Below are 984294 nucleotides of genomic sequence, written 5' to 3' on the forward strand. Positions count from 1 at the left end.
AGAATGCCAGTTCTCCAGTGCTCCTCCTCCTCTAGCCGATTTCTAGGAGCCTTGTGGTCCAGGGGTTCTTTCAGACTACAGAGGAGGGCAGGTGGGGCTGCCGTGGTCTAGGAGGAGGGCAGGGGCATGCCTTGCAGTGGGTGCTGTGTGTCCTGCGGCTTCCATTTCTGCCCGCTTCTTGGCGGGGCCTGCCTGATAAGGGGAAGGTGATAGGAAACTGATACCCGCCTGTGCTGGGCCCCCTTGAACCATGTGGGGCTTACAGAGCCCCCGGGCCATGGAGCGGTTCTGAGGGACACTGGAGGAGGGGTTCTAGCTTCTCCCCTCAGACTCCACAGAATACCCCAGGTAGGGACTAGATTCTGGCTGGAGTCAAGGCACTCAGACCTCTGCTGGGCAATTTGGCCCAAGCCTCTGTTGCACAGATGGGACACTGAAGGCCAGTGAGGCAACGGGCTTGCCAAGATCACACAGCCCATCAGTGTCAGAGCTGGTGCTGGTTCTCTAAACTGGATGCGCTCTGTGGCTTCTTTGACTGAACAGTTCATCTGGCCCACAGGCCATCCGAAGGGCGTTTGGTGGAGGGTCCTAGTTTGACGCCTGGCTTGAAGAGCGGATCCCTGGCTCTGCTGTGGAGGTCCTGCTGGGACCAGCCATTTCTGATCATGGCTGCCAGAAGGTGGCGCTAGGCACCCAGCTGCCACTTAATTTCCAGAAAAAGAGAATGGCAACCCGGGATCTGGGTGTAATTAGGGCAAGAGGCCAGCTTTGGAGCTCAGCTTCCAATCACCCTCCCGCCCGGGCATGCTTGTGCGTGGGCACCCAGGGGCAGGGGAGGGACTGGAGACCGCACATTGGGTTCCTCTGGTCCCAGACCCTTTGGAAGGTTGCAGTGTGGGCAGTGAATGGGCGCCCAGGTGTGCTCCATTTACTCATCTTGACTAGATGATAACCAGAGATGGAATAAAAGCAGCCAGGATGGGTGGGTGCCTCTCTCCAACAGCAAGACTCAGCCTGGGCCTCAGCTCAGGCCTTTTCACCTGGCTCAGCTCCCCGGCACACCCCCTCGCTTGGCACAGGGCACTTCGTCCCCTGCTGGGGAAGGGCCAGAGAGCTCAGGATGCCCCTGAGAGAGGCTGTCTCATTCCTGGGAACTTCCCCTCCTCCCTTCACCTTTCCTGCGCTCTCTCCATCTCTCCTTCCTGTCCTCTCCCCTCGCTCATCTCTCCTGCCCCTTCTTATCTCTTTCCTCACGCTCACCTCGTCCCAGTTCCTCCAGGGACCCTGCAGGTCTAGCCCCCACCCCCAGCACCTCATCTGCAGAGGCAAACAGGGACCAATACCAGTGAGTTTCTAGGATGTGGTTTCCATGGTGACGGTACATCTCCTGCCTCCTTGGTGCTCAGCCCTGGGCGGGTTGCCGTGGATACTCTCACCTCACTGAGGAGTGATTTGTGGGACTGTTTTTCTTCTTTACTTCTTCTTCTTCTCTCCAGAAATTCCGCTAGCCCAGACAGCGTTTTCCCCACTCACGGCGAACCTGAAGCCTTCTCCAAAGGGCTTCACACCCAGGGCCACTGAGGCCTGGAAAGCATTTTATTTATACGAGGTATTCCTGGTAACCTTCTCCGCCTTTCATAGGGTGCGTGAGTGGTCACCACAGAGAAACAGGCCAAAGCTGACCCGGTGCCCACCTTTTCTGCCCACAGTGTCCTTCCAGGCCCCTGACTTGTTCCATGCCGCCAATGCACGCCAACCCTCAGAGCTTCTGCTCGGCGGCCATTTTCCTTAAGGGTCTTTGGAGAAAGAGTGAGAGTGAGAGGGTGAGGTGGGAATAACGAGCAAAGTGAATCCAGGCAAAAGAGGTAGGTTAGAAGAGGGAGAAGTACCGGAAAGGGAGGAATGAGAGGTGGGCAGACTGGGGGAGCTCGAAGGGAGAGGGAGAGGTGGAGGGTGAAAGTTGGTCACCAGAGAAAGCCAACCCATGAGTCCGCAGCAGGAGTCCTCTGGTGTTAATGCCCTTTATAAATCACTCCGCAGCCCCAAACCCAAAACAGGCCTCTTCTTTCTCTGCAAAGTAGAAAATGTGTTCGTCGACATAAAAACATGTTAAGTACATTGTGGCCCTCGTTCCCCCCAAGTTGAAAGCCATTACAATAATTAATTAAGGCAGGAGATTAATTAAAGAGTCGTTTCCCCCCATTCTCCCTGAGTAGATCAATCAGGAGGCGGGAGAACATGTGCTACTCGGCAGACAGAGAAGGGGGGCTGGAGGGGAGGCCGAGGGGCAGCAAGGCAGTTACAGACACAGCTAGAGACAAAGGACTTCCGTGCTGGGGGCTGGGGGCTGGGGGCTGGGGCTGAGAGGAGCTGGCAAGGAGGCCCCCAGGAGGGAGAGCTTGCTCTGCTTCCAAGGACCTGTGATCTGGCTTCCCTTCTTGGTGTTCACAGCGTGAGGGTCGCTGTCACCATGGAAACAGGCCTGGGGACAGGAGGAATATCAGCTCTCTGCTCCTGGACTCCTGGATTCCCCTCTGGGAGTGAGAGTTCCCAGTGAGCAGAGTTGAGGCCCCAGGAGGCCTTTCTGTGGAGTGGCATGAGGGTTGGTGGCCTCCCCACTCCCGTGCCAGGCCCAAAACCAACTCCACACGAGCATTGTCAGGCTGATGACAAGCCTGAAAGTTCTGTTCCTCACATGTGCCACACTGCAGACAGGACAGACTGGTATGAGCTCAGGCTGAGAATCATGAGTCTTTTAGGTAACTTTTCTCATTTTGCTAAATTTTGAGTTCTTAATGATTGCTTTCTCCCTTTCACTCTCCCTCTCTTTCACTCTCTTTCTTCCTCTTTCTTATGCCTTTGGCCAATCTATTTTCCAGCTGAATTTCATATTTCTAAGAAATGTTTATATCATGTAGTGTGTTTCATGTGTGCATAGTGGGTTTAACCCATTCCACCCTGTGTCTCCGTCTTGCTTACTTTTGAGCCTTCCAGAACTTCCCGATTGATTTGTTCAGAAGCACTGCTCTTATGTTTCTCTATTTTGTATGATATTTTTCATATTTCTAATAAACATTATAAAGGGATGGTGTTCCATAGATGATTCCCCATGATATCCCTGGTATCGTTTCCTCCTTTCTGTTGTTTTATTTTAGGTTTTTGTATCTTTGTGCGTGCGTGGACTTAGCAGGCAGTTAGCTTTTCCTGTTGAGAGGAGATGGCTCAGCAGAGGCGGGTGATGAGGGAGCAGCTCATCCAGCACCTACTCTGCCACTTACAAAGTGTAACTCAGAATCATGAAGCGGCGCACCTTTTACTCACCCTGTCATTATGGATGGGGGCTTAATAGGCACTAGGTTTTGGAAACCCATGGTGGACAAGACAGATGTGGTCCCTGCCTTCTGGGGAACAACAGTCTGGTGGGAGAGACAGACATCAAACAATAAATACACAAGGATATAGCTACAAATTGTGAAAAATACCACGCAGGCAAAACCTAGGTTCTTTGATAGAGAACAGCATATGCCTACTTTAGGCTAGGGGTCAGGAGGAGGTGACATTTACACTGCAGCAGAAGCCAGCCAGACAAAGTGTGCAGTGAAGAGTGATGGTCCCCAGCAGGGGTGGAGCCGTCGGAAGCTGATGAAGCTTCAGCCTGGGGGCCCTTCGGTGCACTGGAGCCTCACAAGGCTCTGGGGGTGGCCCTAGCAATAATGGGTCCACATGGTCACATGTTTTTGTAAAAATTGTATAAAGTACTTTAACTGAAATCAGTTAAGAGCACTGACAAGTGGCCAGGTAGGGAACCACTGGGACCTGGCTAAGGGAATGCTGAGTTGGGGAGTCTATTTGGGTTTAGGGAGATGTATTTACATGCTCGTGGCACTGCCATGTATGGTCAAGGTCAAGGTCAAGGCCATCGTGGGGTGGGAATGGCTTCCAGGCACATTCTTCCTGCCTATTGTGCTAGGCAAGAAGGTGCAGTGTTTGGGGTTGACCTGAGCAGGCCCTTTTGCTGGTGGGGAGTGTGGCAGGTGGGGCATGGAGGAGCATGTGGCTGGGAAGGTGCAGAGGCAGATTCAGGGTCTGGAATATTGTTTTGAATTTCGCGAAGTTTGTGGAATTTCTCAGCTCCTTAAATCTTGTTATTTGTTTGGACTTCTCTCATTCTAAACAAGTTTTCACTTTTATGCCTAATTTTGCTTTTGAGTTTCTGAATTTCTTTTTTGTTTTTTTTTTTCTTTTCCAGAGACAGGCCTCTCTCTGTTGCCCAGACTGGAGTGCAGTGGTGTGATCTCAGCTCACTGCAGCCTCGACATCCTGGGCTCAAGTGATCCTCCTACCTCAGCCTCTTGAGTAGCTGGGACCACAGGTATATGCCACCACACCCAGCTAATTTTTGTATTTTTTGTAGGGATGGCATTTTGCCATGTTGCCCAGGCTGGTCTTGAACTCCTGAGCTCAAGTAGCCCACCTGTCTTGGCTTCCCAAAGTGCTGGGATTACAGGTGTGAGCCACCGTGCTGGGCCCTGCATTTCCTTTTTATGGAACCTGGGCCCTCCACCCTTCAGCAGGGATCTGGGCTCTGCCCCTGTCTGCTGAGCCTGTCTTCTCCTCTGTGGCTGAATGGTGCTCAAGGGGACGTCCTCGGGGTGGGATTGGCTGAGGCCCCACCCTGGAGGCTTCTGGGGCTGCTTCCAGGTGTCACCATTTCCCTCACCTAGGAGAGGTGGGGCCAGGAGGCAGACAGAACAGGCCCTAGGCCCAGGACCAGGGCCAGCTGTTTCTCCTTGGACACCCGGCGCACCCTGTGCTTAGAGCTTTTCAGAACTAGCATTTTCAACCCTCTCTTCTCTTCCTCTACCCCCGGCCCTCAGGCTGCAGTGCCTTGAATAATCCCATTTAAGAATCATTTGGGGTTAAGGCATCACCTTCTCCAGTTGTTTTCTTTTTCTTTTTCTGTTTTCTTTTGAGATGGATTCTTGCTCTGTTGCCCAGGCTGGAGAGCAGTGGCACTATCTCAGCTCACTGCAACCTCCACCTCCCAGGTTCAAGCGATTCTCCTGCCTCAGCCTCCCGAGTAGCTGGGACTACAGGTGCGCACCACCATGCTCAGCTAATTTTTGTATTTTTAGTAGAGACGGGGTTTCACCATGTTGGCCAGGATGGTCTCGATCTTTTGACCTCATGATCTGCCCGCCTTGGCCTCCCAAAGTGCTGGGATTACAGGCGTGAGCCACCATGCCCGGCGAGGTTTTCTTTTTTAAAATAGCCAGTGCTATCACTCAGTGTTTACATATTAAAATATGTAGGTGATATATCCAGTGGACAGAGCAAGATAAAAATACACACATAATTTTTATCCACAATACATAAAATTATCCCAAAGGAATGTGCATACACTGAGAAGGATGGGTGGGAATCCACAGTAGCATAGAAAGGCCTTGTGGGTTGCTTGTGTTTTATGAGTATGTGTGTGTTTGTGTGTGTGTTTGTGTGTGTGTTGAGGGGAGCAGTCTATGGGGATAAATGCAAAGTAGCCTAAAGAATTTTCCAAAGAAAAATGAAAGCCCCAACAGGCCTGGCTGTGGTGGCTTCTGAAGGGGGACCCAGGCCTGCTTGGATGAGGGGCTCAGCAGGAAGCCTGACCCCACCAGGTGCCTTCAGCTGGCTCCCCTCGGGCCAAAGCCCCGACACACCACCACCCCACAGGACAAAGCCTGGAACTGAAACTGGTTTTGAAAAGTGGGATTTGTACACAGCCCCAGGGAATGCAGCCCATGCCCTTCACTCTCATTGGCTGTTGCCCAGTGCCGTGCTTTCCTGTGGGCGAGGACAGGGTTGAGGGGGAGATGTCCCTCTGAGGTTCTTGAAGTTCTGCCTGACTGCCCCCACTGCCCTCCAATGACTCCCCTCCAGCCTGAGTTTCCTCCCCAGCCACGGTAGGAGCCCTGGAGCCCCAGAGATGCTCATCAAAAGCGTGTGCAGTGTACCCCTTTGAATCCCCCTCGCCTTCTTGTTCAGAAGCCCCATGAGTAAAGCAGACAGAAGCTGAGCTGCTGCATCTTAGACAAGTCTTTGAGGGGTGAGGGTGGCTCAGTGGCAGTGGGTGTCTGAGTGTCACCCCTCTGCCCCACCCTCCACTCAAAGTCAGGAACATGGACCTTACTCCTGTTCACTTTGCCCTGAACCCTGCCTGGAGTGCAAAATGCTTCCCTCTCCTTCCACATCTCCCTGCGGCTCTTGCCCTTGGCAATGCCTAGAAAGTGCAGAGGAGTGAGGCCACCTGCCGGACATCCTGCAGCTTTCTCCTCAAATTCCAGCTGCCTGGCTCCTAGGATACCAGTGCTAGCTTGCGGCCCCTTCCTTGGGGCTATGACTGCCTTGTCCCTCCTTGTTTACACTTTTCAAGCGGCAAGACAAAGATTGGTTGAAGAGTAAGTGGTGTCTACAGCTGCCTTGAAGAAGAGCAGGAGTGTGTCTTGGGGCTGCATGCTACTCAATTCCTAACAATTTCTTATGTTCTGGCCCTATTTCTACTGGCCAGCCCTGGGGGGTGGGGGTGCAGTGGGGAGGGTAGGTTGAGGAATAGGAGCAAGGGGTTACACAGCTGGTCTGTGCAGGGAGGTCTGGGGGGTAGCCCACTACAGTCTCCAGGTCCCCTTGGGCATGTGACTGAGCACTTCCTTGGTTGATGGACTGGCTGAGGCCTAGGAGCCAGTCTCGGGTCCTTTCTTCCCTCATGGCCCTAGGACAGGCCTGATGAGGCTGGTGGGGTAGGGGCGAAGCTGTGGGTCTTCGGCCACTATTGGAACCCTGTGGACTAGATAAAGAATGTAGCAAAGGAGACAGTGACATTTGGCCAGCCAGCCCGTCCCCCATCTGGAGACCCCCCATCTGGAGAGTATGTGATGAGCTCACGTCCCCTGGGGTTTCTTCCACGGTGGGAAGAACTCTTTGATCCTTGCCTGAGGCTGTTTTTAGTCCCAGAGTCCAAGCTTGTGATGTGCCCAACGCTGGGTTTCCTGGGGCTGCCCCAATGTCTCTGCTGCATGGATGCCGTGATTGGGCTTGGGAGTAACCACATTTATGTCATCCGCCACCCCGGGGGGATGTGGGCATCTGGAGGAAGCTGCAAACCTCCGTCCCACCTCTGCCGGGAGCAGGAAGCACAGGCAGTGAGGCACCTACAAACCCGCTTCCTGGAGTCATACTTCATTTCCCAAATTAAGAAATCACGCAAGGAAAAGAATAAGCATCCATGTTTTAAAACAAACAGGAAGTTGTTATGGCCACTTTGGGCAGAGGGACGTCTATGTCATGGGAGTCCTGCATGGGCAGCTTTGTCTGGGTTTTGCCATTGAACAAGCATTGGCCGAATGCCTGTCAAGTACGAGGCCTGAGAAAAGTCCTGAGACTGGGGCATATAGAGGTCAATAAGTGGTGGTTCTTGCTGTCACCATGTTCATAGTCTAATGTGCGTGTGACAACAGTGCAGGGAAAGCAGGAAACAGGGCTCCTGGGGGCTCAGAGTCAGGGTGAGCAGCCTGCACCCTGGGGACTGGGGAAGGTACACTGGGCTTTTCTGGCTGCCACGACCTGCTCCTCTGCTTTCGTCCCAGGGCCCTGTTATTCCCTGAGGATCCACCTGTCCTGCACAAAGCCCTTATGCTGCGGACGCAGCGAACTCTGCTCCAGCTTCTGGTAGAAATGGATCCCGCTGGGTTCACACCAGCCAGCATATTCCATTCTTGGCCTCGGCCACTGGCTCCTGGGTGGACATGTGGTTCAATCAGAGTGAATCTCGGGACATCTGCTTTGCCTGCTGAGAGGTTCTCTCTCTCTTGTCTCTTGTCTCTGTCTCTGATGTGAGAGATGAGCATGTAGTCAAGGGAGATTCTAAAAGTCACCTTGAGATCACACAGGAAGTCAGCCTTATGATAAAGATAAAGCCATGAGAAGCAGAGGTGAAACAATGAAACTAGGTCCTTGGTGACATTTTTGAGCCCCTGGGTCAAGCTGATTAGCAGCGGCGGGCTGCTCGGAGCGGCTGCTGCCATTGCACTGGCTGCAGCAGTGGGGTGCAGGCGGTGGCCACAAGAGCAGATGTGGGAGTGGCAGTGGTGGCAGTGGGATCCCTGTGCCCTGCATCCCCTGTGCCCCCCATACCCGAGGCAGCTGACTGCACCTTTCTCACAGTTGTGTGGCTGAGTGGGACCCACTGCCAGGCCTGGAGCCTCCGCCGCTCTGGACTCTGCCTCTACATTGCCACTGTCGCCCACTTCTGCTGCAGGGAGGAGGCAGACAGTCCCTGGAGCCTGCCCCTGGGAGCCTCCCAGAGTCCGCTGCCCTGGGGGCCACTGCAATGGGGCCGGGCAGAGTCACCTGATGGTGGGGGAGCAGCACAGTTAGAGGCAGAGGGGCCAGCAGAGAGGGGCCCTGAGGCAGACCTGGGCCCAGGGTAGAGCTGGCAGGAGCCGGGCGTGGCTGCAGCTGCCCAAGTTGTTGCTGTGGACCTGGCCTCCCCATGCTTTTGGGGGCCAGGAGCAGGCAAGAGTCCTGCCCTCCTGGGCACAGCTGCAGTCGCCCAGCTGTGACTGTGGACCCAGGCATCTCTGCAGTCTCTGGTGCCTAGGAAGGCCCCCCCTTATCCCTGCAGGCTTGAAGGTGTCTGCTTCCACTGCCTGGCCTCTCCCCACTACCAGCACCCACTCCGATCTCAGAGTAAGGATGGGACCAAGCCCGGCGCTGTCACAGCCCAGCTGGGTGTGCACACACTCAGGGTAGTGCTGACGTGCCAGCCCCCTGCCTCCTCAGCCCTCTCTGGACTTTGGGCACTGACAAGCACAAGAAAGAGGCTGAGAGGGTGTGAGGACAGCTCAGCACTGGCCTGCAGGCACCCCTTGGTATGAATGGCCTGGGTGCCCTCAGCAGGGGCAGGAGGCAGACAGGCTCCTGGGCAAAAGAGGGTGGGTCCCCGATGAAGACACACCTTCAAGCTGGGGAGGTCCTGAAGCCGGGGGGCTGGGCCACCAGTCCTGTGAACCAGAGGGGCAAACTTGTGGTGCTTTTCCTTGGGCCTGCCCATGGCTGCGCATGGATCTATCAGCACACATTTCCTCCCTTCTCAAGCCCATAAAAACCCCAGACTCAGCGAGACTCAACTAGAAGATGGAGAGAGGATGGGACAATCAGCTGCAGAGAGGAGCTATCCTCTCTGCTGAGAGCTGAAGAGACGTTGGGACAACCAGCATTACAGCTGTAGAGAGAAGCTACCCTCTCTGCTGAGAGCTGAACACTTGTATGGACACCCTGGCTACAGAGGGGAGTTGCTCACTGTGGGTCTCCTCTGAGCTGTTCCATTGCTCAGTAAAGCTCCTCTTCATCTTGCTCACCCTCCACGTGTCTGTGTACCTCATTCTTCCTGGACACAGGGCAAGAACTGAGGACTTCCCAAATGGCAAGGCTAAAAGACCTGTAACACAAACAGGGCTGAAACATGCCCCTTGCTCTCCAAGTTGTGGGTGAAGAGAAGAAGAGAACAGCTGCAGCCCTTTGGGGACCCCAAACCTGGGAGCTCCCTGAGCCAGGGCTGTGACTCCCTCTTTGGGGCCCTGCGGTTCCTGGCATCTCCAAGCTTCTAGGCACCACCACATTCTGCAGTGTCAGCTGGGGAAGCGGCTTGTGGTACACCTGGTCCAGCCACAGCCTCCCAGAGAGCCGGCACCTGTGCCTGCTGGCACCTGGAGCTGCCCACCCCACAGCGGCAGCTCGTGTGTCTGACTGTGCACAGTGGCTGGACCCCACACTTGCTTACATACCCCTCACTACTCCACACCTGACTCGCAGTCTCCCTGGGAGGTGTGGGATCCAGGCTGGTAGTGTAAACTGAGTGCAGACTGCCAGGCTGAGTGGGCAGAACAAGCCCAGTGGGCCTGAGCAAAACTGGGGCAAAGGCACCACCAGCCACAGAAGTTTTCAGCCAGAAAAGCAACACCCCAAGGATCCTGTAACAAAACCAGTCCTGACATTCACTTTACCTCTGAATTTCCCTGCTTATGTGAACAATACATTCCTTTTTTTATTTAAACCACTCTGAGATAGCTTTTGTTGTTGCTGCTGCTGTTGTTTTGAACACAGACACCTAAATGAAGTGGGCTCCTGCTCCATGACCAAGCTGGCACTTGAGATGGATCTTGAAGCATGTGCTCTAGAATGCTCCAAAGCATTCTTTTCTGCAGCCCTCTGATTTAAGCCCTCATCCAATACATCTTCGCTGAGCAGTGACTGTATGCCCTGTTCTCAGCAGAATGCTGGGATACACAGATCAATGAGATGTTGTCCTATGGTCCCTACTGGAGAAGCTCATGCCTTACAGGGGATCCAGATGGGTATGCCTGTCACTGCTACAGGGACGCATGGAAGGCTTGGTGGCCCAGAGAGGAGGGGGTGCCCCCTCTGCGGGGGAGTCAGTGAGGATGGCCTGGGCCATATTGACTCCCCTCCCCAGGCTTTCCTCCAAGAGCTGTCCCTCCCCCACTGCCAGCTCTCACTCAGTGGAACCAGGCCTGGGCAATCAGAGCATTCCTTCTGTCTGGCACAGGGACTGACTCCAGGATTGCCCCGACCCCAAGCCAGACGAATGAAAGTGTCATCTGGGCCTTGGCTGGAGTCTTGGGGTTGGTGGGATGATAGGATGTTCGTAGCTGCTGGGGTCATCTTAGGGCTTCCTCCCAACCAGAGGAACTCAGGTCTTTGTGTGGTGGCTCTGAAAGAAACAAAAAAAATTGCTGCTGGAGGTTGTGATGTGCCCGTCTACATGAGTCCCAGAACTGCTGAATCTGGGAGCAAGAAGGGACCTCCAACTCTTCGGGTCTGGCCCACTCATGTTACTGGCGAGAAAGCAGAGGTCCAGATGGGCTGGGTGGCATGCACAATTCCTCCTGGAAGGAGGGCAGAGCTGGGAAAGAATGCCAGTGCCCGCCTGCCCTGCCCCCCACCCACCATGCCCAGCACCTGTTCTTGTCCCTTCCAGCATCTCGGCATGAAGCTGTCCTCCTCTCTGAGGAGAGGTCGGCCTTTCTGGGCCTGCTGGAACTGTGGTGAAGGCTGCGCAGAGCCCAGTGTGCCAGGCCCTGACCCTGCTGATCACTTTCCACAGATGGCAGGGTGGGGGCGGGGGAACTCCTGAAGGGGGCGAGCTTAGCCCACTGCTTGGCTCTGAGCAGGTGGGGTTCTGCAGCTGAGCTCAAGGTTGCAGCTGTGCAGCCTACTTCAGGTTGGGAGGGTCATGTGTATGCACATCCATCACCAGGAGGTGAGGGAGGAAGGGCTCCAGAAGCTTCACCTCCCTGCCGTGCTGGCCAGGGCCTTGCCGTGCTGGCAGGGGGATGAAGTGTTTCACATTTCTCATGTGGTACTGTTCCGAGAAAGATACAAATTTAGAGCCTGGGTGACCCCCAGTAGATGCCCAGACAGAGCTGGAGAAAGACCAGGCAGAGACTAGTGAATGAAAAGTGGCGGGCAGACGGGTGAGCAGCCGGCTTTCCCTCCTGAGAATGACCTTGTCTGCCACGCCTTTGGCTCCCAGCACTGACTGTGTGATCCGCAGGGCCCGGTGCAAATGCAAGATGCGGCCCCCTTTGTCAAAATGGCCATGGCAAAGCATTAAACCCAGAATGGGGCCGGGTCGACCGCAGTCACACCCATGAAGCCTGCCCTGTTTGTGCAGTGTACGCGTGGGGAAGGGCTCCGGCTGCTTGTTGGACTCTTCAGGAGCTGGCATGGAGAAGTGCTTAGGAGCCCAAGTCTCTGGAGCCAGACTGGGTTTGAATCCCAAGATCTTGGGATTTAACCTCTGGGATTTAACCTCTCAGAGCACGAGTTCCTTTGTAAGATGGGGATAGCAACAGGGCCATTGTGGGTATTTGGTGAGTCAGCATGTAAATCTCTCAGCACAGTGCCTGGCCCATAGTCAGGTTACACGAGGGTTTGTTATTGTTATGAAGGTGAATATTTGTCTCCACCTTCCCAGTTCACATCTGGGCCTCCTCACCTGCCCCCCGCAGGCTCCAGCTGCCTGCTAGGCACAGGAGAGTGGTCATGTTTAGAGGCCAAGCTGGGTCCTGGGACCCAGCCCCACCCAGCGCCCTCTCACCTTCTCTTCCGTCAAGAGCAGGCCAGCGTGAGCCAGGGTTGGTGGAGCAGAATCCACTCCCCTGCTCCGGGAGTGGTTGCCAGGAAGCCTGGCCTCGTGAACCCGATGGTCTGACCCCTCAACAACTCTCCCTGGAGTGTGGAGGTGGGAAGGCCCCCAGGGTCATCTGAGGGCCTGGGTAGGGGAGCGGAGGGGAAGGCTGGGGCTGCCCTCTTCCCTGGGGCAGTGGTGCCGGGAGGGGCAGTGCCAGGGAGAGCTGTGAGAGGGGAGAGGTGGGGAGTGGAGGCCACCAGGTGGACTCCAAACCCTGGACTCCTAGCCCTGCTCTGCCCACTGGCTGATCCCTGGCCAGTCCTCAGCCATCCCTCTGAGGTGCTCTTGCCCCTCTGCCAAATGGGATGAAGACTCCTGAATGCCACAGAGATTCTCTGATGAGCAAAAATATGAGAGAGAGAGAGAGAGAGAAAGTGTCAGGGGGCGGTGGGGAGAGAGAGAGAGAGAAACAAAAACAGAGAGACAGGGAGGGAGGGGCATGAACACAGACAAGCAGGGGCCAACACAGATGTGTGTCTACTCAGGTTATTTATCCCATCCTCACAAGCATGCTGGCTTCAGGAGGGGAAGCTCTGGACCTGGTGCCTAGAAGTGGAGGTACTTCCTCCTCCTATTCCTGGGTGTGGTCCCCCCAGGCCAGCAAGCATTGCTTTTAGGCTGGTTAGCTCACATCGAGATGAGGGAGGGAGTCTGGCACCTGCTGGGGGGCTCCCAGCTGAATACCTCTACTGAGCTTGCTCTCAAAGCCCCACTTGGTGCTGACAAGCCGTCTGGAGCTCAGCTGGCCAGGATGACCTAATGTTCCACTGGGTCTTCTTCTCTGCCATCTTTCCAGGGATGGCCCTCGGCTGACCCTGGCTTCTGGGCCCCCAGACCCAGGCACCTTGAGGAAGAATAGCAAACAAGCCGGATTTCAGGAGGCACAGGGCCAGTGTATGACCTTGGACTGTTTGCTTTTTTAAACTTAAAAATATACAATTTTAATTTTCATCGTGAAGACAATTGTGTTCTTGGAACTTCCAGGCAGCCCCTGTCTTGGCCAGTTCCTCAATTAGGTGCCTCTCAAGAGGGAAAAAGCCGAAATACAATTACTTGAGGAACAATGGGCTGGGGCTATATTTAACACGGGGCCAGCCTGGGGGACCACATGCTCACCCCCCTCCCTGGCTCCTCTCCCTCCCGTCTTAGCCCTCACCTTCCTGTCCCTCTGTCTGGGTTCCCTGGTCTCCCAGCCGCCCCCACCTCACTGTCTCCAGCTGTCTGCACCCTGAAGCTGTTACTGATGGACAATCAGACAAGCCTCTCCCAGGACGGCTGCAAACTCCTTCCTCCCCAGATCCGCTGAGCAGCCTCACGCCTCTGAGGTAGGTCACTTCTGAGTCGGAGATAGAAAAGTCAGTGTCACTGAGCAGAACCAGCATCTCTGGGGGCGGAGTTGTCTGAAAGAAAACCATCCCAGCCTCCATCTGCCACCTTTGGATCTCAGAAACAGTCTATCCCCAATGCCGCCAGCTCCCTAGCTCACAAGGGACACTCCCTGCCTTTGTCTTGGCTGATCCTCCTTGTAATCGTGTGAGGCAGGCCCATTTTACAGTGGAAAGCACTGAGGCTCTGAGAAGTTACATTAGTAACAGAGTTACCACAATGCCAGGAGCTTCTGCCTGGACAAGTCAGCACCTGGGGGTTTTGGTGCCAGGTGTGCATCACACGCAGGTGGCCGCTGAGGTCTCAGTTGTCAGGTCTAATGAGCGTGATGTCCAGATGCTGGGGCTGGGGACAGCTTCTTCATTTGTGGGCGTTTTATTAGCATGTGGTACCCATAGGAGTGACCGCCATGGAGAAGGGATGTGGCGCAGCTCATTCAGACAAGGGTCATGCAAGGAGGATGGGAGAGGAGGCCTGGAGCAGGCAGCTCGGACGCCTCCTCAGAGAAGCCTCCCAGGACCACCCGGTGAGGTCAGAACATGCTCCTCTGGGTCTCCCACAGCACCACGGAAGTTTCCTTCATTGCACTTATCACGGGTCCAAGTTTATCCTTATGCCCATAGGTTTTCATTTTGTTTTGCTTTTTTACTCTGTGTCTTCAAAGATACTGTGAGCCCCTTGAGGACAGGGATATGTCCTTCTGTGCACACCAGGAAAATTTCATAGCTCTTCCTCTTAGATGACAAGGACCACTCTAAATCCAGATACACTTCAAGTGGGTGTTCATTGATCAATCACGCCAGGCTTTGTGGTCCTTTGGGCAGTCAGGGACATGTAGCATGAGGCACAAGGTTCTAGCCACAGGCCAGGCTCGCTACAAGCCTAGTGCCCTTTGCATATCCCACTGGAACTCCTAATTTCTTTGGGATCTTCTGCTCACAGATTGTGATTCTGGTTTGTTTATTTATTATTTTATTTTATTTTTTGAGATGGAGTTTCACTCTTGTCGCTCAGGCTGGAGTGCAATGGTGCGATCTTGGCTCACTGTAACCTCCGCCTTCTGGATTCAAGCAATCCTCCTGACTCAGCCTCCCGAGTAGCTGGGATTACAGGCACCGCCACCATGCCAGGCTATTTTTTTTTTTTTTTTGTATTTTCAATAGAGACGAGGTTTTGCCATGTTGGCCATGCTGGTCTCGAACTCCTGACCTCAGGTGATCTGCCCACCTCAGCCTCTCAAAGTGCTGGAATTACAGGCATAAGCCACTGTGCCCAGCTGTGATCCTGGTTTAAATGGCCCTTCCTTGAAGTGTTCCTGTCAAGGGGTTCCTTTTGACTGCATCAGCATCTTAAGTATTCCTTGAGGGTGGCAGATTAGGGGGAGGGTGTTGAGGTGAGGGTGGATGGCAGACAAAGTGATGGGGAGATTGTGGTGGGGTGGGAGGTTGATGGCAGCGATGGGGTGGACAGAGGTGTGGCTGCATCAGTGATGCTCTGCTAAAGGAGGGATCAATTGGGAGTTCCACCAGGTCAGACTAGGATCTATCGGTGATCAGCTGGTGAGATCTCCTGGCCAACATGTTCATCTAAAGACCAAAGATGGGTTAAACGCCTAGCTTATGTCCTGTTCCCGTGTGCTGTGTGCCCCATAGTGGGTAAACCAGACCAGCAGGAATTAAAACCTGCAGTTAATGTTCAACAGCTGGTAAAGGGAGAGAAGGATGCTGAGGCTTGCAGCTCCCGTTACCTCCCTGGGAGAAGTCATCAAAGGAGGCAACGGGGTGAGAAACGCACTCAAGAGCATCCAGAGACCCCACGCTGCCCGGCTCTGGGGCTCCAATTCCAGCTTGTAGTGCCAACACATCTCAGTTCCTCCTCAGGGACAGCAGGAAGGGGCTCTGAGAACAGGCCACCATTGGTGCAAACAAGTGAGAACCAGGAGAATCCCCCAGCCCTTAAATTCACATGGGCCAAAAGATAAATTTTAAGAGATTCAGCTGAACTTGCCCCAACCACAAACACTAGACAAATAATCTGAAGCACTCAACAAGCATGAAACTCGGCCAGCTCTGCCCTCCCGGGTTCCTTGTAACTCGAGGAGCCAGCAGCAGCCATCCGTTGTGACTTAAAGCATCTGGGTCAGGAGAAACCTTGTTCAGTTCAGCTGGTGCAGATCCCCCAGGGCCCCTCCCCCAGTGCTCAACTCCTTGAAGCTTCCCCGACCTGGATCTAACAGTAATGTCTTGGATTTATAATGCTTCTGGCTCCAGGGGGCTTTATAGACATCATCTAATTGAGAGGAGAGGAGGGGTGGCGTTGTGGGGAGCAAGGATCCTCTTTTTTTTTCTTTTTTTTTTTTGAGACAAAGTCTCACTCTGTTGCCCAAGCTGGAGTGCAGTGACGTGATCTCGACTCACTGCAACCTCCACCTCCTGGGTTCAAGTGATTCTCCTGTCTCAGCCTCCCGAGTAGCTGGGACTACAGGCATGCACCACCATGCCCATGCCTAGCTAATTTTTGTAATTTTAGTAGCCGGGTGTGGTGGCTCACACTTGTAATCCCAATACTTTGGGAGGCTGAGGCGGACGGATCACAAGTTCAGGAATTCAAGACGAGGCTGGCCAACATAGTGAAACCCTGCCTCTTTTTAACTGGGAAGGCTGCTAGGCAGGAGACAGAGATGTCAGAAAGCCTGTGCCAAGTGGCCTCCTGAGAGCCACACAAAAAAGCCTCAGGGTGAAAGATCTATATTGTGGCCTCCTGTGTACCAGCCCTGCGTCGGGAACTCAGAAGCATGAGGAGTTCACAGGCACGGGGCTCAGACTCTGCTCTGCAGGAGCCCTTGACTTGATACAGTTGATCAAGGCCCAGCCACAGGCCCTAGGGTAGACAGGGGGTGGTTAGAGGCCTGGACCTGAGGTCCTGCTGCTCTCTACCGGCGGTCCACCTTGCAGATTCCAGCTAACCCTTCTCTACTCTGCTTTCCTGGCTTGGGCTAAAAGCTGGATCTTTGGCCTGGCGCTGAAGCCATTTGATCCAGCGGCTGCAAAGGGTGTTTCCATCTTTTACTGTCAGCTGTTGCTTCTGAGCCACCAGCATGTGTGGGAGACCCTTACATCTGCAGTCATGGTGCTCCATGGTGCTGGTGAGGGACATGAGGTCCCAGAGGAGCTGTGGTTTGCTGGACGTCAGCTGGAGGGTGGGAGAGTGGGATTCAAACCCAGCCCATGCTCTTTTGATAACATCCTGAAAGAAAGCAGGGCATCTGACAAGGATGGACAGAGACTGGCTCTAAGAGAAGTGTGCACGTCTTTGGAGGTGCGTGGGCTGAAGGAGTGTCTGGGACAGGAAGAGGAGCGTGTTTGGAAACTGAGCAAGGACAGAACTGTCCATGTTGAAAGGACAGAAGGGAGGTCAGATGGCAGGGGCAGAGAGAGTCGGGGGAGGGAGAATGAGCTGGGGCCTGGAGAAGAGACAGGTCCTGGGGGCGGATAGGGTGGGCCCTGTAGATAAAGCTGGGGCCGTGTCCAGTCTGCCAGGGATGTTCCAGTTGGCATGGTGATCCCGTATCCTTATTACCTGCTTCCACTCCTCTTTTTGTGAAGCTGTTCTGGACATGCCAGCCTCATATGCCACCCCCACCTCCATGCCTAGCGTAACTACCTGCACAGGCAAGCTGACTACAAATGAGTGTCAAATGATGGGGTCTCCAAGGATGCTCAGTGGCATGGAGTTTGGAGGCCTGGCTGAGCACTCGAGTGAGAGGATATTTGATTTTAACTACTTGCACAGTGAAAGCCCAACACTCCCAGCTGGTCTGTGTGGCTTCATTTTCTATGTCAAAGAACCAGGATAACAAAAGTAGCTATTATTTATTAACCATTTTCTATGCACTGAGCACTGGACTGGAAACTTTACAAACTACTTAATCCTCACAAGCACTGTACAAGGTAGGCTCAGAGAGGGTAGGTAAGTTTCTTGAGGTCACACAGCTAGAACATTCTGACTATAATTTTAAGGTGATTTCCCCAAAAAAGAGAACCCTTTCAAAAGACCCTGCCCCAGAGTAGCTGCTTGAAACATATTTGTTGACTCCAAAATTGAACTTAATTGAGTCTTCAAGGATGGGTGGGATTGCATTTGTTGAGACAGCAACGAGCAACAATGAGCTCTCCAGGCTGGGGGCCAGCATGAGAGAAGACAGAGGGGAGGCCATGCGTGGGCGTAGGGGAGGCAGGAAGGAGAGCTGCTCACCAGTGGGAAGCCTCTGCTTTGGGGAGGGACAGGAAGGAAAGCTGGTGGCTTGGGGGGTGGGTGGTGCTGCTGCTGCTGAGTTTGGAATGCAGGACAATAGGGAACCATTGTAGGTTCTGGAGTGAGGGCAGATGAAACTGGTGTTGGATGATGGCTCTAAAGGATATGGGAATGGGTAGAGAAAGAAGAGGCTAGAAAAAGAGAAGCCAAAATGAGGCTAAGTCAGAGAAGAAAAGATAAACTAGAGTGAGAAAGAAAGAAGGAGAGAGCCATGAGGCCCCGGGAGAGGGGGACACACCGGTAAGTGGTTAATTGCTACCATTTGTGCACTGTAATTCACCAAGCCCCCGCATATATGTTATCTCATTTGATTTAGTGCTCAAACCCGGCCTATGAAGTCATAGTTCGCTCCCACATACGGAGCCCTGCTGGATGCCAGGTACTTTATGTACATTTCCTGTAGCCCTGTCAACAGCCACAAAGGGTAAACATGACCCTTTTACAGACCATGTACCTGCAGATTGGGCAGATTAAGGAACTCACCCAAGATAAAAGACCAGACCTGTCTGGCTGTGTACCTAGGTCTGATCCACTGTTCCGGACTTGATCCCATTTACAGAGGAGGAAGCTGAGAGAAATCTTGGATGCTGCAGAAGACCCGTTAGCATCTTGGTGGCGTCTGTTCCTTTTGGCTCCATGCCCATGGCTTGTCTTGCTGAAACCCGCTTCCACACTGTAGCCTTGGGGCTTGGATGCCATGTGGCCCTTTCACCCCACCCAAGCCCCTGGGCCATTTCTGCTGGTCCCGTGATTCCTCAAATGAATGCATCCCCTTAAGGCTCTTGGAGGAAGCTTTTCCAGATTCCTCAAGTCAGCTCTTGAGGTCCATAATAGAACCTTGGTGAGTGGAGGCAGGTTCTTGAGAGGAGACAGACTCCAGACCAACTCTTGCCTTGCCAAATGAGGATTAGGGCTTGGCACTGTAAGGGTTGGAGGGCTCTTTATCAGGCTTCGGGCCTGGATGGGAAGCAAACTCCAGGGACATAAAGATATTCGAGGGACCAGGGACCGGGCCCGTGCCAGACCAGCCAAGAGCTGGACCAGGGAGCAGGCACGGGGAGGGCTGTCCACAGACCAGGTGCAGGCAGCAGCCCTAGGGCTTAAGGGGCCATGCCTAGGACCCAGCGGTGGGGGCGCTGCCACCAGGATGGGCACTCCCTCTATCTGGCTCCACACAGCCATAGTTCCAGAACCACTCACTGACCCTCTCAGCTGCCTCTCTTGGCTGGAGGGTGGGGATTCTGAAGCTTTATGGGGCCTGCAGAAGGGGGAGGCCTGCCTGTGGGCTCCTGCTGACACAGGTGTCTTCTCAGTAGGGGAATGGAAAGCTCTGGGGGAAGTGGGTGCTAGGGGTGGCTAGGCCACCACACCACTGCCAAGTAGACTAGCCTGCCCCGCCAGCTGGAGAGGCTTCCTAAATATCTATTGACCGAGTAGCAGAAAGGGAAGCCAGTCTGAATTAGAGTCTACTTTGGAGAGAGAATGCATGAAAAGCATATTCAAACGAGACACTAGAAGTCCCTCCAGGACCTGCCCTAAGGAATAGAGAATGGCTGTCATTAGCATCTTACGAATAAATGTCGTGGGAAGGTAACCTGAGCCTTCCTTAGTGGGTCAGAGTGCTTAAAGTCTGCTCTCCAAAGTGTCTCTGTGTCCTCCTGGAGCCTGCTTGTGAATCTCAGCAGACAGGTTTGGTTGTCAGAGGCTAGCTTCAGCCTGGCTCTGCTGGAAGAGCTCCAGCTGCCCTCCACCCTCTGCCCTCGACCCTGCCCCCTGCAGGATGAAGGTTAATATAAGGAATTGCTGGGTCCTGCTGTGTGTCCACATGTCATCCTGAGCTGCCAGTTTGCCTGAAAATAGACAAATGTCCTATGTGCCAGGACCCTGGTCCTCCGGTCTCGGGCTCTCCTGGGGGTCCAGGTGAGCTGGGACAATGAGGTCGGTCTTGACCCTTCCGACCATTACACCTCTCTGCGCAGGTAGGGTGCAAGCTGGGGGTGAGACAGAGTTAGCTTCAGGCCCCTGGCTATAGGGATGGCGCCCAACCTACGCTGATGGACAGAATTCTATGTGTTGAAGGAAGGCTGGGCTGGAGTCTAACCTCCCACCTCTGCCCCTAGGCTTCTTCTTATCCCACTCTCCAGCGCAGTGACCTGACCTAAGAGAATGCCTCTCAGATATGTGGCCAGCAGGGACTGCATGTCCTGATGGCCCTGTGTTCATAATGGGAAGCCAGGCAGATGCAGAACCCTGGCTATGGGTTCTAATCCAACCCTGGATTCCATGAAGGGACAAGGATGGTGGCAGGATCTGCCAGCATGCTTGGTGGGATCTGCCGTCCCCTGAACCAGTGCCTCAAGCAGGTGGGAAGTAGCTTGCTTTCCTTTTCTGCCAAGGGTAAGCCCTTCCTTGACAAGGGTAACCCACAGGGCCCCATGGGGTACACGGGAGAGGAATGCAGGCAGGCTGGGCTCTGTCTCTCAGATCCCACTGGGCTTTCTAAAGAGAAGTGGCTTAGGCCATTAGGAGGGATACAAGGCTGGTGCTTTGGCCAAGCTGGTGGTTCAGGGGCATCAAGAGTGGGACTTCCAAACCAATAGCCTGTGGGACAAAATGGTTTTTAATAGGCCCATGCAGCGTGGGGCTTTTTGTTTGTTTTGTTTTGTTTTTGCTGTGTGCTTTTGTTTTGAATTTTGAGTTCGCTGTTGGCACTTAAATTTGAGAATCTTTTACATACAAATCTGGATTTCCAGTTTCTCTGGAAAAATCAGGAGACCTAGGCTGGAACTGAGTGGCAGGTGACCCTCTGGAACTCCTCGCCCATCAGCATCCCTTCCTCCAGCTCACTGCCCTCACTTTGGTCACTTGCCTGGCACTGGAGCCAGTGAGGCTGTGACCCTGGAACTGATGCTTTGGGTGGGGACAGTCCTCATGGATGCTCTGTGGGGTCTGTCTTCTGGGGAAGGCTGGCCTGGGTAAGTGATGGTTGGGGGTGGGTGTGTGCCTGATGACTAGGGTGGCAAAGGCAAGTGCCTTCACAGCTAGGCCAGGGGAATTCACCTCTGTAGGGACTTATGAGATCCCTACCCCCACCCACCTCATTCAGGAGGGTAAGGACTGCGGGGGTCAAAGGCTTTTTTTGGGAAGGGGACAGCTTTCCCCAAAGTGCTGAGCTCCTAAACTCCGGCCTGATTAGAGGCTGGAGGAGGAGGAGGGGGAGTCTTCCTCCAGTGTCAGGGCTCAGACCAGGAGCTGTGATCACTAAGGCCCCAGGGTGGCGAGGAAGCCCTGTCAGGAGCACATCCAAGGCCAAGTCAGCTGCTGCCTTCCCCATCTCTCCATCCCGCCGCCAACAACTTCACAGAGTCTCCTTTGGCAGAGCCTGAACCCAGGTTTTCTGTAGCTGCAGGTGGCTGGGCGGGGGTGAGGACTGAGCCTCAGGGCAGTTTGCGGAGTGCCCCAGGATGCTGTAGTTTGATTGGGGAGCGGGAGACGATCCTCTGTTAGGGCTGAAAGGGACTCTCTCTTCTGACCCAGAGGAACCACAGTCCTGTGTCCTAAGCACCTGTTCTTGCTGGAAAGCCTTGGAAAGCAACGCTCTGGAAGAGAGGAAGAGGGCCTCTGCTGCATAGAGTGTGGGTGTGGGTGTGGAATACAGTTACCCACAGCCATCGAGGGAGCAGCTTCGTGGCCTTAATCATTAGGAGGGATGACCCTGAGTGGCTCCAGTTCTGGGCAATGATGGAGTGGAAGACAGGCCACCCTCTGGGGACCTCCCCAGAGGATTTCAGCTGCCCTCCTGCCTGTGACCCCTGGCAAGTAGTTTAACCTTTGTCCAACGAGGAACATCAGAATAGTTTTCTCACTAGGTTGTTGTGAGGCTCAAAGGAGATTATAAATAATGGCAGCCAATATTTGTTTTATTGATTACTGGCCATGAACCAGGCAGGAAGTCCCAGTCATATCAAACATCTGCTCCTTAAGAAAAATGGTGTGTTAGTGCCTGTGTGTTGAACACTGCTGAGCCAGGTGCGACCCTGGGGCCTCCAGAGGACCCGCACCAGGAGTGCAGCTGAGGCTGGGGGATCCAGCGGATGTGGGGACCGGAGACCCTGCAGACCTGCTCCATGCCCACGCACGGCCCACAAACAGCCTGAAGGAGGCAGGAGAGAAGCACAGCACGGGGTTCGGGCACCAGCTGGTAGGAGCACCAGGGTTCGAACACCAGCCACGCCCCACACAGACCTCGGGCATGTTGCTCACTCTTTCCAGGCCTTGGTTTCCTCATCTATAAAATGGGCATGATAGTGGCATTTATGGCACAGCACTGTGGTGCTGCTCAATGAGATGCCATCTGACGTATAACATTTTGAAAGATCAACTGGTATTTTCCCCTCTGGATTTCCTTCCCCACCCTTCTCGGGGTCTGCAGCCAGGCTCCTCAGCGGTGGTGTTCCTCCCTTCTGGGAAAGGACGTGGCAGAAGAGGGCAAAGGCAAATGGAAGGAGCCTCTTCCTGAATTTTGTGTGCAAAAGCCTTGGCTTTAGGGGAAGCTGTAGGGCGGCAAATTGAGAAAAAACATCCTGAATGAGTAAGAGCAGCCCTCCTGCCCAACCAGCTAAAAAAGCGCTCCCCAAGGGGGAGGAGGGTAGCGGGGATATGGGGGAGAACCGGCTCACGGCTGGAGCCTGGGGAAGGGCTGCAGTCCCACCTGAGGGCTACGTGTGGGAGCAGAGGGCACTCATGCCTCCTGTCCTGGTGAGATCCCTGAGGAGGCAGCCAGGCCCAGAGAAGGGAAAGGGCTGGGCAGTGTGATGAGGTCACGGACCTTAGAGAGCCTCATTATGGGCTTTCCTCCCCCACCAGACTGTGAAAGCAGCAGATGGGTCCTGATGCAACCATGGCCCAGAAGAAATGGAAAGAACCCCCCACGCCCCCCAGACTAGAGGGTTCCTGAGACAGGATCACAGGGCAGCTCAATGGCTACCAAGTGGACTCACGACATTGAGGTCTCACTCAATACCTTGTCACTCTGACAACCCCATGACTACCCACAGGAACTCAGACATCCTCCTGGGGAAAATGGCCAGAAGTTGAGTTGTCTGAGATGAAGATTCGCCCACTACTGGCAGGGGATTCAAAATGAAAATAAGGCTGAGTAACAGAAAATGAAGACAGTCCTATGTCTTGCACAGTTGAATTTATGAACTGAGATTTGTGTTGCTTACAAATTCACACAAAGGAGTTAGCACAATGCCGGGCACCACCAGGCTCTGGCTGCTGTGTCCATGTGGTTGGGATGCTGTGGTGGGCCCAGAGCTGGATGAGATGCCGAGCTGGGACTCTATCAGGTGGCTGGTCACCTTCCCTGCTGAGGGCATCAGGTGAGTGGCTGTCCTTCTGAAAGGGTGTCTGAGTGGCCACTCAGCTTCTGGTGCTTCCCAAGCTGCCTGAGATCTGAATGTGACCATCCTCTCCTTCTCCCACCCGCCTTCACAAGCATCTCTCTCCATCTCCCTAGACCCTGAGACCTGGAGCTTTCAGCCTGACATTTGGCACAACCTCAGATGCAGTGATCATGGAGCATTCTCTGGGAAGATGGGCCTCAGTTGTTTCCTGCCCTAGCCTGGAAAACACAGAGATCTCTGAAGACAGCGCAGACTGAGCTCATCAGAGCCATGGGGAGGAGCCAGCCCAGGCGAGTACCATTTCTGCTTCTGGAAGGGGCCTTAGCTCACCCTGCTCTCACTCTGGAGTCCTAGGAGGCAATGGCCACAGCCAGCAGGCATCCATCTTATCTGGGAAGGGGTAGCCCAATCAGGGTCAACAGAGAATCTCCCAGAACAGAACTCTGGCCAAAGCCTCTAAAAAAGCTGCTGGGGATTGAATATGGAGTTTTCTGTACCCACCTGGACCCCACCTGAGGGTCCTCACCTGAGAATCCAGGCTTTATTCTCCTTCATGGAGCTGATCTGCCTGAAATGTCGTCATATTAGTCAGGGCTTTCCAGAGACACAGAGCCAATAGGATGTGTGCGTATATAGAAGGAGGTTTCTTTTAGGGAAGAGGCTCCTGTGACTATGGAGGCTGGCAAGTCCAACATCTATATGGGGAGTGATCAGGAAAGAGTTGCTGCTGCTACTGCTGCAGTTCACGTCCTAAGGCTGCCAGGGTAGAGTCGGCGTTGCAGCTTCAGTTTGAAAGCCGACTGCTACAGAAATCTCTCTTGCTCAGAGAGATCAGTCTTTACCTGATGGAATGAGGCCGACCCCCATTAGGGAGGGCAATTTGCTTTACTCAAAGTCTATCAATTTAAATGTTCAAATACACCCATTCAAATACACCCTCAGAGAAACATCCAGAAGAATGTTTGACCATATATCTGGGCACTGTGGCCCAGCCAAGTTGACACATAAAATCAACCATCACAGTCATTCATTCATTCATCCAGTTTGGTTGGTGGGTATGGAAACCCACCCAAGCCATCTCAAATAAGGGGAATTTATTGTAAAAACATGCAGAGATTTCACGAGAACCCAAAGATGGGCATCAAAGTGTCACCAGACATCATGGAACCATGAAGAGCACAGACCTTTATTTAATGGGTATGGGAAGCAGTGATGGGAGGGAAAAGCATGGGGTGGAATGGGAGATCTTTGATTTTGTCCCACCATCTCACCCAAGTGTGGAGGAGTGAGTCTGCCCTTTGGACATCTCTTCAGCACACTCTGGAGCCTTAGAGCAGCAGCAGTGTGGGGGAAGACCATAAGAGCAGCTGATTTGATACCCATGACTTGTGAGGGGATGGGGAGAGGAGAGGGCCCTTGCTGCGGGGTTGAGCATCAGAGACAGAGCAGAAAGGACCCAGCAGGAACTAGTCTGAGTCATCTCAGAGGAAGGGTGGGGGAAAGGGATGGGAGCGTGAGAAGTGCATACTGTTCCCCACTTCCCCCACCAGGCTGTCTCCAGAGCTTCTAACAGACATTCACGTGTCCTTTCACGTGATCTTGACAACTGCTCTACCATTTTACTAGGGAGGAAACTGAGGCTGGGGATGGGGGTGGGGACAAGAGGAGAACTTGCCCAAAGTCGAACAGAAAGGTCAAAACAGGAATCATTGCCCAAGCGTTTGATTTCCAATTTCAGAGCTTTCCTGAGCCACACTCAGGGCTCTCTCTGCACAGTGGTGACCAGTGGAGAGTCAGGCCAATTTGGTTGGAATTATATACACTGGGGTTCACAACCAGCACTGGAGACACTTGCCAGCTGCATATTCCGAGTCTCCCCCAGCCTGCCTGGTTTGCTCCATCTAGACGCTCTCTCACCAAGACTCATGCCACACTCTCCTAACTGCCTTCCCTGCCTTTACTCCTGGCCTCACAATCCACTGTCGGCAGAGCAGCCAGCGTGGGCTTTCTGCCTTCACTTGATCTTCTTCCACTGGTTTCCAAAGCTTTTTAGCATGGAGTTCACACACATCAGCCTGGCCCAAGTGACCCAGTCCTGGCCTCTGTTCCCATCTCTAACACTCCCCCTCACTCACCATGTCACTCAGCATGTTTGAGACTGCAAGTGACAGAGAGGCGGACTCAACCAGCTTTATCACCAAGGAGACCGTGTGATCTCCTGGAGCAAGACATCTGGAGGCAGGGCAGTGCCAGGGTTGCTTAGCTCAGACTCCACAGCATCAAAGATCCCGGTGTTGCCACTCTTTCCTCTGTCATCCTCAGCCCATAGAGATGGCCTCTTAGGCTGCCACAATCCCAAGGCCACCTGCAGATGACAACATCCAGAGGCAGAAGAAAGCATTTCCTCCATGGTCTCTTTCTATCAGTAATGAAACCTCTTCCAGAAGCCTCCCTCAGAGTACTGCTCTGGCTCATTGGTCTGAATTGCAGCACGTGCCCGAGCCAGGAGGGAAGCTCTGTGATTAGCCTAGACCGCTCAAGTTCATCCATGGGACTGCACAGGGGCTATGTGCCCACCATGGAAGAACATGGCTACCCAATAACTCAATGAAACAGAGGCTGTGCTAGCAAGAAGTGTTTGTGTTGGAGCAAGGAAGGGGACGGGTATTGGATGGGCAAATAATGGCACCTGTCACTCTCACTGTGATCCTGCCTCATCAACCTTCTCCCTCCCGCCTGGAACATTCTTCCCCAGCTTGATCCCTTGCTGGCTCCCTCTCTTTTAGGTATCAAAGAGGCCCTCCAGAATCCTCAATCTGTGATAGTCCCCCACTCAGTTATTCTCTCACAAAGCATCTGGCTCTTCTCCTTCAGAGCACTCATCCCAAGGTAAAGTTACATTTTTATTTGTCCCTTGCACCAGATAGGAGCTCCCTGAGGTGGGATCAGGTCTACTTTTGCTCCTCCAGAATCCCAGGTTCCACGATGGCATATGGTGCAAAGTAGTGCCTACATCTATATTTTGAGTGAATGGTGGCATGAAGGAATGTCAGATGCTATTTAGGCTTTTCAGATAGTTTCTTTTAAAATTTTCTTGATAACTCTTTGACCTAGTTATTTTTATCCTCATTTTACAGATGGGACCACTGAGGCAGAGTGTCTTAGTTCATTTGAGCTGCTATAAGAGAATGCCCTCAGAAATAACGCCACACATCTACAACCATCTGATCGTTGACAAACTTGACAAAAACAAGCAATGGGGAAAGGATTCCCTATTTAATAAATGGTGTTGGGAAAACTGGCTAGCCATATGCAGAAAACTGAAACTGGACCCCTTCCTTACACCTTATACAAAAATTAACTCAAGATGGATTAAAGACTTAAATGTAAGACTTAAAACCATAAAACCCTAAAAGAAAACCTAGGCAATACCATTCAGGACATAGGCATGGGCAAGGACTTCATGACTAAAACACCAAAAGCAATGGCAACAGAAGCCAAAATGGACAAATGGGATCTAATTAAACTAAAGAGCTTCTGCAAAGCAAAAGAAACTATCATCAGAGTGAACAGGCAACCTACAGAATGGGAGAAAATTTTTTCAATCTATCCATCTGACAAAGGGCTAATATCCAGAATCTATAAAGAACTTAAGTGGGCAAAGGCTATGAAGAGACACTTCTCAAAAGAAGACATTTATGTAGCCAACAAACATATGAAAAAAAGCTCATCATCACTAGTCATTAGAGAAATGCAAATCGTTGAGACACCATCTCACGCCAGTCAGAATGGTGATCATTAAAGAGTCAGGAAACAACAGATGCTGGAGAGGATATGGAGAAACATAAATGCTTTTACACTATTGGTGGGAGTGTAAATTAGTTCAACCATTGTAGAATACAGTGTGGCAATTCCTCAAGGATCTAGAACCAGAAATACCATTTGACCCAGCCATTCCATTACTGGGTATATACCCAAATGATTATAAATCATTCTACTATAAAGACACATGCACACATATGTTTATTGCGGCACTGTTCACAATAGCAAAGACTTGGAACCAACCCAAATGCCCATCAATGATTGACTGGATAAAGAAAATGTGGCACATATACACCATGGAATACTATGCAGCCATAAAAAAGGATGAGTTCATGTCCTTTGCAGGGACGTGGATGAAGCTGGAAACCATCATTCTCAGCAAACTAACTCAGGAACAGAAAACCAAACACCACATGCTCTCACTCATAAGAGGGAGTTGAGCAATGAGAACTCATGGACACAGGGAGGGGAACATCACACACTGTGGCCTGTCATGGGGTGAGGGGCTAGGGGAGGGATAGCATTAGGAGAAATACCCAATGTAGATGACAGATTTAAGGGTGCAGCAAGCCACCATGGCATGTGTATACCTATGTAACAAACCTGCACGTTCTGCACACGTATCCCAGAACTTAAAGTATTATAATAATAAAAAAAGAGAATGCCATAGACCAGGTGGATGATACACAACAGAAATTTACTTCTCACAGTGCTGGAGGCTGGGAATTCCAAGATAAGGCACTGGTAGTTTCGGTGTCTGGTGAGGACCTGCTTCCTCACAGATGGCCGTCTTCTCACTGTGCCTTCACAAGGTAGAAGGGGCAGGGCAACTCTCTGGGGTCCCTTTTATGAGGGCACTAATCCATTCTTGAGGGGTCCACCCTCATGACCTAATCACCAAAAGCCCCATCTCCAAATACCATCACATTAGGTGCCAGGATTTCAACATGTGAATTGTCAGGGATACATAGCACTGAGAGACACCAAATGACTTATCTAAGGTGGCCTGGATGGTAAGGAGCAGAACTAAAATTCACATTACTTCTTCTGATTTCAATTTCTATGCCCTTTTTCATATCCACTTAGGTGTTTTTGGTTAAATGACAGACAACTTGACCCAGAGTGTATTAAGCTGATTTACTGCAAACCAACACATTTAAAATTGGTTTCACTCAGCATGATATACAGAGAAATGGATGAAGGATAGATTCTTGAGACTTAGCCCTGCTAGTAGGATGGCCCTCTTGTACTTCCATGTGCTTCAAACCATGATGACGATGACACACCTTGGTATTACACCTGCCCAACCAACATGCCTGCAGATGTTGGTTTAGCATTGTCCGCATTGTTCTAGAGTGAAATGGGTGTAAGGCTGTCACCATTCTCACAAATTGTTAATAAGAAGCCTTTATCAAAGGGATATCTTCGGACTGTCTGTTTCTAACACCTTCTGAACCATGACTTGGAGCCAGCAGAGGAGGCTGTGGCTACAAACTTCAGCACAACCACGAACACTGCTGTTCAAGAAATTACAATTTATGTCCATCCCAAGTTGTAAATGCTAGTCTTTTTTTCCATGGACCTCAGACAATTTTATCCATGAAGCTCCTTCCTCATAAAATCTGTGGAAGCCCAATGTATGCCTGGAGAAAGAGGGTGCCCTGGATCTGGAGGCTGGAGGAGCGGAGGGTAGGTGTGCTGAGCAACTCCCTCTGGCCTCCCCTTTCTCTGACCCCAGGGCTCTTCTAGGGTGATTCTAGGCTTCCTCAGAGCACAGTTGGAAACGCTTGCTCTCCTCCAACCCCTTCGCTATAGGGACTGAAACAGAGCACCAAGAAGGTTAATGCCTTCCTTTGTCACATGGCTAGTATGTGGCAGAGAAGTCTTTGACTCTTGCTCCAGTGCTCCTTTGAGAGGAACCAGCAGACAAGTCTTTAGGCAAAGGGCTGTCAAGACACATTTAAGAAGCAATGTTGGCCCGGCACAATGGCTCACACCTGTAATCCCAGAACTTTGGGAGGCCGAGGCAGGCAGGTCACTTGAGCCCAGGAGTTCAAGACCAGCCTGGGCAACATGGCAAAATCCTGTCCCTACAAAGTATACAAAAATTAGCTGGGCATGGTGGTGCACACCTGTAATACCAGCTACTAGGGAGGCTTACATGGGAGGATTGCTTGAGCCCAGGAGGCAAAATTTGCAGTGAGCTGAGATCGCGCCACTGCACGTTAGCCTGGGTGGCAGAGTGAGACCCTGTCTCAAACAAACAAACAAAACAAAAACAAAGAAGCAGCAATGTTAACCCCTCTTCTATTACTTTCCTGCTTTCCACTCATGAGCTCTTTGTAGCTTATTTTCATAGGACCCAAAGATGTTTGGCTGAGCCTGACATAACAGAATGACTAGCAGATGATCACATTTGTTATATGGGTTCAGGGAAATTGAAAAAGACACCCAGTTCTCATTAAATGTGATCAGGCATATGAAGAGCTTAGCACAGCAGATGAAATCAGCGGACGTCAGCCAGTGTTGTTATTGTCATTGTCCTGCTCTAAGCTTGCTTCTGACATCTGTTCACATTGTGACTCTGAAACATTCTCATCCCAGTTTCCTTGCCTGTAAAAGGATGACAATGACACCATCCTCTTGGGGTTATTTCGAGGACCAAAATAATGGATATACAACCCTTTTGAAAAATACAAGAGTAAGCTAGCATTATTATTACTTGGCAAATAATTGAATTTTCTTCCAATTACACATCAAGTCAAGCACAATTCACCTATCAGGTTTATGACTGTGATCATTTTTGATGGGAACTTGCATGTGAATTTTACAGCTCACACTTCAACCCAAAGGAGAACACTTTATTGACTTGCAAGCTAACACCTGTGATCAAGGCAGAAAACTGAATTTCAAAAAAACCAAAGCTTAAATTTGGAAATTGGGGCATAAATAGGAGAATGTACCAAGCTGTGATTTCTTTAAAAGCTCACCAGACACAAAACTGAAATACAGGATTCTACTTTTGTTTTGTTTTGTCTTGTTTTTGAGACAGAGTCTTACTCTGTCGCCCAGGCTGGAGTGCAGTGGCATGATCTTGGCTCACTGCAACTTCTGCCTACCAGGTTCAAGTGATTCTCGTGCCTCAACCTCCTGAGTAGCTAGGACTACAGGTGCATGTGAGCACACCCAGCTAATTTTTGAATTTTTAGTGGAGATGGGGTTTCACCATGTTGGCTAGGCTGGTCCGGAACTCCTGGCCTCAAGTGATCTGCCTGCCTTGGCCTCCCAAAGGATTCTAGTTTTTAACATCAATTTTGTCTTTGTGTTAAAGATGGGTTGGTGGCAAATCAATGAAAAAATCAATATTGTCTTCTGATACCACACTGTCCTCCTCATACTTTATTTTATTTTCAATTTTAAGTTGCAGTTGAAGTCACTTGTTTACTTGAGAATCAGCCTCTTCGACTAAAAGTTAAAAGGCTTGAGTTCTAGTTTAATTACACCACCAACTAAGTGTCCTACCTTTTGTAAATGACATGTCTCCCTGGGCATCATATACTTCTGTCCTACACAATGGTGGTGTGTGGTGTAGTGGTTGTGGTAGTGGTCATGATGGTGGTTGGTTTGCTGTAGTGATGATGGTGTTGGTGTTGGCTTGTGTTGTGATGGAGGTGTTGTTGCTGGTGGTGTAGGATATAATGGAGGTGGTGGTGGTAAGCATGGTTCTGATGGCTGTGATGGTGGTGGACATGGTGATGATGGTTGTGGAATGAAATGGTTGTGGTGATGGTGGTCGTGATGGTGATGGTAGTGGTGGTAGAGGGGATGGAAATGGACAGAGAGACAGTGGTCAAGGAGGGTTGGCCTAGATGGTCTCTAGGTTCCTCTCAGGTCCACCATTCTACGTTCTTTGATTTCTGCTGCCATTTGTGTGGCCAGTGGTTGTCCACTGGGGCAATCAGTGAAACAGAGGGGAAAGGAAAAGATTCAAAATTGGCATTGTTGAGAGTTTTCACTCACTTGAATTCTCTTTGTAAGGTCTGTGTTTGGGGCACTAGGAGTCCTGTTCTGTAGTATTTGTGGAGTAGGAAAGAAGATTTGATCAGGGAGGTTAGGTTTGGCCAAGAGTCCATTAGACTTTGATGTCTTCTACCAGCTCCCAGAATTGAGATGAAAAGGACAGCACCGTATTAGATTTTTGCTATAAGAACATTTGAAATTGGGGAATATGTAAATCAGAGTCCCAAAAAGAAACAGATGGTGCACTAAATTAGGATAATTCAAGGAGGTTTAATTTACAAAGGAATATTTATAGAATGTGGCCAGGGTAGAGGGGAATCATAATGGCTGGTACAGAAGCCTGGGCTAAAAACAGGGGTTACCATCCTAGGCTTGCTTACAAGAGGGAGAGTGTATTAGGGTTCTCTAGAGAAACAGAGCCAATAGGATGTATATACAGGAAGAGATTTATTATGAGGAATTTACTTACTCAAGGCTGAGAAGTTGGAGCTGCTGTCTGTCAGCTGGAGACCCAGGAAAGCCAGTGGCATAATTCAGTCCTGAGTCCAAAGACCTGAGAACCAGGGATGCTGATGGTACTAATCCCAGTCCAAGGGCAGGAACTGATGTCCCAGCTCCAGCAGGCAAGTAGGAAGAAAAGAAAGGGGGCCAATTAATTCCTCCTTCCTCCACCTTTTGTTCTATTCAAGCTATCTGCAGATTGGACGGTGCCCACCCACACTGGGAAGGACAACCTACTGAGTCCACATATTCAAATGCTAATCTCATCTGGAAACCCTCTCATGGACACATCCAGAAACAATGCTTAGTCTGGGCACTTCCTGGGCTACTCAGGTTGATACATAAAATTGACCATCACAGATCCATTACAAGCACTCAAGAGAGACGATATTTGTGTAGTAGAGGCTGCCTCAGGAGAAGATTTCTGTGGAGGGTCCCGGCCAGCAGAGGCAATGCTGCAGGGAGGGAGCCAACTAGCTGGGTCTCACTCTCTTCCCTTCTTTTGGTCTCCTGCCTGGGCTCACAATTGGCCAAACCCAAGCACAGCCAGGGCAGGGGAGCCTACTGAGGTGGTTCACACCCATTTGTCTCCTGGGCAGAGAGCAAGGTGGAGTGGGAAGGACAGAGGACCTGGAAGGGGAACAGAAGGTGCAGGATCCCATTACCATTAATTCATCCACACAGCACATGGTTCTGAACATCGATGTCCTACTAACTAATGTTCTTGCATCACAGCCCGCATGCAGTGTACGTGTGACACATTTCTGTTGAATGTGTTGGGATGGCCTTTGAGTTTGGAGTAAATACCCAGCCTGGTCTCCCTCTGTCCCCAGTGAACATTCTCACCACCAATGGGGCCAGGACAAAAGGCTGCCCCCGCCCCATGCCCCCTTTTCCTGACCAGCCCATGGTGCATCCCACCCTCTGCATAGCCAAACCTTGCTCAAGGCTGACTTATTGAGGTGACTGTGCTGTAGCTTCCTGTGTGTGGGAGCCAGGACCATTGGAGCTCTGTGTCTCATGCCTTGAAGGCTGCCTGGCACTTAATAAGTGCCAGTAACAGGAGACACTCCGTAGGTATTTGAGGAACGGATAGCAAATGCTTTTATTGTCTCACAAAAACATCATGCTTTCTTGTCTTCCTGCTTTTGGTCATATCCCCCTTTATCCTTCTCCTATCTTCTTGCTGTGTCTTTTGTCCAAGTACCACATTCCCAGGAAGACTTCAGGGACACCAGCCCACAGCAGCCAGCCCTTCCGTCGTGACAACAGCGGGTTCCAGTCCAGTGCCAGATCCTTTCCTAATTGTCCCCCATGTATGCCGCTCACCTCCTCGGCCAGTCATGAGCTGGGCTTGAAATCCAGGGCCATGAATTTAGGGGCCTCATCTTTTATTTCATTTGTTCTCAACACCCTACTGCCTGCCCTCAGGGTACATGATGCGAGAACAATGATAATAATAATAGTGATCATAATAATGAGCCATCTGAGCCCACGCAGAACCCTTTCCATTCCATGACTTATTCCTTTCTTTCTGTTTGTTTGTTTTTGAGATGGAGTCTTGTTCTGTCTCCCAGGCTGGAGTACAGTGGCACCATCTCAGTTCACTGCAACCTCTGCCATCTTCCTGCCTTAGCCTCCTGAGTACCTGGGATTACAGGTATGCCTCATCATGCCGGTCTACGTTTTGTATTTTTTGTAGAGATGGGGTTTCACCATGTTGGTCAGGCTGGTCTCAAACTCCTGGGCTCAAGCGATCCACCCACTTCGACCTCCCAGAGTGCTGGGATGACAGGTGTGAGCCACTGCACCCGGCCTACATGAATTATTTATTTTAATTCTCACAACGACCCCATGAGGAGGGCCATATGTTGGCATCCCCACTTTAGGGATGTGTAAATTGAGGTTCAAAGAGGTTTTCAGTTCCATCTCACAGCTGGTAGGCAGAGAAGCCTGGTTCAATTCCAAAACCCGCTCTTGTTACCATGACATCAACTATTTCCACACCTCTACTCTTTAGTGTTCTCCCACTCTTCATCCCTCCCCTCCCCCACTCAGCATCTAGAACAGGCCTGGGCACATAGTAGGTGCTTAAATAATGCCTGTAGATTCATTGCTAGGTGAGGTATCCCATGATTGATCAATGACCCTGGCCTTTCTATTAACACCGGGAGGTACAGGAAAACTTTTGCAGTCAGGCCTCATCTCCAGAAGTCAAGCAAATTACCCTCCAATAGCCTGACAGCCCCTTTGTCTCCCCAGAGTGGGGCTCGGGCTGCCGTTCTAGCCATCCCAGGACATTGCTCCCGACAATCGCCTTTTGCTTCCAGAGCAGGAACAGCCTGCAGAAAATCCTCCTTTTAGCCCTCCGAATCAGAGCGACAGGGGCCCATAAAGTCCAGGTTATGAAGTGTCACCGTGTCTGAAACAACTGCTTCTTTATTGCGTACGCACACACCAGGAATCCGTTCATTTCTGGGCAGCGGCTGATGGAAAAAGAGAAAGATTTTCCATGTATTTATTATGTGAAACATAACATACGGGGGACATGAATGGTGATATGTAATTAGACATAAAACGAACCAGACTTGAGGAATTGCCAAAAATCTGTGGCAGGATAATGAAAGTGCTTTGGGTGGTATCATTTATTTCACAATCTGTCATTGCAATCGACGGCCTCAGTAACCTGTTGAATGCCGCAGAAACACGGAGCTGGAAGTTCGTTTCGGGGGAGATGCCTCCCAGGCACCATCTTTGATTAGTTCCTGTGTCTTTTCTAAGGCAAAGATATATTCACCTTGGAGCCCTGGTGGCAAAGAAGCTGGATAAAGAGTGGGTGTGGAAGAGACGAAGCCCATCCCAGGCAGAGGGTAGGTGGAAGCCTGTCTGTTGATTCCCCCAGCTGAACTGGGCTGCACTGCTGTCTTTCATATCACACCAGCTAGGAGGGGTGAGAGCAGGGGCACTGTGGCAGCTTCTAGTTCCAGCTCTATGGCAGTCTCCCTTTGCAACCTTCCCAGACCACTGGAATTCCCTGGGCCTCACTTCCCAACTCTGCAGAACAGGAAGATTGACCCAAGAACATCCACATGCAAGGATGCATGCCAGGTGAGTGGGGGCCACAGTGAGAAGACCCTGATGTCTTGGCCCCTTTCATAATAATCCTATCCAGCTTGTCATTCATCTCTGAGGGTGTATGTGAAGCCTTTCAAATTAAAAACATGGGCCAGGCGTGGTGGCTCATGCCTGTAATCCCAGCACTTTGGGAGGCTGAGGCAGGCGGATCACTTGAGGTCAGGAGTTTGAGACCAGCCTGGCCAACATGGCAAAACCCCATCTCTACTAAAAGTACAAAAAAAAAAATAGCCGGGAGTGGTGGTGGGCACCTGTAAATCCCAGCTACTCGGGAGGTTGAGGCTGGAGAATCACTTGAACCCAGGAGGCAGAGGTTGCAGTGAGCCAAGATTGTGCCATTGCACTGCAGCCTGGGTGACAAGAGTGAAAACTCTGTCTCAGCAAAACAAAAACAAAACAAAACAAAACAAACAAACAAACAAAAACATGCCAGAGCTGATCCTTGTGGTAGTTGACTTTTAAATTAACTTTGAAGGTCTACTACACATACACCTGGCACTTAGCAGATACCCAAGTTCTTCCTTCGTGCTCACCAACTCTTGTCCATCTTGCTTCCTTAAGCTCCACATTTGTCTCCAACACCACCTTTGCTTCTGCAACTGCCCTGGCTCAGTCTCTCACTGTCTCTTTCCCAAATACTGTAACCACTTCTAGTGTGGTCTGGGGTGGTGAGTCTTCTCTGTTTGCCTCTCTCCCTCTCATTCTCTCTTCATTCTTCTCTGCCCTGTTCTGTGTCCCCAGACTGAACCCCTGCAGACTCCTTCACAGCCAGCAGCCAGTTCTGGCTATTGCCCATGGAAAGCCCCAAAAGAAGACCTAGGGGCTGTTTTTTGCACCATTCCTGCCCCGGATCATGTTTCCAGTCGTGGCTGCATCCTCAAAGGTCTGCAGCTCCTGCCGATGGTGCCTCCAGCTCTCACCTGGCGCAGTGATGCAATTTCCTGCCTTCACCCACTGCTTTGGGGCTCTGGGGGCCTTTTCATCCCTCACCGGTCCCACCCACCCTCCATGAGCAATAGCTTTATCATCCATGGATTGAGCCCCCTAAGTCAGACTATTTCCTGCCAGAATCCCCAGTGTACATGCTGTCCCCTGCTTCTGCTGACGCCATGCACAATTCTCAAAGCACAGTCCTGACTGCGTCTCTCCCATGCCCAGACACCATTGCCTCTCCATTGCTGCAGTCAGTGTGAAAGGGGCAGCGTGTGCAGAGGGCCGCTCATAACCCTCTGCACTTGGCTCAGATGTCCTCTTCTCTAGTCTCCTTCCTCTGTTGCTTGTCATTTCCCAGCAGAACAAGCTGCTCTCCCTAAATACAATCCCCACTGCTCCCTCTCCCCAAATCTCCATAGCTCCAAATCCCACCTGTCCATTGAGGCTCAGCTAAAATGTCACCTATTCCATAAAACTTCCCATCTTCTTCCAGCTGGAAGCAATTTTCTCCTCATCTATACTCCCAGGGGATATTATCTGTTTCTCTCTTGGTCACTTATCACTTCCCCAACCTGTATTAGGATAATTTATATACAAGCTGTAGCTTCCCTTCTGGGCTGTAAATTCCAGTGGTGCCTCTTTCATCTCGCTGAGGGCCGTGTGGAATGGTCGTTACACAGGTGTGCTCTGGAGACAGCCCTCCCAGCTTCAAAGCCTGGCTCTGCTGCTTTTTAGCCACATTAACTTGGCACATTACGTTATCCTGTGGAGCCTCTTGTTGCTCATCTGCAAAGTGGGGGTGTGCGTTTTGGGGGAAATAATACCACCTGTCCTATAGGATTGTTGGAGGATTACATGAGTTAGTACATAGAAAACAGTCTGAAGGGGGTTGGCACATCATGAGCACCCTCATATCTTCTGTTCCTCTTATTCTCAGTAGCATGTGGCTAATTCATTCCATGTGCTGTCAAGATAACGGGAGAGTAGATCAGATGATAGGGCAATGCCTGGAAAACAAAAACCTCCTCATCACAACGATTTTCCTAGATTGGTCGTGTTAGAGAATGTGACCATTTCCAAAGCTGGAATCCCATTCAGAGACAAAGACCAACTTCTCATTAAAACATCAGACAAACTGATGCCTATAGCTAATGAGTGGCCAGAGCTGGGGCTTGAAGTTCTCTCACAGCAAGTGTTCTTCTTCTATGCTCTGCCAAGCTTTTGAATAATTAGTTTCCAAACTTCTAAGCCTTAAGAGAAGTTGACCTCAAGGAGACCAGCCTGGAAGATGGGACCCCCAGTGGAAAAGGGGCAAGGACCCACGGCCCTGGGGATTCCCCAGGACTTGCCCCACCTCCTCACAACTTGGGAGAGAAATCCAAGGGTCTGCAAACGCTGCCTTGTGTTTGCCTCCTGGAACTTCACATCCTGCTTTGGGAGCAGTTTACCCTCTGAGTAGCTCTCAAAATAATGCAAGATTCCTTCGCTTTGAGTGAGAGGCATGGGCATCTTTGGCGAGGAGGTTGACATAGAGTCACTGGGAAGAGATGGAAGAGAAAGAGCCCCCATTTGTGATAGCCAGTCAGAAAGCAGAAAATAGATTTGGTCTGATGACATTTGGGCAACTATTGACCTTGTCATGGAGCCCAAAGGCACTGGCCAGGTGGGGAGGGGTTAGGTGGCAGAATTTCAGGGAGAATGCTTCCAAACCTCTGCCACCAGGAGTGTATGTCATCCCTACCCTGCAGTTGGCCGGCTCCCTCTGGGGCCCATCTAGCTACCAACGCAGATGCCTCACAAACCAGGGGTGGCGGGAGAGTGTCAGTAGAGGGTGGGGGCGACCCCACAGGTCACCCACTGAGCTGGAGTCGCAAAACCAGGCAGTATGGGTGCGGAACTGGGCTCAGCTAGCTCCATGATGCAGATATGGGACAGGTGTTCTCTTTTGGGCAGCATGGAAGTTGGAGCATGGAAGGCCAGACACCCCTGCCTGGCCTCTGTGAGATCTCTGGAAAGTCTCCTAAAGCCACCAAGTGTCAGTTTTTCTCATCTTTAAGACGGGACATGAAAGTTTCTCAGCTATTGGGAGCAGGTGAAAAGGCCTGGAGATGGGGGAGTGGAGTTGGGGGCGGGGGTTCTGGCTCACCTGAGCACCTGAGTGAGGTGAATTCAGATCCTGGTGCTACCACATAATGCGGTGTGTCCTTGAGAAATGGATAAACTCTGAGTCTCATTGTCTTCACCTTTACAAAGGGGTCATTGTGAGGGTCAAATGGTGATGCATGTGAAGAGCTCAGCACGGAGCCTGTTCATGTGATTATTAGCAAGGCACAAGGCCAGGCACACGAAGGCTCAGTAAACCTTAATAGAATGGACCATATACGGGAGGGACTTCGGCCATTACAAAGGGCCACATAGAAGCAAGGGCTGTTGTTATCATACCCAGGCAATGGGGGCACTTTTGGGTAAGCTGTGGTGGTTTCTGCCCCTGGGAGACCTTCTCCCAGCCTTCTTTGCATCTCATGTTGGTGTCCAGCCTGGACTTGGGAACCCATGCAACTGACCTTTATCCAAGAGTGGGAAGGACCCTGCTGGAAAATGACTTACTAGAGAGGAGTTAAACTGTGATCCAAACTTAGGTCTCCGTTCAGAATATTCAGCGGTCAGGACACCGGGGCCCCTTGGTACCCTTCCAGCCAGCTCTAGCTGCAGGTTGGAACAGTGGACAGGTTTGGCAGGAGTGCAGGTGAAGGGGGCAAGAGGAGGATCATTTTGGCTGTGGTGTGCTGGTTGTCTCTTGGTGTGCTCCCCAAGCCCTGGGGGGCAGGCAGAGCTGGCTGTGGGGGAGGCACTGATAGAGGTTTCTCCCATCCCTGCCCCTGCATCAAACTTTCAACTTTCAAACACCAGGGAGCCACTGTCACTCCTGTCCACATGGAGACAGGAGAGAGTCACGGGGGAGGAGCTAAGAGACTATAACAAGGCAAATATATTAAGGAAGGGGATGTAAGAACTTCCCCCACCAAGACTACCACGCCCTTGGCTCATAGACATAAGCTCATAAACACACATGCATGTATTTGTTGATACAGTACGTGTAACTATACAGACTTTGAATAAACATTTATTATACTCCTATAGGGCCCTGACACTACAAAAATGAGTCCAGTTCTGTCCTCAGGGAGTTTGCAGTTTGGGGTGAGGTGGGGGAAACTGACTCAAACAATGAGGTGTTGGTGCTATCTCTTCTATGTGCAAAGCCCAGGGGGTTTGAGAGAGAGACATTTAATCTGCTTATGAGAATCTGGGAGTGCTTCAAGAAAGAGGTGCTGATAGAACTGGGTGTTGAAGGGTGAGTAAGAGTCCTCCAGGTGGGCTAGACAGAAATCTAGTTAGATGTTGCCTCCAACAGGAAGTCTTTCCTGATCCTTTCCCCTTCCCCACCCACCTGGCCTAGGTGTCCAGGGCTTCTGATTCCTTGACACTTTGCATGTCTCTGCCACTGTGAGCCACTGAGGGCAGAGACTGAGTGTTTGTGCCCCTAGCTTCTGAATCATGTCTAACATATAGAAGACTTTCAATAAATGCTGAATAAGTATGAAAGAGAAAAGGAAGACATGCTGGGCAGAGAGTGGAGTGAGCAAAGGCAAGGAAGAGGGAAGATGAAGGGGAGTGGAGGCATTTGCCGAGGCAGGACACAAATAGAACAATGCAGGGACATAAGTCAGATGCTGCTGAAAATGGCAGCCCACAGCACCGCTTACCAACTCTCCCATGAAAGACCTTACCTTACAGAGAGGAATAAACAGCTATTGCTCTTACCTCAAACATCCTCCCAAATGCCTGCCTTTTCTCCCTCCCTGGGGAAGACAAGCAAGACCAGTGCTGCCACAGGAGTTGCTCAAGGTTGCTCAAAGGAGTTGCTCAAAGAAACCAGGAATAGGACCTGGTTTCTCTGCTGTCATTGTCCTTAGCTTACAGCCTACAGCCTGGCAAATACCAGTGCCATGGACTGATGAATGCTTTGCAAATCTGGTTCCCATTAAGTTGCCAGTAAAAAAACCCAAGAGGTTCATGTGGCAAAGTCAGACTAGATGTGAGCAGATTGACAAAAGTCCCAAAGAACTGAACTAGCCCCATGGCTCTGATACCCCTCGTGGGTTTGAAAATATCCAGCGATGGCCAGGTGCAGTGGCTCACACCTGTAATCCCAGCACTTTGGGAGGCTGAGGCAGGTGGATAACGAAGTCAGGAGTTTGAGACCAGTCTGGCCAAGATGGTGAAACCCCGTCTCTCCTAAACATATACAAATTAGCCAGTTGCAGTGGCGGGTGCCTGTAATCCCAGCTACTCGGGAGGCTGAGGCTGGAGAATCTCTTGAACCTGGGAGGCGGAGCTTGCAGTGAGCTGAGATTGCACCACTGTACTCCAGCCCGGGCGACAGAGCGAAAAAAAAAAAAAAGAAAAGAAAATATCCAGGGCTCCGGGGGATAGCCCTTGCTTTCCAGTGTTCCTAAAAGAAGATAAAGTCACACTATCAAATAACAAATGCCTCATCAAAACACAACCCAGAGATCAGCCCAGTTCTTCCAACAAGAAACAGGCCAGTCATGACAGTATTATAATTATGATGACGAGGAAGGGAATGCTAGCCAACCACTCCCCTCCCCGCCCCGGCCTCTATCAGGGGTAAGCCCAGGAGGCAGGAGTGCAGAGTGGCTGAGGGCAAGGCCTCTGCCCTGTTGGAATAGCCTGGGCCTGCCCCTTCCTAGCCTGTGAGCTGTGACGGGGATTCAGTGAGGGTCTCAGGCTGTGTACAGCCCAGGACAGTGCCTGGCTCAGAGTGAGTGCTCAACAAGCTTTAAGTGTCGTTAGTATTCTTGCTGAAAACATGAAAACTAACCCCAGAGCTAAGCAGTGGAATTCTGCCCGTGTTGGGGGTGAAGAGACCAAAGTTCAGAAAAATTCATTAACATGTCCAGGATCATACAGCTGGAACAGGGGAACAGGCAGGGCTGAGCTCCAAGTCCAGGCAGGCTGAGCCCAGAGCCCTCGCTTTGAAGCTGTTTTATATGACTCCTTAGCAGGAAGCTACTCAGGGCGGACTGACTCAAGAGCATTGTTTCCTGGAACTCCTGAGTCCAAGAGCTGGGGGAATGCTGGAAACAAGGAGAAGGAAGGCAGAGAATGCTTGTGGAGGCAGCAAGGAATAAATAGATGCAAGAATATTGGAAGGTGTCATAAGAGGGATAAGGAACCAATCGCACCTCTGTCTCGCCCCATCCCCTCTCCAGGTGAGAAGTGCTGGCTCTGTGTGAGACTTTATGTCAGACAGGGGCTCAGTGCTGACCGTTCAGCCCTGTGCCTAGGGACAGCCCTTCAGCCTCCTTGACGATTTCCTGATTTAGTCTGGGTCTGAGGGCACCTCCTCATCTGGCCAATTCAGGGTAAAAGAATTTGGAAAGCTCAAACACTCAAGAAATTTAGTTTTTTGTTTTGTTTTGTTTGGTTTTGAGAAAGGGTCTTGCTGTGTCACCCAGGCTGGAGTGCAGTGGCACAATCACCATCACTGCTCATTGTGGCCTCAAACTCCTGAGCCCAAATGATCCTCCCACCTTAGCTTCCTGAGTAGCTGGGACCACAGGCGTGCACCACCACACAAGCTAATTTTTTTTTTTTTGTAGAGACAGGGTCTCACTATGTTGCTCAGGCTGGTCTCAAACTCCTGTGCTCACACAATTTTCCTGTCTCGGCCTCACAAAGTGGTGGGATGACGGGCATGAGTCACTGCGTCTGGCCAAGAAGCTTAGTTTTTAAAATAACAATCAGTAAAATAGGTTACAACTTTTCAGTCAAACCTGTCAGGTGAGATGAAAATTCAGGAAAGCCAGGCCACATTATTTTCAGTTAAGTTCTGTGAAAACTTCTGCAAAATCAATCAGAAACTCCGTCAGTTCATCTCAAAGTCCTGGGAGTCTAGACAGAAGTTCAGGCTTCGCATGTACTGGGGTGGTTGGTCGGAAATTTGGTGAGGTCGGTCCAAAATCCAGCAAGGTCAATCTAAACTCTGGATCAGTCCCAAGTTTAGTGCGGCAAGGTGAAGTCCGAGCGGTGTAGTCAAATATTTAGCCAGATTCATCATGACGTCACCCCGACCATTTGGGGTTGGGTAGGCCATCGGGTGTGGGACTGGGTATGTGATGGGCAGACAGACAGGCAGAGGATTGGCAGTGTGCGCAGGCCTGGGAGCCAAAGTGGAGACTGAATGGTAGTTTCTGGGGGTTTCCAGAACCACCTCCAGCAGGAGCCCAGCTGGGGAAATTGTGAGGCTGACCAAGAGTAGTGCGTGGTGCTCCCAGACATGTCCCTGCCACTTCCTTGAGGAGACCTGAAATGCTACTCTGTTGACCCCTACAACCCCAGCACATTGCTGAGCTGCCAGCCTTCTGACGCCTACCCCCTGTCCAGCCACTGGGCAGCCAGCCAGCATGTTTTGGCCTAAAGGACAGCAGCTCTGTGCACACACGTAGCACACGCTTGTCCCCACACGGCCTGCCTGTCTGTTCTCCCACGCTCCTTTCCCTTTCTGGCCAGAGCTGAGCAGGCAAAGCCAACAGCTGGCCTGGTGCCCTGGTGCGTGGAGGTGTAGCTGGGCTCTGACCCAGCTCCTCAAACAGGTTCCATATGGCCCTCCCGGCTGCCCCCCACTCCCCTTCCCCACCTTGACTGTTTCTGAGATTAAAACCCTTTCCTGGTTTCCCAGCAGTGGCAGGGAGGGGCTGCCACGCTGCTGTTGGGGCTGAGCCGGTGTGGAATACTCATCAAATGTTAGCTGGAGGGGGATGGATTTCTTGGGCAGTTGGGTGAGGGGGCATGGAGGGGAACACATGGCTTGAGCACAGGAGAGACCTGTTGGCCCCTGCAGCCCAGCTGCAGCCTCTGGAGAAGCTCCTGAGTGTCTGACCTTGGCAACAGGACCTCAAGACTTCAGTGGGAACAGACAGCCTTCTGGGCCTCTCTACTTCTCTCCTTGTACCCAGAATTCCTCCTGCAGCTAAGAGGGGTGTGATGAAAGCAAAGAAAGGGACAGCTGGGATGGGAGAAGCCCTGGGGGGAGCAGGGAGGCTCCCACATGTTGTACCCTCCGGTAACACTCAGGCCCTGGACAGTCAGCAGAAATTCAGACATGGCATTGGAATGGGGTCCTGGGGCAGCCATCCCTGCTGAGCCTGGTGCCTGCCCTTTGGTAGCAGGGCTGTGGGAAAGCCTTGGGATGCTGGGAGCAGAGTAATAGGGTGTGGTGAGAGTAGGGGATGCTCCAGGAGCTTGGGACTGCAGCTATCTACCCCTGGTACTGAAGTATTTGAATATTTTAACAGCCAGCTTGGTGGTCCTGGTGGCCCCCGCTGAACCTTAGCCTTAGGTTAGAGCCCATCTCTGCTCTAGCTCTGGCTTCTTCCCTGGAAAGGCTTTTGTTGACCGTGAAACCTGAAGACATGCACACACACAAACATGTGAATGTGTGTGTGTCTGCCTGTCTGCGTGAACTCTCTGGGCTCCCAGACCTTCTAAGTGCCCAGAAAACCCAGAAGCACTTGCCCACTCTTGCACTTTGCCTGCCCTTGTCCTCCTGCCCCAGCCCCACCATGTCCAGCCCAGAGACTAGTCCAGAGGCACAGCTGATCCACTTCTGAGCCCCTGGCTGAACCATGTCCTGGGGCTTCTTAACTCTTATCCCTCCTCCATCCTGTCCCAGACTTGTGCCTGGGAGCTGGCTGGCATGACTGGGGCTCTGAACATTTGGAAGGCTTCCATTTAAACTGTCTCCCTACCAGACTATCCTCCTGCCCAGCCAGCCACACCATTGGCCCAGCTCTGGGAGCCTATCCCACATGCCTTGGAAGATCAAAGCAGGCTCCACGTCCATTTTCAGTGATGACATCCGGCTTCAGCAGGTGGTGATTTAGGATCTCAGCTCTGGAAGGCCCTCAGGGATCTCCATTCTGGCAGTCTCATTTTCTCATGGAGACCCAGAGAGGAGGCTGGCTGGGACTGGAACCCCAGTGTCCACAGCTCCTGGAATTTCACCAGGAGAAAGGGAAAAAGTGGACAAGGAGACTCAGCTAAGACAGACTTTCCCTTCTTCTCCTAGAACAAGCTATGGGTGGAGGAAGGAAAAGACTTTGGAGATTGTTGTCTAATGGCTTAGTAGTCCTGCCCATGCCCATGCCTTGGCCACTTCTCCGCATCTACATGGGGTGCCGGGACATCATGGTGCCTCAGGTGGACCTGCAAGAGGTTGCAGGGCAGTTTCAAGGGCATGAAGGAAGCCTGATCTGTGAAACATTTTGCAACATTGGTGCGGATAAGGGACCCGATAAAGGAGCTCAAAGAGCCTCAGTCCCACCTCCTTGCCCGTCTACTCCTGCTATGGTTTGAATGTTTGTCCCTTCTGAAACTCATGTTGAAACTTGATCCCCAATGTAACAGGATTGAGAGGTGGGGCCTTTAAGAGGTGATTGTGTCATGAAGGCTCTGCCTTCATGAATCCATTCATGGATAAAGGTGTTAATGGATTAATGGGTTATCATGGGGCTGGGTTAGTTATCAGGAGAGTAGGTCCATTATAAAAGCCATTTTGACACACTCTTGCCCTCTCACCACATGATTCCTTCCACCATGTCATGACACAGCAAGAAGGCCCTCACCAGATGCAGCCCCTCAACCTTGGACTTCCCAGCCTTCAGAACTGTAAGAAATAATTTCCTTTTATTTATAAATTACCCAGTCTCAGACATTCAGTCAAGCAACAGAAAATGGACTAAGACAACTTCCTTCCTCTCACTCTCTCTTTAGCTGTTAAAGCTATTGCTATGCACAGGGAGAGAATGGAAGCTGATTTTGTTTCTCCTCTGGGGGTGCTGTTTGGAAGTCTGGGGCTGAGGAAGGAGCAGTCATGGCCCCAGCCAACTCCTTGCATATGTTGGGGGGTGGGGGATGATAAGGGACGCTGTGCACCTAGCCTAGCTTTGCACTGCCTTGTCCATCGAGCCCAACATCCCTTACAGACATCTGGAAGCCCTTTCAACAGTCCATATCCAGATGTTCCAGGTCAGTGGGCAACTCTGAATTCTCCTTCCACCCTCTCATATCTGGGCTCTGATCATTGGTTTCTCCCCCAAGATGTCTTTCCAGGGACATCCCTGTTCTTCCAGCTCTGCTCAAACTCTGCTGAAAGACTTTGGTTCTCTGCCCTTCACATCGTTTTCTTGAGACATTGCATTCCTCTGCTATCACTCTGATCCTAATAGTCACAGTGAACAAGGTGGGATACACTTGATTGAGATGTTAACAGGTATTTTTCTCCTGGGGGTTTGCTCTGCACTCCCCATTCCAGCCACTGAGCCTGGATTAGGAAGAGGGGCAGGACAGATGGTGGGTGGAAACAATGGAGTCTTCCTGGCTTTGTACCCTGCTAACCCCAGACCTTAGCAGACATGAGAGGTTGTAAGGGCTTATTGGAAATGTGGGAGCAAGGTCTGGAATGGCAGCAGGCAGTGAACATTGAAGAGGGGCTTCCCTGGAGAGTTCCAGGAGGCAGCAAGATTGTAAGAGGGAAGGGCTGGGTAGCAAGTTCAGGCAGACAGCCTGCCTGGCTTCCCATACCCAGGTGAGGCCCAGATCTGAGAAATAGCTCCTGGGCCCTGGCACCTTGCGGACAAGAGGCAGGGGAAGGCAGGTATGAGGGTCAGTTTGGTGATGAGTTTCAGGATATGTCCACTGAGGCATGACTTTGTGGGGCGAATGCTTCAGGGAGACGCCAACATCTCTCAGAACCTGGGGTTATACAAAAGCCCCCATAACTCAGACTCCCCTTGGGGAAAACTGGGAGTTTGCCCCAAATTCAATGAGATTGTGTCTACTGCCACAACTGAGTGGGGAGCTCAAGCCAGCCATTAAATTGCTATAGAAAGGTAAATTATTTTGCCTTGCATGGCTGAGTTACAGCTCAAGCATGGAACCCACTGCACTAACACTGACAGGTCCTGGGCAGCGTGTTCTTTGATCCTCATCATTAGCTTCAGGGGGTACATGCTGTGATTCTTCCCATTTTACAGACAAGAAACTGAGCCCGCTGGGCGCGGTGGCTCACGCCTGTAATCCCAGCACTTTGGGAGGCCAAGGCGGGTGGATCACGAGGTCAGGAGATCGAGACCATCCTGGCTAACATGGTGAAACCCCGTCTCTACTAAAAATACAAAAAAATTAGCCGGGCATGGTAGCCGGTGCCTGTAGTCCCAGCTACTCGGGAGGCTGAGGCAGGAGAATGGCGTGAACCCAGGAGGCAGAGCTTGCAGTGAGCCGAGATCGCGCCACTGCACTCCAGCTTCGGCGAGAGCGAGACTCCGTCTCAAAAAAAAAAAAAAAAAAAAAAAAAAAAAAAAAAAAAAAGAAACTGAGCCACAGAGGCACCTAGCAGCTTTCCCAGGGTTGCAGAATTGGTATGAGGAAGTGGTCCAGATGCAAGCCTGTGTCTGTTTGACTCCCAAGTCCATGCTCCTCTCTGTCCCTCCCTGCACCGCTCCACTTAGAAGGATACGAAGTGAATTTAAACATCTTAGCCACAGTGTTGGTGGTTAGCCAGTGGGTCTATGCATGCCTTTGTCAAAAACATGTGCTCCAGCCTGTGTTTTCTCTGTACCGTCAATGTTTGGATTCTCCAAAAGCCCAGCCCCAAGGTATCCCTCCTCATCTGTCTTTTTGCCCTCATCACAGGCTTGGGAGCAGATCCACACCACTACAGCTATGATTTGGAAGGAGCACAGCCATCACTGATGTCACAACAGTCCCCGCAATTCCACAGCACAGTGTTGATTTCATTGCACCACAGTGTAGCTCTAGGAGGTAGGGCAGGATTCGTGCCCATTTTATAGACAAAAATGCTGGGGTTCAGGGCTTGACCTAGGCCCCATCGAGGAAAGTAATATGGTTTGGATGTTTGTCCACTCCAAATCTCATGTTGAAATGTGATTCGCAGTGTTGGAGGTGGGACCTGGTGGGAGGTGATTGGATCTTGGGGATGGATCCTCATGAATGGCTCAGCACCATCCTCTTGGTGATGAGTGAGTTCTCGCTCTGAGTTCACATGAGATCTGGTTGTTTAAAAGTGTGTGGCACCTCCTCTACCCTCTTGCTTCTGCTGGCACCAGGTAAGACATGTCTGCTCCCACTTCACCTTCCACAGTGAGTAAAAGCTCCCTGAGGCCTCCCAGAAGCTGAGAAAATGCTGATACGATACTTCCTGTACAGCCTGCAGAACTGTAAGCCAATTAAACGTCTTTTCTTTATAAATTACCCAGTCTCTGGTAGTTCTTTACAACAATGCAAAAATGGCCTAACACCGACAGAGAGGAGCTGGAACTCAAAACAAGTTATTTTTTTTCCCCTAAACTTGGCCGAAGGTGGGAATCTCCTGGTGTGTTTCCTTGGGTCCCAATTCAGACCTTAAAATCAGAATTTCAGAGAAGAAAGTGCACAGCCCCTGCCCCTTCAGATAAAGCTCTGTTGCCAGAGATTTACAAATTTATTTGAAGCCTTGGAACGTTTTATTCCAAAAATCTTTATGCTGGAGAAAAAACCCAGTGTATCCAAGGGGTAGGTGATGTCCACCCTCCATCCTACTCAGAGCCCCAAGGGTGCCTCTGGGCCTGGGTCAAGCACCATGAACCACACTCTCATTCAGATTCCAAGTCTGCCACTCATCAACAGTGGCCCCAACAATTTTTGCCAACTTCCCTGTGCCTCAATTTCCTCATCTTTACAATGGGAAAATAATGTTATCTGCCTTGCAGAATTGTTGTGAGGATCAAATGGGCAAATGTCTGTTAAGTACTGAGAATAGTGCCTGGCATATAAGAAGTGCTAAATAAATAAATGTCATTCATTGGGCCACTGTGTCTTGGCTGATTTTTTTTTTTTTTTTTTTTTTTTTGAGACTGCATCTCCCTCTGCTGCCCAGGCTGGAGTACACTGGCATGATCTCAGCTCACTTCAGCCTCCACCTCCTGGGTCTGAATGATTCCCGTGCCTCAGCCTCCTGAGTAGCTGGGATTACAGGTGTATACCACCAAGCCTAGCTAATTTTTTTTTATTTTTAGTACAGATAGGATTTCACTATGTTGGCCATGCTGGTCTGGAACTCCTGGCCTCGAGTGATCCACCCACCTCGGCCTCCCAAAGTGCTGGAATTACAGGCATAAGCCACTGTGCCTGGCCTTGGCTGATTATTTTCTGAGGACTGAATCCATGTGTTGGCTGGTTTAAATGGTTGCCTTGGTTAAAGGAATGATTAAATGGCATCATCCTAATGAATCAGAAAGAAAAATAGTCAAAGCAATTGTAAGATTTAATTGGTTTGTTTGGGGTGTTTTAAAATAATAGTGATCAGTTTGCGGTGGGTGTGGTTGCTTTGCACAGGGTGACCAGCCACCTCTGCAGGCATGAGCAGGCTGGGATGTGAGCAGATTTGATTCCAGCCCCCACCAGGCTTCCGGGAGAAGTTCCCATGGAGGCAGACAGACATCAGACGGAGGCCCCGTCGCCGGTGTTTCCTTGGTTGCTCAGGCCCTCTCAGAGCTGCTGTCAGGTCAGATCCTGGAAACCCTGAGTGGTTTCCCAGCTGAGGCCTTTGAGTGCTGCTAGTTTGTTCTGCCCTGTTTCCTCTGGGGGAGCTGAGCAAAGGGATGGATTATTCACTTCCCTCCTCTCTTCCCCTATGGGGTTCTTTTTAGAAGGGGTGGCTTGGTCAGCTCTGGGCAGGAAGGGTGATGAGGGAGGATAAGGCCAATCATTTTCCACCTCCCACTCTCTTTTCTGAGTGCCCTAAGAAGTGGCTGGACAGGGGACATCCAGGACCTGGGGTGGTTCCAGGACGGAGGCTTCCGGCTGCCATGGTTGCCCTGGGGTTGGCTGGAGCCAGGACCTCTCTGGAGAGGCACAGAGGGAACTTCAGGGGAAACCACATTTACATCCAGGTGAAATCAGTTAGGCTGATCATCAAAGGGGTAGGAAGGATCCCAGAGAGGAAATGAGAGATCTGGTCATGTTGCTTAACTCCCTGGTCAGTGGCTTCTATTGCCTTGAGGATAAGGTCTCCAATCCTACAGGCCCACCCCGCCTGACCAGGCAGCATACCTGCCTTGGCATGTGAGGGCCCCTGTGCCGTGAGCTCAGCTCCAGACCCCTCCTTGATGCTCCTTCTGCCTCAGGGCCTTTGCACACTGTTGCTCTCCCCCGACCCTTTACCTTCTGCAACTCCTTCTCAAGCTTCAGGCCTCAGGTGAAAGTCACTCTTTGTGAGACGCCCTCCTTGACATTCCTCCCCCAGCCCCTGTCTAGACCAGATGAGGATATTTGCTCCTCCCCTTATCGTGTATACTCCTTCAATTTCTCCTTCAGGGCCTACGCTCAGTTGTAACTCTTTATTTAGTGTCTATCATTCCTTTTTGAAGAGGACAGTAGCCATGTCTGCCTGATTCGCCATGACATTACCAGCCCAATGACAGGGACACAGTAGGTATTTCTAAGTATGTGGTAAATGATGGATGGGCATTTTGGCCCACCCATTCTAACGGGTGCCTTGAAGATGGCAGAAGTTACAGGGAAACAGCATATGGCTTTGCATTTGGAAGATCTTTCTAGTAGAGTTGGCCAAGAACTAAATGAATATGTTGCTTTAGGGAGTAGTGAGCTCCCTGTCACTGGAGGAGTGCAAGCTGAGGCTGAGTGACTGTATGTGGAAACACTTAAGAAGGAACCTGAGTTTCTGGTGTGGAGTGAGTATAGACCCTGGAACAATCTTTCCAACCTTGTGAAGGTGAGATTCTAAGGTGGCAATGGGGTGATGGGGATGGACTGACATCTTCTGAAGTTCCCTCTGTGCCTCTCCAGAGAGGTCCTGGCTCCAGCCAACCCCAGGGCAACTATAGCAGCCAGAAGCCTCCATCCTGGAACCACCCCAGGTCCCGGATGTCCCCTCTCCAGCCACTTCTTAGGGCCCTCGGAGAAGAGAGTGGGAGGTGGAAAATGATTGGCCTTATCCTCCCTCATCACCCTTCCTGCCCAGAGCTGATCAAACCACCAGACTGGCATGGACTGGTTGCCATAGAAGTCCCTGGTTTTCTTTAGCCCAGAGAGGGACAACTACCTCCTTGTCTCTGGTTTGTTCCTGAGTCACTGCCCAACCAGTAGGTGGGAACTTCTAAAGTCAGAGTGGCCAACCCAGTGCCCATAGGGGCCAGGCTTGGAACATGGGTAAGTGGGAAACCCAGGTGCCTAAAAATGAGGGTAAAGAACTGTGGCAAGGACACATGGTTATCAGAGAGGCTACAGGGACTGGTGGGGACTATGGCAAATTGGAGGGAACAGACCCAATTTAAAGGGGTCACCTCAGGCCCTGGAGAGATGTAAACCTGAGACTGTCTAGATATTTAGCTTTTTAAAGAGAAGCAGGAAATACGAATTTTTATATAAAATCTAATTCATTTTCTTTTTTTCTTTTTTTTTTTGGTTGAGACAGAGTCTCGCTCTGTTGCCCAGGCTGGAGTTCAGTAGCACTATCTTGGCTCACTGCAACCTCTGCCTCCCAGGTTCAAGTGATACTCCTGCCTCAGCCTCCCTTGTAGCTGGGACTACAGGCGTGTGCCACCATGCCTGGCTAATTTTTGTATTTTTAGTAGAGATGGGGTTTCACCATCTTGGCCAGGCTGGTCTTGAACTCCTGACCTCAGGTGATTCGCCTGCCTTGGCCTCCCAAAGTGCTGGGATTATAGGTGTGAGCCTCCGCACCCAGCCAAAATTTCCTAATTTTCAAGTGTTGGCTACTTATGAGCCAGACAAAATCCATCTTGAGGCTATATTTGACCCTCTGTTCTGATTCTAAGATCTGGGGATGACTTCTCCTTGTCCCCAAAACAACTGAACAACTTTTCCTTTCCTACCAGATTCCCCTTGGCCCCTGCAGTCCTGAGTCAGAGGCCCCAGCTCACAGCTCTGTCTTGAGAGCATCTCCTCTCCTTTCTGAAGATGGCCCTGAACTGAATAGTGAGAGACTCTAGCCAGGTCTGCTCTGCAAGGCTGATCATCCATCCTCCAGCTGCTGGGACTCTTAGCTGTGGATGGCTCACAGCTGCATTCTGGAGACTGCCTCCTTCTGGGTCATATCTGCTGCCATGGGAGACTACAACCAATGACAATCTGATATTAGGATATGAAGGCCCACCCCGTGCCTCAATTTGGGACCATGCTGGAGGACCATCTCAGCTGCAGAGCCCCCCCATAGGATGGCTGAGGCCTCAGGTGCAACCTCATCATGATTCACCTCCTTCCTTTCCCAGTCCTGCCTTGCTTGGCTCCTTTTGCAGGGAGCACCTCCAGAAGGCCTAAGGAACCCAAGCGAGGCAGGACTGGTTCTTTCTGCACAAATCTCTGCATCAGTATTTCCAAAGAGTCTCATGTGAAACACGCAGCCTACCCACTTTCTCAGAGACCTAATTTTTTTCTTATCAAAACTTCTCTCAGGAAAGGCTCTGATAAGCTTGTTCACATGGAGGTATCCGTGGTTGATAATAGCTCAATGGATTTATTTTTCCAGAGTCATCTGCTATATATTTATGAGAATCTTATGTCGAAGGGTGGATGAACTTCCAGGGTAATGAGGGAAGATTGGGGCATTTCTGATTTATCAGTGAATCAGGGGCTGCACCATGCCAACAGCCTAAAGTAAGACAGGGTGATTCTAAGCCTCGTAAATGTTGATTGGTGAGGCTGGCTCTTGAGATCTGCCATCTTGGGGCTTTTAAAGAGTGAATCAGCAAGGTGTGACAAACAGGGACCCGGCTAGCTGTGTGACTGCTCCTTTCTGGAGCCCAGTTTCTTCAACTGATTGATGGTAATATTCACTATAAAATTGTATCCACACATGAGCTTAATTAAGATATTAATATAGTCATTTTTGGACACACCGGAAAGTTAGATGTAAATGCCTTGGAATGGAGACTCCCAAACTTCCTCTTTCCATAGCACCCTTAGTGTCACAGTAATTTTTTTATTACTTATGTGCCCCCAAGACCAAAAGAAACACCAAAGAGATCCATTATTAAGTAGTTAGGTCTAAATAAATCAATGTGTATGTCTGTCCTAACAACTTTGTAGCCATCTAAAAATACACATAAAGGAAAAGATATTTTTATTCCATTCTTAACCACAGTTATTTACTAATGGGATGTATAATATGTTGGGTACTGCATGGTTTCTCAAACCTTGGAATCATATCGGATGCCATCACCTCATTTCCTGGTCCACAATGATTTGCACATGGTATTTGCTTTTTATCACAGCAACCACCAAAACACTTCGCAAAGATATGATGTCACTGAAAGGAATGTAGTGGGCCCTAAAGCTGAAACTGGTAGTGTGCGGAGCATCCGGCAGGTGTCACTGTACTTCCCACAAAATTTAAAATATCCCTGCAGCCACTCTGTGAATTGGCGATGGTGCCCCCAGGGGCCTCAGTGCAAGGTTTGGGAGCAGTGGCCTCAGGTATTAACTATGGCTGTATTCAGAGAGTAAACTTTTGGATAATCTTTACTTCTTTCTTTCTACTTTTTCCTCGTCCCTTACATAACAAGCATGTAATAATACTTAAATAAGAGCCAAATCAGAGAGATGGTTGTACAACATTGTGAGTGTATTTTAATGTCGCTAATGATAAATTTTTTGTCATGTGTCTTCTACCACAAAAAAGCTATTTTAAAAAATCAGAGAGGCCAGGTGTGGTGGCTCATGCCTGTAATTCCAGCACTTTGGGAGGCCGAGGTGGGCGGATCACAAGGTCAGGAGATTGAGACCATCCTGGCCAACATGGTGAAACCCCGTGTCTACTAAATATACAAAAATTAGCTGGGTGTGGTGGTGCGTGCCTGTAGTCCCAGCTACTTGGGAGGCTGAGGCAGGAGAATCGCTTGAACCCAGGAGGCGGAGGTTGCAGTGAGCCAAGATTGAGCCACTGCACTCCAGCCTGGGCAACAGAGTGAGACTCCATCTCAAAAAAAAAAAAAATATATCAGAGAAAAATGTAAGATTTGTATATTTTTTAAACCCCAAACCCCTCAGGGAAGTTGGATGGGATAAGGCAAGGACAAGATCTATGAGCTGGGATGCTGTAGGGCGTCCCAGCAGCCAGGCTCTCAGACTTGCATCCACCCAGCCCTGCACCCGCCCACCCAGCTATCCACACCAACTGGCTGCCTGCTTCCCAGGGAAACACACCTGTATCAGAGCATTTAACCCACCACTCTCACATTCCACCTCTCCCTGGAAGAAAAACCTGTTTGCCATTCTGCTGGCTGGCTTCCTTGTTGGTGCAGGTAGAAAGCCAGGCTCTGGGAACCCAGCAGACATGCTGTCAGGAGAACTTCCTTTGCAGTGGGATGTGAGCTGAGGCAGCGGGAGACCACTGGTTTGTGTTATATCCTCTGACTCGACAGTGAGCACAGGGACTCTCAAATGTGACATTTCTCCTATTGGTGCTATCTATGCCTGTCCTTTCAGCCAGGTGGATCAAGTCATTTGCTGCATCGTTTTACATTGTGGAAAACCTCCTTTATGTCTGGCTTAATACGACACGCTGAGGTTCCCGTACCTGTTTCTGCCTTCAAACTGTTCCTGCGGGCTGTTTTTGGAAGAAAATCTGGTCTCATATGGATATGTGGTTGGAAAAGGGAAGACCTTGTGGGACCCCCTGAAATGGCCAGGGGACCTTAGACCATACTTCGAGAATCATCACCTTTCAGCAATGGTTTAAATAAGCCGAGAAAGCTTTCCTCACCTTCATGTAACAGCTGAGGAAACTGAAGGCTCTGAAAATGACATGATGTTGTGAAGATCTTACCCTGCTTTAATGCAGGAGGCAAGGCTAGGAACTGGCTCTTCTGTCTCCTGCTTTGGGGCTATTTCCATTACTAAAGGAAACAAGATTCATGATGCTCCTAAAGTACAGCCTCCTTAAGAGTTCCTTTCATGAAGGTTAGTGGAAAACCCTAAGTTTTTATTTACCTGAAATATATATTTTTTGAAACGATAGTTTTGGAAGATAGTTTTGCTGCATATAAAACTTTGGGCTGATGATTAATTTTTTCCTCAGCATTTGGAAGGTATTTCCCCCTATCTTTTGGCCTCTCCCATGGCTGATAGCTGGCAATCTAATTGTAATTTTTCGGTAGATGAGTGGTCTTTTCTGTCTGGCTGCTTTCAAGATTTTCTCTTTATCTTTGGTGATATAAAATCTCCCTTCAGTAGGACCTGGTGTGGATTTCTTTTTATCCATTCTGTTGGATGTATGATGCATATACATTAGAAATGTGTCTTCCTTTCAGTGTGGTGATTCCTCAAGGATCTAGAACTAGAAATACCATTTGACCCAGCCATCCCATTAGTGGGTATATACCCAAAGGATTACAAATCATGCTACTATAAAGACACATGCACACGTGTGTTTATTGCGGCACTATTCACAATAGCAAAGACTTGGAACCAACCCAAATGTCCATCAATGATAGACTGGATTAAGAAAATGTGGCATGTATACACCATGGAATACTATGCAGCCATAGAAAAGGATGAGTTCATGTCCTTTGCAGTGACATGGATGAAGCTGGAAACCATCATTCTGAGCAAACTATCACAAGGACAGAAAACCAAACACCGAATGTTCTCACTCATAGGTGGGAATTGAACAATGAGAACACTTGGACACAGGGTGGGGAACGTCACACACTGGTGCCTGTCGTGGGGTGGTGGGCTGGGGGACAGATAGCATTAGGAGAAATACCTAATGTAAATGACGAGTTAATGGGTGCAGCAAACCATCATGGCACATGTATACCTATGTACCAAACCTGCACGTTGTGCACATGTACCCTAGAACTTAAAGTATAAAACAAACAAACAAAAATGAAATGTGTCTTCCTTTATCTGTAGATCTGTGTATCTAATTCTCAAGCACTCTTTCAAAATGATCCCTCTCTTCTATTCTTTCTATTGTCTCCTTTCAGGACTCTGATTACATCTGTGTCATATACTTTATTCTATTGTCTACATCTCTGAACCTTTCAAGTATACTGTTTCTCTCTCTCTGTTGTTTTCAGGGTTATTTCTTTCTTTCTTTCCTTTTTTTTTTTTTTTTTTGAGACAGAGTTTTGCTCTGTTGCCCAGGCTGGAGTGCAGTGGCATGATCTCAGCTCACGGCAACCTCCACCTCCAGGGTTCAAGCAATTCTCCTGCCTCAGCCTCCTGAGTAGCTGGGACTACAGGTGGGTGCCACCACACCTGGCCAATTTTTATATTTTTAGTAGAGACAGGGTTTCGCCATGTTGGCCAGGCTGGTCTCAAACTCCTGACCTCAAGTGATCCACCTGCCTCGGCCTCCCAAAATGCTGGCATTACAGGTGTGAGCCACTGTGCCCAGCCAGGGTTATTTCTTTAGCTCTATCTTCTAGTTCATGAATTATCTTTTCAACTTTGTCTAATCTGCTGCTTAGCCATTTACTGTTTTCTCTTGTTTGTTTGCTTCCAATACTGAGGGTGCAATTGTCATTTTGAGTGAGAAATGCTTTGTTTTGAAGGGCTGTCTTATAAATTATGAGACTTTTATCATCCTTTAGTTTCCCCAACTAAAAGTCCAAGTTCAATTAATGCCCCAGACCTTTCCAAATAACATGAGGCAGGGGGAAGGCAAGAAGTACCACCCTTGGCTGAAAACAATTTGAGGGAAAATAAACACTAAGTTCAACCCAAAATGTGTTAGCTCAGACTGCCATAGCGAATACCATGCAGTGAATGGCTTCACAACAGATTTATTTCTTGCAGTTCTGGACACTGGAAAGTCCAAGATCAAGGTGCAGCAATTTAGTTCCCCGTGAGGGCTCTTTCCTGGTGAGAAAATGAGGACCAGCTTCTCACTGTGTCTTCTCATGGCAAAGAGATCTCTCTGTCCTCCTCTTCCTAGAAAGCTGCCGTCCTATTAGATAGTGCCCCACCCACATGACCTCATTTAACCTTAATGAGTTCCTAAAAGCTCATCTCCAAATACAGTCACACTGGAGGTTAGGGCTTCAACATATGAGTTTGTAGGGGGAGACACAATTCAGTTCATGGCATAATGCAAATCAGAAGGCAAATTTTGGTATATGATACATGCAAGATTATAAACCACCTATGAAGGTGTAGACCTAGAGCTCCATTCTTAAATAAATAGATAAGTAAATAGGAGAAGGCACTGAATTTAAAGCATAATCTCCAGGCCTGGCACAGTGGCTCACTCCTGTAATCCCAGCACTTTGGGAGGCGGAGGTGGGTGGATCACAAGGTCAGGAGTTCGAGACCAGCCTGGCCAACATGGTGAAACCCCATCTCTACTAAAAATACAAAAATTAGCAGAGTGTGGTGGTGCGTGCCTGTAATCCGAGCTACTCAGGAGGCTGAGGCAGGAGAATTGCTTGAACTCAGGAGGTGGAGGTTGCAGTGAGCCGAAATCGCACCACTGCAGTCCAGCCTGGGTGACAGAGTGAGACTCTGTCTCATAAATAAATAAATAAAACAAAACACAATCTCCAGTCATCAGGGAGTTTAAAGTCTATTTGGGAAAACAATATAAAAATCTGAAAGTTAAAAAAAACAAAGCATTAAACAAAAGTTTGAGATCCATGTAGAATAAATGCCACAGGGTACTCTAGCTTAGGGTAAAGAAACAGCAGCTTTCTTAATGTAATTAAAATATGAGCTATGGCATTTCTCTCCATCTATTCACTCTCTCCCTGGGAGAGCTGATAGAGAATGCTGGAATATATGTGATAGAGCATCCACATTTACCTGAATATGAGCTACCTGGTACATAATTTCATACTGATGCCTCCTCTATATACGTATTTAAGAGCTATACCTTATGTCTAAAAGCTTTTTATTTTGAAATAATTTCTAGATTTATAGAAGAGTTGAAAAGACAGTATGGAGAATTCTCTGTACCATTCTTCCAGCTTCTGGTAATATTAGTATCTTACATAGCTATATTGTCAAAACTAAGACATTAAGGTTGGTAAAATACCATTAACTAAACTACAGAGTTTATTTGGATTTTCTGTTTTCCACTAATGTCTTTTTGTTTTTCTGTTTCAGGATCCAATCAATGACATTACATTGCATTTAACTGTCATGTCTCCTTAGGTCCCCAGTTTGTGATAGTTTTGCAGCCTTTCTTTGTCTTTCATGGTCTGGATGATTTTGAGGAATGCTGGTCCGATGTTTTGTAAAACAGCCCCCAAGTTGGATTTCTCTGATGTTTTCTTATGGTTTGACTGGAGTTATGGACATCTGGAGGAAGAATACCACAGAGGTAATATGCCCTTCTTATAGCATCCCACTAGAGAGTACATGATATCAATGTCTTATCACTAATGATGTTAACCTTGATCACTTGGTTAAGATGGCATCTGCCAGGTTTCTCCGTGATCAGTGTTACTATTTTTCCCTTTCCCTAGCTATTACTTAGAAGGGAGACATAAATCCAGCCCCCCTCAAGGAGAGGAGAGCTAAGCTAAACTCCCGTACAGAGGTGCATCAAAGAATTTGTGGACATATGTTAAAGCCCCCACAGTAATTAATAAGTGTTTGAAGGGTGATAATTTGAAGCTATGCAAATATCCTCTTTCTGTAGTTTGCCCACTAATTTTAGCATTAGTCAATGTATCTTGACTGCAGACGTCATTACTGTCATCTTCTAATTCTCTATTGTCCTCATTCACTAATCAGAATTCTTCTATTAAAAAAAGGGTTCTCTTGGCCAGGTGCGGTGGCTCATGCCTGTTATCCCAGCACTTTGGGAAGCTGAGGCGTACAGATCATTTGAGACCAGGAGTTCAAGATCAGCCTAGGCAACATGGCAAAACCCCATCTCTACTCAAAATACAAAAATTAGTCAGGCATGGTGGCTCACACGTGTAGTCCTAGCTACTGTGGAGGCTAAGGAACGAGACCCACTTGAACCTGGGAGGGAGAGGTTGCAGTAAGCCAAGATCGCACCACTGCACTCCAGCCTGGACAACAGAGCGAGAACCTGTCTAAAAAAGAAAAAAACCAAAAATCAAAAACAGGGTTCTCTCTTCTCTAGCATTTATTTATTATTAAATCATTTATTTATATCAGATTTTTTTTGTTGCTCAAATTGTTACAGCTTTGGCTATAGGAAGCTCATTCAGTGTGGCTCTTGTGCCTTTTGATTTTTTTTAACATAAAGTACTTCCTTACTTTCTGGCACAAGGTGCTTTAGGTCCATCTCATATTTTTTCTGCCCTTGACATAGCATCACACATTTTATTGAGGTTCCTTTTATTGGACATTGGCAATTAGAAACCAATACCTGGGCATGAAGTGTCCTTATTGCCCCTGGGTGTCATTGCTTCTAGTTCCTCTCAGTGGACAGAGCTAGAAAATTATGCATATATACTAATCCATGTAAACACATACCTCCATCTACCAGGTAGCTTTCTATCTATCTACTAGGATCCGAATGTTTGTCTTCTTCAAAACTCATGTTGAAGCTTAATCCCCAATGTGGCAGTATTGAGAGGTGAACCCTCTCAGAGGAGATTGGCTCATGAGGGCTGCCCTCATGATAGATTAATTCACTCATGGATTACCGGATTAATGGGTTATCATGGGAGCAGGTCTGGTGGTTTTATAAGAATAGGAAGAGAGACCTGAGCTATCATGCTGTGCACAGCCTCAGGACTCTGCAGAGAGCCCACCAGCAAGGAGGCTCTCACCAAATGTGGCCCCTAGACCCTGGACCTCCCAGCCTCCAGAACTGTAAGAAATACATTTCTTTTCTTTATAAATTTTGCAGTCTCAGGTATTCAGAACAGATAGCAACAGAAAACAGACTGAGACACTATTTCTCTCTCTCTCTTTCTCTATCAAAATAAATATAAGTTCATACTGATATCTCAGACTCCAACCCAACATACATTGAGTTCTTAATTTGGACAATCATACATTTTTTCTCCAACAGTTCAATTGGGTTCATTTGTAGTCTGTCACCCATTTTAAGTGTACCATCTGTTGAGTTTTGACAAACGTATATACACCGTGTAACTGTCACCACCACAATCAAGAGAGAGAGCATTTCTATCGCCCTCAAAGGATCCGTTATGCCATTTTCCAATAAATCCTCACCCCAGCCCCAATCATTGTCTTACATCACTATAGATTAGATTTGTCTTTTCTAGAATTTCATTAAAATCAGAATGGTACATATGTATTCTTTTGTGCCTGGCTTCATTTGTTCACTGTATTAATTTCCTAGGCTGCTTTAACAAAGTACTACAGACTGGGTGGCTTAAAACAACAGAAATGTATTCTCTCACAGTTCAGGAGGCCAGAAGTCTGAAATTATGTTGTCAGTAGAGTTGGTTCCTTCTGGGGGCTCTGAGGGAGACTCCATCCCATGCCTGTCTTCCGGTTTCTAGTGGTTGCTGGCAATTCTTGGAACGGTTTGGTCTGTGGCTGTGTAACCCTAATCCCTGTCTCCATTTTCTCATGGTGTTCTTCTCTATTCCCATGTGCCTTTCAGGAATTTAGCATAACTTCATCTTAACCTGATTACATCTGCAAAGACTATTTCCAGATAAGGTCACGTGTACAAGTACCAGGGGTTAGGATTTCAACATATCTTATAGGGGGACACAATTCAAAACACTCAGCATAACATGTGAGATTCATTCACGCCCCTGTGTGTACATGTAGTTTGTTACTTTTTATGGATAAGTAGCGTTGCACAGCATGTATATACCACAATTTGTTTATCCATTCACTCGTTGTGAACACATGAGCAGTTTCCTGTTATGGCCTATTAGGTTTTGGCCTGTTATGAACGAAGCTGTCCTGAACATTGAGGCGCAAGTCTTCATGTGGACACATGTTTACATTTCTCTTGAGTAAATTCCCAGGAATGGAATGACTGGGTTGTGGAGTATGTACATTTAACTCTTTAAGAAATTGTCAAACTTTCCCGCAAAGTGGTTGTAGTACTTTACATTCCTACCAGCAACTTAAGAGAGAGTTCCAGTTGCTTCACATCCTCATCAATGCTTGGTATTGTCAATCTTTCCATTTTAACCATCTGGGTAAGTCTGTGGTGGGAACTTAACTTGTTGTGGTTTTAATTCGTATTTCTCCTACGACTAATCAAGTTGAGCAACTTTTCATGTGTTTGTTGTCCATTTGCCTATTTTCTTCTGTAGGATACAGTAAATTCCTCTTCAAAGTTTAGCCTGTTAACTTCCTTTAAAATTCAAGAGGGAGAAAAACTGTTAAGTACAATGAGTTCTGAGTTCCTCTTCAAAGAACCAATATGTCAGTATGTTCAGCTTCCCTGTTCTTTGTTCTCCATTTTAAAATTTAACTTCCTTGTTCTTTACCCTCCTTGCCCCTAGTTTTAGTAAACAACCCCTTCCTAGCCTCTATCACCTGTTTTGTCCTTAGGCACCCTTAGTCACCTGCTCTGTAACTGTCCTTCCCACCGAAACTACTCACCCTGCCACTCTGGCTCATATCCCTGCTCTCTTTAAAACAGCCAGTCGGAATTAGCTTAGACTGTGTGGTCCAACCCTAACCAATAGGGGAAAGACACAGCAATAGGGACTAGCTGCATTAGGATAAGAACCCCTTTCCCCTCTCTTGTCTGGTGTGCTCTTGCCATTGCTCCAATTTACCCAATAGAAGTAAATTGCCTTGCTGAGAAAACTTTTGCCTGAGTGCTATTTTCACTTTGTGGCACCGAGCATTTACTTCCAACACTTCCATGAAGTGTCTATTCAACATTTTTACCCATGTTTTATTGGGTTGCTTTTCTTATTATGAGTTTTGAGAGTTCTTGATATATTGTGAAGGTAAGCCTTTTGTTGGCTATACATATTGTATTTTTTCCCTGTGGGTGGCTTGCCTTTTCATTTTCTTTCTTTTTTTTTTTTTTTTTTTTTTCACAGGGTCTAGGTCTGTCACCTAGGCTGGAGTGCAGTGGCACAATCATGGCTCATTGAAGCCCAGACCTCCCAGCTTACAGCTCCTGGTAATTGTTCCTTCTCCTGGTGTTCCTTGCTCAGCCTTGGGATGCTGCACAGACTGGAAGGTTGCCCAAGAAACCCTTTCCCCTCAACCTCCTAAGTTGCTGGAACCACAGGCACATGCCACCACACCTGGCTAATTTTTTTAAGTGTTCTGTAGAGATGGGGTCTCCCTATGTTGCCCAGGCTGGATCTTTACATTTTCTTAAGATATCTTTCCAAGAGCAGAAAAAATCCATTTTAATTAAGTCCAACTTATGAATTTTTTTATTTCATGGTTTATGCTCTTTTGTGTCCTACCTTAAGGGCAAAAAAACTGTCTCCTATATATTCTTCTAGAAGTTTTAGTTTTTGTGCTTTGGTCTGTGTCCATTTTGAGTATTTTTATGCGTGGTGTGAAGCAATGAGGCCGAAGTTGGATTTTTTTTTTTCCTCTATGGCTATCCAATTGCTGCAGCACCATTTGTTGAAAAGGAAATTCTTTCCACATTAAAGTGTCTTAGAATCTTTGTCAAATCAATTTATTACCAGATGCATGTGAATTTATATCTGGATTTTCTATTCTGTTCTATTGATCTATAAATATGCCTATTCTTATGCTAAGATTATATGATCATGGTTACCTTAGCTTAAAATAAGACTTGAAATCAGTTTAAATTTCTAACTTTGCTCTTCTTTTCAATACTCTTTTGGCTATTACAGATTCTTTGTATTTCCATATAAATTTTAGAATCAGCTTGTTAATTTCTACCCAAAAAAAGCCTTCTGGGATTTTATTAGGTTTACATTTGTGAAAGGAAAAAATAAATCTTGGGGACCCCAAATCACTAAGCTGAAAGGAAAAGTCAAGCTGGGAACTGCTTAGTGCAAACCTGCCTCCCATTCTATTCGAAGTCATCCCTTTGCTCACTGAGATAAATGCATATCTGATTGCCTCCTTTGGAAAGGCTAATCAGAAACTCAAAAGATGCAACCATCTGTCTCTTATCTACCTGTGACCTGGAAGCTCCCTCCCCACTTCAAGTGTCCTGCCTTTCTGGATGGAACAAATGTACACCTTACATATATTGATTGGTGTCTCATGTCTCCCTAAAATGTATAAAACCAAACTGTTCCCCAACCACCTGGGGCACTTGTCACCAGGACTTCCTGAGGCTGTCTCCTGGGCGCGCATCCTTAACTTTGGCAAAATAAACTTCCTAAATTGACTGAGATCTGTGTCAGATATTTGGGGTTCACACATTAAATCTGTAGAATAGGGAATAATTGACATGTTTACAGTATTGAATCTTCTGATCTATGAGCACAAAATAGTTTCCATTTGTTTGGTAGTTTTCAGTGTGTAGGTCTTACACATATTTCATTCCATTTATTTCTAAGTATGTTTGGATACTATTGTAAGCGGCATTTTTCCACTTCAACTTCCAGTTATTCATTGCTAGTATATAGAAATGTAATTGATTTCTATATAGTAACCTTGTATCCTGCAACCTTGCTCACCTCACCTATCATTTTAGTAACTTCTTTATATGTTTCTTGAGATTTCCAAAGTACGCAATTGCAATGTTTGAAATAAAGACAGTTATACTTCTTCTTTTCTGATCTGGATGCTTTTATTCTTAACTTATTGCAGAGGCTAAGACTTCCTGCAAAATGTTGAACAGAAATAATGATGGGAGACATATTTTTCAGTAAAAGATGCCAAAATAATAGGATAGCTGTATGAAAACAAATAGGTAAAGAAACAAACAAACACAAAAAACCCACAAAAGCCTCAATGATTCCTAGCCCTGTGTGAGCATTGGGATTTTTTCAGCTTACATCTCCTGGTAATTGTTCCTTCTCCTGGTGTTCTTTGCTCAGCCTTGGGATGCTGCACAGACTGGAATTTAGCCAAGGATTTGAGGGGATTCCATGCAGACTCTTGGAGCCCTTTCTCTGCATAACCTCCTTTTCTCTGGTACTCTGCCCTGCAAATTGCAGGCATCTCAGCCTCCCCAGACTTACATTTCAATCTCTTCAGCTCAGTGAGACCACTGAACTCTGAATTCTCCCACCCTGTTTTGCATTCCAGAAATTGCCTCCATGCAGAAAATTGGGGTAAGGTTGATCTGATCTGTTTGTATTCTTTCAAGTGCTGGGTTTTCTATTAACCTACATCTTAAAACAGTTGTTCTATACATTTCCACCCCAGTTTTCTAGTTGTTTACTAAGGGAGAAAAAGTCTAGACCTTGCTACCTTCTCATGGCATGGTCATTTTTGTTAGTCTCCTATTCTTTGCTCATTTTTTTTTTTTTTTTTGGTTCTGCGAACCCAGAAAATCTGAGACAGGCCTCAGGTAATTTAGAAAGTTTATTTTGTCAGAGTTGAGGATGCGCCCATGACACAGCCTCAGGAGGTCCTGACGACATGCGCCCAAGGTGGTCAGGGCACAGCTTGGTTTTATGCATTTTAGGGAGACATGAAACATCAATCAATATATGTAAGAAGTACATTGGTTCCGTCTGGAAAGGTGGGACAACTTGAAGCAAAGGCAGGAAGACTCAATGTGGGGGAAGGAGCTTCCAGGTCACAGATAGGTGATAGACAAACACACTCTTTTGAGTTTCTGATTAGCCATTCCAAAGGAGGCAAATCAGACATGCATCTATCTCCGTGAGCAGAGGAGTGACTTCGAATAGAATGGGAGGCAGATTTGCCCTAAGCAGTTTCCAGCATGAGTTTTCCTTAGTGATTTTGGGGGCCCAAGATGCTTTCCTTTCACAGTTCCATCTTGTATTTCTTTAAATATTTCAAACAGTTATTTAATTGTCTATATCTGAGAATTCCAACATTTGTAGTCTTTAAGGATTTAAATCTGTGGTGACTTGTATCCTTACGTGTTTGCTAATTTGTGATTGTGACTTAGTCTTTGGGCATCACAAGTCTCTCAGGTGGGAATGCCTTCCTCTAGAGGTGATTTTTGCTTGTTTGGCTGAGAGTCAGAGAAGTACTTCTGACCTGGAACCTCTGTCCCAGACTTTATTTAGGAGTATCCATTTCAGCTCCTCCAACTTGCAGGTGGCTCTCTGCTATTGCCAATAAATGTATTTACCCTCAGGTCAATATCACTGATATGGACAGAAGGCAGGGAAATAGTGGGTATAAGAGTGTGGGGTCCCTGGTGAGGGCTCCATCCTCAAGCCTGGACCTGCAGCCCTAAATGAGACGATGCATTCCTGTTTTCCCACCCGAATGTTGCCTTTTCCAAAACCACTCTGGCCTGCCACGCCCCCAACTCCGTACCCATAAAAACACCAAACTCCACTGGAAGAGGAGCAGAGTGGTGTGGCAGAGGACAGAAGAGAAGTGTCTGAATGTTGAGAGAAGAGGCGGCTAGACATTGGAGACTACGGTTGGAGAGGAGTTCAGCTGGGGATGTTCGGAGAAGGAAGATTATCTTCCCATTCCATCCCCTTTCCAGCTCCCCGTCCCATTGAGAGCCACTTCCATCACTCAATAAAATCCTCTGCACACACCACCCTTCAGTCTGTTCCTGTGGCCTGATTCTTCCTGGATGCCAGACAAGAATTTGGGATGCACTGGGTGCGGAACCCAAAAAGGCTGTCACACTGACTCTTCACTGAGCTGTTTAACACTTAAGCAGTCCACGGACGGCAAAGCTAAGAGCATTGTTTGTAACACATACCCTCTGGGACTCCAGAGGTTGAGGGCAACCCCTAGACACTGCCGGGAGCTGGTATGGGGTTTGTTCCTGCCAGTGCCCAAAGGCACTTGCCCTGGCTCCTGCACCCACTCACCTGTGTACTTCCCCAACTGCAAGGCGTTTGAGGGTGGTGTCCAAGTAAATGAGCCACCCCTCTCACAAGTCCCACAAGGGGGTCAAGGGAACTCTCCCATCTCATCACCTTTGGGTTTCAGCTCCTTGTGAGTTCTTTCCTTTTTTGAATATTTCCCTAACATTCTGCAAGCTCAGAAATGTGTTTTAAAATATGTGTTATCACATATCCAGGCTCTAGTTCTTTAGCAAGAGGGCCTTTCTAAATATCTAGTTTGCCATAATGTTGGAGTTAGAAGTCCTAGTCATCCACTCTCTATCCATCCTTTCATCCATCTGTCACTGATTTTTCTCTGTATTCCTTACTCATTCTCCTTTAGTCACCTCTGTTGTCCCCAGTTCTTTAATGTTTCAGAGAAAACAGAAGATCATTCCCTTTCAGGACTGACACAGTTGAGAAAACATCTCTAACACACTGACCCTCCCTAAAAATGTCCTTCCTCACTTGCCAGCCCTCACCTCCTGCATGGCCATGCTTTATCCTGGCATCTCAGGACCAGTGTTGGAGGAGCTTTCAGCAACAAGAAAGTGCCCTGCTGGCTTCACCCTGTGATTGTGACCCTATGACCTGGAGTTCATGGGCCCAGGGTCACTCTAATGGGGTTGTGGGGAAGGGCACAGAGCCAGGGGTGGGTAGCACCAGGGTGGGGACATGCTGGGATGTTTGGGTCTTGAGAACAGAATCAGCAGGTGCAGCCTGGTCCAGAACAGCCCTGACAACATATGGTCCCAGTCTCTGGAACAAGCCTCGCTTGTTAAAAGAGGAAAACAAAACAGCCCATCCTTCTCTGCGTATGGTTAATGCATGTTTGAAGCTGTGTGACTTCTCGAGGGTCCCAGTGGTGGCCTCTGTGTAGTGTTTGGTCAGGCTGGCTGCCAGCCCATGCCCTATCCCTGGCACCCCCACCCCTCCGTCCCAGTTTCTGTGGCAGTAAATCACTCACATGCTCTCTCTGAAGGGAGAGGTCTGGGACCTCCTGGGCTGGGCAGACAGAGGGCTCCCGGTACAAACATGCTCTGCTTCTTCCCACCAGCAGACAAGCGGCCTCTGCAGTTGAAAAGGATTTGCGGGGAGGTGGAACAGTGGGGGAGATTGTTGGGGTGGTAAAGGAAGAGAGATAATATGAAGCTTGCTCTGTCCAGAGGCCTGCGGGATAAGGTGGGAACCAAGGTCAGTATTTCCTTGGAAAGTCAGTACTTTTCAAACTTAAACGTGCATGGGAATCACCTGGAGGTCTTACTCAGGTGCAGATTCTGATTTGGGAGGTCTAGTGTGGGGCCTGAGATTCTGCTTTCCTAAGAGGCTCCCAGGTGTTGCCCATGCTGCGGGGCCAGAGGCTGTAAGCAGCAGGGCTAAAGGGGCACTTGAGAGAGGCTGGGTGGAGCTGCACCACAGAGTCACTTGGAATGCTTTAAGATATTGTCTGGCCCCACCCCAATCAATTGAAGCAGACTCTGTGCTTGCACCGGGACACCTGTGTGTTTTCTTTTTTAATGCCCCACTCCCTATCTACCCCAGGTGGTTTGAATATGCAGCCAGGATTGAGAACCACTAGGCTAGATTATGGGAGATCATTCTCCACTTTAAAATTAGAGATCTGTGACCACCTAATTTGCTGTCACAGTGGGATGGCTGGAAATGACTTAACATTGTGCTCTTCCCAGGAGCAGCTTCATATTCACCAAGGGTTGGGAGGGGAGTTTTGCTTGGAAGGAATGACAATGGCGGAACTCCAGGGGGAGAACAAAGGACTGGCCGCATCTTGCCGAAATGGCCATGCTATGTGATCTTGTCTCAGCAATTTCATGCCTTGGGCCTCCGTGTCTTGGCCCTGACCAGCACAACTCCTGTTTTGTTCTGTCTGTTCAGCCCAGAATTCCCAGAGGGCTTGGAGCTTTCTACTGATCTGGAAGGTTCTCTTCCCCTCTCTTCTCTTCTGAGTGAAAAAGGCAGCTGGGAGGCCCCCTGCCCTTCTCCCCTCCAGTGATCCGAAGCCATGGCTGAGAATAGTGGGAATGAGGTGCTAATGCCCCCGTCTTGAGTAGATTTTCCCCCCACGGCACACACATCTGGTTTCCATTTTCTTCTGCAGCAGGCCCCATTGAGCAGAGCCTTCCTCTTTGAATCTCCTGAAAAATCATGTCCAGAGGCCAGGTTCAGCCCCCACCCTGACCCCAGTCCTCAATGCAGCAAAATTCCTTTCTCAGGGACCCTTGGCCCAGTCTTCCCCATGGTCCTTGGGAGGCAGGTGGGGCCCTCACCAGAGGGGAGAGCAAAAGGCTGGGGTGGTGTGGGGGACATTAGAGGAGTGCTGGCTCCCTGGAGAACTGGGGAAGTAGGAAGGTTTGGGAACACCTAAAAAGAACAGGAGGAGTGCATGAGCCACCAGGAAAAATGAGTGCCTACTGCCTCCAGCTGGGAGGACTGCAAGCTCTTCTTGCTCTCACCCAGACCCCTGGGCACAGAGACAGTAAGGGCCAAGTGGGGATGGGATGGGGAATTTTGGGGTCAGATTCTACCTTAAGAGATGTCAGGGTCATAAAGACAACACACTGGTCATGCTCATTGACTGGAGGATGTCCCGGTGTCCCTTCTGTCTTGCATAGCACACTGTGGTGGTCAGGGGCACTGGCTCTGGATAGCACAGGACTGGGCTGAATTTTGGCGCTGCACTCACCCTAGGTGGGTCATGGAACTTCTGAGTCAGTTTAATCTTCTGCGAATTTGGAGTATTAGAGTAAAAATTGAATTATAGTAGATAAACACAAGCAAAGCATTCAGCCTAACACATAGGAAGCACACATAGGAAGTTAATAAATGGTAGCAAACACATAGGAAGTTAACACATAGGAAGTTAATAAATGGTAGCAAACATCTATTATCCATTCATCTATTCACTTAACCACATATTGACAATTTGCCTATCTGCCCGTCTACCTCTCTGCCTGTCCATCTCTCTGTCCACTCATCTCTTTATCCATCCATCCATCCATCCATCCATCTCTTCAACCAGACATCCATTCATCCATCCATCATCCATCCATCCATCCATCCATCCATCCATCCATCCATCCATCCATCCATCCATCCAACCAACCATCCATCCAATCCATATGATGGCAGGGATATTAGGGTTCATCTGTTCCAGCAGGTTTCCCACCTGGGAAGCTTGTTAGCTGGGCTGGTCCTAGACCCTCCCTCAGAAGTTCTTATTTTATAAATCTGTGAGGGACCCAGGAATTCACATGTTAAACAAGCTTCCCAGGTCATGTTGATGCAGGTGGTCCTTAAGCCCCTCTGAAGAAACACTGACCTAGCACCTCACCTCATTTTACCAAGGAGGAAACTGAGGCAGAGAGGGCGACTTCCTGTCTGGGCTTTATCCCGTCCCCTACTGCCCCCATGAGTGTGGTGTGTGGGGGCAAGTGTGACCAAGAGCCCTGGGAGGGCAGCGGAGGGCGGTTGGCAGCCCATCACGCAGCCCCCCTACCCTCTCACCCACCCCTGCCCAGAGACACTGCCCTGACTCCCACACTGAGCCTGTCAGGGACCAGGGATTTATTCCTGTGGGCCGGCTTTTCGCCCTTTCTTTCCTGGGTTATTTATGTCCCTTGCCTTTTATCTCCCGCCCGGCTGGCCCGCAAGGCCCATTATGTCGCTTTGGCTGTGGCCGCATCAATCTCCAGCCCCGGGAGCCAGGCCCCCAGCCCATCTCATCATTTATTTTCCAGGTCTCCCTGATGCTCAGCCGGCAGCTGTCCTGGTGTGTGGATGGCCCTGGCTGGCGTCCTTCTCAGAGAGGACCATTGTTGGTGGGTCTTGGGACTGTCGGGTCAGATGGGCCACGGGCAGCTTGTCTGGGGCCTAGGAGTGCTGTGACCTTTCAGGAATTAGCATGGCAGTAGGGGCAGTGTTCTGGTTGTCAGGACTTCAGAGTCCCAGCCTGGACCCTGCCAGTGACTCCCTGGGTGATGTTAGACAAGGAGCAGTAACTAGATAGGACGATCCAGGTTGTAGCTTCCAGTGCTCCCAGATGTGTGACAAGTGCTTCCCAAACTATGTCTTATAAATGTGTGCTTTTTTTTTTTTTTTTTTTTTTTGAGACGGAGTCTCACTCTGTCGCCCAGGCTCTGGAGTGCAGTGTGGCTCACTGCAACCTCTGCTGCCTGGGTTCAAGCGATTCTCCTGCCTCAGCCTCCCGAGTAGCTGGGATTACAGGTGCCTGCCATCGTGCCTGGCTAAATTTTTTTTGTATTTTTAGTAGAGACGGAGTTTCACTGTGTTGGCCAGGATAGTCTCAATCTCCTGATCTCGTGATCTGCCCGCCTCAGCCTCCCAAAGTGCTGGCATTACAAGTGTGAGCCACCATGCCTGGCCGTGTCTTATAAATTAATAAACATTTATTAAAAAGTCAGAGACAATTCCATAACCAAAGTTTGGAAAACTCTAGCTTGAACAGAGGTGTCGTGAGTTGAATGGTGCTCCCCAAAAGGTATGTCCATGTCTTAACCCCAGGAACTTGTGAAAGTGACCTTATTTGGAAAGAGTGTACTCGGCAGATGTAATCCAGGGTCTCAAGATGAGATTACCCTGGATTTAGGGCGGGCCCCAATCCAATGATGAGTAAAAGGTGAGGGAGACCTGCAGGGTAGAGGGGCACGTAAGGAGTGAGGCAGAGACTGGAGTCATGCAGCCCCAAACCAAAAGATGCCTGGAGCCATCAGGAGCTGGAAGAGACAAGGGAGGATTCTCCTCTAGGGCCTTTTGAGGAAGGACAGTCCTACCCATTCCTTGATTTCAGATCTGTGGCCTCCAGAATGGTGAGAGATAAATTTCTGTTGTTTTTAGGCCATCACATTTGTGGTAATATGTTATGGCAGCCCTAGGAAGCTGATACAAGAGAGAAACAATGTTGTATGCTGCAGGACTTGTCAGGGCCTTTAGTAACAAATGTGCATTAGGAAGCACTAGGGCTGCAGCATAAAACTGTGACATGGGCCAGTCGCAGTGGCTCACACCTGTAATCCCAGCACTTTGAGAGGCCAAGGCGGGCGGATCACGAGGTCAGGAGATCGAGACCATCCTGGCCAACATGGTGAAACCCTGTCTCTATTAAAAATACAAAAAATTAGCGGGGCGTGGTGGCGGGCGCCTGTAGTCCCAGCTACTCAGAAGGCTGAGGCAGGAGAATGGCATGAACCCGGGAGGCGGAGCTGGCAGTAAGCTGAGATCGCGCCACTGCACTCTAGCCTGGGCGACAGAGCAAGACTCCGTCTCAAAACAAACAAACAAACAAACAAAAAAACAACTGTGACATGAAGCACTTGACTGGGGAGCTCCCCTCAGGACTTGTGTCTTAAAGAGCACATTTTGGGGGATGCTGACCTATGACTTGGTGGGAGAGGTTGGGGAAGAAGGGAAAGTGTGGGGGAACCTGCTTGGTCTAATCTTTTTGGAAATGAGGTGGGGGTCATGGAGTCCGGGGCTCTGTCCCAGATGCAATGAGGTGAGGGACTTAGGATCACAGGCAAAGGAAGTCACCTTGCAGCTCAATCCACTCCCAGAGGAAGTTTGGGTTAGAGGGGTACAGGGAGGAAGCAGCTGGAGGAATCCTCCCAGCACACCTTTCCAGCCTGCAGGCCAGGCCGCTGCCTGTCCTGAAATCCTCTCCCGCCTGCCAAGGACAGGGTGGTGGGGGCTCCTGCACCCTAGATGTCTCTATTCTGAAGAGCCAGGCTTGTTTGCAAGCCCAGGGAGCTAAGAGTTAACGATAATCACCATAATGATAATTCCAGGTATGATTTATTGAGAGATTACCCCTGCCAGAACCTGTGCTGAGTGCTTTATGCATATTAATTAATTAATTCATCACAACTGTATTAGCCCATCTTATAGGCGCAGAGATGGAGGCACAGAGAGGTTAAGTAGCTTGCTCCAAGTCACACAGCTAGTAAATGGGAGATCCAGGATTTAAATCCAGGTTGTCTGACAGCTCTCAACCATGAAGTCACACTACCTTCCCCCAGATGCAGGAACTCTAGGAGAGAATGCTCATTCATTCATTCACTCAATATTATTGCTTGCCTGCGCCCTGCCAATTGCTGGGCCAAGCCTTCAGGCCACAGCGCTGAGCCTGGGAATTCCGGGACCCAAAGAGTCCTTACACAGCATGGTGGGGAGGCAGCCAGGACACCGAAGATGGCAGTGATGGTAGTGCTGGGGACAATGGCCACAGGGTGTTGGTAGGGGCTTCCAATCCAGTCTCAGCGCTCAGGGACTGTGCCCTGGACTCAGTTTCTCTTTTGTTCACTGAACTAGGTATTCACGGGCAAATGGGGGTCAGCCCAAAGGAAGGGGGTTCAAGCTGAAAGACGTGAGAAGGCTTCATCCTGAAGCAGCACGCTGTCTTCCAGGAGCTGGGTCTACTTGGCCATAGCTAAGAGGATGGGATGGGGTTTGGGAATGGAGCCCTTACCCACAGCCTGCAAGGGAAGCAGGTGGTCCAGAAGTCTGAAGTAGGCACAGATGAGACACTCAGCCTCCAGTCTCCAGCATCACTCCCTCACACGAGGCTCTGCCGAATGACAATAGCTCCATTTATCCACACATTTTGCGCCAGACATTTTGCTAAGCGTGTTACATAAATGGCCTTCTTCAATCTTCACTGAAACTCCATGGGGTGCAGTTACTGCTAACTCCATTTAACACAGGAGAAATCAAGGCTCCTTGTGGTTGTGCTACTTGACTGTGCTGGGGGTTGCACGTGGTCTGTTGGACAGAGGCCTAGATTTAACCAGGGATGACATTCAACATGTTTCACAATAGGGGCTTTGGAGACTCTGACCCCTCAGTTAAGATGCCACCCAGAAGCTTGCTGGTGTGCACCGGCTGAACGTCAACTCTACTTGTAACCAAAGCAAGCACTTGGAATCATGCTGGGAATATAGTAAGCACCAGAAAAATGTAGCTATTCCTTTTCTTGTTTTCTTTATTAATCACCCTGTCTGGGACTATGGGGAAAGCGGGCCATTCTGTTCCATCTCTCCTCCCATTTTTTTTCTGGTATATTTTTCAAAGCTCTTATTTACAGGCTATTTTGCTGCTCAAGAATCTTCAATTGCTCCCCTTTGCCTACAGAGAAAACTCTAACTCCTCTGCCCAACAGTCACGGGTCCCCTTGGCTGGCTCCAAACTCCCTGTCCAGGTGGACTTCTGCCTGCTCTCTAAGGAGGTCCTTCTCCCCCAGGCTGCCTCTTCGCTGTGTCCCGATGCGCCATGTGCTTTCCTCCCCGGGGCCCTCACTGAGCCATGACCCCTCCTGAAATATCTCCTCACCCTCTTCACTGACCTGACTTCAAGGCTGCTGAAATTCTGCCTCCACCAAGAAGCCTTCTGAATACTCCGGCACTCAGAGGGCTCCCATTTTTAAATGTCCTGCAGCTCTCTCTGTTCTGCTAACACTTGTTCACGTGCCATGTGGCAACTATTTTTGGTCTGCTTCCCACAGCCCAATCACAAAATCAACCTCTTGGTGTCAGGAGTCAGCACTTCCCAAACTTTTATGTGCCGTGAATCACCTGGAGATCTTGTGAAGCTGCAGCTCCCGGGTGAGGAGGCGTGAGGTGGGGCCCAAGACCCCGCATTTCTAACAAGCTCCCAGGCGATGCTGTGTCCTGGGGCCACACTTGGAGCACAAGGGCTGAGCCATCCGGCAGAGCCTCTGTCCCTTGGTTCTCAGCCCTGGGACCTGAGAAAAATACTTCTCCTGGGCCCTACCTCCAGAATCTCTGCTTATTGGTGGAGAGCGAACCAGGTACTGGTGTGTTTACAGAGCTTTTCAGGTGACTGTGATGGGCAGCTAGGATAGAGCCACTGAGCTGGCACCGTCCCTCACCCCAACAGGTGTGCGTTTTTATGTGGTCCAGGATTCTCAGATTAGACCCTGTTGGAGGGCAGGAAGCTAGTTCCTTAGGCATGGGGCAGGCTGGGGCAGCCAGAGCCCTACAGTGTTTTTGTGGGTGGGTGCCCACTAACCACTAGGGAACTTTGAGGGGATAGAGAGAGAGCATCCTCCCTGCACGGTCCCAGCCAAAGGCATCTCTGAACCCACCGACACCATCCACCACAAGGCACAGACAGTTGACAACTCAGGAGGGACCAGGAGGGGAGTCTCAGGAGCGGTTTGGCCAGAAGCTCCCTCCTCCTGCCATTCGGCCTGGCTGGGCACCTGGGAACCAAGGACTCCCCTCCTGGCACCCAGGAAACCGCCACTGTGCCGAGTTAGAAGGCACAGGGCGCCCTCTGCTGGGAGGTTTGGGTTTGAGCATTTCTCCCCAGGGACTCAGGTAGAATGGGGTAAATCAGGGGAGGGCAGGGAGGGCTGTTCTGTGTCTCTTCTTTGTCTTCCTATTTCAGGGTCTGCAGAGCCAAAATCCAGTTTAGACGAAGGATCGCAGGTTGAGACTCTGAAGGGTGGGACGGATTTGCTCACGCAGCCAAATCACACTGAGGCTCTTTCTGCCCGTTTCACCTTTTCCTTCTCGTTATCATCACCGTCAGCACCGATCCACCTGCACTGGCTCAGGCTTCGAGGCAACAGGATTGAAAACACAGCTTTTGTTCTGTGTCTCCAAGAAGGCTCAGCTGCTCTGAGCACCCACAGTTCCTGATCTGGACTCCCTTGTGGTTTGTAACGCACTTGAGTCAATGTGGGGTCAGTGTTAGGAGCAGTGGTGATGAGAGTTAGAATTCAGTCTGGGGCTAGGACCAACGGGCATTCTTACAAAGTCAGGGATCAGACTGCATCCAGAGTCCAATCACCAGGTAAGCACCAGCAGGTAGGTCCGGCTCACTAAAGGCTATGGCCAAGCCTCTGGCCACAGTGAAGGAGGCCCGTGTCTGGGAGACCAAGGCAGAAGAAGAAGACCGAGAAAGCAGAACATGTCCCTGTTTCCTCCAGCTCCCCCAGGATGGCTGCTCTGAGCTTTCATGATGCTATGGGCCCGTAGTTCAGGGGTCAGCACGCAGTGCACCAATGGCCAGCCCTCTGGGCTTGACTCCATGGTGGGCCCACCCTGTGGCTCTCTCTCAGGGTGCAGTGTCTTACTGTAATATCTATCAACTTTGTCATAAATGCATGTTCTTGGCCCAGGGGAGGGTGAGCTATACCGAGGGGAAGGGGTCCAGCATTATTTTAGGGTGGAGAGTCAGCATGTGAACACGTGTGGTCATTGATGCTACTGTAGACCAGGGGCGTGAAACCTGGGGCCTGAGGGTGGGCGCCGCAGGCCACTGAGGGTCCACAAACCCACCTGGAATTGTGTGGGATTTGTGTGTGTCCAATTTTATGTGGTTTTCCATCAGATTCTCAAAGGACCATAACCAAAAATTAGTTTAGAATCCTTGCCTAGGCCTATTCTTCCCTTTATTTATTTACTTGGAGACAGGGTCTTGTTTGTTGCCCAGGCTAGAGTACAGTGGCACAATCACGGCTCACTGCAGCCTCGACCTTCCAGGCTCAATTGATCCTCCCACCTCAGCCACCTGAGTAGCTGGGACCACAGATACGCACTTCCACACCCGTTAATTTTTGTACTATTTCGTAGAAATGGGGCTTCACCATGTTGCCCAGGCTGGTCTTGAACTCCTGGGCTCAAGCAATCTTCCCACCTGGGTCTCTCAAATTGCTGGGATTACAGGCATGAGCCACTGCACCTCGCCCTTATCTTTTTAAAAAAACACTTTAAAAATAGCTTTATCGAGGTATAACTGATAGAGCATGAATTGCCTATATTTAAAGTGTTCAACTTAATAAAAAATGTTGACATATGTATACATTGTGAAACGATCACCACAATCAAGACAGTGAACATCCTTATCACCCTCAAAAGTTGATCTGCTTTCTGTCACTATAGATGAATTTGAATTTTTCTAGAATGTTCTATTAATGGATGCATACAGTGTATACTTTCTTGGGTCCAATTTCTTTTATTCTGCCTAATTAATTTGGTGGCCATCCACATTACTGTGTGTGTCAGCAGTTCATGGCTCTTTATCACTGAGTGGTGTTCCATTGTGTGGAAGGACCACAATTTGTATTTCCATTCATCTGCTGATGGACGTTTGAGTTGTTCCCAGTTTTTGGCTATTACAAAGAAAGCTGCTATGAGCATTCATGCACACATGGGCAAATGCTTTCATTTTTCTTGGGTGGAAAGAAGTTGTTAAACTGTTTTCTGTAATGGAATGTCATCTTACATTCTCTGCAGCAGCGTGTGTGAGTTCCAGTTGCTCCATGTGCTGGCCAACACTCACTAAAGTTAGTCTTTTTAAGCTATTTTTAGCCACTCTAGTGGGTGTTCAATTTGCATTTTCCTAATGACTAATGGTATTGAGCATCTTTTCACATGCTTATTTGTTATCCACATATCTTCTTTGGTGAAATGTCAGTTCAAATATTTTGCCCACTTAAAAAATTGGGTTCGGCCAGGCGCAGTGGCTCACAACTGTAATCCCAGCACTTTGGAAGGCTGAGGCAGATGGATCACCTGAGGTCAGGAGTTCAAGACCAGCCTGGCCATCATGATGAAACTCTGTCTCTCCAAAAATACAAAAATTAGCTGGGCATGATGGCTGGTGCCTGTAATCCCAGCTACCCGGGAGGCTGAGGCGGGAGAATCACTTGAACCCGGGAGGTGGAGGTTGCAGTGAGCTGAGATCATACCTTTGCACTCCAGTTTGGGCGACAGAGAGAGACTTCATCTCAAAAAAAAAAAAATTAAAATAAATAAATAAATAATTAAAAATGGGGTTGTTTGCTGTTTGATTGAGTTGTAAGAATTCTTTATATATAGTCTAGATATAAGGCCTTTGCTGGATAAATTTGTTGCAAATATTTTTCCCAGTGTGTGGTTTGCCATTTCATTTTCATAAGCATATATTTTTGAAGAGCAAACTTTTAAAATTTTGAAGCCCAATGTATTTATTTTTAATAGTTTGTGCTTTTTGCATTACATTTATAAAACCTTTTCCAAATCCAAGTCACTAGGGTTCCTCCTATGTTTTCTTCTAATTTTGTAAATTTAGCTCTTACATTTAGGTCTATGTTCTTTTGAGCTAACTTTTATATATGGTGCAAGTTATGAATCTAAGTTATTTATGAATTCAAGTTCCTATTTATTTATTTATTTTTGCATGTGGGTATCTAATTGTCTAATTGTTCCAGCACCATTTGTTGAAAAGATTATCTTTTACGCATTACCCGGCACCTCTGTCAAAAATCAGTTGATCACATACAAGTGGGTCTACTTTTAGACTCTATTACTTTCTCCCAGGTACAGATCTCCTTCTCTGTGGGTGGATGTTTGGCCATAGCCTTTACTAAGATGGACCTGTCCGCTGGTGCTTACCTGGTGATTGGACTGTGTACCTGGGCTGCCTTCTGACTCTGTAAGAATGACCCCTATCTCTCGTTCCAGACTAAATGTCCACTATTGATCTATTGTCTATCTTCATACCAATACCCTATTGTCTTGATTACTATAGTTTTTAATAAGTCATACAATCACATAGAGTAAGTCTTTCAATATTGTTCTTTTTCAAAGTTGTTTTGGCTGTTCTACATCCTTTGTATTTCCATATAACTTTAGAATCAGTTTGTCAATGTCTACAAAAACCCTACTGGGATTTTAACGGGGATTTTATTGATTTAATGGGGATTTTATTGATTCTATATATCAATTCGGTGGAAATATTGTCTTATAATATTGTCTTCCAATCCAAGAACACAGTATATCTCTCAATTTATTTAGCTTTATAATTTCACTCAGCAGTGCTTTGTAGTTCTCAGTGTAAGGTCTTACACATCTTTTGCCAGATTTATCCCTAAGTATTTCATATTTTTTCATTCTATTGTAAATGGTAGTATTTTATTTTATTTTATTTTATTTTATTTTATTTTATTTTATTTGAGACAGAGTTTTGCTCTTGTTGCCCAGGCTGGAGCGCAATGGTGCCATCTCGACTCACTAGAACCTCCACCTCCCGGGTTCGAAAGATTCTCCTGCCTCAGCCTCCCAAGTAGCTGGGATTACAGGTGCCCATCATCATGCCTGGCTAATTTTTTGTATTTTTAATAGAGACTTTGTTTCACCATGTTGGCCAGGCTGATCTTGAACTCCTGACCTCAGGTGATCCACCCACCTTGGCCTCCCAAAGTGCTGGGATTACAGGCATGAGCCACCAAGCCCAGCCTATGGTAGTATTTTAAATTTCAATTTCTGATTCTTGGTTGCTAGTATATTCGAAATACAATTGATTTTTGTATAATGATCTTAAATTCTATAATCTTCCTACTCACTTATTAATTCTAGTACCTTTTTTGTAAGTTTTATATGATTTTCTTTTTTTTTTCTTTGAGACAAAGTTTCATTCTTGTTGCCCAGGCTGGTGTGCAGTGGGGCAGTCTCAGCTCACTGCAACCTCTGCCTCCTGCCTCAGCCTCCCAAGTAGCTGGGATTACAGGCACCTATAGGATTTTCTATGTAGACATTTATGTTATCTGCAAATAAAGACAGTTTACTTCTTCCTTTCAAATCTGGATGTTTTAAATTTCTTTTTCTTGCCTTATTACACTGGCTGCAACCCCAGTGCAATGTTAAGTAGGAATGGCAAAAGTGGACATCCTTGCCTTGTTTCCAGTAATGGGTAGCAGGGAAGTTTTCAAGCATTTACTCCTCCTTGGCTTTTATTGGCCCTGGCAGGGGTGACCTTTTATAACTGGTTGGAGGACCCCAATGTTTGCCCCAGGGCATTGCGCTCTTCTTTCCAGTGTTTTGGTGCAAGCCCTGTTGAGCGTGAAAGTGCCTTGGGGACAGGGATGGTATATTTGACTCCAGCTCTCTACACCGTGCCTGGCATGGCACTCAGCATGACAAATTCTCATTGCCAACCAGGTCACTAAATCAGGCCGAAAGGGCCTGTTTGTACTGCTGTCCACCCCATCCCCTTTGCTTTCCTCCTGGACAAAGGCAGCCATGCTTCCCTCCTTTCCTTCTCTTCCCCTCCAGAAACCTGAATGGAAGGAGACATGAAAGGAAAGCACTCAGGTTTCACCAGCATCAAGTTACTTCTATGCGGTGTCCTCATTCGAAAATAAACCTGAGGGGGTAAGGGAAGGGGAGGTGGTGACAGAGACAGGAGAGAGCTGTTATCACAGCTCTGCTTCCAGGCTGTATTTTTAGGCTGGCATTTAGGTTTGGCCTGGGGACAAGGGGCTGGAAAATGCAAGGCATTTCCTCTTCCTGTCAGCTGAGACACGGTGTGTGTGTGAGTGTGTGGACAGGGCCCTGCCACCTTCCCACTTAGCGCCTCCAGAATAGCAAACAAAATACACTTCCTCCGCAGGCCTGCTGCGCTCCTCATCTTGAGACTCTATCAAGGCTCCTCCCCAAACTATGAGCGCTGTTAACAGCGCTAGGCAGCTCCTCAGCCATGGGAGGGACGAGACTCTGAGGTCCTGGGGGGGATATTTTAGAAGGTCTCAATGACAACATAACAGGTTCATTTGTTTACTTGTTTATTCATTACTGCTGTGTATCGTGCATGAGCTACGTAACCACTCTGTGCCTCAGTTTCCCCATGGAGATGTCACTAAAACTTGCTTCATAAGGGCGCTGAGAGGATTCAATGAGTTAATACTGGATATAAAGTGGTAACGTGCTTAAAACAGCACTTGGCAGGTAGGAAGGGCTGAGGAAAGGTTTGCTGTCATTATCTGAGTGCCTACTGCATACCACCCTTGAGCTTGGGTCCCCCGGGGGCAGGGGCTTCGGTGGTGAATGAGACAGGTACTGTCTCTGACCTTTTGTAGTTTACTCAGTTGGAGACCTGGTTGCCGCCTTTGAGCAGTGTAAGTTTTCAACCACAACTTTGGACCAGGGTCCTGGAAACACATGGAGTGAAAGGTCTTCTTTACCACTACAAGGTGACAAACTAATCAGAGACACGAAGGTGTTGATGTTATTAGCACTTTGTGGAGCTCTGGCTGGCTTTGTTTCTTTTTTGCTCTGTGAAGTTGTTTCACATCTCCGGGTCTCATTTTTCTCACTTGTAAAATGAGAGGGAGAATACATACAGTGGGATATTATTCGGCCTTGACAAGGAAGGAAACTCTGGCACATGCTACGACACGGAGGAACCTGGAGGACATGATGCCAAATGAAGTAAACCAGTCCCAGAGAGACAAATACTGTATGATTTCACTTGTGGATGGTAACCAGAATAGTCAAATTCAGAGAGACAGAAGGTAGACTGGTGGTAGCTGGGGCCTGGGGGAAGGAGGAGAGGGGAGTTTTTGTTTAGTGGGGATAGAGTTTCAGTTTTGCAAATGTAAAGAATTGTGGAGATAGTGGTGACGGATGCACATTATGAGTGTGTTCAATACCACTGAACTGTATACCTAAATAGTTAAATTGGTAAATTTTATTATATGCATTTTACTGTTTTTTTTTTTTTTTTTTTTTGAGATGGAGTCTCGATCTGTTGCCCAGGCTGGAGTACAGTGGCATGATCTCAGCTCACTGCAACCTCTGCCTCCCAGGTTCAAGCGATTCTCCTGGCTCAGCTTCCCAAGTAGCTGGAATTACAGGCGCATGCCACCACACCCAGCTAATTTTTGTATTTTTAGTAGAGATGGGGTTTCACCATGTTGGCCAGGCTGGTCTCGATCTCTTGACCTAGTGATCCGCCCACCTTGGCCTCCCAAAGTGCTGGGATTACAGGCGTGAGCCATCATGCCCAGCTTATTGTAATTTTTTAATTTGGAAAAAAATGAGGAGAGCAGTTAAAGTAGATGGTTACCTAGGTCTGTTCCAATCCTTCCTTCTACAAACCAAAATATCTCTTTCTTTCCTTTCCTGTTGTCTTTCTCTTTCACACACAGTTATCAGGGCTGCCTGCTCCAGAGCACAGGTTGTGCACTGCACAACTCCAGGGAGTGCCCTTCTTCAAGACTGCAGCGTGGGTGGCACAACTTGTTCAACTGCATAATCCAGTCTGTTTCTGATCTACCTGATCAGAAGGTAGTCTCTTGTGTCCATCTCCTGAGTTTATGCAAAGTAGAAAAAAAATTCAGCATCAACTAGAAATAGCAAACAGAACACATTTATCTGATCTTCCCCCTTTGTATCATCCATTACATTTAGAAGATTGTTTTATGGTTGGTTTCTTTTGCCTGAGACTTAGCAAGTGCTTGTTGACATTCCCAGTCATTCATTTTGCAAATATTTCCCAAGCACTCACAGTGTGCTGGGCACGGTGGAGGTGCTGGACACAGCTAAGCATGGAGTCCCTCGTCTCATGGCACATGCATTATAGTTCCAGGAGGCAGACCAGAAACACGCAAACAAATAGGAAGCCAACGTACAAGAGTGTTAAGTGCCATGTAGACAATGACTGATGGTCCTGGGCAGGATGGCGTGAGGGGTTGCTTTAGACTGTGATAAAGGAAGGCTTCCTGGGGGAGGTGATATTTGAATTGTCACCTGAATGACAAGAAGGAGCCAGCCAAGTGTATGTGGGGGCAAAGTCCTCTCGGGTCTCCTCACATCGGGCCTGGCAGGGAAGGGGTGAAGCCACCTCGTGCTCTTGGCCTCTCTTCCTCACTCCTTGCCCTGTCTTCTCCACTTTCCTCCACCTGAGGAAAAATCCCCAGAGGCCTTCCATTCAGATAACGGAGAAGCCTTTGCAAGAGGGGGCTCAGAAATCTCCACCCAGACTGGAGCCTCTCCTCCATCCTTCCCCTTCCTACAGATCCCAGCAGAGAGAAAGGAGTCGTTCAGGTCTCTCTCCTGAGTAGATGTTTGGGGTGGATCTCCTCTGTCAAGCCAAATGTTACAGGGATTTGTGAAGGCCACCCAGGAGAGGGGAAGCCCAGCTTACTCAAAGGCTGCCCTGACTGGGATGGTGGGATAACCAGGATCACTAGATCAGGCTGACAAAGAACAAAATTGCCTCCACTGTCCACAAGAATGGTGGTGGGAGCACCCTGTTGGAGCAGGTGGCCATGAGTTCGAACCCTGTCTCAGCTTCTTACTGGCTGGGTGACTTTGAGGAGGCAACTTCACCTCTGTCTCAGTTTCCTCATTTGTAATAGGGGTGCTGTGAGGACTAGGAGAGTTTACCCACACAGTGCTCAGGGCAGCATTTGGTGCACAAAACACGTGTGTTTGCTCCGACGTCATTTTCCAGGAGGGTTTCTGTCCACTGCAGAGTTGTCTTCCATTCGTCAGCAATCTCTTTTCCACCTCTACAAACACAGCCTTGGCTCATTCACAGAAGTCTTGATCTGGAAGAGACAGAGCTATAGACAGGTCAGGGGAGTGCCTGATGGGAGTTTCTGGTATGTGGGAGAATGGGGCAGCCTATGCGGGACAGTGTTTTCCTGACTGTGTGGACCAGTGTTTTGAGCTTGAATATGTAGGTATCTACATTTGCTTCTCTAATCAAGAGAGAGTTCCTTACTGCATTCTACTAGCAAAGCCCATCCATCCATCCATCCATCCATCCATCCATCCATCCATCCATCCATCCCTCCATCCATCCATCCAATCCATCCATCCATCCAATCCATCCATCCAACAAATATTCCCTAGCACTTATTTTTGCTAGGTATTGTGCTGGCTTTGCAAAGGTAAGTACTTTATCCTAGGTTCCCCTGGAAACACAGCCTGTGGTCAAATTTATGTGCTAATGTTTTATTGTGGGGTGCAACCCCCAGCAGCAAGAGTGAGGAGGGAGAAAAATAAGGCAGAGGGGAAGGAAAGCAAAACCCAGCTGTGCCCTTGGCATGATTTGAGGGCTTCGGGGCAGCCATGGCTTCTGAAAGGAAAGTTTTGAGTTCAGCATGTCTTCTGTGGGGCTTTCTTTGCTTCTTTTTAAAAGCTTTATTAAATAATGATAAAATATACATAGACTAAAACTTACCATTTTAATAATTTTTAGGTATACAGTTTAGTGACATTAAACACAATGACATTGTTGTGTAGCCATCGCTACCATCTATCTCCAGAACTTTTCCAACTTGTAAAACCGAAACCCTCTACCCATTAAACATGAACACTCCCATTCCTCCTTCCCCTCCAGCCCCTGGTAACCACCATTCTGCTTTCTATCTCTGTGAATTTGGCTCCTCTAGTTACCTCACGTAAATGGAATCATACAGTATTTTTTCTATTTGTGACTGGCTTATTTCACTTAGCGTAATGTCCTCCAGGTTCATCCGTGTTTTAGCATGTGTCAGAATTTCCTTGCTTTTTAAGGCTGGATAGGATTCCATTGTATGGATAGCCCACATTTTGTTTATCCATTTATGTTTGATGGGTGGTTGGGTTCCTTCCACCTTTTGGCTGCTGTGAGTAATGCTGCTATGAACATGGGTGTACACAGATCTGTTTGAGTCCCTGCTTCCAATTCTTTTACTTCTATAGATCCAGAAGTAGCATGGCTGGACCATATGGTAATTCGACGTTTAATTTTTTTAAGGAACCTCCATCCTGTTTTCCAAAGTGGCTGTGCCATTTTACATTCCATAGGGCTTTCTTTCTTTTTTAGACACAGGGTCTCACTCTGTCACCCAGGCTGAAGTGCAGTGGTGTGATACTACCTCACTGCAGCCTTGAACTCCTGGGCTCAAGCAATCTTCCTGCCTTGGCCTCCTGATACTACAGTTATGTACCATCACCCCCAGCTCTGTGGGGCTTTCTCTTAAGGAGCAGGTGTGTTGTGAATGTCAGATGTCCCCCAAATGAAGCACCAGGTGCCCCTAGTTTCCTTCCTTCATCCTCACAGTAGCTTAGGGTTGTCATAATGCTCTTGCTACCCATTGTCACACTGACTTTGAGGTGGTGTCATTATACCCCCTTTACAGAAAACGACACTGAGCCCCAGAGTCTAAGACGGGCAGCTGCTGGTCTGTCTGTCCAGCCTCCATTCTCCCTCCCCCTGGTTACAGCTTCTCAATTTTCCATTGGGGAGCCACTCCTCTACTCGCAATGTACGCTGAGGCACTGGGGGCTGCCCACACTCCTTGGCTCCAGGGGCAAACCAGATATTTCATTTTCCTTGGACATGGTGCTTGGTTTAGTAGGAGTTTCATGACCCAAACCTGACCAACCAGAGCCTATGAGCACCTTTTGGAAATTTGCCAAGAGTTTGGGGAAGTGGAGTTAGCTTTCAACTGGGATTGCTAAGCAAATAGAATGTGAACCTTCAGCTGCTGGTAGCCACTTCTACCACCCCTTAGGATAACTGAAACTGAGCAAGAAGCCAACCTAGAGACATGAAACCAAGAGGTGAAAAGATAGACTCCAAACAATGTCACCTGAGCACCTGGATTTACCTGTGAAGCTACTAGATATGCTCTTGGACTTTTCAATTACAGAAGCCAGTAGATCTCCTTCTTAGCTTAAGCAACTGAGTTGAAGTTCTCTCTCTTGCAGGATTTTTTTTTTTTTTTTTTGGACAGAGTCTCACTCTATTGCCCAGGCTGGAGTGCCATGGTGCAATCTTGGCTCACTGCAAACTTAGCTCACTGCAACCTCCATCTCCCAGGCTCAAGCGATTTTCCTTCCTCAGCCTCCCAAATAGCTGGGATTACAGGAACCCACCACCACACCTGGCTGATTTTTGTATTTTTAGTAGAGACGGGGTTTCACCATGTTGGCCAGGCTGGTCCTGAACTCCTGACCTCAGGCGATCCACCCACCTCAACCTCCCAAAGTGCTGGGATTACAGGTGTGAGCCACCGCGCCTGGCCTCTTGCAGGATTCTTGAAGGGAATCCTGACTAGTTCGGGGAGTTTAAGAAACTCGCTCAAGATCAGCCAGGAAATGGTGATGCCAAAAACTCAAACCCCTAACGGAGTTCCCAACTTAGATCCGGATCCCGGCTCAGGATCAAGACTAGCCGTTGTTGGACTGTCCTCCAGAACTCTAGGATTAGCATCCCGAGACGGGAGCTAGATCTTGGCTGAAGCACTGTAGGAATCAGCGTAGTCACAAAGCACAGAACTCATGAGCTGAACCTAGGCAGGAATTGGCATGTTACCACCCAAGGGCCAAATCCAGCCCACCTCTTGTTTTCGTACAGTCCACAAGCTAAGAATTCTTTTTACATTTTTAGATGATTGGAAAAAAATCAAAAGAAGAATATTCTGTGGCATATGAAAATTATATGAAATTCAAGTTTCAGTGTCCATAAATACTGTTTCATTGGAATGCATTCATATTCATTCATTTGCATGTTGTCTATTGCTGCTTCGTGCTTCAAGAGAAGAGTTGCGTAGTCATCGAAGAGACCGCCTAACATTTTAGTACCTGGCCTATATAGGAAAAGTTTACCCATTGCTGCCAAGCTCTGAGCTTCCCTCCTTAGCTTTCTTGTGGCTTTTTTCCCAAGCTACTCATCTCGTCCCTTCCTGCTTCCCCTTCCTCCAGTCCTGGTTCTTAAAGAGGCAGGACCTCTGTGAAATCAGTGAATGCTTGGGAAGCTCCCAGCACAGAGCCTGGGGCACTGTTAGTGCTCAGTCACTGAAAGGTGTTGGGAAGGAACCTGAGTCAGCAGTGCAGCATATACGTGCAGCCTCTGCATCCTGTCTCTGCTGCTCACTCCCTGTGTGACCTTGGGCTAGTTGCTTCCTGTGAAATAGGAATAAGAATAGTCCCTACCTCATAGGGCCCTGGTGAAGATCAAATTAGTCATTGCATGTAAAGTGCTTCCAAGAGTGCTGGGCACACAGAAAACGTTTGATAAGATCCTAATTGTCATTGTTTTTCTCATTGGCTTAATCTCCATGGAGGATCTTGGGAGCTGCCTACCATTGAACCTGGCCCATGTTTGGCCCAGGGCCCCCGAGAAAGGTCAAGGCTGTGCAGGGAGCAGAGAGCTGGCCTCCTGACTCAGAGCCTTGGCAGGCTGGGGCTTCATGACACCCCTAGCAGGAGGCAGCCTGGGGCTGAGATGGGGGCTTAAAAGCAGGAGATCCTGGGCTTGGCCCTCCCAGCAAAGGGATGTGTGTGTGTATCTGTAGCTGGATGAGACACTCTTTCTAGGAAAAAAAAGGGCAAACAGGTCCACCCAAAATGGCTAAAGGCAGCCCCATCTGGGGTGGGCAGTTTCCATGGCTGAGAAGACCACAGAGCCACTGGGGCTGCCTTGGCCTCCACCTCGGGCGCAGGAGCCAGCTGAGCCCCCATTACACTTTGCTCTGCCCACCCCTGTCCTGGCAGCTCCTCTTCTGGCGAACCAGGGCCCAGGACAAGCAGCCCAGAGAGGCCGGAGCCCTGAGCCGGTACAGCAGGCTCCGGTGGGGGAAGTGGGCAGAAGAGTGATGGAGCCGGATGATCAGGGAAGAGCTTCCAATTCTCAGCTCCAGGCTGTCCCCTCTTGTCCCAGTTCACCGGGTCTCTTAGGCTCCAAGCCTGGGCTGAGTGGAAATAGGCAGAATTGAAGGGTCCTGGGGCTTCTGCCCAGGCTCAAGGCCACCCAAATGTTCTGGAAGTCCTGTGGGAGGGGCACCTCCGTGGATCTGCTGCCTCCTGTCAGGCCTCAGCTTTGTCAAGACCTCAGTGAGGGGTGAGCTGAGTGGCTGGGCCTGGCTGTCGCCCTGTCCCTCACTTGGCCCAGCCCGGGCCCCCTTCCCAGCCACTCACTGCAGTATGTTCCCAGCCGGAGCCTGGTTCTGCAGCTCCCAGGCAGGTATGAGCATCCACTCCTTCACCAGGAGGGCAGGACAGGCAAGAGGGACTTCCTGGGCCATTTCAGCAACTGTCGCTTTTTAGGAGACACACTCCTAGACAGAGGCACTCATACTCCCCACCCATGCAGAGAAGCACACGCCCCTTAGCTGCCACACACCCAAGGCCACTCGGACACACGTGCCTCCCTTTGCATGCACACGTCCTGCTGATACCACCTAACCTAACTGTGTCTGAAGCTCTCGGCTCACTCCTGGGTTTGTCTGAAGGCCAGAGCAGGCTGACGTTAGCCTTCCGGAGTGACTGTGAGAAGCAGGGCCAGGGGACATCACACAGAGGCCACCAGAAGGTCAGCAGGTTCTTACACATCATCTGGGCCAGTGGCTCCCACACCTTGAGGCATGCCTTAGGGGCCTTTGTGAAAAATTATCATGTCCCACCCCAGACTTGGTAAATCAGAATCTCTGTGATGATGGCAACTGAGGTGGGGGACTGAGATCTAGCAGACTCTCTAGCGGTTCTGACGCTGGATAGACTTTGTAACCTGATCTAGTCCAACCCCCTTACTGTTCCAATTCAGTAACTGAGGCTGAGAGAGGGAGAGTGGCCTGTCCAAGGTCACACAGCAGTTGCCTAGGCCAGCCAGGACTAGGACCCAGGACTCCTCACTGCCCAACCCCAGGCTTCAGGTCTGCAGAGATCCCCATGTCCTTCCCTGTCCCCACCAGCCTTGAGTGTCCCCCTGGCCTGCCTCCCAGTAAGGTCAGCTGGCTTTCATGTTCTGCAGTGCCCAGCAGGACCAGGGCCAGGGCTAGCCTGCAGCCAGCAGTCCTCTGGAACAGAGGCTGGGTGACTGTCTTCAGCTCCCTTCCCACGCAGAGGGCCCCTGCTCGGGAGGCCTGCTTTAGGGAAGGTGAAGGCTGGGCTCCCTGCAGTCACAGATGTTTGCCCCAACATGCTGAGCGCCCCCACCCTACTCCTGGGGGAGGCCGGAAAGGCAAGTCCTCACGCTGCCCAAACATCTGGACTGTGCAGAGAGAGCCAAGATGCGCTATGCAGATGTTTTCAAAGCTGATGCCGGGTGTCAGCAGAGAATAGACATCTGGGTGGATGGCCGGGGCTCATGCTAAAGGGCAGGGTAGATTGCGGCCAGTGATTCAGGGCGGTGTTGGCACAAAGCTGGGGGTGGGAGTGTGGCCTGGGGACTTCACTCCCCCAGCTGGTTGGCCTCCTTAAGTGGGAGTCAGATCCCCAGGGCGGCAGCCAGGTAACGTTCACACGATAGCTACCACTTGTTGAGCACTCACCACATGCCAGGTGCTGTTCTGCATTTTGCATGTATTATCTCATTTAACCCTGACAACAACCCTGTGGGGCAGGTACCATTACCGTCCCCCTTCTCCAGGCCACTGAAGCACAGGGAGGTGATGTCATGGCCCAGTCTCACCCAGCAAGCCGGTGGCAGTGCCAGGCTCACACAGAAGCCCATGCAGGTCACCTCTGAACAGCCCCGCTCCATCCCATGAGTGACCCCCAGTGGTTTTTGGGACCAACCCCACCATGCCCTTCTTTCAAATATTACATTTGCATATGGGGGCATTTTGCATAGAGAAAATGGGTTTCTGGGCAGCGTCCCTTTTCCTGTGTTTGGAACTTGGGGAAAGGATCCACTAGGAAGGCAAGCCAGGCCCTCCTCCCGGGCCGGTGGGCAGCTGCTGCCAAGTCTCCCAGGGCTTCTGAGACCAGAGGCTGCTTCCTGAAGGAAAAGTGAGCTCCCTGTGGCTGAGGCCAGCTGTGGCCAGCAGGGCTATTTATTTTTCTGTTCCTAAGCCTTTAAGTCATCTGTTTACATAGGCAGTAGAAGGAGTTGGGCTTGGTGTCCCTGCCTGGTGCCCTCCCTCCCTCCCTCCATCCTGGGCCTTGCAGGCTGAGCCAGGGACCCCCAGAGCCAGTGGTGGTAGTGATGGTGGAGGGGGTGTGGTGGGGAAGCTCTGGGGCCTGGAACTACAGGGCCACTGGGAGACTCTGCACTCAGGGCTCTGGCTGTGATGATGACCAGGCCTAGCCACTGCCTCCCCTGCTTCCCACCCTTTCTCCCCAGATCCTGTGGAAGTCCTCAGAGCCTGGAGCCTCACTTTCCGTGCCCCCTCACCCATAGCAGGTATCCAGGCTCTGAGCTCTCCCCTTCCTTCAGCCCAGCTGGCTCTCCAGAGCAGCCAGACATCAGCCACCCAGCCCGTGAGAACACTCACCAGCCAGCCCCCACCCTGCCAGGAATGGGAGTGGGGAACCTTCCCCAGCTCTGAGCCCCCAGAGGAGCAGGCCCTGGCCCGCCCCCTCCACAGGCATGTTTTGAGGCCTAGAGCAGCCATGCTCTGGGGCAGGGCCGCAGACACAGGGGAAGAAGACGAGGTTTCCTTCCTGAGAGGAGCAGGGGAGAGGGACGCACACGCGTAACCCCAGGACCCCTCACACAGGTGTCTTGATAGAAATGCCTGGAGGCCCTGAGGGAGGTGGTTTCTCTGAGCGGGTGACATTGAGTGACTCTACAAGGGTGGGTGACTTCTCCGTTGGAGAAAGGGAGCTTCAGTGCATGCAGGAAGAAGGAGGCTCCCAAACCCATGGTGCAGCTGAGGGAGAGACGGCAGAGCACGCAGGAGGCCACCCAGGTGTGTGGCCAGAGAGGTGGGTGGGGCCAGCGCACCTGGGGCCTGAATGTCCCCAGACAGAGGCCATCAGGAACCGCGGAGCGCTTGGGACAAGGGAGTGACAGCATTGCAATGCTAGTTAAGAAGGAAATCCACAGGAGTGAGGGGAGGGGCAGGGAAGTCCCCCAGGAGGACTGAGAGTGAGACAAGGTGAGACAGGCCGGGGCGGACAGGAGAGCAGACTGCAGAGATGTTCTCTCCCTCCAGAGGGGACTTAGGGAAGGGATGTGGATGGAGAGAGAACCAGGGCCCTCCTCTCTCTGGACCCCACCTGTGCCCGTCTGCTCATTCAGGCCATGGGCATGGTTCTGCCACTTGAGGCATCAGAGTCCAAGCCTGGCTCAGCTGCGCGGCGATGACCTTCTCATTCTGGTCAGCAACTATCAACTAAACACCTGCTCTGTGCCAGGCCTGGGGTTGGCAGGGAGAGGGCGGCAGAGGGGAGGGATAGAGGGCCTGTTGGGGCGGGGGGGAATAAGGAGCTGAATGAAATCGTGTCCCCACCCACAGAAAGGCAGGACTAGGGCAGCCAGCCTTGGCCTGAGGCAGCCGTGCCAGGGTGACTGGGGACAGAGGAACTCGGGGTCTGGCCCTGAGCAATGTGCTGGATTTACAAGTAGAGACAAGGTGGTGGCATTCCAGGGAGGAACAGGCTGAACAAAGGCCCAGAGGTAGAGTTCACAGTGTGACAGGCACAGACAGATGCCACAGCCCCGCTCCTTCCCGATGCCGGCCCTGGGCCTCAAGGTCATCTTCTGGCCTGGGGTGGTGGTCATGGAGGATCCAGGATATCTAGATTCAAGTGCTCTCCCTGCCGTCTGGGCTGCCTCCTTCCCATGGACCCAGGACCTGCCCTCCCAGACTGTCTTCCTTCTTGCTCTTGTTTGTCCCATCCTCCTCATCCCTCCCATCTCACGTTGGGGCTGGGAGCTCATTCCAGGCTTTGCCTCTCCACAATACTTTTTCCCTCGGGGACACCTGAGGGATGAGCAGGACTTAGCTAGGAGAAGAAGAACAGAGCATTTTGGCAGGAGGAACAGCATGGTCAAAGCCCCGAGGTGGGCAAGAGCTTGGTGAGTTGGAGGAACTGAAAGGCAGTGTGGCTGGGGTGTAGTTGGAGACAGAGACAGATCTCCAGGCTCTGCCATGATTCATTTCCAGAGCATTCAGCCTCTCCACCAGGAAAATGTCAAGAAAAAGCAGCTCTGTTTCCAGAGAGGGAAACTGAGGCACAGAATGTGGTTGAGGGAAGGTGTCTCCCCTCATGCCTGGGGCTCATCTCTCCTTCTGGGCACTGTGTTTTCTGGAGAAGAGGACTCTCAACTGAGGCCCAGAGAGAATCTAATGCCTGATGATCTGAGGTAGAACAGTTTCATCCGGAAACCATCACCCCCCAACCCCCCACCCCGTCTATGGAAAAATTGTCTTACATGAAACTGATCCCTGGTGCCAAAAGGTTGGGGACCACTGCTCTAGAGCACACTGGGTAGCAGGGGTGTGACCTTTTCTGGAAGGAAAGATCCAGGATCCCCTGGGTGCCCTGCCCTGGGGACTGTGGTCTGGCTTCCAGGGATATCAGCTGTCCTTTTAAGGGACCAGGTCACCAGTCAGGCCTATTGGCCTTCTCAGGAAGGCTGAGGGCTGTGGAACATTCCCGCTCTGTGAGGTCCTGCAGGGCAGCTCATTGCAGAGGACACGGAGCAGCCCCCAGCTTGCTGGCCAATCCCCCTCTTCCTAGAACCCCCTGAGAAGCAGAGAGGGAGGACAGCCCTTGGGACGCCCAGGAGCAGGAGAGAGAGCTACAGGGAGGGGCCAACAGCAAACTTTGAACCCCACCCTCTGTTGGGAACTGCCCAGTAGGGACTCCAGACATTTGGCTTCCAGGGCTAGATTTAGTTCTGACTCACTGGCTGACTTTAGACAGCTCACATAATCTCTCTGTGCCCGGGTTTCTTCTCAGGAAAATTGCAAGAAAAAGTCATGTTTTTCTCTTCCTTCATCTTCCCAGTCAAAGGGAAGGTGAAATAAATGATGGGCGTTCCTGTTGTCTCTTTGTTATTATGCAAACAATTGGGTGCTACAAAGGGTGCAGGACAGACAGATAAATCCAAAGCTCTCGGATCTGCCTTTGAGACCAAATACAAACACGACTGCATGAGTGCATGCAGCATGCACACTCACACACACACACACAGAGGCAGGCACCAACACATGCACACACACTCACACACAGAAGCATGCACCAACATACACACACATATGTACACACAGAGGCGTGTGTGAACATGCACACACACACAGAGGCATGCACCAATACACGCAAGCACACACAGAGGCATACACCAACGCATGCACACACACGCAGGCATGCATGAACATGTACACACACACAGGCATGCACGAACACACGCACACACACAGTCTGCTTTTCCTTCCACTCCAATTTTGCCAATTCAGTTAGACTTTGAAACTGAGACCCAAGAAGAGGCTCCAGGTTAGGAGTTCCTGGTGCTAAGTCACAGAACTGGGTACATCTGTGCAGAGGCAGTGTATGACTGTTGCATCAGCCATGAAGGTGGCTGAGTTTGTGGTTGTAATGGAGATAAAAGTTGTGGCTTTGCGGTTCCGGTAATCATCTCAATTTCACTTTTTTTAGACACTACTAATATCTTCTTCCAACCCACTCCTCCTAACCAGAGAAGCCCATCCATAAGTTTAGAGCCAAGGTCAAGGAGGCCTGGAGAGGTGAATTCACTTGTCCGTGGTTCCACAGTTGGTTTTAGGGAGGGGACAACGCATCGAGGGCCCTTCCCCTACTTGGCTGCCCCGTGACACACACACACCTCTGTTGAGAAGCCCTGGAGGTGGCTCATTATGACCCAGGCTGTGTCTGAGACCAAGCTAGGAACAGAAAAGAGGCCAAGACCAGGAGCAGGAAGTGGCTGGAAGCAGAGTGGGACTTGAGAGTGAGCAACTGGCCCCTAACTGGGTGACTATGAACTTGACAGTTCCTGGTGGGGGTGGGGGGCGAGCCAGCAGAGCAGCTGTGGCCTGAGAGCTGGCCTTAGCCCAGACCTGGCCCTGGGAGGCAGACTGGCATGCCCCGGGCTTCCTCTCCAGCAGCCAGCCCCTTCCACAGAGGGCACTCTTGACCGGACAGCTGATGACCAGGCCTTTGCAGGGAGAGAGAGCCCAGTGATTAGGCCATTCAACTGCCATCTCATCTCCCTCTGCAGACAATCCACAGTGGCCTGTGGTCCCACACCTGTTCCCTGGAATGCCTGCAGGGGCCTGGGCAGGGCCTTCTCCCTTCCTCAGCCTCTCCTAAGGTAGGAAGAGTCCCCTCCACTAAGCACCGTCATTCTCTTCCTGTCTCCCCGCCACATTGCCCCTTGATTTGAAGTAGATATTGGGAATGGAGGCACTGTTCCTGATGCAGACGAGGGCCTGAGGAAATACTTGCTGCCTAAAATACCTAAATTCATTCGTGCACTTCTATTGCTTTCAAGGATCTGCAGTGGCAGGACTTGATAACAGCAAAGCTGCCCATGGCTGTCCCTGGGACTCCCCTTTAAAACAATGATCTGTCACTCTGGAGACAAACACAGGTAAGTGGCTGGGTGATGAGAAGTGGTTGGCCAGTCTGTCTCCATAATATTAACAATGTCATCACAACAATAACTCATTCATACACCACTTACCCTTTGCAAAACACTCTTCTTAGCACCTCTCACATATTAATACATTTAATCCTCGTAACCCTATAAGGTAGGTATTATCATATTAATTCCCATTTGATGGATGAGGAAAACAAGGCACAGAGATGTTACGAGCTTTGCCTGAGGTCACACAGCCAGGGGTTTGGATACCAGGAGGCTGGCTCCATAGCCCTTGCTTTTAAGCACTTATGCAGACCGTCTCTGGACTCAGATGGTTCAACAGCTGCATTGTGATCCTGTTGAATCCTTATTTGGCTTCACATACTCTTCCTGGATGGTACAAAAGCCCATGCCAAGCTGGGCACCGTGGGTCACACCTGTAATCCCAGCACTTTGGGAGGCCAAGGAGGGAGGATCACTTGAGCCCAGTCCAGGAGTTCAAGACCAGCCTAGCTAACATAGCGAGACCCTGTCTTCTACAAAAAAATATAAAAACTTAGTTGGGCATGGTGCTGTGTGCCCATATTCCTAGCTACTAGGGAGGCAGAGGCAGGAAGATTGCTAGAGGCAGGAAGATTGCACCTAGGAGTTCCAGGCTGCAGTCAACTATGATAGTGCCACTGCCCTGCAGCTGGGTGACAGAGCAAGGCCCTGTCTTAAACATAAAAAAAAAAAATTTTTTTTAAAGCCCATGCCAGCATCAATTCACATCAGAGCTCTTTTGTAAAGGATCTACACAGTGGCTCCTTTTAGGCTTTTGCTGTCTTCCCCTGCTGCGCCCCTGCTCCCCAGCCCTCCCTCTCCCAGGCCCCAGCCCTGCATCCCCCACTGGAGCCATGGCACCCACAGCCAGCCTAGCTCTGTGGGGCTCACAATTATGCCCTCCCTGTGGAAAGCCACCCGCTGATTCCTCCCCCTACTCTGAGTCTTCCCCCTGCTCTGCATCCTCCCCAAACAGCTGAGCCTGTGCGATGTGAGAAGGGAAAGGACTTGCCAGAGGTTTCCAGAAAGCCTCCAGAGGTCACTCTGGCCTGGCTCAAGTAGGTTGGGCCCTGACCACCGCTTTGAATAGCTACTGTCCTGCCCTGGGTCCACTCCCTCAGCACAGAGCAGGCTAATTGGTGGGTGGGAAGCAGTGGAGGCCTGGAGGCTGGTCTGTCCCGAAGGAGGCAACGGAGGAGCCAGGCATTTGACACAGCAGCTGCCAGGTATCCAGTGCCAAAGAGAAGATGGAGTGGAGCATGGAGACTCTCTGGCCCGACCCTGCCACTCAACAGCTGGTCACCAGCCACACCCCCAACCTGCCAGCCTCCCATCCCTCCCATCCCACCACCAACTCACCCAGCCAATACCCAGCCTACCCAGCACTCAGCGTGCTCCCCAACCCCCAGCCTGACCCAGTACACTTACCCCACTCCACTACAACCTCCTGGCCTACCCCACATAAACACCCTTCCTGGCGATCTCTAGTCTGCACCCACACCCCAGTCAGCAGGCCTACTCCTATCTAGCCCCCAGCCTACCCACCCACTCGCTGGTGAGCCCACTCGGTACCCAGGGACCTCCCCACCATGAATTCAGCCCCTAACTGCCCCGGGTCCCTGACTACTCACCTGCGACATCAGCCAAGTGCCAGCCCGCCCACCCTGTGCCCAGCCTGCCCACATCCCCACTTCATAAACCAGAGCCGCTTTTTCCAGATCCGACTCCATCCAAGCTCCAAGAAAGGCAGGCTTGCCAGCTCTTCCAGGACTATCCAAGAATTATTTTAGAGGCTTCAGACTTGGATGGAGATATTTTATCCTCGGGTCAGGGGAGAGCAGAGCAGACGGGGTGGGGGCACTTGAGAGAGTGTGCCTCTGTGCCCCTGGTGGCTCCAGACCTGCCCCTCTGGGAGAAGACGAGGTAGCTTCCTGTACCTCCTAACCCCTTCTACCGCAAAACTGTTGGAAAGACAGTAAGTTTCCAAAACTAGGAGCCAGGCTGAAGGGGTCCCCAGCAGATGAAGTTCCAGAGGCCCTAGCGAGATAGGCAGCACTTCCAGCACTGAACATGCCAGAGAAAGGAAGGCAGAAGGGAGCGATAGAAGGGTGCAGGGCAAGATCAGGAGGCCTGGAGGCCTCTCCTGGGCCCCGCTCATGGGTGAGCCTGGGCCCTGGGCTGTGAAAGTCCAGGTTTCTGGGTTTAGACACTCACTGTGTGGTTTTGGGCAAGTCACCAGGCCTCTCTGAGGCTCTTGAATACAAGAGTGTTGACTGAGAGGATCTCTAACCTTCCCAGGCACAACCCTGCTGCTGGCCCTGGACTGGGGAGTCCTTGCCAGGAGCTTGGCCAGGCTTCTGGTCCTCTCTGCCTTGGGCATTCTGGTTACAACCACGGGGTTCCTGCTTCACCCACTGACCAAGCCCTGCCTGTACCTGGTTCCTGCATGATCCTCTGTGGCTGAGCAGGAAGGGAGGCCTCCCCACGAATTTCCAGAGATGAGGACGCAATCAGCAACATCACCACGGCCAGATTCTCTAGCCCAGGGAGGGCAAATAGGCTTTATTTCATGTGTCTGCACCCACTGACTGCCAGTAGCTGCCTGGGGCACAGTTCTGAGAAGAATCCTAGGCTCAGTGAGAAAGTGCCAAGGTCATCTAGTGATGTCTGCATAGGCACCTGAATAGCGAAAGGGGCGTGAATGCCAGGAACTTGGGAGTCCTGAGGAAGGGCCAGGCTAGCCTCTGGGTTTCTTTCCTAGTGTTATCCCCAAGCCTACAGTTCAGTCTTATTTGAACGTGTCTTCTCTCAGTTGTGCTATGGAAATTAAAGGAGAACAGTGAGTGTACTCCTAGATCAGATGCCAGTTAGGAGATAGCGCGATCTTCCCAAAAAGATGCAAAGATACTGTGGAGTGTGGCCCTTTGTGGACCCTTTTTGTGTTTTTACACTTTAAAAAAATTATAGGGTGTTTTTTTTTTGGTGAAAATGAAAGCTCCACGAGGGCAGTCTTGTTGTTTTCAACTGAATGAATTGCTTGCCATGGAGAAGGTTGTGTGTTACTCATCCTTCATTTGCTCCTCCCTTCCTGCCTCATTCACTCACTCCAAAATCATTCACCCATTCATTCATTCATTCACTCATTCGCTCTTTCATGCAGCAAACATTCACAGGGGCCCCATCTCACCCCCACTGCCAGGGGAGTCTCTGTTCACCCTTCTCAACGAGGCCAGGGAGGATCTCATGCTAGGAAAGTCTGGAGACATGATGAAAGGAGCCATCTCTGTAGGGCCAAGGCCCATCAGGGACTCACTGCATGGATGTGGACTTTTCGTTTCCTCACCTGCACGTGGCCAGTGGACAGCATGAGAAGGAAAAGGGAGGCAATGCCAAAGCAAAGGGCAAGCAGGACACTTCCTGGCCTTGATAACATGAGTGCCGCTTCCCACCCAGAACCAAACTGGGGGCAGAGGAATCAGGCTGAGGCTTCAAGGAAACCTGGCCAGCATCCAGGGGCTGCAACTGAGCTGGTCCCAGCTCAAGTCTCCAGATGAAGAATGCATCCTGAGGACTTGGCCTGGCAGGACACCTCTCGCATTGTTACAGTGGGGTCCATTTATGTGTGAGTGAGCACATGCAGGTGCCTATGAGGAATTTGTGTGTTTACATGTGTGTGCATGTGTGCGCTTGTCTGAATGCATATACACACTGCACAGTATTCCCCAGCAGCATGGGCAGGCGGGGTGTGGGGGTTTCCGGCTGGCAGACCCTTCCTTAAAAGGAAGCGTCTGCCCTGCCCTTCCCACTCCTCCCCCACATCACAGTCTCCTCCTACAGCCTGCAGTCCACCTCCATTTTTGGAGGCCCCTTTAGTACAGTAGCAAGGACTGAAACTTCCTGGGTTTGAGTGACTGGCCATGTGGCCTCAAGCAAGTGAGTTTCCTCATAGGCAAAACGGGGGTCTTGGGTTATTCTGGGGACAAGGAAGCACAGTGCATGTAAAGCACACCACTCAGCGCCTGCCCCGTTCTTCCTGCCCTGGCGATATGCTAAACAACAGGGTCTCCACTAGGCCAGATGGGGAGGGGAAGGGGAGGAGAAGAGACCCATTTCCCAAAAATATTGACTTCGACCTTGAACCCAAGCAGCTGGTCAGAGCTGGTGGCCTCTTTCTGGGATTGTTTATGTAGCTTTCCTTGTAAACACAAAGAATGGAAAACAAACCCTAAAATATTTAAAAATAAATAAATGAATAAGGAATCGTTTGTGGGTGGCATAGACAGGACCTAGGGCAGATGGGGGCAGCCATCAATGCATTACCCTGGGATTAAATGCTTGAGTACCCTGGAGCCCCAGCCCAAGACTCTTCCCCCACCTCCTCCCCTTCTGGTTACACATCCCTGTTGTTCCCACCTTCTGGGAGAGGCCTGAATCCTGCAGCACTGTCATCTGGCCACTTCTGTGAAGAGAGCAAAGGGCCTCTGCCGGGAATCAGCCCAGCTCTGTCCACCTCTGTGTGACCTTGGGCGAGTCACTTTCCCTCTGTGGGCCTCAGTTTCCAAGGATCTCTAAGGCCCCTTTAAGCAAGCATTGACATCCTGTGATTCCCTTTGAGCTCAGAGTGTGGTTATGACAGCACTTTGACTAGAGTAAAGAATCCTATCAAGAGATGCTCATTAGCACGATATTGGGGGATGGAAATAGCTCTACCCTTGGCTGCTGGGAAGGATTCTTATTAGAAATCCTTGAACTTTCTGTTTTGGGATTGTTTGGGCCAGATCTGGGCCTGGATGCAACCTGAGATATTTGTTGGTGATTGGTGATCTGTGCAAGGAGAGGATCTGGCTCCTTCCTGCCTAGGGGCCAGTGGTGCCCCCAGAACTGTCTCTCCCCTAGCCATGCACCCACCTCCACCGCCACACGCACACCCAGGAGAATGACATTACCTTCTCTAGTCCTTCTGAATGCTGAGCTCAGGGGCTGGGGAGGCCACTCTGAGGTCTCTTGTCTCACTCTGGCCCAGAGCAGAGCCGACATGGAATCCCAGTACCCACCCCTGAAAGGGGATGGCATCATGACCCTCTCTCCCAGCCAGATTCTTTCATAGCCTGGGCCACCTGCAACTTTGGTTTTCAAAGGCATGTTTCAAATGAATGATGGAGGCTTTGAGTCATTGCTCTGAGATGGAAGTACAGGGGTGGGGAGAGTATGGGCTTTGACAAGACAGCAGAGGGTGGGTAGTTAGGAGACCTGGATTCACCATGTGTCCTTGGATAGGTTGCACTCCTCACTTCTAGGTCTCAGCATTCTCACTGTTCTTTGTTCTTTTATATATAATGCATAGTTACTGAGCAACTACTTTGTACCAGGTGCCATGCCAGGCATCGTGGGTACATTAGTGAACAAGACTCAACCTATGCCTTTGAGGAGGTACAGGGATAAGCACTCCATTGCACCTGTATTATCCCTCCCCACTCCTGCTGCCATTGCAGACATCACTAATCAACCACAGCATGCTTTAACACTGAGCCCAGACATGACCTCAGGATCTCTTTGAACCCAGCACTCCAGTGTTTCCAACAACTACCAAGTGGGGACTAGCCCCCATTATGCCTTCCTCACAGGGTTGCACAGAGAATAAAAACAAGATTGTAATTGGGTGAGGGAAACATGCTCTAAAATCAGGTCCAAGTGCAGAGTTTTTCCCTAAGCCTATAAGCATGGAGAGCAGCTGATAGGGCAGGAGGGTGCTTCCTTCTTCAAATATCCTTGAGAATTAAGCCAAAGGGCCAGGAGCAGTTTATGTGCAAAGACTATGTCTGTCCCCAGTGCCCAACACACAGCCTGGCACCCACTGCCTATTCTTAAATCCTTGTTAGATAAATGAATGCATCTTCATATCCCTGCCCAGCTGGGCAGTCACCTACCAGGGCAGGCGGCCATGTCTGCTTGCTCCTTTCTGGAATAAGTCAGCCCAGCCTACAAACAGACAACTCTTCAGAAGGCAGATCCAAGGCCCCTGGTGCAGATAACTGCAGTCAAATACACCCCACCCGCACCCCAGGCCTCGTTCAAGCATCTTTCCTTCCTTCTTGGCCTTAACAAGGTGGAGCATGTCTGTTTGGCACCTTCTCCCTTCTCACTCACTTGCTAGATAACCAGGGATTCAGGCTGACTGTGGAAACCTCTGGGGTGTCTGGGACCTGAGGCTGCTCCCACAATGTGACAACACCTGTGCATTAATGGAGGGAAAGGAGGCTGGGGAGGGAGGCTGCTCGCCAGCCTCCACTGGCTAGGCTCCACTGGCCTGCTTCTTTCCAAGGCAGACAGATGAGGACAGAGGAGGTGGCTTCCCCCGAGGGGAAATGGAGTATGGGCTTGGTGGGGCCTCTGCTCTATGTGTTTATGAACTAGAATCTCACATAGGAATCTAGCTCTGCAGACTTTAAAGCCCTCTCCCATCCTGTAGCTGATGTGAAGCATATAAGGCCCTATGAGAAAGGCCATGAAAGACTGTTACTGCTGCTCTGCCTATGTGGAAGCTGGCCCAGAGAGGTTAAGTGACTCATCTTGGGTCACACAGCCTTTCAAGACCAGCTGCACATTCATCATGTCTGCCATCTGAATAGAAACCTGGAGATGGCATGGGCCTGAAGTCTACAGAAGGCTGCCCTGTAGGAGTAATAGGGCACTCTGCACAAGTGTCTAGGCTCTGGCGTCAGGGCTGCCCAGACCCAAATCTTGTCCCTACCACCCTCAAGTTGTAGGAGCTTAGACACATGGCTTAATCCACGAGACTCACTCTCCCCCTTCAGAAACTGGGGAAAATATTACCCACTTCACGAAGGTTTTGGAAAATTATGTATTTCTTTCTCTTTCTTTCTATAAACATGTATTGAGATTTATTGTGCCAATGGGGTACAAACATGAGCATGTCACCACCTCTGCCCTTGAGCTTAAAGTCTACATATAGATCAGCAAATAGTAAAATACAATGTGGCTGGGGCTGTGATTCCACACACAGATCTGGAGAACTGAGGAAAGAGAGACTAACTGGGGTTGGGCACGCTTTGGTACAAGGATGACCACTCCATCGTCCTGTATTATCCCTCCCCACTCCTGCCACCATGGCAGACATCACTAATCAGCCACAGTACACTTTAACACTAAGCCCAGCCATAACCTTAGGATCTCAAGGGGACTGAGGTACTGAAGGGTGAGTAGGAGCTTGCCAGGTAGACACAGTAGGTTGGAAGGATATTTGGGGAAGAGGAAACAGCCTTAAAAAGACATGGAGATGTGGAGAAAGATGGCATGTCTTGACAATGGGGGAAGGTTTGGTGTGGCTGGTATATGAGCTTCACCACAGAGATGAGGCTGAAGACGTTGTCAGGCTGCAGCGTGAGGGGATTTGAAGCCAGCCAGGCCCAACAGCAGAGGGCGACAGTGGGAGGATTTCCTGCAGGAGAGGGCTGGGAGGCTTCCAACCTGGCCCTCTTCTGAGGCTGAGAGTCAGGCCAGGAGCTACTGTAGAGACTCCAGCATCCTTGGGACATCAAGAAAGGGAGGGGGTCAGAGGAAGGACTAAGAACTAAGGTCTGATCCAGGAGCAGACACCAGGCCGCTGATGGCCCTAGGTGTCAGGCTAACCTAGAAAACTCCCACTGCACAGAAGCAGCATGGTGGGCTCAGGAGTAGCAGTTCACCCTGCAGGCTCTTGTTCCAAGGCTTCCATTTCCAGATATTTGGCCGCCAAGGGAGGGTGGCCCCTCCTGGGTGGTGAAGACCAGAAACCTCACTTTCCAGAGGGGAAGGCTAGAGATTGAGAAAGGTCAGTGAGCCCACCAAGGGCACATAGCAGAGCTGAGGCCGAGGGCAGATGGCATGGAGGGTTTCCAGAGCTGTGAATGCTGGAGCCTTGGCCCTAATCTTGTCAGAGGGGACTGAGAACAGAGCCAAGGAGGAAAAGCCATTGAGGGGGCCTAATGGGCAGCAACGGGTGGCAGCACCCAAAGCAGAAGGTATTGGCTACCCGCAAGACAAGTTTTGGGGCTTTTATTTGCAAAGCCCAGGCTCTTAATGGGTCATTGTGCTGATTGTCTTGTGGGGTGGGAAGCGTGGTGGGACTCGGGGGAGAACAGAGCAAAAGGTGGGAGCACTTGTTGAGGAACATATTTGGAGAGGCCCCCCTCCTTCATCCCCAGGCTGGGAAGAGAAGGGTGTTTGTGGAACCTGAGACTGTGGAGACCAAAGCCCACTGTCATGCAGGGCCTCTGAGAGACCCCTAAAATCTCTCAGGGGCCCTGCCTGAGATTGGGCTTTCTTCCTCTTCCTGGGGAGGCAGGAAGAGTGCACATTAGGAACCACTGCCCCGAGAGCTGCCACCAGAGACTCCTGGAAACGAATGAAGCAGCCACCTTCAATGGGTCATGGGAGTTGGATAATGAGGACACTTTCCAGATCCTTGTGATCCTAGAGAGACAGGAGCCCCTCAAAACATGAGCTTTGATGCCTTTTCCTCCTTCCCTGGGGAATCCAAGGTCATCTCTGGAAATACTGACTCTTTTAATGCCCGTCTTTGTGCGTTTGAGCTGTTATAACAAAATACCACAGACTGGGTAATTTATAAATGACAGAAATGTATGGCTTACAGTTGTGGAGGCTGGAAGTCTGAGATCAAGCTACGAGTAGATTCAGTGTCTGGTGAGGGGTGTGCTCTCTGCTTCCAAGATGGGGCGGGGGTGCGACGCAGGGGCAGAAGTGAGCAGGCATGGGGTCTGCATGCCCACATCAGTGCCTTATCTACCAGGCAGTCAAGCTGGTGTCTTCATGGGTGCAAGTAAGTTGTAAAAGTGGCTCAAAACTTCAGCGGGCATACTTTGGGTTGTAACTCAACTGTTATCTCTTGAGGCAACCTCCTGGTGGGTGAGAGTTGGGCTCTGGAGCTTCTAAGCACATAGTTAGATGAACTTGCCCTGTAAGGAATGTCTGGTGAAGAGGAGGTAAAAGGCTGTCATTGCATTTCTAAAGGACAGAGTAAGAAGTGGGAGAAAGGAGGAAAGAAAAAAGAAGAGAGAGGAAAAAATAATTAAACTATCTCTTAGAAAAATGGGGGTACTTGATTACGTTATAACTGAACACCGGGGAGGCAGCAGAACATCAAAGAAAGAGAATGAAACTTGATGTTTGATGACCTGGCTGTGAGTCTTTGCTCTGCTATTTATGTGCTCCATGTCCTGGGACACACCTAGAGTAAGCAGGGATCACTGCTGCAGGGCTAGGATTGGAAGCCAAGTAACATGCTGAGAAAAGAGCCTCGAAACTCATACAGAAAAAGGACCAGATCCACAATCGATATGGAATCATAAGTCAATAAAGGACAAATGACACAATAAAAAAGCAGGCAAATGCTCTGAGCAGATAACATGAAGAAACACAAATGATCAACACATACACAGAAGCAAGCTCTCCCTCATTAGTAACCAGGGAAATTTAAATGCAATAGTAATTTTCATCAGATCGGCAAAAGAGCAAACTTAATTGTGGTCAAAGAAAAGTAGACAAGGGTGTGGGGTAGGGACCCACACACCTGTGAGCGGAAGTATAAATTGGTACAGTCACTTCCTATGGCAACTTTGCTGTAATCTATTAAACCTGAAAATGGGCATAGCCCATGACCCAGCAATCACACTTCTCGGAACCTATTCTAGGTACCTACCCTGAAGAAACACTAGCACGTGTATGGGGTTTTCATTACAATATTGATGGTAAAATAAAAATGGAAAGCGAAATATTCCCAGGAGGAAATAGCTAGCTGAAATGTGACCTATTCCACAATGGAACACGATTCACTAGTTAAAAGATGATCCTTTTGTACCTACATAGATAGATCTCAAAATCACTGTTGAGTGGGAAAAAAATACAGTCATTCCCCTCTTCTCTGTGGTTTCACTTTCTGCAGTTTCAACTACTCATGGTCAATTACAGTGTGAAAATAGGTGAGTACAGTACCATAAGATATTTTGAGGAAGAGAGAGAGAATACATTCACATAACTTTTACTGTAGTATGCTGTCATAATTGTTCTATTTTATTACTAATTTTGTTGTTAGCAATCTCTCACTGTATCTAATTTATACATTAAGCTTTATCATAGGTATGTGTTATAGGAAAAAAACATAGTATATCTAGGATTTGACATGGTTTCAGGCATCCACTGGGGGTCTTGGAGAGGATCCCCCTGGCTAAGGGGTGACTACTGTATAAGTAGATGTAATATAATCCCAAGTCAGGATTCCTTTGTACTTTAAGTAACTAAACAGCCAACCTACTATAGCATAAACGAAGAGGCATTTATTTTTCTCAAATAACATGGAGTCCAGAAGTAGCAATGGCTAAATTTGGGTCAGCGGCTCTCTCATATATCTGTGATTCTCTGGCTTTTCTCTTGTGCTCATTGCTACATAGTCGTGAAATGGCTACTGCAACTTCAGACATCACATTTGTATCCAATGCGGAAGAAGGGTAAAGTGAAAGGGTTTTCTCTCTTTTTTTTTTTTTTGAGGTGGAGTCTCGCTCTGTTGCCCAGGCTGGAGTGCAGTGGCATGATCTCAGCTCACTGCAACCTCCGCCTCCCAGGTTCAAGTGATTCTCCTGCCTCAGCCTCCCAAGTAGCTGGGACTACAGGCGCCCGCCACCACACCCAGCTAATTTTTTGTATTTTTAGTAGAGACGGAGTTTCACCATGTTAGCCAAGATGGTCTCCATCTCCTGACCTCGTGATCCAGCTGCCTTGGCCTCCCAAAGTGTTGGGATTACAGGCGTGAGCCACCACGCCCGGCCCAGGGTTTTCTCTTTACAAAGCTTTAGGTCTTGGGTGAGGGAAGCCCTTCCCAGAGAATTCTCCTTACATCTCATTAGCAAGAACTGGGTCATCAGCCAACCTTTGGACCATTCTGTTAAAGGGGGGAGATTATCAAAATTCATTTACATCAGTCGTGATTCATTCTCTAGAAATTAGAAGAGGGACCTACCCTTCCCTATAGCAAGAGAGTTCTGCCCACTACTTGAATATCAGTTTCTGTTAGCATGGAAGAAAAGGGTGCCCTGGCTGTTGGGTGGGTAAGGGATAGTGTCTGCCACAGATACAATTTATGTGGAAAAGAAAACACACCCATGTGTACAACATTACCTATTTTTTTTATCAAGTACATACAAAGGTTATCACAGAAGGAGGCGGTGGCAGTGAAGAGGTGGGAGTGGGGAAAGGGCTTGCGTGTGGTGCTCAAAGGGCCTTTGGTTTTATCAGCGATTCTTTCATTTTTAAAAGGGAGGCTGTATTCATGTATCACTTGGGTAACTAAAAGTCAGTTTCTAAAAGTTCTGTCAGTGACTGGCTTTGGCATCCCCAGATTTGGCCCAATCCCAACAGAGCCCAACACTGCAGAAGCAAAGACTTGGTACTCCAAAAAGTTCAACTGGGTAGGGGAGCCTGGAGAGGAAGGAGGAAATTGCCTGAATGACTCTTGGCTCTACGAAAAAAGTTGGGAGCCAATCATGCAAGGCTGAGCAGTCCTTTCGGGACTGTCTTTGACAGACAGAAAGTCAGCCCGCCAGTATTTCCTTGCAAATTCTCAGGCCTCCTTCTGGGATTTTCCCTTGTTCTTCAAACAGAAACTGCAGTCTCTGATTAAACCACCTGTCAACTACCCACAAATGCAGCTGGTGTCCTTAAAACTGCTTACAAGGCACTCAGGGGTGCAAGGGGTGGCCAGGGGTGCAAGGGGTGGCCGGGATTGATGGGGCACTGGCTGCACAGGCTCAGCAGAGCCATGAAAGAGCTCCCTGGGGCACTTGGAGTCACTGGGGCCACCTGGATGTGGGGAGATCCATGCCAGACAAAGCACAGTGCAGTCCGCTCATTGCCACAATCCAGCCTTGTGCTTCCTATTACCCCATCTTACAGGTCAGGAAACAGAGGTTCAGGGAAGGGGATTGCCCAAGTGCACACAGCATGGAGGCTCTCAGAGTAGCTGCCAGCCCATAGGGCAGCGCTTCCTGGGAAAGCTGGAAAGGGAAATGAGAGAACCAGAGGGTAGTGGAGTTCTTGGGGATCAGCCCCTCCAAAGCCCACTTCTGTCGCTTCCTCCTTATGACCACAGCACCTAACTGCTATCCCAAGCCCAAGGTCCTGCCGGAAAGATTTAACATCTAAGAAGGTCCTTGGAAATCAATGAATCTGGTGTGGATTTCCAGGAATGGATGGATAGAAACCAGCTTTAAAAAATGAAATTAATAAACTAGAAAATATCAGAATGTACTGCATATAGTCAAGGTCCATATCATTTTGTGAAATTTGTGTATCTATGTTTGTACCCAGTCAGTGGCGAAGGTGTTTCTCACTGTGAATTGCAGCACGCCCCATCCCACCAAAAAAAGGAAAGACACTGATTTGGTCTGTGTGCTTCATTTCACAGATGGGAAGACTGAGGCCTAGGCATGCGTATGGCTTGCACAGGGCCATGCAATCCTCTGGGGACAGAGCCCCAGGCACCTGAGGCCCGAAGTGGCTTCAAGCTGCTTCCCTGGTTATTGGGCTCCAGGCCTCACACATGCCCTGAAGGGTGCAGGGGTTACAGAAGCTCTTCCTGCCCCGTTTCCACGTGGGAGCTGCTTATTTACCCAGCCCTGCTCCTGGGTCCCCAGTTAGGTGAGTCCTGTTCATTTGCAGCTCCTGCTAAACACTCTTGCTATGGTGAACACTTGGCTGAAGTTCCTCACTGTTCTGTGAGGCCTGCAGCTCCCTCTCCTTACCCCATTCCACATACTTGGCTCACCCTGAAGCAACTCTCTTTCTTTCTTGGTCTTCTCAGAGTGGCTGGGTGTGGCCTGGCGCTGGCTGGTAAAGCCCTTGGCTAACAGGAACCAGGCCCTGTGTTTCCAGTAGGAGGGCATCTGCTGAGGCTGGCTCAGGACCCAGTAACCTGAGTTCTATGCCTACTGTGCCTCCACCACACTCTGTGACATTAGACAAGTCACAACATCTCTAAGCCTCTGTTTACCTTTCTGTAAAATAACTTAATATTCTCCACCCAACACCCCTCACTGCAAGGATCAGATGAAATCAGCTGTGATGTAAAAGTCTACTGTCTTGGACATCAGCGTTTTCACCTGACCAGCATCCGTTCTTTCCCGTTCTCCTTTTCTGCTCATGGTCCCCAGTTTTCCTTTGGGGAACCACTTCTCTCAAAGTCAGTCCCTGAAGTGGCTGTGGCTGGCCCCCCACCCCTCCATTCCCCAGAGTCACATACTCGGCCCATGCTTGGCAAATCAGCATTCTCTACCCTTCCGACCTGAGGAGCACACTAAACAAATCAGACAGACAAGACTGAGTCATGGGACTGCTGCCGGCACTGCTACTGGGGCTGCTGAGTTGACGGATGAGCTTGGAGCCTCGGAAGCTATCATTTGGAGAGCAGGCTTGCTACAAACGGGGTGCAGGAGACGAGGGAGTGGGAGGCTCGGACCTTGCCTGGGCCTCTCCATCTAGATGGACCTAAAGCAACCTCTACTCCCAGACTTTTCAGCCTCTCAAAGCCAGTGAATTCTCCTCATGGTGTCAGCCAGTTGGGAATGAGTTTCTTTCATTGGCAGTTGGGAATCCTGACTCATTCAGTGGCCAAAACATAAAAAGTGCTAAAGAAAAAAAAAAGGAGAACTTCTCCCTTTTGGGCCTCTTTGGCCCCCCCTGGTCTGCAGACAGCCTCCCTGCCTTTCTGGTCGGGGGTCGGGGGGTCGGGGGGCACCCTCCATGCTGTGCACCTCGTTAGACCCTCTGCATTCACTGGCTGGGGAAGGGCCAGCGCACCTCTCCCATGAACCTGTTCCAGACAGACTGGAAGGGAAGAGGGCCGTCAGCCGGCCATCATTGGTTTGGACACTGATTTCCTAAGTGTAGGACTCCAACCTACCCAGTTCTGCCTCATCCTGCCGTAGGTGATCCATTCTTTCTGTGGGAAGCCCACCAGTTCTGCAGTCCACTTTGACCATCTCACATGCAGCGTCCACACACTGCCTCAGAAATTCCTCACACTCACCAAGCTCCCCAAGTCTGTGTCTGCTCTGGTCCTGCCCCCTCCTCTCTGCTTCTTTCCCCGCCTCCTTGACCTCCTCTCGTCTCCCTCTGTGGGGTCTGTCCCTCCCTGCTTCCTGCCTGGCCCCATCTTGGCAGCCTCTGCTCTGGCTTTCGAAGGCCTGTCAGCGCATTCTGCGTGGCATCCTCGCCAGTGCAGGCAAGGAGAGCCTCATGTTCCATTCCGGCTGCTGGGACCGCCTGTTTGTGGAGACACCCTCTCCCGTCCCCTCCTGACAGGTGATGGCAATTAGTCATCCTGATCTTTCACACTGGATTCAACTACTGATCCCAGTGTGGACTGTGCTCCAGGCTGGGAGGTGATATCCTAAACACCTCCTCTCCTGTGGGACAGGGGGACATCTTCAAGGCTCGTCCTGAGATGGGCACAGGTTATGATCTCACAATCTGTGGCCAGCCAGCATCAGCTTGAGACACAGTCATGTGTAGGATTGCCAAACTGTTGTCCATCTGAAATTAAAATTGAACTGGCATCAAGTTATTTTTTGTTTTGACTAAGTCTGGCAACCCTGGTCAGGAGGCTAAAGCTGGTGAGGTTGCAGTAAGTTGTAGAGGAGGACTCCTCACCCACAAACTCTAGAACAGGTACCCATGGAGTTTTTACACCTGCAACACTTTTAAAAAGAGGATAGAAAGATGGATGTTCTGGAAGACAAATTATTGTCTATTTAGAGGTGGATGAGCTTCTAGGACTCTTCCAGCCCTGAGCCCGATAATTCCAGGCTCTCACATCTGTGTTTTGGGAATATGGCTGTATTTAAAGTACTGTGAACTCTGAGGTCTGCCCCAGGCCTTTTTTCTCTCAGGAGTCAAGCTCGGGATTTCACGGCTGTCTGTGAGAGCTACAGAAAGCAACTGGCAGTGACCCTAAATGCCAAAGGGCCTGGAGATTGATGAGGTGGAGGGAAGATCGCAACAGACTTTAGCAGGAAGGGAAATGAACTTTAAGATAAGTTTCTGCATATTGAATCCTAATTTTTCATTCACTTTCATTCATTCATTCATCTGGATGCCACTCCAGATTCCTCTGGAGGGGAAATTTTGACCTCCAAAATGTAAGATGTAATGAAATGACTTTAAAAAAAAATAGCTAAATTGCATATTTTAAGAGAAAATATTTTCCAAGGTGATAATGGTAATATTCAAAATAGATTTCCAAGCATAAACACAAAGCGATTACAAGTGTGTTTGGCCCAGAGTTTCAAAACATCCAGTGACAGCTTAATTGAGCAGAACACTAGGCTCATAAACCTCTTTTTCTCAGTTTCCTACAGCAGCAGACATCGCTGCGTTTCTTGGCTGTGTGGGTTGCATTTCAGGGCACGCTGAGAGCTGCTGCCTCCATAGATGTCATCCAAGTTTCTCTAAGCAAAGTCAGGTGGAGGTGTCAAATTAGCAGTCAGGCAGTGGGTCCACAGGCAGCACAGGTGATGGGGCAGGGGAGCAGCTCTGCAGACAGAGCTCATAAAGGGATGTGTGGCTGCAGGCAGGAAGGGAGAGGGGGGCTCAAGGAATATCCTATAGAAGGCAGATCTCTAGGTTTTGTATTTAGAACCAGCCTCTAGATGAACAATAACACAAAAGCACATTTCTGTTCATTGTGTTTCTACATTTGGGGTACATCTATAAACACGAAGACCAGAGCAGGAAGTTGTGGACATGGAAAAGAACTTTGCAGCACCTAGCAGTCCAGGCTCCATGAGGAAAAGAGAACTCCTTCAGGACTTACTATCGTGTGAGGAAAATCTGTGCATAGAGCCAACCTAGCCCGGGAGCCAAAGGAAGGCAGACAGAGTGAAGACAGGCAGCTTTGGCCATGGTTTTGCTATTTGCAAGTTTGGACCACAATGTGTTTCTGTTTCTCTTTCCCGCCCTCCCTGATTCCATCACCTCCAGTCTCCCCCATCTTTTCCACTTCACCCTTCTCAGTTTCCAGCAGTCAGAGGACGGGGTGTATCCTGGGCCGCACCATCCCTTGGCTCTGTCTGTGTGGCGTGTGTGGTGGGTGCAATGGGGGTGGGTTTGTGGCTCATGAGGATGAAAATTGTTCTTCACAGTTTGGAATGCTGGCCTCATGTGGGGGCTGCTAAGATTTATCTGGAAACAGTATACTGTGAAGATTTCTGGGGTTTTGACTTAGTGCGAGAGAAGGGTTCAGGTGGGGAATTGGAGGAGGTTTTTAGGCCTTTCTTCTCCCTGTGAAGAAAAGATCAATGAGCAAATGACACCCCCACCCCAGCAGAAAGAGGGAAATAGAAGGATCTGGTTCATGGCCAAACTCACAACTGAGTATATAGATGACGAGTGAAGGGTCAATTCGGAAGAATTCTGGGAGGGAGGAGGAGGGAGATAATGGGAGAGCTGGATGCTTCTGGAGAAAGGAGGGAGTCTGAGATTCTGGATGAGAAGCATGAAGGAGAGAAGACTGTTTCAGAGAGCAGGCGAGAGAAAGAGTGATTCCAGGAGAGAGTCAGGGAGGATGGACACAGGCTTTGGGAGAAAGGCAGTGCCATTGGAATGGCGGGGGAGAAGTGCTGCAGAAGGCTCGTGTTACCGGAAGAAGCAAAGCCTCCCTCTGACCCAGGACGCAATTGTGCTGCAGCCACGTGAGGCGGAGTCAGCCTGGTCCCCATGCCATGTGGCTCAGACCAGCTCTTCATTCATTCATTCATTCTTTCCTTTACTCATCAGAGTTCTCACTGTGTGCTGAGCCTTATGCTTCCTGCCCTCAGGAAGCTCCCTGGCTGGTGGGAGAGCCCAGCTTCAGTAAAAACTTCCCACAGTACAGAGTGGGGCAGTCTGGATGAACCAATCATCGTTCAAGAGCTGGCAAGAGAACCCAGGGTAGGCTCGGCCCTTGGAAAGTGGAGGACTGCCCAGCTAGTCTGTGGACTCCTTCCAGGTTTGGGTGAGCTGGCCTGGACTCTTACCCCCTGTATGGCCCACCTAAAGATTCAAGGTGGGTATTCTTGCCCACTTCAGGGGTCCCATCCTAGACACCAGGGCCCCTTTGTCCCTAGTTACCCAGGACTCCCCACCCCAGCCTCCTTTGTTCACAGTAGCATGTGCGCTCTGGGACTTCCCCTCTGTAGATCTTCCTTCCCTCAGTCTGCACAATCCTTCAGGTTTTTTTCTGATTCACTAGAAACTCACCTGAAACAGTCACTCCTCCTGAAGGCCGACAATGGATGAAACCTTCACGCCTGACCACTCTCAATCATCTTTGTTGTCATTGTCATCGTCATCATGATGTTTTGCTTTATAAGACTTCTTGGCCAGGTGCAATGGCTCACGCCTGTAATCCCAGCACTTTGGGAGGCCGAGGAGGGTGAATCACTTGAGGCCAGGAGTTCAAGACCAGCCTGGCCAACATGGTGAAATCCCATCTCTACTAAAAATACAAAAATTAGCTGGGCATGGTGGTGTGCACCTGTAATCTTGGTTACTCAGGAGGCTGAGGCAGGAGAAACCAGGAGGCAGAGGTTGAAGTGAGCCGAGATCATGCCACTGCATTCCAGCTTGGGTGACAGAGCAAGACTCTGTCTCAAAAAACAAAAACAAAAACAAAAAAACTTAATAACTTTAGTTTCAAACAACCCAATGAAGCAGATAAGCAGAGAATATTACTTCTATCTACAGGAGGGAAAAGCTGAGGCTCAGAGAGGTTAAAAGACTTGCCAACAGTCACACACTGGAGTGGAAAAGGCAGAGTTTGAACCTGCATCCAAAGCCCTTTCTGATCCATGATACAGGTGGTATGGCAGAACAGTGGGGAAAGTATAGCATTTTCTCTAAATGATGCAGGAATAACTAAGATTCATGAGTAGGGAAGGGGAATAAAATGTAATTTCTACCTTACACAGTAAACAAAACTACTCCAAGTGGCTTAAAAAGTTAAATGTCAAAAATAAAAATTTGCATTTTTAAATAAAAATATAAGTGAATATCTTTCTGATCTTGAAGAGTATGGAATGAATTTTAAAATAAGGCCTTAAAAGTACTAATGTTAAGATAAAAGACAGATTAAGTCAAGCACATTAAAACTAAGAATGTTCATCAAAAGACAGGCAACTGGTTATCTACATGCAAATAAATAATGTTGAACCCCGAACCCACACCAGATGCAGAAATTGACTCAATGAATCAAAGACCTAAAGAACTAAAACTATAAATTCCTAGAGGAAAACATAGGTGTAAATCTTTGCAACCTTGGATTAGACAATGGTTTCTTAGATGTGACTCCAAAAGCATAAGCAATAAAAGAAAAAAAAACCAGATAAATTGGACTTTATCAAAGTTAAAAAATTTGCGCTTCAAAGAACATCATCAAGAAAATAAAAAGACAACCCACAGTATGGGAGAAATTGTTTGTAAATCATACATCTGATAAAGATATATGATTATATTGTATAATATAATATATATTACATAGTCTAGATTGTATCTAGACTATAAAATAACCATTACAACTCAAAAATTAAAAAAGCCCTAAAAGATCTGAACACTTCTCAGGAAAAAAAAAACTACACAAACAGCCAACAAGTACATAAAAAGGTGCTCAATATCGTTGGCCTTCGAGAAAATGCAAATCAAAATCACAATATGTTACCACTTCACACCCACCAGGATGGCTATCATCAAAAAGACAGATAATAACGAGTATTAGCCAGGATGTGGAGAAATTGGAACCCTCCCATACACTTCTGGTGGGTATGTGAAATGATGAGGCCATTTTTGAAAACAGTCTGGAAAACACTCAAAGGGTTAAACACAGAGTTAATACATGATCCAGCAATTCCACTCCTGGGGATATACCAAAGAGAAATGAAAACATAGGTCCACACAAAACTTGTACAAAAATATATAAAGCAGCATTATTTGTCACAGCCCCAAAGTGGAAACAACCCAAATGCCCATCAATTGATGAATGGATAAACAAAATGTGGCTTATTATACAATATATTATTTGGCAATGGAGAAGAATGAAGAGTTAATATCTGCTACAACATGGATGAACTTTGAAGACATTATGCTGTGTGAAAGAAGCCAGTCATGAAAGACCACATATTGTATAATGTGATTTATATAAAAGGTCCAGAATTGGCAAATATATAGAAACACAAAGTAGGTTAGGGACTGCCAAGACCGGGGGGCGAGGACAGGTGGGTAGTGGGCTGGGGGCAATAGGGTATAGGGTTTCTTTCTGGGGTGATGAAAGTATTTTAAAGCTAATCACGGTGATGATTTCATAACTCTGTGAATACAGTAAATACCATTGAATTATACACTTTAAATGAGTGAATGGTGTGATATGTAAATTATAGCTCAATTTTAACTTTTTAGTTTCAGAAGACAGCTAAATAAAATAAAAACACAGATCACAAACCAGAGGGGACCCTTTCCAGTGGGGGGAAACATCAGATCCCATGACATTGAGTAGGGACGTGCCTTTGAGCAGATGACTTTAGAGGACTTCTAAACCACACCATTGGGTGGTACCTAGACCTGGCCTTTTCCTCTCAGGCCATTGGCAAGCTGCACCATGTTGAAAAAGTCTGGGGTTCATGGTATGCCCAATACCTTGGACTCACTTGTCCTTTCCTAGCAAAGGAGAGTCATTTCTAGGAAAGTGGAAGACCTTGATCAAATCAGCACAGAACAGGCCACTTCAGGTAGAGGTGAGAATCCAGCCAAAGGAGGCATTCAACTATGGGCAGAGTAACACCAATGGCTTGTTGGGTTGGCTTAGCTGATGCTTCAGAATCCTTCTCCTAAGCTTGGATCCTAGGAATACAATTACATTTTGCTCTGAGGCATGTCTTGCTGACACTGGAATGATTCCATTCTCAGCACCCAATAACTTGCCCACATACACATACTCCATCCTACCCCAAGAGAGAAGAGCCGAGTCATATGATGGGGCTTGGAAGTCAAAAGCAGGATGACAAGGGAGAGTAAACCCCTCACCAGGCTCCTCAGGGTCTAGCTGTGCCTTCCAAAACCTGTTATGGGAACGTGTGACCCCTGAATCCATCAGTGGACAGGTTAAGTCAGCCCTGCAAATACATCCAACAGGCTCGAAGCCAGAGACCAGGGCACCAGATCACATTGTCCTAAAGGCCCTGGAGAGTAAAGATGGGCATTCTTCCCCCAGAGGGGAAAGGCTGAGCAAAGGGCATTGCTGTCCCTCTCCCAGACTCATGCCTATTGTGTCCCTCTTCTCTGCCTCTCTCATCCTAGTTACCCTGACATAGGCCCGTCTGGAGCAAAAGCCCACACCCTAGCTTGCAGCTGCTGGGCCAAGCTGGCAACTTGGGCATTCTGTGACCAACTCCCTGGATGCTTTCTCAAAGTATGCCCCCTATCTATCTATCTATCTATCTATCTATCTATCTATCTATCTATCTATCTATCTTCATCTATCTATTATGTATCTATCATCTGCCTTTCTATTACCTATCATTTATCTATCAACAATCTATCTATTACCTATCATCTATCTTTCTGTTATTTGTCTACTAGTATCCTCTAATATCTACCTATCTATCTTATAAAGCTGGCCCAAGCAGGGGGAAAGATTCACCATGACAAAACAACATAGAGTAAAACCTGAGTATTCCTTCTCTGTTGAATTGGGCTTATTTCCTTCTAGGCTTTTCACTTAGCATATGCAGACACATCTAATATCCATCTATACATCTACTTTCTTTTAAAGATGGTGTCACTTTTTCAGAGAGGGTCGTTTGTTTCTTTGCTTGCATTCACTGAATGGTCAGTAGACACTGCTCTGTGGGATGGTGAAACCCGGGCCTGCAGACTTAACCTAGGGAGTAAGGGAGAAGAGGCAGGCCTGGGGAGCAGGCCCAGACCTTACACATTCTGTTGCTAACAAGGTTTGCTTTGCTTCCCCTGTCTGGTCTCAAGGAGACTCACCTCAGGGTGAGGGGAATGCCCAGTTCATTTCCAGAAGCTCTTCCAGCTTTGGCTCCTCTGAAGTAGCTACTATTATATAATCTATACATTAGAGTAAACTTACTGTAAATTAGCCATTTAACTCCCACATGCTTATGAGTGTGTGCTGGTCCACTCCCATTTTGAAGATAGGAAACTCAGGCACAGTGAATTGGATGACTTCAAAGTCATACAGGAGTGCAAGACACCATCAGGGCCGGAACTTGGGTCAGAGTAGCCCATGCATTTAGCCACCATGCCGCCATCAGCTCCTGATCACCAGAGCACAAGTCAGTGGCCCTGAGTAGGCACAGGCCAGAATGCAGAAGACAGGCTGTGCTTGGGCCGGTAAGAACCTCAGCCAGGGTCACCAGCTCCTATTCTACACAGTAAAGCAAGCCAGATATGTCCTCCCAGAGAGAGCCTGGCCTGACCCCGAGTGTCTGTGTAGCTAGTGGGCAGCCCAACAGCTACGCTCCCTGTGCTGGGGAGAGGGCAGGCACAGGGCCCAGGCTCAGCTGCCCTCTGGGGCAGCATAGGTGCTTTCAATTCATTCAACACAGCGTCTGAGCCTCCTGGAGTTTCCCACAGGGAGTGAAGGTCTGGCTGAGCCAGGCTGCCCAGCCTCTAGAAAGAGACTCAAAGACAACCCTCCTGTGGCTCAGAGGCTCAGAGGAGGGTTCATTCCAGGAAGGAGTCCGTCTACCCAGGAGACTCCAGGTCAGGATCCAGCTGCCTCTGCTGAAAAAGCACCCCTCCCCTGAGACAGCCATCCCACACAGACCAGCGTGGCCTAGTGAACTCACCCTGGATCCATGTCCTGAATTATTTATTTACACCCCCGCCACCCCAGTTATCCATATCATCTGGCTGGCCTCAGGCCAAGTCGCTTTCCTCCTGGTCTTGTCTGCGGTGACAGGACAGGGAGAGGACACATCCACAGCGGGACTGGGGAGCCTCAGCCTAGGCTTTCAGTCTTCTTCCTCTTCCTCCACCGCCACCAGCACCCCTGTCTGCCTGCAATTGAACCCAGATGCCAGGAAATATCTTGGTTGTATGGCTGAAGTGAAAACACATGGGTAGGATGAAAATCCTTCTCTGTTACAGCTTCATTACTGCCATCCCCGGAAACTTGCAGATGCAGAGGGAGACTTCTGAGCCCAGTGTCTGGCACTGTGTGTGCAGGAAGTGCAGCCTGGACCAGCCATGGGCAGTATGCACACGGCCTGCTGGCTGCTGGCACACAGCCAAGTTCAACTAGCTTGTGGGAGAGCAGGGGGAGGGACAGAAGCTCCTCCAGCCTCAGATCCCTATTTTTCATGGCCATTCAAAAAAACTTAGGATCCCAGATACCAGTACTGGCCCTGACACTCACTGGCTGTGTGACTTCAGGTAAGTCACATCACTTCTCTGAGCCTCATCTGTAAAGTGGCGATAAAATGCCTTCTTCTTGGAGTTGCTGCAGTGTAGCAAAGGTACTTTTGGGAGGGGAAAACCAGTCTGAGGGTATAAGGGAGTTACAAAGCAAAGCCACAGTCCCTAGCCCACAATACCAAAGCCCTCAAAGCTCTGAGAACCAAAGCTTTTTGTAACTCAGTTGGCAGCAAAACCTGAGCTAAACTGACATGAAGCTATTTATTGCATGTAATTATCCCCCTTGGTGTAAATATTCATGTTTTGCTGCAAAAATATTACAATGTTTGATGAGACCTTGGTAGGGGAGGGATGTGTTTCTCTACAGCACATCTCGATTTCTAAAGTTCTGAAAGCTAAAACACATCCAGCCACGAGGGTTTAAATAGGGAGCTGATAACCTGTTCTTGGAAATGAAGGGAAATCTATTTGTTGTTTTAGGAGGTTAAGAAAAGTAGAATGTCTAGAGTTGGGCCAGATTTGAAGCCTTTCTTAAAAGCCACCACCCTGTCCTGCTCACATGTCAGCTGGGATCAACTCAGGAATAATTAATAGCACCATTTATCAAGCACTGACTGTGCATCAGATGTTGTGATGATGCTTCATAATTATTGTTTGTTGTGATCTCACAACAGCCCTGGGAGGTGTTTCTATGATTTTTCTTTTGAGACAGAGTCTTACTCTGTCATTCAAGCTGGAGTGCAGTGGCACGATCTCGGCCCATTGCAACATTCACCTCCCAGGTTCAAGGGATTCTCGTGCCTCAGCCTCCTGAGTAGCTGGGATTACAGGCATGCCCCATTTTGTACATTTTTTGTAGAGACGGGGTTTCACCATGTTGCCCAGGCTGGTCTTGAACTCCTGAGCTCAAGTGATCCACCCACCTCAGCCTCCCAAAGTGCTGGGATTACGGGCATGAGCCACTGTTTCCGGCCTCTGTGATCTTGTTCTACAGATGGGGAAATGGAGGCTCAGGAAGGAAAGTGACTTGCTTATGCCTGCGAAGCTGGTAAGAGGCAGATTCAAACCTTGTCTGACTGACTCTGGGGGACTTCAAGCTGGTAAAACAGTGGAGCAAGGAAGGCGGTCTCTTTGGGACAGGGGAGGACACCCCATCCAGATCACAGTGGAGGGTTCCTCTGTTAAGCCCGAACCTCCGCCACCTTCCATCACATGTCTGCCCCTTTCTCTCCTCCTACAGGGACCACCACCCCTAATTATGCCTGAGACTTACCTCCTTTTCCCCTCTGTGGGATTATGTGCTCCCAGACTCCCCCTGCTCCCACCCTGTTGGCTACAATTTTGAATGAGCTCATCCACAAAACAGGCCTCTTAACTTCGCAAGACTCTTGCACAGACCACACAAGGTCATGGATGTCAGTGGGCCCGTTAAGCACGGGGTGCCACGGACCACTGCAGGGGGATTAGGCAACTGCCCTGGGGAAGCAACAGGAGACGCACCAGAGGGGTCTCCCAAGGGCTCAGGCTGACCCCTGGACCATCTCCTCAGCAAAATCCATCTTTGTGACCTCCTGCCTCCTCTCCACTGACAGCCACCTGAGCCCGGGTTGGATTTGTTTTTTAACTACACAAGTGAATCATGAACACATTCTCATTAGAAAAAAAATACACAAGTACACAGAGTGAACAGTGAAAATTCGACTTTACCTCTGCCCTTTCAAGCCTATTCCCTCCCTGGGGTAACTACTGTTTACAACTGAGTATGTATCATTGCAGTCCATTTTCTTGGCGTTTATTTACGCACATATATCATTTGGATTTGTTTTGGGCGTTTTATATACACACCTCACATAGTGTTCTGCAGCTTGCTGTTTTCTGCTTACCATATGTCTTGGAAGTCTTCCCTCTTCAGTTCATATAAGTCTGCCTCATTCATTTTAATGGCTGCCTCCTAGCCGCCTGTGGATGCATGTGGGCTTATATCACCATTCCCCCACTGGTGAACACACAGCTCATCCATAAGTGAACATCTGGGTGTCTCTGTCATCATGGCCATAGGTCGTCTGCAAAGAACATCTCTTATGTGGACTGAGTGCCTGCTGGTGATTACTTTCTGGAAGAGGAGCGGCTGCATCAAAGAGGGTGACATTTTTCAATTGTGGCTAGCTTTGCCAAATTGCTCTCTAAAAGGCTGAATTAACTTAGGTCTCACTAATTGCACATCAGAGTTTGGGGCAGCAGTTCTGCCAGTTGACTGGGTCCAGAGCTTCCTGGTAGGTTGCTGTGAGATGGCTGGGACCCACTTCCCTGCGGAGAAGTCAGCTGGGGCTGTGGAATGAGCAGGCCCCTCTGCAGCAGTGTGTTGGGTGGGGATGACTGTTGCTTGTACATGGATCATAGAAGTGGCAATCAATACAGTGATTAGACAGAGTGGGTAAAAGCAGAGGATTTGGAGCCAAACAGATTTGTGTTTGCATCCTGGCTGCATCACCCATGAACCATCTCCAACAAATGTGACTTCTGTGAATCATTTTATCTGAAAAAGCAGAGCAGCAATGACCACATCAGAGCTATTGTAAGGCACAGAGCTATTGTAAGGTTTAACCATGATGATATACGAAAAGCACTTAGTATAGTCCCTGCATATAGTAAATGGGAGTACATGGAAATTGACATTTTTATTATGATTATCATTATAATTATTGTGAATATAATGGTGATGATTGTTAATATCCTGATGATTGTTAATTCCAGAAATACAGGTCCCTTTCCTCTTGGTGGGGGGATCCTCTCATCCCCCACCCATGTGAGCCCCTGAGCCCTGTGCAAGCCTGGGCGCCCTGTCAGTTGGTTGGTGGCTGTCTCAGTGCCTGCTGTGTGCAGAGGTCTGAGCCCACAGGGGATGGGTGATGGTACCCAGGAGGCAGGATGAGCTGTTCTGCCTTCCAGGCTAGAAGGGTAGACAGGACCCAACCGGATAAACACCAGTAAACAGAGGTGGGGTGTCTTACAAACAGAGGCTCATGCCAACGCAGCTTCTCCGAGATAAATACATCAGAGTCAACTCACTAGGTGGGAATGGAGGGAGTGGGTGGGTGCAGAGTGTAAGTGGGTTGAAGGTGGAGGCAGGAGAGAGTGAAGCCAGACAGAAAGGCAAAGTGAAGGGCAAAAGTGAGGTGGGGGGTCGGGGAGCAGCATAGAAGGTGGCCTGTGCTCCTGGCAGCAACTATGGAGGAGAGGAGGGTGCCCTGGACCAGCTGGCCACCAGAGTCCTCCATTCAATTCCCTGCTCTGCATCTTGCCAGCTGTTGGCCTTGGGGAAATCCTGCTTCTTTTCTGGGTCTTGGTTTGAGCATCTGTAAAACGGGCCGTGCAGGGGCTGGTTCAACTTGAGTGCTCTATTCAGAGTCCTTTTCAGCCTGACGCATCTAGGAATTCCTGCCTCATAATAATATCTCTGCTCTGAGCACTCTCATCTTGAATTTGAGTCACTGTGGCCATCACCGTCACCCCTGCAAAGCGCCAGCATGCAACAGTCTACACACTATATTTCCATCTGTTTTCTCATCTGGTCTGCCCGACAGCCTTGGGTGCAGGTGGAGTTGAGATTCGAGTCTCATCTTACAGATGAGAGACCTGGAGCTCACAGAGGTGAGATGACTTCCTGGAGACTGGAACTGAGTAGAGGGGTAGCATCTTGCCCTGCCAGGTGCCATCCCAGCAACTACCAAGCTGAGGACCAAGTTGCAGATGGTAAGTCAGACTGAACCACTCAGTGTACCCACATATACCACCCATGGTTGCTGCTGAGCCTTGGTCACACGCTCCATGCCAGGCTCTTTGCCCATGTGGTCTTGTCTAATCCTCACAGCAACTCTGAGGCAGGTATGGTTGTAAAGTTACAGATGAGGCGGTAAGGCTCAGAGAGGCTGAGTAATTGCCCCAAATCACCCAGCCAGTGAGCAGCACAGCTGCCTTCCTAAGAGTCCCAAAGATTTACCCTTCCTTTGCTCCCACCTGGAGGGGGAGCTCATGCCCTCACTAACCCCTGAGAGACCCACTCATCATCTATTTCATTCCAACTCATCTTCAAGGCCCAGCTCCCTTGCCACCTCCAAGAAGCCCTCCCTGACCACTCTGGTGACTCCCAGGCATTCACCCTTCTCTTTCCCCTGCACTCACTTATGGGACCTTCCTGTCTGGATCTCCCTGGTGATCTTAATCACAAGGCGCTCGGGAGAAAGGGAATTCTCCTTTGTGGCCAGGGCTTGTCTTTCCAATGTGGGTTTACCTCTTTCTAAATAAATATTTTTCAATGCAATGGCAAAAGAAAAGTGTGTTTATTATAAAAATAAAAAGTGGGCCAGCCGCGGTGGCTCCATACCTGTAATCCCAACACTTTGGGAGGCCAAGGTGGGCAGATCACCTGAGATCAGGAGTTCAAGACCAGCCTGGCCAACATAGTGAAACCCCATCTCTACGAAAAATACAAAAATTAGCTGGGTGTGGTGGTGCATGCCTGTAATCTCAGCTACTCGGGAGGCTGAGGCAGAAGAATCGTTTGAACCTGGCAGGCGGAAGTTGTAGTGAGCCGAGATCAAGTCTGGCTGCACTCCAGTCTGGGCCACAGAGCAAGACTCCATCTCAAAAAAATAAATAAATAAATAAATAAATAAAAAATAAAAAGTGTACAGAACCACTAGGCTAGTGGTTTTCCTTTCTTTAACTCCACCATATAAGGTAGGACAATCATTCCACAAACCTGAAGTTCTGTCTTAGAGTGGGCTCCCCAAGAAGCCGCCTCTGAGATGAGAATTTGAGTGCAAGTCATGTATTCGTGAGGTTTATTTGAAATCATTGACTGGTAGTTGAGTGGGGAAGTGGGACGGGGAATGGAAGTTGCCCAACAAAGAGTGTGTTTCCAACAGGTGACCACTGCAGGCAACCGGGGCTCAATCTAACTGGGAGCTCTGGGAGGCAGCACAGAACACACACGTATGAGGAAAACAGTTTTTCCTTCTATATTCTCAGCACCTGTGATGCCAGATATCTGGGGTTTTTTTCCCCATACCAACCAGTTCTCCAACTTTCAGTACACCAGCTGAGTCTCGCAATTCAATTATGGCACTAGCTACCCAGAGTTAGTGCAGAGCCCATGGTTTAAGGGTTCAGTCCTACAAGATTTCCCCCCACTTCAGACGCCAATCGCAAGGTGGTCCTCAGGTAACCCGTACTTCTGTCCCACTTGGCTCCAAATCAGGGGTTCCTGTGACCCACTCCTTGGATTCCGTAATTTGCTATTGTGGCTCCCAGAGCCACTGTGACTCACAGAAAGTGTTCAGGGAAATGCATTTACACTTTATTATAAAGGATATAATAACAGTTACAGATGAATAGCCAAATGAAGGGATCCGTAGGGTGAGTTCCAGAAGAGTCCTGAGCACAGGAGCTTCTGTCCCCATGGATTTGGGGAGCACCACTCCCCTGGCACATGGATGTGTTCAGTATCTTGGAAGCTCTCCAAACCCCATACTTTAGGGATTTTTACAGAGACCTTATCACGTAGGCATGATATATGAACTCAACCTCCAGCCTCTCTCCCCTCCCAGGAGGAGGGAAGGTGGGCATGAAAGTTCCAAGATTCTGCTGGGCGCGGTGGCTCACGCCTGTAATCCCAGCACTTGGGGAGGCTGCAGCAGGCAGATCACGAGGTCAGGAGATCGAGACCATCCTGGCTAACATGGTGAAACCCCATCTCTACTAAAAATACAAAAATCAGCTGCACGTGGTGGCGGGTGCCTGTAGTCCCAGCTACTAGGGAGGCTGAGGCAGGAGAACGGCGTGAACCCAGGAGGCAGAGCTTGCGGTGAGCTGAGATCATGCCACTGCACTCCAGCCCGGGAGACAGAGTGAGACTCTGCCTCAAAAAAAAAAAAAAAAAAAAAAGAAAGTTCCAAGATCTAATCACAGCTGTGCCTTTCTGGTGACCACCCCCCATCCTGAAGTTATCCAGGAGCCCATCAAGAATGGCCTCATTGGAACAAAAATGCTTCTAGCCCCAGGAAATTCTGAAGGATTTAGGAGCTCTGTGTCAGGAACTGACACAGATTAGAATATTAGAATAAAATATTTTATTAGTATATTCTAATAAATATTAGAATAAAAGATGCTTCTAGATTATTAGAATAAAAAATGTTCCTAGCACCCCTATCACTTAAGAAATTACAAAGGTTTTAGGAGCTCTGTCCAGAAGCCCAAAATATATATTTCTTATTATTTCACAATTTCATAGCACGCCTCATAGTTATCTTTCCCAAGGGACAAGGGACCTGGGGTGTTTATCTGCCAATTCCCAACAGTCATGGTTTGAGGGTTACTTCTGTGGGGGAATTGATTCCCTGGCACTTCTGGGCTGCCACATGGGCAGGGCAGGCTCCAGCAGTCACAGAGAACCCTCAGGCAAAGAGACAAGTTGCTGGAAGCTCTGGGGAGCCGGACACCAGCAGCATCTGCCACAGGTACCTGTGTGTACCAGGCTCATGGAGACACAGCAGTGAGAAAAGTCGACCAGGTGTCCACACACAGGGAACTTGTAACCTAATGGGGTAAACAGATATTTATGAAACATGATGCAAGCCTATAATAACAGATATCATTATAAATGAGCCTAAGGAAATGTTTGTGGTTCTGGCGACAGATGGCCAGGATTGGACTCCCAAGTCTGCCTCTAGTTTAGAACAAGTTACTTAGCCTCTCTAGGGCTCAGTTTCCTCAACTGTAAAGTGGGAATTATAAATGTAGCAACATCTTAGGGTTGTTTTGAATTCATTTAAATTAATGCACATAAAACTTTCAGCACAAGGGGGTCACAGAGGACACCTGATGATTGCTAACTGGTGTTATGATCATCATGTTTCATGTAATTAGACTTCAAAGAGCAGTTTGGCCAAGTCTGGGCTGCAGGGGCTTCTATTGGCTTTTCATGGGGCCCCAATGCCACACAGCATAAGGAGACTGCTGGCCGGGCACGGTGGCTCACACCTGTAATCCAAGCACGTGGGGGGCCGAGGCGGGTGGATCAGCTGAGTCAGCAGTTTGAGACCAGCCTGACCAACATGGTGAAACCCAATCTCTACTAAAAATACAAAATATAGCCAGACGTGGTGGCGCACGCCTGTAATCCCAGCTACTTGGGAGGCTGAGGCAGGAGAATCACTTGAACTCGGAAGGTGGAGATTGCAGTGAGCTGAGATCACACCATTGCACTCCAGCCTGGGCAACAAGAGCGAAACTCCATCTCAAAAAAAAAAGAAACTGCTGAGGCCAGTAGGAGAATGGCTCTGTCATGGCACCCTGGTGGCCCTCCACACATCCACACAGGCAAAGGCTTCGATTTCAATTAACCTAAGATCAACAACAGCCATCATTTTTCTGGTACCTTATGCTGGGTTTGGTTGAGGCTTTACTCATTTAATCCTCACAATAACCCTATGAGGTAGGTATTTGCTTCAGAGGTTAAGTAACATGCACAGAAAGGTTAAATAAGTTGCTTAAGATCTCACAGTTCATAAAGGCAGAGCTTGGATTGAGCACCTAGGCCTAAGTGCTCAGCTGCTGATGGGAGGTAGGGGTGGGGAGAGGCATTCACAGACAGAAGTCTGGCTCATTGTGGCCTGGGCTGGTCCTGCATGGGTCCCGAGCTCTGCCCGGTGGTGGTGGGGAGAAGTATGCTCAGTGTCCTGGCCCTAACCTGGGCCCTTTCTATCAGCTCACAGGAAGGGAGGAAGAGCCAGGGCCTGAGCCCGCTTGGCCACACAGCCCTGCTCCTTGCTAACCCGGCTGACCCTAGATCCCAAGCCGAGAAAAGAAGGAGCTGCCCTCTCCTGGCCCCATCTGCCGGCGGCCCCTGGTTGTGGCCACTGGTGGTCTCTGGTGGCTGGGCTTGCTGCCGGCAGGCAGCTCACACAGCTGCTGTGCACAGCAGCCAGACTCCCCCAGCAGCTCCCCAGGGCCAAGAGAACGTTCCAGGACAGCTTGGAGTCATTAGGCACTCTCTGCTTACTGCTCGTGGTGAAAGGCCGGCTTCAGATCCAGGGCCTCTTCTGCTGCCCGCCTTTCTCTCAATCACTGGAATAGCTGGCAAACCCCCACAGCCCTGTGGGGAAGGGGGCAGGGATGATGTTCAGCTGTCCAACATTGCTCCCATCCCTAGCTTTGTTCCACTCTGCTCCCCCATGGCTTCTGCTCCCACTGTCCAGCTTGAGCCACTGTGGCCTTTGGAAGACAATGAAAGGAAGGCTGGGCTCCAGTGTTGAGTCTGCTGTGTGGCTTTGGGCAGGTCACATAACCTCTCTGGGTGTTTGTCATTGCTTGTCAGTGGGAACTTCTGGTCCCTGCTTTCCCTCCTCCTTTGTGGAGATGAGGAAAGCATGTGTGAAAAACATTGACATGGGAAAGCAGATGCTCACAGAGGCTGGAACACATGTTATCTGAGGGTTCAGGCCTTGGTCACCTCAGAGGACACTGAAGCACACGGCTGAACGGGTGTTCAGGAGCATCCACCTTATTTTAAAAGGAGGAACCTGAGGCCCAGCCACTAACTGAGAAATCTGGGGTTGGAAGCTGGCCTTCTTTCCACTGCCCCACCTTGTCATTTGATGAAAGTGATGAGGAGCATTTGCTTAGAGGGCATTGTGTGCTGGACAGTGTCTGCGAGCTTGCCATGGACTATGTCCACTAATTTTTATAATACGAGGAGGGGATTAGTGGCGTCCAGGCAGGAGGCCCTTTGGCAATGGTGGGCTGTGTTTACTTAAGTAGCAGTGTTTCCTAGGCCCAGGAAACCTAAGAGAAATCTGAAAAGATGATCTTTCAGGACTTGCTGTCCAGTTGGATAAGAGACAATATAGGGATGCTTTCTGGGACCCCAGGAGCACGCCTGCCTTCTGGGCCCAGTGTGGCTGTGATGGGGCATGAAGTGGGTGCTTCTCCCACACTCTCTTCTCAGCTTGTGCTGGGAGAGGGGGTAGCACAGGGCAAGGTGGCAAAGTCTCCAGTTAGTGCCAGGCACAAAGTTTCCCAGGGGAGGAGGCATTGATACAAAGCAGGGAGAATAAACCCAGGGGCATCACCAACTCCATTTTGAATCCCAGATCCACCATTCACTAGCTGTGCAACTCTGGACACATGACATAACATCTCTAAGCCTCAGTTTCCCTACCTGTAAAACAACCCCTTGCAAGGATTTGCAATAACTCATGGGAAGCGTTGGACACTCAGCGAGTTGGGAGCTACAATGGAGCCATTGAAGCAAGGACATTGAAGCGGGTGTGGTCAGCTCAGTCTGGAAAGGAAACGTGAGCTATGCAGAGGATGGCTGGGAAGGAGCAGGTAGCAGGTATCAGGGCTCTTTCAGTCTCTCTCACACCCTTGTTGAGGGAGCTGGCCACTGCTCAGACTCCTCTTGGCCAGGGGCTCCTGAGGACCCAGGCCGAGCCCAGCTCAGCCAGACAAGCTCTGGCAGAGGCCCCACTTTCTCCTCCAAACAATGTTGTTCTCCCAGCCAAGGGCAGCAAGAGGTGGGCCAGGAAGCTGACAGCACCAGGGAGGCTTCCTGGCTCCCCTGCCCTGCCCAGCCCAGCCCTCCATGTTGGGGTACATCCCCCAGTCTGGTCTGGCTGCCAAAGGTCTGTAAGGCAGAAACAGAGTTACACCACCACCGCCTCTCACGTCCTCAGCCTCCAGCTGGTCAGACTCTCGGGAGGGGCCTGGCAGCTCAGGTGGCTCTGCACCTTCTGTCCTTGAGCTAAGGGACCCCAACGAAGGCAGAACTGAGTCACTCTCCTCTTCTTCAGGCAAAGGCTGGGGGCTGAGGGCTCTGGCCTCGGGTTCCCTCGCTCATCTCAGAGGCTCTGAGACATAGAGCCCCTCTCAACATGGTCCTGTGAGCGTGTGCATGGAGTGTACACGTGGACATGTGTGTATGTGTGTGCATGTGAATGTATGTGTGAGGGCACACATGCATGTGTGTGAATGCGCATGTGTGTGTGTGAATGTGCACACAAGGATGTGGATGTATGCACATGAGTGCATATGGTGCATGTGTGGGCAGGGAATCTGGAGACTGGAGCTTCCAGGGCTGCTGGTGGCTGCAGCAGGCTGAGGGTGATGAGTAAGCTCACCTCCTCTTGCTCTCCTGGCATCCACTGAGTCCCAGAGTTGGGCCATGGGTGCCGTGGCGACCCAATGCATGAGAAAGACCCCATCTCTCCCTCTTGGGGTCACGTTCTGGTGAGGGGAGACAGGAATACACAAATAAACCAACAACACGATGTCAGAGAATAATGCAGGGTGAGAAGAAAATGGAATGGGGGCTGTGGTGGGCATCCTGTCCTTTTCTTCTTCCTCCTCTTCTCTGATTTTGGGAGTGCAGCATGGAATGAAAAGTGAGGTATGAGAGCAAGGGGGTGATGAAACACTTCGGCGTGGTGGGTGAGGGGTCCGGGAAGACCCACATGCTGACGCTTCCTGGCCTTGTCAGCTTGTCCCCCAAGACACTCCCCTGGGATGAAGGACAGGAAGCCCAGGTCTTGCCCCTGAGGTCTGGTGGCCCTCGCTCCTACCAGGCAGAGCTGCCATCCTTGGCTCGTCCGGAAGCCAAAGGCATCCCCACTCTTCCATTTCTGAGTCTGGTAGTTTGCTGCTGGGGAGAAAAATGAAGAAGAAGGAAAAAGGGGAAAATCCCATTTCAATTCTTTGGTCAAAGCACAAGTTTCTCTCCTCCCTTTCTTCCCTTCCTCCCTCCCTCCCTTTTTTTTCTTTTATTTTCTTCCTTTCCCCCAAGAGTAGAAAGAACCAGGGAATATAAACAAAAACGCTCTTAGAACAAATCAGGCCATCTTGTTCCCAAATCCCAGGAAACTCCTAGAAGCTGGGATCTGAGCAAAGGGACAAACGGAGCTGCAAGGCCAGTGGGGGTGGGAACTGGGCTGAGTCAGGGAAGGTCTGTGGGTTCCGCGGAGCCCCCAAAACAGCTGCCTTTTGGGGTCCAGATGTACTACCAGAAGGAAGGTCCAAGAGAGGCCAGAGGGGAGGGCTGAGGCTGCCTGGAGCTCACTGCATTCCTGCCAGGGTGAGTCACTGCCAGGACGCCCTGCTGTGCCGATTTGCAGCAACAGCCTTGGTGTCCCAGGACTCTTGGGCCCCCTCCAGATAGGTTCCTCCAACCCACAAAGAGCTCTCCTTTGCACATCGATGCCCAAAGGACTGTCATAATCACTCAGCCCATTTATGGCTTTGTTTTCTTCCAAAACGTAGCCCCCTGCAAGGAAAAAGCCCCAGCCATATCAATCATTTACTCTTTGATATAAATGAGTCATCCAGCCCTTTTCCAATGGCAGGTTTGAATGAGAAGAAGAAACAGAGCATGAGGACGCTGCATTTCACAGAGCAAGGGACCCCAAGGAAGGCATGGACCTTTCGTGGAGGTTGGGGGTTGCATGAGGGGGAAGATCCAGAAAAGGCAGAGGAGGAGCTGGACACGGCATCCTCAGACTCAGGGTGGGCCAACACCGCCCTGAATGAAACCAAGGCTTTGCAAGACCAACATAAACCAGAGCTCAGCAAGTTTATTTTCTCATGAAGAGCGAATTCTGTGAAAGACAGAGCTAAGTCTTATCAAGCACTGACTAGGTACCAGGTACCTCCCAAGTGCTGTTCCTGCAGTAAAGGAATTCTCACAACCCCCAGAGAGAGAATGGACACTCAGAACCGGTTGGAGCAAGAGGCAGCGCTGGGAGAGGGATCCGCACCTGCCGCTTCTGGAGAGCTTGCTTTCCCACCACACTACGCAGCCTCTGGAACCAGGTTGTTTGCAGCACAGGTGGGCTGATTCCAGGGTCTTATGACCCTGCAAGGCTGGAGGTTGTAAGGCTTAGAGATGGGAAATGACCTGACCAAGATCACACAGCAAAATACCACATGGGCACCCCACAGCCTCACTGCTGCCCAGATTGGTATAGCAAGCATGCCCTTGTCTGAGTCACTAGTGACTTGCTATTGAATGAATGAATGAACCAACAAATGAAGAAATGGGAACAGAGGCTCAGGGAGGTTCCATGTCTGACCCGAGGGCATATGTTTGGGATTCTCAGGGCAAGCCTCCTCAGAACCAGCTGTCCCAGTCCTGCCCAGCCTCTATACAGCACTTGGCTTCTTCTCCTAGCAATTCTCCTATTTTGTCACATTTGAGTTCACAGCCTCCAGAGCGACGTAGGGCCTTGACTTCCTGTTCCTGATGGGCAGGAAAGGTCATGCAGCTCATTAGTGGTGGTGAGGTTGGTGCTGTGTCCCCATCTCTAGCCAATCATACCAAACAGTGGTTGGTCTCTGTGACCCTGTCCCCACCATGCCTGGACTATGAAATCAAAGGGGTTTTCTTGACCCTAAAGGACAGTCAAGCCTGATTCAGGAAGAAGGGCTTGGACATCCACCCGTTTCTCCACGGCGTGCCTCCCCTTTCCAAGCAGCATTTTAGCGTTGTTCACCCAGACCTTCAGACTTCATGGCCAGCTCATTAAGGGATCATGGGTGCAAACAGCCTGTTGACCTCAAGGGAGAAAGTAGAGGGTTTTCCAGGAAAGGGGTGCTGGTGAGAAGATCTCCTCTCGCACTTGTGGCTCAACTTCAGTGAGTTGGATGCCCAGAGGCACTTCCTCTTCAGGGTGTTGGTGCCTCCCTGTTTCCTGAGCTATGGCAGCTCAGAGGGGCAAAGCAAAGGTTTCCAGCCTAGAGAGAGCAATGCTGCACCTTTGCCAGCCGTAGCCCATAGCTGCTTATTCCATCTCACCAAAGTGCAATCAACAAGCACTCACTGGGCACCTACTGCATGTCAGGCACTGTAGTGGGCCCCCCAGGTCCAAAGCTGGGTGAGGAACCAGACTGCCCAGGGTCAGTCTTAGGTTCCCAGCCAGGCTATCAGCATATCATCCTGATGGCAGGGACCACCTTCCATCTCTCCTAGCATCATGCACTGGGGCGGGACTGGCCTCATGGGGGAGGCCAGTATAGAAAGGATGATGGGTTAGATTGCATTTATCTCCATTGTTGAAGGGATTTCTTTCAGACATCTTGAGTTCTTCCAGCCTAAAGCCTGGAGGTTTTTTTGACTGTGGAAGTGCACAGGGAGGGGGGGGGTCTTGGAAGGAGCATGGGATCTTGGAAGGAAGAGACCAGAGAAAGAGCTTTCTCACTAGAGCACAACAGAGAGGTTAGGAGGGCAGGCTGTGGAGTCAGACAGCCTTGTCTGAAACCATGGCTTCTCATCAGGCTGTGTGGCCATAAGTGAGTTACTGAGCCTTGCTGAGTCTTAGTCTCCTCATCTGTAAAATGAGGACAATAAGAATACTTCCCTCATAGAATTGCTGTGAGCCTGAACAGAGCTAATATGTGCAAGGGCTTAGTTCAGTACCTGGCACATATTGAGGGCTGGATAAATAGGAGCTATTATTTTCCCATCGGAATAGAGGAAATATTCCGGCCCCAATGCCATCACTGGATATCAGGCCTGAAGGCACCCTCCAGAGCAGTTATTCCATTATGGCCATTCTACAAAATGGAAGACTGACGCCCAGATATGGGAAGCTGCCTGCCAAAGGTCACATGAGTTGCTAATAAAATGCAACATTAGGGTCAAAATCCCAGTCTGCTGACTCCCCAGTTGGTGCCTTTTTCACTCTCTTTTGCCCAGAGTTGGTAGAGTGGACTCAAAGAACCCCTTAAATCCATATCCCAGGCCCCCCTTCTTCTCCAGCTCCCAGCACAGTGGGGAGATTGGTGGGCTGTGCCCCCTCTTCCCCTGGTAAGAGCCTCAGAAGCTGATTCCACTCTGAGCCAAGGAAGTCTGGAGTGTGCAAAGGTGTCTCTCCAGGCCCTGAAGCCAGGAGTGACATCAGCAAGGCACAAACATCAAGGAGCAGCAGCTCCCTTCCTGGAGCTCTAGTCCCCACCTCTCCCAGCCTACCTCTGGTCCATCCCCATGGCTGTCTGTGCTAGGCTTCTGGGAGATGAAAGGAAGCCAGACATTAATGGTGACAGGTGAGGCAGTCATTGTGCCTCTGGCACCTGAGCACAAGCTTCCCTCCCAAGATGAGACTGCGGAAGCTGGCCTGAAGCCTGGGCTCTGGGCTGGGGGTCCCATCACGGGGCATTTGGCACCCAAGGGAAATGTGGGTACAGACAAAACATCCCTTCTTGCACCTGGAGTCTTGTCTCTGGCCAAACCTTTTTCCTGCTCCTTCTCCCTTGCCACCACCTCATATTTGTCAAAATTCCAGCTTGATGACATGAAACTCACACATATGGCCAAGGAGGAAGCAGAGGGAGACATGGTTATCATCAGCCTGGTCCATAGGAAGTGGAGAGTCAGCTTACTGTCTTGAGGAGCCACTAGCCCTGAGTGCTAGTGTAGGCTCTGCACAAATCCCCCATGTGGCCTAGGACAAGTCAAAGCTCAACTCTGGGATTGTCTCTGCAGCCAAAATTCATTTAGAGGCTCCTCCAGGGCCAATACTCTAGTATTCTTTAATGACGCCTGCCAGGAAGCCTCAACTGATAACCAAATACTAAGCCCTCAACCCACGCTGTGTACCTACTAACTGCTTTACCCTGGTCTTCTGGCAGGATAGGTATATCAGCTAGCTAGTGCCTCAATAATGCTGCATAACAAATGATCCCAAACTCAGTGGCTTAACACAAAAATCAGTTATTCTCAAGGAGGCTGGCTGTGGCTCAACTAATCCAGGCTGGGCTTGGCCAAGGGGCTAGGCCCTAGGCTGCTTCTTGTTGCAGGTCTCTGGGTCAGCTGGGGACGTTCTGCTCCCAGAGACACTGTGTCTCTCATCCTCCCAGGACAAGGAAGTAGCTAGGACATGCTCCTCTCATGGCAGCTATAAAAGCAGAAGAGGAAAGCAGGCACACAGGAAGCTTCCCAAGGAGCCAGTAAATTTTCACTTCTGCCCAGAGTCAAGAAGCAGAGACACAGGCTCCACCATGACGATGCCGTGGCAAGGCCTGGCTGGCGGGGCCAGTGAAGATCGGTGCCGGTCATCCAATCTACTGCATGAAAATGATTCAGCCTCTTTGATATGGAAGTCAGATTTTCCTTTCCTTTTTTATTTCTTTGTTACACTGGAAGAGATGTAATACAAATATGTCCCCTCACTTCCTCATTTGAGTCTTCCAGAGTTGAGTATTAGGCCCTCCTTATCATCAAGCAAAAGAAATGAGTTTTTCAATGTCTGGGAAGGTTGTCAGGTGATAGAAGTGAAGAGAGGGTTTAAAATAGGGAGGGATTTCCCCAGAGTCTAAGATCAGAGGTTGGGGAAAGTTTGGAACCCAATTTTGGGAAGGTTGCCCAAGAAGAGTCAAGTGAGCTGACTTGGCAGGAGGCTTCACTGAGAAATAATGTTTGGGGGTCCAGGAGCCACATGGGCCCTGAGACACACCTGACAACCTAAAAACAGGGAATTCCCATCACTCTGGTGCAGGCCAACAATGATTGACCCATGACTTTGCTTGAGTCCCTTATGAACTGATCATCAGTCCAGAGAGAAACAACCCCCCAGGCCACTGGGCTTTGCTGAGCTGATGGCTGATGAAAATCCCATCACCTACCCCCAAGGTACATAGGAGGACGTCTGCCCCATCACCGGTGGGGTCTAGGATAAGCATACAAATGGGGTCCCACATGCCATATGCTAGAAGTTTTCTCCTCACCATCTGATTCAAGCTGGGAAACATCTGTCTCCAAGGGGCCTCCCAGTCCCCCACCTACAGGGGCAGTCCAAGAAGGCTAAGGCATGGCCCTTGCCTGCTCAGAGTCCTCTACCCAGATGGGAAACCTAGCCTATGTTCAGGAAGCATCAAAAAGCCACATCAGAGGAAATGTCTCCTTAGAGCAACCAAAGACCTTCACAAGGCATAAGTGATCACCAGCATTAATGGAAGCATCGGAATGTGAGGACAGAGAATCGGCGGCGCATGGAGCTCCTTCGGGTTATTTGTTCAACACCTACCTCAGGCCAGGCTCTGTGAGAGCACCCGGAGCCAGTGTTGAATGAGATGTGGTTTCTGCTTCCGAGATACCCACCATCTTAAAAGAGAGCTCCAGGGAGGCTTCATGGGCGGGAAGGGATTTCACCTACATTTGAAAGAACAGGAAAAACTGGGGTAGACAGAGGGGGAGGTGGATGCTTTCCAGGCAGTAGAACGCAATCCCTGGAAGGAGAGAGGGACTTCCTTCCACAGGAAATTTGGCTTGCAAGAGTTCCACAGGAAAGGGTGATGGGTGGTTAAAAGGAGTGCCCTCTAATGGTGACATTTTGATAAGTATGGCAACTAGAGGAGAAGGGCCTATCAGATACCAACCATGCCACCCACATCCACAGTCACCCCCCTGTGTGGTTCTGGTCCCTGCTGATGGTCATGGCCTGGACACATGTTTCAGCAAATTCTCAGGTCCATGTCATGCTCTTTCCACATTTTTTCCTCCTAAAGCCATGGTTTCTGCTTCTGGAAATATAATCCCCCTTCTGAGAGAAGTGCTATGGAAACCTCACCACAAATACACTCCCTTCCCTGATGGTACTAATTGAAGGAAAGGGCTGGTGGAAAAATGATTTTACCGAAACACAGTTTTTATTATTTTTAAGTTAATCCACTTACTCGAGTGAACTAACCACGAGGCACTCCACAGCAATGGTTTGTAGGGGACCTGCTGGAAGAGATTGATTGCGGATTCATTCAGTCATTCAACATTTTACTGGGCAGCCACCAATGGCCAGAGGCTGGGGTACAAGGTTAAGTCAGTCTCAGTGTCTGCCCTTAAGGAGCTCAGTCTGAGAGGGAGATAGACACATTCCCATGAGTATCAAGCAGAGTGGTCACTACAGCAAGAGCCCTGTGCATGGAGTATTACCAGAACACAGAAGAGGAGAACTGAACAAGGTTGGAGGGTGGGGTCACCAGGGAAGGCTTCTAGGAGGAGGAAAATGGGAGCTCATGCTTTTGGAGGAATAATAGATACTTACAGGAGAAAAGCGGGGCCGGTAGGATGGAGCCGGCTGAGAGATAACCTGTGCAAGAGTCATAACATGCAGAAAGGCCCAAAGGGGAGGAAAAGTGGGATTAACCAAGAAAACACTCCCAAATTGGAGTTGATGGGATGTAACGTGAAGACGGGTAGTGGCAAATGTTGGGTCTGGAGCGGTCAGCAGAAGCCAGACCCTGGAGGCCTGTAAGCCTTGGTAAGAGTTTGGACTTCATCATGTAAACGTGAAAGGTTCCAAGCAGGGGAGAGATATAGATAATTTTGTGTTTTAGAAAAGGTGCTGGTGCAGAAGTGGTATGAAGGATGCATGGAAGCTGGGGGATCAGCTGGGAGTAGGAGAGAAATGTCAGGAGACTGTCCTAGAGAAGTGGTTGGGGGAATGGAGAGAAGGGGATGTATTTGAGAAACACTTAGGGAGCTAAAATAGTAGGTCTTGGTGGTTTTCAGATACAAGGACAGAAGAAAGAGGGAGAATCTTAGGATGAAAGCCAGACTTACAGCATGAGTGGAAGGTGCTACCCTTGACTGAGATGAAGTATTCTGGGTGAAGGAAGTTTAGGAGGGGAAAACTAGGATCCATTTTGGATGTGGGGTTGGAGGAAGCTGCGGGTGGGACTTCCAGTGGCAATGACCAGCCAGCAGGTGAATATCTGGACTCACCCCTATGGAGGAAGATGCAGGCTGGAGTTAAGACCTGAGGGGCATGAGCTTTAGGAAGCACAGAAGGGGAGGGGCCCACCTATGCGTTCATCAAGGTGATGTAGGTTGTGAGGAACAGAACACACTCAAAAGTTGCTCAAACAATAAGATCATTTATTTATTTATTTCATTTGAATACATTTGGAAGTAGGTGCTTAATCCATTTGGAAGTAGCTTCTTCGTCATCTCAATATGATATTGGGGACCCAAATCTTTACCTATTTCAGCTCTGCCACCTCAGTTCATCCGTAAGCATATGCCTTGTGATAACATAGAAGGCAGATGACATACCCAAAGGATGGGTAGCCCCAGGGGAAGAGATTAGGAAACAATTTGTTCACAGATGAAATGCCTGTCTTTGGCTGTGTTTAGTAGGATACAAGAAAGGAATAGGCTCAGAAAATAATTGGCCTGTTAAGAAGCAGAATTGAAAAGGGAATTAAATGTCCACTAGTTAGTGCTTGTGGGGTTGGAAGAGGCAACTGCTTCCTAACCCTAAGGCTGATTTAAACTTATCCTGTGTGGACTTCTGCTGTGGACAATGATGGAATAACAGATACTGGGCCTAGCCGTCACCCACCATAAACAAGTAGAACACTGGATAAAATATATGAAACAGCTGTTTTCAGACACTGACTAACCCTCAGAATGGGACTGTGTTCCCTGAGAGAAAGTGAACAAATAAGATGAACTCCGTGATCAACCTGACTTTTTGGCCAGAGGCATTTAGCAGACCATGGGTCTAGGACGAGGAAGGAGAGCAGAGCACAGAAGCCTCACTGTTTTGAGGGGTCAGAGATCACAATTCCAAGAGCTGTGCAGCTGGAATTTGTGGAGCAGAATACTGAAGAGACATATGCAGAGAAAGAGCTTCAGAAACTGCATAGGAGGCACTTTGAGTCTTTGGCTAAAAATTAGGTGTGCATGAGTAGGATGAGATTCCATGAGGTTGGACAAAGAACAAATATTGGAGAAAGAGTACTTATTTGGGAGTTGTAAGCTGAACAATATTCTGTGCTCAGAGTTGGGAGATGTTCAAGTTCGGGCCAACCAGAGTGGAGAGACCTCATTGAGCCCTCAGAATATTTAGTGGAAAACTCAGAAAGGCTGCACCGTAGGAGTAGAGCTAAACTAACAAGCCTCCATCCTAGAGTGAAGGCTATCCTAGACCCATCTTAAGTTTAAAGACAAGTCTTGAAAGGACCAAGCCAATCTTCAAATAAGTTGCTGGAATAAAACTCAACACTCTTTAAAGAAAGATAACAGGCTGGGTGTGGTGGCTTACACCTGTAATCCCAGCACTTTGGGAGGCCGAGGTGGGCCGAGGCAGGCCTGAAGTCAGGAGTTCGAGACCAGCCTGGCCAACATGGCAAAACCCCGTCTCTACTAAAAATACAAAACTTATCCAGGCGTTGTGGTGGGCGCCTGTAATCCCAGCTACTCAGGAGGCTGAGGCAGGAGAATTGCTTGAACCTAGGAGGCGGAGGTGGCAGTGAGCCAATATCGTGCCACTGCACTCCAGCTTGGGCAACAGAGGAAGACCCTCTCTCAAAAAACTATATCTTTGAAAAAATAATGGCCAAACATTTTCCAAATTTGATGAAAACTATAAACCCATAGATCCAAGACACTCAATGAATTTCAGTCAGGATAAACACAAAGAAAACTACACCAAGGCACATCAAGTAAAAATGCTAAAAACAAATGATGAAGCAAAAAACTTGAAATGCAGCCAGAGAAAAATCTTAGCCTGGTGGCAAGGATCAAATTGATGATATCATTGTCATATCCATTATTGAAAATTGCGAATGGACTAAGAGATGAATCTTTTTTATTAGACATGCTGACTCAGGCAAAGAGACTGGAGGAAATGTGCTCACACCTAAGTCTGATAGGTTTAAGTTACTTACAATAAAGTATGCCAAAACTTACTGGCTTAAAGAAAGTAGAGTTCCCAGCACTTTGGGAGGCCGAGGCGGGTGGATCACGAGGTCAGGAGATCGAGACCATCCTGGCTAACACAGTGAAACCCCATCTCTACTAAAAAATACAAAAATTAGCCGGGCGTGGTGGCAGGCACCTGTAGTCCCAGCTACTTGGGAGGCTGAGGCAGGAGAATGGCGTGAACCCGGGAGGCGGAGCTTGCAGTGTGCCAAGATTGCACCACTGCTCTCTAGCCTGGGCAACAGAGCGAGACTGTCTCAAAAAAAAAAAAAAAAAAGAAAGAAAGAAAGAAACTGGAGGTCAATGTGGACAAGAGAGAGGTTCAGAAAATTTTAAATGTATGTTTAAAATTAAAACTATGGATGAGGCTACTGGTATATGGAATTTTCCAGAATCAAATAGATAAGAAGACTGTTACATTTTAAAGTTAGTTATATTGCACCTTTCCCCTCCCCGCAAAAATCAGGCGCTTAGACTTAAACCGTTGTTCAAGGTTTAACTCTTGGGCTTGCAAAATTCTACAGTTTGAGAAAACTACTCAGCCCCCAAGAAGGGCATATTTTCCATGCTTACCTTATCCCAGGAGGATAATGGGGGGAAAATGTACTTTCCAGAATGGCAAATTGTGTAGCTCCAAAAATCACGCCTGCATGATGACACTTAAAAGCTGGAAGGCAGAAGGAGAGTCTTTCACTCATCTCCCTCTTTTTATCAGAGAGAAACCTTTCTCAAAACACCCAGGAGTGCTGCTGGGCCTGCAGGTCTCTGTCGAGCCTCTGTCCCACAGGATAGAGTTTGTTAAAGTTGTTAAGAATAAGTCCTACTTTAAGAGGTACCAAGTGAAATTTAGAAGAAGATGATAGGGTAAAACTGATTATTATGCTCAGAAACACTGGTGATACAGGATAAAAATAAACATGACACAGCCAAATACAGGATGATAGTTTGTGTAACAAATAGAGATATCATTTGTCAGATTGCTTACTCCCATCTAGAAGGGGATATGATAGTCTGCACAGCATATGCACATGAACTGCCAAAATATGGCATGAAGTTTGGCCTGACAAATGATGCTGCAATGTATTGTACTGTCCTGCTGCTGGCCCACAGGCTTCTCAATAAGTTTGGCATGGAAAAGATCTGTGAACACCAAGTGGCGGTGACTGGAGATGAATACAATGTGGAAGGCATTGATGGTCAGCCAGGTGCCTTTACCTGCTATTTGGATGCAGGCCTTGCTAGAACCGCAATAAAGTTTTGGGGGCACTGAAGGGAGGTGTGGATGGAGGCTTGTCTATCCCTCACAGTACCAAATGCCTCCCTAGTTATGATTCTGAAAGCAAGGAATTTAATGCAGAAGTACACCAGAAGCATATCATGGGCCAGAATGTTGCAGATTACTCTTGCTACTTAATGGAGGAAGATGAAGATGCTCAAAAGGAATAGTTCTGTCAATACATAAAGAACGGCGTAACCCCAGACATGATGGAAGAGATGTATAAGAAAGCTCATGCTGCTATATAAGAGAATCCAGCCTGGGAGAAGAAGCCCAAGAAAGAAGTTAAAAAGAAGAGGTGGTACTGCCCCAAAATGTCCCTTGTTCAGAATAAAGATCAGGTAGCTCAAAAGAAGGCAAGCTTTTTCAGAGCTCAAGAGCGGGCTGCTGAGAGCTAACCCAATTTTGTATGAGAAATTTTCAGATAAAGACTGTAAACTTATTGACAGCAACAACAACAACAACAAAAACACAAAAATCAATAACACCTGGCAGGCTACTCCTCAGGTCCCATTGGCGGAAATTAGATCGTATGACAGTATTTCACCAACATTCATGGAACTTCACGTATAGAAAAGGCAGTCTTACTAGTTCCTAGTAACAAGTTGCCCCAAAACGTTAGTAGTTTAAAGCAATAAGCATTTATTTTGTCACCATTTCTGAGGTTTAGGAATCTGGGCACAGCTTAGCTGGATGGTTCTGACTCAAGCTCTCTTGTGAGGCTGCAGTCAAGCTGATGGGCAGCGCTGCAGTCATCTCAACTGGGGGAGGCTCCACTTCCAAGAGGGCTCACTCATATGGCTGCTAGTTGGAGTCCTTCATTCGTCACTGGCTATTGGCTGGAAGACTCAGTTCCGTGCCAAGTGGGCCTCTCGAGACACTTGAAAGCCTGAGTGTCCTCAATGTACGGCAGCTGGCTTCTCCCAGAGTAAGTGATCCATGAGACAGAATGAGAGAAAGACCAAATGGAAACCACACTGTCTTTTATAAGCTAATCTTGGACATGACATACCATTACTTCAGTCAGATTCTATTGGTCACATTGTCCAACTGGTACAATGGGGGAGGTGGCTATGCAAGGTGAACTCCAGAAGGTGGGCGTCTTTGGTGACCATCTTGGAAACTGGCTACCACAGAGCCCTTGAAGGAGACAGGGAAGACAGCAAGAGACCTCAGGTGAGCCTAAAGAGCCTGTTATCAAAGACCACAGAGAGGAGAGTTCCAGAAGAGAAGCATTCAATACTTTTTAAAATTAAAAGTGAGAACCAGAAGCTAAGCATTGAGAAATACTCATTGGATTTGTCAATCAGGGTCATTACATTCAGAGCAGTTATGAGCAACTCCAGTTGACCAGTTTGCTGTGGACTGAGGTTTGAGTAAATGCTGGGCAAGTGGAGAACTGCAGGTGTAGACTACAGGCAACCCTTGAAGAACATGGGTTTGAACTGCGTGGGTCCACTTATAAGCAGATTTTCTTCCACCTCTGCCACCCCTCAGACAGCAAGACCCATGCTTTTCCTTCCTCCTCCTCCTCCTCTTCCTCCTCCTCAGCCTACTCAAAGTGAAGACAATGAGGATGAAGACCTTTATGATGATCCTCTTCCACTTAATGAATAATAAATATGTTTTCTCATCTTTATGATTTTCTTAACATTTTCTTCTCTCTAGCTTACTTTATTATAAAGATACAGTATATAATAAATATAACATACAAAAATATGTGTTCATCAACCATTTATGTTTTAGATGGAGCTTCTAGGCAACAGTAACCTATTAGTAGTTAAATTTAGGGGGAGTCAAACTTATATGCATATTTTTTACTGCACAGTAGGTAAGCACTCCTAAGCACCACATAGTTCAAGGGTCAACCATACTTTTTTAAGAGGGCTGGATGAGACGGGGAGAAGGGATATTTGGATAAAAGCTAGAGGAAGACAGGGGAAGATTTCATTTTTTGGATGTGAGAGCTCGAGTATATTTTTAGGCAGAGGGGAAGCAGCCAGTGGACTGGGAGAGTCCAGTCCTGGAAGATCCAGGAGAGGGAAGGATGACTGATGAGGTAGCCTGTTGGAGGAGGCAGGAGAATTGGAGGTCAAAGACACAGGTGGGCTGGTTGGCTTTGAACAGAGAGACACCTCATCCTCTGAGGCTGCAGGGAGGGAGGCAGGGTGAGTCTGGCTAGGGCAAGACTTGATGGTGAGGATGCCTGGGAATTGAGAATTCATATCTGATGACCTCAACTTTCTTGGAAAGAGGAGGAGGCAAGGTTGTAGTGAGTTGAGAGTGAACAATGATGTCAATTACCGTGGTGATTGCTTACACATGAAGGAAGGTTCAGAAACAGTCTGTTCTCATCAGCAGGGCGAGCCCTTCCCTTGTGATCTCATATATACTTTCTATCTCTCAGCAAACTCATTTTTCACCATCAGTGATGTCTTCAGACAGCACGTGAGTTACCACAAGATATGGGTTAGTGGAATGGAAATGAATGAGGTGGGAGGTATCAGAACTCAGTGGATGTGAAGAATCATGACATCTTAGCAAGGCAGAGACCTCTGAGTTCTCATGCGATATTCCATCCAAGGGTCTGTCTCACCATCAATAGTTCATCCATCCTCTGCGTCATCATCCCACTGACAGTGAACTCGCTACCTTTAAGGAAGTCTTTCCATTTCCAAACATTTTCAAATCCTTAAGCTTTTCCTTCAATAGTGAAGTCTCACTCTCTGATTCCCTAAGGTCCTACAGGGAATCCTAGAGCAAGTACTACCTGGAAGCCCTTCAGAGATCTTAGTCTCTCCCCTAGAATAAATGTTCCGTTGTTCCCACCCTCCCTTATCTCATAAGATTTCCTGACCCCTCACCAGATCTGCCTTCTCCCCAAGATTTCCTCCAGGCCAATATTGGTCCTCAAGATTCAGCCATGACCTGGCTCACCTGCCTTCCTCCGAGCTCCCCAAAGTGCTTGCCTGGCAATTCGCAGCCACCCAATGTTCATGTGTAATTGATGGAAACTTATTTGAAATTCTTCCTCTCCCAGGATGGTTTGATCAGACTGGTGGTCTTGCAGGTCTTCTCATCATTCTCTGTCCAGATGTCAGGTTCCCTTGGCATCTTTGCTGTCGACAGCCTACCCAAATGAGGGGTTCATCCCAGACCATGTGCTCAAATACATTTCTGTGCCCAGACCCATTCCTAAGCATAAGTCAAATAGGTGATCAAAGACTGTATTTGAGCGTGCAGAAAGAGGCTCCAGATTCTCATTTTGGATCTGTCTGTGACTAGCAGCATTACTTTCACAGGTCTTGTCTGAGTTTCAGGGGAAACCTTGACAGAGGTTAGTGTTTGGAAATATTAACCAATGTTTTATCCCTCTGGCATTTCTCCTTTTCACACTTTGCCCCTTTCCTTCTCACCATCACCCAAATTCTGTCCTGTGCTCATTGTCTCAGAGAAGAGGTGTGACCCCAGAAAGCAGAGCAAGGAGTCTCTTGACTTTGAGTTGAAAAGTCTTGGGCCAGTGAGGCAGAAGAAAATCCCCATACCAGCAAAATTTGGAAGAAAACATGAGCAAGGCAATGCTTCCATCTCTCAGATTTGTAAAGGGGCTCCCATCTTGGGGGTGGAGTGGAAAGTTGAGAGAGGTCAGGAGTCACAAGAGTATAGATAATGGTGGTTTCCAGAAGAGGGTACCAGAGAGAACTGGAGGACCTGAGAGGAGACGAGACCTGGGTCCCATTATCCAGAGAGCACTGGGAGGTGGCAAGACCCCAGGCAAGAGAAATAGCTTCATGGACTGTTCCAGCAGCAAAGTCCTAGTCAGCCTGGCAGAGCTTTCCCAAACACTAGCATGGACCTGGAAAACAGAATGACCTCATTGCTCGTAAGAGCAGCATGGGACTGGACAAGAAGAGCAGATCAGCAAGGGCCCTGCAAACGGACAACCTGCAGGGACCAATGAACAAGGACAGGCACAGTGATGGGCATCACAAATGACATTGAAGACTAGGTGCCTGGACGCCCCTTGAGCCTCCAGGAAGTTAGATGCCACTACGGAAAAGAAGAGAGACTCCATATTGACAGTGATTATGTTTTTACCATGGTGGCAGCCTGCCACCTGCCCCTGAGCAGCTTTATCCACACCTGGACTTGCTGTAGAAGATGAGATTGTGGACTTTGAGTTGATGCCATAATGGGATGAGACTTTTGAGGAGCTTAGGAAGGGGTGAGTATATTTTGCACGTGGGAGGGTCTTGCATCATTGCAGCTAGAGGGAGCACTACAGTAGTTAGCCTCCAGTGATCTTCATATTCTGATATTCATGCCTTTGGTAGTCCCCTCCCACATTAAATCAGGACTGACTTGTGTGACCAATGGAACGCAGCAGAAATGAGATTGTGTGGCATCCAAGGGCAGACCATAAAAGACATTGCAGCCTCCACCTTGGTCTCTTGGATACCTAGCATTGGGGATAGACAGCAGCCATGTGTTGGGGATACTCAAGAAGCCTTGGAGTCCACATGGAGAGGAACTGAGTCCTGCCACGAAACACCATTGAGCCACCTTAGAAGTGGATCCTCAAGCCCCAGTCAAGCCTTTAGATAAGTATAGCCTGGACTGACCTCTGACTGCAGCCTCACATGAGACCCAAGCTAGAACTTCAGCCAAGTCACAAATAATTTCTGATGCATAGAAATTGTGAAAGATCATGAATGATTATTTTTGTTTTAAATCACAAAGTTTTGGGGGATTTCTTATGCAGTATTTGATCACTAATTCATCATCACCCACTATCAGAGCTTCCAATGTTTTTATCCCTCCTAAATAAAGAACAGAGAAGTTGGGTGGTGGTCCCAGGTCACACAGCAGAGCTTCAATACAATATTCAGCTTCTATGTTCTTATATAGAGTTCCTATATCTGCTTCATCTCTTCACCGACCTCTCTCCTTTTTAGACCATACCTTCACTTAGCCCATGCTCCTATGTCCCCACCATCATCACCTCTTTTGGAAACAGGTTTATTTCTCCCCTCTTCTCAAATCCTTTGTGCTCAAAACCTAACCACATACAATGTGGAGATGGTAATGATCACAACTTGTGCCTAATGTCATCCAACGTGGCCAATTTGTGACAGGTAGACTTGGTAGCTGTAATATTTGCTAGCAGGTTTGCTAGCATTGCCATAATCCTAAGCCAAAAGAGCAAAGCTGGAGGCATCACGCTACTTGACTTCAAACTATACTACAAGGCTACAGTAACCAAAACAGCATGGTACTGGTATCAAAACAGAGATATAGACCAACGGAACAGAACAGAGCCCTCAGAAATAATACCACACATCTACAACAATGCAATCTACCCCACAAAAGCAAGCAATGGGGAAAGGATTCCCTATTTAATAAATGGTGTTGGGAAAACTGGCTAGCCATATGTAGAAAGCTGAAACTGATCCCTTCCTTATACCCTATACAAAAATTAATTCAAGATGGATTAAAGACTTAAATGTTAGACCTAAAACCATAAAAACCCCAGAAGAAAACCTAGGCAATACCATTCAGGACATAGGCATGGGCAAGGACTTCATGACTAAAACACCAAAAGCAATGGCAACAAAAGCCAAAATAGACTAATTGGGTCTACTTAAACCAAAGAGCTTCTGCGCAGCAAAAGAAACTACCATCAGAGGGAACAGGCAACCTACAGAATGGGAGAAAATTTTTGCAGTCTACCCATCTGACAAATGGCTAATATCCAGAATCTACAAAGAACTTAAACAAATTTACAAGAAAAAATCAAACAATCCCATCAAAAAGTGGGCAAAGGATATGAAGAGACACTTCTCAAAAGAAGACATTTATGCAGCCAAGAGACACATGAAAAAATGCTCATCATCACTGGCAATCAGAGAAATGCAAATCAAAACCACAATGAGATACCATCTCACCCCAGTTAGAATGGCGATCATTAAAAAGTCAGGAAACAACAGATGCTGGAGAGGATGTGGAGAAATAGGAACACTTTTACACTGTCATTGGAAATGTAAACTAGTTCAACCACTGTGGAAGACAGTGTGGCGATTCCTCAAGGATCTAGAACTAGAAATACCATTTTACCCAGCGATCCCATTACTGGGTATATACCCAAAGGATTATAAATCATGCTACTATAAAGGTATGTAATTCTTGGCTTCGCTTTGAGCTTGTCAGATTGGCTCAAAGAAAGAAGAACCCTAACCAAAAACACAAGAACTTAATTAGGGAGAAGGGCCATAATGTGACCCATGAAGGCTCAGTTTCAACCCTTCGCCCCTTGAGTATGATGTTTTCACAATCCCCTTTGAGTTTGAGAGGCAGAAACCCAGTGGTGGAAACATGGCCAGAGGAAGATGGAAGAAGGGATGAACATGTGGCTTTGGATCATTCTGCGTCTCAGCTCCCACTGCCTCTCAGCCCAGAAGTCTTCCACCCTCTCCCCAGAGTGAAACTCTCACCCTCGAAGGGTAAGCCCCAAGCCACCCCTCACCGTGAATCCTGTCAGCCCTACCTCCCCACACACCCCTTTCCCCGAGATTCTGAAAACACAGGGCTCCCACCCCAATTCTCACTTGCCCTTACTTCTCTCCACCTTGTGTAACAGTTCGTTTCTTTCACATCCTACTTCCCCCAACTCTGAGCTCCTTGAGAAACAGGAGCTGCATCTAACTCACATCATTGCTCACAGAGGGCCTGACCAAACCTGGGCCTGGCTGAAGATGTTCAGAAATATCTGCTGAATTGGGCACAAAGCTACACAGTGTGACAGTTGACATGTGGTGCCTCGAGTTACGGGATACATTTGAATTCTGTAAGAAGAACGTCTCTGTTGGGTTAAACTTGGCTGTCTGGGGCAGGCAGGCAGAGCAAATAGTATGTGGAATGAAAAATACGTAGCAAAGCCCTTCGGTTTATTTAGCCATTTGAGGAAGGGCCTGAGTGGGAATGTGCAGCAGAGCTGTGCATTCTCCTGGGAAACATTCCCAACAGCCAGGCCAGTTTCCCCAGGGAATGACCCATACATAGCTCCCCGCTGATGCCTTCATAAGGGGGGACCTTGCCTGCCGTTCTCTTCTGCCTCCCTTTGGAGCACCTCCTTCTCCAGCATTTCATGGTAATGACCATGTTCCTACCTAGGAGGAAGAGATTGCCTGACAGTATGACTTTGACCCATTATGGACAACTGGTTTTTCCTTCTTAACAGGCCCCATGTTTCAGCACCCCCAAGCAGAAGCATTTGGCAGGGAAACAGCTTTCTCGTTGAAAGTCCGAGCCTCACACAAAACACATCAGGAGTTTTTAGGTCAGGCAAGGTGGGGGTGGAGGTAAGTCGACTGCCCACCCTATTGTTAGGACTCTTGGGGTTGCCAGTGACTGAAAACCCAACTCATCAGGCTTGAGCCAAAAGAGAATTCATTAGACCATACTCCTAAAAAGCCCAACATAGCTCTAGCTTCAGGTGCAGCTTGTTCCAGGATTTCAAATTGTCACTAGGGAGCAGTCTTGGTCCATTTCTCAGCCCTACTCTCTTCCTGTTGTCTTCATTTTCAAGTTGGGGTAAGATGGCTGTCAGCAGCTCCAGGCTATACCTCCCAGGGTCAAATTCAGCAAGCCAGGCTGAAGTCCTAGGAGGTACAGGCATATAGTTCCAGATACTTGAGAGAGTGATGTGGGAGAATCACTTGAACCTAGGAGTTTGTCAAGCCTGGGCAACACAGTGAGACCCCATTGCTAAAAACAAAATAAAACAAAAAATCCAATTCAGCAACTAGTTTGGGTCAGGCTTTCTATTACTTGTAATCCAAAACATTCTAACTGATTCACTCAAAATACTTGTGAGCTACTTCCAAGTCTAGGCAGCCCATGAAAATGGCTGTATAGAGAGATGCCTGCCCCAGGTGTGACAGATAGAAGGTGGAGGGCTACTCCCCACAGAGTTCCTGGAAGGAGCCAGAGGTGTGGAGAGGCAGACTTTCCTGTAGAGATGCAGTGCTCCTGAGCATTTGAGAAGATGCTCAACATACATCTCTTTTAAGGTCCTGTGGCAAGAGGGTTAGATTTCCTCAGGTGGGTAGCTGTGTGCCTGCCTCCCCAGGTGCCCTGTGGATGAAGTGTCTGGGCTCTGATGGGGAAAGTGGGGAAGGGAAGAGCTTAGATGCAGCTGGTGAAATGCCTCGTTTCTAAGTTTCCTGGTTTCTGTGGCCACCTATGTGACAGCAAGAAGTCAGGTGTGTGCACATGGGTCAGAGCTCGGGCAGGGACTGGGGCCTTTTCGTCAAGAGTCAGCTTCTGCTCCTGCTGCCTCCTGCAGGGCCAGCTTGAATCTCGGTATAGTGGGTGCTGGAATGTACCACCCAGAGTCCCTCTGCGGTAGGGTGACAGCTGCTGATGGCTCACACATAGCTAAAGGGATCAGCTGCACACAAGACCACGCTCCCCCCTGGGGTAGCCTGCACCTTAGGACTCATGCTGGGGTATAGACACAGACAGCCAGTGTTTACACAGAGAGCCAGAGTTGAGCTCAATCCAGGCCAACTCTGAAGGGCATCCCAGCTACAAGCTCCCCTCAGGGTTGGCTGAGACCTCTCTTGCTACCGCACTACAATTAAACTTCATCCTCTGCCCAGGCCTTCCCATGTTCCCCAGTATATCCCCTGCATGCAAATCTCTGTCCCAGAGTCCGCCTCCTCAAGAGTCCAAGCCATGGCACCAGGTGAGGCAGGTGGTGTCTGTGCGGCCCGATATGAGAGACTGGATCCCAATCACTTCTTTTCCTGCACTGACGGGAATAGTGCTAAAGAAGGAGTTGAGAAGCACAGACCCTCTTGTTTATGTTTTTTGGGGTTTTTTTGTTTTGTTTTTTGTTTTTGAGACGGAGTCTCGCTCTGTTGCCCAGGCTGAAGTGCAGTGGTGTGACCTCGGCTCACTGCAACCTCCGCCTCCCTGGTTCAAGCGATTCTCCTGCCTCAGTTTCCCAAGTAGCTGAGATAACAGGCATCTGCCACCACACCCAGCTAACTTTTGTATTTTTAATAGAGATGGGGTTTCACCATTCTGGCCAGGCTGGTCTCAAACTCCCAACCTCAGGCGATCCACCTGCCTTGGCCTCCCAAAGTGCTGGGATTACCGGTGCAAACCACCGCGCCGGGCTTGTTTATACTTTATTTAAAATTAAAAGAACTTTCTATTATTAAAGAAACAATGTATGCTCATTGAGAAAAAAAAACTGGAAAATTCCAAAAAGCCAAGTAAATTAATCATGTAATTAAAAGACACCAAAACACATCCTTCCATGAAACACAATGATGACTTTGTGCATTTGAATTTGAAACTATGTATGGAGTCCTTCCTACTTCCTAGGCCATTCAGGCTCCCAACAACCCCATGAGGTAGACCTCATTATTCCCATTTTGCCAATGAGACTTGAGACACTCAGAACCGTGGAGTTAACACAGAGGGCAAACAGCAAGCAGACAGAGCTTCTGACTGCAAGTTCAGAGCTTTCCTCATCACACCCCAGACCACCAAGTTGATGTCAGCTTTTCTGAGCGTGTTCTTCAATGGGGAAGAGGGTGGCAGATATGGAAGAAAGTTCCTAGGCCAGAAAATGGGACCCTCCCTCTCGTCCTGGTTCTGCCATTTACTTACTGGTTGATCTTAGACAAGTATTTTCTCCTGACTGGGGCCTCTGTGTGGGGAAGGCTGTGGGGTCTATGCGCAATCTGTTGGGCGCTATGAAAATGGACAGGGTTAGCAAGTGCAGTTGCTCTGGTTGCCTGAAGGGGGCACCACTGAGAAGAAAAGCCCTAAAATTGGGGAGTTAGGACACCCCTCCTCTAACAGAAGACAATATTCCCACAGTGGATCCCCCATGGGTCTCCCACGGGCAGTGGAGAAGGGGGCTCCAGGGGCTGCAGGAGCCTCCAACAAAGCCAGAACTGTGACAGGGTGGAACCCCAGAGCTGGAACTTGGTGCGTCTGTGTAAAAGGCTTAATTTATCTTTTGTAATTCTCTTTGGCCAAGGGAGACAACAGGGGAATGTTTTACTTTCTTTCTTTTTTTTTTTTTTAAAGAAAACTTTCCATTGTGGAAATGGCATGTGTTTATTTTTAAAAATCCAGCCACAGGGATATATAACTTCTGGGGGAGGGAGAAAGCTCAAGGGCCAATACTGACCCTCCTACTGTGAAAGCTGGGTCTGGGTTTCTTTTGCCATTTGATTCTTCCCTCCTAGGCCTCTTTCCTTTAAGCAGAACAGAAATCTTGCTCGTGGATGTGAAGGAGAATGACGAAGAGGAGAGCTGAATTCCAGATAATTAAAATATTACTACAATAAGAGTGACTGACATTTATCAGGCACTTACCCTGCACCAGGCACTGGGCTAGGAGCTTTGCAAATTGAATACTGTGCAAAGTATTCTATGATAGCCCAAGGAAATAGCTTTCATTGTCTCTATTTTACAGGTGAGAAAATCCAGTCTCAGAGAAGTAGTTACCAGTCCAGGCTGGTAAAGCAAGAATTACGCACAGGCTTGACTGACTGCAAAGTCATAACTATAGTCTTCTATTGTGGCAGAATCTTGGACCTCTGTGGTCACTACTGTCAGCAGGAGCCCACTGTGTGGGAGGACAGACTGTACCCCAAGGAAGAGGCAGGGGGCCTTTCTTCTCTCCACATGAGGGATGCTAGGACCAGTCCACCCCCTAGCTTCTTTGGTGGGATGCACAGAAGTTTTCTTCCTCCCTCTTGGCCGCAAGCTTTCCTATGGAAAATGCTCTTTTGGGTAGCAGGGTATAAAAGAGGAGGCCCCTGAGCAAGGGGTTGGATCAAAAGCCTTGCTGTGGGGGTGGCGGAGGCAGTTTCCCATAACTGTGGTGACTTGGAGGTGGGATCCAGGGCCCAGGCCACTTCGCTTCCCACCCTCCCTTCCTAACAGTGTAACCTTAGGTGAGTTACCTAACCTCTCTGTACCTGGTTTTTCTCATCTGTTAAATGGGGAAATAGAAATACCTACTCTCGTGCAGATTTCATCTTGCGAGATGATGTGTATAGTAAAGCACTTAGAACAGTCCATAGTAACGCTTAACAAAAATTAGTTATTATTATTCTCCAGAAGTGACTCATTTTCACCAAGTAGACCACGGTGAACAAATATTCACAGATATACACAGCTGAAGTGTAAATGGTCAGACATAAGACACAGTGCTTTTTTATGATTGTTCTCCCACTGACCAAAAATGCAACCCCTACACCCAAGTTCATCTTGCCTGTTGTTTGAACCTGGCTACTCCTCTTGACTAGAGGCACTTGGAATTCTCAAAAGGACCTGATGGGGTTAGGGACCCCAGGTCTCTCTGTTCCGGAAGGTTTCAATATAATTCTGAAGCTCTATGGGATACCACCTGTGGTCCTTCTACCCCTCCAGGTCCAGGTTTAGCTAGGAGTTACCCAGCTTAAAAAAGAACCAGCACCTGCCATCTTGGAAGAATTTGTTCTCTCTTTCTAGGTGGTCCTTTCTTGGGTCGTTTGGGCCTGTGTTTCTAGGCTGGCAAAGCCTTGGCATCTTCATGATCCTCACTACCAATCACACCACCAATGTGACATCATCACCAATGTCATCCATCAATGCCACCATTTAATCTAAACCATGATTACCATCACTTCTGTTAGCAGCAACACCATCCCATCCCACAACCACCTCCATCACTGATGTTGCCTTCACCTTTTTCATCTTCCTCTCAGCCATTGTCACTGTTAGGATCTCTCTTACATGATCATCTTTGCACTTTCAAGATCACCTATGCTCAGGGCCAGACAGAACCCTTTGGTAGTAAGTAACGGAAATCCAAGTCCACTGACTTAAGAAAAGAGATGGAAAGGATTGTAGTTCACAGATCTAAACTAGAAAGGGTGAGACTGTCCGAGGGATGACTGTGCCCAAGGGACTCAAACACCAACAGAAAGCTTTCATTTTCTCCATCTCTCATCTCCACTTCTCTCCAGAGTCAATTTTATTCTCTTCTGCAGACAAACTCTTGTCTATGTGAGCTTCATGGATTTATACACAGCTGCATAGTGACTCAAAAGCAAAAGAATTTCTATCTCCCAAGCTCTGATTGAAAAATTCTAATGGAAGTCCCTGGTTGGTTTCACTTGGCCATCCTTTGGGCCAATCATAGTGGCTAGAAATGTGTGGTTCTGTGATTGACCCTGCTTGGTCGTGTGCCTAGTAAAAACATGGCAACTGGGGGAAACTTGGTGAACAGGTGAGTACTCTACTTTACGTTGACATACATCCCATTCACCACCATCACCAGCACCACCACCAGCACCGCTGCCATCACCACCACCGCCCTCACTGCCACTGCCATCACCACCTCACCATTATCACCACTACCACCATCACCACCACCACCATTATCTCCACTGTTGCCATCACTGCTACCACCACCATCATCACTACCACCATTACCATCATCATCACTATCATCACCACCACCACCACCGTCACCACCATCTCCACCACCATCACCACCACTACCACCATCACCACCACCATTATCTCCACTACTGCCATCACCGCCTCCACCACCATTACCACTACTATCATTACTATCATCATCACTATCACCACCACCACCACCACCCACCATCACTGCCACTGCCGTCACCATCACCACCACCCACCGTCACCACCACCACTGCATCACCACCACTACCACCACCACCAGCATCATTATCACCACTACTGCCATCACCACCACCATCACCACCACTATAACCACCACCACCACCACCGCCACCATCATCACTCTTTTTCTGAGAACTATAATGTGCCCAGCCTTGAACTTCACATTTGAACTACACAAATATGAGTTTGAAGAAATCTCCAGCCCTGCAGGAATTTACTGTCTCTGGAAACAAGAAAGTTGACTTGTTCAAGGAGCTAGACTTCTAGTCCTTGGCCACAGGATGGGAGCAAAGAGGGAAGCTGTAGGGGCAGCATCTGGCACCTCTTCAGCACTGGCCCTAAGCCCTGAACAGACCCAGAGTCCTTGGAAGCTAACAAGCCTGTGCTGTGATGGCCAGGCCACTTGGCAAATAGCTGCCTGTGCCCAGCCAGGAACTGGAGCCATTCCTTCATACTCACAAAGTTCCCACCCCAGCCCACTGCCCTGTGCTCTACCAGAGCCCTCAGCACATCTGCCCTGTTCCCTCGGGGGCTGGGACTTGCTTTTGGCTCTATTCCCCCTACTCCTGCTCCACCTCTGAGCAAACATCTGTTTCTAGACGTTGTCCTAGAGCCTAATAAAGTCTCGGAAAGGCCCAAGTTAATATATCCATAGACCTGCCTGTCAGCAGCTAGCTAATGTCAGGAACAGAGCACTCAAGGAAAGCAAGACCCCTCGTTTCCTGATGGGGGTGGAGTGTACGGGAAAGATAAACAGGGCATCCCTCCCCATTTCAGAAATGACCTTAACAAAGCAACAGCTTTTAGGAAAAAGAGAAAAGAAAAAAATGGCCTTTGTAATGAGGTTTATGGGAACAAATGTTTCAGGTGGTTCTGCCTTCACAGCTACTGCTGGGGAAAGAGCTGGAGGGAGAAGAGCTCAGTCATGAGTGCAAAACCTCCTGTGGATTAACTGGCCCTTGGCCACAGTCCAGACAATGGGCTGAGCCTGAACCTGGGGGCTGTGAGTTGCCTGGCAGGGAAAAGACCTGCCCTGAGTGGCAGGTCTGGTTCTGCCACTAGTATGCTGGGTAACCTTGGACCACATTCTGACCTCTCTGTATTCAGTTTCTGCAGATGCCACATACTAGTGGAGCCTTGGAGGATTGACAAAGGTCCTTCTGGGCAAGGGGTGGGGGTGCCCCACACTTCAAACCAGGAGAGTAGCCCCTAAGATAAGATCTGACTACTGAGTTCTGTGGTCAAGACCAAGAGTTCCACAGTGGTGGGGGCGGGCAGAGGGTTGGGGGACAGGAAAGAGAGCAGAGACACAATGCTATAACTTGCATACCTCAAATTCTGGTAAGCGGGGATCTGGATCAGTAAACTAATTGGGCTCTTCATTATCCATCGGTCATCAACCAGAAACATCTGTCTCTTAAACTGCAGTTGCCCACCTTTCCGACAGCTCTTCCTGCCTGTCAGGGAGAGCTCAAGTCCTGCGTCCTTCTCCGAGCACATAATTGGGGCGCCCTTCCACTAACTCTGAGGCCTAGATTCTGAGCCCTTGTTTCCATGGACTGACAGCTCTGAGGGTCTGTGTTTCACTCTCACTCCTTAACCGATTGTTCTTTCTCCAGCAAGCTGCAAATCAGGCCCTAATGGCTGCATTTGCTTGTGGTTTCTGATGCCTGGTTGCAGCACGACCATCACCAACATCTCTTCTGTATTTTGCACTTGATTAGGGCTTTGCACACATGATCTCATTTGAGTCTTCCAGCATTCCCCTAAGTAAGAATTCATCTTCCCCTGCCTGGGCAGGAGAAGGTTCCAGAGAGGTTAAGGCATTTACCAAAAGGCACACAATTTGTAGATAAAGAAGCAAAGCTTCTGGTGCTTTGTTTCAACTCAAACTGAATCAGCAAAATGGTTTCATCTCAAGTACTAATCTCACTAGATTGATAATAGCTTTCTGCTTTGAGGGGCATAAGGGATTGTGTGTGTGTGTGCGTGTGTGTGTGTGTGTGTGTGTGTGTGTGTGTGTATGGTGGGAGTGGTGTTCTGTAGTTGATTAGTGATGTCTGCCAGTGGCATGGGAAGTATTGGCATGTGTGTGAAACACGACCAGACCATACCACTTAAGAAGAATGGAAGGTCAGGTGTTTGGGGTTATTGGGGTTCAGGAGGTCACATGATGCACCCAGGCAAGGATGGACCACATAACCTTGGAACTTCTGCTCTATTCTCCCAGTCCCTTTCTTTGTCTGGATCCTGCCATGCTCCAAGGACCAGCTTAGAATTCACCTCTTCCAGGAAGCCTTCCTGAACCTTCACTTCAACTCTAAGTCTCCACCCACTTCCCTTCTCTGAGTCCCAAGGCACTAATCATCTGCCTACTTGTTTGGCCTTCAGCTTATGCTGCCTGGCACTGCTGTTCTTTCTTCTGCACACATAAGTCCCCACAGATGCCCCTCAGGACTGTGAGTTCTGTGAGTACCTAACTCTGGGTTTTGCTCCCACTAGGAGGCTCAATAATAAATGCAGACTAATTTATATCAATGACCTAGACCGTGCAAATGGGCAAGCAGTAGCCCTCCTCTCCACTGCCAGAACACAGGGCTTGAGAGGAGGCAAGAACCCCTGTTTGGTTTTTATTGTACATGCCCAGTCTCTACAGTTATTACAATGTCAAGGTTGGCTTCCATGAACCTAGTCCTGACTCAGCACTTTGCATCCACTATTGCATCCAATCCTCACAATAACTCTAGGAGATAGGAATTCTTCTCCTTATAGTTCATGCTTTAAAAAACAGATGCAGAGAGGCCACATAATTTGCAAAGTCACATAGGGAGCACACAATGGAGCCAGAACCTGAAACTACCTGAAATAGCCTCCAAGTGAATAGAAAATTAGTTTCAGAGCCATCTACACCTGGCCTTGGAATAAGGCAAGGTAGGTGCCAGGTAGGAGATTTCTGCTGAATTACTCTCAAACCATCCAGGTCCAGAGGGATATGGGCTGCTTAGTACCTCCAGCTGCTCCTGGAAGAAGTCAACAAAAGACAGTGGGTCTGGGCAGCATCTGGGCACTGGGGTTGACAGCTGGGCATGGGCTTTGCTAACCACAACATTCCCCAAATCCTACTTTTCAGGGTCAAATAATCCTCTAGACAGATCCAGTAGCCCACCCTACCAGGCATTCATTCTTGCTCAGGTAAACACTTACATTTGTGGACCTTACATCCTGGTATTCATGACATTGATTAGTTTCTTCCCACATGACTCTGGGCTTGGCCATGTGACTTGTTTTGGCCAATGAGACATTAGCAATTGTCGCACAAGCAGAGGCATGATAAGCAGTCTTGGAACACTCCTCATGAAAGCCAGCCCCCATGCTGGCTCAGGATAAACTATAGCCATATTGCCTAGAGCAGAAGAACCTTTTGGCTGAGCCCTGTCAATACACATAATCATAAAAAATAATAAATCACTGTTTAAACCACTAAGTTTTGGAGCAGTTTGTTATGCAGCTAGAGATGACTGACATACTGTCCCTAGTTATGGCTACCATCATTCTTAGACATGGTTGGGGTCCTGACCATGCTGGCTCAGGATAGACTATAGCCATACTACCTGAAGCAGAAGAACCTTTTAGCTGAGCCCTGTCAATACACAGAATCATAAGAAATAATAAATCATTGTTTAAATCACTAAGTTTTGGAGCAGTTTGTTATGCAGCTATAGATGACTGATATATTGTCCCTAGTTATGGCTACCATCATTCCTAGACATGGTTGGAGTCCTGACCATTCAGAAGCACCTACATGCTCTTGTATATGCATCTCAACCAAAGTAGATTACATACATAGAGCTTAGCACACTTCCCTTTCTGCCAACGCACACAAACACTCATACACACACACAGGGAATGGCTTGGAGCCAACTCATGTGTACCTTGAGGCAGCCCTGGTAACCCACAGCATTTGCACTCCCCTACATATGCCTGCTTGACTGTGTGTGCAGAAATGTGCACGATCTTCTGTGTCGCAAAACACAAGAGCAGAAAAGGCATGTACACACCCCAAAATCTTACATTGATGGCAGATGGGAGTCACACACACACGCGTGAACATGGTCACTCACGGCCTGAAACCATAAGCACCCAAAGGTGCAGAAAACAGGAGAGTGAAGAAGCCCTCAGTCCTTTTCCTCTGCACTCCACATTTCAGCCTTGGTGAACCACTTGGCTTCCCCAAAGCACTATGCACTTTCTCACCTACAGGCCTTTGCACAGGTAGGTTCCCCTGTTTGGCATGCCTTCCCTATACCCCATTCACCTGGCCACTCTACTCACCCTTCAGGTCTTATGTCCCAAGCCTAGTAGGGGCTACTCTTCTACGCTCCCACTATTTCCTGCATGGTAGTGCTTCTCAGGGTTGGCCCTCACCACCAGCCTTGTCTCATTTACGATTGTGTCTCCAACACCAGCACAGAGCCTGGCACTAGACAGCACTCCGTAAATACTTGTTGAATGAATGGATTTTTGAGCTGGGAAGGCCCTTAGCCATTCCACTTCTCCTTTCCTCCCTTGCCCATCAATCTCTACATGTTATATAAGAAGAAGTAGATGAGTAGATGCACACCTTAGGTAACAGAGCTAGGAGAGAGCCAGAGCTAGAATCCATCCATTCATTCCATCATTCGCTCACTCATTCCTTCACTCCACCATTCCTTGGGCATCTATGCTGTGCTGAATGCTGAGGATATGGGGATGAGTACAGTCATCCCTGCCCCCTGGGAACTCACAGCTCAGGAGGGGACAGATGCAAGTCACAGTCACATGTGGCTTATGCTACAGAAGACAGACCCAGAATAACAGCGGCTCAAATGAACTCAATTATTTCTCATTTATGTGAAAGTCTAGGCTTGTTTGGCAACTTGACTCCACGAAGCCGTCAGGGGCCCAGGTACCCTTCTGTCTTGTTGCTTGATGCAGGAGTCAGAAGCAGAGCTAGAAAACTGAGTGTCATGCCAGGGATCATAAAGCCTGGGACAGAAGTAAGAAACAGAAAGTCTGGAGCTCCTTGGGGAGGCTCTGGCAGGTCCCCGTCCACACCTCCGTGGTTTTGCCTGTTCTAGCTACGATATGGGAAAGTTGGGTTTGTTTAAAGACCTAGGCTTGGACTGGGCACAGTGGCTTAAGCCTGTAATCCCAACACTTTGGGAGGCCGAGGTAGGTGGATCAAAACTCAAGACCAGCCTGACCAACATGGTGAAACCCCATCTCTACTAAAAATACAAAAATTAGCCGGGCATGGTCGCACATGCCTGTAATCCCAGCTACTCGAGAGGCTGAGGAAGGAGAATCGCTTGAACCCAGGAGGTGGAGGCCTCAGTGAGCCGAGATTGCACCACTGCACTCCAGCCTGGATGACAGAGCAAGACTCCATCTCAAAACAAACAAGCAAACAAAAAACAAGAAAAACCTTAGGCTTGGGGCAGACAACAGAAGCAGAGAGGTCAGAGAGGAGGAACAGATCCAAAAAAAAGGGAAGGAGGTGGAATCTCCAGGACTAGTCCCTACTCAAGTGAGTGAGGGAAGGGAGGGCAGGGGAGAAAGCAAACATCCCGGCTGAGCACAGGGTGATGCCATACCTGGCACCGAGGGAACAAAGGGCAGGGAGGGTGTGAGGAAGCTGAGTGTGAGGTGGAGGGGAGGGGTGTTCCAAGAGCTACCACGAGCAAGCTGTGCGTGGGACATGAACTGTGTGTTTGAGTGGGAGAGTTGTCCACAGAGAGATAGAAACTGGAGCCTACGATGGACAAGTTCTCCCAAGGCGAGCGCTCAGTCCAGTCTCTTCCCTGGATGGACCTCCCAATCCCTTGGGAAGTTTTTAGAAGCAGACAGGAACCTGGACTTCCCTGCCATCTCTTCCTACCAACCACAAAGAGATTCTGACTCAGAAAGGTAGCCTGAGGCCCTATATGTGACTGGGCTCTTACACTTACAAGAAAGGAAACCCAACTCAAACTGGCTGGAGCTGAAAGGACTCCTGTCACCGGGCTTCTGGCACAATTTGATTGAAGGGTTTCGGTGATGTCTTCAGGACTCAGTCACTCTCCACCTCTGTTTGCCTCCGTGTTGGCTTCATCCTCATTTATCAACAGTGGCAAGACACCTGCGGCAGCTCCAGCTCATCCCTTTAGAAAGCCCTTCCAAGGAAATAGCTGTAGCTCCCAGTCACTCCAGCCCAACTCTCACTGGCCTGAACTGGGCCACATGTCCTCTCTGACCTAGTCACAGTAGCCAGGGGAGATGAGAGAGGACAACTGGTGAGGTTACTTCCTATTCATATGCCAGGTATGGAGTTAACTCCACCAGAGCCATATGTCCTGGGGAGAAGAAAGTTCCCCAAAGGAAATTGAGTCACAGTTACTAGGAATAGGGGGACTAGGCTCAGGGCAAATAAAATGACAGGTGTTGGCTCCCCTGTGGCCTCTACAGGGGACCTGGAGCAGGTCCTGGCCATGGAAGCTTTCCATGGGGAAGAAATGGGAGAGGCAGGTCAAGAGCCATGGGCAGAAGAGCCAAGTAGAGGACAGAGGACCTGCGGCCTTCTGGAGGAGGGCTGACCTTCGCTTTTGTCATGGGGAGCAGAAGCTGAGTCTTTGGGGAAGCCTGAAAAGCTGGTGGGAGAGGCAGTGGAAGAGGCAGTGGGAGACAGCACAGTGGGGCCTCAGAGATGCCACGCTGGTAGTTTTGGTTTCAGGAAGGATTTTGATGCTGTCAAAGCCACAGTGGAGGAAGAGAAGTGGGGTTTGCTCAATAAAAACGGGCTGGGAGCAAATGACAGGATTTTAAGGTGTAGAAAACAGGAGAGAGAAGGGTGGCCTTCCTGGCAGAGGGTCTAGCAGGAGCAAAAAAGTGGAAAAACACAGAAAAGACTTGAAGAACAGTAGAGGCTGTATGCCTGGGGCATTTTTTCTTCATTTTTGTCTAGGTGTGTAACCAAGACCACAGTTTAAAATCAAAGTCTTTGGGTTAGCATTGGAGGCCCTCTTTCTTCTTACTGCAAACAAGAAAATCTATTTCCTGGTGTTTTTCTTGAGGCATCTGAATCCCCCCCCTTTCTTCTGGGAGCCCTGAAGCACCTTTTGTGGTCTTTACATGTTTTGTGGATTTTCGCTATTCTGCCTTTTGTGGCGGTTTTATGTGAACATGACTTGTCTTCCTTAATCAACTGTTTTTAAAGCTCCTGGAAGGCACTCTTTTCACCTCAGTGTCCCCAGGTCCTGGCCCCCACCTATGAAGAAAGAAGGGTTCAAGATAAGCCACATGAGGCTGTAACTTGTGCCTGGGGTAGACAATGCTCTACCTGAAAGAAAAATCTCCCAGGGCAAGAATTCTAAGCAGTGTGGGAAGAAGAAGAGGGATACCTGGGGATCAGGCCCCTCAACACAAGCTAACTCCTGCTGCTCACAAGCTGCTACTCTCAGCTGTCAGGTAGGGAAAAAATGGAGGTTAACTGTGATCCATTTGCTTTCTCTGGGATGGAAACTTCTTCCTGTTTCACAACTGGGAGCCCAGAGCTAGCTGTGTCTGAGATGGCCCTAGCAGCCATGAATTCCAAAGAAGGAGCCGATGCCCTTTATTGAGTGCCTGCCCTGTGCCAGCACTGTGTTCACTGCTTTACATACATTACCTCATTCAGTCCTTCCAGACGGGTAGATACTTTTATTATCAGCCCATCTTACAAATGAGAAAACTGAGCCTCCGAGATGTTCAGCAGCTTCCACATTGACAAAAGGGAGATTTACACCCAGGTTTCTCTGACTCCAGAGTCCCCCTGGAAGCTCCAGGGTTTGCAATGCTGGGGCCAGGTCAGGCTAGCGCAACACCCTCCTCTTTCAGTTCCCAATCACAAGGATGCTCCAGCTCCAAACTGTTTAGATTTCACTGCCTGAGCATTCCTGAGGGCCTCCAAAGTCCTGAAAGGGAAAAGATCAGTTTGCAGAATAAGGAGGGAATGAAACTAACTCCCCACCTCAGTTCCTCCATTCAGACTAGCCTGGGAGGGGAGTGGGGGAAGTCCAAAGTCCCTGAATTTCCTGGCCTGTACCTCCCAGTGCAGAAACTCTCCAACGCCCCCTGGTGTTCTTCAATACCATCCAAGTCTCCCAAGGATTCATTCCTCTGTAGAGTGGACTGGGACATCCCATCACAGGGATGGAGAAAACAGAGTGCCCTTGCCACTGAAGCCATCAGGAGAATCCTAGAACTGGAACTGGAACCCAGAGCTCCTGGCCACGGGCTCTTTCAGCAGCATCGCCTTCTATTCCTGTTGTCCTCCATAGTGGCTGACTGGCCCAGCAGTCAATGTTACCTTTATTACATATGATCTCAGTACTTACTATGTTACAAGTCCAATATGCACTATTAAGTGTGCCACACTTTATTAGAAGTGCAGTGACACTGTATTATATATCAAGTTCCATCAGGTCAATATAGAAAATGGGAAGTTTGTACTGGCATGCCTTGTTATTTTGAAATGGAATCCCAGCACCACTGCTGCCCCCACCTCCACTGCATATTTGAAAACCCAGTCTACTCTCCTCTGCCCGCTGTTCCAGGAAGACAGGCTTTCTCCCAAAAACTCAGTCCCACCACCTCATTCACAGGAATGTCAACAGGCACAAGGAGATAAAGTCTCTTGGGATACAAATGCTACTTAATGTGGGGGGTGGAGGAGGTGACAAGAGAAGAGAGAAAACTACCAAATGCCCTTCAGGCCACCAGTTTTTCTCTAGTGGAATATAGGAAATGACAACAGGAGAGAGCCTGGTTAGCCCTAAGCCTCCCGCAGGGATGGAACCTGAGTTTGTGTAGGAATTGCTCACCTTTGATGACTGGGATGATTGAGGCAGGCTGGTCTCACCACACAGGGATAGATGGCATGGGTCTCAGATTAATGGCAGGCAAGAAGGGGAGATGTCAGGACTGGCAGGCGGCCCCAATGAGCCACCTCTCAGATACCTGGAATAAGATCTCCTCCGTTTTCAGTGTCTCATACTACCTCAGGTCTTGGTCCTGAGAGGAAGGGCTGCCAGCTCTGCTGCCCCCTGGAGGGCTGACTTTTCACCCCAGAGTAAAGATGTGGTTGGCCGCCCGGCACTGGAGGAGCTGCAGATCTCAGGAGGTACAGAGCCCCCGGGGAGTCGGTTGTCGGGGGAGAAGGAAGGGGAAAGAGGTTGGGGGCTTGGGAGTAGAGGAGCGGTGGCTGAAGGGATCAGGTAGTCCTGATCAGGACGTGGAGATCCACCCACAAGCCCTGACAATAACTCAGTCGAGTTCCTGGAGGGTCTCAAGGGCTGGGAAAGGTGGAGTGGTGCCTGCCCCAACGCGTCCATGGAAGGTGGTGCCCGCCTCACCGCCTCCGTGGAAGGCCAAACGAGCCCTCGGTGTGAATCCGGAGAAAGAGAGGGAAGTGCAGCGCCAGCTCCACTCCACACCCCCTTCCTGCCTATAAATAACCCCAAGTGTCACTTCAAAGAGGACGGGGAGCGCGGCAGAGGGGCTCCCGGGCCGGCGGGCTGGGGCCGCCGGACCTGCTCACCACGCCCCCCACCCTGGGCGAGTTTGCATAAATAAACAAATCCAAGCCGTCGGCCCCGCGGGAGGTGGAGGAGGAGTGACGAGGAGGAGGAGGAGGAGGGAGGGGGGAGGGAGAGATTAGTTTGGGAAGTAGCACGGATTGCTCATCCGATCCGTGCCGCCGCAGGGAGTGTGTCAAGTTACAGAGGCGCCGGAATCGGCCCCTGCGCTCCTCGCCAGCCGCCACGACCCACCTCTGCCCATGGGGCCCTCCGTGTGCGCCCCTTCGCCCGGGGACTGAAACTGACTGGCCCGGGAGACACGAGGCGCCCAGAAGGACTGACAGCGCGGCACCAACTGCTCTGCAGACACTTGAAGGGAAAGACTGGGCGGAGAGAAGGAGAGCCGGTCAGATTCCCCTAACTTTCCTGGACTTGGAACGTTCTTCGAAATAACTTTTTTCTCACCTAGGTGTACCCCAATTACCGCTGGTTGTGCTTTTTCGGCACTTCCTCTCCTACTGCTAATTTTTCCGTCCTCTTTGCCGGGAGCAGCGGAAAGGGACGTTTTCCAGCGATACAAGCCCTTTCCCCCTGCCCCGCAGTTTGGATAGAGCCTTTTGGCAGCGGCTGTCGCCTTTATTTATTCTATTTATTTATTTATTGGTTCTCAAGACGCGAGAGGATGGTAGCGGAGCGCACCCACAAAGCGGCAGCCACCGGTGCCCGCGGCCCTGGGGAGTTGGGCGCGCCCGGGACGGTGGCTCTGGTGGCGGCGCGGGCGGAGCGCGGCGCACGGCTGCCGAGTCCAGGGTCGTGCGGGCTGCTGACGCTGGCCCTCTGCTCGCTGGCACTCAGCCTGCTCGCCCACTTTCGGACGGCCGAGCTGCAGGCCCGGGTGCTGCGCCTGGAAGCGGAGCGCGGGGAGCAGCAAATGGAGACGGCTATTTTGGGACGAGTCAATCAACTGCTGGACGAGGTCTGTGCTCTTTGTTGCTGGCTTTTATCCCTCCCCGCGGCGCCCCCTCGCGCAGCCTCCAGACTGTTCAGCCGGTGTCCGCGGGCGCTCGCTCTCTGCGAGCCCCAGGTTCGCGCGAGTTGCCTGCGGGAGGGGTCGGGGACACGGACAGACGCTGCCCTACCAGGGATTCGGAGGACCTGGTGGGCAAGAGCATGACCCAGCGACTCCCGCCTCGGGCAAGCGCCCCCGGCTTCCAGCGCTGGGAGCGCCCTGGGCACGCCGGGCAGGTGGAGGAAGGCTGGGCGCGCGGAGGCTCGCGGAGGCGGGCAAGCTCCACTCCTCCCTTTCGGGACCCGGCCAGGGTGGTGTGACAGCCGCCCCGCGCCCGCGCAGCGGCAAGCGCGCCCAGAGGCCCAGGCCGAGGCTTACTGAGCCCCCATGGCCCTCCCCCTCCACCCCTTAAGGACCCGGGGGGTGCGGGGAGAGGGGACAGTTCTTGCAGGGGGTGGTGCCCTGGTCTCTGCTCACTGGCCCAGGCCGCTAGGGTCCAAGTGTGGGTCGCCTGGCTCTGCTGTCCTTGGCCACAAATTAGTCCACACCTTCTTTTTCCTAAACCAGGTTTCTTATTTTTCTGGAGAAAGGATGCTTTCTTCCATTCTCCAAATTTTTTTGATCCAAGTAGATTAAACACTACTAGCGTGTCAGGTAGCTATGGCAATCTTCGGAATACAGGAAAAGGCTGTCCCCTCCCCAGGAAGGAGGGACATGCAGCCTCTTTGTGCCACCAGAGGAAAGGCTGGGCCTTGACAGGGTGAGGCTTGATGATCTGTGGGAATCTGGACAGCACAGGGGATTCAGGGCCCAGATAGAGAGGAGGACAGGCAGGTGGGGGCCGCAGCAGTCTGGGAAGAGGTCCTGGAGCAGGTCCTGGCCATGGAAGGTCCTGGCCATGGAAGGTTTCCATGGGGAAGAAATGGGAGAGGATATCTTACTTAGCTGGAGGGAGTGTGCAGCAGTAAAGATCACGGTGGTAGAGGCCAGCAACCCTGGGTTTTTATCCCCACTCTGCTACTTGGAAGCTTGGGACAAACGCTCCAACCCCTCTGAACATGCGAAACAGTGCTGATGTAGCAAACACTGGAGCACAGCTCTAACTGTGGTGGGTGGGGTGCTGTGAGCATTTTGGCAAGATGTACCTATTCCCTATAGCCAGGCTCTTCTCAGCTGCCCCTGCCAGGCTGGCACCTGCTGGAGCAGTTCTCCAGGGTGGCCAAGGAGGAGATTGCAGGGCCAGAGCAGAGAGAGCGGTCACAGGGCAAGCGTACTGGTGCTAGTGGTGCACCCATGACTGCTGCTGTCAGCTCATTCCCACGCCCTGCCAGGCTCCAGGGAATCCGGAGAACTCCATCGGGCCGTCCATGGTTCCCTGGGCCTGGGGTGGAGGTGCAGCATCTCTGGGCTCAGGCAGAATGAGCCCAGACTGGCTGGGTGGTGAAGAAGGTGTCAGGGCAGTGAGAGCTCCTCCAGGTATCTCGGGGGTCCTGGCTGCTGAGGGATAAGCATCTGATTTTCAGGGTTTAGCACAGCCCCTCTCTCCATGCTTTCCCCTTCCCAGACCTTCCTGCTGGCCTGACCATGCCCTGGCCTTTTCTAGCTTCTTGCTTCCACTGCTTCAGACTTAGACATGCCAAGTCGCATACTCTAGGGGCCTTGGGGCTAACTATTGTATCCGACATGCTCACTCCTTCCCTCCAAGCTGCAGCTCCATATTTACCCTACTGAATACAATCTTTTCAACTGCTAGATATGAAAGTTATCCCAGAGAGCATCTGAACTGAACCCCATTTTTCAGATGGGGAAGTTGAGCCCAGAGTCACATGGCGAGGCCCAGGACTAGAACCTCAGCCTCCTGGCCCTGTATACAATGTTCTTTGCGCTGTATCCTGCCACCTTTTTTTTTTTTTGGCCTATTCTCATTCATTCATTCAGAAAATGTTTACTGAGAGCCTGCTGCGGGTCAGGCATTGTGGGAGACACTTTTGCCCTCCTAAACTTACATACAGGGAAGTAGTGCACAAAGAAGAAAATGGGCAGTGACCATGTCGTGTGCAAAAAAAAAAAAAAAAAAAAAAAAAAAAAAAAAGCTACAATAGTGAAAAAAGAGAGGGGCCTGGGGAATGCATTACATGCAACATTGTCTGATGGTGGTGGCAGTCATGGCAGGCTTCCTTAGGGAAATGATTTTCAAATGAAGAGCTGAAGGATGAATAGGAGTTTGCCAGGCAAAAGCGGGCGAGTGTGAAGCCTTGTTCTAAGGGGACAAACGGAACAGCCTTTGAGGCTGGGGGCCAGAGGGAATTGGGAGAACTGGGGGAAGTCCAGGACCCCGGAGGACTGGGAGTGTGAGGAAGTAGGAGATGTGGCTGGAGAGAGACGGGCAGCCCAGGTCAAGAGGGGCCTTAGAGAAAGTTAGATCTAAATAAGAGTAATGGGGAGCCATTGAAGGGTTTTCAGGAAGGCAGTTATGCCCCTAGAGTGAGTGCTTACGGCTGGCAAAGCAGTAAGGCCAAAAACAGAAGGCTGCTGCAGGCCAGAGGGGACAATGAATGGGGGTAAAAGTAGGGTCAGAGAGGGGTGACTGGAAATGGTGGCTGAGGTCAATAGGGGAAGATGCTGGAGCCAGAGGAAGGGAGCTGTCCCACAGGTGGATGGCGTGAGTGGCCTTATCTGTGGGGGCCTTGTCTGTGCTCCTGGAGGGACACCCTAGGGTTGGGCTGTCCAATACAGTAACTGCTAGTCATATGCAACTCATTATATTTAAACTAACTAAAATTAAATAAAATTTAAATTTTAGCTTGTCTGTTGCAACAGCCTGGTTTCAAGTGCTCAGTGGACACTGCAGCTAGGGACTATGGAGCTGGACAGTAGAGAGAAAGAACTTGTACATCCTCGCAGAAAGTTCTATTGGCCAGCGCTGTGCTACGAGCAGCTTCTGGGCCTGCAAAGCAACTTGAGGGGACCATCCTGGGCCTTTCCCTGTGTAGGTGTGTTCTCCCAGGTCTGAGCAAAGGTCTGAGCAAAGGGCAGAGGAGAGCAATGGGTAAGGCAGAAAATTGGGACAGGCAAAAACCTGCCACAGGACAGGAGAATTCAGAGACAAGAGAGGGGAAATGGTTTTGTTACAAAACAATTCTCCAAAATGGAGGTGCAGAAGGTCCCTGTCCTCATGGGGCACACACAGGCATCTGGTGAGTTTGGAGGCCAAGACCAGGATTCTAGCTGGGCTTTGCCAGTCTTGTGGCCTTAGGCAAGCCATGCTACACCCCTGCACTTCAGGTTCATCTTCCATTAAATCTAGGCCCTGCCTCCCTCCTGGGATTGGAGGCAGATCGGAGACTTCACTAAAAGGTGCCATCACCAAAGGCCATGCACAAGACCAGATGAGTGCTCAGGGAGGGCCCTTAGGGATCTGGGGCAGGCAATCTTTGCAGCAGGCAGGACTGGGCCACTTCCTGAAGAATGGGAGAAGGACACTGGGGAGGGCAAGCCTGGTGAGGCACACGGCCTGTGCAATGGCCTGGGGGTGGGACTCCCATGCCAATGGGGAAAGCAGGTGAGGGGGCAGAGACTGCGTGTATGAGGCAGAAGGGAGAGGGAGCTGCAGGGAGGGCCGGCCAAGGGGACCCAGGAGGACAGGAGGCCTGAGAGGGGAGCCAGAGGCAGATCTGAGGGGACCAGCCCATGACGGGGGTTGTGCAGAGCCGGGATTGGAGGATGGCGGGAGCCAGCTCTGTGGGGAACCAGGAGTGTGCTTTCCAGACCTCAGGCCCCAGCTCTTCCCCCATCAGCGCCTCTCTCCTGGTCTGGGACCCTTAACGAGCACTCCAGCTGCCTGTTATTTGATTTGCTTGCTGTGAAGAAAGAAGCTGGAATGTCCCAAATGGAGAAAATCAGATGACACCTAGGACTGGGCAGCCGTGTGCAGTGAATGAGAAGGGAGTGGAATTTAAAAGAGCCAAATGCTGGGCCGGGTGCAGTGGCTCATGCCTGTAATCCCAGCACTTTGGGAGGCCAAGGTTGGTGGATCACCTGAGGTCAGGAATTCAAGACCAGCCTGACCAACATGGTGAAAACCCATCTCTACTAAAAAATACAAAAATTAGCCGGGCATGGTGGTGGGTGCCTATAATCCCAGCTACTCGGGAGGCTAAGGCAGGAGAATTGCTTGAACTGGGAGGCGAAGTTTGCAGTGAGCTGAGATCGAGCCATTGCACTCCAGCCTGGGCGACAGAGCAAGACTCCGTCTCAAAAAATAAAAATTAAAATAAAGAGCCAAGTCCATCTTCTAGGCCCAAGGGGAAGCAGAGGAGGGTCTCAGCAGCCACCTTTAAGGTGAGTTTTGAGAGATGCCAGGTAGACTCCCTAACCCCAGTAATAACATCAGAAACTGTAATAGAAATGTCCTGTAGTTATAGGGTGCATACAGGGGCCAATGCTATGCGTGTCACCACTATATCTCTTTCAATCCTCACAACTTCCCTAAGGGACTGACATTCACACCACCCCCTTTTACAGATGAGAAGACTGATGTCACTGTACCTCCCTCCCACTATCTGTGATTCATTCCTTTGGATGTTAAGGAATCTCCTGGGAGAGGAAGTGGTTGAAACTTCCAAGCTAAAATGTTAAGGAACCCCAGGCAGACTCCTTCATCCCTAAAAATAACAACAATTATAATAACATGTCTCATGTTTATACGGTGTGTGATTTTGGTGCAAAAGTAATTTCAGTTTTTGCCATTGAAAGTAATGGCAAAGAGATGTAGGGGACAGATATAGGGGAGGGATCAAAGCAGCAGCTGAAAGATTGGGGCTGTGGATGGGGTCCTTTAGGACTGAAATGCTGGGATGAGGATGGGAAGAGACTCTTAAAGGGGATGTACATGTGTGCTAGGGTGGGTAACCTGTGCACAGTGTCCTGTGCTGACCACAGCTGACTGGACCTCAGTATATGGACAGACTCTGGATCCAGGTTTCCTCAAATGCAGCCAGCACAAGGTGGTACCAGAGGAGTCAGGGGTGGGATCCAGACCCCAGCAGGCATCTCTCCTTCACCACACCTTCCCCTTTCCAGACAATTAACTAGGTCAGCAGTGGCCCATACATGGCTTGGGTGTGCCCTGCTCTCCATTCCAGGGCCCTCAGCAGACATTATTAATCAATTGCTGCACACTTTCCCATGGAGCTTACATGCAGCCTCAGAATCCTTTTCAACAGTGTTCAGGAAGCTGCTACTTACTAGTGACGGTTGGTGTTCAAGACGAAAAGCTATTTCATAACTCTAGATTTTGTTTTTTTAATAACAGGTGCTTACTATAAAGGCAGGGAGAATTACTAGAGCTCTGCCGCTTCTCCAAAGGTCTTCGAACTAGCAGATAGCTCTGAACAGACTGAGGACCTCAGGAGGCAGCCAACCCTCATAGGAAGGTGGTGGGGAAAACCAAAAGCATCTCAAACACCATTCCATCTGCCCTAAGCACAGCTTTACGGTTTGATAACTCCCAGAAAGATGTCTTTTCCCCTTCTTCTTAATCACTCTAGACTTGCCCCACTGCTCTCTGGAAAGCCTCCTCGAACCACTCCAACCCAATGTGGGCTCTCTCCCTGCTCCAACTTCCTGTTGCTCTTCCTAGGTTGTGCCAGACATTTAGCTCAGAGAAGGAAAATAGACATAGCATGTGTTGTTGGCTTTCCTTATCCCAAACGGTAGCAGATACTACTCATCGCTCAATACACTCTTTCCCATTCAGCCTAGGTAGGCCTCGGAATCCTTCTCGACACAGTCCTCCAGTGGCACGGAGAACAGCAACCCAGGCTGCCGCTCCCGTCCATTAGAGTCAGTGCACAAGAGGAAATCCATTTGCCATTCATGGTTCAACCCAACCACATTGTACAACGGTCTCTCCATGTGACCACACATGACCCGATGACAGCGATAGAGGCATGCTGTCTTGGGTCCCTTATTAATTCTAGCCCAGGACTTTGCACATAATACGCAGCTCTCACAAATTAGCTGTTGATGTAAGGTCCCCCTGTTAGAGGCTGGGGAAGGTTTATTAGTCAGCTCTCCTCGCAGCGTCCCCGGCCCTGGACCCAGCAATAGGCTCAGCATTTGCTCAGGGGGTGTTTCTCAGCAACCAGCAGAGGATGAGATGATTGACTTCTGTGTGTCCAGGCTGCATGCCTTGTCCTGGCTGGGAGAGCAGGAAAGGCTCAGTGATGTGTTCCCCACTGGGCAGAGAAGCTGGGGGCACCCACCCCCTCCCATCCTCTACTCCCAAGGTCAGGAGCTTCATTTTTACCTGCCCCAGCTGGCTGCCAAGGTTTTTCTTTACAGAGTCGGGGGGTGGCAAAATGGTGAAGCAGGCAACACCATAGCATTTGAACCCCTGCCACTAACTGTGTGACCTGAGCCTCAGTACCCTAATCTGAAAAATGGAGATGATGACATCCTCCTTACAGGGTTGTTGTAGGATTAAATGAAATCATTTGGCTAATGGCAACTGTAACCATTGCCACCTCGCTCATCATTGGAGGAGGTAATATGGGGCTTCATGCACCTTGTCTACAACTTTTATTAGTAGCTGATATTTATTGAGTTTACGCTGTGTATTGAGCTTACACTTACACTGTGTACCAGGGACTATTCAAAGACCTTTACATCTATTGATTCACTAAATCCTCACAATAATCCTATGAAGTGGTTACTATTGTTACTATTCCCTTCTTACAGAAGAGAGAATAGAGGCACAGAGAAGTTAAGCAAATTTCCCATGGTCACACAGTAAGTGAGTAGCATAGCTAGGCCTTGAAATCAGGCAGTGTGGCCCAGAGCTGGCATCCTCAGCCACTAGGATGTACTTGTCTGTATGAAGTACCATACCTCTCTAACTCTGCTGAGGCCAGTCAAACCAGCCAGGGGCTGGGGATCTGTTCAGTTTGGTTTGGCTCCCAGAGGCAGTGTTTACTGAACTGCCTTGGCGTCAGGGCCGTGCCACCATCTTTGTTGTAAGAAAGACATTATGAGAGTTGCTAATTACATCAGGCCTTGGTGATGAGTACTCTGAGGGAAGCCCTTGTCCAGTCTTGGCCTCTGGAATGCTTGGGCTTCCCAGGGTGGATGGGTTTGTTCTTGTCTCTCGGACTCTGAACTGGCCACTAGGAAGCATAGCAGCAAATCTAGGGTTCAGCCAGTGGCAAAGGCTTTTGTATGAGCCTTGATCCCAGATCCTATTTGATCACTCTGCCTTTGCTGTTCTTCTACCTTACTGTATACTGTCTGTCTGTCTGTTTGTATCAGCTGCCTGAATGCTCCCTTTTAGAGCCAGAGAGGGGTAAAAGATCTGAAGTAACTAAACATTTTAAAGTTACTCTCCCCTCCTTCTCACTGATCCAGATGTCCTCAAAGGCTTGCCCTTGTACGGGTGATGCTGGTTGCATTAGAATCGCCTGGGGAGCTTTCAAAACACGCCAGGCCAATTGTTCCCAATACCTGCTGCAGATGTCTGTGGGTAGGGCCTGGCTGTAAGTGTCTAACGAGCTCCTCGGGTGATCGTGTTCTGCGGCTGGACCTGGCAGGCCCTGAGAATGAGAGAGAGAGAGAGAGAGAGAGAGAGAGAGAGACAGAGAGTCTGTGTGGCCCAGTGCCTGGAGCTCCCTGTACAGTGAAACCCAGACCCCCTTACCCGGGTCCCAAGCAGTGCTCAAGGGGCTGAGGGGCAGTGATGAAGCTCACGGTGAGATGTCAACAAAAGTCTCCGTGTGCACTGGGAGGTTTGAAGAAGGGCAAGCAGCAGGCTTTTTGCTGTTGTTTTCCAAAAACAAAATCAACTGAGGTTTGCCCTCCAGGAAGCCTCAGAAGTCCTTCTCCCACCTCTTTGGGTTGGGTTCTGCCCCTCCCAGAAACAGTCTATTGAGCCCTCAGTCAGAGGGAAATCAGCAGGCTTCTCCAAGGGAAACTGAGGCCTGGGTCTGGGGAGACTAGGGTGGATGGGGTCACCAGCTGCGCTGGGTGTTGTCTGGGCCACTGGCAGGCCCCAGCAGCAGCCCCTGCTGACACTCCCGCTCTCCCAGCCACAGCCCTGGGTGTGGGGCCTCCTTGCAGAGATGCTGTCTGTGGCGGAAGGGGTGGGCCTGCTGGCAGGGGGTGCTCTCCTGGTCCTTCAAAGAGCAAGGGCCAGCCAAGCACAAAGGGGCAGAACTGCCTGCCAGAGAGGCTGGGCATGGCCTTTGAGGGGACACTGGGCCCCTGTCTCCCTGCCTGGCGGCTATTGTAGGTTTTCCTGAAACCCCACATGGCTGGGGCCCACGTAGGCTGGGCCTCTGCCTCCTTGGCCCTTTCCCATCCTCACTCCCACCCCAGCCTTGCCTGCCTCCTCAAGTCTGGGTCATTCTCCTTTGAGCATTCGTCCAGGCATTTCCCTCTGCCCACACGCTCCTTCCTCCTGCCCACCACCCCCTCCCTTCAGGCGCTTCGGTTTTTTATCCGCTCTTTGGGTTGCAGCAGGAGAACCTTGCTGCCCCTAAAGGCTGTTGTGGGTCCTGAGCTTCTGCCATAGAGGGACTTTGCACCCGCTGCCCTCTGTCAGGCTGCAGATGCTCTGCGAAGGCACCTCTTTAGCACCAGGTCATGCTCTGATAAGGTGGCCTGTAGGGCAGGTCAGAAAGGGTGACCTCTCGGGACAGGGATGAAGAAAGGGGGCTGGGTTAAAGGGGCATTTGCCAGGGCTCTTCCAGGAATAGCTTCATCCACCTCCCCCTGAACTGGCACTTGAGGTTTCCTGGAGTTGGGGGAAGCTCTGTGACATGGGAGGTCAGAGGGTGCTCCGGACACCTCCAGCCTCACCCGACTCCATAGAATCAGGAAGGGCCTTCATAAGTCAGGTGCTGCTCTAGGAATTTCCTACAGCAGCCTTGGTCCTCAAGCTTACACACCTCAGTGACGGGGAGCTCACTACCTTATATTGCTGACTGTTCCCTGGTAGGACATCTCTGGCTCTTAATGTCGTCAGAGGCCCAGCCAATCTCTACACCCACCAACCCACAACTCCAGCATGTCTTGAAAGCACCTCAAACTCTACGTGTCTAAACTGAGCAGGAAATCCACCCCTCACCAGCATCCCTTCATATGTGAGCACAATGACCTCCAGCCACACCCACCCCAGCTCTCCTGCCCACACCTTCTCAGCCTCTGCAGACCTGTCCTCTCCTCTCCATCCCTGCCTGCCCTCCCCAGCCCGAGCTGCCCCCCTAACTCTTCTGCTCTCACCCATGCTGTCCTGACTCTCTTATCCACACAGTAGCCAGAGGGGACCTTTTAAAAAACTAAGTGTAATCACGCCGTCTCCTGATTAAACTCTTCAGTAACTCCCTATTGCTCTCAGGCTAGAGACCGCATTGCTAAATGTGACCCATATGGCCTTCAGGTGCAGCCCTTGTCACTCTCTCCAGCCTCATGGCTCACCTGCCCTTGCTTCTGGAGTCCAGCTACATGGTGGCACGCTGTCAAGGCTAGGAGCACAGACTCTGGAACCCGATTGCTGGGTTCAAGACCAGCTCTGCCAGTTACTGCCTATGTGACCTTGGGCAAGTTATTCAAGCTCTCTGTGCCTTAGGTTATACCTCTGTAAAATAAGGGTAATGATAATAAGAGTACTTTTATGAGGGTTGTTTTTAGGATTAAAAAAAAGTTAAGATATAAAGTGCTTTGAGTAGTGACTGGTACTCCAGTAATAGATCATCCAATCTCCTTGAAAGAGCCAAGTTTCACCTCTCACAGGCATAGAGTCAAGGTGTGGGCTCTGAGCCAGGCTTCCCGGGTTCAAATTCTGCCTCTGTCTTTCCAGGCTGTGTGCTGTCTTGCAGGTTACTTGGCCCCTCTCTGTCTTAGTTTCCTCGCTCATGTAATGGGTTGCAGTGAGTGCTGGAGGAATTAACATTAAGCTGGTGCAAAAGTAATTACTTTTAATTGCCATTGAAAGTAATGGCAAAAACTGCAATTACTTTTGCACCAACCTACTCCATGCAAGATCCTTGCCTGGCTCCTAAGAAGTGCATTATTGGGTTAGCTTTCAGCCTCTCCCCTGTGCCTGGGCCCCTCACCTGGTGAGTTACTGCTCAGCTTCAGATCTTGGCTCATGTCTCACTTTTCTGCCATGAGCCAGACTAGTCCATGCCCCGGCTGGCTCTCAGCTCCTTGCCCCTTTTGGCCACAGCTCTGATGACAATGGCTGCCCCACATTGATGTGTGGTTTGTAGGCTCTTCTGTTTCCCTCCCTAGAGTATCAACTTCATGGGAGCAGCCTCAGTCTGCTTTGCATAACAAGGTTCCCAACATTAACCCCTAGAACATTGTAGATAGTCAATACCCATTTGTGAAAGGCAGGAAAGGAGGAAAGAGGTCCCCAACATTCACCCCAGGACTTCTTTGTGGTGGGGGGCCCCTGCCTTATCCTGCACCAGGCCTAGAGATGACCCCTGGACCCCTGAGATCCTTGAGGTCCTGGGCCCCTTGCCAATCTGCCTCCCATGCACACCATCAGTTCTGGGGCCCGGTTCCTTGACTCCTTGCGGCAGTAGCAGGGCCTTGGGTTAGCTAGAAGGAAGGACTTCGTCATACGAATGCTGCAAAGCTCACATAGGGGTATGTGCCTCCTGTCCCTGACTTTTTTCCTGAACCATAGAGCCTGGGGCCACATCTGTGTGTGGTTCTGGTGAGACAGGGAGGCAGAGGGAGACAGAGGCAGTATGTGGTATCTGGAGGACCCGCAGGCCCCTGTTTCATGGCCCTGGGAGTCTGTGATCAGGTGCCAAGTCCACTGCACGAAGAGAACTGTTGAGGTAGGGAGAAGACAGCTCCTAAGGCACCCCCGTGGCACCCCCTCCCTGTCCCCAGCACACAGGCCCCTGCAGCAGCCCATGCAAGTCCAGTTCTGGTGGGTGTGGGTTGGATGTCTTGATTTCCTCCACTTTGATTTCACCCTGCCAAGCTGCCTGTGCCCTGGGGCATGTGGCTACGAGTGGGCCTGTCCCTTTAACCCCTTTGGTGGAGCCAGCCCTCTCCTGCAGTCCCTGGGATGTAGCCCATGGGGCCAGCACTGAGCAGCCAGGTCCTGCCTCTGTACCTCCTCACGGAAATGCCCTCCCTCCCCCATGCCCATTTATCCCAATTCTGCCAAAGCCCACCTCCTCCTGGGACCACAAGGATGAGTCCTAGAGGGCTGACCTAAAAGTAAGTAATTCGGTTGGAGTGTGGATTGAGACATCTGACCCGGGACCCTGACATCTGAGGGCCAGCTCAGTCTGCAACGGGGCAGCCAGCCCAGCAGCAGTTATGCTGCAGGATGATCAAAAGGCCTCTAGCAGATGGGATCAAGTCCCTGCCCTGTGCCAGGCATTGTGATCAGAGTGCTGGCACAGGGGCCGGAGCTTCGTCTGCTGTGGTCATTCCAGTGGGCACCTCCTCTTCCTTCAACTCCTAGTTCTCAGGGTCAAAAGGCAGGGCTGCAGGTCAGACCCTCCTCACTCACCCTCCCTTTCCAGAAGAGGGGCTCTGAGTTTCCCAGGAGGAGGAGGAGGGACATGGCAAGTGCAGGAAACTTGACCACTTGTCGCAGAGGTGTATGCCATGGAGCCAGGGCAGCAGGGGTCAGGCCAGCCTTATTACAGCAGGTGGGAGGAGGCAGGCCTGGCACTGGCTCAAGAGAGAAGTGGCCTTCACCTGGCCACCAAACAAAACAAGCTGGCAAAACAGGTGCTCACCCTCCTCACATCTGGATACCTCTGTTTATTTTTTTGCCTCATCTCATTTTATCCTGCCAGCTGTCTTGCGTAGTCTAGCAGATCACTTAGATTATCTCCATTTTATGGATGAGAATATCAAGGTCCAGAGGGGTTATAGATTTTGCTTAATACACAGTTAGTAGGAGAGTTGGGACTAGACCCCAAGGCTCTGGCACTCCCAAGTGTAGTCAAGCTGATATGATATGATTTCAACACTGCCAAGCTCTGCCTACAATAGATTCTTCACTGGAGTTTGGGGGCCATCTGTGCCAACCCAAAAGAAAGTCCCACTCCAGCCTCCAAGGGAATAGGAGGCATGCACTAATAATGTCAAAAATCAATTATTAAATGATATTTTCCACCTAAAGTGCTTAGCACAGTGGCTGATATATGGTGTTCAATGTGCATAGCTGTTATAATTAATATTAACTCTTGTTTAATAATTCAACCCAAAATTGATAGATGCTCCGTGGTTTCCCAGGCACTTGCCTCTGCGTTATCTCATTCGGTCTCCACATTGGCACTCAGGAAGCTGGCAGGGGGTGGTGGGTCATATCCCTATTTTGTAGATTCCCCCTGAAGGGACGTGCCAGGCTCAAGGTCACAGCTGCAGGTCTCACCTGGCTTCTCCCTCTGGGCTGTGTCTATGCCACAGCTTGGACCCACCCCATGTATTGCAGAGGCCCAGGTTGAGCTAGGACGTTTTAAGAGCCCTGAGGCTGAGACACAGGGAGGGAGTGTTCCCTAAACCCAAGACCAGGCTGGAGCCACATTCTCTGGGGGGAGTGAGTAGCTGCCTGGCATTTTCCCTTTGATACTGATACAGGCATTTTAATAGCTGCAACCGATCAGGCGGGTGATGTTTCAGCTCTGGCCACATAGGGCATTCCAGGAGGCCCCGGCTGCCAGCAGGGGCAAAACAGGAAGGCTTCTCTGCCGAGGGTAGCTGAGGGTCCACCCTAGGGCCTCATCTTGGGGGTGTCTCACCATGGGTCTCAAAGTCAGATGTCAAGGGGGCCAGGCTGGTGGCCTAAGTAGGTGAAGCTGGCTTTGGAGAGAGAGTACTTTGGTAGCCTAGATGGCACACATCCATCTGAAAGGGGCAACCACCACACAGCACCACCTGATTGTACATGCTCAGTGTTGACAGGTCTCCCATTGTGCAAGAGAGACCAGAACTGGATGTGAAATCTCCTGATGTGTGAACAACCAATATTTATTGAGCACCTACTATGTGCCAAGCCCTGTTTTAGGCGCAGTGAATAGAACAGAACAGAAAAAAGTATCCAGGTCCTTGTCGAACTTACATTCCAGTGCTACAAAGAGACAATAAGTAAGAAAAATAAGCAAAAAAAAAATCCTAAGGAGGAAATAAAACAAAGTGGTGTGCTGGGGGAGGAAGAATTTTGGAGGAAGGGGTGCAGGAGGTGAGGAAGGCCTAACAGCAAGCCAGGTAGGTAGCTGGGAAGAGAACACCCAGGCAGAGAGCCCAGTAAGTGTGAAGGCCCTGAGGTAGAGAAAGCCCAGCATGTATGAGAGCTTCAGAGGCCTGTGTGATTACCCTGGCTGCCGTGTTGAGAAAGGTCTGCAGGGGCACGGGCAGAAGTCGGGCATTCGTTAGAAGGTTATCACAGTAATTAGGCCAGGTGGTAGTCATGGAGGTGGTGAGAAGGGGTCAGATCTCGGATGCGTCTGGCAGGTAAAGAACAGGAATTGCTAATGGAATGGGTGTAGGGTGAGAGAAATAGACATCAATGATAATTGTGAGGTTTTGAGCAACTGGTGGGATGGGGAAGCTGATGGTAGGGGCAGGTCCAAGGAGGAGTTGGGAGAGTCTATCAGAAGCTCAGTTTTGCCAGGCTAATTCTGAGATGCCTATGAAGGGCCATATCAAGCCAGCAGCCAGATAGATGCATCTGAAGTTTTGAAGAAAGGTATAGGTTGGAGGGCGTCATTCTGCATAGATGGCTTTGAAGCCATCAGACTGGATGAGGTACCCTAGGGAGCCAGTGTCTAGAGAAAGAAGTGAGACCCTGGATGTGGACCCTGTGACTTCCAACATTTAGACATCAAGTAGATAAGAAGGAATCAGCACAAGACTGAGAGGGCACAGCCAGGGTGGTGGAAGGGAAATGGGGAGAGTGCGTGTCCTGGGAGCCAAGGGCAGGAAGTGCCCCGAGGAAGAAGGGGGGTGAGCAAAGGCTGCAGCCTGGCTAAGAGGAAGCATGAGGACTGCCCACCAGATTTGGCAACCCGGAGGTCACTGGCAACCTGCAGGACAGTTCTTAGGGGACAGTAGGGGAAGAGCCAGGTAGGAGTGGTCCAGGAGAGACGTAGGAGGCAGCGAAGATTGTCATCCAGGAGTTTTTCTAGGGAAAGAGCTAACCAGAGTCAAAAGAGGATTATTCTCTTTTCCGTTTTTATGCTGGGAATAACAACAGCATATTTGCATAATGATTCCGTGAGGGTGGGCTAACTACAGCTAAATCCAGCTTGCAGCCCATTTTTGTAAATATATATTTTTTATGGGAGCACAGCCACACTGATTTGTTTCCAAACTATGGCTGCTTTGGCCTGCGATGGAAGAGTGGAGTAGGTGTGGCAGAGATCATGTGTCTCACACAGCCTCAAATATTTATGTTTGCCGGCCCCTGATGTAAATGATCCAATCTAGAGGAGGGGATTGATGAGGCAGGAAGGCAGGGGACTTGCTGGCGACAGGAGGGGTTGGCCCTCGTGGAAGCACAGATGGGGAGCTTAGGAGGAGAGAAGGGTGCTGGCAGGCGCAGATGCAGATGGACGGCACGTGTAGTGGTGGCTGCCTCTGGAAGCCCTCTTCTGCTTGCTTTTCTTCTCAAGGTCATCAGTTGACAATGAAGTTGGGGGAGGGGACGTTGGTGGTTTGGGGAGAGGAAGTGTGAAAACTCCCAGGACAGTGCAATGGTGAAGGGTTGAGGGAACCACAGAATGATTGCTGGGCTTCCGTTTGAGATCTGGATCATGAATTTAAAGTAAGATCAGTCGGCGAGGTTGTGTGTTTCTCCCGCTTTACCCTGCTGCCTGTGTGCAGGGGTGGGGTAGGAGGAGACGTTGGATCTAGCCAGGCTCGTGGCTTAGTGAACAGGGCGGGTGTCAAGGCAGTGGAGGGTGCAGACAGGGGGTGGTGATAATCACTGGCCACAGAATTTGAGCCGGGCACGGAGGGAAGTGACACATGGTAGTGATGGACAGTAAAAAGTTGGTAGGACCCGCAGGTTGAAGGCCCTGTGGGATTCGAGGGTCCCTGGGGCCGGGGTGTTAGGTCCTTGGGAAATGGAGATCTGTGGGCAGAGTGTTGAAGCCTAGGCTGTGGATGGGTCATGGTGCTGTTGAGATTTAATACTCTTTCAAAATAAACTCTGGGCAGGCCAAGAAAACACTTACACCCTGAACTGACCTGGTTTTCTAGCTGTGCCTGTGGTAGCTTTGCCTGCTCAGATGCCTCCATCCCCTCCAATCAAGGCTCCCGATTTCCGGGTCCACCTTTCCCACCTGCCTTCTCTCCCAAACTCCAGAGCTGCCCATGCCTACCCTGCTGGGTTCCACAAACTCGCCATCTTCCCACAACGTGCTCTTGCCGCTGTTATGTCCTAGGGGTGGCATCTTGGCTGCCCAAGGCAGGGCCTGGCTCCCACAACCACCCCAAATCCATCCAGTGCCCAGTTCCTTCTTCCTCCCACATCTCTCCACTGGGTGATGACCATGACATCCTCCAGAGAGGACCTCAGCCCAAGCGGTCTCACTGGTCTATACTCAACGGGCTGCTGGAGTGCCCTTTATACCACCCAAATTTGACCACATGACCTCCTTGCTTAAAACCTTTGAATGGTTCCTCCATGCTAGAATCCTTACCTGGGCACACAAGGCCTGGTTATTAGTCATGGTTCTCCAGAGAAACAGAAGCAATAGGCTGTATATAGATGCACAGAAAGCGAGTTATCAAAAGAGATTGGCTCATGTGATTATGGAGATGAGAAGTCCCTTAATCTGCCATCTGCAAGAAAGAGGCCCAGGAAAGCCAGTGGTGTAGCTCCACTTAAACCTGAAGGCCTGAGAGCCAGGAGAGCCAATGGTGTAAATTCCAGTCCAAGCCTGAAGGGCCAAGAACCAGTTGTGGTGCAGGGGGAGTCAATGTTCAAGGGCAGGAGAAGATGGATGGTCCAGCTCAAGCAGAGAGAGCAGAGTCTCCCTTCCTCTACCTTGTTCTACTCAGGCCCTCAACAGATCAGATAATGCCCACCCCCTATGGTGAGGACACTGTTCTTTCCTGAGTCTACTAATTCCAGTGCTAATCGACATACCTAGAAAGAATGTTTTCCCAGCTATCTGGGCATCCTTAGCCCAGGCAAGTTAACAGATAAAATTAACCCTCACAGCTCCCACTCCCGACTCAACACCCAGGCCCTCTGAAGTCTACAGTCACCTGCACACATCTGAGTATGCTTCTCCCACACCAAGCTCAGCTGTTTGCTGATGGACTGTGACTCATTCTCTATTTTGCAGTCTCACAATTAGTAGAAAATAAACATAGGATCTATTGAATAAAAGCATTGAACTTGAAGTTAGAGGACCCAGAATTTAAGCCCTCTGGGGTTTACTTGTTCAAGGCAATTCCCTTTCCCTTTCTGGGACTTAGTTTCCTGGATTATACAATGGGGCTGATTTCTAGCCTGCCTGTTGCACGGGTCAGTGATGAGGGTCAGGTGAAGTCTCAGGAAATGTGAAAGTCACATGGAGGTCTACCTTAGGTTGGGTTCCCAAGGGAACAGTCTCCAAAGTGGAGGTCTATGAGTAGATGACTTACTTATTTGACTTATTGGCATCAACATAGGAGGGGGAGTGAGGGAAGCAGTTGGGCAGAGGAGGGGCTGAGCTGTGATACAGTCATGACAGAGGCCCCAGCTGGTCCTGTGGGAGCTCCGTAGCTGGGGTGGCCCTAGAGTCAGTCCAATTTGAGGCAGAGGGGCCAGGTCTGCATTCCTCCTGTCTATCAGTAATTGAATATGGGTTGCCTTTGGGGGAGAGTGTGACCCTGATCAAGGCTGCTTCCTTGAGCTGAGAGCAGCTCCCAGAAAGAGGCTCAGCCATCAGCAGCCAACACTCCCAACAGCTAAACCACTGGTCTAATCCTGGGAGCCTGGATGGCCCACCACAGCACCCATGAGCTGTGGTGCTTTATGGCTGTCAACAAGCCCCAGAACCAGTGGCAGGGATCCATGTTACACATTCAAAGTCTCTGCCCCTGCCTTAATGACCTGCCTTCCTGCCCCCCACATTCCTATCCCATGTCCTCACTCAGATCACTCCAGCCACACTTCACCCCTTCCTGTTCCTCAGATGCTCCATGAACAATCCTGTCTCTGAGCCTTCGCCTCTGCTGTTCCCTCTGACTGGAACACACTTCCTCCAGACATCAAAGGATTCATTTTCTTACTTCCTCCAAATACCGCATGACTCATTTTCTTACCTTCCTCTGGGTTTTTGCTCAAAGTCCCCTCAAAAAGAGGACCTTCCCTGACCTCCTGGTATAAAAAAACCACCTTCCATCATTCTCTGTCCCCTTGCTTTACTTTATTTTTCTCCCAGCATTTATCACTGCCTGTTACACATTTTTTGTTTTTCTATTGATTTTTTTCTTCCACAAGAAGTTATGCCCCTCTAGGGGTGTGCCCCATGAGGATGGAGCAGGGGCACCACCCACTCATGCCACAAATTCTGTCTCCAGCCCAACCCTGTGATGGCAGCTTGCTCAGTGCTGCTGCTGAGTGGGTGACAACTCCGATGGTTACAACCTTTAGCCAAAATGCTGCCAACTCCTCTGGTCTTGGCTTGTCAGTCATTTAGCCGACCTGTGTCATGTGCCTTCTGGGTGCCAGGCCCCCAGGTGATTGGTGGGGAGGGATGTGGAGGCAGGTTCGTACAGTCCCTTACAGGAAAGCAGCATTCATGAGCCAGGCTCAGAGCTGGCTATCACCAGAGGGGCTATCACCAGACTTTGGCCTGGGGGCTCATTTGTTTGCCCAGCGGCCGCTCTGTGCCCACCTGTACCTTGGCCTCAACATTCATCCTCCTAATTGTTACTCAGCCTCCCCTTTCTAAGTGAGGGTCCCCACTTTGGGGTGTTTCCCCTCTTCTGGTCTACCTTGATCTCGGCCCCCTTCTGCCCTCAGAGCCCCCCATCCCATCTGTCACTGTGTTCCCTCCCCAGGCATTTGCACTCACCTTCCTCCAGCAGGTGGAGCGGGCTTTGTGCCAGGAGGCGTGAGTTCACACCTCAGATCCACTACATCCTGGCTGTGTGACCCTCAGCAAATCACTCTACTTGCTCTGAATCCTTGTGAAGCTTTCTGACCTTCCCTCCCCACCCCCAAACCAGAGGCGATACCACCCTTATGACACCTCCCATATTACTTTCTTCACCTCTCTTGTGGCCCACACTGAGTGGCAAAATTTCACAGTAGTGAGGAAGCAAATAGCTCTGGCTGTCATCCTAACTCGTCAACCTTGTCAGGGTAGGGACTACAGTACATCAGGTGCAGTCAGTCCTGGCCAGCCAGAGCACAGGCTTCATGTGGCCAGGTCTTTCAGTTAGTTTTTCAAGAGAAATTACAAATGCAGATTTGCACATGAAACCACCCACTTCAAAATATTGGCAACAAATTCAATAATAATAATGATTTAAAGCTCACTGTGGGAACCAAATAAAATACACTGAAAGGCCTATTTGGCCCTGGGGCTACCAGCTTCCTATGGCTGCATGAGCATCACAGTGTGGGTTTGAATCCCAGCTCTGTACCTTACTTCAGCCTTGACCTTGGCCAGGTGCAGTCTCCTCTCTGTGCTTCAAGTCCCTTACCTGTGACATGAACATGGTAATAGCTAACATTCATTGAGAACTTCCTGGGTATCAGGTGCCATTCTTTCTATGCATTAATCTTTCTAACTTCGCAGTAATCCAATGAAGTGAGGACTCTTATTAGCCCAGAGTCTGAGAACTGTGTGTTAGTCCAGTCAGCCTGGCTCTAGAAATATCCCTGTTAATGGCTAGTCTGGCCAACTTTGTTGCAAGAATCAAGTAAGAGTCCTTATGAGACCCTTGTCACATTGCCCTGTGCAGTGTAAGCCTGCAGAGTTGACACACAGGGGAATCCTGCATGCATGGTCATTACGCTTGCTCTTCTCCACTTGCCACCATGAACATGACAACTCCTCGAGGGTCGGGGTGTTCTACCTCTCTGATGCTCCCACCTCTTTGGGACCTTCCAGGTAGGCTCAGTGATTTGAAGGGAAGTGAGGAAGATATTTGGTGGAGGGGTGCAGAGAGCCTTGCCATCCCCCTACTGCTGCACCCCTGCCCAGCTTGCAAATGCTAGCTTTGTAAGGGACACCAGAAGAACAGAAGGCACTGTCCCTGCCCAGGGGTCCATCAGGAGCCCAGTCCAAGGCAGAAAACAATTAGCAGAGAGCTGAGAAAAGCATGTCATTGTGCACATGAGCATGAGGTGCAGGAAGATGCAACTGGTTTATAGGATCCTGTGTTTGGGGTTAATTTCTTTAAGAGTGCTCCAAAGACATCAGACGCTGTGATTACCGGGATGGGCTTTCTTGTCTGCTTGTTATTACCCAGATGCCCGGTGGCCAGTGGAAGGCCATTAACTGCCTGTCTTTGATCCAGGAAGAGTTCTGCCGGTTTCCCCCTCTTCCTGCCCTCCTCGTCAGCCCACAGCTGCTTTCCAGGGCTTGGTGTCTACGAGCTCCTGGTGACTCCTCTTGTCTGTCTCCTTGTACAGAAATGGAAGCTCCACTCAAGGAGGCGCCGGGAGGCCCCAAAGACATCTCCAGGATGTAACTGCCCACCAGGTAAGCAGCCCTGCAAATAGGTGACCGCGGATGTTCCTAAGACTGAGACCAGAGGCTCTTCCTGGTGGCCATGCTCTAGCCACACCTCACTCAGGCCGTCACTTTTCATTTGAAAGACAGGAGTGACAATATCTGTGGTTGCCTTCCATCTGCTCACAGATTGGCCTGCCTGCCCCGCATCCATCAGTCCACCCACCATTCATTTGTTCATAGAGTATTTTATGGGCCTGATACTCTTTGAACCAGGTTGTGGTGAAGTCGGATAAGATGATGGGCATGACTGTTTTGAAAGTTATGAAGTGCTATGCAGCGTCAAAGGGACCATCAGCCCCCCAAGGGGAGGCACCTTGCTTGCTGTGTTCATCATTGTGTCCCCAGCTTCCCAGGTATACAAAAATGTTTGTTACCTGAATGAATGACCCTATAATTGTAAGACCTTATTTTCTATAGCTAGCTGGATTAGGGCAATGTGTGTTCACTATATGGCCTCTAGGCTACATGCAACACACACATGCTTACATGCAAGGAATGAAGGCACAAGCCAAAGGTCGCAAGGTGATACTGTGTAATACAGTGAACTGGTCTAATCTAGAACAAAAATCTGCTTTCGCCACTTACTAGCTCTGTATGGGTGGAGCCCTGACCTGTCTATTCTAGTGCTTTCCTCTGTATCCTTGGGCCTGTTCCTCAACTGTGTCTATTCACCTGTGTAACAGCTGCGTACTAAGGACCTGCTGGGCACCATGCAGTGTGTCGGGTTCAAGTGCATTGTCCACCATGAATGCAAGTGATAAGTTACAGCTTATGAGAAATTTTCTAGGTGCCTGTTACTTTTCTAGGTGCCTGTTATTGTTAAGCCATGAGAGTGACAGATGAGGAAGTTTCACTGTTTCCCTGAGGAACTAGAATGCACTGTACCTCTTTAGAGGTGGGGAAGGAAGGCCTAAAGAAGAGTTGCAGGAGACAAGGTATCACATTTAAGTAATGGCAGAGAGTTTTGGTCCGCTACTGGCCTCTGCCAGCTCAGCGTGTGGCCTCCTCGATACCCACGGTGGCAGGTGGCACTAGCAGGGTGCTCACTGGGCTCTCTGGCTGGCCCTCCTCTGGCCTCAGAAGCCGAGGGACCCAAGTAACACTCACCCAGGTCCCCAAGCCAGGGAAGAGAGGCTGACAGATGTTAAGCATATGGGAAACGAAGGACCGCATTTGCTGGAGAGTGAATGGGCTGGGGTGGGAGTCACAGTTCCAGGATGCTGCCCTGGGAGACAAGGAGACCGTGAAAAGATTCAGCTGGACCCGGTGAGAAGAGGGTCGTCCGGGTTAATTAAAAGGGTGTCCAGAAGCCCTGGGAAGCTCCCTCCCTCCCTCTGGGCCCAGAAGATAGGGCCCGGGGGTCTGGGAAAGCTTTCAGGAGAGGAGTGCCAAGATTAATGAGATGGGGTGGAGGCAAGGGTTGGGTGATGGGGCCTGGGCAGAGAGACCGTTCGCATCAGGGCTCATGGGACAGCCCATGTTTCCAAGGATCATGTCTGTTGCCCTTATAACTCTTGGGCAATGACAACCGATTTTTGCTCAGCGTATAGAATGCTGGTCAAGGGCAGGATATTTGAAGCCACAGAGGATGTAGGTTTGAATTCCATCTCCAACATGGACCAGTCTTATGACCTTCAGAGAGTTATTTAACCTCCTTGTGCCTCAGTTGCCTTGTCTGAAAAACAGGGACAATAGACACCAGCAAGGTAGAGATTCCTCGAGATAATCCTGGGAACTGCTTAGCATCTTCTCTGATTCCTAGTAAGCATGATTATGATTATTTTCTCAACTGCCTCTCGCACTTCAAAGATGCAGAGAAATCCTTATCAAATGCCATGTCCTAGTGTTGGGGGCACATTTGTGGCCAGGCAGAGACTTGCCTTTCTCCCTTCCCTGCCTTATTGGGGAAAGCACATCAGTTGTCTGATGGCCTTCAAGTCCATCATCAGAGTGGGTGGTTCTCAAGAGGTTTCAATATTGTGCCTCAGAAAGTCAGGCTCAGGTAGTCCTGGGAGGCTGGGAGCTGGGGAGGAATGTGGCAGGAGGGGGAAGGACTTGGAAGAGTGCTTCTCTTCTCCCTGCCTGCTGGGAGTCTGTGTGGAACCCACTGGTCCTGGGCAGTGAGGAGAAGACCATGAAGCAGCTCAGAGGGTCAGGGGAGGAGGAAACACCATGGGGAGAAGAAAGGGCTTGACCTTGGTCCTCTGCGGGGAAGGGACAGCAGCAAGGGCTGAGTTGGCCAGGCATAGAGGAAGAGTGGGCAGGGGCTCCTGGAAGGGATACCCCTGCATGTTGAGAATTTCTAAAAAGGCAGTTTGGCCCAAAGCATACATCAGAGCCAGTGGGCAATGCCTGAAGAATTTAAAGAGAAGGCCCCAAACTCAGGCAAAATCAGAGGGAACTAAGATGCTGTTCCGGCCTTTCGTAACTGAGTCAGGGAAGGACTGGAATGGCCACACGGAAGCATTTCACATCATGGAATCACAGCAAAATCTCCTAGGATGGGCTGGGTCCTGCTGGGTCCCCTGCCCTGCCTCTCTCTGACTGACCTGAGGCTTCTCATGCCTTGGTACAGTAACCTCCTCAACAGCAAACCCAACCTATTATAAATAATAGCAGTTACTGCCACTGTGTCCCACTTGAGCACCTACTATGTGCCAGGCACAGGACTGAGCACTTTATGTGCATTGGTAACCTTCCTCAAAATACTAAAAGTAGGTAGAAGGGAATTCAGTTCTAACACTCTGGAATGTCTGAACATCCTCAAATTCGCAAAGAGAACATCACTGTCATTCTTGCCCTTACATCATGCATTTCCGATTATCTCCTGAGGGTCGGAGTTTATAAACAACTTTAAGGCTCCTGATCCTTGCAGAAGGACTCATACAATTGTCAAGTGCCACATACAAATTCAAAGCTTGATTTACTTTTGTCTTGCAGCACCTAATACTGTACCCCATACATAGTAGATGCTCTGTGAATGTTCAATAAATGAGTATCAGTAGTCATTGCTGATGACTGGCTGCTTCCTCGTGTTCTCCCTCTGCCATCTGATTGGTTTCAGACACCTTATCCCTCACCCCACCCCAAATCTTGCCTGATGCTGAATTTACTGCTATTGGGACAAAACAAACACACTCTTCCTGCCCACTGCGGTTGCTGAGATGGAAGCCTCGATCCTCAAAGTGGTGCCTGCCCTCTGTGGCCAGCTAGGCCAAGCCGGAGTCCTGCGGTGGGTGTGTTCTTCCTTGTGGCAGCCTTGGGGCCCTGGGCGGCACCCAGAAGGCCTGGGACACATAATCATGGGCAGAAAACCTGCCTCTTTCCCTTTCTATCTGACCTTCCCAGCATCCTCCTGGGATCCTCCCTGTCCCAAAATAGCCATCTACTGGCTGAGATCTGGCTGCATCCTGCTTCTGGGCTGCATGCGCTGTTTGCCAAGGGAGTGATGGGCTTGCAGGCCTGAGAAGGATGCCAAAGGTCAACCCTCAGTTAGGAGGGTCATGGCTGCCAGAAGTTCAGAGGAATAGGTGTGGGCCATTTGCACAGCATATGGCCTGGTGGGATAGGAGAATGGTCTTGGGAACAGATATACATACCATGAGACTTCCTAGGCCACTTGAGAAAAATACAAAGACCAAGGAAACTTTCCCATTATCTGTCCCTTTTCTTATTAACAAATGAGGAGCAGGACATTATAGTCTAGCCAGCGAGGAAACAGCTACTTCAGGCCCGCCACGCTGGGGCTGGGTGGGGCTGGCCTGTGTCAAGTCCAGGGTGGGGCAGGCAGTGTGAAGGATGACACGTTTTTCACCCAGAGGGAAGAATGGCTAGCTCAGCTGCTGAAGGAAATCACTTCGCTGTCGGAGCCTCATCTCCAAGGGAAAGGGTAGGCCAGAGTCATGCCCTGACTGCCAGGCCAAAGGGCTTTGGACTGCAGCAGTGGTGGCATGGGGGTGATGTGGTCAGGCTTGTGCACTAGCGCCATGACCAGCACTGCAAAGAGGACGGATGAAAGCGGAGAAGTCGCCTTCAGCCAGCCTAATGGGAGAAGCCACAGCTGCCTTCCGGGTCAGTGTGCTGGTGAGGGGTGCATGAAGTGCCCAGGAGCCAAAGGAGCTGGGGCTCTGGGAAAACTTCACCAAGGAGAGGCCTTGGAGGTTGTTCAAAAGGAACAAATAAGCAAGTAGGAAGGCATATTGTTAGGGCATCATAGACTCCATATGGTGTCCACATAGACACCATAACAGGAGACCCCCCAAATACAAGGACTTAGACAAGGTGGAGGTGGAGGTCTCCCTTCCCTAGCAGGCCAGGGCTGGGAGCTGGCTCTGCCATCTTCATCTTGTGGCATCCTTCTCTGGCAGATGCTTCGGTTCTTGCCACCCCATGACCAACACAAAAGGGGAATGGGACAAGTGGAGTATGTGCTCAAACCCTCAAGAGCAAAACTTGAAAAAAGAGACACAGATCACTTCTGCTCACAACCCATTGGCCAGAACTTAGTCACGTGGTTACCCCCAGATTCAAGGGAGGCCAGGCAGTATTTTTCATGGGTGGCGATATGCCCAGATAGAACTTTATTACGATGGTAGGTGGGAAAACAGATATCAAAGAACAACTAGCATACTGCACAGAGGACATTCCAGGCTGGCTGAGGGACTGTCATGGACAAAAACTCGGAGGAGCAAGAAAAAGGCAGTAAGTTTCGGGATGACATGCAGTTGAAGAAATCTGGAGCTCAGAGCAGTAATGAGAAATGAGGGTGGGAGGAGATGTCAAGACTACAAAGAGTCAGGCTGAGGCTGCCCGGCTCCCTCTGTCCAGTAGGAGGCAAATGATTTCATCCAGAGGGTGATTGATTGGTAATGGCTGCCTGATTGATTGGGGGGCTGTGCTGAGTCAGCTTCTGAGGCTGTATCCAGGTTCAGCAGAAAATGTGGTAATTGCTTATTGATGTCTGCTCTGGATACAGGAGTGGTGGGGGAGCAGTGCCTCTGCCCTGGCTGTGCTGTCCTCACAGGAGATGATGTGGCATCAGAGAAGGTTTGGGGAGCAGGGATGTCACCTGATACAATTTGTATTCTAGAACAATAACTAGCAGTGATGTGGAGGCTGGCCTGGAGGGGAGAGCAGCCCCTTCCAGCAACAAGAGTCTGCGATCCTACGAATAGGGCTTTATTTTCTTATGAGCTGCTATTTACCTTTGGGTTGTAATGGCCTCTCCAGCCTTGGTTGTTTTTCCACAGCTGATGAGAGCTGATGCCCACACATCCTAAACCCTACTCTCTAGCTAGCCTTGCCTTATTTTCCCTGGCACCAGACTTTGCCCCCAACAGCCTCATGACATTTACATGGGCAGGACCTGTAGCCAGAGCTTTGGTCACAAACCAGGCTCCTCTTACCTCCCCTGTGCTGCAGCAGCGCAGACCCCGAGCCCCGCTTCTTTGTGGTCCTTCTTATTTCAGACTTGATTTATTTCAGATCTTAGGAATCTGCAGACCAAAGCGTCCTTTGTTTCTATCAATGAAGAAAAGATTCAAGAGTTGATGGTTATTTTAGGGAGAATATTTAAACTAAAGGTATACTGTTTCAGGTAGCTCCAAAACCCTGCTTTACATGCAAATAATTGATGGGCTACTTCGGGGTCATTCTTGCTATTTCTTAAAGCAGATCCCCTGGGGCCAGCCTACTAAGAGATCCTCCTGTTCGATTGCTGTTCTCGTCAATATTCAGACTCCCCCTTGTTCTGCTGCAGCCAGAGTGGTGTGCTTTCCCCTGCGATGTTAGCCTCAGTCCTCCCCACCCCCATCTCTTCCTCCTGACTTTGCAGCCCCACCGCATGTCCCATCTGGCCTCCCAGACACCCAGGTGCAAACCCACAATAGCAACATCAGTGCCCCCTTCGCCTTCACCCACTGCACTCCATCAGCCAGGTTCTGTCAACTCCACTCCTCTGCTCAAAAACCATCCATGGCTCCTCAGTGCTCATACCCCCCATCCCAAAGATAAGCCCACTTTGTCTCTCTAGCCTGATCTCTGACCAGTCTTCCGCTGTCCTGCTTTTCTTTCAGTAAAACTGGGCTGCTCCCCTGCCAGAACTTACAGTGTCCCACTTGCACACAACTCATGCTATTCTGGTATCTTTGTTCTCAGTTTCTACCTAGTGAACTCTTCACCCCTCCATGTCAGCTACATCATCCCTGCAGCTCCTTCCATCCTCTCCTCCCCACTTGGCCTCGGCCATGAGTTCTGCTGTTTGATGAGTATGTTAACGTAATGCCTGGTGTATGCTCGATGTACAATCCAGGCAAAACCACCCACTGGGACAAGTAATTTGTCCTAAAATGAGAAGTGCAAACAGACCAAGATGTATACACCTGCAGAGGTTTCTCCCTGACTGCTAGCATTAACCATTTGCTTTAGATGGTGTAGGTGCTTGAGAGCAGCATGTAGTATGAGTCTCTTACACAGCAAGAGTAGCTTTTGTGGGTTTCCAGCCAGGGAGAGCCTTCCCACCTACAAACCACACTGGGCAGCTTCCTTGCCATCTCCGCCTGGATCCTCAAACGGCACACAATGAAAGCCAGCACCTTCCCCCCACCTGGCCCTTTCCAACATTCTCGACCTCTCCCAGCATCTAAGCCATGACCTGGGCTTCAGGCTGAACACCACCATTTCCCTCACACCCCGTCAATCACCAAGTCTCATTCATCCCACTCTGTCAATTTCCTCCACCTCCACCGTCATCACCCTTGTTCAGGGTGCTGCCACCTGACCTCCTCCAAACCCTTCTTTACACAGAAGCCAGAATGGTATTTTTAACATTGATGTATAACTCCAGATAACCAAAGCACTTCAGTACTTTCCATCACCCTTAGGATAAAGCCCTAAATCCCTAACACAGCTTGTTACCTGCTCTGACCCCCCTCGCCATGATCCCTTCTGCATTCCCAGCAGGCCCCCTGGCAGCACTGGTGCTGCTGGTTGTCTGACCACATTTGGAGTAACAGACTATGGCTGACGGGAGCCCTGGCCAAGCCAGACAGAACGTTATGCTTTAGAAATCAGCCAGTCCATAAAGCTTGGACTCTTGGCTCCAAACGAAGGCCCTTCCTTGGCTGTTGCAGCCCCATTTCAGGCAACTGGCCTGCTCCACAAGGAAGGTTGACCATCACCTTGGAGAGGGCCCTGGGTTTAAGGAGCACCCCCACCCCCCACAGCCATAGCTCTCTATGCCCCTCATGGGGTGGAGGGTCAGGTAACTGGCGTGGGTGAGGCCAAAATGACCACAGCTGCTGGGAGACCAGGTGCTGCGCGGCTGCTAAAATGCTCCACCATCTGCCCCTGGAAGAGCCTTTTCTCTCAAGGCCCTCTGGCTCTGCGTTTCAGAAATTCCTGGGGAATTCTCCAAAGTTCATTTCTTCCCCATTTCCTCCCAAAAGCACTTCCAGATCCCCAGCCCTCCTGGACGCTGCTGATAATGTGTTTCTCCTAGATCCGCTCTGATAACACTGGGGTGGTCGGCTGAGATTTGTAGGGAAATAAAAATAAGGAAATGGAGGGTTCCGGAAAGGCCAGAAGAGCCCTGGACTGGGAATCAGTCCCAGACCTTGAAGGACTCTGAGCAGATTACTCTCCTCTCTCTGGGCTTTGGTTTCCTCGCTGATATAAAAAGGTGAATGACTGAAAAATCATTTGGCAGTATCTGGTAAAGTAAAGAATCGTGTCCAATAAAGCAGCTCCCTTCCTAGGCACTTCTGAGAGAAATGCTCGTCTGTGCGTAAAAGAAGAAGAGATGCTCACTGCAACACTACTGTAGTAAGAAAAAAGGAAAAGAAAAGAAAAGCCTAAATATTTGTCAGCAGGAGTGTGCAGAGATATGTTGTGCAGTATTAAATTGCAGTACTTTCATCAATGAAAATGCACACACAGTAAACAGGATAAACGAGACCTTCAGACTCAGCAATTCCAGGGCTGGATCTCCTCCTCTGGAGGGAAAAAAGCAAACGACAAGAGAATATTTACAATATAAGTCATTTATCTAAAGTTAAAAACATAAAGACAACACAATACAATCTTCAACAACTATATGCATAGATAGTAAACACGTAAAGAAATGATGGAAATGGTAAACATCAAATTCAGCAGGGAGGAGGGACTGGGTAGAGACTGGGGTGCTTAGGGAGGTTCAGCTACATGGGTAGCTATTAGGCTGGGTGGTGGGTACGCCAGGTTCAGTACATATTTTTTGTAATAACTTTATTGCGATGTAATTCCCATATACAATTGGTCGATTTAAAGTGTACAATTTGATGGGCTTTCTTACATTCACAGAGTTGTGAAACCATCACCACAATCAGTTCTAGGACATTTTATCGTCCCAAAAAAGAAACCCCATTCCTTTTGGCAGCCATCCTCCATTTTCGCCCGCCCTCCGACCCCCAGCCCCAGGCAAGCGTTAATCTACTCTCCATCTTTATGGATTTAGCATAATGTTTTCAAGGTTTATCCATGTTGTAGCATGTATCAGTACTTCATTCCTTTTTATTGCCAAATAATACATTATATTGCTTTTAAGCCTCTCTGAATGTCTGAAATATTTCAAGATAAAACATATTTAAATCATAAAGTTAATGAACGGATGTTGTTGAATTAGAGGATGTTGAAGGAATCCTTCATGTCTGCCTCTAAACCTAATTGGCGGTCTTTACCAGCAAGGATGTATCATTGCTTGCTGCCTAAATCCCGTGTGTGTGCACCCTCAGCCACCTGTGGGCTGGCAGCAATGGTTCTAACCCTGCCAGGACCCAGACCCAGGGGGTCAAGCCCTGCTCAGCTGGACTCTGACACCTGACCCCCTCTGTGGTGCTCTGAAGCGCCCTTGCTCTTCCTCTGCCTGTGCTCAGTGTCACTTCCTCTGAGATGTCTCCGTTGAATCTCCCAGACACAGCTGGGGGCCCTTTTTCTCAGTTCCTAGAGCTAGAAAACTAACTCACCATGGGGTGGCTATTTGGTCCCCTGGTGAGAGAGCAGCAGCCACGCTTACAGCCCTGCAAGCTTCTCAAGCTTCTGAGCATCAGTCCTCACCCTAGGAAAATGAAGATGTTGGTGCTTGCCTGATAGACTCGAGGTGATAGGGAGATAAGTTATGTATGAAATTTTTCAGGGGTGGTGAAGGATTTGCTTTTATGCCTCTGACTCACTCACTGGACATGAAGATTGTCCTGGGCACGAGCTGTGCTGTCTGCAGGAAGGAGCAATGGACTGGCTTCAGGACTTGCAATACCCACTGCCCTGGGAGAGGCAGGCTAACCCAGCAGTTACAGGTGTGGGCTCTGACTTCCCAGTAAATCCCAGTAGTCCCAGTTCTACTCCTTGTTAGTCATGGTACTGTGGATGGGTTACTCTCTTGACCTCACATAAAATGGGAATGACAGCACCTACCTTGTTGGACTGATGGGCTCAATGTGGGGCCCGACACACACTTGGCGGGAAATGATTGTTAGTTGCCACGATGATGGTGATGACGACATGAGTGGAAAAGGGCTTCAGGTGACATGGGGCTGTGAGGAGAGGTCATAGTCTTTGCCCAGTTGCATTCAGCCATGTGAGGTCCCGAAGGCAATGGCACGCTTGCCACTGAATGCAAGGAGGTAATGTGGTATGGCTGCTCAAAGCGTTGGCCTACTCCTACTTCCCTGATCTGCCCTGTGGAAGGCTAGGCCCTTCCAATGCTATGAAAAATGCTGGATGTTCTATTTATGAGACACTGTGCTAAGGCACTGCAAGAGATGGGTGAAAGGTATACCCACCCTTAAAGATGTGATGTGGGATTTGTCACAGGTTTAGGGGCCTTAGTTGGAATCCCAGCTCTCTGTCTAGCTCTCCAGCACAGCAAAAGCCACCTACCCTCTCTGAATTTTCACTTGCTCATCTCTTACATGTAAATAAGGATCTTACAGGGTTATTATGAAAGTTCTTGGTCAACCATGGAGATACAAATGGAGAATATTTGGCGGACCTCGTGGCACAATGGTAGTGCGTCTGACTCCAGATGGAGGATATTATGGGAGGGGAGTTGGACTGGTGCACAATCCAGTTATTTTGTAGAAGGTAGACCTTGTTGAGTGCTGTGGGATATAAATAAAGGGCTGTGGACAGGGCAGGGGAAGGGTGAATTACAAGTGCAGGTGACCATTGATTCCTTGGAGGAGACACTGGAACTTGCTGGTGATACTTAGTGTTGGAGGGCCTTGGAACCCCCGGTTTATGAAGAAAGACTCGCCCTCCTTCGCCCCACTCCATCCAGCCACCATGCGGAGCAGGAGCTTCTGGAGAGCAGGACTTGCCTTAAAGGCTGTGTTTGTGCCCCTTCTCCAGACAGAGTCGGGCATCCTCTCTCCACATCCTGAGAGGGAATGGGCTACATTTGTAGCAGCTGTAGTTGGGTTGGAAGTGATTCTGGATTTTGCAGGAAATCCATTGTCCAAGGAACTCTCCAGGGACAGTCAGTAGGAGAACGAGGGGCAACTGCAAGTGCCTCGAAGGTAGACCGCAGCACGCACTGCCTGGTCACCTCTCCCTGTCTGCCAGGCTGCCTGTCTCAGAGAGACCAGTGGAAGAGTCCTGAGGAAGAAAGACACCATCCTGTTCCAGCTCCCAGGGGCGTCATTCACTCCCACAATGATTCCATGTGTTTGTATCACACCCTCACCCATCAGAAGCCTTTCCCTTAGCACCTGCCCTGTGAGGGTGGAAACTGCAGCCAGAGGAGTTAAGTGAAGAAGGACTGCCCTTCTGGGCAGTTACAATAACTGGAAGTTACAGTAACTAGATTGAGCACCCCCACCTCTCCACTCCTCACCTCAGCCCAGGCCAGGAATCAGCAGCCAGACTTCTGGACTGCCTACGTGCTCTTTAGGGCTCCAGGATGAACATGAACTACATCAACAAGCAGCCTGGGTCCACCTGCGGGTAGAGGGCTGCTCCAGGCCCTGTGTTCAGTGCCGTGGGATGCAAGGTGATCAGGCAAAGTTCCTTGGTTCAGGGCTGGGCAAGTGCTAAACAGAAGCATAGGCATCTAGTTTGGGAAATGCAAGAAAAGGAGTGACTACTCCTGAAGGGAGGAATCAGAAATGGCTGCATGGAAGAAGTGGCATTTGAAGGAATCCCTGAATGGCAAGTAAGATTTCAGTAAATGAGAATGTGCATGAGGACATTTTAAAACAATGAAACAACATAATAAAGAATAGAGACCTGAACAACTGTGTTTTTTCCACACACACCCCCACACCCCACACCCCACTCTGGGAAATGAGGAATGATCTGGAGCGGTTGTAGTAAGCTCCTGCGGAGGGATGGAGTAGGAGGTACGGCTGGAAAGAAAAGTTGGGGGTTGGGGAGGCAGACCGTGGAGGGAGTTGGACACCACCCTGAAAGCCAGCTTCTATTTGGTGGGTAGCAGGAAACCACGGAAGGTTTCTCAGAGGGATGTGATGTATCCAGCTGTGTATAGCTCAGTGTAGAGGGTGAATTAGGGGCAGGAGAGAAGCTGGGAATGGGCAGCAATGATCTCTCTAAGGCAGCAGTCCCCAGTCTTTTTGGGACCAGTGGCCAGTTTTTCCATGTATGGGGATGGGGGGATGACTTCAGGATGAAATTGTTCCACCTCAGATCAGCAGACATTAGTTCAATTCTCACAAGGAACCTGCAACCTAGATCCCTCGCATGCGCAGTCTGCAATAGGGTTTGGGGTCCTGTGAGAATCTATTGCCACCGCTGACCTCCTGCTGTGAGGCCTGGTTCTTAACAGGTCACAGTCCAGTCCAGATCTATGGCCCAGTGCTTGGGGACCCCCGCTCTAAGAGAAGACACAGAGAAGCAGAGGAAGCAGGTGAGGGGAGTAACGAGAGGGAGGTTGCAGAGGTAACATTAGCAAGTTCTAGCTACCTACTAGGTGTGGGCCAAGGAGGGGTTGAGGCAATTATGAGCCTCTGAGCCCAGGTAACTAATAATAACCATGGCATATATTCAACAGATGACCTTGGGCCTTGTGCTTTAAATACAATATCACTTACATTCTGATCAAGCACCCTATGATGTAAGGCTATGGCTATCCACATTTCAAAAATGAAGAAACTGAGGCTCAGAGATGTTCAGGGTTTGCCTGAGGTCCACGGATAAGGGACAGAGGCAGGACTTGAACCCAGGACTTTCAATGCCAGCGCCTTTGCCCTCCGGACAAGGCAGAGCAGAAGGGGGGTAGGTTGGAGAGGAAGGGTCAAAGTTCTGTTTGGGACAAGCTGGAGGTTGGGAGGTGGGGGATGCAGGATGCCTCATGGAAATGCTGAGGGCCCTGGAACAGTTCGTCCAGAGGGAGAGGGGCTAGAAGCCCATTCTGAGCTTGTGGACTTAGAGAAGAAAGACCTTACCTGTAGCCATCGTCTGGGGACAATGCTCAGGGAAGTGGCCTTACCTGTAGCCACCTGCCAGCAACACTACTCACAGAAGAGAGAGAACAGGAGTGCATCTTGCTGGAGAGCTGGCTAGAAGCACTGAGGTGGGAGACTTTCTGCCCCAGGACATGCCCAGAGCCCAGGGCCCTGTGCCCCTTCACCCAGGACTCACAATCCTGCCCGCAGCACACATGGGTGCTGTGCAGCTTGTCCCAGGCTGCTGGGGGCAGATGAGCTCCCTGCCCTAGACCCAGTGGAGGGTCCCTTGATCTTGCCACCACCTGCTCTGCCCTGAAGGAGAAGGTTCTGCCACAGTGACGCTAAAGGAATGCCAGATGCTCCTTTGGAGGAAAGGAGCAGCAAGTGGGAAGAGCCCGCGACCTCTGCTTGGGCAGTTATAAGAGACTAGAAGGTGGGACATGCCAGACCCATGGATGCAGTCCCTGGCTCTTCCTCCTGGACCCACCCAGGCTGCCCACTCCCTCGATGACTACCCCCACTCTTGTCATAACCCAGCCAGCCTCTCCCCTGTTACTCCCTGGCAAGTTCCTGTTCAGCCACTAAGGCGACTTGGGTGGCCTCTGCTGGCAGTGGCACTCTTGTCCCCACACACCTGGCCCTCTTCACTGCACCCTCCCACCAGCTCTCCAGGTTACGACTCACACTGCCCTATTCTCCTGATGAGGACCCTGAAGCTCAGAATTCTTTGCTCGAGGATACAGGGTTAGGCAGTGGCAGGGTTGGGACTGGAAATAAGCTCTGAAACATCAGAAGGCAAATGCCCCCCAGGGACCCAAGTGCTACCCTGGAGCACAGTGGGAAACCGAGGACTCGGCAGTGGCCGTGATGCTTGTCCAGGGAGCATGGAGTCAGATAAGGCTGGAGGACATTAATTAGTAATGATAACAACAACATCTATTAAGGGCTTACTCTGCGCCTGGCACTGTGATAAGCACTTTATTGCATTGTCTCATTTGATCCTCATAATTACTTTATGTGGCAGGTACTATTATTATCTCCATTTCCATAGAAGACTGGGGCCCAAAGAAGTTCTGTAACGGGGCCAAGGCCACAGAGCTAGTGTGTGTTGAAGCCAGAATTTAAGTAGTCTGAGTCTGGGCAAACCAGAGCAGCATCAGAAGCTCCCCCTGCCAACCTCTAGCTATCTCTCTCTCTCACTCCCTCACTCCCCACCAAACAGTTTTTGAGCACTGGTTCTGTGCCATGCCCCATCCTCAGGAGACAGAGAAGAGCCCACAGTCCAGGAAGGGGAAACACACGGGTAACTCAGTGGCTGCTGCAGAGACCCAGGGCTCCGGTGGGGCTAGGCGGTGCCCAGTGTGGGCTACAGTCCCAGGGCCGCATCCTCCAGGATTCCAGCCCTGGGAGGCCGGCCCCAATCAAGGCGGGGCCAAGGCAGGGACACAGGTCTAGAACCACACTGTTGGTGGCTTGTGCAGCTGGCATTTGGCCCTGAGACATCAGATCTGGGACTCAGAAGGGACCCCAGAGCTCAGCTGACTCGGCTTCCTGGTGAGAGGCCCTCCTACCATGCAAAGGGGAGCTGGCTATGCACATATAAGCAGGGGAGGGAGGGGAGGGTCAGAGCTCCAGCTGCTCATTCTCTTTCCAGCTCACTTCACAAACTCACTTCCTCCCACCCCTCCAGCCTTTGCCATCTGTCTGTGTGGCAGGTACACCAGGCAGGGCACTGTTGGAATGTCTCCAGTAGGCAAGGTGTGTGGCTGACAAGAGCTGGAGATGGGCAAACCTGGGGCACACAGAGCTACATCCTTGGCAGGCTGGCTCCTCAGCCTCATGGAGACCCTGGGGAGCCTCCTGGAGCTAGAATGAGGACCAAGTATGGGCAGAGGCTCCCTCAGTGCCTGCCTTCCTCTTTAAACCCCAACTGGGGAGGAAATGCCTGCCACAGAAAGATGCCCAGCAGGCGGTGGGGGTATAAGTGGATGCCAGCTTCCCATGTAGTTATGTGAGCTGTCACGGGGTGACCTGGCATACCATGACAGGCCGGAGGGAGGGTGGGGCGGGTCCCAACCTCCCAGGGGCAGCAGGTACTGGGCAGCTGTGCCGTGTGTTCCCGAGACCTGCCTGTTTGTGGTCATGGAGGGGTCTCCATGCCAGGGCTCCGGCTCCAGGGTGCCCAGGGCCCAAGAGCTTTGACAGCCTGAATGTCCTCTTCATTTTCCTATAGGCTTAGAACCTGGATGTGAGTCCTTCTCAACAAAGAACTTACTTTCCCTCGGGGTGTTCGGGAATCTGGACAATGAGGCCCCATCAGCATCCCATGGGGGACCTTACCAATGATCCTGGCTGGTGTCGGTTCTGATTGGTGGGTCTCTGTACGGTTCTAGTTCCAAATGCTTGACCACATCAGCTCCAGCTGTATCATTCTTTGCTCATTGGCACTCAGAGGCACTGGTGTGTCAGCCAATGCCACAGACTCCTGACGCCTTCTGAGGCCAAGAGCTACAGCCAAGCTGGGCACCTGGTTCCGGATTCATCTGTCCATTAGACAGCCTGTCCTTCCTGACAGGTGACACCCCTGCTGTTCATTAAAAGACAGCAAAAGATGCTGCCACAGAAACTGATTGGACCCTGAAGCCACCACCCACCACACAACTATTTCTAGGGATGAAGTCAGATCCAGCCTCTTCTGCGCTTACCCTGGTACATTTTCCCACTGCCTCTTCTCCTCACTTCTGTGGAGGGTGGCAGAATCCCTGGGGAGCTGGAAGTGGGCCTTGACCCTCCTGCTTCATCATCCTCCATGTTGTCCCCCTTGTGGAGTGGCCCCTTAAGGCAGTGGGATCATGTTCCCGTGGAACGGCGATCCTGCCAAATAAATAAATAAACGCAGAGAAGAAGACAGATTTCATTATCCAAAGGAAGCTGAAGCTGGGGCCAATTTCTGATGTTCATTTTAGTGGCACTGTAGTGGGGCTGGATGTTCCTCAGAGCATTTGCCCACCTTAAAAGCCCCCTGTGATGTGACGAGCCACTTTCTCAATCTTGGGAAGCTCCAAGATCTCCCAGCCCTTCTCCAGTGCTGTGGCCATCCTGGTCTTGTCACCCAGTGAACACAGGAGGCCAGGGCCCTGTGGGTTGGTCACCCCTGGACATTCCACCCACAGTGCCTTGGGCAGGGCAAGGTCTGCGCCTGCTCCAAGGCATCCAGGCAGCCCCCTCCTCAAGGGGCCACAGGAGACAGCAGCAGCCACAGCCTTGTGCCTTCCCGGTCCCACTTGTGTCAAAGCTATACAGGCCTAGACAGGATCTGGTAGGAGCCTGGGCTTTAGAGACAGAGCCTAAGGCCGAGAGAAGGCAAGGGGTTCTTCTAGGGTCACCCAGCCAATGCTGGAAACACCTAGACTAACAAAGTGGCAGGATTATCTGCTGGCTGAGTTCTGGGATCCAACTGTGTTACAATGGGCAAGTGACTTGACATCTCTGAGCTGCAGCTTTCTTACCTCTAAGATAGGGATCATGACAACCTCTACCTCCATGCTGTCCTGAGATGAAGGAGATGTATGTAAAGCACGTGGTACAGTACCTGGCATGGGGAGGAGTTTAATCAGTGGTATTGAGCTGCTGGTACTCAGCTCTCCTGAACCGCAGGCCAGGACTCTCTTGACCACCCACATTGCCCTTCCTCCTGAGCCTCTGAAACACCACTACCTTGGGGACCGGCCCTTGCCAGAGGAATTTATTCAGACAGGGGCTCCTCTAAGCTGCTTTTTGACTGCAGCAAATGCTGCTACCTCCACTAAGCCCCTGCTGTATACAGAGCGCCAGGCATGCAGGTATATACAGGCCTTTGTACAAAGGGTTCAGATCCACCTTGGGAAATGGGGTGAGGCGTGGCTTCTGTGCACACTGTGTGGCCCTGAGTCTCTGGGCCTCAGCTCCCATTTTGTAAAATGAGCCTGAGACAGCCTCACTGAGTAGCTTGGCGAAGCCAGTGAGTTCCTGCGTGTGAAGCCCCATTGAAAGTGCGAAGTGGATTGCTATTTGCTACACACGTGCCAGTTGTTATTTTTGCATTTACACAATAATGGACAAGACCTGACCCTGTCTCTAGAAACCCATCCCCTGATTGGGCCTCTGAACAGTGTCCACAGGAAATATTTCACCAGTTATATCCTGCAATCTGGATGTGTCAGCTATGGTATTTGGAGAATGCGATGGTCTTGGAAGCCTCCAGGGGAGAGGTGACCCATTCATTCATTCATTCGTTCGTTCGTTCGTTCAACAAATACTTGTGAAGCGCTTGCCATGTGCAGTGGCACCGAGCTCTAGTGATATGAGGACCAACCTGACAGAGGTCTTGACCTCTTCCTGCTTCCAGTGTAATGAGAGAAATCAACAAAATAAGCACATAAGGAAATTAACAAGAAAATATCCACTGATTGTTATGAAGAAAATAAATTAAGACAATTTTAAAGGATTCCCCCCACGGCCCACTTTACTGAGGTATAATTGACAATTAAAAACTGTATATATTTAAGGCTGACCATGTGATCCAGGGGATATTTTCGATAGGGCATTGTGGGGGGCAGTGTTATCTGTGAGAAGGTGACATCTGAATGACAAGGGGAGCCCACCACGCAGAGCTAACAGATGATCCTGAGCATGAGAAGTGCTGTGCCTGAACTTGTCACAGCATAAAGCACTAGAAGAGTGTCCATGAGATAAATTGATTAAAGAATTAAATCAGAGGTTGGGGAATGAGCATGCTGGTTAGCAGCAAAAGCCGGTGCAAAATCCCTGAGGTCGGAATGAGCTTGGTGTGTCTGAAGAAGAGAAAGGTCAGAGTGTGGCCAGGTGAAATGAGTGACAGGGAGAGAGCAGAGAGAGAGCTCAGGGAGGGCGCGGGCCAGTCCTGTGGCGCCTCGTGTGACTCTGGCCTGTGGTATTTGTACATTTCACCCTCAATGAGCCAGGAAGCCACAGGAAGGTTTTAGGAGGGGGAGCCACCGGCTCTGGGCTACATTTTCCAGTCCTCTTGGCACCGGCAGAGAATGGATTACAAAGGCAGAGTGGAGAGGAGCCAATAGGTGTCCTGGACAATTGCGGTGTCCAGGTGAGAGGCAGTGGTGACAGAGGAAATGGGGAGAGTGTGCAGATTTTGGGTATGTGCTAGAGGTGACGCTAGCAGGCCTTGCTGATGGGCTGGCTGTCGGGTGAGAGATGGAGAGAAACCAGGCAGAGCTGAAGGCTTCTTGACTTGAGCTGTTGACTGGGCTGGGCTGTGAAGCTGCTGGAGCTGCAGAATGCTTAGCCCAGGTGCTGGGGGTCAGGGGCAGGTTTCCTGGAGAGATGGGGACAGGGCTGGAGGGACAGACAGCGGCATCGAAGGAGCCCGGTGACTCGGTGACTCGGGGTCCTTTAAGTTGCGTGTCCCCCAGCGTGGAGTCCACTTGCTAGAGTGAGCAGTTTGTTGAATTGCTGGTTCCCCTTCCACTTCACCAGCTTAGGAGCAAGAGGGGCTGGATGGAGGAGGCAGAGCCTGTGGCCTGTCTGCCTGGCTGAGGGGGGCCCTCTGGAGTCAGATGTCCTGAGTTCCCCTCCCCACCTCAGCAGCTTCACAGTGCATTTCCTTGCTCACTAAATCCTGAAATACTGGGATGATGGGGCCCCCTTTGAAACTTGAGTGAGGTAAGTTTAGGACAAATTAAAGGAAGTCCTGCTTCTCACAGCAACTTAGGACCTCAGGGGACTCATTACCCTGAGAGGTGGTCCAGGCTGGGAATGTCATGGGATTCCTGAGGGATCTGGGTAAAAGAACAAAATGAGGGGCCCTCAAAGGCCCCTGAGAGGAAACCTGGGATCTGTGTGACCTTTAAGTTGACGTCAGGGAGGAAAACTGGTCTCTTGAGGCTTCTGCTGGCAACAGAGTCGGGAACCATCCTAATCCAACCCAGCGTTCCCCTGCCCCCTGGCTCTCAGAACCCCGGGCGCCAGAGCTGGAAGGGGCCCCAGGCTCTGCCCCATCTAGTCCTTTTCTGTCACTCAGGAGGACACTCCTCTGTCACCCCTCCGCCTGAAACCCTGCAGTGGCGCCAGTGCCTTCACGACCATGTCCAGCACACCCCATCGGGCCCCATCCCTCCCCACTGCCCCCCTGCCCCACTTCCCTGGACTCCCTGCAGCACAGCCAGCCTGGGGCTTAGGAGCAGGGCTCTCATCACCAGGCCTCTGCCCCTGCTCTTCCCTCTGCCAGGAACCCCCTCATCTCCACCTTTGCCTGTTAACTCTCCCTTACCCTTCCGATTTGGCCTTAGTTGTAAACTCCTAGATAGCCATCCCTGATTCCCACCCCTGCCCCCACCTCCCCAATTTCAGGTCACCTGCCACTGCCGAAAGCTTCCTTAGAGCCAGCCCAGCCTCCAAGCATAAACCTATCCCACTGCATCATCAGGGACTAGTTTCACATCTGTCTCCCCTCTGGACAGTTAGCTCTGTGTCTTCCCAGCACCTGGCACGGAATAAATGCTCTTCAATAATCATTTAAGGTGTCAGGCTCAGAGAATGGAATTGCCATGCACAAAATCACAGCATCATTCATGTATCATTCAACACATATTACTGAGCACTCACTCCATGCCATGCCTTTGCTAGGTGCTGGTAACCCGAGGGTGAGCAAGACATGACTTACGGTTCAGTCAGGGAGGCAGCCTCCACCAATTGCCCCAGCAAATATAAAATTGCAATAGCGATCAGCTCCACCAAAAGGCAATGCAAGGTTTCATGAGAAACTAGAAAAAAAATCCTCAAGCGTCCTTGAGCAGAGAGATCTGGCAAGGGAGTAGGAATTGACCAGGTAAAGGGCAGGGAAAGTGTTCCAGGCAAGGGAACAGCAAGGGCAGAGACCCTGCAGTGGGAAGGGAGGATGAGGAACTGAGGCAGGAGCAGTGTGGCCTGGGCAGGGAGCTTCGGGACAGAGACTGGTATGAGATGAGATTCAGCTGGAATATGCAGGGCTTTATGGACCACGTTAAGGCTTTCATCTTTATCCTAAGAGCAGTGGGGAGCCACCAAAAAGTATTGAGCAGGACCATGACCTAACCAGACTGGTATTATGAAAGCTCAGACTAGCTGATATGGTTTCACTGTGTCCCCACTCAAATCTCATCTTGAATTGTAGCTCCCATAATTCCCACGTGTTGTGAGAGGGACCTGGTGGGAGATGATTGACTCATGGGGGTGGTTTCCCCCATACTGCTCTCGTGGTAATGAATAAGTCTCGTGAGATCTGAAGCTTTCATAAGGGGAAACCCCTTTCACTTGATTCTCATTTCTCTCTCGCCTGCCGCCACATTAAGACGTGCCTTTCACCTTCTGCCAGGGTTGTGGGGCCTCCCCAACCATTTAGAACCTTGTTAAACCTCTTTTTCTTTATAAATTATTCAGTCTCAGGTATGCCTTTATCAGAAGCGGTAAAAACGGACTATTACACTGGCTTCTGTACAGAGCAGGAAAAATAACCAAGTGCCCTGACACTAAGCCCTTATAGGATGTCCATGCTCTGTAGCCTCTGTAGCCCTGCTCCCTACCCCAGGTCACTACATGTCCAAGGACCTCCCCTACTCCAAAGCATTGGTCTGTCCATGCTCATTCCGGCACTAACATCATCCCCACCCAAACGCAGGGGCTGGGCTTCAGTGCTAGCTTTCCTGGGCATTTGGTACAACTGTGCTCCATGAGGCTGTAGTGTACACTACACTCTTGTCTCCAGTAGCCAGGACAGGCTGTGCATGCCCAGATGCTGGCCTCAGTGTGCTGTCAGGGGCCAGAGTCAGCACCAGCACCCAACAGATGAGGACTGTTTCACCCAGAGTTTGCTCCTTTGAGGAGCAGAGAGCCCAGCTCCCTGCCAGGCCTGCTGGGTTCCGCTGTGTGAGGGTTTCAGACGGGGTCCCGGCAGTGACCCAGCAGCAGCATTTATGCCAGAGCAGCAGCCTTTACATGCCTCCGGTCTACACTCGTGGAAGTTGGTGTCAGGACGCAGTAAGGTTAATCCTCCAGGTTGCCTGGGCTGCAGAAACACTGAGAGTAAACTGTTTATGTTCTCCGGCTGCTGAGCCTAAAGGCCTTCTGCAAAGAAATCATGGCTCCTAGGCTGTCAGTGCTGGAGGGTGGGGGTTATCTCTTCCAGCACCCACGTCACAGCAGGAGAGGGGGCCCAGAGAGGTGAGATTCTCACCATGTCGTGTTGCTCAAGTGGTCAGAAGATTCAGCCTCCACGTGGAGGCCATCGGCCCACATGATAGCTGGTGTGATGATGTTAAACTCTTCCCCCTCAACCCACGGCCTAGGAGCGAGAAGAGGAGGAGGAGTTAAAGGGTGAGAGTGCAGAATCTGGGTTTCAGATCCTGGCAACCATGGGTTCAAATCCTGCCTTTGTCACTTGTCAGCTGTGGCCTCTTGGGCAAATTTTTCAACCTCTAGGGTCTTTTTTCATCTACACTGCGGTGTCCATTATGACTGCCACTAACCACACATGACTGTATATTTAAATTAATTCGAATTAAATAAAATTTAAAATGCAATTCATCAGTTTCCCCAGCCATATTTCAAGTGTTCCTGTGGCTAGTGGCTACTGTATTGGACAGCACACGCACAGAACATTTCCATTATTGCAAAATGTTTTCTATCCAACAGCTTTGATCTATAAAATGAGGATAATGAGAAGGCTTGTTCTATGGATCGTGGTGAGGATTAAATGAGATAATGTATATAAAGCAAGCTGGTATAGCACCCAACATATATTAGGTGCTCAGCTAATGTTTGCCATGACGGTGATGGTGGTCATGGGGTTGGTGAAGTCCATTTGCTTCTGTGTACATTTTCAGTGTCCTGCTGTGTCCACGACCAGAGGTGCTACAGCCCAATAAAAAGGTGCTAGAGTTAGGCAGTTGTGCACCTGGATTTATTTATCAATACGAAGGTGTTGAACATCTGCTGTGGGCCAGGCGCTGTTATCATATGCTGTGGGCAGGTGCCGTGGTAGGTTTGTGATATGTCACAAAGTCAAACAAGACATAGTCTTTATCGTCCAGGAGAGATGCCCACCAGTAAAGCATAGAAAATACCCAAGAGAGTCAGAAGAAAAAGAAAAGGAATAGCAAGCCCTGAGGGCTTCCCGGAAGAGGCGGCATTTGCTCTAGGTCTTGAAGGAGGTGTAGGATTTGAGTCGGAGAGGGCAGGAGGACATTCCAAACAAAGGGAACAGCATGGGCTGTCAGGAGGGGCCTGAAAAGTTATCTGTGCTTGAATGATGGCCAGCTCAGTGTGGCTGTCCAGGGAGGATGGGCCATAGGCACAGTGCTCAGCAAATGCCAGACACTCCCTAAGTATTTGTGGGATCAGCAAGTGGAATGAAGCTCATAACTGTGATTCTGGGCAAGTTATCTGACCTGCCTATGCCTCCTGCCTGCTCACACTTCACCAGCTTCTCACCCCAGCCCCCAGTAAGCCTGTGGAGATACAGAGAGATGAGACGAGAACATGCTTCCATCGCAAACATAAGGTGGTCTAACTTTGTGCCTCAGTTTCCCACCTGTAAAATAGGGTAATAATATTAGCCACTTCCTTGGGCCATTGTAAGGATTAAAAGAGTTAATACAGTGGCATGTTTAGAACAGTAGCAAGCACAAAGTGACCCTAGAGAAGGGTTAACTAGCAATGTTGGCATAGCGACAAGAGATATCCTTGCTTTTGTCATGGAGAAGGGAAGTGTTGGCTGAAGTGTTTGAGTAGGACTTAAAAGTTCCTAAAATCATGTTGGCCCGTCATACCTCACCTGCCTTAAAGGATTTTTGAGACCGTAAAGTACATATGCCAGGTGAATGCAAACTGGAGAGGGTGGTGCCCCAGACTGTCAATTATAGCAGCAATGGGGAAGCAGATGGGATTGAGCTTTGCTCCTGAGCTGATTTACTGTCTGCAGTGGTTTTGCTCTGGAGAGCCTGGGCTCTGTTTTGGGAAATCCAGGAGGTGACTTTTCCTAAGGATCTTGAGAGATGAGTAGGAGCTTGCTGGAAAGGCCAGCAAGAGAACCATACTATGTTAAGGTCCTGTACTTAACTAGTTATAGGATTCTCTATCCTATAGAGACAAACAAAACCCATCCAGACCTGCCTTGCTTGACATCTGACACCCTCAAGATGCCTCCAAGACTTCACTGTGCTTTCTTGCTGAGCCTCATCCTCTTTTCTTTTCTCTTTTTCTTTTCTTTTCTTTTTCTTTTTTTTTTTTTCTGAGACAGAGTCTTACTCTGTCACCCAGGCTGGAGTGCAGTGGCGTGATCTCCACTCACTGCAACCTCCGCCTCCCAGGTTCAAGTGATTCTCCTGCCTCAGCCTCCCAAGTAACTGGGATTACAGGCACCCACCACCACGCCTGGCTAATTTTTGTATTTTTAGTAGAGACAGGGATTCACCATGTTGGCCAGGCTGGTCTTGAACTCTTGACCTCAGGTGATCCACCCACCTCAGCCTGCCAAAGTGCTGGGATTACAGGTGTGAGCCACCGCACCAGCCCTCTTCCTCTTTTCTTACACCCTCTAAATACCCCCACCCCTGCAGCTACACCAAAGTAGGCATCCCCAACCCACTAGCCTGTGTCACTCCTTCCCCTCCCTCAGCCTGCAGCCCCTCCCCAATGGGAACCAGCTTCAGGTGCCTCCCTGGGAAACATTTCTTGCCTCCCACAAGGTCCCTGCATCCCTCTTAGCAGTAACCCTGCTCCCTGATTTGGAAAAAGACATTTCACCCTTTTTCCAAATCAATTCTGACCTCACCTGCAGCAGAATCACCTAGTCAGCTAAAAATGCAGATGCCCAGGTCAGACCTACAACATCAGAATCTCCAATCCTGTGGTCTGGAAATCTGCATTTAGCAATCCAGGTAATCCTTTTGCTCAATGAGTTCAGAAAGTCACTGAACTGCTAAATTTCACTGTAGCGTATCTTTTTGTTTGCATCTTTTTCCCTCCACTGGACAAGGGTTTCCTGGAGGCAGGGACAGGGATAGTGCCTTGCTGTCTGTTTCCCCAAGGCCTGGCGCAAGGCCAGTGCCCAGGCAGTCCTGAATGAACCATTCCTGGACATGACACGGTTCCCGTGCCCTCCCTCCTTCCAGCCCATGCCGGAAATAAACTTTTATGAAGGCTTTTGTGAGTAGTCTGTGATCTCTCTGGGAGGCCATGCATGTCTCTCTTAACCAAGAGAGGAACCTAGAAGAAGAGCAGCCCAGCCCTCGGTAACAAGGGGCTGGGGGTGGTCCCAAGACAGGGTCCTGGATGAAGAAGGGTCTGGTGGCACTGGAGGGGCTGGGGGAGAGTGTCCTGGTTCCTAATCAACAGGAAGGGCCTCTGCCTCCAGGATCACTTTTCAGCCCAGCTGCTTGGACATAACCCGAGCTGGGGTTGGGGTTGGGGGGAGGGGCGGTGACAGACAGGCTGACGGGGAGGCCAGCACTGCGACAGACGGCCAGCCCAGCACACCTGCCCGCCCAACTCTTGTACACCCCCACTGCCCCGGGAAGGTGCATCCAGGGAGAAGGCTCAGCTGGTGAGCTCAGAACACCCTTCTGCTTTCTTCCCCCACCCTGCCCTCCCCTTCTTCTGCTCTTTCCAAGCTTAGGGACATTCAATCCTTCCTTTGATGGACAGCCAAGAAAAGACTTCTTCCACATCCTAAATTTGTTAGCACCAGCTAATCGTCTTAACCTTCCTCCCTCCAGTGCTCCCAATAGGCGCCTCCTTAAACACACAGGGTGCTTTTTTGATCCTCAGAGGGGAGCACCGGGAGGGACCAAATCCCCACAGGGGCAGAGGAAGTTTCCCTGGAGGTCCCTCCTCTGCCGTGGCTGCTGGTGAGCCGGGGTGTGCAGACACGTGGGGCAGGAGCAGTGACTGCAGCTGCAGCCAAGCCTGAGGCTTGGCAGCTTAGAACCCGCTGATTCAAGTGGGGGTGCTTCCCAGCGGGAGCCACGGCCCTCATTAGGGGCTCACCCCAGGGTGCTGCTAGAAAACTGAAGTTAGCCAAATCCCAGGTCGTGCCCAGCAGAGGGACACTCTTTCTTGACCCTCGCCTGCTTCTTCATCTTCTCTATTGTGTCTCTCTTTAGCCTCTTCCTTCTCTTCCTCCTCATCATAGCTTCCATCTACTTTACAGGGTGCCGGACCGCATGCTTAGGGCCTGACCCCAGCTCCTTCAGAACCCTAACAGCTAGAAATTCTTATGCTCATTTTACTGATGAGAAAATTGAGGCTCAGAGAAGTGAAATGATGTGTCTGTGTATATAAGGTAATCCCATATGAGTCAGGGCTGGGGTGTGGACCACTGTCCAAACTGTTGCTGTTGACCGCCATACCATTCTGTCTCCAAAACACACATTTCTGAACTGCTCACACAGGTACACAAATTAGATAAAAGTGACCTACTGCAATCTATTAAATGAGGTCACCCTGTAAACATCTCTTGCAGGACCAGGCACATAGTAGGCCCTCAGCACGAGTACCCCTTCCTTCCTCCCATCCCCTCATCTCTCTCCCTACTCTGTCTCTCTCCTCCTGCTCTTTCTCCTTGCCTCCAGGCTTATGACACAGGTGAGAAGAGCCAGGACAGAAGAGAATGTGGCTATGGCCTACAGACCTTGTCCTGGCCCTAAGCCTCCCAATAAATAACAGGGTCTGTATATAAGCCTCCGGCTCTGCAGCATCTCAGCTTGGGAGGAATGGCGTTTGCTGGCGGAGGGATTAGGAGCCCTGGGAGGAAGGGACAAGGGCCTCCCTCCAAAGCAGCAGGGGAAGGCTCTGATTCACTCTCTTTCTCCTTTCCATCTGTGGCCCCACAGAAACAGCAAAGAAACCTAAAGAAAACCTAACAACTTTGCCGTCAAGGTCCTCAGTGGATGTGGGGCTGGTCTGGGAGGGAGGAGTTCCCCTTCCTGCAAAGGGCTGGACCCTGACCCGAAGGCATAAGAGACCCTTCTGAGACCTAGCATGCTTGGAACACAGGCAGGAAACTGCCCTTCTTGCCCCCTGGCCCACCTCCTTCCTCTTCCCAGCTTGTCTAGGTCCCTAGAATGGGGGTTGTCTGGCCAGATGGAGTCTCCAGTCATTTGCTCAAGACCTCTGAGTCACGGAGGTGAAGAAGCCACTGGGACCAGCTGAGACTGAGGGGCTCTGGGGGAGGGGTCAGGACAATTGCAGAGGCTGCCAGGAAGATGGATCAGATGGCCGCATCTGATCCAAGTGTCACAAAGCAGTCCAACTGAGGTTGCTGGCGAAGTGTGAGCAAGCTACCGGCCTGAGCTGAATTAAAATCATCCTATACCTCCTGGATGGCTTAGTAATAAGAAGCAAAGCTGCCACTTCCCAAGGACTTATTAAGTGCAAGACCCTTACATATGTGTATATGTCTCCAACAACCTTGCAAACTGGTACTATTAGTTCCACTTTATAAAGAGACTGAGGCTCAGAGAAATTAAAAGAAACTTGCCTGGGGCTCTGGAGCTATTAAGAGTTGCTGGGATCTGAACCTAGGTCTGTTTGGCTCCAAAGCTCATCCCCGAGGATACCCCTGAGAAAACCTTCGATACAGAAGATCACTCACCGTGTAAGAAAAACACTACTGAGTGAGAGCAAGAACAGCCAACAGGTGTGGACCCACGCACCGTCCTCTCACCTGTCGCCTGACTCACCTGCCTTCCCCACGCCACACTTCTGCTGTGTCTTTCTGGAGGCAAAGGGACAAGGATGCTTCTTGGATCAGAAAGAGATGCCCTCCCCTTATGAAAACAATGGAAGCATTCCCCACAGAAGAGCCAGCTGGTGCCAAGGGGGTCACTTAAGGACAAGTGAGGGCCTAAGAGTCCCCTCCACAACTCACCTTCTCTTTGTGGCTCAGGTGCTACCTAGCATGGACATTTGCATAGCCAACGGCTGCAGCCTACAGCCTGCCTTTGCTTCTGTGGTGCTGTCCCCATGGGATTTCCTGCCGCTGCCTCTGTACTCAGACACCCAGGGTGCCTTGACACCCCCCTGCACCACCTGACCCATGTGGGCAATTCATCTCCACCTCCCCTCTGGCTCAGACAGGCTGGAATTCTCTTAACGATTTTACCAAACCCAAAGAGAAGTGTTTAAACCATTTTTTTAAATGTCTTAGAATTTTCAAAGGTTCTGATATCACAGTGCTTACAGAGAACGGGTTTCTGACCCTAAACTGGTAGAAGGTCACTTCCAGATCTCAAATCCATTATTCTGTCCCATCAGAGACAGAAGTGGCTGCCCTCCCCTTCAATCCCTTTCCTGCTTCCTCCAGGAGGGGCCTGGGGGCTGTCATAGAGGCCCAGCTGCCTAGCCTGGTGCAGGGGATGGGGAGCGGGGGTGGGGGGCGCTTCCGCAGCAGTGCCCCCTGATCACTTCCCACTGCCCTATCATGGAGGCCCATGGTCCGCAGTCACCAACCGGCTCAGCAGCCCCTCTGCTCTGTCTCTGGGGAGAGTGGTGGTATGATGCCCACACAATGGCACGTTTTTATTTTTATTTATTTTTAAGAACAAGAGAGGATATTGTTTCCTTCTTTTTCACATCTCCTTTTTATCTTAGCCCTGGCCTCAATTCTGTGGGACTCCCTGACCCTCCTAGCATGTGGGAACAACTGTGTGTAGCCTTCTGTTGTGTTTGGGGGCTGAAGACAAGGATGGCGGCTCCCACTGTCTTCCCAGCCTGCCTCGACCTGTGCCCAGCGCAGACCTCTGCTGTGATTCCCTTAGTGACTCCTTTACAGGTGTTTTTTCTCATCTGCAGAAGTCAAAATGTCCCCAGCCACTTTCCAGGCCTCCCCACCCGGTGTGGCCTGCCCAGGTGATTCCAGCTTCCTTGAACCAAGCACCTTATGGGATGGGGCTGAAACTGGGCCCCACGGCCAGCTCCCGAGTAAGGTCAGAGGTCAGGAGAGTAGGACGAGTTGGTCATCCTGGGCTCCTCTTAATGATTTATTAGCCACTGTTCCCATTAGGAGCTGTTAGCACATCAAAGCGGGATTTGCAGAGCCTGAACACATAGTGACGGTGACAGACATTAGCTGGTGGCTGCCCTGGAGCCATAAAACTCCCACTGGGTGAGCTGGAGGTGGAGGGAGGCGCTGATCACTTTGGTTCTCAACTACAGCAAAGGCAGACGAGATCCAAATGTCCATGGATGAGATCTAAATGTCCACATTTGTAAAATGAATTTGTGCATTAACTCATTAAATCACTGAGTTTGGAACTCTAGGTAAGTTTAGACTGTGCGACACAGTACGATACAGGGCAAAAGGCAGATTCTGGACTCCACAAGATCTGGGTTCAAATCCCAGCTCTGGCATCAAGAAGCTTCAGGAAGTTGGGTTCTTTCAAAGCCTCGGCCCTGTCTCTAGTGGGATGAGGATAACAATCCTCTTAAGAGACATCAGGAGAGGACCTGGAGCCACACGTTAAACTGCCTGGCATGGGGTGACACTCGAGAAAGAGGGTTTCTTACCCCATGGCACATGTCTAATGCAGGGGCCTTCCAGCGGCCTCCTGCGTCTGGAGGAAGCCACCTACTGAGAGGTCTCTGCCAGCCTGCTCAGGGTACTGCTTTTCTTAGTGCTGTCTTTTACCAATGGGCAAAGGGCGGGCTGTTGTCCTTGTGATGCTGAGGGGGGCTGAGGCAGATCAGGTTCCCTGGGAAGCTGACTGTCAGCCAGCAGACTCTACATACACACCATTGAAAGGGGAGGGGAAGAGAGAGAAGGGAAAGGCAACAGACCGGGCAAAGGAAGATGATGAGCTGTGCCAACTCTCAGTGATGGCCTCAGCCCACCCAGGTAGTTCTGGAACGGGGATGGCCCCTCAGAGTTGCCCCAAGGGGGCCAGGCCATGAAGGGGGTTCTTGGACAAGGTGGCTCTCTTTAGCCAAGGCACTCCTGCAGAGGACTGACATCTGAGAGCTATCTGCAGGCAGCACCCTAGCATCTGAAGGGACAAGTCCTTCATTCCCTAAAGGGGAATCTGGATGGCACAGCACAGCAGGCACTACAGGGGCCTTTCTACAGGGGCCAGCACATGGGCCAGGGGTCCTGAGAGCAGGGCTCCATCTCCGCCTTCACTAAGGGGAACCATGCACCCCTCAGGAGAATCGAGGTCCTGGGAGATTCTGTGGCATTCCTGCGTATGCTTCACAACTGTAGATTCGAGAAAACAGGGTGTTGGGCTCAATGAATACATCTGTTCAGCTTTGGCTCTGATTTCTGAAGATTTCTCAGGTTCAGAGAAGTGAGAGAATCAGGGAAATCAGGAAGGGAGCTCCCCTTCCACCCTGAGCCAAAACAATTTTGCCAAAGTCTGGACACCCCAAAGGTTTCCCAGTGCCCTGGGGGAAAATGCCAAACTCCTCCCTGCCCTGGCCTTCAAGATCCCTTGAGTTCTGGCCCCTGCCTTCCTTTCCTGCTTCATTTCATGTCCATTTATTTTCTTCTCCTGAAACTCCAGGGCAGAGCTGCTTAATAGAACTTCCTGCCAGGATGAAATATTTTCTCCCTGCGCTGTCTAATACAGTAGCCACAGCTACATGTGGCTATTCAACACTTAAAATGTGGCTAGTGAGGCTGAGGAACTGAACTGAATTTTTTATTTTATTTCCATTTTATTGTGGTTTTTTGTTTTGTTTGTTTTGTTTTGTTTTTTTGAGATGGAGTCTCACTCTGTTGTCCAGGCTGGAGTGCAGCAGTGCGATCTCAGCTCACGGCAACCTCCACCTCCCTGATTCAAGTGATTCTCCTGTCTCAGCCTCCCAAGTAGGTGAGATTGCAGGCTTGCACCACCATCCCCAGCTAGTTTTTGTATTTTTAGTAGAGGTGGGGTTTTGCCACGTTGGCCAGGCTGGTCTAGAACTTCTGACCTCAGGTGATCCACCCGCCTCAGCCTCCCAAAGTGCTGGGATTACAGGTGTGAGCCACCGCTCCTGGCCTATTTCAATTTTAGTTTAATGGCCACAGGTGGCTGACAGCTGCTGTAATAGACATCACAGCTCCAACCACAGAGGATTTTTTTCTGTTTCCCACCCCAGGGCCTTTGCACTTGCTGTGCTGGTGTGCAGTGACCATCCCTTGGACTCTCTCGTGCCGCCTCTTCATTATCTAGGTTTCGACTCCAACACCACCTCCTCAGAAAGGCCTTCCTCAGTCATCCAAGCTAAAGCATTTTCCCAAATTCCAGCCCCGTCTACTATATTTGCATATTGTAACTTCTCATAGCAGTCATCAGTGTGTAAATTTTTCCCATTTATTTATTTCTGTTTGTTGTCTATCACCTGCGGCTAGAGATAATAATAATAATAAGCCAATACTTGTATGGTGCTTATTATGTGTCAGGTACTGATTTATCATTTCACATATGTTATCTCATCTAATTCCTTCAACTCTCCTGTGAGAAAAGTGCTGCTTTGTCCCCATTTTGCAGAGAAGGACACTAAAGCTCAGAGGTGGACTTGCCCAAGCTCGACTGCTAGAAGATGTCTTTTCTACCTCTATAGTGCCAGCACCAACATAGAGCAGTGCCAGATATATCGAGCAATGGCTCAGTACGTGGCCCTTGACTGCCTGTCTGGCTGAGACTCAGCAGGGTGGGGTGACTGGGCTGGTGTGGACCCAGGAAGTCCTCTGACGAGCCTTGCAGCCCCACGGAACCCCTGGTTGGGATGGTGGGCTGGGGGCAAGTACAAGGGTGGCGCCAAGAGTGGCCTGCAGGTCACTTGTCCCATTTTGGGAGACCCCAGTGGGCTGGGAGGGGAGAGGAATGGACCTCGCTGGGCAAAACTGGCAAACCCTTCTCCTGGGCAGTGAATGATGCTAGTGGCCAAGGTGGACTCGGCCCATTGCTGGGCCTGGGGCTGCGGCTTTCCCAGTGCCTTGACAGAAAGGGACCAGAGCTATGGAGACCACCCAGACTTTTTGTCTGCAGAGAGCTCTGACATCCGCCTGGCCTCCCCAGCAAAGCCCTTGCCTGGGGCTGTCCAGCTGGGGCGGGGGAGCGGGGGGAGGTATGGGGAGGGGGCTCTGTGCAGCCCAGCAGTGGGGAGATATCTTCCTAGCGATCAGCATCTGATAACACAGCCTGGTCTCCCCAGGGTGCCCCTGCCCCCTCTAAAAAGCATCTTCTCTTAATTAAAAAGTCAGAGCCTTCTGTCTGGAAGGGACATTCCATGAGGAGGGGAAGCCACCAGAGACGCCTCACCCTCTTCTTGGTCCTGCTGTTTCCATTTCCTATGGATACTGCACCCACCCCCCGTCCCATCCCCCACCTGGCACCCCAGGCTTCTAGGTGTGAGAGAGCTTCGCACAAGGAGCCTGAAACACAACTGCCATTTCCAATGAGGCCTCTTATCTGCTGAGTGACCTCGACTCAGCTTCTTAACCTTCCAGCCTCCGATTCCTCATTCCTGTGAGGGAACACATGTGCCCCTCTACGATTGCCATAGGATCTAGGGAAGCACGATGCTCTCAAAACTTTCAAGACTTTATACATATGAGGTCAACGCAAGTATAAAGAACCATAACGATGTTCACACAAAGGTTTCACACAGGCTCCCTCCCTTAGGCTCAGAAAACAATGTATAAAAGGAAAACTGCTAGATGTACAAAGATATTCACTGCAGCATAGAATATAAAAAACACAGAAACTTCGTGATCTAGTAACCAACTCAAAGATAAATCACGTTATATGATCTTTAAACGCAGCCATGTTAAAGATGTCGTTTCCAAGGCTGCCCTGATGCAGGAATGTGTCTGCCTTGTCATGGTAAGTGAAGGAAGCAGTGGACCATATTCCGTGCACACCGATTTCTGCTCTGTGAACGTAGGTATGCGTGTGGACGAGGATCAGAGAGGGGAAGAGAAAATGGAAACAGTTGAGAGTGGGCATGGGGGATTATGGATGATGGCTTTTCTTTCACAAAATGTCCTTTAATGTTCTTACAGAGCTGTTTGAACAATAAATATATGTCAGAAAAACAAACTAAAAAAAATTTTAAAGCAAAGCCAAATGTAAAATCCAAAGTGTTGCCACTCTTCTCAGTTCAGATGCATCCAGTTCCTGGACTCCTCGGCCTCCCGAGAACCCCACATCCCTGGCACGTACACTGGAGGCCATACAGCTCACTGTGCAGCCCGGGCCTCAATCTTCAGCCTACATGGTATGGTGTGTGAGATGTCAGAACTTGGCTTCATCCTTTCCTTTTCCCTTTGCCCCTTCTCGTGCCACATGCTTAAGGCCCTTTCTATTCAAAAGACAGTGGTTTCAGCCGGGTGCTGTGGCTCACACTTGTAATCCCAGCACTCTGGGAGATCAAGGCTGGTAGATCGCTGGAGTTCAGGAGTTCAAGACCAGCCTAGGCAACACGGCGAAACCCCATCTCTACAAAAAATTTTAAAACAATAAATTAGCCAGGCATGGTGGTGTGCGCCAGCAGTCCCAGCTACTCGGGAGGCTGAGGTGGTAGGGTCGCTTGAGCCTGGGAGGTTGTGGCTGCAGGGAACCAAGATCACACGACTGCCCTCCAGTCTTTTGAGACCCTGTCTCAAAAAAAAAAAGTGGTTCCTGTCATTTCTGCTTGTCACCAGACTCTGGTTAGAGGTTCTACATCCTCAGTTATGAAAATTCTTTCACTTGCAGTTGTACTGAGACCTGCCAAGGATGCCAAGTACGTTTCCTCACAGGGACGAGCTGTGATTGATTGGTTGTGGTTGCCAAGAAGTACAAGAAACAGTGCTGAAATAGATCAGTTATGTCTGCCATGGGTCCTAGATAGAGGAATGGTATATGTCCTGTGGTATTTGCAATTCCAGAATAGACAGGTACTCAGCGCAGGGCTTGGACATCTGGGCTTTCATCTCAACCCTGCCAGTGCTTCCCTGGAGAACCTTGGGTACTGTACAGCTTTGTCATGTGTGTAAGGAAATCGGAGGCTCCCCGTTCTCCAGGCTGTGTGCTGGTGTGGAAAGAGGATGGACTTTGCAGTCTCATAGACCCAGGCAAGAATCCTAGCTCCACCGTTTACTTGTGATTTGACCTTGGGCAATCCGTGTAACCTATGGAGCCTGGGTGTTTACACCTGTAAGTTAGAACTCAGATAGGCTGAGTTATAAAGATTAGAAATAGTAAATAGACACAGTGCCCAGTCTACTGCTGGCACACAGTAAGTGTTAGGGTAGCTGTTTTCCTGGCCACCTGTGACATTCAGAGGGGTTGGTGGTGCCGTTCAGCCAGATGGCATGGAAGCAGGCCATGGGGCTGCCAGGCTGCCACCCATGAGACTGTGTGTTTCTTTATTTCTTCCTGGCCCACAGTTACACATGCACGCCTTCACCATGCCCTCCTGGACTAATGACAGAGCTGCTTGAGACAGGATTCATTGAGAGACAGGGACAAAAATGATGTTTCACTTGATTGTGCTATTGTAAGTTAAAACACTCCATATTATAACGAACTAATAACATATTATAATAACACTCCATATTATAATGAACTAATAACTAATAATTAGTAATTAGCTAATTACTAATTGCTGTATATGTTGTTAATTGTGTGCAATTTAAAGTAAGATTTAAGAAAAATAGATATCCAGGGGTGATTAAGTACCTTACTAATTGTTAATTATTCCCTGTCCCTGCTTCACGGAGTCCTGCTTTACTTCCGGGCCTGAGGAAAGCAGCCTCCTAACTCACCTGGCATCCTGGGGCCGGGGACTTATGTGGGGCTTGTCTTCAGCTCTGGGCTCCATGCCCAGTAGAAGGGGGGAGGGATGCAAGAGGGAGGGATGCAAGCACACTTGTCATTGTTTAGTGTACCCAAACAGTTCCACTCTTGGTCAAACTAACTCTCACGTACAAGTTCAATGTCCAAACACTGTTATGACATTGCTCCTTCACAGATCTGTAGTCAGATGATAGCCAGTGGGCCCACCCATCCATTCATTTAATTACTCATTCATGCATATTCAGCAAGGATTGACTGAGCCCACACTCTGGGCCAGAAGTTCTGGGCTGTGGAATTGGAGCAGTTCAGGCCTGGAAGGTGCCCAGAGACTGTGTATTGCGAATTAGCAGCTTGAGGACCAAATGTAGCTCTTTCACAGGTTTTGTTTGGCCTGCAGAGTGGTTTTTAAGTGTTCTTAAATTAGTAGCAGCATTTAGAAATGAGAAGATTTTGCAGAAAATATCTGATTCTCAGCTTTTCTTGAATAGTTTCAAGATCTGCCAATAGTAGGTCTGCAACCTCAACTGGCAATACTTGGTTGCAGCTGAGGGGTATCCAGTCCATTTTAGGCACACAGGCAAGCCCTTAGCACTTTGCCACAGTCTCCACCATGCCCTATCACATGACACCTGGCCTACTTCATTTATTTATGTGACCTGCCTGGCTCCTTGTAGGCATTGGAGTTTGTGACACCTAATCTCCCTCAACTCTTCTTAGAGTAGTGATTAAAGAATTAAGGACTGTGCCCATCATAAATCTTACAACCTAACAAAAGACAAGGTAGAAAAACATGGACATGGAACATGGAACTGAGATCCACACATAGAAATGAGAATAATTCACTGAATATTTTGATGTCGTGGGGTTGTGGTAAATCAAAGCCAGCTGCGTGAAGGAGAGGATGTGAAGCCGTGATGTGCGTACTGCAACCTCTGCTGGAGAACTGTCGATGCCTTTTGGATGTGGAGAAGGGAGCAAGGCTTGCACAACAGATGATTTCCTGGGAAGGGCCCAAGGTGAGGGGCTGGGGGTGGAGCAGGAAGTCCCTCCCCTTGAGAAGATATCTCTAGGTCCTGTGGGAGGATCTCACTGTTTCTGGGAGACTCAGTCAAGGGTGACAAGTTCAAGTGTGGAGACTCCAGATTGTTATCAAAATAGAGCTGAGGGGTCAGAGCCAGCAAAGTGCAACGGGCAAGGCTCATCCCTGATTGATTTCCACCTCGCCCACACAAGGGCTGACTTGATAGAGAACTTTTCCACCTTCCCTGGGCCCACTGTCCCTATCTGTGTGTGGCAGCCCAGCCCCTCTGACCCGTGCTGGAGGCCTGGCCAGGAAACTGTTCAGCCTGAGAACAGTGCCTGCCCTTGGCCTGAATCTGTAAAATTGGGACTCCAGTCTCTACCAGCAAGACCTACCCCCAAGGTTTCCTCACTCAGGACTTACGATTCTGACCCCAACCTGGAAGCGACAGGGGCCCACGGAAGTAAGAAAATGTGCAATTTGTCCCAACAGTTCAAAGCTGATGGCTTAAATCTGTACTATTTCACTCAAAAGGTCACCCAGCCCTGTCCAGCCTGCTCTGCTTAGCTCAGCTCACCCTGAGCCCTGCGTGGGTTCCAGGATTTTAAGGGCTCATCTGAGAGGCAGGGCAACAGCGTGATTAAGGGCCTGGTACTGGTTCAGAGCAAGCGAAGTGTCCTCTGAATTGACAGCTGCTCCCCCACTGCTCACATTATGACCTGAGCTCTGCTCCCCATCAGATCAGTGGTGGCATTAGATCTTCACAGGAGTGAGAACACTATTGTGAACTGTGCATGTGAGGGATCTACGTTGCACACTCCTTATGGGCCAAGGCGGAACAGTTTTATCCTGAACCCATCCCTCCCACCCCGAAAAATTGTCTTCTAGGAAACCAGTCCCTGGTGCCAAAAAGGTTAGGGACTGCTGCCCTAGAATCAGCCTGCCCCTCACCAGCTTGGGATGCAAGGCAGGAGGTGCTGCCTCTCTCTGTCTCAGCCTCCTGAAGTCCACCTTAAAAGGCTTATAAGGGTTAAACATGGTAATACCTGTGAAGCATTAAGACTGGCGCCTGGTTGGCTGGGCGCGGTGGCTCGTGCCTGTAATCCCAGCACTTTGGGAAGCCAAGGCAGGCAGATCACGAGGTCAGGAGTTCGAGACCAGCCTGGCCAATATGGTGAAACCCTGTCTCTACTAAAAATACAAAAAATAGCCAGGCATGGTGGCGCATGCCTGTAGTCCCAGCTACTCAAGAGGCTGAGGTAGAAGAATTGCTTGAACCCGGGAGGCAGAGGTTGCAGTGAGCCGAGATCGTGCCACTGCACTCCAGCCTGGGTGACAGAGCGAGACTCCGTCTCAAAAAAAAAAAAAAAAAAAAGATTGGTGCCTGGCACATGAGAAGAGCTCTTATTAGCCATTCTTCTGGTTAGAACACAGTGGGCAGTATCATATGCTTCTGGGATTGGATGCCATTATTTCTGACTTCATAACCATAACAATTGTCATAGCTATATTTATTGAGTGCTTACTCTAAGCCAGGGACAGTGCTAAATATCTTACTTGTATTCTCTCATTTACCACCCAAATCCAGTGAGGTAGATACTCTTATTACCCCCATTTTATAGAGGATACTGGGCTCAGAGAGGTTAAGCAGCTTGCCCAAGGTCACACAGCTAGTAAGTAGTAAAGTAGAAATTTGAACCTGTGGCTGTTTGGCTCCAAAGCCTATGCTCTTGTCCAGGATTCTGGGCAGTTCCCCATTCCTTCTAAGTAAAAGGAAGAACAGTGAAACTACGACACTGTGTGCATGTGTCTAGTTGAAGTTCCTCCTAAGATGGGCAGTGTCTGGATGGAGTTCGTGATCAGTCCTCACTGGGGGACTCTGGGAGCCAACTTCAGGCAAGAGACGAGCATGGTCTGAACTTAGCCCAGGAATGAGGCCACATGGTCCTCAAAGGAACTTGGAAGGGCTCATTGAAGGTTTTCATTCTCAGCAGTCTAACCATCTCCCCCCACCACTAAGTCTTGTTGACTCTTAATTTGCTTTTGCAGCTGAAGCAATAAATGTAAAGGTTAAGAAAGAAAGCTTTAGGGTGTAGCTGATTCCAAAGGCTCTGCCAATTTACCAGCTGTGTGACATTGGACAAATTACTTAACTTCTCTGCACAGCCACAAGAGCCCCACCTGCAAAACGGCGCATAATAGTACCGAGACTGCCTGTCAGGGCAGTTAGATGATGCATGTCTTTGGGGCTAAGGGCATGCCTGGATTTCAGTTGTACGACTATGGGCCAGAACTTTGACCTCTCTGTGGCTCAGTTTCCTCCACTGTTAGGTGTGGACAATAGCACACCTTGTATAGTTACCTTATGGGGCTACTGTGAAGAGGAAATGATATGTGTAAGGTGCTTGGCGCTGGTAAGAGGTTAGCATGATGCCAGACCAAAATGGGTTATTAATATTAGGTTGATGCAAAAGTAATTGCGGGTTTTGCCATTCCTTTTAATGGCAAAAACCACAATTACTTTTGTACCAACATAATAAATGTGACTTTAAAATCAAAAAGCTCATCATTCAGAGATACAGGCCTGGTTGTCAAAGCAAGACCTATGAAGCCTGCAGCCCCTCCCAGGCCTCTGAGGGGTGGCATTCGACATGAGTCTGACCTGAGCTGTGACCCTTCCCCAGCCCCTCTTCTCTGCTCCTCCGGCAGTCGCCGGGCAGGGCACTGGCCAGCAGAGCCATGATGTGACGTTTGAGCTTCCCCAGGCAGGGCCTTGCACAGGAACACTGGCGAGATCCGGTGTCAGGAAGAAGTCCCAGGTCATAGGTGTGATGCCCAGAGACTTGTCTTCCTTCAGGGACCTGAGTGACCCCTCAATGGAAGAAAGCAGCCCTGGCTTGGGACTCAAGGGCTGGGGCTGGAGGTCAAGGGTCTCGTCAGGACCACTTGCCCCTCCCAGTCCAGTCGCAGGTCACAAGGCCCAGAGCCACAGGCAGGGGAGCTGCCCAGAGGGCTGCAGCCGGAGGAGACTGGAGTTTGGGAATTCTGTGCGAGCTTCCAGACAGCACATTTCCTTTCTGCATCTCAGTCCCTCACTCAGAAAATGGGGCTGCTGACTCCTACTCCAGCCTTTCAGGGCTGTTTTGTGGCTCAAATGGGAAAAGGTAAAACAAAGCCCTGAGAAGGAAGAAGGACTGAATGTCAGCCACAGAGTGCCCCCAGACAGGAGCTTGCTTCTGAGTAGAGACCAACGTGGGGCCAGCCTCACCCCAGGACCAGCGGGACACCCACCTCTAAGCTGGACGGAAGGCAGAGTCAGGGGGTCTGTACCTGGTGGGCAGCGTGGGGGCTGCAGTCTCACTCTGGGGTTCCCGGCCTCAGTCTGCAGGAAGCAGTAGACGCAGTGACCAGCAGATGAGCCCTGCTCCAGGGAAAAGCTGCCACAGCCCCCAGCCTCAGGACGAAGTGTCAGGGTACTTGGATGGGGCGGTCTCCTGAGCTAGAAAAGAAGCCCTCAAGGTCAGGGACAGCGGGTGACCTTTACAGCCTTCTGCACAGCAGCCATGCATAGCTGGTGTTGAGCAGGTGTTGAAAGCGGGCATGAGGGAGACACAGCTCCAGTGTGCCAAGATACAATCTTCTTTACCCCCTCATACCGCACTGAGCCGTGCTTCCAAGCACCTGCCTTCTGCTGAAGAATGAGAAAAATAATTCTGAGGAACTCAGCCACTTCCTGCTCAACCCTTAGCCTTTCAGGTTCTCATCAGCTGTCGAGACACCATTTCCCTCTCTCCCTTTCATTCACCCAGAATTACAGCTGGGTGGGGGAGGGGCACGGGGGTGGCCTGGCGCCATCTTCTGTCGGGTTGTCGTTCCTCTTGCCAGGGGCTGGGCATCACCCTCCATCCCCCTGGGCAGAACCTGCAGCCAGGTCCCCCATGCCCTCCTTGCCTGTGGCCTTCTGCGGCCATTTTCCTGAGCCCCAGGCTGCTATCCCCCATTCCAAGGGATGTGGGACTCTGGCATCAAGGGAGCTGCAGGGATGGTAAGGGGATCTCCTGTCCCTCTGCCTGCTCAAACTGTCTCACCAGAGCCATCTCCACGAGGGCTCCAGGCCCCAGGCATATACCCTTACCCATTGCTAGCTAGGCTGGCGAACGGCTTCCCTGGAAACACAGGACTGCATCGGGAAGGAGAGGAGGCTGGAGGAACTTTAAGGTTTTGTTGGGAGGAGAAAGGGAGAATGGACGCAGAGGAGGTAACCAAGAAAGTCTGCTACTTAGGCACACCCTCCTGCGTCCACAGAGAGGAGTAACCCCGGCTGCTGGGCATCTGAGCCTCCCCCGTCCCACCAGCCCTCAGGCACTTGCCAAACAATGCAAGGAGCAAGGAAGTGAAGGGGGCACCTCCAGATTGAAAGCAGGGGTTAGCCAAGGGCAGAGTGTCAAGAAGCCCCTGGAGCCAGACCAAGTGCCCCGCCAGGCTGCCAGGTGTGAAGTCCACTTCCATGGAGTTTACAGGAAGGTGGCCACTCAGGTTGCTGTCAGGTGGCTCCAGGGGTGGCAGTGGCATAGCTAGTAGTATGGAGTCCTCTGGGGACCTCCTGGGGCCAGGGCATGAACTAAGCTGGAGGGGATCTTACTGGCTCCTGTCCCTTCCTTGCTCGTACATTCCAGTCTCTCTGCCAACCTTAACAGCTGAATGGGGATGGGATAGAGAGCTGCAATCAATGCTAGTCCCCATGCCTGGTATGAGATGTGTCTGGGGAGTCCAGGACACCCAGCCTCTCCACCTCCGTCTCTGCCACTCCCCAAGGCTAGACTCAGTCCTGCCTGATTAGTTAGAAAAGGGTCCTCCTGCTTCGTCTACTTGCTTCCCCTGAGTCTCACCTCCAGGTGGCTCTAGTTTCCAGGATGACTAATAGGTTCCATATCATGTGCCAATTTCTGCTGATTGATAGTGGCTGTGTTGCAAAGAATTGTGAAACCTTGTCTAGGCTCATTAAGGAGCTGTGATTGATTATCAGTGTCAGCCATGAGTGCAGGCACAGAGACTGTAGGTGTGTGTGATTTAAACTGCTGCCCACTTCTCCCAGGACCTGTTATACCCCATCAACCTGGGCTGGAAAGGTCTGGGGGTGTCTTGTGGCCGAGAGATGTCATCATAGGACAGATGTGAGCTGTGGCGTGCTGGCAAACGCTTAAGAAGTGGCTCTTGGGGTAAGGTGGGGCTGCTTTGTAGCTTTTGCCAATTTCTGTGGTGTGAATACTCCCACCATGGCCAATTTCCAGCTGCCAGTGTGAAGTCACTGGGCGCCAAGTTAGGAAGAGATGCCCACAGTTGGCTCTTGCAAGACTGCACAAGTTGGCTCTGAGTAGTCAGACATTTTTCCTAAGAAATGTAAAGCTTCTCAAAGCTTTGCTAATGGTGGGCTGTTCTGTGAATAGCACTAGACCAGGATTCAGGATCATTTACCAGCCATGAATAATAGGCAAGTTGCACCCTTCTCAGAGCCTCAGTTTTCTCATCTATAAAATGGGAGTTGGGTTGTGGTGAACTGTGATATAAGGAAGTGCTTTATCAGTCACAAAGCATGATTTGTCAACCATGCTCCCGGGACATCAAATAAATTCAGTTGGTCTACCCAGAAATCTGCCTCAGGCTTCCCTAGAAACTCAGGGTTTGGGCCATAGGGCTGTACGTGACAGGGCTTGAGTGTTCTCTTTGAAGTTAACCCCAGAAGACACAGGCTGCCTTAAAGCTCACCGGTGTCCCTTCACAGGCCAGTGAAGGGACTGCCTTAAAGCTCACCAGTGTCCCTTCACAAATTGCTTTTCATGGTTTTTAAAGTTACTCATGTTTCCCTTCTTCACTGCTCTTTGAGGCAGAGGCTGTTCCTTTTATTTCTCCATGTGCCTCCTTCAAGCTTCGGGGGCCCATGGTCCCGGGAGGCAGGCAGACCTGGGGCCAAGTACCAGCCCAGTGATGCATGTGTTCTGCAGCCTTGAACGCACCATAAACTCTCTGGGCCTCAGGTTTTTCATCTGTAGAGTGGGAACAATAACCAACAATACTTCACTGGGTCATTGGGCAGACCGAGTGAAATAAGGGTCTTAGCATAGCGTCAGGCACAGAGTACATACTCTGTAGATGAATAACAGACAAATTACTATTTGTCCGAATGAGGTCTTGGGTGGAGGTGGAACAGGCCAAACTGTAGAAGAATGGGATCCCAAGAGTTGGCAAACCACAGGTCGGTGAGGCCTGGGCCACGGGTAAGGGCGTGCGTCCTAGGGACTGAGGCACGGGAGGAGCCCCGAGGCAGGTCTGGTGCCATTAGTCCAGCATGGGGTTTCTCATCCTTAGCACGATTCACACGTGGACTAGATGAGTCTCTGTGGCAGGAGGCTCTGTGCATTGTCTTTTCAGCAGCATCCCTGGCCCGTACCCACTACAGACCAGTAGAAACTTCCCAGTCGTGAAATCAAAATGTCTCCAGACATTGTCAACTATCCTCTGGGGAGCCAAATTCCCCCGAGCTGAGAACCCCTGCTCCAGCAGGCAGAGTGTAACCAATATCATTAGTCACCCAAGGTCTGAGGGGAGCCCGTGATGCACAGCACCTGTCCTGGCAGAGATGGGTGGGTCGGGCATGTGGCAGAGCTGGTGGCAGGTGGTCAGCTGCAGGCACCAGGAGGCATGGGTGGGGGCTAGGACCCCAGCTTCTAGGAGCCCAGCGGTCAAGCAGGGTCAGAAGATGGTTCAGATGACACTGAACTTGGGAGCACCCTGCCACTCTTGATGCCCCCTGTCCAGGACCAGGACTGGATCCAGCGACTGGGTGGCACCAAGTCCAGGGTCGAGGGGGAGGGGACTTACCTGACCACTTTAGAAGGGGCTGAGGGCCCAGCCGCCCCTTCCACCCCTGAGAACTTCATGACCTCCAGCCAGGAGAACACAGGCTTTGCAGCAAGAGAGACCAAATTCAAATCCAGGCCCTACCATATGGAAATAAAAGTTAAACAATCAACTTAAGCCAGGCATGGTGACTCATGTGTATAATCCCAGCACTTTGGGAGCCCGAGGCAGGCAGATAGCTTGAGCTCAGGAGTTTGAGACCAGCCTGGGCAACATAGTGAAACTCCATCCTTACAAAAAATACAGAAATTAGCCAGGTGTGGTGTGTGGTCTCAGCTACTCGGGAGGCTGAGGTGGGAAGATTGCCTGAGCCCAGGGAGGCTGAGGCTGTAGTGAGCCGTGATTGCACCACTGTACTCCAGCCTGGGCAACGGAGTGAGATACTATCTCAAAAAATAATAATAAATTAAATTAAATTAAATTAAAATTTTTTAACCTTAAGAATCAGATGCCATCATCTAAGAGCAAGGTGACCACCTTAGGCAGGTTGCTTAACCTCTAAGCCTCAGGTTCCAAGTCTATGGAAGGGGTGATAATGCCAACTTCACAAGGTTGTTATAAAGACAAAGTGCGGTGTTATAGTTACCATGCTTAGCACTGTGTCTATGTCTGCCGCATAATGAGCACTCAGTAAATGTCGATTGAATGAATGAAGGAATGAAAAAATGAATCCTCCTACAGCAAACCTTTCTCCCTTAAACCCTCATGTTTGTTTTAGTTCTCATCACTGGAATTTCTCCAGCTTTCTAACATAGGAAACTGTTGGCTTCTCAGCGGGAGGAAATGAGTTATTCATCTCTGTATCATCAGAGCTTTGCATCAGGCCTGGTAGATAATAAATGCTTAAAAAAATGAAGTTTTCCTTCCTCAGAGGACAATGAGTATACTTTATTCATCTTTAGAGAGCCACAGCCCAGCACAGTGACTCACACAGTAGGCATTGTTAAGTGTTTGTTGAATGAACGAACATACAAAAAGTGGTTGAAAAAGGGCACGACCCAGAATGCTACCCCAGAATTCTTCATGGGGGTCCATCCCTATGTGTCCATTTTGGGGAAGCATGGCCGCCTTGCTCGGAAGAGGTGGGTCAAACCCCGGCGGAGAACGGTAGTGGCCTCAGCAGGAAGCTGAGGCAGTGCGTGACAGACATCAGCAGGGAGGTCTCAGGCAGAATGTCCCCACCCTGGATGGCTGTTGTGACCCTCTCCTGACAGCCCTGCTTGCGGGCTGCTTAGCCCACCTGAGGGGGCTGGGACAATCTTCATAGTTCTCCCTGCTGCAAGAAACAGGTTCCTCCTGAGGAAGCAGCAGGTGCATGGGCGGAGTCCAGGTGTCTTCCTCCTCTCTCAAAATGTGGTAGTACGGGCAGTACCTCAGCAGGATCAGCATGAGATATGGTGTGCTCTGTTAGGAAGACCCCAGGATGGGGAGTCAGGAGACTGAATGCCGGTCTCACCGCCATCACCTGCCCACAACATGGCCCTGGATGGTCATGAATCTCCCTGGGCCTCTCTCTCTCCATCTGTACTGTGGGGACTTGGTAATGCCTTGGAGTGACTCCATCCTTTGGTGCCTGGCCAGGGTAATGGGCACAGCCAAGTGGCCCACATGGGAGAGCAACTAGTGACATCAAGGCACTGCTAGATTTTGCAAAGCCATCAGCTCCCCAGCATCTTAGAGCTGCCAGGCATTGAACACAGCATCAGGGGAAGCATCTGCTTGGAAACCCAGGGCTGTCCCAATGCAGGCCTGTTTGATGAAAATTGGCAGGGGCAGGACGGGAGTTGGGTTTTCCAAGGCACCTGAAGATTTTCCAGTGGGTCTCATGAAGACCATCCCTAACAGGGGAAAAAAGGTGTGTGAGAGAGAAAGTCTTCTTTTATAGCACCTGTATAGCTCTTCCCCTTCTATGGCACAGCATTAGCTCACAAAGAGGATTTTCCTGTTTCTGAAATCCCTGTAGGGGACAGGTATGGGTAGTGGCAGCCTGGCTGAGCTTGGAAGAGCCAAATTCCCTTGCATAAGACAAAGGTGCCTGTAAAAGACAGATGAGAGGGTTGAGTCTAGAGAAGGGGGCTGGAGGCTGACCATAACAGGCATCCCAGGGGCAGGTCTGGAGAGGACTTGGTCTGCAGGCAATTGCAGGGTGGGGGGTAGGTTGCTTTCTGAATGAGAGACAGAGAGAGAGGCACTGTAGAGAAGGGTCCAGAGCTCTACCATTTACTAGCTGCATGGCCCTGGGGAGTCGCTCAACCTTCCCATGCCTCAGTTTCTTCATCCGCAAGGCGGGAATGATAGAACCTATTGCATAATGGAAAACCCCTCGAATTGTGCCTGGCACCTAATAAGGACCATAGAGGTGTATGCAGTGACAATGGTGGTGGCAGTGGTGGTGATGTAAAAACCCTCAAAATCTTCAGTAGAATTTATATCCTCCAGGGGTGCACCCAGCAAACTGCTCCTCCTGCTACCCAGCTGAGCCTTGAGTCTTGTGCCAGCTACCTGGCTGCATCTGGTGACACCTATGCAGCCGAGAGTGCTAACAACAGGCCGGGCTGCCCTCAGAGCTCCAGTCTGTGTCACTGGGGACATCTCAGAGCTCTAGCCTGTGTCACTGGGGGCATCACCAGAGCCTGCCACAGTGGGAGCCAGGGCCCCGTCAGGCCTGGCAGGCGCAAGGCATCTGCCCTCCATGTGGCTGAAGCATCCCAAAATTGCCACAGGCTGAATTTTGTCACCAGCCTGCTTCTCATGCAGAGGACATCTCCCCCAGCCAGGAGGCACAGATTTCCCAGCTAAGCTGGCCCCTCTGGCAGGCTGCGCTCAGGGGATATTTTCAGATTCTGGGTGACATTCCTCTGCCACTCAGCCTAATGGCTCCCAGATGCTCCCCCTGCTCTGTGCTCCCTCCCGCTTGTTCTGGGCCCTGCATGCAAGGCCCGGGCCTGGGGCTTGCTCACCCAGGCTCTACACCTCTTGACTTTTTCTGTTGCTTTTAATCTAAAACACTGTGTTCCTCCTTAACGTGATGGCTTGACAGAGGCCAGCATGAAAGAGGCTGTTTCCTCCTGGATGGTGACCAGGGCAGAGAAGCCGACAGATAAAGGAGGAGAGAAGGAAGCCGGCTCTGGGAATGGGAGGAGCACGGGGAAACATAGGAGCCTTTATTGGCCGAGCATAAAAGAAGCAACAGGAGTCGCAGCTGAGTTAACGTGGCCAGGGCACTAGGGGCCGGGCAGACACACCAGGCCCAGCTGGGAATCACCGGGAGGGTGGGGTTTCGTGGCTCATGTTCCGCAGAAGCGCCTTTCCTTCCCTATCTTTCTGGGACTGCTTTTCTAAACCTTCCCTCCCGCTCCCCACCCCTATTCCTTTTTTCTCCCTCTCGGAACACTTGAATTTGTCATTCTTGGCTGTTGCCAGTAATGAGATAGGGCTGCTGCTGCGGCCGTGGGAGGGAGGTGGGGAGTGGACACCAGAAAGAGAAAGGAACAGAGAGAGGCATGGAGGAGGGTGGGGCCGGAGCCCGAGAGGGGGCTTTGAGAAAGAGGCTGTGGGTGGCAGACCCTGGAGGGGTGAAGTGCCTAACTCACTGCTAAACAGAAACCAGGACGGGCCAATGGGCCTCAGGCAGGGTGCACAGTGGCCATCCACGCCCGCCCCTGCCTGCCTGCTGGCCCTCCCTGACGTGCACAGTGAGGACACGGGCATGCTAACGGTCCTCATCTCTACGGGATCTGTTATTTCCGCCTTTCTCAGTGTGCCTCGCTGCCCACTGTCCCGTGTTCTGCAAAGCAGCCTTGTACACAAGTTCAGGCAGGTCCCGTAGAGCCCGTTTTGTGGGGTGGGAAACTGAGGCAGAAGGGCCACCGGCAGGTCCCCAGCAGGGCTGAGCCTGGGGCCTAGACCTCTGGATTTCTCATCCAATTATGAAAATATGGAGATGAAATAAAGGGGGAAGAGATTATATTGGTGAAAGTAGGCCAGGAAAAGACAAACTTCGAAGACCAGATGGAAACCCCTCCGCTGATGAATCCTTGGACACTGCTTCCAAGGCGGCCTCCCCACCGCCCCCTACAGCAATGACACTGACCCAGGCATTTTCTCTCTCTCTTTCAGGACCTCCTGTAAGTACTCAAGCCGAGGGTCTCGTGCATCTGAAAGGCCTGTGTCACCTGCTGGTAACGGGGTTCTGGGTGGGGGCACTGAAAGCTGGGCCCCTGCTGTCTTGTTGGGGGCCTATGCAGGCTCCTGAGGGGTCCCTCCAGAATGCCTCTTGTGGGGAGGAGGCTACCATTTTGCTTTTCACCCACTTCTGCACCCCTCCAGGGCAAGACAATGGCTGCCCCCAGGGCAAAGCAGGCCCCAAATTTCAATATGAAAGAGTGGCTTTCCCTCTAATTAGCTCAGTTCCTTTGTCCCCAAAGAAGCTATTGGAGTCAAAAAAAAAAAAAAAAAAAAGCACCAGGTATTAGAAGAAAAGAAATCATCTCTCCTCAGTTCTGCCCCTTGAAAGGTCCCAGAAAACAGGTCATCGAGCTGGCTGCAAGCATGGTCTGCTCCAGGGGACTCACATCCACACCCCTGAGTGGGGCAGCTCCATTCTGGCCACTTTGGGCAGGTGGTGGTGGTGGCGGCGGCAATGGTTATGTAAGAGAGAGCGGTGTCAGCCGGTTAGACTGGGAGACAGCACATAAATTATAGGCATCATGCCGCACTCCTTCCTGGCCTTGCTAGGAAGCCCAGGGTGGGGCAGGGAGTGGAGCCACTTCCAGAGAACCTGAGAAGAGCCCAAGGAGACTGCCTCCCTCAAGTAATGGATCCAGAGAACAGGAGCACCTGCCTTTGATATCCCAACAAAAGACCAGAGGGCGCTGGGGGAGCTGGAGATAGGAATTGAAAGGGCCCAGCCCTCGCATCAGATCTTTCTCAAGGTTGCTGAAATCAACCCTATCATCATCCCTTCCTTGGAGAAGTCATTTCCATAGTTGTTTTCCTCTTGATGTGTACCTGTGGGAGCCGCCTGCTTCATTTTTAGTAAAGGCCATTATCGAAGACTCCATTTGTGCCCTGAAAGGCCCTTGCACCCACACTGAGGATCCCATGGCCCCTGACACATCACAGTGAGGCAGGACCTGTCATGTCATTACTTGAAAGGAAGGATAATGTATTATGGCACGTTTGGTGTGTCAGATCTTAATTCCTATCATCCATCTTCCAAAATAAACTCTGCCATATAGAGCTTTCACCTGTGGGAAATGTGCTGCTTTTCCCTGTCTCATTCTGAGGAAGCCACAAGAGCCCTCAACTGCCCCCACCCTGCCTTGGGGCCTCCTGCACACACCTCACCCCCAGGGGCAGGATGCTGCAGCCTCCTGCACACACCTCACCCCCAGGGCCAGGATGCCAGGACAGCTCTGAGTCCCTGCCTGACTTGAGGGTCCTTTCCTCAGTAGGAATTTTGCATTCTGAGAGCTTGTGCTGGCCCGACCCAGGGACTGTTCCCAGACCCCTTTGGGTCTGTGCTGAAGGAGCCCATGAGGTGGAGGGGATGAGTCTTCACTCAGTCTCTGCCCACAGAGTGAAGAAGAAAGGCCCAGGTAGCTTTCCCCACATTCTGAGCCCAGCTCAGAAGAGGAGCCCTGAACCTTTGCCCAGTGCTGGCTGAAACCACAAGGCAGGAGGAGGAGGAAATGGGAAGCTGGCCAGGGCAGGAATCACCTCCTCAGCCCTGTTATCTCTGCTTCCTGCAAAAGAAGAATGCTGGTGGCCAGAGAGAGGGGCTCTGAGATGCCTGTCTGATGCCGTCTGGGTGTATCCTGGGGGCTGGCTCTGTCCTCCAACAGGAAGACCCAGATTTCTGCGGGCACAAGGTCGGCCAGTGCCTGAAGAACATAACTGTGCAGGATGGATTAAAGCTGCAGCAGGAACCATTTAGGTGGAAGTAAATTTTCAGCTACCACTGCCCCACCCATCATGCCCCTGGCAGACATTGCTAATCAATTAGGAGGCTTTTTAACATAATGCATTAGTCAGTTACTCCCAATCCATTGGCATCAGTGCTCAAGCTGACATCTATTGGCCATCCCTGGATTCAATTTAAGGGAGAATTTCCTAATACTGGGAACTATGAGACTGAAAACAGATGACCAAGGGAAGTAGGGATGTATCTTTCTCTGAAGGAATATAGGGAAATATTTGCCAGCAGCTGCCAGGCCTTGCTGAATATGATCCTTGCTGAAATAGTAGCTAACACTTACTGTGTGTTAGACACTGTTATGTTTTTATGGAGGCAGTGTAACATAGTGATTATGAGCATGGGCTCTGGGGCCAGACCAACTGCAATCAAATCCTGGCACTGCCACTTTTTGCTGTGTAACCTTAGCAAGTCACTTAACCTCTCTCTGCCTCAGTCCCCTCATCTGTAAAATTAGAACAGTAATGGTGTCTGCTTCATATGGATGTTGTAAGGTATATGTGTGTATGTGTGTGTACTGTATATATATATTTTTTTTACTTAGGATATATTAATTCATTTAATCCTAAAAGCATAAGGCTTCCCTAGATGATGCCCAAAGGTGTTTTGCAAACCTTTAATTTTTTTTTCTTTTTTAGAAAAGAAAAGAAAAAACTTTTTTGGGTGAGAGAGTGAGAGGCAGGGTCTCACTCTCTCACCCAGGCTGGGGAGCAGTGGTGCGATCAAAGCTCACTGAAGCCTCAATCTCATGGGCTCAAGTGGCCCTCCTGCCTCAGCCTCCCAAGTAGCTAGGACTACAGGCGTATGCCCCCACACCTGGCTAATTTTTTTAATTTTTTTTTTTTTTTAGAGACGGGGTTTTGCTATATTGCCCAGGCTGGTCATGAACTCCTGACCTCAAGCCATCCTCCTGCCTCAGTCTCCCAAGTGGCTGGGTAAACCTTACATTTTAAGGAAGAAATTATGATTTTGTGCATTTTTATTAATGAATTTTATTGTTTTATTTATTTCTACCCCATCTCATTCCAAGAAACATTTTAGGGGGATTGACAAGCTACATAAGGAAACAGAAGGTGAGGGGTGGAGAACAGAGGCAGGAAAGCAAAGGGAATCCGGAGCCATGGCACTGCAACATCCTGTGCACATGAGCCACACACTTGGCTCTGAGCTTCTCGGTGGTCAGAGCAAAGAGGAAAACAGAGCTTTGGCAAGGGTCGGGCTGCAGTGAGGTAGGAGCACGCCTGATGCTTGGGCGAAGCACAGTTTTTCCTGAGAATGGGGCCTGAAATAAGTTTCCCTCATGTGTCCTCGTAAGGGTGGCACGATGTGGATGATGTCGGTTGTAAGGACACAGTAAGCAAATTGCCCCTTCTGTTCCTATTCAGAGTAGACCCACTGCATGAGGTTGGACCCTCCTCACCCTGGCGCGTTCCCTTCCCTGGGATGGGAGGTCACTACCCCACTTCTCAGCCCACTCTGTGACATTAGGGGACAGGAAGTTTAGAAGCAAGAGGAAGAGGGCATTGGTTGAGCACTAAAGCTCTGGTTTAAGGGACGCAGTGCCTGGGCTGTCCTTGTGGGGGCCTGGGAAAGCAGGAGTGTTGCCAGGTTCCTGGTATCCGCAGGCAGATTCATTCATTCGTAAATGTGTCTTGAGGATTACTGAGAGGTCCACATTGCTGAGGCACTGGGGACACATTCGTGAATGAAACAGGAAAGTCCCTACCTCAGGAGCTCACATTTTAGTGCTATGGGGCAAAACCAACAACACGGCGGGATGGCAACTAGTCCTGTCCCCATGAACGCTGTAGCCCCACATTCCCCAAGGACTCCCCACCGACTGGTGGGTGTCACTGCACCACCATTGACGGGATGTCCTCAGGAACAAACGTTAGAAGGGTTGACTTACTCCTGGTGCTGCCTGAACTTTTCTCAGCAGCCCTGCAGGGATGGACTTGTCTCCCAGGGAACACCCCAAGACCTACTCCTGGTTCTGCCTTTGGTTTATGGGAACAGTGGGATGTCTGGAAGGAGAGAAACTGTATGTGACAGCAGGGTCTCTGGAGGGAGAAACCAAGGCCAGCCCCATGCCCGTCTCTGGCCAGTCCTCCTCTCTTCTAATAATCATAGTAATAGCTGCATTTATTTAGGATTTGCTATATGCCAGCCGCTGTGCTCAGTGCTTTACATACATTCTCTCATTTGATCCTAACAGATAGGTAATGATTATTCTTCCATTTTCAAGATGAAAACACTGAGGCACAGAGAGACCAAGATACTTGCTAAAGGTTACCCAAGTAGTAAGTGGCAGAGCCAAGAGGTGAACACAGGTGGGCTTTCTTCAGAGCCAGAACTGGAAGGAAGCTTTATAAGCCTTAGCGATCAAGGCTCCCCCTTCGTTTTGTTCATAAAATAACAAAGGCTTACCCAAGTGGCATGCCAAGGTCACACAGCTGGTTGAGACAGTGTTCAACAGTTAGGTGTTACGATACCTGCCTGACCTACGTAAACGTCACTCTTCATTTCAGGGTCCCACTGGAAGACCCGGACTCCCAGTAAGTCACTTTTGTTTCTTCTTTCCTTTGCATCTCTTTTACGTGCTTTTCTCAGTCTGAGGACTGGCTAGGTTGGGTGGCTGGTTTTTCTCCAGGTGTATCTGGGTGACAGGCCACTCTCCAGAGTCCCTGATCTATAGCTTAGGGTGAAGTCACCTCAGCTCCTTCCTCCTTTGAGATCTAGAGAGGACCCTGCTGGGGCATCTTTAGCTACAGCCCTTGGTGTGCCTTTGCCCCAGGCAGACAAATTACAGCATGCAGATCCTTCCAAAGCTGCAGCTGACTTCCAGACTGATGACCCTACCATGAGCAGCTGCAGGGATGGGCAGCCCACTGGCACACTGACTATCCCCCTGCATACCAGCTGACATTCAAACCACTGTTCCTCCTATGCCTGCTGATAAGAGAGCGGACTCAAAAACTTTGTTTTCTCTCAATTACCACGTCCCAATTCTAGAGAGGCTGTGCCAAGTAACCATGGGGACTCTGGGACAAAAAATATAGCCATCTCTTATTGAAACCGTAAGAAGAGCCAGGTACTGCATTTATCATGTTTCACACATTCAGCTTGTTCAATACCTCAGTGAAATGGGTATGATTATAAACCTGTTTTATACATGAGAGTCAGGAAGGTAAAATAGTTTGTCCATCTGTCCAAGCTTCAGGTGGGGACCTGTTAGAGGCCCGTATCATCACACACCATTCCATACTGCTGTTGCTTGTGGTCTGTGCTCCACCTTCAAAACCCACCTTTAAAGTCTTTTAAGACTTTGCTCTGTGGAGTCTAGCCTGGGGCATGGATGAGTTGAGTAGTGGGTATGTGTACCGGGTATGTGTACCATGGGCCCTCAGATGTGGAGTGACCCAGGTAAGATGCTGCAGCCGGTCAGGGGGCCGGAATCGGGTATGGAGAGCACCCTGGCCTGAGGCTGGCACCAGTCTGCCCTGTCTCCCTGTACCAAAGGCCACATCCATGAGATTCCAGACCCTTACGTTCCTCCCTCTTACCTAATGACTCCCCTTTTAGACATGGATTATACTGTAACCTTTGGACTAATCCAACAGCTTCTAAAATTCATGCCTAGCAGTGGCTTTCTTAATGAAATGCATGTGGGGGAATGTTCAGACTTGCAAATGGAAACTCTCCCAGTAAGAGCCCCAGCACAAAGGAGGACGGGTGAATCGGTCCCATGAAATCCAAGGAGGGGAAACATCAGATGACCGAGGGGAATGTGGGCAGACTTTGTTTCTTTCTTACAACATCCACCTTTAAAAAGCATTTAGGGGGCAATTGACAGAGCAAGGGCTGCTGCACATAGTTTCCAGTCCCTGGCCATTCCACACCCATCCCTAACCCAAGCATTTTATGGCCAGGACTGCAAAGAGCATTAGTTTTAAAAAAGAAATGAAAAAGAAACCAAAACACACATCCTGAAATATCATTCAAAAGCCCAAGAGTGAGTGGACCGTGGGGCTGCCACAGCCGACCACCCGCCCTGGCCTGGGGTCCTTCGCAGGCAGAGCCAATTTCGGATCCACGGGTCATGGTCTTGTTGATGCTTCCGTGTGAAGGGTCCTAGGAGTAACACTCAAAAAGACTGTGGATGTGAGCCCCTGGTGTACAAAGCAAAAGGTGTGGAGTACAAACATGCTGATGAAATTCACCTGCCCACAGCTGTGCTAGGCTTTACACAAGCAGATGCCATTTATTCAACATCAAAGGCCAGGCACTGGCCACATGCTTCTCAGAGACAGCATCATGTGGCATCCTCCCAGCAACTCCATGAGAAAGAAGCTCTTATCACCCCCACTCCACAGAACTGATGCTCAGAAAGGTTAAGGGAAGAGTCAGTGCTTCTAATCTGCACAGCTACCCTGCCATTCTTTAGCAAAAGTGAAACATTTTACTCAAAGCCACCGTTGGTCTTGACCTTATGTGTTAATTTTAAGAGCCTAATTTCAGAAATAATTGCTTCTCTCTGGTGTGCCCCACATACATGGTGGATGCTCATTGTTCCTCAAGGCATTGTGCCTCAGTGGGGTTAGCAGACGCAGAGTCACCCGAGAAATGCCCATGCAGTCCCCTCCTGTCCAGCAGGCTGGACAAACCACCTGATTCTCCGCACCCTATTGCTTTCCATCCTTCCAGGCTCCCAGCAAACTCTAGGCCCCACCCCAGGTTTTATGATGTCTGCATGCATATGATGGCAAAAAAATATTTTCTACCAAAAGGGGGAGGAACAAAACTTAATAAGCAGATTTCCAGAGTGAGATGTAACCCCTGGCTACAAAACAAAGCATTTCCCTTGGAGCATCTGCAACTCGTGATTCGGCTGAATCCACATGGCTCGTGGTCCTTCCTGTCAGTACTGGAGGTGGCCGAGAGGAGGGAGGAGTGGAGAAAGACTCCAGAGGTTGCTTTCTCAAACCAGGGGCTGGGGAGGAGCACTGCTCTCCAGCTCTGGCAGAGACAGACCGAGGAAAGTGATTCACCCATCTGTCACATGGGAGCTGCCAGTCACCCTGCTCTGTGCCTTGAAGTTGCGTTTGATAAAGATGAGGCACATCCTGGCCATGGCTGGAATTGATGCAACAGTGAAGTCTAAGGGAGCAAGGGCCTTGGAAAGGCATAGGGAAACTGAGGCCCAGGCTGGGACCAGACTCCTCCTTCCATGCTCTTTCCACAACACTCATGCCTAAGTACACATAGCCATAGCAGTGGCTGCTTGCTGAATAGTCCTTGGGAGCTGCATAGGGAGTGTACCTACATGATGCTTGGGCATCATACGGGATGTCGTCCCCGCTGCAAACTGGGTTAGCTGTGCCCTAAATCAGGTGCACAGTTTGCCTATAGGGTCCTTCACATGCTAGCCTGGTTCCAACCACATCTGACTGTTTCTGCCTCCTTCATCATCAGGGGGACAAAGGTGCCATTGGGATGCCTGGACGTGTGGTGAGTTGGCCCGTTTGTACCTGCTCAGGTGGCCATTGCTTGCTTCTCCGTGCTGGCCTGTCCTCTAAACCATGGCAATGTGCTGTCTATCCCAGGCCCAAGGAGGGGGTCAGCACTTTCCCTTCCCCAAGCCCCAGTGTGCTTTAGGGAGGGAGAAGAAAGGAGAAGGGAAGTTGTATTCCAGTCCTTCAGACCTCACAGTATGGCACTACTCTCCAGAGAGCTGCCACAGCAAAGGAAAAACCTAATAAAGTTGCATGAACAAAGCCCTTTGCCAGTCACCTGCTGGGAACGGCAGGAACAAACTGAGCCTCGACATTGGGAGGACTGCCACTCCGCCCCCCAAAGCTGGCAGCTCACCCTTAGATTCACAGCTGCTCCTGCAACCACCCCTCGGTGGAGCCAGGGTTCCCAGGGGCCTTCTCTGTAGACAGAGATGCACTAAGAGATGGTGAAGACAGGGCTTGGTCCCAGGTGGCACCTCCAAGTCCTCACGAGGAGGCTGAGAGTTAAAACATTCCTGTTTCTTGCAGGAAAGTGAAGATAGAGAAGGGGAGATGAGAACGTTTGATGGAGAGGGTGTTTCCCAGAAATGGGAAGGCCAGCCTCAGCCCCTGAGTGTCTACAAAGGGCTATAAAGGCAGTAGTCTAAGGCAGTGATGGCCATGCCCCACCCTCACCACTCCCCAGCCTGGGCTAGGACAGTGGCCTCAGCCACTCTCCCCATGTGACTCCTAACTTCCCATCAACCTCTGCCTCACCTGGCTCCCCAGGACCCCTGACCACCCCCATGTCATTCTCAGCTTTGCCTCAGAATCTCATGGGATTGGCTGTAGGAGTGGGTGTAGCATCCTTGTGTGAATTTGCTTGCCTGGTGTGAGTCTGCCGGTGCTCAGAGGTTGAGAAAAGGCATCCAAATGATAGCTGACCCTTGCTAGTGCTAACTGCTTGCTGGCGTTGTGCTAAGAGCCTTATGTTAGCTTACTCAGACTTCACAAGAACTGCATGAGGTAGACATGGTTTCCACCCCTACTCTTCCGATGAGAAAACCAAGGCTCAGAAGCTAACTGTCCTTCCCAAGGTCGCACAGTCAGGAAGTGGCTGAGCAGAAATCTGAACTCAGACAGCCCAACTCCAAACCTGCGCTCTTGATCCTGACAATATTACTACTCCCCACTAACCACCCACCCCCACTGGCCTTGCAGCTCTGAGGAGGGTCTGATCCTTAGAATGAAGCCCCAGAGGCCTGGGATATTTCAGAGTTCAGGACAAGTGTTCCATGTCACAGAGCTTTGCTCTCCCCAGCGCCCACCTAAGGCCTGTCTATGGAGGCATGCAGGCTGGGAGCCCTGGGCCGCCCCACGAGAAGCTCTCCCACCACTTCCCAGAGCAGAGCACAGTGGAATTGCTGCCCGGCCCTGTCTGTTTTCTTCCGTTCTCTAACTCCAGATCCTGAGTCCTCCCAAGCCGTCACAGGCTCTGTACAGAGCAGGGAAACGTGATTCAACCATCCTTTCCCAAGGGCCTGCGCATGTGGACCTGAGCCAGTCACCTGCGTCACCATAGCCCTCTGAGCCCCTGTCTTCCAAATGAAGATGTTGAGACTCACTGCACCCAAAATAGGGTGGAGTTGGGTTTTGTGCCCAAGCCAACTGTGGGACCCCAAAGTCCCTGCTCCCAGGGAAGCTTCAGGAGCCTCTCCCCTGAGTGCAGAGACAGGCCCACAGGGAAGGCTGCAAAATGCAAAGTGGCAGCTCTGGGCCTTCCCGTCCTGTCCGTCCTGTCCTCCTTCTTGGGCCCTGTGGACACCTCCTCCCAGGAAGTGTCCACACTTCCCTCCCATAGCAGTGGGGGTAGAAGGAGGGGAGCTGCAGGAGGTCTCCCTACTTCCTTCTTAGCAGGTCTATTTTCAAGCTACTCTGGCTGCTGGTGCTATTTTAAATGAGACAATGGGCCCATTTGGCTGCCCATTAGGGGTCCTGGCATGAGCCACCTGATAAGCAGTGAGGTGGCCAGTAGGTGTGACATGCCTGGGTCATCCCTGGGGTTGACCAGAAGTGGCCCCACTGGCCTGTCCAGAGCAGGGTGGATTGGGACTGTCCATCTACTGGTCACTGTTGTTACAAGGGACCCTTGGCCGCCTAACCAGCCTCCTCTGCATCACTGACCTGTGCTCCGTTCTTCCAGAGGTGTGTGTCCTGCCTTCTGGCCTCCTGTGATTCTCCACGCCCCCTCCCTCCACCTTGCCCGGCCAGGTCCAAGGACTCCAGGCTTGTCTAGCTTGGCAAAGCTTTGTTCTTGGTGTTCAGCTGGACCTGCAAACCTCCTAGACACCAGCATCACAACACAGTCCTGGGGCAATTCCCCCGATCCCCACCCCAACCTCAGAGTGTCCTGGCCAGCTGGGGCCATGGCTTCTGGGGAGGATTTCCTGACTTAGGTGGGATCTTGTTCTCTTTTCTCTATCTCTGTCTCTCTCCCATTGTCTGGCTTTCTCTCTCTCTCTCTCTGTCTCTCTCTCTCTCTCTCTCTCTCTCACACACACACACACACACACACACACACACACACACACACACACACGTACGTGCCTCAAGAGGGCCTCTTACGGCCCCAGCCACTGTTTCTCAGTTATCTGGAGCAGCTGCACATTGCAGCAGCGCCTTCCACATGCCACATGCTGTGCTTGTTGGACGTGGACCTGCCATGTGTCGACATCTGTGTTTTGCTTTGTTTCTTATTTCACAGTGATTTCTTCTGTTTGGTTGTTGTGCTATGAACATGGATTCTCGTGTGGGTGCCTCTTTCTCATCCCCTCTTTTTTCTCTCCCCTCCTTTCCCTTCCTGCACCCTGTGTTGCATGTGGCTGCCCCAGGGAGTAAAGGGCCAACCAGGCGAGAAGGTGAGTCCACACTTTCCCCTTCTGCCCTGCACCCAGCCTCCTCCTCCAGGTGGACTCTTGATGGGAGGCTCTCAGCCCTCCCCCCCATGAAAGCCGCAGCAGAGGGTGCTGGCTGGGCCTGCTGCCCTCACTGCCTCTCACGGCCCCGTTTCCTAACAGCTTCCATAACATCGGGCAGCAGTCTTGGGATTCCTGGGCGGCGGTCCCAGCTTTCCCAGCTGAGGAGGTCTTCCCTGCCTTGCCCTGCCCTGACAGCATGAGGCCTCATCGCTCTGGCCAATCGCTATTTTGTGTAGCTGGAACTGCCCAGGGGGACCCCCGAGGCTATGGAATAGAGCCCCCCTGGGAAGTCAGAAATCCAGAAGCCATCCTGGAACATCAGCCCTGGGGGGTTCTTGAGAGATTTCTGAGAGCAACACTTCTTTTTTTTTTTTGAGATTGAGTCTCGCTCTGTCACCCAGGCTGGAGCGCAGTGGCGAGATCTCGGCTCACTGCAACCTCCGTCTCCTGGGTTCAAGCAATTCTCCTACCTCAGCCTCCCAAGTAGCTGGGATTATAGGCCTGTGCCACCACACCCAGCTAATTTTTGCAGTTTTAGTAGAGACAGGGTTTTACCATGTTGGCCAGGCTGGTCTCGAATTCCTGACCTCAGGTGATCCGCCCACTTGTCCTCCCAAAGTGCTGGGATTACAGGTGTGAGCCACCATGCCTGGCCAAGCACAACACTTCTAAAGAGTTCACTCTGCAGGTGAGGAAACTCATCTGATGCCCAAGGAAGGAGCAGGGCTGGCCCAAGATGGCACAGCAATAGTGATGAGCAGGGGCTCCAAGCCAGACCTCCCGGTGCCCGGCTCTGTACTTCCCTGTCTGTAATGCAGTATTTCTGCAATAGTTTCCCATCTCCAAAATAACAATCTCAACAATTATAATACAGTTGCCATGTATTAAACACAAATTGTGTCAGGTGCGGGTTTAAGTATTTTGTCTGTTTTCCCAACTAGCACTGACATAACCTTTTCAGGGAAGCTTTAATATTCTCATTTACACGAGGCACAGAGAGGCCAAGTCACATGCCCCGGGTCACACAGCTAGAATGTGACAGAGATGGAGAGGTGCCCCAGTGTGTCTGACTCCAAGGCTGGGGCTCCTAGCTACCATGCTATTCTGTCCTCATATTGGAACTAGACTGTCAGCTCCACATTGGCATGAGGCTAAACTGCCTAGGAGAAAGACACATGACCCCTTCCATGGACCAGGCATTGTTTTAAGTACTTTACATTATCACATGACATCTTCACATCCACCCTATGAGACAGGCGCTATCTGTATCCTTACAGATGAGAAGACAGGCACGGGGACATTAAGTCGCTTGCCCAAGGTCACACAGCTGGTGGGTAGCAGAGCTGATCTTCAGACCCAAGCATTCTGGCTCTTAACCATGACACTACACCGCCTTGTATAAAAATTATTGTATCATTGCCATGACATAAACAGTTACTAACTTGAAATCATCCCTCGCCTGCCTGTAAGGTATGACATTTTCCAAAATGCGTTTCCCGTAAGGGCAACAGAGCCGCTCTCAGCATTCCTGTTCCCAGAGGAGGTATGTGGGCTCAGAGAGGTTTTGTGACTTTTCCTGGCAGAGTAGGACCTTGAACTTAGGGACACACACACGCACACATGGCACTTGTCTAGCTAGCTCAGCCACCCTTGACAGCACTTTGAGCTCATCATTCAGCAGCATCTGCCTTCCTCTCAGAGCTGACATTCTGCCCTGGCCTTCACCCCTCCATGTCATTCTGAAACCGGGACTAGGGAATTTGAGGCAGCTCAACCTTTCAGGGTCAGGGATGCTGAGTTCACACAGCACGCATGTTGCTCGTGTCCCCCTCCTCTGTTTTCACAGTCCCATTCTCGGGCAGGTCACTGTTCAGCAGTTGCAGGGTGTGCGGCCAGATGGGTATTTGCGGAGGGGGAGCTGGAAAGCATCCTGGGCTGGGCCGGGGAGAGACTCAGGCCTGGGCAGCCTTGCTAAGTCTCCCCTCTCTCCCTGTGTCTCCCTGTTTCCCGCCACTCCAATGGATCCTGTTCTTCTCGCTTCCCCGGCCTGGGGTCCCACCACCCTGTCTCCCCGGAACCCCATGTCCTGTGTTCTCACTGACACCTCTTCTCCTTTCCCTCCTGCTGCTTCCCCCTACTACCTGCCCTTCCCAACCCATTCTGAATGCTCCCTCCTTGCCCCTGTGCCCTCTGTGTTGACTCTGCTGATCCCCTCGTGGCCCTCCACGTCCCCTGGCATCCCTCTCCTGTCCCATGGGGCCGGCCTCCTGCTCCTGGCCCCCTGCCAGCTCCTTCCCTTTGGTTCCTCTCTTTCCCGCTCCTCTTCTCCATACCTCCCTGCCCCTCGCTCCCTCTCCCCCTTCCTCTCTCCCCGCAGGGGTCCCCCGGAGACGCTGGGCTGTCCATCATTGGTCCCCGCGGCCCCCCTGTAAGTTGTTTTTGCTCTTCCTCGGGGTGTTGGGGGGATGGGTGAGTTGATGAAAAGGGCTTTTAGGCTGGGGATGAGGGGACAGCGAGGGCGGCTGTGCCCCTGGGTGGGGAGGCCACCGCATGTGATGTGGTCAGCCCAGCCAGGCCTCGGGTGCCGATGTTGATGTTAAGGAAAGTGGCCTGGCTAAATATACCTAAATTACAGTCCCTTGGGAGGGTTCTGAGGGACCTGCCCTCTAGCCACGAAACTACAGCAGCTGCAAGGCGGCCCTGCTGTTTACAGACAGAAGGGAGAAAGGGCTCGCTCTCCTCCGGATGGGGTGATCCGGCTTTCCCGGGAACCAGCCTTTGTTTCTGGAAGCCCATGGAGCAGATACGAGTCCGGGTTCACTGACCCAGGCACGCACTACTGGTCTTGCCGGAGGGCCAGCCCACACTCACCCTCACAGATGCCTCTGTGTGCAGTGCTGGGTCCTGTGTGTTCACTAGCACCCTCCACCCCGTGGCTGGGAGCTTGAGAAAACCAGCGAGGCTCCCCTCACATGTGCTTCCTTAAGGACCAAAACAGGGGTGTGGGTGATGAAGCCAGCAAGATATCGAGGCTGTGGGAGGAAGGGCTTGTTATTTTCCCAGAGCCCTGAACCACGGGGCTTTAATAAAATCACCACACGTCAGGGTGGAAAGGATCCCAGGGATGGTCTAACACAGCCCTCTCAGAAGGGGAAACTGAGGCTCAGAGAGGGGGAGCGCCCTCCCGTGTAGAGGCTGGGCAGGATTAGAACCGAGGAGCCCCGGCCTCACCACAGCAGCAGGCCGCCGGCTCCACCTTCTGCACTTTTCCTGACCCGCCGTGCTCAGTGAGGGGTGGGAGCAGAGGGCTAGCCTCTGGGAGACTGAGACCCACAGCAGAGGGAGAGGGGCCAGAGAACGAATGGCTAACTTACATCCAAGGGAGGGGGCCTGCAGTGAGATGAACAGCCAAGCGAGGGGTTGTGGCGAGTGCAGGGAGCTGAAAGGTAGAGCCAGTTTGAGAAGGAGAGCAGGGGCAGGAGAGCCAGGCTGGCAGACATGTCAGGGGCTGGGTCGGAGGCAGAACTTGAGTGGCCCTGGGCTGAGTAGCATGGCCTTTACAGCAAGGTTTTCTTCTGGGTTCAGACCATAATGACCACGCTTAACACTTCCTCTGTGGTGGTCTTATCTTAAGACTTTTACACGTATTCACTCACTTAATCCTCACAAGGACTCCATGACATAGGGACTGTGATCACCTCCATTTTACAGATGAGGAAACTGAGGCACAGAGAGGCTGAGTGACTTGCCCAGAGCCATAGGGCTGGCACGTGGCTACACTGGTAGCTGATCATTCAGCCAGACCATCTGGCTCCAGTCTGCTTCTGGTTCCTGCTGCAGTCATAGACGGGCCAGGCCTGATGTCACTGTCGCATGTGCTCCTGGGCTCACACGGTGGCTGCCCCGATGGGCTTCAAGCCTCCTGTGTCCTGGAGGAGGTGCAGCACCAATGCCCTGGCCAAATTGGTCCTGATGAAGGTGGTGATGGGAAGGTCATAGAAACAGAAGACAGGCTCCCAGGTTCTAACATCGAGGACTGAGCCCGGTGTGTTAGGAGGACAGGGGAGTAACACAGCATACAGGCCCTACCCTATGCTGCCATCTCCGTCTGCCTTCTGGTCTGGCTACTGATGTTCTATTGTGTGGATCCTGCTGGTCCTCTCACACCCTTTCAGCAAATTATGTCAACAGGCTACCAAAAAGTTATTGAAAACCTCCACTGCTGTAGGTGTGTTCAGGGCAGTAGAGCCTCTGCTCCTCCCGGCCTCTGCCCAGCATGGATAACCTAATCAGAAACATATCTACTGCACTGGATTTGACTCCAGTAGTGAAAAGCACCTTCTGCTCAGGTAGCAATGACAGCTTCTGTTTCCCAGGCACCTGTCACATAATAGGTCTCCTTCACAGCTGTGAGGCAGGCCCCACCAGCCCATTTTACAGAGGAGAGAACAGTTTCCTAACTCGCCTGTGGTCACCCAGCTAGTAAGTTCTGGAGCTTGGGTTTGGCCAGGTTATCCTCATCCCAAAGCCTGCATTCTTGCCTCAATACCCTGTTCCATGTTTGAAACGCTACGTTTAAAATGATATTTACTTCAGGAGAAAAAAGTCCTCCAGGTGGGTGCCTACATTGGCACCAGGAAAGGTTTTATCATACCAGGAGTCTTAACGAAGCCCAGCATCCTCTGACTTTGGCCCCCATCACCCAGTGGCTCGAGCTATCCCTGCTGAGTCCCCACTACAGCACGGGCAGCCCCCTCAGCTCCTTCCAGGAAGCTGCCCTGAGCTAATGGGAGCAGGGACGGGGGAAGACAAAGGGTCCATTTGTCATTAAGGGGTAGAAGTCAAGTGGGCACCCTTGGTGGCAGCCAGGGATGATGGAGAACATGAAACTTTCCACTCAGCCAGGAAGGGTCCAGCATAGATGCTGCTAATAAGAACCAGCCTTGCCACTCTTAGGGGCCACCTGCCTCCCCTCTTGGAGTTTGATAAATGGTCCAAGCAAAGGGAGAACCCTCCAAGCACTTTGGAGGAGGGTTCACTTTCTAATGAAGTGAGCTGGAATACAGTGTTGGGGCACGTTGACTTTAAGGGAGGCTCAGTAAATCGAGGGGGAGCCTGGACCTCCAAGATGCTGGCTGGCCCAGCAGGCCCTGGGCAGAGGATCTGCCAGTCCTAGGAAATGCCCTACCTCAAAGTGTGCCCATTCCCTCTCTGAGCTCTCCAGCTTCTCTTCTGGGGCGAGGAGATATCTGAACTTCCAGTCCTCATCCACTAGGAGCCACCCCACACCAGGTAGACACACCTACTGAGTGTGTCTCAATTCACTCCATTCATATTTGTTAAGAGCCCAGTGCCTGCTAGGTGCTGCGTAGAAACCTGACCTCTGTCAGCTTGCCCTCTGGGCACATGATCTAGTGGGTGACACCAGTGATCACATAATCCATGACAATGCAGACAGCAAGTGCTAAGCCAGGGGATGGTTAGAGAGCTGTGGGACAAGGAGGAGGAACCAGCCTTGTGGAAGGAGGGCAGGCAGGGAAGGTTTCCTGGAGGAGGGGATAATAACTGCAGTCAAGGACCCATGAGAAGCCCTTACATTATGGTCAGGGGTTGGGCTTTGTCCTGAGGGTGTGAAGAGCCTGTAGGTTGTGTTAGGCTGACGTGGGACATGACCAGATTTGCAGTTTACAAGGTTGTAGAAGGTCCAGCATGCAGCATGTTTAGAAGAGACTGCAGTGGGAGGCTGGCTGGAAGGCACTTGCAACAACCAAGGCCTGGACTGGAGCAGAATCGGTGGGGCTGGCCAGGAGGGCTAGACTTGCAAGCTATTTTAGAGGTGGAATTGAAGGATTTCGTGATGATAAAAAATAAGGATTGAGGGAGAAGCAAGAACTCAAGATGACACCACATTTCTGACTTGAGTAACACAGTACTCTTTCCCAGAAGGAAGAGCAGATTTTGCCAGGGGAGATGAGTTGAATTTGAGTGTGATGAGTTAGAGATGCCGTAAAGTCCAATGGGAACTGTCATCTGCTGCTGGAAGTCAGAGCATGTGGTCTGCTGGAGCTGTCTTGGACGGCTGGCAAGAGTGGACCATGCACACCTCACCTCCTCCCAGCTGCTTTCAGTGACCTCATGTTGGTAGCTTGAAATCGGCTATGGTGGGTGTATTTATACCACAGACATTGGCAGGTGCTCTATGAGGCAGGGCTCTCCTCTCCACCCTCCCCCACTCAGCTAATGGTTAAACATTTGCCGGCAAGGAGTCTTGTTGGTGAGGGAGGCAGAATGAGGCTGCCCCTGGGCAGAGACACAACTGACCATCTCTCAAGGGTCAAATAAGAGAAGGGAGACTTCTTGGTAGGCTTTTTCCAACAAGAATCTTCTGTCTGTGTATTTGCAAGTAGGAGAAAGACAGGGAGGAGTAGACATAGGGGTCTGCTTTCAGAAGTGGGGACCTCCTTCGGCTCCCTTTTCACTCTGACCTTGAATTAAGGGAGAAGATTTCAGAGATCAATGTAAAGCTTATTTCCCTTGTTCTTGTTCAGAAGGATGTAATATTAATCCATGAATTAATGTACAAATACATCTATTTTGTATACATTTAATGTGATCCTAATCCCTGTGCGTGTCTTATGAGGTTGGAAATCCAACGAAATTCTACTAGATATCAAAATGTATTACAAAAACAGGACAATCTAAGTAAACACATGAACAGAACAGAATGGGGAGGCCAGGAATAAAGCCAAATGCATGTGTCAATCTGGTACATGATCAAGGCTTCATTTCACAATAGGAAGAGAAAGCTCAATTGTTCAAGAAATGACGCTGGGACAACCAATAAGCCAGTTAGTAAAAGGTAAAATGAAAGACAGTTGTTTGGTTTTTTTATTATTAAAGCCAATTTATTCATTATATTGGAATAAATTCCAACGAGCGAAATACTTAGATATAAAACCTGAAACTGTAAAATACAAGGACAAAGCATGAGTGAACATTTTATAATTCTGAAACTGGGGAAGGCCCTTTTAAACATGACACAAAACCCAAAAGCCATAGGAGAAGATTAAGTTTGTCTGTAGAAATATAAAACACACCAGAAACAAAATAAATGCCAAATGCCAAATTAGAAAGAATAATCATGACAAATATGACTATCAAAGAGTTATTTTTCTTGACAAAGTGCTTCACTCAAATCAGCAGGAAAAAAACAACCTACTAGAAAACATTGGTAAAGAAACAGGCAGAGAAATATTGGAAGAGATGTCTAACCTCAGGATATAATTGAAGAGACATAAATTAAAGTGCAGTTCCAAGTCTCACCACATGCCTTTCCCAGGCCCAGCCCCTCCAGAAAGTGGTGTCCCAGTTTCCACTTGGTCCGTGACAACATTCTTCCCCAGATCTCTGAAAAAGCCTTGGTTAGCCCTGGATTTGATCCTGGTTGGAGACATTCATCCTGCTACCAGGGCAGGCTCTGTAATTAACAAACTGTGTGATTATCCCTACCACGTAAACATTGTCCCTAGCGGGATGGAAGATGTTTCTTGGAATCCTCTCCTCCTGACCTTTTCTTCAGGCCTCTTGGTGTGCAGAGTAGTTTACAGAAAGTTTACACTGGGAGGCTTCAGAGATGACATTGTGTGGTTTCCGGGTTTTCTCCTTGTTTTATTCTTAGCATCACTTATCCTTGAGAGGAGAAAAGCCAGGGGCCCTTCCGATAGATGAGTGGGATCTCCTCCCTCGTGCCCTTTTGGTTGGCTGCCACAAGCCCATCCTAAGCCTGTGGCAGACTTCAACTCACTCCCTGTTGAACCAGCGCACCCACCCTGATGGCAGGGTGCCCATCCTACCCAGCTGACGTGTTCCCTGAGCACAGGCCACTGGACACTTATATTCGTGGCTTCAGGGAGGACCCTAGCAGCCTGGAGATGTTTTAGGGTCATAGCATGTGAATCCAGAGAAATCTTCTGGAGAGGATCTGATTCTAAAACTGCTGCTTGACAAGGACAAACTTTCATTGATCACAAGACATATTGGGCTCAAAAGCAACCTTGCTCTATTCTGGAGCTTCCCTGTTCAGTTCAGTTCAACAAGTGTCTGATGATGGCAGCTACCATTTCAATAGGCTTTACAAACATAATTAAATGTAATTTGATGATCCTATGAGGTTATACTGTTACCTCTATTCTATAGATGAGGAAACTGAGGCTCTGGGAGGTTAGACAACTTGCTGAGGGTCACACAGTCATAGTCGGAGGCAGGATTAGAATTTAGTCTGCCAGTCTAGAAAGCCCATGCCTGGGAAGAGATTCTGGCTGTGTCAGCCAAAGGAGACCCCAGGCTGAGAACTGGGCATGTTTGTTTGGTGGTGAACGGCGGGTGAGCCAGTGTGTCTGAGCATGGAATAGATGGAAAGATGTGGCAGGAAAGGAAACTAATATGGTTGATGGGGATGGGATTGAGGGATGGCCTTGAACATGGTAGAAAGGAGCCTTTGCTGGTTCTTGAGAGGGAGAGTGACAAGACTCACGTTTCTTAGCTCTCCATCACCCCTGACCACCTGGCCATCCCTCCTCAGCCCTGCATCATCACAGCCTTGTGCTTCTTCTAATCTCATCACATCCCCTTTGTCCTGAATCTTGATCATAAACCACTGGATCATAAATCACTGTGGTCAGTGAACCTGCTTCTAGTCTCCGTCCTAAATATTTATTTATGTTGCACTCTGCACCTCCAGGAAAATAGGCATAGATTGCTCTGCATCCCACAAAGATTAGGGGATGCTCAGAGATTGCCCAACTGCTAGGAGAAGCCTGCTGGCTAGAGTGAGAGGAACAGGAGCAATCTGACTAGTCTAGCCTGAAAACACACATTTTGAAGGTCAGGTTCTGATATCCAAGCCATCCTTAGATAAGTGGCCATGAGCAATGACTGTGTAAATAAAAAAGGGCTTAGAGGATCGCCGTCCAGGAGTTCCATGTGCTGCGGGCTGAGTCTCCGCTGGCCCCACTGTCCCATGCGTTTGTTTACAAGCCATGCATCCACAGCGGTGAGGAGCTCTCCAGGAGCCACTTCCCAGAAGTAGACCCAGAGGATGCTGGCCCCTTCCTGTTCCTTTCCCACCCCCAGCCCCTGCAGGAGATTTCCTATGATGTTCCATTTCATCTTTCTCCATCTTCCCTCCCAACCCACTAACCACAGTGAGTGTCCCCCAAGGACGATCACACAAAGTGAGAGGGATGGGAGCAAAGATGAACTGGAGGCCTAGGGATTGGCTCTGTCTCCTCCTTGCTCAATCTCATGTGTCTCTTGTTTTTTTTTTTTCAGGGTCAACCAGGAACTAGAGGTTTCCCTGGATTTCCGGTAAGTGGAGAAGGCTGAAGTTAGCTGTGTCCCAGGTGGTCTGTAGGCCTGATTGGGTTAAACTTCATCTGAGGTCAGCCCCGGTTCCACTCTTTCTCTCCCAAACCCTGGTCATTAAGGACTTGCTTCTACAGCCATTCATGGACACCAACTCAGGACAGTAGCTCAGCAGTCAGGTCATGATGCAAGGAATAAATACAGGGGAGCAAATACACAAATTAAGGGGCAGCAGGACAGGCCCCAGGTGAGTGAAGTCACAGGCTGATAAACCCCAGCATTGACCTGGGAATATAGAATGGACGATGCCCTGTGGGAGAACACCCTGCAGCTCAGCCTGTGCCTGAGCTTTGAGAGGAGATCCAGCGAGGGGGAGGCAGAGGGGTGGCCATCTGGGTGTCCTTGACCTCTGCTTATGGGGCCTAAGGCAGGTTCTGACAGGCAGAGCAGAGGGAGCAGTTCCCCCTTTCTCCCAACCTCAATGCAGGCCAGCCCCTGATTTCTAGGAACACACCACCTACTCTGCACTCAGGACAAGGGTGAGGTCCTTGACATTAATGGGGAGGCCACCCATTGGGTTCTCTCTTGCGCTGTGCACCTGGCATCCAACATTCTATTATTCTCAACCCCATTTCAGGATGGGAAGTTGAGGCCTAGGCTTACCCATAGTCACATTAACAAGTACGTGGTCAAGCAGGGCCTTGAGCTCCAACTTATCAGAATCCAGAATCTGTGCTTTTCCCCACTGCCCAGGCAGCCTCTTTGGCAGGAGTCCTGTGATGCTCAGTCTTTACATCTGGCCTTTCTGGTTTCAGGGTCCCATTGGGCTGGACGGCAAACCGGTAAGTGGACCCGCTCTCTCCCCTCACTGCAGGTCAGTGATCCTGGATCTCTTGGTCATTCTGCAAGATATTGAATCCTTGGAAAATGCTTTACTTAGAAAGAAAAGTCCTGGGGCTGAAGGTTGTCACTAGTGGGAAGTGGAGGGGGCCATTTGAGTCACCCCTGACCCCAGTGGCCTTCCCCAGGGCACAGGTCCCCAGCTGCTGAGCTTGGCTTTCGAAGTCCAGGCGAGAGCCATCCCTAGAATGGGTGATTCTGGGTGGGGTGGGGGTGAGATCAGGAGGCAGTGAGGAGAGTGGAGGGTACGGAGGTCAAATAGCTGGTCTGAAGAGCCTGGCCACTCATGCACACGCTTGCCCCTGCTCCCCAGCACCTGTGTCTCCCATGGCCCTGTCCTCGAGGTCAGGGTCTCCCTCCCCGATTGAGACCCCACACGTGTGCTCAAGTCCACGTGGAGACTGCTTCCCACCATAGCTCCTCTCTTCGTTCATTTCAATCCTTTGGACTTGGTTCCCTGACACAAATGTTCATGGGAGAAAGGAGTCCCCTCCCCAGTCCTAGGAGCAAGTCAGCTGGAAGGGAGCATGACCCATCCAAAGCCCTCAGGGTGGACGGAATGCAGCCCCACTCACAGCCATGCCTGGCCCCGCCACTCGCCTCTCTCAGTTGAGGGACCCTAGCACCACCCAGTTACTCCCCAACTGCAGGCCAGCGAGCTAAGTGCAGCCCAGGGGTGCCAGCAATCATTTCCACTCATGTCACGGGACCAGGCATCCCCCGAAGCTACCCTGGACATGTGAATGGCATGAGCGTTGGGGTCTAGGGAGACTACCCCCACCCCTGCTCTCTGAAGGGCAGGCAGCTGCTAGTGAGGCCCAGCGAGGGGCAGTGAGCAAATGACCTTGCCTTAGGGACTGGGTGAAGGAGTGCACAAGCCAGAAGGTGCAGATGGAGCACAGGGGACAGGGAGGAGCACGGGGGGCAGGGAGGAGCACAGGGGGCAGGGAGGAGCATGAAGGACAGAGGGTGGAACTTCTGGGCTGCGAACAGTGCACCTGGTACTCACCCTCTTCTCCTTCCAGGGCCACCCAGGACCAAAGGGCGACATGGTAAGAGCCCAGCTTTCCTGCCTTCCCGAGATGGGTGGGGGTTGGCCCAGCCTCACAGGCACAGCCAAGCACTGCAAAGTGGGTCCCACAGGGACAACAGGAATGGCTGTCCATGCTGGTCACTCCCCAGCTGTGTAAACCACATGCCCTGGATCCTCACATCAATATGCAGGGAGGAGAAATGGGCAGGGGCTTCTCCATCTGAAGCATGAGGATGGGAGATCCAGAGAGAGTGCACACCTGGCTGGTAGCACACAGAGGTCGGTGTCCAGCTTACTGCTCTCAAACCACACTCGCATGGGCCTTGGGAGACAAGGTTTCATCTGCACTCACAGGGGACACTTTCTCTAGGAGACACCATTTCTACTGAGCCTGAGGTCCCTCAAGGCCTCATAACCCCTTCCGGGTGCTGGCTGTGCCCTGAGCCACCCCAGGACTCCAGGGGTTCCTGCCCCACTGGGGCTGGTGGTGCCCAGTGGATCATCTCAGCTGGGGGTGCCACATGCATCATCCCAAAGGCCCCTTCCCCTCTCCCTTCCTGGGAGTTTCTGTTTGGAGGTTGGGCCACTTGGCAAGTCAGGAGCAGGAGCAAGGTCTTCTCTTCCATGTCACAGCATCCCGCGGCCACCACCCAGATGGATCTGCCCAGGGTACCTGGAGTGCCTCAGGCCCCAAAAAGGTGGAGAGACAACATTTGGCCCAGCTTTCTCCTGGCCCCTACCTTCTGCAGAGCTTTGGAAATAAATTTTCTGTCTCCACAGACCATCCCTTCCAGAAGGGAATGAGGGGCTGCGCACTCTCACGGTGGGCCAGATCTCAGCAGGGACTGATGGGCCATTAAGAGCTAATGGGCCCCTGCTCCCACACTGTGGAGTGTATTTTGGTTTTCAATAAATCCCTGCTTTAAAAAAACAAACAAACAGACAGACAAACAAAACAGCCCTGGGCTGGGGTGCATTTCTGCCTCCTAAGATCCAGGTCGCACCTACTGTGAGGGACCACCTCCTGCTCCACAGGTTGGTGGGCCAGGAATTTGTGCAGGGTGGTGAAAGCAACGCAGCAGGCTCCCCCTGTCCCTGTTCAGTGGGGGCCTGGCTCATGCCTTGCTCCAAGCGCTGGTGTGAAGACAACCCTTGACCCATGACTGGGGCACTGCCAGGGCATGGAGGGAGGCAGGTAATCATGTGGGTGGAAAGGGGGATGGTGGAGTGTTGGCTGCAAGGCCTGGGCTCCAGCCTAGCTCTTCCTAACTTGCCAGCTCCCTCTGGGCCCCAACCTGTCCTCTTGACTCAGATCCAACTAATATTTATTGAGGGTTTGCCACGTGGTTGGCACTGGGCTAAGCACTTTGCATGACTGTCTCAATCCTCAGCGTAACTCTGTGCTCCAGGTCTTGCTAGAATCCCCTTTGACAGGTGTGGAAACCAAGGCTCAGAGAGTCTAACTAACTTGCCTGAAGTCACACAGCTGAATGTCCAAAACAAGATCGAAACACAGTTCTCAAATTCCTTCCCTCCCTTTTTTTATTAAGGTTTTATTACCTTCCTCCCTTTCTGTTTCCCTCACTCTTTGTCAGCCTTCCTGCCACCTTCCTTCTTTTAATGCATTTTTTATGGAGTATCTAAAATGTGCTGGGCACTGCTTCAGGTGCTAGGGATACAGACGGGAGCAAGAGAGAGACTGTTCTTGCCATCTGTAGCTCACAGTCTAGTAGGGAGACATCCTTTTAAATGATCACTCACATAACTAACAAGTTGCTTTGCAATGAGTGCTATAAAAAGATAATCCTTAGTGCCCTGGAAATCTTGGTATAACAAAAACCTCACCCAGGCCAAAGGTCGGAGACGGCTTTTCTGAGAAAGAGACTTTTGAACTAGTGCCTGAAGAATGAGCATTCAACCGAGAGAAAATAGAAAGGGGGATGGGAATGTGCTTTCTGGACATGGGAGAATAGCACGTGCAAAGGTCCTGAGGTAGGAAAATCCTTGACATGTCTGCAGAACCGGAGGAAGGGCACTGGAGGCAGAAGGCCCTGGAGGCAGTGGCAGAAGAGCTGGCGCTGGAATCCAGGTTCCCCAGCAAGGTTTCCTCTCCATCACAGCTGCCTCCGCTGCAAATGCATTTCCCCCCGCCCCTACCCCATTCCCAGGCATGCTGTGCACATGCATGGAGTAGTGGAGACCGAGGCAGGAAGAAACTGCCATGCCACATTGTTATAGAGGCATAAAGGGCTTGGGGTGCTCATCCCTTCAGCCTGAGCTTCTTTCCCTCTCTGGCAGCCTTATGCTACCGTAAGGCAGCCCATGGCCCCCCAGAAGTAATAATAATGGTCATCCTCTAGGCAGCACTCTGTCATCCTCATAACAGCTTATCATCCCCACTTCATGAGAGGGGAAATTGAGGCACAGAGTGGCTAAGTACATTGCCTGAGGCCACAAAGCTCCTAAATACAACAGCTGAGATTCAGACCCATGCAGTGGAGTCTTACCCCTCGATCACACCTCCTCTCAGCAGCCAGCACTTTGTCCTGGAGGAAAGGGACCCTTCCATGGGGCCGCTTTTCCTGCCCTCATTCTGCCACACCGTCCCTCTGCCCCACACACTTGACCGCCTGTCCAGGGATCAGAGCTAACTCAACAGAAAAGGCAGGCCCACCCCCTCTCTCGTGAGCCCACATCAGTGGGATAGATCCCCTGTCTGCCTCATCAAATCCAGCAGGCCACAGAGCATCTGATTCCTGTTTGGCTTGGCATGGGTACCCGAGCTGTTAGTTGCCCACCGCTGTCCAGCATCATTACCTTGCCCTGCTCTTCATCTGTCTGTCTCCTGCCCCAGATGCTGTCCCCTCCACTGGCGTCCCACTGGGGCACTGGCACTCACCCTCATTGTTTAACCTGTGTCCTCACCTCTCAAAAGGGAGTCACCTCTGCCCCACCCCCCCACTTCACATTATTCCCAAGAACCTGAAATAAGGTGTTGAAGTGTTGGGAGGACACAGTTGTATAATAGTGTAGTTGGGGGGTGGACAAGATTGGGGGTCTGAGACTCAGGAATGACATAAGGGCTGTAAAGCAAGGCCTGGACTGAGTCCAAATCTCACCCACCACCCACAGGGCTGTCGAGTGAGGAGCGCCAGGCACTCAGAACATGCTTGGCACCCGAGAAGCAGACAGGCGCCTTAGCTATGCCTCAGTGGCGGTTAGCACAGGCCTGCTGGCAAGTGCTAAGCACATCACCGGTGGCCATGGCCCTTAAAGGGGCAGGTGCTGCCTGGCTGAAGATAACTGGTACCATGTGTTGTTGGACCTCGACATAATTAAGAGAAACTTGAAATCCAAATTTTTATTTGCACTCTGCTTGCTCTCTTAAGTATTGGCAACTAGTTGAAATAAAACCATGTGGGACAAACAAAATCCCTATGAAGACCACGATTGTCCCCTGGGCCACCGTTTGGGATGTCTGGTTTCAATTGTCCAAGTCTCTGCAGTCCTGAAACTCCGCCTGCCCCTCCCCCATCACACTTATATCTCTGTCCTGACAGAGGATGACCTGGTCACCTGTGGTCTGGGCCCGGGTTCCCTGCCGGATGAATCATGTGCTGCAGAACTTCATTCTAAGCACTCTGCCAGGCCGAGCGCGGTGGCTCACACCTGTAATCCCAGAACTCTGGGAGGCCAGCACGGGCAGATTGCTTGAGTCTGGGAGTTTGAGAGCAGCCTGGGCAACATGGCAAAACCCTGTCTCTACAAAAAAATGCAAGAGTTAGCCAAGCACGGTAGTGTGTGCCTGTAGACCTAGCTATTTGTGAGGCAGAGGTGGGAGGACTGCCTGAACCCAGGAGGCAGAGGCTGCAGTGAGCGGAGATCACACCACTGTACTCCATTCTGGACAACAGAGCGAGACCCTGTCTCAATAAAACAATAAAAGACCAATAAACACTTGGCCAGCCACATGGGCTGGGAGTGCCACATGGATGGTCCCAAAGGCCACTTCTCCCTTCCAGTGATGCTCTTGGGAGTTTCCCAGTTTGGAGGTGGCCCTGTTGGCAAGCGGGGAGCAGGAACAAGGCTCTGGCACATCACAGCATGCTGCGGCCACCTCCCAGATGGACCCACCCTTGGGGATCTGCAGTGCTTCAGGCCCCAAAGAGACTGGTGGCTCAAAGGGACCTGCTTATGGCTCTAGCCAAGTCTAGAAGCCCTGACTCCCAAGGTCTGGCCCAGTTCTGAGCATTTGGCAGTGGAAACAGCTGGACCTTGGCCGTCAGACAAACCTGGGCTCCTGTCCCAGTGCCACCTTTCACTGAGCCATGGGGCCTTGTCTCTGTCACCTCACTCGGGAGCTGGAGTGGACACAAGCATCTCCCTCACAGACACATACCTGAAGAGCCAGCCTCAGGGTGGATCCTCAGCCCATAAGGCATTTGTTTTCTCCTCTTCCCTCCACCAGCCTTGGTGCAGCCTCCTAAGAGAGCCAGAGCATGCGGGGCCCTCCCCAGACAGCAAGGGTCCCTCCCAACCCCAGCTCCTTTCCTAGCCCTGCATGGACAAGACAACCTTGAAGGAAACTTCAAGACCCCTCATATTCCTTGGAGAAGTCCAGAACATGGCTTCAGTTGCCAACTTCCTGCTTTCTCTCTTTTGCTGAAGGTTTCTCTAAGGCCCCCATTGTCTGAGGCACCGGCCCAGCACCCCCAGGCCAGAAGTTCTTCTGGTTCAGTGGGCTTCACTGCAGCCTGGGAGGCAGGAGGTGGAATGTGCTAGTGTCTCCCAGAGGCTTGATGCATGTGAGGTAGGGGGTCCCATGGAGCAGAAAACTCCCTGACCTCTAGGTAGAGCCCCTCCATAGCTGGCCCATGAGATGCTGGTGGTTGGAGGAATGGATGAAAGATGCCATCTGTTCTTCATCACAGCCCTAGTCCTGCCCACTGGGGGGTGAAGCAGCTGAGACTCTGTGAATAAGACATCTTGAATGTGGTGGGCATGGGAAGACCTGGCCATGGCTGGTAGAGCCCAGCCTTCGGGATTCAGCCCCAATCCCCACCCAGGCAGGTGTCCCTGATTGCCTGTCTTCTGTCTGCCCACTGACCTGTGTGTGTTTGCTTCCCACAGGGTCTGACGGGTCCCCCAGGACAGCCGGTTGGTACCTCATCCATCTATTTCCCAGCAGAGAAGCTTCCGGTGGCTGTGACCTTAGCTTTGGTTTCTAACTCTCTCATCTCCGTCTCTTTGTAGGGACCCCAGGGACAAAAAGGAGAAAAGGTAAGAGCAGTGGAGGTTTCCTAGAGTCTCCATCTCAGGAAATGGCCTCCCAGTTGGTAGAAAGGGGTCAATTATGGTTATTTTCAAACTTCAGTTTTAATTGACAGAACCAGGAAAGCCCCCGAGGTGCCGCATAATAGATTCGGTTGACACCGCTCCAGGGGACATCCTTTTCTTGGAGTGAGGGGTCCTCCTGGAGGCTGGTCCGGGTGACATCCTTTCCAGGGGTCCTCCTGGAGCCTGGCCCTCTTCAGCCTCTTTCTGGGCCCCTCCCAGCTGTCACTCCATGGTGTTCCCTGACACCTCCATGAGCCTCTGGGATTCTGAGAGGCATCAACCTGTAAACCACTGGCCTGGCCTCCTGCCCTCTCTGTCTTGTTGAATTTCTGATAGAGACACTGCTGTGCTTGCCCTTGGGCCGCTGGTACAGGGGCCTGGCGCTCCCAGCTCAGAGAAGGTGGCTTGGGACCCCCATGGTGCCGGCTGCTCCCATCCGGTGGCTCCTGTTCAGGGCTGTCTGGTGGGCCTGCCTAGAGGGTCAACCTTTCGCCAGGCATGGGGCATAACTCCCGACTCTGCCATTATGGCAAGTGGTATAAGGCGAAGCCCCACCCCTAGGCTCCCTGGGGCCACTTCCAGGCAGGCCATGGAAGTTTCTTCCCTGCTGCTAGCCAGGGGCAAGGGAGGGACTTAGTTCTTCTGCCTCAGAGGGCTCAGACCAAAACTAGAGCAGGAGGGCTGGTGAGCGGTGACATGTGTGGCATGTCCTGAAGTGCTGGGGGTGCCCTGAGAAACAGGTACCCCCAACAAGTGCCTAACACCACCTTTCCCTTCCCTCTCCTTCCCAGGGTCAGTGTGGAGAGTACCCACACCGGGTAAGTGAACCCCTAAAATTTAGCAGGGCACTTTGATCCATCCCTGGGGCACAGCGCCCAGCTCAGCCTCATCTCCCTGGGGTCTCCAGTTACTAACAGATCATGGGGGAGCAGGAGCACCCACTGCCCTCTGCACTCAGCAGTCAGAGAGGGGAGCTTGGGATGGTGGTGCGTCTGGTGGGAACAGCTGATGTGTCTCTCCAGCCATGTGCTATATGGAGCCGCTCATCACCCGTGCGTGTCTGTACATCCGCCCCTTTGTACGTACGTCTGACTCGGTATGTTGGAGTCTCCTGCTGTGTGTCTGGAGCTCTGTGGCTGCTCTGCACATGGCCCCCTGTGGCAGCGTGACTTGTGTGAGTCTGTTTGACTCCCCACCCAACAAGCATGTGTGTGCGTGTGTGTGGCGGTAGGGGGGTGGTGTCTGGCAGCCTAGCCGTGGCCAAAACAGTGGGACTTTTCTATTAGTCACTGTATCAGATGATGGTGTTTCACATCCAAACCTCGATGATGGGAGATAATCGGGGACTGACTGCAGCAATTCAAGGATAAAATCTCTCCTTGGCCTCTTTAAAAGCAGAGGAAACCCTTCTCCAAGCAGGGTGGGGATTTCAGGCTGAGATGGTTCCTCTGCCCACCCCCGCCTGCTCCTTCCTTTTCCTTGCTCCACCCCAAGACACAGAACCCAAAAGACTGCTGTTGTCCTGTTAGGAATCTTCAAACTTGTGTCCCAGCAGCAGGGTCGATCTTGGGACAGGGGAGAGCAAGATACGCACAGCTTCCTCCAGTAGGAGCCCCAGTGAGCTGGACCCAGAAAAAAATGCCCCTCATTTTGTGGATTGGCCTCGTTGCTCCCAGACCTGGACAGCAGGGATGGAAGATGAGCATCTTTAGGCATCTCTCCCCGCTGTCATGTGCCCCATGGTGCTCAGCTTCCCTGGCTGCCCACCCCTGCCAGGCAGGTCCGGGTGGTGCGATTTTGGGAGTGGAGACAGACATAAGCCAGGCTCAGTGCCAGCTTGACTCTAGAAGGCTGTCAGGAGGGCAATGCTAGCAGGGCCTAGCCTCTGCCCAGACCCTCAGGAAGCTGGAAGGCAGGCCTGAGGTCTGGGTTCCTGGGCCAGGGAACCACTGTGAGCCTGGTACGTGAGAGGCTGGGATGGGTTTAAGGCTACGGCGGTGCTGGGCCCGGGCTGAGGAAGGCAGGCCAGCAGCAGCACAGTCAGAGCCACAGCCTGTCAGCGGCATGTGCTCCAGGGATGCAGGGGCCCTGCTGTTCCGGCCAGCCTGATCCTGATACAATAATAGAAGGTCAGCTGTGTTTATTTGAAACGATGGGCTCACGGGGTTATTATGTTACCCGAAAGAAAGACAACATCCCCCAGCACAAAAGACAACACAACTGCAGACGCTTTGGTAGTGTGTCTCCCGTTCTTAGTAAGTGCTTGGGGTGGGGTGGGGGCAGGGCTCTCTGCCCCTCAGCCCAACATAAGGAAAGGGAAGAGCACAGTGACAGAAGGCTGCAGAATACCCCTGGCCACAGGGTGCAGTGAAGCCTGACCTCATGACAGTGGCACTCTGGGGAACATGTCAAGCGTGGGGTGGGGGCATAGATTTGGGATTCCAGCTGAGGGGCAGACCAAGTTTATTTAGAAGAGGGTAGAAAATCAGGGGCCTTCTAGAGATCTGTTGGCTTTCCAAGGGGTTGGGTTGGGGTGGCAGGTCTCGGGGCCTGGAAGACACCAAGAAATCCAGGTGGCCCCTCCTCCATTCCAGCCTGTGGCTTCCCCAGGGAGGGAGAGGAGAGGGGTGGGGAGCAGGGGAGCTGGTGTCTGTGGGCTCTCCCCTCACGGTCCCTGTCGCCCTGTCTCTGCCACCTCCATCCCCTCCCAAACTAGGAGTGCCTAAGCAGCATGCCAGCAGCTCTGCGCTCCAGCCAAATAATTGCCCTGAAGGTTTGTAGGTTCTGGAAGGTCTCCGGGCCCCTCTCCACTGAGAGGCTTCCTGAACATACAGCCCAACATTGCACATCCCCAGGCCCCGGCAGTGGGAGCGGGTGGAGCTCTGTGTGCCACTGCTGTCCAAGAAGGCAGCAGCTGTGACCTGGAAAGGCCACACTTGGGCTCCCCATCCCCAGCTGGGCGCATTCGCAGCCCAAGCAGCTCCTGGTTCTTAACACTCATCCCAGGAGTCTCGTGTGATTTAAGCGCTTTCAAAAACAAGCAGCTGATGACAGTATATGCCATCTTTGTTTTCACATGGGCTCTGATGGCCTCCTAAAGCCACGGGTTGCTCAGCTTCAATGGGTAGAGGGACTGGAAGCTGCAACAATTTCCAGAAATGAAAATCACATTAGATAATATGACTGCAAGTTGCCTCCCGCAAAAACGTGGTTGAGCTTTCTGGAGATATCTTTGCCCAGCCTCTATCTTCCAGGCCCCGCAGCCCCAGGGTGAGCCCTCAGCAGCACTTAACATGTGCCCACGCTGGCCTCACCCTCAGCCAGCTCAAACCCCGGGGAACTGGGCTTGGCACTGCCCTTGACCACCCTCCCCAGATGCGCTGACACCAGCCTTTCTTGCTCAACCAAAAAAAGAACCCACCAGCCGCACACCAGCCCAACTTCAAGTACCAATTTCACGGGCCCGGTGGTTCCCTGGCCAGAGCCTCTGAGTTGGCTCCCTTCTGTCCCCCAAGCAGGGATGGGTGGGGCTGGCAGTGCAACGTTGGGCTGTGTGTCCAGCAGCCTCTGCAGCCCAGCATGGCCACGGAGGGCAAGCCTGGCCATGTGGGAGCCACTGTCCCATTCCGGGGGCTGCTGGTCAACATCCCAAACTCTGACCTGGAGGCCGAGGCCGGGTGTGGACTGAGGGCCACAACTCCTCCTAAGGGACGGCTGTGCCATCCAAGGGCAAGCTCCGCTCTGCATCCTCAAGCCGTGAGAGTGCCCTGTCCACTCCTTCCCTCCCACTCCTCATGTGCACGCTAATCTCTCTTCTCTCTTCCTCTGCTCCGGTCCCTCTTGGTTGCCCTGCCCTCCTGGTGACTTTTGGCATCGATCTGAATACCTGTGATCTTTGGCCTTTGCCCTCTGGCCCTCCAACTCATCTTTCTCCTCAGCTGCTGCCTCTCCTCAATTCAGTGCGACTGGCTCCACCCCCGGTCATAAAAAGGCGGACGTTCCAGGTAGACACCTCCCGTTTGTCCAGACCATGTGTGGTTTCCCAAGGGGCCCGGCAAGCCTGCTGGGGCTGCAGACAAAGCCAGAACCTCTCTCTAATTCAGTGAAATTAAATCAGACAAAAATAGGCCCACGTATACCATAGACATGGAAATACACAACACACAGGCCCCAGAAGACCCACAACTACCACCACACAATGATTACTCAAAACAGCCATCAACAAGAGCTGTCAGTGTGTGCCAGGCACCCTGTTACCCATTTCACAGGCCTGGTTATATTTCATTCACCAACAGTTTTATGAATTAGGCATGATCATCCTTATTTCACGATGAGGAAATCGAGGCTCAGAGAGGTTAACCAAGTTGCCAAGGTCACACAGCCAGTACATTGCAGAGTGGGGATTTGTACCCAGTCTCTCTGCCTGTTACTAGCTGTGTCATTTGGGGCAAGTTACTTGACCTGTGTCCCAGCCTTCTCATCTATAAAATAAGGATAATAACAGTGTCTATTTCACAGGGTTGTTGTTGATATGTAAAGCATTTGGAATAGTTCCTGGCACAGTTTAAGAGACATAATTGTTAGCTGTTTTTATTACTATTATCCATATTTTGGAGATAAGGTAACTGAGGCTCAGAGAAGTGAATTGATTTGCCCAAGGTTATACTAACAGTAAGAGGCAGAATTGAAACTGGCCTTGAAGCAGAATTGAAATTGAAGTCAGGTCTTCAGACCTCACATCCAGGGCTCTCTCAGCTGGACCTACCTCCTCTCTACTTAGAAATGCAGACTGCTTAGCATCTGATCCCTCGTAACCTGAGTTTGGGGAGCAAGGGAATTTGTGGAGGGAATGTAGTCCACAACCCACATTGTGAGCAAGTGCTTCCTTCTTCTTCCTGCCTTCCTAACCCAAGGAGGCTTGGATAGGAGCAGATCACAAAGAACAAAGCCATCTGGCCTCTGCTCTTCAGAGATCACAGCTTGATTCCAGGCTGGCTGGCCCATGGCTGCCCCTGTGCTCCTCACCTTTCTCATGCTGCACCAGGTACCCCGCCCAGCACAGGGACGCTAGCAGTGGCAGGGCTCTGAGCTGCTTTCTACAAGCCTGACCGCAGAGCCTCAAGCAACAATCTGGCCTGACTCAGGAGTCAGGAGCCCAAGGGCCTAGATGTTCAGGCACCTGATTGAACAAGGCTGAAAAATCCCTCCAATTAACAGCTAAAAATACAGAGGGACACGTGACTCCAGTGCCACCCAAGCCTGCAGGCCACATATCTCATTACGCCTGGCCAAATCCTCGAGAGCCTCCGTGTGCCCGAGCACTCACCAGAGCATGGCTACTCAGGAGGCCCACTGGCAGCTTAGAGAAGTACCAGGCCCACCCCTGTCACCCACCCCAGGCTGTGCCGGACCCCATTCCAGGAGAGCTGAGTCCACACTCTCAGAATAGCCATTCTCCTGGGCCCCAACAGCGACCTCCCAGCCTTAGGTGTATCAGCTGTTCTTTTTTGAGCCCTCACTGGGTTCCAGACATTGTTGTGAGAATTCTATGCAAATTATCTCATGCATTCCCCACACCAGCCATCTCACTATCCCCCGCTTTACAAAGGAAGAACTCAAGAGGGGTGCAGGATTCCATCCAGGCCACTGCATGTTACTGCCTCCCTTTTCAAGAGCAAGAGGTGGTGAAGCCAGAACTTTCTGTGCTACCCTGACCTGGTTTCCAAAGTAGAGAAAGAAGACGAGGCACCTCTGAGCTACCTGCTGCAGATTCTGCCTCCAGAATCAGGTTTTTTATGCTGTCAGCCACTATGGGACATAAAAATGCTTGTCCATTTCTTATCAATAAACCAATATTGATTTTACAGGCTCTACAAGCCGCTTAAACATTGGGTCTAAGATTCACTGAAAAAGGAAGCTTTATATGAAATATGATGTGCTTAGCAGATGGTGTTGGACGTCATTTCCAAAGAGCAGAAAGTGTAGATGGTGAGCCCTTTTTGCTGGGGGCTTACTTGGAAAGAATAGGGAGAGTCTGCAGTTCCAACTTTGGGTCCTGGCGCCACCCTGAATTCCCATGTGACTTTGATCAGAGAATTCAACTTCTTGGAGCCTCAGTTTTCTCTTCTGTAACATAGGACTTGTGACGTTATGAAGATTCTAGAATTTCACAGCCAGAAAGGAGCTCGGGAGTTTACTTCAGACTAAGCCTCCCCCATCTTGTGAATGTAGAAACCCACAAAAAATATAAACACACAAAGTACAGGATTCTGAGGAGGTTCCGGGACCCAAGCAGCTGAATCAGATTTGATGTGGTTGAAAAGGAGGCTGCACTGGTCCCTTTTTAAGGCCTGAGGCTTAGTGAAGCCTTTCTTGGTTCAGAAGAAACACTGACACCTGAGACTTATCAACAACCAACATGCAGCCGGGTGGGGGACCTGCAGTCAGGGCAGCTGCCACAGTGATTTCAACACCTGCTCCTCTGCCATGGACACCCTGAGCCCTAAAGTGGCTTCTCAGAGGGTGTGGCAGGATAGGACCCAGGCTCCAGAGTGACACTGCTAGATGCCATCTGCCTACAGGTTTTCCAGCCAAAAGATGGTGCAAGCAGGTCTTGCTGAAAGCTTACATTTCTCATTCCCAGGTTGTGCACTCCTATTTATCACCACCACTTCCCTCTAGAGTTTGCAGCAAGCATCATCAGCTGCCTTCCTCGCATGGGGAAGCAGGAGACCCCTCAGGTGTGTCATAGGGGCTTGCTGAGATCCTCTGAGAAAGGTGGGCCGGCCTGGAACTCCAGCCGCCTGCATCCCCCAGCCTCCACCCTAGAGCTCCCACACCTGCCAGGAGGTTCTGCTTCAGCCCATCTGCAGGGATGGGCCCCTCCTCACAAGAGCTAAGCCCAGATTGATCCCAGAGAGGTCATTTAGAAAATAACAAACCAAGGAGCCAGACTTGGTTTAGATCTAAGATGACTTTGTGTTGCCCCAGCCCTGAAATCTGGGTCACGTGCACCAGGCCATCTCCTCCTCCAGGGGGAGCATGATGCCATCGCTACCTCCCTGGGCTCACAGTCCATCCCGTGGACAGGCATGGTGGGAAGGCGGGCTCAGAGCAGCTGGCTGAGGAGACAAGGGAATAATAACAGCCTCCCCACGCAGCATAAAGCACTTCCACACAGCTTCCAAACTCTTTCAATGAAACCAAAGATTGCAGGCTCAATTGCCCTCCCAGGCCAGGCAGATCACCTTAAGTAACAGAAGCAGGCTGTGTGTGAGAAGGGCTAGGAGGGAGAGGACAAAAGCAGCCAGAGAACTCAGGCCCCACTTAACAGGCAGCCACTCCTTGGACGTAGGAATGTGGGCCCAGCTCAGCCAGGGTTCCCAGTGTTTCATCAGAAGCCACCAATTCAAATTTTATATGTAAAGTCTCTTGCTCAGTTGTTTAGTGAGCCAAATAAAATTCCATGGGCTTTGACCTAAGGATCCCATTTGATCCTCTGGGTCAGATAAAGACAGCAAAAAGCTGAGACAGGAAACGAGGGCTATTGTTCCCATTCTATGGCTGAGAGACTGGGGCTTAGGGAGAACTGTGCCTCGCCACACAGGGAGGGTGACAGAGGCAGGCCCAGGCTGAAGATTCAGGCCATCTGGCCAGGCTGGGAGCAGGCCTTTGGTTGGGCCAGGGGCTGTCTCCCACCCACTCCTCTGCCTCTGCCCCCCCGCAGAATGTCTCTCCGCAGCAACTCCTCTTTGGAAGCCCCACCTTCAGGGACCTAACATCTTGGCGTTCTTCTCACTGCCACCAGCCCCTGCATGTCATCACCACTACCACAGCATCATCACCATCATGCCACCGCTTCCTCCCCCCATCACCACTCCTTCCCGGCAGAAATCACAGCAGGCCTTCACTGGGTGCATGGCCTGAGGGTGGGGGACGGTCTGCAGCTCTGGGGGCCTTCCCTCTAACATTCGTTTCCATGAACCTCAGGGCGAACAGAGCCAGGCCAGCATCCAAGGTCCACCAGGGCCCCCAGGCCCCCCTGGACCAAGTGGACCTCTGGGGCACCCAGGACTGCCAGGGCCTATGGGGCCACCTGTAAGTATTCCCTTCCTCTCTCCTTCAAGACTTATCCCAAGAACTCTCTGGAAACCTCCAAACCTTGAATAGGCAGTGGGTCCCCTACAAAAAGCAGAAATGCCTTGGCAGGGCCATTGGATGTGGGTGAACCATGCAAGGGGCTATTCATCCCCATCACACTCACCACCTGTTGCACTCTGGCTCTGAAACACAACCTGGGCCATGTTCCCTGCCTTCCAGGGAGGAGACCGCCAATGGCCTGCCTGCCCCGTTCCCAGCCCCAGCAGAGAGGAATTTGGAAAGAGAATTCCCAAGGGCACCTCTGATGGCTATCCCTGAGCCCCTTAGCAAAACCTGAGTCAGGCAGTGGGTTCTGAAGGAGGTAGTGAGGGGTCATCCAACTACCTGGCACCCCAGTGAACATGCCTTCCAGGGGCGTGTGCAGGTTTCACACTGCTGGGCCACCTGCCAGCTGAGCTGAAGGTCCAGTCAGCCAAGAGCCCTGCGCCAAGCCTGAGGATGCATCAAGCCTGCGGGGCCTGCAGGGTCACTGCCTGGAGGACTCCAGAGAGGCCAACTGGCACCTCTCCAGGCTGGACCACATTCAAGTGACAGGTCAAGCCCAGCGGCCGCCAAGTCACCCATGTTCAAGCCCTGGCTAAGACTCCACTCTTTCCCAGCCCAATTTATACAACAAAGCCCCAGGACAGAATAACTCAGTGGGTACCTGGACTTCAGAGAAAACGGGTCTTCCACCCACCCGTAAGACTAATGTTATTGGAGAGGCAGGTAAAGGGCAAAATGCTTTTTAAATAATGTTTTTCCCATGTGGTAGAAAAACCAAAACAAAACCTGTTTTTCCTTCTTATGACAAAAGCACCATAAATTAATTGTGAAAAGAATGGAACATAGACAAAGAAACATAATGTTTGTGCGCATCTCTGATAGTTTTGCTGGAATAGAGTCCCAGAGGTGGAATCACTGGGCAAGGATGTCCCCAACAATTAGCACCCTGTGTGTACGGCCACATTCTAGATGGCCTGTTTGCATGTCTGGGCCCCTTGGCTGCCCAGCTTTCAATCTCAAAGCTTGTTATAGGGTCTTCCTGGGCCGGGCCACAGCTATGGCCGAACACAGCATCCACCTTGGCTGGGAAGGCCAGCACAATGACCCCTGCAATGCTTGACCCCTGAAATGAATTTTAAATTTTTCCACAATTTCGCCCCAGCACCCCAGAGAGGGGGGTTAGTCTTATTTCCACCAGTTTTTAGATGGGAAAACCTGAAAGGAAGGGAAACTCAGGAAACGGAACCAAACTAAGGCAAGAAAACCAAAAAGTGCTCCAAATTCACTTTTTGCTGACCGCTGCCCTTTCTACCCCACCCCCCTCCTAACACTTGGGGCTCTCATCCACTGAACCCAAGCCAGGTGGTTTTCTTTGTTAGGTTGTTTATAACAACAACGACAACCAAAAAAAGAAAACCAGAGAGCATGTTTCTTAACCCAATTGCAATAGACCAGACTCAGGCATCACGGCTTTCTCCAGCCCACGTTTGCTGTCCACACCTACACCCAAGGCTGCGGTGGAGCCAGCAGCCTTCCCTGGCCTCTCCCTCGGCTCACACCACCTCACTGTGGCCAGCTGCCATGCCCACAGCACCATGGGCAGAAGGAGACAGAGGGCTCCTCCACTGGCAGGCAGGACCAAGGGCAAAACCGAGGCTTTGCTGGGCAAGGCCGGCTTTCTAGGGAGGGGTTCCAATTAGGAGGTGGGTGAATGAGGATCTGGACCAAACCACACTGTCAATTTAGCATGATGCTGCTGACCTACTTTCCATGGGTGAGCACAGCAGAATTGCCCGCGGCCCCCACATGGCTGCAAAGAGGGACATAAGCCTGTTATCCCCACGTGCCCTCAGCAGGTTTCAGATCCCCTTCTAGGATCCACTAGAGCTGTTGGCTATAGCATGCCTATTCTCTTGCCATAGCTATTGGGAGCTGCTCTGCCCCTAGGGTCTACTGTAAGTATGGCTAGCCCCAACCAGCTCTACTCACCTTTTCTTTTTTCTTTTTTTTTTTTTTTTTGCTTCCACAGGGCTTACCTGGGCCTCCTGGACCAAAGGTGAGTGTCCTTCTGGGTGATGTGTTGAACAGGTGGGAGAATTCCCTGCAGGAGGGAGGGGGAGGCAGCACAGAAGGTGACTGAGGCAGGAGCAGAGAGGGATCTCAGCTGAGAGACAGATCAAGCTTGACCCACTTACAAAACACCACCCTTCTCAGGAACTAACTTGATTCCAACAAGAATTGCACTTCTTGGGTGCTCACGCCAATGAAGCTAGTGCTACGGGCTGGCATTGAAGGCACAGTCCACCCTCTAAGGAGTATAGCGTCTAGCTGGAAACTCTAAGCTCATGCCCAGAACACCGTCACAATATCCCAATAAAATAGTGTTTTATAAGGTGTCAGAATGGGAAGAGACCTCTAGGGTAATCCAGTCTCCTGTGAACCCTCACCCAGAAGCCCACAATGTCAAACAGGCTCTCCCTTTGAAGCTGGGGACCCTGGGGCTCTGGGGACAAGAAGATGCCCAGTGCTGATTGTGCCTAACTATCTTATAAATGCAGAAGCTAAGAGCCCTGTGGGAAAGTGACTTGTCCATGTTCAATAGAATCAGGTCTCCTGGGTCTCCTGGGTCTCTACCCAAGTGACTCTTCCCACCATTCCTCAGCCTCTGCAAAGTGGAGCCTGTTCTCAAGAGTAGAACAATCTGTGTTGTCCTCAGAGGAAGCTAAGAGCTATTGCTCCTGGGAAGGCTGGAGATGGGTGTTGAAGGGGCAGTGGAACTTGGAGTCATCGAGAGGAAGAGGGATGGTATTGTGTGGGGAACAGCACAAGTCAAAGTTTGGCAGTGGGAAAACCTCTTTAATGGCCTTCTCTTTGTTTTCCCAGGGAGACCCAGGGATCCAGGGCTACCACGGCCGGAAGGTAAGATGGAGGGGGAGGACCCAAGTGGGGCAGGACTTTGGACAAATCAGTGGCCTACTGGACCTCAGACCCAAGAGGGTCTCTCCCTTCCAACCTAGGTGGCTGTGCCTGTAGTGAGGCAGGCCAGGTTCTCACTGGCCCCCCGAGGGCCTGATAAGTGGGAGCCAAATTACTGGGATCCACCTAGGCAGAGTTCTTTCTGTGCTGAGCCAGGATGTAGGACATGGAGGGGTCCAGCTCTTACAGGCCAGAGAGTCAGAAGCACTCCTGCACAAATAACCCCAGTGAAGGCAGACTTTATTAAGTGCTACTGTCACAAGGCACTGCACGATTACAGGAGGTGGAGAGACAAATTTCAGGTTGAGAGAAGTTTGGGAAATATTCTGGGAGAAGACAGCCTGAGAACTCAACCTTGATGAATGGGCAGATGTATCAGTTATCTATTGCGGTGTAACAAACCATTCCAAGTTTACTGACTCTCTGTCACAATTCTGTGGATTGACAGTCTGGGAATTCTGCTAATCTCACCTGGGCTCACTCATGCAGTCACACCACATGACAGATAGAAGGGTGGGAGGGGACAAGATGGCCCCATTCACATGTCTGGTGGTCAATGCTGGCTGTGGGCTGGGGGGCCCTGTTCTCCACATGGCCTCTTATCCTCCAGGAAGCTAGACAGACTTCCTTACAGCACAGCAGGTCCAGGGCAGCATTCAAAATGGGCAGGTCCCAGTGCATAAAGACTTGTCACGTATCTGCTTGTATCACATTTTCTAATGTCTTATTGGTTGAAGCAAGTCACATGACCAAGTCATGTGAGTCAGTGTGGGAAGAGTCTTAGGCTCTACTTCTTCACTGGAGGAGTAGAAAGCATTTGTGGCCTTTTTGTTTGTTTGTTTGTTTTTTGTTTTTGTTTTTGTTTTTTTTGAGACAGAGTCTAACTCTGTCACCAGGCTGGAGTGCAATGGCGTGATCTCGGCTCACTGCAACCCCCGCCTCCCAGGTTCAAGTGATTCTCCTGCCTCAGCCTCCTGAGTAGCTGGGACTACAGGTGCACACCACCATGCCCAGCCAGTTTTTGTGTTTTTAGTAGAGATGGGGTTTCACCATGTTGGCCAGGATGGTCTCGGTCTCTTGACCTCATGATCTGCCCACCTCAGCCTCCCAAAGTGCTGGGATTACAGGCGTGAGCCACCGCGCCCAGTTATGGCCATTTTTAATCTACCACTGTGGGCCTTCCACTAGAAAATCTGAATGGAAACAATATTTTAGATAGGTAAACAATTTGAGCAAAGACCCAGAAGCAGTCATTATAATAACTGTAATAGCAATAATAATTTTATGGTAGTCACTACTTACTGAACACATACTATGGTCTAGGCACTATCTTTCAACAGAAACTGCATTATTTTTAGCCCTAAAACCACTCTGTGAGGCTGGTATGACTATTCTCCTATTTAAAAAATGAGAAAACTGTGTGTCTTAGTCCATTTCATGTTGCTATAACAGAATACCACAGACTGGGTCATTTATAAAGACAAGAAATTTATTTCTTACCATTTTGAAGGCTGGGAAGCCGACAGTCAAGGGGCCCATATCTGGTGAGGACCTTCTTGTGTCATCCCATGGTGGACAGTGGAAGGGCAGGAGAGGGCGAGAGAACACGAGCAAGAGAAGGCTGGGCTTGCTGTTATAACAAACCCACTGTCGCAATCACACACCCACTCCCACAATAACTAACCCACTTCCATGATAACTAACCCACTCCCACAATAACTAACCCACTTCCATGATAACTAACCCACTCCCACAATAACTAACCCACTCTCATGATGACTAACCCACCCCCACAATAACTAACCCACTCTCACAATAACTAAACCACTCCCATGATAACTAACCCACTCCTGCAATCACAAACCCACACCCATGATAACTAACCCACTCCCACAATAACTAACCCACTCTTACAATAACTAATTCACTCCCACAATAACTAACCCGTGATAACTATCCCACTCCCGCGACAGCAACATTAATTTATTCATGAGGGCAGAGCTATCATAATCTAATCACCTCTTAAAGGTCCCACCTCTCAACACTGTTGCATTGGGGATTAAGTTTCCAACACAAGAGCTATGGGGGACACATTCAAACCATAGCACTGGAGCTCTCCAAAGTCTCCTGGCTCATAAGTGGCAGAGCAGGAGTTCAGTTCCAGGTCTGGGTCCTTCCCATGGTACCACCTGCTGTAAGGAGTGCAACCCTGCCCTCCAGACCCTGGCTGGGAAGCTGCTAGAGCCTTCCAGGAGGAGAAAAGAGGCAGGAAGGAAAGGCAGCAGCAGGAGAGGGGCAGAAATGTTGGGAAGGGAAGAAGCACTCCCTCCAAAGCACATTCCTCGCACACTGCAGTCATGAGGTTGCCATAACCACATGGCTTTATGGGTGCCTGGTGAATGAAATGGCAAGACCTGAGAGATCTTTAATTAGTTCTACATAAACTAAGACATTTGTATTGTATCAGGAAGTGGAAATCAGCCCCCGCAGTTGCCTCTATCCACTCACACAGACTCATAAAATTTACTGCCTCCTGGTGCAACGCGGGATCAGTTTTTCATTAGCAGCAGGGCCAGCTCTTTCAAGCTGTGAAGGAGTTGCAGGGCAGCAGAGGGTCTCCAGGCATCACGGCGATGCCCTTGGCTGGCATCATACCATGACAGGTGTCTGCATTCTGCTGCAAACTGGAAGAGTGATTCATCCAGAAGGGGCATGGGGTCTGCTGTCCTGAGTACGGAGAATCCTCTGCTTGGGGTTAGGGTGTCCTGACGCTAGAGGGCCTGGTCCCAGGACAGTGGCAATCCTAGACTCAGATTGTAGGAAGAAACATGTAACCCAGGCTACATTGAATTTGCAGAGAAGACCAGTGTAGCCCTCCTGATGGGGGAGCACTTCCGGTCCCCAGGAAGCGGGAGATTTGCTCAGAGCCTCCCTGCTCTAGTGTGGAAGAAGGATCATACTTTCTTTTGCATGACTAGAAGTAGAGCAAGTGCCAATGAATAAACTCTACAAGAAGAGTAATTCCAGCTCCAGAAGAGGGAGCTTCCTAATCGCCAGATGCCTTGGGAGGGAGGGAGGGAGTTCTGGTCACCAGAGGTGTTCAATTAGAGGCTGGATAATGACTGGTCTGGGATGTGTTTAGAGAAGTCTCTGTATCAGCTGGGACACTGAAAATCCCTTCCAGCTCAGGGAAGTCATAGCTTCATGGGGACAGAGTTGGCTCCATAGCCTTAAGAGAGGAGCAGCTCTGAGCCTTGATCCCTGGCCTTGAGAGGAGGCTCTGTCTCTTTGAACCTTCGTCCATGTCTTTTCTCCATCCACATCCAGGGCTTGTCAGAAGCATCCCCACTCCTAGGTCTCATGAGGCACTGAGGAGAAGACCCTTCCCCTTCATGCTGGACTCTTGCCTCCCAACCCTTCTGTCTCTGCCAGACCACCCTCTCTGCTCTTCTCCGGTAGCCTCTTCTCATGGAATCTGGAGGGGCTGTGAGGCCATCATGCCCCATCACCGCCTCTCTGGGTCACTGGAAGGTTCCCATTGCTTCCACTGCTCCCAACCTGTCACTGAGTCTTTTCAGTAGGTGCCACTGGAGCCACTAGCCTTGCAAAGCCAACAGCCCATGGCTGGTCTGGGCACCCTTTCCTCTGTTCTGGCCTTTACTCTGCTGGGACCCTTATCTTGCCACTAACTCTCCACTGCCTCCAAGTCCACCAAAGGTCAGAGGGCTGGCACTGGGAACTATGACCAGCAGCAGGCAGCCTGCCACGAAGGACTTGAGGTCATTCCTTGGGAGGCTATAAATGCCTATCCCACTGCCCCAGCCTCACTGGGACAGCAGATATCTTGACCCCCAGTGATCACCATGATCAGGCAGAAGTTTATTTCCCCTCTGAATCTTGAGATGAAGTGATTTTTCATCTTTGGGCAGTGCAGCAATATTTCACATCTCTAGTTTAGAAAGTTCATTTATTCCACCTTATTCAGTTCTTACCATGGCTCAGTGGTTAGAACTCATCCTGATTGTCTAAATGAGAGAGACTTTGCCCAAGGTTGCACAGCTAGTAAACAGCCATGCTGGAATTTGAAACCAGGCCTCATCAAGCCCTGTGGCCAGTCTGTCTTTGCACCCTGGTGCAGAAGTTGAATATCTGCTCAGGGGACTCACCCCAGGCTAAGCTAACTGCACAGACCAACCCTCCCAACCTCCACCTACTAATGGTTTCTTTGGGATGTGGAGGGCTGTCCCCCTACCTCCCTTCTATTGCCCATCAGTCCTCTCTTTTATTCTCTCCTCCATGCTCTGCTCTCTGCTTGGAGTAAGGCCTACGGAGGAGGCACTAACACGAAGGGTGGCTTGGTCTCAGGGGCTGGGAAGATGAGTTTGGCCTCCCCTACCACCCTGGGGAGGAGCAGTGCCAGCAGCTGGGGATGCCAAGCTGAGACAGGGGCCATGTGACTGCCTCTTGAGGTCAGGATGTGAGCGGGACCTGTGGGGTAACTGATGGGCCCCCCACATGAGCTTCCTTGCTTCACCCCAGAGATCTGACCCACTTGGAGGGACACCTTTCTGACACCACAGGCTCTCAGTCTATGAAGTTTGCTAATGTCCACCACCACCCCCAGCAGCTGGACTGGGCCTGGTATCCTCTTAAAAGCCAGCCAGACCCGCAAGGCAGGCTTCTCCATCAGTTCCTTGAGATCAAAGCCCAGTGTGGCCAGCAGCCCCTGTGCTGCCCCCATGCCCCAGTCAGGGCCAGCCCTCCTGCCTAGACACTGCGAGTATTGTTGTGCACCCATGTGGTATCTATTTGATCCAAATTTATGACACTGATCTACTTTAAATATGTTGCAAGATGCAAAGCGTGTTTAAAACATTACAACCTTGGCTCTCTTTCAAGGGGGTTGACGAGTATTGTCAGATTGTGTGTGGATCACAAAACCTGGTGAGAGCTTATCTTTTAAGTACGCAGAACTGGTCTGTCTGTCTCACTTTGGGGGCGCATTTGATGCCTGTGGTGGCCTGGATGTTAAGCCTCATGGTTTGCATGAAGGACCATGGCTGAAACACACATTCCCCTCTTTCAGGCTGTGGGTTTCAGACCAGAGGAGGAAATGAGAGCTTCAGGCTAGAGCTGTTTGCAACTGCAGCTACCCCTCCTGGAGGCCAGTGGGGCTCCCCAGAAACAGGAATGCCCTGGGGAGGAGAGTGGATGGGCCCTATGATGAGATGGCTAGAGGGCTGGGGAAGGGCACAGGGACAGAAGCCCACCCACCCAGCCATCTCAGCCTTCATTCTGTGGCTGTGCTGGCCCTTCCCCTTGCCCCTTCTCAATGCTTCAGCCAAAGGGCATGAGGATTCTGATCTGCCAGCCAGAGCAAGGGCCCGTGTGGTGGACACACTTCTGTAGAATGATAACTCGTGCAATTGTAACTACCTTACTGGCTTCTTCAACAAGCCAGGCTGTGTACTAGGCACTTTGCATGCATCAACTTATTGAATCCTTGTAACAACCCTGTGAGGTAGGTTTTACTCAATTCCCAACTTATGGATGAGCATACTGAGGTTCACAGAGGCCATTTTCCCCGAGGTCCACAGCTAGGAAATAGAGAAGCCAGGTCTGTGTGATCCCAAAGCCTTGCTCTGAATGGCTTTACTATCTGCCTCTTAGCAGCCCTGGGGGACCCCATGATGATTTCCAGTAGACCTTCCCCCATACCCCTCCATGAATGGAAGGAAAGGAGGTGGCAGCTGAGCTGTTTTCGTTCTTGTAAGAGAAGGCTGGATTCAGGCCTTTCTCTGAGTCTCCAGGCTCCCTGGGAGCATGTCTGCAGAGTCTGCAGCAGAGAACAGGGAGTACTTGGTGTGTTGCTCTTGCCAAAGAATTAAGGAAGTGGAGTGCTTTGCCCATTGGCACTGACTCCATCCAAATAAGTCCCTCAGGGAGTTGGGATGGTTTCAGGACTCCCAATAAAGCCTGGAGGAGGCAGCTTGCCCCAACCTTCCACGACAGCTATTCCTGAAACCTTCCTGCACCCCTCCGGCTCCTGTAGGACCTGAGTAGCCCATGCGGTTCCCACTCCCACTGAGTGCTCCGTGCAGATGGAAGCCCTAGATGCAGGAGCCTGCTAGTGCGGGGACAGCATTTTCTTTGAAAGCTGTGAAATCCTAGTGGGGACCATTCGCATTAAAGATAAGAAAACTAAGATCTGGGCCTCTGATCTGAGACCTTGTGGAGACTAAAGCGACCCCAGCCCCCACCCTGAGCACTCTGGGCTTTGTTTTTCATGCACTCCAAAGTCCAAGATTAATTAGAGCTGACTTTTCTTTTTGGAACTAACTACAAAATCAACCGATCTCAAATTGAGATTATAAGCCAGCTGCCCTTCCAAAGCCCTGGCCTTCAATGGGGCACCCGACCCCGGTAATTCCCCGGATCACTTCCTGCCGGCCCTAATTACAGGAGGAACTAGGATTTCCGCGGTTCCGGTCCTCTCTGGTGTGGAAGATGGCTGTAGCAGGGAAGCAGGAACTGAGCTGCCTTTTTCCCGGAAGGAAGACCTGGGAACTCTTTATAGGGAGAAAACCGTTAGCCCTCCACACCTGGCTTTTCTGGCCTAGGGAAAAGACCCTGGTCCAGGCTTGAGGCTTGAGCTGTCCACCGACCGCCCCCCACCCCCACCCCTCCCCGCAAACTCCCCACACTCTCAGGCGGGCCTTCCTCCTCCCTTACAGAGAACAAAGAGCCTGTGCCACCAGATGCATTTGCTCAGGGCCTTCCAACCCAGACCTGGCTGCAGCAGAAACCAGGCCTAATCTTAGAGAACTTCATTTACTTCCCCGTGCTTCCCTGGCCTGACCTTGGCTGGGAGCTGACCGTAAAGCCCCCTTCCTTCCTCTAGACTGTGCTTTCTTGCCAAGTCCCTGCCCAGCTTGTTCAACAAACAGTAAATCGCCAATTAAGAGGCCACTCCCACAGGAGCAGAGCTTGGCTGGTTTATGCTCCAAGGAGCTCACTTCCATTCTATCATCTCTGTAAAGGATGCATCCTCCCACCTGGAATCTTGGACCAGAACAGAGGACCTATCAATGCTGTGTGGTGCTCAGGTGCAGTGCCCAGCTGGGGAGTCTGAGTGGCAGCCTCAAAATCAGGGATGGGACAGGCCTTCAAGGTCATTCAAAGCAAACGCCTCTCTACCCACTTGTGCTCCCCTAGAGCCTTCTCAGCCACAATGACTACAATCCATCCCTTCCTGCATTGGTTCTTGGCACTGAGGTTAAAAAGCCAGCCTTGCAGAGGGGTGGCTGGATGTTGGCCCAGGAGTCACAGCTTCTGCCATCACACCATGCACGTGGCCAAGACCTTTTGTAAGGCTCAGAGCACCCACTTCCCCAGCCCAAGTAAGGCGGCTGAGAGCCCCCAGGGGAACTTCTGAGTCCCTTCTGGGGAGACAAGAGGGGGCAGAGATAGAGGAGGTGAATTGAGGCCTGTGGGCTTTGCTGGACTGAGTGAGCCAGGCCCTCCAAAAACCAAGACAGTGATGAGTGAGTGGATGGAAACTGAGCACAATTACTAATACACTTTTTAAATAGGAAAACCTAGGAGGGGAATTAGAAAAGAAGGAGCCCTTAGACAGGCTCACACAAAGACATGCCCCAAGGAACAGTCCTCTGAACAGAGGTGGGCCACTGTCCTCCTCGGGCAATAACCACGCCCTCCCCCTCCCCCGCCTCCTGCCTCCTGCACATGGGCCCCAGCCACAGCGACGACGCTGGAGTCCTTGATAATGACTCTCACCTCCCCATCATCCAGGAACCAATGTTTTTGGCTTTAGGAGAAGCCATTCCCCAGTTCAGAGGTCAGGCAGGGGCAGGTCCCTGGAGACAAGCCCCAGGGAGTGAGCCTAATGAGAGTGGAGTGAGCGGCAGAGCGAGGTCAGCTGGGGGAGGCCAGTGGGGGCGCCCCTGCTTCCTGCCAAGCAAGGGGGTGGGAGGGAGGGAGGCCCTGCCATGGGGATCAAGGAAGCCCGGGTCACTTGCGAAATTAAGAGAATTGACCCAGAGAGGAGGGAAGGGGCGAAGGTCAGCCACCCTAACAAGGAGGGCTGCCTCCCGAGGAGGCTCCTGGGGCTCTGATTTCCCCTGAGTACCTGATTGTGTCTTTACACACTCACATCAACAGGGGCTGAGGACAACCCCAATTAGCCTGGAGACTCTCACGCTCCGGGGTTTTGCTCTGCACAGTTTCTTCCAGGATTGGAGACAGAAGCCCAGAGACAAGCTTGAAGCAGACACCACCTCCTCCCTGCAGGAGCACCCCTCTGGGCAGGAGGAAGGGAGAGCAGGGACCCACTGAGACCCCTCCTAGAGCTGCATTTTTAACCAAAGCTAAGAGTCCCTCCCCACCCCACAGAGCCTTTTTCTGGAGCTGCCAACCAAGCCAAATGGCACCTCCCCAGCTTTGGCCTCTCTCCTTCCAAAGGGCTGTGCAGGGGAGCAGAGAAAGGGCTGGGGTGGGTGGGAAGAGACAGGAGCACCAGTGGATGGGAGGTATCTGATCTAACCGCACTTTGCAACCAAGAACCCTGGACCAGTGGGAGAAAGTGGCTTATCTGTGGTCACCTGCACTGCCAGCCCAGCTCCTCGAAATGGAGGTGGGAAGAAGAGGGCAGAGGCATTGAGGGAAAGCAAGAGAAAAGACAGAGAAAGTAGAAGAGAGGGATGACGGGGGCCTCTGAATAGTCAAGGACTCCCAAGCTGACCTCCCACCTGCACCCACACCAGAGGACTGTGGGGGCCTCTGTACTGAGTCAAACTGGTCTGGTCATTCAGAATGCTAGCAGGGGACCCTCCAAAGGAAAGAATGACAGGAGCCCTCAGCTGGTACTACTGAGAGGGCTTGGAGACCGCTGTGGCGGGAGTAGCCAGACTTCAGATGAGGTACTGTCACGCCCTCTGCTGGCCACAGAGCGGCTGTGCACACAGGCAGTGAGCTTTTCTGGGCATCCTGCGCTGAGCGGCCCCCACACTCTGACCCCTGCACCCCTATGATGGGCCACAGACCTAAGGACCCCCACCAAGCAAAGAGGGGCTCTGCTCCGCTTTCAGCCTGCAAAGGCTGTTTGGTGGAAGCAGACGGAACATCAGTCCATCTGATACTTGGGTTGGCCAAGAGAAATAAGTACCTTGGCATAACAGACAACAGACTATCCAAAGCCCTAGGCTGCATGACCTTGGCAATCATACCTGTCCTCTGTGAGCCGCAGTTAGCTTACTTGTGAAGCAAGAATAACGTCCACTCCCACATTGGAAGGGATTGTTGGAGATGGAAGAGAGGAAGGTTGTAAAGCTTTTCAGTCCAGTGCAGACACATGGCAGCTGCAGTAAGTGGCTGTGCCCTTCTCTCTCAGTCCCACAAGAAGGAAGTTAGTGTCTAGAGCAAGCCTTGGGCTCTAGATTTTCAGCCATGGTAACTTCCTGAATTTAGCTCTGCCATCCCACCTATGGTTCAGGGGTCACTGGTGGGGTCATGCTGAGAGAGGGCTCTGGCATTGGGAACTAAAGATTCTAGGCCTTCTGTAGAATTTAGAGACTTGGCCCAAAGAGGATAAAAGTGAAGCCATCTCAGGCAGACATAAATTTGTGTGTGCCGATTACAAACGCTAAGTGGTCCCTGTCGCATTGAGGATGCAGCGCTGAGTTATAGGGGATAGCAAAAAGCTTCATAGAAGAGATAAAAGGGCCCCACTCCCATCAAACAGCCTCTGCAGGCTGAAAACAGGGCAGAGCCCCTCTCTACTCAGAGGCCCTCAGGTCTGTGGTCCATAGGGGTGCAGGAGTCAGTGTGCGAGGGCAGCTCAGCCCAGGGCACCAGACAAGAACTGGGTGCTCTATCAACCAAGACTCCAAATGATGAATAGGGTTTTAAGTTGAAATGGAAGAAAGACAGACCGTGGAAATGGGTAGTGTTTTCAGGGACACAGAAACTAGCAGGACACAGAAACTAGTGATATCATGACATGATATCAGGTGATGAGGCTAGGAAGGAAGCAGGGGTCAGAACGTCATGCTCAGGAACCTGGTCCTTTTCCTACTGTCAACAGCAGGCCAAGGATGTTTTAAGGCAGGGGTCTCGCTATCCAGCCTGTGTGTTAAGAAGCTTAACTGGACACTTGCATGGAAGACCCATCACGGAGGAAGAGGGTGGAAGTCCTCTAGCCTTGGTAAGGAGAAGGATGGACGAGGACCTCCTGTAAGATGGCAGGAAAGGGAGAGTGTGGACAGCTGAGAAGGAAGCCAGAGAACACCAGATCCCCTCTGCCTTTAAGCCTATGGGAACTGCAGCCTGGCCTGGCAGCCACAGCAGTCACACCCAATGGGGCAGCTGGGCCGGGAGCAGGATTGTCACACTCTGTGTTGCCCATCCACAGCGCTGGCCTTCAGATGGAGGAAGTGGCAGCAGGCTGGCTGCAGTCACCTGTTGCTGGACACCATCCCGGGCCCCAGCTGGGGCTTCGTGCTCAGGCACTGCATAGGATTCAACTCCCAGAGCCAGGAGCTGCCCTCCCCACTCCCCTGATGTAGCCGATGATAGTCCTGACTCACCTGCTCTTGGCCTCCCACTTGTCCCTGGCTGTCATCTCCAACTCCACCTCCTTGTGGTGTGTCCTTCTTCCTGATCTCACCTTACTGTCATAGACTTGGCATTTTTCTGGAGAAGTAAAGATGTTGAACATAAAGATAGGGCAGTGCCACGATGGTAGAGCGACCCCATGCTGTCCCAGAGGAGCAACAATGGACAGGTGACCCTACCTGTGCCTCTGGACAAGTAGGGTCAGAAATGGGGTGCAGATAAATGGGCAGGGACACATGCCCTTGGGGAGAGTTAGACCCAGAGGACTTGGAAGGGAAAGGAACCCCAGATGAAAAGAGAAGAGAGCTCCTGTCTGGCTCAGCCAGAAGGTATCATCCTAGCAAAGCTGCTGGAGTGAAAATGAGGCAAGAAGTCCCAGGCAGGGACCAGAGGGAAGGTGTGCAGTAGGTAAGCAGCCAATGGGTGGCTCCTGCCCCTGGTCCCGTCCCACAGCCCAAGTTCCAGGTACAGCTCAACCACAGGGTGGTAGGTAGATCTTGGGCCAGTCACTTCTCTTGCTGAACTTGCATTCCACTAGGTAAGCCTCTCTGTCTGGGGGCCTTTCCTGCTCTGTGACCTGTAATTGGGGCCCTCCTGCAAGTTCACATAGCTGAGGACAGGGGCCCACACAGCTGCCACCAGGGCAGGGTCCTCAGAGCTCAACATGAACCGGACAGCCATCCCAGCCTCCAGACAAGACATTCTCACCGACATCCTTGCAGGCTGACAGGCCCCGAGTCTGGTCCTCTCCTCATGCTTTCTCATTTCTTCCTCCAGGGAGAACGGGGCATGCCAGGGATGCCAGGCAAGCATGGAGCCAAGGTACCTCCCCCTTCCCCACATCCCAGGCAGCCCCAAGGCCCCTCCCCCAGTGCCCATCCCTCTCTCCTCAGCTCTGGGGACACTCTGGAGTCCCAGCTCTTTGGGCCTCCTTCTGCCTGCCCTGGTTCTCCCAGCTGCAGCATTGTGGTCTCTCATCAGTGCCCCCTGATGCGGGCGGCCTCCTCCTGGGCATCCCTGGGTCATAAAAAGCCATCTCAGGTACCACTAGCTCCACTGCAGTCCTAAGACCCAAGTGGAGAGTAGGGGCCCCCAAAAATCACCTCCACTTGAGATTTGCTAAGGGGCACTTTGGGCATCATCTATCTCTCAAAGTGAAATGATATCAGGTGATGTGAAAACAGGGTTTTCATATCAGCTTTCACAAAGCTGATATGAAAACAGGGTTCACTCCAGCCACTCCCCAGTCCATGAGGGCAGAGGTGCACAGAGCTGACTGTGAGGGTAATGCCAACCAAACACTGGGGGCGACTGTCCCTGGTGAAATCAGCCCCTTTACTTTGTCATCTATTCTGCACCCCTCTCCCGTGGCTTTCCATTCTCCTGCCGTCTCCCTTCCCATCTCCTCCTCCTCCTCCTCCTTTCATATTCCAACGAAGCTCCCCCTTCCACCCCAGGGACCCCCTCCCAGCCCCATCTAGTGCCCCACAGTCCCCACTGTGCCTCCCAGGAGAGGCCAGGAGCCATGCAGGTGGTTGGGAAGCCCAGGGAGCCCCGCAGACTGAGCTACACAAAGCCCCTTCCTCAGGGTCCATTCTCGTGGCGTCAGCTCAGCGCCCCCACCTCCCAGGTGGGGTTGGTGGTTGCGGGGTTGGGAGGAGTGAGCGGTCCTCCTTCTCATCACACCATGGGGAGGCTGTCCACTGCCCCCCGCCCCCTGCTGCCCCCTCGCTGCAGAATGTCTTCAGACCTTTTTTTTTCTCTCTCTGCCAGGGGGCGCCCGGAATTGCCGTGGCTGGGATGAAGGTCAGTGGACTGTTGTAACCAACACATCAGGGACAGGGTGGGAGAGAAGAGAGCGGGCAGAGCTGGAAATCTTAGACTCAGTGGGGTGGCTGCCAGACCAATGAGGGGGCATACAGGATTTGGAAACATTTTTCTCAAAGTAACATTTGTGCCAGGTGCATAACCTTGAGCCACAGATGTGTAACTAAGCCTTGCAAGTAAGTAGCAATGGTTTCCTGCCTCAACTCACTAGCCTGCCAATGCACCAAGGCAGCAGGAAGGCAGCCCAGATCTTTCCTTTATGCTCTGTAATTGGGCAGCTATATGCTTCCAAAGCTTCAGAGAGAGCAGGAGTTCATCTCCAGAACCCCCACCCTAACTGCCCATTTGGTTGGCAGGCAGATGTGAGGACAGCCTGGAAAAACAAGTGCTCAAATTCTATCTTCACAGCAGGTGCACTTACAGGGGGCACCATGTCCAAACCAAATGTCCATTCCTTCCTCTCTTTCCTCCTGGGCTGCCTCACTTATGCTCCCACCTGCCACACCCCTCACCTGGGGAAGAATAGGACCCTCTAAGGGTCAGTAGCCTGATAGGCCTCCTTTGGCCTGGGACCTGATGCCTGAACAGAGAAGAGCCGGGGCTGGCCAGATGTTTCACTAACCCCACCCTGACTGCCCCCAACCCCACCTCCACCAACAGGTGCCTTGCTCATTTGTTTCTGCTTTTTCTGTCTCTCACATTTGTTTCTCTTTTTCCACACAGGGTGAGCCAGGGATCCCAGGAACCAAGGTACTGATGCAGAGAGAATGTTCCGGGCTGCACAGAGCATCGGTCATGGGCAGAGGTGGGAGGGGCTGCTGCTGTTTTGCTCTTGGTCCCCCTGAGGCTGGCCTGGGACTGGGGACCTGGCTAAGCAGAGAAGGGCCCACTGGTCAGGAGCACACTGCAAATGCCTCCCCCTCCCTGGGTCCTGGCCTGCAGGCATGCCAGCTGCAGCAGGCAGTGACTATTGTCCCCTGCACCCACAGGGTTCTCTTTCCCTCTTGTGTGACAATAAGAGGTGTGACAATAAGATATGTGACAAGAAAAAAAGTTTGAGAAATGCTAGGTTAGAAATATTACACAGGTTTCTTTGCTGCAGACCTTCTCAGAACCTTTAATTTGCTAAATGTGCATTGAGGAGCTCTCAAAAGGAAATATCTTATGTGGCATTTTCAAAACGTTTTTGACCAGAACACCCTTTTTTAAAGAGGAAAAGCTTAAGGGACAAGTATTCTGGAAATGCTGGTCAATGATCACTGCCCATCCTACCCCTCACTGCCTGCCCCATCTTCTTATCAGTGACTTTCTCTTCTTACCCCAAAGGGAGACCCAGGAGCAGAAGGGAAGCCGGGGCCCCCAGGTTTGCTGGGAAAGAGGGGGCAGAGGGTAGGATATCGTGTATTTGAGTGTGTGCCCCTTCATCCTAGCCTCACCATTCCCCTACTCTCTGGCCTTCCTCCATGGCTGGTGTGTCGCCTGCAGCGTGCTGTTGGTGCATGTGTTCCGAGATGAGGGGAGTGGCAGGACGGCCTGGCCAAGCTTCAGAAACCCACACTCAAGAGCACACCCACTCTCCTGGGCAGCCTTGATTACCCAGCAGAAAGCCTAGCAGAAGGAGGAACTTGCCTCCTTCCACCTCTGCTCCCCAAGGATCCACATCCTTTCCTTCTCCACATGGCCTGCTTCCGAAGGATACCCAAACTAAGCACATCTGCAGGAGCAGCCCAGGCAGGACAGGGCAGCAGGGGCTCCCTCCCACTGCCAGGGCCTCTGCCTGGCCCTCCACAACCCCTCTTGGCCAGCCTCAGGCTACTTTACCGTTCAGCTGCTACCCTGGGGCAGGTGCCAAGGAGACGACACCAAAAGACTTGGTGTGGCACCTTCTGTGGCTCCCACTGGAATGAATGTTCATTGAGACATCTGACCAAATTATAAGCCCAGAGCCCTCAGCTCACATTATTACACATGAGAACTGCCTCTCCCCAGGGCCATGGGTAGCAAAGCTTCTTGTGCTGACCTGATACCCCAGCCCTGCTGGTGGGGTGCTCTTGGACACTCACCTGATATTGGACACTGCTGTGCACTGAATATGTCCATCCCAGACCCATATGTTGAAGCCCTCACCTCCAGTGTGGCTGTATTTAGATAGGGCCTTGGGGAGGTCATTAAGGTTAAATGAGACCATAAGGTCGAGGCCCTAATCCAATAGGATTGGTGGCCCTAGAAGAAGGGGAAGAAAGAGAGAGACCTTTGAGAGACCGTTCTCCCTCTCTGCCTTGTGAGAACACGGCAAGAAAGCTGTCATATTCAAGGCAGGAAGAGGGCTCTCACCAGAACCTGGCCATACTGGCACCCTGATCTCAGACTTCCAGCATCCAGAACTGTAAGAAAATACATTTCTGCTGTCAAAGCCACCCAGACTTTGTTATGGCCGCCTGAGCTGACCAATACAGCTGCTCTGTGAAAAGAAGGCAGAGCATCAGGGAGACGGGCTCGACCTGCCTCTGCCACTGACTCAGTAAGGGGTTGGCCACCAGTCACGTAACCTCTTGGGGCTTCCCTCACCAAATCTGTGAAATGAGAATGGGGTTCAGCATCTCTAAGGGGCTCTTTGATTCATGTCATGGGGGAAAAAGAGTTCTTCCGTAGTGGAAGAAGCTGGGTAGGGAAGTGTATTATTTTGCTAGGGCTGTGGTAACAAAGTACTACAGGCTGGGTGGCTTGAGCAGAAGAAATTCATTGTCCCACAGTTCTGGAAGCTGGAAGTCCAAAAGCAAGGTGTTAGCAGGGCGGGCTCCATCTGAGGGCCAAGGGGGAGAATCTGCTCCAAGCCTCTCTCCCGGCTTCTGGTGCTTGCTGGCAATCTTTGGCATTCCTTGGCTTATAGACGTATCACCCCAATCTCTGCCTCCATCTCCATATGGCATTTCCCTGTGTGCATGTCTGTGCCCAAATTTCTCCCTTTTATAAAAAGGACATCAGCACATTGGATAGGGGCTCACCCTACTCCCATGGGACTTCATCCTAACTCATTACATTTGCAATGACCCTATGTCCAAATAAGGTGAGCTGGTTATAGCTAGAGGCGGAGAAGGGGGTGCCAGAAAAGACTGGGAGCCCTTAGTTGCTAAGCATTAAGAATCTGAAGAACAGAGTGGTCAAAAGGAATTGCTTGCCCAACCACTGGCGTTCTGAACTGCTCACCTCTCCCAGGAGACCGCCAGGATGGACTAGATGCTTCTGGCCTTTGTTATGATCTGTGGCCAGTGTGACTTCTCCCCAGCATGAATGACAAGGGCCCGGGCCACATGGGAATAAGGAAAGCAGTCATGCAGGTGTCACCAACGCGAAGTGACCCATGGAAGTAGCCAGTCAGGATGGGGGCCGGGAGGAAGTGGAGCCCTTCAGAAAGCCAGCTGGGGGCAGGGGCACCGAGGCAGGAGCAAGGGAAGGCAAGGCCCTAAGCTGTGGAGCTGGTGGCTTCCCAAACCTGCTGCAGAAACAGTTCCTAACCCCCACACTGTCTGCATCTCCCTGCAGGGTGAGAAGGGGGCTGAAGGCTCCCCTGGGCTTCCTGGCCTCCTGGGGCAGAAGGTAGGTGTTGCTCTGAATGGAGGGTTCAAGTCCTTCGTCACCCACATCCCATACCTGGCCCTGCACATCCACACAGGCCCCAGCATTGGACGTGTCTGTCTCCCAGACTGCAGGAAAGGCAGCTGGAACACAGCCAGATTCTGTTTGTCGAGGGAGAGGTGCCATAGGCAGGCCCTGATTGGCAAAAATAAAATGCCGAAATGTAAAGAATTCGGTAGTGATGACCTGGTCAGATTTCTTGGTACCAGCTCTGCAAATGCATCCCACAGTTCATGAACTCTGTAAGATATTTAATTTAAAAATTAAAAAAAAAAAGATGAGGCCAAAATAAGGGGAGACATGCATAATAAGATGGGACCCTTGGAAAGTCACAGTGCTCCTCAGCCTGTTAGAGGCCTGAGCACCCTGCAGTGATGGGGTCTGCAAAGCTTATTTAATGTTTCATTTCTTACATAGTTTGGCCACCAATAATAATGTTATTCCACATTTTGAATATTCTCAACCCACTGAACAGTGTTCCGTGGAATACACTTTGAGAAACACGGCTCCAGACCCAGTTTTGAAGGATCCCTTGTGTCAGCTCTAAACCTGCTGCCCTTCAGTAAACACTTCCAATCTCTCTTCAAATCCCACAGCTGGATCAGATAAATCTGGGATTCTGAAGGCCCCTGGTCCCCAGACATCCTGGGGCCCACACCCCATAGTGTCCCTCCAGTGCTCAGCCTAGACCTTCCTCCACACCAGGGATGCTAACTCCACCTTCCACCCCCAGGGAGAGAAAGGCGATGCTGGCAACTCCATTGGAGGAGGCAGAGGGGAACCTGGCCCTCCAGGGCTCCCTGGGCCCCCAGGGCCAAAGGTGAGTGTTCCCTGGAATTGGTGTTGGGGAGGTGCTTACCTGGGGACTTTGTCTTCAGCCTGTTCTCGGGGACTCTACGTCCCGGACATCCCGCCTTCTCTAGCCTTCCCCTGCTCCAGATGTGTGGTTTTCCCCATGGATTCCAAAAAGGCCATTTGGACCCAGCTCCTGCTTGCAAGCAGATAACAGTTTGACCTTTCAGAGGAGATGTCTTCCCTGGGGCAGATGGATGGTCCCAGTGATTCAGATGACTCTGATGTAACTGAGTCAGGGCGCAATGGCTGCAGGACCTTCATGGCTATGCTGTAACTGAGTCAAGGATTGATGGCTGCAGGACCTTGATGGCCATGCTGTAACTGAGCAAGGGACCAATGGCTTCAGGGCCTTAGGACAGGCAAGAGGCCCCCCACCTTGGCTCTGAGTAGGTTGCAGGTCAACTATCAGCTGGCCCCACCTGGTACCAGCACATCTGGTAGGTGGCAGCAGTGGAGGCAGCTGCAAATGGAAACTGCCCTCACTTTCCTTTTGCTGCTTGAAAAGTGCAATGGTAAGATTTGGGTTCCCCAAAGCAGATGGCTCCTATGTTGCTTGGTTTACTTTAGCAGCACTGAGAAATGAAGGGGGTCTGTTTCTTAGCTCAGAAGGAAAGCATGAATTACTCTACATCATCTGGGGCAATACACTCATTCATTCCGCCCATATCCACCTGCCATGGGCTGGGCTCTGTGTGGGCCTAGGAGGGCCTGGCAGGGCAGAGTGGACACCAGTAAAGGGTACAGAATGCAGGGAAGGAAAGCAGGAGTGGGCTTCCAGAGGAAGCAAGACCCAGGCTGGGCCCAAGCATGGGTAGGAGTCAGGGAGGTGGAAGAGTGGGAGGTGCAGAAGCCATCAGGGAAAGAGAAGTCCAAGGCAACATCTAGGCATGAGCGGCAAGACCATCTTTTCCCTCATAAGCAGCTGTCCAGGTGCCCAGCATGCCCTCATCCCAACTCTCTCCTCTTCCCCAGGGAGAAGCAGGTGTCGATGGCCAGGTTGGCCCCCCAGGGCAGCCAGGAGACAAGGTACAGAGACCCCCACATCCCAGAGCTGCAAGATGAGGGTCAGCTTGGGAGGTCAAGAATCATCCCGGCCGACCCTAGGGGTATCCCTCAGGGCACAAGGCTGACCGGCCATGACCACTGGCTTCCCTAATTCCTGGTTGGCTTGGGCTTTAGAGAGCCATGCACTGAGACAGCAGTCATGCAAAAGCCAGTCTAGGGATGGGACATTTGACCAGGGAGTGACACAGAGCTTCCCGAGCCATTGGTAAACGAGGGGCTCTTGCTTCTCTCCAGCTACTCCCTGTGAAAGGCTGCTGTGTCCCTCATGAGTTCACAGTGGCTAAAGTGTTGTGGCAGTGGAGGAGAAAGAGAGTGGGTTACCTGGAGGCAGCAGTGGCTCCACGTCCCGTGAGCAGGTTCATCAGGAGTCACACCAAAGTGTTCCTGTTTCCTTTATTTTTACTTTCTATCTTGATTTTTTTCAATTGTCTTTATCCCAGAAAAATTGAAACTGCGCTTGGTTTTTCACAAGTTACACTGCTTTTTCATTTATTCTCCATGGCTCTGTCCTGTTTGCAACAGGAACAAATCCTTCCACCCGCCCACTCTGGGAGGTGGGTGCTCATACACCCATGTCCTCCTGAGACCCTCCTGGCCCTCCACATTTCACTCGGCATTCTGGGTCTTTCACAAGTAGAGTAGGCAGCAAAAGAACTGTGTGGGCTCTCGATGGCAACTGACACCCAGACAATTGGCAAAAAGCTGCTGAGTCCTGGATACCTGAGCAGGATGGAATTAAAGAGAAGCAAACGTCCCTGCTCCAATGGAGGCAACTGACTTAGGGGACTGGGGAAAAGGTGTGAGAGAGACAAAGGGGAGTCCCTAACAATGAACACAGAACAGAAAGAACGCCACCGAGTCTGAAGTGGGAGGCAGCCCAGAGGGACTCAGAGGGACAGGAGTGTGGGTGGGTGTTCCCTGGATGTTTCCTGAAGGGGTGGAACCTGCACTTCTATGGACTAAGAGCTAAGATGAGCCTCCTGGCCCTTATCACATGGCCCATCTAGGGACATCAGGCTCTCTGTACCAACTTTATCCCCACTTTGCTCCAATTTTGTCATGCAACAGGGGGAGCGTGGAGCAGCTGGAGAACAGGGACCAGATGGCCCCAAGGTATGTGCCTCTCCCTCCTGGAGTCACAGCGTGAAGCGGCTGGTAAATCAAAAAAGCATCTGAGACAGGTCTCAATTAATATTTAGAAGTTTATTTTGCCAAGGTTAAGGGCACGTGCCCAAGAGACAGGTCTGTGCCTTTTGCCAAAGATGATTTTGAGGGCTTCAATATTTAAAGGGGAAAAGCAGGCTGGAGGGGAAAGAGGAAGGGTATGGTAATCCACACACTGCAAGGGAAAAGGAGCAAGTAGCGGAATAGTTGATTATGTATTAGTCTCACGCTCAGTAAATCGGCACTTTATGTAAGCTGTGGTGAACATGGAGCAGCTACCTGTGGGGATATTTAACCTTTTATCTGTAGCTGTCTGATTAGGAACAAAAGGAAAGGCAGCTTCTTGCATGACTCAGCTTTCAGCTGAACTTTTTTTCTTTTGGCAGAGTGAACTGGGGTCCCAAGTTTTTATGTCCCTTTCACAGGCTTGACCTTGGGGTCTTGACGAGGCAGGAGGGGAAGAGCATTCTGGCCCTCAGGTGGGAGGTCTGACTGGCAGCACAGGTGGACCCAATCTTCCCAGGTCGGCCTAGCCCAGACTTCTCACATGGAGTCTTCTCGATTTGTTCTGCAATCCCCGAGCATCCTCTGAGAGTGTTCAGAATCCCCAGGGCCCCGCTGGCTGTTCTGGGTCCACCCATGTGCAGCTAGGTGCAGCCAGTGTGGGCTGATAGAGAGCAGGCCACAGTTGCCCTCCCGGCCCTCCCGGTCCAGGCCGTGGGTTGAGATCTCATTTGCCTTCCAGGGCTCCAAGGGAGAACCAGGGAAAGGAGAGATGGTGGATTACAATGGAAACATCAATGAGGCTCTCCAGGTGAGCAGGGTCCAGCCCAGAGGCCAAGATCCTCATGGATCTCAGGCTCTGCACCATGCCCTGATCAGGGGGCCCTTCCACACAGCCGAGTAGGGGCCCTGCCCTCAGGCCCTCAGGCAGCGCTTCCAGGAGAGCTGCTTCCTCGCTTTCTCTCCTTTGACCTCCCGCTGTGTAGCCTCCTGGGAAATGGCCCCATTACTGGCATCCAGGTGGCCGGGGCTCTCTGTCTGGGCCCAGCTGGCCAGTTATCCTGCCTCAGGGCCCCTGAGTGCCATAGTGGAATTATCCTGGCACCCCACAAGTTACGGCCCATGCAGGGTGCTGGGGCCCCATTTCTTTAATGCATGTATAACCCCCTTTCATGCAGCAGCAAATCTTCCTGGAACGCATCTCCTTTCGTGTCAGTTTAACCCTGTTTCAAGTTCATGAGCTCCCGCTCCCCACCCTTTAAAGCAGGGTTTCCCAGCCTTGGCACTGACTTTTGGGGCTAGAGAATCTTTGTGGTGGGGGGAGAGTCGGTCCTGTGTGTTGTAGGATGTGCAGCAGCGTCCCCAGTCTCTACCTGCTAGATGCCAGTAGCACCCGAGCCTCAGCTGTGACAACCAAACTATGTCTCCAGACATGACCAGTTATCCCTTGGGGGAAGAAATTGCCCCTGCTCAAGAACCACTTCTTCAAAGGAGTCTGTGTCCGTATGTGACTCCATTTACAAGGTGTAAAATCCTCTTTTAAAGCCAACAATCATCTCCCTGATCTATTTTTTGAGTGGTTCCATATTTTGCTATATTGTGTCTGTTTAAAGGGAGGTGCGTGGCAACTTTGAAATCTGGGTTCTGGGAGAAGAGGAAAGAACAAGGGAGGGTCCTCAGAAGGTGACTAGAAAGAATAAGAGGTGGTGCTTCCTTCCCTTCAGTAAAGTGAAGTAAAGGTTGCAGTCCATTTAGGGTGTGCCTGAGTCCATTGTAGGACGGCCTCAGAGTATAATCATGCTTAGGAGATGCTACGTATTCTCTCTCCAGTGATTACAAACCTCAGCGAGAGGTGGGGTGGGGGTGGTGTGAGTCTGGGGGCCATGGAGCCCACCTGCAAGCGTCTCCCTCCACCCACGCTCCTTTGAGGGGCCTAGCTCCCATGTTTCCATGACTGTGCAGTGAGAACCTTCCACTTGGCTCTTGGTTTGCTCTTCAACTGATTGCCTGGTGTTGGTTTTTTAGGAGATCCGGACGCTGGCCTTGATGGTAAGTTTTGCTCCTCCTGGCTTTCCTTGGGCACTGGACGGGGGGGCTGGGGATGGCAGCCTGGAAGCAAGGATTTGATTTCTCCCCTCCAGAAAGCAGGTACTGGGCTGCAGATTAGGGTTGACCCAACAGGGCTGGGGCAGATGATGATCTGAGCTGGAGGTGATGAGTCAGGACTGGTAGGTGGGCCTCGAGAGCTGCCCGTGCCCTGGGTCATGGGTGTCCTCTGTGTAAAGGCTCTTCACCAATACAGCTGTGCTCTCTGGTGACAATACAAATGCTGGATTCTATTTACAGCTGCGTGAAGGAAATAGCAGTACTGAGGAGGATGTTTTTAATGTTTCTCTTTTTTCCCAACTTTTAGCTAATTAAATCCTGAAAAACTAGTAGCAACCTACCACGTATCCCCCTTTCCTGGAAATCAGTTTCATTATCTGCACTTGGAAAACCAGGGAATTTCAAGTCTGGGTTTTGTACAGGTGCCTACCGGTGACAGGCTCTTGGTAAATATTTGTAGTTAAAATGACTACCACCAAGTTTAACTTCTAAGGTAGAGGATGGGAGGAGAGATCATGAAGTTCTCTGACTACTGAAATTTCAATTCACCTAATATTTTTTCATGGCTGTGAGCCACAGAACACACTTAGGGATGGCACAAACTCACAATCAAACACCACTTCTGTGACGTCCCAATCCCAGAAATTGCTATCAACGACATGGTTCTGGAATCAATGAGCTTCATTTGGAGACATTAAAATATATTATTTGGCAGGGCACAGTGGCTTATGCCTGTAATCCCAGCACTTTGAGACACTGAGGTGGGCAGATCGCTTGAGGTCAGGAGTTCAAGACCAGCTTGGCCAACATGGTGTCTCTACTAAAAATACAAAAGTTAGCCAGGCATGGTGGCGGGTGCCTATAATCCCAGCTACTCAGTAGGCTGAGGAACGAGAATCACTTGAACCCGGGAGGCGGAGGTTGCAGTGAGTCGAGACTGCACCACTGCACTCCAGCCTGGGTGACAGAGTGAGACTCTGTCTTAATAATAATAATGTGAAATAGCTATTGGAAATAAAACCTTCCCAGAAACATTTTTTTTCCTTTAAAATCAACCTTGAGGTGTAACTTACACATAAGAAAAGGTACTCATTTTAGGTGTAGAGTTTGATGAGTTTTGATAAGTGTATATACCCAAGTATCAACCACCCAATCACTCTAGAAAGTTTCTTCATGCACCTTGGGAGACACTCCCAGCCCCAGGCCACCACTGCTCTGCGTCACTTCTGTCACTGTAGATTAGGTGTGTCTTTTGTCTCTTCTAGAGCTTCATGTAAATGGAATTAAACAGTATCTGTGCCTGGATGCTTCTGCTCAGCAGAATGTGTTTGAGATGCACCCTTGTCATCAGCACTTGGTTCTTTTTCCCTGCTGAGTAGTATTTCATTGTATGGATGTACCATGCATTCCCCTGTTGATGGGCATTTGGGTTGTTTTCTGGAGATATTTTTAAGTCATTATTGGGGAAGGTCAGACTTAGCTTCTTGGAGCCCAAAGGGCGACCAGAGATGCCCTAGAGAGAAGGAGAGGGTATTGGACATGGCTCTCCGAACCCCACCTCCACTTCAACCCAGTCACACTTGGTGCTTATATGTTTTGCATTTTGGGTTCCCCATGTTATTTTCTTTGCAAAAAATGCATCTCTATCACTGGAGAAAGGTCTGTAAACAACTTATCTGTACAAGCCAGCCTCCACATATAGCCCTCAGGGCACAGGCTACCCTCCTCCATGGGACAGTTCTTCCATGTGTCTTTCCTTTCTCTCCTAGGGGCCTCCTGGTCTTCCTGGGCAAATTGGCCCACCTGGAGCTCCAGGGATTCCAGGCCAGAAGGTAAATCTTATCTTGACAAAGGGGGTGAAGACTTTGCAAGGGCATCGACCCCAGGGCTTCCCCTCCCCCTGTGACCCTCTCATCTTCCCAGCACTACCACCATACCCTCCTGCTGCTCCAAGGCACCAGGGGACCCGCCCACCCACCTCCCAGCTGCTGTGGCTCTTCTAGCCAACCCTTGCCATCTGCTTGGGCTCCTGTAATTCACAGAGCCTTCTGATGCTGTGGGGCCTGGGTCTAGACACACCCCTGCCCTTGCCCCAACCAGACCCACAGCGGGAGTGAGGACCCCATCAGGGACCTCGGCATCTGAGCCCCTCCCCAATCCTCCCACCTCACTCCCTGCCCTTGCTTTCCTTTTACACTCCACACACCTGTGTTTTTCTCAGAAGGTCTGCCCCTCTGTCTCCCACTCATGAGGTCCTCTCCCCTGCAAGTCTTTTTCCATCTTACCTTTCTTTCAAAGCCCTTCTCATCTTTCAAGCCCAATTCAATAGACCACCTCCTCCTTGAAGCCTCCCTGATCTATCAGGCAGAATTCCCTGCCCTTTCCTCTGCTTCTCTGGGTAGGACCTACATCATTTTGCCACCTCCCTTAACTCCCCACCTGACCCAAAGAAGGGGCTTGGTTTGTGTGAAGATGAAAGGAGCACCCTGTGGAGAGCCAGGGCAGGGGTTCTGCATTCAGGGGAGACAGGAAGGCAAGAACCCTTCTGCAAGGGAGCCAAGGGCGCCTAGGGCTCCCAGAGGCAGCAGTGGGAGGTTGTGGCTAAAACATGGACATGGAGCCAGAGCGCCCAGACTGGGATCCTGGCTCCTCAGTTCACTAACTGTGGGCCTCAGGCACACAACTCTGTGCTTTGGAGTCCTGTCTGTAGAAGAGAGGCAATGCAAATTCATACCTCCCAGCAACACAGTTAGAATTAAATGAGCAAACTCTATGGGAAAGTGTGGAGTGGGATGCCGGGTGCACTAAGCAATGCGTAACTGATGGCTGCTATGTTCTCTGCCCTGAGAGTCACCTTTAGTTGTTCCGGTTACAGGGGGAGATTGGACTGCCAGGCCCTCCAGGACACGATGGGGAAAAGGTATGAACAGACGTCCTCTGGTCAAACCTCTGAAGACAGTCTTGGCCCTGGGGGCAGGAGGTCGGGCAGGAAGGCTCTAGAATTGGCCCTGGTGTGAGCCCAGTGGGCAAGGGAAGGGGAGATGGGGGGGGGCAGGGAGAGGGGCCCACCCTGCAAGCCCCAGGAGGAGCCAGGCAGACCCAGGCTGGGCTGTCTCTGCCTGCCCCAGACAAGCACCAAAGAGCCAAGGCCTTTGGACTTTTCTACTCTCTCTCCCTCTCTCCTCTTTTCTCCATTAATGTGTCTAAGAAGCGTTTTTGGTATTTTCTAAAGGGACCTCGCGGTAAACCAGGAGACATGGGCCCTCCTGGTCCCCAAGGCCCCCCAGGAAAGGATGGACCTCCAGGAGTGAAGGGAGAAAACGGGCACCCAGGGAGCCCAGGAGAGAAGGGGGAAAAAGGGGAGACAGGACAAGCAGGCTCACCGGTGAGTGGCAGGGCTGGCTGCCCTTCCGTGCATACACCACTCCCAAGCATGACGCCAGCTTTGCAGGGCTTTGCACTTTGCATGATGTGAGCTGCTGCCTGGGCTAGAAACCTGGGGCCAGGGCTTAGGGGTGGAGGATTCACTCAGCTTCCCCTCAAGTCACTCACTTTATGAAGGCCAGTTTCCCGACTCAGGAGACCTGAGTTGTGCTCTGTCATCTGTATCCTTGGGAAAGCCACTCACTGTTGCAGAGTCTCCGTCTCCTCATCTCTAAACTGGCGATAATAATGTTTTCCCTGGATACCTCACTGGATTGTTGGGAAAGAGATGAAGACATGGTTTAGAGCTGCCTCTTTGGAAAGTGTACAGAAGCCCTATACCCGGGAGAGGCTGCATGTACAGAAACGGGGCCTTCGCCCAGTCCACTAGGCTGCTAACTTGACTTAGGGGCCTTCTCTGGGTCTCAGGGGTTTCCATCTGTGAAATGGGTGCCATCCTAGACACCTACCCTTGGAGCAAGGGAGCCACATCCTGTGCAGGCCACAGTTGGTCACACTCAGCAAGACCACCTTGAGCTCCACTAACAGAAATCATTGTCAGTCTGTAGGGTCTAGATGGCCCAACTGGGGAGAGGAGAACATGGTGGCCAGAGCAGACCCAGAGTGGCAGGATTGCCTAATCCAGCTGGGCTCCTGAGGTTTACAGTGAAGCCAGAGGGCTGGGTGTCAAGGTTGCCTGCAGGCAGCCACAGATGAGGGTCCTCCTGGGGGCCACCAGCCTAGTGGGTGCCTGACACTGTGACGAGGCTGCCCTAATCCCAAGCCTGCCGACCCAGCCTGGGAGCAGGCAGGGAGGGTCCTCTTAACAAGCAGCTACTTCATTTGAGTGTAAACAGGAGTTGCATCTTCCTTGGCTCACGGTATGATGGCCTCTAGGAGCACCAACCTAGTTCGACGGTGCTAGAATCTTGGTCTCAGAATTCTCCTCTAGGAAGTGGAAAGAGCCTCAGAGGTCAACCAGTCCCAAGTCTGACCCAGTGCAGGACTCCTCACTCAACCGGCACAGGCAGGCAGCTCACTGCCTCCAGACCTGTCCACTGCACCATGGGGCAGCCCCAGGATGGAGGGAGCATTCCTGGATATGGTGTGGAAGCTCCCTTGTCAGCCTCCCCGAGTTGACCCCTCAGAGCCTCTGGCCTCTGGAGCCATATTTATTATCTATTGCTGCATAACTAATCACTGCAAACGTAGCGGCCTAAGAAAATACACACTTATTGGCACATAGTTTCTGTGGGTCAGGAATTCAGGCACATCCTAGTTGGGTCCTCTGCCCATGGTCTCATGAGGCTGCAATTAATGTCTCAGCCAACTGTATTCTCATCTGGAGCTAGGGATCCCCTTCCAAGCTACTGGTATTGGCAGAATCCAGTTCCTTGCTGGAACAGAACTCAGCTCCTAGAGGCCACCTACAGTTCCTGCCACCTGCGCCCCTGCCCTCCCCACCTCCCGCAGAGTAGACAGTTCACATTATAGCAACTGGCATCTTCAAGGACAAGGCCAGCAGTAGGGTCTCTCTAGTGTCTAGTGCTAGCAAGACAGAGCTGTGTGCACGTGTGTTTGTGTGTTCATGTAACATATTTGTAACATAATCTTAATATATGTTATATGTCACCATCTGTATGACATGTATGTTATAATCTGCAACATAATCATAGAAGTGAGGTCCCACCACCTTTGCCATGTGCCTTACTCCACGGCTAAGAAACAAGTCACAGGTCACCCTAAGGCCTGTACGCTGCAGAGTCCACAGAGAGTATCAGCCTCTCCTCCCCTGTACTAGAGCCTCAGATTCTGTCCTGCAGGCTGACACCTCCACATCCTCCATGGTGTTCCTTGTTGACCCCTAGACCAGTCACGTCCCAGTCTAGTTTGTCACAGATGTGAGGGTGCGTCTGTCCCAGGCTTTCACAAGGGCTGGCATTCATGCAGTGGTGTTTTGTGCCCACAGGGAGAGAAAGGAGAAGCCGGGGAGAAGGGCAATCCAGGAGCAGAGGTACATGAGAGATAATTTGACAGAGACTCATCAAGCGACAGTCTCTGCAGCATGCACAGTATTTCTGTGCTTTAGAATGAAGCTTGCAACTGCCTGATGTTTACGTTTACTGAGCACCACCATAGGTCAGGCACTGATCCTCTGGACTGCTCCAGTCTTCCCAAACCACATCTCTCAGCAACCTTCACAGAGCACCTCCCATGCTTCCATCCTGGTGCTAGAGTCTGGAGATACGAAAATAAACAGAACTTGCCGGGCACGGTGGCTCACGCCTGTAATCCTAGCAATTTGGGAGGCTGAGGCAGGCGGATCACCTGAGGTCGGGAGTTTGAGACCAGCCTGGCCAATATGGTGAAACCCCATCTCTACTAAAAATACAAAATTAGCCAGGAGTGGTGGCAGGTGCCTATAATCCCAGCTATTCGGGAGGCTGAGGCAGGAGAATCACGTGAACCCAGGAGGCAGAGGTTACAGTGAGCCAGGATTGTGCCACTGCACTCCAGCCTGGGCAACAGAGTGAGACTCTGCCTCAAAAAAAAAAAAAAAAAAAAAAAAAAAAAAAACAGAACCATCCCTCCACAGCTCACAATACCCCATAATGGGCACTAGCATGGGAGCAACTCAGGGAATCGGGCAAGCATCCCAAAAGACTTTCTATTTGGGCAGAGTCTTGACGGCTTTGTAGGAGTTTGCCACAAAGTTTCAGAGGTAGGCTTTCCAGATAGAGGCATTATTCTTTTGAGAAGTGTGGTGAAAGGAAGAGAAAACAGAATGGCTGAGTGAGAATAGTCAGGATGGAGGCAAGGTTTTCAAAAGACAGCAGAGAATCAGGCATATTTGCGGGCTCAGGGGCAAGAACCCGGAAAGCAACGGAGATCAAGGATGCGTGAGAGACAGGATGTTTGGTGGCGGGGTCTGGGCAACCCAAATAGCACCTCAGACCCATGGGAGAGACCACCAAGCCTTCTCAGTCCCCATCAGGGTGGGTTCACCTTGCCAAGCCCCGTCTGAATGTAGTGAAACAGGCCTGATTGTACAATGTGTATGGTACTTGTTTCGAAATGGATAGCCTCCTAAAGAAATGATCCTAATTCAGGAAAAGCATTATACGCACATTGTCCCTCCAAGAAGTATTTAAAATAAACATTAGAAACACTCTAAATTTTATCAAGAAGGAAAGGATTAAATAACTTATAGTAATAATACTAATAGTAATAATAGTCACCACGTCTGAGCACTTCCCTCGTGCCAAGCACCGCACTAAGCCCTGGGTATGTAACAACTCATTTTCACTCCACCCAGTGAATAGCACAGCACCGTTACCAGGAAGCTGGTGGCGAACATATAAAAAATGGAAACATCAGTTTCACAGTAAGTGAAAAAGAGTTGAAAACGAAATTTTATACATATATGAAATCATAAGCATATACATATATGTATATACAATTCTACACATATTATATGTAAATATCAAAAGTATATACATATATTCAAGCACATCTGATACATCAAGAAAATGTTTAAATTTTCTCTTTAAAGAAAATTTTAAAAATTCTTTTTATTCTTTTTATTATTTTTAAAATTACCACCCAGGTAAAATTGACTTCTTCTGGAATGTGTCCAGTTCTGTGAATGTTAATGCATGTAGAGATTTGTATAACCAATACCATGATTAGGATACATAAACCACTTACTTATAATAAGAATTAAAATGGTAAACTTTTGTTAAAAATGGGAAGCTTTTTTTAAGAAGGCAGAGTTTCCAAAGACTGTGTTCCCTCCAAGGAGACTGTGATGGAGCGACAAAGTCCACAGGTCCAGGAAACAATAGGGACCTCCTGTCTGCCCAGTGTAGGGGTGCCCTCTGTCGTGGCCTGGCACAGGAGTCACTCCCCTGGCCATGCTCCAGGGAATTCTACCCCTGGGAAGACGAGGCACCTGAGGAGAGCCCTGAAGCCGAGGCGGGGTGAGCAGCTCAGAAGGACCCAGCAGTGGCTGCCTGTGGATGAAAGGATGTGTGTGTTCATCAGAGACAGAAGCTGCAATGGGCACCACCCTCTGTAGAGGAGGCAGCCCTGAGCTCCTCCATCTTCACTGTCCAGTCAGAATCTCCTCTAGCACAATCTGCATCTGCTCTCAAGGGAAACAGAGACCAGCAGTCCCCATCCTGTCTGTAACAAACCTTGGGGACTTGAGGAGCAATCTCCAGGAACAGCTCAGTCTCCCCACATTCCAGATAACCAATCTCTGCTTCTCTAAGCCAAGGGTCTCAAACTCAAATGTCTACAAGGGTCAGGCCTGCAAAAAGTGACTGCAAGAGCGCTGGATCAAAGACAATAAGGAGTGGTGAGGACTGGGGTAAACTGAAGGTGTCATGCCCCACCTAGAGGGGAAAGCTCTAATTCCACTCCAGGCTGTTGTTGCCATGCATGAACAAGAACCTAGTGCTGCTAGATCTTCTGGTGTTTTTTTTGTTTTTTTTTTTCCAAGAAAAATCTGGAAGAATAGATCTTTAGGGACAGTTCCTGGAAATTTGCTTTTTCAACATTGAGCAGTCCACCGGGTTGCTATGAGTTTTTGACCTGTTCTGAGCCTTTTTTGGGGGATACTGTGCTGGGCAGTCACTGGCTGACCTCCAGTGGGCAGCCATGTCCTCCTCTGGCCTTGCAGTCTCCAGCTGGGCTCTAGGCCCTATCAGGAGGGAGGGCCACTTCAAATGTAACAGGGCTCCCCTTTGGCTTTTAGGTTCCTGGGCTGCCAGGGCCAGAGGGGCCTCCCGGACCTCCGGTAAGTTTGGAGGGCTTGTCAGTGGCCAGTCCACTAATGTCCCCTCTCCACAGCAGTCACTGGGCTCAACCTCAGCCTTAGTCACTATCACCTCTTCCTCCCAGGGAGGGATTTTCTGGTCTACAAACCCCTCCCCGCTCCTTTTCCCTCCCATGTTAAACAGCACCATACTGGGGACACCAAGGAGCCCAGGCATTGCCTGGTTTCCTGGAAATAGCTGACTGGTAGGGCAGCCCCAGGGTCCCTTGTCTCTAAGCTCTGCCCAACATTTACCTCACCCTTTGCCATCAAACATCTGCTTCTCCCATTCCTCATTTGAAAGTGACTCACCGGTCTGGCACAGTGGCTCACGCCCGTGATACCAATCTGGCACTCTGGGAGGCTGAGGCAGGTGGATCGCTTGAGTCCGGAAGTTTGAGACCAGCCTGGGCAACATAATGAAACCCTGTCTCTTCTAAAAATACAAAAAATTAGCTGGGCGTGGTGGCACACATCTGTAATCCCAGCTACTCAAGAGGCTAAGGTGGGAGAATCACCTGGGCCCCAGAGATCGAGGCTGCAGTGAGCCAAGATGGCACCACTGCACTCCAACCTGGGCAACCAGAGTGAGACCCTGTCTCAAAAAAAAAGAAAAAGAGAGAAAGAGAGGGAGGAGGGAGGGAGGGAGGGAGTGAGGGAAGGGAGGGAGGGAGGGAGGGAAGGAGGGAAGGGAGGAAGGAAGGAAGGAAGGAAGGAAAGAAGGAAGGAAGGAAGGAAGGAAGGAAGGAAGGAAGGAAGGAAGGAAGGAAAGGAAAGGAAGGAAGGAAGGGCGAGCCCCAGCCCCACTGGATTGGCTTTCCTTGGCTACAGAAATGTAACCATGGGGCCCCTGTGCATCACCCCTAGAGGGCCCCCAAGCACCCTGAAGCAACAGATGCTGGCCCATGCCTCTGTGTGGTTCATGGTCCCCAAGGCACTGTGTGTCCTCTGTTGTGGATGGTAGAAGTAGCAGTAGGAATAATGATAGGAGCCAGCGTTTATTGAAACTTATTGGATGCTAGACACTGTTCCAAGCACTTTGCCTGTATTAATTTAATGTTTGCTGTGTTACCTCCGTGTCTTTCTTTCATGAGACTCTGGGTCAACCATGAGGACCACAGAGAGATTTTCTGTGAGCCCTGGCTGGAAAAGACTGGCTCAGACTATTCCCTAGGAAGCCCCAAGCATGACCCCCACTTAGCATTTCTTTCTACCTCTCATGGGCAGGGACCCCAAACCATACTCTGCACCCAAAACCCTTGTTCTTCTGTGATCCATTTGTGGACTAGGCAGTTGTGTTAACTAGAGATGCAGTTCTAATGCACCTTGCTTTATTCCAAATGCAGGGGCTCCAAGGTGTTCCTGGACCAAAGGTAAGGAGAAGTCACATGACAGGCGCTGTGTCAGTGCTAGTAGAAAAGAGGGAAAGTGCACCTGAGACCAGCTGACCCTTTTTCCTAGAAGGCATTAGGTGACACTCCAGCCAAGGGGGTCCAGTCAGGGCAGGAGGAAGTCCTAGATTCCCTTTAGCATCCATCATTGACACCTGGTGTGCTTTGGCTTCAGAAGCTTCCCATCTGTCACCCCACAAAGGGACAGGTTAGATTCTTAGCCAATGGTTAAAATCCTTTTCCCATCAAACCTGCCCTGGCCCCTTCACTCATGCCGAGTAGAGGTGGGAGAGAGACAGCAACATAGGGTGGGACCCCTCCCTGGGTCAAGCTTGGGGGGACTCTGCACTGGGCTCTCCCGGCCTCCCCTGAACCATTTCAAATGGATGAGGGGGCTGGGGGCTGTTGATGTGACAATGGCCCTTTCCTCATGCCCTGGTATTCAAGAGACTTCGGGGCAGTTTGTTCTCCCGACTAGGCTGTGAGCCTCAGGGCTCTGGAGGTAGCATCTCAGGCATCTGAGCAAATCTCTGTAAGGTTCCCATTCTCCTGCCATGCAGTTGGGCACCTGTGCCAAGGCCTGACCTGTGGGTTTGTCCCCAGGCCACCTAGTCCTTTTCTCTGTGGGGCTCTCAAAGCTCCCACAGGATACAGGGGCTACTAACTGAGGCGAGAGTAGGCTAAGAATTCAGGGATTCTTGGTATCCTCAGCCTGCCACCCTGACCCCTCCTTCCTCTACAAATGCCACCCCAGCCTCCAGGACCCCAGAATGCAAGAATGAATTGTCTGGGACATGTCCTTGTGTGATCTCGTCCCCTCTCCCTTTCCTCCAGGGGGAAGCAGGACTAGATGGAGCAAAAGGAGAGAAAGGCTTCCAGGGAGAAAAAGGAGACCGTGGTCCCCTGGGACTACCCGTAAGTACCTTGGACCCAGCAAGACTGGTGGGTTTGATGGGCCAGGGGTGTGGGCTGGGACTGGGGGACAGCCAGCGGAAAGCTAAGGTTCTAGAGTCTGAGCATCCAGAGTTCCATGTGGTTTGTCTTTCCCACCTGGGCAAGACCACAGGCTCTGATTCTCTTCCTCCTCTGGGCCCAGGCCCCACCTTGGTGCTGGGGAAAGGCAATGCTGAAGAAGACAGGCTCCCCCACCCCAAGGGGCACTGAGCTGGGAGGGCAGCTTCAGGCCCTGCTTGAGCCTGGTTCAGAAGCAATCAAAGCCTGCTGCCTTTACGGGGCCAAGCTTGGAGGGTTTGGAAGTAGTGGGACAAGAAGATAGTCTCCATTACAGTCCATTTTCCCAGAGGGACCCCAAGAGAACTCTTGCTCCCCCCTCTTAAGCACTGGTCATTGCAGAAAGGCACAGACAAAGTCAGACTTTGTGGTCCCAGCAGGCCAAGGCCGTTCATCTCCTGGGTTCGTGGAGATCTCTGATCTCAGCCTGCCCAGAGCCAGAAGCCCCAGGTCAGAGGTGGGGAGCTGCTCAGAAGGTGTTCACATGTCATGATATGGGGCTGGGCTGGATAGGGCTGATGGCCTCTTCACTGCCTCACCTGTGTACAGGTGAGCGCATCCCACCACCCTCCCTGGAGCCCGGGCTCCATGCCCCCTAACCCTCCACTGAGGTTGGCATTCTTCCAAGAGCTGGAAGGGATGTTAGCGATCCATCCCATCATTTCACTGATGGTCCCAGAGAAGAAAGTGGGTCACTGGAGGTCACATACAAAGTTGGTGGCCAAGCCAGAGGCTGATCTGAGGCCATGGCCTTGCAAAGCGACTCCTTCCAGCCACTCAGGCTTCCTCTGTCCTGGGCTCAAGGCCAGTTCCCACCCCAGGTAGCCATAAAGAGCAGAGAAACAATGGAAAGCCCAGTTACCCCCGCTTGGCAGAGCTTGAAGGCCTGGTTAATACAATCACAGCAACCAAACAGCAAATGCAGGAGGTATAATTATACCCTCATGAATGCATTCGAGGTAGGAATATTTAAGAAGCCAATCTGCTTGACAGACTACAGAAAACTGATGACTTTAGCAGGCATTTTCCCATGTCTTAAGCTGTGTCTGGAATGATTAAGTGCTCCTTACTATTAAAGAGCCTTCCTGCCCCACTCAACCACAAACCTCTTCTTATCCACATTCATGGCCCCAACGACCTTGATGAACACTCGAGAATTCAGTCAGGGGTTGAAATGCAAAAGGCACAGCGACCAAACAGGTAATATTAATATAAACAAGGAAAGTGCCAGATGAAAGACAAAGTACCTACTCTATCATTAATTTTCTCACTTTTGATAGAGGCATGGGTACAGAGAAGTATTTTTTTTTAGTTTAAGTAAACAACAGAACAAGCATTCATATGAGACAACTGACACAAACCTGAGGGAGACACTAGGGAGTGGAGGGGACTGTGGTGCACTAGAGACCGTGTATCCCTTCTTAAGGGGAACCGTCCCTTCTCAGCTCAGCTGACTGTTGCCTTGGAGGAAGGCGGAGCTGGTATTTCTGGATCTTCCTATTTTTCAAAGGAAGTTAAACATCTGGTGTTTTATGTGAAATCTTTCCATTTTCTAATATTAGATCAAAATTATTTGCAACACTGCAGACCATAAAAAATATGTCAGTGGCCCACATATGGCCTGAAAGCCTCTAATTTGTGCTTTCTGCTCCAGACCTCTCAAGACAACTGAGTTTTAATGCTGCATTTTTTTAAAGTACATGGATATTTAGCTACCATTCTGTTTCCAGGTTTCACCTGGATGTTTTATTCTATGTAGTAGCAGCCTGCTTCTCCAGGCATATCCTGGAGTGTTCCCCCATTTGCCCTGCAGAAGCAATTCTCAATGCTGGCTGCACACTGGAATCCCCTGAGAGCTTTTCAAACTCACCATCACCCCGGGCTTCACTCTTGGAGATTTTGAATTGCATCGGGCTGGGATGGGGTGGGACCCAGGCATCTGTTTTATTTAACATTGCCCCCAAGAGATTCTAATGTGCTGCCAGGGCTGAGAACCACAGCTCTCTAGCCCAGTGAGTCAAGGTCGGTCCCAGAATCGTGTGGTCCTAAATCTGAGAAGAGTCCCTGCAGAGTCCTTCTACCCAACACCTTTTCCATGAAGCAGCAGCTCGTTGCCTCCTTCTTGGGACTTCCTTTTCATTTGAAATTCTGAGGCTGAGGCTCAGTTGGAAGCAGTTTTCAAGCACTCAGTCCTTACCAGGCCAGAGTATTGCCGCTGCCTTCTCCCTGACTTGTCACATTGGAATCATTAGAAAAGGGTCCCTGGGTTTTCCTGGGTGGGTTTCAGAGGCAGCTTCATAACCCAGGGTTGGAACAGGAGTGCCACCCCACCCCCGACCCACCAACCTTGTATTTCACTGGACAAGAGCAAGTAAGGGTGCTGATAGCAGGTTGGTCTCAGTAGCTTCCCACCTGCTGCCCATTTGCTCTGGGAAATACATGGCCTTAGACCTCTGTCCCAGGCCGCTGCCTCCAAAGCCTTTGCCTACACAAGAGCCCTTGTCTGGGAGCATATGAATGGATCGAGTTTAGGTTGAGCATCTCAGACTGTAAAGTGCCAGCGAAATGTCAGGCATCATTTGTAATATCATCTAAGAGCCAACTCATTCCCCCAGGGTGAAGGATAAGCAGAACAACTCCTACCCAGATTTCACAACTGGGTGCTGTCACCCAGGGCTGAGACCCTCAGGGGCACCCCAGCATGGCCTGATCCAAACAGGAATGCAAAGAGGCTGGGAGAGCCGTCCTCACCTGGGGCCCCTCCCCAGTGAAACCTGTCCTGGGAAGGGTGCACAGCTCTGATTCCAAGACATCTCTCTAAGCATTCCTTTCTGTATCCCTTTCCCCATAACACTGAAGGGAGAGGGGTTTCTGAGAGGGAATAAAGGGAGAGAGGAGAAGGGGGGCGGGAGGAGCAGGTGGCCATCTGCGCCGACCTCCACCCAGCCTGCTCAGCAGCCAGCCACTGCATTCAGTGTCTCCATGTTTTCGTTGGTTTCCATGTAAATACCATTCCGTGTCCTCCCAAGCTTATTTCTCCAGTTGTGTTTGATTACCAGCATTTATGTCTGTCCAGAGTCACTGCTTTACTCACCTCTTCCCTCCCCATTGTTCCCTTTTTCTCCCTCCCAATCCTCTCTTCCCCTTCTTTTGGTCAAACTGTGCCCTTCGTCCAGGGAGCTTCAGGTTTGGACGGCAGGCCTGGGCCACCGGTGAGTGTCACTTCTCCATCACCCCTCACCCCACTCCACTCCACACCTGGCCTGTGATCCCTTTTGTCTGTCCCACTGTGGCCTCATTTTCCCAGTGAATCATGCCTGGTCCCACCTCCGACACCAGAAAGGTGCCACTGATGCTCTGAAGTGCCTTTTCTGGCCTCTTGACCAAATATGGCTGGCCTTCATCTGAATGCCCCTGTCCACAGAATACACCCAGGGACCTCAAACCTGCCAGGTGTGGGGTGGGAGGCCACTCCAGCAGCACCGCTCCTGATTCCACAGGAATGCTGAGTCCAGCCTGGGTGCCCAGCCCTGGAGGTTTGAGCCATGGCCTCTCCCCACCAAACACACCAGTGTCTGTGTGTGCCCGTCATGCTGTGTTGTCTTCATGCTGTGAGCTCTGTCCATCTCCTGTCTTCCCACGAGGGCCTCCTAGTCTTGTGCAGCCACCAGTCTGGTATATGTGGGGTAGGACAGCTTTGAAGGCTGAGGACAGGAGTAGCCTGCAGAAGCATAGAAGCCAGTCCCAGCTCTGTGTCTTATGCACGTTCTAACCACCCTTGCACTGCCTATGACAGCACAGTCGCCCTGCAACCCAACATGGCAGTTCACTACAGAGCAAGTGAGGCACACTTGGGTCCTCTCTTCCTCCATTCTTTCTGATTCCAGAAAACAGGCATCATTTACTATTGACTAGAAAGCACCTGGCCCTTCTGCTTATGACTAACAACTGAAGGATCAGAGGAAAATTCCCTCCTGTCCACCTCCGGTCCCTCCCGTGAGCGCCCTCTGAGGTCAACCTTCCCAGGGTATTGAGCTCACTCGCCCTCAAGTCTCGAGTCCCTGCTCGGACACCATCACGAGAGCTCTGTGCACCCAGCCCCTTCCAGCCAGGGAGGCCCTGCTCTGTCCTGCAGAGGGCTTTCAAGGCCACATCTGCCCATGGCCTGCATGGAGTTCTAGTTAGCTGGCTGGAGCCACCCTCAGGGGAGGCGAGACCTTGCCAGGGTTCATGTGTGCAGCGTAGGGGACACACTGAAGCACAGGCTCACAGGTCTTCCCAGGTGGCCGGGGGCACTTGCAACCGGCACCAAGAGAAGCCCAGAGCTTTTAGAGGTAGGAGGGTCAAGATAGACCTCTGTGAGAGCCCCATCCTACTGAATGCCTATTCTGTGCCCTCATAAATAGGAGATGACATGGCTTGCCCAAGATGACAGACTTCTTCAGAGCCCCCCACCTCCCTGCACTGATGGAGTTCACACTGTAAACCCTTACATGCAGAGAGCATGCCCTGGCTTCCAGGAGTTATTATGGCTTTGCTCCTTCGCCACAGTCCCTCCCTCTCCATCCTTCCCCACCTAGCAAACCTGTCTCAGGTGCGGGCAGGGCTCGGGGATGATCTGTGGTTGCAATCAGAGAAACCAAGACTTTCCTCTCAATGGCTTCTCCCTTTTATGTTAGACCGAGGGAAGCAGTACAAATTCATACACTCTGTCCCTTAGGAACTGAGTCTTTATTTTCCTCATAAAATCAGTATCCTAACTTTAAGGGAAAATGTGGGGAAAAAAAATAAGCCTTCCCTGCCAATATTAACATTTATTGAGCACTTCCTACGCGTCAGGCTCAGCACCAAATGCTTGCTACGCATTCATGCATGGAAACCTGGCACGGTCAAGGAGGCAGACACACGTGGTACAGACGGGGAAACCGACACTCGGCAAGGCTAAGGAGCTTCTCCAATACCCAGGAGTTTGTAGGCCTCCGAGGCAAGGCCAGCCACATGACTCCGTGGCGCTGTGCCCAACCACTGGCCCGAGCTGACTCCTTATTGTTTTTGAGACAGAGTCTCGCTCTGTCACCCAGGCTGGAGTGCAGTGGCGCAATCTTGGCTCACTGCAACCTCCACCTCCGGGTTTCAAGCGATTCTCCTGCCTCAGCCTCCCGAGTAGCTGGGATTACAGGCACCCACCACCATGCCGGACTAAATGTTGTATTTTTAGTAGAGTTGGGGTTTCGCCATGTTGGCCAGACCGGTCTTGAACTCCTGACCTCAGGTGATCCACCCGCCTCGGCCTCCCAAAGTGCTGGGATTACAGCCGTGAGCCACTGCGCCCAGCCTCCTTTTTCTTTCTGCTGTGCTATTATGGATGCCTGCAGCCTTCCTTCCCTCCTTGTGGTTGCAAAGGGGGGCCCTGAGGACATCTTACTCCCCTCTTTGTCTCACGTGAAGTAAGTCATGCCCCGCCATTCACAGATACATTCAGAGCACAGGAAACTGTCCACAGCCCAAGTCAACTCCTCCTGTCCTCATCTGAGGCCAACAACAGGAGACGCTGAACTAGAGACTTGGTCTGGCCAGGCTGTGAACTGGGAACGTGGGAAGATGTTGGAGGAGGCCAGAGCAAGCCCTGATGCTCCATGTCTAAGCCGTGAGCTCCAATGGCTCCAGCGCCCCCAGCCCCGGGCTAGCAGAGCTCATGACACGCCTCCCTGCCAGGCCGGTGTCGGTGCAGACATTGAGGCACCCTAATTCACCCCCCGATCCAGCCAGTTCCGCAGGCCTGTGAGTGGGGCGAGAAGGCCCCGGCCAGAGACTGAGGCCAGGGCTGTGGGTCTGCGGTGGGCCGGTGGGGTGGGTGTTGGCTGAACAACCCTCTCTCGTCTGCCCCTGTGTGTGCATCCGCATCCATCTCTGTGGCATGAAGACCCTCCCGCTGCATGTGGAGCTGCAAAGCAAAGAGGGTGCCAGCCCCCGGCCCCTGCCCCGGGATGGGTCCACTCCCTCCCAAGTGCTTCTGGGAGCAAAACTAAGCAACCATTCTCCCATTGTTTTCAGCCTTGGCAAGCTTGGTTGTGAAGCAAAAGGGTTTCAGTCCACAAATCTGGCTCTGAGGCATGGGGAGGTGCTCTCTCCCCAACAGCCCCTGAACCCAAAGAGGATCACGGCCCAGTCGAATGACTGCCCTGAACGAGCCTGGCCTCGCCAACTCTGAAAACTGGGCCTTGGACCTTGCTCATCTCTAGGCATCAGGTGGGGCACCCAGGGCTCCCCAGAGTGTGGGGACCCTCACCTCTGCTTTCTTTCCCCTTCCCAGGGTACTCCAGGACCAATTGGAGTTCCAGGCCCAGCGGGACCAAAGGGCGAGAGGGTGAGTGTCACTGAGCCAGGGGCCTGGGCGGCCAGGAGGGAGAGGCATGCCTGGGACCCAACACCAGGGGTCTCAGCCCTCATGCCTTCCTTCTTCCATCTCTTCTCCTGGTCATCCTCACAGCAGCCTGGGACAGGGGGTGCTGGTTGTGTAGCTATGAGTTGACAAGACTTGGAGGGATCAAGGAGATGGAGAGGCCGGGCACGTTGGCTCATACCTGTAATCCCAACACTCTGGGAGGCCAGGTTGGGAGGATCACTTGAGCTCAGGAGTCTGAGACCAGCCTGGACAACATAGCGCAACCCAGACTCTACAAAAAATTTTTTTAAAATTAGCCAGGCATGATGGTGCACACCTCTAGTCCTAGCTACTTGGGAGGCTGAGGCAGGAGGATCAGTTGAGCCCAGGAAGTGGAGGCTGCAGTGAACCATTATTATATTACTGCACTCCAGCCTAGGAGACAGAGCAAGACCTTATCTCTATAAAAAAAAAAATGAAAAAGAAAAAGAAAGAAAGAAAGAAAAAGAAAAAGAAAAAAGAGGAAAAGAAAAAAAAAGGAATTGGAGAACTTCCTCCACTTTGGCTTCTGGCCACCTTGTGTCCATCTCAGGTTCAGTTTGGCAAGGCCCTGGGCGCCATTGTCACTGGACATGCCTAAACTTTGTAATGATTTAGGGAAACTGCATGGAACAGAGGGCCAGGTGGTGTTTAGATAATTCCTCGAGGACAGCAGGAAGTCAGGAGGCCAGAGCCATAGGCCAGGCTCCCACGGTCGCTGTCGATGGACGTTGGCCATGTCACAGGACTTGCAGTTCCTGGCCTGTCCTGCTGGAATGGGCATGTCCGAGGGTGAGGGTGGAGGGTGTCAGCTGAGTGGAGGCAGGGGAGCTGTGTCTTTCTATATCAGCTCTTCCCAGCCAGCCCCTGGGTTCTACACACTCAGGGCTCGGAGGTCCCTGTGTGGGCATCCGTCGAGTTCTCTGCCTGTGTGGGCAGCTCCCTGCACTCCCCATCCGCCCACCTTGCTGGCTCTGTCTCAGGTGGGGAGGGCAGGAGCTTCTGCAGAGGGCACAAGCTTCTCCGTGACCACCAGCTTGGGGAAACCAGGAGGCTGCTCTGAGAGGTGACCCTTGAGGCTCTGGAGAAGAAAGCAAAGCTCTCTTTCTCTTCCCTTTCTCTTTCCCTGCCTTCCTGCCCTGCTTTCTTCGCCCCTGTTTCAGCCTCAGGCCAGCCAGGCCCAGGACACCACGGGTCATTCTGGGAGGCCTTGGGGGATAGGCTCTGCTGGAGGGAGAGTGAGGGGGGCTTCTGAGCCCCCTCCCCAAGGCAGTGTTCGCATCAGCAGCACCCCACCTTTCCCATAGCCCTTGCTTCCCGGAGGGCTCTTGAGGGGACTGGAGAGGTTTCCTGTATTTCATACCAAAGTAGAAAATGGCAAGGAAGATTGTTACCGTGTCTGGCAGGATTCATGCATTTCTTTCTCCCATTTCAGGGCAGCAAAGGAGACCCTGGGATGACAGGACCAACGGGAGCAGCTGGGCTTCCTGTGAGTCTCTTGGGATCAGAGGTTCCTCTCCTCCCACCCCTGCCCCCATTAGAAATACCCACGGCCGGCCGGGCATGGTGGCTCACACCTGTAATCCCAGCACTTTGGGAGGCCGAGGCGGGCGCATCACGAGGTCAGGAGATCAAGACTATCCTGGCCAACACGGTGAAACCCCGTCTTTACTAAAAATACAAAACTTAGCCACGTGTGGTGGTGCGCACCTGTATCCCAGCTACTCGGGAGGCTGAGGCAGGAGAATCTCTTGAACCCAGGAGGTGGAGGTTGCAGTGAGCCGAGATCGCACCACTGCACTCCAGCCTGGGTGACAGAGCGAGACTCCATCTCAAAAAAACGAACACACAAACCAAAAAAAAAAAAAAAAATCACCTAGGGCCTGGAGCACAAATCCAGGGCCAAGGGAGAACTCTCATTTCCATGACAGACAAAGCTGCCAAGAGGCAACTGGTGATAGGCTAGCATGCCCTGCTGGGCATTGCGCTGTGAGAGGACCAGGGCCTCTGCCATGGGGACCCTGTAATGGGATGTAGCCCCTCCCACTGTGTTAAGTGCAGCCTGCCCTCAGCAATGTGTGCGCCATGGCCCCTGCCCTCAGAAGGGGCAGAATCAAATCCAGACCCCTGTGATAGGAGAGGCTTCATGAGCGGAGCAGCTGGGCCTTGCAGGGGACACCTGGCTTTCCATCACGGCATGCTTTCCCACCACTGTGTTACAGAAGTTGAGTGTCTGCCTGAGAGAGCCCGCACTTTAGTTTCCCATCCACTGGAGGCTGTGTGTGTTGGCCAGGTACGCACATCTGGGCCAGGCTTGTCTCATGCTAAATTCCCCTAGCTGTAGAATGAAGAGCATTTTGCACCTTGAAAAGAGGGTCTAGCAAGAGCCTGGCAGGAGAGCCTTGGGAACTCCCCTCTGCCTAGAGCATTCCTGGCCCCCACAAGCGCATCCTCAGAACTGACCCCTCACCTGCGGTAGTGACCTCGGGAAAACCCAGCCACAGGCCAGGACCTGGGCTGGAGAGGTGAGAAAACCAGAACTGTGTTTTTTTGTTTTTTGTTTTTTGTTTTGAGACGGAGTCTCACTCTGTCGCCAGGCTGGAGTGCAGTGGCATGATCTCGGCTCACTGCAACCTCAGCCTCCCAGGTTCAAGCGATTCTCCTGCCTCAGCCTCCAGCGTAGCTCAGACTACAGGTGCCCACCACCACGGCCAGCTGATATTTTTGTATTTTTCATAGAGACGGGCTTTCACCTCGTTGGCCAGGATGGTTTCGATCTCTGGACCTCGTGATCCGCCCACCTCGGCCTCCCAAAGTGCTGGGATTACAGGCGTGAGCCACCGTGCCCAGCCTGAAGTGTGTTCTTGGCTTTGCCCAGAACTCATCATTTGCCTCTAGGTCAGGTTTTCTTAGCGATTTGCTTCTCTGTCCCCTTTCCGTGTAGTGGGAATAACTAAACCTGTCTCCAGTGAGTGAGGCATTGGGAGAGTTTGATGAGCCTGGAAGAAAGCACTGTACAGCTGGCCTGTGTGTCCTCATTAACATGCCTTTCTTCCTCTGATCTCTTGCAGGGTTTACATGGACCACCCGGGGACAAGGGAAACCGGGTGAGTCTGAGCCCCTGCACTCGTGCTCTAGTTACTAATGTCTTCATGATGGGGTGGAATGATCGATCGGTGATTCCTGACCAACATGGCGAACAGTTTTTCCTGATAAGTCATCCTAAATTGAAAGGCTTTACAAGGAGGGCCTTAACCTGTGGCATGTAGGGAGCCTGGGGCCTGATCCTCACATGGAAGCCTGTATTTTTCCACACAGCAAGGAGAGACTGAATCCCATGGCAGCCACCAGCTTAGCATTGCTATCCAGCAACAAGATCCATGTGTCCAGCTCTTTCTAGGTTGCCCTGATTGTGGGCCCCTACGTGATCATTTTAGATCCATTGCTACCTTGTCCTTGCCCTCTGAAACTTGGTTTTGCCAGGCATTCCAGGCCACTGGTGAGAGAGAAAATAAATTCCAGCTCCAAGAACAAGCAGACAGTTGTTGGAAGCAGCCAACCCTTTTAAAAAATATTACAGCCACTATTTCTCTTGGAAAGAGTCGGCAGGGCTCTGAAAGGACTGCGCCTTCTCAGACCCTTGCTGTCCCTTTGGTTTCTGCCATCTTCACCAGGACACACTTACCAAATGCCCATGGCACCCACAGCCACATAACAGGGGGTGGCACCGACCACAGCCTTCAGCATTTGGGCCCAGCAGGGAGAATTTAACTACATCTGACCAAGAGATGGCCTTTGGGTTCCCCTCTGGAGGGTCTCATCTGCTGCTGCATCATGGGGCTTCCTGGAGTGGGGGGCACACCCCCTAGAAACCAAGTGTGTCTCCTAGCGGGTCCTAAAATCCAAGGCGCTTAGAGGAGAAGGAACAGATGGAGAAACAAGGCCCAGACAATGATTATGTGTTCTGGGATCCCATGGAGAGTTAGAGGAAGAGCACACGGTCTCCAGAACCCAGGTCTTGTGGCTGATCTTTGCACACTGATACCATGTTCATGCACAGAAAGTGCCAGAATGCCTATGCTCCTATCTGGCAACAGTGAATTCCATCTCTTCAACTCAAGATCTATTTACTGAGCACTCCCATTTTCCTAAGTGCTCTTCACTGGCAGCTGGTCAAAAGCAACTCAGTTTGTCCCGCATCTTCTATAAACAAGAGGGAGCAGCAGCGCCACCCCTGCCCATGGCAAGACCAGGTCTGGAAACTGCCGGAATAAACAGACCTGCTTCCAGATGCTCTAAGCACGCTGGGAAGGACTTTCCTCAGTGTGGCATCAAAGGATTTAGGCCTCTAAAATCTTTGATCATTCCACCTCTTCATTGGCATACTAACTTCCTTTCAAATGTCTTTCTGACATGTTCTAGTTTTCTTTATTATATTCAATTAGTATTTTCTAAACCTCCTTCTTCAGACTTTTTCAGTTGGCTGGAGACACTGAGCCGTTTGAAGGCTGCAAAATCGGTCCTTCAAGGGACGGTGACCATGTTGCTCTAGAGGTGGAGGCAGGACAAGTACCCTTGTCACAGACAGAGGGAGGGTGGGGGCTGGCGGCTCTGATGCTGCAGCAACTGAGGTTATTGAGTCATCCACGGAGGCCCCAGGAATCAGTGGGAAAGTATTTCTATTCCCCTTCCCCTTCCCGATGTTTGACACACTTTCCTCCATCCCCTTTACAAATTAGGAATGTGTCACTTAGTAAAAGTCAAGTTCAGAAAACAATGAGGTGGCACGCACCTTTCTTTTGAGCACACCATAAAGAGCCAATTGACTTATTCCCAAAGAGCAGGTTTCCAACTCAAGGGCAGCTTGTCCTCTTCATGCCGGGGATTTGACTCTCAGGATGCCCAAATGTCCTGGAAGAGTCTCCCCTCAATCTTGCCTCCCATTCTGACCTTTCTTTGTTTCTTCGAGACAGAGTCTTGCTCTGTCGCCAGGCTGGAGTGCAATGGCGCGATCTCAGCTCATTGCAAACTCCGCCTCCCGGGTTCAAGTGATTTCCCTGCCTCAGCCTCCTGAGTAGTTGGAACTACAGGCATGCGCCACCACGCCCGGCTAATTTTTTGTATTTTAGTAGAGACAGGGTTTCACCATATTGGCCAGGCTGGTTTCAAACTCCTGACCTCAAGTGATCCTCCTGCCTCGGCTCCCAAAGTGCTGGAATTACAGACATGAGCCACCGCACCTGGCCCAGAGATTTGTTTTATCTTACAGTGAACCAAGATACAACCTTACAGGTATGCTTCTCCATGTCCCATCAAAGGATGGTCTCAGAGCCTCTTTCCTGTTCATGGAAGGAAAGTCCTTGTCATGGTGGGCAAAGGCCCGGAGCCCCAGACCAGGAGCTTTCTAAGGGACACACACGCCAGTGGAAAGAATATCCTGACCTTGTCACTAAGGGTGCTTCCCTTTCCCCTAAGTAGCTCTGTGAATTTGGCCCGGGAGCCACCTTTAGGGTAAGAAATCAGTCAAAAGATAAAGGGTGGCATGAATCTGGCAATATAATCATTCAGGAAAATTGGATGTTACTGTGGAGCTGCCTGCAAACCAGCCAGCTGAAAAGGTCTGTGTGCATGCAGTGAGGCTGCTTCTGCTCTCTGAGATGCCCAACTTTGGGGGGGTGGGGGGTGCACGCATGTTTGTGTGTGTGTGTGTGTGCGTGTGTTTGTGTGTGCGTGTGTGTGTGTGTGTGCATGTGTTTGTGTGTGCGTGTGTGTGTACGTCTCACTTCCTAAGTCCGTCTTGTCTCCTCACTTCTTCCTCCTCCACTATCTCTTTTGGCCTCTTCCTTTACTGCTTCTCCCCCCAGATATGTTCATTCCGTTATAATAGTCCCACGTCCTTCATCCTTTCCCCTCCCCCTCACCAGCTGTCAGTTTATCTCCTCCAAAGTCCACTGTTAGACATTTACTTATGTTTTTAAGAAGCCTTTGCCCCTTGACTTTATTTGCCCCTTTCTCCCTTACCAGCTAGGGTTCCCTCTGTGCAATGGATCTCTTTTGTGTCACTGTCTGGGGGTGGGAGGCAGGGAGAACGCAGGCAACGTTACTACTCTAATAGCCTCAAAGGACACCGGATTTGGGGCAATTGCACAGGTTCTTAGAACACAACTCCCCATAGTGTCCGTTACCTGTTGTGAAAGTCTGGAACACGCCAACCCTCTGTTACCCCCGGGGTATCCTGGACTGGGATCCCCCACTCTGGCAGATTTGCCCGGCTTCTTCATTAGGAAACTGCTCATGACCCAGAGAATGAGGGGCCACACTCCTGAGAGAGTTTACCAGGGGGCTTCCCCACCCAAATAGCTAGTGGTTTTGCTGGTCTACCATTTGGGGATGATTTGTGCCATGATGTTCTTGTTGGCAGACAAAACTTCAGGCCGATGGGAATATACCTAATATGTGCATACATATTTAAACGCATGTCGTTTTCTAAGTAAGGATTTGCATTTTTAGAAAATTCATTTAGAATAATGCACTGGCAGTTGCAGACCACCTCTGAAATAGAGAAATTTGAGTAATTTCCGAAGATCTGGAAGAACATCAAAAATATTATTTTGTTTGTTTGTTTGTTTGTTTGTGAGAGTCTCACTCTGTCACCCAGGCTGGAGTGCAGTGGCACAATCTCAGCTCACTGCAACCTCTGCCTCCTGGGTTCAAGCGATTCTCCTGCCTCAGCCTCCCGAGTAGCTAGGATTACAGGCTAGTGCCACCACACCAGGCTAATTTTTGTATTTTTAGTAGAGATGGGGTTTTGCCATGTTGGCCAGGCTGGTCTCGAACTCCTGACCTCCAGTGATCCGCCCGCCTCCGCCTCCCAAAGTGCTGGGATTACAGACATGAGCCACTGTGCCCAGCCAAAAATATTCTTATCCTCTGCCTTCCTCTAATGAACATCTACCCTGCAGCCTTCCACTGCAGGAACAGTGCACATGACAACCTCTGACCCCAACCTTTGGCTCCTATACTGGCTAAAAAGAAATAATGACCATTATTATCATTATGAAGCAGCTATCGTTTACTGTGCACATACTATATTCCATTATTAAGCATTTAATGTGCACAAAGAACTCACAACATTTTTTTTTCAGACAGGGTCTTGCTTTGTTGCCCAGGCTGAAGTGTAGTGGTGCAATCATGGTTGACTGCTGCCTCAAACTCTTGTCCTTGGCTCAAGTGATCTTTCTGCCTCAAACTCCTGAGTAGCTAGGACTACAGGGACATGCCACCACACCCGACTAATTTTTTTATTCTTTGCAAAAATGAGGTCTTGCTTTATTGTCCAGGCTGGCCTCGAACTCCTGGCCTCAAGTGACCCTCCTGCCTTGGCCTCCCAAAATGCTGGGATTACAGACATGAGCCACCATGCCCAGCCTCACAACAAATTTTTGAGGCAGGTATTATTGTACTCATTTTACAGGTAAAGAAACTAAGGCTCAAAGAAGTAACTTCACAAAGTCACGCAGCTAACTGTCAGAACCAACTCTGACTGCAAGCCTTTGTTCTAATACGCTGCCCAGCATTCAGTGTCACCCTGGAGTGACACAGTTGAAGTCCCCAAGCGTTAGATAATCCCCCTTCCATAGAGGAGGGGAGCTCCCAGGAAGACTCCCTAGGGGCATACTGAGCCCCCTTTTTAGGAAACACATATAAAAATGCAAATGCAAATTCATTACAGAAGTGATGCTTCACTTTTAAAAAGAATTCCCCACAGCCCTTCTTTAAATAGACTCTGACACATACAATATAGGATTCAATTTAGAAAAATGATGTTTACTGTAGCTTTTCAGAAACAAATGAATTCCTTAAACCAACATATTCATATACAAATAACGGTCTGACTTCAGACCAGGATGAACCAGAGACACAGATAGAACAGGAGAAGCCAGCTGAGCACAAGGGGCCATCCGTGAGCTCTGGACACACACATACATATGTGCACATGGACACACATGCATAATAAAGGCACACACATGTGTTCACGTGCCCAAGCACATACCCACACACACTCAAACGTGGGCACACACACACATATACACAAGCACATACCTGTATACTCATACATACATATACACACATGTGCACAAGCACATATATGCATACACTCATACATGCTATGTTCACACACATCCCAGGGCTCCAAGCAAAATCACCTTGCCTCCTAATAGAATGTCAAAAGGATAAACATTAATTGGGGAAAAAAAAAGTTTTCACCCCAAAGCCTTTCAAAAACAGACTCAAAGAGAAGGAAGTTGGTCCCTAGCCACTGTGTTCAGCACAGACCCACGCTGGGCTTAGTATTAGCAAAACCGGCCACCAAAATCTTCAGTCTGTGGTTCCCTGCACCTGCAGCTCTGAGCCCTCTGCCTGTCCTCCCCTCCCCCTCCCACCCACCTTAGCCAAATTCTCAGGTTCCTGGGGGGTGGGGAGGAGGTGGGTATTGACTCCAAATCCTACTGGGGAGAATATCCTAATTTAAAGCATCTCTTTTTCCCTTTTTAATTTTATTTTTCTTTTTCTGTCTTCAACCTTAACACATGAATGATCTTAAAGTTTTGATGTTTTTTTCTCGGACTAAACCATTATTTACAGGGGGAGAGGGGGAAGAAAGGCTCTAGAGGGCCTAAAGGGGATAAGGGAGACCAAGGAGCGCCTGGATTAGATGCCCCCTGCCCATTGGTATGTTTTTGTTTATCACTTGCATTGTTCTGGTTTTTGTTCTTGAGGTTTGTAAGTTGGAAACAAAGAAGGCAAATAAACTAAGATGAGAACCAAATGTCTACACGGATGCTACCAAAATCTCTCTGTTCATTTGACTGGTGAAATTCTGCCCGCTGTTGGATTTGCTTTGTAACCACAGCTGCAAGTAATTCTGGCTAAATCCCTTGCCTTTGAATCCTTTTCCTTTGAAGATACAGAGCAATCGATGTGTGGAAGTGAGGAAACCACTAGGAAAGGGATTTTCAGGGAAGGCCTCAGCTCTTAGCTCCAGGATGGCTTTGGAAGCCAGTGTAGCATTTGTGAGCCACGGATTTGCCTTCTTCGTTTCATGGCCACCTCTGTGGGCCAGTAGTTCAAGCTGTCTGAATCCTCACTTGATCAGGATGCAGGACACCAGAGTTAGCGTCTCCTCAGGGCCACTGATGCTCAAAACTGGGCAGAACAAGGCCAGATGAGGGGCTTCTAATGCACAGCCTCCCAACACTCACCAGCCATCCAGCTGAAACCTTTAAAGCTGCAGACCAGAACTGGTAGTCAGACAGACACCCCATGGGAAGCCTTCTCAAAAGAGCCAGCAATTAATGATGAGGCACTTCTGCTGGGTTTCTCAAGTGCCTTTGAATCCATTTGAAGGTTCTAAAAATTATGATGCACTAAAGTTGAAGTTTGTCTGTGTTTACACTAAGTGAGTCTGTAGAGAGAGGAGGATCAACGGAGAGGGGGCAGGTTGTATGTGTGCAAAGCTGAACTCTCCAGAGCACAAAGAGAGCACAAAAGCTGGATTTGGGAGATGGGGGATCACCTGGGATTTAGCCCCTGTTTGTAGATGCCTCAAGGGTCCTGCATCCTGGCCAGGGTAGGACTGGGCCTCTCTATTCCATGGTTGGAGCTGGCCAGCCTTGACCTGAATAATCATCGTGGTTGGTTTTGTGAACAGGGACACCGAGGTTTTAAAGGAGAGAAAGGGGAGCCGGGGTTACCAGGGCTGGACGGACTGGATGCCCCATGCCCATTGGTATGGCATTGCCCTTGCTTGCCTGCATGGCCGATTTGGGCTTCCCCATGTGTGTGATTCATACTGGGTTTCTCCCCAGCCACCCTCCACACTCCTCCTCCATCCCCCCCAGGCTCCACTTCCCACTTCTTCATTCTGTAAATGCCAAGGGTCACCCCGCCTAGGCTAGTACTCTGGGGGCTCCCAGTCATGCCACCCTCTTGCATGCAAAGTTTACTGGGATGTTTCCTGGCTTCCTGCTGCAGCTACCTCTAAAGCACAGCCACTTGATGCCAGCCAGCTCTCCCACCCTGAAGTTGGTTTTGGCTGCCTCTGATACTCATCTCCAAGCTGATTCTAGACAAAGCTGCCACCAGATACCAGCTAGGAAAGTGGATTCTCTGGACTGGTTTTCAGAACCATGACTCACTTCTTTTCCTTCAGGCAGTGAAGTTAGTTCAGAATCACTGGCTGAGCACCTAGCGAAACATGTGAATGAGATGCCTGATCAGCCCTGTATCCCCTGCTCCTCCATCACATGATTTGGGGGACAGAAGGGCATGATTACAGAGTAGACTGAGAAGCTCTAGAAGTGAGCTGGAGGAGGGGCCACCTGCCTATTCTTCCAGGTTGGATCGTGGGTCGCTGCCCAGGTGACACCATCAGAACTAGGGGATGGTCCAGGATTAGGTTTTCGGATCCTAAAGGGTTTGTCCTTCTTGCTTAAATCTCCAAAGACATTACCAGACCCTTCCTCGTCCCTTTCTTTCATGATCAGATGGCTTCTTACTGAAGAGTCTGGGAGAGACGGAAAGGTCAAGAATGTAGTTAAGGAGGAGGCAGGGAGACAGCTAAGGACCTCTCTTCCAAGCACGTCCCAGGCGAAGTGGTAGCAGTTTATTCCCGCCTGCCCAGTCCCTCTCTAGGCATGGACAGTCTAGGCCTCCACGCTGATCCTCTTACTGCAAAAGAAGCTGAAGGGAACACTTCACTCCAAGGCTCAAGGGGTTACAGCTCTCCCCAAATTTCCCCAATAGGTTTGGAGTTCAAGAGCTATTTTATCATACCAGTAATAAGAGAATTTGGGGTCTCACATCCCCGCCCTGGGGTCACACAGGAATTCTCTTTGAACAAAAGAGAAAAAGATACAAGAAATTATGCTGTGTGACCCTGAAAGGTGGTCGTAGAGCCCCTTGAAGGGCAGTAGGGACTTTTTAGGAGGAGCATAGGCAACAAAAGGAGAGTGCAGAGCAAGCAGGCGGGTAGCATGCTTCCTGTCCCTGCTGGTCCTGCCAAACCCTGCGCTTGCAGACTGCACAGCCACCTTTCTCAACCAGGACTTCCACCATCCACGCACCAATGGGAATGCCGCTCTGGCCCGCAGGGGCTCCCTTGAGCACTGGCCAGGTCTTCCCTCAGCCACAATCCCCTCCCACAATCTGGGCACCTTTAGTTCTGCCAGCAGCTGCCTTGGCCTCTCTGTTCCTCACCATACATTACTTTTCATTCTCTGCCTGCCCTGCCCTCCATATCCCCCTGCCACCATCCACACACCAATGGGAATGCCGCTCTGGCCCACAGAGGCTCCTCTCCCTCCCGGCATCCATGTGACGTGTGTCATACCGCACCGTGGCAGGCTGGGGAAGGGGCACAGGGTCACCCTGAAACTGTGGAATGCACCTCCTCCCCCTGCAATCCCCTCCCCAACCCAGAGGGGAAAATGAAGGTCACCCTGATTTGACTCTCCATGTAAAATGGCATTTTCTTCCATAACATCCCATATCAATGTGTCAATTTTCTATTAATTTTACTGGGGAAGTGTCTTCCCCTTGTTTCTCACTCTGCCTCCTCCTCTGTGTTATTATGGGCTTGAGGGGCAGGGGTAGCTATTGCTCATGACTTTTACTACAAGATAACCAGACTTCCTAAGCCCTCCATATTGGGACCAATTTCTGCTGAATGCCAGGTGATGAGAGGTTTCAGCCCCTGGCGTGGGTGGATGACGTCAGACCAGGGCAGCAGAGGACTCTCATTCCACAAGCTCCCTCAGGACTGAGCACTTGCTCCGGGTCTCCTGAAGCCCCATGTCCATCTCCTTGTCTGCCCTGCCAGTCTAGCAGACTTGGGCTGAGAACCAGACCTTTGCCCTTGGCCCAGCCTCGCCTTCCCCACTGGGTCTCTAGATTTCTAGATTCCCCATAGGGTATGCCAGCAAGGAGAGGATATGAGGGCCCAAGAAAACTCAGGAAAGTTTCTATCACCAAGGGCAGAACACGAACATCTTGAGGCTAAAGGAGCTGCATGGTTGCTACCAACAAAGGAGACCGACGGTGTGCAGTTGATTCCCATGTTTTTACTGCACTTCACCCCCAAATTCCCAGCAAGGTCTAAGGCTTCGCCAGGAACCCTTGTCTTCTTGCCAAAGGCATGTCAGGGCCATCCTGCAATACTCATGAGGTTGCCTGTCCCTTCATGCCCCTCACCCCACCCCAGGATTAATCATCAAAGAAGGACTGTCTACATGTCCTCCTCCCTGTGCTTAGGAAGAGAGACAAATAAGAGAATGAGAAGGCTGGGAAGGCCCTTAGCGGTCACATCAAGCAACTGTCCTTGCCAAGGTTTTATGGAGGAGGAAACTGAGGCCGCCTTGTGCTGAGTGGCTTACCCGTGAGCAGCCGGCACTCCATAGGGCCACAGCAGAGACTGTTTCTTCGTGGCACGGAAGGACATCTCTGCTTGCTGGTCCCACGGGCTAGGACAGCCCCTATTGACGTTGCACTATAGCTGCATGTGACCTTTAACCAATGGTAAAATAGCCGGATTTGTTTCCACCTCCTTCTGAGGTTCTGACCTGTAGTAGAGAAAAGAAATAGACAAGCGTGGGTGGGCCACATCCTGATCAGCTGCCAAAATGCGTGTGGCCCTTGTTACCCCTGTCCTGCCCACTTGGTGGACCATTGCAGGAAGTCTGAGCCCTCTGCCTTCCTTTCTCCTTGCAGGGCGAAGATGGCTTACCAGTCCAAGGCTGCTGGAACAAGGTAAGGCTTCCCATTGGTGTGCACTGGGGCTCCGTTCTCAGCAGTGCCATAAAGCTTCCACAATTTCCATTCTGCCTTGCTACAGATGAGGCAGCAAGACATAGGTCAAATAGTCACTGTCTCAAAGGCAGGGTGCCCATTAAACATCCCATACACTGCATGCTGTTAACAAACATTTTAAAATGCTTCTTAGAACATCAGTAAACCCTAGGCGGAATGTCCATGCAGCCACACAGGTGACATCTTTATGCTTTGTGTGTTCAATGTACATAGTGTCTTTCCCCCAAGGAACTTCCCCAAGGAGTTCCAGATCACACTCATAGAGTTCCTCTAAGGTCGTTTATGCCACGTGATGACATGTCTTAGACGTAGGACATCTCAGTTGCTTTCACTCTGAACTCACATGCTACTGTGCCTCCCCTAGGGGCTGTGCTCCTCACCACTCTACCACTCCCCTTGCATTTAAGCTGGCAGAGCTTCATGCCACCACACATGTGACCTGCAGCCAAATCTCTCCTGGGCTCCCAGAGTTCCTACCAACAATGAGTTTTCATTGATTCACACTGGCCTTGGCATTTGCCATTGTTAGAGCAGTCTGACATCATAGGACTGTGCCCTTGCATGTGATCGCCCCATTCAACCATGGCTCCCCAGAGCACAGGGCTGCCCAGGCAGACAGAGGCCATCTGCTTGCTAACTAATCCAGAAGACCCGCCTTGGTCCCCAGCAATGGTGGCAGCCACTATGCTGCCCCATACCGTCTCCCTCCACCTTGCCTGTCACTCCAAGTCTTCTCACCAACCCCCCACCACCATTGTCTCAAGGTTCATCCTCATAAAGGGACCGGAGACTCCAACATGTTCAAGAATCTGTGCTCAACGAATCCAGTCCTGTTCCAGTGGCAGCAGAGTCACACTTACAATGAGATGAACAAGCTCCCCTGTACTAAGATGCCAGAATCTCACTAGTGCACTGGGTTGGGTAAAAGTGGTGAAACCACCAAGACCCCAGGCCAACGCTGACCACCTACCTGCCTGGATACCTAAAGCACCCCCTAACCCAAGAAGGAAAAGCTCAACACTCAAGAGAGATGCCTCCCCAGAATCCATCCCTGGAGGCTGGCCTCGTCCTCCTGCCAAGCTCCACTTAGACCTAGTTAAAGCGCCACAAAAGCAGGTCAGAGGTGTCATAAGACCTCTGAACCCTTGACCCCTAAAAAAATTTCCTCTTTAAAGTTGCTGCCAATGGTTAGGAGACAGAAATGGTTGTGCTTAGCAGGGGAAGAACAGCCACTACCAAGAGCTGCAATGTCTTGGAGAAGCAACCAGAGAGCTTCAAGACTACTCATTCACACCTTAAGTCCAATCTGGGACAATGCAGTGGTTACAACAATCAGGCCTCCAAAGGCAGCAGAGAAAGAGAGTGCCCTCTAGTGACCACAAAGGGGATTCACAGAGAGGTGAACTTGGTTTCCTCCCTTCAGGGAGCTAAGGTCGCCACCAGTTTCTTTCACCTAGGGGCTCAGGGTTCCCACAGTTCTCCTGTCCAGAACTCCCATCCAACCCAGGACAAGATTTACCTCCCTTCCTACAAAGGAAATAAACCTCTGCAGACCCACTGAAACTAACAGAACATTGTTTTGTTTTTGTTTTGCAGTGATGCCTCTAACCTTGGATTGGCCTGTGTGTGTGTTTGTACATAGAATATTTATTTTTATACAGTTTTCACTTTTTGAAAATGCCAGAAGTATGATGCATCTTACAGATTATTAAAAAAGAAAGAAAAACCTGCATATTTTGTACAGAAAATATCAACCTCTTCCCTTTTGTTTACAAGATGTTTTGTATAAGCCTATGTCTCTAATACATTTTTTGTTTGGTCGTAATGTCTGCATGATATTTGTGCACATTTATTAAGTATCGAAGCTTAATAAATTATTGTGTCCTGGTGCCAAAGGGGGCCAGCCAGAACTGAGGTGCTGGCTAGCTCATGTGTGAATTCACATAAATGTAGAGGTCCATGATATTTGCTAAGCTAGGTGTGTCTAAGAGTATTTTAAACCCTTATGGATTTTCATTATTAAAGGAAATGAAACATGGCAATTCATGATCCTGATTAATCATTATATTAAATACATTCTCTCCTGTGAAAGCAGGAATTCCCAGAAGTAGGGGTCCTCAGAAGTGTGGAGTAAGGTTTTGAAATGTGAGGTTCAACAAAGGGAGGGAAGGGAACTTTATCGAGCAATGTATGTTGTTACAGATCCCAAGTTTATCACAGTGCTTGCTGTGTGAGCATTTAGGTTCAGTTGTGCTAAGGGCACCCAGGGTTTCAAAGGAGCCATTTGCTCTTGCTGTTGGGTTATGGTAGGTTTTTGCTTGTTTGTTTTGCTTTGTTTTGTTTTGAGCTACAGTCCCTAGTACCAGCTATTGCTAATCACAGCTGTTGACTTGATATGAGTTTGTGGGTTCACTCACAACTAGCAGTTGAAGGAGCTTTGCCTCATCTGCTGTTCCACTCCAGCAAAGAGCATTCAGAAACATGCCTAGATCTGGGCTTGGGCTGGGCCAATCTGAAGTTGTTTTTATTTTTTTAAGAAATAATGTTGTATTGCTTTCCATATTTAGTGCATTGCTTAGAAAAGGTCTCAGGAAACCGGTTTTAATGACCAGTTAAGTCTTACCTGTGGTGTAGCATACAGGTTTATCGTTAGCTGTTTGACAACATAAATTCATGCTTCTAAAAGCTTGAAAACAACAAATTACTCCAGTACTTTACATACATCCCCATCTGGTTTACATTTTGCATTTTCTTTACACATCCTTTCTTCCTAGACAACGCAAAGGGAAATTTAACTTCAGACTCTGTCCACATGCTGTCACACAAAACTCTAAATTAGTGGGCTTCACAGTCATTAGACCCCTGCCATGTGTGGGGATGAGGTCACACTCACAAGCGCTCATGGTAATGAAATCACACGCAGCTCAGACCCAAAACGTCTATACCAACATTCTTACTCTAAATGTCACTAGCTTAGCTTAGAACTTGGACAACTTCCTCTTCTAAGTCTTGGGTTCCTCATTTGAAAAGTGAAGCAAGTCTGGGCAACATAATGAGACGCTCATCTCTACAAAAACATTTTTCAAAATTTAGCTGAGTGTGGTGACACTCGCCTGTAGTCCCAGCTACTCCGGAGGCTGAGGTGGGAAGATTGCTTGAGCCCAGGAGTTTCAGGCTGCAGTGAGCTATGATCGCACCGCTGCACTCCAGCCTGGGCAACAGAGTGAGACCCTGCCTTAAAAGAAAAAAAAGGAAAAAAAAAAAAAAAAGGAAGGAAAGAAAAAAGAAAAGTGAAGCCATGCAGTAGTGAACAAGAGTTGATCTCTGTGGACACAAAGAGGGTTCATCTGAACCCAGGGATGTTTCTTGCCCTGGGCCGGATTCTCATGGCCCTGTAGCCCAGGGACAACTTCTCCAGCAGCCACGGAGTACTTTTAGAGGCCACAAAAATATCTTAATTTTTCACCTTTTTAAATTTAGAAAAAAAAAATGAATATATAACAATGAATCCAGCCAGGATTGTTTTTGTCTTTCTACCAGCACAATTGTAAAATATAATTTTTTGTATTTTTTTAATGGAGGAAGGCAAAACTGCCCAGGGCCCCCAAAAGTCATAACGCAGCCCAGCCCACATCCTCTGCCCCTTAGAATTCACAGTCACCCTAGCTGCGGGTGTCCCCACCTCCAGGCCACACTCCTCCCCTCCCAGGCGAGGGCCCAGGCAATCAGGGTGTGACCCCGTTCTGACCCCCTCCCCTTCAGGCTCTGGCCAGGGCAATCACAGCTCACTGATGATCTCAGGATAGAGTAGAACATTCACTGGAACCCAGAAAGGGGAGAGTCAGTGTTAGCTGAATATCCTGGGTAAATGGGCAAAGAAACCTCTTTTGTTCCAGTCCTGGGGTTATTCATTTACTTATGACACTTTACCTACTGCCACAAAGGATTCAAAGTCACAAGAATCTATGTAATAAAATAGAAATGTGTGTAAAGAGAAGTTTAAAAGTCAGAGTCAAGGAAAACAAGTAGAGAGGAGACAGCTGTGGCTGGGAAGCCCAGGGGATGGGGAAGGTCCTTGCCGTAACTGAGGCAGGGTCACACACATCACTTCAGGCCACCTAGTGGTCACAGAAAAAAAAAAGGCTGGGCCTGGTTTCGGAGCCCACACTGCCCTGCCCAGTGGGTTGCAGCCCCCCGAGGTTTAGCCCCGTGTGTGTAAACACATTGTCTCCCCACACGGTTGTTGCTGCCATAGTACTCAGCCAGGACCCCACCCTATCACTGGACTGCACCCCGGGCTCCTGACTTCAGGCCCCTGCCCCCAAGCCTCTCCACTTGAATCTTGGCTGTGTGTCAAATGCAGTACAGGGAGATGAGAAGTAAAAAGACACGTGGTCAAAGAGTTTGCACAGTAGCTGTGAGTCCATACTAACGCCCAGCAGACCAGGACAACCAGGCGAGAAGAAACAATCCAGTGATGGAACAGGAGAAGCAGGCACATTGCAGGAGGGACCAGGGAAAGGCCAGCCCTATGGACAGGGGCCACAGAGGGCTTGCAGAGGAGAAAGACATGCTGTCTGTTTTGGGGGACTTGCGGCACCTCCTGGTGAGAACTGCCTGCCCAGGGAGCCAGAGGTGCACCCAGCCCTGCCCACTGAGCATGTTGGTGAAAGTTCTTTGTAAATTGTAAGGCACTGGGTCTTAAGGCCGTTTGTCTCCTGCAGTTCCTCTCTCATTCCAGTGCCTGTGGCTGCGTGCTCTGGCACAGCAGGACACATGCCTAGCGTTGTCCACCTGGATACCTGCAAAGAATGAGCCAGTACCCCATGGGTGACAGTGTGACCGGGTCATCTGGGCCCGAATGGTGCCTCTCCCCAAGGCTGGGGAGTTGTGGTTGTGGTCATGTGAGCCAAGGGAAGCCACATTGCTTCCCTTGCTGAGGGAAGAGGAGGCTCCTTCCACACATGCCCACCCCGCCCCATCTCCGCCCCACCCAGTGCTGGCCTCCCTTCCCCGGCCCTGCCTTCGCCTGGCAGAATGGCATAGGATGGAGCTGGGGAGGGTTGTCGTTAACCCATAAGTGGAGGAGGGCACTGGCCAGCAAGTCGAGAGACTCAGCTTCTAGTTCTTTCTCTACCATTACCTCACTGTGTGGCTTGGGCACCTTACTCCAGGTCTTAGTTTCCCCAAGCGTCAAGTGAAGAAGCTGGACATGGGTGACCTCCATAAAACTTTCCAGCTCCGACACCCTGAGGCCCTCTGGCCCCACAGGCAGGTCACCTCCTGGGAGGATTGTGGAGGCGGGAGTACTCCATGTCCCCCCCTCCACCTAGAGTTATTTGGCTGTGACAGTATTATGCATGGCATTGGTTTTGCAAAACTGTGTGTGGCATGTGTGTGCTTTGTAACCCCAAATAACAAAACTTGGAGTAGGCCTGTGCCACCCAGGAGTAGGGTGAGCGGGGTCAGCTTGCCTTAGGGCAAGAACAGCTGTAGGGGTTGTTTCTCACATTGGTGTCGACACAGAGGATGTATCAGAGAGAAAGCAATAAAGCACTGGCCACCTGACACACGCGGGAATCCCCAAGCCCCAACACACATTCAGGGACACCGCACTGGCATGGGGAGGCCCACCTCCCTCCCTCCTCTCAGGCCCACTGTGTCTCTCCCATTCACCACCCCACACACTCCCCCAGCGTGTCTCTCCCCTTGCCCTGGACTTGGACACATTTTCAGCCAGCATGAGACATCAAGCACCCAAGACTCCACATCATTGCAAAAGAAAAGAGTAGGCTCCCTGTGAGTGTTCAGAAAAAAGGACACCACATCAAGATGTGGAGCAGAGAAGGAAAGCAAGGGCAGGAGCAGCCGTTCACCTCTCAAAGGAGCAGAACTCCCAAGGGGTCGCTGAAGCAGGATGCCCCTCACTGTGGTGAAGGAAACAGGAGGATGGTGCAGGGAAGGGAGCCATGTCTTAGCCACTCAGGCAGAACTGGGTGCAATCCACATGCAAAGTGACCTCTGGCTGCTAGAAAAGTTCATCTCTGAGAAACAGCCAAGCACCTGTGGAAGGCGACTCAGAGGGAGGTAGAGGGCCACGGCCCCTGTACCCCCAGGGCCCTCCCCAGCAGGCCCACCTCCTTTCCAGGCCTGCCACTCACCCTGCGCACACACTTTGCTGCCCCTCCACACGCTTGCCCTAGCCGGGCCCTTACCTGGAGATGCCATTGCTTCTTATCTGCCTCCTTTCAAGGCCCAGCTCAGATCCCATGGCCCTGGAGAGACGGTTCTGGGCTCCTCAGTTGGTGGAGTCTCTCCTCCCTGCAACTGCCTGGAACTCAGTGTTCTTTTCTTCCTCCACTTTATGTGAGAGTGTGCAAAGGGGCTCTTCCATTTTTGATAGTGAACTCTTAAAGGGCAGGGACTTTCTTACTCCCAGGCTCAGGAGGGACCTAGCTCAGTGTCTCCCCTACAATCCAGCCATCGACGGGGGATCATACATATCTACCACCTGCTGAGTTATCAGCCAGCTTTGTTAAGCACCTGCTGTGTGCAGACACTGTGCTTCCTGCCAGGCTGGGAAGGAAAGGGAAGAGGCCCCTAGGACTGTAAGACCCAGCTCCTCCAGGAGCTTCACCAGAGCACACCCAAGAGCACACCCATCCACCCTCCAGGAGCTTCACCAGAACCACCAGGAGCACACCCATCAGGGACAAGTGTGCTAAGTGCTAAGTGAGAGGTACAGCCAGCCAGGGCAGGGGTGCTGAGGACAGAAGCTCCTGCGGTGGCCAGTGTGGACAGAATGAGCAGATGACTGAGTCAGCTGAGAGGGGTGTTACAAAGCAGAGATGGAGGAGCTGGCCCTGCATGTAGGCAGTCCCCACCCTGGGCTCAAGCTCCTTTCCTCGGTAGAATCTTCCAGTGAGCTCAAGCCTGGGCCATGCTCGCTTCTCAGGTAGGGGAGGACAAGTGGGATGGCGATGGAAGGAAGAGGGTAGAGAGGGCACCTCCCAACTCGGAGGGGCTGGGAGTCTGGCAGCCAGTGGCTGGGGGTGGGGGATGTCCTGGCCAGGGAGGCACCCCTGGATGTGCCTATCACCAGAGAGGTTCCTTCTCAAATGCCCCTTCTCTATACCTCCTCAAGGGCCAGAGTCCTTGGTTAGTCGCCAAGAAGTGAAGCCAGCAAGCCCAGAGCCCTGGGGAAAGCGCCTTGCCTTGGAGGAGGAAAGAGGTGGAGAAGCTGCCCCTGGACAGAGGGTCGCCAGCCGAATCCTTCCAGGGGGTACCTGGTTTGAGGGGATGATCAAAGTGTATTGTGACCTCAGGAGTGCAAGGATGGGCCTCTGTCCTCTCCAAGGGCTAGAGCTCAGCCAGGAAAGCCAAGGCCCCCACATCCGCACACCTCCAGCTCTCGTGGCCTGCTGAGGTGTCTGCTGCAGCCCCAGCCAGGACCCTCTGCTGTTGCTGCAATTTTGAGGGCTCTCGGACTCCTCTTGCTCATGAAGAATTGTGGTTCTGTGAGCAACCTCTCTGCAGAAGGGGCTGTCAGTACCATCCTGATCTGACTGGGAAAGCCTCCTCCCGAGGCAGGCCAGGCAGCTGTCACCTCTCCCACCTCTTCTCAACAGAGTTCCTTCAATTTCCTTTGGTGCTGCCACCATCAACCCTGTTACTTCCTGGGCTCTTTCCAGTGTCATAAGCAGACGAATGTACCAAGCTGGAAAAGCAAGGAGCGTTTGTCTTAGAAAGGACGGAACCGCAACATAATGGAGGAGAGAAGCCCAGGAGTAATACTGGGTGGCCATGCCGGGTGCCTGGGCTGGTCCTCAGAACCAGGAGCCTCACACATCTAGTCCGGTGCCCAGAGGTGCCCCAGCCAGTACTAAACTGACACAGACGGAGGCAGCAGTCTATGTAGTTTCAGGAGGGTCTGAAGTAAGCCCTCTTAGCAAAATTGTTGAAGGGACAGTGGCTGGAAATTAACCACCTTACATCTCCCTTTGTCATGACACTCAAACCACCTTGCTGCTTGCTTCTTCAGTGAATAGAATGACCATATTTTCTTGTTCTATCCAGGACACTTTGCAATTAAGAAGGGCCCTGGTAGTCAGTAGGCTGTGACAGCAGATGTCAACCTGGCAAACCAGCAGGTGGTCACAGTGACAATGACCCAATACCCACGTCATCCTCCAGCCCTTCCAAGCCAAGCTCTGGCAACAGCTCAACCCCTCCTGGTGCCTTGTAGCTGCAGCCATTCACCAATGGCCTCAGGTGTCCACAGGGCCAGGTGGACATTGTGTGGAGAACAAAGTGAACACGCCCCTGTTCTCACCTCCATGCACCTGGGCGAGTGGGATATGATCAGAACACAAATGACAACTCTCACCGAAGGCAGGACAGACAGGCCAGCGGAAGGCAGAAATGAAGGGCAGGGGACATTCAAAGGATAGAAAGATCTTGAATAAACAAACATTTGGAGGGAATTTTTCCCCGACACTATTTTAAGATGGAGAGGCTGGGTCGCCAGGGTTACCAGGCCATTCTGGTGATTTGACTTTAAATGCTGGGATTCTGACTTTAAATTCATAACAACATCTTTCCTCGGCCCTGGTGGGTTAAAGAAAATGCTTTAGAGCAAATTTAGTGTTTTCTCCCATTCACAGTATCTGGCCCACAAGGCTTGTGGGTTAAAGCACACTCCTGATCTTCATTTGATAACCTCATCTCTCTCCTCTCTTTTGGTGCTTATTGTAAAGTAGGAACAGCAGCCTCATTACATGGGGAGGAGCAGTATGTCCAGGGCTGCAAACAAATTGCGCAGGTCCATTGCGGCCCCGTTGGGGTCAAGGGCACATGTGCATGACTGGATGCAGCAAAAGTCACAGCTAATGCACCCCGATGGTGATCCAGATGTGATGTGAGGCTCAGTGGGTACTTAGAGATTTTTCACAGCCAAGTTAACCAGTCACCCAACCCTCCTGCCCTTCCCAGGGCATGGCAGAAATAAAAGGCATCCCTATTTAAAATGACACACGTGTGAGTGGGTTTGAGGATTCCAGATGACTCACAGGATCCTGTACATTTGTATATAGTCAAATGGTCTTCATCTCCTGCCAGCAAACCACCCCGCTCTAAACCTACAACAGTCGAGGAAGACAAACCCATCACGACCACCTTCTAAGAAGACACAGCCAAGTCCCAGGGCTCACTGTAAGATCACAAATGCAGTGAAACTGCTTGCTAAGAGACATTTTTCTTGCACTCCACTCATTCCAAAGACAAAGCAATTTATTGCAAAGTCTGCCAAAATAAACGTGCCTGCAGCTCCCCCAGCCAGTGGGAAAGCACTTGGGCTGGGATGGGAGTAAGGAGATCGGGTGCTTGCTCCGGCCACAGCGTGCTAGCAGAGTGACCGTAGGCAAGTGCCGCCCATGCTCTGAGCCTCCAGTCCCTCATGTGTGACCTGGGGCAGGCACTGCCTACCTCCCAGGTGATATGAGGGCTATCTCTGTGGAAGCACTTGGAACACAGTAAAGAGCCATGCAAAGGCTAGACAATGCGATTGCTAGTGTTTGCTGTTCAGAAAAACAAAAAACAAAAAATAACCTTGCTTTTCATAGACAAACCTCAATTACATGGAATCACTTAAGAATGGTTCGTTAAAATTTCTGGTGAAATTAGGTTCAAAGAGGACCTCCTTGGAGGCATGAAGAAGGCCTGACTGATAAACACTGTGGACACTGAGTAATGAAGATGTGGAAATGGTGGCCAGCTTGGGGAAAGACATGAGGATAGATCTAGGAAGTTGCTTTTTCAAACTAAAGTCCATAAATGTTCATAAGAGATTTTTTTCCCTTTCTCCTAGAAAAGTCAGCAACTTAAATTATTTTTGCTTTAAAATTCCAGTTCCCCATATTGCTCGTTAAATGAGGTTTTTCTCTTCAGAGGGCTCCAGCCTGCAATGTTTCCTCCATCCTGGTCCTGCCCCCACCTCCCTCCTTCTATCTCCTGCCCCCCTGTGCCCTTGGAGACACGCTGGGCAGACTCCCCATGTGATCAATCTGACGTCTTAAGTTTAAACGTCATTACCTCAGTATATCAGCAGAAAAAGTTCTATTTCATTGTGTCTTGTGGCAAACTTCAGTTCGGTTAATGGAGGGTTTCGTATACTTTTAAAAGTAAGTCAGGCTGGGTGCAGTGGCTCACCCCTGTAATCCCCAGCACTTTGGGAGGCCAAGATGGGAGGATCACTTCAGGTCAGGAGTTCGAAACCAGCCTGGCCAACATGGTGAAACCCCGTCTCTACTAAAAGTACAAAAAATTAGCCAAGTGTGGTGGCGGGCGCCTGGAGTCCCAGCTACTCAGGAGGCTGAGGCAGAAGAATTGCTTGAACACAGGAGGCGGAGGTTGCAGTGAGCCAAGATTGCACCACTGCACTGTAGTCTGGGCAACAGAGCGAGACTCTGTCTTAAAAAAAAAAAAAAAAAAAAAAAATATATATATATATATATATATATATATATATATATATATATATATGAAAGTAAGGCAGAACCTAATTTTCAGAATTGCATAACGACGGTCACAGCTGACCGACTGGTTCCACATATTAGGCACTAGGAAAAAAAGATTTTCCAGAGTAATCCCTAGATGATGAAAGCACGAACTCATTACTTTTTTTCTTGCAGTAGTTATTTTTGTTAAGGACCTGTCCATACTGCAGGCAGTGGGTATTTTGTATGGAAGAAGAAAACATTTATCTGCATACAGTATGCTGGTTTTTTTAATCATTTCTGTTTCAATGTAAAGGCAAGGTGCCTTCATTTTGCTAACTGTTGTACATTTCCTATGACTTTTAAAATGTTGTTTCCCCTGAACTCTCCTTCAGGACAGAAGCGCCCCCAGTGAGGCCATCTGGTGCTAAGCCCCCAACGTGAGGCCTTCCCGGCTCCTCACCTAAGGTTTCCCAACCACACACATGCCCAACATGACCCCTGCCAGAGCCCCCTGTCCACCCTCGTGCCTCTTACCAAAAAGAAGTCATTTCCCAAAACCCAGGGCCTTTCCCGGGCTGACAGGTCAGTCACCGTCTCTGTGTGTGCCATGTTCACATCCTTAGGGAGCCCCTGGCTCACATCTCCTCGTGGTACCAAGCAGATGGTAGGAGAGCTTCAGAGTCTTCTACCTTCTTGCTGCTCTTTGGCACGTTACCATATGGCCTCCAAAGCTCCAGAGCAAACTCTGACCCTTCACAGAATCTGACCCCAGCCCTTCAGCTCTGATGGTTCCTTTGGCCATAGCTCTCCCTAACACAGTCCCATTTCCTTTTGGTGTCCTCTGACGATTCCTCACCCCTTTCTCTTGCATCGCCCCCTTGTTAACTGTTTTCTTTATTTTTCAATACTCTCTTATCGGCTCCTCACCCCCAGACCCCTTGGCTCCCTCCCCTGTTCCTGTCTCCATCTCTTTTCGTCTCCATTCCGATGCCCCTGACCATTCCCTCTGCCCCCAAGGCCTCCAGACACTTCTTTCAGCACAGCCCACTGATCACTACCACAGCTCACCTCTGCAAAACGACACCCAGGGAGAAAACATCAACAATATTGTCAACCTTGTGACAGTTTTGTTTTCCTGTCAAACACTCCTGGTGCCTTTCATTTAAATAGATTCTTTGACAGATATATCTTAGTAGGTTCCCTTTCAGGGGAAAAAAAATGTACATTTTTAAAATTTTTAGTTTTAGTTTATGTTCTAAGTCTCATAAAACACTGCTATTAGGTCCTACGGGTAAAGAAATGTTTTGGGTTTTTTTGTTTTTTGGCTTCATGGTCATAAGCAAAGTGTCTAGGGTTTCCTGTTGGTGTCAGGTCCGACATGTCACAGCAAACTCCTCAGCACAGGCCTGTGACACACTCAGCTCAGGAGAGGGCAGCAGCCAACTACAATGCAAAGGGATGGATTCCGCTTCCTGGTCTTTAAAACCAAAAGGGAAGACCAGGTGTCCTACTTTGTGCTTCTATAATTCAGTAACTTTTCTGTTGATTTCAGTAAGTCAAACACACTTTTCTTTAGGCCTACTGGATTTTGTTGATTTAAAGAGATGTTCTGGCTCAGGCTTGAGTTGATACCCACCCTTTCCCCACCAAACCCGGGCGGAAAGTTACAGTGAACAAAGAAGGGCTACAGTTCCCCATGCTGAGAAGACGAGCAAGTGCTTCCAGAAATGCTCTTTCCTTTCAGAGAGGGAATCCATTTGGCTTCCCTTCAGTGCATGGCTTGGTGGAATCTGGGATTAGATCCCCAACAAGCGATGAGACATCCAGAGAAACGGAGTGCCTGGTATTTATGGCAGAATATAGAATAACTCGTCTTTTTCTTAACCAATTCTTTAGTTTATGGTTTAGCCAAAAGTAAGCAAGCCAGTTCCATGGCCATCCAAGACCCTGAGAGAAGATCCCCCACCAATATTTCCCATGAATGATCAGGGGTCTACAGAGTTTCCATCACCGAAGCCATTTGAGTTCAGTGTACACGCTCTGGAATGATCAATGTAAAAATGTCAATCTCTAAGTGGTTCTGTTGCCAAAAGAGTTTATAGATTGTGTTGAAGAGAAAATCAGCACCTGTGTTTTCTGTGGTGTTACTGCAGGGTTCATATAGAATGGAGTGATGTCTCTGGGAATATGGTTGTGCAGGGACCATGTTAAAACAGGTGTCACATGAGCTGTCACCCAGCAGGGGTAGAGACAGAACAGAGCAATGTCCTACTATATTAATTGGCAAGAAAATACGCTGTTAACTGGCACACAAACTCACAGGAACTGGCCGCTCCTATATCGAGACACAGCCTCCAGTCTTCCTATCAAAATATTAACTTAATATCAACCAAAGATGTCCCTCCCCACTTTGAGAGGAGCCCTCAAGGAAGTCTGATTTCTCCAGCTGTTTTCTGAAATAGCCACTTGTGTGGGTGTCCTTCTGGGTCCTGAGGCACTCACATAGGGTTCTTCAAATATGCGTGGTGTTGATTGTCAGTGCCCATAGCCCCCAGCCTGTCCACACCAGGCTGCTGACCATAGTATGAGGGAGAAGTCTTCTGCAGAACCTGGCGACCCCAGAGCGGCATTCCACTGGGTGGTAGTAATCCCAGAGCATAGTGGTCTCTGTGGGCCTCCCATGGCCCTGGCCACACATGCAGCCTCTTGGTGCTGACCAAAGGGACCCCTCCTGTGCAGAATACCTGTGCCTTCAACCACAGTTTTTCTCCAATAATCCATAACTACTTTAGTCTGTTACACCAGACTCCACCAAGCACAAAATCATCCCGTGGCCTCTTTGGTTGATAATCTAAAAAGGGGGCTCCACGGAATTTTAATTAGTCTATAATTTTGAGAGCTTTCTTTATAAGAAAGAGTATAGAATCTCATATCATATTTCAGCAATTTAGTAAAAATAGCATTTTGCTGGGAAAAGAATACTAAGGGGAGGTGCCTGGTTCCCTTGTTCTTAATACTTCCTTTCTGCCCAACTGAACACTGCAAACTTCCACGGCAGCCCAGGATGATCTTGCCTGTTTATTAAAGCAATTGGATTTTATACATTTGATACTTTAGCTCTTTTGTTTAAACTTTTTTTCTTGTTATTTGGTGTACAATATTTAAATGTACAGTATTTTATCTCCATAATTAGCTTAATTATAGAACAGAGTTTCTCTTCCTTCTCATAGTCTTCAGATAATTCAGAAATGTTTAAATCTTCGCACCCACTTTATATATGTTGTGCTGTTTCTAACTTCATATATGTAAATACTTTTTGACATACTTTGGTGTTTCAAGTTCTGTCTCTACTTTTATTGTGATCATTATCACCATGATTCTGTTATCATTCTTAATGTTGGATTTTTTTTCTGGTGCACTCTATTTTTTTAATCACCTTGGATATTTTGAAAGTATGTTAGCTATTTGTGTACGTAGACATAGGAAAGTGCTGTGCTTAAATTAAGCTGTAAGCTCTCTGATAGACAGATATTGACCTTAAAATTTGGTCCTCTTAAATGCTATCTATATGGTTTTCTTCCAATTAACAGGTGCTATTTCAACAAAACTTGTTTCTCTGCTGAACTACTCTGTCCTTTCCGCTTCTGACTTTAATTTTTAATTGCCTGTGATTCGGTTTGCCAATGCCTGAATATACCACATCAAAGATAGATATTTCCCTTGACAGTGGCATCTTCTCTCCATTTTGCTAACTTCCAGGCTGAGAGTGAATAGCAAGAAAAACAGCCCAAGTGGCCAGGGTTTGCTCAGAACCTACTGAGCAGACAGCTTCACAAACGGCTCCTCAAGTGTTTTGGCAGTGGGGGACAGACTATCCAGCTAGCCCATAGCCATATCTGTTTAAAACTTCTTGCTTCCTACTTCTCCACCTCCAGGTAGACTTCAACCTGGAATTCTAGAAATATGTGTTGACCCAGGCCCTGCTCACCAGTGAGGCAGCACACACAGAGACAGGCAGTGTGGTCTCAGTTCAGAAGAGACCTTTCTCCCTAACCTGAACACATCCATCCTGGGCAGTGTGACACCAGGGTGAGGTCCCTGCATGGGGAGACAGAAGACCTAGGTTCTGGTTCCAGTTCTGTCACTGGTGCAATGACAGGCTTTCTGGGCCTTGGTCCTATAAAATACAGGGCTAGACTTTGAATGCAACACAAGTATTCTGTATGGAAAGACTTAGCTGAACAAAACAGCCTATTCTTTGAAATGTAGCTTTGCTACTGTCCAGATGTGGAGGATTTTAGCAAATGAACACAACTGTTCTTTTAAGTAAGAGGTCCTACCCGCTGGGAACCACAGGGGCCAATGACTTGAACCACAGTAATGTAATAGGTATCCTAAAGATCAAAGGTGAACCCAAAAGAGTGATGTGGGAAGACCAATTACTAATTGCACTAAATAAAGGCTCTTTCGAAAAAGCCATCAAATGAAAAAAATGAAGCAGGAACTGGCTAAATTAGCAAAACGGTTAGACAACAGTTAGCCTGACACACTTCAACTTATAAGGAAAAAAAATGGACAGATAATTTTTTGCTGAAATTGTAGTCCTTGCTATTTGTGTTGTTCTAGAGTTTTATATGCCATTTCATACTTCTTCTCTATGATGTAAATACTTTTCATTGTAAAAAATGTAAATATTAACTATATTTTTTGTTTCTGTCTTTTCTAAAATGGAAGTTGATCCAAGTAATAAATTACAAATCATCTATATCTTGTTCTTTTTTTTTCTTTTTTTAGAAATTATATACCTTTACTGTCCTTCAGAAGGGAAAGAGTTTCATGATTAAAGAGAAACTTCATTCCTAACTAATGGAAGTAAGATGGTGCCATATAAGAGGAAAAGATGAAGGGTCAGGAGAGTGGGTTTTGCTCTGACTTTTTCATTAACAGATGTGGGGCCCTGACTAAGTCAGTTAACCTCTTGGAGCTTCATCTAAAACTGAAAACAGCTGCCAACATTGTTTTAAAACTCAATAAGGTAATAGATGCAACATGCTTTGAAAGTAAAAAGGTGTACTCAAAGGCATGGAATTACTAAGCCTTAATTGTCATTGTGTTCATTGGTTGAGGGATGAAAATTTTATATATAGGAAATTTGTTTAATTATTGTATTTTGCTTGAATTCTATTTTGGGACAAAACCAAATGGAAATTGAATGTCAAGTTAACTTCTACTGGTACTTCTAAAGGCCCATAATTAATAATCATAATGATCTTATGACCTTTAAGAGCACTGGGGAAGAAATAAGTTTCAATAATTTTTAACAAAATTCTTAAGTCTGAATGTTCTTGGTTTGACCAAAATTTCTTCATCAGTGCCTAACAAACATTCCATGATGAAGCCTTTTCCGGAGGCAGAAATGTAATCAAATGATGTGGAATTGGCAATCCATCCAAAGGGGGAAGGAATCCCAAGGAATGTCCCAGGCAAACTCTACTTTGGATCCAAGGAACTCACATATACAAATACATCAAACTGAGGAGTGCCTTCTTTTCCTTTGTAAATGACCAAACTGAACCAATTCAACTCAAAGGAAAGCCACAATGACTAGCAGCTTACTTCACACTTCAACAGACCAAAAGGCTTGACCGTGGATTCTTGCCATGTCAGAGTAGAAAGAAGCCTTAAAGATCATCTGCACCCCTCGCATCTTACAGATGAAAGACTGGGAATTTATGTGACTCATCCAGGGTCATTCAAAATCATGGGCCCTCCAGCTCATGAGAAAAACAGCTAGGGATAAAGAGACAATATAGTCCTTCTCAGCAGATGTGGTTCCACCTGCTCCACCTGCAGCTCAGGATGAGGGACATGGAAGGCAGGTGGAGGGGAACTTGTGCTTTCATCTCTCAGCCACTTACAGGCCCTCCATCTTCCCCTGAGACCATCAGAAATACAGGCATTGCACTGTACAGTTTGGGGATCTTGGCTGTGGATGAGGACAATTGTGTCATAAAAGTAAAAGCTTCCATCTCTCCTCCTTTTCTGAGAAGCAGGATGGGACTGAGAAGTCCCTGAAGAAGTGGGTTCCAGGTCTGAGTCTTCCATTAAGCATGATCATGAGCCCTTCCTTCTGTGAAATGCTAGCACTGAGCATTTAAAAGCACCTTCTCCACTTTCTCTTTCCTGGCTTTTCCTGTCTCACTGCCAGCCCTGAACTTCTATCAGATCCTTGATGCAGGACTGGTAAAACAGGAAGTTATCTTAGATACACAGTCCTGTGATTTCCAATTAATTAACCTGACAATTCAGAAAATGGCATTAGAAAGAACTTCAGCTGTGTTTTGTTTTAAATGACTGATGTTTAAAAGCTCTAGTTTAAAAGTCTCCAGAAAATTGATCTGGGTAACCAAATCTTGGAAAGACAGGAAAAACAAGTGGCTGAATCTTTCCACAAACAATCAGGATTTGGAAGGATTTTTGCTAAAAGATAATGTTCAGGAAAAGGTAAAATCATACTCTTAAACTGATATAAAAATGAACACATGTTAAAGATTTCATTTGACTCATATGATGAGGGAACCAGACAGATGTTTTCACCGGTCCAAAGGAAAAATCAAACAAGCACAAATTATATGCAGTAAAGGAAGGTTGAGATGAACTGCAAATGGAAACAAAGTCAATTATCACTATTGGACAGTATATAATTTATATAACTATCGGTTACCTACAAGTTAGAAAGGGCTGCAAAATAGCTCAAAGACAATGAATAGTATAGAACCTGATACCCCAGAAGGATATGCTACAGATGTGGCATCATTTTCCATTAAAGCATAGAATTTTTTTCCTACAATTGTAAAGCAATGCTCTGCCTTATTTAATACCTAGACTTATTTCACAGACATTAAAACACATCATCCTTTTCAACTCATATATTAGGCTGGTAAATGTGTAATCAGAAAAACCCCTGGGCAGATATTGATGGAGCCCTGTATTTGAGTGTTAAGCTTCTGACCTCTGAATTCTCTGAGCCGTTTTCCTCTGTCTATTCACTGTCTCCACCTCATACCCCACCCCCACTTAGCTTGGGGCTAAGAACTCTTGACATAAATACTAACTCTGCAGAGCTGATCAAAAGCAGATGTAGTGAAGGATGTTGACCCTGGATTTCATAGCAGTCATCACTGGGTGAGTAATAAATCTCTATGTTTATATGGCTAGAGTCTTTCCTCTGAATTAAAGACCACTAAACCTTCACATTTGTGGCCGCTGACTGGGAAGAACATCTTTGTCACTGGCTTCTTAATTCAATGTGCCAACAGCTAAGATGCTCTTAGAATAATAAATTGCAGTCTCCCTCCTGACCTCATACACCCCCATGCAGTCTCCCTCCTGACCTCACAGAGGCCCATCCAATGATACTTCATGCTTATCATCCACCCACTCTTTTTAATTGGGCTGGCAGAATCATAGTATCTTAGTCCTGGAGACTTGAACTATGTCTCCCTCCCCACTTTTTCAGTATTAATTAATGTGGTCATTATACTCTTGCCATTGCTAAGGATACAGTGATTTCCTTAGCATTGCTGGATCTTTTCAAGTTAAAATAATAAATCAGAATATTAATTCAAGATGTGGCTGTGACCCGAAGAAGTCATGTGGCTGTGGCACTAACAAGTTATGTGCCTTCACCAGCCCTTCATCTCCCACGGCCTCTTCTTCATAAAAGTGAAGACATTGAATTCTAAATCTTTTTTGATTCTATCACGGTTTACAGTGATAGCTGGTGACATATTGTGGCCATTGGTGTCTTTAATATATTGTGACTATAGTAGCTGTTAACAGCCTGTATGTGTGATTGGAAAACGGCAGTGTACCCTCTCGGAAGTAAGATTTTAATGTGGGAATTGGAAAGAGATTGGTTTGGATAACTCCAATCACATAGAGATCTCTTTCCTAACTCACGCCTCATTTGAGAAAGTAGTAAATTCCCAAAAACAAGCTATTAAATGGCATCTCCAAGGATTCTGAGCTTGAACAGGTCTTCAGGAGTTTAGGTACTGGATATTCCCCAAATAGATTGTTTATCTCCCTGGCTTTTGAAGAGTGAGGATGGGTTATGCCGACTTAAATACATTCTTGTTCAGCCCCTCTACCTCCACATTCTCACTGGCAACAATGGATATAAAAATACAATGTAATGGAGAGAGATTCAGCAAAAACATTGGCCTGTACTTTTCAAAAATATCAGTGTCATGAAAGACAAAGAACAATGAGGAACTGATCCAGAATAACAAAGAGTAAAGATTAAAGAGACATGGAAAATACATTCAGGGCCAGAAAAAAAATGGACAAAAAGTTCATTATAGAGCAATTGGCAACGTTTGAATATGGTGTGACATTATATAAGTGAATATTCTTGTGCTTAGAAAATGCACACTGAAATATATAAGTGAATATTCTTGTCCTTAGAAAATACATACTGAAATATATAAGTGAATATTCTTGTCCTTAGAAAATACACACCAAAGTATCTAGCTGTAAAGGAGAAAGATGTCTACAACTTGCTCTCAAATCATTCAGGAAAAAAAAAATTTAATTGAAAAAAGATAAAAAGATAAGTTGAAAAAACTGAAAAAGAAAATAAGAAAACAAATGTGGGAAATAAGACAAAGAGGGACAAATCTGGATGAAGGATATACAGGAGTTCTTTACACTGCTATAGCTATTTCTTGTGTTTGAAATTATTTACAAAAATATATTAAAAAGAAGACACTGTAGAAATAATTTCAATATTCTAAGACAAAATAATTTTGAACCTAAATTCTATATGCAATCAACTATTTAAGTATTATGACAAAATAAAAACATGTTCAGACTGCAGGACTTAGAATATTTCTTTGGCCATAAACTCTCACTGAAATTAATGCTAGAAAATGTACTTGAGCAAATAAAAAGACATGGGATACAAGAAACTATTATATCCATAGAAATTGGTAAAACGTGCAGCTAAGCCTAAATAATTGTTGTTTTATTGATAGAATCTAGAAGAAACAAAAATCCCAAATAGTTTCAGCAAGGAAAGTAGCAGAGACCTGGGGAAGGAGAAAGTAAATCATATCTAGTTTATCCATTATTCTGAATAAGAGGAAGAGAGAAATACTGATTAATTGTGGTCATACAGAGGAGATACCATGTGCTAAATTTTAAAGGTATTCAGGGTGACATCAGTACAAATGGAGGAGTAAGGAGTTCTGAACATTCTCTCCTCCATAAAATCAACTAAAACAATGGCAAAAATTGTCAGAATCGACTTTTTCAGAACTCTAAAATTAATGAAAGGCTTACAGCAATCCAGGAGCATTTATTCAAGAAAACTGGCTGAAACTTGGTAAGAACAGGGAGTTTTGTGGAGTTTTAACTTGCCTTTTCCATGACCCTCCTCAGCTCAGCAGTAGCCTTGAAAATATGAAACCAGCAGCCTGGCAGCCAGACGCCCTGGGGTTAGGCAGGAAGTGGGGTGCAGGAAGGAAGGTGGTTATGTGGGAGGCAGAACCAGCTTGGAGCTCATTCAAGGCCATGCTTCCAGAGAATTATCATTACTTAACCTGTCTGGTCATTCCCTGGAAGACCGTATTCACAAGACTTATCTTATTTGACCCAGATCAGGGTTAGCCCAGTGTAAACAGCCTCTTCTCCAGGAGAATTTGTCAGAAACAAACAGCAGTGACTATTTAACATTGTGGCTGCCTGTGTGGTGGCTAACAGCTGGGACAAACAATATTCCAACCAAAATGTTTAAAGGGTAAATCTGAGAAATGAGATATCCATGGGGATTTTTTTAAAACTCCAACTTACAGTAGTCTAGAAAAACATGTGCATGTAGAGGGCTGTGGATATGCTCAGGAAAGATCTGAGAAAGCCCTAGGCTATCACCTCTGGCTGACCTTGAGGCCCTACACAAACAGTAAGTGAACACTAAGCAAGAGTTGTCATCCCTGGCTGAGTGTTAAAGGTATGCCTCAATATGCATACAGAGCCACTTAGCACAGATTGGGAGACTTATTTGTTCTAGTCATTTGAGGAAATCTCTGTGTAATCATTAGCTGATGTCTAAGTTAACTGAGCAGAGACATCAGTGAGCACACATGATGAATAAAGACATTATAGAATTACCTCAAAAAAGTTGCTATCAAAAGAAAACAATAATAACAACAAACAGCAAGGACAGCAAATCATGGAGTGGGGAGGGGGAAGAAAGAATCTGATTCCCAGAGATGACACCTAATATTATATGGTGTTCTGTTTCAATTAAAATTTTAAAATATGCAAAAAGAAAGAAAGCCTACATACAAGAAAAAAGCAGGTAACAGAAACTACCTTTGTGGAAGCCAGATGTTGGACTTACTAGACAAAGACATTAAAATCACTATTTTAGATATGTTCAAAAAAAAAGTAATCCATGGGTAAAGAACTAAAGGAAAATATGAGAATAATATCTCACTGTATAGACAATATGAATAAATTGATACAAATTATAAAATGGAACAACCAGAAATTCTAAGGTTAAGAAAATACAACTGGACCAGGTGCGGTGGCTCACACCTGTAATACCAGCACTTTGGGAGGCCAAGGCGGGCAGATCACTTGAGGCTAGTTCAAGACCAGCCTGGCCAACATGGTGAAACCCCATCTCTACTAAAAATACAAAAATTAGCTGACAGTGGTGGCAGGTGCCTGTAGTTCCAGCTACTTGGATGACTGAGGCAGGAGAATAACTTGAGCCTGGGAGGCAGAGGTTGCAGTGAGCCAAGATCACACCACTGCACTCCAACCTGGATGACAGAGCAAGACTCCGTCTCAAAAAACAAAGAAAGAAAATACAACTGAATTGAAAATGTCACTAAAGAGGTTAAACAGCACATATGAGCATACAGAAGACGGAATCAGCAAACTTGAAGACAGTTCAACTGAGGTTATTCAGTCTGAGGAACAGAAAGAAAAGGCAATAAATAAAACTAAACAAGCCTCAGGGACATAAGGGAAATCATCAAGCATATCAACACACGCATACTGGGAATCTGAGAAGAAGGAAGAGAAACAGACAGAAAGAATATACAAAGAAATAATGGCCAAGACCAGCCTGGCCAACAGGGTGAAACCCTGTTGAAAAATATAAAAATTAGCCAGGCATGATGGCAAGTGCCTGTAATCCCAGGTACTTGGGAGGCTGACACAGGAGAATTACTTGAACCTGGGAGGCGGAGGTCACAGTGAGCCGAGATTTTGCCATTGCACTCCAGCCTGGGTGACAGAGTGAGACTCCATCTCAAAAAAAAAAAAAAGAAAGAAAGAAAGAAAGAAGTAATGGCAAAGAGGCAGATGTAAATAGTGTTTTATCAATTATATTATATGCAAATGGATTAAACATGCCAATCAAAACACAGAGATCATCAGAATGGATGAAAATATGATCTATCTATATGTAACTTACGAGAGACATATTTTGAATTCAGAGACACGAATAGAACAAATGATAATCGAAAGAAAACTGGAGTGGCTATACTCATATTACACAAAACAAACTTTAAGACAAAAATTGTTACTAGGGGCAAAGAAGGACATTTTAAAATAATAAAAGAGTCAATCCATCAAGAAGATATGGTCATTATACCACTGATGTCAGCAAGAGGGTTGGCTAGAGTTGCCTGGGACTTTTTCTCCCTGACAAAAAGGGACCAAAACAATGAATAAACAACTGGAGTGACTAAGGAAGTATGCTGGACAGCACCTAAGGATAGGAAAACCCCATGGAGCATGGAAGTCCAGGATAGCATCATAGAGAGAGGAGTGGCACACCCTGCATCTGTAGCACTGTCTTCCCCACCAGGATTGGCTAGGAGTCAGGGGGTACTTTTTCTTACAGGGAGAAGGTAAGTTGGAGATCCCTAGTGGTCCTCATAGCCACTACAGACACCAGCAGTTCTTGCTAGAAAAGAGTCTCTCAGTCCTCACAGGCCCTGAATCCAGTTTGGGGAGTTCTGGAAGTTTCTGTGCTGCACTGCCCTGGAGGAAGAGCCCAAGTTGGGCACTACCTATCCCCACAGCCTGAGCTGCTATGACATGGTGCCATCTTCAAGCTGGACACACTGCTAGAGTGCATCCTGCCCTAGGGGCTGGTGGCCACTGCCTTTCTCCATCCATAAGACCCTGTTATCATTCCAACATGTTCACATAGGTGACTGTGACACCATAACCACAGCTTCATGGAGCCTAGAACCAATGGAATAATGGAGACTCTGGTGGTCAAACCCACAGAGCACTCCTTGCCACCCCAATTCCCAGGAACAGGTGAACCTGTATAGTAGGAATGCCACTGATCAGGCAGCCAGCCTGTCACACCTACACAGAGTCGTGCTGCACAGCTGGCAAACCTGCTGTGCCTGCACACACCCATGCGAAGCCTGACAGCTAGCAAAGCAGCAGCCCAACCTCACAGAGAGACCAACCAGCCTGCCACACTAGCATGCACTCATGCCCAGCTGTACAGCCAGTATAGCAGTGGTCCTACCTTCCCAGAGAGCCCACTGCATAGCTGGTTAGACTGCTATACCTGTAAGTGCCCAGCTTGACAGCAAGGCTGGCAGCATGAAAAGCCCCCACTAGAAAGCCCACCACATAGTCTGCTGGCCCACCATGCCCAAACATGCCTGACCTAAAACCTGCCCAGACTCCCCACCCTCCAGCAAAACCATGCCACTGCCATCACAAACTTCTGCAGTTTAGGCCACTGAGGCAATCAGAGACATTACTGGTGAGATTACAGCTGAAAAAAAAAACACACAGAGACCACAGTACTGAGTCCACCCAGAGCCAAAGCTAACACAATGCCCAATCAACACCCTAGAACCCATCTACAGGAAAGCCTCTCCCTGTAAAAGTAAGTCTAGAGAATTGGAAAAAGCAACTGTTCCACTAGATGCACAGATATCAACATAGGAACACAAGAAACATAAAAAACCCAAAAGAACAATATAAGTTTCCAGTAATAGATCTTGAAGAAATGGATATTTACAAAATACCTAAAAAGGGATTCAAAATAATGATCTTAAGGAATATCAGTGAGATACAATAGTATACAGACAACTCAATAAAATCAGGAAAGCAATTCATGATCTGAATAAGAAATTCAACAAAGGGAGAGTTATCGTTAAAAAAAAAAAAAAAAGAAAGAAATCTTGGACCTGAAGAACTCAATGAATGAAATAAAAATACAATTGAGAGCTTCAACAACAGACTAGATCAGGCAGAAAATAAGAATTTCTGAACTTGAAAACAGGTCTCTTAAAACAACCCAGTGAGAGAGAGGGGAAAAAAAGAACAATAAAGAGAATAAGAAACGCTATGGGAGTTATAGGACACCATTAAGCATATAAATATTCACATTATAGAGGTGTCAGAAGGAGAAAAGATTAAGGCACAGAAAACCTATTTAACAAAATAATAGCTAAAAACTTCCCAAGTCTTGGAAGAGATATGGATATCCACAGACAGGAAACTCAAAGACACCAGTTAGATTCAGCCCAAAAAGATCTTCTCCAAGGCACATTATAATCAAACTGTCAAAAGTCACAAAGTGGGACCTTTTCCTCTCAGAAGTCCCTCTCTCTCACTAGAGAGAGAGTTGTTCTCCTTTCTCTTTCTTCTTTCTATTAAACCTCCGCTCCTAAACTCCTCGTGTATGTCTGTGTCCCAAATTTTCTTGGCATGAGAAGATGAACCCTGGGTATTTACCCCAGATGACAAAGCTGCTTCATAATGGGGGAATTATCCAGGATCCTAAGGTGCAACATTCATGAAAACGGTAAGAAGAGGACAGAACTCCAACTCTGTCCTTTCATTTTAGGGCTCTCGGCCTCCATTTTAAACCAAATCAAATCAACAACGGGCATCCTTCAGCCATTTAAGAATACAATTAGCATGGCTGCCATTCTTAAAGACTTGGATGTGAGGCTTGCTGGGGAGAACATGGAGAATCCCCCAGTACCCACAAGGGGCATATTGCTGGGCATATTGGCCATGTTTGAACCAGCTTCATTTCATGGAGGACATAGCCATCACATGGGGCTGGAAGAGGTCCTGGAGCAACTGAGGATTTCTGGCTGGGGCTACCCGCTGGTGTTATCCAAAGACTTCTGGACTGACCCCAGCCTCTGACCAACCAATGCTGTGTCAGCCACAGGATCTCCAACTTTCCTATCATAATTTCCTCCTTTCCTGTAAGCAACCACCATGTCTCCTATCCTCCTTGTGTATGCAATGTGCAGGAAGTTTTACAGTTCAGGGAAATAATCTATGGGCCCTACATAAATCAGACACTGCCCCTTCAAGCCTGCCTACAAAATCCAGTGAATTCTGCCACTGGCTGGCCTTTTCTTCTTGGAAGCCCCTCTGTTTCAGTAGAGAGAAAGCTGTTCTCCTTTCTCTTTCTTCTGCCTATTAAACCTCTGCTTCTAAACTCAAAAAAAAAAAAGTCACAAAGAGGAAATTCTAAAAGCTATGAGAGAAAAGCATCTCATTAGACTATCAGCAGACTTCTCAGCAGAAACATTGCAGGCCAGGAGAGAATGTTTCAAAGTGCTCAAAGAAAAAAAAAAACTGTCAGCCAGGCGCAGTGGCTCACACCTATAATCCCAGCACTTTGGAAGGCCGAGGCAGGCTGAGGCCAGGAATTTGAGACTAGCTTGGGCAACATGATAAAACCACCATCTCTACAAAAAATACAAAAATTAGCCAAGTGTGGTGGTGCACACCTGTAGTCCCAGCTACTAGGGCTGAGGTGGGAGAACCACTTGAACCCAGGAGGCAGAGGTTGCAGTGAGCCAAGATTGCACCACTGCACTCCAGCCTGGTGACAGAGTGAGACCCTAAGAAAAAAAAGAAAAGAAAAATAAAAAGAAGCCCACCAACCAAGATTACTGTATACAGCAAAACTATCCTTCTGAAATGAAGGAAAAATTAAGTATTTCCCAGACAAGCAAAAGCAGAGGGAATTCATAACAAGTAGACTGAACTTAAAAGAAATGCTTAAGAAAGTGCTACAACTGGAAACGAAGGATGATAATTACAATTATGAAAACACATGAAAATATAAAATTCACCAGTAGAGGTAAATTCATAATCAAACTCAGAATGCCCTAATGCTATAATGGTGCTATGTAAATCTTTCAATTCTCTGGTATGAAAGTTTGAATCCAAAATGGTCAAAAAGAACAACAACTACAATTAGTGACTAAAGAACACACAATAGATAAAGATATAAATTAAGGCAACAAAAGTAAGGGTAAGGAGGGATGTCTAGAGTATTTGTAAGCAACCAAAGTTAGGTCGTTATCAGCTTAAAATAGCCTATTATAAGACTCTTTATGCTACCCCATGGTAACCACAAAGAAAGAAATACAAAAGTGAGAAAGAAAGAGGAAACAAAGCTCAACACCACAGAAAAAAAACACCAAAGCACAGAGGTAAACAACAAGAAAGGAAGAAAAATGAAGGATCTACAAAACAACTGGAAAACAATTAACAAAATGGCAGGAATAAGTCCTTACCAATCAATAATAACCTTGAATTTAGTCAATAGCTCACACCTGTGATCCTAATGCTTTAGAAGGCTGAAGCAGGAGGATTGCTTGAGGTCAGGAGCTCAAGAGCAGCCTATGCAACATGGCAAGACATCATCTCAAAAAAAAAAAAAAAATGGAGGGGGAGGAGGAGGAGAGAAGGAGAGCAGGAAAGAAGGAAGGAAGGAGAAAGAAAGAAGAAAGAAAGAAAAAAGAAGAAAGAATAAAAGAAGAAAAGAAAAGAGAGAGAGAGGGTGGGAAGGAAAAGAAGAAAGAAGAAACCCTTCTTAGCTTATTCTATGAGGTTAGTATTATCCTAGTATCAAAACCAAAGATATTACTGAAAAATAAAACTGTAGATCAAAATTCCTTATGAATATAGACGCAAAACTCCTCAATATGATTCTAGCAAAGTGAATCCAGCAACATATAAAAAGAATTATACAATATGACCAAATGAGATTTATCATAGAAACGTAAGATTGGCTTAACATATGAAAATCAATTACATTTACAATAGCTTTAAAAATAATACAATCGGCCAGGTGCGGTGGCTCATGCCTGTAATCCCAGCACTTTGGGAGGCTGAGGTGGGCGGATTTCCTGAGGTCGGGAGTTCAAGACCAGCCTGACCAACATGGTGAAACCCCGTCTCTACTAAAAATACAAAATTAGCTGGGTGTGGTGGCACAGGTCTGTAATCCCAGCTACTCGGGAGGCTGAGGCAGGAGAATCACTTGAACCCAGGAGGCGGAGGTTGCAGTGAGCCGAGGTCACGCCATTGTACTCCAGCCTGGCAACAGAGCAAGACTACGTCTCAAAAAAAAAAAAAAAAAAGAATACAATCTTAGAAATAAATTAAACAAAAAGAGCAAGACTCATACACTGAAAACAGCAAAACATTACTGAAAAAAATTAAAGAAGACCTAAATAAATGGAAAGACAGTTTGTGTTCACAGAAGACTAATCTGGTTATGATGGCAATATTCCCTAACTTGATTTGTATATTCAGTGCAATTCTTGTCAAAATCCTAGCTATAGAAATTGTAGAAATTGACAGGCTGACACTAAAATGCATATGGAAATGCAAGGGACACAGAATAGCTAAAACAATATTTGAAAAAAAGAACTAAAGAACTCTTCTAAAAAACAAATAACTGAATTGAAAAATTGGTAAAGAATTTTAATAGAATTTCTCCAATGATGATATACAAATGGTCAATAAGCACATTAAAAGATGTTCAACATCATTAATCATTATGAAAATGCAAATCAAAACCACAGTGAGACACCACTCCACACCCACTAGGATGGCTATAATAAAAAACCTGGAAAAACAAGACAGAACAAAAAAATGAAAATCAAGGATATGAAAACATCTGGAACCCTAATAAACTGCTAATGAGAATGTGAATTGGTGCAGCCACTTTAAAAAACAGTTTAGCAGTTCCTCAAAGTTAAGCATACACTTTGGGAGGCCAAGGCAGGAGGATCATTTGAGCCCAGGAGTCCAAGACCAGCCTGGGCAGCATGGTGAGACTACATCTCTACAGAAAAGTTTTTAAAAATTAGCTGAGCATGGTTGTGCATGCCTGTAGTCCCAGCTACTCAGGAGGCTGAGGTGGGAGAAGCACTTGAGCACAGGAGGCTGAGGCTACAATGAGTCATGTTTATGCCACTGCACTCCAGCCTAGGTGACAAAGTGAGACCTTATCTCAAAAAAAAAAAAAAAAAAAAGTTACGCATAGAGTTATCAGATGGCCCAGAAATTCCACCCCTGGGTATATGTGAAATGGAAATGAAAACATGTTCACACAAAAACTTGTACACTAATGTTCACAGCAGCATTACTTAGTAGTTAAAAATTATAAACAGGCCATGCACCATGGCTCACATCTGTAATCCCAGCACTTTGGGGGGCCGAGGTAGGCGGATCACCTGGGGTCAGGAGTTTGAGACCAGCCTGGCCAACATGGTGAAACCCCGTCTCCACTAAAAAATACAAAAAAAATTAGCCAGGTGTGGTGGTGGGTGTCTGTAGTCCCAGGTACTCTGGAGGCTGAGGCGGAGTATCGCTTGAACCCAGGAGGTGGAGGTTGCAGCAAGCCGAGATTGTGCCAGTACATGCCAGCCTGGGCAACAGAGCAAGTCTCTGTCTCTAAAAAAAAAAAAGTATAAACAACCCAGATGCCTATCAACTAATGAATGGATAAACAAAATACAGTATACCCACACAGTAGAATATTATTCACCCAAAAAAAAGGAATGAAGTCCTGATCCATGCTACAACATCGATTTTTTTTTTTTTTGAGACAGGATCTTGCTAAATCACCCAGGCTGTAACTGCAGCCTCAACCTCCCTAGCTCAGGTAATTCTCCCACCTCAGCCTCCAGAGCAGCTAGGACCACAGGTGTGAGCCAACCACGCCTGGCTAATTTTGTTTAAATTTTTGCAGAGACAGATCTCACTATGTTGCCCGGGCTGGTCTTGAACCCCTAAGCTCAAGCAATTCTCCTGCCTTAGCCTCCCAAAGTGCTGAGATTACAGGTGTGAGTTACCACACTGTGCCATAATAGGATAGTTTTCATCTACTTCTCTCAGACTAAGTAAACAAAAAGAGATAACAATATAGATTATAATTAGTAAATAAGTTTTATTGATTAGTTATAGGCATCACACTGCCAAAACAGAAGATTACTTTCTTTTAAAACCTTATTCAATCTATTATAAAAAGCAGAAATCATGAAGGTTTCATTCCTGTGTCCAAAATGCAATCGATTTAGAAATGAATAACAAGGATATTTAAAGAATACATGTATTTTTATTCATGTGTACATTTTTAAGCAGTATTTTTAGTAACTAGATAAAGAAGCAATCAAAACAAATTATAAATTACTTTAAAATATGTGACACTAAGAACACACAAAATTTATACATGAAAACAAAATAGTGCAGGAAAATTTAAAACATTAATTTATTAATAAAAAAAGGATAAAAATAACCCAAAAGCTATAAAAAAGAATAACCAAAATATTCAATGAAAATAGAAGAAAAGAATTATTAAAGATAAAAACAGAAATTAATTTAATAATAAACAAATGAAAGAAAAAGAGTAGTTATTTAGTAATATCCAAATCTGGTTCTTTGTAATGACTAATAAAATAGACAAAATTCTGATAAGTTTATATAATTAGAAAAAAAGGAAAACAAAACAAAAATAAAGAATATTAGAAATGAGAAAGTATATTACAAATTTGGGGGAGAATTTTTAATTTATGAGATATTATTATATATAATTTTTTTTTAGATGGAGTCTCACTCTTTTGCCCAGGCTAGAGTGAAGTAGCACAATCTCGGCTCACTGCAACCTCCACCCCGCCGGGTTCAAGCAATTCTCTTGCCTCAGCCTTCCAAGTAGCTGGGATTACAGGCACCCACCACTACGCCCGGCTAATTTTTGTATAGTAGAGACGGGGTTTTGCCATGTTGGCCAGGCTGGTCTGGAACTCCTGACCCTCAGGTGATCCACCCGCCTCAGCCTCCCAAAGTGCTAGGATTACAGGCATGAGCCATTGCACCTGGCCGAGATATTATTATATATAATTTTATACCAATAAATTTGATGATGGTGAAATTGACGATTTTCAAGGAAAATAAAGTATACTAGAATTAGCACAATTAAGGGGTAGATAACCTGAATAAACAACTGTAAGAAGCATCAGAGATTTATTAATAGAAATAACTCCAGGCTCAAATGGTTTTACAGGCAAGTTCTACCAAATTTTTAAGAAACAGATAATTGCCATGGTACATCAACTATAAAAGTATATAAAAATAGATGAAAATTTTTTGAACTTAAACTATGAAGTTAACATAACCCTGTACTTGACTAGACAAGAACAGCCCCCAAATTAGGCTGTAGGTCCACTCTGTTCAGGAATATAGAAACAAAAATCCCTAATAATATGTTGTGAAATGAAATTCAACAATGCATTTCATGATTAATCCATGAGAATCAAGTGAGGTTTATGCCAGGAATGCAAGGACTATATTAATAGATTAATGAGGAAAAAATGAAAATTGTAATAGATGAAGGAAAAGTATTTGATACTTTTCAATACCCATAAATCAAAACTAATATAATCTTAACTAATTATGAATTTAAAAATGAAAGCTTCATTCAAGAATGAATATCTACAAGAATTTTACACAAACATCCTTCTTAATGGTGAAGTATTAGAGGTAACATTGTATTAGAAGTCCTAGTCAATGGAATAACAAATTAAAAAATTAAAAGTATAAATAGTGGAAAGAACAAGACAAACATCTTCAGTTGTAAATATTATGACACTTTTCTAGAAAAATCCCAAGAGCACAGATTAATGAATCATTAAAATTAATAAAAGGGTTTAGCACAGTAGCCAGATACAATATTATGAACAAAATTTAATATTTTTTCTATATCAGTAAAAACCAGTGGGAAAATATTGTATGGGGGGAAATTCCCTTCAGAAGGTTATCAAACCTAAAAGAAAGGAAGGAAGGGAAGGAAGGAAATGGAAGGAAGGGAAGGAAGTGAAGGAAGGGAAGGAAGGGAAGGAAAGGAAGGGAAGGAAGGGAAGGAAGGGAAGGAAGGGCAGCCTAGCAATTAACCAAACAAGAAATATGGAATTCCAGCTTCTGATAATGACCAAGGAAGCTCTAAATGAACCAACCCTTCCACAGGTAAAACAATAACCTTTGGAAAAAATATGAAAAAAAAACAAATACTTGAGGGCACTGGGAAAAGACCAAAAGCAGGTAGATTTTGGAGCGGAGTTGACAGTTAAAATATAGGAATGACACTGGGTGAGTTTCACATTTTCATGGCTTCAAGCCTGACAGCAGGCTTCAGTCTATGCCATATAGGGTGACTAAAACATCAAAATTGCAGTCTTTCTGACTTGAAAACCTAGAAGACAGAGTTCAGGACAAATATAGCCACTATACAATGAGGCAGTAATACCAGAAAAGAGAGAGTCACAGAGGTAGTGACTAACTTTCGTATATAAACTCTACTTAAATCCCTGCCTGACCCCTGGACCACACATATGTGGACAGACTTCAGCAGCCAGCTAAGGCTAAAAGAACTAAACTGAAATTTAATCTGTCACCAAAGACACAAGGACACGATGTTTATAATTTGAGTCAAACCAAATACATTGCATGCTAAAACAACAACATCAAGGTTCTTCATAGGACTGTAACAAAATCTAGATCTCCATAGCATAGCATTTATAATGCCCAATAGACAATAAAAAATTACTTGATACCCAAATAAACAGAAAATGTGGCTCACTCTCATGAAAAATGTTGATAAATACAAAACAACCCCAAGATGACCCAGATGTTTAAATTAGCAAGAAGGATTTTAAAACAGCTAGTATAACTATGCTTAAGGGTATAAAGGAAAATGTGCTCACAATAAATGATAAATAGAAAATCTCAGCAGATAAATAAAAACTACAGAAAAAAAAACCCAAATGGAAATACTAAAACTGAACAATACAATATCTGGAAAACAATTACAGCAAATTGAGGAAGATGGACAAAAGCAGCAATGAGCGTAAAAATAGATCAATAGAATTATACAATCTGAAGAGCACAGAGAAAAACATTTTTTAATGAACAGAGACTTAGTGATATGTGGGACTATATCAAAAGGTTTAACATCCATGTAATTGGAGTTGCACAAAAGAAGGAGAGAGAATGGAGCAGAAAAAATATTTTAAGAAATTATGACCAAAATTTTCTTAATATGATAAAAGAAGTAAATTTATATATTCGAGAAGCTCAATGCATCCCCAAAAGAATAAAAAATCCACACCTAGGAAGATCATAATCAACCTTCTGCAAACAAAAAAAAGATAAAATTTTTAAAGTGACCAGATACAAGTGACACATATAAACATTGAACAATTATTTGAATGACTGCTGACATCATAAATCATGAAGGCCAAAAGACAATGCAACAATATCTTTAAAATGTTTCAGAAAAACCTATCAACAAAGAATTCTATAATATTCATCATGTCAAGAATGAAAGCGAAAAACAGATATTTTCAGATAAGAGTCGGACACGGTAGCTCACACCTGTAATCCCAGCACTTTGGGATGCCCAGGCAAAAGGGTGGCTTGAGCCCAGAAGTTCAAGACCAACCTAGGCAACACAGGGAGACCCTGTCTCTGCAAAAAAATTTTTAAAAAAAAGGTGGGCATGGTGGCACACACCTGTGGCCCCAGCTACTCAGCAGGCTGAGGTGGGAGGATTGCCTGAGCCCAGAAGTTCAAGCCTCCAGTGAGCCATGATTGCATCACTGCACTCCAGCCTGGCCAACAGAGCAAAACCCTTTCTCAAAAAAAAAAGAAAATAAAAGAAAAAGAACAAAAGAAAGAAAGAAACTAAGAACCAACAGAATCACATTATAAGAAATGCTAAAGGAAAAAAATGATTCCAGATGAAATGGAAATTTAGATTTTCAGGAATTGTGACAAGCATTGGAAATGGCAAATATCTAGGTAAATATAACATAATATTTTTCTCTTTTTTTTCAACTACAAAAAATGGTTTTAAAAATCATGACATGTGATCCATAACATATGTAAAGGCAACACATATGACAACTACATAGCATAATGGATGAGAAGGCATGATTGGATCTATACAGTTGCAAGATTTTAGGGTTCACATAAAGTAGTACAATACTAACTTCCATTAGTTGTAGTAGAACAATACTCCAACTGTGAAGATTTGAAGAAATATGTTGTAAGCCCTAGAGGAACTATTTAAAAAGTAACACAAAGAGTAATATAAAAAGTAATATAAAGAGGAATAGCTAGAAAGTTAATAGATAAATTAAAATAGAAGTCCAAACAGTTTTAATACAATCCAAAAGAAAGCAAGAGAAATGGAAGAACACAGAGGAGGCAAACAGAAGTAAATGTAACCTGCCTATGAAAAAGAACTCTAACTCCTTACTGAAGCCATGAAAGAAGACTTAAATAAATAGAGAGACATTACATTTCTGAATGAATTGAATCAATACTGTAAAGCTGTCAATACTGTAAAGCTCCCACAAATTAAGTTATAAATTAAATGTAATTCAAAGCAAAATTTCTACAGAACTTGTTATGAAATTTGACAGAGTGATTGGAAATAATTTTCTGGCACAGAAAATAATATGTGAGAAGAGCAATGAAATGTTTTTAAAAGAATAATGCAAGGGAGACTTGCCCTGCAAGGTATAAAAGCATCATATGTTGATACAGAGATATTTAAAATAGTGTGTTATACCAGAGAAAACTGAACGTAGGTAGGAACTTCAATAACATTAAGGAGTTGCTCTTAATTTTTCAGAGGTGATAATGGTATTACAGTTATATAGGAAAATGCCGTAATTTTTTATTTCAGAGCTGTATATGGAAGTATTCAGGGGTCAAATGGTATGATGTCTGAGATGTGCTTTAAAACAGTGCAGCAACTAGAGAGAGAGAAAAGGGATAGAGTAAGCATTTGTAAGGAAATATTGATAATTGCTGAAACTGCGATAGTGATATGTTGTATTTATGATACTATTTTCTCTATTTTATGTATGCTTGAAATTTTTCATAAGTAACAATATCTAAGTAACAGACTATTGATGGCTCAACCTAAGATAAATAAGTAATGGACTAGAAGAGATATCCAGAAACAGATCCATGTGTAAATGTGAGTGCTTACTATACAAAATGTTGGCATTTCGAATCAGTGAAGGATGAACTATTCAGTATCTAGTGCTACACTAAATATCCATTTGTAAAAGTAAAATAAAATTAGCCCTTATTTCATCTTTTCCAAAATGAACTCCAAAGGGATTAAGACAATTTTTTGAAAAAAAAATCTACTAGGGGAAAGAAAAAGATTATAATTCTAGAGTAGAATAGTTTTTTCTAAGAACATATAAAATGTAGATGTCATAAGATTTAGAGAGTTGGCTTCATTAAAATTTAAAATTTCACTTTCCACAGACCTCCAAGGGCATTTTTAAACTATGAATGCATAGTAAAAAATGCATAGTAAAACATACATTCATGTTGTTGGAACATGTCATGAAAATCAAACAGTCATTGTGGTTGACCAATAACTTGCAGGTTCGGTAAGTTAATTACACTAAGTATTATAGTTAAGAAGCACCAGTTTTTCTTCTAATACTATATTTGGAAAAATGGGGAGGCAAAAATAGTACAAGATAGAGATGCTCAATCTGTAGCTCATGAGGAAAAGATTCACGAATATACAGTAACTAATCAGAGATGGAGGTAACCTATCAACCAGAATGTGACAATGTAAGGAACTTTGGAATAGGCAGAAAAGAGGACTTGTTGTCTCTAATAAAAAGCTATGCATTTTTAGTGCACACTCTTACAGGTAATCTAAATCTAACTCTATCATTGCCTTTGAGCTACTTTACAACTCTGTAAGTTGTAGATAACTGATATTAATGCAAAATAATTCTTGTATAAACATGAAAATTAATTATATTCAGTGAAAGTTCCATTGATTTTCCTCTTCCATTGTGCAGGAAGCCAGTTATTTTTCCATTTGCACTTTCATTTCAATATTTCTGATATATAAATATGTCTGTTGGATTATCCTTTCAACTGCTTATAATATCTTACCATTTCCTTCATTTAAAAAATTAATCAACTATAAGATTTAACACATGCTTATTTTTAAAAAAAAATTTTAACTGTTCTCTCTGGAAAGACACCATAAAGTTGAAGACAAACAGAAAAAAAAAAGTATAACTTTTTTTGTTTGTTTGTTTGTTTTTTTTAATTTATTTATTTTTTTTTATTGATCATTCTTGGGTGTTTCTCGCAGAGGGGGATTTGGCAGGGTCATAGGACAATAGTGGAGGGAAGGTCAGCAGATAAACAAGTGAACAAAGGTCTCTGGTTTTCCTAGGCAGAGGACCCTGCGGCCTTGGCCTTCCGCAGTGTTTGTGTCCCTGGGTACTTAAGATTAGGGAGTGGTGATGACTCTTAACGAGCATGCTGCCTTCAAGCATCTGTTTAACAAAGCACATCTTGCACCGCCCTTAATCCATTTAAACCTGAGTGGACACAGCACATGTTTCAGAGAGCACAGGGTTGGGGATAAGGTCACAGATCAACAGGATCCCAAGGCAGAAGAATTTTTCTTAGTACAGAACAAAATGAAAAGTCTCCCATGTCTACTTCTATCCACACAGACCCGGCAACCATCCGATTTCTCAATTTTTTCCCCACCCTTCCCGCCTTTCTATTCCACAAAACCGCCATTGTCATCATGGCCCATCCCCAATGAGCCGCTGGGCACACCTCCCAGACGGGGTCGTGGCCGGGCAGAGGGGCTCCTCACTTCCCAGTAGGGGCGGCCGGGCAGAAGCGCCCCTCACCTCCCGGATGGGGCGGCTGGCCGGGCGGGGGGCTGACCCCCCCACCACCCTCCCGGACGGGGCGGCTGGCCAGGCAGAGGGGCTCCTCACTTCCCAGTAGGGACGGCCGGGCAGAGCGCCCCTCACCTCCTGGATAGGGCGGCTGGCTGGGCGGGGGGCTGTCCCCCCCACCTCCCTCCCGGGCGGGGCGGCTGGCCGGGCAGAGGGGCTCCTCACTTCCCAGTAGGGGCAGCCAGGCAGAGGCGCCCCTCACCTCCCGGATGGGGCGGCTGGCCAGGCGGGGGGCTGATCCCCCCACCTCCCTCCCAGACGGGGCGGCTGGCCGGGCGGGGGGCTGACCCCCCCCACCTCCCTCCCGGACGGGGTGGCTGCTGGGCGGAGACGCTCCTCACTTCCCAGACGGGGTGGTTGCCGGACGGAGGGGCTCCTCACTTCTCAGACGGGGCGGTTGCCAGGCAGAGGGTTTCCTCACTTCTCAGACGGAGCGGCCGGGCAGAGACGCTCCCCACCTCCCAGACAGGGCTGCGGCCCAGCAGAGGCGCTCCTCACATCCCAGACAGGGCGGCGGGGCAGAGGTGCTCCCCACATCTCAGACGATGGGCGGCCGGGCAGAGACGCTCCTCACTTCCTAGATGGGATGGCGGCGGGGAAGAGGCGCTCCTCGCTTCCCAGATGGGATGGCGGCCGGGCAGAGACGCTCCTCACTTTCCAGACTGGGCAGCCAGGCAGAGGGGCTCCTCACATCCCAGACGATGGGTGGCCAAGCAGAGACGCTCCTCACTTCCCAGACGGGGTGGCGGCCGGGCAGAGGCTGCAATCTCGGCTCTCCGGGAGGCCAAGGCAGGCGGCTGGGAGGTGGTTGCAGCGAGCCGAGATCACGCCACTGCACTCCAGCCTGGGCACCATTGAGCACTGAGTGAACGAGACTCCATCTGCAATCCCGGCACCTCGGGAGGCCGAGGCTGGCGGATCACTCGCGGCTAGGAGCTGGAGACCAGCCCGGCCAACACAGCGAAACCCCGTCTCCACCAAAAAAAAACGAAAACCAGTCAGGCGTGGCGGTGCGCGCCTGCAATCGCAGGCACTCGGCAGGCTGAGGCAGGAGAATCAGGCAGGGAGGTTGCAGTGAGCCGAGATGGCAGCAGTACCGTCCAGCCTTGGCTCGGCATCAGAGGAGACCGTGGAGGGAGACGGAGAGGGAGAGGGAGAGGGAGAGGGAGAGGGAGAGGGAGAGGGAGGTATAACATTTTAACAAAGGAGAAATTTCCAAAATATTCGAAGAATACCCATTAAAATATGTAAAAAGCAAAACCTAACTGGAAAACAAGCAAATGGTTTGAACAAGCAAATCATGGAAGAAAAAGTGTAAATGTCCAATACATTTGAAAAATTGCATGTATAATTTAGTACAGAATGTAAGCTGCTACAAGAAAATGATCTCACATAGGGACTCAATAAAAATAGACGTTTATAGAGCTGGGCATGGTGGCACACACTTGTAGTCCCAGCTACTTGGAAGACTGAGGTGGGAGGATTGCTTTAGGCCAGGAGTTCAAGGCCAGCCTGGGCAACATAGTGAGACTCCAGTCTCTTAGAAAAATATATATATATATATTTATTGCTCTCTCTCACATAATAGATGGCCTCTGCACCACAAAACAGTCAGTTGGGCTGGTAGGGAAGCTTTGCCATTCTTACTATACGGCCTTCAACAATGCTCTGGTCAGCACTTTTCCAGCTGCTGGAAAGAGGAAAAGGGGAAGACCAAGGCAAGCTTTCATCCCATTGGCCTGAACTAAGTCACATGACCACAGCCAGCTGCAAAGGCAGCTGGGAAATGTAGTCTTTAACCACTAAAAGGAAGAAGGTCGATACTAGAGGACAGTTAGAGATATCTACCATAATGCAAAGAAAAGTAAATTAAAACAGTACAAAGCCATTTCCAGTCAGATTGTCAAACATGTTTAAGTTTTATAGTATGAAAACTGACAAGAACAAAAGGAAACAAATATCCCAATATATTATTACAGAGGGTATAAGTTCAAGAGAGTTTGGCAACATCGCTCAAACTTAACACATCTACACGTGAATCTGAAATTCTCTTTAAACAGACTTACCACATAGGAATTCTTACACTTGTTCTAAAAAAGAATGCACAGGTGTATTCATCGCAGCATTGTCTGTTACAGGAAAAAAAAAGAAAGAAACTTAAATGTCCATCAATAGAGGAAATAATCTTAAATTCTGACATAATTCCTTCTATAGAAAGGAAACTAGCTCTAGGATATACAGCAAACTGGAAGAGCAAGATACACAATAATATACAAATGATACTATTCATAGGACAATATATAATTGTCCTACGAATATACTAGTACATATGAAACCACATGGAAATAAAATAGGAATTATGCTCACCAAACAGCAGTAACTTATCCCTAGAGCAGGGAGATGAGTGTGCTAGAAAGAAGGCAAACTTTATTGTTTTCTATCCACTTAATAATTATTTTAATATTTTACAGTAAGAATGTTTTCATGTATTCCACTTTTTTAAAAAACAAAAGACAGGGAATGAAAAGAAACCAAATTGGGGAAGGAGAGTGTACTAATAAAACAAAAAAGTGAAGAGATATAATACAATGGTAGTATCAATGGTGAAATTAAAACTGATTTTTCTCTCCAATTTTTCTGCAATAGTTTATTTGTTTTTGGAATAAAAATTTTTTTTAACTTGTCTCTGAGCTGGACAGTAAACTGACTGAGTGCCTGGTATTTCTCCAACTCACTTCCTGAAAGTAGCCTCGCTCTTCTGAATAGAAACCAACAGACCTATGTACCTTTGGGAAAAAGGATGAGGACTTTTCTACTGCATTTTAGGATGGTTTCCACAAAGTAGTTAAGTAAATTTGCTCTTTCATCTTTTCAGATTATCATTTAATCTTAAAACCATGTGGTGATGATAAAGATGACGATGACAGACTTTGTAGCTACAGGAGGAAATGTTCTTGACGATTTTAAGTAGAATAAAAAAAGGAAGAAACAAAACTGTAGACTCTAATTACACACGAACAAAGTTAACAAATATAACTCAAAGAAAAAGTAGCTCCCTGAATGTTTCTGAGGTAGAGTGATGGGATTATGAATTTTTTTTGGTCAATATATCCTTTAAGATTGCTCTAAGAATAGATAAAAATCAATGATGGAGCAGGGGAAACAGGCAGAAAATAAGTGGGAAACAATTTCCCTGGAATACAATAAAACAGACAAATTCTGATCAATGGTTCAGAATTTTTTTGTTTGTTTTTGGTTTGAGACAGAGTCTGTCACCCAGGCTGGAGTTAGGTGGCATGATCATGGCTCACTGCAGCCTCAAATTCCTGGGCTCAAGCAATTCTCCTGTCTTAGCCCTGCAAATAGCTGGTACTTCAGGTGCGTAGTCACTACTCGCAGCTGTTTGTATTTTTTGCAGAAACAGGGTTTCACCATGTTGCTCAGGCTGGTCTCAAACTCCTGGCCTCAAGTGATCCACCCACTTCAGCTTCCCAAAGTGCTGGGATTACAGGTGTGAGCCATTGCACCTGGCCTGAAATTGAGTTGTTTTTAATCATGGAAAATAACATCAATACAACATGCAAACAATACCAAAAGTTATTCAAGAAAATAAATGGAATAATTTACATAAAGTAACCCACAATGATTTGGAATACAGACAACTCTATTTTATAGGAAAACCTTTCTAAATCCCTACAACACACAGAGTATGAAGCCATCAGCCACCACAAAGAGAATTAATTGCTACAGAGCATCTCTTAGGGCCAGGCTGGTTGCCACAGCTGAACATAAAATGTCCGTCTTCATAAAGCACTGTCCACTCCTACCACTTTGTTAACAGGTCAGCTCTCAGCACTTTGAGATTCCCCAGAGGACAGAAATTATTTTGTTTTCTTACAAATATACTGCTTAGAAACTCCTGAAATTCCAAGACATTTTTCTTAAGAATTAGAGATGCCAGCGATAATTTTCAGACTCTACAACCTCTGTTAAGGTTCTCAGCCAACTACTAAACAATACCATTTGCAATTTGCAGTCTTTTAAGCAGATTGCAAACCATGTGACTGTTTCTAATTCCAAGCCATCTTAAATTTCACTAGTAAAATTTCCAAACACTGTTTGAAATGTGTTGCTAACATTTACGCATATAACATCTACTGCATTTCCTCTAATTTAAAAACTATCAAAATAAGCTGCAAAATGTTGCCCAATATAACTTTTTTTTCTGCTAAACACTCTCTGCTTGAAACTCACAGCTTCATTATGTTACTGGTCATCAGCCAGTTCTCTCCATTCCCTTACCATTCATTCAAAAACATCAATGTTAATTTCACATATGAATATTCTCAAGATAACACTCATCTTTATAATGTATCTTCTCCTTAACTTCCTGTGCTATCTTCCATGATAGCACATGAAACACAGGTTTCAACAGGTAAGGGGTAGGCTAAGCCCCAATTTTAGAGCTCACCTGCCCTGCATCATCTAGATGGCTATTCTCCACCAACCCCAGCTCATCACAAGTGGGCCAGGAATAGAAGTTATTGCAAGTGGGCCAGGAATAGAACTTAGGGGTGGCCAACATAGTGTAATCAAGGGTCACAGCCCAATAGAGTAAAAAACTGGGAGAGAAGGACAAGATCAACTTTCTGAAAGGGGAAAGTCTTGAGCCTAAGCCAGCAAGAATAGTTACCAAAGTCAATCCCTTTGAGAATAAGAATTGAGAGGTGGATTCAAAGAGTAAGGCCAAAACTGAATTAACTGAATTAAAGCTCCAACAATGCCAGAACAATTGAACAGTTACTAGAATCACCTTAATGGGGGCCTTGGAATTATCTTTATGAACCAATTGACACCTGGTGCATGACTTAAAAGCATACGCTTTAAAAGATGAATAGATCCAAACTTTAGTATGAAGTAGATCTTCCACAACTGATGACACCTGCTTCACAAACTATAAATTTTCTCTTTCCCTTTTCAAAAATTAATTATACAGAGAACCACTTGCCCAATTAGAAGCAGTCCAACATATCCCTCTTGAGGTATCCTCTCTCTACCTCCTCCACCTCCACTACCTACGGACCACTTGGAAGCTTACCCAGGTTAAAGTGCTGCAGGCTCTTTCTCATGCCAAGCTGAGAGAAGGCTACAACAGCTCCCATGGCACTGGCAAGGACTCAGGAAAACGGGCATTCTCATACATGGCTAAGAAAAGTTTCACATTCTACAGCATTTTAAAAAAGTTATCTGGCAATAGCTCTTGACTTACAAAATGCACGTACATTTCACACAACAGTCCAACTTATAGGACTCCACCTTATAAGAACTAAAAGAATTAGCCCACAAGAACATATGTACAAGAATGTGACCGGGCACAGTGGCTCACACCTGAATCCCAGCATTTCAGGAGGCCAAGGCGGGTGGATCACTTGAGGTCAGGAGTTCGAGACTGGCCTGACCAACATGGTGACACCCATATCTACTAAAAATACAAAAATTAGCTGGGCATGGTGGCGGGCACCTGTAATCCCAGCTACTTGGGAGGTTGAGGCACAAGAATTGCTTGAACCCAGGAGGCAGAAGTTGCAGTGAGCCAAGATTGCACCACTGCACTCCAGCCTGGGGAACAGAGCAAAACTCTGTCTCAAAAAAATAAAAAAAAAAAATGTTTAAGGAGATTTTTTCTTGCCGGGCACAGTGGCTCATGCCTGAATCCCAGCACTTTGGGAGACTGAGGCGGGTGGATCACTTGAGGTCAGGAGTTCAAGACTGGCCTGACCAACATGGTGAAACCCATCTTTACTAAAAATACAAAAATTAGGCCAGGAGCGGTGGCTCACATCTGTAATCCCAGCACTCTGGGAGGTCGAGGTGGGCGGATAACGAGGTCAGGAGATCGAGACCACCCTGGCTAACACGGTGAAACTCCGTCTCTACTAAAAATACAAAAAATTAGCCGGGCGTGATGGCGGGCGCCTGTAGTCCCAGCTACTCGGGAGGCTGAGGCAGGAGAATGGCATGAACCCAGGAGGCGGAGGTTGCAGTGAGCCGAGATTGCCCCACTGCACTCCAGCCTAGGTGACAGAGCGAGACTCCGTCTCAAAAAAAAAAAAAAAAAAAAAAAAAAAACATACAAAAATTAGCCGGGCATGGGGGCGGGCACCTGTAGTCCCAGCTACTTGGGAGGTTGAGGCAGGAGAATCACTTGAACCCAGGAGGCAGAGGTTGCAGTGAGCCGAGATCAAGCCCCTGCACTCCAACCTGGGTGACAGAGTGAGACGGTGTCTCAAAAAATAAAAAAATTAAAAAAACAGAGAGGTTTTTTTTTTTTTTACTGTAGAAACTATACAAAGTGGACAAGACACTATGAAAAAGATTGGGCAATTTTTTTTTAAGGAAACAATTTTAAACCTGGCAAAAGAAAAAGCTAGGTGTAGTGGTGTGCCTATAGTTCTGGCTACTCAGGACGCTGAGATGGGAGGATTGCTTGAGCTCAGGAGGTCAGGGGTGCAGTAAACTGTGATTGCACCAGTGCATTCCAGCCTGGGGAACAGAGCAAAATTCTGTCTAAAAAAGAAAGAAAAAAGAAAAACTTCTGGAAAATATTTAAATATTCATTAAAATTAAAACTCAGTGATGAAATAAGTGGGTTGGCTGGTTTTGTTCTACTGAGAACAGCTATAAAAGCTAGACTAAATATTTTTAACCTGTTTGAAGGCATTGGAGAACTATCAAAATAGTTAGGATTTATAGAACAAAAGACCCAAAATAAAGGAAATCCCAGAAAGGGGACTATAACATAACTTCCTCCCTTAAAGTATTTGCCAATTTGAAAACAATAGCTGAGGAGCTGAACAATCTTTCAGTTGACTTACTGACTTCAAGTTGACTGGGAGCCTAAAAATCGGAGTTAGGCCCACCAAGGAGGTAAGACATTTCAAATGAAACCCTGAAGGGTTATACCCTAAAAGAAAGAGTGAGCCAAAATAGACCAGCCCTTCTAAGGATTAAAGCCTACTGTATTAGTGTTCTCCAGAGAAGCATAACTAAGGCTGGGCATGGTGGCTTACAGCTATAATCTTAGCACTTTGCGAGGCCAAGGTGGGAGGGTTACTTGAGGCCAGGAGTTTAAGACGAGCCTGGGCAACATGATGAGACCCTGTCTCTACAAAAAAAAACTTTTTAAATTAGCGAGGCTTGAGGATGTGTATCTGTGGTCCCAGCTACTAGGGAGGCTGAGGCAGGCAGATCACTTGAGCCCAAGAAGTCAAGGCTGCAGTGAGCTGTGTTTACACCACTATACTCCAGCCTGAGTATAAGATCAAGACCCTGTCTCAAAAAAACAAAATAAAATAAAATAACCACAGAACTAATAGGAGATAGATAGACAGACAGACAGATAGATGGAGATTTATTATAGGAATTGACTCACACAATTATAGAGGCTGAAAATTCCCATAATCTGTCATCCGCAAGACAAAGAACTAGGAGATCTAATGGTGTAATTCAGGACAAGTCCAAAGGCCTGAGAAACGGGCAGGTCAATGGTGCAAGTTGCAATTTGAGTCTGGAAACACCCTCACAAACATACCTAGAAATAATGTTTTGCCAGCTACGTGGTCATCACGTAGCCCAGTCAAGTTAACACATGCCATTAATCATCACAACTACCTTTATATCATATCAATCTCTAATTTTTTTTAATTTTTTAAAAATTTATTTATTTATTTATTTATTTATTTATTTATTTATTTATTTTGAGGCAGAGTCTTACTCTGTTGCCCAGGCTGGAGTGCTGTGGTACGATCTCCACTCACTACAACTTCTGTCTCCCAGGTTCAAGTGATTCTCCTGCCTCAGCCTCCCCAGTAGGTGGGATTACAGGTACCTACCACCACACCTGGCTAGTTTTCGTATTTTAAGTAGAGACAGAGTTTCACCATGTTGGCCAAGATGGTCTTGAACACCTGACCTCAAATGATCCGCCCACCTCAGCCTCCCAAAATGCTAGGATTACAGGTGTGAGCCACCATGCCTGGCCTTCAATTTCTAATTGAACTAAGGTTATCTGCCACTGATCTGCTTGCCAGAAGCAAAAGTAAATTCTCTTTGGAAGGAAATTTAATCATCTAGAGACACAATTTATCTCTAAAATTTTTGTGTGTGATCTTTGGCATTTCACCAAAGATAACCAAGCAGATAAAAGTATAAATACTGACTAAAAATCAAGACAAAAGCAAAAACAACAGAAACAAACAGGAAATTCAAATATTTTAGTTATTAGACACAAACTTTAACTCAAACTAGTGATTCCACTTCTAAATGAAAATGGTATTGTGAGGAGCTTCACAGACCTGCCCCACAGTGAAACCACCACAGAATTTTTTATAAAATGGTGAAAATTATAAGAAAAAAACCAATCATTTAAATTATCTGGAAATGTTCTTAATGGAAATATATCAAGTAGAGATCTTTATTCAAGAAATTCTACTAAATCATAGCAGAAATAGCAAGTCTGTGGCACTTCAGCCATGACCCACCCTCTATCCACCCTTCCCCCACAGGTCAGGGTAATGGAAGCTCCACTATGAGTGGGTGTGGCCTAGAAGACAGGCTCCCCCTTCCCTCAGCTCCCACTCAAGGGCCACAGTATATACCTACGGAAGGCTAGTGGACAACATTTCCCATCCCCGCAGCTCCATGTTGCAAAGGCTAAATTCTGGGCAAGTACAGCCGACAAGCTGGAGGCTCCCTTCCTTCATCCAGACCCTAAATGTAAAGCAGAGGTTCGACATCAGAAACAGCAGGCTGAGAACACCAGGCTCCAGATCATTCAAAGGGTCCATGCCAGGAAAGGCATCATTCAGAGGGTCCATGCCAGGAAAGGGAAGCCAAGAAGACCAGAGGCTACCACTGCCCGGTTCAGTGCCCTACTCTTCAACCAAACTGTCACTGCAAGAGAATTGGGCTACTATCACTGCTTCCAGCTCCAGAATAGTGGCTCAGAGATTCTGCCCAGCAGACAAGGCAGATTACAAGAATAGAGAGCTCCAAAGCACCTTCCAAAGGTACTGACTTTTTGGAAAAGAATATAGGGAAGTTCAACCTAAGGGCTCTCTCAAAAACAGTGGAAGTTTTGGTGGCAAGCAATTAAGGAAAGGTTGGCAGCTCCATGAGAGCAGCAAACTAAACTACAGTCCAGCTAATTTACCAGAAAGTGTCATGAATGGAGACCGCTAAGAGTCCTCCTGAGATCAAAGCAAACCTCAGAGATTGGCCTCAAAAACTACTCCTGCAAAGAAGTTTAATTTTTTTTTTTTTTTTTGGAGGCCGAGTCTTGCTCTGTCACCCAGGCTGGAGTCCAGTGGCACCAAGTTGGCTCACTGCAACCTCTACCTCATAGGTTCAACCAATTCTCCTGTCTCAACTTCCAAGCAGCTGGGATTACAGGCCCATGCCACCATGCCCAGCTAATTTTTGTATTTTCAGTAGAGACAGGGTTTCACCATGTTGGTCGGGCTGGTCTGAAACTATTGACCTAAAGTGATCCACCTGCCTTGGCCTCCCAAAGTGTTGGGATTACAGGCATGAGCTACCACGCCTGGCCAAGGAGTTTAAATTTAATTGAATAAAACTGTGGAGCAATTTATGCCCTAGGACATTGTCAAAAACTAAATAGAGGAATTAGCTAACAGTGGAGCCCAACATCTGGGTGTGATACCAACAGAGGCAAACAGCATAACAAAGAAATGAGGAAAAGAGACAGAGATAGCCCTGCTAAAACTACTTATTCCAGGGCCGGGTGCAGTGGCTCACCCCTGTAATCCCAGCACTTTGGGAGGCTGAGGTGGGTGGATCACGAGGTCAGGAGATCGAGACCATCCTGGCTAACATGGTGAAACCCCATCTCTACTAAAAATACAAAAAAAATTAGCTGGGCGTGGTGGTGGGCACCTGTAGTCCCAGCTACTCGGGAGGCTGAGGCAGGAGAATGGTGTGAACCCGGGAGGCAGAGCTTGCAGTGAGCGAGATCGTGCAACTGCACTCCAGCCTGGGCAACTGAGCAAGACTCTGTCTCAAAAAAAAAAAAAAAAAAAACTACTTATTCCAAGGTGACCATGAGCATGGCTAAGCCTGCACCCTCTGAGGAGAGACACCAAAGGCTTCAGCTGTGGGAAAACAGACTTTACTAAAATAGTCCAGCTAAATGAGTAACAAATAATAAGAAAAATACAACAACAAACTCAAGAAGAAGGATCTGTATGCAGAATTACTGCAAAATAAAATATAAAATGCCCAGCTTTTAACAAGAAATTATGAGACAGGCAAAGAAACTGGAAGTTGTGACCCATACCTGAGGGGAAAAATCAAGCAACAGAAACTGCCTGTGGGAGGGCCCCGAGGCTACACTTAACACACAAAGACTGAAATGCAGCCATTATAAATATGTTTAGAGAACTAAAGAAAGCACGCTAAAGAAGTAAAGTATGATGACAATGTCTCATCAAAAGAGAATACCAATGAAGAGATACAAAGTACAAAAAAGAACGAAAGGGAAATTTTTGAGTTGAAAAGTACAATCACTGAAATTTAAAATTCACAGAAAAGGCATAACAGTAGATTTAACCTAGCAGAATAAAGAATCAGAGAACATTAAGTAGATGAATAGAGCTTGTGCAATCTCAAGAACAGAGAAAACTTATGAAGAAAAATGAACAAAGCCTCAAAGAATTTGGGACTCCTTTAATTGCATCAACATATGATAAATAAGAGTACCAAGAGAAGAGAGAGAAAATGGTATAAAAAAATTCTTTAAAAAATGGCAAAAACTTCCCAAATTTGATGAAAGCCAGTATTACTCTATATTTCCAAGAAGTTCAAAGAACTCCAAATAGAATAAATGCAGAGATCCACACCCAGACATCTCATAGCACAATTGGCTACCATAAAATAAACTGCTATGGAAACTTGTATACAAATTTTTATGTGGATTCTATTTCATTTCTCTTAGGTATACCTAGTAGTGGAGTTACTAGGTATATGGTAACTTTATGTTTATCCTCTTGAGAAATTATCAGATTGTTTTCTAAAGTGGTTGTACCACTTTACATTCCAATCAGCAGTGTGTGAAAGTTCCAATTTTTCCTTATCTCATGAGCTCTTGTATTAATAATTGTCCATCTTTTAAATTACAGCCATTCTAGTGGTATGAAACAGAGTTTCATTGTGGTTTTCATTTGCATTTCCCTGATGGCTAATGATGTTGAGCATCTTGTCATGCACTTACTGGCATTTGTATGTGTTTTTTGAAAAAATGTGTATTGAGATCCTTTGACCTCCTTTTAATTGTTTACGTGTCTTTTTTTAAATCATTGAGTTGTAAGAGTTCTTCATATATTCTAGATAAAAGTCTCTGATTAGACATACAATTTTCAAATATTTTCTTTCACTCGCTGGTTTGTCTTTTTCACTTTCTTGATGGTATCCTTTGAAGCATAAAAGTATTTAAATTTACAAAAAAGACAGCAAATTCAAATTCATATGCAAATTCAAAGAATCTAGAATAGCCAAAATTATCTTTAAAAAGAAAAACAAAGTTGGAAGACTCACACTTCCCAATTTCAAAACTTGCTACAGTAATTAAGATACTTTGGTACTAGCACAAGGATATGCCTATAGATCAGTGGAATAGAATTGAGAGTCCAAAAATAAAACCTCATGCCAATTGATTTTAGACAAGGGTGCAAAGATAGTTCAAGGGGGAAAGAATGGTCTTCAAAAACAGGTGCTCCAACAACTGCATATCCACATGCAAAAGAATAAATGTGGACTCCTCTCACATAAAACATACATACAAAAAACATGCAAAATGGACCATAAAACAAAATGTGAGAACTAAAGCTATAAAATCTTATTAGAAAATATAGGGAAAAGTATTCATGACCTTCATTTAGGCAAAGCCTTCTTAGGTATAACATTAAAAGCACAAGCAACAAAAGAAGAATGAATTGAATTTTATCACAATCTAAAACTTTCATCCTTCAAAGGATACCAAACTTCGTGCTTCAAAAGATACCATCAAGAAAGTGAAAAAGACAGCTGGGCATGGTGGCTAACACCTGTAATCTCAGCACTTGGGAAGCCGAGGCAGGCAGATCACTTGAGGTCAGGAGTTCGAGACCAGCCTGGCCAACATGGTGAAACCCTGTCTCTACTAAAAATAAAAATTAGCTGGGTGTGGTCTAGGATTACATGTCTGTAATCCCAGCTACTTGGGAGGCTGAGGCAGGAGAATTCCTTGAACCCAGGAGGTGGAGGTTGCAGTGAGCCAAGATGGTACCACTGTACTTCAGCCTGGGCAACAGAGTGAGACAAGAAAGGAAAGGGAAGGGGAGGGGAGGGGAGGAAGGGAAAAGGGAAAAGGGAAAAGGAAAAAGGAAAAGGAAATGGAAATGGAAAAGGAAAAGAGAAAGACAGAAAGAGAGAGAAAGAAAAGAGAGAGAGAGAGCCAGAGAGAGGAAGGAAAGGAAGAAAGGAAGGAAGGGGAAGGAAAAAAGGAAAGTTGGAAGGAAGGGAGAAAGAAAGAAGGAAAGAAGGAACGAAGGAAGGGAGGGAGAGGAAGACAGAAAGGAAGGGAGGGAGGGAGGGAGGAAGGAAGGAAGGAAGGAAGGAAGGAAAAAAGACAAACCAGAGAATGAAAGAAAATATTTGCAAATTGTATGTCTAATCAGAGACTTTTATCTAGTATATATGAAGAACTCTTACAACTCAATGATTAAAAAAAGACATATAAACCAAATAGAAGGTAGTGAAAGGATCTCAAAACACATTTTTCCAAAAAAGGCATACAAATGCCAGTAAGCGCATGACAAGATGCCCAACATCATTAGCCATCAGGGAAATGCAAATCAAAGCCACAATGATACTCTGTTTCATACCACTAGAATGGCTCTAATTTAAAAGATCGATAATTACAAGGGTTGGCATGATGAGGAGAAACTGGAACCTTCATAGCCTGCTGATTGGAATGTAAAGTAGTGCCACCAGTTTAGCAAAACAGTCTGATAGTTTCTCAAGAGGATATAGTTACCATATACCTAGTAATTCCACTCCCAGGTATATACCCAAGAGAGATGAAATATACATTCCCACAAAAATGTGTACACAAATGTTCATAGCAGCATTATTTATAAGAGCCCAAAAGTGAGGGGGCAGGGGGACAAATGCCCATCAACTGATGAATGGATAAATAAAATGTGGTATATGTTTACAATGGAATATTATTCAGCCAAGTAAAGGAATGTAGTGCTGATACATGCCACAACATGGATGAGTTTTTAAAACATTATGCTAAGTGAAAGAAGCCAGACACAGAAGGCCACATATTGTGTGATTCCATTTACATGAAATGTCCTCATTAGGCAAATCCATAGAGACAGAAGCAGATTAGTGGTGGCCAGGGGCTGGGGGGGCAATAGGGAGTATGGGTTTTCTCTTTGGGATGATAGAAATGCTCTGGATTTAAATAGTTGTAATGATTGCACAAATTTGTGAATATACTAATAACCACAGAATTATACACTTTTAAATGGTTAACATGGTGAATTTTGCTATGTGAATTTTATCTCTATTTAAAAAAAAACTGTGGACAATATTTATCTCAAAATCAGGTGACAAGGTGAGTGCACACATTGCCAAAACTCACTCAACATAACACTTAAGATTTGTACATTTTGTTGTTTGTAGATTATACCTCAATTGGAAAAAAATGTTGGGTGTTAAGCTAGCCCCACAACATCAACATACACTTGGGGACAAAACCTTAGTAGCCACAAGACCTGCACTAGCATTGGTGCAGAGGAGAGCAGAGAAAAACAATGGGACACATAATAAACCTGAAAACAGGAGACCCCCAAAATATCCAGTAGGCATTGGTTGGAAAGTATATGGGTCAGTTTTAATTTAGCACCTGAAAGAGAGTGCTTTACACAATCCAATGGCTAGTGAGTGCAAGGGGTCCCCAGTAAGATATGAAGGACCAGAGGCAGTCAACTCTCCGTGAATTCTCAAAATTGACCTGCCTCCCTCTAAGGACAGGGCCCCACCTTGCAGGACAATGGAGGTGAAGAAAAGAGAAGATCCACATGAAAATAGAGGAGATGAACAGAGCCACAAAATCTCAGCAAGGACATCACTATATTTTTTAACACTTCACAAAACACTCCTTGAAGAGGGAGCTCTAGCAAGTTAGCAAAGCCACTCTGCATCATAGCTTCTTCCAAAAGTTTAGGAAATTAATTTTGCATGAAATCGAATAACAGAAAAGCATGCACATCAAAGTCCATATAAAGTTATTATAAGAAAAAAGATCACGAACAAAATAACATTCCTACAGATCATGAAAATATGCCACTAAAATAGGTCCCAGAACTGATCAAAATGTAATCTTCCATTTCAAAATGAGCTAAGTGGCATTTTTAAATGATATAACACATGCAATAACATAAGTAAGAACTAGAGCAACTCAGAAATGCAGCGACAGCTCATCATTAAAAACCACATACTGGTGACAGGTGTTTCGACAACTGTTCGGCTGAGTCTGCTGCAAAGCCGTGTGGTCCGTAAGGCCGCTGGGAGTTTTTCTTTGTTCTCCTGTTCTTTGTTCCCAACAGCAGACCCAGGTTGTTGGACAGAGGGACCTGAGCTGAGCAGCAGGTATTATCTCACTCACCTTTACAGACAGCAGCAGCAGGGTCCAAGGTGAGGGTGGGTTGCAGGGCTGACTGTAGTTCCAAAGCAAGCTGGGTTCTTCTGAAAAATGACAGCGTCTTAAGTCTACAGAGCTGCCTCTAGCAAAAGGTTTGTGTGAGTCCGTGTATGCTGAGCTTTTTGTTGTTTTTTTAGATAAGAAACAGAAGAAAATCATCCCAGATTCTGTCATTCCCTGGAAAGAGAAGGGGAATTCCAAGTTTCTCAGAGGCTCTTTGGGGTCACTAGCCAACCACCCACATGTAGGAGTTAACACCTACCATCACTGGAGGTTTCAAAGACCTGGCTTGGAGAACATGCAGGGAGGAGGGCCGGGATGTGCCCATGCAGAGTCCCCTTGGTGTCACCATGGGCGCGTCACAGCCAGTCAGGCTCTGGATTCTACACCGTGTGTAGCATAGAGAAGTAACTTCTTGTTGTCATTCATTACTACCTTAAAGAACTGGAGGAATCATCTCCTAGGAAACAGTGCCATGTTTGTGCCCAGCAAACAGTGCCCAGGTGCCATCTGGGAAGGGGCAGTTTTATTGAAAGATGTCTTACTGCTTATTCTAGAGTTTTTAGCAACTCCCCTTCTTGCCTCCACCCCCCAGACCTTACTTTTTACCAGCTTGTCTTTTTTTCTTCTTCTTTATCCCAAAGGTTTTAACCTCCAGTCCCTTCTTGATGCCCACTTGATGGAATTCTCCAGCACCATCTGCCCTTGTTCACTCATCTGCTTTTCCTTCTCTTCTCCCTGCAAGCACCTGATTACCATCCTATGATGACTTCTCTCCACTCCCACCCTGCCCCCATGGTCCAGTTATCCCTGGATGAGTGTGGATCTGCTAAAGCCACACACATTCATCTCTGCCTGTACACTTTAGACATACAGTCAGACCCCCACTCACACTTAATTTGGGTGCACATTATCTGTCAATAGACGAAAAAGAGTTTTCTCATTTTGAAATTTAACAGAACAGTCAGGGATACTATTACAAAGTCAAGGTGTACCCTTTGGGTGAACCTGCTGTCAGAATGACAGTACTTCCTATTTGAGAAAAGAGAAAAACAAAAAGATAAAAAAAATTGAAGTGACGCAATTCAGCAAAGAATTCAAATTTTAAAATACATTATTCAAGAATAAATATTATACTATAAGGAACACAAGAGCAAGTAATCACAATGTATAATGCCTTAAGAGAAAATTAGAAAAGCCTTTGAAATAAAAAGAAGCTTGCCCCATCTAGCACATAAGGACCTTAGGAGTCATCACTCTGTCCTAACAAGTTAAAACTTGACAAAACAAAAATCAGTACCTCTTCTTAGATTTGTTAGAAAATTAAATTTGCAGAGCAAACCAGTAGTCCTAGACAGGAGGATACAGAGAATCAACTTACAGGAGCAGAAACTCATAAAAAGAAATCTGTGCAGGAACAAATACCAGGCTAGAAAAACCTGAACTGTAGTTGATGAATTGCTGGAGGCTCCGTGTGGACAAGTCTGGGAGTTAAAGCTCCAGGAGGGCCCACTTGCAAGGGGGATGCCTACACTTTACCTCCAGGAGTTCCTCCGAGTTCTCACAGTGAACATCAGAGAAAAATCTCCTTGGGCTTCCAGCAGGAAGAGGGAAAAGTAATGGTAAGAGGGAGAGGAATAGTAAAGTAAAGGTGTAATTTTGAAATACTCCAGAACATTCTGTTCTTCTTAACAAGGCCTGTCCTCAAGAGAAACTATTTTACCAAAGCCTAACCCTACTAGGATTTTATCAGATCCTAACAAACCTGAGGGAAGGCAAATACCCAAATCCAGGCCCCTGTAGCCATCCTGTCCCACCTAAAGGGGTTAAAAAAAAAAAAAAAAAAACCTGAGACTTGGCTGGGCACGGTGGCTCACGCCTATAATCCCAGCACTTTGGGAGGCCGAGGTGGGTGGGTCACAAGGTCAGGAGATCGAGACCATCCTGGCTAACACGGTGAAACCCCATCTCTACTAAAACTACAAAAATAAAATTAGCCGGGCGTAGTGGCGGGCGCCTGTAGTCCCAGCTACTCGGGAGGCTAAGGTGGGAGAATGGTGTGAACTCAGGAGGCGGAGCTTGCAGTGAGCCAAGATCATGCCACTGCACTCCATCCTGGGCAACAGAGCAAGAATCCATCTCAAAAAAAAAAAAAAACTGAGACTTATCACAGGACTATACAACACTGCCCCTCCCCAACACCTTACCACCACATCACTGAAGGCCTATTTACCTCAGTTCCTTTTACCCAACACATTACGTCTGACTTTCAACAAAAAATTACAAGGCATACTAAAAGAATACGTACACAGTTTGAAGAAACAAAATAAACACCAGAATCAAACCCCCCAGGAGTGTCAAGAATGTTGGAATTATCGGACCATTAATTAAAATAGCTATGATTAATATGTTAAAGGAACTAATGGCAAAAGTAGACAACATGCAAGAACAGATGCGTAATGTAAGCAGAGATATAGAACTTCTGAGAAACAGCAAAAAAGAAATGCTAGCAATCAAAAACAGAAATAAAGAGTGCCTTTGATGGGTTCATTAGTAGACTGGAAAAGAAATTCTCTGCACCTGAGAATATATCAATAGAAACTTTCGAAACTGAAAAGCAAAGAGATAAAAGACTGGGAGAAAAATGGAACAGAGTTTACAAGAACTGTGGGACAACTACAAAAGGTATAACATGCAGAATAGGGATTCCAGAAGGAGAAGAAAATGAGAAAGGAACAGAAAAAATATTTAAACAATAATTATTGAGGATTTCCCTCAAATTAATTTCAGACACCAAACCACAAATCCAGGAAGTTCAGAAAACACCAAGCAGAATAAAAGCCTCCAAAAATGACATGTAGGTATATTATATTCAAACTACAGGAAGAAGTTGGGAGGGTTGCAGGGAGAACACTTTATCTATAAAGAAGCAAAGATAAGAATTGTATTCAACTTTGCAAAACAATGCAGCCAAAAAGAGAGTAGAGTAGTAGAGTGAAATATTTAAAGAGTTGAGGAAATGAAAGCCAACAGCCTAGAATTCTGTATTCTACAAAATTATCTTTAAAAAGTGAAGGAGAAATACTTTCTCAGACAAATAAAATTGAAGGAATTTGTTAGCAGTAGAGCCGCCTTGTGAGAAATGTTAAAAGAAGTTCTTCAAAGAAAAGAAAAATGATGTAGGTGAGAAACTCAGATGTTTCTCACAGAAAGGAAGAGCATTAGAGAATAGATAAATGTGAAGATAAAATTAAAAACTTTTTTATTAATTTATTTAATATGTAACAGTTTGTTCAATATAGTAATAGTAACAATGCATTTGATGATTATAGCTTATGTATAAGTGAAATGAATGACAGCAATAATACAGGAGGAGAAAATAAGAATACTCAGTTATTATAAAATACTTGCAGTATCCATGAAATGGTATAGAGTTATTTAAAAGTGAACTTGGCTTGGTTGTAAATGTATATGACAAAGTCTAGGGCAACCACTGAAAAAGTTTTAAAAAAAGTATAATTGATATGCTGAGAAAGAAAAATATGGAATCATATAAAATGCTCTCTTAAAACCACAAAAGGCAGGAACAGTGTGGAAAACAAAAATAAGGACAAAGAACAAAGGCAACAAATAGCACACAGTAACAAATATGGTAGATATGAGCCCAACTATATCAATAATCACATTAAATTTTAATGGTCTAAATACAGCAATTAAAAGACAAAGATTGTCAGAGTGGATCAAAAAACAAGACACTAATATATGTTGTCTAGAAGAAACCTGCTTTAAATGTAAAGATACATATCAATTAAAAGTAAAGGCATATAAGGGTTTGGCGATGATTTCTTCGATATGACACCCACAGCACATTCAACAAAGGCAAAAATAGATAAATGGTGCTACATCCAGCTTGAAAACATCATATTTCAAAGGACACAATCTAGAGAATGGGAGAAAATATCTGCAAATTATATATGGATAAGAGGTTGATACCTGCAATGTATAAAGAGCTACTACTCAACAACAACAACAAAAAGAACTGATCTTAAAACAGTCAAATGATGTGAATAGACATTGCTCCAAAAATGATATTCAAATGTCCAAGAAGCATATAAAAAAGATCATATTTTTATATGATATTCAAATGTTCATCTTTTTATATGCTTCTTGGACATTTGAATATCATCTTTGTAAATTATTACAGTAATGAAAATCACAGCCACAATGAGATACCACCTCATATTCATTAGGATGCCTACTTTTAAAAAAGAAACAGAAAATAATCCATGTTCATGAGGATGTGGAAAAACAAGAACCCTGTGCACTGTTGGTGGGAATGTAAATGGTACAGCCACTATTGAAAACAGTGTGATGGGTCCTCAAAAAATTAGAAATAGAATTACCATATGATCCACTTCTGGGATTGCCCAAATCCAAAAGAATTAAAAGCAAGATTCTGAAGAGATATTTATGCATCCATGTTCATAGCAGCATTATTTATAGCAGCCAAGAGGTGGAAGCAATTAAAATGTCCATCAATGGGTGAATGGATAAATAAATAAACTGTAAACTTAAAAGTGGTTAAGGTGGTAAATTTTATGTTGTGTGGATAATTTAATACATTTATTTATTTATTTACTTATTTATTTAAAGACAGGGTCTCACTATGTTGCCCAGGCTGGTCTCAAACTCCCGAGCTCAAGCTTCCAAGTAGCTGAGATTATAGGTACACACCACCATGCTGGGCAGTGTGTATTCTTTATCAAAGTTAAAAACATTTTTTAAAGTAAAGGAATGGAGAGAGATATACAATGCTAACATTAAAAAAGAAAGCTGAAGTAGTTATATTTTCAGACAGAGGAGACTTCAGAGCAAGAAAAATGGTCAGGGATAAAGAGGGGCATTACATAATGATAAAGGGGTCAATTCTCCAAGAATACATAACAATTCTTAATGCATGAGAGCCTAACTACACCATATCAAAGTACATAAAACAAAAACTGATAGAACTGCAAGAAGAAATAGATGGATCCACTATTACAGTTAGAGAATTTAACACTCCTCTACCAGTAATGAACAGATCCAGCAGGCAGAAAATCATAAGGACATAGTTGAACTCAACAACACCATTGATAAACTGGATATAATTGACATCTATAGAATACTTTATCCAACAATACCAGAATATGCACTATTCTCAAGCTTACATGGAACATTCCCTTAGACCCACATTCTGAACCATAAAATATACCTTAACAAATTTAAAGGAATAAAAATCATACAGTGTATACTCCCAATTAAATTGAACTAGAAATCAGTAACAGAAATATTTGTACATTAAACAACATTTTTTTTTTTTTTTTTTTTTTTTTTTGGCCAGGGTCTCATTCTGTTAGCCAGGGTGGAGTGTGGTGGTGCAATCATGACTCACTGCAACCTCAACCTCCTGGGCTCAAGCAATCCTCCCACCTCACCCTCTTAAGTAGCTGGGACCACAGGTGTGTGCCACCACATGCAGCTAATTTTTTTTTTTTTTTTTTAGAAATGTAGTCTCCATATGTTGCCCAAGCTGGTCTTGAACTTCTGGGCTCAAGTGGTCCTTCCCCCTTGGCCTTCCAAAGTGCTGGGATTACAGGTGTGAGCCACTGTGCCCAGCAAACAACACATTTCTAAATAATACATGGGTCAAAAAAGAAATGTCAAGAGAAATTTAAAAATATTTTGAACTAAATGAAAATACAAACTTATCAAAATTTGTGTGATGCAGCAAAAGTAGTGTATAAACAGAAATGTATAGCATTTGATGCATATATTAGAAAAAAGAGATATCTAAAATCAATAATCTGAGCTTACATCTTAGGAAACTAGAAAAAGAAGAGCAAATTAAATCCATTATAGGCAGAAGAAAAGAAATAATAAAAATTACAGTAAAAATAAATGAAATTGAAAATAAGAAATCAATAGAGAAAAATCAATAAAACCTGGTTCTCTGAAATGGCCTATAAAATTGATAAACCTCTAACTAAGAAAAATAGAGATAAGACATAAATTACTAATAAAAGCTAGTTCTCTGAAATGGTCAATAAAATTAATAAACCTCTAAGAAAAATAGAGATAAGACATAAATTACTAATATCAGAAATGAAGGATGGGACATCACTACAGAGCCCATGGACATTAAAAGATAATAAAGGAATACTATGAAAAAAAATCTGTGCCTACAAATGCTAACCTAGATGAAATAGACCAATAATTCCCTGAAAGACATAATCTGCCAAAACTCACACGAAAAGAAATAGACAATTTGAATAGGGCTGTATCTATTAAAGAAATTGAAAGCTAAGCAGGGTGGCTCATGCCTGTAATCCCAGCACACTGGGAGGCTTAGATGGGAGGATTGTTTGAGCCCATGAGTTTGAGACCAGCTTGGGCAACATGGCAAAATCTTATCTTTACAAAAAAAAAATTTATTTTAATTAGCTGGGTATGTTGGTATGCATCTGTGGTCCCAGCTACTCAGGAGGCTGAGGCAAGAGGGTCAGTTGAGCCTGAGTGGTGATGCTGCAGGCAGCCATGCTCATGCCACTGCACTCCAGGCAATAAGACAAGAAAAGGAAATAAAAGATATAAAGATTGGGAAGGAATAAATAAAAGCTTCTTTGTTAACAAATGGCATGGTTGTCTATGTAGAAAATCCAAAAGAATTGACCCAAAAGAACTCTTGGAACTAATAAGTGGTTAGAGAGAGAATGCAGGAAATTTTAAAAGTCAATTGTTTTCTTACATATCATCAATGCATAAGTAGAATTTGAAATTAAAAACACAATACCATTTACATTAGGAACACCCCGAAAGAAATACTTAGGTATAACTCTCATAAAGTAAGTATAAGATCTATATGAGAAAAACTACAAAACTGTGATGAGAGAAATCAAAGAAGAACTAAATAAATTAAGATACATTCCATGTTCATGGTTAGAAAGACTCAATATTGTCAAGATGTCAGTTCTTCCAAATTTGATCTTTAGGTTCAACGAATCCTAATCAAAATCCCAGCAAGTTATTTTGTGGATTTTGACAAACTGATTCTAAAGTTTACACGGAGAAGCAAAAGAACCAGAATAGCCAACACGACGTTGAAAGCAAAGAATAGAGTTGAACAACTGACACTACCAAAGTTCAAGACTTATTATAAATCCACAGTAATCAGGACAGTGTGATATTGGCAAAAGAACAGAGACATAGATCAATGGAATGGAATGGAATATAGAGCCCAGAAATTGACCCACACAAGTATAGTCAACTGATCCTTGACAAAGAAACAAAGGCAACACAATGGAGAAAAGATTGTCTTCTTAACAAACGGTGCTGGAACAACTGGGCATCCAAGTGCAAAAAAAAAAAGGAATCTAGACACAGACTTTACATTCTTCAAAAAAGTTAACTCAAAATGGATCATAGAACTAAACGTAAAATGCAAAACAATAAAATGCTTACAAGATAAACTGGAAAAATCTAGATGACCTTGAGTTTCATAATTTTTAGATACAATACCAAAGCCTCAATCTGTGAAAGAAATAACTGATAATCTGTACTTTATTAAAATTAAAATCTTCTGCTTTGAAAGACACTGTTGAGAGAATGAGAAGACAAGCCACAGACTGGGGAGAAAACATTTGCAAAAGACATGTCTGATAAAGAACTGTTATCCAAAATTTACAAAAACCTTTTAAAACACAACAATAATTTATAATAGCATCAAAAAGAATAAAATACTTAGGCATTAACTTATCCAAAGAGGTGAAAGACTTGTACAATAAAAACTATAAAACATTGCTGAAAAAAAATTTTTTTTTTTTTGAGACGGAGTCTCGTTCTTTTGCCCAGGCTGGAGTGCCTCCCAGGCTCATGCCATTCTCCTGCCTCAGCCTCCCGAGTAGCTGGGACTACAGGTGCCTGCGACCACGCCCGGCTAATTTTTTGTATTTTTAGTAGAGATGGGGTTTCACTGTGTTAGCCAGGATGGTCTCAATCTCCTGACCTTGTGATCCACCCGCCTCAGCCTCCAAAAGTGCTGGGATTACAGGCGTGAGCCACCGCGCCCGGCCTGAAAAATATTTTTAAAACATAAATAAGTGGAAATGCCTTCTATATTCTTGGGTTGGAGGACTCAATATTGTTAAGATGTCAATGCTGCCCAAAGTGATCTATAGATTCAATGTAATCAAAATTCCAGGCCGGATGTGGTGGCTCATGCCTGTAATCCCAGCACTTTGGGAGGCCAAGATGGGTGGATGACTTGAAGTCTGGAATTCAAGACCAGCCTGGCCAACATGGCAAAACCCTGCCTGTACTAAAAATACAAAAATTAGCCAGGCATGGTGGCACAAGCCTGTAATCCCAGCTACTCAGAAGACTGAGGCAGAAAAATCGCTTGAACCCAGGAGGCAGAGGTTGCAGTGAGCTGAGATTGTGCCACTGCACTCCAGCCTGGGTGACAGAGCAAGAGTCCATCTCAAAAAAAAAAAAAAAAAAAAAATTTAGTGATTTGATTTTTGTGGAAATAGAAAAACTCACCCTAAAATGTGTATGGAATATTAAGGGCCCCCAAATAGCCAAAACAATCTTGAAAAAGAAGAACAAAGTTAGAAAACTCACACTTTCTGATTTCACAACTTACTACCAAGCTACAATAATCAAAATCATGTGGTATTAACATAAAAACAGATATATATATATATAAAATAGAATAGAGAACCCAGAAATAAACCCTCACATATATGGTCAAATGATTTTTGACAAGGATGTCAAGATCTTTCAATTGGGAAGGCAACAATCTTTTCAACAAATAGTTCTGGGAAAACTGGCTATCCACTTGCAAAAGAATGAAGTTTAACATTTACTTAACACCATTTAAAAAATTAACTCAAGATGAATCTAAGATCTAAACATAACATATGAAACTATACAACTCTTAGAAAAAAACAGGGCAAAACCTTCCTGACATCAGATTTGGCAGTGATTTCTTGGATATGACACCAAAGGCATAGGCAACAAAAGAAAAAAATAGACAAATTAGACTTTATCAAAATGTTTTAATGTTATGCATCCAAACACGTTATCAGAAAAGTAAGAAGGCAACCCACAAAGTGGGAGACAACATTTGCAAACCATATATCTGATAAAGGATTAATATCCAGAATATCTAGAGAACTCCTAAAACTTAACAACAAAAAACAAACATCCCAATTCACAAATGGACAAAGGAGTTGAATAGACATTTCTCCAAAGAAAGTACAGAATGGCTAATAACCACATGGAAAGATGTTCAACATCATGAATCATTAAGGAAAGGCAAATCAAAACTACAATGAGATACCACCTCATACCCATTAGGATGGCTACTATTTAGAAAACCTGAAAATAATAAGTGTTAGTGAAATTGGAACCCTTGTGGACTATTGGTGGAAATGTAAATGTAAATGTATATGGTACAGCCACCATAGAAAATGGTATGGCAGTTCCTCAAAAAATTAAAAATAGAATTACCATATGATCCAGCAATTCCACTCCTGGGTATATACCTAAAAGAACTAATGTCACAAAAAGACTAATATTCTATGATGCCACTTATATGAGATATCTAGAGTAGCCAAATTCATAGAGACAGAAAGTAGAACAGTGGTTGCCAGAAACTGAGGAGTGGGGGGAATAGGGAGTTATTGTTTAATGGATATAGAGTTTTCATTTTGCAAGATGGAAAAGCTCTAGAATGGATGGTGCTGGTGGTTGCATGACAATATGAATATATTTAATACCACTGAACTATGCACTTAAAATGGATCAGATGGCAAATTTTATCTTCTGTGTATTTTAACACAATTTTAAAATTGAGAAAAACTCAACAATAAGAAAATGAACAACTGGACAAGACATGGTGGTTCATGCCTGTAATTCCAGCTCTTTGGGAAGCTGAGGTGAAAGGATTGCTTGAGCCCAGGAGTTCAAAACCAGCCTGGGCAACATAGCAAGACCTCATCTCAGAAAGGAAAGGAAAGGAAAGAAGAGGAAAGGAAAGGAAAGGAAAGGAAAGGAAAGGAAAGGAAAGGAGAGGAGAGGAGAGGAGAGGAGAGGAGAGGAGAGGGGAGGGGAGGGGAGGAGAGGGGAGGGGAGGGGAGGGGAGGGGAGGGGAGAGGAGGGCGAGGGGGAGGAAGAAAGGAAAGAGAGAGAGAAAGGAAGGAAAGAAGGAAGGAAGGGAGGAAGGAAGGAACTCATTTTAAAAATTGGCAAAAGACCTGAAGATGCCTCACCAAAGAAGATATACAGATGGCAAATAAGCATATGAAAAGATACTCCATATCATATGTCACTAGAGAATTGCAAATTAAAACAACAAAGAGATACCACTACATATCTATTGGAATGGCAAAAAAACAAGACACAACACCAAATGCTGGTGAGGATATGGAGCAACAGGAACATTCATTGCTGTTTGGAACACAAAATGGTACAGCTATTTTGGAAGACAGTGTGGCAGTTTTTTACAAAACTAAACGTACTCTTACCATACAATCCAGCAATCACACTCCTTGGTTACTTACTCAAATGAGTTTAAAACATATGTCTACACAAAAACCTACACACCAATGTTTAGAGCAGCTTTGTGCATAATTGTCAAAACTGGGAAGCAACCAAGAAGTCTTTCAGTAGACGAATGGATAAATAAACTGTGGCACATCCTTACAAGGGAATATTATTCAGCAATAAAAATAAATGAACTATCAAGCCATGGAAAGACATGAAAGAATCTTAAATGTATCTTATTAACTGAAGGAAGCCAATCTGAAATGGCTATATAGTGTATGATTCCAACTATAGGATACCCTGGAAAAGACAGCACTATGAATACAGTAAAATGATCAGTGGTCACCAGGAGTTAGAGGGAGGGAGGAAGGGAAGGATGAATAGGCATGGTACAGATTTTGGGGACAGTGAAATGTTCTGCATGATGCTATAATAGTGGATATATGTAATTATACATTTGTTAGGACCCATAAATGGACAACATCAAGAGTGAACCCTACTATGGACTACAGGTGATGACAAAGTGTCAGTGTAGCTTCATCAAGTCTAACAAATGTACCACTCTGGTGCTGATGTTCCTAGTGAGGGAGGATACCTGGAGTAAGAAGGGGCATACATGGGAACTCTCTATTTTCCTCTCCATTTTTCTGTGACCCTAAAACTGCTCTAAAAAAAAAATAAAGTTTGAAAATGGCAGATAAGAGGAAGGACTGACTTGCCGCTCCCACTCGGACAGACAAAGCAGCATATGGAGACTAACATCATGAACTTTTGCTCCAAGAACTACTGCAGGAATGTACCAGGAAAGCTGAGAGAATCCACAGACCCTTTGAAGGAAGCAGCTTGCCACTTTAGGCTCCATGAGACAGCCAATAAACTGTGAGTGCCAAAGTGTGAGAGGGTGAATGTCTGCCCCCAAACACATACTTTCACTGGGAAACCTGAAGGTCCAGATCATAAGAGAAGGATTTGACCTTACCTGGAGCTGAGACAAATGCTGAGAGCCGCACAAAATATAGGGGTAGAGAAAGCAGCAGCAAGAGCCCTGTGGGCACTCTCAGTCCTCAGGGAAGCCTTTTCTGTCTTTATCTTGCAACTTGGGGAGGGCTGCCAGTGGAATTGAGGAAAAACCAGAGGGAGAGGAAAACTTCCAGTTGAATTTTATAACAATTTCTACCGAACATGAAGTTTCCTGGACAGAATCTGGGGAGGGGGTCAAACAGGGAGTGCAGATACAAGCACAGAAGCTGTGGCAGGCAGAGAGGCATAAAACCTGAAAGCCCTGCTTCTGTTGTCAGCAGGGAGGCTTGTAGCCTGGGACAAGTTCTCAGCCCTGCTCGCCTGCTGCCTGGAAATAAACTTGATGCTGTTGGGGGAGCATGCTGACAGTGAGACCAGCCTTTCCAGCTGCGTGGGAGCTGGGTAACACCTGTCACTGTCGGCTTTCCCCCACTTCCCTGGCGACCTGTATGACACGGCAGAGGCAGCCATAATCCCCCTGGGAACATAACTCCATTGGCCTGAGAACCACACCCTTATCCCCCACAGCAGTCACAGCAAGCCCCACCCAACAAGAGTCTGAACTCAGATACAACTAACCCTGCCCCCACCTGATGGTCTTTCTCTACCTGCCCTGGTAGCAGAAGACAAAGGACATAATCTCTTGGGAGCTCTATGGCCCTGCCCATCACCTGAGAAACCCGAATACTTATCCAGGCAACCCTAGGGCAAACTTGTATCCTCTCTATAGTACCACAGCTGATGCTCTCTTGAAAGCACCACCTCCTGGCTAGAGGTCAACCAACACAAAACCAGCACACCAAACAAAAACACAACCAAGGACCCTCACACAGTCCACTTCACTCCCCTGCTACCTCCACCAGAGCAGGTGCCAGCATCCACAGCTGAGAGACCTGAAGACACATCACAGGACTCTTTGCAGACAATCCCCAGTACCAGCTTGGAGCCCAGCAGCTCCGCTGGGTGGCTAGACCCAGAAGAGAAATAACAATCACTGCAGTTCAGCTCTCAGAAAGCCCCACCCCTTCCCTAGGGGAAGGGGGAGAGTACCACATCAAGGGAGCACCCTGTGGGACAAAAGAACCTGAACAGCAGCCCCTGAGCCCCAGGTCTTCCCTATGACATAGTCTCCCCAAATGAGAATAAACCATAAAACAATTCTGGTAGTATGACAAAATAAGGTTCCTTAACACCCCCAAAAGATCACACTAAGCTCACCAACAATGGATCACACTAAGCTCACCAACAATGGATCTAAAAGAAAAAGAAATATTTAAATTGCCAGAAAAAGAATTCAGAAGGTCAATTATTAAGCTACTCAAGGAGGCACCAGAGAAAGGTGAATACCAACTTAAAGAAATTTTTAAAATGTTAAATCATATGGACAGAAAAATCTCCAGGGAAATAGATGGCATAAATAAAAAACAATCACAGCTTCTGGAAATGAAGGACATACTTAGAGAAATGCAAAATACACTGGAAAGTCTCAAACAATAGATTCAAACAGATAGCAGAAAGAATTTCAGCGCTCAAAGATAAGGCTTTCAAATTAACCCAATCTGACAAACACAAAGAAAAAAGAATTTTAACAATGAACAAAGCCTCGAAGAAGTTTGGGATTATATTAAATGACCAAATCTAAGAACAAGTGGTGTTCCCAAGGAAGAAGAGAAATCTAAAAGTTTGGAAGACATAGTTCAGGGAATAATCAAGGAAAACTTCCCTGGCCTTGCTAGAGATCTAGACATCCAAATACAAGAAGCTCAAAGAACACCAGGGAAATTCATTGCAAAAAGATCATCATCTAGGCACATAGTCATCAGATTATCTAAAGTCAAGACAAACAAAAGAATCTTAAGAGCTGTGAGGCAAAAGCATCAGGTAACCTATAAAGGAAAACCTATCAGATTAACAGCAGATTTCTCAGCAGAAATGCTACAAGCAAGAAGGGATTGGGGTCCTATCTTTAGCCTTCTTAAACAAAATAATTTTCAGCCAAGAATTTTGTATTCTGCGAAACTAAGCTTCATAAATGAAGGAAAGATACAGTCTTTTTCAGACAAACAAATGCTGAGAGAATTCGTCATTACCAAGCCAGCACTACAAGAACTGCTAAAAGGAACTCTAAATCTTGAAACAAATCCTTGAAATACACCAAAATAGAAACTCTTTAAAGCATGAATTTCACAGAACCTATAAGAAAATAACACAATGAAAAAAAAACACCCAAGGTATTCAGGTAACAAACAGTACAATGAATAGACTAGAATAGTACCTCATATCTCAATACTACTTTTGAATATAAATGGCCTAAATGGTCCACTTAAAAGACACAGAATGGCAGAATGGATAAGAATTCACCACCCAAGTATCTACTGTCTTCAAGAGACTCACCCAACACATAAGGCCTCACATAAACTTAAGCTGAAGGAGTGGAAAGAGATATTCCATGCAAATGGACACCAAAAGCAAGCAAGAGTAGCTATTTTTATATTAGACAAAACAGACTTTAAAACAACAATGGTTAAAAAAGATAAAGAGTGACATTATATAATGATAAAAGGACTAGTCCAAAAGGAAAATTCCACTATCCTAAATATATATGCACCTAACACTGGAGCTCCCAAATTTATAAAACAATTACTACTAGACCTAAGAAATGAGAGAGACAGCAACATAATAATAGGGGGGGACTTCAACACTCCACTGACAGCACTAGACAGGTCATTAAGACAAAAAGTCAACAAAGAGGCCAGGCTCAGTGGCTCACACCTGTAATCCCAGCACTATGGGAGGCAGAGGTGGGTGGATCACCTGAGGTCAGGAGTTCAAGACCAGCCTGACCAAACCCTGTCTCTACTAAAAAAAAACTACAAAATTAGCTGGGTGTTGTGGCACATGCCTGTAATCCCAGCTACTCAGGAGGCTGAGGCAGGAGAATCACTTGAACCCAGGAGGCAGAGGTTGCAGTGAGCCAAGATTACGCCATTGCACTCCAGCCTGGGCAACAAGAGTGAAACTCTGTCTCAAAAAAAAAAAAAAGTCAACAAAGAAAAAATGGACTTAAATTATACCCTAAAACAAATGTACTTAACAGTTATTTTACAGATCATTCTACCCAACAACTGCAGAATATACATAGTATTCACCACCACAAGAAACATTCTCCAAGATAGACCATATGATGGGCCACAAAACAAGTCTCAATAAATTTAGGAAAACCCAAATTATATCAAGTATTCTCTTAAACCACAGTGGAATAAAATTGGAAATCAACTCCAAAAGGAACCCTCAAAATCATGCAAATACATGAAAATTAAATAACCTGCTCCTGAATGATCATTGGGTCAACAATGAAATCAGGATGGAAATTTAAAAATTCTTTGGACTGAACAATAATAGTGACACAACCTATCAAAACCTCTGAAATACAGCAAAAGCAGTGCTAAAAGGAAAGTTCATAGCATTGCATGCCTACATCAAAAAGTCTGAAAAAGCGCAAATAGACAATCTAAGGTCACACCTCAAGGAGCTAGAGAAACAAGAACAAACCAAACCCAAACCCAGCAGAAGAAAAGAAATAGCAAAGATCAGAGCAGAACCAAATGAAATTGAAACAAAATAAACAATACAAAAGATAAGTAAAACAAAAAGTTGGTTATTTGAAAAGATAAATAAAATTGATAGACCATTAGCGAGATTAGCCAAGAAAAGAAGAAAGAAGAATCAAATAAACTCAACTAGAAATTAAACAGGAGGCCGGACGCGGGGGCTCATGCGTGTAATCCCAGCACTTTGGGAGGCCGAGGCAGGCGGATCATGAGGTCAGGAGATCGAGACCATCCTGGCTAACACAGTGAAACCCCGTCTCTCTAAAAATACAAAACATTAGCCAGGTATGGTGGCAGGCACCTGTAGTCCCAGCTACTTGGGAGGCTGAGGCAGGAGAATGAGGTGAACCCAGGAGGCGGAACTTGCAGTGAGCCGAGATTGTGCCACTGCACTCCAGCCTGGGTGACAGAGCAGACTCTGTCTCAAAAAAAAAAAAAAAAAGAAATGAAACAGGAAATATTACAACCCATACCACAGAAATACAAAAGATCATTCAAGGCTACTGTGAAAACCTTTACACACACAAACTAGAAAATCTAGACGAGACTGATAAATTCCTGGAGATATACAATCATCCTAGATTAAACCAGGAAAGAATAGAAATTGAACAGACCAATAATAAGCAGCAAGATTGAAGTGGTAATTTCAAAAATTGCCAACAAAAAAGTCCAGGATCAGATAGATTCACAGATGAATTCTATCAGATATTCAAAGAAGAATTGGTACCAATCTTATTGACACTATTCCAAAAGACAGAGAAAGAGGGAATCCTCCCTAAATCATTCTATGAAGCCAGTATCACCCTAATATGAAAACCAGGAAAGGACATAACAACAACAAGAAAAAAAACTAGAGACCAATATCCCTGATGAACACAGATGCAAAAATCCTCAACAAAATACTAGCTAACCAACATATCATATCAAACATATCAACAGCATATCAAAAAGGTTATCCACCATGATCAAGCGGGTTTAATACCAGGGATGCAGGGATGGTTTAACATATGCAAGTCAATAGATGTAATACACCATATAAACAGAATTAAAAACAAAAATCACATGATCATCTCCATAGACACAGGAAAAGCTTTTGACAAAATCTAGCATATCCTTTGTGACTAAAATCCTCAGCAAAATGGACACAGAAGAGATGTACTTTAAGGTAATAAAAGCCATCTATGACAAACCCACAGCCAACATTATACTTAATGGGGAAAAGTTAAAAGCATTCCCCCTGAGAACTGGAACAAGACAAGGATGCCAACTTTCACCACTTCTGTTCAACATAGTACTGGAAGTCCCAGCCAGAGCAATCAGAAAGAGAAAGAAATAAAGGGCAACCAAATCAGTAAAGAGGAAGTCAAACTGTTGCTGTTCATTGATGATATGATTACATATCTAGAAAACCCTAAAGACTCATTCAAAAAGCTCCTGGAACGGATAAATGAATTTAGTAAAGTGTCAGGATACAAAATTAATGTACGCAAATCAATAGCACTGTTATACACCAACAGCAATCAAGGTGAGAATCAAATCAAGGACTCAAAAAGATAAAATACTTAGGAATATACCTAATCAAGGAGGTGAAAGACATCTACAAAGGAAACTACAAAACACTACTGAAAGAAATTGTAGATGACACAAATGGAAACACATCCCATGCTCATGCATGGGTAGAATCAATATTGTGAAAATGACCATACTGCCTACTGAATCTACAAATTCAATGCAATTGTTATCGAAATACCACCATCATTCTTCACAGAACCAGAAAAAATGATCCTAAAATTCATATGGAACCAAAAAAGAGCCCCCATAGTCAAAGCAAGACTTGGCAAAAAGAACAAATCAGGAGGCATCACAATACCCAACTTCAAACTATATTATGAGGCCATAGTCACCAAAACAGCATGGTACTGGTATAAAAATAGGCACATAGACCAGCGGAACATCATAGAGAACCCAGGAATAAAGCCAAATACTTACAACCAACTGATCTTTGACAAAGCAAACAAAAACATAAAGTGGGTGAAGGACACCGTATTCAACAAACGGTGCTGGGATAATTGGCAAGACACATTTAGAAGAATAAAATTGGATCTCATCTCTCACCTTTACATAAAATCATCAAGATGGAGCAAAGACTTAAATCTAAGACATGAAACCATAAAAATACTAGACGATGACATTGAAAAAACCCTTCTAGACGTTGGCTTAGGCAACGATTTCATGACCAAGAATCGAAAAGCAAACACAAGAAAAAGAAAGGTAAATAGATGGAACTCAATTAAACAAAAACCTTCACACAGCAAAAGAAATAATCAGCAGGGTAAACAGACAACCCACAGAGCGGGAGAAAAATCTTCACAATCTGTACATCTGACAAAGTGCTAAATTTTTACATCTGACAAAGGACAGATGTAGATTCAGAATCTACAAGGAACTCAAACAAATCAGCAAGAAAAAAAAGAACCTCATCAAAAAGTGGGCTAAGGATGTGAATAGATAATCCTCAAAAGAAGATATACAAATGGCCAACAAACATATGGAAAAAAATGTTCAATACCACTCATGATCAGGGAAATGCAAATCAAAACCACAATGAAATACTACTTTACTCCTGCAATAATGGCCATAATCAAAAAATCAAAAAATAATAGATGTTGGCATGGATGTGGTAAAAAGGGAACACAAGGGTGGGAATGTAAACTAGTATAACCACTGTGGAAAACAATGTGGAGATTTCTTAAAGAACTAAAAGTAGATCTACCATTTGATCCAGCAATCCCACCCAAAGGAAAAGAAGTCATTATACGAAAAAGATACCTGCACACACATGTTTGTAGCAGCACAATTTGCAATTGCAAAAATATGGAACCAGCCCAAATGTCCATCAATCAATGAGTGGATAAAGAAAATGTTGTGTGTGTGTGTGTGTGTGTGTGTGTGTGTGTGTGTGTACACACAACATGGACTACTCAGCCATGAGAAGGAATGAAATAATGGCATTTGCAGCAACCTGGATGGAATTGGAGACCATTATTCTAAGTGAAGTAACTCAGGAATGGAAAACCAAGCATTGTATGTTCTCACTCATAAGTGGGAGCTAAGCTATGAAGACTCAAAGGCATAAGAATGATACAATGGACTTTGGCTTCTTGTGGGGATGGGTGGGAGGAGGGTGAGGGATAAACACAAATGACTACACACTGGGTACAGTGTACACTGCTCGGGTGATGAGTGCACCAAAATCTCAGATCAAAATCTCAGAAATCACCACTAAAGAACTTATTCATGTAACCAAATACCACTTGTCCCCAAAAAACCTATTGAAATTTAAAAATAATAGTAAAATTTTTAAATAAAGTCTATTTTAAAAAGAAATTTTCGAATTATTTAAATAATGAGAGAGAAAATAACAAATACTGAAGACAGTCAAAGAAGATTCAAAATATGGGTAATAGGAGTCTCCAAAGAAGAAAACTAAAACAAAAGAACAAAACAAATGCCAAAATACTGTAATTTAAGAAAACTTTCTTCAAATTAAAAATAAAAGCTCTGAAACTATATTTTAAAAGAACACACCATGTTGGATTGCAAAAATATAGTTAGATAAAATGAACAAGATCTAGCTGTTGATAGTACAACAGGGTGACTATAGTCAATAATAATTTATTGTGTATTTAAAAATAACTAAAAGAGTGGAATTGAAATGTTTGTAACACAAAGAAACAATAAATGCTAAGGTAATGGATACCCCAACTACTCTGATGTGATTACTACACAATGTATGCCTGTATCAGAACATCATGTGTGCCCCAGGACATATACAGCTATTATGCACCATGATATTAAAAAAAATTTTTTTTGAGATGGAGTTTCACTCTTGTTGCCCAGGCTGGAGTACAATTGCACAATCTCGGCTCACCGCAATCTCCACCTCCCAGGTTCAAGCAATTCTCCTGCCTCAGCCTCCCGAATAGCTAGGATTACAGGCATGCCCCACCACGCCTGGCTAATTTTGTATTTTTAGTAGAGATAGGGTTTCTCCATGTTGGTCAGGCTGGTCTCGAACTCCCAACCTCAAGTGATCTGCCCGCCTCGGCCTCCCAAAGTGCTGGGATTACAGGCATGAGCCACTGCCCCTGGCCTTAAAAATAAAAAAAATAAAATAAATTAACACGCCATGTAGGCCAGGCATGGTGGCTGACACCTGCAATCCCAGCACTTTGGGAGGCTGAGATGGGAGGATCACTTGAGTCCAGGAGTTGAAGACCAGCCTGGGCAACATGGTGAAACCCTGTCTCTACAAAACATACAAAAATTAGCCACACGTAGTGGTGCATGTCTGTGGTCCCAGCTACTCAGGAGGCTGAGGCAGAAGGATTGCTTGAGCCTGGATGCAGAGGTTGCAGAGAGCCAAGACCGTGCCACCATACTTCAGCCTGGGTGACAGAGCAAGACCCAGTCTCAAAAACAACAACAAATATACCCAAAAAACAAAACAAAACAAAACACCATGTACCTGAGAATATTGACCCAGAATGACCAATATCACAAAATATTCAAATAAAATTACTATAAAGAAAAAAAGAAAAATCCTTTGACATCTAATCAAACAGTGAATAAGTTATAAGAGAAAGAAAATTAGATTATCCTGAAGCATTTCTATACCAGTGTTTCTCCAGAAGCAAATGGAGCACATATTTAAGATACTCAAAGAAAGAAAATGCAAGCCAAGGATTGTATATGCAGCAAAACTGACATTCAAGTGCAAAGGGCATAAACTGTTATCAACATATGCAAAAAAAAAGTTGGGAATATTGGTCCCATGAACCCTTTTTGAGAAATATACTACAGAATGAGCTTCAGCCATGCAAAATGACTAAAGAAAACATTTAACATAATGACTGGTGATGAGTAATAAACATGCAGTTACAGTATTAGTTATATAACAAATACTAAATGAGAGCTAAAAGGGGAAGATTATAGTATACAATGGCTGATGTTCAAACAGTGTAGATAATTATTCTTAAACAGGGGTAGAATGAGGATACAATATGCAGCAATGTTTTGTTTATTTGTTTGCTTTTTTTTTGAGGTTTTTTATTGTTTTGTTTTGTTTTGTTTTTTGAGACAGAGTCTCACTCTGTCACCCAGGCTGGAGTGCAATGGAGCGGTCTCAGCTCACTGCAACCTCCGCCTCCTGGGTTCAAATGATTATCCTGCCTCAGCCTCCCGAGTAGCTGGGACTACAGGCGTGCACCACCATGCCCAGCTAATTTTTTTGTATTTTTAGTAGAGACAGGGTTTTACTATGTTGGACAGGCTGGTCACTCCTGACCTCATGATCTGCCCACCTTGGCCTCCCAAAGTGCTGGGATTACAGGCGTGAGCCACCGTGCCCGACTGCAAAAATGTATTTTAACTGCTCTCAGTAATAACATTGGTGGCAGTGGTATTACTATTATTCTGAGGGTATTTCGTGTAAACATGGGATGAAGTAAATGATTATGGCACATTCTATCATGTCTTATGTCCCTGAGAAACAAGATTCTTGGTGAAAAAGAAAGGAGGTACAAATGTGATATAGAAGAGGTTGAATTTTATAACTCTGTGGTTATGAATTAGACGTGTCAATCTGAACTCAGAAGATACAGTCATGCACTACATAACAATGTTTTGGTCAACAAGAGACCATATGTATAATGAATGTCCCAGGAGACTATAATGGAGCTTTCATATCATATTTCTACTGTACTTTTTCTATGTTTGGATACACAGAAACTTACCACTCTGGTACAACTGCCTACAGTACTGAGTATAGTATCATGTTGTATAGGTTTATAGCTCAGGAGTATTATCACATATCACACAACCTAGACATGTGTCCATTTCACATAGCCTAGGTATGTGATATGTCCAAACCTAGACTATACCATTTAGGTTTGTGTAAGTACACTCTGTGATGTTCACACAGTGATGAAATAGCCTAAAAACTTTTTCTCAGAATGTATCCCCATTGTTTAAGAGATGAGTAATTGTATTTTATCTCTTTTTTGGTTTGGATTTTGTTTGTTTGTTTGTTTGTTTGTTTTTTGAGAGGGAGTCTCACTCTGTCACCCAGGCTGGAATACAGTGGCGCGATCTTGGCTCACTGACACCTCCACCTCCCAGGTCCCAGGGATTCTTCCACCTCAGCCTCCTGAGTAGCTGGGATTACAAGTGTGCACTACCATGCCCAGCTAAGTTTTTGTATTTTTAGAAGAGACAGGGTTTCACCACGTTGCCCAGGCTGGTCTGGAACTCCTGAGCTCAGGCAATCCACCCACCTTGGCCTCCCAAATGTATTTTATCTTTTAAAAGGAAAAAAAATGTACACATACATATAATATCTTAGCTCTGTTCACTAAAGGAGCCTGAAGATGATGACCAACCTAATAGCATTGATTATCCCTAGCACCCAGATTGGTTGAAATACTATTTTCCACTAAATAAAACTAAGACTTCTTGGGGAAATTGTTGATTCCTGATTTGGGGCAGAAAATGTGGAAGATGGGCCTGGAGCATTTTCTTACACTGGAAAAGAAGGAGTTACCAAGCTACTAAGGTGTAAAAAGGACTCAGTGCCAACTTGAAGGGGCTCCCATCAGCCAGAGATAGGAAAATTTGAGCTTCTAAAGGATAATAATTGCAATTGATTAAAACCCATCAATCAGTGAGTTAATAATGATATTTAAAATGATTTTTTAAAAACTAATGGGTAACCTTGAGAGAATGATATGAAACCAATTCATTATCTTAAATGAAGCATTTACTCTGCCTTCTTGTATAAACCATACCATGGGTAATCAAATACTAATGACAATATGTGTCTCTTTATAAAGGTACTCTATCTAATAAATGAAAAAATTAAAGAATTCAAATACCACCATTTTTCCATCCCCGATGAATTAATAAATGTAGGCATGTAGAATTAATGGCTGCTAGTATTACAAAAGGAAAGATAAGCAGAAATTATGTGCCTCCTGATGAAAGAGCACAGCAGCCCTGTAGTCCTGTCAAAGGTATTGAACCCCAGTCTAACCGAACCTCTGTATTCAGCTGCTCATTTGCAAGAAATACAAAAGACTACAACAATGTGTTGAACTGCACTGCAAATGTGCATCAGCAAATTCCAGACAGTGGGAAACTATAGGTCAAATGCTACAGGTCTTCAATAGATAAAATGAAAGAAAAAGAAAGGGATGGAGAAGGATTCTGTATATTAAGAGATTTAAAAGATAAATAATTTTTAGTAGGCGAAACTAAACTACAGTGCCTAGAAATGTACACTGATGTGATAAAACTACAAAGTAACATAAGGAAGTGATCACTGTAAAAAGTCAGGATAAGGACTTCTGCTTCTGATTAGGATGCAATACAGGGACCAGATTACCTTCCTGCTCAAAAGAACTAAAATACTAGACCAAATACATGGAAAGAAACAAATCTCTGTTTTCACACATTGGATATCTGGCTTCAAATAATAGTGATCCCTGAGAGAGGGGTAAAATTGCCCCAGCTTACTCCCTGGAGAGAATATTCAGGCCAGAACACAGAGAAGGGGGACCCAACAGTCTCCTTGAGTTGAGAAGGCAAAGCTGGGAGTTCATGGAAGTCATGTGGCTAGGGTCCACCAAGCAAAGTACTGGTGAGGAGAGAGGTGCCCAGAGAGAGCTCCAGAGATGTGCATGCGACACCCCTTGTGTATTCATCAGCACATGTGTGTGAGGCAACTACCCAAAGCTTGGAAAAGAACCACTCAAAACAAATAAGATAAACATTTCTGGAGGTTGCATAGAACCAGAAAAAGTCCATAGTCTCATCTATCAGAGTGGACAACCTCAAAATTCATGAGGCATTGAGTAGTGAGGCAAAATCAGCCCTAGAAGAAAAGCTGCTCTGATCCCACCTAACAAAACTTAAAAACAAGCATCAAAATAATTAAACTGTTTCCATAATGAGTAGACAGAGAAATGACACAAAAAATGATAGAATTAGTAGATAAGGACATAAAACAGTTATAATTATAGTCCATATATTCAATGATGCAGAAGGAAGATTGAGCATATAGAAATATGGAAGATAGATTTTTTTATAAAGATCCAAATGAATTTCTAGAGATGAAAACTACAACAGAAGAGATTTTTAAAACACATTGGACCAAATGAACAGCATACTAGACACTGTAAAAGAGTAATGAACTTGAGGATATAGCAATTGAAATTATGCAAAATGAAACACACAGGAAAAAAAGACCGAAACAAATAAATGAAGCATCACTGAGCAGTGGGATAACTTCCAGCAGCCTAAAAATGGAGTCCCTGAAGGACAGAAAACAGGAGGAAGTAGGGCCAAAAAAAATTTTTTTTAAGAAATAATGGCTGAAAATTTTTCAAGTTTGGTTAAAATTACTGAACCCACAGAGCCAAGAAGCTCAATGAACCCAAAGCATAAGAACCTCTACCAAGGCATATCATAGTCACATTGCTTAACACTGGTGAAAAAGATAAAGTCTTATAAACAGAAGAGGAACAAAGGTAAGAATATAGCTGACTTCTTGATAATAAATATATCTTGAAAATAATACATTCCAGAATACAATGAAACAACAATTTTTAAGTACTAGAGGAGGGAAAATAAGCTGTCATCCTATAGTTTTATACCCAGCAAAAATATCTTAAAAAACAAAAGTGAAATAAAGACTTTTTCAGGCATAGAAAACTGAAAGAATTTACTAGCTGTAGACCTGCACTTCAGGAAATGTTAAAGTCCTTCTGGAACAAAGACAATTATAACAGACAGAAATCTGGTCAATACAAAGAAATGCAGAGCACCAGAAACAGTTAATATGTGGGTAAATATAAAAGTGGTTTTTAAAAAATCTCTTTAAGAGATCATTGACAGTTTAAAGAAAAAATAATAACAATGTATGATGGGGCCTATAACATATATGTAGAAGTTATAAATGATAAAACATGAACCTATGATAAAAGCCAAGGCAGTGACTACTCATGTGGGAAGCCAGGTGGTTTGAGCTGGTGATAGGGCAGATTCAGGAATTCCTGGAATGGCTGACAAGGTTCTATTTCATGTGGGTATTGGTTACAAATGTGTTCACCTTGTGATAACTCATGTTAAGCCATACATTTGTGTTGTTTTATAACACAAAATCTTTAAGAGCAATTGAAAGTGAATCATTTCATTTTTGTGAACTATATAGATGTGTAGAAGAAAATACAGAAAGGATATGAAATAATAGTAGTTATTACATGGGTATTGAGATTAAGGATGAGGACTGCTTTTCTATTTTTTCCAAAATGCCTATATAAATATTATTTACTTCTCTAATGAGGAAAAATAAGTAAAAACAAATATTCTCAATGGAAATACTTTCATTGTATATGTTTCCTTGGAAACAAAATTTATACCTTTGCACTTACTTCACTACCTTGGCTTCTTTGCTTCCATTTTTACATCAGTCCTGTCCATCCCTATCTGCATTGCTCTGTGGTATGTACTAGCAACCAGAATTAAGGAACTGGCAGGCATTTTTAAAATTTCATATACAGTCTAGGCACAGTACCTCATGCCTCTAATTCCAGCACTTTAGGGAGCCAAGGTGGGAGGATCACTTGAAGCCAGAATTTTGAGACCAGCCTGGACAACAAAGTGAGACCCTACCTCTACAAAAAATAAAATTATTGGCTGGGCGCAGTGGCTCACGTCTGTAATCCTAGCACTCTGGGAGGTGTATCACTTGAAGTCAGGAGTTCGACACCAGCCTGGCCAACATGGTAAAACCCTGTCTCCACTATAAAATAACAACAACAACAAATTAGCTGGGCGTGGTGGTGTGCGTCTGTAATCCCAGCTACTCGGGAGGCTGAGGCAGGAGAATTGCTTGAACCCAGGGGATAGAGATTGCAGTGAGCTGAGATTGCGCCACTGCACCCCAACCTGGGTGACAGAGCGAGACTCCATCTCAAAAACTAAAAATAAAAATATAAAAATATTAGCCAGATGCAGTAATGCATGCCTGTAATCTCAGCTACTCAGGAGGCTGAGGCAGGAACATCGCTTGATCCCAGGAGCTCAAGGTTGCAGTGAGCTATGATTGCACCACTGCACTCCAGCCTGGGAAACAGAGCAAGACCTTATCTCTAAAAAAAAATAAAAAAATTAAATAATTAAACTTTTATGCACAGAATCAAAATAAAAACAGCTACAATCACACTTTTAAAGAACTTCTTGTTCTAGCTGATAATAATGTTTGGCTGAGAGACGGGAGGTGAAGAACAGTTATCTCGAAGCCAGTTTGCAATCTGCTACCCTGGAGATTTCTTTGGGAGACTTTGCATGGTTCAGAGGATCTTGTGATTGTTTTGTAAGCAAGGAGGTGCTGCATTTACAAATGCTGTAGAAACAGCTCTGTGTTTTTAATATTCTAAACAGAAATATAGAGTGCCTCTAAATTTCATCTGACAGAAACCTTATGCCTATATTAGCTGTATCCAAAAATAAGAACAAGCCTAAATGAAGACTGCTACAAACCTTTAGCATCAGCAAAAGGCTGTATCTCAAGGGAGAGAATATCAGCACAAGGAAAATACCAGGTTTAACTAGAAATCAGAGGACCTGATAAAGACATATCCTACTGCACAGTTAATTGCTCAGAGAGCAAGCAGGAAAGTGAAAAATATACCACTAATGTCCATTGTTTGTGAATGGCTAGGGTTGGGTCAAGTAAGGCTAGCCATGTAGAATATCAGCCCTACTATTGTTCCCAAGAAAACACCGCACACATTCTAAAGATTAGCAAAGGGACTACAGCACAGTAAAAAGGGAGGGGTGCTGAGAATGCCTCGTTTGATCGTTGATTTTCTTTTAATTTACAAATGTGAAAAGGAGTATAGTATGGTACATGGGATGTCATGTATTGTAAGTATATATATTGCAGGGTCTGTTTCATGGTAACAGAATTCAAAAATTAGGATTTTATCTAACCTTTGAGCAATATAAGAAAATTTTAGGCCTGGTGCAGTGGCTCACACCTGTAATCCCAGCACTTTGGGAGGCTGAGGCAGGAGGATCTCTTGAAGCCAGGAGTTTGAGACTAGCCTGGGCAACAAAGCAAGACCCCATCTCTACAAATAAAGAAAGAAATGATAAATTAAAAAAATAAAATTGAAACTAGTTCCACAAGAGGCATTGGGGGCTATTAATTTAATTGAATCATTCACAGATATAACCATTTTAAGGGTATATCGGTGTGAGCTAAAGGTTATCTGGACACTCATTCTGTTTGGAAAATAGAAACATGTACACGTGAGAGTTACTCTAAGGGTTTATTCTAAAAAGAAAAAATCTGATGGGTGAACATTTGCTTCCTTGGGTTATGTGCCATAATGTCCCCAACATAATTTTCCTGAAAAATGACTATATGGGTTACCAAAACAAACATATACATCACTGCAACACTTTGTAGTAACATATGCAGTGCTTTAAGCCAACTCAAAGATGTATAACGTAGAACTGGAATCATTTCCTAGACAGAGGACCAATAGCAATAACCCTTAATAGCCCAGGGTCTCCAGGGGCACATTTAAAGCAGGATTCCTAGAGGCTGCATTTCGGCAGCCACTGTGGAATGAAATAAACACTTTGGAGCAGAGCAGGAAGTCCCGCTGTTCAGCACTAGCTGGTTTCAAGCCAACGGTTCCTAATCTCAATGAGCAGCAGCTGTCATAGCCATTCTGCAGGGATGTCTTTTTGAAAGTTCTTAAAGATCTTAATTGTGACCTTCCCCTCTGGCTCTAAGTAAGGTTCTTCTTGCTCACCTGTCATATAATTGGGAGCACTCAATTTCATGATCAGCAACACAAAATGAAGTGGAGAATACTCTTATCAAATAAGCTGGAAGCAAGGGACAATCAGAGAGACAGGCAGCATGATGTACTAGAAAGAGAAGTGGGCCTCCTGACAAAACCTGACACAAGGGACAGGCTGCTGCGACCTTGTACAGATAACTCATCGGTAAATCTACTTAACATGCCTGTTTGAAGAATATTGTCTTAGTCCTTTTGAGCGGCTATAACAAAATGCACTCGTCCCTTGATATCCGTGGGGGACTGGTTCCAGAACCTCCTGTGGATACCAAAACTCGATGATGCTCAAGTCCCTGTTAAAAAATGGTGTAGTATTTGCATATAACCTAGGTACATCCTTCCATATAATTAAAATCACCTGTAGATTACCTATAAAACTTAATACAATTTAAATGCTAGGTAAATGATCATCATACTGTGTTGTTTAATGAATAATGACAAGAAAAATTCTGTACATTTTTAGTACAGATGCAATAATTTTTCCAAATATTTTTGATCCCTGGTTACTTGAATCCACAGATGCAGAATCCACAGATATGAGGGGATGACTGTACCTTAGACTAGGTAATTTATAAACAATAGAAATTTATTGTTCACAGTTCTGGAGGCTGGGACGCCTAAGATCAAGGTGCCAGCAACTTCAGCATCTGGTGAGGGCTTGCTCATCAGAGATGGCACCTTCTTGCTGCATTCTCACATGGCAGAAGAGAAGACAAGCTTCCTCCAGCCTCTCAAAAGGACACTAATCCCATTCATGAGGTCTCCGTCCTCATGATCTAATCACCTCCTAAAGACCCCACCTCTTTTAGTACTATTGCATTGGAGGTGAGGTTTCAACATATGAATTCTGGGGGATACAAACATTCAGACCACAGCAAGTGTCTTTTTATGAAAATAAGCATGTGTAAATAAGGCAATCGGGCTGTGTTAACTTCTCAACATAAAGCACACTTGCAAAAATTCTTAGTTGAATCACTTTGGAGTCTATTCAAGATAATTTCTCATATTAAGGCCTCAGCCTGCCATTCCAAAGATACCTTCCTGTGAACCTGCTCTCAGGCACTGAATGAACAGCTAGGCTGGCACACCAGCCACACCCCCACCTGGCCAACTTCCAGTCTCTGCCTCTAATCCTGCCTTCTCCCATCTCCACCTACTGAAATCCCATGCAGCCTTTCCATATTCAGCTCTAATGCCATCTTCTTTATGAAATTTTCTATCAAAGGGTGGGAGACAGAAAAGGGAGAGGGATGAGAGCCAGGGAGAGATTTGCTGCCACTTGATGGCTTTAGCTTTGCAAAGGCAGCAAGAAACACAGGGGCTTGAGTCTGAAAACCAACATTGTTGAGATTTCCCAACAGTGGCACAGGCACTAGAAAAGCAGTGGAAGCTCAGCCAGTGAGGTGTTAAAACACAGGCGGGGTGACCATCTGTCCAGGCTATCACAGACAGAATTTTCACCCTGGGTGGGGGTTACAAGGGATGACCCTACATCCCTTCCATGGTTCTAAGCTGTGTCATGGCCATGGGTTCCAAACAGTAAGTTTCAAGTTAGAGGCAAATCTTGTTGAAGGTTCAGTTTATGATTCTCTAATCTTACCTGCCCATTTTCTTGATACATTTTTTATTTAGAAAGAAATACAGGCTGCAGACTAGCTACTTGGGAGGCTGAGGTGGGAGGATCGCTTGAGCCCAGGAGTTCAAGGCTGCAGTGAGCCATGATTGCACCACTATACTCCATCATGGGGCAACATAACAAGACTCTGTCTCTTAAAAAAAAAAGAGAAAGCAACATAGCAGCATAAGAGCAAAGGCTTTAAAGTCAGCCTGCACATGGATATGAATCCTTGTCTTAGACAAGTTACATAACCACTGCTGGTCTCACTTTCCTCACCTATAAAGTGGGCTTAATAACAGAACATCATAAGGGGTTGATGTAAGCAGTATATGAGCTAATACACATAAAGCAGTTAGTGTAGTATACAGCATATAGCATATAGCAAGCATGCAATAACAGTTCATTACTGTCAACATCACTACCATTATTAAAGTGCTTTGCAGGTCCTGACATATGGAAAATGTATAATAAATAACAGCTATCAAGATTTTTAAGTTTTTATTATTATTATTATTATACTTTAAGTTTTAGGGTACATGTGCACAATGTGCAGGTTAGTTATGTATGTATACATGTGCCGTGCTGGTGTGCTGCACCCATTGACTCGTCATTTAGCATTAGGTATATCTCCTAATGCTATCCCTCCCCGATCCCCCCACCCCACAACAGTCCCCAGAGTGTGATGTTCCCCTTCCTGTGTCCATGTGTTCTCATTGTTCAATTCCCGTCTATGACTGAGAACATGCGGTGTTTGGTTTTTTGTCCTTGCGATAGTTTACTGAGAATGATGATTTCCAATTTCATCCATGTCCCTACAAAGGACATGAACTCATCATTTTTTATGGCTGCATAGTATTCCGTGGTGTATATGTGCCACATTTTCTTAATCCAATCTATCATTGTTGGACATTTGGGTTAGTTCCAAGTCTTTGCTATTGTGAATAGTGCCACAATAAACATACGTGTGCATGTGTCTTTATAGCAGCATGATTTATAGTCCTTTGGGTATATACCCAGTAATGGGATGGCTGGGTAAAATGGTATTTCTAGTTCTAGATCCCTGAGGAATCACCACACTGACTACCACAATGGTTGAACTAGTTTACAGTCCCACCAACAGTGCAAAAATGTTCCTATTTTTCCACATCCTCTCCAGCACCTGTTGTTTCCTGACTTTTTAATGATTGCCATTCTAACTGGTGTGAGATGGTATCTCATTGTGGTTTTGATTTGCATTTCTCTGATGGCCAGTGATGAGCATTTTTTCGTGTGTCTTTTGGCTGCATAAATGTCTTCTTTTGAGAAGTGTCTGTTCATATCCTTTGCCCATATTTTTCTTTTTTTATAGAGATGGGGTTTCCCTATGTTGCCCAGGCTTATCTCGAGCTCCTGAGCTCAAGTGATCTGTTCACCTCAGCTTCCCAAAGTCCTGGGATTACAGGCATGAGCCACTGCCCCTAGCCCATCAATAATATTATAATACATATAAGTTTATATATTAAATGCCATTCATTTTAAGTAAAATAAATAATCATTCATTTTAAAGATTAATTTTAGACTCATTGTAAATAAATGAATTTGTAAAGCAAATATTTAAAGACATCATTACAAAAGTAGAATTTGGTATACAGCCCCCCTCTGGTTAAGGGATAATAGCGGTTAGCTATTATCATTTTGTAGATGATAAAACTCAGAGATTCTATTAATTGCCCAAGGTCACACAGTGGAGAAACTAAAACTAGAACTGAGTCTTTAGTTTCTAAGCTCCTTCTTCCTTCCATGAACCATGCAAATAAAAATAAAATAAATTGGAAGTATGGTAGCACGCCAAGAGTTCATCTATTCATCCAGCTGAGAGATATGTTTCTTCCTCCACTGTTTAACATTTTTGAGGCTTTTATTTCCTTTATGTGAAAAAGACAAGAAATCTTTATTCTACATGTAATGAAGGATCTCCTCCAGTACAACTTGGCAGATTAAACACATGTAATGGATTAGTCAGGATGCAGATTCTACTGATAATGAATGAAATAAAATGGAGTTGTACTTCTCTTCCATATTACAAGAAGCATTAGAAGGCCTAGATGGCCAGGCATGGTGGTCCACGCTTGTAATCCCAGCACTTTGGGAGGCCAAGGTGGGAGAACTGCTTGAGGCCAGGAGGTCTAGGCCAGCCTGAACAACATAGCAATAACCTATCTCTTGAAAAAAAAGGCCAAGGCTAATAGGGTACCCTACAATGTTGGAAACTCATATCCTTCCCTTTTGGTGCTCAGCCTTTCCAGGATGCCACTCTCTTCTGCATGGTTGAGGCTAGCTCACCACTATAGCCATGTTCCTTCCAGGCAACAAGACATGCCTCTTGCCTTTAAGAGCATGATTTAGGGCCAGGCGCAGTGGCTCATGCCTGTAATCACATCACTTTGGAAGGCCAAGGCAGGCAGATTGATTGAACCCAGGAGACCAAGGTTGCAGTGAGCTGAGATCTCACCACTGCACTCCAGCCTTGGTGACAGAGTGAGACTCTGTCACAAAAAAAAAAAACACCTAATACAAACAGTATTTCACTGTAGCAAGCTGAAAGGATATGCTGCCAGGAATGAAGGAAAGAAAGATGTCAGCTGTTTGGGGTAGGGGTTGAGGGTGGCTCCTCAAATTTCCAGGTCCTCACAGGAGGCATGCTCAAGGTGGTGAAGACCTTCTACTTGCCTACAGTAACATCCTGCAGGAAGCCTAAAGGGGCATTTGCAAAGTCTCTGCTGCTTCCAGTCTGGTCATCCTGAAACTTCAACATCATTAGTATACATGATTGCAAAACCACCTTGCATAAGTTGCAGAATCTAACATCTAGGTCAAGGGTACAACTTCATACCATACCACAGCTCCATCTTGCTACACTGTTACCAGTTATACTGAAAATGACAGGCATCACCCATGCATAGTTGTATGGCAGCATTGTAGCAATATTACTAGGCACAGTTACCTCCAGCATTACATGGCCTGGGAGGTTGTGAACAGGATCTGCCAAAAAGCACAAAGATAGTTAAGCCAAAGTGGGTAAAAGGCAATTATTGTTTTCAGGAAAAACAAATATTGGACAAGATAGGAAGTATAGTATACTATATGGCTCTGCTGCAATAACTATATGATCACAATCATATTAATTTAACCAAAAACTATGATATAACTATATCAAGGGGATAGGAAAAAAGGAAGTGGGAAGAAAAGAAAGAGTGTAAGAGAATTAATCCTCATTTCACAGTAATAAATCACTAGGAATAGTGTCTCAAACTGATAAGTCAAGAAACAGTGTTACATTACTTTTTCTTTTCTCTTCTTTGTTTCTTCCCTTCCTTCCTTCCTTTATTTATTTCTAGATGTATGTAGATAAATATCAGAAGAAACAGCTAAGAATTTACAGTGCTTACCTTTGGAGATGAGCAGTGGAACAAGAAAAAAGTGGAGCAGGAAAATGCTGTTTTTTGCTAAAAGCCATTTAGGATTATTTGATATTTAAAGCAAGAGGAAGAGGAGAAAACAAATGAGTATAGCATAAGTTGTGGTGAGTACTACAAAGCAAAGTTTGGCAAATGATGGCCCTAAGAACAAATTTAGCCCACAGACTATTTTTGTGCAGTACATAAGCTAAGAATGATTTTTACATTTTTAAATGTTTCAATAAAAATAAAACAAAAAGGCCAGGTGTGGTGGCTCCCACCTATAATCTGGGCACTTTGGGAGCAGAGGCAGGCAGATTTTTTGAGCTCAGGAGTTCAAGATCAGCCTGGGCAACATGGCAAAACTCTGTCTCTACAAACAATGCTAAAAAATTCGCCAGGCATGGTGGTGCAAGCCTGTGGTCCCAGCTACTCGGGAGGCAGAGATGGGAGGATCACTTGAGCCCAGGAGGTTAAATCTGCAGTGAGCCATGATCATGCCACTGAACTCCAGTCTGGGTGACAAAGCAAGACCCTGTCTCCAAAAACACTTAAAAATAAATAAAAAATAGAAAAATAAACAAAGAATATTTGATGACACATAAAAATTAGGTAATATTCACATTTTATTTTTAAAAATTTAATATAAAAAATTCATTACTGCCCAACATTAATAGATGAACATTTATGATCAGTTTTGATTACAGCAAACACTAAATTTGACTTCCAACTAAGAGAAATGTTATAACCTCTAAAACAGAACTCCATTATTCTCATTGGTAGGCCTGTACTACAAAAAAAAATTGTACTCCATTATTATTATTATTATTATTATTATATTTAGAATTTTATTAATAAAAATGGTGGAAATTTGTTTTCTCTTGTAATGTAAGTACTTACATTATTTTGCCTCTTGGCTCACAGATCTAAAATATTCACAATCTGGCCCTTTATGTAAAAAGTTCGTCCATCTCTGTTGTAAAGGGAGGAATGAAGTTTCTCAGAGCACATAACAAAGGAACTAGGGCTCGGCTGGTAAGAATGGGAGCCTGGGAAGGTCAGGCATGATGGCTCACGCCTGTAATCATAGCACTTTGGGAGGCCGAGGCGAGCAGATCACCTGATGTCAGGAGTTCGAGACCAGCCTGGCCAATATGGCAAAACCCCATCTCTACTAAAAATACAAAAATTAGCCAGGCATGGTGGTATGCACCTGTGATCCCAGCTACTTGGGAGGCTGAGGTAAGAGAATCACTTGAACCCAGGAGGAGGTTGCAGTGAGCGACACTGCACTCTAGCCTGGGCGACAGAGTGACACTCTGTCTCAAAGAAAAAAAAAAAAAAACACAGAATGGGAGCCTAGGGAAAGGCAAGAAGATGAAATGATTAGCTACCTTAAGTAGTGGAAATCCCTTTGAGAACCTGCCAAAACAAAGCATAAGATGGATCTTTTCAACAGAAATGCACATACATTCAACATTTAAGACCCTTAGTATCTTCCAAGAGCCCTAACAGATCTCAGTGGACCTTAAAGTGTCCAAGAGCCCTAGTAAGGGGAAGGAAGGAAGGAAGGAAGGAAGGAAGGAAGGAAGGAAGGAAGGAAGGAAGGAAGGAAAGAAGGAAGGAAGGAAGGAAAAAGATGGAGGCATAAACCTATGTGACAGCAAAGAATAACTGAGCTTCCTTTGTTGCGGGAAGTCAGGGACCCCAAACAGACGGACCGGCTGAAGCCATGGCAGAAGAACGTGGATTGTGAAGATTTTATGGACATTTATTAGTTCCCCAAATTAATACTTTTGTAGTTTCTTATGCCTGTCTTTACTGCAATCGCTAAACATAAATTGTAAAGATTTCATGGACACTTATCACTTCCCCAATCAATACCCTTGTGATTTCCTATGCCTGTCTTTACTTTAATCTCTTAATCCTGTCAGCTGAGGAGGATGTATATCGCCTCAGGACCCTGTAATAATTGCATTAACTGCACAAATTGTACAGCATGTGTGTTTAAACAATATGAAATCTGGGCACTTTGAAAAAAGAACAGGATAACAGCAATTGTTCAGGGAATAAGAGAGATAACCTTAAACTCTGACCACTGCTGAGCCGGGAGGAACAGAGCCATATTTTGCTTCTTTCAAAAGCAAATGGGAGAAATATTGCTGAATTCTTTTTCTCAGCATGGAACATCCCTGAGAAAGAGAATGCGCACCTGGAGGTGGGTCTCTAAACTGGCCCCCCCGCCGGGGCATGGTCGTCTCTTATGGTTGAGGCTGCAGAGGTGAAATAGACTCCAGTCTCCTATAGTGCTCCCAGGCTTATTAGGAAGAGGAAATTCCCGCCTAATAAATTTTGGTCAGACCGGTTGATCCCAAAACCCTGTCTCCTGATAAGATGTTATCAATGACAATGGTGCCCGAAACTTCATTAGCAATTTTAATTTCGCCTTCGTCCTGTGGTCCTGTGATCTCGCCCTGCCTCCACTTGCCTTGTGATATTCTATTACCCTGTTAAGTACTTGATGTCTGTCACCCACACCTATTCGCACACTCCCTCCCCTTTTGAAAATCTCTAATAAAAACTTGCTGGTTTTTGTGGCTTGTGGGGCATCACGGATCCTAACAACGTGTGACGTCTCCCTCGGATGCCCAGCTTTAAAATTTCTCTCTTTTGTACTCTGTCCCTTTATTTCTCAAGCCGGCCGACGCTTAGGAAAAATAGAAAAGAACCTACGTGATTATCGGGGCAGGTCCCCCAATATCCTTTGATGTGCGCTCTCTCCCCCTCATCTGAGTACTCTTCCCCAACCCAAATAAAACCAAAAGACCAATCCGGTGAGGTGAGCAGTGGTGTGTAGAGGCCCAGGAACAGAGATAGAAATTCCTGTATAAAAGGTAGGAACAGGGTGCAGGTAGAGAAGTTGCTGAGAGCCATACCTGCAGCAAATATGGAGAAGGCCACAGCTGAGTGGCTGCAGGAAGCCATGGGCTGCCTCCCATCCCCATTATTTCTGAAACCCATGCTCCCAGGGTGCCTTGGCCACATCAGTCTCCTATCCATGCAGCCCCCAGGGCAGTGTATGCCCTGGCCCACTACCCTCAGATCCCCCAAGGGCTGAGCTGAGGCCCAGACCCCAGATGGAAAGGTTGGCAGCCCAAACTAGAGAGCAGCACTCCAGATGCAGGTGACCCTGCCTGTGGACCCCATGTTTCAGAGGTCCCAGGTAGACATGACTTTGGATGTGATCCCAGCCAGGATCCATCACATCATTTCTGATGCTTTTTGCAGCAGGGAGCTTGAGGGTCCACAGGCTTAGTCCAACTGTCCTGAGACTTGTCCATATAATGGACATCCTGGACAGTGCCACTTCATCTCTGGCACCACTGCTGGGAGTAGCATTTTTGGGAAATAAAGCAGAATGGCATCTGGGCATCCACAAGGATGTATCAGGAAGAAAGGAAGGGTCCTCTTATCTTCAGAGCTATAAGCCTGAGACCTAAAACATATTTCAGTACCAGCTGTGTCCCTGGGTTGCCCCTCATATGAGCTTCGACTTATGCCATGGGTGGGAGGAATTGGCAGGATTTCTAGATCTGGACATGGAGATTTTTCACTTTGCAGGCCCGGCAGGAGATCCCACAACCATACCTTCACCAAAGTCTCACTCTGAGCCTCTGCATCCACTCTTCTGCCTGAGACCTCACAGACAAGAAGTAAATATGCTGTCTTAAAAATCTGTCTCTTGAGGGATTCAAATCTTAAGACTCCCCCAAAATCCCCCAGAGAAGAAAAATAAGACCTCTGTCCACAGGGAGAAACATGGGAGAAAAATATGCACTTAGAAGAACATAGAAGAAACTGTGAACTTTGGTCACCTTAAAAAGGACAACTGGTTGCCTGGGAGACTGATATAGTTTGGATATTTGTCCCTGCCCAAATCTCATGTTGAACTCTAATCCCCAGTGCTAGAGGTGGGACCTGGCGAGAGGTGTTTGGGCCATTGGGGCAGGTCTTTCGTGGCCTGGTGTTGTCTTCAAGACAGTGAGTGAGTTCTCACGAGATCAGGTCGTTTACAAGTGTGTGGCACCTCCCCACCCTCTCTTGTTCCTGCTTTTGCCATGTGATGCATAAGCTCCCGCTTCACCTTCTACCAGGAGTGAAAGCTCCCTGAGGCCTCCCCAGAAGCAAAGAGATGTGGGCTCCATGCTTGCACAGCCTGCAGAACCGTGAGCCAGTTAAATCTTTTTTTTTTTTTTTTTTTTTTTTTTTAGTTTTTAAATTTTACTTTAAGTTCTGGGATACATGTGCAGAACGTGCAGGTTTGTTACATAGGTATACATGTGCCATGGTGGTTTGCTGCACCTGTCAACCCGTCATCTAGGTTTTAAGCCCAACGTGCATTAGGTATGTGTCCTAATGCTCTCCCTCCCCTCGCCCCCCATCCCCCAACGGGCCCTAGTGTGTGATGTTCCCTTCCCTGTGTTATCATTGTTCAACTCCCACTTATGAGTGAGAACATGTGGTGTTTGGTTTTCTGTTCCTGTGTTAGTTTGCCGAGAATGATGGCTTCCAGCTTCATCCATGTCACTGCAAAGGACATGAACTCATTTTTTTGATGGCTGCATAGTATTCCACGGTGTATATGTGTCACATTTTCTTTATCCAGTCTCTCATTGATGGATATTTGGGTTGGTTCCAAGTCGTTGCTATTGTAAATAGTGCAATCTCTTTTCTTTATAAATTACCCAGCCTCAGGTATTTCTTAATAGCAATGCAAGAATGACCTAATACAGAGACATAAGAGAAAGGGTCCCTTGGACTGTCTACCTTTGTACCATGTTCAAGTATTACTTATGTTTTTAAATATTTGAAAAGCAAAAATAAATAAAAAGCAAATAAAGTAAGACATCTGAGGAAGAAACCTGGTTTAGCTGATCTTAAGAATGGTTCAGAAAACTTAAGAAAGATGTTAACTTAAGAAAGATGTTTGGAGATAACTACCGACTCTTGTTAACCACTTTTCATGGACAATTTCAAGGGGATTTGTCTACCCATCACCAAGCCCTGAATTATCAGGTAGACCGCAAGTTTCCAGAGGGAAGAAGGCATGGGTTTTTGTACCTCTCCTGTGACCTAGCCAAGCCTCTGGAAGAGAATATGTACTTGAGAAATATTAGGTCCCGTTCAAAAATAAATATTCCAAAGTAAGTAAATATTTAATACAGTAAACTGATCTTTGACAAAGGTGCCAAGAATACACAATGGGGGAAGGACAGCCTCTTCAACAAATGGCATAGGAAAAACTGGATATCCACATGCAAAAGAATGAAATTGAGCTTCCGTCTTACACTACTCACAAAAAATAACTTGAAATAGATTAAAGACTTCTATGTAAGACCTGAAACTGTAAACATGTAGAATAAAACCTAGGAGAAAGCTCCTTGACATTGGTCTAGGAAATGATTTTTTTGGATATGACCTCAAAAGCAGAGGCAACAACAATAACAAAAATAAACAAATGGGATGGCATCAAACTAAAAATCTTCACAACAAAGGAACAATCAACAAAATGAAAAGGTAACTTATGAAATGGGGAAAATATTTGCAAACCATATGTCCCATTAGGATTTAATATCCAAAATACATCAGGAACTCCTCATACAACTCAATAGCAAAATAAATAAATAAATAAATAAAAATTAAAATTAAAAAAGCCCTCATTTAAAAAGGGGCAAATGACCTGAATAGACATTGTTCCAAAGGCAGATAAATGGCCAACAGGTACATGAAAGGTGCTTAGCATCATGAGTCTTCAAGGAAATGCAGATTGAAACCACAAGGAGATATCACCTCACCTCCATTAGGTTAAGCTGTTATCAAAAAGACAAGATTAAAAGCATTGACAAGGATGTGGAGAAAAGGGACCATTGTAAGCTACTGGTGAAAATGAAATTTGATAGGGCCAGTATGGAAAACAGTATGCAGGTTCCTCAAAATTTTGAAAATAGAACTATCTTATGATCCAGCAACCCATCCTCTGGGTATATATCCTAAGGAAATAAAAACAGTAGCTTCAGATATATCTGCACTCCTATGGTCATTGCACCATTATTCACTATAGCCAGGACATGGAAACAACTTAAATGTCCATTGATGAATTAATGGATAAAGAAACTCTGTGTGTGTGTGTGTGTGTGTGTGTGTGTGTGTGTGTATGTGTGTGTGTGTATGTATATATTAGGTTGGTGCAAAAGTCATTGCAGTTTTTGCCATTATATACAGTCATTAAAAAGAAGGAAATCGTGCCATTGGTGACAACATGGATGGACCTTGAGAGCATCATGCTAATAAGTGAAACAAGTCAGACAAGGAAGGAGAAATGTATAAGCTCACTTATATGTGGAATCTAAAGAAGTCAAACTTGGCCAGGTGCGGTGACTCACATCTGTAATCCCAGCACTTTGGGAGGCTGAGGCGGGAGTATCACTTGAGGTCAGGTGTTCGAAACTAGCCTGGCCAGCATGGTGAAACCCCATCTCTACTAAAAATACAAAAAAAAATTAGCTGGGCGTGGTGGTGCATGCCTATAGTCCCAGCTACCTGGGAGGCTGAGGCAGGAGAATGGCTTGAATCTGAGAGGCAGAGGTTGAAGTGAGCCGAGATCGCACCACTGCACTCCAGCCTGGGCAACAGAGAAAGACTCTAACTCAAAAAAAAAAAAAAAAAAAAGCCAAACTCAAAGAAACAGAGTAGAATGGTGGTTGCCAGGGGCTGGGAACTGAGGGAAATGAAAAGATGTTGGCCAAAGAGTGCAAACTTTCAGTTATAAGGAACACATTCTGGGGATCTAATGTACAACATGGTGACTAGAGTTAATAATACTGTATTGTTTACCTGAAGGTTGCTAAGAGAGTAGGTCTTAAATGTCCTCAGTGCACACACACAAAGGTAACTATGTAAGGTGACTGATGTGTTAATGATTGTGACAATAATTTCACAATATATATGCATATGAAAGCATCACATTGTATCCCTTAAATACATACAATTGTCCCTCAGTATCCACAGAGGATTGGTTCTAGAAACTTCTGCAGATACCAAATCCAAGGATGCTCAAGTCCCTTATATAAAATGGTCCATATTTGCATGTAACCTATGCCCATTATCTCTAGATTACTTATAATACCTAACACAATGCAAATCCTATGTAAATAGTTGTAATACTGTATTTAGGGAATAATGATAAGGAAAAAAGTCCCTACAAGTTCAGCACAGATGCAACTATTACAGGCCTAACTACATTTTCAAACCATGGTTGGTTGAATCCATGGATGCAAAACCCATAGAAATAAAGGGTCAACTGCAGCCATCCCATTACTAGGCATATACCCAAAGGGTTATAAATCATGCAGCTATAAAGACACATGCACACGTATGTTTATTGCGGCACTATTCACAATAGCAAAGACTTGGAACCAACCCAAATGTCCATCAATGATAGACTAGATTAAGAAAATGTGGCACATATACACCATGGAATACTATGCAGCCATAAAAAAGGATGAGTTCATGTCCTTCATAGGGACATGGATGAAGCTAGAAACCATCATTCTGAGCAAACTATCACAAGGACAGAAAACCAAACACCGCATGTTCTCACTCATAGGTGGGAATTGAACAATGAGGACACTTGGACACAGGGTGGGGAACATCACACATCGGGGCCTGTCATGGGGTGGGAGGAGGGGGGAGGGATAGCATTAGGAGATATACCTAATGTAAATGACGAGTTCACAGGTGCAGCACACCAACATGGCACATGTATACATATGTAACAAACCTGTACATTGTACACATGTACCCTAGAACTTAAAGTATAATAGTAATAATAAAAAGAAATAGAGGGTCAACTGTACAATTTTATCTGTCAATTATACCTCAGTAAAGCTGGGGGTGGGAGTCCAGGAATAAATAGATAAACAGATAAATAGTTTGAGTATCTCTTTTCTGGCAGGGGTCAGGGGCTGGGGAGAAGTGGAGATAGGGCAGAGAGCCTTCCCTTCTTTTCCATTTCAATTTCTCCTAGCCTAGAATCTTCTTTTCTTTTAGTATTAATAGAAAGTTCTAATTTTTAATGAGGGCCATCCATGGTGCCTAGAGATAAAGTAGCCATGGTCATTCAAGAGTGATTCGTCCCCTTGTCCTCCAGAAAATAATCAAAGGCTTGAGATCAACCCCATGGGCCTATATCTACCCAATCAGAACAGTGAGTTATCACAGAGCCACAGCTCTATGAATGCTTTACTTGGATATTTTTTTCCAGAAGGAACATGTTTCTCACACAGCAATCTTAATAAATGCAAGTGGGCTCCATTTCTTGGCTTTGAGGTAATGAAAAATTAATTACCATACTTTACAAGTAATAGATTCCACTCACAGCACTCCTTTAGAAGTAAATATATCATAAATAGTTACTATTATACCAATGGTTGGTGGATTGGGCAGCCTGTCGTCCATAAATCTTTTTTCAACAGACATGTTATTTCTTCTGGGGGAACAAACAGATTTGTTTTAGATCAGAGAGTCAACTGACAGATGGCCTTTGTAAAAACACACCATTTGTATAAATAAATTATAGTTTCACTATGGTATTCTGCATTTGTGGATTTGGAAAATCAATGCCCCCATTCTCCAGACTGGGCCTAAACTGTAAAGAGCAATTTTGTTTAGGTGTGAGGTCACATTGCACAGATCTGCCAACACAGATGCTAAAGTCCAAACTCTCTGGATACTTGCTGCCACTTCTCATCACAATTGTCACAAAGAACTCTGCCTGGAGGTAACAGGATGATCTCCCAGAAAGCTCCGTAACCGATCAGAGCAAGTTACCAACTGGCACACTCCCCTTAGCTCTGGGCTCTGTTTCCATTAAACGTAATGATACCACGTGCCTTATTTTCCTAACCACAACTTTGCATAATTGGGACTGACAGTGTATTTGTCTTAAAAAGCTGAAACACTTCATTTTCTTTTACAATATAGTTCATCAGTTAAACGCTAAACATTCGGTAGATTTCTTTAAAATCCAAACCAGCCCTAACTCTGAGCACACTGGAATCTCAGTCATTACTCATCTTACAAGGTATACACATGTAACATATGCATCAAATATTTGATTCATATATAAATGTACATATCTAAATATGCATCTATACACACACATACCTACTCATGCAAATCCCCTTTCCCAGAACCAAAGGGTCAAGACTTAGTATCAAAAAAGACATAGTTTGTCACTGTTTTTAAGAACCAGGACTAGTAAAATGTTTCTTTTGCTAGGAGACCAAGACATTCATTTTAGCCAGAAATTATAAGCATAGTCTTTGTTGGCCTAATGATTGCCTGCGTGTCCTTTTTTTTTTAAGGATATTATTCCCCCTCCACACATGATTAAGATCCTAAAGTCATCAGTCGTGATCAAGGAAATAAAAGTTTAACACCAATCATGTTCACTATTCAAAATATAAAAACAGGAAAGACTTTGTAAGTTTCCAGCTTAAACAAAAATTTATGTGTCAAATTGTCCAGTATTTTCCTAGCTACAACGTACTTTTGGACGCTGTGTTTATTCTTTCACAGGGTGGGATACTGTTAGCCTGGTGCTTTGTCTGCATTCATAACCTCAAGCTCCCACATTGTTATTTAGAGTTATACCAGTTGGTGTCTTGATAAAATTAATACAGTGTCTAGAGTTCCTAACTTACATCCAAAGAAGTGCATAAACCAATGATTTCCATCTGTTTCTATGACACTCCCAGGGAATCTCAGGTTACTTCAAAGGAGATCAGAAATTCCCAAATAAAATTAATTTAGATCTACAAATCTTACGCATATACTTACATATGCCAGATATAAATATATACCTACATGCACATAGGTAAATTCTGGAAGATGCAAAGTCAGGAAATTACTAAGGTAATTGCATATTAAGATCCTAGGAGGGTAAAATGATCACAAATTATAATATGTATCGTAAACTGATTAGAACTAATCATGAAAAATAAAAGTCCACTCAGTTTACACAAAATCACAAATTTGGATCAAGAAAAAGGGTTTGGGGGGTAAATCAATGAAGCTATTTTTGAAGTAGATGATTTTGTGGATGAATTACTAGCAACCCAATAGGATACAAATCTGGTTGGATGACTGATTCATTTGATTCTTTTTTTTTTTTCATCTCTAAATTATGCTACATGCCTCTCTCTAAATGGAGAAGTGCTTCATCCTGCATCTCAATAAAATTATTAAAGACATGTTTGCTGTAATGGAGTCAACTCACAATCAATACCTGTATTCATAATATTATGCACACATACAGGTCAAGGGTTAAGAAAATGTTTTCAGTGCAACTGTAATCAACCAACCCTCCTGTAATTAGGCTGTTTGCTGACTCCTTAGGGACATTTATTGGGAGGGGCCCAAGGGCCCCTCTTAGACTCAGATCATGTGACTGAGTGCAAAATTCCTTTGCTTAAAACAAATGCACTTCTCCACCTTCAGATTAAGGCAGTGATTAAGAGCATGGATCTGCCACTTCCTAACTCTATAACTGTGGGAAAGTTTCTCATCCACTCCCTGCCTCAGTCTGTAAAAAGGAGAAAATAGTGCTTGCCCCATACAAGTGTTGAAAGGATTAAATAAGTTAGGATAAAGTGCTTAGTACAGTGCACATAGTAAACATTCAATAAGTGTAAGCTCTTATCATTCTTTATTATTCAACTTGTCAGAGGTTCCCCGAGCTAGAGACCACTGCGGAACTCTAGATTACTTATCAACTTATGATCATGTTGACTTTTTAAAATGTATTTTAATTTTATATAATATTATATGATACTATCTCAGTGTTAAATTTTTATGTGTTAAATGTTCGGTATTAAACACACATAATTCAACTAGATCTGCATATTAAGTGGCATATTTGTCCCCTATACATCCTGAAAAGTTTGGAATTGGCGGAAACTGCATTGACTGGGTATCTGGACATGCATTGGAGGATCTCCCACTAATGTCCTGCGAGGCCATGGCTGAGTCATTTCACCCTTCCAAATACCAGATTTCTTCCTATAGCAAAGGTTTCCACTAGGTGAACTCTAAGAACCCTTTTATCCTAAGAATCAGAGTATTTTGAAGCTGACCTCTTCCTTGATTTTCTGAGTTGTGACAGCATCATCTGTCTGAAGAAACCAACCAGTATGAAATGGGAGAATCCTAACCAGTAAATTTACTAGATCCAGCCTCTCTCAGGATAGCACATAACAAAATGCTAGAATGAACTGTTATATAAAATTCACATAAAAATGACCACATATGCCACTTTTATTGGGAAATTACAAGGAGAATGTGAATCTAATATCTACTGATGAATTATTCAACTATATTTCAGTCAGCCTGGCTGACTGGATGACAGAGTATGAGTATTTTTCAAGCACTCATAGAAAACTCCTGAACTCTCTTGAATGTTGGCTTGATGGTTATTTCTGGTGAAGAATGGACACCTGAAGGTATAAGAAGAGAGACCCTTTCTTTAGGAATGGGAAAGGACATCATTATGGGATGCCCCAGGGGATCATTTGAAACCCTTTAAATATACATCTTGGGGAAAGAAGACTTTATCCTGACTGGATATCTGACCTGGAAAATACCTTCCAAGACAAAGAACAGTGAGGTCATACACAGAGGGCGTGAAAGGCTTAGGAAAAGAGTAAAGGAAGCCCCAAGAAACAGAGACTGTTGAGTCCAGGGGAGTTTGAGAAGCCATAGGAGACTGAAATAGAGGCTTATGCATATGTTGATGATATATGCGTGATTTGGAGGAAGTCAGAGAGAAACATGGCTGATTTCTCAGCAAATACACTTTAAAATGCACATGTTCTAAACCTAACCCGCTATCTATAAACGCCAGCAATAGCCATGATTAACTAACTAGTAGAGACGCAGAGGGTGGTAGGCATGAGTTCTTCCCACTCAGGCACTGGGAGGCTTTCAGTCACTCCAAAGTCCCCACTGCCTAAATAGTTACAAGTTTGTAGTAGCAAATATACACAATATTACCAAATGTAACAGCTTTAAAAATCAGCCATTTGGCCAAGGCTGGAGAATTCTGTTTGCACCGGTTTCTCTTTTTGGAAGGGATCAAAATGTTGCCTCTCACAGTCCTTTGACTGTAGGAGAAATCAGAGGAAACCTGGATGGTCCACAGCAAGTTAGTATTTCCCACTGAAATAAACACATTCTTTTGACTCCCCTCCAGCCATGGAGCCCTGGCCAACAACTCACAATACAAAGCCGAGACTGGCTTCCACTAGGAACACAGCAACTGCTAATCCCCATTATCACACCCGACAGTGTCCACCACACCCCCATAAAGATGCATTTTCTAGTAACTAATAAAAACTGGTCCTGAAGACAATAGCCTCGCGCTCATCTAAATACCCGTTGGGATATTGCAAATTAACACCTTGTAAAGCAACCCAATTAAAAATTATGCCCATACACACAGTCTCACCCACCAAAACATACATCTGCCTCTCCAAATATTATGCAACGCTGGATTCTAAATCGGTCTTAATTTCTAAAAAGCCTACAGGCACGGATATAAATTCTCAGCTCTCGTGGCTGTGGCCGCCCTATGCACTCTTCCCAGTGGTGGACACAAACGTTAATGTACTTGTTATTATTTAAGGACACAAAAATATAGAAGGTGGCATTTTTCGCTTTCCCCTTCGAAGACTCTCCCCAGAGCTGCCAGATGAACGCCCACGCCACCTTCTCCCACCAAAGGTGGATCCAGCTAACAGGAGACTGGATCGCGACCATAGCGCGTTTGTGCCCAGTTCTGGGGAAAGCCTCATGTTAGCGAGTGGCCCTCGGCTCGTCTCGCAGATCGGCCAAGTACGCGGAGGCCGCGCGGTTTCACCATTAATACTCCTGAAGGACAATAGCTCATCAAGCCCCACCGAAAGCCCCGGACCCGTCGCGGAGCCTGGGCTGGCGGGGGATGAGGCTGAGCAACTCCTCCTAGAGGTGGTTATGTGGAGAAGGAGCAATCCCTTCTCCCTCCTCCTCCTCCCCCCGCTACTATCCGCGGCCCAGAGAACTGCCGCTTGCCGCCATTGACACGCACAGATAGAACCCAAAGAAAGGCAAAGAGTCCTGCCCGGCACCGGCGCCGCGTGGGCCAAACCTGCGCCCGTGGAGGGGCGCGCAGAGGGCACCGGGCGCCGGGAGCAGGCGGCGCAGCACCAGGTGAGCCCGCCATGGCGATGGCATTATTGTTTAGGGTGCTCCGGGGTCTGGAAACAAAACGCGCCGCCGGGGCAGTGCAGGGGCCGGAGAGAACCACCTCTGCCTCTCCCCCGAGCCCCTGCGGGCGCACCCTCGATAGCCGACCCACCCTCTGCAAAAACAAATTCTTAAATCCAGCTGCCCAACTTGCTTCCTTGGGCGATAAAGGGGGGGCTGCTAAAGAAGTGGTCAAATTCCTGCGGCCAGCGAGGGGCCGGGGGCGTCGAGGGTACTGAGAGGGGAAGGAGGAGGGATGCGAGGTTCAGCAGCGGGCCCCAGGCGAGGCTGGACCCGGAGGAAGCGGAGGTCTCCTGGGAATGCGGAGTTTCGGGCGCAGGAGCGGGAGGACGGAGGCGCCCGGCCGCCGATGGGCACGGGGCGATGGGTGGGGGGCTGCGCAGGGCCCGAGGGAGCCCGGGGAGGGCCGCTCGGGGGCCTCTGAAGGTGCCCGGGCAGGGCGCCGGCGGCTCCAGGCTGACAATGGAGGGGGCGCGGAGCAGCCGGGCGGAGGTTAGGGACCCGAGTCCGGGGGCGGGCCGCGCCGGGGAAGGTCAGGTCGGGGACGCCGGGTGGCGGGGCGAGGGCTGGGGGTTGCTGCGCGGACACCCGGGCGCCGCGGGCGGGCGTGCGCCCCGGGGCCGGCGCGGAAGAGGGCGCGAGGCCGGGCACTCCCCTTCGGTTCCCTTTCCGGGGCGCCCGGTGCCGACGCGCGCTGCGCTTTCACCGGGAAATGGCGGCCCGGCCGTGGCTCGCCTGGGCAGTCTGGCTCCCGCTTTGCGCGGGAAAAAATAATAATAATAAAAATATCGAAAAAGGGAATAAAAGTAAACTGGCTGCGGCGCAGGAAAGGGCTCTGCCGGGCGCCGGACGCCGTGCGTATCGCTCGCGGGGCGCGGCGGTTGGGGACCAGCCCTGCCTCCCCCGGCTCCCAGCCTCCAGCCCCGGCGCACCTCAGCCCCAGCCCGGCCAGCCCCCCGGATCGCCCGTGGGTGTCCTCCCCCGCCTTTCCTTGGGGGGGCGCCCTCAGTTCTTGCCCTCTTTGTTCCTTACAACAATGGCCAAAGGGGCATTGGTTCCCCAAGGGCCAAACGAGCTTCCTCCAGGAGTTTCCCGTCGCGTGCAGTGGACCACCGTGGGCCTGACTGAGGCCTGGTCCTTGCCAGGGTTTTTTGGCAACGGCCCTGGATGAGTGAAGGGATGAAAGGCGCGAGAAGAAATGGGCTGAGAAACCAAAGTGCGGGGCCCTGAGTGTTTGAGGGGACGCGATGGGAACCGTGGCTCCGCTGCCCTGATTTTAAGGGCAGTTACCCTGTCACAGCCACGCTGGAACTGAGGTGTCCTTCCAGCTTCTGTCCACCTCAGAGGAATTCAAAACAAGGGCCCAGTTCTAAGCCCCACAGACCCCAGGATCCCCTAGGGGCCATTAGTCCACCGCGGCAAATGGTTTCCTCACTTTGCTCATTTGTGTTTGTTTTGAAATCCAATTGTCACCTCACTGGGCTGCACAGTTGCTACTGAAACGGTTCAATAGGTGAGAGAAAAAGAAAACATTATTAAGAGCGAGAACGTGTCTTCGTGTGTGTTGTTTTGAACCACAAACTAAGCTACACATAATTCTCAATCCGTTTTAACACACTTTTTATTTTCAAACTAAATGTTAAGAGCTCCAAGATTTGGAAACATACTGGTGATTTTTAGAATTGTTTTAGCCTAAAATTACATATAAATAAATAGAGGCACTGCCCGGCGGAAAAGTTTATCTTGAGTCGCATAATTCACATCTTCATAACCCCTCTTTCCTGTAGCCAAATTTCCTTTTAAAACATGCCCAGTTCTCCTCTTCTCTGGTTTTTCCTATCCTACCACAGTTACACCTCACCTGGATCCATTAATTGTCAGACTTTACACATTATTAGTGGTTTCCTCTATATCAAAACTGCGTAAAAGAATTTACCTCCTTGAATCCGGAGTGTCCCTGTGATTCTGACCCTACTCCCTCACCATTCCATCTTCTGTCTGGTTCCCAGGATTTTTAAAGCGCCTCTGGTCTGCCATTTCCCAGTGGGTGGGACACCCTGCTAGCTATTGTCTGAGACAACCACATCTGTTTTCACTGCCTCCTGCCAGCAGAACAGGAGGTGAGTCCTGTCTTAGGCAACTTTAAATGAAAGGTATCTGTAACTTGTTACCGGGGAGGGATGTGCAAAAATTCAGCCAACTTTCTTAAGAATGTTTTTCAACCTTAAGAAATAACCTCCAAGTTAGATGCAGTCTTGGTAAATGGAAAGTATATTGCACAGAGATTAACAAAGAACTTGTGGTTAGAGATCATTCAACAAACACTTATTGAGCACCAAGTCTTTTGTTGTTTGTTTTGTTGTTGTTTTGAGATGGGGGTCTCGCTATATTGCTCAGACTGGTCTCGAAATCCTGGGTTCAAGGGGTCCTCCCATCTCAGCCTCCTGAGTATACACCAATTCTTAAACACCTCTAGATAGGGAAAGAAATGAAATATAAGGAAGTCATTGGGCCCTTCTCTCATAAAGCTTACAACCCCAAGCCTAGGAGATAAAATATACATGCAGGTAAAACAAGGTAAAAAGTGATTTTGGCAAGCTAGTGGGAAAACAGGTACTTTCATATACTGCTGACTGGTGTGTAAATTGATATAACCAATTGGAAGAGCAGTTTGGCACTATAAAATTAATAATGCACACATTCTGTGACTCACCATTCCATTTCTCAGTATGTCACCCAAAGAAGCAGGCATCCGTGAGCTCAGCATGTATAAGGATGTTCATTGCAATTTTGGTCATTCTGAAGTAGAAAACAGCCTAACAGCCATCAACAGGGAATGGCTAAATAAACTCTGGTGCATCTGTCTTCTGGAATATTAGGCAGCAGTTCAAAAGAATGAAGCAGATCTATACATACTGAGACAGAAAAAGATCACCAAGATGTACTATTAATGAAAAAAGCAAATTGCAGAACAGTACATACTATATGGTACTATTGATATTAAAACGATATAAAATTATACATCTCTATAAGTAAAAATTCATACAAAATGGACAGAAAAAGTATAGAAGATGCCCACTAAGAGAGACAAGAACTAGAGGAATTGTCAAGAAGGGCTTTAGCCATATCATTATTGATACCCATCCATAACCTTGTTACAATATTTGAAGTTCTGTAATTTGTTTTTTTTGTTTGTTTTGTTTTGTTTTGTTGAGATGGAGTATCTCTTGTCCAGGCTGGAGTGCATTGGCACAATCTCAGCTCACTGCAACCTCCATCTCCTAGGCTCAAGTGATCCTCCTGCCTCAGCCTCCCTAGTAGCTGGGACTACAAGCTTGTGCCTCCCAAAGTGCTGGGATTACAGGCGTGTGCCACCATGCCCGGCCAAGTTCTGTAATTTGAATTAATGTATGTCTTGCTTGGATAACTAAATACAAGTAATAATTTTAAAGTGATTGATAATACATAATGATAATACATAATTAATACATAACGATATACACAAAAAATTTACTACAGTAGTTTGTAAAGGGAGAAGAGAGTTTTGGACTTGAAGGGAGGGTGTTGGGCTAGGCTTCATAGAGAACGTGGCAGGATTTGGATGAAGAAGGGTAAGGGAGCGAGGCAGGTGGAAGGAAGCTGGATGCAGATGCTGTGTTCCAGCTAGTCCTCATTCTTCAACATGATTATGAGATTCCCTTGCAAGGCTGAGAGTCCTGGCCTGGCCTACCCTGCCAAGGTTCAGGTTGAAGGATGAACTAAAAGAACCCTCACAATTTTTTTCATTGCCATTTAAGTCTGTGACTACCTTAAATTCTATATATAGAAGAAAGAGAAAAACGAGCCAGTAGAGAAGTATATGAGTTCCAATATAGTATTGGAAGATCATGTTTTTAAAAGGAGTGTAGTGAAATCTTGAAGATAGAATTTTTTTCCCCAATATACACTGGGATGTATATTGGGAATTAGGTTGGAGGGAAAGATAAGTGTTTGGGAGGATAATTCATTTCCCCCAAAAAATCACAAAAGAGACCTTTTGAAACAAAATATTTAAGGCTGGTTTCATTTATTCAAACACTAGTTGAAGGAATATTTATTGAATATCAACTGTGACCTAACACTATGCTAGGTGGCATCTGGGGGTAAAACATGCAATAGCATTTTGGAAGAACAGCCCAGTTGCAGCAGTTGAGGTAAGGGGGCTGGTTCTAGTTTGGTCTCACAGGCCATGGACAAGTCATTCAATGAGCACGTTCCCTTCCAAGCCATTCCTTTCATTGTAGCTACATTTGGGTGGGGGTGGGGAGTGGGAGAATGCTAAATGATTGATCACTCAAGTCCCTTTCAGTCTTAGATTATGATTTTGTGAAATCCTGTGATTTCCAACATTGCAATGACTATGAATTCAGGCAGATGGAATTTGGAGACTACAGGATTAGACCGAGGGGATCTGAAAGTGCCCAGCCTTGGGAAAAACAAAACTATTTGCTGTCATGAGGGTTCTCAGCAGATGATGTGGCTCTCAGGGTTTTCCTAGAGTTAAACTTTCATTATTACCCCTTTACACACATACAACCTCAAGTACCGTACTAATTGTAGCGGTTGGTTTTGAAATAGAGTGGACAAAGAGGCAGAAATATGCCCAAGAAAATGTCAGACTGCATTTCATGAAAATAGTTCTCTATAATGATTTCTTTTGTGGAAATAAATCACAGTAGTTAATGTTTATTAAATGTCTGCTACCTGCCAGGTACTGTTCAAGCACCTTACATGTATTAACCCATTTAATTCTGACAGCAGCCCTATAAGTAGGTACTATTACTACACCCATCACAGGAAAACGAAATGGTGGGGGGATGGTGAAGAACATGCCCCAAAGTCACCACACAAGGGACTCCAGGCCAGGCAGCATGACCCCAAAGCCCTACATCCTTATGCCCACGTGGTAAGAGCAAGGAGCTGGTAGCTTTCCGATGATTCTCAGATGATACTCAGCTTAATGTTTGTGTAGGCAAATTTTTATTTTCAAAACTTATTTGTCTCACTACTTTATCCAACTATGACAAATGAAAGAATATGAGACTGAGCCACAGAACTCTGTACTTTAAGCTGTCTTGTCACAAAGTATTAAATAAGATAAATTTGGTGGTTTCTCTGAAGCCCTTACTGTTCATTTATCCATCTCACCATCCATCATACTTTGCCCGATTTATTTGACTGGCATTGCCAATTTGGACTTGGAATGGAGTAAGTAATTCAAGTCAAAATTCTCATGCTTTGATAGAAATGTGTGTGGAAATATGCATAGACCACCAGTGTACAGACATTTACTCCAACTGATTCTGAGATGTCAGAAGGGTTAGATACACTGACCACATTTATTCACTCAAAGTTACAACACATGATCTGGCCAAAGATTTAGGGGTTGTTTCTGGATATGAAAGGCGGTCCTGATGATAAGAGTTTAGATGCCCAAATTTGGGATATTTCTATGACAACAGGATAAAAGCAGCACAAGATAAAATCAAACCTACCCTGGAACCCAGGCCCCATGCTGGCTGGGCTGGCACTGCCAATTTTATATATATATATATATACACACACACAGAATTTTGTAACTTGTATTTTGCGCTCCTGCCTTCACTGCTCAATAAGACCATTAAAATTAAATAGTGGTGGTGGACCACAAAAAGGCAAACCCCAATAGCTTATACAATATGCAACATAAACTTTTAGGTCAGGTGGTAATTCACTGGGTTGCTCATCCCGAGTGGTAAACTTCCAAATTGAGCTTTCTTGCAGAATTTCAATGAAGTGATCATTGACTTAAGTCCCCCGTCCCCCCACCACCCCGCCAACAACCCTATCACGACTAAACTGAATTTTCACCTCAGCTGTTCCATAGTAAACAATGTAGATTATTGTTTTGGGGTGAAGAAAAGGCAGTCCTAGATATAAAATCAAGCAGATTTTTTCAGGTCCAGTTTTTCTTTTCTGTGGTTATCCTGGGTGAAGAAATAGCAACTTCAAAGGACAGATCCTGTGAATGTGACTTATTTATCCTGGTTGCTCTATCTCTGTGAATGTAAGTGACAGGTGGGGCTCAGAGGGAGTCTGTTTTGAGCATCTTATAGGTTGGAGAGGACCTCAGAGGTGAGCTGGTGCAATGGTTCTCAGGTGGGGCTCCACAGAACCCAGTGCTCCTTGGAGGCCCAAGGCAGGAAAGGTGGCGACCAAGCTGTTGAAGTTCCCAGGCACTTGCCCACTCCAGCCAGGACAGCTCCCCTTGCATCTGTTTTATATATTAGAGTATAATTTCTTTTTTTTTTTTTTGAGACAGAGTCTCACTCTGTCACCCAGGCTGGAGTGCAGTGGCGTGGTCTTGGCTCACTGCAACCTCTGCCTCCTAGGTTCATGATTTTCCTGCCTCAACCTCCTAAGTAGCTGGGATTACAGACGTGCGCCACCACACCTGGCTAATTTTTGTGTTTTTAGTAGAGACAGAGTTTCACCATGTTGGCCAGGCTGGTCTCGAACTCCTGACCTCAAGTGATCCTCCCGCCTCGGCCTCCCAAAGTGTTGGGATTACAGGCGTGAGCCACCGCGCCTGGCCTCCTACAAATTTTTGTTCAAGCAAAAGGGGAACCCTACGAGGTCTACTGATTTGCCTACAGGCCACAGCTAGTCACAGCCAAACTGGAGGCTCCCTCCCCGTGGTCCACCGCACCTTCCATTCTACCACCTTGATGCCCCCTTGAACTTTGGCAGGTTTCACCCACAGAGGGGATGGTGTGGTGTGGCCAGTGGCTGGTTACACCCACAGAGAGGATGGTGTGGTGTGGTGTGGCCAGTGGTAGCCCTTAGCTGAAGCAGCTGATACAATGTGCCGGGGCCCAGGAGCTACAGGGGACCCACACGTGCATAACCAGGGAGCAACACTGCCTGTCAAGAGCACAGAACATAGAACTGCAGCAAAAGACCCAAGCCACTTGTCCCCACAGTGCAGCCACTGCCTGAGGACTGACAGCAGGGCCAGGTGCGGTGGTTCACGACTATAATCCCAGCAGTTTGGGAGGCTGAGGTGGGCGGATCACTTGAGGTCAGGAGTTGGAGACCAGTCTGGCCCACATGCTGAAAACCCATCTCTACTAAAAACACAAAAATTAGGGGGGCACAGTGGTGGGCGCCTATAATTCCAGCTATTTGGGAGGCTGAGGCAGGAGAATCTCCTGAACCAGGGAGGCAGAAGTTGCAGTGAGCCAAGATTGCACCACTGCACTCCAGCCTGGGCGACAGAGCCAGACTCTCTTAAAAAAAAAAGAAAGAAAAAGAAAAAAGGACAGACAGCAAGAAAAAATGGGTAGGGAGGTGCAGGCAGAGAAAGGGATGGAGGAAGAGGGGTTCCAGAGCAGTCTGTTGTTCTAGCTTTGAGAGCAGACAACTGGCCCCACTGATGAACTCAGTTGCTCAGCAAACATGGATGTCTCTGGAAGCCCCTGGTGGATCAGGCACACCAAGGCATACAGTCCACCTGCTGTCTGGTACTGGAACACTCACCCTAGCCCCTAACGGTGCGCCTGCACACCTCTACTCCCATTTGGGAATCTCATCTTGGCTCAGACAAAGCCAGTGCCCTGCTCAGAGAAGTAAAGAATGTGCTGCTTATAACAATAAACTGCATTACTAATTTGGATCTGTTAGATTTGCAGAAAACAAGATAGTTTAACCACTGTTATACTTGATAAAGAACTTATTTAAATTAAAAGAAAATCTTGGTCAAGCTGGTCTCAGTGGCTCATGCCTGTAATCTCAGCACTTTGGGAGGCTAAGTTGGGAGGACTATTTGAACTTAGGATGTCAAGGCCGCAGTGAGCTGATTGGGCCACTGCACTCCAGCCTGGGTGACAGAGACTCTGTCTAAAAAAAAAAAAAAGAAAAAAGAAATATTGGTTTAAAGAAACCAGACTACTTTGTCTTTTTATGAAGGCCATCAGCATGTTAAATAAAGTTTATCCTTTCTCCCCAAAAGCAATTCATTCAATAAGGGCATGTGCTAAGGGGTTTTTCTTTCTTTCCTCTCCTCCCTTCTGAGATCCCAGTATAATTTTAAATATTGTTTATGGAAATCCCACTGCTCCTATTTGTCAAGCCTCAAAGAACAAAAAGACAAGAAGAGACCAGGCTGGACCCAGTGAGGGTGTTTTTGTTTTGTTTTCTGTGGATGAATAGATTCAGGAAGGCAAACTGGTTCATTTTCTGGTTGGCTTTCTTTAGGAATGCATTGCTAACTCAGATTCAAAGAAAACTAAAATTATTTTCATTCATTTCTCATCCAAGTACCACAGGTGGCCAAACGTATTTATATTAGAAAATAGCATAAGGCCAATAATAAAGAAACAAGCTACATTATAGATCAACAACTTCTGCATTTCTCTTTTTTAAAATAACCACAGCTCAGGTTCAACAGAGACAACAAAACATGTTAAAATGTCTTAGTATCCTGCAGTAGCAGCAGATATCCTAAATCTACCCCTTAAATGCCCCTACCCCTTGTCCCCAGCTCCTCTAGAGTGACCACACATGCTCTGCCTCTGAATGACAAAGAATGTGCCGGCAGTTGAACTTCCCACTACACGACGTGACTTGAAATACTTTTTTAAAAGGGAATGATTTGTTATCCAATAGTATAATTTAAATAAATTGGATTAATGCTTGGTTCTAACATTCATGGTTGGTTAATTTGGTTAATTTGATCTGCGTGCCATTTTGATGAAATTGCATTTGATATAGCCCTTTACGTTATAAATTGTTAATGTGCTGTAACATATATGACGATAAAATTATTGACTATTCTCATTCACTTAAAGGTGGCCTTGAAAGAAAATGGTTTGGAAAGTATTATACTATAATGATTTGCCCTTGGAGTTCATAAATGGAAGTGTAATAGAGCCAGTGATTTAGCTCTTATTACTGAAAATGATTTTTACAGCTACAAAATAATGCTAACAAACTATTATTATTTTAATACAGTACTTAGGGTAACACACCAAAATACAGTCAAACTCTATTAGGTGGGAAGCTAAGATTTTTTTCATACCCTTTAAAATATATTTCAATGTATAGTTAATATATTTATATTGAATCCCCTCATTTCCTACCTAGTTTTGTTTTATTTCATCTCAATGTATTCTCCCAAAGGATTATTCTGAACTGACAAAGATGCTTCATTGCAGTGTCTCCATCACTTTTCATAATATTTGCAATATAAAATATTCTGAAGCACAATACCACAGATTAGGGAAATATCATAGAGGATAAAAATGAATAAATTGAATAAATTTCAGCAATTTTAAAACAGTACATGAGTCCATTAGGGATGACACTGTGAATTTCATGTTCATGAAAACAATGTTTAAAGTTTTTTTTAAATTTCAATTCCATCATTAAAAGCTCTAAGATCTCTTATTTCTAGATTTAAAATAATGTATGATGAAAGCATTTTGATTTGCATACTTCTGAAGAGAATGATCTCGAAAGAGTGCTTTAAAAATAAGCCGTCTCGTGAGTCTAGATCCTTTGTCAAGGTGATTCATCGGTGTGACCGAACCCCACCTGTGACACCCTGGCCTATAATTATAGCTCCCAATCCTCAAATTACTGACTGCTGTCTCTTTTTCAAAGCCTCGTTGTAGAAGCTTGACTGTAGAAAAAAATGGTCATTTAAGTCAGGATGCTGTTGTATGTTCTCACCCATAAGTGGAAGCTAAACTGTAAGGGTACAAAGGCATCAGAATGACATAATAGACTTTGGGTACTCAGGGGAAAGGTGGGAAGAGGGTGAGGGATAAAAGACTACAAATCAGGTTCAGTACACCAAAATCTCACAAATCACCACTGAAGAACTTACTCATGTAACCAAATACCACCAATAAAAAATTTAACAAAAACTAAATAAATAAATAAATAAATCAGGATGCTGGAGCTGTCTAATGGCCCACCTTGCTGGCTGGCAGAGGGTTTGTTGCAGCCCTCCACAGTTTACAAAAAAAAAAATTAAAATGTGGAAAAGTTGAGGTGTAAAATGTGGCTCAACGTATATCAGCTCCTTATACTTGATAAAGAAATTATTTGAATAAAAAGAAAATATTGGTCTAAAGAAACCGGACTATTTTGTCTTTTGATGAAGGCCATCAGGGTGTTAAATAAAGTTTCCTGTTTCTCACCAAAAGCAACTCATTCAATAAGGGCACATGCTAAGGGGTTTCCTTTCTTTCCTCTCCTCCCATCTGGGATCACAGTATAATTTTAAATATTGTTTATGGGAACCTCATATGCTGCAATTGTGCAAATACAGACACACTGAGTTTGATTCTATTCTATTCAGGAGGCTTTATCGTCTCTTGATGCAAAATTTTATATTCTTCAATTATCTCAAGACCGGTTAGTTTTCAGTGACTCACCTGGTGATGAATGTGATCTTAATTTTTTAACACGACATTATTACTCAATTATAAAACAGTTGAGCTGTTTCTCCTCAGCAGCATACTCATTTCTAGGCTGATCCACAAATGACGTTTGTTAAAATGTTAAAGTCAAATGACATTTTCAGTTTCCAGTTCAAAATGATGGACTGAGCACATGTGCTTTCCTTCAAACCCCTCCTCTCCAGAGCCACAGAAATAATGGTAAAGAAGTACAAATAAAATAAACAATAACAAAGGGGTAGGGGCTGGTGTGGTTAGTCAACAGCAGACGGGAGATTGCAAGAAATTTCCAGAAGACTGAAAGTACATAAGAACATATGCACGTCACAGGGGAAGCCACAACTGAGAGTAAAAGCAAGAGGGAACTGCGGCGAAGGTGGGGAGCGTGATAAGTGGGGACTCATTGAAGGCCTGTTTCCAGGACAGCTCGGTGAATTATCCTTTCTCCCTCCTTTACTACTAGAAGAGTTTCCAGCAATTTGGTGTTTAGCCCTTAAGCTAACAATCTGAGAGTTCTTCTCTAAAGCAATCAAACAACTACAAGAGGCTGGGCATGGTGGCTTATGCCTGTAATCCCAGTATTTTGGGAGGCCGAGGCAGGCAGATCACCTGAAGTCAGGAGTTCGAGACCAGCCTGTCTAACATGGTGAAACCCTGTCTCTACTAAAAATACAAAAATTAGCCAGGTGTGGTGGAAGGCTCCTGTAATCCCAGCTACTCAGGAAGCTGAGGCAGGGAGAATTGTTTGAACCCGGGGGACAGAGGTTGCAATGAGCCAAGATTGCGCCACTGCACTCCAACCTGGGTGACAGAACAAGACTCCATCTAAAAAAAGATTAAAAAACTACAAGGCACACGTAGAATTTCTAGGATAAATATCACACCACAAAATAAACCTCCCTGCTCATTCTGGCATTTGGGGGTTCTCAGTTCCTAACTGGACACCCTAAAGCCATGCCTGCTGATGTGGTTTGGCTGTGTCCTCATCCACATCTCAACTTGAATTGTGTCTCCCAGAATTCCCACATGTTGTGGGAGCGACTCAGGGGGAAGTAACTGAATCATGGGAGCTGGACTTTCCTGTGCTATTCTCCTGATAGTGAATAAGTCTCACGAGATCTGATGGGTTTATCAGGGGTTTCTGCTTTTCCTTCCTCCTCATTTTTTTCTTGCTGCTGCCATGTAAGAAGTGGTTTTTGCCTCCCGCCCTGATTCTGAGGCCTCCCCAGCTATGTGGAACTGTTAAGTCTAACGAAAACTCTTTTTGTTCCCAGTTTTGCATGTGTCTTTATCAGCAGTGTGAAAATGAACTAATACAACTAGTTCCTAACTGGACACCTAAAGCCATGCCTGCTAATTGAATGCATGCCCTGCACACACACCCGGAGATCCCAAACAGGAAGCATGCCCACCAACCAATGGTTGAAGAATTCAAGAAAGCTCTTCTATCTGCCTATAATCATCAATCTTGTCCTTCATTCTTTTTTTTTTTCTTTTTTTTTTTTGAGACAGAGTCTCACTTTCTCGCCCAGGCTGGAGTGCTTGAAAAAGGATCGTTGCAGTGGCAGGACCTTGGCTCACTGCAACCTCTACCTCCCAGGTTCAAGTGATTCTCCTGCCTCAGCCTCTCGAGTAGCTGGGATTACAGGTACAGCCTCTCTAGTAGCTGGGATTACAGGCACGCACCACCACGCTCAGCTAATTTTTGTATTTTTAGTAGAGGCAGGGTTTCACCATGTTGGCCAGGCTGGTCTCGAACTCCTGACCTTAAGTGATCTGCCCACCTCGGCCTCCCAAAGTGCTGGGATTATAAGCGTAAGCCACCGCGCCCGGCCTTGTCCTTCATTCTTAAATACAAACGCATAACCAAAGATCACCAGACATTTAAGAAAAGCCTACATGGAAGTGAAAGATGAAAATCAATCAATAAATAAATAGAACAACTGCCTGATAAAATAATTTAGAGGACAGAAGATAAATTTAACACATTCTAATTAGTTTCAGAGAGATTTGAAGACATGGTGCATTCATTAAAGTACAGGATGCTATAAAAAAGGAATAACCTGAGAACAAAAAGAGCTCTTGGAAATTAAAAATATGATTACCAAAATTAGATAAAGACTGAAGAAAAAATAGAAGAAAAAAGATAAGAGACTTGGACTATTAATCCAGGAGATCCAATACCTGGTTTACAGGAATCTCAGTAAGAGACAAAGAAAGGGGGTATTGGGAGAAATAAAGAAATTGGCAGTGGGTTGAGGGGGGAGGGATAATCAAAGACATAATAGAAAAAAAATCCATGTTATAAAAGTCTAAGTTTTCAGGTTGAACCAACTTATTGCCAAATGCTGAGCAGGGTTCAATGACTTCAAAATATTGAAGCAAAATGATTTTGACACTAAAAATGTTAATACTCTACTAAATGATAACCTAAAGATCGTTCAAGTAAGATAGTTCTGTTTCTGTAAGAAAACAAAGTTTAGGCCAGATGTGGTGGCTTATGCCTTTAATGCCAGCACTTTGGGAGGCTGAGATGGGAGGATCACTTGAAGCCAAGAGTTCACAGGCGGGGGGATCACTTGAGGCCAGGAGTTCAAGACCAGCCTGGGCAACATAGTGAGACCCCATCTCTACAAAAAAATCAGCTGGGTGTGGTGTACACCTATAGTCCTAGCTATTCAGGAGGCTGAGGTAGAGGATTGCTTGAGCCCAGGAGGTCAAAGCTGCAGTGAGCCGTGATTATACCACTGCACTCCAGCCTGGGTGACAGAGCAAGACTCTCAAAAAAAGAAAGAAAGAAAACAAAGTTTACTTCCCTGTCCTGTTTCTGAAGAGTTACATCAGGTGGATACCAACAAAACAAGGGAGAAAACCAAGAAAGAGGAAGTCATAGGGCCAAGGATGAACAGAGAAGATAGGTCCCAGAAAGACCAGTCCCAGGAAGACCGCTGGCTAAAACACTCCCATTCCAAACTGGAGCTGGAGGTCAGAGGGCTTTGAGAATAACCCCTCTGCAAACGGTTCTCTGGGAAAAACAGGGTCTCTACAAAGAACAATGTGATTGAGAAGCTGAGTGATTTTGAGGACATGGTAAAGGAACATCTTTTGTCAACACAGAAAAATATGGTCCACGTTCCTATTTGTGGATCCTATATTTGTGAATTTGCCTACATGCTAAAATGTGTTTGGAGCCCCCAAATCAATACTTGCGGCACTTTCATGGTCATTCTAAGACATGCACGTACACGGAGCAGCAAAACATCTTAGTCGCCACAAGCACACCTTCCCAGCTGAGACTGCTCCAGGTGACTGCCTTCTTGTTTCAGCTCACAATGCAATCAAGTGCCCTTTCCATGCCCTATTTAGTGCCATGTTTTTCATATGTTTGTGCTTTTTGTTGGTGATTTTGCTGTTTAGAATGGCCCCCAGGTGTAGTGCTGAAATGATGTCTAGCATTCCTAAGTGCAAGAAGGCCATGATGTGCAAGCTTCCTTCAGGCACGTGTTAACAGTGCTATTGGCCAGAAGCTCAATGTTAATGAGTCAACAATATCTATTAAACAAGGTGTCTTTGAACACAAACACACATAAAACAAAGTTAAGTATTGATTAGTTGATGAAATGTTGTGACCAGAGGCTTGTAGGAGCCTAACCATGTATTTCCCCTAAGCACAGTTTTTCAGTTTTTGCTAATTCTGTGTTTCTGACTACTTTATAGAACATAACTACCCCACATATTGAGAATCAACTATAGTTAATAACTTCAGGGTTAGAGAGGAGCTATACAAGAAAGACATGGTCCAAATGTGAAGCCACGGAAAACGTGGAATGCTTTTGAACATTAGGTTTTCAGAAAAAAACAATTCGTCTTGACATGAGGACTCAAGAATTCCGATGCTGGACCACAGAGAAGAAACTGTGATGCTAGCATCACACTTGATTCTGCAGAAAATATTTACAAATGTGATGAGCACTATACTCAGTTCTGCAGGGAACAATATTTAGAAAGTCTTAACCATGTAAATGGAGTTTAACTTTCAAAATAAATCTAGAGTCAAAATGTGAATGATTTTATTGTGATTATAGAATAAAATATATATGTTATGAACTAGGACAATAGCAAGTATAGAAGACAGAAGTAGAGCTTAGGGAGGTGATGTAGGGAGGAGAGGACCAGGGAAAGATTAGGGCGCTCATATCCTCCTCTCATATGATGATGACATGAGAGATAATCCCCAAAGTTGATGAAGTCAGAAACAGAGATTGGAGTGTACAGTATTACTTCAAGTTTCCAAGGCGATCAGTGGAGGAAATAAAACTGAAAAAATAACTGTCAACAATTGAAAAGGGAGGAGGAAGGTGGGTTAAGGCCTCATCCTTCTTTGGCACAGATAGAGACTGTCTAAAAATGAAAATAGATCAAGAAGTGGAGGTATAAGCATGAGAGTTTTGGAGGTAGCCACCAGAACTGAAATTAACCCTTGTTGCCTGTACTTGTCTCTCTCAATGAGACCAATGAGTGAGAAACTGTTGCTCTTCATTTTATACATTTTGATTCCTTTTTGCTTTTTTTTTTTACTATGTGCAAATATTCCTCAGATTTAAAGATAAACTCAAAATATTTAAATAATTTCTTTAACTTTCTTATTTTCCTTACTTTAGGGTAACCTTGAGCAAGTCAGAAGTATAGGTTTAAGCTTGTTGGTGGTGGGCCCTAGCATAGAAATTCCCTCACTTTCTCAGAGTTCTTAATGTCTCCAGCATGTTCTTGATACCACTAGGGCAGAGGAAATGCCTGCCTGTTCCATTTATGAAGTGTTGAGGCCCAAACAACTTAATAAGTATTCATGTTCTAACATCGTACTAGCCATATGGGAAAATAATACACATGAATTAAAAGGAAAAAGTATTCTTATTCTGTTCTTAAATAACCACAATGAATTACAAATAGGATGTGTACAGCTGTTGGGCACTGCACAGGTACCCAGACCTTGGAGTCAGATTGGACACTGCCACCCTCATTTTCTGTTCTGTATTGACTTTCACCCAACACTCGCTTTTAATCACAGCAACAGCCAAAAACCCAGCTTTGCAAGAAAAAAATGGCATCATCTAAAGGAACATAGTGCACCCTACTGTTGAAACTGAACCATCGGGAGCTGGTAGTGGTGGGGTCCCACAGAGGCCAACTATGGCTGTATTCAAGGGAAAGCTTAAACCTTCCTGCAGTGCTTCTGTGGGTTTGTTGATTGCCCCAGTGTACCCTGGTGCACAGTTTGGGAACCATGGCTCTGACATCTATTTGAAACTTCATTTTGGTCTGTCAGGCAACTTCATTGGAAAATATTGGAGGACAAGGGTCATATAAATTTAACAACATCTAATGTAGTTTCTTGTTCAATAATAAATGCTCCATAAATACTGTCTTAGATTGAATCTATGATGGTATCGATTGCAAGATGCATACCAACTTCTAGAGACAGTAAAATGTTAAAAAATAAAAGTGCATCATAAAATCAGTGAAATACGGTAGTTATTTGAATAGTCTGGTGTGAGTTTATTGCCCGTGTCTGAGTCAGTGCTGCAACTTCATATTTACCCGGTGTTATATATAAAATCTAACCTGTCGGTGTTGTTATGGGCTTAAAAGCCAAACCTAGAAATAAATTCTGAAACAACAGAGTCTGAATACGCCCTCTTCCCCAGCACACACAAGACCAACGATGTGCTTCCCGTTGCTGTGCTCCTGGGGGTTCGGGGGAACGAGCCAGGAGCCCTACATTCTCCCTCTTCCTCTCTGAGTCTGGAGTTTTACCTCCCTGTTTCTCACCGTTAACATTCTTGAAATGCTCTGATCCACTCTACGAGTAATTATAAGACTGTATACCTTGGTCTTTCTGCTATGAAAGGACAGGTACATTGCAGATTCAGGGTTTGTCTGGTTTCCTCTATAGCCCACGTGCATCTGGGAAAATGGGGCCACCTGAACAGAGCCACGTGGCCTCCAGGGATTGCCCACATGGTGTCTCTGAGGACACCAAGAGCTGCGTCCAGCCATATTCTCTCCAAACATGTAAACTTAGTGTATTGTAGTCCTTAAGCTTTGCCTAATCAGAGGGAAATTGTCTTAGAGCAGAAATTGTTTCCTTCAGGCTAATACTTAAATGTAAACATTTAATATTAGCCTGAAGAAAACAAATTTTCACCTTGCAATGGTTCTTTTTAGACAGTAGGCCTACACCGAGACTCCAATTACCAGGATGTGGATAAAAACCCATTCAAGTTTTTGACTCCTGACTTCCCAAGACGGAATAGAGTTGGAGGAAAGGGTGGCCCGGGAAAGAAGGAAGTTCAGGGTTATAATTTATCATAACTCCAGGCATAATCCAGCACAGGCTTTGGGGAGAGGTGGTCTTTAGAAAGCAGGGTCTTCTCTGGAGTGGCCCCAGAGGCTCAGCACTTCCTCCCGTCGGTGGGCTCTGGTAGATGTAACATGTCAGCTCCATAAGCCCCTCCTTGCTTCCCCTAGGGATTCCTGGATGTGCTCTAATTCTTACTGTCCGTGTCCAGGGACCTCACAGCCCTGAGTCCCCAGGAGGGCCTGGGAGATAGGTGCCTGGCTGCTTAAATTCCGCACAAGACCTGAAAAGATGGGTTTGGCAGGCATAGAGGACTCTCCAGTCCTGCTTAAAATACATGCATAAGTCAGTCCATCTCACACTTAGACTTCAGATGGAGCTGCATCCCCCACCCAGGGGGATTTCCTCTAAGGCCCTCACTTAGAGGGAAGTCTGGAAGCCACAGAGGGAAAAACTTATTATAAAGTACCATGTTCAGGATGATTCTTACATTTAGGTACTTTTTTACAATGTGCAGGTGGTATGTTTCTCTACTTGTTCCTACTTTGATTTTCCTTACTTGGCTATTTTATCTTCATGAGTGTTGAGTTTTGTTTGTTTGTTTGTTTTTGAGACGGAGTTTCGCTGTCGTTGCCCAGCAGGAGTGCAATGGTACAATCTCGGTTCACTGCAACCTCCTCCTCCTGGGTTCAAGTGATTCTTTTGCCTCAGCCTCCAGAGTAGCTGGAATTACAGGCACCCGCCACCACGCCCGGCTAATATTCTGTATTTTTAGTAGAGTCGGGGTTTCATCATGTTGCCCAGGCTCAAACTCCTGACCTCAGGTGATCCACCCACCTTAGCCTCCCAAAATGTAGGGATTACAGGCGTAAGCCACCACGCTTGGCCTCTTCCTGAGTGTTTTAGGCATCCGTCCCCTAAAGTCACTTGCTTTTCTTATACTCCTAGTCCTAAGTTCCAATTTTTAGGGCAGTTTGTGACTTCTCTTGGCAGCTAATAGTAGGAAAGTCCCTAAATGGCTTTATCCTGCACACCTAGTCATTCTCTGGCTGTTTTGAGGAAAGTGTGTGTGTGTGTGTGTGTGTCTGTGTGCATGTGCATGTGTGTGTGTGTGTGAGCGCGTGCATGTATGCGTGTGCACGTGCATGCGTGTGTGGGCGCGCGTGTGCATGTGCATGAGTGTGTGTGTGTGTGTGCGCGTGTGCACAGGGGGTGTCCCTGCCCTTGTGGTGTTTGTACTTCATGCAGCATTCTCTGGTGGAAGCATGGTAGGGAGAGATTAAGACCAGCCAGCACACACCATATTCACAGAGCACGTCCACCCTGTGATGGGCTTTTCAGGTGGTTTCTTGACAACCAGACTTAGTAATCATCCTCCAATCCCACTTACCATTAACTGAGAAAAGCACATAATTGGCTTAGGAGAGTCACTAATGCACCTTTATGAGCCTGTGTAGGCTCTTAAGTCTTTAGAACCGACTGCTTAAAGAGCCTAAGCTTCTCTACCAAAATCATTGAAAAGTGCCTTTCAGAAAAATCAGGATGTTTAAGAGCAGAACAACTGTAAGGATGTTAGCCACCTGCCCTGTTTTACAGAGAAGGCCACTGAGGTCCAAATAAATAACATATGAAGCTCACATAACTACAGTCATGCATCACTTAACGAAAGGGGTACGTTCTGAGAAATGCATCGTTAGGTGATTTTGTCATTGTGCAAACAGCATAGAGTGGACTTCACAAACCTAGATGGTACAGCCTCCTGTACACCTAGGCTATAATCCTATGATCTGTTGCTTCTGGGCTACAAACCTGCTCAACATCTTACCATACTGAATACTGCAGGCAATGGTGATGGTAAGTTTTTGTGTCTCTAAACTTAGAAAAGGACAGTAAAATACAGTATAAAATGTAAACAGCAGTACACATGTATAGGGCACTTGCCGTGAATAGAGCTTGCAGGACTAGAAGTACTCTGGGTGAGTGAGTGAGTGGTGAGTGAATGTGAAGGCCCGGGACATTATTGTACACTACTGTAGACTTTATACCGTACATGTTAGCTACACTACATTTAAAAGAGAATATTTTCCTTAATAATAAATTAACCTTACCCAATAATAAATTTTCCAATAAATTATCCAATAATAAATTAACCTTAGCTTACTGTAATTTTTTTTACTTTATAAACTTTTTAACCTTTTTAAACTTTTTGACTCTTTTGTAATAACACTTAGCTTAAAACACAAATACATTGCACAGCTACTACACATATTTTCCTTCTTTATAGCCTTACTCTATAAGCATTTTTCTTTTTTTATTTTATTATTATTATACTTTAAGTTTATAAGCATTTTTCTATTAAAATTTTTTTTAACTTTTTAAACTTCTGTTAAAAAAAATAAGACACATACACATTAGCCTAGGCCTACACAGAGTCAGGGTCATCAATAACACTGTCTTCCACCTTCACATCTTGTCCACTGGAAAGTCTTTAGGGACAATAACACGCACGGAGCTGTCATCTCCTGTAATAATAATGCCTCCTTCTGGAATACCTCCTGAAGGATCCATTTAAGGCTGGTTTACAGTTTACTTTGTTTTTAATAAGTAGAAGGAGTACCAGTAACATCGTCATTTGTTATCAAGTATTATATACTATACATAATTATATGTGCTAGACTTTTATATGACTGGCAGCACAGTAGGTTTGTTTACATCAGCATCACCACAAACACATGAGTAAGGCATTGTGCTACACCGTTAGGATGTCACTAGGTTGGCCAGGTGTGGTGGCTCACACCTGTAATCCCACCACTTTGGGAGGCTGAGGAAGATGGATCACTTGAGGTCAGGAGTTTGAGACCACCCTGGCCAACATGGTGAAACCTCGTCTCTACTAAAAATACAAAAATTAGCCAGGCATGGTGGTGCACACCGATAGTCCCAGCTACTTGGGAGGCTGAGGCAGGAGAATCGTTTGAACCCCAGAGGCAGAAGTTGCAATGAGCCGAGATTGCACCACTGCACTCCAGCCTAGGGGACAGAGCAAGACTCCTTCCCAAACAACAACAACAACAACAAAAAGATGTCACTAGGGCATAGGAATTTTTCAGCTCCATTATGATCATACAGGACCACCGTCATATGCGGTCATTGTGGGGTGCATGACTGTAGTTATGTAGAAGCGGCGCTATGCCCAGGACTTTCTGTTCCGCAGTCCTGGGCTCCTTCCACTATAGCAAGAGCCACCTCCATTTAGAGCACCACAACCCAGCTAGCAAACACGTGCTATGTGAGGACAGGGACCACTTAGCAATGCTGTCTGTTTCCCCTCTTTCCTGCGACAGGGCTGACTAACAGCAGGCCCTCCATACATTTACCTAACACATAGTTGCTTGCTTCCTCAAAGAGAAAACCCCTACAAGTGGATTTATGAGAGTGAGCAGCCACAGACAGCAGCAGCACGGCAAAGGTGGGAGATCTTGTTTCTTCCAGATGAAGAAACAACGTGATAAAACAACATGGCAACATTGCCTGATCTCTGGGCCTTGCAGTCAAAGAGATAATAGTCTAAGGCACTTCTCTCATCTTTGCTTGTACCTAACTGATGAATAGCTACATCCTTTGGTGGCAAAACGACATATGAAGTATAAAATAGGGGAGTAGTAAGTACATATGAGCATTTTAAATAATGTATATGAAGTATATACTAAAATGCCCCAAACTTGAATCATTCACCTCGGGGACAGGTGAGAGTTGAGAAAGGGCTTTGTTGCTAATTTCAGAGCTTTTAATATAGTCTCCTTGGTCGTAATGGAGTTATCAGATGCTTTAGAAAATTGAAATCTGTTCACTCTTTCACCTAGATTAAGTAAATCCTGGTTTTGTATCTATTTCATATTAACCAAGCATTCATTTAATATCTTCTTCTGTCATATTTAGGGACTTTCTTGGGCCCTCCTTTCCTTTGCCATCTTGCCTGTTGGTATGATGACCTAACCAGGATCAATGGATAGAACCAATTTCAATTTGTTCTGACTTTCTCATTTTTCATCTCCAGAGGAAACGGCCCCTGAGAACGCCATTGACCTTGGGGAAGAGAGCTTTGATATATTAACACATTTCCTAGAAAATGTCATTTTCCTTTTCTTTGCTCCTGACCGTTTGTCCCTTGTAATTTGCTTTTACTTACTGAAGATTATATTCCATTTGTCGGTTACGGTACCCTGTCAACCAGCAGACCAAGCCTACCCAAGATCTACTACAATTTTCTAGATTGTGGGTGGGCTTACAAAGACTCTGTCCAGGAATATGTGATTATTTTGTCTTCACACAAAAGATAGCTTCCTTAAGCAACAGTGAATGTTTCTCTCTTAGTTCCTGGTGCTGAATTCACCTCTTTGTGCTGACTGTGAAGTTTCTCCCAAAATCAACCTGGATTCCTCATTCCAAGGAACAGACGCTCAGGCTGCATTATGGCTTTTCATTTGCTATGTTTGCATACCACACATATTCAGTAAAACTGCCTCTTCTGGCCTGTTTCCATTTCTGAGTGCTACATTATTGCAGGATTTAGAAAAGTGTCTAAAAAATACACATCAGCTCTCAGTTATGTCTGTCAAACCTAACGGATGGTTTGGCTGTGTCCCCACCCAAATCTCATCTTGAATTATAGCTCCCATAATTCCCACATGTTGTGGGAGGGACCTGGTGGGAGATAATTGAATCATGGGGGTGGTTTCCCCCATACCATTCTCGTGGTAGTGAATAAGTCTCACGAGATCTGATGGGTTTATAAGAGGAAACCCCTTTCGCTTGGTTCTCATTCTCTCTTGTCTACTGCCATATAAGACGTGCCTTTCACCTTCCACTATGATTGTGAGGCCTCCCCAGCCACGTGGAACTGTGAGTGCATTAAACCTCTGTTTCTTTATAAATTACCCAGTCTTGGATACATCTTTATTAGCAGTGTGAGAACAGACTAATACACTAACCATTATAATGGGCAAAGTCATATAAGCCAAGAGGAATTGTATTAGTTTTCTTATTGTTGCTGGAACAAATTACCCCAAACTTAGTGTTTAAAACAATACAAATTTATTTTCTTATAGTTCAGGGGTCAGAAGTCCAAAATTAGCCTTACTGGGCTAAAGTCAAGGTATCAGCAGGACTAATTCCTTCTGATGGCTTTGAGGGGAAAATCCTTTTCCTTCTGTTCTCACATCTCTTACTGCCCACTCTGACCCCCTGCCTCCGTCTTCTAAGGCAATTATGTTAGCCCCATCCAGATAATCCAAGATAAACCTCCCCATCTCAAGACCCTTAGCTTAATCCCATCTGCAAAGTCTCTGTCATATAAGATAACAGTCACAGGTTCTGGGGATGAGGAAATTGACATCTTTGGGGATCATTGTTCAGCTGACCACAGGACCGAGACCTCCCTATTCAGTGACAGTTTTCTGTGGCCTTTCCTCTTGAGGTCAGGCTGCTTTGGTGGGGGAGGGATGTTTGTGGGTGGGCTTGCCCATGCCCTTCAGAGACCCCATGCCTGACTCCGTGCCTCCTGCACCTGCAGTAGCAGCCAGATTTCAGCTGCCTCCCCAGGGCAGTCAGAGGTGTCACAGTGGTGCCCAAGGGCCATGCCACTGTGCCCAAGATGTTTGCCAACTACCCTTCCTCAACTCTGTCTTCTTTCCTTTTTAGCATTGTGTTAGTGCCGGGAGGCCACTGTGTCAGCAAGCTGAGAGGGAAACTGAAGCAAGATGTCGGGCCGGAGTGGGAAGAAGAAAATGTCCAAGCTGTCCCGTTCAGCTAGGGCAGGTGTCATCTTTCCAGTGGGGAGGCTGATGCGTTATCTGAAGAAAGGGACGTTCAAGTACCGGATCAGCGTGGGCGCCCCTGTCTACATGGCGGCAGTCATTGAGTACCTGGCAGGTAATGAGGACACGCAAAGGAGGCTGCCTGCTCCCAGGTCCCCACCCTCCCCTGGGTCCCCCTCGCAGGCTGGGGAGGGATGCTCCAAATTGCCTTTTGGCTGGCTCAAGGCTACTGTGGGTGGTGACAGGGTTGCAACTGGCCTGCTTGGCTAAAATCAACTTCTGCAGACTTTAGGGGAGAGAAGAGGGTATAGGAAGGACAGGTGATCAGCATGGAAGGCGGAGAACCCACAATCAAGTAAGTGGCCCTCCTAGACCAGTCCTGCAAAAGATATGTCTTGCTTTAAGCGAATGCAATATATAAATATCTAAGCTCCTGAAGAAAATAAACTGCAGGGAGAATGGGGGATTTGATATTCATTTTGTAAAAGGGAGTCTTTTTACATCAAATTGCTCATTAAACATTAGTTTTCCTGGTATATTTAAACTGGGACTCAGGGTCCATAAATAACATTTATCGCATCATTAAAAGCATCTTTCAGGTGCTGGCATGAAGCCGATGTAATGTTCTAATTTTGCTCTCCTTCACTGAGGTGATTCTCGTCTAATAGGGGTGCACAGAAAATAGTTTCCCATATTTGTTGTTAAAGTTAATTTTTTTACTGAAAGATGAGATTTTGCTGTGTGTGTTCTTTATCTTAGTAACTTTCTCTTTAGCTTTTTTGTTGTTGTTCTCTTATGTCATAGTTAAATAGAAACCAAACTTTACAATATCAGGGGTGCTTTTCAGAAGTATTTACAAATAAAATATATAAATATATATGTACAATAAGTATGATTTAGTCCCTTGTTGGGTAATAGCCACGAGCAACAATGTCTCTGACTTTGCCCAAGGTTAACAAATTCCCTAGACACCAAGGTTAAGTTCCTTGGAAATTCTGCCAGGTTAAAAAGCAAACCTCCCCAGATGGTCTAACACTGGGGAGGCAAGCCTCACTGCATGAAATCCTCTGGGCTGTGGCAGGGCTGGTCCTCTCTTCTGTCCCCAGATTCCTCTTTTCTGCTGGTTTTTCCTCTTTAGATGCTCAGTCCTGCCCTGCCCTCTTAGTCCCCATCGCCCACCAACCAACATTTATTGGTGAAAGGTTTTCCTTGATCCACGGATCCAAGGAGGAAATGTCCTCCCCCGAGAGCTTCCACCAGGCAGACCTCTGCATCATGAGCCTTCCTTCCTCTTATGAAATGAAAGCCTTCCTCCTGAGCTAAAAGTCCTTCCCTCCTTTAGGAGGTTGGGGAGAGCTGGAGGGCTCTGAAAAGCAGTTCTTTTCCAAGTGGGGTCACGCAGGGATCTTGTTGACAAGGGCAGGGTGGCACCTGAGACTCCATTCCTCAAACTCCCAGGTGATAATGATGCTGCTGGTCCAGGGACCACATGTTGAATAGCAAGATTGTAGCCAGCCTTTTAACCTCAAGCCAAAAGATGTGGGGAATGCTTGTTTCAAATGCAAGTTCCCGCCAGGCACAGTGGCTCACACCTGTAATCCCAGCACTTTGGGAAGCTGAGGCGGGTGGATCACCTGAGGTCAGGAGTTCGAGACCAGCCTGGCCAATATGGTGACACCCCATCTCTACTAAAAATACAAAAATTAGCCAGGCGTGATGGCAGCTACTGGGATTACAGGCCGGTAATCCCAGCTACTTGGGAGGCTGAGGCAGGAGAATCACTTGAACCCAGGAGTTGGAGGTTGCAGTGAGCTGAGATCACACCACTGCACTCCAGCCTAGGTGACAGAGCGAGACTCCGTCTCAAAAAATAAAGGCCGGGCACAGTGGCTCACGCCTGTAATCCCAGCACTTGGGAGGCCGAGGCGGGCAGATCACGAGGTCAGGAGATCGAGACCATCCTAGCTAACACGGTGAAACCCCATCTCTACTAAAAAATAATAATAATACAAAAATAAAAATAAAAAATAAAATGCAAGTTCCTAGATATACTCTCAAAGGGTCTGATTCACTGGATCTGGAGTGAGGCCAAGGAATCTGATGGGAAAACCTCCCAGCTGAGACAGGGAGAGAACAGACTTTGAGAAGAGTTTATGAGGCTTTAAAACAACCTGTTAGGTGTGTGTCACCCACTGGGACTGGAAGACACTGAGTTAACTGCAAGATCCCACAGCTTCCAGATGGGGAACTAGGACTCCCTCACGCCCTCGACCTCAAGCCACGCAGTTTTGCTGCCCTACACTACCCCAATATTTGTGTGATGAAAATAACTAAGTACTTCCTGTGCCTCCGTTTGGCAAAAGTCTAATCCGTGCATATACAAAATTTGGCCTTTGGAATCCCCAGCATCTCTGTTAGTCTTTGGTTCAGATGTGTGAGATAAACGAAGCTTACCTCTTCCTGTTCGTTCATCCATTCAAAGAGCATTTGTTGAGCATCTCCACGTCAGCACACACAGTAAGTCCTTAGGCAGAGTTCCCGCAATAGAATTGGGCCATTTATACAGTGGGTTGAACATGGAGAGGATGAGCACCTGCAAGGGTGCCATTGCCAAAGTCCTCCTGCCCCCGGCCAGTCCCAGTGTCCAGACCATCCTGGGCCACGTGGAGGAGGAGAAGGTGACATTGGTCTCCTGAGGCCCAGGCCTGTCCTCTGTGTCCTTTCCCTCCCTTCTTTGTGCCCTTTCTCTCCCCCAAAGGCAGGCAGGCACTGAGTGCAGGCTCAGATGTCGGTTCCAATCGGGATGACTCATTGACCAGCTCTGTTACCTTAACCTCTCTGAGCTCCAGGTGTTTCCAGAACTAACTCTTTTAACCTCATTCAATGAGCTAATATGTGTAAAACACCTGGCGTATAGGATGCACTCAATAAATGCTAATTCTTCTCCTCCCCCCTCTATTAAGAGCTGACAAAATCATTCAGGACAAAGTATAAATGACTAATTCCATTAAGGTGTTGTATTTTCAGGCTGAATTTGCATTTTAATGAGACAAGGTGTTTTAATCCAAGGGAATGAATCATATTAGTGGAATTGCAAGCTACTGTTGAGTAAATGACATGGGGGATTTTAGTCTGTTTTTTGGTTTGTTTGTTTTTTAAAGAGGTATCCATTGATTCTGTTTAGGGAAGGGGGGTCAAAGTGTGGAAGCCTCCTGTCACCCTTGAAATGACTTCCACATTCATGAAACAAATCTAGACTGAGTGCCTCATTTGAATCAGGTCTTGAAGATACAGCAGAAAACCAGCTAACTTGGTCCTTCCCATTGCTGGACTTAGAGCCTAGTGAGGAGGACAAGAAGGAAACGCCTCACAATAAGATCAGGTGCTGTCGGGCAGGGAATGAGAGGAACTTCGGGAACTGCGGGTTGGGGGAAGGGCTGCCTAATCTAACAGAAGTGTTGTTAAGACCTAAACCAGGTTGTCAACCCTGCATTTTCTCGTATCGATTGATTTCAAATCCTGATGCCTGGGTCCCACCCCCGAGACTCTGGGGTATTTTCTGTGCATCAGGATTCTTAAAAGCTCCCCCAAATGATTCTGATGGGCAGCCAGGTGGGGAAGGGAGTCAGCCAGATTCAGACTGGGGGGGCGGGTGAACTAGGGGAAGATAGTAAGGGAGGTGGGGAGTAAGGGAGAAGACTCCAAGTTTAAAAGAGTGTGTGGCCCTTTCTAATGTGCCGAGAGCAGAGCTTGGAAATGGGAGGAGTGAGAGATGAAATGGGGGCAGGGCAGCAGGCGCTAGACTGTGACGGCCCTTGAAGGCCACGTTGAGGGTTCGCGCGCGCGCGCGCACACACACACACACACACACACACACACACACACACACACGGCAGAGGAGGCATCAAAGAGAGGTGGCAGCATCTGCAAGGCATCACTCTGGCTTTAGGTAGAGATCAGTTGTCAAGGAGCAAGATCAGATTCCAGGAGACCAGTGGAGTTGTTTTAGTGTCACTTTGTGAAGAACTGACAGTGGCCAGGACCAAGGGTGCACAGTGGGGATGGTGAGAAGAAATGGAAAATCTGGGAGCTTTCTGGAGGGCGGAGTCAGCTCCACTCCATAATGGATTGGATCCACAGGGAGGGGCATCAAGGATGATATGAATCTTGTAGGTATGGACTAGCTACTTTCTCTCAGGCCACACTGCCATGGGGTGAGAAGTAGATTGAGGTGTGGACTTGGAGACAAAAGGAGTAGGGAATGGGTAAAAGAAGTCTGACCAGCTGGACGTGGTGGCTCACGCCTGTAATCCCAACACTTTGGGATGCAGAAGCGGGCAGATCACCTGAGGTCAGGAGTTCGAGACCAGCCTGACCAACATGGAGAAACCCCATCTCTAATAAAAATACAAAATTAGCCGGACGTGATGGTGCATGCCTGTTATCCCAGCTACTCGTGAGGCTGAGGCAGGAGAATCACTTGAACCCAGGAGGCGGAGGTTGTGGTGAGCCGAGATCGCGTCATTGCACTCCAGCCTGGGCATCAAGAGCAAAACTCCATCTCAAAAAAAAAAAAAAGAGTCTTGCCGAGAGGAAGGAGAAGAGAGAGCAAAGCAGCTAGTGGATGGAGAATGGTGCCTGTACCTGAAGTAGGGAGCAATGGATGAGAACCAGGCTGCAGCAGGAGGGGCTCAGTTTGGGACCTGTTGAGCTTTGGTGTCTATAAGATGTCCAAGAGGGCTGGGCAGAGTGGCTCATGCCTGTAATCCGAACACTTTGGGAGGCCAAAGTAGGAGGACCACTTGAGTCCAGGAGTTCCAGACCAGCTTGGGCAAGATGGTGAGACCTCGTCTCTACAAGAAATTAAAAAATTAACCAGGTGTGTGCTGGGCACGGTGGCTCAAACCTGTAATTCCAGCACTTTGGGAGATCAAGGCGAGTGGATCACCTGAGGTCAGGAGTTCAAGACTAGCCTGACCAACATGATGAAACCCCATCTCTACTAAAAATACAAAAATAAGCCGGGCATGGTGGTGCATGCCTGTAATCATCCCAGCTACTTGGGAAGCTGAGGCAGAAGAATCACTTTAACCCGGGAGGTGGAGGTTGCAGTGAGCCAAGATCACACCATTGCACTCCAGCCTGGGGAACAACAGTGAAACTCCATCTCAAAAAAAAAAAAAAAAAAAAAAAAAAAACCTAACTGGGTGTGGTGGCATGTTCTGAATAGTCCCAGTTGCTAGGGAGGCTGATGTGGGAGGATTCCTTGAGCCCAGGAATTTGAGGCAGCAGTGAGCTATGATTCTACCACTGCACTCCTCAGCCTGGGTGACCAAGCAAGGCCCTGTCTCTCAAAAAAAAAAAAAAAAAAAAAAAAGATGTCCAGAAGAGCAGAGTGGATAGAAATGCTGGATCCAGCCAGGCCTGAACCTAGATGCTGGTTCTGCCACGTATCAGCTATGAACCCTCAGGATCATTGCTTTACCATTCATGATGTTACTGTGAGGATTACATAAAATAATGCATGAAAAGTGCTTAGCACCGCTCGGCACACATGAGCAACTCCATCCATGTGGCTATTGCTCTTATTGAGTGAAGACCCCCTAGGTGTGTCGGGAGCTCAGGAGGGAGCTGTGAGCAGGAGGTTCACATCGGTGTGTTAAGGCAGTGGAAGTGAGGGAGGTCACCCAGAGAGAGCACAGGACCCAGCATGAGTGACACCAGTGTGCCCAGTGGGCCAGGGAGAGGGGGAAAGGATGGCAAAGGAGGCTGAGGAAAGCCAGAGGGTAAGGAGGAAAGATGTGAGCGTGTGACGCGTCAGAGGCCAAGGGAAGGAAGGGAAGGCCAGGAGCCCCTAAGGGTCACGCTGATAAAAATCAGACAAGGACAACAGATCTAGCCACCTCAGGGTCATGGTGACCTTGGCAAGGACGGCATGGGAGGTCAGAACCAAACCACAGTGAGTTGAGAAGTGGGAGGTATGGACTGGGAGACAGAGGGGGTGGGGACTCTTCACACTCAAAGTAGTTATTAGAGCTGCCACCAGATCTTATGAATGAATGAAATGTAAAATGGTGCAGCCTATAGTAAAAATAATTTAATTGTACATTTTTAAATAGCTAAAAGAGTATAATTGGATGGTTTGTAACACCAAGGATAAATGCTTGAGAAGGAAACCCCATTTTCCATGATGTAATTATTACACATTTAATGCCTGTATCAAAATATCTATGTACCCCATACATATATACACCTACCATGTACTCACAAAGATTAAAAATAAAAATGTATTTTTAAAAAAGCGTGCAGCCACTGTGGATAACAGTTTGATGGTTCCTAATAAAGTTAAACATAGAATTACCAATACAACCAAGCAATTCCACTCCTAGCCATATACCTAAGAGAACTGAAAGCAGGGACTCGGCCGGGCGCAGTGGCTCACGCCTGTAATCCCTGCACTTTGGGAGGCCGAGGCGGGCGGATCACCTGAGATCGGGAGTTCGAGACCAGCCTGACCAACATGGAGAAACCCCGTCTCTACTAAAAATACAAAATTAGCCGGGTGTGGTGGTGCATGCCTGTAATCCAGCTGCCGGGGAGGCTGAGGCAGAAGAATCGCTTGAACCCGGGAGGCGGAGGTTGCGGTGAGCCGAGATTGCGCCATTGCACTCCAGCCTGGGCAACAAGAGTGAAACTGTGTCAAAAAAAAAAAAAAGAAAAAAGAAAAGAAAGAAAGAAAGAGAGAAAGGACGCAAACAGATATTTGTGCAACCATGTTCTTAGCAGCATTTTTCACAGCAGCCGAAAGGTGGAAGCAACCAAGTGTCGATCAACAGACGAATGGATAAGCAGAATGTGGTATATTCATACAATGGGCTGTTATTCAGCCGTAAGATTTCAAAAAGGAATAAAATTCTGGTACATGCTACAACCTGGATGAATCTTGAAAACATTATGCATGTGAAGGATGGCAGACACAATAGGGCAATATCATATTGTTCCATTTATATGAGATACCCAGAGTAGGTGATACCTAGAAGAGGTGAATTCATACAGACAGAAAGTAGAATAGAGGTTACCAGGGGCTGGGGAGAGGGAGGGAGAAAAGATGAGTTATTGTTTAATGGGTACAGAGTTTCCATTTGGGATGATGAAAAAGTTCTGGAAATGGATAGTTATGGTTGTGCAACATTGTGAATATACTTAATGCCATTGAATTGTATCCTTTAAAATGGTTAAATGGTAGATGTATGTTATGTATGTTTTCCTTTTTTTTTTTTTTAATCAAGCACCTTGTTCTGAGAAGAGTTGTTGGGCCTCACCAGACCACCAAAGGGATTCCCAGCACCAACAGGGTATAGCCCCCCTGCAGGAGGGGGAGAGCTGGAAACACAGAGACAAGGAGCCTGGTGGGAAAGCTGAGCCCCCGGGGTCTCCAGAGCTGGCTGGAGGCCTTGGTCCCAGGTGGGGAGGCACCTCCTCCAGCTCCCAGAACAAGGGCTGCTGGGGACTGATGCAGACACTGCAGTATGCCCCTAGAGACAAGCAGCCCCCAGATACCTTCTTCCCACACACAGGCACAGCCTCTCTAAGTGACCCTCATTACACAACTCTTAAGTGACAGTATTCCACTCTTCTCTCCCACCCAAATCTCTGTGGCAAGCAGTGCTCTTCACCCCCACATGAACTGGATTCTCCTGCTGATGTCCTGGGGGCCAATGAGCCACCATCAGTAGGCTTCCCCTGGCCAGTCTACTGCTCCTGTCAGGTTTATGTCTGTGGTTTTTGAAGGCCCTCTCTTCCACACACTGCCTCTGGAAGGCAACCTGGGGCCACAGGCATGGCCAGGAAGAGAAGGCTGGGGACAACACAGTCAAAAAAGGAGGGCACAAATTCTCAGCCACACTGGGTGAGAGACAGCAGCCTGCCTCACCTGATTCTATGGACTGACTGGCTAGCCCCAGGTTCACATGTGATCATGATGCCAGAGCCACAGTGTCTCTAGCCCCAACCTGGTGAAGGAGGGTGCACAGTTCCGCAAAGAGTGCATGCTCAGCTGCTCATCTAGAATGCCCCATTGACCTGAACAAGCTTGCCTCCCAGAACGGTTATCACGTTCCTACTTCAGTTTCTTGATCTGTGGAATTGTGATAATGTTGGCCCAGTTCACATCTCCAATGTAAGTGAGGAAAAATGGACTGAAAAAACAAGCCCCAAATTCTGCAGTAGCGTTTTGTATGTGCTGACAGTAGATATTGATAGTAGATATTGAGAAGGAATTGTTTATAATCATTTTGATGATGAGAAAATGTTCTGTCATATAATACATTTTCAACTGACCAGAACAAGTAGGTCTTAAAATAGGGCTGAATTTCAGGACATCCCATGAAATCACTGTGTAACATAGACACTTGTCATTTACATGTCATTTCCAGATTATTGGGTCTCACCACTTAACACCAAAAATTTTCTTATCTAATGATCCTTATTTATTGCATTTGTGTTTTTAAAAGATTACTTTGACCACCAGCACATGTGGCCGTGCAGGTTGTACACGGCACAAGAACACACATTTAAGGGAATATCATTCAAATCCTAGACTACAAAGATTTGTGTATTTATTATGAGAATTTCCAGCAGATGGTAGTAAAGAGTTTTGTTCTAACAAAATCCAGAAAGTAAAGCATCTTGCTGGGCATGGTGGCTCACCTTTGTAATCCCAGCTACTCGAGAGGCTCAGGCGGGAGAATCACTTGAACCCAGGTTAAAACTGCGAGCCCAGGTTAAAACTGCAGTGAGCCTTGAGAGCACCACTGCACTCCAGCCTTGGTAACAGAGCAAGACTCCGTCTCTAAATATAAAAAAGTGTCTTGAGGCAGGATTGTCTTTTCTTTCTTTTTTTTAGAGGCAGGGTAAGTTTTTGTTGCCCAGGCTGGAGTGCAGTGGTGTGATCACGGCTCACTACAGCCTAGACCTCCTGAGCTCAAGCAATCCTCCTGCCTTAGCCCCCTAAGTAGGTGGAACTACAGGCACATACCACCAAGCCTGCCTAATTTTTGTATTTTTTGTAAAGACGGGGTTTCGCCGTGTTGCCCAGGCTGGTCTTGAATTCCTGAGCTCAAGTGCTCTGCCTGCCTCTGCCTCTGCCTCCCAAAGTGCTGGGACCACACCCGGCTAGGAGCATCTTTTTCTAATTTGCACAAAGGTACCTATTGGGTCACCAGTGGCCTTGCTGGCATGGATCTGGAGAACAACAAAACTAGGGACGGGGAAACCATCTAGACACTCAATACAATTATCTGGGCTGGAAGAGAAGAGAGCTTTAACTCAGGCAATGGCAACAAGAAGGCCAAAAGTATGTGAGATTGATGAGGCTGGATGGACCCCATGTGGTGACTGGAAGGAGATGGGGAGTGGGAGAGGGAAGGATAGGGAATCACTCCTAGATCTCTGGTAGGAGCCATGTGTGGATGGAGATACCAGTTCTAAGGGCGAAGAGAAACGCAGGTTTGGGGAAATGATTTTGATTTGGGGACTGATTTTGCTTTACCTGTGAAGCCCCCAGGTGAGGCTATCTGGGTGATATCATGGGAGGGCTGGAGGTGCAGATTCAGTAGTACAGACGGGTGGGTAGAAGCTGGAGCCATGAGTCCAGTGGGGTTTTACCCAGAAGATTGCATGGCCCTAGCAGAGCAGAAGGCACAGACAGAACCCCAGGGACACTGCCAAGCAGTGGGCAAGTGGACAAGGAAGAAAGGGCCTGGCAAGGAGACAGAGTCTTGCTCACTCCACCTCACCTGTCCCAACCCTATAATTAATGTGCTATTTCCCATCTTCTGTGGGCTGGAATATCCACTGTTGGTTTAAATTGTATACAAAATGAAGGGACATAGACTCTTCCAAAATAATGTGTATGAGCTTTACAGCATCCCTTTTGGCTAAAGAAATTCTTTTTACTGCTAGATACTCAGCTGTATTCCAGATGGTTACTATTGCTAGAAGTGTGACTTGTGAGAAGTGAGGGATTTGCCATAGAAGTCCCCACCACTTAACAGAATTATGATCTTCCCACAACATTTGCAGTAGAGTAAATTTAGTGCTGTATAAATCCAGTTTTCCTATTGATTGCCAATATAAGGATTTGGCAGGATTAATAAAATCCCCAAGATCAATAAAGTCACTCAAGAATGTAACAAACTTTTATAGTTCATGGGACTATATTTGCCATAATAACATTTGAAACTATTAATGATGATTAATGTTTTTCTTGTTTCATTTGCTTTGAATTTTTTTTTTTTTAGAGGCAGGGTCTCCTCTGTCACCCAGGCTGGAGTGCAGTGGCACTATCACAGCTCACTGCAGCCTTGGAACTCCTGAGCTCAAATGATCCTCCCACCCCAGCCTCCCAAAGTGCTGGGGTTATAGGCATGAGCCCTGTGCCTGGCTAATGATTAATGTTATTACAAATATTTAAATGGTGAAGTCCATGTCTCAAGGATGTCCAGACTAAACATCCAAAAGAGATAAGAACTATTTGATGTAGATTTTCTGTGATGTATTATCTTTTTCTCTCTAAGGAAAAAAAAAAAAAAAAGTCCCACCACTGCTTTTGCACTAGAACACATAATCAAGATTTTCTTTCTTATAGATTGTTTCAAAAGAGTTTTTTAAGAGCCCAGTTGCATGATCCCCAAGCATCATCTGCATTCCCTGAATTGTGCTGCATGCTGAGTCTCTGCCTTCAGTCTCGTCCTATGCTACGTTTGATTCCGGCAGATTATTTTGTCTGTGAATGTCTGTGCATCTGTCTGTCAAGCTGAAAATAACCTGACCTTCATGGGCTTCCTGAAGACTCCAAATATGTAGTGCTTCCCATGGCCCTGCCTCTTATTGCTGACAGTTAATTTGATGAACTTGGGGAGGGCGCTTAATTTCTCCCTCTAAATGCAGGTAACAGGAGAGAGGAAAGTAATGATCCAGGATGCTAAATTCAATTCAGTTGCTCAGAAGCTTAAAATTGGGAGGCTCATTAACCCCCAGACCCATCTAGAAAAAGGGATGAGTGGAGTGCTTCTTCCTCCCATGTGTACCCCAGAAATGAGAGTCCCTTGAGATGAGCAGGGGCAGCACACTTCCCTTCACTGTGCACAATGGAGAGCTGCACATTTTAACCCAGAGCCATAAAGCAAGCCTGCCGGGAACAGCGGCTCACGCCTGGAAATCCCAACACTTTGGGAAGCTGAGGTAGGAGGACCACTTAAGCCCAGGAGTTTGAGACCAGCCTGGACAACAAAGTAAAACCCTGTCTCTACAAAAAAATTAAAAATTAGCCTGGCATGGTGGCACAAGCCTGTGGTCCCAGCTACTGAGGCGGCTGATGGGGGAGGATCACTTGAGTCCAGGAGGTTAAGGCTGCAGTGAGCCATCACTGCACTCCAGCCTGGGTGACAGAGGTGAGATCCTGTCTCCAAAAATAAAGTCTATTTGAAAGCCTTATAATTCCATTTTCTTTTCTTTCTTCTTTTTTTTTTTTTTTTAAACAGAATCTCACTATGTCACCCAGGCTGGAGTGCGGTGGCCCAGTCTCGGCTCACTGCAGCCTCCACTCCCAGGTTCAAGTGATTCTCCTGCCTCAGCCTCCCAAGTAGCTGGGATTATAGGCGCACGCCACCAAGCCTGGCTAATTTTTGTATTTTTAGTAGAGACGGGGTTTCACCATGTTGGCCAGTCTGGTCTCGAACTCCTGACCTCAAGGGATCCACCCATCTCTGCCTCCCAAATTGCAGGGATTACAGGCATCAGCCACCATGCCTGGCCACTCCATTTCCTTTTAATGGGCATCCTTTTGAAGAGAAAGCAAGGATTGGGCAACAGCCTGAAAGCACAAGCCTGCTTATCTAATACAGCATTAATTTCATTTTTCCAGTATAATCCATGGGTTCACAGACAGCATTAATTTCAAATACCCTATCCCACTGTCCCGACACGCATGCTCACACTCCTCAAATTTTAGTGCCCCAATCTTTGATTCAGAAAACACGGTCACTGCATAAATGAATTGTTGGCAAACACAATATTCATTGCTTAATAATCTGGAAAAGATGTGAGAATGAATTTGCGGTGATTCAGCACTTTTCTTTATGGAAATGCCTATGAATATTTAACTGTAATGTTTATTTTATTCTAATTTTTTGTTAATCACATGTGCTTAGTTAATACAGCATACTTATGTCAAGTTTTTGTGATTGCCGTAGATTTTATGAATGATGGCAATTTCATGTGCTCTTTTATTTGAAATTAGATTGATTGCAAAGACTCATACAAAGTCATCTGTTAATTTTAGGGCTTAGTATTTGTGCCATTGTATCAGCATATCCTCCCAGCACATACCCACATGCACACGCACACATATGCCCGCCTGCACACTCACACACACACAGTACATTCACGCACACACACGCACACATATGCCCGCCTGCACACTCACACACACACAGTACATTCACGCACACACACACGCACATATGCCCGCCTGCACACTCACACACACACAGTACATTCACGCACACGCACACATGCACACTTTCCCCCCTCATTATCAGTGAGACAACAACACATTGGCACATTCCTTCTAGCTTTCTAAGGGAAGGAATTTTTCTTTAAAGGCTCATTCATACTTTGGAAGGCAAATTTGATTTAGCAGAACATCCTTCTAAAATTGAGGAAGAAAGAAAAATAACGAAATAAAACAGAAGAGGAAGGGGGAAAGCATATAGATAGTAGAAACCAATTCTACAGATTTCTTTTTTTACCCCAAGGTTTTAATAGCATGGGAAATAGCTTTAGGAAAATTTCTTCTTATCAATGTTTTCACATTGGCCAAGTGGCGTGTTTGTTAAAGTCAGCCATGCTAAAGTTTTGGGAAGTATGTGGAAGACCCCCAGGCTCTATGTGCTTTCCTACGCAGGTCTCCTGGCATTCCCTTTAGGAATTCACTTTTCGGGTTAACCATTTCCTCATCCCAGAGTGTAAGTCAGTCCTTCCATCCACTTTTCTTTTAGGACAGGGAGGACCTAGGGCATTGAGCAAAGAGGAAAAGGAGAGTCAACCAGGCGCAGTGGCTCAGGCCTGTAATCCCAGCACTTTGGGAGGCCCAGGCGGGTGGATCACCTGAGGTCAGGAGTTCGAGTCCAGCCTGGCCAACATGGTGAAACCTCATCTCTACTAAAAATACAAAAATTAGCCAGGTGTGGTGGTGTGCGCCTGTAATCCCAGCTACTCAGGAGGCTGAGGCAGGAGAATTGCTTGAACCCAGGAGGCGGAGGTTGCAGTGAGCCAAGATCATGCCACTGCACTCCAGCCTGGGCAACAGAACGAGCAAGACTCCGTCTCAACAAAAAAGAAAAAGACAGTCTAAGAGAAGTCCAAGTGGGCACCCAGAACAGACTTTACCTACATCACTATTCTCTTCAGAGATGGCCCTGTGCCCCACAGACTGAGAGGAATTTAGGTTCTATAGCAGGATTCTGTATTGGTCAGGATTCACTTCTATAGACAGTGGCTTCAACAAGAGAGTTTATTTCACTCTCATACAAAAGAAGTCTAGAAAAGACAGTCTAGATTGGTAGAGACTCAGTTTCCTTCTGTGCTCTTGCTCTAGCATGCACAACTTCTTCTTCTTGGTCAAAGATGGCTGCCCAAATTCCAGCCATCGTGTCCTCAGCCCACCATTAGAAAGGAAAGAAGGGCACAGCCCCTTCATTGATGGACACTTCCCAGAAGGACCAGAAAACACAATGGCTTGCCTTCTTTGGCCAAATATTGGTCACAGAACCACACTTATCAAGGGAAATATAGTTTTCCTGCAGTTATGGGCTTGGCAAAAAAAATCAGAAGTCCTGTACCAAGGAAGAAGAGGAAGAGGGAGAACTGATGCTGAGGGACAACCAGGAGGCTTTGCCACAGGATCGGATAACATCTTGCTAAAATAGCTTACTTCTCTGTGACCTGACTTATTTTTTCTTTTTTTAAATTTTTTAATTTTTTTAAATTTTTTTTTTAGAGACAGGGTCTCACTCTGTTGCCCAGGCTGGGGTGCAGTGGCACAATCATAGCTCACTGCAGCCTTGAACTCCTGGCTGGGCTCAAGCGATCCTCCTGCCTCGGCCTCCTGAGTAGCTGGGACTAACTTGAGTTCTCTTACGCTTCCTGGATTTCTTTCCAGGCCGAGACATAGAAATCACAAATGAATGAATGTGATCAAACTTGAAGGCCATTTCTAAAGAAAAGCTTTAGCTCAGACCCCATTCTGTGATTGCCTGTTAATGCCTCCTTGTGATTTCAGCGGAAATTCTAGAATTGGCCGGCAATGCCGCGAGGGACAACAAGAAGGCCCGGATAGCCCCGAGACACATCTTGCTGGCAGTTGCCAATGACGAGGAGCTCAACCAGGTATGTCTGAAGCCTTGAGGGAAGCCGTAGAATGGGTTTGCCAAACATGCTAATGTGTGGGCCTGGCTGGCCATGAGTCACTCCTGCTACAGTTCCCAATTACATTTATACAAAAAAAACTCAGGCCATATAAAAGAACAAATTCTGCTAGCTCTTATCATTCAGATTCAAAATAAAATTGCCTCTGGCATAGATCTCATTATATATTCTAGGTCTTATCAGACCTTTCTTTTCTCTTTGAAGACAAGTTCTGTGTGTTGCTGAGGAAGGTGTGGCACAAATGTTATTCTCTTCACTTTCTTCACCCAAACTTAGTTGACAGTTTTTTCTGATGAAGGCAGAAGACTCTTTATATTTTAGAACTGACTGTTTATATTCTGAAACTGACTCCAAAGTCAAGCGAATACCCCCTTTTCACCTACAGTATATGTAAGGTGGTAGGTAAATAGTATAAGAATTTTTATTTCTGTTTCTTTTCATTTATCTTTATTTTCTAATCTCACTCTTCTCAAACTGTAGTGAAGAAGCCATTTTTATGGCCAATCCATCATGGACTGATAATTTCCAGAAATGTAATAAAAATCACTAGAAAAATTAAAAAGCAAACTACAAGCCATAATTTTTTGTTATCAGATTCAACAGATATACAATAACTGTCAGTTTGCTGTGAAAGTTTCTAGATGCTTGCTATACTTCTGTTGTCACTGACGGGTAACTACCAGTTCATGGGTGAGCCATGGTCGCAGACCATGCTTGGGGTAGTGTTGGTTTCGAATCTGCAGAATATATTAGTGGAGTAGTACGTGTCTGTTCTTTGCAGATAAATTAACTTATATTGATTGGGAGGAGCATGGCCAGACATACTTTACTGATGGAATGTATGTGCAAGCTTGTGGAGACCACTGGTTCATCATTAACTGGGTCTAGTCTTTGCAATGACCTTTGAACATCATTTTCTCAAGCTGCGCTCCCCACATGGGAAGCTTTTTATCCTGTGTTGTGTCTGGAATTCCAGAGCCCTGGGCAACATCCCTGGTTTCAACTTCTGTGTCCCTTCTATTTTGCTTTACTTCGTTTTGCTTTCTGTACAACATCACAGGATGCCTTGTTAACCTACGGAGAAATGCTCTACAACTGAAAGTGGGAAAAGCCAATTAAATGGTGTATTACGCAGTTTCTTTAGGAAAGCGGAGGCCACATTTAACAGTTAGAACCGTATTAAGTCCAGGCCAGGCACAGTGGCCCACGCCTGTAATCCCAGCACTTTGGGAGGCCAAGGCAGGTGGATCACCTGAGGTCAGCCGTTCGAGACCAGCCTGGCCAACGTGGTGAAACCCTGTCTCTACTAAAAATACAAAAATTAGCCGGGGTGGTGGCAGGTGCCTGTAATCCCAGCTGCTCAGGAGGCTGAGGTAAGAGAATTGCTTGAACCTGGAGGCGGAGGCTGCAGTGAGCCAAGATCGCGCCACTGCACTCCAGCCTGGGTGACAGAGTAAGATTCTGTATCAAAAAAAAAAAAAAAAAAGAACTGTATGAAATTGGGAACTAGCAGGCTGTTTGCTACATGAGCGCATGCATTTCTCTCTTCAGCTGCTAAAAGGAGTGACCATCGCCAGTGGAGGCGTCCTGCCCAGAATTCACCCCGAACTGCTGGCCAAAAAGCGAGGGACCAAAGGCAAGTCGGAAACGATCCTCTCCCCACCCCCAGAGAAAAGAGGCAGGAAGGCCACGTCAGGCAAGAAGGGGGGGAAGAAATCCAAGGCTGCCAAACCACGGACGTCCAAAAAGGTAGGCCGAGGCTGCGTGTCCTGGGCCAGGCACTCCCACTGCAATGGTCTGAATGTCTGTGTTCCCCCACAATTCATATGTTGAAACCTAACCCCAGAGGCATAGGATTACAAGGTGTGGGCTTTGAGAGATAACTAGATCATGAGGGCGAGTCCTCACGAATGGGAACAGTCCCCTTATAAAAGAGGCCTGAGGGAGGCAGAGGGACCCTTCTGCCATGTGAGGACACAGCTAGAAAGCGTCATCTACCAGGAAGTGAGCCCTTGCCAGACACAGAACCTGCCTGCGCCAAGGACTTCCTGCCTCCGGAACTATGAGAAACAAGTTTCTGGGCCAGGCACAGTGGCTCATGCCTGTAATCCCAACACTTTGGGAGGCCGAGGCAGGAGGATGGCTTGAGCCTAGGAGTTAGAGGCTGCAGTGAGCCATGATGGCACCACTGCACTCGAGCCTCGGTGACAGCGCAAGACCCTGTCTCTTAAACAAACAAAAAAAAAAGAAAGTGGTTTCTGTTGTTTGTGAGCCAGCCAGTCTATAGCATTTTGTTAGAGCAGCCCAGGCAGACACTAAGACGCTCACAGAACAGGAGGGAAGTTTAAAGATGAGACAATGACTTCGTAGCAGACACCTCTGAAGGACCGAGGACTCTTGCAGCTTGGTGCCGGAAGAAAATGACAAGAATGTACAGGTAAAAGAATAAAGGGCCTTTGAGGTTAGAGCTGAAATGGGTCTTCTCTAGGTTTCCAAACCCTAAGCAGGGATGGTTTTCAGATCCCTTTTACTACCCCCAGCAAAATCTGAAGTGAGCGATGATAGCCAGGAACCTGCATTTTATTTCTCTGCAGAGCTCTGTGTTGCCTTCCAAACAGCCTCTAGTCTCCTGCAGGCATTCCCTGAGTTCCGCCAGTGGAATTTCAGGTGTTTGGCATATACTTGATATACTAGGTGTTTGGGTTAGCTTGATATACTAGGTAGCTTAGCTCAGAGATGCCACTGATAGAATAATGTTTTCCTATGTTGCCCAGTACAGTAACCACTGGTCACATGTGGCTTTTTTTTTTTAAGAGACAGGGGTCTCACTCTGTCACCCAGGCTGGAGTACAGTAATGCAGTGGCGAGATCATAGCTCACTGTAGCCTCAAACTCCTGGGCTCAAGCGACCCTCCTGCCTCAGCCTCCCAAAGCATTGGAATTATAAGTGTGAGCTAAGGCACACAAGCCAAGGCTATTTGGATTTGAATTAAAACTAAATCAAATTTAAAATTCAGCTCCTTGATTGTACCAGCCACATTTCAAGCACTCAGCAACATTATTGAGGATCAAGATGAATATTTCCACGATCACAGAAAGTTCTATTGGACAACCCTACTGTAGAAGTTGTGGATGTTTCATTCCACACTGCCTCTGTGCCCCGAGAAATCCTGGGGAGAAAGAAGGCTAAGCAATGGGCTATCAACGGCCCCACCCAGCTCCGATGCTTGTCGTCGTGAGCTGCAGGCATTGAAATGAGCAAGGACAATGTGCTGGTGCACAGGGGTAGGTGAGGACTGCAGGTATGTGTGAGCCCTTTAACACACTTTCTATTTTGCTATTTTGCGGTACCCTTTTCTTTCCTTATATTGCTGACTTTTGCTCCCCTCCTTCAAGAAACAGCAGAACACATCACCTAACCACTTCCTTTCATATTCAACTTGGTGGCAGCCGTGAGAAGAGCTTAATAAAGGCACCTCAGGCTTTTTCTGGATTGGTTCTCATCTTGCCTTTTGATTTTTACCGACAGTCCAAACCAAAGGACAGCGATAAAGAAGGAACTTCAAATTCCACCTCTGAAGATGGGCCAGGGGATGGATTCACCATTCTGTCTTCTAAGAGCCTTGTTCTGGGACAGAAGGTAACAAAGAGAATTGCCTTGTGCTATATTAAAACACCACTGTATTTTTATAACCTACTGTTTACAAGCAATGATGCCTCCTTTCCTCCCCTGATAATGATTTTCACTGCAGTCTTGAATTATTCATTTTTAAACTAAAGAGCTGTGGCAGTGTCAGCATTGTGAGAGTGAGAATTGTTCTTTTTTGCTGAGAATTGTTAACGCTAACATTGGTCAGACAAGGGTGAGCATGGAAGCTCTTTCTGGTCAGTAGATAGGATGGCATTACTGGTTTTGCTGGGAATTCCCCACACCCCAGTTATTTCTACATCTGCCAAAAAAAAAATCCATAGCTAACTTTCTCAGACAGCTTCTGAGAGGCCCATCTTACATGGTTCAATGTAATTTATCAAAGAAAGAAAATAGAAATATATGTTTCCCAAATATCCTTGGTATTAGAAATGAATTATTTGCCAATAATTCAGTCTGCCTGCCTTCCTAGGCTTTAGAAAGTAAACAAACAGGGCTATGCATTTGAACAGTCTTCAGCAACACAACAGCAGCCCAACCAGACATGCAAATAATTCATTCCTACAAGTGTAAAGTTTACTGAGCAGACAATTTATCTACCAAGTCAACTGGGGCTGAAATAAGACACCCAAGGAAAGAGTCAGTTAATCATATCTCTGGTAGCTGAATGTTTCCATCTTGACAACACAGTAAGCCTCCATTCAAAGAATTGGGAAGAGTATGTTCTAAGAAGAGCATCGGTGTGGCTGGTTGCTAATTCGTCACTGATGAAAGCAGGGAAACAAAGAGGTGGAATTTATGTCCCCTCTCTGGCCTGTTCACTGTTACATGACGATTAGCTTTCTCTCACTTAGCTAAGGCAACATAAAGGTCTTGCTCACATGGGCCAACAATAGAGAATGCCCTCCATTCCACTCTACTGTGAACACATAGGATAGCAATTCCCAATGGTAGCCCCAAGACTGTGGTCTCCAAAGGGCAAGGGAGCCAGACACCCCCAGGTCAGAATCCCAGAGCCCATTACTTCTCTCCAGCAAGGTTATTGGCTTCAGAGCCCTGCCCCACAGATTTTGTGTTCTTCTAGGGAGAATGCAGGATGCTGAGGGGAGAAGAGAGAGCAAGCCCTGGGCTTCCTTGCAGGAGCTTCTCAGAAGATGCATCACTGAAAACTAAGGCCACCAGGGTTGGGAACCAAAGGCATGAGCTGTAAGGGAAAGAAAGAAAGGAGAGGGGGCCAGGCGCGGTGGCTCACGCCTGTAATCCCAGCACTTTGGGAGGCAGAGGCGGGTGGATCAAGAGGTCGGGAGATCAAGATCATCCTGGCTAACACGATGAAACTCCGTCTCTACTAAAAATACAAAAAATTAGCTGGGCATGGTGGCGGGCGCCTGTAGTCCCAGCTACTCAGGAGGCTGAGGCAGGAGAATGGCGTGAACCTGGGAGGCAGAGCTTGCAGTGAGCCGAGATCACGCCACTGCACTCCAGCCTGGGAGACAGAGTGAGACTCCGTCTCAAAAAAAAAAAAAAAAAGAGAGGGGAGGCCCTGTTCCTGTTCCAGGGAAGAAGAAATGGATTTGTTGCATGCTGCCAGCCCCAGAGTGGAAAGCAAATCCACTGAGCTCAAAGAGCTTATTGCAAGCCAAACACCTGGGAAACTGGAGGTTGTCACTCTCTATGCAGCCCCTATGTTGACATTGGGTATGAATAATTAAAGAGAATTAATGAATGCAAGTAAAATATGAGATTTTTCAACAGAATTTTATCTTTTCCACATTCACCACCTTTTCTTCCTAATGCAGCTGTCCTTAACCCAGAGTGACATCAGCCATATTGGCTCCATGAGAGTGGAGGGCATTGTCCACCCAACCACAGCCGAAATTGACCTCAAAGAAGATATAGGTAAGGTCCTGAGACTTCAGTAGAAGTGCCATAGAATAGGCCACTGTTCAGGCAAGTTCTTGTGAAGCTGATCATTGTCAACTGGCTGTCCCTCCGCTGGGGTCCCATGTCAAGCTCTGTCTTTATGTGTAGTTGAACAGTTTCACTAGAGAGAAGCTAACTTTGTTTTAATTCTGCATATATTTTTGAAATTTTTATTGGGGTATTGTGTAAAAGCAAATCATTAGCATAGAGCTTGATGAATTTTTCTCAAAGTGAACCCCACTTTGCAACCAGCACCAAGATCCTGAAGCAGACCCTTACCAGCACCCCAGAAGTCTCCCTCAGCCCCACTCCCAGTCAGTATTTCCTCCAAGGGTAACCACTGTCCTTTCTTATCAAAGCAGAGATGGGTTTCATCTGTCTTGAATTTTGTAAAAATGAAATCTTGTCCTCTTCTGGGTCCGACTCCTTTTGCTCAACTTAGTATTGTGAAATCTATCCATGTCGTTGAGTATGCTTGTATTCATTCATTTTCCTTGCTCTGTAGTATTACACTCTATAAATATATGACAGTTTATTGATCTATTCTACCACTGATGACATTTGGGGTAGTTTCCAGTTTGAGCTATAGTGAATAGTGCTACTATAAATATTGTTGTACATGTTTACATATATCGTAAGCTTAAATATTGAGAGTGCTATTGATAAAAGGGAAATGGACATCTAGAAAAAAATTAGATTGTCCATTAAGCTATGAGCATTGAGTTATTTTTGCCTGTGGTTTGCCACCTGTCCCACGAGTGGCAGAGGGAGCTGTTAATAGCCAGGGTGGAGGAGCTTGGGAGGGTAAGCTGTTATGGGCGCTGGAAATAACAGCATGCTAACAGTCCCCATCCCATCCATTTTTACCAAGCAGAACTGCCTTAAACTCTCCACGGAAAGGGTAAAGTGAGCAAAGAAGGGGCTTTGTCTCTAGGGTACAGGGCTTGCCTGTGAGGGAGGCAATTTGAGGTAGATGCTAGTAGTTCAGCCCTGGCTGGTAGCACCAGGGGCCCCAGGCAGCTGGACTCACTCAGGGCTTCCTCCTGGCATCAGAGGCCACTTGCTGTGCTGAAAAGGAGATAGGACAGCCCTGGGAAAAGTCAGCATTACAGAGAAACAGGTCTCCTTCCACTCTCCATGGAAGGACGCCCTCTAGTAGCCTTCATCTGGAGCTCTTTTAATAGGTGTCCTGCCTCTCACTGACACATTGCAGTGTTCATACTTTACACATTTCTATAGTAATGAAATTTTTATGTAAGAAAAATAATATGCTTCTTTTTTTTAATTGGCATGGTGGCAGAGTAGAAAGAGCACTGGTCTGGGAGCAAAAATTCACGCTCAGATCCCAGCAGTGGATTCTAAGGCCAACCGCTTCAGGGTCTTGGGAGGAGAAATGGGCTAAAGGCAGTCAGGTGGTTAAGAGGGCAGGTTCCAGGTCGGCCTGCCTGGACTGTCCCAGCTTTTCTGAATTGCTTCCTAGCTGACCTTTGGCAGGTTTCTAAACCTCCCTGAACCTCCGTTTCCTCCTCTGTAAGGGAGGATAGCAATAGTACCTGTCCCATAGGGGTGCTGTGATGGGGCTTAGCACAGTGCTGGGCTCCTAGGCAGTTAGTAATTGACAGTGGTTTTATTGCTGCTGTGTTAGGAGGAGTCCCTCCCATTACGATTCCATTTTCCACCACCATCACCCAAACTAATCATCCCAGCAGCCAAGGCCCTGTCTTACTCTTTTCAAAACATTATGTTATTATGGGAAAAGTCAAGCATACACAAAAAATAACAGAAAAGTATAATGAAACCCTATGCAATCAGATGCAATAATCACCACCCATGGCCACCTTTGTTTCAGCTCTTACCCCCTCCACATACTTCCAGACATCATTTTATCTATGAATATTTCACAATGACTTGTAACAGATAAGGGCTGTTTACTAACAACACAGCCACAATACCATTATTGTACCCTTAAAAAGATAGCAATATCAACAAATTACCAGTGTTCCAATTCCAGTTACATCATAAATGTCAAGTTTCTTAAACATTTGTTTAAGCCAGGCACAGTGGCACACTCCTGTAGTCCCAGCTACTTGGGAAGCTGAGGCAGGAGGATCGCTTGAGCCCAGGAGTTTGAGACCAGCCTGGACAATATAAGTGGGACCCTCATCTCTTATAAAAAAGGGGGGCCCGAGTACGGTGGCTCACACCTGTAATCCCAGCACTTTGGGAGGCTGAGGTGGGCGGACCACTTGAGCTCAGAAGTTCCAGACCAACCTGGGCACATGGCAAAACCCCATCTCTACAAAAAATACAAAAATTAGCCAGGCTTGGTGGCATATGCCTGTGCTCCCAGCTAAGGTGGGAGGCTGGGGTGGGAGGATCACTTAAGCCCAGGAGTTCTAGGCTGCAGTGAACTGTGATCATACCACTACACTCCAGCCTGGGCCACAGAGTGCACAGAGTGAGACCATGTCAAGAAATTAAGAAAGGAAAGAAAGAAAAAGAGAGAGAGAGAGGGAGGGAGGGAGGGAAAGAAAAAGAGAGAAAGAGAGAGGCAGAGGGAGAGAGAGAGAGAAAGGAAGGAAGGGAAGGTAGAGAAGGAAGGAGGGAGGGAAGGAGGGGGAGGGGGAGAGAGAAAGGAAGAAAGGAAAGAAAGAAAATTTGTTTATTTGATTTCGGATCCAAATCAGTCCACGCACTGCAGTTGGTTGATGAGTCTCTTATACCATAGGTTCCTCCTTCATCTCTTTCTTATTTCTTTGCAATTCATTTGTTGAGGAAGCTGGGCCATTTGTCCTATAGGGTTTCATGCAGTCCGGATTTTGTTGATTATATCCTCCTGGCATCATAAAACATGTTTCTTTGCTTTTTTATAACTTGGTGGTTGGATCTAGAGGTTTCATGAGGTGTAGGTTCGAAAACTTTGCCAAGACTCCTTGGTCAGTGGCGAGTGCTCGTGCCCGAGGAGGCGCGTCGTGCCTGGTTGTCTGTATTGGTGTGATGCTGGTGGCCATTGATGCCTCTTCTCTAGATTCCGCCATTCGTTAGGAGTTGCAAAGCTGTGGTATTCTCATTCTAGCATTGCTCCTTTCCTTCTTGGGAATGCTTCTGTAGAGAGAAACTACCTCTCTCCAGGATGCTTTTTTCTTAAAAGGCTTCAGTGAGGAGGGTGGATTCCCCTTGCCTTCTGCACATTCCCATTTGGCCCTTGACCTGAATGCAGAGGGCGCCAGTGTAGACCTAGTCCTCTGCTTCTCAACATGAACTGGCTACCAGCTTCAGTTACCCGGCCTTCTCCAGGCTTCTGGACCCAATAGATCAACAGTGTCCAGGAATCTGGGGGCCAGAAAGGAGTCTCAGGGGTACTGGGTATAATGCACAATCACCATTTCTCAGTTGCATCATGGAAACCCAAGAACATTAACAAAGAAAACCCCTCTGCACGCCCTCCCCCAGTGGACAGTGACCACTGGAATAGACACTTGTCCTAAACCAGCTGCACAGTGTACTGTGGCTGTCCACATATACTTGAGGCTCGAGTGTGGAGTGGGGAAGCATCAGCACCCAGGCCCTGGGAAAGACCATGAACTGAACCATAATAATAATGATGATTCATAAAGAGATTGCTGAGACTTGCTGCAGACATCCAGATCACCAAGTTCATTCGAAGATGAAAACATCTGAAAAATGCCTCCTCTGCTGCCCCAAAGCTGCCGTCATCCCAGTCTGGACAAAACACCCATGTCATCTCAGAGACATGAGAGCTGGATGCGCTGGTGCACACCGACAGGGTTCCTGTGGGGTCAGAGGTGGTGTCCTGTCATCTCCCAGGGGTTCCACTTGGCCTGTGTAGAAGTAAGAGCTGAGGTAGGAAAAAAAAGAAAGAGTGGGGCATTCCCCTAACATCAAAGGCTCAGGGCATCTCCCGGCAGGAAAGTCCTTAGAGATTAGCCTCTCTGCATTTCTCCATTGCAAACTGAGCACCGGGTTGGGGGAACAACATGCCAGGCTGCCCTGGGCCTCTGTCTGTCCTTTGACTCAAGCACGTACAGTACGTTGATGGCACTGTGATGGGACCAGGACTTCAGAGCTCTCCACATGAGTACTAAACCTGTGGGACACAACACTAGAATCACAGTTTTTTGTTGTTTTGTTTTTAAATCATCTACAAGACTCAAGCCATGAGACCGCTTTATGGCCAAATCACCCCTTAAAATATCCTTGGTAAAAGCTTGCCAATCTAAGTCTGCTAGACTGAGGCCCAGAGTCCCCTGCCTCCCCTGACCACTGGCAAACCAGGATAACAATTGGGAAGTTCAATTCCTAGTTTCTAACAGTGCTTTTGTTTTCTCCTGGCCTACTACAAATATGTCAAACAGTGTAATTAGATTGAAAGAACAACCACAGTGGCTTCCCATTGCTCTCCTTTGCAGGTAAAGCCTTGGAAAAGGCTGGGGGAAAAGAGTTCTTGGAAACGGTAAAGGAGCTTCGCAAATCCCAAGGCCCTTTGGAAGTCGCCGAAGGTAAGTGTGGAACTAGGCTCCTGTCACCAGCATGGCCTCACCCTCCTCTCTGGAGTCTCCAGCCTCACGTGCCTCATGCCTATTCAGCTTATGAGTCAAAGTATGCCATAACTAATCAGAAAGCTGTTTTAGCATCTCAGGTAATTTGGGCAGGCCCATAGAGATCCTTTCAGATGTCCTGGGGACTCCAATATGTTTGAATAATTCAAGTCAGTTTGCATCAGATCCCCCAAAATGGTCTAGAGCCATTGGGTGAACTTTGCATGTGTGTGATAAAATACACACACCATAGGACTTACCACTGGAACTATGTTTTGTTCTTTTTTTTTTTTTTTTTGAGAAAGAGTCTCACTCTGTCGCCCAGGCTGGAGTGTAGTGGCATGATCTCAGCTCACTGCAACCTCTGCCTCCCAAGTTCAAACGATTCTTGTGCCTTAGCCTCCCGAGTTGCTGGAATTACAGGCGCATGCCACCATGCCTGGCTAGTGTTTGTATTTTTAGTAGAGATGGGGTTTTGCCATGTTGGCCAGGCTGGTCTCAAAGTCCTAACCTCAAGTGATCCACCCGCCTTGGCCTCCCAAAGTGCTGGGATTACAGACATGAGCCACCACACCCGGCCACTGGAACTATTTTAAAGCGTATAATTCAGTGGCATTAAGTACTTTTACAGTGTCGTGCAGCCATCACCACCACCTAGTCCAGAGCTTTGATATCACCTCACACAGAAACCCTGTTGGGTTGATCGGACTCAACACCAGGTCATGGGGGTGACAAAGTCCAGCGGAGTCAAAGGAATGAGAAAAGATAGTTTGAGAGAGAAAGTGGGTCCAGGGGGCTGTCACTAATGTGTGGCGGTTGTGAAGGCCCCGAGCTCTGGAAGCCCAGGCTATTTATTGGTGATCAAACAAAGAAACAGGTGATGAGGATGTGGGGGTCGAAAGGGCAAGCGCATGATCTACAGCTGTGACAGTTTAGCATTTCCTTTGAAGCATTTGGAACATATTCTGCTACTTGAGATAATGGAGAGCAGGTTCTTTTAACTCAAGATACAATCGATCCTGGGAGAGCAAGGAGCAAGAAGCCAGCAAGTCTAGACACATTCAGAGCCACGAGCCCTGGATTCTATCCAAGCCACGAGGGGTTTTATGCCCTGGGCTTAGATTATGGTGTGTCAGGGTGGCCTTCCACCCTTTGGCACAGAGCTTGGTGTTCCAAAGGCCACAAGGCGTTTTCGAATCTGGACCCCGGACATGTTCCAAGACTCTTTTACATTACGTCAGACATGCAAGCCCTGCCTCAGCTTCTCTCAACACTTAGCTTTTCCCCCAACAAACCCCCTAACCATTAAGCAGTCATGCCCAGTGCCCCCCTCAGGCCCTGGCAAGCACTAATCTACTTTCTGTCTCTACGGATTTGCCTATTCTGGACATTTCATATAAATGGGATCATGCAATATATGACTTTTCTGTCTGGCTTCTCTCACTTAACATTTTTTTCAAAGTTCATCCATACTGTAGCATGGGTCAGTACTTATTCCTTTTCATGGCTGAATAATATTCCATTTTGTTTAACCGTTCATTTACTGATGGACATTTGGGCTGTTTCCGCCTTTGGTGATTGTGAATAGAGCTGCAGTGAACATCTGTGCACAAGTTTTTTTTAAACATCTCTTGTCCAGGATATTGGGCAACTTTTTGACAGGTGGATTCAACCTCAGATCCATGTTCCCACCCACATGACTCCCAATCAGTTCACTCCTTGTACCCTCAGTCAGTGCCAAGTGCCGCAGGGCTTCAGAGGAAAATAAAACCCACCGCTGCCCTCAGATGCATAATTGGGGCACAGAGCAGGAGCCACGACCTCAGCGTAGGGGAGCGTGGGAGGACTGCAGTGAGGCTGTGAGACCCCTTGGGGGTGGGACACAGAGGGCAATAGGAGCACTGCATGCAAGAAGACGCTTGTCTTGCATGAGCAGGGAGTCTTGGGTCAGCACGTGGGAGGAGAGAAACAGCAGCCAAGATGAGTCTGGGCCTGTGGGCTGTGCGAAGGGGTCTGGATCTGACCCTACATGGACATGAGGGCACTTGGAAGTTTAAGCAGGGGGCTGTCCAGATTAGACTTGATTGTTATAAAAGTAGGGCCCAGGTACTGTGGCTCATGCGTGTAATCCCAGCACTTTGGGAGGCTGAGGCAGGCGGATCACGAGGACAGGAGTTCAAGACCGGTTTGACCAACATGGTGAAACCCCGTCTCTACTAAAAATACAAAAATTAGCCAGGCATGGTGGCGCATGCCTGTAATCCCAAGCTACTCAGAGGCTGAAGCAGGAGAATCACTTGAACCTGGGAAGTGGAGGTTGCAGTGAGCCAAGATCGTGCCACTGCACTCCAGCCTGGGCAACAGAGAAAGATTCTGTCTCAAAAAAAAAAGAAAAAAGAAGAAAAGAAAAAAGTAATGGGGGCTTCTAGTCCAGAAAGAACAAGAGCCCACACTTTAAATCTCCACCCACTACTCCCCACAGGCAAAGCAGTAATAGATGCAGTGTCTCTTTAAAAACCCTAAGAGCCACACTCAAATATAAGATAAGCCTCCATGTAGACAGAGACAGGAGGGCTGCAGCAGCACCTGCAGGATGCTGCCGCCCCAGGCCTCGGCTCCAGGTCTATAAGATGCAGAGTCGCTTCACTTTGTATCAGAGTATAAAGAGGGCCAGAGCCAGACTCACTGCCCAAAGCAAGGGGCTGCATGAGACTCTCGCGGCCTTTACAAGAAGCCAAAGCTCTCGCCACCACCCAGGGCTACAACTTCTATAAAAATCTGTCTTTCTAGGGTAGCAGAAGGGAGAAGAGAGCCCCTCACCCAAGCCCAGGGCCACATTGCCCACCGACTCAATGTTTGGCTCTACCACATCCCCGATATAACCATGAGACCAAGCCCCAACTCAGTCATCTAAGACGGCATCAGGACTGGGGGCCTGGGTGTGGGGAAGGTTCCCCAGAAACTGCCTGATAGGGTGCAAAGGAGAGGAAAAATAGCTGCTCTGCACAGAATGAGAAGCTCCAACACACTTCTTTTTTAAATTATTTTTTAAATAGAGATGGGTTCTTGCTGTGTTGCCCAGGCTGATCTTGAACTGCTGGGCTTAAGTGATCCTCCTGCCTCAGCCTCCCAAAATGCTAGGATTACAGGTGGGAGCCACCGTGCCCAGCACCAACACACTTCTAAACAGAGTTCCAAAGGCAGAAATAGAAAGTAGAAAAGCATTATTTAAGGAGATCGTAGCTGAGAATTTTCTAGGATGAAGCATGAGCCCTTAAGCTGAAAATATCAAGCAAAATACATGAAAATAAATCCAAAACCTGGAGTGTTGTGGTAAAGCCTTAGAAATTGAAAAATCAAAAGAAACCTTCAAAGTAACCCGAGAGGAGAGGCAGATCATTTGTAAAGAAATGATGGCTCTTCTACTGACAGCAGACTTCTCATCAGCAAAAAAAAAGATGTGTGGAAACAGGAAAGAAATACCTTCAAAGCACTGAAGGGAAAAAAAAAACTGTCAACCAAGAATTCCACATTTTGCTACGTTGTCATTCAAGAATGAGGACAAAAGATGTACAATTTCAGACGTGCAGAAGTTGAGAGGCAGCAATCCAGACACTAGCTGGAAAGAATACAAAAGTCTGCACCAAGGAAATAGACATGAACCTGGAAGGAAGGAGAGGGCTACAGGACACAATTTTGAGCTAAGACATTGGTGCAAATATGTTAGGTGTAAGAAGCCATGGCCTGGGGCCAGTGAGTGTTAGCACCCTGGGAAAAATGGAGAAGGGGAGATGGTTCGCCACTGTCTAACACCACACTGCATTTCATTTAAAAACACCATCAGTTGTTAAGATATACTCTTATTGTATGTAACATTAAGAAAAAATAAATTTCCAAAATAAAGTGTCTAATAGGAGGCCCCACATAAAGCTGGGGCACATTAGTATAACAGCAAGCAAGACATGAACCCACCACGCAGAAAGGAGGAGCAAATATCTTGACCTTGGCATCCAGTGGACAGAGAGGAAAAAAAAAAAAAAAGCCTCACTAAAGAATTTGGCCAGGCATGGTGGCTCACGCCTGTAATCGAAGCACTTTGAGAGGCAGAGGCGGGTGGCTCACCTGAGGTCGGGAGTTTGAGACCAGCCTGACCAACATGGAGAAACCCTGTCTAGTAAAAATACAAAAATTAGCTGGGCGTGGTGGTGGGTGCCTGTAATCCCAGCTACTTGGGAGGCTGAGGCAGGAGAATCACTTGAACCCAGAAGGCAGAGGTTGCAGTGAGCCGAGATCACGCTATTGCACTCCAGCCTGGGTGGCAAGAGTGAAACTCTGTGTCTAAAAAACAGAAAAAGAATTTGAACCGCAAGCCAGTGCTCCTGAAGATTTGCAGCCAGATCCAGTGCAGCTCAAAACCTGAGGCAGAGAAGAGAGTGAGACATAGCCTTAGTTTGGTAGTGTCCCCAGGTGACATAGAAGGAAATGTAATTTCTTTCTGGAAGAACTCAGCTCCAGGCTGACAGCAGTTCTAAGATGCTTCCTGATTTCAACAATATTAAAATATTTAAACAAAAAAAAAGTGCATCTTAACATGGTTAAAACAGACCAACTGCAGTGCAGGCCCACCCTGTGGCAGGGGGTCGGGGAGGGTGGATCAAGAAAATATTTCAGGTGCAGAGTCAGTGAGAGGCAGCGATGCTGCATGTTCAGGGAGGCAGAAGCTGGAGCTAAGGTAAGTCCAGGGTTTCCAGGGCTGAGCAAACTGATGAAAAGTCAGGACTTTCATTCATTTGTTGAATATTGGAGCACCTGCCTGCCAGTGACTGTGGCAGGAGCCAGGCAGCAGCAAGGAATACAAAAGTGCTTCAGTGAAGATGTCAGCTGGGGCAGAACCAGTTCACGTTAAGCATCTACGGTGTGTGCTGTCGGGCGCAGGCATCAGGATGTGGATGTGATTGTAGGCCCTGAACACTCCTGAATTTTACAACCAGGCGGGGACCCCAGGGTAACACAGTACATCACTTAGCACAGCTGGCTGCTGAATTGCATGGCAGAGGCCCGGAGAGAATGGGCGAGGGAGTCAGGGACAAAGGAGGATAGCCAAGTGTGGAGACAGAGGTGCAGCCAGACCCATGTGTGCAGGGGACTGAGCCCACTGGCTGGAGGACGACTGGGCATCCAGAAAGAGCAAGAAATGGATAGACTCCAAGGGGAGAGGGGCCGACCATGAAGGGAGCCTGGGAGGACTGCAGTAAGGCCAGGGGGCAATCAGGAGCAGTTGCAGATTCTGAGTTTAAATGTGGAGTTTAAGGACCTTGGCTCCAGCAACCGTGTGGAGGATGGTTTGGCAGACAGAGGGCTGGGGCCCGAAGACCATCAAGAAAGCTGTATTGGATGAGGGTGGGGGTGGAGTGGGGGTGAAAATGAAGCACATGGGCCTGAAATGAGACAAGGCAGAGGAAACTGATGGTGTCTGCAGTGACAAAGAGGGAAAAAGGGGAATCGGGTTTCAGGAGTGAATGGCCATTTTACTGGGCACGTGTTAGCCCTGGGGCCCCAGAAAGGTCATGAGGTGCAGGTCCCTGTTGAAAGCTAAGGAGGAAAATGGCTTGCAGATGGCTGCTTAGGAGGTGGGGCTGCAGCAGAGAGAAGAGCACTGGGCCCAGACACGCAGGAAGAAGAGAGGCCATTGTGGGAAACTGAGGTGCTGTTAAAAGAAAACCCACAGTGTCACGGAAACCAGGCATCAGCAGTAGCAGCCTCTCAGCAGGACAAGGGGCCAACCTAGAGTCCCCTTTTGCTGTGGTGACTCCCAAGAACTGTGATGGCTCACCTGGGGGAAGGTTCTAGAAGCTCCCAGCAGCAGCACTGCCACCCTCAGAATGCAGGTCTTCACCAGGCAACATCACATTAGGTAAGAGAATGCCCCTAGTCATTATGTGGATAGGTGCTTATACCAAATACCAGGGTCACAGCCCTTGCAATAACTTGACCCTCATCCTTGACAACTCTGGAGAACATTACAAAGCATTATGGCTACAAGCTGTGTTATTCATTTCCAGTTGCCATGAACATACTTTGTTTTGGACTGAAATGTCATCGTGCACTACCCTGAAAGTCATTTTTTACTTGATTGGATGTTTGACATTGCCAATAGGAACATATTCCTTTTATTTAAAAATGACTTTTGGCTGGGTGCAGTATAATCCTAGCACTTTGGGAGGCCGAGGTGGGTGGATCACTTGAGGTCAGGAGTTCAAGACCAACCTGGCCAACATGGTGAAACCCCATCTCTACTAAAAATACAAAAAATTAGCCGGGCATGGTGGCGGGTGCCTGTAATCCCAGCCACTTGGGAAGCTGAGGCAGGAGAATCGAATCGCTTGAACCCGAGAGGCAGAGGTTGCAGTGAGCTGTGATCGAGCCACTGCACTCCAGCCTGGGCAACAGAGGGGCATCCTGTCTCAAAAAAAAAAAAAAAAAAAAGACTTTACATTAGAGGAATACCATTCTGCTAGTAACATGATTATACTTTTAAAATATATGAAATAAATCAGCCATGACTGTAACAAGCCAAACTCTGTCCGGCATACAATAGCAGCCAGGTGCTCGGGAAGATGGCACCATGCAGGCAAGGCCCATCTCCAGGGTCCTTGGTTCTCAGCAGAGCAGCCTCCAGTTTTAGGGGCATCATTGTTCAGTCCAAAGAGGGACACTCTGCTTCTGGTGCACAAATATACGTGGTCGTAGAGTCAGCACGCATGGCGGGCCCCTACCCAGGGCCTCGGTGTATTGTGTGGCCTGGGTCCTGCACTCAGGCGTTCACGTGTGATGACACTGAGCCCCGTCTAGGCACTGGAAGGCAGGGAGCCTACAGCCTCCCCTGATGGACGAAGGGGTCCCTTGGATTTGGCTTCTACCCATGTGAGGAAGTGCAGTCAGCACTTCCCTGACACTGTGGACATTGCCAGGAAATACTTATATAAACTAGGTGGGCATCATAGATTTCCAGTCAGTCTTTCACCTCAACCCCACACACAGCTCTGGAATACGGCGGACACACGTTTCTGTTACAAGTGCTGCCCCTAGTGGCCACGGACCCTTGCTACGCCGATTCCTGGGTTCCTGGAGGGGCACAGGGCGCAGACGGGCAGCGTGGGGGCAAGCATGGCTCATGGCTGAAGCTGCAGCTGCCTCAGGCAGATCCGAGGGAACTGCTCCCCTGGGGAGTCCCACAGGGACTTCCCTCGAGCTTAGCAGCCACGGGGCTTTATCAACTCTGTCACCAATGGGAACCACATTTAGGGGAGTAAACAGTAAAACAAAGGAGTATGACAGAAATTGTGAGACAAGGCTGGCCTAATTCAGTTTCACAGCCCGCTTTTGAAACCCCACTCTCTGCAGGGCATGTGGAGATCATCAAATGGCAGTCCCTGTCAAGGAACTACACAATCAAGTTCAGTGGTTCTCAACTCATAGAAGGTCCTAAAATCACATAAGCATAAGCCCCTGCACCAGACCTACTGAGTCAGGACCTCTGGGTGGTCAGTACCCTGACTCTGTGGGGCCCAGGCACAGCTATTTTTTAAAAGCCACAGTAGGCCAGGTGTGATGGCTCACGCCTGTAATCCCAGCACTTTGGGTGCCTGAGGCAAGAGGATCACTTGAGCCCTGGAGTTCAAGACCAGTCTGGGCAACATAGCAAAACCTCATCTCTATAAAAAAATTTTAAAAATTAGCACATGCCTGTAATCCCAGCTACTCGAGAGGCTGAGGCACTAGAATCACTTGAACCCAGGAGGTGGAGGTTGCAGCGAGCTGAGATCGCACCACTGCACTCCAGCCTGGGCGACAGAAAAAGACTCTGTCTCAAAAAAAAACTAAAAATAAAAAAATAAAAATAAAAGCCACTGTATTCATTTCCTGTGGCTACTGTAACAAATTACCACAAAGTTCGTGGCTTCAGACAACACAAATTTGTCTTCTTACAGTTCTGGAGGCCAGAAGTCCACAATGAGTTTTAAGAGTCTAAGATCCAGGTGTTGGCAGGGCTGGTTCCTTCTGGAGGCTCAGGGAAGGATCCCTTCCTTGCCTTTTCCAGCTTCTAAGCTGCAACATTCCTTGGCTCCTGGCTGCATCGTTCCAATCTCTGTCTCCTTCATCCCACGGCCTTCTCCTGCCTTTGACCTTCTTGCCTCCCTCTTATCAGGTCCCAGGCTCACCCAGACAGTCCAGGATCATCTCCCCATCTCAAGAGCCTTCACTTAATCACATCTGCAAAGTCCTTTTTGCCATGTACGGGAACACCCACAGGTTTCAGGGAGGAGGACGTGGATGTTTTGGGATGCCATTACTTTACCTGCCACAGCCACCAGAGAGGATCTGATGTGTCCCTTTAACTAGGAACCATTGTGAGGAGGTAGCCCAACCCAGGGACTACTTGGCAGACCATATGAAAATGGCGCATCAGAGCAGCATTAAACGCTTCTACCCAAAGCTTGTGCTAACTGTGCAAAGCAATACAGCCCAGCTCTTGCTCTCGTTAAACATAGTCCACATCAGGAGCACAGGATGCTGCCCAGCCAACGTCTCTATCACTGCCTTATCTCCAGATCTAACAGGTACCTGATGAGGTTAGGCTATAACCTAGGAAACCTTAGGAAATAACCCGCGGCATTTTCTCTCCTATGTCCCAGCCGCCGTCAGCCAATCCAGTGGACTCGCAGCCAAATTTGTCATCCACTGTCACATCCCTCAGTGGGGCTCCGACAAATGTGAAGAACAGCTTGAAGAGACCATCAAAAACTGCCTGTCAGCGGCGGAGGACAAGAAGCTAAAGTCCGTCGCGTTCCCGCCTTTCCCCAGCGGCAGGTAAGATGCAGTTCCCCTGAGTTGATTCCTCCGGCTTTTTCCCTGGAAATCAGCTGCTCCCCCACTTACATCTGATCTGGGTGTTGCCAAGGGCTGCCAGCACAGCCAAGTATGCTGACCAGATGACAGGGCAGGAAACCCGGTTTTCATCCTTCAGAAACCATGGGGAAGCGAGCCCACTGGCTCCTAGGCAGCAGGTCTTCCCCGGCTGGGGCCAGCCCCAGTGCCTCCTTGATGTTAAAGCCCCAGGAGGAAGGCTAGCCCAGGGGAGGAGCGGGAGGCAGAGGCCAGCTGGTGTGTTATTTTTTGAGAGCCTTCCAGGTTCAAAGTCCATATTCCCACCAGCTGTCCATGTCCAGGACACATGATCAGAAAACGCCAGGCTCGAAGGCCTTGCTACTCAAAGTGTGGTCCATAGGCAGCAGTGACCGATGTCAGAATGCAGAATCTCAGGCCCCCCATCTCCGACCTCTGGCTCCAGAATCCCCAGAGAATTCCGTTGCTGCTCTGGGAGACTGCAGAGCCAGGAGTTCGAGGCTTTGATGAATACACCCAGAGAAGTGAAAATCTGTCCCCGAGTGATTGCTGAAAAGGAGACTGGGCAATGACTGGATTGTCACAGATCCCAGCTGGGCATTGTTTCAGATACATAATGAGGATATCTGCTGTCACATAAAACATATCCTTTCCCTTCATGCCCCTAGCCAATCTATTGCTTTAATTTTGAACACCCTCTCACCTTGAGAGCTGTCCTTTATAATATAGCTATGGTTTATAGCTGTGTCCTGGGAAGCCCAAGAGGAAAATAATGAGACCTAGGTTCCTGCTGTAATCACACATCAACCTAGGCAAGCAGCATTGAGTCTCAGCATTCCAGGCCCAGAGATGCTGTGAGATGCATTCTTTCGTCGGTGGAACCACGGCAGTGCTGTTCTGTGCTGGAATACATGCGATTGGGAAGAATTCCTATTAACAGGCCCCTCCTGGACCTGCTCCAGGGGTCTCTGTGGCTGACCCCTAACGACCATTCTGGCTGTGTCCCTGGAAGCTGGTGCTGTGGCCCAGCCTGGTGGATGGCACTATCAGTAGCTCCCTGGAACCTGGGGCCTTTAACAAACTTTCATTAACCCCGCCATGCCCGGAGTCACAATGCTGAAATTACATGGGCCTGTGCCTATGAAATATTAAGTGCATAAAAAAGGACTTACGAAGACAGGTTTGGAGCATACATTTTTGCCCTTTACTAAGCAATTGGGTTAGTATATAAACCAGTTTGGAGGGAGCTAATAAAACTTCTGTTTGCTTGTTTGAAGACCAGGTATTTTTAATGCTGAATGGCTAGCATTTTTAAAGCCAAGCTTGACTTGGTCAGGTGACATAGAATCAAATATAGGGAGCTGGCACGGTGGCTCACGCCTGTAAATCCAAAAGCTTTAGGAGGCTGAGGCAGGAGGATCATTTGAGGCCAGGAGTTCGAGACCAGCCTGGGCAACATAACAAGACCCATCTCTACAAAAAATTTAAAAAAAAAAATTTTTTTATAGGCACACGCCTTTAGTCCCAGCTACTGAGGAGGCTGAGGCAGAAGACAGATAGCTTGAGCCCAGAGGTTTGAAGCTGCAGTGAGCTATGATCACACCACTGCACTCTAGCCTGAGTGATGGAGCAAGACTTTGCCTCTGAAAAAAAAACTAATTTAAAAAAAGTATAATAAAAAATAAAATACAGGGCACTCTTCACTTGGCCAGCCCTGTGACCTTGACTAAAATCATTGTGCTTGGCAGGGCACGGTGGCTCACACCTGTAATCCCAGCACTTTGGGAGGCCGAGGCAGGCGGATCACCTGAGGTCAGGAGTTCAAGACCAGCCTAGCCAACATGGTGAAACCCCGTCTCTACTAAAAATACAAAAATTAGCCAGGCATGATGGTGCGCACTTGTAGTCCCAGCTGCTTGGGATGCTGAGGCAGGAGAATCGCTTGAACCCGGGAGGTGGAGGTTGCAGTGAGCTGAGATCGCGCCACTGCACTCCAGCCTGGGCAACAGAGAGAGACTCCATCCCAAAACAAATAAATTAATTTAATCAAATTAAATCATTGTGCCTCTCCGAGTCAGTGTGACACCTATAAAGTGGGGGCAACATGCCCCACCTGCCACCCCCAGGCTGTCCCTTTGGCTAGGGTCAAAGGAGATCATGCATGGACTAGCCCTGCACACAGCAAGGCCCCACCCAGTAAAAACAAAGGCACTTCATGCTCCCATGGGTCCCAGGGACCAAAATGACATCGGCTCTTCTTTTGCTTTGGCACAGAAACTGCTTTCCCAAACAGACTGCGGCCCAGGTGACCCTCAAAGCCATCTCAGCCCACTTTGATGACTCGAGCGCGTCCTCGCTGAAGAACGTGTACTTCCTGCTCTTCGACAGCGAGAGCATCGGCATCTACGTGCAGGAGATGGCCAAGCTCGACGCCAAGTAGCCGCCGCACTTTCCAGCAGGGATCGGAGGACGACCCGAGTCCCAAGAGTGGGGTTTTGCTTTTTAAAAGGAGAGAGGAGGGGTGATGGCAGGGGAGTGGAGGGTGGCCGGGCAGGTCCTGCCGGCGCAGGGAGCCCTCTGCCCTTCACACTCTCCTCCAAAAGAGCCTCCATCTGTAAGGAAGCAGGTCTCCGCGAGGGGTTTCTTTCCATGTGTTTTCCTCCTGTTGTTTTAGAACTTTTTTAAAAAAACAGACCTCGTTTTAGATTTATAGCATTGACTTTTACACACATTCACACAAGAAAAAAATCCTTTCAAAATTCTTAAATCTTCTGTTCCTCCTTTTTCCAAGGGAAGAGGGCAAAAAGTGGCCTGGGCTCTGTTGGTGTGCGTGTTCCGTGGCGGAGAGAAGAAAATGGGAAAGACATCTCACTGGTGCTTTTCTCTTTTGTTTTAGTGCCCCCCGCCCCCATCCCTATAATATCTGTAACTACTCCTAAAAAGGTTTTGATTCAGGCTTTTTTTTGGTTTCATTTTGTTTTTTTAAGAAAAAGAAAATGAAAGGAAAAAAATAAAAGATCCAGTGTCTTTCTTACAACATATTCTTTTATTGCAACATTTTCCTCAGTTTGGAAAACTGTGTCCCCACACGTAGGTCCTTCTAGAATATTGTAAGTCAATAGAAGAAGGCCTGTCGCTCACACACTGGGATTCCCACCTCGCTGGACCCCAGGTCAGATAGCACCAGGGCCTGTGTTTCTTAGGCCGAAGGTCCTGCCTCCAGGAAGGTGGGCTTCCCTTCGTGGTCCATAAAGAAAGACAGATACTTGGATGCAACCACCAGGGGAACAGCCATCCTCCAATAGAGGCACACGACTCACTTAGGCCTGGGCGACAGCCCCAACGGGATGGCCTGAGAACCCCAGAGAGGCTGGTGTCCCAAGGACTCTGCCCGAGTACCCAGAGGCCACCATCAAAAGGGAGCAGGGAGGGGCAGGGTGGGGAGGTGGGGCCTGAATTTCTTCAGATGAACTCATCAACCACTTCTGCTATGCAGATTTAACCCAGGCAGTCCAAGAGGGGCTCCTCTGGATTGGAAGATCTCTCCCAAATAGAGGAATCATTTATACACTGTAACATAGTCGGTGGCAGACATTAGTGCCCAGCTGGGCCTCCAGACAAGTGACCCTGGGGTTGGCCAGGAAACCAGAAGCACAAAACCACAAAGTCCCTCAAGGGCCCTCTCCCCATTCCCAGCATCAGCTGGAGTTTTGTCACTTACAAATCTGCCCATAAGTAACCTAGAAATATGCTGGGGGTCACCCGCAGAAACCCCCTCTGCTCGCTAATGGGTAAGCAGATGGCACCCCGCAAAGAGTCACATTATCTGCCCTTCCTTAAACACCTCCAATGGCTGGCAGGCCAGGCTGCAGTCTCAACCCCTGCTAGCCGTGTAAAAATGCACTCTGTCAGGGTGGGGTAACCAGAAGAGCACATTTATCTAGCTCTTTCTTCTTAAATGAAACCTGTGGTATGGAGTAGGATCTAAAAGTGGAAATGTGCTGGCCGCAGTGGCTCACGCCTGGAATCCCAGCACTTCGAGAGGCCAAGACGAATGGATCACCTGAGGTCAGGTGTTCGAGACCAGCCTGGCCAACACAGTGAAACCCCGTCTCTATTTAAAAAATACAAAAATTAGCCAGGCATGGTGGCACGTGCCTGTAGTCCCAGCTACTTGGGAGGCTAAGGCAAGAGAATCACGTGAACCCAGAAGGCGTAGGTTGCAGTGAGCTGAGATCGTGCCACTGCACTCCAGCCTGGGTGACAGGGCGAGACTGTCTCAAAAATAAATAAACAAACAAACAAATAAAGTGGAAATGTAGGAAGGCCATGAGGCTTAAGGAGCACAGGGATTATGCACCTGTTAGCAAATTGAAAACAAGGCTCCTGTGAAGTCCCTGGTTGTTGCAGAATGTATGGGCTCCCCGACCGTGTGATGGCAGAGATTTGGGGTGCTGGGCCTCTCTCCACCTCAGGTCCCTCCTTTGTTCTCAATGTGCAGCTCTCCTTCCTGCCCTCACAGACAGACACTGGCCACCAGAGCCCAGCAATCTGCCCTGCTCTGAGAGCTCTAAATGGCACGCGTCATGACCACAAGCACGTACACACACATGCACATCCCAGAGGAGGCAGGTGCAGAGGAAGGGCTGGCTGTGGCCTCCCCAGCACCATGCAGCCAGCACACATGAGCCGCTCACCCAGTACCACAGCAAGCACACCTTCCAAACCCAGAAAGTATCCTCTAAGGGGGGTATTTGTTTAATACCTCTCTCTCTCCCATTTTTGTTTTATACAAGTTGCATTTCTAGCCACCACATCATTGGCATCTTATTCCAGAAGAATAGCATTAGTTCTAGCACTTGCCAGGCGGGTGCCATGCGCCAAGCAGTCCGTACGCCCACCTGCTGCGGTAGTTCTCCCGCCTGGCCTCTCCATCAAGGTGGAGACTGCCTCATGGTTTTCCAGCTCGTAGAGACGAACAGGTCCCGGCTCTTGGTCAGCCGAACCATGAGCCGGCCCACATAGAAGCCACTGATTTGGCCCACACCGTCATTTCTCCCCATGGACAGGAGGAACGTCAGTGCACCTGCAAGCAGAGACACAGAAACAACCAGAACCTCACTGAACCGCCTGGGGCTGCACCTCCCAGAGTGCCGATCCTTCCCGAGGCCTTCAGACTCAGGGCCGGAAATGTGAAATCGCTTTAGGAAGGTGGGTGAGACCCTGATTTTTTTTTGTTTGTTTTTTTGAGACAGAGTTTTGCTCTTGTTGCCCAGGCTGGAGTGCAATGGTGTGATCTTGGCTCGCTGCAACCTCCACCTCCTGGGTTCAAGCCATTCTCCTGCCTCAACCTCCCGAGTAGCTGGGATTACAGGCATGCACCACCACACCTGGCTAATTTTGTATTTTTAGTAGAGACGGGGTTTCTCCATGTTGGTCAGGCTGGTCTCGAACTCCCGACCTCAGGTGATCTGCCCGCCTCGGCCTCCCAAAGTGCTGGGGTTACAGGTGTGAGCCACCGCGCCCAGCCTATTTTTAAAGAGCTCTAAGGGGATGTTTCCATCACCAGCTTGGAGAGTTTGTTCTAGTGGCCAGGTATGGGATAGCCCAAAAAGGCTTCCCCATGTTTAACCCCAAACTCTATTAAAACTGCAAAGCACATGGGGCCTCTCTTACCCGGCTTGTAGGCCTGGAGAGGCCGCTGCTTCACAGAGTTGACGATGTTGGCCACGGCGATGTTGGCGTGGAGGCCGGCAAGATAGGCCATCTTGGGCGTCCTCACGTCGGCACAGTCACCAATGGCGTAGACGTTGCTGTGGCCCTCCACCTGGAGGTGCTCGTTCACTCTCAGAGCACCACTGCTGGCTAGTCTGCTCTCTGCCAGAAGAAATGACACCGAAACCAAGACACTGAGCTGCTGTGTTAAGTGGCCACCAGGAGGAGGAGAGGGCGAGCTCTAGACACTGGTCAATAGGTGCTGGTCAGGTCACCCTCCTGAGGCATGACCACCCCCTGGAGGTGCCTGCTCTAGAGGCCACCCTCCCACCTAATGTATTCCCCCCTGAAGTCTCTACCTCACAACTCTTCCTGCAGAGGCAAGGTTGCTGATGCCAGAGTGGAAATGGGTCAAAATACCAACAAGCCTCCTTTTAGAAATGTACATAACTCTCAACAAGTTACAATGATCAGCTGAGTCTTGAATTGACTTTTGAATGTAAGTGAGATTTTAAAAATAAATGCAGGCCAGGTGTGGTGGCTCATGCCTGTAATCCCAACTCTTTGGGAGGCCGAGGCGGCCAGATCACTTGAGGCCAGGAGCTCAAGACCAGTCTGACCAATATGGTGAAACCCATCTCTACTAAAAATAGAAAAATTAGCCGGGCTTAGTGGCATACAGCCGTAATCCCAGCTATTCGGGAGGCTGAGGCACAAGAGTCGCTTGAACCCAGGAGGTGGAGGTTGCAGTGAGCCAAGATCACGCCACTGCACTCCAGCCTGGATGACAGAGCAAGACTCTGTCTCAAAAAATAAAAATAAAAAACAAAACTGAAGCATTAAAAATAAATGCAGAGCTTTAATAAATGGCAAACTGCTTTTTTAAAGGGACTTTTAAAAACTTGTATTTGAAAATACAACATTAGGACAATTTGGTATTAAATTCTGGGATCTCTGTCCATTATAAGCCCTCAATCCCACTGCTACACACAGCCTGGACTGGCTTCCTTTTCCTGGGATTGGATCATTACTTCCTGCTGGACACAAGGCAGGAGCTCCTTGTCAGGGAAGGGCATTTGGGAGTAAATGACAGGGAATTGAGGACACAAAGCAACCACCAGGCCTGGCCACTGAGTCTCCTGCTCACAAATGGAGGCTTAAACACACATCAGTCCACCTCTGCCACCTCCAGCCAGCTAAATACGCAAATACTGAGCTTTAAGAAACGAGGCCATGTTACCAACCCCACTCCCCAGTCAATCCAAGCTCAAGAGACCAAATGTTTTGATCTGGGTTTGGGGGCGGCAGCACGCCTGCCAAGAGAGGAAGGCCTGACCCTGAATTTCCTCTGTCCTCAGGTGAGGGGGAAAGAAACACCACCAACCTTTGTCATCTCTCTGACGCCTGTTCCCATCTCTTACCACTAGGGGGCGGCCCTAATTTCAGAAGATTCTGGTCACCTTGGCCACCTGGGGCCGAGCCATGGTCACAGCTGAGGAGAGCTCAGCAAGGGTGGACCCTCACTGAATTTAAAGTCTGAGCTGTTGGGAAGAAAGGGGGAAGGCAGCAAGGTGTGGACTCCTGGGGGCAAGCACTGCAGGGCATTCAGAGGGTACTGGAGAGCAAGGAGGCACAGGGGAAGCCCGGCTGGGCACCTGCTCACCAAACGCTTTGCGGTAGGCGGAGCTGTTGATCTTGATGCCGGTGCAGAGAATCACCAGGTTGGTGGCCACCTCTGTGCCTTTGTCCGTCTGCACTTTGATGTACTCTCGATACTCATTGAGAGGCAGCTCCTCCAGATTGCTCACCCGCTCACCTAGAAGGGGGTTCATGACCAGGAGGCTGGTGGGGACAGGGACCCCATCAAGCCTGGACCCCAGGCCAAGGCTAACCCTGGGGAGGGCCTGGACCTCTGGGGCCCAACTGGGCAATGGCTGCACCCTGTCTTCCCACCATGCCCCTCCCTCAGTCCACTCTATGCCCCACAAAGCTGATCTGGACATCTGGCCCCGAGGGGTCCCTCTGGAGAAAAGTTCCAAGAAGCCCCTGGAGGGAAGCGAGGCTGTTTCCCAAGAAGTTCTCAGAAAAGCTGTTTAATGGAAGATCTCAGACGCGCCTCTTATGAGTGCCAGCCGTGCCATCCTAACTAGGCAGGACGAGCGCTCCAAGTGCACCACGACAAAGGGGAAAGCCAGAGAAAGAGAAGCCAGCTCGCTACACTCACTGCCTAAAGTGACAGTGACGGCAGCACTCCACAGCCAGTTACCAAAAGGAGGCTGAGGCAGCCATGCGGGCCCTTCACAGGACAGGTGCCTCACCCTCCCGCAAACAGTGAGGGGGCTGGGGCCCCATGCAGTGAAGTGTAGGGGCCACAGCGCTGGAAGAGAACCTCACTTTCCAGCATTTGCTGGGTGGGTCTCGTCCCCTGCTCTACAAGAAGGCCACACTCCTCACCACTCTCAAAACATAAACCAATAAACCTATTCCCTCAACCACAGAGACATCCTATTTGGGGCAAATCCTTCAGATGCACTCAAGAAAAATCATTCAGCAGACAGGCATCCCACCATCTGCACTGCATCCAAAGCAATAACCAGGACATGGAAATCCCGTAAGTACCAGGCCCTCTTCCCTGCCCAGGGACGGGCACAACTTCCAGCTGGACAAGGCTCAGATGGGCTTTGATGTTCACGGCCTCTTCTGAGCGCTTCATGCTCCACCCCAGGACACAGTGGAAAAGAGAGAGCCTGGGGTGGACCATAGCCACCCTCCTGCTGGAAGCAGTCACCAAGCCTCCAAGCCACATCTCACCAGGCCAGGGCAGGGCAGGGAGGGAGGTGAGGGTGCACGTACTCAGCAGCAGCTGCACGCCCTTCCGGAGGAGGATCTCCTTCACTTCCTGCCGGACGGAGGGCAGGAGCTCCTTGTCAGCCAGGGCCACTTGGGAGTGAATGAGAGTGACCTGAGGACAAAACGACCACAGGGCCTGAGAAGGAGCCCCCAAGTCTTCAAACACAATCATTGCACGAACGTCCACCTCCACTCATACCTCCAGGTTACAGATGAGGAAACTGAAGCTCCAGAGAAGTAATCTGTCCAATGCCAGGACCAATTAGTGGTGAGCTGGGCTTAAGCCCACATGTTCTAGACTAGGACTCTTTCAGTACCCTCCTGCCACACCCAGGCCAGAGGACTACCAATATGCCAACATGTCACAACCTACACCTCACCTAGGGCCACCTGGAAAATTATCTTCAAGCATCCTTGGGCACTTATAATTATACAAGCCATGGGCATTCCAACAGTCAATCAGACTGATGTCAACATTAAAGCTTGTTTAAAATTAGTGCTTCCAGGCATGTCTACTTGCTGTCTGGGACAACACAGGGAAGCGTCCCGGGCACCTCATGTTGCAATCATGTTCAAAGCCTGGGCTTTGGTATCAAATTGCCTGGGTTGAAATCCCATCTCTGATACTCACTTGGACACCTCCCAAAGGCTCATTAACATGGGCACAATAGCCCCACTCATAGGAATTTTGTAATGATGAGCAAAAAAATACGTACAAAGCATGTAACTCAGCACATATTAAGTCCTTAATAAAGGGTGGCTGCTACTACCCTTACTGTCTACAAATCCTAAACATGTGGATATTTTACTGAGTTACTTGAACTTTTTTACTACTTCAGACTGGTCTGACCCCTGTGAAATAAGAAGAAAAGTATATATTGGTCTCTGCCCCCAGTTCCTGATGCAGAGCTCTTAAAACCCTTGTAAATTGGGGTACTAAGAATCATTTGTTCTAATATTTGGTCCTCATTGCCGGTTCTTGATACAGAGCTCCTGAGATCTTTGTAATGTCCTGAGTGATGGGAGGGTCTGACATAGAGCTCCTAACTCCTTGGATGTTCCCGGGTGATGGGAGCATCTTTTGTTCTAATGAAGCTACTCCTGATGGGCTCCTGGATGATCGCTGGTCACCAGAGAGACCAAGCCAGCTTAGAAGTCTGGAACTTTCAGCTCCAGTGACGAGAGGGGGCTGGAGATTGAGGTCATAATCAACCTTGCCTACCTGATGAAGCCTCCATAAAAATCCCTAAAGTACAGGGTTCAGAGAGCTTCCAGGTTGGTGAACATGTCCACATGCCAGGACAGTGATGCACCCCAACTCCATGGGGACAGAAGCCCCTGTGCTCAGGACCCTTCTAGACCACGCCCTATGTGCCCCTTCATCTGAATGTTCATTTTTATCCTTTAAAACATCCTTCGTCATAAATCAGCAACAGCAAGTAAACTGTCTCCCTGGCTTCCATCAGCTGCTCTAGCAAATTATTTAACCCAAGGAGAGAGTCATGAGAATCTCTATCTTGTAGCCAAGTGGGACAGAAGCGTGGGTAAGCTGGGGACCTATGGACTTGCAACTGGTGTTTGAAGTCGGGGCAGGATCGTGGGACTGAGCCCTTGACCTGTGGGGTCTGCGCTAACGCCAGGTAGTGTCAGAATTGAATTGAACCGTAGGACACCCAGCTGGTGTCAGAGAATTGGTCAGTGGGGGAAAAACCCACACATCTTATCCCAGAAGTGTGGAGTGAGTAGGGAGAAAAACAGTTTGGTTTTTCCCTATAGAACCCTCATACATCAAAATGAATGAATGTAACTAGATCAATCACTCATCATAATTTCCAACAATTTGTCAGAGAACAGCCATATAATTAAGTTATCCTCTATTGATTTTTCTTTTCAAAACCAACCTGCCTTTCCCTGAGGAAGAAAGATCCATTCAGAGGCCCCACATGGCTCTCAGAAGCCGATCTGGCTTCAACCGCAAGCAAGCTCTCGCCTAGAGGACCTGTAAGGACGTTTCTCACTCAGCCCTTGCCAAGCCTGGACAGGGTGCCAGGATTTCCTCTTTCTCGCTAGGTTGCCCGGTAGGATCTCTGTCTTTTGAGCATGAGAAAGCAACAGGGCAGGCTGATGTCCCCTCCCCGTTCCCACCCATGGGCAGAAGGCAGTGCTGTTCAGTCATTGCCCAGCGTGGGCAGAAAGGGCTCTGCTGCAGGCTCCCCACCACCATGGGGCTGCTCAGAGCAGGGGCTACCATATCAGGCAGAGACCAAAGCAACAACTGAAGGTGTCTTTGTCCAAGCTGGTTGCCAGCAAGAGGTAATCAAATACTGGTTGCCAGCAAGAGGTAATCAAATATACATTTGTATCACAAAGGCCTGAATTCTGAAGGTGACACAGAAGTTCCGCTTTTGCAAGGTATTGCCCCTGGGCTTGATCCTCCAAGTTGGAGCAGAGGGCAGGACCTTTCCTTGAGAAAGGACACACCCTGAGCAGCTCCGTAAGGTCAGGTGCAGCAGGATCCCAGCTCTGCAGGAAAAATCCCCTATAGAATCACACCTTGGCACAAAACAGAAATACACACTCCCAGTTTATGTGAATAGAGCTCCAGACTTCTCTGCCCTGAGCAAATTCCTGATGTTCCTAAGATAATGCAGAAAAAAGCCAACCACTTAGAGCTCCAAGGCAAGGCAGCCTGGCTCACCTCTTTCTCAGGATATTCTGTTTTAATCTCTGCTGCCATCTCCACTCCAGCCGAGCCTCCTCCCACCACCACGATGAACCGTGAGCGCTGGACCTGGAGAAGAGGACATGTGAAACAGGGACATATGAAACACACCTACACATCCACCTCTGTCTGCTGGTTCAGCCTGTGGTGTGGCTCCCTGGGCCAAAGGAGGGCAGAGAACCCTTTCCACATTTTGAGTCCAAACGTGCTTCCTCCCACCCACCTCGCAGAATTGCTGTGGAAGATTGTGGATCTAAGCCTGCTCTACAAAACAGAGCCTTATGAAAACAGGAGTGGAAGGGACCCGTGAAAAGCCCCAGGAGAGGAAAGTCAGAGACATACCAAGGGCAACATGAGCAGGTTTAGGGTGCTCACATCCTGGCTCCAGCAGCAAGTTCAAGGTCTCTTCCCAGGAAAGTCTCTTCCTAGTGACTCTCCAACTCTATGGCTACAGCCAGCAGCTCTGAGTAACCCCGTGGCCTCCCAGCTGCAGGCCTAGGCATCCCCAAGGCTGTCCTTCCATCTGCCCACACTGCCCCATGCCTTCAGTGCACAGCTCACCTGCCTCACCATGTCCTCATAGGCCTGGATAGCGGCCTGCTGGCTGGAAACCTCATTAAACTTGCCCGGGAAGGGCCCAGTGCTGCCCGTGGCCAGGATAAGATGAGAGAAGGGCAGGGCCTGAGAGAAACCAAAAAAAAAAAAAAAAAAAAAAAAAAAAAGATGAGGGTAGGGCAGGGCAGGGCAGGCCTAGGCCTCTGCATCCTACTCCCGGCCTGCCAGCCGGGACAAACCAGGCAAAGAGGCCCCTCTAGGCACCCGAGGCAGCCCCCATGGGAGGGGGTGAAACCACCACACTGGTTAGCCCAAAGGATGGCACTAGAACCTGGGGAAAGACCTAAGGAAGTAGAGTTTACCTCCGCGTGGAGAATGTGGGGGCAACTGGAGCCACCCAGCATGGCAGTGGGAGGGGTGCCTGGAAGCAGGAGGCAGGGCTGCAGGATAGGACACTGCCCACGGGAGTTAGCTCAGAACCTCCCGGGTGTTTTAGAAGAACCCTCCTCCTGCCTCCGCCAGGAAGAAAAGAAAGGGAAAGAAAGAAAGACTGATCAGTAGTGGCATCACATCTGTGAACAGCCACTGCACTGAGCAACATACCAAGACCCCATATTAATTTAATTTTTAAATTAAAAATAAATAATAAAATAATTTAATTTTTATTAAATATTTTATTAAAAAATAATTTAATTTTTTTAAATTAAAAATAAAAAAAATTTTAGGCCGGGCACAGTGGCTCACACCTGTAATCCCAGCACTTTGGGAGACCAAGGCGGGCGGATCACCTGAGGTCAGGAGTTTGAAACCAACCTGATCAACATGGCAAAATCCCATCTCTACTAAAAATACAAAAATTAGCTGGGCGTGGTGCCATGCGCCTGTAATCCCAACTACTCAGGAGGCTGGGGCAGGAGGATCGCTTGAACCTGGGAGGCAGAGGTTGTGGTGACCCGAGACCATGCCATTGCACTCCAGCCTGGGCAACAAGAGCGAAACTCCATCTCAAAAACAATTAAAAAAATTTTTTTTTAATTAAAAAAATTGTAAACAAAGAAAAGGAAATCTTGTTTGGAGCCTAAATATATAAAGTTGACAAAAACAGAGCTGCTCCAATGGGAGGGGCTGGAGGGCCTGGACTCCACTCAGCCCCTACTTTCCCCTGAACCTCCAAGATGCCCTCATGGAATCTTCCAGGGCTCTGAAACGCATGGCTGGAGACTGCAGGACCAGGGGACACTCAGTAATCTTTCCAACCAGGAAACTATCTGGCCCCATTAATTCAAGAAGGGCTGGGTCACACGAAATCACAACTCATCAAGGAAAGGAATTGTGTTTCCTTTTGTCAACGCCCCCTTAGCTTCAAACACCAAATGGGGCTGGGCTGGACATGACACTCATCCAGAGCTGGTGGCAGCTTATCGATGGAGCTGAAGTCATGGCAGGTGTGTTCCAGGCTCCATGATGCACATGTGAGGTGGGGGAACACACAAATGAGTGAAGGGAAACCTCTGCCCCAGTGACGTCCCGATCCGGGGGATGTGGGACCATGCGTGTGCCTTTTTGTTCTAGACAGAGCCGAGGGCTGGCCAGGCCTGGGAGTTGTCTGGGACGCTGGCTTTTAGAGCATGGGCTCTGGGCTAAAATTGCATGGGTTCAAATCCTAGTTCAGTCTCTTACCAGCTGTGGGATCTTAAGCAAGCCATTTAACCCTTTAGCTTCTCTGTAAAATGAAGTTATACCACCTTCGCCATAGAGGCACGGTAAACATTCATGAGACTTACGTAAAGGCTACAAACAGGGCCTGGCATGCAGGAATTACACAAGAAATATCTGCCACCATATTCTTGTGGTTGCTGTGGTCAAGCCTTTGTTTATGAGGAATCCGCTATCTGCCCAGCACCAGGCAGGGCTTGGGGCTCACAGACAGCATTCTCTTTTTTTTATTTTTATTTTTTGAGATGGAGTCTCTGTCTGTCACCCAGACTGGAGTGCAGTGGTGCAATCTCAGCTTACTGGAACTTCCACCTCCGAATTCAAGCAATTCTCCAGCCTCCTGAGTAGCTGAGATTACATGCGCCCACCACCACACCCAGCTAATTTTTGTATTTTCAGTAGAGACAGGGTTTTGCCATGTTGGGCAGGCTGGTCTCAAACTCCTGACCTCAGGTGATCCGCCCGCCTTGGCCTCCCACAGTGCTGAGATTACAGGTGTGAGCCACCGCCCCCAGCCTAGCTCTCTCTTGACCCTGGAGGATCCCGCCCAGGCCCTGCAGAGGGCCCTTGAGCCAGCTGGCAGCCGGGCTGGCCCTCACTCACCTCGCCACCCTGCAGCAGCACCATCTGGTTCTTCAGGTCTATCCCCACTACTAGCCCCTGCCGGAAGTTGTCCTTGAAAGTCACCGAGTAAGAAATGAATGTCTTTTTGGCGAACCCTGGGGAAGGGACACAGAAGAGGTCATAGGGCAGAGCCAGGCTGCCCACGGGAAGCCAGAGTGACTCAGAACCTTTCACGAGCTGCAAACCAACAGGGGTGCCCTTGACCAAAGCGTCGGGCCATTAGGTATGCCTGGGGTACCCCTACTTCCTAAAATGCCAATCTGGGCCTCAGACCGTCAGAAAAGCTCAAGCTTTTACTTCTAGGGTCTCATTGTGGTGGCTACTTAAGACCAAAGACCTTGAGCTTCTCCAGAACTTGTCTGACAGTGGAATGCAGGCACTTGGCCCTAAATGGAGAAAACCACCCCCAGCCCTAAAATCAAGCCCCAGAGCAGAGACAAGACCCCCCTCACAGAGACAGCCCCAGACGGGAGCACATTACCTGTCTCCACGGAGGCTCGGAGAGCAGCCACATTGTGGTGGAAGGAGTCCTTCATGTCCACCAGCATGAAGGGGACGTTCAGGGCCTGCAGCTGGCTGGCTGCTGCGATCCCGCCAAAGCCCCCACCCACAATCACCACGTGCAGAGCTCCCGATTCCACCGAGACCTGGGACCCCATCTCAAATCAGGCACTGCTGGGAAGAAAGAGGAGAGCATATCAGAGTCAGGGAGGCTGGGAGGGCTGGGAGGACCCACAGTGAGAGAGGCCTCGATCATGAATTGACCTTTTTAGATGAGGTAAATCTTTGATTAATGAAACTCCAATTTTATAAAATTTGAATTAAATTCAGAAGGAACAAGGGGGTATCCCACTTCCAGCCCATTCCCCAAACACCAAGTTCCCTTCTCCAGAGGCATCCACTGTTACGTAACAAGTTTGGATGACTCCTTCCAGAGATAGTTTATGCAACTATAATCACGATTATTTTTTGCACCCATTAAACAAAGTGTTCTGCACATTTGTTTTTTACTTGATATATTCCATCAAAGACTTTTGGGAGAGATTGCAGTGGGGCAGGAGGAAAAAAAAGACTTTTGAAGAGGGGAATAATGTTCACTCAACAACATATATGAATTGAACTCCTGCTTTTTGACATGCTCTGTGTTGTGTATCCTGTGGTCAGACAGGCAGATATGGTCCCTGCCCTTATAAGGGCAGACCTTACAAAGTCAAAGAACCAGGTGGGCAATGTCAATGATGTGAGAAGCTGGGAAAAGGTGCAATAACAAGAAACAGTGGGCACACCTGTGGGGAACCAGCAAGCATAGGCCACATCTAAAGGAACAACAAAAAACATTCTTTAAGCACTGCACTAAACAAACACCGCAACCAGATTCAGCCCAGCTCACAGGTCACCAACTTAAGGTCCAGGTCTAAGGAGGTCAATTAGCAGGTTACGACAAGAATCCTGCAAAATTCTGCTTCTAGGGTTTGAATATGTCTCCCAAAAAGGAACAGTGTTAAGAGGTGGGGCCTAATCGGAGGTGTTTGGGTCATACGGTCTCCACCCTCATGAATGGATTAATACCAATTATAAAAGGGCTTTGAGGCTGCAAGTTCAAGCTCTTCCTCTCTCTCGCTCTCTCTTTTGCCTTCCACCATGGGATGACTCAGCATGAAGGCCCTCACCAGACACTGGGCCCTTGATCTTGGACTTCCCAGCCTCCAGAACCATGAGCCAATACATTTCTGTTCATTATAATTACCTAGTCTGTAGTATTCTGCTGTAGCAGCAGAAAACAGACTAAGACAAATGTGGTGTGAACTAAGACTGTGATCATGGAGTAGGAAGGAGGGGCCACAACCATATGCTACAATGCCTGGCTAATTTTTTAATTACTTGTAGAGATGGGGCTGGGTGTAGCAGCTCACGCCTGTAATCCCAGCACTTTGGGAGGCTGAGGAAGGAGGATCTTTTGAGCCCAGGAGTTCCAGACCAGCCTGGGTAACATAGAGAGACTCTGTCTCTACAAAAAAAAAAAAAAAAAAAAAAAAAAAAAAAAAAGCCAGGCGTGGTGATGGGCACCTATAGGCCCCGCTAATTGGGAGGCCGAGGTGGGAGGATCACTTGAGCCAGGGAGGTCAAGGCTGCAGTGAGCCGTAACTATGCCACTGCACACCAGCCTGGGCCACAGAGTGAGACCCCATCTCAAAAAAATAAAACAATAAAAATAATAAATATTGGTAGAGATGGGGGTCTCCTTTTGTTGCCCAGGCTGGTCTCAAACTCCTGGGCTCAAGTGATCCTCCCACCTCAACCTCCCAAAGTGCTGGGATTACAGGCATGAACCACTGCACCCAGTCCCCATTTCTTTGTATGACCTCAAGATGGTATATAAGCTTCTGTACCTCTTTTGGGGGTCGGGTCTTCCTTCTGAAGGCTCCTGTGTATACACACATTAAATAAATTTATATTTTTATATTTGTATAAAGTTGCCTTTTATCCAACTCAACAGCCTTGGGCCCTACAGCAGCAAAGTTGCCTGGGCTCCCCAAGCCAGCCTGGAAGGCTGGTAAACAGGGTTACCTGTGCATCCCAGAGTCTGCCCCAGACAGAGGAGGGCCCAGGGGCTGGCCTGGGGCTGCACCAGAGGCCTTGCCTCCAGCCCAGCAGAACCCCAAATTAGGATGCTTGCAGTGTGGGCCTCAGGCAGGCAGAGGGCTGCTGGTGTGGGAGGAGCCGCACAGCCCATTGAGGGGCACTCTTGACTGCAGCTGAGACCCTGAGAGGTGACAAGCAATCAACCCTCCTCCTGGCCTGTGCTGAGCCCTAAAGAGAGGCAGAAATAAGCCAGGCTGCTGGGGGGAGATGCTGAGAAAAAGAAACAAAACTCACACTATACAGAAAGCAGCCCCAGAGGCTCAACAGCTGCTGTGGGCTTCAGGAAGGGGGACTGGAGCGGGTGTCAGCGAAGGAGGAAGTAGACTCTGAGGTCAACCTTGAAGGATAGACATCAAGCCACTGAACAGCCTCATAAGGAAGTGTGTTCCAGCTCATCTGGGACCCTCAGGCCGCTGGAAGGCCACTGCACTGCCCTGATCATCTTTGCGGGTCTGGGGCACAACCCCTTCCCTCTCTAGGCCTCAATTTACCCCCTATAATGGGAGGGGACTATAAGGCCCAACCAGCTATAATATCCTGAGCTGTCCTCGTACACACTGGTTTCCAAGACATGGTGGTGGTTCCCCAAGACGGTCCCCAAATCATCCCACACTTATGGGGCAGCTTTTGGTTAGAACTCCGGGCACTGTTCCCATTGGTGTTCAAATGCCCACTGCCTAACTTCTCCCCTGGGGGCGGACAGTAGAGCGGACGGAGGGCACTGACACAATGGATTGGAGGGAATTTAAAGTTGTTTCTCGTGGGTCAAATGGTCCCCAAAGCATTGAGGCTTGAACATACCCATTTCACAGATGAGGAGGCTGAGCCCTCGTAGAGATTAGGACCCAAGACAACCCCCCGGCAGGCAGGGCCACCCTGGCTCCTCTAAGCCCTCAGAAGGGTTGTCTAGAGCTAATCCCAAGCGTACCTCAGGCTGAATCTGCCAACTGGGCCAGAAGGGAATGTCTCCTAGGGACCAGGACCCAGGAGGGCCCACAGGCCCAGCCAGAGGTAGCAGTGCACACCAGGAGCTGCGCAGGGCCTGAGAATGTAGGCAGTGATGAGGCAGGCCGTGGGTGGCGTGTGTTTCACCAGCCCCTGGCAGCGTGCAACCCTCTGTGCTGGGTCTTACCCTTGGGGCTGTCAGCCAGGGATGAGGTCAAGAAAACACCCAGAAAGCCCCACTTCCAAGTTAGCTGGGCATGGCCCCTGAGAGGGGCTACGCAGCTGGCCGGGGATAGGGACAGGGGAGTCCACTGTGCGTCAGGTCACACTGGAGCACCCAGGGACACTCAAAAAGGACAGCCTAGAGCCCTGAAAAAGAGCTGAGATCAGGGGGCCTTCCTAGCAGAGGAAACAACTTGGGCCAGAGGCCCAGTGGCAGGAAGGGAGGAGGCAGGTAGAGTTCAGGGCACCTGTGGCAGAAGGTGGAGAGGCTTAGAGGACAGGTGACAGGGGCCGACAGACAGACAGCCTGCCATGCCAGGGCAGCTTTGACAATCAGGTGGACATACAAGCCTGCTCCGGGCCCTTCATGGGGTTTCCTCCAGGGAAAGAAAGTCTAGTGACCCCAGAGTGGACCTCAGGGGCAATGAGTTGACCAAAGGAGCCAAGCCCTTGACCCCCAGGCCCCTAGTATCATCAACCTGCTTCCCCGAAAGGGCAAACTCTTGCCTCACCCAAGGAAGGCAAATTGCTTATCTGGGGTTCCCTGTGAAGGGCCTGGGGCCTGAGGGGACACCCAGACCAGAGCAGGGCCAGGGAGGGGAGGCACTTTTCCTCTTCAGGCTGCCTGAGGCCTCTCCTGCAATCTGCTCTCTCTCTCTTCTCTCTCCTCTACTGACCCCTGCCACGCTTACTTGTGGAATAGGGAGGCCAGTGACTCTCCAGCAGATTTCACCCTGCCTCTTTGGCAGCCCCTTGCCCAATACTCTTGGACATGCCGACTCTCTTTGGCTCTGCCAGTGTCGGTTCTTGCCTGGCCCCAGAAAACAGTGAACTCCCCTCTGCTTGGCCATGATCTACTTGGCCAGACACCTAAAGCAAGGGCTTAAGCCATGGAGCTGCATTTCCAGCCACACACCCTGTAGGAGATGAAAATGCACGTATGGAATTAGTGGATGCCCAGTTGTATGTTCTAACATAGCAGTAGTGCTGTGCAAACCTCCACCTGTGTGACACTCCATCAATCAATGGAAACTGCCACCAATGAGAGGCTACAGGATAAAATATTATAAACCCATACAATGCAGTACTGTGTAGCCAGTTGTTTTTAAAGGGTGAGTGATGTTTTGTTTTGTTTTTGAGATGGAGTCTCACTCTATTGCACAGGCTGGAGTACAGTGGCTCAATTTCAGCTCACTGACTGCAACATCTGCCTCCTGAGTTCAAGCAATTCTCCTGCCTCAGCCTCCCAGGTAGCTGGAACTACAGGCATGTGCCATCATGCCCGGCTAATTGTTTTTTGTATTTTTAGTAGAGTCAGGGTTTCGCCGTGTCGGCCAGGCTGGTCTCGAACTCCTGACCTCAAGTGATCGGCCTGCCTCGACCTCCCAAAGTGCTGGGATTATAGGTGCGAGCCACTGTGCCCAGCCTGTGAATGACGTTTTTATACAAAAAGTCTGTCCATGAAAAAGTCAGGCAAGGGCTGGGTGTGGTGGCTCCTGCCTATAATCCTAGCACTTCAGGAGGCAAAGGCAGGAGGACTGCTTGAGCCCAGGAGTTTGAGGCTGCAGTGAGTAACTTTACCTTTGCTCCCTCCCACAACACACACACACAAAGACACACATACACAATCTGATTTACACAAAACATGTTTTCAAGGTTCATCCAAGTTGTAGCATGGATCAGTGCTTCATACCACTGCACTTCGGCCTGGGCAACAATGTGAGACCCTGTCTCAAAAGTAAAAAAAAGAAAAGAAAAAGTCAGGCAATATTTATTTATTTATTTACTTATTTTTAATTTTCTTAGGGACAGGGTCTTGCTCTATCACCCAGGCCAGAATGCAGTGGCATGATCATAACTCATTATAACCTTGAACTCCTGAGCTGGCTAATTTTTTTTTTTTTTTTTGTAGAGATGAGGGTCTCACTATGTTGCCTAGGCTGATCTTGAACTCCTAGCCCCTCAAGGGATCCTCCTGCCTTAGCCTCCCGAAGCACTGGAATTACAGGGGTAAGCCACTGTGATTTCGAGCTGTAGAAAAGATTCAATGAGATCATTTACGTAAAGCATTTTAGCATGGTGCCTGGCACAGAGTAGCAATGAATACACAGCAGCCACGTTTTATATATATATATATAAAATATATGTTGCAGATTAGTTTGCCCAGTCCCAAAAAGTCAGGCCACAGAACCACATGAAAGATCTAATCCCATTTATGGCCAATAAGACACATCCACCTCGGTATGTATACACATATACAGGTAATGATTACAGCAGTTAGCATCTGTTGCACTTTTGCCCATATCTTCGATTTAAGGTATGAGTTTTTTCTCCTTATTTTGGAAAAAAGTTCAACAACTTGCCCAAGTTCAATTCTCAACACATCAAACCTGCTGTCTGAACCAAAGTGCTAATAGTGGTCATAGATAATGTTTTCATTTTCTTCCTTAAGCTTTTGTATTGTTTGAATTTTTTTCAAACAAGCATATGTCATTTTTGCAGAAATAATGTCTTTAATAATAGGACAGACCGCTTACCATCTAATTTTTTAATCAAAATAGAATTCACATATACAATTTACCACTTAAGATGTAAGTTCACAGTGAGCTATGATTGCACCACTGCACTCCAGCCTAGATGAGACCCCATCTTTTAAAAAAAAAAAATGAGATGTAGGCTGACTCACACCTCTAATCCCAACACTTTGGGAGGCCAATGCAGGCAGATTGCTTGAGCTCCGGAGTTCCAGACCAGCCTGGGCAATATGGTGAAACCCCATCTCTACAAAAAATACAAAAATTAGCCAGGCATGGTGGCACATGCCTGTGGTCCCTGATATCAGGAGGCTGAGGTGGGAGGATCGCTTGAGCCTAGGAGGTCGAGGTTGCAGTGAGGCATGATCATGCCACTGCACTCTAGCCTGGGCGCCAGAGCAAGACTCTGTCTCAAAAAAAAATTTTTTTTAATTTAAATTTCAAAAAAAGATGTAAGTTCAGTGGGTTTTAGTGTATTCACCAGGTTGTGCAACCATCACAACTATCTAATTCCAGAACACTTCCATCACCCCCAAAATAAATCCTGTACCCCACCTACCCTAGCCCTGGGTAGCTACTAATGTTCTTTCTGTCTCTATAGATTTGTCTGTTCTAGACAATTCATGTAGATGGAATTATACACTATGTGGCTTTTTGTTTGCGACGTCTTCCACTGATCATCATGTTTTCAAGGTTCATCCGAGTTGTAGCATGTTATCAGTGCTTCATTCCTTTTCCTGGCTGAAAAACAGTCCATTACTGGTGTATGAATAGACCACATTTTGTTTATCCACTCATCAGCTGACGGGCACTTGGGTTGTTTCCACCTTTTGACTATGTGAATAACGCCACTATGAACATTTGTGTACAGGTTTTTGTGTGAACCAGTCTTCAGTCCTCTTTAGTATATATTTAGGTATGGAATTGCTGGGTCATATGGTAACTTGAAGTTTAACTTTTTGAGGAACTGCTAAATCCACCATCTGATTTTGAACTGAACACCAAAGCCCCAGTGGGAATCACAGAGAATCTTAACTATGTCTGTCTAGGTTCAAGAATGTTAGCTTAAAAGAAGGCCTAAGAGAGCGGAACAAACCCTGATTGTCCAGGAACCCCTCAGTAACTTTACCTTTGCTCCCTGCCACAACACACATACACACAGACACACACACACACAATCTGATTTACACAAAAATTTGCTCAGTCAATCCTGTTTTCTCTGCCAAGAGCATCCACCCTGATCTCAAGGGTATTATTCCACAATAAGCAGCCCATAGGACTACTGAAAAACCAGGAAGTTACATTTATGCCAAAGCTGTTCAGAGGTTGTGCCTCAGAAGACACACAGCAGGAACCGTGTGGGCTCTGATCAAAGCAAGAATGTCATCCCAGAGTTGCTCCAGTATTGCTTCACAAATATTACAAATAAAACACGATGCTTTTTGAGTCGTCATGGCTCACACAAAGGGTAGGTTTCAACATCAGCCTCTGGAGAGCCACATTCCCAGAGTGGCCGTCCCGGATAAGAAGGCCACTACAGCACGACTCACAGCACCATGGAGGTTTCCTCCACCTGCGGGACACAGCAGGATGGAGACGGTTGGGCGGCCTCCCTTCCTGGGACACTCCATGGCCAGCCCCTCAGGGACTACTTGAAGAACAGAACCCCCAAAAGACCAGTTTCTGAAAAGGGACTCAAAGTCTAAGGGAGGCAGCCTCCTTTTATCCCCAGGGGAGGGCAGCTCTGGGGCAGACAGGTTCATCTGGATGTCATATTCACTCCCGCACAGAAAACCTAGGCCAAGCAATTTGTCCATCCTCCTCAGAGCCAGTTTTGTGGTCCCCATGGTCTGCCCACCACCTGTACCTGGACGCTGGCTTCATTTGGCCACCAGACAAAAGTCAGGCTGGCCCTGGAGTCCACCGGCCTGCCCAGCCCATCACTTCTGGGCTAGGTAGTGCTAAGCCTGCCCAGCCCACCCTGGCTGGGGCTCAGTGCCCTCTTCTTGGTGACACACTGTGCTCCTTGGAGAACTCCTCTCTAGGTGCTGGGGTGAGGGCAGGTGTGATCTGAGATCCCGGGGCTCTCTGGCAGGTGCATGCACGCACACTGGAACCTGATACAGGCTTTTGAACACAGGTGCACAGTCCAGAAACCTGCAAGTCCCATCCCAAACTATATCTGACTCTCTGCCCTATGCCTGTCCTCCTACAGGATCATCAGCCCCCAAGAGACCTCACCACTCCCCATCCTCACCTTAAATTCCAGGGTCAAAAAGACTCTCCTTGTAGGGAAAGGTAGGGTGTGTTGATCAGGTGGTGTTGGAAGGAGAGCCCCAATATAGGCCACTAATTCAGTTCCAGGTGGACTGCACGCGTCCCATCAGAGTTAGTTTACTCACCGCTGGTCTTTGTCCCTGCAGCACCCAGGGCTTCGGGAAGGGAGAAGCAGACTTCCTAGTGCTGCACCCCCCAGCTCCCCCGAGCCTATGGGCACTGGGTTGACTCCAGTTTCTTTCCTCTTAGAGACTGAGGTTTCTCCCTTTCCTCTCACACCTGCTTCTGTCCGGACCGGCCGCTTCTACCCAGCGGACCCTCGGACGGTCCTCGCAAGATCCGGGTTACACCCGCCCCGTGTTCCCTCTTCCCCGGTTCGCCCTTCCCGGCCTAAGCCCATCTTCCTTAGGAAAACTTAGCAGGGATTTAGGGGCCAAACCAGGAGGGTGGAGTTTTCTTTGCCCTCGGCCAGGAGCACATCTCCCTGTTGCGTTTTTTGGGGGAGACAGAGAGGGGCGGGCCTGAGTCGAGTATCCCTCTCCTCGCAGCGCCACAACTGCGCGCACCGACCTCCCCACGCCAGACGCGGCGTGAGCCAGGCCTCTAATCCGCTCGCCCCTCTTCCGGGTCCCGGTCCCGCCCGGGGCGCCCGGGGTCTCGAGAGCCCGCCTGGCGGCGCGATCTCACCTGTCGGCCGCGCCCGCGCGCTCTCGCTCCGGCTCCCGCTCCCGCTCCCGCTCCCGCTTGGTCGTCTTCCCGAGTTACTGACCCGAGGCGCTCCCGGGCGGGGCGTGACTCAGCACTCGTGCTGGTCCCCGACCCCGCGGCAACGCCCCGGCCAGGCCCCGGAAACGGTCCTGGCACGCTGGGGCTGGTCTCCGAACGGCCCGCCGGACTAACCTTGACCCTGAGCGAACGGCCTTGAACTTTGAAACAAATGCTCCCATGGCCAGATGTCGCCTCTCCGGCTCCTGCCAGCACCCGCGCCCCAGTCCTGCCGAGCCATTCAGACTTGGTTTAAAGTGTCCTTTCAGCATACTTTAAAGCAAAAAAGAGAGAGAGAGAGAGAGAGAGAGAGAGAGAGAGAGAGAGAGAGAGAGAGAGAGAGAGAAGGAAGGAAGGAAAACAAGCATCCCCCTGTTCCTCTGATTTTCTCGAGGACACCTTTAAAGCCACTGGAACCTTGGAGAGTGGGGTTCCCCTCACACGTTGGGCGCACTGCCAACATCCTTCCTTCAGACATACACATAATAATTCCGCAAACCCTGTTGAGCTCCTACATTTGCCAGGCACTGTGCTAGGCGTTGGAGGGATAACTTGGAGAGAAAACTGACAAGGTTCCTGCTTTCACGGAGGCGACAGTCTGGGAAAAGACAGATATTAAACACACCACCAAAAAATACATGTATAGAGAAAACAAAAACCATGTATCACCAACTGCAGTAAGAAAGATTGGGCATGGCCAGGCACGGTGGCTCATGCCTACAGTCCCAGCACTTAGGGAGGCCAAGGCGGGAGGATCGTTTGAGCCCAGGAGTTGGAGACCAGCCTGGGCAACATAGCGAGACCTACAAAAATTAGCCGGGCTTGTTGGTGCACACCTGTAGTCCCAGCTTCTCGGGAAGCTGAGGTGGGAGGATTGCTTGAGCCCAGGAGTTTGAGGCTACAGTGAACCATGATCATTCCACTGCACTCCAGCCTAGGTGACTGTGAGATTCTGTCTCAAAAAAAAAATAATAATAATAATAATAATAAATGAAATGAAATGAAAAAATAAAAAAGAAAGACTGAGGGCAAAGGAAGGGTGCAAATACTTCTCTCCAAGGATGAGAAAGAGGTAGATTTAGGTAAAGAGGAAGGAAGTGTGGTCTGGATGTGCAAAGACCCACAGGCAGGACAATGACCTGGAAGGCAGTGTATTGCCAGCTCAAATCAGACCAAGCTAACTCAGCGAAAGATAAGCCATCTCCATCTACTTACTGCAAATATTAGCACCTACTTTAAGAGTTGTGGATAAGGGCCAGGCACGGTGGCTCACGTCTGTAATCCGAGCACTTTGGGAGGCCGAGGTGGGTGGATCACCTGAGGTCAGGAGTTCGAGACCAGCCTGGCAAACATGGTAAAACACTGTCTCTACAAAAAATTAGCCTGGCATGGTGGCACATGCCTGTAGTCCCAACTACTCAGGAGGCTGAGGCAGGAGATTCACTTGAACCAGGAAGGCAGAGGTTGCAGTGAGCGGAGGTCATGCCATTGCACTCCAGCCTGGGCAACAAGAGCGAAACTCCATCTCTAAAAAAAGAAAAAAAGAGTTGTGGAAAGGCCTCAATGAGATCATTTTTATAAAGTGTTTTAACATGGTGCCTGGCACACAGTAGCAATGAATACACAGCAGCCATTTATTATAGATATTTTATATTGCAGATTATTTTGCCCAAGGCAACCAGAATGATTTATTTTTGATGAAAAATCCTACTCATCGTCTTAGAAAAACAATAAGCTAATATTTATTGATCACGAACTAAGTGCTTTGAATGACTTCTCAAGTTTTTTTGTTTGTTTTTGTTTTTTTCACAAAGGTCCTGCAAGGTAAGTTTTATTAATCTCCATTTTGCAGATAAGGAAATTTAGGCTCCTAGAGGCTAAAGAATTTAGGCAAGGTCCCTCAGCTAGTAAAGCAAGGGGGTGGGCCTACAATGGAGGTCTGAACCATGACCCCTTTTTGGGGGGTAGGGGGACGAATCTGGCTCTGTCGCTTAGGCTGGAGTGCAGTGGCATGCTCTCGGCTCACTGAAGCCTCCACCTTCCAGGCTCAAGCGATTCTCATGCCTCAGCCTCCCAAGCAGCTGGAATTACAGGCACCTGCCACCACACCCGGCTATAGTAGAAACGGGGTTTCACCATGTTGGCCAGGCTAGTCTCAAACTCCTGGCCTCAAGTGATCTGCCCACCTCGGCCTCCCAAAGTGCTGGGATTACAGGTGTGAGCCACTGAGCCCAGCCTGAACCATGACCTTAAAGCCAGGAAACCCCTCAGCAAGCATCATCCCTAAGGAGCCAGAGGGCACTGCTCAGGCAAAGCAGAATCTCAGTTGTGGGGAATTTACTGGGCATGTACCCAGTAAGATGTGACACAGAGAGGTGAACAGAGAGGCTACAGCCTGCCCACTGCACGGAATCAGCCCTGAGGCTTGGGATGGTCATGGAAGGCTTTGTGTAGAAGGTAGGCGTGCAAGGATGAAGGGGATGCCAGCTGGCAGGATGCAAGGAAAGGACTCCAGAAAGAGCAGGACAAAGATAAAGCTGGAAGAGAGGCGAGAGAGGTGTGAGGTGGCCCAACACTGGGCTCAGGTGTGCCAGGGCTGGTGTGGCCCATCTCTAAGGACCTGTCCCAAACCATGAAAAACTTTTTTTTTTTCCTTAAGACCTGCTACAAAGCAACAAACCATGAAAATCAAGGAATTTTTCTGATTATCACTCAATACTTTCTTGGCAACCAGAAGACACCTCCATCCAGGAGAGGGGACATGGTCTCATGCAACCCCTCCAGGTAGCTCACTGCACACCACTCCTCTGGTCCCACTCAGCAGTGCCCATAGCTTTGGAACTGAAAATCAGGGCTCGCTGCCTAAAAAAGGGGTTTTGTCTCTGAAATTCCAAGTGCCAGAGGTAGCAGGAAAGTGCGGTGGTTAGGATCCTGAAAAAGTGGCAAGTTCATTCCATGGAACTTTGACGGTTAGTGGGGAGAGCAGGCAGATTGTCTAACATGACGGAATCTAAGAGGAGGAAGCGTTGCTGGCTCTCTGCTGTAATGAGCTCAGCCAGGCCTGTGGGTACTTCCTTACAGACAACAGGTGGCTTTTCTGCTGGCTCCCAGGGCTGGAGGAGCTCCAAGGTACTGGGTCATCTCAGGAGCCCAGAGAAACAGAGGCAGTATGCCCACTCGAAGAACAGGCAACTCTTAGATCTGAAGAGCCTGGTAAATGTTCTCCTTTTCCATACGTAGTTCCAACGAAATTTGTAAGCTTCAAAGAAGAGAGGAATATCCTCGTTTCTTCCTCTCTCCCCCAACACATGATTTGGTATAGTGTTCCCAGCTAGGGAGAGGCTATATTAATGAAGGTAAGTTCTGCTGCAATGACCAATAGATTCCAAATGTAATGGCTCAAATACAACAGAAGTGCACTTCTTGCTAGGGCATGAGTTCCAGGCCAGTGGACTGGTTTATGAGGCTGTCTCCCTTCACACAGGCATCCAGGGACCAGGCTAACAGGACATGGCAAGTGAGTGCCACTCATGGTCCCAAATTAGATCTTTGTTTTTCTTTTTTAGAAACAGGGTCTCCCTCTGTCACCCAGGCTGGAGTGCAGTGGCATGATCATAGCTCACTGCAGCCTCGAACTCCCATGCTCAAGCCATCCTCCTGCCTCAGCCTCCCAAGTAGCTGGGACCACAGGTGTGCACCACCATACCTGGCTAATTTGTGTGTGTGTGTGTGTGTGTGTGTGTGTGTGTGTGTGTGTTTGAAGAAACAGGGTCTTGCTATGTTGCCTAGGCTGGTCTCAAACTCCTGGGTTCAAGCCTCCCAAAGTGCTGGGATTACATGCGTGAGATACAGCACCTGGTCTCAAATTAGGGAGCTCATCAGTTCTACCTCCTGTGTTGTCACTTGATCTCACCACCACCAGTCCTGCCTCAGCCATCTTCTCTCTCACCAAGCCACTGTAACTGGTCCCTGGGCCTGTCTTGCACTTTTCCAATTTTCTCTCCACAAGGAAGCTGTGCCACACTTCCTTGTCCCAGCTCCTGCCACTCTCAGCCTGGAACACTCTGTTTCCAGTCCACTTGGTAAACTCTGAACTCTCTTTTCATGGTTCAGAGCCTGAATCACCTTGAAGCCTTACCTAACCCACCCCTTCTGGGCCCCCAGACATACTCTTCCCTGGACAGAGCTTCCCTGCTTATTGCACTAATGGGCTGACACATCAGTCTCCCCAGAGTAGCCTGTGGGTGCCTTGATGCCTGTATTAGTCCGTTTTCACGCTGCTGATAAAGACATACCTGAGACTGGGATGAAAAAGAGAATTAATGGACTTACAGTTCCACATGGCTAGGGAGGCCTCCCAATCATGGCGGAAGGCAAGGAGGAGCAGATCACGTCTTACATGGATGGCGGCAAGCAAAGAAAGAGAGGGCTGGTGCAGGGAAACTCCCACTTTTAAAACCATCAGATCAGTGAGACTTATTACGGTCACAAGAACAGCACAGGAAAGACCCAGCCCCACGATTCAATTACCTCCCAACAAGTTCCTCCCATGACACGTGGGAATTGTGGGAGTTACAATTCAAGATAAAATTTGGGTGGGGACACACCCAAACCATATCAGTACCCACACGTGCAAGAATAAACCCTCCTCCCCGCCCACCGCAACTCCCTCTCACAGCAAAGTCAGACCTCAGATCTAGGATTCTGCTACCATTAACTTACTGTAGAACTTCTCTTAAACTAGCCATGACCTCTGGACCCATTCCTAATCTGTAAAGGGAGGAACAACCATCCCAGGAGTGTTCTGTGATTGCCCCGTGTTTTAGGAAAAACTCTCCTCAAATCGTGTTTTCCCTCTACTCTCATGCCATCACAATCATCAACACAGAAGACTTCAGTGACCAAATGTGTGTGGGGTTTCCCCACCAAAAGCAGTGGACATCAGCCGGGTGTCCTCTAATTCAGTTCCAACACTATCTACCCAGAGACATTGTCAGACCCCACAGGTTGAGGGTTCAGTCTCCAAGACTGCCCCCCTCAACCACACCAGGCACAAGTCTAGGCCTCCAGAACTTCTGACCAACTGGCTTCAAGTTGAGTTCCCACGACCTCCTTTTTGGGTTCAATTAATTTGCTAGAGTGGATCACAGAGCTCAGAGACACACTTACTTATGTTTACCGGTTTATTATAAAGGATATCGCAAAGGATACAGATGAAGAGATGCACATAGAGCAAGGAATGAGGGAAGGGGAAGGAGTGCAGAGCTTCCGTGCCCTCCCTGGGCACGCCACACTCCAGGAAGTGCCAGGTGTTCAGCTATCCAGAAGCTCTCTGAACCCTGTCCTCTTGGGTTTTTATGGAAGGTTCATGACATCAACATTCCTTCCCCTAGGATTGAGACCCTCTCATGGGAAGGTCTTTAGGACCCACTGTGAAAAAGGTGGGCGAACATTAGTGAAAGGATACCCAGAGGTCAGAGGCCTGTCCCAAGCCCTAACATACCCAGTATTCTAACAAAGACTGGAACAAGGACTATGAGAGTTACGAGTCAGGAATGCTGGATGAAAACCAATATATATCATAACACCACACCCAGCATTGGCACTCAGCACACAGGTGTTAGAAACAAGTTACTCCTAAGCACTCTTCCTGCGTGGCCTCCGCCCACAGCCGCCCCTCACAGGGCTTTCAGCCTGCCAGTAGAAATCACTCGAGGGCCCACACATGCAAGGCCCTGGGCACACGGCACAGTCCTGACTCAAAGAGTTGGCCTCAGCTCCTGGGGGCTGCCCTGGCCTCATTCACCCTTGAACTCCCCAACTGCCACCCACCTTAGGCATTCTTTAAGCATCTGCTGCCAGGTCAAGACCACCACCTTCCGGGACCTGCAAGCCCCACCCAGCTCTGACTGGCACATGACCAGCTATGAGGGCCAGTCTGGCAGGACCGTATCCCGTGAGCTCACACCCTGCTGAGAAAACAGCACAGAAAGGGTGTATTTCTGGGTTGGGCACAGTGGCTCACACCTGTAATCCCAGCACTTTGGGAAGCTGAGGCAGGAGGACTGCTTGAAACCAGAAGGCTGAAGCCAGCACGGGCAACAAAGCAATACCCCATTTCTACAAAAATAAAAAATTAGCCAGGCGTGGTGGTGCGCGACTGTAGTCCCAGCTATTCAGGAGGCTGAGGCAGGAGGTCTCCTGGAGCCCAGGAGTTTGAGGCTGCAGTGAGCTGTGATCGCAACACTGCACTCCAGCCTGGGTGAGAGAGCAAGACCACAGCTCTAAAGAAAAAAAAAAAAAAAAAAGGAAAGGGTGTGTTTCTTTGCCTGGTACTTGCCTATTCCCAGTTCAACTCCTGAAAAAAAGAAACAATTTGATATATAAATACAGAGGTTTTTCAATAGATCATGTTTATTCCCAAGCCCCAACCAGACATGTTCTACCCCTCAAGATCCCTGAGACCCAGGCTGTGGGCTGGAAAATGAAGGCACAGTGTCAAGAGCGCCCCTGTTGGCATATGAAGACCCAGGAGTGCTGACCTTCAGGGATCTGCCTGCACTGCCCATGGGCCTGGCACAGCAGGAGGCACTCCTGTTTCTGTCCCTTCTGTCTCTGGTCTTCAGAGCAAGGTTTCTGCTGAGATGCTAAGGAAGCTGAGTCCTTTGTCAGCCCTGACTCTGACTGAGAGGCAGACAGGAGCCAAGGCCCCATTGAAGCTCCAGGATGACGATGGCCCTCAGGGGAACAGACGCAAAACCAGGCACGGGCCTGCCTTCCAGCTGGAATCTACCTGTCAGGCCCAGAACTTCTGTGCAGTTGGAGTGGGCTCCCCAGAAGGAAAAACAATACAGCTGAGTCTAGTGCTAGGGGACAGAGAACTGGGGGCTCAAGAAAGCACCCCAAAACGGGCTGCCAGGTTAAGGATCCATGGGGCTGAAGAGAAGTTTGCCCCAGAGCCCAAAGCCCAGTCTGCAGTCAGTGGGTGGAGATGAGAGGCAGCCTGGGCCCCTGCAGGGGCTGGGCCCTGAATCCTGAGGCCACCGTCACCTCAACATCACTTCCTACAGCAGAAAAAGGTCACTCTTCTTTCCAAAGGTGGTAACACAGCCTCAGAGCTTGCTCCGCGGGGCCTCTGCCAGGGGCCGCTGCAACCGCCACACCACCCTGACTGGCTCAGCAGCGCGGTCCAGCTCACGGAGGCCACCTAGGTCTTGGGTCTGGCTGTACTGCTGCAGGGCCGGCTGGAGCACCGTGATGGGAATGCTGAAGTTCAGGTGGGGGTAGGTGGCCCCCGTATTATTGTCCCGGGTGTTGCTGGTGATTATGCCTGTTGAGGAGTCAGAGAGCAAAAGAGGATGTGAGCCAGGGGGCAGAAAGGCTGGAGAAGGGAGGAGGACCATCTCCACCCTGGAGCCCCCAGGGCCTGGTAGGGCTGGATACCACCCCACGTGGTGACAGACGCTGAGCTTCTAGACATGAACACCTGCTGCCCACACCCTTTCCTGGCTTTACGTTTTCTCCTTAACACTCTCAAAATCTAACACACTAGATAGTTCACTTATTTCACTTGTTATCTTTCTCTCGACCTAGTGTCAGCTCCATAAGGGCAGGACTTTGAGGTTTTGTTCATGCAGTCTCCCCAGTACCTGAAACAGTGCCTTGTGCCAAGTAGGCGCGCAACAAAGGCTTGTTGAATGAATGAATGAATGAATGAATGAATGAATGAATGAATGAATGAATCAGACCCACAGACATATTTTGTTTGGCCTGCTCGGTGCATGGATGTGTGTGTAGTTTTTTAAAGATAATTTCAGACATACAGAAGTCTTGCCTAAATATTGCAGAATTCTATATACCCTTTGACCAGCTTTCCTTTATGTTCGTATCTAATGTCACCAAAAAATATTTATCAAAACCAAAACATATACCTTGGTAGAATACTGTTATTAAGTGAACTACAGAACTCATTGACATGAGTTGCACTAGTTTTTCCACTAATGTCCTTTTTCAGTTCCAATATCCAGTCTAGGACTCCATATTCCATTTAGTTGTCGCATCTCCCAAATCTCCTCCAATCTGGGTCAGTTCCTCAGTCTTTCCTTATCTTTCGTGGCCTTGACATTTTTAAAAGTGCAGGTTATTTTATTTATTTACAGTTTTTTTTTTTGTTCTTGTTTTTGTTTTTTTAGAGGCAAGGTCTCGCTCTGTCACCCATGCTAGAGTGCAGTGGTGGGATTATAGCTCACTGCAACCTCAACCTCCTGGGCTCAAGTGATTCTCCCGCCTCAGCCTCCCTAAAATATTTTGTAGAGATGGGGCCTCACTATGGTTGTCCAGCTTGGTCTTGAACTCCCAGACTCAAGCAATCCTCCCGCCCTGGCCTCCAAAAGTGCTAGAATTACAAGTGCGAGCCACCATACCTGGCTTTTTTTTTTTTTTTTTTAAATAAACACTGTTTATTTTTTTGAGATGGGTCTCGCTCTGTCACACAGGCTAAAGTGTAATGGTGACCATAGTTCACTGCAGCCTTGAACTCCTGGGCTCAAGTGATCTTCCCACTTCAGATTCCTGCAGAGCCAGGACTACAGGCACATACCACCATGTCTGGCTCAGGTCAGTGATTTTAGAGAATGACCCTCAATTGAGGCCTACCTAATGTTTTCTCATGACTATTGGGTTGGTGCAAAAATGAATGCGGTTTTTGTCATTACTTTTAATTGTTTTGCCATTACTTTTAATTGTTTAAGGTTACACATTATTGGGAAGAATACCATAAAAGCCATGTGTCCTTCCCAGTGTCTCAGCTATCTGATGTCTGTATGGAGTACTTCTGACGTTCACCTTGATCACTTGGCTGAGGTGGTATCTGCCAGGCCTCTCCAAGGTAGACTTAGTATTTTCCTTTCTTTTTTTTTAATTAAAAAAAATTTTTTTAAATAAAAATAGAGGCAGAGTCTCACTATGTTGCCCAGGCTGGTCTCGAACTCCCATTTCAAGTGATCCTCTTGCCTCAGCCTCCGGAAGTGTTGGGATTACTGGCACGAGCTACCACACCAGGCCTAGACTTATGGCTCTAAATATTACTTACGGCTCCAATATTTCCTCTTTGTAAGTACTAAATATTTAGAGGAAATATACTAAAGTTATGCAAATACAATTTTACTTGTATACTAGGATGGAACAGATAAGTAAACATATTGTAGACAACAAGAGCAAGGTTTTTCACTACAGGAGAAAGAAGAAACAAGGAGAGTTAGACTGGACTGGAGTTGGAGGTTTCTAGATGAACTCATGTTTTTTTCTTTTTGACAGCTAAACAGACTGTTTTTTAAAAACCTGAATGTTACCAAAATTTAAAAATTGATCGATTTAACGGCCACATGTATTTTTTTAAAAAAGCTTTACATGTCTTGTGAAAATATTAGAATACCAGCCAACGTTAGGCCCATCCTCCTTCATGGCCACAGTCTGCAGCAGCTGAGTCGAGTGCGCTTCAGTTTAGACCCCTCCCCTCCCCTCCCTGTTGTCTTCTCATTCATTTGCTTTATCTTTCCAGCCTCTGTTGGCTTTTGAGTCTGTGACGCTTTGACTAATCCAACTCCTCAATTTCACAGATCAAACCAGATTAGATTAGTAGCAGAGAAGGGACCAGAGCCCAGATCTCTTTCCTCCCAGTCCAGCATCCGTCCCTCTCCACCATCAGGAGAACAGCCTGCAAACCTTCGCTAGCTCACTCATAATGCCCACCATTTTCCCAGACAGAGGGTGCACTGGGGCTGGCCACAAGCACTCATGGGGTGGGACTGAGGTTCTGGCAAGTGGGAGGGCGGGAGGGGGCCAAAGAGCTGGTTACCAAGGAGGTTTCCTGAGTGGTTGGAGAAGAGGGGTCCCCCACTGGAGCCGCTGTGCACAGCACACGTGGTCTGCAGCATTACGGGCGTGCCATTCACCTGCACCACAGCCGAAAGGATGCCTGAGGTCACCGAGGGCCCGCAAGACTGGCCAAAGACGCCAAAGCCCACCACACTCACAGCCTCGCCTGCCAGGGAAGGAAGGAGGGTGAAGCTGGGGACACCTGTGTTACAGCAGGACTCACACTCCCTAACTCCCATCCCTACCCTCTCCAAACATTCCAAACCTCTCCACCCTTCAAGTTTCTGCTCAGATACTCCTGCCTCCAGAGAGCCTTCCCCATGTCCCCTGGCTGGAAGAGGCTGAGAACTCCACTGAGCTCCTAGCACTGTATCTGCATGACCACTTCTGAGCAACAGGCTGTTCCCTAGTCCTTGTTCCCTGGACAGGCGGGGCAGTGACTTTTAGGAGTTCCTAACACCTACCTACATGCTCAATAAATGTTTGTGGAATTCACACCCATCTCCTCCTGGAACTCCTAAGAAGTCTCTTCGTGAAAAGAAATGGTGATGATGGCTATAATGCAGCCATGACCTTCCTTTTCCAAGTGCAGGGTATGGGGGTAAGTGCTTTACAGGCAACGTCACACCCAGCCCTCACAACACCCAGAAATAGGATGCATTAGCCCCATTTCAAAGACGTGGAAAATGAGGCAGAGGATAGTTAACTAGCCTGTCCAAGGACATGGGACTAATAGGTGGCATAGGAAAGATGCCCATCCAGAGCCCCTGGACCCTTCATCACTGTATCACACTGCCTCCATGGAGTGCAACATCAGTACTTATGTGGCAGCATCACAAAGCCTTTTACCCAAATCGTGCCCCTGGAGCCTTGAAAGTGCCACATGCCTCTCTGACCAGCCTGAAGTGTTAAGGAACCCCAAAGGCCCAGCATCCTCACACTACATTGCTGCAGGCACTCGGGGAAAGGGCGTGCAGCATTATCCTTCCCAGGGCACTCCATGTGCCCCACCAGCACAAAAAGGGAGGCAGGCCTCCAAGGACCTTGACCAATGCTACCCTGACTTCATGAGAATGCCCAACACTGATTCTCCTTCCTGAGGCCCACCCTAGCTCAGAGGGGCCCTCCTTCAGGCTGCGCCCTTCGTCCTTTACCTTCATGGAAGTGCTCAGCGGGCACAGGGATGGGGACATCATCCAGGTCCTCCTCCAGGCTCACCACTGCTATGTCATAGGGACATGTCTCCTGAGTGGCAAATACCACACGGCCCCAGATGGCCACACTCCTGGGAGCAAGGGAAACAAATGACAGGCTAGCTTTCTGACTCCTCAGTACTTGGGAGAAATCAAGGAGCTGAGAGTGACAGTAAAAGTCAGAAGATCTGGGTATCAGCCCTGAATCGACCAGCAGGCAACTCTGGGCAAGTCATGTAACCATTCTGTGGTATCTCCAAAGGTGGTTGACAAACTGTGCTACTTCTCTAAAGCTTCCTGTACCTGAATAATCAACCTGACACTTAGTGAGCACTGTGGGCCAGGTTTGGTGTTAGTGTTTTGTGGACATCACTTTATTTAGTCTTCACGACCCTATAAACTAGGCACTGGCATTATCTCCATTTTAGGTGGTATAACTGAGGCCCAGAGACGCTCAGTAACATTCCCAACACCAAACAAAGTGGGAGGAGCCAAGGCAAACACAACACTTTCCTTCACTGCCTCGTTGATACCCACAACAATCCCGTCAGTTGGTGGGTCAGATATGACATGGTTTCACTCCTCTGGGTCCCTATTTACGTACACGCTAACACTTCTGTAGCACACGACGTGACAGGCTCCGTTCCACGACATTCAGCGTCAACTCCCGGGGAGGCAGCTTAGACAGGTTAAGTGACTTGCCCGGGATCAGACAGGGGCGTCCTACTACACACTCTGCAGGGGTAGCTTCCAACAGACCTGGCAGTCTCCTTAGGAGCAAGGGGCATGTGGGGGGAGTGGAAGGAATCTGGTGGGGGCCACACACCATAGGCAAACCTTCATCATCAGTCTTCCCTATAAAGTCATGGCTGTCCTATAGGCCACAGTGGGGACACCTATGGCAAAACTGGGCAGTGTTACCCACACCTGGCTAAGCTTGGGGATTCAGGAAGAGATTTGGAAAAGCCTGGGCTGCAAGGCTGGGCTGAACCATGTACAGCTGCGTGGGCCACCCCCCTACCTTCTGATTACGTAGAAACTCACGTTTCACTCAGACGGGAAGCTCTGGCTAAGCACTAAAAGATGGATAAAATTAACATACCCATCTCCTTACCCCAGGAGAGCACCATCCTGGGCCTCTGGGACCTTATCACTTTCAGAGGAGAAGCAGCAGGGTTAGGGAATCTCTGTTCAAAGGGCCAGAGAACCGAGGGGTATGGCGTGCAGGGCTATCAGACAGTGAAGCTGCCCAGAAGAAACTCAGCCTTTGAGGGGAGCTCAAAGATGCCCTGTTCCGGATTCAGGGTGTCCCACAGTACCCAAATCCAGAGCTGCTTCGAGCTTGACACCTTGCCCCAGATTCTCCCCACAGGGGTTCTGGGTATAAAGGATGAGGGGAGGGTTCCAGGTCTCTACCCACTACACGCCCAAAGCATCCGCGTGACACAAGAAAGGCCTGCACAATACTCAAGAGTATTAGGGCTGGACCCAGATCTGAGACCTGGAAAGGGATGAAGTGGCGTCAGCCCTGCGGGCTTACTTGGGGGTGGTGGAGCGCACCAGGACCCTGGCTGCTTCCCGAGGGGACACGTGCCGACAGGTCACTACAAGGCGGGGTGCCACAGCCACTCCGGAGCCCCATACGGTGCCGCACTCCACCAACACTGCCGCGGCTGCCCACAGGGGCCCGGAGTCTCGGAGGGGCAGACCCCACGGGACGCCCACCTCTGGCGGCAGAAGGGCGGCCAGGGCAGCGGTGCTGTGCGGCAGGCGGTGAAGCGCGTCGCGGGCGGCGCGGAAAAGGGGGGCGGCGGCGCAGAGCAGCGTGAAGCCCACCCATTCGCCGGCCTTCCAACAGAGCGGCGCCACCACCAGCGCCACCAGCGCCCCCGCGGGCCGCGCGGTGAACACGCCGCCGCCCTCGGTGCCGGGCAGGCAGCGTGCGTCGGTAAGCAGCAGTGGGCCGGCCACGTTGCTGAGCACCCCGCAGCTCAGCGTGTTGAGAAAGATGTCGGGGCAGAAGGCGCCGAAAGGGGAGCCGCAGACCAGCAATGGCGCACCCTTGGGCACGGCCCCGAGAGGCGACACCGCCATGGCTGGCCCGCGCTCCTCCTCCACCTCCTCCTGGCCTAGCCGCACGCCCAGCAGCGCAAACCAGCCCAGCGCTCTCAGTTGATCCGCCTCCTCGTCCTCCGACACTTCGTCATCCCGCGCCGCGCTCGAGAAGCGCCACTGTTCCGCTGCCTCGTCCCCGAAGAGGCGCGCGAAGTGGGCCCAGAAGGCCGGGCAGCTCAGCAGCAGCAGCAGCTCAGCAGGAAGCCGGGGCTGCAGGGGACGCCCGCGGGACGGGGCAGGTGGGCCGGGCTCGAGGCTCGCGCACTGGGGCGTGCACAGCCCTGGGCGGCCCCGCTCCGCGCCGCCCCCGGGACCCGCGGCCGTTGGGGCCCACTGCACGTGCAGGCGCAGGTCGTCCCTGCAACTGTCGCCAGGCAGGAAGACGGCGCCGGCCGCGGTCAGGACTTCGCTGCCAGCTCGCAGGAAGGGGACGAAGATGCCCCCGTGGCAAAGCACCAGGCCCGGGCTACGGCTCAGGATTACCCCGCTGCAGCTCCACGGGCCCGCCTCGGGCTGTCCGGCCCGGGAGGCGCTCACCATGCAGCCCGCCTGCTCGGCCGCCCTCATGGCAGACCCCCACTGCCTTCTCATGGCCTCTAGGCCGGACACTCGGGAGCTTCTCCGAGAAACAGCAAGCTAGCGAGCGAGGACCCCTACCCGGTCCGGCTGAAGCTGCCTAGCGCCACCCACAGCTGGAAGCGAGAGGCGCAAGCTCTGACTCACGTCTTCCTCATCGAGCCCGATTGGCTAAGCCCCAATTGACCCGACCCGATTGGCTGGGCTTGTACCGAGCTCTGATTGGCTTCCTATTCTGATTTTTTTTTTCCTTTCCCCGCCCTCGTTAGTTTGTCCAACCGGTGGGACATAATCTGCCCCATTCCCCCGGATGAGCCCCGGGGAGAGTAAGAGGAGTGCGGCGTCACGAGGAATCAGAGGAGAGGAGGGTGGGTCCCTTCAAGCCTAGTCTCGTTTGCTGGAATGTGGGAAAGGGAATAGAAATGAGCGCTGACGTGCCTAGATTTGCCCAGGCCACGACAGTACCTGTGAGCATCTGCCCAGGTCTAGGCGACCTTCAGCCTCTGACCCTTGGGATAATATGGACCAAGGAAATCCTTGGCCAATTCAGTGTTTTGAAAATTTAAAAGTAAACCCTATAGCAATCCACTAGGGGGCATGGAACTCTCAAGATTACTCCTAGGATTTTTTTTTGCTGCCAAAGCCCCAACACAAATCTCCGAGAAACTGGATTTGCTGTAAATTAAATTGCCCTTTAAATCGACTATGAACAGTAGCTGAAATCAAAAATTTTAATCATACAGGCCTATATTTTACAGTGTGCACATTTCACATAACATAACCACCAGCCAGGATTTATCTAGGCCAGGGTCCAAATACTTTCTGTAGAAGGCCAGAATGGAAACAGTTCCAGTTTGGGGGGACCATACAACTTGTCTCAAATAGTCAACTCTGCAGCTGTTGCATACAAAAGCTAAAGGAATGGCGGTGGCTGTGTCCCAATAAAAAGATACAGACATTGAAATTTTAATTTCATACAATTTTTTGTGTCCAAAAATAGCATTCTTTAAATATTTTTTCCAACCATTTAAATATGTAAAAACCTTTCTTTGCTCACAGGCCATACAAACACAGGCAGCAGGCCCGATTTGACCCACAAGGCATAGTTTACCATCTCTAGTGTACACTAACATAAACTGCTCTACTTTTCCAAAGAAGTACGCTTTAGGACAGAGGAGGATGAACGAGTATGTCGGGGAGTGGGGGGGCGCGGAGCTTCATGATACCCTCAATCAGTCACCACAAGCTAGACAGTTTACAAAGGTCTGCTTTATCACTGAATTGATAAAATACACATTATTTTTTATTTATTTATTTATTTTTTTGAGACGGAGTCTCGCTCTGTCGCCCAGGCTGGAGTGCAATGGTGCGATCTCCGCTCACTGCAAACTCCGCCTCCTGGGTTCACGCTATTCTCCTGCCTCAGCCTCCCCAGTCGCTGGGACTACAGGCGCCTGCCACCACGCCCAGCTAATTTTTTGTATTTTTAGTAGAGACGGGGTTTCACCGTGTTAGCCAGGATGGTCTCGATCTCCTGACCTTGTGATCCGCCCGCCTCGGCCTCCCAAAGTGCTGGGATTACAGGCGTGAGCCACCGTACCCGGCCATCATTAATTTTTATTAAGGTTACTGTATTGCTTACCATATACAATTGCTACTTAAATTCTCTAATCTTTCTGCCTGAATTCTTTAAATAAAGTTAACACTGCTTGGTATAACCCCAGCACAACACAGGATAATGCTCCCAGTACTCCCAGTGACACAAACCTGCTAGAGAAAGGAAAACGATTATCCATGATAGTATGAGGCAGGAATAAAATTAGGCCATCTTGCCATAGCAGGCGGTCTTCTTTTGGTTCTATGACACAGAAGGTGGCTTGATCACAGCACAATTTCTTTATCCCAACTTCCTAGCAATCAAAGAGTTTTTCTCTTGGTGGAGCACAGGGGCTCACACTTGGAATCCCAGCACGTTGGGAGGCTGAGGTAGGAGAATTTCCTGAGCCCAGGAGTTTGAGACCAGCCTGGGCAACATGATGAGACCTTAACTCTACAAAAATTTTGAAAACTAGCTGAGCACGGTGGTGCAACCCTGTGGTCCCAAGCTACTTGGGAGGCTGAGATGGGAGGATCACTTAAGCCCAGGAGGTCAAGGCTGCAGTGACCTATGTTCATACCACTGCACTCCAGCCTGGGCGACAGAGTGAGACCAACTCAAAAAACAAACAAACAAACAAACAAACAAACTTTCTCTCTCGAGTCCAGTGATTCTCCCTCAACGCTCAAGACTCCAGCATGAACTGTTAGGCATTGGGTTTTTCTGTGTTTACAGCAGACCATGGTAAAAAGAAGTCCCAAGTCACAGCCAGAACGCCAAAGTAAGATCTGTTGAGTGCTAGGCTCATGGACTGAGCCTAATCTTATTTTCCACTCTGCCTCAAACAAAACAACTCATTTGCCCATACAACCCATGGCATCCTTTCACAGTAACAAGGACAACAGGACACCTCCAGTACTTTTTATTTTTTTTGAGATGGGAGTCACCCAGGCTGGAGTGCAGTGGCGCGATCTCGGCTCACTGCAACCTCCGCTTCCCCGATTCAAGCGATTCTCCTGCTTCAGCCTCCTGAGTAGCTGGGATTAAAGGTGCGTCCCACCGTGCCTGGCTAATTTTTGTATTTTTAGTAGAGACGGAGCTCTGCCATGTTGGTCAGGCTGGCCTTGAACTCCTGACCTCATGACCCGCCCGCCTTGGCCTCCCAAAGCGCTAGGATTACAGACGTGAGCCACCGCGCCCGGCAATATCTCCAATACTTTAATACTTGGTTGAAAAGAACCCATTGCACTGTTTCCCACTGTTTGTCCCAGTACTTTAGTTTTATGATCTCATTTGGGTTTTTGTAAAAGCAGTCTTCCTACAAGCCTAGTAAAGGAAATTCTTTCTTTCTCATTTTGCCAAATGTAGCATTTAATTGATTTTTTTTTTTTTTTTTTTTTTGAGCTAGAGAGAGTCTTGCTCTGTCACCCAGGCAGGAGTACAGTGGCATGATCTCGGCTCACTTCAATCTCCACCTCCTAGTTCAAGCGATTCTCCGCCTCAGCCTCCAGAGTAGCTGGGAGCTACTCCATGTACCACAATGCCCAGCTAATTTTTTTGTATTTTAGTAGTGATGGGGTTTCACCCTGTTCCCCAGGCTGGTCTCAAACTCCTGAGCTCAGACAATCCACCCACCTCAGCCTCCCAAAGTGCTAGGATTACAGCGTGAGCCACCACACCTGGCCAATTCTAATTCTGTGTAAAATGAGTGAAACACAGCTAAACTAGAACTAGTCCTTGCTAGCATGTTAATATAGATTTTGCTCAAACATCTGCCATCCCCATCCTGTTGCAGAGATGACCAACAACCCTGGGTCCACAGCATGTTCCAAATCTCTCAAGTAGTACTAAATCTATTACTTCTAGTACCCCAGCCTTTTTCCCCCTCCTGGTGGCAAAATTCAAGTATCTCACACGCACCCTAAATGTCTCTTCCTCTATGCAGGGAACTTTTGGTTGCCTCCCCAAATAAACGGCATTGTTCAAACTCAGAGCTCAGAACAAACCAATGAAAAAAAAAAAAGGAAATAGCGTATTTGTTTTAACTTTTTATTAAAATGCTTAGGATACAGATTGACTTTCTTTCGTAAATGACTGTTTTACTTTTCCTGAAGTAGGACATATATGCACTCTGATAAAACAGAATGAGAAGTCATAATTCATGGGAATTCCTATACAAGGTGCTGATCCTGTGTTTGGAGCTGAGCTCCTCACAGCAGCTTCTTTCAGCTATCTTATAGGAATAGTGTTCCGTGGGGCAAGAAATACATTGGTTCTAACTGATTTTCAATCCCCTTTCTCCAGTGGAATAAACCACTTTCACAAAGAGCTGCCCTATGTATAACCCACAGATTTCTAGCTTGCAACAAAGTGACAAGGGACAAATAGGGGAAAAAAAAAATTAAGAAAACTAACACTGAAGTAATCATACTTCTCATGTCTCCGAACAGAGAAGTATGGGGGACCTTTAACCAAAGGAAATTAAAAATATGCAAGTTATATTACCTAGTTCATTCACTGTTAGCTAGATTTGTTCACTTAAGGCTTTAACCCCTTTCCAAACCAACAACTTTGTCTTAATCCAGCTATGTTTGCTAATAAACGAAATGCATGCACTTCCCACATATATACTTCACTGAGCCTCTGCATTCAGTACCTGGCAGTGAAAAAGTATGCTTTCCCCACAAGTCAGTACTGGAGAATAAGAATGAGAACTCCAACTAAAGAACAATGCCTCCCTCACCCCAGTAATGTTATCCACATTTTCCCTACCCTCACATTAGAATAAAGACATCCTCCCAACTTTTCATCTCCTATCTCCAATCTGTTCATAGGAGATATATCTTTTGATCTTTTATTATAAGGGTAGAATATAGATTAAGATCATCAAAATCCAATTTCACATGTGGCACTAGGAAAATGGAATGCTATAAAATTAATCCCCATCACCCAAGTAGGGATGCCGGTGCTTTTATACTGAGTCTTTACTGCCAATAAGTGATGCTGCCTCCAAAGGAACAGCTCTACAGAAAGTTTTTGGGTTAGTGTTTCCCTAGCTTATTTCTGCAATGGAGAAAGACAATTTCATACCAAAAAAAAAAAAAAAAAAAAAAAAACCTGGAAAAGCTACAGATGTTAACCTTTACTTTAAACACCAATAAAATAGGTGTCAAAGGAGAAAAAATGTAAAAAAAAGAGCTCCCAAACAGCCTGAGAGACCAAATTCTGCAAATGGAAATTTTAAAGCCCACTGAATACATTTTTCATGGATCCAAACAAATGCTACAATACTTTTAAGTCCTCAACTCACAGAATTAAGAGCCCTTAAGCTGTTAACTTTGTCCTGTCTTCCTATTCAGAAAAATGTCCCCCTAGAATCTGTGCAAAAGTAACTGATGCACCTGCAGTATGTGACACGAGAGATGTTCTCAACTCTTTTATGAGGTCAAAGTCACTTTTGATAACTGAAAACGAAAAAGGAAGGTGCTATAGAGAGAAATTAAATTTCACAAAAGTATAAAAGCAAAGACTGGCTAAAATCTGTAACTTCATGAGTAAGAATAACAACAATAACCCATTCTATAATTAACTCCTCCACAGTGAACAATCTGCTACACATTCCTTGATGAGGAATGAACCTAGCTTACCACAGTGGAAACCTGCCACAACTGCAAGGCCGGGGTTCTGCCCCTTTTCTAGTTCTCTGTGCACAAGGTTATGCCACCTACTCCAAGGCAGTCAGAGAGACAGGTGAGCTCAGGGGAGCTTCTCTCACCAACCTGCTAACTCAGCAGGAGTAAGTTTACCCAAATGAGCTCTGGCCTCCATATCTGTTCATAATTTTATGAAGTATCTAAATGTCATTCATTAGTTTAAAAAAAAAAAAGAATAGAAAACTCTGGACCAAGTAAATTGTGAACTCAAAAAGTTAGGAGGGATACCAATTACATTAACAACGCTTTCTTTAAAAAATAGAATCACTTTCTTTTGAATCAACCACAGTGGTGAGACGTGTTTTTCTTTTCAGGTGCCCCATGATGGCATACAGCTTTACCCGGCAAATCCTGCCAGCTTCCAAGTCCCAGGATACTGACCTGCACCAGCACGTGGGGCAGCATTACCTCCCAACAGTGTGGAGAAGAGCACATGTCACCACTGGGCAATGAGAGAGTTGACAGAGACTCTTGGCTTCTCAACGCCAGACATGGTTGGAGAGCTTTCCTTGTTCTATTAGAAAAGTTCATGAGGAAGCTGTGAATAGGATCAGTCCAGAGAAGTAAAACTCTTTTATTTTCACCGTCCAAACATCAGTCAATATACTGGGAGAGCCAGCGGAAACCCTCGCCGTAACCTTGCCTCTTGAGCACACTGCACATGAACACTTCCATGGGGCGAGCATTCAGCTCCTTCAGGGTCACATTCCCCTAAAGGAGGCAAAACCAAGAAAGGCCTGTTAGCATCTCTGTGGTGGAAAAGATTGAAAGGACGATCATTACAATCATTTTATCCATTCCTTAAAAGCAAACCTAAGTAGGTATTAATTACAGAAATGTGGTCAAGGCCATATAGATGACTTCCCCAGGCTTCGTGTTTTCAGGATAGAATAAGCAGCACAGTTCTATTCCCAGCCTTTCTCTCTCTGAAGAGCATTTGCTTTGAACACCCAATATTTATCTGTAAAGTTATGGCAGCAAACCAAGAAAAAAGCCACTGGGACTTATGGAACCAGCATGCCCTCTGATGCAGAAAAGAGGTCTGGGACTGTTTAAAAATAAGGACATTCTCATTAACAAAAGCATGCAGAAATAAACACTCATAACAGGTGGCACTGAAGAAATGAAGAATTCATGTGTATTTAATACTGATGCAAAAGAGGAGAAATTAAATGAAAGAAAGGAAGTATTTCTATAAAGAAACCGATAATCAAGAAGAGGTGAGACTAAGGAACCATGTAAAAAAGTCAGAAAGTTATCACAGAAAAGGAAGATATTTAAAAACTAAATATGCCAAAACCCCAAGCTAAAAAGAACAGTAAGATTCCTGCTTAACTTTATCTGATCTAGATTTTCTCTCTCTCAAGCCTGCTTTTCTACAAGAGTCCTCCTTCCAATTGAAGACAGTAAAAACTATTGATTTGGAAGACTCAAGTTCTTTTTCTGGTTTTATCACTGACTTGCTGTGTAGACCTGAACAAATCACTCTCTGTTTCTTCCTCTGCAAAATGCGGCCAACAGTCCTACCTCTCTCAGCAAGAAGCAATGAGGATAATCAAGTGCTTTGATTTCAATGCTTGGAAAGTGATTGAAATGATTATTTTTCTTCATAACCTGCAAACTCCAGTCCAAAAAAAAAATTATTTTCTGGCTAAAAAGGGCTATTTCAAAAGCAATTTCTCAGAATCAAATTTGAAAGATAATCATAAACTCTTAGAAGAGTAAATCTGCCTTTTCTACCATTTCCTTCTTCCTCAAATACCTGATGAATGAATCCCATTTAAAACGTTAAAAAGAACACACTCCTGCCTCTAGTGAGCTTACAAAATACTCACAGTAAAACTAATCCTAAGCCTGTTTAAGCCTTTAAAAGAAAAGGGTAATCTAGATAGCGAAACATCATGTTTTAAAAACTGTTAATGTCCTTTATATGTAACCCAAATATTTTTCTCTTACCTTTCCTGTGGTCTGTCCATAAAGCCCAAATATCTCACGGAGTTTTTCTTCACTGATTGCATCTGTTCTGTCAATTTTGTTACCCAAGATAAGGATTGGCACATTGGATATTGTTTCATCAGTCATTAAAGCCTAAAGATTGAAAAAAAAGAAAAAAAGAAAAAAAAGAATTAAGTGAGGAATCTACAAAAGCCCACCAGATAATGAAAATTCTGACTTCCACTAATCTTTTAAGGCATTAATGTAAAGTGAAAATCTGATCAACTTTATACCTGAGTGATTAAAGATTCACCTTGACATTACATAACACCCATGACATTAAGTAAAAATCTCCTAAGTGCCTCGAAACAGTTGCAACTTTATTCTATTTATTTACAAGGCAGCAGAACTGCCCCAATATTAACTTTTGAGCTAATCTGCTCAGCCACAAACTATCCTCAGGATGTCCCTCAGCAAAGTCCTATAAGAATGAATGCTCTGGCTACAGAGCCTCAAAGATGACTACAGGAATTCCCCAAGTATTCACCAAGTCCCATTGTGTGCGAAGAACTCTCTCAGGCATTGAGAGGAATAAAGTAGGAAGGGTAACTATCTCAGGCACTGAGGATACAAAAGGAAGCACATTCCTGTCCTCAAAAAAATCCTCACTCTATGTTCACATTATGTTTTTTTTCTTTTTTCTTAATCTCAGCTCACTGCAACCTGTGACTTCCAGGTTCAAGCGATTCTCCCACCTCAGCCTCCTGAGTAGCTGGGACTACAGGCATGTGCTACCACGCCTGGCTAATTTTTGTATTTTTTTAGTAGAGATGGAGTTTTACCATGTTGGCCAGGCTGGTCTCAAACTCCTGCCCCTCAAGTAATCTGCCAACCTCAGCATCCCAAAATGCTGGAATTACAGGCATGAGCCACCACGCCCAGCCACATTTATGTTAACAAAGCCAAGTAAGAACACAATATAGTGGATAAGTGTCACAATGAATGGGAACTGAATATTAACATTAAGACAAGTTCAGGGAAATAAAATGGCAATTTTGGGCTTGAGCAAAGTCTTAGAAAAGATCTGGAACCTAAACAGGGCTCTAAAGGAAGGGCAGGGTTTGGATAGGTGTAAAGGAGAAGTAAGAACATAAACAACGGCTTTGCATTAGGACAATAATTCAGGAAGCCACACAGTACTGCATGGCTGGATTCAAGCATTTAGATAGACATGCAGCGACAAAGTAAATGGATGAGAAGAGATGACTCACATTAGGGGCCAGTGTGAGAAGTGAGCTGCAATATATCCTAAAAGACCACAAATCCAGAAGTTAGTGAATAAAATCTTATTTTTCAGTATAATGAATTCACAAATAGTATCTATCTGTGGTGTTCATGTAAGAGATCATGATCTAGCTTAAGGTAGAGCATTCAATGAATACTGCAGGAGGCATTTTGAAGAAAGAATTGAAGAGACCAATGTCTAAATGATTAAAAAAAAAATTTAAAAAAGACAAATGAGTCAAAACTGCCACTGATTTCAAGCCTGGGAATCTAGTTGTCACCAATAGGAAAGCTAGCGGGGAAAGCAGAGTTAAAGAGATAAAGAGGAATGTACTTTGACCATCTGGAATTCCAGGAAATGTTACACAAAATTAGAATAAGAATGTCCTTCATTCATTAAGCAACAACAAAGTACCTAATGTGTCTAATGCTTTGCTAGGTGCAGGGGTTTTGCAAAGAAATAAGACACAGTCCCTATCATGTTAGTTCATAGTCTGATGAGAGAGAACTATAAAAAAATCAATAAAGACAACAGACATTGGTAAGGTGGGAGTCTAACACAGTCTCAGAGGTCAAGGGAGGCTTACCAGAAGCAGTCATATCTGAACTCTGAGGTCTCTTATAGAACATTTTAAAATTTGCCGACAAAGCGAGGGGTTGAGGAGAGGTACAGGTGAAAAAGCCAGGCAGTAGCTACTTGTGCATATTCAAGGATGGCTAAGTTGTTTGTTTGGAATATAGTTCAAGGTAGGCAGTAAAAAGAAACAGAGGGAGGATCATGAATGATCCTATGTGCTATGCAAAAGATTTATAGATTTTATCCTGAAAATGATAGAGAACTATCAAAGGATATTAAGTAGGGCAATTAAGTCTGAGAAAGTTCCTTCTAGCATTATGGTGCATATCAGGGTCATGGTAGGATTTATATTAATTCACAGATTTGTGGACTGCATGTCCAGGTAGGTGGTGGGTGGGAAAGACAAATAGTTCCATTCTAGGAAAACAGAATCAGTAGTAGGAGTTGTCGAGAGTAGGCAGGATTAGGTATGAGATTAGAGCTCAGGAGAGGTCTAGAGGAGAGAAATGCATTTGAGAGTCACTGACATGTAGGTGCCAAATGAAGGGAGTAGATGGGACCAGCCTAGGAGAAAGTACTCTGGAGAACACCAACATTTAAGGACTAACCAGAAGAACTAGTGCTTCTCAAAGAGACAGAAGTATCAGCCAGAGAGGTAGCTCCAAAATCAAGAGTGAAAAGAGGAGTTTAAACAAAGAGAATGGAGACCATGCATGGTGGCTCATGCCTGTAATCCCAGCACCTCATGAGGCCGAGGCAGAGGATCACCTGAAGCCAGGAGACTGAGACAAGCCTGGGCAACATAATGAGACCCTGTCTCTACAAAAACACTTTTTTAAAAAAAATTAGCTGGGTGTGGTGGTGTATGCCTGTAGTCCTAGCTACTTGGGAGGCTGAGGCAGGAATATCGCTTGAGCCCAGAAGTCTGGAGGTTACAGTGAGCCGTGATTGCACCATTGGACTCCAGCCTGGGCCACAGAGGAAGATTCTGTTTAAAAAAAAAAAAAAAAAGCAAGGTAAAGACTGCGTGGCAGGCAATTCTACATGAGGCTGGAGCTATAGATGTGAGAAACATACTTAGAAATAAATTCAAGACAGGTTCAAGTTGCCAGAAACAAGAATGCAAGGAGTTATAAATCAAAGAGAAAGAAGAGATATAGGGTAAAGGAGTAGGGATAACAAAGCCAATAGTATAGAAACCATCAAGCCATGAGAAAATGCAATGTTGACAAAGGAGAAAACTTGAAGTGAGTCCTTAATAGTATCAAAGGATGTATGCAACCAAAACTGAAGACTGAGAACAGACCATGAAGGTCTGGCAAGTCATTCAGTGGGAGGGTGGGTAGGCACAAGCTGAGAATGCAGATTCAAAAATGTAAAGAACTCTAATATCGCTTTTAGGCTTTCACTATGCCAACACTACTTATAAAGAATTACTGTTCATGGGCCAGGCGCGGTGGCTCATGCCTGTAATCCCAGCACTTTGGGAGGCCAAGGCGGGTGGATCATGAGGTCAGGAGATCAAGACCAACCTGACTAACATGGTGAAACTCCGTCGCTACTAAAAATACAAAAAACTAGCCGGGCGTGGTGGCACGTGCCTGTAGTCCCAGCTACTCGGGAGGCTGAAGCAGAAGAATCCCTCGAACCCAGGAGGTGGAGGTTGCAGTAAGCCAAGATTGCGCCACTGCACTCCAACCTGGGCAACAGAGCAAGACTCCGTCAAAAAAAAAAAAAAAAAAAAAAAAAAAACAGAATTACTGTTCATGACACGTGAAACAGAATACTATTAATTATGCTGGGACAACAGGCATAAATGAGGAGTATCCTGAGCAAACTTGGCCATATAATCACTGTATGATAGAAACAACAGTTAATTTATTTAAGTTTGAGCTGAGTTTCCTCAGGACATTGAAAAGCAATGTCTTAGATTTAAAACATTTTCCTCCTGCAACTAGGTCTTTTTGCCAAATGTTAACTGGAATGACTAATTATTGGCACTACTGAGCTATATTCCTTAAAAAAAAATAGAGGCCAAAAAAGAACAAAATATACATTAAAATACACATTAAAGGACAAAACATACATTAAGCTCAACTTTGGATTCCACGAGGCGAGAATGATCTGCACAGTCCACCAGAAAGACAATCCCATTAATTGCTGGGAGATAATTTTTCCAAACGCGACGTGCTAAAAAACAAAGTTTGTAGTTGCATGAGTAAAAAATATACATTGTGAAAATGAATAACCTAATGGTCTATAAAATGGACAAATCTTGGTCGGGTTTCAGTAAGATTAGACTCTATGGATTTCTCCAAGTTCTGGCCAGTATTAATTCAGAACAGAGGATGCAAACTGATGGTCCATGAGCTGAACCTGATTTTTGTAAATTTGAAAATCAGAGTTTCCGCTTTTTTTGAAAAACTGCAACATCTGGCAATCCCATGCCTACTTATCCACGTGACAATTATCAGCAGGAACTAAGCAGTGGCTGCCCCTTCAGATGATGTCTGAACACTTTTGCTTGACAAAATTTCCCTGCTGTCTTACAGTCAGCCAATTTTACTCACTTAAATGACTTGCCTTGCCCCTGGGGCCAAGTCTAGTTTGCAACCTCTGAGTTAAAACATCAGGATACAAATTACTTGTCCATGTAACTTTAGTCCCAGTTAGTTTCTAGCCAACTTGTGTGTAGGCGTCTTGACACATTCCTCTGCTCAGCCCTTAGGGAGACTAGGCCTGACAAGTGGTTCAAGGCCCCAGGCCAGTTATCTCAACCTACCATATTTAACCCAGCATGCCTTATAAATATTACTTGGTTTTTTGCTTGTGACATGAAACGATAAAGGCTGGGAAGCAGTGATTTAATTGTACTATCATTTCTAAGCCATTAATTTCTAGCCCTTGCAATAGAATGAATAACGAACCATCTCTACATCAGTTAATAATGGTTACCTTTAAAGAGTGGAGCTAGGAAAAAGAGGTTGAAGGAACTTTCCATTTTACTTTCCGTAGTTCTATACTGATTTTGTTACATCGAACTTGCTCTCCTTTTATAAGTTAAAATTTTTAAGTTATACAAAAAAAAAAAAAGGAAACCTCCAGATGTACAGTACTTTAGTAACTTTTATAAAATGGTGGCTAGGTTATTATGTAAAAGTGTTTTTGTTAAGTAGATTTTCCTCAGTCAAATAAACAAAACTAATTACATCAATACATTTCCCTTCTTACTTTTAACAAAACCTGAAACCTAAATTTATCACACCAAACAATCTACAATTCCCAGTTCAGGTATATAAAACCATCTGGCGTCTGGTCCTTCTACATTCTCCAGATGGTCTAGGTTCAGTCTTATCTTGCTCTGAATTTAAATTTGTAAGCAGTTACAAATCCTTTTGTGGAAGCAGCAGAAAGGACACCATATACCCATTCTTACCCAAATGAAAAAAATACAAGCTCCTTACAGAAAAAAAGGAAACAAAATCATTTCTAATCCCTCTATCAAAACACACCCCTTGTCAATATTTTGATATTTTCTTCCAGCCTCTTTTCTTTACTGGTATTTTATGTGATTATGATCATAATATACATGATTTTTCAGGGCATAAATATTAAATAAATTAATTAAAATGTAATTATATGTTAATGAAATCACTGACTATAAAATTATTAGGCTTAACAACTAGAAATGACCAATGTTATATTTTACTATACATTTTTTAAAAACTGTATTAGGCTGGGCACAGTGGCTCACGCCCATAATCCCAGCACTTTGGGAGGCTGAGGCAGGTGGATCACCTGAGCTCAGGAGTTGAAGACCAGCCTGGGCAACATGGCGGAAACCCAGTCTCTACAAAAAACAGGTGGGAGGATTGCTTGAGCCCAGGAAGTAGAGGTTGCAGTATGCCAAAATTGTGCCACTGCACTCCAGCCTGGGCAACAGAGCAAGACCCCATCTCAAAAAAAAGAAAAAAACGGTATTAGCTCAACCTAATGTTTCAAAACAAGACTTCTCCACTCAGTGTAATAACAAGTAAGTAAATCTGACAGAATCTCAATAGTTCCTTTTCCCTACTTTCCCAGAATATTTATTCTCACATCTTAAATGTTTTACTCCTATACCTACGGTCTTGTCAAATGTGAACTGAGTGCCCATCAGACAAAGATGACACTCTGTATGTCTCTAAACACCTGATAGGAATCTGGAAACCAAAGACATAGCCTGAGTAGGCAAAAAGCACTTCTGAGGAAAGCAAAAAGGTAGAAGGAAATGTTCCACCAACTGTCTGAAATGGATAGAATATACAAAATATCAACTTGTATCAGAGTAATCACACATAGTCACTGTATTACTTTTGCAACTTTTGACAAGTCTGAAATTACTTATAAATATTTAATTTCCTACATACTTTCACTCCATTGAATAAAGGATGCAAAAATGACTTCATAACTAGATATATGATACCGTATACCTGGTCAAGATGAAAAAAATGGTATAAAAGAGATTATCAGGACAACTGACCAAAAAAAAAAGGAAATACAGAGTGGATAAAAATAAAACTTCCTGGATTTGATAACTATTATGATTATATACAAGGAAATATCTTTGTTCTTAGAAAATGGCACTAAAGTATTAAAGAGTAAAGGGGCATGATATGCTCACCAACACTTCATTAAAAACAAGCATTAATATGTATTATATAAAGAAGAGGCACTAAAGTATTAAAGAGTAAAGGGGCATGATATGCTCACAAACAGTTCATAAAAAATAAGCATTAATATGTATTATGTAGGGAGGAGGAGACTAACAAATTTGAGCAAAAGGTATAGAAGAAAATATACTGGCTTAGGGCAAGCCTAGTTAAAATGATGAAATAATTACTCTTGTTGAAGCAATACATATATCTTTTAACATATTTTCCAGTTACAAGGTAAATTACATTAATAAGTAAAAATGTAGTAAAGATTAAAATGGCAAGATGCTGTCCTGCTTTGTAAAAATTTTCAGTCAAGATTTGAGTTGAGTTTGGCTATATCAGGCAAATACTTAAAAGTTCATGAATAGTTATACATTATGGCTAACTTTATCCCAGCTCAATAGGGTAATATTGAAGGGGACTTCTGTGTATTATTTAATGCAACTTTTGACAAGTTTGAAATTACTTAAAAAAATAAATGAATAAAACAACTTCACTAAAGTAATAAGATCCTAATTCTAAAATGTAAGTAATTTAAAAGGTAAAAATGACACACTGCTTTTAAAAGGAGCTGGGAGGCACAAAAAAAATAAGTCAATAAACATGCTTTCCACTGAGTCATCACTTACCTTGCTCGTGCCCACCAAGATCAAAAGTTGTAAAGGTCATTCCAGCAATTGTTAGCTCTTCTGATGCTGAAAAATTGTTTAAAAAGAAGAAAAAAACTTGTCAACTCAACAACCCCCAACTACTAGTACTATAAGCCAATATCAATGCTTTCATCTTGTAAAGAAAAAGATACAAGAAGTTGAGTGTGGTGGTACCCGCCTGTAGTTCCAGCTACTCAGGAGGCTGAGGGCAGGAGGATAATCTGAGCCCAGGATTTTTGAGACCAGCCCAGGCAACGCCCCACTCCCAACAAAGAAAAGGAATACAAGGGTGAAATGTTCTTAAACTATTCTAAAAGCCAAAGGTTTCTTTTCTTCCAAGCTATTTTCCACTTCTTAGAAGTAGGTATAGGAGAGGTGTCCCTTTACAGGACCAGTGACAACAGATAATGACAAAGTTCCAGAGGTTTAGATCTGAAAGTACATAACCTGAGTGTGTCTTACAGGGAACTTTCTCGTATGAGTTGGCTTTTGGGACTTCAGTTAATAAAAGAACTCCACCAACTAGGGATTCATCCTCCACGCCTAACACTGACCTTTAAAGATCAAAAGGTCACCTGATATTTTCAAACCTACTCGGATGTAGTGTTGGAACATGTTGGCCCAATCTGTCATCTTTGAGCATGTGAAGAAGAGTGGTTTTGCCTGCATTATCCAAACCTAAGAATACAAGTTTTCCAGATTTCTTGTACAGTCCTAAAAGAGAAAAAAATTGTTAACACATTTGCTCTCTACAGACCAAAGCCTATTTGTAGTTAAATTACTGAGGGAAAGGCACAAACTTTGAAACCTGTATTTCAAGGAAATGGCTTTACCTAGGAACTGGAGCACACTGCTGAAGCCATTGTAGATCCACTCAAAGATGAAAGACATTATTAATGCTTACTACCTGTATAAAATATGAAAGTAGCAAACATTAGCTTTCTGAATGACAGTACAATTGTGGAGAGGTTAACTCTTGTTCCCTAGCCATGATGCACATTTATAGTCTCTTGTTTTCGGGAATAAGAAAGCAGGCCAGGCATGGTGGCTCACACCTGGAATCCCAGCATTTGGGAAAGCCAAGGCAGGCGGATCACTTGAGCCCAGGAGTTCACAACTGGCCTGGGCAAGAAAGCTGGACTCAATCTCTACAAATAACTAAAAAAATAGCTGGACATAATGACACACACCAAGAGTCCCAGCTACTCAGGAGGGTGAGACAGAAGAATTACTTGAACCCAGGGGTTTGAGGCTGCAGTGAGGCATGACGGTGCCACTGCACTCACTTGGGCAACAGAGGGAGACTCTGATAAAAAAGACAGGACAGGACAGGAGAAAGGAAAGGGAAGGGAAAGGGAAAGGGAAAGGGAAAAGGAAAGGGAAAGGGAAAGGGAAAGGGAAAGGAAAGGAAAGGAAAAGAAAAGAAAAGAGAGGGGAGGGGAGGCGGGGCAGGGGAGGAGGGGGAGGGGAGGAGGGGAAGGGGAGGAGGGGATGGAAGGGGAGGGGAGGAAGCAAAGTAAAGAGAAACTAATATTCTTTCTTGACACAGATTTTGCAATCTGGAGGAGAGTCTAGAATCCTTATATGTGCAAAAATAACTTGTTTCCTAATAGTTTTTGATCTATGATACTCAGAGAACTAGGAGTTAAAAATATAAAGGCATACCTCATTTGATGATACTTTGTGGATCCTGAGGTTTTCTGGTTTTTTTACAAATTGAAGGTTGGAAGCAGCCCTGAGTTGAGTAAGTGTATCAGTACCATCTTCTAACAGCATGTGCTCCCTTCATGTCTCTATGTTACATTTTGGTAATTCTCACACAATATTTCAAACTTTTTCATTATTCTTATATCTGTCATCATGATCTATGATCAGTGATCTTTGGTATTACTAGTATAATTGTTTTGTTGTGCCACAAACCACAACCATAGAAGACAGCAAACTTGACTTCCTCCACAGTCCTGCCCCCACCCCAAGCCTCCCTATTCTCCAAGTGAAAGTAACAGGTCTCTCCCTTGAAAGCAAAAGTTAGAAATGATTAAGCTTAGTGACGAAGACACATCAAAACCTGAGATAAGCCAGAAGCTAGGCCTCTTGCACTCAACAGTTACCCAAATTGCAAATGCAAAGGAAAAGTTCTTGAAGAAAATTAAAAGTGCTACTCCAGCAAACCCATGAACGTCAAGAAAATGAAACAGCCTTATTGCTGATAAAAAATAATAATAAAATAAAAACACGAGGTAAAAAAGCAAGTGCTGATGTAGAAGCTGCAGCAAGATAACTGATGAAGGTGGGTGGCTACACTAAACAACACATTTTCAATGTAGGCAAAACAGCCTTCTATTTGAAAAGCCATCTAGGACTTTCATAGCTAGAGGGGAGATGTCATTGCTTGGCTTCAAAGCTTCAAGGGGCAAGCTGACTCTCTTGTTATGGGCTAATGCAAGGTGACTTTACGTTGAGGCCAATATTCATTTACCATTCTGAAAATCCTAGGACCCATACTCATTTACCATTCTGAAAATCCTAGGACCCATACTCATTTACCATTTTGAAAATCCTAGGGCCCTGAAGAATGACACTAAATCAGTCCAAGTGGAGCAAGTGAGCGAGCAGAGTGGTTGTGTGGTTGCGTCTCGGAAACCAGTAGCACTTGCAGCATGGCTGACCAACTGACTGAGGAGCAGATTGTAGAATTCAAAGAAGTTTTTTCACTATTTGACAAAGATGGTGATGGAACTATAACAACAAAGAAACTAGGAACTGTAATGAGGTCTCAGGCAGAATCCCACAGAAGCAGAGTTACAGGACATGATTAATGAAGTAGATGCTGATGGTAATGGCACAATTGACTTCCCTGAATTTCTGACAATGATGGCAAGAAAAATGAAAGACACAGACAGTGAAGAAGAAATTAGAGAAACATTCTGTGTGTTTGATAAGGATGGCAATGGCTATATTAGTGGTGTAGAACTTCACCATGTGATGACAAACCTTGGAGTGAAGTTAACAGATGAAGAAGTTGATTAAATGATCAGGGAAGCAGATCCTGATGGTGATGGTCAAGTAAACTATGAGTTTGTACAAATGATGACAGCATAATGAAGACCTTGTACAGAATGTGTTAAATTTCTTGCACAAAACTGTTTATTTGCCTTTTGTTTGTAACTTATCTGTAAAAGGCTTCTCCCTACTGTCAAAAAAAAATATGCATGTATGGTAATCAGGACTTCATTCCTCCATGTGTTCTTCCCTTACTGTCATTGCCCTGAAACCTTATTTTAGAAAACTGATGAAGTAACATGTTGCCTGTGGCTTACTCCGGATATATCTAAGCCCTTCTGCACATCTAAACTTAGGTGGAGTTGGTCAAATAAGGGAACATCCGGGTTATGCCTTTTTTTAAAGTAGTTTTCTTTAGGAACTGTCAGCATGGTGTTGAAGTATGGAGTTGTAACTCTGTGTGGACTACGGACAGCCAACAATATGTACTTAAAAGTTGCACTACTGCAGAATGGGTGTATTATCCAGGTACTCCCAGGTACCTCACACACTGTTTTTTCTGTACTGCTGGTCCTGTACCAGAAACATTTTCTTTTACTGTTACTTGCTTTTTAAACTTTGTTTAGCCACTTAAAGAAAATGTGCTTATGGCACAATTTGCCTCAAATCCATTCCAAGTTGTGTATTTGTTTTCCAATTAAAAAAATTACAATTAAAAAAAGAATTATACTAAATCTACTCTGCCTACCACACATCTGTTTACAGCATGGTTTACTAAGTATTTTAAGCCCACTGTGAAGACCTATTGCTCAGAAAAAAAGATTTGAAGATATTACTGCTCATTGACAACGCACCTGGTCACCCATGGGCTTTGATGGAGGTGCAGAAAGAAGTTAATGTTGTTTTAATGTCTACTAACAACATCCATTCTGCTTCCCATGGATCAAGGAGTATTTTCGATTTGCCAGTCTTTCATTTAAGAAATATATTTCCTTTGGGAGGCCGAGGCGGGCGGATCACGAGGTCAGGAGATCGAGACCATCCCGGCTAAAACGGTGAAACCCCGTCTCTACTAAAAATACAAAAAATTAGCCGGGCGTAGTGGCGGGCGCCTGTGGTCCCAGCTACTTGGGAGGCTGAGGCAGGAGAATGGCGTGAACCCGGGAGGCGGAGCTTGCAGTGAGCCGAGATCCCGCCACTGCACTCCAGCCTGGGCGACAGAGCGAGACTCCGTCTCAAAAAAAAAAAAAAAAAAAAAGAAATATATTTCACAAAGCCATCAATGCCATAGACTGATTTCTCTGCTGGATCTGGGCAAAGTAAACTGAAAACCTCCTGGAAAGGAGTCACCATTCTAGGTACCAGTAAGAACAGTTATGATTCACGGGAAGAGGTCAAAATATCAATATTAACAGGAGTTAGGAAGACAGTGATTCCAACCCTCGTGGAAAACTTTGAGGGGTTCGAGACTTTGGAGGAAGAAGTAACCTTAGATGTGGTAGAAACAGCAAGAGAACTAGAATTAGAAGTAGAGCCTGAAGATGTGACAACTGCTGTAATTTCATGATCAAACTAATGGATAAAGAGATGCTTCTTATGGATAAGCAAAAAAAGTGGTTTTTTTGAGATGGAATCTAGTCCTGGTGAAGATGCTATGAATACTGTTGAAATGACACCAACAATTTAGAAAATTACAAAAACTTACTTGAGTTTACATAAACTTACTTGAGCAGCAGCAGGGTTTAAGAGGACTGGTTCCAATTTTGAAATAAATTCTGCTTTGGGTAAAATGCTATCAAACAGCATTGCATGCTACAGAGAAATCTTTCTTGAAAACAAGCATTAACTGATGCAACAAACTTCCTTGTTGTCTTATTTTAAGAAACTGCCACAGCCATCCCAACCTTTAGCAATCATCAACCTGATCAGTCAACAGCTATCAACGTGGAGTAACATGGAGGTAAGATCCCCAACCAGCAAAGAGGTTATGACTCGCAGAAGGCTCCGATGCTTGTTAGCATTTTTTAGCCATAAAGTATTTTTTAAATAAGGTACGTATTTTCTAAGACGTAATGCTACTGTACACTTAACAGACTACAGTATAGTGTAAACGTAACTTTTATGTGCACTAGGAAACCAAAATATTCGTGTTACTTGCTTTACTGTACTTGTTTTATTTCAGTAGTCTGGAACTAAACTCACAGTATATCCGAGGTATGCCTACACTTTCTTTTACTGTGTGACTTACTCCTCCAGGCAGCGGTTCATTCACATTCCCTAGACATACGACTGCTGTCATCCAGTGAAGAACAACTCTAGGAAATCAGTCTTATCAATAATGTGAATCAGAATGCCACTTAGATGCACTAAATAGAAAATAAGAATGAAAAGCACATTGATTTGAATGAAAAACATATTAATCTATCCTGTAAACAACTCTAAAAAACAAAAGTCACCCAAAATTCTACTGGCCAGCACCACTTGCCCTGCTCCATTTACCAATGTTATCTCAATATTTAATCATTTTTGCAGACACGGGTCTCAATTTATAAAAAGAAATGACATCACTATTTTAGAGAACCATTAAGGGATAAGAAGAGAATCTTTTCATACATGAATAATCACACCCAAACTCATTTTACAAATAGATTTTCTTAAAATAAGAATACTTATTCAGGCCGGGCCCCCGTGGCTCACACCTGTAATCCCAGCATTTTGCAAGGCTGAGGTGGGGGATTCCTCCCTGACCTCAGGAGTTCAAGACCAGCCTGGGTAACATAGAGAGACCTGCATCTCTACAAAAAAAAAAAAAAAAAATTAAAATTAGTCAGGCATGGTGGCACGTGCTTGTAGTTCCAGCTACTTGGGAGGCTGAGGCAAGAGGATTGCTTGAGCCCAGGAATTTGAGGCTGCCGTGAGCTATGATTGTGTCACTGCACCCCAGCCTGGGTGGCAGAGCAAGACCCTGTCTCAAGAAACAAAAAAGCAAAAAAAGAATACTTTTCAGGATATAGCAGTAAGTTCCCAAGCCAGTAAATAACTTAACTGGTACTGATATTAACACTACTTTTTCTATTGTTTCTCATAGCTATCAAAAGCTACTAAAAGGTTTACATATATTGGTAATAAGCAAAATGACCTCTGAATGAAATTAAGAGGGTAGGATCTAGACACACTGGTGGGTCTTAAGGTTTCTCAGCATTGTCTGGCCATGCTGAATTTTTGCTTTAGTATCTCAGATGCGGTGCAGAAAAATGGAAGGTCCACACTTTTACTCCTCTCCATCAGCAGGAGCATCTGAACACAGGGCTTTATACTAGATATGACCAACTGCATTCAAAATTTTCATGAACAGTAACCAGTAAAAGCATTACCCACAAAAAAATCCCCTTACATTCAAAGAATGCCAGATGAAGAATAAAATGAACAGCTGGGCGCGGCAGCGCTTGCTTGTAATCCCAGCTATGCAGAAGGCTGAGGCAGGAGAAACGCTTGAACCTAGAAGGCAGAGGTTGCAGTGAGCGGAGATCGCTCCACTGCACTTCAGCCTGGGTGACAGAGCAGGACTCCATCTCAAAAAAAAAAAAAAAAGAGTAAATTGAAAAGTAGAGCTGGTATGTTTTTCATCCAATTACTGGGTTTTTATCAGGCCCATGGCCTAATCTGTAAATTTTAGGGCCTAATTAATATTTATTTTTCACGGCCCTTACCAAAGACAGCCAAATAAAGTTTGGCAGTTTGGGTGGATACATACTAGGCTCTTACGAAAAAATACTAAATGAGGTGATTTCTTTTTTGCCTTTTCAATAACAAATATATTTCAGCAGAAAGACTGCATTTATCACATTAACTAATAGTTTTCTCTGGAAATTGAGTCCGCACTTTAAGGAGTCCAACAACTTAAATATACTTAATAAAGCTCCTGTGCTGAAATTCCCATTTACTGTAAATAAGTAAAAGAACAATGTGCCCTTCCTCTGCAACTCCCTCAAACCAAACATCCTCCTATACTTTTCTCAATCTACTGCCTGGAGAAGCACAGCTCACCTTTAGAGCACACCCCTCATTAAGGTCATTCCCACTCAGATCATTTTGGAGGGAAGAATTAAAGCATCCAAGTAGCTAAATCCCGGCTGCTGCTGATTTGTATGCTCCAAGGGAGGAGATGGCTTAAAAGCAGGAGTGTCAAAGGAAAATAAAATGGAAAATTAAAGTAGTTCAATTGCCATGAAAAACTATTTAAAGTGTGGCATTTTCTCCTTTTCACCTTTGCAGAATTCATCTAGTTGAAAATACTTGGCTCATGCCTGTAATCCCAGCACTTTGGGAGGCCGAGGCAAGTGGATGACCTGAGGTCAGGAGTTCGAGATCAGCCTGGCCAACATGGTGAAACCCCATCTCTACTTAAAATACAAAAATTAGCTAGGCATGGTGGGCGCCTGTTATCCCAGCTACTCGGGAGGTTGAGGCAGGAGAATCACTTGAACCCGGGAGGCAGAGGTTGTAGTGAGCCGAGGTCATGACATTGCACTCCAGTCTGGACAACAAGAGCAAAAACTCCATCTCAAAAAAAAGAAAGAAAGAAAAATTTCTAAAGTGATGTAAACATTTTTTACAAGTCTGTAAAGTATTGACTGAAAACCAGTGTAGTACAAATGTATATAGAAGTGTTGGGTTGTAAAGGAGTGATGAGAGTGGAGGCTGACTGAAGAAACTCTTCAGGTGAGCTAAAAATAATAAAAACCCTTACTAGATCCAAAGAGTCGGGTTGCACTGCTACCCAAAGTTAAGAAAATGCCCCCGCCCCCCTTTTCTTAAGACAGACCAAGACTCTGTCTCCAAGGCTGAAGTGCAGTGTTGCCATCATGGCTCACTGCAGCCTCAACCTCCCAGGCTCAAGAGATCCTCCCACCTCAGCCTCCTCAGCAGCTGAAAATGGCCTTGGTGGCTCCTCTCTCCTTAAGATCTTAGGATTTGTACCAACTCATCAGTAGTTTTACAATCTGCACAGTACTTGTACATCTCATTTCATCCCCACACCAACCCTACCAGGCAAGGATCACTGGCCTCATTTAACAAGATAAAGATGAGGATACTCCTAGTTTTGCTGAGTCCTTTAAGACGGCTCAGTTGAAAAAGTAATAGTGCCAGGGCTTAAACCCTCATCTCTAACACCAAAGCCTAAGCTCTTCCTGTTAACAGTACATAAAATTCAAACCCAAACCACAAAATTGCTGGGGAAAAAAAAAAAAACTAAAACTTCTTTAACCCACCAACTACACAGAGGATGATCTTCCGAAGTTCTCTTCCTTACAACTCATCACATCTTTTGAATGGTATTTTAATAACTAGCATTCTATTTATTTTCTATTCTTGGTCCATTGTACCACCTTACGAGAAGTTAAGAGTAATCTAAAATTTAAGGTAGGTCTCTAAACTATCAACAAAACACTATTAATGTACCTAAAATGAAAACTTGCGAATTCCAGGGCTAAATGATTCAAACAAATGTTAATAGAAAAGGAGGGCACCAATCTGACCATTAGCCAATTTAAAAATTTACGCATTACTTGTTATACATAATCAGGGCAACTTTAAGACGCCATTCCAGGCAGATTTGGGGTAGTAGGCGGCTGGCTTTTAGCTAACTCTGCTTAGCTGCGGGGTAAATGTCAAAGGTCAGCCCCATGGCGAATCTCCCTAAGCCCCCTGTCGCAACCGAAGCCGATGGAATCAACAAGACAAAGATGCTCCTGACCCACTGGCTAGAATCGTGAAGAAAACGCTAATCCATGTCAAATGCACATAAGGAAATTTTTCCATGCAGAGACCAGACAGGGGAAAAGGGGAAGGGAGAAGGAGAAAATACAGGGTTCGACCCGGGCCATCGGAAGACAACCAAGCGCTGACTTGGGGGTAAGCCCTGGACTAGGGGCCTGTAGACCAGGTTCGAGCGCTCACACTCGCTAACTGCGGAGCCTTGGCCAGCCTCAGTCTCCGAGTCTACAAAACAAGGATAATCATAAAGGGCTCCCACCCGCCTCACCGAGGGCTGTGAGGCTCTTCCGAGACAGAGGACATGGAGCCATTTCGTAAACCGGAGCGCACGGTACAGACAAGAAACTGTTATCCGGCCCAGCAGCTGCGAGACCCCCGAGCGGAATGCAAGTGGACCCCAGGCAAAGAGGACAGCAGGGGACGGAGCAGATCTGGCCAAGTTGTCCCGTCCCCGCCCAGAATCAGCCCCGCGGCCCCACAGAACCGCCTGCGTGTCACTTCCCCCCCACCCAACCCCGCCAGGGCCAGCCTCCGCTCCGACCTCCCCGCCTTCCGTCCCAGCCCCTCGAGCCCCAACTCCCCTCCCCGACGCGACCCTCAGACTCACGGCCTGAGGGGCTCCTCCGGCAAAACAGCGGCTGGCTCGGACCCTCCCTCAGAGCACACTAACCAGCAGCACCCGGGACCGCCAGCTACTCGCCGGATGTACGTCACACCCCTCCCCGGGACTTCCGGGCGCGTAATGGGCCCCGCCCCCTCACAGCGTTACGCCTCTCTGCCCCGGTGCCGTCCCACCAGCGACTCGGGCCGCGGAGGGGCGGGCATAAGGCGTGACAAAGCGCGCTCGGGGTCTGGCCCCGCCTCGGCCCCGCCTGCTCCCGTCTGGCTAGCTGACCGCGCGAGACGTGGCAGCGCCGGAACCCTGGGTCCGGGGCTGGGTCCTGGAGTCCCTGAGCGGCCTGGTACACTCGGGATCGCGGCTTCCCATTCCAGACGCACCAGGAAAGTCAGAAGTGGGTACCGACGGTGACATAGGTCCTGGGAAAGATGAGTTGACCTTGGGGCCCTCCACTTGAGGTGGATCCCTCCAAGCTTTTGCTTTTTTTCTTCCTTGCTTTTTTTTTTTTTTTTTTTTTTTTTGAGGCGGAGTCTCACTTTGTCGCCCAGGCTGGAGTGCAGTGGCGCGATCTCGGCTCACTGCAACCTCCACCTCCCGGATTCAAGCGATTCTCATACCTCGGCCTCCCGAGTAGCTGGAACTACAGGCGCATGTCACCACACCTGGCTAATTTTTTTGTATTTTTACAGAGACAGGTTTCACCGTGTTGGCCAGGCTGGTCTCGAACTTCTGACCTCAAGTGATCCGCTGGCCTCGGCCTTCCAAAATGCTGGGATGAGAGGCGTGAGCCACCGCGCCCAGCTGCTTTTGCTTTGAGTCGCACTTCCTTGCCCTGGGGTGGCCTATGTTTTAGAAAAACAGAAAAACAGCTAATATTTATTGTGCACTTATGTTCCAGGCAGAGCACTGGGTACTTTGCACGCTTTGTCTAATTTCACCGTCATTGGAGTCCTGTGACTCCAGATGCTAGTATTATCCTTATTGACAAATGAGAGAGCAATGTTCAGAATAACCTACCATGCCCAAGTTCACACAGCTAAGTGGCAAAGCAACGTGTTCACCCCAGTATATTTCGCATGCATTTTCTCATTTAATTCTCAGGACAGTCCCACGAGATTGGTACTATTATTACTCTCATTTTACAAATAAAACAGTCTAATGGAAAGATGAATGACGTCTGTGGGTTCATGAAGATCTCAATTCTCCTTTAGTAAAATTTAAATTTAACATAATCCCAATAAAAGTACTAATAGGATTAATAGGTCGTGTGTGGTTTCGTTCTTTTTTTTTAATTACCCTATTTGTTCCTAAAATTCGTATAGAAAACCAAACAAAACTAGTCCAGAAACAGGCTTTCAAAATGAAGAACAAGGAGGTGGGAACTAACCCTGTTGGATATTAAAACATATTATAGAGCCTAAGTTATTAAAACTGGTGTGCGTGCACATGCACAAACACACACACACAAAAAACACAATGGAACAGAGCAAAGTACAGAAATGACTAAAGTACATGCAGAAATAAAACTAAAGTAGCACCTGGGACTCCAGCAATACTCAGGGAGCTGAGTGGGCAAGCTCACCACCCTCTACCCTCCGCTCATCCTGGGGTCTTAGATGTTGAATTTGAACCCTGTCCTGTCACAGAAAGGTGTCAGGCCACTTCTGAGGCTTCTCACCAGCTTTAGCTAAACCAGGGACAATGTGTCCATGGGGCTTGGAACCCCTTGTGCATCCTGGAGACACAGATGCAAGCCCAGTGCAAGCCAACACATTGGATTACTGGCTTTGTTGAGAGCCTGGCTGCACGAGGTGGAGGTGTCTGAACCACAGGATGGCTTGGGAGGCTGGGGAAGGAGGGAACATGCAGGCAGATTCTCAGAAAAGCCGCAAACTCTACTTACCTAAAGGCTTGAGCAAGTTGACGAATGCCCCAGACCACCATGTACCCACTGTAAAATGGGTGAAACAGGCATTGTTGTGCACATAGTTTTTCCAGAGTACTGTTTTCAATAAATGATTCTGTTATGTGTTGTTAAATAAATTAATAAATAATAAAAGGGGTTGAGACAATTGGGTAGTCAAAAAAACCTACAGGTTGAATCTCCAAAAGTTTATTACTCTAAACAAGTTTCAAGTGATGAAAAGATGTGTGTATTTTGAAATGACACTATAAAGGTACTAGAAAAACAGAAGAAAGCATGGATTCCTTATAATTTTGCAATGAGAAGACCTTTCTGGGTATGATTGAAAATCTAGACCGGGCGTGGTGACTCATGCCTGTAATCCCAGCGCTTTGGGAGGCTGAGACTGGCGAATCACAAGGTCAGGAGTTCGAGACCAGCCTGGCCAACATGGTAAAACCCCATCTCTACTACAAATACAAAAAATTAGCCAGGCGTAGTGGCAGGCGCCTGTAATCCCAGCTACTTGGGAGGCTGAGGCAGGCGAATCGCTTGAACCCCTGCGGCAGAGGTTGCAGTGAGCCGAGATCACACCACTGCACTCCAACCCCGGGCAACAGACTGAGACTCCATCTCAAAAAAAAAAAAAAAAAAGAAAGAAAAGAAAATGTAGATGCCATAAAAGAAAAGATTGACAAATTTAACTACATAAAAATTAAAAACTTATATGGCATAACAACAATCATGACACCATAAGCAAACTCAGACAAATGACAAGTTGAGAAAAATAATCACATCATAGGCAAGTAAGAAGTATGAAAAAGACTAACAACACAATAGGAAAATAGGCAACAGTTCAGAACAGATAATTCATAGGAAAGGAAATAAAAATGACTTTTCTTTTTTTTTTTTTTTTCTGAGACCTAGTCTCACTCTGTCACCCAGGCTGGAGTACAGTGGCGGTCTCGGCTCACTGCAACCTCTGCCTCCAGGATTCAAGCGATTCTCCTGCCTCAGCCTCCTGCATAGTTGGGATTACAGGCATGAGCCACCGAGCCCGGCTAATCTTTGTATTTTTAGTAGACATGGTCTTTGTATTTTTAGTAGAGATGAGGTCTCACCTTGTTGGCCAGGCTGGTCTCAAACTCCTAACCTCCAGTGATCCGCCCGCCTAGGCCTCCCAAAGTGCTGGGATTACAGGCATGAGCCACTGCGCCTGGCCCAAAAATGACTCAAGCATAATAAAATAGTAATAGAAATATAGATACTATAGAAAATATAAATATAGATATTATAGAATAATAGATATAGAAAATATATAAATCCATTTATTTGTCTATGTATCTCTGTATAGTTATATCTATACTGAAATAGAAATAGATTTTAAAAAATAAAAGATAAATTTGAAACTTACTGAGATACCATTTTCACCTGTCAGATTGGCAAAAGTTCACCAGTTTATTGGTGGGAAGGCTGTTTCAGATAGAGAAGTCAGACTGGGCATGGTGGCTTATGCCTGTAATCCCAACACTGGGAGACCGAGGCAGGAGGGTCGCTTGAGCCCAGGAGGTTGAGGGTACAGTGAGCCATGATTGCACTCCAGCCTAGGCAACAGAGCGAGACCTTGTCTCTAAATTAATTAATTAATTAACTAAATCAAATACAGAAGTCAAGAAAGGCCCCACCCAGGTGCTATTTGGATAAGAACATGAAGGACATTACATGGCTGTCAGGGTAGACTGTTCCAGGCTGACAGCAGAGGCCCTAAGGCAGGAGTGTGCCTGGCAGTTTCCAGGAACATCTGGGAGGCCAGTGTGACCAGGCAAGGTGAGCAACAGAAGGAGTGGTAGGAAATGGGGTGAGGTGTTTGTGGTCAGAACTGTGGAGGTTCTGGGGTTCTACCTAACTTGCAGGTTAACAGGTTAGCCTGACACAGTCTCAGATGCTGGCAGTCACAGGACTCCTGGATCAGAGACAAACTATGTTATTACTTCCGGCATAGCGAGCAGCATGAACTTCCTGTTTGTGTTACTTCCACTTGCCCCTTCCTCCCTCCTCCTTTCTGAGGACAATGGGGTGACACAGAGCAGTCTGAATGGACACTGCCCATTCGATGGTGTGCAACACAGCTGAGGAACCCAGAACTTAGGGAACCCAAATCTTTCATAATGGCTGCAAGCGGACCTGCCTGAACTCTGACCCAGTGGGAAATGGTATGACACTGGGCAGTATACAGACCTGTCCCCTGCACCAGAGGGACACTGTCTTCCAAGGCTGTTCATTATATAAATGTCCTTCAAAAGATAGTCCAAACAAAGGCAGCTGGCACCTCTGTTTGAAAGAAGTGCAAAAATCAAAGAGCTTCATGGAGAATTGTCTCTTAACAGGAGGCAAATCTTGAAAGCCTTGTAGGTGAGGACTTTAGCTTTTATTTTTGGTGACCTGAAGAACCAATGGAGGGTTTGAGGGGAGGCATCTTATGTAATTCTTCCCCCGACTGTATGCTTACTCCTTTACATATTCTCAGCATTAGATAGACAGGGTTATTCCCACCCTTGCCAGCATCTGCTTTCCCCCTTTTCTCTTTGAGTACCTCTTTCTCCCTTCTTTGCAGAGGCTTTTTAGGCTTTGGCTCTGGTGTGGAGGAGCAGTTTTAGTGATAACTTTGCAGATCTTCTCCGTGGTTTGTCCTTCACCTTGGCTTTAACTTCCTTAGCATCCCCTTCAGCCTTTTTCTTGGGCTTGATGCAGTGGAGGTGGGGAATACGCACTGCCTGCAAGGATGCAGCCAATACCAGCTTTGGTTTGTCCAGGAGTTGCTGTCACTTGTTCTTCATATTACTCTTTATTTTTCCTTTTTTTATCCTGCTTGATAAAAAATCTTTCTTATTTTTTAGAGGCAAATTCTTGCTATGTTTCCCAGGCTGGACTCAAACTCCTGGGGCTCAAATGATCGTCTTGCCTGGGCCTCCCCAAATGTTGAGATTATGGGCGTGAGCCACTATGCCCAGCTAGCTCTGGTTTTTGTTTTTGTTTTTTTTTTTCTCACTCTGTGCCTTAGGCTGGAGTGCAATGGCATGATCGTAGCTCACTGCAGCCTCAAACTCCTGGGCAAGGGATCCTGCTGCTTCAGCCTTTCAGGTAGCTAGGACTACAGACGTGTGCTAGAATGCCTAGCTGATTTTTAAAAAATATTTTGTACAGATAAGTTCTCTCTATATTGCCCAGGCTGGTCTCAAGCTCTTGACCTCAAGTGATCCTCCCGCCTCGGCCTCCCAAAGTGCTGGAATTACAGTCATGACACACTGCTCCCAGCCCTCTGCTCTGCTTTTTAATGTGTGTTAAATGCATTGGTTTGGTAAGCATAGACATTTAAACATATTTAAATGTAGACATTTAAAACATTTAAAGTATTCCATGACTTTCATGACCCTCTTTTGGCATATCTTCAATTTGACAAGTACTGGGCATCTTGAGAAATTCCATCCTTTCCTGATCTTGGAAAATCTCAGCCTGAGAAAGCCAGGATGCCGGCTGTGTCCTGCCTCCACAGCTCTCACATCAGACCCAAAGACCAGAAAAGTGGTCTTTAATTTCCTCACTCCCCAGAAACAGCACTGCTTTCTGGAATTCTCACCCACCTCCACTAAAATGGGGCATCCAAATGGAATCTTAAGATGGTTCGGGCCATGGCTGGTCACGGTGGCCACCATGCCCAGGCTTCAGCCACCACGCCCAGCTAATTTTTGTAATTTTAGTAGAGATGGGATTTCACTACGTTGGCCAGAATGGTCTCTATCTCTTGACTTTGTGATCTGCCCCCCTCGGCCTCCCAAAGCGCTTGGATTACAGGCGTGAGCCACTGCACCCAGCCTAGCTAGTCTTCTTTTTTTTTTTTTTTTTTTTTTAGATGGAGTCTTGATCTGTCCCCAGGCTGGAGTGCAGCGGCGTGATAGCAGCTCACTGCAACCTCCGCCTCCTTGGTTCAAGTGATTCTTCTGCTCAGCCTCCCAAGTAGCTGGGACTACAGGCATGTGCCACTACACCCAGCTAATTTTTTTGTAATTTTTTAATAGAGACGGGGTTTCACCATGTTGGCCAGGATGGTGTCGATCTGTTGACCTCATGATCGGGCTCCCAAAGTGCTGGGATTACAGGCATGAGCCACGGCGCCCAGCCCCATCTAGTCTTTTTAAAGCAGGATAGAGATGATAGAGGCTAACCTATGCTACACCTGCCTGGTGTCCAGGAGAAAAATAACCTGTAATAGTAATGGAATTCCACTGTACAGGCAGAGTTGGGGGAGATGACTGTGATCTCTTTTGGTGCTAGTGTTATGGATGATTCATATTTGTACCATGATGCAAACATATATTAAAAGTCTAGTCATCGGACACTTAAAATTGGTTAAGATGGTTAAAAAAATCTAGTCATCAGAAACATTACGGGTGAAAAGTACAGTTGATGCATCTGTTCACCTTACAGGGTGAACGTAACTCCTACAATGTACTACATTGATAATAGTGACACTAATTTAATCATAATTTCTAATTAAAAAGCATTAGTTGAGGTCTCCAGCCAATTCAAGAAGCACTGAGTTTTATTATGCAACAATAATAAAACTATCTTTCCTCAAACTGCAGAAATTCCAACTACCTCCATGCAAAAAAGGAGAAGAGAAAAAAAACCTGAATGAGGAAGCTTTATAAACTTGCCAATTATCATGTAACAGCTAGCTAGATTTAGTGGAATACTGAATTTGAGTAAACTCCAGTAATGTTCACGTTTTCCTTTGTGAATACTGAATTATGGTGATATATTGGTACATAACTATTTGCAAGGAAGAAATAGAAGAGACTATTTGCTTCTAGGAAGGAGTGAAAGAATTTGCAGTTTTAGGCCAGACACGGGGGCTCACACCTGTAATCCCAGCATTTTAGGAGACTGAAGTGAGAGGATCACTTGAAGCCAGGATTTTGAGACCAGCCTGGGCAACATAGTGGGACCCTACCTTTACAAAAAAAGTTGTGCATTTTTAGATTAATTAATTCATTCAATATTTATGAAACACATGTTATATGTGAGGACCTATGCTAGGCACTGGGAATAGGTAATGGGGAACAAAAGAGATGGGGTCCCTAAACTCATAGAGCTTACAGTCTAGCAGCACTTGGAGATCATCTCCTAGTTTTTAATTTATTTTTAATTTTTTTATGTGTATATTATGTATTTATTTTGTGACAGGGTCTCACTCTGTCACCCAGGCTGGTGCAGTGGCACAAACACAGCTCACTACCTTGATGTCCCAGGTTCAAGTGATCCTCTCACCTCAGTCTCGCAAGCAGCTGAGACCACAGGTACATGCCATCATGCCCTGGCTCAATGTTTTTTTAAGAGATAGGGTCTTGCTATGTTGCCCAGGCTAGTCTCATACTCCTAGGCTCAAGGTATCCTCCAGCCTTGGCCTCCCAAAGTGTTGAAATTATAGGTAAAGCCATCTCACCTAGCTGGCCCCCTAGTTTTAATGGCCCAACTGGAAGACTTTCTTACCCCTCAGAGGCTTTTGGACCCTGCTTTAAGAATCACCACACTGGGCCAGGTGCAGTGGCTCACGTCTGTAATCCCAGCACTTTGGGAGGTTGAGGCAGGCAGCTCACTTGAGCTCAGAAGTTCAAGACTAGCCTGGGCGACATGACAAAACCCAATCTTTACAAAAAACACAAAAATTAGCTGGGTGTGGTGGTGTGCACCTTGCAGTACCAGCTACTCGGGAAGCTAAGGTAGGAGGATGGCTTGAGCCCGGGAGGTGGAGGTTGCAGTGAGCTGGGATCACTCCACTGAACTCCAGCCTGGGCGACAGAGCCAGACCCCATCTCAAAATAAATACATAAATAAATAAATAAATAACTACACTGCTTTGTAGTCTCCTTTACTGCTCCTATGGTGCCACCCAATAAATAGCTGAGAAGATGAAGGTGTCCAAATGGCGTGTCATACCATGGCTACTCCAGTATTTATAGAGCAGTCATACACTCAAGAAATACACTTGAATATTTTCTGATAAGAAGAGTTTAAGGGTAAAAAGTGGATATGTTATCAAACAGCATTCCACATAACTAACATTCCTTAAAATTCTTCCGTACCCATTACAGAAATAAAACCATATTCCTTTCTAATTTTAAAAACTCTTGATGCCTCTTCAGGGCCTCTTTAAAGTCCAGGATCTCCTTAGCAGGGGAGCACAGAGCCTTTGTTAAGCATGAGGCTCCTGCTTCTTTTCTTGCCTGCCCTTCTTCTGTTCTCCAACTTGTACCCAATGTCCCAGCTTTCTAGAATACACTAGGGTTCTGGAACATATCACATGGAGTGGATTAAGCATTCGTGTTCAACAGTACATCCCTATTATCTTTATACCAGTTTAAAAGAATTAGGTATACTGACAAAGTAATAACATGAGATTTCAAAATGTATACAAAGTATAATCTTATGCCTCTTCAAAAAACACACACACAAAATTATACTTTTACATATGTTCAAATATGTGTATAAAGACATAGAGAAAAATCTAGAGAGATTTTTATCAAACTGATAACAGTGTTTATAAGAAGGGAGTGGGATTAACAGCAATCAAGATAGAATTTTTTTATCTGTATTTTTGAAATTTTTAAAAATGTATTTTAATCTTTTGTAGAGGTGAGTTCTCACTATATTGCACAGGATGGTCTCGAACTCCTGGGCTCAGGGGATCCTCCCATCTCGGCCTCCATAACTGCTGGGATTACAAGCATGAGCCACTATACCTGGCTGAAATTTTTTAACATACTAGTATTTGTGTAATTTAAAAAATAAACAGGCTGGGCACGGTGGCTCATGCCTGTAATCCCAGCACTTTGGGAGGCCGAGGCAGGTGGATCCTGAGGTCAAAAGATAGAGACCGTCCTGGCCAACATGGTGAAACCGCATCTCTACTAAAATACAAAAATCAGCTGGGCATGGTGGCACACGCCTATAGTCCCAGCTACTTGGGAGTCTGAGGCAGGAGAATCGCTTGAACCCAGGAGGCAGAGGTTGCGGTGAGCCAAGATTGCGTCACTGCACTCCAGCCTGATGACAGAGCAGGACTCTGTCTAAATAAATACATAAATAAAACAATAGTGAATACATGACACGATGCATTTGTCAAAAGCCATAGTCCATTATAGGACAAAGATTGAACTTTAACATATGCAAATTTTAAAAAATCCTTTAGAGATCAGGGGATCCTAGAAAAGATGCAGAATCTGAGAAAAAAAAACTATATTATAAATGTATGAACAACCTTACTGAAGCAGGTAGGCAGAAAAGGTGCTGAACTAAGTCACTTTGGAAATGACTGAAGTCTGTAAGACTAAAGGCAAAAGGAATACACATAAACACTATATTCCAGTTGATCAGGTTGTTTCCCACAGGGTTTGTAAAGGCCAACAATTTGGAAACCATTATAAAATTTGGAAACCCCTATGTATACTGGAATTTACCAATTAAGCAAATGGATGGTGGATGATGGGAGCAGGTGAAAACTCACTGTTGGAGTGTGAGGTTATAGATAAGCGAGGAGAGAAGAGGCTACAATGATCCATGTAGTAATGGATTGGAGTTGGAGATATCAGTATGAATTCATGCTTAGTGTGATATAGACAGAAATGTATTTATAGATATGTTTATATATATGTCAATATACACATATATATTTCCTTGCTATGTCAGCTGAGAAGGCATAGAAACAACAACAACTCAGTAGCAGTGAGCACCCTAGTGCCCAGATCTTGGTTTCTAATACCATTCTCCAAGGAAAGGAACCAGGGCTTCTTGGGAAAATGACTGATTCTAGGGCTGGGGCAGGGAATATACAAGATGAGCCTGGAACACCTTGTGCCAAAAAGTATAGAAGTATCCCCATATCCAAAAAACACCCAGAATGAGGGGATCAATGAGACAAGCAACTGAAAGAGCTCCCAGCGGCCAAAGCTGGCATAATTTAAGCAACAAAATAAATTTTAAAATAGCTTTGGATTAGAACCTAAAGTATAAGATAGATATCCATGAGTCCATATGGACATAAATAAATAATTGACTGAATAGATAGCTGGGCATGCTGGCTCACATGTGTAATCCCAGCATTTTGGGAGTCCAAGGTAGGAGGACTGCTTGAGGCCAGGAGTTTGAGAAAGCCTGGGCAACACAGCAAGATCCCATGACTACAAAAAACTTAAAAAATTAGCCAGGCATGATGGTGTGAACCTGTAGTCCTAGCTAGTCTGGAGGCTGAGTTGAGAGGATTGCTTGAGCCCAAGAGGTCCAGGCTGCAGTTAGCTATAATCAGGGCACTGCACTCCAGCCTAGGTGACAAAGCAAGACCCTGTCTCAAAAACAAAGAAACAATAAATAGATAAATGAAGAAGAACAGACATATCTTCCATGGAGAAGAATTCCAAATAATTAAGGTAAATAGTCTACCCTCAAGGAGGTGGAGTGTAACTCCCCATCATGTCTGGGCTACACACAGTGACATCCTTCTAAAGAGAACAGTGTGGAAAGGGGATGAGGGGGAGAATATAATTACAGCAGAGAAACATGACAATCACAATCTCAGCCAGGTGATGAAGTTTAACACCTCCAGTGATATGCCATGTTGATAGTACATGCCCTTCATATGATATGATGAGAATATCACTTTATTCGTATGATCTTCCTCCTCCCAACACATATCCCCAGTCTAATCATGAGAAAAATATCAGACAAATCTCAACTGAGAGATGTTCTATAAAATACCTGACCATACTCCTCAAAGATAGAGTCATCAAAAATGAGGAAAGCGGCCAGGTGCGCTGGCTCACGCCTGTAATCCCAGCACTTTGGGAGACCAAGGCGGGTGGATCGCCTGAGGTCAGGATTTCAAGACCAGCCCGGCCAACATAGTGAAACCCCCTCTCTACTAAATACAAAAAATTAGCCAGGCATGGTGGCACATGACTGTAATCCCAGCTACTTGGGAGGCTGAGGCAGGAGAATCGCTTGAACCCAGGAGCGGAGGTTGCAGTGAGCCAAAATTGTGCCATTGCACACTCTAGCCTGGGCAACAAGAGTGAAACTCTGTCTCAAAAAAAAAAAAAAGGAAAGTCTAAGAAATAGTAACCACTAAGAAGAAAATAGGAGATAGGACAACTAAATATAGTATGGTATCTCAGCCTGGCACAGTAGCTCATGCCTGTAATCCCAGCAGTTTGGGAGGCTGAGGCGGGCAGATCACCTGAGGTCAGGAGTTCGAGACCAACCTGACCAACATGGTGAAACTCCATCTCTACTAAAAATACAAAATTAGCCAGGTGTGGTGGCATACACCTATAATCCCAGCTACTTGGGAGGCTGAGGCAAAATAATCACTTGAACCCAGGAGGCGGAGGTTGCAGTGAGCCAAAGATTGTGCCATTGCACTACAGCCTGGGTGACACAGCAAGACTCCATCTCAAATAAATAAATAGAGTATGGTATCTCAACACATTAAAAGACATTAGGTAAAAAACTAAGGAAATCTGGGTCAGGTGCAGTGGCTCACGCCTGTAATTCCAGCACTTTGGGAGACCAAGGCGGGTGGATCACCTGAGGTCAGGAGTTCGAGACCAGCCTGACTAACATGGAGAAACCCCATCTCTACTAAAAAAATACAAAATTAGCCAGATGTGGTGGCACATGCCTATAATCCCAGCTACTCGGGAGGCTGAGACAGGAGAATCAATCGAACCTGGGAGGCGGAGGTTGCGGTGAGCCAAGACCGCGCCATTGCACTCCAGCCTGGGCAACAAGAGCAAAACTCGATCTCAGAAAAAAAAAGAAAAAAAAAAAAAAAACTTAAGGAAATCTGAAAAAAGTATGGGCCTTAATTAATAATGTTGACATACCTCAGGCTAGGAGTGGTGCTCACACCTGTAATCCTAACACTTTGGGACACCAAGACAGGAAGATCACTTGAGCCCAAGAGTTCACGATCAGCTTGGGCAACATAGTGAGACTCTATCTCTACAAAATAAAGCCAGTGTGATGGCTTGCACCTGTGGTCCCAGCTATTTGGGAGGCTGAGGTGGGAGGGCTGCTTGAGCCTGAGAGGTTGAGGCTGCAGTGAACCAAGATCGCACCATTGCACTCCAGCCTGGGCAACAGAACAAGACCTTGTCTCAAGAAAAATAATAAAAATTTTAAAAATTAAAAATATACATATTTTAAATGTATCAATATTGATTCATTAATTGTAACAAGTGTACCATAGTAACGTGAGATGTGAATAACAGGGAAATGGGGTGGGGCACACAGCAACTTTCTGTACTACTGTCTTCACAATTTTTCTGTAAATCTAAAAATGTTTTAAAATTAAATTTTTATTTAAACATAAATTAATAAAACTACTTCAGTCTCACCTCTCCCCCACAAAGAACCTTTGTTGGGGACAGCAACTGTCAAGGGGGAAGGATAGAGGCAGAGGAGCATAGGCAAGAAAAAAGAAAAAGATTGAAAGGGAGAGAGAATAATAGAGAAAGAGGAGTATGTGATTGTGTGTATACATTTATGTTAAATTACAACTATCTGTGGGGAGGTAAAAGATTATAACTTTTTTTGAAAAATGGGTTCTGGAATCAGACAACCTGCATTTGAGTCTCAGTTTTTCCACTAACTAGCTCTGTAAATTTCAATAACTTACTTAACCTTTCTTTGTATAAAATGGATAATAATAGTGTCTACTTCATTATAGTGCCTCCAGTCGTTAACACAGTTCCTGGTATGTGGTGGGTGCCTAATAAAATTTGTTCAGACCTGGTGCGGTGGTTTACACCTGTAATTCCAGCGTTTTGGGTGGCCAAGGCAGGAGGATCACTTGAGCCCAGGAGGTCAAGACTAGCCTGGGCAACACAGTGAGACCTTGTCTCTACAAAAAATAAAATTAGCTGCGAATGGTGGCACATGCCCATACTCCCAGCTACTTGGGAAGCTGAGGCTGGAGGATGGCTTAAGCCTCAGAGGTTTACGCTTCAGTGAGCCCTGATCACACCACTGCACTGTAGCCTAGGGGACAGAAGGAGATCCTGTCTCAGAGACAGAGAGAAAGAAGGAAGGAAGGAAGGAGGGAGGGAGGGAAGAAGGAAGGAAGGAAGGAAGGAAAGAAGGAAAGAAGGAAAGGAGAAAAGAGAAAGGGAGAAAAGAGAGAAAGGGAGAAGGAAGGAAAGAAGGAAGGAGAAAAGAAGAAGAAGGAGGAGGAGGAGGGGAGGAGGAGGAGGAGAAGGAGGAAGGAAGGAAGGAAGGAAAAAGAAATTTGTTTAATAATTGGCTGAGTGAATCAATGAATTAATATATAATTTATTTGGAGATTAAATAAGATTATATAATTTTAGTTTGCTAGCACAAACATTCAATAGATGTTGAGTATTACCATCCACATCCTCTTCAGCCTTTGGACTCCTTCCTGCCTCTGTACCTGTGAACAGGCTACCACTCTGCCTGGAGCACCTTCTACTTCTCCATCTTATTTGTCAAGACCCAGGTCAAGCAAGCCTCTATAGTCAGCCTTTCCCAGGTGGTCCTTCCCCACATTGCCTGCCTGCTTCCTTCCTATCACTGTAATACGTCTAATGTTCATACCTAATGACGAGGGGTGTGTAATGGCTTTGTTGATATATAATTCATATACCATAAAATTCACCCATTTAAGGTATACAATTCAGTGGTTTTTAGTACATATTCACAGAGTTGTGCAACCATCACCACAATTAATTTAGAATATTTTCAGCCGGGTACAGTGGCTCACATCTATAATCGCAGCACTTCGGGAGGCTGAGGCGGGAGGATCACTTGAGCTCCAGAGTTCAAGACCAGCTTGGGCAATATATAGTGAGACCCCATCGCTACAAAAAAATCAAACAATTAGCCAGGTGTGGTGGCTCACGCCTGTGGTCCCAGCTACTCAGAAGGCTGAGGCGGGAGGATGGCTTGAGACTAGGATGTCAAGGCTGCAGTGAGCTATGATCACACCACTGCATTCCAACCTTCTCTAAAAAAAAAAAAATTGAATATTTTCACCATTTCAGAAGGAAAACCTGTTAACAGTCACTCTACATCTTCTCTCACCTCAACCCAGCCTCTGGAAATCACGAGTCTACTTTTTGTCACTATAGATTTGCCTATTCTAGACTTTCACATAAATAGAATCATACACTGTTTGTCCTTTTGCGTCTGGCTTCTTTCACTTAGCATAATGCTTTTAAGGCTTGTCTGTGCTGCGGCATTATCCATGCTTCACTCCTTTTTATAACTGAATAATATTCTGTGGTATGTATACACCAAATTTTGTTCATCCATTCATTAACCGATGGATATTTGGGGTGTTTACACTTTTTGGCTATTATGGATAATACTCCTACGAATATTTGTGTACAAGTTTTTCTGTGAATGTATGTTCTCCTGGCTATATATCTAGGAGTGAAATTGCTGGGTCATATGGTAACTCTGTTTAACTTTAAAAATATATATATATATACACATATATATTTGTTTTTTCTTTTTAAGAGATAGGGTCTCTTTCTGTCACCCAGGCTGGAGTGCAGTAGTGCAATCACAGCTCGCTGTGACGTTGAACTCCTAAGCTCAAGTGAGACTCCAGCTTCAGCCTCCCAAGTAGCTAGGACTACCACCATGCTTCGCTAATTTTTTTTGAGATGGAATCATGCTCTGTTCCCCAGGCTGGAGTGCAGTGGTGTGATCTCTGCTCACTGCAACCTCTGCCTCCTTGGGTTCAAGCAATTCTCCTGCCTCAGCCTCCCAGGTAGCTGGGATTACAGGTGCCCACCACAACACCCAGCTAATTTTTGTATTTTTAGAAGAGATGGGATTTCACCATGTTGGCCAGCCTGGTTTCGAACTCCTGACCTCAGATCCGCCTGCCTCAGCCTCCCAAAGTGCCGGGTTTACAGGTGTGAGCCACCATGCCCGGCCCATGCCTGGCTAATTTTAAACATTTTTTGTAGAGATAGTATCTCGCTATGTTACCCAGGCTGGCCTCAAACTCCCAGACTTAGGCGATCCTCCCGCCTCAGTCTCCCAAACTACTGAGATTACAGGTGTTAGTCACTGTACCCCACCTATGTTCAACTTTTCGAGGAACTGACTAACTTTTCCAAAGTGGTTGCAGTATTTTACATTACCACCAGCAGTGTATGAGGGTTCCCGTTTCTCCACATCTACAATACGTGCTGTTTGTTTGTTTGTTTGTTTGTTTGAGACAGGGTCTTGTTCCGTTGTTTGTTTGTTTGTTTGTTTTTTGAGACAGGGTCTTGTTCTGTTGCCCAGGTTGGAGTGCAGGGCACAATCATGGCTCTTTACAGCTTTGTTCTTCTGGGCTTAAGCAATCCTCCTACGCCAGCCACCCAAGTAGCTGGGACTACAGGCAGGTGCCACCACGCCCAGCTAATTTTTACATTTTTTGTAGAGATGAGGTCTCATCATTTTGCCCAGGCTGGTCTCAAACTCGTGGGCTCAAGTGACCCCCCCAACCTTGGCCTCCCAAAGTGCTGGGATTACAGGTATGAGCCACCATGCCCATGATAGATTTTTACTACGAGTAGCACCTTACTAGTGAACCCCTTGAAGGCAAAGAGAGTGTAATTGTGGTATTCAGCCACCCCGGCTGTTATTAGCCCAGTGCCAGCATAGGGTCAACTTGCAACACATGCTCACCAGGTAGCAGAAAGCCCATCAGGTCCACATTCTGCTGCTAGTCAGGGGCTACTAGGAAGCAATATTCAGAGTACAGAGTAAGACACATGACTCAGAGAAATTCACAATATAGAGAAATGCAAGGTCCACAGGAAAAGTTTAGTCTTACCATGAAACCAAGAAAGCCTCTTCTTGGCGTTGTGCTCGCCACGTGCAGTCCACACCCCAGCCCCACCCAAAATCTTATTAGAAACGCACATTCTCAGGTGCCATTCCATATCTAGGAGATCAGAATCTCTGGGCAGGCGGCCTAGCAATTGGCTTTAACAGCCCTCCAGGTAATTCTGATGTTTGCTGGAGTTTGAGAAGCACAGTGTTACAGTATTCTTTTAAGGCTGAATTAGGCATTGTTAGGAGGAGGGGGAAAGTGGCTTTAATAAGCCAAGAGGTTTTAAAAATTTTTTATTATGTTCAAAATCCTGAGATTTGGGGCACTCTCATAAACAGGCGGGCAAGCCGGTAAGATCTTTCTGCAGGGCAATTTAACACATGTCCAGATCTTTGTCAATGTGCACACTTGTTGACCCTGCACTTCCACTTCTAGAAATTTATCCTCAGGAAAAAAGCCAGAGATATTCTCTGAGGTTTATTTATAATGACGTTCTCTTATTGCAGCATTATTTAAAATCAGAAGAAATTGGAAATAAACCAAAAGGTGAATCACTAGAGACTGAATACATGAACTGTTATCTTCATTACATAATTAATTGAGTCATTTTGTATAGTATTGAATAGCTTTATAAATGAAGAAGAGTTCACATTTAAGTTAAAATAAAAGGTTACAAAGGTGTAAATCAATTTCCCCATTTTTTAATTTTATTTTATTGTTTTATTTTATTGTATTTTATTTTGAGACGGAGTCTCACTCTGTCGCCCAGGCTGGAGTGCAGTGGCGCTATCTTGGCTCACTGCAAGCTCCACCTCCCGGGTTCATGCCATTCTCCTGCCTCAGCCTCCCGAGTAGCTGGGACTACAGGCGCCCGGCACCACGCCCGGCTAATTTTTTGTATTTTTAGTAGAGATGGGGTTTCACCGTGTTAGCCAGGATGGTCTCGATCTCCTGACCTCGTGATCTGCCCGCCTCAGCCTCTCAAAGTGCTGGGATTACAGGTGTGAGCCACCGCATCTGGCCGGCTATTTTTTTTTCTTTTTTTTTTTTTTATTATACTTTAAGTTTTAGGGTACATGTGCACAACGTGCAGGTTTGTTACATATGTATACATGTGCCATGTTGGTGTGCTGCACCCACTAACTCGTTATTTAACATTAGGTATATCTCCTAATGCTATCCCTCTCCCCATCCCCCCACCCCACAACAGGCCCCGGTGTGTGATGTTCCCCTTCCTGTGTCCATGTGTTCTCACTGTTCAATTCCCACCTATGAGTGAGAACATGCGGTGTTTGGTTTTTTGTCCTTGCGATAGTTTGCTGAGAATGCTGGTTTCCAGCTTCATCCATGTCCCTACAAAGGACATGAACTCATCATTTTTTATGGCTGCATAATATTCCATGGTACATATGTGCCATATTTTTATTTTATTTGAGACACAGTCTTGCTCTGTCGCCCAGGCTGGAATGCAGTGGTGTGATCTCGGCTCACTGCAACCTCAGCCTCCCGAGTAGCTGGGATTACAGGTGCATACTACCACGTCTGGCTCATTTTTGTATTTTTAGTAGAGACGGGGTTTCACCATGTTGGTCAGGTTAGTCTAGAACTCCTGACCTCAAGTGATCCGCCTGCCTCAGCCTCCCACAATTGCTGGGATTACAGGCGTGAGTCACTGTGCCTGGCCTGTTTTAGAAATATACATATATATACACACACAAAGACATGTGTCTCTATCTACAATTGATTCTTGCTATTTGCAATAGTTATGTTCTATAAAGTCACCCCAAACATTGAGTCTGCTTCCCTCTGCTGTTCCTTAGGAAAGAGAATTTGTTCAAAAAGAAGGGAGCCCAATTCTGCATACACTTTCCCCCTCAAATTCTTCCAGCAGATTTCTTTGTGGTTCCTACTGGCAGAGATTGCAGCCAGGCATGGTGGCTCAAGCCTGTAATCCCAGCACTTTGGAATGCCAAGGCAGGAAGATCCCTTGAGCCCAGGAGTTTGAGACCACCCTGAGCAATACAGACAGACCCCATCTCTACAAAAAATAAATGAATGAATTAGCCAGGCATGGTCGTGCATGCCTGTGGTCCAAGCTATGCAGGAGGCTGAAGTGGGAGGATCACTTGAGCATGGGAGGCTGAGGCTACAGTGAGCCATGATCACTCCACTGCACCCCAGCCTGGGTGATAGACCAAGACTGACTCAAAAAAAAAAAAAAAAAAAAAAAAACGCTACAGAAAGTAGAACAAGTCCTCGGGCACCCTCAGGGTCCTAGTCTGTAATTCTAGCACTTTGGGAGGCCAAGGTGGGCAGATCACCTGAAGTCAGGAGTTCGAGACCAGCCTGGCCAACATGGCGAAACCCCATCTCTACTAAAAATACAAAAAATTAGCCGGGCATGGTGGCACATGCCTGTAATCCCAGCTACTTGGGAGGTAGAGGCAGGAGAATCACTTGAAACCAGGAGGTGGAAGTTGCACTGAGCCGAGATTGCACCATTGCACTCCAGCCTGGGTGACAGAGCGAGACTCCATCTCAAAAAAAAAAAAGAGATTGCACACCTGTGACTGAGCACTAGACTAGGACCCTGAGGGTGCCCGAGGACTTGTTCTACTTTCTGTAATAATGACCTTAACTTTCTAACCCTGCACACTATCCCCATGGCAGGAACTGTGGAGTTAAAGCTACAGCAGGACACAGCATGACATTGTGAGGTCCCACCTTCCCCTGTCACATCCTCTGACAGAAGCTATGAACACATCCTGACATGGTGAAGGGTCATGACCAGTCTCTGTGGTCTGCAATTTCAGAATCATGCAAATATGGCTTTGAACTTTAATATCAGTTTCCCAATCACCCACCTTGTCCAGTTCAGTGGTAGAGAGGGTTTTTTTTCCCCCACTGCATCCTGCCCCACTGGACTATATCAAAATCGTGGGGATGTGACATCTTCCACATTAAAACATATGCACAAGGTGGGAGCCCACTACCTTGTTATCCAGAATAAGGAAACCGAGTCCCAGAGAAGTGAAAAGACCTGCCTGATGTCACAAAGGAGCCAGGGCCAGCATGTAGATCTTAGGACTTCCAGCACAGAGTTCTTCCCCAGAGTGTTCTCAACTTTAACTCCAGGAGTCTAGTGGCACAGTCATGACATGGAAGCCACCAATAGCAACTTGCCCTGAAATAGCACATTTTTCCTTCAAAATTCATGGAAAACTGGCATTTAAAATTGTAGCCTATGGCCAGGCACAGTGGCTCACGCCTGTAATCCCAGCATTTTAGAAGGCCAAGGCAGGTGGATCACCTGAGGTCAGGAGTTGGAGACCAGCCTGGCCAGCATAGTGAAACCCCATCTCTACCAAAAATACAAAAAGGTAGCCAGGCATGGTGGCAGGCACCTGTAGTCCCAGCTACTTGGGAGGCTGAGGCAGGAGAATTGCTTGAACTTGGGAGGCAGAGGTTGCAGTGAGTGGAGATCATGCCACTGCACTCCAGCCTGGGCAACAGAGCGAGACTCCATCTGAAAAAAATATTTTTTAATTTTTTTAAATAATAAAATTGTAGCCTATGAAGAACCTTGTCATTATTCACTCCCCAGTAAAATGGAAGCCCCAGGGCTTTGCATGGTGTCTACCCTGTGGCTTCAGTCTCCTTTGGCACACACTCTGTGTCCCTGTGGGGTGTAGAAATCCCAGTGTGGAAAGCCATGCACAGTGCCACGTGAAATGCCCACGCAGAACCTCTCTGTGGAATCAGGCAGTCACTAGGCTGCTGACTTTGTCACCTTGAGGAGCACAAAAAGGCAGTCCTGTTTGAAAAGCCATTCGAGAAGCAATCAGAAGGTTATTAACAGAGTTCCTGCTATGGGCAGTGCGGGACGTCAGGGGCATAAACATGACTGTGACATGGCCCCTGCTTGTGAGGAGCTGGCAGACTAGTCAGGGATATAAGTTCTGAAGTCACGATCCACTTTCATGAGGAGAGACAGAGAAGCAAGGAAATAGACTTGAATGTGCAGGAACGGGGCACAGCACCTCTGCCTGTCTCAACAGGGAAGGACAGGAGGACAGGCCCTAGGAAGAGGGCTCCGGTGCGTGGGGGCAGTGACAAGGAGCCACATGTCACATTTGAACATCCGCACTACGGTGACAAGTCTGCTTTAAGCCAGAGGAATGTTGGAGCTGGAACAGGCCTTCCAGAGTACTTGGGTCAACCTCTTCTTTTGCAGGTGTGGAACTCATGTGCTGAAGGTGATCCAGCTATTAAACCAGCATCACATGGCTTGCTGGGTGAACAACACAAAGAAGAAGAAGACTAACTCATCTCTGTGCAAGTGCCATGGGGCTAGGATCTGCATTTCCAGCCCCTAGCCTTGTGACAGACCCAAATAAGGAGCTCAGAGACCTCGGGTCACCACGCAACCTTCCCGGAGCCAAGTTCATCATAGTAACACTCAGCTCAGGGTTGCTAAGTGAATTCGACAGGTCCAAGTGGGTAAAGCCTATAGCACAGGGCCTGCATTTAGGAAGTGCTCATAATTGGGAGCTATTATTGTTGTTGCTTTTGCTGTGAGTAGATGTTTGCTGGATGATCTCACACTGATTATATTAAACCCCACTGAGAAATCTTTTGCTGATCTCTGGCATTTATTACAAGAGCAGCGGTTTCAAACATCAGAGTCCTGGTTGAAAAGTGGATTTTAGGCTGGGTGCAGTGGCTCATGCCTGTAATCCCAGAACTTTGGGAGCCTGAGGCGGGAGGATCACTTAAGGTCAGTAGTTTAAGACCAGCCTGGCCAACATGGTGAAACCCCATCTCTACTAAAAATACAAAAAATTAGCCAGGCGTGGTGGCGTGCGCATGTAGGCTCAGCTACTTGGGAGCCTGAGGTGGGAGAATCACTTGAACCTGGGAGGTGGAGGTTGCAGTGAGCTGATATCATGCCATTGCACTCCAGCCTGGGCGACAGAGTGAGATTGTCTAAAAAAAAAAGTGGATTTTAGGGCCCAGCACCTCCCAATTCTGATTCATTCGGCTTTTTTTTTTTTTTTAAACAGATAGCTCTGGTAGTTCAGGGACCACTTGGAGAAAGTCTGCCTTAGAGAGCTGGCAGCATTTATATCACTGGGTGTGCTGAACACCATTCATCAGTGTTCTCCTCCTACTTCATTGATTTTTTTTTTTAATAAAATAAGGCATACTGCATATGCTTTTAGAAAAATAATTCCAAGAGTACAGAAGCTTTTAAAGAAGAAGGAAACTCTCTGACCTTATCTATTCCTTGCTTACTCCACAGTTCCACTCCCCAGAGGTAATCATTGTTACTGTGGTTTTAGATTTCTTAACTGTGGTTTGGATTTGGATTTTCATTGTCTATGCTTATAGAAGCATATCTATTGATATACGTCTTTCCTCCAAATGCTCCCTTTGTAAAAAACACAAATAGGATCATATGATAGAGCAGGGATTGGAAAATGTTTTCTGTAAACAGACAAACAGTAAATACTTTTGGCTTTTGGGGCCATATGGTCACTGTCCTAACTACTGAACACTCCACTGTAGACGGAAGGCAGCCACAGACAATTTGCAAATGAAAAGATGTTGGCTATGTTCCAATAAAATTTTATTTACAAAACAGGCAGCAGGCTGGATTTGGCCCACAAGTCATAGTTTACCACTATAGAGTACTACAATTTTCTCTCCTCACTTATATATTTTGAACATCTTTTCCATATCAGTCCATGCAGTGATTTCACTCTTTAAGTGCTGTGGGTATGAGTAACAGATTCAGCCATTCCTCTGTGGGGCAGTTAAGTACTTTTCCAGATTTTGCTATTGCAAACAAAGCTGCTGTATACTATGTGTTTGGTTGACTGTTCTGCAGAATGAATTCCTAGAATTGCTGAGTCAAAGATTAAGTATGAATTTAAATTTTTGATAGATATTGCCAAATTGCTCTCAGACTTCAAGTTCAGATTGCCACATAACCTTGTGATTCTCATTGCTTAACCTTATTCCTGGCAAGTATTTCCTTAATTTAAAGGTTTTGTAATAATCAGGGAAAGATCTCAAAGATCGACAGAGGTAGCAATGAACTATATAGCAATTGATTCAAATTTATAACTCATAAAAACTTTTCCACCATGGCAATTTGCACAACATTCTTATTAATGCAAAAGTAAATTCCTTTCTGCCTTGAGACTCCCAGGAAGCAGTAGGAGCAGCTTTTTCTAAATGTAAAGAACGTCATGTGCAAAAGCACAAGTTAGGCCCTTGTAGAGCAAATATGCTTATCAGATTGAAAATAATTGCCATCAGAGCAGTAGCACGTGTAGGCCTGGGCTCAGTGGTGAGTGATTTGGGTTCTCATTCAGACCCTTTAAATAACCAGGCCAAGGCATCAAGTTTCCTTACCTGGGAAAAAAAAATGCATTGATCACACTAAGAGTTGCTGAGATCACAACTATAAACAACCAGGCTTCACCGAACGCCCACTATGACATGGACAGTGGGCAAGCTCCTTCACATATGTTCCTGCCAATCCTGTGACGCAGATGGGAAAACTAAAGCCCAGACATGTTAAGTACCCACTAATAATGATTGTGAAAGCAGACAAATAACATAAAGCTAGTAGGAAAATCCCTGGTCTCAAGGTCAGATGACCTGGGTCTAAGTCCTGCTTCAGCCACTTACTGACTTTGGATAAATTTAAGTGACTTTGGCTAAATTACTTAGGTTCTCTGCATCTTTTTCTTATAAAAAAAAAAAAAAAGAGGCTGGGTGTGGTAGCTCACATCTGTAAACCCTGTAAACCCAGCACTTCGAGAGGCTGAGCTGGGAAGATCACTTGAGTCCAGGAGTCTGAGGTTTGAGACCAGCCTGGGCAATATAGTAAGACCCCATCTCTACAAAACAATTTAAAATTTAGCCAGGCATGGTGGCACATGCCTGTAGTCCTAGCTATTCAGGAGGCTGAGGTGGGAGGATCGCTTGAGCCCAGGAGTTCAAGGCTGCAATGAGCTATGATTATACCACTGCACTCCAGCCTGGGCAACAGAGCAAAACCCTAACTAATAAATAAATAAGAAGAGCTTATTTCTCTCTGTGTTAAATGAGGTGTGTCAAAATACCTGGCACTCTCACAGTTATTTCCTTTACTCCATGGTAAGACTGGACTTCCTTACCACCTTGAGGTCAGGCATGGTCATTCGGCTTGCTCTAGCCAGTGAAATGTCTGTGATGTGCGTCACTTCTGGGCAGAAGCACCTAATCACCAGTGCAAGGCTCCACCACTTTCTTCCTCCGAGAGGCTGATCGACATGAGAAAGCACGTGTTAACACGGAGGCGTGATGCTAAGCTATCATAGGGGAACAGCTGCCCACAAGCAGAGCCTACTTTATGTGAGTGAGGAATCAACTTTTGTTTCCTTAAGCCATTGAGATTTGGGGGGATTGCTGTGCATAACCAAGCCCATCCTACTGTCAGGGTGACCTCATCTGTCTTGCTCAACACTATATCCCCAGTGTCTAAAACAGTGCCTGGCAAACTCAAATCTCAAGAAGTGTTCCTAAGAGGGCTGTTCCAGGAATTAAGATTTCTTTTGGCTTTAGTACCCAGATGACTTTTATCTAGCATGGATGATGAAAAAGAGAACTTTCCAAACACCCAAAGCTTCTCTTTGAGAGTTACGTGTTGTGTCCCACAAAAATTCATATTGAAGTCCTAATCCCCAGCACCTCAGAATGTGAGGTGTTTGTGACCCTCTTTTTTTTTTTTTTGAAACGGAGTCTCGCTGTTGTCACCCAGGCTGGAGTGCAATGGCGATATCTCAGCTCACTGCAAACTCCACCTCCCAGGTGCAAGCGATTCTCTTGCCTCAGTCTCCCGAGTAGCTGGGATTACGGGCGCCAGCCACATGCCCGGCTAATCTTTTTGTATTTTTAGTAGAAACAGGGTTTCACCATGTTGGTCAGGGTGGTCTCGAACTCCTGACCTCAGGTGATCTGCCCGTCTCAGCCTCCCAAAGTGCTGGGATGACAGGCATGAACCACCGCACCCAGCCTATGACCCTCTTTTGGAAAACGAATTTCTTGTCTTTAAGGATGCTGAATATAGGTCCCCAATCTCTTCTGCCTTGTAGGGTTTCTGCTGAAAAGTTCAGTTAGCCTGTTGAGGTTCCCTTTGTAGGCAACCTTCCCCTTCTCTCTAGCTGCCTTTAATATTTTTTCTTTCATGTCAACCTTGGAGAATCTGAGAACTTGGAGAATCTGAGGACTATGTGTTTTGGGGATGGTCTTGTATAGTATCTCACAAGGATTCTTTGCATTTCCTGAGTTTGAATGTTGGCCTCTCTAGGGAGGTTGGGGAAATTTTTGTAGACGATATCCTCAAATGTTTTCCAAGTTGCTTCCTTTCTCACCCTCTCTTTCAGGGATGCCAATGAGTCATAGATTTGGTCTCTTTACAAAATCTCATATTTCTCAGAGGTTGTGTTCATTCCTTTTTTTTTTTTTTTTTTTTTTTTTTTGAGATGGAGTCTCGCTCTGTTGCCCAGGCTGGAGTGCAGTGGTGTGATCTCGGCTCACTGCAACCTCCGCCTCCCGGGTTCAAGCAATTCTCCTGCTTCAGCCTCCTGAGTAGCTGGGACTACAGGCGCACACCACCACATCCAGCTAATTTTTGTATTTTTAGTAGAGATGGGGTTTCACCATGTTGGCCAGGATGGTCTTGATCTCTTGACCTCGTGATCTGCCCACCTCAGCCTCCCAAAGTGCTGGGATTACAGGTGTGAGCCACCGTGCCCCGCTGTTCATTCGTTTTTATTTTTTTCATTTTTGTCTGACTGAGTGAATTTGGAGAACCAGTCTTCAGGCTCTGAGATTCTTTCCTCAGCTTGGTCTATTCTGCTATTAATACTTGCAATTGTATTATGAAATTTTTTAAAAAAATCTTTATTTCCATAGGTTATTGGGGAAAAGGTGGTGTTTGGTTACATGAATAAGTTCTTAAGTGGTGATTTGTGAGATTTTGGTGCACCCATTGCCCGAGCAGTGTACACTGCACCCAATTTGTTGTCTTTTATCCCTCAACCCCCTCCCACTCTTTACTCCCTGAGTTCCCAAAGCCTGTTGTGTCATTCTTATGCTTTTGCATCCTCATAGCTTAGCTCCCACTTACGAGTGAGAACATACAATGTTTGGTTTGGAAAACAAATTTCTTACTCCAACAAAAATAAATCACTTATATACTACACATTACAATGACTGAGGCATTGTTTAAAAATAGAAGCACTTATAAAAGGAATAAGAATGTGACCCTTGTTTGGAAACAGTGTCATTGCAGATGTAATTAGTTAAGATAAGCTCACACCTGTAATCCCAGCACTTTGGGAGGCCGAGGTGGGTGGATCACCTGAGCCCAGGAGTTCAAGACCAGCCTGGCCAATATGATGAAACCCCGTATCTACTAAAAATTAAAAAATTAGCAGGGCATGGTGGTGGGTGCCTGTAATCCCAGCTACTTGGGAGGCTGAGACAGGAGAATCGCTTGAATCCGGGAGGCGGAGGTTGCAGTGAGCCGAGCTTGCACCACTGCACACCAGCCTGGGCCACAGAGTAAGACGCTGTCTCAAAAAATAAATAAATAAATAAAATTTTAAAAATAAAATATAATAAAATAGATAAGGTCATGCTGGAATAGGATGGACCCCTAATCCAGTATTTCTGGTGTCCTTATAAAAAAGGGAAATTTAGACACAAACAGGCACACAGTGAAATACCATGTGAAGACTGGAGTTCTGCTGCCACAATCCAGGAACCACCAGAAGGTACGAGAGGCCTGGAACAGACCCTTCCCCAGTCCCTTCAGAGGGAATACGGCCCTGTCAGCACCTTGCTCTCTGACTTCTAGCCTTCAGAACTATGAGACAATACATTTCTGTTGTTTAATGCATTGTTTGCCACTTTGTTATGGCAGCACTAGCAAACAAATACACAAGTATTATACATTTCCTTGCTTTTAACAGAGGAGTGACAGCTTTCTGCAGAGGATCTTGCACAGAACTATTGCTAATATTTCCTCCTGTACTATTCCATCCTCTTTCCTTTTCATAATATGGGTAATTCCTATCTAGGAGGCCAATACATGTGAGGTCTCTCACACTGTATAATCGTCATTAGAAAACTGACTTCTTACCCCTACAAAATTGAATCATTTTATAAATCACATATTACAATGACTGAGACATCATTTAAAAATAGAAGCACTTACAAAAGGAATAAGAAAAACATTATTTAAATCCAGGCCAGGCATGGTGGCTCATGCCTGTAATCCCAGCGCTTTGGGAGGCCAAGGCTGGCAGATCACTCAAGGTCAGGAGTTCGAGACCAGCCTGGCCAACATGGTGAAACCCCATCTATACTAAAAATGCAAAAATTAGCCGGGCGTGGTGGCAGGCACCTGTAATCCCAGCTACTCAGGAAGCTGAGGCAGGAGAATTGCTTGAACCTGGGAGGCAGAGGTTGCAGTGAGCCAAGATTGTAACACTGCACTCCAGCCTGGGTGACAGAATGAAACTCCATCTCAAAAAAAAAAAAAAAAAAAAAAAATCCAAATGTGGCGTGGGCGCGGTGGCTCACACAGTTTGGGAGGCTTAGGCAGGCAGATGGCTTAAGGCTAGGAGTTCAAGACCAGCCTGGGCCACATGGTGAAACCCCACTTCTATGCAAAATAGCTGGGGGTGGTGGCACGTGTCTGTAGTCCCAGCTTTTCAGGAGGCTGAAGCAGGAGAATTGATTGAGCTGAGGAGGTTGAGGCTGCAGTGAGCTGCAGTCATGCCACTGTACCCCAGGCCAGGTAACACAGTGAGTCTCAAAAAAAAAAAAAATTTGAATGTTGGTGACAAGATGCATAGATCTGTTTTTCCCTGCTTCTCCATGCTAAGCACACTATAAACCCTGAAAATGGTAAGAGAGACGACCAAAGAACTCTGAAAGGTGGTAAGAGGGCAAACTGGTTTGGGACCCTAGGATCAGAGGCGCAGCACACAGCAAGGCACATGCATCCTGTCACCCAGCCTCCTGACTTAGCAAAAGGCTCATTTCTCCCCTGATCAAACGGGGTTTGTTCTGGTGAGGCTGACACCACTGGCAAGGGAGATCAACTGGGAGCCCAGCCAGAATCAGGCAACCAGGGGAGGGACTCTCCTCCCTGCAAGCCCTGAGACACCTTTTCCACCAAGAGCTACAGAGGCAGGTAGGTGGGCAGGCTGAGCTGAAGGAAAGACCGAGCTATAGCAAGTGGCCTAAAGCTTCAGGAAGCTTAATTTCTGTGGCCCAAGACTCTCTCCCCAATTCAGACACTAGGGCAGCAGGGGTGGGGGACCAGTTGGGGGACGCCCCCTTCCACCACTGAAAGACAACAATGAGCCCCTTCAGGCAGCACCAGCAGGAACAAACAGGAGCCCAGTAGCACTGGATAAACCATGCAGACCAAGATAACCCTGCAAAGCTGCTGAAAATTAAACCGCCACTGGAACCACAGACCACAACTGTAGACCAAGACCCATGTGCGAAAGCTAAACAGAGTGCTGCCTGCTAAAATGAAAGATTTAAATAGGACCTACAGTCTCCCAACCTAATAGACAAAATGTCTCCAATATTATTGACGACCACCCATCATACTAAGAGCCAAGAAAATCACAATTCATATGAGAAAGGGCAATCAACAGATGCCAGCACTGAGGTGAATCCTGATAGGGATTTTAAAGCAACTGTCTTAAAAGTGCACTGTCAATTCGAAATTTGGTAGAAACAAATTAAAAAATAGAAAATCCCCGGCCAGGCATGGTGGCTCACACCTGTAATCCCAGCATTTTGGGAGGCCAAGGCGGGCAGATCACTTGAGGTTGGGAGTTCGAGACCAGCCTAACCAACGTGGAGAAACCCCGTCTCTACTAAAAATACAACATTAGCTGGGCATGGTGGCGCAAGCCTGTAATCCCAGCTACTCGAGAGGCTGAGGCAGGAGAATCACTTGAACACTGGAGGTGGAAGTTGCAGTGAGCTGATATCGCACCACTGCACTCCAGCCTGGGCAACAAGAGCAAAACTCCGTCTCTAAATAAATAAATAGAAAATCCCCCAAAATGGAAGTTAGGTGACAGAGGATAGAATCAATGAACATAAGGACATAACAGAACTCAGCCAGGTGAAAAAGAAAAAGAACAGAAGCTTCTGACCCAAGGGACAATAACAAAAGATCTAACATTCATATCAGAGTCCCAGAAATAGAGAAGAAAGTAGGACAGAAAGAGTATTTGAAGCCGGGTGTGGTGGCTCATGACTGTAATCCCAGCACTTTGGGAGGCCTAGTCGGGCTGATCACCTGAGGTCAGGAGTTCAAGACCAGCCTGGCCAACATGGCGAAACCCCATCTCTACTAAAAATACAAAGATGAGCCAGATGTGGTAGTACATGTCTGTAATCCCAGCTACTCAGGAGGCTGAGGTGGGAGGATCACTTGAACCCAGAGGACCAGGCTGCAGTGAGCCGAGATTGTGCCATTGCACTCCAGCCTGGATGACAGAGTGAGACTCTGTCTCAAAACAAAAAAAAAACAGTATTTGAAGAAGTGGCTAAAAATCCCTCAAATTTGGTGAAAGATACAAACCTACAGATCCAAGATGATGAGCAAATCTCACAGGATAAAGTACTAACACATCCATAATTACCTAAAAAGCCCCTGAAGGGCTGCCCTGGCCAAGGAACCTCAAATCTTCAGTTTCTCAGAGATCACAGCTGGGGTCATAAGCTTATAGTTGGGATCTTCCTTATAGGTTGTCATAGGTAGCTTTGTCAAACAAGACTAGGTTATTGAGCTTGTCCCGAACTTTGCCTTTGGACTACTTCTTTTCAGCCTTGGCCCCAGATCTGTTCACTGGGTCTTTTTCTTGGTTGACTTTCTGGCATCTTTCTTCTTCTTGTGGTCTTTGGGAGGCATTGCAAAGCTCAGAGTGCAGTGGCGACCTCTGCAGCTTTACTGAGATGTTGGACTAAAAGGAAGCACTGCTCAGGAAAAGGCCAGAAGTCTCCCGCCGCTGTGAGTACTTCTAGGGCAAAGGAGGCAGTGTGGATTAAAAAATAAAAATAAAAATAAAGACATCTTTATGCTGCTTATAAGAAACTCACTTCAAATTCAACATAAATAGGTTGAAAGTAAAAGAATAGAACAAAATATACCATACAAACATTAGTTATTTTTTAAAAATGCAGGAGTAGCTATATTAATATCTGATAAAGTAGACTTCAGAGCAAAGAAAATTACTAGTGACAAACAGGGACATATGTAATAACAGAAAGTTCAATCCACCAGAATATATAGGATCCTAAAATGTACTCACCAAACAACAGAGCCTCAAAATACATTAAACAAAAACTGATAGAGCTAAAAGTTCAAAGGCCTCTATGGTTATAATCAGGGAATTCAAAACCTCCATTTCAGTAATTGATAGAACTACTAGAGAGAAAATCAGCAAGGGTATAGAAGATCAGAACAATACATAAACCAACAGGATCTCACTGACATAAACAGAACACTCCACCCAACAATAACAAAACACACGCACCCATGAAACACTCTGGACAGACCATCAAACAACCTCAATAAAAGAATCAAAATGACAGCATGTTCTCTGACCACAATGGAGCCAAACTAGAAATTAGTAACAGAAACACATTAGGAGATGTCTAAACACATGACTAGAATTGATCTATAGATTTAATGCAATGCCTACTAAAATCCCAGTACGATTTTTTACAGGCATAGACAATAGACATAGCCAAAACTTATTCTAAAATACATATGAAGATGCACAGGCCCTAGTTATACAATCTTGACAAAGAAGAATAAAGTGGGAAGAATCTATTTGATTTTAAGGCTTACCATGTAACTATAGTCATCAAGAGAGTGTGGTATCGGCAGACGGTCAGACATACAGATCAATGGAATGTAACAGAGGACCCAGAAATAGGCCCACACAGATATGCTCAATGGATATTTGACAAGCGTGCAAAACAATTCAATGGAAGAATAAGCTTTCAAAAAAATGGCGTTGGAGCAACCGGACATCCATAGGAAAAAATGAACCCATACCTAAACCATAAACCTTATATAAAAATAAACACAAAATGAATCATAGGCTTAAATGTAAGCTATAAAACTTTTAGAGAAAAACACAGGAGAAAATATTGTGATCTAGGGCTAGGAAAAGTTCTAACTTGATACCTAAAGAATGACCATAAAAGGAAAATGTGGTAAGTTGGTCTTTTTAAAAATTAAAAGATTTTGCTCTGTGAAAGAGTATGTGAAAAAAATGAAAGAACAAGTTGCCAACTGGGAAAAAAATGTTTGCAAACCAAATATCTGAACTCTGAAGGACTCCAAAACTTAACATTAAAAATGAAACTAAACAATTTTAAAATGAGTAAATGACATGAACAGACATTTCACCAAACAGGATATACAGGTGGCAAACAAGCACATGAAAAGATGTTTAACATCATTAGCTATTAGAGAAATGCAAATTAAAACTACCATGAGATACTACTACACACCCAACAGAATGGCTAAAATAAAATATAGTAGGCCAGGCAGGGCAGCTCACACTTGTAATTCCAGCAGCACTTTGGAAGGCCGAGGCGGGCGGGTCACTTGAGCCCAGGAGTTCGAGACCAGCCTGGGCAACATGGTGAAACCTCATCTCTACAAAAATTAGCTGGGCATTATGGCACACAACTGTATTCCCAGCTACTTGGGAAACTGAGGCAGGAGGATTGCTTGAGCCTGGGAGGTGGAGGTTGCAGTAAGCCAAGATTGTGCCACTGCATTCCAGCCTGGGTGACAGTGAGACCCTGTCTCAAAAAAAAAAAAAAAAAGGCAAACCAAATGCTGGCAAGGATGTGGAAAAATTGAATCACTCCAACATTGCTGTTGGGAATGTAAAATGTGACCATAACTCTAGAAAATTTGGTACCTTCTAATAAAACATGCATCTATCATGTGACTCAGCAATTACACTGCTAGAGATCTGAGAGAAATGAAAATGTTTTATGTTGACGTGAAAACATGTACAAATATGTTCATTGCAGCTGTATCTGTAATAGCCAAACACTGGATCAGCCCAGATGTCCTTCAACAGGTAAAACAAAACATATCATGGAAAGTACTCAGCAATAAAAAGGAATGAATAAAAAGAATGAAACATTGATATATGTGGCAACTTGAAGGAATACCGGGGAATTACACTGAGTGAAAAGCCAATCCTGAAAGGTTACATACTGTATGATTCCATTTATATAATATTCTTGAAATGACAAAATCATAGAAAAATGGAGGACAGATTAGTGGTTGCCAGGGGTTACGGATGGTGGTGTGCAGAAGACAGGGGGGAGGTGGGTGTGATTATAAAAGGGCAACACGAGAGATCTTGTGGTGTTGAAACTGTTCAATATCTTATAGGATACATAAACTTACCTAGGTGATTACACTATAGAATTATAAATTATATAGAATACATCATACAAATATTCATTAATACAGTGAAACTAGGAAGTCTGAATATGATTGGTGGATTTGGAGTCTGTATATGATTGGTGGATTATATCAAAGTCAATGTCCTGGTTGTTATACTATAGTTTTACAAAATCTTACTTTTAGGAGAAACAGGGTAAGGTATACAGAATTATTTGAATTATCTCTGAATTACTTTTTTAGAACTACATGTGAATCTATATTCATCTCAATAAAATTTTCATTAAAAAAATCTGAATGGGCTGGGCACAGTGGCTCACACCTCTAATCCCAGCACTTTGGGAGGCTGAGGTGGGTGGATCACTTGAGGACAGGAGTTCGAGAGCAGCCCGGCCAACGTGGTGAACCCCGTCTCTACTAAAAATACCAGAATTAGTCAGGCATTGTGGTGCATGCCTGTACTCCCAGCTACTTGGGAGGCTGAGGCAGGAGAATCACTTGAACCCAGGAGGCAGAGGTTGAAGTGGGCCGAGATCACACCACTGCACTCCAGCCTGGGCGACAGTGAGACCCTGTTTCAAAAAAAAAAAAAAGAATCTGAATGCATACTACATGCCATTACATGAATAATGTCTGTTTCACAGATGAAGGAACTGAAGTTGAGTGGTTGGTAAACTGACTTAAGATTACAGAGCTAGTAAGAAGATGGGCTGGCATTCAAACTGGTTTGTTCAGCTGATAACTTAGAATATAATATAAATGACTTAAGCGTCCAATTAGTTGACTGAAGAAGTAAAAAAATAACTATTAATATATAACTTCAAAGGGTGAGCAACATTGTGCTTTCTGCTAATATGATATAAATTTAAAAACTTTTGCTTTAGAATGGTATGCTAGGACTTATGTACTAGAGCATAGTATCAAGAGTACTATAAATATAAGCGATTTCTTCGTCTAATAATTATAAATTTGAATTATAAGACTATCAACAGAAAACAAACACCAAAAAATACCCATACCTACTTAATGTTGGCTTCAGATTAAAATAAAAATATCCTAAGCCAAGTTTCAGCAAAATAATTTTATTTCCTAACATATGGTAACATATACATCCAATATGTGCTCCCCTTGCACATCTATTCACAAGTGACTTCCAAATGACAACTGCTTTGATATTTAAGCATGTGCTAAAAGTTATCTTAGTTGAGATATGAAAAATGCTTTAGATGGATAACATTCTGAGTATATTGGATTAGTCACAGCAGAATTTACTTTAGTTAGATGAGTTCTACAAATTTAAAGCTTTGAAAAGCTACTACTTTTACTTCTAATACATCCAGATGAACACGATGTAGCAATATCAGCTTGTATTCCAGAGAAATCTCATTAGTTTTTCTGGTGATGGAACCACTTATCCACTGTATTCAGAGAAAAGAAAAACAAATTAGAATTCCTGTTGAGAATCAAAAATACACCTAACATATAACAAAGACTAATATACTTGCTTTAATGAATCCTACTATGAATTACCTGAAAATTAACAGGCATACATACAAAATTTCTCTACAGCAAATGCAGGTGTTTTCTTTTGGGCTTCCTTACACTTCATGCTAATTGCATAGTGTGATTTTCAAACTTTTTTTTTTAATTTCGAGACAGGGTCTCACTCTCTTGCCCAGATTGCAGTGCAGTGGCAGCAATCATGGCTCACTGCAACCTCCATCTTCCAGGTTCAAGCAATTCTCGTGCCTCAGTCTCCCCAGCAGCTGGTATTACAGACGTGTGCCACCACATCTAGCAAATTTTTGTATTTTTTTTTTGTAGAGACATGGTTTCTCCATGTTGGCCAGGCTGGTCTCGAACTCCTGGGCTCAAGTGATCCGCCCGCCTCAGCCTCCCAAAGTGCTGGGATGACAGGTGTGAGCCACCACACCCAGCCTTCAAACTTGTTTTTTTAAGTGGCAGAATCATTTTCTTACCAGAAAAATCTTACAGAGAATTCTGACATCTAAGGAGGAGAGAACTGTTTTCTGGGTGAAGCAGCCTGTGGCCAGGTGGGAATGTGGAGATCAGCCCACTCAGGGTCCCCTCCAGTGTCCAGCGGGCACCTCCATGGAACTCAGAGGGGCACAATGGGTCATGGTTTGGAAACCACTGTGATACAGTGTGGCACTAAAGGTGGTATGTAGCAGCTCATCTTCCTTCCCACGTACACTACAGAATTCTAAAAATGCTTCTCTTCTCACCCTTCTTCCCTCTCTTCCTGTGTATGTTAAAAATATGTACGTGGCTGCGTGCAGTGGCTCACGCCTGTAATCCTAGCACTTTGGGAGGACAAGGTAGGTGGATCGCCAGCCTGGGTGACATGGCGAAACCCGGCCTGATTAGTGTTCAAGACCAGCCTGGTTCGAGACCTGGTTTGAGACCAGCTTGGGCAACATGGTGAAACTCTATCTCTACAAATTATAAAAAAATTAGACAGGTATGGTGGCACATGTCTGCAGTCCCAGCTATTTGGGAGGCTGAGATGGGAGAATCACTTTAACTTGGGGGGGTTACGGGTACAATGAGCTGTGATTGTGCCCCTGCACTCCAGCCTGGGTGACAGAGTGACAGCCTGGGTGACTCTGTGTCAAAAAACAAAAAACAAGCCAGGTACAGAAAGACAAATACCACATGATCTCATTTATATGTGCAATATAAAAAAGGTAAATTCATAGAGGTAGAGAGTAGAATGGTGGTTGCCAGGAGCTGAAGGATGGGGAAAGGGCAGGCGATGGTCAAAGGGTACCAAGTTTTAGTTAGACAAAAGGAATAAGCTTTAGTGATCTATTGCACAGGATGGTGACTGTAACATCTATTTCAAAATTGCTAAGAGTAGATTTCAAATGTTTTTACCACACAACAAATAATGATTAAGTATGTGAGGTAATGATTTCGTAATTAGCCAGATTTAATCATTCCACATTGTAAACATATATCAAAACATCACACTGTACCCATAAATATATTTAATTATCATTTGTCAACTAAAAATAAAAGTAACATAATTTTTCCATAACTGTGTAATGTTTAATGAAATTTTACTGGAATAGAAATCTTACCGTCTGTTGGTACTGTGCAGGCAGATTCACAGGGTGGTGGTAACTAAAATATAAAATATTAAAATCTATTAGTCTAATCTCATTTTTTAAAAAGCTAAAAAGGTATACTGACAAAAATTTAAGAGAATCTGAAGACTATCCCAAATTTTAGGATCTAAACGTAATTTATAATATATAGGAACAATAGAAGGTTTGCTCTACTGCTGAGATGCTAACAAATTCAAGCCTCTTGGACAGTGCAGTGGCTCATGCCCATAATCCCAACACTTCGGGAGGCTGAAGTGGGTGGATCACAAGGTCAGGAGTTCAAGACCAGCCTGGCCAAGATGGTGAAACCCCGTCTCTACTAAAAATAAAAGCTGGGCATGGTGGCGGGCACCTGTAATCCCAGCTGCTCGGGAGGCTGAGGCAGAGAACCGCTTGAACCTGGGAGGCGGAGGTTGCAGTAAGCTGAGATTGCGCCACTGCACTCCAGTCTGGGCAACAGAGCGAGACTTGTCTCAAAAAAAAAAAAAAAAATTCAAGCCTCTTGACTTTTTATGACATGCAGAATAATAAGAATGTTTTTTGAAATAATAAAAACTGATTTATGCATATATAACAATTTTATATATACACACATATTTATAAAATATGGGCAGTGTTCTCACTGAAAAATTATAATAGTTAACCACTGGCTTTTCCCTTATAATTTTTCTTATTTATCTCAACTTTGTCGGGATTCATACATAAATAAAGATAAAACTAAATGTACTGGTTTCATCATTAAATTGTCCTTTTTTCCTTGTTCTACCCCATTTACAAGGCAGTAAAAAAGTCAGACCTCATTTTCTTTTGTTTTCCTTATTTAATATTATAAATGAAAATAATTTAAGATGATCTCGTTCAATTTTTTGGTTAATCCAAACCAAATAATTAAAAATAGTACAAAAACAAAATTATTGCTTTGACGGGTGCTTTTACTACCTCACATGAAAGCCTTTCTTAGATTATGAATCATTCCTGCAATGGTACCTAAAACTTGATACCTTCCTCAGTCCTTGCTAGAACCAAGTCAAGTAAATTCCCATTGATTCTTTTGCGGAAATGGCTTATGATGGGTCATAGGCACACAGGTTACTTGGTACATTCTGGAACCATTCTGATTTTTACAAATCTTACTACCATGCTATCTGTCCAACTTATGATTGATTAGAATCACTCCCTCAGCTTCTCCCTCAGTCAAATGGCCACTTGCATGTGTTCATGGTTTCTAATTTCAAGACTCCACACAGTAACATGCATACAAAAGGCACTCAAGTATTTGTCGAAACAAGTACTTCCTCTCCCCATTTAGCATCATAGTTTTTAGCAACCAGGCTTGTTTTTTTTTTAAGGAAACTTTTACATACAGCATCCACAATGGCTCTGGCAGCATCAGGATCACACTTGAAGGGGCTCTCAGACAAAGTTGTATTCATGCTATTAAATAAAACAAAAGTAGTCATAAGACAAAATAACAAAAATTATCTCTTAAGAGTTAAAAAATGAGTTGAAAGTGGTTGACCAGGTGATATTCAAGTTTAGTTTAGTCGAAAGCTTTTTCACCTACATTTAACATTCTAATTATGTATTTTGGCAAGGCATAGCTATTCTTGTGATCAATTTTATTCAAATATCTTAACAAGTTCGGATTTAAGAAACTGAGATTGGGCTAGGTGTGGTGGCTCATGCCTGTAATTCCAGCACTTTGGGAGGCTGAGGCAGGCGGATCATGAGGTCAAGAGATCGAGACCATCCTGGCCAACACGGTGAAACCCCATCTCTACTAAAAATACAAAAATTAGCCGGGCATGGTGGCGCATGCCTGTAGTCCCAGCTACTCGGGAGGCTGAGGCAGGAGAATCGCTTGAATCTGGAAGGCGGAGATTTCAGTCAGCTGAGATCGCGCCACTGCACTCCAGCCTGGTGACAGAGCAAGACTGCGTTGCAATAAGGAGGAGAGGAGAGGAGAGGAGGGGAGGGGAGGGGAGGGGAGGGGAGGGGAGGAGAGGACGAAAGAAACTGAGATTGAATGCTTTGTAATTCTCACTGAAATAGCTAAGAAATGTGAATTGAGAAACATATCTTTCTTAATTGGAAAAAATAATGAAACAAAAAAAAACCCAGTTCCTGTAGTGTTGGTGAGACATCTGAAACAGACACTTCTGGCAGGAGTCCTGGTTCAATCTTTCTGAAAAATATTTCTGTAAAATGTATCCAAAACCTTTTAAAAAGCTCATAGGTCTTGATAGAGAAATTCCACCTCTAAGAACCCAATCCAATACTGAAACGGTAATTTACAAAGGTGTTTACCATATACTATTTCACTATTAATAGTGGTGAAAAATTGGAAGTAACCAAAATGTCCAATAATAAGAAATGATTAAAAATAGTTTATCCTTCTTTGCAGGGATTTAAAAATAAAAAGGTTTATCCATAAAACATATTATACAGAGATGGAATATTATATTATTAAAATATGATATTTCTAGACTAGGCATGGTGGCTCGCATCTGTAGTCTAAGCACTTTTGGAGGCTGAGGTGTGAGAGGATCACTTAAAGCCAGGGGGTCAAGATCAGCCTGGACAACACAGCAAGACACTGTCTCTACAACAAATTTAAAAATCATCTGGGAGTGGTGATGCGTGCCTGTAGTACCCAGCTACTTGGCAGGCTGAGACAGAAGGATCACTTCTTTGAGGTTACAGTGAGCTATTATAGTAACACTGCACTTCAGCCTGGGCGAGAGACCCTGTCTCTAAAAAAAAAATTATATCTTTTATGACATGAGGAAATGCTTATTACATAGTGTTAAATTTTAAAAATCGTAAGACAAGTCGTGTATATAATACAATCCTAATATGTTTTTTGGGTTTTTTTAGCCCACTTTAGTCTAAAATATGGATCATGTTTTAAAAATACATTTTATTTTTGTTTATCCGTAGTTCAAGTTTTCCTATATATTAGTCATTATAGTACTAATATAATATGTGCCCAATTAGAAATATTCCATCAAGGCCGGGTGTGGTGGCTCACGCCTGTAATCCCACCACTTTGGGAGGCCGAGGCGGGCAGATCATGAGTCAGAGGTTCGAGACCAGCCTGGTTAACACGGCAAAACCCCGTCTCTACTAAAAATACAAAAATTAGCCGGGCGTGGTGGCATGCGCCTGTAATCCCAGCTACTCAGGAGGCTGAGGCAGGAGAATCTCTTGAATCCGGGAAGCGGAGGTTGCAATGAGCCGAGATCATGCCATTGCACTCCAGCCTGGGCAACAAGAGCAAGACTCTGTCTCAGAAAACAACAACAACAAAGAAATACACCATCAAAATGAAAAATGAATCATCTTTGCTGACCTGTTATTTAACATACATTAAGACCATTTTCATAGAAATCGTAAGATACGAAAAAATAGAGAAGTTAACTTAAAAGCCAAATCTTTTTCCTTTTTTTTTTCTTTTGAGACAGGGTCTTGCTCAGGTGCCCCAGTTGGAGTGCAGTGGGGCAATCACAGCTCACTGCAGCCTTGATCTCCAAGGCTCAAGTGATCTTCCCACCTCAGCCTTGCTACAGGCAAGCGCCACCATGCCTGGCTAATTTTTTTTTAATTTTTAGTAGAGATGAGGTCTCACTATGTTGCCCCCACCAGTCTCCAATTCCTGAGTTCAAGTGATCCTCCTGCCTCAGCCTCCTAAAGTGCTGGAATTACAGGAATGAGCCATATAGCACCCAGACAAATGCCAACTCTTAGGACTGTACATTTTTACACATATAACTCTTCTCCATTTTTCTTCTGTTTGTTGGAAGGACAATGTTTTCATTTTATAGGACATTATCCTGACACAGAATAGAAGATTTCTGGGAGAATTATTTTTGTACATTGGCTGTTTCTCGTACTCTTTTTTTTTTTTTTTTGAGACCGAGTCTCGCTCTGTCGCCCAGGCTGGAGTACAGTGGTACGATCACGGCTCACTGCAGCTTCAACCTCCCCAGGCTCAGGTGATCCTCCCAACTCAGCCTCCCAGGTAGCTAGGACTACAGGTATGTACCACCATGCCCAGCTAATTTTTGTACTTTTTGTAGAGACAGGGTTTTTCCATGTTGTCCAGGCTGGTCTTCAACTCCTGGGCTCAAGCAATCCATCCACCTTGGCTTCCCAAAGTGCTGGAATGACAGGTGTGAGCCACCGCACCCAGCCTTGTATCTCTTTTCTAAGTGAAAGTAACAGTACAGTGTCTTATGATTATTAAAACCTTTTCTGCAAGCTGGTCTGCTTTGTGTGTTAAACATGCAAAGTGTTTACACTTACCAACTGATTCCTTTTCCATTCGTTTTCTTAGTCACTAATGCTTTCCAATGGTCATGAGTGCTTTTAATAATATCAATGGCAAAGTCCTATAATTTGAAGAGGTTTGCATTACAATGATAAAAAGGTATTATTTTCCTATTATCAACATTTCCCCAAAGCCTGATACTTTGTCTCTTCTGAATCATTTCCTTATTCTAAAAATGGAAGAGAATATTAAAGTGAATAAATAAACACCAAGACTGTGTTATGTTTCCAGACTTCTGTTTTGTGAATCTTTAGATGGTAACAATATGGTTAAATTATGAGTCTCAATACAAATGAGCCTAAAGCTACAGTTCTGAATGACATATTACCTTATCTTTAAATTCTGCATTAAACGCAAACTCATTTTCTGGTTTTCCATCAGGAACCTTATACCTTCTAAACCAGTCCACAGTAGCTTCTAAGTAGCCAGGTTTCAGCCGTTTGACATCATTGATATCTAAGAAGAGAAGAAGCATAAGATGACAGTGAGAATGATTTTTTTAAAAAGAAAGAAGAGAATAAGCAGATTTCAAGATGCACAAATAATTATACACTCAACAAAAATTCCAAGTACTTATTTTGAAAGAGCTGTGGAATGACTTATCACGGAAGTTCAAGATAACATTGGAGCGAAGCCCCTTGTTGAGAAGAGAAGCCATACACATATACATTGAAAGAAAATCATCTAGTATCTCTGAATAGCTCTGACACTAAGTACAGAGAACAATCAGTACAATAGTAATCTCTGTTAGGTAAGGGCAAACAGCTGGTGGCTACATAATGAAACAACCAGTTTGGCAAATGTAGATAATTCCTATGAGAAGTGTACAAGATACTGAAAAAGACAGAGGTTATCTTTTTTTTTTTTTCAGAGACAAGGTCTCGCTCTGTCACCCACGCTGGAATGCAGTGGCCCGAACAAGGCTCACTGCAGCCTTGACCTCCACAGTTCAGCGATCCTCTCACCTCAGCCTCCTGAGTAGCTGGGACTATAAGCATGCACACGCCCAGCTAATTTTTAAATTTTTTGTAGAAATGGGGTCTCGTCATGTTGCCCAGGCTGGTCTCAAACTCCTGGGCTCAAGCAATCCTCCTGCCTTGGCTTCCCAAAGCACTGGGATTACAGGCTTGAGGTACTATCCCTGGTCCAGAGGCAGAGGCTATGTCAGAGGATCACAACACTATTACATACTAAAAGATAAGAAAAATAGATTAGATTGATATCCATTGATGGGTTACGTATTAAATGTGACTAGACTTTGCTGGATAGTACAGGCACTGTACATAACAATACTTTAGTTCTGGCTGACAGAAAAGTGCACTGCTTTAAAAATTTTAAGTTTCTGTATAGCCATCAACAATGGCTAGCCTCAATGTTATCAAACTGCACTTCAAATAACAAACTCCTGCTCAATGCAAGCAAACAGAGATACACATCCTAAAAAGTCAGTTAGGAAAAGTATTATGAGGAAGAGAAATACATTCAACAATAACAAAAGCTTATTTATATTTGTATAAGATAACATTGCTTCACTCCAATTTATTTTTTTTTTTTGAGAAGGAGTCTCGCTCTGTCTCCCAGGCTGGAGTGCAGTGGCGCAATCTCGGCTCACTGCAAGCTCTGCCTCCCGGGTTCACGCCATTCTCCTGCCTCAGCCTCCTGAGTAACTGGGACTACAGGTGCCCACCACCATGCCTGGCTAATTTTTTTGTATTTTTAGTAGAGATGGGGTTTCGTGTTAGCTAGGACGGTCTCGATCTCCTGACCTCATGATTCGCCTGCCTCGGCCTCCCAAAGTGCTGGGATTACAGGCGTGAGCCACCGCGCCCGGCCGCTTCAATCCAATTTATAATCTGCATAAAGAATAGCATGCATTCTATTATCATAATATCACTAAAAGTATGGAAACTTTACAGAATGCACTGGGAAATGTTTAAGCACTAGTAAATTTCAAAGAACTTATAATTTACATGAAATGTGTCACCTGATATAGAAATAATTTGGAAATCCAGAAATCCAACATGCAAATGTTGATGTTTTCCAATAACAGAAACTAATTCTCCAATTATTCAGACACCAACTGAGTGCTCAGTAATTCACTGTGATTCTGATACTATCTACCTGGAGTTAGCATCAGATCTCAAAGGTTAGGGGCTCAGTCTCACAAGACTGCCCCACTTCAGATGCCTCCTGTACTTTTGACTATCAGCTATAAATTAGGGGTTTCTACAATCCTCTCCCCAGGTCCCCTAATTTGCTAAAATGGTTCACAGAACTCAGGAAAACACTGAAGTTTAAATTTCGTTATATAAATACAACTCAGGGACAGCAAATGGAAGAGATGCACAGGGGCAAGCTATAGGATGGACAATAGACACTGCCTTAGGTTGACATTAGGGAAAGCTGCATACTACTTGCGCCATGGGACCAGCCACCCCGAGAAAGTTTTCAGGGTTCTAATAACCTGAACTGCAGGAAAATAAAGCCTTAGTAAATGAGTGCTGACAGAGTGATGGGCTTGGCTTCACTAATTGTGGCCACAGCATGCCAAGTTCTCTTGCATAAGAAGCACGTTGGAAATGCACACACGGACCAACAGAACAGAGCCGTACTACCAAGTAGTGAACAGATGGTGTGAATGCACTCTCACCTTTCAAAATTGAAACGAAACATTAAAGGATTGGCATTCTTCCAGTCCTTCTTCAATGAATTAACACAGATGCAAATATACATCACATCATTTTGAGGGAACATGCTCTCAAGGTGACTCTTATCACTGCTGACATTGACCTCCATCACCTGGCTGAGGCAGTGTTTGTCAAGTTTCTCTGCTCTAAAGTCATCCTCTCCTCTCCCTTACCCACACTGTACTCTTTGGAAGGAAGTCACCAGGCACAACTCACAATTAAGGACCTCCTTGAGAATGGAGTATCTGCATAAATTATTTGGAATTCTTCTGCTTTGAGATTTGTCTATTCTTCCTCATTTGTCTATTTATTCAATCATTTATTTGTCAGTATAGACTCATGGAGATTTATTTTATGTTCCAGGTTATATTACAATACTACTTTATTTTCTTGCTCAAAGTGTTCTAGCTTTGGCAACTCCTATGTATGTACCCAATAATAAAAACATAAGTCCACACAAAAACTTGTACAGGAATGTTCATGGCAGCATTACACAGCCAAAACAACCCAAATGTCCATCAACTGATGAATGGATAAACAAAATGTAGTATATCCACACAATGGAATAATATTCAACCATAAAAAGGAGTACTGACAGATGCCACAATATGCAATATGGATAAACCTAGAAAACATTATACTAAGTGAAAGAAACCAGAAACAGCAACAACAAAGATCCATATATTGTACCAGTCCATGTATATGAGATACCTAGAATAGGTAGAATAGGCAAAGCTATAAAGACAAAAAGCAGATTAGTGGCTGCCAGGGCCTGGAGAGGAGGAGGGAATAGGGAATGACTTGAACTAGTGGTGATGGCTGCACAACCTTGTGAATGAATGAAATGCCACTGAATTTCACACTTTAATTAAAATGGTGAATTTTATGTTATGTAAAATTTACCACCAAAAAAAAAAAAAAAGGGAATGAAGTGCTGATACATACTACAATACGGATGAATCCTGAAGACACTTACTTCGCTAAGTGAAATAAACCAGACACAGAGGCCACCTATATGATGCCATTTACATGAAATAACAGCATAGGCAAATCCATAGGCACAAAGTAGATCTGCAGTCATCAGGGACTGAGGGAAGGGGGACAGGGAGTGATTGCCCATGGATACAGGATTTCCTCTGGGCTGATGAAATGTTCTGCAATTAGAGAGTGGTGATGGTTGTACAACTTAGTGAATATACTAAAAACCACTGAATTGTACATTTTACAATGGTGACTCTTTGATATGTGAATATCTCAATTAAATGTTTTAAAATAAATAAACATACCAACTGAGTGCTGGTATGTGGGGAAGGAAAGGACCAAAAAAACAGTAAGAACCTACCAGATTTTTTCTTTCCTGGAATGAAGGAGAAAGTTTACTTAGTTAATTACAAGTGCAGTCATAGAAATAATGCTTGTCCAGTGCTTTGTTCCTCCATCCTTTAACAGTTTGAAGGTAAGGGCTTACAATTCTGTCATTATAGGTTAAGTATGGTGGTGCTTATGAATTAATTAGAAAGACTTCAGACTTTTCAAATTTTCTTACCATTATAATTGGCTGCATCAGGATCATCCACATTAATGGCAATGACTTTCCAGTCGGTTTCCCCTTCGTCAATCATAGCCAATATGCCTAGAACTTTCACGCCAATTATTTCACCTCTTGCACATACCTGAGAGTCAATAGCCAAAGTCAGGACAACATTACAGAACCACACTCTAGAAGACAGTTTTACTTGGCTAACAGGAAATAAGAAAGAGGCCAAGTTCTTGAGAATTTACCTGAAGATTGTTCCTTTAAGCAAATTTTAAAAACCTAAATGAGTAAATGTTTCATCAGTCCTATTAAAGTTGAAAACAGGACTTATAGGTCCTATTTTCTTCTAGGTCATAGGGAAACCAGTACATAGCTCAGGGTAATCAATGTTTTTTGCACTGTCATTGATTATACTGAAGAATAAGTCCTCCATAGTCTCAAATACGTATCTTAATATGCTTTACCTTTTATTTTATAAAAGTCATGAGTTAAGCAAGTCATACGATGACTCAAAAACTTTATGACTTAAAAAACAAAATGATAACTTTGTTTTTAGTTGTTTACTATTTCTCTGCACCTGAGAGAGACATAAAGAAATAACTATAATCAGAATCTTAGAACAACCCTACTTGATGGAGGAGTTACTACCATGGATCTCCAACTCATGAGGTTATTTGGTTCGGGTCAATTTACTGATCATTCTAAATTGTTAGGCAAGATTTGCCATGTTTTGAGAGGGAATTTCCCTCCTGGTACCTTTCACCTATTGACTAATTATCCATCTTCTAAAGCAATGCAGAACATGTCCAGTTCTTCTAGATATATGTTCAATCATACATACATAGACACATTTTTTTCCAGACTAGATTTAAATGTAAAAATTATAATATACAAATGCTTAAAATGCAAGAAGCCTTTAATACCAAAGAGACATCATTATTTCACTAATATTCATGCATTTTATTCACAGTATTTTTTAAAGTATGAAATTTGGTATACTTCATTAATATCTCAACACTAAAGAAAAAAATGTCACATTTCATTACCTTGCTTCCAATTTCACACACATCAATTGGGTCATTGTCACCACAACAGCCAGTATGTTTATCATTGTGCCCTGGGTCTTCCCAAGTCTAAAAATATAAGACAGTGTATATCATTCCTATACATACTGACAAAATGGATCATGTTGAGAATAACAGATAACATCCTATGACTCTTCAGCTACTTTTTTCTCATTGTTTTAGTTCTTTATTCGCATTTAAGAATCTTAACTACACACAAGAGTTTCAATTAAATGCTGTAGCTCCTACTACACATCTAATGCTAAACTAAATTTAAGCTTTAAAACAGATAATGATCCTATTTAAAACAAGCAAAAGCCAACTACTCAATAACTGAGACAATAGGGAAACACAAATATAGACCCAAACGTTTACTTTAAAGATGTGTGGTTTTAGGCTGGGTATGATGGCTCATGCCTGTAATTCCAGCACTTTGGGAGGCTGAGGAGAGTGGATCACCTGAGGTCAGGAGTTTGAGACCAGCCTAGCCAACATGGTGAAACACTGTATCTACTAAAAATACAAAAATGAGCCAGGCGTGGTGGTGCATGCCTGTAATCCCAGCTACTTGGGAGGCTGAGGCAGGAGAATCGCTTGAACCCAGGAAGCAGAGGTTGCAGTGAGCCTAGATCATGCCACTGCACTCCAGCCTGGGCAACAGAGCAAGGCTCAATCTCAAAAAAACAAAACAAAACAAACAAAAAAAGAAAACAAAACAAACAAAAATGTGTGGTTTTTTTCTTTTTCTTTTTTGTAGAGACAGGGTCTCACTATGTTGCCCAGGCTGGTCTCAAACTCCTGGGCTCAAGTGATCCTCCCACCTTGGCCTCCCAAAGTATGGGATTATAAGCATAAGCCACTGTACCTGGTCTTAGATTTTCTTTATAATAAATTCCCAAAACAGAAGTAGATAGGCAATAATAGTAAAATGGAAAGGTTGTTTTTCTTCTTCCTTTTTTTTCTTTTTTTCTTTTTTTGCGACAGAGTCTTGCTCTGTCGCCCAGACTGGATGGAGTGCAGTGGCGCAATCTTGGCTCACTGCAACCTCTGCCTCCCATGTTCAAGCAATTCTCCTGTCTCAGCCTCCTGAGTTGCTGGGATTACAGGTGTATGCCACCATGCCTAGCTAATTTTTGTATTTTTAGTAGAGATGGGGTTTCACCATGTTGGCCAGACTGGTCTCGAACTCCTGACCTCAGGTGATCCTCCCACCTTGCCCTCCCAAAGTGCTGGGATTACAGGCATGAGCCACCACACCCAGCCAAAAGGTTATGTTCTGATGTTAAAAGTATCATCACTGACCAGGAGCCCGGACTGAAAAGTTTAATCAGAATTTTCTGGAGCTTTACATGACTGGTTTTCTTTCCTTCCTAAATTGTAAGCCAGAGTCCTTGCAGAACATCTCACAAAAGAACTGAAAGCCTGTGCTAGCCAGGATGTTAGGTTTAAAATGTAGCTGTTGCATTGGTTCTTTTTTCCTCCAACTAGAACACGTTACTCAGATTTGTTTGTCTACTCAGCTGGAGTAAAGGCAAAAAGATAAATGAGAAGGGGGATAAAGGAAGACCACATCTAACAAATCCAACATTAAGAAAGCAAAATCCAACCCACAGAAGAGTAAGTATTTCAGCAATGTTCTCCTACAAGGATGATATATCAAGGCTAAATACTATTAATAAATCAATTGAGGCCGGGCGTGGTGGCTCATGCCTGTAATCCCAGCACTTTGCAAGGCCGAGGCAGGCAGATCACAAGGTCAGGAGTTTGAGACCAGCCTGGCCAATACAGTGAAACCCTGTCTCTAATAAAAATACAAAAAATTAGCTGGGCGTGGTGGTAGGCGCCTGTAATCCCAGCTACACAAGAGGCTGAGACAAGAGAATCACTCGAACCTGAGAGGCAGAAGATGCAGTGAGCCAAGACTGCGCCACCGCACTCCAGCCCGGGCGACAGTGCAAGACTCCGTCTCAAAAAAAAAAAAAAAATTTCAATTAAAGTATAAGGTGAAACACTGTAATTAAGACAAACAAATGACTTTGTGCTTACCTAACAAGCTAGATGGGTCAGACCTATGTTCTACTATCTTATGGGTTGTTTCATAGTACGTTCCATTTAACAGACTTCATTGTTAATAAAAACAAACCATTTATCAACAGCAAAAAAATTAAACTGAATATTTAGTTAGTGTCTCAGCATTAAATTTTAAGTGCCACAGCACTGGCCTAGCCAAAATAGAATTAAATAGATGTCATTTACTCATTATAGATAAGATCCTAGTGATTCTTCAAATATCAAATAAGAACCTACTACATACTGACATTGTGCTGGGAATAAATTGGTAAACAACCCTTCTCAAAAGGTTGACTATTAGGCCAGACATGGTGGCTCACACCTGTAATCCCAGCACTTTGGGAGGCCAAGGCAGGCGGATCACAGGTCAGGAGATCGAGACCATCTGGCTAACACAGTGAACCCCGTCTCCACTAAACTGCAAAAAATTAGGTGGTGGACACCTGTAGTCCCAGCTACTTGGGAGGCTGAGGCAGGAGAATGGCGTGAACCTGGGAGACGGAGCTTTTGCAGTGAGCCGAGATCACGCCACTGCACTCCAGCCCGGGTGACAAAGCAAGACTCCATCTCAAAAAAAAATTTTTTTAATTAAAAAAAAAAAAGGTTGACTACTTAAGAAAACATGATCCTCTCATTACTTTACCACAAAGAGCTTGACCTGAAGAAGAGGGAATCAAAACTCTAAACATAAAGTCAGCAGCTATGACAGCTTGTTGTGTGCAGGTATTAAGTGCTTTATTTTTTGAAATAACCATACCACCTACATACTGTGAATAGCTCAGGGAGGCGATATGGACGTCTCAAGGAGAAAGAAAGGGAGGCAAGTTAGGTAAGCTAGGAATTGGCCATCTTGGGATTTGAACTCTGGTCTGTCTGGTGCCAAAAATCAGTGCTTTTGACTACTACCATACACTCTTTCTTGACTGAACAGACTTGCAACTCAGTCTGTAGAGAATTTATATAGCTTATAACCAGTCCAAAAAAGAAGAAATATTTCAGGAAAGAATAAACGTTCAAATCTGAATTTAAACATTGTAAATATTTAGTTTATCTTGAAAATAAGTTATTTAAGGAAGCATTCTGAGTTAATTATCCCTTCTTATGTTTTCAAAATCTACCATAGAAAAAACTCTCCACAGGTATTCAAACCTTTTTTACTAATAGCAGTAAATTAATATTTAGTAAGCTAAAAAGTACATTGTCAGCAGTTGCATGAAGACATACCTGAGGGATGGCACCATAGTTCCAGATATATCCTTTATACGGGAACAAATTCGCAACATAGCGAAGTTTTCCTTTTTTCACATCTTGTTTAATAGGGTTTAAAGGGTCCTTTGTAGCAATCTGAAATAAGAAAATTTCAAATCTTTGCATATTTGGATGTGAAATACTATTCAAATAAGGATCTGAGGAAATGAATTATGGTACCTATGTTCCCTAATTCCACTTTAATGATATATTTTATCCCTAACACTTTTATAATTGAACTAAGGTGTTTCCATAATCGGCCATTAAGTGAAAGGTTATGTGAGGTATAAAGGAACTATCAAGAAGGGAAAAAGAACATTTACTAATTCTAGAAAGCAAAGACTAAAATTAGCTGGAATAAATTCTAATGTTTGAGTAATAAAAATACCACAATTTTTATTAAAAGGGCAAAATAAATATTATCCAATTTTAGTTTTCCTTCACAGAATTTAAAATTATTCAAATACTTGGGTATTTATTACACAAAAAAAGTGATTACTGTTAAGAGTTTGTGATATAAAATATGTTATAAATATCCATAACAAAAAGGCAATGATGGTAGGTATCATCAGAAAGAAACTAACACCATGCAACTGAAATTCCAATGAGAGTATCTGTGGCTGGGGTGACTAAGGAGGGGTCAGTGAAGGGCTTACAGAGAGTAAGAGGAGAAAAAGTAATTCTAGGCTTTGGGAACATTGGAAGCAAAGATGTTGGGAAGAAAAGTTTGGGGCATATTTGTAAACAGTTGAGTTTAGCTGGAGCCCAAAGGGAAGACTAGTAGGCAATGGGAGATACAACTAGAAAATAGACTGGGACCAGACAGAGAAAAACCTTGACGTTCAGATGGTTCATCCTTGATCAAGTCAGTGTGACTAGATCAAAACCAATATCCTAAGTCTGACTCAAATGTAAGGTGAAATATTACCTCCATTTTTGCATTAGACCAGCGTGGTACTTCAACTACCATGTGAAACACATCCTGAAAAAACAAAGAGAAAGTGAGATGGTCACAGGAGCCAATTTGTTCTCTGAGGGAGCATGCACTATTTCTTCCAAAGTCAAACTGTTCATTGTATCAGATCTTTGAAGTCAATTGGATTTTCAACAAAATGCATCAAAAAAAGAGAATGATGGATGAAGAAATAATGCAATTATAGGAAAATATTCATTATAGAATCAAGGTGGTCAGTATATGATTGCTTACGGTATAGTTCTTCTTAATTTTTATTTACTTCTAAATTTTTTATAGAGGCAAGGTCTTACTGTGTTGCCCAGGCTGGTCTCAAACTCCTGGCCTCAAGTGATCCTCCTGCCTCCACCTCCCAAAGTGCTAGGATTACAGGTGTGAGCCATCTTGCCCAGCCAACTTACTATATAAATCTTTTAACTTTTCTGTATGCTTTAAGTGTTTCAGAATAAAAGCTGACAGTGGAAAGAATGTTCCTAGGAAGGAAACAGTTCTTAAATAAACGTAACAGAACCTGTATCTCTGAAGAAGACCATCTTCAAAACACTCTCCAAAGGCCAGTGTTATTTCCTTCAGAGACACTGCAATTACTCAAAATGTTTTTGGAGCTTCTATTTCAGAGACAGTTTATAAGACAAACCCCAAGTCAGACTAATTACTTGATCATACTTTAGTTTATAAGACGAACCCCACATCAGCCTAATTACTTGGTCATACTTTAGTTTTAGCATCAAACAAAACTCATCAGCTTCATTATCCACATTATTCTCCCAATTCGGCTGTTTTTAGAAATAAAGCCCCCCTGAAAAGGACTTTGACCTTGAAGATAAGAGAATATGCTTTAAAAATATTTTAATCAATGATAGTTCTACTGTAATTGGCTTATAGCCTTAAACTGACTACTATAAAATAGATGATATATTCAGGGAGTAAATTCCCAGATGTGCAGTTTAAAAACACAATGAAAAAACAAACCATACTTTGCCAACCCATTTTGCACACTGGAGTTAAATATGCCATAGGTTATTTAATTAAACTTGAGCTTTAATTATTCAGAATACTATTTTTTTTCACGGAATAGAACTTTAACTGCAGTTTTTCAGTTTTTAGCCTCTACAAAGGGCACAGATGAAGCTAAATCTGCAATTACTGTTTTCTGTCACCCAGGCTGGAGTGCAGTGGCACAATCTTGGCTCACTGCAACCTCTGCCTCCTGAGTTCAAGTGATTCTACTGTCTCAGCCTCCTGAGTAGCTGGGATAACACAGGGGCGTGCCACTACACCTGGCTAATTTTTGTATTTTTAGTAGAGATGGAGTTTCGCCATGTTGGCCAGGCTGGTCTCAAACTCCTGACCTCAGGTGATCCACCCGCCTCAGCCTCCCAAAGTGCTGGGATTACAGGTGTAAGCCACCGCACCTGGCCTGCAATTATGCTTATAAAAAGTACTTTTTTTTTTTTTTTTTGAGACAAGGTCTCACTCTGCCACCTAGGCTGGAGTGCAGTGGTATGAGCTTGACTCACTGAAGCCTCAACCACCCTGGCTCAAGCAATCTTCCCATCTCAGCCTCCTGAGTAGCTGGAGCTACAGATGCATGCCACCACATCCAGCTAATTGTGTGTGTGTGTATATGTATATATGTGTGTGTGTGTGCGTGTATGTGCATATATATATAATTTTTATATATATTATATAATTTTATATATATAAATTATATATGTATTATATATAATTTTTATGTATAATATATATATAATTATATATATAATATATATAATTATATATTATATATAATTTATATATATATTATATATAATTTATATATATATAATATATATAATTTATATATATATTATATATAATTTATATATATATAATATATATAATTTATATATATATAATATATATAATTTATATATATAATATATATAATTTATATATATATAATATATATAATTTATATATATATAATATATATAATTTATATATATATAATATATATAATTTTTATATATATTATATATATAATTTTTATATATATTATATATATAATTCTTATATATATAATATATACTTTATATATACTATATATATAATTTATATATAATATATATAATTTTTATATATACTATATATATAATTTATATATAATATATATAATTTTTATATATATACTATATATATAATTTATATATATAACATATATATAATTTATATATATAATATATATATAAATTATATATATATATAATTTATATATATATATATATATTTTTTTTTTTTTTTTTTTGTAGAGATGGAGCTTTGCCATGTTACCCCAGACTGGTAAAGTACATTTTAAGAACTTAACTTAAAATGAAAATCACTTGGTTACACCACTCTTTAGAATTACTTCTTTGCTACTTTCCATCAAAAAACGGGAACTGATAAGCCACAAGGGAATAAGTCAAAGGTTTCAAGTCAATAATTACCTGCTGCTACCAAGCAGAAAAACTACACTGATTTTGATTCAAAAGTGTAGAACTTCTGTCATTTTAAGTTCCTGCTGAAACCATGGGAGACTAAAGCATCCATAGGTTTCTGCTCCAAGCCTCCTGATACCTCACTTACCCAATACAACATAAAAACCAAAAGAATGGAGATATTACTTAAATCTAGGACTGAAGAAACTGCTCTATCCCTGTTTCCCTCTAAAATAACCAGATGGTTTAGAAAATGTAACACTAATTATTAATCCTGGGTAGAAAACCTCAGAACCAATCTTTGACTAAATTTCACCTTGTCCACTAGGTTTTCAAGTATTTTGTCCACTTCTCAGGTGTAAAAACGAGAGATCTGTAGGTCTGTGAAAAGAACAAGTCAGGGCTTTCGGTTTCCAGCAGCAGTACCCTAAAGATTCACAAGATGGAGCTGTTACGACATGAAAGATCAACTGAAGAGCTCGCCAAGATTAGCTGTTAATTTCGTTAAAACACCACCAAATGAATACATTGCTTCAAGAAAGATATAGCAGATAGAGCTAAAATAACTAATTCAAAGTTTAGAAACTATATTGAACACTTTAATAGCAGTAAATGACAAATATGTATAGATCCTCAAAACAGTATTACCTAATAACATAAATCTACATAATTAATGGGAAGGAAAAAAATAACAAGGAAGAAAACATCCTTCAGAAAATGGTAAGAGAATTCTGCTGCGAACAAAAGCTTGAAGGTCTGGTGCTTTTTAGAAATTAGCTGGGTGAGGCCGGGGGGTGGTGGCTCACACCTGTAATCATAGCACTTTGGGAGGCCGAGGTGGGCGGATTATGAGGTCAGGAGATCGAGACCATCCTGGCTAACACAGTGAAAAACCGTGTCTACTAAAAATACAAAAAAATTAGCTGGGCGTGGTGGCAGGTGCCTGTAGTCCCAGCTACTCGGGAGGCTGAGGCAGGAGAATGGCGTGAACCTGGGAGGCGGAGGTTGCAGTGAACTGAGATCACACCACTGCACTCCAGCCTGGGCCACAGAGCAAGACTCCGTCTCAAAAAAAAAAAAAAAAAAAAAAAAGAAATTAGCTGGGCGAAAAACAACAAGGAGTACCTGCAAAAGCCAGAGTCAATTCATTGATTTTTTTCAACAAATATTTGTTGTGAACCACCAGGATGTGCCAGGCACTTTTCTAGGCTCCGAAGACTAGCAATGAACAAAATAAAAGTTCTTTTAACTCCCAAAGAGTTGGATTTCCAAATCAGGTACTTCCTGCTGGTAGCATTGGTGGTTCAGGGGTAGAATTCTCGCCTGCTAAATCAGGTACTTCCAGTTTGTAGGCCTCAGGCTACAGCTTGGGGTGAGTGACTCATCTGTAAAATCAATGTTTAGCACACTTTTTTTTTATTATTATACTTTAAGTTTTAGGGTATATGTGCACAAAGTGCAGGTTTGTTACATATGTATACATGTGCCATGTTGCATGTTGGTGTGCTGCACCCATTAACTCATCATTTAGCATTAGGTATATCTCCTAATACTATCCTTTCCCCCTCCCCCCACCCCACAACAGGCCCCGGTGTGTGATGTTCCCCTTCCTGTGTCCACGTGTTCTCATTGTTCAATTCCCACCTATGAGTGAGAAATGCGGTGTTTGGTTTTTTGTCCTTGCAACAGTTTGCTGAGAATGATGGTTTCCAGCTTCATCCATGTCCCTACAAAGGACATGAACTCATCATTTTTTATGCATGGAATACTAGCACACTTTCAAATGCATGTAGATGCTGTAGTAATACTTGTCTCAGCCAGGCGTGGCGACTAACGTCTATAATCCTAGCACTTTGGGAGGCAGAGGCAGGAGGACCGCTTGAGGCCAAGAGTTCAAGACCAACCTGACCAACATAGCAAGACCCTGTCTCTTAAAAAACATTTTTTTAAAGAGAGAGAGAGAGAGAGACGGGGTCTCACTCTGTCATCCAGACTGGAGTACAGTGACGCAATCATAGCTCACTGCAGCCTCCAACTCCTGGTCTCAAGCAATCCTCCTGCCTCAGCCTCCTAAGTAGCTGGGCCTACAGGTGTGCACCACCACACCTGGCTAATTGTTTTTTAATTATGTTTTTGGAGATGAAGTCACACTATGTTGAGCAGGCTGGTCTCTAATTCCTAGCCTCAAGTGATCCTCCTGCCTATGCATCCCTAGTAGCTGGGACTACAGGTGCAAGCCATCCTGCCCAGCTCTGTACTTGTAAGGAGGGGGTGTTCCACATACTTTAGCAGGAATTACTACTAAAGAACAACCTTCTTCTAGACATCTGGCTACAATTCAAAGAGTTGCTACTAGGTGAACAACAGTGATATTTAGGATTTTTCAGGGCAACTGATATGAGAAATTCAATGAATTTTATAGCAACAGAGTTGCTATAAAAACTATTACTGTTTTTATGCATTCTAATGATTCCAATATTCACGCACTTAAAAAATACTGATTTTAAGAAATTTCGTACTACCCAGTTACAAATTCATTCCTTCTTCTTTAATCCCAACTGGTTTCAGCTTTTACTTAGCTGGATCTTGGATTTACTATCTTGTTACTCCCACTGTTAGGACTTCCCAGAACTCCATCCTCCAATCCTACCATGCTTTGGAGTCTCAGTCATTGCTCTGGCATCAGAGCTCTCAGCTCTCTGTTAACAGTTTCAGAAAAGAAGGAAGTTAAGTCTCCCTAGAGGGATGATTTTGATAAACTCAATAATTACCTTGCTGATAAACCAGTGGGGGATAAGGGAAAAGGCAAACTATAACTTTAGCTCTTGTTCCCAAAGTCAGAAATATAACTGTCTATTTCAGGCCAGGTATGGTGGCTCGTGCCTGTAAACCTAGCACTTTGGGAGGCTGAGGCAAGAGGATTGCTTAGACTAGGAGTTCAAGACCAGCCTGAGCAACATAGACAGACCCTGTCTCTACAAAAAAAAAAAAAAAAAAAAGTCTATTTCCCTTCCCAGATTTACAATCATTTTATCAAGTAGTCAAGATGTTACAACAAAACATTAAAGATGTCCAGATTCTAAGGAAACTGGAAACTCAACAACTCTACATTATGTCACTCCATTAATCAAAAATATTTAAAATAAAAATGTTTCAGGAATAGAAGAAATATCTCCTATATCTTGGTTAGGTGTGTAACTTCACTAATTAAACAGGAATATTAATCACAGTAGTATGGTGAGGCCCCGTCTCATCTCCAAACTGGTTAGGGTCTTATGGACCAAGTCAGTAGTCTGACAAGTTGTTTACTAATAAATAGGCTACGGCCATTTGGTAGGCTGTTATTACTAATGCAGTTAAGTACATATATAGGGAACATGCTCTTAATTTAATTACAGCACGTCTTTAAATCCTAGCAGTTAAGTTCAATGTGTCTTTATTGAGACTTATTTCTTATTTATTTATTTTATTTTATTTTTTGAGACAGAGTTTCGCTCTTGTTACCCAGGCTGGAGCACAATGGTGCAATCTCGGCTCACTGCAACCTCCGTCTCCCGGGTTCAAGCAATTCTCCTGCCTCAGCCTCCCGAGTAGCTGGGATTACAGGCATGCACCACCATGCCCAGCTAATTTTTGTATTTTTAGTAGAGACAGGGTTTCTCCATGTTGGTCAGGCTGGTCTCGAGCTCCCGACCTCAGGTGATCCGCCCACCTTGGCCCCCCAAAGTGTTGGGATTACAGGCATGAGCCACCGCGCCCAGCATTGAGATTTATTTCTAACCCTGGATTTGGTAAATTCGATGAACTATACTACAGAATTATACCAAGTGGCTGACATTAGCATTTTCAAGTTGACTCATTGTGTGTTTCTCTAGATAACTTCAGAAATCTAGTAAATACCAGGCTTAGAAAGAAACACAAAAATCACCCTGTGGTCCCACCACTCTTATTTATTTATTTATTTATTTAGAGACAGAGTCTCACCTGTCACCCAGGCTGAAGTGCAGTGGCATGATCTCAGCTCACTGCAACCTCCGTCTCCGGGGCTCAAGTGATCCTCCTACCTCTGCCTCCTGGACCACAGGCACCTGCCACCACACCCAGCTAATTTTTTTTTTTCTATTTTTGGTAAAGACCGGGTTTCACCATGTTGCTGAGGCTGGTCATGAACTCCTGAGCTCAAGCAATTCGTCCACCTAGGCTGCCCAGAGTGCTAGAATTACGGGCATAAGCCACGGCACCCAGCCCACCCCCCATTTTTTAATCTTTATTGTTTTGCAATAAAATTTGGAGAAAAAACAGTAGAGGTAGAGAGAATTTTCTTCTAAATTTATCTAGAGCATAAACATAAAGCAAGAAACTAATCCAAACCAAGCTTTAACTTTTTTTTTTTTTTTGGAACTTATAGACTAGTTTTGGAGTATAAAATCCCTATCAGAAGAGCTCACGTAGTTAAAAGAAAATGTTCCATCCCCATAAAGATGCTTTCGAAAAGGTATACCAGATTTCACCATTTCCAAGAATACTTTATCTTATTCACTGCTCACCAAATGACAATGGCTCTTAATTCTAAGTTTTGGCTGTAAAGTTGGTTATATGATTCTAGAAGGATATACTCTAAGTTGTTAAAAGTATATGGATACCTGAAGTATTTCATCGAAAGTGACAGAAGTCTATTTGAGAAGCTATCAGAAAGAAATACGATGACCGAAGTTCACACTGTTGTGCCCCTTATTCACTTAGAATTGTGACTTAGCAAAGAAAGACATGACTTACACCAACCCAAAAAACATTTGTTCAACAAATTGTGTTAAGATTCCAAGGGAGATCATTAACTTATTAAAGTAAAGAAATTAAAACACATACACACAAAACTTTTAGTAATACTCATTTGTTTTCCAGTTACATAGATTTTCTACTCATTGCAGCTCAAACAAATGCCTGTATTTGCTACTACACACTACCATATGTACCTGTGTAGAGCAATAACTTAATTTGTCATGTCATAATTAAGAATAAGCTGCTGGCTGGGTGTGGGAGCGCACACCTGTAATCCCAGCACTTTGGGAGCTGAGGTGGGTGGACTGTTTGAGCTCAGGAGTTCGAGACCAGCGAAAGCCTGTCTCTACCAATACAAAAAAATTAGCCAGGTACGGTGGTGTGTGCCTGTAGTCCCAGCTACTCAGGAGACTGAGGTGGGAGGATTGCTCGAGCCCAGGAGATGGAGCCTGCAGTGAGCCAAGATCACAGCACTGCATGGGTGACAGAGTGAGACCCTGTCTTAAAAAAAAAAAGAAAAAGAAAGAAAAAGCTGCTATTTTTGCTATTTTTTCTTTTCAGATAAGCTTTATGATGACTAAATTTTGAAAACAGATATTCTAAGCATAATCTGTTTATTTTCCTGTCTTTACAAAATCAAGCAAAAGGGTCTGCATTTCCAGTTGTCAAACTTTTCTGTTTTGCAATGACTAATAATTTTGAGCGTGGAAACTTCCCCAAGAAAAATGCATTTATGCCAAATTGCAGATAATATTCTGTTAAGTTTCTGAAGCATCAATCTATTTGATTAGAGGCTTGACTTTCTTTCAGAAGGGGAAAAAAGAAACACATATTCCATATTTATATATGCTTCTATACGCTCCCAACAATCACCTGAAAAAAATAGAACCCTACATTGTCAGAACTAGAATTTAACATGAAAGTTTAAGATATGGAATAGAAAAATATCTGATTTCTAAAACTAAAAAATCAGGTCATGATATTTGAGCACTTTAAGATTTAGAGAAAGCTTTTATCTACCCAGTGTTTCATACTGTTTATACCATGTTTTGGAAAATTTCTGGTATCTCAGAAGTTTTATGTTAGAAGATACTCTGAGCTATAGGTGCTTTTATATTTGATCCTAAAATTGACCCAGAGCAAAGGACATCCCTACAATTTAAAAATATCCAGTGAGCCCTTGCCTTTACCTTCTCTACCCACTGGATTCGGAAATAATCAAAGCAGGGTACGCGAGTCACAAGATTTTCCAGAACTGGCTGGACTGATTACCTAATGGCATATGCCAAACTGAATATCCACATTAAAAGGTCCTGATATGGGTTGGACACAGTGGCTCACGCCTGCAACCCCAGCACTTCTGGAGGCTGAGGTGGGCAGATCGCTTGAAACCAGGAGTTCGAGACCAGCCTGGGCAACATAGGGAAACCCTGTCTCTACAAAAAAATAGAAAAATTAGCTGGGCGTGGTGGTGTATGCCTGTGGTTCCAGCTATTCAGGAGGCTGGAGCAGGAGGATCACTTGTGCCTGAGAGGTTGAAGCTGCAGTAAGCCAAGATCATGCCACTGCACACCAGCCTGAGTGACAAAGTGAAACCCTATCTCAAAAAAAAAAAAAAAAAAAAAAAAAGTCTGATATGGATATGAGCCCTTGGGCATTTTTCCTTAGTCTGATATCAATATGAGCCCTTGGACATTTTTCCTTAGTGGAGCTGACTGAGCTGTGTTAAAGGTACATGCTCACTAGATCATGACATTCCCTCATTATAATCCCTCGGATGACTGACCATATTAGGAATAAAGTCCAAGGCCAAGCCCGTGAGAATGTATTCATGTAAACTTAATCACAATAGATTTTTTATACAAAAGAAAGAAAATCACACTCTAATGAATCAAGTTAATCAGATTTTTTTTTTAAGGCTATAATCCAAAATGATGTCTACCACACCTTTATTTGTGTTTTAAACAAGTAACTTCCTTTAAAACAAAACAAAAGAATTCCTTCCAGCCTCTCAGGCAGGAAGGCTTCTGCCCAAGGTCCACTGAGGTCTAGACTACTGGTAAAATCCAGAGTCATAAGAACTTGTGCTTTTGAGCTGGGACAGGGCGTGCCAAGGGCAGAGTCTTCCTTTGAGTAATCCACTTTATAGACACAACCAGTCCCTTATAAGGCTTCAGTGTCTGAGAGTAATCTAAGTGAACACACTTAACAGGACACCAAAATGTAGCCTGTTTCCTATTTTGGAGTAACCTGAAGCAGCAATAAGAGTAGGTACCAAAACATCTATGATCATTCTGGTCCTTGGTAGGAATACAGTCACTTAGAACACTGGGAAAATAGCTCTATGTCAAGAAAATGTTTTCCTACCTGTAGCATACCTGTATGCCAGGGTATTATCAATAAACTTAGGGTCATCATTTTATACCTCTTCATTGCTCAAAATGGTCTGAGATGCTACAGTATGATATACATGCTATTATACAACAAGCAGATAATTCAAGCCAACCCAATGGGGCCAATTGAAGAGGGAAGGATTCTGCAGTTTATATCAACTCCCAGGAAATCAGATGTAACAAATTCGAGTTTCTGAATAAATACCACTCTGACACTCCCACAGGAAAAACACATGCCAATTAGAAGTCCCTCCTGTATTTGTGGCACATAATTGGCCTAGGGCTGTTTGCTCCATTGCCTCTAATTGGAGTCTTACCCAGGAAGGCTCCTGGGAAGCAATGTAAAAATTGGAATTTCAGGCAGTACAGAACTGCAGCAAACTTCCTGGTAGAAGTGCAATGAATGTGTCTATTTCTATCTAATAGTCAGGCCCAGAAAAACAGTAAGACAGCACACACAAGAACAAAATTACTATTATTCTAGACGTGCACTGCAAAGTGATGTTCGTGTTGTATATTGACATCTAGCTAAAGAAAGTCAATAACCTATGTAACTCTTACAACTCAAAAACCTTTGTACTCAATGTGAATCAAACTTCCTTACTGAAGGAAAAAAACTGAAAGGTAGAAAAAGAATAAGATATTTGTCCTTGTGTTAAGTTGCTAAATACAGTACAAACTGCTTCCATTGGAAAGGAGAGTAAGAAAAGATGTGTTTTTTAAAATGACTGTTTAAAGTTGTTCTTATAACACATGTTCTTTGTAAAAAGATTAGACAATATAAAAAGACAAAAATGAAAATAAAACCAAGAGTCACTGGCAGTCCCACGAATCATAACTATTTTGATATATATTTTATTGTTATTTATTTTCCTAAGACAGGTTCTTGCTATGTTGCCCAGTCTGGTCTCAAACTCCTGGACTCAAGTGATCCTCCCAGCACAGCCTCCCAAGTGGGATTACAATTGCCCCACACTCAGCTATTCTGGTGTATACAGTTGTAGACTTCTTTTTCCCCTAGAAAAGTAAAGACTTTTACAATTTGTGGTAAGCCTACCAATCTGTATTAAAGTTAGGTTTCTTCTCACTGGTGTATACAGGAACAGCTATGTCCTTTTAGAAGTCTGTGTGCCTACCTGTATTAACTCTATCTTAACTGTGCAAATCTTAACGGTACTAGCCCGTTACTAAATTTTCCTATACTCATTGAATAATCTAGTTTACTTTTACTGTTTCATAAAGATCCCACAGCCAAAATTCTGTGCTGGCTACCTGGTTTATTTTAGAACCAGTAATGAAGTATTACGACTTTAGTTCCAAATACACATACAAAAAGGACCAATGTAATTTTTTCTTTTTTTTTTCCAAGACAGATTAAATACTTTTGCTTTTACTCCTCCTCTCCTTCCCCAAATTATATTTGCTCCTTTAACTAAATAATCTAGTTTTAAGACTAACTTCTTATTTAGTCAATGGACCTTTTTTTTTGAGACAGGGTCTCACTCTGTCACCCAGCTGGAGTACAGTAGTGCCATCTCGGCTCACTGCAACCTCTGCCTCCCAGGCACAAGCGATCCTCTCACCTCAGCCTTCCAAGTAGCTGAGACTACAGACACATGCCACCATGCCCGGCTAATTTTTGTATTTTTTGTAGAGACAGGGTTTCACCATGTTGCCCAGGCTGTTCTTGAACTTCTGGACTCAAGCCCTCCACCCGCCTCAGCCTCCCAAAGTGCTGGGATTACAGGCGTGAGCCACCACGCCCAGCCTAATCAACAGACCTTTAGCTCACAGCACAACGAGGCATTTTAAGCACTTGTTGAGAGACATATAAGAAAATTCATATGTAGAACTAGCTGATCTGAGTAAAGAGACTGTGTCCAAAAACAAGGATGCCTTACCTTATCTGCATAAATTGGAATATCATGAAATGGAGATATATATTGTCCTTTCTCATTTTCTGCAAAATAAATTAGAAAAAGTTATTACTATAATTAATTGTATTGCTAAATGCCCACAGTACACATTTTTTTTTTCTGAGATAAGGTCCCTTACTCTGTCACCCAGGATGGTGTGCAATGGTGTGATCTTGGCTCACTGCCACTTCTGTTTCCCTCTTGAAGGCTCAAGTGATCCTCCAGCCTCAGCCTCCTGAGCCGCTGGAACTACAGGCATGAGCCACTACGTCTGGCTAATTTTTGTGTCTTTTGTAGGGAGGTGGTGTTGCCATGTTCCCCAGGCTGGTCTCCAACTCCTGAGCTCAAAGCAGTCTGCCCACCTCAGCCTCCCAAAGGGCTGGAATTACAGGGGTGAGCCACCGCACCCTGCACCCGACCAGTACACATTTTTAAACCAAGATATTATTCTTACACTAGAAAAACTGTTTGTATACTTCACTTCTCCTGACTGTACTCCCAGGCTAGGCTGGGTTTACATCCTATGCACTCTGTAGGCATCTAATAAGTACTAATCTCTATAGTGAGAGCAGAGACTACTGAGGACACAAAAGGCGATTAAATTGTTTTGGACTGATCTTACATCAGTTAAGTTTACAGAACCATTATGAAGTACTTGGGAGGAAGGGAGGGGACCACTTTACTAAACAATGTTGCTAAAAGTGGTGTTCCCAGAGACAGCCAGCCATCTTAGATTATGACTTTCTTTAAGGATAATCAAGTTGCAACAAACATCTTCACAAATAATTTCTATTATATTCTAGATATATATTACTAATATATTCTAGAGGCCTAACTATAGCCAAAAAGTAATTTTAAAACTTCTTCAGTATTCTTTAGGAAACCTACTGTCCACATCGCATCCCTTCAAGTTTAAAAATCAAAGTGGAGGCCAGGCACGGTGGCTCACGCCTGTAATCCCAGCACTTTGGAAGGCCAAAGCAGGTGGATCACTGGAGGTAAGGAGTTCAAGACCAGCCTGGCCAACATGGTGAAACCCCGTCTCTACTAAAAATACAAAAATTAGTCAGGCATGGTGGCAAGTGCCTGTAATCCCAGCTACTTGGGAGGCTGAGGCAGGAGAATCACTTGAACCCGGGAGGCTGAAGTTGCAATGAGCCAAGATCATGCCACTGCACTCCAGCCTGGGCAACAGAGCGAGACTTTGTTTCAAAAAACAAACAATAAAACATAAAAGTCCCTTTAGGGCCAATTGTGACTTTGCAGTCTGTCCAGCCCTTTATCAGTTTTAAAGAAATTGACAAATGTAATATTATAAAGCTTAAAAAAGTTTATTTCTATTAAGGAAGGATAAAGCACTTAAAATTGGATAACTATGTAGTGGGTTCTAATTATTAGTATTTCTTAAGTTCCAGAGAGTTCCACTTGATAAAAACAGTTACTTCAGCTAGTGCCAAATTCTAGGAGTAGCTTTGGTCTCCCATAACGGCCACCAAATATTAATTGCAAATAAATAACCTAAGTAAAAGCAGTGTGTTTGTTCTGCATATATAGCTTGAAGATCCACCCCTCACCTTCAAACCAGACAGTCACCTCTGTAAGCCTTTCCTACAGAGAAATTCTGGAGCCAACACTATTTCCAGAAAAACAGTCCCATGAATTATTAGTCAAAAGTTACTGGACTGTCCTTGCTGCTTAATTGCAAAATTAAATAAAATGGAGAGTGGGGGGTAGTTCTCACCCTTCCTGGATTTTACCTGATAGTTAACCTTTGGCTAGATGTGTAAGCTTTACAGTTCGCTTTCCTTTTCCTCCCGCACCAGGCTACTTTTTGTTCCTTCAATGCCTATTCATTCGTCTCCTCTACTCCCCGCTTCCCCTTCCTTCATACACCAACTCAGAGTTCGAGGCACCTGCCCATTTCCTTCCAAATAAAACTGTAAAGAGGTTACAATAGAAGCGCCTGTGGTGACACATTTACGAACGCCTCCGTTATCGCCCATAATCTACTCCTAGTAGCTGGGGGTGGGGGGAGTAAGAGGATAAAGAAAAACCCCAAGTAGCTTTCCTCCACCTACAAGGCCAAAAAAACGTGGTGCCCTAAGGAGCGTGGAGGGCGCCAGCATGCAGCCTCCCGGTTTCCCCGTGCAGCCCTAGGTGCAGGACCCGGGGTAGGTACCCCCTAGACGCCGAATCCTGCAAAGGTAAAAACTTGGCACTTTCTCAGTCTTGTTTCCAGACTGACGTCATCTGTTTGATTTGAGGGAAACAGCTTTCTGTTTCATAAGGAGCATTCCCAGCATCGGCGCTGAGGGAAAACAGGCGGCGCAGAGGCAGGAGCACGACCGGGCCGCGGAGGACCGGTCCAGCGCCTTCACAGACGGCTCCCGATCCGGGCCTCAGTTTTCCCGTCTGTAAAACGAGGGGGTGGACTTGGCTCCGCTCAGCGCCGATAATCTGAGCTACGGCGGCGGAATTAAGGTCTTTAGGAAGTCACTGCCCCCCCCGGCCCGGAGTCGCCTTTTCTCCAAACTGAGCAATCCTCTTACGGGAATTATGTTACTTCCAAGCACCTTTCTAGGGTGGGTCGGTGATTTCCTTTTCCCAACAGACCCTGTCAGAGCCAGACACCTGCAAAACTAGCTGGGCCCAGGTTCGGGTACCCCGAGGCGTGACAAAGGGACCATCTCCGTTCAGCGGGGAGGGATGGCCGGAGGCGACCCTCGCCGCCCCGACCGGCGGCGGCAAGTATGCAATGTGAGGCCGGCCAGGCCCCACAACGCGCCCGAGGAGACGGGCCCGCGTCGGAGACCTGGGGCCGAGCGCGGGCCGCACCCTCCCGGGGAGGCAAGGCCCGGGAATGAATGGGCGGACGGGCGCGGAGGGGCCACGGGCCGCAGACACTCACTGAGGAAGACTCGGTACTCCAGGGAGAAGGGCGCGGCGCGCTCCTCGGTGCTGAAGCCGCTCATAGTGCCGGAGTCCTGCCGCCGCCGCTGCCACAGAGCCACCAGCCCGCACGCGGCGCCGACTGACAAGGAGAGAGCCCCACGCCTGCGCACTGCGAGCACTGGACCGGCGGGCGGGGCGGGGAGCGCCTTTAACGCGGCTCTGCTAGTGTTCCCACCCCCGCCGGGCCAACCCCGTGCGCAGGCGCACTCCGCCAGGCCCGGGTGTCCGCACTCCCCAGCCCCGCCCCTCGGGCCCAGCCTCCGCGATGGCAGCTAGGGCTCAGAGGCTGGGCCACGTGGCTGCCGCCGGCGCTGGTTCTGTTCCTTCGGCTTTGGGCTCTGACCCGGGAGGGCAAATGCGCAGGCTCTAAGCTTGGACTAGCTAGGAGTTGACCGCCGACCACGCACACAGGGAACTCACCTTTGATTCTCACACACTCCTCCCCGCAGTCCTATTCCTTATCTCAAAAGGCGTTGATAAGTCACCTGCTTCCCCAGACAGGCTCTGCTTGCGGTCTTAAAGGTGAGCATTTTTCTGATCCGTCGTAACAAAGTTGAGCCATATTACTGACACCCCTAGTGGCTACTAGTAAGGTACTCGCTTCTCCACTTTCTATAATCTCTCTCACTCCGTTGCTTATCTGGGAAGTGAAGATAATAATATAACTATTTCATGAGTTACTGGGATGATTACCCGAGTTAATACACGTCAAATGCCTGAAGCAGAGCCTGTATCTTTGTAAACAATCTGGAAGTTGTTACTGTCACCCTCCCCAGTGGGGGAGGATTTACGCCCCCGCGCCCCCCGCCCCCTCCATCCCCCCTGCCACCCTACTTAACCCACCTGGGTCTCCAGGGGCTTCAGATGGAAGCACTGGGAAGGTCCAGGCGTGAGCTAGAGTCCCGTGAAGGAGTGTTCTCAGGGACAGGCTCTTCTGATCTTGATTTCCTGTTTATATTCCATCATATCAGGCCAGACCCCAAAAACTAAAGTCTGATTGAGGCAGTGGGAAAATATTTGCATCACTTACCTCCCCAGGAATACATGTAAAAGAAAAAAAGTATATCCACAATCCTAAATATAAATTAGCAAATTATTATTCACATTTCAAAGAATGCCTGGTTTTATTTATTTATTTATTTTAATTTCATGGCCAGGATTTCTTTAAATAACTTTTTCTAGAACATTAAAGATAATGTGCCTTAATGACATTTTGAATTAAACCCTTTTTTCCAAACAATGTCTATTGTAAAAAATGAATATTAAATGAAAACCTAGTAAGATCTCCAGTTAGTTATGGTGTCGCTCCCTTTGTCTCCATCCAACTCCCAAACCTCACTGACACCCATTAATTTTCAGAAGGCTGTGATTCACTGATTTTTTGAACATTTCACCACACTGTTTTACTGCTGTTAAAACAGAAGGGCAGGAAAAAAAATTAGCGAAGCAATAGTTTAGTCAATAATTAGGGTCAAGGCCAGGCGCGGTGACTTACGCCTTCAATCCCAGCACTTTGGGAGGCCGAGGTGGGCGGATTACCCGACGTCAGGAGTTGGAAACCAGCCTGGCCAACACAGTGAAACCCTGTCCCTAGTAAAAATACAAAAATTAGCTGGGCGTGGTTGCACGCGCCTGTAATCCCAGCTACTCGGGAGACTGAGGCAGGAGAACACTTGATCCCGAGAGGCGGAGGTTGCGGTGAGTTGAGATCACGCCAGTGCATTCCAGCCTGGGTGACAGAGCGAGACTCTGTTTCAGAAAAAAAAGTAGGATCAAGTTCAAAGAATATTTTAAGGGGATGCTCTTTTGATTGAACTGCTCTATCACTTTTCTGCCTTTGAGCAGATGGAACCAATTTTCTTGGAAAAACCCAGACTCTCATCTGTGACTGACTTAAGAAGACAGCAGTGATGCAATAATAATGTTCTACATACACTTTCCCTTTGCCTCCTGCCAGCTCAGAGCAAGATAATAAAGTCTCACTGACCTCCAGACTTGCACACTGGCTCTTGTTTCATCGAATGTATTCAGAGAGCCAGTCATTATCAGGTCTGGTAAAACACCCAGCCCTGGTGAATTGTAACTTTCCTTTGCAGGCAAGTGTAGTGAGCCCATAGGCCCAAAAGGACCTTGGTCTACCATGTCTCCCTAGGGCCTAGCACAGTACACAGCCTAGAGTAGATGTTTAGTGAATCTTTGCTGGACGGATAGGTAGAGGAATTAATGTAAAGGTGGAAAATACCTTCTTAAGTACATTAGTTTGACAAAGAAGGAGTCCATCTCTTCTCAAATATTATCTTTCTCACTCAGTGACCAAATCTAGTGGCACTTTTCAGTCCATATCCTGTCCCCTTTGCTGTGGGTGACCCTGTTGGGTGTCTCTAATTTCCTTCTTTGGCTTGCGACTACATTCTCTTCTTTTTTTTTTTTTTCTTTTTTGAGACAGAGTCTCACTCTGTCACCCAGGCTGGAGTACAGTGGTGTGATTTCGGCTCACTGCAACCTCCACCTCCCAGGTTCAAGTGATTCTTGTACCTCAGCCTCCTGAGTAGCTGGGATCACAGGCATGCACCACCATGCCTGGCTAATTTTAGTATTTTTAGTAGAGATGTGTTTTCATCATGTTGGCCAGGCTAGCCTCGAACTCCTGGCCTCAAATGATCTGCCCACCTCAGCCTCCCAGAGTGTTGGGATTACAGGCGTGAGACACGGTGCCAGGCCACGACTACATTCTCTTCTCGTGTTCTTCCTACTTCTTTTTTTTTTTTTTTTGAGATGGGGTCTCGCTCTGTCGCCCAGGCTGGAGTGCGGTGGTGCGATCTCGGCTCACTGCAACCTCCGCCTCTCGGGTTCAAGCAATTCTCCCGCCTCAGCCTCCAGAGTAGCTGGGATTACAGGCGCCTGCCACCACGCCCAGCTAATTTTTTGTACCTTTAGTAGAGACCGGGTTTCACCATGTTGGCCAAACTGGTCTCGAAGCCCTGACCTCGTGATCTGCCTGCCTCGGCCTCCCAAAGTGCTGGGATTACAGGCATGAGCCACCACGCCCGGCCCATTCCTACTTCTTTGCTACTCATTTCTCATTCTCCTTCTCAGCCTTCATTTCATCATCTTAATCATCATTGTCTTTCTTATTTCTCATGTTCTCTCTCTCTCTCTAGAGCAATACTCTTTGTCTAGATTATCTCATGTATATCTCTGGCGTCAGCTACCACCTAGAGGTCCTATAACATGAAAACTTTCAAATCTATAACTAACTCTTATTTAACACTTACTGTGGTCATGCTCTGTGATAGGTGGGTAGGGATGTAGCCCTACTAGGCCTTATAGTCAGAACTTATAGTCTAGAAGAAAGACAGACTTCAACAAATAATTATAATAAATTTGGGTGAGTAGAATGATATAGGAAGTACAGGGCATTACATTATGGGAGCAGAAAACCTCTTCAAGGAAGTGACCTGTAACCTGCAATCTGAATGATGACATGGAATTAATAAGGCAAAGGGGACAAGGCAAAAGCCAGAAAACGGTTAGGTGAGACTAGGCCGGGCGCGGTGGCTCATGCCTGTAATCCCAACACTTTGGGAGGCCAAGGCCGGCGGATCACGAGCTCAGGAGTTCGAGACCAGCCTGACCAACATGGTGAAACCCGTCTCTATTTAAAAATATACAAAAATAAGCTGGATGTGGTGGCACGCACCTGTAATCCCAGCTACTCAGGAGGCTGAGGCAGGAGAATCTCTTGAACCCAGAAGGCAGAGGTTGCAGTGAGCTGAGATCACACCACTGCACTCCAGCCTGGCAACAAAGCAAGACTCCGTCTCAAAAAAAAAAAAAAAAAAAAAAGAAAGCGGTGAGACTAGAGAAATAGTCAGGGCCAAAAGCTAGAAAGCCTTGGAAGGCACGATATGAGGATTGAACTTTCTCCTAAGAGCAATGGGAAACTTAAGAAGGGTTTTTAATGGGAAAATAACATGATCAGAATTGCATTAAGAAAAGGTACTATCAGCAGCTTAGAACTTGGATTGAGGTTTAGTAAGACTAGAGGCAGGGAGACCAATGCAGTCCACTGCAGGGCCCCAGATGAAAGGTGATGGTGGTTTCCTGAACTTGGGCGGCAAAAGAGAAGGCTGATTACAGAGCTGTGTTCAAGGTAGAATCAATGGAATTATTGATTGAATAGTGTGGAAGAGGAGAGAGGTGGAGATCTGAGGATGAGTCCCAGGTTTCTGGCTACAAGAACTGGTTGAGTTGAATGGTATGTCATTTACTGAGAGAGAGTGGGTGAGATGGAGGGTATTAATACCAAACACTCCTAGCTCCCTGCCCAATGGCCATATTACCTTCTCTTTTCTAACAGAATCCTGATTTTGTTCAAGAGACTGGATGTGGTGGTTCATGCCTGTAATCCCAGCACTTTAGGAGGCTGAGGAGGACGGATCACCTGAGGTCAGGAGTTCAAGACTAACCTGGCCAACATGGTGAAACCCCGTCTCTACTAAAAATACAAAAATCAGCTGGGCGTGTTGGCACGTGTCTGTAATCCCAGCTACTCAGGAGGGTGAGACAGGAGAATCGCTTAAACCCAGGAGGCAGAGGTTGCAGTGAGCCAAGATCACGCCATTGCACTTCAGCCTGAGCAACAAGAGCAAAACCTCTGTCTCAAAAAATAAATTAAATAAAATAAAAAGAAGCCACTCTCCTGCGCACACCTTTGCCTCAGGGCAGCCAGCCCTTCCTTCATCTTCATGAAATGAAGTTTTTTTTGTTTGTTTGTTTTAGTATTTATTGATCATTCTTGGGTGTTTCTCAGAGAGGGGGATGTGGCAGGGTCATAGGATAATAGTGGAGAGAAGGACAGCCGATAAACACATGAACAAAGGTCTCTAGTTTTCCTAGGCAGAGGTCCCTGCGGCCTTCCGCAGTGTTTGTGTCCCTGGGTACTTGAGATTAGGGAGTGGTGATGACTCTTAACGAGCATGCTGCCTTCAAATATCTGTTTAACAAAGCACATCTAGCACCACCCTTAATCCATTTAACCCTGAGTTGACACAGCACACGTTTCAGAGAGCACAGGGTTGGGGGTAAGGTTATAGATTAACAGCATCCCAAGGCAGAAGAATTTTTCTTAGTACAGAACAAAATGGAGTCTCCTATGTCTACTTCTTTCTACACAGACACAGTAACAATCTGATCTCTCTTTCTTTTCCCCACATTTCCCCCTTTGCTTTTCGACAAAACCGCCATCATCATCATGGCCTGTTCTCGATGGTCGCTGTCTCTTCGGAGCTGTTGGGTACACCTGCAGAAAGGCTGTCACTTCACACTTGGAAGATTGCACAGCGGCCATGCAGAGGCGCTCCTCACCTCCCAGACGGGGCGGCCGGGCAGAGGTGCTCCTCACCTCCCAGACGGGGCAGCCGGGCAGAGGCGCTCCTCACCTCCCAGATGAAGGGCGGCCGGGCAGAGGCGCTCCTCACCTCCCAGACGGGGCGGCCGGGCAGAGGCGTTCCCCATTTCCCAGATGGGGTGGCGGCCGGGCAGAGGCACTCCTCACATCCCAGACGGGGCGGCCGGGCAGAGACGCTCCCCACTTCCCAGACGGGGCAGCCGGGCAGAGACACTCCTCACTTCCCAGATGGGGCGGCTGCCGGGCAGAGGCACTCCTCACTTCCCAGACAGGGCGGCCAGGCAGAGGTGCTCCTCACATTCCAGACGATGGGCAGCCGGGCAGAGGCGCTCCTCAGTTCCCAGACGGGGCGGCCAGGCAGAGGCGCCCCTCACCTCCCAGATGGGGCAGCCGGGCAGAGGCACTCCCCATTTCCCAGATGGGGTGGCAGCTGGGCAGAGGCGCTCCTCACATCCCAGACGGGGCAGCCGGGCAGAGACGCTCCCCACTTCCCAGATGGGGCAGCTGGGCAGAGACACTCCTCACTTCCCAGATGGGGCGGCCAATCAGAGGCGCTCCTCACCTCCCAGACGGGGTGGCCGGGCAGAGGCGCTCCCCATTTCCCAGATGGGGTGGCGGCTGGGCAGAGGCGCTCCTCACATCCCAGATGATGGGCGGCCGGGCAGAGGCACTCCTCACTTCCCAGACGGGGCGGCCGGGCAGAGGCACTCCCCACTTCCCAGACGGGGCAGCTGCCGGGCAGAGGCGCTCCTCACTTCTCAGACGGGGCGGCCGGACAGAGGCGCTCCCCACTTCCCAGACGGGGTGGCTGCTGGGCAGAGGCGCGCCTCACTTCTCAGACGGGGCGGCCAGGCAGAGGTGCTCCTCACCTCCCAGATGGGGCGGCCGGGCAGAGGCGCTCTTCACATCACAGATTGGGGCGGCCGGGCAGAGGCGTTCCCCATTTCCCAGATGGGGTGGCGGCCGGGCAGAGGCACTCCTCACATCCCAGACGGGGCAGCCGGGCAGAGACGCTCCCCACTTCCCAGACGGGGCAGCCGGGCAGAGATGCTCCTCACCTCCCAGACGGGGCGGCCGCCAGGCAGAGGCACTCCTCACTTCCCAGACAGGGAGGCCAGGCAGAGGTGCTCCTCACATTCCAGACGATGGGCGGCCGGGCAGAGGCGCTCCCCATTTCCCAGATGGGGTGGTGGCCGGGCAGAGGCACTCCTCACATCCCAGACGGGGCGGCCGGGCAGAGGCGCTCCTCACTTCCCAGACGGGGCGGCCCGGCAGAGGCGCTCCCCACTTCCCAGACAGGGTGGCTGCCGGGCAGAGACGCTCCCCACTTCCCAGACGGGGTGGCTGTGCAGAGACGCTCCTCACTTCCCAGACGGGGCGGCTGCTGGGCAGAGGCGCTCCTCACTTCCCAGATGGGGCAGCTGCCGAGCAGAGGCGCTCCTCACTTCCCAGATGGGGCACCCAGGCAGAGGTGCTCCTCACATTCCAGACGATGGGCGGCTGGGCAGAGGCGCTCCCCATTTCCCAGATGGGGTGGTGGCTGGGCAGAGGCGCTCCTCACATCCCAGACAGGGCGGCCGGGCAGAGACACTTCCTAGACGGGGTGGCGGCCGGGCAGAGGCTGTAATCTTAGCACTTTGGGAGGCCAAGGCAGGCGGCTGGGAGGTGGAGGTTGTAGCGAGCCGAGATCACGCCACTGCACTCCAGCCTGGGCAACATTGAGCATTGAGTGAGCGAGACTCCGTCTGCAATCCCAGCACCTCAGAAGGCCGAGGCAGGCAGAACAGGAGCTGGAGGTCAGGAGCTGGAGACCAGCCCGGCCAACACGGTGAAACCCCGTCTCCACCAAAAATACAAAAACCAGTTAGGCCTGGCGGTGTGTGCCTGCAATCCCAGGCACTCGGCAGGCCGAGGCAGGAGAATCACGGGAGCCCGAGGCAGGGAGGTTGCAATGAGCCGAGATCACGGCAGTACAGTCCAGCCTCAGCAACAGAGGGAGACCGTGGAAAGAAAGAGAGAAGAGAGAAGAGAGGAGGGAGGGGGAGGGGGAGGGGAAGGGGGGAGAGGGAGAGGGAGAGAGTTGTTTGTTTGAGACGGAGTCTCCCTCTGTCACCAGGTTGGAGTGCAGTGGCGTGATCTCAGCTCACTGCAACCTCTGCCCTCCTGGGTTCAAGCGATTCTCCTGCCTCAGCCTCCCTAGTAGCTGGGATTACAGGCGCACGCCACCACGCCCGCTAATTTTTGTATTTTTAGTAGAGACAGGGTTTCACCATGTTGGCCAGGATGGTCTCAATCTCTTGACCTCATGACCTGCCCACCTCAGCCTCCCAAAGTGCCGGGATTACAGGCATGAGCCACTGCGCCCAGCCAAGGGATGAGTTTTAAATGAGCAAAGACAATCATGATTGCCAGTGATTTTTTTCAGTCATGTAAATGTGATACAGTACTGTCCCTCTAGCAGGGAAGGCTGCTAGAGGGTTTCTGGAACATTTTTCCTTTATCTTAGGAAGAGTATAGTTCTGGATGCTTGTTTGAAGTCACAGAGATTTGGGGGCTGTTCGTTACAGCAGCATAATCTAGCAAGAGCTGATTAATACAAATGGCTAACAGTGCTGCAGTTTTCTTATGAGATCTCCACCATGAGGAGAGTTTGCCTGGGAACCAAGCTGCCATGCAGAAATCAGCAAAACAGAAAGATGGAAATAACTTGTGTTCTTAAGATATTATTGGCCAGGCGCAGTGGTTCACGCCTGTAATCCCAGCACTCTGGGAAGCTGAGGCGGGTGGATCATGAGGTCAGGAGATCAAGACCATCCTGGCTAACACGGTGAAACCCCGTCTCTACTAAAAATCCAAAAAAGAAAAAAAAATTAGCCAGGCATGGTGGCAGGCGCCTGTAGTCCCAGCTACTCGGGAGGCTGAGGCAGGAGAATGGCATGAACCCAGGAGGCAGAGCTTGCAGTGAGCCGAGATCGTGCCACTGCACTCCAGCCTGGGCGGCAGAGCAAGACTCCATCTCAAAAAAAAAAAAAAAAAAAAGATATTTTTGAGCTACTGATTTAACTAACCCCGGAACTACTTTGCCTCTGAACTTCTTGTCTCATTAGATAATAAATTCCTTCCATTAAACCAGTTTAAATGGAAAGTTTCTATGACTCAAAACCAAAAATATCTTGGGTAAGACAGACTGGTAGCTTGAAAAAGGAGTGAAATTCTGACACATGCTACAACATGGATGTAACTTGAAGACATGAACTTTCGCCATGTTGGCCAGGCTGGTCTTGAACTCCTGGCCTCAAATGATCCACCCACCTCAGCCTCCCAAAGTGCTAGGATTACAGGTGTGAGCCACGGTGCCCAGCCAAGACTACATTCTCTTCTCATGTTCTTCCTACTTCTTTGCTACTCATTTCTCATTCTCCCTCTCAGCCTTCTTCATTTCATCGTCTTAATCATCGTCTTTCTTATTTCTCATGTTCTCTCTCGAGAGAGAGAGATACTGTCTGTCTAGGTTATCTCATGGATATCTTTAGTGTCAACTATCACCTAGAGGTCCTATAACATGAAAACTTTCAAATTTATATTGAAATCTGTTATTATGTTCAGTGAAATAAGCCAAACAAGAAAACGGCCAATAGTGTGTACCTCCACTTACATGAGGTACCTAGAATAGTGGAATTCATAGAGACAGAAAGAAGAGTGGTGGTTGTCAGGGCCTGGAAGGAAGGAGGAAAAAGTAGTTATTGTTTAATAGATGTGGAGTTTCAGTTTGCGGAGATGAAAAAATTCTGGAGGCTGGGTGCCATGGCTCACGCCTGTAATCCCAGTACTTTGGGAGGCCGAGGTGGGTGGATCACTTGAGGTCAGGAGTTCAAGACCAGCCTGGCCAACATGGCAAAACCCCATCCCTAATAAAAATACAAAAAATTAGCTGGGCCTGGTGGTATGCACCTGTAGTCCCAGCTACTCGGGAGGCTGAGGCAGGAGAATCACTTTAACCTGGGAGGCGGAGGTTGCAGTGAGCCGAGATCGTGCCACTGCACTCCAGTCTAGGCAACAGAGCGAGACTGTCTCAAAAAAGAGAGAGAGAGAGAGAGAGAGAGAAAGAAAAGAAAGAAAGAAAGAAAGAAAATAAGTAAGTTCTGGAGATGGATGGTGGTGATGGTTGTAAATATGAGTGTTCATGCCACTGAACTGTACATTTAAAAATGGTTAAGATGGTTAAAAAAACAATTATAAAAGCAAATATATCTTTTTTCCAAACAAAGTTTGAGACATCTGAGATTAAGTTACTCCAAACTTTGTACATAGGATGGTGTATCAACTAAAGTCAACCAGAGAAACAAAAGCTACTCAAAGTGTTTAAGACAGGAACTTTAAGGCAGGGAATTGGTCAACAGGTAATAGAAGAGTTGAGAAACCAAATAGAGATTGGCAATGGCAGGAAGCCACTATCATCTTTAGGCTGGAGAGATGGGAGGAAGAGGCACAGTCACCCAAAGGGAGGAGCGCAGGGTCTCTGGGTGGAGCTGGCAGCACAGTGGGCCTGTTCATCTGTACAGAGTTGCTGCTGGAGATGCTGCCTAGGGCAGAAAAGGAAGGGAGACACACCCCTTCCCTTCCTCAACCACTCCAATCTCCTGCCTGTGTCTCCATTGGCTGGGCCCCAGTGGAAGCCAGCTGTGTTAGTCAACTTTTACCTGTTTATGCTGCTGTAACAAACAATATAAGAAATCTCATTTGCTTATGCGAATGAACACATATTTCTTGTTCAGGTTACATGGTGGTGACAATGGGTCAGCTATGGTTCTGCCCCATCTGCCTTCGTGTTCAGCTCAGGCTGAAGAAGTATCCACCATCTTGGTCTTGCTGCAGAGGGAAAAAAGAAATGGCAAACTGTACAATGGCTCACAAGCTTTTGCTCAGAAATGGTATATGTCACTTTCACTCATTCTATGCACAAAGTCCTATGACTTTGGGCATGGACATATGAATACTTCTCCTCTAGGGGGAACTACAAATGCGTAACCATGTTTAAGACTGTATAATCCTCTTACAGGGAGAGAAGCAATTAACTGGGAACAATAATACCCTCTATTACAGCCCACCTTCTTAGTCATAAATGTTCATCTCTCCCTTTTCACAGGAAAAACATACTCACTCTCCCTAAAGAGTAACGCCCGAAAGTCTCAAACAATCATGGTATCAAGTTTAGTATCTCATGATAATTTCCACATTATGTCCAGATACTGCTCCTCTTCATCCAGAGATGTATGAACTCAAAAACAAGCAAATGTTACCTATCACCCCACATCTGTATCTTTTTATTGTTGTTGTTTTTAAGACAGGATCTCACTCTGTCACCTAGACTGGAGTTCAATGGCACAATCTCAGCTTATTGCAGCCTCAACTTCCCAGGCTCAAGTGATCCTCCCACCTCAGCCTCCCAAGTAGCTGGGACCACAGGTGCATGCCACTACACCCAGCTAATCTTTTATAGAGAAAAGGTTTCCCTACCCCACATCTATATCTGACATGCAATGGCCAAAGACAGAATAAGCACTGAGATTAACACTCCCATTCATAAACAGAAAGAACATCAGTGGTTCTTAGAATTCCACATCTTTCTGTGTCTAGGAAATGTTCTTTCATTTGGTCCCAGTTCAGCTACCTGGAAGTAGCCCCCGTTATCATTCTTCGGGGCTCTTGGCTTTACCCTCTGCATTATCCTTCTTGGCCATATCTATTATAGAAAATATCCACTCCATGAGGATTGAGTCGCTTTCTCAGCCTCCTTCCTGCCCACAGAAACTTCAGAGCCCAAAGGTTTTTCCCCAACAGTCATAGTCCCTTTTAAGCCAGGCTGGTGTGTCTTTGGCTTCACAATGCTCTTGAAAGCTTGGATAGTGCTTTACCTGTCTGATTCTAGTCAAAATTGTGTGTCAATCACCACACCTATAATTCTTTGCTTTCTGGGCATGATTACTAAGGTAACTTGAACAGGCTTCCATGGGAGAACCATGCCTTTGGTCTGTTTTCCCTGAGCCATTTTATCCAACAAAGGACTCACTAGGAGGTGTTGCTCAGCCCCTTGGTCTGTCCCAAGGCTAAGTTTTAAGTTGAGACTTAATCAGCTTCGTAAATCAAAGCATTTCTCAATATCTGCCTTTATTGGTTGGAGATGAACAACAGTTGCATCTATCAACCCTGGAACTTCTGGATTCTCTCTTTTTCCTTTCATCCCTGCTTACAAATCACCAAGTTCTTTTCTGAGTTCATCTGTTTATTGTGGAATCCTGTCAAACGCAGCTGAAAGCAACCAAGTCACACTAATAATAATCTGTTTCCCACCTCTCTAAAATCATAAGCTATTTAGTATATTGTTTGTCTTCCAGGTGGTCAAAGGCTACATTTTCTTTGCTGCCTACCACTGGGCCCCAAAGCCAACAATACACATTTTAGGACAGCATTCTGCTCTTGGTACCAATTGCTCTATTAGTTTTTCTAGAGAATATTGTGGTAACAAACAACCCCTTCCCCCAGTTCAAAAGTGAATTCACCATTTCTCCCTTGAGTCTTCTATCTCAGTTAATGAGGCAGTATCTGCCCAGTCAGCCAACCTGGAAGTTCCTCTGGGCTCTTCCTGGTTGACCTCTGCAGCAGCCACTGGTGGTACCCACCTAACACCTGTTCACTCTCTCTTCCTCCTTTCTAACAGTACTCTGCTCAGAGACATGCCTCCACCTACCACCCCTAACTCAGTGCCATCCCCAGCCCTGGACACGGATCCTGATCAGTCTAAGTTCATCACAGTTGTTTCATTCCTCATGCCCGTGACTGGTTTGGTCACGGGTATGTGACACAGTTCTGGCCGTAGCAATGTAAGGGGAGCTGTGAAAGAGGCTTCTGGGAAAGGATCTCTTGCATCTATGAGAGATACATAGGAGGAGGCCCACTCTTCTTCTGTTGGACATTGTCATAGAAATTTGCCAACCACTGCCTTACAAGCTGGAAGAGAGGTAGACTTAGGTAATATTGATAAATCTACAATGAAGATGCATAGTGGGAAAACTTTAACTCTTGATGGTGTCATTAAACTGCTGAATTAACAACCCTGGAGCTTCCCTTCCTCAGGTCTTGTAATGTGAGATAATAAATTGACTTTGTTGTGCTGTCCTGTTTAAACCAGTTTGATTCAGGGTATTCTGTTTCTTGCAGCTGAAAAACATTCTAATGGATACAACTTCTCAACAGCCTTTCACCCTTTCCCCAGACTAATTAAACTGGGGATTGACTCTAGGTCCAGGGTGGGCATTGATTTGTCCAAATCATTATAATCTCATCTTCATTAACTGTTCAGGAACCCCATCCCAGAACATGGGATTCAGAATGTGGCATTCCCCTGGCCTTAGGGATGGGTTCAGGAATAGGTACCTCACCTAATAATTTGAGCCATTGAGAGTTTGCCACTGCTTGCTCTTAGAGAAACTCATGATGATAGAGATTCCTGTCCCCTCCCCGCTTCTCTGAGTCGATGTAAACAAGGAAGCAAGGAGCTTTGATTGCTAGTGGCCACATTCTACACCCTGAGGGAAGCCAGACTGAGGATGAAGGTCACGTGGGGTAGATGGAAGAGCAGAGGAATGGAGATGACCTGGGTCCCTGAAGACATTGTTGAGCCCCTGGACCAACCAGTCCTCTGCACTTAGCTGTTATGTGAGCCATTATATTCTTTTTAGTTTAAGCCAGTTTGAGTCAAGTTTCTGTTACTGGCAACTAAAAGCATCATAGGTGATGACCCATCCTGCCACATCCTCCCAGGCCAGGCAACATTGAACTGATCTGTCAAACATCTCTTGAATTTGTTGTTTCTTCTCTATCCCTATTGCCTTAGCCAATCCCAGATTTCTCACCTGAATGCCTGTAAATACCTCCGGCCTTACTGGCCTCCAGCTCCCTTTCCCTTTAGTGTACTCTACATGCTGCCAACATTAGCTCTAGAAGATGAAGGTCTCCGTGCATCCCTTTCCTGCTTCAAACCCTCATCTCTAAGTGGTGGTCCCAAACTCAGTCTCTAAGACTTATTTCAGGCTTCTTATGGGAACCCTTTTCTGACACCCCTCTGGCTGTTCCCTAACTTTTTTGACCGACCATGGTACCTGATTGTAGGTTTTTCTGTTTTCTGTCTCTGCTCACTGGACTGTGGAGAGGTCCAATGTTCCCAGACTCAACAGACACTAAGTATGTTGAGTTCATGTTAACATGCTAGAATTAAGTTTCACCTAAACTGTCACAAATATTTATAAATGTGGAGTTAACAAAACAGGTAATTTGGTGTTGTGTTAAGAACACTGGTCTGCCATCCACAAAGCCTAAAATGTTGTTTTGCTGTCAACACTTAGGAGCTATGGGGCCCTCAGTAATATGCCTTCGCCTCCATGCAACTTAATTACCCATCCGCAAAATGGAAATACTGCAGTTATGTTAGTGGTCACATAGCCTACTCTCTACCTTTTTGGAAAGGATCGCTATTTTGCCTGAAAACTTCATTCACAGTGAGGAAGCAAAAGGGAACAACTACTAATGCAATGGAGCGTAAAAAGTAAACAACTCTTTCATAATGAGTTTATTTTCCATAATTTATAGCATAGGTAACAGAATCATTTTGCAAAGACACGGACTAGAGAAGAATAAAAGAGGCAATTATGATCATTAGAGGTGGCTTCGGAGGACCACGAGACAGCACTATGGACAAACAAAATGCACTACACAACATACTCCTCCTGGGGGGCAGTCAAAACACAGAAATGTAGATCGCTCAGTCACTGAAACGGATTGACTTGGCTGTTCTAACTTCCACACCGAAAGGAAGACAGGGTGGTGATGGGGGGAGAGTGATTACTCCTCAAACAGAGAGTGATTTAACACCACCACTGGCTATGTGACAGATAAACTAATTTGCCCAAATCACTAAGCTTGGGTTTTTCCACCCACATTAATTTGGTTGCTTGCACATGACAACAGCATCATTTATTGGTGACAGGATTCAAAGACCTGGGCATTGCAGCTAGCAGGAGAACACAAACAACTCAAGGCAGGACGCTACAGCCAGTTCAGCAGCTTTTGCTCCTTCAGTGACCACAGTGCAGGGGAGCCCGTGGCTGCTTTGAGGGCTTGATGTGGTATTGAGTCAAACTAAATTTAAACCTTTTACCTAAACTGCTGGTATTCCTTCTATCCCAAATCTTTGGAAGCCATTGAAAGTGATGCAAATGTGTCTCATGGCCAAAACAGCAGCCTGGAGCCTGTGGCTGGCTGGTTTTATTTTTAGGATTATGGGAGACCTCCATCAAGGCTCTTTCTTTTACTCTGAACCTCAGTTTCCCAGATGTAGGAAGGAGAGACCACAGCAGCTTGGGGAATGGCAAAAACCTGGACTTTGTGGTCAGATAGACTAAGGTTTGAGTCTCACCTTCAGGACCTCCTGGTTATATAACCTCCAGTAAGTTACTTTACTTCTCTGAGCCTTGCTTTTCCAATCTATTGTATGGGAATAATAATAAATACCTGCTTAGTTAATTACTTCATTCATTCAACAGACATTTATTGAGTGCCTCCTATGCACCAGGCAATATCCTACCTGAATCCACAAAGGTAAGTGAAATAGACATAGTTCCTGTCCTCATGGAGCTTATGGTCCACTGTGAGAAATAAATAACAGACACAAAGTACGTAGTACTATGCCTGGCGTTTTTTTTTTGTTTTTTGTTTTTTTTTTTTTTTTTTGAGATGGAGTCTCACTCTGTTGCCCAGGATAGAGTACAGTGGCGCTATCTTGGCTTACTGCAAACTCCGCCTCCCAGGTTCAAGCAATTCCCCTCCCTCAGCCTCCCAAGTAGCTGGGATTACAGGTGCCTGCCATCATGCTTGGCTAATTTTTGTATTTTTAATAGAGATGGGGTTTCACCATGTTAGCCAGGCTGGTCTCGAACTCCTGACCTCAAGTGATCGACCCACCTCGGCCTCCCAAAGTGCTGGGATTACAGGCATGAGCCCCCATGCCTGGCCTATGCCTGGCTTTTAATAGACACTGAATACATGTTTTGAGTTAACCAGAAATTTAATTATTGAAATTCAATAGCATTTTGATATCTACTAATTCCTTTTTCAGTTATCCCACTCCTCCCTTAGAACCTGTGTACATGATGCTCTCTCTGTCTGGGTTTGTTTCTTCCCCAGCTAGTCACATGGCTCCCTCTCTCACTTCATATCTGTACTCAAACATCACCTCTTCACAGAGGCCATTCCTAACCATCTGTTCAAATAGCCCTCCTACTTCTATCACACTATATCCTCTTACCTTGCTTTAGACCCATTCTTAATGGATTTAAAAATCATTGGTGGAGCATGGTGGCTCGCGCCTGTAATCCCAGCACTTTGGGAGGCCGAGGCGGGCAGATCATCTGAGGTCAGGAGTTCAAGACCAGCCTGGCCAACATGGTAAAATCCCATCTCTATTAAAAATACAAAAATTAGCTGGGTGTGGTGGCAGATGCCTGTAATCCCAGCTACTCAGGAGGCTGAGGCAGGAGAATCGCTTGAACCTAGGAGGCAAAGGTTGCAGTGAGCCAAAATCACGTCATTGCACTCCAGCCTGGGCAACAAAAGCAAGACTCTGTCTCAAAAAAAAAAAAATTATATTCACAAAAAAATCCCTTAGAGTTAGGGCAAGTTTTTGTGCTAAAGTCTCTACAATAAAATATTATTATTATTATTATTATTTGAGATGGAATCTCACTCTGTCACCTAGGCTGGAGTGCAGTGGCGCCATCTTGGCTCACTGAAACCTCTGCCTCCCAGGTTCAAGTGATTCTCCTGCCTCAGTCTCCCAAGTAGCTGGGATTACAGGCGCACATCACCACACCTGGCTAATTTTTGTGTTTTTGGTAGAGATGGGGTTTCATCACGTTGACCAGGCTGGTCTCGAACTCCTGACCTCAGGTGATCTGCCCACCTTGGCCTCCCAAAGTGCTGGGATTACAGGTGTGAGCCACCGCACCCAGCCAAAATCATGTTTTTAAAAGAAAGATTTGAAGATACTTTACAATAAAAGATATAAGAATGCAGTAAGCACACAAAAAGATGCCCAGCATCACTAGTCATCAGGGAAATTTTCTTTTCTTCTTTCTTTCTTTCTTTTTTTTTTTTTTTTTGAGACAGTCTTGCTCTGTCACCCAGGTTGGAGTGCAGTGGCGCAATTTTGGCTCACTGCATCCTCTGCCTCCTAGGTTCAAGTGATTCTCGTGTCTCAGCCTCCCAAGTAGCTGGGACTACAGGTGTGTGCCACCATGCCTGGCTAATTTTTGTGTTTTTAGTAGAGATGGGGTTTCCCCATATTGGCCAGGCTGGTCTTGAACTCCTGACCTCAGGTGATCTACGCACCTCAGCCTCCCAAAGTGCTGGGATTACAGACGTGAGCCACCACACCTGGCCTGGAAATTTTCAAAAGGCTAATACTGCTAAGTGTTGGCCAGGATGTAGAACAACTGGAACATTCATACACTGCTGATGGGAGTACAAAATGGTAGAGCGACTTTGGAAAGCACTTTGGCAGTTTCTTATACAGTTAAATTTTACACAGACCATGCAACCTACCAATCTCGATCCTAGGTATCTACCCAAGAAAAATGGAAAACATACATACACATACATATAAGGACTTGTACATGAATGTTAATGGCAACATTATTAATAATAGCCAAAAACTGGTGACAACCAAATGTCTATCAACTGATGAATGGATAAACAAAATGTGATCTATTCATACAGTGGAATAGTACTCAGCAATCAAAAGGAAAAACTACTGATACATGCTACAGCATGAATGAATCTTGCAAACATCATTTTAAGTGAAAGAAACCAGACTCGGCTGCAAACTGTCTGATTCCATCTACATGACATTCTGAAATCAGATCATCGTTTTCTGGAATCAGGAGCGTGGGAAAGGACTGACTATAAATTAGCACAAGGAAACATTTTAGGATGATGAAAATATCTTCAGTGTGGTAGGGACATAACTATATACAACTGTTAAAACTCGTCAAGCAGTACACTTAAGACGGGTGAATTTTTTCATATTCAAGTTCTGCCTCAATAAAGCTGTTCCAAGAATGTTAAATATATTGAGAGATATATGCACAGAAAAGGACGCTATACTTGTCTCTTGCGGTAGGATTTTGGGTGCTTTTCATTTTCTTGTCTTTGCTTATTGAAATCTTGTAAAATTTCCACAATGATTATGTAGAGCTTTTGTAGAGAGAGAGAAAAACAACAATAAAATGCCATGATCATAAATAATTGGGTTATTCAACAAGGAATGTATTGTTCATTCAACATTGTTCATTGTAATGAAGCCCATTTAGACCGCCTCCTTCTCATCTATCTTTCATCAGTGACACTTCTGAGGGGTGAGCTGAGGAAACGGGTGCAAAAAGGTACAGAGCTTAATAGCAATCCTTTGTCCATCCAGCTCTGGGCTTGGCTCTCGCCTTGCTTTTTGGATGAATACACAGTAGACTAATGATAGGGGGGCTCTCATCTTCCTTTGCCAACTTCGCCCTCCATTCCAATGCAGATCAGCTCATGAGTCCTCCAGGCCCCAAGAGAGACTCCTCAGCACAGGGCTGGGCAGACTGTGGTTTGTGGGGTGCAGGCCCGGCATCCGCCTCCAGCTCACATTGGTCTGTTGGGTGCTGCCTGGTCTTGGTAAAGTCAAGAGGCCATTCATCAGTGGAGAGCCACAATGAGGGTGACCACTCATGCCGCACATGGCAGGACAGGACACAGAGTCCCTCCAGGAGGCCCTCTGGGTGGGGATGCTCAGTGTCAACAGGCCTCTGGCCCTTTTCCCCCATCACGCATGCCGTTCATCTCCGAACTTGCCGCTTATGAAAGGGCAGTCACCTTAGGAAACCCAGCCAACCTGGAGGTGGAGGATGGCGTGTCAGGAATGGTCCACACCACTTGCCCGTGGGCGCCTAGGCTGCACAAGGCCCCGTCAGGGTCCAGGTGTCAGAACATAGGAATCCAGTGAGGATAATAAATCTATAATTATAAAATAGCTTCATAAAAACATCTTGTAGAGGAAACATACAATTTTCTAGCCACTCTAGTCAGGAAGTAAAGCCCAGCAGAAGCCCAGAGCAGCTGGGGTGGGCACAGGGAAGTGAGACACATCACAGCTGTCCTGGAAGCCTCTGTTTTGTCAGCCATAAAGGGTAAGTTGGGAGAGACCCTGGTTCCCAACCTGGGGTCTCTGTCCTCAGGATTCACACAGGCACTATTGTCAGGAACTACTTCTAGCATCTAAAAACTCCATACATTATTCACAGTAGCCAAAAGATAGAAACAACCTAAGTGTCCACTGATGGATGAATGAACAAAATGAGGACTATCTAGACAATGGGATATTATTCAGCTTTTAAAATGAAAGAAATTCTGACACATGCCACAACATGGATGAACCTTGAAGACATTGTGCTAAGTGAAAGAAGCCAGTCAAAAAGGATAGTATTGTATGATTCCTCTTGTATAGAAGTACCTAGAGTGGCCAAATTCACAGACAGAAAGTAGAATAGTAGTTACCAGGGGCTAGGAGGAGAGGGGATGCGGTGATATTGTTTATAGATACAGAGTTGCAGTTTGGGATAATAAAAAATTCTGAAAATAGATAGTGGTAATGGTTACACAACAATGTGAATATATTTAATTCCAGTCCTGTACACTTAAAAATGGCCAAAATGGTAAATTCTATATTATTTATATTTTACCACATCCACAAAGAAACGAACTCCCCACATACCCACAATGTCTCACTGCTTCATTAAAGCATTGTCATGCCTGTTATCACTCAGATCTGAATGGGCAGGTATAGCCTCTGATTGATTTTTTAGAAGAAACAAAAATAACAGCAAAATATGTTAATTGTAACCTTCAGCGAGAGCTGAAGGAGTTTTTTGGGCAGTTATAACCTTTCAAAGCATGACATCTTTTGGGGGAAGACAAAGGGGCTGTGATGGAAAGGTTGGCTTGAGTGAGTACTTTGGTATCCCTACCCGCCCCCAGCCTCAAATGCTGATCTTGTACTTGGGGAGGCTATGCTAAAGGAGAAACACACCCCAGAGGAGACACCAGGTGGTGTCTTCAGACAATTCCCACCCAGCCATAGGGATAGGCATTTTGGGTTTGAGACGGCCCTTTCTCTGGCTTACTTTTAGAGCCTGGAGTCAGACTTCTTCACAACAAATAGCCCAGAACCAGCTGGGAACTCTCTGGCCCATATGACACATGACACTGATACAGTACCAGAAATGCATGGCACCAGCTAATACCACTGAGGGGCAGGAGGGCATACTCTCTCTCAGACCCTCATCCATCACCCCCAGAACCAGGACAAGGTCATGATGGCTCTTGGCAGCCTGCTCAGCACCAGGGCAAGAACAACTCAGGCTGGACATTACGAGAGTAAACACAATAGATTTCTTTCCCAGACCAAGAGCTTGGGCACCAGGAGTGGGCATTCTGGTTCACTGTTAGGCAAAAAAGCCTTTGGGGAAATTACCAGCTCTCCCGTCATCCCCACCTTCCTTGAAAGGCAGCATGTGGGGTGGGAAGAACAATCAGAAGACAAATTTTAATCTAAATCCTGCCCCTCTGTGGCCCTGGAAACTTGGCCCCTTTGAGCTTCAGTCACTTTGTGAAATGACAATAACATTCAATCTCCTTCAACCTCATTACTATGGATTAAATGAGACGGTGTCTGGGGACATGCTTGGAGAATGTATTGTACAACTGCTTAGGAATTTTCTTCTGCCCCTAAACCTGGAACTTAGAGTGGAGCAAACAGTAAACAGTCACTGTGTGTCGGTTAAGGGAACAGAGCCTCAGAGCCCCGACCCCTGGAAACGTTTCTTTTTTGTTTACTAAATTTCTAGCAACACCGTGTTTTCTACAGAGGTGGGGGGAAATGTCCATTTAAGTGCAAGATGAAGGGGCCTGTGAAAGGACCCTCCAAGGCAATCCCATGTGCTCCCGTCTCCTGGAAAGAAGCCACATTTCTTCAAGTTGATGCAGGGGTGTTGGGGGAAAGCCAGAGTAAACAGGGCTCTCCTGGTACCTCCTTAGAGTACACAAGTCATTTGTGCTGGGGAAGAGTTTAGTGTGTGTCCTTCAGGAGTCTCCAAATGGCACTCCGGCTGCAGCTTCAGTTGACCAACTTCTCCCTCCCAGGAAGCAGGGAGGAGAGAGACCTTGGGCAAGGCTTTGTACCTGCAGCCCCAGTGAGCAGATGTGTTTCCCAATGTGGAAAATGCATACCGTGCTTCCCCTTCCTCGTTGTCTATGAGTACGTAAAAGGACACCTCCTGTGGCCCTGCAGCATTACAATGTCTGTGGCATTGTAAGTTCTTGCCTTGGTCTGGGAGTCCCTCCTCTGTTCTCTAAGCTCAGACCCAGAGGGCAAGACCTAGAGTGCCCTGCAACTGAGGCAGCCTCCCCAAGGCTCGTTCTGAAGCTGCCGTCCTCTGAGGACAATGGCTTCTTGGAACTTCTTGGAACAAACAAGACAAACCAACACATTAGAGCCGGCAGCGGGGGCACACCGTGTTCTTCTAGAAAAGGATCAAGGGGAGTGGCTTCAGTAACGGAACATGAGGGACTCCCTCACATGGACACAAAGCATCAAGGGACAGGCCGGCTTTGCTTTTCGCTTCTTCCTAGCTGCCTAATTAGGACTTACTCAGTTCACAGTGTTCTACCTTACCGGGCCCTCTTGGAGCCAGCTGGAGATGATAAAAACCACACAGGTATTGGAGTCAGATAGCTTCACATGCCATTTCCACCTGAGAAACTTGGGTGAGTCACATCTCTCCAGGCCTCAGTTTTTGCATCTGTAGAAGGAAGAGAAGACAACCTATCTCCAAAGCGTTGTGACAATTCAGTGAGATGATGTTTGTCAAGCCCACCACACAGGGCAAGTTGGTTCCTTCCCGTCCCCCGCATTTGCCTCTACTGAGGGTGAAGGCAGCAGAGAAGACATCACCAGCAGCTGCCCACCACTGCCTGGCTCTGGAGAGGGAGGGACCACGCATCCTCACCTAACCACACCAGGCCGCTATCGCCTGCATGTATCTCGTGTCCAATCGGGGCCCTGAGGCAGCGTCCCGCCCTCCCTGGACCCCCTCAGATATCCCAGGCTGGAATGGTGAGGGGCAGGTGGGAGCAGCCAGGCCCTTCCCTGGGCAAGCCGTGGTGAGCCACCCGCCCATTCCGCAGCGGGAGGCGGCCGGGCCTGGGGGCCCCACTGCTAGGGCCCGACTCAGAGGGCAGCCCGGAGTCGCTGGGCCGCACCACCACGAAGACCCGCCTGTGCAGAAGCCCGCCGGGCCGCTCGGAGTAGGCCTCCTTGTGGCTCCCCGACGGGCGCGGGCAGAGGCGGGCGCGGAAGGCGGCCTGGAAGCCGCGGCGGAAGTTCTCGTTGAAGTAGCCGTAGATGATGGGGTTGGCGCTGCTGTTGAAGAAGGCCAGCCAGTGCGCGAAGGGGAAGGCGTAGACGGTGACCAGGTGCAGCTGCGGCGCGCTGAGCTGCCCGTAGTCGATGAGCAGCAGCAGCGCCCAGAGCGGCAGCCAGGACAGCGTGAAGAACAGCGCCACCATGACCAGCATGTGCACCACGCGCGCTCTGCGCCGCGATGCTCGCGGGTCCGCAGCCTCCTCGCCCCCGGGGGCCGGGCCCGGGGCCTGGCAGAGCTTGCGCGCGATGCGGGCGTACATGACCACGATGAGCGCCAGCGGCGCCAGGTAGATGTGCGAGAAGAGCACAGTGGTGTAGACCCTGCGCATGCCCTTCTCGGGCCAGGCCTCCCAGCAGGAGTAGAGCGGGTAGGAGCGGTTGCGGGCGTCCACCATGAAGTGGTGCTCCTCACGGGTGACGGTCAGCGTGACGGCCGAGGGACACATGATGAGCAGCGCCAGGGCCCAGATGACGGCGATGGTGACGAGCGCCTTCCGCAGGGTCAGCTTCTCGCGGAAAGGGTGCACGATGCAGCGGAACCTGCCGCGGGGAGAGAGACAGGCGGGATCTGGGTGGGTCCTAGGGCCCCTGCGAGGGGACGGTGGGTGGGATGCGGGCACCTGACCTTCATCATCGCATCTAGGGCGGCGTCGAAGAACAGCTCAGACCTGAATTGGCTGAGTAGTCAAAGAACAAAGGCAGCTACAGGATTTATGAGAAGGGAGGAGGAAACCGCAGATCGTGTGGGAACAATGAATCCTGTGTGCACTTTTGCACTTTTCTCCTTTTTTTTTTTTTTTTCCTGAGACAGGGCCTCCTTCTGTCGCCCAGTCTGGAGTGCAGTGGCGCGATTACGGCTCCCTGCAGTCTCCACCTCCCGGGCTCAAGTGATCCTCTCCTCCCACCTCAGCCTCCTGAGTAGCTGGAACCACAGGAATGCGCTGCCACCTCGCCGGCTAATTTCTTTCAATTTTTGGAGAGATGAGGTCTCACTGTGTTGCCCAGGCTAGTCTCAAAGTCTTGGGCTCAAGCTATCCTCCGGCCTCGGCCTCCCGAATTTCTGGGATTATAGATATGAGCCTCCTTGCGGGGCCATTTGTGTACTTTTGGGGGTCAACTGATTAGCTGGCAGCTAGCAGAGCGATCAGAGTGCGCAGTCTGTCCTCGACAAGGACGATTAGGTGCGTCAAATAACACAGTTTCTGTTTATGGATTCTCCAGAAAACCTCAGGAGGTCAGATGTAGAGCCTACATGTCAGGCTGTCCCTATGTCATCTTGGCCATAGTATCAGTATCTCTACAATGCAAGGACAAGTCTGCACCATTTATTTCCTCATGAGGACAACTCAGCATCTGTTATTACACCCTTTATTATTTTTTAAAGGTGAGGCCTTTAAGATAGTTACTACACTGTTGATTTACAGACAAGGAAACTGGGACTCGAGTGTTAAGCAGTTGGCTCAAGTTCACATAGCAAGTTGCAAGGACCAGTCTTGAACCCAGATTTGTCTTGCTTCATATGCCATATAAACCAGTAGCTGTAAACCCTCCATGTGCATGAGACTCTCCTGAAGCATTTCAACAACAAAGACAAAACCCGTGCCTATTTTTTCAGGCCAAGGATTCCAACCTAATTAGTCTAGAAAGTGGTTTTAGCATTATTTGTTATGTGCTGTTTTTGTTTTTAAAGCTCCTGGGGTCAGGTGCCATGGTTCATGCTTATAATCCCAGCACTTTGGGAGGCCAAGGCAGGAGGATCACTTGAACCCAGGAGTTGGAGACCAGCCTGGGAAACATGGTGAAACCCCATCTCTACCAAAAAAATTAACCAGATGAGGGGATGCTTGCCTATTCTTCCAGCTACACAGGAGGCTGAGGCAGGATAATCACTTGAGTCCAGGAGTGTAGGGAAAAGAAAGAGAAATCAGACTGTTATTGTGTCTGTGTAGAAAGGGAAGACATAAGAGACTCCATTTTGAAAAAGACTTGTACTTTAAACAATTGCTTTGCTGAGATGTTGTTAATTTGTAGCTTTGCCCCAGCCACTTTGCCCCAGCCATTTTGACCCAACCTGGAGCTCACAAAAACATGTGTTGTATGAAATCAAGGTTTAAGGGATCTAGGGCTGTGCAGGACATGCCTTGTTAACAAAATGTTTACAAACAGTATACTTGGTAAAAGTCATCGCCATTCTCTAGTGTCAATAAACTAGGGGCACAATGCACTGCGGAAAGCCGCGGGGACCTCTGCCCTTGAAAGCAGGGTATTGTCCAAAGTTTCTCCCCATATGATAGTCTGAAATATGGCCTCATGGGATGAGAAAGACCTGACCGTCCCCCAGCCCAACACCTGTAAAGGGTCTGTGCTGAGGTGGATTAGTAAAAGAGGAAAGCCTCTTGCAGTTGAGATAGAGGAAGGCCACTGTCTCCTGCCTGCCCCTGGGAACTGAATGTCTCAGTATAAAACCCTATTGTACATTTGTTCAGTTCTGAGATGAGAGAAAAACCACCCTATGGTGGGAGGTGAGACATGTTTGCAGCAGTGCTGCCTTGTTATTCTTTACTCCACTGAGATGTTTGGGTGGAGAGAAACATAAATCTGGCTTACGTGCACGTCCAGTCACAGTACCTTCCCTTGAACTTAATTATGACATAGATTCTATTGCTCACAGGTTTGTTACTGACCTTCTCCTTATTATCACCCTGCCCTCCTACTACATTCCTTTCTGCTGAAATAATGAAAATAATAATAAATAAAAACTGAGGGAACTCAGAGACCGGTGCCGGCGCAGGTCCTTGGTATGCAGAGCACCGGTCACCTGGGCCCACTGTTGTTTCTCTATACTTTGTCTCTGCGTCTTATTTCTCTTTCTCAGTCTCTCATCCCACCCGACTTGAAATACCCACAGGTGTGGAGAGGCAGGCCACCCCTTCACAGGAGGTTGAGGCTGAGACTGCAGTGAGCCATGATCAGACCACTGCACTCCAGCCAAGGCAATAGAGCAAGACCTTGTCTCCAAAAAAAAAAAAAGCTCCTGGAGAAGTCTACTGTGCAACCAGAGTTGAAAACAGCTGCTGTAGGGGGAGGTAAAAACCTCCCCCTGCAGCATGGTTCAAAGACGATTGCTCAACTGCAAGCTCTGTGAGGGCAGATGCCTTGACTTTTCATCTCAGTATTCCTAGGTTGTGATTAGATAAATGCATGAATGACCAGAGGGGAAGTTACTCAAAATACTTTCTGAGCCTTAGTTTCCTCATCTGTAAAATGAAGCCCATAGTATGACCTACTCTGTTGGGTAGTTGTGAAGATTAAGTGAGATGACACTGACCACACTTCTTGAGACATTTCAAATGCTTAATAGTGAGGAAAAAGGAGGGGCTCCTATTCCCCAGAATGGCTTCTGTCATCTACTGATGCCAGAAAATAGAAACCTGAAGAATGTCCAGTCAATCTTACTTGTTTAATGGAGGGGAAAGCTTGCCCAGTGGGGGTCTTATGGTCACATGGCTGTTTGGAGTCAGAGCCTGCCCTGGAACATAGGTCTAGAGCTGACTCTCAGTCAAGTGTCCTTTCCACTTCGCTACACTGTGTCCTGCCCTCCTGCCAACCCAGTTTTTGGCCTGATAGCCTGACCTTTTACCTCTCCCACAGCCTGACTCAGGCCTTGTTATCTCAACCTATATGACTTTGACCTACTGGCTTCATACTTCACATACTCAAGAAAGCTCCAGAGAATAGTGGCTTATGTCAGCACTTTGGGAGGCTGAGGAGGGTGGATCACTTGAGGACAGGAGTTCGAGACCAGCCTGGCCAACATGGTGAAACCCTTCTCTACTAAAAAGACAAAAATTAGCCATGCATGGTGGTGCGCACCTGCAATCCCAGCTACTCCGGGGACTGAGGCACGAGAATGGCTTGAACCCGGGAGGCAGAGGTTGCAGTCAGCCAAGATCGCCATGGCACTCCAGCCTGGGTGACAGAGCAAGACTCTGTCTCCCCCCTCAAAAAAAAAAAAGAAAGAAAGAAAGAAAAAGAAATCTCCAGAGAATAAATAATTCTTAAAGCCTGTAGTGCTGGCTATGAATGCAATAGCAGTAAATGGGTGGAGGAGAATCTTGGGGTAATCTGGGCAGGCTTCCTGGATGAGGTGGGACTTGAAGAATACTGCAAACACCACTGGGAGAAGTTGTACACTCTCATTTCCTTCAACAATGATAACAAAACAAAGGTCGATGAAGGGAAGGGACTTCTCCTGATCACCCAGCTAGTTAGTGGCCTTGTGGAGAGTAGAACCCACTTCATTACTCCAGCTGCCTACTTCACTGAGTTACAAAAAACTGGGCTTGAGGTGGAGAGAGGATGTGAACACTAGATTCCACAAAGGGCAGGGTTAAGATATGCCTGTGCTGGGGAGAGAACAAGGAGGAGGGGATGGGTGTGCAGAAGAAACAACATACTATTAGCAACTGATATTTGGACTCTATGCCAAGAACTGTGCATAAGCTTTTACAAGCAGGAGCTCACTGAAGCCTCCCAACCATCCTGTAGGGTAGCTACCATTTTACAGATGAGACTACAAGGGCTCAGAGTAGTTAGGTGACCCACCCAACATGATACACCAAGGCAGGAGTGAGCAAATCTCCAGCTGATCTGCCTGCCCACCTTTCCCTGGGGTGAAGCACCCAGAGGGTGCCCTTCCCCTGCTAACAATGCTGTGGGGGAGGAGCACTCATGTAGTGCAATATGGAGGCCTCCTGGGTTCAGTGCTTTATTGATTGCAAGCCTCCTTCTCCCTGGCTCTGCTCCATACCTTTGGCCACATGATAGATTTATACTTACCAGGGAATCTGATGGAATATGAGGCTGAGAGACGAGAAGCGGTGAACGTGGGGATTGAGTACAGCCTGGGCTGCCGGGAACCAGCAAGGAGCCAGTGGGGACAGAATAAGGAGCAGGGAGAAACCCTTCCTCCCCAGCCATACCGTGACCCACCCATAAGCTGGCCCCCTTAGCTCTGGCTCACCTGGCTCAGACTTAGAGGTGGCAGGATTCCTGCTGCTCAGGAAATAAGGACTGCTCTTGAGCTCCTCACAGGCCCCAGGAATCCCAACAAAAGCCAACCAAGGCTACCTTCAGGCCTTCCAGAAGGGGGTGGTAGTGTCCTCATCAGGTTCCCCAAGTTTAGGGAGAGGGCAGCTGGGCCCAGGGCCCTTCTCCTTGTGGCTCAGGATTTAGCCCCACTTACCATGGTGCAGCCCCAGCCTTCCAGCCAACCCAGCATTAGAGGCAGTGGCTCCTCTTAATGCCAGGCCCTAGTTGGCTCAGGCATAATCCAGCCAGGAAACCTCTCACCTTTCCACAGCAATGGCCACCAGTGTGAAAACGGAAGCCGACACAGACATGCCCTGCACCAAGCCGCTCATCTTGCATGTGGCATTGTCGAAGGGCCACCCTGCAATGACAGAGGCCCCCACAGAGTGAGAGATGCCCACGCATCAAGAGCCAGAGACTGAAAGCCCTCCAAGCCAGGTCCCCTCTGAGCTTGGATCTTTCCTCCATGACCTGCTAGGTGTTATCTGGTCTCTGCTTGCAGACTTTCAGAAATGAGGAACCAACCAGCCCATAAAACCATGGACAGTTCTCACTACAGTCATCCCCTCGTTTATACAGTGCATTGGTTCTAGGACCCCCAAGTATTCCAAAATCCACACATAATCAAGTCCTGCAGTCAGCCTTGCAGAACCTGTGTATAGAAAAAGGCAGCCCTCTGTATGTACATGGTGATATGGTTTGGCTGTATCCCCACCCAAATCTCATCTTGAATTGTAGCTCCCATAATCCCCACGAGTCATGGGAAGGACCCATGGGAGGTAACTGAATCGTGGGAGTGGTTTCCTCCATGCTATTCTTGTGATGGTGAGTAAGTTCTCATCACGAGATCTGATGGTTTTATATGGGGCTTCTCCCTTCACTCCGTTCTCATTCTTCTCTCTCCTGCTGACTTGTGAAGAAGGATGTGCTTCCCCTTCCACCATGATTGTAAGTTTCCTGAGGCCTTCCCATCCCTGCAGAACTGTGAGTCAAACCTCTTTCCTCTATAAATTACCCAGTCTCAAGTATGTCCTTATAGCAGCATGAGAATGGCCTAATATACACGGGTTTTGCTGTATTTTTAATCTGCATTTAGTTGAAAAAAACCCTCATATAAATGGACCCATGCAGTTCAAACCCATGTTGTTCAAGGGTCAACAGTATTAGTGAGATTTTCTTTATGTTGACCAGTGATTTCTTTCCATGAGCTTTAGACCGTCCAGCCCTGCCTGGCTCTCTGCTCCCATAGCCCTGTCTTGGGTTCTAGGCCAGTGGTTCTCGACACTGGCTGCTCACGAGAATCATCTGGAGAGCTTTGCAAAGAACAAATGCTCAGACCCATGCCAGGCCAGTTACAATCAGAATCTCTAGTGACAGGACCCAGACATCAGTTGTTTTGTTTGTTTTGTTTTGTTTTGTTTGAGATAGGGTCTCGCTCTGTCACTGAGGCTGGAGTACAATGGTGTGATCATGGCTCACTGCAGCCTCAACTTCCTGGCTCAAACCATTCTCCTGCCTCAGCCTCCTGAGCAGCTGGAACCACAGGCATGTGGTTTGCAAAAAGCAAAGTATAAAGACTATCTGTACTATATTACCCTTCATGTGAGAAAAAAGAGATTAAGAAAATATATGGTTATTTTCTCATTGTACCAAAGAAATACAGAAAAGATAAATCAGAATAATGAGATTAGCTATCCATACAGAGAGAAGATAAGAACTGGGTAGAAATAATGGATGAATGGGATAGGTGAGATAATGAGAGTGATGCCTCTCTGAGTATATCTTTGTATGGTTCTGACTTTTTAGAATCATGGCAATGAATCACTTACTCAAGATAAATAATTAACATCTATCAGGATATGGTTGGGGAGGGGGGACCCAAAGTAAAATACAAACATTAACAAATAAGTCTAATTATATTACAAATGAATAATATTGTATTTAAATTGAATAATATTTACACTGAAGGGGTGAAGAAGGAACACACGAACTGGAGTAACTTTGCAAAACAGTATTTTGACTGTATACTATAACAGCAAAAAGAACTGTATACAAATTCTGTACTGTCATTACTAAACTTGTATATTCTTGACAAAACTGAATAAACTGGATTTAATTATGGGAAAATATCAGGCAAACCCAAATCACAGAAGTATGTTAGCAATAATGAAACTACCTTATGTGTATACTAAGATTGAACAAATAAGTAAATATGTTGTAGATAAATACAGCTAGATTTCTCACTGTCTGAAAATGAAGTTACCATTAAGGAAGAGGGTCAAGTTAAAATGAATCTGTGACAGTGGGTTAGAATCAGAGGTATCAGTCTGAACTCATGTTAATACACATACAGATGGACAGATATAGAAATAAAGATATGTGTGTTAAATATTTCTGTTAGTATACGTATATTTCCTAGCTCTGTCCCTTGAGAGCACCTAGAAGAAATGACACCCCAATACCCATGAGCACACCTAGAACCCAGATCTTGGCTTCTAAATACTATTCTCAGCCAGGTGTAGTAATCCCAGCACTTTGGGAGGAAGAAGCAGGAGGATCGCTTGAGCCCAGGAATTCAAGACCAGCCTGGGTAATATAGTGAGACTCTGACTCTACAAAAACAAAAATTAAAAATAAAATTAGCCATACATGGTGGCGCATTTCTGTAGTCCCAGCTACTGGGGAGGCTGAGGTGGGAAGATCTCTTGAGGCCAGGAGTTTGAGGTCACAGTGAGCTATGATCTCACCACCGCACTCCAGCCTTGGTGACAGAGCAAGACCGTGTCTTTTTAAAAAGCAACAACAACAACAACAAAAAAGCCCCTGTGGAACTATACACTTAAAAAGGCAGATTTTAATGTATGTTAAATTATATATTAACAAAAATATTTAAATGTAAAACATGCACACATTCACAGCATATTTTCTTTTTTCACCCAGGCTGGAGTGCAGTGGCGTGATCTCGCTCATTGCAAGCTCTGCCTCCTGGGTTCACGCCATTCTCCTGCCTCACCCTCCCGAGTAGCTGGGACTACAGGCACCCACGACCACGCCCGGCTAATTTTTTGTATTTTTTAGTAGAGATGGGGTTTCACCATTTTAGCCAGGATGGTCTCGATCTCCTGACCTTGTCATCCACCCGCCTTGGCCTCCCAAAGTGCTGGGATTACAGGCATGAGCCACCGCGCCCGGCCATTCACAGCACATTTTCTGAGAATGCATACAAAAGACAGAAATATAACAGAATGGCTGCCTATGGGTCAGAGAAGAGATGTAGAGTGGAATAGGTATATAGAAGGAAACAAATAAACAAAAGAAGAGCTTTGCAACAGAGTGAAATCACATAGTGCCATGAACTGTAAACTGAATGAATGATTCAACCTTCTGTATGTGAGTTAAAAAAAAAACAAAACCAACACAAAACAAAACAAAAAGAAAGAAAGGAAGAAAAAGCTGGGCATGGTGCCTCACTCCTGTAATCCCAGCACTTTGGGAGGCTGAGGCGGGCAGATGGCTTGAACCCAGGAGTTTGAGACAAGCCTGGGTAACATGACAAAACTCCATCTCTACAAAAAATAGAAAAATTAGCCATTGGTGGTGGCACATGCCTGTAGTCCCAGGACCTGGGCCCAGGCAGGTTGAGACTGCAGTAAGCCATGATCGTGCACTGCGCTCCAGCCTGGATGACAGAGTGAGACTGTCTCAAAAAAAAGAGGCCGGTGTGGTGGTTCATGCCTGTAATCCCAGCACTTTGGGAGGCCGAGGCAGGCAGGTCACTTGAGATCAAGAGTTCAAAACCAGACTGGCTAACATGGTGAAACCCCATCTCTACTAAAAATACAAAAATTAGCTGGGTGTGGTGGCAGAAGCCTGTAATCCTAGCCACTCGGGAGGCTGAGGCAGGAGAATCACTTCAACCTGGGAGGCGGAGGTTGCAGTGAGCCGAGATCCCAGCACTGCATTCCAGCCCGGGTGACAGTGAGACTCCAAAAAAAAAAAAAAAAAAAAAAAAGAAAGAAAAAATAGTGAAGCTGTGTGAAGTTTTATTTAATTGCAGAAGATTCTATTAGAAACAACATAAATACAAATCAAAATAAATTGTAGTACATCCATACAATGGAATTCTAAGCAGTTGGTGAAAATAGTGAGAAACTCTTTTATTTATTAATATGGGATAACAACATGTAAGTTTATTTTAATGAATCTTTTTTACAGCATACATGGTATATTTTTAAGTGGGGTGTGGTGGGAAGTAAAAGTACGGGACTGGCTGTTTGGAACCTTAGCATGTCCTCAATTTGCTTGCACTCGCATAAAATAGTGTTTGAAAGAGACACAAGAAACTGGCAACACTGGTTGCCTCCCAGGAGGGAGAAGAGCTGGGAGGCCAGAGGACAGGGGCGGAAGGGAGATTTTTCACTGGAGAATTTTGGTAGTTTTTGACTATTGAATCATCTGAATGTTTTATGTATTCAAACAATATTTTAAATATGAGTGTATGAAAAAGATGGGGAGACGCCACCTTAACCAGCTAGTGACCTCATTATATCACTGTTGACTGGTATGCATGTATTTATGTGTATGCATGTGTGCATCTCTGCACATGTGTGCCTGAGTACACGTGTGTGTGTCTATGTGTTGGAAAGGAGAGGAATGCAGTTTATGTTCAGCATTGGCAAAGGAAGCTGGGACTCAGCAGTGGGTAACGGTTCCACCAGACAGAGCTGGTACTGTGGAGGGGAGCTGACTCTGCACTGGCTCCACATCCTGGGTCCTAGAACCTACAGAAACGTGGGCTGTGGCTCCCTCTGCCCCGAGTCAGTGAAGTCACTCTGAATAGGGCTGTCCAGGCTCTGGATCCTGAGGACCAGTGAGCTGCTGGGAGCTCTGAGCTCAGAATCTGCAGGCTCAGACCTCTAGGGGTCTCCATATCTCTGAAAACCAGTCCCTCACCTGGAGTCTCAGGTTGGTGGAAACTTGATTCTAAAACAAGAAAGGCCAGTCGCATGAGAGAGTAGAGAGTAGATGGCACTGTTCTGACATCTGCAGGATGCACCGGCAGGAATTTAGAGGTCAAGTGGTCCACTGAGTGGCCGGCCAGTCCCTGCTTAGACACTCCAAGGGACAGAGAGCTCATTACTTACAGGCAGGACTCTCTTCTGTGCCCTGCTCAATTTCCAGCTCAAATGAGTGGAGTTTTCGTTCCCGATTCAGAGGAAACCTGCCTCCCTTCCACTTCTCCCCACTGGCTCTAATTCTGCCCATGCGAGCTCCGTGAGAGAGTGGGACTGAATGGTATAATACAATAATTAGAAGTATGGGTGTGAGAATGTTGACCTTGACACCTATTAGCTGTGTAACTACAGACCAGTTTCTTAACCACTCCGAGCATGTTTCCTCTTCCATAAAATGGGGAGGACCATAAACTCTACTTCACTGGATTGTTGTGAGGATGAATTAAGATAATGCATGAGAAGTAACATCATGCCAGGCACAAAGAAAACAGGAAATTCATTAAATCTCTTATTTCTAGTCTAACTCTTCAGCCCCAAGACTGTCTTGAGAGTTCGAGACCACGGCATGGCCAAGAGGCCAGCCCAGCAATGATATCTGTCTTCTAAGCTTTGATTTCCAGCCTTATCTGAGAAGTTGAAGTGGGGGGTAGGGGACACTCCTGCTGCCAACTGCCCGCACTCACCAGTGATGAGGTTGTCCACAAGGGTGGTGGGCATGCAGAAGATGCCCACCAGCAGGTCACTGACAGCCAGGTTGAGGATGAACATGTTGGTGACAGTATGCATGTGCCGGTTCTTGAGCACGATGAAACAGACCAGGGTGTTGCCCACCATGCAGAGCAGGAAGATGAGCGCATAGGCCACAATGAACATGGCCGCCACAGGGGAGGTGTGCTGATAGTAGGAGGAGAAGGTGAGGTTTGTAGCCGGGGTGGCCTCAGTGTTAGTCCCATTCTGACTTAGGGGCCAACTGCTGTTGGGAGGCTGGGAGGGCTCCCCTAGGACCAAAGGAATATATTGGTCAGGACCTTAGGCAAAGAAGAGATTACCGATTTCTCACCACTAATGAGACCCTCTGTGTGCCAAACCTTAACCATGCCCTGGTCCCCCAAGCATGTCCCCAGCTCCAGTTGCAACTTGATGCACTGATCCAAGACTTTCAGCCTACAACCACTCAAACCCTGGTCTTGTACTTCATGCCCTGTCTTGCCCATAACTCATTCTCCAATGTTGGTTTTTCTTTATTAACTCCCCCATCCCATTTAGGTTCCAACTTTCTTGGCCCTCCTGTGTGCCCCAGAGGCTAACCTCTAAGTTCTGCATTGCCCTGGTTCCCTTGTCTTCTGGCTTCTAGCTGGGTTCAGCCAATGCCAGGCCCTGAAGGAGATGGGAGGGCAGGAGCAGAGAGAGAGGTCAGGGTGTTTGTCTTCTGATTCCCTTCCTGCCTGGCCCAATTCTTTCAGCAGCTGTTTTTCCCTATAGCCACAGCCTGCTCCTATTGGGTGAGTCCCCTTTCATGGCTCTAGCCCTCACCTGACTACAGTAACACTCTTCCCTCTCCTTGCACTCAATGGTAACAGCTTCCTGTGGTTGTGAGTCCCTGGGTGCTTCACCGTTTCTGGCTGGTTCTCTTAACCCTCTCTTCTTCCATTAAACTCTGTTCAGTTAAACCCTTTCTGAGTGCACCATTTGTTTTCTGCTGGGACCCAATTATTATACCCTCAAACTCTTTGATGTCGTTCCCCTTCATCTCCTCCATGGAACTTTAGTTGAGAAAGGCAAGAAGGCAGTAGAGAAAGGGAGAATGAAGGGGAACTGTGAACCAGGGCTAAGGAGAAGAGGCACATCACATTCAGCAGAACATCCAAAGCAGGGGCTCCTGCTCAACCTTTGCCTCCTCCCATCCCATGATCAGCTGTTCTGCCTGCATAGCATTTAACATAACACTTCCACATCTATTATTTTATTTAGCTCTCCGAGCCATCCCATGATGTAAGTCATTAGGTATTAGCCTCATTTGTTTTCTTTTGTATTTTTTTTAAACCCTCATTGAATTACCCTAAGGTGTTAGCTTCATTTGAAATGGAGGTCAGAAAGGTTCCATGACTTGCTCAAGGTCCTCCAATGATGCTGCAGCACAGCTGGCCCTGCTCTGTGTGTCTGTGAATTAGGACCAGGCTTTGGTGTGTGTTTCCCCAGGCTTGCTTCGAAGGGAAGGCTCAGTGTCCAACCACAGCTCTTCTGGGAAGTCATTAGTTGGGGTGACTCATGATGTTGTGTCATAAACTTTCCTCCTGAGGCCTATTCCAGGGGATGAAGAGTCCCTGTGGAATCTTTCTGTCACACCGAGAACTCAGCCACTGGCCTGGAGGCTCAATGGAGGCTGGGGGCCTGGAGGTTAGAGACCCTCAGAGGAGCAGGGCCAGCGAGCTGGCATCATCAGGGCTGCAGGGACCAGCAGGGGGCACTGCGGTGAGTGTTGGGATGGGGCAGAGGGACTGCGGCGGGAGGCGGACAACCTGCAAACTTCCTGTGCCCGATGAGAGATGATACTCCCAGGTTTAGGCCTTCCAAGGACTTCCAACTGTACTCAAACATCTTTATTTTAATATGGTAAATGTCAAACATGTAGAAGAGAGAATATTGTAATAAACATATACAAGAGTATAAAGTTTAATGAGCTGTTATTAGAGGGATCATATAAAGAACCCCCATGTATACATCATCTGCTTTCAACAGTTATCAACTCGAGGCCTGGAGTTGTTTCATCCATATCCCCACTTCTCTTTGGATTATTTTGAAGTAAATACCAGACATTACTTCCTTTCATCCATAAATGTTTCAGTTTGTACCTTTAAAAAATAAGGACTCAAAAAAACAACATGAAAAAATGTGGTTTCCATCATTATCAAACCTAACAAAATTAACAATTATGTAATTATATCATTAAATAGCCAGCATCCAGCAAAATTTCCTGATTGTTTCATAATTTTTTAAATAGTTGGTTTGTTTGAGTGTGGATCGGAGCAAGATTTCTGTTTCTATTACCTATTATTATGTTGTGAACCACCCCAAAATTTAATGGTACAGCACTGTGGCTTGGCAATCTGAGTAGTTCTTCTCCTGGTCTCTCTTGGGACTCTCGTGCAGCTGCTGTAGTTATCTGCTGGCTCAGCTGGGGCTGGGAGGTCCAAGGTGTCCCTCACATGGCTGGTGATTAGTGCTGGCCATTGGCTGGGATGTCTCAGTTCTCCACTCAGCCTCTCATCCTCCAGGAAGCTAGTGTGGGCTTCTTCAGAGAACAGTGGTCTCAGGGTTCCAAGAGAGCAAGAAAAGAAGCTACAACTTCTTAAGTCCGAGACTCTGGAATTTTCACATCACGTCTGTCACATTTTATTGGCCCAAGTAAGTCACAAGGGATGCCCAGGTTCAAGTCAGTGGATAAATAGTTTCTCCTGTTGATAGGAAGAAAAGCAATATAGCATTGCAGAAGAGGTGTGGACATGGAAGTGTGATTCATTAAGGTCCATTATGATAAAGTCTACCACCATCCCCATATTGCATTTGGTAGACGTGATGCTGAAGTCTCTTTTAGTTCACAGGTCCCCAGTCTGTCTCTTTTCCCTTCTGCAGTATGTTTGTCATATGGACTGAGTGGTTGGTCTGTAGCACTTCTGCAGGCTGGATTTTTCTGATTGCTCCCTCATGATGTCATTTTACATGTTCTGCTCTCTGTTCCCTGTATTACCTGTACTTGGCAGTCAGATCTAGAGTCTTGATCAGATTTTGTCCAGTGGCCTTTCTCTTTGTGGTGCTGGCTCAATCAGGGGGCTCAGGTGATGTACCTCTGCCTCCTGGGCTCAAGCAATCCTCCCGCCTCGGCCTCCTGAGTAGCCGGGACTACAGCCGTGCGCCACCAAGCTGGGTTAATTTAAGGTTATTTTGTAGAGATGAGGTCTCACTACGTTGCCCAGGCTGGTCTTGAACTCTTAAGCTCAAGCAATCCTCCTGTCTTGGCCTCCCAAAGTGCTGAGATTACAGGCATGAGCCACTGTGCCATCAGCTTTTAACATAATATTTTCAGCAGACACTAAGGATTATTGCCTAGACTCCCCACTGCATTTTTTTTTTTTTTGAGACGGAGTCTTGATCTGTTGCCCAGACTGGAGTGCAATGGCTTCGATCTTGGCTCACTGCAACCTCTGCCTCCTGGGTTCAAGTGATTCTCCTGCCGTAGCCTCCTGAGTAGCTGGGATTACAGGTGCATGCCACCACACCCAGCTAATTTTGTATTTTTAATAGAGACAGTGTTTCACCATGTTGGCCAGGCTAGTCTCAAACTCCTGACCACAGGTGATCCACCTGCCTCAGCCTCCCAACCCTCATTGCATTTTAAATACAATCCACGCTCCTTACCAAGGCCTCCAAAACACTTCATGGTCTGATCCCTGTTGACATCTCTCTGACCTCACCCAGTGCCACTCTCCCCTTTGCCCATTATGCTCTGGTCACTTTGCCATCTGCTTAGCTCCTCACGCACTCCTGCTTCTTCCAACCCCAGGGCCTTTGCTCGTCCCTTCCTTTAGCTCTCAGCATAAATGTTGTCTTCCCATAGCATCTGGTTTATGTTCATCAATCTGTCAATAGTTTGTGTGTTTCTAGGTTGATTGTCTTTTTCCCCATGCTTGACAGCACCTGCAAAGCAAGGATCTTCCCTGTCTTGTTGGTGGCAGTGTCCTCAGCATCTTGTCAGTGCCTGCCCAAAGTAAATGGTTCAATAAACAGCTAATAATTATGGAATAAATAAATATCTGTAGGAAGGAAAAAAAGAAAGGAAGGTGGATCCTTATATCAGGTGAGAGGGTCCTGCTGCAGGCAGGCAGTGCTGATGTTGGAAGGCCTTCTCCAGGCCCCTCCAGAAAGAACCCCCATGAGAGGCATCACTCATCCCAGCACCTGTTGGGAGACTTGCTTACCCCTGCCGAGCCTCAAAATTAGCTCTGAATCATCTCCCATGACTGGGGGGATCTGTGGGTATGGATGGGCAGAGGAAACTGCCAGAACCTTTCAGGCTAGACTCCAGTCCATTTCCCCCACTATCCTTCACTTGGCCCTCAAGTAAGCTCATCTTCCGAAGTCTGTCCTGAGAAGTATCTGGGAGTGACCCTGCCCATTGCTAGAGCCTCAGCAGAGCCTGGGCATCATTTCTAGACAGGGCCCAGATTCCAGCACTGCACATGAATCCTTTCTGGAGGAGGAAAAACTCCTTCCCATTCCTGGCAATTCCACTGGACTGGAGGCAGGCAGGCCTCCCACCCCATCTGGGCTGCATGCTAGCAGCCAGAGACCTCATTGACACCTTGGATTTGTCCTTCCTGGGATCTGCCAGGTGCCCTTGTAATTACAGCCTGTGAAATTTTCATCCTTGAACCCGGTGAAGCCATTCCTCTACTGGAGGAGCTTCCCCATCTCAGGGTGTAATAATGGTTGTCTCCAGGGTACCCAAGAGAGATCAGGGTGTATAGTTCTCAAAGAGGGGTCCCGACCAGCAGTGTCAGCATCACCTGGAACTCATTGGAAACAGAAATTCTTGGGCCACAACCCTGGCCTTGGGAACCAGAAACCCTTGGGACTGGGGCCTAGCTATCTCTGTTTTACATTTTGAAGCATCCTTCAGATGATTCCAACGCACACTGTGGTTTGAGAACCACAGAATTAAAAGCCTTGAACTAAAGACACCTCGAGTGGATACACACAGTCTGGGAAGTCCCAGCCCTTCTTCCTGCCTCCTTACCTCTGTGCAAACTCAGCATTCTCATATTTAAAATAGAAACAGAGGCCAGGTGCCATGGCTCACCCCTGTAGTCACAGTACTTTGGGAGGCCAAGGTGGGAGGATCACTTGAGCTCAGGGGTTTGAGACCAGCCTGAGCAACAGAGTGAAACCCTGTTTCTACAAAAAATTAAAAAATTAGCCAGATGTGGTGGTGCGTGCCTGTAGTCCCAGCTACTCTGGAGGTTGAGGTGGGAGGATCGCTTGAGCCTGAGAAGTCAAGGCTGCAGTGAGCTATGATTACACCACTGCACTCTAGCCTGGCTGACAGATCAAGACTCTTTCTCAAATAAAAAATAAAAAATAATTAAAAAATAGAAAATAAAACAGAAAAACAGACATTTTCTGGGTGTGACCTAGGGTAGGTCATGTCATCTCCCTGGAAGCCAGACTCCTTATTGGTAAAATGGAGATAAATGAACACCTGCCAAAGAAGGGCTGTGCTGAGGCTTCGATGAGACGACATGTGAGAACTAAGAGCACATCGTACACATGGCACTCTGTGTGAGGCAGCAGCAGCGGGGCTGATAGTTCTGAGCCACACAATGGATGTGAGCATAATTTTTTATAATACAAACTGAAAGAAGTGCGAATGAGAAAAAAATCCCTGGCAGGGCGCGGTGGCTCACACCTGTAATCCCAGCACTTTGGGAGGCCAAAGCAAGCAGATCACCTGAGGTCAGGAGTTCAAGACCAGCCTGATCAACATGATGAAACCCCATCTCTACTAAAAATACAAAAATTAGCCAGGCGTGGTGGTGGGCCCCTGTAGTCCCAACTACTCAGGAGGCTGAGGCAGGAGAGTCGCCTGAACCCAGGAGGTGGAGGTTGCAATGAGCTGAGATCGTGCCACCGCATGCCAGCCTGGGCGACAGAGCGAGACTCTGCCTCAAAAAAGAGAAAGAAAGAAATAAAGAGAAAGGGAGAGAGAGAGAGAGAAAGAAAGAAAGAAGGGAGGGAGGGAGGAAAGAAAGAAAGAAAGAAAGGAAAGAAAGAAAGAAAGAAAGAAAGAAAGAAAGAAGAAAGAAGAAAGAAAATAATAGAAAGAAAACAATCCCTAAATGAATGAGCTTAACCCAGAATCAGTCTGGGTGTTTCCCTGAGTTCACAGGCCTCCCACTGATGGCTTCATCCTTGTTACCATTTGCTTGCTGATCCTGGGAACACGTGGGTGCCCCACCTCTTCCTGAGAGGCTGCCAGTGAACCCAGGCCTGGATGCAGAGACGCTGGACCCGCTGAAGAACACAACACAGGGCTGCCGAGTACATGCAGCATGAACAGGACTGATGGCTGTTAACTACACGAAACAAAAAGTTCAAGTTCATTTGTAATCTAAGCAATGCAATTTTGCTTTGATTGTTGGGTTAACCTTTTCATCAAACAGATTTTTGCTTGGATTGTTCGGTTAAACTTTTCGTCAAACAGATCGGCAATGACTGAATTATTCAATAAGGGCCAGAGCATGGATGTGCCCTGTAGGGAGGGGTGCAGGGTGAGGGGACAACAAATCAGCTCTTCGCAGTCGAGGCACATCTGTCCAGAGCCCTAGTGAGGGACCCGCCCCCAGATCCAGCCATTCCAGTTCTCACGGTTTACCCTAAGGAACAGAGTGAGGTCTCAGGATGAGAGGGAAAGTATTGACCATGGGACATGGTAATGGTTACAAAATAGTATGTACATGCATTATAAGTCTGTACTCTGTATAAAAAGTGTGCGTTTATGTGAACTGTAGGTGAACAGAAAAAATAACAATGTTTGTCCACAAGGGGTGGTGTTTCCTCAAGTGATTTTTATTTTCGGTTTTTCTAGCTTGCATTTAACCTTTCTAATCAGAAGGAAACTGATACGTGTGATAAAATACTGATGATGTCACTGGTTCTTGGCCCTGACTCATATCAAAATCACCTGGCTTTTAACAATACAGCTCCTGCCCCTTCCAACTGGATCAGAATCTCTACAGGGTGGTAGGGAAGGATGGATGATGGGCAGGGGATGGGGTTGTTCAGGCACTGGTATTTTTCAAAAAACTCCCCTGGTGATTTCCATGTGTAGCCGGATTTGAGAACCACTGAACCATACAGCCCCTGCCCTCCCGCCACTCACAGTCAAGTTTAGTGTGGCTTAACATTTTGGGGGTCATCAAATTCTTTAAGACTCTGATGCATTTTGGTTCCTTCACAGATGCTTTCCTAGGGCTTCCTTTTGTTATGCCAATCAATGGTTCCTGTCTGGAGGAATTTATGGTCTCCAAAAGCATTGGATCCGCTCCCAAAAAGAGCCCTGGATTTTGGCACACACTTTCAAGGCAGTGTTGGGCATCAGGTTTTGGGCTCACCCTGCATCCATGAGCCCTTCTTTCTCGAGTACTGATTTTTCCCCTGGGGAGTCAGCCTCCTCCTCACATGGAGCTTTTGAGGGACCGTCCATCAGGTGTCTGCACCAACCGCTGGCCAGAGGATGCCAATCAGACCTCTTCTGCTTTGGATTTGCCTCTGAGTCTTCATAACACAGCTTTTCCTTCCATTGGATGACCTCCCCACACCCTTCCAATGGATTCCCAGTGTTGGTTAGGTTGGCCAGCACTCGTTTCTGTTGCTTATAACCCTAGTGTCTTGGTGAATACAAGGGGATTCAAGTTAGTCATCCATGGACCTCCTGGGAGTCTGCAGAGTCCAGGTTCAGAATCCCAGGGTCAGAGAAAGTGTTAGAGATGGGCAGGGGTAGCACCATAGACCCCCAAGTTTCCTGTTCCCTAGATTAGATGTTTGTGCCCACCTCCCTCCCCAACACCATCCCACACGCTGTCTCTTAACAGGCCATGTAATCTTCCACGGAGACTGTGCTAATGCAGAGAGGAAAGGACACTGACCTGGGAATCAGAAAGCGTGGCCTTGAGAGCTGGCCCCATGGTGGTCACTGACTGCATATAACAGAGGTTGGGGGCTGGGCACAGTGGCTCATACCTATAATCCCAGCACTTTGGGAGATGGAAGGAGGCAGATCACAAGGTCAGGAGTTCGAGACCAGCCCGGCCAACATGGTGAAACCCTGTCTCTACTAAAAATACAAAAAATTAGCCGGGCGTGGTGGCACATGCCTGTAATCCCAGCCACTTGGGAGGCTGAGGCAGGAGAATTGCTTGAACCCGGGAGGTGGAGGTTGCAATGAGCTGAGATCGCACCACAGCACTCCAGCCTGGGCAACAGAGCGAGACTCCATCTTGAAAATAAAAAAGAGAGAGAGAGAGAGGTTGGGGGCTGGGAAACTTGGTTTGGAGGAGAAGCTTGGGAACTTGTCTTAGAGCTGCTTTAGTACAATTTTTAAAGGGAGGTATAGTTAGTTTGGGGTGGCTGGGAGACTGATGATAGTAGACCCTAAGCCCCCATGCCACCTCTTGGTATTCCAAAGAGAACTGGGGAGATCTACTTCATCCCTGTGTTCTCCTTGGCTTTCGAATGTGGATGACCTGGGCTTCCTGCCTCTCCCAACCTCATGGAGTTGTTAATACATTCAGAGAGACAGCAGAGTAAATTACAAAGGGCCTTGCAGAACTTCAGACTGCTTATTGACTGCATTAGCTATCTGCCAGGCAGCTGTGGGGAACCAGTAGGTCGCAGTGTGGTTTCAGTTCATTTGGGTTTGTTCCCAGGGAAGCAAGCCTTGGCAAAAGCTTTCTTAGTACTGCTTAGGAAAGTAAAAAGTGGATGTGGCAGAGGATCTAGGAGGAAGGAGGCCTCTTGAGAACTATAACCTCCTACTGTTCCTCTTGCAGGCTGAACCAAAGCCCCTCCATCCCAGGCACCCACCACAGCAACATGGATTCTGCAAGCCTGACCTCTTTTTGGTGAATGAGAGCAGGTTGCCCTTCCAAGAATCATTTGGATTGGCAAAGGCCAAAGAATTTGAGGGCTGAGTTGCTAATACAGCCATCAGGAGCCCCCAAGCGAGCCCCTCTTTATACTTCTCTTCTACTCTGAGGCCTTTTTATTTCTCCTTACTTCCTGCAGGAGGTCTCCGGTTTTACCCATCAAAAATTGTATTCAGAAAAGGTTCTGATACAAATCATTTACCTCATAGTGAAAACTGAACTGCCTTTATCACATACTGAGCCTGTACTCTCAGTCTATTTAAAAGAATTCCAGGCCTTAGAGAGTGGATGTGGAAGAGGCTTAAGGTGGGAGAGGAGGGGAAAGTAAAGGGGAGGCAGGGATTTCCCTCTCTCTTTCTCTTGGAAAGGCTAAACATATGCCCTGGAGCACCTTTCCGGGTTCAATGGCTGGCTGCTTCCTCAAGGTCTGCAGGTTCAGTTTACCTGCAGTGCTGGCCACATTTCACGTCCTGCTTCAGCTAAGTGTAGAGATTTTTTTTTTCTTTTAGTTAAACTAGAAATGTCTTAGGGGTAGAAAGCATGCCTTGTTCAGCTTGAAATGCTCCTCATTATCTGGCACAGGGCCTAGAACATAAATATGATTAATGTATGTTGATAAGTTAGGTACTAAAGGCTATGAATTCTCCTAGACACACTGCTTTAGCTGTATCCCATAGGTGCTATTAGATAGTATTTCCATTATTTTTGAAATTTGTTTTGTACAACATCAAGCTATCTCTGACAAGGAAAGGAGAATTATCTTCATTTCACAGGAAAATCAAAACTCAAAGACAAAAAGAGACTTGCTCTAAGAATACAGCATGCAGTAGTGGTAGACCTCCAGATTTTGCTGGGCTCTGGGATTCAGGGTGCATCAAATAAGCCAGGACGCCTGTTCTGAGTTTGAGCTCCTGCTTAGGCTCTGCCATCTCCATCCATTTTCTCATCCTCTTTGGGTATCATCAGGTCACATATAAAGACCTCTAGGGTCCATTAGCAGCAATTAGGGATCCTTGATTTGGAAGGAACTTTGCCTTCCTGAGGCTTCTGCTACAAAGCTGACACTTTATGAACAGTGCATGTATCACCTAAAACCTTGCCTAAAACCAGGCATACAGTGGCCAAAGGCAGAACCGGGGTCACTCTGTGCTCAACTGAGAAATAATAGAAGAGGACACCTAACCCCTTTGAGATCCATTACCTCCTAACGAGGCATCACTGCTTGGAGTCCTAGGTTACTTAACGTTCTCTCTCTCCCCATCCCTAGCAGAATCTTCTTTTAGGAAATATTCTGATAAACTTGTTCACATGGATGAGGAAATGACTCATAACAAAGCGCTGTGTCTCTTTTAGGCTTTTGCATTTCAAAAGGAGTCAGACATTAAATTAGAAAAAGGAAAGCTCTAATAATGCAATTTCAGTTATTAACGAGAGAGCTACAAAAAGCTTTTGAGCATGAGAGACCGAATTTAATTCTTTATGTTTGTATCTTTTTTTTTTTTTTTTTTTTGGAGATGAAGTCTCACTCTGTCACCCAAGCTGGAGTGCAGTGGCGCGATCTGGGTTCACTGCAACCTTCACCTCCCGGGTTCAAGCAATGCTCCTTCCTCAGCCTCTGAGTAGCCAGGATTACAGACGTCTACCACCAAGCCCAGCTAATTTTTGTATTTTTAGTAGAGACGGGGTTTCACCATGTTGGCCAGGCTGGTCTCAAACTCCTGACCTCAAGTGATCCGCCTGACTCAGCCTCCCAAAGTGCTGGGATTGTAGACTAATTCTTTATGTTTGTGTCTTAAGGGGATCTGATAGAAGTTAGCTGTGTTGTCAGTTCCACTCACTGTTGCTTCAGTTGCTTCATTTGTGAACTCAGAGTTGAGCAGCCGCTTACATAGACCGCCTGGCTCTAACAGCCCAGAGTTTTTACAGTAGAATGGGCCACTCAATGATTGTAGTAGAAATACTTATTGTAAGTATATCTCCTCAACTCATTGCTGGAAGCAGGACAGATTGTCATCAGACAGATCATGGTCCCAATGAGAACCAGGCCTACACCCATCTGGCCTCTGCCTCCCCAGCAGCAGCTGAGACCCTTCCCATTCTTCCCTCCCAGTAAGACAGGAAGGCGTGGAAGGTCTTCAGGACAAAGCTGGAAAGCTAGACTTCATGGAGGCTGCAGCCCCACAGTGTCCCCAGAATCTAGACCATTTGTGCAGACCTGCTGCAGTTCAAACCAGGGCAATCTGTGCCTCCTGGGCCTCAGTTTTATCATCTATTAAATGGGGGTCTTGTTGTCTCCCTGCTCAATTCCCAGGCTGGTGGGCAGCCCCAGGATGATGATATGCTTTGTGGAAAAGGACAGGGCACAGAGACTCTGGCAGGAGCATTTCCAAGGAGCATATGGAGAAGCAGCATCCATCTGGACCTCTAAGATCTACTGTGTCCTGTGCTGGAGGGACACCAGCTGGCATGCTCCTGTCCCCTCTTCTCTCCAGTGACCCCCTTCCGTACATGGCCACTTCCCCATAGCTGTGCCCACTTCCAGCCAGTGCGGGTGTATATCCTCCCAGCCTTTGGGCCTCTCTCAGCCACAGAGCTTCTGGGATGGGTAGGCAGCTGTGGAGGCCCCTGGGGGCTCCCAGAAAGGCTGGGGTTGGGCTGGGGTGGGGCTGGGGTTAGGCTGGGGAGCAGATCTGATTTGCTGCCCTTCTGCTGACTTGTCCCACAGCATAACATCACAGTTAAGGCCCAGAGGGGAAGGCAAATGAGGGTTACTGCCCGGCTAACCATAGCAACTCTGCAGGGGGCTTGGCAGACTGCAGTGTCTGTCTCTAGATGTTGGGGAAGACTTCTGGGCCCTCAGAGAACCCTCCAGGCCATTGTTTTAATCCAGCCACCCAATAATTATCTTTTCTGTCCCCTAGTCAGTCATGAGACCTGTCAGCCTCCACTTGCTCAAGCTGGATATGGGAACTGGTGAGGAGACAGATGCTGGGCCAGCCCTGAGTGATAGAAAGTTCTTCCTGAGGTTGAGTTGAGTTGTCTTACTGCAACCTTCCCTCACCAGTCCCAATTCTGCTCCCAGGAGCCAGAACAAGAGTGAGCCCCTGTCCCCAGAATCATCCCCCTCTCCCCACGTCCCAGGGTATCCAGCAAGAGGGACTCCAGACCTATCTCATAGTCAGTGTGTTTTGGGACCTCCCCTACCCACCCCCCACCCTGCCCCGTAACTTTCCTGAAGAATAAAAGCCAGATCTCCCCCATCTTGAATGTAAGCCATTAATTTTTTGAGACCTAAATTCAGGACTTTACATTTCACTTACATGTACCTTTCATTTTCTTGGTTTTAATCCAGCATTTTGGTATGTTGAGATAACCTTAAATCTTGACTTTATTGCCTTGTGGGTGTTACAGCTCCTAGCCACAGATTTCATAAGCATGCCTTTTATTTTCCCCCTAAATTATTAATTAATGTCATATCAGGGTTGGAGTTCTAGGGACCCCTAGGCTGCTATCAAACCTTTCATAAAGCCCCCATTGTTGGTCCTCCAGTATCCCTCCTACGTCTCTCAATCAATTCACGAGTTTTTTCTGAGAGATCTTGGCAGTGTCCTGATGAACTTTCGTATTCATCATTTTTCCTCTCAGAAACCCATTCTGGAAGAGGAAATCTGTAGGTTTAGCTTGATTTGTTCTTTTGTTTGTTTTGGAAATATTATTTAGTAAAACGTGCACACTGTGAATAGCTATGTAAAATTAACAGCTGGATAGAGTTACAAAAACATTTACCAGCCAGTTGTGTCTTATGAACAGTTGCTCCAAATGGTATTGACATGATTTTTATATTTTTTTAGATTTAAAATAAGTTTTAAGTTTTTTATTGCAAATTGACAATTTATAATTATATAAATTTTTGGGATAAAAAGCGATGGTATAATTTATGAATACAAGGTGGAGTAATTAAATCAAGCCAGTTAACATATCCATCAAATACTTAACATTTTTTGTGGTGAAAACATCTGAAATTTAGTTTTTGTTTTTGCTTTTTTTAAGTAAGATTCAATCTTTTTTTGTATGTGTGACCGAGTCTCGCTCTGTCACCCATGCTGGAGTGCAGAGATCTTGGCTCACTGCAACCTCCGCCTCCCAGGTTCAAACGATTCTTATGTTTCAGCCTCCCAAGTAGCTGGGATTACAGATGTGTACCACCACACCCGGCTAATTTTTGTATTTTCAGTAGGAATGGGGGTTCACCATGTTGGCTAGGCTGGTCCCAAACTCCTGACCTCAGGTGATCCGCCTGCCTCAGCCTCCCAAAGTGCTGGAATTAGAGGCGTGAGCCACTGCACCCAAACTCAATCTTTATTTATTTATTTATTTATTTTTAAGATGGAGTCTTGCTCTGTCGCCCAGGCCAGAGTGCAGTGGCACAATCTCAGCTCACTGCAACCTCCACCCCCTGGGCTTAAGCAATTCTCTTGCCTCAGCTTCCCGAGTAGCTGGGATTACAAGTGTGTGCCACCACACTCAGCTAATTTTTGTATTTTTTAATAGAGATGGGGTTTCACCATGTTGGCCAGGCTGGTCTCGAACTCATGACCTCAAATGATCTTCCCGCTTTGGCCTCCCAAAGTGCTCTGATTACAGGCATGAGCCACTGCACATGGCCCTCTTGGCAATTTTGAAATGTACAATACTCTATTATTAACTCTATGCACCATGCTGTGCAATAGAATTCAAAAAAAGAAAACCATTTCTTCTGTCTAACTGAAATTTTGTACTCTTTGACCACCATCACTCCATTCTCCCCCACCACAGAGCCACTCTACTCTCTGGTTCTATGAGTTCTATAGTTTTAGATTCAATATATAAGTGAGAACATGTGGTATTTGTCTTTCTGTGCTTGACTTATTTTACGTAGTATAATGTTCTCCAATATTGTCCATGATGTTTTAAATGACACAATTCTGTCTTTTTAAAGGCTGAATAGTATTCCATTGTGTTTACATACCCCATGTTCCTCATCCATTCATCGGTTTATATACACTTAGTTGATTCCATAGCCTGGCTATTGTGGATAGCGCTGCAATAAACACGGTGGTGCAAACATCTCTTCAAGTAACTCATTTCAGATTTTGGGGTAAGTACCCAGAAATGAACTTGCTGGATCATATGGTAATTCCGTTTTTAGCTTTTTGAGGAACCTCCATACTATTCTCCATAATGACTGTGCAAATTTATTACATTCCCACCAACACCACACAAGGGTTCTCTTTTCTCCACATCTCCAACAACACTTACTTATCTTTCGTCTTTTTGGTAAAAGCCATCCTGACAGGTATGAGATGATGTCTCATTGCGGTTTTAACTTGCATTTTCCTAATCATCAGTGATATTGGGCATTTTTTCATATACCTGTTAGCCATTTGTATGTCTTCTTTCGAGAAATGTCTATTCAGATTTCTTACCATGTTTTAATTGGGTTTTTTGTTTTCTTGCTGTTGAGTTGTTTGAGCTCCTGGATTTGTTCTTAGTGAGTACTAATATAGGCTCCTAATGAACAATACATTATTTTCTTTCTTTTTGAAAACGCTTTTTTGTTTTGTTGTGCTTATTATAAAAGAATTCTAGGCTGGGCGTAGTGGCTCACACCTGTAATCCCAGCACTTTGAAGGGCCGAGGCGGGCAGATCACGAGGTCAGGAGTTCAAGACCAGCCTGGCCAACATGGTGAAACCCTGTCTCTACTAAAAACACAAAAATTAGCCAGGCATGATGGCACATGCCTGTAATCCCAGCTACTCAGGAGGTTGAGGCAACAAAATTGCTTGAACCTGGGAGACAGAGGTGGCAGTGAGCCGAGAACACGCCACTGCACTCCAGCCTGGGCAACAGGGCGAGACTCCGTCTCAAACAACAACAACAACAACAACAAAGAATTCTGAGCACCGCAAAAGAGAGAGTAAACCTGACAGAACCCTCACATCCAGAGATAACCCCTATGTTTGTGATGCTCTCTGCCTGCCACATCCCATTGGCCCAAAGATTTCAGCTGGGGTGAATGGTTCCTCAAATTTTTAGCACCCCACCAGGTCTGCACCTGGGAGTCTCTCTGCTCTGCTTCCTCTGAAGTCACAAAAAGGGACAACCCAAAACTGCAGGAGTGGGGCAATACCAGACCAGTGGGGAGGTGAAGCAGCCAACGCCACCTCTTAGGTGGGGTAAACCTCGGGTTCACCCTGCACTTTTCTCAGAGTGTCCCCAGCAGGATAGAACCCCCCAGTTGCCCACAGCTAAAACCAGCTCATTAAGGCACCCATTTCTTGCCTTTTCTCCCTTCTTCATCTCACTCTCCTCATTCCCTCACTTCCACTGCCCGGCATCATCTCCCAAATAGACTCCCTATATCCAAGCTCTTGTCTTAGGGTCTGCTTTCAGAAGCAGGAGAATCAAACAAAGATGTTAGTGACTACCTCTTTGCGTATACACTTGTATATGTATATTTCCAATAATAAACCTATGTAATTTTGCATAAAGGGGATCACACTACACATGCATTCAAAAACCTGTTTTTTTTTCTAATTACTCACAGTGGGTAGTGAACATATTTCCATGTCAATAAAGAAAATCCTAAGCACAGTTTTTAATGTCTGCATAGTATGCCATTGCAGAAGTGTCTCATTTTTTATTTAATTTACATAATTTATGGCTATCTGGATGGTTTCCAATTTTGCACTGTGATGAACATGCTCAGGCACACATCTTTGCAAGTGTGCAGCTCAGAATTTGAAAAAATTCTGAGCTGAGGGAGTGCGTTGTTGTCTCCTAAGTGTACACTGTGTTTGGTCATTTCTTCTGGAATTTTAATAGAGGTCAAAACTAATCTTAGCAGTGTAGAGGCTTTTTAGATAAAAAATTTATATTTCCCTTTTTTGAAAATCAGGACATTTGCCCATCTTCAGTTTTCTGGCACTTCCTTCATTCTCTGTAGTTTCCTCAAAAGCAATGATTATATCTGTAAATACCTCTGGGTCGCTGGGATGTCATATGTCTGGGCTTCAATGAGTGAGCTCATTGTAGGTAACTTGATGTCTTCTTCCTATCGCTTGACTATCTTGGGTCTCTATTTCCTCCTTATCCTCTTTATTCCACAATTTGAAGTAAAATTGCCTGTATCTTGCTCTGCCTGCCCTCGAGCCTAAGCCAGAGCAGATTCCTTCTTGTTATTCTTAGACTTTGAAAGCTTTTTGCTCTTGTCTTTGCCAATTTCCCCCGACTTCTGTTCACTGGAGCTTCAGGGCTTTGCTAACGCCATTCTTACAGATCTGCCAATCTTCCAGATTCCTCTTGGGTTATTGATTCCTTCTTGCCTCTTTTGTGTGTGTGCTTTTCATACCCTGGCTCATTGGAAAACTACAAGTGCAGCCTCACAAGATTTTCTATAAAACTTGATTTTATTTTTTAACAGCAGTGTTTGCAATTACTAATTGGAATTTTGGGGTTTTATTACCTCTTGCCACAGCTGCCTCATACTGGCGTGTTGTACAACATATCTTATTTTATCCTCACAGACACTCTCTGAAGCCAGCTGAATGTTAAGTTCCCCCATTCGATAGATGGGTGACCAGTGGCACAGAAAGGTTTAGGCACTATCTCAAAGACACCCAGCAAGACAGTGGACGAGCCCTTGGTTTTCCAGTTTCTTAGCCTAAATATGGTTCCCCTTGTCCACAATGGCTGAGAGAGGGTTCTGGTAAAGTGGGAGCAAGCAGCCTTATGCCTTGGTCCGCTATCCCTTAAAATCCTGAAGGTAAGGTCCATAGTTCACTCTCCTTTCCTTAGGGAGAGAAATTCTCTCTACATGGAGGATATCACCTCTAGAATCCCATCTCCCCAACAACCCCACCCCTTCAAGCAGACAAAGTCGGTGACAATTCTTCTGAAGCTAATAGCCAAGCTGTCCTCACCTGGTCTCAAATGATTCTCTGCTCAGACAGCAGGGATTGTGTGCGTGCACACACACAACAGGGACTCTCTCTTTTTGTGTGTGTGTGTGTGTGTGTCTTGTACATGCACACACATATGTACAACACAAATACAGAGGCACCCCAGGTCTTTCTCTCTCTCTCTCACTCTCTCTCTCTCTCTCACACACACACACAAGCACAACATGAATACAGAGGCACCCCCAAGTGTTTCTCTGCCTGTCTCTGTCTCCCTCTCTCAGTGTCTGTCTCTATGTCTCTGTCTCTGTCTCTCTCTCTCTCTCTCTTTCACACACACAGGCACAACATGAATACAGAGCACCCCCAGGTCTTTCTCTCCATCTGTCTCTTTCTGTCTGTCTGTTTTTCTGTCTCACATACACACGCACACACACACACACCATGAACACATGGGCACCCCAGGTCTCTCTCCCTCACTCAGTGTCTCTGTCTCTGTCACACACAGAGTGTCACAACGTCTGGCTCTGGACAGCCATGGGTGATCAGCTGCCCGGCCCTCTCCTCTCCCTTCGCCCCATGCCCCGGAGTCGGTACCCTGCCCCACGGCTGGCCCCCAGCCCCAGGACCACTCACCCTCCATGATGCCCCCAGTTGCGGGCTCCGGCGGTCTCCGATGGCGGGAGGCAGCGGGCCCCTTCGGGCCAGCGGGCAGAGGGACGGTCTCCGGGCACTTGGTTGCGGGCTGCGCCCCTGCCTCCGCGCTCCGCAGGTCCGGTCGGTCCGGGCAGAGGTGAGCAGGGGGCGTGCGCTCCCAGGCCCCGGGCCCTGGCCGGTTTCCCTCCCCTCGGGCTGACTGGCTCCCGCGCAGCGCTGCTGCCCGCAGGGCTCAGCCGCCCGCCGCCCCTCGCCTCCCGACCAGGGGAAGGAGGGGGCTCGTGAGGCGCAGTCGTCATGGCACCCGCGCACCTGTGCCCGCCGAGCGAGGGCGCCCCGGGCCCGCCTCCCGCATGGCGCTCTCTCCACAGAGCCCGAGCGCCCCTCCGAAGTAGGGGACACACCCCTCCTCCCACTGCAGCCCTGGCAGCGGCGTCCCGTAATTCCCCACCTCTCTCCCGTGCCTCATATGCCAGCCTCTGTCCCCACTCCTCATCCTTGCCCACCCTAGCCTGGGGTCCAGCACTCTGGGCCTTCCTGAGAAGGGGATGAGAGGTAGCTGTGAAAACAGGAGGGCTTCGGGAGGGAGGCAGGGGGGAGCCCCACCAGCTCCCGGCTCTCCCAGGAGAATGGGGACAAGTTCTGCTAGGTGACCACGGCTTTGAAATTAACCAGTTCAGGCATTCACCGGGTGGTACCCTTGGAAAAGTTTCTTATAATAATACCTGTGCCTGAGTGTGTTTCTGCATTTGTAAAATGATTTTGAGGGGAGTAAATGTGATACCAAAGTTTCAGCCCAGCCCATAGTAGATGCTCAACAAATGGTTCCTTGAGCTGAATTGGAGAATACTCATCTCCAGCCCCTGTCAGGCACCCAGCAGGCACCACCATAAATTTTCGCCACATGAATAAAGATCCCAGGTTCTATCTGCACTCCTGTGTTTTTCTTGCAGCACTGTTTACAATAGCTAAGATTTGGAAGCAACCTAAGTGTCCATCAACAGATGAACGGATAAAGAAAATATGGTACATATATGTAAATGGAGTACTATTCAGCCATAAAAAAGAATGAGATCCAGTCATTTGCAACAACATGGATGGAACTGGAAATCATTATATTAAATGAAATAAGCCAGGCACAGGAAGCAAACGTCACATGTTCTTACTTATTTGTGAGATCTAAAAATCAAAACAGTTGAACTCATGGACATAGTAGAAGCATGTGGTTACCAGAAGCAGGGAAGGGTAGTGGGAGGATAGGGATGGTTAATGGGTACAAAAAAATAGCTAGAAAGAATGAATAAGACCTATTGTTTGACAGCACAATAGGGTGACTATAGTCCATAATAACTTAATTGTATATTTTTAAATAGCTTAAAAAGTATAATTGGATTGTTTGTAACTCAAAGGATTAGTGCCTGAAGGGATGGATACCCCATTCTCCATGATGTGCTTATTTCACATTACATGCCTGTATCAAAACACCTCATGTACCCCATAAATATATACACCTACTATGTACCCAACTATTTTTTTAAAAAAAGATCCCATGTTCTAGGCAGATGAAAGAAAGTGAATGGTCTATTCCTTCCTCTTTTAGGAGTCAGGAGTTTGCTCACTGGACACTGGGGAAACAGTTGGCATCAAGATTCTTCCTAGTCTCACTTCTTTCCCTAGTTCCTCCTCTGTCCAGAGCAGTGGGCAGAGTCTCACAGCTAGAAGGTCCTTAGGGGTCACTGAGTCTAACCCTGACCCAGAGCGGGCATCCTGACCCTAATCCCCAGCAAGAAGTATCCCCAGCAATGGGTACCTCTGCCATCATGTCCCTCTCTCTTCCCCTAGGGCAGCCCTTCAGAGGTCAAGTGGGAGGGAAGTTGCTCCTTCAACGCTGCTGTTCTACTGGAGAAACACAAGAATTTCACTGGGCTTTTTTCTTTCTGTGACTTGCCTCAGTCTCTTCATCTGTAAAATGGGCATAATAATGGCACCTATCTCCTATAGTTGTGAAGATTAAAGCAGTTACTATATACAAAGCATGTGAAACAGTGCTTTGCATATAGACAGTACGCAAGAAATATTATTCATCTTATCACTATCTTGAGTCCACCTCCCTGTAGAAGTGCTCACATTTCTTGAAGTCCCTCTGATAAAACCCAGAAGTATGTCAGGTCATATTAAGCCCCCTTGAGCAATGCAGAGTTTGAGGCACTGTGCTGTAAAGTCTGTATAGCCCAGCACTGCCATTTAGAGTTGGTGCGCTTTGGGAAATTTATATGTCTTTGTGCCTGAGTTTCCTCTCATCTACAAAATAGGGATAATAGTACCTACCATGTAGGGTTATGAGAATTAAATGAGTTAATATATGTAAAGCCCTGACAACATGTAGGTACTCAATAAATATGAGCTACAATTACAGGGGCAATAGAGTTTTTTTTTTTTTTTTTTTTTTTTGATAAGGTCTTACTCTGTCACCCAGGCTGGAGTGTAGTGGCACAATCTCAGCTCACTGCAACCTCTGCCTCCCAGGTTCAAGTGATTCTCCTGCCTCAGCCTCCCTAGGAGCTGGGATTACAGGCATCCACCACCGCAACCAGCGAATTTTTTCGTATTTTTAGTAGAGACGGGGTTTCACCATGTTGGCCAGGCTGGTCTTGAACTCCTGACCTCATGTGATCCACCTGCCATGGCCTCCCAAAGTGCTGGGATTACAGGCTTGAGCCACCATGCCCAGCCGGGGCACTAGACTTTGAATAATGCAGTCTCACTTTTTCGCTTTCTTCCCTTTCCTTCCTTCTTTCCTCAGCAGCCACATCATTCTAGCGCCTTGTGGTCAATTGCTCCACCATCTTTTTTATTTGAATAGTTCCAGATCATAGAGCCTTTTCTTCCTTTTCCCTCCTCTTCTACAGACATTTTTCTTCTACCATTAAAACCTTCCTATAGTGTCAAGTCCACGTGGTACCAGACAAAACAAATTTCGTGGATCTAGCCTTGGAGAGCAGGCAGGGCAGTGTGTCTGAGTGTGAATTCTATCTCTACTATTTGTTAGCTGTGTGACCCAGGGTAAGTCACTTAAGCCCTCTGATATGGTTTGGCTACGTCCCCATCCAAATCTTACCTTGAATTGTAGCTCCCATAATTGCCATGTGTTGTGGGAAGGACCGGGTGGAAGGTAACTGAATCATCGGGGTGGGTTTTTCCTGTGCTGTTCTTGTGATAGTGAATAAGTCTCACAAGATCTGATGGTTTTATAAAGGGCAGTTCCCCTGCACATGCTCTGTTGCCTGCCGCCATGTAATAGGTGACTTTGCTCCTCCTTCACCCTCTGCCATGATTGTGAGGCCTCCCCAGCCATGTGGAACTGTGAGTCCATTAAGCCTCTTTTTCTTTATAAATTACACAGTCTCCAGTATTTCTTCATAGCAATGTGAAAATGGATTAACACACCCTCTAACCTCATTTTCCTCATTTGTAAAATGGGATTTATACTACTTTTTCTAACGGCTGCTGTGTGGATTAAAACAGCATTAAATACAGTGCCCTTCCTCATCCCCAAAGTCATGGGTGGAGGCCGAACAGACAGATTGGGTAAAAGTTGCTCCATGCAGATAAAGAAAAGTGCCCCCTCTCTTTCTCCTCCTGTTGTGGACTGAACTATGTCTCCCCAAAATTGATATGTCAAATTCCTAACCCCACAATGTGACGGTATTTGGAGATAGGAAGTAAGTAATTATGGTTAAATCAGGTCATAAAAGTGAGGCCCTAACGACATAAGGTGGGTGTCTGTATAAGAAGAGAAAGAGACTGGGTGTGGTGGCTGACACCTGTAATCTCAGCACTTTGGGAGGCTAAAGCGGGTGGATCACTTGAGCCCAGGAGTTCAAGACTAGCCTGGGCAACGTGGCAAAACCCTGTCTCTATAAAACATATGAAAAAAATATATGTATATAGCCAGGCGTGGTGTTGTGTGCCTGTAGTTCCAGCTATTCAGGAGGCTGAGGTGGAAGGATCACTTGAGCTCAGGGGGCTCAGAGGCTGCAGTGAGCTGACATCACACCACTATACTCCAGCCTGGGTGACAGAGCAAGACCCTGTCTCAAGGGAAAAAAAAGAAAGAAGAAGAGAAGGAGACACCAGGAATCTACATGCATAGAGGAAAGGCCATATGAGGCCACAGCGAGCAGGTGGTCCTCTGCAAGCCAAGGACAGAGGCCTCAGGAGAAACCAAGCCTTTCAGCACCTTGATCTTCGACTCTAACCTCCAGAACTGTGAGAAAATGAATTTTTGTTGTTTAAGCCAGGAGTGTCCAAATTTTTGTTGTTGAAGCCCCAACCCCTGAGTCACAGCCTGTTAGGACCTGGGCCGCACAGGAGGAGGTGAGTGAGCATTACCGCCTGAGCTCCACCTCCTGTCAGATCAGCAGCAGCATTAGATTCTCCTGGGAGCGCAAATCCTGTTGTGAACTGCACATGCACAGGATCTAGGGTGCGCACTCCTTATGAGAGTCTAATGCCTGATCATCTGATGTGGAACAGTTTCATCCCCAAACCATCAGCCCCCACCCCCGAGTCCGTGGAAAAATCGTGTTCCACAAAACCAGTCCCTGGTGCCAAAAACGTTGGGTTTAAGTCTGTGGTATTTTGTTATGGCAGCCCTAGCAAACCAAGATACCTCCCTACCCCAAAGCAGCTCCCAGGAAACCTAAGGCAACATTATTCTCCATTGCAGATCATGCTTTTCTCCAAAGTTCACCTGACTGCAGGGCTGGGGCGCTTCTCTGCCCTGAACCTTGGATGCAGAGTCTTTCAGTCAAACAAGTCACCATTGCTCCTATCTTACAGATGAAGGAATCAAGGGAAATGCCTTGCCCAATACTACACAGCTAGAGTGGAAGAGAGAGGAGAGGAGGCCAAGAACACTCCCTTGGACTCCTTGGGCACTGGCCCTGCCTCCCTCAACTTTTTTGGCCCTTTGGGAGAGCATCTGAGAAAGCTAAGGGTGCACCCATCCAAGGTGTAGAAGCAATCCCTGTCCATCTCAAGGAGCCCCACCACCTCCTTGGCCTGCAGGGTTTCCAGCTGCATGCATTCTGCCCAAGAGCTTGACCTGCACCTTCATCCTCAGGGGAGCTACTCCCCATCCCACCCCACCTCCAATAGCTACAGCTGGGCACATGTGCTGTGGCTTAGGGAGCCTTTTTGCAGAAAGCCCCACCATCCTGGAAACTGATTTCCATCTGAAAAGCTAGATGCCAGGAGGTGGCAGGAAGAAAATGGAATTGAGAAGTTCTTTAAAAGGGGAAAGCCTCCTGTGCACACTGGAATCCATGTGGACACCTGCTTGGAGAAGCATCTAAAAGGAGCAGTGGAGGAGGAGGTGGAGGGTGATCTCAGAATCAGACTTTCTCGGGAGTAGTGAGGGCAGCCAAAGGAGACAATAGAAAGCCAGAAATCCAGATATTTATTTATTTATTTATTTAGAGACAGAGTCTCACTCTGTTGCCCAGGCTGGAGTGCAGTGGTACAATCTTGGCTCACTGCAACTTCTGCCTCCCAGGTGCAAGCGATCCTCCTGCCTCAGCCTCCCAAGTAGCTAGTATTACAGGTGCGTGTCACCACGCCTGGCTAATTTTTGTATTTTTAGTAGAGACAGGGTTTCACCATGTTGGCCAGGCTGGTCTTGAACTCCTGACCTCAAGTGATCTGCCTCCCTCGGCCTCCCAAAGCACTGGGATTATAGGTGTGAGCCATTGTGCCTGGCCTCCAGATATTTTTCATAAAAAATTTCAGCTCCCAATTAAAAAATGCTGGGCAACAAATTCACAATTATTTTTAAACATGGTACAGGCCAAACAATGTATCAATGGGTTGAATTTGGCTCTAAACCCTCTTGCAACTTCTTAACATCTCTAGAGACCAAGAATTCTCAATCCTGACTGCACATTAGAATTGTATAGGGGAGCTTTAAGAAAAATCACTGGCACTGAGCCTCTAACGCAGACTAATTGAAGCTCGCTTGATTCTGTGGAATCAGAGCAATTCAATTGTATTCATCTCTGTTTGGATAGGGTCTGCACATCAGTGATTTTTCAAAACTCTCCAAGTGACTCTGATGTTCAGGCAAGATAGAGAATCACTGCCGCAACCCTTCTCGGCTTCTTACCTGCCGCAAGGGTCCTGGTCTCATAGAGCTTGTGGTCAACTGCGGGAGACATGAATGAATGAGTGAGTGAATGAATGAATGATGACCTTGTCTGTGGTCCACACACCATACTCTCCCCAGTGATCTCCCCAAATCATGCCCCTCACCGTCCATTTCCATTCCCCTGCAGACTTCCAGGTACTTCCTGGTTAAACCCAATCTCTTCCACAGGCCACCCAAGATGCCCACGGCCCAGTCCTTGTCCATTTCCCCACCCTGCAATCCTACCGCTTCTCCCTCCCACCTGACCCGCTCCTCACTGAGCACCTTGCTGTTCCACTAACTGCTCCGCGCCTTGGCATGTGCTATGCCCTCTGCCTGGCTATCTTTTGGTGCTCCCTCTCCTGTCCCCCTCCTCACCTGCCCATCAGCCTGTCTCTTGTCCCATCCTCTCTGCTCCCACATCTAGAATAGCTCTTAGATCAGTGATTCCCAAACTGCTGCACTTTAGAATCTCCTGGGGAGACTTGAAGTCATCACACCCCATACCAATAAAATCAGAATGTCTCAGTGTGGGAACCAGATCAGTTTGTTAGTTTGTTTGTTTATTCCAGCCTGGGTGACAGAGCAAGACCCTGTCCCAGAACACCGTGGTGTGATCTTGGCTCATTGCAACCTCCGCCTCCTGGGCTCAAGCAATTCTCCTGCCTCAATCTTCCAGTTAGCGGGGATTACAGGCACATGTCACCACGCTCGGCTAATTTTTATATTTTTAGTAGAGACGGGGGGTTTCACCATTTTGCCCAGGCTAGTCTCGAACTCCTGACCTCAAGTGATCCACCTGCCACGGCCTCCCAAAGTGCTGGGATTATAGGCATGAGCCACCATGCCCGGTCCCAGATCAGGAGTTTCTAAAGATTCTCAGGTGACTCCAATGTGCAGCAAGATTTCAGAATTACTGCCTAGGACATTCCAGTCATATTTCTCTTCCCACGCCTGTTTCCCCGGCTAGTCTATGAACTTCCCACAGGCTGTGTGGTAAATAAGCAGAAATTTTTTTTTTTTTTTTGAGACAGAGTCTCACTCTGTCACCCAGGCTGGAGTTCAGTGATGCCATCTTGACTCACTGCAACCTCCACCTCCTGAGTTCAAGCGATTCTCCTGCCTCAGCCTCCTGAGTAGCTGGGACTACAGGCGTGTGCCACCACACCAGCTAATTTTTTGTTGTTGTTGTTTTGTATTTTTAGTAGAGACAGGGTTTCATCGTGTTAGCCAGGATGGTCTCGATCTCCTAACCTTGTGATCCGCCCACCTCAGCCTCCCAAAGTGCTGGGATTACAGGTGTAAGCCTGAAATTTTTTTCTCATGGTTATGGAAGCTGAGAGTCCCGGATCAAGGTTCCGGCTGACTTGGTTTCTGGTGAGGGTACTCTTCCTGACTTGCAGACACCCCTTCCCGCCATGTCCTCCCATGGCCCTTCCTTGGTGTGTGCACACAAGAGAGAGAGGAAGCTCCCTGGTGTCTCCTTTTATAAGGTCACTAATCCAAGGAGATCAGGTCCCCACCCCAGGACCTCACTTAACTTTCATTACTTCCTATGGGCCCTATCTCCAGTCACATTGTGGGGTTAGGGCTTCGACATAGGAATTTTGAGGGACACATTGAGTCCCTAATGCCCTCCAAGAGCAGAGACCCTTTCTCTTGCACAGCAGCAGGCCCCGTCCTAGCATCCTCCCTGGTCATAGGCCCTCAGTGGGTGTTGATGGAACCCACAAGGCCTGTGTTGGCCTCATACACACACTCCTCATCCTCTAAGCAGAGTCGGAGGCGTGTTCCGAGATGCCTGAGAGGGTTGGTAGGTACCCGGGAGAAGGGTTGGCATGAGGCTGAAGACAGCCCTGTGGGATACCTCCCCTGTGGTGGGGAAGCCAGGCACCTCCCATGGAGACAGTCTATCTCTCGCTGGCTGGAAATGCACACGGGCCTTTGGGGCAAGGAAGTCCATTGGTGTAGCTACCATTTTGAAAAGGCACAGAATCCACAGGAAAGGGGGGGTCTCCGTGTGGTGAAAATATGGCCCCTGGAGTCAGACCCCCAGCACATCCCCAGCATTTTCAGTGTGTTTGTTTATGGTGGTGTGAAAGGAGGGACTGTCCCCTTGAAAAGCAAGGCCAGGGGAGCTGCAGAGAGGCTGAGACCTAGGCAGCAGTGGGGTCCCTTCCTAGGAGCCAGGAGGCATCCCTCCATCTCCTTAACCAGCCTCGGAGGAGCAGTTGCTTCAAAAGGTTGTAAAATGCTTATTAATCAGCTCTCCCTAGGGAAGCAGGTCAGCATCATTATCTGCATTAATAAATGACAAGTGAGGTTTCCAATGGCTGATTCACTTCCACAGCACAGCCGGGGCAGCAGTGGCCACAGAGGAGATGCCAGGAGTGCCACGTAGAGGAGCTCCCAAACCCCAGCGCCCAGTGAGGGCCACAGAAAGAACCCAGAGCATGCAGCCAGGAAACCTGGGCATTCGTCTGGGTTCCACCAACTCCCTGCACATCCTTGGGTGGGTTGCTCCACTTGCTCTTGAACGCTGTGGAACATTCCCTCTAGAACTTGGGGTTCCCATCTACGAAGCAGAAGAGGTTTGGATCAGAACTTTTCCCCTCTGACAGCTCACCTTCTCCTCTGGAGAATCTGCATGCAGGGAGTCTTCCTAGGGTGGACTGGGATGCCCTGAGGAACTCCAGCTGTCTTAGGTTCTGCACCCTGGGTGCAATGAGAGCTTTTTGGGTGAGCACTACTAGGTCAAGAAGGATTCAGGCCACTATATCAGGAAAAACACATCTCTACAAGGTGGTGGGAAAGTGGTGAAGCCTCTTGGGAAGAGGTGGGCAGTTATCGGGGATAGCTGGGGCAGCCCTGGGGCCTCCTCCAGCTTAGATGGGGCCTTCTGTAAACCATTTCTTGGGCCCTGGACACCAATTCTACAAGACATGGACTCTGCTCTGGATTTGAGGCTGGGCATGGTGGCTTACACCTGTAATCCCAGTGCTTTGGAAGCTGAGGCAGGAGGATCTCTTCAGGCCAGGAGTTTGAGACCAGCCTGGACAACATAGCAAGACTCCATCTCTACGAAAAAATTTAAAAGTTAGCTGCGGATGGTGGCACGTGCCTGTAATCCCAGCTACTGAGGAGGCTGAAGCAGGAGGATCGCTTGGGCCCAGGAATTCAAGGATGCAGTGAGATTGTGCCACTATACTCTAGCCTGGGCAACACAATGAGACCCCGTCTCTTAAAAAAAAAAGGCTGGATTTGGATCTGAATTGAATCTGAATTGTGCCCCCAGCCACCAGCCTCGACTAATGTCGATCTTGGCCAGGCTGAACATCTCCTCTCCCCAGATTCTTCATCTATATAATTGAAATAATAGTAGCTGCCTCCTGTGTTGCTGTGGGGGTTAAACGAGGTGAGAAGTGGAGAGCACTTAGTGTGGTCACAGACACCTGGTGAGCTGCTGGTGATGCTTTTCACTTCCTCTACTCTTTTTTGACACCTCTGGTTTTTTCCTTTCACGTCAAGCTTTGGGTGGCTCTTGCCTTTCTCTAAGAGAAACACGGAGCAGCTGATAAATTTGGTCCCAGGAATGTTAACGCTCAAGATACCCTCCCAGGGGAATCTGTTACAAGGAAATATGACCCAAAATCTAGAAAAGAGACAAAGATGATAACTGCATTGTTCAACAGGCCTGCCTGTGAGAATGTACCACTGTAACTTTGTTAGTTACTATTAATTAAAGGCACAGACTCTGTGAGGTTACTTGTTAACTTATGGATTCCTGTCCGGCAGAAAAAAATAACCCCAAGTTGACTTTATCAGCTGGCAGGACATTCATGCCCACAAATCACATGGGAATCCTGTTAAAATGCAGATTCTGATTCAATAGGCCTGGGGAGAGACCTAGACAATACAGTTCTTTTCTTTTTTCTTTCTTTTTTTTTTTTGAGATGGAGTTTCGCTCCTGTTTCCTGGGCTGGAGTGCAATGGCGTAATCTTAGCTCACTGCACCTCCATCTCCCGGGTTCAAGCAATTCTCCTGCCTCAGCCTCCCAAGTAGCTGGGATTACAGGCTCACACCACCATGCTCGGCTAATTTTTGTATTTTTAGTAGAGACAGGGTTTCGCCATGTTGGCCAGGCTGGTCTCGAACTCCTGACCTCAAGTGATCCACCTGCCTCAGCCTCCCAAAGTGCTGGGATTACAGGCGTGAGCCACCGCGCCCGGCTGACACTACAGTTCTAACACACTCCCAAGTGCTGTTGATGCTGATCGTCTGAGGTCCACACTTTGAGTAGCGAGGGCCTGGTCCACTAGGAATTCCCTTCTGAATCCTGGCAGGGGTTAAAATAAGATCATATGGACAGGGCAATGCCTCATCAACAGCAGCAGTCTCATCCTGGTGGGCTTTCAGGCACAGTGGCAGGCTAAGGGACAGCACTGGGGACTGACTGTTCTCTCTTAGCTCATGTACACTGACTCCTGGCCACCCCACTTAGGAAAAGCCCCAGCCACAATACCATGGCTTGTGAGTGTCTGGAAAGACCAAAGTGAGGAAGACTTCCTGGTGTTTTTCAGTCCTTTGGAAGCAAACTCTGCTGGTGAGCACAGGTATTTAATATGGTACCTGAACTTGGGCTGGTAAGTGGATATCACACGGCAGTTCTCTCACAAGCAGAGGCCCCCAAGCATCAGTGCATATCAACCACCTGTCCATTCAGTCATTCAGTAAACATACATGTGTACCCACTATGAGCCAGGCATCACTCCAGGTGCTGGAGACACAGCAGAGACTAAGAAGGACAAAGATCCTTCCTTCATAGGAATTTTATTCTAGCGAGAGTAGACAGACAAGAAGCCATAGATATAAGTAAATTATAGCGTATATTGGAGAAGCACTATAGATAAAGGAAAAGGTGAGCAGGTTAAGGGAGATAAAAGTGACAGAAGTGCAACGGGGCAGGCTGCAGTAGGGTGGTTAGGGTAGACCTCGATTTGAGTAGACTTGAAGGAAATAAGGGAGTTGGCCATGGGAATATCTTGGTGGGTGTGTGAGGGCTGTGGGGAGCAAATGCGAAGGCCCTGAGAAGTGAACACATGTGGGGTGTTGGAGGACCAGCTGGAAGCCAGTGTGTCTGGAGTACGAAAGAGACCACAGAAGTAACAGAGGGCGGGTGATTCCAGAACTCGAAGACCATGGTAAGGCCTGGGCTTTTATACTGAAATAAGTGGAGAGCCATGGCAGGGCTCGGAGCAGATGAGAGAGTTGGGATTTAGAAGGATCCTCTGCGCGCTGTGTGAAGGATGAATAGGGACCTTTTAAGGTGCAGAGGTATGAGTCCTATTCCAGAGTCTGGTTTAATGGGGCTCATATAGGTCTGGTAATCTACATTTGAGAAAGCTCCCGTGATTGGTTCTCTTGGAAATAGTCCATAGATGCAGCACCAGCCCTAGCACAGCGCCAGGTGGCCCATTCACAGTTTTCTATGCAAATGGTGCCAGTTACTGAGACTGCATTGTGAGTGACACCCCCTGCAGTCATGCACTGGGGTAGTCCTGCAGAGTCCACCCTGGAGGGCACCCCAACTTAAGTGCTTCCCAGCTACAGGAAGCAGGGTTCCCAGGTGCTTCTGCTGGCATGAACTTGAATGTACACACATAGGGTAGCAAGGGCTCCAGTTGGCTCCCAGCCAACGCCTTGAGTACTTCATCATCCTCAAAGGCCTGAGACAGAGCCTTTGTAGATTCCTGAACTATGAAGATGGAGGGAGCGGGGAACTGTCAATCTTCTCATCCTCTGTGGGACTAAATCTCCCATTGGCCAGATGAGCTCCAGGTATGTGTGGCATGCAGATCTGCACGGCACTGAGAGAGGTGAGGTTCTTATCTGGGCACTAAAGGCTGTGCCCACACAGCCTTATGCCTAAGGGTGGGCACAAGCAGATGTGAGAGGAAACTCTCTGGAGTGTGAACTGGGCACCATGCTGATGCACTTACCTTTGTCACCTGTTCTTAACCCTATGGGATTAGGAAAGGTAGTGTTGGCACCCACTTTATAGATGAGGAAAGTAAAGCTTCAGAGAGGTCTTTTCACAGGAATGGGTTGGTAGAAGGACCGTGTCAGCTAAAGAAAGCAATCAACCACTTCAGTCCAAGCTGGCCTCCTGAGGGACCCGGGGCTCACAGCAAAAACCCGGAACTTGCAACCCAGTTTAAACCAACCCCAGCCCTGCTCCTTCCTAGTCACATGCTAAGCCTGTTTCTTCATCCATAGAGTGGGCACCAAGAGGGGTGATGTTAACAATAAATGAGAAACACACTGGGCCAGGCGTGGTGGCTCATGCCTGTAATCCGGCACTTTGGGAGGCTGAGGCGGGCGGATCACCTGAAGTCAGGAATTCCAGACCACCCTGGCCAACATGGCAAAACCCTGTATCTACTAAAAAAATACAAAATTAATCGGGCATGGTGGTGCGCGCCTGTAGTCCCAGCTACTCGGGAGGCTGAGACAGAAGAGTCACTTGAACCTGGGAGGTGGAGGTTGCAGTGAGCCAAGATCACACCACTGCACTCCAACCTGGGTGACAGAGCGAGACTCTGCGTCAAAAACAAAAAAACAAAAAACAAAAAAACCCAAACCACATACCAGTGCCTGCCTGGTGCTGATAAAACACTAGGAGCTCCAGGGGTGCTCCTGCTTGGACCTAACGCAGCTCGGCTATGTCCCTTTTCTCAGGCATGGATCGAGCCTGCCTGGCCTGGAGACACAGTCAGAGCACGGCCTGGCTGCTCATGGGCTGGAGAGGTTTTCCTGCCCAGTTGCCTGAGTCACGCTCTTCCCCCAGGCCCGCCCTTCCTGCCCTTCACATCTGGTTCAGGGCTCTGCCGAGGCCTTCTGGGGCAGGTGCCAATTATCGCTCAGGAACTGCTGCTTGCTTCCCAGGGCTGGCTTTCTGTGAAGGGACGGGCACATCTCATGTGAAGAACAGACCCAAAGCGGGGCTCTGGGGTACAACATGGTATTTGGGTGAGACTACAATTAGAATCCTGTAGCCCCACACAGCTTCCCGTCCACATTATTCCTCCATCTTTTCCAGCATAACAGTACTAGTCCTGGAAACTCTTGCCCAGGAAGAAAAAGTTGTAAATAACTTTACTGTTCGTTCCAGGAGCTTTCTGAAGGAATCATTTAAAGCAACAGCAAACTGATCAACTCTTAATCACATCAAAAGAGAGTTTACGCACCAAGACTCTTTGAACCCTTTGCCTCAAAATCCCCCTTTGCTGTGTCCACCGATCCTAAACTATGTCCTGATCTTTACCCAATCCTAATCGAGGCTTCCTTCTCTGCATTGAAAGTCCCACCTAAAACCAAACTCTGAAATCTCTCATCACTTCCTGACTGTCTTCCCAAGTCTGACACGCTAGGAAAACTGTCAAGTTCGAGCAGGAAAAGTAGAATCAGCTTCTCCTGATTAACAGGTGGATCTGGTGATGTTTTCGGTGAGGCATCCTTCAACAGAAAACTACGCAGGTGGGAGTCCTCTCTCTGACCTCTGACCTTTGGGGTGGGGGAGGCCAGCGGCCTGAGTCCAGGCTAATCCACAGGGGGCAGTTATAAGTGATCACAGGGCCTTCAGGAGCTGAGAAATAGTGACCATATGAGTTCTGGAAATGCCCTTAGGGGTCTCCTGGTTTAGCCCCTTAGTTTTACAGACAGGAAACAGGGCCTGGAGAGGAAAAGAGATTTATCCAAATCACAAAGCTAGCTAGGATTGTTATAGGGATTAAATGAGTTAATAGGTATAATGCACTAAGACACTGCCTGGTACCCACTAAGCTCTATGTGTGTTTGTTAAATAAAAATAATTGGGCCAGGCGCAGTGGCTCACACTTGTAATCCCAGCACTTTGGGAGGCCGAGGCGGGTGGATCACCTGAGGCCAGGAGTTCAAGACCAGCCTGGTCAACGTGGTGAAACCCGGTCTCTATTAAAAATACAAAAATTAGCCATGCATGGTGACGCATGCCTGTAATCCCAGCTACTAGGGGACTGAGGCAGGAGGACTGCTTGAACCTGGAAGGTGGAGGTTGCAGTGAGCTGAGATCGTGCCACTGCACTCCAGCCTGGGCAACAGAGTGAGACTCCGTCTCAAAAATAAAAAATAAAATAAAAGGAATAATGGATCGGCTGGGAGTGGGCTCATGCCTGTAATCCCAGCACTTTGGGAGGCCGGGGTAGGTGAATCACCTGAGGTCAGGAGTTCAAGACCAGCCTGACAAACATAGCGAAACTCCATTTCTACTAAAAATACAAAATTAGCCAGGCATGGTGGTGGGCGCCTATAATCCCAGCTACTTGGGAGGCTGAGGCAAGAGAATCTCTTGAACTGGGAGGTAGAGGTTGCAGTGAGCCGAGATCACGCCATTGCACTCCAGCCTGGGCAACAATAGTGAAACTCCGTCTCAAATAGTAATAATAATAATAATAATTAGAAACAATGGAGCATCTGGACTAAAACTCAAGGCAAACTTAAGCTGGCCTCTCAGACTTAAGAAAAGCAAAACCTGACTTTAACATTGAACCCAGAGCAGTAGTTCTCTAACTTCAGCAGGCATCGGAACCACATGGAGTGCTTGTTAAGAGTGCTGGGCCCCATCCCCGAGTTTCAGATTCTGCACATCTAGGGTGGAGTCAACTATTCGCATTTCTAACTAACTTCCTGGTGCTGCGGATGCTGCTGGCCCAGAGATCCCTCTTTGAGAACCATGGACTCAGAGGAACAAATTACTAAGGGAATAATTTCTGGCACTGGTAAGAGAGAAATGTGGAGATAGTGGGTCTCTTCATCCTTTCCCAGATACACAGTCTCCCCCTGATGTTTAGCCATCCTGCAGTAACGCAGCTGGGGGGCACGCACCAATTCTGCTTGGCTGCACCTGTGCCCACCTGTGAATAATCCACGTTTCATCCCGTTCTAGCCTTCTTTACCTCGTGCTTTCAACAAGAGGGCACCCCTCTTGCATGTGGGCTGGTTTGACGCCCAGGCTATAGGAGGTCTGTACAGTGAGAATGAATCAAACACCAACCAGGCAGATGAAACCAATGCATTCTTTATTGCAGACTGAAGCTTAGGGGCTCACTCACTGTGAGCTCTGATTTGGGGGCATCTGTGGCTGCCCACACTTTCCAAGACAGACAAGGGCAAACTCTCCAAGCAGAGGAGAAAACAACTTCCAGAAGCTGCCCCTTCAAAGGCCTGAGGTGAGGACCTGGGGCAGCAGGCAGCTTGGCATGCAGGGGTTAACCAGAAAGGCCGGGTCTGGAGGGCTGGGCACACCTAACCCTCATCTCCTGGTGACTGCAGGTCACACTCCCTTCTTCAGGAGTGCCATGCAGACTCTGGAACAATCTAACAGGCCAAGTGTCTCCCAGGGTGGGTTAGGGAGGAGGCTGAGCACAGGCTCAGATCCCTGGAAGTGGCAGGGAGAGAACTGAGAGAAACTTCACCCTCTGCTCGGAGGACATCCCCAGCCTAGGTCCTTGCTTCTCAAACTCTAAAGTGCTTATAGGAATCAGCTGGGGGTCTTGCTAAAATGCAGGGTCTGAGTCGGGAGGTATAGGGTGAGGCCTAGACTCTGCATTCCTAACAAGCTCCCAGGTGTCACTGCCGCTGCTGGTCCACAGACCACACTTTGAGTTGCAAGGCTCTGGTCATACATTGTGTTTGTGCACATCAGAGAAGGATGCCTCTTCTTCAACAAGGAGAAACCCCACTCCAGGGCACAAGGCAGGTGGGGCCAGCGCAGCCTGCACAGGACTTCAGCCCCCACTTGCCCCCAACACCCACAGATGAACTCGGTAGCTCTGGAGATCCTGTCTTGACCTCCTCATCCTGAAAACCCTTTGCCCAGAGTTTGACCAACCAGGCCTTGGGATACGAGCAGAATGAACAGAGTCTCTTGAGATACTGAGCGCTCAGTGATGGCCCAACAATGGCCCGACCTATCAGTTCCTTCCCAAGAGACAAGAGACCTGGGCAGGGACGAGGGAACTGGGAGCATTCTGAGCAGGGATTACTGCTCTGAGCAGTGGTCTGAGCTCTCAACATCTTAGCCTTAGGAGTAGTAAAGTGGCCACTCGTCCACGGCACACAGGATTTGGACGGCCTGGCTTTGCCTCAAGCTCTGGGGCCTCAGGTGTCTCTGGAGATGCAAACAAAGATGCAGATCAGGTGGGGTCTGGGGCACTGAGTTGGCTTGCTCCACAGATGAGGAGAAGGTGGGAGGTAGATACCTGAGGACCAAGCAGTCAAGGTTCTTCAAGCCACAGGCGTTCTCGGGAAGCAAGAGCCCCAGGCCCTCTCCTGGTAGGGGACCAACCATCCCCACTTGCTGGGTACTGTCCCAGTTTTAGCATTGAAAGTTCCATGTCCTGGGAAACCAGGACAGCTGGTCACCCTGTTGCCTGACCATACCCTAAGATGCCAGGTTGAGGGCCTCAGAAGAACCAGGTCATCAGGGCTTTGGGCGTTGGCCTGGGAGCTGGCTGGCTACAAATCCCGTGGTCCACATCGCCTTCTGCCCCCAGGAGGCCATGACAAGGCAGCCAGGCTGCTGCTGGACTGGACAGTGGTGAGGGTGGCCATCTAATCACTTTAGACAAGAGCTGCAGGTGTAACTGACTCTGCTGTTCTCTGGGCCACCTCTCCCGCAGCTCAGGAGTGATGCTAGAGGGACGGAGCACTCAGGACTTCCCACCCCGCCAATTTGTTAACTGTGGGGAATGACAGAGCTGACGTGACTTGCTCCCCATTCCCAGCCTGCTGGTCCTCGGGCTCCTACATGAATGTTCTTGCCCTGCAGCAGTGCCAGCCCATATTCCCACCACAGCTCTCCCAGGACTCCTAGTTCAGGTTCCCACCAGTCCAGGGACCACAGGACTGAAGACTGGGCCCTGCAGAGGGCCGCATCCAGGTCAGTTCTCAGGAAGCAATAAATAGATGGAGGTTGTCTTCTCTTCTCAGGGCAGCAACTGGCTCTCAGCACTAAAAACAAGGCCTCAAACCCGCAGGGGCTCAGAAAATACCTGGCAATGCCCACCTGTGCCTGCTGATCTGGAGGTAACTTGGAGGCACGTACTGCTTAAAAACCTCCAGGGAGCCCAAAGGAGGGAAAGGGTCCTGTTTTTTTCAAGTGACAAGGCTCAGAGAGGGCAGGAGATCTGCCTGAGTTTGCACAGCAGCTGTGAGTGCCGAGTCCAGGCTGCAGGCCCCACCTTGCCTCTTCCCTTGGGCATTCCAGAGCCCACTACTGCTGTAAGCTATCTATCCAGACCAGCTGCACCCCACCCACCACGTGCTGCTCGGCCCACCCGCCCCCAGCCCCCAGGCTTGGCCTCCCATGGGCCTCCCTCCCTTCCAGGGTTCCAGGCCTGTGGCCTCTGCCCCTTGCTGGGTGGGCATGAGGAGGGTGGCCTAAGGTAGGGGGGCTCTTGCGCCTTCCGGAGACATGAGCATGTCAAACTTGATGAGCGGCGGGGCGATCACGCGCACCTCGGCGTTGAGTGGGTTGAAGCGGAGGTTGATGCTGCGCAAGGCTGGCATGGCGGCCAGCTTCTCCACGGGCACATCTATTGGGGACAGAATGGACAGGTTAGAGTGGTGGAGGCCAACCAGACAGAAAAGAAGGACAATGGGCCATGAGGACTCTGAGCACCTGATGGTGAGGGGCAGCTCTCCATTGCCCACTGCACGTGGGCTCAGCTCCTGGTGCCCAGCCCTGTGCAAAGGGCCATCGGGCCCACCAGGATATAACAACCACATGGAGGAAAGCATCCTTAAAAATAAGAATCAACTGCTTCAAAAAGTTAAACGTAGGATTGCCATACAACCCAGCAATTTTACTCCTAGGTAGAACTGAAAGAATTAAAAACAGGCATTCAAACAAATAATTTTACACAAATGTTCATAGCAGCACTATTTATAATAGTCAAATGTCCACCAATAGATGAATGGATAAACAATATGATATATACTATGTTGTCCATATATATGTCCATATATATATGATATATGGAATACTATGTAGCCTTTTAAAGGAACGCAATTCCGATACAGGTTACAACATGAATGAACCTTGAAAACATTGTGCTAGGCCAGTCGTGGTGGCTCACGCCTGTAATCCCAGCACTTTGGGAGGGTGAGGCGGGTGGATCACGAGGTCAGGATTTCAAGACCTGCCTGGCCAAGCTGGTGAAACCCCATCTCTACTAAAAATACAAAAACATTAGCCGGGCATGGTGGTGGGTGCTTGTAATCCCAGCTACTTGGGAGGCTGTGGCAGAGAATTGCTTGAACCCACGAGGCGGAGGTTGCAGTGAGGGGAAATCGCACCACTGCACTCCAGCCTGGGCGACAAAGCAAAGCTCTGTCTCAAAAAAAAAAGAGAAAATATTGTGCTAAAGAAAGAAGGCAGGCACAAAAAGACAAATACCGTATGACTCCACTTATGTGAGGTACATAGAGTAGTTGAATTCATAGAAACAGAAAGTAGAACAGAGGTTCCCAGGGGCTAGGAGAAGGGGAAGTAGGGATTTATTGCTTAATAGCTACAGTTTCTGTTGGAGTGATGAAAATATTTTGGAAATAGATAGCGGTGATGGTTGCGCAACATGGTGAAAGTAATTAATGCCACTGAGCTACAGTATGCTTAAAAATGGTTAAAATCAGCCAGGCTATAGTCTCAGCTAGTCAGGAGGCTGAGGCAGGAGAATCTCTTGAGCCCAGGAGTTCAAAGTCAGGATGGGCAACATAGTGAGACCCCAGTCTCTATTTCTTTTTTTTTTTTTTTGAGACGGAGTTTCGCTCTGTCGCCCAGGCTGGAGTGCAGTGGCGCGATCTCGACTCACTGCAAGCTCCGCCTCCCAGGTTCACGCCATTCTCCTGCCTCAGCCTCCCGTGTAGCTGGGACTACAGGCGCGCGCCACCATGCCCAGCTAATTTTTTGTATTTTTAGTAGAGACGGGGTTTCACCGTGTTAGCCAGGATGGTCTCGATCTCCTGACCTCGTGATCCGCCCGTCTCGGCCTCCCAAAGTGCTGGGATTACAGGCGTGAGCCACTGCGCCCGGCCCTCTATTTCTTAAAAGAAAAAAAAAAGGTTAAAATGGCACATTTTGTTATATATATTTTATCACAATTAAAAAATAATGTAATATGCCAAAACCACCGAATTGCATATATTAAATGGGTGAATTGTATAGTATGTGTCAATAAAACTATTAAAAAACAAAGACTATTATGTGCATAAAGAATATTTTTGCCAAGAGAGAGGAAGTCGCATACAGTGGCCTATGGAAATTCTTCTTAACTATGGGAATGCCACTCTATCATGCCATCTGCTCCATCATACCCCTAAAGAGTCCCTAAAGAAGCAGACATGACTATCTTGGGTCTATCTAAGGGAGGTTAGTTACAGTTTGAATTTATCAGGACTCCTGATAATGTGCCCTACCTATATCACTGCTCCATAAGAGCTATCTGGGAAGTTCCAGACTATATTGGATCATCACTATGCTGGATCATCACTTAGAGATGGAATGTCCTCTGGAATCAAAACAAACATATCTCCTGTCCCAGCTCTAGTTTCCAAAATTTAACGTGTAGAATTTGGAAATCAAGTTTCAAGCTGTCATCCACCTAACTTACATAAGATACTAGGGCATTTTCCAACACTCATCAAAAATGCCACAGTGTAATAAATATAAAGATAGTAGTGATCTATAATTAATTCCAGGTCCAATATTCTCAGTTATAACTGAAGACGCAGCACAGCCTAGTGTCATAGACATGAAATTTAAGACAGCCCTAAGCTGATGCCCCAGCTTTACCACCTAAAAATTTGTATTACTTCCCGTACCTTGTTTTCCTAATCTTGAAAATGGACATAACTAATATTTCCTCAAACAGAATTAAATTGGGGAGCAACTGCTTAAAGGATATGGGGACTCCTTTGGGGTGACAGAAGTATTTTGGAATTAGATAGAGGTGATGATTGCACAACACTGTGAATGTCCTCAATGCCAATGAATTATACACTTTATGTGGTTAATTTAAGTGGTTAATTTTATGTTATGTGAATTTCGCCTCAGTTTTTTTTTTAAAGGACCAGAATAAGGCAGCAGCTATACTAACACTTGGTAACCTGTTATAGTTCCTCCCACCTAACCTTTAGGATCACTCAGACAACACTAGGACGCTTGCCCTCGACGCGTGCCCTGTGCAAGCTGAGGCTCTGGCTGCATCCGCTCTTCCCCGATCCAATTCCGTGAGCAGCCGGATCCCAGAAAACCTCCCACCCTAGCACAGGACGGGGCCAGACCTCATCCCATGCAGTCCGACACAACCTCAGGCCGATAGTGATGGCAAGAGCCAGCTCCTGTCCTCTCCTAGGCACAAAATATTGCCCACGGTTGGGGGCTTTTTGTTTTTGTGGTTGTTTTGTGTTTAATTTTAGAACACACTAATGGATATTATACACATATTTTACTTTAGGCAAATGGTACTGTGCTATATAGATATCAGGCCACTTCTTTATATATATATATATATATATATATATATATATATATTTTACTAAGCACCAATAACAATCTTTTTTAAATATTATTTTTAATTTTTAATTGTGGTAAAATACAAATAAATTTACCATACTAACCATTTTTAGGTGTACAGTTCAGCAGCATGGACACATTCACATTGTTTTACAACCAATCTCCAGAACTCGATCTTGCAAAACTGAAACTCTATACCCATTTAAACAAAAACTCCCCATCCCTCCCTCCTCCCAGCACCTGGCAACCACCATGAATTTGACTACTCTAGGTACCTCATATAAGTGGACTCATATAGTATTTGCCTTTTTGTGACGGGCTTATGCCACTGAGCATAATGTCCTCAAGGCTCATCCACATTATGGCACGTGGCATTGATAATGCAGGATTATTCAGCCTTAAAAAGGAAGAAATGCCAGCCACGGTGGCTCACACCGGTAATCCCAGCACTTTGGGAGGCGAAGGCAGGTGGATCACCTGAGGTCAGGAGTTCGAGACCAGCCTGACCAACACAGTGAAACCCTGTCTCTACTAAATACAAAAAATTAGCCGGGTGTGGTGGCACATGCCTGTAATCCCAGCTACTTGGGAGGCTGAGGCAGGAGAATCTCTTGAACCTGGGAGGTGGAGGTTGCAGTGAGCCGAGATCACACCACTGCACTCCAGCCTGGGCAACAAGAGCGAAACTCTATCTAAATAAATAAATAATAAAAAGGAAGAAACTTCAGACCCATGTCATAACGTGAATGAACCTTGAGGTTCACCTGTCCATGGTCACTTGGGTTGTTCCCATCGCTTGGCTATGATGAACAATGCTGCTAAGAACATGAGTGCGCCAATATCTCTTCGAGACCCTGCTTTCCATTCTTCTGGGTATATATGTGATGTATACCCAGATGTATGAGACCCCCACCCAGATAAAAATAGAAAACATTTCAAGAACCCCCAAAAGGGTTCCCTTGTGCCCCTTTCCAGTTTATACCCTCTGATCTTCTTCATCATTAATTTAGTCTATTCCTGAACTTCATATAAATGGAACCACATAGCATGGGCCACGTTTTTATTCAAATGTCTTTAGGACTTTCAGTTTCAGAAGTCTTAAATTTTTTTACTCAGAAAAGTTGAATATTATTGTCTTAAGTCTCTTCCCCCCTCCTTTTTTCCTTTGGAAATAATTTCAAATGTATAAAATGTTGCAAAACTAAAAATAAAAACTAGCAAAAATACCAGATGACCATTAGCTAGATTTGCCAATTTTTTTTTTTTTTTGAGATGGAGTCTCGCTCTGTCACCCAGGCTGGAGTGCAGTGGCGTGATCTCGGCTCACTGCAAGCTCCGCCTCCCGGGTTCACGCCATTCTCCTGCCTCAGCCTCCCAAGTAGCTGGGACTACAGGTGCCCGCCACCACGCCCGGCTAATTTTTTATATTTTTAGTAGAGACGGGATTTCACCGTGTTAGCCAGGATGGTCTCAATCTCCTGACCTTGTGATCTGCCCACCTCTGCCTCCCAAAGTGCTGGGATTCCAAGGCGTGAGCCACTGCGCCCGACCTAGATTCGCCAATTGTTATCATTTTATCCTATTTGCTCTATCATTTGTGCATGCATTTTCTGTCTCTCTCTCTCTCTCTCTCTCTCTCCCCCACCCCACACACACACACGCTTTTTTTCTGAATCATTTGAGTGTACCATACATACGTCATGGCCCTCAGTGTATATTTCCTAGGAATTGGGACATTCTCTTACATAACCACAGTGCAGTTAAGGGTTCCAGGTATTCACATTGATAGAATGTGTATCTAACCCATGGCCCACAGTTCAGTGTGGTCAGGTGCCCTAACATCCTGTACAGCACTTCCCCCTCTAGTACCAGAGCCAGTCTGGAATCAAGGATTGCATTTACTTCTAACTCTTTGGGCCCCTTTGTCTTTTATGACATTGATATTGGAGGAGTAGTGCACTGCCCCCTTCCCTTTTTAAAAGTTCCTCATTTTGTGTTTGTCTGGTGTTTCTTCACGATTCAACCGAGACTTCGCATCCTCAGCTGAAGACTGCACAGGTGCATGTCCTTCCTGGGGTATCACATCAGAGGCACACCAAATTCATTTCTATTGTTACTTTTGATCACTTGATCAATGTGTAACTTGCTTTCTCCACTATATAATTACTATTGTGTGTTTTTTTTCTCCCTTGCATCTAACAAGAAGTCTGTGGGGACACATCTTAAGAGCGTGCAAATATCCTAAATGTTGGTTCTCACCAACATTTAGCATTCATCACCCTTAGACTTAGCATCCACTAAAGATTCTTACCTGACCTGATCTTTATGATGGCTGCAAAATGATTTCCTAATGTCAACAGTCCTCAGTATTCTACTTCTCTTCCATGTATCTATTATCAATATAGACTCCTATGTTTCTAGTGATTTACAATTCATTATTGGACTTCATTATTCTGATGCTCAAATTGTCCAGATTTGACCACTGGGAGCCCCTTTGGCCTGGCTCCTGTATCTTTTGACATGGCTCCAGCACTTTTTGGATGCACTGCCTGAATTTCTAGGAAGACACGTCTTGAGCCTTCCCTGTTCCCAGCCCTGGAATCAGCCACTTCTCCAAGAAGTCCTGGTTCCTTTCAATGGGGAAGAGTATTAGTGCCCAATAGTAAGTGTGACTGACTAAGCCGTGTTTTACATTCCATCCACGAGGACTGTGTACATCGAATCCATCTGCTTTTGACTGCTGCTTAGTATACCATGCTGTGCACCCACCACACTGTACCTCTCTACTCTGCCAGCAATGACACCCAAGTGGCCTCTATCTGTCCTTAGGAGCCAATGTGGGAAAGTCTTTGGATATATGCCCAGGAGCAAGACTGATTGCTCTGTCAATGAATATGTGTATATACCTCCACTAACTGCTCTCTAGAATTCCTGTTGAATCTCCCAGGAGCTTCCTATCCTGCACCCCCAACAAAGGCTTTCAAAGAGGCTGCTGACCCGTCCTGAGAGAAAGAGCTTCCTGGAGATGTTCTCAAATTGCTTCTAGAATCTTCCAGGCCTCCTTGTTCTGCTGTGGGTCACAGCATAGAACAAATCTATCCCTTCTTGTCCATGACACTGCTGAAGCCTGGAGCTTAGAAAACACCACCACCTTATTTAGGCAAAGGCCCCCAGATCCTTCGCTTCACATGATAGTTGAGAGTGGGTGGGTAGTGGTTATTAAGATAAACAAGCTCTGGAGTCAGAAGGATACGCCCGGCTTTCCAGTGACTGTGGTGCCTCAGGCAGGATCCCTGCACCTGAGCTTTCTCATCTGTAAAATGGAGTCATACTGCTCACCTTGCAGGGAGGTCCCAGAAGTCGACAAGATGCCTGCATGCAGTACAACAGCACAGTGCTCCAGCAACATGTGTCCAGCTAGTGCAGGTTCCCTGCTCCCTGTCACTGGTCTGGGGCCTGCATCCGCTGAGCAGCAGCCCAGATGCCTGGGGATAAGCCCACAGAGTTTGGCCAGCAGAGTCTCAGCCTGAGTTCACCACCCAGATAACCCAGATGTCGGCTCACATAGAAAGGAACAAGGGTTGAGCCTCAGATGTCTCCTAAAAGCACTATGGCTCCCGGAGCCCCTCACCACCACTCATAGAAGGCCAAAGCCCCAGATTTGGCCTCCGCTGAGAGCACCAACAAGAAAGTTCCTGGACATACTGATATTCATAGGCCATTGACAAGAAGCTGTACAGATCATGGCAGAGAGACCACAGGAGGTAGGAGGGTCCTGAAAGTTGCGAAAACCCAGGCTCAGTGGGAGGAAGTAATTTTGCCTGGGGTCACCCAGCCAGTGGGTAGCAAGGCTGACACCGAGACGGAGAAGACTCTTGACCACAGAGAAGCGCTATGCAGGAGTCCCCGGGCCCCGTAAACTGGCAGCCAGGTTCCCTAACGGGAGGAGCTTGCCTACCCTTAGACTCTGGGGTGACCTGGCCTCTCAGTTCCCTGAAGGCAGGCTCTGCGTATGAGACCAGGGGCCCAGTCCACGGCCTTGAATGCTGGGGGACACAGGAATTGCTTACTCCAGGAGCTGTGTCCCCAATAAGAAGACTGGCTATAGGGCAGCCGGGGTTGGGGGGTGTGGCAGGGAGGGGCTGGTCATCACCTGCCTGGAGCAGGAACCATGTGACAGGCGAGCGAGCCAGCAAGGAGGGGTGGGAGAGGCCAGGAGTCCATGGCAAATGGAGGCTCAGACAGGAAAAGACGCAGAGACAGGCTGTTTTCAGAAGGCAGGGTTATAAGCAGACGTGACTCCTCGGAGAAGAGGAAAAGAAAGAACAAGTGCTAGGAGTGCCCACTCACCTCCTTCGCTTTCTCTGGAGCTCATGTGGGTACAAATGTCATACCACACAGCTGCCAGCAGCCTGGCCTCGCTCGTCCCAGCCTCTTGCTGGGTGTGGGGGCTAAAGAAAGGTGCTGCCTATGGTAGTTCTTGAGTCTCTTCTTTCAAGCAGGGCCCCCATTTTCCCTATTAATAATGGCTGGGAAGAAAAGGGCTAATTCCTTGGACTCTTGCACATCTTCATATTCAGGAGTTCTGTTGCAGCCATTCCCCAGCGGCACAGCCAGCAGCGTGGGCAGGGGTACAGATGCCATCCCCTCTGCCCCTGATCACCCAGAGTAAGAAAGACCCCTCGCACTTGGCTTTTATTTCATGGGGCATCAAACTCCATTGGACACAGGAGGAAATCAAGGCGCAAGGAGGTGTAGCACCTTTGTCTAAATGGGCCCAGCAAAGCAGGCTGCTTCTGGGAACTGATGTTTGAGGCCCTATGCTAGACAGTTCCTCACAATGACCCATTTCTCAGGTAAGAAAACTTGATTCTCAGTTTCTTGATGCCCAAGGTTGCCACGCCAGTAAGTGGTGGAGGCAGGACAGTTCCTGATCCCAGAGCCCATACACTTCAACACACAACGCAGAGGGGCAAGGCCAAGGCCAGAACCTGGTCTCCTTGCACTGGCCCCCGGCCCCCAGAAGATAACAATGACAGGCAAGTTTCACTGAGCGATTCAGTAAGGACTGAAGCCCGGGCTAAGAGATCACAACCTCAGTTGTCAAGATATTCCCACTTGAGAAATGGTGGCTCAGAGCTGCTGTCACCCCTTCTCCCCATCCGCTACTGAAGACCACTGATCCTTCCCCAGTTTCTCCAGAGGAGGCTGAACAGGAGCTTGCTAAGGACCCTCCCTACTCTGGACTCCCGTGTCTCCTCTGTCCCTCACCTGGGAAGGCCAGTGGCCCACACAGTGGCTAGTACTTCTGAGGATGGGGGGGTCCCCCTGTCATGCTGCTGCCACAGGCTTGCTGGGCATGGCAGGAAGACCCACTGCAGCCCAGCCCCGGAACACATCCCCACGACTCCAGGCCTAGTGGGAGCGGCACTGCCGGGGTCTCGGCTTGCTGTTTCCACGTCTGCCACAGAGCTGGCCTCTCCAGGGTCTGTGGCATTCTCTGAACCACCCTACTGAAGGCCAGTAATAGCTTTCACAGGCACAGAGCAGGGATTAGGTATAGCTCTTTCCCCTAATTTAACCGCAAAAGTCATTTGAGCAGCTTAGAGGAAGGAGCGATGGGACCATCAAACATGCCAAAGCTGGCAGAACCAACACATCAGAGCAGTCAAACTCGCAAGTGACAAGCCCAAGAAGGCAACTGGGAGTTTCTGGATAAAGCTGAAAGATCATTTATGCTCACAGCATCCTGACAAGAGAGGGAGATAGCTGGAGGCTGCAGAGGAGAATATGAAATGACCTGCATTTTGTGGATGGGGAAACTGAGGCTTGGAGAGGTTAAATAAATGTCCTGAGGCTAGACAGCCCAGTGGTCTCTGGACTTTGTTGTGGAGAGGAAAGGGACCTCCGCTTTGCCTTCAATACCATGGGCCATGCTCCCATCACCACTCACCACGTCCTGCTGCTCCTCAAATCCCAGCTCAAGGGCGGCTTCCTTTGCCACTCCCCTGCATCCCCCTCCAAACTCTCTGAACATTTTCTTTATACACACTCGTATCATGCACCATGCCCTGCAACCTGTGAATATGTCTGTTCACTCCTGTAAATGTGACACAAAGCACAGTGCTCACGGGTGCTCCATATCTGTTGGATGAATGAATGTCTAACCTTTTGAACTAGACCATGAGTCCCTTCAGGCTGAGACCACCCTGAGCTGGGCAAACAGCAGAATCGCCATCAATGCTGCTTAATCAACTCTGTGACTACAGCTACACTCAAGAGTTGGGGCCCATTCCCTGGCCTCACCCATTCTGTGCACATTTGCCAGTCAGGGCCAGGCCTCTGTGGACCAACGCTATGATAAGACACGTATCCTAGTCTTCCCCTTTGACACTAGTAATCTAATTTAGAAAATGCAAAGATATTGATGAACAAAAGTAAAATCATCACGTCCCATCACCTAGAATGAATCACTATTAATGTCTTGGTATATGGCCTTCCCCACTGTTTAATGTGTTTGTGTATGTGTGTATATACACTCACATACCTACGTATTTCCAAATGGCCTCCCAGATAGCATGCTATGACATGCTGTTCTTCATGATATGCTGTAAATATCTTTTCAGGTTACAAATTGGTGACTTTCTATGGCTGCATCATAATCCATGGGATGGATGTACCACTTTGACTCCTGTTCTTGTTGTTGGACATCCAGGTTGTTTTCAACATTCCATTTTTTTTTTTTTTTTTTTTTTTTGAGACAGAGTCTTGCTCTGTTGCCCAGGCTGGGGTGCAATGGCGCGATCTCAGCTCACTGCAACCTCCACCTCCTGGGTTCAAGTGATTCTCCTGCCTCAGCCTCCCTGGGATTACAGGTGCACACCACCACACCCAGCTAATTTTTGCATTTTTAGTAGAGATGGGATTTCACCATATTGGCCAGGCTGGTCTCGAACTCCTGACCTCAAGTGATCCACCTGCCTCGGCCTCCCAAAGTGCTGGGATTACAGGCATGAGCCACTGCACTCGGCCTCCAACATTCCACTATTCCAGATAATGAGAGGCTTTGAGTCTACAGGGCATTCTGGGGTTACTTCTATCTCTTTGAGCCTATGACTGTAGAATGTAGGATGTGAGGTTCTAGAATCCTTTTATGAAGCCAGAGGAATGTCCCTTTAACTTTCCCATGGCCCTCAAGTGTGTGGGCTTCTGTTGCAAGGCCTCATGTCTTAGGTGAGGACTAAAGTCAAGGACTCAGTGGCCTATGGCAAGGCAAAAACCTCAAGCAGAATTAAACTATGCACTGGCTGGCCCTCCTCCCACTGTAGACAGCCACCCTGGACTCCCACCTATGTCTGTGGGAAGTTTAGAGTAATCAATAATAGTAGAAGCAGAGTGGGCAGTGTTTACACAAAATTACTTCCCTGAGGTCAGCTTGCCCCCGTCTCACTAATTGTTAGCAATATTGACAGGTAAACTTGTTTTACATCAGTGGAACCGGCTGAGAAGCAGGATGATTACAAACGATGGCTCCAGAATGCTTTCCTGGTCCAGTGTGGTGCCCACAGTGGGACCCTGTGAGAAGGAGGGGTCAGGACCTGGGGAAGTGTCAAGGGAGGTGAGCACCTAGCATAGAGGTAACCAGAATTGCTAGCTGGCCTCTGATTCCAGCATTGCTAGAGAATCCAGGCCAGCCCTAGGCCCACATCTCAGCCTCAAGGCAGCTCTGGTGCCTGGACACAAAAACAACCAAGATCAAGGACGCCTTGCTGTGCTGCGCTAAGCTGCATACCCCCTCTCAAAATGCCACAAGAGACAAGCAAGCAGACTGTGGTAACCTGGCAGGGACAGGGGGTCATGCTGCAACAAGAAGGCTCCGGAGCCACACACACACATCTCTCAGACCACTCCACCACACCCTTCTGGGTGGAGTCAGGCGGGGACAGGGGCTGAGCCTTCCCTACTGCCACATGGTCCTGGACTGGGCATCCTGGCAGAGGTGGGGCAGAAGCAAATGGAAATAGAACAGCTCCAGCCCTCAGAGAGCCAGGAGCACACTGCACAGCCTTGACAATCCTGCAGGCTGAGTTCTAGCCTGCAGAAAAAGCTGGGTGGACTGGAGTTCTGAGTCTCCTGCTGACGATGGGCCATTTGGCAGGGTGAACAGGGCCAGGGACACAGACCCTAATTTTGGCACTGCCATTTAAAGCTGTGCACCCTCAGGCAAGCCCCTTCACATCTCTGAACCACAACCTTTCATCTTTAAGACCGTCCTTCCACCTCATGATCTGTGGGGTGGGACCATCGGTGCTCTCCAGGGAGGAGGGGGCTAGTGAGGTGCAGGAAGTATGGCGGGCACCCCCATCAATAGGATGGGAAGCACGGGATGTTTTAAGAATCTACCAATAAACCTAGAGACATTTTTCTGTCCTTAAGTATGAGCTGCAGGGAAAGAAAAGCAAAGGAGAAAAACCTTTGGCTTTCATTCCTCCTCTGTGCCCCAGGTTGGCCAGCAAGGGTGGGCTAATGGGCATTGAGGGGGCCACCCACCACAGCCTTTCCCTCCAAAGAGTCCCCTGCACGCATATCTGACATGCAATCAAAGCCAGATCATAACAATTCTTTGCAAAAATGACTCAGTCTTCTTACTGGCCACTCTGGAGACAGCCAAATAAGCAGCTGAAACGGCTGGGCCCATGCCTGACATTTATCCTCCCCGCCCTCTGCACCCTCCTCCTTCCTTCTGCACTCCGGCCACTGGAAGGCCTATGCCTTCCCACAGGCTGCTCTCAGGCCTCTCTTAGTTCCTCTGCTTTGGTTAAGGTGCTCTGGGAAGAGCCTCAGGAAAGAATGACAATTTTGCTGTCCCCTCTCATGTGCCTGTGTTCCCTGCCTCAGAATTGGTGGTGCACACCTGGGGCAGAAGGGTTCCTCAGAAGTTCTGGCCTAGCTCAGTGGTTCTATCTAGTTTGCACACTGGAATCATCTGGATAAAACTGCCTCTGCAAAAGTTATGACAGGCAGAGAAATCTGACATAGCTGACTCCATCTTGCTTCTAGCCTCACAAGCTGTCCTTGATGATTCTTGAGCATAAGCCAAGCTAACTATGGGAGGAATTTGTTTATACTTCAACCTTAAAACAAAGACAATACCAGCCCCTTCCCAAAACTAATTCCCTCCTTGCTCAGGGACCACCTTTGTAAAACTAACAAGTTAGCCACAAGGTTAGAATTATGCTTTGGAAGTCATGTAGCCAGGGATCACAAGATTCCTAACCTCCCCAACTGCTCCTACAGATAACATCACAACTGTAAAACGTATGATTGGTGTTTGAGGTATCTTTCAGGTATCTTTCAGACTCTGCATTCTGATAAACCAGCTGGCACCACCTGGACCGGTATATTAGTCCATTTTTAGGCTGCTGATAAAGACATACCAGAGGCTGGGTAACTTATAAAGAAAAAGAGGTTTAATGGACTCACAATCATGGCAGAAGGTGAAAGGCATGTCTTACATGGTAGCAGGCAAGACAGAATGAGAGCCAGGTGAAAGGGGAAACCCTTTATAAAACCATCAGATCTCGTGAGACTTATTCATTACCACGAGAAAGGTATGGGGGAAACCACCCCCATGATTCAATTATCTCCCACTGGGTCCCTCCCACAACACATGGGAATTATGGGAGCTACAATTCAAGATGAGATTTGGGTGGGGACACAGCCAAACCATATCAACCAGTAACCATACCAAGAAACTGGCTCAGCTGATCTTGTGACCCCCAACCCAGGAACTGACTCAGTGCAAGAAGACAGCTTCAACCCCCTATGACTTTATCCCCAACCCAACCAATCAGCATTCCCCATTCCCTAGCCTGACAAACTATCCTTGAAAAATTCTAACCTCTAAATTCTCAAGAAGGTTGACTTGAGAATTCTCTCCCATCCTCTGGCTTGGCTGGCCTTGTGATTATTAAACTCTTTCTTTGCTGCAAAACCTGCTGTTCTCAGTGAATTTGCTTTCCTGGGCAGCAGGCAAGAAGAAACCATTGGGCAACTACATTGAGAGCTTTAAAAAATCATGAAGCCCGAATCCCACCATCAGAGACTCTGATTTAATTGGCATAGGGTGTGGTCAGGACATGGAGTTTTAAAAGCCTGCCCAATGATTTGAATGCACAGATAGTTTGAGCATCGCTGGTCTTCTCGGTGAAGATTAATGAGAGAATCTGGTGAAAACTTTTGCACAGTACTTCCATTCTGGGTGCCACCCTCCCCTGACTTGCAGAGTTGACAGGAGCTAGCAGGAGCGGGGCTGACTGCCTACCTGGCCTAGGGAAACCTGCCTCATTACCTTATACTGTTCTTTCTACAAAGAGGTTTCCTTCCAACCAAAATTATGCACTTCAGCCATAATGTTCCTGTGGCTTTCTATCCCCCTAGAGCTATGGGCAAAAATCTCTCCCGTGCAAAGCACTGTCCTGAATAGCTAGGACTCTGCAGCAAGACTACTTGGGTTGGAATCCCGGCTCAGATGGAGTGACCTTGGCCAAGTTATTTAATCTCCCTGTGCCTCGGTTTCCTCACCTGAGGAGAATAACAGTATCTGCCTCATAAGGTTGTCATGAGGATTAAACAAGAGCATCCTTGAAAAGTGCTTAGAGAAGAGCTGGGTGTGCAGCAAATGGTCACTAGTGCACGGGACAATGCCAGGAGCTCCATGAGAGCAGGGAGTGTGTTTGTTCTATTTGTGTCTCCAGCTTGGTGCAGCTCAGCTCCAGCACAAAGTAAATCACTTAGTTAAAAACAGCAACTGGTGAATGAAGGAACATTTCCCAAATGCCCAAATTCAAAAGTGTCCCCAGAGGGTTGACAAGAATTGCATGCCACATTATGGACTGAAATAGAGTTATAATTAAGCATTAATTGGGCTGCACTTTGGCCCACTTCCTTGTTGCTGAAAGTCACACAGCACAAGATCCTGACCTTGTGTATCCCAGTTGTTCCTGTAGATAGGATTTCTGACTTTAGGGTCCAAAGACTGTTTACAAATTGATTCACAACCCCGTTATTCCTATAGACAGGATTGCTAACATTAGAATCATCAACTTTTGCTGTAGGATAGCTTAAGATGTTTTTCAGATCCCCAATTTCAGCAACCAGTTTGGAGACGCCCCCCCACAGAGGATCAGGGTCAGCATGAAAGCACAGCTGCTTCCTCTCCCTGTCCCATGACCTCACCCTGCTCTTTTCCACCCATCAGTGATCTCCACGCTTCAGCCCACTCCCAAACTGTTAAAAACTCTAATTCCAAATTCCTTGGGGTGATAGATTTGAGGTATCCTCTCATGTCTTCGTTCAGTGACCCTATGATTAAACCTCTTTCTCTGCTGCAACCCAGTGTCTCAGCGTACTGACTTGCCGAGTGCATCAGGCAACAAACCCATTATGGTTACATACCCATGTCCATATCCCCACAAGCCTTTTATTCCTTGGATAAGGCATCCTTGCAAAGCTGGGCTTGGAGATCAGGGCATCAGGCGGCTCTCCAGCACTCTGGACAGAGACAGGGACAGGTAGTAGTGGAGAGTGGCAGTAAATGGAGCCTGGAAGCCTTTTGTTGCGTTTTATTTTTTAATTTAATTTTATTTATTTTTTTCTTTTGAGACATAGTCTGGCTCTGTCACCCAGGCTGGAGTGCAGTGGTGCAATCTTGGCTAACTGCAACCTCCGCTTCCTGGGTTCAAGCAATTTTCCCGCCTCAGCCTCCCGAGTAGCTGGGACTACAGGTGCATGCCACCACACCTGGCTAATTTTTGTATTTTTAGTAGAGATGGGGTTTCACCACATCGGCCAGGCCAGACTCAAACTCCTGACCTCAAGTGATCCACCTACCTCAGCATACCAAAGTCCTGGGATTACAGGCGTGAGCCACCGCGCCCGGCCCTTTTCTTGTGTTTTAAACAAGGGTCAAAGAACTTCTTGCTGTTGGCCTGTGTGCTACCAGCAGAGCACCAACAGTATCCTGGACAGTTGGAGGTTTTGGTTCATCCAGGTTTCACCACACAGTGGTTGGCACAGAGAATGCCATTTGGGCAAAGACCAAGTGTGTGGCTTGCTACTTCCCTGCAGGTGGACACAAGTGGGGCAGGGGCTGCAAACAGGAGCTTCCTGCACCCTCGTGTCTGGGGGCCATGCCTAATTTGCATTAATTGCTGTTGACACCTGTTTGTTTAATCCCAACCTCTCCCTCGGTGCGGCTGCACAGCTGGCAAGCGCTCCTTGCACTGTTTGTCTAATGACCACCTCCTAAGTGCTTGCTAACACAATCGATGCCTGCACCTACTGCTCAATGCCTGGTGAGCACAACTCAGAGCTCTGCAGACACCAAGCAAGGGCATGCGGGGCAGAAGGCATGAAGCTGCTGGGCATGCAGGCAAGAAGCTACCACCTCGGAGGGCAAGTCATCCTGTCATGGGACTTGTGACACTCAGCGCATAGAGGTCAGGGCAAGGGTCAGACTCTGGAAAGCTGGCTGTGCTCAGGGGGCAATCCGAACTCCATGCCCAGGGAGGGAACAAATCAACATCCCTCCAGATGGGCTTGGAGCCCCAGATCCAGGGGCAGGAGAGAAGTGCCACAGGTTTGACATTGTCCTTCCAGATGTGCCAGCCCAGAGGGTCCCTGCCTCCCACTTGAATGTGGAAAGTGGTCAGGATTGAGCAGAGTTTGATTCAGAGGCTCTCTACCCTGCAGGGGAGCTGCCACAGGTCATCAGGAGAGAAGCAGAAGGAGGTGTAAGAGGGAGCCCTGGCTTCTGCTTCTGCTTCTGTTTTCACCATGGGAGTCTCCCTTTCTTTTTTCCCTCTCTCTTTTTTTTTTTAAATTGTTGTTGCTGTTGTTGAGACAAGGTCTCCCTCTGTCACCCAGACTGGAGTACAGTGGTGCAATCATAGTTCATTGCAGCCTTGAACTCCTGGGCTCAAGTACTCCTCTTGCTTCAGTCTCCTGAGTAGCTGGGACTACAGGTATGCACCACCATGCCTGGCTAATGTTTTTTTAAAAATTTTTTGTAGAGATGGGGGCCTCACTATGTTGCTCAGGCTGGTTTTGAACTCCCAGCCTCAAGCGATCCTCCTGCCTTGGCCTCATAAAGTGCTGGGATTACAGGCGTGAGCCCCCAGGTCCAGTCAGGCGTCTCCCTCTCTGTGTCATCCAGGCTGAAGACAGGCAGTCAGTCCCAGGGGACACTGAGAAGCCTTTTGTGACCATGGTTCAATCTGCCTCGTGAGCCCAGAGGAAGTTCTGAGGGCAGCTGGCACTGGCAGGTCAAGGCACCCTCCCTGGCAAGCTGGGAGGTCTGAAGCCTCCCACTATGCCACTGTCTGGCCTGGCAGGAGGCAGAGCTTTGGGTCCAGAAACATTTGTTTCGGCCAAGATTCCCTACTTCCTGCTGACCCCATTCTACTGAGGGTTGGTGGGTCTAACGGATGGGCAGCAGGCCAGATGTTGGCACAGTCCTTATTAAATGAGGACTTATTATACAAACAAATCACTGGGGGTTCTTGCTCAGGTGCAGATTCTGACTCAGGAGGTATGAAGTGAAACCTAAGGTTCTGCATTTCTAACAGCCTTCCGGAATGCCCATGCTGCCAGCCTATTGAAGCCACTTTGAGAATTGAGAGCCCAGGCAGAGCTTCTCAGGCTTCAGCATGAATGTGAATCAGAAAGCCGGGGGTCAGGGGCAGGTATTACGACAGACTGCTTCCCCCTCCCAAGAGTTTCTGATGTAGGTCTAGGGCAAGGCCAGGGAATGTGCATTTCTAACCCGTTCTCTAGCGATGCTGCTGCTGCTGGTCCTGGGACCACACTTTGAGAAATATCGGCTGGGATAGTAAGGTGAAACAGGACAAGGGCAGAATTAAGTAAATGCAGCCCAAAGCATCCTATATGACACAGATACTTTTCCTCTTAAAAGTGCCGCTAGCCAGGTACAGTGGCTCACGCCTGTAATCCCAGCAATTTGGGAGGCCGAGGCGGGCAGATCGCTTGAGCTTAGGAATTTGAGACCAGTCTGGGCAACATGGCAAAAACCCATCTCTACCAAAAATACAAAAATTAGCCGGGCATGGTGGTGTGCACCTGTGGTTCCAGGTACTTGAGAGGCTGAGGTGGGAGGATCACTTGAGCCTGGGAAGTTGAGGTTGCAGTGAGCCAAGATCATGCCACTGCACTCCAGCCTGTGTGAGAGATCGAGACCCCATCTCAAAGAAAAAAAAAAAAGTGTTGTTACTGTATTTAATCAATTATTTTTTGTTTGTTTTTGTTTTTTGTTTTTTGAGACAGGGTCTCACTCTGTGGCCCAGGCTGGAGTACAGTGGTGCAATCACAGCTCACTGCAACCTCAACCTCCCAGGCTCAATTGATCTACCACCTCAGCCTCCCGAGTAGCTGGAACTACAGGTTCACACTACCACACCCGGCTAATTTTTGTACTTTTTGTAGAGATGGGGTTTTGCCATGTTGTCCAGGCTGGCCTCAAACTCCTGGGCTCAAGCAATTCTCCCACCTCGGCCTGCCAAAGTGCTGGAATTACAGGCGTGAGCCACCATGCCCAACTTAAATTCTTAATGAAGACTTGTTTTCCTCTAATCTCTTGTGCTCTCTGGAGCAGTGGGTGTATAGGGAAAAAAAAAAAAAAAAAGAAAGAAACAGAGAACTGAAGGTTACAGAAAGTTAAATTCCAGCTTAACTGAAATAATAGTCTCCTACGGGGCAAAATGAAGTCTCTCTAATATGTGACGTTTGTCTTCACCCTCACATGTTCCAGGATTGAATTGCTAAGCAGCACCAAGTACCGGTGAGCACGTGGTGAGGCCCTACTGCCGCTGCATCCACCTTCAAGTCATGTGTGTTGGCTGCTGGGGTGAACAAGCTGACTGCTCCAACCCATCATGTCCCTATGTCATCACTCAGTCAGACTACATGCCTCCACCTCCTTAGAAACCCTCCCACAAGGACACGAGGACAGCCACCCTCCCACTGAGAGTCCTCTCTCTAGCTCTCCATGGCACATCTGCCCTCCCCTACACCTGTGACCAGGTGCTATCTAGCCATCTAGTGTTTGCTGACACTAATACCTGTAAGCAACTTGAGGTTGAGACTCGCATCTCATTCATCTCTGTAGCCCCTCCTTCTTCAGAAATGACATTTCCCAGGTGGGCTTATTTATAAATACTTTAAAACTTCCATACACCACTTTCTGATTTGAAAAATACAGGAACTATCTCATATCCCAGAAACTTATAAATGGCTCTTATCTGAACAAATATTATAAGCTACAAACCCTTTTCTCCCTCTTAGGAGTGCCTAGAGTAAACAACTGTGTCCTGGCAGGCCAGTCCCCAAGACCCCGGAAGCCTCTCATCTGGGTGGGAGACACCTGCTGCTGTGTGTCTGCCAGGGAGTCAGCTGGGAAAGGGAGAAGCCCCTTGACCCACTCTGCTTCCCTTTCACCTGAACCGGGCCCAGACCTTCAGACTCAGGGGATTTGGCCACAGGCAGAGAAAATGGTAAGACATGAGAAAGGACTTCCAGACTGAGAGCACGGGCCATGCGGGGCAGGTGAAGGGGAGGGATGAGAGGAGGAAGGCTGTATAATGTGGTTGGGGCATGAGCTAGGGAGGACGGGTGACTGAGTTGGCTGAGAACAGACCCCCAAATCTCTGCAGGACAACTCATAAGAGTGGCTTTCAATATTTTTTCGTCATGACTAAGAGTAAGAAATACCATTTTTCATCATGTCCCAGGAGATAGATAGATAGATAGATAGATAGATAGATAGATAGATAGATAGATAGATCTGTGCATGCACATAGTAAAACTGAAATTAAAAGTTACAACATAGTAATTACCATTTTATATGTGATGATGTACTCTGACATTTTCTATTTTACTGCATTAAAAAATTGCTGGTCTCAACCCACTGACTTGACTTAACAATTCACTAGCAGGTTCATAGTACGCAACTTGAAAAACTCTGCCCTATCATGTCTCACTTATTTCAGAGGAGCTTCGAGGCTTTGGAATTCCTGCTCTACATAATGCTCCCACCCAGCTGAGTACCTGCTGTATGCCACACACCACGCCCGATGCTGGTGGAGGTGGAGGGCAGAGAAGGGTCACACACATAGACTGGAGGGCCGTGTGCTCAAGGTGGCAACAAAAGCCATCCACGTGCCACACAGACCTGAAACGTGAGGGCATTTAGCTACCAGTGAGCACCAAGGTCAGGTACCACCTCCCAGTGGTTGGCATCAGAAAGCAGACAGAAGTATCCTTGTCCCTCTCAGCCTCTATGCCCTGTTGAGATCCCAGACCTCCCTCCTTCTCTTCCTGAGAATGGCTCAGAGGGTGGAGGAAGATCACGTGGCAGCTCTATTCGGAAACAAGAGGATGACTGAGTTGATCCTGGCAGCTGCCTGGATGCTGAGAGCCTCCCCGTCTTTCCAGCGCCAGGTTGGGGCCGCTTTGGGGAGGTCCCTTTAGGGTGGCTGTCCTTCTGATTCACTTGGGTCTTGTTTCAGAGCTGCCTGTTCTCCACTTACTAAAGCTTTAAAGGCCACTCATGCATCTCAAATTTATTTCCCATAAAAATCTTGTTTTATTTTTTCCACCACCCTCTAAGCATTCTGGAAGGAAAAAATAAGCCACTCTGAAGGCATCCTAAGTTTCTACAATTATCCCAGTGAGGTGCTGCAGGAGCTCAGCTACAAGTAGCGAAGAGTGCAGAACTATTTCCATAATGGAAGACTGTGCAGCCCTACCTTCGTCGCTGTCACTGCAGCCCCTCCTTCCTCCAGCAGGCCCTTTCATTCTCACCTCCCTCCAGCCTGGGGATGAAGGCTGTGACCTGGCTCTCCTGCTGGTTTGGGAGTTGAGAAGCCACTCAAGTAACTCGGATGGATCAGGGAGAGATAGAAAATAGAAGCAGAGAGACTCCAGCAAGGAAACAGTGGCTGCCTCCATATGCCCCCTCTCTCTAGCTCGGGGGCAGGGGAAGAACAACCAAGGCCTCCTGCAGTGGACAAGGCCCTGGGATCAGTCAAGCTCTTTCAGGAGCAGCTGGCCACTTGGGGTAAACCAGGAGCCCCTCCTGGACAGCAACAGCCCCTGGCATTTCCATATCACCAAGGCCTGGCCGAGGCCAGGCAGCAGGGGCTCTGTCCCAGGCTGAACTGATTGGGAAACACAGCCCAGTCACTGATGTCTCTCTTACCTGGCCAGATGTGTGATAGGCACTTGGCCATGAAGGCTTAGAGCTTCAGTTTCTACCTGTGTCAAGGGGAGACCATCACCCTGTGGATGTGGGACTGCACATGACCATTCTTGGTAAGAAGTAAGATGCTTCCACATGTTGAAATTATTACTGTCATTCTGCAGAAAAGCGAGATATGTCTATGCAAGAGGAGCCAAAACAGCCGATCTTTGCTCTGTGGCTGTGCCTGCTAAGAGATATTGTCAGCCTTTCAGAAGGGGAAGGACCAGGAGATCTGGGCCACCCTTGCTGCCCACTTCGGTGCAAGTCACTTCTTGGACTGCAGCCAACATAGACACCCAGTCGACCCGCTCCCTTATCTGGCAAAAGCCACCTTCTTATCTTGAACCACCTTCTGGGGGTGGGGGATAAGCTTCATCTGAAAGATGAGAGGGCGCTGAGATTCACAGAGCTGCTGTGAGCCTTCCAAGGCCACAGTTAGGATATGGGGAAGCCAAAGCTGGCGCTGGTGAGACCCACCTGTCTACCCGCTGCACACCCAGCTCTGTTCTTGCTCAGTTACTGCCCCATTTGGATGAGCAGCAGAAGGAAGTGGAGGCATCTTGAGGGGCCACAATGAACAGAGACGGGAGACGAAGGACCCAGGCAAGAAGGGCCTGGCCAGGAATGCAGGGGGCAAAGGGCTCAAAAGCAAGCCCCTGGGATTAGCAGGACAGCACGGGAGGGAGAGCCGCGCAGGCCAAGGCACTTCTGGGCAGGCTCCTTCTGCTCTGGGCAGGCTCCTTCTGCTTAGAGAATACTCAGAGGCCCCAGTGACCCAGGAGCCAATCCAGGTGCAAGCTGTTTGAGGACTCTGGTCTTGGGAGCATAAGACTGAACCACAGCCCACCCCCAGGGGCTTCCCAGAGGCCAGGCAAGAGACGTCTATCCTGGGCACAGGGCTGTTGTGGAATCACATATTCCTATCCTGGCACCGCGGCAGTCTCACTGTGCAACCCGATGCACTCTCATGATGTGTTTGGGCCTCGTTTGATTCATCTGTCCAAGGAAAGACTCAGAACCTCAAAGGTCAGCTGGTCCCACCTCCCACCCAGCCAGGGTCAGAGTCCTGCCTGTGGCACCGCTGACAGATGGGCACTCGCACCACAGGAGGCAGGCCATTCCCCATCAGATGGGCCCAAACTGCTAGGACTCATCTGATGGGGAATGGCCTGCCTCATGTTGCTTTTAATCAAATGGCATAATGGCTATAAAAGGGCTTAAGAAAATGAAAGCATGACTGAAGGGGGTTATTATGAACATCATTGGCATTAGAACAGCATTTCCACATCAGAGGCCATGTGAGAGAGGATGAACTGGGGCTGAGCCACTGAAGGAGGGTGCTGCGGAGGGGAGGGCACACAGAGACCCCACCCAGTGCCCAGGTTGTCTGGGCAGGTTAGACCACTAGCTGGAGTTGAGGCTCGGCTCTCTGAGGTCCTGATGAGACAGGAGACACATAATCGCTGCAAGAGGAAGGAGAGACCGCTTCCTGACCTCAGCAGAACCCAACCTCCTGGGGTTTGCTGTTTGCAGAAGGCACCTATCAGACCCCTGGTTCCCTGGTGGTGAGGGCCCTGGCAGGCTGGGCTGACAGGGAGCAGCGTGTTTGTTCTGGAAGGCATAGAGAGGCTGTGCTGAACATGGCTGTCTAGTGGGCCCTGCTCACTCCTGTGAAGAGGTCTCTGTGAAGCCAGGGGACTCAGGGAGGAAAAAGTACACAGAGGGCCAGAGCCGAAGGGTCTGAGACCGCCTAGGCTGGTAGGTGAGAACTGGAGAGGGAGAGCTTGTGGCCTACAGTGGCCTGGCTAGTTCAGAGCTGCACTGTGGTGAAAGCCAAGGCCGTCTACCTGCCAGGGAAAGCAAGTGTCCCACCCAGCACCCGGTAGGCAACAGGGCCTCAAAATGTCTACCTTCCCAGGCCCCATGTCCTTTGCTCAGGCATCTCAGACAGAAAGCCCAAGCTTCTCCTCCCACCTGTGAAGGTCGACTCCAGAGTCCTGTGGCCCATGAGCGCCTCGTGCAGCAGCCCAGGGCCAGGTGGGCCAGGCCCACTCACCTACGATCTCGTTCTCCTCCAGGTTGATGGTCTCCAGCGCCGGCAGGGCGGTAAGCTGCTCAGGGAAGTCCTGGAACTGGTTCCGGGACAGGTCAATGGCCTTGAGGTGCTGCAGGGCACTGACCTCGCTGGGGAGGCGGTGTAGGAAGTTCCCCTCCAGGTGGAGCTCTGCCACGTGCAGGGAAGGAGAGAGAACAGGATGAGGAGGGGGCCACCCCGAGACCACAGTGACTGCCCGCTGTGGCTCTCACCCTGCCTGGGCCAGGAAGGCACAGAGGAAGCCCTAGGCCACAGAGGGAGCCCCGCACAGGGCTGATTCCATGTTTATTTGTGCTAGAGGAGGGGTCACCCTCCTACCGCTGCCCGGGGCCTGCCACCTGTCACTCCAGCTGAGGCTGCCTGCTGCTGACTTTGGAATGGAAGGCTCTCCCAGCAGAAGCCTGGGCCTCAGCGAGGGGTCAGGAGGTGCTGGCTCCTCCCTCAGACAAAGCCTCAACTCCGGGCCCTGACGGGGCAGGTCAGGATGGGCGGCCTCTCCCCCTCGGGGCTCCCCACACTCCATTTAGGGGACACCACTCTCCATGGCCCTCCCTGCTCAAGGAGCCACCAGGGGCAGCCACATTCTTTCAGTGTCATGTGCCCCTTCTCCCCTGGCCAACCACAGCTGACCCAATGTGGGTGGGTTCCTGCTCCGAGAGCAGCTGCTCTGAAAGCTGGCCAGCGACCTGTGCAGGGACCTGTGTGGGAAGGCAGCTGGGCCGGGGGAGTCCCTCTGCTGGGAACCCGGCTGAGGCAGTACCAAGAGATGGGGCCAGATATAGTGTGGGCTGAAGCTGAATCTAGTGAGAGAAGCCGGGCGCCCACAGGGCCCTGTGCAGGGAGGAGAGCTGGGGGGCAGGAAGCAAGGGCAGCAGGTGGTGGAGGAGCACAGCCCAGGGCTGATGGGAGGAGGAACTGGAGTCCCCATGCTTGGGTACACACCAGCCGTGCCCCTACTTTCACTGTTCTTCCTTAGGACGTTATTTAATCCCCGCAGAAAGGACATCGTCTCACCTGTAGCAAGGAGCTAACATCATAATGCCTGTCTCTAGGGCTGTGAGAGGATTAAGTCTGTGAACACAGGTGAAGCAGCATGACAGGGAGAGGTAGAGGTGAGGCCCCAGGGGCTGTCCAGTCCCCATCCAGGTGTGGCCTTACAGTGAGTCTCTCCCCACCCTGTCTGACCCGAGGGAAACTGAGGCCCAGAAATGCTGAGTAACCTGAAGAATGTCCCCCAGTTCTTCTCCCAGGGCTGGCTTTGTGGGCATGGGGCCAGTGTATTCACATGAGGTCTCATGATCAGAAGGGCCCCGCACTTGGGGTGGAATGCCTTGTATGGCCATCTTGAAAGTCTTAATAATTTTATCCTTGAATCTGAGTTTTGTCAGTGGAGCTGGGTCATGGAGTCTGAGCTCACACATGATCCGATCTCCTACTGCCTTCCCAGGATAGCGGCCTGCTCTCCCGCCTGGCCTCCCCCTCCCATCCCTGTTCTGCAATGATACTGCACCCTCCACCTCGGCAGGGAGGGTCAGAATCAGGCTTGTGTTCCATGTGTCTCAGGGTGGAGCACGCAGGCAACAGCTCTCCCTCACCCTCACCCAGGGCCACTGGGGCTTAGCAGGAGTGAGCCTCTTACCCACCCCTGAGCTAGGCACTGAGCAGGTCCTGACGAACAGGTTTAAAGAGCCTTGGAGTTGCCTGCCTGCCAAGGCTGAGGGTGGTGGACTCTTAGGCAGGGAAGACCTGGCTCAGCTTCCTCAGATCACCCCAGGCCAGGGTGGAAGGCAGTCAGTCCAGCATCTGGTAAGGGCAGAAACCTAGCAGCTGTCAGGCCTGAGGGTGGTTGCGTGGGTGCCCTGCACTGTGGACGGGGCCCCCGGGCCCTCTGAGTCTGTCCTTCCTCCCTTCTGCCTTCCAACCTTTCTGAGTCTGGTTTGAGTTTGTCCTTCTGGCCTACTCCAGGCACCTCCCGAGAAAATAAGCCACAAAATATGAATTTCATGATTCTACACATGATTTTAATGCTCTCATAATTGCACTTAAAACTGGCATTCCACAACATAAAGATAAATGGTAAAATTCATGCTCAATTTTGATCTTTCCTTACTTAGAACAACATGAAATAGTAAATGAAAGGCACCATGACATGCTGAGAGAGGCTGTAAAAGAAAGGGAAAATCTTCCTATGTAACTTTTAGAAAAATGACCCCTAATTTCTGGAGTCATTTCTCTCTGTGCCCCACCAATTTTGCAGCTGGCCCTGCCCCTCCCTCAGTGCTCCATGCCTGCTCTTCCACAGCCCCACAATGCAGCTGCTCTGAGGTCCCCACAGCCCCTCCCAGGTATCCCTACAGTGAAAACTGACCCCTGCCCCCTTCCCAGCGCCTCTGTGTACACACACACACACACACACACACACACACACACACGCACGCGCCTGGGTACCAGCCCCACTGCAAATGCCCTGCTCCAGCACACTGGGGTTCTTGGGAGGAACTACATCTGATTCATCTTTGTCCCTACATCCAGCCTCTTGCAGGCACCTTGTGTCACTCAGAAAATATGTGATAAATAATGACTCTTCTCCCCTCAGGAGGCAGACAGTGCAGGGGGCCTGGACTGCCTTCCATTTTTCCATCTTCAGGGACGTCGGAACCCAAGGTTCCATCAACAGGTCCAGTGCTCGCTTCACGCAAACCCAGGCTTCCCCTGGCAGCCAGGTTCTTGAATAGCCACACCTTAAACCACAGAACGCTGCTATCCAGATCACCATTATAAGCCTCTGTCACCCAGGCTGGAGTGCAGTGGTGTGATCTCGGCTCACTGCAAGCTCCGCCTCCTGGGTTCACGCCATTCTCCTGTCTCAGCCTCCCAAGTAGCTGGGACTACAGGCACCCGCCACCACGCCTGGCTAATTTTTTTGTTGTTGTATTTTTAGTAGAGACGGGGTTTCACCATGTTAGCCAGGATGGTCTCGATCTCCTGACCTCATGATCCGCCCGCCTCAGCCTCCCAAAGTGCTGGGATTACAGGCGTGAGCCACCGCGCCCGGCAGACATGTTCAGAATTTTTTTAAATGGGCTTTTATCAAACCAACTCAGGCATGAGTCTAATTGTATTCCCACAGTGGCTGAGAAAAATAAGAAGCATCTACCCCTGGAGACATTTCCAAGAGCCTGTTGGGAGCTTGCCCCTGTCTGCAGTCTTGGGGGTCATGGCCGATGCGGCCGTGGAAGCTAATGTGGGGGCTGTGATGGTTAATTTTATTTATCAACTTGAGTAGGCTAAGGGATGCCCAGACAGCTGGTCAAACATGATTTCTGGATGTTCTGTGAGGTTTTCTGGAGGATATCAGCAGTTAAATCAGTGGACTGAGTAAAAAGATCTCAGCCAGGCTCAGTGGCTCACGCCTGTAATCCCAGCAGTTTGGGAGGCTGAGGCAGACGGATCACTTGAGATCAAGAGTTCGAGACCAGCCTGGCCAACATGGTGAAACCCCATCTCTATTAAAAATACAAAAATGAGTCAGGCAGGGTGGCACGTGCCTGTAATCCCAGCTTCTTGAGAGGCTGAGGCACAAGAATCCGAGGCACGAGAATCCCAGGAGGCAGAGGTTGCAGTAGCTGAGATCGCACCACTGCACTCCAGCCTGGGCTACAAAGTGAGACTCTATCTAAAAAAAAAAAAAAAGTAATAATGATAACTAACGCTTATTACTATGCTAATAGAGCACTACTACATTCGAGGCACTTGTTCTGGGGATTTACATGTAATCATCATTGTGATTTTTCTCTAACCCATTACCATCAATTTACAAAGAGGTGAAATAACTTGCCCAAGGTCACAGAAACCCCAACCTCTCCCCAAGGTATGTGACGTTCCTCTCCCAACCCCCAAACCAGGATGTGAACCCCAGCCAGCCGTGTCCAGAGCCTGACTCCTCATCTCGTCCATCACTGTCCTGTCTCATGGGCTCTGCATTTGTCCCCTCCCTAAGAGAAGCAGGCCACGCTGGCACCTCACTTCATCCAGTTTTACACGCCTAATCCCTTCAATACCTGTTCTCAGAATACATAACCATTAAATCCTTGCTTGTTCAGTGGCCAAAGAATGACAAGAGGAGAACCAGGAAGGACCTGGTTATGTTCCAACTCATCAGGTGTCCTTGGGCCCATCCTCTCTCCAGGTGGCCTCATGAGAAGGTCTTTCCTGCCTATTTATCGCAGGCTGTGATGATGAGCTAAGAGGGCTGTGAAAGGCAGGATGAGCTACACAAGTCACATATTTACTAAGCACCTACTATATGCTCAGCCTAATCACATATTTACTAAGCACCTACTATATGCTCAGCCTTGTAACTGAATGTAAAAAGGGTAATCTTTGTTTTTTGTTTTTTGGCGTTTTTTTTTTGAGATGGAGTTTTGCTCTTTCGCCCAGGCTGGAGTGCAGTGGTGTGATCTTGGCTCACTGCAACCTCCGCTCCCTGGGTTCAAGCAATTCTCCTGCCTCAGCCTCCCAAGAAGCTGGGATTATAGGCACCCACCACCACACCCAGCTAATTTCTGGATTTTTACGAGAGACAGGGTTTTGCCATGTTGGCCAGGCTAGTCTCGAACTCCTGACCACAGGTGATACACCCGCCTCGGCCTTCCAAAGTGCTAGGATTACAGGCATGAGCCACCATGCCCGGTCAGAAAAGGGTAATCTTTGAAAATTAAATACACTCAACAAGACCAGGCGCAGTGGCTCATGCCTGTAATCCCAGCACTTTGGGAGGCCAAAGTGGGTGGATCACTTGGGGCCAGGAGTTCAAGACCAGCCTGCACAACATGGTGAAACTCTGTCTCTACTAAAAATACAAAAATCAGCCAGGCATGGCAGTACACAGCTGTAATCCCAGCTACTTGGGAGGCTGAGGCAGGAGAATTACCTGAACCCGGGAGGCGGAGGTTGCAGTGAGCCAAGATCCTGCCACTGCACTCCAGCCTGGGCAACAGAGTGAGAGCGAGACTCTCTTAGAGATAGAAGACACATGACACTTGGTTCCTGGATTATGGAACCTTTGCAGAAACAAAATTCAAAGCCAACATGATAGCAGGAATCAAAAGGGAAAATAAGAGAGGGTCAGTGCAACTGTGACACATGGATTGCAGGAAGCCAGTCAGAGCCAATGATGCCAACACAGTCTCCACTTACTCAAAAAATATTACTCAGCACCTACCACAGGGCAGGCTCTGCTAGACAGCGGGAAATCGTGGCAATGAGACAGACTAGATCCCAACCTTAACAAGCTTACAGACAAGTGCAGGGAGAAATAGTAAACAAGAAAAGAAGGTTATTTCAGATCGCTAGGAAGGCATTTGAGGTCAGAGTGAAAAAAACCAGTTCGGCAAAAAGCCCAGGGAAAAGCTATCTTCTTCTTCTTGTTGTTTTATGGCAGTGGTTAGAACTTTAAGGATGAGAGTGGACATCCTTGCCTTGTTCCCAGCTTGGGGGAAAGGCTTTCATCATCAAGTCTGATGTTAGCTGTAGGATTTTTGAAGATGCTCTTTACCAAGTTGAGGTAGTTTCCCTGTATTTCTAGTGTACTGAGAGTTGGAGTTTGTCAAATGCTTTTTCTTTGTCAAATGATATGATTGTGTGATTCTTCTTTTGCCTTTTTTTTTTTTTTTTTCGAGATGGAGTCTGGCTCTGTCCCCCAGACTGGAGTGCAGTGGCACGATCTCGGCTCACTGCAACTTCTGCCTCCCGGGTTCAAGCGATTCTCCTGTCTCAGCCTCCCGAGTAGCTGGGATTACAGGTGCATGCCGCCACTATGCCCAGCTAATTTTTTGTATTTTACTAGAGACGGGGTTTCCCCATGTTGCCCAGGCTGGTCTCGAACTCCCGAGCTCAGGCAATCCACCAACCTCAGCCTCCCAAAGTGCTGGGATTACAGGCGTGAGCCACCTCGCCCAGCCTAGCCTTTTCATATAATAGATTACACTGATTGATTTCTAAAGTTGGACCCAGACTTGCATACCTGGAATAACTGATAAATCCCACTTACACATGTCATATATTCTTCTTATACATTGCCGAATTTGACTGGTAATATTTTGCTGAGAATCTTTCCATCTGTGTTCTTGGGAGATATTGGTCTGTATTTTCTTTTTCTTTCACATTTTTTATACTGTCTTTGTCTGCATTTGATATCAGAGTAATATCAACTTCATAGCATGGATTGGGAAGTATGCCCTTCCCTTCTATTTTCTGGAAGAGGCTGTGTAAAATTGATGTTAATTCTCATTTTAAAAGTTTGATAGAATTCTCCAATGCAATCACCTGGGCTTGGAGATTTCTTCTTTGGGATCTTTTTATTTATGAATTCCACTTATTTGATAGTCATAGGTCTCTTCAGGTTGTCTGTTTCATCTTGGCTGAGTTTTAGTGGTTTGTGGTTCTCAAGAACATGGTCCATTTCTTCTAAGTTGCCAAATTTATAAGAATAAAGTTGTTTATAATAAACCTGGTAGGTTTTGAGTGGGAACCAAACCATGGAGCTGCTTCTAGGCCCCCTCCCCAAGGGAGGGCAAAGACAGCAGGTTCCTGGGGATGGATGTCCCACCCCTGTCAGTCACCCACTTGTCCAACCCCTAGGGCTTTATGAATGTCAATGTATGTGCCAAATTCCACCAAAATTGTTAGAGTAAATCTCCAGGTAGCCAAATCTGAGCTCCATGGGAAGGAAGCATTCCACAGAAAGGCCTTGAATTAGACAGAATGGGGCATGCATCCTGATGGGGTGGGGAGGCACCGGCAAGAGAGCAAGTTCTTCCCAGCCATCCAGCTTCACTTCTCAGAAGCCACGGCCCAGCAGGGTCTCTGAGTTGCTTCTGCTCCCACTGTGGTTTCCACTGCTCTACCCAAGCTGCCTGCGTCACAAGCTCCACAAATCCTCTGTGCGGTAAGGTGAGGTATATATACACAACCAGTTAAAAACAGCCTCTTAGCATTAGCTGAGAAGCAGGTGACCACACCACCTGCTTCCATGGCAAAGAGCCTGACCGGGGACCCGGGGACCCTGAACTGAGGTCTCGCCCTACATCTTCCTGGAGGCAGGTCAGAAAAGCCACTTCTCCCTTCTGAGCCTCAGGGTCCCCATCCGTGAAGACGTGGACTTGGGGATCTCTCCAGTTCTGTTCTCACTGAAATTCCTTGTGGAGAGAGATTCCTATGACTGGACCATCATCCTGACTACTTGGCCAGAGACCTCTCTTGTCTACAACTAAGCCCCCCAGTGTCTTCACCATCACTGTATCAGAAGCATCACTCATCAAGAATCTTGCATGCACCAAACCCTACACAGGGCACCTTATAAGCAATATCTCCAACCTCACAAAATCACTATGGAGTAGATGTTTCCCCATTTCTCAGATAAGGAAACTGAGGCCACGAAGGCCAACTGGGGCCAGCAAGGCTGCTGATGCCTTGGCTTTCTTTTTATCTCTTATATGGCCCCAAACCAGGCATTTAAGGTTTTCTCTGTTGTTTCCAGTTCAGAGGAAGAATAAAAGTGTGGCCAAAGCCCCAGCCACGGGATCGGCCAGTGTGTTGGGCTTCCAGCCCAACACAGCCACAGCCACGTCTGGCTTTGCTTCTCACCTCTGGAGTCACAGCACCCAGGCCATCTGCCCAAGGTCTTACTGCCCCCTCTTCTGGACAGAGAGGGCTGAGATCTTCTGGTCCCAGAAGACTGCATTAGGGGTTCCAAAGATTCTTCCTGCACCAGGCCAGGGTTCAGAGTGGAACAACCAGGGCTCCCAGGATGGACCGGGGCTCTGGAAAAAGATCCCACTCCATTCCACTCCCAACGTTGTACCCAGCCTGAGAGCAGCCCCCATCATGACATTTCCTTATTGATTAAACCTACTGAACTGTGGTTTCCGGTGTCTGTTAAATGGACCTCTTCTTCCCCAAGTTCCTCTTATTACTTCCTGTACCATCCTTATCTTGGACAATTGCCAAGGCTGACTCAGAGGCCTTAGATTAACCCCAGCTGAGAGAGAAGCTTGCCAATTCCATTAGGGGACAGACAAGGCTGGCCTGCAGTAATTATACAACCCATGCTCGAAGGAATGTGCCAACTCCAAAAATACCTGCTCACCAAACCTCAATCAGCACCTCGGCTCTGAACCTGCGGCAATGAGCAATCACAGTCCCTGACTGCACGGACTCCCCAGCAGGGCAGAGTCAGACGGTCAGGTGGGCAGTGTCCTTCCACCAGCCCATGCTCAGTGCTGAGGAGGCTTCACACAGAGACAGCTGCTGCCCACAGGGGTCAGAGGGCATTTCCAGATGCCACACTCACTCCTTGGGGGTGGACAAGGGGAAGGGCAGAAAAAGCACTTTTAACAAGGTCTGGAACAGACTAAAATGAAGTACTAAACATTCTGCCTCCATAAAAAGACTAAGGCAGGCCAGGTGCAGTGGCTCACGCCTGTAATCCCAACACTTTGGGAGGCTGAGACAGGCGGATCACTTGAGTCTAGGAGTTCAAGACTAGCCTGGGCAACATGGCAAGACCCTGTCTCTACAAACAATACAAAAAATTAGCTAGGTTTGATGGTGTGTGCCGTAGTCCCAGCTAGTCGGGAGGCTAAGGTGGAAAGATCACTTGAGCCCAGGAGGCAGAGGTTGCAGTGAGCCGAGATTGCACCACTGCACTCCAGCCTGGGTGACAGAGGGAGACCTGTTTCAAAAGAAAAGACTAAGGTAGCTCTTTTTTCTTGCTGTGTGAACTTGGGCAAGTTACTTGTTACTTTATGCTCTGTTTGCTTACAACAGTACCTACCCTTGGTGGCATATTATAAATGCTACTATTATGAAGTATATTTATATTTACATAGGCATGGAATATCTCCAGTACTGCTAATGGTGGTTGTCTCTGGACACGGACTTGGATGTCTGGGGACAGGAGTAGAAGAGCAGACTTATTTTTCCCCACTATCCTTTCAATCCTCAAAATATCACATTGTGTGCATCTACTGCCTAATCAAAAATAAATAAGTAAATAGGATACGTTTTTCAAATGAAGACTTAGAGCTCTGCAGGTGTGGCAGAGACATAAACAGCAACAAGAGAGGTGCTTGGGAATGGGTAAGAAGAGCAGAGGCAGGTATGGAAACATCTGAATCGCAGAGCTGGGAGCAAAGGAGAGCTGCACTTAGAGCCTGGAAGAGGGAAGTGAAGGGAAACTGCAGTCTTCTGCCTTACAGGGTTGCAAGAAGTGTTAGCTTGGGCTCTGGAGGACAGAGGTACCAGAGGCTCAGAGCCACACGGTCCTGGTGTTCCAGGTGTACCCTCCTCCCCCAACACACTGTACAGAATTCTGGGCTGGGGGGTGCAAGGGGGCTGTTGAGGTCTGCTGGTTTCTAGGGGTGGTTAAGACCCAGGATGGAAGCGATGCTCTCCTGCTGGTGCAGCAGCAATCCATCTCCAGGCTGCCCCAACTCCCCTTCATAGGGAATTTAACTTATTTTTTGTAGCTCTGTAGGTTGGTTGGTCTCTGCTGGGCGGTTCTTCTGCTATATGTAGTAGAGCCTCAAAATGCCCTCTGACCTCAGTGATCCCATCTCTGGGATTCTACTAAGGATGCTGAAGCCCATGATGCTTGGGTTCCTTAACACTGCTAGGAAGGGCTGACCCACTGCCCAGAAGCAGCCATGCAGGGGTCACAAACAGTTTGGCCTTTGCTTCACTGAGGTCATCCAGGTAGCTCCAGGGGTGGGGCACCCTTGAGGACTGATGGCAAAAACTGATGCAGAAGGCCACAACCTTGTCACTGCCTTGGTACCAGGTAGGAACTCTTGATCATCTGCAATTGGGGTCTGCCCCTTGTGCATAACTCAGGGGAGATGGACTCTCCCAGACCCCACTATTCCAGTGGTGGGTTGCACTGAAAGAACCAGAAAATGTGTTTCTGGCCGGGTGCTGTGGCTCAGGCCTATTATCCCAACACTTTGGGAGGACATGATGGGTGGATCATCTGAGGCCAGGAGTTTGAGACCAGCCTGACCAACATGGTTAAATCCTGTCTCTACTAAAAATACAAAAATTAGCCAGGCGTGGTGGCAAGTGCCTGTAATCCCAGCTACTCGGGAGGCTGAGGCAGAAGAATCGCTTGAACTGGGGAGGTGGAGGTGGCAGTGAGCAGAGATAGTGCCACTGCACTCCACCCTGGGTGACACAGCGAGACTCCATCTTAAAAAAAAAAAAAAGAAAATGTGTTTCTGACAGAGTAGATCTGCCTGATCCCATGCTACAACCAAACCTAAGCATCCCATTGACCGCACAAAGCTTCCATGTCTGCCCTGCTGTCCCTGCACATTCCTGAGCCCCCTCTTCTTTTCTCTTTTGTCCACTAAGTAACATCAGCTATTAGAAAAAGTAAACCCAGTGGGCTGAAGTGAAGTAGGAAGCTGGGGAGGAACAGCACACTGTGACCCCAACACCCCAACAGCCTTTCTGAGGACGGTTCCCTTGCTCCCCGGGTTTGGAAATGTAATGTGCCCAGGGGACACTCCCCGTCTCCTCCCTTCCCAGAACTCCAGAAAATAGTAACTCCTGTGGGGCACTGACATACACTGTTCACTGGCACACCCCCTTCCCACCCCCAAATACCGCCTAAGACTCCTGACCACACGTGGACAGCAGCAGCTTTGATGGCATGGCCTGAGGAACAGAGGGACCCACCCCGTCCTCACCACCCTGGCCTGTTAGGATGAACTCAGTTGCTTTAACCTAGCTTCTCCATGCCCTCTGCCCACACCCACCCCCAGGCACCAGGCATGTAGGGCCCTTGGAGCAGGAAGACCACTCCCCAAAGTGTGCAGAGAGGAGCCAAGGCTGAGGCGTGGCCCCCTCTGGCACCAAGGCGGTTGCCAGAGGTAAAGATAAAGCCTGGTGCCTCCCTCCTGACTGTCCTAATTGCTGAGATAATGAGGAAAATTGCCCCATTTTCTCTGGCAGGCACCAGGAGCTGCTGCCTGGAGAGCCCTGTGGTGAGGGTAAGGGGCAGCCCAGTGAGCAGCCAGGAGCCCTCTGCAGACAGGCTCCCCCCAGGTGTCATGCACCCTGTGGGCTCACCCTGGGCACATCTCCGAGGTCACCCCTGGGAGGGCCTGGCTCTGAGGAGGAAACCACACTTCTTCCCGGAGTTTATGGCTGGCTGGCATCTCCCTGTCAGGGACAGTGTAAAGAACACACACTTGGGGAAACAGAAAGAGGCAAGAAGCCTGGTGCTGCTGAAAAATCAGAGAAAATGAGCCACGAGCCCCAGGGAACTTCTCAACTCCACATTGCTGGATGCTCCCCAACTACTCACAAGCCCTCTGGGGCCCAGTTCCACCAGGCTGTGTTACCTCCAGATGCAGGGTCTTGGGGTCAGCAAGTCTCCATGGAGGCCCCAGGCTGGCCGACTGGAGCAACCCACCTCCCAGTCCGCCCGCCCGCGCCCACACACAGCTGCTCCCGACCAACCAAAGCCGCTCCCCTGCCCTGCAGCAGCCCCAGCAGCCAGCTCCGGCTGCCCTGGCCCAGGCCCAGGCTCTTGAGATGAGGGAACTCATCGCTTTGGAGGGCAGAAGGAGCTCGCAACCTCCCTTATGACTTGGCTTCAAGGCCCTGCCTGTTCCGTGCCTTCCTGGCCTGGCCTCACACAGCTTCTCCCTGCTAGGATGCTTCTCTGCCTTTTCCACAGGGCCTATCCCCTCCCAACCTCCCAGAACTCTTCCCAAACATTCCCACCCAGGCAGATGACTCCTTCCAGCCAGTCCCTAACAACACACCATCCCTCCGCTCTGTAACACTCAGTCTTCTACCATTTTTCTAGTTATTTCCCAAACATAACTTTCACTGTCCCAAAGATGCTTTAGAAACTCCTTCTTATTTACCTGGTAAACTCCTACTTATCTGTCAAATCCACATTTTAAGCCATTTCCTCTGGAGGCTTTCTGATTCCCTAATTACTGAAAGCAAAACTGACTTCCAACACCTGGACACCCACAGACCGTGGACAAACGTCTGCTGCACCGCCCCTCACATTATGACATGGTGTCTGCTCATAAACCTGCCTCCCCTGCAAGATCAGCAAGATGAGGGGCTCCTCCGGGGCCACGTCCAGTTCTCAGTTTTCTTATCATTTCCAAATGACACGGCTGCTATCAGGACTAAATGACATGATACAGGGAGAATGCTCAGCATGGAGCCGGGAGAGCTGAGCACCTTGTGAATTTGGGCTCTGCTGTTATCACTCACCCGTGCATTCCCACAGCCACACCGAACCCAATGCTTGTGGGAATCTGCTGGATTGAGTTGACGGGCAGGGATGTGAGAGACTGAATATACAAACAGGCAATGACCAGGCCAAATATAAAAACAGAACTCCACTCACAACCCGCAGCAGCCTGCCCAGGAAACCAACCCATGATCTACAGTAACCAGCCAGGATGCCAGCCTGCCATATGTCAGATTTGTAGGAAGTCAGACTGCTATCTCTAGCAATCATTCAGGAAGCTAAACAACAATCCCTATAACAACTGGTCCCAAATGGCTGGGACTCAATTAACAACTAACAGCTTCCTGATTTTTGTCCCCACTTCCAATTAAGGACCAACAAAAGAAAGCCAATATGCCCTCCTTGTCAATCACAGAGGATGCTCCGCCTCTAGTTAGAACTCCCCCGTGCCAACAATCAGAGAGTACCTGAAGTCTTCCCTTTTTTCCACTCTACCACTCTGCTGCCTGCCTTTGAGTCTCTGCCAACACACAAGTGATGGTGGCTGACTCCTTCACTGTAGCAAGCTCCGAATACATAGCCTGTGCTTTTCTCATTTGGGTGGTCTTCGTTTATTGCCATAGGTGTGTCTCCTACACCTCTGGCCTGGCAGTCCCAGGACACACTCACTAAAAAGAGCTAAGACTTGAGGAAGAGGGGAAACAGGGATACAGGAGCAGAAGGGACAGAAGAGCCACAGCAGGACATGGGGACCCACTCTCTGCAGGGCCCACCTGCCATCAGACCAATTCCATGTGTGCCCTTGGCTTTCTCATGTCTTATTTTTTCCTTCCATAAAATGGATGAAGGACATCAAGGGGATGGAATCACCTAGAGATGACCCACCCCTGCCAGGGCCTTGGGCCTTGCAGAAGAGTCCCCAGGGCAGCCCCAGGAGACATTGTGGCAGGCAGGGAGGAAGCAGCTTGTTCTCTCCCCAGCACTAAGGCAGCCCACCTCTGCAAGCACCCAGAGGAGGACAGAGCAGGCCTGCTGAGCTCAGCCAGGCCTATTTAAGCCTCCTCTTCACACATAAAAGAAGAGGGCTTTTCTATTTGAAAGAGAAACCACAACAAAGGCTCAGGCCCAGAGCCATCTCTCAGGGTAGGGGGAGAGCCCAACAGGGTGCTCAGCTCCCACCCTCCCTGCTGCCACCGCATCCCTCAATCCGCTGCCTCTGTGAATTCAATTAGCAGGCACTTTGTGATTTGAGGCAGCGTGAGGGAGTCAGGAGCCACTGGCAGCAGAGAAGGAGTTCAAACAGCAACTTCAGCAGACTTCTAACCAGAAGGTGCTACGTAAATACATTTCCGCATCCCACAGATGCATGGGCTAAGTAGCATTTCTCTGGCACCTTTCCCCATGCCCTCTGGGGAGGGCCTACTTACTCATCCCACAAGGCTCTCCCCAGATGTCAAGCAGTTTCAAAGCTCTTGCATCCATACCCAGGCCCTTCCCATGCCACTCTCAGGAAGAATTCATTCCTCTTCCCAGCAGTCCCTTCCAGCATTTTGTCCATACCCGTATCACAGCACTGGGTGGTGAGGACAATGTGTCCTGCAACCCTGGTCTCCTCAGGGGGAGACCCTGGTGGATTGGCCTTTGTTTCTGGGCCTCCGGACCTAGGTCTGGGAGACGCAGGTGTTCAAGGGAAGGTCTAATGAAGTAAAAGCACAAGTGAACTCTCCTCTTACCCAAAGGGCCTGACTGTGCCCTTTCTGAGGGCCCGGACAGCCCCACCCTCCATTTTCAATCATTCTATCCTCCTCGGGAAAGCAAACATCCAATCCCAATTGGCTGAGTACAGCACTAGAGGACCCTGGGACAAACACAGGTGGCCTGGAAAGTTCCAGACCTGGAAATCCTGCTCTAGGAGCCTCTCCCTGTCCTCCAAGTCATAGGGATTTTAGCTTTTCAGGCACAAATGCAACAAACTCTGTGAGCTTCACTCAGAAACAGCTATGTAGACTAATCCCTCCTCCTTGTCCTTCTGTTTGCATGGTGGCCTTTCCAAGTCCTGCCTGTAGCTCCCTCCTGAGCCACTGTCCCTGCACTGTGTTTGCCACTTCATGCACCCTCTCCCTCCTGGCCTGCCCAATGCCCACACCTCCTCTAGGAAGCTTGCCTAGCCTAAAGTCAGCCCTATGAGATAGGCTTGCTCGGGTCCCTCATGCATCATCAGCATTTCATGTATTTCTTTCTCTAAACAGGATCTTAGACCCTTTTCATATCCCTATCACGTAGAGCATTCCTAGATCCTAGATGATATTCCCTTTCATGGGGAGACCACATTCTGTGGATCCATTTCCCAGTTGATAGACATTTGGGTTGTTTCCACTTTCCAGCTTTCAGGCTGTTATGAATAATGCTGCCATGAACATCCACGTGTAATGTGTTTTTGCATGGATGTATGGTTTTGTTTTTTTGGTTTTTGTTTGTTTGTTTGTTTTGTTTTTTTGAGACATAGTCTTGCTCTGTCACCCAGGCTGGAGTGCAGTGGCACGATCGCAGCTCACTGCAACCTCCACCTTCCGGGTTCAAGCGATTCTCCTGCATCAGCCTCCCAAGTAGTTGGGATTACAGGTGTGCGCCACCACACCCGGCTAATTTTTGTATTTTTAGTAGAGACAGAGTTTCGCCATGTTGGTCAGGCTGATCTTGAACTCCTGACCTCAGGGGATCCACCTGCCTCAGCCTCCCAAAGTGCTGGGATTACAGGCGTGAGCCACTGCACCTGGCAACGTGGACATATGTTTTTACACCTCTTGGGTATATACGTAGGAGGGGAGTGACTGGGTCATATGGTAACTCTGTGCTCTGTGTTTAACCATTTGAGGAACTGCTTGACCTGTCTACACAGCAGCTTCCCAGCTGCTGCTTGTATGAGGCTTGCCTTCAGTGTGACAGGACTAGGAAGAAAGTCTGTGTGAAATGCCTGTTTTCAAAGAAGTAGACTATTGTGAAGCACTCTTTAAACTGCATCTTCGCTGTTGAGTCTTTGATGATTCCAAAGGGACTTGTGGATTCTTCAAAGTCTCAAGGGCACTGCTATGAATGCTGGTCGTCTTTGTACCAGCAGACACAATTCTGGCTAGGAGGCTGTGGCAACAGAGATGGTGCTGTTACAAATCCTTAAGTTCAAGGTGCAAGGGAGAGACAGGTGTGAGTTAATGCCTGTGAGGAAGGCTCCTGGAAGACAGAGGGCAGGCTCTGAAGCCTGGTCTCCAGGGCAGGCAGGTGAGAGCGCAAGGAGGCTGGAAGGGGGGCATGGAGTTGGGGTCCATGTGAGTCTGGGATGAAGCAGGATCTGCCCCCCTAGGCTTCCTGTGCCCTCCGCAATTCTCCCACTCCACTCGTTCACAAACGTACAACAGGCGCCCATGCCACAGCTCTGTCACATGGGTCACTGAGCAGCAGTGACCTCTCGTAGAAGGATGGAGAGACTGCTCTCTGGAGAAGAGGGCAGGCACTGCAGCAGTCAGGCCACACTGCTTGTCCATCCAGAGGAACCATTTCTAGAGCATCTACGAGGCTCACCTGCTGGACTCCTGCCACCTTGATGGCAAGCACCTACAACCACATGCTCTGAATATGCCCAGCAGAGAAAATGCCAACATCGGCCAGGCATGGTGGCTCATACCTGTAATCCCAGCGCTTTGGGAGACTGAGGCGGGCAGATCACCTGAGGTCAGGAGTTTGAGACCAGCTTGGCCAACATGGTAAAACCCCACCTCTATTAAAAATATTAAAATGACCCAGGTGTGGTGGCACACACCTGTAATCCCAGCTACTTGGGAGGCTGAGGCAGGAGAATCGCTTGAACCTGGGAGGTGGAGGCTGCAGTGAGCCGAGATCACACCGCTGCACTCCAGCCTGGGCGATACAGCAAGATTCCATCTCAAAAAAAAAAAAAGAAAAGAAAATGCCAACATCCCTGGCATCTGTCACTCCTGAACTGAGAGAGCAACACAGGAGAACAACACTAGATTGGAAGGTGAGAAGGGGGCTCATTCAAGACTACTGGGAAATAACAACTCCCAGGGCCTCAGGACCCAAACACCCTGCTGGTCTGTTCAGAACAAGAGAATCACTCCAGGAACCACACCCTTGATCCTTGTTCAATCTGCTTCACAGCCAGCTAGAGGCAGAAGTGACCTAGAGAGTTCCAAGCTGCAGGGAGAACACAGGTCCATTTTCAAAGTCAACCCATGGGAATGATTTCATGGGTGTCGCTGACCAGGGACCAGCTCTGGTGGCACTCCCCAGACAGGGTCAGAGCCTGAACGATGAGAGCTGGCCATGCCCTCCTGGCTGGAGCTGACCAGGGCCTACCTCGGAGCTGACTGAATGTGGTCATGAACTTGCTGGTGAGGGACTTAAGCTCGTTGTTAGCCAGGGTGATGAGGTGGATCTGGCCAGAGACATTCCGCAGGACCTTGTAGATGCCAATGGGAAAGGAGACCAGCTTGCACTCGGCCAGGTCTGCAGCCAAAGAACAAAAACAAACCAGAGTTATCAGCCACAGCTGCCCGAGAACTTGTCCCAGACTCACACAGACCCCACCTCCATGCCCCCTTCCAGCCTCCTTGCCCTCCCACCTGTCTCCCCAGGACCAGGCTTCAGACCCTGCCCTCCCTCTTCCAGGAGCCCTCCTCATAGGCATTAACTCACACCTGTCCCTCCCTTGCACCCTGAACCTAAGGATTTGTGTTAGCACCATCTCTGTTACCACAGCCTACTAGCCAGAATCGTGTCTGCCGGCACAAAGATGACTGGCATTCATAGCAGTGCCTTTGAGATCCTGCAGAATCCACAAGTCCCTTTAGAATCATCAAAGACTCGACAGCGCAGATGCAGTCTAAAGACTGCTTTACAATAGTCTACTTCTTTGAAAACAGGCAATTCACACAGACTTTATGGTTTGATCTTCTTCCTAGTCCTGTCACGCTGAAGGCAAGCCTCGTACAAGCAGCAGTTGGGAAGCCACTGTGCAGAACAGTCAGGCACTTCCTCAAATGGTTAAACACAGAGCACAGAGTTACCATATGACCCAGTCACTCCACTCTTAGGTATATACCCAAGAGACAAAAACATACATCCATGCAAAAACACATTACATGTGGATGTTCATGGCAGCGTTATTCACAATGGCCCGAAAGCCAGAAAGTGGAAACAACCCAAATGTCCACCAACTGGGGACTGGATCAGCAAAATGTGGTCTCTCCATGAAAGGGAATATCATCCAGCAACAAAAAGAAATGAAGTGGCCAGGCGTGGTGGCTCACGCCTGTAATCCCAGCACTTTGGGAGGCCAAGGTGGGTGGATGGCTTGAAGCCAGGAGTTCGAGACCAGCCTGGCCAACATGGTGAAATCCTATCTCTACTAAAAACAAAAAAATTAGCCGGGCATGGTGGTATGTACCTGTAATCCCAGCTACTCACAAGGCTGAGGCACGAGAATCACTTGAGCCTGGGAGGTGGGAGTTACAGTGGGCCCAGGTCATACCACTGCACACCAGCCTGGGCAACAGAACAAGACTCCGTCTCCCCACCAAAAAAATTTTTAAAAAAGAAATGAAGTACCAATGTATGTTATAGCAGCTATAGCATGGCTGAACCCTGAAAATGTGATGCCAGGCAAAAGCCAGTTACAAAGGCCTGCATATTGTACAGTTTCATTATATGAAATGTCAAGAATAGGCAAATGCATACAGACGGAAAGTAGATTAGCCAAGGCTGCAGGGGATGGAGGGTGGGGGAGTTCTTTGTAGGGGTAATAAAAATGTTCTAAGATTGGGCGGGGCGCAGTGGCTCACGCCTGCAATCCCAGCACTTTGGGAGGCTGAGGTGGCCAGATCACTTGAGGCCAGGAGTTTGAGACCAGCCTGGCCAATATAGAGAAACCCCATCTCTACTAAAAATACAAAAAAAACAAAAAAATTAGCTGGGCATGGTGGCACATGCCTGCAATCCCAACTACTCGGGAGGCTGAGTCATGAGAATCGCTTCAACCTGGGAGGCAAAGGTTGCAGTGAGCTGAGATCACACCACTGCACTCCAACCTGGGCAACAGAGTGAGACTATCTCAAAAAAAAAAAAAAGTTCTAAGATTGGATTGTGGTGATAACTGCTCAACTCTGAACATAGTAAAACCACTGAATTGTACACTTTAAGTGGATGAATTGTGTGGCATGTGAATTATACATCAATAAAGCTGATATATATACATATATAATTGTATATATTATTATATATGTGAACAGCAGCAGATAGACCCTAAAAGCATAGGGGTTCAGAAATTAGTCTGTCCAGTTCATCAAGGTGTCACTCAAGTTCCCTGAGCCTCAGTTTCCTCATCCACAGAATGAAGGTACCACCAGCTGCCTAGCAGAGCTGTTGGGAAAAATTAAATGTAGTAAAATAATGACTAACAAAGCGCCTAGAAGATACTTAGCAGGAATGCTACAAATATTGTAGCAGTCCTCCCCTTCCACTTTACCTCCTCTTGCCACTCGATCTAAAGCCTCTCTATGCTTCCAGGCCAGCTTCCATCTCATCTCTTCCAGAAGTCTTCTGGGTCACCCCTTTTGCTGGTGTCCAGTCAGCCCCCAACCTCGAACCCCAGCAGCACTCATCGAGCGTGACAGCACCACCCCATTTATCTCTCAGAAACTCTCATCTTTTCCCCAAAGAGGCCAGGCTCTCCCAGGCTTCTAAGCCTTTGACGATTGCTCCAAAATAAACATGTGAAACTCAATATTTCTATATGCCAGCAATAAAATATGGTTTTAAAAGATTCTATTCCTAACAGCAACAATAATATGAAATACATGGAAATAATCACAATTGAAGCCTTTCTCCCTCATCTGCCTCACAGAATTTCCAAGACCCAGCTCAAATGTCACCTTCTCCATGAAGCTTTCTCTGACTGTCCTAAGCAGTTAGTTGCTCCACAAGCTGAGCCTCATATAATGCGAACAAGACCTCTTCACCCTGTGTTGTATTAATCCCTTTTTGTGCTATCTTCCCAGTGGACTGGGAAGACACCCAGAGCATAGTACCAGAAGTCCAGCAGACTCATGGGTAAGGCAGGGGTTCCAGTTGACCTCACAGATGTGGTTTTGGGGGGGAAAAGGGACAGGTGGGAAAAGGGCAAAAGTACAGATGACTGAGGGTCCACAGGGCTCCTCTGCCAGGCAGCCTATAAGGGGTGTTGTTAATGCCTCCTCTGGTCCAGGGCTGCACTTGGTAACCCAGCCCTGCGGCTGCCCAGTGTCAAGCACCAGCTCTTCTATCAGCAGGTGGGGTTGGCAGGAGAGACTGCTAAATCCTGCCAGGGAGGAACAAGCTCCCAAAAGTCAGGCTTTCAGAAGAGAGAAAGCAAGGGCTGAGCTGGAAGCAAACAGGCACTGTGGGCTCAGAGTTTGGGGCAACCTGGGGATTCTAAAAAGAGTAATCGTTCCAAACAACAAGCCCTCTAGTGCTCTGTGACCGATATATTAAGGGCTGGAAAGAAGTTTTGTTGGAGTTGTTGTGAATTACACCAGTCCCTTTGGGTAGGAGTAGGCAGATCTCATCATACATCCCAGGAGCAACATCAAAGTAATGGAAGAAGCTTTCCCTTTAAAACAAAGAGCAAAATAAGGATGTCTTTCATCACCAGTATCCCTAAATAGCATCATGAAAGTTCTTGCCAGGCCGGGCATGGTGTCTCATGTCTGTAAATCCAGTACATTGGGAGACCAAAGTGGAAGGATTGCTTGAGCCCAGGAGTTTGAGACTAGCCTGGGCAACATAGTGAGACCCTGTCTCTACAGAAAACATTTAAAAACTAGCTGGGCATGGTGGTGTGTGCCTGTAGTCGCAGATACTTGGGGGTTGAAGTGGGAAGAAGATCGCTTGAACCCAAGAGGTCAAGGCTGCAGTGAGCCTCTACACTTCACTGCACTCCAGCCTGAGTGACAGTGAGACCTTGTCTGAAAAAAAGAAAAGAAAATAAAAAAAAGAAAAGAAAAGAAAAGTCAAGTCAGGTCTGGCTAATTAAATAGAAAGCACAGACATTGAAAACAGACAAAATGATTCTTAGGTGCATATGAAATGACTGTATAACCTCAGAAACCCAAAACAGTCATGTGACAAACAACATAAATTAAAATGGTCTCAGCAAAGCGGCTAATCAAATAAGCATGCAAAAGGCAATGATATTCCTATGCACCAGCAAGAAAATACAGTTTTTAAAGATACTATTCCTAACAACAATATAAAATATAGAGAAATGAGCATAATGAAAAATGTATCTGACCAATATAAAAAAAAAGTAGAAAAGTTCACAAAGATATTTATTTTCGTTTTGTTTTGTTTATTGAGACAGGGTCTCGCTCTGTCACCCAGGCTGGAGTGCAGTGGCACGATCTCGGCTCACTGCAGCCTCGAACTCCTGGGCTTAAACGATCCTCCCACCTCAGCTTCCCGGGTAGCTGGGACTACAGGCACGTGCCATCAAACCCGGCTAATTTTTGTATTTTTTGTAGAGATGGAGTTTTGCCATGTTACTCAGGCTAGTCTTGAATTCCTGAGCCCAAGTGATCTGCCCACCTAGGCCTCCCGAAGTGCTAGGATTATAGTCACGAGCCACGGCACCCGGCCCACAAAGACATTTTTAAAAATAGTTTTGTATGTGAAGATATAACATGTCCATTGATGACAAGTCAAAATATTGAAACACCGGTTTTTTAAAGAAATTAATTTATATATTGTTGAATGTAACTACTACACAAATCCTCACAAGGTTTTTTATTTATTTTTAAGTTAACTAAATGGTTTTAAAGTTCAACTAGGGAAATCTATAAGCAAGACCCTCTTAAAAAGGTGAGGTTATAACCAATATTATAAGCCTAAAATAATTAAAACAGAGGGCAAAATGGAAAATAGATCATAGAAAGAAATTATGTAGTTCAAAAAATATAGTCCAGAAATAATGTCATAATAAATGCTAAAGGAAGCTTCACAAATAAACTGGAGAGGGAAGGATTAATCAACTGATGTCAGAATAACCCCTTAACAATTCTGAGAAAGACTCAATCTAAGAATCAAAATACATCCTAGATAGAATTACACGTTAAATATTTTTAAACCAAATTAAAAAAAGTAAACTTAATTGAACATTTATACAACCTCTTAAGTGAGGATGACTTCCCAAATCTAGGAGCATAACAGAATCACAAAGGAACAGATCAACAAAACTAACTGCATTAAAAAAATATAAAACACTTAGAAGCTTAAAAAGAGTAAAGCAAACAACAGGGATCTGTAAATAGGATGCATACAGAGTCATCTTTATTACTGAAACTACTCAATATAATTGAATAAAGAAAAAATTAAGACCACCTGAGAAGGAAAGGACGTAAGATATTTACAAAGGAAAAAACATAATTAGTAAACAAATATATAGCTCCTGATGTGTTTCCAAATTGCTTTCCAGAATATTTATGCCAATTTACATGTAACCTATCCAACAAATAATAGAATCATTAAAAAGAAAAGAAAGCCTTGCTAAGTTGATCAAGGGAAATGGTATCCTGCTTTAATTTGCAATATTTTCAATAATGAGACTGACTGTCTTTCATGGTTAATTAACTGTTTTTCAGCTAGGCATGGTGGCTCACACCTGTAATCCCCAAGGTTGGAGGATCACTTGAGGCCAGTTCACAACCAACCTGGGCAACACAGCAAGACCCGTCTCTACAAAAAATAAAATACGGCTGGATATGGTGGCTCACACTGTAATCCCATCATTTTGAGGGGCCGAGGCAGGGAGATCACTTGAGTTTGAGACCAGCCTGGCCAACATGATGAAACCCTATCTCTACTAAAAATACAAAATTTAGCCAGGTGTGGTGACGGGCGCTTGTAATCCCAGCTACTCAGGAGGCTGAGGCAGGAGAACTGCCTGAACCCGGGAGGCCAAGATTGTATCACTGCACTCCAGCCTAGGCGACAGAATGACAGAGAGACTCTGTCTCAAAAAAATAAATAAATAAAATAAATTTGCTTGACGTGGTGGTGCCTGTGTGTAGTTCCAGGTACTCGGGAGGATGAGGTGGGAGGATCACTTGGGTCCAGTTCAAGGCTGCAGTAAGCTATGATTGCATCACTGCACTCAAGCTGGGCAACAGAGCAAGACCCTATCTCTAATAAAATAAAGTAAATATTAATTAACCATTTGTTTCCCCTATGGAAAATCCTATCCATGTCTCACTATTTTTCTACTTGGAGCTCTGGCATTTTTTTCTCCCAAATGTTTGTAGAGCTCTTTAAATAGTATTATCAACCCAGGTGTGTTGATTGTTTCTCTTGTTGAATCATTCATGTTACAGAGCGTAGGGTTTTTTTCTGAAGCAGGACATAAAAACCATATGCACATTGTAATTCCAACTAGGTATAAAAGGATACATGCCTGGGAAAGACAATAGAAAGAAAAATAACCAGAATGCTAACAGTGGTTATTTCAAAGGATTTGAGCAATTTGTTACTAAATTATAGTCTTCATGGTTGTTTACTTTATACAAAGTAAGTAAAATACCATTCTATATTTATATAAAACCATTTGCCAAGTATCTGTATACAGTGATACTTTACTTTTAAAATAAAAAATTAATGTATCATAAAATTAGCTATTTTTCTGAGACAGGATCTCGCTCTGCCACCCAGGCTGGAGGGCAGTGGCGTGATCTCGGCTCACTGCTACCTTCACCTCCCAAGCTCAAGTGATTCTCCCACCTCAGCCTCCCAAGTAGCTGGGACTACAGGTGCATGCCACCATGCCCTGCTAATTTTTGTATTTTTAGTAGAGACAGTGTTTCACCATGCTGCCCAGGCTGGTCTTGAACTCCTGGCCTCAAGTGATCCACCTGCCTCATGTTCCCTAAGTGCTAAAGTTAACTTTTATTGGAAAAAATAACCTGGCAAATTCGCAGATAAATTGAGGGCAGCCAGCTCTTCGTCAGTGAGGGAAATAGGGAAAAGCAGATCCAAGAAACACAGGAACTCTGCATTGGGCTGGGGCAGAGCTGTGAATAGGAGCTTTCAGGGACCACCACTCCCCACAGTAGGGAGAGAAAGTGCTTACAACGGAGGAAGAAGCCATAAAGCCATGCAAGTTATTTCCAAGGGTACTCAAAGCAGCCTGTCTTTCCGGAGTAGATCAGCCCAGAAATGTCCAGCCCACAGTCCCATTCCGACCACCTGGGCCATCTACACACCATCCCAACCTCACACCACCCACCCTTCCAGTCTCTGATTTAGGCAACATACAAGTGCCGGGCACGGTGGCTCACGTGTGTAATTCCCAGCACTTTGGGAGGCCGAGGCGGGCAAATCACTTGAGGTCAGGAGTTCAAGACCAGCCTAGCCAACATGGTGAAACCCCATCTTTACTAAAAATACAAAAATCTGCCGGGTGTGGTGGCGCGTCCTATAATCCCAGCTACTTGGGGGGCTGAGGTGGGAGAATTGCTTGAGCCTGGGAGGAGGAGGTTACAGTGAGCCGAGATCACACCACTATACTCCAGCCTGGGCAACAGAGCGAGACTCCGTCTCAAAAAAAAAAAAAAACCCAAAAAACACACACACACAAAAAACAAGCAACATACAAGCCCTCTGCGGCTTCATCTGGCCAACTGACACACCGCAAGGCCACATTAGAGGATGCCGAGGGCCTGGAATGTCACCTCCGACACCTGCTTCTTTCTTTCACTCTCCACAAATAGCTATCGAGGCCCTCCTGTGTGCCAGGTACTGATCTGCACAGTATCCTGTGACTTACCTATGACTTTTTTGTGTCCCCAGGGATTCCATCTGTTTTCTCCATTATGTGACCCCTCCAGTACCCACCAGAGGCCAGGATGCATGAGAGGGGTGCACCACCAAGCTCCTACCCAGAACAGCCTGGCTGCCACCAACGTCAAAGGCAATCCAGGAGTTCCACAGAAGGGCCCTGCTGGGATGTGATGCAAACACCCCTCATCCCAGCCCCATCACCAGCCACTAACACAGCACATGGACTCTCACCCCTGCTGGGAGGAGAGGTCCATGATCTCCAGAACAGTTCTCCATGGTCCCGGGACAAGAAAATGGAGATCCAGGAGCAAATATCATCCTTACACAGTCATGTTCCCATCTGTACACAAGGAGCAATATGCTGTATGCCACACACGGGGGATGGGAATAATAACAACCATAAACAACACCACTTACTATTTCACATGTGCTATGTAAGTACGAACTATCCCCTCTGCACACAGGAGACTGTAATAAAGTGACTTGCCCCAGGTCATATAGCTAGAAGTGAGGACGGGGAGATTTGGATCCAGGTTAGGTGGATCAGGAAGCCAGGGGTCCCAACCACTCCACTCTACTGCCCCCTTGAGTCAAAAACATGCCTAGGTGCCTGGCTCTAGGCCAGGCCAGAGAAAGGGAGTATATGCTGAACTCCCCCATGGGAAACCGAGGTCTTGTCTACAAACTCCTGTAGGCCCTTCAAGTTCAGAGCCCTCAATGCCTCTGGGGAAAGGGGCCAACAGCCTTCTGCACGAGCCAGTCACCTTCTGTTCTCTGGAAATTCCTCTGCAGGTCTAATTCAGAGGTTGGGCACCATCTATACCCATTCTACCAGTTTGCAGAAGGAAAAAGCCCCATGAGCCCCAAGTTCAATGTTGGGCCCTGAGTTTATAGGAACAGACGGCACTGCTGCCAGAGAACACAGCCAAGATGTGACTGGGGGCCAGGTCCCACTAGGGAAGGGGGGCCCCACCCAGGGAAGAGAAGATCCAGGCTGCAGACAGGAGAGAGTGGTCCTCAAAGAGCTGTGGGATGTCATCGAGAAGGTCTCATTCTCTATGGGTCCTCAGCACAGACAGTATATAGTTCACCAAGGCATAAAGAAAAGGCTCCTGGGTGAGGACGTGAGGACCGCATCAAGCAGCATGGTCAGGCAGAGTCTCCACAGAGAGAATTCCTAAACCAGCAGAGGCCAAGCTGGTGATCTCAAAGGTCCCATTCAAGTTAATAAGCGCAGGGCTGGGCATGGTGGCTCATGCCTGTAATCCCAGCATTTTGGGAGGCTGAGGCAGGTGGATCACCTGAGGTCAGGAGTTCGAGACCAGCCTGGCCAACATGTTAAAACCCTGTCTCTAATAAAAATACAAAAAGTAGTCGGTCGTGGTGGTGCGTGCCTGTAATCCCAGCTACTCAGGAGGCTGAGGCAGGAGAATTGCTTGAACCGAGGAGGCAGAGGTTGCAGTGAGCAGAGATCGTGCCACTGCACTCCAGCCTGGGCAACAGAGCAAGACTCTGTCTCAATAAACAAATAAATAAATAAAATAAACACAGCTAACAGCACTGAGTATTTGCTATGTGCCAGACACAGTTCTAGGCACTTTTTCTATAGTAACTCATTTAATTCCTTTGACAACCTGAGTTACCCTCACAGCAGGAGAATGAGGCACATGTTGATAGGTAAATTGTCCATGGTCATTGTGGTACAGTGATGGGATCTGAATGCAAAGATTCAAAACCAAAGATTCAAGTAGGGTGACGAGTAGGGCAGTTTAAGCAGGACTTTCCTAATTTTAGCATTGAGAGTCTTGCATCCTGGGGAATCCCTCCTCAGTCACTGGCAGATTGGGATGTTTAGGGTCACCCTAGATTCAGGTGGATGGATGAGAGTTCTACAGACAAAAAGGAGAGAGGGAAGGGAACCCAGGAGTGAGCCACAGCATGAGCAAAGGACTGTCACCCCTCTGGGACTCCCTCCTTGAGCTCTGCCTTCTTCTACACTTTCTCAGAGCCTCGCCCATGCTGCATGAATGCTCAGAGAAGAAGGCTCCTGGCATTGGAATCATTTAGTGCTAAATGGCGGTCACAGACCCCGACAGGGGTCAGGAATGGCATGGTAGGTAAGGGGCAATGCCAGGCTCCTCCAGCACCATGTAGACAGCAGCTAGACTTTCCCTAGCAGCCCCAGCCACTGACACCTGGGCTGCAGCAGGGAACAGAAAGATCCTTGGGGGAGGCGGTAGCAGTACAATAAACACAAGCTGTGATGATCCTCCTAATTACAATTATTATTGCAAGAAGACCAAACTGCATGTCCCCAAACTTCTAATTAGAACAGTTTTTTGCATTAATAAAGAAGCCTTTTATTCAAATTGCTTGGGTCCTTTATTAAAGCTTATCTCGTTAATTCTAATGAATGCTTGATGAAAAGTAATCAGTGGGCAGAACCAGGGCAGAAGGAGCAAAATCCAAGAAGACAGAACACTCAGCTGGAATTCAGGAGCGCCTGATTGAGCTTGCATGGTGACTTAGAAATATAGAACTTTGACCCCTGCCAGCCCCTGCTGAGAAGTGGGCCTGGTGACAGGGCCCAAGAGTGGGAAATGGAGCAGGACTTCCCTGCCAACCAAGTCACAGGGCCCAGAGGCGAGGGTGTCAGGGACTCAGGCCAGTAGGCACATGGGCTTGTGACCTAGCCAAGAAGTAAGGCTCCCAAGGCTACTGGAGGAACTCTGTGGCCAGTGTGACCCACTCCCACTGAGAAGCTTTCTTCATGGAATCTCAGGGTTAGGAGACCGGGGGTCCTTTGGCCGACGTTTGCCAAACTTCTGAGTTAGAATCAACTGAAGGCTGGGCACAGTGGCTCATGCCTGTAATCCTAGCACTTTGGGAGACTGAGGCAGGATTGCTTGAACCAAGGAGTTTGAGACCAGCCTGGGCAACACAGTGAGACCCTGTCTCTAGAAAAATAAAAAATTAGCCAGTCATGGTGGTGCACACCTGTAGTCCCAGCTACTCAGGAGGCTGAGGTGGGAGGATTGCTTGAGCCTAGGAAGTCAGGGCTGCAGTGAGCCGAGATCGTGCCATGGCACTCCAGCCTAGGTGACAGAGTGAGACCCTGTCTCAGAAAGAAAAAAAAAAAAGAGACAATCATCTGAAGAGGCTGGTCCTTTCATCCTCCCCCAGATATTCTACCTTTCAGTGAATCTGGGATGGTGCCATGAAATTTGTTTTTAACAATATCCCCAGGTGATTCTTATCAATAGGCAAACTTGGGAAACACTGAGTAACACAGCCTCCAATCTGAGGCCTGAAATCTCTCCATGTCTCCATCTGAGGTCATAGAGTTCTCCTTGAACACTGGTGATGGGAGGGCTCCCTCCTCCTTCCATAGAATGAGTTTAATTGTTAGAGAGTTCTTTAACGAACTGTATTAATAACTGCCACCCTTCACCACTCACCAGTCCTGCTGCCCTCTCTTCTGCATGGCAATCCTTCACATAAATGATGACAAAGGACATTATAAACATTTTCTTTTTAATTATTGTAAAATACACATAACAAAAATTTAGCGAGCGATATGACCAAGTTTTACGGGAAAACTCCCGTGATTTTCAATCAAACATTGCATAAGTAGCCAAGGAGCAATGAATAGCAGCAACTAGAATCATGGAAGCCATGCATCTATAGGCATGAGGAATGGGAGGGATGTCTAACACGTCCAGTGTGAGTTGTGGAGGGAAATGTAATTGATCGATCCTAATCACTGACTCTTGGTCAACTTTACAGTTTCTGCAATACAAGCTTGTGATTTATGCTTACTCTCTAGTGGAAATCAGGATTGTTATGAAGACTTAAGGCTCAATATTTTTTAACACAATACTCATCTAGGATGTAACAGTGAAGCCGAGTAAACTACAACTGTTGAGCAAGTTCCAGCTTTTCTCAAGTTAGTTATATTATAGGGTGTACTTAGTAAGCATATTTAGGTGAAAGAAGTTGAATTATGTTAAATGTTGCCCTTTGCCACATTACACTGAACACTGGATGCATGTGGAAAGACATGCTTTGTTTTTTGTAAAACTCAAGGTAGGAGCTGTGTCTAGAAACATTTTGGCATGTTTGTTAATTCTAGTTTCACTTAATAACTTGTAAGGCATGTACGTTTAAGCTTTTTTTTTTTTTAAGTTAATGGGAAAAATCTGAAACGCAATACCAATACTTTAGAATTTTGGCCTTGGTGTTTGTATGAAATTCTGAGGCCTTGATTTAAATCTTTCATTGTAGTGTGACTTCCTTTTAGGTATATTGTGCTAAGTGAAACTTGTCAAATAAATCCTCCTTTTAAAAACTGCTAAAAAAAATGTAGCATTTTATCAGTGGCAAGGGATTAGCAGGCAGAGCACAGAGGATTCTCAGGCGGTGAAAGTGACATGTGGCAGACACATGTCATTATACATTAATCTGAGCCTAAGGCTGTACAACACCAGGAGTGAACCCTAATGTGAACCATGGACTTTGGGTAACAATGATGCACCAACGTAGGTTCACCAATTGTAGTAAATATGCCCCTCTGGTGGGGGATGTTGATCATGGAGAAGGCAATGCCTGTTTGTGGGCAGTGGGGAGTATATTGGAAAATCTCTATTCTTAACTCTTAATTTTGCTTGTGAACCTTGTGAACCTAACACTCCCCTTTAAAAATTAAATATTTTTTAAAATGTGCCATCTTAACCATTTTTAAATGTACAGTTCAGTAGCTTTAAGTATATTTACATTGTTGTGCAATCAACTAATCTCCAGGACTTTTGCATCTTGCGAAACGGAAACTCTTTACTTGTTAACCCCCTATTTTCCCATCCCCCAGCTGCTGGCAACCACAGAACATTATAAACTTTTTTCCAGGCAAAAACATCCCCAGAAACTTCAATCCTCATGGTTCTGGCTGCTCCCGTGAGAGGAGCAGGACCAACCTAGCTCAGACTCTGGCCTGGCCAGAACTTTCTCCTGCACCGGTGTTGAGTCTCTAACACATAACTGCAGCCACCACTGATTGACACCAGGTGTGTTCCAGAAGCTGTGCTGGGGCTTCAGACCTTTTATTCCCTCCATTCCTCACAACCACCCTATAAATAGGTCACTACTATGCTTACCCCTGGTTAACAGTTAAGGAAACTGAGTCATGGAGAAGTCAAACAAATTGTTCTAAGTCATATGACTTATTCAAGGTCAACCAGTTAATGAAATAATAAAAAACATTTACAAAGTGCCTGCTGCTTGCAATTAGTGATCTCAGCTTGTCATGCATTAACTCAGTTAACCCCCACAACATCACAACATCCCCATGAGACAGGCACTATTTTGTATTTTTTATTTTTTTGAGACAGAGTCTCACTCTGTCACCCAGGCTGGAGTGCAGTGGTGTAATCTCGGCTCACTGCAACCTCCGCCTCCTGGGTTCAAGTGAGTCTCCTGCCTCAGCCTCCTGAGTAGCTGGGACTACAGGCATGCACCACCACGCCCAACTAATTTTTGTATTTTTAGTAGAGAAGGGGTTTCACCATGTTGGCCAGGCTGGTCTCGAACTCCTGACCTCAGATGATCCATGAGATGGGCACTATTATTACTATTCCTGTTGTACAGAGGAGGAATCAAGACACAGAGCCAGGAGTCTTGGTTAGTAAGCTGCTGAGCTTAAGGGTTTGCTCCTAACCACCATGCTACACTGCCTCCCTAGAATATGTAACCCGCATTCAGGACAGCCTGCCATGCTGAAACAGATTGGGAGGTGGTGGGTTTCCAATGAGCAGATAGATCTTCCATGATTTACAATGGGTTCCCTGGGAACACTAGTATATTGCAGTTCCCATGGAACTATATAAAAGGGGACTTAGAGTTGAAAGAGCTGGTGAAAGAGTCATCAGGGTATCAACAGCCTGGATTTGTCACTTACTGTCTGTGGGACCTTGGGTCCTTATGCCCTTAGTTTTCAAATCTTGGTAAATTGCAACTGATCATCTCCAAGGCCCCTTGCAGCTGCCACTGTGGATTCTAGGACTTGGCCACAACCAGGAGCCACCTTGGGAGCTCTATAGACTCTTGATGCCTAAGTCTCTCTCCCAGAGAGTCTGATTTAATTAGTGGGGGCTGGGGCTTGGGAATGGAAGGGAGGGTAAAAGCTCCCTGGGTGACTCTAACGTGCAGCCAGGTGAACTCTGCACCATACCATCACCTCTCAAACTAAAGTGTGACACCTGGGGACACTGCCAACGTGCAGATTCTGATGCCACATGTCTAGGTGGGGCGTAAGAGTCTGCATTTCCACCCAGCAGGTCCAAGGACCACACTAAGTAGCAAGGGCTACTCCAGTGCAGTGGTTCTCCAAGGGCATCAGCATCACCCACAGCATTAGCATCACCCCAGAACTTGTCAGAAAGGCACATTCTCAGGCACCACCCCAGTCCCACAGAATCAGAAACTCTGGGGGTAAGGCCCAGGCATCTGTGTTTTAGCTGAAGCATCACTGGCCTAGAGGGGCCAGGCCTCCTCCTGATGTAGCTGCTTCCTGTATTGATGATGATAATGGGGTGGTAATGACAGTAACTGAGTGCTGGCTGCTCCTGCCTGCCTAAGGGCATGAGGTTTACACGCTCATGGAAATTTTTTGTGCCCTGGGTTCCTCCTGCTTCCCCTCTGAGCAGACTATTTCAGGACAGAGCAGCAGAGACAGAGTCTCTTCACTCTCTTCTCTCGCTTTGTTCATGCTTCTGGTACTCAGAGGCACACGTGACCCTCGGTGTGGAGGCCGCCCTGGGCTGTAACTCAGGAGGCCTAATTCTTATCCCAGCCCCTCCACTATCAGCCAGGGGGAGCTCAGAGACACTACTTCTTCATGGGCCTTGTCCCCTCATCTGTAAAATGAGGGTTTGGACTAGATGATTTGGGGTCTCAACCAGACCAGACATCCTCTGACTCCATGATTCTACTAAACAAAGGCTCTTCAGACAGCCCTCTGTCAAACAGGAGCCCCCCATGACTTGAGCTGCCAGTCTCTGAAATGTCACTCAATTTCCAAAGTAGGGACACACAGGATGCAGACAGCGAGCAAAACAACTGCTCATCAAGGGATCGTGCCGTGCATCACTGGGCACAATTAGGCATCACTTTAACAAAGCTGTTTGTTGTAGTGCTTACAGAGCTGGCTGGCTCTAAAAGGCTTAAGACAAAAAGCAGCCGGACTTGCTCCCTCTTGACAAATCCCCTCCCCCAGGGACAACCACTTTCAGGTCTTTGGGGGTGTTTTACTCCCGATCTCTAGAGCAATGTTTCTGAGCCTGTTTCCTGTCTCATGCCCCTTATAGAGAAAAGGGCATGGGAGGAAGAGCTCACCGAGGACCACATACGTCCAGAAAGTCCCACCGCAATAGCACACACAGCTACTGGGCCCGGGAGGGTTGTCGGGAAGAGAAGGGCAGAAAGGCACTTCGGGAAGGCGCGTCTTCTGAGACGTGGGGAAACCACTCAACTTGAAAGTGCCAGTGGGTTTAGGGGGATTTTTTTCTTTCACTTCCTATTTCATGGACTTGTATATTGTGCAAGAGTTTTACAAGCACTTAATGACTTCTTACAAATATCTCCAGTTTAAAGAAAGGAACATCCCCAACATGCAGTGACCCTTGGGGTATGTTTTTCCTCAAACGCCCAAAAACCTGGATCAGTGGAGATGGGTGTTGATGGGGACATAGGGAACAGAGCTAAAGTCCTGCCAGGGCAAAGCTCACGGGAGCTGCTGGGGAGAGCAGCCGCACGCTCAGAGGGCTGTGTGGACACCCCTCTGACAAACGCACACACGAATCCTGCATCTCAGAGGTGCCTTCTCACGTCCTGCTGCAGAAGCCCCTGCCTCTCTAGGAAATAATGTGCTACAGAGAGTTGGCCTCAGAGAAGAAAGCTGAGCATGAGGCCCTCCAGCCAGTGGCTATCATACTCAGTCAGAATAACTTCTAACCACACAAGAGACCTAGAAAGCAATATCTTCTTCTCAGAATCCAAATTGAATCCTTTCTTGGGCCAACTCTTTCTTGCTGTGGGACCTCAGGCAAGTTACTTAACTCCAATCTCAGTTTCTTCTTCAGTAAAGTGAGGACAAGAGCTCTTTCAAAAACCTGTATGCAATCTGGGCATGGTGGCTCACGCCCGTAACCCAAGCACTTTGGGAGGCCAAGGTGGGAGGATCACTTAAGTTCAAGAGTTCAAGACCATCCTGGGCAACACAGTAAAACCCTGGTTCTATAAAAAATACAAAAAGTAGCTGGGTGTGGTAGTGCATGCCTGTAGTCCCAGCTAGCTACTTGGGAGGCTGTGGTGGGAGGATCGCTTGAGCTTGGGAGGCAGAGGTTGCAGTGAGCCAAGATCATGCCACTGCACCCCAGCCTGGGCAACAGAGCCAGACCTTTTGAGACTTTGTCTCAAAAAAATAAAAACAAATAAATAAAGTTTTAAAACCTGTATGTAGTGCTGGGCAGAGTAGCTCACACCTGTAATCCCAGCACTTTGGGAGGCCGAGGCGGGCAGATCACGAGGTTAGGAGTTTGAGACCAGCCTGGCCAATATGGTGAAACCCCGTCTCTACTAAAAATACAAAAATTAGCAGGGTGTGGTGGCAGGTGCCTGTAGTCACAGCTACTCAGGAGGCTGAGGCAGAAGAATTGCTTGAACCCAGGAGGCGGAGGTTGCAGTGAGCCAAGATCGCGCCACTGCACTCCAGCCTGGGCAACAGAATGAGACTCCACCTCAAAACAAAACAAAACAAAAAACAAAGCAAAACAAAAAAAAACACCTGTATATAAATGTTCACAGCAGCATTTTCACAATAGTTGAAAAGTGGAGACAATCCAAATGTCCATCAGCTGATGAACAGATAAAGGACATGTCATATATCCATTCAATGGAATATTATTCAGCCATAAAAAGGAATGAAATCCTGACATGGGCTGCAACATGAATGAACCTTGAAAACATTTTGCTATGTGAAGGAAGCCAGTCACAAAAGGACAAATGTTGCATGATTCCATTTACATAAAATGTCCAGAAGAGGCAATCTATAGAGACAGAAAGTAGACTGGTAATGGCCTGGGGCTGGGCGGAGATCAGGAAATGGGAAAGGACTCCGCATGGTACAGGGTTTCTTTTTTGGGTGATGAAAATGGCTTAGAATTAGACAGCAGTGATGGTTATACAATCTTGTGAATATACAAATAAATACTGCATTGTATATTTTAAAATGTAAACGTTACAGTATTTGAATATACCTCAAAAAGAAATGAGGACAACAGGATCCAACGAACAGGTGGTTCTGAGCATGAAATAAAACGTCTGCAAGGCTCTTAGCACAGTGCCTGGCAGGTAGTTTGTGCTCAGTAAGTAAGAGATGCTGCTATGAGGATGCAAAAGTATTACTTTTATTTGAGAATCTGACAAAGATGTGCTTCAGCTCTGTCATCCCTGGAGGAGAGAAATGACCTCTGGATTGCATTTATTCTCACAAGCCCTGGACGAGGAGACAACCGCATGTGCTATCATGGGCTCTGGGACTTTCCAAAAAAAACCCTCCTTCCTGGCAAGCCAGTAAGGAGAAAAGAAGCCCATATTCAATTAAAATCAAAAGTAAATCCCACACAGAATACAATCAAATGACACACAGTCAACAATTTGAGACATTAAATTATTTTGATTTCACTGATGACTCATCACAAACGTATACATACAAAAGGGAATAGAAACAGCAGCCAGGATGACACTAACAGTATGGCCACTAATGGCTCTAAAGGGACCACAGCTGGTCCGAGTGGAGGAGGCCACGTGGCCAAGCCAGACCTTGGAGAGGCTTGGGCAGGCCCTGAGGTCTTCCTGCAAGGAAAGCATCAATCAGTCCCTTTTTGCAGAGAAGGAAACAAAAGCCCAGAGAAGTTAAGAACTTGCTCAAAGCCACACACTAAGTAGGCAAAGGGTAGAGTTTGACATCTTCTTGAGAACATCGCCCTACAGAGAAAGTCCAGAAACCCGGATCTGCTGCTGCCTTTAACCCAGTGTCTTTGGGCAAGTCACTTATGGGGCCTCAACCTCCCTATCTGTGAAACACAGAAATGAACACAGCCTATGTCTCTCCAAATGTGGGATGCACAAAACTACTCTCAAGGTTATCTTCGGGTGTGATGAGATGCCAAACAACGCAATCCACTTGGAGCAGGGCAGAGGGCGAGGGGGCAGCAGATGGAAGCTGCGAGAGCCACACCCGCTGAACCGACACAGCACCCTGGGGATAGAGGGCTGCAGTTACCAACTGACCAGATTTCTACAGCAACTTTCTCCTCCTCGGACAATCTTTCAGGGCTTGATATAGCAAGGAATCCACCCCTGTAAGCAATGGCTTCTCAGAACAGTTGTTTGTCCTCCTGATCTCACAGATGCATGACTGATGGGACCCAGGAAGCAGCAACAAATGTCGCCAACCAGTGCCTTGTGCACCACGTCTGCCCCAGACAGACACCACTGCCTGGCATGGCTGGCCTCAACCACCTGCCACTCCTCAAGCTCACCGACCATGCTGACTGGCTACCGCAGTCTAGAATGCCCCTCCCTCCCCTCTCTGCCCACCAGCCTAGCCCCACCTCCCCAGAAAGGGCACCCACCTCAAACCTCAGGACACTTGTCTTAGCGTGGGACCTGGACTGTTTTCTCCTGGCTGGTAGAGATCTGCAGCCTGCCTCCAGGACCCACAAGAGGTGAGCTTATGTAGGGGCACAGGCAGCCTCTGCGGACCACCCCTCGCACCCAGTACAGCGCTGGGCAAACGCTCTGAACATAGTTACACCCCTCACCATCGGGAAGCTTGGTCTCAGCATCCCACTTTGTAAAATGGGGGTACAAATTCGCTTTTAGGGAATGAAGAAAAGAATGAGCTAATATTTATCTAGGTGTTGAGTTCAAAGCAAGAAACACACTAGTCTGCAGCAAAGTAATTATTCTACTATGGTTTTACTGCAGCCTGAAAGAAACTAGCTCTGTGATCCTGGAATCTGCCTTGACAAAGGCTGTGGCTGTATCTACACAGAAGAATCCCTCTCCCTGCCCTCCAAACCCCAGCCCCGCCCTTCCATTCGAACACCTGAACACCACTTTCCATTACATCACTCTCCCATTCAAGAATCTCCATGCCAGGCCAGGCACAGTCGCTCATGCCTGCAATCCCAGCACTTTGGGAGGCAGAGATGGGAGGATCATTTTAGCCCAGGAGTTCAAGGCCAGCCTGGACAACATAGTGAGACTCCGTCTGTATAAAAAATAAAGTTAACTGGGTGTGGTGGCATGCACCTGTGGGCCCAGCTACTTGGGAGTCTCACTTGAGCCCAGGAGTTTGAGGCTGCAGTGAGCCAAGATCATGCCACCACACCTCAGCCTGGGTAACAGAGTGAGACCTTGTCTCAAAATTATACTCTCCATGCTAGTTTGGAGGTGCTGACCCCACTGTCCAAAGCCTAGCATCCACACAGAAGGATCCAGCTCCCACCTCCCTTTCTAGATATCCCTCTTGCACCTCTTCATCAAAGCTCTTGCCCTCTGGCCAAGCCAGGCTGCTTATTATTCCCTGCAACTCCCTTTATTTTTCCACCTCTACATTTTTGCTGGTACTGTTCCCATTAAGTAGAATGTTCTCCCTTAGCTTCAAAAGTTCTCGTCAACACTGTATTTCAAGGACTTGTTTAAATGCCTCCTCTCCACTAAGCCTCTGTTCATGTCCTCAACTAATGTAATTGCTCCTGCCCTTGAACCCCCGTTGTTCCACTGCATTTTTTTTCTTTTTCTTTTTTTTTTTTTTTGAGGTGGAGTCTCCCTCTGTTGCCCAGGCTGGAGTGCAGTGGCGTGATCTCGGCTCACTGCAACCTCTGCCTCCCAGGTTCAAACAATTCCCTGCCTCAGCCTCCCGAGTAGCTGGGATTACAGGTGCCCACCACCACACCCGGCTAATTTTTGTATTTTTAGTAGAGACGGGGTTTCACCATCTTGGCCAGGCTGGTCTTGAACTCCTGACCTCATGATCCACCCGCCTCAGCCTCCCAAAGTGCTGGGATTACAGGCGTAAGCCACTGCGCCCATCCGCATTTCTTTTATTTTTGTTTTTACTAGAGATGGGGTATTGCTATCTTGCCCATGCTGGTCTCAAATACCTGGCCTCAAGTGATCCCAGTCTGCCTCCCAAAGCATTGGGATTACAGGTGTGAGTCACCACACCTGGTTCCTCATTGCTTTCCTCCTCCTCCTCCTCCTCCCCATCTCCCTCCTCCTCCTCCCCCTCCTCCTCTTCTTCCTCCTTCTCTTGCTCTTCATTTCTTTTCTTTTGAGACAGGGTCTCACTCTATAGCCAAGGCTGGAGTGCAGTGGCATGATCATAGCTTACTGCAACCTAGACCTCTCAGGCTCAAGTGATCCTCCTGCTTCAGTTTCCTGAGTAGCTGGGACTACAGGCTCACGCCACCCTGCCCGGTTAATTTTTCTTTTAGTTTTTTTGTAGAGACAGTGGTCTCACTATATGGCCTAGGCTGGTCTTGAACTCCGGGGTTCAAGTGATCCTCCCGCCCTGGCCTCTCAAAGTGCGAGGATTACAGGTGTGAGCCACCACACTGGGCCCACTGCATTTCTGCCAGCTCTGTCAGGGTCCCTATCCCGTTGTGTCTCACATGAAAGTTGTCAACGTGTTTGTCTCACTCTTCCTAGCAGGGCAGAGAGCTCCCAGAGGGCAGAAATTAGGTCCCACTGAAATGGGTGGCATGTTAAAGAGGGTATGGGAACTGTCATAATGGCACACGCCTATAGTCGCAGCTACTCTCAGGAAGCTGAGGTGGGAGGACCACTTGAGCCTAGACGGTTGAGGCTGCAGTGAGCTATGATCATGCCACTGCACCCGACTGGAAGACAGAGTGAGACCCCATCTCTAAAAAAAAAAAAAAAAGAGAGAGAGAGAGAAAGAGAGAATGAAGGCACAGGAGGCCAACAGATTCAAGTTCAAATCTCAGCACAAGATTTTAAGATTTGCTGGCTGTGAGCGTCCACACAAACCACTGCAGCTCATGAGGCCTCAGTTTCTCCTTTGATAAGTGACATGAAATATCACCTCTCCAGAGCTGGGAAAATCAGATGCACTCACTCATCAGACAAATATTTCCTGAGTATCCACTATATGCCAGCACTGTCCGAGGATATGATGGTGAGCAAGAGAGAGTGAGTCTCTGCCCTCAGGGAGCTTACGCCCTAGTGTGGCGAGAAGGCAGTATATGAGGGAATGGCAAGCAGTGATAACTGCCCTCAAGAAAACAAAACGGTATAATGGGAGAGCAGGTAACTGAGGCAGGGGCAGGGGCAACCCTCACTAGGGTGATCAGGAAGGGCTTCTAGGAGGAAGTGACATTTAGCTGAGACAAGAATAAAAAGGATAAGATCTGAGAGGTACAGTGTTAAGAGAAGCAAACAAATAAAAAAGAATAAAAAAAGAGCAGGGCATACAAAGATTTGGGGAAAGGACGATCAAGGTGGAAATCACAGCAAGTGCACAACTTGAAGGCACACCTGCCGGGGCCCAGTCATTGGCTCCCTCCCCCACCCTCACCCTCCCATCCCATCCTCTGCAGAACGGTACACAGACACAGGACACAGTAAATACACATCTGCCGGAGTGAATGTGACAAAACCAGGAATCTCGAGGATGAACTGGAGCACGACAAAAATAAGCACCTTAGCCAAAAACAGTCAACTGAGATTGAGGCAGATGCCAGTTAAAAAGATCTTAAATTCAGGCCGGGCATGGTGGCTCACACCTGTAATCCCAACACTTTGGGAGGCCAAGGCAGGTGGATCACATGAGACCAGGAGTTCGAGACCAGCCTGGCCAACATGGTGAAACCCCGTCTCTACTAAAAATACAAAAATTTAGCCAATAGTGATACACGCCTGTAATCCCAGCTACTCAGGAGACTGAAGCACGAGAATCACTTGAACCCAGGAGGCGGAGGTTGCAGTGAGCTGAGATCGTGCCACTGCACTCTAGCCTGGGTGACAGAGCCAAGACTCTGTCTCAGAAAAAAAGAAGCATTTAGGCTGGGCCTTAAAGTATAAGAAGGGCCCAGACACGTGAAGAACAGGGAAGAGCATCCCAGGCAAAGGGAACAGTATGTGCAAAGGCCTGTGGCTAGAAAGGCTTAATAGTTCAAAGGACTGATAGTCTGGGCTGTAAAGATGAGGGAAGCCCCAAGCTACTCAAAGTGCAGTCAGAGAATTTTGCAAGTGTCAGGTCATCCACAGCTTTGTGGTATGATCTTGGGTTTTACTCATTGTGTAGAAGAAGCCGATGAGGGTTTAATACAGACAGAACTGCTAAAGGTCAGCGCTGGAGTCCCACATTTGACAGATGAGAACTGGGCCCTGCAATGGGGAGTTAGAGTGAGGACCAGAACCCCAGCTTCCTCATTTCTGGACCACAGCCTCCTGTAAAACAGAACTCTCATCTTTTCACCTCACCCAGCTTCACTTGGCGTGAGCCCTGTCCTGACAGAGCTGACTCCACCCAGTGCCAGGCTTGGCCCCTTACAGACATGACCTCCCAGAGCAGCGTGCCTCAAGGGGGGCAGTTTTGCCCCCAGGGGACATTTGGAAATGTCTGGAGACAAATTTGGCTGTTACAACTGGGGGTGGAGTGAGGGCAGGGGGTGCTACTAGTGTTATCAACTGAATGTATGTGTCACCCCAAAATTCATAGGTTAAAATCTAATCTCTAATGTGATGGCATTTGAGGTGGGGCCTTTGGGAGGTGATTAGGTCGTGAGGGTGGAGCCCCCATGGACAGGATTAGTGTCCTTATGAAAGAGACCCCCAGGCCAGTGCAGTGGTTCAAACCTGTAACACCTATAATCTCAAGATTTCGGGAGGCTGAGATGGGAGGATCACTTGAGCCCAGGAGTTCGAGACTAGTCTGGGCAAGATGGTGAGACTTATCTCTATTAAAAAAAAAAAAAATTTTAAATTAGCCAGGCATGGTGATGTGTGCCTGTAGTCCCAGCTACTCGAGAGGCTGAGTCAGGAGGATCATTTTAGCCTAAGAGTTTGAGCCACTGCACTCCAGCCTGGGCAAAGGGAGGGAAGGGTGGAGGGGAGGGAAGGGGAGGGGAGGGGAGAAGAAACCCCAGAACATTCTCTCAAGGAAGGAAGGAAGGAAAAAGAGAGAGGAAGGGAGGAAGGAAGAAACCCCAGAAAAGTCTCTCCCTGGCCCCCCACCCACGGAGGACATGGTGAGAAACATCTGTTAATGAACCAGGAAGCAGACCTGCACCAAACACTGAGCCTGCCAGTGCCTTGATCTTGGACTTCCCAGCCTCCAGAATTGTGAGAAATAAATCTCTGCTGTTCATATTTTGCTATGGAAGCCTGAATGAACTAAGGCATCTTGCCTCAAGTGGGTAGAGGCTAGGATGTTGCTAAACATCTTACCAAGCACAGGACAGCTCCCCAGAACAAAGAATTATCCAGCTCAAAAACCAAAGGTGTCAAGACAGAGAAGTGCCCACCCAGGGATACAAAGCCTTCCTTTCAAATAGGTGCAGAGCCCTCAAGGGAAGAAAGCCCTCCCCAGGGGGCACAGGAGAAGAGGGAGAAGGGTCTTTCTTAGCCTCCCAGGAGCCCCAATCCAGACAGAGCAAGTCTAGAGGTGGCATGCTAGGCAGAAGGCTCCAAGTCAACCCCCAACACAGCACACCACAGAGGAGGCAGAGTTGGGAAAGGTCTGTCTCCTTACAGAGGAGCTCAGTCCCCCTGGGAGAGCAGCACAGACCCTGCAGTGGGGACCTCCAGCCCCCTCTCCTCCCTGGTAAACTCCCACCTGCTTCCTGCGAGAGGCAGAGAGCCAAGGATGGCAGATCTGAGGCCTCAGCCCTTGTGGCAAACAAAGCCAGGCAGCCCCAGCCATCTGGGAGCTGCTGTGTGAGAACGCAGTCCCTCCCCCATGCTCTCAGAGCTGGACTGTGCCAGGCTGACCCTCAGGACTCGCCAGGCCAGGAAACATCACAGCAAAACACACTCCCCTCACCCCTACCAGATGCCGGCCTCAGCTCTGGGCCAGGAACTACAGGCCAACAAGCCCTGGTGAGGGCCAAGATCACCACCCCACCAGGCCAGAAAAGCAGCTCCCACTCCAGTCCCTGGCAGCCCCCTTTCAGTGTAAGAGTGTGCTAGAGCGATGTCTGCCTCCCCTCCAGACTGGGCACTCCCGGGCACATGCATTGCCCTCCAGGCAGGGCACACACAGCAGCTGCTCAAAGTGTGTTTTTTGAAAGAGGAGCCAGTGGCAATTTCTGAACGAAGAAAATGTTGTGATTCAGTGGGTATCTATTAAGTGTTTCCTGAGTACTCTTGTTCAGAAAAGGGGTTGCAACATCAGGTCCCTGCAGGGGTTGGACAGGAACATAAACACAAGAAGGGAGTGGAAGCCTTGGTCAGAACACCCAGCAACAGCTCACCCAGCAACAGCCTGGCCAGGTCCCTGGGCTCGGCTTCCGGTCCTTGGCTTGGCCTGTGACAGGGCGCCATCTGCTGGCTAGTACAGAAAGAAGCAAGCGCTCAGCCAAAGCGCAGGTGGGCCCGGGAGGGACGAAAGGTGGACACACCCCTCGCGCTAGCCTTGGTCTCCCTGTTTGATTCCACAGCTCCCAGCCTAGCTGCTCAGGTCCCTCCCCAGGAGCACATCACATCCATGTCCGTATTTATTCATCATCTCCCACATGCACATCCAGAACCCTGCCAGGCAATGCCCCTGCCCCACCCCGCAGCAGCCATCAGGACAGGAAGCTCCAAATTGCAAACAGTAAGCCAGTGATTCTCAAAATTCAAGGCAAAGAAGAATCAGACACAGTTCATGTTAAAATTCAGATCACCAGGTCCTCTCTGAGATTCAACTTTTTTTTTTTTTTTTTTTTTTTTGAGATGAAGTCTTGCTCTGCCGCCCAGGCTGGAGTGCAGTGGCACCATCTCAGCTCACTGCAACCTCCGCCTCCCAGGTTCAAGAGATTCTCCTGCCTCCGCCTCCCGAGTAGCTGGGATTACAGGCGTGTGCCACCAAGCCCAGCTAATTTTTGTATTTTTAGCAGAGACGGGGTTTCACCATGTTGGTCAGGCTGGTCTCGGACTCCTGACCTCGTGATCCACCCACCTCGGCCTCCCAAAGTTCTGGGATTACAGGCGCGAGCCACCGCGCCCGGCGAGATTCAACTTTTAAAGCTCTAGAATAGGGTCCGTGGATCTGCATGCTTAACCAATAACCAAATGATCCTGATAGGAGAAAATCTTCTTGACCTTGGGTTAGGCAAAGACTTCTCACATACAATACCAAAAGTATCATGTATAAAAGATAAAACGATAAATTAAATTTCATCAAAATTAAAAATGTGAGCCAGGCAGGTGGCATGCACTTGTAGTTCCAGCTACTCTGGAAGCTGAAATAGGAGGATCTCTTGAGCCCAGGAGTTCCAGGCTACAGTGTGCAATGATTGTGCCTGTGAACAGCACTGCACTCCAGCCTGGGCAACATACCAAGACCCCACCTCGAAAAAACAAAACTAAAAAGAAAGAAAACCCAATGTTTTTTAATGGGCAAAAGATTCGAATAGAGATTTAATCAAAAACGAATGGATAGGCCGGGTGTGGTGGCTCACGCCTGTAATCCCAGCATTTTGGGAGGCCGAGGCGGGCGGATCACGAGGTCAGGAGATCGAGACCATCCTGGCTAACACGGTGAAACCCCTCTCTACTAAAAATACAAAAAATTAGCTGGGCGAGGTGGCAGGCGCGTGTAGTCCCAGCTACTCAGGAGGCTGAGGCAGGAGAATGGCGTGAACACCGGGAGGTAGAGCCTGCAGTGAGCCGAGATTGTGCCACTGCACTCCAGCCTGGGTGACAGAGCAAGACTCCAGCTCAAAAAAAAAAAAAAAAACAACAACAAAAAACGAATGGATAGCCAACAAGCACATGAAAAGTTGTACAACGTCGGCCAGGAACGTGGCTCATGCCTGTAGTCCCAGCACTTTGGGAGGCTGAGGCAGGCAGATCACCTGAGGTCAGGAGTTCAAGACCAGCCTGGCCAACATAGTGAAACCCCGTCTCTACTAAAAATATAAAAATTAACCAGGCATGGTGGCAGGCGCCTGTAATCCCAGCTGCTCGGGAGGCTGAGGCAGGAGAATCACTTGAACCTGGGAGGCGGAGGTTTCAGTGAGCTGAGATTGTGCCACTGTACTCCAGCCTGGGTGACAAGAAGTGAAACTCTGTCTCAAAAAAAAAATAAAATAAAATAAAAATAAAAGATGTTCAATATCACTCATCATCAGAGAACTGTAAATTAAAACTACAATGATACACCTCTTAATACTATAAAAAAAGAAAAAATAAATCAAACTACAATGAGATACATTACACCCTAGAGAATGTATACAAGTAAAAAACATACCGAGTGTTGAAAAGGATGTGAAGCAATTGGAGCTCTCAATCTCTTTGGAAAAGAGTGTGGTAGTTTTTTATAGTCAAACATATACTTAATATATAGAGTTGGCTCTCTATACCTGTGGGTTTTGTACCCACAAATTCAACCAAACACAGAAAATATTTGAAAATAAATAAATAATACAAATTTTAAAAAGCAATACAACTATTTACATAGCATTTACATTGTATTATGTACTATAAGTAATCTAGAAATGATTTAAAGTATACAAAAGGATGTGTGTAGGTTAGATGCAAATACTATAGCACTTTATACAAAGGACTTGAGTATCCTTGAATATTGGTATCTGTGGGGCTCCCGGAACCAATCCCCTCAGATATGGAGGGACAACTGTACAACCCAGCAATCCTACTCCTATGTATTTATCTGAGAGAAATGAAAACTTTACTGACCAGATGCCGTGGTTTGTGCCCATAACCCCAGCACTTTGGGAGGCTGAGGCAGGAGGAATGCTTGAGCCCAGGAGTTTGAGACCAGCCTCGCCAACACAGGGAGACCCCATCTCTACAAAAAATACAAAAATTAGCCAGGTACAGTGGTGCACACATGTAGTCCTAGCTAGTCAGGAGGCTGAGGTGGGAGGACGCTTGAGCCCAGGGGGCGGAGGCTGCAGTGAGCCAAGATCATACCACTGCACTGCACTCTAGCCTGGGCAAAAGAGTGAGACCCGGTCTCAAAAAAAAAAAAAAAGAAAGAAAAGAAAAAGAAAAAGAAAAAGAAAACTTTGCTTCACAGCAAAACCTGTATGCAAATGTTTACAGGCTTTGTTCGTGATGTTAAAAAATGAAACAGTCCAAATGTCCTTCAGCAGATGAAAGGATAAACGGATCATGGAACACCCACACCATGTAAAGCTGTTCAGCAGTGAAAGGAACAAACTACTGATTCCCACCAAACATGGATGAATCGCAAACACGTGATGCTAAAGTGAAAGAAGCCAGGCTCAAGAGCTTATTTACTCTATCATTCCATTTCCATGATATCCTAGAAAAGGCAAAACCACAGCGATGGAAAAGAGATCAGTGACTCCCAGGTACCAGGGATGGGGAGGGTTTGGCTGCAGGGGAGCATGAGGTGATAAAAAGGTTCTGAGTCTTGTTGTGGTTGGTTATAAAAACATATGTTTGTCAGAACTCAACTATATACTAAAAAGGGTAAATTTTATATATATAAATTATAACAATAAAATACATAAGATCAAGGCATGGCAGAATCATCTGGGAGGCCTGCTAAAATCCACACTACCAGCCCCCGCCCTCACAGATTCTATTTTCACAGCTCTGGAGTATTGCCCATAAATCTGCCTATGTTATGTTATGTTATGTTATGTTATGTTATGTTATTTTTTGAGATGGAGTCTCGCTCTGTCACCCAGGCTGGAGTGCAGTAGCACAATCTTGGCTCACTGCAACCTCCACCTCCCAGGTTGAAGAGATTCTCCAGCTTCAGCCTCTCAAGTAGCTGAGACTACAGGCATGCATCACCATGCCTGGCTAATTTTTGCTTTTTTTTTTTTTTTTTTGAAACGGAGTCTCACTCTGTCGCCCAGGCTGAAGTGCAGTGGCACAATCTCAGCTTACTGCAAGATGCGCCTCCCGGGTTCAAATGATTCTCCTGCCTCAGCCTCCCAAGTAGCTGGGACTACAGGCGCCCACCACCACGCCCGGCTAATTTTTTGTATTTTTAGTACAGATGGGGTTTCACTGTGTTAGCCAGGATGGTCTTGATCTCCTGACCTCGTGATCCGCCTGCCTCGGCCTCCTAAAGTGCTGGGATTACAGGGGTGAGCCACCGCGCCCGGCCATTTTTGCATTTTTAGTAGAGACAGTTTTCACCATGTTGGCCAGGCTGGTGTTGAACTCCTGACCTCAAGTGATCTACCCACCACAAGGATTACAGGCATCAGCCACCGCGCCCAGCCTGAATCTGCATTTTTTTTCTGAAATGAACTGAGGTTTTATTTTTATTTATTTTTGGCGGCAGGGGGGACTGAGTCTTGCTCTGTCACCTAGGCTGGAGTGCAGTGGCATGATCTCAGCTCACTGTGCAACCTCCGCCTCCCAGATTCAAGCAATTCTCCTGCCTCAGCCTCCTGAGTAGCTGGGACTACAGGTGCATGCCACCACGCCTAGCTAAGTTTTTGTATTTTAGTAGAGATGGGGTTTCACCGTGTTGCCCAGGCTGGTCTCGAACTCCTGGCCTCAGGCAATCTGCCCGCCTCAGCGTCCCAAAGTTCTAGGATTACAGGTGTGAGCTACCGTGCCCGGCCTGAATCTGCATTTTTAACCAGTACTCCTACAATCCTGATGTTGGTTACCCAGGACCTACCCTTCAGAAAATCCTGCAGGAGTGAAGGAACTGACAGAGGGACATTTGCCCATGAAAGCAGTCCATGGGGGCTGTCCCCATTGTTTCTTTAACTCAAGACAGCCTAACAATGATGTAAATCTTAAATACAAAGGTAGATGTTCACCTCTGCTTTTTTTCCTCCTTTTCAAGGAACAGGGTGGGCTCACTGTGGTTCCAAGAAGACCTGGGAGGAGAGGCAGGTGTGTGGGTGGGAGAAGGCGGGAAGAGGGAGGTTCACATCATTGGCCTCGCTTAGTTCTCTCAGCCCTCCTCCTCATCCCCACCCCCATCCCTCGGGGCAGGCAGCAGGGTGGATGGGGAAAAGCAGGGCTGTGCCCTAGGCTGACCTATGAACTCTGCTCCCACTCCAAACAGCTGTGTCACCAGCAGGTCACCTACACTCAGCCTAGCTCCAGCAGCTATAAAACAGAGGAAAACTACTGCAAAAGCAAAGCAGGAGAGGAGGGAAGTTGAATACCCTTGTACAACAAAACACTTAAAAACATCAGATAAAATACTTGAACCTGGGAGGCAGAGATTGCCGTGAGCCGAGATGGTGTCACTGCACTCCAGCGCCTGGGTGACAGAGTAAGACGCTGTCTCAAAAAAAAAAAAAAAAAAAAAAAAAAAACCATACATACACACTGGATAAAAGATGTTTCTCACACCTTTCTTTCCTCATCTGTAAAATGGGAGTATTAACATCACCTTTGTCATAGGGTTGTCATGGGGAATTAAATGAGTTAAAACCAGCAAACTGTTTACCACGATGCCTGGCATTTAATAAGGGCAAGTCCAAAAGATCAAAAATAGAGAATCTGAATCCCAGCACTTTGGGAGACCGAAACAGGTGGATCACTTGAGGTCAGGAGTTCGAGACCAGCCTGGGCAACATGGCGAAACCCCATCTCTGCTAAATATACAAAAGTTAGCTGGGCATGGTGGCAGGTGCCCAGCTAATTTTTGGGGATAGCTGAGGCAGGAGAATCACTTGAACCTGAGAAGTGGAGGCTCTAATGAGCCAAATCTACTACTTGATAATAAAAAATAATAAAATAATAAAAATCTACTACCTGATAAGACAACAAGCAGTTTAGTCTTTGCCTGGGCACTGAATTGTTAAAAAACAAAAATCTCCACTAAGATTCTGAAATCACAGACCTGTTAATACTTAGGATTTGAATATTCACAGCCCTTAATTCATATACAGAAGCCCTCAGGGCTGAGACATTAACAGAAGACGTGCTTCTAGGCTGGTCACACTCAGGCACCTGACCAAAGCAATCACGACCCCTCCAGAGGACACAGCCCTGCGACCCAGGATTACACAGATGATAGTTCACCAGACAGGAGCACAGGGTCCAAATTATTATATTATATAAAGTCCACCCAGAATAACCTACTGTGAGCAAGAGTCAGCAGGAACAACAGACTGAAACCCTCAAGAATGTCCTGTTACAGAAAAAGCAGGCCAGGCATGGTGGCTCAAGCCTGTAATCCTAGCACTTCGGGAGGCTGAGGCTGGGAGTTCAAGACTAGCCTGGCTAACATGATGAAACCCTGTCTATACTAAAAGTACAAAAATTAAAAATTAACCAGGTGTGGCGGCACACACCTGTAACCCCAGCTACTTGGGAGGCTGAGGCAGGAGAATTGCTCGAACCCAGGAGGTGGAGGTTACAGTGAGCCGAGATCACACCACTGCACTCCAGCCTAGGCAACAGAGTGGGACTCCATTTCAAAAAAAAGAAAAAGCAGTAAAGATTTAAAACAAGTATAGGCTGAGACAAGAGGATAGCTTGAGGCCAGGAGTTTGAGAACAGCCTAGGCAACACAGTGAGACCCCATCTCTACAAAATATTTTAAAAATTAGTCGGTGTAGTAGCAAGTGCCTGTAGTCTCAACTACTTGGAAGGCTGAGGTGGGAGGATCACTTGAGCCCAGGAATTCAAGGCTGCAGGGAACTATGATTGCGCCACTGCACTCCAGCCTGGGTGACAGAGCAAGACCTTGTTTCTAAAATGATTAAAGAAATAAAAAATAGAGCATAAGAAAGAAATAAGATTATTCCCTTAAATCAGATTTTTTTTTTCAGTAAGAAGCAAAAGATTTATTGGATCTGAAGAGAAACTAGAGTATATTATATCAGATTTTTTAAATAGAACTTTTTCTCGCCCAGGCTGGAGTGCAGTGGCCCGATCATGGCTCACCGCAGCCTCAACCTCCAGGACTCATGCAATCCTCTCGCCTCAACCTCCCAAAGTAGCTGACACTACAGGTGTGTGCCACTGCACCTGGCTAATTTTTTAAATTTTATTTTTGGTAGAGACAGGGTCTCTACCAAAAATATAAGCAGTTAACATGTATTGAGTACCTGCTGTGTACTAGGTGCCTGGGGGCTCCCAGGGATGTGTGTAGTAGAGTCTCGGGCCTCAGGCCTTTTCAAATCCTGCTCCTCTGTGTCACGATTATTCTTTAAAAGCCAGTCCCCATGCACACTGCAGAGCCAGGAGCCTAAGACCCGGAGAGGAGCGGGGTGCAGGGAAGCCTGGCCCCACAACCACAGGCTGGAGGGAAGGGTGGGGTCAGACTAAGGCCCCTCAGCGGTCCAGGACCCACGGAAACCCAGATGGAAAAGGGGCAGGGAAAGAGAGCCTGGCTCAGGGGAAGCAGACTACCTAAGGGGCAGTTTGCAACTCTGCATGCTCCTTAGAAACATCGAGAAGATGATGCTGAGGAGGGGTGAGAGACTGGGAGGAAAGCAGCTTCAACTCAAGCTGAGGGCCTCCCAGGGGCCAAATGGAAAGGAGCCCACGTCTCTGGGGATGGAGAAGCCTGGAGTGGAGTGAGAAAGGCTGGGATCCTCGCCTCGAGTTACAGGAGGAAGCAGGCCTGGCTCCAGCTCTAGCCAGGGGTGCCCCAGGAGCACTGGGGGAGCATGTGAAGTGCTTACCAGGGTTACTTGGCTGAGTAAGGTGAGAGCAAGCCTGTAACTGAGCTCTTCCAGCCCAGTCTCTACAGGGGATCTCCCACTCTGCAGCAGCACCTGTGGCTCTGGAGCACCACCCCGGGAGGGAACCCAGCAGGACGGGAAAAGCCAGGGAAGCCTATGTCTCCTCCCAGGGGCCTCGGCTTTGAGAATGAGCTACCCCTGAACTCTCATCTGTTGTCAAGATGTGTGTTTTATTTCCACAGTGGCAGGTGGTCCTTTCCCTAAAATCTGTTCCCTAATTTTAAGAGTAATACGTTCATTATAGAACATTTAGAAAATGCAAAATAGTATTTTCTAACTCCCATTTCCATATTGGTTATTTCCTTCCATTTTCTTTCCTACATATATGCACAGGTTTAACATAATTCGTACCTTACCCTACATACAGTTTGGCATTCTTGATGTTTTCCAGTTCACGTTATATATGAGAATGTGCCAATCCTTCTTTTCGTTTTTTTTTTTTTTGAGATGGAGTCTCACTCTGTCACCCAGGCTGGAGTCCAGTGGCGCAATCTCAGCTCACTGCAGGCTCCACCTCCCAGGTTCACACCATTCTCCTGCCTCAGCCTCCCGAGTAGCTGGGACTACAGGTGCCCGCCACCACGCCCGGCTAATTTTTTTGTATTTTTAGTAGAGATGGGGTTTCACCATGTTAGCCAGGATGGTTTCGATCTCCTGACCTTGTGATCCGCCCGCCTCGGCCACCCAAAGTGCTGGGATTAAAGGTGTGAGCCACTGCGCCCGGCCGAGAATGTGCCAGTCTTTATTTAATCATACAATGAAATATTACGCTCCATTGTTGATGCTACATAAATAGCATTATATAGGCCGGGTGTGGTGGCTCATGCCTATAATCCCAGCACTTTAGGAGGCTGAGGCAGGTAGATCGCTTGAGGCCAGGTGTTCGAGACCAGCTTGGCCAACATGGCAAAACCCCATCTCTACTAAAAAAAAAAAAAAAATAGAAAAATAAGCCAGGCATGGTGGCACACACCTGTAATCCCAGCTACTTGGGAGGCTGAAGGAAAATCACTTGAACCCAGGAGAGGGAGGTTGCAGTGAGCCAAGATTGTGCCATGGCACTCCAGCCTGGGCAAGCAAGATGACTCCATCTCAAAAAAAAAAAGCATTGTATAGCTGTAACCAAATTTATTTAAGCAATTTTCTGGTGCTAGATGTTTAGGATGCTTCAGATTGTTAGCTATTTTACATGAGAACCATATAGAGTTACTTTATGATTCAATTCAATTACCACTCCTCCAGAAAGCCTTCCTGGTCTACTTCAATACCCAGCAATATCTCCCACCTCTGAATTAGGACAACCTGTGTTCCATCTGACACACCTTAGCATGGAGCCTGTGTGTCACTGTTCTCTGAAGACTGTCTTGTAGGTGGTGGGCTGGTCTCAGGTCCAGGACTCTACTACACACATTCCTGGGAGCCCCCAAGCAACTAGTATACAGCAGGTACTCAATACATGCTAACTGCTTAGACCCAGCCCCCTTAGAGTGTATAAGCCTGGTCAGCTCCATTTCCTAAGGGTCAGGATTACAGGTGCCTACTATGGCCAGGTTGGAAATTTTGCTTCTTCTCTGGCCAATGCACAGATGCAAAGGATCCCTGTTATTCAACCACAACTTTAAGACCCAGTCCCCTCCACATGAAAGTCTTGAGCTTCAGGCAAGATCGCCATGGCTAAAGGCTCTCCCAACTTGACTAGAGCTTCACAGCAGTCATGACCCTGGCAATCACCAAACATGTGCCCCCACCCCAGGGCTGCATGGTGGAGACAGGGCCCAGGCTCTGGTGTCAGAAATCAAGGTTCCAATCCCAGGCATGGCAGTGGTCTGGCAGGGTGGCCAGAGAACTGCTTGGGTTCCTTGGTGGGTATGGCTCCCAGGCAGTGCAGGGGAGCTGGTCGCAGCATGCCCTGCCCTAGCCGCCCTGCACACTTCACCTGATGCAGGGTGCCCACTCTTCAGCTCACAGAAATGCCCACCTGTCCACTGGCCCACTTGACCTTGCAATCTCCAGTCCACAGAGGTTGAAGTTCAGGGGCTCCTCAACACAGCCTTCCAGGCTCTCCGCCTGCCAGGCACCATCCCTCACCACCTGCCCCAGTGCTGCTGTGGTAACTGGGCAGGGCCTCTCCTCCAACTCAGGCACACCCCTGCCACTGCCTGGAGTGCCTGTCTCCTCACCGCTGCCTCCTGAAACATCCTCTCTCAAACAGCACCCATCCCCTAAGCAGCTTCCCCAACGCCCCGGTGAGAATTGTTTTCCCTCCCCTGCGGCCTCTCCACTCTTGCCACATCTGAATGAAGTGGAGCTGCTGTGTCCCTATCCCCTGTGAAGCCTTTTTTTTTTTTTTTTGAGATGGAACCTTGCTCCATCACCCAAGCTGGAGGTGCAGTGGCGAGATCTTGACTCACTGCAACCTCCATCTCCTGGGTTCAGGCGATTCTCCTGCCTCAGCCTCCCAAGTAGCTGGGATTACATGTGTATACCACCACACCAGCTAATTTTTTGAATTTTTAGTATGTTTTAGTATGTTGGCCAGGCTGGTCTTGAACTCCTGGCCCCAAGCGATCCACCTGCTTCGGCCTCCCAAAGTGCTGAGATTACAGGCATGAGCCACCATGCCCAGCCCCCTGTGACATTTTGAAGCAGGGGTAGGTTACTCACCACAGACATCTGTCGATTTGCACTGAACCCTCCATTGGAAGGCAGTGAGAAGAACACCCAGCACAGACGTGGCTGGCTGACACCTGTAGAAAGTGCATTTGCAAGGGGAAGGGCTTAGGTCTCGCCACCAGCTTTTGGGAATGAGCAAAAATTAAAAATAATAGCTGCCATTTATTGAGCTCCCTATGTGCCAAACACCTTACAGACATTCCAATTACTCTTAACTACCTTGATGAGGTAGACACAATTACCATTCCCATTTTATAGATGAAGAAACTGAGGCTCTGAGAGGTTAAGCAATCTGCTACAGTACCAGGTGAGTGGGTGGCAGAGTAGAGATTCAAATCCAGGCCCATGTGACTCAAAGCCTAGCTCTGAACCGCAGTCTCAGTGGTAGAGAGCCTTAAACAACCATATTACTGACCAGTACAGGATTCCGGAATTCCTTCACTGAGGGCTCACAGTCATCAGCTCACTAGCTTAAGGCTCCTTCCAAAGGCTTCCCTCCAACACCAATGACAATCTTCAGCGAGCCTGCTGATAGAGGAAATGCCTCTCGCCTTAGCTAAGCTCAGCAAACACTTCCACACGTTTACAAAGTGCCTGACACTGCGCTGGGCTCTGGGGCAGGGCAGGGGGAAGCAAACAACCACAGGGTCCCTGTGCTCTACAGATGCTGAAGGGGTGCTACAGAGGAGAAAGGGAGCAAAGGGTGGATGAGGGAAGGCGGAGGGCTTCCTGGAAGAGGCAGTGATCAAGCTCATCCTGAAGGCTGAGTGTCTCTCCACTTCCTGGACCACCTCTCTGCCTCTGACTGCCTTTCCAGTCTCTGTGACTTTGCTAAGGCAGTAACTACCATGGAAGGAAGCGCTCCTTTGTGAGACAGACAGACAGACACACACACACACACACCCCTACCTGCCTGTGAAATTCCTCTCCATGTACCTAACTCCAATTCTGCCTGCCTATCTGCAAGATCATCCCCAAGGCAGGACTGTGCTCCAGGCCTCTACAGTGGTGCCTGCATTCCATGGGTGACATACATGCACATGCACACATGCACACAAACACACTCGGGCACATGCACGCACACACAGGACACACAGGTAACTGCACTGTATCCCCTGCTGCCCCTTGCACTTGGTGGACAGTCAATAAGTATCTGCTGAATTCGATTAAATGGGATGGTTTGCCTAAATGCTTAGGAGTCTTGGGGTAATTGATGGAATAAAATGCCCTGGCCAATTCAAAGCAAAAAAATATATAAGACACAATTCAAGAAAAATAGTGGAGTGTAAAGGGGTCTCCTAGCTGGGCAACCTCAAAGAAACCCATTTTGCCGTCCCCTTTCTTCATGGGATGACTGAGGCTAACCACGCCCAGCTGGCTTCATTCACCCCAGGGAGCCTGTGAAGATTCAACAAGATAACATTCAGGAGGCGCCCAGCACGGGGCCTGGCACACAGATGCTACTTGGCCAGGACCAGCTCTGTATTTTCACCTGGTCCAAGGGCACACACACTCAGTCATCAGCAGTCAAAGGACAAGCAGGCAGGCGCCATCACTCAGTGGTTTTCAAACCTCTTTGACCAGGACCCACAGTAAGAAATGTCTTACACAAATTACACACTGTTGCAATGAAAGTTCCACAAAACACTTATTCTCAGGATGAGGTTGCACACTGACGCTTGTGTCTTTCATCTCTGTTTCATTTCTAAGCTGATCTCACAACTGCTTCCAGGGAAGTTGGGAAAAGCCCTGCCCTCACTCACCCAGAGTGTCAGAGCCGCTCTCCACCGTCTCGTTGACCTTCCTTGCTACTCTGGCCACGGCCTCACCCATCTTCTTCAGCATGCAGACACAGGTGTCCTGCCGCCAGCCCCCAGGCTGGTCTGCTTCTCACAAAAGGGCCTGAGCCTGGGGAAGACGCAGTGCCATGAAGTGCCCGCCTGCCAGCCAGGGGCCCACCCAGGCATCCCCCTCCAGCATCCTTCTCCCCCAGGACCCAGGCTGTCAGGAAGCCTGCAGGGAGGGCCCCAGGCCACTCACCTCCTCTTGCAGGGCCGAGAGCTCAGGCCACATCCAGCTTGGCCTTTGCACAAGCTGGTCTGCCAGTCTGGCAGCTGGGTTCTACTGGTTTTCTGGGAGGATCAACATGTGTGACCTCACCAGACATGGGGACCAGGTCTGAGCCAGCAGCCAGGGAGGTGTGAGGACTCAGGGGTGTGCTGGCCTGTGATTCACTCTATAGGCAGGGCATTGGGAAGGAGGTAGGGCGCAGCCAACTGCAGGAGAAAGACACCTGTCCCTCCATCCCACAGCCTCTAAGCTGGTCCCCTGTCCACACCCTGCCCAGGACAATTTCCCCAGCTCCCCTGTTCACCCCACCCATATCTGCCTTGTGCATGGCAGGAAGTGGGGACACGAAGGCAAATCAGAGCCCTGTGATCCCATCAGAACACACGGACTGGCGGTGGGTGGTCTCTAAGAATTCCTTTCCCATGTGCCAACAGGAAGGAGAGGTTACAGTACTAGCCTGCAGACCTGATTATCAGCCTGATGCTGAGTTTATCTGCAAGAAAAGCGGGCAGGGGCCGGGGGGTGGAGATGGAAATGAGAGAAGAGAAATTGGATCACTAGAGGAAAAGAGACTGAAAGAAAGGTGAGGAAAACAAAATGATAAGGTGTTAAGACATAAGGACTTGCAAACACCCTCAACTCCCTGTTTATTACAGAGAAGGAAATGAGCACAGAGAGGGGCTAGGTGACCTGGCCAAGGTCAAAGTGAGTAAGCGGCAAGAATAGGGTCAGCCCAGCTCCATAGCCAGTGCTCACTTTTTTATAAAAATAGCAGCACCCCATAGAGAGAGGAATGAGCTCAAGTCCAAGGTCAGCACCCCTTCTTTGCCCCCAGACCCCAGTCCCAGCTTCACAGACAGCTCAAGAAGCTCCAGTGAACTCACTCCAAGGGCCAAAGGCAGAAGAAGGCGAAGGGCAGAGAGAAGGGGCATGGGGACAGTGCTAAGAGCTAACAGTCACCAAGAAAAAGTTCCCACGTGGTCAACTGGACAAGCAGGGCAGGCAAGGCCAAGCCAGGGCTGGCCAAGCCCACCCATCTGCTTCAGGGAGTTACTGTGAGTTTAGTATGTGTGTGCATTTCCACTAAAGAGGCTGACACTAAAGGTTTGAGACACACACATACAGAACAGTGGGAAAACACTGATTTTGGAGACAGGTCAAATGCTCAACACCCCCATTTATTGGCTGAGAGGCCTTGGGAGAGTTTCTTAACTCCTCTGAGCCTGTTTCTTCTTCATGTGAATAGGAGATCTAGTAATACCCAACTTGCTAGGTTAATATGAGGATTGAGAGCACAAAATGTATACACCTGTCTAGCTCAGAGCCCAGGACACGTAAATACTCAATAAAAGTTAAGAGGATAAAGCAGTGCATATGTGGATGTAACAGCAGCATATAACCCCAGTTTAATACTCATGTGAGTCTGAACAAAACACTGAGGGAACTCATCTTTGAGGAATGAGTGGAATTTCTATCTGTCCACCTCCAGGAAATCTCCTCTTATTGCCTCAGTGTTCTCTCCTTCCTCTGAGTTTCAGTAGCACTTAATGACTTAGCACAAGTCACCTGGATTATTTATGAGCTTTTAAATATACACTTGTCAGCCGGGCGCAGTGACTCATGCCTGTAATCCCAGCACTTTAGGAGGCCTAGGCGGGTGGATCACTTGAGGTCGGGAGTTGGAAACCAGCCTGACCAACATGGTAAAACTCCGTCTCTACTAAAAATACAAAAAAAAAAAAAAATGGTCGGGCATGGTGGCTCACACCTGTAATCCCAGCACTTTGGAAGGCCGAGGTGGGCAGATCACCTAAGGTCAGGAATGCAAGACCAGCCTGGCCAACGTGGTAAAACTCCATCTCTACTAAAAATACAAAAATTAGCTGGGCGTGGTGGCGGGCGCCTCGGGAAGCTGAGGCAGGAGAATCACTTGAACCCAGGAGGCAGAGGTTGCAGTGAGCCGAGATTGTGTCATTGCACTCCAGCCTGGGCAACAAAGAGTGAACCTCGCGCTCAAAAAAAAAAAAAAAAAAAAAAATTAGCCAGGCATGGTCGCACATGCCTGTAATCCCAGCTACTCAGGAGGCTGAGGCAGGAGAATCGCTTGAACCCAGGAGGCGGAGGTTGCAGTGAGCCGAGATCGTCCCATTGCACTCCAGCCTGGGTGACAAGAGCAAAGCTCTGTCTCAAAAATAAATAAATCAACAAACCAACACTTGTCTCCCCCATTGACCTGTGGGCAGCTTGGGGCCAGGGAATAGACCTATACTGTGCTTCTCTCCACACACTGAACACAGGTGCTTAGTTAGTATCCCCTAATGGTGAAGATCAACAGACATCATTTGTGTTTCCAATCTGAATACAGGTCAAGAGACTCTTACAACAAATCTAAGACACTGTCTAAATTGAGAAGGGTCAAAAACCAAATGCCTAATAGTGCCAGGTGGCCAATCTGCATAAGGCGAGCCAGTGCAGGGCAGAAGGGAATAGAAAGGACTGTGGCAAACTGGACCCAACAACTTCACCATGCTGCCTCGAAGACCGTACCCCTAAGCCTAAATCATAGCCATGTTGCTAGCATCTTGGTGACTTGTTCTAACCACTTTATGAATGGGAAAGCTGAGGACCCAAGAGGGGAGGCAAATCAGCTAGATGAAAACAAAAAACCCAGGTATCCTAAGTCCAAGCCTAGGACTCTTCCCACCATTCCATGCTCCCTCCTTTCTCCATCTCCAATTCATCATCAATAATCATAAACATTTACTGAGCATCTCCTAGGTATGAGGGATAAGAAGGAAGAGGGAGAAAGAAATGCAGGAAGCAGCTCCGACTTGCGATTCTGATGAGGAAGAGCTTTCTGAAGAACAGCACTGAAGCAATCCTGGCCTCACAGCAGAGAGGGAAAGGAAGGGAAGCCACCAAGCTGCCCAGGGTAGGGGGTAGGCCTGGTGGGATCACCTGGGCTGAATATTTTCAATCAGGCACTATGCCTGCAATTCTACTAGCTACCACCAGATGGGGAGGTGGTGCCTTAGACCAGCGGTCCCCATCCTTTTCGGTTTCCTGGAAGACAATTTTTCCCACTGTAGTGGGAGAGGAATGAAACTATTCCACCTCACATCATCAGGCATTAGATTCTCCATAAGGAGCACACAACCTAGATCCATCGCATTCGCAGTTCGCAATAGGGTTCAGGCTCCTAGGAGAATCTAATGCGGCCGCTGGTCTGACAGGACGCAGAGTTCAGGCGGTAATGCTTACTGGTGCTCACCTCCTGCTGTGCAGCCGGGTTCCTCACAAGCCACGGACCTATGCCATCCACAGCCCAGGGGTTGAGGACCCTTGCCTTAGACCACTGATGAAAACTAGTCAGATTAAAAATTTCACCACTGGTGGCAAGTTCAGACGTCCTATTGTGTGGGTCAGAGTGTACACAGGTACAGGAACAGAAACAACATGTAAAGTCTAGGTGTCAGGGCAATTCAGTAGGAAGAAGGGCCCCTTCCTTCTATGCCAGAGGATGGAGGATGCTCTGAGTACAGCAAAAATGTGCTCGGGACCCCCAAAAGGTTCCCGCTGCTTAAAATCACCACGCTTATTAACTAGCTAGGAAGCCATCCTCCCTTCACCTAAAACTGCCCCTTTCTCCACAAGGAAGAATTGTTTCATGAAGTCCAGCTGACAGGCCTGAGCTCCTCAGGGTACCTGGTCAATGCCATCTGCAGGGATGGTGGTAGTGGAGAGTCACAGAGTGTTCCAAAAGGCAGAAACAGACACCATCAGCCCACATGGGCCAGATCGCCGCTTGGGGCACCCCAGCCAGCTGGCACTACTGGCCCCAGCCAGTCCCAGGCAATAGAGGGTAGGCCTTAGAAAATGTCAGGGAAAGCACTCCAAATCCCAGAGACACTTCAGCACAGGGTCGAAGCTCATACTCACACTGCCTACATCCTCAAAGCATGGCCCTCTCCACACACCCTCAACCCCATTCCTCAGAGTGAGCATCCTGGTCCGGTGAAATGTTTAAATCCAGCAAACGTCTCCTGGACACCTTCCATAAGGCCCCCACTGTGGGAGTAAAGGGGCAGAGACTGGGTATGGGCTAGAACAAGCTTCCCACTGGGAGGCAGGATGAGCCTGATAGTAGTAAGGCTACAGGGCCAGGCCTAGGGGGGCATGAAGGCACATGGCATGGCCAGGGGGAAGGGACAGGGGTGAGCAGCAGGTGCACAAAGAGATTCAGGAGAGAGAGAGACAGGGAGCCAATGGGCTCCCAGATTACTGAGGAAGGGAACTGCAGCCCTCTTACAAGGCTGTCCTCTGCTTCTGTGTAGCGAACTAAGAGAAGTTTTTTGAGGAAGGCAGCCTAATCCATAGTTTTGCAAAGTTAACAGTGTTGTGAGCAGTCCCATTTGTAAAATGGAAATACCACCTTCCTCACCGGATTATTGTGGGAAGTAACTGATATGTAACTTTTGGGAAAGGACTTTGCGAACCATTACATGTTTCCCACACCAAGGCATTACCAGTAGGTAATCAAACAGGTGTAGAGAGGAAGTTTGGATGTAATAAATTCAATGCCAGACAAAAACGTTGTCCTGCTTTGGGGGAGCTGGCAATACAGCCCTCCTGTCCCTATAACCTGGTTTCACCTGGACTCAGGCTGGCTGGGGGAGGGGTGATTTTTGCTTAAACCCTGACCTGGCCCCCTGACTCCAGCCCTTACCATCAATAACTCTACCTTATCTGCAGTCCGGAGACCTCTGCAAAGGAGCCGCTGCGACAGCCCGTCCCCACCATCTGCTCCTATATTTAGTTACTGGTGTTGTCAGTTGGGAACGTTAGAGCCTGGCAGGGGCTCGGATGGGCAACCGGAGCCTCCGGAGCCATGTGTGCAAGCTGGCCCTACCGCTGGCTCCAGCCCGGGCTCTGGACCATGCCAAGCCGGGGAGCGGGTGGGGAGGTGAGGAGCGACCCAAATAGTCCCAAACCCCCCTTCAGATCAGAACGAAGTTGACCCACTTCCCCACCCCAGGGAAAGAAGCCCGCTGGGACGTGAGCGGGACCTGCTGGCGCCTTGTTTTTGTGGCATGGGGTTCGGGAAGCTCAGCGCGTGCTCCCTCGCTAACATCTAGGCATCCTCGGACTGAGCCTCCAGCACTACGCGCGGTAGCCAGGCAAGGGTCCCCCAGCCCCGCGTGCCAGGATCCGCCTCACCCCCGGTGCCTGCAGCCAATGGCACCTCGTCCGCTGGCCCGGCAGGCGGGGACTGGGAGAATAAAGCTGGCAGAGGGAAGAATGGTAGTGATCGCAGAGGCCCCGGGGCTCCCACGCTGCCCGGAGGCCGAGAGGCACGCTCTGGAGCAGGCGTCTGCAGCTCCCCAGAGCGGAAGCAAACCCCGAAAGTGTCGCTTCGGGGACGAAATGCACAGCAGCCTCTCCAAGCAAGGGCGCCTCCCGCGAGGAATGGAGGCCCGCCTGGGAGCGGTTCTCCGAGCTCCCTATTCCCTGGCACCTCTGCACCCACTCCCCTGAACCATCGGGGTCCAGGTGCAGTGAGCAAGCAAGAGCCCGCGCATGCCGAGCCCCTTGGCACCGCCAGAGCCTCCGCTGGTGCACCGCTGCTCTTTTCCACCGGGTGACCTGGGGGAGGGGAGGGGACGCTGCAAAAATCGGAACACTTCTCGCCCTCTCTCCCCCAGCCCCTGCAACGCTTGACCTCGGACTACATTTACTTTGCGGGGCAAGAAGCGTGTGGTCCCGCTCCGGGCCGCTTTTGGCTCCACTTACGGCGACAATGCCTCCTAGCGCCCTGCGCAGCGCAGTCACGCTCCCTCCGCCGCCGGCGGCGCCCCAGGCGAGTTCCGAGCCGGCGGGGCGGGGCGCGCGGGGCTGCGGGATCTGCGCGCGCGGCCACTCCGCCAATCCCGGCGCCAGGACCGGCGCCGCGGCGGGAGCAGGCTGGGCTCGGGATGCGCTCAGCCAATCAGTGGGGGAGCGGCGCGCGCGGGGGTGGCGCGCGGAAGGGCAGCCCGCGCGCTCCCGGCCGCAGGGAGTAACCGCTTTGTGTGCTGCTTCTAGAGGGAGAACGCCTGAGGGGGCGGAGATACAGAGTGGGACGCGCAGTACATCCCAGGATCTCTAGGACCGGGGCTCCAGATTGGGTTTTCTCGAGGGAATGGAGTTGAATTAGCCAGATCAGGGATACTTTGAAACACGTGAACATGGAGCATAGGGAAATTTTCCTATGATGACTTCGGGTGCCCATTGAGGTTTTTAGTATATGCAAGGCCCTGTGTCTCGGCCCTGCGTCTCCAATCCTAATGTTCTCATCTATAAAATATGACTTGAGGGCGGGGCGCGGCGACTCACGCCTGTAATCCCAGCACTTTGGGAGGCCGAGGTAGACGGATCACCTGAGGTCGGGAGTTCGAGACCAGCCTGGCCAACATGGCAAAACCCCCGTCTCTACTAAAAATACAAAAATTAGCCGGGCGTGGTGGCAGGCGCCTGTAGCCGCAGCTACTCGGGATGCTGAGGCAGGAGAATCGCTTGAACCCGGGAGGCGGAGGTTGCAGTGAGCCGAGATGGGCACTCCAACCTGAGTGGACAGAGTGAGACTCTGTCTCAAAGAAAAAAAAAAGAATATTTAATTCCGCCTCTAGGGGGTCTAGGCAGTCAAAGAACACACATTCCCTTGGGCCTCGATGGATGTTAAGGGTTACTTATGCCCTCTCCACCCCCAACAATATGTTAAAGTTCATCAGAATGTGATCTTATTTGGAAGTAGGGCCGTTGCAGATGTAATGAGTTAAGGTCATGCTGGAGTAGGGCGGGCCCCTAATCCACTGAGACTGGTGTCGTTGTAAGAGAAGAGACACAGAAGAGACGCACAGGGAGAACCACCTGTGGTGATGGCGGCAGGGATCAGCTGATGCATTTCCAAGGCCAGGAGTGCCAAGCACTGCCAGCAGGGACCAGAAGCTAGGAACGGGCAGGGAATAATTCCTCCTTCAGAGCCTCCAAAAAGGAACTAACCCTCCAGACACCTTGATTTTGGACTTAATAGCTTCCAGAGCTGTAAGTGAATAAATTTCTGTTGCCACCCAGTTTATGTCCATTTGTTATAGCAGCCCTAGGAAAAAACTACAATAGGTTAGTAGGAATAAAGAGAAGAGGATGATAAATATCTCCAAAGTAAGTCTTTTGAAACTGATTGCTTAGTATATGCAAAGCCTTGTGTCTTGGGGTATACTGACATGAATCAGACACAGACCCTGCCCTCAAGGGGTTACCAGTCAAGTGGATACTTAAGCAGCCATGTTTTCTGACCCCTTGTGCCTTCCCAGGGAAAACTATGGAGATCTCTCTCAACCCATCAACACCACATCCCTGCCAGATATATAGCAAGTACCAGATATAAATAACTAATGGGTAGAGTCCCATTCTGCCCAAGCCGAGATGCTGCTTGCCACTGTGGACAAAGCAGGCATAGCTACTTCTGTTTTCACTGAAAACCAGCATGACACTTCTACCCAACTTTTACACGTGGATGTCTTCTCTCCTCTGCTAGTCCATACGCAGACTTGAGACAGCCAGTACAGTGTTTCTGTACCCATGGTAAGGGCTCAGTATATACTGCTGGCTGATGGCCCCAGCCTGGGGTTTCCAACATTCATACTTTCCCTCAGACAGTCCCCTGTCCCAGGCAGTTCATCCTGGACCCTCTAACTCCACAGAGACAAGATCCCTCCCTAGCTCAAATCCACCTCTTCTATTCCTACTGTTTTTGCTTCTCCAGAGCACTTAGTGCATTATACCCATTATTCTATCATCTCTGCACAAGTCTTTACTCCCGAGAGTCTGCCTGATTGCAAATACCAGAGCTTGACGCATGTTCAGTGCTTGTATCCATCAGTGTTTCCTGCATAATAAAACACCCCAAAACTTAGTTGTGGCTTAAAACAATAACTACTTATTTAGTTCATGATTTTATGGGTCAGTATTTGAGGCTGGGCTTAGCTGGGCAGTTCTTCTGGTCTCAGCTGGACTCCCTCATGCATCCGGGTTCATCGCCAGGCAGTCAGAAGGCTCTGCTTCTGGGAAGTGGCTAGCTGCCAACTGAGGCAAGTAGGTCGCATGTCTCTCATCTACTAACAGGCTAGCCTAATTTGTTCACATGGAGCTGCAGGGCTCCGAGAGCACGAGTGGAATGGTGCAAGGTCTCTCAAAGTCTAGGCTCAAAATCGGCACTAGTCCACTTCCACAGTTGTATCGACTAAACCAAATGGCAAGGCCAACCCAGGTTCGAGGGTGAAGAAATAGACTCCATCTCCTGATGGGAGAAGCAGCGAAGTCACATTGCAAAGAATATGAGTACAGGGATGAGCAGAGAGTTGGGGCTAATTTTGTAATCTGTCACAGGACTCCATAAGTATTCTTGGGCTGGGCTCTGTGGCTCACGCCTGTAATCCCAGCACTTTGGGAGGCTGAGGCGGGAGGATCACTTGAGCTCACGAGTTCGAGAGCAGCCTGGCAACACGGTGAAACCCCATCTCTACAAAAAATACAAAAAGTAGCCGGGCATGGTGGCTTGGGCCTGTAGTCCCAGCTACTCAGGAGGCCGAGGTGGGAGGATAGCTTGAGCCCTAGAGCCCAGGAGGAAGACCAGGTCTCAAAAAAAAAAAAAGTATTCTCACAATACCTATTGGGTACTCAGAAAATACTTATCAACAGTGGTAAGATTTTCAGTCACTATGTTTACTGACTCCATTCAATGCAGTCAATTGGCAAAATATTATCCCTCACTGTTAGGGTCTACAAGCCTCACACCGTTCGTGGCCATTTTCAGTTTCAGAACAGCCAGTGAGGGAATCAGCGAGGTAGGGCTGTGCAAGGGAAGGCCCTGAGGCTTCTCGGTGAAGAAGCTCAACTGGCCCCAAACAAATAGTCTCCTCCGAGGAGATCCAGAGCATCTTTAGAGGCCTGGACCCCTTAGCAAGGTGGTCCAAGCCTGGCCACCTGAGTCAGAAGCTGTACACCCTGAACAGACTCGGATGTTTGCCAGGGCTTGGCTACAGCCTCCGGAGATGTTTGAAATCCTTGCAAATTACTTGCAGATAGGAAGAGTCTTGTGCTAAGACAAAATTGTTCTGTGGTTATTCCCTGAAGGGTCTGACCCCCACTGGGCAGGATAAATTCTCAGGGCACTTGTAAAAGGGACAGTATCCCATTGACAGAGTCAGCATCTCAACTCCTGTGACTGAAGACCCTGATAGAGTCTACTTCTCATCAAAGAACTTCTAGGCCTGCTAATTAGTTAATTTGTGCGCCCACCCCACATCCACCAGAAAAAAAAAAAGATATGTTGTAGTCCTAACCCCTAGTACCTCAGAATGTGGCCTCACTTGGAGGTAGCGTCTTTACAGAAGGAATCAAGTTAAAATTGAAGTCATTAGGGTGGGTCCTAATCCAATATGATTGGTGTCCTTATAAGAAGTGGTTATTGGTAGACAGGCAGACATGCATAGAGGGAAGATCATGTGAAGAGACACTGGGAGAAGATGGCCATCTACAAGCTAAAGAGAAAGGCTTGGTACAGGTCCTTCCCTCACAGCTCTCAGAAGGACCCAACGAATACCTTGATTTCAGATTTCTAGACTCCAGAACTGTGAGACAATGAATTTCTGTTGGTAAGATACCTGGCCTGCGGCACTTTGTTGCAGTAGCTGTAATACAATATAAAACTGTAAATTTCTCCTTTTCCATTCTATTCTCCTCATATTGGCCCTTATCTCACACTTCTTGAAAGAAAATCATCTTTGCCAGGTGCGGTGGCTCATGCCTGTAATCCCAGCACTTTGGGAGGCTGAGGCGGGTGGAACACCTGAGGTCAGGAGTTCAAGGCCAGCCTGGCCAACATAGTGAAACCCCATCTCTACTAAAAATAGAAAAAATTAGCTGGGTGTGGTGGTGGGTGCCTGTAATCCCAGCTACTAGGGAGGCTGAGGCAGGAGAATTGCTTTAACCCAGGAGGCAGAGGTTGCAGTAAGCCGAGACTGTGCCATTGCACTCCAGCCTGGGCAACAAGAGTGAAACTCCATCTCAAAAAAAAAAAAAAAAAAAGCAAGAAAGTAGAGAGGTAAGGGAGGGAGGAAGGGAAGGAGAGAGAGAGAGAAAGACAGAAAAGAAAAGAAAAGAAAAGAAAAGAGAAGAGGCCGGGCACAGTGGCTGACGCCTGTAATCCCAGCACTTTGGGAGGCCGAGGTGGGCAGATCACCTGAGGTCAGGAGTTTGAGACCAGCCTGGCCAATATGGTGAAACCCTGTCTCTACTAAAAATACAAAAATTAGCCGGGCGCGGTGGCAGGCACCTGTAATTCCAGCTACTTGGGAGGCTGAGGCAGGGGAATTGCTTGAACCCGGGAGGCAAAGGCTGCAGTGAGCCAAAATTGGGCCATTGCACTCCAGCCTGGGTGACAAGAGCAAAACTCCGTCCCCAAAAAAAAAAAAAAAAAAAGGAAGGGAGGGAGGGAGGGAGGAAGGGAGGAAGGAACATTTAAATAAAAACGAACCGAGAAGGTCCTTCCTTCCACAGGTGTGAGTCAGACCCTGCCCCGACACATCATCCTGTTTCTCACTCTGTCCTCCACCTGGGGCCGCACCTCTCCCTGGAGCTGAGCTACCGACAGCCAGGAACTAGAGGTAACTCCAAGTCACTGCCATCCTAAGGCAGAAGAGTAGTTCCCCCAGTACCTCTTCCAGAAGGTTCAGCCTGTTGAGAGGTGCCCACCCCTCTTACCCTGCCAGGTACTGCAGGTTTACGAAAATTAGCAAGAAGTAGTCAAATTAGCAAGAACTCAAGGCAGTTGTGCTCTGCTATGGAAAATACGATTCTAATCAAAGGTGACTCAAGAGGCATTTCTCAAGCGTCAGTTGTTGCCATACCACCTTCCTGATTTTTGCTATATCTGAGCCCCACCCAGTGGTGAGCTGGAGTCACTTGTGCAGACTTGGAGCTTGCTCCTTCTGCCCATTTTTTCCCAGCTCTGGGTACAGTGCCATCACCTGGATTACTAGAAATAGGCATGGTGGAAGAACTTACACCATAGAAATCAGCACACACTACAAATCATGACTTTTTTTTTTTTTCTGAAGGAAATGCTTTACCAACACACCATAGTATTATTTACTTATATTTTTCCTTCAACTCACTTTTTAACTTAAAAAAACATTTATTTTTAAAAAGGAATTTTATATCATTCCACAAGTGGAACATAGTATCATTTGCCATAGATAAAAAGTAACCTTAAAAATAGGGCCTTGGGGCTGGGCCCAGTGGCTCATGCCTGTAATCCCAGCACTTTGGGAGGCTGAGGCAGGTGAATCACTTCAGGTCAGGAGTTTGAGACCAGCCTGGCCAACATGGTGAAATCCTGTCTCTACTAAAATTACAAAAATTAGCTGGGTTTGGTGGCGTGCACCTGTAGTCCCGGCTACTTGGGAGGTTGAGGCACGAGAATCGCTTGAACCCAGGAGGCAGAGGTTGCAGTGAGCAGAAATCACACCACTGCACTCCAGCCTGGGCAATGGAGGGAGACTCCACCTCGAAAAAAAAAAAAAAAAAACATATATATATATATATATATATATATATATATGGGCTTGGTTGGGTGTAGTGGCTCACACTTGTAATCCTAGCACTTTGGGAGGCCTAGGTGGGCGGATCACACGAGGTCATGAGTTCAAGACCAGCCTGGCCGACCTGGTGAAACCCCATCTCTACTAAAAATACAAAAATTAGCCAGGTGTGGTGGCACACGCCTGTAGTCCCAGCTACTCAGGAGGCTGAGGCAGGAGAATCCCTTGAACCTGGGAGGTGGAGGCTACAGTGAGTAGAGATCACGCCACTGCACTACAGCCTGGGTGACAGAGTGAGACTCTGTCTCAAAAAAAAAAAAAAAAAAAAAGGCAGAGTCAGTCTTTTAGAATCCAGTCCTGGTTGTGACATCTATACTTGAAACTGCCTTTGCTAAGTTATAACTGAGGAAATTATGACAGTGAAAGAAATCACACCTAACCGACTCTATCTTGCTTCTAATCTTTAAGCTGTCCTTGTTCATGCCTGGGCGTAGGCTGAACTAACTTTGGGAAGGAATTCAGTTCGTGATTTTACTCCGAAACAAAATTGATAATAGCCCTTTCCCGAAAAGACTCCCTTCTTGTGGCCGGGCACGGTGGCTCACGCCTGTAATCCCAGCACTTTGGGAGCCCGAGGCAGGCAGATCACGAGATCAGTAGTTCGAGACCAGCCTGACCGACATGGTGAAACCCCGTCTCTACTGAAAATACAAAAATTAGCCGGGCGTGGTGGTGCACACCTGTAATCCCAGCTACTCAGGAGGCTAAGGCAGGAGAATTGCTTGAACCCAGGAGGCGGAGGTTGCGGTGAGCCGGGATCATGCCACTGCACTCCAGCCTGGGTGACAGAGTGAGACTCTGTCTACAAAAAAAAAAAAAAAAAAAAAAAGACTCCTTTCTTGCCAGGGACCAGTCTGCCTTTGCAGGACTAACAAATTAGCTACAAGATTAGAAATTACAATTTAGGGGGGTGCCCGCGAACCAACGGTTAGCGGTGGCAGGGGCTGACTGAGAGCGTCTGCTTGATAATGGATTCTGAATTAATGCATAGTATAGTAGGAAGCTATCATAAACCTCCAGAAAGAGTATTTGTTCCCTCATTCACCCAGAATGAACCATCTCAGAATTGCCATCCTGCGAACTTAGAAGTTACCTCTCCTAAGATACTTCATAGCCCAAATAGCCAAGCTCTTATTTTAGCCTTAAAAACTCTTCAGGAAAAAATTCATTGTTTAGAGCTGGAGAGAACACAAGCTGAAGATGACCTGAACATTCTTTCCAGAGAAGCAGCACAGTATAAGAAGGCCTTAGAGAATGAAACAAATGAGAGAAATCTAGCACATCAGGAGCTGATAAAGCAGAAAAAAGATGTAAGTATACAGTTAAGCTCAGCCCAGTCTCGTTGCACTCTTCTAGAGAAGCAACTAGAATATACAAAGAGAATGGTTCTCAATGTAGAGCGAGAAAAGAACATGATCCTAGAACAACAGGCCCAGCTTCAGAGGGAAAAAGAACAAGATCAGATGAAGCTGTATGCAAAACTTGACAAGCTTGATGTCTTAGAAAAAGAGTGTTTTAGACTTACAACAACTCAGAAAACTGCTGAGGACAAGATTAAACATTTAGAAGAAAAACTTAAGGAAGAAGAACATCAGCGTAAGCTATTTCAAGACAAAGCTTCTGAGCTTCAAACTGGACTTGAAATCAGTAAAATTATGTCTTCAGTTTCAAATTTAAAGCACTCCAAGGAAAAGAAGAAATCTTCAAAGAAAACTAAATGTATAAAGAGAGGACCACCTTGGCAAATTTGTTCAAAGTTTGGAGCACTGCCTTTTGTGGCTGAAAAGATGAGGCAACATCGTGACCCACATATCCTTCAGAAACCTTTTAACGTGACTGAGACTAGATGTCTCCCCAAGCCTTCTAGAACAACTGCCTGGTGTAAAGCTATTACTCCTGACTCAGAAAAGTCCATTTCCATTTGTGACAATTTATCTGAACTTTTGATGGCAATGCAAGATGAGCTGGACCAAATGAGCATGGAGCACTAAGAACTACTCAAACAAATGAAGGAAACTGAAAGCCATTCAGTCTGTGACGAGATAGAATGTGAACTAGAGTGTTTAGTCAAGAAAATGGAAATTAAAGGAGAACAAATCTCCGAACTCAAGAAGCATCAAGACAGTGTAAGAAGGCTTTAGTAAGAGATTTTAATAAAAAGATAAAATATCTGGGAAAAAAAAAAGAAATTACAGTGTAGGGGTCATGCAACCTTTGGCTCCAAGAGTCTGAACCTCCCCAAATTGCTCCTGGGGGTAACATCACTATTGTAAAACCTAAGATCAGTGCTTGAGATATTTTCCAGACCCTGCACTCGATGGATCAGCTGACACCACCCAGACAGGTAGTCTGGCTCAACCAGTTCTGCCATTGCACCCAGGAACAGAAGATGGCAAGAAAACCTCACTTTAACACCCTATGACTTCATCTCCATTCTAACCAATCAGCACTCCCCACTTCCCAAGCGCCTACCTGCCAAATTATCTTTAAAGACTCTGATCTCCGAATGTTCAGGGAGACTGATTTGAGTAATAATTAAACTCTGGTCTCCTGCACAGCTGGCTCTGTGTGAATTACTCTATCTCCATTGCAATTCCCCTGTCTTGATAAAGCGGCTGTGTCTAGGCAGCAGGCAAGGTGAACCTATCGGGCGGTTAAATACTCTTGTCCTATTCAATAGAAGCAAGTCACTAGGTCCAGCCCACACTCAAGGGGACTGAATTACACAGGGCAAGAATACCAGGAGGTTGAAACCACTGGGAACCATGTCAGCTGGTGCCAATCACAGTGGCTAATACCAACATTTCTTTTCTTTTTTTTTTTTTTTTTCTGAGACAGAGTCTCACTCTGTCGCCCAGGCTGGAGTGCAGTGGCCCCTGATCTCGGCTCACTGCAAGCTCCGCCTCCCAATACCAACATTTCTTATAAATGGAATAGACTAAAGAAACATGTGGTGGCTCACGCTTGTAATCCCAGGATTTTGGCAGGCTGAGATGGGCGGATCACTTGAGGTCAGGAGTTCGAAACCAGCCTGGCCAACATGGCAAAACCCCATCTCTACTAAAAATACAAAAAAAAAAAAAAATAGCAAAAGAACATTTCCCCTGTGCATCCATTGCTCCTTTCCCTTTTGCCTGTTTTTGTTTGTTTGTTTGTGTTTGTTTTTGTTTTTTTTAAAGCCATACAGAGCCAACAGATACGTCACAGTCTTTCAGGTTCTCCCTATGGGACTAAGAGGCAGAAAAGACAGAAACAGAGAGAGGCACGTAAATATTTAAGAGAAAGAAAAGACAAGTCATTGTAACTGATTAGATATGAGGAGTAAGGAAAAAGAGGAATTGAGGTTGACCTTTAGTTTTTGGCTGGAATGATCAGAAGGATCGTGATGTCATGTACCAAGAGAGGGCATGCAGGGGAGGGGGGAACTGGCACGGGGAGACAGCAGGCTTTATTTAGGAGACATCCACTTAGAGGGACACCCAGAGGAAGTTAGATATCTGAGCTGGGGGCTTAGCAAGGAATCTAGGCTGAAGCTACAGATTTGGGAACCATTGGAAGAAGCTGAAGCAACAGGAGTGGGTAGGCTCACCTGAGGGAGGTGTGGAGTGAGAAAAGAAGAAGACCAAGGGCAAAACCTGGGGAACATCAACATTTCTGTGAGGGGCACTAGAGCAGCAGACGAGATAAAGACCAAAAAGGGCAGGGCGTGGTGGCTTATGCCTGTAATCCCAGCACTTTGAGGGGCCAAGACAGGAGGATCATTTTGTTGTGGGAAACAGAGGACCAGAGAGACAGATATGGGAAACAGGAGGATTTATTTATTAACAGGACTTTTATAACAGTTTGTGCCCAGGAGTTCGCTGCACAGCCTTGGCAGTATAGTGAGACCTCATATCTCTCTCTATATATATATAAAAAAAAATTCTTTTTTTTTTTTTTTTTGAGATGGAGTTTCACTCTGTCACCCAGGCTGGAGTGCAATGGTGTGATCTTGGCTCACTGCAACCTCTGCCTCCTAGGTTCAAGTGATTCTCCTGCCTCAGCCTCCCAAGTAGCTGGGATTATAGGCACCTGCTACCATGCCTGGCTAATTTTTGTAGTTTTTAGTAGAGACGGGGCTTCACCATGTTGGCCAGGCTAGTCTCCAATTCCTGACCTCAGGTGATCCTCTCGCCTTGGCATCCCAAAGTGCTGGGATTACAGGTGACTCACCATGCCCAGCCAAAATTTTTTTAAAAAATTAGCCAGATGTGGCCAGGCATGGTGGCTCACGCCTGTAATCCCAGCACTTTGGGAGGCTGAGGCGGGCAGATCACAAGATCAGGAGATCGAGACCATCCTGGCCAATGTGGTGAAGCCTCGTCTCTACTAAAAATACAAAAAAAAATTAGCTGGGTGTGGTGGTGTGTGCCTGTAATCCCAGCTACTCGGGAGGCTGAGGCAGGAGACTCACTTGAACCCGGGAGTTGGAGACTGCAGTGAGCTGAAATTGCACCACTGCACTCCAGCCTGGTGACAGAGCAAGACTCTGTCTCAAAAAAAAAAAAAAAAAAAATTAGCCAGATGTGGTAGCATGGACCTGTAATCCCAGCTATGTGGGAGGCTGAGGCAGGAGAATTGCTTAAGCCCAGGAAGTCTATGCTGCAGTGAGCCCAGATCACACAGCTGCACTCCAGTCTGGGCAATAGAGGGAGGCCCTGTCTCTATCTACCTATCAGTTGAAGACAGTGGAGAATACAAGACTAAGAATGCTGAAGCCTCTCAACCTTATTTTTATAGCACAAAATGGAGCCTTTTGGATAACCCTCTATCTTAGCTCAGGCCACCATAACAAAATACCATAGACTGGGTAGCTTAAGCAATAGAAATGTACTTTCTCACAGTTCTAGAGGTTGAGAAGTCCAAGACCAAGGTGCTGGCTGATGGTTCCAGTGAGGGCTGTCTTCCTGGTTTGTAGATGGCCACCTTCTTTCTGTGTCCTCACATCATGCTTGCTCCAGGTTCTCTCCCTGTTCTTTTTTTTTTTTTTTTTTTTTTTTTTTTTTTTTTTTTTGAGACAGAGTCTCACTCTGTTGCCAGGCTGGAGTGCAGTGGCATGATCTCGGCTCACTGCAAACTCCGACTCCCTGGTTTAAGCGATTGTCCTGCTCCAGCCTCCTGAGTAGCTGGGATTACAGGCACACGCCACCATGCCCAGCTAATTTTTGTATTTTTAGTAGAGATGGGGTTTCAACATGCTGGCCAGGATGGTCTCAATCTCCTGACCTCGTGATCTGCCTGCCTCGGCCTCCCAAAGTGCTGGGATTACAGGTGTGAGCCACCATGCCTGGCCTCCCTTCCTGTTCTTAAAAGGGCACCAGCCCTATTGGATTAGGGTTCTACCCTTATGGCCTCATTTAACCATAATTAACTTTTTATGGGCCCCATTTCCAAAGACAGTCACTTGGAAGGTTAGGGCTTCAACATAATAATTTTGAGGGGAATTCCTTCCATAGCACCCCATGGACTCACATTTCTATCTATCAGCTATTTGGCATTTTGTGGGCTTTATTAAAACTGCCAAGCTGTAGCTCCCTCCTCCTCATTGCACCCCTCTCTTCTCCCCCTGCATTTCCCTTCTCTGACCATGAAGGTAGAACTCATAGGGAGGATATGGTTAAGAAAGTTACCTGGGGATCAGAATACAAGATGTTCTTCTAGAAGGAACATCTAGATGGAGGAAGGACCCTGGAATTTCCAAGAGAAGCCAAGCCCTGGGGGTGGCTCAGTGTGACTGTTTTATGGAAACATATTCCCATCAAGGATGTTCCCAAACACGCTTTAGCTCCAGTTGTCCAGATATGTCACAATAAAAGTGAGTTTTGGCTGGGCGCAGTGGCTCATGCTTGTAATCCCAGCACTTTGGGAGGTCAAGGTGGGCAGGTCACTTAAGGTCAGGAGTTCGAGATCAGCCTGGCCAACATAGTGAAACCCTGTCTCTACTAAAAATACAAAAATTAGCCAGGTATGGTGCCAGGTGCCTGTAATCCCCAACTACTCAGGAGGCTGAGGCTGGAGAATTGCTTGAACCTAGAAAGCAGAGGTTGCAGTGAGCTGAGATCGCACCACTGTACTCCAGCCTGGTGGCAAAGGGAGACTCTGTCTAAAAAAAAAAAAACAAAAAAACAAAAAAAAAACAGTGAGTTTTTAGGACTACATCATTAAACTTTTCCCTGTGCCATTTTAGCCTCTAACCACTGAGCAATCCAGCCCCTGCCTATCACTCCACTTCTCCTCACTCTGAATGTCCTACAAATCATTTATTTATTCAAAAGATATTTATTGAGCACCTTACATGTGCCAGACACTGTGCTAGTCCCTGAGAAAAAGTGGAGAACATGACAGGCTGCTTTCATAGAACATACAATTTTAGTGGAGGGGCAGATATTAATTGAATCCTCACACAATTATAACTGGACAGGTCATGTGGAGGAGAGGCACACAGGGACATGAAAGCCTATGACAAGGAGATTGGGCCTTGGCAGAGAGGGTAAGGAAGGCTTCCCTGACAAAATGAATCTGACTGGGAAGGGGATTATAAGAGGTGCATAGGAGTCAACTAGGTGAATATTAGAGAATAGTTTAGTTTCCTGTGCTGCATATAAGAAATAATAATGAATTTGCTCAACTTTTTTTTTCAAACAACAAACTCAGTGGTTTAAAATAACACAATTATTATTATTATTATTTTGAGAAGGAGTCTTGTCTGTCACCCAGGTTGGAGTGCAGTGGCGTGATCTTGGCTCACTGCAACCTCCGCCTCCCAGGTTCAAGCAATTCTCCTGTCTCAGTCTCCTGAGTAGCTGGGATTCAGGCGCCCACCACTACACCCAGCTAATTCATATATATATTTTTAATTTTTAAAAAATTTTTATATTTTTAGTATGAATGGAGTTTCGTCATGTTGGCCAGGCTGGTCTTGAACTCCTGACCTCAGGTGATCCACCTGCCTCGGCCTCCCAAAGTGCTGGGATTATAGGTTTGAGCCACAGTACCCAGTGAAAACAACACAATTACTATTATTATTATTATTATTATTTTGAGATGGAGTTTCACTCTTGTTGCCCAGGCTGGAGTGCAATGGCACAATCTCGGCTCACTGCAACCTCCGCCTCCCAGGTTCAAGTGATTTTCCTGCCTCAACCTCCTGAGTAGCTGGGATTACAGGCACACACCACCACACCAGGCTAATTTTTTTGTATTTTTTTAGTAGAGACAAGGTTTCACCATGTTGGCCAGGCTGGCCTCAAACTCCTGACCTCAGTTGATCCACCCACCTCGGCCTCCCAAAGTGCTGGGATTACAGGTGTGAGCCACTGCACCCAGCCCAAAACAACACAATTATTATATTGCAGTTTCTGCAGAAGTGGGTCCCTTGCAATGCTTCAGTTAAGATGTGAGCCAGGGATGAGTTCTCACGTGGAGTCTGCTTCCAGGTTCTCTTGGTTCTTAGCAGAGTTTATTTCCTGTGGCTGTAGGACTCATGTTTATTTAAAGCTAGTGTGCATGACAGAAGAATCTAGAGTGAGTCTACTAGCAAGATGGAGTCTTATATAACTTAATATAAGCACAGGAGTGACATCCCATCGCCTTTGCCATATTGGAATCACAGGCCCCACCCACACTTAAGGGTGTGAGCACCAGGAGGTGGGGATCATGAGGGCAACCTTAAAGTCTGTTCACCACAGAGAACAACCAGGTAAAGGGAATAGCATGTGCAAAGACCCTAGAATGGGAGGAAGCATGGCCTGTTTGAGGAATAGGAGCACAGAAAGTGTGAGAGAGAGGGTGGGAGAGGAGGACAGACCATGCAGGGCCTTATTCAAGATCCCAAGAGTTATGGGGAGCCATGGAAGAAAGAGTGATGATGCAATCCAATCTACATTGTTCGTTATTGCTACCCCACAGCTTCTGAGTCCAGTTCAGTGTGGATGGATGAATTACCCATCCAAATCCAGCCAGAAGATATGGATGCAAGGAGTTGTCACCAAGGCAGGTGGATCCCATGGCTAGATGGGAGCTCCATGAGGTCTACCCTTGTTCATCCCTGAGCCCAAAGCCAGGACCATTCCAGGAGCTGGGCAAATACTTCTGAGTGAATTCATTCATGGATAAATGGAAGCCAAGTAGCTTGTCTAAAGCCTGCATGGAGAATCAGATGCCCAAGAGTCAAGTCAGCATCTTCCACCCTGAATCCAACAGTGCCCACCCAGTCATCGTAAAAATCTGGGCTCACCCAAGAAAAATCTGGGCTCCCCTTTGCCCAGGGGAGCCTCTTACCTCTTGCCTCAACTTGGTGAGCACTTGGCTCCCAGGCTCTGTACGCAATGTTCTTTGCCTTGGGCTGTGGCTGGCACAAGGCAGGGCACACCATTCACTGTTTGGATGACCGTGCATTTCCATCTCAAAAGTGCTCTCTCTGGTTGAGCTCAAGCTATGAAAACCAGCACATCCCACCAGGTGTGGTGTGGCATTAAGCATCCTGCCCACTTCGATGGTTGCTTTCACCTGCAGTCCAGGGGTTATAGGAGTTGTACCCATGAAGAATCTTCTACTAAATATCAGGATGAAGAGGAAGAAAGATATGAATGACAGGTGTTGAATTGTAATAAGTAGGCAGAAAATAATACCGGTTTCAATAGATGACTTTATTAGGCCTATGTAACACTGAGCAAGCTGTACCTCATTTTCTGAAGTCTACAGCTACAGACAAAAGGCATCACCTGACAAGACCTCCAAATGAGGGAAATACTAAAACTCAAGCATGGACCCCTCCAGCATACTGGGCAGACAGACACACTGCTAGCCTGCTGCTCCTCTCCAGCCCTAATGGCCCTGGCACCTTCCTGAATCCAGCTTGGTGCTTAATCGCCTTTCCCGTCAGCCAAGCCTCGGCTAGGCCTGACAGTTAATCCTCAGTAGAGCGCTCTGTGAATGAGGAGTTTTTCCTCCTATTTTTTGGACAACAGGCTCAGAGCTCACGGTCATACAGCAAGCTGGTAGTTAGAGCTAGCATTTAAACCAAGGTATGCCTGATGTCAAAGCCTAGGCACAGTGACATGTTCCAAACAACTGTGAGAGGCCAGAGAAATTTCTAGAGATACAGCAGATCACTTTGGACAAGCTAGCTACTCTGAGGCTGCTTCCTCATTTGTAAAATAGATAGGTATAATAATGCCTACTATGTATGGCAGTGGTATTAGAGGTAAGATCTCTAAAAGACACCTAGCACAGCACCTGACACAACCTGGACACTTAAACATGCTATCTGTTATTATGATCACTTTCTCAACACATTCTGCCTTATATTTCAGGAGCTCAGGAGATGGACACCCCACATTCTTCAGGAGTGCAGGAAGCCAACAGGTGCAGGAGAAAGTGCAGAGGACCACCAACCAGGAGCTTGGGTTCTAGTCCCAGCTCCACCAGGTCCTGGCTATAGGACCTCAGGGAAGTCACTCAACCTCTTTGACCCTCAGCTTCATCTGTAAAATGTACATAAGAATAATAAGCAGGCTGCCTCCATCACTGGGCTGTGGCTCAGCGTAAATGAGGTTAGTTGTTGTTAAAGTGCTTTGTGAAGTGGAAAAGTGTTATCTAAATGTAAGGGGCTATTATCCTTACAATGATACAGATCTAGCATGAGTAGCTACATCACAGAGGGCGGAAACCAGCCTCCCTGTCCCCCTGGGAAAGACAGGACCAGAGGGAACAGGGGCAGCAGGTGAGTGCAGGTGATTAGAAAGAATGGGTTTTGGGAAGCCAAAGTGGCTGAACATTGGAATCGATGACTGCAGAAGGGATACCCCTAGGTCAGGGACACTGGACCACATCCATTTTTTTTTTTTTGAGATGGAGTCTGGCTCTGTCGCCCAGGCTGGAGTGCAGTGGCATAATCTCCACTCACTGCAACCTCCACCTCCCGGGTTCAAGTGATTCTCCTGCCTCAGCCTCCCAAGTAGCTGGGATTATAGGCACCCACCATCATGCTTAGCTAATTTTTGTATTTTTAGTGGAGACAGGGTTTCACCATGTTGGCCAGGCTGGTCTCGAACTCCTGACCTCAAGTGATCCACCCACCTCGGCCTCCCAAAGTGCTGGGATTACAGGTGTGAGCCACCATGCCTGGCATTCATTTCTTTCAAACTCTAGTAATATCAATAAATTAAAAAAATTCAGAGACAGGGTTGGCTACTTGTGGGATATCTTTCATGTTTGATCCTGGAAATACATCAGGTATGAATCTAAAGGGTCCTGTGTCTGTGGGGTCACAATTGCATCAGCAGCTCCCCAGTCCCCACCTATCTAGATAAACTCATTCAGAGATAATATCCACCTGTACATTTCAGGCCATGTAGAGGGCCTCCTAGTCTCCCATGGTAGGCTCTGGGGATGGGGGAGAAATAGATTTATCCTTTAAATTCTCACCTGAGGCTGGGCATGGTGGCTCACACCTATAATCCCAGCACTTTGGGAGGCTGAGGTGGTCAGAGGATCACTTGAGAGGATCATTTGAGACCAGCCTAGACAACAGGGTGAGATCCCAAAAAATGTTTTAAACGGGCAGGGCACATGCCTGTGGTCCCATATACTCTGAAGGCCGAGGCAGGAGGATTGCTAGAGCCCGGGAAGTTGAGGCTGCAGTGAGCCATGATCACGCCACCGCACTCCAGCCTGGGAAACAGAGCAAGACCCTGTCTCAAAAAATGATTCAATAACAAATAAAAAATATAAACTTGACCAGGTGCAGTGGGATGCACCTGTAATCCCAGCGCATTAGGAGGCTGAGCGGGGAGGATTGCTTGAGCCCAGGAGTTCCAAGCTGCAGTGAGATATGATCTCCAGCTTGGGTGACAGACGAACAGCCTGCCTCAAAACATATAAATAAATAAATAAATAAATAAATAAATAAAATTTATCAGCATAAGTTTCATCAAATTCAAGACATTTTGGTGAAAATGTGACTGCTATGTTCCTGGGCTATCTTTGGGGGGCAATAAAAATGTTCTGGAATTAGACAATAGTGATGGATAAACAACTTTGTAAATATACTAAAAACCACTGAAATGTTCATTTTAAAAAGGTTGACTTTGACTGGGCATGGTGGCTCATGCCTGTAATCCTAGCACTTTCGGAGTACGAGGCGGGCAGATCACGAGGTCAAAAGATCCAGACCATCCTGGCCAACATGGCAAAACCTTGTCTCTACGAAAAATACAAAAATTAGCTGGGTGTGGTGGCACACGCCTGTAGACCCAGCTACTCGGGAGGCTGAGGCTGGAGAATTGTTTGAACCCGGGAGGTGGAGGTTGCAGTGAGCCGAGATTGCGCCACTCCACTCCAGCTTGGAGACAGAGCGAGACTCCATCTCAAAAAAAAAAAAAAAAAAAAGGTTGACTTTTACAGTAGATAAGCATATCTCAATAAAGCTGTTACCAAAAAAAAGCAAGTTTTTAGAAAGTGTGAAAAAATTAGTTTAGTGAGCTTTTTTAGGGTTTTCTAGAGGTGAAGAATCCACACATACACAACCACACTCACACACATGCACATGCACACACACATTTTATTTCAAAAGAGCACAAAGGCAATTTTGTGCTGGTACTTTTGAAACCAGACAGTTATAGACTTTTTTTGGTTTTGTTTTTGTTTTTTTGAGACCAAGTCTCTCTCTGTCGCCTAGGCTGGAGTGCAGTGGCACTGCAACCTCCACCTCCCTGGGTTCAAGTGATCCTCCTGCCTCAGCCTCCCAAGTAGTAGCTGGGACCCGACGTGCACCATGATGCCTGGCTAATTTTTGTATTTTTGGTAGAGATGGGGTTTCACCATGCTGGCCAGGCTGGTCTTGAACTCTTGAGCTCTTGAGCTCAAGTGATCCACCTGCCTCAGCCTCCGAAAGTGCTGGGATTACAGGCATAAGCCATTGCACCTGGCCTGACTGTTGACTTTTAATTGAGGAAAAGGTGCAGGAGACACCAGAGGTCCTAATGGGAAAATCTAAAACCTCAGTTACCGAGGCAGGAGGATCACTTGAGTTCAGGAGTTTCAACATGGTGAAACCTTGTCTCTACTAAAAATACAAAAAAATTAACCGGGTGTGGTGGTGCGTGCCAGTAATCCCAGCTACTCGGGAGGCTGAGGCAGGAGAATCTCTTGAACCGGCGAGGCAGAGGTTGCAGTGAGCCGAGATCACACCACTGCACTCCAGCCTGGGCGACAGAACGAGACTCTGTCTCAGAATGAATGAATGAATAAATAAATAAATAAAAAACCTCGGCCATGGCTCATACCTGTAATCTCAGCACTTTGGGAGGCCAAGGTGGGCGGATCATGAGGTCAGGAGTTTGAGACCAGCCTGGCCAAGAGAATAGCCTGTCCAATATGGTGAAACCCTGTCTCTACTAAAAATACAAAAATTAGCCAGGCGTGGTGGCAGGCACCTGTAATCCCAGTTACTCGAGAGGCTGAGGCAGGATAATCGCTTTGAACCCAGGAGGCGGAGGTTGTAGTGAGCCAAAGATCACGCCATTGCACTCCAGCCTGGGCAACAGAGCAAGACTCTGACTCAAAACATAGTAATAATAAAAAATAAAACTGGCTAGGCGCAGTGGCTCACGCCTTTAATCCCAGCACTTTGGGAGGCCGAGGTGGGTGGATCATGAGGTCAGGAGATTGAGACCATCCTGGCTAACATGGTGAAATCCCGTCTCTAATGAAAATACAAAAAAATTAGCCAGGCATGGTGGCGGGTGCCTGTAGTCCCAGCTACTCGGGAGGCTGAGGCAGGAGAATAGTGTGAACCCGGGAGGTGGAGCTGGCAGTGAGTCGAGATCGCGCCACTGCACTCTAGCCTGGGCGGCAGAGCGAGACTCCATCTCAAATAATAATAATAATAATAATAATAATAATAAATAAATAAATAAATAAAACCTCAATTAATTTCAGTATGACTTTGTCAAGAGGCAATTATTTGCTAAGCACTTTATATGCTAACCAGATGAGGTAACATGGTTATTGCCACATTACAGATGAGGCTCAGAGAGCATAGGTAACTTGTCTGGGGTCACACAGCTTGTAAACGGCAGAGCTGGGACTCAAACCCAGTCTGTATGTTCCGAAACCTGTGCTCTGTTCACTTCCCCCAGGCTGCCTGGCAAAATAAATAAAAAGCACCTGTCCCCAAAACTTTCAAATTGTACTTTGGTTCCTTTATTTCATTTCATCCCATCTTTAGTCCTATCCTCTGTGTCTTTTTTTCTTTTTTTGAGATGGAGTCTTGCTCTGTTGCCCAGGCTGCAGTGCAGTGGCATGATCTCGGCTCACTGCAACCTCTGTCTCAAGGGTTCAAGCGATTCTCCAGCCTCAGTCTCCCAAGTAGCTGGGACTACAGGCATGCGCGACCGCGTCCGGCTAACTTTTTTTTTTTTTTTGTATTTTTGTAGAGATGGGGTTTCACCATGTTGGCTAGGCTGGTCTCGAACTCCTGACCTCAGGTGATCTGCCTACCTCGGCCTCCCAAAGTGCTGGGATTACAGGCGTGTGCCACTGCGCCCAGCTTAACTTTTTTGTGCCATCTTTACCCTTTGCTCTGGCCAGAAGGGACCCACCTCACTGTCCCCAGAACACCCCCAAAATTTGTAAATAAAGACAGTTCAAAGAGTGATGCACTTTATTTTTTAATTAATTAACTAACTTTTTTAGAGACAGGGTCTTTTTAGGCTGGAGTGCAGTGGCACAATCGTAGCTCACTATAGCCTTGAACTCCTGGGCTAAAGAGATCCTCCTGCCTTAGCCTCCTGAGTAGGTTGGGACTATAGGTGCACACCACCATGTCTGGATAATTTTTTATTTATTTTTATTTTTGTAGAAATGTGAGAGGAGGGTCTCGCTTTTTTATCCAGGCTGGTCTTGAACTCCTGGCTTCATGCCATCCTCTTACCTGAGCTTCCCAAATTGCTGAGATTATAGGTGTGAGTTACTGTGCCCCTACTGGACTGATGCACTTTATCAACCACACACTGTAAGCTCTACACAAATGTAAACTAGTATCTTCCCCTTTCCTTCCACTAGAAGTGTCTCTGTTGGCATGTCCAAAGTCTCAGAGTCTTTCAAGGTTAAACTCAGCCCTCTGCAACTCTGGCAGCTTCCAGATGGCAGGACAGGCAGGGGACTTTTTTTTCTGGATTCTTGGGGCACTCACCACAAAATCAGTACCATGTAATGCCCTGGCCTGCCCTGGGCTGTTGTAAGTTCTTTTGTCTATGTTCTTGCCAAGCACCTGTTTGACCCTCTGAGCAGTGAAGCAATAGCTGTTTTCCCCTCAACCTCTCTTACCCTTATTTCTCTCATTTGCAAAATGGGAATGATGGTAGCTATGTTGGCCTTACCCATGAGTGTCTTCCCAGTCCCACCTTGGGCATGTTGTGGGCAGAAGTAGTGCTGCCCTAGTGCAGCGGTTCTCAAAGTGTGATCTGGAGAGCCCCTCGGGGATCTGAGACAACCTTCTTTTCTAACTACATACCTGTGTGAGGCTGGGTTTTCTTCATATAGTTGAATCAACACATTACAACAGCTTGAACACAGAAACAGATATGAGAATACAGCTGTTTTCTATTAAGCCAGATATTAAAGCGTTTGCAAAAATATAAAATAATGCCACTGTTCTCACTATTTGTTTTAGATAATTAAAAAATATAATGTCAACATGTAATAGGTTATTATTTTATGAATTAATAAACATTTAAAACATTCTCAGTTTTAATTTGTTTTTTGTTGTTGTTGTTGTTGTTGTTTTTTAGAGACAGGGCCTCACTCTGTTGCCCAGGCCGGAATGCAGTGGCTATTCACAGGTACAATCCCACTAGTGATCAGCAGCGGCTCAGTTTTAATTTCTAATACAATAATTATCAATACATATAATCCACACAAACAAAAGCTCTTGGAAATCCTCAATAATTTTCAAGAATGTAGAGGTACTGAGACCCAAAGTTTGAGAACCCCTCGAGGAAAGAATAGAGTTCCAGATCTAGATTTTTCAGGTACCTCATGGTCTAAGCCCTCTCCTGTGCCTCATTTTAACTCTAATACAATAATACTCATTCTTGTTGCCATGAGTGGCTCTTGGTTTCTTCCTTTTCCTAATGTTTAGATCTTGCTTTATGTGTGTATATAGTGATGGTCTTTGGAAGGATACACAATTAACTGGTACAGCGGTTGAGGGGAGTTCGGAAACTGGGAGAAAGTGGCACCATAAACCTTTCTGCTCTGTTTGATTTTTAAAATACAGTACATCGTGCATGTAGTGCCTGAATTAATAATGAACAATTAAAAGTAAAATTACATTTTTAATGCATAGGAATGCATGAGAAACTCAAGTCTGCTCAAGTAAAGTGGTGTTAACCGACAATGACAAACAATAAGAAGAAAGTTTTCCTTGTCCGCCTTCACCAGGCTCACAAACACTTAGCTCGCGCTCCCTCTGGCTCTTCTCCCGCTCGCTGGGGTTAAGCCACTCTCTTCCTCAGCCCTGCCCCTCGTCCCCGCCCCCTTCAACAACTTCAGCCACGCCCCTCACTGCCTCGCCCCGCCCCGCGGCGACGTCACCTCCGGCCGACCAGCTTCCCCAACTCCCTCTGGCTCCCGCCTTCGCCCGCTTCCGGTCGTCGTCGTCGCCGCTGCTGCCGCTGCTGTTGCTCCTGAGGCTGCTGGCTGAGGCCGGAGGATCGAGCGGCGGCGGCGGCGGCGGCTGAGAGGGCGGCGGCGGGAGCGGAGCGGGACGAGGGAACGGGAGGAAGCGAGCGAGGAGCGCGCAGAGCGCGCTTTTCCGTCCGCCTGAGGAGCCGAAGCAGCCCCGGCCCCGCCGCCGCCGCCTGCCCGCCGGACAAAGCCGAGAGCCCGCGCCCACAGCCATGTCCTCGTCAGCCGGCAGCGGCCACCAGCCCAGCCAGAGCCGCGCCATCCCCACCCGCACCGTGGCCATCAGCGACGCCGCGCAGCTACCTCATGACTATTGCACCACGCCCGGGGGGACGCTCTTCTCCACCACACCGGGAGGTGAGCGCCGGCCAGCCGTCCGCCGCGCCCGGTGTCCCGCCGCGGTCCTCTAACTCCTCGGCGCCTCGGTGCCCGGCCGCTTCGCCCCCGCCCCCAGCTCCACCGAAGCCCCGGGGACGCTGCCCTTGGGCCCGCCCGAGCGTTCGGGACCCTTTACTTCGTGTTCGCTCTTGCCCGCAGCTCGAGTCGGCGCGCGCCCCACTCGGGAATGTGGCTGTCCTGTCGCGAAAAAGAGCTCTTGTTTCCGCTTCGTGGCAGGCTTACGCATTCGACCCAGTTCTCTCTCTCCTCTCTGCCTCCTTCCCGGGCGGATTTGGCTCCACTTGGCCTTGCATTACAGTCTGCATTGCCTGTCGTAGATTGTGCAAATTAATGCTTGATTTTGGAGCTGGCTCCGGGGCTTTTTAAAAAAGAACTTTGGGAGAGGAATTCGGCCCTGGCATCCTGCGATGGCTTGTTTTTGCTGCTTTTAGAACACCGGGAGGAGGCTGGAATGCGGAGTCTGGAAGCCTCGCCCAGCGTTATCCCGCTTTGACAGCATTGTTTACTTTGCTGGACGAGGCCCCACGGGTGAGGGGAGTCCCCAGGCCGGGAGGAGAGCGTGATAAAATAAAGCTCAAGTAATAGCCAAGGGAAAGTAGGTGGGGGTGGTAGGGTGCTGACAGCCTTAAGGTAGGGTGTCTTTCGGCAGCGACGCCTTTGGAAATGGATTGAAGGACCTTTGTCAAGGACACCCCAGTTGGGTGGGGTGGTTGCTTGATCCTGTGGAAGGGGCTAGAGAGAGGCAATCCAGAGAGAGGGTGGTTCCCTGGCATTGCTTTTCAAAGCATGACCAGGAACTGTTTACAAATAAGTAATACTGGGGTAGAGGTGAAGCTTGGTCACGGGAAGAGAGCTCAAAGGTTGTCTGTGCCCTAACTGGGCTGTCCTCCAGAGGGAGGAGCCTGGAAAGCGATTTTGAGGAGCCTTATTGAAGGGAACGGGGCCTCCTTTTTAACTTCAGAACTTTGTCTTCTTTTGGTGCTGGGGTGGCCTCTTGCTAGAGGGTGGGGACTTCGCAGCTCCTGCGGTCTAGAGGATTGCTAGCCTTGTTCCTGTGGGCAGGGCTCAGGAGCTGTACTACAACCAATCCGATGCAGTTAGGCCTGGACCATCCTTAAATCAGTTGCACAATAGCAAGGCCTGTGGAGTAAGGAGACCTTCTTGCCAACACCAAGGGATAAAATCTAGGAGGGAGCTTTACAGAGAAATTCAGCCAGGCCGCTCTGGGGGCTGGGCGGGCTGCCTTGAAAGGCTTTTTAAATGACCCAGGCAGAAGTTCAGTAATATATATGGAGAGCTGGGTTTAAGGAAATGTTAACTTTGCAGAATAGTGGAGTTCTTAGGTGGCTTAACTCATGGAAGAAATCTCCCCCCGATATGATCAGTTCAAGACCAACTCGTGTTTGAGCATGGTACAGGGTCTCACTCTGTCGCCCAGGCTGGAGTACAGTGGCACGACCTCGGCTCACTGCACTCTCTACTTCCTGGGCTCAAGCGATCCTCCCACCTCAGCCTCCTGAGTAGCTGGACCACAGGCACGTGCCACCACGCCTGGCTAATTTTTTTGTATTTTGGTAGAGTCTGGGTTTCTCCATGTTGCCCAGGCTCGTCCTGGGCTCAAGTTATTCGCCCCGTCAGCCTCCCAAAGTGCTGGGATTACAGGCGTGAGCCACTGCACCCGGCCAAGATCTTGCTTTTTAATCCTGAAAAATTTTGGCAGACCAGAATCTGCTCCATATAAGAGTTGTCTTGAACTTGAACTGATAGCTTTTAAGAAATAGATGCTGTTTTCCGAGGTGATGGAAAGGGATTTATAACTTCTTCCAGAATTCTTTGTGGTATTGCTCAGTAAATGCCTGTGCTTCCAGAAGTTCAGAACACGTCATAGTGACAACTGCACTCAGCTATAATGTATTTGGAAAGGGAACTAAACTTTCAGCTATATATTAATCCCCTGAGGGAAGAGCCACCTAGACACGTTTTTGGCTTATGTCAAATAGTCAAGCTACCATACTTTTAAAAATAAGGGCATAGTCTTTAAGCGTTGCTTCAAAGATAGAAGCCTGTCTCATAGCCTGGATTAGTTCTTAAAGTGCTTGCAAAGAGTCTGCCAGAAATACTAATTCATTACCCCTCCTCCTAACAACACTCAATCACTGTTTTCTCAAATATCACTTAACTTCCCCCGACATTGTTTCTACACACAGTTTCTTGTTTTGGATTTAAATACTTGTGATCTTGGCTCTTCTTTACTGTTGAGCTTGTATTTATTGGGAGAGCCCATCATAATCTTTGGATTTATTTGTTTATTTATTTATTTATTTTTGGAGACGGAGTTTCGCTCTGTAGCCTAGGCTGGAGTGCAGTGGCGCGATCTCGGCTCACTGCAAGCTCTGCCTCCTGGGTTCACGCCATTCTCCTGCCTCAGCCTCCCGAGTAGCTGGGGCTACAGGCGTCCACCACCACGCCCAGCTAATTTTTTGTATTTTTAGTAGAGATAGGGTTTCACCATGTTAGCCAGGATGGTCTTTTTTTTTTTGTTGTTGTTGATCATTCTTGGGTGTTTCTCGCAGAGGGGGATTTGGCAGGGTCACAGGACAATAGTGGAGGGAAGGTCAGCAGATAAACAAGTGAACAAAGGTCTCTGGTTTTCCTAGGCAGAGGACCCTGTGGCCTTCCGCAGTGTTTGTGTCCATGGGTACTTGAGATTAGGGAGTGGTGATGACTCTTAACGAGCACGCTGCCTTCAAGCATCTGTTTAACAAAGCACATCTTGCACCACCCTTAATCCATTCAACCCTGAGTGGACACAGCACATGTTTCAGAGAGCACAGGGTTGGGGGTAAGGTCACAGATCAACAGGATCCCAAGGCAGAAGAATTTTTCTTAGTACAGAACAAAATGAAAAGTCTCCCATGTCCACCTCTTTCTACACAGACACGGCAACCATCCGATTTCTCAATCTTTTCCCCACCTTTCCCCCCTTTCTATTCCACAAAACCGCCGTTGTCATCATGGCCCGTTCTCAATGAGCTGTTGAGTACACCTCCCAGATGGGGTGGTGGCCGGGCAGAGGGGCTCCTCACTTCCCAGTAGGAGCGGCCGGGCAGAGGCGCCGCTCACCTCCCGGGCGGGGGGCTGACCCCCCCCCCACCTCCCTCCCAGACGGGGCGGCTGGCCGGGCAGAGGGGCTCCTCACTTCCCAGTAGGGGCGGCCGGGCAGAGGCACCCCTCACCTCCCAGATGGGGCGGCTGGCCGGGCGGGGGGCTGACCCCCCACCTCCCTCCCGGATGGGGCGGCTGGCCGGGCAGAGGGGCTCCTCACTTCCCAGTAGGAGCGGCCGGGCAGAGGCGCCCCTCACCTCCTGGACGGGGCGGCTGGCCGGGCGGGGGGCTGACCCCCCCACCTCCCTCCCGGACGGGGCGGCTGGCCGGGCGGGGGGCTGACCCCCCCACCTCCTTCCTGGACGGGGCGGCTGGCCGGGCAGAGGGCTCCTCACTTCCCAGTAGGGGCGGCCGGGCAGAGCGCCCCTCACCTCCCGGACGGGGCGGCTGGCCAGGCGGGGGGCTGACCCCCCCCACCTCCCTCCCGGACGGGGCGGCTGGCCGGGCGGGGGGCTGACCCCCCCACCTCCTTCCTGGACGGGGCGGCTGGCCGGGCACAGGGTCTCCTCACTTCCCAGTAGGGGCGGCCGGGCAGAGGCGCCCCTCACCTCCCGGACGGGGCGGCTTAGCCAGGATGGTCTTAATCTTCTGACCTCGTGATCTGCCCGCCTCGGCCTCCCAAAGTGCTGGGAGTACAGGCGTCAGCCACTGCGCCTGGCTGTAATCAGTGGATTTTTAACATGAGGGCTTATTTAATATCTTTATAAGGACATGGTGCCGTTGCAGTTGGATTTAATCACTATTACAGCAATGAATACTGTTTAGGTGTTCTTTACTTACTGATTTAACTTCCCCCTCTGACGGTTTGTGTATCTCTAATGCTACATTCATCTTCCTCTCATCATGTAATTTTATTTCCCTCAACCAGGGTGCAATAGTTTGTTATCTGGCCACCTCCAGACTCCTGGATTAATATGGTTAGGTATCGTTAGTAAATTTTGTGTGCCCAGGGGAGTGGTTCGCACAAAAGGGGACAACAGACAAAAGTAGGAAATACAGTCCTTGGTCTGAACAGGTTTAAATTCTTGATTTGGGGGTAGGGGCAGACAGATAAGATTTTTAGTTCTGAAAGAGTAGAGTCAAGTGCTAACATATATTTCAGACTTGAAAACATTTAGAAAAATGAGTGATAGGCTTGTATTGGAAATCTCTATTTAGTGGTAAGGGAGGGGATTAACATTTCCTGCCTCAAACTTCTAGAAATCTTCTGGAGGGTCACATACATGTCAGAGCATTCCAGCATAACAACAGTTGATGGACCGAATGCCCTAAATGATCAGACTGAGCAGGGACATTCACAGCATAGCAAACTTAGAGTTTCTCCCCCTTGAAGAGTTCTTTATTCATTGGGGATCACAGGAGATACAGCTTACCCTTGAGCTTTCTCAAAATTGTCTTTCTGTGGTTTGGGAAGTGAGAAGTGGGTGAAAACACACTTGCTGTAACCTCTTGGATTTCTCATATTGCTGGAAGAGTACCCTTTCTCCTTATGAAGGAAGAGGAAACTTTTTGTTGGGCAAATTCCAGGCCAAAAAAAAAGCTCTTGGATTTTATTTTTTTTTCTATCTGCCTGTGGAGGAGTGGGGATGATATTTGGTTCTTCCATTGAGAAGCTACCTCTGCCCTCAAAGGAAGGTAAAGTTACTATAGTTGGCTCCACTTTTAATAACACTAGTGACCTAGAAGAAACCTAATGCTTTCATTTTATTATTGAGAGAAATTGGGACCCAGAGAAGTTAAGTAACTTGTTAGTATTAAACAGCTAATTATTGTCCGTGAGTCCCTCAAATTTAGTATCCTGATCACTATTCCAGTTTTTTCCTCTACTGTTTTGAGATGCTTATCTTACTAGGAAAGGAAGTTTGCAAACATTTAAAGAGACTTTTCTACCTCTGGAATGCTAGCTAATATGATTCTTTCCGCTACCTTATTTCCTTTCTAGGTGCTGAACTGCCCCCTTTTAGAAGAGTTGTTTTGCTCTGCGGAATGAGCAGAAACAGAGACACCTCTTTTACCCTTTCTCTTTGCCTTTCTTTTCCTTCACAGAGTTCTCATCAGCCATGGAAAAGTATGCTGTTACCATAACAAGGGCAGCAGAGGGGAACTAACTGTGATGGTCTGAAATTTTGTCTGGGTTGTAGCTCTTCTGCCTCTTGGATAGTTGATATGATTGGTTCATTGGGACAGAATTTCATAAAGGTCATTGGATGGGTTTGGAAAAAAGGAGAAAGCAGGAAGAAGGGAAAATAATCCACTGGGAGTGAAAGTGAACTATACCAAAATAAAGAGTATTGGGGGTGAAGGGAGCTGCTTTTTTTTTTCTTTCTTTCTTTGAGACAGAGTTTCACTCTTGTTGCCCAGGCTGGAGTGCAATGGCGCCATCTTGGCTCACCGCAACCTCCGCCTCCTGGGTTCAAGTGATTCTCCTGCCTCAGCCTCCTGAGTAGCTGGGATTACGGGCGCCCACCACCACGCGTGGCTGATTTTTGTATTTTTAGTAGAGATGGGGTTTTACCATGTTGGCCAGGCTGGTCTCGAACTCCTGACCTCAAGTGATCCGCCCACCTCGGCCTCCCAGAGTGCTGGGATTGAACCACCATGCCCAGCCCTGTTTCTTTTGTTAAGATAAAAATTGTCTTTGTTGGTTTATTAGCACTTCAGAGATTTGATGGTTGTGCACAGTGAATGTGGTTTGGCCACCACCTGTCTCCCTGAAGAATACAGAGTTAGGCAGCTTTTAGTTTCCTCTGGGTTATTTGCCATAGAGCTTTTCAGGAGTCTGTCTCTTCATCCAGAGTCTCCATGAAGAACAGATGTTTAAAACTGAAGTTCATTCATGAATGTTCTATAACTCAGTCAATAAAACATAGACCTTGTTCTACCTTCCTAAGTTGAAAGAATAAAAAGCAGAGAAAACACTTTCTTTGTTAAGTCCTTTCTGTTTTTTCCTTTCTTATTTTCCCTTATGGGGGTGGGAGAGAGAAAGACAGGCTTAGACTTCTTTTCTGAGTGCATTAGAAGCACTTGCTGCTTGTTCATCTTGTATCTGTTTCTCATCTTTTGGTGGGCCCTTATGTGAGACATAGCTGGAGAATTGTCAAGAATTCCTAGTAGAAATTGAAGTTACATGCCAAATGCTTTGTTTCTTTTTTTAATTCAATGTCTAGGCTTGAAGGATACCTTCCTCCTCGTGGTCCCTGCTGCCCTAGCAGTGTTGGTTTGTATGTATGTATTTATAAGATATTTTGTAAGCATCTTTTTTCTTAGTTCCTTATAATGGTTTTTTAATACACTATCTCTTGATGTTTTAAACATACATAACAAAAATTTCCATTTTAGTCATTTTTAATTGTACAGCTCAGTGGGATTAAATATATTCACCTTGTTTTGCAACCATCACCACCATCCATCTTCAGAACGTTTTTCATCTTCCTAAACTGAAACCTCATACCAATTAAACAATAACTTCCCATTAAGCAGTACCACCGCAGCCTCCGGCAGCTAATCATCCTACTTTGTGTCTTCATGAATTTGACTACTCTAGGAATCTCAGTTAAATGGAACCACGTAGTAATTGTCCTTTCGTAAATGAACATTCATCAGTGTTCATGCTTTTTTTCTTGCCATTTTGCTTTTTTTTTTTATTATTATTACATTTTTTTAATACCTATGAAAGCAACAAAGTTGTAAAAGTCATATAGTCTTACTGGCCACACAACAAAAAGCAACATTCCGATGCCCCGTTCCTTCATCTCCATTTCCACTCTCAGAGAAACCATTTTAAACTCATTTAGCTAATGTGCACTGCAGCCTTGACCTCCTGGGCTCAGCCTCCTGGGATCATAGGAGTGCCACCAAGCACGGCTAATTTTTAAAATTTTTGTAAAGATGATTTCTCACCATGTTTCCCAAGCTGGTCTTAAACTCCTGGGCTCAGATGACCCTCTTGCCTCAGCCTCCCAAAGTGCTGTGATTATAGGTGTGAGCCCCTATGCCCAGCCTATTTCTTAGTTTGGGATATTAATTCATTTTCTGCTATGGAAGATGAGGATTTAGTTGTTATATACACCCTTCTCCCAATGTATATACTTCTGTCTCCTATCCTCTTAATTTAACTTTTTTTTACCCTTTTTGGTCAAACTAATATGTATGTAATCTTTACTAAATTTTGGTAAATATTGAATGCAGATGTGGCTGACATTGTTGGTTTCCTGCTCAATAGCTATTCCCTCTTCTTGCTTGCTGCCAGATTCCCTCATTTTTTAAATGGCAAGGTGCTAAACCCCAGGATATAGACTGTGACAGCTCTTAAGTCAGTCATAGTTTCCCCAGTGTTTGGTCTGGTGGGCATCTGAACCAGTTCTGGACAAATGAGATGTAAAGGAAGTCTGCTGATGGCTTCTGAGATTTTCCCCTCCAACGGAGAAAGTCCCAGGAGGAAAGCCCTGTTTGACTTCATGTTCTCCTTTCCTGCTTGGAACTCTATTTTATGAGGGTGTGGGTCCATCTCAGCCTTTTTGGAGGGCTTGTGGGCAAGTTACTTAATGTTTCGTTCTCCAGGCTGTCTATTTGCGTGAGTAAATGGTTAATTCTAATTCTGGAAGCAGACTTAGTTAAACAGAATTTTATGATGGCGGCCGGGGGGTGGGGGTGGGGGCTCCCTGTAAAAATATAGTTAACAACTACCCTGTAAGTTAACCATGTTATAGTGGACTTTCTCTGTGTGGTTTAATTTCAGCTTACATAATTTCTTAACTATATAGCTTAATGCATGGATTATTTATCATTTAAACTAAGGTACTTGGTATTGAAAGAGGCCGTTACGCTTGAATGACCTTGTTTCTATACTAGCCATCTTGGCAAGCATAACTTTGGGCTTTATTCATTGACCTTCTTGTTGTTTTCTGCAGTTTGAGAATCACTGGTTTTTAGATTCAAAGGTAGATAGGGTTTTTCCCCCCTCTCTGTCAAAGGGACTCAGTTTTACTCTCATATTTCCCTAGTAATGTTAAATCTAGAAAGTCCTGGATGAAAGTATTAGATTTATCCTAATATCTGGTCACTAAGGGATGAAAAATTTATAAATAGCTAATGTTAACCTAGATCTAAAGCTTCCTATTCTGAAATCCAAACATGAAGACTAAGAAAAATATGTACATTTTGAAACAAAGCAGAAAAATGAAACTTCAACAATGTAAAAGAGGGTAAAATGCCAGTAGACAGCCACTTTCAGCAGTTTCTGTTTACAGTGCTTTTGCTGGCTACCATTGTTGCTGTAAATAATATATGTATACTGTGATTTCTTTAACATTAGACAATACTGTTAACTCCCCATTATGAAAGATGAGGAATCTAAGATACTTTTATTACTTTCTGTCTCTTGTTTCTCATCCTCTCTCCATTTACTAATTTCTGTAAATTGTATTATCATTTTTGGCTCCTCTAGTAGTTATCTTTAAAGCTCTAAATAATATGTGTCTCAACCTGTCAACTTTAGCTCTCCACTGTATAAAAGTACACCATTCACCTGTCCTCCTGCCTTTACTTTGCTGGTATGTAACCTCATTATGTTTATAATATCAGGGTTTGTGGGCAGGCTTGGTGGCGTACACCTATAATCCCAACACTTTGTGAGGCCAAGGCAGGAGAATCGCTTGAGCCCAGGAGTTTGAGACCAGTCAGGGCAACGTAATGAGACCCCATCTCTACAAAATATAAAATTAGTTGGACTGTAGTCCCAGCTACTTGGGAGGCTAAGGTGGGAGGATCACCTGAGCCCAGGAGGTCAAGGTTGCAGTAAGCCGTGATCATGCCACTGCACTCAAGCCTGGGTGATAGAGCAAGACCCTGACTCTCAAAAAAAAAAAAAAAAAAAAAAGAAATCAGAGTTTGTAACATTTACGTACTGTTCCTTAACTGTTAATTCTTCTATGCTTTTACTATAGTTTGATTATAAACGTTGAAAATCAAACAGCATATACAATATTGTGATTTTTTTTCATAACTTTCCAATATAAGACTAAGGAGCATGATTATTTTCATAGAGAAGGAATGGAAAATTGTTTTTTAATTTTTGTAACACTCCATCAATTGATCACAATCATGCCCCATTTTAATACTGTGTTATATGAGCTATGGATTTCTTGTGTAGTCTGTTTTCCTTCTTCAGTAGCTTAAGGTTAACTTGTTTCTAGTTACTTATGGCTGCATTGGTTGACATTAAATTGAGCTGACATAGCGTTGGAGGGAGTCTGGGTGAAATGTGAATTGCTAGGAAGTCCTTGCTTCAGAAAATGTACATCTGTGCATGCATATGTATAAGAAACCTTAAATATTTTAGATTTTTTAATAGATTGTCTTGGAATTGATGTAAGTTTATAGTAAACATAATATTCAATAAAGGAAATAAAGGGTTTTTTCCTGCCATTTTATCCATGGTTGAATCTTAATTTTTTTTCTTTGAATAATTTTGGTTTTTTAAAAGGTCAGTTTCTTTTGAATTACACCCTAAAATCATTAGTGATTAACAAGCTGATTCTGTATTTTTGCTTTATACCCACTACAATTAAATTTTTTTTAGCTTGCAGAGATTACTAAAATTCAAAAACTTATAAATACTATACTTTCATAGTCATATTTTTCCTGGCTATATTTGAGAACATTACAGCATTAAGACGCTAGTTCTTCAGTGTGTCTTGTTGTCTGAATTATTTACTGTGTTGGCATTCAAAATCAAACATATCTTAGGAATGCATTAAAAAAACTATTAGAAATAATAGGTGAGTTTGCCAAGGTTGCAAGATAAAAGAGCCATATAGAAAAACCTGTTTTTGGCCCAGCACAGTGGCTCATGCCTGTAATCCTAGCACTTTGGGAGGCCAAGGCTTGCAGATCACTTGAGGTCAGGAGTTCGAGACCAGCCTGGCCAACATGGTGAAACCCCATCTCTACTAAAAATACAAAAATTAGCTGGGCATGGTAGCGCATACCTGTAATCCCAGCTATTTGGGAGGCTGAGGCAGAAGAATCACTTGAACCCAGAGGGTGGAGGTTGCAGTGAGCTGAGATCACACCCTGCACTCCCGCCTGGGCAGCAGAGGGAAAATCCATCTCAAAAGCAAAAACAAAGAAAACTGGTCACGCTTGTTATCCCATCATTTTGGAAGGCTGAGGTGGGCAGATGGCTTGAGCCCAGGAGTTCAAGACCAGCCTGGGCAACATGGTGAAACCCCGTCTCTACAAAAAATACAAAAATTATTTTTTTCTGGGTGACATGTGCCTGTAGTCCCAACTGCTAGGGAGGCTGAGGCAGGAGGACCGCTTGAGCCCAGGAGGTGTAGGTTGCAGTGAGCCAAGATTGCACTTCTGCCCTCTAGCTTGGACGACAGAGCAAGACCCTCTCTCGAAAAAAAAAAAAAAGAAAAGAAAAAGAAAGCAATCCCATTTACAATAGCATGAAAACAATTTGATAGGAATAACTTTAGTCACAAAGCATAAAACTTTTACTCTGGAAACTACAAAACATTGTTGAAAGAAATTAAAGAAGACCCAAATAAGTGGAAAGACATTTGGTGGCCATGGATCAGAAGACTTAATATTGTTAAGATGGTAGTACTCCACAAATTGACCTTCACATTCAGCACAGTCCCTATCATAATCTCAGCTGGCTTCTTTGACAAGCTGACAAAATTCATATGGAACTTTAAGGGACCTAAAATATCCAGAACAATCTTGAAAAAGAAAAACTAAGTTGGAGGACTTACACTTTGTGGTTTCAAAACTTATTACAAGTCAAGACAGTGGGGTACTAGCATATGGATATACATATAGATCAATGGAATAAAATTGAGAGTCCAGAAATAAACCCAGCAATAATGGCCCATTGATCTTCAACAAGGGTGCCAAGACAATTCTGTGGAAAAAGAACAGTTTTCAACAGATAGTGCTGATACAACTGGATATGCACACAGAAAAACTGAAGGTGGACCAGATGGCTCAAAGACCTAAATGTCAGAGCAAAAGCTATTAATGTACAACCTTTAGAAGAAGACAGAGGCAAATCTTTATGACCTTGGATTAGGCAGTGGCCTGAGATATGACTCCAAAAGCACAAACAAAAGAAAAAAAAAAAAACATACATTGGACATCATGAAAATTAAGAACTTTTGTGCTTCGAAGATCATGAAGAAAATGAAAAGATAACCCACAGAATAGGAGACTATATTTGCAGTCACATAAGAGATTTATATCCAGAATAAAGAACTATCATAATTTAGTAATAAAGACAAATCATTGAAAAATGGGTAAAGGTTCTGAATAGACAGTTTCTTCAAAAGAAGATATGTGGTGGAATGGCCTGTTAAGTACATGAAAACAGCATGTTCAACATAATTAGCCATCAGGGAAATGCAAATTAAGATCAAACCACAGTGAGAAACCACTTCATATCTGCTAATGTTGGCTACAATATATAAAAATTAGAACTCTTACACACTGCTGATGGGAATGTAAAATAGTACAACCACTTTGAAAAACAGGCAGTTCTGGCCGGGCGCGGTGGCTCACGCCTGTAATCCTAACACTTTGGGAGGCCGAGCTGGGCAGATCACGAGGTCAAGAGATCGAGACCATCCTAGCCGACATGGTGAAACCCTGTCTCTACTAGAAATACAAAAATTAGCCGGGCATGGTAGCATGCACCTGTAGTCCCAGGTACTTGGGAGGCTGAGGCAGGAGAATCGCTTGAACCCAGGAGGCGGAGGTTGCAGTGAGCCAAGATCATGCAGCTGTACTCCAGCCTGGTGACATAGCGAGACTCTGTCTCAAAAAAAAAAAAAAAAAACCAGGCAATTTTTCAAAGGGTTAAAGGTAGAGTTACCATATGACCCAGTAGTTCTACCTTAATTTTTTAATTTTTTTTTTTTTTTTTTGAGACAGGGTCTCACTCTGTCATCTAAGCTGAGTGCAGTGGTGCAATCATGGCTCACTGTAACCTCCATCTCCTGGGCTTAAGTGATCCTCCCACCTCAGCCTCCCCAGCAGCTGGGACTATAGGCATGCAACACCACGCCTGGCTAATTTTTGTATTTTTTTTTAAGAGACGGGATTTTGCCATGTTGCCCAGGCTGGTCTTGAACTTGTGAGGTCAAGTAATACACGTTGGCCTCCCAAAGTGCTGGGATTACAGGTGTGAGCCATGCCTGGCTAATTCCACTTTTTTAGTTTGGTATATACCCAAGAGAATGGAAATGTGTTCACATGAAAACTTGTACGTGAATGTTATTCATAATAGACAAAAAGTGGAAACAACCCATTTATCAGTTGATGGACTTGTTTTTATCGACTTACCAGTCCATCAACTGATAAATTGATAAGGTGCGATATATACATACAATGAAATATTTGGTAATGAAAAAGAAATGAGGTACTGATAAATGCTACAACATAAATGAACTTTGAAGACATTATGAAAGTGAAAGAAGCAGTCACAAAAGACTGTATTGTATGATTCCATTTATATGAAATGGCCAGAGTAGGTAAAACTATATAGAGACAGAAAGTAGATTAGTGGTTGCCTAGGGTCAGAGGGTGTGGGGAGATCAGGTGGCATCTAAGGGGTTGGGGGAGGTTATGGGGGTAATGAAAGGGTTCTAAAATTGATTATGGTGATGATTGTACAGTCCTGCGAATCAACTAAAACTATTGAATTATACACTGTAAGTGGATCAATTGTAAATGAATGCTATTTCAATAAACTTGTAAAATACCGTATCTTATCAGCTCTTTAAGGTCATAGAGGTTCTTCAGAGTTTCTCTTATACCTCACACATTTAGGCAGAATCTCCACTACCTATATCCTAGTTGGTTTAATTGCAATTCTTTAATGTATGCGTTGTTGCTGATACATAATTTAGAAAGCTTGCTTCTGTGCTGTGCTTTTTTCACCACCTCATCTCCACAATTTCCAAGCTTGATGTACTACAGAAGTAAGAATAATCTTGTTCCAGTTTGCAAGTTGACTCATCTGACAGTGAAACCTCACCCTTCTGAAATCTCATCATGAACAAAAGTGGGGTAACTCAAACAGATAGGCAAAGTCCATTGTTAAAGCTCCTTCCCTTTGTTCATTGGAAGGCCATCAGACCCCCTTTCAGCCTATTTGCCCTTATTTTACATAGCATGCTAATAAGCAAGTTGCTGATTTCCAAACCCACCAGACTAGAAACACCAAGTTAGAAAGGGTGTTAAGGGTGTGCTATACAGATTGAATTGTGTCTCCCCAAAATTCTTATGTTGAAACCTTAATTCCCAACATGATAGTATTAGGAGGTGGTGCCTTTGGGAGTTAATTAGGCTGAGTTGAGGTCATAAAGGTGGGACCCTCATGATGGGATTTGTGCCCTTATAAGATGGAACACCACAGAGTTGAGGCCCCCTTACCCCCATGTAAGGGACACAAAGAGAAGGCAGCTACCTACAAGCCAGGAAGAGAGCCCTCACCAGAAACCATCCATGCTGGCATCTTAGTGTTGGACTTCTAGCCTCCAGAACTATGAGACAATTTCTGTTGTTTAAGTTGTGCAGTCTGTGGTATTTTGTTATGGCAGCCTAAGCTGACTGAGTCATAGTAGTAGCCTGGAAAAAAGGTAGCTCTTAGTCTAAGGGGACAAGGGCACTGTGGGGGAGGGGTGCACCAGCACAACTTTGACCATCCGAACTCTGTATAGTGATGTTCAGCTGTACAGAGCACCAACTTGATAGGGCTTAGAGACTTCTTAGGTCACAACATAGTATAATAAACAATTTTCATAATACTGTGATTCATCAAGAGGGTTGAATCATTTTCTGTTGAAGGCCATAAAGGGATTTAAATCTGTATTAGAAGTATTTTCATTCAAGATAATTGAAATTGTTTACCCTTTGAAAGTTGAACTAAGTTTTGTGCTACCCAGAATGCCTCGTTCCTCATAATTTCTAGATGCCTTTTTGAGTGCTACTCTAGTTTTTGTTTTTCAAAGCAAAGAGGTTGAAGGTAAGTTTCTACTTTCCTTGTCCTAAAATTATATTTGATTTACATTTTGAGGCAGGATCTTGCTCTGTTGCCCAGGCTGGAGTGCAGTGGTGCAGTCATAGCTCACTGTAGCCTCGAACTCCTGGACTCAAGCTATTCTCCTGGCTCAACCCCCGAGTAGTAGGGACTTCAGACCAACAGCACCTCACTTGGCTCTTTTTAAAATAATTTTTTTAGAGACAGGGTCTCACTATGTGGCCCAGACTAGACTCAGACTCCTGGGCTCAAGCAGTCCTCCTGCCTTGGACTCCCAAACTGTTGGAATTACAGGCATGAGCCACCATGCCCAGGCTCTCTTGTCTTTTTGATAATAGCCATCCTAAGAGATGTGAAGTGATATCTCATTGTCGTTTTGATTTGCATTTCCTTGATGATTAGTGATGTCGAGCACCTTTTAATGTACCTGTTGACCATTTGTAAGCAGCACGTTTCCATAACTGTTTATCAGTTAAAGTGTACTCTTCAAAACTATTGTTTTTAAAACATTCAGGTAGCACTTAACTGGTAAGCAGATTGTTTTGTAGAATAGAGAGGGGCTGCCAGTTTCAGCTTTGACTATAGCTGTGAGAAGAATGTTAGTCTCAGTCCTTCTTTGGAAAGCCTTTAAAAGGGGCTGTTTATTTTTTCTCATACTTGTTTATTCTTTCATTTAAAACTTTTTTTTTCTTAAAGATGTTAATGTTAGGGCCTAGGTCACATATAAATAAGACATAGCCCTGACATAAGAAACTCAGAGTCTATAAAGAGAGACAGATGGATAAACAGGAGTCCTGTAATACATGATGTGTGTAAGATGGAGAGGAAGAACCTTTTAAAAAAGTGAGGGGTGGGGGTGGCTTCATAAAGGAAGTGATGGTTGGAGCTGAGTCTTGAAGGATCAACAGGAGTGTCCCTGGCAGAAGAGAAAGGGCATTCCAGATGGCAGAAGAGCCTGTTTACAGGCAGAGAGGTTAGAGATTATGCTTTCAACTTGAATTGTAAAATCCTTAAAAGTTAGGATTACATGGGATTTAAATTAAATTCCTGGGTGGTATTATATGTTGATAACCCCTTAAATTGTTTCAAACTCTTTTTAACCCTGTTTTCCAGGAACTCGAATCATTTATGACAGAAAGTTTCTGTTGGATCGTCGCAATTCTCCCATGGCTCAGACCCCACCCTGCCACCTGCCCAATATCCCAGGAGTCACTAGCCCTGGCACCTTAATTGAAGACTCCAAAGTAGAAGTAAACAATTTGAACAACTTGAACAATCACGACAGGAAACATGCAGTTGGTAAGAGAATGGCGATGTTGGAGACCTAGAGCGTGGCTCTTGGAATTTGAATGTCTGTTTGCTGTAGGTTGAGAAGCTATTGATTCTTCAGTTTTGTTTTTTGTTTTTTGTTTTTTTTGAGACACAGTCTCATTCTGTCACTGAGGCTGGAGTGCAGTGGCACAATCTCAGCACACTGCAACCTCCGCCTCCTGGGTTCAAGCGTTTCTCCTGCCTCAGCCTCCCGAGTAGCGGGGATTACAGGCGCCTGCCACCACGCCTGGCAAATTTTTGTATTTTTTAGTAGAGACGGGGTTTCGCCATGTTGCTTAGGCTGTTCTTGAACTCCTGACCTCAGGTGATCCACCTGCCTCAGCCTCCCAAAGTGCTAGGATTACAGGTGTGAGCCACTGTGCCTGGCCAATTCTTCAGTTAATAACTAATGTTCAGTTATATGTCTCTAAGGTTTCCCTCCTCCCCCAAAGGTTTCTTGAAATACTCTGAAAACCCTGAATTCTAAATCATAAATCTGATGTAGTTGGTGGGAGAAAAGAATCCAGAATCAGGATGATAAACCCCAAAAATGACTCTTTGAACCATGCCTTAAGGACTTCCTGGCCTAGGCTTCATTGGACTAAGGATAACACACACAGAAAACAAAACAATTTCATAGCCCCCATTTCCATCACCCTCAGGCAAATAGACCTTGTTTCTTTTGTTTTGTTTTGTTTTTTGAGACGGAGTCTTGCTCTGTTGCCCAGGCTGGAGTGCAGTGGCACGATCTCGGCTCACTGCAAGCTCTGGTTCCCGGGTTCACGCCATTCTCCTGCCTCAGCCTCCCAAGTAGCTGGGGCTACAGGCGCCTGCCACCACGCCCGGCTAATTTTTTGTATTTTTTAGTAGAGACGGGGTTTCACCATGTTAGCCAGGATGGTCTCGATCTCCTGACCTCGTGATCCGCCCGCCTCAGCCTCCCAAAGTGCTGAGATTACAGGTGTGAGCCACTGCGCCTGGCCGACCTTGTTTCTTATATGAGTTTCTTTTATATGGTGTGAGGAAAAGCGGTATGGTTTATTTCCTCTATTTTCCAGAACTGCGTTTAAGGTTTACCTAAATTACCCCTCCTCCAACACATTCTTTTTTTCTTTATCACTGTAGAAGCAGAATGGTGCGGTAGGAGTGGCCAGCTCCTGAAATATTCCTCAGGGACTGCACTTGGTGACCCCTAGATGGGGGCCAGCATTCCGCTTTGTCATATTTCAGATGAGTTTTTTAATGGACAAAGTGTTAGTTTGGAGCAGGGCCAAAGTCCAAAGCCTCCAGAAGAATGTGCTCCCCTGAGAGATGGCAAAGAGCTCCCCAAGAGCTGCTGTTTAGTCATCCTGAAGACAAAGGGACAATGGGGATGTTTTCACTTGTGTCCTTTTCCCCAAAACTTCTCCCCATGGGTGATGGGACTGCCATTCTTATTTTTCAGATTAAGACCAGCCAAAGCAAAGCAGAGTAATTGTTTTAAGGCAGCAGAGAGTGGGACAATTTGAATTACTTTTTGTCTCTCATTTAGAGGGAATGACAGTTAAAACTGTTATGCTTCTTTGTGTACGTGCTAAACTCTTCATTTTATTGGTCCTAACTAGGGGATGATGCTCAGTTCGAGATGGACATCTGACTCTCCTGCAAGGATTAGAAGAAAAGCAGCAACACTGATACTTGTGTGCACCTGATTTGGCCAATAGGATCAACAGTGAAAAGACAGAAGAGGCAATACCAGCAGTCCCCATTACAGTCTCCACCTCCCCGTCTTCCTCTGGGTGCCAAATGATGGGAAGATGAGCTTCATCTGACCATTTCTTCTCCCTGTCTCCTGTTCCCCTTCCCAGTTAAACAGGTTAGATTGAAGGCCCTTGCTGTATTTCTGTAGAGCTAAGCAGCCCTTAGAGGAAAACAGTTCAACTCTGACTTTCCTAGTTGTTTTTTTATTGAGAGCCACCCTCATACCCTGTAATTTTGTCCCAAATCAAATATCAACCTACCAACAACTGCCTGGCTGGGAAGTCTGGGGAAGGGATACAGAGCTTGGTGGGCCTAACACCATTCATATTCCTTACCCTCTGTCTCTCCTCCCTGTATCCCACCTATGGTTCAGTGTTGCAAGAGTCTGGGCTTGGGGTCTTTAAAACCAGCAGGGGGAAATGATAAAAAGAGAGCTGCTTTCCCTTTTACCTTGAGGTATTCGTCCCTCGGGACAGAGCACAGCTTGTGCAACTCTGGTAGCGTTACCCTGTGACACTGTTTTGAGGTCCACTTCCTTTCTTTCCTCTGGGAGGAATGTCTTCTGTCTTTGGTATTATAGTTCATCTTCCCATTCTTTTACTTAGTGCATTTGTGCAGATATTTTTAACTCTGTACATCAGAAGAGAGCCCTTGGTAACCAGTTTTGCTCTTCTTCTGCCACTCCTCCCTGCTTGCATCTCGTTGCTGGCAGAGTCCTCTTGTACTTCAAGAAAGCAAAGTGATTTTGTCTGCTCCTAGAGCAGGTCCATACCAAGTAATAGAGGCACTTTAGCTTCCACTTGGTGGGTAAGGCCTGATCATAGTATTCTGTCAGATAATGCCTAAGAATGACCGCTGAAGAACGTTGACCCATTTGAGTACCCGGTCTCAGTCGTCATTTTTAAGTCCAGTGAGCATTGTGGTAGTTGTTCTTAGATTGCAGTTTCTTATGTTTTGAGTTTGAAGTTGATTTTCAGAATGTTCTTAGAAAAGAACTGCATTTTTTTCCTTTGTGGATCTGCTTTGTTTGGCTGCTGGGATAGATAAGCATGGGCTTAAAAAATGTGTTCCTCCCAGTTTTCTTGCCTTTCCTGTTGTACTCTGAATTTCTCTCCCTACCTCCCTCACTTTCTTCCTCTCTCCTTCCTTTCCTTCCTTTTTCTCTACCAGGCCATTTTTCAAATTTACATCAAAGATACCTGAAGTGTTGGTATCTGAGAATATCTGTCACTCCTCTTATCTGAGAAGTGACCTTTTATTTTTAAGATGACTACAGACCTATTTTTAGATATGTTTTCAGTACAATTTTGAACAGCAACTTTTTAATTAAACATCTTCCAGTGTTAGGAAGTTGAGAAACGTTCATAGGCAAGTCTGCTGTTCTATGTCACCATCTTTTGTCTCCCCTAGTCCCCCAGGAGCTCTTTCCTTTCCCCTCTAGTTTTGGGTGTGCATGTTTGGAGTTTGTAGTGGGTGGTTTGTAAAACTGGACCATTCTGCCTTGCTATGGGTTGTTCAAGAAAGCCTCATTCTTTTCTGTGACCCTTTCGCTTTTGCATTCACCCTCCTTCCCACCTACCTGTCCTGGGGCTGTTGAGCAGCATAATAATCCCGGGAGAATGATTCCCCTCATAGAAAGACAAAAGCATCCATCCCCTCATAGTTAAGTAGCCACTGGTGTCCTGGGAATTTCTGGTTGGATTTGGTGCCCTGAACTTTTTTATTAAGAAATCAGATCCCAGGGTGAGAGTAACAGGCCATTTGGCCAAGAAAGAAACCTGTTTGTTTTTCTTTTGAACTATGAAAAGACCCTGTTTGTGAATATATTTTAGAAAGAGAGGAAGGATGTCTGCAGAACTTTGTTCTGTTTTCTGCCACAAAAATGTGAATAGTTCAGAGTGAAAACCTTTTGTGATGGTTGATGTCTCAGGAATAAGCTGGATCTCCAATGTTTTGGGGATGCTTTGAGTCTCAAAAAAAATTGATAATCAGAAAAGTAATTTTTGTTTGTTTGTTTAATGTATCCCTGTTCTGTTTTTAATTAAACTCCAAGTCTCATTTTACATATTCTTGGAAAAACCTAAGTTGCTCTGTAATTTACATAAGAAGCATGCTCAGGACCTCTTTGTACCCCGGGGAGCCTGATTCTTTGGGAATGAAGCTTTTCATTCTTCATACACTGGCCTTGGCATCCTGTGGAATTTGACCCAACTAGCAGCTAGTCAGTCTGTCAGTGAGCAGAAGAGTGAACTCTTCTTGATCTTTATTGCTATGTGTGAAAACTTGGCTTCCTCACTGAACGGTGAGGAATGGATTTAAAGCATGAGCTTTAGTAGTATCAAGATGCCATTTTCCTTTTTCTTGCTGTCTTGGGGAGCTTCTGCATGTGACCCCCTAATCAGAAGGCATGTTTTTAGTATTTCTTGGGAGTGTCAGCTGTATAATGCAGCAGCTGTTCAATCCCTTACCCTTCTCTGCAAGGACTTCCTTACAGCTTGGTGCAGTTCTTTCCCAGAGGCCACCACTACTAGACAGTCTTTCTTTTATCTTATGGAGATAAATTGGCATTTAAAAAATAATTTCACAAGGCATGAGATAAACTTTCAATAGATGATACCTTTGTGTCATGCCTCATGGAATTATTTTTAGAACAAGCCAGAGTCCATTGAGTGGTTTACCTCTGCATGTTTGGAGGGAACCTCACAGATGAAACCCTTAATGAATAATGTGTCCGGGGTTTTTTAGAGAGAAGGAGCACTCTTAAGTTACCACTTTGAGACAGCTCTTAACATCTTAGTGACCATTTGTAGTTTTCTTTTTATGAGGAACCCATGCTTCTATACTTGGGCGGACAATCGAGCTTAATGAGAAGTGACTTCCCTTCAAATTCCAACAGCAGACATGCATTGTCATGATTCTGTCTTCTTTTTAGTGTGGTTTATTGAGTTCAGCAGTTCTCATATTCTGTTTAAATAGGTACAGCATTTTCAAGGGCACAGATACAGAGAAGCTGGCTTTCTAGGTATTGGGCTTCCAAGCCAAGAGTTTTGTCCTTCCACCTGTATTAGTTATCTATTGCTGTGTAAAAAATTACCCTAAATTTAGTATGTTAAAATAGTAAACATTATCTGTCAGTTTCTGTGGGTTAAGAATTTGGGAGTAGTTTAACATGATGGTTCTGGCCCATGGTATCATGAAGTTACAGTCAAGATTGAACAGGGGCTGCAGTCAGCTGGAGCTGGAGAAACCACTTCCAAGTTCTCTCTTTGTGGCCGTTGGCAGGATGCCTCAGTTTCTTCCCATGTGGGTCTCTGCGTAGGGCAGCATGAGTGTCCTCACACCATGACACCTGGCTTCTCCCTGAGCAGCTGATTCCAGAGATCATGGGGCAGGGCCAGGAGAAAGCTGCAGTGCCTTTTAAGACATAGTCTTGGAAAGGACACACCGTCACTTCTTATCCTAGTTGTTAGAAGCAAGCCACTAAGTTCAGCCTGCACTCAAGGAGAGAGGAATTACACATACCTCTACCCCAATGGAGCAGTAGCAAAGAATTTATGGACATATCTTAAAAGCACCACACCCCAACTGGGGATGAAAGTAGGTCAACAGGGAGGTAGGTTTAATCTAGATAAGCTGAAAGATAGATTGCTATCAAAAACAGTTCTCCAAGATGTGCATAGCCAAACTGGGATAGAAGGCAAACTCCCCAAAGCTACCTGCTGGTTTTGAGAGGGGTGGTAAGACATGGCAATTCCCAGGAGTAGTAGAAAATAATATGCCTGACTACCAACAGCTCAAGTATGCTTATTTGCACATCCTAGACTTGGTGTCTGTAAGACTCAGTTACCACTTTTATTTTCCTGTAGCTAGGAGTTAGCAAAAGGAACTGGGGCCTTCCAGCCGAGCCACTAAACCTGTCTTATTTGGAATGGGGATTGTCCAGCAAAGGGAGCAAACATGAATTAGATGTTAAGCTATTGAGCTGAAGAAAAGAAAGCAGTTCACATTTAGGTGAAATAGATGATGTTATCAGGAAGCCAGGTTCCCACCAGAGTCGGTGCTTGGTACCTGGTCTCTCCAGTCTCAACAGACTCAGGTCAGGTCTCTCACCCAGGAAGCAACCACTCAATAAAATAGAGAACATCTGAGAATTACAAATGTCTATGCTTGATTGCTCCTCTAAATCCAGTGCATAGGTTAACCCTGCATGCCCATTTCTTCCTGGGCTTCTTGATGGCAATGTGTTCTTAAATAACTGGTCTTGTGTTCATGCTAAAGACAAACTTACATGAAGTTTTTCAGTTTAAGACATTCTAGTGAATGGCTGCTATGTGTTTCTGGCACTCATTCCTAACCAAGTCTTTAGAGATTTCAGATGACCTTAAAGATGCAATATCTTTTTCTTTCTTTCTTTCTTTCTTTTTTTCTGAGACAAGAGTTGCGCCCTGTCGCCCAGGCTGGGGTGCTGGAGTGCAGTGGTGCGATCTCAGCTCACTGCAGCCTCTGCTTCCCAGGTTCAAGTGTTTCTCCTGCCTCAGCCTTCCGAGTAGCTGGGATTACAGGCATGTACCACTATGCCTGGCTAATTTTTATTTCTATATTTTTAGTAGAGATGGGGTTTCATCATGTTTGCCAGGCTGGTCTCGAACTCCTGGCCTCAAGTGATCCGCCCACCTCAGCCTCCCAAAGTGCTGGGATTACAGGCGCGAGCCACCGCGCCTGGCCAAAGATGCAAATTCTTGTTTGGATTTATGCTCTGCCTCTTCCCAGCATTTTCTTATCTGTAGCCCTGCTTGCTTGAGAGTATACTTGGATAAGAAGTATTGCTGTTGAGGGAGCTATAAGAAAAGGATTCTTCTTCCAGAAGTAAAGAACTCATCTTTAGAGTACCTTTAAATGAATTTTGTTTTTCTTTCTTATTTTGAGGTGGATTGGTCTTCTCTTTTTTTGGGTTTCCAGCTCACTGGGACTCTCAGACCTTACCTTTCCAGCTCAAACACCATTAGTTAAATTCCTTCATTCTCATTAGAATGCAGCCTGCTGAGTATGTGGGTTTCACTGCCGGAGTCCATCATTTAGCCAGTATACATAGAGGAACTGCTTCGAATCAAGGCAACTGGTGAAGGGCTTAGCATGTTGGCAGCAATATCCCAGAGATTGAATCTGTTTGCATTTTCCTCATCTAGGATAACAGCTGCTTGAAGCCAGGGCTCTTAGCCCTTTGCATTCCCCTTGAGCGAGGAAGCCACACTGCCTTTCTGTGTCTGGTTCAGAGCTCTTCCTTCTTGGCATGTTTTCTGGACTACATGCACATGGGCAGCTATAGATTAATCTGCAAAACCTAGTCACTTACCTACCCATAATATCTGGGAAGGTGTGGTATTTGTTTTAAAGAAACATTGTTTCTTTGGGAGGGCAGTTTCTGTCTGGACTTTGAGGTGGACTTAGTTATCCCTACAGTTCTTTAACTCTCAGCTTTTAATAAAAGATGAAATCAGATATTGATGCAGTTGGGTCACAATTCTTTAGAATGCTTCTACCCCAGGGCCGCTTCCTGTTCCTAGTCATGGTTTTCCAGTTTAGTAGTGGAGTTTCTTGAGGCTAACTTACAGAAATTTCTAACTGAAAACTTTAAGAGTTATTGATACTTGTTTTTTCAGTCAGTCACTTACATCACCTAGCCTACTCTCTGGAATTTAAATTTATTTCTCTAGGCTGGTCCTGGAAGTTGATAACCTTTTGGCAAAGCTTAGATTTAGGAGAAGGCTTGAGTCCCTGTTCAGCGGGTCTGTGGATTCTCTTTGCTTATGGCTCTCTGCCTGCAGCCCTGGCAGACCATACTGTATGTCATGGATACCCAGTGGAAATATTACTGAGATGAAACACATTTCCAAGGGTATTTAAACTCTCACTCTGCCACCTTTCTAAGGGTGGGAGGCTGGCAGAGATGCTGCAATGCTTGATAATCATTTGGCCACACTGAAATTTCCAAAGGGAGCTCTTGCCGGTGCTTAAAACCAAAACTCCTGGACACTTAGAAAATTCCATGAATCTAGCACAAAATATCCATTCTTGCCCAAGTGTATCCCCTTTCTCTCCAGCTTAATCTTTTTTTTTTTTTTTTTTTTAAAGCCCAGGCCAAGGGTACTTTTAACTGGAAACTGGGGAGGAGGGAAGAACACTAGCAGGGAGCTAAGAGGCAGGTTGCTGGGTAAGCCATCCTGCTCCTACCTGGTGCCTGTATCTACATTGCTGAGTGCTGTGCGCCAGTGCCTTTCCTTCATCTGCAGATGGAGCCCATCTCTTTCCACCTGGGTGAGGAGACCCTCTGCTACTCCAGGGGTAAACCTTAAAGAAGGTGTCTTGAAGAGCCCAGAGGACACTCACGTGCTAAGGTGTCCATTTTATGCATCTTTAAAATATTTTATTTAAAAAAAAAAATAGCCCTGCCCTGTCTTAGTGCCACTAACGGCCCAGTTCCATCCATTCTGAATGGAAAAGCGGAGACTGCCAGCACTTTCCTTGGTCTTCCCTTTGTCTCCCATGATGTGTTGTTCCCTCATCCCTCCCATCCATTTCACTGTGTGTGGATGGATAGCAGAGGGTACCACGCAGTCCTTGAGGCAGTCCTGTGTGATTCCATGATCAGTTGTTTTTGTATTTTAACTATTCTTCCAAACCAGCAGATGTTTGGAAATTAAGGAAAAAATTAAATTCTCATCAATGGTTGCTGTTATAGTTAAATCAGTAAAGATCTTGAGTATCAACTTGGTGTTTTAATTTTTTAAAAATTTCTGGTGAAATCCTGCTAAGGTTATTTCACATTTCAGGAGTTTCAGCTGGTGGGGGAGATGGGCAGAGGTAAGAGGCAGTTGGCTCTTTATCTGTCAGTTCTCCACACTTGCGGAGCATGCACTTTGTCAATGTGGACCTGTGTATGCAAAGGAGATGGTGGGACTCTCAGGGAGCATGACCCTGGTCCTGTGCTCAGGAGCTTGCAGGTGAACATGTATATGCTGGGCTGACGGCACCCAAGCATGTCCTTCTCTTAAGTGCCAGCCCTGAGGAAGCCCAAACAACTTTTCCTTTCTCAGAAGAGGGGCTGCCTGTGCCCCTGGGAGCACTGGTTAGATGCCCATCATGCCTGTTACCTCAAACCAAGCTGTGCTGCATGAGCGTCAGATTCCCTGCTGTTAACTAATCCAGCGGGTTTCATGTATTAGTCCTGAGAATGAGAATTCTTTCACGTGCACAGAGGTCCACAGAATAAAACTGGACTGGAGGAAGCTTTCCCATCGGAACTGTCTAGGGGTTTAGGGCACAGGCTTTGGAGTCAGGCAGCTTCAGTTCCAGCTGTGCTGCTTAGTAGCCAAATTACCCAGCAGAATTCTTATTCTACAAGCCTCAGTTTTCTCTAAAATAAGGTTAAGAAACAACTTTTCTAGGTGGTTGTCAGGCCCAGTTGATGTCATAAAGAGCCCAGTGCCTAGTATACTCAGCTCAGGAAACAGTATTTAAGGGACTCAAGCACAGCCCGGTTGACATGGACACCCAGAGATTATTCAGCCCCCTCTCCTCTTCCCTCCAAGTGTGTAAGTTTAGGAATGGAACAGGTTTGAGCACTGCAGCTACCACCTACTCATGGAACCTATAGAAGGACTAAAGGATCTCTTTAAGGGAAGATGGGACCAAAACCTTAAAAGCGCTTTCCTACATCCTTTACTCTGCCCTAAAGGCAATTAGGATAGGTAAGGATCTTACTGCTAATGAAGACTTTTTTTTTTTTGAGACTGAATCTTGCTCTGTTGCCCAGGCTGGAGTGCAGTGGTGCGACCTCGGCTCACTGTAACCCCCGCTTCCTGGGTTCAAGTGATTCTCCTGCCTCAGCCTCCTGAGTAGCTGGGATTACAGGCACGTGCTACCATGCCTGGCTAATTTTTATATTTTTAGTAGAGACGGGGTTTCACCACGTTGGTCAGGCTGGTCTCAAACTCCACACCTCGTGATCCGCCCGCCTCAGCCTCCCAAAGTGCTGGGATTACAGGCATGAGCCACCGCGCCGGACCGAAAAGGAAGACTTAAAGACGGAGATAAACCCCAGGTTAGGGGTGCTATCCCAGGGTCACAGCCACTCCCCACATCTCTATGGATCCCGTGTTTCTGTTTCTTACAATGTTTCTAATTTCTCCAGGCTTACCTACTGCCAGGCCCACCCACTTCCTCAGCCAAGGAGTGTAATGTGTCCAATTTTTACCACTCACAACTGACTTGGCACTTCTTGAGAGCAAGTTAAAATAACTCTTGAGTGCTCTTAAAACCCTAGGTTCAGGCCAGGTGCAGTGGCTCACAGCTGTAATCTCAACACATTGTGAGGCCAACACAGGACAAGAGCTTGAGCCGAGAAGTTGGAGACCAGCCTTGGCAACATGGCGAGACCCTGTCTTGACAAAAAACAATCTAAAAAATTAGTTGGGTATGATGGTGCATGCTTGCAGTCCCAGCTACTTGGGAGGCTGAAGTAGGAGGATTGCTTGAGTCCAGGATGGCAAGACTGCAGTGAGCCATGATTGTGCCACTGCACTCCAGTCTGGTTGACAGCAAGATCCTGTATCAAAACAACAGAAAACATCCCAGGTTCAGACAGGACACAATTCTCCAAGGTAGTATTTAAAGTGACTTATAGAGCCTTCAGCAAGCACATGGCCTAGAGCATGGAGCTATTCCCTAGGCTCGGGTAGGTAGGCTTTGCCCCAGTGACTCTGTCCAGGCAACAGAATGACTCTGCTGCTGACGTAGCAAACACTGAGCTTTCAGCAGGGGTCAGCAAAACACAGAGTTTCACTACTTTGTGCACTACTTTTATTTGACATGAGGCAATGCCCTGTCGTCAAGGGTTTGTTCTTGGAGTCAATACAGCTGACTGTAAACACTCCCACAAGCTGTAGCTACAAATAGCTTGACCTTTCGCTCTCTGGCACCAGCCATGTAAGAAAGTCCTGGGGTGGGATGTTCACTTCTAAGAACTAGTTCAGTAGTGTAATTGGGTTCAAATGTTTGGTTCTAAAGGCTAAGGCTTGGATCCCAAGATAGGTGAGCACAAACCTCTAGTTGCTGTTAAGCAGTAAGTGCCCGTAGGGCTCAAGAGACCAGAGCTCAGCTCTTGGCCCTGCCACTCCTAGCTGTGTGGTCAGGCCCTGAGGCCTCCCTGGGGTCTCACTTAGGAATGGGGATCAGACAAGCTGACCTCACAAGGTTGTCCCTGCTCTGCTGTTCTGTATATGGGCAGATGCAGAATCCTGTTGATTCTGAATTGTTGGATCTGGGCAGTCTATTTCTAGTCCAGGCAGTGAACAGCTGGATCAGCTTTGTTGTGGAATCAAGGCACTGAGGTTTCTCAAGCCCAGGCCTGGCTCCAGCAAATCCAGCCCCTTTCTGGGCCATGACTATGGTGTTGACTCAACCAAAGCCTCAGTTGAGTTCGTCTGAGCTCAACAGGGTTCACAAATGATTGGAATCATTTTCTTTAGCATAAGTGGGTAGGCTTCTTGGGAAAGCAGAATGGGGTAGATATACTGTGGGCTCACATTCCCAATAAAGTGGCCCCTTTGCTCCATGAAACTACAAAAAAAGTGCCCCTGCTTTGGCAATGCTCAATGAGATCAAGCTGTTAAGAGCAGAATTGCTTCTTTTGTTTGTTTTATTTAAACAGAGACAGGTTCTCACTATGTTGCCCAGGCTGGTCTTGAACTACTGGACTCAAGTGATCTTCCCATCTCAGCCTCCCAAAGTGCTGGGATTACAGGCATGAGCCACTGCACCCAGCCAGAATTGCTGCCTTTGAGGTCTTTTTACCTGGAAGATAACTGTGGTCAGGGGTTTTTGGGGATAGAGCTGCCTCACTCAGGCTCCTTTTGCTGTGCTTCCCATGTGGAACCTGAAATTAAGTCTGTCTTAGAACCCTGAGTAACAAAAGAGCCGATAAAGGTTAGATTAAGGGCATGTGGCAGGGACTGGGTTTAGCAAGCTTTATAAGCTTTAGAGGGAGGTAGGGATAAGGTAGCTCTTCCTATTCAGTCTACAGCTTAAAGCTCATGGCTCTTCTGAGCCTGACAACAGACATTTAATATGAATGCATTAGGATTCACCAGCGTTCCTTTTACAAGTGGAGACTGGACAGTGAATTGCTCACCTGAGGTCGCACAGCTTCCAGTGGCTGAGCTGTGACCATAGAGCAAGTATCTTGCCACCCAGGGCAAGGCCTTCACCACTGCTGGATAGGAAGCTCAGAGGCCTCATTAATAGCACACATTGAGAGACTGAGGTGGATTGTCACCAACTTTAACAAACTCAGGCTGTGTCTGCCGAAGCAGACTGACGCAGGGATGTCTTCTGTAACCCAACATGGCCGGTCCTCTTGGATGAGTTCCTGCCTCTGCCTTCACAGGCACCAGCTGGCCCAGGAGAACTAGACAATGGCTTTATTGTTGTACAGCTCATTAGCAGAGAACCACTCCAGTGAGCCTCTGGACAAGGCCAGTAGATTGCCACTGGCCAGCCAGAAAGCTGTGGGGCTCCCCCAACCCAGCCTGAGGCAATGAGATTGACGGACTCTTTTTAATCTATACAGTGATCCTTAATCTTTGGGGAGGGGGACAGGTCACACACAGACTACTTTGGAGAATACATGAAAGCTATAGGTGACTTCATCCCACCTCCAAAATACATGCACATATGTCTCAACTTTCACATACAGTTTCGGGGGGTTCACAGGTTTTTAAAAAATCCAGTAAAGAACTCATGCACTTGTGCTTTTCCTTGCCACTGTCTTTTCAGTAAAGAGAACATCCAGCCAGCCCCCTGCACAGGCTTCTTCCTCCCTCTTCCTGACAGCAGCCTCTGTGCTTGGCCAGACTCCACTGAGCCCTTCATTTACAGAGTGGGCAGCCCCTCCTCTTCAGTTCTGGTGGGCAGAGCAACTTTGCCCCTCTCTGTTTCTCCTTACTGGATTAGATGGTTATCATGTCTTCCAGGAGTTTCCCAGCCTTCCAGAGTGCAGGCAAATCCAGTCTCCCTCCAGGATGTCATCAGAGGCACCCACATTCTTCCACGATCATGTCTTTATGGTGATCTAGGAGCACTCTGCCATTATCCACATACAGCATGCTCAGCGGCTTGGTCTTCACTGGGGCACAACAAGTGGAAGGGACTCGGTGGGGCTGGTAACGTTTCAGCAGACTCTGTAAAGGAAAGGAAGGGTGTGTCAATTCACATCCTGATGGGCAGGTCAGAATAGTATTTCTGGGTAAAGAGTAAAAAAGTTACGGAGTTAAAGTCAGTTCCTGAGTGCAAAAATAGCAGAAAATTATTTTCATAAAGGAATTAGCTTGCCAATATATCATGAACTCTAATGTCTAAACTACCTTTAGCTCTGTGCTTGTTTTGTGAAAACAGCCTTTAAACAGATTCAAAAAATTACATGTATCTGGGTAGAGTAGTAGCTATTTTTTTTTTTAAGTGGTAGCTAATTTTTATGTTCTCCTATTATTCTAGTCTAAAGGGAATACCATTTTTTTTTTCTTTTTTGAGATGGTCTTGCTCTGTTGCCCAGGCTGGAGTGCAGTGGTGTGATCACAGCTCACTGCATCCTCAACCTCCTGGGCTCAGGTGATCCTCCCACCTCAGCCTCCTGAGTAGCTGGGACTACAGGTACATGCCACCATGCCTGGCTAATTTTTGTATTTTTTGTAGAAATAGGGTTTCGGCATGTTGCCCAGGCTGGTCTTGACCTCCTGGGCTCAAGCGATCCACCCACCTCAGCCTCCCAAAATGCTGGAATTACATGAGTGAGCCACCGTGCCCGGCTGTGAATACCAATTTTTAAAATATTCCAAGAAATTCCTGGTTTAGTTCTAGAAATATGAAGCAGAATAGTTAGTCATGTGGAAATTCTTATGGGATTTGCTGTCAGCCAGAGAAGGACAGAGAGAGTCAATAGGAGGAAAGGAACAATCCCTTGGCGTTTTGGAACCAGGGCCTGTCCCTGTGGTCTAGTAACGTCTTTTTAGATCAGAGTGTCAGAGTTGGCAGTTGGGACTGTCTGGGTCTTTGTGGTGCTCCAGGTGGGCGATGAAAATCAGCAGGCCTGGGTGAGGCTCAGGACAGATCCTCGGAAGCTCTAGTACCCCCAGGGACTCCCTTGCATGACCTCAGCCCATGTGCTCATGCTCCCCAGAGACCCTGAATCCCGCCTGAGGCTTGGCATGGAGGATATATTGCAAGTCCAAGAAATTCTCATTCCAGACTTCATGGAGTAAAATGAAAACATTTTGGTCCCATATGACCTTGGACAGCAGGGCAGGGCCACCTATAACATCAGATCCACCATATTAGGTTATATTTTCTGTTCTCTCCATCTTCTTCTCTTTCCTAACTCACCAGCTCTGTTCTTCCTCCACCACCTCCTAGACCTTAGGCTGACTAGTGGCACCAAGTGGCAGCCTCTGGCTTTGTCTACTTTTTCTTGTTTTTGAGATGGAGTTTCGCTCCTGTTGCCCAGGCTGGAGTGCAATGGCATGATCTCGGCTCACTGCAATCTCTGCCTCCCGGGTTCAAGTGATTCTCCTGCCTCAGCCTCCCGAGTAGCTGGGATTACAGGCATGTGCCACAACACCCGGCTGATTTTTGTATTTTTAGTAGAGACGGGGTGTCACCATGTTGGTCAGGCTGGTCTCAAACTCCTGACCTCAGGTGATCCGCCCACCTCAGCCTCCCAAAGTGTTGGGATTTCAGGCATGTGCCACCGCACCTGGCTGGCCTTGTCTACTTCTGTAGAATGGGTAGTCAATTCTCAACCAAAATACTGTGGCTGGAACAGTGTGATTCCAACCGTGGCCCCATAATGCAGCCAAACATGCCTGTTACCTACCAACTGCTTTACATGCCATGTGCATGTCATCTCATTAACCCTACAGCATCCCTCTGAAATATGGCATTGCCCTCCTCATCTTACAGGTGGAAAAACTGAAGCTTGAGAGAATAAGCAACCTAAACAGTATCACACAGCTAATGAGGAGTCAAATGCAGGCCTGCCTGTCCCCAAAGTCCAGATTCTTCCTTTCCTAGAATGTCAGGGCTAGGGAAGTGCTGAGACCCTCTGGTCTACCCCCACCCCCTAATTTTATGAAAGACAAGGATAAAGTCCCAGGGAAACAATGTGTTCAAGGCTACCCAGTGACGCATGACCCCATACAGGCTCTATAAGGATGTTACACTCGGTCATCTCTACATGCCTGGTACCTAGCACAGGATCCTGGTACATTGGAGGTGCTTGAGTAACTGTGAATACAGGAACATAGTCATTTAATAGCAAAGCTAGAGCCCTGTCCCCCAAGGCCAGCTTACTGCCTCCCCTCCCCCTCACGCCTGGCATCCCACCTGGATGTATGCATGGTTGGTCGGATGAAACTCCTCCCCAACAGGATTAGGACACTCGCCCTCACAGCGATAGGCGTTGTACTGCTTGGGGTAGATGATCCAGGAGCCCCATCCGATCAGGTTGAAGTCCACCTGGAACTTGACCTTCCGACACAGTTGACTTCTGTCTGGCAAGTGATGTCGACGGTGCCTCTTGCCCCACTCCCAGGACAGCTGTCCCTCCTGGGCCCGCCAGGAGCTCTCGGCTTCCCACAGCAAGGTGGACCCACCCAGCTGCCTCTGCTCCTGCGAGAGGTTGGAGTAGAGCATAAGGAGCACATTGGTGGCAGGCGGTGTGGGGGGCCGCGGCCAGCACTCTCCAGCTACCCTGGACATCTGCTTCTCCAGGGCCCCAGGGTGCTTCAGCCACTTGGAGAGAGGCCTGGTCACCTCCAAAACCATGCTGCCCAAGGAAAAGGTGACCTGGGACAAAGTGACAGTGAATAGGTCCATCTGAAACCGCTCTAAGCAGCTGTCTGAAGCCTGCTCTGTGTCGGGCTTTGGCTGGTGGAAAATCTCAATGGCAAGTGAGCCCTCAGTGGGGAGGTCCACAGGGCTGGACAGCTGCAGCCGGAGCTCAGCCCATGCCAGATCCTCTTGTTGGCTCAGGAAGGAGAAGTCAAAAGCAAACGTCCAGTTCTGCCCATCCACTGCCACATCTGGGTAGGAGAAAACCAAGAAGGAAGGAGGGTGAGTGAGGGCCTCCCCCAGCCTCAGTCAGTGTCACAACCACCATAGCTCTTGCTGGAGGCCTTACCTTATATAGAATTACCTTCGAATTCTCACCCCAACTCTATGAGTTGGTAAGATTTTCGAGTCCCTTTTAGAGATGAGGAAAACTGAGGCTCAGTGTGGTTAAAAGATCTGACCAAGGTGTCATTCTTGGAAGGTGGCAGAGCCAAGAGTAAACCTGGATTTGCCCAACTGCCAAGCCCAGACTCCGAATTACTGTTCTTCCAGTCCCCCTTCCAAGATAACTTGCACAGCCAGAGGACAGTCAGTAAAAATGTGATGAGTTGCATCTCCCCCTCCCCTGTCTCCTCCCATACATGAAGTCTGACCAACATGGAGAAACCCTGTCTCTACTAAAAATACAAAATTAGCTGGGCGTGGTGGTTTGCGCCTGTAATCCCAGCCACTCGAGAATCATTTGAACCCGGGAGGCAGAGGTTGCAGTGAGCCAAGACAGTGCCATTGCACTCCAGCCTGCACAACAAGAGTGAAACTCTGTCTCAAAAAAAAAAAAAAAAAAGAGTGACTTGTTTTACAGACACATTGAGCTAGATGTGAATATCATGGAAAAGCTCAGAGCTCTCAGGGAGCCACAGGCAATAGAAGCCAAAGACTGGTCACCCTCTACCCACCCCCCAGTTCCTAAGAGTTTTTGGCAACCTTACAAATAGGTTTCTAAAGGCTTTCTAGGCATGTCTACCCACCTACAGGATGCTCGCCCATTCCTGTCCCAGGTCATTCACACACCTGGGGCACACAGCAATCACATGCACCCAGAAGCTTCCAGAAGGCTGAAAGTGGGAGTTGCCCCTTTACAATACAAGGTGGATTATTTCCCAAAGAAATTCACTTTCTCTCTGATCAAAGATGCTCTATGAGACAACAGATGAATAAACTGTTAGATGCCCAGACTGGACCTACATCAGAGATCATCACCCAGAAGACACACACACCCAGCCCTGTTCCACACACCCAAGACAACCAAACCCAAGCTGGATGACAAGGAGTAGGGGAGCACACTCCATTTATTCTGGTCCTGGATTGATTTTCCCTGATGTCTGGGAATAGCACAGATTTGTGGATTTTCAGGTGACTTAATAGTGATGCCGGGCGCGGTGGCTCACGCCTGTAATCCCAGCACTTTGGGAGGCCAAGGCGGGTGGATCACCTGAGGTCAGGAGTTCGAAACCAGCCTGACCAACATGGAGAAACCCCGTCTCTACTAAAAATACAAAATTAGCCGGGTGTGGTGGCTCACGCCTAATCCCAGCTACTCAGGAAGGCTGAGGCAGGAGAATTGCTTGAACCCAGGAGGTGGAGGTTGTGGTGAGCCGGGATCGCGCCACTGAACTCTAGCCTGGGCAACAAGAGCGAAACTCTGTCTCAACAAAAACAACAACAAACATAGTAATGAACTTTCTTCAAGCTCAGTTTCCTCTTCTTTGCGATGGGAATAATGCTGTACCACCCTCTCTGATTATCACAAGGACCCAGAGAAATAAAGAGGTTTGAAGGTTTATTGCTAAATAAAAGTTGGGGTTATTCATTAGAAATAAGACAGGGCATTTATAATTCTTTGTGAATAGACTCTGGAGGTAGTGATGATCTCTGATGTAGGTCCAGGCTGGCTGCATAACAGTTTATTCATTGACTGTCTCGTTGAGCATCTTTGGTCAGAGAGGAAGTGAATTTCTCTGGGAAATCCAGCTTGTATTGTAAAGGGGTCACTCCCAATCTCAGCCTCATGGCAGCTTCTCCCAGCCTATCTCCAGCAGCTCTTTTTCACTTAATTTCCACTTCCCTCCTCATTAGCACCTACAGGAGGCAATAACCGGCCCCTGACTAGCAGCTTTCCCCAGAAGTGTGGGGAGGAGGCTAACATTACTCAGCACTCACTGCTGCCACCTGTACCTGGAGGATTCGGGCGGTGAGTTTAAAAACACTTTATCTTGGCCAGGTGCGGTGGGTCACTCCTATAATCCCAGCACTTTGGGAGGCTGAGGTGGGTGGATCACTTGAGGTCAGAAGTTCGAGACCAGCCTGATCAACATGGTGAAACCCTGTCTCTACTAAAAAAAAAATACAAAATTAGCCAGGCATGGTGGTGCACACCTGTAATCCCAGCTACTTGAGAGGCAGAGGCAGGAGAATCGCTTGAACCCAGGAGGTGGAGGTTGCAGTGAGCTGAGATTGCGCCATTGCACTCCAGCCTGGGTGACGAAAAGCAAAACTCTGTCTCGAAAAAAGAAAAACTTTATCTCAACTCTTTTAGAAGAAGGCACTCCTGCTTAATGGTTAAGAGCAGGGGCCCCCAAGTCTCCCCATGATGGCTCAAATTCTGTCACTTGCTGTTTGACTTTGGTCAGGCTACTTTCCTTCTCTGAGCCTCAGTTTCCCTCTCTGTAAAAGGGAGATGGTAAAAGTAGCCACCTCACAGGGGTGTTAGGATTAACTGAGATAATTCATGTAATGTGCCATGCCCAGCACAACCAAAGTTCAATAAACATTGGCCATCATCAGCTGCCTCATTATTGCCCAGGTCCGAGAGTTAGAAATGAAGGTGTCCGGACAGGCCACAAGGACCTGGACAGGGGTGCAAAGTTTCCTATGAACAGGATGGGCAGTGGGAAAGGCTGGGTAGGGAAGAGGCTGCTCCTTCCTGCTGAAAGAAGTCTGTGACCCTTCCTACCTTCTCCCACTGCTGCCAGGGTGCCCTGGAACAGGGCTGATAGGTTCTCTGGTTCATCTTAGAATAAGGGTTCTAATATTGTGGGTGTCACTGGTGCCTGATGCAAGGTAGGAATGTTATCAGAAAGAAACACACATCCAAATACAACAAATGTGATTTTAAGGTGGGTATGAGGAAGGGGTTCATGGACACCCAAAAACCCATTCATATGCTGAATGCAGACTTAGCCACACAGATGCCCCTGATGTCCTCCTGGCCCACCTCCAGTTCTTTTTTTTGAGATGGAGTCTCGCTCTGTGGCCAGGCTCGAGTGCAGTGGTGCGATCTCAGCTCACTGCAGCCTCCACCTCCTGGGTTCAAGTGATTCTCCTGCCTCACCCTCCCGAGTAGCTGGGACTACAGGTGCGCGCCACCATGCCCAGCTAATTTTTGTATTTTTAGTAGAGACAGGGTTTCATCATGTTGGGCAGGACGGTCTTGATCTCTTGACCTCATGATCCGACCACCTCGGCCTCCCGAAGTGCTGGGTTACAGGCGTAAGCCACTGTGCCCGGCCCCACCTCCAGTTCTGAAGAAGAAAGTGGCTCACACCCTTGGGTTCCCTTCCAGTCACCGACACCGCCGTCCCCAGACAGGGCTGTGAGGCAGGGCTGTAAGGACCTGACACTGAGCACCCACTCTACATTTTCATAAATTATAAGGGTCGTTACCATCAGTGGCTTCCCGTGTGCCAAGTGTTTCACAGGCATTCTCTAAATCTCCTCACTGTTCCTCTCATCTCACCATTTGCAGATGAGAAAACTGAAGGTCCAAGGTGAAGGTTAAACGGCAACAGATACAGATGTAAACCCAATTGGACTCCAACATCCCTTTCATGCAACTGCGGTGCAGCTTATTCTAAATAAACCCAAGATGGAAGGAGTGGGGCCAGGACATCCCTTCTCCTCCAGTCTCCCTCCAGGCGGGCTCTTCCCACTGCTCTTAGAAAATGAGGCCAATTCACAACGTAACTGTGCCACATGCCGCTGTACACTAAAAAACAGTGTTTAGGCCGGTCACAGTGGCTCACGCCTGTAATCCCAACACCTTGGGAGGCCGAGGCAGGCGGACCACGAGACCAGGCGAGACCAGCCTGGCCAATATGGTGAAACTCTGTGTCTACTAAAAATATTAAAAAATAGCTGGGCGCAGTGGCGCGCGCCTGTAGTCTCAGTTACTCGGGAGGCTGAGGCAGGAGAATTCCTTGAACCTGGGAGGCGGAGGTTGCAGTGAGCCGAAATCGTGTCACTGCACTCCAGCCTGGGCAACAGAGGGAGACTCTGTTTCAAAGAAAAAACAAACAAACAAAAAAACAGTGTTTAGCTGAAAGAGAGCAGTCTCCTAATTTACAGAAGGGAAGGCAGATAAACCAAGACGCGCCAGGGACAACAGGGAATCAGGAAGCAGGATTTGAGGCCTAGAACCCAGTTTCCAGATGCCTGTCCATCACCGCACACATCTCGAACTTTCCAGAAGGGAGTGAACTGGAAAAGCGCTCCCTCCCTTCTTTGCCCCCTCCCATCCCCGGCCGCTTTTCGGTTGAGGGGCCGAGCACTCCAGCAAATTTCTCATTGCCCCGCCCCCGAGGGTGTCCCCTGGTCTGGCTGGTCCCCAGATGACCCTTCCGGAGAGGGTCACCGGCTGTCTGACCCCAGGCGCGGGAGCGAAGGGCCCCCGGCACCAGGTCACAAGGGGCGGGCAGGCGGCAGGTCGGATCAGATTAGCGTTTGTGGATTGCGCCCCGGCCCCAGGGAGGGCCGTCTGGCCCCCGCAGGCGGAGGGAGGCGTGGGCGGCCGCGGCTGCCCAGGCGGCAGAATGTGGATTGAGGCGCGGAAGGGGCTCCCTCTCCGCAGCACCCACCTGCTCGCCGCGCTGGGTGCCCAGAACGCGCTGCCAGGTCCTCGAGGGCGATACCCTCAGATCCCTGCCGTCCTTGACACCCACTCCCCTGCAAATCATGGCCCCGAACCCGGGGTTAAGCGAGACACTTGACACTTCCCCGGCGCGGCTGGAGGACCCAAGGCTGCCACAGTTCGCGACTTCGGGACAGCCCATCCCTGATCTCCGGGCCGTGAGCCCGAATCCCCGATGTTACCAGCTCAGCTGCCGATACTCCCGACGTCACACCCCGGGACCCATTCACCCTCACTCGCAGAAAGAAAAAAAAATCGCCAAGACCAAACCATTACAGTAATACCAACGACCGTTGACTGTGGCTGTGCCGGGTACTGCGCTGAGCGTTTCGCGCGCATTGTCATCTCGCGCTTTCCACAGTCTGATAGGCGAGGTGTTATTTATTACACCTATCCTACAGATGCGCAGACCCAGGCTCCGGGATAAGCAACTTCACAAGACTGGAGATTAGAAGCTCCCACCCTTCCGCGCTGCGCTCCGCGCAATCCCAAACCAAAACCCAGAGACAATGGTCCCCGTCGAGGACACACCCTGAACGCTAGAATCCCTTCCCGACTCGGCCGTGGATACGCCCCCAGCCACCAACGCTGCACCCCGAGCCTGCTGACGCGGAGACACCCGCAGAGCTAGGCCCTGGGCTCGGGACGCCCGGGCGGCTGCAAACCCGGCTCGGAGCCGCAGCCCCCAACCCACAGCACTTCCCGAGTCCGCTGGCTGGACGCGGCGGAGGCGCCCCGGGGGTGCCCAGCAGGGCGCGGCACGCGGCACTGCCTACCTTCTGCCTGTAGGCTGCGGATGATGTCTGCCCTCGGCAGCGGGTCGCGGTAGAGGCTCAGCATGTACGCCAGAGGGGATGGCGACGAGGGCTGCCCCCGCGTACGCAGGAGCGCAGTGGCCACCGTCGCAGCACCCGCCTGGAGTAGGGCCCACCAGGCGTGCAGAAGGAAGGGCAGGCAGTGGGCGTGCATGGTGGGCTGGCCAGGCCTGAAAGCAGCACCTCCAGCCCTTATATCCTGGGCCTCAGCAGCCGCCCCGCCCCCACCTTTCCTCCCTCTGGGGAAGCTTTAAGATCATATAACCCCCCTCCGGAGGGTGGGGGGCAGAGAGACCTCCTGCTGGGGATGGGCGAGACCTGAGCCTGGTGCGGAGGAGGCCCGCAAAGCTGGCGGAGGACCTAGTTCCAGGGACGGGATCTAGGGCTCCTGGTTTGCCCGGTCTGGACACCCTGGCACCCTGCTCCTCTAGGTACCAAACGCCTTGATGCTGAGACAGAGCAGGCTTGTCCCGGCAGATTCCCAGGTCAGAACTGCGACTTCCTTACTCGACCTCACCTGGGATCCCTGCCCCATCCTCTCCACTCAGGCTGCAAATGGACCGCAGGCTCCTCAAGAAGCAGGAAGAGAATGCCGAGGGATCCTCGTGGCTCTCAGGCAGACTTTGACACAATCTGGCCGGCGCAGCCTCCCTGGCCACTGTCTAGATGGCCTCGGGGAGCACCCCTGGCCCTACCAAATACTGAAGTGCTTTCCTGGGGAAGACAGAAGGCAGGAGGGACCAGGACGATGACTTCTCCACCTGAAAAGGGAGTGTTCAGCAGAAGCTGGAGCCAGATGGAGCCAACGGGGTGATCCTGGTTCATCAGGCTCTTCCCCGACAGGCAGACATCACCCCAGTGATTTCAGGAGGAAAGGTGTTACCCTTGTTGCCCACATCCCCCAATCCCTGCCTGGTGTGGCAGGGCCACAGAAGACCTGGGTGTCGGCTCAGGGCCACTCACTTTGATCTCTGGGCTCAGCTTTCCTTATTTGCACAAGAGTGATCTTGTCTGGCCTCCTCCCTTCCAGGTGCAAAGTCAAATCAGGGCTGGAATGACTTTTAAAGAAATGTAAATCCCTGCCCCAGTGTCTGGCCCCATCCGTTTTCCTTTACACCTGAGGGCTCTTTCTCTTCTTAGCTCCCCCCACCTACCTAGCCTTGACAAGCACTTAGCTGCTGGCCAACACTTACTGAACACTTACTAAGCGCCAGGCATAGTGCTAAGTGCTCTATACACCTGACTTCTTTCACAGGATGCCTCTAGCTCAAAAGAACCATAGGCTGCTGGCCAGGCACGGTGGCTCACACCTGTAATTTCAGCACTTAGGGAGGATGAGGCTGGCAGATACCTGAGCTCAGGAGTTCAAGACCAGCCTGGTCAACATGGTGAAACCCTGTCTCTACCCAAAAATACAAAAATGAGCCAGGCATTTTTGTGGTGTGCGCCTGTAGTCCCAGCTCCTCTGGAGGCTGAAGTGGGAGGATTGCTTGAGCCTGGGAGGCAAAGGTTGCAATAAGCCAAGATCGGGCCACTGCACTCCAGTCTGGGCAACCGAGTGAGTCCCTGTCTCAAAAAACAAAACAACAACAACAACAACAACAACAAAAGAACCATAGGCTGCGACCTGAGCAGGTTGTTAGAAAATGGAGAAAGGCCCAGCAGGCTCAACTAGGAGCTCCAAGCCTTTGTCCTCTGTCTTAGGGGAGGAGGCTGTCCCACATAGCTGGAGGCCTCATCTAAGATTCAGGAGACCTGGGCTGTCCACCACATGAGCCCTGGACAGTCTGTTAGTTTCCTAAAGCTGGAAATGTCTTGTTCATCCTGCTGTCACACAGTATATACCATCATCATCGTTGGAACCCAAAAAATCTGTGTTAAGTAAATAATTCAGGCCAGGTGTGGTGGTTCATGCCTGTAATCCCAACACATGGGAGGCCAAGGCTGGAGGATAGCTTGAGGCCAGGAGTTTGAGACCAGTCTGGTCAACATAGCAAGACCCTCTTTAAAAAAAAAAAATAAAAACAAGTAAATAATTCAGTGAGGCCAGACGCAGTGGCTCACGCCTGTAATCCTAGCACTTTGGGAGGCTGAGGTGGGAAGATCACCTGAGGTCGGGGGTTTGAGACCAGCTTGACCAACATGGAGAAACCCTGTCTCTACCAAAAATACAAAATTAGCTGGGCGTGGTGGCACATGCCTGTAATCCCAGCTACTCGGGAGGCTGAGGCAGGAGCATCGCTTGAACCCAGGAGGCGGAGGTTGCAGTGGGTCAAGATTGCGCCATTGCACTCCAGCCTGGGCAACAAGAGTGAAACTCCGTCTCAAAAAAATAAAAAAAAAATTCAGTGAATGGCACTATGTCTGAACTTGCCTGAAGATACGCATCACCTTGGTGTTTGTTAAACTGTTGACTCCCCTTTTTTTTTTTTTTTTGAGATGTAGTTTTGCTCTTGTCGCCCAGGCTAGAGTGCAATGGCACGACCTTGGCTCACTGCAACCTCTGCCTCCCCGGTTCAAGCAATTCTTCTGCTTCAGCCTCCCGAGTAGGTGGGATTACAGGTCCCCACCACCATGCCCGGCTAAAATTTGTATTTTTATTAGAGATGGGGTTTTGCTATGCTGCCCAGGCTGGTCTTAAACACCTGACCTCAGGCGATCCACCCGCCTCAGCCTCCCAAAGTGCTGGGATTACAGGCGTGAACCACTGCGCCCGGCCAAACTATTGATTCTCAAGTCCAGACCCAGACCTTCAGATTTAGAATTTGGTGAGAGGGCATGGTCATCTACATATTTCACAAGCACTCCAGTGATACTTTTTTTTTTTTTTTTTTGAGACAGGGTTTCACTTTGTCACCCAGGCTAGAGTGCAGTTACACAATCTCGGTTCATTGCAGCCTCTACCTCCTGGGTTCAAGTGATTCTCCTGCCTCAGTAGCTGTAATTTCTGCCTCAGTAGCTGGAATTACAGGCACATGCCACCACGCCTGGCTAAATTTTTGTACTGTTAGTAGAGACAGGAGTTTCACCATCTTGGTCTCGAACTCCTGACCTCGAGTGATCTGCCCGCCTTGGCCTCCATAAGTGCTGGGATTACAGGCATGAGCCTGGCCCTCCAGTGATTCTGATCAGCCAACTTTGGGACCCACATGGGCTAGGGTTCTTGTTGCAGTTTGTAACCCACCTCTCTACATTGTTTCCTCATCTGCAAAACTTGTCTAGAGATTACTCCTCCCATGTAGACTAAACGAAATGAATGTAAAAATGCTTTACAAGCTCTAAAACCTGATGTCACCGTAGAGGATGATGCATGCGGGTATTATTGTGGGTGGTCCATGGTTGTCATCTGACTTCCCCAGCCTAGAGACTCAGCCTCAGCCCTCTGTGTCAGACCCCTCCCCAGAGGCAGAAGGCACCCTCATCCAGGTCATGCACATATAAATACAACAATGACAGGTTGTGGTTTGTGCTGTGGGAGCCTCTGACCAGGACTCAGGTTCCAAGGATGGCAGCACAGGGAAGGCACAGACAACTAGATGGAGGTGCAGGAGTCAGACGCAGTGAAGCCAATTCCAGAACCCAGGTCTACCAAATCACCATGTGGCCTAGTGTGTAGGTGGTCCCTGTTTAAACATGCTCAGCTCAGCTCAGAGCACCCTCATCCACTGAGACTGGGAAGGAACAAAAAAGATGGCATGCTTTCCATGCTGGACCAGAAGCTTCTTTTTTTTAATTTTTAATTAATTAATTAATTAATTTTTTGAGACGGAGTCTCGCTCTGTCGCCCAGACTAGAGTGCAGTGGTGCCATCTCGGCTCACTGCAAACTCCGCCTCCTGGGTTCACGCCATTCTCCTGCCTCAGTATCCTGAATAGCTGGGACTACAGGCGCCCCCCACCACGCCCGGCTAATTTTTTGTATTTTTCAGTAGAGATGGGGTTTCACCGTGTTAGCCAGGATGGTCTCGATCTCCTGATCTTGTGATCCACCCGCCTTGGCCTCCCAAAGTGCTGGGATTACAGGCATGAGCCACCGCGCCTGGCCGGCGCTCACTGTTTAAGGTAAAATGAATAATAATAACCATAGCTAACATTTATTGAGCACCTAATGCACCAGACATTCTGCTAATAATTGCATTGATTTTATCCTCATCCCCACTTCAGAGACGATGAGAAAACAGAAGCTCAGATAATTTGCCCAAAGCCACAAATTTACAAGTGGAAACAGCCAGTATGTGAAGGGTCAGTCTGCTTGTCACCCAAACCCGTTGCTTCCCCATAGAAGAGGAGTGAAAATGTGCCTTGTACTAAGACTTTTAAAAAAACTCTCAAATAACGTCTTGCCTTTCCCAGGGTCCAACAGCTGCAGACAGCTCATTTCTGATGTGTATTGGCTTAGAGCCCTGTGGAGGCCTGGAATTTCTCTCTGACCCGCAAGAGCAACTGTCTGACAAAGCTCATCCATCTCTGAACTTTCTTGGGCTCTGGCACTATCCCTGGAAGAACCTGAATCTCTGTTGCTTTTTTAGGACCGAGGCTAACAGTCACCCTCACTTTTTAAAGACATTAGTTAGTCCAGGATCTCTTTCATATAAGAAAGACCAGAAGTGCCCTTTTTCCAGGTGAGGAATGACACCTTCTCGTTTCCTCTGCCCAGACAGACTGACCGTCAGATTCCCTGACCTGGGAGATAACCTTTGAGGCCATCCCAGCTGGCAAGAGGGTGGGGGCAAAGTCCCTTGAGGTTCTCAGATGCTTTCCATAGAGACATTTTGGACCCTCCCTTGATGTGAGCAGCAATGTGTGACATGGTTAAGTGCTTGGATCCTGAAGTTGAGCCTCCAGGAGGCAGAATCTGGATACTTCTCTGTCACTTCCTGCCTAGGGATATTAGACCAGGCACTTAGCATCCTGAAGCTTCTGCTTGCTCAGCTGTAAAATGGAGACAAATCATATCTACTGACAGGAATGCTATAAATAGTAAATGTGTGTAAAGTGTATAGTGCACGTAGCATTTAGTCATTCATTCATTCATTCATTCATCGAACAAACCTGCTTGTCTAGTGAGTCTCTGGCAGGCTGACTTAGAGCTAGATTCTCAGGGAATCAAGGACATGTGTTTAGTGAGCATTTCCTGTATGCCAGGGGTGACACTGGCTGCCTTTGCCTGTATATTGCCTATATAAGCAATCCTGTTCACCCCTCACTGATGTTCTGTGCGGAAAGCCTTTCAGGGATGGAGAAACTGAGGTACACAGGAATTAAAGCATAAGCTTTGTGAGGGTGGAGAGCACCTGCTTCATCATATCCCTCTGTGCCTAGCATAGCTCCTGGCACACAGGTACCAGTAAGTATTTGCTAAGTGATTGAACCCCATATTCCCAAAGCAGGGCCCCCAAACACCCTTGCCTTTCACATATTCTTTCCTCCTGCTGTTTCTACTTTATCTCCCCCGGTAAACTCCTAAACTCCTACTCATCTATCAAGACACAGTTTAAAAGTCTCCTCTTCCACAAACCTGTAAGTGCCCCCACAGCAATTTAGCAGAGCCCTCTTCTTCTTCTTTTTTTTTTTTTTTTTGAGATGGAATCTCACTTTGTCTCCAGGCTGGGGTGCAGTGGCATGATCTTGGCTCACTGCAACCTCTGCCTCCCAGGTTCAAGTGATTCTCCTGCCTCAGCCTCCTGAGTAGCTGATATTACAGGTGAGTGCCACCAGGCCTGGCTAATTTTTGTATTTTTAGTAGAGATGGGGTTTCAGCATGTTGGCCAGGCTGGTCTCAAACTCCCAACCTCAGATGATCCATCCACCTCGGCCTCCCAGAGTGCTGGGATTACAGGCATGAGCTACCGCACCTGGCCAGCAGAGCCCTCTTCTAAGTAAAGCATCAGGGCGGGGTGTGGTGGCTCGTGCCTGCAATCCCAGTGCTTTGGGAGGCCAAGATGGAAGGATCGATTGAGACCAGGAGTTTGAGACCAGCCTAGGCAACATGGTGAGACCCTGTCTCTACAAAAAATTTAAAAATTAGCCAGCTTGTGCCTGTAGTCCCAGCTACTTGGGAGGCTGAGATGGCAGGAGGTCAAGGCTGCAGTGAGCCATGATCACACCACTCCACTCCAGCCTGGGTGACAGAGTGAGACCCTGTCTCAGGAAAAAAAAAAAGAAGAAGAAGAAGAAGAAAATCAACAAGCAAAATAAAGCATCGTAGAGCAGTTGTCTAAACTCTCTTCAGTGAAGGCCACCAGCCTACCAGATTGTGAGCTGCCTAGGAGCAGGGGTGACCCCTGACTCCTTTCTCTCTGAGGCCCCAGCCCCTGGTTTATAACTGCCCACTGTTTGCTGGAATCTGCAACCTACGTGAATGAATTCAATCTCATAAAGGCAGGTCTAAGACAAGTCTCTCGCTTCTACCTTTAGTCTGTATCCCCAACTGTTGGTCTTGGAGGCTGATGCCCAGGCTGAGAGGTGCCATCCAGTGACTCTGCTGGCATATGTGGCTCTCTGTGATCTCGTGGCTCTCTGTGATCTCAAGCTAGAAATGAGCCTCCATCTCCAGCCCTGTTGTCCAGAGCCCTCCCCTGCAAACCCCTTCGAGCCCAAAAGCACTCCAGCCACATGCAAACACCTGCCCTTCCCCAAAGTTCAGAGCTGTTCTTTCTCTGCCCAAAATGATTTTGCCTCCTCTTCATTCAACAAAACATTCCTATTTCTCCCACAGAATCCAGCCCAAGAGTCTTTTCTTCCATGAAGCTTTCCTTGTATGACCTCCCTCCCCTCAGGCACTCTCCCCTGAGACCCCTTCCTTATCCAGGCTCTGATCCCAGCCATTCTTTGTTTATGGGACATGATCTTTGAGCCCCTGGGAGTTTCCCACCAGCAAGCCTGGTGCTGGTTTGCACTGTATTCTTCAAAGCGCTGGGCAAAGGGCCTGGTATGCAGTAAGTGGAGGTTGCAAACCATGCCTGCAGCTGGCCCTGGCTGATGCAGTGTTTTGTCTGCCCGCCAACTATGTTTTTAAAAGTTTTGGGCTGACTGCCATGGCTTGCACCTGTAATCCCAGCACTTTCAGAGGCTGAGACAGGAGGATCACTTGAGCCCAGGAGTTTAAGACCAGCCTGGGCAACATAGCATGACTTCATCTCTAAAACAACAGAAAAGTACATCCCGGCCTACATGGTGAAACTCCGTCTCTACTAAAAATACAAAAATTAGCCAGGTGTGGTGGTGCATGCATGTAATCCTAGCTATTCGGGAGGCTGAGACGGGAGAATCGCTTGAACCACGGAGTCGGAGGTTGCAGTGAGCTGAGATGTGCCTCTGCACTCCAGCCTGGGCGACAGAGTGAGACTCCACCTCAAAAAATAAAATAAAATAAAAAAGAAAGAAAAAGGTATCTGGGCATTGTGGCCTACACCTGTAGTTTCAGCTATGCAGGAGGCTAAAGGAGGGAAGATGGCTTGGGTACAGGAGGTTGAGGCTGCAGTGAGCCATGACTGTGCTACTGTACTCCAGCCTGGGCCACAGACTGAGACCCTGTCTCAAACACAACAAAACAAAAAACAAAAAGAAAGAAAAGTTTTTAAGATGCCAACAGTGTACATTTTTGAGATTGTTCATAAAATACGTTTTTGTTTTTTTTTCTTCATTTGAGAAATGGAAAGAAAGGCCTGGACCCTCATTTCAACATGGAAAAGTTTCCCTAAAGCCAAATTGTCACTATTTCCTTTAGGCAGGGTCTATTCTCTTAAGTGCTAGAGTCAATCCTTAACTTATTACACCCAATTTGCCTGGCCCTGGAGAACCTTGTTATATTTTATTTTATTTTAAAATTATTATTAGTTTTTTGAGATGGAGTCTCACTCTGTCACCCAGGCTGGAGTGCAGTGGACTGATCTCGTCTCACTGCAACCTCTGCCTCCCAGTTCAAGTGATTCTCATGCCTCAGCCTCCCGAGTAGCTGGGATTACAGGCATGCACCAGTATGCCCGGCTAATTTTTGTATTTTTAGTAGAGACGAGGTTTCACTATGTTGCCGGGCTGGTCTTGAACTCCTGATCTCAGGTGATCCGTCCCTCTCAGCCTACCAAAGCAGTGGGATTACAGGTGTGAGCCACTGCTCCCAGCCCCACTTGTTATATTTTAGATGAGAGAAAGTCACTCTGGAGTCAGTTAGGAGTGTTTGGGTTGGGCCCATCTCATTGTCCTTCTTCAAAGGGACTAATTCATGCATTGTGGGTAGCTGGCCCAGGCTGGATGAGATAGACATAATCTATTATTCTATAAAGGCTTACTATAATGTGTTTGCACTCTCCTATCAATCCTATGAAGTGGATTGGATGGTTACTCCCATTTTACAGGTGAGGAAACTGAGGCTCAGAGAGGTTAAGCAGCTTACCCAGGTGGAGCATCTAGCAGGTGGTAATGTGAGGGGCCCTAAGTCGTTGTGACTTGAGAAGCCACACTGGATGCTCCCTTGTCCCAGCAGAGTCACTTATTATTACTTTCCTTGCACAGAGAGGTCTTTCCCAGCTTCCCCCATCTAAATTGACATCCTGCACTCTGTTATATCACTCTGTTGATTTTCTCCACAGCTCTTCCATGGTCAGAAATTACCTTGTGGTTGGGCGCAGTGGCTCACGCCTGCAATCCCAGCACTTTGGGAGGCTGAGGCAGGCAGATCACATGAGGTCAGGAGTTCGAGACCAGCCTGGCCAACATGGCGAAACCCTGTCTCTACTAAAAATACAAAAATTAGCCAGGCATGGTGGCGCATGCCTGTAAGTCCAGCTACTGGGGAGGCTGAGGCAGGAGAATCGCTTGAACCTGGGAGGCGGAGGTTGCAGTGAGCCGAGGTCGCGCCATTGCACTACAGCCTGGGCAACAAGAACAAGACTCTGCCTCAAAAAAAAAGAAAAAGAAAAAGAAAAAAAGAAATTACCTTATTTTGTTTTGTACTGTAAGTTTCTTTTTTATCCTTTCCCCTCCCCAGCACTAGGCTGGCTATAAGCAGCTTCTCTGTTTAGTTCATTGCTGGACCCCCAGTCGTTAGCACAGTTCTTGACACATGCAAGTGTTCATAGTACACCTTTGTTGAATGAATGCATTTAACCTGGTGTCTGCATTGCAGGACACAGAGGTAAAAAGGCAAAGACAGGGAAGGTGCTTCTTGGTCCAGTGGCCACTAAAAGGACATAAGTCCCTCAGGTCAGCAGCTTCCACTGCTTTCAAGTTCTTCCACCTCACTCTCCTGAGCACACGGTTGGATACACAGTGGGTCTCAAATACTGGGTGCACTGTCTTGGCATGCTGACGTCTGGACATCAGCAAGACAATGTCTTCTGTGTCCCCATCTCCTTATGGACATGATTCATGTTACTGCACCTTCTGTGTGCATCGCTCATGCCTCCAGTCTCTCCCGTGGTCCTTGCAGGAGCTATGTGACCTGAGCAGGGCTGGTACCACCCTCAGACAGGGTGACTGGCCCCACATCATCCAGCTGGCAGGGCCTGGTCTGTCTGACTCTGAAGCTCAAGCTCCTCCTGCTCCCATGGCCCCCCAGCCTCTTGGGGTGGAGCCAAGTCGAGGCTTGCGCTTCCCACAGGGTCAGGAGGTGAAGGCACAGCCTGGCCTTGGAACCCCGCGGAATGGGAAGGTTTTGTGAAACAAACAGAGAGACCACCAGGAGGGTGCCCTCCCCTCCCACCCCGGAAGCTTCTCAGAGATTCCCACAGCCCAGCCAGCTGCCTCTGCCTCCCACCTTCCCACTTCCCCTCCACGGGGAGTCACTGGTGCTGAAGTTGAGTTGGAGATGACCTAACTCTGAGCCTGGGGGTGGGAGAAAGGCTCTGAGAGAGAGAGAGAGAGAGAGAGAGAGAGAGAGAGAGAGAGAGAGAGAGAAAGAAAGAAAGAAAGCCATGAATAAGAATCAGAACTGGCCGGGTGTGGTGGCTCATGCCTGTAATCCCAGCACTTTGGGAGGCCAAGACAGGCGGATCACCTGAAATCAGGAGTTCAAGACCAGCCCGACTAACATGGTGAAACCCCTCCTTTACTAACAATGCAAAAATTAGCCGGGCCTAGTGGCACACGCTTGTAATCCCAGCTGCTAGGGAGGCTGAGGCAGGAGAATCGCTTGAACCTGGGAGGTGGAGGTTGCAGTGAGCTGAGATTGTGCCACTGCACTCCAGCCTGGGCAACAAGAGCGAAACTCCTCTCAATAATAATAAAAATAAAAATAAAAATAATAATAATAATAATATAAAAATAAAAATAAGCTGGGCGCGGTGGCTCACGCCTGTAATCCCAGCACTTTGGGAGGCTGAGGCAAGTGGATCACGAGGTCAGGAGATCGAGACCATCCTGGCTAACACGGTGAAACCCCGTCTCTACTAAACATACAAAAAATTAGCCGGGCATGGTGGCGGGTGCCTGTAGTCCCAGCTACTCAGGAGGCTGAGGCAGGAGAATTGCCTGAACCCAGAAGGCGGAGCTTGCAGTGAGCTGAGATCGAGCCACTGCACGCCAGCCTGGGCGACAGAGCGAGTCTCCGTCTCAAAAAAAAAAAAAAGTCAGAACTAAGGGCCGGGCACGGTGGCTCACGCCTGTAATCCCAGCACTCTAGGAGGCTGAGGCAGGCAGATCACCTGAGATCAGGAGTTCAAGACCAGCCTGGCCAAGGTGGTGAAACCCCGTCTGTACAAAAAATACAAAAATTAGCCAGGCATGATGATGGGTGCCTGTAATTCCAGCTACTCAGAAGGCTGAGGCAGAAGAATTGCTTGAACCCAGGAGGCAGAGGTTGCAGTAAGCCAAGATTGTGCCATTGCACTCCAGCCTGGGCAACATAGTGAGACTATGTCTCAAGAAGAAACGAGGCTGGGTGCGGTGGCTCACGCCTCTAATCCCAGCACTTTGGGAGGCTGAGGCGAGTGGGTCACCTGAGGAGAGGAGTTTGAGACCAACCTCGCCAACATGGTGAAACCTTGTCTATGCTAAAAATACAAAAATTAGCTGGGCGTGATGGTGGGCACCTGTAATCCCAGCTACTCAGAAGGCTGAGTCAGGAGAATCTCTTGAACCTGGGAGGCAGTGGTTGCAGTGAGCCGAGGTAGTGCCACTGCACTCCAGCCCAGGCGATAGAGAGAGATTCTGTCTCAGAAAAAAAAAAGGCCGGGCGCGGTGGCTCACGCCTGTAATCCCAGCACTTTGGGAGGCTGGAGCGGGCGGATCACGAGGTCAGGAGATTGAGACCATCCTGGCTAACATGGTGAAACCCCATCTCCATTAAAAATACAAAAAAATTAGCCGGGCGTGATGGCGGGCGCCTGTACTCCCAGCTACTCGGGAGGCTGAGGCAGGAGAATGGCGTGAACCCAGGAGGCAGAGCTTGCAGTGAGCCAAGATCCCGCCACTGCACTCCAGCCTGGGAGACAGAGCAAGACTCTGTCTCAAAAAAAAAAAAAAAAAAGAATCAGAACGAAGAATAAACACTAAACAAACTAAGAATAAAACTCAGCACTTAGGGAGTGCTTACTGTGTGCCAGGCACTGACTGTACCAAAGAGATTTATATGTGCAGTTAGCTCAGTGTCTTCCAAAATTGCTTGAAGACAGTAATCACTGGGAGCAATTATTAGTCATAAAGAGAGCTCTAAAAGTCCTAGTGCACTATTTTAGTCATATTTAATCTTTAATAACTTCAAAATTATAAGTGATAGAAACTTACAAAACCAGCTTCTGATAATTTATTGAAATTTCTTTTATACTTGTTTGGTTTTGTGATCTTTGAGTAATATATTTTAAATTTTATTGTTTTGTTTCCGTCAACAGTTGCTATCTTCAAAAAGCATTTATGTTAAAAACATATTATTCAAAATTCAAAACCATCCAAAAGACCATGGATAATTCAAGTTCAAAGCTGAATAGATAACGACCAGGCATGGTGGCTGTGATCTCAGTACTTTGGGAGGCCAAGGCAGGAGGATCACTTGAGCCCAAGAGTTCAAGACTGCAGTGAAATATGATCACGCCACTGCACTCCAGCCTGGGTGACAGAGTGAGATCCTGTCTCTTAAAAAAAAAAAAAAAAGTGAATGAGTAAACAAATTGTGGTATATCCATATATTGAAATACTATCTGACAATAAAAACGAATGAGCTATTGATACACATGAAGGGGATGAATCTCAAAACAATGATACAACAATGATGTTGAGTGAAAGAATCCCAACAAAAAGTAGTATGTTATGGATAATTCCATTTCTATAAAATTCTAGAAAATGCAGACTAATGTATAGTGGCAGAAAGCAGACCAATGGGTTGCCTAGGGATGGGGGAGAGGGAGGGATAACAAAGGGCAGAAGGAAAGTTTTGGGAGTGATAAATATGTTCATTTTCGTTTCTTTTTTTTTTTTTTTTTTTGAGACAGAGTCTCACTCTGTCACCCAGGCTGGAGTGCAGTGGTGCAATCTCTGCTCACTGAAACCTCCACCTCTGGGGTTCAAGCGATTCTTATGCTTTAGCCTCTGGAGTAGCTGAGGTCACAGGCGTGCGCCACTGTGACTCGGTAATTTTTGTGTTTTTAGTAGAGACGGCGTTTCCCATGTTGGGCAGGCTGGTCTCAAACTCCTGACCTCAGGTGATCTGCCCGCCTTGGCCTCCCAAAGTGCTGGGATTACAGGCATGAGCCACTGTGCCTGGCCTATTCATTTTCTTAATTGTGGTGATGGTTATATATATCTCAAAGCTTATCAAAATGCACACTTTAAATATTTGCAATTGTAGCCTAGTCAACATGGTGAAACCCCGTCTCTGCAAAAAATATAAAAATTAGTCTGGCGTGGTGGTGCGTGCCTGTAGTCCCAGCAACTCCAGGGGCTGAGGCAGGAGGATAGCTTGAGCCTAGGAGGTAGAGGTTGCAGTGAGCTGAGATCATGTCACTGCATTCCAGCCTGGGTGACAGAGTGAGACCCTGCCTCAAAAAAAAAAAAAAAAAGAAAATATTCGCAGTTGTGTGTATTTTACTAAAGCTGTAAAAATGAAATTAAATGTAATGAACTTTAGAACTATAAAACTTGGCTAGGCACAGTGGCTCATGCCTGTAATCCCAGCACTTTGAGAGGGTGAAGCAGGAGAGTTGCTTGAGCCCAGGACTTCGAGACCAGCCTGGGCAACATGGTGACACAGCGTCTCCACAAAAACTACAAAAATTAGCCAAGTGTGGAGGGAAGCACCTGTAGTTTCAGCTACTCAGGAGGCTGAAGTGGGAGGATAGCTTGGGCCCAAGAGATTAAGGCTACAATGAGCCATGATCGTGCCATTGCACTCCAGCCTGGGTGACAGAGTGAGACTCTGTCTCAAAAAAATTATATATGTCTATATATATCTTATTTGAAATTCATAAAACTAATGTGTAAAAAATTTAAATAAACTTTGATGTTCTTTGTAAGTTTGTAGCATTTATACTTCTGAAATAGAAGTATACTTAATAGAACGTACTTCTATTAGAGCTTAAAAGTGCTTTAAAACTTTTAAGGATATCAGTCTTGTAGGTCTATAGCCTCAGGGGCCCTGGGGTGGGACCCGGGAATCCTTGCTCTTTCAAAGAGTAAGGTGGGAAACAGCATAATCTCTTCTCTCTCTCCGTCTCTCTCTCTGTCTTTCTCTCTCCCTCTCTTTAGCTCTCTGGCTTTTCACAAACCCATGAGATAGGTATTTCTAAAGATGAGGGATCGGAGGCTCAGAGAGGCTCGGTGACTTGCCTCAGGTCACACAGCTCATTAACAACGGTGCTGGGATTGGAGTGCAGGCAGTCTGACTCCAAAGCCCACACAGGCAGGGGCTGGGGGCACTTACATCATCTCAAACTCCCCAGTCCCTGTTCCTTGTTGGCCACTGACCGCAGAGCTCTCAAGAGCCCCAGGCTGGTGCATTCCCCACTAACATCAAAGGGCCCCAGGCTTCAAAGGCAGGTGAGGAAGATGCACATACCCCATACCTGGCTGGGTATGCAGGGAAGCCTGGGAGAGCTAATACGATTAAGCAGAGACCCAGTGGGGCCGGAAGTAGCTTCCCTGAGTAGATCATTCACTGGAAGTGGCTTGCATACATTCTCACCCACCAACCACCCTCAGAGTCTTTCATTCTAGGGCTACTAGCAAAACCTCTGGACACTTGGGAATTAGGACAGCAGTGGGGGCTGTGCCAATTGAGTGTCCATCCCATAGATGGACAAACTTGTTTGAAGCCAATTGTTACCAAATTTGTGCCAGGCATGGTGCTGAGTGCTTCAGACTTGTCTCATTTTTATTCTGAAATTAGGTACAGGGTAACTATGTTAAATGCATGACTCCAAGGAGCTCCTTTGATGTTGCATTCTGTAGGTATAATTATTCCCATTTTACTGATGAGAAAATGAAGGCTTGGAATACCTGCCCAAGGTCAAGTTGGTACTAAGTGGCTAGAATTGGTACCCAGGACTATTTTGATTCTAAACTCCATTCCCTGCCTTGGCCATCAGGAGGGACAAACAGCTAAGACACCAGCATGTTCTCCTGGCCCTTTCCGTTTACTCTGGGTGTCAGGAGTGTCAGGGGTGGCAGGAGCGATCTGTGCCTGTTTGCCCACAGATCACCCCACATATCTTTAGGGAATGGGAAATGGGCAATCTAAAGCTGAGATCATCTCCTCATGATTCGAGATGTTACAAAACTACAAGGCCTCCCCGACCTTCTCCCATTGCTCCCGTGTTCATGCCCCCATCCCCCAATCATTCTCCCACCAACCTGCGCTGCAAACACTCCCTGACCAAGGCTGCTGTTTCAGAGCCAGAAAGCGCTGGGGTTATGAGGAGTGAGGGAGGCTCCAAGCGCAGGGCCACTTCCCCCCAGCTCCTGTCTTGGCCACACCAGCCTCCCTCCCAGGGGAGCTTCCAGCCCAACCTTCCCAGCCTATTCTTGCCTACTCCTGCCCTCCCACCCCACCCCTCAGCTCCGTTTTTCTGTCCTCTCTGTCCCTGTCCGACCTTTCCTTCCCCACTGGAAGATCTAAGGTCACATACCCTTTCTCTGCCTGTACCTGCCTCAGGTCCTGAGCTGCCCCATCAGGGATGGTGGGGTCAGTAACAAAAATTTGGAGGGACCCACCCTGCTGGGAAAATCGTCCTTGATGGGAAAGTGCAGCCAAGGAAACTCCCTGAGGGCAGAGGTGGGGGAGCAGGAGGGTTGTTTAAATTAGTACCAGTTAGGCTGGGGTATGGGGGGCAGCACACCTAGGTCCTGCTCCCAGCTCAACCCTGACCAGCACATGACCTTATTGAGCCTCAGTTTCCACATCTAGGATGATTCCTAGCCCTGTCGCCGCACTTGACTGTCCTATGCTTGGTGGAGCTCTGAGGCCAGCGGGTGGAAGTGTCTCCTAACATTCAGGGCCTGTACAGTTTCTTCTCCCTCTCCTCTACCCACTCTTTGATGAAATGCAGCCAATTCCCACACACCCCCCTGCCCCCCTCCCCTGCCTGCTTAGTTCTTATGTATTGTGCTATTGTGCTTTTTTTGTTTTTTTTTTTTGTTTTCAGATGGAGTTTCACTCTTGTTGCCCAGGCTGGAGTGCAATGACGCGGTCTCGGCTCACTGCAAACTCCACTTCCTGAGTTCAACCGATTCTCCTGCCTCAGCCCCCCAAGTAGCTGGGATTACAGGCGCCTGCCACCACACCGGCTAATTTTTGTATTTTTAGTAGAGACAGGGTTTCACCATGTTGGCCAGGCTGGTCTGGTCTTGAACTCCTGATCTCAGGTGATTCACCCGCCTCGGCCTCCCAAAGTGCTGGGATTACAGGCGTGAGCCACCGTGCCCATCCCGTATTGTGCTTTTTAAACACAAAATGAATGCCTATTCGCTGTAGAAAATTTGCAGACTATATAACGGTATATACAGGAAGAGAAAAATCCCCTGTAACCCCATGATCTAGATATAACCATGGTTAATATTTTGGGGGTACATTCTTCCTGTCCCCTGCACTTAGGTATTTATGTGCACATGCATTTATGTGCACTTAGAAGATTCACACAATGTGAACTGTTCTGTAAACTACTTCTTTTATGAAACCAGAACATCTTTCCGGGCCATAAAGCATCCTCTCCACTACCATTTAAAAATAAACGTTGGCTGGGTGTGGTGGCTCATGTCTGTAATCTCAGCACTTTGGGAGGCCAAGGCAGGCAGATTGTTTGAGCCCAGGAGTTCGAGACCAGCCTGGCCAACATGGTGAAACCTCGTCTCTACTGACAATACAATAATTAGCCGAATGTGGTGGCAGACACCTGTAATCCCAGCTACTCAGAAGACTGAGGCAGGAGAATCGCTTGAACCCGGGAGGCGGAGGTTGCAGTGAGCCGAGTTCTCGCTACTGCTCTCCAGCGTGGGCGACAGAGGGAGACTCCGCCTAAAAAAAAAAAAGTTGCTTAATTCTTTAGGCTTCCTCCTCCAGGAAGCCAGCCTGGAGGATTTCTCCAGCCCAGTCAGCCTCTCTCAGGGTCCTTACACCGTGTTCCCTGTTATCCACCTTCTCTTAGACTGTGAGCTTCCAGGGGACAGAAGCCCCCTCTGGACCCTTTCACTCAGTGCCCGGTGTACGTAATAGATGCTTAATAAATGAGGCTGGAAAGGGTACTTTTCTTGATTGCTGTCAGCAGGAGGAGGCTGAGGCAGAGGAAAAGAGCACTGGACTTGGAGTCGGCGTGCCTGCCTGCCTGCCTCTAGCTTCGCAATCTTGTTTGCAGCGAAGGGGCATAGTGGTCTGTGCGGCGCGGTGCCCAGTCCCGCCCGCCCCGCCGCGCCTGGCCGGGCGCCTGGCACAGCCCAGGCGCTCAGCGGAGGCCCCAGGCATGGCAGGACCTACGGAGCCCGGTGAGGTGAGCGCGCCAGGCCGGCCGGCTGGGCTGGAGGCAGAGGCCCAGGCGCCCGCCCTCGTGGGAAAGCGCGCGGAGGGCGACCCGGGTGAGTCAGCCGAAGAGCAGACGGGCTGCGGAGCAAGAAGACCGAGGCTGGAGGCGGCAGTGAGTGTTCCCGCCGGGCGGGTGGCGTTGTCGCCGCCAAGGGGGACCCGCCCCTCTCCCCTGTTCCCCGCACTGCCGGTCCCGCCGCCGGGGCCGGGACAAGAGCCTAGTGAGACAGAGACGCTCCGGCGCGAGCTCCTGCCCAGGCCCTGTGGTCGGGCGGGGTGGGGGTTACCCAGGGCTCTGCCCTCAGCGGGATGTGTCCCCTCCCATCTGTCCCGTCCCCTCGCTGGGCTTCTGTCCAGTGGCCTCATTCTGTTGCTGCTGGTGGGAAGGGTGGGATGTGCCTGCTTGGTAAATTGTGGGGCGCCACCAAACGCGGGGGGCCCCCATTTGGTGCCAGGCGAGGCCTGGTGCGTGGGCAGGAGAGTCAGGATGGGCCCCGCACACCATCACCGCCTTACCGCGGTGCTGCACTGCTAAACCAAGGGATTACTGCTGTTCCTGGGCTCAGGGAGAGAGCGGCTCCCCCACCTTTATCCCCCGCCATCCGCCCACCCACTGCTTCACCCTTCCCCCATCCCACCCCACCCCACTCCAAGCCCCAGGGAGCCCGGTTTATAAGAGCCACTGCCACCGTTTGTCCATCGCTCACTGGGACGCTGCTTTGTGATAAACATTTTGCACAGTTACCTCAGTTAGCCCTCCCGCTGGCACTATACTGACGGCTCCCTTTTCAGATGAGGAACCGGGGCTCGGAGAGGTGAAGTCACTTCTTCAAGGTCACTGCAGTCAGAGGCGGAGCTGCCCTGAGGCTAATTGAAGCTTAAGTTTCAGACCCTTGCAAGGCCCGGACCTAATTTTTGCATTTGTATTTTTGTGTTCTTTTCCTTTAAAAGCCCCCTCCCGCGACAGTAGGAGGGTCAAGCCCCTTCAAAATGGATCTCTCTGACCGTGCCTGGTCTGTCTGCTGTCCTCTGTGGCACTGCCTCGGATGGGTGGGGATGGGGGGGTTGCTGGGGCTGGGCAGTGCCAACCTGGCATGGAGGGAAGGACGTCCAGATTTGGTCAAGGGGCCCACATGACCTTTGCATGAGTCTTGGCAGACTCCAAACAGCCTGCTGTGCGCGGAGCCAGCTTAGGCAGAGCCCCCGCCTTGTGACGTTGGGATCTTCTCTGGGACTCAGCTGTCCTCATCTGAGTTAGGGGTGGTTATTATGGGGTAACTGCAGACACAAGGTGAAAGTGGAAGGAACAGAGGCTGGAAAGCTCGGAGCCCTGCCTGTCCTCCGTTCCCCCACGTACTCCCCCTCAGCCACCCCATAGGTGAACGCCACTCTGCCCTGTGCCCTCATCTTCACAGCCAGCCCTCTCCCCTCCAGCTGCCGCACCTTCTCCACAGCAGTTGTCCGTGGTGCCTACACTCCCCGCTTCACGGTCACCCTTCACCCGGTTCCATTGTGTGCCTCCTGCCTCCACCCACCATGGCGTCTGCCCTGGCTTGGGTTGTATAGGAGAGACTCCGTGTTACCAAATTGGCTCCAGCCCTGCCTGGCCGCACAGCAGCCTTTGACACGATTGAAATGCTCCCCACCTCTTAGCTTTCGTGCGGCTAAGCTTCCCTTCCGCCGTCTGGGCCCCTGCTCAGTCCTCTTTGTCTTCTGAGCCTCTTCCCCCTGCCCCAGGCCTCCCCTCCCCTCGAAGCCCGCCCTCCAAGGCTGTGCTTCGACTTCTCTTCTCCCCTGCGGTTACTTGCCTCTCCTGGAGGGTCTCACCCATCCTGGGGCTTAAAAGCCACCAATGCCCATGGTGCCCGGCCTTTGTCTACCCCAGACCAGTCCTCAGAACTCTGGACCCCTGCACCCACCGGCCTACCGTGCGTCTCCCGTGGGCTCCCTCACAGTCATCTCCGGCTCCATTCATCAAGACTGAACTCCTCTGCGCCTTCTCCAGCGTTCTGTCTGCAGCCAAGCCCCTGATTCCTGATTCCTTCCTCCCTCAACACCACAACATCCAACCTCATACCAGCCATGTGGATCCCACTTCCAAAATGGCTCTCTAGAATCCACCTGCTCCTCCCCATCTCTTCTGTCACCACCTGGTCCCAGCCACCATCATCTCTCTCCTGGACAACTGTGGAGGCCTCCCTGCCTCCACCCTGGCCCCCCAGAATCCACTCCTCTCAGGAGCTAGATGGGATGGCATCACTCCCCTCACTGAAACCCTTCAGTGCCTCTCATTGCCTGTAGGATGAAATACAAGCTCCAGGCCGGGCCAGGTGGCTCACGCCTGTAATCTCAGCACTTTGGGAGGCCGAGGCGGGCGGATCACCTGAGGTCAAGAGTTCAAGACCAGCCTGGCCAACGTGGAGAACCCCGTCTCTACTAAAAATACAAAAATTAGCCGGGCGTGGTGGCATGCGCCTGTAATCCCAGCTACTTGGGAGGCTGAGGCAGGAGAATCACTTGAACCCAAGAGGCAGAGGTTGCAGTGAGCTGAGATCGTGTCATTGCACTCCAGCCTGAGCAACAAGAGCAAAACTTCGTCTCAAAAAAAAATAAAAGAAAATACAAGCTCCAGAACCCCGGCCTGCGGGCCTCAGCCCTCTGGCTCATTGCTGTGCAGCTGCAGCAGCCTTCTTTCCGCTTCTAGAGTGTGATGTGAGTGTTCCCATTGCAGGGCCTTTGCCCCTGCTGTCTCCTCTGGCTGGAATGCCCTTTCTCCCACTCTTTGCCTGGCACACATCTAATTAGCCTTCAAGTCTTAGCTTAAGGGATGACCTCCTTGGAGAGGCCTTCCCCACGAACCCCTGTCACACTCCCTAGGAGTACCCCAAGTACTTACTGTCAGCTGGAATTATGTCTTTATTTCTGGGGCTATGGGTTAATGTCTGCCACCCCCACCAGATGGCAAGCTCCACAGGGCTGTCTGGTTTACTGTCTGTGTTGCTCTGCCTCTCCCGTGCCTAGCACAGTGCCAGGCACACAGTCAGCACCCAGGAAACACGTGTGAAGGAAAGGTGTGGAGGCCCAGCTGCCAAAGTTGTCCTGCTGCCATCTGTCCAGCAGATGGCCTCCCAGACCAGAGCTTCACCTCTGTAGATGGGTACCCATAGCAGTCCTCAGATTCCAGAACAGCTCCTATGCAAATCCCGGGGCCCCCACTTGAGATCCACATGGCAGATGTGGGAGCCAGGCCATGCCCTCTTTTGTCTTCAGTCCCAGAAAGCCCTTGGCACTTGCTTTTTTGAGATTTACGACTTGGCATTGTGATTTTTTTGTTTTTTGTTTTTGTTTTCATTTTTGAGGCAGGGTCTCGCTCTGTCACCCAGGCTGGAGTGCAATGGCACAATCATGACTAATTGCAGCCTCAACCTCCCTGGCTCAAGCCATCCTCCCACCTCAGGCTCCCGAGTAGCTGGGACTACAGGCATGTGCAATCATGCCCAGCGTATTTTTGTATTATTTGTAGAGATGGAGTTTCACCATGTTGCCCAGGCTGGTCTCAAACTCCTGACCTTGAGCGATCCGCCCACCTCAGCTTCCCATAGTGCTGGGACTGCAGGTGTGAGCCACCACCCTCGGCTTGGCATCATGATTATCTACCTGCATGTCCTACAAGGGGACTAGGGGCAACTCAAGCCAGAGACCTGATCTCACCTGTCTCTTTTTCCTTGCTTGCGCAGAGCTCAGAAAACAAATGACTAGTAGGGAAACTGAGTGACTCAGTCAGTGGAGAGACTGCTCCTGGAAGTTAACATTAAGGCTTTGGAGCCCCATTCCTGGGTTCTACTCCCGGCTCTGGGGCTTCCTAGTTGTGAGGCTTAGGCGAGTTTCTTAACTAATCTATGCCTCCCCTGTAAAGTGGGAATACTACGTGCCTCATAGGATTGTTGTGAGACTTGAATGAGGAAATACATGAAAAGTCTTTTTTTTCTGGTGCCTGGCATGTAATCAATGCTCAGTAAATGGGAGCTTTTATCATTGAACAATTCTTTACCCCCTACTGGAAGTCCAGTCTCAGCTGGGGAGAGGCTGCCTACTGTTGCACTGGGCACAATTGTGCATGCTTGTGCAGGGCATGCACACACATATGCAGGAACAACACACAACTCTCCCAGCTGTGGCGTGAGCTGGCCAAGGTGCCTCCCTTGCCAGAACAGGGGAGCCTGGCAGATGCCTTGTGCCCCCCTGGCACTGTGCCTCCTGTGCCCAGTGCCATTGGCTTGGCAAGACAGGTTGCCATGGCAGCAGGTGACTGGGCCTGCAGGCGGGGACAGTGGGTAGCCTTGGCTGAGCTCTCTGGTTTTTTAGAAGGGGGTGGCTTGCTGCCAAGGCACAGGCTTTCCTGTTACTTGGCTGCATCCGTGGCCACACCCAGGAGCCCCTGTGGGCTCCCAGCCCTGGGAACTGGGAGACTGAGCCAGCCACTCACTCTGGGCATTCCCCCAGGCCTGGGGACATGCCCCATTGTCCATCACTCACATTCCACTGGAAAGATCTGGCGTGGGTCTTTTTCCTCTACCCCGTGGTGAACTCCTGGAGAGTTCAGATTGCACCCAGCACATTGTAGGTCTCTCTCGAATGTTTGTGGGGTGAATCAAAAAACAAAAAATGCGCCGGTCATGGTGGCTCACGCCTGTAATCCCAGCACTTTGGGAGGCCAAGGCGGGCAGATCACAAGGTCAGGAGATCAAGACCATCCTGGCTAACACGGTGAAAACCCATCTCTACTAAAAATGCAAAAAATTAGCCGGGCATGGTGGCAGGTGCCTGTAGTCCCAGCTACCAGCTACGGGGAGGCTGAGGCAGGAGAATGGCGTGAACCCGGCAGGCGGGAACCGAGATCGTGCCACTGCACTCCAGCCTGGGTGACAGAGCGAGACTCCGTCTCAAAAAAAAAGAACAGGTAAAGCAGGTAGAATTATGACTTTACTCTCCTCTCACCACCTAGAGGAGAAAAGGTGGTGAGAGGAGCGTAAAGTCTCCAGACATAATTCTACCTGCTCTAGAGATTAATATCTAATTAATAATATTACTTTAGTACCCACTGTGTGCCAGACATTGCTCTAGGTGGAGCCAAGATTTGAACCCAGATGGATACATTCCTGCTGTCATGGAGCTAATATCCTAGTGGAGGGAGACAGACAATAAACAAACAGGCAAAAAAAACCAGGAAAACATCAGATAAGGACTACAGGTGCTATGCTGAGAATTACAATAGGGGGATGCAGTAGGGAGGAACTGAGTGGCCACCTCAGATGTGGGGACAGGAAAGGCCTCTCCAAGGAGGCGACATTTAAGCAAAGACCTAATTGGAAGAAAGGAAGATCTGGATGGGGAGCCTTCTAGGAATATGGACAAGCTAGTTCAGAGGCCCTGAGGACAGAGCACACTTGACCAGTGTGGAAAGAAGTGAGGTTGAACTTAGTAGGTGAAGGGGATGATGAAGATACACATACAGTAAAGTGTACTAATCCTAAAGTTACAACTTGATGAGTTTTCACGCATGCGTTTGTCCACGTAACCCCTATCCAGATCAAGCTATAGCACCCCAGAAAGTTCCCTCGGGCCGCTCCCAGTCAGTGTTGCCCCTCACCCACGGGCTGCTCTTCTGGCCTTGATGATTGTCATAGGCTAATTTTGCCTGTCCCTGGACTTCATATAAATGATGAGATCTTATCCTGTATTCTTGTTTGTATCTGGCTTTTTTTTTTTTTTTTGAGACAGAGTTTCACTCTTGTTGCCTAGGCTGGAGTGCAGTGGCACAATCTTGGCTCACTGCAACCTCTACCTCCCGGGTTCAAGCAATTCTTCCACCTCAGCCTCCTGAGTAGCTGGGATTACAGGTGTGTGCCACCATGCCCAGCTAATTTTTTCGTATTTTTAGTTGAGATGGGGTTTCACCATGTTGGCCAGGCTGGTCTCGAACTCCTGACCTCAGGTGATCCAGCCACCTCGGCCTCCCAAAGTACTGGGATTACATGCATGAGCCACCGCACCCGGCCTGGCTTCTTTCACTCATCATTAGGTCTATGATGTTCATCCATGATGTTGCTTTGTATGGGTAGTTCACTCATTTCAGTTGCTGGGGTATTCCAGGCTAAAACTGTACCTCCTTTTTTTTTTTTTTTTTTTGAGATGGAGTCTTGCTCTGTCGCCCAGGCTGGAGTGCAGTGGTGCAGTCTCTGCTCATTGCAGCCTCTGCCTCCCGGGTTCAAGCTATTCTCCTGCTTCAGCCTCCCGAGCAGCTGGTATTACAGGCACATACCACCACGCCCGGCTAATTTTTTTGTAATTTTAGTAGAGATGGGGTTTCACCATGTTGGCCAGGCTGGTCTCGAACTCCTGGCCTCAGGAGATCCACCCATTTTGGCCTTCCAAAGTGCTGGGATTACAGGAGTGAGCCGCCATGCCCGGCCTCTATGTACACTTGTATGTATGTATGTATGTATGTATGTATGTATGTATGTATGTATGTATGTTTGAGATGGAGTCTCGCTCTGTTGCCCAGGCTGGAGTGCAGTGGCATGATCTCGGCTCACTGCAAGCTCCACCTCCTGGGTTCACATCATTCTCCTGCCTCAGCCTCCCGAGTAGCTGGGACTACAGGCACCCACCACTATGCCCAGCTAATTTTTTGTATTTTTAGTAAAGGCGGGGTTTCACCATGTTAGCCAGGATGGTCTCGATCTCCTGACCTCGTGATCCGCCCGCCTCTGCCTCCCAAAGTGCTGGGATTACAGGCGTGAGCCACCGCACCCGGCCTCTACATACACTTTTAAGTAGCTTATATATGCTGGTGAAAGGTCCCCTGGTTCTCTTCCATTTTACAGGTGGGGAAACTGAGGCTCAGAGAAGGGAATAGACTTATCCCTGGTTACTCAGGCAGTTAGTGGCTGACAGTGGTACTGCTGACTCTGTAGAAGGCAGAGGCCCTGGGTTCCAGGGAGGGAGGAGGAGAGAATGAGTATTTACTGAGCACCTACTATATATCAGGTCCTCCATAGGTATTATGTCATTTGCCGTCATCGTCAAAATAACCCTGCCAATTAGGCGTGATTATGTTAGTTTTACAGGTGAGGGGCCTGAGTCTAAGAAACATATTTACAGAGTGGAGTCAGGACTCAGGCGGGCCAATCTGACTCCAAAGCCTGACACCCTCCAAGACATCACGCTGCCACTCAGGGAGGGGTGAAGCCTCCATACGCCAAGGCTGCACAGGCTGAATGCAGAACTCACAGGTGAATGAAGAGCTTGAGGGGGCTTGTTGGATTAGGCTGGTCCCTCCTCAGGATGGAGGACAGCAGGGAGAAAGGTCCTGGTCTTCTGCTTTGAACCCCTGCCAGGGTCCCACAGACATTTACCCCCTGAGGCCCCAGTTTCGTGGTTAACTTACTGTTAACCTTGGGCCAGGTACTCCCTCTCTGGCTCCTTTTAGCTCTGCTCTTCTGAGTGGGGTTTGGACTGGAAGTCTCTTGGCCTTCACTGTTCTGATCCTGCCCCATGCCCCAGGGCTGTCACCGGGGAGGCTGGAGGGGAGAGGGGCTTTGGGACCTCCAGTGTCTCTACCTCCTCCACATGCTGGTCTTCCTGATTCAGAGCTGGATCTCAGGCCCCCTTGGGACTTTGTGAGGAGGCCTTTTGTTGGAGGAGGACAATTATTTTCTCACATTCAGTGGGTTGTCTTTTAAAAAAAATTGTGGTAAAATATACATAACATGAAGTTTGCCATTTTAACCTTTTTTTTTTCTTTTTGAGACAGAGTCTCACTCTGTCGCTCAGGCTGGAGTGTAGTGGCGCGATCTCAGCTCACTGCAACCTCTGCCTCCTAGGTTCAAGCGATTCTCCTTTCTCAGCCTCTGAGTAGTTGGGATTATAGGTGCCCGCCACCATGCCTGGCTAATTTTTGTATTTTTAGTAGAGAAGGGGTTTCACCATGTTGGCTAGGCTGCTCTTGAACTCCTGACTTCGTGATCTGCCCATCTCAGCTTCCCAAAGTGTCGGGATTACAGGTGTGAGCCACCGCGCCCAGCCATTTTAACGATTTTTAATTAAACACTACAGTGGCATTAAGTACATTCTTGTAGCTGTGCAACCATCAGCACCATCCATCTCCAGAAGCTTTACATCTTCTCAGGCTGGAACTCCTTACCCATTAAACAATCACCGAGGCTTTTAAAATAGTGGTTTTTGGAGATGGCAGGCAGCCCTCCTTGAGAAGCGTGAGGGAAGTTGTAAGAGAACGTGAGAGAATGTGGAACACTCTGGGGAGAAGGGGCAGGAATTTGAGGGGAGAAAGCAAGGGCCCCGGGGCAGGCAGGCTTAGCAAGCTCACCTCCGGGATGCTGCCAGGGCTCCGAGAGTCCCCTGCATGGGCTCTTTCCTTCCTTCCACAGCCACCCCAGCCCCACCGTCCTGGCCTCACCCTCTCTCCCTGTAAGGAAATGGTGGGCATTTTAACAATTTCGCTGCCTCCTGCCAGCAGCAGCCCACTCCTGCACCCTCTTCAGAGACTTGAAGTGGGTGACAACTCCTGACGGGCGGGCCTGGGGGTGCAGAAAGGGACTTGTCCATGGGTCTCTAAGTGTCAAATGTCAGGTAGGTGTGAAGTCAGAGCCAGGAGACCAGCTTCTGGGGGGTATGGGAGGTGTTGAGTGTTGAGAGAAAGCAGGGTTTCATTCTCTTCTTGACCCCCTTGGGAAAGAGGCCCCCTGGGGAGCTGGAGTTAGAATCACAGTTAAGGCCTCTTCTGGTCCTAGAGGTTCCCACCAGCCTTTGAAAGTCCTGGAATGTTTAGCTGGAGAAGCCTGGGGGTGGGGGTATGAGATGGTGTTTCTCAAATATTTGAGGGGCAGTCCCCCGGGAGGAGGTACCTGTGCTCTGGTGGTCCCAGTGGTGGAGGTGGGGGGTGGGAGGTGAGGGGAAGTAAAAGAATAGCTGGAGAGTGAGGGGAGCCACTGAGAAGTGGATGTCGGGTTCATGTGTGGAGAAGGGTGAAGGACGTCCTAACACCCCGCACAGTTCGCGGGGAAGCGGATGGCGTCTGAAGGAGTGAGATCCCCGTCACTGGGAGGATTCAAGTTAGGCAGCAGTTTAGTAGCCGTATACAAGAGCTCTGGAGTCAGAGAGGGCTGGGGAACACTGGGCAAGTTCCTCAATTGCTGTGTGCCTGAATTTCTTCATTTGTAAAATGAGGATAGCAATGGAACCTGCTCTAAGGGTTTTGTGAGGAGTGAGATCATGATTCTGACACAGTAGCCAGCACTTAGAACGCACCCAGGATAGGACAGGAGTGCATGGAGGGGATTCTTGGATGAGGTGGGGAGTTAGATTAACTCCTCACTACGAGCCCCCCAGCCTGGATTTTCATGGAAGGAGTGCCCTGGGGCTCATTGTGGCAATGCCCCTGAGTTATCTGAAGTTCGCCACCTGCCACCAAATGGGCAGTTTACCCACCCACCCCCCATTGACGGGGTCTGAGGACAGTACCTTGTGATTACGCACAAGGCAGGGGTTATTTATCCCATTTTACAGATGAAGAGACTGAGGCTGAGAGGCTCCTTGGCTTTCCCAGCACAGACATGGGAAGACAGGAATGAGATGAGGATTCAGGTTTCCAGAAGCCTGGTCAGGGGACTTGATCTGTTGTGATGGCCCTTATGGAGCCTGGCCCCTGGGCTTCCCTCTGTCGGAGTAGTTGCCTGTCTTACTGGGAAGAAGGCAGGTGTGGTCCACCAGGTAAGGTTTTTTTTGAGATGTAGTTTTGCTCTTGTCACCCAGGCTGGAGTGCAATGGCGCGATCTCGGCTCACTGCAACCTTCACCTCCCGGGTTCAAACGATTCTCCTGCCTCAGCTTCCCGGGTAGCTGAGATTATAGGTGCCCGACACCATGCCCAGCTAATTTTTGTATTTTTAGTAGAGAGGAGGTGTCACCACATTGGCCAGGCTGGTCTCAAACTCCTGACCTCAGGTGATCCACCCGGCTCGGCCTCCCAAAGTGCTGGGATTACAGGCTTGAGCTACTGTGCCTGGTCACCAGGCAAGGTTTTTAAGGAAACTTTCTTTCCCTAGAGCCCAAGTGTGGAGCCCCCCTTCCCTGCCTTTGCCCACAAGGAGCCCCTGCCCAGGACTTCTTATGGACGGGGTGTAGTGGGCAGAGCACAGCAGCCTCACCCTAGCCCATGAGGCAGGACTGTGTGTGTGTGTGTGTGTGTGTGTGTGTGTGTGTGTGTGTGTGTGTGTTTTGAGATGGAGTCTCGCTCTGTCACCCAGGCTGGAGTGCAGTGGTGTGATCTTGGCTCACGGCAACCTCCGCCCCCCAGGTTCAAGCAATTCTCCTGAGGCAGGACTCTTATTATGGTCCTATAGTAGATGAAGAGACTGAGACTAGGGGCACACAGCTGGTAAGGGACAGAGCTGGGATTTAAATCCAGTAGCGTGGCTTTAAAGCTTGCCTTTATCTACCCACAGTGGAGGGGGCACGGTACCATCTCTGAATCCATTACCTCTAGCCGCGGAAGGCACCTTGGATTTAGGGACTGCATGTGTTCCTTCTGAGCCTTGGCCAGCCCACCCTTAAGAGGAGCTGGCATCGCTGGGGCCTCTGCCAGCTGGAGTTGGGAACATCTCACCCCAGGCTGGCAGGCGGCTAAGGGTCAGATTGGCCTATCAGCCAGAGGATTACCTCGGAGTCCCTTGGAACATGGATTCCCAAATGTGAAACATTCTACCGTGGCCTTAAACCCTCCGAGGGGGCTTTCCCAGGCTCAGCCCTGGAGATTCTGGCTGAGGAGGGCTGGGCGGAGCCTGGGAGTCTGTCGTGTAACCCCTCCACCAGTGATTCAAATGCACACACAGGCAGGCTGGGGAACAACTGTTTACTCCTAACTGCTGGACCGTGAATGCTTATCTCAGATTGTCTGGGGGTGTCTGGAGGGGCCTTCCAAGCCAGCGGAGCTCCGGCGGCTGCTAGTTGAAGTGAATGTGCATTGAATGCATTATGCTTCTGAGTTTGCTGTAGAGGTGAGCGGGCTGATAAGCTGGGCTGGGTTCCCCTGGGCCACCCCTGCCTGCTGCTGGGTGCCTGCAAGATGCAAAGGGTGGGTGGGCTGGCTGGTGTCTGTGCCTTCTGAGAAGCCTAGACCTCAGCTAGCACCACAAGAAAGGAGACTGAGTCAGGTCATGAGTTCCTCATTGCTGGGAATAGTCAAGCAGAGGCAAGGGGGTTTAGTACAGGGCTGCTCCAGGTCTGGCAGGGTGCACTGACTGGCTTCTTAGAGTCCGTTTCTTTTTTCTTTTTTTTGAGATGGAGTCTCGCTCTGTCGCCCAGGCTGGAGTGCAGTGGTGCAATCTCGGCTCGCTGCAACCTCTGCCTCCTGAGTTCAAGCAATTCTCCTGCCTCAGCCTCCCGAGTAGCTGGGACTACAGGCGCCCGCCACCGTGCCTGGTTAATTTTTGTATTTTTAGTAGGAACAGGGTTTCACCATGTTGTCCAGGCTGGTCTCAAACTCCTGACCTCAGGTGATCTGCCCGCCTCAGCATCCCAAAGTGCTGGGATTGCAGGCATGAACCATTATGCCCGGCCCTGACTCTGTTTCTTTAAATTGCATTTATTATGTCCATCGTATTCTGATGGCAGAAGGGGTGAATGGTGTGATATTTGGGGGCTGCTTTAAAACACTCCAACAAGGAAAAGGAAAACAGTAGATGAAGCAAGTGTGGCAAAATCTTGATAACTGTCATATCTGGACAATGGGTGTATAGAATCAATTATACTATTCTCTACATTTGTGCATATGTAAGAATGTTCCAAATTAAAATGACAAATGTCTTAATTATTAGAATGTCAGAAATGCATGGTGTAAAAAACTCAACTATGCAGTAGGATAGTGGGAGGTCAGTCTGCTCCCCTCTCCCAGACCCCAGTCCCCTCTTAGGACTAAGTCCTCTTTTCAGCCTCTTCTACAGCCTTCCAGAGGTTGACTGTGTGTATACAAGCCTATAAGTGTGATTTATTATTTTTTATTATATAATAAATAATATTTTTATTATATAATAAATAATATTATTTTTTATTATATAATAAATAATATTATTTTTTATTATATTTTATTTTTTGACACAGGATCTTACTCTGTCACCCAGGCTGGAGTGCAGTGGCATGATCTTGGCTCACTGCAACTTCTGCCTCCTGGGTTCAAGCGATTCTCCTGCCTCAGCCTCCCAAGTAGCTGGAACTACAGGCACGCACCACCACGCCCAGGAAATTTTTGTATTTTTATTTTTATTTTATTTATGTATTTATTTTTTGAGGTGGAGTTTCACTCTTATTGTCCAGGCTGGAGTGCAATGACACGATCTCGGCTCACCGCAACCTCCGCCTCCTGGGTTCAAGTGATTCTCCTGCCTCAGCCCCCTGAGTAACTGGGATTACAGGCATGCGCCACCACACCTGGCTAATTTAGTTTTTTTTTTTTTTTGTGGTACTTTTAGTAGAGACGGGGTTTCACCATGTTGGCCAGGCTGGCTTCAAACTCCTGACCTCCCTCATGATCCTCCCGCCTCGGCCTCCCAAAGTGTTGGGATTATAGGCGTGAGCCACCGTGTCCGGCCTGAATTTTTGTATTTTTAGTAGAGACGAGGTTTCTCCATATTAGCCAGGCTGGTCTTGAACTCCTGACCTCAGGTGATCCATTGGCCTTGGCCTCCCAAAGTGCTTGGATTATAGGCATGAGCCAACGCACTCAGCCTCGATAGTATTATACATTTATTACTCTTATCCCTGGATACTGGGTTTCCAAGCTCGCTGCACATTTGTGTGTGTGCATCTGGGTGGGTGTAACTGTCGGACAGGATTCTGTGGTTGGAATCCATGTGACTTATTCATCACCTTAGAGACAGATACTGAGGCTGCCTCCAGCACCCCACTGTCATGGTCAACACCACTGTGGTCATCTTTGTCCATGTCCATCTCTGAATCTTGCCCTTTACTCTAGCAAGCATTTTTTCTCAGCTCACATACATCTGCCTTGGGTTTTAAAATAGCTGCACGGTGTTCCTAGTTTTGGATGTTCCATAGTTTAGCCAATCACCTCTCTACTGACAGACCTTTCAATCTTCTCTTTCATCATCTCACTCAAACTATGAATAGCCTTGTTCAGTTGTCAGTTTGCACACATGCAAGCACATTTCTAGGCGAAAGTCCTAGTGATGGAATTGCTGAGGCAAAGGGTCTGTGCCTTTGTCATTTGCATGGATACTGCCAGAAAAGTGTGAGAATATCTGTTTCCCACCCATCAGCAAAACTGTCTTCCAGCGCTTAGGTTCTTTGAGGCTCAGAGAGTGGTGGTCTGGCTGGGATAACACAGCCAGTGAGGGTTGGCACTGAGCCTGGCATGCAGGAAACTGAACCCTGGCCAGTGACCTTCCCAAGGCACTGCTTTGGCTTCTTCATGCCCGAAGCTTCACAGAGTCTGGGACCTTCCTAGCAAGTCTGGGGGCCTCGGCCTTTGGAATGTGCCTGGTAAGCAACCCCTCCAAGTGCCCACTAGCCCAGAGCAGTGTCAGCCTTGGAGCTCGTCACACGAAAGCCCCTGGGAGGTTGTGTCAGGCCTGGCCTCCGTAGATCCCTGACCCCTTCCTCACCCCCACCTCCCTGCAGCATCTTCATAAAGGGCTCTGTCAGAGTGAGACATCCTTGGGAGCCTGGAGTGGTGTTGCCTGGAGACAACTGGGCAACAGATCTGAGTTATTTATTTATTTATTTATTGAGACGGAGTTTTGCTCTTGTCGCCTGGGCTGGAGTGCAATGACGCGATCTTGGCTCACTGCAACCTCTACCTCCCGGGTTCAAGCGATTCTCCTGCCTCAGCCTCCCCAGTAGCTGGGATTATAGGTGCCTGCCACCATGCCTGGCTAATTTTTGTATTTTTAGTAGAGATGGGGTTTCACCACGTTGGCCGGGTTGGTCTCAAACTCCTGACCTCAGGTGATCTGCCCGCCTCAGCCTCCCAAAGTGCTGGGATTACAGGTGTGAGCCACTGCGCCTGGCCAGATCTGAGTTATTTAAAGGAGGGAGAGGGTGGGACGGAAGGGGTGACAGCCTTTTTATTCAGGGATGGATGGTCCTGCTGCTGCAGGGTTTGGCAGCCCCCTCCCACCCCTTGTCTTTCCCAGTGTCCAGAGCCTGGGACTCTGCAGCGAGACCCAGTAGAAGGCCACTTGGAGCACCTTTCTGACGGCAGTAGTGGTGGGGGATTCTCTGCATGCCCCGGGGGCTCTGTACGAGTGCTGGCTGGGGGAGGGAGGAGGTGTGGGCAGAAGGACCAAGCATTGGAGAGGAATCTTCTGATGTTGATAACCACAACTCCTATTATGAACTTCCTCTCAGACAGCTATTTGCTAAGAATTTTAAATTTATTAGTTCATTTGATCTCAAAACTCGTCAAGGTAGGTATGACTATCCCCATTTTACAGATGTGGAAACTGAGGCTCAGAGAGACATTAAGTGACTTGCCTGAGGTCACACAGCTAAGTGGCAGAAACCAAATGAAAACTCAGGTCTTGTCTGATGCAGAAGCCAGAACAAACCTCCGTACATTGCTAGAGATGGCAGGGCCCTTGAATGCACCCACGTCTCCCCACCCCTAGCTGACCTGGAAGGTCCTGCATCCCGCCCTGCTGGGTGCCACCAATCGTGCTTCCCCAGCACCCTGGCCCCACCCCGACTCTGCAGGAAACACAGGGCTCTGAAATGATCCGTGACTTGTCTGCCTCTCCCACAGGTCTGTGAGCACCTCGAGGGCAGGGCAGGGTCTTATTCATCTCTGTGTCCTGAGCCCAGAGTCAGGCACATAGTGGGCACTTAAAGAGCATTTCCACATGGAGCTTGGATGCTTGAGCAGCTCTCCCTCAGACAGGGGCCAGCTGTCTATCTATGGACCCTCACTCTCTCCCCGACAGCCCTGCAGGGACCAGAAGAAATGATCCTTCTTTTTTTGTTGTGTACTTGTTTACTGTCCTCCCAGCCCACTAAAATGTCAGTTCCATGAAGGCAGGAACTTGTCTGCCTCATTCACTTCTCAGGGGATAGAACAGTCTTGGAATATAGAAGGGGCTCCATAAATGTTTGTTTACAGACTAATTTTTTTTTTTTTTAATTGAGACGGAGTCTGTCACCCAGGCTGGAGTGCAGTGGTGTGATCTCAGCTCACTGCAACCTCTGCCTCCCAGTTTCAAGCGATGCTCGTGCCTCAGCCTCCCAAGTAGCTGGGATTACAGGCGCACGCCACTATGCCTGGCTAATTTTTTTGTATTTTTAGTAGAGACGGGGTTTCGCCATGTTGGCCAGGCTGGTCTCGAACTCCTGACCTCAGGTGATCCACCCCCCCCCCCTCAGCCTCCCAAAGTGTTGGGATTACAGGTGTGAGCCACAGTACCCGGCCTGACTGACTAAATAAATGAATGAAATATTCGTGGAATGAATGAGCCAGGATTCCTCCCTGCTTTTCTCTCCTGATCTGATGGAGCATCTCTGTAGAACCTGAAGAATGTTCTGGAGCTAGAGTCACGCTCCTGCCACATGTCCTGGGTGCTCTTCAGTCAGGCCCTTAAGTGGTCCTGTGGGGAGGGAGGGGAGCAAGATCTGGTCCCTGCTCTTAGGAACCTCATTGTTCTGTGCAGCATGTTCAAACTGGAGGTCACGGGCAAAATCAGTGTAGTGCCCTGCAGTCAGCAATAACAAAAAGAAATAGGATAAGATAGATTAGAGGGCCGGGCGTGGTGGCTCACACCTGTAATCCCAGCACTTTGGGCAGCCGAGGCAGGTGGATCACCTGAGGTCAGGAGTTTGAGACCAGACTGGCCAACATGGTTAAACCCTGTCTCTACTAAAAATACAAAAATTATCTGGGCGTGGTGGCGGGCGCCTGTAATTCTAACTACTCGGGAGCCTGAGGCAGGAGAATTGCTTGAATCCAGGAGGCGGAGGCAGCAGTGAGCCGAGATTGTGCCACCACCACTGCACTCCAGCCTGAGACTCTGTCCAAGGAAGGAAGGAAGGAAGCAGGATGCATCCAATGCAGTAAGGCTAAGCATTTTTTTGTGAATAACACACATTCACATATCTGTGTAGCTGGCCCTGGTGTAAAATGTATTTCTTACTTTGGGTCTTGATAAAAAAAAGGTTTGAACCTTGTGTATGAATTTGGGAGTCGGGGGACGTAATCCTTAGGCTTAGACCCAAAGAAGGATATAATCAATAAAATGAATAATCCTGCCCATAATATGATGCCGATAACTGAACATGTATCCTGCGCCAGATGGGGATGCTCAGGTCCCAGGGCCTGGCAGGGAAGGGAGGGGAAGGATTCCAGAGTGGACAGAGATCCCATGGGCAGATAGGGGAGGAGTCCAAGGCAAATTGCCTGGAGGAGGAACCTGAACTCAGCCTCCAAACACCCCTCTGCCCTGGCAGGTTCAGGGCTAGGTCATGGTGTGAGCTTGGGTGGCAACAGTAATGACAGGAACAGCAGTCATCAGTAAGTACTTGCTGAGTGCCAAGCACCTTTTATCCTCCAGACTTTCCCAGGAAGCAAGAACTGCTCTTTGCATCATTTTACAAATGAGGAGACTTGGAGCAATGTGGTAACTTGTAGCATAGGGGTCACATGGTGGTAAAGTTGCTGTGGCTAGATCCAAGCCCAGGTCTGCCCTGCTTAAAGCCCTTGTCTTTAGGATTGCACACAGAAGGGGGCTGAAAAAGTGGGAGTGCTGGATGCTGGAGATGGGGCAGTGGGCCTGGAAGGGCGGATGGCCAGGGCAGACAGGGGATCCGTCTGTGTTGGGATTCAGGCGTCACGGATGAGTTTGCCTGAGGCTCAGAGACCACTGGGCTCAGGGCGAAATCACAGGCCACAAGACTCCCACCCTGAAGGGTGCACATGATCCCTGTTCTTGGCAGTAAGGTGGTCACAAGGAGCAAGGCCAGCCCATGTCCTGATGTTGTCCACTCCTCAGGTCCAGTGTCCCTCAGCTGTGGCAGATGTCAGGGAAGAGTGGGGAGTAGAGAAGAGCAGCAAGGGCCTGTTTCCCATCTTTGATCAAGATTCATCTTTGCTGGTTTGAACCCAGCTCCTCTGCTTTCCAGCGAGTCATTTGTGCCTGTCAGGAAATCATTTTTGGCTTGAGTGTTCCCTGGAGGGAATCTGGGGTTCCCACAGCTCATGTTTTTGCCCAGGAACTGAACTTGGGAGCTCTCTCCCAAGAGCACCAGCACCTTGCTTGGGCTGATGGGGCAGTGGATGGCCACAGGCGAGTCTGTCGGGGCGTGAGTAACAGGTTACTCATATTCTTTGCAGCAGCAGCTTGTCTGGTTTTGGACGGTTGCAGGTGCTTTGTGTGTGTGCTACACGTACACACACATACACACATGCTCACTTATAAAGCCACACTCACTCCCACTAGACACTTGCACAAACATGGATCCCTGCAAATATGAGTTCACGCACGAGCAATACAAGCATGATAACATGGTGTCTTGGACGTTTGTGTGTGGGGGATGTGGGTGCTGGCAGTGCTGGTGGAGTGCTGGGTGAGTGGGGGTCAGTCCCGACCTCTCTCCTTCCTGAGATCCTGTTCTGGGACCCATGAATCTTTTCTCAGGGGATTTTGGGCTTCTGCTCTGAGCTTCCAGATTTCTCAGGAATCTTCTGCTGCAGTTTGAGAGGCTCAAATGGGCTCAACTGAGAGCTGGCTCGACTGATTCTTTCGTTCTGCCTGGGGCTGGGGAGAGAGCAGGATGCCTTCTCTTGGGTGTACCCAGGGCTGCTCTGTGGCCTTCTCTCCTTCAACATTCAGTCCTTGTTCCCCTCCCAGGCCCACGGTGGGGCAGATCTGACTGAATCTTTCTTGTGGTTGGGACTTTTCTAGCCCCATAGCCAGCAGACAGCCAGGGCTGCAGGACTCGCTATTCTGAGTAGGGACTTGGCAGGCCCTCTGGGGGGCTGGTGGTGGGCTGGTGAGGCTGGGCACTGTGGTTTGGATGCAGTCTGTGGCCTGACCCTGAGGAACCTCCAAGCCCTCAGCCCCCTACCTACCAGCTGAACCCTGAGGCTAACTGTTAGATCCAGAAGGGTTGTGACTGCAGGCTGTCCTGAGAACATCTTTGTCCTGGGCTTTTCTGCTTGGTTCAACAAGAACACCTACTGTGTGTGTGGTGAGTACAAATGAATGTATGGAGACGTGCCAGGCACTGTGCTGTGGGCCAAAAGACAGGTCAGGCACAGGTAGGACATAGCTTTTGTTCTCTGGGAGCTAGAGAGGCACACCGCCGTGGATCCCAGCATCTGCTGGGCAGGGAGGGTGAGGGGAAGCAAAGTGTGTGTATTTGTATGTGTGTATTATGTGCATATGTGTATGTGCTATGTTTCTGTATGTATATATGTGTGCATGCATCCCTATAGGTATGCATGTTTATGTATATATTTGTATACATATATGTGCATGTATGTGTATACATGTGTGCATACACATGCACATGTATGTAAATGTATATTTTGCACCTGCTCACACACATGTTGCTCCTACCTTAGTCCTGGCCTAGAAGAGGACATTATCCTGGAATGCATCCTCAGGATGGCAGGCTTCAGCTGGGGAGTCTGACAGCTGGTGGGATGGGATATGGGGCTGTGGCAAGAGGAAGAAGGAAGGAAACTGTGGCCCAGGATGGAGTCCTAAAGTGTGCCACACACGATGCCTGGACATTACTTGCCCAGCTCACTGGCTTCTCAAATACCTCTTTGAAGGAGGATGAAGCCATCTTATGGATGTAGAAGTTGGGAATCTGAGAACTTACGTCACTTTTCCCAGACCACACAGCCAGTAAATTGTGAGCCACTTTGAGCCTAGCTCTGCTGAACTCTGAAGGTCAGGTCTGTTTCCCAAGGCCACTATGGGATTTTCTCTGCTGCTGTCCTTTTCACACACCTTGGGTGGCGCAGGAGCAGGTATGGAGCTGAGGACAAGTCTTCCCTGGGCCTGTTTCCTCATTTGTTAAAATAGGGATCAGAAAAGTACCGACCTTATAACTTCGCGAGGCACTTAAGAGCTAGGTGCTAGGGACATGGTGAGACCACCACAATGAGTGATTTCTCTTGTCTTCAGTTATTCTTAGGGGTCATGGGGAATGTGTTCCCCTCTCCCAGCCCAGCGCTCTCCAGCCTGACAGAGGTGGGGCCTACACTGCCTGCATCCTGGGGCAACCCCAGCTCGCCGAAATCCAGCTCCAGTCCTGAATGGGGGTGAGGCAGGTGGTAACAGGTGAGAAAAAAGGATTTCCCGAGTGTGGAGCAGCGAGAGGGAGGAAGTGACTCACCAACCACAACAAAGCCTATCTCTCCGCGAGGAAGCACAGCGAAGAGTGAACGCACGCACGTGGGTGCGTTCACCCACGTGCTCGCGGGGGCGTGCGGGGCCGTCGGAGTGGGCCGGGCTGGCTGCCGCCTAGTGCTAGTCCGCGCGTGTGGGGTGAGGAGTGGTGGGGGGGGCAGGCCTATGGTGCGGGTCACTGCCTGGAGCCGCATGATGGGTGGGGGCGGAGGGACCCCTCTCCATCCAAAGCTCTGCTCTGCTGTTCCCCTCTCACCTCTGGGGGCCGAGGGGCGCGTTTCCTTAGGACCCCGGGGCGTGGGAGAAGCCCCTGCTTGGGGGGACCGTCTGCTGTTTAGGGGCTCCCCTTCGACACGTGGGAGGCAAAAGTGCAGAGCGCACCATCATCCAGCTCCGGCCGCACTGCACAGCGAGGCCGGCCCGGAGCCCGGATGCTGGGCTCGGTCCCGCCGAGGCTCGGCCTGGCTGTAAAGCAGAGGGGGGCGAGGGAAGCCGGGCCAGCGGGTGTCGCGGGTAGCCGGCGTCCGGGACGGGGTGTGGCGCCCAGAGCGCTGCTGCCTCTCGCAGCCAGGAGGCTGGATGTCGGGTTTGGGTGTCTTCCAGAAGGAGCCGCACTAGCGACGAGGGAAGAGGAACTGGCTTCCCGGGCAGTCTCCCCCGCCCCAAACTTTTCCTCCTCGCGGAGGGTGGGCGGGCGGAGGGAGGAAGCGCAGCCGGGGAACGTGGCGCCCGCGTTCCTCCCGCCCGGGGGCTGCGGCTGGGCTGAGTGTGTCTTTAAATCTGAGCCCCCCGCCCCTCGCGGTGGGGCCGGGACTCGCGGTCCGGGCGGGGGCGGGCGCGGTGATTGGCGGCCGGGTCGGGTCCGCCCCTCGGCGTTGGGTAGCGGGGCGCTGGGGAGCAGCGCGGCGCGCACGGGCCGGGGCGCGCAGGTCCCGTCGCCGGTGAGCACGGGCTCCCTCTCGCGTGGCCTCGCCGGGTCCGCCTGGCCTGCCCACCTCCGGAGCCACCTCTGCCCCCGCATGGGCTGGCGAAGTTGGGAGGAGCGAGCTGGAGCCAGAGCGCGCGCCGGGCGCGCCCCGTCGCTGCCTGACTCGGCGCCCGCAGTTCGGGCGCAGCACGCCGGCCGCAGGAGCACGGATGCCCCCCGGAGCCGCGGGCTGGCAGGTACCGAAGTGTCCTGCCCTGGGGCTGGCGAGGGGAGGGCAAATCTGGAATCCCCCGGGCACCCCCCAGCCCGAGGCTGCTCCAGACACCAACTCCCCATCCTTTGGAGAGGTGAGGTCCTGGGCCTTCACCCCACACCCGCTCAGGATTGGTCCCTGGGAGGCAAGAGGGACTCACAGGGAGCAGTTGCTGGGTGGTTGTGTGTGTTGGACCCTGGGCTACCCCCTCTCCCGAGTTCCCTGGGTTTGGTGTAGGCATGGCCTGGTGACAATTCCACTTTTCATTGCCAGACCTGGGAGCATGGCCAGGAGCTAGGGTTTCCCGCGAAGTTAGGGGGAGATTGGGGAGAGGGAAGCCGCTTCATGACCGAGATGGGGTCCTGGGACTCATCTCTAGGGGGCGTGAGGCCCTCAGACCCAGGACGAGTCCAGAAGTCTCAGCGGGCACAGGCTTTGATTCTTGGCCCAGTCTGGCCCTCTTCCTCTGTAGGCCCGGGTCTCCAAGGAGAGTACGTTTTTCAGTTTCAGAGGGTTTTCCTGAAGGGGCAGTAACCTGTCAGAGAGAGAGTGGCCTATGGGAGACCCGGCTCCTGAAGGTGGCCGGGATGGTTGGAGCCCTTTCTCTTGGGTTGTCAGAGATGGGAGTAAAGCTTCATGGCCCAGGGAATCTTCTGGGCATCTCTACTCTCCCAGCCAGAGGCCCAGGAACCAACTCCTTGGCTTCTGGGTAGAGTAACCTGAACCCAGTGGCCGAGCACCTCTTAAATGCCAGGAAGGGCACTGGGCCGTGCCCCTGGAATGTGTGGATGGAGGAGGATTTGGAGGATTCTGTCCTCAGGAGGCTCAGCCCCTGGGGGCAAGACAGGACATAAACACACAAAGTTCCCCGATACAGGGTTTCAATACCAGTCCTGAACTGGTAATAGTGGAAAGCCAAGAGGCTACACACCATTAATTGCTATGTGAGTAATGTAGGCTGCGAGAGTGCCAGGGCAGCAGAGATCCAGTTCCATGCAAGCAAGCAAATGTGCTGAAATGTTCCAGCTCCATGCCCGCCCTTCCTTATTACCTTGCTCCAAGGGCAGGGAGCAGCAGGGGCGCTGAGGAGGTTCTCCTGCACTCATCCCCACCCACTCCCAGGTTTGTTTGTTTCCTGCTGGTGGATTTCTGAAATAACCCATTTGGTTTCTTGGCTTGGGCTGAGCACAGGACACTCCTAGTTGCCCTGTGGCTCCTGGGGTTTGGGGTCTAGAGCCAGCCTTGTAGGAGGTTCAGAGGTAAGCAGGAGGAAGTCCTCACTTCCTTTCTGAAGAGCCTCTGTCGCGGGGGGTTGGGGTAGGTCGGGAGGCTGGCAGGCACTGGGCCAGTTTCCTATGAGTGCAGACAGACCCCAGGTGGTGCATGCACCCCCCTCCCTTTCCTGGCCAGTGTTGGGGGTGGGCACAGTAGGGCCCAGGTGGCTTGAGGTGGGTGGTTCCTGGCACAGCTCTGACCTCACTTCTGTGAGGCTCTGCTGTATCTGGGGCCCTGCCCCCTCCCTCATTGTCCCTGGCAGGTTTCTGTTTTTCTGGAGCACTTCGTGGAGGTGGCAGTGTGCTCATGCTCGTGGCCTTGGGTGCAGTTCTGGGAGTGGGAGTTGCTGAGCTCACCCGAAGCCCTTGGCTGGCACTGTGAGAACTTGTGTGAACACACTTGCCTGCCTCCAAACAGGTGGTGCACAGACCTGGGTTACCCAGGCACCTGTGGGGGATGCCCCGTGTGGGCAGAGACGTGAGTGCGTGTGTGTGCTCAGGTTTACATCTGTGTGGGCAGAGACGTAGAGGAGCTGGATACATATATACTTGAGGACAGACACAGGAGGATGGTGGGGGTGAGCAAACAACCCAGGGACACAGACATGTGCGGGGACAGACATACATGAACCCATCAGCGTGGGCCACGTATGGGCTGCAGACACGTACATAGAAATACACCATTGCTGGGATCTGAATCTCCCCACATGGGAGGCAGACATGTAAGTGGACAGACATATAGGTAGACCCAGCAGAGCACAGACGGGGATGGGAACCGACATTCCCAGACAAAAGACTCGGAGCCACAGGGAAGCCGCTCAAGTGCCTGGGCAGAATGGAGTTGGCTGTGAGCTCCTGGGGGGCACAGACACATATGCTTGCCAGAGCCAGCGGACAGCAGAGGCCAGGAACCAGACACAGGTGGGTTCTGAGAGGTAGGCCGAGGCGTGCATTGCCTGGTTATCACTGTTTCCCTGCGTGGCACAGTGCCCGGAAGTTGTCCTGTTTGGGGTGGTGATGGTACAGGTGCTCTGTGGTGGAGCTTATTTCTAGACTCTCACTTTGGGGTTTGAGGACCCCAAAAAGCTCAGTCTCCTGTGTTTTACTCAGAGTCATTTGGCCTCTCCACCTCTGCATTACAAGGCTGTGTTTGTGCCTTAAGTGCCAGCAGGTGCTCTTTGAATTTTGATTCTCATCTTCCCTGGATCTCCAGAGGCTTCCTGAAGTGAGGCTGTGTGGCCTGGGTAGGGTGCTCCAACTGTTCCTTTCCTACCAGAATAGGAGAGGAACTGTCTGGGGATTCTCCTTCTGAACCCAAGCCTGCGGGTCTTTGACAGGGATCCCCCAGGTGAGAGAGAGAGCACACATGTAGCTGCGTCTGTGATGAGAGCCACTGCCCTCTGGGGCGGGCTCCTTCTCTGCTAAGCCGTGGGCTTGCACAGGGAAGGGGTCCCCCACCTGGCTATGCTCAGGTCTCCTCTGCCCAACCTGGCACCTGAGAGACAGCCCAGATTCTAGATATGCTTTGATACTAATGCACCATGCAACCTCCAGCAAGTCAATTAATGTATTGGTTTCCTCATCTTTAGAGTGGGGTCAGTAACCTCTACCTCCTTGTGGGTTCAGTGGGAGAAAATCAGTGCAAAGCATGTGGCCCAGTGCATGGCATGGAGTGAGTGCTCAGTTGATGTGGCGGTGGGGGCCTTTGATTATGAGCCATCCCCTGTGGCCAGGACTCTGCAGGGCTTCCTCAGCAGCCAGGTGCATGGCCCTGGGCCTCTGGGTGAGGTCTGGAGCAGGCTGGGTGGGCCAGGCACCTCTCCTGTGAAAGCTGGAGGGCTTTGTCCTCAGTCGGTGCCCACTAGTCCCTCCTTAGCCCTGTGGGACCTCCATACACGGGGTCAGGAAATGGCAGGCTGGGCGGGCGTATGGAAGCTTGGGCCTGCTGACTGCTGGGCCTCTGGGAGGGGAGCCAGTGTTTGCTAAGAATAGTCCCAAATCATGGCTTTCGTTTCCCAGAGGGCAGCCCAGCCATGTGCTGCCCCTGTCTTGGGCCAAGGCACTTGCAGATGGACTTTTTATGTTTCCTGTAACTGGTGCTCAGCACAGGATTGAGCCTGGGAGCAGCAGGCTTAGTCTGGGAGGAGGCTCTGTTTGTCTTCCGAGGCCTTTGGCTGGGACCCGGGGAAAGAGAAGGTCTGGAAGCACTGGCCTTTATAATCCCTGAGTTCCTTTTCCACTCAGGGCTTTTCCTGACACATCTGCCTCGACCATCTTCCTACCTGCAAATAGACCTGTTGTGATTAAGAACACTGGCTCTGGAAAGAAACTACCAGGGTCTGAATTTCTGCTCCCTCCCTCATTAGCCATGTGGCCCAGGGCAAGAAACTTAACCTCTCTGTGCCTCAAGTCCCTTGTGTAACAGGGTTAAGGATAGCAACTCCCTTATGAGAATGTCACAAGGATGAAAGGAGGTAATCGCAGAGAGCCTCCGAGGCTGTCTGGCTCCTAGGAAGTACTCAGTAAACATTAGGTGCTTATGTTATTACCACGATGTTATTCTCTCAGCAGAGGCCAGGATGCTTGCACAGGACCAGTTGGTGGGAAGGGACCAGCGTGGCATCTTGATGTGGGTTCCTGAGCTTTCTTGGCCCTGGGTTCAGTATGAGGTGCAGGGGCTCCGAAGGTAGATTAAACTCTGTCCCTGCCAGGAGGTGAGTGAGGTACATGCAGACACCATGTCTGGTTCTGTGATGGGGTCTGTGCTAGTTATGGTTGGAGCCTGAGGGAGGGAATGGCTGGCCTGGGGTGTGTGTGATACTTCACGTGGGCTTTGAGGGATGGCCAGGAGTTTGCAAAGGAGGAGGGCAAGGCTTCCCCAGCAGAAAGAGCAGCGTGGCAGAGGTGTGACAGCCCTTGTGAAGCGTTTTGTGTATTTCCCATAACTGGCATGTGGGCTGACTTTGGCTTTAAGGGGTGCCCCTGCCTGGGCTGAAGCTGGGGCACTGATGAGAGAGGCAGGTGGGGTGTCTGGGTCATCTGCACACCCATGGAAGGCAGTAGAGAACATCTTTGGGAACTGGGTGTGTCACTGCCAATGCTTTGGGCTCCCAGGGAGCTGGGGCTTTCAGAAATTCCCCAAGGAGAGAGGATGTGGTGCTGTGAGGGCTGTGGGTACCCTGGGAAACGGCCAACAGGCTGGGCTGGGGCCCATGGGAGGGGAGAGGGGTGGGTGCCCTGAGATGACCTGGGACCCTGCCAGCTTCTGCATCCTGCTGAGCCCCAGGCCCTTCCTCTCTGTGGGCTGTGCCGGCCTCTGTCTGGCCTTCCCAGAATGGAGGCCTGGGACGCTGGGACATTTTTCGAAGATTCTGTTTGGAAAGCACAGAAGGGACTTCTCCTCCCCTTTTCCTTTTCCTGGAATGGAGAATCTCCTGAAGGAGTTAACCCCTTTCCTGCTGGTCACAGAGTGGCCCATGGATGTGTCCCCGGCTTTTTTTAGGATCACTGTTTTATTGTTGCCCTTTCTGTTACACGGGATGTATACATCAGGTGCTGAAAGGTACAACACATTCTGCAACTGAGTGCCACCTTCCATGATTGAACAGGCAAAGAAAGTACACTGAACATCAGCATCTGGCAATATATTTTTTGTTTGTTTGTTTTTTTTGAGATGGAGTCTCACTCTGTTGCCCAGGCTGGAGTGCAGTGGCGCATTCTTAGCTCACTGCAACCTCTGCGTCCCAGGTTCAAGCAATTCTCGTGCCTCAGCCTCCTGAGTAGCTGGGATTACAGGTGCCCACCACTACGCCCAGCTAATTTTTGTATTTTTAATAGAGATGGGGTTTCACCGCATTGGCCAGGCTGGTCTCAAACTCCTGATCTCAGGTGATCTGCCTGCCTTGGCCTCCCAAAGTGTTGGGATTACAGGCATGAGCCACCGTGCTCGACCCCAATATTTTTCTAAAAAAAGACTAAAATGGATTTAAATTGATTAACACTGTTAAATCACGTCTAATATTTGATACTACATGATTCAATATAGCTGAATGATGCAATGATAGAAAATGTGTTTACATCAAAGAATACAACCAAAATTAAGATAGCAAACAAAACCCATATACTTTTTTTAAACAGGAAAATACTTTTGAAGTGTACATGTAACTGCCCATTCTTTTATTTTATTTTATTGTTTGTTTTTTTTTTTGAGACAGAGTCTCGGTCTGTTACCCAGGCTGGAGTGCAGTGGCGTGATCTCAGCTCACTCAAGCTCCGCCTCCCGGGTTCAAGCGATTCTCCTGCCTCAGCCTCCTTAGTAGCTGGGACTACAGGTGTGTGCCACTATGCCTGGCTAATTTTTGTGTTTTTAGTATAGATGGGGTTTTGCCATTTTGACCAGGTTGGTTTCAAACTCCTGACATCAGGTGATCTGCCCGCCTCGGCCTCCCAAAGTGCTGGGATTACAGGCATGAGCCACTGCGCCCAGCTGCAACTGCCCATTCTTTTAAAGAAAATTTACTGCAAGCAAAGTTATCAACCTTCAGAAAATGCACACATAGTATTGCTAAGCATCCCCCATTCCAATATGCACACTTGGAAAATACAAAGTTAAACAAATTGTAAACAATAGGTGAGCTTCATATTTTTAAGAATATGGAAAGAAATCCCATTTTTAGCAGTGTTGTACAAAGAACTGTCTTTTCATGTGAAATTCATGAATTGTCCTTCTGTTGGGATCATACTTCACAAAACCACCATGTTTTTGAAACAAGATTACAGAGTACGAACATCTTAGCAATGTTATCTTATTATTAAAGTTAAATTTTTTTTTTTTACTATTTTTCAAAACATCTCCCTTAAGTATGTAGGATTCATCTTTAAAATTCTTCCTAGAAATAATATACAAAGGAGAGGTATGTTTATTCCCTGTTATACTTCTGGAAGGCACTTCCATGGTGGAGAAGGGGCTTCTTTCTCTTCTGTTCACTGATTGTTTTTGTCCTTGGTGTGTGTTAAGATGTAAGATTTCAGGTTAGTTGTCTGAGCAAACTTCTTTTTTTTTTTTTTCTTGTTTTTGAGACAGAGTTTCACTCTTGTTGCCCAGGCTGGAGTACAATGGTGTGATCTCAGCTCACTGCAACCTCTGCCTCCTGGGTTCAAGCGATTCTCCTGCCTCAGCCTCCCAAGTAGCTGGGACTACAAGTGTGCACCACCACACCCGGCTGATTTTTGCATTTTTAGTAGAGATGGGGTTTCACCATGTTGGCCAGGCTGGTCTTGAACTCCTGACCTCAAGTGATTCACCCGCCCCGGCCCCCCAAAGTGCTGGGATTACAGATGTGAGCCGCCGTGCCCAGCCACAAACTTCTTTTATTACAACCACGGAAGGGGCACACATGGGTCCTGTCTCTGGTATGGATTCACACACACGTGCACAAATTGAAGTCCAATAAAAAGCATTTCCCACAGACCCACCATGTGCCATGAAAGAGCTTCTCTCCAGCACAGACTGGTTGGTGTTGTTCTGGTCTTGAGCTCTCAACAAGAGCTTTGCCGTGTTCTTCACAGACGAGGACTCTGGGACTGTGGCTGTGCAGATGTTTTCTCATGGCAGAGTTATCCAAGAACATCTTCGTGCTCCCTTTATGAGGCAAGCTGTTGTTCTTGGGGCATCATCTTATTTAATTTTTCTTGGCTTCATTCCAGCAAGTTATGCCGATTGTTTAGGATTTGAGAGGTTACTGCCAGGTATTCCTCCAGGAGGAAGTTTCTTTCCTGTCATATACTTTGAAAATCAGGAGGCAGGTTCTCTTCAATGGCCAGTTCTTCAACCACTGTTGAGGTATCAAAGTCAATATCTTTTTTTTTTTTTTCTCTGAGGACTACATGGTGACCAAAAACTTGCCCTCCAGGTTCTTGATCTGCACCTGCTTCTGCTCCCACTTGTTGTTGCCTGGGTTGGCGCCATCACCACCCACCACATTTCTGCTTTGACGTCTGCCCTGTAGTGACTGAACCCTTCATCCTGGGACCCCTGAGGTTGGTGCCAACCCCTGCACTTCCCAGGGACAGCCCTCTATCAGGGCCCCGGCACCCTGGTTGACAGGGCCTAGAAGACTTCATTAGCCAGTTGGGCACTGTGGCTCACACCTGTAATCCCAGCACTTTGGGAGGCCGGGGCAGGCGGATCACTTGAGGTCAGGAGTTCAAGACCAGCCTGGCCAACATGGTGAAACCCCATCTCTACTAATAATACAAAAATTAGCCAGGTGTGGTGGTGGGTGCCTGTAGTCCCAGCTACTCAGGAGGCTGAGACTGGAGAATAGCTTGAACCCAGGAGGCAGAGGTTGCAATGAGCTGAGGTTGCGCCACTGCACCCCAGCCTGGGCAACAGAGTGAGATTCTGTCTCAAAAAACAAAACAAAACAAAACAAAAAACCTCATCAGCCTGATCTGAGTGGTGGTTTAGCTTTGCCTTGACCATCATCTGCCGGTGTGCTCCCTCCCTTCCTCCCGAGGCAGCCCTGTCTGCTGGAGCACAAGGACTTCTGGAGTCTCCTGCAGGGTTGCCCTGCTGGCTCAGCCCAAGGCCTGGTGGGAATCTGATTTCTGAATGCCCAAAGAGAAGGGCCCTCCCTAGAGACGAGCCCCAGAGTTGCCCTTTGGGGAGCCCTCTGGGGAGGTGTGGAGTAGTCTCTGCTCCAGGGGGCTCTGAGCTGGGCCCTAAGGCATCAGGTAAATAAGCCCTGGGCTGGCATTTGACTGTCCCTCTGAGCCCAATTTTTTTTTTTTTTTTTTTTTGAGACAGAGTCTCGCTCTGTTGCCCAGGCTGGAGTGCAGTGGCATAATCTTGGCTCACTGCAAGCTCCACCTCCCAGGTTCACGTCATTCTCCTGCCTCATCCTCCCGAGTAGCTGGGACTACAGGCGCCCGCCACCATGCCCGGCTAATTTTTTGTGTTTTTAGTAGAGACGGGGTTTCACTGTGTTAGCCAGGATGGTCTCGATCTCCTGACCTTGTGATCCGCCCGTCTTGGCCTCCCAAAGTGCTGGGATTACAGGCGTGAACCACCGCACCTGGCTGTGCCCAATTTTCTCACCTGCAGAATGGGCATGAACATTTCCCCCTGCCTATCTTCAATGTTTTTTTTTTAAACTGAGGTGAAATCCATTTAAATAAAATAAACCATTTTAAAGCCCACAATTTAGAGGCATTTAGTATAGTCACAATGTTGTACAACCACCACTTCTATCACATTCTAAAACATTTTATCACCCTAAAGGAAAACTCCACCTATTAAGCAGTTACTCACCATTCCCTTCTCCACCACAGTACTTTTTTTCTTTAAAAAAAAAAACAAAAAAACAAAAAACAGTTTTGTTGAGATATGTGCACCATAAAATACACCTGCGTGAAGTGTGCACTTTGGTGAATGTCGGTAAAAGTCCTGGGCATGCAGCCAACTCCTAGACAAGTCTGACAACACTTTCCATCACCTAGAAGGGCCCTATGCTCCCTTGTAGCCGGTCACCACTCCCACCTTGGGCCCAGGCCCACTCATCTACTTTCTGTCACTATGATTTTGTTTTTTCTGGATTTTTCACATACGTGGACTCATATAACAGGTAGCTTTTAGTGACTGGCTTCTTTACTCAACATGATGTTTTTTGAGATTCATCTCTGTTATTGGATGATTTAATCAGTTCCATTCCTTTTTTATTGGTGAGTAGTATTCCAATGTGTGGGATATGTTAAAAATAGTTTAAAATTTCTCTCTCTTTTTTTTTTTAAGAAGGGCCTCTTTCCTGTTGCCCAGGCTGCAGTGAAGTGGCTCAGGGTCGACTCACTGCAGCCTTAACTTCTGGCCTCAAATGATCCTCCCACCTCAGCCTTCTGAGTAGTTGGGACTACAGGTGTGCACCACCATGCCCGGCTAATTTTTGTATTTTTAGTAGAGACGGGGTTTTGCCCTGTTGCCCAGGCTGGTCTTGAACTCCTGGACTGAAGTGATCTGCCTGCCTCAGCCTCCTAAAGTGCTGGGATTACAGGCGTAAGCCACCATGCCTGGCCTAAAATAATCTTCACAAAATATTCAAGTAGTAGCTTCATAGAAAGTAAAATGTCAAAGTCCCCTTTCCCCTCCTTCCCCTCTCTCTGGTCCCCGTAGGTAACACTGTCAGCAGTGTGCTGAGTATCCTTTGGTCTTTTTTCTGTACCTCTACATGAATTTGTGTGGTTTTTTATTTTTGGGGTGTAAATGAGCTCAAACTCGGTCCATGGCTGTGGGGCCTGCTTTCATCCGGCCATGTATCATGCAGAGGGACCCCACCACTGCCATGGGAGTTCTGAGCACATGCCCTGAGCTGGGGCTTGGCGAGGCTTTGGGAGAGATGGGAAGAAGTCTTCCTGGAGGTGGTTAATTTAGAGCAGGTTCTGGAGAAGAGTAGCATTGGATCAAAGGGGATCAGTCTGTCCAAAACAGCCTCTGTCGTGACCCGTCCCTGGGGTCTGGGTGGATGTATTCTGCTGCTGGGGGTCTGGGTGGATGTATCCTCCTGCTGCTGGGGGTCTGGGTGGATGTATCCTCCTACTGCTGGGGGTTCTGGGCGGATGTGTCCTTCTGCCGCTTCACCAATGACCCCGACTTGGCTGCCGCTGGTGGGGGCTTCTTCCCGTCTCTCTGAAGTGTCACTGGAAGGAATAGGCCCAGGAGAGGGCAGTTCGTTGGGTTGACAGAAGAGGGACCCTTGGGGAGTTGCCCCTTGCCAAAGTCTCTTTAGGCAGCCTGTAGGGGCCTCCCAATAGCTATCTTGCCCAGCCTACGTGGGTGGAGGATGGGATGCCTGTGGCCTCTGAGGAAGGGGCTGCCTGGGCTCAGATTTTCACCCTCCTGGCCCCACCCCAACCCCAACCAATGAGACTGCAGCCAGTGGGGTCCCAGGTGCTCTGAGTCTTATGTCATGCTGCTTTCCTTGACACTGCCATCGATGTGTAGATGAACCCCATCCCCTGCATCCTAAAGTTGGTTGTTTTCATTGTTTTTAAGTTTTCCCTAACTTAACAGTACAAAGTAGTGCCTTAATTGTAAGACATGGGTTCTGGGAGATAGGAATCCTGTGTGGTGGTTCCAGGGCAGCCACTTGCTTACCCAGGAAGGGGTTGTCTTGTGACTTGGGGTCTCATCCTGGGCTCAGGAATCCTGTAGGGGGAGGGGAGGACCTGGCAGGGAGCTCTGCATAGGTGGGTTTGTGGATGTCTCCCTTTCTGCAGCTCAGTGCTGCTCAAATGTGGGTAATACGTGGACTTCCAATTCACAGCCCTATTGAGATCTAATTCACATGCTGTACAATTCACTCATTTAGTAGCTTTTAGTACATTCAAAGAGCTGTTGTCTCACCACAGTCTAATTTTACAACATTTTCATCAACCTCAAAAGATACCCCAGTACCCATTGGTAGTCACTCCCCACCCCCAGCCCGCTAGCATGCTCTGTATCTCTATAGATTTGCTAATTCTAGACATTTCATATAAATGAAATCATACAACATATGGGTTTTTTGTAGACTCCCTCTCTCTCTCTTTTTTTTCTTGAGATGGAGTCTCGCTCTGTTGCCCAGTCTGGAGTATAGTGGCGTGATCTCGGCTGATGGCAACCTCCGCCTCCCGGGTTCAAGCGATTCTCCTGCCTAAGCTTCCCGAGTAGCTGGGATCACAGGCACCTGCCACCATGCCCAGCTAATTTTTGTATTTTTAGTAGAGATGAGGTTTCACCGTGTTGGCCAGGCTGGTCTTGAACTCCTGACCTCAGGTGATCCATCTGCCTCGGCCTCCCATAATGCTGGGATTACAGGCATGAGCCACCACGCCTGGCCCTCTCTCTCTCTCTCTTTTTTAAAGGTCTCACTCTGTTGCTCAGGCTGGGGTGCAGTGGTGCAATCACGGCTCACTGAAGCCTCAACCTCCTGGGCTCAGGTGATCCTCCCTCCTCAGTCTCCTGAGTAGCTAGGACCACAGGCATGTGCCACCACATCCGGCTAATTTAAAAGTTTTTTTAATAGAGACAAGGTCTTGTGTTGCCCAGGTCTTCAACTCCTGAGCTCAGGACTCCCTTTTGAAAAACAACAACAAACCCCTCACTTGCTGATTGACATTATTCTTACTGTAATATAACTGAAATGTGTATAAGACCAGGCATAAGCACCTTAGACTTAAAGTTTTTACAAAACTATTAAAAAAACAGGAAATAGTAGTAAAACCAGAAAGCCAACTCATTTCCAATGAACAATTACTTTAATTGGAAGGATGTTAACTGCACCTACATTGCCAGCCTTGGGTTGATGGTAGAGAGCTGTGCCCTTGGGCCTCTCCTGTGTTCCCTGCCTCTGTTTCTTGGGCCTGTTGTATAGGGAAGTACTAATAATGTTGGGCTGATGGGACGGGTTGGGGTAATCAGACCTCACATTTAAGCCTAGACTACGTGTGAGCAATCCCTGAATGTCTGTTTTAATGGGGTATTGCCCGATACTCGGAAAGCTGGCTTGTTTGATTGAAGATAAGCATGGAATAGTGGCATTATTGAAATCTGCTTGTAGTGGCTCTTAAACCCACTTCTTTTTTTTTTGGAGACAGAGTCTCGCTCTGTCGCCCAGGCATGGTGCGATCTGGGCTCACTGCAAGCTCCGCCTCCTGGGTTCACACCATTCTTCTGCCTCAGCCTCCTGAGTAGCTGGGACTACAGTCACCTGCCACCACGCCTGGCTAATTTTTTGTATTTTTAGTAGAGACGGGGTTTCACCATGTTAGCCAGGATGGTCTCGATCTCCTGACTTCGTGATCCACTTGCCTCGGCCTCCCAAAGTGCTGGGATTACAGGCGTGAGCCACTGTGCCCAGCCTAAACCCACTTCTTGTAGGAATCAGGAATTTGGCACAGAGATGGGCTTTACTCACTTCACACAGATGCTGTCAACATGCACATGGTCCTGACTGCTAAGAGGCTGGGCCTTTGAACTGGGCACCTCCAGGCTGCCATGGGCTATGGGGTGGCTCTGTTCTCCCTCCCCACCTGCTTTTTTTTTCCTATTTGAATCACAACCTTTCTTTGTGCTGTGTGTGATGATATCATTTGGCCTTCATGGAGAAGGAACTGGATTGTAAACACAGGAGCAAACTTGAGGCTCAAATTGTAGGGCACTGCTTGCTTATGAGATGGTTATTCAGATGACCAGGGGATGCTCTCATTACTTTTTGAAATGACATTAAAATAACCCTTTTAAAGTGTACAGTTCAGTGACAGTACATTTGCAATGTTTTGCAACCATCACCACAAACATTTTCAGTTCCAAAACATTTTCATCACCCCAAAAGGAAAACTCCATCCATCCATTAAGTAATCCCTCCCAGTTTCCCCTCCCCCAGCCTTGGCAACCATGGATCTGCATTCTGTCTCTGGATTTACCTATTTTGGATAGTTCATGTAAGGGGAATCATGTAATATGTGACCTTCTGTGTCTGGCTTTTTTCACTTAGCATAGTGTTCAGGGCTCATCTGTGTTGTAGCAAATATCAGTACTCCATTCCCTTTTATGGCTGAGTAACTTTCCATTGTATGGATAGGCCGCACTTTGTTTATTCGTTTATTATTTGATGGGCATTTGGGTTGTTTCTACCTTTTGGCTATTGTGAATAGCTGTTTGGCTGCTATGAATGTTCATGTGCAAGTATTTGTTTGGATACTTGTTTTTTATTCTCTTGGGTATATACTTAGCAGTGGGATTGCTTGGTCATATGGTAAGTCTTTGTTTAACTTTTTGAGTTTGATGTTCTGGAATTAGACAGCGGTGATGGTTGCACAACTTTGTGAATATACTAAAAATCATTAAGTCATATACAGACGGTCCCTGACTTATGGTGGTTCCACTTATGCTTTTTCAACTTTACAATGGGTTTATCTGCGTATAACTCCGTGGTAAGTCAAGGACCTCTTTACATCCTGCGATTTGTATCACTCTACCATTGTAAAGTTGAAAAAGTGTAAGTGGAACCATCGTTAAGTCAGGGGCTATCTGCTGTGTTACCAGAATTAAATGCATTTTTGACTTTTTTTTTTTTTTTTTTTTTTTTTTGAGACAGAGTCTTGCTCTGTCACCCAGGCTGGAGTGCAGTGGCGCAATCTTGGCTCACTGCAGTCTCTGCCTCCTGGGTTCAGACAATTCTCCTGCCTCAGCTTCCTGAGTAGCTGGGATTACAGGTACCTGCCACCACGCCTGGCTAATTTTTGTGTATTTAGTAGAGATGGGGTTTCACCATGTTGGCCAGGCTGGTGTAGAACTCCTGACCTCAGGTGATCCACCTGCCTTGGCCTCCCAAACTGCTGGGATTACAGGTGTGAGCCACCACCTGGCCTTGACTTATGATATGTATAATTTATGATGGGTTTGTCAGAATGTAACCCCATGATTACATCAAGGAGCATCTGTACTTTAAAGGGTGAATTTTATGGTATGTGAATTATATCTCAATTTTAAAATTTCACAGATCCCTAAGCAGGTATTCATGGAGTCTGGACTGAGTCATGTTCTCAGTTTTGGCAACCCAGGGTCCTGCATCACCTCTTGGGAATCCTGGGATCTCCCTTGGTGGGTGAGGACACTGTGTCTCACTCCATAGTCCCATTTTTGTGGGTAATCGGTGCGAGCTACAGGAAACAAATGGGCTCACTGGCTGCCTGCCCCCCTACCTTGGCTCATTCCGGCCCTTTCCAGCTGCCGCTGCTGCTTCCTTTTTTTGAATCAGGGCCTTGCTGTGTTGCCCAGGTTGGAGTGCAGTGGCATGATTGCAGTTCACTGCAACCTTGAACTCCTGGGCTCAAGTGATCTTCCCGCCACAGCCTCTCAAAATGTTGGAATTACAGGCATAAGTCACCACTCATAGCCTGTTTCTGGCACATAAACAAGAGGTGCTTACTGTAGAACTGTTCCTTAGTTTCTCCACCCGTGAAGGAGGTCTGTGAGCAGCCCAGCCATGGCCACAGCCTGGGCTCTGCGGACAGTGATGTCTGCAGTGGGTCAGACATGCCACATTGACTTCCTTTCCAGATCCTCTTTTCCTCTGTCTGTCTTTTGTGTCGCTTTCCACAATGGCCTGTGTGAGCCTCAGGACCAGTTCCTCTTTTGGGATGCTGCTTCCTTCTAAGATTGCAGCTGAGGGTGGCGTTGGCCCCCTTGTCTGTCTGTTCAGTCCTCACTGCACACCCACTTCCCCCAAGTCTGGCCCGTTTCAGTTGGTGGCAACCCCATGCTTCTAGGTGTTCAGGCCAAACACTGCAAAGCTGTCCGTGGTTTCTCTCTTTCTCTTACACTTCAGAAAAGATGTGCCAGGAGGTTCACTGGCCTCACCTTCAGCATGGATGCACGGCGAGCCATGTCCTCACCTGTCCTCTGCTGCTAGCCCCGCCTCCAGCATCACCTGCACTGTTGGAGTAGCCACCTGATGTTTCTGCTGGTTTCTGCCCTTGTCCCCAACCAACTCTTCTAACACAGCAGCTAGCAGACCTTGTCAGAACTTAAAACTCAGGTCAGAGCACTTCTCTGTCCTAAGCTCCCTAGGGGCTCCCTGTATCCTCACAGTAAAAGCCAGTGTCCTTACTGTGGCTTCCAGGACACCATCATCCAATACCCAGCCTCATGCTCACCTTGTCACAGCCGCACCGGCTAGCTCATGGCTCTTTCAATACCCTAGGAACGCCCCTCCCCCACAGGACATTTGCATAGACTAGCCCTGCGACCGGAGGTCCTTTTTCTCCAGAGAGCCACAGGGCTGCCTTGTCACTTCCTTCAGTCTTTACTCTCATGTGAGGCCTCCCCTGTATACCTTGTCTAAAATTTCACCTCTTCCCTGCATCTCCTTGTATACTATTTTACTAATTTATATAGTTTATTTCTGTGTCTCTTGCTAGTGTGCATGAGGCAGGGATTTTTGCTCTGTATTTCTGGCTCCTAGAACAGTGCCTCACACATAGGTGGTGTCCCAGAAATGTTTGTAGGATAGCTACAGGAAGAGAGAATGCATGAGCCCATTTTATAGATGAGAAAATGATCCTCAGAAAGGTGGACTGGAACCTGGTCTCTCCACTCCCTGCCCAGGGCTCTCTGGCTGAACCACAGTTGCCACCTCCTCTTCCCCATATCCCTGACTCCAGAACAGTCACGTGAACCTCGTGGGTTTGAGCGTTCAGAACTCCCTTAGAAGCTCCCCTTGTCAGCGGGGTAATTATGGAACTGGCAGCTACCTCTGGGCATTTGCACGGAAAGGATGGTAAGAGCCTGTTCCCGTGGGCGGGGGCTTGGTCTGTGTGAGGCACTGAGTTTGGCAAGTTAGAGGGATTTCTCAGTTAAACCTCACAGCTTCCTGTGGAAGGGGACTGGTCATGTCCTCCATTCTGCAGACAGTGAAGTAGGGAGCTTTTATATGGGCAGAAATGAAAAAGATTGGTAACGTGTTGAACTAGGCAGGATGTGGGAAAACTGGCTTTCTTAAGCATGAAGCAGCATTGGTTGCTGTATACAATGCAACAACCTTTTGGAAAGGTAATTTGGCAGTATCTCGGAAAGCTGTTTAAGTGCACATCTTTAGCTCAGCCTCCTGAATTCTGGTAACCTGTCCTAAAGAAGTAAACTATCAGGATGCAAGGCTGTGTGCACAAGGATTTTGCGGCAGTGAACCGGAGACTCGCTGTCTCCTTTCAGTTCTGTGTTCTTCCCACCGCAGGGCATCTGCACGGGCCGTTCCCTCTGCTGCCGGGCATGTGTCTTCACACGGCCGGGGCCTTCCTGTCTTCATACGTCGGCATAGGCCTTCCGTGACTGTCATATCTAAAATATGTTCCTTCCCTATCTTTCTCATCTAGCTCAGCCTCTCAGCCCCTGGTAGCCCACATCACAATGTATACAGTGTATCATAATCGTGTTCCCTGGTGGACTCCCTCCCTCCCTCCCTCTCCTTCTCTTGTTGGAAGATCTGCTCCATGAGGGTCCGGGTCTGTGCCTGTCTGGTTGACAGGGTCAGTACTTCGCAGCTGTTTGTTGAATGAGTAGTGATGCAATGAAATGGCTTTTGCCACCATTAAGCAGACAGGGTTGGAATTACGTGTATTGGCTGGGAGGGGTGTTTGTATTAAGCAGACGGGGTTGGAATTACCTGTATTGGCTGGGAGGGGTGTTTGTGTTGTCCTGTTAAGGGCAAAAGCTTGTTGCACAAGGAAGCTTAAGAGGTGGGCTTGGATGGGGATGGGAAGGGCATAAGCGTTTTCTCTATAGACCTTTGACTTGTGACAATAAGTACAAGTTACTTTTGTAATAAAAAACATCTGGCAGGCCGGGTGTGGTGGCTCACACCTGTAATCCCAGCACTGTGGGAGGCTGGGGCAGGAGGATCACTGAGGCCAAGGAGTTTGAGGGGAGCCTGGGCAGCATAGTGAGATTCTTGTCTCTACAAAAAAAAAAAAAAAAATTAGCCAGCTGCGGTAGTGTGTGCCTGTAGTTCCCCAGATACTTGGGAGGTTGAGATGGGAGGATTGCTTGAGTCTGGGAGGTCAAGGCTGCAGTGAGTCATGATCGTACCACTGTACTCCAGCCTGGGCAACAGAGGGAGACTCTATCTCAAACAACAACAACAACAACAACAACAACAGCAGTAACAACAACAAAACCTGGTTAACCAACAAAGAAAATTTTAAAAAGGGGAAGAAATATCCCATTAGGGAGTATCAGGACTTGAACTCTGGTCTTTCGGACTCCCAGCCCATGTTCTTACCCATAACCCAACCCTTGCCATGTTTCCACACACAGCCTGTTAGTATAGCCTCACTGCAGTCCTCAGGGGAGGGCAGAGTATGAGTTATTAGCTATTTCTGTTTTATTTTGTCAATTGAGATCTAATTTTCAGATAGTGAATCAAGGCATAGCTTGATGAATTGCTACGGTTGTATCACCTGTGTCTCCCTACCCAGATCAAGGTGTAGAACATTTCCAGTGCCCCAGAGGTTCCCTGGTGCCCCTTCCCGGTCCTTTCCCCCACCCTGCCACCCCTGTAGGTGGTCACTCTCCTGACCGCCTTCCCAAGGATCAGTCCTGCCTATTCTTGAACTTTGTACAAGTGGACTAACACAGTATGAGCTGTTTTTATCTGGTGTCTTTCATTCCACATCAGCCCTGAGGGAGTCACCCGTGTCGCTGCAGGTATCAGTATCGTTCATTTCATTGCTGAGTAGGGTTCCATGGTAGGGACAATTTGTTAATTCTTTTTCTTATTGTTGGGACTTTGCCATGTTTCCTTTTTTGGTGCTTGTGGATAAAGCTACTGTGAACATTTTTGTGTCTTTTGATGAACATGAACACCCGCTTCTCTAGGACGTAGAGCCAGGTGTGAACTGCTGGGTGCTGGGGTAGAATCCTCCTTTCACCAAGAGGGAGACCGAGGAGGTTCCAGAGGGTCTGAGAGAGGAAGAGCCTTGCCCAGGGTCACATGATAACTCAATTAGCCTGTCTAACCCTCTTCCTCCCTTCACCTTCCAGTCTTAACAACCTCCCACTCCCAGCTGCAGCCTTGTGGGAGAGTGGGCAGGCTGGAGTTGGGGGTAGGGGGGCTTCTGGAGGGCCATATTTCCAAGTCTCGTTTCACTGGGCGTGCCCACGAAGCAGCAGTCTTCTCTGCCTTCCTCGCCCACCTCCTTCCCCATCCCTGGCTCCAGAGCGAGTGGCCAGACTGCAGTTTGCCCTACGTGGTGGTTGGTGCTGGGAGAGATGAGGAGGGCTTGCTGTTTGTTGGATGTTGGTGCTGGCCAGGCACAGACCCCGATCAGCACATAGGGGCTGTACTGGCATCTTGAGCCTGGGATGGTGCACATACGTGGATGAAGATCTGAGCAGAGCCCTGCACACACCTTCTACTCACGTGTGCTCCTGGCGGGTGCAGGTGTGCACAGCTGCCTCGCTCAGACCCAGCCTGTCTGGGGCCGGCGCATGCCTGGCCACAAGGCCGCCAACTCCCTGACCCGAGGTAGCGTTTGGGTCATTCCTCAGCGCCACTCGCACAGCTCTCCTGACTGTGCCAACTCTCTGGGTGGTGGTGCCTTTAGCTCTTTCCATATCTGCTCCATCTCTCCATCCTGAGCTCTGCAGGGCTGGAGATAGAAATGAATATAGGCATTAAAAACTTTTTTTTTTTTTTTTTGAGACAAAGTCTCGCTCTGTCACCCTGGCTGGAGTGCAGTAGTAGCGCGATCTCGGCCCACTGCAACCTCTGCCTCCCGAGTTCAAGCGATTCTCCTGCCTCAGCCTCCCGAGTAGCTGGGACTACAGGCGTGTGCCACCATGCCTGGCTAATTTGTGTGTGTGTGTGTATTTTTAGTAGAAACAGCGTTTTACCATGTTAACCAGGATGGTCTTGATCTCCTGACCTCGTGATCTGCCCGCCTTGGCCTCCCAAAGTGCTGGGATTATAGGCGGGAGCCATGTGCCTGGCCTATTAAAAACATTTTTTAACGAGGCCTTAATTTTCTTTTACCATGGTAAAATATACGTAACATAAAATTTACCATTTTGGGCGTTTAAAATTGTATAATTTAATGTCATTAAGAGCATCCATATTGTGCACCCATCACCACCATCCAGCCCCAGAACTTTTCCTTCTTTCCAAACTGAAACTCTGCACCCATTAAACACTAACTCCCCACTCCCTCTCCTCCAGGCCCTGGCACCCACAGTTCTACTTCCTGTCTCTGAATTTGACCAAGGTATCTCATATTATTGGAATCGTACAATATTTCTTCTTTTGTGTCTGGCTTAAACATATAACATAATGTCCTCAAGGTTCATCCGTATTGTAGCATGTGTCAGAATTCATTTCTTTTAAAAAATGTTAACATTTATTTTATTTTTCTTTAGAGATGGGGTCTTGCTCTATCACCAGAGCTAGAGCGAGCACAGTGGCATGGTCCTAGCTCACTGCAACCTCAAGTTCCTGGGCTCAAGCAATCCTCCTGTTTCAGCCTCCCAAGTAGCTGGGACCACAGGAGTGTGCGCCACACCTGGCTAATCTTTAAAATTATTTTTTATCGAGGTGAGATCTTGTGTTGCCCAGGCTGGTATCAAACTCCTGACTTCAAGCAGTCCTCTTGCCTTAGCCTCCCAAAGTGTTGAGATAACAATCATGAGCCACTATGCCTGTCCTGTTTTGTTTTTTTTTTTTTGAGGCTGTAATTGTTCTTTTGAGCATATTTGAAAGGTATCGCACAGACTGGGCGCGGTGGCTCACGCCTGTAATCCCAGCACTTTGGGAGGCTGAGGTGGGTAGATCACCTGAGGTCAGGAGTTTGAGACCAGCCTGGCTAACATGGTAAAACCCGGTTTCTACTAAAAATACAAAAAATTAGCCAGACGTGGTAGCGCGTGCCTGTAAACCCAGCTACTTTTGAGGCTGAGGCTGGAGAATTGCTTGAACCTAGGAGGCAGAAGTTACAGTGAGCCAAGATCGCCCCATTGCACTCCAGATTGGGCAACAAGAGCAAAACTTTATCTCAGAAAAAAAAAAAAAGGTATCATACGTCTTTGGGATTGAGTGAGGGGGTCAGCTTGATGGTGAGAGTGGCAATAAATAGCATTTGTTATGTTTACCAGGTGCTAGCACTTTCCTTACATTGTCTCATGTAATCCTTACCATATCCCTATGAAGTAGGTATTAACATTATCCTTATTTTACACATAAGGGAACTAGGCTCAGAGAAGTTCGGTAACTTAGCCAAGGTCACACAGTAAGTCACGGGCAAGCTAGGTTTGGATGCCAGTTCTGCCTGGCTCTACAGCCAGTGCTGTGTGTTTCTGACCCCAGCTCTGGCCCTTCCTTCTTCAATACCAGGCTTAGAGTTATTTCTTCAAATCCTTCTTGTCACCTCTCTGGCCTGAGTGTGGAGCTGATTGGTGCCATGGTATGGGCCCCTCCTCCCAGCCCCAGGTCCCCTTCCTGGGCCCCAGCTTCTTCTGAAAGCCTCTTTATGCAGCAGCCTCTGGGCCAGGCGGGAGTGTCTGCAGGGAGGTGGGCCTCAGAGCCCGCAGTGTGAGGCTGGCAGGGGCGGCTTGGCCTGGGGTGGCCACACGGCAGGATGTCCCTCTTGGCAGGACTTTCCCTGAAAAAACAGCTACCAGGACTTCAGGATGGAAGGGACAGATAAACAGGAAGAGGGAGAAACTTAAAAATATTTTTCTTCCTCTCCCGTGGCCTGGCATTTTCTCCCTGCTCCTCCCTCTGCCACTGGAGGTTTGAGGTGGTGGAGTGCTTGCTCCCCTGCCCGAAGCTGCCCGGGGGCCTGGAGAGCCACAGCTGGCAGGTGCAGGTTCATTCTTGTGGGTTTTGTTTTGCCTGATGGGCTGGTGTGAGCCTAGGCATTCAGGGCCAGACGGCCTGAGTTTGAATCTTTGCTCCACTGTTTCTTTGCTGTGGGTTCTAGGCCAAGTCACTCAGCCTCCTGATGCATCAGAATGGCCACAATCTGTAGCTGCAGGGCTATTTGGAGAAATGATATGGCAGTGACTCTTTGTCACGCTCCAGCTGTGACACTCAGGTGGATCTGTACAGGGGTTTTCTCAGTTAGTCCTCATGGCCTCAGAGGTGGGTGTGGGCATGGACTTCACTGACAGGTGTTGAAGCATAGAGAGGTGGAGCTTCAGTCAGGGGCATCAGGCTGGTCGTGGTGGAGCTAAGGCTCGAGCCCACACAGTCTGCATTCAACGCCCTGCTTGCTCATTGGTCTGGTGTGTGGTACCTTGGCACGTGGTACTATTGGAACTGTGAACTTCTTTCTTAGTTTGGGGTTGGTGGGGTGAGCTTTGCACCCCAGATGTCCCAGAGCAGTACCCACCCTGTTGCTCAGGTGCCTCCACATGGTGCCTCCTCCCTGCAGCCCCACTAGGTGGACACAGGCCGTGGTCGTGCTTCTCTCCCATTGCCACAGCTGGGCAGCACATCACACCCCGCAGAGCAACACCTAAGATCCTGGCATGGTCCCCAGGGACTGGGGTTCGGCCTACCCCACCTCATCCTATATTCTGGCCTCACAAGCACCTTAATTCTTCCCACAATACTATACAGGAGGCACCTCTCTCTATGCTGCTCCCTCTGTGCAGAGTGTGCTTCCTCCCCCTTCCGGTCTATCAAATGTTGCTCATCCTTTAAGTCCCAGCTCTGTTCCTTTTTCGGGAAGCCTTCCCAGAGTTCCCGACCATTAGTTAACGTCTTCCGCCACTGTGCAGCTCGGTATAATGGGAAAGGTGCTGGAGTCCCTGCGCTTCTGTCAGCCTCTCTGTGCCTCAGTTTCCTCATCTGTGGATTGGGGATTATAGGGGTGGGGGAAGGAGAAAGCTTGGACTCTCTTGCTCTGGTCCGTGTGGAGTTGGCTGGAGCCGGTGCAATATGGCCCTCTTAGGGTTAAGTTCCTCCCATGCCAGGGGCGGAAGTGAAGAGGACAATGTGTGAAATGAAGTCACTTCCCTGCCGGGGGTCTGCCGTGTGCCTGGCCTTCTGCAGTAAATCCTGTTTCCTCCTTGGCCTCTGTATGCCCACCCATTCCTGGCTCCCATGACCCCACAGGCCACCAGCAGGTGGGGGCTCCTGATGGAATGTTGGCCTGTCTTTCATCCGGCAAGGTCACTTCCTGTCTGGATAAGCCATCCCACCTTTCCTGCCACTGAGGGAGGCTACATGAGGTCAAGTGCAATGCCCAGCCTGCTCCTTTTACTCCTGGGGATGCTGAGGCCCAGGGAGGGGAGAGAACTTCCTGGGGTCAGGCCTCCAGACCACACTCCAATTGTGGGGAGGACTGTGTGGGCCAGGGTGCCTCCTGTGGTTGTTTCTGGGGAAAACCAGGCCTCACAGGCCTGCTGCATGAGGTGAGGAAGTTTCTCGGCCTCCCTGGGCCTCCATGGAACCTGGGGGAACCTGAGTGTAAGAACCATCCTGAGAACTAACCTGGTCTGGCCAGGACATCATGGCCTTATTTAACCTTCACTGCCCTGCAGGAGAGCGAGGCTCAGAGAGGCCAAGCCATGGGCCTCTGGTGAGGGACAGCGCTGGCGTCTACGCAGCTCCTTCTTACCCCACTGGCCAGTTTTCCCATGAGAAGGTGTTGAGCGTTCCAGCAGTGGCACCTCGGGAGCGTCCTCACCCCGTGGGGTCAGGGTCCCTTGGGCTGTGAAGCTGTTGCAGAACCATGGTTGCTGGTGTCAGTGGCCACTGTGTAGTTCTTTTTTGTCTTTCTTTTTTTTCTAAATAGTGTATGTTTACTGTAGGGAAATGAGAGAAAATAAAGATATCCAGGAAGATGAGAAAAATCATCTGAGATCCCATTTTTCAGAGATAAGTACGGTTCACCATTGATGTTTTGAGATTTGTCCTTCCAGACATTTTTACTCTGTGTGTGTGTGTGTGTGTGTGCGTGCGTGCATGCATACCTGTGTTCATGCACATTTGTATACAAGAGGCCTCCCCCTTTTTAATGGAACAAAACTCTAAAATCCTGTAGTGTCTTTTTTTTTTTAAACTAGACATATAGTAGATATTTTTCTACATCAGTAAATAAGCTGCTATTTCATTCGAAGTTTGACATCCATAAAAGAGCCAAGGACAGTGGCTCATGCCTGTAATCCCAGTGCCCTGGGAGACTGAGGCAGGAGCATTAGTTGAGGCCAGGAGTTCGAGACCAACCTGGGCAACATAGTGAGACCCTCATCTCTACAAAAAATACAGACTCCTGTATCCCATCACCACACCCTCTTCCTGCTCTCAACAGGACTTCTTGCCTGACTTCCAACATTATAGACTAGTTTTGCCTGTTTTTGAGTTTTAGATAAATGGAATCATGTAGTATTTGCTTATGTTGGCTTTTTTCGCTCCATGTCCTGTTAAGGATGTTCATCTGCTGCTCCATCCATTTTGATGGCCTTAATGACATCCATGATACATTCAGCTTCAAGCACTGTTGATGTGAAAGACATTTCTAATCTTTCACTAATATCAACAGAACTGTACTGGATACCTTTGTGGCCCTGTCTTTCCCTGTTTCCTTTGGATACATTGATAGAAGGATTGCAGGGTCAAAGGGTCTGCAGGACAGTTTTGTTGATATTAGTGAAAGACTAGAAATATCTTTCACATTCATAGTGGTTGAAGTGGAATGTATCATGGACGTCATTGTGTAGTCATGAAAATGGATGGAGCAGTGGTGGATGAATATCCCTAACAGGATATGGGGCAAAAGAAGCCAATGTAAGCAAATACTACATGGTTCCATTCATCTAAAAAGGCCACTTTAAAGATATTTTAGAATTATTACCGGTTTACATCCTGCCAGGTGCTCAGGAGAGAGCCCGTCCCCAGTGCCCATGCCCACATGGGTGTTTCCACCCTGGTTCACCTCCGATGTGATGATGGACACTGCATGGTTTTCATTGTTTCTGGGTTCTCTTCTCTTCTCTTTTCTCTTCTCTCTTTTCTTTTCTTTTGGAGTTTCGCTCTTGTTGCCCAGGCTGCAGTGCAGTGGCGTGATCTCGGCTCACTGCATCATCTACCTCCTGGGTTCAAGCAATTCTCCAGCCTCAGCCTCCTGAGTAGCTGGGATTACAGGCATGCACCACCATGCCCAGCTAATTTTGTATTTTTAGTAGAGATGGGGTTTCTCCATGTTGGTCAGGCTGGTCTCAAACTCCCGACCTCACGTGATCTGCCTGCCTCGGCCTCCCAAAGTGCTGGGATTATAGGGGTGAACCACCATGCCCAGCCGATTTCTGGGTTTTCCATTACAAGTTAGGTTGGACATTGTGTCTCATGTTCATTGGCCATTTGTATTTCTTCTCTTTCTATTTTGCTTGTTATTTTTGGTCTGTTTTACTTTCAAAATGTACTTGTTTTCCCATTTGTTTGAAAAATAATCCATATGTTGAATGACAGATAATAGGCCGGGCACAATGGCTCATGCCTGTAATCCCAGCACTTAGGGAGGCCAAGGCGGGTGGATCACCTTAGGTCAGGAGTTCGAGAACAGCCTGGCCAACATGGCAAAACCCCGTCTCTACTAAAAATACAAAAATTAGCCGGGCATGGTGGTGTGTGCCTGTAATCCTAGCTACTCAGGAGGCTGAGGCATGAATCGCTTGAACCTGGGAGGCGGAGGCTGTGGTGAGCCTATATCACGCCACTGCACTCCAGCCTGAGTGACAGAGCGAGACTCTGTCTCAGAAGAAAAAAAAGAGAATGACAAATAATAAAAATACATTGAAAATATTTTTATCCAGTTTGTCATTTGCCTTGTAACTTCGTGTTTTGTTTTTTTCTGATTGGTCAAAAGCTGATTATTTTTTATGCAGTCTGATCTGTCCACTTTAACTTTTATGTGTTCTGCCTCCAGAATTTTGTGTAGAAAGTTCTTTTCTGTCCCAAGATTATACAAATATTTACTTACATTCTCTTCTTTCATGTCTGTGGCTTCCTTTGTATCACGTCTTCTTTTATCCTTCCGCACTTCCTTTGGGAGCGTGATGTAAGATGAGGGGCAGCTATAAAGAGCATGCCTGGGAAGCCTGGCTGCCTGGCTTTGAGCCCTGCTCAGCCACCTGCGCACCCTTGGGGCAAGTTAACCCGGACCATCTGGGCCTCAGTGTCTGCACCTGCAAAAATGGGAGTAAGGCAAGGGTTATGAAGGTGAAATCAAACTGTTTGTAAACGTATTCTCAGGGCTCCTTTACACTTAAAAATTGACGACTCTAAGAGCTTTTGTGTGGCTTGTATACATATATCAATAGCTACCACACTGGAAATTGAAACAGTATATTTAAAAACACATATTTCGGCTGGGCATGGTGGCTCACGCCCGTAATCCCAGCACTTTGGGAGGCTGAGGTGGGTGGATCACCTGAGGTCAGGAGTTCGAGATCAGCCTGGCCAACATAGTGAAACCCTGTCTCTACTAAAAATACAAAAATTAGGCATGGTGGTGCATGCCTGTGATCTCAGCTACTCGGGAGGCTGAGGCAGGAGAATCACTTGAACCTGGGAGGCGGAGGTTGCAGTGAGCCGAGATCGTGCCACTGCACTCCAGCCTGGGTGACAGATTAAGACTTCGTCTCAGAAAACTAACAAACAAAAACACGTATTTATAAATTCATTTATAACAAGCCTATTATGTGGTAACATAAATAAAATCTATTATTTTTCCTGGAAAATAACTGTATGTTCCAAAACAAAAAAATTGAATAGGAAGCGTGGCATTGCCTTTCAGATTTGCAAGCCTCTTTCGTGTCTGGCTTAACAGAAGACAGCTGGATTCTCATGCCTGCCTCTGCATTCAATCTATTGTGATACATTGTTTTGACTGAAGTATGGTGAAGAAAATCGGCTTCACCACAGATATGTAATGTGAAAAGGGAGGAATATTTTATTAGCTTCTAGATATTTTCCTTTGATCCTATGTAAAAATTTGACAGGTGGTTGATTCTTAAAGCTAGTTGAAATGTGGAATCTGAAAGCACATTAATGAACATTTTGTACCTCGTCACGTTAAGATCCACTGGACTGTGTTGCAGTGCGAATGGCTCCGTTACGGGATTTTGTAATATCAGGCATCTGTCTTTGGGAAAATATTGGCCCTGTGTGTTACACAGATCTTCCAAATGTGGATACATTTCATGTCAACATTTTAAAAAAGTCACATCTGTTACTATCGTCACACCTATTATCAGAAAAATCTTTCTGTTTTCAGCAGCTTTTGAACTCACAGTGGGTGACACACGCTTTCCAAAATTCTAATTTTCCCTTGAAAGCTCCAAGCTCCAACTTTATTATTGGCAACAAATTAAGTCAGTTGTTTTCTTTGAAGGGACAGGCTCACTTTACTCATTTTTGTGAAAATATCTGCCATGGCCAGGTGTGGTGGCTCACGCCTATAATCCCAGCACTTTGGGAGGCCGAGGGAGGCGGATCACCTGAGGTCGGGGGTTCGAGACTAGCCTGTTCGAGACCAACATGGAGAAACCCCATCTCTACTAAAAAAAATACAAAATTAGCCGGGCATGGTGGTGCATGCCTATAATTTCACCTACTCGGAAGGCTGAGGCAGGAGAATCGCTTCAACCCGGGAGGCGGAGGTTGCCGTGAGCCGAGATCACGTCATTGTACTCCAGCCTGGGCAACAAGAGAGAAACTCTGTCTCAAAACAAAACAAAACAAAACAAAACAAAACAAAACAAAACAAAAAAACAAATCAGAAACTGTCTGCCAAATACTCATATCTGAAAACCCACTGTTTGTCTGTTGGTCATTCTGTCAAGTAAAAATGTTGTTCCCGGCCAGGTGCAGTGGCTCACGTCTGTAGTCCCAGCATTTTGGGAGGCTGAGGTGGGCGGGTCACTTGAGCCCAGGAGTTGGAGACCATCCTGGACAACATGGCCAAACCCCATATCTACCCAAAATACAAAAGTTAGCCGGGCATGGTGGCGCATACCTGTAGTCCCAGCTATTTGGGAGGCTGAGGTGGTGGGAGGATAGCTTGAGCCCGGGTTGAGGATGTGGTGAACCGTGATCGTGCCACTGCACTCCAGCCTGGGTGACAAAGCAAGACCCCATCTCAAAAAAAAAAAATAGTATTCTTTGGACTAGAGGCTGGGTCAGCTCCAACTCTGACGAGCTCTGTGTCATTCTTGGGCCTTACATGCACTTCCCGTTTTATCACACAGAATGTCAAATGGACATGTACCCAAAGGCTAAGATTCAGTGAAACTAATCATTTTTACTGCCTCATCATGGACCCTTACGTGACATTGGTGAATTTTGTCACCGCGAGTGCATATCTCTGGGAACACAGTGAGACCGGCCCATTTTGGGGCTGCTGCCTTGTTCTACTGAGACTCTAGCAGTTTCACCCCCTTCATGGCTTTTGAGCCACCAAATGTCATTCCAGTGAAAGGCAGTGACGTCTTAGTGCTGCGGTGAGAATCCTGTTGACCTCTGGACCCCTGGAAGGAAGGCGCTGGGCCCTGGGGTCTGTGGAGCCTGCTTTCAGAACTGTAGGATTAGATGACAGATGCACGGCTGAGCACAGTGCCTGGCACGCTCTTGGAGTCCAGTACATGTTACCTGCTGCCATTATTATCCTTTCCCCCAACTAACCTGAGTGACACTGCCTGGGGGAGTGGAGGTGGAAGCCATTGGGTTAAGAATTCAGTGTTTGTGATTTCAAATCCTGCTCAAGGTGCTAACATGTTTGGTCCTCAGGAGTGAGTGAAGGGCCCAGGGGACTTGATAGGTGCCCCATTTTACTTGCCCCTCTGAGCAGCAGGGAGGGCACGACTCATCGAGAGACCCAGGGGTCTCAATCAGGCAACTCTCCCTCATGGGTGGAATCTGCCTCTCAGAGAGGAGCCCTCTGTCTTCCTTCTGACCTGAAAGGGCTTCCCTGGCCTCTGGCCTCCATGTGTCCTCCTCCTTAGCCTTCTCACCTGGGGGTGGGGGTGGTCAAAGGTCAGCGCCTTCCACCCAGCATTTTCTTTCAGGCAGTCAACACATGGTGGCCACTTATGGACTGTATGTTGTACTGTGGGACCTGGACTAAAACCCCATCTGTGCTGTCTGGTTTATTCTCACAACACAGACACCTGCAAAGTTGATCCTTTAAAAAAATTATCTTTCTATTAAAAAAATTATCTTTCTATTAAAAAAAATTTTTTTAGGACAGGCACGGTGGCTCGTGCCTGTAATCCTAGCACTTTGGGAGGTCGAGGTAGATGGATCACCTGAGATCGGGAGTTCAAGACCAGCCTGGCCAACATGGTGAAACCCCGTCTCTACTAAAAATACAAAAAAAAAAAAAAATTAGCCGGGCATGGTGGCGGGTGCCTATAATCCCAGCTACTTGGGAGGTTGAGGCAGGAGAATCGCTTGAATACAGGAGGAGGAGGTTGCAGTGAGCCGAGGTAGTGCCATTGCACTCCAGCCTGGGCTACAAGAGCGAAACTCTGTCTCAAAAAACAAACAAACAAACAAAAAATTTTAGAGACAGGGTCTTGCTCTGTCACCCAGGCTGGAGTGCAGTGGTGCGATCACAGCTCACTGCAGCCTTGACCTGGGCTCAAGTGATCCTCCCACCTTAGCCTCCCAAGTAGCTGGGACCGAAGGTGTGCACCACCTTGCCTGGCTAATTTTTGTACTTTTAGTAGAGATGGGGTTTCGCCACGTTGCCCAGGCTGGTCTCGAACTTGTGGCCTCAAGCTATCCGCCAGCCTTGGCTTCCCAAAGTTCTGGGACCATAGGTGCATACCACCACACTGGCTAATTGTTACATTTGTATGTTTTGTGTGTGCGTGTGTGTGTGTGTGTGTGTGTGTGTGTGTGTGTGTGTGTGGTGTATGTATGTGTTCGTAGAGATGAGGTCTCACCATCTTGCCCAGGCTAGCTTTTTATTGTTTTAAAAAAATTTTCCCTGTTTTGTTTATCCAAGTGGCTCCTTTGTGCCAAGCACAGGCCAGGCCCTGAGGATGCCAGTGAAGGCCAGCACCAGGTCCTGCCTGGTGGGTCCCCAGGGAGACCCCTGTGGTGGGAAGGCACGGAGGGGAGGATAAGGAAGCCTCCTGATGCAGGGAGTGGGCTGGACAAGAAGATTGAGCCAGTCAGGAAGATGTGGAATGAGTGATTGGGGGGCTGGTGTGTGGCCCTCAAACTTCGCTGCTCCACGGAAGAAACAGCAGCATCTTTTCTGTCGCTGGAGGAAAACTGGCTGGGCCAGACCATTTGAGAGACGGCCCAGCCTTGTTGTTTATGGAATATGTCAAGGATCTTCAAAGGCAACATTTCTGCCATCAACAGACTGCAAAACACCCTGCTCCCACCCCCTGGTCCAGTAAGATGCTCCTCGGCTTTCTTATTATTTTTGTTATTGATGTTGATTATTTGCCAAGGCCTGTTGATGGTGCCCATTCTAGGGACTGTGAGGAGGTGCACTGGCTGGAGTTTAGGGCATGGGAGTTGGGGAGCAGCAGGTTGGAGAAGGGCTGGGCCAGCCCAGCGTGCTCCTGGACTGCCACATGCTGCGCCCTGAGTCCAGCTGATATGCTTAAGGTAGAATCTGCCTCCTCAGAAGCAGGGTCACTGGCCCCAGCTGGACGTGCCCAGTGATGCGCATGAGCACGAGGTGCCATAGAGAGTGAGGAGCAGGAGAACCCTGTCCCAACGCCACCACCCACTGTTCTTGTGACTGTGGGCAGGTCTCCGGCCACCCGTGGACCCCAGTTTCCTCCTTTGTAAAATGAAAGGGTCAGACTTGGGTCTCAAAGGTACTTCTGGCTCTCAACTCTAAGATACACGTGGGTGCCCAGGGTGGGTTTCGACTCTGTATGGCGTGTGTGTGTGTGTGTGTGTGTGTGTGTGTGTGTGCAGGCCTGTGGGAGCTGCGGAACCTGTGTGTGTGTGTGCAGGCCTGTGGGAGTTGCGGGACCAGGCCCAGGGCAGGTGAAGGGCTGGTCTGAGCCCCTGCCCTGGGTACAGACCTGGACGTTTCATGTGCTCTGCACCCACAGTAGGGGAACCCTGCAGCACGGCAGCTTCCTCTGTATTTGTTCTTGAGCTGAGGCAGATGTTTCCTCCAGCTGGCCACTCGGCCCTCTGCCGTCCCCCAGAGTCGGGCCCTATTTTTAGCTCCATTGTTACTCACCCTGGGCATCTGGCTGCCAGGGGCGTGTGAGAGGCCATGGCTCCGGAAGGGGTACTCTCCCCCTGGGTCCCACGTGTTCTTTGCCCCCTGCCGGTCCCTGCTCTAAGCTTCCTAGTGTCCGTTGGGAAAGCTGGGGTGGCTTCAGTGGAGGAATGAGGGAGTGGCAGGTGAAGTGCAGGAAGAGCCAGCTGCGGAAACGGAGGCTGGGCTCTGTCTTGTACTGTAGAGAACTCTCTGGCCTGTTTTTTCACCTGCTTGATGGGACAGTTGCCCTGTGCTTCTCCCTTCCTCATAAGGTTGTCCTGAAGTTCCAATGTGAAATGCACTTGGTAAAGTGGCATTTGGAATCTACAACTATTGTGGGCTGAATCCTGTTAGTAGGGCTGCCCCACAGAAGGAACATCAGACCCAGAGTGGGGAGGTGAGGCATGTACTTAGGAAACACCAGGCCACCGGGGTCAGGGCCAGGCTGGGTGGAGCACAGGCTGAGTGCTGCTTGGCTTGGAGCAGGAGGCCCATTCATTTCCACTGGATGTTGATGGATGTACTGAAGGGGGTGAGGGTGGCCTGGCGTGCCTGGTTGTGGGACCCACAAGGGTGAGGGCAGGGAAGGGCCTTAGGTCCTGGGAGGACCTTGAGGGCCTTGAGCAGCTCTGTGGGGCAGCTCTGGAACTTCTCTCTAGGAGGGCACAGGTTGGGTCTGGGGGCAGGAAGCGCTGCAGCTTCTTCTGAGCGTGCAGCCAGTACACCAGCTCTGCTCCTGGCTGTTGGACACACAGGGCTTTCAGGAAACATTGATTTTGCACAAAGAATTCAGCCGCTGAAATGTCTGAAAACCACCCATCTATCTCGTCCAGATGGAAATAAGCGTGGGCTGTGCCGAACTCTTGGAAAGTCAGGGCTGGAGGAAAACTTCTAGTGGGGCTTTTTTTTCCTGTTCAACACTACGGGGCAGCTGGGATCTGGATTTGCCTAAAATATTGGGGATGTGTGGGGCAAATTCATGGTGTTGAGATGAGGGTGCCTAAGGGGGTACTTGAGTGCTGGGCAAAGGAGTTTAGACTGGAGGCCACAGTGGTGGGTGGGATGGAGACAGATGCCCAGAATCCAGGTCATGGTTCTCCCCAGCTCCTTGAAATGATGCTTTAGGTACCTGGGAGATTGCTGGAGGTTGGAAGTGGGGCTGAAGTGTGCTTTCCCACTGTCACTCTGGGTCTAGTCCCTGGTGGCAGCCAGGAGAGTGTCAGCAGGGCAGAGCACTGGGTGAGGTCTTAGGCCACTCTGAGTTTCTGCTGACCTTGAAATGTCCAAATGCCTGACTTCCTGGAAGTGAGCACATGAGCATTCCAGATACTCTTAACCCTATTCTCCCTGGGCCCCCCTCCCTAAGGCATTTGCCCCCAACACCTGGCTGCATGGAACCTAGAGATAGACAGGAGCCAGCCTTTTTCAGAAGAAGGCATTGCCTTTCCGTGAGTTGACCAGCTCCTTCCTAATTGTTACACTCCCCTCCCTCTGCTCCTTCCTGAAAGAACCAACAGGGCAGGGTCCCTCCCATCCAGGTAACACCTTCTCGCTTCCCAGGGACTTCCTTGTCTCAGAAGGCTCCCTAGAGGGAAAAGGAGAGACTGCCCTCCAGATGCAGAGAGGCTTGTGGTCTTTCTCTGCCATTTTGGAGCAGTAGAGGCCAGGTCTCTATCTATAAGGTGGAACAAACATTTAGCGGCTTGGGACTTTCGAAATCTCTGCAGCTGACTCAGGGAAAGCTGCTTCACCATGCTGTCTCGCAGTTAGTGGATGGTGCTCTAACGGTGTGCATCTCGTGTGTGTATCCTTAGCTATCCTGCAGGCCCTGGTGGGCAGGGATTACGTTCTGTGAACCACACACTTGGATCCTGGGCTCCCAGGATCCTGGAGTCACTCCGCCCAAACGTGGAGCTGCCAGCCCACAGTGTAGCCTGGCTTTCACCAGTAGGGAAACTTGACATTCTCCTGCAAGAGGAGAAAGAAATAAATTCTCCCCTGTTCCCATGTGGCATGTGATCACTGAGGGTCAAACCTAAAAATAACAGAGTGCATTAATCAGGATTAGATTTGGCTGCAAGTAATAGGAAAAGCCAAATAACAGTGGTTTACACAACTTGGAAGTTTATTTCTTCGTCCTGTCTAAGCCCAGAGTTTTGCAGACCAGGTCTGGTATAGTAGCTCTACCCTATAGTTTCCTTGGGGAACTTGATGTCCACCGCACTGTTCCCAGGCTGTGGCTTCAAGGGCTCATGGTTCAAGATGGCTGTGAAACTTAAGTCATCATATCTGTGTCCAGGCAGCAGGATCGAGACAGGGAGGAAAGGGGTCTTGTAAGGAAGGATTCCAGAACTTGGCATCTTATACTGACGCTTATGTCCCTGTCTTAGTCCATTTTCTGCTGCTATCACAGAATATCATGGACTGGGTAATTTATAATGAACAGAAATTTATTTGACTTACAATTCTGGAGGCTGGGAGGTCTAAGAGCACAGCACTGACATCTGCTTGGCATCTGGTGCAGGCCTTCTTGCTGTGTCCTCTTATGGCAGAAGGCAGAAGGGCAGGTGAGCATGTGAAACAGATAAAACTCACTCCCCAAATCCCAATTTTAAAAGGCATTGAGGGCGGGGCGTGGTGGCTCACGCCTGTAATCCCAGCACTTTGGGAGGCCGAGGCAGGTGGATCATGAGGTCAGGAGTTCGAGACCAGCCTGGCCAACATGGTGAAACCCCATCTCTACTAAAAATACAAAAATTAGCCGGGTGTGGTGGCGGGTGCCTGTAGTCCCAGCTACTCGGGAGGCTGAGGCAGAAGAATCACTTGAACCTGGGAGGCGGAGGTTGCAGTGAGCTGAGATCGCGCCATTGCACTCCAGCCTGGAGACAGAGCGAGACTCCGTCTCAAAAGAGAAAAAAAAAAGGCATTGAATCCACCGTGAGGACAGAGCCCTCATGGCCTAATCACACCTCTTAAAGGCCTCTTAATACTATTATAATGGCAATTAAATTCCAACATGAGTTTTGGAGGGGCCATTCAAACCATAGCAGTACTGTTAGCCTGTTAGTCACATGGCCCCAGGTCGCTGCAAGGGAGGTGGGGAATGCAGTCTTGGCTCTGGGCAGCTGTGTGCTCAGCTGGCTGTCCCTGCTTCTGGGGGATGAAGGCATTGTGAGATTTTTGATTAAATCTGGGCCATTTCCAGGCTGAAAAGCTGGACCAGAGCTTCAGGGCTTGAGTCTCTCACAGAGAGATTTCCCAATGGGGACATCAGTCCTGCCTTGGGACCAGAAAGCCACATGCTGTAGGCCAGGAAGGGGGAAGCAGGGGCTGAGCCCGAGGGAGAAAGGCTTTAGAGGTGTTAGCAGACAGCTCAGTGGCAGTGGTTAGAATTAGGGAGGCAGCGACCTCTTCTTAGTGTGGTCAGAGCATGCCAAGAAAGTGTGGTCTGTGTCTGGGCTGCTGAGGCCCGAGGGCAAGGGCCAAGCTCATTCATAGGACAGTGGCCAAGAAGCGGGGACTGAAAGGCTTGGGAAAAGTAAGGAAGCTCTGCAGGTTCTGGGACACAAGTGAACACGGTAAGCAGTGGAAGGCCCACCCCAGGACAGGGTTAGACTGGGAGCACTGTCTCCTTGTAGCCCACAAGAGGCCAGGGCAGGGCCCAAGTACAGTGTGGAAGTCCAGCCTGGTGGACTGCAGGGATCCCTGCCCAAGCCCACCCCCTGCTCACCTCCTCCAGTGGCACCTTGTTGTTGCACATTTTTTAATTCATCAAGAGAAGCCGGAGATCTAGATTTTTATTTGAAATTCATTGATTTCAAACTACGGGTGGCTAATTAGAGTGGAAAATACAAAACTATGATGATCATACAGATTGCTCCTGAGACCGACCCCTTTTTGCCTGTGGGCCACAAGCCGTCTCCCTCCAGTGAGGATGAATCCTCTGGGTCCTCAAGGGCAGAACCAGGAGGAATCCATGGAGCACTTCTCATAAGACAGCTTAACACTTTTTTCAGTTTTACTTTTGAAATTTTTTAACCCCCATTTTTTTATTTGGAAAAATTTTAAACCTACAGACAAATTGAAAGAGTTCGCCGGGTGCGGTGGCTTATGCCTGTAATCTCACCACTTTGGGAGGCCGAGGTGGGTGCATCATTTGAGGTTAGGAGTTCGAGACCAGCCTGGCCAACATGGTGAAACCCCATCTCTGCAAAAAAAATAAATAAATAAATAATTAAAAAATTAGCCAGGAGTGGTGGCACATGCCTGTAGTCCCAGCTACTTGGGAGGCTGAGGCAGGAATTGCTTGAATCCGGGAGGCGGAGGTTGCAGTGAGCCGAGATTGCACCACTGCCCTCCAGCCTGGGCGACACAGTGAGAATCCATCTCAAAAGATCAAAAAAAAGGAAGAGTGCAGTAAGTAAACTCCTGTCTGCCAACACCAGGTAAGATTTGTTCCATTTACTTCTCTCTCTAAATCATGAACGTCAGACATCAAGAGGCATTACCCCCAAACGCTTCAGCCTGTATTTCCTAAGAACAAGGGCATTCTCCTTTTAGCCACAATCTGAGGATGTTAACTTATTTATCCAGCATATACTCCATCCTCAAATTTTCCCAGTTGTCCTCAAAATGCTCATTACAGCCTTTCCCTGCTCCCCAATCTGAGATCCCATAGACAGAGCGGCAGAGCAGACCCACTTGGAGGCAGGCAACTAGGGGTGCTGGAAAAGGTCCTGAATTCCAGGAACCTGCAGGCCCGTGATGGCTGGCCCACACCCGGTGACCCAGGGACCGCTGCTGGCTGCGGGGCAGGCTTTGTCATCCCGAGAACCCGCCTGCCAGGTGAGCTGAGAGGGAGGCTTCCCCCTGCTCTCTGAGGGCGGGCAGGGACTTCCCCATCCCTCCACAGCTTCTCTCCACTCAGTGGGCCGACCTGATTTGCATTCCCACACTCTGCTGGCCCTGGGTGCTGGCCTCCATGTGCCACAGTGCCTCTGCGGGCCGTCCGGTCATTCTGTCCACCTTTGCCCACTTCCTGCTGCATGCCCACCTTGACTTGTCATCTCAGTGTGTGGCAGCCATGAGGCCTCCTTCCTGCCAGGACTTGGCGCTTGCTTCAAAGGCTCCCCAGGGATTGCAGGCTGAAGGCTGGAAGTCAGGGCTGCCCCCCGCAGTGGCAGCCCCGCCTGCAGAGCAAAGGACTGCATTTCCACACGTCCTCTAATTTCTGTTTTTAACTTTTAAACTATTTTTTTTCTAGTTTAGAAAAATATAAAAACACTTGAGAAACACATAATTTAGCAGGTGAAGGGTTCCTGTGATCCCAGCCCCCAGACAGCTTTATTTTAACATTTAGATTGGACTCTTCCTAGTTTTAAAGAGAAAGAGGCTGAGGGGCAGAGGTCATGAAGGATGGGTCTGTGGGACCCCCAAGAGATGAAGGAGTCGGGGCCAGGAGCCTCTGCCTCCATGAAGCCTGTCACCTGGGAGGTTCATGTCTTTGACTTTGCTCAGCCGTCACCTCTTCTGTAAACTGGGGATCCTAATTCTCGGCTCTCTTGAGGGCTGTAGCAAAGACACAAAAATCCTACCAGACTGTACAAGTGGAATTATTGTCAGGGGAACACGCGCTGCAGTGGGCAGAGTGCGCCTGGGCAGAGGGCCAGGGTTAAGGACACGGGGCCGGAGGAGCATGGGGTGCTTTGAGGTGGGTGGGGTGAGGGTTCTCTGGGTGAAGAGTTGTGACCTTTGCCCAACTTGGAAACTTATACAAATAACTAAACTTAAAAAGAAAATGTTCCTAGGGTAATCATGTTCATTGTAAGATGTTTAGAAGCGATGGATGAGCAAAACAGAAGAAAATAAATATCACCCTGCAGCTCACTACTCAGGAATAAGTACCATTGCTGTTGAAGTAGATGGCCCCCAGTCTTTGGTGCCTACTTGTTGAGAACCAGCCTTGGCCCATCATCAGTAACCAGACAGGGTGGGGAGGTAAAGTGATGGAGAGACTCTGCCCTGCCCTCTTGGATCAGATTCAAAAGGGAAGGAGATAGGTCAGTCAGGTGCTAGTGGCCCAAAGCTGGTGGGGGCAGAGGGTTGGAGAGAACTGGGCTGACTCAGGCTGGGCACCTGTTCTTCCAGGGGTGGAGGACTTGTGCGAGGGCCCAGAACAGAGCTGGGGCCTCCTGGTTCTTGAGGAAGGCCAAGAGCAGATGGGAACCTATCCCGAATGGCTTACCAGACAAAGCAGAATGAGGAGAGTGATGTGATGATCGTGGTTGTTAAGGAGGGTGGCTGCTGTGGCCCAGCCCAGCCTGGCTCTGCCCTGCTGGCTGCCTTGGTTGAGAGCCAGGGACTGCTGGCCATTCACAGATGGCGCCTGGGCGAGGCCCCTGGTTCTAGTCCTGGTCCTGAAGGTTCACGTCTGTGGCAGCTGGCAGTTGCTGGGAGTTCAGTGCAGGGTCAGCCATGGTGTGGGGGGATGAGGTCAGGGCAGATGAGGAGTTGGAGCCCTCGCTGTGCTGTGTGTCGGGCCATCCAGGTGTTGCTCTGCACACATTCACTGATTTCATCTTTATACGGTCCAGCAGGGGAGGTACCGGTGGTCCTCAGTTTACAGTTGGGGAAACAGTTTGGGGAAATCAAGCCATGAACCCAAGATAATGTGACTAATGCATGATAGAAGTGGGGTTCAGCTGGTGTCCTGCCCAGAGCCCACGATTCACAGAGCCTAAGCCCTGTGTCCCCAGCCAGGGGTCAGGATGTGAAGAGTTGCCACTCCTGCAAGCCCTCGCTTTTCTTTTTGTTCAATGGGAATGAAAACACCAACTTTCTGGGGCTTTTGCATGCCTCTAACAGATATTTATTAAACTCTTACCTGCCACAGGCACTGGGCTCAGCCCTGAGTACCCTGAGCTGAGCAAGAGGTGTCCTCAGGGTCACAGAGGACTTAAGACTCAGAGCAGTGCCACCCAGTAGAAATCTCACAGGAGCCACGTGTGGCACTTTATTTTTATTTTTTTGAGATGGAGTCTCGTTCTGTTGCCCAGGCTGGAGTGCAGTGGTGCGATCTCAGCTCATTGCAACCTCTGCCTTCTGGGTTCCAGCGATCCTCCTGCCTCAGCCTCCCGAATAGCTGGGACTACAGGCGTGCAACCACCACGCCTGGCTAATTTTTGTATTTTTATAAAAAAGGCACAGTTTTTCCATGTTGGTCAGGCTGGTCTTGAATTCCTGACCTCAAGTGATCCGCCCACCTCAGCCTCTTACAGGTGTGAGCTATCGCTCCCAGCCTTGTGTGGCACTTTAAACAGCTGCCTTCAAATACAGATGAATGAGTGAACTTAGTTTTAATAACATATATTATTTAACTCAGTATATCAAAAGATTATCATTTTGAGATGTAATCAACATAAACTATGTTTTGGTTCTTAGTTTTTTATTTTTTGAGACAGAGTCTCACTCTTGTCCAGGCTGGAGTGCAGTAGTTCGATCATGGTTCACTGTAGCCTTGACCTCCTGGGCTCAAGCGATCCTCCTGTCTCAGTCTTCTAAGTTGCTGCTACTACAGGCATGCACCACCACACCTGGCCATTTTTTTTTCTTTCTATCTTTGGCAGAGACAGCGTTTCTGTGTTGCCCAGGCTGGTCTCAAATTCCTGGGCTCAAGCAATCCTCCTGACTCGACCTCTCAATGTGCTATTATGGACATAAGCCACTGTGCCCAGCCCCAATATACATTGTTAATGAGATATTTTACTGTATTTTTTTTTTTGTAGCTAGTCTTCAGAATCCGGTATGTATGTTACACTTGCAGCATGTCCTAGTGTGGACCAGCCAGATTTCCAGGGCTCAGTGATCACAAGGCACACAGCCCAGCTTCAGAGGCCAATGGGCCAGTGTCCCCCAAACACCTAGAATCACCTTACCTTTATTGGCCAGGCCCTTTTCTGAGGTCTTTACCCACAAGATATTATTTAACTTTCGCAACTACCCCATGAAGGAGGTGCTACTGTTGTTCCCATTTCACAGAAGTGGCAGCAGAGGTCCAGAGAGGTTATGGGGCCAAGGTTGCACAGCTGATGAATGACGGAGCTCAGTGGGAAGGTGTCACGAGAGGAGAACATTGTGGGACAAAGGATGGGGACACCTCTTGTTTTTAACAGATTTACTGAGGTAGCGTTCATACAATGAAATTACCCCTTTTTAAGTGTTCATTTTTTTTTTTTTTTTTGAGATGGAGTCTTGCTCTGTCACCCAGGCTGGAGTGCAGTGGTGCAATCTCAGCTCACTGCAGCCTCCGTCTCCTGGGTTCAAGCGATCCTCCTGCCTCAGCCTCCTGAGAAGCCGGGACTACAGGCATGTGCCAGTACGCCTGGCAAATTTTTGTGTATTTAGTGGAGATGGGGTTTTACCATGTTGACCAGGCTGGTCTTGAACTCCTGACCTCAGGTGATCCGCTCACCTCGGCTTTCCAAAGTTTTGGGATTACAGGCGTGAGCCACCATACCTGGCCTAAGTGTTCAGTTTGATCAGCATTGGCAAATGTACGCCGTTGTGTGGCCACCACATTCAGTATCCCCAGCAGTTCCATCCCCTAAAATGTGCCCTCGTGCAGTTGAGTCCTTCCTCCACCGACCTGCTGTCTGCCCCTGCAGTTTTCACGGGGTTATACAGTGTAAGTGTCTGGGGCTTGGCTTGTTTCTCTCGGTAATAGTTTTGAGGTTCACCCATATTGTTGTGTCTATCTGTAGTCTGCTCCTTTTTGGGGTTGTTTTTTTTATTTTTATTTTTTGAGATGGAGTTTCACTCTTGTTGCCCAGGCTGGAGTGCAATGGCGCAATCTCGGCTTACTGCAACCTCTGCCTCCCAGGTTCAAGCAATTCTCCTGCCTCAGCTTCCCGAGTAACTGGGATTACAGGCATGCGCCATCACGCCTGGCTAATTTTGTATTTTTAGTAGAGATGGGGTTTCTCGATGTTGGTCAGGCTGGTCTCGAACTCCCAACCTCAGGTGATCCGCCCGCCTCGGCCTCCAAAGTGCTGGGATTACAGGCGAGAGCCACCACTCCCGGCCGCTGTGTGGTATATTATGGTGTGGACCTATCACATTGCGTTCATCTGTTCACCAGTTGATGGACATTAAGTTGGGCTCAATGTTTGCTGTTATGAATATGCTGCTGTGTACAAGTCTTTTTCTGCACGTATTTGCATTTCTCCTGGTTGGGTACCTAAGAGTGGAATTGCCGGGTCATATGAGAAGGGTATGTCTCCATTAGTAAGAAATTACAAAACTGTCTTCCAGGTGGCTGTATGCTTTCACTGCTCGCCAGCAGTGTATGTGAGTTCCAGTTACTCATATCTTCCTCAGAGCTCGGTATCGTCAGTCTTTTAAATTTGTCATTCTAGTGCAGGACCCTGATGACATGATCCCGAACATCTATTTAATGTGCTTATTTGGCATCTGTATGTATCTTCAAATCTTTTGCCCATCTTTACATTTTAAAAAAATTGACTTGATATTGACTTGTTAAGAGTTGGCACCTCTTTTTTGGGTCAGGATTAAATGAGATAATATACGTCAAACGCCTTGCAGTCAGAGATTGACCCATTGGCCCTCCTGGTGTACCCCTCTCTGCGCTCAGGGTCTCTGGCTCTCTCAGGTGGCTGTTCAAACCCCACCTCACCCCAGTGAGTCCCCGACCCCTGCCCCCTGGCAGACACATGAGTCACACACTCTCGACCAACACAGTGACTGACTAGCATAATTCCATACTGACACATCTCTGTGTGTTCACAACACAGTCTTCCTGTTTGCCTCAGGCCAGAGGCAGTGCAGCCCAGCCAGGGAGCCTTGGGTCTGGAGAAAGGAGCCCTGAGTCCCAATTCTGTCCTTGTGGCCACTTGCTGTGTGAATGGGGGCATATCACTCTCCTGTTCTGTGCCTCAGTTGCCTCATCTGTGGAAAGAGAGCATTTTACTATGTTTTATTTTTTGTAAATGAGACAGAGTCTCGCTATGTTGCCCAGGCTGGTCTTGAACTCTTGGGCTCAAGCAGTCTGCCCACCTCAGCCTCCCAAAGTAGTGGGATTACAGGTGTGAGCTACTGTGCCTGGCCTCTAATATTTCAGTCCATTCAGGCTGCTACGACAAAACGCCATGAACTGGGTATCTTAAAAACAACGGAAATTTATGTTTCATGGTTCTAGAGGCTGAGAAGTCCAGGACTAAGGCATTGATTCATTATCTGATACAGGCCCACTTTTTCATTGATCTTGCCTTCTTGCCGTATCCTCAGATGGTGTGACCAGGCAGCTCTCTGGGGTCCCTATTATAAGGGCACTGATCCCATTCCTGAGGGTTCTGCCCTCATGAATTAATTACCCCCTCTCCCCCAAAGCCTCCACCTCCTAATACCATGACCTTGGGGATTAGGATTTCTTTCTTTCTTTTTTTTTTTTTTTTTGTGAGACGAAGTCTGGCTCTGTCGCCCAGGCTAGAGTGCAGTGGCGCGATCTCAACTCACCGCAACTTCTGCCTCCCAGATTCGAGTGATTCTCCTGCCTTACCCTCCCGAGTAGCTGGGATTACAGGTGTGTGCTACCACGCCGGGCTAATTTTTGTATTTTTAGTAGAGACGGGGTTTCGCCATGTTGGCCAGGCTGGTCTCGAACTCCTGACTTCAGGTGATCTGCCCGCCTCAGCCTCCCGAAGTGCTGGGATTATAGGTGTGAGCCACTGTGCCCAGCCTGGGATTAGGATTTTAACATATGAGTTTTTAGGGGCAAAACATTCAGACCACAACAGCTAGATGAACTTCAGGGATGTGGCCAGCTCTGAATCTGCTTTTTGGGGGATACAGGGCAGGGGGTCTTGAGTGGTTAGGCCTCAGCAGCGATAGGGTCTTGCAGCAACAGCCATTTGTGGAGATTGCTGTGGTCTCAGCATCTCTAAGGTGGGACTTGGGATTGTGCCAGAGGGTCTGGGATTCCGGCCGGCGGGGAGGGCAGGAAAAAGGGACGGGGTGGGCGTAGTGGCTGGGGTCAGTGGCAGACAGCCACCTTTCTGCTGCAGTCTGAGAAGCCAGACTCTATTTTGGAAAAGCTACCAGTCATCTTTTTCAAGCTCACTGGGCTTGACATGCTGGGAGGTTGTGGCTGCTGCACCCTGGAAGGACAAAGAAGGTGGGGGTTTGTAAACTTTAGATTCGAGGTGGGGAAACCAAGATTGGAATGGTGATGGTTCATTTCCCCCAGAACCATACACAAAGCAATGGACTTCTACTCCCAAGATATTTAGGAATCAGCTCTTGAACCTCTTGCCTATTGTTCCTACCCCAGGGCCCAGAATGGGCATCTCTAGCTTCCCCTGGGCTTGAATACTGCCATTGACAAAAGGCTCACCACTCTGGCAGGTTGGGTGAGTATGTTGGAGCATCAGGCAGCTAGTGGGTGAGTTGGAGCTAATGTCCCACCTTTTGAAGCTTGAGTCCTCTTAAGGAAATGAGGTGACCTCTCTGCCAAGGACTCCATAGGTCAGTTTCTTTTCTTTTCTTTCTTTCTTTTTTTTTTTTTTTTTTTTTTTGCGGTGGAGTGTTGCTCTTGTTGCCCAGGCTGGAGTGCAATGGTGTGATCTCGGCTCACTGCAATCTCTGCCTTCTGGGTTTAAGCGACTCTCCTGCCTCAGCCTCCCAAGTAGCTGGGATTACAGGCGCCTGCCAGCACACCCGGCTAATTTTTGTATTTTTAGTAGAGATAGGGTTTTGCCATGTTGGCCAAGCTGGTCTCGAATTCCTGACCTTAGATGATCCGCCCGCCTCAGCCTCCCAAAATGCTGGGATTACAGGCGTGAGCCACCGCGCCCGGCCAGTTTCTTTTCTGACTGCCATGAGAGGCAGGAGAATGGCATGTCTGTGTGCCAGACTTTCTCAAATGCCATTAGAGCTGCAGCCTGGATGATTCTGTGGCTTTTTAGCTGGATACTGAGGGCTTCCATGGGTGAGATGGGTCCTGGAGTCCCTGACTGTGTATTGGAAGCTGTGTATCTCTCTAGGAGGCCTCGTCAGGCAGAGAGTGGAGTGGATGGGGTTGGGAGTTGTTCAGATCCAAGAGGGAAGGGGACAGTGTGAGGTGCTTTTGCTGCTAGGGTCAGCTCTAAAGAGGCAGGGAGGAAGCTGAGGGGCAGTTGTCAACTGCTGCCCCTTCCCAAAGACCAGCTGTCCTCATCTGAAAATGGACACAATGAGGCCTCATCCTTATAGGGTTCTGGGGATCGATATGACATAAAGCATCCAGCAAGGTGCCCAGCGCTTCATGAGGGCTTTGGAATATTAATAACAGAAGCAGAGAAGATGGAAGAGGGCCTGTGTTTGTGGGTGGGGAATGTTCTTCCCTTAAAGCAAGGTTTCCTCTTTTTTCTTTTTTTTCGAGATGGAGTCTTGCTCTGTCGCCCAGGCTGAAGTGCAGTGGCATGATCTCGGCTCACTGCAACCTCTGCCTCCTGGGTTCAAGGATTCTCCTGCCTCAGCCTCCCGAGTAGCTGGGATTCCAGGAGCCCGCCACCATGCCCGGCTAATTTTTTTTTATTTTTAGTAGAGACGGGGTTTCACCATGTTGGCGAGGCTGGTCTTGAACTCCTAACCTCAAGTGATCTGCCCGCTTTGGCCTTCCAAAGTGCTAGGATTACAGGCATGAAGCAAGCGCAGCTGGTTTCCTCTTTTTTTTTGTGCCAAGGACCCCCAAGCAGAAGCCCATGGACTCCTTCTCAGAATGCTTTTAAATACATAAAATAGGTGGGGTTACAAAGGAAATATGTTTCATTGAGAGAACTGTCAAAATACTTAAACACATTGCGTTTAAATAATAAACAGTAAACAAATGGTAATATTTGTCCTTAGGTATTATTGCACTAATAAGATAACCCATTAGGCAAATTAAGGTTACATTTTACTTTTGAAGAGACTCATCAGTGACAAGGCTGCAGTGGCTCAGCTTCAATGGGGGTGTCACACTGGGGAGTGTCTTTGAGGGAAAGGCTTGTGCCCCGCATGGTGGACACCCAGGCCGTTGTGATTTTTTTTTTGAGGTTTCCCAAGTATTGCAAATCCCACTTTGCAAATGTAATTGCAGCTTCTTTGCAGCTAGTTTTATAAGGCAAGGTCAGGCTTCTGTCTAGGATTGCTAGGATTCTCCAAGCTTGTTGAGTTCACCTGAATCATGAGGACCCATAGTGGGAGTGGGGAGTGGTTTAAGAGCACCAGGTGCAGAATTGCCCGAAGCTGGCCAGGTGCGTCAGCCCAGCGTCTGTAGGCAGGGGACCGGGGGCACACGTGGTCCCTGGTGGGTCTGATAATGACTGTTGTTTAGAAGAGTGGTATCGTAAGCGACATTTCCAGATCCCACTGCAATGTGGCGTGAAAATGGCTGTGAGCTCCGTGGGCACTGCCTCACACTCCATTGTCACTGCAGGAGCAGCCCTCACTCATGACCAAAGGAGAGTTAGAAGGTAGGAAATAAAGGCATAAACAATTCACCAACTATGCAGGGACATCTCATCCCAACCCACTTCCCCCTGTCTTTCCCTAGCAGAGGTTTGAGCACTAGGCACCCCACCTGCACCCCTACCTTTGCTGACCCCTGTCCCTGGCAGGTGACCGCCGTGCTGTGACCACTGGGACCACTAATCTGAGGCGCCAGATCCCCCTGAAGCTGGAAGGGGCTTTCAGACCATCCCAACCCTCACTATCATTTTACAGTGGCTGTGGACACTGAGGCCCAGAGAGGGGAAGGAAGTGGTCCAAGGCCCTTCAGTGTGTGGCCAGCAGGAGGAAGGCCCCACGCTGGTGAGGTTCTTTCTGGCAGAGTTGAGAGAGATTTCAGGGTGAGAGCTACAGTGTGACAAGCCTGGGGTTGCACCCCCCTCTAGATATTTTGGAGGTGGGCTTGATTTTCAAAGGACATTGCTCTCCCACCCCTAACTGCCTGTTCTACCCCTGCGGCCTGCAGCTGTGAACATCTGTGTCGTCTCTGGGCCACCCTTGCAGGGCACCAGCTGTAGCCTGTCATTGCCTCTGGAGCCCATGAGAGGTGAGGGTGGCTGGAACTGGAGCTGGGGGCAGGCAGGGGAGGAGAGGCGGAGGTGTCAGGCCGAGCCCAGCCCTGTGGGGACGGGCCCTGATGCCTGGCCTTGGCCTGAAGCTGTGGCCAGCTGTTGCCTTCTGCAGACCCTTCTGTGTCCTGCCCATCCTCTCCCTCGGGAGAGCTGCCCTGAGCCCTTGTTCTCCAGGCTGTTCCCACACATGTCTTTTTGGCCCAGGTTGCTGGGAGGGGTCTGGGAAAGTTTGATGAGGGCCGTTTGGGGCCTGCCAGGGCTGGTGAGGTGGAGAGAAGGTTCCGCTCTGCCCTTGGCCAGTGAGGGGGCCACTGCAGAGCTCCCTCCCCTCTTTGAGCTGCCTATTTTTCTGTTTGGGAACATAGAGGCTCATTCCCTCCACCCTTGCCAAAAAGAGAGAGAAAGAGAGGGAGAAATTAGGGTGTGGAGCACCATGGAGATGGGGCTCTTTTAAACACAAGGTGTGTGTGTTAACGAAGCTGTCACGAGGCTCCTGGGAGTTTTCAAGGGTGACAGGCGTGAGTGGGGTTGGGGGTGGGAGGATCTTTCCAGACTGGAGAGGGATGGGTGGCTGTTTGAGAAGGTTCTGGGAGGGCCGATGAGTCTGGAGTTGTTCTCTCTGAGAGTCCCTGAATGGGAGGTGGCTCTAGGGTAGGAGCCTGAGTGCATGGTCCAGAGGAGGCCTGGGGAACACCCACCTGGGGATCAGAGCTCTGGTTCAGGACCTGGGGAAGAAAGGACAGTGAGCTCAGCCTTCAGACTGACCTGACCTCAGCTTCATGCTGACCCCATGACCCTACCTTCCACTTCTTGAGGTGATGCTGCTGCTTATGGGAGGGCTGGGGGGAGTGTGGATGGTTGGGAGCAGACAGTCCCTACTGATGTGGAGCAGCTTGTGCCTGGTTGAGGGCAGCTGGGAAGGTTGCCATGCTCTAAGGATGCTTATTGTCCAAGGATGCTTATTGTCCTGGTGCTTCTGCAGAGTCGAGGGGTTGGGGGCTGGCAGGGCAGCTTGCCCCGATCCCCAGTCCTGGACCATCAGTATGTGGGGCCAGTGGCCACGGAGCTCCCAGAAAGTTCCTTGAGCCTCTGTCCCTCCTGTCTGTCGCCCTCTGTCCATGTGGAATTCCCAGCCCCCTCCCTTCTCTGCAGCTCTGGCTCTCGGACCCCTGAGCCACTCCTTCCCCATCCCTTGACCAGCCCTTAAAAGATGTCCCAGCCATCTTTTGTAGCCATTCCTTTATTCTTTAAATAGGTTTTAACCATATTACCCAGTGTTTGGAGGAGAAAAATTAGAAAATACAGATAAGCAAAAAAGAGAAAATAAAAATCGTCCATAATCTCATCACTTGCAGATAACTCATGCTAGCATCCTGGTGTCTGTCCCTTGGACTCATCCTGATGCCCTTTCGTGAGTTAAGGTGGGGCTGTGGCCTGCACTTCCTATGCAACCTGCTCTGTCCTAGATGTCTTTCCATGTCAGCCAATGATATTTTTAATGGCTGTTTAACATTCTACCCTATAGATGTCTCATTATTTATTCAGCAAATCCTCTGCTGTGGGCTAGAGGTTGTTTCCAATGTTGTGTGATTATAAACAACACCCCAGTCAACAAAACATCGTGGTACACCACTTTGTGTACACATCCTCAAGTATTTCCTTAGGAGGGAGCCTTGCAGGAGGACTGCCGAATCCCCGAGGGTGCCCGGCGTTCTTCAAGTGGGGTGGGAGCTGTGCCTGTTGAGGATATAGATGTTGATTCAGATTTTTATTTTTTATTTTTTTGAGATAGAGTCTCACTCTGTCACCTAGGCTGGAGTGGAGTGGCTCGATCTCTGTTCACTGCAACCTTTACTTCCCGGGTTCAAGCGATTCTCGTGCCTCAGCCTCCTGAGTAGCTGGGATTATAGGTGCATGCCACCATGCCTGGCTAATTTTGTATTTTTTTTTTTTTTTAAGTAGAGATGGGGTTTCACCATGTTGGCCAGGATGGTCTCGAACTCCTGGTCTCAAGCGATCTGCCTGCCTCAGCCTCCCAAAGTGCTGGGATTATAGGCATGAGCCACTGCACCCGGCCACCAATTCAGATATTGATGTTGATGTTGAGTTTGGGGCCTGGTATTTTCTTTGAACACTTGATCTGCTGATAGCTCACCTAATCTGGACTTCCCTGGCCTTATTTTATGACATTCGTGGCTATATGTCCTTCTGCATCCGTTCCCATCCAAAGCCTTCAAATCCAAGTCTGACTTCCTTCTTTGCATCTGTCTGCCCCTGGTTCTTTCTCGGTGACATTTCCTGCTTCTCCTAGCCTGAAAGGTCTGGCCTTTGTCTATACCACCTGAAATAGTCACTTTGAACTCTAGGCCCTGACCTGCTGTGGATGATTCACCTCTTTCTGTCTCATTTTCACAAGAGGAGTGTAAACTAAAGGGGTTGGGGGCTGCATCTTTATGTCTGTCTATGTCCGTGACTCCCCCAAAGCATCGGTAAAGGGCCGGGTATAGAGCAGGCACTCAGTGAGCATGTGATCTTCTGGGCCCCACGGTGTAGGAGGCAAGCCTGCCTCTGTCTCCAGCTGCAGAGTGAGCTGCCTTTCTCTGTATGGTGGAGGGCGAGAGGTGGGTCAGGTCTCCTGCTGTGGATTTTCCCATCCCCTCCTTCACTGCACACCCTCTTATCCTACAGGTCTGGGGTCCTGAGGCTGCTGGCAGACTATGGGTACAACGGCCAGCACAGCCCAGCAGACGGTCTCGGCAGGCACCCCATTTGAGGGCCTACAGGGCAGTGGCACGATGGACAGTCGGCACTCCGTCAGCATCCACTCCTTCCAGAGCACTAGCTTGCATAACAGCAAGGCCAAGTCCATCATCCCCAACAAGGTGGCCCCTGTTGTGATCACGTGAGTGGCAGGGGGAGTGTGCCCATGTCCCTGGGAGACATGATGGGCGGGGGGACCTGCTTGGGGGTGCAGTGGCATACAGCACTTAACGCTTGCAGACTGGATTCGGGTTCATAGATGATGACACTGAGGCCCAGGGAGATGAAGCAGTTCATTGGGAGTCACACTGCATGCACCTGGCAGAGCTGGTCTCTGTCATGGGTCTCTGAGCCCATGCTACTCACCACGTCCACAGTGTGGGGGAATGCGGAGGAGGAGGCATGGCTGGGGGACCCCCCTTTTGAAAATAATTTTTGGCTTAACATTTTCAAAAGAAGTTTATGTACTTGATGGATGAAATTGGGATTTCTTTTTCACAGACAGTAATTATGGCTCAAAACTGAGGCTAACACCAGGCTGTTGAAGGGCCTTGGGCTGAAGGAGCTGGAAGCTGCTAGTTGGCTGTCCTAATGATGCCCCTCAGGGCTTGTTCTGGCAGCATGTTCTGGTGTTCTGAGATCTGTACATACTGTGTGCATCCAGAGGAAGAGGGTTATGATGGGTCCCTGAAACCCTGTCTGCCCTGTGGGGCTTGGAGGAAGGGGTGGGTGCTGGAGAGCCATGCTGGGGAGGACAGGAAGATGGAGGGGATGTTGGATCCATCTCCTGGTGCGTTGAGAAGCCTTGTACTTTCCACACCTCTGCCCACTGTGCTCCCCTCCTCTGGGTCTTCCAGGATGCAGGAAGCAGGAGATGACTAGCTAGGAATTAAATGTGTTCCGCACATCAAAGTTTGGCAAAGACTTAGCAGATGGGTCCTTCTGTATAAGGAAACCTGAGGGGTGGGAATGATAAACCCTGCCTGCCAGCTCTGGGGCCTGCCAGGAAAACCATCATCATAATCAATTCTTGGGCTTCTGGTAAGGGGAGGAAAAGGGATGTCATATAAAAGAGACTTGATATGGAGTCTCTGTACTGACAAATGACAAAGGTGGGTTTGGGGCCTGAAGGTAGCACGAAGACTCGTGCCCCAGGCCTGGTTCTGCCCTTGCTTTGTTCTGTGACCTTGCACAAGTTCCTTTCCCTCTCTGGGCCTCAGTTTCCTTATCAACATAAGCAGAGATGACATTCAGAATATTTAACCAAGTGATGTGTCTCAGAACAGTTGCTGACCAGCCGTAAAAATCCTGTACACAGGGCTGTGCTTAGGGCCTGGAGCCAGCCATGAGCACAGCACTTTTTGGGGGTGTAGAATGTTTGAAGTGGAAGGGACCTCTAGAGATCATCCAATAGAGGGGTCAGCAAACTACATCCTGCAGGCCCAATGTGGCCTGTTTTCTTCAAATAAAGTTTTATTGGAATGTTGACACTTCCTTTCACTTACATAGTATCTGTGGATGCTTAGGGCCTCAATGGCAGAATTGAGTAGTTGCAACAGGCGCTGTATGGCCCACAAAGCAAGTATTTACTGTGTGGCCCTTTCCAGAAAAGGAATGGCAACCCGTGATCTAATGCATTTTAGTTCAGATGTGAAAACTGGGTTTCAGGGAGGTAGAGAGATTTGCTCCCCATGGGTCACGTGGTAACAAGGAGGCAGAGCTGGAGTGGGAACCCAGGCCTCTTCTAGTGCTCCTCTGCCATACCCATTCCACCCCCTGCCTTTCCAAAAGGCACTTTTTTTAAAATTTAAGTTCTAGGGTACATGTGCACAACGTGCATGTCCATCACATATGCACACATGTGCCATGTTGGTGTGCCGCACCCACCAACCCACCATCCACGTCAGGCATATCTCCCAATGCCATCCCTCCCCCGTCCCCCCACCCCACAACAGGCCCTGGTATGTGATGCTTCCCTTCCCGTGTCCAAGTGTTCTCATTGTTCAGTTCCCACCTATGAGTGAGAACATGCGGTGTTTGGTTTTTTGTCCTTGCGATGGTTTGCTGAGAATGATGGTTTCCACCTTCATCCATGTCCCTACAAAGGACGTGAATTCATCATTTTTTATGGCTACATAGTATTCCATGGTGTATATGAAGGCACTTCTTTTGTCAAGAGGACCTAACATCAGATCATTAACTCTGGGAGGCTCTGTCATATTCATTGTTATCATCAGCACTGGAGCTGTTGTGTCTTGAGGGCACAGTAAATCTTGTTTGAGTGTTTGGACTTTTACCTGGTTTAGCATCTACAGAAATCTTGATTTTTATCTGTGGGTTTTGTTTGAAATAGCCCTGTGTGGAGGTAGAACTACAATTATATTAATAAATGCTTACTGTGCCCCAGGCACTGGGCTAAGCACTTACAATCATTAGCACATTTAATTCTCAGGACAGTCTTGGGGGTAGGAATTCCTGGAAATGAGCTCCTTGTCCAAAGCTATAGAGTTACCAAGCGGTGGGTGGAGTTGGGCTTCATGCCCCAAGCCTGCGTTCTAAACCACCTCACTGTGTGTGGAGTTAGCAGTGTAGGGACTGTCCCTCCAATACAATCTGATGGAGGGACCATCCAGTGATGTTGTCTTCTTCAGGGTACAGGCTAGGCCGCTGTCATAAAGTAACCCAGATAAGATGCCTTCCTCAGGACGAAGCTCATCTCTTACATGCAAGTCCACGAGGACATCCAGGCTGGGATGGCTGCTCCGTGATCATCCAGGCCCCTTCTCCCTCATTGCTCCAACATCATCAACATGTGGCTTCCGTCTTATGATCTAAGATGTTCTACCTCTGCCATCACTTCTGGATTTTAGCCAGGCAGAAGGGGAGAAGACAAAATAGAAGGCACCTCTTCTCTTTGGGAATGGCCTGGAATTTGCACGCACATCACTTTTCCTCACATCATTGGCCAGAACTTAAATCATGTGACCACAATGAGTTGCAAGGGAGGCTGGGAAATGTAGTCTTCAGCTGGGTGGCTCAGTCCTCAGTCACAGCCCTGGGGCTGTCGTGTTGAGGAAGAAGGGAAGAGTGGATATTGAGGGACAATGGGCAGTCTCTGCCACAAATCGTAGCCACAGGGGTTTTCCTGCGGTGGGCTCTGTGAGGGTGGAGCTGGCCTTGACCAAGGAGGTTGCTTGACTCAGTTTCCATTCTGCCCCCCCCCCCCCCCCCCAGGTACAACTGCAAGGAGGAGTTCCAGATCCATGATGAGCTGCTCAAGGCTCATTACACGTTGGGCCGGCTCTCGGACAACACCCCTGAGCACTACCTGGTGCAAGTGAGCTCAGGCCTTACCCTGCCAGCCCGCCTGCTGCCTCCCACCCCTATCTCTCATGAATTCCCTCCCTCACCTCCCTCTGGCCCTCCCCAACTTTCCCCGTCTCTCTGCCCATTTTCAGAACGGGCAGGGCCCTAGGATGGAGCTAGCACCGTGATCCTCTGGTTGATTCCTGGTGCCCCAGCTCTGCCTTCCTACAAAAGCCCCTTCCAGGGGAGCTCCTACCCTAGAGCCAGCTTTGCCTCTGGAGAGCCTCTCCCTGCTCTTTCCTCCAGGCCTGGCTCAGACGTCACCTCCCACATGAAGCCCTCTCTGATGTCCCCTCTGGAGGAGTTGTCTTTCCTTTTCCTACACTTTATGATACCCTTCCCCAGATCACAGAGAGTTATATATTTTGTCTGTTTTTTCCATGAACTGCAGGCAACTTGAGGGCAGGATCATGTTCTTTTTGCCCCTATTTCCCCCCTCCCTGTCCCCTGGAGCCCAGGACAGAGCTCCATCTGCAGAAAATACCCCTGAGCCATCTGAGTGACCTTCCTGTGGCTCTCCCCTGCCAGGGCCGCTACTTCCTGGTGCGGGATGTCACTGAGAAGATGGATGTGCTGGGCACCGTGGGAAGCTGTGGGGCCCCCAACTTCCGGCAGGTGCAGGGTGGGCTCACTGTGTTCGGCATGGGACAGCCCAGCCTCTCAGGGTTCAGGCGGGTCCTCCAGAAACTCCAGAAGGACGGACATAGGGTAAGTATGCCACTTCCCAGGCAGAAGCCAGGTCCCCAAAGCCAGGGAGAGGGGCACCTTGGAGGGGCAGCTTTAGAGGCGCTGGAGGGGCCTGCTGCATGCTGGAGAGGTGGGGTAGTGGCCTGGACCAGGCCCTGCCTGCCAGGATGGTCACTGCTGTTGGTCTGGTTGGGAAATTCTGGTGAATGTTGATTGCATGTCCTGAGTGGATGGCGGGGCACAAGGTCAGAAGCCTTCATAGACCCTACTTGGGAGCCTCAGAGGAAGCAGGGGGCGTGACCGGGTGACAGGAGGAGCCAGCTCATAATTTGACAGCTTGCTGAATGGTGATCACAGCTAACACTTAAGTCCTGATGTTAGCCCTGTGATGGAGTGGCAGTTTGTCTCCCATTTTGCAGAGGAGGAAACAGGCCCAGAGAAGCTAAGTGACTTGCTCAAGGTCACACAGCTCATGAGTGGTACCCCAAGACCCAAACCCAGGCAGCTGAATTCCCAAGTGCCTGCTTTCAAGGACTGTTCTTACCTGTCGGATGTTGAGGCAGGGTTTTGCGTGTCCCTAGGACACAGGCTGAGGGTCTGCTGCGATTGTAGGCTTCTTGAGTGCAGCTGCATCTGAATTGACCCCGGAGTTAAGGTGGAAAGGCTTTGAGTGAGACAGAATGGGGTGGGGGTGTGGGCTGTGTGCAGGTCCCATCTTCCCATCTTGATGATAAGTTCCTCAAGGGGACCATCTGCCCACACATTTCCCTCTGCCTGTATGGTGCTCAGTGAATGAATGATTGCGTGGTCATGGGGCATTCATTTCTTCAGCTGATGTTCATCAAACACCTGATTTATCCAGGACACCATGCTAGGACACCATGCTAGGAATTATGGGTACATGAAAATGACCAGGACATGATTTTGCCTACGAGGAACCTGTGGTCCATTAAGGGGGAAAAGATGCATTCATTGATAGTACAAAGCAGGAATTAACGCCAAGAGATTCATATGAAGGACTCTTGACCCTGACAGGAGGCAGGGGTCACTGCTGACTGGGAGGGTCACAGGGAGGTAGCATTTGGACTGAGCTTTGTTTCTTGGGTAGGATTCAGGTTGCAGGGATGGTGTGGGGTGCAGGAGGAAGGAACAGCTTGGGCAGAGGCCCTGAGGTGGGGCAGTGGTGCAGGTGTCTGTGCGGGATCATGATGATGGCTTCCTTCCCCCTCGGGCTCCTGGCAGGAGTGTGTCATCTTCTGTGTGCGGGAGGAACCTGTGCTTTTCCTGCGTGCAGATGAGGACTTTGTGTCCTACACACCTCGAGACAAGCAGAACCTTCATGAGAACCTCCAGGGCCTTGGACCCGGGGTCCGGGTGGAGAGCCTGGAGCTGGCCATCCGGAAAGAGGTGAGGACCAGTGCGGTGTGCGGGAGACCCCAGCCCACAGCCCAGCTTTGCAGATGCTCTTTTTGGGGCCAGCTCACCTGCTCTTACTGGCCCGTGTTCCCCCACTGTTGTGCCCTGCTTGGGTGAGTGGCTGGCTGCAAGGCTGACTCACGGGCAGCCAGAGGAAGGACTTCCTATTCTAGCTCTCTTTGCCTCTGCCCCTTTCCCACCCTGCTTGTCTCCTTGATGCTCAATGTCCTTATTTAGAAAGGGGTCTGGTGGGCCGGGTGCAGTGGCTTATACCTGTAATTCCAGCACTTTGGGAGGCCGAGGTGGGCAGGAGTTCAAGACCAGCCTGACCAACGTGGTGAAACTGTGTCTCTACTAAAAATACAAAAAATTAGCTGGACGTGCTTGCGCATGCCTATAATCCTAGCTACTCGGGAGGCTGAGGCAGGAGAATTGCTTGAACCTGGGAGGCGGAGGTTGCAGTGAGCCGAGATCACACTACTGCACTCCAGCCTGGGCTACAGAGTGAAACTCTTTCTAAAAAAAAAAAAAGAAAAAGAAAAAGAAAGGGTTCTAGGTGAGTGAAAAGAGCGCTAGACCAGAAGGACCAAGGCTGCAGTTCAACGCTTTGAGAGCCACGAGCCTCTGAGTCAGTTCCCTCAGTGGGTCTGTGGGCCTGTTTCAGTATCCTCTGTCCTCCTCCTCCTCCATAACACAGAGGCTTGTGGAGGCCTCTGAGGCAGCTGACATACCATGAAGGTGTGTGAATAGAGTGTGGGGTCCCAGTGTCCCCAGAAACTTCCAGGTCAGGAACCGAGGCCATGCCGGCGCCCAGCTCTTTGCCTCTCCCATCCCCTCCAGGCCTCCTGTGTGCTCTGCTCCCCTCGGCTCCAGCTCCCAGCTGACCACACCTCCCCCGTCCTGGCACTGGTGGCTTTGTGAATTCCTGCACCCACTGGGCAGAGCCCTCCTGCCTTGCCCCTGTGTAGGCACCCCGATTCCTTCAGAACTCCCAGGAATGGCATAGAGAGCACTTCTGGCTGTGTAGTTCCCTCATGGGGGGCAGAAGCCTGCCTGTGGCCTCTGCATGGTCTGGTCACTCCAGAGCTCAGCCAGGACACTCAGGGAGGGTCTTGAAGTTCAGGCCATGGCCCTCTGACCCCCACACCTCCCTCTAGATCCACGACTTTGCCCAGCTGAGCGAGAACACATACCATGTGTACCATAACACCGAGGACCTGTGGGGGGAGCCCCATGCTGTGGCCATCCATGGTGAGGACGACTTGCATGTGACGGAGGAGGTGTACAAGCGGCCCCTCTTCCTGCAGCCCACCTACAGGTACCACAGGGCCACCCCCAGCCCTGGCCATGGGTGCTCCAGGTCCTGCTCTCCAGCTGCAGCCTCAGTTTCACCATCTGCAGGTTGGGCGGAGTCCCCCACACCCATGTCTCCCACAGTGGGGCCCATTTCCAAACAGTGCCCGGGAATAGGGGGTGAGGGGGATTCCCAGAGTGGGTGCCTGCCTGATGGCTGCTCTCCCTCACCTGGCAGGTACCACCGCCTGCCCCTGCCCGAGCAAGGGAGTCCCCTGGAGGCCCAGTTGGACGCCTTTGTCAGTGTTCTCCGGGTAACTGGGGCACGGGCGCGCATGGGGGAGGAGTCTTGAGAGTCGTCCCCATGGAGGTGCTCAGGGTGGGCACAGCCTCTCGCCTTCCTCAGAGGAAGGCTTCATTCTGTGTTGTGTATGTGAGCATGTTAGGGTGGACGTGTGTTGGTGTCTGTCTCTGTATATGTCTGTGTGTGTCAGCGCCTTTGTGTGTGTCTGTGGGGAGTGTGTGTACATGTTTATGTGTCTCTCTGTGTGTCTGTGTGTTCCTGTCTGTGTGTCTCTGTGTGGGGATACATGTGTTTCTGTGTGTGTATGTGTCTGTGTGTGTATGTGTTTGTGTGTGTGTACCTGTATGTAGGTGTGTGTTTGTGCATTCTCTTATGGCAGAGTCCATCACTGACCGCTGGCCCAGCTGCTGGCCGTGGCTGGGCTGCCAACTTGCTGTGTGGTCCCGGACTAATCACCTCACCTCTCTAGACCTCAGTTCCTCCTTTCTTTAGTGGAGCTAACGACTCTTGCCCTATAGACTGTTCAGCTGACATTTCCTGAGTCCTGGCGGAGTTTCTCTCCAGCCCCCTTCAGGGCATTATCTTATTTCACTGGCATCTTGCAGAAGGTGTTAATACTGGCCTGGTGCCCTCTGAGTCGCTCTCACTTCCAGTTCTTTGAGCTCCTCCAAGGCCTGGGGAGGGAGCAGGTGGAGCTGATCAGGCTGTGGCTTTGGCAGAAGAGGCCAAGACACCTATTGGAGCCCACTTTGCTGCAGACTGTGGGGCAGGGTGGGCTGATGTCATGCTTTTCTCCCTGCTCAGGCCTCAGCCCAGGGTTTCCTGGTCTCACTGGGGCCTGATCCTCATGGTCTTTCCCAGGAGACCCCCAGCCTGCTGCAGCTCCGTGATGCCCACGGGCCTCCCCCAGCCCTCGTCTTCAGCTGCCAGATGGGCGTGGGCAGGACCAACCTGGGCATGGTCCTGGGCACCCTCATCCTGCTTCACCGCAGTGGGACCACCTCCCAGCCAGAGTGAGTGGCCCGGGGCCCAGCGTCCTGAAGGGCTGTGGGGCCGAGGAGGGGACAGGCTGCCCCACAGTGTGGGGACATGTCTAGGAGCCCAGAGCCAGAGCTGGAAATTTGGCATCTGGGGTTCATTTCCTGGTTTGCCACGAGACTTGCTGGGAGACCTGGAGAAAGTCACCTGACCTTTCTGGGCCTCAGTTTCCCTAGTTGGGGAAATGTCCCCTGCTTCCCACAATGTGATTCAGAAGGAACCTGTAGTCTGGTGTCCCCCAGCGGCCATATGAGTGGAGACAGCAGGCGGGTGGCCGTGTGAGACCTTTGGAAGAGCCTGCTAATGTACTGACCCTGCCTCGACAGGGCTGCCCCCACGCAGGCCAAGCCCCTGCCTATGGAGCAGTTCCAGGTGATCCAGAGCTTTCTCCGCATGGTGCCCCAGGGAAGGAGGATGGTGGAAGAGGTGAGTGAGGGACAGCAAAGGGCTGGGGCAGGGGTGGTGGAGGGGACGGTCACTCCTCTCACTGGTCGGGGCTCTCTTCCTTCCCGATACCCTCCCCTACCTCTCTGCCAATCTTTTTCTTTCCCTCTCTTTTCTCTTTTCTCCTGCCGTTCTGCCTTGACCCTGCTCCCCACCCCCCCACCTCCCTCTTACTTGCCTTGGTCTCTGGCACCAGGTGGACAGAGCCATCACTGCCTGTGCCGAGTTGCATGACCTGAAAGAAGTGGTCTTGGAAAACCAGAAGAAGTTAGAAGGTATCCGACCGGAGAGCCCAGCCCAGGTGAGGCATGGAAGGACGTGTGAGCACTCTGCTTCTCTGTGAGCCCTGCAGCCTGATTTCATTAGGCATGTTGACTGGTTTCTTTCAGACTGACTTTTTCTGGCTGCTGCGTCTCCCATGAGAAGAGCAGTTTTCAGAGGAAGGGGAGATAGGGGCTCTGGGCCCACAGGAAGGACAAGGAAGAGGGGAAGTTTACTTTTCCTGACCAGGTCCCTTCAGCTGCAGAATAAACAGGACAGAGGAAGGGGCTGCTGGCCAGGGCTGCAGGGGCCCCTGGACTCAGATACTCCCCAGGCCACTCATGGCCTCCCACTAGTAAAACTCCTGGTGTTTCTTTGGGAAGACTGGGGTTTGGTCCAGCTGGCTGCTTCTGAAAGACTTATGGGCTCTAGGCTGTCTCAGCAGACCCTGTCCCCATGCCTTAGCGAAAGGAGGTGGGCTTGATAGTGTTTATATCATACAGCGCATGGAAAGAATCTAAAGCCACAGAGGCAGCTTCTTCTTTTTTCTTGTTTCTTCTTCTCTTCCTCCTCCTCCTTCTCCTCCCCCCTCTTTTTCCTCACCCTCTTCCTCCTTCCCCCTTCCTCCTCCCCCCGCTTCCTCCTTCCCCCTCTTCCTCTTCCCCACTTTTCCTCCTCTCCCCTTCCTTCTCCCTCTCTTCCTCTTTCTCCGCCTCTTCCTCCTTCCTCCTCTTCTTTCCTCCTCCTCCTTCCTCCTCCTTCTCTTCCTTCCTCCTCCTTCTTCCTCCTTCCTTCTCCTTCCTCTTCCTCCTTCTCCTCCTTCTTCTCGTCTTCCTCCTCCCTCCTCCCTTCCTTCTCCTCCTCCTTCTCCTTTCTTCTCCTTTTTCTTCTTCTCTTCCTCCTCCTGCTTCTCCTTCAATAGGGTCTTGCTCTGTTGCCCAGGCTGGAGCGCAGTGGTGCAGTCATAGCTCACTGCAACCTCGAACTCCTAGACTCAAGGGATTCGTCCACCTCAACCTCCTGAGTATCTGGGACTACAGGTGCATGTCACCACACCTTACTTTTTTAGAGATGGGGTGTTGCTATGTTGCCCAGGCTGGTCTTCAACTCCTGGCCTCAAGCAGTCCTCCTGCCTTGGCCTCCCAAAACACTGGGTCTTTTTCTTTCTAAAAATATTTTTAAAAGGCTGGGCACGGTGGCTCACACCTGTAATCCCAGCACTTTGGGAGGCTGAGGCAGATGGATCACTTGAAATCAGGAGTTTGAGACCCGACTGGCTAACATGGTGAAATCCTGTCTCCACAGAAAACACAGAAATTAGCTGGGTGTGGTGGCACGCGTAGTACCAACTACCAGGGAGCTGGTGTGTGCCCAGTAGTACCAGCTATCAGGGAGGCTGAGGCAGGAGGATCTTGTGAGCCCAGGAGTTCCAGGCTGCAGTGGGCTATGATCGTACCACTGCACTCTAGGCTGAGCAACAGAGCAAGACCCTGTCTCAAAAAACAAAACAAAACGAACCCAAACCAAAAAAAATCCCATACAGTACTTAGAGCCTGCCACAGAGTCCCTGGAATGTCACCCCTGCTGTGATTTACTAAACAGTCCCCCTCTTCTTGGACAATTGAGTTGCTCCAGTTCCCCATCAGTGTAAATACTTCTTTGTTGAGCAGCTTCATGAAAATGAAGGCTGTTGTGTATTTAGGATTCTTTCTCCCCTTAGTCTAGATTGGGCATCAGCAAACTACGGCTTAGACCAAATCCAGCCTGCCGCCTGTCTTTGTAAATGTGTTACTGGAACACAGTCTTGCTGTTCTCTACTCTGCTGGCCCACGACTGCTCTTATGCTGGGATGGCAGAGTTCAGTAGCTGCAGCAGGGACCCTGAAGCCTGAAAGTCTAGAGTATTTACCGTCTGGCCCTTTATGGAAAAAGTTTGCCGACACCTGGTGGAGATTCCCAAAGATGGGATTAAATTTCACCAAAGGGCGTGGCCCTTCTTTAGGGCCTCTGTGAATCTCACTTGAATCTCACTTGCCCTCCAAAAGGTACTGACCCAGCAGGAGAACCTGGAGATCCGAGGGCCCTTGGGGTTCTCTCGGACAACCCCCCATGCAGAGGAAGCTGGGCTGGGGTCAGGAGACTTGGGGAATCTGGCTCTGTTTGCTGTCAGCTGTGTGACTTTAAGGAAGTTACCTCATTTCTCTGAATCTCCGTTTCCCTCTGTAAATTAGGAGTAATTAGGATGGCTCCCCTGGAGCACTGCTGTGAGGGTCTTTGTATTTGTATTTTCTTGTGGAGAGGCTCCAGTTCTTTTTTTTTTTTTGAGACAGGGTCTCACTTTGTCATCTGGGCTGGAGTGCAACGGTGAGATCATAGCTCACTGGAGCCTCAACTTCCCAGGCTCAAGCGATTCTCCCACCTCAGCCTCACGAGTGGCTGGGACTACAGGCATGTGCCACCATGCCTAATTTTTGTATTTTTTTATAGAGATGGGGTTTTGCCATGTTGCCCAGCTTGTTTTGCACTCCTGAGCTGAAGCGATCTGGCTGTCTCAGCCTCCCAACGTGCTGGGACCACAGGCGTGAGCCACCGCACCCAGCCAGGTTCCAGTTCTTAAGGGAGGGCCTCTGGCTCGGGGGTGTTCACACACTTGGCTTCCTCAACACAGAGGGTGCACAACCCTGACCTGTTGGGTGTCGCTGGAGCTAAGTGAGGGAGCCCCTGCCTGTCTTGGCGCTGGGAGCCTGCTTGGGGAGACCAGCCCTGCACCTAGAACCACAGTGCCTGGTGTGGTCACCCACATATCTCCCCTGACCGCAGATAACCACAGCATCTGGGATAGGGTGAGACACTTAGAAGAACTTACAGCCTGGCAGAACTGTGTCATGAAGGGAGGGAAAGACTGTCTTCTGGGGAGTTCCAAGGCTTAACTCCTGCCCTTGCAGGGATGGGGACAGGGACAAGACTGCCTGAGGAGTCTGTCCTTAACACCCTGTCCTCTCTCTCAGGGAAGCGGCAGCCGACACAGCGTCTGGCAGAGGGCGCTGTGGAGCCTGGAGCGATACTTCTACCTGATCCTGTTTAACTACTACCTTCATGAGCAGGTGGGGCCTGGGAGGAGCAGACCCACGTCCCCTCCTCCTGGGCCTCTCCCAGCCTCCCCACCGCAGTGACTGGCTTGCTGTGGAGGGAGACCCCCCAAGGAACCGGGGAGGGAAGGGAGGCCAGGAGAGACCCAGATTCGGGAGTAGTCCCTGAGCAGCTGGGCATAGGGAGGCCCCACCTCTTTCCACCGGGCCCTTGTCTCTGTCCTTAACCAGGACACCAGACGTCCAGGTCTTCTCTCAGCCACTCCCTTGTCCCTGCTCTGGGCCATGTTGGATATCTTTTGGGGCTTCCCCTGCCATGGTGTGGGCAGGGAGGGTTCAGGATGGCCCTGTGCCCCTGAATTCCTCGTCTCTCTGCCTCGGGCTGCAGTACCCGCTGGCCTTTGCCCTCAGTTTCAGCCGCTGGCTGTGTGCCCACCCTGAGCTGTACCGCCTGCCCGTGACGCTGAGCTCAGCAGGCCCTGTGGCTCCGAGGGACCTCATCGCCAGGGGCTCCCTAGTGAGTATGACTGGCAGTCGGAGAAGTGGGCATGGCTGTGTACTGGCCCTGGCCCCTAAACACTGGATTCCTGTAGGGTTGGGGTAAGCATTGCCCTTGCAGGAGGTGAAGAAGAGAGGCTGTGGGTGTTGGGATCCTCTTGTGAACAGAATGGGGTCATGCTTAGGCCCCAGCAAGCATTTGCAGCTTTGGCAGCTGTTCTGGTACCTTCTCCTCAGTCTCAAACCCAAGAGCTCTGGGCAGGGTTCTATGATCTTTGCCTCCAGCTTCTTCTCTTTGAGCCTCAGCTTCCTGGTCCAGAGAGTGGGCACCATTGCACTTCTTCTTGCCAGGGCCGGGGGAAGCTCCAAGTGTGCAGGAGTGCTTTGTAAACTGTGAAGCTCGGGTTCCACCCCACCCCCCGTCTGCCTTGGGCCAGGTCCTGACCCTTTCTGCGGCTACAGTCGGCTGCTGTGGGTCCCAGGCTTGGTGCTCTCCCCACAGCGGGAGGACGATCTGGTCTCCCCGGACGCGCTCAGCACTGTCAGAGAGATGGATGTGGCCAACTTCCGGCGGGTGCCCCGCATGCCCATCTACGGCACGGCCCAGCCCAGCGCCAAGGTGACCGGCCCTCAGGGCCTGGGTCCCCCAGTGGGTTTGGGGAGGGAGGGCTGAGCACTCACTGCCGGCCCTCCTGTGCCCAGGCCCTGGGGAGCATCCTGGCCTACCTGACGGACGCCAAGAGGAGGCTGCGGAAGGTTGTCTGGGTGAGCCTTCGGGAGGAGGCCGTGTTGGAGTGTGACGGGCACACCTACAGCCTGCGGTGGCCTGGGCCCCCTGTGGCTCCTGACCAGCTGGAGGTGAGGCCCCCTGCCCTCTAGGCACCCCTGCCTCCGAGGCTTCTGGGGAGTGGCCTGGGAGGGTCTTCAGAAGGCCTCACACTCCCGCAGACAGATGGAGAATCTGAGGCCCCGGGAGGAGCAGTGTCAGGGAGTGGCCAACTCAGGATTCCCACTAAAGTGCTCTGCTAACCTGCTTGGCTTTGGGGGGTGGCTGTGACCCCTGAGGCTTGGGGGGGTCAGGGATGGGACTGGAAGCCAGGGCCAGGCCTGGCCATGGCAGGCTGTGGCCTTTCAGGGCTAGCCTAGAGCCTGCCCCAGTGGCCTGTGTCCTCCCTCCTGCCCTTGCCCAGACCCTGGAGGCCCAGCTGAAGGCCCATCTAAGCGAGCCTCCCCCAGGCAAGGAGGGCCCCCTGACCTACAGGTTCCAGACCTGCCTTACCATGCAGGAGGTCTTCAGCCAGCACCGCAGGGCCTGTCCTGGCCTCACCTACCACCGCATCCCCATGCCGGACTTCTGTGCCCCCCGAGAGGAGGTGAGGGTGCTGCTCAGGCTGAGGCCTCTGGGGAGGGACAGGAGGCCTCCCTGTCTCCCCTCTGGTCTGGGCTCTGGGAGAATGAAACGACCCCAGCTTCTCTACGGGGCCCGGGAATGGTCTCACGAGGTTTTCCGATTTGGCCCAAGTGGTTTATTCACATTCCTTCCAAGCTTTGTGTGTGTGTACGTGTGTTTATTATGTGTTATAGGGTATATGTGTGTGTATTGTTATAGGTGTGTGTGTATTGGAGTGTGTATTCTGTTACGTATGTGCATATGTGTTATAAGATGTGTGTACATGTGTTTATTATGTTGTAGGGTGTATGTGTGTGTATTGTGTTATGGGTGTGTGTTATAGGTGTGTGTGTGTTATCGGGGTGTGTGTGTATTCTGTTACAGGTGTGTGTGTGTATTTGTTATAAGGTGTGTGTGTGTGTTGAGGGTGAACATGTCCAGGGTGTCCGTGGTGTGTGTGTCTCAGTTGGGGGACTGTGTATGGAGTGTGTGGGTGGTGTGTGGAATGTGTGTGTGTGTGCATGTCTTTTTATGGAGTTTGTGATGTCTCCCTTGTCTGTATTGGGGGCTGTGTGTGGAAAACCATCTTTAGGGGAGTGGTGTGGTGTGTGGTAGGGTTTGTGGAGGGGTCGTTAGGAATGTGTGTGTGTGGCATCTGTAGGTCTGTGACTGTGGGTGTCTGTATAGTGTGTGTGTTTACCGGACGTGGATCCCTGTGTGGTGCGTGTGTCTGGCGTGTGTTGTAGGTGAGCCACCGTGTGCGTGGTGCGTGTGTTGTAGGTGGGTCGCTGTGTGCTGTGTAACTGGCAATGGGGTCTGTTACCCTGCCTGAGCCCCTCCTGGCGCATCTCTTCGCGGCTCTCACTGCCTGCGGTCTGCTGCCTCCTGGTGGCCTTGTGCTGCAGGGCTCTTCTGAGGTCAGGCCCCCGTCCATGGTGGGACCAGGGCTGGGTCCAGCTCAGGTGGGTGGCAGGGCCAGCAGTCTATGTGCAGCCCAGGGGCGCAGTACACAGGGGTGACATACAGGTGCATGTCCTGCCTGATGGAGGGTGGGTACCTTGAGCCCCAGGTGCATGCTGTGTTGGCTCACACATCCTGTCCAGGTGCTTGGTGTGAGGGTGATTACGACTGCACAGGTGCAGCTGTTTACACGCACATGGTCTCATGCACCCCGGTGAGTTTTGTTTGTGTGTGCAAGCTTGGGAGCCTGACAATTTCTGGCCCGAGGACAGTGGCTGGGGCTGCCATGTGGATGGGGACCCTGTTGGGGTTTGTGCATCCAAGAGACGCCCGCTGACCCAGACCTTGCTTTTCTCGTCCAGGACTTTGACCAGCTGCTGGAGGCCCTGCGGGCCGCCCTCTCCAAGGACCCAGGCACTGGCTTCGTGTTCAGCTGCCTCAGCGGCCAGGGCCGTACCACAACTGCGATGGTGGTGGCTGTCCTGGCCTTCTGGCACATCCAAGTACGTGTGGCCTCTCAAGTGAGATTAGAGATTTGCCTGGAGGAGGGTAGACACTCAGGTCCCAGGCACACTGGCTCCACAGGAGGGTGTGAGGGGCAGAGACAGCCGGGTGTGGTCCCAGAGCCCCTTCCATCAGTCTTGGGCAGCCCCCAAGTCCTCCCCAGCAAGGGGCTCCTGGCGTTGGGAGGGGGCTTCTGTCTCAGCAGCTGTCTTCCCTCAGGGCTTCCCCGAGGTGGGTGAGGAGGAGCTCGTGAGTGTGCCTGATGCCAAGTTCACTAAGGGTGAATTTCAGGTGAGCATGCCCTGCGGGGTCCCTGAGGCACCTTGGGATGGGAGGAGGAGGAGGACTCCTGCTTGCCGGTCTAGGGGTCCTCAAAGCACGTCCCAATGCAGTCACGTCTGCCACCTCATCATATCAGTGCTTCCCTGTTCCCATTTTATAGATGAGCCCAGCAAGGCATGGGACAGCTTGGCTCTGAGGCCCTGGCAGACGGCCGGCTATGGAGATGTGGGCTGGACCCCTCCCTGCCCGGCCTTGCTGTTGGGCTGCTGTGTGCCTTGGGGAGGTCACTGGCCACCGTCTTGTCTGGGTAATGTTGATAACAACCTCCCAGCACCTTCAACCCAGCTGTGGTTGGTGACCTTGTGTGGGTCCCCAGCCTACTTTGCCCTGCCTGTTCCTCTATTTCAGATTAGGGCACTGGATGGCCAGCCACAAACATTCCAGATTTAGTCATCCATGTATTGTGCACCTGCCACATGCCACAGGCCATCTTCTCAGGCATCCCGAGAGTCGTGGCAACGTCCCTCGGAGTTGGCCCATGGCTGACCCACAGTCAGCAGCACAGTTGGCTCGTGTCTTACTGGTTAACTTCGCCACTTGCCCCTCCCCTGCCCTCGCCCCAGTCCTGAGGCCCTGACCGCCATGCAGCACCTCACACTTGCTAAGCTCTTGCAGCCTTTGCATATGCGGTGCCTTCTCCCTTCCTTCTTCTGGCTGATTCTCTGATTCTTTCCTTTTTCCTTTTCTTTATGTGGTAAAATATGCATAACATAAAATGTACCATTTCAACCATTTTTAAATGTACAGTTCAGTGGTGTTAAGTACATTCACGTTGTTGTGCAACTGTTGCCACAACCCATCTAACTCCTTCATCTTGCAAAACAGAACTCTGCTCTCCTATTCAGTAATGATTCCCCATCCTCCCTCCCAGCAGCCCCTGTTCTACTTTCTGTCTCAATGGATGTGACTACTCTAGGAATCTTCTATGAGTGGAATCGTACAGTATTTGTGTTTTATGACTAGTTTATTTCACTGAGCATAATGTTCTCAAGGTTTACCCACATTGTAATATGTGTCAGAATTTCTTTCCTTTTAGAGGCTGAATAATATCCCATTGTATGGATAGACCACATTTTGTTTCTCCATTCCTCCATCAAGGGACACTATTTGCTTCCACCTTTTGGCTGTCATGAGTAATGCTGCTATGAAATGCATAGTGCACGTAGCTGAGTCCCTGCTTTCAGTTCTTTTGGGCATATACTCAGGAGTGGAATTGCTGGATCCTATCGTAATTCTGTTTACTTTTTTGAGGAACCACCATGCTGTTTGCCGCAGTATATGCACCATTTTACATTCCCACCAGCAACACACAAAGGTTCTGATATTTCCACATCCTCACCAACACTTGATTTCTTTTTTCTGTTTTTTTTAGAGATGGGAGTTCACCGTGTTGGCCAGGCTGGTCTCGAACTCCTGACCTCAGATGATCCACCCGCCTCGGCCTCCCAAAGTGCTGGGAGCCACTGTGCCCAGCCGTTTTTTTTTTTTTTTTTTGGATAATAGCCATCCTGCTGGGTATGAAGTGGTATATTGTGGCTTTGATTTGCATTTCTCTAATGATTAGTGATGTTCAATATCTTTTTATGTGTTTATTGGCCACTTGTATATCTTCTTTGGAGAAATGTCTGTTCAAGTCCTTTGTCCATTTTTGAATTGGATTGTTGTTGAGTTTTGGTTCTTTATATATTCTGGAAACTAATCACTTATAAGAGAGGTGATATGTAAATATGTTCTCTATTCTGTGGGCTGACTTTTTACTCATTGATAGTGTCATTTGATGCACAAAAGTTTTTAATTTTGATGTAGTTTGTCTGTTTTTTCTTTTGTTGCCTGTGCCCTTGGTGCTATATCCAAGAAATCATTGCCAACTCCAATGTCATGAAGCTTCTCCCTTGTGTTTTATCCTAAGACTTTTATAGTTTTTAACTCTTAGGTTTAGGTCTTTGATCCATTTTGAGTTAGTTTTTTTTATATGGTGTGAGGTGAGGGTTATCTAAGTTTATTCTTTTGCATGTGGATATCTGGTTTTTCCAGCACCGTTAGTTCAAGAGTCTGTCTTTCCCCATTGAAGGGTCTTGGCACCCTTGTTGAAAGCCAGTTGACCATATGTATAAGGGTTTTATTTTCCAGCTGAGTTTAGTCTTTGCATCGGTGCCTTGAATGTGATGGTCAGGCCTCTCCTTCTTCACACCAGGCCCCGTGCTGGGAGCTGTGTGTACTCCCTCTGTCCCCTTTCCCAGCTCCCAGGAGGTAGGTGCTTTTACTGCTCCCAGTTTATAGATGAGAAAATGAGGCCTGGGGAGACAAGTTTATTACCCTAGGGCCACATCAGAGAGGTGGGGCTGGGGTATAAGCCAGGCTGTAGACCTCAGAGCCTGTGTTCCAAAGTTACATCATATGACCTGAAGACACCCCTGTACACCCTATCCTCACCCACCCCCAGATAATCTAGACCAGCTTCCTTTGCAATTAGTTCAGCATTTGCTGAGCCCACAGTCTGTTGGGGAGAAAGGATCAATAGAGCGTGAAGAGGCCCAGAGCAGACACTGGTTCTAAGGGCCAAGAGTGCAGCTGAGGGAGCCTGAGAGGACTTCATAGAGGAGGCAGCATTTGAGTGCCTTTGGGGAAGATGAGTGAGTATCCTTGGTGAGGAGGGGAGTGTCTGGAGGGATCAAGTGTGCAAAGGAGGGATTCTGGAAAGGGCAGGAACTATGTAAGGCTGTGATTTGTCAGAAGGGAAGCAGGCAGGACTGAGGGGTGGGGGCCCATATTGTGAAGGCCCTGGAGGTTTGCACTATGTGTTTGACCTTGACCGTGAGGCCAGGAGGGAGGCAGAGGAGGTTGTGATCAGGCTCTCAGTCTGGGGGCCCCAGCAGGCAGTTATATGTGGACTGGGGAGTGGAGGGAGAGGCAGGAGCTGAGTGAGGAGGGGCTGCAGGGTGAGCAGGAGCAGCCCAGTCCTCATTGGTAGGTCTTGAGGGCTCCTGGATGTGGGGTGAGGAGGGCACCTAGGATGACCTCGAGTTTCTGGCTTTGCAGTAGTGACAGCTGTCGATGTGGAATTCAGGGGAGGAACAGCTGCAGCAGAGGCCAGGAGTTGGGTTCCCTGTGAAGAGCTGCAGCCCTCTGTCTGAGGTGGCCCCCAGAGGACGCAGTTCCCTGCACCCTCCTGGGGACCTGCCTAGAGCTTGGGATTGGGGATGTGGACTGGACAGCTCCCTCCTACTCCCCTGGGCACAGCCTGAGCCAGATCTGCCACTAGTTCCTTCCAGACTGTTCCTTTTTCTCCTCCCACTTGGTTGCAACTCCATGCCTGCTGGGGTGCCCAGCACCAGGCCAGGACTCTGAGAAACGCAGGAGTTGGGGAAAGGCCCTTCCCTGTTCTTAAGTGGCAGCCAGAGAGAGAAGAGAGCGAGTTAGGTGTTCATTCATTCACTGGGCAGCTGATGCTGGGGCACCGGGCAGGTGCCAGGCACCACTCCAGGTGCCGGCAGAAAGCCCCTCACTTAGTGGGGAGCAGGTGTGAAAGTGGAAGCAGATGAGCAGGTGGCTGTCGACCACGGGACAGGGCGCTGTGGGGACCTTGCAGGGTGGTGGGGGTAGGTGGTGGGAGGGGTTATGGGTGATGCTGGAGAGGTAGGCTGGACCCAGTGGTGCGGGGAGCCTTTAGACCCCAGTTTCTGTGCTGAGTGTAAGAGAGCCATGAAGAGATCAAAGCCCGGGGATTATACAACATGGGTTCACATTTATACTTTCGTAAGACCTCTCTGGCCACCAGGGAGAGGGAGGGCGGGGAGGAGGTGGAGACGCTGGTCAGAAGGGTACTGCTGTGGAGGCAAAGGGGGATGGGGGTCTGGATCAGGTGCCAGCTGTAGAGAGGTGCAGTGTAGACAGATTTGGAGGGGAACTCAGCACAGGGTGGCTGGGAGGGCCTGTGGGGGAAAAGCCATAGAGTAACCTAAACAGGCTTCAGTTTTCCCAGCAGTAAGGGGCAGATTATATCATTTTTTTTCTTTTTTCTTTTTCTTATTACTCAGAGATGGGGTCTCACTATGTTGGCCAGGTTGGTCTTGAACTTCTGGCCTCAAGCGATCTCCCCACCTCGGCCTCCCAAAGTGCTGGGATTACAGGTATGAGCCACTGCACCTGGCTGGGGTGGGGAATTATATCAGATGAGTGGTGTCCAACTCTGAGCGTCTGCGCAGTGGCTGGGGGCTGCTGCAGGTTAGGAGGAGGGTGGGGAGGCTTCTTACACCCCCTCCTCACCCCTCCAGCCCTAGTACGTGACAGCTATCTGTTTTATAGATCAAAGTTCTGCATGAGGCCTCATTTGAAGCAGGATTTCTACTGCTTAAAAAATAAGCACCTCGACCAGGCGTGGTGGCTCATGCCTGTAATCCCAGCACTTTGGGAGACTTAGGCGGGTGGATCACCTGAGGCCAGGAGTTCAAGACCAGCCTGGCCAACATGGTGAAACCCTGTCTCTACTAAAAATACAAAAATTAGCTGGGTGCGGTGGCAGGTGCCTGTAATCCCAGCTACTCGGGAGGCTGAGGCGGGAGAATTTCTTGAACCTAAGAGGCAGAGGTTGCAGTGAGCCGAGATCTCACCACTACACTCCAGACTGGGTGACAGGGCGAGACTCCATCTCAAGCAAAACAAAACAAAACAAAACAAAAATAAGCACCTTAGATCAGCTTAACATTCCATGGGTGCATTGGGGTGGTTTTTGTATCATGTAATACAAAGCATACAAAATGGCAATTTGGAGTCACAGTCGTGCATTTAATATGTCTTGAACATCTTAAATGACTTATATTCCCATGGTTTTTTTTGTAGAATTATTTCTAATGTAAACCACTTCTTGATTGTGGCTCTCCTGTGAGAACTGTGTGCACTCTGTGATGTCTTTGGCTGTGGCAGTCCCGTTTTCCTAGTAACTCTATTGATGTGCTTGGACACTGAAAATCTGTGTAGTGTGCAAGACATTAAGTTGTGGATTGGTGGGGCTTATGCCACAGTTTATCAACACTTGAAAATACTGGTACTTAATATCTTCTTAAAGAACAATTTGCCTCCAAATTTTAAGCTGGAAAGTTAATGGAATAACTTTCCAGCACTTTGGGAGGCCAAGGGTGTGGATTGCTTTAGCCCAGGAGTTCGAGATTAGCCTGGGCAACATGCCAAAACCCCGTTTCTACTAAAAGTACAAGATATTAGCCAGGCGTGGTGGCATGGGCCTTTAGTCCCAGCAGCTCAGGAGGCTGGGGTAGGAGGATCACCTGAATCCAGGAAGTTGAGGCTTCAGTAAGCCCTGATCATGCCACTGCACTCCTGCCTGGATGACAGAGTGAGACTCTGTCTCCAAACAACAACAACAACAACAACAATAAATGTCAATGGAATAACTAAAAAGGAATCATAATCCATGCCTTTTTTAGATATTCGGTACAAATTCAATGTCTGTGTACTGATCCTCAACACAACCAATAAATCCCAATTGTGGAGGAAAAAGAAAAGCATCTGGGTAGCCTGGCCCCGGAGATGTTCAGGATCCCCCTGTCCTCCCTCAGTCTGAGAACTGAGGAGCAGGCAGGGCTCTCTGTTCAGCGCCTGGGCCTTAGGCCTGGTGTGGCCTTTTGGTGAGGGTGCAAGCCTGGTGCTTGGGCTGAGGGCTCTTACCAGTTTTATGTCTGCTCACCCCCCTTCTCTGGCCCCAGGTAGTAATGAAGGTGGTGCAGCTGCTACCCGATGGGCACCGTGTGAAGAAGGAGGTGGACGCAGCGCTGGACACTGTCAGCGAGACCATGACGCCCATGCACTACCACCTGCGGGAGATCATCATCTGCACCTACCGCCAGGTGAGCCCCCACCCCACCCCACCCCACCCTGCCCCAGCCACCCTTCCAGGTGTGCACAGCCAGGGAGTGGCTGATGTGGCTTTGGGGTTGCTAGGGGTCCTAGGGGCCCCTCCTTGGCTCGTGGTCACTTTTCCACCTTCTGGAAGTGGAAGTGATCCATGAGATGGACACATCCCCAGCCCCGACCCACTGGTATGGGTACCAGATTCTGGAGTGGTAGGGGAGATGCATGCAGGGGCCATGTTCAAAGCATTCAACAACTGCTGTGGCCCTAGGACCAATCAAGGATGTGGCCAATCAGAGTGAACACCCAGGAGCCCTGTGGTGCCAGGCGTTAACCCTCTTGTTTCTGGGTCCTGGCGGGGGGACCAGAGGTCCCAGACAGGAGTCAGGTAGTGGGTGGGTGGAGACCCTCAGGGTCTTGGGGTGGCTGTTTCACAACTAGCACGGAGGCTGTCATCTCAGGACGTGGGTATGTCTGTGCTGCCCTGGGGCTGGGGCTGGCTCCCAGATGGGGTGTTTTTTATCTGTAAAAATTGTTTTTAAATAACTCATTACATTATAAAAATAAAGTTTTGGCCAGGTGCAGTGGCTCACCCCTGTAATCCTAGCACTTTAGGAGGCCGAGACAGGCAGACCACCTGAGGTCAGGAGTCAGAGACCAGACTGGCCAACATGGTGAAACTCCATCTCTACTGAAATACAAAAATTAGCCGGGCATGGTGGCAGGCGCCTGTAGTCCCAGCTACTCGGGAGGCTGAGACAGGAGAATTGCTTGAACCCGGGAGGCGGAGGTTGCGGTGAGCCAAGATCGTGCCATTGCACTCCAGCTTGGGTGATAGTGAGACTCCTCAAAAAAAAAAAAGTTTCATAATAGTCCAGATTTCATGTAACCATCTGGATTTTCAGCCTATCTGGAAAGAATGTGCCCTCAAGCCTGCCTGGGTCCCCAATACTCCCTGCTCTGTTGCACTCGGCCCTACTGGACCAGTCCCATGACCACAGGCTAGTGTGGGCTCTGGAGTTTTTGGCCTGGGTCTCTGTGTGGAGTATTCACTTCTGTTCCTCTCTGGCCCATTGAATCTGATTGGCTTCTGGAACAGAGGCCGGTGCTGAGTGGGAGGGGCAGTGGTGGGAGCCGGTGGGTAGGGGGTGAGGATTCCATGGTGCTGAGAGAGGGCTATATGTACCAGCCATGTGTTCCCCACTGCTGGCCAGCAATTCTCAGAAACAGCTCTTGCCTGTGGCCCCTGCAGAGGGGGCCTGCCCCAAGCCAGCCCTATGCTCGGCTGTAGCTGTGCACACATTGGGGAAATGACTGATTGGGCCCAGCTTTTGCTCAGGGTCATGGATCAGGCCCTGATTGGGGCAAAGGGTGGATGCCTAGCTGGAAGGCAGGGCAAGGCATCTGGGGTCAATCTGGGTCTAAGATCAGAGGTCATTTGGGAGGGGAGTTTGGAGAGATAAAGAGGCTGCCAGGCCAGGGGAAGAGTGGCTCACACCTGTAATCCCAGCACTTTGGGAGACTCAGGCAGGAGGATCACTTGAGGCTAGGAGTTTGAGACCTCCCTGGGCAACATAGCAAGACCTTGTCTCTACCAAAAAAAAAAAAAAAAAAAAAAGGTCTGTTAAATGTGGGGAGGGGAAGGTGGTTAAGGAGTTTCAGAAGACGGACTTTGGTGAATTTAGGAAGAACTGTTTTCTTCAGGGCCACAGTTAGATTGGGTCCTGAGTCTCCTTTTGAGTTACCTTTGGGTCCCACTCACAATGGTCTTTTGGCAGCAATGAGCTAAGAAGCTAAGTTCCTCCCACTTTCAGAGGATGCTGAGAGGGCTGAGAATGGAAGCTTCCAGTTCAGTCTGGAAGCTGGAGGCCCAATAGTTGAAAAAGGATGCCTGCTTCAGAGCATCTTAGACCTTCCATCCCATGCTGGCCAGGCTCTGTTAGAGAGCCCCTACCTCCCTGACTCCTGAAGCTGATAGGCCCCCCTTCCTCTGAGCTCTGCAGCCCTCGATGTCCACTGCGAGGCACCCAGAGGGCGGAGCAGGGAGCGTGACAGGGCCTGAGCCGTGGGGAGACAGGAGGGCTCCCCCAGAGCTGGCCTGGAGCAGTGTCCTCAGAGACAGCCTGGGAAGGCGCATCAGGTGGGAGGGGATGCATGGCAAAGGCCAGGGGGCCGAAAGGTGCAAAACGAGTTTAGAGGCAGCAAAGGTGGTTCGGTGCCCGCATCTGATGACACAGAAGTTATTGGAGATGAGTTGGTATGGGTGAGTTGGCACTCCTCCCTGGACATTGGAGAGGGAAGGGTAGTTGGGGCTGCTAGAGGTGACTGCTTGACTCTGTTGGCATTGGAGAAGGAAGGTGGCTGGGGCTGTTAGAGGTGGTCACTCTGGCTGCCTTCTGGATGTGAAGTGTTTTTTAATGAGAGAGGAAGCAGAGCCAGCTAGGATTCTTACCCGCTCCCACCAGGTCACCCACCCCCTTTCCAAAGGCCAGGTTGGTCGTGACCTCTGCAGTGGGAGGACACAGATCCCTGAGCCCCAAGGCCCCTTGGAGGGCCCAGAGGCAAGATGTAGAGTCATTCTGGGATATGGCCACCAGGTGGTGCCAGTGACCTACCTGGCCAAATTCTTAGAGGCACTGAAGAGCAGAGGGACTGAGAGGAGACACCCTCTAGTTCAGGGGCTTGCACCCCACATGTCCAAGAGATCTGAGAGCTTTAAACCATGCTGTGGCAGAGCTCCATCCCTAGAGAGTCTGATTTAGTTGGTAGGGGTGTCTTGGCCAGGGCACGGGTCTTGTTTTTGAAGTCTCCCAGGTGATTCCAACACACAGCCAAGGCTGAGAGCCACATATTCTAAGCAGCGGCCCCCAGCTTTAGTGGGCTTCAGAATCACATGTTAGACTTGTTAAAATGCAGGCTGCTGGGCCCCACTCTGGAGCTTCTGATTCTGTAGGTCTGGAGGTCTAACACACTCCCAGATGATACTGATGCTGGCGGGGACCACACTAGGGGATGTATACAATTCACGATGTATACAATTCATGTGCCATGCAATTCACTTATTTATGGTGCACGAGTCCCTGGTTTTTAGTACATTCATAGAGTTGTGCATCCAGCACCACATCAAGTTTAGAACATTTTTCATCACCCTAAAAAGAAACCTCACACCCGCTAGCAATCGCTTCCCCTCCCCCACCATCTGGCAGCCACTGATCTTTCTGCCTCTGTGGATTTGCATGGTCTGGCCATTTCGTATAAGTGGAATCATACACCATGTGGTCCTTTGTGTCTGGCTTCTTTCACTTAGCATAATGTTTGAAGGTTTATCCGTGTTGTAGCATGTATTATTACTGCATTTGTATGGCTGAATAATATTCCATTGTATAGACATATCCCATTATGTCTGTCTGTTTATCAGCTGATGGACATTTGGTTTGTTGTAGAACTTTTTGGCTATTATGAATAATGTTGCTGTGAAAATTCATGTACAAGTTTTTGTGTGAACGTATGTTTTCATTTCTCTTGGTTATATACCTAGGAGTGGAATTGCTGGATCATATGGTAATTCTGTGTTTAACCTTTTCAGGTTAACCACCGTGAGTTGGTGGCTGAGTGGGGATGAGAGGCAACGATCTTCACTCCCAGCCCACGCTCCTCCCCAGACCATGTTGTCCTTGACCCAAGGATCTCATCCATGTTGCCCCAGTGGGCTGCAGGGAGATGTGCGGAGTCTCTAGAAAGGCAGCGGCCCCTACCACCCCTTCTCTCTAATGGTGACTTCTGGAAATTGGCAGCTGGGTCTCACCTGTGGTATCAGCTGTTTATTTAAACTTCTGCCCTCTGGTTTCAAACCAGAAGTCCCAGGTGGCCTCCAGCAGGGTCTGTGGTTCTTTGCTCAGAGCCGGGTGCTGTCCATGCAGAGGGTGCCATCAGCCTGGTCAGATCCCCCACAGCCTCTGGATGTAAATGGACCTGAGCTCAGGCTTGGGTAGGGCTTTATCCCCTCCATCGGCTTAATTTGCCCGGGAATGTTCTAGGACCAGTCCACATTTGGCCCATCTGAAGTTTTCCAAAATCCCAAGAGTCCACTTGGGATCCTGAAATTCAACAGCATGTGTCTGCTTGGCTTCCTGCCCCTCACTCCCCAGAGCCCCCAAATGGTGAATTTCCTTTTCCTGGCCCCCTGCCGGCTTCAGCAGTCAACTTATACTTTAGTAATAAGCAGTGAAGAACACAGCTCCTGTGATATGGCATTTGTGCTTCTTCAGCAATAAAACTATTCCAGGGCCCTCAGTTGGGAACAGTGGAAGAATTTGGAGGTCAGTTTCCTGTTGTGGATCAGAGAGGAGGGCTCAGAATGTACATGAATCTTCATCTGCACCCTGAGGTTGCACAGCAAGAATAAGGACAGTAAGTACCAAAAGCTTAGGTGGCTCAGGTTGAGCAAAGAGTCTCCCAGTCTCCCAGAATCCTGCCAACTCAGCGATGATTTTACTTTTGCCCGTTTCCTTCTGGGCTTCGTGCACTTGCATGCAGCTCTCTGGAAGCTGTGATTGTGGCAGGCCCACGGGACGTCTCTCGCCACTCACCTAGGCTGTGTTTATGCATTTCAACATGTGCCCAGCCAGCATGTGCTGCCTCAGTGCTGGGCCCTGGGCGGACACTGAGTAGGGACCGGTGATGAAAGGTGCGCAGAGCTGACGTTCTCGTAGGGCAGAGAGAGGCAAAATTAAGCAACAGCTCCGGCTTCTGGGCATTTTGTCGTGTTTGCTGAGGAGCCCTTACATCATCGCATTCCGTGTTCACATTCCATGCAGTGAGTGGAAGTACTGTTTCTCATGCTGTTGCTGTGTGTAGCACGCGCGGCCCTTCACATTCTTTCCTGTCGTCTTCTGGGATGGGGGGTGATGTGGACCTCGTAGCGCATGTGGCTTTTCCGTTGTGTGGATTATTTTTGTAAAGCTGATACTTAGAAGTAGAATTACTGAATGAGTCAAAACTTAGGAACTTATATTTTTAAGTATTTTGGAATGTTTCAAACAGAAAATTTCAAAGCAGAGAGCATAATTTCCTCAGCCCTCATGTGCCCACCTCCCAGCTGCAGTAAGTACCCATCTCAGCCAGTCTTATTTTATCTCAAGCCCTCCGAGCTCTCACTGAATTATTTTAAAGCACATCGCAGTCCTCATGTTACTTCTTCTGTGCATATTTCAGTACGTACCTCTAAAGAAGGGGGATCTTTTAAAGAAGGCAGTCACACCGCCATGATTGCCTCTTAAACAATGGACAGTCGCTACTTACCAGCAAACATCTGGTCAATGTTTAGATGTTTCCACTAATCTCACAGGCTTTTTGCAGCTGGATCAGGATCCAAACAAGATCCACATGTTGCATTTGGTTGACGTGGCCCTAAGTCTCTTTTAATCTCATACAGTTCTCCTTTTCCCCCCTGAAATATATTTGTGAGGTAAACTGGTTGTCTTCCTGGGCTTCCTGGAGCTAATTTTCCTAGTTGCACCCCTAGGTTTAAGTTGGCCTGTGCTTCCTGGAAATGGTTCGCATCCAAGGCTTCATAAGATTCCGGCTCAGTGTGGCCGGAATGGTTACTGGGGGTGCCGTATGCTGCTGTTGGGGCTGGAAGATCCTGTCGTCTCTCCTATTATGACTGGCTTGCAGCAGTGTGCATCGCCAGCTTGCAGAATGGTGATCTGCTGGCTCTCTCATTCCATCTACATTAATTAACTGCGATACTTCCAGAACGAGAGACTTCCCCTCAGGTGTGTTGGGGACAGACAGGCAGGTTCCATGTTTGCTGTTTCCTTTGATTTCCCTGTCTCCAGTGGATGGGTTGGTTTGGGAGATGCTTGTCTAAAAATGAGGGAAAGATGTTGGCTTCAGCAAGGCCTAATGTTCCTCCAGATTTGGATGTGGCTGGAGTCTGTGAGGAGAGTCTGGGTGACTGGAGTGAGAGCCAGCAGGGAGTGGGATGGGGTAGAGGCTCATGCGGAGGGACAGGGAGTCACTAGAGACCCAGTGCCGGCCACACATGTCCTGACATCTCCTTAGCCAACTTGGAAGTAGTCCGAGAGGTGCCCATGCTGGGCTGATAGACATTTTTACGACCACCGTCCTCACTTTGCCTGTGTGTGATAAAGGGTGTTCTAATGTTGGTTCCGGTTTTACATTTGAGGAGGGAGGCACTGAGCTTGCCCAAGAACACACAGCTGGCAGATTTAGGAGGGGGACAAGACCCGGCCCCTGACTCCCAGATTGAGCCTCTCTGCCATGCCACATGGCCTCTCAAGCGGGCGGAGGCACCATTTCACCTCTCCCTGCCCACCTTGAGCCCTGCTGCAGGGAAACAGAACTGGAAGCCATGGTCCTTGCCTTTGAGGAAGTCGCAGACTGACCAGGAGAAGGACAAGGACAAGAACACATCCCAGACACAGGTTGTGGGTGCAGCTGGGAGGTAGTGGAGCCAAGCCTGGGGACATATTTTCCACTGGGACAGACCTTCCCTGAGGGAACAGCCTCGACCCTTCTCTCTATGCCTGTCTCAAGCAGCCCGACTTCACGGGGCTGCAGCCCACGGCGGTGCCCCTCTGTTCTCCAGTGTCTGCAAGGTTGAGTCAAGGCTTGGATGCCTCCTGCATGTGAAGGGGCCAGATGCTTGGGGCATTTTAAGAACTGCCTCAAGGCCATGCACTCTGGCTCATGCCTGTAATCCCAGCACTTTGGGAGGCCAAGGTGGGAGGATCACCTGAGGTCGGGAGTTCAAGACCAGCCTGGCCAACATGGTGAAACCCTGTCTCTACAAAAAATACAAAAATTAGCCGAGCGTGGTGGCGCACACCTGTAATCCCAGCTACTCGGGAGGCTGAGGCAGGAGAATCACTTGAACCCTGGAGGCAGAGGTTGCAGTAAGCCGAGATCATGCTGCTGCACTCTAGCCTGGGTGACAGAGTGAGACTCCATCTCAAAACAAACAAATAAACAAACAAACTGCCTCAAAAGGAAAAAAGAAAGAAAACCCATTGAACTAAGCCACTTCCAGCGCTTTGGACGGAAGTTAGAATGCCGGGCCCTGGCTGAGGAGAATCCAACATGGCCGCCAGCCCAGGGCGGTGACACCCGCAGCAGACTTCGTTGTTTCCTTTTGGGCTTGGAAAGGGAAAATATTTATGACAAAAACCAAAGTCAGGGCACCTGGAGGAAGCCCTGCTAGAATCATTAATGCCAGCGACACTTTTCCTGGGCTTTGCCTGGTGACGTTAATTCTTAGTGTTGGGTTTTTAAAACAGCCTGTGTCTCCTGTTTTCCTTTCAGAAGAGTTTGAAGAACAGCTGAGGTGAAGGGAGCCACACAGGGAGAAGGAAACATCCTCTGGTCTCAAAGCGAGATTTATTGTATAAAGACTGTAGTGCTTTAACTTTGAGCAGTGCTTTTTGAGCCTCCCCTCCCCTCTCCTCCCCTCCCCCTCCTCCCCCTCCCCTCCCCCTCCTCCCCCCTCCCCTCCCCCTCCTCCCCTCCCCTTTCTTTGAGACAGAGCCTTGCTCCGTAGCCCAGGCTGGAGTGCAGTGGCACAACCTTGGCTCACTGCAATTTCTGCCTCCCAGGTTCAAGTGATTTTCCTACCTCAGCCTCCCAAGTATCTGGGATTACAGGTGCCTGCCACCACCACTCCCGGCTAATTTTTGTATTTTTACTAGAGCCGGGGTTTTGCCATGTTTCCCAGGCTGGTCTCAAACTCCTGGACTCAAGTGATCCACGAGCCTCGGCCTCCCACAGTGCTGGGATTACAGGTGTGAGCCACTGTACCTGGTTGCTATTTGAGTTTTCTAAGAACTCACCTTTTGTCTTTTGTGGTCCTCAGACAGATGGTGAGAACAGGACAAATTTTATTAGACCCATTTGACTGAGAAGAAACTGAGGCCTAATGAAGTTTTGTGATTGGCTGGAGGCTGGACCAGAAGCTGGTTCCCAACTCCTCGACTTGCATCCCTTTTCTGCCGCTGTGGCAGCCACGACCCGGGGGCAATCTTGTGGTGGCAGAGAAGGGAAGCGTTGGCAGGGAAGCTGCCAGCCGCTACTGTGTGACTGCCTGGGTTGGTGCAGAGTTGGTCCTGCGACCAAAGGAGCTTCCAGGAGGTCAGAGAGACCAGCTCCGTGCCCCAAGGGCTGAGGTCATTTCTTAAGAAAAAAGACCAGAGAGCTCTGGCTCTGAGCCCCAGGCAGGGTCTTTCTCAGCCTCTTGAAAACTCTGGCTGTTGGCCGGGCGCAGTGGCTCCCGCCTGTAATCCCAACACCTTGGGAGGCTGAGGCGGGCGGATCACTAGGTCAGGAGATCGAGACCATCCTTGCTAACACGGTGAAACCGCTTCTATACTAAAAATATAAAAAATTAGCCGCGCGAGGTGGCGGTCACCTGTAGTCCCAGCTACTTGGGAGGCTGAGGCAGGAGAATGGCGTGAACCCGGGAGGCGGAGCTTGCAGTGAGCTGAGATCGCACCACTGCACTCCAGCCTGGGTGACAGAGTGAGACTCCATCTCAAAACAAAACAAAACAAAAACCCTGGCTGCCAAAGTTGTTCCCCAGAGACATGGTTCCAATAAGTAATGTGTCTTGGGAGCAGGGCTGGAGCAATTAGGGCAGCCCTGCAGTGCTATGAGCTGTCACATAAAATAGAACCCAAGCAAAGGCTGCTTACTAGGCTCTTTCACTTGAACCCAGCCTAGAACGGCTTCCAGAACGGAGTGTGTGTGTGAGTGTGCATGTGAGTACCCGTGTGCTTTTGTGTGTGTAGGGCACATGTTCTCAGTAGCCGAGACCTCTCTCTCTCTCTCTCTCTCTCTCTCTGTCTCTGTCTCTCTGTCTCTCTTTTTGAGATGGGGTCTTGCTCTGTTGCCCAGGCTGGAGTGCAGTGGTGCAATCATACCTCACTGTAGCCTCAACCTCCTAGGTTCAGGTGATTCTCCTGCCTCGGCCTCCAGAGTAGGCAGCACTACAGAGATGCGCCACCAGGCCTGGCTAATTTTTTTATTTTTCTGTAGAGACAGGGTCTTTGCTGTGGTGCCCAGGCTGGCCTCAAACTACTGGGCTCAAGTCATCCTCTCGCCTCAGCCTCCCAAAGTGCTGGGATTACAGGTGTGAGCCACCATACCTGGCTGCTGAGACCGCTCATCTCTCTTCCTTCCCATTGTAGGGCAAGCTGGTATTTCCATTCTCCAGGAGGACTTTCCTGCTTTATTCAACAACAAACATCCATTGAGCAGCTATGGTTTCTAAGTGTGCACCACTGGGCTTAGAATTGTTGATGGGCTTGAGGGGATTAATCTCAACTCCAGCACCACCGCCTCCTTCACCCCCTGGGTAATCCCGAGACCCTGACTTGGTGCCTGCTGCTCTCATTGTCCCGATTGTGGTTGTTACCAGAGGTCCTTGTTTCTGCTGCAAGATCCACCTCTGAAACCCTGACTCCAGGACCCTGCCTGGCACAAGTAGGGGCTCCACAAATGTCTTTCTAGTGAGTGGATGGAGGGAAGGTTGAGTAAATCATTGCATAAATAAATAGGAAAACCTGACTCTACCTTTATTATTAACTATTAGTCTTCCAGGACAGAGCGTTCTTCTGCAGCAAGCAAAAGAGCCCTGGGTCAGGGGTTGGAAGCCCTGGCTGCAGCCCTGGCTCTGCCAGTAACTCCCTGTGGAACCTTGGGCAAGTCACTTTGGCCTGCTGGACCCCTGTTTTTCCATCTGTCACCTGGAGTTGTTACCCTTGCTCTGTGTGCTTTGAGGGATGGTGGTGAGGACCAGTCTGGGGCCCATGGCAGGTGGGATGGGGTGTGGGGTGTGCAGGGTGGCTGGGCTGCCAGGCAGGCTCTATGGGCTACATGCGGACACAGTGGGCCTCTTGAGGAACGAGACTGTGTCCTCTCAGCATTGAATCTCTGTGCCTGGCCTAGAGGTGCTGCTGAACAGCGTCTGTTGAACTCACAGCATGCAGAGTGGCCCACGGCACCAGGTCAAGTCCCTTCACACTTTGAAATTACTTAACAAAATATGATGTCACCTTTGGAAAATGGGTTACTGGTAGGGATTGAGGGCAATTTTGTCCTTCCAGGGGTTAGGTACAGAAAAGCGTCCTGTACTGGGGCCCCACCGCTGGGCTGGCCTGAGGATGCAGTTTGCAGGGACTCGGTGGGGACCCACCACACGCAGCGGCTGGTGCTGCACGTGGGAAGAGGGTGGGCTGCCAGCCCTGGAACCTGCCCTTCAGCCACTGGCCATCTTTGGGGACTGTCACTTGCCTCCCCACCTCAGCTGGAGGCAGAGGTCACCAGGCCAGGTTTCTTTCTGTTGAGTGGGTGAGCGAGGGGATACTAAGGAGTCTTCAGTAATGGCAGGGGGTGGCAGGGTGGGGAGTGTTGCTGTCTGGCTTGGCTTGATGAAGACCCTGAACCTGGCCTTGTTGGCTCTTCCTTTTTTTTTTTTTTTTTTTTAGAGACAGAGTCTTGCTCTGTCACCCAGGCTGCAGTGCAGTGGCGCAGTCATGGTTCACTGACTGTAACCTCTGCCTCTTGGGCTCAAGTCATCCTCCCACCTCAGCCCCCAGGCCTGAATGACTGGGGCTACAGGCATGTGCCACCACACCTGCCTCTTTTTTGTTGTTGTTTTGGTAGAGACAGGATCTTGCTCTGTTGCCTGGGTTGCTGGCTCTTCTTATTTCTCCTCTGGGGCTGTCTTCTCCTGAGCCTCAGCTGAGTCCAGGTCTTCAAGCATGTGGCCTCCTCGGTGGACAGGAGGCCTGGGTTCCTGCTTGGGCTCTGTTGCCTACTCTCCATGTGACCATGGCAGGTCATTTCACCTCTTTGACCTCAGCCTCCCTTTCTGGAAGGCAAAGGGGTTGGCACAGGCAACCGAGGTGTCCTGTGAAGCTGGAATGAATGAAAATGCAAGGTGCACATGTTTGTCATTCATTGATTTGACAAACGGTTATTACACACCTACTAAGTGCACTGCGCTAGGTGCTGGAGATGCCATACAAAGGGCAAAAGCTCCCGTCCTCATGGAGTCTGCACTCTAGTGACGGAGATCTGCGGCAGGCAGCACACACATCAGGGCCGTGGTCTGTTGGACAGCGGGGTATCCGTTGGGAGAAGCGGAGCCTCTAAGTGTCACATGTTGCAACTATCTGAGGCTGGTATTACACGGGGAGTAAGAAGAATTTTAGCAAATTCTTGTAAGAATTTGCTAAAATTCTTCTTACTAAAGAAGGTACAGAAAGGCACGTTTTAAGAGAAAGTATGTAAAAGGTAAAGAAAGGCAGATTTTTAGAGAAAGTATGAAAATACATTGCAAGGGTGCAGTGGGCAAGTTAGCAAGAGAAGTGCTGGTTGCAAGGAGACAGAGGCTGGCTGGGGATTTTTTAGGACAGTGCTTGTGCTGTTTGCTGAAGAGGGCTTTGTGCAGTACTGATAATGCCGAGGTTGCAGTGAGCTAAGTTGCATTTTTCTATCAGCCGAGGGTCTGGTGATAGCTGGGCACTGGAAGATTGTGTCATTTGCGTAGGAGGGCCGTGTCCCTGGACCATGAAGAAAGGCAGACTTGGAGCTTATCTGCTTTCTCTCTTTGCTTTCTCCTGGTCCCGCCAGCCTTACCCCTTTCCCTAATTAGGACTCCACAGTTATGAGGTGCCGACGGGGCGGTATGAGGGCTTGCAGTGAGGGGTGGTTAGGCAGGGACTCCATGAGAAGGTGGTGTTGAACAGACCTGAAGGAGGAGCTGTGCTGGCATCCGGGGGAAGAATGGTTCAGACAGAGGGTGTGGCTTGCGTGCAGTCCCCGAGGTGGGAGCTGTGTGTTTGAGGAGCAGAGCTAGGGAACTGGAGGGCAGGAGAGGAGGGTAGAGGTTATGGGGACAGGAGGCAGACTGTGGGGCCTTTTCTGGGATTGCTGGGACTTTGGCTTCTACTCTGAGTGCAAAGGAAGAAATCACAGGGTTTTGGGCAGACGCTTACTGTTTGTACAGTCATTTAGGTGCTGTGTTGAGAATAGACAGCAGGGGGCGGGAGAGGTGGCAGGGGGCCAGCCAGGGGCTGTCGCTGAGTCAAGGGTGTCTGGGACCAGGGTGGTGAGAGGCGGTCAGCCTCTGGAGGTGTTTCGAAGTGGAGCCAGTGAGGTTTCCTGACTGACTGGCCGTGGGGTTGAGAAGGGCGAAGTGAAGGAGGAGTCCCGGGTTCTGGCCTGTGTACCTGGGAGGTTGGAGTTGCCACTGAGATGGGCAGGCTTATGGACGCAGCAGGTTTGGGGTGTGCTCAGGAGGTTCACTGGGACATGCTTTGTGGGTTTGGGCTGCCTGACCCTTATCCATGCGGAGCACTTGAGCTGCTGGCATGTCCAGTCTGCAATCCTCAGAGTCTGTCTAGGATCTGGATTCAAGATGATACTAGAAGCTGTGAGCCAGGACAAGAGGGCCTGGGGAGGAGTGCTCACTGAGCGCCTGCCACATACCAAGTTCTCTGCAGACCCCCAGGGCGGTGGGGAGAAGGGGGAGGTGTAAACCTGGTTATTGGCTGGTGCCCGCCCCTGGGTTTATGGTTGTTTTGAGACAGCCCCTGCCTTGATGAAGCAATTAGAATCTGTTAAGATGGAATTTAGTGCAATGTTTAATTGAAAGGTTCAGCCTGAGGGCAGAGGAGGCTAAGAAGGGCAGGGCTGTTGGGCTGGAAGGCCCGGAGCAGGCTTGCACTTTGGGAGAGTGGGGGCTTGTCATAGGCCTGGAGGGAACCCGACCAGGCAGGAGGAACAGCATGGGTGAAGGTACAGAGACAAGAGTGAGCAGGGAGTGGTGGGCTTGACTGTGGCCAAGTGGGGGAGGGTGGTAGGAAGAGCTGGGGTCTTGGGGCTCATCTCCCAGCTCAGAACTCTGAGTTTGGGCAGGATGCCTACTCTTTGAAGGGTTAACTAAGCATGTGCTAAACAAACAAATAAACAAACAAACCAAAAACAACCTTGCTGAACCTCATCTGCAAAATGGGACAGTCCCGCCTCCTTCACTGGGTTGCTAGGAGAATGTGTTAGGGTCTAATCCTCAGGTCAGGATGTGACGCGCTCGGCCCGCAGGTGGCACTCAGTAGACCCTGACGCACGTGTTCTGCTTGTGTGGTAGCCTGGGGAGGCTCCCCAGCCCTGCCTCAGTGGGCCTCTCCCTGGTGGCCCGGCAAAGAGCAGAGCTTCATGAGAGCCCCTGCTGGCACTGCTGGGCTGCCTCGATGCCAGCCAGGCCGGAGGCTTGAGATGCCCGAAGTACCCAGTGCCCCGGCCACCTCTCCTGGCCCTCTTCTATTTTAGGGCTCAGTCCAATGGATGAGGAAGCCTTGTCCGGCTCCACCACAGCTAATGACAGCCTGGCAGGCCGTATATAAACAGCTCCACTATTTTTATCAACAGGAGGTGGCTGACCCGTCCTCCCCAGGCAGTGTGCTAACATGGGGGACGGTGTTAAGGAAACCAGGGCCTTGATAGGAAGATGGGCAATTGTCTCAAATCACAGACCTGTGATCCAGCAAGATGTGCCCTCGGAACCTTCTGGGGGCGGGGGTCAGGCGTCACCTGTACACAGTGGTCTGAATTTGGAGATAATTCTACCTTTGCCAGTAGAGCTCAGAAGGAGCCACTCCACCTCTTACCCCAGAGAATCTTTCTCAGACCTAATCCTTACCCGTGTCTCTTGCAACAGGCAGCCTCCATCCCCACGGCTGTGGGAGAGGATCGTGCTGGTGCGGTCGTGTCCATGGCACAGAGCCAGAGCTGAGGGCGTTTCACGCCCATAGCACATTGCCTCTGAGCTCTTTAATTGAAAGCAGTTTAGAATGGCTCTTGCCCGGTGGAACTGTGGGTGATTTCCTTTTCTTCCTTCTAAGAAAATGTTTTGAAATAGGCTCCAGGCTTTCGGATGGAGCTTGGGGAAGGATAGAAGCAGCCTAAGGGGTGGGGTGGAGAGCGGCCAGTTGCATTGTGGCGCAGACCGTCCATCCTTGCAGATAGGTGGGGTTGCGTTGTATTGGCTGCGGTTTATATTTAGGTAAAATCTTTGTTGTTGTTGTTCACTCCCCAGTCTCTAAGCAAATCCTGCCCCCAGCGGCCCCAGCACTTCTGTGGCAGCCATGGGCCATTCCCGCCCTCAAATCCCCAGAAACCCTCACTGGCCTCTGTCTGCAGGGCCAGGCCTTGGCTTGGCCTCCATACCCACTCCAGGCCTGGCCTCTCACCTTTACCCCTCCCCTACCGCCATGAGCTCCTCCCACTCTGCCCACCCTGGGAGGGGGTTCCCTGGGGACTCACCTCATTCTCGGGCCCCCTTCCTGCCTTTCATGCCCTCCGCCACTCAAGGCACCATTCTGCCTCCTCTCTGTAGACCTCACCCACCCTAGATGTCCCCTCTTCCTTGAGCCTGCAGCTGCTGTGGCTGCTTTGAAATTATTTCCATCCCCCTCCAGGCACGGAGGGCAGGGCCTGTGAGTAGTTCATCTTTGCATCCCCAGTATGTGGCTTGGGTGATGGGCACGGTGTAGTGGTCCCTCCCTGCTGGATGGATGAGCGGATTAGTGAGCTTTCTGTGGTGCACACGTGCCTTCTCATCCCTCACTTTGCTGAGAAATCCTACTTCCATAAACCTGGGGCCTGTGAGTTTAAATGGCAGAACCAGGACCTGAACCCAGCTCATGGGACTCATGTCTCCCAGGGAGTCACAGTGCTGGCTCTGGTCCCCTCGCCCCTCTTGGGCACAGCCTGCTGTCCACCTTTCACCCCTGTCCCCATCTCCAGGGCCCCAGAGCTCCTTCTGGATGGATGGGTGGGCAGGCTTTGCAAGTTACCATCTACTCTGCGACCCTGGAGGCAAAGACAGCAAAGGCCGTGGAGGTAGAAGTGGGAGGTTGGGGACCACAGGCCCTGCTCAGGCTACTCCAGCTCTGATTCCTGGGACTGTGGACTGTGCCACGTCTGAGGCCGCAGAGCCCACCCTGGGGCTAAGGAGGAGATGCATGTAGGCTGATGTTGTGTTCCTGTGCGGAAGGGCTTCCAGCTGCAGCCCAGCTGTGAGGAGAGCAGCCCTTTCCGGCTCCCAGAGGCTGGGGCTTGCTGTGCCCTCGCACAGATGTTCCTGGTGCCCGAGGGATGACCCCTGTGCCACGTCCTCTTCCTGGAGCAGGGAGAGCTGCTGTGGGTTTGGGGGATGGGGTGAGAAGGGGATGGGTGTGAGGCGAGGTGTGGCCTTCGCTTTCCAAACTCCCCTTCCATAGCGTGCAGGGGAGGGTGCTGGGTGGGTGACATGTCTGTGAGGGGTGGAAGGAGCAGGGTGGGCAGGGTGCCCTGTAGGAGAGCCTGGCTGTGCATGTCCTGGGCCTTATCCCCTGGCCTGTGGCCTGTCCCCTGACTCCCCAAATCATGGAGAACCTAGAAGGGACCCTCTTTAAGTTCCCTTCCTCCTGAGCACAAATCTCCCATACATCTTCTGTTAACAAGTCACTCATACTCTCAAACCCTCAGTGGCTCCCCAGTACTGAAGCCATAACGTGTAACCTTAGCTATAGAGAGTCACCCAGAGGGATTTTGACAATCCCGATGCCCAGGCTACACCCTGCTGAGATTCTCATTGGATTTTTCTAAGTGGGGCCCAGGCATCTGCATTTTAAAGTTCCTCATGTTTCTCATGGACAGCAAGGTTGTGAACCGCTGACCTGGGATAAACTTTCTAGGTGACAGGTGGCTTCCATAATAGATCCAGCCCAGCTCCCCGTCTTGTCCCTCCTCATCCTCCCTCCAGCCAGGCCAGCCCCTCTCAGCCCCCAAACTCCAGGCAGCAGCCTCACCTCTGTTTCCCCCATCTGGTCCACGTTCTGTCTGTGCAAATCCACCAGGCCTCCACGGCCCAGCGGCACTCCCACACTCTCTGGGAAATCTCTCTTTAATTGGCTTTGCTGTCCCTCTCCGCCCCAGCACGTGGCCTGGTGCCATTTCCCATGAAGATGCTCAGGCTTGCTTGCTTAAAAGATCGATGCCCCACAGCCTCCCCTGCACCCACACATCCTCTCCCAACCCCTCTCCTGAGCCACTTCCTCTCTTGCTGCTCCTTGGCCAGGTGGCCTTTCTCTGTTACCTGTCCCCAGCCTTGGAGAGGGTGAGGGCTGGGGGATCTGAGGGCTTTATGTGTACCCCTTTCACTTTTGGAAGTCACTTAGGGACCTTTGGGCTCAGAGGCCAAGATGGGGTTTCTCCCCTTCAAGGCTGGAGGATGAACTCACCCACCCAGTAGGCCCAGTGTAGGGGTGGATTGAGGGGAGGAGATTGATGTGCGTCCACACGGCAGAGCCTCGAGAATGTAGCCTTGATGACCCCTGCCATCGGCGCCTCCCAGGCCACTGGTCAGAGCCCTCATACCCTCGCCGAGGGAGGCCTGAGGGGCAGCAGAGAGAGGAGTGAAGCCTTTCCTCTGATCCTTGGAGGATTGGGGGTTGGCAGGAAGTGGCAGTAAGGGTCCTCCCACCCTGGGCATCGGTCCTGCCGTGTGGGAGGGCCTCAGCATACCTCAGGCGCCATGCAGGGTATCTACAATGAGCTCTCCTGCTGTCCCTGTTCACCCCTCAGAACAGGACAGTGGTTATGATTCCATGGCGAGGAGAGGGATGCTCAGGGAGGCCAGGAGGCTTGCCATGCCTCTCAGGTAGGAAGTGGGCTCCTGACCCGCGGCCCTGGCTTGCTCCATTGCTTGTCCTGTAACCCAGGTGGAAGCAACGCCCTCAGCTCTGAGGCTGGATCACCCTGCCCTGGCACTCAGGGCAGCAGGGTGGCATGTTTGTGTGTTGGGGGACACGGATCCCCCCACACTGACCCCACCCTGTCCTGTCCTCCAGGCGAAGGCAGCGAAAGAGGCGCAAGAAATGCGGAGGCTGCAGCTGCGGAGCCTGCAGTACTTGGAGCGCTATGTCTGCCTGATTCTCTTCAACGCGTACCTCCACCTGGAGAAGGCCGACTCCTGGCAGAGGCCCTTCAGCACCTGGATGCAGGAGGTGAGGGGAGGCTGAGGCCGAGAGGGGCCGGGGCGATGGCTCCTGCAGATGGAGCTGGGTCACAGCCACTCAGTGCCTGTACATGGCCTGCGGGGACCCCGTGACAGGCGGGAAGAGCCCCCATCCCCCTTTCTGCAGGAGGCTTCTGTTTGGCCAAGAGTTTGTCTAATCTGACTTTGGGTCCCGAGCAGTTTGTCTGTGCCTGGCAGGCAGTTGATGAGTTTGATGAATGAACAAATGAATGAGGAGGAGGGAGGGGACAGAGTGGTGAGGGACAGAGCAGGGCAGCCTCTGGGGGTGGGACCCTGTCACCACAGCCACCCTTGCGTGCATGACAGCTCTGGGCCCACCTGGGCACTTCATGCCCACAATTGTGGTCAGCCCTCACCTGTGCTCCGCGAGGGCCTAGGGTGAGGCTGTAGTGGCCCTGCCCCTTTCTCCCTCCAGCCGTGACCTTGGACCAGTGAGCCAACTCCTCCACAGCTGCTGGCCTTAGCACTAACATGGAGGTGATGTGGATCCTGTGGGTGCCAGCCCTGAAGGCTGCGTTGGGGACTTGGGGAGACATACAGTGCCATCTGCTGGAGCCTGTACTAGGCAGGTCTAGCACACTGTGATTGTCGCTCTCCCATTTTACAGAGGCAGAGACTGAGCACAGAGAGGGTGGGTGACTTGTTCAAGGTTGGCATTAGGGCTGATTGATTGGCTCCAGAGCCCACTGTATCCTGACCTAAGACACCTCCCTTGCTGTCCGGCCTCCTGGATCCTCTCTGTTTGGCCTCCTGGCTCTTCTTGCACTCAGTTGTTTTAGAGGCAGAGCTGCCACCTTGGCACCTCTAGGTCAGAAGAGAGGCCTCCTTCCCTCCTTGGCAAAGCGGCCTGTAATTACTCCTCTGCCAGGAAGCTGGCCCCTCCAGACCTCACCAGCAGATCCTGGCAGTTCTAATCTGGACTGGAGGCTGGAATTAGCTCCTGGGAAGTGGGTGGGTGGAGAGCAGGGGCCGGTGACCTGGCCAGAGTGGGCACAGGAAGGGTATGGGGGCTGAGGCAGGTGTGAAGTGGACTCAGGGCTATGAAGGAGTGGAGGCAGAGTGGCAGGCTTTGAGGGTGGGCCTTGGGACGTCAGGTGGAGAAGCATTTGAAATGCCCCCGGTGCATGTGATGTGTGTTGAGTCGGGAGACCTGATGGGGTCACACCAAGGCCATGTCGGGGTGCCTTCTTGAGCAGGCCTGGGCTCAGCTTCCTCTGCGAGCCCCTGGGGAGGGGTGGAGGTGGAAGGGGATGAGGACACTTCCTGCTTGGGTTCTGCTTGGAGAGCAGAAGTTGGGGGAGCCTGGGGCCGAGAGGAAGCTTGATCCCCTCCCCAGCTGAATCCCCCACTGGGGCTGGGGGAGGTCAAGAAAGGAGGGCTGCCGGTCCAGGCAGAAGTGTGGGTTCCAGCCTCGGGACCTCAGCCCCTCTCTCCTGCGGATGAGTGGAGGGTAGCAGTGAGGGAGGCCCCAGAGCGGGACGGACCCATTCCTTTGTTCTAAGTGGAGGCTGCACCCTCCCCTTCCCCAGGATGGTGGAGAGAGAAGGGGACTGGTTGTGGATGGTTTGAGTCTGGTGCCAGGGTCTGGGCTGCTGGGCGGCAGGGCTGAGTGTCCAGGGGTGCCTCCAGCTAGCCCACCTGGGGCAGAGGCCATAGCCTTACCTGCCCCTGCATCCACGTTCTTCCTCCAGCCCTCCCTTTAGGCCCTGCTCCTGGGCGTCCACGTGGGAGCATCGAGCTGCACAGGGCCCAGTGTGTGCCTGGCCTCCCTCGCTGCTATCTGTGTGGAGCACTCACTGTCTGCCCAGTACTTTCTGTATGTGTAGAGTCCTCCTTGAGACAGTCCTGTGAGGTAGAGTCTTTTCCTTGCTATGAGGAAACTGACGCTCAGAGAAGTTAACAGAAGTCAAGGTGCAAACTTGTTCAGGTCACCAAGTTCACAGGCCACAGACTCATCTTCAGAACTCAGTGGCCTTAGTGGCACCCTCCCTCCCCTGAAACACTGCTCCTGCCTCTGCTCTCCTCCCAGGTGGCATCGAAGGCTGGCATCTACGAGATCCTTAACGAGCTGGGCTTCCCCGAGCTGGAGAGCGGGGAGGACCAGCCCTTCTCCAGGCTGCGCTACCGGTGGCAGGAGCAGAGCTGCAGCCTCGAGCCCTCTGCCCCCGAGGACTTGCTGTAGGGGGCCTTACTCCCTGTCCCCCCACCCACAGGGCCCCACGCAGGCCTGGGGTGTCTGAGGTGCTCTTGGCTGGGAGCGGCCCTGAGGGGTGCTGGCCTTGAAATGATTCCCCCACTTCCTGGAGAGACTGAGCGGAGTTGGGAGCCTTTTTAGAAAGAACTTTTTATAGGACAGGGAGACAGCACAGCCATCCCTTGCAAACCACCAAGGTGTGTGGCTGACCTCCAGGGAGGAGCACTCACTGGAGTGCTCACAAGGTGCACACTGCTGTGTGTACCTTGCAGACAGGCCGGCGTTCAGCCTCCAAGGGGCTCACTCCCCCAGTTGCCAAACACTGTGGATCTCTCTGTCCTCTTCTCCCCTCTCTCAGATTGGCCTGGCAGCCCCTGGCACAGAGCAGACCCGGCCACTGGTAGCTCCCCACTTCCTTACTCCTGCTGCTCTGCCATTGCCGCTCCCCTTGTTGCTGCCCAAGCACTGCCCTCGGGCGTCTGGCAGCCTGAGGTGGGTGGAGGGGACAGTGTTCTGGATAGATCTATTATGTGAAAGGCAGCTTCACCCAGTTTTCTGGACTCTCATGCCCCCATCTCCGACCTGGGAGACTTCAGGAATGACAACCTACCCAGCCTGGTGGGGCTGGCAGGATGGTGGAGGTTTCTCAAGGAGCTGGAGACTTCAGGGAGCCCCTCTCATGGGGAGGAAAGAGCTTCCAGGGGGCGAACGCAGCACAGAGGAAGAGGCCTGCTCCACTTGTCTGGGAACCTGGGCAGGAGGCACAGAGGAAGCCAAGGCCTGGAGCTGCAGGTCCCCCGGCATCTCTCTCTGTCCCGGCAGCCCAGGATGGCCTGGTGCCCCCACCTGCTGCAGCAGGAGCCCCAAGGAGTGCTAGCTGAGGGTGGTTGCTGGGGTGGTCCTCATGGACAGTGAGGTGTGCAAGGGTGCACTGAGGGTGGTGGGAGGGGATCACCTGGGTTCCAGGCCATCCTTGCTGAGCATCTTTGAGCCTGCCTTCCGGTGGGAGCAGAAAAGGCCAGACCCTGCTGAGTTAGAGGCTGCTGGGATCCACTGTTTCCACACAGCGGGAAGGCTGCTGGGAACAGGTGGCAGAGAAGTGCCATGTTTGCGTTGAGCCTTGCAGCTCTTCCAGCTGGGGACTGGTGCTTGCTGAAACCCAGGAGCTGAACAGTGAGGAGGCTGTCCACCTTGCTTGGCTCACTGGGACCAGGAAAGCCTGTCTTTGGTTAGGCTCGTGTACTTCTGCAGGAAAAAAAAAAAAGGATGTGTCATTGGTCATGATATTTGAAAAGGGGAGGAGGCCGAAGTTGTTCCCATTTATCCAGTATTGGAAAATATTTGACCCCCTTGGCTGAATTCTTTTGCAGAACTACTGTGTGTCTGTTCACTACCTTTTCAGGTTTATTGTTTTTATTTTTGCATGAATTAAGACGTTTTAATTTCTTTGCAGACAAGGTCTAGATGCGGAGTCAGAGATGGGACTGAATGGGGAGGGATCCTTTGTGTTCTCATGGTTGGCTCTGACTTTCAGCTGTGTTGGGACCACTGGCTGATCACATCACCTCTCTGCCTCAGTTTCCCCATCTGTAAAATGGGAGAATAATACTTGCCTACCTACCTCACAGGGGTGTTGTGAGGATTCATTTGTGATTTTTTTTTTTTTTGTACAGAGCTTTTAAGCATTAAAAACAGCTAAATGTGAGTGCACCTGGCTGCTAATATGTCTTTAGTGTCAGACAGACGTTCTAGAACTGGTACAACAGGCTGAGGTCCCTGCCCCTTCAGAGTAAGGGTGGGCAGGCAGAGTGAGTTGAGAGCACCTGTTCTTGGCACTTCCAGCTCTAGAGCAGGCGGGTTTTTGCAGACACGCATCCCCAGTTTTGCCTCACCCTCTTACACTGGATGTCAGGCTGAGCTCCTCCTTGAAGAAAGCAACGGAACCAGCGAATTCTCACTAACATATGAAGGATTGCTGCATCTAGGGAAACAGTATAGAGCAAAGTGGAATTGGGGGCCTGTGAAGGAGCCTGGATCTCAGCCTCCACTTTCTCCCCTAACCCCTGTGGGCCCCACCTGACCCCTTTGGGCCTCTGGTTGATTGAACACACCTCACCCCTGGTTGAGTGCTGGCATTTAAAGAGTCAGTGGGGAGGGTGGGGTAGAGACAGCACTGACTCCAGGCCTCTTCCCCCATGCTTGCAGGGTTAGGGGAACAAGGTTGTAGTTCCGAGGTCAGCTGGGGTGGGCAGAATGGAACCCAGAGCCCCCACCGCCCCTAGGGTTGGTGTTCTCCCCAGACTAGGAGAGAAGGCCCCGGGGGTTCTTTCCCAGCCCAGCAGGGTATGGAAGTTGTCTTCTCTAGGTGCAAGAATGCTCTGTGTGGCTTCTGGACACCAGTGTAGAGCTGTGTACACCGGGGTGGGGTGGAGGGGGGTGGGGGTGGGGGTGGCTCTGCCATTCTCTCCCTGGGATGTGGGGACACACAGGAGTGAGTGGGTGTGCCTGTGTGTGTTCCCAAGTTCCCCTGGGCCTGCTGTAGCCTGTGGGAGGACGCTTAGCAATGACATGAATGGCACTGACCCACATTTCAGTAGCTCCTGCTGGTCAGCAGCATCTCAGCCCTCATGGTAAATGAGTGAACCCAGCACAGCAAAGGAGCAATCAGCAGAGTTAGGGAGCCTACCGAATAGGAGACGGCATTTGCAAACCATCCATCTGATAAGGGGTTAGTATCCCAAATCCATAGGAAACCCAAACAATACAATAGTAAAAAGCAAGTAACTCAAAAGAACACACACAAATGACCCACAGGCATATGAAAGAAATGTCCGGTATCACTAATCACCAGGGAAAGGCAATGGAAACCACCTCACACCTGTTAGGATGGCTGCAGGAAGAGACAGAAGAGAAGTGCTGGCGAGGATGTGGAGACAGGAAACCCTCGCACCCTGTTGGTGGTATTGTCGGTTAGTATACACGTTCTGGAAAACACTGGGGTGGGGGGTCCTCAGAAAACCAAAAATAGGACTGTGTATGATCCAGCCATCCCACTCCTGGGTACACATGCAAAGGAAATGGAATCCGTGTGTCAGAGAGGTGTCTGCACCCCATGTTCACTGCAGCATTATTCACAGTAGCCAAGACATGGGATCAGTGTGTTCATCAGTGGATGAATGGATAAAGAAAATGTGGTCTGTATACAATGGGATACTATTCAGCCTTTAAAAAGGAAATCCTGGCCAGGCGCAATGGCTCACGCCTGTAATCCCAGCACTTTGGGAGGCCGAGGTGAGTGGATCACTTGAGGTCAGGAGTTCGAGACCAGCCTGCTCAACATGGTGAAACCTGAAACCCCGTCTCTACTTAAAATACAAAAATTAGCCAGATATGGTGGTAGGTGCCTGTAATCCCAGCTACTTGGGAGGCTGAGGCAGGAGAATCACTTGAACCTGGGATGTGGAGGTTGCAGTGAGCTGAGATCACGCCACTGCACTCCAGCCTGGGCCATGGAGCAAAACTCCATCTCAAAAAAAAAAAAAAAAAAAAAAATCCTGTCATTTGTGACAACATGAGTGAACCTGGGGAACACTATCCTGAGTGAAATAAGCCAGGCACAAAAAGACAAGTATCACATGATCTCATATGTGGAGTCTAAAAAAATCCAACTCAGAGTAACATGGTGGTTACCAGAGGCTGGGGTGGAATGGGGTGAGGTTGGGGAGATGTTGGTCAAAGTTCACAGCATTTCGGTTAGAGTAAGTTCAAGGGATCTATTGTATATCATGCTTACTACAGTTGATAACAATGTTGTGTATTTGAAAATTGCAGAGAGAAGATTTTAAGTGTTCTCGTAACTTGGTAGCTATGTGTCACCAAATGATAAGTATGTGAGGTAAGGTGTATGTTAAATATCTTGACTTAGCCACTTCACAACGTATATATACCTCAAGACATCCTTTTGTACACCGTAAACATATACAACTTAGCAGCTCATTTTAAGAAAGTACCATTTAGTCTGATCTTTCCTCTGTGTTAATCTAAACTAGTGATTTTTTTTTTTTTTCGATGAAATCTTTTTCTGTCGCCCAGGCTGGAGTCCAGTGGCGCGATCTTGGCTCGCTGCAACCTCCACCTCCTGGGTTCAAGCGATTCTCCGGCCTCAGCCTCCCAAGCAGCTGGGATTTTAGGCACGCATCACCACACCCAGCTAATTTTTGTATTTTTAATAGAGACAAGGTTTCGCCATGTTGGCCAGACTGGTCTCAAACTCCTGACCTCAGGTGATCCACCTGCTTTGGCCTCCCAAAGTGCTGGGATTACAGGTGTCAGCCACTGCGCCTGGCCACTAGTGATGTTTTGATACATTCTTTGTTATGTCTCTTTCTTAAATACCAGTACATATTGCTGAATTATAATATTAAAAAACGAGTTAATATACATGCAACCTTTAGGACAGTGCCTGACAGTGCCTGTGAGTATACAATCAGTTTTAGCTGACTTTGCCCAGTCTCTCTCTCCAAGCCCTGTGGGTGCTCAGAAGGAGTCCCCCATTGATCTACATGTGTGGTCACTGTCATGTGGCATCCTCATTGCTTCCAGGACTTCAGACATCCCTGACCCTACCCCCACCCCCATTTCAGGTGCCCAGGCTGTGCCGTGTCAGGCGGGACTTGACCTTGGGTCTGTGCCTACTTTTAACCAAGGATTTGGCCAGGTCCCTGGTTAAGCCTCCACCCTGTCTTCCCTGCTGCCCTGGTGGAGACCCGGTACCCCAGGCTAGCAGCCTTGATATGCCTGGCTCCCACTCCCTTAAGACATGTTCTCTCCTGGAAGCCCCTCAATCTTCTGGGGGTCCTGTCACACCAGTTTGCCCAGACTAGGCGGGCCTTAGCTGGGTCCACCTGGGACGTGCACCCCTTAGTGTCGTGATGACTGCCCTTAGTGTTCTGTGTATAAGGGGACATGTGCAAGGGGGAGGTCTGTGCATGTCAGCTGTGGGCAGTGATGCAGCAGATCACTGCAAAATTGGGCATCTACACAGACCAGGCACCATGCCAGGCACCAGGGAGCTGTGGACGGGGACAGCCTGCCTTCCAGGAGCTGGTGGCACTGCAAGGACAAGAGAGAATGAACAAATCATTTTCGCCAGGTGTCGTGAGAGCTAGGGTGGGGCAGGGTTTGGAGAACAGTGGCGGTGTGATAGGCCAGAACCAGCCAGGACGCCACTTGCCTCTCTTCTGGAGCTTCTAGAACAAGGAACCAGTGATGTTGTGGACCCAGGGGGAGCCAGGGGGCCTGTGGTGTCGGGTGGGACCACCGCACCCCGGAAACCATATAGCACTGATGGTCTGAGCTCTTCTTAATCTCTGCACCCTCTCTCCCATCCTTTAGCCAGACTTGAGATCTGGCCAGACCCTGAGAAGGGCCCATCCACAAAGGGCCTTTGGTTTCTCTACTTGTCACAAGAACTGGTTTTGGATGAACAGAAAGAATGAAGCCGCCCACCGGCCATCGCCTGCCTGGTCCTTTCTTGTGGTGTTCAGTGCGGAAACCTCAAATTGTATCTGCAGAATTGGCACGCATGTATTGTAACTGGTTTTCTCTTACAAAAAGCTGTTCGTCTTTTATTCACACAAGTACAGTGTAACCATCCACTAGTTGTGAAAATTCAACCAGTATCTTTATCTCCCTCCCTGTTCTCATTCCTACTCCCTGGGCTCTGGTTTTAAAAGGTATCACTGAGACCCGTGCAGCCCCGTGGGTGGTTGGGCCTTTCTCCTCTCTGTGCTGTCCCTGGCTGTGTGACATCCCCGCCTGCTTCTCTGGCCACCTAGTACTGTGTGCTACACACACCCCTTTCTGCTCAGCCAGCAAGCGTGGTTTCAGCATCCATCCATACAGTGAAGCAGTTCAAAAGAGCTTGGGTAAATCACACTGCCTCTCTGAGACACAATGTCCTCAATTGTAAGTGGGATTAAAATGCTTATTTTGGGCCGGACGTGGTGGCTCACGCCTGTAATCCCAGCACTTTGGGAGGCCGAGGTGAGTGAATCACCTGAGGTCAAGAGTTCGAGACCAGCCTGGATAACATGGTGAAACCCCATCTCTACTAAAACTACAAAAATTAACTGGGCATGGTGGTGGGTGCCTGTAATCCTTGCTACTCGGGAGATTGAGGCAGGAGAATCACTTGAACCTGGGAGGCGGAGGTTGCAGCTAGCCGAGATCACGCCACTGCACTCCAGCCTGTGAGACAGAGTGAGATGCCATCTCAAAAAAAAAAAAAAAAAAAAGAAAAAGAAAAAAGTGCTTATTTTGTAGGGTAAGTGGAAGGATCAGAGTTAATGGCCATGAAGTTCCTATTGCTGGGCCTTACACACAGCAGGTACTCACTGCAAGAATTGTCTTGTTCTGTAGAGTATGTTATTAGGAGCCCTGGAGCAGAAGAGTCCATCTGAGGAGTATCTGAGTTAGTGGTATGGAAGTGACATTACTCATGAGTGATGGCAGGGGGTCAGGGGCAGAGGGCACCACTGGCTCTCGGAATGCAGCACCTCAGCTTGGGTGTCCTCTGGCACTAGAGGAGCCAGTAAGAGGCATGAAGGCATTTCTTAGTATTTCTTGGGGGAAGCCATGCAGAATTCTCTAAAGATGAGAGCAGAGGTGGGGTTGGTGGGCCAGGGAGAGTCGTTGGGAAGGACTAACTTGGTTTCCCAGAGGAAGCCAACAGCGGGAGAACCCTTGGCACATCGGCCCTGGGAGAGTGTAGCAGGAATTTCCATAAATGTGTTCGGTTGGGTTAGGGCAGACAGCCTGGCTTCCAGAAAACCTGCCTGCTTTGCATTGCCCAGTACAGCAGGTTTGGGACAGGAAGCTCCAGAGTGACTTTAATTCTAGAGCCTGCTGGGGACCTTGGCCAGTCACTGCCTTCTCTGGGTGGCGTCCCTTCCTTGGCAATAGCAGACTGATCCTTCCCCCTCTTGCCTCTACGTAGCCTGAGGGAAAAGGAGAAAAAGCACTTCTCCCTCTCCACCTTGGCCTAAAGGAGGGCAGGGCAGATGCCAGGGTCTGTTGCGCACTGACTGCGTGCTGAGGCCTGCACTAAGTTCTTTACACACAACATTGAAAATGGGCTAATTCCATCAGGTCTACCTGCCCTGCTTGCTTTGGGTTGCTTTTTTAATTCTCCCCCTCCCAAGCTTTTTCTATGAAGCTGAAGGCTGTGGTAGCTGAAGGCCTCACCGCTGAACACTGGAACTTAACCTTCACTGGCTACTTTATAGATAACATTCATAGGTCACCATGGTAATATTCACTTCAGTGTTTTTCAGGAACTTGGCCAGCGCCTGTCTAGTTCAAACTAGCTGAGACCCCGATCCTTCACCCTAGACTGCCCAAGTGCCCAAGGGGTGGCCTTTTGAAGTCAGAGGGCCGACGACAACACCCTCAGATCATGCAAATGCCACCATTTTTGTTGCATGTGCCCTGTGAAGTGCCGTGAAGCCTGACTACCCTTGCTCAGGAGGAACCTGTCACTTCATTTTTTTCCCACTGCCAATCACCTGTCCCCATGATTTAGATCATCCCACTTCCCTTACCTGTAAATATCCTTAAGCCTTATCCTCAAGGGTCGGGTGGGGGTGGTTTTGAGAGCTGTTCTCCCACCTCCTCATGTATTGCCCTTGCAAATCTTTCTCTTTTGCAAAACCCATGTCATCATGATTTATTCACTGTGCAGAGGCAGAATGAACCTGGACCTAGCCAATCTTACTTAACAATTTTTGTATTTTCAGTAGAGGTGGGTTTTCACCATGTTGGCCAGGCTGGTCTTGAACTCCTGACCTCAAATAATCCATCCAGCTCAGCCTCCCAAAGTGCTGGGATTACAGGCGTATGCCACCGCGCCCAGCCCATTTGATGAGTTTTTACAAATGCATACACCTGTGTAATTCAAACCTCTAACAGGATATATAGACTTGCATTGGGGTTTTTAATGTTAAAACTTACAACAATACTTCAAATAATGTCTTCAAACACAAATCTTTGTACAGGTAATAATTAGACTCCTTTGGGTGACATATTTCAGAAAACAGCCCCAGCTAGCTTAAGCAAAGAGGGAGAGTGTAAAAAATATGACTCCATGGTACGGTGGCTCACACCTGTAATCCCAGCAATTTGAGAGGCTGAGGTGGGTGGATCATGAGGTCAGGAGTTCAAGATCAACCTGGCCAAGATGGTGAAACCCTGTCTCCACTAAAAATATAAAAATTAGTGCCAGGCACCTGTAATCCCAGCTACTCGGGAGGCTGAGGCAGCAGAGGTTGCAGTGAGCCAAGATCGCGCCACTGCACTCCAGCCTGGGTGAAAGAGAGAGACTCTATCTCAAAAAAAAAAAAAAAAAAAATATATATATATATATATATATATATGTGTATATATATATATATATGTATATATATATATGTATATATATGTGTATATATATATGTATATATATGTGTATATATATATGTATATATATATGTGTGTGTATATATATATATATGTGTGTGTATATATATATATATGTGTGTGTGTATATATATATATATATATATATATATGACCAGCAGAGGACCATGGCAGGAATGCAGCAGGGACTGGGACTAGGAGGCTGCCCGGGGAGTCCTGGAAGCTCCCTCTGTGTCCTCCATAGGGGTGCACCACTCACTTCTCCCCTCAGGACAACCTGCTGCTGCTGCAGAGAGAACAGTTGGACCACCTTCCAGCAATTGCACCTCTGGATCCAACACAGTGTTCGTGCCAAGGCCTTGCTCCCCCATCCAGCACACTCCACCCACAGGCTGCTGACTGAGCAGGGCAGGGATATAGAGCTGGCTGTGTCTGCCCCTCCATCCTGCAGCGAGGCTGGGAGCCTCCCCATTGGTCTGACCAAGAGTTGCCCAGAGCTATCCTGCAGTGTCAGGCTTGTTGTGTCTACTGAGGAAAGATGAGGTTCATACACATTTGGAAAGGAGAGCTTTATTTCTCATAAAGGGTTGCAACCTGCTGGGTGGTCATTCTGACAGGCTGGGAAACGTAGCCTCTGGCCAGAAGCCAGAAACAGACACTTCGAAGGTGGGGAGAATAAGACAGGGATTTACGCTGAATAGGGTGTCCAGATATACATATTCAACAGGTTATAGGAGCAGCAATGAATATTCACAAAGGGGAGGCAAGGGCATTCGTAGTAGGGTAACATGTATGTAACACGTGTCCCAGATTCACTTTGGGGTGGAGACTTAACATTTAAACATATTACAGTTAGGCCCTCTACATTAAAACGGGAAGCAGAGGACACGAAGGCCCTCTGGGTGCAGCTTCTGGAGACTGGCCAGAACCACTCTGTGGCCAGGGTTTTTTTTTTTTTTTATCAGGAGGGACTGCTTAGCGGTTGCTGTGTCAAGCTGCAAAAGGGGAGGGGCTGTGTTAGGCAGTTGGTTGGTACCAGCGTGAAGCAGTGGTTTCTGTTTAACCCTTAGAGAAGAAAGCCTAATGGTTAGGGGGGGAGGGGGCATAATGAGGCCTGTCCAACCTCCTGTTCCATCATGTCCGGGAACTCCATTTTTAAGGTTTCTCGGGGGTCCCCTAGGCCAAGAGGTGGTCCATTTGGTCAGTTGAGGGGCTTAGGATTTTATTTCTCTGGCTCTTTCCCTCTCTCTTTTTGTGGGTATTAGAGCCACACTGTGGTTTGAAGGCCCTTCCTGTTGCCTTCTGTTTCCTCCTTTGTTCTTCACAGGTGTTTCGCCAAATAGCTTTCTTGCACAGACTTGAACAACCCACCCTCTGCCTTGTCTCAGCCTCTCTGGGCACCTGCTTTGTCTCTGAAGGCCGGCACTGCTGTGGCACTGCTTGGTGAAAATGACCACCCTGGTTTCCAGCTTCACATGGTACAGTTCCAGCAGACTAAGAGCTGGTTCTTGCCCTGCCCTATGCTGCCATCTCAAGAGAGGGGGCAGGTCCTGTCCACGATGGTGGTCATGGGTCAGGGAACTGTTGCTTAATCTTCCCTGTGGATGGAGGAGGCTGTAGCCATCTGGGTTGGTGCCTCCAAATCTGTGGATGGAAGTGCAAACCTCTGGTTATCTCCTAAACAAAGGGAAGCTTCATTTTGAAGGCTTTCCATGTGTACCTTCAGTTTGTCCTTTAGAAATGCCCTGTTTCAGAGTCTCAGATAGCAGTGAGTGGGCATGCTCTTTCCCAGCCTTGCTAGCACTGCCCACAGTTTTATGACTCAGAATGGAATCTCATATTTGTTCAATTTTATTTCTTTTTAACTAATAGTGAAGTTGGATTTTTTTCATGTGTTTTGGCCATTTTTTTTTCTGTTATGAATTGTTTATGTCCTTTGCTGACTTTTTTGTTTGGGCGTTTGTCTTCCTTCCTTTCCTTCTTTCTTTCTTTCTCTCTCTTTCTCTCCTTCCTTCCTCTCTCTTTCTTTCTTTCATTCATTCTTTCTTTCTTTTTGTTCTTCTTTCTTCCTTTTCTTTCTTTCTTTTCTTTCCTTCCTTCCTTCTTTCATTGTTTCCTTCCTTCTTTCCTCCTCTTTTTCTTTCTTTCATTCTTTCTCTTCCTTTTTTCTTTTTGTTCTTTCTTCTTTCTTCCTTTTCTTTCTTTCTTTCCTTCCTTCTTTCTTTCTTTTCTTTCTTTCATTCTTTCCTTCCTTCCTTCCTCTTTCTTTCTCTTTCTCTTTCTCCTTCTCTTTCCCTCACTCCCTCCCTTCCTCGCTTCCTTCCTCGCTTCCTTCCTCTCTCCCTCCCTCTCTCTCTTTCTCTCTTTCTTTCTTTCTTTCTTTCTTTCTTTCTTTCTTTCTTTCTTTCTTTCTCTCTCTCTCTTTTTCTTTCTTTCTCTCTCTCTCTTTTTCTTTCTTTCTGCCTTTCTCCTTTTCTTCTCCCTTTCTCCCTTTCTCTTTCTTTTCTTTTCTTTTTCTTTTTTAAATTCTATGCTGCTTCTGGGTCAGGGTCTTACTTTATCACCCAGGCTAGAGTGCAGTGGTGCAATCATAACTCACTGCACCCTCGACCTCCTAGGCTCAAGTGATTCTCCCACCTCAGCCTCCAGAGCTGGAACTATAGGCATATGCCACCACACTCGGCTAATTTTTGAATTTTCTTTTTTTTGTAGAGATGGGGTCTCACTATGTTGGCCAGGCTTGTCTTGAACTTCTGGGCTCAAGTGATTCTCCCACCTCAGTCTCCCAAAGTGTTGGGATTACAGGGTGAGCCACCACACTTGACCCCTTTCCTATTGATTTGTTAAGATGATAACTTTATCATATATGTTGCATTTATTTTTTAGCTTTAAAATACCATTAGATATACATGCTGTCTTAGAGCCTGTCCTCTCCATTCCTGTGTGTCTCAGTCTATGCTGGAGCTGACCTAGCTTCAGATCAATAACCTTTGCTTATTTTATGATGTCCTTTATTAGATTACTTACTTTGTCAAGCATTATATCTGGTTTCTTTTACAGTCATCATCTCGTTCAACCCTCCAACAATACCACAAGGTGTTATTTTACAGCTAGAGATACCCGTGTCTGATGCCAAATCCTTGCTTGTTTCAGGGCTGGATATGGTAATCCTCTCTGCCATTTTCGATGACAGGTTGAGAGGAGAGAAAGGTAGATCCTGGAAGAGTGCCCAGGCTGGGGTGACTCGGGGAGGAGACTAAGGGGAAAGCATGATGACTTTGAAAGCCCTCCGTCAAATTCTTGTGGTTCTCTGACTTGATGTTATTTAAACCCCTGTGTACTTTCAAGAGGTTCCCCTCTACAGCCACAAGAATGGGAAATGGCTTGTGTTCTCTGAGTCACACTGGTAGATTATCTATGGGCCTTCTGAGTTTCACTTTGCACCCCCTCTTGGCTATTCTTTCCTTTTCCCACATCCGCCCACCTCACCATCAACAAACCTGCACAGTGTCTTTGCCCTTCAAAAGTAATTGTTATTCTTTCTTTGAACTAAATGACGGCATCTAAGCTGAATTAAACACTCATAGCCTTTCACAGTTTATGAAAGTATCCATTTCCCCATTCCTGCCTTAACATTTGAGGTCGCCAATCCTTTTAATTTTTGCCAATCTGATAAGAAAGAAAGTCTTTTATTTTTACCTTAACTCGACTTTTCCAGATTAGTAATGAGGTTGGAACATCCTTTCATATGTTTACTGGCCATTTGAATTTATTCTGTTATGTATATGCCCATTTTTCTGCTAGATTGTCTTTTTTTAATTAACAGGCATAAAATTTTAATATAATTTGTTTTGTGGGTAGGTAGATAGATATACAGTCAGTTCTTTCTCCCAGTTTGTCTCAGGTCTTGTAACGTTTTTAGTGTATTTTTTCATAGAGAAGTTGTTCAATTTATACATGGTGTGTTTTTTGACTTGTGTAAGCAAGCCTTCCCTACCCAAGGTTCTAGATCTCTTTCCTATGTTTTCTTTGAATATTTCTACAGTGTTGTCTTTTATGTTTAATGCTTTAATTCATCTGGAATAAACTTTTGTGAATGACATGAGATAGTGTATTTTTTTTTTCCAAAATGGATATCCAGTTGGCCCACATTTATTATTATTTGTTATTATTATTTTAGAGATGGGATCTTGCTATGTTGCTCAGGCTGGTGTTGACCTCTTGGCCTCAAGCAGTCCTCCTGCCTCAGCCTCCCAAGTAGCTGGGACCACAGGCATGTGCCACTGCACCAGGCTGGCCTACATTATTTATGGAATAGCCACATTTCCCCCTTACTGGAACTATGGTTTTCATCATATGTGAAGTAAGCACTTATACCTGAGTCCATAGAGTAGACACGGGGTTGTTGTTGCTCCTGGCCTCCATTCATCCTTCTGGTAACCATGTCTGATTTTCCCCATCCCCAGCAGGAACAAGAACCAAGGCTTGAGCCAATTTGTGCATCTCATTGTCCTGGCACTGCCATTGGCCCAGGGCTGGCCATGTGACTCAGCCGGCCAATTACACCCAATCAGAGCTTATCCCTGGCATTTTTCTGAGTGACTGGAAGAGTGTTAACTATTCTTGTGGAACTTAAAAGGGAGAGGCCAGACGTGGCTACAGTTGTCACACAGCCACAAGGTGAAAACAAATATGAAAATGAAACCAACACACCAAGGCCAGTGGAATTGAGCTGAGGCAACTGCTGTTGCCCTTTAGCTGCTGTACCCCATCATGTCTAGAGCCAGGTTACCCCTATGCCCACAAAACTTTTAACTGACAACCCAGATCCTTTTGTGCTTAAGTGAGCTGGGTTGGGTTTTCTGTCATTGCAAGGCAGACATATTCTATATGTGTACTCTAGTCTCTCCATTGATTTTTTTCGAGGTCTTCTCAAGTTCTTGTTCTTTCTCCCTTCCTCCTTCTGTCTCCCATCCTCATTCTCTCCTTCTTTCATTCATTCTTTCTTTTTCATTCTTCTATACTTCTGGAGTGTTCCAGTGTACTTTCATTTCCAAATGGATTTTAGAACCAGCATATGGACTTCTATTTAAAAATCTCATTGGTATTTTGATTGAAATTACATTTAATTTATTGACTAATTTAGGGAGAATGGGCGCTTTTATAATATTGTGTGTTCCCATTAAGGAATATGTTTTTTCCCTATGTTTATTAAGGTTCTTTTGTGTCTTTTAATAATAAAAGTTATTAACACTCCTCTTTTAAGTCATACCTACTTCTCATGAAATTTATTCATGGTTTATTTTTTGAAATTATGGTTTTTTTTCTATTACAGTTTCTGATTGACTAATTAATGCTCATGCGGGAAAAAATAAATATTTCTTTTTGTTTGAATTTGGCCATATTCTTGAACTCACTTAATAACTAAGTTTTCTGATTGATTAGTGCTCATGTAGGAAAAAATAAATATTTCCTTTTGTTTGAATTTGGCCATATTCTTGAACCCACTTAATAACTAAGTTTTTAAAAACTTGTCTTGGATTTTGGAGATAGATGATGGTATTATCTGCAAATAATAACTATTTAATTTCTTTCTAATATGTATAATTAGTATTTCTTTTTCTTGTCTTTTGTTATAAAGGCTAGACCTTCCTGAACAATATTTGGAATAGTGACCATTTTTATACTTTCTAAGTCTAATGGGAATATTTCACCACTAACTGTAATTTTTGATCTAGGTTTCAAGTAGGCGCATTTGTCAAATTAAAGAAATTTTCTTTTATTACTGGTTTGCAGATTTTAAAAAATTATAAATTGATTTTTAATTTTAAAAATGTTTTCTTGACATCTATTGAGGTGGTCATATATTTTCTCCTTTAATATGTTAATTTTAAAAAGTACATTAGCAGATTTTCCAATGTTGACTGATCCTTTGCATTCTTTTTTTTTTTTTTTGAGATGGAGTCTCACTTTGTCACCCAGGCTGGAGTACAGTGGTGTGATCTTGACTCACTGCAACCTCTGCCTCCTGGGTTAAAGCTATTCTCCTGCCTCAGCCTCTCTAGTAGCTGGGACTACAGGTGTCTGCCACCACGCCTGGTTAATTTTTGTATTTTTAGTAGAAACAGGGTTTCACCATGTTAGCCAGACTGGTCTCAAACTCCTGACCTCAGGTGATCTGCCCGCCTTAGCCTCCCCAAGTGCTGGGATTATTGGCATGAGCCATTGCGCCCGGCCTACATTCTTAAATGTTTATTACTACGTCATGGTGTTGTCTTCTTTTATCATATTGCTGAAACTAAATTTCTAATATTTTATTTAGGATATTTGTGACTATGTTTATGAGTGTTTTTTTTCCACCATGTTATGCTTTTTAATTTTGTTGTCAGGGTTATGATAGTTTTATACATGTGTTAGGTAGTTTTGTCTTTTTCAACATTTTGGAATAGTTCATATAACTTGTGGATCATCTGTGGCTTGAAGTTTTCATAGAACTCTTAATATTGGACTGGTCTTTTTTTAGGTGTGAATTTTTCATAAAGTTTTTTTCTTCTATGTTTATTAGTCTTTTTGGGCTTCTTACTTTCCCTTTGGTCAGTTTTGGTAAAATGGCAACATTTTCTTAGAGTAACACATAGATAGCAATCTTTTTCAAGATTTTTGAGCCAGGAGTGGTGGCTCACACCTGTAATCCCAGCATTTTGGGAGGCTGAGGGAGGAGGATCACTTGAGGTCAGCAGTTCAAAACCAGCCTGGCCAACATGGTGAAACCCCATCTCTACTAAAAATACAAAAATTAGCCAGTCGTGGTGGTGCATACTTGTAGTTCCAGCTACTCAGGAGGCTGAGGCAGGAGAATTGCTTGAACTCAGGAGGCAGAGGTTGCAGTGAGCTGAGATTGCGCCACTGCACTCCAGCCTGGGCAATGGAGTGAGACTCCGTGTCAAAAAAAAAAAAAAGGTTTTCAGCGAAGTGTGGTGGCTCATGCCTGTAATCCCAGAACTTTGGGATGCCAAGGTGGGAGAAGTGCTTGAGACTATGAGCTCAAGACCAGCCTGAGCAACATAGCCAACACTCCCCTTCTACACCCCAACCCCCAGAGTGGTGGCTCTCACCTGTAGTCTTAGCTACTCAAGGGGCTGAGGTGGGAGGATCACTTGAGCCCAGGAGTTCAAGGCTACAGTAAGCTACGATTGCACCACTGCACTCCAACCTGGGCAACAGAATGAGACCCTGTCTCCAGAAAAAAAAAACGCAAAATGCCTCCTCTGCATCTGTATTTTTGTCCCCATTCTCAATTTTAATGTTTATGAATATTTTACATATTTTTTTCTTGGTCACCTTTGCCTATTTTATTGTCTCTTTATTATTATTATTATTTTAAATTTTTAGATGAAGTAGCTTTAAGACACTACACTGTCCTTATTTTGCTCACTTTGCCCATGACTGGCGACACGTCAATGTGCCCAGCATTTGGAAGCCTTGCTCGAAACTGAGAACTAGCTGCTTAGGCTTCTGTCCTGGCAGCTCTGGTGAGTTCTCCCCAAAAAGACGTGTCCTGGGACTGCCTGGGCATGGGTTCTGTTGGATCCCTGGGTGGCATTTCCATTGAGGTGGCTGCCTATGGGTGTTTTCTAGGCTTGCAAGACGGGAATGAACTTGGGTGTGTTTGTACTTCCCATGGGGAGGTTATGTCATTGCTCTTTCGGCTAAATTTACAAGGGTTTTGAGAAAGAATTTAAAGCACACAGGCTCTGAGTGACCAAAGCATCCTGCTGCTTCCAACCCCTTGGGAGGGAAGCCCTGGGTGGTGGGGGATTAGGGGAGGCGTGGAAGCCCTGGGTAGGTGGGGGATTAGGGGAGGCGTGGAAGCCCTGGGTGGTGGGGGATTAGGGGAGGCGTGGAAGCCCTGGGTAGGTGGGTACATCTAAGTCCTAGGTGCTGGAGGGGTCCATGGAACTCCTGTGCGGGGAGGGTGCCGTGGAGTTCCTGGGGGGAAGGCTGTGGCCATGCGAGATGACACTACCCCCTTGCAGTTGCCTAGGTCCCTCCCTCCCTCCCTGCCTGCCTTCGGTACCAGGCTGTTGCAGTGGGACCAGGCCCTTGGACTGCCCTCTGCCCCCACCTCTTTCCCGGGTGGCTGACGTTCTCCCACTGTCTCTTTCACTGAGGTCAGGCAAGGTCATAGCTTCATAAAGAGATTTTCCAGGGAAGATTTTAGGCAGGGGAAAGTTGGCCCCTGCTGGAGCAGGTCTCTTGGCGAGAGGTGAGAACAGCCACAAGCACAGAAGCCATTTGCAGACGGACGGGTGTGTCTCTGTGTCCCCATGGCACCGTACACAGGAGAGTCCGTGAGTGTTTCCTGAGTGAATCGCTCCACTCTCCCGGCCTCAATCCCTTCATCTCTAAAATAGAATTGATAATGCTTTCCCCCCAGACACCCCTCAGCACGGGCAGGATTTCCCAGCCGTCAGAGGAGGTAGGGCAGGACAGGCGTCAACCCAGAAGCAGAGGCCTTTCCAGTGTGGCTCTGAGAAAGCCTAGAGCTGCTTTTACATTAGGGCCTCCTACATGTGAGCACATGTGTGATCTCAACTGCTTTCACTGGTAATGTGCCCAGGCTGCACACGAGTAGCTGGGGACTCAGAGGGGAAGCTACTTGCTGAAGGACACTCAGCATAAGGGGCACAGCCCACCCCCCACTTCTGGTCTGGGAAGGCTTTGGGAATGCTGTCCACTCCAGATGGTATCAGTAAGGAACCTTTTGTCCAGTTCTGTTGAACAAAGAACAACAAAGATAACCAATAAACAAATGCTTTTAGGAAATAGCTGGGAGACGTAATTGGGGAGAAAGTCTAAATCATGAAGCCTTTTCAAGAAAGTCCTAGTATTGTTAGAGGAACCCCTGCTTATTAAGCCTCTGGTTTAATAAAACATGACTAGAGTGACTCTATCTTAAAGTGAATAGCTGGGCACTCACAAGGCACCTATAAGGTTAAGGCTTATGTTCTGAAAATAACCATATTCTAAGCTGACTACCAATTATAACTCCAAAATATTTATGGCCATACAGGACATCTCCCACCAAGCCTGCAGAATGTCCAAATGGTCTAAAAATACAACCCTCTTTACGCATTTTTTTTTTGAGACAGTCTCACTCTGTTGTCCAGGCTGGAGTGCAGTTTGGAGTGTAGTGGTACCATCACGGCTCACTGCAACCTTGACTTCCTCGGGCTCTGGCGATCCTTCAGCTTCCGCCTCCTGAGTAGCTGCGACTACAGCCGCTCGCCACCAAGCCGGGCTAATTTTTTGTATTTTTTATAGAAACAGATCTTCACCATGTTGCCCAGGCTGGTCTTGAACTCCTGGGCTCAAGCAATCCGCCCACCTTGGCTACCCAAAGCAGATGTGGGCCACCAAGCCCGGCCTGTTTCTTTTAAGTGGAAACACTAACAAAGGCAGGTGCAGCCTGTTTCTTATAAGTGGAAACACTAACAAAGGAGGGTGCGTTCCTCCTCCTGCTTTCTGAGGATGCCCTACTCTGTAACAAAGGAGTTTCCAATGCATTTACTTCTTTCATTGTTCTCTGTGACCTGCTCCCAGTTCTTTCCTACACAAGATCCAGGAACTGTCCCTGGGGGTCTGGATCCGTACCCCTCTTTTTCTGGCAACAGTATTATTTTCAAATACACTACAGAAAATAAGCAAGAATGAGCTACTGCATCACCCCATGGGGGTCCCTGCAGTACCAGCTTCCAGGAGCATGTCAGAGTCACGAGGGATTGCTTACTCAGGGTTTGTAAACTGATCTGCATGGTTTGCTTAATAAGCAAAACTGCATGGTCTAAATGGTTTCCAAAAAACTTGAAAGCAATTTAGGTTCTTTAGAAAGTTACATAATTCCTTGCCATCTCATTTGCCCTGTCGTGGGGTCTGAAAATCTTGTTTTAGTTTTGTTTTTTAAATCATAAACGGATGTTCATGTCTAGACTGCAGGCTCCGGCTTAGACCTGGGCTCTTCATGTCTCCTGTGCCCAGCTTGCTCTGTTAGCAGTGGGGAGGGGCTTCTGGCAGACTGGAGACCTGGCCACTCCCTCAGCACTCAGCCTCCGGAGAGAGGGCGGGTGTGAGTGCTGGGGAGTGGGGCCTTCTGGCCCATCCACATATGGCCTGGAGCCAGCTCTCTTCCTGTTCTGCCTGTGAGGTCCTCACTGCCAGCTGAGAGGGTTGGAGTGACAGAGAAGGGGTCCAGCGTGCCCAGCATGGTGACTGACATGGGTGTACTCAGGGCACACTCCTTACTTTTCCTTCAAGCTCCCTGTAATTCCCATTTCCAACCTTGCCCACCTTCTTCTCCTCCCAAGAATGGGCATGGGAACTGGGGTCTGCTCAGTGAGTGCCCCTAGCTCTGGCCCCTGGAGAGCTGGCACTGCCACCTGTGGGAATCACTTCCAAATGCCCAGGAGAGTAGGGAGCAACAGCCAGAGGAGCTGAGATTAACCAGTGTGGAGGGAGGGCCCTGAGGAGTCCCCTCTGTCCTGCAGAAGGAGAAGAGTGACTTAGGGCACGCGGGCACTGCCTCAGGCCCTGCAGCAGCTGAGGGGAGGACATACCCAGTGCCGTTGGCTGCAGACGCTGCTTGTCCAAATCCTACCCTTTGCAGCAATTAAGTGAGCGGGGGACTTTGGGCAAGCTATCAGACCTCTCTGAATCTCAGCTTCCTCATGTATAAAAGAGGCCCTTAGGAAAATAAAGTGAGATCAAGCATTTATGCAGGGCCTGTCCCAAAGTAGGCACTTAGGCAGTGGTAAGTAAAGGTAAATACACGAAAACCCCTGAAAGTGCTTGGCATTTATGATGAGTTTGTGCCTCTTAGGCGTGTGTGGCAGGGGCAGGGAACCTTGGCTGGCTCTGGGCCAAGTCCCTTCCTCCAAAAATATTGTCTCCCTCAACTGTGAGTCTCCAACCGTTTCCAGGTAAAAAGGAGAAGAGCTGGCCTTTCTGGGTGGGAGAGAAGCAGTGAGAAGGGGGCTGCTCCTTTCTGCAAGGGAGCCCTGAAGATGAGGAGGTGGGAGGGGAGGGGACAGGAACCCAGGCCACCTATTCTTAGCTTCTTCTCAGGAGCAGGGCTTGGCATTCCTCTTTCTCCCCCACTTTCTCCCTCTCTTGTTCTCTTTCCCCCACCGCTCCAACAATCTGCTCTCAGTTCGCAGTCATTTTAATTCACTTTGGTCCAACAGACGTTTTCCTGTTTGTGAATTTCCCTTTCAGACCAGGCTTTGTGGGAATACTGGGATGAACAAGCGGTGGCCCCTACCCTCCATGAGCTCACAGTCCTGTGAGGGGGCGAGGTGAAGTGGGAATACATGTCAGCATTCATTCATTCATTCATTCATTCATTCATCAATCAATATGCTGTGCCAGGCCCGTGCAGGGGCTATGGAGACAAAGAGGCATCAACAGGAGGAGGTGGTACCAGGGAGAGAAGCCCTGGACGCAGCGTAGGTGCACACCCATGTAGCTTGCCATTCTCCCCTCCTGGCCAGGGCCTCTGCTCCAGGGGAGAGCTTAAGGTAGGGCAGTGTGTGTGGTGGGGGGTTGGCTGCAAAGGCCTTCCTTGAGTAGAGGGTGGACTCCCTGATGCTGGGGAGCTGAAGCTGGACCCCTGGTCAAGTCCTGATCTGATGGGTGTGTTAATTCTTGGGACCCCAATTGCTTAGTGCAAATCTGCCTTCCATTCAAAGTTATCCATCTGCTCGCTGAGATTAATGAGTATCTGATTGCCTTCTTTGGAAAGGCTAATCAGAAACTCAAAATAATGCAGCCATTTGTTTCTTATCTACTTATGACTGGGAAGTCCCCTCCCCACTTCGAGTTGTCCTGCCTTTCAGAACCGAACCAATGTTCATCTTGCTTATACTGATCGATGGCTCATGTCTCCCTAAAATGTATAAAACCAAGCTGTGCCCCGACCACCTTGGCACATGTTCCCAGGACCTTTGAGGCTGTGTCACACACACACACCCTTAACTTTGGCAAAATAAACTTTCTACATTGACTGAGACCTGTCTCAGATATTTGGGGTTCACGGGTGGGAAGGTGGGCTCAGGAAGGCCAAGGCAGAGGCTAGCTAAGAAGCTAGAGGCAGGCTGTGGAAAACAGTTTGGTGGCTTCTCACAAGGTTAAACATAGAACTACCATATGACCCAACAATTCCACTCCTTGGTATATATGTAAAAGAATTGAAAGCAGGGACTCAAATAGATACTTGCACGTCAGTGTTCACAGCAGTGTTATTCACAATAGCCAAAGGTGGAAACAAGCCAAGTGTCTGTCCATTGATGAATGAATGGAGAAACAAAATGCGCTCTAGACATACAATGGAATATATTCAGCCACAAAAGGAATAACGTTTTTCATTTCTATTATTATTTTTTAAGAAAGAGTCTCACTCTGTTGCCCAGGCTGAAGTGCGGTGGCGTGATCTCAGCTCACTGCAACCTCTGCCTCTCAGGTTCAAGCAATTCTCCCACCTCAGCCTCCTGAGTAGCTGGGATTCCAGGCACCCACCACCACACCTGGCTAATTTTTGTATTTTTAGTAGAGATGGGGTTTCGCCATGTTGGCCAGGCTGGTCTTGAACTCCTGACTTCAGGTAATCTACCCATCTTAGCCTGCCAAAGTGCTGGGGTTACAGGTGTCAGCCACCGCGCCCAGCAGGAATAAAATTTTGATACATGCTACAACACGGATGAAGCTTGAAAACATTGTACTAACTGAAATTAGCAGAAACGAGAAATATTGCATGATTCCACTTATATGACGTACCTAGAATAGGGCAAATTCATACAGACAGAAGAAAGAACAGAGGTTACCAGAGGCTAAGGGAAAGCCATTTTTTAATGGCTGCAGAGTTTTTGTTGAGGATCCTGAAAAATTTTAGGTGTAGATAGTGGTGAATGCATTTAACATCACTGAATTGTACACTTATGAATGGTTAAAATGGTTAAAATGAAAAATACTGTGTTGTGTATATCTTATCAGATTTTCAAAAAAACAAGTGTCAGGGTAGCTTGGGGAGATGGCCCCCCAAGGACATTCCCCTAAAGTGAGTCCTTTCCAGCCACTGTGTTGAAGATGGCTGTGGGGACCAGGAAGGGATGGCGTTAGGGGAGACTGCAAGGAGCACACCGTGGGCGTTCAGGCGTCCTGCAGTGCAGCTGCTGGAGGAAGTTTCAGGCACATGTGAGGGGAAAAACCAGAGCTTTCTGGGCTACTTTGTTTCTAAAATGGGGATAAGTATTAGGTTGGTGCAAAAGCAATTGTGGTTTTTGCCATTAAAAGTAAGTAATTGTGGTTTTTGGCATTAAGAGTAATGACATTACTTTTAAAAAGTAATGCCGTTTAAAAGTAATGGCAAAAACCGCAATTACTTCTTTTGCACCAACCTTATTTGCCTTACAGCGTTGTTGGGAAGACTAAAGGAGCTAATATGTATTACATATGCATGTTGTATGTACATGTCATGTAAAACAACATGTGTTACGTGTATGGTCCTTAAAACATTATAGTAAGTGCTCAAGAAATGTTATTTTTTAGTATTTTACTTCTGGTGTTTGTGAGAGAAAAATAATGGAAGTGAAGGGCAGGGAAAGGGAGTGAGGTCTCTCCATTTCTCCAACTTGGAAAAATGCTTTATGAAATGAAATCACATGAAGTCCTAGAACCCACATTACCATGGTGGAGGACAGGCGTCTGCAGTAGCTATGTCCCCTCTCAATTACTGCCTTCTGCCACTGGCGGAGCCTTGCGTGAAGGTCCTAGTGCCTGATGGTGCTGATTCCTGTGAATAAATGTAACTGCAAAAATGAACCCCAAATGCCCTGTGGGTTCATTTTGCCGGCTGCCCAGATAGAGCTGATTTTCAAGACAGGGGAATTGCAATGAGGAGTTTAATTCATACAGAGCCAGCTGAATGGGAGACTGAAGGTATATTACTCAAATCAGTACTCCCGAAAATTCAGAGGCTGGGGTTTTTCAAGGATAGTTTGGCGGCAAGGGAAGAGGGGCTGCTGATTGTCTGGGGACACAATTGTAGAGGTGTGGAAAATGGTCTTCCTGCTTGTTGAGTCTGCCTCTGGGTGGGGACCACAGGAGCAGTTGAGCCAAGAGTCATGGGTCCAGGCGGGGCCATCTGGTTGTCAGAAATGCGAGTCTAAAAGAACATCTCAAAAGGCCAATCTTAGGTGTTCTTCAGTAGTGACGTTATTTATGGGCAGGAGTAATTGGGGAAGTTGCAAATCTAGTGTCCTTTGGAATAATGGAGGTTAATCGTTTCTGTCTACATCTTAGCAGAATTCAGGCTCCTCCCATCCTTCTAACCTGATGGTTTTTCATTAGTTTTACAAGGCAGTTGAGTTTTGGGGAAGGGCTAGTATCAGTTAGACTGTAAACTAAATTTCTCCCAAAGTTAGCTTGGCCCAAGCCCAGGAATGACCAATGGCACTCTGGAGGTTAAAGGCAAGATGGGAGTTAGTCAGATCAGATCTCTTTCACTGTCATAATTTTCTCACTGTTATAATTTTTGCAAAGGCAGTTTCATAAAGAGGAAAGAGAGACAAGTATGTTTTCTTCAGGGTCAGCCTCTTTTTGTGATGGTTGAATCTCACAAGGAGTTTGGGGTTCCCAGGGAAAAATCCAGTGTCCTGCCAGCAAGCTGACGTCACTGCTCTTTTAAGAGGAAACTGGGAACCAGCTGTTGTGGAGATTAACTATGAGTGCAGATGTACAGTTGGAGCCCTACAATAAACAAAAGGTTCTGATTCTGCCCCACCAAACAACAGCAGCTGCTCTTGTTCTGGTTGGGCAGGGTTGAGTATCTGAGCCTTTGGGAAGAGAAAGTTAATAGGATCAGGGCTTCTTCCAGCATGAGAAAGATGGTGTTGTTCATGAGATGTACCCATTGTGCAGACTGGTGAGGGCGGGGCTGCTGGGTCCACCTGTTACCGGACAGGGGTCCCATTCCAGACCCCAACAGAGGGTTCTTGGATCTCATGCAAGAAAGAATTTGAGGTGAATCCATAAAGTGAAAGCAAGCTTAGAAGTAAAGAAACAAAAGAATGGCTACTCCATAAGCAGAGCAGTCCCAAGGGCTGCTTGTTGGCTATTTTTGTGGTTATTTCTTGATTAAATGCTGAATACGGGTGGATTATTCATGAGTTTTCTGGGAAAGGTGCAGGCAATTCCTGGATCTGAGGGTTCTTCCCCCTTTTAGACCATATAGGGTAACTTCCTGACATTGCCATGACATTTGTAAACTGTCATGGCGCTGGTGGGAGTGTCTTTTAGCATGATAATGCATTATAATTAGCATATAATGAGCAGTGAGGAAGACCAGAGGTCACTTTCATTACCATCTTGGTTTTGATGGGTTTGGCTAGCTTCTTTACCACAACCTGTCCTGTCAGCAGGGTCTTTGTGACCTGTTTCTTGTGCTGACCTCCTATCTCATCCTGTGACTTAGAATGCCTAACCTCCTAGGAAAGCAGCCCAGTAGGTCTCAGCCTCATTTTACCCAGGCCCTATTCAAGATGGAGTCGCTCTGGTTCAAACACCTCTGACACACCAGGCCATGCCACTGAGTGTCAGAGACTGAACAGCTTGTGGGATCAGGGCTGAGACTCTCCATGCTGAAAGCTGCAAATAAATCACGGTTCCAGCCCCCTCATTTGCAGCTGGGGACTCAAGTCTGGAGGGGGAGTTTTATGTGCTTGCAATGTACAAGAGAACTGATTGAGGTTGGGAATCTGTCTTGGACCAAAGTCGAAATTCATATGATTGGACTGGTTTCTGTGACTGGGTCTCCAGTGTGTGGCTGGGTCTTTTCAATGTGGCTTAGGTTGGATGTCAGTCCTTGGCTCCTCTCCAGGATCCTGTCTGTGACTGAGACTATCTCTGTGCATCACTAACTCTAACCTCCCCCTGAGAATCTCACCTGTGACCTTGGTCTCAACTGCACCAGTCACATCCTCCTGTCCTCAACGGTGAAAACCTGGCAGATGCTCAGCCTGCCCCTGCCCCAGGAGTGCTGTGGTCAGCTGAGCTGTGGAAGTCGAGGCTGGAAAGGACCTCATCAGCCAGTGGAGGGGAGGGGAAGGGAGGAGATCCTGTGAGCAGGCTAAGGTGGTAGACCTTGCCCCTCTGTGGCCAGAACCTGCCCAGGCCAAGTGGGCATCAGCTTTGCCCAGAGAAACAGCTGCCCTAGCTGCAACTGACCCCAGTTGGTGATGAGGTCTATTGAGGAACAAAGAATCAAGAGCAAACAACCAAGAGCATCCATCCCTCCCAGAAGGGGGTCTCACTTCTGTTGTCAGCTACAGAGAAGAGAGGCGGCTGGCCCAGCTCCACCTCCACCTTCTCCTGGGCAGTGTCTGGCCCTTCCATGGCTCCTTCACGGAAGGAGAGTGAGGGGAAGCTGCTGCATGGACTGGAATCAGCCCAGTGGTCCTTCTGCCTAACCACATTGAAGACAGGGCCAGTGATTTATGTATGTATGTATGTATGTATGTATGTATGTATGTATGTATGTATGTATTTTTAGAGACTGGGTCTCACTCTGTTGCCAGGCTGGAGTGCAGTGGCATGACCATAGCTCACTGCAGTCTTGACCTCCTGGGCTCAAGTGATCCTCCTGCCTTAGCCTCCCAAATAGCTAGGACTAACACGGTTGGCTAAAACCAAAGCTTTAAATATATAGAATCCTTGAGCCACAACCAGGAGTGGATGCTAGGCTTCTGTGGTAGGTAGCCTACTGTGTAGGCTCCTATGTAGGAGGTACGTCTCTGTGTAACATGAGAGCTCATGGTTAGAACCTTCTAAATGTGGGACAGTTACCTTAGGAGGTAATGAGCTGTCTGTCTCTGGGGGAGTTCAAGCAGAGGCTGGAAAATTCCTTGGTGGGGTTCATTCATCCACTCATTCATCTTCCATCTACTCATCCATCCAATATTTTTCACTTATCAAATTTATGCCAGGTGCTGGACTAGTTGATTCAACCATGAATAAGATAGAAATGGCTTGTGGCTTCACAGTGCTATGATGGGGAAACGCTGGGGACTACAGAAGCAGGGTAGAGGGCGGCATGACCTAGACCTGGCAGTCAGGGAAGGCTTCCTGGAGTAAGTGATCTTTGAAGCTAAAGGCTGAAGGTTGAGAAGGACTTAGCTGCAAGGAGTCAATAGAGTGTGAGCCAGTCAATGACACAGTCAGATGTGTGTCTTAGCTGGTTTCCTCAGAGGCAGACCCTGAGGCAGGGATCCAAGGGTGTATGGTTTCCACTGGGGGGTGACTCCAGAAAATACCAGTGAGGGGGTGTGGTAGTGAGACAGGAAAGGGAGGCAGCCAAGAAGGTGTATGTGGTCAAGCAAGTCACCTCTGTGTGCAAATGGAGCTTCCACCTGCTGTAGAACTCTGGGAGCCAGTGTGGCATATGTCCTGCAGTTATTCCCTGGACAGGGAGTGAGCTGGGGTATTTGTATACCAACTTTCCTCAGCCACTGGTTGTGGGTTTTTCTGGACTGAGTGGGACATGGACACTATTCTCAAATAATTCTGGCCTCCTGATGGGGCAGGCAGAGTGGGCCCCAGCACAGGCCTTAGACAGAGGTGCAGGGGCTGGTGGTTGTGGTGGGGTCTGAGGGGATCTGCGCAGGGTGCTGGCATCACCGTGGCTGCAGGGTGAGTGAGGGGCATGCACGAGCCCTGAGATCAGTGAGAAGGCCAAAGGCGGAGTGGGCCAAGCAAGAGATACTGGCGACCAAGAGAGGCTGTGGTTATGAGGAAGCGACAGATGTCAGGATGTGGAGCGGCGTGGAGGAATGGAGATGCTGGTGAGCAAGAGGAACCACAGTCTCCCAAGGCTGCAGCAGCCCCCTCACCACAAGGAACTCCCTCGCTCCCTCACCCCTACACCACCTCCCCCTCCAGCAGGCATCTCCTCCGTCCAAACACATCAGGGACGCCAGGCTCACTGCCAGCTTGTCAGGACCACGAAGGTGTATATGGAGGGAGATGATGGTGCTGTGGCAACTGCTTAAAAAACAAAAGCTGGGGCTGGCTCACGCCTGTGATCCCAGCACTTTGGGAGGCCAAGGTGGGAGGATCGCTTGAGGCCAGGAGTTTGAGACCAGCCGGGGCAACGTGGAGAGATCCTGACTCTGCAAAACATTAAAAAATTAGTCAGGCATGGTGGTGCATGCCAGCTACTCAGGAGGCTGAGGTGGGAGGATCACTTTAGCCCAGGAGTCAAGGCTGCACTGAGCTATGATTGTGCCGCTGTGCTCCAGCCTGGGCAATAGAGCAAGACCTTGTCTCTAAAAAAACAAAAAACCTGGGTTGTTGTCAATGCCAGCCCCAAGTCTTGGAAGAGACCCCTTGGACTGTGTGCGCATATGAAAATGAATGTCATCCTGACTACCTGTAGCTTCCAGTGTGCCCACGTCTGTCTTCCTGTTGGATGCAGCCCTCAAGGGGACAGGCGCTCAGCATGACTTTCTGTCCTTGGGGGCCCCAGGACCTGGATCATAGAAGGCACTCAGTAACAATCCGTCAGGTGATGGAGAACGTGAATGGACCCCGGCTTCTGTGCTTCCTGCCATTGGGAGGGAGGGGCTGGGGGACAATTGTGTGGTGGTTCTAAGGGCAGGATCCCACTAGCATTGGGGAAGGGGATGGTGTTGTCATCCAGGGTTTTTAACTGCAGGCAAAAGAAGCCAAGTCTGGATAGATAAGTAGAAAAAGAATGTATTGACTGGGCATCTCACAGAGTCGCCTGGGTGGCTGGGCAGCCTGAGCATCCAGGAACAGTGCCCCTAAATCCTGCCTCGGGACTGGCCCAGTGGGGACACTGCTGCAGAGTCGTAGCTACCTCTGGTTGTTCCTCTGACCCCATAATCCCTAGACACTCTCACCAGCAGCCCCAGGAACTCCCTCTTCCTGCAATGACAGCTCCAGATTCCATGGGGAGCAAGGTCGGCACCTGCATCCCCTGGGCAGTATCCTCCCAGCGCAGGTCCCTACATTTGGACTCAGCCTCTGCCTCTTCCCCTGAGGGTTTTCCCTGGCCATTGGACTCTGCTCTGCCTGCCCCTTTGGTGGAGTGAGGGGGAAATTAACACCCATGTGTGGAAGCAGACACACATGGTGTATGAAAACACCCTGGCTCCCTCAGTGCTAGGCTAGAGGCACGTGTTCTTCTTTGTCTCCAGGACAGCTCTGGCTGCCCACAGTGATGACTTGTGGGAAAATGCACTTTTTTTTTTTTTTAACTTTGAGACAGAGTCTCACTTTGTCACCTAGGCTGGAGTGCAGTGACATGATCTCAGCTCACTGCAACCTCTGCCTCCTGGGTTCAAGCAATTCTCCTGCCTCAGCCTCCTGAGTAGCTGGGACTACAGGCGTGTGCCACCAAGCCCAGCTAATTTTTTTGTATCTTTAGTAGACAGGGTTTCACCATGTTGGCCAGGCTGGTCTTGAACTCCTGGGCTCAAGTGATCCGCCCGTCTTGGCCTCCCAAAGTGCTGGGATTACAGGCGTGAGTCACCACGCCCGGCCAAAAATGTACTTTTTATTGGCCAGCCTCCCTGCCGGCTCACTTCCCCTCTCCCCTGCTGGTGCCTCCTGGGATCACTTCTGCATAAATTACCTGCACTCAAACCCTCATTTCAGTGCCTGCTTCTCAGGAAATCACATATCTAGGCAGCTGTACCTGACTGGCAGCCCCAGTCCCATGTTCTTTCCTAGGTATAAGGGAGGGTGCGGAAGACAGAATTGGGCATTTTCAGCTTCAGGGGAAGGTGGGCTCTGCTTCCCACCAGACTTATAAGGAGGATGACCCTGTCATCCAGGGCCCCAGTAGGATGCCAGTGGCATATTCAAATTACAATAATTGGTGGAAGGTTTTTTCAGACTTAAGCTGTAGGGAGTGGAAGAGATAGTGCAGTGTCTTAGGATGAGCAGCGGCAGAGTTTTGCAGCCCTAGGTCTGAAGGGACAAGGGGCACGGGCAGTTACCAGAACTGGGAAAGAAAGAGACATGCAGGCTGGGTGTGGTAGCTCACACCTGTAATCCCAGTACTTTGGGAGGCTGAGGTGGGAGGATTGCTTGAACTCAGGAGTTCAGCAACATGGAGAAACCCTGCCTCTACCAAGAGTACAAAAATTAGCCAGGCATGGTGGTATGTGCCTGTAGTCCCAGCTACTCAGGAGGCTGAGGTGGGAGGATCACCTGAGCCTGGGAGGTCAAGACTGCACTGAGCCATGATTGTGCCAATGCACCTCCAGCCAGGGTGACTGGTGGTGTTGTGGCAGAGGAAAAGATGGGATCAGACAAGCCACATTTGAAAAAAAAAAAAGAGAGAGAGAGTGAGATGTGCAGAGGTCCCCTGGAAAGGTGCAGTGACATAAGGGACAGAGCCAGCCCAAGGCCACCTCACTAGGGACATGGAGGGGAGCAAAGGCCTTACTATTTGTACTCCACCTCCCTAATCTCCTGCCCACAGATAAGGCTCAGACAGGTCAGTCCCCTGGGTCGGAGCAGGGTGAAGTAGGTGGGGACAAGACCTGGAGGGCAAACGGAAGGAGGCTAGCACAGTGGAGACTTCCTCAAACAAACAAGGGGGCCTCGGGTGTGCCAAAGCATCCCAATGTCCAGGTGGGGTGGAAATGAAAGTGTCATGCCGGGTCTTGAGTTAGGGCTGGCTCTTTCTGCCGCTAACTTCTTCTGTGACTACAGTTGAATCCCTTCCTCCTGCTAGGTCTCAGTTTCCCTGTGTATGAAACCACATGAACTTTCGGCACCCTCCTGTAGCACTAGGAAGGTTCAAGACAGTCCTAAGAAGGGAGTAAAATAGACTGTCGTTTTGGAGAAACTGGGGCCCAGGAGGCAGAGAGACTTGCTGGGGGTCACTGATCACATAGCTATTGAGCAAGACTTCCATTTCTTGTCAGGGCTGTGCCCTGAGCCAGGCCCGCCCTGGCCTTTTGAACCTGCTTTCCCCGGGAGGCACCGCCCACCCCCATGTTTGTTTCCAATGAGCGCAGCAGCCACCGTGAAGTGTCGAGGTCTCTCTCATGCTCTGGTTTGAGTGTGTGTCTGTGAATGGGACATGTGGTAACAGTAGTTTCACCAGGCTTTTGGACCTTGGCCACCCCTCCTGTCCCACCTGGGGATTTAGGGTTAATGTAATGTCACTGCTTGGCATTTGGGCCTATGAGTCCCATACAAACTTCAAAGAACTTAATTTATAGGGAGTTTCAAAGAGAGTCGGGAGGGCTGTGCCCGCTCCTCTGGACCCTCTGACAATGACCCTGCACAGCCTGCACAGCCGTGTCCAGGAAGCTGCCTGGAATCTTGCCATCCACTCCACGGGACTGTGTGCTGAGGCCTATGTCCCGGGCACATGAAACAAAGACCATTTCATCTTATGTTGGAAGCCGAGACTCTGGGTTTTTTTGCATCCAAGGCCTAGGAGGCCCACAGAGCCCACCTTGTTGGAACCAATGCTCCTTTGCTTGAAATCGTGAGACAGGGGAGAGCTTTTCAGCTTTGTGCAAAATGGTTCTGTTGAAGGTAGAATTTTCAAAGCAGATAGCCCTGGATCAATTATGGCCCACATGCATGTTCTCTTTGGCTTGCACCATGTTTGCCCACAAAGGTGTATTTTCACAAAATGAAATTAACTGCCACAGTTAGAAGTCAAATTGTGGTTTGACCTTAAATAAGTAGAAGACCTGGCAGCACGGGGCTCATGTTCCTGCATGAAATGTTTGGCTGGAGCAGCACTGCAGCCCCTCCCCCCGCACAAAAGATATGCACTCTTTAGTTGACCACAGTCCTTACCATGCCCTATTGTCTTCCAGCTGGGAGCTGAATGCCTGTTGCCATTTATCATGTTTATGCTGCTGCTTTCTTGAGTCAGAGAGTTATGAGGAAGGTAAAATATTTTGGGTCCCCACGTTTCTGACAAAAGTGGAAAAGCAGTTTATATACATTACCTGCCAGCCTGTTTTCACTGGGTTGCCAATGTAGAAGTTTATCTCTGGGGTGTGTTTGGTCCCATCTTTTCCTCTGCCACAACACCACCATGATGATCACCATAACATCATATTTATTGGCCCTTTATCAAGCTATGTACATGGTGAGACAGGTCAGGACAGGCCTCCATTTGTCTCAGGGGCAAAGCATTGTGGGCAAAGAAGACAGAGCAGCTGGAGCTGATGGGGCTCCAGTTAAGGCAATGAAGGCTTTGCCACACCATAGAGGGCTCAAGGGAAGGGTCCTAAAAGACCAGCCCTGAGCAGCCTGGTGGGAACAGCCTCTTGGCCTTCTGCCCAGCTCCTGGCTGAAGCTGTGATCTGTGTAGCTGTGACTGCAGGGCTTGAGAATGGCGGAGGGCTTAGGCAGTTTGGACAGGGTGAATCGGGATTAGCGTGTAAACCCAGCCACCTCCCTGAAAAACAGTCTGAATCTCCCTTTTCCATCTGTCTGATGCGTATCCAATCTTTTGGCTTCTCTGGGCCACGTTGGAAGAAGAATTGTGTTGGGCCACATGTAAAATCCACTAGCACTAACGATAGCCGATGAGCTAAAAAAAAAAAAAAAATAGCAAAAAGAAACTCATAATGTTTTAAGAAAGTTTGCGAATTTGCGTTGGGCCGCATTCAAAGCCATCCTGGGCCGCATGCGGGCCTCGGGTTGGACAAGCTTGGTCTAATGGGAATACGAAGACAGCCCTGGCTCCCACTGTGAGAACCCCTTCAGTCCAAGCATACTGGTCCTTTCCAAGCTCACTGTTCTCACCACACGGCCCCACTCCGGTTTCCTGGAGGCTCCCCCAGAAGCATTTGGGGGACATAGTCCAGGCAGGTGCCTCCTCCCAGGTGGGGCAAGCACCTGGCATGATAGCGGAATTTTAGGTGGCCATGATTCAGGTTGCATCTCACCTCATGGGAACCAGACTTGGGAGCCTGATCACAGGTGCCAAGGAGGTCATCGTCCCTGCCAGAGTCCTGATCCCAGACCTGCAACCTCAGGGGCCCCCCTGTGGCCAGGAGCACATCCCCAAAATCCAGCCGCACTGACCAGATGGGGTTGTTATTGTCCCACACGGTGCTCGTCCTCAGCTCCTGGCCACCAAAGAAGAGCTTCACATAGGCATCCGTGGCAGTGAACCAGTCCCCCCACAGGCCCCATGCTTGGATGAAGGTCACCTCCAGCTGGGCCAGGCCCCTCTGCCGAGGGCAGCAGTCCTGGGTGGTGACCGCTGAGCCATGGCACACACACTGGCATGGGTCTCGGGGGCTCTTCTGCCGCCCTGGTGGGCACGGCCGGCTGCAGTCCCTCCAGCGAGCCCTGTCCGTCAGGTACTGACTCAGGGCCCTCCTCAGTGCCTCCCGCCGCGGGTCCTGGCTGTCCAGCAGCACGTGCAGGGGTTCCAGGGTGTAGTCCACCAGGCCAGGGCTGCCGGGCAGCGAGTTTACCCAGGCTGAGTACTGCTCGGGCCCGGCCTGGATCCCGAACAGCAGGTCGTTAATGGAGGTGTGATGGCCGCCAACCACTTCCGAGTGGCGCTCCCGGTAGGTTTGGTGGAAGGAGGCCGTCATCTTGTGCTTCTTCTTCTTCTCCTCACAGGCCTTGGCTTCGGCAGAGATGCTGCCGTGGATGCCTATGTTGACCTGGGCCTCGACAGTCAGGCAGTCCTCCACCTCGTTGTCCGTGAGCCCTTCCAGGGCCAGCTCGCAGGTGCGCAGGGCAGTGAGGGCCGATATGCGGCCACCCAGCTCCACAGCCCGGATGAAGTGGGTGCCGTAGTTGGAGATAAGCCTGAGGTAGGCGGGCTGGGTGGAGGCGTTGAAGTGGTGGGGCAGGTCCCCGAGGGCCCTCTTGAAGTCAGGGTGCAGCGGGGGAGTGTGTACCACATGGAAACTGCGAGAAGAGAGAGACCTCAGCTGGGCCCAGGGGAGTATTTCCCCCATTCAATCAAATAACTCCTTCAGGACTGCTCAAGGTCACATGTAAGTGGGCAGAACTAGGACTGGAACCCAGGGGCCCGGCTCCAGAGCACAAGCACAGTGGCACGGGGCTGGCAGGAATGCCTCCGCTCTCACCCCTCAGGGACCTCAGTGCTCTGTATAGGTATTTTCTCTTTTCCTTTTCAAAATAACATTTTTTTCTTTCCTTTTAATTTTCTTATTATAAAAGCAATGATCCTGGCCGGGAGCAGTGGTTCATGCCTGTAACCCCAGCACTTTGGGAGGCCGAGGCGGGAGGATCACTTGAGCCCAGGAGTTTGAGACCAGCCTGGGCAACATAGTGAGACCCCATCTCTATTTTTTTTTTAAGAAAAAGTAAAAAAGAACATAAAAGCAATGATCCTGCACTGATGGTATCTGTCGAACTTTGGAACTAGTCATGTGGCCTTCATCCATCCGTCCCCCTGGATGGGTCCCACATGCCCGGGATCCTGACAGCTTGGGCCATGCTCGGCCTCTCTGTGGAGGAAACGTGGCCCCCAGGTCTGATGAATCAGACCAGGTGACTTGGGTCTGGCCTACAAACACTGTGCCTTTCTCAGACGTGGAATATGGGTCCCATACTTCCTACTCCCAGGGGCTAGGGTAGTGACTGCTGTCGCTCAGCAGTGTGGCCCTGCCACAGGCAGGTGTGAGTATTGGTTGAGTGGATGATTGAAGCTCAGAGAGAAGTGAGATGCTCAAGGTCACACAGCGATGAGGAAGGATGACCCGGCCAGGTCTCCTGCCTCTGTCCCTATCCAGGAAGGACTCTGTGGAAGGCTGGCTGTGCCCAGGAAAGGCAGGGTTCAGTACTCACTAGACCTAAATGGCACCCTGCTGGGACTCTCAGGCATGGTCTCACTCACTTTCTCTCTACTTGATGTCTCACTGGGCACTCCCAGATTTGGGACCTCCTGGATGAGAGGAGGCCACAGGGCTGAATCACCTGAAGTCTGAGAGCCAGGATTGCAGTTTCTTCCTGGTGGAAGCAGCCTCCAAGTTTGATTGGAGGACTCTGCCTTTCCAGGGCTCCTAGACCACCCAGAGTTTCCCGCGCCTTTTCCAGCCCCCCACCCCTAGCCCCAGCTCTCACCTGTAGAAGCGGCACTCCACCGTGTCAGTGCTGAAGCTGTACTGGTCCTGGTGGGTCTTCTGGGCTGCAAAGTTGGCTGCCTGTGAGTGTGAGCCGGCCACAGACACATGCACATTGCTGGTGGGCTTAGGAGTCACGTCCAGCCCGACCTTCCAGTCGTTGCGGATGCTACGAGCCGCATCCCGGGCCACAGCTTCAGTGGAGCTGACTTTGGCCCTGGTTACATGGCGCTGGCAGCCAGAGCCCTGGGCCCGCCAGTTGGTGAGCGCCAGAGGCAGGCGCTGGAGGGTGCCCTCCTGTAGGGCATTTTCACAGAGGGTGCAGGTGCCGTCGGGCCGCAGGAACCTTTGTGTGTCCACTGGGAAGGAGCCCGAGCGGCGGAGGCTGGTCACGTCCACACCCTCCCCGGCCAGCCATGCACCAGGCACGAACTTGTGGCTGCGCTTGCACTCTGAGCGTGCGGCTGTGTGGCACGGGGCAGGGACGGGCAGGGGCAGCAGCAGGAGAAGGATGCCCAGGAGGAGCAGACGGGCTGCCATGGAGCTGCAGAGACAGGGGGCACTTGGGCTCTGGGAAGCCATGGGTGGAGGGATGGAGGATGACTGCTCCCTTCCCCCACAGCCACAGATTATCAGGGCACATGGAAGGGGAGGGGCTGAGATATCTCTTAAGTCATTATTCAATGAATGTCAGAGCTGGTATGTCCCTTATAGGCCTGGTTCAGCCCCCACATTGTACAGATGGGCCCAGAGAGGGGAAAAGCCCAGCCAAGGGGAGCCCCTTTTTAGAATTTCCCTAAGGCCTAATGGGGATCTAGGTGGATGGCTCTGTCCCCAGGACACAACTGTGGGTGGTGGGGAGGGGGCTGTGGCCACAGAAGAGGGGACAGAGTAGCTGTAGCAGGTTTAGGGAGGGGTCTGGGGACCTGAGGAAGCCTTCATTCTGAAGAAGTGTCATTTTTGGCCCCAGAACAAGCCACCCTTTGCCCACCCTGACTCTCACTCTGTTTCTTTGTCTCTGTCACTCTCTCTAACCTCTCTCCCTCCCACTGAGCCCTTAACAGAATTGGAAGAGAAATGAGGTCCTATATTGCACCTATTCTTCTCATTTTCCCTTTGGGGCTCTCCCTCTGAGCTTTATGGAATAACATCAGCCCGAATTCTAGAATAAAATCTGCCGACCTGGCCAGGTGTGGTGGCTCACACCTGTAAACCGAACACTGTGGGAGGCAGAGGCAGGTGGATCACTGGAGGTCAGAAGTTCGAGACCAGCCTGGCCAACGTGGTGAAACCCCCTCTTTACTAAAAATACAAAAATTAGCTGGGCATGGTGGCGGGTGCCTGTAATCCCAGCTACTTGGGAGGCTGAGACAGGAGAATCGCTTGAACCCAGGAGGCGGAGGTTGCAGTGAGCCAAGATCGTACCACTGCACTCCCGCCTGGGTGATAGAGTAAGACTCTGCCTCAAAAAAAAAAAAAAAAAGGGGCAGACCTGACCACACCCTTGGATTTTGTGTGGGGAGAGGCCTCGATGGTTGCTCTTCAGATCCTTTCTTGCTGCCCCTCCCCTCTTTGCCACTCCCTGCCAAGCTCTGTGGCCTTCGGCAGTGACAGGGGCCCCCCTATTGCCTACTATGGACAATGATTGTCTGGAAGGTTCTTCCTAATTTTAAGGTGTTTCTGGGGCCTTGCCTGGGCCTGTTTATGATCTGGAACCTCCTTTCTCTAACCTTACCCAAGCCTAACCTTATCCAAGCTGAGCTCTTCAAAGGCCTTTGCCCTTGGGTACCACAGGTTCTGAGACAAGAGGGCTATGGAGAGCCCCCATTATAGCTGGAGCCTCCTGCCCTGCCCAAAGGTGTGACTTGAAGGGTGGAATTTCAGGCAGCGTGGCTCGCCCCAGGGAGGCAAAGAGGCCAGGGGAATCTTCAAAGGCCCTGGGCTCATCCCAGCTAGGAGGCGGGCACAGTCATAACCCTAATCCAGTGAACTCAGCCCTCATCCTGACTCTCATGGTATTCTGTCCCAGGGAGCCTCTTTCCAGCTTTCTTAGAAGCTTTAATGTCAGCACTTGCAGGGCCTTAGAAACTGCACGCTACCTCTTCATTTCATACATGAGGAAACTGAGGCCCAGGGTGGACACAGGGCTGCCCAGCGAGTTAGTGATGGGCACCGTCTGTGACCCAGGTGTCTTGTCTTATAGGTCACAGCACTTCCTGCTCCATCAGCCTCTTCCCCTCCACCCAGGGCCCCAGGCCCCCCAATCCCTGCTCTCTCCTTACCTGGAATCCCGTATAGAGAAGCGGCTACACAGATGGATATCCTCTCTTCACCGAGGCTCCTGGAATGGTGGCATCAGCCCCCCAGGCAGCCCACTGTGGCTCCTTGCACCAGCCACCACTCACATCACTTCTACTTCCTGCCCCGCCCCCAGCTGTGGTCACAGGTCCTTTGTGCTCTCCCCTCCCACAAGCACCCACCCTGTCCTCAGCCCTCATCCGGCTCCCCACTGACAGCCCTCAGGAAGCGAGCAGCAGGGCCAGAGGCTCATCTGCCGAGTAGAGCTGCTGGGGCTCGGGGACTCAGGGCACACAGGCGGAGGAGGGCGGGGCGCTGAGGACTTTGAGACTCGGCCCTGGTGTTGATGAACAGGCCAGCAGGGCCATCTCCTTGCTTCTGATGCACAGCATCGCATGTGTGGGATGTAAGAGGCAAGCAGAGGCGGCGGCTCAGAGCATGGGCCTACACGCCAGACCGCCGGGGCTTGGGCAGCTCGGTTATGCACCAGCAGTGTGGACTGGTAGGGTTCTTCAGCCTCACTGTGCCTCAGTTTCTTCACTGAACAATTGGGATTGTAGGTCATGTAGACCCTAGGGGTTGTTGTGAAGTGCTTGGAACTGTGCCTGGCCCTTCTTGAGTGTCAGAGCCTGTGGCCATTCCCTCCTCCCTGAGTGGGAGAAGAGAGATGTTGCTCTAATCTTGCCATCCACTTCCTGCTCAACCTACATCCCACCCTAGCCCAGGCTCCGAACTCCAAGCATGTTCCTCGAACAGGGGCTCCTGCTCCTCGCTTTGTGAGGACAGCCAGTGGCCTCCACGCTGGCTCCAGCCCTGCTGAGGTCGTGGGTGCTGGTGAGAGTGGTCTGGTAGCACCGGAGGACATGTCTTCTGCACTCTGCCTTGCTTGAGGTCAGGGTGGGGTGAGGTTTCCATGGGTGGAGTGACTCACAGGGCACTGGGGGGCAAAATCACACGGCTTCTGGGGTGGGGGCAGCTGGGTAAGGGAGGAGGTGGTTCTCACAACTTGTTCTCATAACTGTGTATATGATGGGAAGAAGTGGCCGCAGGCTCCAGACCACATGTGACATCATGTCTCATGGGTCACACTTTGGGGCTCATCCCTTGCGTTTATGTCCCTGCTTCCGTCCCTGCTCTTACAGGAACAGGGGCTTATGCTGTCTTCTCGGAATCTGGCCCCATCTTCTCTCCGCAGTGTCCCCACCCTCTTCTAGAAACTGCAGCCTCCTGATCACTTTCCAGCTGTCACCCATGGCCTGACTTGGATGCTGAGGCTGTGAGGAGTTTCTTTCCTGACCATGACAGGAAGGCCGGTTTGAGGGACATAGAAGTCCTGCAAAGTATCTGCGGGAAAAGAGAGGCAAAGTCTAAACAGGTTCTGATCCCAGCTTCACCAGAAACTTACCGTATGCCTCACGGCGATAGATATCAACCCCCTTTCTGAGCGTTAGTTTCCTCACCTATAAAATCAAAGAGAGGACTTTGGAATTCTACACATCCTTCCAGCTAATGATAAAATGTACACTTGGCAGGTTTCAAGTGGCTTATGAAGTGGCTAATGCCCAAGAGATGCTAGTGGTTGTTAGGGGATCCATTAAAGAGCCGAAATGACATTGAGGGTGATGACTGTTTTTGACTCGTTTAACTGATGACAGCTGTCCTTCTGAAACTTGACACTTGAATGTGCATTAAGCAGAGTTTTTCCTCAGAGACACAAGTTTCAACAAGTGCGTAATTTGTTCAATCACCAGACACCATGTATATGGTTTTCTTTAGTAACAACAATCTTTAGATGTAATTCACATACCATATAATTCACCCATTTCAAGTATATGATTCAATGGCTTTAGTATGTTCACAGAGTTGTACAGCCACCGCTACAGTCAATTTTAGAACATCTTCATCACTTTCCAGAAATAAAACCTATACCCACTGGTGGTCATTTCTCATTTCTTTTTCTTTTTCTTTTTCTTTTTTTTTTTTTTTTTGAGATGAAGTCTTGATTTGTCACCCAGACTGGAGTGCAGTGGCATGATCTCGGCTTACTGCAACCTCTGCCTCCCAGGTTCAAGCGATTCTCCCACCTCAGCCTCCCCAGTAGCTGGGACTACAGGCATGCGCTACCACGCCTGGCTAATTTTTTTTTTTTTTTTTTGTATTTTTAGTAGAGACGGGGTTTCACCATGATGGCCAGGCTGGTCTTGAACTCCTGATCTGCAAGTGATCAGCCCACCTTGGCCTCCCAAAGTGCTGGGATTACAGGCGTGAGCCACCGTGCCTGGCCATTTCTCATTTCTTCATAACGCTAATCTACTTTATCTCTCTGTTAATTTTCCCATTTTCGACAATTCATATAAAAAGAATCATAGCATATGTGGCCTTTTGTGTCTGGCTTGTTTCATTTAACATAATACTTTCAAGGTTCATCCATGTTGTAGCATGTATCAGTACTTTAGTCCATTTCATGGCTGAATAATATTATATTATATGGACATATCACAATTTGTTTACCCATTCATAACTGATGGATTTATTGGTTGTTTCTACTTTTTAGCTGTTATGAATAATGCTGTTATGAACATTTGTGTACAGGTTACTGTGTGGACATATGTTTCCATTTCTCCTGAGTATATATCTAGGAGTGGACTTGCTGGGACATGTGGTAACTATAGGTTTAACTTTTTGAGGAAGTGTTTTCCAACGTGATTGCATTGTTTTGCATTTCTCCAGCAGCTTATGAGAGTTCTAATTCCTCCTTTCCAAATCAAACCAAGGTTCCACTAGTTCCTTGCCAAACCTTGATTATAGCCATCCTGGTGGGTGTGAAGTCGTACCTCATTGTGGTTTTGACTTGGATCTCCCCAGTGGCTAATGAAGTTGAACATCTTTCCATATGCTTATTGGCCATTTGTACACCTTCTTTGGAGAAATGTCTATTCAAGTCCTTTGCCCCTATTTTGAACTGAGTTGTCTTTTTATTGTTGAATTGTAATAGCTCTTTCTACGTTTTGACTTCTAGACCCTTGTCAGATATAGAATTTGCAAATATTTTTTCCTATTTTGGCAGTTGTCTTTCTTTTCACTTTCTTGAGGGTGCCCTTGAAGTATAAAAATATTTTACTTTTGGCCAGGCATGGTGGCTCACATCTGTAATGCCAGCACTTTGGGAGGCCAAGGTAGGAGGATCGCTTAAGTCCAGGAATTCAAGACCAACCTAGGCAATGTGGCAAAACCCTGTCTGTACAAAAAATACAAAAATTAGCCAGGCATGGTGATGTGTGCCTGCTTTTTGGGATAGTTCCAAATAGTTCCAGCTATTTGGGAGGCTGAGGTGCGAGGATTGCTTGAGCCCAGGAGTTCGAGACCAGCCTGGGCAACATGGCAAGACCCTGTCTCTGGAAAAAAAAAAAAAAATTAGCTGAGAGTGGTGGCACACACACACCCCTGTAGTCCAAGCTACTCAGAAGGCTTAGGTGGGAGGATTTCTTGAGCCTGAGGGGTCGAGGCTGCAATGAGCCAAGATCGCACCGCTTTACTCTGGCCTGGGTGACAGATCGAGACACTGTCTCAAAAAAAAAAAAAAGATTTTACAGGCCGGGAGGGGTGGCTCATGCCTGTAATCCCAGCGCTTTGGGAGGCCGAGGCAGGCGGATCACGAAGTCAGGAGATCGAGACCATCCTGGCTAACACAGTGAAACCCCGTCTCTACTAAAAAAATACAAAAAATTAGCCGGGCGTGGTGGCGGGCGCCTGTAGTCCCAGCTACTCAGGAGGCTGAGGCAGGAGAATGGCATGAACCCAGGAGGCGGAGCTTACAGTGAGCCGAGATCATGCCACTGCACTCCAGCCTGGGTGACAGAGCAAGACTCTGTCTCAAAAAAAAAAAAATTTTTTTACTTTTGTTGAAGTTCAATTTACCTATTTTTTTCTTTTGTTGCTTATATTTTTAATGCCATATCTAAGAAGGTTCTGCCTAATCCAAGATCATGAAGATTTATTCCTATGTTTTCTTCTAAGAGTTTTATAGTTTTAGCTCTTATATTTAGGTCTATTATCCATTTGGAGTTAATTTTTGTGTATGGAAAGGGGTCCAACTTCATTCTTTTGCATGTGGATATCGTATATGGTTTTGATTTTTTTAGGTTATAAAATACCTGCTTTAGATAGAACAGTGCCATAAATCTTGCTATCTTGGAATGTTCATGTCCCTCCAAGATTCATGTTGAAACTTAATCCTCAATGCAATAGTATTAAGGAGTGGGGCCTTTAGGAGGTAATTAGGTCATGAGGGTTCTGCCTTCATGAATGGGATTAGTGCCCTTATAAAAGGGCTTGAGGGAGTCTGTTTGTACCTTCTTGCTCTTCTGCCCTTCCACCATATGAGGTCACAGCAACAGGCACCGTCTGTGGAGCAGAGAGCAAACTTTCACCAGATACCACGTCTGCTGGTACTTTGATCTTGAACTTTCCAGCCTCCATAACTGTGAGAAATACATTTCTATTATTTATAAATTATCCAGTCTAACATATTTTGCTATGGCAGCAGGAGTAGACTAAGCAAGAAATTGTGCTGGGAGTGGGGTGCTGCTGTAACAAATACCTAAAAATGTGGAAGGAGCTTTGCAGCTGAGTAATGGGTAGAGGCTGGAAGAGTTTGAGGTTCATGCTGAAAAAAACTTGTATTTCTGTGAACGGACTATAAAGGGTTTTTCTAGTGAGGGTTCAGAAGACGAGGAGAACTGTAGAGAGAGCTTCAATCATTTTAGAGATTATTTAAGTGGTTGCAAGTGGAACATTGGTAGAAATATAAACGGTAAAGGCTACTTTGATGAGGTCTTAGATGGAAATAAGAAACATCTTCTTGTTAAGTGGAAGAAAGGTGATCCTTGTTATAAAGTGGCAAAGAATTTGGCTGCATTGTGTTTGTGTTCTAGTGTTTTGTGGAAGGCAAAACTTATGAGCAACGAAAGAGTATATTTGGTAGAAGAAATCTCTAAGCAAAGTGTTGAGGATGCAGCATGGCTTTTCTTGATTGCTTACAGTAAAATACAAGATGAGAGAAATGAATTAAGGGTGAAACATATAGTTAAAAGGGAAGTAGAACTTAAAAGAGTTGGAAAGTTCTCAGCGTGGCCAGGTTGTAAAGAATGAGAAAGTGTTTGAGAGAGAATACCAATGGTGTGGCCAAGTGAATGTTTGATAGGGAGATTTATATGGCTAGAAGAATGCCAGGTGATATTCATCAAGACGATGGGAAAATGGCCCCCAAGGCATTTTGGAGATCCTCAAGGCTGCCACTACTATTACAGGCCCAGAGTGCCAGGGTTTTGTGGTCCGAATGGTTTCAAGGGAGGGACCCAGGATGCCTTTGGGGCTTTGTGGTTTGCTGCCCAGGGCTGCATCAAATTTCTACTCCATGCATTCTGGCACAGAGCTCGTTGGTCACCTCAAGTGTGGCTAGTGGGCCTAGGTGCAGTGTGGTCTACAGTGGTTGTCCCTTTGGTTGCCCCATGGATACCATGCTCCATGGCTGGAGCGCCGTGCTTCATGCCCACAAGTGTAAAATTGGATACATTGGAGCATGGTATCCATGCAGTGTTAAACTGCAGTGGGGGCATGGCTATGACCACCTGGATTTCAAAGGATGTCCTACAGAGGCTTGGGGCCCAGACAGAGAACTATCATAGATGTGAGACCACTTCAGAGAGCCCCCACTAGGGAAATGTCTAATGGACCTGTGGGGTTGGGGCCACCTCAGAAATCCCCCACTAGGGCTCCCAGTGGAGCCATGGGGGCAGAGTGACCCTGGAGATGCCAGACCAGGAGAGCCACCAGCATGCAACTCCAATCTGGGAGATTCTCAGGGACTGGACTCCAATACATGAGGGCCACTGCGTGGGTGGTGCCAAGCGAAGCTGTGGGGACAGTGCTGCCTGGAAGCATGACTTCCACCCCAGTGTGTGCAGAAGGTGGGGCACAGAGTCAAAGATTATTTTCAAGTCTTAAGATTTACTGTTGTTTGCTCTGTTGGGTTTTGGACTTGGTCAAGGCCTGTCACCCCTTTCTTCTTTCCTATTGCTCCCTTTTGGAATGGGAATGTCTATCTATGCCCATCCCACCATTGTATTTTTTTTTTTTTTTTTATTTTTTGTGAGACAGAGTTTCCCTCTTGTCACCCAGGCTGAAGTACAAAGGCACCATCTTGGCTCATTGCAACTTCTACCTCCCAGGTTCAAGCAATTCTCCTGCCTCAGTCTCCCAAGTAGCTGGAATTACAGGCGCCCGCCACAATGCCCAGCTAATTTTTTTTTGTATTTTTAGTGGAGACAGGGTGTCGCCATATTGGCCAGGCTGGTCTCGAACTCCTGACCTCAGGTGACCTGCCCGCCTTGGCCTCCCAAAGTGCTGGGATTACAGATGTGAGCCACTGTGCCTGGGCCCACCATTGTATTTTGGAAGCACGTAACTTTTTTTATTTCATAGGTTGACAGCTGGAGAGCAGCTTGCCTCAGGGTAATTTTATTTTATTTTATTTTTTTGAGACAGTCTCACTCTGTTGCCCAGGCTGGAGTACAGTGGTGGGAACCTTGGTTCACTGCAACCTCCGCCTCCCAGGTTCAAGTAATCCTCCTGCCTCAGCCTCTCGAGTAGCTGAGACTACAGGTGCATGCCACCACACCCGGCTACTTTTTTGTATTTTAGTAGAGATGGGGTTTCAACGTGTTGGCCAGGCTGATCTCGAACTCCTGACCTCAAGTGATCCACTCGTCTCAGGATTACAGGGGTGAGCCACCGTGCCCGGCCTGCCTCAGGTTGAATTATACCTTAAGTCTCATCCATATGTGATTTAGATGATACTCATTTTAAATTTTTCATTTCGTTTTATTTTTTTTAAGTGACAGAGTCCCACTGTCTTGCCTGGGCTGGAGTGTAGTGGTACAGTCTCTGCAGCCTCGAACTCCTGGGCTCAAGGGATCATCCCACCTCAGTCTCTTGAGTAGCTGGGACTATTCAAGATGATATTCAGATGAAATGTAGACTGGACTTAAACTTTAAAGTTGATGGTGAAGTGAGTTAAAACTTTTGGGGGTATTGAGATGGAATGAATGTATTTCGTATGTCAGAAGGACATGAATTTGGGGGGCACCAGGGGTGGAATGCTATAGTTTTCTTTTCTTTTCTTTTTTTTTTTTTTTGATATAGAGTTTTCCTCTTGTTACCCAGGCTGCAGTGCAATGGCGCGATCTCGGCTCACTGCAACCTCTGCCTCCTGGGTTCAAGTGATTCTCCTGCCTCAGCCTCCCAAGTAGTTGCAATTACAGGTATGTGCCACCACACCCGGCTAATTTTGTAATTTTTTTTAGTAGAGATGGGGTTTCACCACGTTGGTCAGGTTGGTCTTGAACTCCTGGCCTCAGGTGATCCACCCGCCTCGGCCTCCCAGAGTGTTGGGATTACAGGCATGAGCCACTGCGCCCGGCCTGGAATGCGATATAGTTTGAATATTTGTGTGTCTCCAAAATTTCTGATGACACCCCTCAGTGCAATAGTATTAAGAAGTATTAAGAGTATTAAGAGAGCCCCGCCCTCATGAGTGGGATTAGTGCCCTTATAAAAGGGCTTGAGGGAGTCTATTAGTCCCTTTTGCCTTTCTACCCTTCTGCTGTGTGTGTGAGGACACAAGATGTTGTCTATGGAGTAGGGAAAGCCTTCACCAGACACTGAGTCTGCTGGCACCTCGATCGTAGACTTCCCAGCCTCCAGAATTGTGAGTAATAAAGTTCTATTATTTATAAATTACCCATGCTAAGGCCTTTTGATATAGCAGCAGGAACAGGCGAAGGCAGCACTCGACATAGGATGCACGAGGGAGATAGAGCGTGATTGCGTCTGCTGAAGTGCAGTACCTACCACATAAATGACAGCTGTGACCTGAAATCAAAGAGGTCCTTTAACAAAACTAGTGTTTAGATGCTAATTATCATGCATATATTAAAGAGCCAAAATGCAGTCACATGTGGTGTTTTCTTCACCCTGCGATAATTCTTTAGTGCCTTTTCTTTACAAGTTTGTGAAACTTTGAGGTTCTTCTCCCACAGCCCTCAACAGTGTTACCCACAGTTCTTGTTTTGCCCTTTGTCTCATAAAATGAGACAAAAGAACTGAAGAAATCTTTCCTCTTTTTCCTCTCTGCAAAAGGCTTCATAGAAGATTGGCACTCTGTTGGTGTAATTGGGTAGATTTTATTCAGGTTTATTGGGTAGCTTTATTCAGGTTTTCTGTTTTGTTTGTTTTCTGGTATCAGTTTTGGCAAGTTACGTTTTTCTAAATCCTTCACACTGTCTAAAATTTCACACTTGTGGGCATGAAGTTGTTTACAATGTTCTTTCTCTTAAAAACAAAATCTTTCTGAGTTAGTAGTGATGCCCTATTTTGATAAAAGATTTTTTTAAAAATGGCTTTAGGCTGGGCATGGTGGCTCACGCCTGTAATCCCAGCACTTTGGGAGGCCGAGGCAGGTGGATCACAAGGTCAGGAGATCGAGACCATCCTGGCTAACACGGTGAAACCCTGTCTCTATAAAAATACAAAAAACTAGCCGGGCGTGGTGGCAGGCGCCTGTGGTCCCAGCTACTCAGGAGGCTGAGGCAGGAGAATGGCGTGAACCCAGGAGGCGGAGCTTGCAGTGAGCCAAGATGGCGCCACTGCACTCCAGCCTGGGCGACAGAGCAAGACTCTGTCTCAAAAAAAAACACAAAAAAAGGCTTTTTTCTTTTTCATGGATCAGTCTTGATAAAGATTTATACATATCACATTAATTTTTTCAAAGAACCTACTCTTGGCTTTATTGATTTTCCCTATTGTATCATTATTTTCCATTTTGTTAATTTCATTAAAAATTTTTTTTCGGCCGGGCGCGGTGGCTCACGCCTGTAATCCCAGCACTTTGGGAGGCCGAGGCGGGCGGATCACGAGGTCAGGAGATCGAGACCATCCCGGCTAAAACGGTGAAACCCCGTCTGTACTAAAAATACAAAAAATTAGCCGGGCGTAGTGGCGGGCGCCTGTAGTCCCAGCTACTTGGGAGGCTGAGGCAGGAGAATGGCGTGAACCCGGGAGGCGGAGCTTGCAGTGAGCCGAAATCCCGCCACTGCACTCCAGCCTGGGCGACAAAGCGAGACTCCATCTCAAAAAAAAAAAAAAAAAAAAAAAATATTTTTTTCACTTCCTTTTCCCTTTTGTTTGGGCTTCTTCTGTTGTTCTTTTTCTAACTTCTTGAGTTGAACCCTTAGCTCATTAATTTTCAGTCTTTCTTTTTCTTTATTTTCAGTAAGCAAATGCTTCTTTAAGTAATCATTTAAGCCTCTACATTTCTAAGAATCTTTTTAACTGTGTCTCTAAAGTTTTGGGATGTGGTATTTTCATAATTGCCTAGTTTTAAAATATTTTCTTATAATTTCTTTTTTGGCTTGCAAGTTATTTATAAAGTGTGCTTTCCACGATTTCAGTCATAGGGGTTTTAAATGCTATCTGTTGGTTATGAATTTCTAACATAGTTGCATTGTAGTCAGAGCATGTTGTCTGTGTGACACCCATTCATTAAGGTTTATTGACATTTTTTCTATGGTCTACCGAATGTTTAGTTTTGTAAATGTTCCTGTGTACTTGAGAAGAATATGTATTTGCTAATTTTTGGATGCAGCGTTCTATGTTCAAATCTGTGGTCTTTTGAAACAGTCATTACTGAGAGAATCATGTTGAAATCTTCTACGATGAAGGTAGATTGTTTAGCTTCTCTCTATACCTTTCGTTCTGTCAGTTTTTGCTTTACATATTTGGAAGCTGCTTTATTAAACAAGTTTAGTATAGTGTTGTCTTCCAGGATTGAACTCTTTATTATTATGTAGTGGCTCTTTTTATCTCAAACAATGCTTTTTGCCTAAATGTCTATTTGGTCTGGTATTAATAGAGCTATTCCAACTTTCCTTTTTTTACTATTATTTTTAATTGTGGTAAAATATATGTAACATGGAATCTACCAGGTTAATAATTTTTTTTTTTTTTTTTTGAGATGGAGTCTCACTCTGTTGTCTGGTTGGAGTGCAGTGGCACGATCTTGGCTCACGGCAACCTCTGCCTCTCGAGTTCAAGTGATTCTCCTGCCTCAGCCTCCCGAATAGCTGGGACTACAGGCACACGCAACCATGCCCAGCTAATTTTTTTGTATTTTTAGTAGAGACAGAGTTTTACCATGTTGGCCAGGATGGTCTCGATCTCTTGACCTCGTGATCCGCCTGTCTGGGTCTCCCAAAGTGCTGGGATTACAGGCGTGAGCCACCGCGCCTGGCCTATTTTAATAATTTTTAAGTGTACCAGCTTTCTTTTGATTCGTTCCACCATGGATGTATTCTACCTTACTTCCAAATTCCGTGTGCTCTTATATTTTAGATAGGCCTTTGTTAAACATAATTAGTTGGAGTTTGTTTTGTCATCCAGCCTGAGGGACTGTTTAACTATGTGTTAAGTCCATGTATATTTGTGATTACTGTTCTAATAGAGTTTGTTTCCACCATCATGTTTTATATTTGTTTATTGTCTTGCTTTTTTCTGTGTATCCTTCCTCCCTCCCTTCCTTCCTTCTTTTGGGTTGACTGAACTTTAGAAAAATTACATTCTTTACTCTCTACTCGTTTAGTTATTGCACCCTCTATTTCTGATTGTTTGGTGGTTACCCATAAAAAATGCTAACATGCATTCTAAACAGTCTAAAATTGTTTACTACTTCCCTCCTTCCCAAGGATACAAAGATCTTAGAATACTGCTAACTAAAATCACCTTTTGGCTGGGCGCAGTGGCTCACACCTGTAATCCCAGCACTTTGGGAGGCCGAGGCGGGTGGATCACCTGAGTTCAGGAGTTTGAGTCCAGCCTGGCCAACATGGTGCAACCCCGTCTCTACTGAAAATACAAAAATTAGCTGGGTGTGGTGATGTGCGTCTGTAGTCCCAGCTGCTCGGGAGGCTAAGCGGGGAGAATCGCTTGAACCCAGGAGGCAGAGGTTGCAGTGAGCCACGATTGCGCCACTGCACTCCAGCCTGGGTTATACAGTGAGACTCCATCTCAAAAAAATAATAATGATAATAAAATAAAAAAATCACCTTTTGTCATTCTGAAAGTTATTTTTGTCCAGTATTTTAGTTCCATCTCATTTTTCCTCTGTTAAATCATTTATTAGTACTATTGCTTGATATAATCAACATTTGTCTGTATTTATGCATGTTTACCAGTGTCTTTGCTCATTTATTCTTTGATCTAGCTTTCTTTGGAGATAACTTTTCTTTTCCTTGAAGCGCCCATTAGAAAAGTGCTTTCAGTGAGTCTCTCTGGTAGCACATGCTCTCAGTTTCTGTTTGTCTGAGCTGTCTATTTCATCCCTGTTCTTGAATTATCATTTGAGCTGGTTGACCCTTTGAAGTTATTGCTTGTTGACTCCCCTCGGTGCTTCTAAGTTATTATGTCACAGTTTCTGGCTTCCACTGTTGCTACTGTTTAATTGTTATTCTTCATAGAGAATTTGTCTTTTTTGTGGGGGAGGCTGTTTTTAAGATCTTTTCAGTTTTGGTTTTCTGAAATTTTACTATGAAGTACATATCTAGAGATGACTTCTTTAAATGTATTCTGTTTGGGATTTGTGGTGCTTCCTGAGTCTGAGGATTCACATCCTTTAACATTCTGGAAAAAATCTTGGCTGTTACAGTGTCATATATTCCATCTCCCTCATTTGCTCTACCTTTTGCCTTTTTTTTTTTTTTTTTTTCTGAGACAGGATCTTGCTCTGTTGTCCAGGCTGGAGTGCAGTGGCACAATCCTGGCTTACTGCAACCTCCATCTCCCAGGCTCAAGCTATCCTCCCACCTCAGCCTCCTGAGTAGCTGGGACTACAGGCACACGCCACTGGACCCAGCCTATTTTTGTGTTTTTGGTAGAGAAAGGGTTTCACCTTGTTGGCCAGGCTAGTCTCGAACTCCTGAGCTCAAGTGATTTGCCTGCTTCGACCTCTCAAAGTGCTGGGATTACAGGCATGAGCCACCATGCCCAGTCTACTTTTTGCCTTTTTGAATGCCATTGGTGATATAATAGTCCATTTCACTCTCTCTTCCATGTCTGTTACGCTTTTTTTCTTATTTCCCACTTTCTGTCTTTTTGTACTGAGTTGCCATTATTTTTCTCCTGTTCTTTTCAATTCATGAATTGTTGCTTCAGATGTGTCTAATGTACGATTACTTCATACTTTGGGTTTTAAGATTAGGTAATACACGTACCAAGATGCAAAAATCAAAGTGATGGAAAATATATACAGTGAATAATCCTTCTCTGGCTCTTTCCCCATTTGCTCCAGTCCAACTGACCTCCATAGGTGCCACTGTTGTTTTTTTTTTTCCTAATTTATTTGGTGGCCTCTCAGAGTTTTATCATGCAAATAAAAGCAAGTGCAGACATAAATAGTTTTTTATTCTCCTCCTTTCTCACACAAAAGAACCCTATTATACATCTTGCTGTGTACTTTGTCTTTATTTTTACTGAATACAGTTTGGAAATCTTACCTTGTAGCACATAATTTCCTCAATCTTTCATTTAAAAAAAATGTTGCATAGTATTTTGTTATATGGATGAACCGTAAGTTATTGGGCCAGCCTTTTAATGATGGCCATTTGGGTTATTTATAGTCTTTTGCTCTAATGAACAATGTTGCAGTAAATAACCTTGTACACGCCTCCTTTTGGACATGTGGAGGATATCTGTAGAATAAATTCCCAGGAATTGAATTGCTGGAACAGAACCTTACACATTTTTAATTTTGTAATAAATTTGCTATAAATAGCCCCCATAAGGACAGCACCAGTTTTCACTCTTACCAGCAAAGCATAAGTGGCCTCATTTCCCTCAGTCTTACCTATGACATTTTTTTGTTTAGTTAATTTTTGCTTTTAATGATTTATGTGTAAACTCTGTTTCATTCTTTTTCAAAATTTCATGACTATGTCTTCTAGTTATTGAAACAAATTTTAAACATGTCAACGTATTCATTTTGGGTTTTATATCTAGTTATGCCAACACATAAAATCTTTGGTGCAGCTCATTCTTTATCTTGTTATACAGCTGAATCTTCCTGGTTGGTGGATTGTTTCCTTGAGGGTTTTGCTTGCAATGTTAGATTGTGAGCTCATTCTTGGCTGCCCTTCACCTGTGGGAATCCTGCAAAGTTTAGGATTGAGAACATTCCTCCAAAGTGGGTTTGCATGTGCTTTTATGAGACACTTCCCGTTTTTACCGACTCAGACCTATTTATGCTTATTTTTTGGCTTGGCATGTTCTGACTCACGCAAGTGGCATATGGGAAGGTAGACCTGTGGTTCTGATGTTTAAGGAGAGACCGTCCTTCCACTCAGATTTAAGACTGAGAAAAATGAGTTTTTTTCTGGACTCCCTATCCCAGTAAATAGATCCTTTTAACAGCCTATCCTTTGATTGACATTATTAGCCCTTTGAGTATTTATTTAGTTTTTTACGTGGAGTGGTCTCAGCTTCAATTCCCCTACTCTGCAACCCTGCCCAGCCTTATTTCCTGTTGCTCGTGTGGTCACCGTAGCCTGAGGTTCTGGCTTCCCTGGCCAGGCCTGTGTCCTCAGGGTATCCCTGGCTGTTGGCCTGCTTTACCCTCTAGTTTTTGCTTCTTTATTATTTTTGGCTGCTTAGAATTTCCCTTACTTTTTTCCAATTTTGTTTATGCTTTTTGATATATGTATTTAATTCTGTCTTTCTAGGTAACAGAAGTGGGTTTTCTCATAGAAAGCTTTTAAGGATAGCTACTCTGTAATATTTGTTCTTTATTCTTTCAGTCAGTGAATATTTATTGATTGCCTACTATGTGCTAGATTATTCTGTTCTTTCTGTTTTACTTTAAAAGACTCAAAGGACTCTGGTAGGTATAGCAACCACTAGTTAATTCAGATGAAGGAGTTTTTTTGTTTGTTTGTTTTGTTTGCTTGTTTTTTCCTGTTTTAACATAGAGATCTTTTTCATTGTTGTTGTAGAGAGGGAGTCTCATTATATCACCCAGGCTGGTCTCAAACTCCTGGGCTCAAGGGATCCTCCCATCTCAGTCTCCTGAGTAGCTGGGATTATAGGCATGAGCCACCATGCCCAGCTCCTAGCACAGAGATCTAAGCCCATGGTGGTGAGGGCTATGAACAAGCCTATGGTGGTTACAAATTCATACCGACAACATTTTCATATGAGATTGACCCAATTTAGGGAGCACAAAGAGAGCATTTCTAACACCTTTGATTTGAGGTCTACCCCGCCACATCAACTCTATCAGCTAACCAAACAAGAACCTAGAATGCGAATGTGCATGTTGTGGAAATGAGTAGTAGAAGTAGAATCTCCCGCTGTAATGACTGAATGTTTATGTTTCTCCCAAAATTCATTTGTTCAAATCCCAACCACCAATGTGATGGTACTAGGAGGTGGAGCCTTTGGGAAGTAATAGGCTATGAGGGTGGTAATCAGGTCATAATCCCTTATGAATGGTGTCAGTGCCCTTATTAGAGAGGCTCCAGAGGACTGGAATGAAATGAGGAGACAGCCGTCTGCAGCTCAGAGGAGGGCCCTTGCCAGAGCCCAGCAAGCTGGCACCCTAATCTCAGACTTCTGGCCTCCAGAACTGGGAGACATCAATTTCTGTTCTTTGAAGTCACCCAGTCTGTGGTACTTCTGTTATAGCAGACTGAACAGATGAAGAGACCTGCATTTGTTTTGTTTTAAATCAATGGTAACACTGAGGATTGCTATAAGGATTACCGTAGGAATCTCCCCAAATGAACCTATACTTAGAGGAACTGGAAAGACATCAGGGTCCCCTTCTCTCCTGTCCTTTCTGTATCTCCTGTTCAGATTTTGTAGGCTTTTACCTCCCTTTCTTTCTCTTCTTCATTCTTCCCTTTTACCAGATTGACTTCTTGCCCCTCATTTGCTTCAGGAGACCCATGGTAGCTGTTTAGAAATGGCAGCCCCAGTCGTCTCATTTGGCTCCATGACCCCCACTCTTGATTTTGTCTGACACAGACTTTACAGTTTACAAAGAATTTTGTGTGTGTTATTTCATCTGCACCTAACAATGTTGTGACATATGCAAAATATTGTTATCCCTATTTTTTTTTTAATTAAAAAAACTGAGACCCAGCAAGAAGTACTTGCCCAATGTTATACAACCAACAAGTGGCAGAGCAGGGAGCAGACCTAGGTTTTCTGGCTTGAGGCCAGTGCTCTCGCAGGAGCGCAGCTCATACAGCTGTCTAGCAAATCCACGTTCAAGTGAAATTCCAATGTCTGGAAAAACTGGATTTCTAACTCATCCCTGAGCTCCCAGTTTTCTGATATTTCTATTAAAGAACAGTGGGTCTGTTACTTCTCTGTGAGAGCAATGCCCTTAGATTATACAGTTTAAAAATTTGGTGTGGGTTTTGTGAATGTTTTGACAGTCTGCCTACCATTTGGTCTGGCCAGCCAGCCATGCTGAGCCATGGCTGGGGTTTTTTGATGGATTGCTAGTGGCCAAGGGCTTGTGAAAACATAAATGTCTCACTGAGCGCAAACCTGAATGGAAAAAAAGAAAAGAAGTTCTGAGTAAGAGTCTGACTAATGACTTCTTGGAAGAAACTGAACAGTGTCTGAGACTTTTTCATCTGCCTTTAGCTAGCAAAGTTTCTTCCGAAAGCCCCACAGCCCCACGCATTTGACTAGCACTGGTGGATGTGTACATTCATCCACCATGCCACGCATTGATGGAGTCTTTAATGAACACATACTATGCACCAGGTGCTAGTAATCATAGAGAGGGCTACAAAGACACATAAAATAGAGTTCCATCCTTAAAGGAGCCTACCATCCAAATATACATTTTGGCATCATAACTGAACTTATAGTTCTGGGAGCCAGAGTGCCTGGTCAAAATTCTGGCTCTACTGCTTTCTACTAACAACAATTAACCTTGTATCCGAGTATTTATCTCTTTAAGCTGCAGTGTCTTCATCTGTAAAATAAGACCAACAAAGGTACCCATCCATCTATGCCTCTAACTCAGAGCACTGCTTTGAAGATGAAATGAGGTAATAATGTGTTTAAAGAGCTTGACGCAGAGTAAAAGATCAAAATAAAACTGAAGTCATTGGCATAAAACCTTAAAGGTGGTTTGAGATGTGTGGCTTAGCAATGAAGAGCTACCGTGGTTCGGAGGGGAGCAGTGGGTTTGGGTCTCTATGTTACCAGAACAAGATGCATGCGAAGGACTGGCAGGTAGCAAAGACTGTGCAGAGGTTTTCAGGGAGGAGAACAACAGGGGCAAAAGCATGGAGACAAAAAAGAGCGACTCACATGAAGGAAACAGCATGTGTTTCTGGGTTGGACTAGGATGTAGGGATAAATGAGTGGGTATTAATCATTATAACTGTAAGCATCCCATGTTTAACATGCACTCTCTGCCAGACACCTTGTGAATTTATAATTATCATGTAAATTAATCCTCCCAACAACCCATGAAATCGCCTCATAAAATCTTGAAACTTGCCAGCTAAATATCCTTCTAGGACAAAGTCTCACACAGAGGCAAAATGGCTGGGACTAGACTCTAAACTGAGCAAGACAGGGAGCCATGTACAGATAAGGTCCAGACAAAACTGGAGGAAGGCGACAGAGGAAGTCATTCCCAGAATCTTCAACCCATTTTAAAGACATTTTTCAGTACAACAGAAGAGGGAGCCCTAGAGTCACGAATCTAGGCCAAGAAATCTTTTCCCATTCTCCCCATTGAGGACTGCCCGAAAAACTATCTCACTTAAACATACGTAATGCAAAAGGATTGCAGAGGAGAAATCCAGTCCCATTCAGTTTTTGTTTTGTTTTGTTTTGTTTTGTTTTTAAAGAAAAAAGTTGATTAGCATAGTAACAGATCATCAGGCAATGATCTCTGGAAAGACATGCCCTACAAAATACATAAAATTTTTCATTTGATATTTTTAAATGAAGTAGAAGAGTTTTTAAAATGACAGAATTTAGGAAACTAAAGCATAAGTCAGGATTATAAAAATTAAGAGATGAGATAATTGGATACAAGGAAAATTTGAAAAGAGCTCACACAGAATTTAGTTAGGAAAAAACCATTTTTCTTTTCTAAAAAAAACCTCTAACCATTTTAGAAATAAAAAGAAGCTAGAATGAATAAATAACATAAATAATGTCATAAGAGAAATAGAAGATGAAACAGAGGAAATTAAAAAAATCAAAAGTGGAGACTGGTTTAAAAAAAGATATAAAGGTGATAGATATGGAAGATAGAGAAGATCCAACCCATGTATAAAAGAGACCTTAAAGAAGAAAACTGAAGTAATGAAACAGAATAAATACATACTGTAGTGAAATATGTTAACATACCTCTCTTTTTAACTGATAAAACAGGTGGACAATAAAATCAGTAAAGATACAAAAAAATTGAACAATGCAATGATAAGCTTGACCCAACTGACATATATAGGACACTGTACCCATACACCAAAGTGTTGATGAAAAGGCTAAACTTTGTAAAATATTTAAAGAGGCTTATTCAGAGCCAATATGAGTGACCATGGCCCAGGATACGTTCTCAAGAGGTCCTAAGAAAGTGTGCCCAAGGTGGTTGGGCTACAGTTTGGTTTTATACATTTTAGGGAACAAGAGTTGCAAGGAAAGACATAAGTCAATACATGGAAGGTGTACATTGGTTCAGCCTAAAGAGGTGGGATGTCTTATGGGGAGGGGACTGCTTCCAGGTCATATAGGTAGATTCAAAGATTTTCTGATTGGCAATTGGTTGAAAGAGTTAAGCTTTGTCTAAAGGCTTAAGAAGTCAGTAGAAAGGAATCCTTGAGCTAAGACAAGGGGGTTGTGGAAGCCAAGGCCCTTGTTACGTAGATGAAGTCTCATAGGTGGCAGCCCGCAGACAGCATGTGATGCCATACCAGAGTTAGGTTGGAATTTTGTGTTTTATTACTACAAAGAGTCTGTTTTGTCGGTCTTATGATCTCTCTTTTAATATTAATGCTGGCCAGTTGTGCCTAAACTCCAAAAGGGAGGGGGCATAATGAGGCCTCTCCAACTTCCCTTCCCATCATGATTTGGAATTCATTTTTTCAGGTTTTCCTTGGCCCAGAGGGAGTCCATTCAATCAGTTGGGTAGCTTAGGATTTTGTTTTTGGTTTACAAAAGAAATATGTCTTTTTTTCAAGTGCGTACTGAACATTTACCTAAATTGGCAATTTACTGGGCCATAAAATATCTCAAAACATTTCAATGGATTAAAAATTTACAGAGAATGTTACTCAGTGGATTAAGCAAGAAATCAATAACAAGAACAAAAAAACAAACAAACAAAAAATCAAAATGTTTGAAAATATACAAGGGTTAAATTACATTTAGCCTAAAGCTGCCTCCTTACATAGTTCAAGTTTGGCCTAAAGGTTTCTCAGTAAGTAATGAACTGTAACCTAACTGGATGTGTAAACAGACTATAACCTACTCTTTTATTTTATTTTATTTTTTTGACAGAGAGTCTCACTGTGTCACCTAGGCTGGAGTGCAATGGCACAATCTTGGCTCACTGCAACCTCCACCTCCCAGGTTCAAGTGATTCTTGTGCCTCGGCCTCGCAAGTAGCTGGGATTAGGTGCGCACCACCATGCCCAGCTAATTTTTGTATTTTTAGTAGACATGGGGTTTCACCATGTTGTCCAGGCTGGTCTTGAACTCCTGACCTCAGGTGATCCACCCGCCTTGGCCTCCCAAAGTGCTAGGATTATAGGTGTGGGCGACCATGCCAGGCCTTGTAACCTACTCTTGTAACAAGTAGGTCTTAGCCAATCACAGCAGTCATATTTCAACCACTTACAGGCAGCCAATGGTTCAAACCATGCTCAGATAAGGCAAACGCTTAGTTGCCTTTTGGATTGGCTGCCAAGCAACTAATCTGGCTGTTCCTGCGTCTCACTTCTGTTTTCTGTATTTCACTTTCCCTTTTCTGTCCATAAATCCTTTCCAACCACCAGAGTCACTTTGAACCTCTTCTGGTTCTAGGGACTGCCCAATTTGTGAAATGTTCTTTGCTCAATTAAACTCTGTTAAATTTAATTTGTCTAAAACTTTTCTTCTAACACCAATATCCTTCAAAATAAGTTCCAAATCAAAGAATAAGTCAGAAAATACTTTTAACTGAATGATAAAAATATGATACACTAAAATACATGGGATGCAACTAATATTATGTTTAGAGGGAAGTTTATGGTCATAAATGCACATTTCAGAAAAGGAGAAAGATTTAATATTGTAAAAAAACAAAATATGTTACTCTAAAATATGGTTTTAGCAGATCAGAATATGCCACTCCAAAATATGCCTCTGGCATAAGAATGATTTTGAGCTGATTATTATTATTTATTTATTTTTGAGACAGAGTCTCACTCTGTTGCCCATGCTGGAGTGCAGTGGTGCGATCTCCGCTCACTGCAAGCTCCGCCTCCCAGGTTCACATCATTCTCCTGCCTCAGCCTCCTGAGTAGCTGGGACTACAGGCACCTGCCACCATGGCTGGCTAATTTTTTTTTTTTTTTTGTATTTTTAGTAGAGACGGGGTTTCACCATATTAGCCAGGATGGCCTCGATCTCCTGACCTCGTGATCTGCTTGTCTCAGCCTCCCAAAGTGCTGGGATTACAAATGTGAATCACTACGCCTGGCCGAGCTGAGTATTTTTGATGGCAGTGGCTGCTGCCATCATGCTGGCTGCAGCAGGGAGGCACGGCTTTGGCTGCACACTCCATAAAGCTGGTGGGAGTTGGGAGGAGAGCTCTCTGGGTGCTGCTGCAACTGCCCAACCAGCAGCTTCAGACCCAGGCCTCCTGCTCTACAGAGCACACAGGAGACTCACCCTCCTGGGTGGGGCTACAGCCGTCCAAATTGCAGCTGTGCTCTTTGAGGAGGTCTGGGAGCAGGCAGGATCTGCCCTCCTGGGTGTGGCTGTGACCGCCCTCCCAGGTGCAGGAGCTGGTGTCTCTGCAGCCTGCACCCTCAGTGGCCTTAGGAAGGACACTCCTCCATCCCTCCAAGCTCAGAGGTGTCTTTTCCCACTGCCTGGCTTCTCTTCACTCATGGTGCCTCCTCTGATCTTGGAGGGGGTGTTGGGGCCAAGCCCAGGGGCCATGAATGGCAGTGGGAGGCAAATTGATTTTTGGGTGGAAGGAGGCAGGTCCCCAGTAAGGCCACACCTTCAGGCCAGGGAAGGTCTGAAGGCTGGGGACCGGGCTGCCAGTCCTGCAGATTGGCAGACTGGTGGGGGGACTTGTGGTGCCTCTTCTGGGCCTCCCATGGCCACCCAGGGACCAACTGGCATGTACTTCCTTCCCTCCAAGGCCCATAAAAGCCCAGGGCTCAGCCAGAGTGGGGCACAGGACGAAGAGGGCGGAGATGATGGGAGGACCACCTGCAAAGAGGAGTACTTTCTCTGCTGATAGCTGCAGAGACCTGCAGAAATGTCCAAATGACCTGCCTGCAGAGAGGAGTTATCCTCTCCAGGGCCTCCTTTTTGTGGAGAGCTGAACACTGGATGGGATGACCTGCCTACAGAGAGGAGCTACCCATTCCTCTAAGCTGTTCTAACACTAAATAAAACTCTTCTTCACCCTTCACTTGTCTGCATACCTCATTCTTTTGGATACAGGACAAGAACTTGGGCAATAGTGCTGTGGCCACAGAGGTTTCTGGCCAGAAAAGTCAACACCCTAGAGATCCCTTAAAATTTTGAGAAACTGCAGACATAGGAGAAGCTCTGAAAACACAGTAAAAATTACCCTTTTATAAGGGAAATTAAAAGCCATAAAGGAAATCTCCATTTGTAAAGATGTTTCCTGCTCAGTACCAGAAAGAGAAGAATGATGTTAAATCACTGGAAACTCTTATCAGTGGAGAAGGTATCAACTTAAATCTGCCTAACAAACCTTATCCTATTTTCTTTTCTTTTCTTTTTTTTTTTTTTTTTTTTTTGAGATAGGGTCTCACTTTGTTTACCTAAGCTGGAGTGCAGTGGCATGATCTAGGCTCACTGCAACTTCCACCCACTGGGTTCAAGCAAGTCTCCTGCCTCAGCTGGGATTACAGGCATGTACCACCATGCCCAGCTAATTTTTGTAATTTTAGTAGAGATGGGGTTTCACCATGTTGCCCAGGCTGGTCTCAAACTCCTGGCCTCAAGTGATCCGCCTGCCTTGGCCTCCCAAATTGCTGGGATTACAGGCATGAGCCACTGCACCCGGCTTGAGATTTTCTTGGGCATCTCCCCACAGCTGGCCTTCTTCACACCCTTGTATTTTTGTTTTAGCTGAAGATTATATCTAAGCCTGAACTCAGAGCCATCTCTTTGAGATTTACTCATTTACTCTAGGTATCTTATGTATGTTTGACCATAAACAAGTCTGTTGCAGTATACATGGTAAGTCAATACATCAACACTGAGAGTTGCATCAGAGAAAAAGTTTTAATCATAGGGCTGCCCAGCAAGGAGGCAAGAGGAAACTTCAAATCTGCCTCCCAGAGGAGTTGGGGGTTAGAGATTTTAAGGAGTTTGGAGTGGCCAAGGTGTGGAGATTGTTGATTGGTCAAAGAGTGCAGCGTGAAATCCTGGGATGGGGAGATGAAGAAACTGCATTCTCATGTTGATTCAGCTCCTCTGTGGGAGTCTTCAAGCTGATGGGCATCAGCTGTTCAGCTGGAATTCAGGATCTGAAAACATCTTAAGTAATTCTTTTTTTTTTTTTTTTTTTTTTTTGAGACGGAGTCTCACTTTGTCACCCAGGCTGGAGCGCAGTGATGTGATCTCGGCTCACTGCAAGCTCCGCCTCCCGGGTTCACGCCATTCTCCTGCCTCAGCCTCCCGAGTAGCTGGGAACTACAGGTGCCTGCCAACACGCCCGGCTAATTTTTTGTATTTTTAGTAGAGACGGGGTTTCACTGTGTTCACCAGGCTGGTCTCCATCTCCTGACCTCGTGATCTGCCCGCCTCGGCCTCCCAAAGTGCTGGGATTACAGGCATGAGCCACCGCGCCCGGCCATCTTAAGTAATTCTTAAACAAAAGCCTTAGGTGTCAGAGATCCTATCTGTAGGAACAGTGGGAATGCAGATGGTGGGGATCTAGTGCTACGTGACTTTAAATTAAAAGAAGTGCCGGGCTCAGTGGCTCGTGTAATCCCAGCACTTTGGGAGGCCGAGGCGGGCGGATCACATAAGGTCGGGAGTTCGAGACCAGCCTGACCAACATGGAGAAACCCCGTCTCTACTAAAAATACAAAATTAGCTGGGCGTGGTGGCACATGCCTGTAATCCCAGCTACTGGGGAGGCTGAGGCAGGAGAATCGCTTGAACCTGGGAGGCGGAGGTTGCAGTGAGCCGAGATCGCGCCATTGCACTCCAGCCTGGGCAACAGGAGTGAAACTCTGTCTCAAAAAAAAAAAAAAATAGATAAAAATAAAAAAAAAGATAAATTACAAAGAAGTGGGCCAAAGTGCAGCCTGCTTAGTGCTCCTAATGCTTAATAATGAGTATATTTCTGCCCAGAACACTGCATGTATTTCTTGTTAACCCTGAAAGGATGGTTTTATATGCATAAAGTATATGTGTTATTAAACTTCTGTTTGTTATTCTCTTGTCACTCTTTTGTTCCAGGGATCTGTCCTAACTAAGAACTATGAAGGTGTAAACCAAAATAAAATCCTAAAAGCTGGGCATGGTGGCTTATGCCTGTAATCCTAGCCTTTTGGAAGGCCAAGATGGGTGGATCACCTGAGCTCAGGAGTTTAAGACCAGCCTGGGCAACATGAAACCCTGTCTCTACCAAAAACAAAAACAAAAACAAAAACAAAAAACAACTGGGCATGATGGCATGTGTCTGTAGTCCCAGCTACTTGTGGGGCTGAGGTGGGAGGATCGCTTGAGCGCAGGAGGTGGAGGCTGCAGTAAGCCGAGATCGCACCATTACACTCCAGCCTGGGTGACAGAGTGAGACTCTGTCTCAAAGAAAAAAAATCCTAAGTCCCCCAGTAGACTGAATGAACCCTTTTGGCCAAGGGGATCCTAGGGAAACCTGAAAAACTCAACTCTAGGCCATGACAGTAAGGGAGGTCAGACACACCTTTTTATACCTCCTCCCTTTTAAGAGTTTAGGAACAACTGACCAGCATTAACATAAAATAGAGATCATAAAGCTGACAAAACAGATTATTTGTAGCAAATTCCAGCCTGACTCTGGGATAACATCACATGACAGATAGCAGACCCTGAAGGAAATAAAAATATTTTAGTCTAAAATATAATTATTTGACATATTTTAAAAGAGTCCTTCAAAGCCATCTTTTCAGGAAGCCTGCTACCTGGAGGCTTCATCTGCATAACAAGAACCTTGGCTTCCACAATCCCCCTTAACTCAAGCATTTCTTTCTACTGACTTCAGATTTTTAGACAAAGCTTAAGTCTTTCAACTAATTGCTAATCAGAAAATCTTTGAATCCACCTATACCTGTAAGTCCCTCCTTTAAAATGTCCTGCCTTTCTGGGCTGAACCAATGTACATCTTCTATGTATTGATTTATGTCTTTGCTTGTAACTTCTGTCCCCCACAAAATGTATAAAACAAAACTGTCAGGCCTCTGAGCCCAAGCCTGCACATATACATCCAGATGGCCTGAAGCAAGTGAAGAATCACAGAAGAAATGAAAATGGCCGGTTCCTGCCTTAACTGATGACACTACCTTGTGAAATTCCTTTTCCTGGCTCAGAAGCTCCTCCACTGGGCACCTTATGTCCCCTGCCCCTGCCCACCAAAGAACAACCCCCTTTGACTGTAATTTTCCACTACCTACCCAAATTCTATAAAACGGCCCCACCCGTATCTCCCTTCACTGACTCTCTTTTTGGACTCAGCTCGTCTACACCCAGATGATTAAAAACCTTTATTGCTCACACAAAGCCTGTTTGGTGATCTCTTCACACGGATGCGTGTGAGAAAAACTATTACTTGACTACTTTGGGCACACCTTCTCAGAACCTCTTGAGACTTTTCCGGGCCATGTTCACTCATAATGACTTAGAATAAACCTTTTAAAATATTTACAGAGTTTGGCTTTTTTTCCTCAATAAACAATAGAGAGAAAATTATTTTTCCTCCCTTACAATATCAATAATCAAAGTATACATCTAAAGATGTTTAAAAGAGGACAACAGATTAAATCCAAACAGTGGAGGAAGGAAATACTAAAGAGAAGAGCAAAAGTTAATGAAACAACCAGCTGTCATGGCTCACACCTGTAATCCCAGCATTTTGGGAGGCTGAGGCGGGTGGATCACTTGAGGTCAGGAGTTCAAGACCAGCCTGGTCAACATGGTGAAACCTTGTCTCTACTAAAAATACAAAAATTAGCCAGGTGTGGTGGCACACACCTGTAGTTCCAGCTACTCAGGAATCTGAGGCAGCAGAATCACTTGAACCCGGGAGGCAGAGGTTGCAGTGAGCTGAGATCATGTCACTGCACTCCAGGCTGGGAGACAGAGCAAGAATCTGTCTTGAAAAAAAAAAAGAGAGAGAGAGAGAAGGTACAAATTAGCAATATCAGAAATGAAAAAGGAGACATTACTACAGCACCTGCAAACATTAAAAAGGTCATAAGGAGATATTATGAACAATTTTATGCCAATAAATTTGACAATTTAGATAAAACAGTACATTTCCTTAAAACAATAGCTTACCAAAGCTAACACAGAAATACATTAAAAATCTGGGTAACCTATAGCCAGAAAATAAATGTTTTCTTTTTAAAAAATTGAGACTTGTGTACCATAAGACTTACCCTTTTAAGGTGTAAGATTCAGTAGCATTAAGAACATTCACAATGTTATACAATCATCATCATTATCTAGTTCCAGAACATTTTTACTATCCCAAAAAGAAACCTACTAATTAGTACTCTTTCCCCATTTACTCTTCCCCCATCCTATCCCCATGGCAACTGTTAATCTACTTTCTTTCTCTATGGATTTGCCTATTCTTGACACTTCATGTAAGTGGGATCATACAAGTTGTAGTTTGTTTGTTTGGCTTCTTTTACTTAGCATAATCCTTTCAAAATTCATCTACGTTGCAGAATTTATCAGTATTTTTCTTGATATTTCTGAATAATACTTCACTGTATGGTTATACCTCATAAGTTGATGGGTTGTTTCTATTTTCTGATTATTATGAACAATGGGGCTATGAACCTTCATATATAAGCTTTGTGTGAACATACACTTTCATTGCTCTTGGGTATGTTACTGGAAGTGGAATTGCTGGTTCTTATAGTAATTCTAGGTTTGACATTTGGAGGAATTGCCAAACTGTTTTCCAAAGCAGCTGCACCACTTCACATTCCCACGAAAAATGTATGAGAGTTCCAGTTTCTCCACAACCTAGCCAATTATCTTAGTCAGTCTGTTTGAGCTGCTATAACTAACTACCTTAGACTGGGTAATTTATAAACAATAGAGATTTATTGCTCATAGTTCTGGAGGCTGGGAAGT

General features: G+C 47.9%; 12 protein-coding genes, 5 long non-coding RNA genes and 5 pseudogenes across 102 annotated transcripts, besides 113 other annotated features; 8 read left to right on the forward strand and 14 right to left on the reverse strand.

The window, feature by feature from the left end:
- Positions 8460-9141: an enhancer, noted in NCBI's record as "H3K27ac-H3K4me1 hESC enhancer chr10:71412271-71412952 (GRCh37/hg19 assembly coordinates)". NCBI's record gives its function as "activates a minimal SCP1, AML or CMV promoter by ChIP-STARR-seq in naive and primed H9 embryonic stem cells {active_cell/tissue: H9 hESC(naive and primed)}" and the evidence as "EXISTENCE:reporter gene assay evidence [ECO:0000049][PMID:30033119]".
- Positions 11931-12709: an enhancer, noted in NCBI's record as "H3K27ac-H3K4me1 hESC enhancer chr10:71415742-71416520 (GRCh37/hg19 assembly coordinates)". NCBI's record gives its function as "activates a minimal SCP1, AML or CMV promoter by ChIP-STARR-seq in primed H9 embryonic stem cells {active_cell/tissue: H9 hESC(primed)}" and the evidence as "EXISTENCE:reporter gene assay evidence [ECO:0000049][PMID:30033119]".
- Positions 12710-13487: an enhancer, noted in NCBI's record as "H3K4me1 hESC enhancer chr10:71416521-71417298 (GRCh37/hg19 assembly coordinates)". NCBI's record gives its function as "activates a minimal SCP1, AML or CMV promoter by ChIP-STARR-seq in primed H9 embryonic stem cells {active_cell/tissue: H9 hESC(primed)}" and the evidence as "EXISTENCE:reporter gene assay evidence [ECO:0000049][PMID:30033119]".
- Positions 18492-19441: an enhancer, noted in NCBI's record as "H3K4me1 hESC enhancer chr10:71422303-71423252 (GRCh37/hg19 assembly coordinates)". NCBI's record gives its function as "activates a minimal SCP1, AML or CMV promoter by ChIP-STARR-seq in primed H9 embryonic stem cells {active_cell/tissue: H9 hESC(primed)}" and the evidence as "EXISTENCE:reporter gene assay evidence [ECO:0000049][PMID:30033119]".
- Positions 33986-34155: an enhancer, noted in NCBI's record as "experimental_17069 CRE fragment used in MPRA reporter constructs". NCBI's record gives its function as "activates a minimal promoter by MPRAs in K562 erythroleukemia cells, with activity observed for both the introgressed and non-introgressed 10:71437882 variant alleles {active_cell/tissue: K562}" and the evidence as "EXISTENCE:reporter gene assay evidence [ECO:0000049][PMID:34662402]".
- Positions 40394-47124, forward strand: LINC02651 (long intergenic non-protein coding RNA 2651). The gene is made up of 3 exons (XR_946038.3): positions 40394-41063; positions 46546-46674; positions 47015-47124. It is a non-coding gene; the product is annotated as a long intergenic non-protein coding RNA 2651 (long non-coding RNA).
- Positions 41801-42301: an enhancer, noted in NCBI's record as "H3K4me1 hESC enhancer chr10:71445612-71446112 (GRCh37/hg19 assembly coordinates)". NCBI's record gives its function as "activates a minimal SCP1, AML or CMV promoter by ChIP-STARR-seq in primed H9 embryonic stem cells {active_cell/tissue: H9 hESC(primed)}" and the evidence as "EXISTENCE:reporter gene assay evidence [ECO:0000049][PMID:30033119]".
- Positions 65696-66195: an enhancer, noted in NCBI's record as "H3K4me1 hESC enhancer chr10:71469507-71470006 (GRCh37/hg19 assembly coordinates)". NCBI's record gives its function as "activates a minimal SCP1, AML or CMV promoter by ChIP-STARR-seq in naive H9 embryonic stem cells {active_cell/tissue: H9 hESC(naive)}" and the evidence as "EXISTENCE:reporter gene assay evidence [ECO:0000049][PMID:30033119]".
- Positions 84321-85123: an enhancer, noted in NCBI's record as "H3K27ac-H3K4me1 hESC enhancer chr10:71488132-71488934 (GRCh37/hg19 assembly coordinates)". NCBI's record gives its function as "activates a minimal SCP1, AML or CMV promoter by ChIP-STARR-seq in naive H9 embryonic stem cells {active_cell/tissue: H9 hESC(naive)}" and the evidence as "EXISTENCE:reporter gene assay evidence [ECO:0000049][PMID:30033119]".
- Positions 88116-88770: an enhancer, noted in NCBI's record as "H3K4me1 hESC enhancer chr10:71491927-71492581 (GRCh37/hg19 assembly coordinates)". NCBI's record gives its function as "activates a minimal SCP1, AML or CMV promoter by ChIP-STARR-seq in naive H9 embryonic stem cells {active_cell/tissue: H9 hESC(naive)}" and the evidence as "EXISTENCE:reporter gene assay evidence [ECO:0000049][PMID:30033119]".
- Positions 95048-95652: an enhancer, noted in NCBI's record as "H3K27ac-H3K4me1 hESC enhancer chr10:71498859-71499463 (GRCh37/hg19 assembly coordinates)". NCBI's record gives its function as "activates a minimal SCP1, AML or CMV promoter by ChIP-STARR-seq in naive H9 embryonic stem cells {active_cell/tissue: H9 hESC(naive)}" and the evidence as "EXISTENCE:reporter gene assay evidence [ECO:0000049][PMID:30033119]".
- Positions 113008-113509: an enhancer, noted in NCBI's record as "H3K4me1 hESC enhancer chr10:71516819-71517320 (GRCh37/hg19 assembly coordinates)". NCBI's record gives its function as "activates a minimal SCP1, AML or CMV promoter by ChIP-STARR-seq in naive H9 embryonic stem cells {active_cell/tissue: H9 hESC(naive)}" and the evidence as "EXISTENCE:reporter gene assay evidence [ECO:0000049][PMID:30033119]".
- Positions 123451-124215: an enhancer, noted in NCBI's record as "H3K27ac-H3K4me1 hESC enhancer chr10:71527262-71528026 (GRCh37/hg19 assembly coordinates)". NCBI's record gives its function as "activates a minimal SCP1, AML or CMV promoter by ChIP-STARR-seq in primed H9 embryonic stem cells {active_cell/tissue: H9 hESC(primed)}" and the evidence as "EXISTENCE:reporter gene assay evidence [ECO:0000049][PMID:30033119]".
- Positions 124216-124979: an enhancer, noted in NCBI's record as "H3K27ac-H3K4me1 hESC enhancer chr10:71528027-71528790 (GRCh37/hg19 assembly coordinates)". NCBI's record gives its function as "activates a minimal SCP1, AML or CMV promoter by ChIP-STARR-seq in naive and primed H9 embryonic stem cells {active_cell/tissue: H9 hESC(naive and primed)}" and the evidence as "EXISTENCE:reporter gene assay evidence [ECO:0000049][PMID:30033119]".
- Positions 124980-125743: an enhancer, noted in NCBI's record as "H3K27ac-H3K4me1 hESC enhancer chr10:71528791-71529554 (GRCh37/hg19 assembly coordinates)". NCBI's record gives its function as "activates a minimal SCP1, AML or CMV promoter by ChIP-STARR-seq in naive and primed H9 embryonic stem cells {active_cell/tissue: H9 hESC(naive and primed)}" and the evidence as "EXISTENCE:reporter gene assay evidence [ECO:0000049][PMID:30033119]".
- Positions 134835-135841, forward strand: RPL5P26 (ribosomal protein L5 pseudogene 26; annotated as a pseudogene).
- On the reverse strand, positions 155808-157716 carry LOC124902444 (uncharacterized). Its single transcript, XR_007062179.1, has 2 exons — positions 156991-157716; positions 155808-156081 (listed from the first exon to the last, which is right to left on the reverse strand). It is a non-coding gene; the product is annotated as an uncharacterized LOC124902444 (long non-coding RNA).
- On the forward strand, positions 157851-315089 carry COL13A1 (collagen type XIII alpha 1 chain). 43 transcript variants are annotated; one of them, NM_001368882.1, is made up of 41 exons: positions 157851-158662; positions 178314-178383; positions 223743-223750; positions 228129-228155; positions 231073-231108; positions 233984-234010; positions 236448-236498; positions 243401-243436; positions 244249-244275; positions 245359-245385; positions 250497-250523; positions 250620-250646; positions 251495-251521; positions 254642-254707; positions 258693-258800; positions 260878-260904; positions 261732-261767; positions 273234-273278; positions 274230-274262; positions 275007-275033; positions 275610-275672; positions 277827-277880; positions 278653-278739; positions 279747-279800; positions 280908-280952; positions 281749-281817; positions 283032-283055; positions 284882-284944; positions 285988-286032; positions 286345-286497; positions 288505-288549; positions 291295-291336; positions 292701-292727; positions 293580-293660; positions 296933-296968; positions 300070-300123; positions 301616-301669; positions 303252-303287; positions 308827-308913; positions 312949-312987; positions 314644-315089. In NM_001368882.1, the coding sequence occupies exons 1-41, from the start codon at positions 158369-158371 to the stop codon at positions 314644-314646; spliced, it is 2187 nt and encodes a 728-aa protein (NP_001355811.1). In that variant the 5' UTR covers positions 157851-158368; the 3' UTR covers positions 314647-315089. The 43 variants fall into 43 exon arrangements, with proteins under 43 accessions (NP_001355811.1, XP_047280556.1, XP_011537596.1 ...); XM_047424600.1 differs by lacking the exons at positions 254642-254707; positions 275610-275672 and adding an exon at positions 253420-253476; XM_011539294.4 differs by lacking the exon at positions 275610-275672.
- Positions 162718-163917: an enhancer, noted in NCBI's record as "BRD4-independent group 4 enhancer chr10:71566529-71567728 (GRCh37/hg19 assembly coordinates)". NCBI's record gives its function as "activates an origin of replication core promoter dependent on BRD2, P300/CBP, MED14 and CDK7 cofactors, and independent of BRD4, by STARR-seq in HCT116 cells {active_cell/tissue: HCT116}" and the evidence as "EXISTENCE:reporter gene assay evidence [ECO:0000049][PMID:35650434]".
- On the reverse strand, positions 164820-176872 carry LOC105378347 (uncharacterized). The gene is made up of 3 exons (XR_946039.3): positions 176746-176872; positions 166196-166284; positions 164820-164897 (listed from the first exon to the last, which is right to left on the reverse strand). It is a non-coding gene; the product is annotated as an uncharacterized LOC105378347 (long non-coding RNA).
- Positions 198298-198799: an enhancer, noted in NCBI's record as "H3K4me1 hESC enhancer chr10:71602109-71602610 (GRCh37/hg19 assembly coordinates)". NCBI's record gives its function as "activates a minimal SCP1, AML or CMV promoter by ChIP-STARR-seq in primed H9 embryonic stem cells {active_cell/tissue: H9 hESC(primed)}" and the evidence as "EXISTENCE:reporter gene assay evidence [ECO:0000049][PMID:30033119]".
- Positions 216496-217201: an enhancer, noted in NCBI's record as "H3K27ac-H3K4me1 hESC enhancer chr10:71620307-71621012 (GRCh37/hg19 assembly coordinates)". NCBI's record gives its function as "activates a minimal SCP1, AML or CMV promoter by ChIP-STARR-seq in naive H9 embryonic stem cells {active_cell/tissue: H9 hESC(naive)}" and the evidence as "EXISTENCE:reporter gene assay evidence [ECO:0000049][PMID:30033119]".
- Positions 222802-223785: an enhancer, noted in NCBI's record as "OCT4-NANOG-H3K27ac-H3K4me1 hESC enhancer chr10:71626613-71627596 (GRCh37/hg19 assembly coordinates)". NCBI's record gives its function as "activates a minimal SCP1, AML or CMV promoter by ChIP-STARR-seq in naive H9 embryonic stem cells {active_cell/tissue: H9 hESC(naive)}" and the evidence as "EXISTENCE:reporter gene assay evidence [ECO:0000049][PMID:30033119]".
- Positions 223786-224769: an enhancer, noted in NCBI's record as "OCT4-NANOG-H3K27ac-H3K4me1 hESC enhancer chr10:71627597-71628580 (GRCh37/hg19 assembly coordinates)". NCBI's record gives its function as "activates a minimal SCP1, AML or CMV promoter by ChIP-STARR-seq in naive and primed H9 embryonic stem cells {active_cell/tissue: H9 hESC(naive and primed)}" and the evidence as "EXISTENCE:reporter gene assay evidence [ECO:0000049][PMID:30033119]".
- Positions 229354-230133: an enhancer, noted in NCBI's record as "H3K4me1 hESC enhancer chr10:71633165-71633944 (GRCh37/hg19 assembly coordinates)". NCBI's record gives its function as "activates a minimal SCP1, AML or CMV promoter by ChIP-STARR-seq in naive H9 embryonic stem cells {active_cell/tissue: H9 hESC(naive)}" and the evidence as "EXISTENCE:reporter gene assay evidence [ECO:0000049][PMID:30033119]".
- Positions 237704-238425: an enhancer, noted in NCBI's record as "H3K4me1 hESC enhancer chr10:71641515-71642236 (GRCh37/hg19 assembly coordinates)". NCBI's record gives its function as "activates a minimal SCP1, AML or CMV promoter by ChIP-STARR-seq in naive H9 embryonic stem cells {active_cell/tissue: H9 hESC(naive)}" and the evidence as "EXISTENCE:reporter gene assay evidence [ECO:0000049][PMID:30033119]".
- Positions 258852-259451: an enhancer, noted in NCBI's record as "H3K4me1 hESC enhancer chr10:71662663-71663262 (GRCh37/hg19 assembly coordinates)". NCBI's record gives its function as "activates a minimal SCP1, AML or CMV promoter by ChIP-STARR-seq in naive H9 embryonic stem cells {active_cell/tissue: H9 hESC(naive)}" and the evidence as "EXISTENCE:reporter gene assay evidence [ECO:0000049][PMID:30033119]".
- Positions 260444-260944: an enhancer, noted in NCBI's record as "H3K4me1 hESC enhancer chr10:71664255-71664755 (GRCh37/hg19 assembly coordinates)". NCBI's record gives its function as "activates a minimal SCP1, AML or CMV promoter by ChIP-STARR-seq in primed H9 embryonic stem cells {active_cell/tissue: H9 hESC(primed)}" and the evidence as "EXISTENCE:reporter gene assay evidence [ECO:0000049][PMID:30033119]".
- Positions 270655-270704: an enhancer, noted in NCBI's record as "active region_3494". NCBI's record gives its function as "activates an Ori minimal core promoter by ATAC-STARR-seq in GM12878 lymphoblastoid cells {active_cell/tissue: GM12878}" and the evidence as "EXISTENCE:reporter gene assay evidence [ECO:0000049][PMID:35858748]".
- Positions 270765-270854: a silencer, noted in NCBI's record as "silent region_2437". NCBI's record gives its function as "represses an Ori minimal core promoter by ATAC-STARR-seq in GM12878 lymphoblastoid cells {active_cell/tissue: GM12878}" and the evidence as "EXISTENCE:reporter gene assay evidence [ECO:0000049][PMID:35858748]".
- Positions 272504-273183: an enhancer, noted in NCBI's record as "H3K4me1 hESC enhancer chr10:71676315-71676994 (GRCh37/hg19 assembly coordinates)". NCBI's record gives its function as "activates a minimal SCP1, AML or CMV promoter by ChIP-STARR-seq in primed H9 embryonic stem cells {active_cell/tissue: H9 hESC(primed)}" and the evidence as "EXISTENCE:reporter gene assay evidence [ECO:0000049][PMID:30033119]".
- Positions 281852-282351: an enhancer, noted in NCBI's record as "H3K4me1 hESC enhancer chr10:71685663-71686162 (GRCh37/hg19 assembly coordinates)". NCBI's record gives its function as "activates a minimal SCP1, AML or CMV promoter by ChIP-STARR-seq in primed H9 embryonic stem cells {active_cell/tissue: H9 hESC(primed)}" and the evidence as "EXISTENCE:reporter gene assay evidence [ECO:0000049][PMID:30033119]".
- Positions 302296-302795: an enhancer, noted in NCBI's record as "H3K4me1 hESC enhancer chr10:71706107-71706606 (GRCh37/hg19 assembly coordinates)". NCBI's record gives its function as "activates a minimal SCP1, AML or CMV promoter by ChIP-STARR-seq in primed H9 embryonic stem cells {active_cell/tissue: H9 hESC(primed)}" and the evidence as "EXISTENCE:reporter gene assay evidence [ECO:0000049][PMID:30033119]".
- On the reverse strand, positions 310840-320269 carry LOC107984242 (uncharacterized). 2 transcript variants are annotated; one of them, XR_007062181.1, is made up of 4 exons: positions 320183-320269; positions 319263-319368; positions 312615-312800; positions 310840-310923 (listed from the first exon to the last, which is right to left on the reverse strand). It is a non-coding gene; the product is annotated as an uncharacterized LOC107984242 (long non-coding RNA). The 2 variants fall into 2 exon arrangements; XR_007062180.1 differs by having other exon boundaries at positions 319263-319374; positions 320183-320268.
- Positions 312764-312833: a silencer, noted in NCBI's record as "silent region_2438". NCBI's record gives its function as "represses an Ori minimal core promoter by ATAC-STARR-seq in GM12878 lymphoblastoid cells {active_cell/tissue: GM12878}" and the evidence as "EXISTENCE:reporter gene assay evidence [ECO:0000049][PMID:35858748]".
- Positions 317283-317783: an enhancer, noted in NCBI's record as "H3K4me1 hESC enhancer chr10:71721094-71721594 (GRCh37/hg19 assembly coordinates)". NCBI's record gives its function as "activates a minimal SCP1, AML or CMV promoter by ChIP-STARR-seq in primed H9 embryonic stem cells {active_cell/tissue: H9 hESC(primed)}" and the evidence as "EXISTENCE:reporter gene assay evidence [ECO:0000049][PMID:30033119]".
- Positions 320270-341794: 21525 nt separating the features above from the next.
- On the reverse strand, positions 341795-365264 carry LINC02636 (long intergenic non-protein coding RNA 2636). Of its 3 annotated transcripts, none has more exons than NR_184066.1 (5): positions 363700-365264; positions 363402-363614; positions 357332-357439; positions 350737-350799; positions 341795-349775 (listed from the first exon to the last, which is right to left on the reverse strand). It is a non-coding gene; the product is annotated as a long intergenic non-protein coding RNA 2636 (long non-coding RNA). The 3 variants fall into 3 exon arrangements; NR_184065.1 differs by having other exon boundaries at positions 357328-357439; NR_184064.1 differs by lacking the exon at positions 357332-357439.
- A 43526-nt stretch (positions 365265-408790) lies between these two features.
- MACROH2A2 (macroH2A.2 histone) lies at positions 408791-468227 on the forward strand. Its single transcript, NM_018649.3, has 9 exons — positions 408791-408945; positions 431545-431775; positions 446005-446111; positions 447702-447899; positions 449680-449790; positions 451599-451698; positions 456153-456242; positions 464978-465152; positions 467463-468227. Exons 2-9 carry the CDS (start codon positions 431604-431606, stop codon positions 467626-467628), a joined length of 1119 nt encoding a protein of 372 aa, NP_061119.1. The 5' UTR covers positions 408791-408945; positions 431545-431603; the 3' UTR covers positions 467629-468227.
- Positions 427004-427503: an enhancer, noted in NCBI's record as "H3K4me1 hESC enhancer chr10:71830815-71831314 (GRCh37/hg19 assembly coordinates)". NCBI's record gives its function as "activates a minimal SCP1, AML or CMV promoter by ChIP-STARR-seq in primed H9 embryonic stem cells {active_cell/tissue: H9 hESC(primed)}" and the evidence as "EXISTENCE:reporter gene assay evidence [ECO:0000049][PMID:30033119]".
- Positions 446983-447127: an enhancer, noted in NCBI's record as "145 bp enhancer 70 fragment used in the MPRA reporter construct; PK_construct_1725". NCBI's record gives its function as "activates an SV40 promoter by MPRA in HepG2 cells {active_cell/tissue: HepG2}" and the evidence as "EXISTENCE:reporter gene assay evidence [ECO:0000049][PMID:23512712]".
- Positions 447048-447061: a transcriptional cis regulatory region, noted in NCBI's record as "HNF4 motif; enhancer activity is reduced when this motif is scrambled". NCBI's record gives its function as "necessary for full MPRA enhancer 70 activity {active_cell/tissue: HepG2}" and the evidence as "EXISTENCE:site-directed mutagenesis evidence [ECO:0005528][PMID:23512712]".
- Positions 463431-463510: an enhancer, noted in NCBI's record as "active region_3495". NCBI's record gives its function as "activates an Ori minimal core promoter by ATAC-STARR-seq in GM12878 lymphoblastoid cells {active_cell/tissue: GM12878}" and the evidence as "EXISTENCE:reporter gene assay evidence [ECO:0000049][PMID:35858748]".
- Positions 468216-488770, reverse strand: AIFM2 (AIF family member 2). 2 transcript variants are annotated; one of them, NM_032797.6, is made up of 9 exons: positions 488679-488770; positions 479852-480042; positions 479350-479465; positions 477037-477156; positions 476452-476544; positions 473757-473865; positions 472567-472719; positions 470865-471065; positions 468216-470274 (listed from the first exon to the last, which is right to left on the reverse strand). In NM_032797.6, exons 2-9 carry the CDS (start codon positions 480027-480029, stop codon positions 470123-470125), a joined length of 1122 nt encoding a protein of 373 aa, NP_116186.1. In that variant the 5' UTR covers positions 480030-480042; positions 488679-488770; the 3' UTR covers positions 468216-470122. The 2 variants fall into 2 exon arrangements, with proteins under 2 accessions (NP_116186.1, NP_001185625.1); NM_001198696.2 differs by having other exon boundaries at positions 479852-480045.
- Positions 488561-489061: an enhancer, noted in NCBI's record as "H3K27ac hESC enhancer chr10:71892372-71892872 (GRCh37/hg19 assembly coordinates)". NCBI's record gives its function as "activates a minimal SCP1, AML or CMV promoter by ChIP-STARR-seq in primed H9 embryonic stem cells {active_cell/tissue: H9 hESC(primed)}" and the evidence as "EXISTENCE:reporter gene assay evidence [ECO:0000049][PMID:30033119]".
- Positions 488583-488792: a silencer, noted in NCBI's record as "fragment chr10:71892394-71892603 (GRCh37/hg19 assembly coordinates)". NCBI's record gives its function as "represses an EF-1alpha promoter that drives an FKBP-Casp9 reporter gene in an ReSE screen in HepG2 liver carcinoma cells {active_cell/tissue: HepG2}" and the evidence as "EXISTENCE:reporter gene assay evidence [ECO:0000049][PMID:32094911]".
- Positions 488625-488944: a silencer, noted in NCBI's record as "silent region_2439". NCBI's record gives its function as "represses an Ori minimal core promoter by ATAC-STARR-seq in GM12878 lymphoblastoid cells {active_cell/tissue: GM12878}" and the evidence as "EXISTENCE:reporter gene assay evidence [ECO:0000049][PMID:35858748]".
- TYSND1 (trypsin like peroxisomal matrix peptidase 1) lies at positions 493926-502645 on the reverse strand. Of its 10 annotated transcripts, none has more exons than NR_073591.2 (4): positions 502598-502645; positions 499787-499917; positions 498613-498709; positions 493926-496086 (listed from the first exon to the last, which is right to left on the reverse strand). NR_073591.2 is itself a non-coding variant. In NM_173555.4 (4 exons), exons 1-4 carry the CDS (start codon positions 502529-502531, stop codon positions 495869-495871), a joined length of 1701 nt encoding a protein of 566 aa, NP_775826.2. In that variant the 5' UTR covers positions 502532-502645; the 3' UTR covers positions 493926-495868. The 10 variants fall into 10 exon arrangements, 2 of the variants coding, with proteins under 2 accessions (NP_775826.2, NP_001035363.1); NR_073593.2 differs by lacking the exon at positions 498613-498709 and adding an exon at positions 498710-498798; NR_073582.2 differs by having other exon boundaries at positions 498613-498798.
- Positions 494588-495088: an enhancer, noted in NCBI's record as "H3K4me1 hESC enhancer chr10:71898399-71898899 (GRCh37/hg19 assembly coordinates)". NCBI's record gives its function as "activates a minimal SCP1, AML or CMV promoter by ChIP-STARR-seq in primed H9 embryonic stem cells {active_cell/tissue: H9 hESC(primed)}" and the evidence as "EXISTENCE:reporter gene assay evidence [ECO:0000049][PMID:30033119]".
- Positions 501547-501776: a silencer, noted in NCBI's record as "silent region_2440". NCBI's record gives its function as "represses an Ori minimal core promoter by ATAC-STARR-seq in GM12878 lymphoblastoid cells {active_cell/tissue: GM12878}" and the evidence as "EXISTENCE:reporter gene assay evidence [ECO:0000049][PMID:35858748]".
- Positions 501907-501956: an enhancer, noted in NCBI's record as "active region_3496". NCBI's record gives its function as "activates an Ori minimal core promoter by ATAC-STARR-seq in GM12878 lymphoblastoid cells {active_cell/tissue: GM12878}" and the evidence as "EXISTENCE:reporter gene assay evidence [ECO:0000049][PMID:35858748]".
- Positions 502107-502416: a silencer, noted in NCBI's record as "silent region_2441". NCBI's record gives its function as "represses an Ori minimal core promoter by ATAC-STARR-seq in GM12878 lymphoblastoid cells {active_cell/tissue: GM12878}" and the evidence as "EXISTENCE:reporter gene assay evidence [ECO:0000049][PMID:35858748]".
- Positions 502646-503233: 588 nt separating the features above from the next.
- Positions 503234-526459, reverse strand: SAR1A (secretion associated Ras related GTPase 1A). 2 transcript variants are annotated; one of them, NM_001142648.2, is made up of 8 exons: positions 526358-526459; positions 518635-518704; positions 517803-517876; positions 517564-517683; positions 516949-517014; positions 513709-513812; positions 509783-509914; positions 503234-508537 (listed from the first exon to the last, which is right to left on the reverse strand). In NM_001142648.2, exons 3-8 carry the CDS (start codon positions 517858-517860, stop codon positions 508421-508423), a joined length of 597 nt encoding a protein of 198 aa, NP_001136120.1. In that variant the 5' UTR covers positions 517861-517876; positions 518635-518704; positions 526358-526459; the 3' UTR covers positions 503234-508420. The 2 variants fall into 2 exon arrangements, with proteins under 2 accessions (NP_001136120.1, NP_064535.1); NM_020150.5 differs by lacking the exon at positions 518635-518704.
- Positions 512219-512719: an enhancer, noted in NCBI's record as "H3K27ac hESC enhancer chr10:71916030-71916530 (GRCh37/hg19 assembly coordinates)". NCBI's record gives its function as "activates a minimal SCP1, AML or CMV promoter by ChIP-STARR-seq in naive H9 embryonic stem cells {active_cell/tissue: H9 hESC(naive)}" and the evidence as "EXISTENCE:reporter gene assay evidence [ECO:0000049][PMID:30033119]".
- On the forward strand, positions 519558-520686 carry CALM2P2 (calmodulin 2 pseudogene 2; annotated as a pseudogene).
- Positions 520336-520415: an enhancer, noted in NCBI's record as "active region_3497". NCBI's record gives its function as "activates an Ori minimal core promoter by ATAC-STARR-seq in GM12878 lymphoblastoid cells {active_cell/tissue: GM12878}" and the evidence as "EXISTENCE:reporter gene assay evidence [ECO:0000049][PMID:35858748]".
- Positions 525425-526083: an enhancer, noted in NCBI's record as "H3K27ac hESC enhancer chr10:71929236-71929894 (GRCh37/hg19 assembly coordinates)". NCBI's record gives its function as "activates a minimal SCP1, AML or CMV promoter by ChIP-STARR-seq in naive H9 embryonic stem cells {active_cell/tissue: H9 hESC(naive)}" and the evidence as "EXISTENCE:reporter gene assay evidence [ECO:0000049][PMID:30033119]".
- Positions 526084-526740: an enhancer, noted in NCBI's record as "H3K27ac hESC enhancer chr10:71929895-71930551 (GRCh37/hg19 assembly coordinates)". NCBI's record gives its function as "activates a minimal SCP1, AML or CMV promoter by ChIP-STARR-seq in primed H9 embryonic stem cells {active_cell/tissue: H9 hESC(primed)}" and the evidence as "EXISTENCE:reporter gene assay evidence [ECO:0000049][PMID:30033119]".
- Positions 526084-526743: a biological region, named in NCBI's record as "H3K27ac hESC enhancer GRCh37_chr10:71929895-71930551".
- Positions 526384-526743: a silencer, noted in NCBI's record as "silent region_2442". NCBI's record gives its function as "represses an Ori minimal core promoter by ATAC-STARR-seq in GM12878 lymphoblastoid cells {active_cell/tissue: GM12878}" and the evidence as "EXISTENCE:reporter gene assay evidence [ECO:0000049][PMID:35858748]".
- Positions 526874-526953: an enhancer, noted in NCBI's record as "active region_3498". NCBI's record gives its function as "activates an Ori minimal core promoter by ATAC-STARR-seq in GM12878 lymphoblastoid cells {active_cell/tissue: GM12878}" and the evidence as "EXISTENCE:reporter gene assay evidence [ECO:0000049][PMID:35858748]".
- RPS25P9 (ribosomal protein S25 pseudogene 9) lies at positions 554908-555243 on the reverse strand (annotated as a pseudogene).
- On the reverse strand, positions 558780-589374 carry PPA1 (inorganic pyrophosphatase 1). Its single transcript, NM_021129.4, has 11 exons — positions 589209-589374; positions 586286-586344; positions 574709-574762; positions 573757-573876; positions 570445-570531; positions 569408-569534; positions 565503-565630; positions 565150-565235; positions 562209-562278; positions 560818-560860; positions 558780-559131 (listed from the first exon to the last, which is right to left on the reverse strand). Exons 1-11 carry the CDS (start codon positions 589270-589272, stop codon positions 559100-559102), a joined length of 870 nt encoding a protein of 289 aa, NP_066952.1. The 5' UTR covers positions 589273-589374; the 3' UTR covers positions 558780-559099.
- Positions 577685-578185: an enhancer, noted in NCBI's record as "H3K4me1 hESC enhancer chr10:71981496-71981996 (GRCh37/hg19 assembly coordinates)". NCBI's record gives its function as "activates a minimal SCP1, AML or CMV promoter by ChIP-STARR-seq in naive H9 embryonic stem cells {active_cell/tissue: H9 hESC(naive)}" and the evidence as "EXISTENCE:reporter gene assay evidence [ECO:0000049][PMID:30033119]".
- Positions 578186-578686: an enhancer, noted in NCBI's record as "H3K4me1 hESC enhancer chr10:71981997-71982497 (GRCh37/hg19 assembly coordinates)". NCBI's record gives its function as "activates a minimal SCP1, AML or CMV promoter by ChIP-STARR-seq in primed H9 embryonic stem cells {active_cell/tissue: H9 hESC(primed)}" and the evidence as "EXISTENCE:reporter gene assay evidence [ECO:0000049][PMID:30033119]".
- Positions 589016-589585: a silencer, noted in NCBI's record as "silent region_2443". NCBI's record gives its function as "represses an Ori minimal core promoter by ATAC-STARR-seq in GM12878 lymphoblastoid cells {active_cell/tissue: GM12878}" and the evidence as "EXISTENCE:reporter gene assay evidence [ECO:0000049][PMID:35858748]".
- Positions 599514-599950: a transcriptional cis regulatory region, noted in NCBI's record as "H2 fragment used in the reporter construct". NCBI's record gives its function as "negatively affects activity of a beta-globin enhancer-driven SV40 promoter in transfected K562 erythroleukemia cells {active_cell/tissue: K562}" and the evidence as "EXISTENCE:reporter gene assay evidence [ECO:0000049][PMID:30886051]".
- Positions 603274-639949, reverse strand: NPFFR1 (neuropeptide FF receptor 1). The gene is made up of 4 exons (NM_022146.5): positions 639615-639949; positions 622022-622336; positions 616585-616684; positions 603274-611772 (listed from the first exon to the last, which is right to left on the reverse strand). The coding sequence occupies exons 1-4, from the start codon at positions 639619-639621 to the stop codon at positions 610902-610904; spliced, it is 1293 nt and encodes a 430-aa protein (NP_071429.1). The 5' UTR covers positions 639622-639949; the 3' UTR covers positions 603274-610901.
- Positions 621038-621332: a silencer, noted in NCBI's record as "tiled region #3619; HepG2 Repressive DNase matched - State 12:CtcfO". NCBI's record gives its function as "represses a minimal TATA promoter and a strong SV40 promoter by Sharpr-MPRA in HepG2 cells {active_cell/tissue: HepG2}" and the evidence as "EXISTENCE:reporter gene assay evidence [ECO:0000049][PMID:27701403]".
- Positions 629080-629179: an enhancer, noted in NCBI's record as "active region_3499". NCBI's record gives its function as "activates an Ori minimal core promoter by ATAC-STARR-seq in GM12878 lymphoblastoid cells {active_cell/tissue: GM12878}" and the evidence as "EXISTENCE:reporter gene assay evidence [ECO:0000049][PMID:35858748]".
- Positions 639156-639657: an enhancer, noted in NCBI's record as "H3K4me1 hESC enhancer chr10:72042967-72043468 (GRCh37/hg19 assembly coordinates)". NCBI's record gives its function as "activates a minimal SCP1, AML or CMV promoter by ChIP-STARR-seq in naive H9 embryonic stem cells {active_cell/tissue: H9 hESC(naive)}" and the evidence as "EXISTENCE:reporter gene assay evidence [ECO:0000049][PMID:30033119]".
- Positions 647535-647745: a silencer, noted in NCBI's record as "fragment chr10:72051346-72051556 (GRCh37/hg19 assembly coordinates)". NCBI's record gives its function as "represses an EF-1alpha promoter that drives an FKBP-Casp9 reporter gene in an ReSE screen in phorbol 12-myristate 13-acetate-treated (for megakaryocytic differentiation) K562 erythroleukemia cells {active_cell/tissue: K562(+PMA)}" and the evidence as "EXISTENCE:reporter gene assay evidence [ECO:0000049][PMID:32094911]".
- Positions 649391-649510: an enhancer, noted in NCBI's record as "active region_3500". NCBI's record gives its function as "activates an Ori minimal core promoter by ATAC-STARR-seq in GM12878 lymphoblastoid cells {active_cell/tissue: GM12878}" and the evidence as "EXISTENCE:reporter gene assay evidence [ECO:0000049][PMID:35858748]".
- On the reverse strand, positions 654920-738570 carry LRRC20 (leucine rich repeat containing 20). 17 transcript variants are annotated; one of them, NM_001278212.2, is made up of 5 exons: positions 738494-738570; positions 732397-732541; positions 696498-696647; positions 679808-679975; positions 654920-657453 (listed from the first exon to the last, which is right to left on the reverse strand). In NM_001278212.2, the coding sequence occupies exons 2-5, from the start codon at positions 732476-732478 to the stop codon at positions 657299-657301; spliced, it is 555 nt and encodes a 184-aa protein (NP_001265141.1). In that variant the 5' UTR covers positions 732479-732541; positions 738494-738570; the 3' UTR covers positions 654920-657298. The 17 variants fall into 17 exon arrangements, 15 of the variants coding, with proteins under 15 accessions (NP_001265141.1, NP_001265140.1, NP_997002.1 ...); NM_001278211.2 differs by having other exon boundaries at positions 738439-738570; NM_207119.3 differs by lacking the exon at positions 738494-738570 and adding an exon at positions 737445-737511.
- Positions 680374-680473: a silencer, noted in NCBI's record as "silent region_2444". NCBI's record gives its function as "represses an Ori minimal core promoter by ATAC-STARR-seq in GM12878 lymphoblastoid cells {active_cell/tissue: GM12878}" and the evidence as "EXISTENCE:reporter gene assay evidence [ECO:0000049][PMID:35858748]".
- Positions 687698-687992: an enhancer, noted in NCBI's record as "tiled region #4423; K562 Activating DNase matched - State 5:Enh". NCBI's record gives its function as "activates a minimal TATA promoter and a strong SV40 promoter by Sharpr-MPRA in K562 cells {active_cell/tissue: K562}" and the evidence as "EXISTENCE:reporter gene assay evidence [ECO:0000049][PMID:27701403]".
- Positions 690945-691445: an enhancer, noted in NCBI's record as "H3K4me1 hESC enhancer chr10:72094756-72095256 (GRCh37/hg19 assembly coordinates)". NCBI's record gives its function as "activates a minimal SCP1, AML or CMV promoter by ChIP-STARR-seq in naive H9 embryonic stem cells {active_cell/tissue: H9 hESC(naive)}" and the evidence as "EXISTENCE:reporter gene assay evidence [ECO:0000049][PMID:30033119]".
- Positions 711291-711390: an enhancer, noted in NCBI's record as "active region_3501". NCBI's record gives its function as "activates an Ori minimal core promoter by ATAC-STARR-seq in GM12878 lymphoblastoid cells {active_cell/tissue: GM12878}" and the evidence as "EXISTENCE:reporter gene assay evidence [ECO:0000049][PMID:35858748]".
- Positions 711611-711820: an enhancer, noted in NCBI's record as "active region_3502". NCBI's record gives its function as "activates an Ori minimal core promoter by ATAC-STARR-seq in GM12878 lymphoblastoid cells {active_cell/tissue: GM12878}" and the evidence as "EXISTENCE:reporter gene assay evidence [ECO:0000049][PMID:35858748]".
- Positions 724845-725346: an enhancer, noted in NCBI's record as "NANOG hESC enhancer chr10:72128656-72129157 (GRCh37/hg19 assembly coordinates)". NCBI's record gives its function as "activates a minimal SCP1, AML or CMV promoter by ChIP-STARR-seq in naive H9 embryonic stem cells {active_cell/tissue: H9 hESC(naive)}" and the evidence as "EXISTENCE:reporter gene assay evidence [ECO:0000049][PMID:30033119]".
- Positions 737781-738400: an enhancer, noted in NCBI's record as "H3K27ac-H3K4me1 hESC enhancer chr10:72141592-72142211 (GRCh37/hg19 assembly coordinates)". NCBI's record gives its function as "activates a minimal SCP1, AML or CMV promoter by ChIP-STARR-seq in primed H9 embryonic stem cells {active_cell/tissue: H9 hESC(primed)}" and the evidence as "EXISTENCE:reporter gene assay evidence [ECO:0000049][PMID:30033119]".
- Positions 737781-738444: a biological region, named in NCBI's record as "H3K27ac-H3K4me1 hESC enhancer GRCh37_chr10:72141592-72142211".
- Positions 738245-738444: an enhancer, noted in NCBI's record as "active region_3503". NCBI's record gives its function as "activates an Ori minimal core promoter by ATAC-STARR-seq in GM12878 lymphoblastoid cells {active_cell/tissue: GM12878}" and the evidence as "EXISTENCE:reporter gene assay evidence [ECO:0000049][PMID:35858748]".
- Positions 738475-738844: a silencer, noted in NCBI's record as "silent region_2445". NCBI's record gives its function as "represses an Ori minimal core promoter by ATAC-STARR-seq in GM12878 lymphoblastoid cells {active_cell/tissue: GM12878}" and the evidence as "EXISTENCE:reporter gene assay evidence [ECO:0000049][PMID:35858748]".
- Positions 738975-739074: an enhancer, noted in NCBI's record as "active region_3504". NCBI's record gives its function as "activates an Ori minimal core promoter by ATAC-STARR-seq in GM12878 lymphoblastoid cells {active_cell/tissue: GM12878}" and the evidence as "EXISTENCE:reporter gene assay evidence [ECO:0000049][PMID:35858748]".
- Positions 745311-746111, forward strand: CEP57L1P1 (centrosomal protein 57 like 1 pseudogene 1; annotated as a pseudogene).
- Positions 759962-760151: a silencer, noted in NCBI's record as "silent region_2446". NCBI's record gives its function as "represses an Ori minimal core promoter by ATAC-STARR-seq in GM12878 lymphoblastoid cells {active_cell/tissue: GM12878}" and the evidence as "EXISTENCE:reporter gene assay evidence [ECO:0000049][PMID:35858748]".
- EIF4EBP2 (eukaryotic translation initiation factor 4E binding protein 2) lies at positions 760090-784563 on the forward strand. Its single transcript, NM_004096.5, has 3 exons — positions 760090-760491; positions 775859-776044; positions 777661-784563. The coding sequence occupies exons 1-3, from the start codon at positions 760347-760349 to the stop codon at positions 777690-777692; spliced, it is 363 nt and encodes a 120-aa protein (NP_004087.1). The 5' UTR covers positions 760090-760346; the 3' UTR covers positions 777693-784563.
- Positions 760182-760391: a silencer, noted in NCBI's record as "silent region_2447". NCBI's record gives its function as "represses an Ori minimal core promoter by ATAC-STARR-seq in GM12878 lymphoblastoid cells {active_cell/tissue: GM12878}" and the evidence as "EXISTENCE:reporter gene assay evidence [ECO:0000049][PMID:35858748]".
- Positions 787881-803896, reverse strand: NODAL (nodal growth differentiation factor). Of its 3 annotated transcripts, none has more exons than NM_001329906.2 (3): positions 803869-803896; positions 791231-791928; positions 787881-789033 (listed from the first exon to the last, which is right to left on the reverse strand). In NM_001329906.2, exons 2-3 carry the CDS (start codon positions 791720-791722, stop codon positions 788881-788883), a joined length of 645 nt encoding a protein of 214 aa, NP_001316835.1. In that variant the 5' UTR covers positions 791723-791928; positions 803869-803896; the 3' UTR covers positions 787881-788880. The 3 variants fall into 3 exon arrangements, with proteins under 3 accessions (NP_001316835.1, XP_024303796.1, NP_060525.3); XM_024448028.2 differs by lacking the exon at positions 803869-803896 and adding an exon at positions 797976-798108; NM_018055.5 differs by lacking the exon at positions 803869-803896 and adding an exon at positions 797420-797626.
- Positions 791088-791589: an enhancer, noted in NCBI's record as "H3K4me1 hESC enhancer chr10:72194899-72195400 (GRCh37/hg19 assembly coordinates)". NCBI's record gives its function as "activates a minimal SCP1, AML or CMV promoter by ChIP-STARR-seq in naive H9 embryonic stem cells {active_cell/tissue: H9 hESC(naive)}" and the evidence as "EXISTENCE:reporter gene assay evidence [ECO:0000049][PMID:30033119]".
- Positions 793291-793471: a silencer, noted in NCBI's record as "fragment chr10:72197102-72197282 (GRCh37/hg19 assembly coordinates)". NCBI's record gives its function as "represses an EF-1alpha promoter that drives an FKBP-Casp9 reporter gene in an ReSE screen in K562 erythroleukemia cells {active_cell/tissue: K562}" and the evidence as "EXISTENCE:reporter gene assay evidence [ECO:0000049][PMID:32094911]".
- Positions 795872-796481: an enhancer, noted in NCBI's record as "H3K27ac-H3K4me1 hESC enhancer chr10:72199683-72200292 (GRCh37/hg19 assembly coordinates)". NCBI's record gives its function as "activates a minimal SCP1, AML or CMV promoter by ChIP-STARR-seq in naive H9 embryonic stem cells {active_cell/tissue: H9 hESC(naive)}" and the evidence as "EXISTENCE:reporter gene assay evidence [ECO:0000049][PMID:30033119]".
- Positions 796482-797089: an enhancer, noted in NCBI's record as "H3K27ac-H3K4me1 hESC enhancer chr10:72200293-72200900 (GRCh37/hg19 assembly coordinates)". NCBI's record gives its function as "activates a minimal SCP1, AML or CMV promoter by ChIP-STARR-seq in primed H9 embryonic stem cells {active_cell/tissue: H9 hESC(primed)}" and the evidence as "EXISTENCE:reporter gene assay evidence [ECO:0000049][PMID:30033119]".
- Positions 797090-797699: an enhancer, noted in NCBI's record as "H3K27ac-H3K4me1 hESC enhancer chr10:72200901-72201510 (GRCh37/hg19 assembly coordinates)". NCBI's record gives its function as "activates a minimal SCP1, AML or CMV promoter by ChIP-STARR-seq in naive and primed H9 embryonic stem cells {active_cell/tissue: H9 hESC(naive and primed)}" and the evidence as "EXISTENCE:reporter gene assay evidence [ECO:0000049][PMID:30033119]".
- Positions 798310-798919: an enhancer, noted in NCBI's record as "OCT4-NANOG-H3K27ac-H3K4me1 hESC enhancer chr10:72202121-72202730 (GRCh37/hg19 assembly coordinates)". NCBI's record gives its function as "activates a minimal SCP1, AML or CMV promoter by ChIP-STARR-seq in naive and primed H9 embryonic stem cells {active_cell/tissue: H9 hESC(naive and primed)}" and the evidence as "EXISTENCE:reporter gene assay evidence [ECO:0000049][PMID:30033119]".
- Positions 798318-798612: an enhancer, noted in NCBI's record as "tiled region #10859; HepG2 Activating DNase matched - State 8:EnhW". NCBI's record gives its function as "activates a minimal TATA promoter and a strong SV40 promoter by Sharpr-MPRA in HepG2 cells {active_cell/tissue: HepG2}" and the evidence as "EXISTENCE:reporter gene assay evidence [ECO:0000049][PMID:27701403]".
- Positions 802038-802332: an enhancer, noted in NCBI's record as "tiled region #10829; HepG2 Activating DNase matched - State 8:EnhW". NCBI's record gives its function as "activates a minimal TATA promoter and a strong SV40 promoter by Sharpr-MPRA in HepG2 cells {active_cell/tissue: HepG2}" and the evidence as "EXISTENCE:reporter gene assay evidence [ECO:0000049][PMID:27701403]".
- Positions 806505-807173: an enhancer, noted in NCBI's record as "H3K4me1 hESC enhancer chr10:72210316-72210984 (GRCh37/hg19 assembly coordinates)". NCBI's record gives its function as "activates a minimal SCP1, AML or CMV promoter by ChIP-STARR-seq in primed H9 embryonic stem cells {active_cell/tissue: H9 hESC(primed)}" and the evidence as "EXISTENCE:reporter gene assay evidence [ECO:0000049][PMID:30033119]".
- Positions 811143-811669: an enhancer, noted in NCBI's record as "OCT4-NANOG-H3K27ac hESC enhancer chr10:72214954-72215480 (GRCh37/hg19 assembly coordinates)". NCBI's record gives its function as "activates a minimal SCP1, AML or CMV promoter by ChIP-STARR-seq in naive and primed H9 embryonic stem cells {active_cell/tissue: H9 hESC(naive and primed)}" and the evidence as "EXISTENCE:reporter gene assay evidence [ECO:0000049][PMID:30033119]".
- Positions 811258-811552: a silencer, noted in NCBI's record as "tiled region #8837; K562 Repressive non-DNase unmatched - State 21:Repr". NCBI's record gives its function as "represses a minimal TATA promoter and a strong SV40 promoter by Sharpr-MPRA in K562 cells {active_cell/tissue: K562}" and the evidence as "EXISTENCE:reporter gene assay evidence [ECO:0000049][PMID:27701403]".
- Positions 811670-812195: an enhancer, noted in NCBI's record as "OCT4-NANOG-H3K27ac-H3K4me1 hESC enhancer chr10:72215481-72216006 (GRCh37/hg19 assembly coordinates)". NCBI's record gives its function as "activates a minimal SCP1, AML or CMV promoter by ChIP-STARR-seq in primed H9 embryonic stem cells {active_cell/tissue: H9 hESC(primed)}" and the evidence as "EXISTENCE:reporter gene assay evidence [ECO:0000049][PMID:30033119]".
- Positions 814430-924395, forward strand: PALD1 (phosphatase domain containing paladin 1). Of its 11 annotated transcripts, XM_047425056.1 has the most exons (21): positions 834712-835004; positions 838864-839009; positions 881868-882081; positions 885174-885276; positions 885834-886013; positions 887235-887399; positions 888566-888726; positions 888940-889015; positions 889867-890018; positions 890370-890469; positions 890684-890788; positions 893756-893851; positions 894225-894353; positions 894837-894953; positions 895037-895192; positions 895525-895707; positions 897047-897187; positions 897408-897479; positions 903251-903391; positions 920309-920464; positions 922526-924395. In XM_047425056.1, exons 3-21 carry the CDS (start codon positions 881897-881899, stop codon positions 922676-922678), a joined length of 2571 nt encoding a protein of 856 aa, XP_047281012.1. In that variant the 5' UTR covers positions 834712-835004; positions 838864-839009; positions 881868-881896; the 3' UTR covers positions 922679-924395. The 11 variants fall into 11 exon arrangements, 10 of the variants coding, with proteins under 10 accessions (XP_011537940.1, XP_047281013.1, XP_047281012.1 ...); XM_011539638.3 differs by lacking the exons at positions 834712-835004; positions 838864-839009 and adding an exon at positions 814430-814511; XM_047425057.1 differs by lacking the exons at positions 834712-835004; positions 838864-839009 and adding an exon at positions 825336-825476.
- Positions 828913-829679: an enhancer, noted in NCBI's record as "H3K4me1 hESC enhancer chr10:72232724-72233490 (GRCh37/hg19 assembly coordinates)". NCBI's record gives its function as "activates a minimal SCP1, AML or CMV promoter by ChIP-STARR-seq in primed H9 embryonic stem cells {active_cell/tissue: H9 hESC(primed)}" and the evidence as "EXISTENCE:reporter gene assay evidence [ECO:0000049][PMID:30033119]".
- Positions 832418-832497: an enhancer, noted in NCBI's record as "active region_3505". NCBI's record gives its function as "activates an Ori minimal core promoter by ATAC-STARR-seq in GM12878 lymphoblastoid cells {active_cell/tissue: GM12878}" and the evidence as "EXISTENCE:reporter gene assay evidence [ECO:0000049][PMID:35858748]".
- Positions 834328-834397: a silencer, noted in NCBI's record as "silent region_2448". NCBI's record gives its function as "represses an Ori minimal core promoter by ATAC-STARR-seq in GM12878 lymphoblastoid cells {active_cell/tissue: GM12878}" and the evidence as "EXISTENCE:reporter gene assay evidence [ECO:0000049][PMID:35858748]".
- Positions 834598-835047: a silencer, noted in NCBI's record as "silent region_2449". NCBI's record gives its function as "represses an Ori minimal core promoter by ATAC-STARR-seq in GM12878 lymphoblastoid cells {active_cell/tissue: GM12878}" and the evidence as "EXISTENCE:reporter gene assay evidence [ECO:0000049][PMID:35858748]".
- Positions 836042-836684: an enhancer, noted in NCBI's record as "H3K4me1 hESC enhancer chr10:72239853-72240495 (GRCh37/hg19 assembly coordinates)". NCBI's record gives its function as "activates a minimal SCP1, AML or CMV promoter by ChIP-STARR-seq in primed H9 embryonic stem cells {active_cell/tissue: H9 hESC(primed)}" and the evidence as "EXISTENCE:reporter gene assay evidence [ECO:0000049][PMID:30033119]".
- Positions 836328-836507: an enhancer, noted in NCBI's record as "active region_3506". NCBI's record gives its function as "activates an Ori minimal core promoter by ATAC-STARR-seq in GM12878 lymphoblastoid cells {active_cell/tissue: GM12878}" and the evidence as "EXISTENCE:reporter gene assay evidence [ECO:0000049][PMID:35858748]".
- Positions 836685-837326: an enhancer, noted in NCBI's record as "H3K4me1 hESC enhancer chr10:72240496-72241137 (GRCh37/hg19 assembly coordinates)". NCBI's record gives its function as "activates a minimal SCP1, AML or CMV promoter by ChIP-STARR-seq in primed H9 embryonic stem cells {active_cell/tissue: H9 hESC(primed)}" and the evidence as "EXISTENCE:reporter gene assay evidence [ECO:0000049][PMID:30033119]".
- Positions 838820-839367: an enhancer, noted in NCBI's record as "H3K4me1 hESC enhancer chr10:72242631-72243178 (GRCh37/hg19 assembly coordinates)". NCBI's record gives its function as "activates a minimal SCP1, AML or CMV promoter by ChIP-STARR-seq in naive H9 embryonic stem cells {active_cell/tissue: H9 hESC(naive)}" and the evidence as "EXISTENCE:reporter gene assay evidence [ECO:0000049][PMID:30033119]".
- Positions 841656-842274, reverse strand: YY1P1 (YY1 transcription factor pseudogene 1; annotated as a pseudogene).
- Positions 846168-846267: a silencer, noted in NCBI's record as "silent region_2450". NCBI's record gives its function as "represses an Ori minimal core promoter by ATAC-STARR-seq in GM12878 lymphoblastoid cells {active_cell/tissue: GM12878}" and the evidence as "EXISTENCE:reporter gene assay evidence [ECO:0000049][PMID:35858748]".
- Positions 849564-850224: an enhancer, noted in NCBI's record as "H3K27ac-H3K4me1 hESC enhancer chr10:72253375-72254035 (GRCh37/hg19 assembly coordinates)". NCBI's record gives its function as "activates a minimal SCP1, AML or CMV promoter by ChIP-STARR-seq in naive H9 embryonic stem cells {active_cell/tissue: H9 hESC(naive)}" and the evidence as "EXISTENCE:reporter gene assay evidence [ECO:0000049][PMID:30033119]".
- Positions 850165-850214: an enhancer, noted in NCBI's record as "active region_3507". NCBI's record gives its function as "activates an Ori minimal core promoter by ATAC-STARR-seq in GM12878 lymphoblastoid cells {active_cell/tissue: GM12878}" and the evidence as "EXISTENCE:reporter gene assay evidence [ECO:0000049][PMID:35858748]".
- Positions 850985-851044: an enhancer, noted in NCBI's record as "active region_3508". NCBI's record gives its function as "activates an Ori minimal core promoter by ATAC-STARR-seq in GM12878 lymphoblastoid cells {active_cell/tissue: GM12878}" and the evidence as "EXISTENCE:reporter gene assay evidence [ECO:0000049][PMID:35858748]".
- Positions 854884-855645: an enhancer, noted in NCBI's record as "H3K27ac-H3K4me1 hESC enhancer chr10:72258695-72259456 (GRCh37/hg19 assembly coordinates)". NCBI's record gives its function as "activates a minimal SCP1, AML or CMV promoter by ChIP-STARR-seq in naive and primed H9 embryonic stem cells {active_cell/tissue: H9 hESC(naive and primed)}" and the evidence as "EXISTENCE:reporter gene assay evidence [ECO:0000049][PMID:30033119]".
- Positions 855646-856405: an enhancer, noted in NCBI's record as "H3K27ac-H3K4me1 hESC enhancer chr10:72259457-72260216 (GRCh37/hg19 assembly coordinates)". NCBI's record gives its function as "activates a minimal SCP1, AML or CMV promoter by ChIP-STARR-seq in naive H9 embryonic stem cells {active_cell/tissue: H9 hESC(naive)}" and the evidence as "EXISTENCE:reporter gene assay evidence [ECO:0000049][PMID:30033119]".
- Positions 869386-869921: an enhancer, noted in NCBI's record as "H3K27ac-H3K4me1 hESC enhancer chr10:72273197-72273732 (GRCh37/hg19 assembly coordinates)". NCBI's record gives its function as "activates a minimal SCP1, AML or CMV promoter by ChIP-STARR-seq in naive H9 embryonic stem cells {active_cell/tissue: H9 hESC(naive)}" and the evidence as "EXISTENCE:reporter gene assay evidence [ECO:0000049][PMID:30033119]".
- Positions 869790-869839: an enhancer, noted in NCBI's record as "active region_3509". NCBI's record gives its function as "activates an Ori minimal core promoter by ATAC-STARR-seq in GM12878 lymphoblastoid cells {active_cell/tissue: GM12878}" and the evidence as "EXISTENCE:reporter gene assay evidence [ECO:0000049][PMID:35858748]".
- Positions 869922-870456: an enhancer, noted in NCBI's record as "H3K27ac-H3K4me1 hESC enhancer chr10:72273733-72274267 (GRCh37/hg19 assembly coordinates)". NCBI's record gives its function as "activates a minimal SCP1, AML or CMV promoter by ChIP-STARR-seq in naive H9 embryonic stem cells {active_cell/tissue: H9 hESC(naive)}" and the evidence as "EXISTENCE:reporter gene assay evidence [ECO:0000049][PMID:30033119]".
- Positions 874698-874992: an enhancer, noted in NCBI's record as "tiled region #14353; HepG2 Activating non-DNase unmatched - State 22:ReprW, and K562 Activating non-DNase unmatched - State 20:ReprD". NCBI's record gives its function as "activates a minimal TATA promoter and a strong SV40 promoter by Sharpr-MPRA in HepG2 and K562 cells {active_cell/tissue: HepG2 | K562}" and the evidence as "EXISTENCE:reporter gene assay evidence [ECO:0000049][PMID:27701403]".
- Positions 884682-885599: an enhancer, noted in NCBI's record as "NANOG-H3K4me1 hESC enhancer chr10:72288493-72289410 (GRCh37/hg19 assembly coordinates)". NCBI's record gives its function as "activates a minimal SCP1, AML or CMV promoter by ChIP-STARR-seq in naive H9 embryonic stem cells {active_cell/tissue: H9 hESC(naive)}" and the evidence as "EXISTENCE:reporter gene assay evidence [ECO:0000049][PMID:30033119]".
- Positions 893538-894222: an enhancer, noted in NCBI's record as "H3K4me1 hESC enhancer chr10:72297349-72298033 (GRCh37/hg19 assembly coordinates)". NCBI's record gives its function as "activates a minimal SCP1, AML or CMV promoter by ChIP-STARR-seq in primed H9 embryonic stem cells {active_cell/tissue: H9 hESC(primed)}" and the evidence as "EXISTENCE:reporter gene assay evidence [ECO:0000049][PMID:30033119]".
- Positions 893628-893824: a silencer, noted in NCBI's record as "fragment chr10:72297439-72297635 (GRCh37/hg19 assembly coordinates)". NCBI's record gives its function as "represses an EF-1alpha promoter that drives an FKBP-Casp9 reporter gene in an ReSE screen in phorbol 12-myristate 13-acetate-treated (for megakaryocytic differentiation) K562 erythroleukemia cells {active_cell/tissue: K562(+PMA)}" and the evidence as "EXISTENCE:reporter gene assay evidence [ECO:0000049][PMID:32094911]".
- Positions 894223-894908: an enhancer, noted in NCBI's record as "H3K27ac-H3K4me1 hESC enhancer chr10:72298034-72298719 (GRCh37/hg19 assembly coordinates)". NCBI's record gives its function as "activates a minimal SCP1, AML or CMV promoter by ChIP-STARR-seq in primed H9 embryonic stem cells {active_cell/tissue: H9 hESC(primed)}" and the evidence as "EXISTENCE:reporter gene assay evidence [ECO:0000049][PMID:30033119]".
- Positions 897830-898330: an enhancer, noted in NCBI's record as "H3K4me1 hESC enhancer chr10:72301641-72302141 (GRCh37/hg19 assembly coordinates)". NCBI's record gives its function as "activates a minimal SCP1, AML or CMV promoter by ChIP-STARR-seq in primed H9 embryonic stem cells {active_cell/tissue: H9 hESC(primed)}" and the evidence as "EXISTENCE:reporter gene assay evidence [ECO:0000049][PMID:30033119]".
- Positions 915124-916067: an enhancer, noted in NCBI's record as "H3K27ac-H3K4me1 hESC enhancer chr10:72318935-72319878 (GRCh37/hg19 assembly coordinates)". NCBI's record gives its function as "activates a minimal SCP1, AML or CMV promoter by ChIP-STARR-seq in naive H9 embryonic stem cells {active_cell/tissue: H9 hESC(naive)}" and the evidence as "EXISTENCE:reporter gene assay evidence [ECO:0000049][PMID:30033119]".
- Positions 916068-917011: an enhancer, noted in NCBI's record as "H3K27ac-H3K4me1 hESC enhancer chr10:72319879-72320822 (GRCh37/hg19 assembly coordinates)". NCBI's record gives its function as "activates a minimal SCP1, AML or CMV promoter by ChIP-STARR-seq in primed H9 embryonic stem cells {active_cell/tissue: H9 hESC(primed)}" and the evidence as "EXISTENCE:reporter gene assay evidence [ECO:0000049][PMID:30033119]".
- Positions 932288-932417: an enhancer, noted in NCBI's record as "active region_3510". NCBI's record gives its function as "activates an Ori minimal core promoter by ATAC-STARR-seq in GM12878 lymphoblastoid cells {active_cell/tissue: GM12878}" and the evidence as "EXISTENCE:reporter gene assay evidence [ECO:0000049][PMID:35858748]".
- Positions 940987-941487: an enhancer, noted in NCBI's record as "H3K4me1 hESC enhancer chr10:72344798-72345298 (GRCh37/hg19 assembly coordinates)". NCBI's record gives its function as "activates a minimal SCP1, AML or CMV promoter by ChIP-STARR-seq in naive H9 embryonic stem cells {active_cell/tissue: H9 hESC(naive)}" and the evidence as "EXISTENCE:reporter gene assay evidence [ECO:0000049][PMID:30033119]".
- Positions 941979-942145: a silencer, noted in NCBI's record as "fragment chr10:72345790-72345956 (GRCh37/hg19 assembly coordinates)". NCBI's record gives its function as "represses an EF-1alpha promoter that drives an FKBP-Casp9 reporter gene in an ReSE screen in K562 erythroleukemia cells {active_cell/tissue: K562}" and the evidence as "EXISTENCE:reporter gene assay evidence [ECO:0000049][PMID:32094911]".
- Positions 951558-951852: an enhancer, noted in NCBI's record as "tiled region #12376; K562 Activating DNase matched - State 5:Enh". NCBI's record gives its function as "activates a minimal TATA promoter and a strong SV40 promoter by Sharpr-MPRA in K562 cells {active_cell/tissue: K562}" and the evidence as "EXISTENCE:reporter gene assay evidence [ECO:0000049][PMID:27701403]".
- Positions 952326-952826: an enhancer, noted in NCBI's record as "H3K4me1 hESC enhancer chr10:72356137-72356637 (GRCh37/hg19 assembly coordinates)". NCBI's record gives its function as "activates a minimal SCP1, AML or CMV promoter by ChIP-STARR-seq in primed H9 embryonic stem cells {active_cell/tissue: H9 hESC(primed)}" and the evidence as "EXISTENCE:reporter gene assay evidence [ECO:0000049][PMID:30033119]".
- PRF1 (perforin 1) lies at positions 953293-958686 on the reverse strand. Of its 2 annotated transcripts, none has more exons than NM_005041.6 (3): positions 958590-958686; positions 956309-956851; positions 953293-955126 (listed from the first exon to the last, which is right to left on the reverse strand). In NM_005041.6, exons 2-3 carry the CDS (start codon positions 956845-956847, stop codon positions 953998-954000), a joined length of 1668 nt encoding a protein of 555 aa, NP_005032.2. In that variant the 5' UTR covers positions 956848-956851; positions 958590-958686; the 3' UTR covers positions 953293-953997. The 2 variants fall into 2 exon arrangements, with proteins under 2 accessions (NP_005032.2, NP_001076585.1); NM_001083116.3 differs by having other exon boundaries at positions 956309-956877.
- Positions 981232-981821: an enhancer, noted in NCBI's record as "H3K27ac hESC enhancer chr10:72385043-72385632 (GRCh37/hg19 assembly coordinates)". NCBI's record gives its function as "activates a minimal SCP1, AML or CMV promoter by ChIP-STARR-seq in primed H9 embryonic stem cells {active_cell/tissue: H9 hESC(primed)}" and the evidence as "EXISTENCE:reporter gene assay evidence [ECO:0000049][PMID:30033119]".

Source organism: Homo sapiens, chromosome 10 (genome assembly GCF_000001405.40).
Source record: "Homo sapiens chromosome 10, GRCh38.p14 Primary Assembly".
In the NCBI taxonomy this organism is placed as follows: domain Eukaryota; kingdom Metazoa; phylum Chordata; class Mammalia; order Primates; family Hominidae; genus Homo; species Homo sapiens.

Bases quoted from the DNA above. Each gene is read 5' to 3' on its own strand.
- COL13A1 (NM_001368882.1), top strand. From the start codon at position 158,369: ATGGTAGCGGAGCGCACCCACAAAGCGGCAGCCACCGGTGCCCGCGGC. The intron at 280,953-281,748 runs GTATGTGCCTCT...TTTGCCTTCCAG, and splicing joins AGGGACCAGATGGCCCCAAG to GGCTCCAAGGGAGAACCAGG. The intron at 283,056-284,881 runs GTAAGTTTTGCT...TTTCTCTCCTAG, and splicing joins TCCGGACGCTGGCCTTGATG to GGGCCTCCTGGTCTTCCTGG.
- MACROH2A2 (NM_018649.3), top strand. From the start codon at position 431,604: ATGTCGGGCCGGAGTGGGAAGAAGAAAATGTCCAAGCTGTCCCGTTCA. The intron at 447,900-449,679 runs GTAGGCCGAGGC...TTTTACCGACAG, and splicing joins AACCACGGACGTCCAAAAAG to TCCAAACCAAAGGACAGCGA. The intron at 456,243-464,977 runs GTAAGTGTGGAA...CCTATGTCCCAG, and splicing joins CCCTTTGGAAGTCGCCGAAG to CCGCCGTCAGCCAATCCAGT.
- AIFM2 (NM_032797.6), bottom strand. From the start codon at position 480,029: ATGGGGTCCCAGGTCTCGGTGGAATCGGGAGCTCTGCACGTGGTGATT. The intron at 479,466-479,851 runs GTAATGTGCTCC...TCCCTTCCCCAG, and splicing joins CCGAGCCTCCGTGGAGACAG to GGTTCGCCAAAAAGACATTC. The intron at 470,275-470,864 runs GTAAGAGAGGCC...CTCTGCTTGCAG, and splicing joins TCTCCAGGCCTACAAGCCGG to GTGCACTGACGTTCCTCCTG.
- TYSND1 (NM_173555.4), bottom strand. From the start codon at position 502,531: ATGAGAAGGCAGTGGGGGTCTGCCATGAGGGCGGCCGAGCAGGCGGGC. The intron at 499,918-501,365 runs GTAAGCCCGCAG...CCTTGCTCCCAG, and splicing joins GTGCGCTCCACCACCCCCAA to GAGTGTGGCCATCTGGGGCC. The intron at 498,799-499,786 runs GTAAAGGACGAA...CTTCCCTGGCAG, and splicing joins CGCTGAGCACTTCCATGAAG to GCGAGGCTGTGAGTGTGGTG.
- SAR1A (NM_020150.5), bottom strand. From the start codon at position 517,860: ATGTCTTTCATCTTTGAGTGGATCTACAATGGCTTCAGCAGTGTGCTC. The intron at 517,684-517,802 runs GTAAAGCCATTT...TTTCTCTTTTAG, and splicing joins CAGTGTGCTCCAGTTCCTAG to GACTGTACAAGAAATCTGGA. The intron at 508,538-509,782 runs GTAAGAGAAAAA...TGCCTCCTTTAG, and splicing joins ATGGACAGACCACAGGAAAG to GGGAATGTGACCCTGAAGGA.
- PPA1 (NM_021129.4), bottom strand. From the start codon at position 589,272: ATGAGCGGCTTCAGCACCGAGGAGCGCGCCGCGCCCTTCTCCCTGGAG. The intron at 569,535-570,444 runs GTAATGAAATGT...ATTGACTCTCAG, and splicing joins TGTGTGAAATTGGAAGCAAG to GTATGTGCAAGAGGTGAAAT. The intron at 559,132-560,817 runs GTAAGATTTCTA...CTCTGAATACAG, and splicing joins CTGCACAGTACCAACAGACG to TGGATAAGTGGTTCCATCAC.
- NPFFR1 (NM_022146.5), bottom strand. The intron at 616,685-622,021 runs GTGAGTGCGGGC...CTGTCATTGCAG, and splicing joins TGTGGACAACCTCATCACTG to GGTGGCCCTTCGACAATGCC. The intron at 611,773-616,584 runs GTGAGAGGTTTC...TCCCCGCGGCAG, and splicing joins GTGGCCATTGCTGTGGAAAG to GTTCCGCTGCATCGTGCACC.
- LRRC20 (NM_001278212.2), bottom strand. From the start codon at position 732,478: ATGCTGAAGAAGATGGGTGAGGCCGTGGCCAGAGTAGCAAGGAAGGTC. The intron at 696,648-732,396 runs GTGAGTGAGGGC...CTTTGGCTGCAG, and splicing joins GAGCGGCTCTGACACTCTGG to ACCTGGCCGAGTGCAAGCTG. The intron at 657,454-679,807 runs GTGAGTGGGCCT...TGTCCCCAATAG, and splicing joins GGAGGAGAACGAGATCGTAG to ATGTGCCCGTGGAGAAGCTG.
- EIF4EBP2 (NM_004096.5), top strand. From the start codon at position 760,347: ATGTCCTCGTCAGCCGGCAGCGGCCACCAGCCCAGCCAGAGCCGCGCC. The intron at 760,492-775,858 runs GTGAGCGCCGGC...CCTGTTTTCCAG, and splicing joins CTTCTCCACCACACCGGGAG to GAACTCGAATCATTTATGAC. The intron at 776,045-777,660 runs GTAAGAGAATGG...GGTCCTAACTAG, and splicing joins CGACAGGAAACATGCAGTTG to GGGATGATGCTCAGTTCGAG.
- NODAL (NM_018055.5), bottom strand. From the start codon at position 797,612: ATGCACGCCCACTGCCTGCCCTTCCTTCTGCACGCCTGGTGGGCCCTA. The intron at 791,929-797,419 runs GTAGGCAGTGCC...TCTCCTACCCAG, and splicing joins CCGCAGCCTACAGGCAGAAG to ATGTGGCAGTGGATGGGCAG. The intron at 789,034-791,230 runs GTGGGATGCCAG...TTTCCTTTACAG, and splicing joins CCAACCATGCATACATCCAG to AGTCTGCTGAAACGTTACCA.
- PALD1 (XM_011539638.3), top strand. From the start codon at position 881,897: ATGGGTACAACGGCCAGCACAGCCCAGCAGACGGTCTCGGCAGGCACC. The intron at 890,789-893,755 runs GTGAGGCATGGA...CCTCTCTCTCAG, and splicing joins GACCGGAGAGCCCAGCCCAG to GGAAGCGGCAGCCGACACAG. The intron at 894,354-894,836 runs GTGAGTATGACT...CTCTCCCCACAG, and splicing joins TCATCGCCAGGGGCTCCCTA to CGGGAGGACGATCTGGTCTC.
- PRF1 (NM_005041.6), bottom strand. From the start codon at position 956,847: ATGGCAGCCCGTCTGCTCCTCCTGGGCATCCTTCTCCTGCTGCTGCCC. The intron at 955,127-956,308 runs GTGAGAGCTGGG...CTCTTCTCGCAG, and splicing joins GTGGAGTGCCGCTTCTACAG to TTTCCATGTGGTACACACTC.